The 1,150,035-nt window shown below is 38.8% G+C and overlaps 30 protein-coding genes, 15 long non-coding RNA genes, 1 other non-coding gene and 1 pseudogene across 128 annotated transcripts; 25 read left to right on the top strand and 22 right to left on the bottom strand.

Annotated features, from left to right (window-relative positions):
* Positions 1-2,453: 2,453 nt before the first annotated feature.
* cntd1 (cyclin N-terminal domain containing 1) lies at positions 2,454-8,366 on the bottom strand. 2 transcript variants are annotated; one of them, XM_020711912.3, is made up of 7 exons: positions 8,150-8,366; positions 5,550-5,625; positions 5,308-5,479; positions 5,081-5,243; positions 3,804-3,948; positions 2,859-2,955; positions 2,454-2,734 (listed from the first exon to the last, which is right to left on the bottom strand). In XM_020711912.3, the coding sequence occupies exons 1-7, from the start codon at positions 8,175-8,177 to the stop codon at positions 2,627-2,629; spliced, it is 789 nt and encodes a 262-aa protein (XP_020567571.1). In that variant the 5' UTR covers positions 8,178-8,366; the 3' UTR covers positions 2,454-2,626. The 2 variants fall into 2 exon arrangements, with proteins under 2 accessions (XP_020567571.1, XP_004080647.1); XM_004080599.5 differs by lacking the exon at positions 8,150-8,366 and adding an exon at positions 7,190-7,546.
* Positions 8,367-8,613: 247 nt separating this feature from the next.
* On the top strand, positions 8,614-11,192 carry coa3a (cytochrome C oxidase assembly factor 3a). Its single transcript, XM_004080601.5, has 2 exons — positions 8,614-9,037; positions 10,647-11,192. The coding sequence occupies exons 1-2, from the start codon at positions 8,749-8,751 to the stop codon at positions 10,748-10,750; spliced, it is 393 nt and encodes a 130-aa protein (XP_004080649.2). The 5' UTR covers positions 8,614-8,748; the 3' UTR covers positions 10,751-11,192.
* Positions 11,193-11,285: 93 nt separating this feature from the next.
* Positions 11,286-53,140, bottom strand: wnk4a (WNK lysine deficient protein kinase 4a). Of its 3 annotated transcripts, XM_023949260.2 has the most exons (21): positions 52,959-53,140; positions 52,185-52,835; positions 36,498-36,670; positions 36,011-36,231; positions 34,252-34,409; positions 31,492-31,580; positions 31,155-31,374; positions 30,019-30,379; positions 28,723-28,874; positions 27,656-27,729; positions 26,326-26,461; positions 26,038-26,154; positions 23,985-24,158; positions 20,850-20,904; positions 20,505-20,636; positions 17,273-18,093; positions 16,542-16,620; positions 13,933-14,548; positions 12,802-13,007; positions 12,636-12,730; positions 11,286-12,558 (listed from the first exon to the last, which is right to left on the bottom strand). In XM_023949260.2, the coding sequence occupies exons 2-21, from the start codon at positions 52,800-52,802 to the stop codon at positions 12,556-12,558; spliced, it is 4,500 nt and encodes a 1,499-aa protein (XP_023805028.1). In that variant the 5' UTR covers positions 52,803-52,835; positions 52,959-53,140; the 3' UTR covers positions 11,286-12,555. The 3 variants fall into 3 exon arrangements, with proteins under 3 accessions (XP_023805028.1, XP_023805029.1, XP_078793164.1); XM_023949261.2 differs by lacking the exon at positions 20,505-20,636; XM_078937038.1 differs by lacking the exon at positions 20,505-20,636 and having other exon boundaries at positions 52,185-53,006.
* Positions 53,141-53,549: 409 nt separating this feature from the next.
* Positions 53,550-61,363, bottom strand: vps25 (vacuolar protein sorting 25 homolog). The gene is made up of 6 exons (XM_004080602.5): positions 61,109-61,363; positions 57,692-57,837; positions 57,358-57,411; positions 57,141-57,229; positions 55,193-55,268; positions 53,550-54,247 (listed from the first exon to the last, which is right to left on the bottom strand). The coding sequence occupies exons 1-6, from the start codon at positions 61,153-61,155 to the stop codon at positions 54,135-54,137; spliced, it is 525 nt and encodes a 174-aa protein (XP_004080650.1). The 5' UTR covers positions 61,156-61,363; the 3' UTR covers positions 53,550-54,134.
* Positions 61,364-64,209: 2,846 nt separating this feature from the next.
* On the bottom strand, positions 64,210-94,719 carry arhgap27 (Rho GTPase activating protein 27). Of its 3 annotated transcripts, none has more exons than XM_011488362.4 (18): positions 94,472-94,719; positions 91,008-91,804; positions 75,240-75,701; positions 73,498-73,737; positions 72,487-72,567; positions 71,701-71,823; positions 71,193-71,279; positions 69,056-69,123; positions 68,846-68,933; positions 68,438-68,539; positions 68,097-68,195; positions 66,950-67,043; positions 66,682-66,816; positions 66,213-66,311; positions 66,059-66,136; positions 65,812-65,943; positions 65,576-65,681; positions 64,210-65,208 (listed from the first exon to the last, which is right to left on the bottom strand). In XM_011488362.4, exons 2-18 carry the CDS (start codon positions 91,746-91,748, stop codon positions 65,031-65,033), a joined length of 2,913 nt encoding a protein of 970 aa, XP_011486664.1. In that variant the 5' UTR covers positions 91,749-91,804; positions 94,472-94,719; the 3' UTR covers positions 64,210-65,030. The 3 variants fall into 3 exon arrangements, with proteins under 3 accessions (XP_011486664.1, XP_078793165.1, XP_011486666.1); XM_078937039.1 differs by lacking the exon at positions 94,472-94,719 and adding an exon at positions 93,722-94,007; XM_011488364.4 differs by lacking the exons at positions 91,008-91,804; positions 94,472-94,719 and adding an exon at positions 81,197-81,510.
* A 5,451-nt stretch (positions 94,720-100,170) lies between these two features.
* Positions 100,171-109,637, bottom strand: slc68a1a (solute carrier family 68 member 1a). Its single transcript, XM_004080603.5, has 9 exons — positions 109,477-109,637; positions 107,581-107,843; positions 107,389-107,468; positions 105,585-106,034; positions 105,391-105,511; positions 103,216-103,312; positions 102,896-103,067; positions 102,517-102,710; positions 100,171-101,148 (listed from the first exon to the last, which is right to left on the bottom strand). The coding sequence occupies exons 2-9, from the start codon at positions 107,746-107,748 to the stop codon at positions 100,901-100,903; spliced, it is 1,530 nt and encodes a 509-aa protein (XP_004080651.1). The 5' UTR covers positions 107,749-107,843; positions 109,477-109,637; the 3' UTR covers positions 100,171-100,900.
* A 937-nt stretch (positions 109,638-110,574) lies between these two features.
* On the top strand, positions 110,575-145,480 carry sema4gb (sema domain, immunoglobulin domain (Ig), transmembrane domain (TM) and short cytoplasmic domain, (semaphorin) 4Gb). The gene is made up of 15 exons (XM_004080623.4): positions 110,575-110,709; positions 116,201-116,442; positions 130,029-130,177; positions 130,515-130,577; positions 130,753-130,851; positions 130,940-131,033; positions 131,721-131,834; positions 132,079-132,233; positions 136,585-136,760; positions 139,414-139,552; positions 139,625-139,847; positions 140,040-140,155; positions 140,302-140,456; positions 141,349-141,410; positions 142,659-145,480. Exons 2-15 carry the CDS (start codon positions 116,298-116,300, stop codon positions 143,621-143,623), a joined length of 2,655 nt encoding a protein of 884 aa, XP_004080671.2. The 5' UTR covers positions 110,575-110,709; positions 116,201-116,297; the 3' UTR covers positions 143,624-145,480.
* LOC144987740 (uncharacterized) lies at positions 116,469-131,828 on the bottom strand. Its single transcript, XR_013651407.1, has 3 exons — positions 131,690-131,828; positions 130,957-131,069; positions 116,469-116,580 (listed from the first exon to the last, which is right to left on the bottom strand). It is a non-coding gene; the product is annotated as an uncharacterized LOC144987740 (long non-coding RNA).
* A 2,434-nt stretch (positions 145,481-147,914) lies between the features above and the next one.
* On the bottom strand, positions 147,915-150,686 carry mrpl43 (mitochondrial ribosomal protein L43). The gene is made up of 3 exons (XM_004080604.4): positions 150,418-150,686; positions 150,228-150,334; positions 147,915-148,606 (listed from the first exon to the last, which is right to left on the bottom strand). The coding sequence occupies exons 1-3, from the start codon at positions 150,546-150,548 to the stop codon at positions 148,392-148,394; spliced, it is 453 nt and encodes a 150-aa protein (XP_004080652.1). The 5' UTR covers positions 150,549-150,686; the 3' UTR covers positions 147,915-148,391.
* A 186-nt stretch (positions 150,687-150,872) lies between these two features.
* On the top strand, positions 150,873-158,343 carry twnk (twinkle mtDNA helicase). The gene is made up of 7 exons (XM_004080624.5): positions 150,873-150,932; positions 151,118-151,777; positions 152,756-153,458; positions 153,885-154,125; positions 154,200-154,307; positions 154,380-154,521; positions 157,340-158,343. The coding sequence occupies exons 2-7, from the start codon at positions 151,145-151,147 to the stop codon at positions 157,685-157,687; spliced, it is 2,175 nt and encodes a 724-aa protein (XP_004080672.1). The 5' UTR covers positions 150,873-150,932; positions 151,118-151,144; the 3' UTR covers positions 157,688-158,343.
* Positions 158,344-168,209: 9,866 nt separating this feature from the next.
* Positions 168,210-200,631, top strand: LOC101164513 (leucine zipper tumor suppressor 2). 2 transcript variants are annotated; one of them, XM_011488367.4, is made up of 7 exons: positions 168,210-168,493; positions 182,930-183,058; positions 192,505-193,039; positions 194,569-195,165; positions 195,261-195,383; positions 195,723-195,869; positions 198,704-200,631. In XM_011488367.4, the coding sequence occupies exons 3-7, from the start codon at positions 192,527-192,529 to the stop codon at positions 199,409-199,411; spliced, it is 2,088 nt and encodes a 695-aa protein (XP_011486669.1). In that variant the 5' UTR covers positions 168,210-168,493; positions 182,930-183,058; positions 192,505-192,526; the 3' UTR covers positions 199,412-200,631. The 2 variants fall into 2 exon arrangements, with proteins under 2 accessions (XP_011486669.1, XP_011486667.1); XM_011488365.4 differs by lacking the exon at positions 182,930-183,058 and having other exon boundaries at positions 168,242-168,493.
* Positions 177,985-180,742, top strand: LOC144987822 (uncharacterized). The gene is made up of 4 exons (XR_013651491.1): positions 177,985-178,054; positions 178,759-178,948; positions 179,028-179,157; positions 179,649-180,742. It is a non-coding gene; the product is annotated as an uncharacterized LOC144987822 (long non-coding RNA).
* Positions 200,632-200,715: 84 nt separating the features above from the next.
* Positions 200,716-215,483, bottom strand: LOC101170472 (PDZ domain-containing protein 7). Of its 4 annotated transcripts, none has more exons than XM_078937034.1 (19): positions 215,272-215,411; positions 214,988-215,083; positions 214,678-214,776; positions 214,347-214,572; positions 213,483-213,620; positions 213,218-213,392; positions 212,955-213,131; positions 209,752-209,899; positions 208,362-208,422; positions 208,109-208,286; positions 207,784-208,010; positions 207,535-207,699; positions 204,553-204,656; positions 204,312-204,403; positions 203,122-203,213; positions 202,857-202,928; positions 202,122-202,721; positions 201,847-201,947; positions 200,716-201,352 (listed from the first exon to the last, which is right to left on the bottom strand). In XM_078937034.1, the coding sequence occupies exons 4-19, from the start codon at positions 214,507-214,509 to the stop codon at positions 201,209-201,211; spliced, it is 2,637 nt and encodes an 878-aa protein (XP_078793160.1). In that variant the 5' UTR covers positions 214,510-214,572; positions 214,678-214,776; positions 214,988-215,083; positions 215,272-215,411; the 3' UTR covers positions 200,716-201,208. The 4 variants fall into 4 exon arrangements, with proteins under 4 accessions (XP_078793160.1, XP_078793161.1, XP_023805242.1 ...); XM_078937035.1 differs by having other exon boundaries at positions 214,347-214,480; XM_023949474.2 differs by lacking the exon at positions 214,988-215,083 and having other exon boundaries at positions 215,272-215,483.
* A 1,503-nt stretch (positions 215,484-216,986) lies between these two features.
* On the bottom strand, positions 216,987-218,675 carry LOC101165010 (peroxiredoxin-like 2A; annotated as a pseudogene). Its single transcript, XR_013651406.1, has 5 exons — positions 218,388-218,675; positions 218,142-218,233; positions 217,766-217,906; positions 217,443-217,607; positions 216,987-217,361 (listed from the first exon to the last, which is right to left on the bottom strand). The product of XR_013651406.1 is annotated as a peroxiredoxin-like 2A (transcript).
* Positions 218,676-219,279: 604 nt separating this feature from the next.
* On the bottom strand, positions 219,280-222,566 carry dydc2 (DPY30 domain containing 2). 2 transcript variants are annotated; one of them, XR_002872164.2, is made up of 5 exons: positions 222,402-222,529; positions 222,169-222,266; positions 221,473-221,592; positions 219,519-219,713; positions 219,280-219,411 (listed from the first exon to the last, which is right to left on the bottom strand). XR_002872164.2 is itself a non-coding variant. In XM_023949671.2 (5 exons), exons 2-5 carry the CDS (start codon positions 222,316-222,318, stop codon positions 219,400-219,402), a joined length of 477 nt encoding a protein of 158 aa, XP_023805439.1. In that variant the 5' UTR covers positions 222,319-222,342; positions 222,462-222,566; the 3' UTR covers positions 219,280-219,399. The 2 variants fall into 2 exon arrangements, 1 of the variants encoding a protein (XP_023805439.1); XM_023949671.2 differs by having other exon boundaries at positions 222,169-222,342; positions 222,462-222,566.
* A 2,386-nt stretch (positions 222,567-224,952) lies between these two features.
* Positions 224,953-259,216, top strand: scn4aa (sodium channel, voltage-gated, type IV, alpha, a). Of its 6 annotated transcripts, none has more exons than XM_078937029.1 (27): positions 224,953-225,174; positions 233,257-233,565; positions 233,664-233,784; positions 233,872-233,959; positions 234,043-234,171; positions 234,338-234,429; positions 237,013-237,306; positions 237,375-237,438; positions 237,590-237,731; positions 237,874-238,071; positions 239,080-239,241; positions 239,328-239,448; positions 240,803-241,041; positions 241,129-241,302; positions 241,385-241,741; positions 244,364-244,831; positions 245,471-245,512; positions 245,676-245,808; positions 245,901-246,055; positions 246,123-246,296; positions 246,379-246,501; positions 254,846-255,127; positions 255,206-255,259; positions 255,888-256,025; positions 256,211-256,315; positions 256,915-257,185; positions 257,273-259,216. In XM_078937029.1, the coding sequence occupies exons 2-27, from the start codon at positions 233,317-233,319 to the stop codon at positions 258,478-258,480; spliced, it is 5,583 nt and encodes a 1,860-aa protein (XP_078793155.1). In that variant the 5' UTR covers positions 224,953-225,174; positions 233,257-233,316; the 3' UTR covers positions 258,481-259,216. The 6 variants fall into 6 exon arrangements, with proteins under 6 accessions (XP_078793155.1, XP_078793154.1, XP_078793157.1 ...); XM_078937028.1 differs by having other exon boundaries at positions 239,080-239,250; XM_078937031.1 differs by lacking the exon at positions 245,471-245,512.
* A 9,529-nt stretch (positions 259,217-268,745) lies between these two features.
* cd79b (CD79b molecule, immunoglobulin-associated beta) lies at positions 268,746-273,172 on the top strand. The gene is made up of 5 exons (XM_004080628.5): positions 268,746-268,877; positions 270,969-271,277; positions 271,426-271,544; positions 272,429-272,482; positions 272,692-273,172. The coding sequence occupies exons 1-5, from the start codon at positions 268,826-268,828 to the stop codon at positions 272,776-272,778; spliced, it is 621 nt and encodes a 206-aa protein (XP_004080676.1). The 5' UTR covers positions 268,746-268,825; the 3' UTR covers positions 272,779-273,172.
* An 8,033-nt stretch (positions 273,173-281,205) lies between these two features.
* LOC144987792 (uncharacterized) lies at positions 281,206-281,607 on the bottom strand. The gene is made up of 2 exons (XR_013651458.1): positions 281,471-281,607; positions 281,206-281,392 (listed from the first exon to the last, which is right to left on the bottom strand). It is a non-coding gene; the product is annotated as an uncharacterized LOC144987792 (long non-coding RNA).
* A 12,375-nt stretch (positions 281,608-293,982) lies between these two features.
* On the bottom strand, positions 293,983-296,001 carry LOC144988040 (uncharacterized). Its single transcript, XR_013651780.1, has 4 exons — positions 295,813-296,001; positions 294,911-295,546; positions 294,706-294,836; positions 293,983-294,531 (listed from the first exon to the last, which is right to left on the bottom strand). It is a non-coding gene; the product is annotated as an uncharacterized LOC144988040 (long non-coding RNA).
* Positions 296,002-306,840: 10,839 nt separating this feature from the next.
* On the bottom strand, positions 306,841-310,635 carry LOC111946441 (uncharacterized). Its single transcript, XR_013651405.1, has 6 exons — positions 310,481-310,635; positions 309,774-310,064; positions 309,505-309,561; positions 308,251-308,318; positions 308,053-308,096; positions 306,841-306,993 (listed from the first exon to the last, which is right to left on the bottom strand). It is a non-coding gene; the product is annotated as an uncharacterized LOC111946441 (long non-coding RNA).
* Positions 310,636-314,416: 3,781 nt separating this feature from the next.
* LOC101169027 (uncharacterized) lies at positions 314,417-320,166 on the bottom strand. Of its 2 annotated transcripts, XM_023949639.2 has the most exons (16): positions 319,948-320,166; positions 319,711-319,846; positions 318,463-318,558; positions 317,663-318,028; positions 317,376-317,471; positions 317,064-317,293; positions 316,785-316,963; positions 316,617-316,704; positions 316,167-316,514; positions 315,968-316,085; positions 315,812-315,903; positions 315,613-315,727; positions 315,320-315,409; positions 315,066-315,227; positions 314,779-314,958; positions 314,417-314,703 (listed from the first exon to the last, which is right to left on the bottom strand). In XM_023949639.2, the coding sequence occupies exons 1-16, from the start codon at positions 320,014-320,016 to the stop codon at positions 314,504-314,506; spliced, it is 2,565 nt and encodes an 854-aa protein (XP_023805407.1). In that variant the 5' UTR covers positions 320,017-320,166; the 3' UTR covers positions 314,417-314,503. The 2 variants fall into 2 exon arrangements, with proteins under 2 accessions (XP_023805407.1, XP_023805408.1); XM_023949640.2 differs by lacking the exons at positions 319,711-319,846; positions 319,948-320,166 and adding an exon at positions 318,938-319,067.
* Positions 320,167-323,069: 2,903 nt separating this feature from the next.
* LOC110014574 (interferon a3-like) lies at positions 323,070-324,070 on the top strand. Its single transcript, XM_023949593.2, has 4 exons — positions 323,070-323,201; positions 323,274-323,369; positions 323,450-323,683; positions 323,788-324,070. Exons 1-4 carry the CDS (start codon positions 323,070-323,072, stop codon positions 323,884-323,886), a joined length of 561 nt encoding a protein of 186 aa, XP_023805361.1. The 3' UTR covers positions 323,887-324,070.
* A 4,853-nt stretch (positions 324,071-328,923) lies between these two features.
* On the top strand, positions 328,924-329,818 carry LOC111946454 (interferon a3-like). The gene is made up of 4 exons (XM_023949798.2): positions 328,924-329,055; positions 329,128-329,223; positions 329,304-329,537; positions 329,642-329,818. Exons 1-4 carry the CDS (start codon positions 328,924-328,926, stop codon positions 329,738-329,740), a joined length of 561 nt encoding a protein of 186 aa, XP_023805566.1. The 3' UTR covers positions 329,741-329,818.
* A 9,811-nt stretch (positions 329,819-339,629) lies between these two features.
* Positions 339,630-340,616, top strand: LOC144987739 (interferon a3-like). Its single transcript, XM_078937027.1, has 4 exons — positions 339,630-339,761; positions 339,834-339,929; positions 340,010-340,246; positions 340,351-340,616. The coding sequence occupies exons 1-4, from the start codon at positions 339,630-339,632 to the stop codon at positions 340,447-340,449; spliced, it is 564 nt and encodes a 187-aa protein (XP_078793153.1). The 3' UTR covers positions 340,450-340,616.
* Positions 340,617-361,712: 21,096 nt separating this feature from the next.
* plekhm1 (pleckstrin homology domain containing, family M (with RUN domain) member 1) lies at positions 361,713-378,967 on the top strand. Of its 2 annotated transcripts, none has more exons than XM_004080630.4 (12): positions 361,713-362,281; positions 362,893-362,988; positions 363,976-364,217; positions 364,328-364,966; positions 366,432-366,912; positions 369,072-369,210; positions 372,595-373,575; positions 374,730-374,875; positions 376,899-377,092; positions 377,198-377,261; positions 377,334-377,491; positions 377,919-378,967. In XM_004080630.4, the coding sequence occupies exons 2-12, from the start codon at positions 362,935-362,937 to the stop codon at positions 378,025-378,027; spliced, it is 3,207 nt and encodes a 1,068-aa protein (XP_004080678.1). In that variant the 5' UTR covers positions 361,713-362,281; positions 362,893-362,934; the 3' UTR covers positions 378,028-378,967. The 2 variants fall into 2 exon arrangements, with proteins under 2 accessions (XP_004080678.1, XP_011486671.1); XM_011488369.3 differs by having other exon boundaries at positions 362,042-362,281; positions 363,976-364,134.
* Positions 378,968-382,824: 3,857 nt separating this feature from the next.
* Positions 382,825-399,004, top strand: LOC101165264 (kelch domain-containing protein 1). Its single transcript, XM_023949625.2, has 13 exons — positions 382,825-383,098; positions 383,430-383,500; positions 384,321-384,438; positions 388,378-388,490; positions 388,606-388,696; positions 388,781-388,879; positions 391,743-391,817; positions 392,120-392,178; positions 392,286-392,398; positions 392,523-392,595; positions 392,770-392,854; positions 397,596-397,675; positions 398,704-399,004. The coding sequence occupies exons 1-13, from the start codon at positions 383,021-383,023 to the stop codon at positions 398,837-398,839; spliced, it is 1,191 nt and encodes a 396-aa protein (XP_023805393.1). The 5' UTR covers positions 382,825-383,020; the 3' UTR covers positions 398,840-399,004.
* A 172-nt stretch (positions 399,005-399,176) lies between these two features.
* Positions 399,177-408,212, bottom strand: LOC101165512 (LIM and SH3 domain protein 1). 2 transcript variants are annotated; one of them, XM_004080607.5, is made up of 7 exons: positions 407,999-408,212; positions 405,868-405,962; positions 404,787-404,871; positions 402,860-402,967; positions 399,795-399,864; positions 399,637-399,722; positions 399,177-399,403 (listed from the first exon to the last, which is right to left on the bottom strand). In XM_004080607.5, the coding sequence occupies exons 1-7, from the start codon at positions 408,068-408,070 to the stop codon at positions 399,230-399,232; spliced, it is 690 nt and encodes a 229-aa protein (XP_004080655.2). In that variant the 5' UTR covers positions 408,071-408,212; the 3' UTR covers positions 399,177-399,229. The 2 variants fall into 2 exon arrangements, with proteins under 2 accessions (XP_004080655.2, XP_011486672.1); XM_011488370.4 differs by having other exon boundaries at positions 399,177-399,343.
* Positions 408,213-408,897: 685 nt separating this feature from the next.
* trnac-gca (transfer RNA cysteine (anticodon GCA)) lies at positions 408,898-408,969 on the top strand. Its single transcript has one exon. It is a non-coding gene; the product is annotated as a tRNA-Cys (tRNA).
* A 3,273-nt stretch (positions 408,970-412,242) lies between these two features.
* Positions 412,243-434,523, bottom strand: LOC101165768 (plexin domain-containing protein 1). Its single transcript, XM_004080608.5, has 13 exons — positions 434,343-434,523; positions 425,084-425,244; positions 415,370-415,513; positions 415,216-415,285; positions 414,985-415,107; positions 414,777-414,895; positions 414,596-414,692; positions 414,426-414,521; positions 414,270-414,351; positions 414,118-414,178; positions 413,925-414,045; positions 413,091-413,251; positions 412,243-412,998 (listed from the first exon to the last, which is right to left on the bottom strand). Exons 1-13 carry the CDS (start codon positions 434,416-434,418, stop codon positions 412,873-412,875), a joined length of 1,437 nt encoding a protein of 478 aa, XP_004080656.1. The 5' UTR covers positions 434,419-434,523; the 3' UTR covers positions 412,243-412,872.
* LOC144987738 (uncharacterized) lies at positions 416,466-416,863 on the bottom strand. Its single transcript, XR_013651404.1, has 2 exons — positions 416,735-416,863; positions 416,466-416,646 (listed from the first exon to the last, which is right to left on the bottom strand). It is a non-coding gene; the product is annotated as an uncharacterized LOC144987738 (long non-coding RNA).
* Positions 420,295-453,878, top strand: LOC101171950 (dickkopf-related protein 1-like). 4 transcript variants are annotated; one of them, XM_020712031.3, is made up of 6 exons: positions 420,301-420,436; positions 429,817-429,886; positions 452,576-452,676; positions 452,770-452,944; positions 453,017-453,212; positions 453,672-453,878. In XM_020712031.3, the coding sequence occupies exons 3-6, from the start codon at positions 452,593-452,595 to the stop codon at positions 453,730-453,732; spliced, it is 516 nt and encodes a 171-aa protein (XP_020567690.1). In that variant the 5' UTR covers positions 420,301-420,436; positions 429,817-429,886; positions 452,576-452,592; the 3' UTR covers positions 453,733-453,878. The 4 variants fall into 4 exon arrangements, with proteins under 4 accessions (XP_020567691.1, XP_020567690.1, XP_020567689.1 ...); XM_020712029.3 differs by having other exon boundaries at positions 420,314-420,449; XM_020712032.3 differs by lacking the exon at positions 429,817-429,886 and having other exon boundaries at positions 420,295-420,436.
* An 875-nt stretch (positions 453,879-454,753) lies between these two features.
* Positions 454,754-468,182, top strand: tectb (tectorin beta). Of its 6 annotated transcripts, none has more exons than XM_011488371.4 (11): positions 454,754-455,153; positions 462,829-462,904; positions 462,999-463,189; positions 463,275-463,426; positions 463,528-463,600; positions 463,755-463,858; positions 463,925-464,008; positions 464,107-464,269; positions 466,330-466,405; positions 466,525-466,560; positions 467,870-468,182. In XM_011488371.4, exons 1-11 carry the CDS (start codon positions 455,148-455,150, stop codon positions 467,935-467,937), a joined length of 1,029 nt encoding a protein of 342 aa, XP_011486673.1. In that variant the 5' UTR covers positions 454,754-455,147; the 3' UTR covers positions 467,938-468,182. The 6 variants fall into 6 exon arrangements, with proteins under 6 accessions (XP_011486673.1, XP_078793149.1, XP_078793148.1 ...); XM_078937022.1 differs by lacking the exon at positions 454,754-455,153 and adding an exon at positions 455,338-455,506; XM_078937021.1 differs by lacking the exon at positions 454,754-455,153 and adding an exon at positions 459,977-460,084.
* A 347-nt stretch (positions 468,183-468,529) lies between these two features.
* Positions 468,530-489,317, bottom strand: gucy2g (guanylate cyclase 2g). The gene is made up of 22 exons (XM_078937025.1): positions 488,832-489,317; positions 487,883-488,231; positions 487,679-487,788; positions 486,362-486,541; positions 486,132-486,276; positions 484,664-484,799; positions 483,460-483,563; positions 483,192-483,358; positions 482,966-483,106; positions 482,393-482,476; positions 482,107-482,211; positions 481,948-482,019; positions 481,478-481,646; positions 481,222-481,377; positions 477,563-477,740; positions 477,302-477,442; positions 474,496-474,688; positions 473,719-473,893; positions 473,367-473,465; positions 471,765-471,856; positions 471,578-471,685; positions 468,530-468,910 (listed from the first exon to the last, which is right to left on the bottom strand). Exons 1-22 carry the CDS (start codon positions 489,207-489,209, stop codon positions 468,830-468,832), a joined length of 3,363 nt encoding a protein of 1,120 aa, XP_078793151.1. The 5' UTR covers positions 489,210-489,317; the 3' UTR covers positions 468,530-468,829.
* Positions 470,229-474,832, top strand: LOC144987734 (uncharacterized). Its single transcript, XR_013651400.1, has 3 exons — positions 470,229-471,288; positions 471,587-471,661; positions 471,802-474,832. It is a non-coding gene; the product is annotated as an uncharacterized LOC144987734 (long non-coding RNA).
* A 1,635-nt stretch (positions 489,318-490,952) lies between the features above and the next one.
* Positions 490,953-500,475, top strand: acsl5 (acyl-CoA synthetase long chain family member 5). 3 transcript variants are annotated; one of them, XM_023949683.2, is made up of 22 exons: positions 490,953-491,106; positions 491,577-491,619; positions 492,105-492,273; positions 492,396-492,507; positions 493,223-493,287; positions 493,353-493,454; positions 493,530-493,629; positions 493,932-494,110; positions 494,191-494,223; positions 494,298-494,349; positions 495,024-495,097; positions 495,192-495,269; positions 495,346-495,480; positions 495,565-495,699; positions 495,779-495,874; positions 497,729-497,801; positions 497,904-497,992; positions 499,103-499,219; positions 499,503-499,646; positions 499,739-499,840; positions 499,954-500,025; positions 500,321-500,475. In XM_023949683.2, the coding sequence occupies exons 3-22, from the start codon at positions 492,118-492,120 to the stop codon at positions 500,456-500,458; spliced, it is 2,052 nt and encodes a 683-aa protein (XP_023805451.1). In that variant the 5' UTR covers positions 490,953-491,106; positions 491,577-491,619; positions 492,105-492,117; the 3' UTR covers positions 500,459-500,475. The 3 variants fall into 3 exon arrangements, with proteins under 3 accessions (XP_023805451.1, XP_023805452.1, XP_023805450.1); XM_023949684.2 differs by having other exon boundaries at positions 491,061-491,167; XM_023949682.2 differs by having other exon boundaries at positions 491,094-491,191.
* A 913-nt stretch (positions 500,476-501,388) lies between these two features.
* LOC101172448 (ankyrin-3) lies at positions 501,389-729,866 on the top strand. Of its 50 annotated transcripts, none has more exons than XM_078936975.1 (51): positions 501,389-501,618; positions 606,400-606,504; positions 606,740-606,838; positions 609,257-609,355; positions 609,512-609,610; positions 614,936-615,121; positions 617,101-617,124; positions 620,651-620,749; positions 623,713-623,811; positions 625,219-625,317; positions 625,415-625,612; positions 626,156-626,254; positions 627,291-627,389; positions 630,896-630,994; positions 632,463-632,660; positions 634,705-634,803; positions 634,980-635,078; positions 641,609-641,806; positions 642,234-642,332; positions 642,558-642,656; positions 642,775-642,873; positions 642,958-643,053; positions 643,520-643,592; positions 643,887-643,946; positions 647,036-647,159; positions 650,957-650,968; positions 656,334-656,436; positions 656,791-656,835; positions 658,477-658,583; positions 659,575-659,607; positions 689,648-689,872; positions 693,561-693,715; positions 693,851-694,062; positions 694,441-694,648; positions 696,195-696,291; positions 696,360-696,588; positions 702,418-702,543; positions 704,505-704,627; positions 705,087-705,113; positions 705,615-705,696; positions 706,857-714,575; positions 717,402-717,476; positions 718,077-718,208; positions 718,378-718,521; positions 722,877-723,513; positions 723,595-723,775; positions 723,890-723,967; positions 726,267-726,350; positions 726,474-726,683; positions 727,153-727,214; positions 728,688-729,866. In XM_078936975.1, the coding sequence occupies exons 1-50, from the start codon at positions 501,586-501,588 to the stop codon at positions 727,207-727,209; spliced, it is 13,782 nt and encodes a 4,593-aa protein (XP_078793101.1). In that variant the 5' UTR covers positions 501,389-501,585; the 3' UTR covers positions 727,210-727,214; positions 728,688-729,866. The 50 variants fall into 50 exon arrangements, with proteins under 50 accessions (XP_078793101.1, XP_078793132.1, XP_078793108.1 ...); XM_078936969.1 differs by lacking the exon at positions 501,389-501,618 and adding an exon at positions 537,497-537,709; XM_078936966.1 differs by lacking the exon at positions 501,389-501,618 and adding an exon at positions 581,176-581,955 and having other exon boundaries at positions 706,863-714,575.
* Positions 518,243-519,495, top strand: LOC144987735 (uncharacterized). The gene is made up of 3 exons (XR_013651401.1): positions 518,243-518,336; positions 518,718-518,779; positions 519,388-519,495. It is a non-coding gene; the product is annotated as an uncharacterized LOC144987735 (long non-coding RNA).
* On the bottom strand, positions 679,791-680,825 carry LOC144987736 (uncharacterized). Its single transcript, XR_013651402.1, has 2 exons — positions 680,686-680,825; positions 679,791-679,986 (listed from the first exon to the last, which is right to left on the bottom strand). It is a non-coding gene; the product is annotated as an uncharacterized LOC144987736 (long non-coding RNA).
* Positions 680,334-681,731, top strand: LOC144987733 (uncharacterized). The gene is made up of 3 exons (XR_013651399.1): positions 680,334-680,460; positions 680,841-680,894; positions 681,536-681,731. It is a non-coding gene; the product is annotated as an uncharacterized LOC144987733 (long non-coding RNA).
* A 2,679-nt stretch (positions 729,867-732,545) lies between the features above and the next one.
* On the top strand, positions 732,546-903,531 carry tmem94 (transmembrane protein 94). 3 transcript variants are annotated; one of them, XM_078937016.1, is made up of 32 exons: positions 732,546-732,678; positions 739,014-739,128; positions 750,034-750,153; positions 751,212-751,333; positions 759,786-759,922; positions 780,632-780,837; positions 782,201-782,352; positions 791,353-791,455; positions 791,529-791,615; positions 791,696-791,812; positions 794,547-794,603; positions 818,575-818,679; positions 825,160-825,330; positions 825,410-825,625; positions 825,830-826,142; positions 829,024-829,197; positions 829,279-829,381; positions 846,769-846,977; positions 847,059-847,240; positions 847,786-847,918; positions 848,041-848,156; positions 848,293-848,392; positions 890,213-890,321; positions 893,770-893,959; positions 895,331-895,408; positions 895,480-895,565; positions 895,653-895,734; positions 897,482-897,645; positions 898,785-898,879; positions 900,128-900,221; positions 900,301-900,471; positions 902,765-903,531. In XM_078937016.1, exons 2-32 carry the CDS (start codon positions 739,105-739,107, stop codon positions 902,835-902,837), a joined length of 4,089 nt encoding a protein of 1,362 aa, XP_078793142.1. In that variant the 5' UTR covers positions 732,546-732,678; positions 739,014-739,104; the 3' UTR covers positions 902,838-903,531. The 3 variants fall into 3 exon arrangements, with proteins under 3 accessions (XP_078793142.1, XP_078793143.1, XP_078793144.1); XM_078937017.1 differs by lacking the exon at positions 794,547-794,603; XM_078937018.1 differs by lacking the exon at positions 794,547-794,603 and having other exon boundaries at positions 732,548-732,678; positions 738,934-739,128.
* On the bottom strand, positions 743,299-744,077 carry LOC144987737 (uncharacterized). The gene is made up of 3 exons (XR_013651403.1): positions 743,939-744,077; positions 743,615-743,742; positions 743,299-743,427 (listed from the first exon to the last, which is right to left on the bottom strand). It is a non-coding gene; the product is annotated as an uncharacterized LOC144987737 (long non-coding RNA).
* On the bottom strand, positions 744,277-746,481 carry LOC144987732 (uncharacterized). Its single transcript, XM_078937024.1, has 7 exons — positions 746,254-746,481; positions 746,031-746,174; positions 745,490-745,623; positions 745,004-745,140; positions 744,825-744,918; positions 744,540-744,649; positions 744,277-744,433 (listed from the first exon to the last, which is right to left on the bottom strand). Exons 1-7 carry the CDS (start codon positions 746,339-746,341, stop codon positions 744,418-744,420), a joined length of 723 nt encoding a protein of 240 aa, XP_078793150.1. The 5' UTR covers positions 746,342-746,481; the 3' UTR covers positions 744,277-744,417.
* LOC105358070 (protein NYNRIN-like) lies at positions 805,076-809,747 on the bottom strand. 2 transcript variants are annotated; one of them, XM_078937020.1, is made up of 3 exons: positions 809,609-809,682; positions 807,870-807,919; positions 805,076-807,357 (listed from the first exon to the last, which is right to left on the bottom strand). In XM_078937020.1, exons 2-3 carry the CDS (start codon positions 807,898-807,900, stop codon positions 805,205-805,207), a joined length of 2,184 nt encoding a protein of 727 aa, XP_078793146.1. In that variant the 5' UTR covers positions 807,901-807,919; positions 809,609-809,682; the 3' UTR covers positions 805,076-805,204. The 2 variants fall into 2 exon arrangements, 1 of the variants encoding a protein (XP_078793146.1); XR_013651398.1 differs by lacking the exons at positions 805,076-807,357; positions 807,870-807,919 and adding an exon at positions 809,107-809,239 and having other exon boundaries at positions 809,609-809,747.
* A 41,418-nt stretch (positions 903,532-944,949) lies between the features above and the next one.
* On the top strand, positions 944,950-946,191 carry LOC144987721 (uncharacterized). The gene is made up of 3 exons (XR_013651386.1): positions 944,950-945,143; positions 945,223-945,352; positions 945,528-946,191. It is a non-coding gene; the product is annotated as an uncharacterized LOC144987721 (long non-coding RNA).
* A 6,465-nt stretch (positions 946,192-952,656) lies between these two features.
* Positions 952,657-953,410, top strand: LOC144987722 (uncharacterized). The gene is made up of 3 exons (XR_013651387.1): positions 952,657-952,793; positions 952,873-953,002; positions 953,178-953,410. It is a non-coding gene; the product is annotated as an uncharacterized LOC144987722 (long non-coding RNA).
* A 4,879-nt stretch (positions 953,411-958,289) lies between these two features.
* On the top strand, positions 958,290-960,339 carry LOC144987720 (uncharacterized). 2 transcript variants are annotated; one of them, XR_013651385.1, is made up of 4 exons: positions 958,290-958,349; positions 959,073-959,262; positions 959,342-959,471; positions 959,647-960,339. It is a non-coding gene; the product is annotated as an uncharacterized LOC144987720 (long non-coding RNA). The 2 variants fall into 2 exon arrangements; XR_013651384.1 differs by lacking the exon at positions 958,290-958,349 and having other exon boundaries at positions 958,499-959,262.
* Positions 960,340-1,029,322: 68,983 nt separating this feature from the next.
* LOC144987793 (uncharacterized) lies at positions 1,029,323-1,031,363 on the top strand. The gene is made up of 2 exons (XR_013651459.1): positions 1,029,323-1,030,372; positions 1,030,997-1,031,363. It is a non-coding gene; the product is annotated as an uncharacterized LOC144987793 (long non-coding RNA).
* Positions 1,031,364-1,150,035: the final 118,672 nt, after the last annotated feature.

The following is a 1,150,035-nucleotide window of genomic DNA, read 5'->3' as shown; positions in this document are numbered from 1 at the left end:
AGTGTGAAAAATGTCTGTGTTATGAGTGGACCAAGCAGGTGTAAAAAGTAATCAGGCAAACCAAAGAAAACAGCCAACTTCCAAAGAGCAAACTGATTTATTTGGTCACACAGGAACAAGTGAAAACAGCCTCCTGAAGCGATTTGCAAAACCTTTTTATATAGACAGGAACACTCCCTTCAAACTTTCCTACAGCCAATCAGAACAGATCATTAGAAAGAGAGCACCTGCAAATTATAATGAGAAATCAGATAACGTGAAACAAGACAAGAAAAACAAAGATGTGAAGAAAAAGAGTAAAACAATCCAACAACATAGCAATACCTTTAAATTGAAACGTTGAAACTCAAAGAAGGAAAAAAATACTAAACATTTAGTGTCCTCCTCACAGTCTGTATTTAAATGTTTACTTTTAGATCAGTCTGCTTTGAGAGTTGCACTACAACTTAAGCTGACCTTCAGAGTTCCCTGCTCTTGTTCTGTTTTGGAAATGGCAGACTCAGGATCAAAGGTGGAACACAAACTTAGGTGAAGGGGACAAGGGGATTCCTCCTTTGCAGATTTTTCAGTGTATTTATTGTAAAGCTTGTTCCTAAGGTGACAGCGTTCAAAAAGTCCACCATCAAAGAGCAAAAACCAGACAGACAATTGGGAATTAAACCTGCTAGGTAGTTTTTTGTTTTTTTTTTCCACAGCAGAAGTACATACTCTCCAAACTTTCAAAGGCAGCCTGACACTCCAAAACCTCTTTGGCTTGCACCTGCAGACATCCCCCTGCAGCTTTGCTTAAAAGTCCTTCATGTGAGTCAGAGGGGTGGCTGTGGAACACAGGCTCAATGTCTTGCCTTCAGGCGATCACCAGCAGAACTCAGAGCATGGCGGAGAGGCTGGCAGTCACTTCAAAGAGTCCCCGCAGAGAAAAGTCCCTGTTGGCATCCAGATGTACATTTTTTAGCAGTCATTTGTTGTAACTAAGCAAATATGGAGGAATTTTCCCTTTAACTCTTCATTCAATCGTCTACGTTTCACAATACTGGTAGTTAATTGATTTTTTGTTGTTGTTGCAATCCAAAATACTTAGTTGTGCATGACATAAATGTTCTGGTTTAGTTTTCCCAAGAGACTCACATCCCTACATAGTCTCCAAGCAAACACTTCTCCCAGCATGGAAGAGAAAAAGATTATATTGATCTAACCATGGGGGGAAAAAGCTAAGGAATAACTCCCATGGGGAAAAAAAAACTTTCAACTGCTTAGAAATTGGGCTACTTCCAGTGTACCCATGTCTCTATTGTTCATTTACTGAAAATTCATACAGTACTTAAAGTATTTTTATAAAAGTTAGATATTTTAGCATTTAAATGTGCTAAACTTAATTATTTCTCTGTCTTGCAAAAGAAGAACTTTGCTATTTGAAGTGTGACATAACTATCTGAATGCATGATTTATTTCTTGTACATAATTTTACCAGTTGAGAAAAAAAAATGTTTTTCCTTTTTTCCCCATCATTAAATTCTATAAAAACCCTTTCCAGGAAACACAGCAATTATGGGAAGTTGCAAATCAGAAAAGACAAACAGGACTGGCCAGATGTCAGTCCTGCATTTCCAACTACAGCCAGGCTTTAGATGAACAGCTGGTGAGGAGAAGCCAACTCTGAGAGACAATGTCTGCGCCAACAACTGCAGAAAGACTGTGTTTATTTTCACCTCAACACAGCAAAAACAGGGCCCGCAGAAATAAGTCAAGAATTCTGACCCTAGTGGCAGATCTTTAAATAGGTAGAAAAATCTGCCAATGGGACAGAAAAACGGTCTTACCAAAAATTCTAATATTAAGACTAAAATTCTAGTCACTGAGACATGTTTTCTCAACATAAGATTATTTTCCCATTGAAAGGCTTTATTGATAAGATGTTTCTCTTTCAAGATAAGATCATTTTTTGTGAAGCAAGTCTTTTTACTTTCTTAAGATTAAGTTTTTGCAGTGTAAAGCTAAAAAAAACAATATGGAAGTCTTGAAAGGTATAAAACTAGACCTGTTTAAAAAAAACGTATATTTTTATCTGTCACATTTTTTTACAATAATATTAAAAGTGATATAAAATCAGAAAAACATCCTTATACATTAATGTTAACCTTAAGACATGAGAAATATCAAAAGGTTCCTGAAAGTTATTTCGTGATTCTATTAGTTAGTTTGAGGGCTCAATGCTGCCAGAAATATAAAGGAAAATCCAAAATGTTTTACATTTTATAATATATAAAATATTACAAATAATCCTGATGTGTCTAATTTAGGTGAAATTAAGTTTCTGTTTCAGTGCAATAAAAGACAAAGATAAAGTTGTCCCAAGTGTCCAACATGAAAGATTTTCTTGATACTAATAACAAAGACATATTTAATTATCTAATTTCCTTTGTTTGAAAACTAAATGTTTCTGGAAGAAAAAATCAACTTCAAAGTGATTCTTTATTTTGTGGCTGTTTCATATTGATAAACAGAAGCTTTTATTCTGAAAAACAAGTCAACCCAGTCACAACCTGCATGGTTTTGCACCAAAATCTTCGACCTTTCCATTTAGCAAAATTCAAAAGTTTAAAGTAAATGTCCAAAAATATAAATGTTACTCTGCAGGACACAAAAACCCAACAATGTGAGCCAAAGTCACATGAGCAAAATCACTGATGCTCTTCACTGATATTCCTGTGATGTGGCTCAGTTCACCAATCACCTGCAACACAGAATGTATCGAGAAAATAGCAATTGGTGTGGAAAATAAAACAATTTTCTTTTTAAATTGAATTTATTTAATTTGTTTTCATTAAATGTAATGTGTGTGTATGGGGGGAGGTCACCTGTTCCCACTTTCTGATGTAAAGGATGAACACAGCCACAGCGATGACACCAACACCAAGAAGCATGCAGTCTTCTGTCACTGTAACAAACTTCTCTCTAGATTTAGAACACAAAAACATAACAAATCACCACAACTGCATGAGCATTTCATCAACTGAGTTCTTACTATTACAAAGCTGTATGTTATGCTATATTCTCTTCATGCAAAAACGTTATTTTTAAACCCCTAAATGAAACATTTCTGAAAAGTAAACTGTACATTTTCTAGTTGTGTCTTTAGTATTACTTCTATTATAGTATTTACTTGATATCAACTGTAAATTGCTCACATGTATAAAAAAAAAGAAAGAAAAATCACATTTTTTTTAATATAAGAACACTACTATAATTTTAAATTGGCACAGACACATTTTAGAATGAAATATTTGTATTTTGGTTCAAGCTGGAAAAAAAATTATTTTGAAAAGGTTTCTCTTTCTCTGTGGTAGTGATGCGGATGGGTGGGATCAGGAATGAAACAATATGGTGGATGTTTTGGACAAAGGACGCTGAAGTTGGAGCCAACAGGAAAGAAGCTACAGGAAGAGGATAGAGGAGGTTCATGGATGATGAAGGAGGAGGACATGAGGGTGGTTGGTGTGGTGGAGGAGGATGGAGGCGGATAATTTACTGTGGCGACTATTAAAGGGAACGGCCAAGAGACAAAGTGGAAGAAATACTTTCCCTGTGGGGAAAAATGCCTAAAAGTAAGAAGTTAATGGGGATTCAGGTGGGATGTGTAGAAAAACCACAATCTATCAACATCTCTTCACATTATAATAGAAACTGACCGTATGTATATGTTGTGGCTGTGACTTTCTACAGTTTAAAAACAGAAAAACATCTTTATGGACAAACACTTGTGTCCTCTAAATAGGTGATTTTGTTAGAAATCTATGTAAAACCTTTGTTCCTTGGAAGGGGAGGCACGCTGGGTGGTCACTTTCAACAAGCTGTCATAGATGGCAGCTTTTTGGAGGGTGATGAACTGGAGAACGTGGCGGCACAAATGATACAGGCGTTTAACAGGGACAGACGGATCATTGTGTCCTACAGAAGAAAAGGTTTGATTTAACAACAGTATAAAAAAATATTAGGCTGGTCAACAGAAATAAATGATCGGAAAATTTCCCAAAATGTTTTGTTTTATTCATATCAGCTGGTAAAAAACAGATTATTTTAAAGTTTCTTAAAGATTTTGCCATTTTTAATATTCCTTTTCAGAAAATTTCTTTTTCTATTAAAATAACAGGTTTTAAGGTAAAGCAGAAACTCAAAAACAAAGATGGGCTGGGTTTCAGCATAATGGTCCTGGGTTCCAAAGTAAAAAACATAAATAAATCAGTTTCCAATCAACATTTACACAGTGTATCTAATAATCAATGGTTCCAAAAAACAATAAATGAATGCTGTTAACAATAACAATAAATGGATGCCGTTACCCTTAAGCTGAGAGTTTCAGCTCTTGACAAATCAGAAGAACTCATTTTAAAAAAAAGAACAAAAGAAACAGGAAATGAGAATAAACATTTTTATAATAAAAGCTTAATGGCTTTCAAGGTGACTGTGTCTGCGTTAGAAAACAGAAACTAGAAGAAATTTTTCTGAAAAATCTGCGAAATCTAATGATCGATGGTTCCTAAAATGAATAAAAGCTCCTGAGACCTTATGATTGTCTTTAAGAAAAACTATTCATCAATTAAAAATTAAAGTTGTATTTGGAAAAGAAAAAAATGTGATTCATGGTCCAGATATTTCAGATTTTGTCGGCCAAACATCCTTTATGGATTGAAGCGAGGAATCATCTGGCTTTATTTAGTCGCTGACTTTAGTGTCCTCCCCATCCAATCCTACAAAGGTGCATTAGCGTCTACATAATGGACAGCTGGTACATCTACAAATGAAATTCAATGCTGAAATATATGCGCACACATTTTAGAGCAACAGATGCTTCAATCAGGAAAATGTCTTTTAAGGAAATCTTTTGTCCTTTTAGAAAACAATACTAAACCTGTTAAAAAAAACAGTCAGAAAATCAGAACAGGTCATCTTAAAGGCTTGACCTTTAACCTGTTAAAAACATTTGGCGCATCAATTATGGAAACAGGCTAGTATAGAGACACAGCAACTCATGGAAATGTGGTCGGACCAAATGAATACAACCTTAGTAACATCGTCTTACCCAGGACTTCCAGCAGTGTTTCCACAGATGTCAGTGGGTTAGGGTAAATGAGTTTAAATTCAAGCCCTTTAAAGACCATCAGCTCCGATTCCAAGATGGTCTTTTTGGAAACGCTGAGGCCGAGCAAATGCAGAAAGCTAACTGCCGTGCCGGTGTCAATCATCTAAAAAAAAAAGACATGACAGATGTTTCATTTAAAAGCAGTGTGTTAAAAAAAGAATACTCACGTGATGGTTCAAAGACATCTTGTTGGCAAGCTGCACACAGGAGAAGACGATGAGAGGAAACTTCTCCTTGAGTTGGTCAAAAATAGAATCTTCAAGATTTCTTGGCTCACTAGCAGCTGCAGCGGAGGTTTCAGGTGTGACAAGCAGATCGGAAAGGTGCTTGACCATAAACCTATAGAAGAAATTTTAGAGACAATATAATCACATATGAAGTTTAAAAAATATATATTTTTGCACATCACCTTTGCAGCAGTTCCGTGGCATGGTATCCAACAGCTGGATCGAGTTTCAGCTCTTGACAAATCAGAAAAATGCAATCTAAAAAAATCAGAAAGGAGCAAAGGAGACATAAAAAGAGAATCAACATTTTCAAAATAAAAGCTTAATGGCTTTTAGGATAAGTATGTCAGAATATTTAGGTAGATTTGATGCTCCAAACATATGAGCACATATCTTCAACACTCAAATATAAAATCCAACAAAAAACAACAAAAAATAAATTACAATATTTATATTACAATAATGATGTTTTTCTGAAGAACTGTGATATGCAGAATATTTTGTCACCTATTGATGCAAGATGTAGAGGTAAGGAGGAGTGCTAGGTAACACAAACACTATTCATCTCTTTCAAAACTACGGAGCCCAAGACATGACTTTCAATGTAAAAAGTTGTTCCCTCTAATAAATATTTTCTGCCCACAAAGAAAAAGGTTGCTTTTTGTGGATGCAACTTTGTATTTGGTGGGCACATCTTAGTATTTTTTGTGCACACAAATGAGTACTTTAGTATCTTCAATTCCTACTACTAATTTGATGCTGTTAAGTACTAATTTGTGCACACAAATGAGTACTTTAGTATCTTCAATTCCTACTACTAATTTGATGCTGTTAAGTACTAATTTGTCCTAACAAAATATTACTATATGTGCACAAAACCTATTTGTGACCTCAAATGCTAATGAAATGCTAATCTGAGTGCACAAAATATTAATTTGGACCACAAAATGCTAATAAGATGGTAATTTGTGCTCATGAAATACTACATCGTGGCCACAAAACGCTAATATGACCAGACAAAATACACTCAAATTATTGATTTGAGAGAACTTTCTTTTTAAGTCATATCCAGGGCTCCATAGAAAACAATAGGTAAACAATGAAATAAAAACTAAGAACTCAGAAATCAGAAAGAAATTGCATCTTATAGGACCACCTGATTTTGTTTAGGTTCAGTTTTGGTGTGGCACTAAATACACTGAAAGCTCTGTAACAAGTTTAAAGAAAAGTGGACGCCATAAAGAAAAAAAACAAGACAAGCATCCTGTCAAGATTTATGTAAAATGGAAGAGACTATTTAAACACAAAATTAAAAAGAATAATTTTAGATGGAACATTAGCTTATGGTCTACTTTGAATGCTGGCTAAAACATGAAATGGATTTGCATAAATACAATCACTCAAAAAAAGGCTATTAAAAACAATGACAATTAAGCCCCAACTTGAATGCACAACGTCACTCAGTGCATACCACCAATGCATACCATTAAATATGTATTTATTTTAATGTTAATGATTCAATTAAATAAAAGAAATCTAGAACATCAGTGCAAACGAAGCATTTTCCTTTTAACTTAGCAGTTACAGCAGCTGCGAATAATTTCGACCTTTTTATTGGATCATGTGGCCTGTTGGTCACCGGAAATCATTGAAAAATACGTTTATCCAACCAAAATAACGGACTTCAATCTTCTAAACTGACATTTCCCCACTAAAATTAGATTTAGCTGTGAGAATAAGTGTAAAAAAATAGGTCTTTATATACATACATATTAAAAATAAATAAATAAAATAAACAAAATCAGATGGGGTACCTACTTACCAAGAAGGGGTTTTAGCTTAAAGCTTCCGCAACATTTTGACAAACTATCGAGGTTTTCTTTGTTTTTTTGGTTAAAATTGATGAGGAAATCGCCAAGAAGCTCAAAGGAAGCCTGACCAAACTTTAAACTTAAACGTTCCCGTGAACGGAGTAGTCTTTTCGCCATTTGGCTGTAGAAATGTTTAAATGAAAACGCTTTGAGAACAAACTCATTAAGTTTGGAGGTTACACTAAATAAAAATACAAAAAAAATGCGCAGATAAGTAAAATTTCCAAAGGGGGGTGCTGTTGTCAAAGCTTTGACCGTGTGCTCCTAATCCCAGACCTTTTTGTCTGGTCGGAACCAAAAGTTAACGCACCAAAGTTTCCGTCAGGACTTATTTGTGTGCTTAACATACTTATTCCAGCGGTTTTTGTTCGTTTGCTTTTAACTAGAACTTAAAATGACAGCCCAGGAACAAACCCTGAACACCAGAGCAATAGAGCTCAGATCTATCACACATGACAAGACCCAAAATGTTGCCATTATCGATGACTTTAAACTGGATATAACAGAATCGACTCAAGGGTTTTTTCCAGGTTCACATTCTCTCTGCTTTGGTGTGTTATTGCAGATAAAGACCCGTGCTTCTATTCCAAATATGAAACCATATCCAGGATGAATGAAAAATCGCAATTGATTGGGAGAATTTTTTAGTCTGCAGTTCATACGGAGAAGAAAAAGAACGGAGATGACAGATTATCATGCAAAGCAAACCTCAGAACTGAGCATTAACACAATTTAAAATGTTCAGATGTTTTGCTGTATGTTGGAGATCCCCTTGAAAACAAGATGACACATCTCAAGGGGCTTATCCTTCAGACAAATAAATTGAAATTAGATTAATATAGAAATGTAGAGACACAAGTACATTTTTGTTACTAATCACATTTAACATTCCTGCATTCACTCCAACCTACGTGCACAAACATCTTTTATTAGTCTCATTCCCACATCCCGTTGCTCCGGACTGTTGACCTTAAATACTTCAGGTCCTCTTCACCTCTGCTCCCTGTAACCTCACCGTTCCACTTGATTTCCTCTCATTTACACACAGATATTCTGTCTTGCTTCAGTTTACCTGTATTCCTCCCCTTTGTGGAGCAAACCTCCACCTCTTTAGTTCATACCTTACTTGCTCCATGTTCTCTAGAGTCTAGATCAGGACAACACTAAGCAGGTGTGTGAGACTGTGTTGAAGGAGAAACAGTTGAGCGCATTGTAAGTTATTGTCAAAAGATCTCATTGTAAAAGAAGAAATCATAGGGGAAATTAAGAAGTAGTAAATGTGTTTTAAGTTGAGAAGTAAATTAAAATAATGACCGTGTTGGAATTTTTGCAAATAAAAAAGTTAAAATAGTTATGAAGACAATAAAGTAGAAGTTATTAATCTATTGTACTTTATTTAACTTTTTATTTATATACCTGCAGTTATTGTATTTGTGCGCATGGACCCATGTTTTACATGCGCCTGCAACTGTATACTGAATATAACACTCCAGTACAGTAGTTGGCGGTGATGCGTAAGAACCAACAAAAAACGACGAAGAAGAATCATCGCTTTCTATCATCGCTTCTTCGTCGTTTAAAACCGGCTCCACTGTCTGCAAATATGGCTGACAAGAAGCCTCCCGTGTCTGATGCTCCCATTGCAACCAGGATAGATCCGACTAAAGAGGGTCTTTCACGAGAACAGATGCACTTTATCAGACAAGTAGAGATGGAACAATGGAAGAAGAAGACGTCAAAGCTCCGAATACGGAATGTTGTGACGGGACTTGCTATCGGAGCTATTGTGCTCGGAATCTGTATCCTTCCCATGAACCCTCGCGGCAAGCGCAAGGTGAAACATGTAACATTAGGTTAGCATGCTAAAGTTTCTCTTTACCACTTCATATTGCTGTGAATTTAAACATTGAAGTTGATCTTATTACTTAACTAAACTCGAAACACCAAAGCTAATATTTATTGGACATTTTTTCACTCATTTGTTAAAACAATAGCTAGCTAAGTAGCTGGAAAATTGACATTAGACCTACTGAATGTGAAATAGAAACGCGAAGTCGTTGTTTTGTTTAAAACAATGCTTCACATATTTAAAAAAATACATTTGTGATTTATGCAAATTATAAAAATAATTTAAATTATTTACAAGTCCAGTATTTCAAAACCTTCTGGGAAGTTACCTTCTTCCCTTTCAAGTAAATACTCCAATTACTGCAATCATCATATTTAATGGATTCAGTGAGTGTCATGTACTGCAGGGCCAACATGTCTATTTATGATTAGGAGTAATTAAAGTGTCAAGAAGAGACCTTCATTTACCTTTACTTTCTTCATTTTACCACCAATTTATGACTTAATATCTGAAATAGGTTTGACCTATGTATTTTTTTAAATTAAAATCATTATTGTTTGTCTTTTTTTCTTTCGTTCTTATTTCATGAAATGAACCAAAACCTTTAAAAGTGTGTAAAGCTCCCACACAGTGGCAGAGTGACTGTTATTTTTATTTTTTTAGAAGAATCTTCTTTGGTGGCCTTAGGAGTCTTAATACCACTCAAAGCCACAAACACAACAATCACGTGGCACATTATGACAGCTGTCAGAAGAAATTAATACTCTGATTATGGTATCTTTTGGTAGATGGGTTATGTTAGACAGGAAAGTAAACTTTATGATGTACTTAATGTACATCATTTTTTTTCCTTCCATTTGTTTCAGAAAACAGAAAAATCCACCTTTTAATTCAGTGTGCCTCAAGTGTGAATTCCGGTTGTGTTTACTGACCTCCAATTAATTTTTTGTGGTACTTGGGCTCAAAAATCTGTCCAAATGTTTTAGTCTGAATTTGTCTGCTACAAGATGGAGCATTGTGGGTACTGTAGTCAGGTGCCTCAGAGTAATTCCTACCATCCTTTAATTGTTTGTGAATGAGTTTAATGAAGTTTGAGTTGCTTTGCTTTTTCTTTTCTTTTTTTTAACGTACTTACTTTTTGCGCTACAGTTACCGGTACTTGTTTAAATAAAAAAATGAAATTTTCTTTTCTTAAACCCGAGAGCAACAACAGAAGGGTAAAAGAGCCACATGTGGAGCCTTACCTTAACCCTCCAAGCAAGAAGGTCGTGATTGAAACTAGAGACAGACTTAGATGGCTAAATTAATTGGTCAGAAAACATCAACTTTTGTGAGCTGTTTTTGCCATGAACTAGTGACTGGGTCATAGTCGTCATGGGTTCACAGATGTATGTAGGTTGTATAAGTTGGTCTATACAGCATTTCAAACTTTCGGTGTATCCTAAATGTCTGTATTAGGCTTTAATTGAAAATTTCTAGCTTTTTCTTTGCTACTTTATCAATATATTATTGTTTTTTACTTTTCAATTATTTGCCTTGACCATTTCTTTCCAAACCAGATGGCTACACATTTTACTCGGTTTCCCAGGAGCGAATCATGGATGAGATCGATGAGGAGGCCAAGCGAGCAAAACTGCAGGGACCCAAGACTGGTGCCAATTGAGACAAATGTGCTGCTGGCCTCTTTATGGACCTGTGTGTTTGTCCTGAACGTAAACAGGCAGACTCAGATGATATTGCTTACTTATTCCATTACTGTCTGCTTGTTTTACGCAGACAGAACTGGACTCTGTTTGAAAGTGAGGAATATGTGTTTTTCTTCTTTGAAATAAAAATATACATATTTTTATTATTTCATTTAAGTTAAGAAAAAAAGGACAACACTGGCCTTCATATTTCACACCAAAAGGCCCACAGTGAAATTTATCACCATCTTGTTTTTTTTTTTTTTTTTTTTTTTTTTTTAATTCTAAATATGTGACATTGTGACAATGAATGCATTATAAGATGGCAAATAAGTTTAAATCTAAAGTGACCTTTTGCTAAAGGAACATGCTTTCAACATTGAGGTAAAATTAATAAAGTAAGAGGATTTGAATCTGTTACTTATGCATGGAAATCCGTCTTTTAATTAAAATGTATTAAATATTGAAAAGTTTGCAATAGATGGAAGGTAAGACAAAAAACAAAGAAGCCACTTTATATTTTTGTCAGAATTTATTATAAGGAATCTTTTCTAGCCTCAAAATGTTGAATAAAAAATCCAAGGTAAGACATTGGAGGGGAAAGGCACAGATTCAGCTTGGCAGGACAGCAGCATGAGAAAGGAACAATTCTTATTTACATTCAAAACTTTCCATTCATTTTTGTGAGGTTGCAGCAAAATCTTTCAGTAGTTTTACTGCCAGAAATTTTGGTGCATTGAGTAATATATAAGGCAACAAATTCACAGCTTGGAGTGATATGTATTGACCCTTAAATATAACAAGGGGGCTCTAATTGCTGTGATTTCATTTAAAATGATACTAACACTAACAGGTAAGTTATTTTACCTTTCTCCTGGATAAATGATGGAAAAAAATATTTTTTCTGAAAAAATATTGAATCAGAAATAAGAATCTGTTAAAGTGCACCAGGTGCTTGATCTGTGGAACAAGGAGAAAAACTAGTTTTGATTAAGGTGGTAGGTAATTAATTATAAAGTGTAAAATGTCTATAAATGTGCTCAGTTATTTACACATGTACAAACACCAGCATAAAGATGTTTACATCTAATGCATGACTTGTACTAGCTTTAGGACATTGAATACTCTGAAACAGACTCCTAAAACATTGTAAAAGTAAATAAAAACCAGGGTTTTTCCTTTGTGGCATCAAGAGACACAGAGAACGTCAGTTATGCAGTTAACAAAAACAGTTCTTTTTTTGACGCATATGAATAAATCAAGGTATAACTGTTCCTATTGGTCCCTAAAAGCCAGTCGCTAACTTCATGAATGCAAATATTTTGATTGTGCAAAACCTTTTGTGACATACATGCAGGAAAGCATCCGCTGCGTCTGTTCTGGGTCAATTTCATGGACGCCGCCTTATCTAAGCAGCACTATGGACCATGGCTTGTCACGCATTCGAGGCGACATGTCATGCAAGCCGCAGAGCACAACGGCGAGCTTGTTGAATCTAAAGTGGTGCATCTGACAGTTTATTTACAACAGAGCAAGAATGTCACTTTTTAAAGTGAACCAGATGGCCTACTGCTCTGCAAAGACGTCAGCAGGCTTGGCTGAAAGCTGGAGGTTTCTTGGATTTTTTTTGGTGTTTGTGCAGCTTTGCCGATGACGAATGAAGGTCCTGTCCATAACTACCGGTACTGACAATAAGTAGCTACTTAGTGAAGGGGATTCTTCTGGATGCGTTTGACCACTTGATGAGGTAGTCCAAATTTCCACACCTCTGGATGAAAATGTCTTACTGAAAAGAGAAAGGACCAGTAATCAGGAGTGTACTTCTGGAGTTTTACACGAGTTTCTAAAACAATGTTTGCTCACCATTCTGCTTATATCGGTAGCAAAGGTGACACCTTTGCTGTGTTTCTCCTGTGAGCCACTGCTGCTGCCTCCCAGAGAGTTCCTCCGAATTACACCTTAAAAAGTAATTGGTTTAGTTAACTGTGACTCTAATTGACCAAAAATCTATATATATGTTTTTGATTACCTTGCAATGGCATAATTTCCAAACGCTGCAGACTGTTCCTACGGGATGAAGGGAATCCATTCCCTTTGGACAGGCGGCGCTGACGACTGGACAACATGGCAGCAGGAGAGACGAGGCCGGGCGGAGGAACTCTGCCCATCCGCTCATACAACTCTTCAATCTCTTTTTTCTGAGCCGCCTGCAGAGCCTGAACCTCTGATAGATGCCTGTTGACACATTAGAATTTAACAGATGAAACTGATGGGGAATAGTCAGGTGGATTGTAGGTTTCTGTAAAGGTTTTTGTTTATTTCTGTTCAATGATGATGATTCTCTTTCGGCTTTTCCCATCAGGGGTCGCCACAGCGAACGAGTCGCATGGTAAACTTGGCAATGTTTTTCTAAACCGGCTCCCTATTTATTTCTGTTCAATAATTTACAAAAATATCCGATCGAATTCATTAAAATGAAAATATATCATTGCTAATCTGTTTATCTACAGTTCTTGGCCATTTATTTCATATAAGTGGATTAGAAATGGCATAAAAACACTGAGGTAGAACAATTACAGATTCCTTTTATGTGTTAGTGTTGAAATAACTTTAAAAAAAAAATAGTGGTTCCAGTTCAACCTGAGGGTAAGGTAATAAAATAATCTAAAATAAAGAATTGTATTTTTCTTTTTCTTTTTTACTTTTTAAAACATTATTTCAAGAGCGCCACCTATGGTTGTTGAATTTAAGTAAGATTTAATAGTAAGTTCTGTACTGGGGCAAGGATGTAGGATGGTCAACCTCTGTTTGGAAGATTGCAGGTTTAATTCCCATCTTGCTTGTTAAAATGGGGTATTGTAAAAGAACATTGAGTTCAAAAAGCTATAAAAATATTCTAGAATTCTTCTTTAACAACATCATGTACAAGTGTTTCATCCTGCAAAAGAAGAATTTCTAGATAATCTATTAATTAAAGGCCTTAAATTCCTGATTGCCTTTTCCTAGATAAATACCTCGAGCTAAATTTATACTAGTCTTGTCTATCCAAAATAAACCTAAAACTAAAAAAAAGTTAAATCATTATGAAGGAAGAGAATGAAAGCATTTGGGAACCTCCTTATTCACAATAAAAATCCACTTTTTTAAACTTGCCACCTACTTTTCTCTCAGTTCTTGAAGCTCTTCCATAATTTCCTCATTGTCACTGTCTGAGTCATCGCTGCTGATGTAGGGGGTGTTGCGGTTGTATGTCGGCATCCATAGATTATGGAGGGTGTTGTTGTACTGTGGACTCCCTGATGTCCCATCCCACAGCCGGCTGTCCATCTCTGCGGCAGTTACCGACAGCCCGCTGTCTGCAGACGTCCCCATCAGGCTGAGGCTGTAGGCCCGTCGCCGATTCCTCTTCCTCGTCCTCAATCGCTCTCCAACAACTTCCTGCTCTGCCTCTTCCTCCTCCTCCTCATCCCCTTCCTCATCTCTGTCTTGCTGATGCTGCTCCTGGCTCACAGTCCACCCAGTCTTGTTGTCTATCTCCTGGAGTAGGCCTTTGGATCCTCTGATTGTGAGTGGTTGGGGCGGTGAGGTGTTGAGGGAAGAAAGGAGGTTGGCTGCAGACTCTGCCTGGGCTTCTGTGCTGCTCTCTGACTGGAGGCTGTGGGTCTTTTCTGGATGTGGTGCACCGGGTGCAGCATCTACTGGTGTGTCTGGCTCAGAGACATCCACGCTTGGTGTAACCTGGAATCGTCCAACTTTCATAGGTGTCCGCTGGACCTCTGGGATGCAAAAACAAAAGGTCATGTTTAATTAAACTGATCTGCTAAATTTACTCCAAAACTACGAGAAAAAAAAAGACAAAATAATTCTGCAGTTGGCATTGAGGTTAAGGTGTGGGTAGTGCCACTTGACATTTTTGCAGCCAGGGCCTTCCAAAAAGCTAAATACCCTCCAGGAGCAGACGAAAAACACAGTTTGAAAAAGATTGTATTTTTTACGTAGAAAATAACAAGTTCCCTGCTCCAAGCTCTCAGCAATGGGGAGAGAAATGAGGCCCAGGGTTACTACATGGCAACTGTCTCGCCCACAACTTCAAGGGGAATTTCTAATGAACTACTGCCGCTCTGCAGAAACTTTGTCCTAGAAAAGACACGGGTTTTTAGATTTTGGCTAAAAACATCAGGATTATTAATAAAAGACCAATGGAACACTTTTACAACAGATTAAAAGATGATCAGAGTTGGTCCTTAATTACTTATTACTTGGAATGGTTGTAAATGTCAGGATTAAGGAAAAATAGGTCAAATAAATATTTTGCACACATTTCAAAGAACCTTTTTGCATTCTTGTCATTGCCCCGAGAGTGACAACGCTCTGGCCAATGAGAGGCCAGCAGGCAGTTAGTCACAATTTTGTATAGGCTTGACAACATGTGAAAACATTTCTAGACAGGATATTAAAAATCATTACTCAAAGCAAAAAAAGAAAAAGGCAGAGTCAAGTGGTGCCAAATAGTAAGAAAAATAAAACCCATATTATGATAATCCCCCCTCCTAGTGTAAAATCATGCATTATACTGATAAATGCAAAGTTTTGGGTGAGCTTAGCCAGTTTCTCATTTTCAAATATTTTTTTTTTCCCAATATCCCAATATAACAAGGTTTCTACCAAGCCTTTATGAAAGGTACTTCATTACGAAAGTTTATTCAGTGTTTTCAGATAAACAATGTTTATAGGTTAAAGAGTAAAAAAAAGGTTATTTTTATTTAGCTGCATGTTATGGAGTTCCCAAACCTTCATGATTAAATAAATAAACCTACATCAAATCACAATCAAAGTTGTGTGTGTGTGTATATATATATATATATATATATATATATATATTTATATATATATATTCTGCAGTTGTTATGAGCATACTTACAGAAAAAATTATATTAAGATGTATATTAGTTTTTGAAAAAAAGAATCATCACTAAATGAGTTAATCAGAATGATGTCTAAAACTATGATTACATTTTGACTATTCTTGTTTGTTTTTTGCAGCTTATTCTTTGCTGATGTAAAGTAACTCAAAATAAAAATGTATCAAGTATTTTTTAAATCTTTTTTTTCTAATTATGAGCTACTTAGAAAAATGTATTTCACATTTATTTCCAATCAACTTTGTAAAATGTGTTCATTAATTACAACCACATTAGTTTAGCACAAACAAACCACATCTGCAGATCATTTAAAGGTTTCTACGTATGCAGTGCCTCCATCTGCCCACTGAGTGTCCTTCCTACAGCACGACATGCGTCAGTCTTTGCCCGTTAAAACAGAGAGTCTCTGTTAAAAGTGGGATTTTGAGGAGGGTTTAAACGCTGACAGGTGTGGATGTGGGAGTGGAGGTGTAAACGAGCACAGAAGGTCTCTGATTGGCTGTCGCTGGTGGGCTGGGCTGCAATCAAACCAGCATTTGTGTTCAAATTGAAAAGGAACATTACGTAATAGCTCTAGGGACACCATTAATAGGTTATTACATCTACAGACAGACATAGATGAAACTGAAAACAACTCAAAAAGTACTTTATCCATGACTGACACATTAGACTCTACTTGTGAAAAGAGGAAGAGTGCGTTTGTGAGTGACCACATAAGTGTATGTAGGTTTGTTTGGGCTTCAAACATAAACACCATATAATTTGTCTTTTTCCAGGCCTCCTTGGCTAAAAAACTTAGAATAACGATCTTTTTCATAACCACAAGAACATGCAAACAAGTCCTTACCAGAAGTTTGATGAAGTTTTGGACCACTACCGTTCATCTCAAGTTCAGACGGGTGTAACTGACCAGTGATGGGTGATGACTAGGAGGAAAATAAAATTGTTAATAACAGTCTTTTCTTGATAAAAACATGGCCAATTCAGCATTAGTGGTTGGTATTTTCCTCCCACAGAAGGTTTTTCGACCGATTAGTTAACGACCAACTCAGAGGAAAATTGTGTTTTTGCTGGTTTTAACATGTTCTTGAGGCATTTTTCTGATAATGGAGGACATATATTCAAAAAATCAAGCCCAAAATTGCATTTGTGAATGTTTCTTTAGTATTAATTAGGAGCAGACAAAAAATGTAGTTTATATACTGGACGGGCCACAAGCTCCCTGCACTGAGGTTTCAGCAGTGAGGAGGGACTGGGGCAGGGTTGCTCCATGCCAATGATCACCCACAACTCAAGAGAGTTGCTTTTTATAGAGGTCATAAGATGGTCAAAGTTGAGCTTTAAACTCTGTATTTTGGACATGATAAATATCAGCATTTGCACTGATTAGTGTAATATTTATACCCTTAGAAAGAAAGAAAAAGCTATATTTCCCTTGACCGTTGAATCTAGGAGCTTTTTTCCTATGTTTGTCTATGATGCTCTGATTTGGTCTATGCACATGGATGACTGTTAAATAATTATTTATTTTGGCTTTAACATTTTAATAATTCAGAATAAACAGTAGTAACAACTCACAGTTCTGTGTGGGCTCAATGGGGGTGAAGGGGAAAAATCCGATGAGGAGTTTTGTTTTCCCATGTCTGATTGGTTTTGAGGCTGGGGTTGTTTGTGGGCGGAGCATAGTTGAGCATAGTTGTTCTCCTGGGACGGGTTTGGAACACTAGAAAGTCTGATCTGCTCCAAAGGCTCCAAAGTAGACTGTGGAGGGGTAGAATGCATGGAAGGTGGAGAGACAGGATGCATCCACTGCGAATAACTGCTGTGAAAACCAGCTCCATCCTCTGAGCTGTGATGGATGTTCTGAGCTGAAATGCCCATTGGTGCATAGGGGACCTCAGCTGGAGGAGTTTGGTAGTGTTGTGGGTAGAAGTGGGTGTATCCCGAGGGAGGGCCCATATGGTCTGTTACGTGGGGGTCGAACCCTGGATAGGAAGGAATAGCCTGGTTGGGAAGGTTTGCAGGTGGGATGAAGGACTGAGCCATGCTCATAGCCATGGAGATAACATTTGCTAAGGAAAACAAGGGTTGTGTGTGTGGGGGCCACATGGTGGGGTGCTGTGGGGTATTTGGGGACATGGAGAAATTGTCGTTGGTGGGGCTTGAGGTTTCATTCAGAGGGCTTGGGGAGCTGGGTGTTGGGGATGGAACAGAAGAGAATGTTGGGCTGCTGGCCACCCGGGTGAGTGAATGGTGGATCCCTGCTGGCTTGGGAGAACCTGGAGATCCAGGATATGGAAATGGGAAGTGAGTGTGGCCCATGTAGGGCATGTGGTAGTGTTGGTGAGGAGGCAGGAGAGATGTAGGACGGTGGTGGCGTTGATGGTGGACAGGAGAACCTGGAGAACAAACACATTCAAGCTGAAGCATCAAAGCATTTGATCAGCTTTTAATGACAGATTCTGACTTTAAGCCTTCGTACATGCACCGACACGGAGGTTGATCTGTACGGCTGCTGAAAATTTTTAAGTCGTCCATGCCGTAAAAGGTCATAGACAGGTGCGGATACATCTTAAAGGGAGCACAGGTGTGTCTCGAAGTTCCATTGTGGCTCGTGCGGCCATTAAAATGGAACATACCATTATCGTACGTGTGGTAAGTGTATCATGAAGTATTTGTAAAGATAGTGTAAGATACTTATATGACATATAGGTGATGCCATCGTATGGTACTTCTACGCCACGCTCTTGTCATTAGTGAGGTGCGCGCACTGGCTCCTTACTGATAGCGCAAATGCTGCATGCACGGGGTGTGTAGGCAATACATACGCAAGTGCTTGTAAGACGTCTTTAGGATGCCCATACAAACTATGCTCTGACTGTCTAATTTTCTCATTTCTAACAGTCATGCTGGAGTTACACTGGTCCGTCTGTGATGCATCTCTGTTGCATTGCGCGGGGAGTCCGTATCACGATGATCAGTTAGTTTACAATGTCTCTTTTGCGTCTACGGTTCACCCCCCCACCCCTCTGGCACCTGGAAGAGTGGTTTGTCCTGCCACCCCTGTGCCAACAGTATCCAAATCTTTGGCAAGCCCTCAACCTTCCTCACTAAGTCCATGTGAAATGCATGTTTTATGTCATAAAGGATGTTATGTTGTTGTACTTCCAAAATTAAACTTTTATCATCCATGACATTGGACGCTGGTGTTGTCCACGGTGTAAACATGCGTAATCGTGCTGGCATGTCACCTTAATTATAAAATACAATTGTATGAATTTTTATTTTAAAAATATACAATGGAAGTTTTAATTTTTGAAAAACTGACCCGTTTCCTGGTTCACTGCTTTTTGCCGCAATATTATCAACGAACTGGAAATACGACTCCTGTGTAAAGATTGCGTTGTGTTGTGGAGAGACATACTTCAAACCCAGACATGACAGAGGCAATGTAAACAATCGATTGATAAATGATCCTTCTATCTATTGTGTCAATAAAACAGAAAGGCACAGCAGACAGACCAGGGTAAATGAGCCTTCAGGCTGTAAGCATGGAGCACTCATTGGGCAGTTAAGAGGTTTCAGGGGGAGGTTGAAAAAATGAAAAATCTGTACGATGTGCCTGTGTCTCACCTACTTTACCCTTACTTACCTTTACGTGTTCGCTATACGACCTGTCACCTGCAGCATGCCCATAGAAAAGTATGTGCATGAAAATCCTACAGGCTCACCGAGCGGTCAATGATCTCAAAATTTTGTGTAGGCCACCAGCGTTCCCCATACAGGTTTTTTTTTCCTGCAGACAGCCTGGATCCACCCATAAAGGCAGTTGTGATTAAGGCTTAAGCTGACTGTCAAAATGTATCATATGAAGCGACAAGCTCTTCTGAAATCAGAAACTTAGATTTTTTGCATTAAAACAAGATATTTTTGCTAAAAGCAGCTTCCGACTGTAATTGCACTACTAAACCAGAACATTTGTACCCTGAGCTAAAATGTCTGCAGGAGATTTTCAACCCAGCAAGGGAGGCTTTCATCAATGCCAGTTCAGTGGCGTACAAATGGAACACATGTGTGTTTGCAGCTTCTCAGGTCTAATTGTGTGGTGGAAGAAGCTGATTTCTCCACATTTTTTTTTCTCAGGAAACTTCTTAGAGAGGCTCAACAATAGAGCCTCAGTTATAAACTTCACCTCCTCCTGCTGATGATGCAAACCAGCCTCTACTTTTTCGAGCTGAAAGAAACACGAGTTAGGCAACACTTTTTAATGGTGGCAGGTGGCCATGAAGTATTGCGAAAGCTATCACGCTATTGGATTTCCAGCAGAGGGAACACATGACAAGAGGGGATGTGCATATTCAGGACGTCGGATGAAATGAACTTTGAAAGATTTATGATTTTAAATAGGCTTTGAAGCCCCCCCCATTCATACAAATTCTGCTTGAGGTTTTGTTGTTGTTTGAGTTTGTTGGCAGACAGGTGTTGCTGACTACCGCAGCTCTGGATCCTTCACAGCGACAGCATTCAGCCAGAAAGCGCTCCTCAGGTGAGGTAACTACCCAAGAGGCTCTACTGCGAGGCAGACACAGATGAAAGCTTTGAGGTGTGGGGACGGCGAATGGCGCCATGCAAAACTCTGAACAATATAGGGAATGGGTACTTAGGAGGGGAGGAGTGTGTGTGTGTTTATGAGGTAGTTTTGACTCATTCTTTGCCCAAAGACTGAAACAATCTTTCTCTGTGCCTAAACAGTAAACAATCGCAGGCCTCTTCATATGGGGACCAGAGGGAGAATTGGGGGTCCATTTACCTGAAGTATTATGGAAAGACTGTGAGCGCAATAGAGGTCGCCCAGGTGAAGTAATGTCTGCACTGAAGATTTCCCCATTAGAGCAAGAGGGAGAGTCATGCAGTCCTACACTGGAGCAGGCCACACTGTAGTCTAAGACGAGACACACACATGCATGAGCAGGGTACCATGCAAATGTTAAAAACATTAGATAAAGTTAATCCATCATGCAGCAAGAAAGAAGGTTTCAATCTTGATGAAGTAAGTAATACAAACTAGCCAATTTATATGAAACATTTAGAGGCAAAGGTGGGAGCAGTTAATTTCCTCGAAAGTTGTGCTAATCAGGTGAGATATGAGACTTACCAGGAAGAGAAGAGGAAGAGTGCGTTCGAGGCATCGTGTGACTGTGTAAATTAGGCTGGAAAAAAAAGAGAAGAATAAAACACTTTTAATAGAAATCAGTTCATGATGTGCCAAGATTTAATTTGTGCACAGTTCATTTATATGCTACACAAAGGGTTCCTTAACTATCTGATACCCAATCTTTTGATCATCTGCAAAAATAGAAAGTGAATCCAAAAATGTTCATAATAAAGTTGCTTCAGTTTTAAATTACTATAGGATGGGACCACTGATGATTTAAAATAGGGACATTTGACAAGCGTTCAAAAATACGCTAAACTGAGGTTAAGCGTTTTGAATGTTGCATGTGAGACCATACGCTTTTCCTGAGGCATCTTATTGGCTAGTTTATAACTTGAAAAACTTGAAACAAAGATTTTTAAACCCCTAAACTTTTTTTTCACTAATATTGAAGAGTTTGATGGTTCACTTTTAAATGTTTCACAAATGACTTTGACTTCTCACTCTACAAGTATTTCATCCTGCAGAGACCAAGATCTTTTTACATTTTGTATATATTTATACAGTTGCTCTGTTTTTTTTTAGCAATATTCTATCAGAACTGTATCATTAATATCTTTACTTGCTTATAAAATAGCAGGCCCGGAATCAGAGTTACAAATTTAATTTCAACCCATGGTGAAATGACAACAAAGATCCTTGAATCCTATAATATTACTGGCTAACATGCAGCTTCAGGGCATTGTTTATCTTTGTGCTATTTAACACTAAGCATTTCTTTGCAAGATGCTTTTGGAGCTTTATGACTGGATGTTTACAGAAGCTGAGCAGTAGAGGAGAACTTTTTATTTCTCAGGGCTTTCTCAGGGAGTTACCTAAACAACCTAAATTGTCTACAAGCACTTAAGCAAGATAATATTATCTAATTCCTCTTTAACCCTTGTGCTATCCTATGGGGTCCAGATGACCCGATCCTTACATTGACATGTCATCCCTACCATGACAAAGGTGGATAAAGGTGAATAGGATTTCATGTAATCCATATACACCAGTGAAGATCCCAAATCTTTAAAGAAAAAACGTTTAGAGCACTGTCTAGTGGGTCTAGATGACCCCACTCCCAATGTTAAAGTGCCTAGGATAGCACAAGGGTTAAGATCTCACTCTGATAAAAAATATGTTTTTAACATGTTCTTTTAGTATTTTCTTTTTGAAGCTAAAAATTGCATTTCATAATATTTTTTTTAAAATCAGGAATCAAGAGCAGACAAAAAAAAAGCCCCATCCACAACTCAGAGGTGAGTTTCTAATGAACTCCTGCTGCTCTGCAGAAACTATGTCCTTGAAAACAACATTGGTCTTTTTCATTTTGGACAAAAACGACATAATCATAATTAAAAGACAACTGGTAACGCTTTTAAGATTGATCATGTGGAGTGCGACTAAATAAGGAAAGTTGGTGCAAAGCTGGTCATGGAAGCACTGGATCAAATCTATCACATCGAAACAACATTGGAGTTTGAATGGCTGTTCTTCCTGTTCTTAGTGTTTTGTTGTCTTTAAAGGCTTTTAGGAAGTGTCCAGGATGTCTATTCACTTCTAGGCCTCCTCAATAGCCATAACATTAGGCTTTAGGCTAATAATTAAAGGCTGTTTAAAGACACCCATAGTAGGATTCATGTAAATGCTGTTTAGGCTGACATTTATACTTTGTTAGAGTTTAGTCATCCGTGAAATGTTAAAGGCAAAGTTATTGCTCTAAAGCACCGTTAGACTGCTCAAGTAGTCTGTCCATTGTTGTCAAGATGCTTCATTGGCACAGTCCAGAGAGGTGTTTCAAAACATGAACCTCCATGAGGAGGCCCCCCAACTCCCTGGAGAATCTATGGCTTCTAAATAGCAAAAGAGTGCTCTGCCAAAAGTAAGATGTTTAAACAAAACCACCAGTGCGCTTTGCAAAAGCGCACTTTGCACAAGTTTTACTTTTTTTTTTTAAATGTCTGCACTGCCTCAAAAGTCTTGGATTCCTGAGGCTTTACTCTAGTAATTTAATCTAAATTCAGGACTGTATTTTTGGTACTAATGCTTTAAAGTTCCACTCCGATCATCTTTTTATCTATTTCCAAAAATTGTTTTTTTAATTATGATTTTGTCAAAATAAAAAAAAACTTTTGTCATTAACTTGGACATAGTTTCTGCCAAGCAGCAGTAGTTCATAGAATTTCACACATTAAGTTGTGGGACAGAGCAACCTTGCCCCCACTTCCGTCTGCCACTAACTTACAGCCCCTCACACCCATGCAACAAAAAAATTGTGAGCAAGATTGGAGCCATCCAGACGTACAATTTTGAGCCAGATGCCAGGTTGGACGTGGAAAAAGAAGACGTACATGGATTTAGTCGTCTACAAGTGGATGCATCAGAATGGAGCTTAGCAGGGAGCTTGTGGCCCACCAGTGTATCTGTGATGTCAAACCAATGACATCTTTTTATCTTCCGCTCCTGATTAACAACAATTTAAATGAAGAAAAACTCAGAAAATTAATTTTAAGCTTATTTTTCTTTTCTATGTCCTTCATATGGATTTGAGTTGGAATCTGAGGGTTAATGTTCCTGATTGGCTCATTATCCTGCATCAAGGCACAGACTGCATTGATGCAGTCTACAAAGTGGGAAACAATCTGGCATAACAGTCACTTCTTCTCTTTAAATAGACAAACCCTGTCTAATAAAATTTTAGGTTACCTGTAATACATTCTCTGGCTTCAGAACATCACTTCACAGATTCACAGAAGCACAATTCATAAAGGATTAATAAATATGAGCATAGAAGATTTTATTCAGTCAGTGTTGACAGCTATGCAGGAAAGTTAATTTTGTTTTGAGCACTGGAAAGGATTTGCAGAACAAATGAATGTGAAAAATGTGGTGGTTCTGTTCCCACAACTCACATGGTTTTGTGTCATTGGTGCTTTTAGTCACAGTATGTTCTAGATGAAAGGAACAGAACTGAAGGCTAAAAGAACAACAGATAAAGTAAAAAAAAAAATCCACCAGATTTTACATAATAACAACAGAACTAAAAAGCCGAACATGAAGAATGGATGTCGACAGAAAGCTGGAAAAACTACTGACCTGCGAGGACGATAGTGAGTTCACTCCACCGTGCAGGGCGGCCTGGGCAAGGCGGTGAGCGCTGATGTGAGGCAGCTTCTCTTTGGACATTAGCGCCTCTGCACGTTTGATGATGTCGCCCATGCGGTGGATGAAGCCCTCCTTCTCAGACGGCAGGAGGAATTCATTGTGGATCTGGAGGTCAAAAGGTGGAGAGAGCGTTCAAACATGCGACAGGATAATAGGCTTGCATTACAGGAACACTGACAGCACAATTTAAGGTGGAATATTATTTTAATTTGCAAGACAAGACAATCTTAACACATTTTATTTATGTAGACAATGTATTTGTGGGGAAAACATCAGTCTACCAATATAAACCCAATTCATCTTAAATTAAATGTTTTCCATTTATATTGATAGTTAGAGACACAAACCTTAGTGGCCAAAGTTTTTGTTTGTACAGAATTGTGTGACGACATGGGGGAGAGGATGTTACGGTATTGGGGTTTGAGTGTTTCTTGTGAGAGAAAGTTGCTTTTCTACATAAAAATCCTCAGAAAATACTTAATATAGCTTGAAGTTTAGCGTAGTGGTGAAGTTTTGCTGTAATTTGTGATCTTTTCCAGACAAACGTGGCACAAATTTCTTCATTTAACATAAAACCACGGGAGTGGTGTGATGCCTGTGCCCCTGCTGTGCCTATACACCCTAAACAAAAGCCCCAGTGAACAAAAAGTGCTGGTGTGCACTCATCACTCCTTGTTCACATACAGACTCCAGCCATTCAGAGCTGCTTGCAGACACTCGCAGCACATGCTTACAAACACAAATATGGACGGAGTTGGGCAATATTTTTAGAACAGACATGAAAGTAAAGCTAAAATGAGGATCCACAGTTTTGATTGAGCAATTTGAGAAACTTATCATCAGACGTCATAAGTTGCATTAAATATTTTTACGTTTTACATTTTCAACCTGGTATATAAGCTGATTTGCTATTCTGTGCATATGTGCATTTAGACTTAAAAACCCACTTTGATGAAAATGATGTTCTTTGGTGTTTTTAACATGTTCTTGTGGCATTTTTTTCATGATGGAGGACATATATTAAGAAAATTAAGCTTAAAATAGCGTTTCTGAATATTTCTCTATTCAAATTGTTGTGAATCAGGAGCAGACATAAAATACAGTTTGAAAAGGAGCCTATTTGTTGCATAGAAAATATTCTGGGCAGGCCTCAAGCTCCCTGCTCTGAGCTCTCAGCAAGGAGAGGAAAAAGGGGGTGGGCTTGCTCCTTGCCAATGATGCCGCCCACAACTCAGAGGCAAATTTTCTGATGAACTCCTCCTTCTCTACAGAAACTATGTCCTAGAAAACGACAGAATTTTTTTTTTTTGTTCTGGATAAAAACAGCAAATTCATCATAATTAAAAGACCAATAGGAACGCTTCGAAAATAAATCAAAAGATGAATGATCTTTAAGAGCTTCCTCTAAAAACGATTTTAATGGCATTTAAAAGAGTTAAATCTCTAACCTCAAGCAAATTGCAAACCTATTTACTCTACCTTTGGGAAACAGATGGGGAGAAAAACATAATGTATTCTGCTTCTGATTTGGTCCAGATCTATCAAGCTTAAGTTTTTTTTTAAACATTAATGTCATCAGATGTAAAAAAAAAAAGTAAACATCTGACTTATAAGAGCCATTTTCTAAACAATGAATTCACTGCGTGATTCTGTTTTGTCTGTTTGGTCTACTGCTGAAGTCAAATCAAATTCAAAACAACCTTGAGCGATCCACTGAAACTGAGCGATAAAACTTGAAGTCTTAAATTAAATGATGCCGTTACGTTGTTCAGGGATAATTGAGTATTCTTCCTGCTGTACTGCATTAACACATGACTGTTAATGTTAATAGTGAGCAGAAAGGTCTCAGAGTTTAAACTGCTGACATTCAACTCTCTTTACATTAAATTGATCCTAGAGTGCTTCAAAATGTCAAGTAAATAACTGCAAAGCAAACGAGAGAAGTTGCATTCAAAGTTTGGAGTGCCTAGTTCTCTTGACTCACCATGACGGCGGCCATGTCTTCTGGATTATCTCCATCCAGATCAAACTTGAAGGTCACCATCTTGTCATTGTAGGTCTGCAGCTGACACTCAACCACTCGGTCTACTTTGTCAGAGAGCTAAATTGAGCCAAAGAAAAGATGTCTTCTGTCACACACAGAATCTCTCTGGTTGTACATTCATCTTAAGTAAAACCATTTTGATATAAAATTTAGCAAAAAACTGTGAATACTTTCTTAGCTGGCAGTAAACAGGTTATTATGGAGCTATTAACAACATATTTGTCGTACTCCTGTGATCCGAAGCCTGGAGCGTGCCCTCTTCCGAAACAGCTTCCCAGCTGTTCGCCTTGCAGCTGTTTTCTCATTTTTCTCTGACAGGCCCTCGTAGCCGTCACTCAAGCCTGAAGTCACATCGGAGGCATAGCTGCAATATATTTAATTCATAGTTAGAAACACTTCTAGCAATTTTTAGACCATCAATTCATCAGTAAATGTAATTTTAAAGTAAAAACCTCCAGATGCATGCATGCACATATGCTCTGTGGATTTCAGGGAACTTGGAAACATTCAGCACATATTATAAAAAGCTCTGGTTCAGCTAATTGTGTCTCGTGGGTCTTTTTGGATCTCTGTGGTTACAGATTCCAGCCGCCTCCCCAGCAATGGCTTCTAAAAATTTTTAAAGGCCTACTTGGTTGGCAGCTTCCCCACATCTCTATATAAAAACTTGAATCTCAAAGGTAATCTAAGCTCAAAGTAAAGTCCGCTTTTCCCCACAAACATGAAATGCATGAAGATTAGACGCTTGCTAACAAGTGTCCTGTTAGGAAATGTACCGGTATCTGCTCGGTTTTCTCAGAGGGAGACTTGGCTACCTTTCTTCCTCAGTAGTATGTGCTTCTCCTGTTAAGCAACACGATACTCAAACACTCTTGACATTTCTATTAGGGCCAAGATGGATGAGTCACACAGTATCGAGTGACTAGCCATCGAAGAAAACAATGAATTCTCAACATTTACACGAACAAACATCACATCAAACATTAATTTAGCATTGATTATAATTAATAATATACAAAATGTTTAAATTTGGTAATAAAACAGCATTTTTCTAAATTTATGTTAGGGAAAAGAAATAGACCATCAAGAAATCATTAAAAAGTGTAAATAAACGCCGCTCTTTGACCATTACTTCAACAACAATTAAAGTTCTTTAACCCAGGAGAACCCCACCACACGCACACATGGGCATAATTAACTTGTCCACTTTTATCTCACATGCTGAGTATATAGCCCCTATTTCTAACATCCCACCACCATGAAAAACAGGCCCTGCACAACATCTGAGACACTCTAAAAGAAAGCTGCAAGGGTCCATTCTGCCTGGCTTCAATAAAAACAAAGAGGAGCCCGTGGATTGCCCCCAAGCTTGTTGTTTCAGCCCCACAGATGTGAAGATGAGCTGGAGTTACACAGAAAAGATGTTTCCTCAGGATTCACGCTAATACACAGATATCACAATGGAAAAAAACAAAAGAAGCAGTGAACCCCAAGTTCAGTGGATGATAAGGAAAGATGAGTGGAGGGTAAAAACAAGGGAGAGATGATGGAACTCTACCTGTCCACGGGGGAGCTGAAGCCACTTTGGGGCCCTGAGTTGCCATGTTCAGTGTTACTGGACACTGCGATACTCTAGAAAGAAACAAAAACAAAGTTTCAAAAAATTTTCATTTCATCAGTTTAAGTCAAACAGTTAACCATGAAATTAAAGATTTATGGAACTGATTATTTGAAATATTGAAAAATAATAAAAAACGGCTGATCTTTTACCAATAGAAATATACGCTAGTTCAAAAAAAATATTGTTTTAGACACTTGTAATTCAGCAATAAAAAACTTTTTATACATTTATTGTACTTAAATGTCAGTCTTTTAAGTTATTTTAAAAGTGTTTCCAGTGGTCTTTTAATTCTGAATGTGCCATTTTTAGCCAACAGTTAAAAAAACGGCATTGTTTTCAAGGACATACTTTCTGCAGAGCAGCAGGAGGTCATTAGAAATTCGCCTCTGAGTTGTAAGTGGGACCAATGGCACGGAGCAACCCTGTCTCCACTTCCTACACCCGTTGCTGAGAGCTCTCTGTAAACGTGCTCTCATGCTACATGTTACAAGCTAGCTTACAGCTCCTCACACCCCCATGTAGCATTACCGGTGCAACAAAAATTGCAAGCAAAATCAGAGCTATCCAGCTTTAGAGTTTTGAGCCAGATGCCGGCTCAGACGAGGATGCAAACACGTACATCTACAAATGGATGCATCAGAATGGAGTGGAGCAGAGAGCTTATGGCCCATCCTGTATTTGTGACGTCACAACTACAATCTTTTTCAAATTGCATTTTTTCGTCTGCTCCTTTTTCAGAATGATTTGAATAAAGAGATACTCAGAAATGCAATTTTAAGCTTAATTTTCCTTATATATGTCCTCAAACATCAGAAAAATTCCACGAGAACATGTTAAATACACAATTTTTATCAGAGTGTGTCTTTAAGTAAGTAAAAGAATAGGCACATTTTTATTAAATTTGTGAGTAAATTAAAATTAGACGAAATTCTGCAAAATGAGTCCTTGTTATTCACAGCACCACCCTGCAATTTCAGCTACCCTGGAATGCTGATGCTGCTTACTGAGGGGAAGCGCAGGGCTGGGATGGGGTGACCGTTTACAGCTGGGGTACCGGCGTGCGCCGTGGGAGGGGTTCCCGGCGAGTTAAAGCTGCCGGCCTCCAATGGATCCTGAAGACAGGAGGAACTCAGGTCGTCGTCCGTCTCACAGTCAGCTGTTTCAACAAAGCACAAACGCTATTTAGACTGTGACCAGCTGTGACCTGAAAAAACGGACATGAGATGTTCGCACGTGACCTGCAAACAGTAAATGACCACAAACTTGGAGTGTGGCATTCACGCAAACAGACATAATACCAGATCAGATTGATTCTAGAAAATCAGATGCTCATTCAGAAAGATATTCTATTTAAAAACTGTGAAAATGAAGCAACTGTTTCACAGCACTGGCATCACACCGTAAGATGAAGCCTATGGCCTGTAATTAATTCAGTTTTTCACAAGAGTATAATTCAGATGCAACTTCGGATCTTAATAGCTCTGTTTTGCCAGAGGAATTCCAAAGAAAATTCGTAAAAGTTTGCAATTTTTAAAACTTGATGAAATAAAACACAGTAAGATTAACAAAATTTTACACTGTTATATCATTCATTCATATATTTTATCGTAAATCTAGTTGTACAAAATGTACTAACAGCATCCTAGTCTAATATTTTTTGTCACAATTAGCTTTTTCTTAAAATATTATTTGTTGTTTATTTATCTTTATTACCACACTGCAAACCATTTGGTAATTCCACAGATTGAAAACCTTACTTTTTAGAAATTCAAGATATTTTACCATGTCCGAATCTTGCGTTTGGTCTTCAGACTGCAGTTACTGCAGTCTGAACGGGTACGAACGTACACTGATAGGTGTTTCTGACATATAGATTATGGGGAAAACAGTAAAAATCTCATTAATGAGCTTCCATTTATTCGAACTAATTTGAATGAGTTACTGTGTCTCCTCTTCGTGGTGTTATGGCATTGTTTTAAGAGAATTCTGTTGAGGAACTACAAGGTAGCTTTTGGAATGATGTCACAGCATACCGCAGAACAATATACAGCAAAGCGTTTTCAGCTGCATTAAAATGAACATTTGCTTAGAACAAGCAAAACAAAAAAGACTTATTGGGCATTACAAAATTCGTTTTTAAGTAACTATCTAACAATGAGCTGTTTAACTTATTTTCCCTTTTTGAATGAAATGCGAAATACCAATTTACGTGCATGTCCATAGACTTTTCATTTGAAGCAGCCAATTGAACACGCATTGCTGAGTGTGAATGTAGCAAAGATGTCTCATTAAGAGCTCACAGTTAGCAGAAGAAAGGCTGTTGTGGCGAGCATTAAAGTGCTGATCCGCCTCTGGCTCCTCTGGCTCTGCAGGGAAGTTAGAGCAGACGCCCGAGTCTGCAGAACTGGTGACGGGGGACATGTTGGGGGCCAGAGGTGACAAAGTTGAGCTGGGGGACTTAGTTCCGGTGGCATCACCGCCTCTACTGCAAGGAGTCTGTGGTTCTGGTTCCTCTTCTATTGCCTCTTGTGCTTGCTTCTTCTTCCCCTCTTCCGTCTGTCGCCTCAATTTGTCTCTCTGCCTCTTGATGGCCGTCACTCTGTCCCGTATGGCTTTGGCCACGATTTTGAAGTCTGCCTCACACACAAAGCCAAGCACAACCTGCGTAAAAAAACAAGGAATGTGTGCATGTAATGGTCCGCACGTAACACCCTGATCGTGCAAATTGTGACATTAAATTTTGCCAAAGGTGTTTAAACAGAATTTGTTTTGGAATAACACACAGTCATTCCAGCTGCCTAATCTGCATCCAGAAACTATAGGTCCAGTAAATTTGGCACTTAGTCCAAACCTGCCTCTCAACACGTCAGATTAAGAGCTAAACTAGTCGAGCTGATCAGCTGGACTAGATGTTCCCTACTGATACCAATTTTACTCTTGATGAAATTTGCCAAAGATGTAAACAAGTAGGGAATTGTAGTTTCCATTTTCATTAAAAGTGACCTCCATGGCGGGTTGGTTGAAAGGTGACGGAGTAGGGCTCTGGAGAAAACAAGAGCTTGTTTCATAACAAGCATGAGAGCCATTATATTATTAAACACATAACTCTGGCTGCTTCCTGAGACATGCTCTCACATTTCCAGCCAGTGATGAAAAAAAAGTTGAACTACGACCTTCACAAACGACAGTTTTCTTTAAACCCACTGTGGTAAACGAAAACGTTTCCACTGCCATGTCAGACTGCAATCAAGGATGTGCCGTTTTTTCTTATTTCTCTTGATAACTAGCATAAAACCATCATAATAACTATAATTAGAGATGAGAAACAATACAATTGATAGCTAAGGCTCTTCAATATCTGCTACGATCTGGAATCAATTACTCAAGCTTCCCCAAACTGGGTCAGCTGACGTCACATCATCCCGTGCCAGCTTACCATCTCCTGAGCCACCTCCTCAGGCACGTCTTTGTAGAGCTCAAAGAGGAACTCAATGGCGTTGTTGTCCTTATACTTTCCGTGAAGCTTTTTAATGTCGTCAATACGCAGCCACAGCTTCAGTCCAGACTTCACCAAGTCATCCTCCTCTGCCAGCTCCACATGAACCCCATTGTTCTCCTGGAAGAAGGGGTGATCCAAAAGATCCTGGATGGTGTATCTACAGAAACAGATGAGAAATAGCCTCCATGTAAGCACAGGCCTCGCATTTTTGTCCATGAATATGCATGAAATGCATTTTAGGTAAACAAATGCTTATGGACACTTTCATTTTTACCTTTCATCTTTGTTCATACGTATGCATCCTTCGATGATCTCCTTAAGTTCTGGAACTATGACTTTGTAGAAACTGTCTGGTTTGTTACCCTGCAAAAAACACGCAAAAAAGCAAATTTTTGATATTTTCTGCAGGTTTTAAGGTTTTCTTTTTTAAAGGAATTAGAAAACACATGCAAAATCTAAGACAAAACAAGAACATTTAAAAAATCTAATCCACAAAGCAGCATTCTTTCCATCCAAAAAGAATTATCCTTGATTTATATTAAGCTGCAGCTTTATCACAAAAAAAACTTTTCTGCCACACATGACACATGAGTAATCAGATTTTTCTGAATATAATCACAACAATGTTTTCAGATTATAGTATAGTTGCAATCCCTTTCGAAAACAGTGATGGACAGAAAAAAAAAGACCACTAAAATGTTTGCCCTGAAGTTAGTGACGCATACGGATGACTTCAAGTCGAACATCTAAACAAAAATGATTTACCAGTAAAGAAAAGGAGCTGCACTTTATAACACTGAACACTAACATTTCACACAAACTTACTGCTTTCTATAACTTATAAAAATAGTTCCTTAGACATTTAACCTGCCTGGTTATGAAGAGACAGAACAGAGCTGAATGTTTAAAATGAGCAGAATCTGAGCTATGTCTATTATTTTACTTACCAATTAATCCTCGATACTCCATGTACGAAGACAATATACTTCCTATTATCCTATGTGAAACCATTTAGGACTGACTGGCCTTTTAGCACCTCTGTTGTGAATTGGCACCATAAAAAATGAATTGTGTGAAATGCAAATGAGTTTGTGTTTCATTGTAATCAGTGTCCTCATGCAAACCCGCAAAATAAATCAGCTTTCTGTTGATCTAAAGATCTAATTTAATCTAAGGTGGCACCACTCCTTAACTGTGGTGACTAAGATCTAGATAAGGCCTTAAAAACATGACAGTGGGATTCTGTTTTAGTTTGTTCCATTGGAACAGGGAACAACTGATTGCTTTGTGCAAATAACACAAAGCCGCACTGCACATATAAAGTGTGGCACGCTAAACTGGTCTTCAGTGTGTGCAATTTAACATTATTTCATTTATGACTGTGACAATTTTACTTGATTTGTTTGGCTCATTTAGGTGTTAACGTTACAATGGCTCCTTCACAACCTCACACAAACATAGTTTTCCTTTTTGGAAGAAGTCAACCAGAAGATCTACTCCATATCAACCACTTTTTTTGAGTTTCCCAAGCATGCCAGAGCCTCTCACCCCACATCTGTGCTGAACTTCGTTTGTGTAAACAGGAGAAAACCCCCTGCAGCCAGGTTCCCACTCAAGAAAATGTCAGCAGAGGAAATGAGAAAGAATATTAATGACTCAGAATTGGATTTTTAATATTAATTCTCATCAGAGAGAGCATGAACCCTCAATAGGTCCATATTTCCACACTATTCTCCTCTAACAAATTATGTATTTTAATGTGGCCTACCAATTTAAAGCAAATTCAAATGACTTGCAGACAAATAACATATGTAATTGGGTAAACTTTTGATCTCCACATTGAAGCTTATTCGTTGTTAGTATAATAAATAAAGTGGTGTTTGTGAATCAACAAATGCGCTGTTTAAAAAATCAAATAGATAGATTAAAATTTGTGGATATTGTGTTCGTAAGATTGTTGGAAATATATTTTTGTGCCTTTCAAAATAGTTTGCCCTTGAGATTGGAGTTTATTTTTTTTAAAGAAAGAGGAACATTATTATTTGAGAGGCTATTTATGTTTGAATTATGAAGAGCAAAAATATTATTATTATTTAAAAGATATGTTGACACAAAAAGATCATCAGTCCTTTAATGAGCTCCTTCATTTGCAAAGCTGTATTTTTTTTGTTAAAGCCATCTTTACATTTACTTTTCTTTTTAATTGCCACCCAAAATAATTGAAATGTAAATTATGATGCACATAAATATAAATTATTTATGAACAAAAAATATTAGCAGATTTAAAGTAGTTGCAACTTTCAGCCATCTGACTGTCAAATTAATATACTACGTTGTTTAGGCAAAGAATGACTCAAATTTTTGCCCACCAGATTCCACTGTCATTTTTGGTTTGCATATGTGACACACAAAAAATAAGTGACCCCTTTGTAAAGTAGAATGAGACACATTTTCCCAAACATATAATAAAACCTTGACTGCTCTCCCAATGGTAGTCATTCCTCTATAAATTGAACAGGAGCAGCTTTTAATACACCCACCAGTACCTCAAGTCTCCTTCTTGTCTAATTATTTTTTTCTTTTGCATCCTAAAAGCAAAAGCAAACATCACTGAGTGGACTGAAGGACTGGAAAAGAGCAATGTGTTAAGACTAAAAGACATCTTCAGTTTAAAAAATTAAGCTAGGAAGGTGAAACAAAATAAACAATAAATAAATAAGGACTAACATTAATAAACCATGCTATTGTGAAACATGACTGCACACTGAGAACACAACATTGACAGGATTATGAGTCACAAGTTTTTCTGTGAGCTCAAAATTAATACATTTATTATTGAATTTCAAATGTCTTTATTTCCTCATGGGTCCTTCTATTTTCCAAGCTCTCAGGATGTGCAGTGTTTAAAATAAATTTTATAGGCCCTGTCAGTGTAATTCAAGTGACTTGATGGAAGGGAAGGAAGCAAACAGATGGGGACAATTATGTTCAATGCAGGGGAAATAAGGTGAACCTCTTCTTCCCATTTACTTACACTGGTGACTTTACGGTAGATCTGAGCGGCATTTTGGCACTCAGAGTATGGGTACTCAGAGGTGGCCATTTCAAGGATGCACATCCCCAAGGCGTAGACGTCCACTGCTTCGTCATACTTCTCTTCATACATCTCTGGGGCCATAAACTCTGGTGTTCCTGTCAGAGAAACAAACGAGCATAGAGCTACTGCAAAACCACAACAAAAGTTTAGCTCTGCTAACCCCCCCCACAAATTGTTCCCTTAAATTATTAGTTTTTGGCCATGAATTAGTGTTTTGTGTGCTCAAATTAGCATTGTGTGGCTACAAATTAGTAGTATCAAAAGAAGATACTAAAACCCTAATTTCTGCGCATAAAATGCTAGTTTGTGCACACAAAATTGTAATTTCTGTCCACAAAATACTTATTTGTGGCCAAAAATTACTAATTTGATGTGACAGGTATTTTTTTGGGTTGTTTAATTTAATGTGATGTTCAGGGCTACGTAAAAAAATGCTACTATTACACTGAGGGTTTATTTAATAGTGAATCAACATTGTAACTCCTACATCAAGAATTTGTCTGATTAGCCTTTAAAATGGCCTTTTCACTTATAGTAATCTCCTAAAACCAATCATATAACCCATTGGGTATGACACCATAAAGTGAATGGATGACTGAATGCATTTTAAACTATTACATGTATGATGGGTTTAGTTATGGGAAAACATGCTAAAAAAATATTAGGATACTTGTTTTTAATGTAAATTAACACATTTTACAGTCAAAAGCTCCAATCATATACAAATGTTTTCTATTTTTCATATCGTCTTAATTTTCTAGGTTTGACTGTTTCTACTGTGCAACAACAACGTTCGAGGCAAGAGCTGAATTTCCCTTTAAGTTTTTTGTATGCATACTGCCAAAGTGAAAAACCAATAACTGTGTAGGGTTCAGAAGCATTTCAAGCCAGTGGAAGAGGTCAAGGGTTAGAAATTCTTGCTTCTGGATCAAAGGAATAGATCAACTGAAAAACAGAAGCATTCAAATAAAGTCCTACCTGTGAAGTAAACCACTAATTTTTATGTTTGTTATTTGAAATTAGCTATTTTTATGTGAACCTGGTTTATTAAAAGGAAGCACCGCTTCCGATTTACTATTACATCACAGCTCTTTACCACTCTGGCAGCAGCTTAAAGACCCACTTCAATGAAAATTGTGTTTAAAAGTAGCATTTTTCTGATGATAGAAAACATATACGTATAATGAAAATTTAGCATAAAATTGCATTTCTGATTATTTATTTATTCAAATTGCTGTGAATCAAGAGAAGATGAAATACAGTTTGAAAAGGCGCTTAATTGTGACATAGAAAAATATGCAGGGTGGGCTACAGCATCCTGCTCCGCTTTACACAGAGAGCTCTCAGCAACGGAGTGAGGAGGGGGGGTTGTTGCTTCGTGCCCACAACTCAGAGACAAATTTCTAATAAACTACTGCCATTCCGCTGAAACTGTCCGAAAAAATGACACAGGTTTTTTGATCTTGACTAACGGCATATTAAATAACACCACTAGGAACGCTTTTAGAAAATCTTAAAAGATGATCGGAATGAGTCTTTAAACAAATGGTTATGAAAAAGAAAAAAGCGATGTAAACAAGCTAGAAGGCAAAGACAATTTGAATCTTTGTCTTTCTTTAAATATTATTTTAACATTATATTTAACAAAGATTGAGGTAAACTAATCTAAAATGCTGAATTTGGAAATATCTCTTACCTATGACACTTTTAGCAAAAGAGGCACTTTTGAGAGTGGCAAGCCCCAGATCTCCGATCTTAACAGAGCCAGTTGGGCCGGTGATGAATATGTTGTCACACTTCAGGTCGCGGTGAATTATTGGAGGTGTGCGTGTGTGCAGGAAGTGAAGGCCTTTGAGGATCTGTCGACTCCAGCGCTGCAGCAGTTTCAGCTTCATCTCCTTGAATCTTTTCAGATACCTAAAACAAAGAAAGATTACATTACACAACCAAGGAAGCTTTCAAGTGCCACCAAGTAATTTGTCTTATTTTCTTGACAACCAAGAGGAAGTCTTCAGGTTGTCTGTGTTTTGTCACAGAACGTTTTATTAGGACAAGACATATTCTCCAACTCTATTACTCCAAACACATATTTTAAATGTAGAAGACAAGCTGACAGCCATGATGAAATTTTCCAGCTGGGATCAAAGACAAATGACAGAGAAAAGAAAAAGAAACAAACTCACGTCTTGAGTGTGCCAGAGGTCATGAGCTCAGTCACCAGGATGATGCACTTGTGGCCCTTTACAGTTGATTTCCAGGAGTCATGAAAGCGAACAATATTTGGATGCTGCAGGCCTTTCAGCATCTCCACTTCCTCACTGAAACGCTGTCGCTCTGCTTTGGTCAATTTACGCGTCTGCAGTAAAAAAGAAAAATCGAATTAGGAAAATGATTCCACTCTTTTATTTTTAATTAATATTAATTACATTGATCACTAAAAACAATGGCATTAACGTTTTCATGAATATAGAGTATTATATAGATTATCGTAATGGTACATTTTTACAAATATAATCTATTTTTAAAAAACCTGTGTTGTTTTCTAGGACATAGTTCCTGCAGAACAGCAGAATTTGATTATAAATTAGTGTCTGCGTTGTGTGCAGATGCATAATCCATGTTCTCCAGCTAGCTTACAGCCCCTCACACCACCAGCCTAAAATTATAAGTGGAACAAAAATGGCAAGCAATATTGGAGCTATCCAGCCATCTAGTTTTTTGAGCCAGATGCCAGAAGCATCAGAATGTAGCGGAGCAGGGAGCTTATAGCTTGCTGTAGTAGCTTCAATGTCACATACAAGCTTTTTCTAAAAGAGTTTTTTAAACGGTCCATGATTCACGATTTAAATAATGCAATTTTTAGCCTATTTTTCTAAAAATATGTCCTCCATCATGAGAAAAATGCCATAAGAACATATTGAAAACACTCAAAATACATTTTGTATGCGACCAAGTCTTTAAAGGGTCCAGAAAAAAATGGAATTAGCATGTTTGTATTTACAAAACCCTTCCAGAACAGTCATAAAATTGAAATAGGCCCACATATTTATCAAAGTTTAAAACAAATTTGCTGGTTTATACTGTTACATAACCTGGCTGTTATAAACAGCATACACAACTTTGGGGCTAATTTGATGAATCCCTGTTATCACAGCTTAAGTCAGTCAGCTCCCTCGCACATTGAAAACCACAGCTCTGTCCGTTTTGATGTCCCTCCTGTTACATAATCTCTTTAACATGCAATGATGGAAAGGACTTCTTGGGTTTAGTAAAGCAGTTCCCAAATTTCATGTAAAAACAAACCAAAACACTGCAATCAAGTTAGCTGAACAATGATGTTTTTGATTTTGCTTTAGAATGAATGGTTTGATTTAGTTACATCTCTGCCCAGGGTGGGTGCTTAGTGGGAAACCCCTTAGAGACTTCAGCGTATGAATCCTACATTGATCCAGATTTCTGGGGAGAAAACTAAGCTCCCCATATGTTTATGCTTACAATAGGCACAGCCATTCCTGTTTTCTCTGTGTTTGCCTAACACAGAAGGACATGCTGAAGCACGTACAGTGCAGACCGTCTAGAGACCTGTTGGAAATGAGGCCACACAATGAAACTTTTACCTGGTGACTCGGCCATGAGGGTCCTCTGTGAAAAATTCAAGGCAGAGGTACTTTGACCTGGCAGATTACTTTTAGGTTAATAGATATCTGTTTATGATGTGAAAATACGTCACAGTTCATCCGACCTATGTAAAACCTTTCTCAGAACTACTAAATCATTGCCAAAAAAGGCAAAGAACTTTAAATTTAACTTGTGTTAAATGTCAAAAGGGCCCGGACAACATATGTAGAGATGCTTACTTAAATGAGCCAGGTTTGTGTCGGTCTAATTTATCTAAGATGCACTCAGTTTAGCTTTGCAAGCACTTAGGTTTACCACTGTCACAGATCAGGGCAATCTAAAAAACAAGGAGACACATACAAAATTAGAAATTATGGAGCATGCAGGGCTGTGTGGTGTTTACACATGAGCCAGGAGTCACTGGGTGTATGTGCCTTGTGAATCCTGATATTTATGGATAAGAGTTTGATAACGCTGGACAACAGCCGTCTCTTGTGCACTTAAAATTATAAGAGTGTGCAGAACAGAAATGACGCAACATTCATAGCTGCAGCACGAAGTCCTGCCAAACAGGAGACCCTGGCACATCCAAAACCACAAAACCTACTAGAGCTTGGCAAACAGGCTGGAATCACAACTAGTGACGTATTTAAAGTACATAAATCTCGGAAAAAGTAGGATCTCTGAAGAGCAGAGCTAGTGAAATGTGAACAATCAACCTTCCATTTGATCGAAACAAGCGCCATTTGTCCAGACCTCGACAATCTGGTGGAAAGTTAGAAAGAGACGGAAAAAGCAAAAGAGATGTACTGCGTTAACATTGTGACGCAGTAGTATGATTGCATTACTGCTGATGCTTTGACTGAGTAAATAGACTTAAAGTTCAATCTAATGACAAAATTTTGGTTCATAAATGCTTTCTACCACAATTTCTTTCCAAACGATAAAATCCAGTTCAACTGCACAGATAGTCCAGCACATGTTTGAGCCATTTGTCTCAACTTTTTTATAAAGTTATAGATCAGATCTATGTGTATCTAACAGTTTCCTTGTTTGGAGACCAGTTCCAAAAACATAAAGGAAAATGATGCAGGGGGAGTCACAAAAACAAACATATTACCTTTGAGTTTCCAAAAAAACTCAACTTATACTCAGAAATGTGTGAACAATCTTCTGCCAAAATTCATCCCATGCTGAGTTATTCTTAGCCAGCAAGGGGGTGAGTATGTTGAACCGGGGGTCTGCATTAGCTCTGGTTGGAAACACTTGGGATCTCTGCCACATAAGTGAAGTTACATAAGCAGTGTTGATGGTAGAGGAGCTATTGGCATTAAGAAATCCCTGTCAGTGCCTCTTTCATGACAACCAGTACACAGGCTAGACATTCCTGCTAACTTTTGCCCCCAGAATATCTCCTATACTCTTTTAACAGAAAAAGTGCATTGATGTTGTTCTCAGACGCACAGCACGTCTGGATTTTAGTGATTGCAGGAACCTTAGCTGAACAAAAAGAGAGGGAAAACTGTGGCAGGTAAAAGTGTATTCAGTCTGTTGTTTGAGATCTGTGCTAGGACTTTTCTCTAACCTTTTTATCAGGTGTTTTCAGCTTCAGTGCTAAAAGAAACATCCTAAAGCAAATTTCAAGGTTATTCTCTGAATGGCATATGAGACTAATCTGTGTAATGGATACACTGGACAAAATATTTCTACTACTTTAACCCATAAGAACCATGGAGACATCAGTGTAAGAGAAAAACATTAGACGCGCTCTGTGGTCCACTTGATGTATTCCACATAATTTTATTTTTTTAGGAAAAATGGTTCTGCGTTCTTATGGGTTAAATTCTTAATTAAAATATGAATAAAAGCACTTTTGTTTTTTTTCCCAAGAACTCTTCATTTTTTATTTTTAGAATGTCTGAGTTTGAATAGCCTAGGCAAAGAGGGCCTGGATAAAAAAATTAAATAAAGAAATAGATATAAAAAATGTAAAACATTCTCATTGTTAACAAGACAAATAAATTGAGTTTCACACAAGGATAAACTGGATGTCATGAGTTTACCATGTACTTTAACTTGTGGCTTCTATTATCTATTCAAGATTAGATAATAGATACAGATACCTTTATCTATGAGCATTTACACAGAAAAATGTTTTAAGCTGGCTTTATGGTGCAGAATATGACATTTAAAATTTATTTAAAAATCACTTTTCATACCGCAGAAACACAAAGTGCTTTACAGGTTTAAAACAATTAATAATAAAATCATAAACCAGACGAAATACCCTCAGTCCTCATTAGGATTTTGATCTTTTCTGTTATTTTCAACACACTTATTTAAGAATGTTTACAAGTCAGAAATTGCCATTTTTATCTCATATAACTTAATTTCTTACGTATTTTGTAACTAAAATTTAATACAATATACGTAGAATTTATGTATTGGCCTCCAGGTAAAAAAAACGTTCAAAAAGTTCAAACGTTTTTAATGGTTTTTTTCCTACCTTTACCATTTATAGGATAAATTACTTAACTGGATGAGGAAAAAACAAACAAATCAGATGCATTTAGATGCAGTTAAGTGGGTTTATTGTTAGCTGGATTGTAAATAAGCAAGAAAATTACATTTAATTGATATTTTGTGAAAAGAGTATCATAATTATAACCATGATTAGTTAAAAAATGTAATGCTGCCTGTTCAAACCTCTTCAGGAATAAAAATAAACTAATCCTCCTGTCATGAGTTTATTTTTAAAAGGGCTGTTAACAGGTCATCACTCCCCCGTCTCAGATGTTGCCAGAGAGGGGTCTTGCAGATAAAGGCCAGAGTCCAGCAAGACCTTTTAACCACAAGAGTGAACCTGCATACTTGCACTATTACTTAACTACTGTCCATCAGGAGCAGAAACGACCGACTGGGACTGAGGTCAGAGGCAACATGGAAAAAAAAAAGAGGAACGGTCTGACCTCACAGCTGCAGGGCTGTCATACCTGCCATGACTGACAAGCTCTGTGCATAAATGTGCACGTAGGCCCTTGCAGCCATACACTGCTGTATTTAGATGTTTGCAGGTGAGAACTGAGGCAGCAGTGTGCTCATTCCAAGAAAAGAAAAAAATGGCGCGTTCTGTAAATGGAGCAGGGACAGGGAGGTTAGCCATTAATCTTATAAGGAATCACGGACCCAACCCACATGGGTGTTTTTACTCAGAGAACCTGACTGGACTTATGGCGCCTGAAAAATCACCTGCAGTACACTACGATACTATCAACGATACTAACGATGATATTAAAGTTATTCTAAAAAATCTATTTATTTAAAGAAAAGATATTAATTTAAATAGGTTTAATGTAAAAGGAGATGAATATTTGTCAATCTGTATTTTATTGCATGATTGTTGACAGTGAAGTTTGGCTTTACAGGGAGTATTGCATCACTTTCTTAGACAGACTTTGAAATTTTCTTCAACCTTTTTACTTCAATAAAGGCAATATATCTTTGTGTGTCTTTTGTTTGCTTTTAGTCACTCATTAAAACCCTGATTAACAGCGTTCTGCAACTGCTTTGCACTTGTGAAACCACTCTCCTCCCCTTTGTGGATATTCCTTCAATAAACTTCAAACTAAGCATTGTGCTGTCTATTGACAGAAAGCTTGTTATTTAATCTTTGCACAATCCAAGACTAAATATTCCTTTTCCTTCTTGCTTAACATGGTTTTTATTGATTTTGTTACATCTGGTGATTTAATCCATGCAACTTTAGTTTTTTTTTTTTACTGGTTCTTAAAGAAATATGATAATTTTTCCATCAAAATCAAATAAACATGAGGTCTGATGTGGTCATGTCAATATTGAATGGGTTTTGAGACCACAGGACATTCTTGCCTCATTCTGATCAAATAAGGCCTCAGGAAGGCTGATATGCAAGGAGCAAAGAGGGAGTATCTTATCCATTCTCTCTGAGAACATTTGAGAAAATGAGAGGAACTAATGCTTCATCCAACTCAGGAAACTCAGTCACCCACAGAAAGATCACAAGATGTCTGCAGGACACAGCTTGAAAGCACATTGTCCTAGAGCTGATCCTCTTCAAGACGAAGAAAAGTGGTTCGTTATTGTTCCTACTCTCTAAGTCCTTGTTAAACATAAACGTGATGATGATTACGATGAAGTGCTAATATTCTCTAATACCTTCTTTTATTTAGAGAAGCTGTAGCAGTACACTTTAGCAGCAAATTGTTGGCTTCCTGTTTATGTCTCCCAAAGCTACTTTATGTGGAAAGGCCTTTTAATAGAGCAGTGATGTGAGAAATCAATAAACAAGTAATGCATCATGTGAGGCGCTTGTACTTTAGCAAATAAACAACAAATTAAGGAGTTCCAGATCCCGCAGACTGAGTCCTGCTTTGGAAAACAGTATTTTTAGTATCTGAATATCACAGGCTGACCAATCATCATTAGGGCTTGCAACAGTTCAAAGGTGAGACTGCTGAATGTTCAGAATATATATGTTGTGAATTTGTTTTCCCTTGTTTAAATAATTTTATTCAACTGTTAAAAAGAGGTAACCACCTAAGTCACTTTTAAAAAAAAGGAAAAAAAACATGAATCACTTTACTGAAAAAACCCATCAGGCAGGTTCCAGAGGCGTGTCCCGTCAAGCTGTACACCTTTGACAGCTTCTGTTTGACAGACCAGAGAAAAACAAAACTTTCATCTTTTTCTTGGCTAACAGAAGTCCTTCTCCAACACCACAAGTTGTTCCTCTGAAGTTTTGCAAAGTATTTTTTTAAATTTTCCCAGGCAGTACTAAAAAATAAAAAGACGTACAAGAAGAAGAAATGTTATTTTGTAAAAGGTCAATGTGTAGCAGTTTCTTAATGATTTACTGCACCACAAAGATTTATGTACTGACAGCCACTCAATAAATTAATACTTGTTTATGTGACTAACCTTTTGGCAAAGACAATGAAAAGATTTAGGATATTACTAAAGTTGCACTTCACTTTGTTTTGACATTTTAGATATACTTTCAAATGTGAGGGTTATGTTTTTTTATTCATTACGCAAAATTACTTTTAAAATACTCCAATCAAACCAAAATCTAAACTTTTTCTAAAAATTCTTGAAGCATTTGTAATCTCATCATTAACGACTTTTTCTTGGAAAATAACGTTTTTATCCAAACTGAACATCTTCGCCTTAGTAGACACAAATCATTTAAAGTAGCGTCATGTTAAATTTAAGCCGGGAACTCCGTTGTATAGCCCGCCCCCTTCCTACTCGGCGGCACCTCCCAACCCACTTTCACTGAGCGGTTGCTCCACGCCCATCACTTCTCCTCCTCTGCCATTGTCACCTTGCATGTGATATATTCATGAATATATAAAAACTTTTTTTTTTTTAAATGGCTGCTTTTCTGTTGGTTTTATCTCCATATTTTATGCTTTGGTTGGCTGGGGGTGACGAACAGGTCTATGAAATTCTTGGAAGAATCCGCTGAAGTAAATTTTAGGATTTACTAGGCAACTGAGGTATTTTCTTAACTACGTCCACATTCCTAAGTTCCTATGTTCATATCACATGTCATATTATTCCGTCCAGGTTGCGCTGAGGATTCATGGATTCAATTTTCACAATATTCGGGTAAAAATGAGTGAGTAACAGGTGGAAATAACTTTTGTTAAATTTGTAGGTGGGCCTAAAAGGGAATTTCTTTGGTAAATTCTAGATGGCGGCCTCTTCCCAAGGTCAAGGAAGCCTTGGTCGTGGTTGTTGACTTAAGCTGACGATATCTGTGTCAAAATTTCTTAAAACACTAACAAAATTTTCTTTTCCCATTTGTGTGAAAATGTGAAAATCACCTAATTTTCCACTTTTTCACAAAATGCCCACCAAGCCATTGGTTCTGTAGCAATCCCACAATAATTTCAAAACTTCCTTTGGAAATCCCTGACAGGTGTATTTTGGTTTTGTGAATGGATTTAGAAATATTATTTGAGCCCAATTCATTTTTTAATGGTTTCTCCGGCTGTGATGTTATAATGTTTTGGGGAGGATGGCCCAAAATTCATTTTTACCAGGTACTAGGTGTCAGCAAATTTTGGGTATGTGGTGGGGTCAAATTTTCCCTCAAAGGCACAGTAAGAATAAAGAATTGTGAAAACAATCTGGCCCTTCGAGTCCAGGACTCCTACAGGACATAATTAGTTTAAGGTAGTTTTGAGCTGTTACTCTGCAACTAGCATTAAACAAAGGGGCTATTATTTTACGCCGTGGTTCAATTATTACTATACATGAAGATGGCACAAAAAAGAAGCTTTTGAAGGTATCTGACATCCAGCTATGTGGAAAAATCTGCATTCCTTATCTAACTTGATGATTCCATTATTTTATTATCAAGACATTCAGTTCATCTGCAACAAAGTTTTAACCCCTGTGTCAAATTTAGATGTTTGCTGAACAATCGCCGACTGCTTTAGTTCTGACTGCAGGAGGGACTACAGCATTGTGTTACCCTGACAAAACAAGTTTGTGCTATCAAGTACCACTAGCAACCGGGACCGGATATAGTTTACGAGTGCCCACAGGTGTCACAAGGAGCGGCAGCTTGAAAGGTTTATAAATCTTTGATCGGGAGCAAGTCAATTCAGAAAGCCATATCTAAAACAATGTGCTCTACTCTCTTTACAGTTTAAAAAAAAAAACCTTCAGGATTCATGTTGACTGAGAAAACGACTTTTTGCTGAAGAAAGTTGTCAAAGGCTCACAGAACACCACTGCCTAATTCATCCCATGGAAACTCTGAGCACATTTCCACACATACAGTCAAAGCAAATGCTTTGACATACACAGTAAGTTCACGAATGACCAGGAGTAACCTCTTCATGGTTCTTTTTCACTTCCTTACCAACTATGGCTGCAGAACTATAACACCTTGTAAACCCTGAGCTGTGTTTAAGATGTCAAAACCAAGCTGCTGGGAGAGTATGTTCTCCAAAGAATGGGAGAGTATCACATAGTGAAACAATCTTAAAGTGAAAGATACTGTTAAACAATTTACTGGCATTATTTTTGTTTTTGTTTTTGCTTCTGAAGGCATCCTGTGTGACAAGCTTTCAAACACATATGGCTGAATCATCAGCAAATCCCTACAGAGTTCAAATGTTAACATGTGAAAGTCAGTCTTTATTTCTCCCAGAGGGACAATTCTTTAGGTTCCAACAGGAAAATATAAAACTTAAATGAAAAAAATTGTTAAAAATAACAAAAGGTTAGGTCTTTTTAGGAGCTTGGCCCAAACTTTATAGGGTTTTTGTGCTATGTTCAGTGTTTCTAGAGCCTATTAAAACAGCTCAAACCTAGGCCTATTTCTGGAATGTGAATAACAGCAACAAAGACAACCAGGCAACAAGGAGGTGTGGTGGTTGATACGGTGCTAACTTTGATGCACATTGTGACTTGCAAAAAACAACTGAATACCGAAAATCTTACAATGGATAAATTGTTACAGCGTTTTGCTTTCAGATAAACTCCAATTAAAAAAAAGGGTTTAAAGAGCTTACTTTACTCATTTTGGTGCTTAAAAAATGCTCATTTAAAAACAGTAATGACTTGAATAGTAATCCTGTCCTAACTTTTTTATTTGTACAAAAGCTTAAGCAACTTAGCCGGGGGATACTTATCATCTAAAATTAGACATCATCCTGAGAAAACCTTTTTTTTAGCCTCATGACATGGAATTAATCTGCTCTTATTCCATTGTGTGCACAGGCTTAAGTGTATCAGGGATGGTCTTTATTAAGAACGGTTTTGATATGCATTTAAAGCCTGTCCAAGCACAGGAAAGTATTTGCATCAAGAGAGTAAAAAAAAAAGGAGAAAAATCACTTGAAAAATAGCACAATGCAGTCTTTGAGTTAAGAGCTGATAAGCACAAAATAGTATTTTGTAATGATGCTATAATTGGAGTATATTAATAAGGTTCTATGGTTATAAAACCTAAATTAAAATTTTTTAAATCTTTTATTGTGCCCCACTTGAAAATTAAAGGCGTAAAAATAGGCTTTGCAAAAACAGATTAGCAGATCTTAATGTGGGGAGCAGGACATGTTACCCTTTACTATAAACATACTTTTCACAATATGTTTTGTGTTTTTTTTGCATAGTTTGGCCAGGTGTTAGTTGTACTCAGGTACGAATTGGCGTATATCTGATTTTTAAATATATAAATAGCAACAACCACTGGAGGTCACTGTAGGTGTGTATCCGTCTTTATTGCTGACGTCAATGCAGAAGAAGTGCAGCTCAGTTCTATTCTACGTTCACACAGGGCATGTGATGCCCGTTCTTAAACGCACTAAATAGGGATCCTTGAACACACGTTTAGTGTTTTATATTCACACTGGACAGTCGCTACTCAATACTAGTGTACAGATCTGCCACCTACAGGTGGAAGAGGCTTGGTGCAAAATGTCACAGCTCTATTCCGATATATGAAAGACTCTGTTTCATATCATTCCGACTGGGCAGAAACCGCAGTTATTAATTTCTCCTCCATGATAAATTTTTAAACGGTTGGCACTTTGTGAATTAAAAGGGGTGTCAACCATATGTCACTTCCAAAATAAGGCCAATCATTGGTCAAAGTTTAACCTGCTTTAACTTTTAACCTGCATTCAGTGGCCAGACACTTTTATGTAGAGCCCAAAAACGGTCATAGAAATTTGTGTAGCAATGCGTGAACGCAATAGTTTTGAACACAGAAGCCTGAAACGCGCATTTACATAGGCTTTTCATTGAAAGTGGCAGCATGAACATGTATATGTTTCTCCCAAAAGTGCGACCTATGCTACAGTACAATTTATTTATGAATTTCTTCTTTATTCTGTATTTTTTGGCATCTGCAACTTATAGTCCAGAGAGACTTAGAGTCAGAAAAATACATTAACGGAAATTTTGCCCATGCAAAATTGATCAGCTGAGAAAACAAGAGTTCCTATCAGTAACATTTTTTTGTCTCTTTGTGTCAAAGTTGTTTATTTTAGACCGATACGAGAAGAAGCAATATGTCTTGTCAGGAGACAGGACTTTCCAGATTTTGAGTTACGCTTGGGGCTTGACTCCTAAAAATTTGACGTTTCTGTAGGAACATGAAGTGCAGAAAACTCCAGGCTGTTTGGATTAGTTCAAGTGGCCCCCACGGCAGCCCTGAAACATATGCTAAGCTGTGCACCCAGTTTACCTTTCATAAAAAACACATCAAACGCTGTCAGGCTTGAGTCAGGGCTGCTTGTGCTTGTTCAAGCAGTGAACCCTAAATTAGAAACTAACATACTATCAAAAGCAGCCAATGACAGACTGTTATCTAGCTCCACCTCCAACTACATTCTAAATGGTACAGACTAGCCTTATCTTGTAGGGCAATTACCAACTGAAAGGGCAGTGAATGGAGTTGTTTCAAGGTATAGCAGACCTAAATTCTGCAAAGTAATTTTCTGCCAATGTGGACGATGGTTGACCTTTTTAACTAAAACGTGGCCCTGACTTTTTCCCAAACTGCTGTCTCTTCAAGGAAAGCCTGTGTTGATGTTGCTGAACTGATAGGAAGCTCACTGCTTGTAGGCAAACACATTCAGATAAAGGTTACACAGCCAGGATTGTGTTCTGAAAGTTCTGATGAGACTGAGAAGGGAAAAAGAGGAAATAAAGGACCCATGCCAGGCTAGATTTATACCTCAACCCCGTAAATCACAGGCGAAATCTCTTCTGTGAGCTTTAAATCCAAAACAGTGCAGCTTCCAGCTCCTTTATGACTCCACTTTTACTGCTCCAGTGATGGCTCCAGGCCGCTCTTACTACAGTAGTGCTGATGTAAATCTTCTGGCACCACACCCTAACCCTCTCTTCCTTTTTTTAGTGAGACAATTTTGCTTTCTTGGAACACAAACATGCAGGCGAAAGAAGCGACAGGTATCGTTTTCATTGCCAGCTGGGATGGGAACAGCAAATGTATTCAATGTGATGTTACATTTTTTGTAGTTAAAACATCTGGCATGTGCAAATGATTAAGTATGACATGATATTTTCATGGAATTGGTTTTTGAAAGAAGCTACAGGAAAAAAAATCATCCCAAGGAGGAAAAAAATCTTGTTTTGTTATCAGAAAAACAATTATAGATTTAAATTTTAAAAAATAGTTAACTAGTTGTGCAATATTTTCCAATACTTGAATGTTTTTGCAGCACAAGGATGCAAAGTCACCTAAGAATGTAAGTTGTTTTTGCTTTAAAAATGTAATATGAGAGTGCACACGGGTGCTGCAAGGTGGAGGAAGCTAATGAAATGGGCTGCCCTTGAATGAGCTCAACAATTGTGCAGGCAGCACCTTTTCATTGGGCTCGCCGAAGAGGATTTGTGCCTCAGTGATCTCATTCCTATCAGTTACTCAGTAGCTCAGAGGGCTGCTCCGCTCGCAGTCTCCTGTGTGTTTCAGCAGTGGAGGGGGTTTGTGCTCACTAAGAAGGCATTGGGGATAAGGCCGCCACAAGTAGGTTTGGACTCTCAAACACTGGAGCTGTAAATTCTCCTTGTGTGCAGCAGTGTGTGCACGAGGAAGTGAAAAGGACCAGCTCATCCATTATGCATGGAGTCTGCATTTTTTTAATGTTCAGTCTGCAATTCCCATGTTTCACCTGGATCACCTGTATATCCATGGGGGGAAGGTTACTAGGCAACTATCATCTGTTTATTTCATTCTTTTGCCTCTATTTACTTTAGCAGTCACATTATATGGTACTTACACAGTTTCTGAATTACTGTAAATGAAAAGCGTGTGGGAATTGATGACACTAAAAACAAACTGCAAAGATCTAACACATTGTTGTGGGTTTAACAAACTTAGTAAATCGGAAGTTACTTTGTGTTATAACAGTTTGAAAATACATCAGTATTATTTCATGTTACAGCTTGCAGCCAAAAGAAGTGAACAACTCTTGTATTTCTTTGTACGATTTGGAGCATCTTGTGGCGTTATGGTCAATTATTATTCTTAATATTTTCATTCTTGTGAATGCCATCGTAAAAATAAAACCAACAAAAGCATTAACATATCTGTCATAACAAAATCTTTTAGCTATCAATTTTTACCCATTTTTAACCAATGTTTTATTCTTTATCCATAAAGATAAAATACAATCAATTACTCAGTTTTTAGTACTTTATTCTTGTTATTTGTTTGGTTTAGATTGCTTTCTTCACAAGAAGCGGACTATTTGTTACGTGGTGCTGTGCGTTGTCATGTTACCGTGACAATGTGCTGCTTAGCCGGCTGAGCTGGCACCAACCTCGACTGCAGCAGCAAAGGAAAGCGATATGTATGCTGATTGTCACGATAAGTTATATAAAGCATCAGTTCAGAGAGAAAGTTTACCTCTTACAGCTTGATTTTGTCCAGATGATGAAGCAAAAGTTTGTTTTAAAGAAGCCAGCGCAGTGATATAGACGATTAAAGCCATGTGACCAGAACTTCTTTTTTAGACGTACATTATCACTGTGCATTATCACTTTTTAATGCACACCCAGCAGCCAATCAGAATCGAGAATTCCTCCGGACCACGGTATTACACTTTTTAACACAAGCAACATTCTCAGCCTCCCCTGGGAAGACTGGCAATTACATTGAATGTTTTCTTCTCTTCTAAATAATCTTTCTCAGTGTAGAACGATGGGCTTTTAATTGCTTGGACATCTCCTTACAACTCTTCCAAAAATAATGAACAGTAAAAGCATTACTGTGAAATGATCAAAGTGTTTCTCCTCCCTGCCAAAGTGTTAATGGACACCTGAATGCACCACACCCCATCTGCCTTTACTAACAAAGGTGCACATACTTAAATGAAACCGGGTTAGTCACTGTAATCTTTAATTTTAGAATGTTTACAGCACACTGACTTTTTTTTGTTTAAGGTCCCACTCCAATCATCATTTCTTCTATTGTAAAAGTACTCCTAGTGATCTTTTTTATTATGTTTATGCCGTTTTTAGCCTGTCGTTTTCTAGGACGTAGTTTCTGCAGAACGGCGATAATTCATGGAAAACATTTGTGGGTAGGACTCTTGAGTAAGCCCGCATCTGCTTCTTATCATTCATCAGGTACAGTGTTGATTTAGATGCCAGCTTGAACAAGGAAAACAAAGACGTCCATGGATCTAGTCGTCTACAAGCAGATGCATCAGAATGGAGCGGAGCTGGGAGCTGGGAGCTTGTGTCTTTTTGTAGTAGCTTTGAAGTCACACCTAGAAAACTTTTTCCAATGACCCATTTTTTTATCTGCTCCCGATTCACAACAATTTAAATAAAAGAAATACTTATAAATTCAATTCTGAGCTTAATTTTCTTTATACAAGTCCTACATCACAGAAAACGTCACAAAAATCTGTTAAAAACACGATTTTCATCTTTGATAAAAAATGATAACGTTTAAATTTTATTTAATAACACCTAGAAATCCAAATAAATGTCTTTTTAAATATATTATACAACATTTATGTTGCTTTGTTTGCAAGATTTGTGAGGTTTTTTTTTTTTAATTGCCTTGTGACAACTTTTTACAGTTTTGACGTGTAACGTAACAGCTTTTTTGTTGCATGCAACGGAGTAATTCTCACAGTTTTGTATGGTTTCGCGCGTGAGCACAAAAAGTTCCTTAGGACACTACCCAGACAGACCTGCCATTAGAGTCAAGGTGGGGACGAGGAACCAAACAAAAGAGAATACTTTCAGTTGTCCCAGAATGAGTCATGACTAATGCAAGTGTGATGAGCTCAAAACAGAATTACAACAGATGCATCCTAAAGCTCCTCAGATCCTGCAAATTTGACATTCACTTCCTGTAGATTGCGTCTTGCTCTTTACTAAACTTTCAAAAGAGCTTAAAGCAACTTTACCTGACTTTTGATGACGCATATCCAACTGCTGCTCCATCAACACTACAGGAGCCATTGTGTTTAGCCACCAACTGGAGGCTTTGGTGTTTCTTCTGACCATGAGGGCAGGTGTGGATCAGAGTGCTAAGGCAGTCCTCTTCCAAGTTAACTTATCACAGCAGCCACCATATCAACAAAGGCTACCTTTAAGCTTATTAAGAGTGATTAAAGAGCTTAACTAGGCTCGTGTCTTTGGCATAGAGAAGAAATTCATGTGGTTTCCGAAGTGAAACGGAAGCAGCTACAAAACTGTGTCACGGTTTTACCTCAGCAAAACCCAAAACAAAGCTTGAACTTTAGACAAATAGTGGTAAACACAAGCTTGAATGTGACCAGAGGGAGTGAAACAGAAGTGACTGCTTTGTTGAAGTGGCTCATTTTCTACCTTCAGTTAAGAAAAGGAGGGACTTCTTTCAAACAGATAGCTGCTGTGTGATATGACAGGTGGGCTTCTGAAGCAAACATCTCTGTCTTCACTTCAATGCTGTATAATCCTTTAAATGTCTGAACCCCAGCAATTTCTGTATAACAAAAGCAATTTCCTGAAGAATGCAGCAAAAGTCAGGACTACCAAGCAGGTGATTCAGGGTCTTCTTTTGCTTCCAGATAATGACACCGATCTATGTCAGGCACCACGAGGGCGGAGTTAAAGTTTAAATCCCTAAATCCACCACTTCGCTATCAAACCATGGAAGCCTGAGAGGAGGCAGCTGGTAACTCAGGCTGCCTGGCGCCTGCAAACTTCGAAGACCAGAGAATGCTGAGATTTGCTTGTGTCTCAGTAAATTTTCTGAAATAGAATGCAAGTCCAGATGTTTCCAGCCAGGAAAGATGGCAGAGCTCCTGGAGAGGATCATTGCTCCACATAAATGCTTATAAATGATCTGCCCCTGTGCTCACAGAGAGTCACTAGTTGTTAATGAAAAAAGAGATTAAGGAGGGATCATGGTGGAAAAAGTGGTTCAATTTTAGCTAAGTGAAAACAGGATGACCAGGGTTACAGGGCAAGTGTTCGGCACAACTCAACCCAAGGTCAGCAAGTAATAATATACACTAGACTAGATTAGCAGCTTCACATTAACACTGATGCGCTGAGGCAGGAATTAGAGCTGAGTGGGACAGTAAAGTAGGGAAAGAGTCAGTCTGCTGTCTTGGGATTTAATATTTTACATCAAATTTAACCTTAGCAAAGAAACTTGCAGCTTTGCTCCAGGAGAAAATTTTAAAACAATGACTGTTAGTCTGAAACACAAGAGCACCCACCTGCAGCTCACACCATGCTACCTCCACTGTGGTCTCAGTGTCCAGGCCTTTGTAGACAGTCTTGAACGATCCTCTTCCAATCTCTATGTTGAACTTCAGGTATCTTCCTTCTGGAGAGGTGGCCACAGCTTTAGTCTCCACGTCTTCTTTCTCATCCAGCTCCAACTGATGATTAAACTGGATGCGAGACAAGATCTTGTTCTTTTTGTTTTGCAGTTCATTTTCCGAGTCCGAGCTGGCACCTCGAGCTCTCGGAGCTAACCCCCAGTTCTCCCCGGGGGCTCCCGCGTCCGGTTTGAGGATGTCTGCGGGCGCGTTGGAGCAGGACGCAGGAGAGGACGGCGGCGGAGTGTCGTCGGTCTTTTCCTCCTCCTCTGCTCTGGACTCAGTCAGTGTCGAGATGTTCTCGGCCGACCAGGACAAGGCTTTGGAGAGCGCGCCACTGTAAAGAGGCGAATCCATGTCCATGCTGATTTTCTGCAGCCCATAAGAGTTTCTGCGCGCGCCGAGACCGTGCGTCCTAAGGACGGACGGCACTCGGGAGAAGCAGTCGTCGTTCATGTCCACAGACAGGCCAGGAAATCCACGTCCAGGTATCTCAACTTGAGCGTGAGACATCGCGCCAGAATCAAGGATGTCCTGATTTAGATCCTAAATGTGAGGATGACATTCAATCAAGTTTAGGATCCCATCTCCAAAAATAACTATAATTTGAATGATAATAATTGAAATTAAATACTTTATAAAAGTGCGCATACAAAGAAAAAAACCTACTTATTAGTAGAAAAACATTTTTGATGAGGACTGGAGCGTTTTGATGTTGTTCTGTTCGCAGCTCTTCACTAGGATTTAACGCAGCTTCTCTGGAAGGACGGAGCAGCCAATATCAACACAACGCTGGTTGGCCAAGTCCCGGGCGCGCTCTGTGTGTGCGCTCCCAGCTCCGCCCCGCGCGCCTTGACGCACAGATGGACGCGCAGATGGAGTAATGCCATTTCGATCAAGGTCTTCAAAGTCTCATATTCCATCCAAAATATTTAGTCCCCTCCAAAAATAAACGTTTAAGTATAACTGGATTAATAAATTCCAGAAAGGATCAATAAGGTGACCTATCTGAAAATTTCCTGCATTGATTATGTAAATAGGCCTTACAGGCTACAGTCTCTTATTTCACAATTTGTGCATAGGGGTTGCTTTTACATGACACTTCACTGTTTAACCCTGGAGTTTTCCTAAATATTGTAAAGAAAAAGAAAATGACAGTTGCGTGGTTTGCCCTGCAGGAGGCTCCAAAAGAGCAGAAAACAGCTGCTTTCTGAAACCGAACATGCAATTTACTGAAAACAAGTACAAAAAGGAAACAAATTATAAGAAATTCTTGTTTATTTTCCTAAAAGATGTGAAAGAAAGAATGAAAAAGAGACGACAGGAGCATCACAGTAGCTACAGCACGATAATAGGTTGACAGCCACCTGTACATTAGATCCACTAATTGTCTGCAGCTGAGGCTCTCTGCAGTTTCTCCTCTGGAAGCGTCGTTTCTCTGGAAATATAAGTCAACCTGGAGTCTGAGGGGTCTTTGGGATTTTCTGGCTACATCAAGGTCCAGAGATGATAAATTTGTTAACAAAGAAAAATTATTAAGAGAAAAATTACAGCTGATAGGAGAAAAAGCTCTTTCCCTGTAAGGTATTCAGACAAGATAAAATGAATTCCTCTGACAGGCTCATTAGATGTTGATGTGGCAACAAATTGTCACCCGTGTCAACATGCTGTTCTTACCACTCCATGGAGATTTTATTTCTGGAAAGAGAACTGAAAGGGGGCAAAAACCACAGCCGCGTCCGTTTGGCTGAACATGGAGGTGGACCTCACAAAGCCTTGATGAATCAATCTGAACATGGTACGACACGAGGGGCTATCAGAATGATTGCGAGTTCCAGCGTCCCTTCAGAAGAATTTGACACCTTTCCCATCATCCATGCTGATGATCTCTGCTCTGCCGTCTGTTTGTAGAGCCTGTAGAGAGCGCAGCAGCATCCACTCTTCCAAACCATGAAACTCTGGGTAGAAAAAGACCGAAATCAATTGAGTTACAAACCTATCCACCACTCAAAACAGAATGAAACTTTTAAAAGGAATGTTGGCCAAATGGATAGAACTTGGAATTTCTTATGAAACTGATGATTGATAAGCTGAGGATGGAGAAACTATTTTGGCATTTATGAATAAAACATGGGGCGCACAACAGCATTTGATAGAGTTCCATTTAATGTCGGTCCACCTTTTGCTCTGTGTCAACGGTCCCGCCCACAACTCAGAGGTGAATTTGGAATAAATTACTGCCGCTCTACAGAAACTATGTCCTAGAAATGTCCATTGGGAAAACTTAAAAAAAAAAGATCAAAAGATGATCAAAAAGGACTTTAAAACACTTATAGATACCAGGTTCATGAGCTAACAATCCTTCTGTTATGTAAACAAATTTACATCTCTGTTTCTTCATTTTTCACTATATAACTGCCCCCCTTAATATGAGTTATTCTTAAATCCCCATGTGTTATGGTGTCTTCTTAAAAAACTTTATTAATATGAAATCTTTCTGCATTTTTTTAATCCGTTTCTTTTTACCGCATTTGTTTCAAGCAAAAAAAAAAAATGAGCAGAAAGATAACAGTTACCCACGACAGTGTTGACTGAGTGGAGTAATATCCATCTTTTAATTTACAAATCCATTGATGGTTCTGATCTGCTGTTTATGGTTGCAGCTTTTTGGAGAATTTATTCACTTCAATTTGCATTTAAAGGAAAACATTCAAACTTCTATAGTTCATTCTAAAAAACTGCTTTCTAGAAAAATTAATAAATCACATTCTGAGGATAAAAGGAAATCCAGAAAACAAAACATAGTAAAATAAGGAAAAATCAGTTTTTTCTTTTCAAACAACGAAAACACAATTTAAGGCTACATTAAAACAGGAAAATAATTTATTCAAAAAATGAAATACCTTCTCCTTGAGTGTCGTCTCCATTAGAGAGCTCATAAAGTGTAAACACAGAGTTAACCATCCCGTTTTTGGAAACCTGAAATTTTAGAGAATAAATTAGTTTTTGCTTGACAACAAACATCTTTAAAAATAACTTTAAGACTTTATTAAATTTGATACTTTTCAAAGCTTTTTTGTGATGTCAGGAAGTTATCAGAAGATCATGTTAACAAATTGTGTGTTTTTCACATAAACATAAGACTATCTGAAAATACATTTTTGAATTAAAACCTTTTTTTTTTCAGTAGCTGTTTTGTGGGGTTTATTTTGAGAAAAAAAGTATTTTTAGTTATTTTTTTATTTGAAAATTCCTATTTCTAATATTAAAAATACTCAAATTATCCAATTTATATTAGTTATGTGAAAACTCTTTTTCAGAACAAACACTTTTGGTTTTAAACAGAAAAAAAAGATTGCTAACATTAAAAATAAATAATTTAAGTACTTTGAACGCAATAACAAAAAAATTGCTAAATTTGCTAAATTTAATTTTAATTATTGATTTAAATGTAATTAATCTATTAAGCAAAAATTACTTTTGGTAAATTAACCAAAAATTGTGAGCATATTAAATTATCTGTTAATAAATAGCTACACAATCATCAAACATTCCTAAACTTTGAATTCATTGAACTAAAGATGAATTGTCAGACTTTCACTGTGCTTGTTTCAACGTACTTGACCTCCCCTGGAAGAGCGTCAACAGACAATCCTTGTTTGTGTGCAAAATAACCAGCAGAAAATGTGCGGATGGGTTTGCTTCAGTGCATGTTTGTTTTGGGCTTCAGCTGCTGTAGTCTTTCCATTGTGTATACAGAACACACCTACAGTGTCTGTGACGTACCACTCCAGTGCTGAAAATGGGACTCTCATTTAAGTTAACTGTCAAGCTCTTAATGCCTTTTGTGGTTTAAATCACACAAATAATATTTTGTTTTTGTTTTTGGTCCAACCGTGTCTGAATTCCCTCACTACTTTGTGCAGTACATAGGACACTCGCCACTTTTTCAGTGTCCAAATCTGCAATACTGAATTCCAGAGCCCTGTAAATTTCCCAGAAATCTCTGTAAAAAAAACAAGTGTGCATTGATGCTCACTAGATTAGTTAATATGGACCACAAGCATTGTATCTGAAAAATGTGTCAATTGATTTTTTTTTTTTATAAATCCTTACATTTTCTTTATCAAAATAGAGTGAATTCATAAACAGTCTTTGTAAAATGTTTATATTTATTAGGTTTTTCGTTTGGCGAACAGGTAATGTCATTATAAAAAATAAATTAATGGTATAAAAAACTTTCAGGCAAAGCAATAAGGTAAAGTCTATAAAAAATTTTAACAATTTGAAGATGTGATAACTGTCACTTTTCATATGGCAGTAAACTGGTTTCAAAAGATTTATATTAAAAGTCCTCTTTTCTATTATATGTTAATTAGTTCGAGCAATACTTAGCCATTTGATGCCAGGATTATTATCTTAGTTTTTTGACAAAATAGAATTCCCTATTCTACTGTGCCTACTTTTAGTTTAAGTTTAAATTAATTCATTAAAGTATTTTTAACTGCACTTTGGATCCTCTATTTAAGCTAAAGTTGCATAAATATAAAACATAAAACTCCTTATTTAAAAAGTACCCAATTGTTAAAGGAAAATACATTTTACATGTTTAACCCGAGATTCGATGTATTTATTTTCTAATTATATGTCATATCAAAGAAACAATTCATATGCATAATGCTAAGTGCATCTTACAGATTTAAGCATCTTAGAGGCATGAAGCTATAATATAATAATAACCAGTTACATGCATTAGCAGCAATAGTAATCTGTTTCTGTAAAAACATGCTTCTGTCCTCTCAGACTTTTTTTTGCCCCCAACTGAGAAATGAGAGGAAGTTCTTAACTCACCCACTGGTATATTAATTTGCCCCACTCCTCCGGTCGTCTCCACATGACTAAACAACGCAACTTATTTTTGTCCAACCATTCCAAGTTCCCTGAAGTCAAAAAAGCCAAGATATAAACAAAACTGCATTACTTATGCAACACATTTTGGCACAATTATGTAAGAATTTGTTTTTAAATAAACATCTAAAACAAAAAAAAAAGAATGGGTAAGACTAACCTTTTTTCCTCAGCTCCTCAAACACAATCTGAATCGCTTCCATTGACAGTTTTCCTGGAATTCCATTAAGGACGAACGAAATGTTTAATTTGTGTCTTAAAAGAAAACTTTCAAAAGAAAATCCAGATGATAATTATTTGAATATATTGGGGGGCAGAAACTGGTTGAGAGGCTGTAAAACCTGAGGTTTAGTTAAAGAGAAGCAACATCAAAATTCAACTTTAGAATTCATATCTGGAGGATAAAATTCTGAACCCCCCCCATAAGATATTTTCTCCATTGACTCAGAAGGAGTTTCTTGTACATTTATGACCGTACAGCAGGTATAGGATACGTTCTATCTTCTTGTTGTTAAACATGGGGCTTTCTTGTGCTTCCATGACATCCAGGGTGTACAGCTTGTGATGCCGGCAGTAGGACAGAGCCAGGGAGCACCAGGCTTCCAGTTGTTTCTGTCTGGTGTCAGCATTGGGCTGTAGTCTGTGCAAAAAAAAAGAAAAAAAGATTTAAAAACATTTTAGGTAAAAAGGTTTTAAAAAGTTCTGAGGTAAAATACCACCAAGAGCTAAAAAAACAAACAAAAAAACAAAAAGAAAAGCTGCAATAACCGTTGAGTTTCTTGTTGATGCAAATGATCTCAGAATTATGTCAGACAGAAGACAATCTTTCCAATAAAATAAAATAAGAAAAAAGTGTCATGTCATAATTGTATTGCTTGAGTGATCCGAGAGTCCTGAAACTCTTGGAAGAGACAGAGACCAGCAGCTTAAACATCCAGAGTCTGGGTATGTGGAGTCCCTCAGGGATGCTGAACTTTCTTAAAAGATCAGGGTTTGCAAAGGTATTTCAAGGAGGACAGAAAGTGACGAATGACTCTAAAAGTCCATAACAAAGGTCAGACGTTAAAAGAGTTTTGCATAAATTCTACAATAACCATCATTGGGTTTATACACATTTCCAACACAAATCCAGTACAAGATTGTGAGATTTTAAAATAAATTTAATCAAGAACTAGTTAATCAGGGGTCCCCAAGCTTTTTCCAGTGAGGGCCACATGACGTTTCCATTCTCTGATCGGGGGCCAGGGTCGGCTTGAAACAGAAAAAGAGTGACAGTCGCAGGGGTGTCTAAATGTAGACATGTCTTGTTACCCAGAAAGCCACACATAACCCAGATATAATTTGGGTTCTTCACTAAAAACAAATAAATAATGATAATCAGCAGAGATATAATAACACTATTTATGAAATCAATAAAAAAACTAATAACCCTCTCTGGGTTCTTAACATGAAAGTCAGGAAATATACAGTAACACAGTCTGCTAAGCTAACTGACCATTTTTCAGCTTTGAGAGTTTGTCTGCTCACATTTGCCCTTGCAAACTATCATATTTCTCTTTGTGATGGGATTCATAATGTCAGCGTAGATTGTCTTCTTTGAATACCGCAACCGTCCATTGGCAGATGAGACAAACCGCCTTTTCTTTATGTTGAACAAAAAAATACTTGTTTGTCAACAACAGGTTAAATACCCTGCATTCTGGATCAATTTTTGTCTTCCCTAAGCTTTTTGTCATTTTTCTTTTCTGATTGGGGGGGGGGGGGGGGGAGGGGGGGTCACGTTCAAGTTCTATGACTGGGGCCAAGTGAGGTCACAGTAGAAACACTTTTAGGTTGGCTGACATCTCAATTTAAATAAGCTTTATTGACATGAGAAAAAACAATTCCAGGGATTCTGTTAGGCAGGCCCACTTCACCCCAGTTTTCCATGCTTCCATTACTCTCAACCACGTGCCCAGGCCAAAAAAAAACAAAAAAACAATGCAATTGGTATCGTTCAGGGGGCCGGGTGGGTGGGCCGAGTGCGGCACCCGGGACGCAGTCTGGGGACCCTAGTAGTAAAGGTTTAGCAGACTTGAAATGACAGGTATTGTAAGCTGTTTATGATAACTAGCTTGATTTGATAAGGGTCGGTAATATTGTGACAGCATGGGCTAAAAAAACAGAACGCAGTCTATGAAACCTGCCTCACACCGTCTTGATGTTTTAGAAGAATGTTCAAGATGTTATATTTAGAATTATTAAAAACAAAAAAATGTATTTACTGAAAAAAAGCATCAAAAACAAGTATTTTGCAGCAACCTAAACCTGAAGTCAACATATTGCTATTTATTATAGAAAAATACATCTTTGCACTACTAAATAGCTATGTGGTGTGCATTGTCTTTTAGGATATAATTATATGAATTCTATTTTGATTGAAAGTTAATTTTGAGCAATATTACTAAAAGTAAGTAAAACATATGAACTGAAGTGCGATCCCATTCCTAACCCACAGAGTTCAATATGATGCCGGTCCACCTTTTCCAGCTCTTACAGCTTCAACTATTCTGGGAAGGCTGTCCATAAGGTTGAGGAGTGTGTTTCTAGGAATTTTGGACCATTCTTCCAAAAACACATTGGTGAGTTCACACACTGATGTTGGTGGAGAAAGTCTGGCTCTCAATCTCCGCTCTAATTCCTGCCAAAGGTGTTCTATGGGGTTCAAGTCAGGACTCTGTGCAGACCAGTAAAGTTCATCCACACCAGACTTTGTCATCCATGTCTTTATGGACCTTGCTTTGTGCACAAGTACACAGTCATGTTGGAAGAGGAAGGGGGCCATTCCAAACTGTTCCTGCAAGGTTAGGAGCTTGGATTTGTCCAAAATGTTTTGGTATCCTGAAGCATTCAGAGTTCCTTTCACTGGAATTAGGGGGTCAAGCCCAAGTCCTTAAAAACAAGCCTACACCCTGATTCCTCCTCCACCAAATTTTACACTCAATGCAGTCTGAAATGTACCGTTCTCCTGGCAACCTCCAAACTTAGACTCGTCCATCAGATTTCCAAATGAAAAAGCTCCAGAGAACGTACACACATACACACACAGACACACACATATATATTTTCAATTAACTTAAAAGTATATACACACACATCATTTCTAATTTAACACAATAAAATCAATTCACAGCAGATATTGCCAATTAAACAAGCTGTGTTAGTCAATTATCTTATTGATTTGCTATTGTAAACACAGGTTACGTGAGATCACATCAAACGTTTGTTTAATTGGTCACAATAAATATATGTTATTAAAACACAATATTAACTAAGTGACAACAGAATCAATACATACTAGGCCATTGAGCTGAGACAAAAAGCCAAATGTACTGATTTCTTCAGGCTTTTTGGAAAAGCTATTCTGCATTCTGCATTATAGTCACGTTGTTTCCATGGTTAACTAGTTCATATACAATGAATGAAACCCGCCGGTAATCTTTTCATCTGGATACAATAATACATTCTTAAATAACACTGTAATTTTTCTGCGTTAGATTAGAACAATAGATTACACCATGAATGACCATGATGTTTGTATGCGACCTGAGTAAACTTTGCTTATTAATCACAGTTAAGGTAACTTTAAAACCCAGAGTTTTTATACTCTTAGTTAAAATTTGCATTTGGTCGCGCTATAATGAGCTGCTAAATTTCTCATTATAACAAGCTGTTTAATAGGCTAATCAAAGAACTTGAAGAGTAACTAGTAGTATTTCCTTAGCAATTTTGTGTTTTTTTTTAGCCTGTTAGCTTGAGGAGAATATGCCCTATCCGAAACAAAGTCCCACAGCTCAGTTGCAAAATAAGATATAGAGTAAAAAGATGTAACGTCTCCTTGTTAAAGTTAGTCTTAGTTCATCTATACTCACGTAAAAAACGGCGGAAAGTTGTATTGCCAGGGCCACTCGAAACTCATCGCAGTGGAAGCGGTACACGACGAAGCTGGCAACTTCCGGTAAAGATTCCGGCTCCCAAATAATTCCGACTTAACACAAACTGATGGAATGAAATTCAATGAATGAAACAAAACGAATTTCAATGAATGAAATAAAACAACACAAAGTACTAGGTGTATGGTGTTCCCATAACAAAGCCTTAACAGTAAGTAGCAATTCTTTGTAATCAAAATGCATATAAAATACCAACCTTGAAAGCATGATGACTGACTATCTGCAGAATTTGACGCTTTCTTTCAACATCAAATCTGAAACTTGTTTCAACTGTGACCGACTTTGACATAAACAAACAAGCAAAATTAATAATGAAAATAGTAAAGTAAACTTTAATATATTGTTATAACTGCGTAAAAAAAGGGGTGGGGGCAAATACTCAAGTAAAATATAATAAGGGTGGGATTATACGAATTTGCTTCCACCCAAAACATTTCAAGCAACCAATCAATAACTTAATTAAGCTTAATTGGGTGGGAAATATAAGTGTGCTTCTTTTCTTCCCACTCTTTTTAAAGCAAATTTTTAAACCCTTTTCGACAAACTTCACATTTGAATGATTAAATGTGTCATGTATTCTATGCATAAAAACAGATGTGTATTTGTATGATTAAGTCATCCTTATGGCATCATTTCAATGTGGATGTACATATAGAGCTGTATCTGTTTTACTTTTAATTTCACGATTAATCATCCAAAGTTTGATATATCTACGTCTGGTCTTACTGTCCACAAGCAAATGTACACAATTCATATTTCTCATTACAATGACTGTTTTTCTGAGGCAAAAATCACTTATTTCTCTGGTCTAGTAAACTCTTTAATAGGAAACACAAGAGTTCTTTTTTCACTACTATCAAAAACAACAACATGCCCAAATGCACCCCCCCACACACACACTTGTACTCCTCAGATTTTTGTAACTCCTTGGCATCATTTTTCACACCTAAAATTGAGCAGATCCATCAGCAACTTAAGCCGTCTTTAAGTCCAAATGCAATCCCCACTGCTCTAATTCCTCCACTTCATTTGCTTTCTGCTTTTAACCTCCCATGAGTTGATGAAATTAGTGAACTCATCCAAAAATCCAGCACTTCTTCCTGCCAGCTTGATCCAATACCCACTGCTTTGGTCAAGGCTACTCTCTGTTCTCTATCCCCACTGATCACCAGCATCATTCACGCCTCCCTCCAGACTGGAAAAGTTCCCACTGCTCTTGAGTCAGCAGTAGTCACCCCCACACCAAAAAAGCTTGGTTGAGACCCCTCCAACCTCAACAATTTCCGCCCAATATCATACGTCCCATTCATCAAAAAAAATTCTTGAAAAAACTGTAGCTGCTCAACTCCAAGCTCATCTCTCCAGCAACAATTTATACGAAGAGCTCCAGTCTGGTTTCCATCCCCTCCGCAGCACAGAAACAGCCCTCCTCAAGCGAGCCATTTGATGTTCACAAACAAACTCCTCCTTGCAGCAGATGCTGGTCCCGTTTCCATCCTCCTCCTGCTAGATCTGACAGAATTTCCAACACTGGCATCACCAACCTTCCCCTCAGTTGGTTCAAATTCTATCTCTCAGATCACATCGAGTTCATCCTATTAAAATAATTCACCTCTCCGGTTACTCCAATCACCACAGGTGATCCCCATGGCTCTATCCTTGGGCCCCTTCTCTTCATCATCTACATCCTCCCCCTCTGTCACATTTTTTGGAAACACAATATGCATTTTCACTGCTATGTGGATGACACCCAGCTCTACATCTACTCCAAACCTGACTCTACTTTTCCAACTTCTTGTCTTTTTGAAGTAAAATCCTGGTACGCCGCAAATTTCCAATTAATTGCAATAAGACTGAACTTTTCGTTGTTGGCACTAAATCCACTCTTAACAAGCTCGGTAATTTCTCTCTCACCTTCGACAATTCCTCCATATTTCCCTCCCTGGGTGTCATCCTTGACAGCACTCTCTCATTCACTGCCCACATCAATAACGTCACTCGCTCCACTTCCATCTGCATAACATTCGTCGTCTCCGTCCCTCTCTCACTTCTCACTCCACAGCTGTCCTAGTCCATTGTCTCATCCCCTCCAGTATCGATTACTGTAACTCCCTTCTTTCTGGACTACCTCAAAAAACCCTCCGTAAGCTTAAACTGGTTCAAAACTCAGCTGCTCGAATAATAACCCAAACCCCCTCCATTACATCTGTCTTACAGCAGCTTCATTGGTTACCAGTACCTCACCGGATCACTTACAGAATCCTAATTTTAACTTTCAAAGCCCTCCACAACCTTGCCCCTCCGTATCTTTCAGAGCTCCTGACTGTTGCTACTCCCACTCTCTACCTCAGATCCTCTTCCTCCCTTCAACTGGCTGTTCCACGACCACGTCTCATTACCATGGGGGGCATTCAGCAGCACTGCCCCGCAACTCTGGAACTCCCTCCCCTCTGATCTACAAAATATGGAATCACTCTCTCAGTTTTCCAAACATCTCAGAACTCACCTTTTTCGTCGTGCATTCAGCACATCACATTTAAACTGCTGTTTTAACTGTTAACTTATTTTGTGTTTTGTGGAGTTTTATTGTATTTTTATGCTTTTACATATTTTTTGTAATGTGAGGCGACCTTGAGTGTCCAGAAAGGAGCCATATAAATACAATTTATTATTATTATGTATCGCTTTTGCTTGTACTCTTGTTTTTTTTATTTTAATTGCTTGAAAACGACAATTCCAATATCCAAAATAACTTACTGCAGAACTGCATTACAGCATTTCACACTGTTCTTTGCACAAATTGAGATTTGTCCCCTGCATCTATTTGGCAGATTTATAGATCAATATATGGATTATTTTTTAGGTTTATAGCCCTATCCACCATTGAAGTTTAAAAAAAATTTTTTTTTTTTTAAATAAACATTTAAAATTTTTTTTGTATGTGCAACATTTGTGCAGTATTACCTGTATATATTTACACACTTTTCACACTGTTCTTTTCAAACAATCAAGAGCAAACGTCTTTTCATGATACTTTATTATTTTGGAAGAACTATATAGCATTTATTCAACCAACTCACAGCATAAATATACCCTCCTTTACTGTTTACAAGAAGTATTTTTCTCTTAATACACTCCTCTCAGATTAATTGTCAGATTGAGTTGATTTTAAAGTAAAAAAAACTTTTATTTTAAATTTCTGTGATGTTATTGTACAATCTCTTCAGGAAAGCTGGGTAAAAAAGTTTTCTGTTCACCTACTTTCCATCAGCAATACAATATATTTATTATATTTTATACATTTCTATATTACAAGAACATTTCAGGATAAAAGAAAGACTTAAAAGAAAGCACAGTACGAGAATGCATTCTTTCTGATGGGTGACATATTGCTACCTTAAACACTAAACATGTGTGAGTCTTTAAACACTTAAAAATTACAAAAGCAATTTTTAAACCTTGAATAAGAAGTAATTCCTCTATTCATCTCAGATTTATATACAATGTGATTAATAAAAGACCTGAAAATAAATCCAAAAAGAAAGTAAAAGAATTGAACTTAGAAAGTGACTTGTGAGATTTACAACCCTAAATGTTTAATATTTTAGTTTAATATTTAGTCAATTTCTTTTACAAAAAAAAATGCTCAGCTCGATTTAGATTCAAAACACCATCCACAGCTGATACTCTGTGACTCAAGAATGAATCCCCCCAATACTGCCTTTTAAAAAAAAATAAAAGTGTACTGTTTTTTCAAACTGTTAAGAAGTTTAAGAAATTTTCAGCAAGAAATGGAAGAAGGTTTTGTATCTCGAGTTCCTTGGGTCTGCTAGTGCCTGCTTCAGCTGGAGCGGAAGATGCACTCAAATTCATTCAAGACGAACTCCACAATCTGGTTCTGGAAGATCATGTGCATGGCGATGTTGGATGACTCTTTCTCAGGGCGAAGCAGAGTTGGGCCAAACACAATAGCCACGTTCTGAACAGTCATGCGATTGTCCTCACCATACTGAATGAGCCTGTAACAGGTGTACAATAAAAAGGTAGCTTAAATTTCTTCACATAAGGAACTTCAACTTCTAGTTTATACATGCATTATACAAGGTTTATGTAACATTAGACAGCATAGCATTTCCTAAAACACAGCTACTACAAACCATTATTTTAAACAACAAGCAAAGCGATAAAAAAGGCTAAAAAGAAGTCACATTTTCATGACTTTAAAATACATAAAAGTAATTAATGTCCTTGTATAGTTTAAATTCATTTATAGATGATTGTTTTGCACATATTTTGTTTTAAATAATTTTTTATTCTAACACAGTACTAAAAAAATCAAAATACATGTTGGAAGCATGCAAATAGTTAAAAAAAAACAAAGCAAACCTGTGCAAATGCTCAAAAAGCAGTGCCATGGTGTCATGATTAGCTTGAGGAAGTGATTTGACCAGTTCATAAATGCGCGACAGTTTTGCATTATAATCAGAAATCCCTGGAAAAACAGATTTAAGTCACTGATTTGGAAAGTCAGTTAATGACATATATTCTTTATATGCAATACAATAAAAAAAAGTTGACTTTATAGTTTTTAAAAGATTAAACAATTTAAGTAAAATTCTCACTGATGGCAGAGATGAATGCATCAAAGTGGCTGAAAGGGAAAAGTGGTTCGGGAAGCTCTCGGAAGAATAACTTCAGTGCTCCGGTGATGACGTGAACATCTTCCCATTGACCATCTTCCAGGTTAAGCTCCTCTGTTTCAGCATAAAAGAACAGAAAAACATTCAAAAACAACAGGGGTCACTGCTGCACAACCAGAGCTAAAGTATTATTCTCACTTTCAGACTGAAAAAACAAAAACAACTTTACCATGATCAGCCTTACAGCGAAGTTTTTGAATGACAGCAAGGTTTCCACTAACCCTGTACAATCCATCAATGTCTAAACCTGTAACCAGAACATAAAGATATAAGATATCTTGACTCTTTAAAGCCCTTTATATGTGAAACTCAAAATACATTACCCCTCTTTTCCACTGCTTTTATGCATTTTTCCACAAAACTGGGAACTGTTGTCTTTTCAAGTGCACAGAGTGCATCAAGAGGACAGCCAAAGACATTTTCTGCAGCAGATAAAATTTTACATTTAGGAACACTAAAAACTATAGAGACCTAATACAAGACTAAAAAATAGCAACTGTAAGTGATAACAAAACAACTTCTGTACTTCCTGCTATAAATACTAGTGAGTGGAAATATTTTTTATCTGTTTGACTACTAGTTTGACTTATTTGTACTATACTTTTTAGATTTTAATTAAATTGGTAATTCTTTTTAGGACAACAAAAAATGTCTAAAAGAACTCAACTCAAATCGAATTAAACCACTAGCATATTTCATCATTTGCACTTAGGTGTCTGATAGGTTGGAAGTTAAAATCTCTCTTCCAGGAAAAAAAAACGACTATTTTAATGTATCTTTGTTTGATCTTACCTCTGAAATAGCCTTTTTCCTTCACTGCCTCCAACGTAGGACGCTTCATAAGCAATTTCATCAACTTGGTTCGAACCTTTTTGGGGTCCGTCTCCCCTGAAGAGCTGGGTGTATGTGTGACAGGTTGCTTAGGGTCTGCAGAGAGCCACGACAGATGTATTGCAGGACTTGTAGTTCATATATGATACCATTGCTGTCAGGGTACAGATCAATAAAGACACAATTTTCTTTTAAAAGGAAAGAAAAAATATATACTTGCTCAACTTACGTTTTCGTCTGTCTATGGTACTGCTGGGTTTGTCATCTGCAATCTTTTCGTAAATGTCTCCATCCTCCTCTTCAGGATGATTGTCCTGATAATCCTGAGTAACACATTGACAGATCAGAGCATTCACAGTGGGGTTTAGCACAAGAAATATTGTCTTTATTTAAAAGGCCCAGTGAAAAAAAAAGAAGAGATAGCATACTATAAACTTAATAGCATTAAAGCTATATTTGAATTTGAATAGTGTCCTTCCTGAATAATATGCTGGCATGTTGCTATGGTAATTTAGAACCCACTTAAGTGTGCTTTTTATTATTATTATGTAATAATGCAGTTGGGAATACCGCAGGTATGACCAAAGTGTACAATCAAATACATTTAAAGTTTTTAAATATTCATCCATTCATCTTCTAAACCGTTTGTTTCCTTTGGGGGTCACTGGGCTGCCAGAGCCTATCTAACTTGTGGGCGAAGGCTGAGGACACCCTGGATAGGTCCCCAGTCTTTAGCAAGGCCTCACAATCACACACCCATTCACACTCACATTCACACCTAGGGACAATTCAGAGTAAGCAATAAACTTATGAAGCATGTTTTTGGACGAAGGAAGGAAGCCCCGGAGAAAACCAACGCATGCAGGGAAGAATATGCAAACTCTACACAGAAAGGTCCCCCAGCTAGGGCTTTGAACCAGGGGGCCTTCTTGCTGTGAGCCAAGAGCGCTAGCCACTGCGCCACTGTGCAGCCAAGTTTATAAAGTTTAAATCTTTTAATAAAAAACAAAAAATATAAAGCTTGAATAAAATTAGGGTGATTCCAGGTCTTGTTGGCTGATGTCTTTACATGATTTCCATATATCTTTGCCCACCCCACTGCTGATTACACGGATTACATGTGTGCAAATCTTAACCATTGGTGACAACCTTAGATTTATTAATTTCAGATTTTTTAAAAAGCAAACATTTTCCTAAAAATTTTCTTTAAAAAAAATCAATAACAACAACAATTATTTTCCACTGTTTATAATTGTCTTCTAAAAGACAATATTTACATTTTATATTATTTAAACAACAGTTATAAGCAAATACATTAATTTAACAGATTTAAATTCCCATAAAGAATATCTTTGGTGGGTTTTGCAGGAACTTACTAGTTTTCGTATGGCGTCCAGTATGATTTTGTGCCAGTCGTGGATGATACTGTCTGTATCATACTGGATGAGAAACTCCACGCCGTTCTTTCCTTTTAACTAATATTAGAAGAACATATTAATTAAATTAGGCAATTAACTTCTGTATGGAATGAAGAAATTTCATTATGTTTGTTTAAAAATCCTTTAACTCTTTACAGAAAACCAATCTATTGTTTAATGATTAAAGAACATATTTATGGAATGACTAATGCTAAAAAAAACTTACAGCTTGCTTGAGATTAAAGTTTTCACTAAAGGTTGCACTTTACAATGTTTTCCATGTCAACAAAGAAACGCACCTCTAACACATTCTTTTTACTGGATTTGTCCTTTGAGGCCCAACCAATAGTTGCTCCTTTCAGCTCTACTGCAAACTCAGGAACAATCTGATTGGTCTTGTTCTGCAGTACGACAAAGAGAAAAAACTTTAGCTGTTCATGAAACTGACTTGTCCACATTCCAAGAGGCAAGATTCTTAAAACAAAACCTGTAACTGTCCCTGCCAGTATGTTCCCTTAGGGTTTGTCTTCCTGTTTCCACTCACAGAACAGAAGATGTGCTGAAGTTCAATGCTTAATTTTTTATTAATTCAAGCGTAACATGAACAAATTGAACTAAAAGTAACAAAAAAAAAAAGACTTCATCATCTTGAAATATCTCCACTTTTAATGAGTCCCTCCACCTTGAATAGGAAGCAGAAGTCTTACAATATTCCCTGCTGCTGTAGACTTGGGGTCTTTGTGAAACGTCAACACTCCTTCACGGAGAACTGTCCACGTTGGAGTCCAGTTTTTCCTTAACAGGAATAAACAAAATCAGCAACTGAGACCACATCTGCACATAGATTCCAAAAACTGACACTATCATTATAACATTGTAAAAGGATGAAAACAAAACACTTAGAAATTCTGTCTTACCGTACTTTCTTTCCGTTCTCTGAAACTTTTGTTTTGTTGAGAATTCCAGCTTTCTCCAAGTTCTGTATCTAAAGTTTCAACAGAGAAAAACAACTCTTAAAGTCTTTGTAATCTCAGAGGGAGTGATGCTTTATGGCACGGAAGACAAAGCCAAAAGCTTCTCCAGTGAAATGATGCACACATATTGTATGAAAGCAAATAATGCATCCATTGAATCAGATTACATCATCTGAGCACATTTATTTTTGATAGATCAAAATAGATAAAAAGCTTTGTTTCATATATTGGTAAATTTATGTGTGGACATGCTTCAATGATAAAGGTAGTATTTTTCTGACTACTTCCAATAATTTATGGTAATCATTAAAAATAATTAACATTGTTTTTTCCCCCAAACATATTATAAAAACAACAATAGATCCTATTTTACACATAATATATTAACTATACTCAGTCATTTAAATTAGTCTCTATTCAACAGAACGATGAACTGGTTTGAAATGGAGAGAAGCAAAAGCAGAAGCTGGTCCCGGTCTTGGTGCAGCCCCGACAGCCCGCAACACTTGAAGTTTATTTTAATAAGCATGCTATGGAGCATGTACATGTAGTGTAGTAAGTAAACTAATTGAATACTTTTTCAGACTAAATTGTAACATTTTATGTCAACAAAATATAGATAGTATATAAAAAGTAAACTTCAAGCAAACTGCCACACTATTTGTATAGATTAAAGGAATTTGTCTATGAAGACTCTCATTCATCCAAGTTAATTCCATGATAGTAGTAGGTTTAGAGGCTGTCATCTGGACTTGTTTTTTAAAGATAGAAGATGTTTTACCTCTTATCTAAAAGGTTTGGTCAATTCTGAAATCAAAAGGACAAAATTCCTAGCTACAAACAGAGCAATGTTGTGTTCTCTATCCACTGCAAAGAGAACTGCGATGAACAGTTTATAGGAGAAACCAAACAACCTCTACACAAGCGGCTTTAACAACATCACAGAGCCAACTCAAGTGGACCTGAGTCTGCAGTGGACCTCCACCTGAAGGTCACAAACCACTTGTTCGAGGATAGTGAAGTCCGAATTCTAGCCAGAGAGAAAGGATGGTTTGAGCGAGGAGCGAAAGAAGCCGTCTTTGTCAAGAAGGATAAACCTTCTCTTAATAAGAATTGTGGTCTCAGGTTTATTCTTCCATCCATCTATGGCAGTGTTCTGTAACCCAAACAAACCTAACCAGGTTGACCAGGAGATGACCAGGTTGGGGAGGGAGTCACTGGCTCCCCAACCCCCAGCTGAGGACAAAGGACTATTAACAACCCGAAACCATGTAGAATAAGTTGACAACACCATCCAGTCTGACTCCTCCCCCATGACTGCATATACCAGTTTTTACCAGCAATTTCAGAATTGACAAAGCCTTTGGATAAGAGGTGAAGCGTCTTCTATCTTTAAAAACCAAGTCCAGATGACAGCCCTTAAACCTACTACTATGATAGATTGAAGGGTAACACAATAGGACAGTTGGAGGCTGACTCCACTCTCAGCCTGTGGTCTTGATCTGTGATTGACAGTGACAGTGAGATAAACTTGAGGTAATTAGAGGATTTTTTAAATATTGTCTGTATGAAAATAAGAAAAAAATAATAAGGTTCAGGAGGTCCGAGCAGGCTGCCTGCCCGTCCTACAGCAGCTCTCTGTCTGCCGTTGAGCCAGCTGCCCAGGGGCCAGTTTAGCAAGCTCAGCCATGCTTGGTCATCTTTAAAACACTACTAATGAGCATGGTGAAACTAACATTTCCTCACTGGAAATGATGGATTTCAAAATAGCAAAGAAGGTGCATTTGCATATGAGGGATGAAGTGAGCGTCTTTCTGACACCTTCTACCCATCACAGATAGACTATGATGAAGCAAAGATCAACACTTAAACTTACAAACCCACATTATAGCGCAGCCACCTCGAGGTCAGATAATAGCGATTTCTCCACAATCTAAAATAAACAGCCTTCAAAAGGGGGAAACGGAAAACCACTGAGATTGCTGACTTTGAATTGAAACTGAGTTTGAAACAGGTGTGAATTAAATTTAAAGGATCCACAATCACAGAGTTAGCCTTGTGAGAACACGTTTCTCCTTACATCATGTTGTGTCTCTGAAGAGTTTTCCGTACTGGTACCATTGCTACTGTTGTCTGACATATTCCTCTTGTGAGCTGGGACAAATCTCTGAAAAACAAACCAAATGAGAACTGTTTTAATTGGTTATTTTTGTTTGTAAAGGTTGCACCCGACATTTCTACCTACTAACTTTAAATTGTTTAGCAAAGGAAAGGACAAGCCCTTATTTGTATCCAGGGACACCCAGATGTTTGTGTGCGTGTTGCCTCTCCCTCCTCATCTCTGCCCTTGGGCTGTCTGTGTCGGGCACAGATCCACGTACTTGATTTGCATAGCTAAATAAGAGTTAAGCCTTCAGTTCTGTTCGTTGACAAACAGTCTAACCTTCGCTTACTGACTAGCATGACTAAGACTTTCAATTTAAACTACCACACCCTGTAAAACACACTTTGCTGTAAAACTTTGTGTGTTTTACAGCCCTAATGCATGTGCTGTGCACACACATCTGAGTGAGTGAGTGTGCATGTACCCCATCGTCCTGGCCAGTGCTGAACTGAGAAGGTCCCATTGTGTGCCTCCAGTTTCTGATAACTGACACATTCTCTCCCACAACACCATTCTCCTCCCTGGATTTGTAGGGAGCTACAGGGGCCTGGAAGAGCCAAAACAATTGATAACACAGCGTAAGCTTAATCTGATGTTATGTACACACCATGCATGTGATACCCATTTAAGAATGCGCATAACGAGAATTCTTGAACGTGCTTTTAGCATATGGTGTTCACACTGGACTGTTGCTACCCAACATGTACCTAAAGTTGGAAGAGGCTTGGTGCGAAATGTCAAAGTCTTGCATATCTCACTCCAGGCTTTTTCTTACACAGCTCTATTCTGATATATGAAAAACTTTGTCTCCAATAATTCCGGCCGTGCATAATCCACCATTATTAATTTCTCCATCATGATCAATTTTCAAACGGTTGGTACTTCCACGAATTATGAAGGACGCCACCAATTAAACCACTACCAAATCCAAATCCCTGATTGGTCAAAGTTCAACTGGTTTAACTCGCAATGCATGATCATAGAGCCTGAAAACTGACTTAAATACTTGCGTAGCAACTTAGAAACCAGAGTTTTGAATGCAGAAGCCCGAAAAGTGCATTTACGTCCATATACAGTCTTTTCATTGCAAGTGGCCGTTTTAACACACTTTCCAAACCTGGTGTGAACATAGCATGAAACATTTAAAAGGCCAAATAAACACTTCCTTTGGGATAAAGATATCTTTATAAAGTGAAAGTGAGACATCTACCTCTGGCAGGTTCCACTGGGACCTGGAGCCATCTCTCAGGTAGTAGTAGGTCTGCCCTTGCTCATCCATAGATTTGATCCACTGTTAGCAGAAAATAAATAAACATTATTTACTAGTGTTCCTGGTTTCAAACTTCTTTTACTAAATTTGTAGAATACAGAATTTAAATTTAGTGCATATTCTGATTGCAACACAATAATTGTGTAGATGTAAAAGTAAAAAGATCTTGGGACATTTGGGAAGTTTGTTAAAAACCATAAAGTAGCAAAAACTGAAATGTGCAGTTTTTATTTAATATTTCAGATGTGTCAAATTTGACATTGAAAATTGTCCATTTTTGGTGTACAGATATGGACTTTCACAGTCTGGTGACCCATTTTCCTTGCTCTTTAAAACCCGTGTACTGACCTACTTCTATTTACGAATATTTACATCCTTCGCTTTGGGAAAAAAAACACCAGCGATCACAAAGAGCCATTGTGAAAAATCTCCGAAGTTGATCCCGGGGACGGAATTTTGTTTGCATTTATTTGAATTTAGTCTAATAAGCTGGCAGATGGAAATGTTTGTGTGTTTGTTTCTTCTTGTGCTACCCAGCCAGTTTTCTGGTTATTTGTGATTCATGTGTCACCTTCTCTTCTGTTTTTTGTTTTTTTCAAACATTTAGTCTTCAAAAAATTCCCAATGTTCAAGTCATTTTCCAAGCAAACAATATACTTCTTCAATTTCAAATTCTCAGGTAGTAAAAACTTTTTTAATTTGTTATTTTTACATTGTCCTGAGAATAAAGCCTTTCATAAAATCATTCGCATAGTGGCCACACCCATTAAAAACATAATACACAGGATTATAGATTCTAAAAAAACATTGTTTAAACAAAGCAAAAACAAAAGATTTATAAAGTAGACTTCATCTGCTTTTGAACAAATCTTTTATGCAAGAATATGTTGACATTTATTTCTTTAACTTTATGACAGTTGATTAAGCTGTATTTTTCTGGATTGTCTGTACCTGGTCTGAAGAGTTTTCAGTCGTAAACACCCAAGTCCCATTGGGCTCAACTGTGAGGTTCCATCCAGGCGGAGTGCTGCGGTCCAGGTTGGCCCGGGGGATGTTGGGCCGGGTCACATGGCTGAAGGAGAACTCGTTGGAAAAGCTGGGGATTTCGGTGGCAAGGTGTTCCTCTGAACTGTCTGGATTATCGTCAGTTGGGTAATCCTCAGGGGGATAGTCCTCCACAGGTAATGGAGGCTGAGGATAAACACAGAAGAATCCATGTAAATAGAATGAATTGGGGCCTGAACAGAAAAACCCAAGTTTTTCCCCCCAGAACAAATAACAGTAATTACTGAACGCCCATGCACTGATATTGCACATCCCACTCAATGACACAGACTCTGTCCCCTTGTAGAAAACTAGAGTTTTTACTTGTTACTGCTCTTTATTCTTTATTCTATCCTTTTCTTTTTTTCTTTATTTCTATACATTTACCTCTACCCCTTTCTATTTATAAATTGCATAGCTGCACACTGTGACGTCTTGTTTTTGCACAATTGATGCCTTCAGTTTGTCCTGAGCTATTTACAATTGTAATGACAACAAATGATTCTGATTATTACTCTATTTCTCAGTGTATTTAATGCAGTTTGACAGGCAAAGGCCGGAGATCATGTGAAAATTGATCAAAATAAGCTGAATTCTTAAGCCATGCACAAAAACTGCAAACTATATTGGGCAGCACTTTAATTAATTTAATGATTGAATTTTTTTTTTCTAAAACACAAAATAATATAGTTAAATAAACGCGCTAAACAAAAAGTGATAAAAGTGCCAGAAAAAGGAGTGGGTTGAAGAAGCATCTTAATAATCCACACCCCCAATATTACTATATTTTACTATATTTTATACGAACATTTTTACACATTAAATATATAAAAATTATATACGTAAGCAAAAATAAAATGTGCAGAAGATTGTGAGTTTTTGAACCAGATTTAAAAGTGTATTTCATTGAGATTTAACCAAAAAAATGTTTTAATCTCCAAGAAGAAGAATCAGGCAGTGGCTAAAGACTGTTTGCTTTCCAGAAAAGATGCAACAGTTGAGTCAGTTTATAAAAGACTGAACTGCTTTGGGTTTTGAATTCAAACCACTTCCAGGAGGCTTTTAGTTTGTGGAGAAGCTAACCTTTTTAACACCTTTTTACTTCCTTATTGGACCCTTTCGAGAATATTCTTGTATCACGTCGTATCCGTAAACAACATAAGCTGAATCATTTTACACACTAATCTAGATGTGACGTTTGATGACTTTTATTAACATGTGCATCTCAATATGACCTTAAGAGCCTTTCTCCTTTATTGGGCCAATAAAGAAGAAAACTGGGTCATTGGATGTTTGAGATGTGAGAAAATACTGTTTGTGAATCAATGGCGTCATTTGGGGATCTATCTTATCAATTCTCCATAAAAGTAGTTTCCAGTACAAACGTATTTTTCCCAGAAGGCTTGGATGCTGCATAATACTCCTGAAGTTTTCTATGTATTTTTTATTTAAGGTAATTTACTGAGCATTACACTCAGAATTGTTCTGCATAGGGGGGAGTTTTGATCTTTACTAATGAAAGTCAGTTTGCTATCTTGGAGCAAGGGATTTAATTTCATTAAAAACTGACAGCATTTGCAGTGTTCCCCTGGGTGCAGCTAAAACTAGAAACAGAAAAGAGCTAAGTAGAGCAGCAGGGCTGTCTTTACCAGTCCATCGTCAGGAAACCTGTGCAGGGAATCCATCAGAGGGGGGTAGGGGCTCTGTTGTTCTGGAGGCTCCCAGGACGTCTCCCCAGACATCAGGTTGTAGAAGTATGGCCGACCACTGCTTTCATCCACCAACTGTTCCCAATCTGAAGTCCACCCAGAGGGCAGGGGCGAGGACAAAGAACTGCCAGGAGAACGTGGAAGCGATGGAGGCTGGAGTTCCTCAGAGGAGAGCTGTTGAGCGTCTGTAGGGGAGTCTAAAAAGGGGCTGTCCCAGGTCGTGCGCCCTGTGGCAGTGTGATAGTAGTACTCCTGTCCACTCTCTTGGTCAACATGCACCTCCCATTCGTTGAGGTGGGACAGAGAGCAGAGAGAGGAAACCAAAGGCGGAGACTCCGTAATACTTTTGCGAAGTTGTGCTACGTTCACATACACTCCCGTCTGAGGATTGTCATTCTGTATCTGCGGAGAGACAAGAAACACACTATATTACTAAAAGTATTCCCTCAACCATCCAAATGATCAGAAACAGGTTTCCTAATCACTTGGCCTGCCACAGGTGTACAACATCAAGCACTCAGGCATGCAGACTGTTTTTACAAACATTTGTGGAAAAAATGGGCCGCTCTCAGGACCTCAGTGAATTCCAGCGTGGAACTGTCAAAGGATACCACCTCTGCAACAACTCCAGTGGTGAAATTTCCTCACTCCTAAATATTCCAGTCAACTGTCAGCTCTATCAGAATAAAATGGAAGACTTGGGAACAACAGCAAATTAGCCACAAAGTAGTAGGCCACATAAACTGACAAAGAGGGTTCAGAAGATGGTGAAGCGCATAGTGCAAAGAGGTCGTAGACTTTCTGCACAGTCCATAACTACAGAGCTCCAAACTTCATGTGACCTTCAGTTTAGCCCAAGTACAGTACACAGAGAGCTTCATGGAATGGGTTTCCATAGGCGGGCAACTGCATCCAAGCCACAAATCACCAAGTGCAATACAAAGCATGGGATGCAGTGGTGTAAAGAACGCCAATCAACTCTAGAGAAGTAGAGACACATTCTCTGGAATGATGAATCACATGTTTCCATCTGGCAATCTGATGGACGAGTTTGGAGGTTGCCAGGAGAACGGTACATTTCAGACTGCATTGAGTGTGAAATTTGGTGGAGGATGAATTAGGATGTGGGCCTGTTTTTAAGAACTTGGGCTTGGCCCCCTAAAACTAGTGAAAGAAACTTTGAATGCTTCAGGATACCAAAACATTTTGGACAATGCTCCCAACCACGGTTTGGAGTGGGCTGCTTCTGTGCAAAAAGCAAGGTCAGTAAAGACATGGATGACAGAGTCTGGTGTGGATGGACTTTACTGGCCTGCACAGAGTCCTGACCTGAATCCCATAAAACACCTTTGGTAGGAATTAGAGCGGAGATTGAGAGCCAGGCTTTCTCCACCAACATCAGTGTGTGAACTCACCAATGTGTTTTTGGAAAAATGGTCCAAAATTCCTAGAAGCACGCTCCTCAACCTTGTGGACAGCCTTCCCAGAAGAGTGGATACATATTGAACTCTAGATCAATGTATGGTTTAATGAAATAGAGTGAAATTCAAAATGACACTACAGAAGCATAAGTATTATTTGTCAGAATGAAATTCAAAATGACACTACAGAAGTATAAGTATTATCTGTCAGCTTTAAATATCTATTACCACTAGAACAGTACAGGAAATAGCTAAAAAAAAAAAACAACAACCACATACCCACTGGGTGTACTGCAACAGACAAACAACTTTCTTGGTTTTCAAAGCACCAGTCCACCACTTTTAACCCAGAAATTAAGCGCAAAATTAATTTCCTCTGTGAAGCATGCATCTCTTAAAACACCTAAAGTGTGTGCTGTTGAGAACTGGATTAAGATTAAAAAATAGAACCAACATGTGAACACCTGATCACAGGTCAGCTGCAGATGACTACAGAAAGGGTTTAAAAGTCACTGGAACAGTAATGCATTAACTCAGGCCTCATTGTCTCCAACACTGTCAACACTCCAAGAATAAAATGAAGCCAACCGATGTTTCAAAGCTTCCAAAATCTTCTGTTTTTTTCAGCTGATGAACACTGCATGGGTCAAACTAGGGTTAGGCAAGACAGAAACACGACATGCAAAACAGACTTGGTCATCACAACTAATTTGTTTAAAGTATTCCAATAAGAGTAAGCACAAAGAAAGGATACCTCTGTCCCCAGACACATGCTAAAGCCAGTGCAGGTACAGAAATGTCACAACTACAGACAAACACTTTCCCCTCAAGTGATGTTTTCTCACCTGTTCTCCACCAAGGCGCCTAATCCTGCTGGGGTTTATGTCCCTGCATAGACTGGTATTTGCGTTCGTTGTCATGGTGGAGCAAATAAAACTGTGGGCTTTTTCAGACTCAACTTTAACCACGTCCTATCTGACAGTGTACGCCTCATGGTCTATATTTAACGAGATCTACTTGTGTGTAGGCTGTATCTGCTCATCACTGACAAAAATAAGCAAACTTGTTGCAGAGGTTGACTCGTGCTGGTTTGCAGCGCCTTCCGTCCGTGAAACCCGGGTTCGACTCCGGGCTGCTCCCTGTTCCCTTCTCTACCTCTGCCGGTTCCAAGCCCGGTTTGAGAAGGTTGCGTCAGGAAGGGCATCCGGCGTAAAACATTGCCAAATTTACCATGCGACTCGTTCGCTGTGGCGACCCCTGATGGGAGAAGCCGAAAGTGGAAGTTGCAGAGGTTGACATGCAGATGCAAAAACAGAATCAACCATAAAACTTTCATATAGTTAAAGACATAAATGTTAAAACATTTTCTTTTTCGAGCAAGTTACAATCTTCAAAAAATACAAAACCACTTCTTTTAAAGTGACAAAAAAATGAACAAAATGTTAACTAAAATAAGTTAAAATGTTATCAATAATAAACAAAGCAAGCACTGACATACGCTGAAAAAAAGCTGTGCAGAGATGAGGAAGTCTCTTCTCCAAAACAACTAGTTTCAAACAAAGCTACTGTTTACAGCTGCACATGGGGAGAATCATTTGAACTTTTTACAGTTAGAGCATGACCAGCAAAGTCATGGGTAAATATATAACTGTTTAGTGGTTGCAAACACACTTTTTTTATATGGAGAGAAAAAAGTCAATCTTGTGGAAACTCAAAACTGCAAAGCACGGGGGTGACTGCACCATGGTATGGAAAAGCTTCGCTTTTAAAAGATTTTTGAAGCACTTAAAAGAACAACCAGAATTTTGTATTTTATATATTTAAGAATGTGTTAGATTACTTCAATTTTTAAAATGCATGTTCATAATAAATGTTTTTCTTTCTTCAAACTAAATGAAAACAGTAAAAGGTCTTGCATTACAATCCTTACGAGTTAAAGGACCTATATATCATGTTTTTCTTAAACCTTTCAGAGTAAACTATTTCCACATATATGATCATATATTTCCCAATGTTTTGGCACAGTAAAGAACAAATGATTTATGAAATGTAAGTTACTTTAATTAACTCTTTTCCTACTCAGAAGTAAGATGCCTCAATCTCTGAGGCACCACCTTTCTCTGCTTGTGGGTGCCGCCCATTTCATGACATTTCATCATGACACTTTTGCAAAGATGGAAGTGCATACTGCCTTATTTAGCTTAAAAACGAAAAGAAATTATTTAGCATGATATAGGCCCTTTGAATAATGAACTTTCTACCAGATTTTATTTGGCTGTTCAGCTGTTGATTGTAATTCATTTTAAAAATACAAGATTTAATGTGGATAAAATAATTTAATAAAATTAAATATTTATTGTCTCAAAAGTTCAAATCTTATGAGGCTGTTTTAGCCTTAAAGCAATGAAGGAGAACTTTATGGTTGGCGGGAATGTAAAAAACAGGATGTTTTTTCTTACCATGTTTTCTGCAAGGGAACTGTTAGCCAGCAAAAAAACAACAACAAACAACTCAGATTCAACTTGTGATTTGCTGTTGTGCTTAACGCCGTTTGAAATAGAATAGATCATAGAACATCTTTGTTTTTCTCGCCTGAACTGGCTCCAAACTGTAGTGCTGAATAGCACCAATATTGCTCACCATTTTTGTTCCATCGCTAAGGTTAGGTTGAGGTTGTGAGGGGCTGTAAGCTAGTGGGAGAGCGTGCAAATGGATGGATGGTGGGTGGGAAGTGGGGGCGGGCTTACTCTGCTTCATCATTCCCACCCAAAACTCAGAGGCAAATTTCTAACGAGGTACTGCAGTTCTGCAAAAACTGTCATAGAAAACGACACAGGTTCTAAATTTTGCAATAATGGCATAATCATAATTAAAAGAGCATTGGGAATGCCTTTATGATAGAGGGTGGTTGGAGTGGAATTAAAAACTCCTTAATTCACGTCTAAAAATGTACATTTTTATATTTACTTGGTTGTCTTAACAACTTGAGTGGTAAAATTTCAGGTCCAAACTGGAAGTGAATGGTTCGATTTTGAAAATATTGCCTCACTGCTGCTGAGTTTCAAAAACCCAAAACATCAGGAAATGGTGTAATGTCTAAGCAAACCCATTTGAACTTCAGCAGGATATCACGACTTTGAGTTAGTTTCACAAGAAGCATCGTCATTTTTATCTCAAAGCAGTAACATCCATGTAGTAGAAATTTAAATGGCCAAACATGTTAAGAGACGTCTGTGAGCTTGATCATAGTTTGGAGTCTCCAAGGGCCTATGGACAGTTTATTTGCTATTCTATTTTTTGCAGTTGCCTCCACTGAAAGAATTGGACATTTCAAAACTCTGTTATTAACCTTTTGGCATATCGGGGGTCTCCACAGCGAATCGGCTTTCACTGACTCGCACAAGTGGTTTGGCAGAGATTTTTGCACCGGATGCTCTTCCTGACACAACCCTGCAATTTATCTGGGCTGGGGACCGGCACAGGGGGACCCAGACCTGGCCCCCTTTGCGGCTACAGACATTTCAAAACTCTATGGTAGGATTTGCTTAAACGTTTTTCTTAAAAAAACGGTGTACATGATATCCAAATTGATTTTTTTAATGTTTAAAGCAGTGAATAAGAATAGAAACTAATTAAAAACGTTTCTTTTTTGAACACAAGTGACCATGAAATGTCAAGTCCATGTATTTTTATCCATCTGTTTCACTTCATTACATAACTGGCTCAAACATATACAGAAGGTTACTGTTGACTGGCAGTCAGCTGACCTCCAAACAGATTGATTTGAAACAGCACACATCCAACAGCTGCACATTGACAGACAAGAAAATGAAAGAGCCACCTCATTGATCTCTGACATGGGAATGCCTCCATCCTGCAGGACACACAACACTGTACATGAAAAACCACAAACCCCAGGTAGAAATTAAATGCAGTTTTGCATTGTACACTTTTTCTCTTCTACGTGATAAGTGAAAATTCTCATTTCCTGAAAGCTGATAAAACAATGTTCTTCTTTATATCTGTGCATAATGTAACATTTTTTTAAATTAATTATCAAAATATGATTTTCAACCAGTCTAATAAATTGTTTTTACATCAATTGATCTCCAAAATACAAAATAATTTAAGCTTTCACAAAAAAATGCTTTTATTGTCTGACATTCAGCTGAAACCTATATGAAACTTCTGTGTTCCTGAAAACAGACCGACATATTTGATGCTTTATAACACAACATAAATTCAAAGCTCAAGCCATAAAACTCAACATACTTAGCAGACAGAAGTTTGAGAATGTCTGAACTTCTTTCAAAACAAAACAAAAAACAGGGTGCCATCAGTTTACTGTACTCAGGAAATAAAAACAGGAAGCTACATAGCATCAATATATTTGAATATCCGAAGGAAACAATGATATCTTTGAATTGTAAATAGTTTAAATAACTGCTGATTTGTTAAACAGAGTGATGACCCTACCTGTGCGTTTACTGGCAGGGCCAAGCCCTGGTCGGCCCGATGATCTGACCAAATTTTGGAGTACATATCCACCATGTTTATGTTCTCCAGTGCTGAGAATCCATTTATCAAGATGTAGCAAAAGACACAGAACTGTGCAACTTATCCATACGTCCTAATTCCACATGAGTGAATGACAGAAGAGCTCATCCTCCTGCAATGACAGCTGTGGCAGCCCAAATAGAAAAAAGAACTCCGAGCTGTTACTAAAGCGTCGGAAAGGAACTGTGTGTGGATTGGGTGAGATACGTGTGAGGGTGTCAACGCCTCTGTGTGCTTATGCATGGATTCCTGTGCACAGGAGGAGGGTAGAGGGGTAACCGTCTGCATGAACCAAGAGCAACCAAGCAGTGAAGAATAGACAGAAAAAAAGGGGGTTGAGCAGAAATAACAATTCGATCTCTACAGCTCCTTTAACCTACTTCCTGACAGCACACCCATATGATAAAAAGGGAAATGGAAACAAACCTTTAAAGAAACAAATACAAATATAGAAAAGGGGAAAAAAATAAAGCTGCAAAGGTGTTTAGTGGGTGGGATTGAATATTCCTTTATTATTCAGAGATAATTAAAAACAATTCATAACCCAACACAGAAAAGCTGTTTTTCTTTCACCGACTGATGATTAAACTGCAGCCTAGAAGTAACAGCTTTAAACAGGAAGCTGTACTTTTTTTTTCTTTAGTTCAGTTGTTCGGTAAACACTTCCTTTTACAACCAACCTGTTTGTGGTTGGTTTTATAGAGGTTTTTGAGCTTGGGTAGAATGGCATTACAACCTTGAGGCAGCAGGACATTTGCTTGCATGTTTGGTATGCACTGTGGATGGCAAGAAGCAATCCCTACAAGTGGATTCAAACAAACACCTTTATAGTCAAAATTGATTTAAGGCAGAAAATTACATTTGGATTAACTAAGTGACATTTTCTTTGAGCATGTTTGAAAATCCATCTTCAAAAACAGAGAACTCTGTTCTCTGCAATGCATGAAGCAGCAATCTTCTTGATTGCTTAACCACATAAGCGCTTGTCGAATAAAACAATAGACGACCAAATTGGGGCCCAAATCACGCCACAAAGAACACAGTTGAGCCATTGAATTAAACTGGCTCCTCTCCCTCTTACATCACTCTCATCATTGTGTGGAATTCTGGACGACTCCAGAGTTTTCCCATGCAGCCACCATCAGCTTGTCTTCTTCTTATCTCTGCTCTGTCAAGTCTGCATGCCTGTGTGTGTGTTTGTGTGTGAAACCAGCTGATTTTGCTTGCTCATTGTAGAAGGCTCCGACCCCTTCTTAGTATTTTAAGTAGGAGGAGAGGCAATTATTTAGTGCCAGTTGTTAAGTGACTCTTTTTGCAGATTTTTAACAATTCATTACAATAGCAAGATGTTCATCATCACCATGGCAACAAAAGGGGAGGGAAACAAGCACAAGATGGCAATTAAAGTCATAACGTTCGTGTTTCTAACATAGTAGAAACAAAATGTCATTCTTGTAATGAGGGGTTTTATGAAATAATGTTTTAATATAATTATTATTTAAATAATAATACTATTAAACATTAATATTAAAAACACATTAATTAAATAATATTATTAATATCATTTAATATTAAAACAGGTAAGTAGAAATGGTATTAATTTTCTTCTAAAATAAAGTTAAATTTTTTTTGGTGCAACTCCTGCACTATAGTGTATGTTTCGTATAGCTAAGGCTTAAAGTCCCACTCTGATTATCTTTTGATCTATTGTAAAAGTATTCCTGGTGTTTTTTTGATTATAATTATGCCATTTTTAGCCACAAAAGAAAACAGTTGTTTTCTAGTACTTAGTTTCTGCAGATTGCCAGTAGTTCATTAGAAATTTGCCTCTGAGTTGTTGTTGGGAAGTGTAAAACCGGCCCACACTTCCCATCCTCTCTTTGTTTACATCCTCTCCCACTAGCTTAGAGCCCCTCACACCCTCTCCCTAAAATTACCGGTGCAACATATTAAAAGCACCAAAAACACAATTTTCATCAAAGACTTAAAGAACAATCTGTGCGGTCTTTTAGCAACAATGCTATGACTCATTCACTACTAAGTACTAAAACAAAAATTAAAATTAAAGCGGCGTTGTATGGCCCGCAGGCGCCAATCACCCTCGCCACCCGTGCTGTCCACCCCTCTGGCCTCCGTCACTCTTGTCACCCACTGCTGACCAAGGCTAGACAAAGCTGCATGTGACAAATGGATGAAAAAAAACACTTTTTTCAAAATGGCGTCTTTCTGTTGGTTTTATCTCGATAGCAACCATTTTATGTTTGTGTCGCCTGGAGATAACGAACACATCAACTTCAGTTTCAGATTATTTGGAAAAAGTAAAGTTTTGGATTTCCTTAGCAACGGAGGTTTTTTGCAAACCACGCCCACATTCCTTATATGTTTAAATCCAATGTTTTATTAATTTGTTCAGTCCTATAAATGAATGAATATGAATGTCTTTTATTGTCACATGTACAGCTTTTACACTGACATACGAGATGAGTTATAAATATTCACAGTATTATTTTAAAAAATGTGTCCTCATTTGTAAACTCACCACGTGCACGCCATTCAAAATCTACAACTTCTAATTGCAACATTTTTCCACGGTAGCTTGCCATTGAAGCCCAAGAACTTACAAGAAGATCGCTAAAAATTCCTATGATGAGTTTTTATTTGTGTCTGGTACTAAAGACGTTTTTTTTTTTTTATTCTAGTCGGTGGCCTCTCCCCGTGGTCAGAGGTCGACAAAACAAAACTTCATGGGGTGTTTGTACACTAAAGCCAGCAGCGTGCGTGTGAATTTTTGTGAAAATCCCTAGAAAAAAAGTTAATTTTCCCATATTGTGGAAAAACGTGATATCACACAAAATGGCCACCAAACCATAGGCCATGTTACCGTCCCATAATGATTTCAAAACTGTCTTTGGATATCTTCAAGAAGTGTATATTGGTATCGTTAGTGTATTCTAAAAAAATTTTTGCGACGGTTTTTGTTTACCGCACCCACATTCCTAATACAGTCCAATTGTACATTATATCGTTTTGCTCAGCTTAAACCAGGAAATTGTATATTAAATTTTTATGACACTTTGATTAAAAAATTTGCGAGCTAGCTAAGATCACAACAGTTGCATATTCGTCGCGCACAAGCCGTTCAAAATCTACAACTTCTAATTCCAACATTTTTTCCACAGCAGCTTGCCATTAATGCCCGAGAAGTTGCGAAACGAAAAACTTTTAGGATGTTGTTTTCACATGTTGTCGGATATCTCTGGCACGTGTGTTTTGGTTTCGTTACTTTATTTTGAAACTTTTTTTTTTGGCCCCATCAGTGATTTTCTGCCCATTCATTTTTTTTTAATGGTATCGCTTTGGGGAGGCGGCCGTTCACTTTGCTGAAAATTGACGGTTACTAGGTGTGTGTAAATTTTGGTGAATTTTCGAGTATGTGGCGAAGGTCAACTTTTTGCTCAAAGGCTCAGATAGAAAGCGAGACAATAATAATAATTATTGCATAAACAATATAGAGGTTTCCGGGTTAGGATCGACTAAGTCTTTGCTTGTATTTTTTGTTTTACTACACACTGGTCGTGTCTTTTTGGGCTTATTCCAAAAACTCAAAAAGGTTGCAAAAGGCCTCAAAGGAAATTTGAGGCCTTTTGCAACCTTTTTGAGTTTTTTCCATCATTGCGAAAACAATATGGTCCTTGCAGTCCTTGACTGCTGCAGGCCATAATAATAGGTTATGGATGGCAGTGAAAAATGAAAACAAGATACGTTAATATGTTATGTTAAACTTTATCATATAGAAACAGCTACCATCCGTAAAATAACAGTTTCAGAAAATCAGATCTCTGCAGCTGGAATTAACATTTTTTTGCAGCAAACCATCAATTGGCAAAGTGGGCAAAAAAATAAATTAAACAAACACAACCACATATTTGTTGCCTAGTACCTTACCTAAAAATTAAGAAAGTTATTATGTTAGTCCAACTTTTTTTAAAATATAATTATATCCTTGAATTTATTAAATGAAGCATTTCAAAGTTGGACAGACATAGCCCAGAGTATTCATTTATTAGACTGAGCTCTGTTTATGGTTGGCCCAGAAGTTATATGATAACAACCACAAGCGGAGGGTTTGCATGCCATCTAAATGCATTGTGTTTTGATGGTTTGCATGCCATCAAAACACAATGCATGAACGAAGTGTGTAGGCTTGTCCTGATCTTATTTTTTTTTTTTTTCTTACCGCTACTTTAACTTAACATTTCTTCCACTTGCATATGTGTAAAAGCCTCTGACCTACACTTTTGTGCTTGTTTTAATGGATTTACCCTTGTTGCTCAGTTTCCTCTTAAATTTTAAGAGTTATTTTCTTGAATGCTCTTTATCTGCCTTGACTTTAATCCAATGTCTTCTACCTCACTTTTGGTGGGTTTGTATGTCATAGCCAAAAAAAGACAACAACATCAAGTAGAAGTTCTAACAAAAATATAACTGCAAAAATTAAACAACTGCAGGAATCTGAACCGCAACCAGACAGACTATTCAATCCACTTGGATGCATCAACCATCATTGTGTTAGAACTTTATGCACTAATAAACCACAGTTTCACATTATTTGATGACAAGTGTTGGATATAGTTGTTTACCAACAAACCTAAACGACAGCATATTACCAAGTAGGAATGACTAAGTTTGCTGTATTAGCAAAGCAAATTCTCCTATTGAAGACAAAGAGGTCAGTTAATTAAAAGGCTTTCTGAGGGTCATTGAAACAGCACATGAGAATCTGTGCAGCAGTAGGACTATTACATCGATCCATGGCCAGTACTACATCAAACCAACATGGTCCAACTTTCCTATCAACAAGTATAACAGAAAAACAACAAAAAATATCCTCATCAGGTGACATCTTGTACCACTGGAAGCCTGTTGCTGCTGATGCTTTGCTACTTTGCATGTTTGAAACGTGTCCAGTGTAAGCAGCTGATGCTGCTAGATCAAGACTAGGCTTGTTGATGCTCAGTCCAGATCATAGACTGTATAAGAAAACTGGGCCGAATGAGTGTGAATTCACCCATAGAAAATGACTTGCTTCCGGTTCTCACCAAATAAAGTTGTCATCTTTATGCAACACGGATGTTGCCATGTTGGAATCAGAAATAATCAATAAGCAGGGATTGGTACAAGTTGGTCTCAGTTAATATTTCTATGGGAACCACTCTCACCAACCAGGAGTGAGCTTTGTGGTGTCACAATGCGAGGAAGCAGTCGTCTTTGTGGATGGGGAGGGGCTGGTGCTCAGAGAGCAGATTTTTAGAGGAATGCTCAGAGATGCATGAATGGAGCAAATTCCCGCTTTACGGTGGTTTTTCTTCAGAAATTAACAGTATAATACACTTGAAAGCTAAAAAAGATGATCTTGCATTATATAGCCACATAAAAAGGGTATCAGAGCAAGAATGGTTATTCTGATAAATATAATGAATGAGTAACAGCTGTTTTTTCCTTTAAAGAAGTCAATGGGGCTTGGGCTTTTTCGGACAATTCTATGAAATTAAATATTACAGGAGAGCATTTTTTTTTACCAATAACCTGTTACTTTGGAGAGATGAGTAGGTTTTAATTTAAATTTTGGTGGCTACCAGTTGTTTATAGTTAGTATATTTGTTTGTTTTTAACAGTGAAGCTACATTCACACCGCCCTCAGGAAAGCGTGCTCAAGCGACCATTTTCAATTAAAAGTCCATGTAAACACGAGTACATGCGCGTTTAGAGTTTCTGCGTTCAAAACTTTCATGTTCACTAATAGCTAGGCACCTTTTTTAGATAGTTTTCGGGCCATTGAGCGTGCATTAAAAGTTAAACCAGGTTGAACTTTTACCAATCAGCGACTGATTTGTTATTGACGTTTAATTCACGAAATGCCAACCGTCTGAAAATTGATCATGGAGGAGAAATTAATTACATTTTGTGCATGGCTGTAATGCTATATGATTTAATTTCCTAGAATTGTCTGTTGTTTCCTTGTTTCCTTTTAGTTATAACCCAGTTTTACCTACACCCAGGATAAAGTCAAATGGAGAATTGAATCACAAGGTGGCTGCAAATTGGCAAAAAAAGGGAAAAAGTAGCCAGTAACTATGTGCCTCCAATAGTCTGTTTTATCTTTTTTTTCTTTTTTGGCTTCTCCTGTTAGGTATAACCACCAAATCAGCTTTCACAGGTGGTTTTTGGTAGAGAGTTTTTACGCCGGATGCCTTTCATGAGACACTACCTTGTATTTTCAAGGCACAGGGAGACCCACATAAGCAGCAGCACGAATGGTCTTGTTTGTGGACCCACACTGGATTTTTAGCTTATTGTCTGCCCTGGGAAGCAAACCCAGGTAAAAACTAGAGGAAACGTAATCCCTCTTTGCTTAAAACTCTGTAAAAAGGTTGGACTGTGGCAGTTCTGCAGCTCTTCCCTCAGGACCTGCATCAAGTGCAGAGAACCCATTTCACACATTCAGGTGTGTGTGAGAAATTATGGGACTTGAACTTAAAACAAACACAAATCTGCTTTGCAAAGTGATTCATATGGAAAAAGCAAAAGGCTTGTTCTCACCAGGAAACTATGAACAAACTGTGTTTTTGAAAGTCTTCTGTGCTTTGTACAGAAGTCCCAGTACTCACACTACCTGTTAGAGCAGATTCTTGGCATTTAATTTTTGTCTATTTTAAAAGGCATATCACTTGTTGGAGATGAGCTGGAGGAAACTGTGATTCCCAAGGTTTAGCACAAAAAAAATCTAAACTTGGGGTTAAATTAGTAAAAACATGAATAAAACAAAATAAAAACTTAGTCATTGAGTGGCACAGTTTTTCTGTATCAGTTGCTGAGCATTAAACCCATGTTATGTAGGATTAGTCTACATTCATTTTTTAATGTGTGCAAAGACTTTAAATTAACTGCCCCCATAAAAAATTTTCAAAAAGTGTTCAAAAAAGTTGCAAAGACTATGAGCTTGACTTTTGCCAAGCTCCACGTTACCACATGCAGAAGTTAATAACTTGTTTCAGATCCCAAACACACCCTTCACATTGATGACCTATATTTTGGGAAATTGCACGTCCAGCCTATTACATATGCGCACGCACGTCGGCTGCATAGCAGAGCTGCCACCAAATACCCCCCAAAACCCATGTTGGGAGTCAGCCCAGGCCCCCTCACATCACCATGGAGATGCCTCTCCATTGTGGAGGAATAATGAATTCAACTTTGGGTCCTCGTACGTTTGGAGCTCTATTCCAAGCGAGAGGAATCCATTTCTTTCTCTAATGAGAAGAGAGCCTCAGAGATTACAATAATCTGGGGTTTAAATGAGCCAAAATCAGATTGGAGGTTCCCACTGAAGCAGCAAACTGTGTTGTAATCAAAAAGTGAACCGAAAATAACTGCGTAAAGCTACAGTGCCACCCAAATTCAACTGAAACTTAAACCTTTATTACTTTCGGCTTTAGTTTACGCACCGGCTGACGTCACCTGCAACAGGTGCAAAACAAGCAACTGGCACTGAAGAGACTCACCTGGACAGATTGAACGAGTGGAGTCCACCAAAAACTAAATCCAATACAGACTGAAGCGGTTCAAGGCGTTTGCGCAAATGTTGCATAGCCGCGTTCCCAACTGCCTGGTTAGAGAATGAGAAAGCAGGTACAGTAGTAGGAGCCGGAGCTTTGGGAGTGGCTTTCACGTTTAACCCTTCATTTCCCTCCAGAGAGCTCACTGAACCTGTTTATAACCTGTTCTGGAGGCGCGGCCACTTTTACCCTGTGAACCGTGGCAGCAACCCAAGTATGCAACATGGGCTATTACGCACCAGCTGATGCCAAATCAGCGCTCCCGGGAGGTTTCACCCGCTGAAAGGGCTGATCAGCTGTGGCTGTGGTCATGGAAGTGCTAGCAAAGGGGGCGAGCAGGTCTTTCACATGCAGATCTGCTTGGTTCAGACACCTCAATCTCTCTGCAAAGTGGGGTGCCGTTTTTTAAGTAACAGTCATATTAACAGCAATATTTTTACACCGCTCTGATAAATCAAAAATAAAAACACCAAATAGATGATGACATTGGATCAAAAGTTAATAAAATGCTGATAGAAAGTTGATTATCTCAGTTATTGCACACCTAAACTTTTTATTTCTACATAAAAAATATGCAACAACAGCAAAAGAAAGATGTTGAACAAAAACATGATTTACGTGTTTGTGTTAAAGATATAACAATCAAATAAAAATAAAGGTAGTGTCATAGTTTTCTGTTAACAAACGATATCAGCTGAAGAAAATGTTCTAGTTTAACAAATTCCAAAGTGAAATAATGTTTTTGCATGTAAAGGAAGAAACAAGATTATAAAGTTGGTCCAAAATGATACAGTTATGGACATTGAATGATTGAATGACAGTCACATGAAGCTGAGAATCATGACTGCAATTGGAAATGTGGAGATCAGTTGGAAGAAACTCAAAGAATCTAAGATGATTTCAGCCTGGATGTCAAGAAAAGTAACTCAAGGAATAAGACGTGATAATGACAACTGCTTAACGTGGCATTGATACTAAAACTTGGCATTGAAAAATGTAAGATTTGAAAAAATAACGGCAAGATAAATTTTTAAGCAAAAAAAAAAGCACAATGGGTAAATAGTAAAAAATTTTATCACATTACACTATTTCACAAATGAAAAGTTTAATAGTGACGAAATCTAAAATAAACCAAAATGAAAATGCATTAATACATGCAAAAATCCTTTGGTCTTTAGGAGATCGACATAAATTCAATAATAATATAATGATAATTATCAATCATAAACTGAATCTGACAAAACAGATTTTTCTATCAAAATGGAGGAAATTTAGAACTAATGACGAATACTGTCTTTATTGGCTAAGTTTATGTCCCAAAAGTTTGAAAATACCAAGAAAATACATATAATTGTTTTGTAGTTTTATTATCTACTTAAGTTTGTGCAATCTCTATCCCAATACGTGCTTTAGGTTAATAGTTCCCATGTATGTCCATTTGATTGGGGAAAAATGGGATTGCTCATGTACATAAAAACTATTATAACTAATATATAGTATTTTCTGTTTTCCTCCCAAAAAAAAGACAAGAATAAATCTTGCTTTGATGTTAACTGTAAGGTTTGAAAAACAAAACTGAAAGATAAAATCTACATATATCTCACTTCTCTTAGAAACAAGAAGTGAAATGATTCACTTTAAATCATGAAACAAGTTGGGCTCCAATTCAGCTTTACTACAAACTGAACCATCTTTAGCAAGTTGCAGGTTCACAAACGTTGCCACAAGTTCAAAAAATGACGTGGAGTTTGTGTTTTTCCCGTCATATGCAATGCATGTGAATAGAATTAAAAACTTTATAAAGTAGAATTTGGTTCCTTTCAAAGATCTACAGATGGGACTGCTCAAACAAACTGGGTGCATAATACTGTTGATAAAATATAAAGTTTCAAGGCTAATGTACATTTCAATAAGATTTTATAGTTCATTAGCATCAAAAGTCTGCCTTAACTCTTGTTTAGTCTCATATTGAAAAACTGAACATTTGAACTTCATTAAAGCATGGTGAAATCCTGTCCTCTAGTGGCTGTACTGAAAATAACTGACCTCATGGAGGATAAACAAAACAAAAGTAATGTTAAATCAAATATGTATGCATATTTACTGGATTTTACCTGTCTGTCTGTGCGAAGACCTGTTTCTGTAGTTTGGTTCGAGCTCTGCAGATCAACTGATTCTTCATTTGCAGGAACCAGAGTTTCCAGCTCGGGGAAATGGTCTGATTCCGTGATCTCTATGTCTGGAATCATGTCATGCATGTCTGGTGGCGGTAAAGGAAAGTCCATGTTGTAATCCTCGAGAAAAGTCTCAGTTTGTACTTTTGATGCATTGTCCTGAGGTGAGCTTTGAGGAGCTTTGAGCTGTGTATGGTTCTCTGCAGGTTGAGGTTTTGTTTCCACATCGAGAACATCAGTCTTTGGAGGTGCTGAGATAGGTGCATCCCCTGGTTTTGAGTTGTGCATCTGTGCAGTCTTTGGAGTGTTTGCAAAGCTGGCACTTCTTGTTGCTGTGCCTTTCCCAGGCTCCCAAGACTTCACATGTGATGAGTTCTCACAGAAACCAAACGTAGAGAAGCGATACTTCTCCTGACTTGTACAAATTGAAGGTTTGCTTTTAGTTACACTCTCTGATGAGTCCAGCTTCTTAGTAGCAGAAGAAATGGGTGTTTGGACTGACAGCTCCTTCACATACTTGGCAGGGATGTAAAATGGTTTGGTGTTCTGGTCTTTGCGGACGTGCCACCAATGCTCATTGGTTTTGGAGACCAGGATGTAATTCTCCTGAGGCTTGATAGAGATAATGTGACCATCCTTTGCCTTGTACTGGTATTCATACTCAACTGACACAAGCTCCATGGTGCAGTGCCTTGTGGCTGTTGGGTTATTGTCCGCTCTGTGGGAGCATCTTGGAGCTGGAAACAGAAAGAAAAAAAAGGATGTGGCTTTCAAAATTAAAAAAAGATTTACAGATAATATAAAAAAACAAAGAAGGCAGAAAATACAACATCAGTGCTTTAAAAGATCAGACAGTCAGTTCATTAATGAGAGTTAATGGAAAGAGGTGTTATAATTTAGTAAAAAGCTAAAAAAGAAGAAAACACTTTTATTCAAGCATGAACCATGACCCATCAATTTTGACAATGTCAGAGAATCCTCATTCCATTCAGGGAAAATAATTTAAAGTCCCACTCTGATTCTCTTTTGATCTATTGTAAAAGCGTTCCCAGTGGTCTTTTAATCATGTTTATGCTATTTTTAGCCAAAATCTAAAAACCTGTGTTGTTCTCTAGACCATACTTTAGTTTCTGCAGAGCGACAGTAGTTCATCAGAGATTCGCCTCTAACTTGTGGGTGAGACTGTTGGCGCAGAGCAACCCCGCCCTCCTTCCCCTCCCGTCAGAGCAGGGAGCTTGCAGTCCGCCCAGTATATTTTCTTTGTCTCAAATATTCTCTTTTTCATACTAAATTTTGTCTGCTCCAGATTCACAACGATTTGAAGAAGTACTCAGCAACACAAAATGAATCTTAATTTTCTTTATACGAGCCCTTAATTATCAGAAAAATGCCACAAGAACATATAAACCACAAAAAACACAACTGTCATCATAGGGGGTCTTTAAAGCAACTCTCAACATCAATTCCTGCAAGAAGTTTTTTTATAGTCTGAAGAAATACTTAATTAAAAGCATAAAAGGCTAAATTACACACTTTTGAACTGGTACTTCTCCCTTTTTAAAACATTTTTTTTTACAATTCACACAATATAGATCCTATGAAGATACATCTATCAAAAGCCAGAAAAACAGTGCTCAATGGGAAACTATCATGCAACGTTGACCACACGAGTATGGTGAATGAGTTTTAAACACATGAGTTTTAAATCCCAATAGGCAAATACACGCACTTCATAAGAATATTTTATTTAATTATTAAAAAAACCACAGAAAAGATTGTGCAACAATCCTGTTTGCTGGCTTCATTGGAGCTCCACTCTGGTACAGTACAGAAACGCCACAGTAATAAAAGTAATCAATATGCTGGAAGAGCTGAACAGTGCAGTACTGATTTGGGTTTTTGAAAGAAAGCCTTCTACAAGCAAAAAAAAAATCCTCTGATCAATTCTATTGATCTCTCTTGGAACTCTTATCCTTTATACCTTATAGCTTCACATTTGTGAAAAGAGAAAAAGAGAAAGTTTTTTGGCAAAATTATTGTCATATTTACACTTTGAGTAATGGAAAGAGAAAGCAGAATCCCTTCTAAAATGTAGAAAACAAAGAAGCAAAGAGCAAACCTACCAAGGAGCTCAAAGAACCAAAGGGGACTCTGTTTTTAAGTGTTTACAGTTGGTTGAGGAGCATGGGGTTTAGACTTTGAAGGCAATGCAACCAAACATTTAAGATTTTCTGCAAACAATGCAATTGTCCTCACATTTAGTTTCACTTCCTGCATTGTGAACTTTTCTTTTCATGTCAGAGTGTATTTCCAATACACAATTTTTACAATGTGAATTAATCATCAACTGTCTGAAAAATGATTTTTATTTTATAACCAGCCTTTTAACAATAGTACTTCATTGTAAATATTTGTTTTAACTGTGGGAAAATGATCCATAAACCACCAGTAACAACATAAATAAACTGTAGTCTTGTAAATGAGCTTTTTAGATTCTAAAACTGAGTTACATAAAAGGGGATTTCAAAATAAAACTTTAATTTTGAAATTTTAAAAATTAAACAACAAATTCCAAAGCAAAAGTTAAATCAGGCAAACTAAATAACCTAAAATCTACACATGTATATACATACAGCACTGGGTCAAATACGCACCTCAGTAGTTGGATCTGCTATGTTTAAGATTCATTCCATCCATTTTTAGCTTAATAATTTTTACAATCCATTAAAAAACATATTTGCTCAACAAAAGTAAAAATTAGGAAAGGTGCACCCTGTTTCCTCCTTTGATTCAATTTCAATAAAATGTCTTGTTTTGTTTAAAAAAATACTTTTTAGCTGTTTTCTTTTTAAGAAAAGGGAACTTTTGAATTTGTTTATGGGAAAAATGCAAACAAAGACGAAAAAGCATCCGTGGACAGAAATAGACAGGAAGTTGCATGGCAGGGGGTGCAAAACAACTTCAACCTGAATAACATGACAGACTCAGAACGGCAGAAATGTTTAGCCACAGAACAGGAAGTGTGCAGCAGCCTCCAAGCATTGTCAGTTCAACGTCATTAGCAATCTCAGCTCGGTTCTGAGGGAGCTGTCTGTGTTACATTTAAAGCTTTTAAGTACAGAAAACACTATATCTAGATTAATTTTTATTTAACTTTTAAGATAAGTAATAAGAATAATGTCCTCAAAAAACTGTTAATCCAATTTATCTTAAAGTTATTTTTGAAAATAATATTTTTAGGTTGCTACTCTGAGATTCATCAAATTCAAGGCTATACACCTTTATAAGTGTATTTAAATGTGATCCCCTCTGGACCAATATATACTAAACAAACAGACTTAATAATAAAATTAATTTCAAAATGTTCAGTTATAAACTAAAGCTTTAAGAAGTTGTCAACTTGCCTGGTCTTGTCTTCCTGAATATCCTGGTCACTTGGTTTCATTTTTTCTGGACTTGTAAAGCAGAGTACTACTAAAACATTTAGAACAGTGGATCTCAGCCTGCCGCTCACATTCACCTTCTGCTTGCCTGCCTTTCAAATGGTTGACTTGACTGACTTTTGTTTCCTGTTCTGTTTCGGTGTGATGCATTGTCAAATGAGGCAAGCAGTGAACCATTGCAGCTCAAAAGCTACAGATAATGGGAAGTCTGACTTTAACTCTGGCGGCAGGAGTATTTTTGACCAGCTTATTTTTATTGTATCATGTCGAATGGAACTGAGCAACATGCTGGTGATTCATTCAATCATGACATTAAAAATAACTAAAAGGGATGACTTGTCTACATGGATGCATTAATAAACAGACAATTACCATTCATTTTGAGCAAATTAGAGTCACATTTAAAAGCAAAAAACACAAGTTTTAGGTAAATTTAAAAAAAAGAAAAAAAACGTTATAAAGGTAAAATGATAGTGTTATTAAAACTAAAACAAAACAACTGTTTAAGTACTTTTTATACTCTTGACTCTGAAATGATCAAGGGCTACAGTGTGTTTCATACTCAGAAAACTAAATTTCAAAATAAAACACTAGGTTGAAAAGTAGAAAGGGCTCTTTGACAGATGTGGCATCATATTTCAGTCAATAATTGTGTGAGAGTAACTGAGCTGTTGTACTGGAGCATAACTGTCCTCTTCCCCATAAAATGAAACTCATATGAGTGCAGAATGGTCCTCTGTAAAGTTAAAGAAACAATAAACTGTGACATAAAATTAGGCTTGTCATAGTGTAAACACACCCTTGACTGCAAATTTTAGCATGTGATTTCTGGGGGAAAAGGATAAAAATTCCTTTTAACACTTGTGTTGCCTTGTGGGTAAAAAGTGACCTACTACCATGTTTATTTGTTCATGTTTAATTGTGGGCTGTACACCATTAGGGTGCAATGATTGACTTGTGGGTCATTTTTGACCCATAAGCATTTGATTCACCAGATGAAGCTCAAAGGCCACACACAAACATTCATTAATTCACACATACACACAAACACACACACACACAATTGCCCACACCTACACCAGAAAGCAAGGTATATGTCATACCTGGGTAATTTTAGTTAGTTAGTTGATATCCTCCACTTTTGGTCACAAAACTGGAAGCAACCCTCAGGGTATGTTGGCTACAATAGCAACCTGCTTCAAAGAGTACTTTTTTTAAGCGAGGTTACTGAGCTCTAAGTGCCATTTTGACGACAATCTGGTTCATGTAAAAGCCCAACTTAGGCTATACAAGTTTTTTTTGTTTCTGGAAAGAGGGTCACTGTTTTACAAAAGACCTGTTAATTTTGTTGGCAAAGCTTTTCAAACTTTGCTTCCTCCCACTACTTTTCAAGCAATGAATTTTTATTCACTTTGACAAATTTCACATTTTATAGATTCAATGTGTCCTGCAGTCTATGCATACAATTGTCTATTTAGGATTAAGAGTAATTATAATGGCATCATTTTTAGGTGTATGTATTTCATATTCCATACGTGTAGAAGTGTTTGTTCAGTCTGTCTGGTGCTGAAACGGCTCCTACACACATTTATACAGTTCCCTGGACAAAGGCTCTGCATTTAATTAAAGAATAATTCCACAGAGTGGTAGATTTATCTTCTAGATAAAAATCCATATGATACTTATATTCTGTTTTTCATGTGTTCATTTTGTTCATATCTATTCCTTACGCCCTGAGTTTTACACTAGGTACTTTGGTGTGGTGTTAACCATGGTGGACAACATTTTTAGGACCAAAAGAAAATAAATCTTGTTACTTACATATCTTTTTCAGGATTACCAAATGTGATTGGATGCATTGATGGCCTATATTCCTATCAAAGGACTTTCAATAAACGAGGGAGACTATGTGACCAGGAAGTCTGTCTGCAGTAAATCAATGTGCAGATAACGACTGAATTTTAAGCCTTTGATCTGTCTGTGTTAAAGCCACAAACCTCAAAGCTGCTTTCCTTTAACTAGCCAATCACCTCATTACAAATGCTGAGGCCAAAAGGGCAGGGTCTTGTACACAATGCCAGAGTCTTCACGGAGCCATCATTGTACCAGTCCTTTCATCAGGGTAGGTTAGCTTTCCAGCATGTTTCTGTCTTTCTGGTATTGGTTTGTTTTACATTTTAAACATTACATGACACTTGTTGTTATTCACCTTTTGGTCACCACAATGAATCAGCTTTCACTGATTCACACAGGTGGTTTGGCAGATATTTTTATAGCGGATGCCCTTCCTGACACAACCCTATATTTTATCTGGGGTGGGGACCGGCACAGGGTGACCCAGACTTGGGCCCCCTTGCGGCTACAGACATTTCAAAACTCTATGGTAGGATATTTGGTTAAGAATTCTTCTGTAATGAAACAGCGTATACAATATCCAAATAAATCTTTTAAAGTGTTTATTTTATATTTAATAAATTTTACATTTAATAAATAATAATGTAAACTTATTTATAATGTTGTTTTTTTTAAACACAAGTGACCATGAGGAGTCAAGTCCCTTATAGAGGATGCAGAAGACTGGGTTAGATGGAGGATGGAGGATGGAGGCCAAAAGGAAAAGAAGAAGGGTTATAAAACATGAATTAATTTGAGTTGAATTCACAATTCACAGGTTGTTTCATAATAGATTTTATATGTGAAATTCAATTAAGTTGCTTTATTTTGGGACTATTGTGGGAATAGGACAAAGGGAGTAAACAGAATGTTAAGGTTGCACAAGGGTTATTAATTGAACAATTCTGAAGTCAGTTCTGAAGTCAGTCTTGTTGCTATTTGAGTCCGTTTTGTGATTGGTGAACTGATCAAAAACATTGATGGGTCAAATGTCTTGCTAGTCTGAATTGTACACTTTTTACATAGAAATATAGTTTAAACAGACTATTGACTTTCTGCCTCCAAACAATCAAAACCACTCACTAAAAACTGCTTAACATGCAGCGCATCTGTCTTATTGTCCATTAAGTAACTTCAGCAGGAACAGATCTTTAGTTTCACCGAAAACCAAGAAATCGGTCTGTGGAAGAGAATATATGGTTCTTGTTTCACAATGTGAGCGTGCTAATGTTTAAAACTATTTATAATATTTAGAACATTTAGTAGGTATGAAGGATTACAAATATAGACAGACTGAAGTGTTTGAAAACAACAATAGAGTAATCACTATAACCAAAAACCCTGAGTTGACAAAGATGCAAACATGTACCATGGGCATTAAATAATATCTTGTATATCTATTATAAATGTATGAAAGATGTGTTTGGTATACTGAGGAGATGGTTTGTAGCATCATTAAACCAAATCTATTTTTAAATTAAAAACTGTTTGCTGACATTGTGTTTGGTGTCTAAAAGAGTGGAAGAGACCCACATTCCCATTGTAATTTACAGTAAGAATTTTTGTTTGGATTTATTTAACCAGAGTTGAAGTAGGAGTGTTGACTGATTTTATTTGATAAATCAAGTTGAAAATGTGACTTAAGTCTCATTGTCCATTGGGATTTTAGGGGTGTAACCACCAGGATTGTATTTCACTGCAGGAGGAGAAGAAGAAGAATGATTTTTTTCATAATAATTATGCTAAAAGAATAAAGAACTTGTTTTTTCTTTTGTCAAATTTTTCCGTTGAGTTCATAGCTGGTGAAGCTGCCAAGCTCAGCTCACACTCAAAGTTGTGGATCATTTGCAAAGAGTACACCTTTAAAGTAATGAGGATGACTCATTAGGTGGACAAGACTCTGCTCTGTTCTGTGAAGGCACAAGTTTTCTGAGTTCTGTGGTCGGAACAAGCGATACTGTGCAGGAATACAGACCCTTTCCAGGAAAAAATAGAATCTCATGGAAAAGTGTATTTATTTCCATAATTCCATAAAAAACGGAACTTTCATAGAATGTAGATTCAGGAACCACTGTTTAATTGATTTCACATATTTGTTTCTTTTTTACAAAAAATGGGGTCCCAGCTCATTAAACTCACAAAAGCGGAATTTCAGAATATTAGAATTTTGTGGGAAAAACTGCCCAAACGTTTTAGAGCATGACTGTTTTAGCCTGAGTTTCACCAACTAATCCTCTACAAAACTCAAATCTGCTGCACAGGTTCCCAAGATGTCATTGAATTGGTTCAGTTTAGTCAAATTATATCAGTTGGGTCACATTTAGGGAAGTGTTTGCCAGCTGCCAAAAATAAGCCACAAAGAAGAAGAAGATTATTTTATTTATTTTTAAAACATCAGTTTAATCAGGGATCATAGATGACAAAAACACAAACAATGAGTCACATGAAATAGCAGCATACCATTGTTCACCAGCAGACACAGAACAAAGAACATTGTTAAAGCACTACAGTTTTTAAAACAGGACAAACAGTTTGACATTCTGAAGAAAGAGAATTTCAGCTTCAGCCTGGAACAGACATTGCAGCGCCAGATAAAAACTCCATCAGCAAAAGGTTCACCTGCTATTTTGCACTTCCTGCTGATGTGAACTGTAAGTTTTGCTTTTTCAACAAAAACATTAAGCATAAATAATAATTTGGGGAAGACTTCAGTCTCAACAACTAGCCAGAAGACCATCATTGATTCCCTCCATAGTATGGGTAAGCCACAAGAGTTCATAGCTAAGGAGGCTGGCTGTTCACAGAGCATTGTGTCCAAGCAGATCAACAAAAAGTCTAATGGATGAACAAATTGTGGCAGTAGAATATACTCCAGCAAAGGAGACGACTGGGGACTTCAGCAGATTATCAAAAGGACAAATTCAAGAACCTGACAGACATCCAGAAAGAGTGGAATGACACGGAGGAACAGCTTCAAAAAACACCACCTTCAGACTCATTTGGGAGATGGACTACAACTGTTGGGTTCTTCGGGTCAATCCACTTCAGAGTCTGAGCCAATGGAGGAAACATGGGGGCAATGTCCAGCGCTGGTGTTGGTACATTCTGCCTTCTTCAATCCAAAATCCCTGCAACAGTCTACCAGAATGTTTGAGAGGAATTCATGATCCCTTCTGCTGCGCATCTGGATGGAGATGCAGACTTCATCTTCCAGCAGGGACTAGCCTCAGCCCAGACTACTGAAGTACTGAAGATGGACATCTCAATTTTTTTATTGGTTTGATGTGATTATAATCTCCGTCTTTATCTTTTTGCAAAAACTGAGAACTAAATAATGATTTCTCCAAGGTATTCTAATTTTCTTAAAAACTGTATTTGTGAATTTTATGAGCTTGAACCCGGATTTTATGGAAAAATAAACACTTGAAATCAATTAAACAGTGGACCCTAAACCTATATTCTAAGTTTAGTTTTTTTAAATGGAATTATGAAAATTACTTTTTCAGGAACTTTTCTGTTTTTGGAAAGGGTCTACATGTTTGTTTTTGATGCAATGACATTTTAAAAATATGAAGAAGAAATTGGAAGTTTTCTTTTTTTTTTAAATGCCTGCAATTGTCCAAACAGTAGTTTGTATTTTTAGAGCAGGTTCCTTTCTAGCGTTCCCTATAGTTAATGAAAAAAACTATTTTATATCTCAATATGCTTCAGCTGAGAAAGCAAATTTTCCTTAAAACACTTTTAGAAGAACAATTTTTTATAGCCCATTTCAAAGCCAACAAACATTTTTATTGACAAACTTTCAAAATACATTTAAAAACGTAAGATTTTTTAATGTGAGCAGATTTCAAAATTAACTTCATATTTTTAATTCACTCAAACATCAATAAAAATCATTTTAGATATACAATTGATAAAATGGCAGTTTTGTGCACAAGGATTTGGAGAACATGAAAAACTATTGTATATTGTAAACTAGCAGGACATGACTATTCAATATAGAAAAAAATGGATCAAGTGCAAATTTTATGCAGAACTAACAGCATTCTAAAAGTTTTTCCATACTTTTAGTTTTGTAAATATGTCTGCTGTAATTTTGTCCTTCAGGTTAATAACTGGCTGCTAAAGAGAAAACCCATCAATGTTTCCTATACCACAAAGGGCACTTCAAAGTTGGTAGAGTGAAATGTTTGGTCCACATATAGAAATAATCTACATTTGTACTTTCAATCTTGGTCACCATTTTACATATAAATATATCTTCAAATGTAAAAAAATAAGGTAGATTTTCCTTTTAAAAAAGTCTCATTCTAAGTCAGCTTGGTAATTTTACTTTGGATTTTCCCTGTCCAGAATGCCACATGTGGTTCAAACAAATGCACAGATGCTACAGTCACGACAGAGCAGCTTTCTGTTTTCTTAAGACAACATTGGAAAAAGAAAAAAAAAAACAATATTAAAAGTGTCCATGTGCAGTTTCACAGAAATCTCCACAGTTCAAATGGCCTTGACACCAACTAGGTGGCCATGTTGAGTCCCCTGCCTTAGGGTCTTGATTGCCTGTAGCTTCCTACCATGGAGAGTGAAGCGTGACCAGGCGGCCAGCTGCAACAGCGCACATGTGATAGGCACAAAGACTAACATGTAGAAGCAGCCGAGGCGCAGAGGTGGAGTCCCTGAGCCAGACGAGATGTCAGAGGCCAACACCGGGTCCCTCACAGGCTTTCGTTCAAAAACATCATAACCTGGTGAGAAAATACGACATATGGTAAACTTCTAACCATTTGGATCATATTTGATACATTTCTGAGACCCCTATCTCATTAGCACGATCAACTTTTCTTAAAAAGCCAATGTGTACGGAAGCAGAAACTGCCTGCCCTACTTTTTTTTTTAAACCATTTTCTCAAGATAAAATGATAATGAAGAATATACTGTAGCATTTCTCTCTCCCCTTTCCTGCACTGAATCACAGAGACTTTACCTGTTTTAAGTTTCTTTATTTTGTGGATAACAACAAAGACAGCAGAAGAAAACAGTCCCCAAAAGTTTTTTTTTTAAGTCTATTTTTTTTATGTGTTAGTGGATATACGCTCCTCAAATGGCTTAATTCTATCTCATGGACTAGCCCCCTCCTTTTATTTCTCTAAAACCCCCAACAACAGGTTGTATGACAGAACCTAGGGCTCTGTGTGGTGGGTTAACTGAGCTCCGGACATTAGCGCACTAAAACAGCCCAACTCAGTCTGATAAAAGATACCGGTACTCATTTTTCTAGCAAAACAAAGCAGTGTGTCAGAGAAAATGTCGTGCACAAATAAATTAAATCAATTACAAATTGATAAGTTCTTCTGGTGTTCGACAGGTAGATGCGTTCATTGGCCTTTGGCTCTGTCATTCAACCTGTTGTCAGGGGTTTTAGGTAAAAAGAGGGAGTACATACAAAAATAGAAGAAGAAAAAAGGCAGTTTTCGGATTCCATAATTGTGTATAGCTTGGTCCATGTTTTCTGCCCTGTAGTCTACCATCATTCCACTAGGGGCAGTAGAAGGGCGTTTTTCCTTCGGTCATTTCAAATAGCTGCTTCCGTGAAGACCCAAAAACATTTGGCGGGAAAAGTTTTGCTAATTTCTTTTTAACTTTATGGTGTAGAACATCTATTATTTTTTAAATAACTACTTTCCGTATTGAAACAATACAAAATTTGTTGATACTTCTTTATAATACAGATACACCCCGTTTAAAATGTGTGAATCAAATTAAAGACAGTGGGTAAACAATGTGCTTTTTCCTCAACACTTATGTCAATATTTTTGCATCCTAAACTAACATTGTTGTGAGCAAAAACTTACTAAATCACTCAACATATCACAATTAATACTATATAAATCTCGTAAATGATAAATTATACAGTAAACCTTATTTATGAATTTCATAAATTGGAACTTTCTGTCAATTCTTTGATGTAGTGGGCTTTACAGGGTTAATTTCAGGATTCACTATTTCATGGAAAAAAAACCAGCATCCATCACATACAAATATTTAATACTAAAATAGCTTTTTGCTAGGACAAGATAAGTCCTAAATTACCAAGATAGTGTTAAAGTTCATACCTGTGTAAACACAAAGAAGCCAGGTGCCAATGAGCGGGGCAAACGTCTGACCAGGTTTGGTCAACAAGGCAACCATTCCAAAGAGGAGGGCAGAGGCAGCCTGCTGCCGTTGGTTCACCACAAAATCTTCATCCACCAGGTCAGAAACGACCAGTTTCAGCAGCTTGCAGGTGCCTTCTGTAAAGACTCTGTTACTGAAAGTGAAAGGTAACGAGTGTTAATCTTATAATATAAACCATCAATTAAAGCAGGAAAAGCAGTGATTTGGATCAGTTTTCTTATGGCTTTTAAAGGTTCGCCCTTTGACCTTGTGTTTACTTGTGAATCAGTATTTTTTTATTTAGCTTAGAAAACCCCAGGAAGTCACCCGTTGCCATACCTGGCAATGAAGATACACAGCAGGTAAATGTGGTCAGCCCCTGCAAGCAGAATGACCACACCAAGCCCCAGCTTGAGTAGAAACAACCACTGGATAACCTGGTAAACCCCATAGCGCTGGCAGAGAGTCAAGAAGTACAAATTGTTCAAGTGGGGAGCAATGAAGGAGATACCTGTGTGGAGGCAGAAGGAAAAGCTGCATATTAGAATCACTCAGATGACTGTTTAATTCTCAATGTGTTCTTCACACATCTTGTGTTTCAAATAAAACATTTCAGTTCACTTGTATTCTGATTTTGTATTTCCTAAATGGGCTCTTACCGAGTAAGATTGAACCTGTGGAGGCAGAGATGTTGTCAGACAGGAGATGTTCCAGAAAAAGAGGGAAAAAATTGCTGTTGAAGTGGCAGTGAAACACCTGCACAATGAAAAAACCCAGAACTTATTCTTTATTTCTCAGAAATTGACCCTAAATAATACCCGCAATTCACACTAAAAGGACTAAAGGGGCATAGCTGCAACAGGTTGTTTTACCTGAGTCTATTCAAATACATTAGTTTACGCAGAGTTGCATATAGACAGGCCCGTCAGCAGATTTTCTATATGTTAATATGTATATTTTTGTGAATATAATAAAATGAGTGTTTAAATCTTGAGAAGAATCGCCTTCTCGTCATCCACAGCGCAGGTGCCACTAAAGTTCTTGGTATGATGCGGGATATATACGCCACAGTCATGTTTTCAAGAACTTTATTTTGAAAGTGCTTTGAAAATTTATTTTGACACTTGGAGCCTGTTTTCTGTGTTTTTCAGGCTGTAGCTCGGCAGATAAACACTGAAACGCTGCAAAACTAAAGCGAACACCTAATTTAAGTGTTGTGAAGAGTCATGTGTACAACACCCCTAGGGGATATTCTAGAAAGCACCCTTAAACTACCCTGACTTTAACCCTGAACTTACTTACTCTGGGTATGTTGGTTCCAAAAGACTGGATATGAGTTAACGTAATTACCCTTGACTTGGTAACCCTGGGTTAACGTGCGTGCACAGCAAGTATATAAAGACATTCTCAATGGATCGCCGATTTCCAGAGTCAACATGGAAATGTGTGGAGAAAAATAGGAAGTGCTATACTTTAGTGAGACGGAGTCAGAGATTTTAATGATGGCGTATGACTATTATACGCCCATCAAAAAAGTAACACGGCTGCATCAGCAAAAGAAAGAGTTTCTGCTTGGAGGAAAATAACGGACAAAGTAAATGCATGAGTTTCCATCTCATTTCTATTTCCCTTGTGACGCATATATATATGTATATATATATATATATATATATATATATATATATATATATATATATATATATATATATATATATATATATATATATGTATGTATATATGAATTATCCAACTTTGCCAACTTAAATAAATGACTTCTATTGGCAACAAGTAATTGAGTTAAATTTATTTAACCTAATTTCTTACATATATCCAATTCAATAATTATTTTCACAACTCAAATTCACATATTTATCTAACTAAATGTCATATTACTCCAATTCAAAGATATTCTCATTTTTATACCAATAAAATAAAAGAAACAATATTGATTCGCAGCATGAAATCATGTACTATTTCTCTACTTTCTCTATTATTTTTTTCTTTTTGGTATTACTCCACTAAACAATAGTGGTGCTAAATAAACTCATCTTCTCCCTCCCTGTCACTCATGGTGCAAAAAGAATTAAACATAACAGAACAAAATAACTCGTCAAAACACAGTAAAACAGCTACAACTAAACACATTTGGTCAAAAACCCACAATTAAAACCCAGATCTGTCAAGACAGACAAAGGGAATGGTATCCCACAATCCCTTGCAGTGCCGATCTAACAGCAGCACCAAAGTTACACCTACTTAATTGAATTAAATTAATGACAGTAAAATAAATGTCTGATATCTACGTGTTATTTTTAAGCTGACTGAACTAAAAAAAATGATTTATCTTAACTGAAGCAAATAATTAACGGTAAGTTAAATCAAATTAAAAACGTTTATCTTTCTAACATCCATATGTGGTCTTATCACCCTCTCATGGTGGAAAAAGTATTATCTGAGCTTCTTCATCCTCTAAATCATCTTCAAATGGACACACCATGCTTCTTCACCTCTCTGAAAACAAACTAACCTTCAACTAAACCTGCTCCAGACCAGGTTATGTTCAGAGCATGAATTGCTATGGCAACTAAGCATACCGTGAAAAATACCTCTGTTTTTGGAACCTAAAGCTGAGGCTATCCGCATCCTTAGCCTCAAACTTACCGTGGTAACTAGCATAACCTGATTTTTGGAATACCCCCCTGGTCTATATCATCAGATTGATCAAAACAGAAAACAACTCAGTTGCATCTCATGTGACGTTGCATTTACAAGCTGCTGCTGCGGATATCCAAATTCAAAAGATGCTATTTCGATTAGTTTCTTCTTTTCCTTACCTGAATGAGGTTCATTGACACAAACCACATAAAGTTTTTGTGTTTGGAGAGCTGCTTCAGGTACTGTCCAATAGTGACAGGCTTCTCTGAGTGTGTAAACGGAGCATTGCCAACACTAAGCCTAAAATAGAATAAAAAGGGTTAATGAGATTTGAAGTTCAAATATTTATTTTAAAAACTTTTAAATGTCTTACTCCTTTAGTGCAAATGCTTCATCCTGCTTGGGAAGGATTTCCTTTTTGAAACGGAGCTGAAGCTTCCGAGAAACAAAAAAAAAGCCCAGGATAGAAAAAGCAGCCAGAGTCACACAGAATAAACGGAAGGAGTAGAAATTCTCTTTATCCCAGAAACCGTAGGACATAAAAACAGAGAAGGAGCCTATAGCACTGAACACTGAACAGTAAAAGTTGAGGCGCGTCCGAGCCGTGGCGGACACGGCAAGGTCAGCGAGCAGGGCGCTGTGGTGGAGGTCCACCATCGTAAGAAAGCCATCATACAAGCAAAGGCACAGCAAGAATTGCAGGCCTGGCTGAGCCCATGCCACCCAAAACGCCAGAAAGGACAGAGCGAAGAGGGGGCCGCTTGTGGAGAGGGCGTTCAGGCGCTTCAGCACCACCTCTGGAGATGTAATGTGGGAGCCGGACCTGCATCAAAACATAAAGAGACAACTTTTGAAATCTGTGCGAAACAGAGACAAGATCCCCGATAATTTAGCAACTTCCTTAGGCTTAGTGTGAAATGTCAAAGTGGTATTTGGGCATGACATGGAAACAGTTCGGTTCGTTGATAGTGTCCTTGAAATGGCGGATATGGGTTAACATCATGTCAGTAGAGTGGCCTTGATTTCTTTTTAGTTGAAAATACATCATCAGGCTCACCGTGTCTGGGTTCACTAGATAAACCGACTACACGCTGAGTTTGAGGAGTTTCACTGCCTCCATAAGTCACTATCAAATCCATGTCCCTGATGGGTCCAAGTTTGACCTGGTTTAACGCACGTTCAATGGCCTCTTGCTTTTGTATGTAGAGCCCAAAAACAGTCGTAAAAACGTACAGAGCTATGTTGAACGCAGAAGCCCAAAACGCATGTTTACGTGGACTTTTCATTGAAAGCGTCAGCTTGAACGCACATTGCTGAGGGGTGTGTTAACGAAACTTAATGTTTTACTGTAACTCAAGCAGATGTGACTCACATACCAAACTAACAATGAAACAACAATTTTTGTCACCACCCTTCCAATGACACAGGCCCATTTCCCTGAGCCACTCCTAAATGTAAAAACAGACGGCAGCTTCATGTTTGAAATTGACTAACTCGTCTTGTTGACATTATAGGAACTGGTAAAGGGACCAATGTGTCAATCATCTGAGTGAGCATGCAACTTTAAATCTCTTCTGTGATCAAATCAGAACCCGTGTCCAGAAAAGATCTGCATTCTGACTGTAAAGTCAGGAGGAATCATGAGAATATGAAGAAAAAAAATGTTTTTAGACCAAAAGAGAAAGTTGATGACAACTTATGAATGTCCAATTTAATGTGAATTAAAATGTTTATTCCAATGTATTTGATTCTTTAATTGAAACATTTGTTTATTTGAGCTGTCTTTTGCACAGCAATCCTGAAATGAAAATAAGAAATTTCCTATCATTATATTTTGCTTCCTATTTTATGAGAAAAACAATTTTATATTTTATTTTAAACATCAGAGCAAGCTAACTAAACTTGTAATTTAGAGATATTTGCAAGAAGTTAAATATGTATGTATTTACCTAAAATACATATCCTCAAAAGGAATTATTACATTTTTTAATCATGTGATATATTTGGTACAGTGAATAAGTTGGATTTTCTTTTTATGTTTACACCATTGGATGCAACAGAAATTGATTAGCAACTTTCACTAAGGGATTATTAAAAAAAAAAAAAAAAAACTGTAACTCTTCGTCAGTTGCATTGCTCTTGAAAACAGAGGATGGAGGGAGGATTACAACACTCACTGAGGACAGCTGAGGAAGGAGCGGTCACTCAACCATCCAAAGAGAGGATCGTTCAAACTGTTCCAGATGAGAAATATTGTCTGTGGAGATGCAGAAGGTAGAAAAAAAACTGAAGTAAAATCTATTCTTTATAAAAATACTGTGTTAGAGTGTTAGACCCAAAAAGAAAACTCCAGGTTTCCCTTAACTCACCTCTCCGACCCAGAAGGAGACTTTATCAATCTTGTAGATGGACACAAACGTCTCCACATAATAAAGGAGAAAGACATTGTGGAGAATGGAGGTAAACAAGGCCAGTGAACCATAAAGTACTGCAGTGGAGAGGACGCCATTCCAGCAGGCCCAGGTACTCTTTCCCATTCTTCTATCTCAGGGTCTCTTCTTCAACCTTTCTCTGTGCCAAACTGCAATCATCTCCCAGCTTGGCCCTCCTAAGGTAACCATATCATCATAGCCTGCAGAGGTACAGGGAAAAAGCACAAAATCATGATTAGTTGAAATTAAAAAAAACAATTACAAAGAGCATTACTGTCCAACAAAAAGGCAAAACAGCCCAGAAGAAAACGGATTTTTATAGCCAATGACACATTTTGTTTGCAGGTGGGTTTGTTAGGTAGCAGGTCCCCGTTGTATTTTTTACTCCTACTTCTCTCTGCCAGCTGTACAGTGTGTATTTAACACCAACTTCCTGTTAAGAGGATTCTGTTTGAATAATAGGCGCGTCCTTTTTCCAACACGTCTCACGTTTGTGTTGTCACGCCGACCATCTCTGCACATCTGCACATTCCAGATCTAAAAGTTAGGGCAAGCTGCAAATGCAGTTTTTTTCTTTCAAAAAGACATTTTCTAATTTGACCCCCCCCCCCCCCCCCCATTTCACTAAAAGGCACACCATCCCCCATAGAAAACCCAAATCCTACATTTCTTTAAGCCACTGTTTTACTAGCGCTTTGAAATGACGTGTCCTCTGGCGGGGAACACTGAGGAATTCATTTAATAACACAGGAAAAAATAACTGATGAACACACATTTGACAACTTGCTCTTAGCTTTTTTACAGCTCGACACAAAAATCCATCAAAACTTATAACTGTCTAGCCTTTTGAATTCCAGCCCCAATCTGCTAAACTGAAGCCTCCAATTGAGATCTTTCAGAAAAAGGCAACAGCTCAAGTTCTATCAAGCCCAGCCACTTATTATCAGATGCCGTTATTTTAAATTAGATTCATGTTTACTTCATGCAAATTAACTAGGAAAGTCAAGATGTTTGATCATCTAGTTTATTTGTATAAATTCAAGCTTGGGCTGCTGAATTGAAAAAAGGGGTTTGGACTCGAAAAGTTGTTAAACTTCACCCAAAGAAGCTTTTCAAACTTTGTATATAGTCAATTATTGTTGTACTGTACTTCTTTTTCTAATATTTTTTATTATGTATGTATGTATAGATAGATGTATAAATAGACATACATTAAACTGATGCCACAACAGGAACATTGATTTGATACTATAGCTAAAAAAAAGAAGCTAGTTTTATAAACAACAGGTAATATAGTATCAGTTTGAAATTAACAATAATTTTTATTAAATAATAACAATAATAATAATGAATATTATTATTGTTGTTTATAAATATACACATTAAAAAAAATCCAAATAAATTACAAAAAAGGCTTTCTTATTCTTACCAATTAACTTAACTAGTTTTAGCAACTATAACTAAAATAATGTTAAACGTAATGTCAAGTTTCTACATCAGTTCATTTTAAACCAATTAACTTTCTCATACGTGTGTGTGTCTATCAATTATTGATGACTAGGTTACGTTTATAAAAAAAAAATATTTAACATGACAGAACATGACTCAACATACAGGGAATTAACAAAAATCAATAAGTAATAATACGGGAAGGAACAATAACAAACAACTGGGCTAAAGAATTGTACGTCTTAAGCAAACAACTAGCTCTAGCTTGGTAAATGTTAGCATTAGCTAGCTGGATAACGATATCAGCCTGGTTGCTAATCTGAAGATTAACGTCTTTACAGATGGAGCCTAAAAACTGCGTAAAAACAACAACATGTTGCATACCGTCGGAAACGATCGCTCTCTCGATAGATTACGAGCCGTTTTAATCGCTAAAGAGCTGATATTGTTGGCTCGGCAGCGGCGATCAAGCTCAGACAGTCCACGTCACGAGTGGGTGACACACACGCATAAGACGGTAGTGGATTTGTAAAAAGGGTTTTCCCAACATTGGAGACACATTAATAAGAGTCGCAGCGCCTCCTAGCGGCATTCTGGGTGACATGAAAGAACATCAGTGAAAAATAAAATAAAAATAAAATACAAATTTCCTTATTTGATGCATACAATTAAATTATGTTTATAAAAAGACCACATTTTCATGAAGATTTTAATAATATGAAGTACATTATTCCCATTGCCAAAACATATTGTATTAATTCTTTTTTGGCAACACTTGCAATTAATAGGCAGATATTCCATAAATATATATAGAAAAGAGCTCTGAATGTGTAGAATCTGCTTAACCAAATGCTCATTTTAGTAAAACAATTATATTTTCTGATCTTTAGAGAGAAAACATGTTTTATCTTTTCCTTACTTTTATTTTTATGTTAGACTATATATGATGTGCTTGAATGTAATGACAGCAAGAGATCAATTTATTTAAAAATAAATAAGAGTTTATATGAAATTGCTTTTTTAACTGGACTTAAAAGTATGCACGAGGCAAAAAGGAAACAAAAGAAAAATGGGTAAGAAAAGCAAGTTTCAATGTAAGAAAAAATAGACAGTTTATTAATTCCTTCATGGTACTTGTGGATTTCATCTCCTTAAAGGTCAACAACATTTTTATTGACAGATTTGTTCTAACTTGAATATTTTTTACCACACCTATATATCATAAAACAACAGAGACATTTAAGTTTAAATGTATTTAATTCCCAAAAAAAGGATTATTGCTTTTGTTTGGATGCTTTTCCTTTGTTCCAGCAGAGGGCGCTAACAGATCAGACACCTTTCAGACCTTTTCTACCGCAGTCATATGGTTTGTCACTGTTTTCGGGTAAAAATATTTTATTTCCAAACTTTCCATAGTCAAAACATGTGGTAAATTTATAATTTATTTTTATTTAGTGCGTGTATGTGGGTGCAGGAGCGCGCGGGGGTTGCTGGGAGGGAGGGGGGCGTGCTTCTGACCGAGTGTTGGGCAAACCTGCAGCAGCAGCAGCAGTTATTTCTCTGAGAGGACAGTCCGGTGGATTGTGGGGGACAGCAGCAGTGGATACGCCTCATCTGGTAAGTCAGCAGCTCTTCATGCCTCTCCGCTTTTTGAGCTTCGTCCCTTCGCTCCCCCACTCATCCAGCTCCCAGCACAGCAGCTCGGACTGAGTTGAAGGTGAAAGTTGGCTTTCTTCCCTCCCTGCCTGTGCTGCAGCGCAGCGCAGACAGGTGCAAAAAGCGGGTGGATGTGGATGTTCTCGTTCAGAACGGACGCGGACTGCTTCCAAGTAAAAAAAAAAAAAAATTAGCCGCCATTCAAGGTCAATTTCCTACAGCATGTGGGAATAATGTATTTTGTTATTAGTCTTCGTGTTGGGACAGTTAAAGCCTTTTCCATTTAAGTAGAAAAAAATTCGTTGAAAAAGTAAGCATTTTAAACCCCCTAAACAGTCTATACATCAACCTGTCCAGGTACCCTGCTTCAGTTTCAGCCCAGAATGGCTCCAGTAGCCCGGGACTAGAAGGTTTGGATTTGAGTCTAGAGCAGATGTCAATAAAGTTGTATTATGTCTCCCCCCCTCCCCCCCCCCCATTTGATATTAATCTTAATCTTAAAATCTTAAGTCTTTAAAGCTTACAGGTAGCAAAGTACCAGAAAAAAAACCTTTTAAAAATGTTTCATTTAATTGAGATAAGTTTAGCTGGTATACAGTATTTTTCAGTTTAGCACCAAAACAACTTAATATGTGAAAGAAGAAATAAATAAATGACATTTTGAGGTCATTATTGTAGTTTTATTAGGCTGTTGAAAAGGATGTCAGTTTGGTCGACACGTTCCATAAAACGATAGAGGAAACCAATTAAGCTATTTATAAAGCCATGAATAAGGCCAAAGAAGTGGATGTGTTTACTTCTGGTCTTTTTTTGGCCTTGCATATTTGAACACATCAGTCAACTGTCCAATTTCTGCATCATCTATTGACATTTGAAATGTGTTTAGGTATTAAAAATAAAAATTATGGGGATTTAACAAGATTTTTGTTGCAAAAATGTTTTAGAAAAATTTGTCATATATTCTTAAGGTGTATTATTATTAGGAAAGAAGCATTCTAAGATGAGGTCTGAAAAAGGTGATCAAGCAGGTTAAAAAAGAAAATGTATTTGACTTTTTAGCCAGATGTAGAAATTGTTGTGGGGAAGCAGTGTTTATATATTTCAGTTGTTTAAAAATAGAAAGTTTTATTTATATTTTTGTCAGTTTAACTGATTTCTCAAGACATTTTTCAATAGAATGTCATGAATATTCATTTCATTCATTTCAGTGACTAGCAGCCTAAAAATTGTTAATGTTTAATGAATGACAGGAATATTGAAATTCGTCCAAAATGTCTCCAAAGATTTGTTTTTCTCTTTGGATCAATAAACAGGAAGAAACCCTGCAGTGACGATAGTGTCACTGTCATTTCCTGCTGTTGTGTTTGATTTCTCTCATCTCCCATCATGCAAGTCGTAGTTTTCATGGAAATGCCCCAGCAGACCTGTTTGCCTTTCCCCCTCTGAACCTTTAGATACTGTCAACACCACAGCCAACAGTATACACTGAGCTCATAGAGATGTGTTAAAACATGTGAGAGGTTGTGTTTTGTGAGAGCAGCACGTAAAACAAACACAGGAAAAAGATATTTGGACCAGCAAACAATATGTCTTCTATCTTTAAAGCAATGTTGCAAACAGGGACAAGATTAACAAATTGATTTTTTTTCATCAACTTTTTGCTGCTTTTGGTGGAAAAACACAAATGTAAGATCTGATTGTTGAGACATTACATGAGTTAGTGTGTAATGTTGGATGTACAGCAAGCTGCTTCAGTGTCTCTACAGTATATGCTAATAATGCTTTCAATTAGGGCTGCACGATATGAGGAAAACTCGCGTTATGCGATATTGGTGATTAATATTGCGATAACGATATAATTCGCGGTATCTAAACAAATAGCAAAACAACCAAAAACATGATTTCCGTGTTCACTGCAACAGTTTAAAAATTATACTCCAAATGACCCTCGTCGACGTAGGAGGCAAACATCACACATAAAAGGGCTCATCTGATTGATCAACAACGTAAATGGGTCCTTCCGATTGGTTAAATGCATAAAGGGATTTAGTTCATTTGTTCAATATTTCAAGTTGCCATGAGATTGTTTTAGCACATTTAAGGTAACCATTTATTGCGATTTTCGCCGTCTTTTGCGGTATGCATATTGCACAGCTTAATGTCGCGATAACGATAAATTTGCGGTATATTGTGCAGGCCTACTTTCAATGAGTTTGTACTTTTTCAATGGAAATAAGCTTTCTTACAACCCAAGAGGGATCTTTCTCCTACTACAGGGAGATTCCTTAAAAAAAACAACTTATTTAGCATAATTCATTCATTCATTCATTCATTCATTCATTCATTCATTCATCTTTTTAACCCGCTAAATCCCTTTCGGGGTCACAGGGTTGCTGGAGCCTATCCCAGCTGCTGTTGGGCGAAGGCGGGGTACACCCTGGACAAGTCCCCAGACTGTTGCAGGGCTACTGCATCATCTATAATCATTATCATCTTTCAATGAAATGGAATTAAATAAACAAATCCTTGAAATTACATTCACTTTAAGCAAATTGTCATGCAGTTTTATGAATACGTCTCCATAAACTCAAAATTGTTATAGATTTTTTTTAGTGGTTTTATGCTTTTTTGGTGAAAATTCCACAGAATTAGAGAATCCCTGCACCAAAAACAAACAGGGGGCAGTTTTTGTGTTCAGCTCCCATTCATCTCGCTCCGAGGCCACCGGCTTCGCTTTGTACTTAGCAAGAAATAAGCTGCAGCAGAGAAGACTGAGCTTGGAAATCGCCTGTGTCATCGAGCAGCAAGGCATGATTCACAGTGTTGACCCTTTGATCAGCAACCGAGCCAGAGAACAGGCAGCCAGGAGGAGACTGCTGATGGCACACAGCCTAATCTTTAGATTATCCATCATGCTGCTCCACTGTGCCTACAGCTAATTAAGTTGCGTTTTCCAGCACTACATTTTAGACATATAACATTTAACTAACAGCTTCTTGTAAACTGACTTTTATGTAGTTAATTGATTATAATTAGAGAGTGATGATTCATATCAACAAGGAGTTTTTTGTGCTTCACAGTTTTGTTTATTAATGTTTTTGAATGGTAAGAGCAATGGATAAATGACAGTTTTTTGTAGTTTTTTTTAACTACTTTGTCTATCCTAGGGGTCAGCAACCTTTACCATTCAAAGAGGCATTTGGATCAGTTTTTTTTATTTTTAAAGTTCATGAAGAGACAGTCATTTTTTGTATCCTCTGTCATTTAATGGGTTCTGATGAGAAGTATTTCCAGAGAGGTCACTAAACTAGCAAATATGTCGTAATTAACTAGCAGTTATTTCACTTCTGCAATAGATTTCTGTTACCAAACAACTTTTTTTTTAAATATATTTTTTTATAGTATTATTCATACTAGTTAAGTCGTTGAAAGCAAACAAATCTGCCCAGGTGCCGTTAAATGTACTGTTTTCCTCAGGATCTTCCATCCTCGCAAAATTCTTCATTGTTGTCCTACCTGGGTCAGAACATTGTTGGGATTACACGCCGGCGGGAGCCTGTTTTTTTTTTTTTTTTTGCTTTTTAAATTTTTTTACTGAACTTTCCTGTTTACTGCTTGCCGATCGTAGTTCTCAGCAAAGAGGAGCCGCTCCAAGGACGAGCAGCTCGCCTGGTTCCGACCCGCTCCTGGTTCAGACCTGCTCACAAAAATACAACAGCAGGTTGATAGATGACCCGGAGAGGTTCTGCATTATCAGGCTTTCATTCACTTCTCATTCAACCTCATTCAACACGTACCATCTTTTTAGAAGAAATTTTTATCCCATAACAGACTCTGGTCCGTGTTCACAGCCCCAGACACACGTTCACGCCAGTGGCTGCTACTGGTCTGTCAGAGAGGGGAAGCTAATTTTCAGCCTACATCATAAAATTGTCTATTCATTTAAAAGTAAATTCTGCCCTACAATCCTTTTCAAGAAAATGGTCTGTGACCCTGTCATGCCAACCAGGAGTCTTTTCAAGCGACTTGACCAGTGTCCTCTCAATGGCCAGCAGAGCTAGGCTGCCTAAACAGCCTTGGCCCATTGTGTTTCGGGTGTATGACTTGAGTCGCTTTAAACAGGAGAAGCTCCTTTCTACACCTGCAGATGTAGCTCCAATTGTTGCCACTAATGAGAACAGTTTGTAAAGCTGAGGCATTGCACTGTCCAACTCCATGTCTTTAAGGAACACCAAGTAATCACACAGCTTTCCCCTGTTACCCTGTTGCTGTTACCCTGTTACGACGCTAGCCTAGCCTACTAAGGTTATATGAATGAATGAATGAACGATCTAAAAAAAAATATTAAACTCTGTGAAACTGAAACAAGGAATGTGGTGTATAATTGTGTGAAATGTATGATGAAAATCAAGCAATTTCGCCAAAGCAAATATCAAAGAAATAGGTTGCAGCAGTTTTTATTTCGACTGAACTTGAGAAATCCACAATGGGACTGAGCGTAAATAGCTTCAGTGATTCCTTATAGTACAGGATCGCTGTCAGTCAAAAGGAGACGCAGTCCTTCGACAGACCCTCCAATCATCACGCAGAAGCTCGGAGTCCCCATTCACCCCCAGAGACGCTGAGCATCTGTGGGCGGGACATGATCGCAGCGTTTATCCAATGACCGTCTAGTTTCGAAGCAGCCCCATTGAAGTCAATGGATGCTGGAATTCATTAGGGAAATGCACTGTGACGCTGCGGGAATGTATGAGAAGGAAATCGAGTCAGCCGACCTGCTATATGTAAATGATTTTGAACGAACTCGTCTGTGAGATGAACGTTTTCTAACGCATTTTTAGTCAAAAAAATGTTAATACAATAGTACATATTTGACCATTAATTTTGTGACATTATAAGGGAAGCCGAGCTTCCCTTGCAGTCTTAAAGAAATCGCCACTGGTTCACGCTGCTCTTTTCCTCCTGCTCGCTTGCACATCTGGACGGTTTTAAAAGCACTTAGACAGTCTTAAAACATAATAGTTATTTTAAAAAACCACAGAGGGATGAAAGAGCCGCAGGTTACCAACCCCTATCCTTACTAGTCATACTTTTCATGTGTGTTTTTGCCTTTTAATTGGATTTTATTTGGACATGAAATATATTCTATATGAATATTTTCATTCTAAAAACTTAGCATACTTCAAAGATTCAGGTTTTAAAGACCTTTTGGTGACCTAAGCAATTAGGCGTGTGGGATGCTTGATTTTGTTAAGATGTTAATTACACTTTCAATAGATCTCTGTGTTTGAAAAATGTTGGTGTTTTGTCTTCATGTGGAGAGTGCTAAAAAAATATTGTATTTTATGAAACAACTTGAGTGTACTGTAATCATAATCAACAGAATCAGAGAATGTGTTTGCTGGATGCTGGATTGAAACAACTTTTGTAATTCATTTATTTTCTTTCACAGCCAGAGGATATTTCAAATCTGGGACTGCAACTAGGACAGAAGAAGGAACAATAATATATTTGGGTCTTATGTTGAGACCTCAGCCTGTGTGTCAAACATGAGAAACCGGAGAATATTTCAGCCCTTAATGGTCTCACAGTTGCTCCTGATGCTCCTCAGCAGCTTGTCAAGCTTAAGGGCTTTTCCTTTTAGCCCATCACTTGACCTGGATGTCACTCCCAGGACCACAGTCTTCTTCAAAGGTAAGTAAGAATGGAATTTACTCCATAGGTAGCATATCTTTAAGAAGATTCATACATTCATCCATCAATTTTCCCATCCCTTTTTGGTCATATCAGGCGAAGGCGGGGTTTGCCAGTCTGAAGAGTAAGCTTAAAGACCTGTGACAAAGACAAAACAGGAGTGTAGTTTTCAAAGGTGTCAAATGTTATTGAAACACAACACCACAAAGCACAGCAAGATGTGCAAACCAAAAAACTACCCAGCAACAGCCAAGACTCAACTCCTTCAAAACAACAAAAATAATTTAAAATACAGAGAAAGTTATAATGTCCCAGTTACTTCTTCTTTGAAGAAATAAAATAAAACTAAAGCTGAGCTCCAGGAAGTCTCTAACCAAGTCCAGCCGCCCTCATGGCCCTCCTGGCAGTCCTGACCACGTCCTGCGTGTCTGTCCTGCTATGATCATTCGCATCCATTATCCAGTCAATGCTCGCGTCTCGCCCATTACTGGTTTAAGAGAAGACAGATATCTGCAACAGTAATCAGTGATCTGAGCAGGGGAAATGTCAAAATCACCTGTGTCCAGTCTGCGATTACCCAGAGCTGACTGCACAGCCACACAATGTAACTTTAACAGAGAGTTTACTGTAGTTTCATGTAGCTGCAGGTAGTGATTAGCCGATAAGCTAGAGTCAGCTTTCATTCAGAACTTACTGGCCTTTATGTAACTTCAAGAGTTAGATGAAGTCGGTCATTGTTGATTTTTTTCGGTAATCGTTTTGTTGGCATGTTCAGCAAACTGCAAACCAGTTTTTGTTGACAACCTCATAACTTATACCGGAATGTAATAACAACGGCGATCAGGAACTGCCGCTCTGATTGGCACTTGGCGCCATCTGTTATTCTCCAATTTGATTGGATTGCTGGAGCAAACCAACGTGGACCTAATTTGATTGAATGTTGTGCCGAAGATTCACACACACACACAGGGACGCACACAGACAGACAGAGACCGCAGTCATGTGACTCGAGTCCACACCTCTGAGTTTAAGCCTCTAAATAATAAAGTTTGGCAAAAATTGTTCTTTGGGAAATTTAATTTTTAATCTGTAAACTTGACAAAAATTATGATATAGATAGCAGCTGTAATAATGTCAGTTCAAATGAAAATGTTGTGTAGAGGTGGGGCTGCATTCATCAAGTCATGCTCAGGTGGAGTCGGGTAGTGGTGGGGTGGCAGTGGAGAACAGGATTTCAGATTTCTTGAAAAACCTTTGATCTCCACACATACATGCACAAACCCACTTAAGGCCTGTAGCTCTTATATGCTGCAGCCATCTCTTCTCCTTCTTTAAAAAAGTGGCACAGTTTTTGAAGTTGGCCCTTAAGACAGCTCCTTCATGCTCAGTTATTAATCGCCTCTCTCCTGCGCTGTCCTAGATCACACGGCTCAGCAAACACTTCTAATGAAACAATAGACAAGAGGCCTCAGTAAAAGAGGACTTAAGCACTGCAGACCTGATTAGAGCTAGTGCAGAAAAATACTGCTGAATAAGTGTATTTTGATAAAGACTGGGCATCTATGCATGTTATCAGCACTTCTTCATTCTCTTTACACCACCTTACCTTTTTCCCACTTTTCCATGCTTCCCATCTTTGCAATAGGGGTTGCTATTACATCTGTTGTAGGACTGAAACTCCTGTGCCAGTACACGGGATGTCTATACTCTTACCTCCAATATGTTGCTCCTTCTCTCCACTTTGGTCCTTTGGGAATAGGTATTATTAGCGGGTGGGTGGAGTGAACATGGCCAGCACTAAAGCCTGCTGAGCAATTCAGTGCAATGTCATAAAAGGTGCCGGGAGAGTGAGATCATATTTAAGAGACGGGAGGATGTACTGCAAAGGGTTTTTCATCATAAAAAACTCAGATGAATTAGATTATAACAAGGGTCTGCAGCATTTAACGCAAAAAAAAAACATTCTGTTCAGTCTCTACTGACCAAAACCTAATATAAGCCACAAAGTCCCACTTTACTGTTTAGAAAATTACAGTTTATTTATATTTTTGTGACCATTAATTAATTCATATAGTATTGCTTAAATATTTACAAAAGTTAAATGATACAAGTTTTATAATTCTCTTTACAGTATATAACAATTTCACCTTTTTACCTTTGACAGCAGCACATACAAGTTCCTTTCAAAATAAAATACACTCCTGCTGCAGCGGATTTACTTGAATAGAAAATGTAAGAAAGTCAAGTCAAATATGGACTTTTCTATCAAAATGATTTTGGTCGTCCTTTTTATCTTTTTACTAATAAATATAAACATGGTAACATTGGTATAGAGACCAAATAAAAAAAGTCTATATGTACTTTATGTTTAATTTAATGATATACCACTCAGCAGGGCTGCACAGTGGCACAGTGGATAGCGCTCTTGCAAAAAGGCCCCTGGTTCAAGTCCTGGCTGGGGGACCTGCATCAGAAAACCAATGGGGGACCTTTTTGAGTGGGTTAGGGTTAAATGATTCCCTCTCAAATTTCAGATATATTCATCAGTTTGTCATTAGACCTTCTTTTTAAGTTCTCAACCAGCATAATTTAAAAAATGAAGCAATTTAGAACTGCCTTCTCGAATATTGTGTTCCAGACTTTTCCTTTTCTCGTTTTTGAATCTGCCTCGGGTTGTGTTCTTGGAGGCGGCTTTCTGTTCTGCAGCCAGAGCCAGTCAATCATTACGGATTTTATTTTTTCCATTTCCTCTTGTATAAAGTTGCCCTTGACCTACTTTACAGTCACTGGAGGAGGCATATGAGAGTGCAGGGGGTGCACGTGTCAGCACGTGTTTCATCAGTCTCAGAGCACCACAGCTGACTGCTTGCAGTGGGATGCCATTTAGGAAAACATCTGATTAAAACTTGCACAAGTGAACTTCCTGTTTCTTTACGAATACCAAACATTTCAGTATTTTCAAAAAGAACATATTTCTTTATGTAAAGATGATATGTGGTTGTCAAAGATTTTATTTTTTTAGGCTGAGTTGATGGAGTACTTCTTAATGTAAAGTATTCTTTTCTGATGACCGCATGAGTGGGAGGTGGATTAAAGGATGTATTACTGAACCTCAGACGCATTTGAAAAAAACACAACATTTGCAATCTACGTTAATCCTTCAAATGATAAAATACCAAACAAATAAACAATTCAAATGAAAAAAGTAAACTTCTGTTTAAAAACCCATTTAAAAATGTTTTTTTAATGAAAAATAAGTGATACCTTTTGAATTAATCATTAAAAAGAGTGCATTTTAAAGAAATATGCTAACTGCAACTGCAGCAGTGTGTTTAAATGCCTTTTATTTGGGTTTTATTGAGTTTTTTTAAATTTTTAATTCTGAAGCATTTTCATCGTGGTTCAGTCCCACTACTGTCATAACAATTGTTTAAAGCTTCAATGTACAAGCAAATGTCCCTATGTTCTGCTAAAAATGCTTTTGCGTTGCTTATCTCAGCACAAGTTCTTGTTTGTAACATCAAAGCAGATCCTGAATATTTTCATGGTTGTTCAATTAAAAGGCCAAGTAGAAGTATGTGAAGAAAATATTGTTTGTTTTATTTGGTATGGGCATTTTCAGGAAATGGTTTTACTCTTTTTATGTTAAAAAGGGTAGAAAAGATTAAGTCTTACTCAAGCGTTTGCAATCTTTTACGCTAAAGAGTCATTTGGTCCAAAACTTGAGCAAATCCCAGCGAGAGCCACAAAGTCCCACTTCCTCATTCAGAAAAAAAATACCAAATTTTTTGATTTTTTTGGACATTAAGCCATTCATTTATAAAAATATAGCTTTTAAATATTTACAATAATACCATTGTAACTTGTACATTTTCTAGATAGAGAAAATTGAGCCTCTTTTACTCTTGACAGCACCACTGCACGTTTGTTTCAAAATAAAATACATCCTTTGATGATCTTCCTGCTGAAGCTGATTTGAAATAAAAAATGCAATAAAAGCCTATTTAAACATGGCCTTTTCCATCATTGTAACTTTGATGCACCTTCATCATTTTTCTCCTTTTTCTGTCAAATATGACACTTGACAACAAGTTTATATTCGACAACTTGTAACTAGAGACTTAAGCTTATTCTAGTGGCAACAGATTAAACATTTTAAAATCTTTTTTTTTCTGTTATCTGACATGTTAATATTTTTAACATAAACGACTAAACTTAATTAACCAAAATTAATTAACCAAAACTACAAACCCATTATTTTTTCAAATCCTTACCATTTCTAATGAAAGCTAAAGAGCTACAATGGAGGGATGATGGAAACGCATGTGGAGTCAGTCAGCTTTTAAAAAATGCTTAACAAAATAAACAAATAAAAGTGACATTTTTTATATATTCTGGGGAAATTGGAAAACTTTACATGCATTTTCTGTCAACGTTCTTGAAAAATACATAGATTTTTCCATCTGAAGATAAATTAAGTCTCCTCTTTGCTCCAATCACTGTCTTGGCCCCAAGCAGGTGCTTGCTATGGATTTTCCTGACTTCTGCCACCAGGCCATAACTAGTTTAGTTAATAATGCACTGTAACTCTCTGTAAGTGCTTTGAAAAGATGACATGGCTCAAGAGGCCATGGAAATAATTTTGTTGTAAACATATTACGGTGGTGACAGGGATTTGATGTTTTTTGGAGGCGGAGTGTTTTGTGAGGGCTTTTCGCAAACAGCCTGAACATATTTCTCCTCTTTGTAATAGATCTAAAAACCATTAGTTTGAGTGTAAACCAACAATGTTCTTACACCACCCCTGCACTGTAGTTTGTCACTGTTTTGTTGTGGCAGAGTTTCATTCTTTGCTCTCTCAAATCCACTGAGACCTGCATGATGCTTTGATTTTGTTCTGTTCTATGTATCCTGATGATTCCCTGGATAGAATCTTCAGAGACCTGAAATGATGCTGGGGCTATCTGCATATAGTATGAAGTAGTTGTAGATGGCTTTCCTAGATGAAAGTCTCTTTCATCTCGGTATGCTTTCTTCCTTGCTAAAGGAGATCTTTAAGAGTCTTATCTCACTAAAAAGATGTTGTGTGTGTTCCATAATAGTGGCAAGTTAAACTTTGACACATGCACCACCTCTTTGACAGTGACTGAAAGAAAAATTGAGTGCAATAACTTTGATCTAGTTGCTTTTAATATCAACAATTCTATGTCACATGTAGTGGCTCAAGGAGGATGGCTACTGAACAAATGACCTTTTATAAATGTTCAAAAAAGAAGTCAAAGACAGAAAACAAAAGAGAACATATCAAAAGAAAAATGGCCTTTTCTAAATTAAAATCTATAAAAAATAAAAGTAAAACCAAGAAATGTCAGATGGCATGAAAATAGAACGGCTTAAAACTCTACAGAGATCTTTTTTGACAATCCTTATAAATAAAAAGGATATTCTTTTACCATAATATAAGTGCTCTTAAAAATTAAAAAACATAATGCATATATTTTCTTTTAAGTGGGCTAGAGGAATATTTTTTCTATTCTTTTCCATCTTTACTCAAAAAACTTGACCTCATATCAACTCCAGCTGTGGGTGTACATTTGCGTCCCAGTTTATTAGGGGCAAATGTCCAGCTGCTGGTTAAAGCAAATTTCTAATTAGTCAATCACATGGCAGCATCTCAGTGTATTTAGGCATGTAAACATGGTCAAGACGAGCCGCTGCAGTTCAAACCTATCATCAGAATAAGGAAGAAAAGTGATTGAAGTTACTTTGTACGTGGCATGGTTGTTGGTGCCAGACAGTAAAGAGTAATATGGAACACATCATAGACAGTTTACAGCACGTTCCAGATTATTTGCAAATGATATTTTTAAATGATTTTTCTACATACTCAATGGAAATGACAGTATGATTTTCACGTCACTAACCATTAGATTATATATAAAATGTCATTGAACAAACCGCCTGAAGATAACAATATTTTTTTCAAAATTATTTAGAGACACAATATCACCCATGAGTTTAGTTGAAAAGGAAAATGTTCTTTTTGACACAAAAGTACAATTTGCAAAATAATTTGAAACGCACTTTATATACCTCCGGGCTATCGGATGGCCAGTGGTACTTTATGTGGACGCCTGTCATGCAGAGGCATTTACACATCCAGTCAGAGCTGCTGCCGACTGGTGATCCAGCTGCCATCGCCCTGTGGCTGCGCGATTTCGTGATGATTTCATTCTTGTCTGACGCCTGACTGCAGCCGTCTACATTCATGACCACAACAATGATTTTTCAAAATAATTGGGCGGCGGCAGCTAATCTTGAAGATTTATGCCAATACCTCCCCATCGTGCAGTGGCAGTTGTATATATGACCAAATACAACTGCCAGATGATGGATACAACAAAATGGAGCCAGATGATTCGCTGTGCCGACAGCCGATAGGTGAAATACTTTAGATCAAGTTATGATCTTGTTGAGGCTAACTGAAGGTAACACTTTGGTCCAGCACACAATAATAAATTCAGGATTTCGAATTTAATGCGAGATACCATTTTTTGTGACAAATGAAAAATATTTTAAGACACTTGTGTATATTGATTGGGTCTTGGAATTAAGTTCCTAATAAGGTGATAGTTTTGCAGGCCCACCCTTAGTTAACTTGTCTTGCTAAGAGTTTTCTTCAAGACTTTTTTTGAGCAAAGGTTATATAAAATTAATCCCAATCTATTAAACATTTTGAGTAAATGAGATATTGATAAAAACTAATAATTAAAAATCTCAGAAATGATTGACAAGAATAGGAGTTAATATTCTTATATTCATTTTAGGATTCTAAAAAATAGGAAATAATAAAAGAAGTGATAAAAAAATGTCGTTTAATGTAATAAGTCAGAAATGTTGATTTTAACCCTTCATTTGACTGTGGTGCTGTATAACAATAGACTCAGCAGAAGATTTCCCTCACCAAGTGGGTTTTTTATGCTTAACCACTGTGACATTTGTTTATACTTTCTTGCACAACATGCAGTTTTGCTCACCGACTCTTGAAACTAACTTAAACTTACATAACATAAACAGATTTGACGGCAAATTACAGTTCTGGAAAAATGAAGTCACTCCTTCCTCAAAGCATTTGCCCCTAAAACTTTGCTCTAGCACGTGGTGTTTGTGTGCACATGCATGTGTGCATGTTTCTTCTGAGTCCAGTGGTCAGTGAGTCACACAGGAAGTTCAACCCAAGTGACAGCACCAAACACAACACAGGCATATAGTGGAGCACATACTGCCTTCCAGGACCCCATGTGGAGGATTACAAACGTGTCTTAGTTTGAGTGTGCACATTCTGGCTTCACCACCTGGCAGATTAGTGCTAATCATTTTTGCAAACACAAAAGACGATTCTTTGACTCAAAAGATGAGCACGTTTGTGTTATTTCTGACACGTGTTTTTTTGTTTTGTTTTTTGAGGGGCAATTGGTTTGACCCCATTTCTGTGTAAAACAAATACTGCACAGTTTTGGACCAGCCTGTGCTGACACAAACTATGAGATGAAAACAGTAAATAGAGACCTGCCTACAGGCTGAGAGGCTTCTGGCATACTTCAGCACTTTGTTGACTTTTCTCTATTGATTTTGCTGCAAAACACAGGGGACAGAGTGTGCTGGGGACAAAAGAAAAATCGGGTTTACTTTGGGTAACAATAGGTCAGATTCGCAACAATCTGTTTCCAATCTTCCTACTCTTAAAGTTCCACTCCGATCATGTTTTGATCTATTGTAAAATCATTAAATATGATTTAGCCGTTTTTAGCCAAAATCAAAAAACATGTGTCATTTTCTAGGACATAGTTTCTGCAGAGCGGCAGTAATTCATTAGAAACTGCTACCTTTGAGTGATGGGTGGGACTGTTGGCGCAGAGTAATAAGCCTTTCCTCATTTCCCATCATCCATCTGTTTACACGCTCACCCGCTAGCGTACAGCACCTCACAATCCCAATCTAACATTACCGGTGCAATAAAAATGGCTAGCAATAGTGGAGCTATCTAGGTGTACAGCTTCAAGCCAGATGCCAGCTCAGACAAGGAAAACAAAGACGTAGATGGATCGAGTCATCCACAAGTGGATGGATAGGAATGGAGTGGAGCAGGGGGCTTGTAGCTCGCCGATTGTAGCATAAATTCCATCTGTATTTTTTTGTCTGCTCCTGATTCACAATGATTTGAATAAAGAAATACCCGAAAATTCAATTTTCAGCTTAATTTTCTTAATATATGTCCCTCTTCATGAGAGAAATGCCACAAAAATATGATTTTCCTTGTGGTGGGTCTTTAAAACAGTTTAAAGTCCACTATTTTTTAAGGCTCTCTCAAATTTGGACTTATTCATAACTGCATGTGCATTAGTGTTTCCACATTTAAGCATTACCCTGATTTTACAAGCAGCTGTATTTTTGGCATCCATGTGACAGCTTGTTTGATTCAGGCTAAAAAATCTTTCATGCTTTTTCATCAAAGATTGAGAAGCATGAAACAACATTTGGCCATACTAAGTTAAGGACCAAGGTCACTCTGCCTTAGCTGCCTGGAGGGCAGACCCACTTTGTGTCTCTGCTCTCCCTTTCATCAGAGCTAAGCTTGTTATATCATTTAGTCCCTATTTTTATTAGATGAAAACCAAGACTTTTGCTCTTGCCTCGTTGACACACGTGATATATACATTGCTTTGGGTCAAATATCTCAGAGAAATAGGAGGAGAACACTCACATACGTGATAGGGTGTTTATGCATGTGTTTTGCAATCATTTTATACTCCGCTCTTATTTCTTTTTTACTGCCACCCTTTAGATGACTCCCCTTGGGGTTCTCCTGACCAACTTTACAGCTTCCTTTCCTGTGAGGCTGACAAGCTGAAGAAACAATGGGTGACAGCAAAACGGTTGTGACTTTAGAGAATTTCAGAAGTTATTTAGTTTGAGAAGTTGCTTAGAAACCATTTTTTAACTTTAAATGATATGTATTGTATACTTTTTTAGCTGATGTCATCACCTCACGTGGCCATGAAAAAACGCCAAGCAAACAGTCATGTGAGGAGGAACCTCAAGCATGTGACACTTTTGAAAGCAGTTGTCATTTTGCTAATAACACAAGATTAAGCGGACAGAGAGGCTTGGAGGAATTTCCATTATCATCACAGCTATTGTGAATTCCAGCACTGACAACAGCAGTCGTGATAAAGATACATTAGTAGTGGGGATTTACAGGCTTTAAAAAATGCCCCATTGGGTCTTTTTGAACGTCTGGCTTCCATTAACATGGACTGAAATTGGAATTTTATTGTTTATTTAAATGACTTGAGAGGTAAAAGTTATGGTAACAAACACATTCAGATACTGTCACCCTGTGTCTAGTTACAAACCTTGACATGCTCAAATGATTTTTTTTGTTTTGATTCTCTTGTTTGTTTGTTTGTTTTTTTACCATTTAACAACTCCATTAAGAAAAAAATCCTTTAAAATTTTTGTTTTTTTCTATTTCTTATTGTCTCAGGTAAGTAATATTCACAATCAATGTTTTAAAAATATTTTCCAAATGTTCTTCACCATTTAGTTAAAAAGGTTATAGAGACTATTTAAATTTAATTTAAAAATTATTGAAATTAAATTCAGATTTAAACTGGTGCGTCAGGATATTACATAATTAAATGGTCAGATTTTTTTAATGGACTTTAAAAAAAAAAAAAACTTTCTACAGAGCTTATCGTCTGTTTCCATGTTTTGAATTAGGAAAGGTACCTAAAAAAAATGAAAAGCTGTTTTGATTCTGTTTCAACAAAACATGGCAGTGGTTAGCGCTCTTGACGTGTTTCATGTTTCTGTGTGGAGTTTGCATATTCTCCCCGTGCATGTGTGGGTTCTCTCTGGGGTCTCCGGCTTCCTCCCAAAAAATGGTTCATAGGTCTAAATTGTCCCTAGGTGTGACTGTGAGAGTGAATGGGTGTGTGTTTGTGGCCCTGCGACAGACAGAACTGTCCAGGGTGTCCCCTGCCTTCGCCAGCAAGCTAGCCGTGAATTCAAAAGGGATAAAACGGTAGAAGGTGAATGAATTAATGATTTTAAATGTATTATAGTAGATGATCAAGATGTTCAATGTTAAGTGAAAAACAGTGTTCAAACATGTAGTGAGAAACTGTTAAGAAATACTTACTTTACTTCACAATATTAATCAAAAACAAACACTGATGAGAATATTGAAGTAAAGAATAAAAATATAGAATAACAAATAAAAGAGACAGCAAACATTTTAGGAAAAGTTAATGTGTGCTTCTTTAAATGTTGTAAGTAGATTTTGCATATTGTTTTAGCTCCACAACTACTTATTTTAGTGGACTGTTACTTTTATTTATTTAGTTTGTGCACTCTCCTGTTTTTTTTTCTTGTGTTTTGTGTGTGTGGATGTTCTGACCTGCTTTTAAATCTTAAATATCTGCTCTGAAATCATGCATCATGCGTATTTCTTGTATTACTTGGGTGTTATGAAAACCGTAATATTTATTTATCAATGTTTTTTATTGTCACTATTCACACTTTGTTTATAAGGAAATTTTATGTATCTTCTATTCCTGCTTAATCCTTTGGATGGTCACAGGGAGGCTTGAGCCTATCCCAGCTACTGTTGTCAGGGTACACCCTGGAGAGTTTCCCAGTTCACACAATCATATTTAAGAGACAGTTTAGAGTCACCATTCAACCTATGAAACATGTTTTTGGATTGTGAGCTGGAGTTCCCCAAAGTGAACTTACAGGAAGAACAAGCACATTTCACACAAAAAGAACCTAGCTAGAATTTGAACTGGGGCCTTCTTAAAAAGGAAATACCAGTACTAACAACTATGGAGCCAACATATGTTAATTTGTTTAACATTTTTCAAATCAGGAAAACTAAATGTGTTTAATTAATGCTCAAATGCCAAAAATCAATCAAGAACTATCACAGAAGGGTTAAAATATTTACTTTCTTTTTTGTTTCCTCCACATAAACAACCTGTTTAATCATGTTAGTTGTTTTCAGAAAACACATTTGCTCTTCTTCTGTCTCTGTTACTTTACATAGCATGCATTCAATGAAAAATGCCACTAAATGCCAAGCATGATCCTGTCCAGTGATTGCAACAGAAATCGTGGCATTTACGACAACAATTCAACTCGCCATGCATAACATATTCTACTTGTAGGGGGCTGCACTGCTTTCCCCTCAGCTGTAGATGACCCTTTTCGCTCTATCACAAGTACACTGAGGTGGAAAGCAGATTTATTGTGACAAGTGTGCAGGCTCTCACACCACAATGAATTTAGTGGCTAAGATAGATTATCTTGTTCTAGAGCGCTTGGTCATGCACACATCAGTTATCAAGAGAAAAGGGCAGATGAAGCAGGAGAGATTTGTGAGAATAAAATGCAGTATCCACTCTGCTAACTGATGTTCCTCAGTAGAGAGATTTTCAATCATTCTTGTTTGATGACATCTAGTTTCTCTTCAGGAAGGACATATTTCTTCTGAATGATTTAATTAATTTTTTGTCAGACATAAATCACAAACTTGGAGCACGTATCACAGCTCTGTAAAACTACCTGTGCTGTGAGGAAGATATTTAAGGAAAACTATCTGACATATTTGCCCTATTTGTTTCTCTGCCTCAAAGCAGCAGTACAAGTTGCCCCAATTTCTGAGGTGCTACACTAGGCCATGTTCAAATATTTAGCTCAGTGCACCAGACTCATTATTTTCTAATGCATGAATAAACTGTGTTTTTAAAAAGAAACATTACAAAAAAGTAAAAATATAAAGATAAGGCTTATGAGTTTAAGTTCAAGACAAAAAAAACTAACGGCTTTGCTGTAACCCTTAGTTGCCCCACTTATTGTACAAACCCCAACATACAAAACCATTCATAAGCACAGCAGTCACGTTAATTGCAGAGCTACTGATATGATTTGGCAGTAATAGGACACCATAACCGCTGAATAGCCTAAAACATTGCTCCCCCTCTGAGCCTCCATATCCTTATTAAGTCTCTACATCAGATCTTACAGTAATAATTCAAGCAAACCCCTCAGCAGAAAGCCCAACATATGCATACACATAAGCACAACCAAAGCCATTACACCACTACAAACATGTCTTTTAAACCCACTGAAGTAGATATGTTTGTGGTGTTTGTGAGGGTCCACTCAACAACTGAGGTTTCTGACATGTTATGAAACCTTCTGAACATACTTTTTTCCCTACAGTACATTTTCTTTGCAGATATAGGTGTATACTGACATTTTCTTTAGGAAAACAGACTGAATAAACACTGAACTTCAGCAGCAACTCTTTTGAAAGTGGTATTTAACACAAGTACATTTCAGGCTGATTTCTCTGGTCAATAGTAGTAAGAACCTGAGGTTGCACATCCGAAACAAAAAAAAGTAGTTATTCTTTGAATGAAAATGTAAATGTTCCCTTTAATTGTGCCTTTACAGTCAATCTTTCCGTTCATCACTTTAAAACTTGGAAAAACGTTGTCTGGTCTGATGAGTTTCCATTTTTGCTGCCACATTTGGATAGTAGAGTCAGAATTTGGGGACAAATCATGAAAGCATGGATATATCCTAACTTTCATCAATTGTTCAGCCCCTTAGTACCAATTGAGCATGGTTATAAAGCCACAGTCTACCTGAGTTCTGTTGCTGACCATGTCCTTCCCTTTATGACCACAGTGTACCATCTCATGATGGCTACTTCCAGCAGGATAACGTGCTGGAATCATCTGACTAGTTTCTTGAACAGGACAAGTTCATTGTACTCAAATTGCCTCCACACTCACTAGATCTGGAACTGGAGATTGGAAGCATGGAGGTGCACCTGACAAATCTACAACAACTATGTGCTGCTGTCATGTCAATATGGAACAAAGTCTCTGAGGAATGTTTCCAGTACCTTGTTGAATCTCTGCCACAAAGGATTAAAGCAGTTCTAAGGACAAAAGGGGATCCATTCTGGTACTAGCAAGGTGAAACTAATAAAGTGGACAGTGAGTGTAAATAATTCATTGAAAATGGTTTCTCCAGCATTTAAAACCAAATAAATTAGATTAAATTAATTTGCAATATTTCACAGAATGAATTTTTCTCCCCCACAACTCTAGTACACTTACATTATTTCGAACAGTCACAGATATTTTCACTCTTGTTTGAAACACATGAAATTGATAATGTTGTATTTCCTTATTTTTAAATGTTCATAAACCGCATTTTGTAGTGCTGACACAATAGACTGCAGACTGAATTCTGCAGTAGTAAAAATTATCAAACACAGCTTAGCCATACCGTCTTACTAAGAGAACCATTATCCCTTCTTTATGTCTCAAATCTTGAAATGTAATAACTAATAATACTAGTTGATAGGAAGGTTTTTATGAGGATAAATATTTTCCTGTTAAATCATCACATCAAATCAATTAATGTTTTTTTCACACATTTTGAATAGAAAAATGATATAAAAGGAGAAAGGCTTTGTTTATATAATGGCTGTGATGTATTCACAGGGATGTTGGACAGCTCTTATTTTAATGGCACTTCGCAGAACTACAGCACCCTGCTGCTCGAGGAGGAGGCTGGCCTGCTGTACGTTGGAGGAAGAGGTGCCTTATATGCTCTCAACGCTTCCAACATCTCCATCTCTGCAAACCTCACAGTGAGTGTCGAGACACCAGCTGCATATTAGATTTTAATTTGGATAAAGTTATTTGGCAAAACCAACTTTTTGGGGCTTTGAGAAACAAGCATTCAACTTAAGCAGTCCGAACAAAGATCTTTCTATTTTTATAGATATGAATTAAACTCACTTAACATTTGTTCAAGGGTTAGTGAGGTTAGTGAGACTACCAGAAAATGAACACACTGCCCTTCTCCTCAGCACACACGTGTACACTTGTTTCATCTTTGTATTATTCAATTATGGAGTATATTTCTGTATTTGTTCTCCATTTATTCATTGAACTAACATATTTATTACCTCTCATTGTTTGCAGATTAGTTGGGATGCTTCCCCTGATCAGAAGAAGCAGTGTCTAAACAAAGGCAGAGACAACAAGGTACAAGTCTGCAGTTTAATGCTCATTTTCTGAATTCACCATGTCATTTTCTACCAATAAATCACAAAAATACAAAATTTCCTTCTTGGACGATTATTTGCAAGAAACCGCTTTCTGTTGAGCCATGTTTTTTTAGTTGTCATAGGATCAGCTTATTTGTCTCTGTTCTCTGCAGACTCAGTGTTTCAACCACATCCGCTTTCTGCAGCGGTTCAATGAAACTCACCTCTACGTCTGTGGAACAAACGCTTTCAGGCCACTTTGTGCTTATATAGTAAGACTTTTACAAGGTGGTATTTTCAGCGTAATTATCTATTCATTATGTATCAGTCAGTCAACATATTTTCTTCTCATCTGACCAGGATGCAGAGAAGTTTACCTTTTCCTCAGCAGTTGAAGAGGGCAGGGACAGGTGCCCATACGATCCAGCAAAGGGGTTCACTGGTCTTCTCATAGGTTTGTCAACCAATTCAAGTTAACATGGGTAGTATCCTGGATTTAAAAGATGAAATTCAAGGTTTTACAGGATAAGTATCAAAATTCCGAGTGTTAGACTGTATATGAGATTTGGACTGAGTGACCCCCTACCCCCCAGCCCAGCTGCATTACAGTACACAACACACGTGATGGCAGCAAAAAATGATCAAACCATCCTTGCAGTCCAATGTGTGGTAACATTTTGAATTTGGCAAAGACATCTGATCATACAATATGGTAGAATGTTCTAATAATGTCTCGTTTGTATTGTTTTTATGTTGAAAAACAAAAATGGGCTGAAATTAATAAAACTAAAATGTAAATGTATTTGCCATCGATACTTGTTTGTTTGTACAGATATTTGATTAACACTAAATCTACACTGAGTCAGTATTCTAGCTGATAGACGTGTTCAAATATCTATTTGCAGCAGTAGCATATAAAGGAGTCATTTAAAAATTCATACAATATGATTTCCAGATTTTTTTTAAAATTATGTCTCTTACAGTGGACATGCACCTAAGATGAAAATATCTGACCCCTCCATGATTTCTAAGTGGCAGAACTTGCAAAATCACAGGGTGTTGAAATACTTATTTGCTTTAATGTATATTATTTTATATTCATAATCTTACCTCTCCCAACACATTGTTTTTGGTTGATTAGATGGTGAGATGTTCACAGCCTCTCAGTATGAGTTTCGCAGTTCACCGGATATTCGCAGAATCTTCCCCTTCCCCACACTTCGGACAGAAGAAGCTCCCACCAGATGGCTTTTGGGTAAATCTCCAGCAATTAATGAACATCCAAAACATAGTTTATAAAAAAAAAAAATCTGAGTATCCTTCCACCTAAGGCAAAAAATAAGAATCACATAAAAGATGCTTTTCTTGAAATCTTCAACTGGTTTACCTCTGCTGATTTATTCTTACTTAAAAGCTCAATCTTCAGTTTCCAAGGATACACTTTCCAGGCAGCTAATGGGTATGTGTTTGGACATGCTGAACTGCTTGTGTGTGTACAGAGGCGGATTTCGTGGGCTCCGTGCTGCTGAAGGAGAGCATCAACAGCTCCATCGGTGATGATGACAAGATTTACTTCTTCTTCACTGAAGGAAGTCAGGAGCAGATTGCCTACCCGAGTCAAACCAAGGTTTCCAGGGTAGCACGGGTCTGCAAGGTCAGAGTGTAAAACACTAGTAAAACCTTTTTTCTTGGTAGCAATTTAAGAAAACAAGAGTTTAAACCTAAAAATATAAAAAAACAAAGGCGGTAATTGTTTACTAGAAAAAAATATGAAGGGTTGAAAGATGGAATGAGTGAAAATAGCCCCTATTTCAAAGGGCAAAAATAGAGGGATTATTTAAAGTTGTAAATTGAAGATGCAGACTGAATTGATCTGCTACTCTAAGAGTAATTTTAGCACTGAATGAGGCTACAGTTGAGCATCTAAAAAACGTTTCTTCACAGACAGCAAGTCTTTCAATATCGCTATTGCAAAACACACTATCAGTTCCCAAACTTTCACCTCCAATCCCAAGACCTCTTCCGTACCCTTTTAGTTTCTCTATAATTCCCATTTGATATGGAGAGCATGGTTGTAATAACAATCACAGTGTGCTGCATGATTGAAATAGCATGTGTGAGAATGAATAAAGGGACTGCAAGACTCGGCTGGTGAAGTGTTGCAAGTTGTATTTCTCTTTGTGAAAACCTGAGGGAAGGATTTTCCTAAATCCAAGAAACTGACCTGAAAAGGAAACCAACTGCAACCAGTTCCAGAGAGAAAACAGCAGTCAAAACCCTCAGTGAATGCTAGCTTTAGTGTAAAATACAATTCATTGTTTTTATCAAAACAATAACAATTTATTATTCATCACTTTTTCTTTCAAACATTTACATTTATTTGTTTTTACAGTTTTGTTAATTTCAAGACATCTGATTTCAATTTTCAGAATTTTCAGAATCTAATTCAGCATTAGGTGAATAAAAAAAGTTCCACAATCAAAACTGTCTGCGGGTTGTACCTGTTATTCAAAAGAACAAAAACTTACCTTTAATAACAGCTGGATACAACTAAGAATTCTAAATAAATAAATGTGCATTGATTTAAAAGTTTAAAAAAATGTGAATGTAATGAAAAATGATCCAGCAGGAAAATTATTATTATTATTTATACTTATTAATGTACTATTTTTAAGAATAGAAAGCTGGTCGAATCAGACTTTAGGGCAGAAGCTGAGTGTAAGTAGTAACTAGGCCAGTGTTTGAAGTTTCAAAATAGAGGGTTTTAGAATTTATAAAAAAAAAAAACCTTTAGGTTCACTCAGATTTTCTGTCGTTGGTCCTTTGCAGTTTTCTTTGTCTAAGCCCAAAGTCTGTGCCACCTTAAAAAAGGCATGTCTAGGTTTAAGAGGAGGATAGCAAACTTTTGGTGCAAAAGAAGTTTTGGCACTGGGCTGCATAAATCAGGTCTGTGGTGGGCAAACAAAAGTCAAATAATGATTCTGTATTCATCAACAGACTGATTGGATTCTTCCTTTACACATTTAAATCACTTTCTTTTCCGACTCTGGGGTAAGGTTGGAACAGACAAACTCAAAAATCAAAGATAGAATGAGAATTCCAATATATGCTCTCTGGCCACTTTATTAGGTACACCTTGGGTTGGTTGCCCTTTGTCTTCAAAACTGCCTCAATTCTTCTTGGCATAGATTCAGCAAGGTACTTGAAACATGCCTCGGAGACTTGGGTCCATGAAAGCAAATTTGTCGGATGCACATCCATGATGCCGATCTCCCGTTTGCACCACTTCCCAAAGGTGCTCTTTTGGGTTGAGACCTGGTGACAGTGGAGGTCATTTGAGTCCAGTGAACTAATGAGATCATTCCAGCTTTATGACATGGTGCATTATCCAGTTGGAAGTAGCCATCAAAAGATGGTACTCTGTGGTCATAAAGGGATGGACATGATCAGCAACAACACTCTGGTAGGCTATGGCATCGTAACCATGCTCAGTTGGTACTAAGGGACACAAAGTGTGCCAAGAAAATATCCCCCTTGCCATTACATCACTACTGCCAGCCTGACTCGTTGATACAAGGCAGGATGGATCCATGCTTTAATGATGTTAAAGCCAAACTCTGACCCTACAATCTGATAATCACAACAGAAATGGAGACTCATCAGACCAGGCAATGCTTTTCAATCTTATACTGTCCAGTTTTGGTGAGTCTGTGTGAACTGTGAATTGCTTCAGTTTCCTGTTTTTAGCTGACAGGACATAAGGCAGGCAGAAGACACCCGGTATGGTTTTCTGCTACTGTAGCCCATCTGCCTCAAGGTTGTACGTGTTGTGCGTTAAGAGATGCTCTTCTGCAGACCTCGGTTGTAACCAGTGGTTATTTGAGTTACTGATGCCTTTATATCAGCTGGAACCAATCTGGCCATTCTCCTCTGACCTCTCAACAGGGCATTTCTGCCCACAGAACTGCTGCTCACTGAATAATTTCTCTTTTTCGGCCCATTTTCTGTAAACCCTAGAGATGGTTGAGCTTTAAAATCCCAGTAGATAAGCAGTTTCTGAAGTACAACCATGTTAAGTTCAAAGTCAGTTCAATCACCTTTCTTTCCCATTCTGATGCTAGGTTCGAACTGCAGCAGATTGTCTTGACCATGTCTACAAGTATAAATGCATCGAGTTTCTGCCATGTGATTGGCTGATTAGAAATTTGTATTAACGAACAGTTGGACAGGTGTGCCTAATAAAGTTGGTGGCTTTTTGTACTAATAAGAATTTCTAATAAAATAACTATACATTTTTTATGTTTGACTATAAGAAAAACGGGAAATTTTGGCAATGCCTACAAAAATGTGACTGTTTAAAAAAAAAAGGAAAAAAAAGAAAACATTTTAGATTTGTTGAAAAGAGTCTCATTATGCTTTTCTTGAAAATCTCATCTGAAGCGGATGTCCTTTTGTCAAAGCCAGTGTAATGGCAGCACTGTGCCAAACTTTTAAACACACAAACACAGAGCTACATGTCATGCCAAAAACATGCTTTTGGTTTAATGGTCTGTTCAAGGGCAACCACTTTGTTACTTATGACAGATGTAAATGGCTATTTTTTGCCAGGTGTGAAAATGGCAAATGACCTTAATGAAATTTAAATGAAACCTTATGCATGTCATTGAACCCCAAAATTTAGTTCACTGTGTTGTTAAAATGAAGTTCAACTTGCATAATTTTAGGTGAGGCTTTAACAACCCCTCAGATGCACAACTACATTATTTCCAGAGGTTATCAATCACAAAGATTACATTTTGTACGTGTCTACATATACAGGCATATTGTATGGATTCATTGTGTACTTAAGATTTACCAGTTTTCCTGTTACTGTTTTCTACACTTAAATGATTCATGCAGAAACCTATTTACTGTTTAAATAATGCAGATTATTACAAAAATACTTGGTTTCTAAATTGGTTCTGAAAATGAGGTCTAGGCTACCATCTTCCTCTCACTTCATCAGTGCAGGGTAGTTGTCAGAAATATGGAGAGTGCAATAGCTCAGTCTGAATCGGGCCACAGCTGACCCATGCAGATGTTGAGCTGCCCTGTGGAAGGCAGACAGTGCTGGTCTCAGACACGTGCAGTGAAGGCTTTGTGTCTGAAATTGTAGAAGACTTTTTTTTTTTTTAGATGTTGTCTTTTTACCCAGCAACCCTGACAGTCACTGGCCTATTTTTCAAGAAAGTGGGACATGATGTGATGAAGATATTTGATAAGACAAATGCAGAAATCAGCCCCATTTGTAAAGTATGACAACCTGCAAAGTAAAAAATGCTTTTTTTATAGTTTGATTTATTTCTTTGGTAACAGAGGAAACTGCTAAAGTTTGCATCATCTTGCCTTAAGGTTAATGTCCCCAAAGGCATCTTTGTGGAGCCCTAAATAGATTCTTGACTGTTACTCCCTGTGTGCCCTGATTGACACAAATTATAATTTCAGGTCTGTCAAGTCTTCCCTCAAACTCTTATTAACATTTAATATATGTCCAAACAACATGTGTATTAATAATGCTTCTCATTATTTACAGTTTTTAATCTCTCAACCCCTGGCTCTCCTTACCTTAAAAATATTCGGGGATCTGGCACTAATAGAAATATCATTATGCCATTTGGAATCAAAGCAACTTTTCCTTTTCTCCAGGAGGTTGAGGCAGACACAGCATGTTGATGAATGCCACATGTCCCCCAAAGTCAAAAACAAGGAAAGATGAATATGATTCAAACATAAACAAGCCCACTTAGTTTCTGTTCAGTTTCATCTTCTTAAATAAGCTCTGCTAAATATTTATGTGACAGTCTGTTGTCTTGTGGCTTTGCCTCCTACTGCTTCTAAAATGCAATTAAAGCAATTTGATCAAAGTAGGCACTATCCAGTTTAATGTGTGAGTACTATTTTAGTTCAGAATCACACCTTAATCCTAGTCTGTCGTTATTTTTGTCTATTTTTTCTTTTGTTTGCAGACTGACTGGGGAGGCCAGAGGACGTTGCAAAGGAAGTGGACCACCTTTCTTAAGGCTAGAATAGTGTGTTCCGTCCCAGAATATGAGCTGCATGTCAACATCCTGCGTGACGTCTTTGTCCTGAAGGGGCGAGATGCTCAAAGCAGTATCTTTTATGGCATTTTCGGTCTGGAATGGTAAGATTTGTTTTACAACATGAATTGTTTTGTATCATGTTTGAGCTTGAAATAATTATTGATGGAGATACGAATAGGCAGCTGGTGGGACATCTGTTTTGGCAAATAACAGAAGCCACAACTGCTAGTAGTTTAGACTGGACAAACACATGAAACACAAGAAAACAAACATCTGTGATTGGGATTAATTTGTTAACTATCATTAAAATCCACAAACCAGAATGTGTAAAGCTCACTGACCAACAGCTGTCAGCACAAACACACAATCTATGCACTTCTTGCAAATAGCAAAGTTTATAGATAAAATGTTGTATGAACTGAAATTCTTTTGACATTAAAGCAACATTCAATCAAATTAGACTCTAATACTTTTTTTAAACTCTTCATTTAGCAAACCTTCTTTTATTTACTACATTTTACCACATTTTTCTGCAAATAACACAACAATTGAAATTGCTGTTTGATCCTTTACTAAGTAATACAAGTTGCATAAAAAACATGTATGATCAGTTTAAGTCTTTATGAACCTTTGTAAAGGTTCCTACAGGAGTTCTGGGAATCCATTTAGTGCTGTTGTTTTAAATGTTTCCACTATGTTTGTGCACTTAAAGTCCCACTCCGATCATCTTTAGATCTATCATAAAAGTGTTCCCAGTGGTCTTTTAATTATGATTGTGCTGTTTTAAGGCAAAATTTTAAAAAGCTGTCATTTTCTTGGACATAGTTTCTGCAAAGTGACAATAGTTCATTAGAGTTATGCCTCTGATTTGGGACTGACGTGGGACTGTTGGCAGAGTAAGCCATTTCCATTTACCGTCATTCATCTGCTTACATGCGCTCCCGCTAGCTTATAGCCCCTCACACCCTCAACCTAACATTAGCAATGTAACAAAAATGGCATGCAGTATTGGAGCTATCCAACCATACAGTTGTTAGCCAGATGCCAGCTCAGATGAGTAAAATGAAGAAGTACATGGATCTAGACATCTACAAGTGGATGCATCAGAATTGTGTGGAGCAGGGAGCATGTTGTCTGCCAAGTATATTATCTATGTAACAAATATGCTCTTTTTCAAACAGTTTTTTTTTATCTTCATCTGATTCACAATGATTTGAATAAAGAAATACTTAGAACTGCAATTTAAAGCTCAATTTTCTTTCTATTTGTCCTCCATCATGAGAAAAATGAAAAAACATGTTAATAACACCAAAAACACAATTTTCATCGGAATGGGTCTTTAAATGTTTCCACTATTATACAATTGTGTGCTTAATTTGTTTGTAATTGTGCACATTTTAATATGCTATGCTAGGTATTAGAAACAAAAATACAAACAGACCATATTCATTTTCTTCAGGTTGTATTTTTTAACTGTTGGCATGTTTTTGTGTCTTGACCATAATGCTAGTTATTGATGCGGGATTACCAAAACACACAAATGCTTTAACATATTTATTTTTCAGGCCTACAGTAAACAGGTGATATTCCAAATCTCATATTTTCCTATTTAAAATAGTTTTATGGCTATTGAGTCAGAATTGCTGTGTTTGATTTGGCTCAACAGTCACAGGTGTAGGCCATGTGTTTATGGGTGCAATCCAACAAAACAGAATTTGTTTTAATACAGTAGCAGATGCTCATAATCACTGCAGTGTACTCCAACTATTTAGTCTGTGACTTCAGTTGAGGCTTTATGGCTAGTTGATGTGTAGGTGTGAGTTTAAGCAACACCTTACCATGAATATTTAATGCTTAGCTACAAGGCATAAAATGGTACCTGTAATGCATTATTGGCTGGCTCCTCAGTTCCTTACTAATTCCAAGTAATGAAGATGTTGGCGATCTGAACACATTAGAGGCTTTTAATGGAGGGGCAGCCAAAGCTGATACAGGAGCTGATGAGTGCCAGCCGAAAATCTGGCATAGATGTAAGAATCCAAGCGTTTGTGCTGAAATGCAGAGTCATGCTGTGGGAAACCTTTCCATCGGAGTTTAGATGATAAATTACTTATTTCTCCATGGCACCATCCATCCATCTATCTCTCTATCTATCTATTTATCTGTCTTTGTTTCATCAAGTCTCTTAGCAACAGAGTTGACTCTATCTTCTTCTGATCATCTTTGGATAGTTTCAGGAGGGATATAGGCAAACAAAAGATTCAAGAATGTGACCAAGTATTTTTCTTCCCTTGCTAATCTCACTTAGGCTGAAAGGTTCACCTGGCTTTGGGGCTTTCAGCCCTCAATCTGTCATTCACAGTTAAACCACCCAAAACCACAAAAGGGGCATTTTTGTGTGTGACTCACAGGGAGTAGGTGGTTTTTGTTTCTTTCTAAAGCTGGTGATGAAAACAAATACCTTTTTCAGGTGTGGAGGATGGGGGTAGCTACCTGAAATTGAAGGGGGGATTTACACTCCTGCCATCAATATCTCTACCACTTCCCAATCTCCTAAGGGAAATGTGAGCATCAAAAAACCAAATACCAGCATGAATCAGTACTTAGTGGTACTCTTACCTTTTCACTTGTCATGATGATCTGTGGTATGCCTGAAACTTGGTTGCACCCTAGTTGTCCCATTGTTTGTATATGGATCGGATATCCTGACTGTGTTCTTTGGGCATGTCTTTGGGGTGTTGGATTATCTTTCAGGAAAAATATCAAAGCCTCTGCTGTCTGCCAGTATGCCTTCTCAGATGTACATAAGGTTTTTGAAGGACCGTACATGGAGGTGCAGGATGCGAAGTGGCGGGAGTACACGGGAAAGGTTCCAGAGCCAAGACCTGGATCTGTGAGTTTCATTTGCCACCTCTGTCAACAATGCTTCTTCACAACTAAACCCTTGTGCTTTCTGCTTCCACAGTGTATAACAGATCTGCATAGATCCAGGGGCATCAACTCATCTCGAGATCTCCCCGATAATGTCCTCACTTTTGCCAGGAGACATCCACTGATGGCCAACCAGGTGCATCCAATCGGCATGCGGCCACTTATGTTCAAAAGGAACGCCAACTATGTGAAGATAGCGGTGCACAAGGAACCGGCACTTGATGGAAAGATTTATACCATCTTGTTTTTGGGAACTGGTGAGGTTTGATCTTTTTTTTCTTTTTCTTTAACCTCTATTTGACCAGGAGGATCAGTTGAAAACAAATTCTCAATTACAATGACAATCTGGCAAGAAGGCCCAAGGTCTATATGTCCCAGAAAATAATAAAAAATCTGAGCATGCCACATTCTTGCAAATGTCAATGGTTGGTGTTTTTAATTTTTTGCAGATAATGGATGGTTGCACAGAGCAGTAGACATCGATGGAGAAATGCACATTATAGAAGAGTTGCAGTTGTTCTACACACCTCAGCCAATAGAGAGCATGGTCATTTCTTCCGTTCAGGTATGGAAATTGATATACTAACAGTATATATTATTTGTATGGGGATGATGTGACCTTAAATCAAAATATTTGACAAACCTGTACTAATCTAAAGTGTATTTTGAAATGTTTGAAACATTTACAGACTATTGGATTTTGCTCAACAGAGAAGCATCTATGTTGGCACCCACTCTGGGGTTGTTCAGGTACCTATGTCAGCCTGTCGGAGGTACACGTCCTGCTATGACTGTGTGTTTGCCAAGGACCCCTTCTGTGGCTGGGATGGAAGAGTGTGTGTGGAAATATCCTCCCGCTTGCAAAGGTAAAGGGACAGAGGAGACAGAGGCAGTGTTTTGCAAAAGTGTATAATGCATAAGAAAAAGTGGGTTGCAATAATTTGTCTAAAATAACCCAGATTTCTTGAGACGAAGGTATACATTTTTAGGTTTAGTAAAAGTCCAGGTGGGATCTTTCTATTTTATTTTTTTAGCCACAGTTTGGATAATTAAATGAATGATTTGCACGATTTTACGCTGTGCCCGCATAAAAAGATTTTTTGTTTTAGTGGATAATTCCGAGAAGTTCCCAAGGGTAAAAATTGATTAACATTCCTTAAATGAACCTTTGACATATTATTTAACAATAATTAGATGTGTTTGAGTTGTGATAGTCAGCCACAGGCTGTAAACTTTTCAGACCAAGCCCAAGACCTTTCCTTTGCTCACTAGGTGTGTTTGTGCCTCCATTCATTAACTCTACTTGAAAGAGCATCAGACATCTGAATCTCAATTTCTGCTGCAGACCCTTTTAGAGAAAGCAAAAGAAGAAGTAAATATTAGTGTGACATATTGCAGTTAATGTACAATATTCCTCCTGGTTTTCCAATACAGGTTCTGATACTTAATAATAGAAGCTGAGCTGTTTGTTCAATATGTTTCTTTACTTTTTACATTAAAATGCAATGTTGTTAAGTCAAACGATTTATTCTTGAATGAAATAGTTTCTTTAAATATTTTTTTGAGCTGTTTTGTAGTTAAGTCTTACTGTACTAACTAGGTGTCTATTTCCCCCACTTTGCTGTAATTTTGCTTTTTGTACATGTTATTAGAATTGTGTTTATTGTAATTTTGCTTTTTCTTCATGTTATTAGAATTTTTTTTATTGTTTTACAAGTGTGAGTATTAAAATAAATTTTTAAAAATATACATTTTTAGGTCAAATCTAACCCAGGATATTACAAGAGGAATCAGAGGCTGTAAGGAAAATTCAGGAAATGGTATGTACTTCAACACATATGTAAACGATTACCTGTAACATGAATTTCTTTTTGTATTTCTTTGCCTTCCACCATTGTTTTTGAATTAGGTCTCCTGACTTTGTCTCACTCAAATTACAGAAATAAAACCACTGACTGTATAAGAGTACTGGACCAACCAAGTGTGATGTCACCCATAGAAAATGTGTGACTTTTGGTTTCAATGAAATTAAGTCAATTCAGCTGCCATTTTTCCGCCATAGGGACAACATGTTGGAGCCAGACGTACTCAGTAAGCAATGATTGGTCTGAGTCGATCTGAGTTATTGCTTTTATGGCCACCACTCTTGCCAAATAGGAGTAAGTTTGGAAGTCCACACCCTCCTGCTTGAAAGCGAACTCAGAAGAATCTGTCAATCAAAAGTTTTACATGTTTGACATGAGACCGCATACTTTTGAGGCATCTGGTTGGTCAGTTTATAACTGGAATAACTTGCAATAAAAATGTATATATATATGTATATATATATATAAAATTAGGATGATCAAGAATGTGTTAGAAAAGGGAGCAGAAAAATAATGGCTATTCTGACAAATATAATAACGAAGTCTATGGGATTTTGGTTTCTCAGACCCAACAGGTACTTCCTGTTTAAAACGCAAGGGGGGAGGGGTCACTAAGTCCAGTTTTCATATACTGTCAATGGATAAAACACATAAAATAACATTTTAATTTTTAACTTAAGTGTAACTTTAAGATACATTTAGATATTTTTTTGTCTATGAAACTTCATGAAATGCATGCTGCTTAGTCATCCCTTAGGTCTCTGCATGTGCAGTTAAATAAGCCTTTGTCTTGTTTGAGGTGGGAGTGGGTGATACTGGGAATTCGGGTATCGTTCCAATAGTAAGTAATTAAAGGGCTAGTATTGTCGATATTGATACAGATACAGACACTTCTTCCTTGAAATGTTGTGACTAAAGAATAGTTTTGGAAATTAACCAATTTTTGTTAATTAAGTGTATAATAAAACACAGAACAAAGAGTGTTTTTTCACCCAGTCTGGTAACACTGCAGACAGATACCAGACTTGCATGAACTCCGTAAGTAAATTCAAGTACTTTAAAGAAAAACTGCAATGAAAGTATCAATCTCATCACGCCAGTATCAATACTTCATCTTGATATTGATGCTATCAATACTCAGGTCTTTCATGCTGTCTCTTTTACTTTCTTTGCTACTCCTCATGTGTTCTTCTATTCTCCTAGTGGTCCACCGGAGGCGTTCCGTTATGTCTGGGGATGACGTGCTCCTCCAGTGCGAATTACACTCCAACCTGGCAACTCCCCACTGGACTCTTAATGGAAAGGAGCTACTTGGATATGGACTTAATTCGGGCTACCGCATAGGCACAGACGGTCTCCTCCTAATTGGAGCTCGCACCCAGCAGAGTGGCTCCTATCGCTGCTTTGCTGTGGAGAACTCAGTTTCTGTCTTGGTTTATCTTTACACAGTTAAGGTTCATACTGATCCATTCTTCCCTGTGGAGCCCACAGCCACAACTATCCCCACTACAATCTCAAGCTCATCTGTTTTCTCCACCAGCAGCCCCACAGAGCAGCCTTTGCCTTCGCCTCCTGCCCCCCTACATCCACAAGTTGAATTTCAAACCTTCAGACATATGGAGGCTGTTTACATCTCGCTGGTGGCAGTTCTTGGAGGTCTTTGCTTGGTGTTGACAGTGGTCCTGCTTTATGTGAGCTTCTGCACCAGGAGGGGTCATCGTCGGAAGTTTCCCCACCAAGGCCTGCACGTTCTTGGATCCTCAGATAGAAAGAGGAGCTCTCATCTCGAGCTTCAAACCATCTCTAGCTTCTACAATGGCCGTCAGGGACGTCGATCCATCTCTGTTCCAACTTTTGGAGATCTTGCCGATAGTTTTCTTCAGATAATTCCAGCAGAGGACCAGATGTCTCCAGGCAAATCCCCTCCACCAGCTCCTCCTCTTCCTATGCCTCCTCCTCTTCCAAATATGGACTATGCCAATGGACTCTCCTCCACTTTGCCCACCGTGTTGAGAAAAATTAACGGGAACAGCTATGTACTACTGAGCCAAACCGACCCTGATGGAATGTCACCACTCTACCACTCCTTCACAGAGGAGCTGAACAGGATCCTGGAGAAGAGGAAACACACTCAACTGGAGCTGCAACCAGATGAGAGCTCTATCTAGGACATAGATTCCCATCTTTGTCTGACAGTTATTTATATGTGACCCACCTGTATCCTGTAGCTGCAGGATGAACTGGAGTGATGCTCAAAAATCTGCGGCTCTTGTTTCAACTCAAGCAACTTATCTCATGACTAGAAGCAGCTCATGTATGTCGGAAATGACTAGGCAGAATCTGCTGTTGTCGTGGGGCTGTGAAAAACTTTTTTTCCCCATAAACTGCACAAATAGGAGCTTCATGGGTGTAACAAAGGGGGTAAACTGCACATTGAGCCACACACCCATATTAAGGTTTTCAAGAAAGTGTTATAACACACAATATTGAACTTTTATGGACCTTTTTAATGACAGTCCTCCTTTGAAGTACCAGTGCACCTTTGTTTTCAGCTGTAGCAGTCTCTAACCTGAAAACCTGGACTCAAACCTCAGATGCTGTTATTTATTTATTTGTGTTGGACAGAACTGTGGGTGGGCATTTCTAAAGTGTGAAGACAGATAAACTGCTGAAAGACTTGCATCAAAGCCTTTTTTACAGAGGTATTGTGCCTGCTAAGGACGATGAATCATCCAATCCATGTCATGTCTTTTCTTATGGAAAAAAAAAGATTTTTATCCAGACCTTTAAAAATCCTATACTAAACAGCAACATTTTCTTTTTTTTTGTTATTGTTGGAAACCAAATGGTGATTTCATTTCTCCTGTTATAAAATTATCTAGTTTAAACAATGCTTTGGAGAGACTTGGTGGTGTTTAAATATTTAGTTTAGGTTTTTAAATGTTTTTTTTTTAATTAAAGGACCAAATTACTGAACTGAAATTTGCTAAAGCCAGTGTGAAATTTATGTTAAAACATCATGAGTGATAAAGCCCCCAAATTATTATGATATTAAGATTTAGCAGTTTGTTTAAAATAAAATTCAAACTTCCATTTTTGACATTTCTTTAGAATAAGATGTTGGAATAGTTGTTTTTTGTTCTTCATTCAGGAAATCCCAGACTCCCAAGATGCAAGCTGCTCAAGTATTTATACCTTGATAAGCTATTTTTGTTTAAATTACAGACAATTTTCATGATTGCTTTTTACAGGTTTTAACCCAAACTTGTGAAAATGATCAGATTGACTTTGAAAAGACTTCCAAAAAGGATTCAAAATGCTAATAAACTAAAATATCCCAAGAAAAGCTCAAAGGCTTTGCAGTAAACTTATTTAAGATTCTGAAGCAAAGTTTATCTACAAAATTCATGACAGGTTATGGAGGTGAAACATAGCGGAACTACTAAAGAAAAGATTTGTTTGACTTTTTTTTTATAGAGTTTTCCTTATCCCCCAAAACACTGCAGTCTTGTTAAATTAGTTATTTAAAAAAAACAACCTCAAAATGTTACCAATGTTATCATTTGTTAATGTTTTTTGTGACTTTTGCACATTCTCTTTTTAGTAGAGAGCCATAATTATAAAGACATGATAGATTTTCAGCTTCAGTGCATGACAGATGTATTTCAGTACATTTATTTAAGTCGCGCTATTGTCAGTTCCCTCATGTAAATAGCAATAATTATTGCATTACTTTGGCAGCTGTTAGTAGCAATGCTTTGTACTAATGCCAACAGGAACACCTGCAACAGATTACTTTTCTCTTTTTTATTTGATGGCAGTTTTTTTCTGATTTAAGTATTTGTGGAAAATAAAAAAAACTACTGTCACTTATCAGCTAAAGTGACTGAAACTGCAGTTGGGGTTAAAGAGAATGGAAAATAGCAGTATTCACTCAGAAAGAGTGGATGAGATGATGTAAAGAAAATGGTAAATTATGCTGTTTATATTTATATGAATAAATTACATATTTGAAAGGTGTAAAAGCTGTAATTTCGTTCCTGCTTTTAAGAACACAGAAATCTCAATCTTTGTCACAAAATCTGAGCGAAGCTCTTCACATGCAATCCAAGAGAATATGTGCACAGATACCTGACAAAGGTGAACACTGACATGACTGAAAAGCACATTATTTACAGGGAGATGACAGAAATTAATCCAGGAGTAGTTTGCAAACATGTCACAGCCAGAAAATGAGAAGATATCTGTCTTCTGTGCAAAGTGCTGAATCAGCGCTTGCAGAATCATCAGCCTCTGGAGAGTTGCAGCGTTCATCTGTCAAAGCCTGACTGACAAATGTATGGTTCCTTCAAAAGGGGTCTCATTTGGAAATAGAAGCACACAGAACATTTACGATGTAGAAATGTTTTGAAGTAAAGAGTTTTTAAAACTTGTCATCTCAATTCGACACCATCCCATACTAATAATTTATTGTTTTTTTTATGTTTGCTGTTGTGTAGCAAATAGGTATTTTGATCAAAAACAAAAGTTCACATCAATATTGTAGTTGACAATGACAGAATTATTCATATTCTCTAGAGCTGTGAAATTTTGGGGCTCTTGCTGGACAACACGGACTTTCAGCTTCCTCAACAGATTCTCTATTGGATTGAGGTCCAAAGACTTGCAAAGCCACTCCAAACTTTGATATGCAGTTTACATAGCTACTCCTCTGTTGCCCGGGGGATGGTTTTGGGATCATTGTCATGATGGAAGATCCAGTCATGTTTCATCCTCGATGCTCTCACTGGTAGGAGTTACTTTGTCCAAAATCTCACCATACATCTTTCCCATTCATCTTTTTCTTCATACGGATCAGTCGTCCTGTCCCCTTTGCAGAAAAGCAGCTCAAAAGCATGATGATTCTATCCCCATGATTCACAGCGGTCTTCTTAGCATTCTTTCTCCTCCAAACGCAGCAAGTGGCGTTTATACCAAAGAGTTCTATTTTGGTCTTATTTGACCACATGACATTCTCCCAATCCTCTGGATCATCCAGATGGTTTCTGGAGAATTTAAGACAGATCTAGGCATGTGCTGGCTTAAGCAGGGGGACTTTTATAGCACTGCAGAATCAGAATCTCTGACGACATAGTGTGTTACTATGGTAACCTTTGTTACTGTGGGCCCAGCTTTTTTCAACTTTCCAGCTGTTCTCAAAATAAATGTACTCCACCAGGTGAGATCTTGGATTGAGCCCAGGTGGAGGGAGATAGTCAGTATTTTCTTTTTTTTTCAAAGTTGCTGCAACACTTGATCGCTTCTCAGCAAGCTGCTAGTTTAGCCTAGATTGGTTCATCCCTGTCTGGTTCAGGTCTATATCCTTGTCCTTGCTGTCCTTTGACAGCTCTTTGGTCTTGGTCATGGTGGAGAGGTTGCAGTCTATTTTCTCTTTAAAAAAAAATTTAAGATGCTTGTTTTCCTAAAAACCTCACTAAGAAAGTTAAAATTTCTAAGCCATGTTTAGACTGAAGTCTCCTCTCGAGGTATCACAACACTTGCCTGTTTTGCTGAGGCCATTATCCTCCACTGGGAACAGACTCCAGACAAACCAATAGCCAGTTATACACACAACTGTAGAAGGGCAGAGTTTAACATCAACTCAGGCAGGGGGTAAAATTACCATTTTCAGAGCCGAATTCAAGGCTGTAACTAAGCAACCATGATATAATTTACAGTCTTTAATGTCCTTGGTCAAGCTTTGCTACGTAGAACCTCTTGGGGGAGATGGTGTGATGAGAACACAGCGGATGTTGAATATTTAATTGATGTCAATGATTATTAAAAAACATAGAAGGTGAGAATTAAAGAACAGGCTTTCCAAATCATGTATTGTCTCCAATGAATGCTGAAACCAGTCTTTTTCTCACCGTCTTCCACACTCAAGTTTACATCTGTTGTGCATTTTTGCAGCTTTTTACAGTTGAAAATGAATGACAATCAAAACAGTAAGCAGTACTGCTTTTTCTTTTGTCTTGCTTAGAAGCCAAGTGTTTTATAACATTTTGTTAGTGATGGGTAAGAACAAGACTTCTGTCAGATGAAACTATGGGTTCTTACAGACCATGTGGCCACATTAACAAGGTGTCCGAGTCTAAATCAGAAGACTGAAGGTTCTTTGCTGCAGTTTAGTGGAAAGAGCCAAGTTCATCAATAAGAAGGGAGGAAAGTGTCCAAGCATGTTCTGTGCTGGTTTGGTTCCTTGAGAGCAGAGTCACCTCTAGTTCCAGTGAGTCCTGGATCAGTCAGAAAATGATCCAAAACAAACATGATTGATCTAAGACTTTGTTGAGCTATTAAAAAAACAAAAACAAATCAGCAGCGAGTCTATCTTTTACGGTTCTTTAAAGGATCATTTCAAAGATTTAAAAAAATAACAAATTCAAACATGAGGTTCACTCAAAATCAATGAGAGGACACTCCAAAAACGAGTTTTTTATTCTCTATTAGTCAAGAAATTGGCTTAGAGTAGTGCCCCCTATATTTTTAAAGTAGTTAGGCCATTTAGACTAAGTGATACAACATAAATGAGCTTTTTCACCAATTATTTCCTGACAGGCTGTTCTGATATAACTGAATTAAAATGTTGATTGATGCAACATATTAGTATTTTACCAACAAATGTTTTATTCATACAAAATGCCATATGTTACAGATCCTGACACCTTTTCCACATATTCTCAGATTTGAAACATCTTCCAGCATGCCAACCAGCACTCCTCTTTTGGATTTACTTGCAGACTATTTTCAGATGTGATTTTTGCAGCTGTGAGCATGTTTCTGCGGAACCCATTCTTGCTGCCAGTATCCAGAAGTCAAAAACACTTAAAGACAAATATCAACATGAAATTGATATGCTATTACTAAATAAAGCTGGGGTTTGACTTTGGCAACTTTTTATTTTGTGCTGGCCGTAGGTGGTTTGGGGTCGATTAACAAGGGGCGGTTAGTAAATGGATGCCACTGGCCCTGAATGCTGGGACTGTCTGTGTGGAAGGGCTTTCGCAGTCGGATAATGTCCAGACCAGACTGATTGGTCAGCTTAGTCAGAATCTCGGAAATCTGCTGCGATGTTTTGCTTGTAACTAATTCTTCCCTTACGTTGCCATTTACTGTGGAGAGAAAAAAAGCACAAGAATTAACATCTACTACTAACTAACATTATTCAACTATAACACAATATTTTTCGCCCTGCCACGGCCTGGCGACATGTCCCAAGTGCTCTCGGTCTTTGCCCTGATTGATTATTTAAAAATACTTTTGAACATCAAATAGGTCTCACAGGTAAGTACCATACTGCCCCCAACAGCATTTTCACAACAATGCATCACTGCAGTCTACGTTTCCAATTCATTAAAGACCCACTCCGATTAATATGGTGTTTTTGGTGTTTTTAACAAGTTGCTATGGCATTTTTCTGAGGATGGAGGAGATAAATAAAGAAAATGAAGCTTGAAATTACATTTCTGAGAATTTCTGTATTCATATCATTGTGAATCAAGATTAGACTAAAAATGCAAATATGAAAAAGATCCTAATTGTGACGTAGAAAACACGCTGGACGGGTCACAAGCTCCCTGCTCCGCTCCATCCTGATGCATAGACTTGTGGACAACTAGATCCATGTATGTCTGTGCTTTACTCATCTAGGCTGACATCTGACTCAGAACTATACGGCCGGATAGCCTCAATATTGCTCGCCATTTTTGTTGCACTGGTAATGTTACGTTAAGGTTGTGAGGGGTTGTAAGCTAGCAGGACAGCATGTAATGGGTGACAGGAAGGGGGAGGCGGGTTTGCTGTACATCAACATTCCCACCCACAACTCAGAGGTAGTAGTTTCTAATGACCTACTGCCGCTCTGCAGAAACTAGGTCCTACGAAATGTCTAAAAATGACAATCATATTTAAAAGACCACTGGGAACCCTTTTAAAATAGATCAAAAGAGGATTGGAGTGGGACTTTGACCAAAACAAAAAGCTGAAACATATGCCATAATTCTCATAATACAAAACTGCCTCATTTGTTAGGTATGTACCTATAATTTTGATTAGAAGCGGAGTGTTGATTTTTATGATGATGTGTTTCACGTGATTCACAGACAAAGGTTAAAATAAATTGTTATAAAATATTAAAATAATAATAAAGGCTAGATAATAATAAAAAAACTTTTATGTTTAAGATAGTTGAGATCTTAGGAAAGCAGTGTCCAATGACAACCAAAATTTAACACCAACTATAAGTATTTTTTCTTCTTTTTATTAAATTGTGAGGTTCTTAAGGTCTGTTAAAATCTAGCATAAAATTCAGCTGGAAAACCTTTTATCTATTTCCCTACAACCTTAAGTTATGTGTGATGTGGACATCCATAAATCAAAAATTAAAAATAACTATGATGACAAAACAGTGAAATGAGAAAACTATTAAAACAAAATCACGAAGCAACTGATTTTATAAGGTACATTTTTTTTAAGTATTATATAGAAATACCTCTTTTTTTATACGTTCCTTTTTTTTTGTTCAACATACAAGTTTGTTGAATATTGTTGTTCCTAAAAAAAATTAAAAAAGATGACTCCATTGTCATTGTTAGCATTAAACCAATTACCTTATCCAAAACTAGAACCCTATCAATTCAGTTTCGAGTAACGCCTAACCTAAGTAGAAGTTAAAGTAAAGGGATTTTGTATTTTTTCGAGACTATAATATAAACAAGCATTTATTGCACTTACGATATTCTGCTACTATTTTGGGTACGTTGCAGGCCTGTGGAGACACATACACAACTGTTCCAGGGTTCTTCTTGGCATAATCCACCACTCCCTCCTCAATAAAATCTCTGCATCAGAACAAAAAGAGAGTTTGCTGCTCGGTTACTTGTAATTTACACATAAGTAGAAGGAAACAGTCTCGCGTTCTTACCGAACTCCGAGGGAGCTCTGGGCTTTTTTGGAGAAGACGATAGAGACTCGTTTGAGCTGACAGACGTAACGACCCACGCCGTTCTGAAGAACGCTTTTCAGAAAGCGGCTCGGTGTCCCTCTGGATGTCATCGCTCAGCCGTGCGTTAATAATGTAACTTCGATAACCACTGTTTTAATAAACAATTGGTTTATATAGTTAAAAATGGTTAGACTCACAGAGGGCAAAAGGATGGGGAACGGTCCGTCAACAAAATGTTTCGTGTTAAACCATGAAAGTGCAGAATAATTATGTTAAAACATTTAAAAAAAATGCTTCCCTCTAAAATGATTTCAACTATAAAAAATAAAATTCACCTCTCTATATTGAAGTTTTATGAATTATAACACCTCTGTTTACACAAATTGGTTTCTGAATGCCTGAACTCATGTTTCACACGGACTTGTTTTGAAACCGTACCCAAAAGCCCGGGTAGCATTGGAGCATGGGAGAAAAGGTTAGTCTTCCACCAGCAGGTAAGTGTGGCTTTACTCCTGCAATTACTCAACACAAAACACTTTTTGTTGACTAAGTTTATGTTGTTTTTCTACCTCTATCTCCCTCCTTACGTTCTAAACAAACATTAACACATGTTGCTGTCTGTTCGTGTTGATTTCGTCATATTTTGGTGGTCTTCAAATGTGTTTTTTGTCTTTTGCAGGATTATTATGTGTTAATCAGATACCCAATGTGGAGAAGCCTGCTGCTGGAGAGCACTGCCTGTCTCAGGCAGGTGGCAGGCACCACGTTTCCTTATCAAAGACATTTTTCATCCTTTTATTTGAGATCTCCTGTTCAAAGTTTCCACAGGCTTGCTAATTCTTCATATATACTAAATGCTCAAGGAGCAGGCTTTTTCTTGACTCACAATGGACTCCGAACTTATAAAAAAGACACAAACTCTAATGTAGAGTTCCCATTAACTCCCATCACAGTCACAGAAATCAAGCAGTATCTACGCTCCAAAGATATTCCCTTCCATGATGGCTACAGCTGCCTACACATCCCAAGTATCTTCACAGAGTCACCCTCACAGAGTAACAGCTTTTCTATGTTCATTGACAAAACAACAGGACAGTTTCTGTGTAAAGACACTCTGGCGGAAGGAAGCTGGGAGGACCTCCAGGACTGTCTGGAGGTGATGCAGAAAGAAGGAAAGGGCTTCATCAGCCCTAATATTCTGATGCGGTATGCAGAGAGTGTGGAGGAGCAGGAGGACAGGAAGAGAGAGTTTAATGAGGTCCAGGGGATTTGGTCAAGCTCTGTGTTGTTTGCAGATCTTCCAGATGATGAAGTTCAACTCATAAAAACTATGTTCCAGGTATTGTAGATTGTTGTTCTCCCTCTTGTCTGTCGATCATTGCATTTCTTTAGCGTTTTTTTTTTTTTAGATCCTTCATAGAAGTTAAGCATAAAGTAAAAAAGGGTAGTTATTTTATAGCATTGTCTCCAATTTTCTTAATCATGCTCCAAATCAACTTCTATGTCTACTTCTGACACCAAATTTGAATCTTGTGAACTTTGAACCTTCATTTTTTGTTTCTGCTTGCTTAAAGACCCACTCCGGTCATCTTTTGATCAAATGTAACAGCGTTCCCAGTGATTTTTAATTATGTTTATGCAGTTTTTAGCCAATATCCAAAAACCTCTGTCCTTTTTTAGGGCATAGTTTCTGCAGAACTGAAGTAGTTTATTAAAAATTCGCCTCTGCGTTGAGGGAGGGGCCGTTACCATGGAGCAACTCCGACCCCACTTCCTGTCACCCCTCTCTTTCTGTGCTCTCTCACTAACTTACTCGCCCTCACACCCCAGACCTAGTGGTGCAGCTGTACAGTTTTGAGCCTGATGCCAGCTCAGACGGGGGAAACAAAGACGCACATGGATGTGTTTTTGTTTACAAGTGAAGGTGTCAAAATGGAGCGAAGTAGGGAGCTAAGCCCAGTGTATTTTCTATGTAACAAATACAATCTCTTTTTTGTGTCTGCTCCTGATTATTCACATTGATTTGAATAAAGAAATACTCAGAAATGCAGTTTTAAGCTGAATTTTTTTGTATATGTCCTCCATCATGAGAAAAATATCACAAGAACTTGTTAAAACACAGTTTTCATCGGAGTGGGTCTTTAGACATCAAACAACCGGAGTGGGTCTTTAGACATCAAACATTTAAGTTTAGCAATAGAGCATCAGTTCTGTCCTACATGTGTGTTGAGTGTTGACTTTAAAGTCCTTGTGAAACAGAAATAGTACCAGTAAAACATTTTGGGAAAAATAACATGTTTAAATTGCCCTTTTTTAGATAACAAAGATCTCCAATGCAACCCTTAAGAGGTTTGGGGTTAAGCTCTTCAAGCCGACCAAGAGTTTGGTTTTCCCCTGGGTTGGTGGACCTGACTCTTCCTTAAAGGGCATCAAGCTCCTTTCAGCCCAAAGGACAGATGGAGACAAAGTCACTTATAATGAAGCTACATTCCCAAAGTTTAGCTCTTATTACTGCTTGTTTGGCCTTACTCTCATAAGCCGGATGGATTCAGAAGTGGTGCTGACCGGTCATGAGCTGGACTGTCTGGCTGTGAGCCAGGCAACGGGTCTCCCAAGTGTCGCCCTTCCTCGTGGAGTCAGCTGTCTTCCCCCAATTCTGCTCCCCTACCTGGAGCAGTTCAAGCGAGTGACACTGTGGTTGGGAGGAGACATTCGGTCATGGGAGGCATCAAAGATCTTTTCACGGAAACTGGCCATGAAGCGCTGTTCGTTGGTTCGGCCTGGAGAGTATCAACCACAGCCACTGGAGGCACTGGTTCAGAACAAGAACTTGAGCCGCATCATCAAAGGTTCCATCCCAGCCTCTCACAAGTCCATCGTGTCCTTTAAGCAGCTCAGAGAGGATGTGTATGGCGAGCTGCTTAACACTGATCAGGTGGCGGGAGTCAAGTGGACAAGATTTCCAGAACTCAACAGGATCTTGAAAGGTCATCGAAAAGGAGAGCTTACAGTATTCACAGGTACTCATTAATCCTAATTAAAATAACAATTTTAATTTATCTTATTGAGTTTGTACACTAAATGTCTTAGGAAAAACATCTGTTGAAAGTCTTTCATTTGCAAACGTTCATTTAAATGTTTTAGGAAACCAAGAAATATTGGTTTTGGGTAACAAAAGCCTGAAAAATTTTAGAGGGGAATCAAAGAAGATTTTAAAAAGTCACTAGAAGAGAAAACTGTACCCTCAGCATCCATGAATGCGAGTTTAAACCACTAGAAAAAGAGTAATGTAAAAACTACAGTAGAAAAAAACAAGACCTCCATCCTTATGACTGAAGTACAAAAGAACCACCTAAAGGTTCAAATATTTGGAGTAAAATGTGTCAGAATTCAAGTGCATGTTTTTTACTGCCCACATAACTGCTCGCTGAAATTCTGTTTACCAGGTCCGACAGGAAGTGGGAAGACCACATTTATCAGTGAGCTGGCGTTGGACCTCTGCATGCAGGGCGTGAACACATTATGGGGCAGCTTTGAGATCAACAACGTTCGTCTGGCAAAGATCATGCTGACGCAGTTCGCCATGGAGAGGCTGGAGGACAATCTGGAGAAATATGACTTCTGGGCGGACAAGTTCGAACAGTTGCCACTTTATTTTATGACTTTTCATGGACAACAGAATATCAAGTGAGTGAGATATTTTGAAGTTTATTTTAATGGTTTGTGTGTCGAAAATGTTGACCTTTGTAATGTGACTGCAGGACAGTGCTGGACACTATGGAACATGCCGTATACCTCTACGATATAAACCACATTATCATTGATAACCTGCAGTTCATGATGGGACAAGAAAACCTTTCAATTGATAAGTAAGTCTGAAAATGATCTTTTTCACACACACAAAATGATATTTAGAGTTTGAATGCTTTTGTGTGACTCAGGTTTGCAGTTCAGGACCACATCATTGGTGTATTCCGGAAGTTTGCCACTAACAGCAGCTGTCACGTCACTCTCATCATTCATCCGAGAAAGGAGGAGGATGACCGTGAACTGCAAACTGCGTCCATCTTTGGTTCTGCTAAGGTACAAAAGAATAGGTTTTTCTGTCTCTTAAAACAAAAGCTTTACTAGAAAAGGGTGGCTTGCATTACAAATTCAGTCTTAGCTTTGATGTTGTAAATTATTGTTCAATAGCTTTGATCGAATCCTTGAGGATTTTTTTTTCTACAGTATTCATCAAAATTGTAAGATTTTAAAATATATTGTTCCCTCGTTCATCACAGGGTTACATTCTAAAAGTAACTTGCAATAGGTCAAATCTAGGGAGTGGGATTGTAGATGTTTACATGGTGTAAAATCCCTCACTAAACACTTTTTACACTTTTCCTAGACAGACATGAACATTTTCAAAATTTTCTCTCTTGTTTAAACTCTCAAAGTTCAAATCTTCATAGAAAAACAAGTAGTGATGCACGATAATGACTTTTTACAACCGATACAATATGTAATATTTTCCTGCCTCTTGTAGCCGATACAAATACTCAACCGATATTTTTTAAAATACTTAAGAAAAAAATATTAGTAAGTACAAAGTAACAGCGGGCAGCTCTTATGTATTCAACAAATTTGCAGAACTAGTTTTACCTGCAAATAAATTGAACAATAGATTGTACAAACACTTTATTAGCCTTTTCAGTCTGCCATACATCTGTGAACAGAGAACATGCATTTCAATGGACGGAACAAATACTAAGACTTTAACTTAAATACCAATGTAACAAGTACATTTTTCAATGCATATAATGCCCGATATAATAACGTGCAAAAGAAATTGTTTAATCTTAAAGTGCAAAAATTATTGCTTTGTTTGAAACTGAAGTACAAAATAATAACTATAAAGTTTTTTCGAAGTGCAAAATAAATGGTTGCTCAACTTTTCATAAACATAGACATTCAAGCATTTTACAAACCAGAATGACAATAAGAAAAAACACAATTACCACAATTACATTTCGTTTTTTGTTTTTAACTGGGTTTGGATCAATGGGAGATTCTTCCTGACAATAAGTAGCATCTCTACTTTCTGAAAGTTGGCTGTTGATTTTTTTCATCCAGCACATTTGCAGCAGAAGAAAAAAACGCTCACTATCAATACTAGTGAAGGGTGCTGACAGCTATTTCCATGCAAGCCCCGCAGTTTTTTTTCTTTTCTTTTTTTTTCAGAATGAGCAATAGCAAGCTTCATATTTTTTCCACACACCGCGGTGGTGAATTTTTAAATAGCTTGTGAGATTTGTGGTGTTAAAGCTTGACCTTTTTCCCTCTTTGTGACACTTCTGTCGAACACATTTTGCAAACAGCGAGTGAGTCGTTGGTCTCAGACACAGTAAAATAAGCCCACGTGGGTGAGAGCTGCGCCATGTGGCAGACAGAGCTCTGTAGCGCAGGTGCTGAAGGGTGATGTCACTTACATGCTACAGAAGCTTGCAGGATGGGCCGGGTGAGCAGACACCTTGATGGCACAAGTGAATACGGAGTTGTGAGTGAGGAAGTGACGACAGTTTAAGCTTTTAGTTGTCGGTCATTTTTATCAGCGAATTTTTTTCTTATCAGAATTATCGGCAAGACGTCATAATGTCCATTATCGGCCAATAATTATCGGTATCCGATATTATCGTGCAACCCTAAAAATAAGTCAATTTTCATAGAAAGAAACAAAGATCTCATCGCAATTGAAGATTTGTGCAGATTTGTTGAGCTGAAAACATTCTGTACAGAAGACACGGCATGGAGGAGATTAATTAACAATGTTCTACAGCCAATCAGAATGCAGAACACAGTGTGCTGTTAAAAAAAGCATGCAAAATTGCACTGAAAAAACCCTTAAAAACAGTGAGACTGCGAAAGGTAAAGCGCGATATAGCGAAGGAACACTGTATCCTTGAGTTGAAAATTATGGATACTTTATTATTTTTTTGTTTTGTATTTTTTTTATTTTAAAGGGCTTTTTTTGCGTTGACTCAATTTAACTAATATATAGCCAATGTTTGAATATATACTTTTTTAGGTTTGTATTCTTGTTTAACACGCATTTATGAATCAGTCAAACATTAAACTGATTTTTGTTCCCAACTTGTCCGGTTTTCTTGACTTTGGAAAACACAGCTCACCTCAGTATAAGATGCCACATTTTTTTTCAACAACGAACTTTTGGGAAATCTTGCTCTTGAAAGATACTGCTTTATTTCTGTAATGTTCATCTTTGTGCCTTTAAAAGGCAAATAATTAAATAAAAAGCAGTCAAATCTTTGCAATAGGCAGCTCATAATCCTTTCAAGATTCTTATTTTCTGTTTGATGTGTTTAGTCACAGTACAGATTTGAGTTTTTGGTGTGGAAGTTTGTGAAGCTTAAAGACCTACTCTGATGAAAACCATGTTTCTGGTGTTTTTAACATGTTCTTATGGCAAATGAAGCTCTAAATAGCATTTTTGTGAATTTCTTTATTCAAATGGTTGCGAATCAGAAGCAGAAAAAAATTCAGCTTGAAAAACAGCTTATTTGTGATGTAGAAAACACGCTGGGTGGGCCACAGGCTCCATGATCTGAGTTCTGAGCAATGGTTCTGCAGTAACAATGTTCTAGAAAACTTCACAGGTTTTTTGATTTAGGCTAAAAACTGCATAATCATAATTAAAAGATCACTAGGAACATTGTGAAAATAATTTAGAAGATGATCAGAGTGGGTTTTTAATGGACTCAAAGTGCAGAATTAAGAGACAAACTGGAATATTTTTCATCTGGAAAAACTTGGTCTGAACTAAAAAGTTGTGTGGAAAAAAAACTGAACTTTTGCTTAAAATCATTTTAAAGAGCAAAGAAATTCTTTGAACACTTTTCAGGCGAGCCAAGAGGCAGACAATGTCCTGATTCTGCAGGAGAAGAAGCTGGTCACATGTCCGGGCCGCAGATCCTTACAAGTCACCAAGAATCGCTTTGATGGAGACGTGGGTATCTTCCCCTTGGACTTTATCAAGGCTTCGCTCACCTTTTCAACTCCCAGCAAAGGCAAACACAAGCTCAGGAAAGTTGCAGGCAAGTCAGAGAATGAGGAGGAAGTCCAGTTAAACACTGCAGCTTCAAGCAAAGGAGAGGCTAAGGGAGGGAAAGCAGAGAAAGGGACAAAAACAACAAAGACTCAACGAACACAGAAGAATCCTGCCAATAAAAATGAAACCATTCAGAAGTGATGAAGTTCAAATTAGGCAATGGTCAATTTTCTTTAAAGATCAAAAAATGTTTGTTGCATTTCTACATTCAAATACTTACAACTTGCTTCAATCCTGTGTGTCATACTTAAGTTATGGAAAGACATTTCATGTAAATACATTTAAACTAAGTTGTCTTTAAACGCGTGGGGGGAAAAACAACTGTGAAATGTATGAAGTGTCAATTTTGACTGAATTTCTTTTAAATCAATAAAATGCAGACTAGAAAAAGTTAATTTCAAGAGAAAATGTTAACACAAGAATGTGACAGATAGGTTCAACTCCTACTTAGTGTTTAAACCCTTTTAAACAAAAGTATTTTTGTAGAAAATTGTCAGTTATTGAAATTGTCATGTTTATGTCCTGCTACATAGATTTAGGAGATACTGTAACAGGAAGAGCTGCTGTATTTTTAATTGTAACAGTATTGTTGCTTTTCTGTTCTCTTCATATAACTGCAATGTATTCTATACTGATTTTTTTACATAATTGATACAGCAAATCACTGCTAACAAAAAATCCTCAAGTGTAGGGTGTATTTTATTTTGTGGTCTATAGGGGGCACTGTGGCCTAAAAAGTGAAATAAACGTTGACATGACTGACATCTGTTGCCAAAATAAAATGATTTGTACACAAAGTGTTTGAGAAATTAATGGATGTGTTTGTTAGTTGAATGAGCAAATTGTCTTATCTTAAAGCAAGTTTTCATCTTTTGTCGCCGCCCAGTCTTGTGGCTTCTACTCTACTACTTTAGAGTGTTGGCAAATAGCATTTTACTAAGGGGGCATAACTTGAAGCTTACCTTTCCTAATGTTTACCACAGCCTGTGTGAATGACACCTCTAGCATTCTGTTTCACAATTATCACATAAATCTTTCATCAATTGTCCTGGTGTGCAATTACAGGTAGAATGAGCAGCCAGGGGTGGGGTATCACCGACAAAAGCTCTCGTAGTCACAGCAACTCTATTATTTAGATTGATCAAGCAAATGGAAATTTTCAGTCTTAAAATATGAATGCACTACAGTATTTGATAAAAATATTTTATTTTTAGCAATGGTTAGTCATAAATTCATTTTGTATCACAAATGGGTATGCTGAACATTTTTGAAATTTTGACTGAACTGATAAAAGCATGTTTTTATCTAAGCCATGAAAAGAAGATGCAATGTATGATACTTAAAAAAAAAACTGACATGATTCCATTGAAGCCTCCAGTGCCTTTAAAATCCAACATCCTTGTTTCCAGCTGTTTGTCATTGATGATTCGGGTTTGGATTTGGTTTCGCAGGAGGTATACTTGTGCACATTTGAAATCACTGCATGAGCCTTGCAAGTTTATTTATTTTAAACTGTGTTTAAACATGATTTACGGTAATAATAAAAAGTGGAAAAATCACATCCAATTATGTGTGATAGAAGTTATTGGGTGAGATGACTGTTAAGAATCTGTCTGAGCTTAAACTTAAAAAGTGAAAATTTATTATAATAATAATTTTTATTCATTGATTGATTTCTAGAGCACTTTCAAGCAGCATCCAATGAGGCCCAAAGTGATGTACACAATGTCAATCCAATATAAGAATACAAAAATAAAACAAAAAAGAATACAAACAATTCATTTTTGGCAATTGTGATTGCGTCAGCAGAGGTGCACCATGGCACCATTCTCTGGGCCCAAGAACAGTATTGTTCCACGTTGAGTGTTTTAAAAGAATCAAGCAAAACAAAAAAGCTAATGCACTATAGACCAATAAATAATTTACCAAGCCACAAGAAGAAATTGGAGTTGTCCCACTTAGGAATACAAACATAAAACGACGTGTTAAAGCCTACACAACTGGAAATTTAACTTGGTTTGTCAAAATAAAATCAAAAATGTGAACACAGCTGGAAAAAAAAATGTGATCTGTGGCTTTTATTTTTCCATTATACCACAGCATTGTTATTTTCAGCAACTTTAGGTAGCGAATGAACATTAGTTTTACTTCGTATAAGTAAAACACCACTGAAATCAATTGTTGACACCATTTTCTGAAAGCAAAAACTGCTGTAATACATAAAAAAAAGTTTTATACAGAACATCAACTTAAAAACTAGCCACAAAAGTTTAGGATCTAAGTCACAACAGACAGTAGGCAAGTCTACATGTAAATAGATATATATATATAAATATATGTGTCAGCAGGGCACAAGTCAGTGCCCTAATTATGCCTGTCCCAAGCCTGGTAAACGCAGTGAGTAGAATCAGAAAGACCATTTAGCCTAAAACTTATAAGACATAACACAATGATAAATGGATATGATGGATTTATGGATACATAAACTGAAACCTAATAGCATGGTTTTCTAAGCATTTTAGGAGCTTGGAGGGATACAACACCCCAAAATCGCAGCAAACCCAGACTTTCCCCTGACCCAAGTTTTTGTTGAGCAAATGTTGCCACCAAAAAGATATTATTTTGAAGGGTAAGAAAGCTTAAATAAAACAATCACTTCTAATAAAAAAATTTAAAGTCATAAATACAATATTTTAAACTTAATTGTGAAAGAAATGAACAATTTCACCAACCAGAAATAATGGCAGTTTTGAGGTGATGCACAAAAAAGTAAAATTAGTCAAGGTTTTATAAGATGATTAAGTGACTTAATTTAAATTTAATGACAGGGCTAACTCATGCAAAAGATTTTTTTGAATTTTTATAAACGTTATAGCTTTTGTCAGCTCTTGATTCTCTGCTAGCACCATTTGTGACAAACCAGACCAAGGAAAGACCTTGAATACTGAAAATTTAGCAAAATTAATAAAATTGTGAGTTGTTAGTACCTTTCTGAGCTTTAAGTCTTAAATCACAGCAAACCAGAAAGCAGAAAGGCCCTGTACAGATGGGATGTTTTTGTTTCTTCTAAACATTTTATTTCTGTGAATGTTTTACTCTTCTGAAAAACTAAACACAGCTTAGATAATGACTCCAGGCTGTGTGCTGGATGGCTCTGGGTGTCCTCTTGACTCTGTGGGAGTGAGACGTTGCTTCTGAATGGGATTCTTTGTTCTTTGCATTATCGCACTGAGTCAATGGCAGCTCTGTCACCCAAAGCTCAGATGCCAAAAACCCAAATTAGAAAAAATAGGCCTAAAGAATGAAAGTTGTAGCAAAATGTTCATAAACCTCCACTCTCTGTGCCATTGTTTCCTAGTGATATCACAGATGTCTTTCCAAAAAATGCTTTGAAGATAAAATCCAGAGTTTTCTCACATAAATCACTTTACGTTTCTGAATTAAACACTGAATGTAGGATTGTTCTCTTTTGTTTTGAATGGCTTGCTGATTACAGCTTAGAATGTGTTTCAAATAGTTGCCATATGGAGAGTTGGGGGGGGGGGTCAGCAATTCAGCTCTTGAACACAAAAGAAACAAGAATAAAGAGACCAAACAAGCTTTTAAATAAAGCCAAATTCTTCCTGACTAAAATGAAAGAAAAAACGTTGAAATCAGACAAAGATTTATCCTAAAATTATCCCAAATAACTCTAAGAAAAGACATCGGGGGATAAACTTCCTCCAGCTTCTCTGACCAGGCACAGATCCATAAACACATGGATAGCTGCCCGTCATTAATCCAACTATTTCATCTTTCTGGAGATAATTTGATAATCTCCAGTTGTAATCTGTGATCTAAAGCAAAATTTTTGCGTGTCAGTAAAAGTTCAAGAAAATCTGCAGCAATTTTGTTTGAAGATTGTGAAGTTAGACAATAAAGGAAACAACACATGTTTTTTATATCAACATTCTGTCGAGTGGATGAGAAAGTTTTCTGATTAAACCTGAAGCAAAACCGATGATTTTCTTCTTTAATTTAGATATAAAGTGGATGTATTTGTCAAAAACTCAAAAAATAAAAAAATTTAGTCTGATTTTCAACCAAGCTAAGTTGATGGACCTTTAATGCTTTTAATTTGTCAAATCTAAATAACTTTTGGCTTTAGTTTTGGTTGGTTAGTTTTGGTTGCAGGATTTCTGCCCTTTTACATATGCAACCTGCTGTGAACATTATTATACCTACAACGTTTTCATCCATTTAGTGTTATTCAGCCTTATTTAGCCTAAAAAAGACCCTTTTCGGTACTCAAATAGCTTATTGTTTAAAAGATGCTGATAGAAAAATGGAAAATGTTACAAATTATGGGGAGGAAGCATCAAAGAAAGCGCAATGACTTCTGTGGTGTGCGTGGGAAGCTGGGATCAAGATTTACATTTTAGTAATCTTGTTTTTTTGCTCGCAACTGCAATTTTATTAACAATAATCTAAAAAAAAGGAATAAACAGCACAATTTACGATATAAATTGTGGACCTCCTTTTGTATTTGTCCCATCAGTCTGGCCATGTTGAGGACTCATGTCGCTCAGAGACTCACCGGAGGCCCCGTCAGACTCACGGCTGACTCAGTATGTCCAGCCACTCCCATTATGTCAGGATGTGATTGAGGTGGGCTTTGCTCGGTGTCGCTCATGTGCTATTCAGCACGTTTGACCCACTTTACGCCTGCTGCTGCGAATATTAATAACCAAAAGTCCTCTGTGAGCTCCCAGGGCAGGACAAGGCCCAGGTCCCAGCTCATTATGACTACGAAATAATGAAATAATATTCATGTTTTTTTTATATGGAAATAAATTATATTTGTAGAGCAAAAGTTAAACAAGTGAGCACACAGGGTGACAGTTGGAGCTTAATAACAGCGATGGGTGTCAAGTTTGTGATTAGCAAAGTGTCATTTGAGATGCGCTCCTTGTTCTGGAGCAAATAAAGCTATAGCCCCCCCCCCCCCCCCCCCCCCGCTAGGACAGGGGAAGCTTCTGGCAGGACCTCAGCGTCTTGCCACACTGTACCTTGTGAAAGGTGGTGAAAAAAAGAAAGTTACAGACAGTTTTCAGCCAGGCAACCAGGCATGCTTCACAGCCAAGACAAAAAAAAAATTAGCTGTCTGCAGTCACCTTCATTAGAGGCCCTGCTCTGCTTACTCCTGTCAGGTCTTGTACATACACTGACTGCCTGCTTTTTGAGCACCTGCAAATTGAAAAGGACTGCTGAAGCAGGTCAGTTCAATTCAATTAAATTCAATAATATATATATATATAGCCCAATATCACCACACAGTTGTATCAATGGGCTTCACACCAATAATTGTATAAAAACATTGAATCAGTCATAAAATATGAACAAGAGCTAATTGCTAAACTAAACTAGACAGACCTTGGACATCCCTGTCTTAGAGCCTCCTTCTTGGTGAGGAGAAACTCCTAAAAAAAAAGCAGATTACAGGAAAAAAGAAGAAACCTCAGGGATCCTCTCCCAGGATGGATAGACGATATAACTGTTAAAGAAGAATGAGCTCATCTAAATCTACAACTACTTGTTTGAAGTGTTGTAGATGGGCATGGAACTGGAGGGCAGCTGGGCACGAGACGAGCCAGAGGTGAGGTCCACGGCCAAGGACAGGAGCGCAGACGATCCACCTGGAATCTGGAATCTCACCCGCTCCCGCGGAGGGGAGTGGATAAGAGGGACAACACATGAATTGCACTGCACCAAACAGAGGGATGGAGAGTGAAATGATAAATAAATGGTACAGAATAGTGCAGAGGAGAAAAGTTAAAGATAGAGGACAGAACCCCAGTGCATAAGTGCATACTTACCCCAGCTTCTAGCTTCTAGCAGCCTTCTAACAACTAATGAATCAGATGTTCTCTGTTTCTAGCTAGCCTGGCAATAAGCCTGTCCAAAGAGGAATGTGTGACAATTAAAAAAAACATTCCCAGTGGGTTTTAATTATGATTATGAAGTTTTTAACCAAAATCCCACAACCTAAATGTCTTAAAAGATCACATTTCATGTTTATCTAAAGCCACTGTTTCCAAAATCTCCTTTACATGAGTGTGGTCGTTGGTGCTGAGCAGAGTTGCCCCGCCCTTGATCCCCCCTTTCTGATGATGATAGCTGTATCTTGCATGAGTGAACAGCTAGACACAAGGTGGTCCACAAGCCACAGCGACTGACAGTCTCTATTCTCAATTGTTTCTCTTTAGCGGTAACAAAACGGTGAAAAGTTATGTATTTTTGGTTCCAAATTTACACTTTTTGAACAATGTGCGGATTACCAAAACCAATTACATGAAAAAGAAATTTGATATGACCATGACAAATGCTTTTAATTACATTATATTTTAGGGCTACATTGCAGCAGCACTGGATATATATATTTTTAAAAATCATTGCTTCAAAATAAAAGTTTGAGCTAAATGTCTTAGCTACTCCTTTGGCAACCTCAACCCTTTCCAGCTCCAGCGTTCTGTTGGCAAATGATGGAAGGGTGGAGTGAAAATTGGAACGAAGCCACATGTTCTAATATTAATATTAAGTGATATGCTCTCGCTGTGGTTGTCAGAGTGCTCCTATCCCACAATGTTCATCATAGCATCTGTCCCATGAGGGATTATTGAGGACAGATGGAGTCGCCTGTTTCAACTGTTACTGAAAGAGCTATTGCAGCATGTATGGAAATGGGATACATCCTCAACTTGTCTTCATTAGCAGAAACATGGAAACCATATGCGCTTTTCAGATGAACAAACTGTTCTGTCGTAGGCTGAGCAACGAGTTTGCAGGTTTTATGGAAACATCTTTATGATTAGCTACTTTTCTTTAGAGTAGTTTCATGAATTGGTCTAAAATCTACAATCTACATACAAGAACTGTAGCAAAAAGAGTTGTTTTTGCATTACAGAAGAAAATGGAGCTGAATTGCAAAGCAGCTGTGATATTTCTAGTCTGGTTTGTGTGGATTTCTTTGTGTTTTTAAGGATTTCCTTTATGAGTTGTCTTGTATGTAAATTTCCAGAGGTATGCAAATGTTTATTAGTTGGATTTTCAGTTCCTGTCTTGAAAAAGATTGCCAACAGAAATCTAAATTTTTTTTTGAATTCTCTTTATTTTTTAACATAACATTTAACTCTCAGGATTTGTACTAATGTGCTAATTAACGATATAGCCTCTTTTAAAAGGAATGAGCACATCAGAGGGACAGCACCTTTTAGAGGTTTTGGAGGTCAAGTCAGAGAGACCAGACTAAGATTTTTCCGATATGCCCAGAGGAGAGACAGTGAATCTATTGGTAGAAGAATGCTAAGTCTACTGTAGAGCTGCCAGGCAATAGTTCTAGAGGAAGACCAATTATGAGGATTGTGGATGCAGTAAATGACGACATGAAGGTAACTGAAGTTTGAGGAAACAATGCAGAAGGCAGGGTTAGATGGAGGAACCTGATTCCCCGTGCCCCTGAAGGTTAAAGCCCAAAAGAAGAAGATAAAGTCAATCAAATAGAATCACATGCATCCGCCTGGATGAATCCATTCACAAAGTTTTCCTTTTTTCCCTTTGATTTTGTTGCTAAAAAACAAAGGTTTTTATGAATATTCCCTAAAGGCCAAAATGATAAGAGGGAAATTACAAATAAAATGTCCTTTCTATGGAGTTAGATTTATTGCAAAAGTGTTGTCCATCTGTAAAAAGGTTTTGTACTTGTAGTAAGAGATTTGTGTGTCGGTAAAAATATTTTGTACCTGTAGAAAAAATTGTCTTCATGTAAAAATGCTTTGTAACTGTAAAAAACATTTGTGTGTCCGTAAAAATGTTTTGTATGTGTGGGAAAAATTCTGTTTGTAAAAAGATTTTGTCCTCATCAAAAGAATTGTTTCTCTGTAAAAAAGTGTTGTACCTATAATAAGATAATAGTGTGTGCATCTATAAAACTGCTTTATAACTGTTTCATAACTTTTGTCCATTTGTAAAAATGCGTTGTCTGTGTTAAACACAGACAATTTCTTCTACAAGTACAACATTTTTTACAGACACACAAGTCTCTTACAAGTATGAAACTTTTTTACAGATGGACAACACTTTAGCAACAAATCTAACTTCATATTTTTCCTGCTCTCCAAAAACGGAAAATTGATCAAGGTGAAACGCTAAGTATAAAATAAGGGGGGAAATACAACCCTTTTTGCTCAAGAATAATTAGTATTTTGTTGTTTTGTACTAATTTATAAAGATTTTTGGTGCACTTTTATCATTTTTAGAGCCTCTTCTGTTTGTCTCACCATCATTTTGGAATATATTTTCTGGGAAAAAATTCTGTTTGTAACAAAATGTTTTGACTGCATTAGCTAATGTATAAAAACAGTGCAAATGGGAATGTTTTAAGCTGCATGAATGTTTTTAAAACATAATAAAGGGACTTTGCCAGTTCTGCTGTGCACATATCAAATGAATCGTTGAAAAAGTGCTGCAGTTTCCCATTTAGGAAATGGACTTTCAAACAACAGAAGCTGTTGCAAAACAACTCGCTGCATCTCAGAATATTTTCCCTACACTGCTCACTTTATCTCTATCAGGATTCATGAGTAAAACAAGCTCACTGTGGACCTGGGGGTCTCATTATCAGCCAGCACAACATAATTGCAGACAAGCAGGCGGATTTGGGCGATGATAGGCATCTTGTCGTGCCCAACAAGGAGCAGCAGGAACTCAGTCACCATGCTTGAGTGACAAAAAGTTAAGACTCCATGGTTTGATTCTGGAAGTCAGCAGGCACGCAGTGGTTAGCCTACAGACAATTATCAATTACTTTAACAACCCCTCTCAGATTCTCTCATGGCCAGATAAATGCTGGACTTCTGTCTTAATTTCTGACCACTGGAGCATCAGCCTTCTGAAACGAGGAAATAAAGAGATGCTTTGTTAGAATGGAAAGAGTTTTTTTTAGAGAATCTGCATACAACATTTTAAATAGATATGACATTTTAACTTTATCATATTGAATGTATAAACTGCCAAAATGGTAAGTTATCAGAGTCCTTTCCTACGCTGTTTGTGAAATCATCAATGCTGATCAGAGCAGCAGTTCATAGAGTGTTCTCTGTCATGCCCCTCCTTTGATAAATATCATGAAACCTCAAGATGATTTTCTATCTTTTTGCTTCTTCTTCACTGCTGGGGTCAAACATTTATAGCAGGGCGCCATGTGTCAATAGCACAAGGTATAAAATGACAAAAAAAAGCACACCACTGTTTTGCTCCAACACTTAACCCAAATTTCAAAGGATTTCACTTGATAAAAGTGCTGCCTGTGTCACTGCACACATGCTATTATAAATGATCCGAGGGAAAATAAAAACCTCAGCCGGACTAAATGTTATCTCAATCTTTTGGAGCAAAGAGGCTTGTCTCAGGGCCGAGGTATGCAGGCATGACCTCGTTCTACATATTTAGAATAGAAAAGAACCGGTTGTGCTTTGAAGGCTTTGAATCTAGGTTATTTTATGGACAAACCTCTTTAGATATCTATAATCACCTTATAGCCCAGACACAGAGGTCCTTTTGACTCTTTGGTTTACTATCAGAACACTGTTTTCAAGCCATGGAGCACTTTAATGCTATTAAAGTAACATTATAATACACTTTTTGTTTCTTGCAGCACGTTAAAAACTTAGTGGTTTATAGTTTATTGTCATTATTGTTGCATTTGTCTAGCTTTAGTATAACTTGTTACTTTTTAATCAGGTAACCTTTTTTCACAAGAACAAAAGCGAGGATTATAATGAAGGTCTCTGTGGCAACAAATATCTTCCTGTTTTAAAATAAAGTGAAACAAGCATATGTGTTTAAAGAGTTCTTCACCACGAAGACGCTTCAACATGAATAACGGAAACGGTCTCTTTTATTTCAAAGTAAAAGCTGAACCGTTTTAAAGTGCACCAACACTCTGCTGAGACAATACTGACAGAAAATCCAAAGCAAACTTTGCTATTAAATACTTTTACATACTTGTTTTTAAAAATATATTTTTAGATTTTATGCTGGATTGGATATTTTTGCTTGCTGTGTATTACCAAGAACACTAAATAACCCACCCAGGGTCAGCCGTTGTGGTGGATGTGGTAGTACCAAGTGATGGCAACATCAAGCAGAACGAACATGAGAAACTGGAGGAAAACCAGGGACTGAGATCTAGAACTGGAGAAAATATGGAAGGTAAAGGTGAAGGTGGTGCTTGTGGTAATTGGAGCACTCGGGCAGTAACCCCAAAGCTGGAGGAGTGGCTACAGCGGATCCCTGGAAAGACCTCAAAAATCTCAGTCCAGACAGGTGCAGTGGTAGGAACCGATAAGTTACTCCACAGGACCCTTAAGCTCCCAGGGCTCTGGTAGACGACCCAAGGTTGTGTGAAAAAAATACGTGCAGAGAGTGAGAGAGAGGTTTTTTTTTCCTATGTAATTTTTGGCGTCTTCATATATATACAACCAGGTTCATGTTATTGGCAAGGTGTACTTACAAATTTACTCTGTACACGCAAAATGTTTACAAAGCTATGGTCAGTATAAAAAAATAAAAAATAAAAACAGAAAATTACTTTTATTTTGAAGTTCCCAACCGGATATGGCCCTTTGTAGCCTTGCTAGCTTCCCACACTGTCCACTCAGTTCTGAAAATCGCGAGTAGTTATTGTCCAGCCCCGCTCTGAAGTAAAGCACTTCCATTAAATGCAGCCGTGAGGGTCGAAAAGAAAGAAAGCTTGGAGTTTTTATTTTATTTTTATTCATCTACTTGGTTAATGTACGTGTTTATGGGTTAGAACATTTTCAGTCTCGGATCATCAGGTTTACCCTGCCTGTCCCTGCAGACTTTGAAAAACAGAACTGTCTGTCTCGGAATGTTGACTTTGCTGTCAAGGTAGGTATTTTTCTGTTTTTTCTAAAAGTGGTTGAGGACTAAAATTAAAGTCCAATAAGTTTATAGGTTTGTGTTTATTCGTTAGAACAATGTTATATGCGTTAAAAAAAAAAGCACGGCTTAGGTATGAAGGCAGTCCTTTAGCTCAGTCTGTCTGTTCCCCATTAGTTGAAGTTAGCTTAGAACTTGACATAAGAAAAGTTAAATTATATTTTAGATTGACGAACAGTAAAGTCTTTCTGACGCCTTTTCTCACTAGACTCCCCCTTTCTTGTTTATGTATCGATGTATTTATCATCTCCTGCGTCAGACACGTCAAGTTTAGTCAAAACAAAACGCCTCTCGTCAAAGAACCACATTCATTTCCTCCTCCGACTTTAGATTCCGTCCAGACCGTAAATCAAGTTTTCTTATCAGCGACTTGTAGGAAAAATAACCCTTGTGTTTAAAAACAAAGGTTGATTTAGATTATTATTGGTAAACTTTTCAGAAAATGTCCAAAGTGTGTTTGGAAATAAAGTTCTCAGAAAAGTAAAAAAAAAAAAAAGCTTTGAATAGTAATAATAGTAATACTACTAATAATACTAATAATAATGACTGCACAGTGGTTAGCGCTCTTGCCTCACAGTAAGAAGGCCCTGGTTCAAGTCCCGGCTGGGGTACCTGAAACAGAATATCAATGGATCAATGGGAGACCTTTCTGCATGTTCTCCCTGTGCATGTGTGGGTTCTCTCCGGAGTCTCTGGCTTCCTCCCACTGTCCAAAAGCATGCTTCATAGGCCATTCTAAATTGTCCATAGTGTCAGAGTGAATGGATGTGTGATATGTGTCCGTGCGACAGACTGGCAACCTTTCCAGGTTGGCTGGGATAGGCTCCAGCAGCCCCATGACCCCAAAAGGGATAAAACGGAAGAAGATGAATGAATGAGTTATTATTATTCTTAACTCTCTAGAGAACTTTTTCTAGCAGTAAAGGAGTAGAAATGTTCCCCATTCCTATTGTTTTGGTATAGTCTAAAACTGTTAGCTTACTTACTTTTTTTTTAATTGTTTATCAATAGCACACCAGAGTTTTAAGAAATGCAGAATGTTCCTCTTCTGCCACTCTTTTGTTAACATATGACCACTTTAACTGTATTACTGTGCCAGGAACTTCAGGACAGGAACTCTAGGAAGCACCATTGTTGCACAAACATGTTTAGCTTAAGTAGGTAATTTGGACTTTTGTTTACAGTACTTTTATGCAAGTAGGCAACAGTTGCACAAGTGTTTATATAGAAACTTGCTAGTTCGTTCAAGCAACAGGTTTTCTAAAAGAAAGAAAAACAATAGTAGATTTGCATACAGCAGTGTTATCTGTAAACATTTGTCAAATACTCTAAACAAGGCGAGTAAATGTGCCAGGAAAATGAACAGAGCAGCCGATGACCAACTTAAAATTTCAATGGCTCAAATAGTCTAATGTGCTTTTTCAAAAGAGCTGGTTTAACTCTTTTTGTCTCATCCAAATTTTAAGAAGTCTTCAACATTATCTGCAATTTTCCTGGATAGATTTTTAACGATATGAGAAATTTATGGAAGAACTCTCATCATCGCTCAAGATAGGAAGAGAGAGCTGTTAATGGAAGATTGTCATTCAGAGAAGCAAATTTGCACTATTTTAATCTCTGACACGATGGAAGAAACAGACGCAACTTTAAACGAGACTGACAATTTCTATTTTATTTTAATATTTCAGTAACAGATCCTTTGAGTTATAATTGATAGATTTGGTTTAAAAGAACTCTTTAAAGTATTCTATTTTGACTATTATTTTTCACACTATAGACCCATTTTAATGAAAATAGTGCTTTTGGTGTTTTTAAAATGTTCTTGTCGAAGTTTTTCGTAATAAAAAATGAAAAAATACTCTTTGAAGAAGATTGTAAAAAATACAATCGGTAGGCTACAAGTTTCCTGCTCCACTCTATTCTGATGCATCCATTGCAGACAAACATTTTAATTTTTCTCGTTCAAGCTGGCATCTGGATCACCAGTGACTGTAGGACTGGATAACTCCAAAATTGCTCTGTATTTTTGTTGCACCGGTAATGTTAGATTGGGATTGTGAGGGGCTGCAAACTTGCAGGAGAGAGTGTAAACAGATGGAAGTAGGGCCAGGCTTACTCTACGTCAAAGGTCCCCACCTACAACTCAGTGGCAAATCTCTGAAGAACTACTGCGGCTCTGCAAAAACTATGTCAGAGAAAACACCAGTTTTTGGCATAATCATAATAAAAAGACCACTGGGAACGATTTTTCAAGAGATCCAAAAATAACTGGAGTGGGTCTTTAAGAATGTGTACAAAGTTTGGTACTAAAGTTATGCTTTTTGGAGTAATAGTAGACTTTTTGAAGCTAATTTAAGTGCATTTTATAATAGCACTTGGCCACTCCTACTTGTGTGTTTCCATCAAGGGGAGAGTAAGTGGTAAAAAAAAATCTTTAACAATAAAATATACATTAAAAATTCTGTAGACCAAGATAGCTAGCTCCCACTGACAAAACACAGAGTTGAACAAAATTAAATAGAACTTGACAGCAGAAAGTAAAACATTTTCAATTTTGTAACTACCACATTCCAAAACATCCTGTTAGAGAAAGGCACTCTCGGTTGCTTAACAAATCAGATGACATGCCTCAAGATCACTGGAGAGTTCCTAATGGAGCTGCATGTTACTTTTATTTGATTTTTCTTTAAAAGTTGACTGAAACACCCAATCTACCCAGAAAAACCCAACTTAAGTTATAGGCTTCACCTCTGCGCTTCACCACTGAAGACGACTGCTAGACTCTATAGAATCTGGCGGTCCCTTGGCTGTTACCAGACTCCAATGGAACATGTCAAACATACCCAACAGGGGGTTCCTCATAACACACCAATGTAATTATTCTAAATGACTGCGTGCTTAGCCCCTCCCCCCCATTGTAGTTATCAGTGTAATAAATAATACATTGCAGCTCATGATGCTGGCTTGATCACAGTCAATGCTTTACTCTAGGTTTCCTCTCACATTTGAAATTCTCCCAGAAAATACTTTAAATCACGTGTTCCCTCTGTAATGGATCCTTCTGTATTGCTGCTCTCAATATTGTCCTTGAACTCTTCAGACTGAGGGTCAGGTCCGTTTGTGTTGTTTTATAAAAGCTCTCTCTTTAAACAAGATAGAAACTTTAGTAGCAAAAACAACAATGGGAACACAGTGGGAGTTTTGGGAAACGTAAGGATTGTGTTTTGTTTGGTTCTCTGCAGGCTCATGTCAAATGAAATAGTAGAATGGTGTTTAATATCTTCCTTTGTGGGCCTCATTGTGTTGAATTATTTGTTGCTGCTTGTTAGTTTCAGCTAGTTGTGTGCAGTTTCAAATAGTGACGTTACAATGCTGTGACTCATGGGGCTTTTTAAGCTGTGATTTATGGCACAAACATATCTGCAAAGTCATGTCTTACATGTGTCGATATCAGAAGAAGCAAAATACCTCAAATATATTTGTATTTTGTCTTTTTTTTTTTTTAACATACTCGCCTTTTTTTGTGAGAATTTGTTTTTTCAAGTGTGTACCAGATGGGCTGCTATAGAGATTTAGCAGAGATGGTGGATTACAGTTCACAGAGGGTGAAAACCTGAACTGTGTACTCCAAGACCACAGACCATGGACAGAATTTTAGACGGGAAGGGAAGGATTTTTTGTGAGACAGAGATTTTATTTGATCAGACAGTGGCAGAGTCCACCCTTCTACAGAGACAATCTACAGTACATGTAGTTTTGTAAACACTGCTCTGTTTGATTCAAGTGTGTGCTAATAACTAAAGAGGATGAAAAGTTACTCATTTAATCCCAAAACAAATCAGTTTCTGATGTTTTTGCAGATGTAAATGATTTTTTGTTTCAAATGATAAATTATACATTTGTGGCTATGTATGCATGAGTTTAAGATGTAAAACAAAATGAAAAATAGTAAATGTATAGCCTTTTTCTACCTCCCTTGAAGGCCCAAAGCACTTTACAGGCACAGTCCCATTCACCCATGCACACACATTCACACACTCATAGCGGGCCTGTTGCCTAACCCAGGTGCAAACCCATAACCACATTGTTTTGCCCAAGGATGCTTTGACACATGGGCGGTCAGGGTGGGAATAGAACCTGCTCTACCTCTGCACCACAGCTACCCAAGAGTCTTTCATAAGAAATAAATTTAGCTTTCTGTGTCTTAACCTAGCCTTCAATTCTATTTTTGAATTTAAAGCCCACTGGGAATTAGCAAATTTTCTTATTTACTATGTCAATAATTACAAGTGTAAGATGTAAATACTTACAAGATGTAAACTGTTAGTAAATTGAGATGAGTATGTGTCACAGTATGAATGTTTGACTACCGGTACATGTTTTATTTAAAAAAAATCAGTAAATTAAGGGAAAAAACTATTGTTTTTTGAGTGTTTCCATAAATATCTCTGGGATCTTGTGCTATAAACTGTACGGATTTTTTTTTATGCACTGAGATTATGTCACAACTGGACTGCACATCTGTTTGGGGTCACTATATTATACTACTATTATACTACTATCATTTATATTTCAGAGATGTGAGATTTGTAAGTCTGCGTATTAGTCAAAGATTATTTTTGTGATCAGAAATAATCGAAGTTAGTGTATGCATTTTGCTTTCTGTCTGCAGCCCGGTACCAATTGGACCGCGCCCCGGGGATTGGGGACCACTGCAGTAGAGGACACATTCAGAAGATGTAGTCTCTCTTTTTGTTGGAGTGTGCTTTTGTCACAGTTTTAACTGCAGTGCAGAACGGCCTTGAATCTGTTGGCACCTTATTTTGCTGTTTTCATTCAAGGAAAAGGCAAAAAACACTTTCTACATTCATTTTCATGTCACGTAAACAGCCTTGTCAGGATAACCGATTTGGTTTCTTTTGGTAGTTTCTTGAATACTATCCTTAGTGTAGCAAAGCACTTGTTATTTCTATTTTTGTGAAGTCTTCTCTAATTACCCCAGGCATGTTTTTTTTTTGCATTTCTGTTTTTATATCTAATTTGTTATAATGACTGTCTTTGACCCTAGAAACACATTTTGTTACAACCCTAAAATATACAATTGGTATGTTGTCATTGCAGCATTTGTTTTAGTCAAAGGACTGCAGTTCCCCGGACCTGTGGATGTAGCTGTAAACCATTATCTAAAGACTGTTTCACAGAGCCGTACTGGGAAAGTAGGCACAATCTGCTCTGTCTTTGACCGATTTATAGTGATCTCCAGGGAATGTACATGTCTTGCCCTTGCACAGTGCAAATACTTGCCCTTCATAGTGCGCTTCAGTGTTGCAAAACCTAAGTGTTATGTTATAGACCAGGGGTCTGCAATCTTTCAGACTAAAAATGTGGCCCATTTGGGCCAGTTTCTGACAACCCGGTGAGAACTGCATAGGACCACTTCAGCGTTTTTAAAATCTACTTAATTTACATTTTTAAGGCTATCAAGCCATTTATTTATAATATGTAGCTTTTAAAAAATGTAATCATTAACAGGGTTACATTTTTTTCTACATAACTATTTCAACTTTTTTATTTTTGCCAACAGCACATACAAGTTCCTTTCCAAAAAAGATACATCCTGTGTCAAATAAGATCCTCCTTACGTGAATTAAAAAATCATGAAAGCCAATTTAAACATAATGTTTCCTATCATTACAACTTTAGTGCGCCTTTATTGTATTTCTCCTTTTATCCATTTTCTTTAGATCTATGCATGTATTGTATTCTTTAAGAACATTTCCTCTGAACAGCAGCTAGAAACTTTAGTGAAGCAAAAGATAAGAATATGGGCTTCATTTAAATATTTAAATTGTAACAACAAACCACTTTACAGTAGATTTAACCTTAAACCACCATTTTGCTCAGTTATGGGAAATTTTATATTGAAATGAACTTCAATTAAAGAGACCTAATTTCATTAATAAACTTTTTTTTAACTAAAACAAAGTTAACAAAAATTTATATATATTTCAATTGTTACTATTTTTCTCCAAAAAGTCACAATGAAGGGATAAAAGAACCACATGTGGCTCTGAAGCCTTATGTTGTAGACATAAATTACTAGATAAATACTTTCATCTAGTAATTTGAAAGTAATTTTTTTCCCATACCATTCATATTTGCACCTTTGCTAAAATAAAAAAAAAACAACGTAAAAAAATATTTTCGTAAAAAGATGCTTTTTAGCTGTTCCTATGGAAATGCATTGTGAAGATACAACATGGCTCCTTTCCCTTAAGGCAGCTGCAATTACTGTTGTACTTGGTGAGATTATTACATTCACAGCTGCTGCAGGGAGGCCCATACGTGCTGATGCTCATGGCAGATTGGCAGAATTACTGACTCCTAAATCTCCCCCTTTTCTTGTTCCTGACATGTATTCTCTACACAGTCTGTCACACACTCACCTTTCAGCTGTGTAAACTGCTAGACATTCTTCAGTGAATCATTTCAAAGGACAGAAACATTTTATTTAAGAATTGGAGAAGAGTTCAGTCATTATTTAAACTTGTTTAAATTAAATCTTGTTAAATGCTATTTAACAAGATTTTTTCTTTAAAATTCTGATTTTACTGTCACTTTTATTAAATCACAATCCTGTATCCTCTTTCTTCCTCTATGATATTATCTAATCATAGAAAAATATACTAAACTGAATGCCAGAATTTTTTGAAGATCTGGTTTGATTCCAGTACAAACGTAAATAATCACTACACTTAAACAGATCTCTGCTCGTTTTCTTTTAATTTTATTACAGAAGGACAGTTTTTTCCTGCACTCACACTACATAAGTGGGTCAACTAGTGTATTTATTTTTAAGCACATTTCTGTTCATGATCAGTGTGATATTTGCCCTGATTAATCTCCAGCTGAGAGGACAACAGCTGGACAGCAGAAACACTTTCAAACACACTTTTTTTTAAACCGTATATGAAATAGTGACAGAGTTTTAGGGCCACCAAAAAAATAAAAAAATTACGAGATTTAAAGTCATAAATGTATGACTTTTTTCTCATACATTTACAATATGATATGATATGATACTCTAGTTTACCGACACAGAACCCCCAGAAACCAGGCTAAACAATAATTTGATTTTGAGTCGCCAAAAGGTTCAGAATTTCTTTGTTTTTTAAACCTATCTAGAAATAAAGCTTCACAAAATGCTCCACATCTTTCATTTTCGAGCATGGCTCAGATAAACAGACAACTTTGTTGTTTTTTCTCATTAATTTATGAAATTTTTCTTGTAAATGTCTCACTTTTTTTCTCGTACAGTACAGACCAATAGTTTGGACACACCATCTCATTCAAATGAATGGGAAGCTGTGTCCAAACTTTTGGTCTGATTATTTAACTGATGATTTAAAGTTGTAAATTTATGACTTTATTCTTGTAATTTAACAGTTTATCAGTTTTTGCTTTTTTTTCTCTCATAAATTTATTACTTTAAAGTCCTAAATAAAAAAAGTGTTTGTAAACAGGCCCTTAAAGTCCGTCATATAAAATATCAAAAAGCACATATGAGTAATAGTAATGCACGCAAGAGAACCCACCATCTAATGGTGACGTAAGTAAAGCTTTGAGCGTGGAGGACCGGCTATGGAGTGGGTGGCTAAGTGAATGAAATGTTCAGGAAGAACGAGGGTGTGAATAACAAAGCAGGTGGGATGTGTTGTAGCAGCGTCACAGTTTTGCAGAACAGCCTGTGAACCAGCAGGAAGGTAAACCTGAAGGTAAAAGAGATCAGAAACTTGTTTGTCGGCTCCATTTTCCGAATTTGGTGCAAAAGTACTGAATGCTGCAGTTTTTCAGAAGACCACCGGAGGTAGATTTCAAAAAGGTGCAAATTCTCATCTACTCCTATGTTAGAAAAGTGAAGATTTTACACCAAATGGTGTAAAATGTAAATGGAGCCCTAGTTTAGAAATATGCAATGCCTGGTGTCAAATACCTGTTGAATGTTTATTGGTTTATTGTTTTTTCTTCATGACAACTGCGGTGGAGCTTAACCTTAATTAGTTGTTTTGACTTTCTTGGAGCTTAAATGATGCATTATTTAAGGTGTGTTTTTTTTTGGCCGGCCAGTAGGTTCACCAAATGGGTGGCCACAACAGAACTTAATTTACTTTGTACCACCCGATCAGCCATTTTTTAAAATCATTTCCTCCATTCAAAAACCTATGGAGAATATTGGAGATTATCTGTCCAGTCGGTATGTTTATTATCTTTCAGGAGTATGTTGTTTATGTTGGGGATGTTTATTATTTAAATGGCGTTCAGTCCATCGATAGGATTTCCTTTTCTACCAGTTTCTGTTTTTTTATCTGCAAATGTCTTTAATGTGACATTCTAACATCACAACATGTCAAAAACTTTTATGTCCTCATACCTCCCTTTTTTAGGGTGCATCTTCGTAAATAATGCTTGGTAAAAACTAAAGTTTTAGTTGTTTAAGAAGAAATATTATGTTTGCTATGGGGTTATTTTCTTTCTATCTAAACCAGGACGACATGCTAGTTTCCTATTGTAAATTTACTTTCCACCCACTTGTGCACCCTACATTTCTTTGTTTACTTGTCTCTTTATGCCTCTCTGCTCCCCTCTATTTTTTTTAACTGTCTTTTTTACGGGTGTGATCCAAACGTTTTTGAATACGTTTGTTAAGTAGCCTGCCACCTTTGACACAGTTAAATGTTATTAAAATAAACTCAAGTGCGACAAGATAGTAGACTTTGAACAGAGCAGCGGTTTATGTTAGTTTACATGCTCTGATTGGGTTTGTTTGCATGTAGCATCCATGAACTTCTAAGACGGGGTTGATTTATTACTCACTTTAAGAGCACTTAACTTGTCAAGAGGTTTAACATTTCAATCAAACGAGATGTCTCAAGATGACTAAAGAACATAATGAGATGAGCACTACTGAGCATTATATGAGGTGCCGTGTAGGACATAATTCAGAATTAGCATTCACAAACACATATGAAATCTCTCACACACACTAGTGAAATGCTTGTATACATACAACTGAAAATGTATTCATTCACATACACATGTGAAATCTCTCACATACACATGTGAAAATGCTCTCACATACACATGTGAAAATGCTCTCACATACACATGTGAAAATGCTCTCACATACACATGTGAAAATGCTCTCACATACACTATCGAAAACGCTCTCACATACACATGTGAAAATCCTCTCACATACACTACTGAAAATGTTCTCACATACACATGTGAAAATCCTCTCACATACACTATCGAAAACGCTCTCACATACACATGTGAAAATCCTCTCACATACACATGTGAAAATCCTCTCACACATACTACTGAAATTTTCGACAGAACGGAAGGCATTTCAGTAGAAACGGAAGTTGGCTGATTATCGCGAGATAATCATTCGTCTGAATCATTCGAAAATGGCAGCCGGTTGCGCAAGGAAAATCACCGAAACGTGTAAGTATATTAAAAAATATCCAGTATCTGTTGTAAAATATATTTGTAAATACTTAAGATGATGTGTTTAATATGTTATATTCCTCAATCAACAACCTAGATTGTTTTGAAGCTCATCAATTTCAGTAATGCTAAAGCTAACGCTAACGCGAATTAGCGCCGAAGGCTAAAAACAAACGCTAGATATTACATCAAAAAGCAGTGACTTCTTACCGTAGTCACAAGTTATTAACACATGTTTTAAATGTGTTCATATATGTAGGGACATACGAGGATGAGGAAAATCCGATCCATTTGCGGATGGAGAAAGATAGCCTGTTTGTTTTCAAGCTAGCTCGTGCCAGATGGGTAGAGACACATGATCAGATTTGACTTCATTTTAATAAACGGTTAATCGTTGTCGTACTGGGTTAAAGGTTTATGTTAAAGACCCAGAAGAGAGAGGAGGAAAGGGCTAGAAGGGAGGAACAGCGACAGGAGAGTCTGTTAAGTTTACTTGAGTTGAAATTATTGTTCTAAAATGTAATGCAGCCATTGTTTTTCCAATTTGTTTAATAAATGTATGAACAAAAATGAATAATTTACATGTATTATTTAAATCTGAGCTATTTTGAACAATCTCAAAAGGACTTTCATATAAATATCAGATGTACATATGTTAATATTTATTTTTATACATGTTAACAATAATCCTGGTCTTCTAGAGTCATGTGTGTCACAGTTGGAGCTGAAAGGAAAGCAAAGATTTGTCCTTGCAGACAGACGTGACTCTGCTCGTCCTGCATGTTCCTGGTGTTGTCCTGCTGTGGCTCAACATCTGTGGCTAAGCAGTCGCCTTTGCTGATGCACAGAATGTGCAGAATTGAACTGCAGGCAATGATTTTCATTGCAAAGGTTGGTTTTACTTCCAGTGCCCCCAGAAATATTGCTCTCCTCCTCATCTTTATCATGCCAAATGCTCTCTTCACAACAGAGCGTGTTCTGGAGTGGTTCTGGTTGTAACTGCCTCAATGGCATTCCTCATGGGTTCCCTGTAGGGTGTCAGCAGCATGATGGGATGTGCAATGCAGGGATACCCACCATCACCCAAAAGGATCCTTCAGGTGGGTTTGTTTGATTTACATAAATTGGGCTTTTACGTAGAACCCGTGAATCATGGATTGATCCTGGATTCTCAACAGAAATATCTATAAATTTGGCATTATGTGGGAAATAGACATTTTTTTATTTATAAGTTGGACAAGATAATGTGGAAGCTAAGCTCCCCACAACAGTTTTGTTTTGTTAATTGTGCAAAACACCTTGCATGTTGTGCATCTTTAAGACGCCACTAGGTGGCGCTTGCAAAATTCTGAGAAGAGAGAGAGTTTTTCTGAGAAAGACCAGCACGTTAACAGGGTCCGTGGCTGGTGAGCTAAAAACGAAAAAGGAAGTGCAGTTGCCTTTTCATGTCGGTGGACTAATAAACAACTGAATTCTATCAAGCGGCCTCCTCATCTCTTTCAAGAGTGCAACAATTAGAGTCACATACAGCATGCATTTTAATGGAATAAAAGAGCTTCCTGTTAAAATAACAAGCTGCATTTTCTTTTAGGGCCTTTATTCTTATGTGGCAGCCATCAATGCTCCTTGTGACCCTTTGGAAGGAGAAAGACCAAGCGAGCTGCTAAAATCCAGAGGCGACTTATGGTAGTTCATTCCCACTGGGAAGCTGGGTGACCCTGCTCATCAGCTGGAGGATGCGGTCTGCCGTCCTGTGGACAACATCGCTCACGGTGGACCGTGTCATGTCAAAGACTCTGGCTACCACACTGTAAGATGTGCCACACGCCAGCCAGAAAAGAAACACCAGGACGTCAGTCTCCTGTGACCCCCCAGAGTGTGAGGAACCCGAAGCTGATGCTTCAGGACCATCGACCCAGATGCTCGATGGTCCTGCGGGTCAACCGAAAATCCAGTCTTGTGTCGGACTGACCGTCAGCGTAAAGGGCCAGGACAGACACCTTTGTGTTGGTAAAGCAGTAGAGACGTGGAAGACCCTGGAAAATGCAACATTAATTATTTCATTGAGGAAATTAAATCACATTTTTTTAATGTTTCTATTTATTTTGATGTCTTACATTTTAGATTATGAAGTATTTATTAATTCTGGAAAATCTCGTGGTTTTTATTTGGCTGGGTTTTTGGATTTTCATTTAAACTTTTAAAAATGAAAGTCTTTGTTTTGTTTTTGTTTAAAACAAGTGATATGGTTTGACTCTGAATAAAAAATTCTAAACTTTGAACTCACAAGTGTTTCATGTAATTGGACTACACAACTCACTTGAAAAAGAATGTTAAACTCTTACCCAGCAGACTGTGTAACCTTGAGCATGATTAGTAACAAAGTTTAAGTTAAAGTTTAGGTTTAACTAAAAAAAAAGCTTTAAGTTTAACTCACAAGTTATTTTGTCTGGTCAGGGCATCCAGAGGAAATCTTCTGAGATGTCTGCTTGTCCTTGCCGTCCTTTGATGCTGCATATCTGCTCGTTTTAAGTTTGATCTCACGAAAAACGGTTGAATTATTGCCAGGAACACGGACAGATTCATTTTCAAAGCCATTTTCAGTAAGGTGTAAGAAAACTACAGAAAAAAAATGCCTCCTTGCAAGAGCCCGTTAATCGTTCAGCGGCACAAAAACAAAATAAATATTGGCATGAAAAAATAACTTGGGGGTTTATTTATGAACAAATACATTAAATCAACACCAAAGTGTTTGTAATTTAATTATTCATAAATCAGTCACGTTTTCCATGATCAGAACACAGCAGATTCATAAATAGTCTTTGTAAAATGTTCATATTTATTATGTTTTTACTCTGACAAATAAGTGTCATTCTCCGCGTTAAATAGGAGTAGTTCGCCTCCAGACCAGGTGATGGCGGTAATGCGCCACTTTGTTTCCGTGTCAAGCGCGTTATGAACAACACCCAAAAGAAAAAAGTACTGAGCACGGGTGTCTGAATTGCTTTTAAATTCAGAAAACTATATAGAACTATATAGTTCTGCACTATATAGGGTTTTAGTAGTTAGGGATCAGGGCAGGAATTCAGACACAGGTTCATTTCCACTGAAATGCCTTCAGTCGAGCAACTTCGTTTCTAACAATAAAGTAAAAAAAAAAACGTTTCTACTGAAATGCCTTCCGTTTCTATTGAAATTTTCACATGTGTATGTGAGAGCATTTTGGATAGTGTGTGTGAGAGCATTTTCACATGTGTATGTGAAAGCATTTTCAGTAGTGTGTGTGAGAGCATTTTCAGTAGTGTGTGTGAGAGCATTTTCAGTAGTGTGTGTGAGAGCATTTTCAGTAGTGTGTGTGAGAGCATTTTCAGTAGTGTGTGTGAGAGCATTTCACATGTGTATGTGAGAGCATTTTCAGTAGTGTGTGTGAGAGCATTTCACATGTGTGTGAGAACATTTTCAGTAGTGTGTGTGAGAGCATTTTCAGTAGTGTGTGTGAGAGCATTTCACATGTGTATGTGAGAGCATTTTCAGTAGTGTGTGTGAGAGCATTCCACATGTGTATGTGAGAGCATTTTCAGTAGTGTGTGTGAGAGCATTTTCAGTAGTGTGTGTGAGAGCATTTTCAGTAGTGTGTGTGAGAGCATTTCACATGTGTATGTGAGAGCATTTTCAGTAGTGTGTGTGAGAGCATTTCACATGTGTATGTGAGAGCATTTTCAGTAGTGTGTGTGAGAGCATTTCACATGTGTATGTGAGAGCATTTTCAGTAGTGTGTGTGAGAGCATTTCACATGTGTATGTGAGAGATTTCACATGTGTATGTGAATGAATACATTTTCAGTTGTATGTATACAAGCATTTCACTAGTGTGTGTGAGAGATTTCACATGTGTATGTGAATGCTAATTCTGAATAATGTCCTACACGGCACCTCATAGCATTATCTTTTTTTATGTATGTTGCTTTTATGTTTTCTTTCAGTGGGTAGAATGTGGATTGTACCACTTCTTGTGGTAAAGCAGGTTAAAAGCTGTGAATTTCGTGAAGAAAGACCAATGTTTTCCTGCTCTATAAGGAAATACTCAGCTTTAAAAAAAAAAGATTGTTGAGTTGTTACTTTTCACAGCTCATTCTATATTGGATTTTCGTCCAGTACAGCAATGTTTGAATGTTGTCTTTTGTTGGTTTGAGCTTCATTTAACGTAATAAGACAAACAGTCTGCCAGTGTTTAACATGTGCTGCGAGTTTCATGTTTTTTGAAGTTTTAAAACCCAGAGGAAAAAAAGATCTTTTCAAACACAAAATCTTGCATAATAAAAGTAGAAAAATAAAAGTATCTCTAGTAAGAGGTCAGTAATATTTGTTGAAAGAGTGGAGGTGCAGTTTGTTTTGTTTTATGAAAGCCTTTCTACAATTTCTTCTGATCCCTCACATCAGAGATCTTTACTTTTGTTGAAAGTAATTTTAAGGAAATTAATTGAAGGCACTATTTTTTTATTAGACTGCACACAACCTAAATAACTTATGTACTATAGCAAAAGACATTGATGTTAATTTCTTTAAAATAGTGTCAGACATTGATAAATCGTATTTATTCACAAAAGTGAACATTTAAATTTAGAGGAACGTTTAAATTTAAAGTCACAGGGTTTAGAATGAGTTAACTCTGCAGTTCATATGGAAAATCCGTCTAAGTCCTTTTAAAGCTTTTTTGCCAATGTGACTCAGATTTTCTCCCTTCTTTGGAGAGTTTTATAAACACACTAGTCACATTTCAGGTTTTCCAGTTCTCAGTAACAGTAGCAATCTAACTGCTGCTCTTTTGCTGATTCAAGTGTTTTTGTTTTTCTTCTTCTTTTATTCCCGTTAGTGAGAGAAAACGAGGGGCATAAAAAGAGTTTGAAGGTGTACTCTCCAGAATGAGTCTCTGCAATGCTCAAAAGACCGGCACATGGTTTTCCGAGACTTCCAAAAGCTGAAGAAAGTGTGTCAGTAATAGGTAGGAGAAAGCTTTTCTTTCAAATGTGTGTCCATGTTAAACTTTTAAACTGTTCTATGAAATTGCTGCAAATGTTCTTTTTCAACTTTAAAGTTTGCTTTTCAAAACATCTCAGTACTTATTTATTACAATACAAGGTTTTTTTTTTATTTCCAAGGTTATTTTCTTAGTGAAATAAAATGATTCAAAAAGAAAAATAAAGTATGTTAAATGGCTTTGCGGTATTTGTAACACACCAAAAGCAGTGATCATCCTGTGCGGATGTTACAAAATTGGTATTGTGTGGGAGTTTGCAGCAGATCTTAATCAATGATAGGGCAGTACAGTAATTCCACAGTCCTAATCTCTTTCATGTACAGTAAAACAGAGTGTGGTTCAGTTGCCAGCGTTTATTTATCTATTGCAGAGAATTCTTCTAGTTTTTTCCCTTTATGTATTACTGAAAACAGAGAACTGTATTATGGAAAAAGTCAACATTATTTTTCTTTTTTTAATGAATAGTTGGACATGTTTGTGCTGCATAGCAGATTGTTTTGGAGGTAGGTGATCCATAGAGCAGGCAGAGGCCAGTTTTAGCCAGACGTCCGATGGGACTGATGTCCCCGTGCTCATGGAGAGGACAGTGTAAGATGGCCTAGCTTTCAGGTTCCAGTTAGGAGCCTGTTATACAGAAAATATAGAGGAAATAAGGCTGACAGACTGCAGAGACAGAACATCTGGGTTGATGAATGACCATCTGCTTGCAAAAGATATTGATTAACTGAAGTTGTAGCTTCTGAGGAAAAATAAGTGTTTTGTGTAAATTTGCTATTAGATAGCTCTTTATAATAGTATTTATTTACTGAAGGATTGTAAGTAAAAGTATGTTGTTTTGGAGTAAACTCTATGTAAAAAAAGTATCCAAAATGAGTGCAAAACTAAATTTAAAAAAAGCATTTTAACTTTTGATTTTCTAAAAAATCTATTTTTTAACAGTGACATTCACAAAGGGGTTAGTGCCCGTAGGTCAGCCATTTTTGTCTTGAGTTTGCTGATTTATGCTGTTTATTTTGTATCGGACCCCAAATGGAATGAAGCCTGACAGGGCTGTGCTCACAGTCGGTTTCACCCAAACTTCCCATTAAGACATCCATAAGAATAGCCGTGAACTCCCGCCCCTCCTTCCCCCTTACATCTCAAGAACAAACTTTGTGCCTACCAGTGTGACCCAGTTCCTAGAGCATGGGGAAAGGGAGTTGAAATGAGGAACAGATTTGTTTGTGAGTGTGTTGTGTGTGTGTGTGTATGTGTCTGTGTGTGTCTAAAGCTGAGGCAGGACATAGCCTACTTCTCGTACCCTACTTTACCCCTGTCTTTATGTGGGAGCTGAGCTGCTCCATATTGTCTTGTTCTGATCTTGATTTTGATGATTTGCAGCCACTCTAACAGGCAACTGTTTCCTGAATAAGTCGAACATAAACACAAAATCAGATGTTTTGTCTTTTTGTTTGTGGAAAAACTAAAGCAGAAATAGTTGATTTTGTGGCCCAATGAAGCATTGCAAACAATATGTTATTGTTAAATTTGCTTATAAAGGGCTCAAAGGAGCCCTTGAAGACATATTTTTACTTCCTAGTGGTTCCACATTTTTCAAGTCAAAGCAAGTGCACCATAGCCCTGCACCAGTTGAACCAGTTTAAAGTCAAACAGTGATGATGATCACATAATTCAGAGGGGTTATGGCTCCTTTAAAGCCGGGTTGGTGGGTGGGGCGATGTAAACAAGCCGTCATTTTTGCGTATCATTTGTTGCAGTAAATGAACTAAGGGGTGGGTGCGTTGCGTCAACTGGACCTGTTCCAACTGTGCCATGTTGTTCAACAGAAGCAGCTTCCCATATGGTGCTTGTTCTGTTTGGAACAGCTCACATCAGTTCTCTCTCTGATTATGTCACACAACCAGATGTTCAGTTATTTTTATTTTTTTTATTAATTTCCCGTTGATGGTTGTTAGGTAGCAGGAGTCAGTCTCATCTGTCATTAGATGAGAAACTGCCAATCCATCACAGAGATAAACGAGGCAGACCATGTAAGCTCATGCTCAGGCTTCAGAAACAACATCGCTCTCATTTCTAGCGAGAATGTTCTTTTTTAGGAAGTGAGGGCAGCCAGGATAAATCCACACAGGCATGGGAACAAACTGTCTTCTACACTCTCCCCAGAAATCCACCAATTTGAAAGCTTATCCATATCCAAGTTTACTAAGGACCCACTCCAGTGAAAATTATGCTTTTCGGTTTTTAACATCTTCTTGTAGCGCTTTTCTGATGATGAATGACATAAAGAAAATTAAGCTAAAAATTGCATTTGTGGGTATTTCTTTACTCAAATTGTTAGGAATCAGTATAAGACGAGCAAATGCAGTTGGAAGAAGCTTGTGGCTGTGACATAGAAACTACAATCTGCAAGCTCCATGGTCCGCTACATTCTGATGCATCCACTAGTATTCGAATAGATCCATGTACATTTTTGTTTTCCTCGCTTAAGCTCGTTAGCTCTAATATTGCTCACAATTTCTGTTGGGGGTGTAAAGGCCTGTTCACACCGGGACGAATTTCGCCGGCGATTTTCGGCGACGTTTAACGCCTCGTGACTAAACAAAGGGCACCAACGAGAGTGTGCACACCGACGCGAAAAAACGCCAGGCGTTAAAGCGTCAAAAAAAAAACGCCTCGGGTTCGTTTTTTTTTTTCGACGCGTCGCGTCGAAATCTACTCGACCAATGAGAACGGCGCTTTTGCTCACGTGTCTGGAGCTTCTGAAGTTACAGTAAAACACAACTTGGGGGCGCTCAAACACAAAACTGCCTTGCTGAGCACACATACCAGCGAAGAAGATAGACGCCAAGTAGCGTCTACACAGCCGCGAAGCAATAATGACGGACATTCTAAAACATCCCCGAACCAAGCACCAGTTGGAGCTACTGGTGCTTGAAATATTCATGTTTTCTTTGTTTGATTCTGACAAGCGTGTTAATACTTGCTCTCTTCTTCTGAGTGAAAAGCGACTTTAAGAAGCGTAAAGTTGCGCAGCGCCACCTTGTGTACAGGAGTATTTCTGTTTTACATTAAGCGCCATCTAATGTCAGGGAATGAAATTGCATGTTCACTCCACTCATCGTCAGCGAAAATCGCCTGGGTGTGAACACAAAAAACGTGGCGAAAAACGCTGGCGAATAACGCCTGGCGAATATTCGTCCCGGTGTGTACGGGCCTTAAGGGGCTGTAAAATAGCGGGGGAGTACGTAAACAGATTGACGACTGAAAGTGGGGGCGGGTTAACTATATGCAGTCCCACCGTTAACTTAGAGGTGAATTTCGATCGAACTACTGCTGCTTTGTAAAAACTGTCCTAGAAAACGACAACCTTTTTTATGTTTGTATAAAAAGGGATTATCATAAAAAAGGACCCTTTAAAATAGCTCAAAAGATGATCAGATTGGGTCTTTAAAGGACACAATCTTGTTTAATGATTGCCTTGAATGACTGTATTACATCATTTGCTAAATTATCTCTGACTATATTTATGTATGTCCACTGTACGTCCTACAACATGAGTGAATCTCTTTTACTTAAACTTAATTTTTTTCTGATTCTGTGTTTTTTTAAGAAATGTTCCTAAAATCTAAATTGGATTGTAGAACAGAACAGACTGATTTTATGCAAAAAAAATGGGCTACACTACTAAAATGTGTCACCGTTTTTCTGTTGAGGATGGTGTTTTGTTCCCTTGACTTTACAAAAATGCAGAAAAATGCAACTGAGGACTTTGCTAAGTACATTTTCAATGGTCAAAAGCAATAATAGATGAGATGAGTAAAGGAAAAGGTGGTGTATTTGTATCAGAGAGGTTGCTAGTAGGTAGTAGTGGGAGGAGGTGGAGGAAGCATGAAAGCAGAGCAAAGGGAGGGAGACTTTGCTTTCCATCCATTTGGCTTAAGAATGAGCTTTTTTTTCTTGGGGGGATTTAGAGAAGTTTTCCTTTGGAGGGCTGGTCAAGAACACAACACGAAGAGTGCTTGAGCTGGTTGATCACATGGAGCTGTTCAAACATCAGAGCAGCACTAAAGGGACTGACTGGGTTAAGAAACTAGCAGTTACAAAAAATGGAACTTTCATTCACTACTCAGCAACAGAAGTTTGAATTTGTTTGAGGATAACCACATGCGTAAATGCAAATACTTGAATTATGTGTGTAATAAATGTAGTTTTTCGTTAGGCTTTACATGTTTTTATAATCAAATTTTGAATGAGGTTTGATACCTTGTTGGCAGTTTTTAATTGATGTAAATACAATTTGCAGCCTCTGTAGTTGTTGGTTTTTATGTGTGCCACAGTGGCTTTAGCCTGTCAGATCTATGGAATGTCTGGTTCTGCAAAGGTAGGTTGTCTTTAGAACCAAAATAGATTTGTCACATCTTTTCCCTCTGTGTTCCAGTTTCCATACAGGGAGACCTGTATGGACTCATTTGGGGTTTTTTTCCCTTTCATGCAGGCACCCCCAACCAAAAACTCGACCAACCTCTCTTTCCATTCATTCTCCCTCTTTCCTTCTACATCACTGAGTCATGGGTGTTTTTTCTCTCAAAAGAGACGCCAAACACAAGCATGCTCTTTTCCCCCCTTTAACTGGTTGGATTATTTATAGTGTCACCTCTTCAGCTATAATTGTTTTTATATAAAGGAAGGCTTTATGTTGGCTCCTCAGTTTGCCTCAAAGCGGTTTTGGTTACTTTGCCAGTTTGAAGGGCTGGACCAACAAACTATATACTGTACTACAAACCGTCTGAGTGGAAAGGCTTTTATTGTGTTCTTTCTTTAAATTACGGCCTTGGATGCAGTCAAATCTGCATGCCAGTGGAAGCCAAAAAAAAAAAACATCAAAAACCTGCTGCAAATGCAATAAGATATGCTGTTGGACAGTCCTGTCTGTCAGACTGAGAACTTAAGGCTTTTAAGTGTAGATTTTACAATTCAAATCAGATTTAATCAATTCTTCCCTTTAAAATAAGCTGTATGACTTTAGTAGTTTTATCCAGTTTAATAATAGTTTATTTGTAGAGAAAACACAACCTGCTCTAGACATAAGTTCAAGACCCACTCCAATCATCTTTTGGTCTGTTTTAAAAGCCTTCCTAATAGGGCTGCACGATATGAGGAAAACACGCGATATTAGTCATCAATATTGCGATGACGATATGACTTGCGATAAATTAACAAATAGCAAAACAACCAAAAACATAATTTCTATTTCACTGCTACAATTTAATTTAAATAAGAGTCAACATAACTTAAATTATTCTACAAATGACCCTCGTTTACAGGAGGCAAACATCTAACATAAAAGAGCTCCAAAATAAATAAATAAAATAGCTCCATCTGATTGGTCAAATGCATAAATGAATGTACTTGAGTCATTAAATACTTCAAAGCTTCCATAAGATTGTTTTGGCACATTTAAGGTAACCGTTTATTGCAATTTTTGCCAACTTTTGCGATAGACGCTTTGCACAGCTTGATATCACGATAACGATAAATTTGGGATTTACTGTGCAGGCCTACAACCCAATGATTATGATTTATGCCATTTTAACTAAGTGTCGTTTTCTAGGACACTTTCTGCAAAGCGGCAGTAGTTCATTAGAAATTCACCTCTGAGTTGTGGGATGGACCTTTGGCACAGTGTGCCTGCTAACACTTCCCATCCTTCCTTTATGCACATTCTCTCCTGCTAGCCTACAGCCCCTCACATCCCTAGCCAAATGTTACCGGTGCTGTAAAAATGGGAAGAAAAAAAATCCAGTCGTAGTTTTGAGCCAGATGCCAGCTCAGAGGAGGAAAAAGAAGATTTATCTAAATCTAGTCTGGGTAGCTTGGTAAGGTAGAAAGCTGCCACGCAGGAATCCAGGGTTCGATTAAACAATGGTACTGGGAGCAATTGCCATATCAATAGCGAGCAATTAATTAGGTTCAGCTGCAGCTCACCGCTCCCCCAGCGGAGAAGAATTTCCCATTGTGGTATAAATAAAGTATAAGTAAAATAAAGAATAGTCATCTTTAATTAGATTTATTGGAATGAATTGGAGCAGGGAGCATGTGCCCCACTCAGTGTATTTTCTACGCACCAAACAGCTTTTTTTTCCCCATCTACTCCTGATTCACAACAATTTGAATAGAAAAATGCTAAAAAAATATATTTTAAGTATAATTGTCTTTATATCATCAGGAAATTCCCACAAGAACATGTTAAACTGCTCTGTTCACTGAAAATGGCAATAGACACTCCTTGAATCCTTAAAACCACAAAAACACTATTTTCATAGGAGTAGGTCTTTAAGATGTTTAGAAAATAATCCATCCGAAAAACTGTGGACCTTAAAAACTAAAATGTTAATCCAGTTCAGAAAGTGCGGAGTCTTTTTATTCCCCAACTCTCAACGTTCACTGCAGAACTGTTTCCGTAGATGGACTGTCAATGAAGTTAAGTCTGGTTGTGTTTAAGTGAAGTTATAGTGGGAGGATGCTGGTTTAACTCCCCTCTATCGCCTAATTGTCTATTCCACCTCCCAGAACCTTAAGTTGGCCAGCGTTGTGCTTCAGTTAATCAGTGAAACATGCTCACCCATGCATAAATAATGGACAAATGCTCCATTGAAAATCACAGGAGCTCCTTCCTTCCTTTGGATCTTTTCCTTCCCATTTCACTAATGAGACTTTAACAGTTGTAAACAAGGTGATTTTTCTGCAAGAATTTAAATGTGATTTTTTGTATTCTTATTCTCAAACAAGCATGTGAATGATGAGAAATCACAAAAAAGGAAAACATGTGTTTTGGCTTCATTGTGTATAGCTGGAAACCACACATTCCTCCAGCTGAAGGAAAGATTGATTTAAAAGCAATAAAAGCTTCAGACTTTCCCAGACGAGAATATAAGCTGCTCACAGTGATACTGTAGGCATTCTGGGGCTGGAGAAAATACTACCTACACAATGTGCGTTCATCCCAGTCAAATCCCACCACCATCACAATAACACAACAATCGCCATGAAAACAAAGGGGGAAACTAGATCTGTCAGTCTGAGTATGAGGAATAGTACTAAAATAATTTAGTACTTTGTGTAAAAAAGTACCTGCACAGTTTCCAAAGGGATTACTGTTAATTCACTGGGTGAGACTTTGTGAACCCTAAATGACTTGGATGCTGATCTTCAGAAAAACAGAGCTGTGCAAAGCCACAAATGACACAGAGATATTGACCATTTTACACAAATGTAAGTTTCTTAATGGTAAATAAATTCAAGTTTTATTCAATACTTAGTTCACTGGTCACCTCTTATCATTTCTAAAAAAATGAACAGTTGTGCTCATAAGTTTACATATCCTGAAAGAAATGCTTTTTTCTTGGTCATTTGATAGAATATGAATGATAACACAAAAACTGTTTTTCCACTCATAGTGGTTGGGTAAAGCCATTTATTGACAAAATATTCTGTTTTTTAAATAATAATAACAGAAACTTTCCAAATGATGCTATAACCTTTTTTAAACTAGCTCTTTCTGACAAACTGAGCTATCTTAGAATACAAATGACACTGCGGTAATTTGTTTATTATAGTTATATTTTAGGAAGGGGTCCCACAAACTGCTGCAAATGTTTTTGTGTGCTGAATGTTGTTGATGTAATAAACTGCTTTCACTCCCAGTGCTCGATAGATTTTTTTTAAATGATCTGTATCTTTTACGTCCCAATTTAATAGCTAATGTCCTGAAGTGACAGTTGCTTATTTAAATGTTTTTACACTGATCACAAATATTTCTTCATTTTCTATTAGGAGCTTTCCCTGAAGGCTGTTGGTCTCTTTAAAGCAGCATCTCTTTATTCTGGTTCTCAGATCTCCATCTGCTGCATGTTTAGTTCCATCGCACCTGATTAGAATGACTAATGCCATTTCCAGACCTGTAGAGTTTAGTAAAAAGTGAAGAGGGGAACCAAGTATTTTCAACCATGAAAACAATGATGGAGATAAAAGAATTATACACTTGTAAAGTATAAAGTATATTCAGCTGTCATTAAAGTTAGTCAATCTTCTGGTCAAGTAGATTGGTCAAGTAAATGCAGCAGTCTTCTGCCGCACTTTCTCTCAAAGCTGCTCCACCTGTTTGACTAATAGAATACCTAAACATTCTAACATCCTGAGTGAAAAAAAAACTGCTAATATTTTAGTTTCCAGCTTTTGGATCATCATAACAACATACTGCTGTGCCAGATTAGTGTTAGTCACTCCTGAGTCTAAATGGGGATTAGCCAGATTTAAAGCATACTGATTAACCCGCTCTAATCCCAGTCAAGTCTCACAAATGAGGTTTGTAGACTCTGTAAATCTGGTAGGTTGGACACTTTTTTGGGAATGCTTCATTTGCTGTGCCTGAGGCAGCCATTACATTGATCTCTTTCTCACTATTCCATTTCTTTTGTATTAAGAAATGTATTTAAAAAATGTTCATATGACCATTTTTTGTTAGATTAGTTAGATTAAGAATGGCTCATAGAAAGTGAAATATAGAGTTCAATGTCGGAGTTTCTGTTTTGATAAATGGTTAACTTGACAGTCATATCTCTATGCCTCATTAGATTGAAACTTGAGATAAAGTCACACCTGAAAGTTGGGCATTCTCATAATCCCCCATTTATTATGTAAAGCATAGCAGACTGTTTTTTGTGTGTAGTGGCCTTATAAGCACACATCCCAAACCTACAGTTTATTACTCAGAAGCATAATATTTACGTTAGAACAATTACTCCAGAAATATCACATCATATTGAACTGTTGGGTTACATTTTTTGTATGGGCTGGTGTATAGATAGAAGGCATTGTTGCTGTCAAGTGAAATGCCAGCATGTTTAAAACTATATGTTGCCACTAAAATCAAAAGACACTCTTGTCTTGTGTTACCTCATTCCTTTAACGCTTCAGGCCTTAAGCCCTGTTTGTTCTGCTTGACTGGATGTATTTGAATGCCTTGGCTTGTTTTGTTCTGTGGTGTAGAAACCACGGTCTTGTGGGAGATTTGTACATTTTAGTCTTCTGTAGCCCTGCGATAGACTGACAAACCATGTGGGTGTATCCTGCCTTTGCCTGACGGTAACTGGGATAGACTCCAGCAACCCTGTGACCCCAAATGTGATTAAGGGGGTTTAAAACATGAATAGTTTTATGTCTGTCATCAGTTGGACTTCTATGATACCATATTTTCAGGAGTATAAGTCGCACCCCTGGCCAAACTATGCAAAAACCGCAGTTTATACTCTGAAAAATATGCTCTTGATGGTGATGTCTTTACCTTTTTTCCAAGCATTCAGACATAAATCTGATCATTTCATTTAACATTTTTTTTGTTTGTTTTTCAGTACGAGTGACCAATCCAAAGCCATGGCCCTGGTTCAGGCTCTGCCTGTTTCTGCTGAGCCCCACACTCCTGTCCATAGCAGAGGAGCTCGCAGACGCCACCGGTCGGGCCCTTCCCCTCCAATCAACCTCCCACCCCCAATTCTAAATTCCATGGGTTCAGTCGGCAGCCTCGTCCCAGCTCACCCCGGTCCCTACCAGGACCACCGCTCTGATATTGAGCTGGGCTCAAGGGTCCGACGGCCTCTGCCTGGAGCTCCATGCCTGGAGCTCGAGTCACCCCAAGACACGGCACTGCAGAGCCTCCCATCTCTGAAGATACAAAGCTCCACAGCTTCTAGCAGAAGACTGGAGGACAGTGGCAATGGGTACTATGGTTACTTAAAGGAGGACTATGTAGACGACTGGAATGACAACTATATTACAACTACTGTCCTGGGAGGGGATGCAGATGAGAATCAAGAAGAGTTGGGGTTAAATGGAAATATGGGGGGACCGCCACCAAAACTAATCCCAGAATCAGGAAAACTTGAAAGGGTGAGCCTTTGTAAAACCTCTACTACAGCATACATTTGAACTAAAGTCAATCTGTCAATGTGGGGACTTAAGTTGAACTAAATGCATAATGTTTGTAAATTAAACAGTAAATTCTTCAAACCTTTGTAGCAATTGCCCTTACGGGTGTATACAGGCTGTCTGTGGGTGGAAAATGGTCAAACCTGAATGTGGCACGCAGATGGCCTGTAGGAAGGTTTAAAATCGTAGATTGCTTGGTGAGCCCATAGAGACTAAATGGTCATGCTCATTTTTCTCTGGGCATGCTGCGAGAGACAGGTTGTAGCGAACACTTATACAACACGCCAGGGTAAGTAAGGATGAAGTAGTTGAGACAATGTCAAAAATTCATTTTCACCAGGGGAGCAGGGAGAAAATAGACAACAAAGAAAAAATAATAAAGCCGGTAGGGTTTAGACTGACGCTGCAGCTGTTTATTAGATTGGCAGGTGCAGTAGTGAACACAATAGGATCAAAGATAATGACTAGTAAAGGGACCAAACATAAATTGACAGACAATAGTAAGCATATTCTAACAAACTGAATATATCTCCCAAAATACAACAAAAGAAGAAATAACACAACTACCTACTGAAACTAAAGTGGAACTTCAACCAGAGGGACAGTACTAAGACAAAAACCATGAATGAAAAAAAAAAGACCACAACGAAGAATGAAAACAAGGCTTTTTCAACAGGCTCCTAAAAGCCAAGTCCGACAGCAGAGGCAAGCTTAGAAAACTGATCCCTCTCTGGGAATTCAGCTGCACTTGGAGCAGGGTCTGCTGAGGCTTTTATGCTTCCCACCCAGCCTGGTGATTGGAAGAAAGGAAACAGCAATTATCTCCTGCAGGAGGGGGAGTCAGGCAGGGTGGTGGAGTAGGCCTCTGCAAGGGATAAACATACACACACATACACACCAAAGGCCCGGGGATGGAACAACCAGGTACTAGGTGTTTGCAATTGTTGAAGACTTTTTGAACATGTGTGAATAAGCAGGATGATTGCAGTAATGTTACAGAGTGAGGAATGGAAGACAGAACACCAGGAACTTGCAATCAGAAACAAAATCTAAGCTTTGGATTGTCTCTTTCTTTAAACTCCAAACCCCCCTTTTCAATCATAAATCAAAACTTGCAAATTTGGAGTTCAAACTTCCTGGGGTCGTCTTGCTTGTGGATTCCGTTATGGGGAAGGAACACTGGCAGAGTGACAGCCCATCAGCTGCGACCCACAGTCCAAGAGTTGTGGCTTATGGTAGAAGTCAGCGCTCTGAGCCACTCTCGCCACATATCCGCTCACTTTATCAATGAAGCTCAACCTTCTTGGGTCGTGGGTCAGGTGGATCACCTGAAATAGGTTGGAGCTGTTTGCAGCACCAGCTCCTGCTGCCAAAAATCTGCAGCATCAGTATGGGTCAACTCTTGTGCAGGTTCATGTGACTAAGGCTTTCAGTTACCAGTATATGTGCTGTTTGTAAACTATCTCTTCACTCTTTTATATTTTTTGTAGAACATGGAGAAAACAGTGCTCCGCCCCACTGCCTTCAAGCCTGTCATTCCGAAGAACCGCTCCTCCATGCAGTACCTCTCCCCCCGCCATTGTGCAAGCGCATTAGAAAACCAAAGCAACCTGAACCTGCTCAGCCCCACCCACATAGACATGTCCCCCTCGTGCTCTGAGAAACGCAGCTCCTTCAGTGGAGGCCGGAACGTCAGCAGCAGCAGCAGCCAGTCCTGCTCATTGTCTGACTCTGGACGGAACTCCCTTTCCAGTCTGCCTCCCTACAATGGGGCCAACTACAACATGGCAACAGGAGATCTCTCTGCCAGCCACCCAGAGGCTGCCAGGGGCGTTCCACTTGTCGGTGCACACGGACACTCTAATTCAGACAGTGGGCGTTCTTCCTCAAGTAAGAGCACAGGTTCTGGGTCCTTAAGCGGCCGGGGGCAGCCGTTGTCAGACAGTGGGTCCAGTGGGCGTTCTCCTGCTCCTGTGGAAGGTTATGAAGGAGTGGTGAGGGACCTCGAGGACAAATTGAGGGAAAGAGAGATGGAGCTGCTACAGCTTAAAGACAACCTGGATGAGAATGAAGCTGCGATCTGTCAGGTGTGTAAGAGGCTGAACCAGGAAAAGATAAAAAAAAAAACAGGAATTCAGAAAGAATGTGATGTTTCTCGATTGTTTGTTTTATGTTCTGGCAGGTTTACGAGGAGAAGCAGAAGCGCTTTGAGCTGGAGCTGGAGGAGCTGAGGCAGAGCTGCGCCACCAGGATGCAGGTAGCATCACAGAAGGCCCAGCGTGCTCAGCAGATTCTTCAGCTGCAGGTCAGAACATCAGATGAACTCAGCATTTTGGGTGAAGAAGTCCCAGCTGTTAGACAAAGACTGGATGACAGTTATTTAGATAGTTTTCTTTAATACTAAGTTGTGACCCAGTAAATTTTAATCTTTGATTTGATTACAGATCAATTGCTCTAATAGACTCAATTCTTCATTTTGTGATTCAGCACTTATCCATCCAACTTCTCTTTTGATTGGAAGTCAGTTTTTAAATTGGTTTTGACAGTGGTTGTATGAAGCTGGCAATACACAAGTTATCATAGCGTGTTATTTCTGTCATGGTTGTTGTTTTGCCTTGAAAGTGTTCCTTATGTTGGATTCCAGGTTCATCAGCTCCAGCAGGAGAAGAAGAAGCTGCAGGAGGATTTCACTCAGCTTCTGAAAGAGCGAGAACAGCTGGAGGAGCGGTGTTCGTCCTATGAGCACGAGAAGATCCAGCTGGGACCTCGGCTCGAAGAGACAAAGTGGGAGGTGAACAGAGTACAAATGAACAGTCAGGATCCATTCCTGTACCCTCTGTATTGATGGATCTTTTAACCCCTGTATGTTTATTTTATGATAAAAAATTATTTCACGCTAATTTTAGCTACTTAAAGTCAAATGACGTGTCTAGACAGAAGGATGTGGTAAACAGAATCCGGTAGTTTTTCAAAATAAAACTTCTTTTAGAATCAGAATATAAACAAAAGTAGACGTACGCCCTGAACCGTTCATCAGTCGATTTTGCAGGGCCACACATTCCCACTCAATCCTTAGAGGGTAATTTAAATTAGAATCACCAATTGACTTAAGAAGCATGTTTTTGGACTTTGGGAGGAAGAGCACATGGTGAGAATCCACACATACATGAAGAGAAAATGCATACTGTGCTTCCTCATTTGTTATCATTTCACTATGATTATTTCTCTTTTTTGTGTATGTCTCCGCATATGGAGCACCATTTTTATACAATATAGTTACTTTTTTTTGTATCCTTGTGTGTTTTTATACTTAACAACTACTTTAGTTGATGTCCTAATTGCCAGCTTCCATTTGTGTTAATCCAAATCAAAATTCTTAATTTGGCATCTAATTATTTTCTCACTGACTTGATTGGGAAATAATCAATACAGCATAATAGAATTTTAGTTTTCCGTCACCTCTCTTGTGCCCAAGGACATTTTGCGACCTCTACTCACCTAATGATTGAAAAAGCTAGACCAAAACCCTGACAGGCTTTCAATTCAATTCAATTCAATTCAATTTCATTTATATAGCCCAATATTTGCAACAATAGTCATCTCAATGGGCTTCATGCCAGTGATTGTGTGTAATAAACATGAATCATAAAGAACATAATTTCATAGAATTCAATAGCTGATTACTAAACTAAACTAAACAGACTAAACAAAACTGGGCATCCCTGCCCCTAGACCCTCCTTTGTGGTAAGAAATACTCCTAAAAAAATGGATTCCGAAATAAAAGAAGAAACCTCAGGGGTGCCCACATGAAGGAGGGATCCTCCCCCAGGATGTACCAGTACTTTTAAAGAGGATTAGCTTATCTAACTCTTCATCTACATATTTAAATAGTTCAGCCGATGAGCTTCATCCAGATGAGTGGAGGGGCAGCTGGGGGCACAACACGAGCCAGAGGTAGGGTCCACAGCCAAGTGTAGAAGCAGGAGCAGAGACGAGGTACACGGTCAGCATTAAACCCTGGTTCAGCACGAAACCAGGGTGCTACTCAATTTTGTCTAACATGCTTAGGTTTCAGGGGTTCAACAACATTGAGTGTACTCCCGAGGGCATTAAAAAACTGATCCTTTATACTAGGACTGATGCTATGGGAGCTAGTCTCAAGAGTATTTGCTCAGCATGTTACTAAGTATTGGCTGAACTGTGAGTTTAAATTCAGATGCAGAACAACCAGTTAAGGTTCTTCTAAGCTGTTTTTTATTCACTGGGGCAGTAGCATGTTCTAATGTAAACCAAGGTAATTAGAAAGTGATCTGAAATAATGGGGTAATGAGGATAGACACTCAGCTGGCTGATCTCTATACCATGAGTTAAAAGAAGGTCCAGGGTGTGCTTGTGATAGTGAGTGGGTTCATTTACGTTTTTTTAGAAACCAATATTATATAATAAAGCTGCAAAAGCATTTCCTAGACAGTCACTAGGGTCTTCAACATGAATATAAAAATCCCACATTATTATAATTTGATCAGAATCTAAAACAGTAGTCGATAGGAAGTCGGAAAACTCAGTTAAAAATTCTGAATATGGGCCGGGGGGGCGCTAAAGAATTATGAATGAAACTTCTTTTTGAGTCTTCCTGTTTGGGGGATAGACAACATGATTATTATAGTTATAAACATGTTTGACTTTAGTGCTGAGGAGTAAGCTAGACTGTGATATTACTGCCAAACCAGCTCCTTTACCTGAAATCCTGGATTTCTGATAGTTATTATAACTGGGAGGGGTTGCTTCATTCAGTCAAGGAGGGAGGAGAGTTTTACACTGCTGATGTGGTCTCGTCCCTGGGTTGTCAGACTGTGCACGGCTAAGGTTAGCAGAAATGTTCTTAGAAAGAAGAGCAGCTCCATCAAAAGTGGGATGAATGCCATCTCTTCCAATGAGACCGGGCTTCCCCCAAAACACGCTCTAATTGTCCACAAAGCCAACACCGTTTTCTGGGCACCATTTAGCTAACCAGCGTGTTAAAGGATGAAAAGCGGCTGTACATTTCATCACTGACTAAGTTCGGCAGCTGACCAGAGAAAATTACATTGTCTGACATTGACTTAGCATGTTTGCACACCGTTTCTATGTTTAATTTGCGAACCTCCGATTGTCTCCGTCGGGCGTCGTTACCGCCTGCGTGAATCCCGATTCAACGTAACGTAGACTTACTCTGAGCTAACATCCTAAGGTTCCCCTCGATATAATTGGTTATGGTTTGTCTCGTATGAAGGTGAAGGGAGAAAATGACAAACCATTCCTTACCACTGTCATGCAGACCAAAAGAACGCATGACTTTTGTTTCTTTGAAAGCATTTGATATGGGTCAATAATTAAATCAATAGAATCCTTCTGATAATGTGTTACTAGGGGGGAAAAATACTCCAAACTGGACTTAAAATGTTTCCCCTTTCAGACTGGTTTCATTCTAACTTTCTTATTCTGTCCATAGAATAAAATAAGCTACAATCAAGTCAAGACTGTAACCCGGTGTCTTTTTTTTAGTTCATTTTTCAAGTGGACAACTTGTTGGTTGCAACCATCTTTGTTTCACTGACACAAACACTTGTCTTCTTTGACCTCAGGTGTGTCAGAAGTCAGGGGAAATCTCCCTGCTGAAGCAGCAGCTGAAAGAGGTGCAGAATGAGCTCGCCCAGCGAGTGGGGGAAATCGTCTCGCTGCGGGGTCAACTTCGAGAGACCCGTGGAGAGCTGACCAACACTCAGGTGCTCCTCCAGGAGGCCCATGGCACAACTCGGACACGGACCATGGAGCTGGAAGTGTGCGAAAACGAGCTTCAGCGCCGCAAAAGTGAAGCTGAGCTGCTCCGAGAAAAGGTTGCATGCCTTGAGGGAGAGCTCGCTCATCTCAAGGAGACCCTGGCGAGTCAGGGTCCAGGAAACAGACAGTGTCAGGTGTTCCAGGACGCCCAGGAGCAGCTGTTAGCATATGAAAGTGATGAGGCGAAGGCCCAGCGGCAGAGCGAGGTAGAAACCCAGCAGAATATGAAGGCTCAGATGGACAGAATGAGATCTGAACTGGCCTACGAGTGCAAGAAGGTTGAGCAACAAGCAGCAAGCTTTGAGCAGGAGCGCAGGATATGGCAGGAGGAGAAGGACAAAGTCATCCGCTACCAGAAACAGCTGCAGGAGAACTATGTGCAGATGTACCGGAGGAACAGGGAGCTGGAGCAGCAGCTGCAGGAGCTAAGCCTGGAACTGGAGAGCAGAGAGGAGGACGAGGGCAGCGGCAACGAGATCAACTTTGATGACGTTGCAGCCACGGAGATCTGACCCTTGCAGTGTGAATGGTCTCTGCGAAGTCTTTTATCTGTAGAACCATGGTCTCTGTGACTGCTGTCGCACTTGAAAGCCATCGACCTTTAACAGTCATCTGCCCCGCCGCTTCTCGGCCCATTCATCAACGCCTGTGTTGACGAGCGCACTGACCAACCTGTCCTGGTGGATCTCACTTTAGATGTTTGTGTGTGTGTGAGTAAGTTCACCCAAACTTTTGCTCTCCTACTCCATTTTTCTGCCGTGCCGGTCATGACTCCACCCTCCCTGCTGTGTTTAACACCACTCTCCCACTAAAGGCCGCCCACGCTTGTCACCTTTTAGTGAATGTGGGAAACCACACATTCAACATGTCAAAGTAGGCTTCATAAACCAGAGTTGCAAGTCTGTGAACATGTTGATGTGCTGTCACACTTGAACGGGTCTTTATGTAAATTCCATTATGACCAAACTAAAAACTTTTTACACATGGAGAGATGAGTTGGACTGAAAATATAGTTTTATAACCAAAACGTTAATTGAGCCTTTTTTTAGATGTGCTGGAACACGAATCCTTAATAAAAAAGAATGGTTTTGTAAAGTTAATCAACTAATTATCAGTAATTGAACACGAGCAGCCCCTTTTCAAAGTGTATTCCATCATTTAGCCACGTTTGAAGCATCTGTCAACAGACTCATAACACTAATGACCTGAAGTTTTCATTGCACAAGATTTACCATTGGAAAACCTTTATTATGGCTTTGGTGTATTGAAGTATCTTATTACCATTTTCCTAATATCTCCATATAAAGTATTCTGTATTTATGGGACACAGTTTTGCACTTAGACCTGAATGTTTCCATCTAAAAGCTTTTTTGGCATTTTTCTGAGTCCTAAAAATGACTACTGCACTGCATCTGTCAGATACTAGATTTACATGAAAGAAGTCCATTCAATGAAGAATCTTTGCCACCTACTAGTAAATGAAGTGGACTTGCAGCACTGTTTTCTCATCAAAATAAAAGCATATCCACTGTGAATAGACCAAAGCAATATCCCAAACATATTTTGCTTGTAAGGTTATAATTACTGTATAATAACATATAAGTGTGGACGTTTATTTTGCATAATTTTATAATCCTCAATATTTTTATGAAGATATCAAATTCATATTTTCATGCTGTACAGTTCTTGAACAAACCCACTGTGGTTATATTAATAAAAGAATAAACTTCAACAGTTTGTTTTGATTTAAATCTACATTTTGACATGTTGGCAATCTTTGGTAGCAAATTCTAGAAATTGGGTCTGTACGAGAATGTGTATGGCAAAGATGTTTATTTCTGGACACTGTTGTTTAAAAAGTACATTTTTTTTAAGTTCTTACAACAAAGGACACTTTGTTATACAATTCACCTTTTTATCCTGTACATTATTAAGACAATATCTTGATCTTATGTTGCCATGGATTGCATACATTAAAGTGGTGTTGCCATGCACACAGGCTGCTGGGGTGGAAAATAACAATTTAGAAACATTTATCCCTGTTGCTTTTACACATTTTCAACATCAACATCATGTAAAGGTCTGTTAAATTTGTTGAATTTTTAGTTAAAACAGTCCTTATTTAAATTATGTGTGTCCCTTTCCAGGAGCATAAACTCTTATTTTTTCCAGGCCATCAAGTTGTCTTCTTTTATTTTGAATTGTATCTTCAACTTAATAACAATAGCAACAGTATTTTATGCTAAATCCCTGCAGGCTGATTACTGGGTGTTTTTTTGAATTCATAAAAGAGAGTTCTTGTCTGCTTTTCAAGTTTTTTTAGGAACCTTGACTACAAACACCATGGGGTCTTTGGCCTTATTGCTGAAGGCTTTCCGGATAGCATCGACAGCGTGCTGGTGAGTCACTCCTCGCAGGGAAACACCGTCGACCGAGACCAACTCAAATCCAGCCTAAAAGCCAAAAACAATGGTCTTAAAATTAATCAGAATTATTAAAAAAAGGGAATTATAAAATCACAGAGAGGCACTAATTTTAATTAACCAGTAGCAAGTGGAACATACAAAAAAAATATTTTACTTATGTGGAAACTTTCAAATCAAGCAAATTAAGCTTTAGAAATCTGGCATGTTTTTTTTCCCCAATTTACTGTAATCTTAGGTGAAATTAATTTAACAATTAAAAGAATTATATATTTTTTTACAGCTTATTAGTTAGTATTTACTGAGTTTAAGTAAAATCAGTTATTGTGTAAAGGTATAAATGAACCCTATAAATATCCTCTAAATATGGGGTGGGGAACACCAGGTCTCAAGGCTTGGTGTCTGAATGTTTTCCTGAAATCCATTCCCTACTCACGGCTGACTACCCTGTGTTCAGCCATTTAGAACATACTAGAGCAGGGCATGTTGGGAAACAACATTTCCCCCCCCTCTGCTCTGTTTACCTTCAGCACGTCACAGCTGGAGGCAGCTCCTCCAGGAAAAATCTTCTCAATCTTCACCTCGGGTTGTACCTTTGACTCCATCCCACCAGATATGCTGATGCCTGCAGCATCACAATGCAAACATGAGGTTAATTATTAAAGTGTAAATATAGTGCCACCATTTCTGAAAAGCTAACTTTTAGTGCAAAACCTTATATTTGTGTCGTGTGGATGTCAACGTTGGTCTCTAAAGCAGGAAAATGTGGATTAAACAAAAAAAATATTTTCATGTTTACCCAGAGACTGTTTGGTCTTAGAGATGCTGACGGTTTTTAGGTGATACTGCTGCTCTTCGTGGGGAGAACCATTGGGTCTGATCTCGGCGGAAGCCTTCGTTTGTTCATTCCCTTCTTGCTCACTGCATCCTGCACTGAACACCTGTGACAGCAAAGGCCGAGTCCTGCCAGCGGCACTCTGCACCGTAAACATGGCGTTTTTACTCATGTTTCCACTTTTCTCCTTTTTGCCTTTAGAGTGCGTTTTCCTGAGAGCAGACCGCCCTCTCTCTGAGTTTTTTCCCATCTTGTCTGAAGGGGAGTGCAAAGAAACCTCGTCAAAGTGAACTGAGCGGATGGTGCCAAAGTCTGTCCGGAGAGGATGGTGGTGGGTCAGCAACCAGTTAGGAGGAACTAAGCTGGCAGAGGAGGGGCTAAGATCTTTGGATGTGCTGTATTCATCCACTGGTATATCCAGCAGAGGGGAGAAGGATCTTGGAACCTGTGGCTTATCTCTGGCTGCTGGCAGCCCACCGAGGCTGAGCTTCTCTAGCTCTTCCAGCAGGTGGCTCTCCTCCTCCACCTCCTCAGCACTGTGGAGCTCAAAGCCTCCCCTGTAATCTGCAGAGCATACAAAAGTTATCAATTTCTGACCGTTTTTGAGTGTTTAATTTTAAAGTATTTAAGCACAGATATGAAAATCTAAGCAGCCACCATTTAAGCTAGAATAAAGATGTAAAAAACTGTACTACTAGCCTGGTATGGGAGTGATGAGGCGACGTTTTGGTGCTCGACCAGAAGCTGGAGAGCGAAGAGGAGGAGTGCGAACTGCAGAGCAGAGATAAAAGAAATGCTGACTCACAGAAAAACCCACATTTTTCGATAATATTTAACAAGATTGTGTTTTTCAAAGGTTTTCCTGACTTTCACATGCTTTATTTCATTATTGGCTTATCACCCTTTACGTTCTTAAAAGAAATGATCCATGACGTATTTAAGCTTGAAAATGGATGATGCATACCTGAGCGATGCTTGAGGATATTGTAAGCTTCTACTTCAACTGAGGTCACTATACTGTTGAACACACTTAGATCAAGTGGTGCAAGCAGTAGTCTGAGAAAAAAAAAGAAAACAAAAACTAGATAAGTTGCATCACCTGTGATAATGCTAGGGTGAAGATATTTTCTGCTAAATGTGGTCGCTGAAGATGTTTTGGCAATTTAAAAAATTGCTGAAAGAATTTGCTGAAAATGAGTTAGCATAATGCTCAATCCTACTTTATTAGAAAGTTACTTTAAGAGATGAAAACAAACTTTTTAAAGCTAGCATGATACTAACATGAAGACATGTTATTAATCTACTTAAAATACGGATACAAACTGAATTTACACCAAACACGTGTAATGAAGTGGATGTGTTATGGATTTACAGCAAACAGTGAATAAAAAACATGCACGTGTCATTGAAACAGCCAAAGGTCCCCTGGAATTATGCAAAAACTGTATCAGAAGCTGTGGTTACTTGGACAATAGTAATCGGGAAAAAAACGGCTGATCAGAATAAAAATGCCTCATCTAACCACACCGTTCGGAATACCCTGCCCCGATCAAGATAGGTGGGTTATGCTGATTGTTGATCCGATCGTGGTGCATGCAAACAGTTTATTCTGATTGTGATTCACTACTGGGCTGGCTTTTACGTCGTGCGTAGACGTTGTGGCGCTTCAGAGCAGGCGCAAACAGGACCAGCCGGCTGCTCAGCGCAAGCGAAGCATGACTCTGAGCAGAGCAGCCGGACCCGTAACTTCGTGTTTGTGAGCATGGGAGGGTGCTTTGTTACTGTGTGAGCATCTGAGAAGGTTTCAGACCGCTGTCCGTCCGGCTGCTCTGTGTGAGTGAGCTGCTGGACTCAGGAGAACCTTTTCTCCCAGTTTCGCAATAAGAAAGAATTATGAAAACAATTTAGTCCTTGCAGTTTAGGTTTGCTGCAGGACATAATTAAGCTTTATCACTTTCAATGTGTCTCAGCTTTATTTAAAAAGTTGTTATTCAGTAATTTTGGAAAAGCTTTATCTGAAACAGAAGTCTTAAAGCTCCTCTTGCAATTATTGTTCCTTCCATTGCATGAATGTTATTGCATTCTATTACAGTTCATTTATTATGAATAGTTTACAGATTTTTTGAGAGCATAGCTCTTTTTTTTCCCTCATACCGGATTTCTCTCAGCAGCAGCAGCTTTTCAGGTCGGTCCAGCACGACCAGCAGGTGGTGTACCAGGTCCTCCACAGACCGTTCTGATACATACTTAAAGAGTTAAAGATTTTTGAATCAGAATTCAATACAATACATAATTTCTAATCAGATTACAGAACTGACAAACATTGTCAGAGAAAATAAATACTTGGAAATAAACATTAATAGTTTGTGATCCTTGTTTTAGTTAAAAACCTCACCCTTTGACATGCTTTCATCACAGCAGGCATCTCCTCCTCAGTCAGCAGCCTACAGGCCATGTCCTCCACCACTCCAAGCATCTCTGCATTTGGCATCTGCCCATCTAAAAATATTACACAGCAACGTAAGAAATATGATTATTAAGGATTAAGTCTGCCAGACAGGACAAATAACAAGGACAGCAGCATTCAAAAACTTAAGCTAAAAAAAAACAGTGTTCAGAACAACATGCTGCATAAAAACAAACTCTGACTCTGAAGATCTAAATATTAGAATTAAAAGCCAAATGGACAGAAATAATAAAAACTCAGATTGTAAACTTGCAAAGTTACAGTGTATATTTTTCATTGTATTCTGTTTGGTCTCGTAGTCGGCGTTTGATGCCACTAAAAGCAAAAAAACTGGAAAAAAAAGATTAAAAGTAACTTAAACCATGGTCGGGTTGAATACTCGATTCTGATTGGCTGCTGGGTGTGCATTAAAACCTGATAACCACACGGTGAAAAAAGAAGTTCTGGTCAGCTAGCTTAAATGTTTTGTATCACTGCGCCGGCTTCTTTAACACAACCTTTTGCTTCATCATCTGGACAAAAACAAGCGGTACGAGATGAACTTTCTCTCTGAATTGATGCTTTATTCAACCCATCGGGTTACGTGATGCGGTGCGCCACATCACGTAACATATAGTCCGCTTTTTGTGAGAAAAGCTATCCAAATCGGAAAAAAAACAAGAATTAAGGACTAAAACCTGGTTAATATGTATTGCTTTTGTAACTGACCATGGTATAAGCGGGTTAAATGCCTTCGAAGTATGCGTTATTACTTTTTAACGCACTTTGCGGAAGCAACCGGTTCAGACTTCCACGGCGTGCGTTAAAAAGTAATAAACGCACACTTTGTCGGCCATTAACCCTTACTTATACCATGGTCCGGGAGAATACTCAATTCTGATTGGCTGCTGGGTGTGCGTTAAAAAGTGATATACCACAGGATAACCGCACGGTAAAAGAAAGAAGCTTCTTTAAAACAACCTTTTGCTTCATCATTTGGACAAAAACAAGCAGTAAGAGCTGTATTTTCTCTCTGAGCTGATGTTTTATTCAACCCATCGGAAAGCTCAGCATATATATATCGCTTTATGTCGCCGAATCTTGATTGCAGTGGTTGTGCGGTGCGACGTGGACTATTTGTTATGTGGTGCGGCGCAACGTAACAAATAGTTTGATTTTTTGAGAAAAGCGATCCAAATTGGAAAAAAACAAGAATTAAGGACTAAAAACTGGTTACTATTTATTTCTTTTGTATGGTATAAGCGGGTTAAAGCCCTTCGAAGTATGCATTATCACTTTTTAATGCACGCCATGGAAGCAACAGGCTTCCACGGCGTGGCGTGCGTTATGTTGATCTGTTTTTTTTCTGAAAAGCAGAACGTTATTGATTTCCTATAGCAAAAAGTAGGTTAATTTAAGTGTAATACGAATGTACTTAGTCTATACTAAAAGTGAGGCATTACACTTGAAATTTACTTTTTATACGCTATCTATATATTGTGAAATTAAAATTTTTTCAATTGAGTCTGAAGAAGTACTCAGAATCCTTATTACACTACACCTACATGCAGTGGTCTCCAAACTTGTTTAGGTTTAACCGGTTTAACACATGGAACGGACCTAACGGGCCGGTTTGTGTTCAATATTTTGAAGCGTCCAGTTTCTGAAAAAACACTTTTACAAATTTAAATGCTCCTACAAGAAATTTTGCTTAAAATTCATTCATTCATCTTCTTAACCGTTTATTCCCTTTCGGGGTCACGGGGTTGCCGGAGCCTATCCCGGCCACTTGGGCGTAGGCAAGGGATGCCCTGGACTGGTCGCCAGTCTGTCGCAGGGTAGAATATCCTCAATCACACATCCATTCACTGTCACACTCACACCATGGACAATTTAGAGTTGCCAATCAACCTATTTAGCATGTTTTTGGACGGTGGGAGGAAGCCGGATATCCCGGAGAAAACCCAAGCATGCACGGGGAGAACATGCAAACTCCACACAGAAAGGTCCCCCATTGATGTTGTGTTTTTCCATGTCCCCCAGCCGGGACTTGAACCGGGGGCCTTCTTGCTGTGAGGCAAGAGCGCTAACCACTGCGCCACCGTGCAGCCTAAAATAACCTAAAAACATTTTTTTACAGATGATGAAGATTCAATGAAACAAAGTTATTTATTCGTAGAAGTTGTTTCTTGTTTGGCGCGACATGATGGCTTTGGTCTTATTGTCGAACAAAAACGTCTTTCAATGTATTTTGTCAGTAAATAGCAGCTTTATGTTTCTTTGAAGTTGAAAGCTCTTCTTCGGTTTCCTCACTGACTCTTTTTTTCCCTGAAGAAACTTTCCAAATATGTTTTTTGTTTGGTTTTTATGAGCCTTTTAGCTTTGGGCTTTTAACTTAGCGGTCCAAGCAGCTGCTTAAAGTCCTGTGACCAAGGCGAACAACTCGATCATAGACGGATGTGGTGAACAAAATCCGGTAATTTTCAAAAACTTCCAAAAGAATCAGAAAACTTCCTTTAGAATCAGGAAATAAACAAAATAGAAATAATATAAATATGTATTTTTAATAATAATCTGCTAATGTATTTTTTTCGCTGTCAGCCACTCGGTACCAAGTGGCCCAGGCACCAGAACCAGTCCATGGCCCAGGGGTTGGGGACCCCTGATCAATAGTACATTTGCTATACAGATATTCAAGTATACTTAATGAAATAAACTTCAAGTGTACTGCTTTATCACCACAATCAAAGATGGAGGAAATACCCCAATATTACTCCAAACTACAATATGAAACAAACAGTTCCTGAGGAAAAAACTTTTTAAAATTATTTTACGCAAATCTTTTTTTTTTTGAACAAGAGCTGCTTTAAAATTAGGTTCTGTGATACAACTGGGAAGAAACTATTGCTACTGCGAGGACACTAACATTACCTTTGCCGGTCTTGTCAGTGGATGGAGACTTGGAGCGCCCCTTGGAGGTGTCTCTCCTCCGTCCTCCTTTGAACAGCAGGTTGACAAGTGTCTTTGAGCGCTGCAGGGTACTCCTCTTTCCCAGATCTTTCCCTTTCTGCTTCTTCTCCTTCTTCTGTTTAATCTCTATGATTATACAACAACAGCAACTCATTTTATGAGTCTTCAGGACTATCTGCTGGATTTCAGGAGCCCTTAGTGCCAGTTTACCTGCTACTGTGACTTGGCTTTGAGACCTGGTGATGGGTCTGCTGGGTCTGCTGAGTGCCAGGAGAACTGCTGTTTTGGGTGACTCTTTCCTTGGAGTGCTCACCTGCCCTCGAATCGCCGTGTCTTTGAGCAGAGTGATTGGTCCAAGGCTGCGAGTCGTGTCAGCTGCTGCCCTCTGAGAGGGAAAGTCAGTCTGGATGGCGGTTTCGGTTCGCTCTGATTCAGATCTTAAAGTCCGAAGAACAGAGAGTGAAAATTTGAAAGTTTGATGCGTTAAGTTTCCAAAATAAAAGAAAGTATGCAGAAAACAAGGGTACTGGCTGACCTTTGGTCCTCGGTGGAGATGCAGACATCCACCATGTCTGAAGGAAACGGCAGACTGGGTGGAAACATGACCTGAGAAAGGCCGCTCAGGGAGCTGACTGGAGTCCCAGATGACAACGATGAGGTGGAGGAGTTTGAGTCTGAACCCTGGGAGGAAGGTTTCTTTGTACCATTAGCCACTAAAAAGACACAGTATGATCTTAGAAGACACTTTCTTCCTCCAACACTGACATTCAAAACATAAATACACCTACGTTTATTCAACCAGCTGTACTCTGCTATCATCTCCTTGTAGGCAGGGTATCGCCCTGCTTCCTGTAAAGATATGACCACAGATTGGATACAGTAGAAAAGCCAAAACATTTATGGGGATGGCAACTTTTGATAAGGAGTTATCATGCAAGCACACAAAGATCCAAAGAAAAATCTCCTCTTTTCCTGCTTTCTAGTAACCTTTGATAGCGGAAATGCTTCCATCTTCAGGAAACGTTTCATCTTTCACAGAGAAGGGCAAAGGATTCCAAAACTAAAGTTACACAAAACACAGGCTCTGTGTTTTGTTCAGCACCCGATCCCAGCCGCCTGGTGAATAATGCACGCACCATGGCTGTTTTTTCATGGCACGAAACCCAAGCTTAGACAAATTAAGTGAGCGAGGAGTATTCCAACTGCACGCCAGCTGTTAGCCGGGCTGCAGAAACTGCAGCGGCAACCGCTGTGCAGCTATTAAACTCCTGTGCAGCTAAGTTTAAGATGAAAAGACAGGCAGCAGGTCAGAAAGTTCATGCACGAGGCAGGTCATTTTACCAAAGCAGTAATGAAAGAAAGGACAGGCTTTCTAATAGGCACTGCTAGAATGTAAAACAGCCTTTTTTTAGCTTAGTCTGATGGATACAGCAGCCATCCACTAAAACCAATTCCACCATCAATGACTGATTAATTGAAGATGGTAATTTTATTTTCTACATTTATTGGTAAAGATTCTTTCATTTAAAAACATGAAAATGGAAGAAATGCCTCAGAGAAATAAAATATGTGTAATGGTGAGTAGCTTCAAAATGTTGCTTTCAAAAAGGCTTTTTTGTTATTTTCTTCATAAAGCTGTGTTTTTATTCTGTTAAATAATGGGAAAAGGAAAATAGGCAATAAGAATAAAATGAAAAAAATGTACGTAATTCTTTTTCTAAGATCTACCACACTATAAATTGTTTGTAATACTTGTTATTTTCATATAGTAGAGATACTTCAATGTAACTCGTTTAGAAATACTACAATCATAGTTTAGAGTTATATATAACACAAATGATAAAACCGATTAAAAATAGAAGGTAACCTAAAATGACATGAGTATTTCCGCATTTAGAATCAAGAAATATGATGTTATTTTATGACGCTTTAGGAATCCAGAGTGTTAAAAATATATTGAAGTTTGACGTTTACTTGGTTCTTCAAAAGTAACATTTATATTTCTTTAAAAATGCACTAAATTTGATAGAATTATAGAAAAACTAACTAATTATTAATTATTCATGCAATAAATGTACTAAATGTACCCTAAATAAACATACATTTCTGGTCTTTATATTACATGTTTTTTTAAACCGGTTATATTATTTCTACACATGTGAAATGCAGTGTTCTCACCTTGATGGTCAGCATGATATGTGTGTGGCTTTTCAGCACTTCCACCGCGCTGCTATGGCTGATGTCCTCAAAGCTTATGCCATTAGCAGCAAGAATCTGGTCACCGATCTTTATACCATTTTGTTCAGCCAAGCCCCCCGAATCCAACCTAAAGATAGATATGACATCAAACAAAAGAATATTCTGTTTAGTTGAGAAAAATCAAAGAAATCTGTTTGAATTTTATTTTTCTTTCACATTTCACATTTATTTGTTTGTAGGATAAGGACCTTGAGATGTGTCATCTCGTTTTAAAGGGGGGCCCTAACATACAACAAAACAAGCAGATACCAACAGATATAGTTGAAACTTTACATATTTCAAAAACAATGAAGAATTTAAAAATACAGGACAACAAACATGCACACACACACACAAACACACGCCTCTTAGCAATTAGTTTGAGGGGAAGGGAATAAAAAGGCTGGAAAGATATCAAATTCAATCAAAAACTGTTACATGAGTGTTGAAGATGTTCTTAACAGGCATTTTTTTTTTTAAACTTGTCCTGTCCAACAGCTGGGCAGACAGATGAGAGCTCAGGGCCTCTTGTGTTGGACATATTTTACTTTAACAAGAGGGGTTATTAATCTTCAGACAAACCAAAGGTATGTCTGAATAAACCCCTTTTGTAATTGAGGCCAAACTTTATTAATTTCAATCATGTTTGAAAATCTTTGGTGTTGGACCGGACGGAAAAGGAAAGGATGGAAGAAGAGAGAGGGATGTTAGAGAGGGGGGGGGGGGGGGGGAGAAGGGTGATAGTAGAAGGGGGGGGGGGGATAAGACCATGAAGCAGCATAGAGCAGACAGGTTTACTGGTTGTTTATCATTACGGTAAGGTTAAAATGTAGTACAAAAAGGGCGGGGCCTGTCCACACACACAGTGAAATGTTATCAACACACGGTGGTCAAAAAGCCGTCCCCCAGCCCCCCCCCAGCATAGGGGCCAGGCCACCCCAGCCCAGGGACCCCATCCCCCGAGGCGCCGACACCCCAGGCCCAGCACCACCCACCCCACACAGAGAGCGAGGAGCCAGAAAGCGCCGCCCCCCCCCCCCCCGGAGCAAGTACAGCCCCCCCCCCCAGCCAAGCGCCGGCCCTAGAAGAGCTATGGTCAGGCCTCGACGGGACCCAGGCAGCCAAGCGGCTGGGGCAACCGCCAATTGCCTCAGCAGAGACCCCGACCCGTCAATCCCCTAAGGTCCCTTACCAATAGTGGGCTCCCCTCCCCCCCCCAGAAAGCCCCCCCACAGGACAGGGCCGACAAGCCCCAACCCCACCCCACCCAGACCCCGCAGCCAAAGCGGATGACCCCCAGAGCGACCGGGGGCCCCAAGAGGTTTGTCCCGTCCCGTCCCAGAGCCATTTTACCAATATCATTGGTAAAATATACCAATGATATTTTACCAATGATATATTAAAATATTTACCAATCTTTCACACTTTAAATAAGAGTCCGGCACTCTTTAATCAATGTTAATTGTTATTATTGTTACTGACGTCCTACTAAAAACGAGACTAAGACTCGGTGGCTCTGAAAAAATTACCGGTAAGTAGAAAATTTCATTAGCAAATAAATGTCAAAAAAAATATTCTAGAGGTGGGACATTAAATCATGTCCCAAACAAACTACAATCATACTGTTCTTACGATGCCACACATAAAAACAAAGTCACTACATGTTTTATTTTATTTTTTTGTCTGAGTTTAAGACAAAAAGTTTTTAAGGTGCTCTGTAAAAACTTAACCCAAACTTTTGGCATTCGTGTTTATCGTTTTTTACATAACATAAAAATGTGACAAAATTGAAATCCGTTTTCATTAAAGCTGCAACCATCTTGGAATCTGGTTTGATCTGGGATCTCCTGATTCCATGAAAACCTCCTTACTACTAACAATGCAAATTTTCTATACTTGAAAATCTTCCAACCACTGCAGACTACTGAATTAACTTCTTTTGGTATTTACAAATGACACTTGGGACTTTTCAATTATACCAAATGTGAAGGGGTGGAAAGTTGGGAATTTTAGTTTTTGGTAATAAAGAAGATAAAAAATTGTGACTGGACATTTTTTTCCCCTCTGGTAGTCAGGAGGTTAAACATACAAACATCACATCCCCTAAAAAGTTTATTTTGATTTTTTTCTCGTTCTTGATTTTGGAACACACCAACTGCTAACAACTGTAAAACGTTTGACTTCCATAATATTGTTGGAAAAATAACACGATCAATGAATACCAGATACATGAACTTTGATTTTAAACATTTCTTCAAACAGACTTAACGTTTTTACAAAGGTTTCACCACTGCGCAGTCAGACCTGTGACTGACAGAGCTGTAATGGGAATATTGGAGGTAAAAGGATAACCAGCTTTCATTGACAGATATGTGGAGACAAACAGTTTTCTCTGATTGCATTAAACGTTTCCAAACAAATGTTAATCCACTCAACCTCAGAGATAATCAGCTACATAAGCTGGTTTAATTAAAAAAAGATTGATCAACCCTTACTTAGGGATACGGAGTCATTCATAAAAAACAGCAATATTTTTTCTGTTAAAGTCATTCTAGTAATTAACTATATTAATCTAGTTTTTACACAAAAATTGTTTTAGTTTTTTTAATATAAACCCCCCCACAAATTTAGAAATACATGTGTTTAGTTTATTTCACTTGTTTTGTGAAGTGTTTTCAACAACCACACAAAATTGATTTTGAATGTATATTTCTAAAATGTATATTTAAAAAAAAAACGTAATCAAATTACACTGAATTGTGAATTACTGTATCAATACCAAATAAATTTAGTATTCTGCCAGTCAGTATTCTCAATGGAATAAAACATTTCTTTAACTTTAAGAAAACTTCACCCTACATTTCTGTTTACAAGAAAAGTAAAACTGATCTTATTAAGCTTTGCATATTGATCAATAGGGTAGTTAGACTTTATTCCTTATATTTATCTTTTATCTTAGATAAAAAGATTATTATGTTATTCTGACAACATTTAAACATGATTGTTAAATTAATTTGAGCAAATCAAGCAATAAAATAATCAAAAGTAATGTGGCTGAAGATCAGAATCATCAATTCTTGGTTTTTGTCTGAACATTTTCTAAACAAGCTTCTGTGGTTTCTTTCTGTGGTTATAAGACCTACTTGGAGACATAGATGCCTAGGCCAAACTCTTTTCCTCCTCGAATGTTAAAGCCCAGACAGTAGTCATCAGAGGTTGTGTAAAGGTGGACAATCCTTCGGGGGGTGGTGCCTGAGCTGACCTCCGAAGGAGTTTGTCCACTCTCCTCCACCACCATACGCCGACGTACAAGGTCCACCCTGGAAAACAAACAGCACACTTGACTTATCAGCACTCAAGTAGTCACAAAACGGTTAAAATGCTTTATCTTGTTGAGTTCACTCACCAGGTCGTCTTCTCCTTGGAATAACGGATACCTGGGACTTTACCAACCCGCCGAACCACCATCCTCAGCCTGTTGTTGCCAGTCAGAACCTTCACGGCGCTGCTCATGGTGATGCTCTCCAGACTGATGCAATTCACCTCCACCAATTTATCCCCGACCTGCAGGCCAGCTTCCTCTGTCAACCAGCACCCAAACATTATTATAAAGAAAATGCACAGCAATGCTGATGTTACACACACAAGTTTCTATAAAAAGTGTTTCTTACGGGCTGTACTGTTGTCCTCCACCTTACTGACAAAGATGCTGAGGCCATGTTCTGAGCCTCCACGAACACTGAACCCCAGCTTGCCATCCACACTCTTATCCACAGTAACTGTATGAAGATCTTCACTCTCATCACCCCCTAAATGAGTCAAAAGTTTTCAATAAGTTCTATGCACTTTTTTCTAACATAAAGTGATGTAAAATAATGCAATCTTGAACTCTGTGACTAACATAAATGTATAAAATTAAGCTAAAAAATAAATAAAAAAACATGTTTACAAAAGCAGAATTAGTTTAACACAATTATAATTTAGGGAAAATTTTAGGAAATCCAATTGAAATTACTTTGAAAGTTAAATTATATTTTAACAACAGATGCAAATAATAGTTTTTTGCTGACTAAACATTTACTGCACTACAGCTTCTCTGGTTCTGGTGTTTCCTTTTTTCTGTCTATCCATATATAATGTTTAAATTTAGAGACTTTTAAGAATTGTGTGGTTTAATTGTATAGTTTAAATCTTAACCTTTTTTTGTACTTTGATTCTTGATCCCTAAAGTTGTTGTGAGAAATGATTTCCGCCACAGGGGATGAATATGTTCAACAATTCAGATTTAAGCTTCTTTTTTAATGCAAAATACAACTGTTTGTAAAAGGAGATCGTAGGATAATATATTTATACCAGCTTAAAGGAATTTTGCTTTACTGGACCTCTTACTAATCCTTCTGTTAGATACTTTGATCACACAAGGCCACATAATTTTAAAATCCCCCAAAAAACATTTTGAAACAGGTTTTAGATGAAAACTTCAACTTAATGCAGTGTTTAGTCGAACTCTCTCCAGATAGTCAACTTCTACTTACCTTCCACTGGTGAGTTGATGAGAATGACTCGACCCATAGGAGAGGAGGATCGAATTCCATGTCGGCGCTGCTCTTTTTTTCGTAATAGGTTGCGTGTAGCTGTGTGCAAGCCATGGGTCCCGGGGGTCTTCTCCCTGCGGGGCAGATCTGATGAGTGAGCCATGAAGGTTGGAGGGGTCTTCCTTCACAGACACTCCAGCATGAGCTCAGCTCCAAGTGGAGGAGTCTAAAAAAAGGAAGACCTGCATTAAAAATCTCTTTAAAAATGCATTTTTAATCATCTCAATGTTTTTTAATTAAATAAATGACTTTCCAAATGAATTAAACTTACGACTGCAGGTGGTTCTGTGACATGACTGATGTTTTGACTTTCTGGAGTTACACCTTGGCCCATTCCTTCCCATATTGCATCTCCCTCACCTGTCTGAGTCTTAAGTAAAATAAATATATCTTGTGTATTAGTGACCACAAAGTTGGCCCCAAGGCATTTATGCAATTAGTTATAAACAGGTCAATGAGCATAAAATAGTGACATTTTCTCTTTATTGGATTTAGGTGATGCACCAAAAGATATTTTGTAAGACATAATCAAAGGGTGGAGTGGGTAGAAACAGGGTTTAAATGGTCCATTTAAGACAGACCTGATCCAATCCAGTCGCGAGGTCACACGCCGTTTCTATGGTTACCGAACCTGAGGAAAGTGTCGTCACTTTCCTCAGGTGAAGTCCCCTGTTAAGCTTCAGCACCACGGATAGCGACATAAAACACCGGTTAATTTTTTTAACTTATACCAAAACGACTCATTTTAACATTAACTTTTGCCCTAATAAAAAAAGAATGATACAACATCAACATTAATTTGCGTAAACTACACAACCAAAAGCAGTTTGGAGAAGTTATGTAACTGAAACTGAAAGACACTCACCAGACATTTTGTTTCAAAAGTCCACCTCGAATCCTCTATTCTACCAATAAACAGCACCATCAATCGTCGAATATATTTTTTAATTCACTTTCCATGAAGAAGAAACAAAATTAAGTGAGATAATTACTTTAAGAGAGTCCATATATAAAAAAAATGTCGACGCACAGCGACAGTAGCGTATCTGGTTCTGAACAAAGACCCGCCTTCAGTCTGCATTGATTGGCTGAGGAGATTCTTAAAGTGATTGACGGGCTAGTTGACTTGTCAATCTCTCGAAGGCGATCAGAGGCCAAAAAGTCTCACTTAAAGGATAAAATGAGAAAACGAGCAACAGATCTTTAGTTTATGTCAGCAGTTCTTTAAGTAAATAGTGATTTTGTTGAAGACAAGTCTTAGTTTTAAGCGCTTTAAGCCCAAGTACAAGAGGCACTTTTTCTAATTACAAATAAAGTTTGCTTGATTTGAAAAAAAAATATTTTTCGGGCCCACCAAAATAAAAGTCTGTCAGTGTCCTTTCACAGAAAAGAATAAGAAATACATTTTAAATCTTAAACATTCTATCCAACAAATCAATACACACAGAGATTAAAATAAAAACGTACATTTTGTAAATAATTTGAAGAACTATTTTGGAAATTGTCAGCTCTAACTCAAATTTAGGCCCTATTTCTTTTTGACATTAAGAAAATATGGTTTGGTTTAACCGATTATGAAAATAAGCTTACTTTCTTAGTTCTATTCAATAAATCTCTTAAAATATTACATTATTAAAGCTATGTTTAGTAATAAATGGGTCAGCTGCTGGTCAGTTGAGGACCAATTGCCCTCTTACTGTGGGGAGGTTGGGTTCTCCTCCTGGGATGCACTTGGATAGCTGTTCACCCACCCCTAGAGGAGGAGATTTCAACTAAATTTCCACAAACATTTCAATGTTTCCCTGAACAGGTTAAACAGGTGGGAGGCGTGAGGGGAAGTAAAGGACCATCTATAAACTATTTTTAGTTGTGGTATACACCGTTGTGTGCCACCATGTAGGTAAAGTGCTATATATAAAAAGATAAATTAGATTTTAAATTTCAGTCATCACTAGCGTGGGGACAAATTTCTTTTCTAGCAGCAGGGAAGTACAACTAAAAAGTAAAAACAGCATTTAAGTAAACTACACAAATGAGAAAAAAAGCGACATAGCCAAAATGTAAATGTTTCTACTTCATATATTCACATAAATACTTCATATATTTAAGATAAATACAAAACTACATTCACAATGACAAGCTGTGTGGAATTTGAGTGTCGATCCCTTGCCAATTAGAGGGCTAACATAATCGCAAATGATAATTTTTAACGCTAAGATTTTGCAGTTTTTAAAGTTTCAATTTTGAATCAAGTAGCCTAATCAGGACAAGTGTTTAACTAAAGTGACATGTTAAAGTTAAATTTCCTAAATTACAGACTCAATTTTTTTTAAGGTTTAGTAAACTCTACTTGCTACGAGTTACATTTAGCTTTCATCCTACAGAAGGTTTTTTTTTCCTCAAAAAAATGAAAGCACTTTCATAATACATGGAATCTGAAAACAAGATTTCATAAAGTTTTAAATAGCCCACAAAGGCAAGGATTATCCTGGCAAAGAAACCAGCCTTGTTCACTAAAGGAATTCAGTTTGCTTTCAAGGGTCAAGATTTAGATTTCAATCAAGCGTAGAGAAACAAAGATCAAGCACAGACATGTTTTATTGCGCAAATGGGTTTTTGGCTCCCAAGAGGAACAGCAGTACAACCAAGTCAAACAAGACCCAGAGTGTTAAATATCCAGTCTGCTTCTTCCATTGAGTTTAAAGACAGCCTTTCATGAATACACACAGGATCCTGTCAAATGGCATAAAAATGCTCCCTGGATTCCAGAATCCACAAATACAATACCACATGAGTGCAAATATTAAAAAAAAAAAAAACAGGATTCTTTTTTAACTGTAGTATACATCATGTTTCCTTCTAAAGGTCTCGTGTTATTCTTCTCGCAGCGTGGAGGACGTCTGAAATGTTGACCTTGTCTCCAAATTCCATCTCTCTGTGCTCTAGTAATATTCCCTGCAGAGAAAGAAAACAACTTAAAACCCAAATTTGCTTCCCACCACGACTGAAATTTTTAAAAATCAAAGAGGTTTTTACCTGCGGATCCCGACCAATAACAAAAACTCCTCCAAGAACAAAGCCTTCTCCCAAGACGTTTCCCAGGAAGCCTTTTCTGAAGGCCCTCAGGCCGTTAAACCACACTCCAATACGCAGAAAAGCCAAGAGCCCCATCTTCCGCTCACGGGGCCCATAGAAGCGTCTCTGAACAAATCAAAACGATTAAATTAGTCGAAGAAGATTTGTTTTTGTTTTTTTTAAAAGAGAATGCATGACTTTTAGGGGCTCAAGTTTAAAAATGCAGTGAAATAGTCTGAATCTGGTCTGAAAGAGTGCATCCCCAGTCTTTTTAAAAACACAACCTTTTCATCCAAGAAGATCTCTCCCTTGAAGTATGGACGGAAGTTTTGGACCTCAGTGCCAACATCCTCCTTCACAACAGCATACAGAGAGACCCCCAGCTGGTCAAGCTGGGGTTTCAGAGAGGACAGCTCAGCAGCCTCCTAGATGCAAGAGAAGACAACAGAAGCAAAACTCTTATTTGTTTTGGGTTCAGAACATTGCAACCTAAAAAAACAAAAGTATCAATCTGTAACATGCAATGATCCCAGTGGATAAAAAGTAAAAACTTTGTGAAATTACTTTCAATCTTATACTATATTAGGTTAGAAAAAAAAAAATAACTTTCAAAATAAGAGCCTAAATGTATCTTTCTGCACAACAGAGTTTACGGTTTACCTCTCTGCACAAAAATCATCCAGGACGGCGTACTGCCATGATGACAGCTCCAGCCTTTTCCCACAGACACTTGGCCTTGAAAGTCTTGATTTCTGCAGGTAGAAGGTGAAGGGTATACATTAAAAAAAAAAAAAAAAATCCACAAAATTCCCCTTTTTTTTACTACAAATAATGGGGGGGGGGGGGGTACTTAACTTAAAGCGCTTGAATTGTTTGAAAGTTACACACTGGGAAGAAACTTCTTACCGCCCGTCAAGGTTTTGAGCTCCGTGTCCTCCAGATGGTTGAGCGTGGCTTTCAAGGGAGCTGACAGAAACATGTCAGTCATGTAGTTCAGAACCCCAGCAATGAGGCCACCGACAGCGGCCACAGCGTCACCAACAATCCCCAAAGCCATTCTGGATCTCTGCACGCGCTCCTTCACTGCATCCCAACTCCACACTCACACAAACTCAGGAGTGGAGACGCATTTAAATTCCAGCAGGGTTTTAGTCACCAGTTTGCTTTTCCCTTCCCAAAGCCCAGCCCTCTTTCAGCCTGAAATGCTGATTAGACACCCAGATTACATGCAGCTGCGCCTGATCTGCGCAGACATCTGACCTTTGAACTGCAGGGCAACAACAAAGCCAGGAAATCTAGGAGGGTTAACTTTCATGGTCAAAGGTTGATGAAGATTCAGGAACTTTGCCAGAATAAAATACATGGAAACAAATATTTATGGAGAAATAATAAATAAATATTTGTTTTCCTCTACAAGCCTTCCCTTCATACTCATTTTTAAACTCAGATTTAGTATAGATGTAGCTTCTGAACTTTGAGCTCAGTAACAGAGCAGTCTCATTGTGACACACAAGTAAAATGTGGAAACAAGGCAGAGCGATGGGCAGTTTTGAAATATGCAGTCTAATAATAGCTACAGCTTTTTTTTCAATTTAAAATGACTTTATTAAAAGTTTTGAACACTTCTTGAACAAGCCATAAAAGACAATAAAATTACAAAAATCAATATTTGTCCTTTCATGCTTATTGTGAAACAGTGAGGTGGCAATTTTTTATACGATCTAAATAACAAAAACAATATTAACTCATTTTTAATTTACTCCAATAAAATAAAATATCAAAATGTTAAACAAAGATATCAGGAAAAAAATAGCACTTTTTATTTATTTATCTTGTGATCCGTCATTGCTGTCATATTCCGGCAGTCTTCTGATGACTTTCTGGTTCCTTCCAATGACTTACTGGTCCAAAATTTCCATCATGCAGCCTCCTGCAATAAAGTGTCCAGTAAATACCAGCAAACGTTTGCTCCTTTCTGTACTTTTTGAACACACATTTTGATGTACCAAATATTTGAGAAAAACAACAAATACTTACCTTTTCTAGACCGATAGGAGATGGACTTGCTTTGATTTCTCTCATCTCTTCCTCCTTTTCTTCATGGTTGCGGTCAGTTATGTCTTCCTCTTTTTTTTCATGGTGAATTGTCTCATCGGGTTGAGCATCTTCACTCTGGAGCACTGACGAGGACCGGATGACATCTTCAAGTTTCTCAGTTTCCACATCATCAGTCTAAGAAAAAGTAAAGAAATTACATTTAAAAAACACATTTTTTGAAGAGTTTTAGGACTTTTAGCTCAACATAAGAACTATTAAAAGCATTTGTTTTATTAAAGCAGACTGCAATGTATTTCAAACTTGTATTATACAGCATTTTTTAAGAATCAATGTGCAGATCCTGCCTGTAACGCTGGAGTAGATTCCTTAATTCTGTCTCTGCAGTGTGCGTGACTCATCTGGAGTCGATTTTATCAGCAGCCTCCCTCATGCGCTGCCCATTTGCCTCCTGATGCTTAACTATTGAATAGTGCTGTCTGTCTCAGCGTCTGTCTCTAGTGTCTGAGCTAATCTGTGGCTCCTCAGAGGGGGGTTAAAGTTTTAGGCCTTTAAAGACCCACTCTGATGAAAACTGTGTTTTTAACATGTTGTTAAAAACAATGGCCTGATATTCAAAAGATGTCATGATGGCGGACATAATATGAAAAGAAAGTTAAGCTCTAAATTGTATTTTTAAGTACCTCTTTTTTCAAATTGTTGTTAATTGGGAGCAAACAAAAAAATGCAGTTTGAAAAAGATCATATTTGTTATGTATCCAGGTACGTCGGCGTTTTCTTCGTCCAAGCTGGCATGTGGTTCAAAACTGTACATCTGAACAGCTCCGGTATTGCTCACCATTTCTGTTGCACCAGTCATGTTAGGTGGGTGTGAGGGGCTGTAAGCTAACGGGAGAGGGTTTCAAAATACTGGTACCGGTAAGGGGGGAAGGGGTCAAACCACCCACGAATCAGAGGCATATTTCTGATGAACTACTACTGCTCTGTAGAAACTATGTCCCGGAAAACCACAGATTTTAGATTTTTGACTAAAATCTTCATAATTGATTGATACGGCACAATCATAGTCGCAGACGCGACGTTCACCTGAGCCCAGCAAAGCTGTGAATTAACCTAGCTGGGAACGTTTCCTGCAAATGGTGAGATGGCCAGCTTGAATTGTTCCTGTGACTAAACAAACCAGGCTATTGCAGTGCTAAAGAAAAAAAATAAAGAAATATTTTGAAATCTTTCCACTGGGTCCCAGTCAGCTTTAGGATTGATTCTAAAGTTCTTTTCATTTGTTTTTAAAAGTTTAAATGGAGTTGGCCCCTCATTTTTTTATTAGATTTACTTTTAGTTTATGACCCTCCTAGATCCACAGGTGGAGGTGTGCTGGTGGTCCCAAAAGTCAGAACAAAAACCCACGACGAGGCCTGATTTCAGTACTGTGGGCCTTCCATGTGGAACGTCTCCTCAGGCAGGTGAGGGCTTCATCCACTGTGGAGGTTTTTAAGAAAAAAATTAAAACTCATTTTTTTAGTAAAGCCTTTATGTAGTTTTTACTTGTCAACATGTTTTCATTAGATTTTATAAATTTTATCAGCAATTGATGCGCTTCATTTTGATTGTACCTGTGGGATGTGTATGTTTTGGGTCTGTATGTGTTTTAATGTTGTTAATTTTATTTTATCATTATTATTTTTACTATGTTTGCTATTTTAACTACTGTTTTTTATCTTACAATTATCTATTTTATTATGGAAAGCACTTTGAGAGGCTTTGTAGTCGAAAAAGTGGTGCACAAGTAAAGTTGAATTTGAATTACAAGACCACTGGGAATTCTGTGAAAATAGATCAAAAGATGGTTAGAGTAGGTCTTTAAAAATGTCAGCTATGCATTCAGGATGTTTAAAATCAAATACTTTTAAGTTAGCAATAGAAAGTGAGAAAGTACTTTCTCTGTGCCTTTTGATGCATTACTGATCTGCTCCTCTTCTGTGAGATTTTCCTGATGTGATGCTTCTTGGCTGCTTTTTTCCTGATCTTGATCCAGCAGAGCCAGACTTGCCTTCTTCTGCAAATACAAAGGTGATACAGGAACAAATCTAAGCTTACAAGTCTAAAGTTTACAAGTATACATCTTATATAAACCATAAAATGTTTAAACTTTCATTTTGTTTTAAGTAGGGCTCAGCTGTGTGTCAGTAGAGGTACAGACAGTTTCTGTGTTAAAGGTAAAAGGTGAGTCTTTGTTGTTGAGGCCCTACTTATTTTACATCCTGCAGCATAATGAGTTTACGTGCTCTAACACTGTTATCCTCTTAAAACCTGTTTGACGGCATGCAACAACATGGGTATAATCAGAAGCAGCTGGAGTGCAAAATCTAGATCCATCATTTTAAAAAAAAAATGACACTATGGTTGGTGTGTTTACACACTTTTCTAATAGTTTCTAATTCAGCACTGCATTTGCAAGACAACGTTTCAAAAAAATTATGATATATGCAATCACTTTATGTTTTTATAGCGTTTTGTAAATGGAAAACACGGAAAAGTAAACCACGTAATGCTTAAAAACACTGTAAATCAACAACTTTTGTGTTTGCATCCTTTAGTGCCCCCTGCTGGTGAAAACAACAAAACGACTCACCTTCTTCTCGTACAGCGTATTTGAGTTATACTTGTACAGCCAGTGGGCCAAATAAAGGATAGGGTCCACGGGTTTCCGTTCAACCACTTCAGCAAGTCCTTCAGCCAAACATTTCCCCAGATGTTTATTAAGATACTCCGAATCCATCATGCTACACGTTTTCTGATTGTTTATCTACAGAGCAAATATGGAGGCTCGGAGCTATTAAGGCAATAATGACGAACAAAAATGACCTGAAAGCGATTTTATGGATAAAACCTGCACAAATTAGCCAAAATTAACACGGAAATTACCGTATTTTACTGTTTTATGCGGACGGTTGCATCTCCGTGGTAACGGTCCCACACAGTTTAAAGTCTCCCAACCGTTTTTTAGTTCCGCTTTGTATTCGATGTCATTTCTATAATGCAACCATTGGTTGTTTCAGGCATTGTTATTACTACTATAAATATGATGATGGTGATGATGATTTTTATAATAATAATAATAATAATAATAATAATAATAATAATAATAATAATAATAATCCTCAATTATATTAATAACACCCCCAAAAAAAACTACAGACAAAAAGAAATATTTGTGAAAAAACCTCATTGTCATTCATACACACACCCATACACAGACGCACAAAATAGTATTTGTGAAACAGATTAAATATTTTGACGAGAAAGTGATCATTTTGAGATGTGTTTTAAATTGCTTTCCAGTAGTTAAACTCAATAAAACAATATTAAAATTCTTTTGCATCTTTACAAGTTTTGCTTCAATGTGTTATGAAGCAGAAAGAGACATCAGTCACAGAATGTCAGAAATTGGGGGAGGAATAATTCAAAAGACTATGTTAAAAAAGGAATTCATAAAACTAATAGTTATCTTAATCTAAATGGTGCAGATGCTACTACATAGTTATTTAATAAAAGCAGAAATAAAATTGTTGGAAGATTCTATATTCACACTCAAAGAAAAATGTGATTTGTGCATTTTTACGAAATTTTTACCACTAGGTGGCGCAGACCCTGTTAGTCTTACTGACTGCATAATAGATATATTAAAACATAATGTCCTATTGTACAGTCAATGGCTTTATCTACTGTTATGATAAACTGTTCTGTCCTTAAAAAGTGGGCCATTTGGTAATATGTTTAAGTAGAAAAATGGGAGAAATTGCCACTTATAATAACTGAGAAAGATACATGTCTAGAATGTCTTATATATATTTTTCATCTTTTTCCCCTCCATATTACATTACAATTTCTTGCACTGGGATTTTTGCAATTGTTTGGATTTTTTTTTGGTTCTGTTATTTACAGAGTGGCAGTCTCATTATAAAAAAAAACCTTGTTTTAAACAAACTGTTAGAAACAGACCTCAGTTGGAAACTCCCTCTTTATCCCTGTTTTATCGTTATATGACAGACAGGGCTGTGGGTGGTAGTTTGTCCCTCGTGGTGTTCCATAGGTTAATATTCATGGCCAGCACCTGTCTGTTGAGCTGTGATTGGCTCATGAGGCTGATAAATAGCAGCTGTGAGTTCCACCTAGATGCTGGTTTGGCCTTGGTGGGTGAGCTTGACATGTGGGCTTTTTTTTTTTTTTTTTTTTTTTTTTTTTTTTTTTTTAAGCTAAAGCTTAATCATTTGAGTCCTTTTACAAAAGTTTTTTAAGCATTTGAGTTTGCAACATTTTAAATTCTATTTATATTAACAGGTGGTGGCATGAGTTCTGACCCTGGGGCATGAGCGGTAACATAAGGGTTTGTAAACATGTATTTGTCCCAGGGAGAACTAACTTATTTTTCTTTTTCCAGCAGAGTTGCCACTGCTGTTTTGCTTAGTGTTTTTAATGTTTAAATCAAGCTTGACACCCTTGCTCTTATCCATTTTTTTAAACTGTTTGCTCATTTTAGTCTCTTGGTGGTTGGACCTGGCTGGAGGTGGCTGCCTCCTCCCTTTATCCTTACGGTAGCTGGTGGGTGCCATGTGTAGTATTGTGTAAGGGGGATTTCCCCCCCCCCCCCATTTCCGGCCTACAAATTAGTGGTGTCCTGCTCAGTTGCACCTCTTCTGTTTTGTATTTTCTTTTAATCACTGTTTGGGTTGTGGTGTGTTTGTGTGAATTTGGGCCCTGAGCAGGTACTCCTGGTGAGGGTTTGGATTAGAGATCTCCCTTGGTGGTGGTCGTCGTGGCTACCCACCGGTGCAGTGGGGCCGAGGCGATCCTGGAGGCAGCCTCCCTCATGCGGTGCTGGAGTGTGGTCCAACTGTCTTTATTTTAACCTTCTCTTTTATGGAACGTGTGTCAAGTTTTTAATTGTATATTTTTAACAACTATCAAACCCAGTCTCCCTTTGGGGGTGCAAATGTAAGAGGGCATTCGGTCACAGTCTGGAGATTACTTATTATGTCTGTCAGTAAATGATCCAAAGTGGTCAAATTGAACATGTATTGTCTTTACTCAATTATCTGTCAGGATCACAGACCAAAACACTGCTGGTGGGACTTTCCTCATATTTTCTAAAGAAATCACAACACAAATACCCAAGAATAGGTGATATGCATAAATGTTGGAAATCTTCCCAGTGTGTTAATTTATACATAAAACAATCATTTTGTATAACCAGAAACTTTTAAGGATAAAAAAAAAATACTTCTAATCTGCAGGAAGAGCTTTGTGAAGGTGCATGGTGAGGTTCCACAGTGGCAGCAACAGCCCTTCAGACTGGACCCCCTTCATTCATTGGCTGTCTTGTGACTGCAAACACGACCAGCTGTGTGGGAACCGGTGGGGATTAATCCTGTTGTTGAACCTGATCATACCTGGAGCTAGTCCTCCTGTTTCACTCCAAGACGCGCCTTTGCGTCAGCAACAGCTGTCCTGAGGTCTCACCCCGGCTGCCACGGGGGCAGAAGTTCGCGCACACTCGAGGCACCAAAGGATTACTCTATTGTCGCTAATATTTCCCCCCCAAGTTTGGAAGATTCCGTGAAAATACTCATTGCGCAAGGTAACGTCTCACTTGGCCTGCCTGCTGTTTATGTTCATGTAAATCAGGTAGCAGGCTGTGGGGTCTTTAATGGTTAAGTGCGCTTTTGTGCTCTGGAGTTTATTTTTACGCTTCCCCTTTGGGGAGTGAAATTGACTGATTTGGCATCTTACTTGTATAAAGTGACGGGGTTCTAGTAAGACTGATCTAAAGTGTCAACGTTCTCATTTTCCTGGAGTCATCAGTCAAAATGGGAATGTGCAACACATTTTTACAACTCTATTTGACTCAGAACAAAATATTCATATTTACTTTTTGTATACTAGTGTCCCAATTATAAAAGAAACGGATTTTATTTTTAGCAAAAAAAAGGCATATGACAAAGTTGTGTTTGAGGTAAAAATTATTACCCTTTCACTCTTTTTTTATAACCCATATGGAGATTGAAATTATCTTGTCACTTAGGAGCAATCCATAACATTTTTTCAATGTCATGTGTTTCTATAGATGCCCATGCTTAGTTTACATGGTGTTTAGATTTGATCTACTCCTTAAATTGTGTTTGGGTCAAAACAATTTTAACTTGAACACAAAATGAGGGTTAAGATTACAAATAGTAAAATGGATTTTTACAAAAAATATTTTTTGGAGCAGTGATTGACAAACTGTGGTGTTTATCTGAGGCCCAACAGAAGGGTAAATACAGCACATAGTGCTCTAGGATGTCAATGAAAAGTTGGCCAATTTGAAAATAAAACTTTAAACGGAAATAATATCAGCATTGATTTACTGTTTTTTTTTTTCTTTTTTTTTTTGTTTTTACTTTACAGTTGTTTACTTATGCTCCTATCTAATCAAATACATATTGTAAATGATTTCAATAGTTTTTTTTTTTTTTTTTTTTTTTTAAATATACATTTGAGATCTTGAACTTTCTCCGGCTCTCCTCTCCTTGAGTGGGTTGGTGTGCCTTGTGTGGCACGCTCTTGGACTTAGAAGGTGTTGGTTTTGAGTTTCTTTCATCAAGGAACCCATGTGGTCATTTGGCCAGGACTTTTTTCCAGAGCATTTTAAAAAGTAAAGTTAGATCACTCGATATCTGACTGAGTGGTGCATTTACTAAATGTATATGACTATAAGTATCCACAGAACATGAATATGAGAAGGGGACACTGAACTGAATGGTCAACTACTTTTATTCTTTTTTTTTTTTTTTTTTTTTGGTCTTAGTGAATCTGACAATTGACACTGTTTTTATGATTATTATTACTTTTAATATTTTTCATATCTCTTTAGTATCCTCGTTTAATTTATGTATGTTTGAGGGAATGGATGGACTAGCAAATTCCCTCTGGATTAATAAAGTTGTCTGTCTGTCTGCACTATCTCAGTCTGTATGTTTAAGACTCAGCTACCAAATAAAACAGCTATTTAAGTTGATCTCAAGCTGTGTTAAATCTCTCACATTTCCAATGTAATCCAATCAAGTATTTATATAGTAGGGGGGAAAAAGAAGTGGGCATATTGCTGAAATGCATGTTTTCCTAAAATTCAAAGGCTTTTTTGCCGAGATTTCTGCTAATACTACTGCTGCAATACCACAAATAATATTTTAATCAACTAGATTGGGACTGAAGTTCAAATCTATGCATCAGGATATCTGTAATTTTGTTTAAAAGCATTACATCTGATCTTCACAGTTCCCTGGCAAGCTGTGATAAAAGCTGCAAAGAAAGTGCTTGTCTTTTTAACGGCGGCTTAAAAATGCAATAAATGCCACTTGTGATAAACTGGCATTTAATGTAGCGTGCTCACATTTGAGAAAGACATCAAGAATGAGTAGAAGGCATGCTTCCCTGAAGAGTGGTTTCTAACTGGTGCTGTAGATACAGATCCTGAAAATAGAGAGGAGGTGAATATCAAACTACATGTGTACAAAAGATCTTTAAGTCCAAAAAGTTAAAGCCCTATTAGTTGTCACACACCTATGTGTGTAAAATTTGTTATTCATACTGGACCCATACCCTGGGAGAGCGGTGATGTGGGGAACCTTTGGGAGTTTAACCCCCATATTAAACCCTTTTATGGTGAGTCTCAAGCAGGGAGGCATTGGCTCTTTAACTTGGCCTGGATTTCAGGGCAGACATTCTGCCAAAAATAACCATTTCTGTCAAATATCGTTCACAAATCTGTCTAAATCTGTGCTGGTGAATAGAGTACTTCTCCTTTGCTGACATGATCCATCCCAGCTCACAGGTGTGCCATATCATGCTGATCAGACAGCATGAGTATTGCCCTTTGACTGGGCACAATAAAAGGCCATTCTGAAGTATTTCTTTTTTTTTTTGGGCAGGGTTCGAAAATCGGTCAGTATCTGGTATGATCACCATTTTCCTCATGCAGTGCAACACATCTCCTTTGTCTAGAGTTGATCAGGTTGTTGATTTTGGCCTGTGGAATGCTGGTTCGCTCCTCTTCAATGGCTGTGTGAAGTCGCTTGATATTAACAGAAACTGGGACACGCTGTCGTATACGCCGATCCAGAGCATCTCACACATAGCCAATGGGTGACATGTCTGGTGAATATGCTGGTCACGCAAGAACTGGGATGTTTTCAGTTTCCAGGACTTGTGTACAGATCCTTGAAAGATTGAGCTGTGCATTATCATGCTGTGCCATGAGGTGATGTTCTTGGATGTGCGCCACAACAATGGGCCTCAGGATCTTGTCATGGTATCTCTGTGCATTCAAAACACCATACTAAAATGTACCTGTGTTCGTTGTCTATGACATACACCTGGCCATACCTTAACCCCACCGCCACTGAAGGAAATGCATTGCACTGCATGAGGCAAGTAGTGGTCACACACTGCTTTTTGAGTCCCTGGAACCCCCCCCCCCCCCCCCCATTAAAACAAAATTGCACATTTCAGAGTGGGCTTTTATTGTGAAAAATCTAATATACACCTGTGCAATAATTTTGCTGTTTAATCAGCATCTTGATACCTTTAAGGTGGGGTGGACTCAGTAAAGGAGAAGTGCTCACCATCACAGATTTAGACCAATTTTTGAACAATATTTTCATTTGATATTTTTGTTCAGTATAGTTACTCTCTAAGGTGGTGTTAGATGATGGAAGAACCAGAGCTCATATATCATTTTATAGTTTTGTATTTGAAGGCAAACATACCATAACTTTCTGTACAAACTGCCTCCAGTTTTAGGTGTGATAAAAGCCAAAAGTTACAGGGCTAATACTGCACTATTCTGTATGGACTGTTGAGTAGTGTAATGAAGAAGAGTCTACGTGACCCCATCTATATTCCCTGCTTGAATGTCACAGCCTTCGCTGGCATGCAGGGTAGTAACTATATTATTGTTGGAGAAGGCTTCTGAAATCTAACAATCCATCTCCAAACTTGACTCTTGAAGTAGACTAAATAATTTGATAAATTATGGTGATGTCTTAACATTTTGTTGCAATGATTTTAACACCATTTTTGGTTCACTTTGTTAGCGCAAACTTAAAAATTGACAATTCAAAACCAAATATAATTAGGATTTTCATAAAAGATTGATGTTTTGTTCAGTTAAGCAAGTCTTTTCAAAAACACACACACCTGATCGGCTTTAGCTGTAATGCAACCAGGAAAAAAGTTCTCCATATGCTGCAGAAAACCACATTCATTCTCAGGTTGTGTATATTAGGGTTGGCTCATGGGCCAGAGCAGGGAGACACACAGCTCCCAGAATGGGTATTTGGAATTGGATGATTGCTCAGAAGAGCAAAAAAAGAACAGAATTGCCATGTGAACGTTTGTGCTTTTTGTTGGTATCTAGTTGCTTCTTTCCAGAAAATAGAGTCAAATGAAGTGAAATAGTTTCAGAAGTAATCGATGGACTTTTTGATGTCTGCCTAAGTAATCAGGAACAGTAGTAGTTGGACACAGCGTGACGATGAAATGACTGTGAGAGGATTTGGAGCATCAAGTTTCATGCAGCAGTAATGTGGGGGTGGGAGTGGGGGGGGGGGGGGGCGTAGAGGTGAAGGCATAGTGTGTTTAGGCTTGCAAAACAGGAGGTAGTGGAGAGAGGAGTCAGTTCAGTAAGATAAGCCGGCATGTTGTCCTGTTTATCGGAGGGATGTGAGGCGCAGAGCAAAGACTTGGCCAGGAAGGAATGAGCAGAGTCATCGAGCTTCTGTAATCCGAAGCTCCGTCTTGATTGCCTGGAGCAGCTGTGCAGTCATCGTTTCTCTGCAAGCATGCATGTCTCTTCCACAGCATGGACAGGCATTATTTTGTGTCTTGGAGAAACAGTTCGAGCAGCTTGTGGCCCTTCATTCATGCATGTTGACCCAGTGAATTATGCTGACTGGTATGTGAACGTAGGAATTGTTGCTATCTTGTAGCTTGTTATTGTTTCAGTGCAAGAAAAAAAACCACCCTGCATACCATTAAATGCAAAAGATTGGAAGAAACATATCAAATGATTAGCAGGCATATTTTTTTCCACCAATTTTAAAACATCCAGAACATATGTAGGTTCTACGTGTGTCAGGTTTCTTAGCAGCTTAGCACATGAGTTTGATGTGTTTTGGCATCAAATGAGAGTTGTGTCTGGAGCAGCTAAAGTTAGACTCTTCATAAAGTGGACATAAAGTAAAGTTTTGTTTTCTTTTATGACTGTTTCTGTGCTGCTGAATACAAAATAATTTTAAAAATCCCAGATATAGAGGAATATAACACTAAATAATAATATATGAAAAATTAAGTGTCAAGTCATCTCTCTATAAATCATAATTTGGAAAATGGGACTCACCTTGAAACTGTTGAACACTTGTGCTATCCTAGGCACTTTAACGTTGGGAGTTGGGTCATCTAGACCCACTAGACAGTGCTCTGAACCTTTTTTCTTCAATGATTTGTGATCTTCACTGGTATCCATGGATTACATAAAATCTTTCCACCTTATTCACCTTTGTCATGGTAGGAATAACACGTCAAAGTATGGGTGGGGTCATCTAAGATAGCACAAGGGGGTTTTTGGGCTATACAAACAAATAAAAAAAAAATTGAAATTGACAAGGGTTATTAATCTGTGTGTTTGGTCAGTTGTTTTCCCATTAAAAACAAAAAAAATAAAAATGGAAAATGGTGGTTGTTTTAATTTCTCTCATTCCCTGTTTTATACTTTCATCATTATTAGAATTATTATCTTTAATAATTGCTACAGTTTAGCAGATCATATTAAACAACTACTAATCACTAATTAATGTTATATAAATGATTAATATTGCATGTAAGCATGTTAATTTGGCTTTTTGAATGCAGTGATAAACTGTGATCATTGATACACAGTTCTAATAAACTATATTGAGCAGAAATGACTGCAATCAGTGATTTTAATGATGAATTTGATGATGGGGTAAATAAATACTCTTTTGTTTAACATCTTCAACACAGATATTTCATGCATATATTCACTTTTTATCTGCCGGAATACCGGGTTTGTCCAGATGAGGGTTTCAGGTTCTACTGGAGCTCATTCCAGCTGTCTTTGAGTGATGGCATGGTTATAAACTGTATAGGTCATCTCAGGGTCTCATGTAGACATTTTTAATAAACACAATAATAGTTCAGGAGGATGCTGGAGAGTGCAGAGAAAATCCACTCCCTTTTTCCGCATCTTCCTAGCTCGCACTAACCAGTGCCATATCCTCCTTCACTTCATCCCTGAACCTCCCATAGTCTTCCTCTAATCCTCTTTCCTGGTAGCTCCAATCTCAGTATCCCTTTACCAACATCAGCACTGTTTCTACTCTCAATGTGTCCAACCGTCTCCATCTACTTTCCTCTATTTATCTCCAAAACATCTACCATGATCTGTTTCTTTATTGCAGGGTTTCTCAAATTTTTTGTGCAGAGGGCCAAATTTAGAACTCGACATTAGACTGGGGGACCAATTTTGGTGAAAAAAAATAGATAAACAGAAAAAGTTGTTTTGAATAACTTTAATGACCAATTGTCATTTGTACAATTAACCAGGCCCTCCAGATGTTTTCCCAGTTGCGGTCAGAGGTTCCTGCCCAGATCTTTTACTCATCTAGTAATTCTATCATTTGATAGACTTATTTCTTCAAACTCTTTCTTTTGCTCTGGACAAACAATGTCAGCTACTTTTAGCATACATTCTTTTTACAAACTACACGTCACTTAAGGGCTTGCTACGCCGGGCCATTTGCAAGACACAACGTAGCTAGCTTCTGTCACAGCTTCACTGGATTTTTTCATTTTTGCAAACATCTGCTGTGCAGCATAACCTCGTTGTAGATGTAAGTTCTTATTGTTGCGCTCCTCGCCGGTGAATTTGTCATAGTTTTTATGATTTGTAACATAGGGACAATTTATATTAATTTCTTTGAGCATTGCATTTACCAAAAAAGGCACAGGACTTTATCCAACCCATGCGAAACAACAAAAAGCATTTGTCCACTTAGCTTGAAAGCGCCTTTTCTCCTCGCCAACACAATGTTTTTCCTCAAAGGAAGCTGCTCTGGCTCTCTTTTATTGAGGACCACAAAAAAATCTTACAGTGGGCCGCCATTGGCCCCCGGGCCGCACTTTGAGAACCCCTGCTTTAATGGATTCATTCCTGATCTTATCCATCCTTTTCACTCCCAAAGAGAATCTCAACATCTTCATCGGTGCTACCTCCAGATCAACAACGTGACTGCCCTCACCACACTCTCACTCTTTTGTCACACATGCCACCTGAAGCCTTCCTCTAGCCATTCCATCCTGCTACCTCTTTCCCAAACTTTGTGGCGATCACCCTGCTCCTTAAAAGCCTCAACCCTGCCTAATTTCCAGTTCTCCCTCACCAGCTTGCTGCTGATTAGCTGACTCAGGTGATTCCATGTCCTGATTCACTGAACAGACCTGATTTAGGTTGTCCGTATCAACCAGTCCAGGAAAAGCTGGAAAACAAGCAGGGTTGGCCACCTCTGTCCTAAGTACATAAAGTCATCCATCTTCTTCACCTCTCTGTAACCTCACCATTCCACTTGCATTCCTCTTTTTTAGATACTCTGTCTCTCTGCATTTGATCTCAATTTCTCTCCTACCCTCTCTGAATGCTGATTTTTTTCATTTTCTTCCACCTTGCACCCTGCTCTCATATTAGATCACAGGTGTATCTTTGGTGCAGTCCCACTACCACCTTGAACTCCTCTGACACCGAGAGCACATCTCATCACTTGTAAACTTGTAACACTCACAGCTTTTAAATCTATAGGGTGTTTTGCCTCATTTCATTCTCTTCATTGATCAGTGTGACATTGTCTAAATCTTAGAGGATTAATCTTAAATGCTAAAATGGCTCTGACCTTCTCAAGGAAGCAAAGAGTAAATATAATTAGACGATTGTTCATGATAAGTGACAACACTTCTAATTACCACTGACCTGATTTAATCAAGCCATCTTGACAGAATAAATTCTGTTTAGCACACAGAAGTCATGGCATGTCATTCACTGTTTTAATCTGCTAATTCAGCTGTGTTTAAACAAATTATGCAAATAAAAATTAAGTTTAACTAGTTTCAGCCTAAATGTGCATGTTGTGGCATTGAGATACAACAACAAAAACAGGAAAACAAAACATAAAGAGACAAAACCGATCCTCTACTGGAGGCATGTCCAAAGTCCTATCCATGGGCCAAATGCGGCCGCATTCAAATTTCCACACCGCCTCTTCACTTCGACAAAGGCCTTCGTCCCCCAAAGTGCATATTATTGATTAAATGGCAGGGTACTGTCTTTTAATCAATAATATGTGGCCCCTAAAACTTTCTAAAACCTCTGTGTGGAATTTTTTGACAGTGATTGGCCAAATTATGTTATGAACTGTTGTAAACCTGTAGCAACACTGTCGTGTGACACTTTTTAACACATTCCTAAAATCTTGACTATTAATCAAAGAAGGAAAGTTGACAGTGAAAAATGTTTGGACACCCTTGACCTAACGTACAAATGTGTATTACTACAGTATTTCAAAAATACTTAATAGTGTTGTAATGTATGTTTCCTTTATTTTCTCATTAGCCTTCCTCAAGCGCCCTCTAGGGAAACCCCAGTGTGGTGGTATCCTTTCGAGATGCAAAGATGGCAACCCTGCTCCCTCCCCACGGTACTGACTTCTTCCGCCCCTTCACCAGAGAATCACTGGTGGAGATTGAGAGGCTCGAAGCGGAAAGCAAAAAGCTAGTCAAAGTAGAGGAGGAGAATGAAGCAGCAGCCCCACACCCTGATCTGGAGGCTGGCAAAAATTTGCCCATGATATTTGGTGATCCTCCCCCAGAGCTGCTCAACACGCCACTGGAGGACTTGGATCCCTTCTATAAAGCACAGAAAGTAAGCCTTAGTTTAACTGTTTAGTGCTCTTTGAGCTGGAATGTGCAAGTAGATTACAGGATCATAATTGTCAAGACTTCATATTTTTTATTTTTTAGACATTCATTGTAATCAGCAAAGGAAACACCATCTACAGGTTCAACGCTGAACCGGCATGTTACATTCTGAGTCCCTTTAGCCTGGTCCGGAGAGGAGCCATCAAAATTCTCATCCATCCATATCCTTAAAAACTGTTTATGCACAAATATTTTGAATGTTTAAAACTGAACAAACCCCATGTCAATTTTTCTTAATCCTGATTTAAATTGTTTAGCATGTTCATCATGATTACAATTCTATCAAATTGTGTCATGATGACTATGAGTAATCCACCGGCATGGAGCAAAACCATTGAGTAAGTATTCGTTTCTTGTACTTTTAAAATAATAACAAATCTTTTTTTTTTTTTTTAAGTTAGTGTTTGATGCATTTTTCCAGGTATGTGTTTACCGGTATTTATACCGTTGAAGCAACAATCAAAGTGTTGTCCAGAGGTTTCCTTGTTGGGTCTTTTACATTCCTACGAGATCCATGGAATTGGCTGGATTTCATGGTGATCAGCATGGCGTGAGTGGCTCTACCTTAACTTTGTTGCTTTGAAGTAAGTCAATAAACTTTTATTCAGCAAACTAATAAAGTGGGCATAGAGTTTATTTTATTTATTATGGCAGTGATTTGATGTTTGTTTTAGTCTGAGCTTGGATTTAACTATTTGGTATATGTCTTTCCACAGTTACATCACTGAGTTTGTTGACCTTGGCAACATATCAGCCCTCAGAACCTTTCGGGTACTTCGAGCCCTGAAAACAATAACTGTGATACCTGGTACTCACAAAACGTTTTTTAATACTTTTTATTTTTCAATGTTGTTTATGTTGCCATTATAAATCCACAAATGTATTGGAAAACACGGGTCTCTGGGGGTTAATTGCAACTTCCTCTTTCTATGTACTAGAAAACAGACCAGCAGGTGGAGACTGTTGACCAACTAAAACACTTGATATATAAAAAGCAACTTTTTTTTAGTTATAAATATAGTTTCCTGCTGAGTTTTGATTATTATGAAGATCCCTTCCTTAAAGAAGCATAAACAAACAGCTTTTATAGTCTTGCTTCTGTCTGAAAGAAAATAAACTGCATCTACTGTTCCAATGTGAACAACCCATCATTTTCACCCAAAGACATGTTTCTTTATCCCAATAAATAAAAGACGTTTTTGCTTTGCTTAATCGAAGCAGACAGTGGAGACACACATTCGACCTGTAAATTTTAGAGAGAATCTGTAAGGATTAGTTGTGTCGGACTCAAATACAAGAGACCGGGCCGGCAACCCAAGAAAATGAGCTCCGGCTGGCCTTGTGGGGAGCTATGTCCGGCCACGTTGAGCTTGTTTGCTTGTCATGCCTTCATCTGGGTAGTTGGCTGAGAGCCTCTGCTGTATGGGGTGTTGTTGTACTTTAGGGTCAAACAGGAATAATAATATTCTGGACATGCTGAGGTAACTCGTCTTTTATTAACAAACTCGTTAGCAGACACTTTACATCCGAAGGCTACATGCTTTGTACATAACACGTCAGGCATCATACATATACCATAATGCATCTCGACCAATCAACGTGTCACTTTAACTGAGGTGCATCAGAATACAACAGAATAAAGAGGATAGGGGAGGGGGGGGTCAGATATTATGGCGGGGGGGGTGGTAGTGCGTAGGGTTTTAGGGGGGTGGCTGTGGCTGTGGGTGCGTGGCGATCCCTGGGTTGCTAAGGTCGCGGGCCTGGGCTGGCTTGCGGGGACGGGGCGCCGGTCGGGTGGTGGCCGGCTCTTGGGTTCCGGGGGCCCTGGCTTCGTCCCTGGCCTTTGTCTCGGTGTCCGGCGCCCGGTGGCCCCCATGGCTGCCGCCTGGTACGGCTAAGCGCTCCTGTCTTGTGGCCTGGGGGCCGGACACTGGGTTCGCTTGTGCCTCTGGGCATTGGGGGGGCCCCTGTAGGGGGGCCCTCTCTGTGCCTGGCTGGTGGGGTGGGCGGTCCCCTCCTCCTCCCCTCCCGGGCTGCCTGGGTCCGGATGCTGGGGGGGCTTCTGGCCTGGGGGGCTCTCCTCCCCTCTCCTGGTCTGGCTGGTCTGGCTGGGTAGGATCTGGCTCCCTTTATGAACACACGGTTCACGTCGGCAGCATGCATGTATCTCCACCCCCACGTGCACGTGCACACTCCACACTGCTCCCTGTCTGCTTCATCCCTCCTCCTTACCTACAGTGTATTGATGGACAGTTTTTTTTTCTCGCTCATCTTAGTGTCAGATTTTCACCTTTGATGTAACATTCGTCTTTCCAGCAGATCTGGTATAATTGTTACAGCTTAAATTAATAACTTAGTCAAATCAGTGCTTGTATCCCCCACCTTTTCACCTTTCTTCCTTTTACTCTCTTCCACCCTCCCCTCACATTCTTCCCCTCTCCCTCCCCACACACACTAAATGTAACAAATAAATAAAAAATAATACGACAAAAAGGGGTTTATACAAATCTACACTCTAGTTTCTTGAAGCTATATAACCTCTTTTTGTGATAGTAAAACCTGTCCAACACAAAAAACCTTCAGCTCTAATCTGTTTGCTCAGCTGTTGGACAGAACAAGTTAAGAAAAAAAAAAAAAAAAAAAAAAAAAAAAAAAAAGAATACAACAGAATAAATGTATGTTACATGGGGAAGCAGCAAGCTGGGGCCTCCTAAATCGTATGATATTTATCTTATTTTAATTCAGAAAATAATAAATAAATTCTCTAGTTCAATTATTGTTTCTTTTTTTCCCCTCTTGAATTAATGTTGGTCACAGAGACATGGATGTAGCAGCGGAAAGTGGCTTTTGCAGCAGGATAGAGTGCGTACCAGATATAAATGAACCTAGACATAGAGATTTGATTACCAATGCTTTTGTAGAGCTTTTAAAAAAATCAATCCATTCTCTAAACATTCTTCGTGTCTTCCATGCATTGTAATGAGATACACACAGACAGAAATGTGAAGGTATTTGTTGTAAATCCAAGTATTGCTCACATTCGTGTTAATGAATGACTTATCACGTGAATAATTATTTCGTGGGAACAAATGAATTATTTAGTGGATAAATTTTTTTTTTTTTTAGCCATGTCAGGTCACGGGCTCTAAACCAAACCATTGTCTTGAGTAAATGTGTCTAATTGCATTGAGTGCAATTCAGAGGGTTACACTTTAGGCTGTTTATTACTAGGTAAAATTATATTAAAGCAACAAATATTATTTTTATAGTTGCAGGTGTATGTAATCCAATAAGGCATCTGCAGTAATGTGAAATATTTCTTAATACTTTTGCCTATACTGTATACTGGCATGATGCAAAAAACCCACTACAACATTTTTTTTTCTCACAGGTTTGAAGACGATTGTTGCTGCTTTAATCCAGTCGGTGAAGAAAATGGTGGATGTCATGGTCCTCACCGTTTTCGCCCTGGCGGTTTTTGCTCTTGTTGGCCTTCAGCTGTTCATGGGGAACCTGCGTCAGAAATGTGTGCGGTGGCCCATCCTGACAAACGAAACCACATCAGAGTTTTTAAACTCCTCATCAACATTCAACCACACAGTGGACTTCAACAACATCACGGCCAACAATAACAGTGTTTACTCTAACAGCACTTTCAATTTCATGGAATATATTGAAAATATAGGTAGGTTTTAATACAAAATGTTTTTTTTTACACAATTGATTAGTGCTTACTTTTTTCTTTGGTTTTAGAAAATTACTATTATTTGGACGGCAGCAAAGATGCTCTGCTATGTGGTAACAGCTCTGATGCTGGGTATGTTTCATCCATTCATTCTTCCGTGTTCTTAAATGCTGAATTGAGTCTAATTTAAAGAAAATATTAACATTGCTGCTACAGACTGAGATGAGAGTAGAGGTCAGGAGTTAAAGAACTTGCAGTAACTGTTTTTTTTCCTTCTGGATAGAAAGTGTCCTGATGGATTCACATGCATGAAGGCAGGCAGGAACCCCAACTTTGGTTACACAAGCTTTGACTCTTTTGGCTGGGCCTTCCTTGCTCTCTTCCGACTCATGACCCAGGACTACTGGGAGAACCTTTTCCAGCTGGTTCACACTATTATTTATTCATTACATTACATTTTGCGACTTCAAACTGTTAGATAAAAATCTTTCATACATCTGAAAAAAAAAATCATAATGAGAAATTTGTCCTAAGTTCTTGTAGTTTCTTTCTTTGCTTCTCCCACAGATCTTGCGGGCAGCTGGAAGGACATACATGCTGTTCTTTGTGGCAATTATCTTTCTGGGTTCTTTCTACCTTATCAATCTCATCCTGGCTGTGGTTGCCATGGCTTACGAAGAACAGAATCAAGCAACTCAGAGAGAAGCAATTGAGAAGGAGGAAGAGTTTCAACGTTTGTTGGAGCAACTTAAAAACCAAGAAAAAGTAATTATTCTTAATAGTGACACAATCTAGAGCAACAGTAGTAAGTTTTACAAGCATAAATAACTATTGTTATTGGTTTTGATAAAAATGAACTTTTTTCTATTATAGTACAATAGATTTCATAATGATAATACACATTTCTAAAGAAAATTTGTCATAGTTAGAGAAAACCAAACAGAATTTTAGCCTAAATTAAACAACTGTTGTCATACAGAGCAGTAGTGATAATGTGTGCTTGATGTGTAGCCACAGGATCTTCAGGTTCTGCAAGTCATTTACCTGAACTGCGGCCTATGAAAATGAAATCATTTGAAAACAAGAGCATTTAGGCCACAAAGGGACAATTTCATTGCTGGATTATGGAAGCAGGACCTACATTGGGATGAAAAGAACTTGAGTAGTCAAACTGGTGTGTTGAACATCACCTGTCTGACAGCACACTTAGTCATAATAATGTACATTTCTTTGGAAAACCCTATATCCACCAACTAGCTTGATTTTATGCAACATGCCAACAAACTAAAAAATAAAATTATTTTCTCTGTGGACTCTTAGTAAGACTCAGTCCTTATCATTGACTGTAAATGAGAGCTGGATTGAGTAACCCTTCCCCCCTCACGTTCCAAAGAGGAAAGACCCGCTAGCTTCAAGAAGCCAAAATCCCATAGACTTCTATTGACAAATAAACAGCTATTACTCAATCATTCTATTTATTGATTTTTTTTTCTTTTACATCGGTGTATCTGAATGATTTCTGGATTTACAAGCCCTGCTTCATGACTGATTACGTGGCTCGGGTGTGTCCAGCCAATTAGAACATGCCAGAGCAGGGTATAAAACATGCCAGAATGCGGTCCTTAAGGCCTGGAGTTGGCCATCCCTGGTCTAGATCTACAAAAAAACAATATTTTAAATATGCATTACAATCAAGAGTACAGTTTAGTTGTGACTTTGTTTTCCGTTTCTCATCAGATATACAAAACTGAGAAAATATGCAATATTTTACAGGCTAATGCTCTTGGAAGTCAAGGGACTCTCACCAGCGGGAAGTCGCTTAGCCACTGCACAAAATCTGAGGATGAACATAGTTTCAAAGATGGAGAAACAGTCAAGGACTGCAATGGCAGACTTGTTCCCCACCTGATAATCAGAGCTCCCACCATGACTGAGGTGAGCCCGGTATGATTACACTTGTACAAAAAGATACATGGACATATGTTCATTTGAATTCAACAATGTCTAAACGTACTATGCAGTCTGCAGCAGATTATGAACAGAAGGCGAAGTCTTTAGAGTCTGTGCACACCATGCTTCACGTGGATCAAGGTCTGACACAGAGATCCTCCAGTGCCACGACTGTGCTGACCACAATGGAAGGTACAGGACAATGTCATCAAAACTCAAACGTCTACTGTTTGATTAAAGTCTATTGAGTTGCAGATACCATATGAATCTTTATTGCAGTTACTGTAAATATATGCAAATTAAACAAAACACATTAAAAAATTCTTTGTCAAATCCACAAATTTCAGTTTATGAGCCATTGAACATGAAGACTTGTCAAAAGAGATTAGATAAGTGTTTACTAGGGGTGTAACGGATCACCAAACTCACATTTCAGATCGTGTCACTGTTTTAGAGTGAAGGTTTGGATCATTATTTGGATCAGTGAAATGACAAAAAACAAACAAACAAACAAAATAAAAGCCTACAATTAATTTTTTGAAATTCATCCTTTGTATACACAAATAGATATATATCAAATTAAAACATTTGCTAGTTAAGGCCAGTTTATAAAAACAAAACATTAATGACATCTTTGAACTCAAGATATTCTTATTTATAAAAAAAATACCCAGGATGCCTAAATAAACAAAGTGCATTATGACAAATTGGATCTAGAATTTATTTTTTTAATTAAAAAATAAGTAAGAGAAGTAAGAGAGGAGCTGCCCCACTGGTTACAGAGGAGCACCGTGTTTCTCTTGCCACAGTGCGGGACAGCTGCTGCTCCTCACTGGGACAGTCTGAAGGATTTCATGAATTTTTTCTGAATGATTTCATGTACAGTTCTTCAAAATAAAAAACTATGATCTGTCATCATTTGCTTAAAAAGATTTTTTTACGGAAGCTCCTCCCACATGCGGCAAGGCTTGGCACTTGGACACTTGTAAGCGGCTAGCAGCAACTTTGACGCTTGTTAAAACAAAGATGGGATAAGTGAATTTGATGCAGAAATTGCATTCAGTGTGAACTGACAATTGATTAAAATGATGCACGTGAGAGGTGCGTTCGGGGAGAGGGGGGATACACGTGTGTGCCAAACCGTGGCTAAGTGATCCATCCGTGATCCATTGCACCCCTAGTGTTAACACGCAAGGATTAACATCTAACATTTTAATGTAAGCTGTAATTAAACAGTTTATCATGAAGTTGTCAACTTTAAACACTAACAACTAAAGTGTTGTAAGGCATGCTAATCACATTATGGGCCACAGAAAGCCTTGGCAATAGAAACGTGATGACCTTGTGCTGTCAAGCTAGAACTATTGACTCAGGTCTTTGACTCAAGAATGGTGTGTAGCAACAATGGCATGGCTCTTTATGAAATCAATAAGATTTTTTTCCTAATCTAAAATAATATCTTTAAGATTTAGAAATTTAATGTTAAAATTCATTCCTTGCTCTATTTTATGTGATGTTATCCCTTCTTTGCTTTGTGTTGGTTTAGAGTTGGAGGAGGCTCAGAGGCCTCGCCCGCCATGCTGGTACAGGTTTGCAGACATGTTTCTGAAGTGGAATTGTTGCATGTCCTGGGTTGTCTTCAAAAAATGGGTACACTTTGTGGTTATGGACCCCTTTGTTGACCTGGCTATTACCATCTGCATTGTCCTCAACACCCTCTTCATGGCGATGGAGCACTATCCTATGACTGCAGAGTTTGATCACATGCTCTCTGTGGGCAACCTGGTGAATATTCACATTTCACTTTAAACTTGTACTGCATCAAACATGGTTTAGGGGCTTCAGATAAAGTTTTATGTTTCGCTCTTTTAGGTTTTTACTGGAATTTTCACTGCAGAAATGTTTTTCAAGCTTATTGCAATGGATCCCTATTACTACTTTCAAGTCGGCTGGAATATTTTTGACAGCATCATTGTCACTCTAAGTCTGGTGGAATTGGGACTTGCAAATGTCCAGGGTCTGTCCGTGCTCAGGTCTTTTCGTTTGGTAAGTCACATTATAACTTAATTGTGCTCAGAATTTTTTTTGACACACTTCCTTTATTTTTGTCCTCCTGTGTTTTATACAGCTACGTGTCTTTAAACTGGCAAAGTCGTGGCCAACACTCAACATGCTAATCAAGATCATTGGTAACTCAGTCGGAGCTTTGGGAAACCTGACTTTGGTTCTGGCCATCATCGTCTTCATTTTTGCTGTTGTTGGCATGCAGCTCTTTGGAAAGAGTTACAAGGAATGTGTGTGCAAGATCTCGTCGGACTGCGAGCTGCCACGTTGGCACATGAATGACTTCTTCCACTCATTCCTCATTGTGTTCCGCATCCTGTGCGGGGAATGGATCGAGACCATGTGGGACTGTATGGAAGTGGCCGGGACGGCGATGTGTTTAATTGTCTTCATGATGGTGATGGTAATTGGAAATCTAGTGGTGAGCTCAAAATGTGTGCATCCATTCATTAACCCTATTTAAAAAAGTATTAAACTTCTGCAAGGTTTAAAGTAGGTGATTGTTTCCTCCTTAATCTAAAATATCATTAGTGGTTTGTATTACCCACATGTCTATTTGCACTAGTGATGGGCAATAACACGCTTTTAAGATTTGATACAATACTGATTACTTTTTGAATAAAACATAGGGTACCAATTACTGAAACGGATTACTTGTAATATCTTAGTTGTGAACTTTTTTTCTCAAGCATTTTTTTGTTATTCTAATAACAAGTACCATCAAAAACTCTATGCAAAGTTAAAAATAGAAAACAGTTCTTTCTAAAATACCGTACTCATGCGATGTTGTGTTGTTGCTAAATGGAATGCTATGTCCACACCAGGCATGTGAAAGCCGTTCAAGAATGCTCATTCTTTTTTAAGCATGTAGTTGGTGGCGGTTTTTCCTATGGGCAATGTGGGCGGTAGCCCAGGGCGTAATCCTTTAGGGGGCGCATGAGCGCCCCCCCCCCAAAAAGTTGCCATTCACATCCAGTGTTTAGCACAGGGTGTCACTCTATTCAGGACTACCTTTGCATATGGTGTTCACACTGGACTGTCACTGCCCAATATTAGCGCATGTATCTACAGTTGGGAGCGACTTTGTGCGACATGTCGAAGTGGTACAAATCTTGCAAATCTTACTCCAAGCTTTTTCTGTCACAGCTCCTGATACATGAAAGACTTGGTTTCATAAAATTCCAGCCAGGCACAAACAGCAATTATTAATTTTTCCACCATGATCATTCTTCAAATGGTTGGGACTTTCGTGAATGAAAAGAGACTTCATTCATTAGTTATTACCAAATCCAATTTATAAGTGCCTGATTGGTCAAAGTTTAACTTGTTTAATTACAATTTGGGTTTAATTGGCCCACTTTTTGTACATAGAGCCCAAAACGGTCTTAAAAACGTGCATAGCAACCCATGTACACCAGAGTTTTTAATGCCGAAGACTGAAACGTACATATACGCACATTTACATAGACTTTTCATTGAAAGTGGTCGCTGGAAGGGACATCGCAGAGGCCAGCGTGAATGTAGCATTACACACACAACTCCAGACTCTTCTGGTCACGTGATTAATGGAACAGTGGGCTGAAAACTGTTTCAACAGCAAACAGTGGAGTAACTCCTAATAACCAAATATTTAGAAATTACACATGTACTTTTATTTTCTCATAGTAATAACTTTATTTGAGTACTCAATACCCAAATTGGTGATGTATTGCTATCTATAGTTTGAAACCTTGGTTTTGGTACTCCCGTTCAAGTTTGCACATTTTTACCATGAAGACTTCTGAAACAGCAGCAAAATCTGATCTATTGTCATGCTTCTCTCCAACTGACAGACTGATAAACATGATGTACTTTTTTGTTTAGGACCAATTTATATATACAGTACTCTGTCATAGGTTTGATTTTTCTTTGTTATCAAGCTGTTTTTTTGAATCACTTCTGGCACAAAGGGCCACTTGAATCTTCCACTTTCGGCTTCTCCCATCAGGGGTCGCCACAGCGAACAAGTCGCATGGTAAATTTGGCAATGTTTTACGCCGGATGCCCTTCCTGACGCAACCTTCTCAAACCGGGCTTTGAACCGGCAGAGGTAGAGAAGGGAACAGGGAGCAGCCCGGAGTCGAACCCTGGTTTCACGGACGGAAGGCGCCGCAAACCAGCACAAGCTAAACTGGCTCCCTCAAAGGGCCACTTGAATACACCTTTTTAAACTTAACTATACAATACAGCTACACAGTGGCACAGTGATTAGAGCTCTTGCTTTACAGTAAGAAGGCCTTGGTTAAAGTCTCTGGGACCCTTCTTCTCTCCAAATGCATATTGTACTGCAATTTAACAAAAAAACTAGAATTAACTTCCGATTTTTATACAAGCTAAAAAGTATCTTAATCAAATCAAAGCAGATGATAGCTTGAAGCTAATAACCAAGCCATACAGTACTTCTTTAACAGTTTGGATCATTTTGCAGAAAAATCATTACACTTTGATGTTGTTAGGGCAGTTACTAGTTTTAAGAGCATGACAAGATAGTTGCTGACCTTCTATATTGAACGTTGAATCAATCACTAATGCTCTCATAATGACAGATTGCATTTTTGAATGCATAATCATTCTATTTAAATCAAATCAATGTCAAACTGTGGATTTGACCTCGAGTCTGTGCTCAGACTTGGATCAAGTAGACATTCTGTTACTGAGGCAATAAACTCAGACAGCTGAGCGTTGGAGCTGAGGTGTCATGGGGACACACTGGGTGTGAAAATATGTAATGTGATCATGCATTGAATAGTATTTGGTTTTGTGGTAATCATATTTGTCCATCCGCACCCTGGCATGTAGTGTAAATGGAGGCATGGTGATGGGATAAATTGAAAATACATATTTTTGTTGTTGATTGTTCTTGATTTACTATGCATTTCTCCTCATAAAAGATACTTTATAGTTGATATTTTTCTGCAAAACAGCAAAATACCAGTTTCCAGTTTTGTCCTAACTTTCTGATTTACATGCTGGCGTTCATTCATATGATCCTCTTTCACCTCAGGTGTTGAATCTCTTCTTAGCCTTGCTGCTGAGCTCATTCAGCGGCGACAACCTCGCACCGGGGGACGAAGATGGAGAGATGAACAACCTGCAGATTGCCATAAGCAGGCTCACACGGGGCACTGATTGGCTGAAAGCATTCGCCATCCGAAAAGTCCTGCAGATGATTGGCAGGAAGCCTAAGAAAGCTGATATTAGTTGTGTGGATGACGTCAGCTCAAGAACGGAAGCAATTGAAATTAACCATTTTAACACCTGTCAGCCTTTAACAGCTGCAGAAAAGACGCCAGAATGTACGGCTGAAAGCCGGCCCCTCACGTTTTTTCTGGATGGAAATCTTCACCTGAATGTGCCTATTGCCGAACAGGAATCGGATTTTGAAAATCTGAGCGTGGATGATGAAGAAGACGATGAAGAGGATTGTGACTCCTCAGATGTTGCAGAAAAAGGAAATAGTCAACACAATTCAGTAAGTAAAGTACCAGTATACAGTATTTCCTGTTTCTATTTCTGTTTTTTCCACATTAACTCAAATTTTTAACTTTGTGGACTAGACTTGTTGAACTTTACAGCAAACATTTAATGATGTGTCACATGAAAGACAGAGTCAAGACTACGCTCAATTTTGGAATAATAATTTGTATTATAAATTTAATATAAATACTCTCTTGATAGGAGGAGATTTTCATTAGATGTATACTATTGTATTTAGACGGAAAATTTGTGAATTTGTTAGTACAACATCAGTTGTACTCATCCATTGCATTATTATGACCTGTGGTGCAATTCCTATTATCAATATTGTTATACATTTATTTATTTTTTGAACTGTATATTCTTTTTTCTTATCTTATCTTATCTTATCTTCACAAATACAACCATCCCCATGCAATGGGTAGGTATCGGCATAAACTTTAAGATTTTATGCTGCCACCCTACTTTTTGAAAATTGTTTGCATGGTCTTAAATGTAGACGATCTGCCACCGACCTGTGGCCACCCAGCTGTTGCCCAATTTTTAATGGGGCCTTCCCCTCCAGTAAATAGACTGCCACAGTGCAACCTCAAAATGTGCCACTTGTATGAGTGAAATGATTGTAATATTTCAGATAAACCTGGGAGATGAAACCAGCATCCTAGAAAAAACTCAAGTGAGTGTCTTTTTGCGACCGTGCATTTTCAAAAGCAACTGTTGTCTCCAAGAAATGTTGAATCCAAACAAGCCAATCAGATAATTCTCTCTTTTAAATAAAAAATAGAAAAAACGTTTTGCTAAATGTTTTTTTTTAATTGAGCCTCATGTTGTGATTCCAGCTAAAGGAGGCTTTGGATGAGGATGGTTCTTCAGTGTGCAGTACGGTGGACTATCAACCACCTGAGCCTGAACCAGAGGTAATAGAGGAGGAAGAGCCAGAATTGGAGGAACCGGAGGCCTGCTTCACTGACAGTATGACTTAGCTTTATGTGAACTCCCTTTTTTAATTTCTTCTGAACCATGATTTATCAAGTAATGCAGTCAATCATTATTATTTCATCAAGAGTGTGTGAGCAGGTGGCCGTGTTTGACTGTGGATGTCACTAAGGGCAAAGGGAAGAAATGGTGGAACCTCAGGAAAACTTGCTTTACAATAGTGGAACATGACTGGTTTGAAACCTTCATTGTCTTTATGATCCTCCTCAGCAGTGGAGCTCTGGTGAGTATAATTAGAACAATTATCTCTCATTTATAGTAATGAGACATCTACTTAAATGTTTCCACAGGCCTTTGAAGACGTCCACATAGAAAGACGCCGGACCATCAAAACCATTCTAGAGTTTGCTGACAAGGTCTTCACTTACATCTTTGTTATTGAGATGCTCCTCAAATGGGTTGCATACGGATTCAAGACCTACTTCACCAATGCTTGGTGTTGGCTCGATTTTTTTATTGTAGATGTAAGTTTGAATATTGAATTTTGATGCCAGATAAACATGTTTAAAGTCAGCCAACTGAATAAATAAAAAAATGTTTTGACAGATTTCTCTGGTTAGTTTGGTGGCGAGTTGGCTTGGATACTCTGACCTTGGACCAATCAAATCTCTCAGGACTCTGAGGGCACTAAGGCCTCTACGTGCTCTGTCGAGATTTGAAGGGATGAGGGTAAACTAAGCTTTTAACACCTGAAACTGCATGTTTTTTTTTACAGTAAACTGTTAAGGAGTTTAAAGTCCCACTCCGCCATCTTTTGATCTATTTTTAAATCAGTCTCAGTTGTCTTTTGATTAGGATCATGCCGTTTTCTACGGAGCCCGTGTCCTGACATTAAGATATAAAAATATATCTTGTTCCCACAGATTAATATCTTGTTCCCACAGGTTATTATGTCGTTCGCACGAAATACTATTCCGTTCCCACAAAATACTATTCCGTTCCCACAAGATATTATTGCGTTCCCTCAAAATACTATTCCGTTCCCTCGAAATGATTAACTCGTGCGAACGCAATAATTATGTCGTTCGAACGCAATAATTAATCCGTTCGAACGCAGTAATTATTCACGTCATAAGTCATACACGCGGATATGCTCTCTGTACGCCGGCAAAACAAAAGCCGCTTTCAGCGGTAACTTCCGTGTCTCTGTGACCCATATTCGTTCAAAAAAGGAACATGAAAAACAAAAATTATCACTTTATTACTGTCTCAATGAATATAAGAAAAATATCAAAATATTTATGATAACTAGGCTGCTTTGTCATACGATAGCTCCTGCTAGGCTACTACTAGCTCCGCCGCAGAGCTCTTTGATTTGGGCAACTGGCTGGTTGGTTGACAGACAGCTGATATTGTAGTTTAGGGTCGAATAGGAATAATAATATTCAGGACTTTTCTTTTATTAACTTTAGCAGTCAGTCGCTTTACATTCAAAGGCTATCAGGATACATGCTAACTGACTAGCCGATCATTGATCCTGTTATTAATTTACGTCATAGATTTACAGCAGATACCTTCACATTTCTGTCTGTGTGTGTCTCATTACATTGCATTGAAGACACGCAGGATGTTTAGAGAACAGATGTATTTATTTTAAAAAGCACAAAAGCATCCATCGTATTCACGTTCACATCTGTGGTACGCCCTCCGGTCATCTTGCTGCAAAAGCCGCTTCCTGCCGCTACTTCTGTGTCTCTGTGAGCATTCAATACGGGTAAAAATAAAAGCAAGAATGGTCGATCTGTTATTTTCTCGATGAAAATCTGAAAAATATCATATTAAGCTGGGTGCTAAAGCCTAAAGCACTTACCTTTAGCTCGTAGCATAACAACAATAGCATTACGTCATGTTTCCCAGAATGCTTTGCTGCCAATCATTGGCCAATCACCGTGTCCCTGTGACCAAGGTCTAACAACAAGACCAATGATTGGCCGCAAAGCATTCTGGGAAACGTGACGTACTGCTATTGTTGTTATGCTACAAGCTAAAGGTAAGTGCTTTAGGCGAAGCACAATGTGTTATATCACTTGAGGAGACACGCCTGCTTTAGAAGCCTGGCCGACGGTGGCGGAGCGCGACGCCATCTTGGTGAGGTCGACGACGCCCACATGACAATGATTTCTATTGCTTTTAGTGGTGTCTAAGTAGCTTTTATATACTATATATGTTTTTACAATTTATATATATTTATACATATATGTAAATATATCATATTTATATATATATAATATATATATATAGATACATCAATCTAGCCACAGGGGTTGCAAGCCAGTTGCCTCTGTGCCGGTCCCAAGCCCGGATAAATAGAGAGGGTTGCGTCAGGAAGGGCATCCGGCGTAAAAATTGCCAAAATAACCATGCGAATCATCCACAACACTTTAGACATAACGGATCGGTCGAGGCCCGGGTTAACAACGACCGCCACCGATGCTGTTAACCTACAGGGTGTCGGTGGAAATTTGACTACTGTTGGTCGAAGAAAGAGGGGAGGCAGAAGGGTCCGTGGCCAGAGAGAGAAGGGAAAAGGCAGGAACATAGGTTTGAGAATAGGGACTCTTAACGTTGGCACAATGACAGGGAAAGGCAGAGAGCTGGCAGACATGATGGAGAGAAGGAAGGTAGATGTACTGTGTGTGCAGGAGACAAGGTGGAAGGGCAGCAAGGCACGTAGTATTGGAGGAGGATACAAACTGTTCTATCATGGTGTTGATAGGAAGAGAAACGGGGTAGGAGTGATTCTGAAGGGGGAGTTTGTAAACAGTGTTCTAGAGGTGAAAAGAGTCTCAGACAGGATGATGAGCCTAAAGTTAGAAATTGAAGGGGTGATGGTGAATGTAGTCAGTGGGTATGCGCCACAGGTTGGCTGTGAGTTAGAAGTGAAGGAGAGATTCTGGAGTGAGTTGGATGAGGTCATAGAGCGTATCCCCAGAGGAGAGAGAGTTGTTATTGGAGCAGACTTTAATGGACATGTTGGTGAGGGCAACAGAGGTGATGAGGAGGTGATGGGCAGGTTTGGTGTGAAGGAAAGGAATCTGGAGGGACAGATGGTGGTGGACTTTGCGAAGAGGATGGAAATGGCTGTAGTCAACACTTACTTCCAGAAGAGAGAGGAACATAGAGTGACATACAGAAGTGGAGGTAGGAGTACTCAGGTGGACTACATCCTATGCAGACGAGGTCATTTGAGAGAGGTTATTGACTGCAAAGTGGTGGTAGGAGAGAGTGTAGCCAGACAGCACCGCATGGTGGTGTGTAAGATGACTCTGGAGGTCAGGAAGAAGAAGAGAGGGAAAACAGAAAAGAAGACCAAGTGGTGGAAGCTACAGAATGAAGAAACTTGTGAAGAATTTAGGCAGAAGTTGAGACAGGTCCTGAGTGGTCAGGATGAGCTTCCAGATGACTGGGAAACTACAGCAGAAATTATCAGGGAAACAGGTAGGAAGGTGCTAGGTGTGTCATCTGGAAAGAGGAAAGACGGTAAAGACACTTGGTGGTGGAATGAGGAAGTAAAGGACTGATTCCAGAGGAAGAGGTTGGCTAAAAGGAAGTGGGATGTAGAAAGGACTGAGGAAGGTAGACAGGAGTACAAGGAAGCGCAGCGTAGAGTGAAAAGAGAGGTGGCAAAGGCCAAACAGAAAGCTTACGATGAGCTATATGACAGGTTAGACACAAAGGAAGGAGAAAAGGACTTGTACAGGCTAGCCAGACAGAGAGACAGAGATGGGAAGGACGTGCAACAGATAAGGGTGATTAAGGACAGAGATGGAAAGGTGCTAACAACTCAGGAGAGTGTACAGAAAAGATGGAAGGAGTATTTTGAGGAGCTGATGAACGTGGAAAATGACAGGGAAAGAAGGGAGGAAGATGTGGTTGTTGTGGAGCAGGAAGTAGCAGAGATTGGAAAGGATGAGGTTAGGAAGGCTCTGAAAAGGATGAAGAGCGGAAAGGCCGTTGGTCCTGATGACGTACCTGTGGAGGTATGGAAGTGCTTAGGAGAGACAGCAGTGGAATTTCTAATGAGGTTGTTCAATAAGATTTTAGAGAGTGAGAAGATGCCTGAGGAATGGAGGAGAAGCGTTCTGGTTCCGATCTTTAAGAACAAGGGTGACACGCAGAACTGCAGCAACTATAGAGGAATAAAGTTGATGAGCCACACAATGAAGCTGTGGGAAAGAGTAGTGGAAGCCAGGCTTAGGAAGAAGGTGGAGATTTGTGAGCAGCAGTATGGTTTCATGCCCCGTAAGAGCACCACTGATGCCATTTTTGCTTTGAGAATGTTGATGGAAAAGTACAGAGAAGGTCAGAAGGAGCTGCATTGTGTGTTCGTAGATTTAGAGAAGGCGTATGACAGGGTGCCGAGGGAGGAGCTGTGGTACTGTATGAGGTCGTCTGGAGTGGCAGAGAAGTATGTCAGAGTAGTTCAGGACATGTATGAGAGAAGTATGACGGTGGTGAGATGTGCTGTAGGTCAGACAGAGGAGTTCAAGGTGGAGGTGGGACTACACCAAGGATCAGCTTTGAGTCCTTTTTTGTTTGCTATGCTGATGGACAGGCTGACAGACGAGGTAAGACAGGAATCTCCCTGGACAATGATGTTTGCGGATGACATTGTAATTTGCAGTGAGAGTAGAGAGCAGGTGGAGGAACAGCTAGAGAGGTGGAGGTTTGCTCTGGAAAGAAGAGGCATGAAGGTCAGTCGTAGTAAGACAGAATACATGTGTCTGAACGAGAGGGATCAAGGTAGAAGCGTTAGGTTACAGGGGGCTGAGGTGAAGAAGGTGCAGGAGTTTAAGTACTTGGGGTCAACAGTTCAGTGTGATGGGGAGTGTGGAAAAGAGGTGAAGAGGCGAGTGCGGGCAGGTTGGAGCGGGTGGAGGAAAGTGTCAGGAGTGTTGTGTGACAGAAGAGTGCCAGCAAGACTCAAAGGAAAGGTGTACAAGACAGTGGTGAGACCAGCTCTGCTCTATGGGTTAGAGACGGTAGCAGTGAGACAGAGACAAGAGGCTGAGATGGAGGTAGCGGAGATGAAGATGTTGAGGTTCTCCTTAGGAGTGACCAGGTTAGACAGGATAAAGCAGTGTTTTTCAACCAGTGTGCCTTTTTTTTTTAATTTTTGGATGCTGGTGTGCCGCGGGATTTTTTTTAAGGTTAAAGTGTGCCGTGGCTCAGAAAAGGTTGAAAAACACTGGGATAAAGAACGAGTACATCAGAGGGACGGCTCATGTTGCCTGTGTTAGCGACAAAGTCAGAGAAGCCAGACTGAGATGGTTTGGACATGTTCAGAGGAGGGATAGTGGATATATTGGTAGAAGGATGTTGGAGATGGAGCTGCCTGGCAGGAGGGCAAGAGGACGGCCAAAGAGGAGATACATGGATGTCTTAACAGAGGACATGAAGTTGGCTAATGTTAGGGTAGAAGATGTCCATGATAGAGTGAGGTGGAAAAGGATGATTTGCTGTGGCGACCCCTGATGGGAAAAGCCGAAAGAGAAAGAAGATATATAGATACATCATTTGTTGTTGTTAAAGAAGAGAAACAGTCAGCCTTAAAAGCTCAAACTTTAATGAAAATGTATTGTTGCAGGACTTCTTACAAATAAAAAAATTATTACAAAGAATTTAAAAAAAATAATTTGTAAACATTTAGGAGTTTTAGACCTCTTTGACATTTAAATTATTTAGAAAAAACCAACAATAAGTCAATAATAATAATAATAAATCAATAGTAAGTCAATACAAACAATAAATAATAGCAATACATACATAATAAGTCAATAAATATTAAAATACACGTCTATTAATATTATTATTATCAATAATAATAATAATAATAATAATAATAATAATAATAATAATAAAATAAATATTCAAAAGAAGTCCAAATGTGAACAATAGATTTACCCTAAAATAACAACAACAAAGAAAAATAATAGATTTATACAGATTCATGTGAGTGATCAATTTGTGTAACACAGATGGTATGGTGTCGGGTTTCAAGCTAACAGTCTGGCCTCTTATCTAAATGTGTTTCCACAAATGTTTTGAACAGTCAGACTGTATTACTAGTTGGTACCACAGTGATCCATCTGGGTTAGCTCTTTTTATTGCTAAGATCCACTTTTTCGTTAAGTCTGAATAGTGAATAGTGAAAAGTTCAGTCACTGAGTTTCCTGACTCACTGACTGTCCCCACATCCACGGCTGGATGAAGCTCGTCTGCTGGACTTTTATATATGTAGTTGTAGATTTAGATAAGTAAATTCTTCTCTAAGAGTTCTGGTAAATCGCCTGTCCGTCCTGGGGGAAGATCCCTCCTTCATGTGGGCACCCGTGAGGTTTCTTCGTTTTTTCCGGAATCCGTTTTTTTGGGGAGTTTTTCCTTACCGCGAAGGGGGGTCTAAGGGCAGGGATGCCAGTATAGCTTAGTCAGTTTGTTAGTTCATTTTAGTATTTTTCTATTGAACTCTTTGTATTCATGATCCTTTTGATTTCATGTTTTACTTTGAAGCCCATCGAGACAACTGTTGTTGTGATTTTGGGCTATACAAATAAAATTGAATTGAAATTGAGTCAGAAATGTATAAATCTATATTACTATAATAGCCTAGTATGCTGTATACAGGTTTAGCAAAATAAAATGTACATTTATGTTGACAGCAAATTCTCCGTACATCATGCAGCATGTTGATAATAGCCCTGCAGCATCATGCATGTCAACATGTGTACGATTAATGAAGCCCCTGCATCATTAAAAGAAAAAAATTATAATACTTATCTGTGAAATGATATACTTCCTCCTTCATGGACTCAGTTCTCTGATTTTGGCAGTTGAAACACAAACAATGAACTGGTATTATGCAAAAAATGTGTTCAAATGCATTCACTGCAGCAGTAACTTGACCTCACCAAGATGGCGGTGCTCTCCTCCCATGAGGAACCACGTGATGTCTCCTCTAGTGATATAACTCATTGGGCGAAGCAGCCAGCTTAATATGATATTTTTCAGATTTTCACCGAGACAATAACAGATCGACCATTCTTGCTTTTATTTTTACCACTATTGAATGCTCACAGAGACACGGAAGTAGCGGCAGGAAGCGGCTTTTGCAGCAAGATGACTGAGGGCGTACCACAGATCATCATCATGTGAATGAACGTGAATACGATGGATGCTTTGTGCTTTTTGAAATAAATAAATCTGTTCTCTAAACATCCTCCGTGTCTTCAATGCAATGTAATGAGACACACACAGACAGAAATGTGAAGGTATCTGCTGTAAATCTATGACGTAAATTAATAACAGGATCAATGATCGGCTAGTCAGTTAGCATGTATCCTTATAGCCTTCGAATGTAAAGCGACTGACTGCTAAAGTTAATAAAAGACAAGTCCTGAATATTATTATTCCTATTCGACCCTAAACTACAATATCAGCTGTCTGTCAACCGACCAGCCAGTTGCCCAAATGCCGGCATACATCAAAGAGCTCTGCGGCGGAGCTAGTAGCAGCCTAGCACGAGCTATCGTATGGCAAAGCAGCCTAGTTATCATAAATCTATTGATATTTTTCTTATATTCATTGAGACGGTAATAAAGTGATAATTTTTGTTTTTCATGTTCCTTTTTTGAACGAATATGGGTCACAGAGACACGGAAGTTACCGCTGAAAGCGGCTTTTGTTTTGCCGGCATACAGAGAGCATATCCGCGTGTATGACTTATGACGTGAATAATTACTGCGTTCGAACGGATTAATTATTGCGTTCGAACGACATAATTATTGCGTTCGCACGAGTTAATCATTTCGAGGGAACGGAATAGTATTTTGAGGGAACGCAATAGTATCTTGTGGGAACGGAATAGTATCTTGTGGGAACGGAATAGTATTTCGTGCGAACGACATAATAACCTGTGGGAACAAGATATTAATCTGTGGGAACAAGATATATTTTTATATCTTAATGTCAGGACACGGGCTCAGTAGTTTTCAAAACAAAATGTAAAAAAAAAACTGTTTTTTTCTAGGACAATGTTTCTGCAGAGTGGCACTGGTTCAATATAAATTCTCCTCTGAGTTGTGGGCGGGACTATTAGTGCTGCCACTTCCCATCATCCATCTGTTTAAACTCTCTACCACTAGCTTACAGCTTCTCACAACCCTAATCTAACATTAGCGGTGCCACAAAAATGGCGAGCAATATTGGAGCCATCCACTCGAAAGGTTTTGAGCCACATACAGCTCAGTGGAGGAAAACGAAGAATTAAAAAGATCTAATTATCTTCAGGTGGATGCATGAGAATAGAACGGAGCAGGGAGCTTGAAGCCTGATCATTGTGGCTTCTATGTCACAGCAATATGAATAAAGAACTACTCAAAAAATGCAATTTTAAGCCAATTTTTTCCACCACGAGAAAAATTACACATGTTGAAACACTAAAAACACAATGCTCATCAGAGTGGGTCTTTAGTGATAAATAAAAGATGGTGGGGTTTACTTGTAACACCAAATTGGATGAATTATTTACCCATTTCCTTAACCTAGTTTACCTGGTTAAATTGATGATTGATTTAATTTTTATTTTAATGATTTATTTTGAACCAAATTAACTTTCTAAGTAAATATGTGCAAATTAAGATAAATAAAGAGTTACAAAAATGGGAAATAAATTAAAAGAAAAAAGAAAGCAAGTGAAAAGTAAATAAATATTGGTTACTCTGGCATTAAACCAGAATGTTGTAACCTTGTTTTGGCACATTTGCATAAAAAATGCTACTGGCACCTAACCTGAGCTTGTGATCTACATGTAAGTCAGTGTTTCCCTGTAGCAAAAGGCAGTATTGTACTAATTTAACTGGCTTCCCCATGTAGAGCATGCTTGCACTATGGATTATACTGTAACTGTTGAATAAGGTAATGTAGCCAGAATGACTTGCATGATTGACTTGCATACAGATTGTGAAATAATTTCTTGCAAGCATATCAAATTTAAAACATGGTTCTCTTCGGACAGGTGGTGGTGAACGCCCTTGTTGGAGCAATTCCCTCCATCTTCAATGTGATGCTGGTGTGTCTCATTTTTTGGCTCATCTTCAGCATCATGGGAGTTAATCTTTTTGCTGGGAAGTTCTACCGTTGCATCAACACCACCACAGATGCGATTTTTACTCTTGCTGAGGTCAACAATCACAGTGAGTGTGACGCCCTCAACGAAGACACACAGGAGGCTCGCTGGGTGAATGTCAAAATCAACTTTGACAATGTTGGAAAAGGTTACCTGTCCCTGCTTCAAGTGGTAAAGAGTGATTTTCTCACTTACTCTTGAGTCATTCATTACTGTTGGATGCAAGCATATTGATGTAATTGATTGCAGGCAACTTTTAAGGGTTGGATGGACATCATGTATGCTGCTGTGGACTCGAGAGAGGTAACTCGTCAAACTGCTGTAGCAATTCTTTGTCTGTAACCAGGTTTTCTGCTAAAAACAGCATAATTGTAATTAAATGACCACTGGGAACGCTTTTACAATTGATCAAAGAGGATAGGAGTTGTACTTTAACACAGGTTTAAACAACATGATGTTATATAAATACATTTTTTTTACATAAACTTATGTAGATCTAATGGTGCTGTGTAGACACAAACATAAATCATAGATGGTTTAATCACATATATGTACCTTAAAAAACTTTTGTCAGATATGCAGCCCTATTGACAAATGACATTTAAAAATTACATTTAAAAAGGTAAAAATTCATATACTACAGTATGTCAGGGCACAATGATGAATGAGGATTAATCTTTTTATTTGAAAAATGCGTAGTCTTTTTGAGTCCTTTATTCTTTTTTATGCTTTCAAAATACATGAATGGTACCTTTTTAAAAATGCAATTGACTATTGTCCTGCATCCTCCAAAATTCTCACATTTTCTTGACTTGTCCTTTTACATTATTTCAGATTGGTTCAACTCCCGCTAGGAATGTACATGATTTAAGAACTTCAGGTCATTAAACATGTTAAAGTTTGAGTCTTTTTTCTTTTCTTTTTTTTTTAGATTGAGGAGCAACCTTCCTATGAAATCAACCTCTACATGTACATGTATTTTGTCATCTTCATCATCTTTGGTTCTTTCTTCACCTTAAACCTCTTCATTGGTGTCATTATTGATAACTTTAACCAACAGAAGAGAAAGATAAGTATACAAATTGTAAAATTATTTGATCATGTTTAATTTATATGTGATTATATTTGTTTAATTTTAGGAGCATATTGTCTTTTCGTCCTGCCAGGATTTAACAGAATAACAAATCAACAATTGGTCTTTTTTTAAGTAAATATTCTAATATTGACGACTATTGTGTTTTGTGGTTTGTGCACTTTGGAGACCAAGACATCTTCATGACCGAAGATCAGAAAAGATACCAAGAAGTCATGAGAAAACTTGGTTCCAAGAAGCCACAGAAGCCGATTCCTCGGCCAACAGTATGTCACTAAAGTCCTGTTGGAAGATTGTTGGCAACTCAGGAAATTGTGTCCTGTTGTCAATTTGTGTTCCCAACTGTTCTCAAGAGCAAAAACATTTTATTCAGTGTCCAATGCTACGTACATACCAGGCATGTGATGCCCTAAACGCGCATTCTTGAACGCTCTTTTAGTATAGGGTGTCTACACTGGACTGTTACCACCTGATACTAGCGTATACTCACAGTTGGAAGAGGCTTGGTGTGAAAGGTCAAAGCGGTGCAAATCTCGTGAATCTTGCTCTGGGCTTTTTCTTTCACAGCTCTATTCTGATATATGAAAGACTTGGTGTCATTATGTACATAGAGCCTCAACACTGACTTAAAAACCTGCGAAGCGATGCATGAATGTGAGTTTTTAATACAGTAGCATGAAACATGCCTTTACATAGACTTTTTATTAGAAGTAGCTTGAGCGTGCTTTTCCAATGCATGTATGAACGTAGCATGTGTGCTTATCGACCAAAAATAATGCTTGATAAAACAACCATTTTAAATTTGAGGACATTGCAGTTTGTGATCTTTTCTTTCTTTTCTTTTTCCTTTCCCTCTAAATGACAGAACTTCCTTCAGGGCATGGTGTTTGACCTGATCAGCCAGCAGTTCTTTGACATCTTCATCATGGTCCTCATTTGTCTCAATATGGTGACCATGATGGTGGAGACAGATGACCAAAGCGCAGAGATGGAGGATTTCCTCTTCAAACTAAATGTAGCTTTCATTGTCGTCTTCACTGGAGAGTGCTTGTTGAAGCTATTTGCACTACGACATTACTTTTTCACCAATGGCTGGAACGTCTTTGACTTCATAGTGGTCATCTTATCAATCGCTGGTTGGTAACATTCAAACATTGTGAACTTTGACCTTTCTAATCAAGCTTGTTATAATACTGCCTCTCCTTTTTTATCTTTTTGTTTAGGGACAATGCTTTCAGATTTAATTGAGAAGTACTTTGTGTCACCAACTTTATTCAGAGTGATCAGACTGGCCAGGATTGGAAGGATTTTGCGGCTCATTAAAGGAGCAAAGGGTATTCGGACTCTTCTCTTTGCGCTTATGATGTCACTTCCTGCCCTGTTCAATATTGGTCTCCTCCTCTTCCTCATCATGTTCATCTTTTCCATATTTGCCATGTCAAACTTTGCTTATGTCAAAAAGGAGGCTGGTATCGATGACATATTTAATTTTGAAACGTTTGGAGGTAGCATCATCTGCTTGTTTCAGATCACTACCTCAGCAGGATGGGATGGCCTTTTACTTCCAATATTGAACAGAGAGCCTCCTGACTGCGATCCAGACTTTGAGAATCCTGGCACAGATGTAAAGGGTAACTGTGGCAACCCAGGCATGGGTATGATGTTCTTCTGTAGCTATATTATCATCTCCTTCTTAGTTGTGGTCAACATGTATATTGCAATTATTCTGGAGAACTTTAATGTGGCACAAGAGGAGAGTGGTGACCCGCTATGTGAGGAGGACTTCGAGATGTTCAATGAGACCTGGGAGAAGTTTGACTTGGATGGAACTATGTTCATCAACTACTGCCAGCTCTCGGACTTCTGTGATGCCCTTCAAGAGCCATTGCGGGTTGCCAAACCAAACCGGCTCCACCTAATTGAAATGGATCTTCCTTTGGTTATTGGAGACAGACTTCACTTTGTGGATGTTTTGATGGCTGTTACTCAGATGGTATTGGGAGACACGGTGGAAATGGCAGCAATGCGGGAGAGCATCCAGGTTAAATTCGCTATGAGCAACCCGTCAAAAGACTCCTTTGCACCAATCACCACAACAGTGCGCCACAAAGAAGAGCACACAGCTGCTATAATCATTCAGCAGGCATACCGCAAACATCTCCTGAAGCGTTGCATTCACCGTGCTGCTGTTTTGCACCGTTTAAAGAGAATGGGCAAGCAGGATGAAGGTGAAGATCCACTAGAAAAAGGACTGCTTGAAAAACAGCTAGGGATTCTCTATGGGAGTAGTCAAGACCTTGCTGAGGAAGTGGAGCAAGTTGCAACTGGTGGATACACACTTGAGCCAGAAAAGATGGTTGTCCCTGTGGAAATTGTTAAAGACATGTTGCTGCATTCTTCCCCCAACCAGAATCGCCGAACCTCACAGTAAAACCTGAGAAAATCAGATGTATTGTAAACTTCATAGATAGTTCAAATTTATTTCCTTCAACAAAAGGAAAAAAAAACGAATTAGTCTGGTTAAAATCTTGTCCTCAAATATCCAAAAAGGAAAGAATAAAACTTGAAAACCATCTTTCACTGATCTAAAGGTTTTTAAGCTGTCATACTTTATAAGTCTTAGATTTGAATTAGAGCTGAGTTTTTTCAGTCTCTGAGGGCAAGATATATAGATATATAAACTAGGAAAAGAATGTCTGTATCAGAATTTCAGGTGTGCATCTCTGATCTTTGTCGAGTGTTGATTAAAATGGTGTGTTAGCCTTTGTGGCAGACTGACATGTTCAAATGGACAGAATTGCACAATGTATATTGCCCTCAAAGAGAACAATTGTACAATTTTCTGTGTGGGCCACTTTACTCTTCTTTGATGTGATTTATTCATGTTTTTCACAGGTTTTGTCCAGAAATTTTAGGTTTTGGTCTTCTTGAAGTTCTTGAAAACTTAATAACCACTTTTTTTAAAATAATTTTTAGGTATTGTCCACTAAAGCCTTGAGTAAACTAAGACTGAAACTAAAACCCTTTTTTTTCAAGAATCACATTATAATAATAATAAGTCTGTGTCATTTTTAAGTTCCAAGTACTGTATTTTCCTGAGTATAAGTCACATTGGAGTATAAGTGGCAGTGGCAAAAGCACAATAAAGAAAAAACATAAGTAAGTCACTCCAGAGTATAAGTCAGACTTTTTGGGAGAAAAATGCAACGCTTCTGAAAAAAATCCCCCAAGCCTGTCAGAATTCTGAGTTCATACCGTATACGATTTATGCATCAAATTTACATCTGCTGCCTATTTTTCGACAAGCATCAAATTGCTGTCTGCTGCTCCGTCAAATTCAATGCTCAATGCTTGTCCAAACAAGTGTTTATAAACTAGATGCTCCTCTCGCGTGTGGGAAAAGGTTTCATCAAGATTTTAGCCTCATTGCTACATGGAAACATTGAATGTATATCTCATTTAAAATATATTGAAGACATGGATGAGGTTGAGAGACCAGGTTTATGGGGTATAGAATAATCAGATTTTCCTCCGTGTTTGTTTTGGACGGTGCTTCTTCTTCTGCGTTGCTGCTATTAGTATATACTGATACACACACCTACAGTGCCCCCTCTGGCGGTTGTTAGTGGGAGACAACCGCTAAAAAACAATCTATTGCTGGTGGAAAAATAACAAAAAATGAGCCAATATTTAGGTTAAAAAAAATCACACAGAAGTGGCTCCTGAGTAGTAGTGGCATCCCTGGCCAAACTATAGAAAAAGCATGACTTATACTCAAAAGAATATCTTAATATTCTGCTACTTTCCTTCAAGTTAAACCAGTGTGAAATGAGTTCCTGTTTTGGCTCCATACAATCTTGCTGTATTGCTATTTTCTTTTAAGCCAGCTCCACTTTTCCACCAAGCTAAAGTGAAAATAACAGACATAGCCTATTATAACTTGATCAACAATCTTGGACATCACCCGTAGAATACTAAAGGAACAAATGAAGTCCAAGGTGGCTTCAGAGTTTATTTTGAGCTTGAATGAGATGACCATAGATATGTCTTAAAAAGTCCACCTATCTGCAAACACAAAAGTACACCCTCAATCCCAAAGGAAACAACAAGAGGAGGATGTTCCTCCATTCTAAAATATGATAAAGTCCAAGAAAGTAAAAAAGTTATCTGGTTTCAGGCTGGAACCAACTTTGCAGGTATCAAAATGTCTGATTCAGAAGTTTGTTTGAAATCAGAACCAGGGCAGAACTGTGCCCTTGTGGAAACCTTCTAGTTTATGTCTCATTACATAAGAATTATAAGACAGTAAAAGTATATTACTGTCTTAATATTTAATTGTCCCTTAGTTTTCATATATTTAAAAATATCATTTTGACAATATCTAATTAAATACATACATGTACATGTTTTTATTTTAATAACAGCGTGGGCCTCGGACTTCGATCTAGTTTAAAATCTGTCCATGTGTATAAAGCTCTTAGTCTTAACATCTAATGTCTTACTTTCAATATCTTATTTGTGCAGTTGACATACACTTAGTAAATCAGCACATCATAAAAAAATTGTTTTAATGGGGAATTAATATTTGTCCATGGTTGTATTTTCTCTTGATATATAGCTTCAATGGGTGACAGGACTGCTGGCAGACCACATTAACACCCAGGATCTTTACTACAACAAACATTATGCTGTATTGATATGTGTGGGTTTTGGATTATCATGACAAAAAGCACTCACAGTGGATTTCTGCATTTTCACTTTTAAACTTGTTTGCTGTTCATCAGAAATAAACAGATGTGTCTAACCCAGGTCCTGCACATCCCAATATTGTCATGTACTTTTTAACTTGGTGCATTGTCTTAACATTTGTACTCATCAGTTTAAAATTTCGACCCCCTTTTTTCACATCTGCACAATCTGGCATAGAAAAGGAGGAAAAGTCTGGGTTATGTCTAAAATCTCATTTTACAGAGTTGAACTGCTACCTGGTAATGGTTTATCAAAGTTTTTGCTTGCACAATAAGTGTCGTTCACAGGTGAATAGTATGACTGTGGGCGCAAAGATTATGGCTATTAGACTTTCTCAACTTTTTTAGCCTTTTAATACATTTTTTTCCAAAATAAAATGAATATATAACTTTTTATTGGTGATTGCTTAAAAAGCTGTAGAGGGAAGCAGTGATATTTATTACTATTATTATTAGACATAGCACTACATTTACAAATATTATTGAGTCCTTACTATATAAACAGGTCAATAAATGTTTCCCCAGTTACAAATAATAACTAAGATCCATAATCATAAAATGCTCCAGGCCACTGGGGGTGTAGGGAAAATCGACTCCAGTATTTTTCAGAAGACAACAAACTTTAGATGACTGTATGATTTTAATGGTTAATTGACTTTACATGTAAGCATGGCCGGCCCTCCCTATACGCGAATTACGCAGCCGCGTAGGGCCCCCGCCATCACCAGGGCCCCGAAGTGGCGAAAAAAATGAAATAAAGAAAGACCCAAATCTGGCAACCCATTTGATAGAATTCTCTACCAACGTGCGCTCTGAATGTTGTGCCAAAGAAACTTGCCTGCACTTTTGTGATCCCCCCTTCAACACACCTGAACCAATCTGGCAACCCAAATAAGGGCGTCACGCCCCTCTTAGCAACGATTGGTCAACATCATTGCATCTGAGCCATACGTATTGTGTATTTACGAGCGCATTTTTGTTTCAATAAAGTTGGGAAAAAGAAAAAAACGAGCACATTTTATCACACTGATCAAAGCGACAAGACAACTTCATGCCAAAGAGACTTTATCCATCATTAGGAGCTGAAAAAAGATGAACTTCAACATCAATCACAAGGTAAGTTTGGAGGATGTTGGAGCCGTATTTATACATTATCCTGCCTTTCGATGCAGCTGCGCAATTTACGTCAAATAATATCGATCCGAGGTGAAGATTGCACATAAACAATCCCGTTTGTCGTCATTTCCAATGGAAAACTCGAAAATAATTCTGATATCCAAGTTTCCAAGATCATGAGGTCGGACTTGACCTTCCAAAACGGCTAATAGCAGAGAAAAGTAAATAATGATTATGGTATGGTGGCTGAAAAATGTTTTAACTCATGTTATAATCGTATTGTTTAATTGTTTTGCTAACACATATAGTGCGTTCTGCATTTTCCGGTTTTTTTAATGTCATTAAAAAAACTGCTGTTTATTATAGCAGGTCAGGTAGTCTGACTTACTTTTTCAACATTGAATGTGTCTTAAAATCTTGCATTGGCATGAAATATGGAGAATCAAAACTGCCAAATACATAGGAAATAAATGTTCTCATTTATAAATGATAAACAAAATAATTGTACTAATTTTAAAATCATGAACGTAAAATAATTGGTAAAGATGTGTATAAATGCTTATATTTCCATTTATACTCAAATTAGTGTTCACATTTATTATTCATAAATGGGTACATTAATTTCTTATTTGTTTTTTGCAGTTTTGATTCTACATAATAATGATGTTTTGCACAGTTCCGTCTCAGCCAACAGTTTCTTCTGCTCTCAAAACGTATTGGAGGTGGTGCAGCATCCTTATCCCAACATGTTCTTGTCATCACTAAGGATGTAATCTCAGGTAATTTTATAGCATGTAAAGTAATAAAAAAAACAGTGTCTGCATAACCCCTTATATTTATAAACAGCAGCTGAAGAGAATGGAGTCCCAAGTTCTTCATAATTAAGTTAATAAATATCACCCCATGCAAATAATCAAACAATAAATCTCTCATAAATGTATTAAAAGATCATGAAATTGGGAAAAACCTGCACACAGATTTTAAATGAGCCATTATTAATATTCTGCTATAGATATTTTATTGGCTTTATCAGTGATTATTCTATAATAATAATTCTTGTTTTTTAGCTGCAGAAGAAACTCCTGTCCCCACTTCTACTGTTGAAAGGGAAACATTTGACTGTTTTACTTTTCACTGTTTGCTTTTATTGAAGTTCTGTCTCTTATGTTCCAGAGGCTCCAAGAGAGGCGTGTATGGAAGAGGAGCAGACTGGATCCAAAATTCCACCTTCCTACAATCCAATTGGTCCAGCTGAATGACCAACCACAGTTTCTGATCCAGTAAGAATGGATTTGGTGCAAAGATGTCTTTTTCAGACTGATAAAGACTCTGACTTTCCACACTCCCCCTCATTGAGCTGTTGTGTTCTTTATGTTGGATTGTTTTATCATTATTTGATTTTCTGTTAAGTTGCTGTTTTTAAAAGTTGGAGTTTTGGGAATGTAATTTGTTGAGTGCCTAATGTTACATTAAAAAAAATATATTTATATATCTATATACATTTGTCATTCATATTTATTTCTTTGCATTTAAAATTTGTTGTGCACCACTAAATGTATATCCAACATGCAGGCAACATACTGTATTCAATTCTTTGGCAGCAACAATAATTCACAAATGTATTAATAGAGATATCTCATTTATATTACAACAACACTTGTGTTTTTTTGGTGGTGCTGATCAGTTAGAGGGCCCACAAATAAAATTTCGCTTAGGGCCCCCAGAAGACCAGGGCCGGCCCTGCATGTAAGCTTTCTAAATTATAAAACATTTTAATTTAGGCTAAATTGAGCAAGTAGTTTAGATTTCCAGAGTAATCTAACAATTCTGATTAATCCTTGTGCTATCTTAGATGACCCCACCCTTACTTTGATGTGTTCTCCCTACCATGACAAAGGTGGATAAAGGTGGAAAGATTTCATGTAATCCATGGACACCAGGGAAGATCACAAATCATTAAAGAAAAAAGGTTCAGCGCACTGTCTAGTGGGTCTAGATGACCCAACTCCCAACGTAAAAGTGCCCAGGATAGCACAAGGGTTACAAAAAGTCTTTAATGTAACAAACAGCCATGTTTATAATTGACATTTCTTTTTTTACTCCAATAAATGTAACTCAGTTGAGTACATATATTGTATTGATCATGTGCAACAGTAGTTCAAGATGATCACCTCTGCCATAACACTCATAAACCTAGTGCTTAAGAATGGACTATAAGGAGACAAAAATCCATTGATGTTTTCATTTCACATTTTAACTAAATGCTCTTAATGCCTTTCAGAAAGGCCATGAACAATGTCCTGAAATGCTGATTTGTTTTTGTAACTGAGGAAAGCCCATTTTCACCAAAAAAGAAAAGTCCATAGCTTTGAAACATGAAACATGCTTTTGTGAAAACCCTTGTTGTACCTGGGGGGGGGGGGGGGGGGGGGGGTCATTTAATACAGTATTCTCACCATATTTGCGGGGGTTAGGGACCAGAGAAAAAAATGCCAAAAATGCGAATATGGAGAACCAGAGGAAGAATGTCTACATGGATTGGACAATCAGCTCCCTGGTGACAGCTTACCATGAGGGACTCACCGCAGAGGTGCAGCAAGAACTGGCATGCTGCGACGAGGGATTATCCTTGGTCCAACTCATCGCCCTCACCATTAAACTTGATAACCGACTATTTTTACCAGGGGGCTCTGGTTCCGATCAAAAGCCCATGCAACTCTGTTCCACCCAACTCTCTCCAGGGGAGAGAGACAGGCGTTTCCAGGATTACCTCTGCCTCTGCTGTGGCCAGCAAGGCCACTTACGCAACCCCTGTCCCAATCGCCACCCACAACGCTCTGCAGGACCTTTACTCTGCCGGTCACCCTACGCTTTGAAAACTGAGTAGTGTAAATAAATTGGAACACTCAACTATGATTTGGAACCAGATTCAAACAGCCAAGCTCAGGAGGTCTGACCTGCATGTTGTCTGGCTGGATCTGGAAAACACGTATGGTTCAGTTCCTCACCAGCTCATCACCTTTGCCTTAGAATTCTTCCACATCCCAACTTGAATCCAGAGGCTAATATGCAACTATGCCAGCAGTTTCCAAGTTTGTTACACCACATATGAAGCTACCAGCTGGCACCATTTTGAGAAAGGCATTGCAATGGTCTGCTCAATCTCCCCAGTCATCTTCACGGCAGCCTTTGAAATAATTCTGATTGGTGGTAGGCAGATGGAAGATGTAACAAGCCTGCTGCAAACAGCACAGAGTACTGCCAGGTTTCTAAAGAGGTTTGTAGATTTCCTAGGATGGGCCAGAATGAGAATCAAACCCACAAAGTCCTGCAGTCTCTCGATCCGGAAGGGGGTCAAGAATGACCACATCTCTTTCACAGTTAATGGAGAAAGAATTCCATTGTTGGCTAAGCAACCAAACGTGAGTTGCTTGGCTTACCTCGAAGTCTTTCCAACACAGGCCTTTTTGGGAAAAAAACACACTCCAGCTGCCACTGAAGTCCATCAGCTGACGCTACAGACAGGAATAGGTGTGGCTTGTGACCCTTTTGTTAGAAGCACCTGTCCGAACCGGACGCAAATGGAAGGCAGAAGAGGCCGTCAACCAGGCCATCAACAAACTTAAGCACAACAAAGTCGTGGGAAGTAGGGGCTTAGGCTGGGGAAGAGCCCCCAAGTTCTGGTCCAAAGCCACAAGAAGGGAGAGGAAAGAGCTGGTGAATAAAGAGGTGATCACTAAGGCTGTGCTTCCTCATCTGGGCCACTTATGACACCCTACCCACCCCCAGCAATCTGAGCCTATGGTTTGGCTCAGAGGAAAACTGCCATCTCTGCAATACTTCAAACCCTACATTAAAAGACATCCTGTATAGTTGCAAAGCAGCTCTGGCACAGGGTAGGTACAGATGGCGGCACAACCAGGTCTTGAGGAAACTGGCAGATGTCCTGGAAGTACGGAGGCAGCCAAAGATCATCCCACAAAGACACCAACTTTGATTCACTTTGTTGGAGAAGGGGCTGGAGCACAGAACACCATCCAGAGAGGGACACCATCACTGCTAACACCAGGATGGGACTGAAACCTAAGGGTGGACCACGATTGTCAGCTCAAGCTCCCACCAGAGATAACTACCATCTCTCTGCGACCAGACATCATCCTGTGGTCCTCTGCAGCCAAAGCAGTAATCCTGGCAGAACTCACAATCCCTTGGGAGGGAGGAACATAGGCTGCCGACGAAGGGAAGAAGGACAAATACACTGAGCTGACAGCTGAGTGCCGAGATCCTGGGTGGTCAACCATCATCTGTCCGGTGGAGGTTGGCTACAGGGGCTTTGTGGGAACATCCACCCAGCTCCTGCTTAGGAAGATGGTAGTGACTGGGTCAAAGTTGAAAAAGGCAGCCAAGGACTTGGCGCAAGAGGCAGAAAAAGCCAGTTTCTGGTTATGGAATGAGTAGGAAGGACAGTTCGCGGGGAAAAGATGGACCCTAGGGGTAGCTGCAGGGGGCAGCAGAGAGACGTCTCTGCAGTTACTCCACCACCGTGAGATGTTCCGGTATTAATGGAGCAAAACATTAATGAAGGGTGGCTCCCAGCTGATGACCCTGCAGCTGCCCCACTTGCACCATCGGAGGTGCGTCAGGCGGAAACGCAATGCAGGTATGTTTTACCTTTGCTTTCACCCGGCGCGGCGGGAATTTCATTGACCTACCTTAAGCTCATTCTCACTCTGTCCCTTTGCTCACCTGTGACACCCTGGTCCTTGTGGCTGTTACTGCGCTAGATGGAAGGCCCCTGGGGTCGGGCCAGATCTGGTTCCTTACTCAGGACATGGCAGTCGTCTCATCAGATCACCATCACGTGTCCCTCCGCCTCTTCGCCAACAAGTCCCTCTGTTGTCTCGTCATCCTTGGTCTGCCTTGGCTGGAGAGACACGATCCAACTGTAAACTGCTCATAACACAGACTCATATTTACCTTCGCTCATATCTGGGGAAGTATTCTGTCTGAAGAACGGGCAGATGGCTGGTTCCAATTGCTGCAGACGAAGTCAGAGACAAAACAGGGTCAGGAAATCAGAAGATCAGGTCCAGATTTAACGCTCATGTAATGCAGGCAGAGTGGCACAAAAAATATTTCGTACTGAGTGAGGCTCAGTGCTGTGCTTAAATATACTGTGAGTGATTGCAAATGAAAGACAGGTGTGCGGCATCCAAAAACTGTGAGCTGGGGTTGCCTGGAGATGAAATGCATTCGGAACTCTGGAGACGGTTCCCGTAGAGACCAGAGGGGGAGACAGAGTTCTGACTTCTGACAGCTTCCTCCTTCATTATTTACGTGCAAGAGGGCATTTTCCTCAAAAAGAGGGCGGTTTCATCCATCATCCGGATGATAATTATTTTCCGCTTTTATCTTCTTCAGCGTTTTAGGATATTTTCCGTCCGCATCTGAGTCAGCTGATGCCATTTCAAGAACCGGTGGAAATAGCTGTGAAATATTTCTTAGCAGCTGGTGAGGAAGCCGCTGGGCCAGTGTGCTCTTCATATCCGCTCCCCTCATCCCCCGCATCACCTCCTTCGAATGCAAAAGTCTCATGCAAGCATCTTGAACTAAGTTTTTGCAATGAACCGGAGGAGTCACCTTACTGAAAAAAAATCTGTGAATACAGGAAACTGCAAATATTGAAACACGAACAAATGGGTATGACCAAAATTAATTTTCACCGGGTGCTAGCTGTGTGCAAATTGGTGACTTTCGGGCATGTGGAAATGGTCAAATCTTTGCTCTAAGGCAAAGTAGGAAAGACGAATTGTAATGAAGACAAAAACATTCTGATAAAAATACTGAAGTTTTTGTTACTAGGTGTGAGTGTGGCTTTTTGGGGGGATATGAATCTTCTGACACACATTGTTAATATATATATAAACCCCTTTTGTTTTTATTTATATGTTATAAAATACTGGCATATTAATATAAAAAATATCATAAAAATTTGCATTTTGTACACACAAATTGGTATTTCATTTTATATTTGATTTATTTAGTACTTAATTTTTGTTTTTTTTTGTGTTCATAAAATACTAATTTATGTACAGAAAAGGCACATTTTTGCCCATATTACCCTGATAGAGTGCTCATTTTCTGGCCAGGAAATACTAATTTTTGCAGACAAAATACTAATTTGTATCTACAAATGAATAGTTTGAAGGACCAGTTTTTTATGTCATTTCCAAAGCTCTGTAATTTACCATTACTTTGGGAAATTCGATTAAATAATTGTTATTTATTTGTAAAGTAACCTCAATTCATATTTTGCAGAATTGACTACACCCTTCTGGAGTGGCCATCCACAATATTTTGTTTATTTCATGTTGCCCCATGAAAAAAATAATTGCTTACCCTTGTTCTGGAGGTTTGTGCGGTAAATAAAGTTCAACTTTAGCCGCAAATAAACCATATAAAAAATGTGGGCACATACTTGCTTTTGCTTGTATTACCCTAGATGTGGAAATGTTTTGATAAAAAAATATGTAGAAAAAATATATTTGTTAGTATATTTTACATAGCAGCTGCAAAACAGGAGATTTTTGTAAAAACTTATGGTATCTAAACTAAAATTCTGTCAAAAGTGACATACAGTATGCCCTTTTTTAATTAATTATTTCAAAAAAGTTTTTAGTCTAGGTCTCTTTAAAAGCTATTTTTGTCATCTAATGTCAGATTGTGCTCGTCTGTCTCCGATTTATCACAAAGAAGTGAGGGACCGTTTTTCAATGTAGGTGGGGTTTTTTCAGTTTGATGACAATCTTCCCCTCATTTGCCTGATCTGAAAGTGTTTTTGAGACAGACAGCTTATGCACACACTGCTGTTCACACTATTCTGGGGGCTGCAGGGACATCATACACGTTATCATGTGCTGGATTCAAGCTGGATGGTGTATGCTTGTGCTGATCAGTGTATCAGGTAAATAAAAACTTTTGCTTCTGAATTAAATTAAATTGTGATTTTAAAAATCCAACGACTCCCATACATTTTTGCTTTTCTAAACTTTCCTTATAATCATCTACAATTTGATTTCCAACATCAGCAAGATATAGTCATCTTCCATCAGTTATTTACTTCAAGTTTTTATCTGTAATATCTACAGCTAAACTGTATTCAAGTGTTTTGCATGTTATTTTTGACTCCACAGTACCACAACTTCCTGACCATCTGGGGGCAAAAAGAGGAACTTCTCCTCTTAGACAAAGAAAATAATCTTATTGCTATAGTTGTTAATTTACTTACAATTTATTCATTTAAATGGCTCATTTGTTTTGTCCTAAAGACCTTTGAAAAAACGAAAAAGAAAGATCAACGTTCAAACAACAAAGTTTTTGTCAAGTAGGAAAAATTCTAACACAGTAGAGGAAATTTGCATTAGCCTTAGCCTGTTTAGCCAGTTTGTGCACAATAAGCCTAAAAAATAAGGAAAAGGACTAAAACAATACCAAATCTAAAATATAAATGGGACTAGACTCAATAGAAGATTCCATAAAAATGCTCAGCATCAAAAACGTTTCACATAGTCTTAAATTCTTAAATTCTACCTCCCTTACAAACGTATCAAGTAATGAACTTTAAGTTGGTCAATGACAAAATCTGGTTCATGCTCTCTGAAAGATCTACTTCTGCAAATTCAGTACCACCCAGATGGGGCACCTTGCTTCATATATTGTGACGTCCCCCTTTTTTCTTTTTTGCTAATATCTTTGCCTTTAGCATAGCTGTACATATCCGTCCTTCCATTTGCTCTGGCTAGATAGGTGTGGCTTTGAAAATTGCAAAAAACGGGAGAGTTGAATCCAAATGTTTTCTTGTAGTGCCACCATCAATGTCACAACCCTTGGTTTAAAAATATGTGCTAAAAACATATTCGTTCTTCAGGTGACAAATGCAAGATTAGATACAAGGGAATTGGATTAAAAACTAAATATACTAACATCTAATGTGCTATAATACTACGGACATGAAAAATGTAAATATTGAAGAAAAAAAGACAAATCTGGTTCCTTGCTGTGACATGAAACTCCAGTTTACCCCGTTTAAGACCCACACAAATTTAAATTGTGTTTTTGGTGTTTTTAACATGTTCTTGTAGCAGTTCATGATGGAGGAGATTAATTAAGAAAATTAAGATTAAAACTTAATTTAGTATTACCTTATTCAAATTGTGGTAAATCAAGAGGAGACAAAAAAAATGCAGTCGGAAAAGGTTTTAGTTGTTGCATACAATACTACAATCAGCAGGCCATTTAAGATCCCTGCTCCAATCCATTTTGATGCATCCACTTGCAGACAAATAGATCCATCTACGACTTTGTTTTCCTTGTCTGAGCTGGGATCTGGCTCAAAACTGTACAGCTGGAAAGCTCCAATAATGCTCGCTATTTTTGTTAGACCGTTAATCTTAGGGTGGGGGTGTGAGGGGCCGTAAGCTAGCGAGAGAGTGTAAACAAAGGGTTGATGAGAGATGAGCGCAGACTTACTCCGCGCCAACTGTCATGCCCACAACTCAGAGCTGAATTCCTGATAAACTATTGCTGCTCTGCAGAAACTACGTCCTGGAAAACTACACAGGTTTTTTGATTAAGGCTAAAAAATGCATAATCATAATTAAAAGACCACTAGGAACACTTGATTTAAAGGGGAATGGAGTCAGACTTTAAATACAGCAGTTCCTAAAGGCTTAACAATTTTACAAAGGGAATTATAAGTTAACTTGTGGGCCAAAGGAGTGTTTTAAAAGGGCTGGCAGACTGAAACAAGGAGATGCGGCAGTCAGAGGTGAATGTCTGGGGTCTCATTAAAACTGTTTGTAGTTTAAATTATCACTCTTCTTGCCACTCTGGTAAAAGAAAAACCTATTTTTGAACATAAAATCTAACATTATTTGGCATGACATCAACACGCCCACAGCAATTCTTTTAAACCTCATCCAGTTAAAATTGTTAAATCATGTATTCACTTTTTTGTGCACAGAAAAATTATAATTTGTTGTTTTTATCTGGTCAGCTGCTCTGCAGATCAGCCAGAAACCACGGTTCTACGGCGTGAAGACCGGCAGCAACGTGAAAATCTTTTGTGAATCAAAGGAACAAAGAGGGAAGGGAAATGTGTTTTGGTACAAGATTGACAAATATGATGAGACGGATGTGGATAAATACCCATTAAAGATGGATGAGAGGTTCAGACCTCAAAACAGCAGCAGCAAAAGCGTGATTTCTACCCTTACCATCTTGAATACTAGAGAAGAAGACACCGGAGTTTACTTCTGCAAAGCTGACACAACTTGGGGACCTGGAACTGAAATTCGAGTTGTCAGTAAGTTTCCATGAGCACAACTGGTCTTTTGTGGAACTGTTGACATAAAGAGTAAAACTTTGAGGGTCGTTTGGTGTAAATTTCTTTAAAAAATCGGGCAGTTTGTCTACAAAAAATGTACAAGCTGTCTTTCTTTTTCCCCTTGCAGAACACATCGACTTTAATAAGGCACAACACATGAGCAAGTTGAAGGATGGTCTCATCATTTTACAGGGTCTGCTGTTGGCTGTGTGTATTGCTGCTATTCTGCTACGCAAACACAAACAGGTGGGGGATAAAATTATGCATCACTCAAAATCAAGAATTTTAATTTGCTTAACTCAAAAATTTAAGATATAAATTGAGACAAAATATTCTTTAAACTGAGAGATGTCTTTTATTAACCCAAAATACAACCACTCTGACTATAATCCAAAATATGGTATATGTTTACTTCTGACTACCAGGGTTAGAGACTCATCACGTTACTTCATATTATATTTGTTATGTGTGCTAAAAAGAATGTGACCAAAGGTTTGGTAACTAGATGTCCAAGCCACAACCTTCATTCTTTCATCTTCTGCTGTTTTTTTAATCCCTTTCGGGGTCATGGGGCTGCCGGAGCCTATTCCGGCCACTTGTAGGCGAAGGTAGGGGACACCCTGGGCACTTCGCCAGTCTGTCGCAACAAGCCACAACCTGAAACCTAAAATCCATTGCAAAGACATTTCTAGTGTTACTGTGTTAGTCTCACATAACAAGATTTTTACCAAAAAACTTCACCAAGTTTTAGTTAAATGTGAAAATGAATTTATTCCTAAAAATAATGAAGAAACTCATGGAAAATGGAAAACAAAACTATTAAAAAAGGAGACAGATGATGCATAAACAAGTTTTAGAATTGTTTTAAGGAATAATAGTATTTAAACAATAGTTATATATTATACAAAACTATCAATTTGTCATGAAACTAATTTGAAAAATAAGGTTATGTAGTTTATCAAAGCAAAAAAAAAGAAAAATGTATCTGCCTCTGAATGTTTTTATGTTTATTATTGTGTTTTGTTTTTGTGTTTCTGTTGACTTAAGGAGAAAATTTGCATTAAGCAAAATTTAATGGACACAATTTTACATAGTTTATTGTATTTTTTGGATTGTTTGTTTTTGAACAGTTTGAAAAGAGTGACAGCATGTATGAAGAGCCAGAAATGGACCACATCTATGAGGTTTGTTTATTATTTTCTTAAAAAAAAGAAGGAAATTGATTTCCTTTTGTTTTAAAAGTCACAAAAAATTGACTTGTTTTGGCCTGTCTGTTGATTTGATGACTTTGTTTTGTATCTGTAATAAACTCAACTCAAATGAAATGGTACTCCAGTTTAAGAAACACACTAATTTGAATGCATTCTGACCAATTGTGACCTAAATTTCCCAGGGTTTGGTGATTGAAACATGTGGAGATCTATATGAGGACCTGACGCTGTATTCCCAGCCCGAGATAGCCGAGGCCCCGTGGGAGTGAAACCAACAACTTCTGTACCCCAATATTCTTTTACTATGCCTTCTTGAGGAAACTGTAAGAACAAAAAAAAGCAGGTGCAGTGATTTAACACAAATATTTTGTATTTTTGTTTTTTGCTTGCATTAGTCTGCATAGAGTCAGAAACATGCTTATTCTAAAAACTGTCTTCATTTTGATCAATGTTTGTTGTTGTTTTTTTGTGCCATTTGAAAAATCAATGCATAAAACCTGACATTTTTGGTGCTTTAAAAAAAGATTGTGGTGAGTTTTTTTATGATTGTATGATTGATATGTAAATATGTCTTCCCTTTGCTTGGGCCTGGATAGGTCATACATCTCCACACACTAAATCTGTTTGTCTTTGTTGATTAAACAATAAACAGGTTTAAGTTCACTGACTGAATTCAATTTTTGCAAAAGTATTGTTTTCCTTATAAAAAAGAAGTGATTCCAAAAGCTTTTTAGGATGTAATAAGTGACTTATTTATTTTCTAAATAAATTGAAAAACATTAATTATTTTTCTTCATGAGTAAAAAGACACATTTGATAACAATTGTAGACGAATAAAGTAGCAATCAGCTGACAGACTTTAATCCTTTTAGGCTTGAGCCTCCTCATTAGTGCTGAAATCTACAAAGCAGGTAATACAGTTTTTACATTGTGAGTACACTGTCATGATTCGAACGTGAGTTCAAAAATGACCCAGATGCTGGAACCCGGAAAGAGGCTTGACACAACGGTAAGATTTCAGTGGTTTAATCTGAACCAGAACTAGACAGGACTTTCTTCCAGGAAGAGAGAACGTGGGCTGGCTTGATGAATCTTGAGCTGGAATCTCCTTGAGGGGGAACAGCGGCGGGAGCGAGGCTTGGACCAAGACGAGGCGAGACGGCTGGCTGGAGGTTACATGAGACGGCGTAGGCGAAGCTTGAACCAAGGCGAGGAGAGGCGGCTGGCTGGAGGTTTCTAGATGCGCCGTGACTGCAGCGTTGGAGGACTGCGACCAGGTGAGGATCCAGAAGGTTTACGTCCTGAGGCAGAGCGAGAAACACCATGAGCTTCTGACAACGAGACGTGAGACAAAAACGTGAGCTGACCAGACTATGCACCATAGGAGGAACAACGAACTGGCACCGGCTGATGATCCTGGAGGAGTTTATGAAGGCAGGTGTAGATAAGGTGAGTGGATCCAGCTGGTCGCGTCCAACACAGGAAGGAGGAGGGAGGAGGGAGTAGCTGACAGGCCATGACATACACAGGCTAACTATGTGCTCAAATATGTTTATTGAAAGTTTTAAATATACATTTGCATTGTTTACCTTCAATCAAAACAATAGAAAAGTATCTTAAATTGAATGTTTTATTAGTTGCATCATCAGCCGGTTTGTTTATGACATAAGGGAAGTTCTCTACTGTACTGTACTGCTATAATGAAGTGCTGTCATCCTCCTCAAGCGGAGCAGACACTTCCTTCAGAATGTGAAAGCAACTTTGTTCTGAACCTGCAAGAGGAAATGTCAAATATTTCAATAACATTTTTGGCAGAGTGAAAGCAGGGCGAGGGGAAGTTGGTGAGGCCAGGGAGGGTGCAGCTGGCTTCGGTGAATGGCGAGGGTTGTTCAACTTGCAGCTTTAATTGTTATATTGACATCTTATTTATTTCTGACAATTGAACTTTGAGTCTGATATCTATAAGTTTTCAGTCAAAACCTGTCACGAAAACAAGCTGATTTTCTGGGTGAGATTTATCAAAAATGATGGCCCCTTGGTTTGGACTTTCACTGACCCTGGAGATTCAAAAAAGCAAGAAATCTACCCTTGCCTTATCATTTTAGCAAGTTTTATTTTTTTCTGCCACTAAACAACCTCCTCAGTGTTACCCAGGCTTGTTTTAAATATTTACCCTTGACGTCTATTCGCAGGTAAAGGGCAATACACTCCTTCAACAACCACATTCTCCATTCCACACTTTGTGGCATAGCTTTTAACAATGCATCTGGGCAAAATTTTAAAGTACTATAGCAGGGGATGAATCTGACTCTCACCAGTGTTCCCCAGGGTATTGTTCTCACCCCCTTGTGTTCTTTGCCGATAACTCATTTCTGAGCTCCACCCTTTGCTACTTGTATGCTGATGACACATGTCTCTTAACGCCATTTACATTATACAATATGTCAGCGTCATCATGCACTTGTGCCTGTCATACATGTCTGCCCGGATGTTAGAACAGCAGACGTGTCTTTCCTGGAACCCCTTCTATACAGAATAATGTCTTAATCATCCTAGGTTCTTAAAATTTGACATCAGGGCCCTGTTCCAGAAAACTGGTTATGTGAGTTACCTGGTAAGTTTGAGGGTAAGGAAGCGGATAAAAAACGGTTCCAAAAACGGAGGTATGTTTCAGGGTATATTAAGTTGCCATAGCAATTCATGCTTTGAACATAACCTGGTCTGGAGCAGGTTTAATTGAAGGTTAGTTTGTTTTCAGAGAGGTGAAGGAGCATGGCGTGTCCATTTGAAGATTATTTAGTGGACGAAGAACCTCAGATAATACTTTTTTCCGCTGTGAGAGGGTGATGAAATCAAGTATCGATGTTGTAAAGATAAACTTTTTTACATTGATCTAACTCAGTTATTTGCTTTGGTTAAGATAAATCTGTTTTTTTAGTTCAGTAGTTTAGATGTATGCTGTTTTACTCTGTTTTACCTAGTTATTTTATCCTGTTGCTTTTATTTCTTTCTGCACCATGAGTGAGAGGGAGGAAGAGGATGATGAGGTTATTTAGCACCCCTGTACAGTTAATGTAAAATCTTAATTAAAAGTCGAAGTCTTGAGAATTCCAACACATGCTTCATAGATCAATTCCACATTATTATTTTCTGTAATATTATGAAAATGACAATGTCTGCGGCCTCAATAAATTAGAGTTTAAAAAATACAATATGAGGAAAGAACATTAAATTGAAATGGAATAATATGACACTTTGTTAGATAAATATGTACATTTGAGATATATAAACAATTATTGATTTGGATAGACATAAGAAATTAGGTTGAATAAACTTAACTCAATTACTTGTTACCAATTGAAGTAATTCATTTGGGTGGCAGTGGCTCAGGAAGTTGAGCAGGTTGTCCAATGATCCAAGGTTTGGCGGTTTCGATCCCTGCTCCCCCAGTCAACTGTCGTTGTGTCTTTGGGCAAGGCACTTCACCCTCCCTGCCTCCAGTGTGGCTCCACTGGTGTGTGAATGCGTATGAATGTCCCAGTGATGCTCAGAAGGACCGTAGGCACGCCTCTACCATCACCAAGTATACATGAGGAGTGAAAGAATAATGGACACATTGTAAGCGCTTTAAGCGTTTGGAAAAGCGCAGATAAATCTAATCCTTTATTATTATTTAATATTCCCAAAAGTATTTTGCATCAAAATGGAAATGACATAGAAACTAATGTGTTTACTTTGTCCATTATTTTTTGCCGAGCAGAACCTCTTTCTTTTGCTGATGCAGCTCTATTACTTTTTTGTTGTTGTAATGGGCTTATACTCTTCATATTGTCATGGTTTTCAGGCGAGACAGACCCAGATGCTGGAACTCAGAATGATCAGTCGGGTAAGTAACTTGGTAAGTGAGTTTAATCACAGGAAAAGTTGAAGAGAATAAATCCTTTGACAGGAGGGAATCCGGACGTGGCTCGTGGCGAGGCTGGAGGGAACACCGCGGCTGGAGGACTCCGAGCTCGGTTCAGGACGGCAGATGAGTGACGGCAGACTTCCACACAGGTGACCTTCGTTTGGGTAAATCCTGAGACAGAGAGGCAGAACATGAGAGCAAGGCAGGACAGAGACATGGGACTTGAGCAGGCTGACCAGGCGTAGTCACCGTTAGGAGTTAACGAACTGGCGTCGATGAATGGGTTGGATCTCCTTAAGAGTAGGCAGGTTGATGAGATGAAGTGGTCACAGCTGGAGGAAGTCAGGAGCAGAGCTGAGGGGGCGGGGCAGACCGAGGCACCGTGACAGTACCCCCCCCCTAACGACCGCCGCTGGGCGGTCGAGGCCGACGATCCGGGTGGGCGCGGTAGAAATCGGAAATGAGGGAATGGTCCAAAATGAGGGAACGGGAGATCCAAGATCGTTCCTCAGGACCATAACCCTCCCAGTCCACCAAGAACTGATAACCGCGCCCCCGGCGCCGGACATCCAAAACACGGCTGACAGTAAACGCCGGAGCGCCGTCGATGAGCCGGGCGGGTGGTGGGGAAGCGGAAGGCGGGCACAATTCACTGTCCATAACAGGCTTGATCTGAGAAACGTGAAAGGACGGATGGACTTTGAGGGCTGCCGGAAGGTGAAGACGGACACATGAGGGGTTGATAATGCGATCTATGGTGAAAGGTCCAATAAAACGTGGAGCCAGCTTGCGGGACGTGGCCTGGATCGGAATATTTTTAGAAGATAACCATACTTTCTGGCCCGGTTGGTAGTCGGGGCTTGCCACCCTGTGGCGGTTGGCAGTACGGCAGTTATCTTCCTTGGAGCGACGGAGGGCCTCTTGAGTCTGGCGCCAAATGAGTTGGCAGCGTTGAAGGTGGTCTTGGACAGATGGAACGGTGAGATCTAGTTCATGGGATGGAAACAGAGGAGGTAAATAACCCAGAGATGCTTCAAACGGTGACAGACCCGTGGCAGAGGAGGGATGTGTGTTGTGGGCGTATTCGATCCAGACCAAGTATTTAGACCAGTCAGAGTTGTTCTGGGCGGCTAGGCAGCGGAGCGCAGCTTCCAGCTCCTGATTGGCCCGTTCTGCTTGTCCGTTCGATTGGGGGTGATACCCAGAAGTAAGGCTGACGGTGGCACCTAAGGCAGAACAGAAAGCCTTCCAGACTTGAGAAATGAATTGTGGTCCGCGGTCGGACACAATGTCTGCAGGGATACCGTGGTGTCTGAAGACGTGATTTACCAGGACCTCTGCTGTTTCGGTGGCTGTGGGTAGCTGAGGGAGAGGAATAAAGTGGACAAACTTGGAGAATCGGTCGATTACGGTGAGAATGACTGAGTTACACTGAGACACGGGAAGGCCCGTGACGAAGTCGATGGAGATGTGGGACCAGGGACGGTTCGGCGTGGGCAGAGGCTGCAATAACCCCGAAGGTGGAGAGTTGGAAGTTTTAGAATGAGCGCAGGTAGAGCAGGCGGCGATGTATTCTCTGACGTCCTTATTCATGGAGGGCCAGAACAAGCGTCTTCGTATTAGATGGAGTGTACGAGTGACTCCTCCATGACAGGCGATGCGAGAGGTATGAGCCCAGGTGATGACTGCCGACCTTACAGATGCGGGGACATAGAGAGTGCCGTTAGGAGGAGTGGGGTGATCGGGTTCCTCACCTTGCGCCTGAATAACTTTGGTTTCGATGTCCCAGATGAGATTGCCGATGATGCAGGTTTCAGGAAGAATGCTGGTGGTAGTCTTGGAGTGTTCGGTGTCACAGAATTGGCGTGAGAGGGCGTCCGGTTTGATATTTCTACTGCCGGGTCTGTAAGTGATGGAGAAGTTAAAGCGGTCAAAAAACAAACACCAGCGGGCTTGGCGGGAGTTGAGCCGTTTGGCAGAGCGCAGGTATTCCAGATTTTTATGGTCTGTCCATACTATGAAAGGTTGAGCCGCTCCCTCCAGCCAATGACGCCACTCTTCGAGAGCCAGTTTTATTGCCAGGAGCTCCCGATTGCCCACATCATAGTTGCGTTCCGCCGGAGATAATTTCTTTGAGAAGAAAGCACACGGTTTTAGCTTTCCGGATGTTTCTTCACGTTGGGATAAGACAGCTCCAACCCCGGAGTCGGAGGCGTCAACCTCCACCACAAATTGCCTGGAAACATCTGGTTGAATGAGGATGGGGGCTGATACAAACAGTTTCTTAAGATTACTGAAAGCGGCTTGAGCCGTGGAGTCCCAGAGAAAAGGTATAGCAGTGGATGTGAGACGTGTGAGAGGCGCGGCGATAGCACTGTAATTTCGAATAAAACGGCGATAGAAATTGGCAAAGCCAAGGAATTGCTGAAGCTTTTTACGTGACGTGGGGAATTCCCATTGGGAAACAGCGGTGATCTTGGCAGGATCAGGTCGAATACTGCCAGCTTCAAAAATGTACCCGAGGAAAGGGATGCTGGTAGTGTGGAACTGGCATTTTTCGGCCTTTACGAACAACTGGTTTTCGGCTAACCTCTGAAGGACAAGGCGCACATGGTTCTGGTGGTTCTTGGGATCTTTGGAGTAGATCAAAATGTCGTCTAGATACACGAATACAAACTGATTTAGAAAATCTCTGAGGACGTCGTTGACCAAGCGTTGAAAAGTGGCAGGAGCGTTGGTTAGCCCAAACGGCATCACAAGATATTCGAAATGACCTAGCGGAGTATTAAATGCAGTTTTCCATTCGTCGCCTTCTCTCATACGCACGAGGTGGTAGGCATTGCGAAGGTCGAGTTTAGAGAATATGCGTGCCTCCTGAATGGAATCAAAGACCGAGCTGATGAGTGGGAGAGAATATTTATCTTTAATAGTTATTTGGTTAAGTTCGCGGTAATCTATACAAGGTCTGAGTGATTTGTCTTTCTTCTCGACGAAGAAAAATCCGGCCCCGGCTGGGGAAGAGGAGGGACGAATGTGACCCTGAGCTAGGGCTTCCTGAATGTAAAGCTCCATAGCTTTCTTTTCGGGACCCGAAAGGTTCAACAATCTTCCCTTGGGCAGGGTGGCGCCCTCGAGAAGGTTGATGGCACAATCATAAGGTCTGTGCGGTGGTAAGGAAGAAGCCTTCGATTTACTGAACACGGGTTTTAAATCATGATAAAGGTCCGGAATATTGGAAAGGTCAATAATTTCGGGTTCACTGCTCGAGGGCGTGGAAACGGAGGATAAGGCCGATTGGAGACAGTGACCCATGCAAAAATCACTCCACCCCCTGATGGTAAAACGGCACCAATCGAGGTGAGGATTATGGAGTTTAAGCCACGCGAATCCCAATACGACAGGAGTCTGGGGTGTGCGAGTGACGAAGAATTGAATGAACTCGCGGTGATTCCCCGAGGTAATAAGCATAACCGGCTTGGTGCGATGGGAAATAATGGACAGATGCTGTCCCCCCAACCCAGCAGCATGGACCGGAGAGGGGAGTTGTTCAGTGGGTAACGCTAAGCGCTCAACGATACTCTGATCTATTAAATTCTGTTCTGCGCCTGAATCGACCAGCGCCTGAAAGTCAAGAATTCGGGATTCGTGGCATAACTTGACCGGAACAAACAAGAAATTATTATGAGTGGGACAATCCCCCCGCGACCGGTCTCTTAACGGGGGGTTCTGGAGTTTAAACGGCGGGAGCATTGATTAATCTGATGGTCTAATTCTCCACAATAGAAACACGCACCTTCGTTGCGACGTCTAAGCCGCTCCTCGGCGGTGATTTTTGAATGCCCGATCTGCATAGGCTCTTCTGGGATGGTGCGAGGAGTATCAGACCGAAGAGTGGTGTTACAGTCCATGGGAGTGACGAGGGGGGTTAGCGTAGTAGTCTTCCTGGTCACATGACTCCGACTCCCGTTACGTTCCTGTAGCCTGATGTCGGAGCGTAAGGCGGCAGCCGCTAGTTCCTCGAAAGTGTTAGCCTCCGGCTGGGTACATAGATGATCTTTGATAGCTTCGTTGAGGGACTGGTAAAAGACCCCACGGAGAGCTGGATCCGACCATCCAGCCTCCACAGCCAGGATGCGGAAGTCTATGATATGCTCACTAACGGAGCGGTTTCGTTGTCGGAGTGAAAGGAGCTTGCGTGCTGCTTCGTCTTGCTTACGGGGCTGATCGAACACCAACTTAAATTCATTAATGAATCGTTCAAAAGGTAAGTATGATATAGGATTGGCGGCTAAGAAAGCCTGAGCCCATTGTAGCGCTTTACTGCGAAGAGAGTTGATGACTAGCGTGATCTTACTGTGATCGGAGTAGTAGTATCGTGGAGCTTGTTGGAAGAGTAACTGGCACTGGAGGAGAAAGCCCCCGCATGCTTCCGTGTTGCCCTGGAAAGGTTCCGGTTGGAGACGGAAATTTTCAGGAGTCGTGACGGCGGCGGAAGAGGGGTTGTTGCCGGAAGTCGCGGCCGGAACTGTAGGAGCAGAAGCGGAGGCTTGACTGGTGATTTCTGTTAATGTTTGTGACATACCATCGAGGCGCCGAAAAAGTTCCTGTTGAGCCCATGCTATTTGGGATAGCGCGTCAGCTTGGCGTCCCAGGATGATTCCTTGTTGGCTCACGGCGTAGCGTAGACCATCTGAGTCAGCTGGGTCTGGGTTTTTACCAGTTCGTTCTGTCATGGTTTTCAGGCGAGACAGACCCAGATGCTGGAACTCAGAATGATCAGTCGGGTAAGTAACTTGGTAAGTGAGTTTAATCACAGGAAAAGTTGAAGAGAATAAATCCTTTGACAGGAGGGAATCCGGACGTGGCTCGTGGCGAGGCTGGAGGGAACACCGCGGCTGGAGGACTCCGAGCTCGGTTCAGGATGGCAGATGAGTGACGGCAGACTTCCACACAGGTGACCTTCGTTTGGGTAAATCCTGAGACAGAGAGGCAGAACATGAGAGCAAGGCAGGACAGAGACATGGGACTTGAGCAGGCTGACCAGGCGTAGTCACCGTTAGGAGTTAACGAACTGGCGTCGATGAATGGGTTGGATCTCCTTAAGAGTAGGCAGGTTGATGAGATGAAGTGGTCACAGCTGGAGGAAGTCAGGAGCAGAGCTGAGGGGGCGGGGCAGACCGAGGCACCGTGACACATATCCTGTCAATGAAACTTCTGACTCTGTCTTACTGAAGTATATCGCTCTCTTTTATCTCCATGTGTTCCATGGTGACTCTGGAAATCGGCGATCCATTGAAAATGCCTTGTTTGCAGGGCACGCGCATTAGCTCAGGGTTACCGAGAGGAAGTTAATTAAGTAAACCCATAACCGGTGTTTTGGGACAGACATACACAGATTAAGCAAGTTCAGGCTCACTTACGCGAGAGTTCAGGGTTAAAGTCAGGGTAGTGTAAACATGCTTTCTGAAATACCCTCCAGATCCTTCTTTTAGATTTATGCAATTCCAGTGCAGCAAACTCTTAGCTTGATTCTTCCATGAGGACAAAACTGCATACTGAACCTAAAACGAATCTCCACGCCACATTTTATTCAAAAAGGGAACATTACATACCAATTTTATGGTTTCTGCATTGGCTTCCTGTCCTTATATGCCCACATGATTCATGAAGATTTAATTTTATTGCTTTTATGTTTGGATTTCTTTTATGTATGTAGTATTTTTTTTTTACATTTGTAGACTTTAATTATTTTACTTACTGTATTTTCTTTCCAGTTATGTTTCCCAGAGTTGTTATAATGCACTTTTATGAGTTAATGTTAGCAGGTTTAATTCTTAATAGCAGACTTATACCTTTTGCCTACCTGCAGCAGAATTATTCTGAAGAAATCACGACAGGCAGCCACGTCTCTCTTTAGCCATTCACTGGCTTCTCTTTATTAACAGAACCAAACAGAAAACTTGCTCCTACATGCAGACTATACCAGCGCCTCCTTCAGGTCACTAATAACAGGTACAGTTACAAAGCTGTAGCATATTGATACAAAAATGAAAGTCCCAAACATTGAAGTGGGTGCAACACTTTTAATTTGCATAACAGAACCTCTCTGTGCAGCCTGACATCATGTCTGTCCCGACTTCCTCTTGTTTAACACACAAAGCCACAACTCAACTAAACTTGCAGGTCTGCCCTCTGCTGGCCACTAAATTAAAGTACAATATTGAAACAATCTTCTCAAATTCAAGATACCACATCCCCTCCCCTTTAACATGTTAACTAACTTTCCAACCTAGAGGCTGCTCCAATAAAACATGCAAATTGACTTTCGACAGAATAACATTACACAAAACATTTTCTTTTTTTCTTTTTTTTTGTACTAACTGAGAAGGTACATCCTTCTCGTGAGATCCAGAGCTCGTTGTTGCTCTATTCCTGGAAAGATCTCACTCATATAACAAAATCCTTGAGATGTCCTGGTAAATGTCTCTCCCTTTGTGAGCGTCGCAACTGGTGACTCAGGAGGAACTCTAGGGGGAGTCACTGGTGTTGGGTCACGTGACTCATCTGATGACAGTTGGGTTGTAGAATCCACACATAAAGGTGCGTCATCAACTGCAACAGTTTCCCCATCTTCGCACATCTCCACAGCTCCACAGTCTGCATCCGATTCCCCTGGAACAGTGTCTTGCAGTCTAGCTCGGACTTGATCCACATGCCTCTTCATCGTTCGACCGATGCTGACGTTGTACGACACTGGACCTCATAAGTCCAACACCACTGCTAGTATCCATTTTGGACCATAGGAATAGCTTCGGATGAACACCTTGTCTCCTGATCCAAAACTCCTCAATGATTTCTTTGTGTAATGTTGGTCTGTCTGTTTCAGTTGTTTTTTCTGAACTCTTGTTTTTACATCCGGCATGAGCAGGTCAAAAGCTGATCGAAGTCTCCGTGACATCATCAGTTCTGCTGGGGACAAACCTGTTGTTGCATGCGGTGTAATTCGATAACTGAACAGAAATTTTGACAGTTTTGTTTGTAGGGTGTCACCTTTTATCTTCTTTATCCCCTCCTTAAAAGTCTGTACTGCTCTTTCAGCTAGACCGTTTGAGGATGGGTGGAAAAGTGCAGATCTTACATGGTCAATTCCATTTTGTTTCATGAATGTCTCAAATTCTGCACTTGTGAAACATGTCCCATTGTCTGATACCAACATCTTTGGAAGACCAAACACACTGAAACTCTGTCTCAGTTTTTCAATGGTGATTTGTGAAGTAGCTCATTTCACCAGATAAATGTCCATCCACTTTGAATGAGCATCTACCACCAACAAAAACATCTCACCTAGGTCCTGCATAGTCCACATGGATTCTGGACCAGGGTGTTTCTGGCCATTCCCAGGGGTGTAATGGTGCAGCGGGTGGCGATTTGTGGTGTTTTTGACATTCTTCACATAACTGCACCTCCTTTTCGATGCTTTCATCCATACCCGGCCACCAAAGATATGACCTTGCTAGGCCTTTCATCTTTGACATGCCTGTGTGAGTCTGATGCAGGAGCTTATGGATTTTGTCTCTGCCTTTGGTTGGAATCACCACTCTAGCTCCCCAGATCACACATCCATCCCTCACACTTAGCTCCATTTTCCTTTGTTGATATGGCTTTAGCTTCTTCATGTTAAAAAGAGAAATCAGTGGCTTATGATCTGTATAGATCGTGAAAACTCTGCCATACAAATATTTATGGAACTTCTTCAGACCAAATATTACGGCTAATGCTTCTTTGTCCAACTGTGAATATCTCTTTTCAGCGGGTGAGAGAATGCGTGACATGAAGCGTAGTGGTTTCTCACTGCCATCCTCCATTCTGTGTGACAACACAGCTCCAACACCATAAGGTGATGCATCACATGACAAAACTAACTCTTTATCAGCTGAATAGTGGATTAACACATCAGCGGAGTTCAGTAACCTTTTTGACTTTTCAAATGCTTCAACATGCCTCTGTTGCCATAACCACTTTACATTTTGCCTCAAGAGTTCATGAAGGGGGGGCAACAGGGTTGCCAAGTTTGGGAGAAATTTGTTATAATAGTTTAACAAACACAAGTATGATTTAAGTTCAGTTACATTGGTGGGGGCCGGAGCATTTAAGATGGCTTCCACTTTCTTTTGCACTGGGTGGAGCCCTTGTGCATCAACTTTATGCCCCAAATATTCCACCTCTTTTTGCATAAACTCGTACTTACTTCTTTTCACCCGCAGCCCTGCTTCCTCCAGCCTGCCCAGCACCTCAGATAAGTTTTTTAGGTGGTCTGCCTCATCCTTGCCACTCACCAAGATGTTATCTAAGTAGACAACCAACAAGGGTATACCTTTCAAAAGGTTTTCCATCGTCCTCTGGAATATGGCTGGTGCTGATGCTACTCCAAATGGCAGTCTGTTGTACGTGAACAGTCCTCTGTGGGTGTTCACCGTCACATATTTCTTTGATTCTTCATCCAGCAGTATTTGTTGGTAAACATGGCTCATGTATAGCTTAGAAAACTGTTTTTTCCTCCTGAAAGCGCAGTGAACAGATCCTCCACTTTTGGAATAGGATACTGCTCCAATGAACCCACTGTTTTACAGTCAACTTATAATCTCCACAAAGTCTTACAGTCCCTGTAGGCTTAAGAATGGGTACCACCAGCGCTACCCATTCAGCATATTTGACTGGAGAGATAATATTTTCTTTTAACAGGCGGTCTATTTCTTCATCAACTTTTGCTCGCATGGCAAAAGGAACACAACGCGGGCGGAAGAAACGGGGAGAGGCATCTAATTTTACCCGGATGGTAGCTTTTGTGCCTCTCAGGGTGCCCAACTCCTCTTTGAACCCATTTTCACGTTTGTTTAACCAGTGTTCGGCAGCAGAGCCGCCATCAGTGTGTGAATGTGTGTGTGCATGGGTGAATGTGACTGTAACTGTAAAGCGCTTTGGGCCTTCGTAAGAAGGTAGAAAGCCTTATATAAGTATACGCCATTTACCATTTAAAACTTGCTGTAGTGTGTTTTCATTTGCTTTAACCTTGTGCACTCTTTCAGCTTTGCATCTGTTTTTTATTTCTCTCCAATCCAGATTTATCTCCTCCAACCAGGCTCAACCTAACAAGCTGGGCCCTTCCCCTTTGACAACAATCAGGGGCAGTTTCAATGTCTGCTGTTGGTACTGTACAGTTACTTTTGTGGTACCAATCACCTGCACAGGATCCCCTGTATAGGTTTCCATTTTGATTTTGGCCTGATTCAGACTGGGAAGTTTTGTGTTTTTCCATGTGTCTTTAAATGTGGCTTCACTCATGACGGTTAAGCAACATCCGGTGTCACGTTCATAGTTGACATCCTGTCCATTCAATTTCAAATTTACAGTGTAGGGCGCAACTTTTCTGAGGTCCCCTCCAGCCTGACGTCCTACCTTGTACACTTTGCCTTTTAGATTTGGTCTACTACTGCATTGATGCAGTTCAATGCGAAATGGTCATGGTCATCATCCTCACTTTTCTTTTCATTTTCTGTGTCATATACTTTATGAGAATGATAACGTGATCTGCGTTTATTTTCTCTCTTGTGATGTTTATGCTCATGTTTGTCCCGGTTGCTTTTAACTTTGCTTCTACAAGCTCTTGCTATATGACCCACTTTGCCACAAACATGATATTTGCATTTTTAATTGCCGTCTCGTGTGATACTGCAATTCCCAGAGCCTTTTCAAAAGTGAGATCTGTTTCGGCCAGGAGACGCCTCTGAATCCTGTCATCGTTAATCCCACATAACAAGAAGCTCTGTCTTTGTTGCAGAGTGTTCCCATAGTTGCAGTCCTGGGCCAAACGACGCAGCTCAGCTACATAATCCATAACTGTTTCATTTGGCTTCCGGTTACGAGGATCAAACTTATATCCGTACGATTTCGCTTGGTTTTGGGTCATAATGGTCCTTCATCAATAATACAAGCTCATTGAAGGACTTGTCTTTTGGCTTGTCTGGGCTGTGGAGGTTGCACATTAAACTGTAGGTCAGTGCTCCCACTACACTTATCAATATTGCCTTTTGTCTGTCTTCATTGTCTATTTCATTGGCCGCAAAAAACTGCTCAAGTATTTCTGTATACTCATCCCAGGTTTGAGTCTTCGGATCAAATGCTGCTAGCGTGCCAATTGTTGCCTTGCTTCCCTTCTCTGTGGGAGGCTAACCACTTGTTAGCCATGTACCTTTCTGCTGCTTCTTTCTTCTTTTTCTCTTTTTTTCATCGGAGGTCTATGGGCCTTTCTCCTCCTTAAAAATCCTCGTCGCCAAAAAGATGTTGCATCTTGATACAAAAATGAAGGTCCCAAACATTGAAGTAGGTGCAACCAATGAGTTATATCACTAGAGGAGACACGCCCGCTTTAGAAGCCTGGCCGACGGTGGCGGAGCGTGACGCCATCTTGGTGAGGTCGACGACGCCCACATGACAATGATTTCTATTGCTTTTAGTGGTGTCTAAGTAGCTTTTATATACTATATATGTTTTTACAATTTATATATATTTATACATATATGTAAATATATTATATTTATATATATAATATATATATATAGATACATAATTTGTTGTTGTTAAAGAAGAGAAACAGTCAGCCTTAAAAGCTCAAACTTTAATGAAAAGGCATTGTTGCAGGACTTCTTACAAATAAAAAAATTATTACAAAGAATTTTAAAAAAATTATTTGTAAACATTTGGGAGTTTTAGACCTCTTTGACATGTAATTTAAATTATTTAGAAAAACCCAACAATAAGTCAATAATAATAATAATAATTAAAGCTACAAGTAGCATTTAGCGGGCCCGAGCACGTGCCACCGCCTGGCACGAGCGACCGCCCCGTGAGCAATGCCCTGCTCGAGCCATTCTCGTCGTTTTTTCTTGTCCATTCTGGAGCTCCAAGCTAATGTTAATATGACAGCAGCCTGTGGGGGGGGGGGGGGGGGACTATAATCTGTTGCCTTAAAGGACAAAGACTTTTGCATATAGCATGAAAAATTTTTTTAAATCTAAGCCTCGTTTAGACCTGCTCATTTTCTCATCAAGTAGAAGAAGGTTTTTATCAGATTAAGAAACAAGCAATGATGATAATTGCTATCACTGTCCCTAAGGATGAGAACAATAGAACTCATTCAATTTTCACTACAATGTCTAGATGAGTGTCAGCTATGTCTGATAACTTGGCCAATTAGCTGGACCGGGATCTTACAAAGTGCAGGTGGTTTAACGTCCAGTGTGATGAGTCTGTGGACGGCAACAGTTCAGCATAGCTTTTGGTTTCCACAAGAGAAGAATTCCTGACACATCTGCCCTAACAGACAACTACAAGAGGAGTTGAAATGTATAACACGGTGAAGGAGTTTTTGTGCAGAAAAAGGTACCATTAGAAAAGCTGGTAGCCATACCTGCAGACAGGGCTCCTGCTATGATTGACCGACAAACAGGTTTCATCACTCACTGTAAAGCTGACCAAGACTTTCCAAAATGTCTGCATTACTGCTGCTTCTTTCACCAGTAGGCCTTATGTGCAGAAGTGATTGGCTCTGGACATATAATGACTCCTATTGTGAAAATCATAAAAAACCTCAGCTGCAAAGCAAAACAGAACAGGATTTTTAAGGAGCTATTGGTGGAGATATCTGCTGAATATGGTGAATCTGAACTTGTATTCTTGACTGACATTACTGGAAAACTAAACCACTTGATCTGCGAGCTGCAAGACATTGGTAAAACTATATTTTTTTATTGACCAGCCTGCCTGAGCCAGTGTTTTTCTTGTGGGGATCTTTTCTGCCAGGGCTTTCCAGCTTGGTCAGTGGATGTTGCTGCAGTTGTCTCCCTTGCTGGGACAGCTGGAGTTAAACACAGCAGCCTCACGGCTGTGAAGTGGACCCCGTTGCTGTCCCAGTCTGGATGGGCACTGTGGTGATGTTCCAATGTTCAGGCTGGCTCCTGGTATGAAGAGATTCCCAAGTACCATTTCCTAACCGCAGAGCCAAGGATGTGTTTACATGTTTAGGTCAAAAATGTGATGAACAGCTTCATGTTGTCTATTGATGTAAGTTTAAACCTAAACATGTTTCCCTGTTACTAATCCAGTTGATATGGTTCTCCATCTGTGTCTAGGTGATAGAAAAGCATTTTTTTATATTTAGAGCTCCAAGCAAACAAACAGTTGTCTATATAAGAGCTTTTACAATTGTGGACTTTTAGCAGGTCTCTGAATACATGTGACCAATGTATGGTGGATTTTCACAGACTTTGTGTAAAACTGAAGGTGACAGAGACTTTGGAGAAGTGGCTACATTGCTCTGGACTTCTTTGTTTCATCCACAGAAGAGTAAAATATGTGATTGATTTTGAAAAGCTGCTGAAAAATGTATCTTTTTAAAATTGCAATTTCTAATTTGGGTTTTACATTTTTTGTTCCATTTTTTGTGATTGTATTAGAAAGATTTGTTATTTATTTGGTGTTTAAAGGTGGTACATAATGTATATACACAATCTTCTTAGAGACATTTGCTATATGTTGTGTTTGTTGTCGTTGTAGTTTAATTTCTTTGGATGTATTGAAAGGAAATGAAAAGAAGTTGCAGCATTGATTAAAAAAGCATAAAAGAGACATTTACTGTCTGATGTTACATCTGTAGGAGTGTACTGAGACTGGGTTTTGTTTTGGAGCACATTCATATATTTTGTTTGTGAAAAAAAAAAAAGATAAAATATAAAGTTAATTGTATTTTGGATGAATAAAAAAGCAATGATTAGTGCTAAGGATGTATAAAAGACAAACAAAACAAAGGAAATTGCTGTATTTTAGTGTTGAACTAGGCTTTCTAACTGTTCTACTTTCTGTCTGCCACTCCTGGCTAATTTACATGTGAGCACACAGCCGGGGGGGGGGGGGGGGGGGGGGCTAACTCCACTCCTGCAGCAGGGGAGACTGATGAAAAGCTTGAGGATGTAAGATTGAATAAATAAAATCCTAGAGTTGACCAGTTCATTTTATAAATGTAAATATTTTTTATTTTGGTGCTGATAAACTAAACAGATGTTATGATAAAAATATTTGCTTGAGTCAAAATGTCCAAAAATTTGCTTTCAGCACAATAGGGTGATTAAGGTGGTTAAATGTTTCTCGTACGTATAGTGCTGCTTTTCAAACGTGGAGCTTTGTAAGACGCATCTAATTCTGAAATCTCAGCTTCCTGAGACAAACGGCTGATTTCCTATGAAGCTTGATTATATGATCATGCTTCATGATCATTTATGAACATATATAGCTCGTCCAAAATTGTCATATCCATGGGTTCAGAATGGAAGTTTCATCAAATCTATTTAATTTCAGTGAGATCAGACAAGGAATGTGAACGTGAGAGCAACATTTGTGCATGGCGAGATACCCAACTTCGCCGCTCTGTCACGACCACACCCCCGCGTTGAAAGATTTGTTTTTCATCAGAGTAAACTTCAATGGTTTTTCAACAGGTGGACGTCATTTTGAGGTGTGTTTGCTCATCCTACTTGGAGCAGTGATGCTCCAAGTAAAACATGTCATTTCCTGTTGCCAACAGGTGGCGCTACACCTGTTTCGGATTTTTCCACTGCAGATGTGTTCAAAGTCAGACTACAATAATGCACAACAAATTTGGATCAGATTAGATTATTTATGGCTGAGTAATGGCCATTTTTCTTTTCATGGCGTGATTTCGAAACGACCTCAAATTTTGACGCGCCGCCACGGTCACAAACAACCGTAAAAACTTAAAAGCTTCGCAATTTAAGATCGGACATGTGTTTAGTTTACAAAACCAAAGTTTGGAGTCATTGTTCAAAAATCTCTAGGAGGAGTTCGTTCCAGAACGAGGCCTGCAAATGACCAAAATACAGCAAAACTGACATATTGACATCAATATAGCAGACTTCCTGTGCGACTGACAGCTTGGTCCCAAGAGACTTTTTTGTAGGTTTCCATCTGATGAACATGTCCTGTAAATATCAAGCTTGTATGTTAAAGAACATGGCGGGGCTCTCAAAAACAAACATGGTAGGTGGCGCTATTGAGCCGTTTCTTGTTCACCCATGCAAGTGCTGTGTATCTAAGTTGGATATATGTAAGAGGCCTCTCATTCTGAAATCTCAGCCTCGTGATACAAACGGCTGATTTTTTATGAATTTTTAATTATCTGACTGCAACGCAATCAACCACTTCCTGTTTGGTGGTGGCTTGCGCAGGCACCGTCAGGTGTACACCCATGAAACTTTAGACGATGAGAGAAGACCCTTATGAGTATCTCCTGTTGTAATTTTATGAATGTCGGACAAAGCACAGAGAAAAGATAGGTCAGAATGTGACATAAAATGTATTTGTCAATATCTAGGTGGCGCTATGGAGCTCGTCCAAGATTGTCATATCCATGGGTTCAGAATGGAAGCCTCATCACCTCTATTGAATTTCAGTGAGATTGGACAAGGAATGTGCACGTGAGAGCAACTTTTGTGTGCATGGCGAGACGCCCAACTTCGCCGCTCTGTCACGACCACACCCCCGCATTGAAAGTTATGGCTTTTTATCAGAGTAAACATCAATGGCTTTTCAACAGGTGGACATCATTTTGAGGTGTGTCGGCTCATCCTACTTGGAGCAGTGATGCTCCAAGTAAAACATGTCATTTCCTTTTACCAGCAGGTGGCGCTACACCTATTCCAGATTCTTCCACTGCAGATGTGTTCAAAGTCAGACTACAATCATGCATATCAACTTTGGATCATATTGGATTTTGCATGGCTGAGTAATGGCCATTTTTCTTTTCATGGCGTGTTTTCAAAATGACCTCCATTTTCGACGCGCCGCCACGGTCACAAACAACCGTAAAAACGTAAAAGCTTCGCAATTTAACATCGGACATGTGTTTAGTTTACAAAACCAAAGTTTGGAGTCATTATTCACAAATCTCTAGGAGGAGTTCGCTCTAGAGCGAGGCCTGCAAATGTCCAAAATGAAGCAAAAATGACATATTGACCTCAATATATCAGACTTCCTGTGCGAGTGACAGGTGGGTCCTTTCAGACTTTTTTGTAGGTCTCCATCTGAAGAACATGCCCTGTAAAAATCAAGCTTGTACGTTAAAGCGTATGCGGGGCGTCGGGACAAAAGTCACTGTAGGTGGCGCTATCAAGCGGTTTTTCTGCGCCCATGCCAATCTCCTATAAAATACGAAATTTTTCGCGACTCCTGATGTGTGTGCTAAATTTGGTGAGTTTTGGGGTATGTTAAAGGCCTCAAAAAGGCGACTCTTCCGGTAGAATAATAATAATAATAATAATAATAATAAACATTCGAATTACAATAGGGTCCTTGCACTCCGTGCTCGGGCCCTAATAATAATAAATCAATAGTAAGTCAATACAAACAATAAATAATAGCAATACATACATAATAAGTCAATAAATAATAAAATATAAGTCATTCATTCATCTTCTTAACCGTTTATTCCCTTTCGGGGTCACGGGGTTGCCGGAGCCTATCCCGGCCACTTGGGCGAAGGTAAGGGATACCCTGGACTGGTCGCCAGTCTGTCGCAGGGTGGAATATCCTCAATCACACATCCATTCACTCTCACACTCACACCTATGGACAATTTAGAGTTGCCAATCAACCTATGTAGCATGTTTTTGGACGGTGGGAGGAAGCCGGAGATCCCGGAGAAAACCCACGCATGCACGGGGAGAACATGCAAACTCCACACAGAAAGGTCCCCCATTGATGTTGTTTTTCATGTCCCCCAGCCGGGACTTGAACCGGGGGCCTTCTTGCTGTGAAGCAAGAGCGCTAACCACTGCGCCACCGTGCAGCCAATAAAATATAAGTCTATTAATATTATTATTAACAATAACAATAATAATAATAATAATAATAAAATAAATATTCAAAAGAAGTCCAAAAGTGAACAATAGATTTACCCTAAAATAACAACAACAAAGAAAAATAATAGATTTATACTGATTCATGTGAGTGATCAATTTGTGTAACACAGATGTTATGGTGTCGGGTTTCAAGCAAACAGTCTGGCCTCTCATCAAAATGTGTTTCCACAAAATGTTTTGAACAGTCAGACTGTATTACTAGTTGGTACCACAGTGATCCATCTGGGTTAGCTCTTTTTATTGCTAAGATCCACTTTTTCCTTAAGTCTGAATAGTGAAAAGTTCAGTCACTGAGTCAGAAATGTATAAATCTATATTACTATAATAGCCTAGTATGCTGTATACAGGTTTAGCAAAATAAAATGTACATTTATGTTGACAGCAAATTCTCCGTACATCATGCAGCATGTTGATAATAGCCCTGCAGCATCATGCATGTCAACATGTGTTCTATTAATAAAGCCCTTGCAGCATTAAAAGAAAAAAATTATAATACTTATCTGTGAAATGATATACTTCCTCCTTCATGGACTCAGTTCTCTGATTTTGGCAGTTGAAACACAAACAATGAACTGGTATTATGCAAAAAATGTGTTCAAATGCATTCACTGCAGCAGTAACTTGACCTCACCAAGATGGCGGTGCTCTCCTCCCATGAGGAACCACGTGATGTCTCCTCTAGTGATATAACTCATTGGGTGCAACAGTTTTAATTTGCATAACAGAACCTCTCTGTGCAGCCTGACATCATGGCTGTGTCCGAATTACTGCCCTAACCCCTAACTACTAAAACCCTATATAGTGCGGCACTATATAGTTCTCTATATAGTTCTCTGAATTTTCAAAGCGTGCTCACTAGTTTTCTCTTTCGAGTGTTTTCAAACTGCGCTTGGCACGAAAACAAAGTGGCGCATTACCGCCACCACCTGGTCTGGAGGGGAACTACTTCTATTTAACGCGGAGAATGACACCCATTTGTCAAAGTAAAAATACAATAAATATGAACATTTTATGAAGACTATTTATGAATCTGCTGTGTTCTGATCATTAAAAAAAACGTGGCTGATTTATAAATAATAAAATTACAAACACATTGGTGTAGATTTTATGTATTAGTTGATAAATAAACCCTCAAGTCATTAGTCCATGGCAATATTTATTTTTGTGCCGCTGAACGATTTACGGGCTCTTGCGAGGAGGCATTTTTTTCCGTAGTTTTCTCTTGTACCTTACTGAAAATAGCTTTATATCTGAATCTGTCCATGTTCCTGGCAATAATTCAACCGTTTTTCATGGCATCAAACCAAAAACGAGCAGATATGCAGCATCACAGGGCGGCAAGGAGAAGCAGACGTCTCAGAAGATTTCCTCTGGGTGCCCCTGACCAGACATGAACAACTTGTGAGTTAAACTTAAAGTTTTTTATTAGTTCAATTTAAGCAATTGTTACTAATTGTGCTCAAGGTTACACAGTCTGCTGGTTAAGAGTTTAACATTCTTTTTCAACACTGGACTATGAACTGTATAGCCTAACTACACGAAACACTTGTGAGATAAAAGTTTAGTATTTTTTATTCAGAGTCAAACCCTATAACTTGTTTTAAACAAAAATACTTTAATTTTTAAATATTTATATAAAAATCCAAAAACCCAGCCAAAAAAAACCCACGAGATTTTCCAGCATTTATAAATACGTCATAAACTAAAATGTAAGACATCAGAATAAAATGAAACATTCAAAAAAAATCAGATTTAATTTTCTCAATGAAATAATTATTTTTCTTCCATGTCTCTACTGCTTTGCCAACATAAAGGTGTCTGTCGTGGCCCTTCACGCTGACGGTCAGTCCGACACAAGACCAGACCGGCAGACCCGCAGATCGGTTGACCATTGAGCATCTGGTTGAGCAGCTTCGGGTTCCTCACACTCTGGGGGGGGGTCCACTGTGAGCGACGTTGTCCACAGGACGGCAGAGCGCATCCTCCAGCTGATGAGCAGGGTCACCCAGCATCCAGTGGGAATGAACTGCCATTAGTCACCTCAGGTTTTTTAGCAGCTCGCTGAGTCTTCCACCTTCCAAAAGGTCGTAGGGAGCATTGATGGCTACCACTGAAGAATAAAGGCCCTAAAAGAAAATGCAGCTTGTTATTTTAACAGGAAGCTTTTTTATTCCATTCAACTGCAGGCTGTACGTGACTAATGCCAAATTTAGAGATATTTTTGTTGGGAATCAAGGATCAGTCCACAGTTCACAGGTTCTACGTAAAAGCCCAATTTATGTAAATAAAACATTACCCACCTGAAGGATCCTTTTGGGTGATGGTGGGTATCCCTGCATTGCTCATCCCATCACGCTGCTGACACCCTACAGGGAACCCATGAGGAATGCGGTTCAGGCCCGTTACAACCAGCACCACGCCAAGGCACGCTCTGTGGTGGAGAGAGAGCATTTGGCAGATGAGGAGGAGAGCAATATTTCTGGGGGCACTGGAAGTAAAACCAACCTTTGCAATGAAAATCATTGCCTGCAGTTCAGTTCTGCACAATCTGTGCATCAGCGATGGGGACTGCTTGGAGCCACAGATGTTGAGCCACACCAGGAACCAGTAGGACGGGTAAAGTGGCGTCCGTCTGCGAGGACAAATCTCTGCTTTTCTTTCAGCTCCAACTGTGACACACATGACTCTAGAAGACCAGGATTATTGTTAAGATGTATAAAAATAAATGTTAACATATAAAACGAAAATGTAAATATGTACATTTGATATTTATATGAAAATTCTTTTGAGATTGTTAAAAATGGCTCAGATTTAAATAATACATGTAAATAATTCATTTTTGTTCCTGCATTTATTAAACAAATTGCAAAAACAACGACGGCGTTACATTTTGTGAACAATATTTTAAACTCAGGTAAGCTTAACAGACTATCCTGTCACTCTTTGTCCCTTCGTGCTCTTTCCTCCTCTCCTCTTTCAACAACAACCTTTACCCCGACATGACAACGATTACAGTTTAATGATAACTTAATACAAATCTGATTAAGTGTCTCTTACTCCCATCCGGTAAGAGCTTGCCTGATAACAGGCTATCTTTCTCCATCCACAGATGGATCAGATTTTCCTTATCCTCGTCAGTCCCTACATATATAAACACATTTAATAAATGTGTTAATAACTTATTACTACGGTTAGAACTCACTCATTTTTTTATGTAATATCAACAGCGTTTGTTTTTTAGCATTCGGCGCTAATTCGCGCTGGCGTTAGCTTTAGCATTACCGAAATTGATGAGCTTCAAAACAATGTAGATAGTCGATTGAGGAATGTAACATATTAAACACATCATCTTACGTATTTACAAATATATTTTACAACAGATACTTGATACTTTCAAATATACTTACATTTTTAAGTCCTCTTTCTCGCGCAACCGTCCGCCATCTTCGAATAATTCAAACGCAGTGTATTGTGGGTCACACGCAATGCATTCTGGTATGAACGCAGTGCATTCTGGGCAATATTCGCCGATGGAGTGAGCATCGATCCACACTGGTTTTTCGTAGAGAATTCTGGGAAATTTCTAGTGCACATGATTTTTGAACTGTAGATTCGGACAGCACTACAAAATGGCGACCGCACTAAATAGTGCACTATATAGGGGTTAGAGCGGTAATTCGGACACAGCTCAGATTCGGACAGCACTACAAAATGGCGACCGCACTAAATAGTGCACTATATAGGGGTTAGGGCGGTAATTCGGACACAGCCCATGTCTGTCCCGACTTCCTCTTGTTTAACACACAATGCCACAACTCAACTAAACTTGCAGGTCTGCCCTCTGCTGGCAACTAAATTAAAGTACAATATTGAAACAATCTTCTCAAATTCAAGATACCACAAAAGCAGTCATATCTGTCCAGTTGGTATCTCCCGAGTCATACCATTTGTGAACAGTTAATCATAGAACAGCTTGGCAATATTATCCATCCTTTTAGTCTTTATAGTCTTCTCTGCACTTTTCTATTTGTTTGAAAACTTGAAATAACACTTTGGTTTATAGTTTCATCAGTTTTTTACATTTAGAACATTTTTGCATTATTACACATATTCTTTCATTAATTTTGGTACACTGTTCTGTAATCTATGGCAGAATCTAAATCACAAAGTGTCAATTGTGCCCTGTCAAGTTTATAAAAAAACACTTTTCCTATCATTATTGTTGTTGTAGTTGTTGAGCTTTATTTGCATTTGTTTATGGTTCTGCATAAAAGTCAGTCTATTCTTCCTCTGTGGTGACATCCAAAACTTTCAGTCAAAACCATAAAAAGAGTAGAGGGCGACATCTGGTGATCATTTTCTGAAACTACTTACAGCATTTGCTCCTTCCTCTTTAAATTAAATGAAGTTCAAAGGTGAAAGAAATCTCATTCAAACTAATCCATAAATTCTATCCAACCAAACTATATCTACAAAGGTTCAAGGAAGATATGGATGTTACTTGCTCTTTTTGTCAAGAATACCCTGAAGATGCTGTACATTTATTTTGGTCATGTCGCTTTTCCACCACTCTCTGGTCTAAAGTTTGTCATTTCATTTCTGCCCACATTGACCCTGACTTCCGCCTGTACTTAGAAAATATTATGTTTGGCATCACCCACTGTCCATCTCATAAAAAAGAACAGTTGTACCTCATTAACCTTTTGTTGTTTTTATGCAAATGGCACATTCATAAATCAAAAGTAACGAATCATACCCCTCATTTCTCAATCTTTATTAATGAGTTCAAACAATACATTAAGACAATAAGAAACTCTGATAATAAGAACGCCATCAAAACATTAGATCTGTGTATTAGTTTCAATATATATGCATAAAATGTATAAACCCCCTGGCTTGTTCCTTCGTTGTTGTTCACTGTTCAACATTGTTTTGTATTGATTTTTTTACATTCAATAAAGTTTGAAAAAAATGAAAAAAAAAAAAAATGAAGTTCAAAGGTATGATCCACGTGTTTTCCCCTGTAACTGAGCTTTCTCCACATATATTAATCAAAAAAGAAAAAAAAAGGTAAAGTCATGATACAAATTAGATAGAAAAGTTTATTTAAAGTTTTAATATAAAAAAGAATAAACACAGAATCAAAAAATGTGATTTTGTGGAATTTTTTTTTCATTTTGTGTCTCATACTTCAGGTATACCTATGATGAAAATTACAGGCCTCTCTCATATTTTGCATGACAAAGCTGTTGTTTTTGTTACCCTCCAACTGGACTAATTTAGCATCGGATCCGGTAATTTTTCAAAAGACGAGATTTAAATAATAATGAGTACAGTATTGACTATTTTTTCAGCGGACCGGCCTTCCATTCATTTTCTTAACCCGCTATATACCATTATATGGTTTCTGGAGCCAGTCCCGGCTTCTGTGGGGCAAAGGCTGCCCCCTCCGCAAGTTTTTTCTTTTTTTTCCTCACTGTTTTCCTTGACTAAAACCTACTAAGCAAATTAAAAACTTGTTCTCACAAATTAATATGTTATTCCCACAAATTAATATCTCGTTCGCACGAAACAATATCTCGTTCCCATGGAATAATTAAGTTGTGCGAATGAAATAAAATCCTGTTCCCACAAAATAATGTTCCATTCCCACCCGGGATGCGAGCTGGCAGCCTGGGTGCCACTCCTGTCAGCTAAGAAACCTAGTCTACAGGCTCACACAGGCTCACCAAAACTGGACAATGGAAGATTGGAAAAAACGTTGTCTGGTCTGATGAGTCTCCATTTCTGCTGCGACATTCGGATGGTAGGGTCAGGATTTGGCGTCCAAATTTTGAAAGCATGGATCCCTCCTGCTTTGTATGAATGGTTCACCTGCTGCTGCTGGTGGTGGAGTAATGTTGTAGGGGATATTTTCTTGGCACACTTACAATATTTTTGCTGTGTTACTTTCAGGCAACCCTCGCCAAATTTTTGTTTTAGGGTATATCAATACTTTTAACCCTTGTACTATCCTATGGGGTCAAGATGACCATTGATATGTTCTCCCTACCATGACAAAGGTGGATAAAGGTGGAGAGGATTTCATGTAATCCATGGAAACCATTGAAGATCACAAATCATTGAAAAATAAAGTTTAGCGCACTGTCTTGTAGGGTTTAGATGACCTCACTCCTAATGTTAAAGTGCCTAGGACAGCACAAGGGTTAATTGGTCTCATAGAAAGAAAAGTAAGCGCAATGGTGTTTTTTCATGAAGCAAAATAAAAACTAACAGAAAAACAAATTTGATAAATGGCAGTCTCACTTTTGGCAATATTCTAAGATATTGTGTGTGTGTGTAAAATTATTTAGGCTAATGAATATTCTGCTTTTCCTATAATTCCAAGTTCAAATGGCAAGGTTTGTTTTCTTTGGTATACCTTTTTATGAGTGAAACAACCGTTTTTATAAACAATAAATGAGGAGAAAGTGTGTAACAAAATTCCTTGACTGTAGTATAAGACATTATTGATGAATATTTCATTTATAACATTTCTTTTAACTTAACAGAATTACCACTCAAATTGTACATGTTAAAAGGCTTTTAAGGATCAAAAAATGCAACAAAAATCATTTTTTCTGCCTTTGGTCATTCACTTTAAGCTTTTTAAAAATGTTTTTGAACCTAAATTACTAATCAAAATTTTATAAAAGAGGTTGTTTTGTAAAGGTTTTTGTTAAAAACATTTTAGTTTGAAATGGTTTTTTAGTTTATTTTCAGCTTTTTTTTCGGAAGTACTCAAACTTCAGAATTGTTTTTTGTTTGGTCTCGGTTTGCCGTTTTTTGGTCATAAAATATAGATGATGTTTGCTCCTCCAATTGTGCTTTTGGTGCTTCTGTTATATGTATGTGTCTGTATGTATGTATGTATGTGTGTAAAACTATTTGGGCTACAGAATACTTTTCTTTTCCTATGATTCCAAGTTCCAATGGAAAGATCTTACAACTTACAACTGCAGAGTGATGCAGGAAAATGCTCTGTGCTACTGTTACGGGACTTGACTGCAGCCTTGGACACTGATGACGTTCTCTTGGACAGGCTCAAACACTGGGTTTGGGTTCCGAATCTGCTTTAAATCGGTTCTCCTGTTATCTGACTGGTAGATCTTTTTCTTATGTTTTTTTCCAAGTTCAAGTCCTTCTCTACAGTTTGGAAGTAACCTGCACAACACGGATTCTAATGACTATGTCTTTGTTTCTTATCATCACTATGCGTCCTGATAGAAACCTCTGTGGTTTTGTTCTTTCCCTTTCCCTGTGAAGGCTTGCTCCACTGTTAGTTTCAATAAATTAGTTTCAATAGTAAAACAGACGTTTTACCCCCCCCCCCCCCCCCCAAACTAAAAAAGACACCAAGACACTTTCACCCAATAGTAAAATGGAAAAAAGTTTTTTTTTCCTATAAAATTGCAAAACATTAAACGAGTTGATGCACTCATCTGAAAATAAAAGACATAAATTCGACAAGGGATCAGTCTAGATCAGTTGATCTAGGGATCAACAACAATCGATGTGGGAAAGATCTTTTTAATATGAGTAAAGTTTTATTTTTGATGCTACAGTAGAAGATGTGCATGAAACAAGCCCACAATTTTTGGCTGTTAGGCTCTGTGCAGATGTGTGGGATAAGCTCAGATCACAGATGAATAAACTCCAAAGTCTAGACACAAGATGATGGGCCAGACCATGCTAAACTATCATTCTTGGTAGAGAACCAGGACTGGCAAAACCATCTAGCATGCGGAGAAATGATCATGCATACATTTAAAGGTAAATTTTGAAGTGATTAACTGAGAGGCAGGTGGGCAATTTGGATATTAATTCAGAAGGATTAAAGCAAATGCAGCATAAAATTCCTTGAAGTGAGGTTTTCCTCAAAATTTTCCTATGATTGTCAAATTTCTTTCCAAATCAATTAACTCATAGATGGTGAATTTTCTGCAAATTTTCAGCCATTTGGTTGCTGGACAGGTGTCCTTTATATAGATAACAAGTTCAAACAGGTGTCATTAATACAGCTAACGGGTGGAGGACAGAGGATCCTCTTGTAGAAGTTACCGAAATATGTAAAGGAATTAATTGTTTCATAAAAGCCTAAGAAATGCTTGCTTGTTGTAGTTGACCAAATACTTATTTTCCACAATAACTTGGGTTTACATAGAATATTCCAAAAAAAAGAGAAAAACCCAGTGAGCTGCAGGTCTGTGGGCCACACTGGGTGCCACTCCTGTCAGCTAAGAAACCTAGTCTTCAGTTCACACAGGCTCACCAAAACTGGACATTGGAAGATTGAAAAAATGTTACCTGGTCTGATGAGTCTCCATTTCTGCTGCGACATTCAGACTTGTTTCTTGAACATAAAAATGAGTTCACTGGACTCAAATGGCCTCCACAATGTTTCTAGTACCTTGTTGAATCTATGCAACCAAGAATTAAGGCAGTTCTGAAAGCAAAAGCGGATCAAACAGGTACTAGCAAGTGTAAAGTTGCCAGTGAGGGTACATTGCACATTTGACAATAAATACATCTTGAATCTTTATTTTTGAGCATAGCTTGTCTCTTATAATAGATGTTTTACTATTTTGTTTTTACAAATTGCAATAGTAAATAATGTGAACTAAAAAATCGTATTATTTTTGTGTCCTCAACGTGCCAAGCGTTTTCACGTTTGACCGCAAGGTTCCACTTCTGCACTTACAAACAGTATGCTGACGCACCATATAGGCTTCCCCTTATGTGAACATCATGAAACAGGCTTTCAGGTGTATGTTTCTTGCCAAATGCAAAGTACATGCCGACAAGAAATGTGCTGACTTTTTAACTTTCAAAAGACAGGGAAAAGGGAACAGCTGCAAAACACAAGGAGCATCACATTAGACCATCTATTGTTTTACATTTGCATGTCACCTCCTATCATTCACCTTTGAAAAAAAAAGAACTATTAACCTGTGGTGCTCTGGTCAAAACTTGTAGTGAGTAACCTTTTGTCATTTTAAACAAAACAACCTAGGACTTCATGACGACAAAGATTTAAACCCTACAAAAAACTGACTTTTCTACACATGCAGGAAAGCTTTTGAAGCATAAAGGAATATTGTCAACACAACATTGCAAAATAAATTAAAAACAAATAGATCAAATTGGGTTTATTCTATCAAACAAAGGCATCAGAAAATAGCAGCAGTTTGGAGTTAACTATAAATACAGTTAGGGAACATCTGAGCTCATGAGGCAGTTTCCCAATGTGGCAACTTCGTCTAGTGTTGCTCCGATTGAATTCTACCAGTGCTACCAGCAGATATCTTGCTGAGTTTGGGCATCATAAGGAGGTCTGATCGCATTTGTGCCCCACACCTTTGTGAGCATGACTTTAAAACTGGCCCTTTTTTTTGTACCCAGTATCAGAACTTGAGAAAAGGACTGATCTGCAGTCAACCAAAACATGCACGAGGAGAAGATGCAAGCTCCATACGGCAATGTCCCAGCCAGGATTTTAACCAGGACCTCATGACCACCATGCAGCCCCAAGCATGAATCAACCTCTGAAAAATCTGTCTGGACATGAAATATCTGAGTATCACTGTATAACTGAGATAATAAAAAGCTGATTTGATTTTTGTTGTAATCTGAGCACTGAAAATGACAGATATAACAACAATTTCCAGTATATTAGATGAAAAATGTTAATTTCCTCAACAAGTTAAGTCAACCAGTTGCATACAATTGGGTTAGTTAAAAATAAACTAATTAATTCACATAGTTAAGACAATAAGTTTTAAGTGAATCTATGTGTAAATACAAATTAACTTAGCTTTGTTTTCTTAGCTTAGGGTATGTTCATTATGTTGATCTAACAGTTACGCTAATATAAATCAAAATCTTTAATAAAATCTATTTCAGATATCTTAAATATGTTAGCAGCCAAACTTTTTTTATAAAACACACTAACATTCACAACAAAAAGTTGAATATGAACGAAAAGAAATAAAAAAAAAACTAAAAATTAATAGTGTAGTGAAGGAACCAACTTCTTTTTTTCAGTATTACTCGTTGACATCTTCACAGATATTTTTTCAGTACGTATTTTTAAGTTCAAGTGCAGAAAAAATGGAATGTCACATCTTTTTACACTAAAACTAAAAAAAGTAAAGAATTAAACTCCAAGAAATGCATCCTGAACAGTGTATATAGCTCCATAGATTTTATTTAGATATTTCCTACTGAATTCGTTTGTTGTTGTGTTCAAAAAAGGAGTTCAAGTAGCAATGTTTCAGTGTATTTCATGCAAACACACAAACAAAAGTAAATCTACTGCTTGGAGGGTATTTTTTAAATATTATATTTACATGCAATTGGTAATTGTTATGAACAACTGCATTATTACAGTGTCCTTTCACAGAGATTCATCTGTTACATTTGACAAAAATTCCTTCATGTAGAACCGTAGAACTGCAGAGTTTAATTCAAAGTCTCATGCTACATCCAGGAACCGCCAGTCTCCAGGAAGTTTAATTCTGTCCGATTCTGAGGCGTGGGCGTCTTTTCCGCAAGACATTTCTTGAAGTGCACGGAACCGCTTTGGCCTCTAGATTACATTTATATAATTAAAGACGCTTTGCCGTGTAACCTTAAATAGCTTCTCCTTATTTTCCTAAATTCATGAGTAATATGTTTCCTTAAAAAGAGCGGTTGACGGGCGTGAGCTGTTTTTTCTATTTAGTGTTTTCTTTTCAATCTCTATAATCGACGTTATTTTTAATTAATATTTTTATCGTTACTTGTATCCTTTCTAACATATAAAAAACAATTTGCGTGCCATTACTTTTTATTTTAAATTGAGAGCTGTCCATCAATAATGAGGTCCGTTTTTCCCTGCATAAGATTTCATCCATTTAAGAACAACAAAAACGAAGTGCGTAAAAGTTGGAAAGTTTATTTAATGTTGTGATGACAAAAACACAACATGAATAAATAAATAAATGAATAAATAAATAAATAAATAAAAGATAAGTTGCACAACAATATCAACCTGCTGGTTGGCTGGAACATAAAAAACATTCAAAACATATAAAACACGTTTTAGTAATATAACAATTAACTGATCTTTTTAGAAAAAATAAATAAATATATATGTAAATGAATAAATTATTAAATAAAAGCCGAATAAATAAACACATATAGCAAAATATTAATTGCAGTTATTGATTTTTACACATCTTGTTTTAACATTTGAGACAGACTTCATTTGGAGGAGATTAAAGGGGAAAGTAGCCGCTGTGCTCTCAGTAAATGAGCTTTAGTTTCCTTCCTGATGGTCTCCCAGGCTTCAGCACTGTAACCCTGCACAGACACAACAGGGATTTCATCATTACAACCTCCAGGATGGGTTCCAGTGACGTCATTCATACACAGCCCTAAGAGTACCTCTAATCATGGAGACATACCTGTTTCTTCAGGATGTGATCCAACAGCCTCTTGAAATACATGCGCAGCTTTCTGTTCTTCTTGTGGACGAGGCTTTCGGACACACATGAGTGAAGCTCATCAGCCTGTCTGTTCACCACTCCGAGAAACTTCTCCACTGTGATCTGCTGCCATGATGCAGAGGAACTGTCCTCCTCCTCAAACAGGGCAGACACTTCCTTCAGAACCTGGACCGTGAAGGCAACTTGATTCTCAGCCTGTATAGGAAGAAGAAACAGTTACAGATTATTCCAGAAAAAAATTCTTATTAAGCTGTTTTGATTCAGAGTGAAGACTCACTGATTCTTTAGATGCCTGTCTGTACAGATGATGAGGGAAGTCCACCTCGATGTCTTCTGTAGCATCCCCCTCAGTGCTGTTTGTAGCGTTATTTACCTGCATCACACAACACACCTTTATCTCTGACACACTTCAAATGCAACGACACACAGTCAGAACCTCTCTCACCATTTTCTCCAGCAGATCCAATGAGGTGTCACTGAACTGTTTGAATTTGTGATCCAGCCATCTGCAGCGCAGAGAGAATCCTGCGCCGGCCAGAGACACGAGCGCACACGCAAAGACAAGTCTGTGGAGCATTTTTAAGAAGCTGCAAGTGTCCTTATAGAAACAAACTAAGCTACTCCTGTGATTAAGCCAACCCAGTCTCATCCTAAAATGTGTAGTAGCTACATTTGTCCACATGGAAATACGTGACAGGTTCACAAAAACGGCCCGTAACTTGTGAGACACTTACGTTTCATTTTCCTATTCATTTTCTATTAGCCTTCTCAGGATCACGTGACTTCTGAGGTTTTGCCTGCCGTGAAAAAAAACATGGCGGATGCTCGTTCATTTTTCGGTAGAAAATCCCACAAAACAGGATTTTTTAAGGACTAATCTTTATTCTGACAACATTTCTAGTGAGAAATATACCATTTACTTTCAGAAGGCTTTTATAAAAATGCAGTTTTTAGTTATCTTTTTTCGCTCTGTGAAAACGTTTTTTTAGGGGCTCTAAATTGTGAAAAACAAACGTTTACACCTACGTTAGTCCACAGGGCGAAACGTCTTTATTTTACAACAGTGGTCCCAAGCCACCGGGCCTCGGGACACTTGGCACCGGTACCGATCCATCCGCGGGACACTTGGCACCGGGCCGCGGGACACTAGGCACCGGTACTGATCCATCCGCGGGACACTTGGCACCGGGCCGCGGGACACTAGGCACCGGTACCGATCCATCCGCGGGACACTTGGCACCGGGCCACGGGACACTTGGCACCGGGCCGCGGGACACTTGGCACCGGTACCGATCCATCCGCGGGACACTAGGCACCGGGCCGCGGGACACTAGGCACCGGTACCGATCCATCCGCGGGACACTTGGCACCGGGCCACGGGACACTTGGCACCGGGCCGCGGGACACTTGGCACCGGTACCGATCCATCCGCGGGACACTTGGCACCGGGCCGCAGGACACTAAGCACCGGTACCGATCCATCCGCGGGACACTTGGCACCGGGCCGTGGGACACTAGGCACCGGGCCGCGGACCGGTACCGGGCCGCGGGACACTTGGCACCAGGCGGTCCGCGGAAAATTTTTGCACCGGGACGCACAGAAAGAAAAAATAATTTCCATTTTATTGTTTTATTTTTATTTTGAAATTTATTTTATTTTGAAAAGTGACCGGATAAAGTTGCACATGATTACACAGTGGATTTACGTTCATTATTATTATTGTTATTATTATTACTTAAGAGAAAATACCCCCCCCCCCCGGTCCACGGTAAACGTGCCCCCCACCCCCACCGGTCTGCGGTAAACGTGTCTTGCGTTTTACCGGTCCGCGGTTGGGGACCACTGTTTTACAACACTTGCGCATTCTTTTCTCGTTCATTTCTGTGGGTCACGTGACTGACAGGTTTCCTAGCAGGAGCCAGGAGCCAAAATATAGCGGACATCGCCTGGGTTTTTGATGTGAATTTATTATTATTGGCTTTATAAACACTTTGTTTTGATGCATTTTCTAGCGAGAATCATACAGTTGTTTTCAACATTATGTAGCTTCCAATTGTATTTGATACCTATATATTTTTTCTACGTACATTCCTTCATATAACTCAACAAAATAGTATCGACGGAACATTTTTATGTTGCTATGGTGGTAGCTACGGACGCTACCGGCGAACCGGAAGGAAGCCACGGTTAATTTGCGGTTATTATTGTGTCAAATTATTATTACTTTTACTCGAAAACAGCTTTTCACAAGAGGAATGCAATTAGATTTCACAAACTCAACTCAACCCACTAAAACGGTACTACCCATAAGTCTTGCGTTCGGAAGTAACTTTTTGTTTTGGGGGAAAACGCTATTTTGATTATTCATACTGACTTTTGATTCGTTTTAATTGCTTTACTGAAATAAACTGACAATCTACGTTTACCACTTGGTTTATGTTTATGATTCCAAGGTTTTTCTTTTATAAATGCTATTTCTTTTATCTGTCTTTGAAATTGTAAAGAATATACGTCTGTATAATTAATAAATGGGGGAAGCTAAAAAGGCAAATGACGACCTGGAAGAACAGTGTGTTTTTTTTTTTTTTTTACCTCAAATATACATTCATCTATTTAGGTTGCACAATACAGCTCCATGCATTACATCTTTGCTCTTATTTCATTATACTAAATACCAAAAATGATTTACTATTAAGTATGTATCATTATAACTTGAGGTATGATCATTTGCAATTGCCATAGCTGTGACAATCCAACACAAAAACCTGATATCTGGTTATATGACAAATTTTTTGTATGTTTTTTATTGTAAACTTTTGTTTAGAATTTCACAACAAATGTGTCCTACCTCTATGGTATATCATACATGTGAGCATGTTGAGCAATAAAAAATGTAGATCAAACCCTTTCATTTGAACATTTTTATTAACAACAATTAGAAAGCAGTAACACAAACAACAATAATAATTTAAAAGGTCAATCTGATCAACAGAGGTGCCTTTGGGGTTTATTTTTTGGTGTTCCTTTTTTCCACCCACTGTGGAGACCATGTTTTCCCACTGCAAAAAATACATAAATCAATGAATACATAAAAACAGTTAATGACAACATTACAATAAAAGACAACAAGCTCCAGTGAACTCCAGTTTGTACTTTATGCTACCATGCTCACAGTTATGTTACTGCAAATTCATTTATCATTTTCTAATTTGACTGACACATTTGTATGGTCATATGTATATTATATATTGTTTATGTCCTTGTTTGTTCCCCTGAAAATATGTCCCTGCGACAATTAAGTATCCTTGCCTAATTTGTTAATTAACTCTTTAGTCAGGAACCTTGGGTTAACCCTGGACCCTGTCTCTAGAGTCTCTAGAGCAAATGTGACAAACTCCAGGCCCGCGGGCCAAATGTGGCCTGCCTTGTCATTTTAAGTGGCCCCCAAAAGCATAAAAGTTTTAAATTTCTTAAATAAAAAATAAAAAATTGGTGTGTATTTATTCATATCTAGGGGGAATCTGACTTGAAATATCAGATTGGGCTATATATTAGGACTTAAACACTTTCCATATAACCTAACCTGATAGAATCAAATTTAAAAAGATTTATGCTGGAGTAACAAGCAAACATATGTTTTCTATGCAACTGAAATTGTCATTTTAAAAAGTTATACTAAATACATAATAAGTTATTCCACATTAAGGAGTAGCTAAATTTATTTTTTATTACATTTACTTACATGTATAAATTATATCTGGCCCTTTGAGGACAACCACTTTGCTGATGTGGCCCTCGGTGAAAATGAGTTTGACACCCCTGGTGTAGAGTCTTGTCTCATGTCTCTGGTTCAGTGTTTGTCTTTTAATCATATAAGAACTATTGTCAAATTGAGTCCAACTGTATCAAAATCTAAAAGGGATATGATTTCCCATGCATTAATTTTATCATGCTGTATTATTTGTAACTTAATAGCTACATGTTTAAATAGGAAATCACATGAATGTTTTCAGGTGGTCCAGAGCACTGCTACAAGGCTAATAACTACACTGGCTCCACATCATGCACAGCCTCCTCTTATACAATCTATAAATAAACCAAAAAAAAATTATACATACCACATGGAACATGGCTCCCATTCAACAAACTCCATTAATTTCCCCTGATAAAAGTAAATTTAAAAAATGATTTTTTAAACATAGGCCATCATATTATTACACTTAAGAATTGTGATGCCGTAAATTGTATTTCATACATTCATATGAAAGGCAGATGAAAAGTACACATTTCTACTTCAGATAAGAAATAAAAATAACCTTCTGCTTTTTTGTCTTCAAGACCTGCTTCACTGGGTAAAACTGATCTTCTCCCCCATGGCTGCACTCTGAAAATATAAAAAGCACAATATAAAGGTTTCAAAGAAAGTAAACAGTAGGAAAATGTTTGGGAAAACATTTGTATGATGAATTTCCAAATGAAACTTCATGTTGTCTGTGGTTTTGCAAAAGCAAACACTAAATGCTGTAATGTATTTTATACATGGACACATAGTCTGTGACAACTAAATTATAAAAAAAAATTTTTAAAGCTGTATAGCATCAAATAACTAATTACTATCTCAGTTCACTGTCTTCTTATTGCCTTCTTATTTTGAAGCAGTAATGAAGTCTGGCCAGCTGATTTTCATTGAGACAAATGCTTCTCAAACACTAAACTTTTTTTTGAAACAGTTGAATTTAGAGCTTTGGGAAGCTTTGTTTTCTCCATCACTAATTAGAAGCACTTATAGCATGCACAGCTTCACCATTTAGTTGTGGTTATAAGCTACTACACAGTATTTGTATATGTTCAAAAAAAACAAAGAAATGGCCAGATCACAACAGTTTTTCCTTAGGTCATTTATAACTGTTGCTGAAAATTAAGTCAAAACCTGTAAATCACTTTTTGAGTGATTTTGCAAACATTTCACACAACATACTAACAAATCCTAATGATAACATGACCTTCTTCGCAAAAGTAGATTATGAATGTCACATTTATTTTTTCATGAACAAGTTACATGTAAAAATAATGTCAATTAAATATATGATATTAATATAGATTTGACAGTCAAACTATCAAAAAGTTAAATTAATCTGCTGCAACATAACTGAAAGTATATTTTATATATATATATATATATATATATATATATACACACACATATATATAAAAAAGCTAATGTTCTATTAACAAAAAAGAAATTGCTGCAACATAACTGAAATTATATTTTATGTATATATATAAAATATAATTTTAGATATGTTGCAGCAATTTCTTTTTTGTTAATAGAACATTAGCTTTTTATTTTCTTTTTCTAGTCTTTTTGTTATCACTGTTTGTCAATTTTTTGCTGCTAGCATTTTAAGTATCCTTGTGAGGAACACATAACTCTGTTAAGTCCACATAAAGGTAACCTCAATTTTAAATAGTTGACTAAGGTCATTAAGCATGTCATTTAGAAGATACAATAACATTGTCTATGTTTGTATCTGAAGCTGTTGATAGCAAATAAAAGATAACCCATTTACCTCCAGGTGAATCTTTCTTGTTATCTCTTTTTTTCTTTTTCTTTGCTGGAACACCTGCTAGAAATAAAGAACATTTTCTGTAAATTATATTGTTGATTTCAATTAATATTATGCAAACATTTAAGCCCACAGTTTTTCCAGTGTGATTTAAATAAACAAAAAGAATGCTCTTTTGACACCATTTCAACATCTTACAATATGTTGTGGTTTTAACATGTATTTCAGAAGACTACGTCACCATATTATTAAAATGTTATGAATCTGCATACTGGTTGAAGGCTGGATGGATGATGCAGTTGAAGGTTGAATGGCTGGTGAGGCTGAAGGCTGGATGGATGGTGCAGTTGAAGGTTGAATGGCTGGTGAGGCTGAAGGCTGGATGGATGGTGCAGTTGAAGGTCGAATGGCTGGTGAGGCTGAAGGCTGGATGGATGGTGCAGTTGAAGGTTGAATGGCTGGTGAGGCTGAAGGCTGGATGGATGGTGCAGTTGAAGGTTGAATGGCTGGTGAGGTTGAAGGCTGGATGACTGGACCAGAGGGCATTTGAAGGCTCGTCCAACCTCAATGGGGAAAATAAATAAAATAATCTAAATGCAGTTGTCTTGTTATGCATATAATTTTTTTGTCTTGAAATACATTTGCTAAATTTAAACATATCACAATTTTACAACTTGTTTTACTTTTTTAGATCAGATATACATTTATTCCAACACATTGGATAGATTTAATGTACTACAATTCCTTCTACAGAATAAAATAATACCGGTACTATAAAAACTAAAGTTAATCAAATCAAAAGTGACAAATAAAGCAGCACAATAACCGTGAAAAATATATCACTATATACTCCAAGTGTTTTAGATTAGTCAAACGTTATTATTTTTTCTACCTCTAGAAATAATGACAAATTTGAATGCACTAATCCTAGGAACAAACTGGGCTGAAATTATAAACATTTTCAGACAGAAATACTTACCATTGATCATTAGCTCATATAGGTCTTTCATGCGGTCCAGACACTGTCCAGCTTGATCGGTTAATTGCCACCTAGGGTGAATGACATGTGTATGCCACGTAGATGTTTTCTTTCCAGGTCTGGCAATAAACACAACGGCTTTTTGTCCCAAAGTATTCAACTTTTCCACCTAAAAAAATTGTTACATCATCAGTAATAACTAAAATTATAAAATACAATTGCAGACATAAAACACGTACCAAAACCGATGCCTCATCCAAAACATGTGTGGTGGTTTTGTTTTTCTTGTGTTTTTGCAACCAAGTCTCCTTTTTGGATTGAAACTTCTCCAGTTTTTTGGCAAGCCTTTGCCTCATTGGCTGGATTGTTTGGCATACTTTACATGTCTTAGTTGCCACACCAATCACAGCTTTGCAGCTGACACAAAGTTTTGTTGTAGATCCTCGTGGCATCTTGACCTGTGAATATATATAAAATATATATAGAAAATATGTTTTGAAAAAAAAACACTGAAATTGAATTTAAAAAACCCACTTAAGTTCAATAGTATATACTATACATTTGATCGACTAGTCAAACAAACTTACATTTGTGTTCTGGAGTCGAACCACTGGATTTGCATTATTTTCCAGCATAAAAAACATATAAACAAATAAACTTAATGACATGCTGTTTCTATCTAAGGTGTTGAAATTGGGGCACAGCAGAAATTCCATTTAATTGTTTGTTTGTAACCTATTAATTTCGTGGGTGTTTGCTTTCAATAACATAAACCTACAGAGGACCTAGTCTTAACTTTAGTACTTCATATTTTATTCAAAATATTCATTCATGAATTGTAGAATACACTTCTTCATATCAAATTTGATATGACAATAGAAAAAATAAAGTCATTGTTAAATGTGGTCAAGTTTAACTTTATTTAGTACCCCTGTTAAATGGAAAATTAACATGAAGTCTTTTAAGTCAAAATAAACTGCAATTGCTTCACTCTTTTACTATATGTAAATAATAAACAGAAATAGAAATTATCTTCAGATATACATTGACTTTATTTTGTATGTTCCACAATTAGTCAAAATGAAAGATGTTCTATATAATGATTTACTTAAAATGTAAAACTTAAGAGAAGGTGTTTAGATAAATTGTAGTGTTCACATTGAAATTCACAACTAGCTGTAAATTTAAACAACCAAGCACATGTTTGTGGTAGGTTGTTATTGGTTATTGACAATTATATTTTTCACAACTACGTACTACAAAGATCCCAAAAGTACATAGCATTTACATATAGCAGAAACCAGATATTGTGTTGTGGCAGTACTGTCAATCAGCAATCAATGGGCAGTTACTTTGTTTGTAGTAATTATCAGTTATGACATATTACCAAAATGGTGCCAAACCGTTCCACCAGCACTTCAAAAACATTACTACTCCGAAACCGGAAAAACAATTTCTCATTACATTCTTCTCTTTATGTTAGAACTAGTTGTCGTGTCTTACCCTGCTGCCTACGTCTTTGTTTAGGTTCTGACCAACAAAGAAGCACCCTTGCGATCGATATATGAGGTAGTTTCATTAGCTGGCACCGACCGACCCGCGTGCTGCCAGAACCCGGGCCAGATTAGCTAATGTCATTCAACAGTATGACTCCGTCTAGAGATGTATTAATTTTATAAACTAAAATTCTAAATTACAAAAGTAATACACCGTCATTAAAGTTAACTGTCACTGAAAATATTGTTCGTGGGGGGGGGTTAGTTCTGCTTGACTTGTGTCATGCGTGGGTTAGCTGAAATATTAGCTAAGAGGTAAAGCTTGCATGACCAGAAAAAATTATAGATTATTGGTATTTATTTTAAAGTTCAAATAGTTTAGATTTCCCGATGTATGTTCATTTCTTACCGTTTGTAGTCTTGCATCAGCTTCTTGGCAAGCCAGTCCTTTAACTACTCACGCGCAGTCATTGCCGCCCCTCCCCCTCTTCAAAGCAAGCGCACAAGAACAAAGCATAGGCCCCTTTTTATACTTTCATTTGATATAGAATTAAACTTTAGCTTTGAAAACTTTCAGAGCCTGTCACATTAAAATATATAATTTATGAATTTCATACATTGTTTACCTATTAACATCTACATTAATTTACACCTGCGGAAAAAATTTAAATATATTGGAATGGATATGCATATGTGCATCAATGGATATTAAGGGGTTAAACGTTTTCGGTATGATCAAAATTTTATGTGGATGTGAGAGATGAGGTCTTGAGATCAATTCAAATTGCATATTGCCATTTACTCCCAAAAAATAATGTACGTATGTTCAGCTCCTGATACTTAGCTTCAGGTTGGACCCAAGGGGATGGATCATACATCCTATGTGTGATCCATTGTTTTCCAAGAAAAACAGTAACATTGATACTTATATACAGTGAGGTCAATAAGTATTTGATCACCCTGTGATTCAGCAAGTTCTCACAATTTTAAAACATGGAGGTGTCTAAATTTTTCATCATATGTGCATTTCCACAGTGAGAGACAGAATCTGAAGAAACATTCAGAAATCACGTTGTACAATTTCTTTGTAAAAGTCTGTGACAAATACGTTTTTGATCACTTGAGTTAAACAACTTTGATATTTGGTACAGAAGCCGTTGTTAATCAATTACAGAGGTCAAACGGTTCATATATTTCTTCACTAGGTTAATACACACTGCATTAGGGATTTTGGCCCACTCCTCTACAGATCTTCTTTAGATCTGTCGGGGTTCGGGGCTGTCGCTGAGCAACACGGAGTTTCAGCTCCCTCCAAAGATTCTCTATTGGATTTAGGTCTGGAGACTGGCTAGGCCACTTCATTACCTTGATATGCTTCTTACGGAGCCACTCCTTGGTTTTCTTGGCTGTTTGCTTCGGGTCATTGTCATGATGAAAGACCCAGCCACGACCCATCTACAACGCTCTGACAGAGGTTAGGAGGTTTTTGCCCAATATCTCACAACACAGAGCCCTGTTCATCCTCTCCTTAATACAGTGCAGTCGTCCTGTCCCTTATGCAGAAAAACACCCTCAGAGCATGATGCTTCCACCTCCGTGCTTCACTGTAGGTATGGTGTTCTTGGGATGATGCTTCTTCTTTCTCCTCCAAACACACTGAATATATTTGAGACCAAAAAGTGCTATATTGGTCTCAGACCACAAGACTTTCTCCAATGACTCGTCTGGATCATCAAGATGGTCATTGCCAGACCTCAGACGGGCGTTGACATGGGCTGCCTTCAGCAGGGGAACCTTCCGTGCGATACATGATTTTAAACCATGACGTTTCAATGTATTACTTATAGCCTTGGAAACAGTGGTCCCAGCTCTCTTCAGGTCATTGACCAGCTCCTCCCGTGTAATCCTGGGCTGATTCTTCACCTTCCTTCGCATCATCCATACCCCACGAGATGAGATCTTGCGAGGGGCCCCAGTCCGAGGGACATTGACAGTCATCATTAGCCTCTTCTATTTTCTGACAATTGCTCCAACAGTTGTCCTTTTCTCACCAAGCTGCTTGGCAATTGCCCTATTTAAAAGCAGAACTGCAAGTCTTTGCTGGTCAGAAATCTCTGATAATTAAGTGCTCAAATACTTATTTGTAACAGTAATATACAAATAAATTGTTTACAAAAATCGTATGCGATTTCTGAATGTTTCTTTAGATTCTGGCTCTCACTGTGGAAATGGAAAAATTTTAGACCCCTCCATGTTTCCTAAGGGGGAGAACTTGCTAAATCACAGGGTGATCAAATACTTATTGACCTCACTGTACATACCTACATATATGTATACACATATACATACATATACTATAATATCCATATCAGAACTAGTTTAATAATACCTTTAAATTATGCAATGTAAAAAGAGTAGTGCAAAATTAAAAATCCACCAATTTCATTCAAGAGAATTTATTGGTCAATTATCACAGTTTACTTATGTTCTTCTGGAGACATTTGGGGGTGGGGTGGGCATGGCGGTGTCAAATATCTTCATCCGAGGAACTACTGTCTAAGTTTTCCTCATCTGTGGAAGAGTCATCTAAACACAATGCTTGCAATCCCAAAACATTCTGGTATATTTTGCGTGCAGCATCCTGTCGAGCACGGAGTTCTGTCGACCTTCTTTTCAGCAAACACAGTAGCCCCTCTCGTCCTTGCTCTGTCAAGGCGTCAGTGTTGCCTGACGATGACAAAAAGACAAATTAAAATCAAGTGTCTTTCCATATTTTCATTTATAAAAGAATGTTTTACCAACTTTGCTCAGTGATCCCTTCAGAAATCTGAGAAGAAAGCTCTTCAAGCATCCCAACCGCATTCCTTAGGTACTCCCAGTGCTGCTTAACTTCCCGAACCACAATGACCTTCTCTTCTTTCAACCTGGTCAGCAGCATTACCTTGTCAAAAAGCTGCTTTTTCTTAACCATGTCACCATGACCTAAAATTCAGCACAGTTTCAGTCATTTCAAATCCCCATTAAAATTCATCTAAAGTTAGGTATTAAAGTTTTTTGTTGAATAAAAAAACAAAACAAAAAAAACGTACATTCCCAAGGCCAGAAATAGTTCTCATGAGCCAAAAGCACATCAGAAGAAGGTAATTTCTCTGTTTCAGACAAATCAGTGTTTCGTTTTGTGATGGCATCGTCTAAGGCTCTCTTTTCTGTAGCAATCTTCTTTCGTAATAGATGACGCCGTTTGTTGCCATCTAGAGGGAAAAAAAAAGTTCATGCATACCCAGCTTTATCTTACAAGAGTATTTCAGACATTTTCAATAACTTTTTATTTTTTTCCCCTCACCAGCCTTGCGATACAATTCATATTTTCTCTGTTTGATGCTCAGATACAGTCCTTCAATGGTTTTTTCAAGGTCATTATGACCAGTTGAATCTTGTGGGGAGAAAAGTAGAAGTAATTAAAATTATTTTAAGAACACAAGGTGCTTTGACAGTTTGACTTGGGCCAAAATTCTATAAAAAGGCATTCATTTGGAGGTTTACTAATATAAATGTCATTGGAATTAAAAAAAAAAAGAACAATTTTTGTGTGTCTGTCTGTCTATAATTTTTTCCCCCCAATAAGCTTCACAGTACCTGCAGCCCAATTTTTTACATCAGACACCCATTGCTGGACAGTGTCTTCTTGTATCGACAGCTCTTTAGTTAGTTGATCAAGATCTGCCAATGCTTCAGAAATCCTTTGTGCGGTCTGTCAAAAATATTGCAACATTGTTGAACAGTGTTTGAATGAAAGAAGTCTAAGAGTCATGGAAAATGGATGTCTAGTTTTTACCTTGATGTATCTTTTTGCTAGAATCTGGTCAAGCTTTTCCACCTTCCGCTTGTTCCATCCAATAGCCTGTATCGTAAGGATATCTGTGCGTACTTCAAGCACAACATATATTAGCCCAGCATAACAAAAAACAATACATTTTTATAATATACTTACCAGCTTTGGACATGTATTTAGAACATATGGCTGCCCGAGACAGGAAGCTGTTCACTTGCTCAACCTCCTCCCCCATTGTTATTCCTGCTCCCTCTTGGTTTCGACCTCCCCACTGCAACTGCAACAAATGTGATTTGTTTCCGTTAGCATTGAGTTTAATATCTGGAGTGATAGTGCAAAAGAGGTTGGCAATCATTACCTCACACATCCAGGAATGTGCTTTAGCATGCATGATTGAGAGGAAAGGATGCATTGTCAACAACCCCTGTAGTTCAGGACAGTGGCGCACAACCTTCTGCAGATATGGCCAATATTTGCACACCACATCGGAGCAGAAAAACCCTACATTCTGAGCAGCAAGTTCTTTTTGGAGAAAGAGAGGATATGCAAAAATTTCTCCACGGAACATATTGAGTCCTTTCAACAAGACCCCATGACGGCACACAGCAACCTCAACACCTTCCTCATCCACTTTGCTGGCAGATTTGTGAGAGGACTCTCGTGCTGCTAACCACTCGCCTCCTCCACATCTTCCCTTTCCAGGATTCTATTACAGATGACCAAAAGATATACAAATTTGATTGTTGTATATTAAGATGCATGGAATATTTTGAGAAACTTAATACACTTTTAAAAAAGTCGACCTTACATGTCGTGTTGCACCATGGATATAGTCCACAAAAGAGGCCACCTCTGTATCTTTCGCCAAAAAAACACCGTCAAAAAATCCATCAGGTCTAATGGAAAAAAAAACAAAACATGTTAAAATTACATCCATAGAAAATTCAACATAACATTGAAAATGTTTACCCCATACCCTGGTTGGCTTCTGAAGCGGTAAAGTTTGCGGTTCCCATCCACTGCAACAGCCAACATGGAGGGGGTGCATGCTGGGCACTTAAAGTGATGCACCAGTGACAGCCTCTCAACTTCAAATTTGGCATAGGACCACTCCAGAAAAGATTTCTGCATGGTGTCGCCACATATTTTTCCACTCTGGTTCAAAACAAAACGAAAAGAAAACAAAAAAAAGACAAAAGTTAAAGATACAACAGTCAATGTAAAACACAGTTGTTGCCTCAATTATGTAACTTACTCGACCAAAGACTTTAGTGCGCTGTTCAAGCATTCCGACAAAAGCATGCCTTGACATTCCTGGTGCAGTAATTTTAAGATCTTCATATGATGTGAACAAATCCACTGTATATAAAGTCTCAAAATGTACTGTGGCTGGCCAATATCCACTTTCAACCAAATCACCAATGCCAACATCCCAGGTTTTTCCACAGGAACAGGTAACATTTGGCAGGGATAGGTTGTATCGTCCTTTAAAAGAAATAAATCACATTTTATTACAGTATAACTTTGAAAGACTATTATTTTGAAAAAAAGAAGAAAGGAACATTACCATTCATTCCAATCAGAATCACTTGTTTTCCTGCAGAAACTTCTGTTTGACCAGTAGAGCAGTCACAGCAGGGAAGGACGACAGGCAAAAGGCATGCTTGTAAAAGTAAACAATTCATATTAGTTAAAACATAAAATATTATCTGCAAATGTGTTTTATTTCTCAAAGGAAAAAATAATGCATCTTTTTTTTTTTTTTTTTAAAAGATTTTTAAACAAGCATTGAGGGTGGTTTTGATTTATTTAACAAATTTAAAAGGCCCATGTGATTTTAATGAGAAAAAGTACCTCTTTCGTGGAAAGTAAGTTTTCCTCCCTCTTCCTTGATGAAAGTGGTTGGTGGGAGTGGCCTATAAAATCCCTCCACCGTCGCTGATCGGTTGTGAAGTACTCTGTTGTCATGTACAGCCAAATCACATGACGCACAATAAAGTGGTCTTGGCAAACAGTCGTGACACACTATTACTGCAACCTGAGAGCGACAGTGATGGCATTGTCCCCCTTTTGGCTTCCCAGATTGCAACATCTGATCGACCATAAAAGGTCTCAACACTGTCCACTTTTCCAAGGACGAAGCTTTCCTAGCCGTCCAGTGTGATGGAGTTGGGTCTTCAGCGGGGCCCAGAAGGTCTTGAACCTCTTTGATGAGGGACCCTATTGAGGAAAAAGAAGAAACAGGGGGGGTGTTACAGTATGTAAAAGTAGATTCTGAAAATGTGTTCCACGTGATTAAGAACTCCAAAAGGCTATGAATACGTGACAATGTTTTCATCTTCAGAGCACAATGGATTTATAAATGGCAGTCGCAAAATGGTTGTATCAATTAGATTTTCACTTTGTGAAATTGAGGACTTTCTTCGCCTTTAAAAAAAAAAGCAGTGAGCATGGTGCCCGAATTTTAGCATCCAACCACTAGATATTCCTGCATTATATAGTTTTTTAGCAGTTATGGATTGAGGGGAATTCATGCAGCAACTGTTTAGACAGAAAAAAATTGAGGTAAACTATGTAGATCAACTACATTTTAATATACTTTAAATTGTTCTCAGAAAAAAAAAGTTCTGAGGACAACTGTATCAATAACTTACCTATATCGTGAGAAGGTTCTGTCACACTCTGCTGTCCACTAGTAGATGGCATGCACAATTGGTCTACAGTTGGACTTTGAGCCATTGTTGGAGTTCCTGAAATAAATAAGAGCACGAGTAAAGAGAATTATCTGCCAGACATACAGGCCTTTCACTGTTCTGGTTGCTTAGCATCCTAGAGCTGAAACAAATGCTTATTTTTGGATAGTGCACTATGGAGAAAGTTATAGCAGTTTTTCAATTCTAGCCACATTACTCAAAATCCAGAACTTCCTAATTGAGACAAGTTTAATAACATATTAAAGGTAATTATTGTGGTCCTTGGAATGGTGTACGCATAGATAGCCTTGATAATACCCTGCTAACATCTTGGCCTGTTAGGCATCATATAGACTAAAACAATCTATATGTGTTTTATAATACAGAAAACGCCCATGATAAAAAAATAAATAAAAAGACACTGAAATGAACTTGCCTTTCACTAAATTCCAGTAATCCCTCGCCAAATTCCAGTTCACCCTTTACAAAGACAGTGGAAAGTAGGTTTTCCATATTTGTATTGTACGACTAAAAAGGATTTAGAACTAGTGGGGTCTTGTTATTAGAGTGGGAGTAAATGGAGGCGTTTCACACAGCCTTATCCCCTTCTATCATGATTGGCTATTGATGATGATGACGATGACGATGACGATGATGATGATGATGATGTCCCCCCACCCCGTCACTGGCCTTGTGGGCAGCGGGAGCGCCAGGGGGGTTGGGCCACTTAGTCTAGTTCTCTGAATGGTAGCCCAAATTGTTTCACCATTTTCACCCTAAAGTGCTATAAGCTAACCACTTTTTCCAAATCTAAATTCCAAAAGCCAGTGCCCTTTAACTCCCCTAGGAAGTCTGCCAAAACGAGTGTGCGTCCATGCTCACCACATTGGCATGTTTAGACCACAATGCATTGCGTTTGAATGAGTTTTTTTTATTTAATGTAAATATAATTTTTCAAAAAGGATGGTGTCCGAGTACTTTTTAAAAATCGAGGTATCAATAGCCCCCCCCCCCCCCCCCCCCCAATTCTATTCTGGTTCTGCCAAAATTACAAAAACAAATCTAGACTTGTACCGCGAAAGCCACGTGTGTGCCTGATGCCAAACCTTGTGTGGCCATCTTGTCAGCAGCTTCCTACTTCCCTTGATTCCATCCCCTTTCCTTTGTTGTTTTAAAAGTGCAACAAGCAATGTGACCAGGTTTACTCACTTTTGGATGAAACAGGTTTCCGCCGCTCTCCTGTTCTACGACGTTTAGGCAAAGGATTTCCATACTCGTCCTCCTCGTGCCTAACAAAGGTCACTGGGCCTGTTCCCGACGGTTGTACAGCTGCAGGCTGTTTACGCTACAAAATAAAGTTATAAAGACATACACGATGTCACTGGTTATATAAATAAACGTTTTTTTTTTTTTCATTTTTACAAAATTCAATGAAATCGAACCCACCTTGAATTCTTCTATAAGCGCGTCTGCGAGAAATAAAGCGTCATCGACTTTGTCCCCTACCGGCTCCATCGCGATCCACAAAGCATGTAAAACTCCAGGGGGTTTAAATAGGTAGTGGGTGTCACCATTTAGTTGCCCAACCCGTGGACTGACGAAACAAGCCTGCTTTGTGTAAATATTTTTTGTTTAAATTACTCAAAAGACATGTGGCTACACTAAAGTTTAATTTCTTTTTCCTAGAGATGGATCTGTAAATATGACAAAGAAAAAATCGTATGAAGAAAAAAAATGTAGCTAGGACGCCGGTGTAAAGGACACCGGTTTTGACTGGTCTTGGTATTTTCTATAAAAACATTTAGTAGAACTCATTACTATAAAACTAATAAATTTAGTGTCCATTTCTCGCAGTAAAAGCAATTAAAACGAATCAAAAGTCAGTAAATTGTCTCAAACGTTAACCTCAATTGTCTTTTTCAATAAAAAAAGAAAACCGTGGCTTCCTTCCGGTTCGCCGGTAGCGTCCGTAGCTACCACCATAGCAACATAAAAATGTTCCGTTGATACTATTTTGTTGAGTGATATAAAACAAAGTGTTTATAAAGCCAATAATAATAAATTCACATCAAAAACCCAGGCGATGTCCGCTATATTTTGGGTCCTGGCTCCTGCTAAGAAACCTGTCAGTCACGTGACCCACAGAAATGAACGAGAAAAGAATGCGCAAGTGTTGTAAAACAGTGGTCCCCAACCGCGGACCGGTAAAACGCAAGACACGTTTACCGCAGACCGGTGGGGGTGGGGGGCACGTTTACCGTGGACCGGGGGGGGTATTTTCTCTTAAGTAATAATAATAATGAACGTAAATCTACTGTGTAATCATGTGCAACTTTATCCGGTCACTTTTCAAAATAAAATAAATTTCAAAATAAAAATAAAACAATAAAATGGAAATTATTTTTTCTTTCTGTGCGTCCCGGTGCAAAAATTTTCCGCGGATCGCCTGGTGCCAAGTGTCCCGCGGATGGATCGGTACCGGTGCCAAGTGTCCCGCGGCCCGGTGCCTAGTGTCCCGTGGCCCGGTGCCAAGTGTTCCGCGGATGGATCGATACCGGTGTCCCGCGGCCCGGTGCCAAGTGTCCCGCGGATGGATCGGTACCGGTGCCAAGTGTCCCGCGGCCCGGTGCCTAGTGTCCCGCGGCCCGGTGCCAAGTGTGCCGCGGATGGATCGGTACCGGTGCCTAGTGTCCCGCGGCCCGGTGCCAAGTGTCCCGCGGATGGATCGGTACCGGTGCCTAGTGTCCCGCGGCCCGGTGCCAAGTGTGCCGCGGATGGATCGGTACCGATGCCTAGTGTCCCGCGGCCCGGTGCCAAGTGTCCCGCGGATGGATCGGTACCGGTGCCTAGTGTCCCGCGGCCCGGTGCCAAGTGTCCCACGGATGGATCGGTACCGGTGCCAAGTGTCCCGTGGCCCGGTGCCAAGTGTCCCGCGGATGGATCGGTACCGGTGCCAAGTGTCCCGCGGCCCGGTGCCAAGTGTCCCGCGGATGGATCGGTACCGGTGCCAAGTGTGCCGCGGATGGATCGGTACCGGTGCCTAGTGTCCCGCGGCCCGGTGCCAAGTGTCCCGCCGATGGATCGGTGCCTAGTGTCCCGCGGTACCGGTGCCAAGTGTCCCGCCGCTCAGTGCCAAGTGTGCCGCGGATGGATCGGTACCGATGCCTAGTGTCCCGCGGCCCGGTGCCAAGTGTCCCGCGGATGGATTGGAACCGGTGCCAAGTGTCCCGCGGATGGATCGGTACCGGTGCCAAGTGTCCCGAGGCCCGGTGGCTTGGGACCACTGTTGTAAAATAAAGACGTTTCGCCCTGTGGACTAACGTAGGTGTAAACGTTTGTTTTTCACAATTTAGAGCCCCTAAAAAAACGTTTTCACAGAGCGAAAAAAGATAACTAAAAACTGCATTTTTATAAAAGCCTTCTGAAAGTAAATGGTATATTTCTCACTAGAAATGTTGTCAGAATAAAGATTAGTCCTTAAAAAATCCTGTTTTGTGGGATTTTCTACCGAAAAATGAACGAGCATCCGCCATGTTTTTTTTCACGGCAGGCAAAACCTCAGAAGTCACGTGATCCTGAGAAGGCTAATAGAAAATGAATAGGAAAATGAAACGTAAGTGTCTCACAAGTTACGGGCCGTTTTTGTGAACCTGTCACGTATTTCCATGTGGACAAATGTAGCTACTACACATTTTAGGATGAGACTGGGTTGTGACTGCTCATTGAATGCGACGAATATTTCATTTTTGGTTTTATTGATGAAAAATGTTTTCCTGTTGCACTTTTCTGTCACACAGTCTTTAGAATCTCTGTGTAAATAACATAAACAACGTTTCACGGTAGTTTCAGGTAAAAGGTGATAAAGATTACGCAGCTGCTTGAGGAGCGTCAGAGCTCAGCTCACGCCCACTTTCCATTTCCTTGCAGTTCATTCATGAAAAAATTCACGCGGGAGGCCAACCTGCTTTGCGAATGAAAACCGCGTGAGAACACGTGTACTTTGGGATCAACAATACAATTCTACAACACTTTAACAACACATTTAGCTAAAATACCAAGCTATGAAATGAAAACGTACACAACTAAATAAAACATGAATGAGAAAAACCTTCTAAACAACAAATAATGAATTGCTTTCACTTTATTGTCAGAAAAGTTACCTTTTTGGCCAATATAGACTCACTGAACACATCTGAATGTATATTCATGTTGCTGATTTACACAAAAGAAATGAATTCACGGATGGAAAAATATTTTTGTGATAAACAAAAACTAATTCCATTTCGATATATTTTTTTATGATTCGAAAGAAAAAACTCATTTTAAAGTCGCAAAATGTGTGATATATTGTATTTGACCGTCATGTGTTATAAAATCCTCTTTATTATATGTCTCTTCTCCTATCATCATCATTGGCATTTTGCCTGTTTGATAAGGTGAAATCCACGCGTGTTTTCCCCGCAAGGAAAGTGAAATCTGCGCACGCTTTAAATGCGCCTCTGCAGCTCTGCTTAATCACAGGAGTAGCTTAGTTTGTTTCTATAAGGACACTTGCAGCTTCTTGAAAAATGCTCCACAGACTTGTCTTTGCGTGTGCGCTCGTGTCTCTGGCCGGCGCAGGATTCTCTCTGCGCTGCAGATGGCTGGATCACAAATTCAAACAGTTCAGTGACACCTCATTGGATCTGCTGGAGAAGATGGTGAGAGAGGTTCTGACTGTGTGTCGTTGCATTTGAAGTGTGTCAGAGATAAAGGTGTGTTGTGTGATGCAGGTAAATAACGCTACAAACAGCACTGAGGGGGATGCTACAGAAGACATCGAGGTGGACTTCCCTCATCATCTGTACAGACAGGCATCTAAAGAATCAGTGAGTCTTCACTCTGAATCAAAACAGCTTAATAAGAATTTTTTTCTGGAATAATCTGTAACTGTTTCTTCTTCCTACAGGCTGAGAATCAAGTTGCCTTCACGGTCCAGGTTCTGAAGGAAGTGTCTGCCCTGTTTGAGGAGGACAGTTCCTCTGCATCATGGCAGCAGATCACAGTGGAGAAGTTTCTCGGAGTGGTGAACAGACAGGCTGATGAGCTTCACTCATGTGTGTCCGAAAGCCTCGTCCACAAGAAGAACAGAAAGCTGCGCATGTATTTCAAGAGGCTGTTGGATCACATCCTGAACAAACAGGTGAGTCTCCATGATTAGAGGTACTCTTAGGGCTGTGTATGAATGACGTCACTGGAACCCATCCTGGAGGTTGTAATGATGAAATCCCTGTTGTGTCTGTGCAGGGTTACAGTGCTGAAGCCTGGGAGACCATCAGGAAGGAAACTAAAGCTCATTTACTGAGAGCACAGCGGCTACTTTCCCCTTTAATCTCCTCCAAATGAAGTCTGTCTCAAATGTTAAAACAAGATGTGAAAAAATCAATAACTGCAATTAATATTTTGCTATATGTGTTTATTTATTCGGCTTTTATTAAATAATTTATTCATTTACATATATATTTATTTATTTTTTCTAAAAAGATCATTTAATTGTTATATTACTAAAACGTGTTTTATATGTTTTGAATTTTTTTTATGTTCCAGCCAAGGTTGGCTGGAATCAAAGATATTGTTGTGCAACTTATCTTTTATTTATTTATTTATTTATTTATTTATTTATTTATTTATTTATTTATTTATTTATTTATTTATTTTTTTATGTTGTGTTTTTTTTATCACAACTTTAAATAAACTTTCCAACTTTTACGCACTTCGGTTTTGTTGTTCTTAAATGGATGAAAACATATGCAGGGAAAAACGGACCTCATTATTGATGGACAGCTCTCAATTTAAAATAAAAAGTAATGGCACGCAAATAGTTTTTTATATGTTAGAAAACATACCAGTAACGATAAAAATATTAATTAAAAATAACGTAGATCAGATTGAAATGAAAACACTAAATAGAAAAAACAGCTCACGCCCGTCATCTGGTCTTTTAAGGAAAATATATTACTCGTGAATTTAGGAAAATAAGGAGAACCTATTTGAGGTTACACGGCAAAGCGTCTTTAATTATATAAATGTAATCTAGAGGCCAAAGCGGTTCCGTGCACTTCAAGAAATGTCTTGCGGAAAAGACGCCCACGCCTCAGAATAGGACAGAATTAAACTTCCTGGAGACTGGCGGTTCCTGGATGTAGCATGAGACTTTGAATTAAACTCTGCAGTTCTACGGTTCTACATGAAGGAATTTTTGTCAAATGTAACAGTTGAATCTCTGTGAAAGGACACTGTAATAATGCAGTTTTTCATAACAAAATACACAGCAAAAATCAGGGAGAGGAAATTTTCTTCTTTCTTTCTGCTCCTTTCCTTTACACACAAAAACTCTGTCTTTAAACTGTTTTAAACTTTTAGTGTTTACAATATATATGAAATGCATGTTAATATAATATTAAAAAAATACCTTCCAAGCAGTAGATTGACTTTTTTGTGAGTGTTTGCATGAAATACACTGAAACATTGCTACTTGAACTCCTTTTTTGAACACAACAACAAACGAATTCAGTAGGAAATATCTAAATAAACTCTATGGAGCGATATACATTGTTCAGGATGCATTTCTTGGAGTTTAATTCTTTACTTTTTTAGTTTTAGTGTAAAAAGATGTGACATTCCATTTTTTCTGCGCTTAAACTTTCAAATAAGTACTGAAAAAAATATCTGTGAAGTTGTCAACGAGTGATACTGATAAAAGAAGTTGGTTCCTTCACTACACTATTAATTTTTAGTTTTTTTTTTTAAATTTCTTTTCAGTTCATATTTAACTTTTTGTTGTGAATGTTAGTGTGTTTTATAAAAAGTTTAGGCTGCTAACATAATTTAGAGATCTGAAATAGATTTTATTGAAGATTTTTATTTACTGTTAGATCAACATAATGAACTTACACTAAGTTAAGAAAACAAAGCTAAGTTAATTTGTATTTACACATTCTGGATTCACTAAAAACTTATTGTCTGAACTATGTGAATTAATTAGTTTATTTTTAACTAACCCAATTGTGTGCAACTGGTTGACTTAACTTGTTGAGGAAATTAACATTTTTCATCTAATATACTGGAAATTGTTGTTATATCTCTCATTTTCACTGCTCACATTACAACAAAAATCAAATCAGCTTTTTAGTAGCTCAGTGATACTCAGAGATTTCATGTCCAGACAGATTTTTCAGAAGTTGCTTGGGGCTGCATGGTGGTCATGAGGTCCTGGTTCAAATCCTGGCTGGGACATTGCCGTATGGAGCTTGCATGTTCTCCTCGTGCATGTTTTGGTTTTCTTCAGGAACTCCAATTTCCTTCAGCAGTCCAAAAAAATGCTTCGTAGGTGAAATGGTGACTCAAAAATTGCAAGTAAGTGTGTGTGTGCTGTGTGTGTGTGACCCTCCAACAGACTGGCAACCTTCATCCAATTATTGTTGTGATAGACATGTGCAGCTCTGTTACCTAAAAAAGAATTCAGCAGGTTCTGATGAATGGTCATTCTTGCAGGCCGGTTCAGACCAGAACCAGAAAAGACTACAGATTACTCCTTTTCTCAGGTTCTGACACTGGGTACCAAAAAAAAAGGGCCAGTTTTAAAGTCATGCTCACAAAGGTGTGGGGCACAAATGCGATCAGACCTCCTTATGATGCCCAAACTCAGCAAGATATCTGCTGGTAGCACTGGTAGAATTCAATCAGAGCAACACTAGACGAAGTTGCCACATTGGGAAACTGCCTCATGAGCTCAGATGTTCCCTAACTGTATTTATAGTTAACTCCAAACTGCTGCTATTTTCTGATGCCTTTGTTTGATAGAATAAACCCAATTTGATCTATATTTTTTTAATTTATTTTGTAATTTTCTGTTGACAATTTTCCTTTATGCTTCAAAAGCTTTCCTGCATGTTTAGAAAAGTCAGTTTTTGGGGGGTTTAAATCTTTGTCGTCATGAAGTCCTAGGTAGTTTTGTTTAAAATGACAAAAGGTTACTCACTACAAGTTTTGACCATAGCACCTCAGGTTAATAGTTCTTTTTTTTTCAAAGGTGAAGGAGGTGACATGCAAACGTAAAACAATAAGTGGTCTAATGTGATGCTCCTTATGTTTTGCAGCTGTTCCCTTTTCCCTGTCTTTTGAAAGTTAAAAATTCAGCACATTTCTCTTCGGCATGTACTTTGCATTTGGCAAGAAACATACACCTGAAAGCCTGTTTCATGATGTTCACATAAGGGGAAGCCTATATAGTGCGTCAGCATACTGTTTGTAAGTGCAGAAGTGGAACCTTGCGGTCAAACGTTAAAACGCTCAGCATGTCGAGGACACAAAAATAATACGATTTTTCAGTTCACATTATTTACTATTACAATTTGTTAAAACAAAATAGTAAACAATGTATTATAAGAGACAAGCTATGCTCCATGGAGTTTATTTAGATATTTCCTACTGAATTGTTGTTGTGTTCAAAAAAGGAGTTCAAGTAGCAATGTTTCAGTGTATTTCATGCAAACACACACACAACAGTAAATCTACTGCTTGGAGGGTATTTTTAAATGTTACATTAACATGCATTTGGTATATATTGTAAACACTAAAAGCTTAAAAACAGTTTAAAGACAGAGTTTTTGTGTGTAAAGGAGAGGAGCAGAAAGAAAGAAGAAAATTTCCCCTCCCTGATTTTTGCTGTGTATTTTGTTATGAACAACTGCATTATTACAGTGTCCTTTCACAGAGATTCATCTGTTACATTTGACAAAAATTCCTTCATGTAGAACCGTAGAACTGCAGAGTTTAATTCAAGGTGTCATGCTACATCCAGGAACCGCCAGTCTCCAGGGAAGTTTAATTCTGTCTGATTCTGAGGCGTGGGCTTCTTTTCCTGATGATAGGAGAAGAGACATATAATAAAGAGGATTTTATAACACATGATGGTCAATTACAATATATCACACATTTTGTGACTTTATTATGAGTTTTTTCTTTCGAATCATAAAAAAAATATCTTGAAATGGAATTACAGTTTTTGTTTATCAGAAAAATATTATTTAAACCGTGAATTCATTTCTTTTGTGTAAATCAGCAACATGAATATACATTCAGATGTGTTCAGTGAGTCTATATCGGCCAAAAAGGTAACTTTTCTGACAATAAAGTGAAAGCAATTCATTCTTTGTTTGTTGTTTAGAAGGTTTTTCTCATTCATGTTTTATTTAGTCGTGTACGTTTTCATTTCATAGCTTGGTATTTTAGCTAAATGTGTTGTTAAAGTGTTGTAGAATTGTATTGTTGATCCCAAAGTACACGTGTTCTCACGCGGTTTTCATTCGCAAAGCAGGTTGGCCTCCCGCGTGAATTTTTTCATGAATGAACTGCAAGGAAATGGAAAGTGGGCGTGAGCTGAGCTCTGACGCTCCTCAAGCAGCTGCGTAATCTTTATCACCTTTTACCTGAAACTACCGTGAAACGTTGTTTATGTTATTTACACAGAGATTCTAAAGACTGTGTGACAGAAAAGTGCAACAGGAAAACATTTTTCATCAATAAAACCAAAAATGAAATATTCGTCCACACAATAGAATACATACTTTGAATTTATTAGAATTAGGTCTGCGTGCGTGTGGCTGCAGAACATAAACAATACAGCACGAATTTTGCGAGATTTCCCCTTCGGTTAAATTAAAAAAAATCAGATTAACCTTTTTTAAACACACATTCAATGAGCAGTCAGGAACTTTCTCAACTCTGGATTGAGAAGAGGATAACATAAATGGGCTTTCTCCCTTTTAGGAAGTTAATTAAACTCCTTTTTGACAAACTTAATATTTAATGGCTACAATGGGTCATGTATTGTACCGTAAGACCTAATAAGTCTATGTTGAAGAGTAATTGCATTAATTTATGTCGATGCATCCATTTTCCAATCAATTCATGACTTATTATCATAAATGTGAAATATATGTATGTATTTCTGTTGTTTTGTTTTATTTTTGATTTAATTGCTCAAATGACAAATCTTCCAAATTCAAATTCAGAATATTAGAAGGACTTAATAAAGTTATCAGAACCTGCATTCAAGACACATTTTTTTTTATTAAAAAGTCAACCAGACAAGATGAAGGACTGATAGGAACTTTTATTCAAAATAATTATACTTACATTTAAGGATGAAATTCCACTTTATTTGAATCGTGGTTAATTTATCTTTATCATCTTTATTATATGTCTCTTCTCCTATCATCATCATTGGCATTTTGCCTGTTTGATAAGGTGAAATCCACGCGTGTTTTCCCCGCAAGGAAAGTGAAATCTGCGCACGCTTTAAATGCGCCTCTGCAGCTCTGCTTAATCACAGGAGTAGCTTAGTTTGTTTCTATAAGGACACTTGCAGCTTCTTGAAAAATGCTCCACAGACTTGTCTTTGCGTGTGCGCTCGTGTCTCTGGCCGGCGCAGGATTCTCTCTGCGCTGCAGATGGCTGGATCACAAATTCAAACAGTTCAGTGACACCTCATTGGATCTGCTGGAGAAGATGGTGAGAGAGGTTCTGACTGTGTGTCGTTGCATTTGAAGTGTGTCAGAGATAAAGGTGTGTTGTGTGATGCAGGTAAATAACGCTACAAACAGCACTGAGGGGGATGCTACAGAAGACATCGAGGTGGACTTCCCTCATCATCTGTACAGACAGGCATCTAAAGAATCAGTGAGTCTTCACTCTGAATCAAAACAGCTTAATAAGAATTTTTTTCTGGAATAATCTGTAACTGTTTCTTCTTCCTACAGGCTGAGAATCAAGTTGCCTTCACGGTCCAGGTTCTGAAGGAAGTGTCTGCCCTGTTTGAGGAGGACAGTTCCTCTGCATCATGGCAGCAGATCACAGTGGAGAAGTTTCTCGGAGTGGTGAACAGACAGGCTGATGAGCTTCACTCATGTGTGTCCGAAAGCCTCGTCCACAAGAAGAACAGAAAGCTGCGCATGTATTTCAAGAGGCTGTTGGATCACATCCTGAACAAACAGGTGAGTCTCCATGATTAGAGGTACTCTTAGGGCTGTGTATGAATGACGTCACTGGAACCCATCCTGGAGGTTGTAATGATGAAATCCCTGTTGTGTCTGTGCAGGGTTACAGTGCTGAAGCCTGGGAGACCATCAGGAAGGAAACTAAAGCTCATTTACTGAGAGCACAGCGGCTACTTTCCCCTTTAATCTCCTCCAAATGAAGTCTGTCTCAAATGTTAAAACAAGATGTGAAAAAATCAATAACTGCAATTAATATTTTGCTATATGTGTTTATTTATTCGGCTTTTATTAAATAATTTATTCATTTACATATATATTTATTTATTTTTTCTAAAAAGATCATTTAATTGTTATATTACTAAAACGTGTTTTGCATGTTTTGTATGTTCCAGCCAACCAGCAGGTTGATATTGTTGTGCAACTTATCTTTTATCATTTATTTATTTATTTATTTATTTATTTATTCATGTTGTGTTTTTGTCATTGCAACTTTAAATAAACTTTCCAACTTTACGCACTTCGTTTTTGTTGTTCTTAAATGGATGAAAACATATGCAGGGAAAAACGGACCTCATTATTGATGGACAGCTCTCAATTTAAAATAAAAATGGCACGCAAATTGTTTTTTATATGTTAGAAAGGATACAAGTAACGATAAAAATATTAATTAAAAATAACGTCGATTATAGAGATTGAAAAGAAAACACTAAATAGAAAAAACAGCTCACGCCCGTCAACCGCTCTTTTTAAGGAAAACATATTACTCATGAATTTAGGAAAATAAGGAGAAGCTATTTAAGGTTACACGGCAAAGCGTCTTTAATTATATAAATGTAATCTAGAGGCCAAAGCGGTTCCGTGCACTTCAAGAAATGTCTTGCGGAAAAGACGCCCACGCCTCAGAATCGGCGAGAATTAAACTTCCTGGAGACTGGCGGTTCCTGGATGTAGCATGAGACTTTGAATTAAACTCTGCAGTTCTACGATTCTACATGAAGGAATTTTTGTCAAATGTAACAGATGAATCTCTGTGAAAGGACACTGTAATAATGCAGTTGTTCATAACAAAATACACAGCAAAAATCAGGGAGAGGAAATTTTCTTCTTTCTTTCTGTTCCTCTCATTTACACACAAAAACTGTCTTTCAAATGTTTTTAAGCTTTTAGTGTTTACAATATATAACCAAATGCATGTTAATATAATATATAATATATAAAAAATACCCTCCAAGCAGTAGATTTACTTTTGTTTGTGTGTTTGCATGAAATACACTGAAACATTGCTACTTGAACTCCTTTTTTGAACACAACAACAAACGAATTCAGTAGGAAATATCTAAATAAAATCTATGTGTCATGTCTCGTCAAGTTTCCTGTTGTCTCGTGTGGGGTTTCCTGTTTTGTTTTGAAAGTCTAACCTACCTCTCGTTCCAGACCTTCCCCTTCCTGCTGTGTCTGCTCCCCACACCTGTGTCTGCCTCATCATCCCTGATCATTCCCACCTGTGCCTCCCCTCCTCATGTATTTATAGCCTGTGTTTCCCTTTGTCCTGTGCCTGTTTGTCATGTGCTTTCACCTGCCAAAGCTAGCTCTTCTCTTGATTCAAGAAATTAAATCCTTAAGCTCTGCATCTGAGTCCAGTCCTGTGTTCTGCCTTGTCAGTACAAACAGGCCAGAATGGACTCAGCAGAGAGCAGTAGTTTAACATCCATCCTGCAACGCCTGGAAGCCCGCCTTTCTCAACAGGAGGACTTCCAGAAGGCCCTGGCGTCTCATATGGTTCAGGTCTCTACCCAAGTTCAAGACCTCCGTTCAAGTTCCCCCTGGACAATCCCTCCTCCAGGACCCTCTGCTTCCATCCCAGTTCCTCCTACCTCCATGCCTGTCAGGAGCCAGGAAATCAAGCTCGCCCCTCCCGATCGTTACTCTGGAGAACCTGGACTGTGTAAGCCCTTCCTCACTGATTGTTCTATTCATTATGAACATTCACCCCATGCCTTCGTTTCTGACAGAGCCAGAATCGCCTTCATGATCTCCCATCTAGCGGGGAGGGCTCGTGCATGGGCCATGGCTGAGTGGGCTCGTGACTCCCCGCTCTGCTCATCTCTCATCGCCTTCCAGGAGGCGCTTCAGAACACTTTCGACCCGGTGTCAACCAGCCGGGATAAAGCCCGTGAGCTCACCATCATACGCCAAGGGGGGGACTCTGTCTGCGATTACGCCATCCGATTCCGCACCCTAGCAGCCGAGAGCGGGTGGAACTCGGTGGCGCTGTATGATGTCTTCATGAAAGGGCTGGCTCCGCGCATTCAGGAGCAGCTCATTCCGTTGGATTTACCTCAGGGTCTCGACTCTCTGATCGCTCTCGCCATCCGCACGGATAACCGACTCCGTGAACTCGTCTCCCGACGCGGCAGCGGATCATCAGGAGGCGGGTCTTCTCGCGGGGCTGAATCCGCGGAAAGACGAAACCACCGCCGATTCTCAGCCGACCCGCATCCCTCCGTCACGGCGGACAGCTGTGAAGAGCCCATGCAGGTGGGAAGGACACGACTTTCGGCGGAGGAACGACAGCGACGCCTGCAGGAGGGCCGGTGCTTCTACTGTGGGGAGATTGGTCATCCCGTTTTCTCCTGCCCCGTGAAAAAAACAGCAACGGTGAGTCAGATCTCCGCTATGGACGGACGCACACGGAGCCTCACGTCATTAGTGGTGACCCACCACGGCTCCTCCACAGCTCTCGTAGCTCTCATTGACTCCGGGGCTGATGTCAGCCTAATGGACTGGAAGCTGGCAGTCAGCTTAGGTCTTAAGCCACAGCCTCTGGACAGACCCATCCAGGCCCGGGGCCTCCATGGGAGGGGTCTTTTTAATATCACTCATGTCTCAGAACCCCTCAAACTGTCCATAGGAAACCATTCAGAAATCATGTCTTTCCACCTGTTTGAGGGCTCCTCTAGGAAGCTGGTTCTGGGATTTCCTTGGCTGCACGAGCACAATCCCCTGGTGGACTGGGCGACCGGGAAAATACTAGAATGGGGGCCAGGATGTGACGGACACAAAAGTCCCCATGCTGCAGGTAAACGAACAATCATAGACAATAACCCTGTTCCTGTTCGTTCTGCTCCAGGTCCAGAGGCCCCTGACCTGAGCACAATACCCTCATGTTACCATCATCTGTCTGAGGTCTTCAATAAATCCCGGGCTCTGAGCCTTCCACCCCATCGCCCCTACGACTGCGCCATCGACCTGGTTCCGGGATCCATCATTCCTAAAGGACACCTGTATTCAATCTCAGCTTCGGAACGCCAGGCGCTTAATAAATACATTGACGAATCTCTGGCAGCGGGCCTCATTCGTCCATCCTCATCCGCAGCTGGTGCCGGGTTCTTCTTTGTCGGAAAGAAGGATGGGACCCTTCGACCCTGCATAGATTACAGCGCGCTCAACAACATAACCGTCAAAAACAGATATCCGTTGCCGCTCATGTCCTCTGTTTTCGACCAGCTCCAGCAGGCCAGGGTGTTTACTAAGCTCGATCTCCGTAACGCCTATCATTTGGTCAGGATCAGAGAGGGGGACGAGTGGAAAACAGGGTTCAACACCCCAAGAGGCCACTATGAATACCGGGTCATGCCCTTTGGACTCACTAACGCCCCCGCCGTTTTCCAGGCCATGATCAATGATGTCCTCAGGGACTTCTTGGATCATTTTGTGTATGTTTATTTGGATGACATCTTGATTTACTCCCCGGACCTGGACTCTCATGTCTCCCATGTCTCCGCAGTCCTCCAGCGACTTCTAGATAACCACCTTTACGTCAAAGCCGAAAAGAGTGAGTTCCACGTTTCCACCGTCACCTTCCTAGGTTTTGTTGTGTCAGCAGGGGCGGTAAAGATGGATCCAGCCAAGGTCAGCGCAGTCAGGGACTGGCCGACACCTGACAGCCGAAAGAAGCTGCAGCAGTTCCTAGGCTTTGCGAACTTTTATAGACGCTTTATCCGTGGTTTTAGCTCAATTGCAGCACCCCTCCATGCCCTCACGTCCCCACGGGTGCAGTACCGGTGGACGCCTGCGGCCGAGACCGCTTTCCGGGCGTTGAAACGCCGCTTCACATCAGCTCCACTGCTCATTATGCCTGATCCACACCGTCAGTTCATCGTGGAGGTTGACGCCTCCAATGAAGGGTTAGGGGCCGTCCTATCACAGCGGTCGGAGCTGGATGGGAAGGTCCATCCCTGTGCGTTCCTGTCCAGGCGCCTCTCGCAGGCTGAACGCAACTACGACATCGGCAACCGGGAGCTGTTGGCGGTCAAGGTGGCTCTGGAGGAGTGGCGGCACTGGCTGGAGGGTGCGGAGCACCCTTTCATTGTCTGGACCGATCATAGAAACCTTGAGTATATCAGGACTGCCAAGAGACTTAATGCTCGCCAGGCCCGATGGAGACTCTTTTTTTGATCGTTTTTCTTTTTCCCTTTCTTACAGGCCGGGGTCCAAGAACGTGAAGCCGGATGCCCTGTCTCGTCAGTTCGACCCCGCGCCTGTTGCCAAAGAACCTGAACCTATTCTTCCACTGACTTGTGTGGTTGGAGCGGTGTCTTGGCAGATAGAATCTGAGGTAATGCAGGCTAACAGTGGGGTGCAAACGCCCAGTGGTTGCCCAAGGAATCGCCTATTTGTACCCCCGACACTGCGCTCTAGGGTGATCCACTGGGCCCACACCTCACTGCTTTCCTGTCATCCGGGAGTTAGGCGGACCATGCACGCCATCTCTCGGAGGTTCTGGTGGCCTCGCATGGAGCCGGAGGTCCGGGAGTACGTTTCTGCCTGTTCAGTCTGTGCCAGGAACAAGTCTTCCACCAGTCGTCGCATGGGGCTCCTACAACCCCTTCCTGTACCTTCCAGACCGTGGGCGGACATCTCCATGGACTTCGTCACCGGCCTTCCTGTCTCACGTGGTCACACCACTGTTCTTACGGTCGTGGACAGGTTCTCAAAGATGGTCAGGTTCATCGCCCTGCCTAGACTGCCTTCAGCTAAAGGCACGGCAGAGATCATCATGAACCAAATTGTGAGGTACCACGGTTTCCCGAAGGACATTGTGTCAGACCGGGGACCTCAATTCGTGTCCCGGTTCTGGAAGGAGTTCTGCCGGCTCATCGGTGCCACGGTCAGCTTGACCTCGGGTTACCATCCCGAATCCAATGGCCAGACTGAACGTCTCAATCAACAGCTGGAAACCGGCCTCCGGTGCTTGGTCTCTCAGAACCCCTCAACATGGAGCAGGCACTTGATCTGGGTTGAGTATGCGCACAACACCCTGCCCACCTCAGCTACCGGCATCTCGCCCTTCAAGTGTGTCTTCGGTTACGAGCCACCCCTGTTTGCAGCCTTGGAACCCGATGTTGCAGTTCCGTCGGTCCACGCCCTGGTCCGCCGCTGCCGTCGCATCTGGGAGGCTGCCCGGCAGGTCCTGGTTCGGCAACAGGACAGGGTCAAGGCAGCCGCTGACCGCCGAAGGCGTCCCGCTCCCACCTACCGTCCCGGTCAGAAGGTCTGGCTCTCGACCAAGGACCTCAACCTGCACGTTCCAAGTCGGAAATTGGCTCCAAGGTTCGTGGGTCCGTTTCCTGTCTCCAAGGTCATCAACCCAGCAGCGGTCCGCCTTCGGCTGCCCCGGTCCCTCCGGGTCCATCCCACATTCCAAGTCAGCAAGGTGAAGCCGGTGGTGGACAGTTCCCTGATGCCTCCCTCGGAGCCACCCCCTCCGCCCAGAATGGTGGGGGGTGGTCCGGTGTACACGGTGGAGAAGATTCTGGCTGTCCGGAAGCGGGGCCGGGGTCGCCAGTTCCTGGTGGACTGGAAGGGATACGGTCCGGAGGAGCGACAGTGGATTCCGGAACGCTTTATTGTGGACAAGTCGCTCCTGACGGATTTCTTTAGGTCTGGGGCTCCTGGACCGTCAGGAGTCGGTCCTTAAGGGGGGGGTTCTGTCATGTCTCGTCAAGTTTCCTGTTGTCTCGTGTGGGGTTTCCTGTTTTGTTTTGAAAGTCTAACCTACCTCTCGTTCCAGACCTTCCCCTTCCTGCTGTGTCTGCTCCCCACACCTGTGTCTGCCTCATCATCCCTGATCATTCCCACCTGTGCCTCCCCTCCTCATGTATTTATAGCCTGTGTTTCCCTTTGTCCTGTGCCTGTTTGTCATGTGCTTTCACCTGCCAAAGCTAGCTCTTCTCTTGATTCAAGAAATTAAATCCTTAAGCTCTGCATCTGAGTCCAGTCCTGTGTTCTGCCTTGTCACTATGGAGCTATATACATTGTTCAGGATGCATTTCTTGGAGTTTAATTCTTTACTTTTTTTAGTTTTAGTGTAAAAAGATGTGACATTCCATTTTTTCTGCGCTTAAACTTTAAAATAAGTATTGAAAAAATATCTGAAGTTGTCAACGAGTGATACTGATAAAAGAAGTTGGTTCCTTCACTACACTATTAATTTTTAGTTTTTTTTTTTTAAATTTCTTTTCAGTTCATATTTAACTTTTTGTTGTGAATGTTAGTGTGTTTTATAAAAAGTTTAGGCTGCTAACATAATTTAGAGATCTGAAATAGATTTTATTGAAGATTTTTATTTACTGTTAGATCAACATAATGAACTTACACTAAGTTAAGAAAACAAAGCTAAGTTAATTTGTATTTACACATTCTGGATTCACTAAAAACTTATTGTCTGAACTATGTGAATTAATTAGTTTATTTTTAACTAACCCAATTGTGTGCAACTGGTTGACTTAACTTGTTGAGGAAATTAACATTTTTCATCTAATATACTGGAAATTGTTGTTATATCTTTCATTTTCACTGCTCACATTACAACAAAAATCAAATCAGCTTTTTAGTAGCTCAGTGATACTCAGAGATTTCATGTCCAGACAGATTTTTCAGAAGTTGCTTGGGGCTGCATGGTGGTCATGAGGTCCTGGTTCAAATCCTGGCTGGGACATTGCCGTATGGAGCTTGCATGTTCTCCTCGTGCATGTTTTGGTTTTCTTCAGGAACTCCAATTTCCTTCAGCAGTCCAAAAAAATGCTTCGTAGGTGAAATGGTGACTCAAAAATTGCAAGTAAGTGTGTGTGTGCTGTGTGTGTGTGACCCTCCAACAGACTGGCAACCTTCATCCAATTATTGTTGTGATAGACATGTGCAGCTCTGTTACCTAAAAAAGAATTCAGCAGGTTCTGATGAATGGTCATTCTTGCAGGCCGGTTCAGACCAGAACCAGAAAAGACTACAGATTACTCACAAAGGTGTGGGGCACAAATGCGATCAGACCTCCTTATGATGCCCAAACTCAGCAAGATATCTGCTGGTAGCACTGGTAGAATTCCATCAGAGCAACACTAGACGAAGTTGCCACATTGGGAAACTGCCTCATGAGCTCAGATGTTCCCTAACTGTATTTATAGTTAACTCCAAACTGCTGCTATTTTCTGATGCCTTTGTTTGATAGAATAAACCCAATTTGATCTATATTTTTTTAATTTATTTTGTAATTTTCTGTTGACAATTTTCCTTTATGCTTCAAAAGCTTTCCTGCATGTTTAGAAAAGTCAGTTTTTGGGGGGTTTAAATCTTTGTCGTCATGAAGTCCTAGGTAGTTTTGTTTAAAATGACAAAAGGTTACTCACTACAAGTTTTGACCATAGCACCTCAGGTTAATAGTTCTTTTTTTTTCAAAGGTGAAGGAGGTGACATGCAAACGTAAAACAATAAGTGGTCTAATGTGATGCTCCTTATGTTTTGCAGCTGTTCCCTTTTCCCTGTCTTTTGAAAGTTAAAAATTCAGCACATTTCTCTTCGGCATGTACTTTGCATTTGGCAAGAAACATACACCTGAAAGCCTGTTTCATGATGTTCACATAAGGGGAAGCCTATATAGTGCGTCAGCATACTGTTTGTAAGTGCAGAAGTGGAACCTTGCGGTCAAACGTTAAAACGCTCAGCATGTCGAGGACACAAAAATAATACGATTTTTCAGTTCACATTATTTACTATTACAATTTGTTAAAACAAAATAGTAAACAATGTATTATAAGAGACAAGCTGCTCCATGGAGTTTATTTAGATATTTCCTACTGAATTCGTTTGTTGTTGTGTTCAAAAAAGGAGTTCAAGTAGCAATGTTTCAGTGTATTTCATGCAAACACACACACAACAGTAAATCTACTGCTTGGAGGGTATTTTTAAATGTTACATTAACATGCATTTGGTATATATTGTAAACACTAAAAGCTTAAAAACAGTTTAAAGACAGAGTTTTTGTGTGTAAAGGAGAGGAGCAGAAAGAAAGAAGAAAATTTCCCCTCCCTGATTTTTGCTGTGTATTTTGTTATGAACAACTGCATTATTACAGTGTCCTTTCACAGAGATTCATCTGTTACATTTGACAAAAATTCCTTCATGTAGAACCGTAGAACTGCAGAGTTTAATTCAAGGTGTCATGCTACATCCAGGAACCGCCAGTCTCCAGGGAAGTTTAATTCTGTCTGATTCTGAGGCGTGGGCTTCTTTTCCTGATGATAGGAGAAGAGACATATAATAAAGAGGATTTTATAACACATGATGGTCAATTACAATATATCACACATTTTGTGACTTTATTATGAGTTTTTTCTTTCGAATCATAAAAAAAATATCTTGAAATGGAATTACAGTTTTTGTTTATCAGAAAAATATTATTTAAACCGTGAATTCATTTCTTTTGTGTAAATCAGCAACATGAATATACATTCAGATGTGTTCAGTGAGTCTATATTGGCCAAAAAGGTAACTTTTCTGACAATAAAGTGAAAGCAATTCATTCTTTGTTTGTTGTTTAGAAGGTTTTTCTCATTCATGTTTTATTTAGTCGTGTACGTTTTCATTTCATAGCTTGGTATTTTAGCTAAATGTGTTGTTAAAGTGTTGTAGAATTGTATTGTTGATCCCAAAGTACACGTGTTCTCACGCGGTTTTCATTCGCAAAGCAGGTTGGCCTCCCGCGTGAATTTTTTCATGAATGAACTGCAAGGAAATGGAAAGTGGGCGTGAGCTGAGCTCTGACGCTCCTCAAGCAGCTGCGTAATCTTTATCACCTTTTACCTGAAACTACCGTGAAACGTTGTTTATGTTATTTACACAGAGATTCTAAAGACTGTGTGACAGAAAAGTGCAACAGGAAAACATTTTTCATCAATAAAACCAAAAATGAAATATTCGTCCACACAATAGAATACATACTTTGAATTTATTAGAATTAGGTCTGCGTGCGTGTGGCTGCAGAACATAAACAATACAGCACGAATTTTGCGAGATTTCCCCTTCGGTTAAATTAAAAAAATCAGATTAACCTTTTTTAAACACACATTCAATGAGCAGTCAGGAACTTTCTCAACTCTGGATTGAGAAGAGGATAACATAAATGGGCTTTCTCCCTTTTAGGAAGTTAATTAAACTCCTTTTTGACAAACTTAATATTTAATGGCTACAATGGGTCATGTATTGTACCGTAAGACCTAATAAGTCTATGTTGAAGAGTAATTGCATTAATTTATGTCGATGCATCCATTTTCCAATCAATTCATGACTTATTATCATAAATGTGAAATATATGTATGTATTTCTGTTGTTTTGTTTTATTTTTGATTTAATTGCTCAAATGACAAATCTTCCAAATTCAAATTCAGAATATTAGAAGGACTTAATAAAGTTATCAGAACCTGCATTCAAGACACATTTTTTTTTATTAAAAAGTCAACCAGACAAGATGAAGGACTGATAGGAACTTTTATTCAAAATAATTATACTTACATTTAAGGATGAAATTCCACTTTATTTGAATCGTGGTTAATTTATCTTTATCATCTTTATTATATGTCTCTTCTCCTATCATCATCATTGGCATTTTGCCTGTTTGATAAGGTGAAATCCACGCGTGTTTTCCCCGCAAGGAAAGTGAAATCTGCGCACGCTTTAAATGCGCCTCTGCAGCTCTGCTTAATCACAGGAGTAGCTTAGTTTGTTTCTATAAGGACACTTGCAGCTTCTTGAAAAATGCTCCACAGACTTGTCTTTGCGTGTGCGCTCGTGTCTCTGGCCGGCGCAGGATTCTCTCTGCGCTGCAGATGGCTGGATCACAAATTCAAACAGTTCAGTGACACCTCATTGGATCTGCTGGAGAAGATGGTGAGAGAGGTTCTGACTGTGTGTCGTTGCATTTGAAGTGTGTCAGAGATAAAGGTGTGTTGTGTGATGCAGGTAAATAACGCTACAAACAGCACTGAGGGGGATGCTACAGAAGACATCGAGGTGGACTTCCCTCATCATCTGTACAGACAGGCATCTAAAGAATCAGTGAGTCTTCACTCTGAATCAAAACAGCTTAATAAGAATTTTTTTCTGGAATAATCTGTAACTCTTTCTTCTTCCTACAGGCTGAGAATCAAGTTGCCTTCACGGTCCAGGTTCTGAAGGAAGTGTCTGCCCTGTTTGAGGAGGAGGACAGTTCCTCTGCATCATGGCAGCAGATCACAGTGGAGAAGTTTCTCGGAGTGGTGAACAGACAGGCTGATGAGCTTCACTCATGTGTGTCCGAAAGCCTCGTCCACAAGAAGAACAGAAAGCTGCGCATGTATTTCAAGAGGCTGTTGGATCACATCCTGAAGAAACAGGTGAGTCTCCATGATTAGAGGTACTCTTAGGGCTGTGTATGAATGACGTCACTGGAACCCATCCTGGAGGTTGTAATGATGAAATCCCTGTTGTGTCTGTGCAGGGTTACAGTGCTGAAGCCTGGGAGACCATCAGGAAGGAAACTAAAGCTCATTTACTGAGAGCACAGCGGCTACTTTCCCCTTTAATCTCCTCCAAATGAAGTCTGTCTCAAATGTTAAAACAAGATGTGAAAAAATCAATAACTGCAATTAATATTTTGCTATATGTGTTTATTTATTCGGCTTTTATTAAATAATTTATTCATTTACATATATATTTATTTATTTTTTCTAAAAAGATCATTTAATTGTTATATTACTAAAACGTGTTTTGCATGTTTTGTATGTTCCAGCCAACCAGCAGGTTGATATTGTTGTGCAACTTATCTTTTATCATTTATTTATTTATTTATTTATTTATTTATTTATTTATTTATTTATTTATTTATTTATTTATTTATTCATGTTGTGTTTTTGTCATTGCAACTTTAAATAAACTTTCCAACTTTACGCACTTCGTTTTTGTTGTTCTTAAATGGATGAAAACATATGCAGGGAAAAACGGACCTCATTATTGATGGACAGCTCTCAATTTAAAATAAAAATGGCACGCAAATTGTTTTTTATATGTTAGAAAGGATACAAGTAACGATAAAAATATTAATTAAAAATAACGTCGATTATTGTCAGATAAATGCATCTAGACATTAAAGAAAAACACAATTATAAACAACAAACCACAACAAGAATCAAGTTTCTCATGCACGAGGGAGAGGAGCAAATGTGTTGGAAAAGGTCCACCACGTTTCTCTTCTCAAAGGGCTGCCCCTCCCTGTGCTGCTTTTATTAAGAACACAAGTGGGAGGTAACAATTCAAGACAAAGACAAAAAGTTCATTAGGGGGTGTCGTCAAATGACCCTTTTGGTTGGATTCTAACTTCAAACAGTATCACTTATCAGCTGAGGACAGTGTGTCGTAAAACCCCCCTGTTCCTGGCTGGGCATGAGAAGCAGATGACCAAACACACAGAACTGTTTTCAGAAGAGGTAAAAAGGTCAATCTGAGTTAACATTTGAAGAAATACATTTAAACAATGATAATAATAAAACAAATTCCTTCACATACTCCCTCCTTTTTATCATTGATAAATGTCAAAATCTCACATCCAATATCACATCTCTTTTCAGTTTTCTGTGACATCTTCATTTTTATAACACTTTCAATTTACACTCAGATGAGAAGTTCTTTTTTTCTTTTTTCAAGTAATTTCAATTTCAAAATCATTACAGTCATCTTGTTCTCCCTTTAATAACAAGTTGTATTCTTAAATCATAGGAACACTTTGTACTCAACCATTCACTGCTCTGGAAATCATAGATTGAATACAAGGAAAAATGCACATAGTGAACACACAACATATGATCAGTACCATAAGAATTGGTGTCACTATTTTTAACAAAAGTTGCCACCAGGAACCAAAAGCAAACCAGGAGAAGAAATCCCAAGATTGGGGTTTCCTGTCATCCTGCATTTCCTGCTGAACCTTTTCAAGTTGATGTAATGCTTCAGTGATGCTGTGACCTTCATTGGTGTTGTCAGGAATAAATGTACAACAGGTATCATTTAACATTTTACAAACACCTCCCTCCTGAGCAACCAATAAGTCCAAAACCAATCTGTTCTGTAGAACCATAAGTTTCATGCCTGACATTTCTTCATTAAAGCCTTTAAATGCTTTAATTGTAGCGTTCAAAAATAATCAAAAATAAACCTAATCAATAATCAATGGTCTCAATTCTGAGAGCGTTTTTAGCATTTCCCACTCAGGGAAACAATGCCATAGTTACCTTTTCCCCAGTATTCCAGTGTTCATGGTCTTCAGGAACATGTGATCCCCAAATGGAATCATGTGGCTTGACATCAATAAGGTTACGTCTGTGGCTCAGGTGAGGCTCATGGACTGCAGAAACTATGAAAGTGTGACCTGTGACCTTTACAGAAACACAAATCCCACTCCAGTCTCTAGGCAGACTGAGGTAGAGGGCCTGCCCACATAACCAAAACATTTGATGAACCACATAAGTACCATTGTTACCTGGAATTAAATCTGGATTAGATCCAACACAACGTCCTCTGGGGCAGGGAACAGCATAACCATGGGAAACTCTGTCATTGATTATCTGGACTGTGAAGGGAACAAGAAGTTCATGAGACATCTTCGTCGGCAAAGTTCCTAAAAACTCTGTGCCATCGTTAGTTACGCAATGTGGAAACAGTTCCTGGTTCTACACTAGCATATGGAGCTAATGATTTTGTCAATTTCCGTTTTTTAAACTGATACAAACTCTCGCAACTCGGTCTTACAAGCGTACCATTTGAAGTGGTAACGGCTCCAGTACTAATATACCCTCTGGTACGATATTCAATAACACAGTCGCTCTTCCACTCAGAAAATTGCTTTGCCTGTAAATTAGGATGTAGGGATGAAGCTTCAATTACAGAACAAACATAGCAATCAGATCTATGCATTTCCTTAGCCAGTAACATAACATACCTATACCAAGAATTTGTCATATACAGGTGAGTTATGTTCATTTTTGGACTATTCAAAACATCATGTTCATCAATACTCAGCCATCGTCGAGAAATGTTTAGTCTTTCCTCGCTGGTGAGTCTTCTTGTAGGTGGATAACGATTCCAAAAGAATCAAATCCTTTTGGTGGCTCCTGCTGAGAGTAGCAGGAACATTAAACAAAATAAACTGTCTCTTAGCCCAGTTGGACACGCCATGGATATGTACCTATCTTCGGGAGGGAGAGGTTACTAGCACATCACCTCCTCAAGTCCTCTAACAGTGTAGGATCCGTGTAGTGCAAAAGAGTTCTGGTGTGCTTTCTTCCCTAAGACTAGGTGGATGTCTCGGCTTCGCTGACGTTGAGACAAGCAGCTTCTATACGGCTGCCTCCCTTTGTAGTCAGACTTCCCCACCTAGCAGTTGGAATTAGCCTCACCCAGATGCTTTTTCTTGCAGTGTGACAGGTGGATCCAAGACGTCCTTTCAGCAATCTTTACAGCTGTTGGTGTAGTCAGCAGGACTTGGAATGGCCCTTCCCCCCGTGGGCTGGACCAACATTTCCTTTTTATGGCCTCCACAAACACCCAGTCACCAACCTGCACTGGTGAAGTGTCCTGTGGAGATAAGAAGGAATCTGGCACTTGATTTGTCCTTTGCACATCTTTAGTGGTAAACATTTTTCTCAAATAATCCACTAAATTTGCATCATCATCTGGAGAATGTTGCTGTGTAGTATCAATGTCTGGTAACCTATAAGAACGTCCATACAACATTTCAAAAGGCGTTAAAAGTTGACCTGCTGTGCGTGTGATACGCATACTTAGCTGAACTAAGTCTATGCAGTCAGGCTACTGTCTGTTTGTCTCTTCCATGCATTTCTTTAATTTTGATTTGATAGTGCTATTAGTTCTCTTAACTAATCCTGCACTCTGTGGGTGATAACTACAATGTCTCTTTAGATCAATACAAAGATGTTGAACCATTTTGTCTATCACTTGATTTACAAAATGTGTACCATTATCACTTCTTATCACTTGTGGTATGCCAAAAGTTGGGATTATTCTTTTACAAATAGCTTTAGCTACTGTAATAGCGTCTTGTGTTGCACATGGAAAAATTTCAACCCCTTTGGAAAATGCATTAATAATCACTAAACAATATTTCAATCCTTTACTTTTATTCAATTCAATAAAATCCATATGGATTGTATGGAAAAGAAAAGTTCATTCAGGAAATTTTCCTCTCTTAGGTCTAACATTGCCTTGGGGATTATGACGCATACATGTAACACATTGTTTACAAAAATTTTTTTTTATAGAGTTTATAGAGCATAAATCCACAAGTTGTTTAATATTTCTCTAATAAGTTCACCATCCCCCCTGTTGAATCATGGCAAAGCCCATGACTCAAAATTGCTGCCCATTTGTACATAGATTTTGGTAAAATAGGTTTTCCTTCTGTGCTGACATAAAAACCTTGTTCTAACTTTGCTCCCTTTTTCAACCAAATTTTTTCTTGTTTTGGTGCACTGGGTGGCATTTCTTTTAAAACATCAGCGGGTGCATCTGCAGTCACATTCTCATTTGTGCATATTTCTACATCTTTTGTTGCAGCTTGCTTTGCTGTTGCATCTGCAAAGGCATTTCCTTTAGAAATATGATCTGTTCTTCGTGTGTGTCCCTCACATTTACATATTGCCACTTTAGATGGTAACATTACAGCAGTCAATAATTCTTTCAGTAAGTCTACATGCGTTACTGGTTTTCCTGTTGACGTTTTAACCCTGAGTTCTTCCACTGTTGACAAAACAAATGCACTGTAGCAAACGCATATTGGCTATCAGTATAGATCGTAACTGGCTTATCTTTAAAAAGTTTGCATGCTTCAGTTAAAGCTGTCAACTCTGCTGATTGTGCTGAGGAATTTCCACACAGGGGTCCTACCTTCAGAACCTTGTCTTGAGTTACAACAGCTAAACCCCACTTTGTTTCTGCCTGTTCAAAGTATAAGTCACTTCCTGCACATGTTCTTTCATTTCTTCCCATTTTTTGTCGTGAACCTTTAGTACAAGAAATAAATGGAACTGCATCTGCCATTTGTTTCTAATTTGTCACTCTTTCTGTATACATTAAATTTTTTGCTGTCACAGTACAGAAACTAGTTTCATCTTTCCAATAAAAATCATTTATTGTACATTTTTGAAATCCTAGTTTACTCACTGCTTCATCATATCTCCTGTCAGGGCCAGGAGACTTTTTGCATCTTAACATGACATACAGAATGTCTGAAGACATAAAATCTGCATGGGGTGACACTCTGGCTTTTGCTTTCTCCATTAAGTTTTTTGCAGTCTGTCCAAGATCAGTTTTAGGTAGATCTAAAGTCCAATAATAGTATGGTTCACCTCTGCCTTCTAGCACACAGATGTCTGTATCTGGGCAACGTCGTGCTTGCATCCCCCCTTCTCTGGTGGGGTAAATTCCTAACTTTAATCTTATCATGACATCTCTCCCTAAAAGATTAAAAGGACAGTTTGGTGCTAAAACCACAGGAATGCTTGTTGTTTCATTAGTGTCAGGATTTTCAAAACAAACTGGTTTACTCAAATGTTTAGTTTCAATTTGACCATCTGCAGATCTCATTTGTATTGTTTTATTTGACTTAGGAAAATCATTGTAATAACTTCTTATCACAGTTCTACAAGCCCCTGAATCACAAAGAAAAACAAACGGTTGTCCCTGAACATAAAGAGTTATTTCTGGCTTTTCCATAAGACAAACTTCAGTGAGATCTAAAAATTCATCACAAATTCGTTGAATTTCTGGTTCAGATTCATTGTTAATCTTGACATTACTTCTACCATCTAGTCAATCTGATTTCTTCCTTTCAGGACAATCTCTCAGCCAATGATCTCTCTGTTCACAAATCCAACATCCCTCATCAACCTGCTCTGACCCTCTGTTGCTACTTCCTCTAGACCTTCCTCTAAAATTTCCTTTACCACGACCACGATTTCTTCCTCTCTTCACATTCCTTCCAAAAAACACATCACTACTTTCTTCCTGCCAAAATGTATCTACACTTTGATTCCTAAATTTCTTTCTATTCACCATCACTTTTTCTGCATGAACAGCAAAATTCATAAACTGTTGTAGTGCTCCTGTTGGTAGATCAACGTAAAGTTTCCTTATCTAGTCTGCAATCTCTGGTCTCATAGCTTGCAGTAAAGCTTGTTTCAGCTGTTGTCTATAGGGATCATCATCATTATCATCATCTCTGAGTCCACTATTAGCTTTAAAACTTATTTAAATCTGACTATAAAATCAGACACTAACTCTCCATCTTTTTGTTTAGTTTGACCAATCTTTCCATAATCAGGTCTCATTGGAAAGGCTTCTCTAATTCTTTGTCCTAAAAGTGTAAGACTTTGAATTAACTCTTAGACTGTTATGCAGAAGAGGTCTGGGTGGATCGTCATCATTCAAAGGATTCCTTTACTTTTGCCCAGTCTGCTTTCATAGCAGTCATACATGCTTTCTGACATTTAATGCCATTCAGATGATAAGCTCTCTGAACTTTCATCATTTGCCCGTGAGAGATAACTCCCCTCACTGCCTTCCTAACATCCTCTAATGTCCAGGTCCTAAACACAAGAAGTGTAGGCCTCTGGCCATCTTCTCCAGCTCTGGGATTGGGCACTTCAATCATTGGGTTCAGATGACTCTCCAGCTTCTTCCAAACCAACCCCCAAAGTTTCTTTCCATTCATGTTTTTTCCCTTTTCCTCCTAACATTATTTTTCCTTTTTCTGGTGTATTTAAATCAGTCACTGGTGGGTAAAAACCCGTCAACAGAGGAGCATTTGTCCCCTGGTAGGGAGGAGGTGAGAAATCAGCTGGTTTCTGCTCTCCCCCCTTTCATCCTGCTCCTGCTCGGTCTGCAGCCTGCTGCAGCCTGCTGTTGCAGGGGTCTGAGTCTCACAACTGATTTATCCTCTTCTTTTTTAGGAATCAGACATGCTTCTCTAGGTTTACTTTTCTGAATGCCATTCTTTATTTTTCGTTGCTTCATTTAAGCACAGTTTTGCACAAATTTGTTCTTCACTATTTTTTTGTTTCTTTTGTATTTTTTATTTTGTTTTTAATTTGTAACCTTTGAACTAATTCAGTACATTCCCCTTAAAATCCTAGTTTTTATCCCATTTTATCAAGAATGTAGTTGAACCTGGATAAACCTCTTTCCATATATTTTTAATCTCATTTTAATTCAACTTTTTTATTTGAATTCCCCCATTTTTTTTTTTTTTATTTACGTTAGTCACAGAGTGTGATCAGAACCAACAGAGAATTTCTCTCAGGACCGAATTTCACTCCCCGTGCAACAAGCTTCTAGGTCAGACCTATTGTCTGATCCGGTCACACGTTTAGGGTCCTCCCAGGAGCAAAACCCGTTTTAGACTCTGGGTTCTTTTCACCTAAAGCCTAATGAGATGAAATCTTGTTCTACTCCAACAAGCAGCCTTGTGTTAACACCGCAAGGTTTCCAGCTGCTCACTGTTTCGAACAAGTTCACTCCATTCACACATGCACTCACATTCACACCAAAAAAAAACTTTTTTTATTTTATTTTTGTTGTTATTCTAGGCCTTTTAGGGACTTGAACCCTCTTACGCGTTTTAGGCTGCAGGACTCGAACCTACACCTTTATTTAGAATTCTGGACTTTTCCGGGACTCCAAACCCACACGTGTTTTAGGCAACAGGACTTGAACCTGTCCCTCAGAATTCTGGGCCACTTCGGGGACTTGAACCCCTGAAAAAGCGCTGTACTTGCCTTGTCGTTGTGGTCTGACTGGTTAACGAATAACGTCAATCCGGACCCAGGGATCAGACCAGTCGATTGGCCGGCGTAGAATTCACTACGACGGACTTTCCTCCGGAGACCTAGTCTCACGGGCTGTGCACAGACTTCAATCGGCATGGTCCTCCCCCAAGGACGCAGATATGTTGTCATCCGGCTCGAAGGACCAAAGAATGTCAGATAAATGCATCTAGACATTAAAGAAAAACACAATTATAAACAACAAACCACAACAAGAATCAAGTTTCTCATGCACGAGGGAGAGGAGCAAATGTGTTGGAAAAGGTCCACCACGTTTCTCTTCTCAAAGGGCTGCCCCTCCCTGTGCTGCTTTTATTAAGAACACAAGTGGGAGGTAACAATTCAAGACAAAGACAAAAAGTTCATTAGGGGGTGTCGTCAAATGACCCTTTTGGTTGGATTCTAACTTCAAACAGTATCACTTATCAGCTGAGGACAGTGTGTCGTAAAACCCCCCTGTTCCTGGCTGGGCATGAGAAGCAGATGACCAAACACACAGAACTGTTTTCAGAAGAGGTAAAAAGGTCAATCTGAGTTAACATTTGAAGAAATACATTTAAACAATGATAATAATAAAACAAATTCCTTCACAATTATAGAGATTGAAAAGAAAACACTAAATAGAAAAAACAGCTCACGCCCGTCAACCGCTCTTTTTAAGGAAAACATATTACTCATGAATTTAGGAAAATAAGGAGAAGCTATTTAAGGTTACACGGCAAAGCGTCTTTAATTATATAAATGTAATCTAGAGGCCAAAGCGGTTCCGTGCACTTCAAGAAATGTCTTGCGGAAAAGACGCCCACGCCTCGGATTCGGAGAGAATTAAACTTCCTGGAGACTGGCGGTTCCTGGATGTAGCATGAGACTTTGAATTAAACTCTGCAGTTCTACGATTCTACATGAAGGAATTTTTGTCAAATGTAACAGATGAATCTCTGTGAAAGGACACTGTAATAATGCAGTTGTTCATAACAAAATACACAGCAAAAATCAGGGAGAGGAAATTTTCTTCTTTCTTTCTGTTCCTCTCATTTACACACAAAAACTGTCTTTCAAATGTTTTTAAGCTTTTAGTGTTTACAATATATAACCAAATGCATGTTAATATAATATATAATATATAAAAAATACCCTCCAAGCAGTAGATTTACTTTTGTTTGTGTGTTTGCATGAAATACACTGAAACATTGCTACTTGAACTCCTTTTTTGAACACAACAACAAACGAATTCAGTAGGAAATATCTAAATAAACTCTATGGAGCTATATACATTGTTCAGGATGCATTTCTTGGAGTTTAATTCTTTACTTTTTTTAGTTTTAGTGTAAAAAGATGTGACATTCCATTTTTTCTGCGCTTAAACTTTAAAATAAGTATTGAAAAAATATCTGTGAAGTTGTCAACGAGTGATACTGATAAAAGAAGTTGGTTCCTTCACTACACTATTAATTTTTAGTTTTTTTTTTAAATTTCTTTTCAGTTCATATTTAACTTTTTGTTGTGAATGTTAGTGTGTTTTATAAAAAGTTTAGGCTGCTAACATAATTTAGAGATCTGAAATAGATTTTATTGAAGATTTTTATTTACTGTTAGATCAACATAATGAACTTACACTAAGTTAAGAAAACAAAGCTAAGTTAATTTGTATTTACACATCCTAGATTCACTAAAAACTTATTGTCTGAACTATGTGAATTATTTAGTTTCTTTTTAACTAACCCAATTGTGTGCCATTGGTTGACTTAACTTTTTGAGGAAATTAATATTTTTCATCTAATAGACTGGAAAATGTTGTTATATCTCTCATTTTCACTGCTCACATTACAATAAAAATCAAATCAGCTTTTTATTATCTCAGTTATACAGTGATACTCAGAGATTTCATGTCCAGACAGATTTTTCAGAGGTTGAGTCATGCTTGGGGCTGCATGGTGGTCATGAGGTCCTGGTTAAAATCCTGGCTGGGACATTGCCGTATGGAGCTTGCATGTTCTCCTCGTTCATGTTTTGGTTTTCTCCAGGAACTCCAATTTCCTTCAGCAGTCCAAAAACATGCGTCATAGGTGAAATGGTGACTCAAAAATTGCAAGTAAGTGTGTGTGTGCTGTGTGTGTGTGACCCTCCAACAGACTGGCAACCGTCATCCAATAATTGTTGTGATAGACACGTGCAGCTCTGTTACCTAAAAAAGAATTCAGCAGGTTCTGATGAATGGTCATTCTTGCAGGCCGGTTCAGACCAGAACCAGAAAAGACTGCAGATCAGTCCTTTTCTCAGGTTTTGACACTGGGTACCAAAAAAAGGGCCAGTTTTAAAGTCATGCTCACAAAGGTGTGGGGCACAAATGCGATCAGACCTCCTTATGATGCCCAAACTCAGCAAGATATCTGCTGGTAGCACTGGTAGAATTCAATCAGAGCAACACTAGACGAAGTTGCCACATTGGGAAACTGCCTCATGAGCTCAGATGTTCCCTAACTGTATTTATAGTTAACTCCAAACTGCTGCTATTTTCTGATGCCTTTGTTTGATAGAATAAACCCAATTTGATCTATATTTTTTTTAATTTATTTTGTAATTTTCTGTTGACAATTTTCCTTTATGCTTCAAAAGCTTTCCTGCATCTGTGTAGAAAAGTCAGTTTTGGGGGGTTTAATCTTTGTCGTCATGAAGTCCTAGGTAGTTTTGTTTAAAATGACAAAAGGTTACTTACTACAGGTTTTGACCATAGCACCACAGGTTAATAGTTCTTTTTTTTCAAAGGTGAATGATGGGAGGTGACATGCAAACGTAAAACAATAAGTGATCTAAAGTGATGCTCCTTGTGTTTTGCAGCTGTTCCCTTTTCCCTGTCTTTTGAAAGTTAAAGAGTCAGCACATTTCTCTTCGGCATGTACTTTGCATTTGGCAAGAAACATACACCTGAAAGCCTGTTTCATGATGTTCACATAAGGGGAAGCCTATATAGTGTGTCAGCATACTGTTTGTAAGTGCAGAAGTGGAACCTTGCGGTCAAACGTGAAAACGCTCAGCACGTTGAGGACACAAAAATAATATGATTTTTCTGTTCACATTTTTTACTATTACAATTTGTAAAAACAAAATAGTAAAAAATGTATTATAAGAGACAAGCTATGCTCAAAAAGAAGATTCAAGATGTATTTATTGTCAAATGTGCAATGTACCCGGACTGGCAACTTTATACTTGCTAGTACCTGTTGGATCCGCTTTTGCTTTCAGAACTTCCTTAATTCTTGATTGCATAGACTCAACAAGGTAATAGAAACATTGTGGAGGCCATTTGAGTCCAGTGAACTCATTGTTATGCTCAAGAAACAAGTCTGAATGTCGCAGCAGAAATGGAGACTCATCAGACCAGGCAACATTTTAGTGAGCCTGTGTGAACTGAAGACTAGGTTTCTTAGCTGACAGGAGGGGCACCCGGTGTGGCCCACAGAACTGCCGCTCACTGGGTTTTTCTATTTTTTGGAATATTCTATGTAAACCCAAGTTATGGTGGAAAATTCCTTTACATTTATTCCTTTACATATTTCTGTAACTTCTATAAGAGGATCTTCTGTCCTTCACTCGTTAGCTGTATTAATGACACCTGTTTGAACTCGTTATCTATATAAAGGACACCTGTCCAGCAGCCAAATTGGCTGAAAATTTGCAGAAAATTCATCATCTATGAGTTAACCGATTTCGAAAGAAATTTGACAATTTTGAGGAAAACTTTGAGGAAAACCTCACTTCAAGGAATTTTATGCTGCATTTGCTTTAATCCTTCTGAATTAATATCCAAATTGCCCTCCTGCTTCTCAGTTAATCAGTTCAAAATTTCCCTTTAAATGTATGCATGATCATTTCTCCGCATGCCAGATGGTTTTGCCAGTCCCTGTTCTCCACCAAAAATAAAACTTTACTCATATTCCGAGGTCTTTCCTACATGAAATGTTATTGATCAGTTCTACAAACTGATCCCTTGTCAATTTTATTTTCAGTTAAGAGCATCAACTCGTTTAATGTTTTGCAATTTTAGAGAGGAAAAACTTTTTTGCATTTTACTATTTATATGTTTTGGGGATCCATCAATGCCATAGCTGCAGTTTTGGGTGAAAGTGTCTTGGTTTTTTTTTTTTTTTTTTTTTGGGGGGGGGGCTAAAACAGACAATGAAACTAACAGTGGAGCAGGAAAGGGAAAGAACAAAACCACCGAGGTTTCTATCAGGACGCATAGTGATGATGAGAAACAAAGACATAGTCATTAGAATCCATGTTGTGCACGTCATCAGTGTCCAAGGCTGTCAAGTCCAGTAACAGTAGCACTGAGCATTTTCCTGCATCACTCTGCTTCAGGATGTCAATAGTGACTCTGTGTAAGGCTGTTTCAGTGAAGTGAGCTCTGCGAATACCTGACTGAAACTGTCCAAAAAATGCCATGAGTTTCAAGAGCAGTTTTAAGTTGTAAAATCTTTTGATTGGAACTTGGAATCATAGGAAAAGAAAAATATTCTGTAGCGTAAATAATTTTACACACATACAAAAAAGATCATCTTTGTTTTCACTTAAGTGCATTAACTCGTTTAATGTTTTTCAATTTTAGACAGGAGAGAGATTTATTTTCAGCCAAATTAAATACATTTGTTCCATTTTTTAAGCTACTTTGTTTAAAACCAAAGTTCATAAAGTATTTTCTAATTCTTATGAAGGACATCTGCTTTAAAGATGTTTCCTTTTGATATAACAGAAGCACCAAAAGCATAATTGGAGGAGCAAACATCATCTTTATTTTATGACCAAAAAAACGGGAAACAGAGACCAAACAATAAAGAATCCTGAAGTTTGATCGCTTCTGAAAAAAAAGCTGAAAAATGTTTTTTAAATCAGGTTAAAAAGGACTCCATATTAACAAGGCAGCTTTATGAAAAAAAACAACATGTTTTTAACAAAAACCTTTACAAAACAACTGTCACGGTGCCTGGCAGACTCCTCCCCCTCCAGCCCTGCCTGCTCTGCTCCCTGATTGCCACCAGCTGACTTCACTCACCTCATCTGCCATGCTGCTTAAAAGGAGACCTCACTCATCAGTTCTACGCCAGTTCGTTGCCCATTATGGTGGCTAAGCCTGGTTCACAGCCTAAGCGCTCGCGCTCTCTATCTTGCTCCTTTGTCTCAGGATACCAACATCTCACGAGTGACGTCAGCACTGCCTTCCACTCTGTGGCTCTTGGGATCATCTGAAGACCTCCCGGATCACACTCACTGCTTTAAGCCCTCCAGGCACGCCATCAGCCGCCGTCAAGACCGGACCTCATTCATCCACAACTACTACCAGCTTTGGAGAATCAATAAATCCTTTCTCACCAAATACTCACCTGTCTTTCCTCTGAGTTTCAGCATCTGGGTTCCCACGCCTTGAGCGCCATGACAACCTCTTTTCTAAAATTTAGATTAGTAATTTAGGTTCAAATACATTTTTAAAAAGCTTAAAATGACTGATCAAAGGTAGAAAAAAGATTTTTGTTGCATTTTTGATCCTCAAAAGCCTTTTAACATGTACAACTTGAGTGAAATTCTGTTAAGTTACAAGAAATGTTATAAATGTAATCAGTAATGCCTTACACCAGTGTTTTTCAACCTTTTCTGAGCCACGGCACACTTTAACCTTAAATCCCGCGGCACACCAGCATCCAAAAATTAAAAAAAAAAGGAGAAACTCAGTCTGTATTGATCCACAGCCCCTCCCTCCACAGTCTCGCATGCATTTTTGAGAATTGTTGCAGAAACAGCTGGAAACTGCAGCTGTTTTTTTCTAAAAGATGCAATAAAAGTTAGAAGATTTAAAAACAGTTTGAAGTGTGTTCGTTGGTTTCAAGACGTTTAACAACAGATCTCCTTGTGCGCTGTCACTCTCACAACCCAATGCATCATGGGAGATGTAGTGCATAAAACGGCCGGCGGAGATCGCTTTTCGGAGCTTCGTTGTTTTGTTCACTTGTTCCACGGTCTGATACCGGATTCTGTGGAAAGCTACACCGCTAAAGATGAGCTTTAGCTGGTATTTTTGTTAGAACTGAGCGACTTTACGAGCTAAATCGGGACAAGGAAGTGAAGACTTTAACCACTTCTGATTGGTCAGACTGATGACATGTGATTAAGCTCCCCAAGAATGATTGGTGGAGACAGTTAAAGCGACGGGACTTTTCCAAAATACAGCCGGAGCTGCAGCTGAATCGTGGTAACATCATTCTTATCAAAATGTCTTTAATAAAATAAAATAAATGCAAAGAAAAAGTATTTTAGGATCTTTTATATTCCTAACTACTCAGTGTTTTATCAGGGCCTGTTTGGATGAACAGAGAGCTGAAATCCTGGAGATGGGAAATGTTAAGTCAGTTAATGAGGGCAATTTCCCACGGCACACTTGACCATCTCCCACGGCACACTAGTGTGCCGCGGCACACTGGTTGAAAAACACTGCCTTACACTACAGTCAAGGAATTTTGTTACACACTTTCTCCTCATTTATTCTTTTTAAAATTTTTTTATTTTTACTCATGAAAAGGTATACCAAAGAAAACAAACTTTGCCATTTAAACTTGGAATTATAGGAAAAGCAGAATATTCTTTAGCCTAAATAATTTTACACACACACAATATCTTAGAATATTGCCAAAAGTGAGGCCGCCATTTATCAAATTTGTTTTTCTGTTAGTTATATTTTGCTTCATGAAAAGATACCATTGCGCTGACTTTTCTTTCTATGAGAACAATTAAAAGCATTGATATACCCAAAAATAAACATTTGGCAAGGGTTGTCTGAAAGTAACACAGCAAAAATGTTGAGTTAAGTGAGCAAACATGAACAAAAATGTGCCAGGAAAATATCCCCAACACCACTACTCCACCACCAGCAGCAGCTGAACCATTCATACAAAGCAGGAGGGATCCATGCTTTCAAAGTTTGGACGCCAAGTCCTGACCCTACCATCCGAATGTCGCAGCAGAAATGGAGACTCATCAGATCAAATCAGATCAGGCAACGTTTTTTCCAATCTTCCATTGTCCAGTTTTGGTGAGCCTGTGTGAACTCAAGACTAGGTTTCTTAGCTAACAGGAGTGGCACCCGGTGTGGCCCACAGACTTGCCTCTCACTGGATTTTCTCGTTTTTATTCTCTGTAAGCCCTAAAGATGGTCGTGAGAGAAAATCCAAGTAGATCAGCAGTTTATGAAATACGGTGGAGCAAAAAAGTATTTAGTCAGCCACCAGCAGTGTTGCGGTTTTGATTCTAAAATTGTGGGTAAAAATGGTATAATTTGAGATGATTTTGGGTTTGGTTCTGCGTTTTTTCTTTCTTATGAAAATATACACTGACCAAAAATATAAACGCAACACTTTTGTTATTGCTCCCATTTTTTAATGGTATGAACTCAAAGATGTGAAACATTTTCCACATACACAAAATAACCAGTTCTCTGAAATATTGTTCTCAAATCTGTCTAAATCTGTGATAGTGAGCACTTCTCTTTTGCCAAGACATTCCATCCCACCTCGCAGGTGTGCCATATCAAGATGCTGATTATACAGCATGATTATTGCACAGGATTGCCTTAGACTGGCCACAAGAAAATGCCACTCTGAAACCTTCAGTTGTGTCACAGCACAATGCCACAGATGTCACAAGTTTTGAGGGAGCATGCAATTGGCATGCTGAGAGCAGGAATGTCCACCAGAGCTGTTGCTAGGGAATTGAATGTCCATTTCTCCACCATAAGCCGTGTCCAAAGGTGTTTCCAAGAATTTGTCAGCACATCCAACCAGCCTCACAACTGCAGACCACTTGTAACCACACCAGCCCAAAACCTCCACATCCAACATGTCCACCACCAACATCGTCTGAGACCAGCCACTCGGACAGCTGCTGAAACAATCGGTTTGCATAACCACAGAATTTCTGCACAAACTGTCAGAAACCGTCTCAGGGAAGCTCATCTGCATGCTCGTCGTCCTCATCGAGGTCTCGACCTCACTCCAGTTCGTCGTCGTAACCGACTTGAGTGGGCAAATGCTCACATGCGATGGCGTCTGGCACGTTGGAGAGGTGTTCTCTTCACAGATGAATCCCGGTTTACACTTCAGGGCAGGGCAGATGGCAGACAGCGTAGCGTGTGTGGCGTCGTGTGGGTGAGCGGTTTTCTGATGTCAATGTTGTGGATCGAGTAGCCCATGGTGGTGGTGGGGTTATGGTATGGGCAGGCATATGTTATGGGCGAAGAACACAGGTGCATTTCATTGATGGCATTTTGAATGCACAGAGATATCGTGACGAGATCCTGGGGCCCATTGTTGTGCCGTACATCCAACCACATCACCTCATGTCGCAGCATGATAATGCACGGCGCTATGTTGCAAGGATCTGTACACAATTGTTGGAAGCTGAAAACATCCCAGTTCTTGCATGGCCAGCATACTCACCGGACATGTCACCCATTGAGCATGTTTGGGATGCTCTGGATCGGCGTATACGACAGCGTGTTCCAGTTCCTGCCAATATCCAGCAACTTCGCACAGCCATTGAAGAAGAGTGGACCAACATTCCATAGGCCACAATAGACAACCTGATCAACTCTATGCGAAGGAGATGTGTCGCATTTCATGAGGCAAATAGTGGTCACACCAGATACTGACTGGTTGTCTGAGTCCCCTGACCCCCTCAATGAAACAAAACTGAAGATTTCAGAGTGGCCTTTTCTTGTGGCCAGTCTAAGGCAATCCTGTGCAATATTCATGCTGTCTAATCAGCATCTTGATATGGCACACCTGCGAGTTGGGATGGATTGTCTTGGAAAAGGAGAAGTGCTCACTATCACAGATTTAGACAGATTTGTGAACAATATTTCAGAGAACTGGTTATTTTGTGTATGTGCTCCCATAAAAAATGGGAGCAATAACAAAAGTGTTGCGTTTATATTTTTGGTCAGTATAAGTAGTATAAGTCAGGCTGTGTGACTGTTGGAGTTATGTTAATCTTCTATGTTCTGGAGCTCCGTGAACGCACCATGGGCCTGGGCTCCGTCATATAACCTGTTGTTGGGGGTTTGCCCCCCTGCCCAGAATCGTGTTCTTTAAAGCTTGACGCCGCGGCCGCGTGTGGGATGAGCTACCAGCTAATGTTTTTAGCCTGATAGCTACATGGAGCGGTGTCTGTCTTACAATGCATGGAAGACACGGAGAATGTGGAGAGATCAGGTTTATTATTTTAAAGAGTTCTGCATGGTAATCATGATTCCATGTTTGAGTTAATAAGATCATCCCAGAGAGACTCTCAGCTTCAGCTCCCGCAGTGAAAGCTGTGTCTTTTGACCGAGTTTGAAGCTTGCTGTCCCTCGTTAACCCGAGAGGGAAACATAAAACAAGGGGAATCCTATTCATATTTATTTTCTCAATGAAAATAAAAAAATATTATAAGGTTCAGGAGGCCCTAGCAGGGTGGCTCCCCATCCTGCAGCGGGTCTCTGTCTGGCCACCAGCTCACATCCCGGGAGGGAGGTGGCGTATTTTTCGCAATTGCTCCCGCTCCATCATGAGCTCTGGGTTCAAACGCAGAACAGACCGTCTGGGGGTCTACGGTCATCATAGCAGCAGGTTGACACGATAGTCGGGGCGCCCTAGCGCAAATTTCATTAATTCTTCGCGGAAATTGGTGGTTTTTACGTAGCCTGTGCCCTGGGTAAAATAATAAATATCTTGTTCACACAAATTAATATCTCATTCCAACTGAATGGAGCAAATCAATATCTACCTTTATCCCAAAATAACAAGATTCCCGCAACATCAATCAGTTCAGAGGAATTTCCCTACTCAATGTGGAAGGGAAGATCTTTTTCTCAGTGGTGGCAAAGAGAATGACTAGCTATCTCCTGGAAAACAATTACTGCCGCTTGAAGAAACATTATTTGACAGAGACTGCAACTTCTAAACCACACCATTTCGTGCCTCAACTGAACCAAAAATAATTACATCAGTTTTGTCCATATTCAACTGAAGAAATTTTTGGGCCATCCAGGTTTTAATATCAGCAATGCAGCCATTGAGACTCTTTAAAAGACCATGGTCACCAGGTTTAAAGGATAAGTAAAGTTGAGTATCATCGGCATAAAAATGAAAATTAAGGCTATGTCGGCGTTTTATCTCCCCCAGTGGTAGAATGTAAATTGAAAATAACAGAGGTCCCAGTACCGAACCCTAGGGAACACCACATGTCATTTTCACCTTCGATGAGCAAGATTTGCAGATGAAGACATTAAAAAACCTGTCCGATAAATAAGAATAAAACCATTTAAGAACTGTGCCAGAAAAACCAACTCAAGATTTCAGACATTGTAATAAAATTTATTGGTCAACTGTATCAAATGCTGCACTGAGATCTAAAAGAACTAAAATCAACAGTTTTCCTGAGTCCGCAGCCATTAAATGGTCATTCGTTACTCTCAGCCAAGGCAGTCTCTGTCCTGTGGTTGGCCTTAAAACCAGATTGAAGGGTTTCAAATAATTTATTTTTATTTAAAAAGGAAATTACCTGCTCAGCCACTTGCTTTTCCAGGATCTTAGCCAAAAAAAGGCAGTTTTGAAATTGGTCTGTAATGCTTCAAGCAACTTGGGTCCAGAGAGGGTTTTTTCAATAGTGGCTGAATCATAGCAGCCTTAAAATCATCTAGGAATGTGCCAGTTGAAAGAGATGTGTTCATTAGGAACAGTATGTGGGAGCTAACCGAGCCATATATTTCTTTAAAAAATTTAACTGTCATGATGTCCAGACAGCACTGGAATGGTTTCATTTTATTAACTATCTCACAAAGAGTGTTGAGAGAGATTGACTGAAACGCTTCAAAGACCACTGTGGGCCTCGCAGGTGGAGTTGGCAGAATAGGAGGTGACGAAGATCTGGTAATGGATATCTGGGACCTAATGTTAGTAATCTTGTTAATAAAATGATTTGCAAATTGCTCACAGATTACTAGGGAAGTTGGTAAATTGCTAGTATGTGGGGCTTCACTTAGCTGATTTATGACCTTAAAAAGTACCCTGGGATTATTTCTATTAGCATCTATTATTTGCAAGAATTAGTCTGATTTTGCCTTTTTCATTTGACTGTTAAAATTATTCATGTCATTTCTCAGGGTTTCCAAGTCCACAGTTGATTAAGAAGCTTTCCACTTGCGCACAGCTCTGCGACAGATTTTTTCGAATTGCGAATACTATCAGTTATCCAAGGCAAGGTTCTATTTTGAAATTTTCTCAACCTAAAAGGGGCAATTTGGTCTAGGATGTGTGCAGATGCTGAGTTAAAATTTGATAAAATACTGTTTGCATCAGAATTTAAAACTCAAGGAGTCGAGAAAACATTTCCAAATTTTGCTGCAGTAGATGAGTTGAAGACACGAGAGTAAATGAAATTAGTCTTAGACTGAGGAGGATTACCATTTAGTTCTGGGGGAAAATAAAATGCACTTATGGTCAGACATGATAAAATCAAAGCATGTCACATTGTGGACTGAGATCCCACATGTTAAAATAATGTCTAGTGGATGACCTTTGATATGGGTTGATCTAGCTTTATCACTGGAGGGTTAGAAGAATCAATGATGTTTAAAAATTCCCTCACTAGAAGATTATCTGGGCAGCACACATGGATGTTGAAATCTCCAGCAATAATAACTTTATCATGTGTTGGCATAACCAGGGAAAGAAGTTCAGCAAACTCCTCAATAAAACCAGAGGTTGATTTGGGGGCCTATAAATAAGAATGCATAAAACTTACTCAAACCAGTTATGTAAAAATATAAAGACTCAAAAGTTTTAAAATCCCCAAAAGTGGCTGAAGTTCAGTTAAAATTATTGTTGTACAAAATGGCACAAGGAAGGAGAAATTGGGCGGGGAGGATTCTATCAGGGGGACACAATCTCCATCCTTGAGCCAGGATTCTGTTAGCATTAGAAAATCGAATTTGTTGCTAGAAATGAGAAAACGGAAAAAGGAAACGATTTGTTAGCCAGGGATCTAATATTCAGAAGTCAAAATTTTGTCAGATATGACATAGGTTTTGACGAAAGATTAATAGTGATCACTGTTATGAGGATTTCTAGACCTCCTATATTTTAGAGGATAATGGTTCTTTAGCTGGTTGTAAGAGGAGTTGAGTTGATGAATCTTATTATTGTATAAACAGTTATATTAGATATGGGTTGAGATTGTGATGAACAATGGTATGCTGACAAAGGGGATTTCTTTTGGGAATTAATTGTAGAACAGTCGGGATGCTGTAAGGTCATTGAGCACCAGGGGGAGCTGGTGAGGTAACTGCACGGCTCCTGAGTAGCAGAAGAAGAACAGTAAGCCATACACAGTACAAAGCACAAAAAACACTTTTCAAGGGCATCAACATGTCCTAAATGTGACAATGAGACAACAGTAAAACGGTCTAAGATTAATGTGCTGACGTGCTTCCCATCTTCGAAATCCAAAAGAAAAATGCCAGTAAAAGACATGGCAACTCCCAAAATGCATCTGACCAATGGGATGCCAGAACAGCTGCATGAGCAAAGAATGACAGGCGCATGCATGCAAGAAATCTAATAAATAATCCACTTCAGTCAAATGACTCCAGCAGGTTTGTACACAGCAATATGTAATCTCCATGTCTGTGAAAGTTCTCATTTATCCAGGTGATGTCTTGAAATTGAGTCTTGGAATCTGTATTTCAAATTGTTCTTTAAGAATCAAGATGGAAGTCCAGATGGAAACACTCAATTCTAAGACAAAGAAGATACCGTTATTTTCCTATATTTTTAACTGTGACATCAAATAAAACACACTTACTTTAAAAAAAATAATTTACTTTTCTTTTGTGCAGATAGATAGTGATGTCATTGCTGGAGGATGCAAAAAAAGGCATTTCACACCCCTTCCTGTGGAGGCCAGAACACGTCATTTTTCACATTTTTGTTGGTTCCACATGGACATCCGGCATGTACTACTCCACAGTGCTGCTAAAGCTAACTGAAGAAAGTAGCTCACAGTTCTCCGTAGTTTATATATCTGAGAAAAAAGCCAGAATTCTGGGATTATAGTCAGAATTCTGAGAATAAAGTCAGAATTCTGTGATTAAAGTCAGAATTTTCTATCCTATTTTTCTCTTTCTCCGTGTCCCTTATTGTCTTCCATAAAGAATAAAGCACTGGCCGCATTTATTTAGGAAATCATGAGCACACAGGCACTTAAAAGTAATCATAACAGCAATAAAAGCATGTTTAGCAGATCATCTCACTCTATGTCGCAGTTTTGTTTGTTTAAAACAGAACTCCTTCTTCTACAGCCGTCTCCGGTACTTTAGATAGTTCTGTGCATGTCAAAATGAGTTATTCCAATTGAAAATGTGGCGTAACGTTTGTTATAAACCGGATAAAGTTTTTCTGGGACCATTTACACAGTTCAATACTAATGGGATCTTTGATCCGATCAAAGATGTTTTGCACATGTGACCACAGCTATTGTGTTTTGGCTCCCTCTTTTGATTTGATGAGGTAAACACGAACAAATGTTACATTAATTTATGTTGTTGAAAAGAGAACTTAATTTAACTGTTGCACACATTTTTGAGCAATCTATGACAAAGTCTTTCAAGACTTTTACATTTGTTTTACTTTTTAAAAAGTGCAACCTTGATAATTGTTTTGAAAGCCATTTAAATACAAGATGCAACAGACAGCTCTTTTACAACATTTTCTTTTAAATTTTGTAGATTTTTGGTTGTATTTTATCAAATGTATTTGTATTGGGCAGTTTTTCAACTCTGTGCTTTATCTTTAAAACATACAAAGAAAATCTGATAAGTTTTGCTGAAACAGTGGAATGATGTAAACTTTGCTGAGCTGTGCTTACTGAGGAAAGCACATGAAGGACGGTACTCACATGACAAACGGGGCAACAACTTAGTTGCTGCGTTCATGACACCCTCGGACGCGGCACGACTTTACCCTTGTGTTCATGCAGCAGTCACTTTACCACACGGCAAACGTGTTTTTTCAGTAAGATGTTATACGTTTAGATTTTGGAATTGGAACAATTGGTGAATTATTTTAACTCTCGTATCTTAACAGTTTTTATAGGTGAAGTGGCACTAGAAGTATTATTCAATAATTCTAAATTAAAAACACCCATAATAGTGGTGCTTTTTGCGATTACTACATTTGTAAGAGTCAGTGAAGGCATCCGTAGTATTGACTTCCCATAATGCATTGGTCGTCAGTTGAATTCATGTACAGGCTATGGTAGAATTGTGACAGTGGGCGACGCTGGGATGGTTTATCTTCTTTTTCTTTGTCGTCCTCGAGTTTTTTTCCATCTTTTTTGCTCAGTCATGGAGAGTGACTGCACGCAGTTACGCGTCTTTAATGTACATTGTTGAGCTTACAGACGACTGCTGGGCTTAGCTTTTGCTATATGACAGCTTAAGCAAGCTGTGTTTCGGTAAGGAAGCTAACCATGACCACACAATTGTTGTTTAGATTTGTCTCATTTTGGTGTATTTATGCTTCACTTTTTGCTCTTACTCGCTAAACACGAATTGTGTTGGTTGTTTCGGGTTGGGAAGCGTTAGTTGCTTGTTGTGGACAGCGGGATGCATGCAAATAAAAAGACTAAGCTAACTATTACATTTTAGGTTGTCTTGAACAAACTATAAGAAAATAAAAGTGATTTTAAATTTAAATTGTTTTAGATGTGCGACGTAATTACAACTACCAGTAAGTGTGGAAAATCACGTGGCGATCTTTTCTTTATTTGTCCTCAAATGGATTTTTCCTCCCTTCTTTTTTTCCAATTGAGGAAGTTTGTTTTTAAACAGCAACTTCCCTGCAGACGCCCTCTTTCATCAGGGCCTCACATGACTGAGACATTGAGGTCACCGACAGAAAGCGTGCAAATGTTCATGATCAAAGAAATGTTCTGTTAACATTTAAGCAAGGGAAGAAGACTCCAGTTTTGTGTAGATGATGTGGATAAATTGAACGGTAAATTACATTTTAAATGAAATGGTGGGGAATATACATCAATATACTTTTTTTGTGTGCCTTTTCTAGTATGCCATGTGTGGAATGTCCAAGTAAGCCTTAAGGGGTGCCATGCTTGCCACACAGATGCCAGACTCACCACCAGAAGTTGCGGATGTCAAACAGGTTAAACTGCACTTTTTTCTCACACCTGTTGCTTTTGCTGGACTGTTTTCACAGACGAGTGCGTTTAGTTAGGAGATTCTGATGCTTCAGCAGCAATTGTAGAAGCTTGACACTACATAACTCCTTTGTTGGCTCTTCTGCTTTGTCTTTTGAATTTGGACCAAATGGCTTTTTAGTGTCGCAGGTTGCAGACCCCTGCTTTAGCACTAAAATTAACTAAATTTTCCTGCTCTGTGAATATGTTCCATGACAGACTTTGTATATTTTTTTAAAATCTATAATATTTACATATTATAGTGATGCTATCTTTCATGGATTTAATTGTCTTTGTGTACAAATGTTGCTTCACAAATGAAGGTGCCTTGCCTTGGCTTGTTTAAATTTGAGGGCTAAAGTCGGGTTTCTTCGGGGACATGAAAAACGAAGATTCTCTTTTAAATTATAGCCACAAACATTTTGTAAAGTGCAGTTTTAGAGAATGATTGTTTTCATTTGTGAAGATAAATATCAATTCTTAAATGTATTGTAAAAAAAACAACTTGCGTAGTCTTAGACGTGATTCCATATTTGGATGTTTTTTATATTTTTGCAATAGTTTTAATGTCCAGCTTAACAAAGTAAAGTTTCTTCAGTTTTACAACTTCTTTAGTTCGAGCTGTTGCTAAAGTTCAGTGTTTGTATTCATATGTCTTATGTTATTGGTGTTTTTCTTTGTTATTCTCATGACTTTACTTTTCCACATCTGCTGACAGGAAATGCATGACAAAAGTTATTTTGTTTGCCATGTTTCATAACTACATTCCCACTCTGCCAGTTTTGCCTCATATTTGTTTTAAGTTACTGAAAATGTGCTGGCTTCATTGTAGTATCGCATCCTCCTGGTTGGTTTCCTGTTTGCTCAACACCTTTCAATCAGATCCCCACTAATAAATAAATGGTATTTTTGAAACATACAGTATTTCCCCTTTACCCTCATCTGTTTCACAGATTAAGGAGAAGTTGACTCAGTCACTCAAGGCCCTTCAGAAAAAATATGTGACATCAGACGGAGTGGTCACCAGCGATGATGGTGATGCCAACCTCCTCTGCTGTGCCTTGGAGGCCATCTTCATCCATGGGATCAAGAGCAAGTTCATTCGCTCCGAGGTTGGAGGCTGGAGTAGAAAGGGGGACAGAGGACCCCTCCCTCAGCCTTTTTTTTGGAACCTCCTTAAATCAGTTACCCACAGGTTATCTCATTATTGCTAAAACTTTATTTTTAAGTGTGAGCATAAAACAGATGACGGATTATGAGTGAGACATGGGGTTACAGTGTTTCCACTTTCTGTTACATCTGCAGTGATGTGATCACAGAGCTGGAGAAGATCAACTTTGTGAGCACGGATGTGGGTCGCTGTCGAGCGTGGCTGCGTCTGGCTCTAAACCACGGCCTGGTGGAGTGCTACCTCGCATCCCTGTTTCGAGAAGACTCCATGCTGCGGGCTTACTATCAGCCCAGTGCCTTTCTCCTGAACTCAGAAGAACGAGAAGTCCTCCTCAGCTACCTCCAGGGTCTGGCCTCACTCACATTCAGCCTGTCGTACAAATCGGCTGTCCTCAATGAGTGGACCACCACTCCTCTAGCTCTTGCTGGACTCTGCCCCATGTCTAAGCTGGACACGTTTGGCCTGTCTCTGAACGGCGACTACCAGACCAAGACCATGCGTAAAGAATCTTGGGATACAGTGTCTCAGTCTTCTGCTTCTTCAGATTGTCCAGCACTGCCGGCAAAAGGATCAGGCATGTTACCAGCTGAAACCACTGCGCTTAACTCATCAAATTTAAGCCTCAACACCACTGGATCCTCGCAGCTCTCCTCCAGCCTGAGCTCCGACAGCCTCCTGCAGGGACAGGTTTCCCGCAGCCTGACAGGAGAACAGTGGTCTTCAGGTGACCTGGATCCACATATTCACATCAGCACAAAGAGGTCAAGCCAAGAGTAAGTGTAAGGAAAAGGTTAAAAACCCACTCTAATGTAAATCATATTTTGGGTGTTTTTAACATGTTCTTGTTGGATTTTTTCTGGTGATGAAAGAGATATATTAAGAAAATTAAGCTCTAAACAGCATTTATAATTATTTCTTTATTCAAATTGTTGTGAATCAGGAGCAGACAAAAATAATACTGTTGGAACAAGAGCTTATTTGTAATGTAAAAAATATGCTGGGCGGGCCACAAACTCCCTGCTCCGCTTCATTCTGATGCATCCACCTGCAGACAAATAGATTCATGTATGTCTTTGTTGTCCCTCTCCGAGCTGGCATCTGGCTCTAATCTGTATGACTGGATAGCTCCAATACCTTTCACAAAGTCTGTTGCACCGCTAATGTTATTTTGGGGGTGTAAGGGGCTGTAAGCTAGCGAGAGTGCGTTTAAACAAAGAGCTCTCAGCAACAGGAAGGGAAAAGGGAACGACCTTGCTCCGCCCCAACTCAGGTGAATTCCTAATTAACAACTAGTGCAGAAAGTATGTTCTAGAAAACAAGTTTTTTGATATTGATTAAAAACTGCAGAATCGTAACTGGGAACGCTTTTACAATTGATCAACTGATTATCGGAGCGGATCTTTCATGAGGTTATTCTTGGTGGTTTTTCCTATGGGCAATGTATTATTTTATTTTTTTTGTAACGCGTTCCCAGTGGTCTTTTAATTATGATTATCGTTTTTAGCCACAAAAAAGGTGTTGTTTTTTAGAATTTAGTTTATGCAGAGTGGCAGCAGCTCACTATAAATTCACCTCTAAGTTGAGGGCAGGACTGTTGGCGCGGAAGAACTCGTCAACCTTTTCCCTCCCCGTTGCAGAGCGGTGTGGCCCTCTATGTCACAAATAAGACAATTTTGAAATGGCATTTAATTGTCTGCTCCTGATTCACAACAACTTTATGAAAGTAACACAGAAATGCAATTTTGAGCTTAATTGTCTTTACATACAGTACAGAACAAAGGTTTGGACACACCTTCTCATTCAAAGAGTTTTCTTTATTTTCATGACTGTGAAAATTGTAGATTCACACTGAAGGCATCAAAACTGTGAATTAACACATGTGGTATGATGTACATAACAGAAAAGTGTGAAACAACTGAAAATATGTCATATTGTGGGTTCTGCATAGGAGCCACCTATTGATTTTTCAGTTATTTAACACTTTTTTTGTTAAAAAACTTAAATGTAAGTTCTGATTGGAATTGGTGACATCTAAAATGCAGTATCTGAATCTGTAACATGTTTGAGGAATGGTGGGAAATGTTGCCTTTAAGGATTTTTTTGTTTATGTGAAGTTTGCACTTATCCTTCCACTCTGTCATTTTCTTTCATTATTGGCTATCGTCATCATCAGAAATGGTTGTAGAACATAAACAGTTGGGTGAAGCTCTGTCCTTTTGTGTCTGTTTCTCTCTGCAGTTTGCTGTCTGAAAACAAAGAGAGCAGACACTGCAGTCAGGACTCCATGGGCGAAGACTCGTTTGTCTCCAGCTCAGGAGTCGATCCTTTCTCAGAAAATGCCACCTTCAGCGATAGCGAGACCCAAGGTCTTACTGAGCCATTCCATCATCCTTTGGATCAACCCCCAAGTTATAACTTAGAGCCAGAACCAGCATCCCTGGATTTGCCTTCCTATGAAGAGCAACCTGTTGAGCACCAAATCTGCAATGGTGCTAATTCCGAAGCACACTTGTGCCCACTTGTGCTTTCCACACTCCATGAGGGTGAGGTGTTTGTAGAGGAAGAGGACGTGAAAAGTGAAGGAGGGAGCAACGAGCTTGTCCAGGACACAACGCAAAGCGATACCTTAGAGGAGTGCACCACCAAAACTCAAGAGCATCAAAGTTCTCTGCGCTCCAGTAGCATGGTCAGCAGGAAATCATCCTCAGAGTCACTCCCAGTGAGTAAAATGCATTTGCAGATATATGAAATAGGTTCAGTTTTGGTTCCTAACAGTTTGTGATTGTTCCACATGGTTAACAGGCAGAATGGAGTTTACCTCTCAGTTGCTGTTTGGGTTTTTCCGTAGAGAAAATTTCAAAGCTATTACTTGACTCTTTTTCTGTAGTGTCGATTTACTGTATGCGCCATATTTTTCGAACTTTGAGTCGCTCTGGAGTGTAAGTCGCAGCAGCCAAAAATGTCTCACATTTTCAGAGAAAAGTGCAATGCTTCTGAACAACTCTGCCAAGCTTCGCATAATGTTGTGTCTACACCAAATACGATTTACGTTCCAAATTTGCGTCCACTGCCTCTTTCTTCCAATTCTCAATGCTTGTCCAAAAATGTTCATTAACGAGACTCTCCTGTACGTGTAGGAGAAGCTACCATAAAGATTTAGGCTCATCGCGACATGGAAGCATCGACTGTATATCTCATTTAAAATGCATGGAAGACATGGATGATGTCCAGAGATCGGGCTTATTTTAGGGGTGAGCCGATATCTGCAACTGTGGCCGATAGCCGAAATTAGCAGATGCCAATGTTTTAGTGTCGACAATAGGGCTGCACGATATGAGGAAAACTCACGGTTTGCGATATTAGTGGTCAATATTGCGATGACGATATAACTTGCTATACTGTAAATGAACATATGGCAAAACAACTAAATACATCTGTTCCGTTTCACTGCAACAGTTTAATTTAAATAACAGTCAACATAACTTAAATTATACTCCAAATGACCCTCGTCTAAATAGGAGCCTAGCATCTAACATAAAAGGGATCTATCTGATTGGTTAATGATATAAAGGACTCCATCCTATTGGTCAAACGCATAAAAGGATTTATTTGATTTGTTAAATACTTCAAGCTGCCTTAAGATTGGTTTAGCACATTTAAGGTAACCGTTCATTTCAATTTTTGCCGACTTTTGCAATATGCATTTTGCACAGCGTGGTATTGCGATAACGATAAATTACCGATTTATTGTGCAGGCCTAGTCCACAATAACCCAAAGTTAAGATTTCCTGTTTGTTTTTTTTATTAGAAATACACATCTGCTTGTTTACTGTACCTTTACATTGTACCTGACGTTTTTAACGTACAGACAGGGATGTCAGCAAGTATCACTGTAAAACTTTGAAAATATATCTGAAACTTTCAGACCATTTACTGACTATTAGACATAAAGGTAAACCATAAGCTTCCCAATGCCAGGGATCTATTAGGGACAAGTATCCATTTCAAAATTAAAATACTTTTTTCTTTCACAGCTCTATAAAACAGTCAGAACAATATCTATTGAGTCAAATTGGGTCCATAAAGATTTGAAACCTAAATAAAAAAACTTGAAAAATTTAAGCTGCAATATTGGTGTTAAGCTAAAAAATAGTGTCTGAAACTTTCTGGAATTCTAATATAGACTTAATTATTTTCAACTTTTAATGTTATGTTTTCTAAGTCAACATAAATCATTTTCGGAATAAAAACAACAAGGCTCGTTTAAAACACCGGATAATTAAGCACATGAATTTATGTTTTTTTTTCTCAACAACAGAGAGCTTCCTCCGACTGAAAAAATAAAAGAACGTCGCAACACTATATTGTTGTTGTTGATACAGACAATGAAAATCTCTACAATGCGTGATGGAATGAAAACATGGCTTGGAGTTGTTTTCTCTGTTTGATCGCTTTTATTTTCCCTATGTTGGCAACAGGAATAGAGGAGAAATGAGCGCATTTTACTCTGAAATGTCTCGGCTGTAAGCCGCTTTTGCTGATAGTAACATGTCTGTGTCAACGGATAGTGTCAGTAAGTGGCTCTGTGTTCTGTGCATAATTTACAGAAAATGCATATTTCAGTTAACAATGTATTCCCTGCATCTGCAATCTATGTTGAAATTTTTCCCCTTTATGACTTTTACAGTTTTTGCTACACTTGGTAAAGTTATGAAATCTGTGCTTTAGTTTCCAAAGCCTGCAATAAAGTGGGGCATTTGTTATAAATGTTTACAATATTAACTCAGAGGAAGCACTCAGCTCTTGCTAAACACCATCAATTCTGTTGCTCTTTGCTCTGCCATTTTTTTTAAAACCTTTTTTCTCCTTATTTCTCAGCCCTCGGATTCTTGGATTTCTGCAGATGACATCTTTAAGCCTCATTTAGAGAAGATAACGGATGATGACGAGGCGCCCCCTGCTGCTGAGCTCAGGTCCTCTCAGTCCCCTCCCAGTGTTGTGCATCGGAGACAAATAGGTATTCTACACTTTGAATCCACGCCAAGGATTCTGCTCTAAAAACTGAGAGTTCAGAACAGTTTAACAGGCTGTCAGAGTCCCTAATGTTAAAAGAAGTAGTGATGCACGATAATGACTTTACAGCCGATACCTGATATTTTCCTGCCTCTTTAACCGATACAAATACTCAACCGATATTTTTTTTTCATACTTAAGAAAAAAATATTAGTAAGTACAAAGTAACAGTGAATGGCTCTTATGTGTTTAACAAATTTGCAGAACTAGTTTTACCTGCAAAAAAATTGAACAACATATTGTACGAACACTTTATTAGCCTTTTCAGTCTGCCATACATCTGTGAACAGAGAACATGCATTTCAATGGTCAGAACAAATACTTAAATACCAATGTAACAAGTACATTTTTCAATACATATAATCCCCAATATTATTATTACGTGCAAAAGAAATAGTTTAATCTTAAAGTTCAAAAATTATTGCTTTGTTTGAAACTGAAGAGCAAAATAATGACTAAGGTTTTTAACTGATGTGCAAAATAAATGTTTGCTTATAGAAATAAACTTTTCATAAACAGACATTCAAGCATTTTAAACCAGAATGACAAAAAAAAGGTAAACACCACAATTACATTTTTTTGTTTTTTAAAGTATTGTTTGATCAATGGGAGATTTTTCCTGACAACAAGTAGCATCTCTACTTTCTGAAAGTTGGCTGTTGATTTCTTTTCATCCAGCACATTTGCAGCAGAAGAAAAAAAACGCTCACTATCAATACTAGTATAGGGGGCTGACAGCTATTTCCATGCAAGCCCTGCAGTTTTTTTTCTTTTTTTTTCAGAATGAGCGCTAGGCGGCAGCTTCATATTTTTTCCACACACCTCGGTGGTGAATTTTTAAATGGCTTGTGAGATTTGTGGTGTTAAATCTTGACCTTTTTCCCTCTTTGTGACATTTCTGTCGATTACATTTTGCGAACAGCGAGTGAGTCGTTGGTCTCAGACACGGGTAAAACAAGCCCACATGGGTGAGAGCTGCGCCATAAATATTGATGTTTCAGTCTTACGTTATTGTGAGAAATGCTATTCTATTATTTATTTTTGATGAAACAAACACTCAAACATGATGTAAAACTCTTCAAGTAAGAAGAAATTCAAATTCAACTCTTAAAAATGTCAAAAATAAAAAGTAAGTCTTTTTAAAAGAATTGTTTTATTGAAGTACAATAATGCTGTTTTATTTTTTTTACCATTATTGTTTGAAAAAAGGGTTTAAACTGTTTTTTTTATCTTATTAACGCATTCACAGTAAAATGTACCTAATCTTAAAAAATATTTCCGCATTTGCAAGTGGCTTGTACCTAAAATATGGAACAAAAAATATCAAAAGTCTCTTCCTGAAGATCAAATGATAAATCCGTAAATTCCCATAGTGTCAATAAGTAATGTTTTGTTTCAAGGGAATTGTGAGCCTGAAGACAAATTTCCCACAGAGTTAAATACAAAAAATGTAAATCCTGCGAGGTGGAAACTGAAATGTCCAGCCACACCTCAAACTTAAAGTCCCAAAGTAGAAATACCTGTTACATCATTCATCTGGGTGTGTCTGGGTTATCATGAAAGGGATAAGCAGTTTTCTTCACAGTGAGTCATGCTAGCGGTATCTATAAAATGTGTGCTGAGACTCACAGAAAGAGATCGAGGGCGTGGCTTATTTCTGGGAAAATGGCTGATAAAAAAAGACATAGGTTGTGTCCGAATTCCTTCCCTACTCACTATATAGTGTGTTCACCATTTTATAGTGCTCTCCGAATCTATTCCAAAATCCAGTGCCCTAGAAATGTCCCAGAAGTCTTTGCAAAAAGCCAGTGTTCATGCTCAATAGATCGGGTAATAAAGACAACGATGCATTACGTCAGAACAATTTTTACAAAAAAAATGTATTTAAATTTATTTTTTTAATAAGCCATCAATGTTTTTATCTTCAGAAGACCGGGGACAAAAATAATTGTTGCAAGACGCTCATTAATTAGATTTTAACTTTATTTTTTTTGCGACTATTATTTATGAGTCCAAAGTCTTCTGAAGATAAAAACGTTGATGGGTTTATTAAAAAAATACATTTAAATATGTTTTTTTTTTTTGGCAAAAATTGTTCCGATGCTATGCATTGTGGTCTATATTTGCCGATCTAGTCAACTACCCCTGACTGCAAACCTGCAGAATGGGGCGGAGCTCAACATGGACAGGGTTAAACGTTGAGCTCCGCCCACGTGTGGGCAATGGAGCAATGTGCATCTTGGCTGCATGCATTACGTGCGGCCAACGTGAATTTGTGGTTTTTGTGTTTGATCACGCATAAATAAATGCATTAAACTAATTAACTGCCTTTAGGATATGTACTATCATGCTTTTTTTTTAGAAAAATGCTCCCTTTTATAAATGGCTACAGGGAAAAAAAGGCAGATTTTTGGAGTTCCTTCAGTGTTTCCTTTTGTTCTCTTTCGTCCATCTTTACAACATCAGGCAGGGGATATCTTCCTTGAAATGACTTGAGTTATGCAACATTTGGCTGCCTGAATGGAGTCATGCAGTCAGGCATCTTCTTCCTGCATAGAAAAAAATGGTAATTAATAAAGTAGATACTGGAGATGGCACAAAACGGTGAATTAAGAAGGCTACATACATTCCTTCCTGTCCCACTACTAAACAACAAAGGCAATGGAATGAAAATGAAACTATAGAAATAGAAATTACACTAAAAAAAAAAACTATAGAAATTATACTTAAAAAAAGAGCCTGGACATCCCCACCTCTTAAACTTTTAAAAGAAATACAATATTATATAATATTTGAAGGGGCATCTACGGTCACCTAAATAATCTAACAGATAATGAAAGCATGCTGGGAAAAACTAATTATGCATGTGTGTACAACAGCTCTACCATCAATAGTACCTGATGAGATTAATTCGGAAGTCATCTTTATCAGTGAAGCATCTTCTTTATCCTGAAAAGGGCAGGGGGATTAACAATAGCCTTCAAAGAAGTGCTTAAATACGTTCCATAATAATTAAACAACCTCTTCTCGCAAACAGAGCTCTCAACAGTACGGAAGGGGGCGGGCTTGCTCTACGCCCACTGTCCAGCCCACAACTCTTTTATAAACTCCTGCCAATGTGCAGAAAATGTCCAAAAAATGACAATCTTTTTGATTTTTGCTAGACAGGGTATAATTAAAAGACCATTGGGTACACTTTTAGAAAAGAAAATGATACAGCTGGAGTGGGACTTTAAAGAATAAAAATACGACAAGGATTTCACCAAATGTAAATCAAAGCCTGTTAGCAGACTCCTTAACCTTTTTTATTTGTTCTGTCTGCCTGCAGGGCTATCAAACCCCTTCCGCGGCTTGCTCAAACTTGGCCACCTGGATCGAAAAGGAGCTATGGGACTGTGGCGTGACTTCTACTGCGAGCTCTCACCCTTTGAGTTCCGTCTGTACATCAATGGGGAGGAGCGCATGTGCTGTGAGAACTGCTCCCTCCTGCGGTGCGAAGATGCTCGGATCACCTCCCCAGAGGGCCGCTTTGAGCTAGCTTTTCCGGGGAAAAGACTTTATCTCCGTGCTGCCAACCACGATGAAGCGGAGGACTGGGTGGACCGGATAGTAGAAGCTGTCAATAAATGTCGCCCCGCTGCACATGTTGATGAGCAGTGGGAGGTGCTGCATCCCCTTAGTGAGAACGGCTTGGATGAATGCACCATCTTATCTCCATCTTCTGCCTCCAGCAGCCCTGAGAGACTGTTGTTTCCCTTTGACAGAAACGGACTGAAGGCTGGAGTCTCTCCACAAGAATTCAATTGGACGCACACCCTTGAATTGGAACTGGATGCCCTAAAAGAAGCCATCTTGTACTTTTCCACAGAAGCAGAGCCCCGTGTGTGGACACCCATGGTCTTCTCCCTCTCTTTGGAGACCTTGAAAGGCTTCCGAGTGCATGAGGGAAAGAAGTTACCCCGGCTGTCCTACCCCATTGAAGAAATCAGGGACGTCGTTCCTGACGTCTCTCTGGGCGGACCAGCCTTTTTCAAACTCTTAACTATCAAGCACACAATCAAATTTAGGGCAGAGAACCCAGAAGAGGCTCGCACTTGGCGAGTTTTGATCCGTGGAGCGCTGGATGCGTACCTGGAGAGCGAGGAGGATGGACCGTCGGTTGATTCTGCCACACTGTGGAACTCTAGAAATGCTGGCAACCTGCATAGGCTGGTTCAACACCAGCTCAAAGAAGACGGCGCGTTACTGGCTCACTTGTATACGGTTCAGTCAGAGAAGGGGCTGGACAGTCAAAACTTCAAGTGTGCAGGTAAAATAAAATTGCGTCTTCATGTAGCAATGGTATTTAGCAAAATGTAAATGTTTTTATGCTCCAAGGTAAAACTCTCTTTTTCTTAATTAGTTCTTGAAAAACTGATAACAAATACCACTCAGACCGCTACCTGATTTGAAATTTTATATATATATATTTTTTTTAATCCTTGGCTTGATCATGAATGTAGACGGCAGCCATCAGGCATTATCATGACATTATTACAAAATTGGGTGGCAGCTGGATCGCCGGCCAGGCAGCAGCTTCTATTTGACAATGTGTAAATGTCTACAGATGGCGGCCATCCATATCAAGTAACACCAGCCACCTGATAGACCGGGGGGGGATATAAAAAGCTGACCATGCTGCACCACTGGTCATTCGCAACCCATATTTTGAGCGCACATTATAATATTGTTAATTTACAAATCTTTAGACAACATGCCTCCCAAGAAAGCACAATGTACTGTCATATTTGTATTCTTCTCAGCATCATCCACAATTCGTCGATATGTTGTGGCGCTATCAACGCCATAGGTTTTGTGTAGCATCAACGCTGTCTCCCCATTTGGACCCACAGTGGACATTCTGCTACCGTACAATTCCCAACAATCAGACTGTGGCAGTGGCAGCACGGGTGCAGGGGGTCGTAGTCTGAAATCGGCTTATCAACAGATGATTTTGGGGACCTTGGAGACTCAACCATCTGTCAGTTTTCACGCTGCTGCCTTTCTGCCACCCGCCTGTCACTGGACTGCCACCCCACGACCACCAAATGTGCCAGGGAGGCCACTGACCAATACATAAAAAAAAAATCGTCCAGGTGCTGTGAAATTATAGCTTTTTCTTAAAAACTGTTGTAAGCCGGGAAAAAACTGTGACTGCCTCCTTCCGATTACAAATGCCGCCGCATGGCCACCTACCTGCCGAATTTGCTGAAAAACGTACATATGTCGCCACATGCTGGGATATGTGACCCTATTCTTTAAAAACTCTGAAACAGAACTTTGTGTTAGACATTCTGTCAGAGAAATGGGAAAATATCAGGAAACACATCAGAAAAAAAATGTAAAAGTTGTAAAGAGTTTCCGATCCCTTGCATGTGTTTATAGTGTTTGTTCAGGTGGATTTACTTTCTCCGTTATCCACAGACTGCTCTCAGCAGATCGGACCTTCGCTGGGCAGAGGCAGACTCTGCGAGTTCTCTGGTCAGTACTACTGCGACTCCTGCCACATTGGGGACACCAGCATCATACCATCGCGTATGCTGCACAACTGGGACCTCATTCCACGAGAGGTGATTGCAACACACTTATTATTTTACTGGTAAACATGGAGAGGAAAATCCAACCATCCATTTTCTGAACCCACTGGGTCCCTTCTGAAATAGTAAAGACCCACCCTCCAATCAATTTGGAGGGTGAGTCTTTACTATTTTGATCTGACCAGATTGATCAGTTTAAAAGCATTCCCACAGATTTTCAACTCCCTCCAAAGATTTTCTATGGGGCTGAGATGTGGAGACTAACTGGGCCACGCCAGGACCTTGAAATGCTTCTTACGAAGCCACTCCTTTGTTTCCCATGCAGTGTGTTTGGGATCGTTGTCAATTTGAAAGACCCAGCCATGTTTCATCTTCAATGCTGATGGAAGGAATTATTCACTCAAAATCTGATTATACATGGATCAGTCATCCTGTTCCCTTTGCTGAAAAACAGCCCCAAAGCAGGATGTTTCCATCTCCATCCTTTACAGTAGGGATGGTGTTCTTTGGATGCAACTCAGCATTCCTTATCCTCCAAACATGACAAGTAGAATTCTTACCAAAAAGTTCTGTTTTGGTTTCATCTGACGATAGGACATTCTCCCAAGTCTTTTCTGGATCATCCAAATGCTCTCTAGCAAATGTTAGACGGGCCTGCACAAGTACTGGCTTTAGCAGGGGGACACAGCTTGCACTGCAGGATTTGAGTCCCTGGCGCTGTAGTATGTTATTGGTGGTAGCCTTTATTACTGTGGTCCCTGGTCCCAGCTCTCTGCAGGTAAATCACTATGTCCCCCCGTGTGGTTCTGGGACTTTTGCTCCCCGTTTTTGTGATCATTTTGACCCCACGGGGGGAGATGCTGTGGGAAGCCCCAGATTGAGTTTTTAGTGATCTTATTAGTCTTCCTTTTCCTTTTAATTGCTCCCACAATTGATCTCTTCACACCAAGCTGCTTACTAGGGATGTCCCGTTTGACGTTCAGCGTGTTTCGGCACAATGTTTTGGGGTGTGTGTCAACTAGCGCCGATCACGTGGTTGATGACGTATGAAGCGCCAAATGCTTCGTTTGGTCGAACCACGGTTCAGATGTCTCTTACGTTTTGAACAGTTGGGCGCGCTATTCTCTAGAAATACAAATGAATCCCGAATGTTTCCCGACAAGTTCTATTGTTTCCCCAAGATTGGAATCAGTGTCAGTTCATTGCACTTTATCATGGCTCCTTGTAAATAACGTACTGTGGCTCGGGATCATTTCAACTCGATTTCTCCGAATATAACAATACACTATGATCATTGTGTATATAAAAATACTTCATTAAATCTATAATGGCAAGCTGAATTTGTGTCAGTAGAGATGGCTCAGGGGAACATTCGGTGGGGAATGCATCCAAGGGTCCTGAGTTCAAGACCGGTGTTTGACAATTTAATTTTTTATATTTTTTTGCTTTGCGTTTATTTTCTTCATGTGATGTGTATTTTGCTGTGTCAAGCACCTCACAGAAAACATCAAATGTTGTGTTGTTTTACGTTGTTTTTTTTCTAATCATCATTAACAACATTGTTTTGATTTACGTTTTTTCATCATTTCCACATTGAAGTGTTACAAGGAGCTTAGTTGAAACATATGTCTATGTACGTCCAGTCCGCCACCAGATGCCGCTGTTCTGTGTAGTTTCAAAGCCCTGAATCGGTGGTTCATTTTTCCAGCACAATTACATGAACCCCAAGGGAAGCTTCATGGGGCTTCAATTCCCATCCCTATTGCTTACCTATTGCAGATTCAGTCCTCCCAGCCTGGTGCAGGTCAACAATTTGGTTTTTGGTGTCCTTAGACAGCATGGTCTTGACCATAGCAGAGTTTGGAGTGTGACAGGTGTCTTTTATATACATAATGAGTTCAAACAGGTGCCATTAATACAGGGGGACTGGGGGACAGAGAAACCTCTTACAGAAGAAGTTAAAACACAGAAAACACAATTTTCATTGGAGTTGGGGTTGACTTTGCTGAACAGAAGACATATTACTGGTTTAATCTAAAATGTTGTTTTTGTTCAGGTGTCAAAGAGAGCCATGCGTGTTCTGACCCACATACATCATGAGCCTCTGCTGAACCTGGAGCTGCTAAACCCTGAGCTGGTGAAGCATTCAGAGTCCATGGCACAGGTCCACAACCTGCGCAACAGGTTGCGTCTGCTGGGTGATTATCTGCTCACCTGCCGCAGTGGAGCATACAAACATCTCCAAGACAGGTGGGTCTTTACTATTTTGATCTGACCAGATTGGGTTCAGCATTGGATTTTTTATTTTTTTTACCTGTAGTGTCAGTCCACATTTGTTTTGTTTTTTCTCTTCAGAACGGAGCAGCGCACATACCTGTTCGAGTCAAGTCACCTGTACAGTATCATGGATCTACGACAGGTAGTTAGGCTGCACCAACAAGTGCCAATAGGGCAACACTTGAAGGCTTTAACCTTTTTCTTTTCCTCCTAGATTGCAGAAGGCTACTATTCAAGCTTTCTGATCATGCTGGTGCAGCATGCCACTAAGCATGTGCTCAACTGTGACCTGTGCTCTCAGCGGGGCTTCATTTGCCAGATTTGTCACTCTGATGATATCCTCTTCCCCTTCCAGTTCGAAAGCACCTTGAGGTATGATAATCTGATCATTTTATCTTTTCTCATCATTTTATAATTCTGGTCCAAACTACAGATTAAACATAGATGGAGAACATGTTAGATATGGTGAAATGAGGGTTTTCTTTGAAGAATGTTCTGTAGCATGATCCATGAAATGACATTGATCCACATTTCCCTTAAAACCATTAACAAAACACCCGATGTGCTAAAATCATGAACTGAAACTGTATTTTACTTAAAATAACCATCCAAAACTTTAGTTGACAGGCTTTTTTCAATGTCCTGGAGTGTCTGCTGTTTTTTACCATAAATCATAAGTTGTTCTTAGACATTTTTATTTTTATAAAGTTTGATTCTTTACTTTTATAACAGTGAGAAAAGGATTGTTTTTGTGTTTTTGCTGTGAGTCATGCAATTTCCCTTATTCTTTTTTAATCAGGTGTAAAGATTGTAAAGCTGTATTCCACACCGCCTGCAAATCTGCGGGCCGCTCCTGTCCTCGCTGTCAGCGAATGAAGAAATACCTGGAGAGGGATCTGCAGGACTGAGAGCTCCAGCTCTTTAGCTGATGTGAAATCAGTTCCTGGCTTTAAAAAATAAAAATAAAAATCCATACACCTATTTAACCTAAAGTGCAATTATTAGTCCAATCAGCCTGCCCTGCCTGAAAAACATCAACTACGGCTCGAAAGCCTGAGTGCCACAGTAGCTCAGACCTTTGCACTAATTTAGAAGGAAACATTCTGATATAATGCAGCCAAAAGTTGCTAACAAGTGATGTTATTGCTTCAGTAACATCTGATTTAGCCACGGCTTCCAAACAAAGGGGGGACAAAGGCAAGCATGAACTTAATTTAAAACTTTTTGTACTTCATTTGGTGTCAAACAACACTCTACAAAAGCTCTATGATTGAGATTGTGCCTTTTTGATTTTTAGCTTTACTGTATTGTCTCATATGTCACAGTTGTTGGTTTAAAATGAAATGTAGCATTATTTGTTTTGTGGAATTATGATTTCGTGAATGTTTGGAATTGGGTATTGACACAGGAGAATAAATACTTTTCTCCTTGTGTCCTGCAGCATGATCCATGTAATTCTTGTGGTGCACTAACTGGGAACTTAAGTTCAGATAAATTAAAAACAAGATGTCTAAAACGTATTGGAAATATACAATTGGGAGTATTTGCAATGTTCAGCTCAAAGGAAGTAACACATTTTGCATATTTGCACTTGGTTCTGACTGTTAAATGAATGCTTCTGCCAGAATACATTTTAGCACATGATTCTAACTTGAAGAGAAGCTATTTGGTTTTCTGGTGGAAGACTTTTGTGCATCACTTTTTCCTTTATCTTGACAAATTTAAAAGGAATATAAATAATATCAATACATTTCTGGTCAAGGTGCCAAGAATAAAATTCTCTACATGTTTACTAAAAAAAAATCCTGAACATATTAAATTCAAGGGAAAAATCCTGAAATGCTGTTATATCTGGTTTGTATTTATTTAACTTCATCCTATTCATAAACTATTGTAAATTAAGTATGTTTGTGTTGTTTTGTTTTTTTCTTGTAGACAGAACTCCACTGCTGCTATCTCCATGAAATTGGATAAGACAGACTGTTGTATTAAAGTATAGCAACTCAAAACTGCTAGCAACACTTGAATAGAGCTAACAATGAAAGAATTATTGTATAAGTTTTCCAAATTGATAAATCAATAAGGTTTTTATTTTTCCTTCTAATAAATGTCAATACACTGAATCTTTTTTTTAAGAATTTGTAAATATCTAATACAACAAACTTTTGTTATAAATTTTAACATGAACAATTTTCAAGGTTACCATAGTAGAACCTTGTTTCTCGTTAAAAATCAAAAATTCTAGTGAATTAATGTCATAAAAATCCAGATTTTTGGAGATTCAAAATCTATTTTCAACCCAAACTCATACTTTCATATTATGGACTCCTAAACAGTTAATATTTAAATAAATAAATATGACCCTGTGCAAATACACAATCAACCAATATATCTCTCATAAATATATAAAAAAGGTCTTATAAAAAATCCCCCCCCTCCCAGAAAATGCCTCCTTGATCCTAGTAAAACATAGAGTAGTATGAAGGATACATACTGTTATGAATGGCTTAAAAGATTAAAGTTCAAATAATTATTGAAAAATAATGTACAACAAATGTGAACATATTTGACCGTCAACAATTTTCATGACATTACAAATAAAATAAAAAATGAAAACTTAAAAACTCTTCCAGTTTTAGTCATTAAAAAGTAACATTTTTGCAAACAGTATTGTAATTAAGTTTTTCTGTTGACCTATTATCAAGAACATTAGAACCACCACTAGAGGGCGCAACCCAGTTACGGGTACAACACAGAAGCACAACAAACTCAACTCCCAAAGAAAGTAAATATTGAAGTAACCTGCTTCTTGCTTTGGAATAACTAGTTTAAAGTTGAAGTTAAATCAAGAAAAGACTGAGCTGAACTGAACTGTGCACTTATTTAACTAGTGTGTAACAGGCTCACAATTATTGGGTCAAAGCCAATAATTGTGTTTGCACCAATATATTTTATCAAATAATGCATTTATCTTCTAACAAATCATCTAAAAAAACTGTGAAGCAAAAGGGTTCACTTTTATTTTGAAAAAATGTGCATATGATTGTCTCTAATTTAGTTTTTAAAAAATTCCCTAATTCAAGCTTTTGTTACGAAGAAAATGCAAAAGATATTAATCAAAATAATTGCTGAGATATAGAAATAATACTCAAGTTGAAAATTACAAATCTTACTTATTACTCAAAAGTTACTTCACTGATCACATAAATTACTTATTTATATAATTATAGGGTGATTTGCCATGAAAACCGCTGAAGGGAAAAGCCAAAAAGGGGGGAAAAATCCTCTCAGGAAAAAGAAGCAAAATCCAGAACAACTTCGCTTTAATTGATCATTTGAAAAGAGAATTTAGAGTCTGCAAGAAAACAATTCCATCTAGAAACCGCTCCACAACCAACCTGCACCTAACAACTGAAAAAATCTTTTCCTTGATAAAGCAGATCATTACTGACTGAAGAAACCAGATCAGATTCACAAAGCTGAGATTCTTAGCATTTTTGAATGTCAACCTTTACTGTGATGAAATATCCCATACAGTGGGCGTGCCTTAATGCATTTAACTCTACCCAAATTGAGGCAGGATCAGGTCTGCAGCCAGGGGCTTCTCCAATTTAATATGGAAGCATTTGTGTAGCATAATTAATAATAAAACCAATACTAAAAAATGCTTTTTCATTTTCAAAATGAAGCTGCATTTGTTGTCTCAAAATTAAAAAGAAAAGCAACCCACCAAACTGCTTTTTCTTTTTCTTCTTCAACACCGCTCATTTTGTCACTTAAAACAATAAAGAAAATGGTATTTGAAGAAGCAGATGAGAAAATGGTGTTTAAAAAACATCCCATTTTTGAAGTAGAAAGAAAATAGGATGAATCCCTGCTCCTCTCCATTCTGATGCATCCACTTGTAGACAACAGTTACCATGTACATCTTTATTTTCATCATCTAAGCTGGTATCAGGCCCATTAACTGTATGGCTGGATAGCTCCAATGTTGCCAATATAGTATAATTTGTATTATAATATAATTTGTTGCACCTGTAATGTCAGGTTGGGGGTGTGAGGGGCTGTAAGATAGTGGGAGAGAGTGTAAACAAAGGGATGATGGGAAGTGTGAGTAGGCTTACACCTTGCCAACACTCAAGCCACAATTCAGAGGCAAATTTCTGCTCTGCAGAAACTATGTTCGACGCAAACTAACAATTTAGCTCAAAATTGCATTATCACGATTAAAAGATCACAGAGAATGCTCTTACAATGGATCAAAGATGATCGGAGTGGGACTCTAAAAAGTTTTTTCCATCTCTAATAATGCTAGTGAACTGTAGAAAATAAATTAAAGTAAAGGTCAAATAAGTGTATGAGACGGAGCAGAAAGAGGTCCCAAGTATGTCTCAGTTTTGAAGGTTATAACTTCAACATGTCAGAATGGATGGTGGCTTGCAGGTCCACCTTCTAAAGTTGCAATACTGGATGGAATTTTTTTTTTTTTTCAAAACAGAAATGAAAGGTTCAACTAAAGTTCTATTTTCTCCTCTGATGCCAATTTTTAATGACTGCCAACTTTGGAAACATCAGAACAACACCAATGTACCTTGGTCCTTTAGGCCTCTTGGCATTCAGGTATTCATAAACAGAGTCAAAAATCAATTCTGTGCATAGCTGGTAGCCTGTGCAAATATTTGTCTGATCTCCTTTCAGCATACAAAGCAGGCAAAGTTACAACCGGACGAGATAAATCAGCTTTAAGTAAATGGTAAATGGCATATAGCGCTTTATAAGCTTCTTTTCTGGATACAAAAACGGACCTGTGATGACTTACTTCATCTTTACCACTCTGAAATCCATAAGTAGAATTATTATTTTGTTGTGAATTTGTGTGATTGATTTCTACATCACAAAAATTCTCTCATTGAATATTTGTGTCCAATTTCTATTTAAGCTTACTAATTACTCCAATTACTGCACTTTAAATTTTGCAAAAAGTAACCACAGTGTGGTATAATGTTCTAATAATATATTATTTTTGTGTTGAAAAACAACAGTGGGCTGAACCTTATGAAACTAAACTGTGAATGGATTTGCCTTTCACAGTAATTCTTGATTACTTGTTTGTATACGTATTTAATTCACACTTGATCAAAATGAACCAACATTAACTATAAATCTGAGTGACAAATCTGGCAACCACAAGATACGAATTGAATTGTTGTTAAAATGATCGTTAAAATACACTCCCAACTACAAGTGTACCTAGCCTTTATTAAAAGTGAGGTAGTATATTTGAAGTTAACTTTTTTATGTCGTATCTATATTCAATTTAAAATGCTCTAATTTAGTCTGAAGGAGTATTCAGTTAGTATACTTTCTACAATTTGCGTACATGGTCTGCTACTTTTACTCAAGTATACTTAAAAAAATAACTACTTTTTGGTACTGGGAGACTGTGTGAAATAATATTGTATGCAGGAGAAAAATGGAAAGAATTTTCCAAACTGTGGAAAAACCTTTGTGTAAGTCAAGAGAAATCACAGCAGCAGTTACAAGAATTTTATTTTGAAAGAAAGAAAGAAACAAGTATTTAACTTTTGTGCGCATGTCAATTTGAGACATTAAAGAAATGAATTACAGTTAGGTGAAACTGAATATATGCTCTGATAGTCAGTGGAAGTTGTGCGCAGTCTTCCTAATAAGCCTGCACCAGGGGAGGTCATTTATCTGGTGGGAGGAGTTAGGCCTATTTCAGGCAGAAGCTCGAAAAACACGTTCCGCAAACTTTGCATTTCAACCGTTTTCTTCCTGGAACAGGTGTCACCGGGATCTTTCGAGCTCCGCTCCCGGTTCCCCGCCGTTTTTCTCCGGTTTGGTTAGCGGGACGACGCGCAGTAGCAGCCGGCGGGGAGCATGGATGCCTGCCCGGTGAGGAGCAGTCACACGGCCTTCATCCATGGCAACACGCTGTACGCGTGGGGAGGATACCAGGTGAGCTCACCTGGACGGAAAGAGCTCCGAAGAGCTAAACTTTAAAGTGCATAAGAAGGTTTAACGCTGAAAAATATTCTTTTAACGCATTGTTTACACAGCAAGTAATTGGGGAAAAAATGGCAAAAATGTTGATTTGTAAACAGTCCTAAATATTCAAATGACAATATTTTAGGGGTTTGACATATCAAATGATAACTAATTAAGGAGAAAACAAAACTACAGTATATTTCTCATTTACAGCTTGAGCAGTTCGTTATTAACTTTTATTTTGAAATAAAAGGGTGCAATAGGTCATGTTTTTTGATGAGTAATTTGTTTCCTTCCTCAGGTAGTTGCAGGACAGGATGTCGTGTTGCCCAGTAATGAGATATGGCTCTGCGATTTAGACAGCGGCATGTGGTAAGATAGATTGCTGTTTATCTGCAGAGATAATCCATGTGTCACCTTGACACTGAAGAAGAGTTCTTGAGACAACAGAGCAAAGGATGCACTGATTTTTAAAAAAAAGAGCATTTTTGTTCTAAAGTAAAGAGGAGTTGAAGATGAATGTCTTCTCTTTTGGCTTTTTACACCATAATTAATTCAGTTTTTAGTTTCTTCACAGTTGAGGTTGTCTCAAGTACAGAAACTTTATTTATTAGTGTTAATATAACTCAATGTATTCCAAAACATGTCCTTCTTTAAATAAAATGCTTCTCTTTGGGCCACATCTCTCCTTTATTAACCCTTGTGCTATCTTAGATGACCCCACCCTTACATTGACCTGTTCTCCCTACCATGATAAAGGTGGAAAGATTTCATGTAATCCATGGACACCAGTGATGATCACAAATCATTTAAGAAAAAAGGTTCAGTGCACTGTCTAGTGGGTCTAGATGGCCCGACTCCCAATGTCAAAGTGCCTAGGATAGCACAAGGGTTAAATTAATGAGAGAAATGTAAAGTGCTGTGAATGATGTAAAAAAAAAAAAAAGGAGGCTGCATAAATTCCACTCTTATCAAAGTCTGTGAGGTCACAGTTTCTGATAGGATTTGCACAATGAATAACATTTTAGACATGAAGAACATTGTGAATGTTTTTTTTAAATCTATATCAAGTACTGAAGTCCCTTCGAACAACTATAAATGCTCTACTAAAATGAATATTTTTTTCTTGTTTATGTTCATTTCAATTTTGTGTTCAACTTGCTCTGTTATGGACTGTTTTGGTCGAAAACAGGGAGAGAAAGGAGATGACAGGAGACATTCCTCCACATTCACCAGGTTTCTGTGGATCAAATATTAACAGCACACTCTATGTGTTTGGAGGATGTGACCCTGGTGGATACTCAAACCAGGTGAGATGTACAAAATCGAATCCTCTGGTGTCTTGGCCCCATCTATCTTATAGTAATTTCAAAAATGCTACAGGGCACTTATGTTACTGACAGAGTGAACCCCAAACAATGTCTGCAGCTTTAACAACAGCAGTTGTTAAAGCAGCAAAAGCAATTTCCTTTTTTTGCTTCACGCCTTTAAGATTCATCATCTCACAAAAGACGAGCCTTACTTAATTTCTTTCAAAACCTTTTGACTTACTGTTAAAGCCCAACTTCAACCAACTTTTGATCTATTCTAAAGGTGTCCCAGTGGTCTTTTAATAATGTTTATGCTCTTTTTAGTCAAAATAAAAAAACTGTAATTTTCTAGACCATAATTTCTGTTCATTAGAAATCTGCCTCTGAGTTGTGGGCGGGACTGTTGGCGCTGAAGTAACTATCCGTTGACATCCCATCATCTCTTTGTTTAAACTCTCTCCCATTAGCTCGCAGCTCCTCACAACCCCAAGCTAACATTAGCGGCGCAACAAAAATGGCAGGGAATGTTGGAGCTATCCAGTTTTGAGTTTACAGTTTTGAGCCAGATGGCAGCTTAGACGAGGAAAAGTAAGACGCACATGGATCTATTTGTCTACAAGTGGATGCATTAAAATAGAGCGGATGTTTTGGCCCACCCACCGCAGTTTCTATGTCACCACTGAGCTTTTTTTTTTTTTCTTGTCTGCTCCTAATTCAACACAATTCGAATAAAGAAATATTCAGAAAAATGTTAAAGAAACATGTTAAAAACAGCACAACTACAATTTTCTTTGGAGTGGGTCTTTAACTCATAAGAACCCAGACCCATTTTTTTCTTAAAACTAAAATTACGTGTACTTTACCACAAACCAAGAGGACCACAGAATCCATTTCTGACATTTTTCTGTTACACCGATGTCACCATGGGTTCTTATGGGTTAAGGATGTTAAGTGTTATGTTAAGTGGGTAAACCTACCTGAACAACACTCTCGGTTTGTTTAACTTTGGCAGAATACGGTTATATTCTGAAAAACATGAATATTTTTTTTTTTTATTTGAAATATTCAAGAATTTCGTTCCCCCCGTTAATGCCAACTTTAAATAGGGGGATTAATGTTTTTCTGAGTATTTATTTTGAATATCAGTTTAAAAAGGTTTATTATTATTTTATTTATTATTAAATAGGTTATTTTTATTTAAAAATGTGTTAAAAGTTTATTCAAATTTTTTTTCTATTTTGACTGAAAGTTTTGCAGGAAAATGTTTCAATGGTCATTACCTGACTGGGGTAGGAGTTTTTGCATTATTCCAAACATGCTCAGACACATATGAACAGGAATATTCCTGTTTCTGAAGCACATACTGGTCTATTCTTTTGAATATTGGCTTATTTTGAATATAGTTTCTGTTTTAAATGTTGTAAATTGTGTATTTTTGCTCTCTGTTCCAGTTTTGTCAACAGAAGGACTTTCCACTCTAATTTGAGTCTTAATTTGTGTTGCTGGGCCAGCAGGTTAGCTCAGGACTTTGCAGGAAGTGAGATCATGTTCCAAAGTAAATGCAATTCAGTTTAGCAATGGACATTCGTCAAATGAAAAAGTAAGTGAGCTAACAAAAATAGACTTAAATTAGGGTCCTCCTGAACGTGCACGCAGCAGTAGGAAGGAAGACCTCTGGGTTCGACAGGTATAAAGGTACAGGTAAAGATTGACAGGTTTGACAGAATCTGATCTGCAGAGAGAGGTCATCCACTTCCACTGTAAAGTTTATAGATTGTCAAAAGTAAACTGGTGAAGATGCCACCAGAATGTCCACAATCTTAAGGAAGGACACTTTTGGGGGAAAATACAGCGCTAGTTTGGTAAGTCTAGTAGTTTAATGTTTTTCTATGAAAGGAATAAAGAGGCAGTCAAACAAATAAGAATTGCTTTCTATGGTGTACAGTTTAGTGTTTTGCAGCACTGTGGATCCAGTTTATACTGCGGCTATGGCCCTCCAACAGATATTTCCCTCTAAAGATAGCCTCACCTTTGACTGGAGTGTCACGACCTCAAGGTTATGTGGTCAAAAAACGCAAAACTAATATTATGGAAACCTTTTTTTTTCTCTGCCCTTCAAGAAGTCGTATCTCGTTGATGTTGAATTATCAAGAACAAGCTGTTACTTGTTTTGTTGCGCAATGAATACAAAGTTCTGTATGCACAAAAATGCTCATCAATGGCTTTGGTTATAAATTCATTTCTTAAAATTGATTTTATTTCATCAACTAATATATTACCAGCTTAATAAATTAGTTTTAAATAGGCAGATCAATATATCTGAAATATCTAACATTTGCTGTATTGAAACATGAGCGATTGCAATGGGGTAAGATAACTGCCAATAAGAAACGTATGCATAAAGACAATCCACAATTAGGTCGTCCGGTCGTCATGGGGTCACAAGCATATGTATCGAGTCAGGAAACACTGATTGTTTAAACTGTGCATATGCATTGAGGCTCATTTATTAAACTAAATAAAATGAAACGTTTAAGAATTTTATTGATCCCCCGGCAGGGAAATTATCTTCATGCCATAGCTATGTTGAATAATAAAACAGATGATCGCAATCTTAAAAAAAAAAAAAAAGCCTATGGTACCAGATACAAATTAAAGCTTGCGTTTCATAGCTGCAATTAATTGAACAAGCGCAAAGATAACTGAGCGAGTGTATTCAGGAACTGAGTGAGCGAACCTTACAACTGCTTAAGCACAATGCTAACCGAGCGACACCCCCCGCATTTTACAACTCAATCCAGACGGCAATCGTGTGCTCGCTTGGTTTGCAAGCAGTGTTTAGTGGGTGTGTTTGTCCTTTAAGGGTGGTAACCTTTCTGGTTGGTTGGCCGAAATTTGCATGTCAAATCTGGCGAGGCAGCGGGGGCGGCACTTCATTTTTTTAGAGGCTGTAATAGAAAAATAAAAACGGCGGGTGTAATGTTGATTAAAATGTTAACAAACGGCCAAGAACTTTCTCATCTGAAAATCACTTTATTAGGTAAATATACATGTACACTTTAGTTAACCTGAGACAGAGCTACTACGCAAAGTACAGGAAAAGTGTATTGGCATGTGGTTCATAAAAAGAAATAACCTCATGATGGGCAAAACCATTAAATAAAATGAATGGGGCAAGAATCTCCTATTGGGATTCAGAAAAAAAGTTTAGATTCCACTACAGCCGAAACATGCATGTCAGGGATATCTTAAGGAAGTTTTGAAATCATTATGGGATCGCTACAGGATCTACAATTTGGCAACCATTTTTTATGGCAAGGTTTGAGATCGGTCGTTTTTCGCGTTTTCCTTCAATATGGGAAAAGGAATTTTTGGTTCAAACAATCCTCACAAAATTTCAAACACACCACCAGCTTGAGTCCACAACCACCATGGATGTTTCATTGACCTTTGACCTTGAGAAGAGACAGCAATCTTGAATAAAAAACAGACCTCTTCATAACTTGTTACAAATTAAAACTCATCCTAACAATTTTCAATGACCTAACTTACTAAGCATTGTTAAGAAACGATTGTGGGGGAGGGGATGCTGCTTTTAAAAGTTGTAGATTTTGAATGGCGTGTGCGTGGCGAGCTAACAAAAGTGGGGTTCTCCTCACTTGCTCATTTTTTATCAAATGACTTTCAAAATGTTACAAATGGATGTTTGGCTAAAGCTGAATGAAATGAGATGATGTAGGATATGAACACATTAAAAAAGTGGATATGGTTAGCAAATAACCTCTGGTGCTAAGGAAATCCAAAATTTTACATTTGCCCATTTTTCTGAAACTCACGTTGATCCGTTCGGTATCCCCAGGCTATAGAGATAAACCGCCAGGAAAGCCGCCGTTTTGGAAAAACACGTCTAAGTGTTTTAATTCAAACATTTTTCTACAGATGTTCAGTGTCGACATGTCGAAGCCTTGCTGCTCCTGGAGGAAAGTTCTTAATAGTACAGGGAAGACACCCTCTCCCCGAAACAAACATTCCTGCTGGGTGCATAAAGACAGGTATGTTTGATCAATTTTTCTGATGTAAGCATTCTATTTAAAAAAATTTGCAAAATTTTATGAAAATTTATCAACATCAGATAATTGGACATAAGGACATTTCGCCTATTTGCAGATTAATTTACTTTGGTGGATATGGCTGTAAAACCATGAGTGAGGTACAAAACGCATTTCCATCTAGCTTCATTGTGGAAGAGATGTCCTGGGTATAGATCAACTCCTAATTATTAAATATTTATTTGCTGTTGTAATGTGGTGTAAAGTTCTAATGTGGCTGACTTTACTTTTAGACAACAATTGGAGACACTTTATTCCAATGTCTGGGGTGGAACAGTGAAGTCAATGTTTTTGACACTCGAACCTCCACGTGGAGCATGCCAGAGACTCGAGTAAGTAGAACAAAATGATTTGGTGCAGGTTAAAAAGTTTATTGCATTCATGACATTAAATTTAACCATCTTGGTTGGTCCTGTCTTTTTCTCTTTCATTTAACAAAGTTCATGCATCATGAACTTTGTTGTTCAGCATAATGATGGCAATTTTAAGACTGTAAAGTTGGGTTTGGGAGTTGCAGAACTTAATGCTCAAATACGTGTTTAACATCATTCCATAAATCCATTTTCTTTTGTTGTCCCTTCCGGGCTCACGGGGCTGCTGGAGCCTATCCCGGCCACTTATGGGCGAAGGCAGGGGACACCCTGGACAGGTGTCGCAGGGTCACACATATCACACACCCATGCACGCTATAGAGTGACCAATTAACCTATGAAGCATGTTTTTGGACGGTGGGAGGAATCCGGAGTCCCCAGAGAGAACCCACGCATGCACGGGGAGAACATGCAAACTCCACACAGAAAGGTCCCCCATTGATGTTCTTGAACCAGGGGCCTTCTTGATGTGAAGCAAGAGCGCTAACCTCTGCGCCACCGTCCAGCCACGTGTTTAACAGTTGTGCATGAAACTCAAGTCAGTCTTCCAGGGGTCAAGTTTGATAAAAAACAAAAACAAAACTTTTAGGCTTCTCATAGTTTCAACAGAGCAGAAGCTCTGCACAGAAGCTTGTGGCTCGCCCAGCATATTTTCTGTCTCAAATAGGCTCTTATTTTTGCCTGCTTCAGTTTTCCAACAATTTGAATAAGAAATTCTCAGAAAATGCAATTTTCATTTCTAATTTATTTATATATATATATATATAGATATCTATATATCTATATATATATATATATATATATATATATATATATAGAGATATATCCTACATATGTGTGACCCTATGTCCTACGTCAGAAAAATGCCACAATAACATGCTAAAAAAGTTTTTATCGGAGCGAGTCTTTAAGCAAGTTGCAAAATCCCCTTTCCCCCCTGTATTATTGCAGAAAAAACTCTATAACCTTAAAAATGAGCAGCATTATCACATACAACCACTGTAAACAATGTCGGAGGCTAAATTACCAAAATTTGTTCCAGAGATGCATGTGAAAAAGGGAAAAACTAGCATCTCCAATTCCTGTTCTTCTTTTTTTGTTTACTTTTTTTTTTCAACCTTGTAAGCCGGGTAAAAGGAGAGGAACCGGCTAAAGATTTTAAGGAAGCTGAAAAAGGAGATCTGCGTATGTGCTAAATTCAAAACAACCTTTTAACTACGCAACGCAAGTGCCATGGCAGTGGACAGATATGAGTACTCTATTGTTGAAGTTGGAACACCAAGTGCATTTATGCCTGTGCTATGCAAAACATGGATATTTAATCCTGGACAGTTTAAACTGTTAAAAAGAAAGTTCATTAACTTAAACCATTTCAGTTTTGCTGTAAATGGTGTTTTTAAACCATTAATCTACAGTAGCTGCTAGGTTCAACCTGAAAATTCTCATTAGTTTAAAACAATGTTGTGACTGGTGAGAGTTATGGGATGGGTCTCAGTTCCTTCGGAAAGGGTCATATGGTGTATTATCTGCCCAAAGAAACAATGAAGGGAAGGAAAGCACCAGACTTTCTTAAGGATTCTTCTTTTCATAAATGGCTGTTGACACACACACATTCATGTCTGTTTTTTGTTAAAACTGGTGTTTTTTATCTTTTACTATTGGTTGAAGTCCAATCAATGGCAGTTTGGACTCCTTCTGCCAGGATTTAAAGTTTAAAAGAAAGATTAAAACTTTAAAGGCGGATCATTTTCATCTTTTAGATGGATGATAATATTTAACAAGATGATTTTGTATCGTTTTGATACCTTATTAGAAAACCTACAAATGCGTAATAGATAACGAGGCGTCCATTCAGGCTTCCGTGTTGTTGAAGGCCATTATCTCGCTTATACCATGGTCATTTACAAAATAAATTATTATTCAGTCAATGTTTGGTACTTTTGATTTTTGTTTTTGTTTTTTCTGTTTAAATCGCTTTTTTACAAAAAGCTGACTATTTTATATGTGGTGCGTCGCATTGTCATAGTAACAGCTAAGTGATGCAGCATTATCCACTGGGTTATCACTGTGCATTATCACTTTTTAATACACAGCCAGCAGCCAATCAGAATCGAGTATTCACCCAGACCATGGCATAAAAAGTGATAAACCACAGTGATAATGATAATGCACACCTAAAAAAGAAGTTCCAGTCACATAGCTTAAATTTTCTATATCACTGCGCTGGCTTCTTTAAAAGCAACTTTAGTGTCATCATCTGGACAAAAGCAAGCGGCAAGAGGTCAACTTTCCTTCTGAATTTCTGCTTTATTTAACCCATCATGAAGATGAGCATCTATATTGCTTCCCTTTGCCGCTGCAGTCGAGTTTAAAAAGGTGCGTTGTCATGGTAACATGACAATGCGCAGCACCACGTAACAAATGGTCCGCTTTTTGTGAAAAGGTAATCTGAGCAAACAAATAACAAGAATAAAGTATTTATTACTTTTGTAAGTGACCATGGAATAAGTGGGTTAATGGCCTTCGAAGTGTGCATTATCAAAACTTGATGCACTTCGCGGAATCAACCGCTTCCACGGCGTTAATGGCACACTTCATTGGCCATTAACCCTTACTTATTCCACACTAAGCAGCCAATCAGAATTGAGTATTCACCTGGACTATGGTACAACTTTATTTAAAAGATATATATTTATCTAATTTAGGAAAACCATCTCTTATTTTAAAAGTCTGAGGTTGAAGGCCCCCAACCTAAGTTCAGGTTGTTAAACTGCTCCTAAGTTTTAAGTTGTGTTATCAAGAACTCATTTGTGTTTTTATGCAGGGTTCTGCTCCTTCCCCCAGAGGCTGCCATGCCAGTGCATTACTGGGAAACAAAGGGTTTATCACGGGTGGTGTAGTAAGTTACTTAAAAAAGCTTTTTTTGTTTGTGTGAAAACCTTTATTTCAAGGTAACTTGTTCTGAAGTGTCATGCAAAATAGTTTCTTTTAAATACTTTTACTTCCCATTTGTTGTAACATTTAGTTTTTCTCTTATTTTAACATCCCTTTTCTCTTTTCCTGACTCCTTTGAAGTTTCAAACTGCAGTAATACTTGTGTTTTTTTATTTTTTTATAATTTGGAGTAATTTTACACTTTCATATAGGTCACAGTGACTTTAGATACCTAACCTTTTAGACTTCCTCTGTCTTTGTTTACAGGAAACAGCAGAGTTGGACATCTTCTGCTTAGACCTTGAGACCTGGACATGGACCCAATTGTAAAATGTCCTTTTATAATAGACCCAATCATATTTATTTCTACTTCACAAAACAGTGTTTCTTTTTATTCTTTCGGTCTTTCACTGTTTTTTTCTTCATTTTTCAGTGACTTCCAGCTTTCTTGCGCACCCCTTGGCCGCTCTATGCACACCATGACATCCATGTCTGATCACACAATCTTCGTATATGGCGGCCTTGGCACAGATGGAAACACCCTAAGTAAGTCTCACTTGTGCATTTGAAGATTTATTATTCATTTGATAGGTCTATTTTTACTAAATTGTTCATTTCTGTGAAATAAAACATACCTGTATGTCTTTCTTTTTCCATTTATTTATGCTAGGTGATGCCTGGTTGTTTAACGCAAAAAGAAGAGAATGGACCAAAGTGACACACCAACACAAGGACAAGCCCAGGTCACTGTCATTTTATGCGTGTTTAAAAATCAAATGATTTCAACAAATTTAGCTCTAACCTTTTTTGTACCTTAAGTTTGTTTCATTAAGTTATTCCTTAAAAACAGCCAAAATTGTGTCAATCTTTTGTTTTAAACCTAATTTTTTTTATCTTGATTTTTATTTTCATATCAGGGTTTGTCACACTGCATGTCTGGGAAGTGACGGCAACGTTGTAGTGTTTGGAGGAACCAGCAAACTTTGCATCCGTGTCGACTCTGTAAGTCAGTAGACTAGTTGAAATTATTCTGTCAGCAAACTTCCTCTCATGTATATGTTGCTTTTATTCTGTAAATTTTAATATACTTCGGTTTTTAGTAAAACTTCTCAAAAGGAAAACCTTGAGGCTGCAGCGAAATTACTTTAATGAACCGTTTAAGTCTTCTTTAAGCTTATTTGTTGTCTGAATTAATAAATCAAATCAAATCAAACTTTATTTATAAAATAGCGCTTCTCATGCATTTTGCGCAGCTCGAAGCACTTTGACATTAAAAACAGAAAACACACAATATTACAGTAAAAACCCAACCCACCCTTCACCCCTCCCACTCCCCTCCGTTAAAACATATGACCCATGGCCCCCACATACAAAGAATATTGAGTATGTAACTTTAAATAAATAAATAAGCAAACAAACAAACAAGTAAAGCTTGGCTCTGCTGTGAGGAAACAGTATTTGGGAATCCTTTCATACCAGGAGCCAGCCCGGACATGGGAGCATCACCACAGCGCCCCCCCAGACCGGGACAACACTGGGGTCCACTTCACAGCCATGAAGCTGCAAAGTTAGACCCCAGCTGCCCCAGCAAGGGCGACGACTGCGGCAACAACCACCGACCAAGCCGGCAAGCACTGGAAGAAAAGATCCCCACAAGAAACGCTGGGGCTAAAATCATGATAAGATACTAAAATTAATGACATAAGATGTATGTAAAAACATAAAATTGAGAATAAGACGCATACATGAAAATAAATGCATAAAATAAAATAAAACATAAAATAACCTATACTAAAACTAATAGAATAAATTAGCAGTTAAAATCAACTAAAAGCTAAATTAAAAAGGGGGGTCTTGAGCCTCTTCTTACAAACCTCTACAGTCTCCTGAGGTTCTCCGGCAGGCTGTTCCACAGGCGAGGACCATAATGGCAGAACGAAGCCTCACTATAACTTTTGGTCCTCACCTTCGGAACAACTAAGAGGCCAGCACCGGAGGACCTCAGGGTCCGTGAGGGCTCCTACTTTAAAAGAATATCATTTAAATAAGAAGGCACAAGACCATAAAAACATTTATAAACCATTAAAAGAATTTTAAAATCAATCCTGAAACACACAGGGAGCCAATGCAGCGATTTTAAAACCGGTGTAATGTGTTCCCGCCCTCTGGTCCTTGTCAGAACTCGTGCCGCTGAGTTCTGCAATAGCTGTAGATTTGAAATAGACTTTTTGGGTAAACCAGAGAGCAGGGCATTACAATAATCTAAACGACTGAAAATAAAAGCATGCATCAGCACCTCTGTGCTGGCAAGAGAGAGGAACGGGCGGACTATGGCAATGTTTTTAAGATGATAAAATCCTGTCTTAACGACATTTTTAGTGTGTGGGATAAAATTTAGCTCAGTCAAAAAGTACGCCCAGGTTTCTCACACATTGAGAAGGTTTAAAATGATGAAGATTTGGTAAAATCCTCTCTCTCTTGTCTTCAGAACCGATGATTAGAACTTCAGTTTTGTCCTGGTTGAGCTGTAAGAAGTTTTCTGCCATCCATGACTTTATATCTAAAATATAGTTTAAAAGAGTGTTAACAAGTTCAAGGTCATCAGGAGACACGGCGATGTAAAGCTGTGTATCATCAGCATAGCTGTGAAAGTCAACGCCATGTCTCCTGATGACCTCCCTAAGAGGCAACATATATAAATTAAAAAGTATTGGCCCTGAAATCGACCCTTGGGGAACCCCACAACTTATTTCATGGATTCCTGAAGAGCACGTATCCATACTTGCATAAAAATAAAATATCTTATCAATTTATAGCTTTGTATGATCCTGGTTTTAAAATTGGTCTGTGAAATGTGCTACAGGTTGTACTTTATGCCTGAGTGTTAAATCAGCATAGAACAGTAAATGCAAAACCGTGGGGCTTTCAAAAACAACAGATCATACTTCTGATAGAAAATCACGTTTTCTTTGTTCTTGTCTAAGCTTTCTGCAGAGACATGTGATGTAGAAGAAAACTGTCAATAGGTCTGATGCAGCGGCTTTGAGTTTGAAACCATTGGAGATGATGCAAATCAGACTGTTGCTTTTAGCACAGAACATAAGGGATTTTGCTGTGACAGTGATTCCAGTAGAGGGAACTAGTTGCTGTCAATGGTTGCCCTTTAAGAACTTTGAACATTACTTCAAACATTGAGTTTTACAACAGATTATCAGAGCCACCCTAAAATACAAGAATAAAAATGAGTAATTTTATGAGAAAAAGGTAATTATAAGAAAGAGAAGGTCAAACATTTTAAAAAGGCAAGGCAAGTTTATTTGTATAGCACAATTCGTACACAAAGTAATTCAAGGTGCTTCACAAAACAGAAAAATGCATTAAAATCACAATACATCATAGAAATAATCAACGTAAAATTTACTTTAAAAGAAAAGAAAAAAATTGAAAACTGATTTAAAAAAAAAGGAAGGAAAGAGAAGTGCAGATAGGACCTTTCAGTCATATACACGGCTAAACAGAAATGTTTTTAAGTCTAGATTTGAACATGAACACAGAAGAGGCCTGTCTTACGACTTCAGGGAGGCTGTTCCAGATTATAGCTGCAGGATATTGAAACGCTGATTCCCCTTGTTTAGTTCTGACTCTGGGAATCAACAGGAGGCCGGCCCCTGAGGTCCTCAGAGTACGAGATGGTTCATATGGCACTAACATGTCAGAGATGTACTTTGGTGCGCCGCCATGGAGAGACTTGTACACAAGCAGAGCTGCTTTGAAGTCTATTCTTTGAGGTACAGGGAGCCAGTGCAGAGACCTGAGCACAGGACTAATGTGATCATACTTCCTGGTTTTGGTCAGGACTCGAGCAGCAGCATTCTGGATGTACTGAAGCTGTTTTACGGCTCGCTTGGAGAGGCCGGTGAGCAGGCCGTTACAGTAGTCTAACCTACTGGAGACAAATGCATGAATAAGTATCTCCAGGTCTGGCTTTGACATTATGTTTTTGGAAATGTTTTTCAGATGGTAAAATGCCGCTGATGTTACTGACTTGATATGGCTGTTAAAGTTTAGGTCAGAGTCCATGATTACCCCTAGATTTCTGACTTGATTTGAGGGTTTAAGAGACAGAGAATGAAGGTAGCTGCTGACACTCTCTTTGTTTCTGTGGGCCAAAAATAATAACTTCGGTCTTGTTTGAGTTTAGCTGGAGAAAGTTGTTCTGCATCCACGCACTGATCTGTGGGAGGCAGTGGCTGAGTGAATCCACCGGCCCATATTCACCTGTTGTTAGTGACACATAGATCTGAGTAACATCTGCATAGTTGTGATAAGATATGTTATTACTGTGTATTAACTGCCAAAGTGGCAGCATGTAGAGGTTGAACAGAAGGGGTCCCAGGATTGATTCCTGGGGCACACCACAAGTCAAGGCCATGTAGTCTGAGACACAACTCCCAATTTCAACAAAATATTTCCTGTCTTCTAGATAAGACTTGAGCCAACTTAGGACAGATCCAGAGATGCCAACCCAGTCTTGGAGTCTGTGCAAAAGGATCTTATGATCAACAGTATCAAAGGCAGCACTCAGGTCTAGCAGGATTAAGACAGAGACTCTGCCATCACCAGTGTTCAGGCGGATGTCATTGGTTACTTTGATAAGAGCAGTTTCTGTGCTATGATGGGGTCTAAAACCTGACTGGAAAACATCAAATGAATTGTTTTATAAGAGAAAGTCAGTGAGCTGTTGGTAGACAAGTTTTTCAAGGACTTTTCCTAAAAATGGCAGATTAGAGAGAGGTCTGTAATCATTCAGTACAGTGGGATCAAGACCGCTCTTCTTCAGGAGAGGTTTAATGACTGCAGTTTTTAAGGCCTCGGGAAATATTCCAGATTGAAGAGACATGTTAACCATTTGAGTAATTGATGGCAACACACTGTTCAGGACAGACTTTAGAAATCTAGTGGGTAACACATCAAGGCAGCATGTAGACGAGTTCAGATAGGTGATGGTCTCTTTGACAGTTTGGTCAGTCACAGGTACAAAGTGAGTCAGCTTAGAGTGAGTAGGTGGCCGTTAGATAGTTATGTGTTGTGGAGTTGATGGCTTTTTTAATGCCCTGAACCTTGTCATTAAAAAAATACAGCAAACTCATTACATTTAGGTGTGCAAACCAGTTCTATTAGTTACAATTTTACAAGAATAAACTTGTAGAATTGTGAGTAAAAGAGTCTATATTTGACATCATTTGCTGTAGGTTGAGAATTTACAAGATTAGTTATAAATTTGTATTAGTATGTGTTTAGGTATATAGAGCACAGTGTAAGCAGTTACTTTAGCATTGGTTTCAGAGTTAGGAAATGCTTTGTCTTTTAGTGAGTCAACATTGTTTTACAAGTATGAGGACATTAAAAAGAATTTGCAGAACACTGAGCTTTTTTAGACAAAAATTGTGGATGGAGGCTTACACAACCCACTATATTTTCAAAAAAGCATGAATTTTTCATTGTTAAATGACTATTTTTATGACTTTATTCCCCTAAAAATTAAGACTTTTTTTTTCTGATAAATTTACGGCTTTGTTTTTGCATGTATATATGTATATATATATTTTTAATGTTGGCTCAAGTACTCAGTTGTAGAGTTGTTTACATATTTCCCACTAATTTCTAATTGAATTGTTAAATTGCAACAGGATGAATAAAATATCAATTCTGGTCCTGATGCAATGATTTAATCTCTTACCAGTTGGCTGTTCTGAGGACTCCATCGGAGCATCACTGCAGCGACGTTCTCTTTTTTCAGATGCAGCCGTACTCTCTCTGCAGGTATGATTTATGAAAATGGTTTGCAGTAGCTCACACAGTGGCATTTAGTATACCGGTAATCTTTTATCGGTTTCCTGTTATATACATATAATACTTGGAAACTAAATTCCTTTCCTGGAGCATTTTTTATGAGGAAAATTTAGATTAATTTAAAAGATTTTCTTAAAAGATTATCTAAAAAAATAAAAAAAGCAAACAAATACATCAACTGCCCTTCAAATTAATCAAAAATGTCTTGGCACATTTTATTTAAAGAAATGTAAAAATTTTCTAAACTATTTTTGAAAATGTTTATTCAAAATCCTATAATTTTTCTACCATATTTATTTTTATTTTCATTTGCAAAATAAAAACAGAAAATGTCATCATAAAAAAGGTTGTACAATTCTCTTTTGTCATTTTATTCAGATTTTTGCAACAAAAGTATTAAACAATTTTAGTTTTGTTTCATTTTTTTCTTTTTTCTTCAAACTAGCAAATAATTCAAATGGCAACAATTTTTTACTGAACACATACAAAAGCTGCATCACACCTATTGGGTTTAATTTTTATAGTAGCAATGCTTTTCTTTCTGGAAAACCTGATGCTATTTTCACAAAAAGTTTTAGTTTTTAAAGACTGAAAACCCACACTGCTGTAAAATCTAAATACAATATGTCAATCCTCATCTTTTGTGAGATGGAGGCATTTTGCACTCATTGCCTTTTACCAATTCTAGATATTTGCTTTTAAAACAATTTTAAAATTTGATTAAAAATACCTACTTAATACCTCTCTAAATTTCTTTGTTTCAACTATTTGCAAAAATGTTAAAAATGAAATATTATTAAAAACTGATAAGAAGACAAACTTAAATGCCTATTTTCATCCTTACTTGTTTATCTGATCATATTTACAGATTACATACACCACACTACAAGATAATGTATTGTCAGAGTTGAACCATCTTAAAAATCTGAAGAAGTAACTCATTTAAAGATAAACTTTGGCTGGGATTGCATGTAAAACTCACATCTGCTTGCTTTTAGACTAAGTGAAGACTTCATTGGAAGGAACTCTGAGCTTTTCAGTCAGAAACTCAGCTGGCTGCCATCCAAACTATACAACAAAATAAAGAAGAGAGTGACCTTTTTCTCCATCACCAAGCCTGATCTTACAGCATAAAGGAATGTTTTTTTTACACCTACCATGTTCTGAGCCACTTGGTTTCTTAATGAAGTGTTTAATTTTGTATCTTTGTGTTCGTACAATTTAAATATGTTGGTGCTATAGATGTGCTGTTTTAACTTGAAATAGAAGTTGTAAATAAAGTCTTTGTTTTAAATACTATGTGCAATACCACTTGATGTGCTTTATTTAATTTTCTCTTCCCTGTTAAGCTTAATACTGAAATTGCATTGGCTTTTTTGGGGGGTTCAACCTTCTAATCCTTAAACTTGGTCATTCTACTATCCTTTTTTTTAATTTTTGATGGGGGAAAAGGTAACAAGACAACTCATAATGGTTTTCTCTCACATTCATTTCCATACAAGATGGCAACAAAGTATGTTTGTCTCACAAGGGTCGAACGTAATTCAGTGGAAGCATTCCCCGCTGGCCTGTTCGCTGGTTGCTTCCGTACATCCATCCCTCATCTATTGGCTCTGCATCAAAGATCAGGTCCCCCTCCTGAAAGGAAACTTCATCCGATTCTGCCGCTGTGTAGCTGTACAAGGCCTGATAGCGTTTCTAATGAGTGGAGAAAAAAAGTTGTATGAAGTACGTGCAGTTTCATTTACATTGAATTGTACAAAAGGCAAATGTTGTGTTTATTTTTATTTTTTCCATAAGTCATGTGTAAACCGTAGCATGAAACATTCAACATTGTAGATAAATCAATCTTTTGACTTCATAAATGCACTTGTAATGTTAAGTCCCCAATGCACAAATAATTAAAATTTGTGCTCATGTAATATCCTTACCCCTCCACTAGGTGGGGCTATAGCAGCAGGTTGCATTTCAGCAGCAGGCTGAACCGATCTTTGAGGATTCTGTTGTTTTTCAAGGTCTGCAGTCACATATCAAAAAGAAAAGTCAGTGAAATATTTTTCTCTTCAAATAGTTTTAAATTGTGCCTCACCTTTCCTGTTTTCTGGAGGAGGCGCATCACTTCGACTTTTGCTCTTCTCAAATTCCTCATGGTATTTAATCTGCACATATGAGAAATCCAAATGAGGGCAGTAGTTTTTTTTTTCTCTCCACACTTCTTTTTACTCATTCCTTGAAACAATGAAAAGTCTTGGCTTTTTTTCAGGGATACCAAAGTGTGTTAAAATGTAGTGAGGAATACCTTGGTTACAGGTTTTCAAGGGCTTTTCAGTAGGATGAGTAAGACAAGGTTATTTATTATACAGGTGTTTAAATTATCTTATACAGGCTATTTATCTTTCCAAAAACAACTAGTGTTTCTTCATCATAATTATGAATTAATATTTACTTTTGCTTTTTCACTCTAATTCACTTTTGATTTTCTGTCAGCTACTATTTATTGTGTTTTTAATTAATATTTTTTGTGAACTTACTTGACTTTTGTTTTGTACAGTGTCCTTGAGTTCCTTGAAAGACGCTTTTGAATCAAATTGATTATTATTACTATTATTATTATTTTCTTTGTAACCGGGGCAATGCAATTCTGAATAAAGATAGATCAGCCAGACATCCTCAGAGCTGCTTGGGGCAGATGCTCAGCGCCTGTCTGCTTTGACTCTCCTCGTGAGAAATCGTACTCGGCTACTGGCTTCTATTCTAATCATGGGGTTGAAACAGAAGTTCGTGAAATGCCTGATGTTTCAGCACTGTCCATCTGATTCTCTACTCTCTGGGTTTGCTTAAACTGTTTGATTTAATCCAATCGTTGCTAGCGATTATTTACTCTTATAGGGATAATAATAGTGCCAATGGAAAAAGACTGAACCTCATAATATTGTGCGAATTTAATCAACACCTAATCAAAAAAGAAAGCAAAATTAAGCTTGAATCTCCCTTTGTGCTTTATTCAAGACCAGAAAAGTAAAATTGCAGCTTGTTGCAACCCTTCTAGTGAATCTCTAATTAATTTCAAAGTTTTACCTTGTATTTCCATTTATTTAGTTCAGCTGGATGCTCCTGTTTGTGATAAATTTACACAATAATATTTTTTTCTTTTTACCACAGATTTTCAGAGGCAAAAGCAAAGCTCATCCTGTTCACATAGGTGTGGATTTGAATTGAATTTTTTATCGGGAAATATTGTTTTATTGATTGATTTCCAGCAATTTTAAGCAATAAAAAAAAGGAAAAAATACAATAAAAACAAAAAATACACAGATATTTCTGACCTTTTTAGGATTTGAATTCATAAATTGATAAGAAAATAAATAAAAGATGATTCCACAAGATTCTTGGCATTATAATTACTTCTATTCATAGACATATTTGCACTGAATCCATTAAATGTAATGATTGTCAAATCGTTTTTGATTAATTTGTTGGAAGGGAATGCAAAAAAGTGAACTTATGTATTCTGATATCTATTATGTTTTGTGTGTTAAACTTTGAATTACTTTAAAGATTAGATCAAAGTGTAATTTAAAGAGTTTAAAAATATATCTGTTTGTGTGGATGCGAAGGTATGAGCAGAACTGCTTAGGCTATTGGAGACAGCTTTATTAGGACTAAATAAAAGCTTGACAACACGCCAGTGGATGGGAGAGTAAACATTGAGTCCTCAGCAAGGTTTGGAAAGGCTTTAAACAGATCAGGGTTGAAATTCAAGGAGTGTTTACAAAGATTACAAAGTAATGAATTACAGTCATTTAATTATTTTTGTCAGTAACGGAGGAACTTCAGGAACTACAATTCAAATTTCGCTTATGAAATTACAATTACTAGACCACAGAAACCCTCGTTACTTCATTACTAGTTTTGTAGGCTCTGACATTTTCTGTTGGTTTAATGAAACGAAAAGGAGAGTCACATTGAATGCACGCTAATGCAGAGTTGGGGATCGGTTAAAGTACAGACAGGCTCTCATTGCTGCAGTCACATTGCTTTAATTCAAAATATTATAAGAGAAGGACATCCTGCAAGAAGACTCCTCATTTTAGAGTGTTGGACTCACTTCTTCAAGAAGCAACAGATGTACGACAGAGCAGAGAACTGCCCTGTCACGAGTGAAAGAGCTCTAGTAAACGCCATACACTCTAGTGTGAACGACACTAGCCGGCTTCTTCCTGGGAGCAGTTTTATATACTGTATATACACCATATATATATATATATATATATATATATATATATATAAATATATAAATAGAGTTTGCAACATTGACTGTAAAAGATTTAGAGTTAATGGTTTGCACTCAGCAGAAGAGGGAGGGGCGATAGGTTCCTTCACTCGCAGCGGCACAGGAACTGTGCGAGTGCACGAGGGAGAGACATGTGCAACTAGAAATCGTTTCACTTTAAAATTGTTTAAAAGGAAAAAGCGGAAAATGTATAAAGTTAAAAGTTGAATTTTACATACTTTTTTATATCTTATCTTTTTTTTACATTTTATCTAGAATGAATAAAAAATGAAAAGCATTTCAATGTAATAAATATTTTTACAATAAAAACACATTTTATAGATTAGTAATTCATTTTGTGCATCAGTGAATTACTTTTTAAAATAAATGAGTAAAGTAATTTAATTACAATTTCATCCAGTAACTAAAGTAATCAACAACCTTTTAAAAATAGTTTACCCAACACTGTATTTATATGAAAAACGGGTGCTAGAGAGAAGTGGAAGGAAAAAAGAAAAATAATCAGTGGGAAAATAGATGTAACCTTTTGACATGTTGGCTCATTACCCATCATTCCTTTCTGCAACTCTCATGAAAGCAAAATAAAGTCTGTGTTTCTGTGGTATGAGTATACATGTGTGTGTAGCAGCTCAATTTGTGTACACAGCTGAGAAATGTTGACCATATTGGGCATCTTCTCCTGAGTGGACAGGAAGAATTGTCAGAAATGTGCCTCTGCAGAGCTACACTTCAACATCCTTCTCTTTGTTCACTATTCACAGCTAAACTGACTTAATCTCTGCCAAAGTTTTGCTCTATATTTGCTTTAAAAAGTGGGCTTCAAAGTAAAAGGGAAGGTTTTGAAGGGGAACTGGACCTACGTTGCTAATCTGATCTTGCGTCTTCTTCAGTCTCTGCATTTCTGGAGTGTCGGCCACAACGCTGAACCCTTTTCCCTTGTTCTTCTCAAAGTCTTCTTTGTAAAGAGCCTGCAAAAACAGTTTCATTTCAGAGCACGTTTGAATTGTTGGATTTGATTCATCCACAAACAGTTCAATTCCATCAGCGTATCTCTGTAACAATAAAATCCCTTCCCCACTTTTTAAAGTCAAGTCGTGCTAATGTTCTATTTTTATTTTGTTTGACTAAATCTAACACTGTTCCTTGTTAAAAAGTAAAAAAAAAACTTTTTGTTAGACTCAATTTAAATAGTACCACAACATGTTCTATGTTATTGAACTTTTGTAAATTAAATTAAAAAAAAAAGATGTGTGTGCTGACCGAGCATGTTTTTGGAGTGTGGGAGGAAGCCGGAGAAAACCCACGCTGTATCCGCTGTACATGTGTGTGCCGGACCTACTGATCCAATGCACCCCTACTCATCTGTCTTGTTTGATGCTTCACCTATGTTTCACCTTGACATAACTTTGATTTTCTTTTTTGTCCTACTTCTTTGTTATTTGACATTTGATAATTTGTCACACTTTAAAGCAATGGCTGAGGCAAAACTCCTGGAATTTTAGAGCCGTGGTTTAATACATAGAAAATAAGAAACGTTTTTTTGATTTATTTTATTTTCTATGGTTTATAGGCCTTTTCTTGTAAGCAGTTTTGTCACAAACATTCAGCAAGCTTCTTCTTTAGAATGAATTTCACCTTTAAACACTTGAGTTTATCTTTTTGCCTAAAAAGGATTGTGTTCTTCACAGACAGATGCTCATAAATGGGATTTAGACAGCCACTTCCAACCATCCCTGAAGGTTTGGACACAGAAATACACAAATGTTTATTTAAAAGTAAATCTGAGATCTGAACCTGCTACCCCCTCCCGCCCGCACACACACACACACACACACACACCCACACACACACACACACGCGCGTGAGTCACATCCTTGCTATGAGGAAAATGCTGGCCAGGGAGAGAGCTGGGCTGCAGAGACTTTTATGGTCATAAACAAAGAAGTGGGAAGCTCGAATGAGGGGAAAGTGGGGGGATGGAACAGAAAAAAGCAGCTTTTCAAGACCCTCTCAAATGAAAATGATGTTTTGGGGTGTTTTTAAGCATGTTCTTATAACATTTTTCTCATGATGGAGGATTTATATAACGAAAATTAAGCTTAAAATTAAATCTCCTGAGTATTTTTTTGTTCTAATCATTGTGAATCAGAAGCAGACAAGAAAATGCCATTTGAAAAAGCTTATAGATTTGACATAGTACATACAGCGGGATGCCAAAAGCTCCCTGCTTTGCTCCATTCTGATGCATCAACTCGTAGATGACTAGATCCATGTATTTCTTTGTTTTTGTCTTCTGAGCCGGCATGCGGCTCAAAACTGTACATCTGGATAGCTCCAGTATTGCTCACACTAGTAGATGCACCAGTAATGTAAGGTTGTGCTTGTTATGCATTGTAAGCTAGTGAGAGAAACCGTAAACAAAGGGATAATGGGAAGTGGGTGTAGGCTAACAGTCAGAGGCAAATTTCTTTTGACAAACTGCCATTCTGCAGAAACTATTTCCTAGAAAATAACACAGACTTTTTTTTATTTTGGCTAAAATGGATTAATCACTGGGAACGTTTTTAAATCAATTTACATCAGATCAATAGATGATTGGGGTGGAATTTAAAGTTAAAATACTTAAACCACTTATGTAGCATACAAATGCATTTTTGTTGCAAACTGAAGCCACTTCAACTGTTACAATCTGTAACTATTGTTCACATCGTTTAATTTAATGTAAAATTTAACATGTTTTGATCTTCTCTGAAATTCGGTCACATAAAACAACAAAACTGACCTCACCTGACTGTTGAGTTGGCTCTGTTGTTTGAGCCGCAGATTCTCAGGTGTGTCGGTCACAATTGTAAAAGAGGTTTTCGGGTAATGCCTAAGGAGGAAAGAATACAAAAACTGCTATATATCACATACTTTTATAACAGTGGAAAACGAAGCATGTGGAAAATAAATTATTGAGGCCAATTTTATTGATCTGTTTAAAAAGAAAAATCAGAAATACATAAAATGACTCTCAATCAAGTCTGATCTTTCAGTCTTATGTCAAAAAGGTGTCTAAAATATCAAAAAGCTTCTGATGATTATTTGGCCATCAGTACAGGATTGAATGGCACTGATATTCTAGTTTTTTTTTGTTTTGTTTTTTTAAGAAAATGGCATAAGCTTACTGAATAGCACTTTACGTCCTCCTTGAAGGCCCAAAGCATTTTACAGTCATTTACCCATACACACACACATACACAAACTGATGGTGGCTCCGCTGTCAAACACTGGCGCCAACCTATAACCACCAGGAGGAACACTGGGTTCAGTGTTTTGGTCAACAGTTCGACACAGGTTATTTTTTAAGCTAAAAAAATATTTTTCAGCTACCTTCAATTTGGATTGCCATAAAGAAAATGTTGCTTTGGAGATGAGATCCCCATTTTTTAAGATGGTCTTTCCACCTTCTACACCTACTTTGTCTTCTGCAGGGTCACAACAAAGGAAGATGGGGGGGAAAAGTAAATGGAAGTAGTAAAGGATTTAAATTTTAGGTGATGCACTAGCATTGTTTAAAGCATGTGGTCAAAATATGTCTATTCATGTCATTTTTCCGTCCTTTTCACGCTTTGATGCTTCTAATTTCCATTACTCTGTGTGTCTCAAAAATAACTTGTATGATGTATATTGGTTCTATTAACTCGAATGCTGATTTTATTTGTTTTAACCTTCCAATTAGATTGTTGATCAAATTAACCCCGTAGGGGAAGACAAAAAAACACAACTAAATGGTACTGTGAGACAAACTTTAATGTATTTTAGTGATCACTCAGGTATCAAGGTGAAGTTGACATAAATGTGGAGTATGTGTAAAATGTGGACTCACATACTGCAGTAGGGTCTCTTCTCAAAGCCTTTGTAGTTCTTCATGCTCAGGGCCATTTTGCAAACTTCACAGCTGAAGCAACATTTGTGCCAGAACTGGAATGATCAAAAAAAGGGAGAGTATAAAATATATGTTAAAAAACCCTGTGCATTTTAGTATCAGGGAAAATCTCTCTGGGATTCACAATCAGCTCAAAATTTCTTGATGATAAATGGGAGCATGCATCCAAGCTAATACTCTAATAATACAGTTAGAGTTAAGTTAAGTAGAATAAAGGGACCAGAATTAAATGGAAACATTAATATTGGTTTTAAAAAAATTTAAAATTGGAGGTGAAGGAGCCAGAGAAGATATGAAAATGAAATGGTGTCCATCCAGAAAATATAAGGTAAAAGATGAAAGCATTGTTAACCACAAACAATATAATACAATGTAAGAAAAAAGTGAATTGATAAATGTCATAATAAAAATGAATGGAGAAAAATGACTTGTAAAGTATGTGAGTTGATTTGTTGAGAGTATCTGTAATTTGACAACATTCAAAGCTATGCTACATTCAGCAGTACGAAACTGTGCAAATGAAATGCCAGAAGCAGCAAAAATGTTGAAATATTTCTAAATTTGCAATCAACTGATGAGATGGAGGCTCTAAAGATGTTTAGAAGCATATTTATGTAGAAAAATCTTAGCATAATTTGCAGTGTACATAACTTTTACTGGTCCTTAACATTTTAAAAGAAAATAAAAACAAGTATTTGACATTTAGATCATAACAAAGATGCTAATCTAAGGCTGCAGTTTAGAGTTTAGTTTCCATCCGAATACCACAGAAGGAAAAATGTGGAAGGAATTGATAGAAATGAAGCAAAGGCATCAAATACTTTTAATATTTATGATTAACCAAGTATAGACAAACTGTACCTCTGATAAAAAAAAATGAGGGAAAAGTTATAAATAAAAAAAATATTAGTTGCAGAGATTCCCATTTGTGCAGAGTTTGTGCCCAAATCTTGTTAATTCCAATCTTGATGAAGGTTTATAAGTGAACATAGCATACTGAACCAGTAGCTTTCCAGCTGGTCAGTTAACTAACTGGTTTGTGGGACTTTTATTCTGAAAGCATGTAAATCAGGTAAACAAAAATAAACTGTTTTTTGTTTATTCACATTTCTTTCCTTTTGCTTTTTTTTTCCTCTTGCGTGTGGATATATGGAGTGTTGTACAAGTTACTTCCAACATGAAAAATTACTTTATTTGAACCGAATCTCTTACTTACTATTATCTCAAAATTTTAATGCCTCACATTCCATCACAATTTAGCACTCCTAAAGAAGATCAAGTACAGTAAAAATATGTGTTTCACATTTATCTGAGTGAAAAATGGCTATGAATATTCCAGTGAAAGCACCATTTTGGAAAAGCAATTCAGTGAAAATTAGAACTTAACACTTTTATTAGAAACACAAATTAAGTGCTTGGGTCTAAGAATCCTATAGAAAATCTGGCTTGTTTTTTAAAAACAGAAATAGTATTAAAACCTTAAAGTGGCTGAAAAAAGCAGGAAAAAAATGTTAATTGTGGCCTTTTTTATTATTTATCCCTTGTGCTATCCTATGACCCCACCCTAACATTGACGTGTTCTCCCTACCATGTCAAAGGTAGATAAAGGTGAAGAGGATTTCATGTAATCCATGGACACCAGTGAAGATCACAAATCATTGAAGAAAAAAGGTTCTCACTGTCTTGTGGGGTCTAGATGACCCAACTCCCAATGTTAAAGTGCCTAGGATAGCACAAGGGTTACTAACTCAAGCTTTCAGTTCTTTGAACATAATATACATTTTGGGTAGCCGAACGGTATAATACGTTGTTATTAAAGTAAAGTACTATTTTGTGAAATGAATAATAGAAAGACATTGCAAAAATAGTAGCCTATGCTGAAAAAATGCAATACTTTTCTAATTACAGAATCACTCCAAACATTGTTCATTTGTATCTGTTTTTGCAGACTATTTTACAATTTACACAATTAATAAAATACAAACTCTCATGTTACGTGTAAAAAAAAAGGTTTAATTTAAGCAGAAGTGTGAAAAGTAAAAAGAAAAGAAAGTGCAGTTTGTTAACTTACCTTGTCAAGGCAGTTTATTTTTTCTGTTGGGTAAACCGGTTTATTGCATCTCCCACAAGATGGATTCATCATGGCTCAGAAATTATTCAAACCTTCAAAACCAGAACTCACGTTTTTCAGAAAAAGAAAAGATATTTTTGAAGTGATTTGCATCAAACAGATATCATCCTTCTGTCCTTCAAGAGGCTTTTATATGTACAGTCCAGAGCCACAGTGAGAGGAGGGTTTCAACGGTGCATTCAAGTACCGTCGTAAGTGTGAGTTTCAACCTAGGTTTCAATAGCAGTGTTGTTATCCCCTAAAACACATTAGTTGACAAGATGGAGTATGTGGAAAAATACACATTTCATAAATATGTTAAGAATAAATGAAGGTTTATGAGCAAAAAAGCAATTTAGGCTCACAAAGATATATATATAATAAAGATATATATAAAGTATTAAAAACTACGTCTGCGCCAACAGAAAACCTTGCTTGAAACAAATGCATAACGGGACTTATAGGCATTAACAGTTCGATGTGCTGTACGCCTTCTCTATCACGTCTTTTTAAGTAATAGTAAGACTGATTGCACGGACATGAGTGTATATTGAGAAATGTATGTAAAATCTTAATCCCAGCCCCAGCCACCAGCACATGCGAAAGTGACCAGAAATAAAATATATAAAACATGTTATGACTTAGTTATTGTTACGGTGACATGATGTCATACAGTGACGCCATCTTCTGGCAACTCAGATGGATAGCAGCCTATGATTCTAAGCTCAACAAGAAGAACACGTAGGCACCACCAGTGACATCTCACTAAAGCGCTTTACAACATAATCCTAATACGAACAAACGACGATCTACTCGATGAGGAATAATAAATATATCTTGGTGACGCTTCTGTGCAGTCAGGGGGTATAGCTCAGTGGTAGAGCATTCAACTGCAGATCGAGAGGTCCCCGGTTCAAATCCGGGTGCCCCCTCATTTTGCCATTCATCCAAATGTGTAGTTATATGAGTGTTACACTATAATAATTTTTACATTTACATTAAAAAAACTCTTATTGGACAATTTTTTCCCCTAAACATCACTAGTATAATTTAGATACATTCTAATGTATTTTATATCTAATACTTTTATCTAATATTAGGTTGATTTTTTTCCCTAGATTACTCACTTGAATTGATACATTAGGGCTAATGTTTGAAATTGATTGCTGTTTTTTTGTGGCTGTTGTTGAAGGATGCAAGGTTTTAGCACTATTATGCCACGGTAAGAAGGGTCTGGTTTGAATTCCACACTGCATGGAGTTTGTATATTTTCCCTGTGTGTGTGGGGGTTTCTCTAGATACTTCAGAGTAATCGTTATGCATATTACCTCAATTGGTAATATTGGTAATATTATTACTCAATAATAATAATGCACAAACTAATACTAATCTGGTAGATCACCAGATTTTATTAGACAGACTTAGTAGTCTAGTGGGCCTCTCTGGAAATGTTCTTAAGTGGTTTTACTCTTACCTGACAGATTGACACTTTTATGTAAGTATGGATACGTGCTCTTCAGGAATCCACGAAATAAGTTGTGGGGTTCCCCAAGGGTCGATTTTAGGGCCAATACTTTTTAATTTGTATATGTTGCCTCTTGGGGAGGTCATCAGGAGACACAGCTTTGACTTTCACAGCTATGCTGATGATACACAGCTTTACATCGCCGTGTCTCCTGATGACCTTGAACCTGTCAACACTCTTTTAAACTGCATTTTAGATATAAAGTTGTGGATGGCAGAAAATTTCTTACAGCTCAACCAGGACAAAACTGAAGTTTTAATCATCGGTTCTGAAGACAAGAGAGAGATGATTTTACCACATCTTCATAATTTTAAACCTTCTCAATGTGTGAGAAACCTGGGCGTACTTTTTGACTCTGAGCTAAATTTTATCCCACACATTAAAAATGTCGTTAAGACAGGATTTTATCATCTCAAAAACATTGCCAGAGTCCGCCCGTTCCTCTCTCTTGCCAGCACAGAGGTACTAATGCATGCTTTTATTTTCAGTCGTTTAGATTATTGTAATGCCCTGCTCTCTGGTTTACCCAAAAAGTCTCTTTCAAACTTACAACTTCTACAGAACTCAGCGGCACGAGTTCTGACGAGGACCAGAGGGCGAGAACACATTACACCGGTTTTAAAATCGCTGCATTGGCTCCCTGTGCGTTTCAGGATTGATTTTAAGATTCTTTTAATGGTTTTAAATGTTTTTATGGTCTTGGGCCTTCTTATTTAAATGATATTCTTTTAAAATATGAGCCCTCGCGGACCTTGAGGTCCTCCGGTGCTGGCCTCTTAGTTGTTCCCAAGGTGAGGACCAAAACTTATGGTGAGGCTTCGTTCTGCCATTATGGTCCTCGCCTGTGGAACGGCCTTCCGGAGAACCTCAGGGCCGCAGAGACAGTAGAGGTTTTTAAGAAGAGGCTCAAGACCCACCTTTTTAATTTAGCTTTTAGTTGATTTTAACTGCTAATTTATTCTATTAGTTTTAGTATAGGCTATTTTATGTATTTATTTTAATTTTACGCATCTTATTTTCAATTTTATGTTTTTTTTTTTTTTTTTTTTCTTTTTTATGTTTTTAATTTTAGCATCTTATGATTTTAGCCCCAGTGTTTCTTGAGGGGATCTTTTCCTCCAGGGATTGCCGGCTTGGTCAGCGGTTGTTGCTGCAGTTGTTGCCCTTGCTGGGGCGGCTGGGGTCTAATTTTACAGCTTTTGGCTGTGAGGGGGACCCCGGTGTTGTCCCGGTCTGGGTGGGCACTGTGGCGATGTTCCGGTGGCCAGGCTGGCTCCTGGTATGAAAGGATTCCCAGATACTGTTTCCTCACAGCAGAGCCAAGCCATACTTGTTTGTTTGTTTGTTTGTTTGTTTGTTTATTTATTTATTTATTTATTTATTTATTTATTTATTTATTTATTCTTTTACAGTTACATAGTCATATTTCATTGTACGTGGGAGCCATGGGTCATGTGGTTTAATGGAGGGGAGTGGTAAGGGTGAAGGATGGGTTGGGGTTTTTATTGTAATGTTGTGTGTTTACTGTTTTGTGTGTTTAGTGTTAAAGCGCTTCGAGCTGCACAAAGTGCATGAGAAGCGCTATTTTATAAATAAAGTTTGATTTGATTTGATTTGATTTGACTTGTGCACAACTTAAAATAAAAAATATGATTGCAACATTTTGTTTTATGTTTGACATACCAAACTTGTTTGGAATACCATTTGTCTTTGTTTTGAATACTACTCTTGCTTGTCTTGAATACAAAATTTCCCCTGTCAGCAAACTGTAAAAAATACGTCACAGGGTCACAGGCATATACTGAGTTTAACTGAGAGCATGCGCTTTAAGCCCCTTTCAGTAAACTAAAACAGAATTAAAAGTTGGATATTCTGATCCTTTTTTGTGAGTGTGCATGGGTGTGTGAATGTGGCCCTGCAACAGGCTGGCGACCTCTCCAGGATGTCCCCTGCCGCCACCCACAAGTGGCTGGGATAGGCTCCGGTAGCCCGTGACCCCGAAAGGGATAAAACGGTTTTAGAAGATGAATGAATGAACATTCTGATCCCACTGACGTTATTTTTATTTTCTTAATTTGATCTCTTTATGACTGAAACGGTCAGATGCCAGTTAGCCTACTTTACCTCTGAGTTAGCTAAGCTGTTTTTGTTTTGTTATCCTCTCAATATCAGACAATTTTGACAGACATGCACCTTTTTGTATTACACCTAATGAGTAGAGTGCCATGTCTGCTACCGCCATCTGGGCTTTTTTCTGCCCCTTCTGTGTCTGAAACTATCCGCTCGATTTATATGCCCGGACTCGAAGTATATGCTTGTTAACCAAGTCACGTATTTTTGATGGTGAGTTACCAGGAGAAATTTCGTGTTCAAGACAGAGAAAAGTTGTAGTCAAAACAAAGACAAATCGTATTCACAACAGATATTTTAAACATAAAACAACATTTTGTATTCATTTTTTTCTGCAAAGTTGTGCACAAAGTATTAATTTTTGGACAACATTTTCTTTATGATTATGTTTAATTTTGACAGATTCCTCACCCCATCCATATGACAGACGGGAGACTTGTCCATGGTGTAGCCTACCTTCACCTAACTCTGGCTGGGATAGCAGTAACTTTGAAGATGAAGCAGGTTTGAAAAACAGATTGATGACTGTTCTTGATCAAACAAATCAACATCCACACTGATCAGTTTTATTAGAAGACATTTACACTAAAGAGAGTCAAAGAAAATTCTTGGAATTTGATTACACTTAAATTCATTTATACAACTTTTCTCCACGATGAGCATTTTATTCACTATCATTTATGTAGCTAGATATATGTTGAAGAGAAGTCCACATATAAGCAGCATTCATAAACAAAGGCTAGTGCAGTTAAGAAAACAGCATAATTAACTCAATGAAATGGATGATAACAGGAACACAAAGTTAAACTGAGCTGTATATTGGTTTGCAGAATGAAGGCTTGTTTCATTTATTCCCTGACAGCATTTATGGGTCTTGACCAGGTACTCCTTTGCATCTCATCATGTTGGTAAAATCTAGTCCTTACCAACATGACCCTTCAACCCTTGAGTCACACGGCTAAATCAGTGACTGAAAACAACATGAAAACAATCACGAGAAAGAAGGAAAGAGGCTTTGAGAGCAGTTACAGTAAACACTCTCCAGCCACAAAGGTTGGAGCAATGACATCGTGTGTCAGCGGTGCACCTCATTTTCCATATTCAGCCTTGTTTGGTTCTTCTATAATCCCAAGATCATTTGCGTTCTTCCTCCTCAAGAGTCTGAGTGAGTCCAAGGTTCTTAGCAGCACTGCTCCGCTTCGATGAAGCCTTCCTTTTCATGAACACCAAACTCCACTTCAGCATAACTGGAGTGGCATCCTTGGTTGCGGAACTTTGTGGAAGGCCAGTAGTTTGGTGTGTGTCGCTGCATAAAGCAGACAATTACATTTTTTACAATTGTTATGTTTAATAACAAACGGAATGCACGATCATGTGCGGAAGTTTGTCTTTCCTCACCTGCATGAGGTAGAACGGTGGAGCAATTGTGGGATGGGTATTGATGTAGTAAACAGCCAGCAAGGTCAAAGTCACAAGCAGAACTAATGCAGCCACTACACCTGCTATGATGGCCGTGTTCTCATTTATCCCCTTGTGGCTTGGAAGATCGATTGGTAAATCTGGGAATGCAAACAAGAAAATAGTTTTTTTTGTAGTGACCTAAGAAAAATGTCTGCATAAAAATTACTTTTTTAAAAACAAAAGATGAAAAACAGAAGTTTTATTTACAACACAAAACAAATTCAATTCAATCCAATTTGAAATCACTCATTTGGGAAAATGACAAAAATTGCTAAATGCACTTATCTTTTTTTTCCTTCTGGATTCACCTACAATTATGATATACACCTATTGATGCACAGTAACACATGTGTGCTTTCTTGCAGAAACCAGCAACACAGTAAAAAACAAATACTTAAGAGGTTTAAGGTGCTGTTTTTTTGTTGTTTTTTGGGGGGGCATAATTTAGTTTTTTTGAGTACTTTTGGATTGTTTTTTTGTCTTTTTCTGTTTTCGTGTGCTGTGGGAGGTTTTCTTATTTTTGTGTAAATAATTTCTCTTACATTCTTTTACAACAAGAACACTGAATAAAAAAGGTCATTTGAATCCAAAACATTAGTTAACTACATGAAAATATCAACTAACTGAGTTTGCTCAAAGTATGAGTTTAGTGGCATTTTAAATCAATCTACTGATGTATTAATTATTATTTTTCAGCATTCAGATTCAGATTTAGCCAAATCATTTTGTCCAAATTGGACCTCAGTGCTTTCTTTGTTTCTAGTAACTCACTCCTGGTAACAAGATCTTCTGAAGGTGTTGCTGAAGGTGTTGGACCTGGAGATGAGTGGTTGAATGGACTCATAGATCCCTCAGATTCCACTGGGTTGAAATCCTCACAGGTTCCTGTGGCCTATGTGAACATCCACAAAACAAATGGTAAGATGTTTGCTACACACTATTTTAGAACAGTAGATCGTTTCACCTCCTTGGTGCAGTTGTATTCCAACCACTCGAGTCTGTGGCGATCTATACCATCTGAGCACCTGAAATTCAGTAAGAGACCCAATGAAAGAAGATTGAATCAAGACTTAATGTCAAGACAAGTATAGTGAATAGTACAAGTTTTTGTTTTACCGCTGGAGAGTGTTGCACCAGCCACAGCCAGTTGTCAGGTTGGATTTCAGACAGAGGTCACAGGACGTGTGCTGGAGACAAGCTGTAGGGATCAGATGCTTCATTATGAGAGGGGAGTAAGTTACGCTAACAGCAATTTAGTTGTTGAACACTCACTGGGCAAAGGGATGAACTCAAACGCAGATCTGCTGACAATCTTTGTGGCGTCAATTTCAACCCTATGATATTCGTAGATGGTGCGCCGCTTTATGCCTTTAAGACAAAACTGAAAACTTGAAACAACTCTATGATATTTACAAATAAATAAAAACCAAACAATTGCTGACCTGGCATTGATGCAGGATGAAAGGCCATGAATGCGTCTGACAGTCCTACTTTGACAGGATGCTCAGGGGAATTCATTTTTTCCACTGGTATGGGTATCTTAAAGAACAAAATGCTTAAAAATATATGCTTAGGTTGATGAACTGCACAGATCAACAAAGCCAGTTAAAATAAAGAGCTCACATCTCTGTAGTTAAAAACGATGGTGCCATTACTGTGGAGGGCTGCCTGGAACGTAAAAGATCCTTCATTCTCTCTGTCCTTCAGCCGCACTTTGTCCCACTGCACCACAAACAAATTTCCTGAGCAAAAAGGCAAAAATGATTACGGTTAAAGGTCAATTAAAAGCTTTCAAACAGTCAATGAGAATTCTAGCAACGCTTCAACATACCGTTGTCTGAATATCTCACTGTTGAGTTAGTGGAGGAGCTCGGATCGAAATTGGCCATGAGAGGTGCAGCGTATTGTGTAGCTGTCAACATTCGATGAGTAATGTCGCCCATGAAGATGAACCCTGTTAACAAAACACTCATTTTGATGATTTATAAAGATTTATCTGTTTAAATCTGAAACCAGATGGGTACTGCAATAATACCATAATAATAACACAAAATCAAATCACCTCCAGTTGCTACAATTATCTGTCTCAAGTAGTGTCCATAAAAAGGAAAATCAAAAGACAGAGCCACCCTCTGGGAAAAATAGCAGAAAAATTATCATTGATTTAGTTTAAATTTGGTTTAAATGTGGCATGCCAGCTTGTGCTCTGGTCTTACCGCTGCCTGTCGGTGTGTGTTGGACAGGATGCCATGGATTTTAACCTGACTCCTGTGTAGACTATCTAGATCCACCCATAAACTGTCTGCCTGTCTGTCTGTAGGACCAAAGCTCTTCCATGTGTAGTATTTCTGCGAGTCCTCCTGAAAATTTTGAACACAAGAAGAGAATTTATTTAATAAAAGTTTGGTTGAGGTGTGTTCAATCAGTAGCTTTAAAACAGTATTTAGGTTGGAAGTAAGAGTTCAATACAAAAAAATTTGATTAAGTTTCCTTGAATACAGAAGAAGCAGAAGGGATCAATTTATTCATCTTCTTAAACCACTGAATCCCTTTTGGGGTAACAGGGAGCCTGGCCCGCCTACTGTTGGGCAAAGGCGGGCTGGACCCTGGACACGTCGCCATTCTGTCACAGGGCCACACAATCACACCTGAGGCAATTTAGAGACTAGCAGGAAATTATAACAAATTAAGATGATGTTTTGTCTTGTTTGTGTAGTATTTTAAAAATTTCAATAGTATTTAGCTGTATCCCTTACTGAAATACAAAAACAAGGTTTTTAAAACTGCATAATTCTTTAAATTTTTATATTAGAATTTTTAAAAAAAAATTTGCATTCAATTCTTTAACACCAGAGCTTTAGCTTCAGTGTTGACAATCCTTCAACCACCGTTTACGCAGGTAAAATTTTTTTCAAATGTTTCCACAGGTAAAGTAATTCCAGCTGATTCTGTTGTGTTGAACAGCGGCTTTGCACAGTTATGCAGAACATTACGTTATTGACGGGTTGCATACTGGTGCAAAACCAATAATAAAAACACTTTTCTTCAAGAGTTTCAGTACATCAGAGAGCAAGTGTTAATTTAGGAGTGACCAGCAACTTCTCCAGTGTTAAACAATTACATTTTGTTTAATTTAATTGAAATAAAGCTTAAACCTTGTGATTAACTTTGTTTATGTCTTTTTTCTCCACGTTGCTAATTCCCTTTCACTCCAGGTGAGGTTTGTGTATTCTTAACCCTTGTGCTATCCTAGGCACTTTAACATTGGGAGTTGGTTCATCTAGACCCACTAGACATACCTTTTTTCTTCAATGATTTGTGATCTTCACTGGTGTCCATGGATTACATGAAATCTTTCCATCTTTGTCATGGTAGGGAGAACACGTCAATGTAAGGGTTGGATCATCTAAGATAGCACAAGGTGTTACGTATCTCCAGTGTCTGTGGCATTTTCAATGTGAAGTACTCCTCAAGGTGACGGAGAGCAATGGTTCTGGGGTTTAGAGTGTGTTCAGAAAGTGGAGCAGTTAAATGAAGAGCTCTCAGCTCTTTGGCTGCTCCACATAGAGTAAATGACCTACTTTTTTCTGTCATTTTCCACCGGCTGAAGCCAACCTGCATTTTCTGGAGGTGCAGATTTTCAGGTGAAGAATCTGATCAGAAGCTGCTGTCTCACAGCTGACTGATTTATGGAAAAGTGCAGACTGGACCAAAGGTGGAAATGAGGATCAGACTTCTCTGTGAGAAACTAACAGCAGCTGTATAGCAGAATCACTTGCAATCTCGTCCAAGTGAGTCATTCACATACATGTGTGTGCACAAGCACGCGCACAAATGCGTGCATGAGCAGGCAAAGGCAAACACTGTAAATTGGCAGGAGGACTTTGTCTGTTTTCAATTTCAAATTCAGTGCAAGAGGAAAAAATGAACAATACAGATCTTCTAGACTGAATTTAATAGATCAAGTGAGAGATAACTGCAGTACATTAAGCAAAAACAAAAAATGCACAACAAAAATACTTTGAATGAACAAATAAATTAAATTTAAGATTAGGTGAATTGAGTTTTGAATTTGGTAGAGTAACTTTTCAGCTTAATGTTGACAAAACAAGTCAGAAAAATATTGTGAAGAATAGTTAGAAACTGCCTTTAATTTTTATTCCACTAATGGTTTAAACTTAATTCACTGAGCATGTATTGTCATCTCAAAATTATATTACATTTGAAGAAAGCACAGCCAAGCTATTGTTCTAACAGTTTATTCTCATCCTCCCTCTTTTCTGTGCATATGTTTTCTGCTGAGCAGGCCTCAGACTTATCTTCACTTTAGCCTTGGAGTTTCTCTCCAGCAGTAAACTGTGGGCGTGATTTTCACACGAGGTCCATCGGACGATCTTCTGAATATGCAAATGCAGGGTTTTTATACCAAGCCCATCCCTGAGCTCGTGGGTTCGGACTTTGAATGCACCATGTTCATCTGTCTGTCCCCTTCGTGATTGTGCGAAGTAAAACCTCCACAAAAGATAAGTAACTGTCTCTGAGTCGTTATTCATTTATTTCTGTGTGCAAGAAACTGACGGGTACGAACCTAAAATTTAATACAGTCCTTTCTAGAGAATCCAGTTTCTTCACAAATATGTATTTAAATGAATTTATTTGTTCTTTTTCTGTTTTAAATTGAATACCTAACATGTCAGAATGCTTTTTAAGGTTATTTTGTGTAAAAAGTTCATTTATCAAGTTATGTGGGTTAATAGAGATGTGTGCTTTTGGTTTTAAATGATTCACATTTTCAGCCTTTTTGTTGCAACTCCACTGAAAGACAAAGCTTTTCTAGGTTTAATGTTTTTTATAAAAAATTTTTTTTTTGTTTCTTGTTTTTTTCATTTGTTATTTATTGATTTTGTAGGTTCACTACTGGGATGACTGAAGGTTAAACACAGGGGATGACCCAATTACTTCTGGTTGGAAGCAAATTTCAAGTGCACTGTGAAAACAAGTTAAAAACAATTTCCTCTTTTAGTCCAATGTTACGGAGCCCATGTCTTGACATTGAAAAACTAAAATATATCTCGTTCCCACAAATTTATATCTTGTTCCCACAAATTAATAGTCTGTTCCCACGAAATAATATTTCGTTCCCTCGAAATAATTGTTTCGTGTCAACGAAATAATTTAATCGTGCGAACGAAATAAATATTCACACCACAAGTCATTCATAAACAAGGATATGCTCTCCGTCCTGCCACAAAAACCGCTGCCAGCGGTAACTTCTGTCTCTGTGACCCATTCGTTTGAGAAAGGAAAAAGAAAAACAAGAATGATCAATTTATTATTGTCTGAATGAATACAAGAAAAATATCATAAGTTGTAGAATGCCCAAGCTTTGTGCTTCGCCATACCACAGCGATTCACCGGACACAGCTCCTAGCTCCGCCGCAGAACTCTTTTGCTTGTCATACTAGCCTTCAGATGTAAAGCGACTGCCAACGAGTATGTTAATAAAAGACAAGTCCTGAATATTATTATTCCTATTCAACGCTAAATTACAATATCCCATATATGCCGTTATGACAAGCTTTTTCTGCCACAATTATCACAAAAATCCACGTGAGATTGCGCGCGGGGGGGGGGGGGGGGGGGGGGGGGGCTGTCGATCAATACAGACCATGAATTTCTGCTTTTTTTTTTTTTTTGGATGCTGGTGTGCCGCGGGATTTTTGTCAGGGTTAAAGTGTGCCGTGGCTCAAAAAAGGTTGAAAAACACTGAACTAGGGCATGGGTTTCAGAACACTTAGACTGGAAACATAACTTGACAGGAATATAACAGAATTTATTCTGGGAAGAAACAACTGGCATATTCCCCCGTGGCCTGTCTTTTAACCGGGGGGTTCGTGAGTTTAAACGAATTGGACACTGTGCGACTTGGTGACCTTGACCCCCGCAGTAGAGGCATAACCCCTCATCACGGCGTTTGTTACGTTCTTCCGCTGAAAGGCGAGAGACACCGATCTGCATAGGTTCACCAGGGGTTTTACGTTGGAGGTTCTGTGGTGGGAGTTCCAGTGAGGACAGCTGTGGAGTACTGACCATGGTGGTCTTACGAGCAGGATACGAGCGTTCATGTTGACGTTCTTTTAGTCTGATATCAGAGCGCAAGGCGGCGGCTACAAGTTCCTCAAAAGATAGGGCTTCTGGTTGGGTACATAAATGATCTTTTATGATTTCATTGAGTGACTGGTAAAAAACACCTCGCAGGGCGGGATCTGTCCAACCTGCCTCTACCGCCAGGATGCGAAAATCTACCACGTGGTCGCTGACGGACCGGTTGCGCTGTTTCAGATTGAGAAGTCGCCTAGTGGCTTCCTCTTGCTTGCAAGGCTGGTCGAAAACTAGTCTGAACTCACCAATGAAGCGTTTGAACGGCAAGTGGGTGATGGGGTTGGCTGCGAGGAAGGCTTGAGCCCACTGGAGTGCCTTACTTCTCAGGGAATTCACAACCAACGTAATCTTGCTATGGTCCGAGTGATAATATCTGGGAGCCTGCTGAAATAAGAGTTGACATTGGAGTAGAAAGCCTCCACAATTTTCTACATCACCCAAAAACGGTTCTGGCTGGAGTCTGTAGTTTTCCGGGTTTGAGGAGGAAGCGGAAGTTCCCAGGTTGACAGAGGGTGGAGCGGGGACTGGAGCTGCGGAACCAGAAAATTGTCCAGTTAATTCTAATAAAGTTTGTGTCACACCGTCGAGACGGCGAAAAAGGTCTTGTTGAGCTGAATCCATTTGGGAAAGGGCGTCGGCTTGGTGTCCTAACAAGATGCCTTGGTGACTTATGGCCAGACGGAGTCCTTCCGGGTCAGCTGGGTCGGGGTTTTGGCCAGTTCGTTCTGTCATGATCTGAACTAGGTGGACCCAGATGCTGTAACCCGGAAGGAAGAGGCAGATAGGTGAAAGTTAAGTAATGGGTTTTATTTTGAAAGGGCCGGCGGATCCAGGAGGGGGATGTGGCGTAGAGCTTGACGAGGAGTCTTCGGCCCGCGGTGTACACGTGAGTTTTTCTGCGGCGGGATCAGCACTCTTGACGGCGGCGATAATGGAGTTCTTGACGGTGGCGTGGCAGGAGATCTTGACGGTGGCGTGGCTGGAGTTCTGGAGGAGCGTGGCGGACTTCAGCTTCTGCTCGAGATGGTAGTGGACTCGGGTTACTCTCGTGGAGAAACGGCAGACCATCAGGGTTAACGAACTGGCGAAGAAAGCTTGAGGTGGATCTCCTTAAATAGCAGGTGTGTAGATGAGGTGAGTAGTAACAGCTGCGAGTCGTGAGCAGAGCTGGGAGGGGGAGGATCCTGACGGGCCACCATGACAAACGGAATATTAATTTGTGGGAACAAGATAATAATTTGTGGGAACAAGATATTAATTTGTGGGAACAAGATGTATTTTATTTTTTCCATGTCATTCCTCCATAATTCCTACCATGTATGCAAGCAAACTTCACTGCCCAACCCATACTTCTGGTTAAATCTAACAGATTTAGATATAACCTATGGCTAAAGTTAGATTTAGGGGTTTACAATCCCTCTTTTTGGGTGAGGGTTTTCGAATGGATTAAGCTTTTCATAAATATTTGAGTTTGAATTTTCATGATGCTTTTATTTTTATTTTTTTATTGAAGCTATATTCTGTTAGTGTTTTTAAGAGATCAGTCCAGCATCATATGCAAAGGAGGCCTGCCAATTTTCTTTATCCTCCTGTGAGTTTTTCAATATAGCAAGGTGACAAGAAACTTTGGAGTTTAATGTCAGCTTGTTACACCAGATGTTCACAGCTGCAAAAATTGTATTTAAAGATTTTATATGTAAATTGCCACATGTTGTAACAAATAATCTTCACACAGAGTTATAACATAAATTGACAGGTTACTGAAGAAATGTATTTCTTCCTTGAAACTAACTCACTTGGAACTAAACTTTCTCTGGAGCGGTTTTTGCTAACAAAGTTACAGTGGTTACAATTATATTCTAGGTCAGTGTTTTTCAACCTGTTTTAAACCAAGGCACACTTTATCCTTGAGAAAAATCCCACTGCATACCAGCATCCAAAAATGAAAAAAGGAAAAATTCAAAGACTGTATTGATGTACAGTCCCTCCGCATTCTCACGTGCATTTTTGTGATAATTGTGGCAGTTATGCTGGAAGTTGCAGCTGTTTTTTCTGAAAGATGTAATAAAAGTTTAGTTAGTTTTCCGTAATAATTTTTGAAATTTTACTCTGGTAGTTGTTTTTCCCTTCAGTTTATTAACATGCAATTTTATGTAACCTCACAATAAAAAAAAAAAAATTCTTTCTAAATAGTGATTCATTTTTTTATATTTATTTCAATGTTAGGGCAAAAGCAACTGTATTTTTTTGAACAATTCCATGATCACAATATGTTCGATAAAATTTACACAAAAATAACATTATATTTATGTTTTCTGTAGCTACACAAAAAGTGAACATGTCAAAGTTTTATTAGTTTTTCAATTGTTTTAATCAAAGATGAAGTCTTTGGAAACTTTAACAAAATGTTTTTGTTTCTTTTTATATGATTACATTGTTTCAATTTAGTTTAATTGTGTCAGTTGGCCACTTCACCGTAATCCTGTTTCTTAAATGTTGTTATTACTTCTTCTTAAGTTTAACATATAAAATAATCCAGACCTCTTTAGAAAAATGTTTCAGTTAGAAAGATGACTTGGACCAAACACTGGGATGTTTGTTGAGACGCTGTCACTTTAACACAATGCATCATGGGAGATGTGGTGCGAAAACTGCTGCAGATGGCAGACTGACTCGCTTCTCTGAGCTCATTGTTTTGTTTACTTGTTCCACGGTCTGACACCGGATCCCGTGGAAAGCTACAACGCTAAAGACAAGCTTTACATGGTATTTTTTTGGAACTGAGAGACTTTACGAGCTAAATTGGAACAAGGAAGTGAAGACTTTAACCACTTCTGATTGGTCAGAATGATGACGTATGCTTAAGCCTCCAAGAATAATTGGTGGAGACAGTTAAAGGGGCGGGCCTTTTCCGAAAACAGAGCTGAAGCTGCGGCTAAATCGCGGTACCGTCATTATTATCAAAGTGTCTTTAATAGAATCAAATAAACACAAAAAAAAAAGTATTTTATGATCTTTAGTATTCCTAACTACTCAGTGTTTTATCAGGGCCTGTTTGGATGAACAAAGAGGTGATATCCTGGAGATGGTTAATGTTTTTAGATCAGTTAATGAGGGCAATTTCCCACGGCACACCTGACAATCTCCCAGTGCACGCTGGTTGAAAAACACGGCTCTAGGTTACCCGTTTTAGGGTCCAAAAGTTGATGCTGATGAAAGTACTCTTTCAAACATTTGTGACATAACATGCTTTCAAAAATACATCCTTGAAGGTGAAGTTACCCAGGAGTGGCAAAAGCTCCTCAGTTCAAGGCCTAGTGGGAACCTTTCTGTGTTGAGTTTGTATATTCTCTCTGTGCATCTGTTAGTTTAATTAAAGTGGACTTGAAATTGTTTAGTATAGTGTAGTAGTATATTGTAGTGTTAAATAAAGGATTGTATGTCTTTGTCTAGTGCTGCATCAATTTAAGAGCTCATTCAGGGTGAATATGGCTTTGTCCAAAAAGAGCTTCAAGAGTGGTTGTAATAAACTAAGAGAAGAGGTGAAAATGGCTTTTGCTCAAAATAGCTGGAAAAGATGCCAGTAACGATAGTATTTCATTTTACAGTAGTACCACTGTAAAATAAAATACTCTAGAGTATCTGTCTACTGTGATTTATCTTACAGTTTTATTATTGTAAAATCAAATACAGTATGCAGAAATTCTACTGTACTGGCTGCCTCCCAACACCAAAACTGCTATACCGGCCTCCTGGAAGCCAGTGTAGTGACCGTGCAATCGCTCCAGTCCCATGAGCTTTCCGACAGGGTACACCCTGGCGACCTGTCCAGGGTGTACCCTGCCTTTGCCCAACAAAAGCCGGGACAGGCTCCGGCAACCCCGTAGCCCAGAAAGGGAAACGGAGGGTTAAGAAAATGGATGGATGTTCAGGACGAGAATGGTCGCATCGATCAGGCATTTTGGATTTGTATTTTACCCACTGATACAGTCACTGAAAACGTCACATGCCCAAAACTGAGTCCCTAAGTTGTTGATGTGATAGGTTAACCTCACCAAAGTTTAAACTTTTTAACTCTTGAGCTACAAGTGATACCCAAATCTCACCGCGACACTTAAATTGCGCTGCTGCCTGACTGACAAGTCGCAGCAAGACCTCAGCTGCCGTCGCTACATTGATTTAACGTAGAAACTCAACGCCCCTGGTGTGCAAATTGCGTTCGGTGTGATTGCAGCTTTAGGGTTGCCAGTTAAAATAAAGTTTTTTTTTCGAAGAATATTGGAGGACTTTTTTTCAGGACAAGGACTTCCTGACATGGGCGTTGTTGTCTGCAGCCAAGTTCTTTTGGCTTTGTATGTTAATATGTTCTGTAAACATACAAGCTAGCAGGCTAACAATGGCATCAATGATGGAAAAAGAGAGAGAATAAGGACACACTAAGTTCAACAATCGCAGAAAGAACCAACTGGAAAGCTGAAGAGACTGAGAACTAAAAACCAGCTGAAGATGGTAAGGGATGTGGAGACATGGCATGCAAGAAGAAGCAGGGCATTACTTTCCACAGGAAAAAAACACTAAAATATAACATAAAACTTCAGCATCTACTGATCTCTATTTTGTGGAAAAGGAAGGAATGAGGGAATCAAAGGTGTGAAGAGCATGTCAATAGCATCACTGTTGGTTGTGTATTCTGGTCTGGAATAACATTAATCATCACACAATATTTTTAGTTAATTCTGCAGTTATGCAGACTGCACATGAAGTGGACATCCGACAGGATTAACTTTGTGTCTTCCTATTTCACGGTTTAACCTGATTAAACTATGAGAAACTCCTCTGTATGTTTTTCTTCCATTGCAGATTGTTTTCCCTCATTATGACATTGCTGCTTCCTACACAAGCGCATAAACAGGACACACAGCTTCTCACTAAATGTGTGTGGAGGGATTTTTGCTGTGTTTAATTTGCAAATAGGCTGCAGTTATGACATATTTGGTGAAGAATCATGTTACATAACCTGTGTTCATGAGTTTTTACTTCATAAACTGAGTTCTTGTTGCTGCTTCAGAGATGATAGGTTTTCTCTTAAGCTACCCACGCATGTTCTTAAACGAACTGAACACGCATCGGGTTTAGCCCATGGTATTCACAGTGGAGAAGCAGCAAGGGGCTTCTTCTTCTTTTCCTTTTTATGCTGTTTACTAGTACATCTCCGCCACCCACAGTTGGAAGTGGCTTAGTGCGAAATGTCAAGGTGGCGCAATTCTTGTGAATCTACCTCCAGGCTTTTTCTTTCACAGCTCTATTCCCACATATGAAAAACTTGGTGTCATATAATTTTGCCCGGGCACAAACTGCAATTAATTTCTCCTCCAAGATCAATTTTCAAATGGTTGGCACTTCCATGCATTAAAAGGGATGTCATTCATACGTCACTACCAAATCTGATCTGGTCAAAGCTCAAGTGGTTTAACTTGCAACCCGTGTTTAATGGCTGTGCGTTTTGGCCGTAGAGCCCGAAAACTGTTGTAGAAACTTGCTTAGCTACACTCACGTGTTAGAGTTTTCTACAAAGAAGCCTGAAACACGTTTCCGTGCATTTACTTTTTATTGGAAGTGGCCTCTTGAATGCGAGTTGCAGAGGGTGGTGTGAAAAGTATTTTGAGGAGTGGAAGTTAAACTGTCTATGGTTAGCAATGTTTTTGTATCATCACTTTTAATTTACAAAGAAAAATGCTGAAATTCTGTTCTGTTTTCTCACATCTTACCACTATGTGTGTCATGTTGTCAGGCAGGGTACTGATATCGACTCCTTCAGTCTGTGCACTGCGAGCCTCTCTATGTTTTTGGTGACTCTGCTGGTCCCCCCTGGTTCTGTGGAAGCTCGACAAATCTCCATTTGCTCGCAGAGCAGGCCCACTTTGAGTATCTGCAACAAGACAAGCATGATGGAATTTAGGAGAAGGAAAACAATAGTGAAAAACCAAATGCATCTTTAGCTTTGCAAGAAGGGTTCCTTGTTATCACCTTTTGCAAATTGTCAGACAAGTGCAGAAACTTTGAGACTATAATATTTAATTCTTGGAGGGTGAATGAAATGTATCTGAAAATATTGTCTGTTGTTGGTAATCAAAATTTTTTTCTTCAAATTAAATGTTTGCATCTGTTTTTTGTTAGTTCTAGTCATTTATATCACTGACAAGCACAGATTAAATCCTCATTTAGAATTCTCGCAGGAAAAACTCAAACACATTTTATAAAAACATATTGATTTAATTTAGGCCACCAAAGAAAAGTGCTCAGATTCTATTTCTTAATTTATTCTGTATCTACCTGCAGAGGTAGGGGGGTCAACCTCTGATCAGACGATTGCAGGTTTGATTCCAGCCTTGCCCTCCCATGTGATGAAATGTCCTTGGGCAAGACACTGAACCCCACATTACCTCTGGTGGTTATAGGTTGGTGATTATATTTTTGTGTCCACCTTCAGAGTTTTTCTATCACAGCTCAACATCTTCTGAAGTATAAAAATATTAGACATCTGTTCAGCAGATCTCAGACTGATATTTATATCTTCAAGTGATCCATGGCTCCTTGTTTTCAGGCCGCTGATGTGAAATCAGCAGAACTTGTTGATGGTTCAGCAGGACTGGATGCTTCTGAAGTGGAGCTGAATCCAGTTTCATGTTTAAATGAAACTGAAACACAGAGCCAAACAAAATAAAATCATGGATGGATTACAACGAATTATCTTTGAACCTAGATAAAACCAAAGTGATGTTTTTTTGGTAACTACAAAGCCAATACTAAGCTCTCAATTAAAATAAATAATGTCTTAATGGAGAAGTGTTACAGAAATCAAATCCTTAGGGCTTTTTATCGATGACAACTTAAGTTGGAAGCTACACATTAGACACATACAAACTAAAGTCTAAACTATTTCAGTATTTCATAAATAAATCTTAACACATATTAGAATACAACTGTAGATATTTATTGCACTGCTTCTTAATATTGCCATATTTCACCTACTGTGTAGAAATTTGGGGGAATAATTATGAGAGCTCACAAGATCCTTTTTACTTTAAAAATGAGCCATCAGAATTATACATAAAGCGGGCTATCTTGATCATACAAACAATTTATTTTATCAATCCAGACTTTTAAAACTACCTTGTAGTTTACACTGTCAATATAACCTAACCTGACAGAATCAAATTTAAAAGGATTTATGCTAAAGTAACAAGCCAACATATGTTTTCCATGCAACTGTAATTGTCACTTGAAAAAGTTATAGTAAATAAAAAATGAGTTATTTAACATTAAGGAGTAGTTGAATTTATTTTTCATTACATTTAGTCACACGTATAAGTTATATCTGGCCCTTTGAGGACAACCACTATGCTGATGTGGCCCTCGGTGAAAATGAGTTTGACACCCCTGTTCTAGAGCCTGTGGGAAATCGTTACCATTCAATATCCAACAACAGTTCTTAGATAATGAAGGGGGAGGGATGAAGGAACTTCAAGATCAAATTGATGAGAACCACAAAGAAAGGTTTCTGTGTGTCGTTGTGTGGCACTAAACTTTGGAATGGGTTAAGTAATGAGCTGCAATGATGTGCAAATATCCAAATATTCAAGAAAATTTATAAAGAAACTCTGATTTCACGATATAAAGATAAGAGGACTTAAGGACCAACAGGTGTTTGAATAATTCCAAATACATGTGTGAACTTGATTGTGGTGAAATTATTAAAGCTCTTTTAATTACAACCAATGAATATTACATTGTGTAATGTGCAATAATGATTACTGAAATGTTTTAATTACAATCAATAAGCTATTGATTTTCTTTACTTGGTCTGCATTGTTTACCAATTATTACTGGTTTAATGTGATAATGTGTTCTAATAATAATCAATGGTTATTACGTAACGGTTACCGTTGCTGTTTACTGAAATCATGACTGAATGTTTTCTGAAGATAATAAATCATTACTAAGCACTGGATTTTGTTATTTGAAAAGAATCTATCTGGTCAGAAACGGATTACAAAAATTATGTAAAACTATAAAATGAGTTAACTCAGTAAGGGTGGGATTATTTAAGCTTGCTTCTTCCCACTTCTTTTCAACTCCTAATTTGAAAGTGCCTAGGATAGCACAAGGGTTAAAAAAATCATATTACAGAGATGGTGACTACCTGACGACCCCAGAGACCTGCTATAGTGGGTTTAATGGGTCTCTGCTGCCCCATTAAACCCACTATAGTTGGGTTTTATCAGAGGTTGATCGAAGGGTCAGAATAATATTTCAAGCGTTTGTCAGGCTTTTAATGAAATGGAAGCCCTTTATTATTATTTTTGTTTATTAATCTGATGCTGTCACATTAGTATATTTTGTAAAGTAAAAGCATTTAAATGGTGAATACTTAAGAAACGCTTTGCTAACTTTCTTGAAGGCCCAAAGCACTTTATAATCAAAAGCCCATTCACACATCCACACACACTATTGATGGCGGATCCACTGACGAATACTGGCACCAACCTATAACCACTAGGAGTAATGTGGGGTTGTGTTTTGCTCAAAGATACTTTGACACATGGGCAGGCAAGGTGGGAACCAAACCAAGCAATCTTCCAATCAGAAGTAGACTGCCTGACCGCTTCACCACGGCAACCCCACATAAGCAAAGTCATACAAACGTATTTGAATACACTTATCATTCATTTTTTGCTAGTCAGACATATTGTTGTGATTATGTAATGGGGTGTCACTATTAAATCTCTTAATTCATGAATCAATTTATATTCCAAGGATCCAACCAGAATGATCTGTCTGAAGCAAATTGTTTATTGAATTGACCTATAAACCATTATAGAATCCCTTCAAAATAAAATAAATTGATTATATCATTGATTCATTCATGAATGAATGAATTGATTATATCGATCTTGAAAATAACAATTGGATTGAGGCACGGTGTCAGAAGTCAGAGCTTTGTGTCGTCAATGACCAGAGGGGGTCTGGTCATTGACGAAATCATCTCCAGAGTTCTGAGTGTACTTCATCTCCCAGCAACCCTGGCACATAGTTTCTGGATGCCACACACCTGACTTTCATTTAACATCACTTACAGTATACTTAAACACTGCACTGAGCCTCACTCAGTGCGGACATTTGTTTGTGCCACTCTGCCTGCAGTACTGAGCGTTATATCCGGACTTAATCTTCTGAGCCTGTTTCGTCTTTGACTCAGTTTGCCTGCTTGTCTGGATCCTGACAACTCTTGTTTCTCTTATGCTCCCATGGTCGCTAATGACCCCTGCCTGCCTGACCCTGATTTAGTTTTGTGGACTTTTACCTGAGCCAATAAAGTAGACAACACACGTGATGCAGCAAAACTGATCAAACCATCATCACAGACCAATTTGTGGAAACACTTTGAATTTTGAAGACCTGTGACCATGCAGTGTGGTATATTGTTCTAATAATGTTCCATTTGTAAAAAATCTTTTCTAATCTGTTTATTAAAATAATAGCCTTTAACAAATGTTTAACTTCCAAATAATTCCAAATAATAATTTCCCAATTTTTAAATGTTCAAAATACACAGAGCTTTGTAGGTCACTGGCTGAGGTAAGGCAGAGGAAGGTTCAAATATTTTAAACTGCTTCCTGAAACTCTGACTTATTTATTTACGTCACCAATACCTGCTTAGTGATACTCCTACCAAACTTTTGCTGAAAGATCCTGCATTTCTTTTACTTAAATTACCCACAATGCCCAAAATGACGAACCGGTATGTGAGCTAAAGACAAGCTCTTTCATTGTCAAATTGGGACAAGAAAATCAAATGTAGAGAAATGGTTGTACACTCAAGGGAGATCTGTCTAATGAGGAGTCTTGCTTGATCATGTTGCCCTCAAAGATTTTTTTTTCCTACAACTAAAGAGCCACAGGCTTCTTAATAGGTCAGACTGACAATCAAACAGTACAGTGTTACGGCTAGAACTACGGAAACCCAAGTGCAGAGAGGAATCAGGATGAGTCTCTGGAATGCGGCAAGAAGCGATTTCATAAATAACAGAAAACGCCACAAGATGGGAATAGGAAAACAAAACTCCTCGTAAGAGGGAAAACTGCAAAATACAAAAATGAGAACAACTAAGCAAAGTAAAAAACTAAAACAAAACAAAGGACAAGCAGACCTCAGTGTCGGCTGAGCAGGAAAACCACAGACCTAACAGGGACACACCAACAATGAGGACTGAGTGACTTCAATTCAAATAAGCTTGATTACAAAGTGCAGGCAGCTGTGCACTCCTCCACAGAGAGCACCAGGTAGGGGAGGGAGGAATAATCCAGGAGGAGTGACAGCTGACCTGCAAAACACAGAGGCAGTCAAAAAAAAACAACAAACTGTGTCACACAAAACAAATGTAAAACTTTAAAATGATCTTTTACAGACTTAGTTTTTTTTCTTGGATTCTTTTTTCAGGTCACCATGAATGAAGACTAACAAAAAAAACATCTAAAAAAGATGGAACAGAGATGACTTTTGACGTGAGGTAAAGTTGTGTTGGTCTGGTAAACACACGTGCACATTGACTTATTGCAAAGAATGTGCTAACTTGTGCAAAAATAGCATCTGTGCTGCATGTGAAACAGAAATTCCATTGACTAAGATGTGACATACCTGTTAATAAATAGTGCATGGCTTTACTGTGAATATGAACATACTTGCTGATCGGATGCATAAAAATAATCCTGACATTTATCTAAATTAGGAATTTCCTTGTCAAAAACCAGAACAATGTTATTTTTAATTTAAGATGCTGCACAATGGCAGATTTCTCTGCTCCCTAAATCCAACATATCTTGCTTTGCCAGCAGTGCTGACTGGCATTCCTGCTGGCTTGTGGGTTTTTTTTTTGTTTTTTTTTTTACTATGAAAATGTGCTTCCTATTTTGAGCAAGCTGCATAGCAGTTGGTGTCCATTGTATCAGCATCCACAAATGTATCTGCATTGCAGCATCCACTGATAGTGCGTGTTGAGTGTCACATCAAATGAGGACGCAGCACACCAAGCCACACACATTGTTCCATAAATGTGAAAAAGTGCATTAAATTACCCTATTTATCTTATTTCCTGCTCTAAGTCTTTAGTTTTGACACACATGAATTACTCCTTTTATCAACCTTTTGTATGATTTGAACTGTTTCTGTATGCATTTTTATTTCCTATGTTATCATTTTTGAATGATATTTTACGAAAGCGGCATGTGACCAAACTTTTGACTTCAATACAAAAAAAATTGTAGTATTTATTTTACTTAAATTGTACCATTTTGTATGGGGTTTTTTTTATAGGCAAGGATTTGCTTTGGTTTTTAAGTTCTTTTTTCATCTAGAGTTATTTAATATGCTATATTTTGCAAGCTAAGGCACCAACATACAGTTCTAAATGTTGTTCACATTCAGATTCCTTTAAGTGGTAGATTTTTCAACATATTAGAATGTTTGGATGAGCTCCTTCACTTAAAGCTATACTGACACACAACTGACACAGGCGTGTGCATTTAGCCCATAGTGTTCACACTGGACAAGCAGGGAGGGGTGTTTCTTTTTTCGTCTTTGTCTTTTTCTACTGTCTACCTCTTACAGTTGGAAGACGCTTGGTGTGAAATGTAAAAGCAGTGTAAATCTTGCAAACCTTGCTCCAGGCTTTGTTTTTCACAGCTCTATTCTGACATATTAACAACATGGCATCATATAATTCCGACTGGACACAAACTGCAATTATTAAATTGTCCTCCATGATCAATTCTCAATCTGATGGCACTTTTCTGAATTACAAAGGACCATTGACTATATAGGTGAACTTGACCGAATGAGTATGACATTACCAGTGGCGATTTCTCCAATGGGCAATGTGGGCTGTCGCCCAGGGGGCAATTAAGTAGGGAAAAAAAAGCAAAGGTAGGGTGCCCCTACTGTCGTGGCAATTTGCTGATATAATGGAATTATTTTCTGCTCCGCTTTTTTGTGTAAAAGACAGAGAGCATCTGTGATTTGTGAATGTCTAATTCCTTTGTCTTGATCTTATTTTTTTGGATTCAAAATTGTTTTGTTTAAGTGAAACTGCTTTATTTTATGTTTTGATTTTATTTGGACGTGACATCGCAATTTTTTTGCTAAACGTCCGTTGCCATCTTAGAACCAGAATTTGTTGTAAGCTGTGATTGGTTCCAATTGGTCTGAATCCACATTTTTATGGCAACCACTCTCAAATCAGGAGTGAGCACATCCCCATCCACTGACAGTGGGCTTGGGAGAATCTTTCAATCAAATGCTTTGAATGTTCGACGCGAGACCACATACTTTTATTGAGGCATTTGATTGGTCAACTTGCGCTACTGCAAATATATCATGAAAAAAAAATCAGCAATAGCAACAACATGTTAAAAAGAAGGTAGCAGAGCAAGAATGGTTGTTGTTAAAAAAATAATGACTGAGTAATAGCTGTTTATTTCTTAATAGAAGTTTCTTGGATTTGGGCTTTTAGGACCAACAGTACTTCCTGTTTGGAACATGAAGGGGAAGGGCTCAATCAGTCCAGTTCTCTAATACAGTCAATGGAAAGGACGCTACTCAAGTCCCTGATTGTTTGAAGTTACTGGCCACACGTTTTGCACGTAGAGCCCAAAAATGGTTGTAAAAGCTTGTGTAATTACATGTGAACGCAAGCATTTTAAACGGAGAAGCCTGAAACACTCATTTACGTTCGTTTACATAGACCTTTCAAGTGGTTTCTTAAACGTATGTTTCAGAGGCCAATGTGAAAGTAGCTTCAGTTCAGTAAAGAGCCTCCAGAAAATCTAGCACTGTCAATTGGACAAAAACATATTTAAAAATTTTTCTTTTTTAATTCGAAAACATGTTCAAGTCTTGATAGAGCATTTTTGGTTCTCAGTGGCCTTTTATAGAAATTTTGATCTCCGAGAAATACACGTTAAACATCTAAATTCATGATTCCTTAAAAAAATTGAAGAAAAAAATAAAAGTTTATTTTAATTTTGGATTATAAAAATGTGTCTTAAAGTAAAACTGAAGCTCATGGTGTGGGAGAGTCATTTGGCACATTTTAGCATGAAACTGCAGTAACCATGACACGCAATAACAAACACTGGCAGCCAGAGTGATAGAGAACCACAAAGAAAAGGAAAATCGAACACTCAGATAAATACCTCCAGATCATCTTGACTTCAGATGTTTTTTGTTTTAAACAATGAGCTGTTGGAAAGCCTATCTTTTATGTACATTCGGTGCTAAGCTTCTTCTTTGTTCTGTGATGTAATTTATTTCAGTTTTAGTGGACTTGTTAAGTCTTACTTCTCCTGTTTTTACAACTACTGCACATGGATGGTTTAATCAAACAATAAGTGAAATGTTGACCTGGAATGATATGCAAGTCTTAGAAAATTTTAATCACATTTCGTCTTTATTTTCATTTTTATTGATCTACAAATCGACTGTTTATGTTTCAAGTTATAAGTCTTGGCTGTTGTTCTGTCCTGAGACCTGGGCAGGACTCAGTTTATTCTCATTACTTTGAAAACCTTTGATATGTTCAAGAGTTCTTCAGCATTTACCGTAAGTTTATTTAGGTTTTTTTTGTTGTATGTTGAGGTAAGTCGTTCATCATTATTTACTTAAGCTTGTGTCACACTCATTTTGGTTATCAGTTTATGGGTCTGTTTTGAAGTCATGACATCAGTATGATTTTAAAAAATGATTTGGCAAATCAGAATTTTTTTTATATAATTGGCTGGTTTAAAAGAGCGGAAAGTATACAGGATAAAGATGAGATGACATGATGATATGTTTTGCTTATATTTTAAACATAACTAGTATTTCTTTTTCAAGAACAGACAGAATAGAATTTAATTTTTGGCTTGGTAGAAAAGCCCGAAAGTAACATCTTTTACCACCTAATGCTATTTTTTCATAACCTAGTCTTTATTCTGAGGTACATCTCCAACTTTGATCTCTGCCTTTACTTCTTCAGGTGAAGCGGAGAACTGCAGTTGGCTGAACTTGAACGTTTCTGTCGCTTAGGAGTTGCAGATGTGTGGGCGGTCTTGACCGTCCTGACCTTTAGAGAAAACGGGAACAGCTTTGCAAACAATTTCATGCAAGCCTGCTAAAGTATTAACTGTAAAAAAGATTTGGCCCAGTCTCCAGACAGTGATAATGGAATGAAGGGTCTTTTGCTCAAATTCAGTGACTGGGAGAATAGCCTCCTATATTTATATAGGCCTCCGAAATATCCTACATTTCAAATACTCTTTATACAATTCTGAAACTGTCTAGAGCTGGCATTGATGTTTACTCATTTTTTCTTATCAGAGTATGTAAAAAGTTTTAAATTGTGCTGCAGAATGTTGTGCTTCACTAGAAGAGGTCTCTGCGTGCTGGGCTGTCCTCTGCCATGCAAGGCCCTTGATCAGAGGAACTGGGACCACAGAAGAAACCAGAGAAACTGGAGCAGCACTGTTTGTCAGTGGAGGAGTAGCAACGGAAGAGAGGGGGCCGGCTAAAAATAATATTCTCTACGGAGAACAGAAATATATACAGTAACATATCGAGTTGCAGGCATCCCTCTAACAACAGTGCACATAATTAACATGCTGAAAATGCACAAAGCATACAAAAATTATTTAAAAACTATTTCTTTCTAAAGAGTTCTTTTTAACTACTTTTAGCATTTTCTGGTTAATCTCAATTTCCTCTAAAAATGTATCTTTATTTCAATTAAAAGGCATCTTGACTGTTTGCAAAGAAATAAGAATTTGCAAGTCCAGTATCACAAAATCTCTGCTTGTTGCCAGATATCATGACATCAAATTCAGGTCAAGTAATTTTCCTCCAGCTGTCATGTGCTCTTTGCATCAGCCTACTTTCCACAAAACATTGTTGAATGTAGGAGAACCAGCATGAATGTGTGTTTGATTCAATCTTACCTGTTCGCTCTTGAGCTAAGACTGTCCCCAGCTCAGCCTGGCAAAGGGAGATGAGGAGAACGGCATAAAGCCCCATGTCCAGAAGGCGCTTCTCCCTCCTTTTCCTGCTTCTGTCACTCCGCTTCTTCTCGCTTCTCTTCTTAGTTTAAAGAATGTCTCACTCCTCCTCTCCTCTCCCCCACCTTTTTCTTTTTTTTCCTGCACTCACATACACACTTCCTGACTTAAGCCAAGGTTTGCTGTTTTCCTGGCTCCTCATGTATGCCCTCTTTGCTCAGTCTGTGTTTGGGTGCTCAGAATTATTTCTAGGGTGATGAAAATTGCAAAAAATAGATGGATAAAAGTAGAGCTGGATGCCTCTTCTTTGCTCTTTTTTTACTCAAGCATTTTTACATTTTCATACCCCATGAAGCAGTTCTGTGTTCCTCCATTTTATGGGGAGGGATTCTTCTTGCGGTTTTCTTTCTGTCTGTCTTGGAGAAAATCGTCAAAGTTTTGCTATGCCTTTCCAAAAAGGAAATATGTTCATACTTCTCCCCTTTCCTCTCCCTCTTGCTCTCTTTTATCTTAAAGCAGGGGTCTCAAACTCAATTTACTTGGGGACCACTGAAGGCAGGGTCTAGCTCAGGCTGGGACCTTAAGGTGTGGACCTTTAGAGCACACACGCAACTTGTGAGTGTCTGAAAGCCAGTAAATTTGTATGGAACATTTACTATACTACTAACTATACTCTATTATTAACTGTATTCTGTAGAAAATGTACTTATAAAACTCTCATTCAAATTAAATAAAATACGTAAAAAAGTCAATAAGTAAACAGTAATACATTTCTGTTTATTTAGTCTGCTATGTCTGCTGTTTTCTGATTTAAACGTCCTCATTAACACAGTTCAGTTAACACTTTTGAATTATAACTATTACACAAAAAGAAACTTAAATTTTACAGTTCTGTAACCTCCATCAATGGGTTCTTCTGAACACTGCTTCTCTTGCCTACTTCTTACTGCTGGACACTTGGCAGCACTTCCTCCCATACAGCTGAGACCCTCAGTATGGCTTGAAGATGATTGTCAGTATCTGGGCTGTACTTGGACTTATTGAAATTAAAGGTGGAGAAGTCAGAGAGTATGTCCTCCCAATTTTGAGTCTGTGTTGAATGTTTTTTTTATGTTTACTTTTTAAAACACAAATCAGTAAAGGAGAAACAAAGTTCAGTAACCACTTTTGGATTTTCTTTCTTATGACTTTTTGCACATTTGAAACCCTGGTCACAAGTTATTTAAGAGCAGCCAGTCAAACACTCCTATATTTTCATAGTTGAATTCAAACTGTGGTTCGTAAAAGAACAGGCGCTGTTCATTGGAACAGAACAGAACATTCTATGCCGATACCTGATATCAGAGATAGGCTCAAAAACAGAGGGAAATTCATGTTGGCAACACCAAATAAGTGCAGCCAAGATGCACAATAAGCGTGTTTGAGATCACCAAGGTGAACGCAATGATGCGCAGATCACCTGGTGTGTGACGTATGTTTTTGCTCCAACATCACCTGTCACTTATCACAAAAATATCACGAGAAAGGGGCGGGAGCAAAGCGCCAACCTAAGCGAACGCATCTGAAAATTCAGTACTGTGCTGTCCCCAAGCCGCAAATTGACTACAAAACAATGCATTATGTGAAACGGTGTCCTGGCGGTTTTTATGTATGAGTGATCAATTAAAATAATTTATGATACCTATGCTGCAGTCACAGCCACGCACGAGATCGTTTGGTTGGGGTTAAGACGCCACTGCGCGTAACCCTAACCACAATCTCAACCTTCTTCCGGATCCGTGCCACCCAGAAACAAGTTCAGTACTGGCAACATGTATTTAGAAAATTACATGCAAATAAATACGTTCTAAAAAGGAAAGTAAGAAAGTCCTAAATGTGGTCCGGGAAGGGGGCTGTTCTCCTGCTTTCAAGCCCGGTCAATGTCACGCCCCCAAGAGTCATATACCCCACTGTGATTGGTTGGTTTGTCAGCTCCACGCACAACACTGAAAAAGTGTCATTCATACAAACTGGCTGGACGCATTAACATTAAACTTTCATAATAAGGCGGGAGCCACAAAATATCATCTTGGGGGCAGCAAATAGCCTTCGGGTCGCGAGTTTGAGACCCCTGTCCTAAAGTGTCCAAGGTTCTTGGAGAGGTAGATGTCCCCCCCTTGTGGAAGCATCACATTTTTGTTGTTTTTTCTTGAATTGATTAAAAATAAAGTATATTTTTCATTGAAATATTTAGAAATAAACATTTAAATGATGGAACTGACTAAAGTCCAGTTTTACTAGCATAATATTCCAGCTTGATAGCAGTTCTGTGTCGATAGTGACAATCAATCTGAAAGGCAAATAGACCAAAAGCCAAACTGAAGGACTAACTTTTTATTAGAGTAAATATCAGTTAGAAACACACGTGACATGACTGAGATGTGTCAGTGTGAATCTACAATTTTCATAGTCATGAAAATAAAGAAAACTCTTTGAAGGTGTGGTGGACTGAGCAGTATAAGGCAAGGACAGCAAACAATTGTATTGAAAATATTTAAATGTATTTTTCAAAACTGTAAATGGGCAGAAATGGGCCCTTAAAGGGGTCAAAGTAACAAAATTAACTCAAGCTTTAAATTTAACAGAGGAAACCTGAACAGACAGACAAACCTACTTAAACTGACCTAACTAATTGAAAACACAAGGGAACATATATAGTGGCTGATCAGACCAACTAGACCAGGGGTCGGCAACCAGTAGCGGTTTTAGGCACGGGCCATACGGGCGATCGCCCGGGGCGGAAAAATGACGGAGGGGCGGCGCCAGCGGCTCAGCTCTTGTAAAATACTTTATGCACCACTATTGGTTTACTTATATCACAGAGTTTGTAACAGCCTGAAACCTGGCGGCGCCCCCGCCCCGCAGCTGCGCTCCCTCCTGTCTTTGAGAAGTAGACGCAAATGTGTGTGAGAAGGAGAAGGGAGGGGGCGCGGGGTGAAGGGTGCAGGCTGAGAGGTGAGCACGGAGCACAAAACGCATGCGCAAACCTGGCTGGATCTTCTTCCAGGGGGGCAACGGTCGCGGGCCGCGGCTCAGTGCTTGATGAAAAAATAAAAATAAAAATTGCGCCGCCATGTAGCGAATTGGCGCCCCTGGGTGCAGCTGCACGCGCTCCTGCTGGAAATGTTTGACGAACGGGGGGCTGCGGGTATAAAAAAGGTGTTGGAGTATTGCAGCACCACTGCGTTGAACTCGAAGGGAAGAAGTTTACGGAGGCACTTCAACTTTTCACTTGAGCTTTTATTTTAAACTGCTCACAGGAATTGTATATCCGTACAACAACAAGTTGTCTCACCTTCTCTCAGAGAAAACTTAACAAAAAAAGAAACATGCGCCTCCTAGCGGCGGGGATGAAATACTGCTCCATAAAGGTACATAAAATAAATTCACAACTTGAGTACATAAATAAAAGATCTCTCAACAAAAGGTATAAAAAAAAATCATGCTTTTTTGGTTATTTTTGTGTGAAATGCCCAAATAAAAAATGGGAAAACAAAAAAAATTCTTCACTTAGATGACAGTTGGTTTAGTCGACAGACATGATACCTATGTCAGGACATTTATGCTAAATGCAGAAACTTCTGAAATATGGAGAAAAAAGGTCAAAGCTGATGCCGAATTTAGAAAGAAAAGAGAAGAAGAGGAGAAAAGAGACAAAGAAAAGGGTATTATCGCATAGCTAGATGCACGTTTTCTAAATTTGAATGCTACCTGCCCTACAACAACAACGTTGCAGAGGAAAAATCTCTTGTTTGGTCTATCATGACCAAAACTGAAGTAGGCCCAAATATTGCAAATAACGTCCTTTTTAAGATATTTATTCTTAAATGTTTGTTCTGCCTTAACTTGTAACATTAGTTATGATTCGTGTGTCTGTCTGCTCTGCTGTAACACAAAGTTTTTGTTGTGTTTTATTGTTGTATATTAGTTCATAATGTTAAATAAGCTGTGATGGTAGCATGCTGCTGCTGCTGCTGCTGCTGTTAGCTTTTCAAAACTCCAGTTGATCAAGTCATACCTGAGATCACTAATGTCTCAGGAGCAACTCACTAACCTGCTGTTGTTAGTATCAATCATTCAGGGGGGGAGCAGATTTCATATGATGACGTTATTGACAAGCTTGCATCAGGAAGGCCACAAAGGTTAGGTTTTAGTTAGTGTTTTCTGTTCTTAGTGCTGCAGTTACATTTATTCTAGTGTATTATTAGTGTGATTTGTAGTTTATAATATTTATTTCAGATTATTTGTGTTTGATTAAATATTTCCTAACTGTATTTTCAGTTACAATAAATGGACAAAGTGACTCTATTTGGGGGGGGGGGGCGCCAGAGGAGGGTCTTGCCCGGGGAGTAATTCAGGGTAGAACCGCCACTGTCGGCAACCCATGGTTTCGGAGCCACATGTGGCTCTTTCATCCATCTCTTGTGGCTCCCTGTGACTTTGGAAAATAATTTGTATTTTATAATAATTAAATTTTATTTTAGTTTTTTCATTTTTCATGGCATTTCAAGGCTCTGCTGGCTCCGCACGAAGCGAGTGCCACGTAAAAAACAGCTTCGTAATGAGCTCGTATTTATGGGGCGATACCTGCAGAGCTGATAACAGGGAGAGGCACGCGGGGCAGCTTCAATAAACACGATCTTCTGCCGGTGTAGGTACCGGATGTTCTCGGGTTGCCGGATGTTCTCGGGGTCCTTCAGGGTCCTTCCAATGAGTTATATCACTAGAGGAGACATCACGTGGGAGGAGAGCACCGCCATCTTGGTGAGGTCAAGTTTTGAAGACCAAACCACTTTTATAACATTTCATAAAGAGCTCTGTTTTTGCTTTCAATCACTTCATTATATGAAAAAGAAGAATGGCTTGAAATTGCTTAGTTTTGTTCAGAAATAAAAACTTCACGAGTACCCCTAACTTAACTAGTATTAGACTACTTAGATTTTTTCTATGTTCCTTTATTTTATTTTACTTATGTTTTTATTTATTTGTGTGTTATGTTCATTGTTTCTTTTTTTCCCCTCTATTCTTTATTTTCTATGTCAATATGTTATATTTGGCAATGGTGACTGATCTTCGAGGCGATATTGATTACATCGTTATTGTTCGTTGTTAACGTTAATGTCATTGTTAATGTATGATACCGCAATTGTCAATAAAGTTTTTTTTAAAACTTAGCGACGTTAACTCATTGGTCGTGGCAACTTACAGCCAATCAAATAGTGTGACGTCATCATTGGTCGAAGGACCCCGAAGGACCCCGAGAACATCCGGCAACCCGAGAACATCCGGTACCCACACCGGGAACTTGACGTACCGCGGGGCAGAGACTGATGACAGACTGAGAGTTCGCGCCAGCGTTGCCAGATAGAGTCACAGTTTTCCAGCCCAAAAGTCATCTGAAAACCGCCAGACCCAGCCAAAAACCGCCCAGCACAGCTTTTGTTGAGGTTTTTTTTCCGTACTGGACTGATAAAATAAAAGATTTTTCTAAATAAAAGAAAGTTCAGACTAATAATAAAATATGTACAATATTGAATATTTCTTCAGCGGAGCGCCTTCTTTCATTCATTTGCTTAACCCGCTCTATCCCCGCTATAACCTGCGTCCGGCTCTTTCATCCTTGTGCTGCGCTGGAGCGCCCTGACTACCGTAGGACACAACGGGAGCGCGGGGGAAACCAACTCTCAGCTGCAGAGGAGGTGAACAGGTAGAGAGGAAAAGCAGGTGGAGAGGCGGAGGAGGGGCTTTGGCTTCAAACTCTGTCAGAGAGATGCAAACACGGGCGTCAGATTGAGACGCAGCTTTCCCTGCGGGAGTTGAAGTAGAGACTTTCTCTGGGATGATTTTATGAACTCAAACATGGAAACATGATTCCCATGCAGAACTCTTCAAAACAATAAACCTGATCTCTCCACATTCTCAGTGTCTACCATGCATTGATAAACACGTCGCTCCATGCAGCGATCAGACCAGAACCAGTAACTCCTCCCAACGCGGCCGCGGTATCATCCTTTAAAGAACACAATGTGCATTTGCAGCGACGTATGCTTCAGACCAGGGTTCACCAACCTTTTTGAGACCGAGGGCTATTTCATGGGCACCAAGTGGTATGAAGGGCGCCACTAAAAACCTCCTAGCCCCCCCACCCCAAAAAAAAAACAACACAATTTGAGGACTTCCTTTTGTGTGCCCTATTTTTATTTGCTCATTTTACACACAAAAACTTGCATGAATTTTCTAGACTCGTATTACCGGGGGGGGGGGGGGGGGGGGGGGGGGGGGGGTCAAACTCAGTTGCAGAGGGAGCCTAATTTCAAAACAGACTTTAGGTTGCAGCCGAACAAGATAAATATTTATTGAACACACTAAAGCTAAACTTTTAAACCTTTAAAACTTTAACTTAATTTTAACTTTTTAAACATAAATGTCAATAAAAACAGACAGGAATATTAATCCTCACATTAATGGATTACTCAACCACCTCAACCTATTCTCAAAATCTTTACATTACATGAATCATAAGAATGTCCAGAAATTGTGTAATTTATTTGATCTATTTAAACTTTTGTAATAGACCCTTACTTTTAGTGATTATTTTTTAAGTTATATTTGTTTACATATTTGGGTTTTCTTTGTCTACCTTTATCTCAGAATTGATATTGTTGTCATTGACAGACATGCCGTGGTTGTTTGTTGAATATTTGCTTCAATAAAAAAAAAAAAAAAAAAGATTTTGTTTGGGTGCATTCCCTGCGGGCGCCACAAGGGGTGCTCGCGGGCGCACTGGCGCCCGCGGGCACAGGGTTGGTGACCCCTGCTTCAGACGATGTCCGATTGGCCAATCTACATGTCAATCAAGTCCCTTACTTCTCAGTGAGGATTTTGATTGGCTGGTGGATTTTAAAGAAGTAATTTTTTTTTAATCTTTTCTGGCCCGCGATCTACACTCATGTCATTGAAGATCGATCGCGATCGACGTAATGAGCACCTTTGAATAATATATTCATGCATAATATATATAATGATGTCAAAACGGGTTGTGGCTCCGAGTGCTTTCTTTTTTATTAGGGGCGGTCCCAAATGGCTCTTTGAGTAAAAAAGGTTGCCGACCCCTGAACTAGACACACAAGGGGGAACTTAAAAAGACTAAGACAAAATACAGCAAACAAACTAAACTAATGTCCAACATGTGATAAATTAACATACACAATGAATAACACTAAGGACCATCAAAATGGAAACTAAAGTAAAGAAACACAAAAAGAGTTCCTTGTCCACTGGGCGATGGTTCAGTCCAATTAGCTGCCTGCTGAATATAGGGCCTCTGCTGACTGGCATGCATTCTTGTCAGGCCTGACTTTATGGTTCCAGCAGCAGATGGCAGCAGCAGCAACAATGGTTCCCTCAACACTGGTAACTCAAAGCATAACATCAAATTAATGAACCAAATTATAATAAAGTAAACTGAAACGTGTTAATAAATTTTATGTTCAAAGGTGTGTGTTATGTTTGAAAAAGAAATCTAAAAGCATATGCAAAAAAATGAAGTGAACAGAGATATGTAGGGTGTGGTGCAGGAGGTTACTGCCCTGATGGGGTGGCAGCGTATGCAGCCATCACAGAAGGTGTTTCCAAACTTTTGGTCTGTAGTGTATTTCTGTTGGTTTTGCTTTGTTCAAAATGTTTGTATCAAAAATCATATAAAAGGGGAGCAAGGACGTATTTTACTAAAAATCTAAACTTGTATCTAATAATAAAACAAAAAAGTAATACATTTGGAGTCATGACACTCACTGGTTCACAGACAAGCCTTTCCCTGTCGCAGATCTGGACCTCACAGTGGAGACACACAGTGGACACTTTCTCCAGACGTTGGAAATGGAAACAGTTGAGGTGGAGTGGCTGTCTTTGACATTATCAAAAACCGTAACTGTGTTGTCTGCAGGGCAACTGATGAAAAAATTTTCTTTTTCAAAAAAAGTTTAAACTTATCTTCATATTCATTCAACTTCATATTACTTTTCCTCTCATGGACTACCTTTTGATGATGAGGCTCCACCGCTTCCTGTCTGTGGGATATAGAGAGTTGGAGTTGCCCAGCAGTTGTTCATTACAACTTTGAATCTCATACCTAAAACAACACATCGCGTAATTTAATACTCTTAATGGATTGACTAGACAGTGCGCTGAACCTTTTTTCTTCAATGATTTGTGAACCTCACTGGTGTCCATGGATTATATGAAATCTTTCAACCTTTATCCGCCTTTGTCATGGTAGGGAGAACAGGTCAATGTAAGGGTGGGGTCATCTAAGGTAGCACAAGGGTTAATCAGCAAATAAAATTATGGTAAAAAAAAATAAAACAAAATAAATACATTCCTTCAACAATTCTTCTTTAAATATGTCCTCCACCATCAGGAAAATGCCACAAGAACGAGTTAAAAACACTAAAAAGCACATTTTCATTAGAAGTGGGTCTTTAAAAAATGTCATTAAGGACGGAAAAACTCATTTATGTCTGAAAACTGTACAAGACAATGTGTGCGAACAATGTGAATGTTGGGACCATCTGACAGTGACAGATGAGATTATTGAGCACCAGTGACCCTGGTTCCACATTTTCCCGTTTTTCTTTCACAATTCAAGGGAGGGGGGAAATTCCTGGCACGGGGAAGAAGCAGTGCTGCTTTTCATTGTGGAGTGACTCACACTCCTCGCTCAGTCCAATTGGAAACAGGTTACTGGAAACATTATTTGGGCTTCAAAATGCAGTTGAAGCAGCTGATAGCTGAAGAAAATCTACCCCCCATGTGACCATGTATTTGAGTCGAAAATCATTTATTTAAAAGATTAATGTTAGGAGAGGTTAGGAGTCTGTTTTTAGGATATGATGTTCATACTTTTATAGTGAAAATATCTGTATTTATTTCATGACAATTGACACTTTTTCAGGACAACGACACGAAAAATAAATCTGTAGTGAATAACTTGAGAGTGAACAACATGTTGTGGCGATCTGACAGTTTGCATATCGCCCTGATGAAAATCACCTGTGCAGGTCAGAGAGGAGAGGCGTGCCCTCTAATCAGAGTGCCATCAGCTGTGGGGAAAGGGGACATAAAAAGGCAGAGGGTCTGGGAGTCAGAGAGAGGAGGAAGCTGAAAGAGGTTCCAACGCGCAACCCTGCATGCTTTTACAACCTGAAAAACTGACATCTTCTCAGAGCAAACATGACCAGATACAGCAGAGCCTTCCCAGACAGTTTACTGCACAATGCCTCACCCCGCACTACCATAATCCACAAGACATCTGCTCAAAACCTGGATTAAAGTTGAAACACAACAAACTGGTCCAAGAAACCACAAAAACACGGAACTGCTCCTATCGACCAATGACGGTTGGAAAACCTGGACCGGATCCCCTCCACCATGGACTGGATACAGGACAACAACAACGGCCCAGGAACCTGGAACGGATTTCTAAGGAGTACCGGACTGAACAGGAAAACAAAAGTTACTAAGAAGAACTAAACTGTGTGGCCTTACTTTCTAACTTCATTTCAGCAATACCCTCCTAAAGTAACAAACAAAAGAATTTAAATGAACTTTGGGCTTTTGTGTGTGTAAAGAGCAGAGGGTGTGGATAACATCCTTTGTGACAGTGGATTTTTTTTATTTATTTATTTTGTTTTTTATGTCAGGAGAGAGACCTGGGGCCTGTTTCAGAAAGGAGGTTCAACCAACTCTGAGGTTGAACTTGAACTCTGAGTTGGTCAATCGGGAGATTAACAACTCTGAGTTTTCTGTTTCAGAGAAGCTGATCCGAGTTATATCAATCAACTCTGAGTGGACTGATTCGGAGGTGAGCGTGCGCACCGCGACTATAAGAAGCCATTATCAATGGAGCGCAGATATCACGAGTCACCATGGCAACCGTGAAAAAAAGAGGTCTGCGTATTTTTCGCCAGCTGAACTTGACGTGTTGCTGCAGAGTTACATTGAATTTGAGCACATATTCCAGAAGAAAAGCAACACCGCTGCATCTGCAAAACAGAGACAGTTAGCGTAGAAAACATAGCTGCTCAGGTTAATGCCTAAGTTTGCATTTAAATCATTGTTATAAAATATTGACTGTAATAAATAACTTTTTAAATAGCGTAAGGAGTGAAATAAAAAATGGCGATATTAAGGTGTAGTTTTGAAGTGTTATTCCTGGTGTAAATGCATGAAATGCTGCAGTGTACAGAACCAATCTAGGGGGGGGGGGGAATGCCTTTAACGTCGGTAATGTTTAGAGGACTTTTTTGTTAACCTTCCCCTCTTGCAAACGTTGGTCAGTTTAATATTAATACATGCAATTGTGTTTTTAAAAGTGAACTTTTGTCTGTTGAACCTTTCGCTGCGCGAAGACTTCTCCTTTCTTTTCTCTCGTCTTTCCGACCGAGTTTAGAAGCGCAGGGGAGATTTCCTTCAGGGCCGAAGGGAATTCTCCTTCGGGGTTCACTTCCCGTTCGAAACCCTCAACCTCCAGAGCGGATTAAGAATGACTCCAAAACAGTTATTCTGGGAATGACACCTTCTCTTTATTTAACTAAGTGCTCCGTCCTCCGAACACACAATATATTCCACGCACACACCTCTGCTCCGCGCTCACCCCCCCCCCCCCCCCATATGCACCTGCACTCGCCCCTCCCCTTGTCTCTCGTGGATCGCACCCCGCTCAGCACACACACTGCAACACTACCCTTGTATTGATCAAGTGGTATAGGTTTATATGGGATTAAGAAAGTAAGCAGTGCTAGAAAATTGTGTTTCCAAAAAGTAATTGTTACATTAATCTAATTCAATGTCCCTGATTTCATTTTCATGTAGATGCAATCCTGCAGGAATTAAAAGAACATGGCAGCAGCTAAAAATGAAGTATAAAAACATAATTCAATCAGGTAAAATCTGAGCATGTCATGGATGTAGGCTTTGTTGACAATATTTGACATATGAAACATCTACATAGCAATACATATCTAATGTTGTTTTCATTGTATACATGGAATTGACTGCAACGAAAAACGGTAACGCTCAAACAAAAACGTATGGGGAAATGACAAAAAATCGAGTCTTCTCGAAATCCTCGTACGAGGTAAATATAATTTTCTACGAATTAATGCAGTCTCCTCGTCTATTGGGTCCTCCAAAAAAGAACAAGCCATTCTTGTCACTTAGACTGTCTTTGTGTGACGGAAATGTGGGCAATGAAGGTTAAAGCGAAAAATACCGCTTTGTCTTTAAAAAGGGGAGGGGACTGGCAGAAACTTTGAGTTTGGAGAATAAAACCTGCTCCCGACCAGGTTAAGTTCACAGCATAAGTAACCATGGACACTGACTCCGAGTAGAAGTTACCTCTCTTTCAGAAACGGGTTTGACTTACTCTGCTTTCTCTGGTTTAACAAACCTCCCATTCTGAAACGGAAAACCCAGGGTTTCCCTGATTTCAGGGTTAATGCACTCAGAGTTTACACTTAACCTCCTTTCTGAAACAGGCCCCTGACTGGCACTTCAGGAAAAGTCATCCACAAACTGTCACAATGTGTCACCAGCAAAACAGATTGTCAGGTGAACAAGAGCGTTTGGTTCTCAGTGGACTGTTTGGCAATGATACAGAAGGGAATGCCATTGTCTGTACGTAACCTTATAATCTTCACCTAATAATTGCATCTCAGTGGGTTTAACTGAACTGCTCTATGAGAATGAGTCCTAGAATGAGAATGAGAAAATCTCCCCTGCGTTTCCGACCACGGTCGGAAAGGAAAAAAAATGGAAGTCATCGCACAGGAAAGGTTCAACACTACCAGGCATTGATAAACACAGACACGCTCCATGTAGCGATCAGACCATAACTTTAGCTGGTAGCTCCTCCCATACGCGACCTCAGTGTCAGGCTTTAAAGAACATAATTTCTATGGGGCGGGGTGTTGCACACCCCCAACAACGTATTAGATAACAGAGCCCGGTCCATTAGGCGTCTCTACCGTTCACGGAGCTTCAGTACATAGAACTCCAACAGCCATACGGCCTGACGTAGTCCACTATTATATATTCATGGGGGGGGGGCAGAACCGACCCTAAAACCGCCCAAATTATGCATACACGCCCAAAGCCATTTTGACCGCAAATTTAGACCCAAAACCGTCCAATCTGGCAACACTGCTGCTAGCTTCTCTTATAGGAAAAACATGCTCCCTCCACAGCTCACTGTGACATTACTGTCTGTTAGGTAGTTAGCCGCTCAGCCCAATGGAAATTTCAGAATAAAAGCACTTCCATTGCAGCTCTACTTCCGTTGTGAGTTAATGTGTTGTGTTGTGAGTTATTGTGTTGTGTTGTGAGTTAATGTGTTGTGTGGTTAGTTAATGTGTTGTGTTGTGAGATATTGTGTTGTGTTGTGACTCTTCTGGGCCACCGTACATTTTTGATGATGGAGGACATATGTAAAAGCATTTAAGATTAAAACTGCATTTCAGAGCAAATAAAAACAAGGCATTTGACAAAGCTCAAATATGTGACACAGCAAGATAAATGGGTGGACCCAAATCTTCCGGCATTGCCTCATTCTGATGCATCCATGTAGACAAATAGATCCATGTACATTATCACCTGAGCTGGAATTTGACTCAATGGCTGATTAGCTCTAATTTTGCTCGCCATTTTTGTTGCACCAGTAATGTTAGGTTGGGGTTGTGAGGGGCTGTAAGCTAGCAGGAGAGAGTTTAAACATAATTTTATGAGATACCAACAGAGGGTTACTCTGTAGCAAGCAGTCCACACACAGCTCAGAGGTAATGAACTTCTGCTGCTCTGCAGAAACTATTTCCAAGAAAATGACACTATTTTTTTCGGCTAAAAACTGCATAAAATTATAATTAAAAGACTCTAGGAGCACTTTGAAAATGGATTAAAATACTTGGAGTAGGACTTGCTTCACTGAGCTGAAATTAAAGCTAAAAAAAACTTTAAAAAAGTTAAGTGATTAATACAGAGCATATACAGTATCAATTCATAGGTATGTCCTAAATTAAAATATTCATTGACAGCAGCAGCTGTCAGGGTCAACAGTGACTTTAATGCTTTTGGTTTAAGGCGCTTCGAGCCAAATAACTGTCTGTCAAAGTGATGGACAAGCATCATCATCCAATCAGTGATATCCCATAATCATTTTTTTACTCACTTTGATTTTTTTCCACTCATCGATGAATTGGACTGTGTGTTTGCATTCGCACAGTAATAAAATGCACAACATGCAGGCAACCTTTTAAAGACCAAGTCCGATCATCTTTTGATCTATTGTAAAAGCGTTCCCAGTCGTCTTTTAATTATGATTATGCTGTTTTTAGCCGAAATCCAAAAACTTGGGAGGGAAGGGGAGACAGGGGAGACAGAGTGTCTGAGTCCTGTCTGATGTGGACTAAACTCTTCAGTGTGAAGTTGGAAAGGGAATTCTCTCTTTTCCTGAATTCCTATCTGCAGATGGGCTGCGGTCTGCTACAGTGAATACGCAAGCTTTGCTTTTATTTGTGTTTGTCATTAATTGGAACACCAAAAAAATGTTGAATCTGACATGTAGCACCTTCATGATGATTGTCATCATAGGAGAGTGATTGGCACAAGGAGAACATGTTGATGACTGATTGGAGGCCATTATCTGCTGACAACATTTAGGTAAATACTAGGAAGGGTCCCTCTTCTGTAAATGCTGGTGTTAAACAACAAGTAAATTTGTAAGAAAGCGATTAGCAAAGGGTGTCTGTTTATTTTTAATTTTTTACATTGCAATTCTTACATTTGGCATTTAGGTTTCTAACATTGCTGATAAAATTGTGGTGCTGGCTCCATGGATAATCCTCATTGTATCTTTGTTTTTTCTTTGTTATCTTCAAATCACTTCCCTGCATTATTGCATCACTTATCTTCACACACTAATGAATGTTGTCGTTCGCACCAATTATGTTGTTAGTCTGTGTTTTCATTAGGTCTTAGCCACTTGGAGAATGCAACACTTGTGTATCCGATCTGCACTGGCTACCACTAAGAACATGTAAATGACCAACAAATTGTTATCTTTGACTGGCAGCTAATGAAGCAATGAATGACAATCACAGGGATTAACAAAGAGATCATTGTTATCTACGATATGATTGTGTATAGCTTTGCTTATTATCATACTTTATTTTAGGGGGGCAGTTCTGCCTGCTAAATACATTCATCATTTTTTACACCTAAGATACATAACAAAATATTAGAACTCAATGAACAAAGAGCTTAGAAAACAAGTTTACATTAGCTTCTTTAGTTACTACAGACCATGGAGAACCTCATGGAAACCACAGTGACATTATTTTTAAGGTTGTACAGCTGCACACTTGAAAAACAAGAAAAATAAATAATAAAAAAAGAACATTAAGAATCCAAAGCAACATTTCAGAAACAAAACACTATTAAAAAAATGCAAAATGTAATTGTCATTGTGATCTTTAATATGTTTTAGTGTTAAGTAGGTCTATGAGGAAAACTCGCGATATGCGATATTGGTGATTAATATTGCGATAACGATATAATTTGCGGTATATAAACAAATAGCAAAACAACCAAAAAAATAATTTCCATTTCACTGCAACAGTTTAAAAATGATACAACAACTGACCCTTGTCGACGTAGGAGGCAAACATCAAACATAAAAGGGCTCATCTGATTGATCAACAATGTAAACGGGTCCTTCCGATTGGTTAAATGCATAAAGGGATTTATTTCATTTGTTCAATATTTCAAGCTGCCATGAGATTGTTTTAGCACATTTAAGATTTTCGCCGTTTTTTGCGGTATGCATATTGCACAGCTTGATGTCGCGATAACGATAAATTTGCGGTATATTGTGCAGGCCTAGTGTTAAGCACATTGACTACACATGATGGTTGTAAAAAATGTTTTTCTTACAAAGAAGTTTCAGTACATTTGTTCCTCCTAAAAATTGCGCATTTGTGTTCCATGAGGTGTTCAAATCCTCACACAACTGTAGAATATAATTGCAAAAAAAACATATTTCCTTTCTGCACCAGGTAACCATGCATGCATTGACATCTGCCCAACTGTCTGACCTTTGTGGGTTTTTTTTAGAGAAATGTCTGATCATTTCGTCTGGGACAGCCACCCCCCATGCTTGTCTTGTGAAAAAAGTGCTCTATGTCTGACTATATTCTCTAAATTTCATTTTCAACATTGTCTGGTTCTTTGTTCATGTGCAGTTTTTCTGCATTTTGCATTACAGCCACTAGTCTGTGCTGGTTTAAAATGGGTGACTTTCATGTGCATGGGTATCCTTAAAATGCAGAAAACAGAGATCAAGTTCAAAGAAAAGAAAGCAATGAACTGTGAATGGGGAGTTTTAAGCATACTAATGTAAAAAATATATATAAAAAAACTTCTCTTGAACTTTATCTTTTCTGATTAGTTTCTAACTTAGAAGAGACTACTCTTAGCTTCCAAATTAAAAAAGAAACAATAGTTTTCTGCTCCAGGATCTTTTTTTTGTGAGAAACTTTATTTCGGTTAAGTTAAACAAACAAACTTAAAAACATCAACATAAACATTGACACTGATCAATGTCAACATAAACATTGAAAATAATAATAATAATAATAAATAAATAAACATAACATAAACATTGAACAAAATTAACCGAAAAAGGTGTTGGGTGAAGCCAAGGCTTATTTCCCCAACCCTGAATACAAACATTACATCTACCTACAAACTGTTAGAACCTTAAATCAGAAAAGAAAAAAGATGAAAAAACCAAAAACCAAAAACAAAACAAACACTTCTCAAAATGACCTCACAACCACCAAAGTCTCTCAGTCCAGAAGGTATTTTTGAAACATTTTAACTTTATACATTTTCTTAAAGTGCAGTATGGATTTTGCATTTTTCAGTTCGTCTGATAATAAATTCCACATGTTGACCCCCTGAACAAAAACACTATTTCTTAATGCGTTAGTTCTGACCACTTTCTTTTTAAACATATCTTTACCTCGAAAATCATAATTATCAACTTTTATTTCGAACAAACTCAGTATTTTGGCAGGTACACATTGTTTTTTAACTTTAAACATAAAAATTCCAGTACTAAGATAAACTAAATCATAAAATTTTATTGCCCTTAATTTAGGAAATATTTGTTTTGTGGATTGATTGTATGAAGAGTGGTTTACAATTCTAATTGCTTTTTTTTGCAGAATAAAAATAGGTTTTGTATTTGACTTGTAACTATGCCCCCAGATTTCTAAACAATAGGTCAAATAAGGAATCATGAAGGAACAATATAGAATATACAATGTAGCTGTGTTTAAAAAATATTTGACTTTATGTAGGATGGCTAATGATTTGAACAATTTAGAGAGAATATAAGTTATGTGTGGTTTCCATGATAATGTATGATTCAAGATTACTCCCAGAAATTTTATTTCATTTACTCTTTCAAGAACAACATCCTCAATTTTTAACTCAGAGATGTTTTCCCGTTTTCTATAGCCAAATATAATGTACTTGGTTTTATTTTGATTTAAAGACAGTTTGTTTGAATCAAACCATTGTTTGATTATGGATAATTCTTTTGTTATGTCTGAAAGAAGCTTTTCCAGGTTATCTCCAGATAAATACAAAGTAGTGTCGTCAGCATATAAAACACAATTTAACAAATCAGAAACTTTACAAAGGTCGTTTATGTATAAAATAAATAATATAGGACCCAATAGGGACCCCTGGGGTACTCCACATGTAACAGGACACATATCAGATTTTTCGTTATTGAAATAAACATACTGACATCTGTTAATAAGATAACTTTCTAACCAGGAATATGCTATTCCTCTAAAACCATATTTCTGTAACCTACTAAGTAACATAGTGTGATTTAATGTATCAAATGCTTTTTGAAGATCAACAAAAACGCCTACAGTAAATTTCTTCTTCTCTATCGAGGAAGAAATATGATCAACTAGATGCATTATCGCCATTGAAGTAGATCTACCAGCCCTAAAACCATATTGATCCTCATGCAATAAATTAAACTTTCCAATAAAATTGTTCATTCTTTTAACAAAAAGTTTTTCTAATATCTTGGAGAATTTGGATAATAATGAAATTGGTCTGTAATTTGTAAATATATGGCGATCTCCATTTTTAAAAATGGGAATAATTTTTGCTATTTTCATGTTATTTGGAAAAATGCCCTCCCTAAAAGACATGTTAAATATATGAGTTAGTGGTTCAACAATGAACTCAATTGTGTTTTTAATTAATGACATATCAATGTCATTCCAATCTTTGGATCTTTTATTTTGAAATGTTCTTACATTTTCTAGTATTTCATTTGAACTAACCTCAGACAGAAACATTGAGAACTTGTTTGATTGGATACTAAGTTCTTTCAGGATCTTGTATTAATACCTGACTAAAGTAACTGAAACATCAACAAAAGCTGATGGTAATTACTTTTAATGAAATCATGAAGTTGTCTGTGGGTTGCATTTCTACAAATCGCTCACAGCCTGAGGTCTAAAGTATGTTAGTGGAGGAGGCTGTACTGGAGGGTGTTTACCTAGTGTTTTTTTTTTTTTTTTTTTTTTTTTGCAGTGCCTGTCATTCAGGTAGTGTGTTCCTTCATTTGTCTGCTTCCCGTTTGTTAGTCTGGCGGAGATAAGCATGTCAAGGTGCTGCTTGCTTTGCCTCGATTGTTGAAAGTTGTTCTCCGCTTCACCTTCACCCCACCCTCACTGGCCTCTACTACAGCTTGTCGTGTGGACACTATTTTCTAGCAGTGGGGGGTAAATTTGCAGTTTAGTTAATCCATTAACTACTAATTGTCTCCTCCTTTCCTGTTGTTTGGACAAACAATGTGGTGGGAGGCCTTCATGCCTTGCTGACTTATAAAAGTCCCTCTGAAAAAAGAGCCGGTCAGTCACTGCTGCAAGGATCGTCAGTGGTTTTAATACATCTACTTGAAAAACTTTAACTTCCATTTTTTTTCTGCTTGTAAATTATGTGTAATTTGAAGCTTGTTTGTTTAGTTATGTGTTTTTCCTGCACTGAAGCTCGGATTTGGGCCTGGATGCTCAACATGCCACACAGCCCTCCTAAAGAAGAAGCCAAGGCACTCAGAGAGGACCCCCCAGAGCCCCCCAGGACCCACACAGTAAAAACTGCATGACATTAAGTGTAACTTAAAGTTGTAAGAAACCGGCTGAGGTAAATTGACCCTGTTCTTGACATTTATTCTTTCCTTCAGGTGATGTGCGACCACAACAGAGCTTGTGGACGGGGCTTCTCCTGCGATCGACACTTTGGTCTTTGTGTGCCGCTGCGTGGGGAGGGCCACTACTGTCGCAGGGATGCCCAGTGTGTCCGTGGACTCAGCTGCATGTTTGGAAAATGTCATCGCAGCATTCCCAACGGACGAGAGGGTGAGAGTCGGCTTTCCCAACTTTAATTGGAAACTTTATCAGCTGAATTGACCAGCATCTCCCATCAAGCAGGGGCCAGGTGTAAAGTTGACAGACACTGTGGGGCGTCAATGTGCTGCGCCCGGCATCACGGCGAGCAGGTGTGCAAGAGACGGCTGCTTCATGGGGAGAGCTGTTATATTCCTGACGGCGGCCTGGCTTTCAGCATCAACCAGATCTGTCCATGTGACGAGGGCCTGCTGTGCACCGAAAACTCTAGACTACGAGAGTAAGAACCGCAGTCACACCTAGCCCTGGAGAACCCAGCAACAACTTTCTTCAGGGCTTTTAAAGCTAATTAAACACATTTGGTTGTTGTTTGATAATTTTGGGAACCAGCAATTAACAGCCAAAATTTTAAACATAAAAATAAAAAAATACATTAAAAAAATAATAATGAGGGTGAAATTTGACCCTGTGGGTTCTCCAGGGCTAAAATCAAACACTAGTCAATTTTTGTTTTTTTTCTAAAACGTTTCCCAAATGATGCGTAATTTCCAATGTTTAGATGGAAACGTTACCTAATATTTTAAGCTGATAAAATCTTTGATGACACCAATATTGCTTTTGCAAAGTTTGTATCTTTCAAAATAAAGCAATAAATTATGTAAAACACCATCTGCTTGGTTACCATGATCTAAAAAACTCTCATTGTGAAACCCCTAACTGTAGTTTGTTCTTCTTTCAGGAGAGATTTCATTTACCATCCGGCACGAACAAGTTGGACCTGCCAAGCACCTAAATCCTGATGTGAACCTTGATGCTTCTGATATTTATTTATGTAAATTTATGAACATAAAGAGATGTTTGCATTTTCCTGTAATATCAGTTATAAGTTTTAACAGAAATTGCCTTTTTAAAATATTAGTATGTCCATTTTACAAGAACATTACTGTGCATGGTTAAGATCAACAGGCTGTACCTTTTGTCATTTCAAGTCATTTTAATGTACTTTTGTGTTTATTACTCCTTAGTATAAAGAATGAAGCTATAAATAAAAGTAAATACTAAAAGCTTTCCCTTTAATCTATTATTTATTTTTTAAAATAAAGACGTTTTTTTATTCTGAACCAAACCAAGAAAACAAATATAGGGCTCTCCCCGATTCTGTTTGCTCTTTTTATTGAGCCTCTGGCACAGGCAATATGTGAAAAACCTGAAATTAAAGGAGTTTCACTGAATGGAGTTCAACACAAAGTAGGATTATTTGCCAATGACTTAACCAGAAACATCAATTCTTCATTTTATGGAAATATTAGAAACTTTTGAACATGTATCTGGATATAAAACAAATATTCTCAAAACTCAAATATTAAAATTCAACTATGTTCCCTCTGAATGTATTAGAAACAACTTTACATTCAACTGGAATATGAAAAGTATTAAATATCTAGGTGTGGAAATAACATTAGACTCTCAAAATATAAACTTTAAAAATTATTCAGTAGTACAAGAAAAGATACAAAAAGACATTGAAAAATGGTCAACACTGCCACTAGATTTCAGCTCTAGAATTGAAATAGTGAAAATGAACATTTTGCCTCTGTTTCTATTTCTATTTCAAGCTTTACCAACGAAGGTCTCTAACACGCAATTTACAATGTGGGACAAAACAATAACCAAATTCACATGGGACAATAAAAGATCCATAATAAAATACGGCACTCTCAGTAACTTTTACATTACATCACTGTGGTGTTGTAATGGAGTGTTATTACACCTTTTACCCAGTAGGTGGAGATAACCAATGATGTATTGGTAGCATTGACTGAAAAACTGCAGCAGAAGAATAAAGATGGATCTTGTTAACTGAGCAGGTGCCTACATTTACAGTCTACAACTCAACCGACACAACTCGACAAGGATGGCTTTACTGGGAATTTCGCCGCCCCCGGCATTCATACTGAATCCCGGTGTGGTTACGATCCCTCTGGAGTCCTGGATACGCATGTTTGAAAGCTACGTACTGGCGTTAGCCAACAAGATGGAGGACAAGAGGAAACGCGCTGCTGATCCACCCGGTTGGCATGGAAGCCCAGCGCATTTTCTACACTGCCGGATACGGGGGACTCCTACGCGGATGCCATGCAGGCATTCAAGACATTTTTCATACCAAAGTTAAATACAGTGGCAGAGAGAAACAACTTTCGTCAACGGGCTCAACATGTCGGTGAGTCAACTGCTCAGTATGCTGCTGCCTTACGTGAGCTTGTTACTGACTTCGATTTTGGCGCGCTGGCTGATGATATGAAACGTGATCAAATTGTGGAAAAAAACAACAACAGCAGGATCCGAGAACGTCTGCAATGGAAGACAACCTCACTCTACAGAAAGCTCTCACATTATCTGCTCAGATTGAAAGTGCCCTGGCAGAAGCAAAAGCTATGGCTATACCAGCCTGTGAAGCTGTAGTTGGCATGGTACAGGGGACTTCCACCGGCGGTGGGAGGTACAGACACGGTCACGGGTGTCCACAAGTTAAAGCACCACAGAGAGTACTGCCAAATGGACCTGGGTTTGCTGGTAAGACATGTTATCACTGTGGATCTTGAACAAACATTGCAAGTTTTCCTAAATACCCTGCTAAATCAGCCACATGCACAGCCACATTCAAAGTCTCTATGCGTGCATGTGAGGGACATATACAGTTGACCTGCTGGTTGATACTGGATCTGCAGTTTCCATTCTCCCTTTGCGCCTGTACCAGAAACATTATGGTCATATTCCACTTTACGCAGCAAAAAGAAGACAAATTACTTACTCAGGAGAACCTATTTTTGTCTTAGGCTGCTTGGAACTGACCTGTGGGACAAGTTGTGCCACAATCAATGTGTATGTGGTGTCGACTGGAAACCCTATTTTGGGTTTGGATCTTTTCAATGCTCTGAACCTAGTTATCAGAGATGGCCGGGTCAGTCCAGCAGTGCCTTCTCCAGCTGTGCCTTCTACTTCAGATCATCCTTTGGTCTCTGTTCAGTACACAGCTCCTGCCAACAACCTCGAGGGACCCCAAAATAATTCTGACCAAATGGGACTAGAAACAGGTTTTGCCCACAAGGTGAAGGTGAGACTGGAAGTTCGCCCTGTCCGCACTATTTCCTGCCATTTGCTGTGCGGGATGCAGTTTCCAAGGAACTACAGAGATTGGAACACGAAGGCGTCATTGAACGCATTGGCTCATCCCCATGGGTTTCGCCTATTGTGGTCGTGAAAAGAAAGTCCGACCATATCCGATTGTGTCCTGATTTAAGAGAGCCCAAAAAAGTAGTGGTTGTTGATATCCATCCGCTACCACACATTGAGGAGGTGTTTCATGAGCTACGCGGAGCACGGATGTTTTCCACCATAGACTTGCAGAATGCTTACTACCAAGTACCCCTTCATCCTGAAAGCAGGGACTTTACTGGTTTCATTATAAATGACGAATTCCGTTTTACCAGAGTACCTTTTTGTTTGGCTTCAGCCCTCAGTGCTTTCCAAAGGATAATGACACAGATTCTGTCAGGTTTGGATGGTGTTCAATGTTATTTGGATGATGTGATTGTGTTTGCTAACACGCCTGATCTTCATGAAAAGCGATTAAAGGCTGTGCTGCATTGGCTGTGCAGTAGTGGGCTGAAACTTAACATGGAAAAGTGCTTGTTCAGACAAACTGAGCTGTCATTTTGGGGGGATATTGTTTCTGCTGCAGGTATCAAGCCAAATCCTGATCACATCAGTGCTATCACAGATGCTGCTTCCCCTTGTGATGTAACAACTCTACACTCTTTCCTGGGCCTCACAGGGTGGTATTCAAAGTTCATTCCTAACTACGCTTGTGTTGTGGAACCACTTCGTGCCATGTTGTGTAAGAACGCAAACTTCAAATGGACTGACGAGGCACAAGTGGCTTTTGGGAACTCTAAACAACTGATTGCTACTAGCTCTGCACTTTCTCTGTTTGATCCAGCTCTTCCACCATAGTTACCACAGATACCACACATGTGATTATGGTATTGGTGCAGTACTTACCCAGTTACATGGGGACACCGAAAAAACCATTGCGTTTGCTTCACGGTCTGAGTGTAAAAGGAAGTATTCTATCATTGAGAAAGAGGCGCTTGCCTGTGTTTGGGCTTCTGAACGCTGGCGAACATATTTGTCGGGTAAACACTTTACTCTACGCACTGATCATAGCCCATTCACTTTGCTGCTATCCTACTAAAGGTTTTGGATGAGCAGGAATGCGGATTGCTAGATGGTCAGCTCGCCTCGTGTTTCAACTACACTGTAGAGTATAAACCGGGTCGTGAGAACGTTGTTGCAGACTGTTTATCTCGTTTACCTGTCTCTTCCCCTCCACCACACGAGTTAGAAGAGGACATGGTAGCACTTGTGGCTAATGTGGACTTTGCCGCTGTCACAAAAGACCAGCTGATACAGGCCTGTCTGGACTGTCCTGTGTTGCAACAGGTTCTAGTTTATCTTCGTGATGGCTAGCCACGTAATGCAAAAGGCCTTGACCCAGCTCTTTTACCCATCCAAGCAGAGCTGGTTGAAATAGAAGGTTACCTGATCCATGGATCTCATCGTCTTGTCATTCCCACATTGCTGCGATCTCGACTTATACAGCTTGCTCACGACACACACCAAGGTATTGTTTAGGACCAAACAACGTCTGAGAGAGCTCTGTTGGTGGCCTGGTACGGATGTGGATGCTGCTGTTAAATCGTGCACAACCTGCTCCCAGCACAACAAAACTGCTATAACTAGAGCTGCCCCCTTACAACCGATTCCCCTTCTCAGCACAGCATGGGAAAAGGTGGTTATAGATATAGTGGGACCCTTTAACTCTGCTTCAGCTGACTGTCGTTACGCCATCACACTGATAGATTACTACAGTAAGTTACCTGAAGTAGCATTCCTCTCAAATGTGACTATTGCGACTGTCACTTCATTTTTGTCTGCTGTGTTCAGTCGTGAAGGTAACCACCTGGAATTAGTGAGTGATAACGGTTCTTGTTTTGTTTATGCTTTAGGACTTCTGCTGCTCGCGACATGACGCACTGCCGCAGCTCCAACTACTACCCTCAGAGTAATAGTGAAATAGAGAGGTGGAACAGGGTGTTTGTAAACTGCTAACAAACAGCTGACATTCAAGGTCAACCGTGGCTGCCCTATGTTACTGACTTTTTCCTTGATTATCGGGCTACTCCTCATGCAAAAACTCAGCAAGACAATTTACTGTACAAATAATAGAATGATTTACTGTACCAGATCTAATAGTTTATTAAGGACTCTCATTACAAAGCGTTAACAAAAATACATTAAAGGTCTACTGGAGGTTGACGACAGAGTGAGATTCAGATTAACATCAATGCTCCTTCATATGTTTCGCTCAGTGCCACCTCTGCATACAAGAATGTCTAGAAGATTTAATAAAAAGAGGATAAAAATGGTTATACCAGATTTCTAACAAAGGAAATCTGTTTACTCAGCAAAAAAAGTTGAGTTATATATGGACTTTATAAGTGATGAGAACAAACATGTTAATATACTTGGTCCCACAAGTCCTAATATATAAATATGTACATTTGCGTGCAGATTTCCAAGTAAAAGATAGCTTTTGATTGTAACTTTTTTCACAATCACGCTTTTGTAACCAATTCAGCTCCAATCTGCCTCATCTACGCAATTGTGTAGCTGGCATGTTTAGAGTTTCACTGTGTGATGTCTCCCTTTAAACCTTTATGCATACTGCATAGGTAAATGAACACTGTCTTTGTGCCCCTCCACGCACGTTTCTTGGATCCCAACCAGCAGTTACTTAACTGAGGAATCCTGAGACTCTTGACTCTCCATTTTGTAACTCTAACTGTCCCCTGAATTGTGTCCTCTTACAAATTCTTCCATTTACTCCATTTAGATGCTAATTGTCCTCAGTCTGCATCTTTACTAAAAGGTACTGTGAGTCATTCTGTCTTGGTCTTTATATTCTCATCTTACGCAGCTTAGGTCAAAAGAGATTTGATGCTATTCTACAGACAACATGTGAGATGTGTGAAAGATTGTACCTGTTTTTCTAATGGAGTTGAGCTTTTGGCATGTCAAAATTCAGATGCATCAGAAAGGGATGAAAATGTGACAAAAATGATCTTTAATGCAAAGCTGTGACAAGCCTGTTAAGTGTCTTTGTGTTAGTAGAAATGCTGCTCCATTTTTCAACTTGTTCTTCTTTTGCTTTCAAAAAAGAAGGCAAAAACTGAAATCACAAATGTTAAAAGTATCTAAAATTGGTCTTTAAACACCTTATTTGTGATTTTCCTGCTTGAATGTTCACTTCTCAAATTAAACACTCAAAATTTATATTTGTCCGAGTTAAAAACCAATTGTATGAGTTTATTTTTACTGGTTGAATAATTTTCTCTAAAATTCTGTCTCTAAACATTAGCTTTATACATTTATAGATATATTTCAAAGCTTTTCCTTGTTTGTGCATATAGATTTCATTCCTTTCTGATCTGGGTTGTTTTCATGAACCATCCCATCTCCAATTTTTGTTTCTGTCTGTTTTTAATTCATATTTCAGTTTTTTTTTTATTTCAGTTTTTGAACTCAGTGAAAGTTTATCCTAATCCTTGTCCCAATGTTGATCAACTGTGAGACAGATGTTAAACAGGAATCCAGAACATCAAATTGTCTGATTTATAAAGTATTTATTTGTATAATGGTGCAAAAAATAAACATTTTGCTCCTACAAACAAGCTGAAAGCTGAAGAATTCTGTCCCTCATAGACCTGTTGTCATAGTTTGGGTTTCTTTGTGTTGGTTTTTGCTTTCCATCTTGTTTTTGTCATGTTTGAGTTCTGTTTCCTGTTTTATTTTGAAAGGTTTCCTGTTTTGTCATGTTCTTGAGTTTTACTTCCTCTGTCCCAATCTGCCCTGATCATGTTCACCTGTGTCTTGTCATTCCTGTTTGTATTTAAGTCTTGTCTCTGCCTTCCTCTTGTGCTTGTGTCCATTAATGTCTTAATGTCTCTCATGTAATGTCTTAACGTCCTTAATGTCATCTAACGTCTTTATCGGCTCTTCCCTCATGTCATGTTTTCATGCTATGCCACAGTAAGTTTAGCTTTTGTTTTGTTACCCTGCTCTGCACCACCTTTTGTTAAGATTAAACCCCTTCCCCTGGAACTGTGTGCTCCTGTCTCTGCATTCTGGGTCCTTCACGCTAGAGCCCTGCGCGGGACTATTTTCTTCATCCCGCTCCCGCCCGCGCCCGCTGAATTTCTGACCAATCCCGCCCGCTCCCGCAACGTATGCGTTACACTCCCGCCCGCACCCGCAATATGCATGTCCACTCCCGCCCGCACCCGCAAAACTCATTGAATTTAGTCCCGCACAGTAATAGAGATGCATTGATTTTGTATCGTCTCCCGTCCCGCAGGAAAAAAATACGTATTTTTATTGATATTATTAAAGAGATTCATGTCCCTCCTCCAGCCTCATCTTTTCATGCATTCCTCTTTTGTGTAATTTGCAACTTAATTATTAAATATATTTTCACAAATCCTGTTCGGTTAAAAGTCTGCGTGTGTGCGCGCGCAGACAGACGGCCTGGAGCGCGCTCTTAGTAAGAGGCGGGGCGGGGCGTTGCACACCCCCAACAACAGGTTAGATGACAGAGGCCATTGGGCGTCTCTACCTGGTGCCTTCACGGAGCTTCAGTACATAAGAATCCAACAGCTGCACAGCCTAATGTAGTCCGCTAAAATATATATTCATGAGATATTCATGGCAGCACTGATCCCGCGGGTTTTTTTTTTTGCCGCCCGCTCCCGCCCGCAGCACAATTCAAACCGCCCAATCCCGCGAGATTTGGGTTGGGTCCCGCGGGACCCGGCGGGACCCAATCCCAATGCAGCCCTCTACTTCACGCTACCACAGCCCCCCCAACCTGACACCTGTTCTTTCTCCTCTATGCTCTTCTACCCTCTACGTGTTACCTGTATTAATGTCACATGTTTGAACTGGTTATCTGTATAAAAGACACCTCTCCACACCCTTAAACAGTCAGAGTGTAACCTTGTCATCGTGAACAAGACCAAAGAGCTGTCGAAGGACACCAGGGACAAAATTATAAACCTGAACAAGACAAGGATGAATCAATCTACAATATACGAGCAGCTTGATGAAAAGAGATCCGCTGTTGGAGATATTAATAGAGAATAGGAGAAATACAAGATCACTGAAAATCTCCCACCACCTGGAGCTACATGCAAGATCTCACTTGGTGGGAACCAATGATCTTGAGAAACAGGCCAGAAGTACACAGTAGGTCCTGGTCAATGACTTGCAAGGAGCATGGACCACAGTAAAAAAAGTCACTGTTCGCTTTTAAAGATCAATTGTTTTTTGTCTTACCTTTCTACGGTGACTCAAGGTGTATTCAGACTGGACAGATTTGGTCTGCTTAAAGTTAACCAGAGTTAATTTCCCCCGATAATCCCAAATAAATTTTTAGTCTGAATACACCCAAGCGGACTCTGGTCCAGGACCAAAAACCACTCTCTGACCCATCTTTGAAGGTGGTCTCTATTCCTTTCCAATCGAACTGAGCTTCGGTTCGCTCTGAGATTCCTCAGCCTGAATACAATCTGTTCCCAGAGCGGAAGAACTGAACCAAAACGGTCAACATAAACAGAGTAGGAATGTAGCAACAAATGAGCCGAGGACAAATACAAAGCAACAATTGCCATGCTATCGAACAGAAAAAAAAAAGAGTCCAACTGCTTACTAGTTAAAATGCTTATTTTAACAAAGCTGAAAATGCTTCTTACATGCTTTTCAATGTTTCATTACATGGCACGCACCCATGATGTAACACTAAAAGCTAGCTTGTAGTTTCCTTTACAGAATTCTCTTAAAAACAAAGCCATAACACCATAATGATGAGACACAGCAACTCATTGAAATGTGGTCAGATGAATGCAGGCTCATTAAAACAAGTTTAACACGACATACATTGCTTCACACCGTTTACCCAACAATGTATGTCTCATAAACACTTAGCAGCGTACGTTCATACTCAATGTCTCCACATCACTGCAGTTGCTAGCATCCTTTAAGTTAAAACACACACTTCTCCTTGCCTGTAACTGTTGCGGCATGCCTCCACCATACCAAAGTAACAAGTAAAAAGTATTGTTCCCGTCGTTCAAAACTGCTAATCAAAATTTAAAATTTTAATAAGTTAACTGTCCTGATAAGAATTGTAAAGCGCAGCACGTCTGTCCTTCTCTTGTTATTTTTACCTGCCCTCGTGGTTCCTGGCCAATGACTGACAAGATCTTTAGTCACATGGTTTTATTTAAAATTTTGGTCCATAACAGAATGTGCTGCTTGATGCCAGTCTGAATATAGACCAAGCGCATGGTTCAGGACTCCATCTGGAACAAACGTGGACTCAATCCAGAACAAAAGATTTTTCGAGTCTGAATACACCCTCACTAAAGGTGCTGTTTCTATGGGATACTGTCATTTCAAAGTAAATGTCTGCAACACAGAGGGCTTTTGTGAGAAGCCAGACAATACAGCTCTTAAACCAGCCTTGCCATGAGGGAAAAGAGGTGATGGGACAATGGGGGGAAAACCATTAACTCTTCCATGTGACAGTATAAAGTCCCTCCTGGAGTTGTGTCAGTGTTACTTGTAGAGTCTAAAGCCGGTAACCTGTTGAAGAGCCATGCATATCCTCTGATAAACCTCAAATGAAAGTTATTACTTATCAGGTTAGTATTTTTTTTCAAAGATTTACCTTTTTTAACACAGTTTTTTGTTTTTGTGATTGTCTATATTTTTTACAGCACCCCACCATGGCTTCATTCAGTGGACTATTATTGATGTTGCCAGTAGTTTTAGCCTGTTCTCCCCAAAAAGCAGGTAAATGTCCCTCTATTTGCCATATTTGTTCATCAAGTTTCAAGAAATTACAGAATACTCTTCTTTGTCTTGCTCCATTTTCTTTCAATTTCAGACTACGTTGTAGTTTCTTGCTTTCCCAACACTATCATCGCCAACGTCCCAGAGTGTCCTTATGGTTGGGAGCTGGAGCAGCTGTCCCTGGGTGGTGTCTGCTACACTGGAATACACAGTCCGGGTTACTATCGTTTTATTATCCCAGACCTGACGCCCAAAAACCACTCGTACTGTGGCACACAGTCTGAGGTGAGAAAGAACAATATAATAAACCACTTTGATTTAACCTTTAAATTGATTTTTTTTTGTTCCAAATCCTTCTGGTTTTCTGCAGTACATGCCTGGTAAAGATCCCAAGTACATCTTCTATAACTCTATTGTCTCCAACGACACTTCGCTAACGGTCAGAAATCAGCCAGTCAACTACACATTCAGCTGCATGTACAGAGCCGCCTATCTGGTAAACAATGCAGTTTTCAGCCAGAGGTAAACATCAGTTTGGCACATCTTCAGTCTTCATGTGGATGGTTTGTTCATTCTAACCCAATGACTTGCAGCGCTTTTACTAAACCCTCTGCTTTTTTCAGAGTGGCTACAGTTTATGTCAACAATGGGAGTTTAGGCACTTTTAGATCACAGTTATCTATGAACGTATTCACGGTGAGTGTCAGCCCATATGTCTCGTTTCTTCACTGGATGGAACATGTCATTGCAATGTTGGCATCTCAAACTAACCCAGTGTATCAGTACATCGTACTATAGGTATTAACTGTATTTATTCTTTAAAAGTAAAATAATTTTGCATGTTTTCTAGAATTCAAAGTTCCTCTATGCGAAAGATGCTCCTTACACCATTGACACTTCTGAAATTGGGTCTGAAGTTTTTATTGGAATTGAGGCAAAGGGTCTAAGTAACAGGTATGTTTTTTTTAGTGTAATCCATTAAGAGTATTAAATTACAAGATGTGTTGTTTTATGTATTAGATTCAAAGTTGTGATAAACAACTGCTGGGCAACTCCAACTCCCTATCCCACTGACAGGAAGCGGTGGAGCCTCATCATCAACAGGTAATAGTCCATGAGAGGAAAAGGAATATGAAGTTAAATGAATGTGAAGATGAGTTTAAACTTTTTGTTTTTAAAAAAAAGGATCATTTTTTTATCAGTTGCCCTGCAGACAACACAGTGACGGTTTTTGATAATGCCAAAGACAGCCACTCCACCTTTAAGTTCAACTCTTTCCGTTTCCAACGTCTGGAGAAAGTGTCCACTGTGTGGCTCCACTGTGAAGTCCAGATCTGTGACGGGGAAAGGCTTGTCTGTGAACCAGTGAGTGTCATGACTCCAAATGTATTATTTTTTTGTTTTATTATTAGATACAAGTTTAGATTTTTAGTAAAATACAGCCTTGCTCTCCTTTTACATGATTTTTGATCCAAACATTGATGAACAAAGCAAAACCTAAAGAAAGACAGTACAGACCAAAAGCTTTGACACACCTTCTCATTCAAAGAGTTTTCTTTAGTTTCCTGACTACGAAAATTGTAAAGTCACACTGAAGGTAACAAAACTGTGAATTAACATGTGGAATTATATACATAACAAAAAAGTGTGAAACAGCTGAAAATATGTCATGTTGTAGGTTCTTCAAAGTAGCCACCTTTTGATTTGATTACTGTTCTGCACACTTTTGGCATTCTCTTGATGAGCTTCAAGAGGTAGTCATCTGAAATGAATGAAACTGGCTCACATGCAGACTGCCCCAGGAAAGGAAGACCAAGAGTCACTTCTGCTGCGGAGGATAAGTCCATCCGAGTCACCAGCCTCAGAAATGGCAGGTTAACAGCAGCTCAGATTAGAGAGCATGTCAATGGCACACAGAGTTCTAGCAGCAGACACATCTCTACAACAACTGTTAAAAGGAGACTGTGTGAATCAGCCCTTTACGGTAGAATATCTGCTAGGAAACCACTACTAAAGAAAGGCAACAACCAGAAGAGACATGTTTGGGCTAAAGAACACAAGCAATGAACATTAGACCAGTTGAAATCTGTGCTTTGGTCTAATGAGTCCAAATTTGAGATTTTTGGTTCCAAACACTGTGTCTTTGTGGGACGCAGAAAAAGTAAACAGATGGACTCCTCTATGCCTGGTTCACACCGTGAAGCATGGAGGATGAGGTGTGATGGTGTGGGGGTGCTTTGCTGGTGACACTGTTGGGGATTTATTCAAAATTGAAGGCATACTGAACTAGCATGGCTACCAAAGCATCTTGCAGCGGCATGCTATTCCATCCGGTTTCGTTTAGTTGGACCATCGTTTATTTTTCAGCAGGACAATGTCCCCACACCTCCAGGCTGTGTAAGGGCTATTTGACCAAGAAGGAGAGTGATGGGGTGCTGCGCCAGATGACCTGGCCTCCACAGTCCTGAACCCAATCGAGATGGTTTGGGGTGAGCTGGACCGCAAAGTGAAGGCAAAAGGGCCAACAAGTATTAAGCATCTCTGGGAACTCCTTCAAGACTGTTGGAAGCCCATTTCTCTTGAAGGTCATAAAGGGAAAGCCAAGAGTGTGCAAAGCAGTAATCAAAGCAAAAAGTGGCTACTTTGAAGCACCTACAATATGAAATATTTTCAGTCGTTTCATTCTTTTTTGTTATGTATATAATTCCACATGTGTTAATTCATAGTTTTGATGCCTTCAGTGTGAATCTACAATTTTCATAGTCATGAAAATAAAGAAAACTCTTTGAATGGGAAGGTGTGTCCAAACTTTTGGTCTGTACTGTAAATGTCTTTTTTTCTTCATACCAGATTTGGAAAGTTTCTTGTTCAAATGCACTTTCTTCCTCCTAACCACAGCAAGTATATAAGTTTTGATTTTAAACTGATTATAAAGCGCTGTATAGTTATGTTTTTCACTGTGGCCTTGCATGCTCTGCAGGACCGCCTGAAACTTTGAGTGAAGCACAGGAATATTTTTAATTTTCTTTTGCCTCTGGGACAAGAATTTTTAACATTGATTTGGAACATAGTACAACCTTTTGTCCAACAAAAGTGTTTTTCCTAGAAATGTACAAAAGACTAGTATTGAATTGATGAGATAATGTTTGTTAAAAACAATCTTTACCTTCTCACTCAGAAAAAAGGCTACAGTTTTAAATTTCCTGAGTTATCTGCTCAAAGGTTTTACCAGTTTTTTCCTAATCTTGAAAAAACTTACATCATAGAAAAGTGTGGCTAACATGATGGCATGCACTTTGGGTATTTGTTGTGTAATGTTCATAAATTTCCACTTTTTTTTTACCTGATCTGTGAGAACTGGAAACATTGCTGACTTTGTTCTGTCTAAATAAAGATGAATACTGCTGTTTTTGTTTTTCTTGCAGAGTCCATGTTCTTCCAGAAGCCTGAGAGAGGTAGATCTGAGTGGGGGAATTTTGACTGCTGAGTTTCAAATAAAAGGTAATAAGCACACTGTTTTTTGTAATTATTTACTTTTTAAGTTGAAAGTATATAAATAAAAACCACAGCAACATGTTTTTTGATATTTTATTTATGCTACTGTACTCATAATGTCACAGCAAGTCGAGGCTCTTCTAACAAAGGACAGGTACCAGGTAAATGCATCTCAACTTTATCTTTACTTTATTATTCTCAGTTGTTGAAGGGGTTTGAAAATATTAAACATTTACATTTAGTTCACCAGATATTATATTTTGTTTGCAAACTAAAAAGATAAAAAGTTAGTATCACAAAACAATAATTGTTCTTGGAAAGCCATGAACAAATAAATAGCAGTTTTAGCATGCCACCCTGACATGCCATGGGCCTGATTGAATTTTATGCAAAGCTTTGAGCCCCTCAGAAACGTTTGTGGTGGGGGTATCCAAACATTTTGCAGGAAAGGCCAGTCAATCATCATCAAATTGGTCATTTTAATAAAATAAATAAATAAAAATTAAATATATCAACTAAATTTATCACATTTTCAAACCTCTTGGATTTATTTTAGCTCCTATGATATTTGCCATTCTATCTTAATTCATTTTAAACAAAGTATCAAAATATAAATTCAGCAGTTAACTAAAACATCTGTTTAGTTAGCTTTTTTAATTGTAAACATAAAAGACGTGCTTTCAATTAAAATGTTACATGGAGGCGTTGGATTTGTAACATTCATCAAAAATTAAATGACACAATTTAACCCCTTCACGCTGTGTACATCTAATCTCTGACCGTACCGTTTAATTCAGGGCTCCACTTAATTTAGCATAATCTTGAAGGGAACAAAACAAACAAGTGTTAAGGAAAAAATCTTATTTACCCACTGTCGCAAATTTAATACGCAGATTTCTAACATGCAGTAACTATATTATACAGAATTAATTATCAACAAGTTTTGCATTACTTTCAATACAGCAAGTAAACAGTAAAAAAAAAAGAATAACAATAGATTAATTTTTCTTACCATAAAGGTTTGAAGATTAGCTAAACTTTTCCCAACAAAAGTTTATTGAGATTTTGAAATGATTTTGAAATGAGCAGGAAAAGCCCTTCTACTGCCCCTAGTGGAATGATGATGCACTACAGGGCAGAAAACATGGACCAAGTTCTATTCAATAGGTTTTAAGGAAAGTTTGGATCATGATAATGAGTTAGGGGTCTTAGAAATGCGTGGATCTAATACGACACAAATGGTTGTATAGGGTTATGTTTGGTTTTCTTTACTGAAGCCCCAAATCTAATGTATATATATATAACACATTTGGTGTATTGATAATCCATCTTATAATTATATTTCTATGCTTTTGAAAATCATTATCATTGTATTTGTAATTAATTAAAATCCCAAATGAATGGTCCCAATCAGCAGGGACCAGGAAACATCTGTACAACATTTCTAACATTTAGTTTTTTCTGCCACAGGAACTTCGCTGTTTATGCTTCTGCTGGTCCTGATGAAGATGTGTGATTTAAATGCTGGGCAGTGGTGAACAAGTCATTTCTACAAACATGGAGGGGAGGGCCAAAGACTCAGGGAGTGTGAAAACATTCTTACCCCTTCATTCAAGTGGCTAATCTTTTCCTAAGATTTTACACAGATTTTATTTAGAAAATGCATTAACATGTTTTTAGACAAGTGCTTGATTTAATTTTGACATGAATAAAAATCATTAAAGACAGCAAAGTAATAATAGTTTGCTCTCTAGTTTTCATAAATAAACGTTTTAAAATCAGAGTGAATGTTGTAAACGTTATTTATTTATTCCACGATTAAAATTTGTTGGGGCATTGCAGCTATAAAACACACTTCAAGTCACTTTTCTTTTTTTTTAGCTTTAAAACAAAAATCGTACCCACTTTATATTAAGTCCTACAAATCCGGAAATTTTTTAACATCCTTTTTCTACACAAATGAATTTTAGGAGATGTGCCACACTACAGCACTGTGATACAGATATTATCTCAACTCGTACTGTTTTTCTCAAACATGAACACATTTACTTCACCGAGAAAGAAATACAATTTAAGATTGCCTACTAAACTATTTTAACAATTGTGTATTTTAAATATTGATATGGTAGGTTAAAAAATGCAAAAGATTTTACAAATATATTAAAATATATATATATATATATTTTTTTTTTTACATTTATTTGATTGCACAAATACACCAATTTAAAAGGAAATCTGTGGTACTGTTTGAATTAAGAATTATGTATTTGTGTAACAATGCAACTCTTTGTTTTTTTTGAAAGATTTCAAAGTGGCAATAAAAAACTCTTACTTTGTAAAACAGTCTAACCACAGTGAGAGTGTATCTGAAGTTTGCATTTTGTGTTTTTAAACTCTAGAGTAACAAACATTCGTTAGGTTTATTATCTTTTAAATATTCACGGTCGTCATCGACGATTTTGAGCGGATGCTCTGGCCCTTGGAGTCTGCAGCTTTGAGGCTTCCTGTCATCTTTTGTGAAAAGGAAAAAGAATGAAGATAAAACAGATATTAATATTCACCAAAGCAAAGCATTTTAATGGTATTTGGAAATGCACACTGACTGCCACATTTCTCAGAACAATATATAAAAAGGTGGCCTATCAGATGAGTTTTAGAACATTTTCAAAAAACAAGACAAAAAGCATTTTTAGCAACCACATTGTTGCTGATTTTTAATTAAATAATAATGTAGCTTAAAAATGACTAAGACACTTGAGCAATGAGTCTAACAAATCATTTCAAATTGTTCACATGTCACATCTTTAACTTTCAACTTGTTACTTTCACATAGAGCATCCTTATTTTGTTATCTATTATTTTAGATATCTTCATCCTTCATAGCTTTGGTTCTTTCCTCTTAAAGTTCTCCTATTTTTTGATGTAGCTGCCCCCTGTCAGTCCTACCTTCATTGAAGTTATCATTCTTTACTTTTTTTTATACAAAACAGCCTTGATGCCTGAATTTATTTATAGATTTAATTAAAATAATGTCTTGGCTTTAATATGTGGCTTTTATTTTGATGTTAAATTAAGGTAATACTGGAGCCGAAGTGGTTTGATACATATTTTCATCAATAGGAATCAAGGGGTTAAGAAGGATTTTTATCGTATTGGTGCATAAACGCTTCTCTAGAATAAAAAAAAAACAAACTTCTCGAATGATCCACAAATCCAAATATAAATTATTTCAGGAAAAAACATCTTGTTGCAAAATATAAAGAACGTTTTTCGAGGTTGTTTGCCTGATGATAAAGTTTTCTACATTTTCTTCTATGTCTATTCACAGTTTCCTTCAGTAAGCTTTATCCTAGATCCACCTGGTTTACTCAAACCACCCCACGACTTTCTTTGTTATATCCATGAACCTCCTTTGGTCTTCCTCCAGACCTCCTGTCCCTCCTCTCAATGTGTCCAAACCATCTCAATCTGCTTCCCTGCATTTATCTCCAAAACATCTCTTTTCCTCTCTCTGTTGTTTTGAACTGTTGAACCTGTGAACTCGCCATTCCACTAGACTTCTTATTTACACACAAATAGTCTGTCTAGCTGCAGCTGACCTTCATTGGTCTCTTTTCCAGAACAAACCCCCACTTCTCTAGATGTTCCTCCACCTGCTCTCACTACAGATCACAATGTCATCTGCAAACATCATAATAATAATGGATTAGATTTATTTGCGCTTTTACTTGTTGCTCAAAGGGCTTACAATGTGTCCATTATTCATTCACTCCTCATTCATACTTGGTGATGGTAACTACTGATGTGGCCTCAGCTGCCCTGGGCGTGGCTGCCAGTTTGCACCTCTGACCATCACTGGAACATTCATACTCATCACACACACCAGTGGAGCTGCACTTGAGGCTGAAGGGAGGGTGAAGTGTCTTGCCCAAGGACACAACGACAGCTGGCTGGGGGGAGTGGGAATTGAACCACCGACCTTTGTGTCATTGGACAACCTGCTCTATCACCTGAGCCCCTGCCGCCCAACATCACAGTCTGTCCATCACCACTGCAAGCAGGAAGAGGCTGAAAGCTGATCCTTGGTGTAGTCCAACTTTTAACTTAAATTCCTCTGTCACACTTACACCACATCTCACTGTCTTAAAACTCTCATACATGTTCTGAATAACTCTGTCATTCCAGATTTTGTCATCCAAACCACACCTCCTCTCTCTGCATTCTGTCATAAACTTTCTCTAAATGCAGCTTCTTCTGACTTTCTCCGTTCTTCTCCAAATGTATCTTCAAGGCAAATATTGTCTCAGTGGTTCTCTTCCTCAGCATGAAACCACTCTGTTTTCTATAGATGTCCACTTCTGACCTCAGCCTAGCTTCTATTACTCTTTCCCATAGCTTTATTGTGTGACTCATCAGCTTAATTCCTCTGTAGTTTCCATAACTCTGCACGTCTCCCAGAACACTTTATTCAGATGTTCTCTCACTCTCCAAGATCCTGATAATCAGCCCAGTCAGAAAAAAAACATCTCAACGTGATAAATTGGTTACCTTGATTTAGCAAGGTTTTGATATAACGTTTTTACAAATACAGTAATTAAAAAAGAATTGGGTTCACATTTTATTTTAGCTAGAAAAATCATTTCTACACCAGATGTTCATGTTTACTACCACAATATATAAATACTATAAAGGACAGACTATAGTTGGTCTATAACTAAAAATACTGTGGGGTTTGTTAAAAGTTCCAATCAGATCATCTTTGAATCTAACGTTTTTTGTTTTTTGGGGGGAGCTCATTGCGCCCCGGGCGACTGCCCACATTGCCCACAGGAAAAAACGCCACTGCACCTCACAACCCCAACCCCAACAACAGTGGTGCAACAAAAATGGTGAGGAATATTTATTATTTTTTATCAGAGTGGGTTTTAAATGTTGTATTTTTGGACCTCTGTCCAATAGTAAAAATGTGAATCATGTTTTTTGTTTTTCTATTTTCCACATTACCAAAGATGGGAACAAACTTAGCAAAAATCTCACTGTCTGTGTAAATATAGTCTAAAACATTTTTCCATCATTCTACTCTGTTTTATTTGTAACAACGTTGTCTACCTCAGTCTCTAACAGAAAACTGTTTCAGGAAAAGTCTCAAATATACATTTTTTTCTTCTGTTTGTGTACCTCTTTCAGAAGTTTGAGACTGTCTGCATGTGATGAGCTTGGGGCCACAAGAGGAGGATTAAACCCAGTTTTTTTCAGGAGCCAGTAGGTCTTTTGAAATCCTTTACCCTGTCAGGAGATAAACTATAGTCGGATCTTAAGATGTTAAAAACACAAACCAGACATAAAAATAAGGAGAGTGTTTCACCTTCATTTCAATCTCTCCTCTTTCCTCCATCTCGAAGGATCCAGCCAGGACAAGAATGTCTGCTGTGGACTGAGAAATGTGAATCTTCAGGGCTGTGGAGTGAAAATGTTTTGATTAACCTTCTAAAGCCCACTATATAAAAGATTTGAGTGGAAAATGTATTTTTTTCTTTTTGGTATTGTATCGATATTTCAGAGCTCTCAATTATGCGACTGTCAGAAGTAGGAGCTCTGTCTCCCCCTCTGGTCACTGAACAGTCCCCAGAGTTCTAGCCACAATCAGTTCCCAGCAACCCCAGCACACACTTTCTGGATGCTGCACACCTGACTCTCATTCATTCAATCAACCACAGCATACTTGAATACTGTACTGAGTCAAGCTCAGTGCGAAGTATTGTTTGTGCCACTCTGCCTTCATTACCGAGCATTATAGTTGGACCTGATCTTCCTTTTCTGACCCTGTTTTCCTGCTGCCTGCCCTGACTCTTGCCTGGACTCTGACTACCCTGTCTCTCCTCTGATGCTTTTATGCCTGTTGTTGACCCCTGCCTGCCGGACTGACCTTGATTTAGCATTGTGGACTTTTACCTTCGCTAATAAACCTGCTGCACTTGGATCCAGCCATCTGACTGTTCTTGTGACAGACGTTGGATGATGAGTTAGGTTTTTGCTCTCAACAATGTTAGTTCGGGATGCGAAAATATTGACAAGCTTTGAGGAGAAAAAGCACATTATTTACCCACTGTCTCAAATTTGAACCACACATTTTTAACATGATGTAACTGTATCGTAGAAAAATAATTATTAACAAAGTTGACATTCTTTCAATACAGAAAGTAGCCATTAAAAATGAATATCAATAAGGAAATAGTCTCACCATAAACTTTAGAAAATTAGCTGAAAATTAGCTTTTCCTGCCAAAAGCGTTTTTGAGATTTCACCAAACCAGCCCTTTTGAAATGAGCAGGGGAAGCCTTTCTACTGCCCCAAATGAAAAGATAATTCACTTCAGGGTAGAAAACATGAACCAAGTTATAGACAATGAATTTTTAAGGAAAGTTTGATCATGAACCAAATGGTTATAGATTTCGTCATTTAGGTTCTTGATTATATTTGTTTGATTGCTACTGATTGCTAAGTCAGTGAAACATACAGCTAGATGTTTTTTTCAGGTGTAAATATATTTAATTAAAGCAAGAAATGCTTTAGATAATTGAAAGCAATTTTTTACAAGTATCAAAACAGGTTTAACACTTTGATCATTTGCTAGACCCGTTACAATAAGGCTTTGTTAACATGCTTCAAAAAGTTGGGATAATTAACAGAAAATAGTATTTAAAACACATCAGCTGTAATTTTGTGTTTTTGTTGACAGCATTGATAACCAAAAAGATCTTGGTGCTTTTGTTGGACACAAAAAGCCTATTTTAATGTAAAAAACAAAAGCTCAATTTCAATCAAGCCAGTTGTTGCCACAAAAATATTTCTGACCTTTCATTATTTTATTATGACCATGTAAATAAAATTCAGAATTTTGTTTCTGGAAGCAGTTTCTAACCCTGTAATAATCCCCCCAACCGTGATCAAAAGTGCCGACACTCACGTAAACTGTTGCTCTCCATGCGAGAAGCCGTGTTCACCGTGTCCCCAAACAGACAGTAACGAGGCATTGTAGTGCCCACCACTCCAGCAACCACTGGACCTGTAATAATAACTTCATGTCACATATTTGATTTTAGTAATGTAAGAGAATTGGAATATCTGACAAAACTAACATCATTGTTTTGGATTTCTGGTTAAGTACAATTTCATCATCTATTTTCTATCATCTGCACGTGTCTTAAAATGAAATATCAAAAAAAGCTTTAAAACTGCAAATAACAAAATAAAGCTCCAAACCAAAAAGAGAACTATTAAACTATCAAATAAAACTTAAACATAAAAAGAGCACCTACCAGAATGTATGCCAATGCGAATTGCAAGGCCCTCATTTGGCATGTGAGGTATTTTAAAGATTTTGATAGCGGCCAGGAAATGCAGAGCCATTGTGGATATCTCTAAAGCGTGTTTGTTTCCATTGCTGATGGGAAGGCCACTAGCTACCATGTATGCATCACCAATAGTTTCTACCTTTTGGAGACACAAAATAAGAGGGGTTTTATCTTAATATAGTAAGAATTGTGTTTAGTCATCGGCTGCTGTTGGGCAAAGGCGGGGTGCACCTTGGACAGGTCCCAGTTAGGATGAGAACCAGGGCCTTCTCATTGTGAGGTGAGAGCACTAACAACAACATTTTTTAATGTATTAATAACTTTAATAGTACATTAATGTAAATAAATAAGTATTTGCCCTTGTAACAGCTAACAGTCAGCAAAAGACAATAATAGAAAAGTTTATTATTGTAACTAAAATACTTGATGTAGATTTGCAGAAAGTGACTGAAAACATCCCAGTTGCCATTTCAGTTACTTGACTATTCAAGCAAAAGTCATTTTGCAAGTCTTTTTAAAAACATACTTTGGCTTTGTTCTGTTTCTCTATGTTTTTTTATTCTGTTTGTTCTATTTCCACTCTGCATTAGCTTTGTGATGAACCACATTCAAAATTCATTAAAAGACAAACAAGCCAGTCTGAAAAATTTCTTAAAAATACTTATTTGTATTCAAATGCTTATAAATGTAAATGTGTTGACAAATAAGGTTGTCTGCATGTAAGTTTTCTCTGCTCCTTACTTTGTACACGTCATACATCTTTATGATGTCGTCAAACAGGCTGTAGAGGTCATTGAGGAATGTTACCACCTCCATGGCTGAACTGACCGAACACATGGAGGTGAAGCCGACAATGTCAGAGAAGAATATGGTCACCATGTCGTAGCTCTGTGGCTCCACTGATTTTCCCGACATTAGCTGATCTGCAATGTACCTACAAAAAGCCATGAGTGTGAACAACAGAACATGATGATTGCCTCTGCAATGTAAAATGTTAAAGCAATACTGAGTTCCTGCTTTCACTTCAGTACAGAACTCCTTCATACTTTCAGCTATTAAAGGCAATTTGGTTTCAAAATGTTCTTCTTATTTTGGAAATTCTTGGACATTTTGTTTTGGTGTTTTATGGTTTATAACTTATCAAGCAAAATAACTTTTTTGCCACAGAAATGAAAAGAGAAGTGTTCAAGTCTTTAACAAACTTTGTGCCAGTTAAAAGTGATTACTTCAGCATATTTTAAGATAGAAAAATCATACAACCTTAAAAACGTTCATAAAGCATCAAACTCTTTCAGTTGTACTCAATTTTTTAAAAATCCTAATTTTTTAACACAATCACAATTTCAGATATATATATATTTTTTTTTTCAATTTTAGAAAATATTTGGATTGATAGTACATTTCAAAGTACGGGAAAATTTAGGACCCGGGGAGGACATTACAGTTATGGTAAGGAGATGTATTTTCTCAGTAAAAAAAAGCGATTGTCAGGAAAGGGTGGTGGACTAAATGCCTAAGTCACACTGCCCTTACGTGTGGATACGGGCTGTCTGTGAGCAACAAATGGACAAACCTGTGGGGCGCACACGTAGTCCATACCAAAATTTTAAGATAAAAAATATCAGCGCACAGTTTTTTCCATGGGCATGTTGCGGGTGACAGGCTCCAGGGAAAGTTAATGAGTATTCAGACTGGGAAATCATTTGGTCTGGGCCAAGTCGTTTTAATTTGGTCCGGATTGAGTTCTGAACCTTGCGTTTGGTCTGCATTCAGCTTTAGTTCAAAACTTTCCACAGAAAAGCATGAAAGAAGCACTTAAAGCTATGTTAAAATAAACGTTCTAACAAACAAACAGTTGGACCCATTTTTCTGTTTGATAAAATGACAATCATTGCTTATTTCTATTTCTGTTTCCTAATTCCTAATCTGTTTGCATCATGTGATGACCTGCTATGGTGACCGTTTTGGTCAGGATGGATTCTATTCAGACTGAGAAATCTCAGAGTAAACCAAAGTTCAGTCCAATTGGAAACGAACCGAGAGCACCTCGAAAGATGGGTCTGAGAGGGGTTCCTAGTCACGGACCAGGGTCTTCTTTGGTGTATTCAGACTGCAAATTTGCTCCTGATTAAAGAGCATGTAAGGGTAAGGGTGAAGTAGGTGAGACACAGGCATGTGGCATGAATTTTTCACCCCCCCCCCCCCCCCCCCCCACCCTGCACACTGTTCAAGGGGCACATTACTACTCTTCAAGTGATAAGTTCACACTCCTGCCATTCCTTGCAGCAGCCTGAGTGTTAGGAATGAGAACATTAGACAATCACTGCATAGTTTGGGAGGGGTGTCTTGTGGGTGCTTACATATCACCCGCACGCACCACACACCATTTGCATGTGGTCGCTAAGGCCATTTCACAAATGACAAGAGCGTAGCACCATATGTCAGCATCACCTATACGCCATAAGTGTTTGTATCTTACATTATCCCCACGCTATGTTCACAGTGGGAATGGGACGCATGTTTATGGGCGTTCTTTATGACCCGCTTTTAGCAGGTTCGGACCGTACAAGCAGAGTGGGGCTTCTTCTTCTTCTTTATCTGTTTCTACTGGGGCGGCCGTGGTGCAGCGGTAGGGTGGTCAACCCTGATTGTAATATTTCAGGTTCGATTCCTGCCTTGAATGCCCATGGGTTAAAGTGTCCTTGGGCAAGACACTGAACCCCCCCCCCCCCCCCCCCTTGCCTCTGGTGGGAGGTTGGCAGCAGAGCTGCCACCAGTGTGTGACTGGGTGAATGGGACTGTGACTGTAAAGCACTTTTGGCCTTGAAGAAGGTAGAAAAGAGCTATATAAGTATGCACCATTTACTGTTTTCTAGCACATGTCCTCCACCTACAGTTGGAAGAGGCTTGATGCAAAATGTAGAAGCGGTGCAAATCTTGCTCCAGGCTTTGTCTTTCACAGCTCTATTCTGATATATGAAAGAATAAATAATTGTACAAGCCTCAATTATTAATTTCTCCTCCATGATCAATTTTCAAATAGTTGGCACGTCTATGAAATGAAAAGGACAACCGCACCGATACTGGTAAAAAAAAGGAGAAACAAACTCTGGGTGACAGCAGCAATCTTCCAAAACCAAACAGGTAACCAGACTCTAATTATACTAAAGATGATGAGTACCAGAGGGCAGCTGTGGATGATCAGCAACTTAAACTTGGTTTGACTGGAAATGAAGGAAAACAAAACCTTAAAAGGGAACATGAACAAAAAAATATTTATTCTATGCTTTGTTAGTTTATTTAGCAATTAGCTTCAGTTAGTAGCTTCAGTATGCAGCCTTGCAGTGGTGAAATTTCTCTAATTTTATTTTACCAAGACGCAACTGCACACTGCATTTTAAAACATAGAGCATGCTTGAAATGGAAGATAAATCAACTTATAAAATTACTTTACATGCACACTTTTACCCGCAGAAGAAAAATATGTTATCTTTTCACGGCTCAATTTCTAATTTTGAGCTAAAATGTAAAATTCTAAAGCAGAAACCTTGGTAACATGCTGGAGAGAAGTTTGTCTGCTCTGGCCTTCTCCACTGTCAGCTGGTTGGTCCTCTCCTCCACCACCTCCTCAAGGTGATTTGCATATTTCTCTAACTTGTCAACCATGCTGTCGAGGATATTTGCATGGCTACAATGCAGAAATGACAAATATGGAACCGTTTTTAGTTCTGTTTTTTTTTCTGAACATGTAACTGATGATCATGTGTTTCATGACGATAGGTGATTATACAGGCTCACATTGACAGACCTCTCGGGACTTATGCTCTTCAATCGTCTCCGGATGGATGCAAAAGGTGGCCTGTGGTCGGGCTTTTCAGACCAGCAGGCCTTTAGCAGTGCGTTGACCTTCTCATCACACAACTGGTCTGACAGCACTGGTCGAAGAGGTTCTCCTTGAAAAGGGATCCTCAGTTGTATAATAATATCTGGAGAAAGAAATACAGAAACATTTTGTATGTTACTATTTGCAGAATACACATTTTAAAGCCAGTGGATTTCTCAGAATGATTAATCTGGTCCCTAAATTCTCTGGAGTTAAACGTTTTTTGTAGTCCTGGACTGCAAGGAGCAGATTTTTTTTGGTCATTTTTTTCTATCGCTGTGACTTGAGCAATATTTTCACCCTGTCTCATATAAAAATGTTCAACCAAATTTGTATGCACCTAGTCTCTTGTGAATCAGAATTCTGGGGATAGTGAACAACCCTCTCCAAAAAATGATTACATTATAGCAGGCAAAACTAACAAAAAAAAATTAATGGAGAAAAAATCTCTCAGGGGGCTCAAAAAATATATCAAAATCCACTGACGAAGCCAAAAAACAAGTGTCAGGGATATCCTACAAAGTTTTGAAATTATTTGAATTTGAAGTTTTGAAATGGGATGGCCACAGGACCTACAGCTTGGCGGCCATTTTGTGGCAAAGGGTGACATTTGTTGATTTTCACAATTTTTTCAAAAATATGGGAAGCGAAACCTTAAGTTTGAGCAATCTTCACATAATTTCCCTCACATACCACCAGGATAGGGCTTGTTGACCTAGGGAAGGGCCACCGTCTTGAATTAAAAAAAAAAGATATTCAATACAACTACAAATTTAAACTCCTCCTCTGAATTTTGATCTATTGTCTCCTAACTAATTGAGCAGGCATGTGCACAGATAGGGCCCTAGGGGTGCATGAGCACCTGTCCTTTAAGCCTCATCATAAAAAGTGCCCTAGTGCCCTTTTTTTCTTTGTATTAATATTTAAAAATCCCTTCTAGAAATACAAGAAAAAGAATTGTCGCTACAAAATCCGGTATTGCACCACACATTCCTATATTTCCTCTTCTGAAAAAGCCCAGTTTAGATCCTAGCAACTTAGCCAACTATAGACCAATATCAAATCTCCCTTTTATTTCCAAAATCCTAGAAAGGGTTGTAGTTAAGCAGCTTTACCACCACCTACAGGACAATAGGCACTTTGAACATTGTCAGTCATGGTTCAGACCACACCACAGCACTGAAACTGCACTAGTTAGAGTCTCTAATGACTTGTTATTGGCCTCAGAACAGGGACTACTGTCTATTCTGGTCCTGTTAGACCTTAGTGCAGCCTTTGACACAATCAACCACAGTATTTTACTCCAAAGGTAAGAGCATGACATAGGGATCAGAGGATTTGCCCTCCAGTGATTTGAATCCTATTTATCCACTAGGTAACAGTTTGTTAATGGACAGTCCTCTCATTGCATTCGACTTAGCTACGGAGTCCCACAGGGCTCAGTTTTAGGTCAGTTTTGCCCTTAGGAAATATAATCAGGAAACAGCATTAATTTTCACTGTTATGTGGATGATACACAGTTGTATTTATCCATTTAAACATGATTGACCATATGGACAAACTTAATGCCTGCATCAGACCTGGAAGACAATTATTACCTCCTCCTAAACCCAGAAAAAACTGAGGTAATTATAGTTGGTCCTAAAAACTTGAGAGATGCTCTGTCTGATCAGATAGTCTCCCTAGATGGCGTAAGTATAGCCTCCAATTCCACAGTTAGAAACCTTGGTGTTTTCATTTACCAGGATTTATCATTTAAGGCTCACATACCACAGGCATGTAAAACTGCATTTTTTCACCTGTGCAAAGATCAGAAATATATTATCTAAAAGTAATGCTGAAAAACTTATCAATGCATTTGTTACATCTAGGCTTGATTCTTGTAACTCTTTACGAACTTGTAAAGTTCCTAAAAAAGTCTTCAGCTTGTTCAGAATGCTGCAGAAAGATTGTTAGCAGGAACTAGCAGAAGAGAACACACTACTCATGTGTAAGTTTCACTTCACTGGCTCCAAGTTGATTCTAGAAATAAGTTCAAAATCCTCCTGCTAACCTACAAGGCCTTACGTGATATGACCCCATCCTATATTAAAGATCTCATAGTGCCTTACCAACCAAACAGAACATTTCACTCACAAAATGAAGGACTGTTTGTGGTTCCCAGAATTTCTAAAAGTACAGTTGGAGGTGGAACCTTTAGCCACCAAGCCCCTGTCTTATGGAACAAGCTCCCAGCTCATGTACGAGAGGCTGACAGTTTCTACATTCAAAGTTAGGCTTAAAACAATTGTTTTTCCTGCATATTTCCTACTTTGAGCCCCTGCCCCTCTAAAATCTTGTGCACGTCCCTGTCCTCAAGCAACACTGGAAAGCTAATGATGAAAAATCTGTGTTTTAGAAGTTTTAGAAGGCTCAAGATGAACGAAACAATATGACACAATATAAACATACAAGGAATGTAGGCGTGGTTAACAAAACACTTCTGTTGCTAGGGAAATCCACAAGTTTACTTGAGCTAATTTTTCTAAAAATTACATAGACCTACCCGCTCGTCACACCAAGGCGACCAAAAAATTAAATCGTTTCTATAGAGCACGTGTCAAACTCAAGGCCCGGGGGCCAAATGTGGCCCTCCATGTCATTTTATGTGGCCCGCGAGAGCATAAAAGTTTTTAATTTCTTAAAAGAAATAGAAAAAATTGGTGTGTATTAATTCATATCTAGGGGTAATCACACTTGAAATATCAGATTGGGCAACTATGCATTAGGACTTAAACACTGTCAATATAACCTAATTGAATTTAAAAGGATTTATGCTAGAGTAACAAGCAAACATATGTTTTCTATGCAACTGTAATTGTCACTTTAAAAAGTCATAATAAATAAATAATGAGTTATTTAACATTAAGGAGTAGTTAAATTTATTTTTCATTACCTTTAGTTACAGGTATAAGTTATATCTGGCCCTTTAAGGACAACTGCTATGCTGATGTGGCCCTCAGTAAAAATGAGTTTGACAACCCTGCTATAGAGAATAACTAACAGTTAAGCAGCCGTTTTATTTAAAAAACATGTTTTTACAATTTTTGTCATTTATGTCATTTAGCTCTGACCAGGTTGGCAGGGGCAGAGGTGAAGACTGAGGGGCATGCATTAACTGTATGATATTGCTGGACGGATTGCGTGTGACGTCACCCATGGCCTTGCTTCTGGTCCCAACCAAATTAAGTCATTTCAGTCACAATTTTTCAGCTATATGTCTATCACCATGTTTGAACGAGACATCCACAATAAGATAGACAAAGAAGACGAAATGTTCCTTGCAACTGGGAACATGCTTAAGAACTTGAGAACAGGAAAGCAGTGATCAAATCTCCTGGCTCCACTTTGGAAGTGGTGAAGTGAATGGAACATTAAACTTAGTGAGCAAAGGAAAGTTGATCAAAACTTTGAAATGTTATTAGAGTAAAAGATCCGAGCCAGACATAGGGGGTTGTTGAATGGGTTTAACCCACAGAAAAAACTTTACAAGAAAATATTCCAAATACTGGAAGAATTTCAAGAAAAAAGGGAAAATTACCAACCTTTGGGGTCCAAATTGATGTCTTGATACGGACCAGCTTTAGCATTATACATGAGTTCCCACATGATGATGGCAAAGCTGAAAACATCCCCTTTAGGTGTTCCGTAAAGTGGAAGTCCAACATGTCTCAGAAGCTCCGGGGCTGTCCAGTACATCTCTGCAACAAACTCATAACTCTTTACAAGAATTTACTTGAACTCAAATGCTGTACTTGAAGAATTAAGGATGCTTTATTGTTTTTTTGGGAATCAACTTACCCTCATAATTGATGATTTCCTGGCCATTTCCATTATTTTTGTCTCCATGTCTGAACTCCCACAAACCAAAGCCGGAAAGTTTGATTTGAAGTCGGCTGTCCACCAAACATGTGCTGGGCTTTAGGTTTCCATGAAATTTCAGGCTGCTCTTGTGAATGAACTCCATTCCCTAAATCACAGGTCATCGTGAACAAATTGAAAACTTAAATTTTAAGTCTTAAATCCATCTATCTATCTATCTATCTATCTATCTATCTATCTATCTATCTATCTATCTATCTATCTATCTATCTATCTATCTATCTATCTATCTATCTATCTATCTATCTATCTATCTATCTATCTATCTATCTATCTATCTATCTATCTATCTATCTATCTATCTATCTATCTATCTATCTATCTATCTATGTATGTTCTAAAAGGAATAGGACTAATCTGGGCTTCCATAAGTTAGTAAACACACTCACATTGACAATGTCATATGCAAACGACAGTTTGAACATCCCATCCAGATCTACGTCTGATGACTTCAGAACATCCTGAAGAAATTGAATTACAAAACAGGGTGACTACTTACAAGCTCAAAGTTTCACATTTGTAAAAAGAAAAAGATTTATTGCACTCACATTGAGACTGCCTTTTTTGCAGTACTGGGTGACCAAACAGACGGTAGGTGGCTCAATACAAACCCCGAAGAACTGCACCAAGTTTTCATGCTTCATCTCTTTCATCTTTCTTAAAGAGGTCAAAATAATTAGGCACAAACTGTTTGTTTTAGAGGATGAACAAAACTATTTGTTAAAGAAATAAAAGCAAATATGTTTTTAAAGGTACACAATTCTCACTGATTTGTTTAGATAAATAAACGAAGAAAAAATATCCATAGAAATAAGGCAAAGGCAAAAACTTAACTATGTGAAACTCTGAGATAACTGAAGGTTTCTGGAAGTTAAAGTTGACGTGGTTGTTGATGTACTTGATGGCCACTTGATTTCCCTTAATGAAAACAAAAAACACGGAGAGACAAATAATCAATGTAATAAATGCGTCTACCTTAAAAATTATCACTTAAAAAGTTACAGGTAAATCTAAATGAAATATTGGTGCTCTTTCAATATTTCATTCTTTTTAATTTTATATATTGGTTCAACTATTTTGAACTGTATTATTTTGAAAAGCAAAGACAAACCAAATAACTAATAAAATATACAATAAAAACAAAGTTGTATTTGACATCAAAGATGTTTTTTACATCTGAATTATTTTTATGTTTTAATAGAAAATCTGCCAGTGTAAATTGGCATATTTATCTTTCAGCGTGCATTCAGTGGCTGCATGTTTTGAAACGGCCATTTACTTAGGCTTTTCATTGGAAGTGGCCTCTTCAATGCACGTTGCCGAGGCTGGTATGACCATAGCTTTAGAAATAGAAGCAGAGAACAGAGACTCTGGCTTAGGTTTTTTGCTCTTAGACCAGTGCTTTACCTGATAAAGACCGATTGTGGTGTAGATGTGTTCTCTGCCCGTCTTGTCCCGCAGATCAAAGCTGTTGCTGGAAAAATTAGTATGGCAGCTACTGCTTCCACTATGACTCCCGGAGGAGCTTTGAGATAAGCCCTGGGTTCCCTGGAGAAGATGCAACAGAACTGAGAAGGAGCATAAACACAGAGGTGCACTCCTGCCTCATGAATCTGCTCTCTGGTGTTCATACTGAAGGGTCCCTGATGATGGTGATTTCGCTGTAGTTGATGATCCACCAGCAGGAGTCATCCAGTCGTGTCTGGAGTTTGAACTTCTGCAGCATGAGGACCCCAATGAACAGAATTCCCACCACACCAATGAAAGGGAAAGTCACAAGTACAGCCAGCATCGTAATATCTGGAAGGAGGAATTATGACATAATTTAATATACTATGCTCCTTAGGCAAAAAATGATTAAAATGAATCATATTCACTGTCATCTTGAGAAGGTGTTTTACCATTTGTCAGCCACGTACAAAGCTCGTTGTTGAAACCACATTCAGGCATATCTGTAGGAGGCCTTCCTTTTGGCCAAACTACAGAACCAAACATGGACGTTGGTCTGAAAAAGAAAACAACATTTTTTGTAATTCTATAGTAAGTATGTCATGTCTCATAAAAACAAAACAAATGTACAGATAGGCTTTACAGTTTTTCTCAGTCGCTTTAGTACAATTTAATACAATAAGTTTGCAAATACGTGTGCATTTCTCAAAACAATTAGTACAAACAGCAAAACACTATGGATTTCTTGCAAAAGCCTGTAACTTGCTCAAAATCTTTAGTTCATCTCTCAAAACTAAGTCTTTATGTCATTGAACATGTCAGTGCCATCAGAATGTCAAGTCCTTGTGTCATTGTCTACGAACAAGACATTCAAATGACTTAGTCATGTTGTCAATATAACTGTGTATTTTAGAGGGAGGTTCTGATGTAAACTATGGCTAAAGTTTTGATGACAATTATAGTAAAATGGAAGTTACACCTTTTTTGTTTGATTGCAAGAGACTGGACAAGATTCACATTTAGACTTTTATTGTTCATATTGTAATTTGTTGACAGACCATGTCATACCAACATAGAAAAAACCCACTGCAAACAGCAACACAAAGGGAAAAAAGGTAGGACAATATTCTGTCCAACAGTACAGGCAGTGCAATAGGAATTGGTGTGGTCTTCCTACACCTCTTGTCGTTCCTGTATGTTAGGCCACAAATTCTCATCCACATCACAGCGAATATCCTCTCTTGCAATGCAGCGAAATATGTTTGTCACATTATGACAACTTGGTCAACCATTTTGCAGTTAATGATTTATACGATGAACTAATGACTAGGTGTTTTGAGGAGTAAAACTATTGCACAGTGAACTATATAATACATTTTGATCAACATGACATAAACAATTGATAATGTAGCAAAGAGCAGAGAATTGTACATAATCATTTGCATGGATGTACCAAAGCAATTGCAACTTGTTCAAAGAAGTGAGAAACTGCTTATATGATGTGCACAAGTGACATCATGATGTGAAGATTGAACAAATAGTTTTGGGAATTTCATTCTGATCTGAGAATTGTACTAAAGCGACTGAGAGAAACTGTAAACAAAAAAAACAACGTAAATTTGACAGTATTTAAAGGTCGTTCTTTACTGTTTTTACCTGATGTTTTTAGATTCACTTTCAAAATGAAGAATCGGCACAAATTTGGTTTTGTCTTCTACTTGCTGCAGGTCATAAATGGAATAGTCCAGATATCGCTCACCTTCTTCATCAAAGTGGACTAGTCCAGATGCACCTGCAAACAATACATTGAAGCTTTAGTACAAATTGCGTTAACAGAATTATTATTAAATGCCTCAATTCTATTCAATTCTCTATTCTACACAGATGATTTATAATGTACAGTTTTTAATTCCTGTCAGACACATCAACCTGTTAGTGCTGATCTTTTTTCACATGTGTATGTTGATTTGTTCACATATGTGCATGTGATATGCCTTGTTTGTTAAGTGTGTGCACACACAAGTACATTTTCAACTTCTTCCCTAATTTTTTTTCAATCACACCTTCTTTCTAATCAGTCCACAACTTGGAGTAAAAAAAACTTAAATAATAAAATGTGATTTAGCTTCTAAAGCAAAAGGGGTTTATAAAAATATACACTTAGTTTGTGCAAGAAGCATATGCAGAATTTCAATTATAACAATAACATTTGTCCAATACAAGAACAGGGTCTCGGCCTTTTTCCGCTTGCTCAGTAGCTGGACAGGACTAAGGGGAAAATGTGGACAGACATTTTCTTCACAAGATATATTCAAAGCTGTGCGAATGTATTATTTTGGTTTATAAAGGAAATTATTTAAAACAGATGGGAATTTTTTGAATATATATTATTTTCTTTGAGAAAGACTTTTGGTTTCAGATTCTAAGTTGTCAATAAAGTCTGAATAAAGTTTTTCTTTGATGATTGACCTGACAGACTGAGCTGAAGCAAGTGGGAAAAGGGAAATACAATATCTGACTTTACGACTGAAACAAACTTGTATTTTTCCAGAAATTCTAACCATACTGGGATTATTGTTTCCAGTTATGCTGTCTATATAAAAGGTGCATTTAAGCTTGTGCATTACTAATGTATCTGTCCTTGTCTGTGGTAACTTGACAGCAAAATTTGTGTTTTCCTGCTGTAATCAAGATAAAAACAGATCATGGCAAGTATTGTCTTTTACTTGCAGTTATTTTACCTGTAAGTTTTAAGTTGAACTGTTTTTCACCTTAAATGGAAGCAGTTTCCTCATTGAGTCAACACTCTAACAGAAAAAAAGCTTTAGACACGCTGACTAAACACATGTTGACACAGCATACAATTTCATGGCACAGGCAAACATAAATATCTTTTTTAAGTGAATGCAAAAGATAGACAGATACATAGGAATTCTTCTTTGCTTATTTTTTTAAATAAAAACCCTAACACATGCCACCTTTGGATAAACTTGTGATGCCATAGGTTTGTGAACTGCGCTTCAGATACATGGCAAGCCCTTTGCATGCAAAGTTTCTGGGCCTTTTGATTTATTTTCTTCACAACAAAACTTTACAAAACAGGTATGTATAAAGTTATAGCTACCATAAAAGCGAATGCTGTTTTTGTTTTTCAGTCTCTGCAGAAGTTGGCGGCCATCATAGGGATCTTTGCCATCTTTCAGCACTTCCTTTAGCCCCATGGCATAGAGAAGCACAGCGTCATGCAGATAGGCAGAATATGGGCTGACCTAGCATGTGGGAAAAGATGTGAATTTGAGTAAACACATATTTATTTGAAATTCAAGGTTGCATGTTCCACCGTCGTCCACTAACCTCGCTTTCAGATGTCAGGTTGGTCTGGAAAGGCTGTCCTTTCAGTCTTTGAAAAACTTGACTGAAGAAATCGTAGTACTCATATCTGTCATAAGATTTTTGACCAATGATGAAGGTCATGTCAAAAGCTCTTAGGACAGTTTGGTTGATCTTGTTCATGACAAATTTCCAAAAGTTATCCTGTTTAATGAAAGGAGAAAAAAAAGTGCAAATATGGAAAATCTGTTGGTCATAGTCATACAAGTTGGTTACCTTTTGGCTTACATCGTTGGGGCTCACCACAGCAAAACATTTTTCACTGATTCGCACATATGATTTGGTAGAGTTTTTATGCCAGATGTCCTTCCTAACACAACCCTGTATTGTCAATGCACAGGGAAACCCAGATAGGCAACAGCATCAAGGGGTCATACCTAAGGATCCACCCCAGATTTGGCTCATTGTAAACCCAGGTTTTCCTGCATAATGGTCCTACTGAGCTATCCAGTTATAATATTATTACAACTGGATATAATAATATGACTATGAGTATAACTATGACTACTATTATCATAGTCATACGTAATGGCCTTTGACTGCCAACCTAGCCTTAATAACGTGATTTAGAAAGGAAGATTTAGAACGTTTCACTTCATATTTGGAAAGAATCCTTAATTATATTTTATTTTTAAAAAACTTTTGAACTTCAAACTGATTCATATTTTATATTTTTGTCATTTTCAAGAAATGCATGACATAAACAAATTGATTAGAATATAATGACATTTAAAAGACTGTCAGGGGAAGAGCTACAGGGGGACTAGGGGGCAGCTGCACCCTACATGCCCCTAAATATTTTAGTTATTCTTAATGTCATTTTTGACAAAGATTAAGAAATCATCAATACAACCCTCTTTAGGAATTGCAAATGCTCAATGAAACATTAAATAAATAAAGCAGTTTGAAATACGTACTTTTTGTTCTTTCATTTATGATTGCCTTCCAGGCTCATTTGCCACCCTTCCAAAGTCTTCTGCCCCCTTTTCCACCCCCGATATAAAATGTGCTAGCTCCGCCCCTGCAGGCTATGTAATTGTTTGCCCTAAAATTCAAGCAAAACAAGACACAACGCAAAAAAAAAAAGTATTTTCTTTTAATAATAATCCATTTATGCTGTGCAGTTGTGATGATTACAAAATAATCTCAAAACTGTTCATAGGTCTGGAGAACTTTCCTGCCAGTTTGACTTTATGATGGATAAAAATCTTAGATAACTCCTGAGTTTTTTTTATGTGGCAATAAAATGTAACCATTCAAGCTTTAAGCCCTTTTTCTCACCTCAAACTGCTGCACCAGGAAGAAGACATAGTCCCCGTTCATCAAACCCTGACGCTCCGCCTCTAGCAGCAAAGCCATGGAGTCCTCTCTGTTTGTCAGAACCACGATAACTGCAAAAGAAAGTGACAAAAAAATTAGAAATATGGAGGAAATGTGATTCTATGTTTATAGATGGCAGCAAAATGTTTAGTCAAACAGTTTCACCTCTTGCAACTGTCGAGATGTACTTCACATTTTGATAAACCAGCTTAGGGTTGCTTGTGTCAAACTTCACCTCTGCAGTCAGTTTAAATCTGGCTCTCAGTTTATCCTCTATCGTTTTCCACAAAGCGTCTACCTTATCCCAGGTGTTTGTCTCCAAACCTCCTCCAATCATAGCCACGTGTCTCCACCCAAAGAACTCCAAGGTCTTAACCAAGACCTCAGAGCTTCTTTTGAGAGGGGGTATGACTTTGATGTAGGAGTCGTAGATCTCATTGTTGTCCATTTTGGAAGACTGACCCACAAAACCAAACATTGGGATGTGCCACGTGGAAGCAAGAAGACCAGTAACCTGGGGAAAAATATATATATATATATAAAAAGTTATTAGTTTAAAAAAGAGCAGAAGGTTTGATTTTTTAATTAGGTGAAAACACATGGGAATTGTTACTGTTGGATGAGCAGGCATGAACAAACCCAAACATTTACTTTCTTTGGAAATCAAAACTTGTCCTTTTCTGTTTTTACTTTTTCTTTCCATGTATTATTTACGTCACTAACCTGTGTTGTAACTAAGCTCTTTCTGGATGATGAGGTTATAGTGGGAAAACTCTTTTTTTCAGAAACACACACTGCAGTTTATAATAAAGAAAACGCCAATGACAAAATAAGGACACACCTGCAGAATGACCTAAATAAGGCTAGTTGTTTTTTTGTTTTTTTACAATTGTACATGAACAGTAACATGCTATAAAGTGTCTAAGGAGAGGAAACAGACTAATAAAAAAGCTTAAATCTATCAGATTGTCTGATTTGTATGATTGTAATAAGTTATAAGAACAAAATGAATTTAAAAAGATGTAAAATGTTACCTAAAACACTAAGCTATACCATAAATAGACGCAATATTTTCTAATTTAAGCACTAAACATAAAATTGCCATTTACCATACCTCTGCTTCTTCAGGACAAGCCGGTCCAAAGAGAGCCGTCACGTTTTCTGTCCATACCTGATGGATGAACCCTCCCAGGGACAATTTGGGATCACAGCCTGTTTCCTTGTACACAAAATCCAGGCTGTAGTTCCCCAAGAAGGAGGGGTTGGTATTCACCTTCTCCACAGCTATCTGTATGGCCGAGCCCAGCCGCTGGGCACTGAAGGGGTAGGAAATGTTCCAGGGAGCCTGGAAGCCAATGAGCAGCCGGTAACTTTGAGACCCATTGATGTTGTTGTTGTTGTTGCTGATTAAAGCAGCATTTGATGCAAGTGTGAGCTGGAGCACTAAGGTGCAGCTTCCAAGCCAAAAATACACTGTTCTCATCATTGTCATCCTGGTCCGTGCTTGACACCACTGAACTTAAATACCCATCTCCCCTCAGTGAGGCTGCATGGTTGCTCGAGGAGGAGAAAATGTGGAGTGGAGTGGGAGGTGCATAAAGAAAAACAAGTTATTCTCTGTCAAGTATCACTCTTTAGTGATACTTGACAGAGATTCCAAAACTGTCATTAAAGTTAAATTTTATGAAATGAACAAACAGAATTAAAATGGAAAATGTGAAAATATTTTATTTACACTCCATTTGCATGTTACATAGCTACGCCATTTTGTAGTAAATATGTTTTTAGCACCTTAAAAAATACAGCAGCTCCAAATTGCTAATTGCACTACAAATGAACAAATACAACAGATTAAAATGGACAAATAAGGTATTTTCTACGCTCCAATTGGATATCATATTTAGTGCCTGCCACTAGATGCCAGTGTGGCACACATACTTTACTTGTAAACTGGCCCCTTGGGGCTTTTTCATTCTGAACAAAACACAGAACACAAATGGTTTCTGATTTTCATTTTAAAAATATCAATAATTACAATAATCGCCTACCATGAGGTACAGTCAGAAAACAAAAAATAAGATTAAATGAGCTGTATAATGTCTGATCTGTGCTTGCTTTACAAATAATTAAATTTTTGGCTGCAAACAACAATAATTTGTGATGCTCTTTGTAAGATGATGAATTCATACTACAGAAGACTGATTAGCTTTTGATAATCATACCTCAGGAAATGTCACAGTCTTTCATGATAAAAAAAAAAACAGCATCCTCGTGATCGTCTGATATCACTAAGCCAAGCGGCCATGAGGTGAGATATGTTCCTGGTTAGATTTTAACAACCCAAGTTAATTTCAAAGATACTGGATTTATGTCTTAGCTATCACTCCACTGCATACCACCAATGTTCAAGGTTCGTTGTTATCTTCACCCTAATCCAAGACAACTTCCACCCAATGAAATTATCCATTGCCTATGAAACACATTTTTTTATTCTCTCATACAGAAATAGCTAAGAGTTACAAACTTTAACTGCAAAATGTATTGATTATGAAACTTAAAAATCAACCATTTAACACCAAAAATTACCATAAACCATATGACAGTCACATTTTCCGTTAAGAAACATACTAAAGTTGGTTCAGATATCAGCAAGTGTACTATTTTTACAATTACTCCTTTTTTAGAGGCCCAGTCTACAAACTACAGAAAATACCTGAAAGGTCATTGCAATTATACAGAAAAAAAGATACTCACAAGCATTTTAGTATTGAATGCGTTTTTTTCTGTTTCCTCATCTATGGGGATATATGAGAATAAAGTTGTGAAATTATGATGACAGGAATTTGAAAAAAATTTAAATACAATTCAAATGATCTCATAATACATTTTCAGGCACAGTGTGTAATATGGGCAGTTCAATGTAAAGGTATAATCTGAAAAATGTAATCTTAAATTGACTTTTGGTCCAAATGTATTTTTTTAATTAATTAAAACAATTGATTTTCTGGTGCCAATGTGTTTTAATAAAATAATTTTTAATACAATATCCCTATCCTAAAACAAACCCTACATTTTCTTATTGATGTCTGATTAATTAAGGTGATCTGTTTATTTTTTACAAGGTCATTTAGTTTATTAAAAAAAAAAAAGATATGAAAGTTCCAGTGCAATCAAGAGCAGAGGGTCAGCTCTCCTGGGTGTGTTATCTGCAGAAACCTGGAGGCAAGTTGAGCCTTGACTAGTGCAGAGGAGCTGTTGCACCTGTGTGCAGTTTGAAGTGCTAATGACCACAGGTGAGCAGGTTGTGTCTTAATGGCGTTTCTGGCCTCAGCTGTGTTTGCTCAGAGGGACCAAAGATCAGCCTAATTCCAAACTGCTAATCCCTGCAGGTAACTTTCCAAGGCTTTAGCTAATGAAGATGTGTGTAAAGACACTTTCATGACTGTTTGTGTAAGTTAATGCACAAATTTTATGGTTAGTATTAAGAAATGCATCTTATATCTGGGTTGTGATCTCCTTATTCATGAATTGGTTCACCTTTTTTTTTTTTCCTAAGTTTTTCTTTGAGGTATTTACAATCTAACAAGTCAGCATTTTAATTCCATAAACGGACTCTGGCTCTTTCATCAAGGGCAGCATCTTTATTGTTTCATGTTATTTACCACAAAAAAGGAAACTTTAGAAACTGTTTAAGAGCCCTGCAATTGTGCAACCTGCTGTTGCATCGATTCTTATAATATAGGATATTGCTTGAGGCAGTTTTGATGTTTTATCAGTTGAAGTGGTGGACAAAGTTCAAAGGTTTTAGGTCGCCCTTCATCGGTTCTCATTGTCCATTTTCTAACCTGTCAAAACACAGGGAGGGGGATCTGCTGTGCAGTCGACTGCAGTACCAGCAAACTGTAAGTAAGCGGGTCTGCTTCCTCATTTTCTCCCTGGTTTTGTTTTTGCTTTTTTTTTTTAAATGGTATTGTGAATGCTGCACTGAAGTTGTTTGGTTGCACTTTGAAATGTGTAGTTTGGTGCGTAAATAATGTGAAATTTTAACTTAAATGTAAAGATCTGACTGATTAAACCCTATGAAATGGAACCGACTTAATTTGTGATAAAATGCATTATTTGTTTCATTTGTTAATATTAAAGGAATAAGAGTAAAGATTATTGAAGCCTACTATTGCATGAATGATCCCAGCTCTTTTATGGGCTTGACTTTATCTGAGTGATTAGGACTTGTGTTGTGTAATTCATGTTGACTTTGAACACCATCTGTGGAAACAATGGAGTAAATAAAGAATATCTCTATATATTGAGTACATGCTTGTTCCTTTGCTTCTAATGGTTCAATATTGGAGGTGGTTTTATTTTTTATTTTTTTTCTGGATCCCAGCCACATCTGCACCATGGACTTCATCTTCCATTTGCTGTTCTCTCCTCTCCCAATCCCAATCATCTTCTCACTAATTGCCCTCGGAGTTGCAACTCTGTTTTACCTGAGCTCACGGCCCAATCCCATCAGCAGCCCGGCTGACCTCCACTGCCAAACGGTGGGCATCAAGGTGAGACTTGAAAACTGACTCAACTGACTCTAAAAATGCCTCCTTTTTTTTGTTGTATTTTTTTTTCCTCCCCTCCTTCCCCACCGTGATACAGTAACCAGTGAGTCTGCTCCTTGCTTCAGGATGGTGCAAGAAAGACCGCTCTGTTGGAGGACAACAACAACTTGACGTCCTATTACTACAGTGATGCCAAGACCCTTTATGAAATATTTCAAAGGGGTCTAAAGGTTTCAGGTGATTAATTTGCTTTTTTTTTTCTTTTTCTTTTTTAGTATTTATTAAACTTGCCTTGATTTTTTTTTTTTTTTTTTTTCGTTAGATATGTATTGTATTTTTGTTAAACTTTGTTGCAATAAATTTCTCACATTTTGTATGCATGTAAACTTAACAAAATAATGTACAAACTGTGAATGAGCTTTAAAAGGCTGGTTTAAAGAACAAGTAGTGATTGCTATTTAAGATGGATGGATGGAGATATCTCCATCTCTATATCTATAGATCTATAGAAAGATAAAGAGATAGAGATAGATCTAGATAGACAGACCGATTTCTCTATACGGTTGATTCCTGATTTGTACTAGTTATTTAACAAAAAAGCTTTTTTGCTTTCTACATGCTGCTTTTGTAAAATTCAGATCAGGATCTTGATGCTCTTTATTTTTTTTTTTATATATAAATGTAGTCGCATAAGTCACAAGCTGAACCCCCTGAAACCTAAATTTATTTCCAGCTACCCAAAAAATCACTTTTTGATTTCATGTAGATTCTAAATTAAGGCCGAAGGGGGGTTTATGTATATTTGCATCCATAGGCATCAAGGAGTTAAATGTTCTTGTGCTCTAAAATGACTTTACCTTGAGGTTTCTTATCTTTGCTATAACATCTTTTCATATTTAAATCTGATTTGTTTCTGTGCATCATTTTCATATCCCTCAATTCTTGCTTGTAGGTAATGGTCCGTGTTTGGGCCACAGAAAGCCAGGAAGGCCGTACCAGTGGCTGAAGTACAAGCAGGTAGAGTATTAATAGGACTAAATAAACTGTAAAGAAACATATTTCATCCCTTTCCCCCCCAAAAGGTATCTGACAGAGCAGAGCACCTTGGGTCAGGACTCCTTCAAAAAGGTTTGAAGCCAAACACCAACACCTTCTTTGGCATCTTTGCTCAAAATAGACCTGAGGTGAGGCAGTTCCGATGTGTCAAGTTGGAAAAGTGTCTTAGCTCAACCACCTTAACCATTTTGTGTTGCTTACAGTGGATTATTGGTGAACTGGCATGTTACACCTACTCTATGGTGGTGGTTCCTCTTTACGACACGCTGGGTCCTGAGGCCCTGGTGTTCATTATCGACCGAGGTAATTAGCGCTTCTCTTGTACTCGGAGGCTTATTAGAGCTGAACAGAAGTCCACAAACTCCAGTCCCTGCAGGGATCAGTGATTGAACATGACTGTTGGGTGATTAAATCACAATCACTTTACATTATATTGACATTTGGATCTTTTACTTTTAGCCGTATAATGCCAGCAGCAAGTTATTTTGTTTTTTTTATTTTTGATCTTCTGCAGAATAAATATTGTTTTGTAGACAGATTTTGATTTAAATGTTTTCTTGCTCTGAAACCTGCAATCAAAACATCACTACTGTGAATGCTTTCAGCTGAAATCTCCACGGTACTCTGCGACGATCAGAAGAAAGCTGAAACCTTGCTGCAGAACCGGGAGAAGGGCGAGACTTCGGTCCTGAAATTGATCATCATAATGGATTCTTTCAACCCAGAGCTGTTTGAGAGAGGAGCAAAGTGTGGAGTGGAAGTCATGTCCTTGGAGGACATTGAGGTAAATAACTCCATTACAGAAACAGTAGGAATTTAAGTTATTCTAGATTTTGACAAAACTAAATTCATTTTTTTCTTCAGGCACTGGGAAAGAAGAATCTTCAAAAGCCAATTGTAAGTCTAGAAGCCCAATTGTTCACTTTCATTAAACACAATAGGATGTACTCAGGATATTTCTGTCCCAACAGCCACCAAAGCCAGAGGACCTCAGTGTTATTTGCTTCACCAGTGGAACAACAGGTGACTAGCTTTGCTATTTATTAGTCAGGTTGAGTCTTCATTTGAGGCCATTTCTGTTTAAGAGAAAAGGGTCACAATAAAATGAGGCAGTATACGTTTTTATTATATTGTAAGCTTATCAATTTTCTATGCTTCCCATGTTAAATGTATACATGGTCTACAGTAGGTTTGCTGTGTGTACTCAGGAATACCTTATAGAAAAAACTTCACGTATACTACTTTTTGCTGTAAGTACTAAAGGCATAAATGAAAAAGAAATTATGGCAAGATAAATTAAGTTGGCAAAGACGCACAGCCAATTAGCCCCTATTTTACCCAGTTTAACAAAAAAAACAAAAACAAAAAACAATATTTTTGGGGAATTGCGACTTTTTTTTTAAACAATTTGAAATCCACGAAAAACTTCAAGCATCTATATTTTATACATTTTGCTATCAGTGATACATTGAGCGCACTCCCTTGTGTGGCCCAGATGACCCCACTCCTAACGTTAATGTGCCTTGGATAGCACAAGGGTTAAGGAAATTATGGAGAATGCTTATGAGATAGGGGTATCAGAAATACATATATTAAATATATGAATGGTTAAACAAGGTTAAACTTCTCACTAAAATGGCTTGGTTAAAATTGAATTGTTTGTATTATCAAAAATCAAAGTTTGTTTTTGTGTTAAGGGGACCCCAAAGGAGCAATGATAACTCATGAGAACATAGTTGCTGACCTGGCAGGTGTCATTAAAATCTTTGAGGTAAAAGTTAAAAAAAAAATTCTTCCCTTCTTTTTGACTATGCAATATTACTTTAAAAAATATTAATATATAACTAGGCTTATGTTTTCCTTAGTCATCTTTTGTTCCAAGTACGCAAGATGTCAGCATTTCATTCCTACCTTTGGCCCACATGTTTGAGAGAATTGTACAGGTAAGATCAGGCACTTAATGCCCACAGAGGAGTGTATGGCATTTAATGTTTGTTTTTTAAACCCACCATCTTTTAGACGGCTGTCTATGGAGCTGGGGCTAGGGTGGGATTTTATCAGGGGGACATCAGACTACTGCCTGATGACATGAAAACCCTGCAGCCCACCATTTTCCCTGTGGTTCCTCGACTGCTTAACCGCATCTATGACAAAGTTGGTCTTTTTTTTAAAATTCCTCTGGTATTTGTTTCAACTATAGCTTCCAGCGGTGGTTAACTGTACTTCTTTAATAATTAGGTGCAAAGCGGAGCAAAATCTCCTTTCCAGAAATGGCTGCTGAACTTTGCAGTAGACAGGAAATATGCTGAAGTCCAGGAGGGCATCATCAGGAAGAACAGCATTTGGGACAAACTCATTTTCAACAAGGTCCAGGTAATGTACTTTTGTTTACCTATAAATAAAGGGTGGCATTTACACTGACGTTAAAGTAAAAATGCTAAAACTTACTTAGGAGTCTCTTGGAGGTCGGGTGCGGTTGATGGTGACTGGAGCTGCACCCATTTCTCCAGCTGTGCTCAAATTCCTCAGGGCTGCTCTGGGCTGCCAGGTATTACCAAATCATCCGTTTCATCTTTAAAGTCTTCATTAAACATTGAGATCTCTTGGTTCTCCCTAGTTGAATGTTTTGACAGATTACATGGTAATTTTTAGGTCTCACCCTTTAGTATTTGCAAATATTAATGGTTAAATAATATAGTTTATAGTGGGGAAAAAAGTATTTAGCCACCAATTGTGCAAGTTCTCTCACTTAAAAAGATGAGGCCTGTAATTTTCATCATAGGTATACTTCAACTATGAGACAAAATGAGAATTTAAAAAATCCAGAAAATCACATTGTCTTGTTATAGAATTTATTTGCTAATTATGGTGGAAAACAGTCACCTACAAACGAGCAAGATTTCTGGCTCTCACACACCTTTAACTTCTATAATAGGTTCTTCTTTCCTCCAGTCACCAAATTATTGAAACAAAATTGTTGACCTGCATCAGGCTGGGAGGACTGAATCTGCAATAGATAAGCAGCTTTGTGTGAAGAAGTCAATTGTGGGAGCAATTATTAGCAAAAGGAAGACAGACAAGACCACTGAAAATCTCCCTCCATCTGGGGCTCCCCAAAGGTTCCCACCCCGTGGGGTCAAAATGATCACAAGAGCAATGAGCAGAAATCCCAGAACCACACGAGGGGACATAGTGAATGACCTGCAGAGAGCTGGGACCAAAGTAACAAAGGCTACCATCAGTAACACACTACAGCGCCAGGGACTCAAATCCTGCAGTGCCAGACATGTCCTCCTGCTAAAACCAGTACATGTGCAGGTCCGTCTAACATTTGCAAGAGAGCATTTGGATGATCCAGAAGAGGATTGGTCAGACCGAAATGGAACTTTTTGTTAAGAATTCTACACATTTTGTTTGAAGGATAAGGAATTGCATCCAAAGAGCTCTACTGTAAAGCATGGGGGTGGAAACATCATGCTTTGGGAATGTTTTTCAGCAAAGGGACCAGGATGACTGATCCATATAAAGGAAAGAATGACTGGGGCCATGTATAATCAGATTTTGATTGAAAATCTCCTTCCACACACAAGGGCATTGAAGATGAAAGGTGGCTGGGTCTTTCAGCATGACGGCTATCACTTACACACTGCCCGGGTAACGAAGGAGTGGCTTCTCAAGAAGCATTTCAAGGTCCTGGAGTGGCCTAGTTGTGAGTGGCCAAGATCTCAACCCCATAGAAAATCTTTGGAGGGAGTTCAAAAACATTACTGCTTTTGTCATTGACCAAAATATTTTTCTACCATAATTGACAAATTAAAAATAGATGTGATGTCTTTCTTTTTTTCAGGATTTTTTTTCTCTCACTTTGCCTCTCATAGTTTAGGTATACCTATGATAAAAATTGAAAGCCTCAAATGTTTTTGAGTGTGAGAACTTGCATAATTGTTGGCTGACTAAATCCTCGCCCCATATTTTACTCCCCCCCCCCCCCCCCTTTCTCAAAGAACTAAAGTGCTGTGCAGTCATTGTCCTGCTAACGCACACACTTGCACAGATAATGGTGCTACCTAAGCAACAGGGGGTTCAGTACCTTGTCCAAAGATGCTTGGACATATTGGCGTGCAGGGCAGGAACTCGGTCTATCATTTTCAATCATTTAAGTCGTATTCTAAGGTGATTAACAAAATAAAAACATGCACTAAAATGAAAAGCAGACTTTACCTTTGAAAGTCTTGGATGTACATGGACACCGCTATTTAAAAGCTAAAAACAAAGATTTAATAAAAAAAAAAAAAACTAGAAGCTAGATCAAGACTTTGTTAAATTTGATGCTTCAATGTTTGTTAGTAAAATTTGCAGGCTCATTTTGTTTTTAAGCTGTCATGGCTATGATTACTGTTAGATCTTTGAAGGATACGGTCAGACGGAGTGTGCAGCTGCCTGTACCTTCACCATGCCTGGAGATGCCACCACTGGTAAGTATTTTTTTAGTCAAACCAGTAAGGGACACAGGTGATTATTAAAAAAAAGTCCAGTTTCTTTTATTTTTTAAATGTTTATTTGATCTTGTGCTGCAGGTCACGTGGGAATGCCTCTCCCTTGTAATTACATGAAGTTGGCAGATGTTGAAGAAATGAGCTACTTTGCGTCTAATGGTGAAGGAGAGGTAGGTTCAAGAGATGAGATGGAAATGATGGCTTTCACTCAAAAAAAGGAAATTACCAGCCAATTAAGTTAACAAAAAAGTAACTTGTCATTTCAACCAGAAATTTTTTTGTTTGTAAATCTTACGTGAATGAATCATGTCGATTGTACATACAAATAATCCATTTAAAAGTTACTAATTTCAATCATGTTGATCCAACATGATACCATTAAATTGGATGCATTAGTAATCGCAAGGAATTGTGGGATACCATTTTCTTTGTCTATCTGGGCAGATTGGGGTCTAAGTGTGAGTTTTTGTCCATGGGTTTTATTGTCTAGCTGTTTTACTCTGTTTTAACTAGTGATTTAAACTGTTGTTTATTTTTTTTGCACCATGAGTTAAAGTTTGGTAGAGGATGAAGACCAACCCCCTTGTGTGGCAAACTGTTAATGTCCCAATACTTAACACAGAGTTTGCGGTAATTGAGCTCCTGTCTTGTGATGGACTTTGCTGGGTAATTCATATCTTTGATGTGAAAATTAAAAGACCCATTGGTTGTAACTTTGGAACAACATATCAATTACAGATGAATAAATAAAATTAAAGAAATAAATAGAAATTCAAGATAAATAAACTTAATTTACTTAGGTGTGACCAATTGAAGTGATTCAATTAAATTGGATCAACTTTTTTCTTTTTAGAGTGAGCAACAATATCAATTTAAAGTTGGGTGCAACTGCTCTATTTAAATTGAATCAACTTAAATTTATTAGTTTGAACCTAAATACATTAAGTTGAGCAAACCTAAATAAATTAAGTAGGACCAACATGATTCATTTTTGTTCAAGTAACGCAATCTAATCATGTGGAAATCCTTTCCATAATTTTTTTATGTTCATTCAAAGTGAACGTTTTTTGACTAATGTTTCTGCAGAAAACCATTTGGCATCAAACATTGCTCTAAAACACTAAAAAAGAACCAGTCAGTTTTGATTTCAGGATAGGAATTACTCTACTTTTAGCTTAAAACATGGTTAAAACATGTTTGTTTTTTGAAATGGAATGTACCTGTTTAATTTTCTTTGTCTTTGTGCTCTTATTCATATAAATATATGTATTTTTTTCCAGGTATGTATTAAGGGAAAAAATGTGTTCAAAGGTTACCTGAAAGACCCAGAGAGGACTGCAGAGGCCCTGGATAAAGACGGCTGGCTTCATACTGGAGACATCGGAAAATGGCTTCCAGTAAATCTAATGTTTCTCCTTTTTTCTTTGTATTAGAGTATATGAAGATTGAGTGGCCAAAAAAACGTGTACAAGATAGAATGTTTAGTGTTTAAATTTAATGCTTAGATCACATTTGTTTTAATTTTTCAGATTGAAGTAGAAAACTTGCATTAAATTAACAAATGGGTTACAACAAAATTTAACTAATTGCTTTACTTTATCTTAAATATATCTTGACTAGATTGTTACATTTTTTTGATTGAATGTCTCTGCATCATAGTTTTTTGTTTCTGTTTGAAAGAGTGGGGTTCTGAAGATCATTGATCGCAAGAAAAACATCTTCAAGCTGGCTCAAGGAGAGTACATCGCCCCAGAGAAGATTGAGAATGTGTATGTACGCAGTGAAGCAGTGGCACAGGTCTTTGTGCATGGAGACAGTCTGCAGGTAATCTAACATTTCTCAGCTTATTTATTTTGAATTTACATTAAAGCCCTTAGCTTAGGTTCTCAACTTGTTTTTTTTCTAAATCATTTTAGTCCTGCCTAGTTGCTATTGTGGTCCCTGATGCTGACGTCCTGCCAGGTTTTGCCAAGAAACTGGGGCATCAAGGCTCGATTGAAGAACTCTGCAAAAACTCAGTAATATTTCTTCTAAAATCTGAAAGGCTTAAAACTGAAATTTTTGACACGTTTGTGAAAGTGTTACACACTTAGGTTAAAGACTTTAATCTTATTTTTTATCCATTGTGCAGGAGATTAAGAAAGCCATAATTACTGACATGACCAAATTAGGAAGAGAGGCTGGTCTCAAGTCTTTTGAGCAGGTAATCTCACACATAAACTGTTTTTAGCTGAGGTTGTCAAGAGAAATGTTTACAATCTGCAAATCTGAGCAGGATGTTTGACAATGTACTATTGGATCTTTTAAAATATTTTTAGTTTCAACTGTTCTGTCACTTTTCTTAAACCTGCATCTGATTCAAAACAGTTTATCCAGAAATGCTCAATTTTAGAATTGAGATGATTTTAGAAAGTCCTCATTTCTTCTTGACTAACATGTTTAAAAGAGTGAACAATACATTTTTTAAAAATTGTGATATCTCCACTCTTGTGATCCAGGTGAAAGATGTCTACCTCCACCCTGAAATGTTCACCATTGAGAATGGTCTGTTAACTCCAACCCTCAAAGCCAAGAGAGCAGAGCTCAAAGCCTTGTTCCTGCCACAGATTGACCAGCTTTATGCCAAAATTCAATAAACAACTCTTACACTTGATGTTTTTGGCCTGTTAAAACACTGTTTTCTCAAGATCTCCTGTTGTGGTTTAAAGTTCAGTGAAAACTACTTAAGTACTAACTGTAATAGCTTTTAGTGTTCATCTTTCTCGATAATGGATGTTTTTAAAAGACTACGTGTGATAACACTGAACAAAGTTATCTAACTTGAATTTAGTTCACACAGTGGACTCTTATATATCTTTGTAGTTATATCTATAACTAAATCTGATTGCATCAACCAACTGACCCATTAAATTGTTGAGTAAATGCTGCACTCTAGTGTCCAACTATGGAAGGATATGCCTCAAGATTATAGGAGTCTTCTCGATTTCCACAATTTAAAGTTATGTTGAAACAAACTTGAAACATTATTTTCAGAAATCTGTCTATGCTGTAAAATAAGTCTTATTTTTATATTAATTTTTTCCCAGTAAGGTGAAATTGGTTATTTAGCACGGATTTAATGTAAAAATGGCAAAAACCTTTAAAGCATTGAATTAGGAGGAAGGAGGGGAGTAATTTTTAAAGCCTTGTATTTTGACTTTTAAACCTATAATTGGATCAAACATCTTCAATGAAATAAACTGTTGAATTGAAAGCATGTTTGAATTTATCTTTGAACATAATGTGATATACTTTACAATAACTGGAAAGTGTAGGGGGAAATGAAATGCTTTTTTTTTTCTGGCTCAATTACTGTGAATATTAGAATACACTTAGTTATAAATTATGATATGTGATTGCAGTCTTAAAATAAGTAGGATCAAAAAATTTCTAACGGATAAGTGACGTTTTGAGGCTTTAAATAGTTTGTCATTAAATGTCCCATTTGCAAGAGATCAAACTTTCATCAAAACTAAAACACTGGGGGGCGATGTGCTGCCCCCTAGTGGCTCAGGCAGCAGCCACTTCTGGGCTTTCACGTGCGGCTTTCCGCTGCCTCGAATTGAAGCTCTGGGGTTTTGTGGACGGCTGACGAGACCTGACCTTCAACCGGTCGAAGAGTGGAGTTCTGCTGGACTCGGTGTTTTCCGCTTCGTCCTGTTTTCCCAAAGGTGTGGTCCGGCTCTCTGCTGGTCTAAAGTTACCTGTGAGCGGCTCCTCCAACATGGCTTCCGTCATAGCTGTCCGTGAAGAGCAGGTAGGCAGAGTTTTAATACGTGCCTTTAGTTTCTATTGAACAACTTTTCCCCCGCTCAATCCTGTAATGTTGAAACGTACCTTCTTTCGAGTTAAAATCTCCGCACGACAGGAAAAATGTGGAAGGTTTTATTTTCTTTTTGACAAAACTGCCAACCAAAACAGGTGTCCCGTTCATAATCTGTTTTTTGTATTTTCAAGGTTCGTCAAGCAAGGATAGTCATTGCTTTCGTGAAGCCAAAACGAATCGCAGAGATTATAAAGATGCGTAATTTGCACTTGATGTCTAAATGGAGTCTTAACTGAAGTGTCATCACCTCAGATAAATAAACATGTTAAAACTTGACTAATGAGGGAAAAAAAATAATAGATTTAGATTAAACTTGTTTTTTATAGGTTCATTTGACCTACTAGTATACTGATAAATACACATTTTGAACAAGAGTCCAAACCACAAAACTCCACCTCCATGCACAATACTGGGTTCAAAATTTGTTTTGTCCAAACACTGATGAAATTTGTGTTTTTAACATCTTTGTGACCTTTTTCTGATGAATTGGGACACATACAAGTTTATATTACAACTGTTTGATGCTTCTTTATTCAAATTGTTGTCAATCAAAAGGAGACGAAAAACTGCAGTTTGAAAGAAGATTGTATTTATGATGTACCAAATACAAAGGGCGGGGCACACGCTCCCTGCTTCATTCTGATGCATCCACTTGCAGACATTCTATAATATATAATGGGTATGGAGGCTGGGGTTACTTTGCACCAACGGTCCAGCCCAAATCTCAGACGTGAATTTCGGATGAACTACTGCTGGTCTGCAATATCCTAGAAAATGACACAGGTCTTTTGATTTTGGCTAAAATTGACATAATCCTAATTAAAAGACCTCTAGGAATGTTTTGAAAATAAATGAAAAGATTATCGGAGTAGGTCTTAATACAGAAAAGATGTTATCTTGGCAACACTCTTCATAACTATACATTTTCTAAGCTTCCAGCTGTTGTTTATCACTAGTTTGGCCAAGTTTTATCTAAGTAGCAACCTAGCTGCTGGGTAGCTCAGTTGGTAAGGTAAAGGGCTACAACGCAGGAATCCAGGGTTCAATATAGATACATCTATGAGAGGGTTCAACAATGCTACTGGGGGCAATTACCATATCAATGGCGAGCAATTCACATCACCCAGTGGGGGTTCTTGGGCAAGACCCTTAACGCTACTGCCTCCCGGGCGCGGCTAGTCTGCAGCAAATGCGGAGAACAAATTTCGCACACCTCGGCAGAAAGTAGCACTTTCTTTCTAGCACTTTCTTTATGACTATGGTGTTTTCTTCTGTTTGATGTTTGTTGATGTAGCATGATTCCTTTCTCACAGAAAGTCAGTGAATCACACAACTGTTGCAAAACGGCACAAATTGAAAGAAAAAACGGAATCGGAGTGATTGTCAAAGACCCACTCTGATCAACTTGATCTATTTTAAAAGCGTTTCAAGTGGTCTTTTCATCACCCATAACTGAAAGCTCTTTGTTTATGCGGTCTCCCGCTAGCGTACAGTCCTTTACACCCCCAAGCTAACATTACTGTTGCAACAAAAATTTGAGCTATCCAGCCGTACAGTTTTGAGCCAGATTCCAGCTCATGCCAAGATAAAGACGTACATGGATCTAGTCATCTACAAGTGGATGCATCAGAATGAAGTGCAGCAGGGAGCTTGTGGCCTTCTCAGCATATTTTTGACATCACAAATACAATCTTTTTCAAACAGCATTTTTGTTTGAAAGTAAAGAAATACTCAGAAATGCAATTTTAATCTCAATTTTCTTTATACATGTCCTCCACTATGAGGAAAATGCTATAAAAACATGTTAAAAACACCAAGAACACTATTTTAATTGGAGATGGTCTTTTAAAGGTGCTCTTAAAAAGTCCAAACACATATATTTTTTATTGCTTGCAGAACTGGTTTTACAGCCGCCTGTTTTAGCAGGTCTCTCAGTATTGACATAATCTCGCACTATAACACTCCTTTGAATGTCACATGTGTTCTTTAGCTCAGTCTGGCAAACTTTATGGTTATTGCTTTGCTTTTTCTCAAAGTCTTCATGTGTTCTGCAGAAATTGACACATTTGAAAGCTTTTTTTTTCCTGTTTCCATAATATTTACCTGGAAATGATGTAGAGATCTGCAGAAATCCAAACTTGTCACAAAAGCAGGTGATGTAAGAGGAGAGAAAACAACATGAATGATTAGGAGCTAATAAAAACAAACTTGTCAGCTTTGGCATCTCCAGCAGGGGTTTGTAACTTTCATTCCCGGTGAAACTATGATTTCATTCTTGAAGCATGAATTGATGGTGCCAATTGGATGTGTTTTGTTGCTGATAATGTATTTGCGCAATGACAAAAAGCCCATAAAGTCTTTGATGTGGGTGGCTCCCTCTTGATCTTGTTTCCCCGCCCGTTTGTGTGCCTGTCGGTCTCGGGTTCCTCCTCGCTGTGCATTAATGGTTGACCACAGATTGCGGTGGGAAACGGCATGCAGTTCACTTCACGAGTAGCTGTAGTATATGCTGCTTGTTGCTAAGAACAAGAGGTTTGTTGTTTCAGAGCAAACAAATTGTGAGGTTTCATCTGCTCTCAGGCAAATTGAGCTCTTGGTGATTACACCTGTGGGTTTGTTTGTCTTTTTTGAGCAGCAGGATGATAGGAAGAGTTGGCCTAAGACAACTGTCATAGAAGTGCTTGTGGAACCACAAACTGTGAGCCTTGATTCTCTGTTAGCCCCCAAAAGATGCTAGATAACTGCTTTTAAAGACACACTCTGAAAATTGTTTTTGGTGTTTTTAAGCATCCTGCTCTGCTCCATTCTAGACAACTAAATCTGTACGTCTTTGTTTTCCCCGTCCAAGCTGTGAGGGACTGTAAGCTAGTATAAGGCTAGACCAGTGGCATTTTACAATTGATCAAAAGATGATTGGAGTGAGCCTTAAAACCTTAATACAACAGAACAGAACTTGTATTTTGAAAAATATAAAACAAAAAAAACATTATCATTCAATAGAAGTGAGTTGAACTTACCCGGTTTGATTTTTGGCTCTAACATGACGATTAAAACCCAGTGGTCCTTTCTTCACCCTGACACAGGTGTTAGGATCTCTCCTCAATGGTGTACCATCCACCAACACACAGAAAGAAAAAAGATATTGCTCTCATAGATGTCTCTATGACACTGCTTTTCAGTAGAAAATAAGCAGTCTATCTCTTTTGTGTTTTTACTTTTTTTAGTGCGTGTCTTTCAGCACAAAGTTGTTTACAGTTTGATCTGTCATAGTTTATTGTAGACACATTGTTTTCAAGCCTACACAGAACACAAGTCATACAAAGCTGTACTCGGGCACATGTGAGTGATCAGACCAGGTGTAGTTTGTGTAAAAATCAATGCTTCAACCTAGTTTGACTGACTTCACACTGAAAGGTGACACCCAGCTGGGATTGGATCGATCATGCTTGTCAAATTAACCAAACTTTTGGCATTTTAGAGAAGCTGAGTGCAGGACTGGTTGCAATAAGACGACATTTTTAGTCCTTTCAATTAGGGCTGTGACGATAACCGCATCACCGCATCACCGCGGTGATGAGGTCATCACCGCGGTGATGATCCCATCACTGCATCACCGCACGTTTTTTTTTTTTAAGTTTTGCATATGGCGCGTGAATGGAGCTATAATAAACACATTAAACACATTCATCTTTCCTGATAATTGACTTTTTCCACTAGTCCTGTGTTCAGACTTTCCTTCTTTTTTTCAGACTGTTTTCTCCTTCTCTCCCACCGCTCTCTCTCATAGGCGCGCGCTCTCAGTGCCTCCGCGCTGCACGTGCCACGCGGCTCCCTTTACACACAGGAGCGCGCTTTCAGAAGCACACAAACTCATTCTACAACAGAAGTTTTCGTCTCGCGAGGAAATATGACAAATTTACTGCGTTCTAATTGTTAATTTACATTGTATTCATTTCCGTTTCAAGCTGCGTGCGTTCTTAAGGGCGCGCGACACGGCCGCCCGCCGGAGGATTTTGTGTGTGTGTAGGGAGGGGGGGGGAGTTGCTAAGGTTCACCTTCACTCCAAACATGAACGCGCACTGTTAGATTTCCATGAATATCACTACATGTTTTGTTTGGGAACTATTTTTTGCAGCGTAACGTTACGTGTCTGTATAAACAAAGGCGGAGCCTCCTGCCCCGTGTTCTTAATGGCTACCGGAAAAGTGACAAAGTGTCTGCAGTCTGTTTATTACTGGGCAATATTTAATATTCTGAGAAGATGTGTGTACAAAAGAGCACAGGTGAAGGCTCGCGTGCAGCTAGAGAACGGTCCGCTGCAGAGGGATCAACACGCACCCCCAACACACATGTGCGCACCTTCCTCCTACGTACATGCAGCGCTGACCCACACAGTCACAGTCAATCCACAACACCTATATGGGTTTTATATATAGGTCGTTCATTAGTTAGGTAGTAGTTAGCTGTTACTGTTATTTTATAATAAAGAATACTACGTTGTAATTGTATTAATTACTGATGCGGCCGCCGGGGGATTTTCTTTTTTTTTGGGGCGGGGGCTGCGGTTAACCGCGACACCGCGCCCCCTGGTGGTTCATCACCGCGGTGATGAAAAATCCGACACCGTCACAGCTCTACTTTCAAGTAATAGATTTGTGAGCAACTGAAGTTGATCCAGTTTGAAGCTGTAGGCAAATGGCAAACACTGCTTCAATAATAACCAACTACATAGGAGATGAGCATCCAACATAAGAGAGCTCCATCTGTTTGGTCAATGATGTAAAGGAGTCCATCCTATTGGTTAAATACAAAAAGGGATTTATTTGATTTGTTAAATACTTCAAGCTGCGATAAGATTTTTGGTATAATTAAAGTTACCATTTATCGCATATTTGCCAATTTTTGCGATCTGCGTATAGCCTAGCTTGATATCCCAATATCGATAAATTTGTGATTTATTGTGCGGGCATATTGTGTCATGCATTTTCAGAGTGCTGGCAGCTACACGTTAACGTAGCTCACCGGCGATCACTGATGACGTGATAGAGTGGTAGTAAGGTCTGAATTTGAAGACACCATTTTGCCATAACTCTCTGCTTGGAGGGCGAAATGTATAGGTAGGGAGGGCTAGGGGAAGAATTCTGATTCAGCCATAGATGCAAGGTTGCTCAAAATGAAATAATTTTGATACACATCTCTACTTAGATGGCTGGGTTGTCTTTGTGTAAATTTACCGTAACGTGGATATTTCATTAAAAAAAGGTGGACGATAATGTTTCTAGAAGTCAAATATAATGCACTTGTTTTTTTAAACACATGCTTGTTTAAAAGTTAAAACTGGTTAACTTTTTTCTTTTAATCATTAAAAACATTAAAGCAAAGTTGATGATTTACAACAAAAAGGTCAATGCACTTTAAGGTGAAACCTTGTATTTTGTCTTTTATGTGCTCTAGCCAAAATGCCAAACATGTTCCGATTTCATGAATTTGCTTTCTTAAATGATCATTTTCTGTTTTACTGATTCAGAATTTTAATCTTCTTTATAGAAATGCTGTGAGAACTCCATATTTGGGGCAAACCTTTGTCTTAAACCAAGCATGCAAGACAAAGTGTCTTAAATCAGCCTTTAAAGGGCAAATTGTCTTCTCTGTTGCATCCATTCTGTTGTGGATTTGTTGGTGTGTTTGGGGTCATCATAACCATGCTCACCAATTGGCCTCTGATTCATGTTATCCATTTATGAGTCAGAATGTGCATTGTTACGGTTGGTTCCTTTTTTAAGATCACTCCCTGTCTACTGTCTTCTTTCTTACTCTGTTATGTTGCAAAAAAATCACCAAAATGCTTCAAAAGTATCCCAAAAGAAGAAAAAAGTTCATTCTATTTCAAAATCTAAAAGCTATCTTTGAAAGTTACATTTTATAATTTATTTAAAAAATTTAAAACCTTAAAATGGCTTAAAAATGCAGGTTCAAACATTGACAGGATTACAATTTTATTTTTGCATGTTAAAAAAGTCTTTGAATTCTAAATATCCAGATAGGTAATAAGTCACATTTTGAATTTGGCAATAATTCACATTTTGAATTTGGTAAAATAATTGAATAAAAAAATATAGAACCCAAAAGCTTTTAATTAGTTAAGGCAAAAGAAATACTAACAGATCCAACTGCATTTGCACGATGAATAACTTCCAGGTGAATAATTAAAAATTTCCAATTTATTTCCTTGCAACATGTGATTTCATGAACTTTATTTTCTGATGATTTTGACAGTAGATTTGAACTTCAGCATCTGTCAGTCCAATGCAAGAACAGACAAAAGACCAGTTACTATGTGAACAGCTGCACATTGAGAGTAAACATGAATGAATGTATGAATGAGTGCCACTGTGTAAGAAGTAATGACTGAGACAAGGACAGTCAAAGAGACTGGAAGACTCCATGCAGGGTGATTGCACTGACTGACACCAGGGTCGTGTATATAATTGGTCCAAGTATTTTGCTCTACTGTTACATATGACTGAGAGAATTTAGGGGCTGTCTCTTCTCAGCCCTGAACAGCTCAAATCTTTGAAGGACTTTCTTTAGGAATCTGACTTGTAATGGGTTATTGGAAGCTAGTTTATTTTGGTAAATATTTGCAAAAAGAAGACATTTTTACTGAATCTGAAACCATAAATATTTTTAAAAAATGTTTGCTTGTGCCAACTCTATCCCAAGGGGAAGAATAGGGCTCCTTCATCTTCCCCAATGGATATTCTGGGTGCCATGTGTTGGGTCTAGTTGGGGGTTTGGGTTCATGTCTTTTTCTGGATGGATTGCTCTTGGTGGTAAGGGAGGTCATTAATCGGTAAGGCTCTGTGGTGTTTGGCTGACTGGAGCTCCCACTCATAAAATACTAAATAAAATAAACAGTCTTGTGCTGTTCCACAACCATCCTGCTTCCTTGTGATATTTTAATTGAGCATGTGGACTGGGGGTTAGCCCTGGACACATCTATGGGGTTGGGTTTATCAGCAGTGGTGATTTCCCCTGTACTATTGCATATATCTGCACTCCTATAAATTTTAATTGCACATTAGACATGTAGAGCCCTTTGGTGGGAACACGAGGTGTTCATAAAAACTGTCGACCACCAAATTTATTCAAACCTTTTGGTTCAGACACATTTTATTCCATCACAGAAAATGCACACACAACACAGGGAGGGCAGTAGGGTTGTGCCGATGGACGATATCATCGTCCATCGTGATGGGTGACTGACATCCCGATGGAGAGACCACCATCGTGATGCCACGCCCCCGCCACGTTGCGCGTCGACATCATAAGCCGCGGTTACATGTACAAAATATCTTGATGGGATCAATGGTCGGATTAGAATCCAACCGTGTACATGGGCCCAAAAAAATGTTTTCAGAATATAAAAACGTTCACTAAGGTCACAATTTCGGTCGGAATAAATCATTCGCACACGCGCAGTATTCGCACATGCGCAGTTTGAAAACCGGAAGAGGATACAACTTCCGCCGAGCGGCTTTTTTTCCAAACTTTATTGAAGGTAACAATTCAATACAAAACGATAACAGCGGCGAGCAGCTATATACATTGACATGTCAGCTCGGTAAAATACGAGACGATCTTCTAAACGTGCTTTTAATAATGTTACGGTTATTATGAAACACCTGTTCGCTCATCATTTGAATTTTAATCCGTGTGGTCAGTGCTTTTTCTGAACGTAGCCAGGATTAGCAGTATGCTAACACGGGCTAACAACATTAGCTTTGGGTGGCGCTGCACGTAAACGTGTAAGAATAACATCAGCCTTTATTTAGTCGGGACACGACTGGAAACACAAATCCACGTGATTGATTGAATGTTTTCTAAGGACTGAGCGACATTTCTGCTTTGAAGCTCAAACCGCTGTGTGTGCTGACGATCCGAGCTGTGCTCAGACACACGTTTAGACCCGGTTCTGAGTTCGGTTGCTTGTACCCCTAGAGCTGCGGGACGGATCGCAGTCTTAAATCTCCCACACATACCGCTCATGTTACCCCCCCCCCCCCCCCCCCCTTCCCATCAAACATAAAGCTGTAAATCCGCCCTCCGCCGGTCCACTCCGCCAGTTAAGTGCGGGAGCGGACCACTTCTTTTCTATTTTGCTTGTTACTTTTTCTGTTAAAGTCACTTCCCTCAGTTTATACTGGATCATCGCGGATTAACCATTAGTTGGGAAATAAAATGAAAAAAGCAAAATAACGAATAGCAGTTATATAAAAACGAAAAATTTAAAAATACCCCCCCCCCACCCCCACCCCCCGATGATGTCATCGTCCATCCCGATGGTTGACAGCAAACATCGTCAACGGCCAAATTAGGGGACATCGCCCAACCCTAGAGGGCAGTCACCCTTAATCCTCTGCTCGAAACATTTTGGAGTGGAAAACGGCAGCAGTTGTTGTTGTGGGGATGGTAGTTGTGTTCTGGGTACATTGGTTCCATGGGCACGGTGACCCCCAGATCACACTGCAGTGGTAATTTCTGGGATTCATAGATCTGGGATCATATTACATTTAAGAAGCAGGGAGTGGGGGTGTCATACCCCTGGGGGTTAGTTTGGGATCGTGTGGCAGGTCGCTTCATCATTGCATTGGCTACTAGAACGATTTTTCTGCCTATTGGGGCAGGCTCTTGCCTTACTCACCCTTACTCCTGGGGTTGCTGCCTTATGCCAGACTCCATGAGTGGCTGGTGTTTTGCATTCAACTGATGTAATCTGTGGACTCTTAAGACGCAATGTCTTTAAGAAGTATTGAGACTTTTATTTGAACTTTGGAATACATTCATAACTGACCACTAAATTTTAGTAAACAAACTAATAATCAAGCTGCTTAAGTGAAAAACACTTAATGTAATTGGAGTTTTTTTTTCTCATTTTTAATGTTTAGCTTGAATGTCAATCCAATTAAGTTTTCCACAATCTTCAGAGGCACCCAGAGTGAAATCTATCTGGATGGGAATGAGATAGATGCGTGTTATAGTTAAAGCGGGTGCAGTGATGGCAGCTTGGTGGCAAGCATTCAACTCTCCGGTCATAATGCAGCTCACTGGTCTTTGTGATGAGACCATTTTAGGTGTGGAACTGTGTCCTTTTCGCTGCCATTAGCATTGTGTGAGCGGGTCTGTCCCAGGACAAAGAAGGATTGTAAATCAAGGGCGGATGGAAAGTGGGCTCAATGTGACTCCTAGTTTTGTGTCTGCTCTTTCTCAATTGTCTCGTGTGAGAGATTCTTTTTCTTGTATGAATGAGCCTCTTTCGCTTTGACTGTTTAACATTTTAATCAGTCATTTGATCAACACTGTCTGAGCGCTTTTTTATTTTTTTTTTAGAACTAATTCTCTGTACATTTGCTGTTTTCTGTCTCTATGTACTTTAAGTGATATTGGTTATTTTTGACAAAAATAAAAGTTGATTTCTAATGTTAAAAATGGTCTTTTGTATTTTCTGAATTTTTCTTAAATCCATCTTCTGGATGGATTTCTATCTGTTCTGACATTTGGCACAGTTCATACATTTATTTTGGGTCCTCCAGACACATTTAGTGTTCCTGCTACATAAGTGATGGCTTTCAATTTTTCTTCCAACAATCTGATATTTATTAACACTGTTTTCAAGTCAGTCAGCAGTTCAGATCTTTTGCATTCTCCTGTTCCTAAGGATTTTGTTTTGTTTTGTTATCCTAAGTTCCTTGTCCATATTCCCACATCTGTGGCACATATGTTTGGTGAACTGTGGCTTGTGATACGTACCAATTACGTATCATATGTGCACCCCTAGTAGCTTCATATGGAGTGATATTTCTGCCACCACGTTGCACACAAAACTTTCTAAGTTGAACACAAAGCTTTCTAAGTTTTTTGCTCAAAAATTGTTTTTTTTTGCTTGCAAAAACGTTTTTTTGCTTTCAAAAACGTTTTTTGCGTTTGCAAAACACATTTTTTTTACGTGCGTTGTGTCAAATCTCGCTTTTGTCTTCTCTTTGATTTTGCTGACTACTTTGAGCGCGACTTAGCGTGATATGACTGGCACTGACATCGCCAAAAAGAAATTTGCAAGCGTTGTGTGCCATCTCACTTTTTTCCTATCTTTGCTGAGTTAAGTTTCGGTTTGACGTGACCAAGCTGCCATCAAACAGCTGCTGATTGGTCCAGATTCTAACCAATCACATTGCCAGATGAATCTAACATGGTGTCTGCTGCCGAGGCTCAGAGGCTGAACCAGCTCTTTTTACCCTCATTTTTGTATTTTTTGGATGAAGACGTTTTCATTTTTTTAAAATATAATTTTAACAATAATTCATACTTTCTGTTTTTAGCATTAGTTCATTTTTATTAAGTCAAATTTTTGAATTTATGGCTGAGGATCTAATGAAACTGTAAAGTTTATCTGCTGACATTAAATCAACAGGCCTGTGTGTGATCTGTGAATCCTGCAGAGCAAAATATTAGTGAAAATTGTGATTTTCTTTAAGGTCTGTTTGTTAAAACAAAACAATAAAAGATTCAAAGCACATTATTTAATGCTGCACACGTGTTTGGGATCAGATGAACAGCAATAATAAGCAGATGAATGATGGCTCACCACAGTAAACTCAATGTATATAACACAGAAGAGGCATTTTTTTGACTTTTATTGTCATTTATGTTTTAGAACTTGTAAGCGTTTGTCCAAAGTTAAAAAATATTAGTCATAAAAAATGCTATTTTCTCTTAATATTTCAACAATTTTGACTAAAATAAAAAAATAGTTCAGATACAAATCTTAAAAAGTGTTGCTCCCTGCTGGACAGAATCAGAGCTCGAACGTTTTTTTCTTCTGCAGACATTTTAAACACGTTAATCACTACACTGACATGAATAAATACTAAACTCTGTTTTATTTTAGCTGCTTTGCTGCTCCTTCTGGGTTTTACTCTCAGAGAAACAGGCCAGAATCGTTGAAAACGGCAGAACCCTGTACGAACAGAACCGACACAAAGTCTAAAGTCCATGTCTGCCTCGGCGTACCGTCAATATCCGTCAATAACCGTCAGAGACATTTGATGGGTTAGAATTTGGACCAATCAGCAGCTGTTTGATGGCAGCTTGGTCACGTCAAAACGAAACTTAACCCAGCAAAGATAGGAAAAAAGTTAAGTTGCGCTCAAAGTATTCAGCAAAATCAAAGAGAAGACAAAAGCGAGATTTGAAACAACGCACGCGAAAAAGTGCCGCCCCAGCCCAACCAGGAGAGCAGCCCCCCGCCGCGCCGGGAGCGCCCAATGCAGGGCACCACCGGAGAATGACGCCCACAGCCCCAGACGAACACCCCACCACCACCCAGGAGTTCCGGGCATCCCCCCGCCCCTACCCCAGGTACTAGCCAGGACCCCCCAAGGGAGACCCGCTCCGCACTCCAGGCAGCCATCCGCCCGGCCCACGGTTGGTCCAGGGAGGAGCAAGGCAGGGGCCCGCCGCCCCCGCCCAGGAGGGGGGAACCCCGGGGAAAAAAGAGGGCCCACAAGGGGTGTTATAAATATGGCCCGACCAAGCTCGGCCATGTTGGAAGTTTGGCGGGGCCCAGCGCTCAGGGGCAAGGACCAGGACCCACCCCCCAGGGACACGAACACCCCCGGCTCAGGTGTAATATGACCCCCCCACCATGCGGAGAGAGCACCGCCGGGCCCAGGGAGCCAGCACCCAAGGGACACGGCCGCCATCGCCAAGGGGCCCGCACCCCCCACCAGGGAAGGGGTAGGGGACAGATGGACCCAGGTCCCACCTTCCTTGCAAAATGTGTGTGCGTGTATGTGTGTTTGAAAGGGTGTGTGTGTGCATGTGTGTGTGTTTATGTTGGAATGTATATATTGAAGGGGGAGGGGTGTGTGTACTAAGGGGGGTGCAGTTAAAATTGGCGAGTAGGGCACTAAGGGGACATCTCCTGATTACTCACAGTGATGTCCCCTCACCCTCCCCACCAAGGGGCCCTAAATGTCTAAGGTGCGGTTAAAATTGGCGGGTAGGGTGCCAGGAGGACAACTGCTGCTTGCTGGCAGTGATGTCCAAGCACCCCCCCTACCAAGGACCCTACATGTCTAAGGTGCAAATAAAACCGAAAGAGGGGGGGGCCCACTCCATACGGCAACCATAGGAGGGGGGCCACTGCCAAGTAGCTCCCCCCCAAGGCGCATCGCAGGCTAGACCCCCCACCCCCTCACCCTAATATGAGGTTATATGAGGAAGGGGGTAAGTTGGGGACAGCTGGTAGACTGTCCCCCGGTGGTCAAACAGCTGTCCCCCAGCCCCCCCCCCCAGCAAAGGGGCCAAGGCCACCCAGCCCAGGGGCCCCACCCCCGGAGGCGCCGACACCCCAGGCCCAGCACCACCCACCCCACACAGAGAGAGAGGAGCCAGAAAGCGTCCCCCCCCCCCCCCCCCCCCCCGGAGCCAGCCCAGGCCCCCACCCCCAAACGCCGGCCCTAGAAGAGCTCTGGTCAGGCCTCGACGGGACCGAGGCAGCCAACCGGCCGGGGAAACCGCCGATGGCCTCAGCGGAGACCCCGACCCGTCAACCCCCCCTGCCCCGTACCAATGGTGCCCCCCCCCCCCCTCCCCCAGAATGCCCCCCCACAGGACAGGGCCGACAAGACCCCACCCCCCACCCCACCCCAGACCCCGCAGCCGAAGCAGATGACACCCAGAGCGACTGGGGGCCCCAAGAGGGTTGCCCCGTCCCGCCCCAGCGGGGTTTATTGTTCCATAAAAAGCTTGATATGGATGAGTCTAATGTTTTGAACCATTTTAATGGCGGTTGTGTGGGAATCATCGAGAAGATACTTTGGGTACGATTTTCATTTTTACTGTGGCTACCTTGCCCATAAGGGACAGAGGCAGGTTGGTCCAGCGTGTTAGATCGTCCTGTATGTTTTTCAGTAATGGGGTGTAGTTTAGCTGCACCAGTTCTGATAGTTTGGGGGAAAAATTGATACCTAGATATTTGATATTTCCTGATTTAACTGGTATTGTGAGTCTTTGTTCCATATTCCTGTTGAGTGGTAATAAAACAGACTTATTCCAATTAATGGAATAGTCTGATATAGAGGAGAATTCATTAATGATTGTTGCCGTTTCATTTACAGAATGTAAATTACTTAAAAACAGTAATATGTCATCTGCATAGAGACTAATTTTATGATGGCTGTGTTTGGTTTTAATTCCTTTAATGCTCTCCTTCTGTCTTATTGCTGCAGCTAGAGGCTCAATAAATATAGCAAAAAGAGAAGGAGAGAGTGGGCAACCCTGTCTGGTTCCTCTTCCAAGAAAAAACCTGTTGGAAGTCTGTTTATTAGTTCTAACTGATGCATTGGGGTTGTGATATAATATTTTGATCCAATTGATGAATGATTCTCCAAACCCAAACTTATGGAGGGCAGCAATAAGGAACTTCCAATTTACTCTATCAAAGGCTTTTTCAGCATCCAGTGATAGTATAGTCATTTCCTGTTTTTTGATGGTGGCAAAGTCTATTATGTTAACGAGTCTGCGGACATTGTCATCCGAGTGTCTGCCTTTGATGAATCCAGTTTGATCAAAGTCAATTATGTGAGGAGTGACTTTTTCTATTCTCTGTGCTAGTGCTTTGCAGATAATTTTTACATCTGCATTAATTAAAGAAATGGGGCGATAGCTTGAAGGACTCGTGGGGTCTTTGTCTGGTTTTAGAAGAAGGATAATGTTGGCGGAGTTCATGTTAGGTGGTAGAGATTGGCTTTCATTGATAAATTTTACAGTTTTATAAAATGTTGGTGCCAGTTGTTCCCAGAATTCCTTATAAAACTCTGCAGGAAAGCCGTCAGGCCCTGGTGCTTTACCATCATGCATAAGTAACAGAGCTTCATGAAGCCTAGACAACGAGAGTGGAGAGTCTAAATTTGTGATTTGATCTTCGTTTAACCTGGGCAGGTTTACATTGTTGAGAAATGAGTTGATGCTTTGTTCTGATGGATTGATCTGTGGAGTGTATAAGTTTTGATAAAAGTCTTTAAACGCATTATTAATTTTTACCGGGTCATGGGTGACATTACCTGTTTGGTCCATAATAGAAGTGATTGTTGATTTTTCTTTATTAATTTTAAGCTGATTAGCTAGAAATTTGCCAGATTTATTTGAGTTTTCATATCTTTCCAGTCGAAGCCTTTGTATCTGGAATTGTGTTTCTTTATTGATGTCATTTAACTGCAGTTTTAAATTTTTCAGGTCGCCCAGTATGTGTTCCTGTGCAGAAGCAGCATAAGCAGTCTCCAGGGTTTTGATTTTATTTTCTAGTTCTAAAAAATCTGGTTTCTCTTTGCGTTTTTTATGCGTTGAATAAGAGATGATTTTCCCTCTCATGACTGCTTTCGCTGTTTCCCAAAGAACACTTGGTGATATTTCAGAAGTATTGTTGAATTCTAAGAAGGTTGCCCACTCTTTTTTAAAGAATTCAATAAATTCCTGGTCTTTTAACAGAGATGCATTAAACCTCCAGATTGAACCCAAGGGTGTGGGTACTTCCCTTGAAATAGTAACAGAAACTGGTGCATGGTCACTGATAATAATTGGATGAATGTTGGAACTTTTAATTTCTTTCAAAAGGGAGTTACTGACTAATAAATAATCTAAACGAGAGTGTGAATGGTGAACTGGAGAAAAAAAGGTGAACCCCTTAGCGTTTGGATGACATGAACGCCAAGCGTCGCAGAGACCCAGATCATTCATGTACTGCTGTAGGATACATGCAGAGCGCCATGTACGCTGGTTTGCTGCCGTGCTGAGTCTGTCAAGTTCAGGGTCCAAAACAAGGTTGAAGTCTCCTCCTATAATGATTGTGGAGTCAGAGTGAACTGAGAGTGAGGTGAAGAATCTGTGAAAGAAGGAAGAGTCGTCAACATTCGGGCCATGGATACTGGCTATGCAAAAGTCCTTATTCTGAATGGATATATTAATGATTACAAATCTGCCTTCTGGGTCAGTAACTTTATCCGGTAACGCTTTCTTTTACAGTACAGTACTTACAGTGTACTTAAGTGGTATTTACATGGTACTTATTGTGTAACTACTGGGTACTTTCAGGGTACTTACATGGTACTTTTTATGGAATTTACTGGGTACTTACAGTGTGTTTACATGGTACTTTCTATGGTACTTTACTAGATACTTTCATGGTACTTTTGTGTCTCCTCTGTACTTACATGGTACTTACTGTGTATTTATATGGTACTATTTGGTTCATACCTATGTGGTACATACTGGGTATTTATAATATTCTTACTGGGTATTTACATGTTGTGCAAAGGTGTCTTTTATGGTACTTACCACATGTAAGAACAAGGTAAGTACAAATAAAGTACCTTGACCTTTAGGTCTGCACTCGCTGCATGTTTCATGGTATTTATCACGAATTTACCACATAAACTACCCCTTAAGTACACTGAAACTGTACTGTAAAAGAAAGTCAGCCCTATTTCCACTTAACTACATGGTACTTTCATTACTAAATACCGGGTATGTTCACTTGAATATTACTTGGTACTTACCCCTTAAGTACAATGAAACTGTACTGTAAAAGAAAGTCAGCCCTATTTCCACTCAACTACATGGTACTTTCATTACTAAATACCGGGTATGTTCACTTGAATATTACTTGGTACTTACCCCTTAAGTACAATGAAACTGTACTGTAAAAGAAAGTCAGCCCTATTTCCATTCTATTACATGGTACTTTCAGTAGTAAAGGCTGGGTATGTACACGTATTACCTTCCTGTGCAGTGTACATACATACACACTTGGTATTCTGACCTCACCAAATGAGACAATGCTAACTTGTTGGTAAGGGTAAAGTAACTACATTGTAAAAACATGTTCTGCCCTGATTACTTCTTGTAACATGAGGCAAGTTTAAAGAGAAACAAGACAGCAGTGAAAACAACAATCTTTAATATGATACATGTCTGCAGCATACAAAGTGTCATCACAATGAAACATGTTTTAAATACAAAACAGTACAAAGGAGCATTCCAAAAAACACATTATTGGCCTGAGGGTCGTGCTTTTTGTCCATCCGAATTCCTTCAGCAGAGTTTGGTAACAGTGCAGGACTTCTTCAGGGTTTGTAACTGCAAGAAAATTCACAATAAAAGCTCAAATGAAAATAAAACGCATAACGACTTTGATGAAATACAAAATAAATTTTACTTATTTAATTATTTCTGTAATGAGTTTGATAAATCTCTGTGTATTATTTATCGCTTTGACTGTAATGCTTGAAATTAATCAATTATCCTCATTTATAAACATGATAATAAATTATTCAAAACTTAACTTTTTTTAAATATTGTTCTAAAAATGAACTTTATATATGTCAGGAAAATATGTAAAACAACAAGGCTAAATATTTACTTTTAATACTAAAAACACCCCGAGTGTGTGTTTTTGTTAAGTAGGTCGGGGCGAGTAAAATTGCAAATTCCCAGCGCACTTGAATGCAGCACAACTCCCCCAAAGTGAACGTGCATTAATCCGGAGAGCCTCGAGGCGCGCGCAACAGTTTGAATTTCTCTTCATTTGGCAGGTAAGCCAGTGTTTTTATTTTTTTTAAATATTGGATAAATTACATGTAAATATTTAAACTGATCAAACTTTATAAAGAAGCTAACCTCGTGATTTCAAGCCGCTATCTCTGTGTTTAAAACGTGACGTAAGAGCATGTCTACGTTACTGCAATAATTTCAGTTATTTCAAAATGTTTAAATTTTCAAAGTTTGTAATGAAAATCTACAAACATTGTTGTTACTTACCAGGAGAGAGGCACCTGTAAAACAAGCACGTAGCCTAAATGATAAAGTCTGTTGTTCTGTGCCCGTTTGACTGAGCGCACGTCTTTCTGGGAAAATCAAAGAAAGGCGTTTATTTAAAATAATGATGACGTACTTCCGTTTTTTTACCGCTTTAGATCAGCTATGGTGAAGAAGACATCCCAGACGAATCCGTGAAGCCACAGGAGAGTAAGCTAAAGTAAGTTAAATCCACCAAGTGGACATATTATTTACATTAATGAAGAGTTTAACTGCATTTTCTTTTCTTTCTCCGTTTTTATTCTATTTTTATTTATTTATTTATTTTCAAATATGATAGAGACAACAATACCCCCCAAAAGTGAATGTAACTGTTTGAAAATTAAAACATATTTTTGTGAATAACTGCGTTGAATTTGAAATTGCCTATTTATTTCTTTTTCCTTTTCTTTTACACTGCCATGTTTTTCATGCTAATGCAAATTGTAGGTGCGAATAATATTTATAAAGATGAAATACATACAGCAATTGGCAATTAAAACATTACTTTTGTCATTCTTTGTCTAAACAAATTATATTTTTTATGGCAATTTTGATTTTTTTGTCTTTGATTTCTTTTTTGTTCTTGTTTATATAACTAAAATTTAAAGTTGTGAATAATCTATCATGTTTATAAATGAGGATAATTGATTGATTTCAAGTATTACAGCCAAAGCGATAAAGACTACACAGAGATTTATCAAACTCATTACAGAAATGATTAAATAGGTAAAATTTATTTTGTATTTCATCAAAGTCGTTTTCGTTTTATTGTGAATTTTCTTGCAGTTACAAACCCTGAAGAAGTCCTGCACTGTTACCAAACTCTGCTGAAAGAATTTGGATGGACAAAAAGCACGACCCTCAGGCCAATAATGTGTTTTTTGGAATGCTCCTTTGTACTGTTTTGTATTTAAAACATGTTTCATTGTGATGACACTTTGTATGCTGCAGACATGTATCATATTAAAGATTGTTGTTTTCACTGCTGTCTTGTTTCTCTTTAAACTTGCCTCATGTTACAAGAAGTAATCAGGGCAGAACATGTTTTTACAATGTAGTTATTTGACCTTTACCAACAAGTTAGCATTGTCTCATTTGGTGAGGTCAGAATACCAAGTGTGTATGTATGTACACTGCACAGGAAGGTAATACGTGTACATACCCAGCCTTTACTACTGAAAGTACCATGTAATAGAATGGAAATAGGGCTGACTTTCTTTTACAGTACAGTTTCATTGTACTTAAGGGGTAAGTACCAAGTAATATTCAAGTGAACATACCCGGTATTTAGTAATGAAAGTACCATGTAGTTGAGTGGAAATAGGGCTGACTTTCTTTTACAGTACAGTTTCATTGTACTTAAGGGGAAAGTACCAAGTAATATTCAAGTGAACATACCCGGTAATTAGTAATGAAAGTACCATGTAGTTGAGTGGAAATAGGGCTGACTTTCTTTTACAGTACAGTTTCAGTGTACTTAAGGGGTAGTTTCTGTGGTAAATGCATGGTAAATACCATGAAACATGCAGCGAGTGCAGACCTAAAGGTCAAGGTACTTTATTTGTACTTACCTTGTTCTTACATGTGGTAAGTACCATAAAAGACACCTTTGCACAACATGTAAATACCCAGTAAGAATATTATAAATACCCAGTATGTACCACATAGGTATGAACCAAATAGTACCATATAAATACACAGTAAGTACCATGTAAGTACAGAGTAGACACAAAAAGTACCATGAAAGTACCCAGTAAAGTACCATAGAAAGTACCATGTAAACACACTGTAAGTACCCAGTAAATTCCATAAAAAGTACCATGTAAGTACCCAGTAGTTACACAATAGGTACCATGTAAATACCACTTAAGTACACTGTAAGTACTGTACTGTAAAAGAAAGCGTTACCCTTTATCCTTATGAGTAAATGTAACATTTTTATTAATCAAAACTGCAACCCCTCTTTGTTTGGAGTTGAAACCGGCAGAATACATAACTGGATACTGGGAACAGCACAGGAGATGACCAGCTGATAAAGATAAATGGGTTTCCTGCAGTAAAGCTATATCTGCTTTAAGATCATCCAGGTGATTTAACACTTTCAATCTCTTTGGCCCAGAACCAAGTCCACGCACATTCCAGCTAACGATGTTAAGACTGTTCATAGCTGTTCTAACCGGGAGAGTGCAAGGCTAAATAGTGCGTGTGCCCGTCCGTGTGCGCGTGCACGCTGTGCGTTCCTGCTACACTAACAAGCGCTGTGCGTTGTGGGTGAACGTGTCTTGGCTGTGAGTTGCATGTTGCGTGCGTCCTGTGTGAGCCTAAGTGAGGTTTTTGCAGTTTATCAACGTGTGTGTGCGGGATCGCGTGTGCATGCTCTTATGCGCGCTAGTATGCGCGCGCGCCCGTTCCGTGCATAAATAAATACTCACCGTGGTTGCGTTGACTTTACCTGATTTACATATGAGGACATGGGAAGGGGGGGGGGGGGGGACAAGAGAAAAGAGAGGAAAAGAGAAAAAACAAAAACAACGAAACAACAACAGAAACATGAATGTGAGAGAAAGAAAAAACACTTTTCCTGAGAGGTGTGGATTATTGATGATCCGATTATTTCCTATTCAATTAAATAAGTTTGCGGGTTTCTTCTGGGCAGCGCAGATGTCAGTGCGCCTCTGAAAGCCTTCAGCACAGCCAGGGTGTTACCTCTGGGTCCCGGAACAGCTTGTCGTTCACAAAAAGTTTATCAACGGCAACCACCGCGCGGGCTCCAGCAGACAGGTGCTTCCTCCTCAGCGGGAAGAGGATTTTCCGCCGGCGGAGGATCTCGTCTGGAAACTGATCATTCACGCTATAATGTGTGCCTTTCAGTTCTCGTCCTCTGCTTTTTACCAGCTCCTTTTGTTTGTAATGTTCAAATTTAGCAACAATAGGATGGGGACGCTGATTGTCCGGCCTTTTTCCTCCGAGCCGGTGAACCCTGTGGAAGGAGATCTTCTGGACCTCTTCCTTGGGGAGCTTCAGGTGGACCTCTATGAAGGACTTGACAATGTTCTCCGGGACTTCTCCTGCCTCTTGTGGAATCCCTGCGATCACAAGATTGTCCCTCATGCTCCTCGCCTGAAGATCCAGGAGGGTTTCTTTGATGGATCGGTTTTCCTCAGAGAGACGGGCGGTGTCGTTGCCCAGGGTCTTCACGGTCTCTCTGAGGGCCTGGTTCTCCGCTGCGAGCTCCTGCACCTGCTGTTGGCTGAACTCCAGAGACTCTCGCAGACCTTGGAATTCCTTATGGAGGATCTCCAGCAGATTTAAACGGCAATCAAGGCTGGAGAGCTTTTTATCAATTGAATCCAGGATATCACTCATGTTGCTGCCTGGGGAGGAGGCAGCCCCCGGGGAGTCTTCGGGACGGTTGCGTTTGGTGGACGGAGTGGCGGTGTTGGATTTCCTCATGATGAGGCAGGTATTGAAACACTCGTCGATGTAATTCTCCAGATCCTCCAGGTCATCCAGGCTGGCAAATGCTTGACAAAGCGCCGCCAAGTAAACTCACCACACTCCTCTCGTCGGCTCTCGCGATACTACAGCATCACGTGTCCTCACCATCACGTGTCCTTTCAAAAGTTTTATAAAGCAAAAAAAAATTTTGAAAGCAAAAAAACTTTTTTTGAGCAAAAAACTTAGAAAGTTTTGTGTTCAACTTAGAAAGTTTTGTGTGCAACGTGGTGGCAGAAATATCACTCCATAGCTTCACACGGGATCCAGTGTCAGACCGTGTAAAGAGTGAATAAAAATGAGGAAGCTCAGCGACGTGAGTCTGTCCGGCATCGGTTCCACTGTTTTTCACTCAATCTCCCATGATTCATTGGGTTAATTTGACAGCGTCTCTTACTGCCCTGCTGTTGACTGTCATGAAGCACAACAAACACAAGCGTTGAACAGTCTGTTCTAACAGTCTGCTAATCTTGATGAAATCAGAGGTAAACAGTTTAGTTTTCCTTCAAGGTTTGTGTTAGAGCACAGAGGATTTATTAACAACCAGAGATATATGTTTGGTCCAAGTCCTCTAACAGAAACAGCAGCTTTCTAATATCTGTTTGAAGGACAAAATTCAATTTCAGACTTCAAGCACTTTTGAAAAATTAAAAGTTGAAATATAAGTAATGACAAAATAAAATAAACATGGTTAAAGTGAAGTGGCCAGCAGACATATTTTACTGAAATAAAACATTTCAATCACCAAAAAATAAATGAAATATTTTTTATTAAAGTTACATTTCTGACTTTGGCAATAAAAACTTATAAAACGTCAACATGTTCACTTTTTGTGTAACACTGAACCTATAAACATGAATAAAATGTTTTTTTTTTTTTTTGTAAAATGTATCAAGCATGCTATGATTATATATTTGTTCAAAAACAGAACTTTGCTTTTGCAAAAAACAAAATGGTTTTAAATCACTGTTCAGAAAGAATATATTTTTATTTTTTCATTTCTTTCATTTTTTTGAGGTTACATAAAGTTCAAACTGTAGGGTGAAACCATTATTTAGTTTAAAATTGATTAAAAACTATAGCATCTTTTATTGAAACTTCCAGCATTTACGCCCTCAACTATTACAAAAAATGCACACGCGATTGTGGGGGATTGTACATCAATAAAGACTACGGAGTTTCTCTTTCATTTGTACATTTATTGTTGTTTGTGTCCCTCGTGATTTGTTGGTGTCCCCTCCCATGTACTCGCACACAGATTCTTCTGGTGACATCCGTCACCACACAGTGACCGACACCCAACCCCCCCCCAGCACCGCATGCCCCTTCCCCGGCCAACGTGATGCCCACAGGCCAGGCTGCCCTGAGAGGAACCAGGTGGGTGAAGACTGGCCGCCCCTCCCTGATCCCACCTATGTATTGTGATGTGGGTCTCCAGTGGGGTGGCGGGCCCCACTGCTGTCGAAAAGCAAATGCCCCTTACGCCTGGGTCCGTCTGTGTGTAGACATCATTTTCTTTCAAAATAAAACAAGTTGTGCCACATCTCACTGCAGCAGAAAGATTAGTAGCCTATGTCACGTGTCAGTAGTGACAAATAAAAACGAAAAAAAAGAAGTACCGGTACACAATTTTTTGTTGGTGCACCTCAACCATAAATTAATAAATCAAATGAATTAAACTAGAGCCAACTGAGCCAGTTTAGCTCGTGCTGGTTTGCGGCGCCTTCCGTCCGTGAAACCCGGGTTCAACTCCGGGCTGCTCCCTGTTCCCTTCTCTACCTCTGCCAGTTCCAAGCCCGGTTTGAGAAGGTTGCGTCAGGAAGGGCATCCGGCGTAAAACATTGCCAAATTTACCATGCGACTCGTTCGCTGTGGCGACCCCTGATGGGAGAAGCCGAAAGTGGAAGAAGAATTAAACTAGAGCCAACTAAGTGATGACCCTTGTGTATTTTTCAGACCATGAAGTTACACCTAAATCCATATAATTTTTCAAAAGTCTGCTTTATAATCCTTGTGTATGAATTCTGGTTGTGCTTACTGACCTCAAACCATTTTTTCTGAGGTACAGGCTGCTCAAGAATCTGTCAAACTTTTTTAATCGACTTTGTTCAACTGCGAAGCTGCTCTGCTTGATGGATTGTTGGAGCATTATGGGTAGTCTAGTCAGTAGCCTCCTGGGCGAATAAGGACATATAAAGTAGAAGTTTTGTTTAGCATAATGCAGCTAGTAGTCTGAATTTTTGTTACTTTTTAAAATGTCAAACCTTTTGAAAATAACAAACATTTTAGAATTAAAAAAATGTTCTTCTACCAGAGAGCCATAATGGACGGGTAAAATGGCAACATGTGGCTTCAGAGCTTAAGGCTACGTTCACACTGCAGGGCTTAATGCTCAATTCGGATTTTTTGAAAAAATCCAAATTGTTTGCTAGACCGTTCACATTTCCAAGTAAATCCGAACTTTTGTGATCTCCAGTGTGACCGTGACACGACCCAAACGAGACCCGCATGCGCAGAAGCCAGAAGAATACTCAACGGTGAACGACGTCACTTGTTTGCGGAGCAGATGTCAACAACAGTGTTGTCAAAAGCGGAGCTCTTTTTGTAATATTAAATTTATTTTCACGAAGGAGCAGCACAATTACAATCTTCTCATTTTAAGAAGGCAATGGAGTCGGGATCGTCTGTACCCACTGTTGTGGAATGGAAATGTGTATGTGTTGGGCCCGCGCGCCCCGTGTGTGTGTGCAAGCGCGTGCCGCGATAGAGAATAGGGGGGGGGGGCAGTGTGGGCGCGCATTCATGTTGTGTGTTACGGAGGACGGTAATAAAAGAAGGTTTCCCCCAAAATAAATGCTATGGACTCTTTATTAACCCGTTCTGGAGAATCTAAGGATCAGAACAGGGAGGAGGAGGAGGATCGCCTCGGGTCCCCTGCGCTTCTGAGCACGGTGACGGTCGGAAGGGGAGAAAGAAAAAAAAAAGTTATAGCTGTAAAGGTTCAACACCACGCTCTGCCATTTATCTGGAAAATTTTTCAAAAACCGCCCAGTTGCGATAAGAGCCCTGGAGTTTGGCCTGAAAAGAGCGATCAGCCCAAATATTAATCCAATCGGGGATCTCGCTTCCCTTCCACTGACTGATCTCAGCAGCATCGTCCACCATGGTTGATGTTTACGTTCTCGTTCCCGCCTACTTTAACGCAAAATGATGACGTTTGTTGCGTGTCGATGACGTACAGTTCGGAATCAAGTCGCCTGGCCAGTCAGACGGCGGTCGCAATTGAAAAGAACGGCTGCAATTCGGATTCAGGACGGCAAACCCACGGGGCCTGGGTCGCAATTGAAAAGATCGGATCTGTGTCATTCAGACTGTCATGAAAAGATCGGAATTGGGCCGCTTAGGGGCAAAAAATTCGGAATTGGGTCGTTTCAGCCTGCAGTGTGAACGTAGCCTCAGTTGCAGACCCTTGGTGTAAATAGCATTGTCATTGAGAAATCCCACCACGTGACTGTTGATACTGTTGAACATTTGTTTATGGTGGTGGTACCTTGGTAACCAAGTATTAACCTAGACTCATTTCGTTGTGGCTACTCATTAGCAACACTTTTCAAAAGATCTCAATTACATGCATCGTTTTCTTTCTGCAGGAGAACTGTTGAAATAGGGGCAGGAGAGATTAAAGATTAGACGGGAGAGATACTAGGACAAAGGAGGGCAATGTGAAAGAAAACCAAAACTAAAGAGCTGTGAGATGTAGATGAAGATATTAAGGTGCAAGGGAAAATTTGATCTTTATCAGGTGCTTATGTTGGATGGATTTGGCAACCAAAGTAAAGCAAACATGTACCTGTATGAGACTGCAGTTGTGTTTTCGGTATGCATGTTTTAACAAATACACTCACAGCTAAATCATGCTGCTGTAAAAAAAAAGTCAGTTGTCATTAAAGAAAAAGGTCAGCGCTCCTGCATTATTTTTTCATATATTGAAAAAACAGTTTGTTACTAAAGTTCAAAGTTTACAATCCTCTGCTGTGGGCAACATGTTCACACTTGCCACATGCTCAGGTTTAGGCCTAAATATTTTCCAATGAGCTGTACAGAATCAAGTTCTGAATCAGATGTCAGCCAATGGAATGTGCATAAACCATAATGCAGTTTTGAGTCTCTTTTTAAGGTCAATAGTTTAATATTTATTTATTTATTTAATTTTGTTGTAGTTGTTGTTGTTTTTTGTTCCTGAACAGTTGTTTGTTTTGGTTTGAACCTTATTACTTATTTCTGTATTTGGAAAAAAAAACAAAAAGGAAAAAACTTTTACATGATTTTTACAGTTGATCACATGTTTTTTTTACACTTTTTTAGTTGTATTTATTTTTGTAATATTTAATATTTATTAATTTTTTTGATACAAATCTCATTTTTGATAATAAATTTCATAATTTTATTAATAATGTTTAATAATTTAATATGAATGCATAGGCTGCACGGTGGCGCAGTGGTTAGCGCTCTTGCCTCACAGCAAGAAGGCCTCTGGTTCAAGTCCCGGCTGGGGGACCTGAAAAACGACATCAACGGGGGACCTTTCTGTGTGGAGTTTGCATGTTCTCCCCGTGTATGCGTGGGTTCTCTCCGGGGTCTCCGGCTTCTTCCCACCGTCCAAAAACATGCTTCATAGGTTAATTGGCAATTCTAAATTGTCCCTAGGTGTGAGTGTGAGAGTGAATGGATGTGTGTTTGTGGACATTCTACCCTGCGACAGACTGGCGACCTGTCCAGGTTGTTCCCTGCCTTCGCCCACAAGTGGCCGGGATAGGCTCCGGCAGCCCCGTGACCCCAAAAGGGAAAAACGGTTAAGAAAATGAATGAATGAATGAATGAATTTTTGATGTCCTTTTTTGATGTTATATTGTATAGATTATTGCTGAATGTCGTTTTTGCTGCCACAGACAAATGAAATTTCCCCATTGTGGGATTAATAAAGTCATCTATCTATCTTATACTAATGGCACATAACCAAAGTTGATAAATTATAACCTAGATTTTTAAGTTGTAACCCGTATGCATATGGTGTTACCTGCTCCATAAGAATTTGCAGAATCTTTGCTTTTCTGTGCCTTTCTGTCTTTCTGACTGGTGCAAAAAGGTCGAGGCACAACCTTTATCAATTTTGGTGTGATATAAAATTCTCACTAACGAAGTCTTCATGCTGTATCAATGGGACTCCTTAGGAATATGTTACATTAGACAAATTTTATTGTTGAACATAACATTCTATAACAGGACTCATGGAGAACTTTTGGACAAACAACCTACCACTGCGGCTGTGGTGCAGTGGTAGGGTGGTCGACCCCTGATTGGAATATTGCAGGCTCGATTCCCACCCTGCCCATGTATCAAAGTGTCCTTGGACAAGACACCGAACCCCACCCTGCCTCTGGTGGAAGGCCGGCGCCAGTGTTCGGCGTGTGAATGTGTGTGTGACTGTAAAGCTCTTTGGGCCTTTGAAGAAGGTAGAAAAGCGCTATATAAGTATACGCCATTTACCATATTATTTTTCGATTATTTTGAATTTTAAGCTACTCTCTTTATGTATACATTGGTCCCTTGTTTATTGCGGAAGTTAGATTCTAAAGATAACCCGTCGTAAGCTAAATCCGCAAAGTAGTCAGCTTTATTTTTACAATAATTGTAGATGTTTTAATGCTGTAAAACCCCTCCCTACACATTTGATACACTTTTCTCAGACAAACATGAACAATTTCACACTTTTCTCTCTGGTTTTAAACTCCCATGAGTCTTTGTGGCTAACACCCAGGTCGCCACAGTATTAACTTTGCGCAGACGCGAAACTAATGTTAGCTGTGAGTTTCCTTCGAGATGCTATTAGGTGACAGTAAGTTAGGTGAGAGTCTATATTGCTAATGCAGACTCGAGGTTGCTGTGTGCGTATGCCACAGTAACACATTCAATCTGTTAACGAACTTAAAACGGCATCACCTGACTGTAACAATCGGGTCTACAAGAAAAAAAATGTGCAAGTTAAAATGTTTTTTTCAGACCAGTGTTAAGTATCCAAAGTTTTTGGTTCCTGGCAGCTAATAGTTTTTCTTATTTTATGAAGCTGATCACCTACATAGGTCAATTTTATTCATTGTCAAGTAAAACCAATAAATGCATTTTGCAAGTAATTTTTTTCTGCCTTTTTTGCACCGAAAAAATACCGAAAATAGATAAAAACTTTATTAGTCTCCCAAGGGAGAAATTCAGGTGTCTGGCAGCAAAACACACACAATAAATAACAATATAATAATAGTTCATAAAATAGAAGTTCATATCAGGGATGTTTGTTAAATAGCAGTACTGAATTGAAATATACCAAACCGAGGCCTATGAAATTCTGAATCGAACCAAAATCACCCCTATGGCCTACTAATAAAATAGTAGAGAGCAGCACTACCTCCATTCAACAGAGTGCCTCTGTTTTAGCCTTTGAAACAAATTCATTGTACTACTACTTTTGGTGGCGGGCAGTTTTTTGCTCAAAGTCTCCAGTCTCAAAACCGAACCAGTTCTGTATAGCTGAAGAAATGGTTCCTTCTTTAAGGAACAAACTACTCTTTGCTAGCTGCCATTTTATCATCTGCACATTGATAGACAAGGGTGGGCTGACCTTACTCTGAACAACGGAAGTCCAAGAGACCAGGATGCTGGGGGATGATTCAGATTTTCCAAAAAATAAATCTTTTTAATTTGCAAAATTTGAATTAATGGATCAAATTGATTTATTGCCCCGCCCTTTTACATAAATACTTATTTTCAATTTTATATAAATCTTATAGACAAACATCCATGCAAACAGAAGTTAGCACAAATAAAAGTATAGCCTGCACTAACCTTCATAAACTAAGTCTGTCTATGCATACACACAAACGCATATCCACCAGATATCATCAGGACAGGTTGTTACGAAATGTAGAAAGGAAGGTGGGACACACACACACACACACCCACACAGGCCCAAAGCCCATAGCAGAAAATATTTTGTATTAATTTTCATCAGTTAGTCGAATGTATGATTGGATTTAGTCATTTCCATTTGGCTGAACTTCCAAACACATGAATACAGAGATGTTTAATAACAGCCTGAGTGATGGACAAGTATTGACAAGTTTCACCGCTTCTTCGTGCCCTCATTAAGCCTGCAAAGGAATTTACAAAAAAATGATGCATCATTCAAAAAGGATGGAGATCAAAGACATTTTTATGTGCTAACTTTCAAAGCTTGAGGCTTTATGAGAAACTCCTACACAGCACTAGCACCTATTCACATCTACACCTCACATTGACACCTTTTAATTTTTTTGTTTTTTTTATTTTTATCAGCTGCGATAGTGACTATGTTGACACCCACTAAGACAGGCTGACACAAGATTATGGGCCTTCCCACATTTTAGTAGCAACTCAAAGTGTAGTCCAATGTGGGTACAATGGCAGTGGTGGGCTGGTTCTCTGCTGTTTGCGGATCTTCCTTTCCTCACACTGGATCTCTCTTTTCTTCTCAGCCAGCTTGACGCCGGTTATGTTGTTGGCACGCCAGCTAGAGCGGTCGGAAGATGCTGTTTCGAGATCTGCTGGGTCGATGTTGCTTGACTTCAGATCCCCAATGCAAACATCCTTGTAGCGCAGGGCGGCTCATCCGGTTGGCTGTGTTCCAGTGGCGAGCTCGCCATAGATAGCTTGCCATCCTTTGGAATGCAGCCATCGTCCTGCAAACATGTCCGAGCCAGCGCACGCGCTTCTGGGAGAGAATGGCAAAAATGCTTGACATGCCTGCCTGGGCCAAAACATCAGCATTTGAGATGCAAGCCTTTCAGGTAATGTCAAGAAGTCGTCGGAGGTTGCAAATTTGGAAGGCATTCAGTCTTTGCTCTTTTTTATTTTATTTTTTTTAACTTGTCCTGTCCAACAGCTGGGCAAACAAATGAGAGCTGAAGGCCTCTTGTGTTGGACATATTTTACTTTAACAACAGGGATTATGAATCTTTGACAAACCAGAGGTATGTCTGAATAAGGGCTAAGATAACAAGGGCTAAGATGGCGGCACGTACGGACGCAGCGGCTCGCAGCTCTTGGATTGTGGAGTTACTGTTTTTTTTTTTTTGTGTTTCTTGTGCTGCTTTTTGTGCTCCTCTGCACACGTAAACAACCACTTCAGTCGACAGAAGCTTTTGGACATCGGTTCTACATTGCATCTAACCGTCACTGAAGAGTTTTGCCGCACACACAGCATTCCCACGGAGATAGCGAGACCAGCGGGTGCCCCCTGGTTTGTTTTCGGTGCTGGCAGGAGACTGAGATGGAGGGGAGACAGGAAGCAGAATCGGGGCTGCCACTCAGGCCCGCTGGAAAGACTGAGGAAAAACCCCCATAGGCCTCCTCATCCGAGTACGTTCCTTGCCAATGCACGATCGCTGAACAATGAAATAAACGAGCTGGAACTACTCATGGAAGTAAACCGGTATGTCGGTGACTGCCGTGTGCTGGTTATATCAGAATCCTGGCTACACCCGCAGATTCCCGATACGGCTATCCAGCTAACTAGCCCCGTTGTTCACTGCAGCGACCGGAACAAAGAAGGCTCGGCTAAGAGCAGTGGGGGAGGCCTGTGCATGTACGGGCAGCCATGGTGCAGCGGTAGGCTGGTCAACCCATGATCGTAATATTGCAGGTTCAATTCCCGCCTTGCACACCCATGACATTTCCGGTTTGGTCCATAATAGAAGTGATTGTTGATTTTTCTTTATTGACTTTAAGCTGATTAGATAGAAATTTGCCAGATCTATTTGAGTTTTCAAATCTTTCAGGTCGTAGCCTTTGTATTTGAAATTGTGTTTGTTTATTAATGATATCATTTATTCATGGTGAGATATCAGGAGTAAGGTTGAATTCTAAGAAGGTTGCCCACTCTTTTTTAAAGAATTGAATAAATTCTTGGTCTTTTAACAGAGAAGTATTAAACCCCCAATATGTAACTGAGGGTGTGGGGATTTCCCTAGAAATATTTACAGAAACTGGTGCATGATCACTGATAATGATTTGATGAATGGTGGAACTTTTAATTTCTTTTAAAAGAGATTTACTGACTAATCTGGAGAAAAAGAGGTGAACCCTTTAGTGTTTGGGTGACATGAGCGCCAAGCGTCACAGAGACCGAGATCATTCATGTACTGCTTTAGAATACTTGCAGACTGCCATGTGCACTGGTGTGCTGCCATGCTGAGTCTGTCAAGTTCAGGATCCAGAATCAGATTGACGTCTCCTATAAGAACTGTGGAGTCAGAGTGAACCGAGAATGAGGTGAAGAATCTGTGAAAAATAGAAGAGTCGTCAACATTCGGGACATAGATATTGACTATGCAAAGGTCCTTATTCTGAACTGATATATTAATAATTACAAATCGGCCTTCTGGGTCAGTAACTGTATCCTTATGAGTAAATTTAATGTTTTTATTAATTAAAACAGCAACTCCTCTTTGTTTGGAGTTGTAACTAGCAGAGTACATGAATGGAAATTGTGAGGAGCTCAAGTTACGGCGGGGGATGAAGGAGGCACCCAGGCACACAATTACATTCAATTCAATTCAATTCAATTCAATTTTATTTGTATAGCCCAAAATCACAACAACAGTCGTCTCGATGGGCTTCGAAGTAAAACATGAACTCAAAAGGATCACGAATACAAAGAGTTCAATAGGAAAATACTAAAATGAACTAACAAACTGACTAAGCTATACTGGCATCCCTGCCCTTAAATGCCTGCCCTTACAAGAACCCCTAGGAAAGCTTCATGGGGCTTCTATTTCCGGCCCTAGAGGATGAGGAGGCAGGAGGTTGCAGGGGAATAGGAGCTTTAATAGCATTAACCAAAAACTGCAAAACAAAACCACTGCATCAGGCAGGCAAACTTGAAATTAGGGAAGGCCTGAGAACTTTTTGAAAATGAAATGTCAAATACCATTTTCTTTATCATTTTAATTAAGTGACATAATAAGCAGTGTTGAAGAAGAAAAGGAAAAAGCCTTTTGGCGGATTGCTTTTTCATTTTAATTTTGAGTCATTTGATGCAGCTTCATTTTGAAAATGAAAAAGCATTTCTGTTAATCCATTTTAAATGTTAAATCAGACATTTCTAAATGAATTTGGTACACATTTATCAGAGAACATTTTAAAAATGAAATGTCAAATACCATTTTCATTATCATTATAATTATAATTTTAATGATAAATAATTAGTCGGACGGTTCAGGCTTCCACGGTGTGCGTTAAAAAGTAATAACGCACACTTCGTCGGCCATTAACCCTTACGTGTGTACCCTTCAGCTCCCGGCCACGGCTCTTCACCAGCTCCTTTTGCTCGAAATTCTCAAATTTAGCCACAATCGGTCTCGGAAGCTGGTTGTTGGACCTTCTTCTTCCAAGCCGGTGAACCCTCTGGAACGTGATCTGCTGTACCTGGACTTTGGGGAGCTTTAGGTGGGCCTCCATGAAGGTCTTCACTGTGGCCTCCGGGTCTTCTCCTGCCTCCTCTGGAATACCCGAGATCACCAGATTGTCCCTCATGCTCCTCGCCTGAAGATCCAGGAGGGTTTCTTTGATGGAGCGGTTCTCCTCAGAAAGACGAGCGGTGGCGTTGCTCAGGGTCTTAACGTTCTCTCTGAGGGCCTGGTTCTCCGCTGTGATCTCCCGCACCTGCTGCTGGCTGAATTCCAAAGACTCTTGCAGACCTTAGAACTCTCTGTGGAGGATCTCCAGCAGATTCGAGCGGCAATCAAGGCTGGAGAGCTCTTATCTATGGAATCTAAAGTGTCACTGATTCCACTGCCTGGAGAGGTGGCAGCTCCGGGAGACTCTTCCGGACGGCCGCGTCTGGAGGATGGAGTGGTGACGTCACTTACATGCTACAGAAGCTTGCAGGATGGGAGGAGTGAGCAGACACCTTGCTGGCACAACTAAATGCAGAGTTGTGAGGGAGGAAGCGACGGCAGTTTAAGCTTTTAGTTATCTATACATTTTATCAGCTAATATTTTTCTTATCTGATTTATTGGCATGACGTCATAATGTCCAATATCGGCCAATAATTATCAGTATCCGATATTATTGTGCAACCCTACTTAAAACATAACTACACTAAACAAAAGAATATACAGAGTGGGCCTGAACACAAAGCAAAAAAAGAACTACAAAGTGCAACACAGACTACATAACAGGTGGAGAAGAGCACTAAGCTGCAGTGTAGCCAGTTTGCAGCAAAGCTCCCTTCTTGCAGGCTGGAAGGCCACACTGTGCTTTTAAAGGCTGCCTTCATCAGCTTGGGTCCAATAGGAGCCACACCCTTTCCATCACCACACCTGAAAGAAATCAGAGACAGATGTTTAAAGATCCACAAAACCACAGAAGTCCCACTAATATGAATAAAATACACAAAAGACAGAATAAAAAGAAAAATAAACTAAATACAGCCACAGCCATAACATAACCAAGATAAAACTTCTTTCCCAAAGAAGCATTTACCCTAAAAGGAGCATCTATACAAAGCAGTAGCCACACAAACGCAAGACGCTAGCCACTCAAAAAGCACGCCAGACAGCTTTCAGCCATTTCTCACTTTGTCCTAGACATTCTTATCTTTCTCTTTTCACCAAATACTCTTGAGACCAGAATACATGACATGTGTCTCACTGTTAGATTTATGAGTGTAACAGGAAGCAAAGAAAGATCTCTGTGGAATTTGTCTCAAATATCCCATTCTATTAATGCCTCAAGAGCTTGGTTTGAGTAAGCATATCACCCATAACCCCCTTTAGCAAGCTCACTTCTTGTTATAGTGCCAAATCCAGTGAGTGCGATTAAGTTTAGTGAGTTAGTTAAGGATACAAGGATTTTAGGGACCTCATAAAGATGCTCTCTTGATTGTGTCTATTAAATCACAACCATGATTTTTTAGTCCCTGGCTACCACAAATACCAATCCCAGAGTTGGTTCAAACATCTAATTCCAACTTAGTTGTGCAGCTTTACACCACAGCTATCCATGAGCTGGTGGGGGAAAATGCAGGAGACCAGGCTTGGTGACAGAAACTTGGACATTTAATAAATAAACTTGAAAAAGACAAAAACCCATGGAGCAACAAAAAGGTGATGCAACCGAACAGAGCAGAGTAGATGACCTGACCAGAAAGAACCAGACACTTAAATAGACTGAGGATAATTAACTGAAATGAAGACAAACCTGAAACTGGCGTGACTGAGGGACAATTTAAACATGACCAAAAACCATAACTTAAGTGACAAAAACCAAACCAAATTTTACGATCCTTACAGCAGCACAAGATGCATTCAGGGGCTGCATGGAATTTCCACACTCATGTGCTGTCATTATGTCTCTATTGCTACATTGAGGTTTGCAGGTAATTTTTATTGTTAGCATGACTGAATGAAGTGTTTCACATGTTAGTCTCAATGCTTAGGTATGCGTGTGTGAACATTAGTTGTATTATGCCCATGTTGACTTGTTTTTATATGAACATTATTGTAGCCAAAAGGTATGTTTGTAACATTTTTAGTGTGTGTGAACAGGCCCCGCCCCATTTAGATTTTTCATACATCTAAACCTGACCGTAGTGATTATAAACATCCAGCAACTTGTTACTTTATGATGTTTTATGATTCCCCCCCCCCCCCCCCTCTATAATCACCCCCCCCCAAAACCCCTCTGTCTTCTTCCCTCCTTTTCTTTTCCGTCCAACAAAAAACTGTTACAAATGTAATTAATATGAATAAAGTTTAGTACTAATTGCAAAAGGGGTTTATTCAAATATACATCTGGTGTGTCAGAAGATTCATAACCCCATGTTGTAAAAGTAAAATATGTCCAACCCAAGAGGCCTTCAGCTTTCATCTGTTTGCTCAGAAGTTGGACAAGACAAGTTAAAAAAAATTGGTCATCGAAATATAAAGTTTGAATAGGTAAACTATCCTGACAAGGATTGCCAAGCACTGGACTTCCATCATTTCTCCCTCTTGTTGCTTTGCCTCACCCTCGTAATTCCTGGCCAGTGACTGAAGAGATCTTTAGTTGTGGTTTTGTGTAGAAGCTTTGATTCAAAACAGGAAAGTGTGTGTGACTACATTCTGAATGCAGATCAAATGCAAGATTCAGGACTTGATCCAGACCAAATTAAACTGATTTTGTCCAGACCAAATTAGTTTTTTGTAGTCTGAATACACCCTAAGACTCACAACTACAACACACTGATCTGTAAGAACACACACACAATAATGCAAAATGTTGCACATATTAATATATGCATGTTTTTCTAGCCAAGGTATTTTAAAAAAACATAAAAATGTTTATTTTATCGTTAATCACTGGTTTTAATCTTTACTCTTCAGTTCATTGAAAATAAAATTTGTGATGTGAACAAAAATGTTCAAGTTGTAAATAAATGATCATGGCTAGATAATAACATTAAGGCTTTGTTTAAAATGTCGATGCTTTAAAGAAAGGTATCTGTTCATAAAAAGATTCAGAGATCAGAAGTATTTCTAGTTACAATAACATTACCTTTCTGTAATGTTATAAAACGAAGATAAGACCTCACCTTCAATTATTAATATTTGTTTGTTTATGCGCTAGTATAATAATCAACTGAAACTTTATAAATAAAAGGATTTTCGTATAAGCAAATAACTGTTTCTGAGAATTGTTGGGCTAGTAGAAATCTAATTTGGGTGGTAGACTTTGGATGTTACCAGCCACCCCAGCTAGTTAAAGTCTGGTCCTGTCTCTATGCCTTACTTTCTCTGTGCTCTGCCCTGGAGCTCCTCCTCACCACCAGCTGTACACGATCTTTAAATCCCTATGGTATTGTTGGGCACACTTAGCGCAGACAGGTTGACTAGCTGTCAAATATGTGCTATATGCATAGATGCACAACAGACCACTCATTATGTTCTTTCCACTGCACTGACTTAACATGCTCAGGTCTGCATTGCACCCTGTTAAACGATGTGTTTATGTCTGTGACATCTTGTCTAAACTTTGAAAATGGCAACATTGTGTTTGTACCCCTTTTCTTGTATCTCCCTAGCAGTTCAGATTGGTACAGTTTGTCATGTCAAGCTGTGGTCAGTAGGTGTCAGACTAAGCCTACATTTCAGTCTGGGTCTGAGTGGACAAAAAGCAGCAGTAAATCGTCTCGCATATCTGGATGTAAATTCAAATGCACACATAAATTAATTCTGCTGTAAGTGTGGTGCTTTTATTCAGCATAAAATTGAAGTGTGGTATGAAAGCCTGCAGGAGCAGATTCAATAAAAGCCTCTGCCTCTCCGATTATTGTAATCATAATTGTACTTGGCTAGCCAACTCACTCTTGTATAATCCACTCTCACTTACACACACGACACTAACCCAGTGATCCACCATCATGGGAATTTCTTGTCCTTTTTCATGCTTGTCAAATGAGTGGAAAAGGCTAATGTGATGGGATGGAGATCTGTCTTTTTTTATATAACTATAGTTTGTTTAACAGAGTGTTTAATTGTATGCACCTTTGGCCAGGCCCAGAGATTAAGACACATGATTTGATCACTTGGATGAGTGAGCAAATACTTTTGCTAATACAGTATATTTGTACTTATACATAAAGTATATGACACATGGAATCCATTAAATGTGAAGTTTTTAAAAAAAATTGAATTAATTGCTTGAAAAAAAGTTGGAGGAAGTAAATTTTTATATTTTTTCCAAATAAAATAACAAGTCTTTTGTAAAATCGCATCACTCTTAATAAATAATTCTTGTGATAAGACAGCACATTTTAGGAAGTTAGGCTCAGAGATTAAGTTGCTATGGTAACTTACATACCCTGAAAATAACCGCTGTTTTGAAACCAAAAGTGGAGAATATCAGCTGACTTACCCTTTAAACATAGGGTATGCAGCATACCCTGCTTTCTGGAAAAACTACAGTTTATGAATAAATCTGTCAATTTTTTAGTGGAAATATTTTTTTCTGATATTTATTTTGCAATCCTACCAAACAAAAGGAGAAATTCGTATTTAGTGAGTTAAGTGTCATTATTGATCATTTTTAGTTGTGCCTGAAAAAGGAGATCGCAGCAAGCAGTTAGATGGTATGGACAGTTGAGGTACTGCAGCTTGTTGCTCTTACTTGTGGAGCGTGTGGAAGAAAGCCACAGGTTAAAGTGAAGCGTTTAAGAAGGAGTCATGGAAAGCATCTCCATCGCTTCAGCCATGCTTTCATGCTGGCCACTCTCCTCTCTGCCTCACACACACACATCTGAGTCCATGTCTGCGTGTGTGGAAGTGGGTGTGGGCAGCTGAGCGAGGACCTTGTTGTGCGCTCCGAGAGAGGCCACCTCTCCACTCTGGTCTGTTCATCCATGCTGGATTAAATTTGAAAAAGAAAGCTTTTGGACTCCCAACGCACACAGGTTTTGGACTTTTCACAGCTGCTATGATGAGCGAGGAGGTTAAAGAGAAATCTACAGGGAAATTGGCCCATCGTAAGAAGAAAGCAAAGAAGGTAAACGACTAATGGAGATGGTCTGTGGTTTGTAAACAACATGGTGTGGCTGCAAGCGCTAAAATGCCAGATCCAATCTGGTGAGTCAGACAGGAAATGAAGGATGGGGCTCTATTATGCTCCTATTTTCATTCTTGTTGAGAGAGAAATTTTGAGTATAAATTCAGTTCTTTTGACGTCCTTCTTGCCCTGTATTCTGTTTTTAAAGGGTTGTGTTGAGGTTTGTAAACGCGACTATTGTCATACATTTGCGGGCAAAAATGTTTCTTCTATTTGTGTGCTATTTCTTAGTATAAAAATGTAGTAAAAGTGTATTATACTGAAGAAAAAATGGAGATGGTCCAGTTTTACCAGTAAGACACTAATTTATGGCTCCTGTTTATGTCTTTACTGCAAACAGTCAAAGCAGGGCATAATAGTTGAAGGGGGGATTATTAACAAAGGGAGTTGTGAGAGTGAGGTGTTACAAAACAGAAAGAGCCAGATCAATACTTTTTTTTTCTTTAAGGAAGAATGGGGACCATAATATGGAGAGCTGCCATAAAGAAAACAAGAAAATTTCAAGAAACAGTCAAATAAATTGAAGGAATAGCAGTAAAGTCCAGGAGATGGTTGGTTCAACAGCAGGAGTCGGTTGAGCTTCACCCTGCAGTCAATGCAGCTTTTGTGGTAGATGTTCAACACAAGTTGTGCAGCCATCTGCAAAAAAATGTATGTATAGTTAAGGGTTGTACGGTAATATCGTACACCGATAATTATCGGCCGATAATGGACAATATGACGACATGTGGATAATTCCGATAAGAAAAAAATTTGCTGATAAAATGGACCTATAACTAAAAGCTAAAACTGTTGTTGCTTCCTCACTCACCACTCTGTATTTACTTGTGTCAGCAAGGTGTGTGCTCACCCGGCCCGCCCTGCAAGCTTGTGTTGCATTTCTCCCCGTTCATGCGTGGGTTTTCTCCGGGGTCTCCGGCTTTTTCCCACTGTCCAAAAACATGCTTCATAGGTCAATTGGCAACTCTAAATTGTCAATAGGTGTGAGTGTGAGAGTGAATGGATGTGTGTTTGTGGCCCTGGAACAGACTGGCGACCTGTCCAGGGTGTCCCCTGCCTTCGCCCGTAAGTGGCCGGGATAGGCTCCGGCAGCCCCGTGACCCCATAAGGGACAAAACGGAAGAAGATGAATGAATGAAAAATAAATATATAAGTACATATAAGTTGCTATGGAGTTTAAGTCGAGCTTTTGGGAGAAAAGTGCAACACTTCTGAACAAATGCAACAAGTCCGGTGTTATGCTGTGATCACAATGAAAGCGATTCATGCCTTAAATTCACCTCAGCTGCCTCTTTTTCTTTGCACTTCAAGTTCGATGCTCAGTGCTTGTCCAAATATGTGTTCATAAACTAGACGATTCTGTCGCATGTGGGAGAAGCTACTGGCAAGTTTTTAGCCTCATTACTACATATAAACCATTAACCGTATATCTAATTTACAATGCACGGTATACACGGATGCCATTGAGAAATCAGGTTTATTTATTTTAAAGAGCCCTAAAGGTTATTGATAATTATGTCTCCATATCTGGTTAATGAGATCTTTCAGTCTTTTTTCTTTTATGGTGATATTTACCTTCTACTGCAGGCACTGTGTCTGAATTAAGGCGCTGTCAGCTGTACTTTCTTCTAACCCGTATAACTTAGCCTGATTTCTTGCTGTCAAGAAACCAAAATATAAAAACAAAAATAAAAATGTCTCTATGCAAATAAGAAAAAATAGCATAATAAGAAGAAACAATCAGATTCTCCCCCATGTTTGTTTAGTATGTTTGTCCATATAGTAAATACTGATGCACACACCTAGACTGCCCGCTTGCATTTGTTAGCAAGAAACAACCGCTAAAGGGCAACCAGTTATTAGTCGGAAAATACCAAATATATGAGCCAATATTTATTTTTTAAAATCACATTTAAGTCCCTCTTGGGTTCAACACCCCTGACCAAACTATGCAAAAAAACCTCGACATGTACTCCAAAAATATGGTAGTTGTTATAGAGCATTTTTGGCAAATTGTATTTTTTAATGCTGAATATCCTTAACTCCATGTTGTTTTATTAACTAAGCAAACATGCATAATGCACAGGGATACCACGATCTCTTTGCATCCATTATCACCAAGTGATGAAGTTTTCCTTTAATCAGTTATTGTTGTTATAGCTTAATAACTCCTTATAAGTTCTGTGTTTTTGCCCACCTGCTTTTGCTGCATTTCAGAGTAGAAACATTTGAGGTGCTGTGTGAAATTTCTGCTGCATGTAGGTGTTTTATTTTTACTCCCACTTGAAACATGGGTGATTTTCTGCGTTTGAAACGCAGTTTTGAAAAGGGATTTTGATTTGTAGAGTTTTTACCATTCCATATAATAATGGTAATGACAGTTGTTTGGAGACAGATGGTGTTGGATTTTTTTGTTTTTTGTTTTGTTTTCTCTGGATAAACTTTCTGTTTGCTAAATTATTGAGCAGACCACAGTTGTGCAGAGAAACTTCAAATGATTTAGGTTCGTCTTTAGAGCACACAATACCCAGTATGGCAGTAATTATTGGATCCATTGTTTTAGGCCTGGAGTCTGCAATCTGAGGCTCCTGAGCCACGTGTGACTCTTTTAACCCTTCAGTGTTAAAGAATAATAAAAGGATAGTAATCAAAATGACTTTTCTAACTACTATTGATTGCATTGCTTGATTTATTAATTAGTTAGATTTATTAATTTATGGCTAATGGGCTACTACAACAGTAAAGCTATGTTCACACCGGGCATGTGACGTATGTTAAAAAACGTGCTAAAGTTGTCACATTCTTGAATGTGCATTTACCATTTAATGTTTACATTGGACTGTTGATACCCCTAACTATTTGATGCAAAATGTCGAAACAGTTCCAATCTTGCAAAACTTGCTCCAGGCTTTTTTTTCACAGCTTTATTTCCATATATGAAAGACTTGCTGTCATATAATTCCATCAGGGGACAAACCACAATTATTAATTTCTCCTCCATGATAAATTTTCAAACAGTTGGCCATTTTGTGTCTTAAAAAGGACGCCATCCAAACATCACTACTAAATCAGAGTGTGATTAGTCAATGTTCAACCTTTCAACATGCCACTGAAGTCATATAATTAGGTAAAGGAACGGAGGACATAAGAAAATAATGTTTTTTTTGCATTGAAGAACATTTGGTGCATTGGGATGGTTATATTTGGAAAAAGGTATCTCATTTTGAAAATAACTCATTGGAGCCTTGTCAAAAAAATAAACAAAAAAACATGATCAATTTTGAAAAGTAAATGATATCTTCTTTTTATTCGTAACAGTAACATTTGAGTTTTATCTAAAAAGGTCTAACTCAAGCTGGGTTTTGGTAAACTGGCCCAAATAGCTCTTTTTGTGTTGAAGTTTGCGGATCCCTGATTTAGGCTGTAGTTCAAATTCCCAGCTGGGTTCTTTCTGTGTATAGTTTGCATGTGAGGGTTTTCAAAACACCCTTAAGAGTTAGGCTACACCCTACTTCACTCTACAGTAGTAGGAATAGGCTCCAGCAACCCCTTTGAAGAGATGGATGGATCATTTAAGACAGTTTTCTGTTCTTTTTCTTTTTTATTCCAACCTTTAGATTGTGGTTTTCTTTTGTCTCAGCTCTAGAGGCACTTTAATCAAAGCAAAAAGGTGTAAATTGCAGGGAAAATCTCATATTCCTTTATGTTGCATCTTGCAGATTGTTGGAGCTTCTGCAGAGACCTTTGCAGCAAAAAGAAAAAAGAGGATGCCGGCTAAGCACCTTTATTCTACTAGGTTCAGCTTTGTGTTAGGTCAGCTGTTCTGCAGAGGGGCTCTCTATATTCTCCTCTGTTCCTGCTGTGTAACAGGTGTCTGATGCAAAGGTTTTACTGCAACTTCATATTGCTACTGTTGCAAGAGAACAAGGACTGATTGAAGTTTTTGTATTTCAAGAATGCAAGTTGGCAAAAAGGAAAGAGGGAGAAGGAGGGAAATTAGAAGAGTTGAGCACACGAGGAAGGAACAAAAGTAAGAACAAAGACAGGTCAAGCTATGTTCAGCCCTCAGCAATATGTGTTCAAGCAATGCTTTTGTGAGGAACCTGAGAACATCAAGCAACCGTCACTTACTGGTTAGAAAGTCTGTAAATTAATGCCTGGGTGTGGGCGTGTTAAAGGACAGAACAATGTGCGTGGTGTTATCCTCGATATGCGTCAACATGTCATGAGTTGGAAAGTTTGAATGACTTTTTCTAGATTTTTTTTTGTATCCCAGATGAAAGAACAGATTTAATACACCATGGATACATTTTTACATATTTCTATGGAACTTAAGAAAGTTTAATATAAAGTCGCATTGAACTGATGTTATTTCATTGGGTTATTCTTTTATTTATATTTTTGTTGTCCACCATGGAAAAATGTACTGATTATTTTCGTTTTTCGTCTTCTAGTGAACTGATTAACCACAATAATTGATCTTTCTCTTACTGCTAATTAAAAAATAAATAAATGTATATGTTTATAAATTTTGTACTTTAATATATGTTAGATATTTATTTGGTGGCACACAAGAAACTTAGGTTAGCAGGGCTCGACATAGCCATTTGTCCGCTGGCCCGGTCCTGTTTTTCGAGCAGTACGGACCACAAGACTTTATTTTTTACTTGTCCGCTCGGGCCACTAAAATATCTAACAATTAATACATTTTTCACCTTTTTCAATAAAGTATATTTTGCGAAAACGTGTAGATTTACCTCGTCTTTATAATTAACTTTTTCTGCTAGTCCTGTGTTCAGACTTAAAGGGTTTCTATGGGAAACCTTTTATCACTCTTCTCCTCCTCTCCTGCCTGCGCGCGCGGCTGTCACTGCCGAGCACCACGCGGCACGTGCTCACTCAATTTTTTTTTCAAACTTTATTGAATGTAACAATTCAATACTAAACAATGTTAAACAGCAACAACGAAGGAACAAGCCAGTGGGTTATTATTACATTTTATGCAGATATATTTAAACTGACACACATATCAGCGCGCGCCCCCTGGTGGTTTTTCACCGCGATGATCATAAATCCAACACCGTCACTGAAGAGAGACTGAAGCATGTCAGAGATGTGGAAGACATGGCAGGAATAGATAGGAATATGTTAGACAGAGTAATGGGTGGAATTAGTAGTATGGACAGCAAGATATTTAATGAATGCATTGAAGATGAAATTGTATGCACTAAGCTTTAAGCTGAATGTCAAAGAATCAAAGGCAACTACAAATACCTGAATCTCAGACTCAAACGGAGTATAATGTCAAACTACTTAATTTTGTTTTTCTTTACAACACTGTAAGCAGTAAGTATTTCTAGTTAACTGAATGATCTCAGTAATTTAATTGTATTTAATTTTTCAATTATTCAATTTAATTAGGCAACTAAAGTAACTAAAAAGTAAATGTAACTTTGCAACAGTAACAAAAAGCAGAACCTTAAGGCAGTCAGAGCAAAAAAGTCAATAAAACTTCTTAACTATTGATTAGGAACAAATGTGAAATAGCAGTGATTAGAAGCAGCATGAAAACTTCTTAACTAGTGTTAACTACTTCACTGCAGTGCTCTCTTCAAAACATCTGAAACAGACTAGAGCAGATTTAAGTTTGATATGCTCTATTTTCAGTCATTGAAAAGTGTAGAAATCAGTGTTAGATGTCACCAGAATGCACCAAATTGCACCATATTAAAATTTTCCCGGGGGGGGTATGCCCCCGGACCCCCCTAAAGTTGCAAGCACCTGCGAGGCGGGTCTCGCTGTGCGCGGTGTCGGGCCAGTAACTTTCAAAAACTACTGGCCCTGTGGGCCAGTGCAAATTTCTGGGCTATGTCAACCCCTGGTTAGCTTTGCAGCGTGTGCAATGAGCCAATTCCAGTCTTAGGCAAGGCCCTTGGCGCCTTTCTTGATCTCCCTGTGCCTTGAAAACACATGGTTGTGTCAGGAAGGGCATCTGGCATAAAACCTCCTACCAAAACCACCTATGCGAATCAGTAAAAGCTCATTTGCTTGGTGACCCCTGACAGGATGCGCAAAAGGTGAACAACGTTCAAAGTTTTTATTTGTTTTATATGTAATTTTCTACTTTTTAGAATATTATTTTAAAATATTTCAAATATATTTTTTAATTCTTTCTATATTTTTTCTAAATACTTTTTATATAGTTTAGCATGTAAAGGCTTCAGTTTGTATGTTATAGAATAAAAAGACAGTAGTTTTTTAGTAGCTCATTCTAATGTTGTCAACCAGGGGCAGTTTCATCTGGTTTTACCATTTCCTGTGTGATTCCTCATGTTTATTTTTTGTTTGTTTTATTTTGAAATGCGTGCCTTATTCTCTGCAGTGCTAATCCTTAACAGTACATGTACACAAGGGAGTTTGTGCTACTTTGGTCAGAGTGGACTTGTGTTTATGTAACATCACTGCCTACTCAGTGATTTTCGGCCCACACCCTCCTCAGTGTTGATACCATCAATAGTTCCAAATGACATGAAGTGAAAGCTGCAGCACCGTGGTGATTCCAAAGAAAAAAACAGAGATCTTGTATGCGTCCTAACAAGTTCTAAATTTCTTTGAAAGCCTTTTAAGTTAAGACACCTTACAAAGTGTATATTTTAGGTCTGTAACCCTTTTATCTAAAGTCTGTAAATTGAATTTAGTTGCAATTAAGGAACTTTTTTTCCAGCCATTTTTTTAAATAAGCTTAAACATTAAAAAAAGTGTAACTGTTATATGGTCTCACTACTTGTATAAGTAAGCACGTTGAAAAAAAGTACGGTACAGGACTGGCACACAGGAAACCACGGTTTGATTCCCAGCAGCGGAATGAACAATCATTGGTAATGGGGCAATTGCCATATCAATGACGGGCAATTAATATAACACAGTGAGGGCCCTCGGGCAAGTCCCTTAATGCTACTGCGTACCTCATAACCCATTAGAGACAGTGGATTACATGTCATGCTGGTTTAGACGTCGCCCGGCCAAACAAGATCTGGGTCAGGTGGTGGGGGACCAGAGCACCCTGATGGAAAGTGGGCTACTGGAACAAGACGGAAATGGACTATATGTGAGAACAAGGTTCTGTTGGAATGCTACGTACTCAAGCAATCCCACCTAGAGAGGTTGTATGCAGAGAATGTGTAGTGAATGGATGCTTCGAAACCCACAATCAAGGCTATCTGCCAAGCAACTTGTAGCGCGATGTTCTAACATTCTAAAACGGCAGCTCATATCACAACTTGAGATTGAAGCGGTACAACACAGTTGCAATACCAAGGGTGAGCCAGAACACCAGGACAGAGAGGAGGCTATACCACACTCCCACCCTGAGCTTGGGTACACAGCCCCAATAACTACAGATATGCTGAGGGAGGCAGCAACTGACCTGAAAGATAAGATCATGTCTAGAATGAACACAAGGCAACCCAGACACCAGCTACAAAGGTTAAATGATGTACCACCTAAAGGTCTCCTGAAAACTGAATGAAGCATTGAGGGCAATTCCTACCACAACATTCACAGAAACCAATGAACTGGTTTAGACTTCACCAGCAGTGATCCTTGAGATGCTTGGCAATTAGAGCAACCCTGGGAGAGAACAAAAAACTCACCATGGAAGTAACAGTTGGAGGCTAAAATCAAGGCAGCTCGGAGTGATGTGAGTCAGCTGACAGAGGCCCAAAGAGGTGCAATGAAAAAGAAAGTACCCAAGAGATACAGCAAGATACTCATACCTGAAGCACTGGAAACTGCGGAACAAAGGCTTCTGGCCTTGAGCAGCTGCCTAAAGAGGTACACAAGAGGCAATGAAGCCAGATGGATAAACAGGCTTTTCGCAACTTAATCTGTGAAAGTATACGCGCAGTGGCAGGGTCAAAACAGCAAAGCTGACTCACCAAGGTTATAAACTAAACAATACTGGAAAAGTATAGGGGAGAGAGAGACACAGCTCATAACAGCAATGCCGATGTCTAGTGTCTCTGAGAAAAGAACATAACAACTTCCCTGAACAGAATCCAGTAACATCACAGTGGCAGTCATCCAAGAAAGAGTCTCAAGGAATGAAGAACTGGACACCACCAGGCCCTGACATGATACATGCATACTGGCTAAAGAAAGTCACTCCACTACATGAGCACCTGGCAGCACAAATGAAACAGCTGCTAAGAGATGGGACTCACCTCAAATGGCTAACGGAAGGGTAAATAATCCTGATAAAGAAAAATCCCTCAAAGGGTTCAGTAACATCCAACTACCGGCCAATAACCTGTATCTCCACAACATGGAAGCTCATGTTTTATCAGGTATCTTTGCAAAAAGTTAAATAGGCACATGGATCAATACATTGGTAGAGACTCCAGAGGAGTCAAGCACCAACTCCTGGTTGATAGAACAGTCGCTCAAGAGACTGCAGGTCACAACACACTAACCTGTGCACAGCCTGGATTGATTACAAGAAAGCCTATGACTCAATGCCACACACATGGTTTATTGAATGCTTGGAGCTATACAACATCAACAGGAGTCTAAGACTTCATAGGAAACTCAATGAAGCTGTGGGAAACCACCCCTGAAGCCTAACCCTAACCCTAACCCTAACCCTAACCCTAGCCTAACCCTAACCCTAACCCTAACCCTAACCCTAACCCTAACCCTAACCCTAACCCTAACCCTGAAGCCAATGGCAAGCCACTTGCACAGGTGTCCATCAAATGTGGCATATACCATGGTGAAGCTCTGTCCCCACTGCTGTTCTGCATAGGTCTGAACTCCTTCAGCCAAATAATCAAGAAGATTGGCTATGGCAGGGGTCTGCAACCTTTACCACTTAAAGAGCCATTTGGATCAGTTTCCCACAGAAATGAAAACACAGGGAGCCGCAACACCCTTTGGAAAACCCGGTGTTTCCAGTGAAAGGCATTATTTAACTTTTTTTGTTTTCACCCATTATTCACTTCTCATTCAACCTCATTCAACATGTACTGTCTTCAGAGGCGGTCCTGGCTAGTTTGACGCCCTGGGTGAAACAGACCAAATACAAGGTTCAGGACTTGATCCGGACCAAGTTAAGCAGACTCCTTCTGGACCAAATGATTTTAGGGTCCGAATACACTCTAAGTCTGCAATGCGAGGACAAGTCCTGTTCAACATTTTGGAAATCTGGTGACAGTTCTCAAAAAACATTTTTTGATTCAGTTAGTGATAAAACAGTTAATAAACTCACTTTGATGTAGTTAATTTATTCATTCATCTTCTGCCATTTTATCCCTTTCGGGGTCACGGGGCTGCCGGAGCCTATCCTGGCCACTTGTGGGCAAAGTTAGGGGATACCCTGGACAGTTCACTTGTCTGTCACAGAGCTGCAATCACACACCCATTCACACTCACACCTAGGGACAATTTAGAGTTGCCAATTGACCTAGGAAACATGTTTTTTTGGACAGTGGGAGGAACCTGGAGATCCTGGAGGAACCCATGCATGCACATGGAGAACATGCAAACTCCACACAGAAAGGTCTGCCATTGATGTTCTGTTTCAGGTTCCCAGCCAGAAATTGAACCGGGGGCCTTCTTGCTGTGAGGCAATACCGCTAACCACTGCGCCACCGTGCAGCCCTCATTTTGATTTAGTCATAGGAGAAAATTGTTTTTAGCTGAAGAAGGCGATTGTGTCAGGGTAGACATGTCTGCATTCATGTCATCCTACAAGACTGCATGATACACACCAGGCATGCTCATTGGGTAGATCGGGGGCCATCAAAAATAAATAAACAAAAAAATACAAATGTATTTTTCTAAAAAGCTGTCAGTGGATCATCATCCTAACCGTGAAGTACGTCATTTGATTGACATGCAAAACGATCAATCGAACATCCTCTGATCCATACGTCACTTAACAAACGTGTTCAACTACGCTGAGCGCTCATTTTTTCTGCTGTCTGAAAGCCGCTGTCGGCCCTGCTGCGCACCGGGTCCCCGGCGGAGGACCAGCTGGGTCCGCAGGAGCGTTTATTGAGGCTCTGGGCAGCCCACGTGCCACCTCAATCAGAAGCAAGACCAAGACGCCTCATCTGATGCAGCCATACTACCACGGCGCCTGTTCTGCAGTTCCCGCCCCAGGGATCCAACCCCAATAAAAGGATTTACAGCAGAGCATACGGTTGTTGCTGCTATTTGTTTTCATAATAAACTGCCTCATCTGTTCTAATTATGCATAACTACAACAATAATATTAATATGCAAGCCAAAGCCATCTCCTCACAAAGATTTGTGTACTCTCACTCCGTAGTTTGTGTTTTTATTTAATAAACATAGCCTATAAGACTTTTGAAGTTGAATAAAGTGACTTTGGTGCTAAATTCGAGGCCTTCACTAGTAAATCCTTGTTCTATACGTCCTGCACTGCCACCTCGCAGAGATTTGTGTACTTTTTCTGTGTAATGTTTGAATTATTAATACATAAAAAAATTGGCACTTTAGACTGAAAAGATAGATAGATAGATAGATAGATAGATAGATAGATAGATAGATAGATAGATCGATCGATCGATCGATCGATCGATCGATCAGATTGCATAAAAATGTTAAAAACTAAAGCATTTATTAAACACAATCCCTTCATTTCATGGGCTCGTAAGTAATTGGACAATTGACTTCCGTGCTATTGCATGTGCAGGTGTGGGCAATTCCCTTGTTATGTCCTTATTAGTGAAGCAGATGAAAGGCCTGGAGTTGAAGAAAAGAGGTTTAGCGCACTCTTTTGTGGTGATGACCCCATTCCAATGTTAAAGTGCTTAGGATAGCACAAGAAGTTGGCAAACTATGCAAACAATCGCAGCCTATACTCCGAAAAATACGGTAGAGGTAATGGTTTATCTTATTTTGGTATTGGTTGGTTGTCATATTGGTTTTTAACGAATTTTAATTTCCAAACCACTATACTACTTTTTTCATGCTTTTAAACCCAGATTCATTTTATTCCAGCATCTCATTTCAGTTTCTTGGAAACAAAAGCTTGGCTTCACTTCACTAATCTTCATCATTGACCCCCATCCAGCAGGTAAAGGAAGCAATAAATCCCTGGCAGTTATTGCTGATCCGAAGCTTCCACCATGTTCCTGAATGTCACACAAGAAAATGGAAAATGTGCAGAAATCCCATATAGGCTTTAAATTAGCTTAATGTCTTAAAGACTGACTAAGCAGCGGTGGTCTCAAAAGAAGCCACGCTTTGCAGAAAATCCTGCAGAGTGTCCACCATAAATCACTGATGCATACCCACACTAACTCAAAATTGTTTCCTTGCAGCAGTCAACCTAAAAGGTTTGGAAAAACATCAACTAATCATGGACATATTTCTTTGTCTAATGAGAATTAGGTCTGGGTACATTATACCATGCATAATACAGATATTGCTTCAAGCCAGGTATCTACATCTCATAAATATTTGGACAGAGACACATTTTTTCTAATTTAGTTTCTGTACATTACCACAGTGAATTTTAAATAAAACAACTCAGATGCCATTGAAGTGTAGACTTTCAGCTTTTATTCCATGGGTTGAACAAAAAGATTGCATAAAAATGTGAAAAAACTAAAGCTTTTTTTAACCACATACCCTTCATTTCATGGGCTGGTAAGTAATCGGACAAATGAAATAACTGAAAGCAAAATGGTCATTACTACTATTTGGTTGAAAGGAGGCATCATTAAGCTGAGAAAACAGAAAAAAACATGCGAGAAATAGCTAGAGTATTAGGAGTGGCAAAATCAACAGTGTGGTCACTGTTTGTTGGCAATGACAGCCTGAAGTCTTGAACTCATGGACATCACCAGATGCTGGGTTTTCTCCTTCTGAATGCTCTGCCAGGCCTGTACTGCAGCGGCTTTCAGTTGCTGTTTGTTTGTGGGCCTTTCTGTCTGAAGTTTAGTCTTCAACAAGTGAAATGCATGTTCAATTGGGTTAAGATCAGGTACTGTCTTGGTCATTCAAGAATATTCCACTTCTTTATTTTAATAAACTCCTGAGTTGCTTTGGCTGTATGTTTTGGGCTGTTGTCCATCTGTATTATGAAACGCCGCCAAATCAGTTTGGCTGCATTCACCTGGATCTTCGCAGACAGTATATCTCTGAACACCTCAGAATTCATTGGGCTGCTTTTGTCCTGTGTCATGTCATCAATAAACACTAGTGTCCCAGTGCCACTAGCAGCCATGCACGCCCAGGCCATCAAACTGCCTCTACAGTGTTTTACTGATGATGTAGTGTGGACATCATCCACACTACGTGTTTGGATCATGAGCTTCTCCACGCCTTTTCCATACTTTTCTCTTGCCATCATTCTGGTAGAGGTTGAATTTGGTTTTATCTGTCAAAAAGAATGTTTTTCCAGAACTGTGCTGGCTTTTTTAGATGCTTTTTAGCAAAGTCCAATCTAGCCTTCCTATTCTTGAGGCTTATGAGGGCTTGCATCTTGCAGTGTACCTTCTGTATCTACTTTTATGCAGTCTTCTTTTTATGGTAGACTTGGATATTGATACGCCTACCTCCTGGAGAGTGTTGTTCACTTGGTTGGCTGTTGTGAACGGGTTCTTCTTCACCATGGAAATGATTCTGCAATCATCCACCAATGTTGTCTTCCGTGGATGTCCAGGTCTTTTTGCGTTGCTGAGTTCACCAGTGCTTTCTTTCTTTCTCAGGATGTACCACACTGTTGATTTTGCCACTCCTAATACTGTAGCTATTTCTCGCATGTTTTTTTCTGTTTTCTCAGCTTAATGATGGCTCTTTTGACCCGCATGGAGAGCTCCTTTGACGGCATGTTGTCTGTTCACAGCAAAATCTTCTAAATGCAAGCACGAGTTCTCTCATCAACTCCAGGCCTTTTATCTGGAGCACTCATAATGACATAACAAGGGAATTGCCCACACCTGCCCATGCAATAGCATGGAAGTCAATTGTCCAATTACTTACGAGCCCATGAATTTAAGGGATTGTGTTTAAAAATGCTTTAGTTTTTCACATTTTTATGCAATCTTTTTGTTCAACCCATGGAATGAAAGCTGAAAGTCTGCACTTCAATGGCATCTGAGTTGTTTTATTTAAAATTCACTGTGGTAATGTACAGAAACAAAATTAGAAAGAATGTGTCTTTGTGCAAATATTCATGGTCTTGACTGTACATGTGTGGTGTGTTGCATTATCTCCTAATCTTCACGTCTTTGTGTGCATAGGATACAAAACAATCCACTTTTCTAGGTTTGAAGGTGTTCCTAATATATTTTTCATAGATACATGTAAATTTGTCCCTGGTAGGAACTGAAAAAAGTTCCTTTTTTGTACATTAATTCTTAAAATGGAGAATGCTGTCATACTAAGATTGAATAAGCTAAATTTAGCTTTTTCCTTTCTGGTCTGTTTTTGTTATGATTTAATATAAAATGTACCTGGCATTAGGAAATCTATCGTTAATGACATTAATGAGGTGTTCATACCATTTATAAAGAACTTTCATGCCAATTCATGTTTAAAAAAAAAATCAGTCGGCAGAAGGTATTTCTGTGTAAAATATTGTTATAATTTGGCCGGAAAAAAATAATATTCAACTTGGCGGGTAACTCAAAAAATAAATTGCGGCCCCCGTGTGGAGGTATTTCAGTTATTTAACAAAAAACAGAGTAAAAACAAAAACAGCACTGCAAATTGTGCAAAAGGCATGTTCCTTCTAAAACTGGAACTACCATCAACTTTTTTATCACCTGAAGCAAAGCCACCAAGCTTGCTCAATCACAGACTGAAATGTGTGCATAACTGCACTTGTGTGCAGTTAAAATGGCGACAGATGCTAACGCCGCTGAACACATCTACAAGTTTTTGTTGACACTGTGGTTTTTTCTCTCTCCTTTTTTATCTTTCTTGCAGTTTCCCATAATTTAAAACAAATTTAAAACTTTTAAATTTAAAACATTTTTCCTAGCCCATCCTTAATCATAAACATAAGGGGAGGGGCAAACAATTCCCAAATACCTATTAGCACAACTAACATTTTATCATTCATATTTGTGTTTTTCTCATGTCTGGGGCTATGTCCAAATACCCTCCTAACTCCCTAACTACTTATAAACCATATATTGCAGGACTATCTATTGCCCTGGATTTTAAAAATAATTTGAACACCATGCTCACTACTTTTTCCTTTTTTTTCAATGGCAAATATGTGAGATCACAGATGTCCTTAAATTATAACCTAATAAAAATTTGTATTATACGAAGACTATTTATTACGGAGCCCTTGTCCTGACATTAAGATATTAAAATATATCTTGTTCCCACAGATTAATATCTTGTTCCCACAGATTATTATCTCGTTCACACAAAATACTTTTCCGTTCCCACAAGATACTATTGTGTTCCCTCGAAATACTATTCCGTTCCCTCAAAATACTATTCCGTTCCCTCGAAATGATTAACACGTGCGAACGCAATAATTAATCCGTTTGAACGCAATAATTAATCCGTTCGAACGCAATAATTATTCACGTCATAAGTCATTCACGCGGATATGCTGTCAGCGGTAACTTCCGTGTCTCTGTGACCCACATTCGTTCAAAAAAGGTACATAAAAAACAAAAATGATCACTTTATTACTGTTTCAATGAATATAAGAAAAATATCAAAAGATTTATGATAACTAGGCTCCTTTGTCATACGATAGCTCCTGCTAGCTCCGCCGCAGAGCTCTTTGATGTATGCCGGCATTTGGACAACTGGCTGGTCGGTTGACAGACAGCTGATATTGTAGTTTAGGGTCCAATAGGAATAATAATATTCAGGACTTTTCTTTTATTAACTTTAGCAGTCAGTCGCTTTTACATTCGAAGACTACATGCTAACTAAGTAGCCGATCATTGATCCTGTTATTAATTTATGTCATAGATTTACAGCAGATACCTTCACATTTCTATCTGTGTGTGTCTCATTACATTGCATTGAAGACACGGAGGATGTTTAGAGAACAAATTTATTTATTTTAAAAAGCACAAAAGCATCCATCGTATTCACGTTCATTCACATCTGATCTGGTACACCCTCCGTCATCTTTCTGCAAAAGCCGCTTCCTGCTGCTACTTCCGTGTCTTTGGTCTGTCATGTTTGAGTTCTGTTTCCTGTTTTATTTTGAAAGGTTTCCTGTCTTGTCATGTTTTTGAGTTTTACTTCCTTTGTCCCAATCTGTCCTGATCATGTTCACCTGTGTCTTGTCTGCCCTGTCTGTATATAAGTTTTGTCTCTGCCTTCCTCTTGTGCTGGTCCATTAACGTCGTAACGTCTCTCATGTAATGTCTGTAACGTCTTTTCCCTGACTCCCTTCTGCCATGTCCATGTTTTGCTCTCAGTAAGTTTTGTTTTGTTACCCTGCTCTGCAGCGCCTTTTGTTACGATTAAACCCCGTGTGCCTCCCGTCTCTGCATTCTGGGTCCTTCCTGCTACCACAGCCCCCCCAAACTGACAAATAGGGGTAAAAATAAAAGCAAGAATGGTCGATCTGTTATTGTCTCGATAAAAATCTGAAAAATATCATATTAAGCTGGCTGCTTCACCTAATGCACTTACCTTTAGCTCGTAGCATAACAACAATAGCGGTACGTCACGTTTCCCAACATGCTTTGCAGCCAATCATTGGCCAATCACTGTGTCCCTGTAACCGAGGTGTAACAACAAGACCAATGATTGGCCGCTAAGCATGCTGGGTCACAGAGAGACGGAAGTTACCGCTGACAGCGGCTTTTGCCAGCGTACAGATAGCATATCCGCGTGAATGACTTATGACGTGAATAATTATTGCGTTCGAACGGATTAATTATTGCGTTCGCACGAGTTAATCATTTCGAGGGAACGGAATAGTACTTCGAGGGAACGCAATAGTACCTTTTGGGAACGGAATAGTATTTCGTGCGAACGAGATAATAATCTGTGGGAACAAGATATTAATCTGTGGGAACAAGATATATTTTAATATCTTAATGTCAGGACACGGGCTCCGTAATTTATGAATCCACTGTGTCCTTGAATGATTTATAAAAACTAAACTAAAATAAAAAAAATCTTTAAATCATTCAAACACATTGTGGTCCACATTCACCAGTCTAGTTCGCATTGATGCACACTGGTTTTTCTCAGAGACTTCTGGGAAATGTTTATGGTCCCTTGATTTTGGACTTAGAGATTCAGACCGCTCTTCAAATAGGCAAAGACACTATTTAGTGCAATCATAAATCCCATCTGCTGCAGTATATTGTTATTGCCAACTGTTGTTAGCCAAAAAGACGTTAAGAGACAAAGTTATTTATAATTAAAATTCCCAATCATTAGTTTGGAGATGGTGGGGGTCAGTTTTAGATTATCCTTTACTCCACATTGCCAATGTGCATTCCATAAGCTTTATTTAATCAGCAAAGTCATAAAGATATTGGCTACTTCAGGTACCACTAAAGCTGACTGTGCTAAAAAATATTCAATAAAAGTTCTTGGACAGAATGAACAATGTAGCAGAGCTTCTGTAGAATGATGAAACATTCTACAGAATTCTACACACACACAGCAAATGTGTGTGTTTGAGAGGGTGTGTGTGTGCATGTGTGTGTGTTTATGTTGGAATGTATATATTGAAGGGGGAGGGGTGTGTGTACTAAGGGGGGTGCAGTTAAAATTGGCGAGTAGGGCACTAAGGGGACATCTCCTGATTACTCACAGTGATGTCCCCTCACCCTCCCCACCAAGGGGCCCTAAATGTCTAAGGTGCGGTTAAAATTGGCGGGTAGGGTGCCAGGAGGACATCTGCTGCTTGCTTGCAGTGATGTCCAAGCACCCCCCCTACCAAGGACCCTACATGTCTAAGGTGCAAATAAAACCGAAAGAGGGGGGGCCCACTCCATACGGCAACCATAGGAGGGGGGCCACTGCCAAGTAGCTCCCCCCCAAGGCGCATCGCAGGCTAGACCCCCCACCCCCTCACCCTAATATGAGGTTATATGAGGAAGGGGGTAAGTTGGGGACAGCTGGTAGACTGTCCCCCGGTGGTCAAACAGCTGTCCCCCAGCCCCCCCCCCCCCCCCCCACCCCCAGCAAAGGGGCCAGGGCCACCCAGCCCAGGGGCCCCACCCCCGGAGGCGCCGACACCCCAGGCCCGGCACCACCCACCCCACACAGAGAGAGAGGAGCCAGAAAGCGTCGCCCCCCCCCGGAGCAAGCCCAGGCCCCCACCCCCAGACGCCGGCCCTAGAGGAGCTCTGGTCAGGCCTTGACGGGACCGAGGAGGCCAACTGGCCGAGGCAACCACTGATTGCCTCAGCGGAGACCCCGACCCGTTAGCCCCCCCGACCCGTACCAATAATGCCCCCCCCCCTCCCCCCCAGAACGCCCCCCCACAGGACAGGGCCGACAAGCCCCCCACCCCACCCCAGACCCCGCAGCCGAAGCGGATGACACCCAGAGCGACCGGGGGCCCCGAGAGGGTTGTCCCGCCCCGTCCCAGAGCCAGGGAAGGGCCGATCCCAGCCCCAGGTGCAGATGGGCAGCCCATCCAGCGCCGCTGCCCCCCCCCCCCCCCCCCCCGAGCAGGGCCCCCCGCCAACCCCCCCCAGCACAGGCAAAGGGACCACCCCCCCCAAGCCAAGCCAGACCACCCCCCCACCCCCCCACCACGCACCCCCACACCCAAGCCCAGAGGACCACGCAGCGCCCCAGCCCGCCCCACCCAGGCACCGGACCCGACCCCCCGACCAACGGAGCCCCCACCGCCCCCGCCAGGCACCGGAGGCCCCGACCCCCACCCCAAACCACAGCAGAAGGGCAAGGAGCAGCGACGACCTGCTGCTGCAGCGAGACCGAAGGAGAACAGGAAGTTGAAGTTCAATTCAGTTCAATTTCGTTTTAATATTCCTCTCCCCCTTAGTATAATCTGTGTTATTATATATTTTATATTTATTTTAATGTTTTGTAGTGGATGTAGCCTATTTTTAATCAATTGGTATTTTAAATTGTTTCAATTTCTCACTTAACTGCAAAAACCATCAGGACACATGTCCCATAATGCATTGTTTTGTAGGGCAGCTTTCAGTCAGTTCAGTACTAAATTTCCAGCTGCGTTTGGTAGGTTGGGGCCTTGCTGCTCCCGCCCCTTTCTCCTGATATTTTTGTGATGATTGACAGGTGATGTTGGAGCAAAAACAAAAATATATGTCACACACCAGGTGATCTGAACAGCGTGGCGTCCACCTGGGTGATCTCAAACACGCTTATTGTGCTTCTTGGCTGCACTTATTTGGTGTCACCAAGATAAATTTCCATCAGTTTTTGAGCCTCTCTCTGATCTCAGGTATCTATATCGATTGTTCTGATATCCAGTGAACATCGCCCGTTCTTTTACAGTTCACCTTCTTCTGCCAGTTTACCTTGTTGTTGCATCTTCAAAAGTGCAGATTAAAATGTGACACTGAATTTGAAACAGCGCATTGTAATTTCTGCATCTATTATTAAAGTATTTATTCATAATACAGTGGAAATTAGTAGATTTGTTTAGAATGTTGATTTACGGTATGCGCCCCTAAATATTCTGGTTGTGCCCCTAAAATTTTCAGTTGGGGGCCACTGTGCTCCTAGTGAAAAAAGTTAGTCTGGAGCCCTGAAATCCTTTAAGTATTCTGTGTAAGCAGTAATACGTTTGGCGTATCAGAACCCCAGGGTTTTGTGTTTCTAGTACATAGAGATTGAATTCCTGACAACAAAGCACTGATTCTAATTCTCTCTCTCTTTATTTTTAACTCCACAACCCTTTTCATCATCTGTCATTTTTCATCTCGGGTGCTTTTTTTATATTTTTTGTCAAGTATTATTCTTTATATCTCAACCCCCCACCCCCACCCCTGCCTGCGGCCACATGCCTCCCACCTGATGTGTTGCTATGACAGCCTACCAAGGTGTCACCACCATGGTGTAGCGCATCACTCTACTGAGCATGCCCAGCAAAGTTAGATCAGGATGATCGTTCTGAAGTGGTTGATTCTTGCTTGGCTCAATAATTATGTGTCTCTGTGTGTGTGTGCATTTTAAGAAAAGCTTAAAAATATGTGTACATGAAAGTATGAGGATGTGTCTACAGAGCTGATGTCTTAGTAACTTTTATTTTTAAATTTTGCAACGATTTATCCCACTATCACATTTCATTGCAGAAGAATTGGTTACTTCTATTAGTACTTTAGAACAAAAATAAGGAAGATTCTAGAAAGAAAATGTATTTATTTGTAATTTTAATTTTTTTACCTTATCTGAAATACTCATTGTTCTCAAAGTAAAAGCTAAAATATTTTTTTGCTTTTAATGGAAGAACATTTAATAAACCTAAAGGTCTTACAGCTAAAATATTTCTTGGTGTTAAAATACTTTATTCCCAGTAAGTGTTTAAAAATCCTGAAATCTTGAAAGGATAACTAGGAAACCTAAATCTGAGAAGCTAAAGGAAAATAATATTCAGTAAATTATTTCCCAAAATATTGACTTCTTTTAAGTTGAAATCCCGCTAAAACTCTGGAAATCGAGAGTTGAAAAGTGCTGAGAGATGATCGCCATGTTCATTTCAGAAATCTGTCTGTTGCTGTGGAAGGATCTGAGATCTGAAGGAGTGTTATGCGGTTCAATACAGACCGCTCCAAAAGCTATTTGTGGCTCGTGTATCTGGTCGCCTAGGAGACAGCTGGCAGAGCTCCAGTAGGAGACCTAGTCTGAATGCAGGCAGACAGTCACGGATAAATGAATCAAGCTGACAGCTGTAAACATTACATGCAATTTCACAGTTTCTGCTTATCTAAAAATCCAACTTTATTCACTTTGTTGCTCTCTCTTTTTGTATTCTAGGTAAGCGGTTGTGAAGGTCTCTCACTTCTGCTCATGGCCTCCGCCTTCTTTTGTCACCTTTGTTTTATGCCCACCTGCTTCACCCACCGCTGTTTTGGTTTGGAAAAGGAGCAGGTCAAAGCAGAAGTGAAATATTATTTGATATGATCTGTGTTTTATCACCTGAACCTCAGGTGACTAAAAGACAATTATGACACTGGTGACCTTTATATTTTTCCCAACATATCTGCTCCCATTGTACAGAATGTACAAAACATTGCCTTTAGTGGTTATAGGATGGGGCCAGTGTTTGGCAGCGGAGCCACCATCATGTGAATGTGTATGTGAATTGAACTGTGACTATGAAGCACTTTGGGCCTTCAAATAAGGTAGAAAAGTGCAATGCAAGTATATGCCATTGAATTCATCTTAACCCTTGTGCTATCCTAGGCACTTGGGAGTTGGGTCATCTAGACCAGTGTTTTTCAACCAGTGTGCCGTGGCACACTAGTGTGCCGTGGGAGACAGTCAAGTGCGCCGTGGAGAAATTGCCCTCATTCACTGATCTAAAAACATTTTCCATCTCCAGGATTTCAGCTCTTTGTTCATCCAAACAGGCCCTGATAAAACACTGAGTAGTTAGGAATATAAAAGATCATAAAATACTTTTTCTTTGCGTTTATTTAATTCTATTAAAGACATTTTGATAAGAATCACGGAGCCGCAATTTGGCTGAAGCTATAACTGTGCAAGGAAAAGGCCCGCCCCTTTTTTTTTTTTTTTTTTTTTTTTTTTCTCTTTTTAACTTGTCCTGTCCAACAGCTGGGCAGTCAGATGAGAGCTGAGGGCCTCTTGGGTTGGACATATTTTACTTTAACAAGAGGGGTTATTAATCTTCAGACAAACCAAAGGTATGTCTGAATAAACCCCTTTTGTAATTGAGGCCAAACTTTATTAATTTCAATCATGTCTGAAAATCTTTGGTGTTGGACCGGACGGAAAAGGAAGGAGGGGAAGAAGAGAGAGGGACGTTAGAGAGAGGGGGGGTAGGGGGTGATAATAGGAGGGGAAGGGGGATAAGACCATGAAGCAGCATAAAGCAACAAGTTTACTGGTTGTTAATCATTATGGTAAGGTTTAAATGTAAAAAAAAAAAAAAAAAAAAAAGGGCGGAGCCTGTCCACACACACACTCAAATGTTATAAACACACCTGTTAGTTGCAAAAAATGTCCACCTGTCGACATGTACACAAAACAGATAGTGTTCACACGCATACTTATGCCTTAAAACCAACTAGTGTGAAATATTTCAGTCATTCAGTCTGTTGAGCTAACACCTGTGCTCAGGTGAGTGTTTATGTTCTTCTAAAATGGATGGTGGAACGTGAAAAGAAGGAGGGAGAGTGCCCAGCCATCCCCACCCCAAGACCCCCACCGCACCAGCAGCGGCAGCCAGAATCCCCCCAACGCCACACGGGAACCGGCAGGGAACAACCGCCGCCCGGGCGACCAAGCCCGCCACCCAGGCCGGGGCCAAGGCCCCCAGAGCCAGAGAGCAGGGAGGCACGGAGGGAAAGAGGGCGCCGCCCCAGCCCAACCAGGAGAGCAGCCCCCCCGCCGCGCCGGGAGAACCCAACGCAGGGCCCCACCGGAGAAGGACGCCCACAGCCCCAGACGAGCACCCCACCACCACCCAGGAGTTCCGGGCATCCCCCCGCCCCAACCCCAGGTACGAGCCAGGACCCCCCAAGGGAGACCCACTCTGCACGGTTGGTCCAGGGAGGAGCGAGGCAGGGGCCCGCCGCCCCCGCCCAGGATGGGGGAACCCCGGGGAAAAAAGAGGGCCCACAAGGGGTGTTGTAAATATGGCCCGAACAGGCTCGGCCACAGTTGGAAATTTGGCGGGGCCCAGCACTCAGGAGCAAGGACCAGAACCCACCCCCCAGGGACACGAACACCCCCGGCTCAGATGTAATGTGAACCCCCCCACCGCGCGGAGAGAGCACCGCCGGGCCCAGGAAGCCGGCACCCCGGGGACACAGCCGCCGTTGCAAAGGGGCCCGTACCCCCCACCAGGGAAGAGGCAGGGGACAGATGGTCCTAGGTCCCACCTTCCTTGCAAAATGTGTGTGCGTGTATGTGTGTTTGAGAGAGTGTGTGTGTGCATGTGTGTGTGTTTATGTTGGGATGTATATATTGAGGGGGGAGGGTTGTGTGTACTAAGGGGGGTGCGGTTAAAATTGGCGGGTAGGGCACTAAGGGGACATCTCCTGATTACTCACAGTGACGTCCCCTCACCCTCCCCACCAAGGGGCCCTAAATGTCTAAGGTGCGGTTAAAATTGGCGGGTAGGGTGCTAGGAGGACATCCGCTGCTTGCTGGCAGTGATGTCCAAGCACCCCCCCTACCAAGGGCCCTACATGTCTAAGGTGTAAATAAAACCGAAAGAGGGGGGGCCCACTCCATACGGCAACCACAGGAGGGGGGCCACTCCCTAGTAAACCCCCCCCCCCCCCAAGGCTCATCGCAGGCTAAGCCCCCCACCCCCTCACCCTATTATGAGGTTATATGAGGAAGGGGGTAAGTTGGGGACAGCTGGTAGACTGTCCCCCGGTGGTCAAACAGCCGTCCCCCCCCCCCCCCCCCCCCAGCAAGGGGGCCAGGCCCACCCAGCCCCGGGGCCCCACCCCCGGAGGCGCAGACACCCCAGGCCCAGCACCACCACCCCAAACAGAGAGAGAGGAGCCAGAAAGCGCCGCCCCCCCCCCGGAGCAAGCCCAGGCCCCCACCCCCAAACGCCGGCCCCAGAAGAGCTCTGGTCAGGCCTCGACGGGACCGAGGCAGCCAACCGGCCGGGGAAACCGCCGATGGCCTCAGCGGAGACCCCGACCTGTCAACCCCCCCTGCCCCGTACCAATAGTGGCCCCCCCCCTCCCCCAGAATGCCCCCCCACAGGACAGGGCCGACAAGACCCCCACCCCACCCCACCCCCAGACCCCGCAGCCGAAGCGGATGACACCCAGAGCGACCGGGGGCCCCAAGAGGGTTGTCCCGTCCCGCCCCAGAGCCAGGGAAGGGCCGATCCCAGCCCCAGGTGTAGACGGGAAGCCCATCCAGCGCCGCTGGGCCCCCCCCCCGGGCAGCGCCCCCCGCCAACCCCCCCCAGCACAGGCAAAGGGACCACCCCCCCAAGCCAAGCCAGACCACCACCCCACCCCCCCACCACGCACCCCCACACCCAAGCCCAGAGGACCACGCAGCGCCCCAGGCCGCCCCACCCAGGCGCCGGACCCGACCCCCCGACCAACGGAGCCCCCACCACCCCCGGCCAGGCACCGGAGGCCCCGACCCCCACCCCGGCCCACGGCAGAAGGGCAAGGAGCAACGACGACCATGCCCCCCCCACCCCCTAAGTCACGGAGTTAGCTATGGGAGACCAGAGAGACCGAATTCCTTCAAAGTTACTTGAACTTTGGGCTGACATTTTTTCCAAGCTGATATGATCAAGCAGCAGATTTCTGTGTTGACTTATATTTATATTTTTTTTGCTTTTCCAATTTATTAAAATAGTTTTTTTAACAATGCAAAGAGTTATGAAAATGATAGAGCCTAATCCTCCTTCTACATCGATGGCACTCATGTCACCAAGCACACAAAGTGACGGTGAAGCTGTGATTGAAACCTTAAGCCAGACTGATAGATCGGCACATACCTGCTGCCAGAGAGCCTGGACAGGCGTGCAGAACCATAGTGCATGCATGTAATTGTCGGGTAGATTACTGTCACAGTGCTGACAAATGTCTGAGTTACTGAGACCCATCTTGAACATCCTCTGTCCAGTGTAGTAAATTCTGTGAAGAGTTTTGAAATGGATTAGCTGCAGATTTGGACTTTTTGTCATTTTAAAGGTGTTTAGACAAAGTTCTGACCAAAAACTTTCATCTGTGCTGATGCTCAAATCCGCATCCCATTTTGTTGTCGGAAGTGAAATATTGTTATCTAAATTACATAAAAGTTTGTATATTTTGGAGAGAGTTTTATTCATTGAGAAATTGATCAGAGTGGTAACTACATCTGGTAGCTTTAAATCGTTGTCTCTGTATTTAAAGAAGTTATATATTCCATGTTTGTCTTGAAGTTCCTGGGGAGTTATGAATCTTCTATCAATAATTATGTGCTCTAGTTGTTTTATGCCCCCTGCTTGCCAAGCTGGGAAGTGGATAATTTTTTTGTTTATGAGGATGTCTGGCTTGTTCCAGATGGGTGTCATTTTGCACGGTTGAATTGATGATTTTGATATTTTGAGAAATTCCCACCAGGCTGTTAAAGTGGCATTTATATTAATACTTTTGAAACAATCCTGTTTTTTAACTATTTGACTAATAAATGGAAGATCTGACAGGTTGATCTTTCCACATAACGCCTGTTCCAAGTCTAACCATGAGTTGGTTTCTGGATTATTTTTTAACCATTTTAAGATGTATTGTAATCTATTTGCAAGAAAGTAATTGTGGAAGTTAGGTAATTCTAATCCTCCACAGCTTTTTGCAGATTTTAAAGTTTTTAGACTAATTCTTGCAGGTTTATTGTTCCATAGAAAGCTTGATATGGATGAGTCTAATGTTTTGAACCATTTTAATGGCGGTTGTGTGGGAATCATTGAGAAGAGATAATTAACTTTGGGTAAGATTTTCATTTTTACCGTGGCTACCTTGCCCATAAGGGACAAAGGCAGGTTGGTCCAGCGTGTTAGATCGTCCTGTATGTTTTTCAGTAATGGGGTGTAGTTTAGCTGCACCAGTTCTGATATTTTGGGGGAAAAATAAATACCTAGATATTTTATATTGCCTGATTTAACTGGTATTGTGAGTCCTTGCTCCGCATTACTGTTCAGTGGTAATAAAACAGATTTATTCCAATTAATGGAATAGTCTGATATAGAAGAGAATTCATTAATGATTGTTGTCATTTCATTTACAGAATGTATATTACTTAAAAACAGTAATATGTCATCTGCATAGAGACTAATTTTATGATGGCTGTGTTTGGTTTTAATTCCTTTAATACTCTCATTCTGTCTTATTGCTGCAGCTAGAGGCTCGATAAATATTGCAAAAAGAGAGGGGGAGAGTGGGCAACCCTGTCTAGTTCCTCTTCCAAGAAAAAACCTGTTGGAAGTCTGTTTATTAGTTCTAACTGATGCATTGGGGTTGTGATATAATATTTTGATCCAATTGATGAATGATTCTCCAAACCCAAACTTATGGAGGGCAGCAATGAGGAACTTCCAATTTATTCTATCAAAGGCTTTTTCAGCATCCAGTGATAGTATAGTCATTTCCTGGTTTTTGATGGTGGCAAAGTCTATTATGTTAACGAGTCTGCGGACATTGTCATCCGAGTGTCTGCCTTTGATGAATCCAGTTTGATCAAAGTCAATTATGTGAGGAGTGACTTTTTCTATTCTCTGTGCTAGTGCTTTGCAGATAATTTTTACATCTGCATTAATTAAAGAAATGGGGCGATAGCTTGAAGGACTTGTGGGGTCTTTGTCTGGTTTTAGAAGAAGGATAATGTTGGCAGAGTTCATGTTAGGTGGTAGAGATTGGCTTTCATTGATAAATTTTACCGTTTTATAAAACGTTGGTGCAAGTTGTTCCCAGAATTCCTTATAAAACTCTGCAGGAAAGCCGTCAGGCCCTGGTGCTTTACCATTAGGCATAAGTAACAGAGCTTCATGAAGCTCAGACAACGAGAGCGGAGAGTCTAAATTTGTGATTTGATCTTCGTTTAACTTGGGCAGGTTTATATTGTTGAGAAATGAGTTGATGCTTTGTTCTGATGGATTGATCTGTGGAGTGTATAAGTTTTGATAAAAGTCTTTAAACGCATTATTAATTTTTACCGGGTCATGGGTGACATTCCCTGTTTGGTCCATAATCGAAGTGATTGTTGATTTTTCTTTATTAATTTTAAGCTGATTAGCTAGAAATTTGCCAGATTTATTTGAGTTTTCATATCTTTCCAGTCGAAGCCTTTGTATCTGGAATTGTGTTTGTTTATTGATGATGTCATTTAATTGCAGCTTTAAATTTTTCAGGTCCCCCAGTATGTGTTCCTGTGCCGAAGCATTATAAGCAGTCTCCAGAGTTTTTATTTTATTTCCTAATTCTAATAAATCTGCTTTCTCCTTGCGTTTTTTATGCGTTGAATAAGAGATGATTTTCCCTCTCATGACTGCTTTTGCTGCTTCCCAAAGAATACTTGGTGATATTTCAGAAGTATCGTTGAATTCTAAGAAGGTTGCCCACTCTTTTTTAAAGAATTCAATAAATTCCTGGTCTTTTAACAAAGACGTATTAAACCTCCAGGTTGAACCCGAGGGTCTGGGTACTTCCCTTGAAATAGTAACAGAAACTGGTGCATGGTCACTGATAATAATTGGATGAATGTTGGAACTTTTAATTTCTTTCAAAAGGGAGTTACTGACTAATAAATAATCTAAACGAGATTGTGAATGGTGAACTGGAGAAAAAAAGGTGAACCCCTTAGTGCTTGGATGACATGAGCGCCAAGCGTCGCAGAGACCCAGATCATTCATGTACTGCTTTAGAATACTTGCAGACTGCCATGTACGCTGGTTTGCTGCTGTGCTGAGTCTGTCAAGTTCAGGGTCCAAAACAAGGTTGACGTCTCCTCCTATAATGATTGTGGAGTCAGAGTGAACTGAGAGTGAGGTGAAGAATCTGTGAAAGAAGGAAGAGTCGTCAAAATTAGGACCGTATACACTCGCTATACAAAAGTCCTTGTTCTGAATGGATATATTAATGATTACAAATCTGCCTTCTGGGTCAGTAACTGTATCCTTATGAGGAAATGTAACATTTTTATTAATTAAACCTGCAACCCCTCTTTGTTTGGAGTTGAAACTGGCAGAATACATAGCTGGATACTGGGAACAGCACAGGAGATGACCAGCTGATAATGATAAATGGGTCTCCTGCAGCAGAGCTATATCTGCTTTAAGATCATTCAGGTGATTTAACACTTTCAATCTCTTTGGCCCAGAACCAAGTCCACGCACATTCCAGCTAACGATGTTAAGACTGTTCATAGCTGTTCTAACCGGGAGAGTGCAAGGCTAAATAGTGCGTGTGCCCGTCCGTGTGCGCGTGCCCGCTGTGCGTACCTGCTACACTGACAAGCGCTATGCGTTGTGGGTGAACGTGTCTTAGCTGTGAGCTACATGTTGCGTGCGTCCTGTGTGAGCCTAAGTGAGGTTTTTGCAGTTTATCAACGTGTGTGTGCGGGATCGCGTGTGCATGCTCTTATGCGTGCTAGTATGCGCGCGCGCCCGTTCCGTGCATAAATAAATACTCACCGTGGTTGCGTTGACTTTACCTGATTCACATATGAGGAAATGGGAAGGGGGGGGACAAGAGAAAAGAGAGAGGGAAAGAGAAAGAACAAAAAACAAAAACAACGAAACAACAACAGAAACATGAATGTGAGAGAAAGAAAAAACACTTTTCCTGAGAGGTGTGGATTATTGATGATCCGATTATTTCCTATTCAATTAAATAAGTTTGCGGGTTTCTTCTGGGCAGCGCAGGTGTCAGTGCGCCTCTGAGAGCCTTCAGCACAGCCAGGGTGTTACCTCTGGGTCCCGGAACAGCTTGCCATTCACAAAAAGTTTATCAACGGCAACCACCGCGCGGGCTCCAGCAGACAGGTGCTTCCTCCTCAGCGGGAAGAGGATTTTCCGCCGGCGGAGGATCTCGCCTGGAAACTGATCATTCACGCTATAATGTGTGTCTTTCAGCTCTCGCCCTCTGCTTTTTACCTGCATCTTTTGTTTATAATGTTCAAATTTAGCAACAATAGGACGGGGACGCTGATTGTCCGGCCTCTTTCCTCCGAGCCGGTGAACCCTGTGGAAGGAGATCTTCTGGACTTCTTCCTTGGGGAGTTTCAGGTGGACCTCTATGAAGGACTTAACAATGTTCTCCGGGACTTCTCCTGCCTCTTCTGGAATCCCTGCGAACACTAGATTGTCCCTCATGCTCCTCGCCTGAAGATCCAGGAGGGTTTCCTTGATGGATCGGTTTTCCTCAGAGAGACGGGCGGTGTCGTGGCCCAAGATCTTGACGGTCTCTCTGAGGGCCTGGTTCTCCGCTGCGAGCTCCTGCACCTGCTGTTGGCTGAACTCCAGAGACTCTCGCAGACCTTGGAATTCCTTATGGAGGATCTCCAGCAGATTTAAACGGCAATCAAGGCTGGAGAGCCTTTTATCAATTGAATCCAGGATATCACTCATGTTGCTGCCTGGGGAGGAGGCAGCCCCCGGGGAGTCTTCGGGACGGTTTTGTTTGGTGGACGGAGTGGCGGTGTTGGATTTCTTCATGAGGCAGGTATTGAAACACTCGTCGATGTAATTCTCCAGATCCTCCAGGTCCTCCAGGTCTTCCAGGCTGGCAAATGCTTGACAAACTTTTTCAGATTTTTATTTTTTAAACTTTCTGGATTATTTAAATATGGCGGTGTAATGAAATAAATCAAAAATGTTTGTTCACAACTTACGCGCCGCCAAGTAAACTCACCACACTCCTCTCGTCGGCTCTCGCAATACTACAGCATCACGTGCTCCACACCACACCTCCCTAGGCCCGCCCCTTTAACTGTCTCCGCCAATCATTCTTGAAGGCTTAATCACATGTCATCAGTCTGACCAATCAGAAGTGGTTAAAGTATTCACATTCTTGTTCCGATTTAGCTCATAAAGTCGCTCAGTTCTAACAAAAATACCAGCTAAAGCTCGTCTTTAGCTGGTATTTTTGGTGGTTCATCTCTTAGAAATAAACAGCCGCAACTTTTGGGATGCTGGTGTGCCGCGGGATTTTTGTCAGGGTTATAGTGTGCCGTGGCTCAAAAAAGGTTGAAAAACACTGATCTAGACCCACTTGACAGTGCGCTGAACCTTTTTTCTTCAATGATTTGTGAACCTCACTGGTGTCCATGGATTACATGAAATCTTTCCACCTTTATCCACCTTTGTCATGGTAGGGATAACACGTCAATGCAAGGGTGGGGTCTATGGAGTCCTATACTGTTCATAATTAAATAAATAATTAATTAATTAAATAAATAAATATGACCTCATGCAAATACAAAATCAACCAATAAATATCTCATAAATATATAAAATGATCATGAAATTGTGAAAAACCTGCACACTGATTTTAAATTAGCCATTATATTATTCAATATATTTCATTTTGCTTTAAAAACCTGTTCATTATTTTAAAACAGCATTTTAAAATATTCATTTTAATCATGTGGAATATTATTATAATTCTACGTATTTTTTCAGAACTTTGGATTTCAAAATCAATATTTTCCAAAGTATGTTTGTTTTTATTTCTTGTTGCTGTTTTTCACAATGGCTTATTTATTTCATGAAGAGCTTTTTCAGGAGAATGAGTCTGTCTGTCAATCAAACTAGACGAGGAGGAGACACTTTTGTGATTGGCTACTCATTTACTCAGACATGAGCAGCAGCACCCTAACTATATCGATCGAAGATGCTTCAGCATACGTGACGGCGCAATGCACACCCCTCAACACTAGGGGGAGTATGCACCTCAACACATCCACAGTGTTACACGAAATTGGGCAGTTTTGGATCTAAATTTGAGGATAAAAGTGGCTTTGAGCGAGTGTGCATAATTCGGGCGATTTTGTGGTCGGTTCGGCAATTTTCATCTTCTCATGAACATTTAGTAGTGATCTAAGTTAGGCTGGGTGGCTGTTGGAGTTCCACAAAGCTTCTATGAACTGGAGTTCCATGAACGCACCATGCCGCGTGTGGGAGGAGCTACCAGCTAATGTTTTTTTTTGCCTGATAGCGACATGGAGCGGTGCCTGTGCTTATCTCAGTAACAATGCATGGATGCACAATGCACAGGGAGTGTTAAAAGATCAGGTTTATTTATTTTGAATAGTTCCACATGAAAACAATGTTTCCATGTTTGAGTTCATGAGATCATCCCAGAGTCTCAGCTTCAGGTCTTGCAGTCAAACCACGTCTTAAATTACGTGTAAATCAGAGCGCCCAGGCAGCGCAAGAGTGTAAGCGCAAGTTAAGAGTCTGTTGCTCAGTTCGCTGGAAAATTAATAGTAAAAAAACATTTCCTGCAAAGTATAGAGACTTGTTACTTTGACCCGCTCTGGAAGCGTCCGAACTGGGAAAGTGAATCCCAAATCAAAACCAGGATCTCCGCTGCGTTTTCCGATCACGGTCAGAAACGTCATCGCAGGAAAGGTTCAACATTTTCCCCGAGAGGGAAAAATCAGAGGACCTGATTATAATCATTGTCTCAATAGGAAAATATCATAAGGTTAAGGAGGCCCGAGCAGGCTTGTTCTGCTTTGCGCAGCTGCCTGGTCTGACTCTGTCGGTACGCCAGCTCCTGCGAGCCGACAGTGTAAAACACGATATGAGCTCTGAGTGAATGGCGTGAGAATGAGGAGTTTTTCAACAGAGGGGGGGGGGGGGGGGGGGGGGCATCAAGAAAAAAACACAAACCCTCAAACTACAAAAACAGAGTCGTCGATGATTGCATCTTCTGCAGCAGACAGATTGTTTGACTCAATTTGATCTTACAATGTCAGCAAAGCCGTGCAGATATCGCTGAAATATGTCAATTCTGACTGGTCAATTCTGACCAGTCAGATATATGTCAGATAAATGTCAATATGTCAATTCTGACCGCTGAACGGGTATTGAGGAATATGAGTCGATTTCCATGGATCCCGTCCACTTTCACTGATTGACAGATAGACTCAGTCTCCTGAAAAAGCTCTTCATGAAATAAATCCGCCATTGTGAAAAACAGCAACATGAAATAAAAACAAAGCTACTTTGGAAAATATTGATTTTGAAATACGAGCTTCTGAAAAAAGTAATAATAATAATAATAATATTCAACATGATTAAAATTAATATTTTAAAATGCTGTTTTAAAATAATGAACAGGTTTTAAAGCAAAAGGAGATATATTGAATAAAATAATGGCTAATTTAAAATTTATGTGCATGTTTTTCACAATATAATGATCATTTTATATATTTATTGGTTGATTGTGTATTTGCATGAGGTCATATTTATGTATTTATTTAATTAAATATTTATTTATCTAATTATGAACAGTATAGGACTCCATAGGGGTCATCTAAGATAGCACAAGGGTTAAAATTTAAGTAATCTCAAAATGTCTGCATTAAGCCTTTTGTCCACTTTGGGGCAGTAAAACCAAAGTTTTGACTTTATTACAGTCAGTGTCCTCAAAGCAGATAATTCGATTAACCTTTCTTTGATTTTTTTTTAATCTGTATAATTATTTAAAATAGTTTATACTTTGTAAAATCAACTATTTAAAAAAAAATAGATAATTTATTCCTATTACATTCCCTAATATTGCAGCAGGTTTTAGCAGAGCTGATAAGTAGTCCCCACAGCCCTAAATACTTAAAAAAAAAAACTTTACTTAAGTCAACAAGTAACAAACTCAGACAAAAGTCATCTCCTTCTCAGTGGTTACATCACTGTAGTTGTTAGACTTGGTTTTTCAGAGATAAACCCTTTAGCTTTAAGCTGAATACACAGTAGCGTTCAAGCATGTTGACTTTAAAACAACTGAGATTAGTTTAAATCTCCTTCCTGTTTATTTCTGCGAACCACCATGAAGAATATATTTCTCATTGTTTTTGACCCAGAAATCTAAAAAACATGTTATATCTACTTTACAATATCAGTCTTCAAATCCTTTTTATGATTTTTGTATTATTCTGTTAAGTTTGATAATTTTAGTTCTATAAATAAGGGAAGGAAATACAAGTTGTAACAAAAAGTGGATGCAGTAACAGGAAGAAGAACTTCTGAGTTTTTGTTTTAAGGCCATGGCCTGAGATGTTCACCTTGAGCCACATCAATGTGTGACAGACCTCAAAGACTCAACAACAGCTCACCTGTCACCCCTCCAGAGCCTCGTCCTGCAGCAACGGATGTTAAAGCAGCTGCTTCCTCTGCAACACATTCTCACTTGTCTTATCTCCTCAAATCAAGCTAAGTATCTCTTAACTGCAACAAAGGCCACAGGTCATGGAGTATTGTAGCCCTGAAGACCTGAAGTCACTTTGGGTTCTGCAGTACATTTGTTTTATACATTTGACATACCCCTCAATGACTTCAGACTGGTAGTATTGACACCTTTCTACAAACATAACAGTCATAGAGAGACTCAAAAAGAAGCCCACCTTTTTATGAAAACAGCCTATGCAGCAGAAATACAATCCAAAAAACCTTTCAAACCAAATCCTAAAACTAGTTAAATAAGGTATATCAAAGAATATAAAGAAGAATGGGTCAAATCATGTCCAAAACCGTTTTTATTTTTATTTTTCACCTTTCAGCTTATCACTTTCAGGGTCGCCACAGCAAAGCAGCTTGTATTTTCAAGGCATAACATAACCCAGATAGGCAGCAGTTCAAAGGTAAAGGGTATTGCCTAACACATTTATTTTGGGCTTATCGCCCCCGGGGAACTTAAACTCAAGCAAAATCAAGGGTTCTGCATGAACATTGTATTTGCAAGTCTGTGTCAAATCAGTAATCTGTTTCTGTCTGTGGGTTATTCCTTCCCTGGTGGTGCTGTGGCGTGTTCCATCCCCTCAGGGTGGGGGGGTCACTTTTCATGGCTCTAGCTCTTGGTTTGAAGAGTTTGTTCTTGTCTTTACGTTATTTGAAATTCAAGACTGTCTTTAAAAAAGAATAAATGGTTATATGAGGAAGCTGGAGGACTGACCCCGGTGGTGAAACAACTGTAATTCCTTTAATCTTACTCGGTTAGTAAATCTACTTACCAGGCCAAATCTCAAATTCCAGAAAAGTCCATATTAATTTATTTGGTTTTTACAAACGTGCTGCATAAATTTTCTTCGCTTGGTGTCTTCTGTAAGGATTTAAGTCATCATTGTGTTGTTGCTGTTTGCATAAACACTAAAATTCCTAAATGTAAACCATGTATAGTTTGTAAGAGGAATCTGAAACATTTTAATGAGCAAGCTTTTCATCATGATTTGTCATATAAGTTAAATAGGAAAATATAGGTCTGCTGCCAGACGTAGAGCTAGCTTGGATATCTTTTAAGAAATGTTTTTTACAAATTGTAAATGTACATGCTCCTTTACAAAAGTTTTGAATTAAGGAACGTGAAAATCCGTGGTTTTAACAGGCACTTGCAGATATTATACAAAAGTGTAATAGGGCATGGAACAAGGCAAGGCAAACTGATTCAGTTTAGGAATAAGTGTACTTCTCTTATAAAAAAAGGCCAAATCAGAATATCTTTTGTATGTCACTACTGAGAACCTTCTAAAACCCAAAGAAATTCTGGAAAGTGATCAAGTCTCCCTCTGCGACTAAAATTACTCAAGCCCTTCCTACTTCTGTTGTTAAAGATTCAGTCATTGTTAATGATAAAACTGAAGTCCTGAATTGCTTCAATCAGCATTGTTTATCAACAGGTTCTTTGTGTAATTCTGGAGGAATGTCCTCAACAAACTCTTACACAGAATCCCCTGTTTTCTGGGGACTCATTTAACTTTGTACCTTTTACTGTGCATAAAGTGCATAAAACTTTAAAGGCATTGGATCACAGAAATCCTCCTGGGCCAGACTTAATGGAGTCTTACTTTTTTAAACTGGCATCAGATTTTATTGCCGTACTACTTACAATTCTTTTTAATCTTTCAATCAAAACTAAAAAAAATTCCATCAGTTTGGAAATCAGCTTTTGTTTTGCCTTTTTTTAAAAGCATGTGATCCATCCGTGCTGTCTAACAAAATGCCAATATCAAATTCTTGTGTTTATCCAAAATTCTGGAATCTTTAGTCTGTGACCAGTTGAAAGAGTTTCTTCACTCCAATAATATTCTTTCTATATTTCAATCAGGTTTTAGAAAAAAGCACAGTACGAACACCGCTACACTGAAGGTGATAAATTATATTATTGTGGCACTTGATAAAAAACTGTACTGTGCCTCACTTTTTATAGATTTGTCAAAAGCTTTTGACACCGTTGACCATGCTGTTTTAAAAAGCAGATTACTCAGCCTTGCATTGTTAGAGCATGCAGGTGTGCATGCGTAGTTCTCAAATTACCTGAATAACAGGACCCAGTGCATTAATAATTAAGGTCACTGTTCTAAATGTGTTACTGTCCACAGGGGGGTGCCACAGGTTTCAGTTCTGGGTCCCCTACAATTTATTTTGTATATTAATGACTTGGGTCAAAATGTATCTGATGCTAATCTGCATTTTAATGCTGATGGCACAGTTATGTACTGTTATGGATCATCTCTTGCTCAGGCCATTGGAACCCTACAGAAAGCTTTTGTTGCTGTCCAGCATTCACTTATTCAGTCGAAATTAGTTTTCAATGCTGACAGGACTAAACTAATGTTGTTTTCAAAGTCAAAGAAGGTCCCTGGAGCAATTCCAATGATGTCCACCTTGGATGGAAATGTCATAGAGGTACCTTGGTGTCTGGATTGATGACTCCCTCACCTTAAAACCTCACATAAAAAACTTGTAAAAAAGCAACTCAAACTTAAACTTGGCTTTTTCTTCCGTATTAAGTTGTGTTTTTCTTTTGAAGTAAAAAAGTGTCTTGTCGCTGCAACTTTTTTATCTGTGATGAATTATGGTGATATTCTTTATAAAAATGCCTCGTCTTCAGGTCTCAAAACGGTTGACACCATGTATCATGCTTCCCTGAGGTTCATTACCAACCGTAGATCTATGACGCATCATTGTGACTTGTATTCAAGAGTACAATGGCTTTCTCTGGCCACTAGGAGGCAAGGACATTGGTACACTTTAATTTACAAGGCCATGCTTGGATAACTGCCTCCCTACATTTGTTCCTTAACCCTTGTGTTATCCTATGACCCCACCCTTAGATTGACGTGTTCTCTCTACCATGACAAAGGTGGATAAAGGCGAAGAGGATTTCATGTAATCCATGGACACCAGTGAAGATCATAAAAGGTTCAGCGCTGTCTAGTGGGGTCTAGATCAGTGTTTTTCAACCAGTGTACACCGCGGGAGATGGTCAGGTGTGCCGTGAGAAATTTGCCATTAGCCATATTCGCACTACATCTCCCATGATGCATAGGGTTAAAGTGACAGCGTCTCAGCGTGAAATGAGTCTTCGAACGTCTGGATTATTTTGTTAAATTTAAGAAGAAGTAAAAACAACATTTAAGAAACAGGATTATTTTTGACCAACAGACACAAATAAACTAAATTGAAACAATCTAATTATCTAAAAAGAAACAAAACATTTTTTGTAAAAGTTTTCAAAGATTTTATCTGTGATTAAGTCAAGATTAAAACTACTAAAACTTCAACATGTTCACTTTTTGTAAATATAACATAAATATAATGTTGGTTTTTTATCAAACATATTGTGATCATATAATTGTTCAAAAAATTACAGTTGCCTTTACAATAACATTGAAATAAACAAATAAAAATAAATCACTATTTAGAAAGAATACATTTGTTTTTTTGTGAGGTTACATAAAATTGCTTGTTAATAAACTGAAGGGAAAAAAAACTACCAGGGTAAAATTTCAAATAATTTAGTTGAAATTACTATGGAAAAATAACTTAACTTTTATTAAATCTTTTAGAACAACAACTGCAACTTCCAGCTTTTCTGCCACAATTATCACAAAAATTCATGTGAGATTGTGGAGGGACTGTACATCAATACAGACCATAGAGTTTCTCCTTTTTTCATTTTTGGATGCTGGTGTGCTGCGGGATTTTTGCCTAGGATAAAGTGTGCCATGGCTCAAAAAAGGTTGAAAAACACTGGTCTAGATGACCCAACTCCCAATGTTAAAGAGCCTAGGATAGCACAAGGGTTACTCACAGGAAGTGTGGAATCTTAAGGCCCGTTCACACCGGGACGAATTTCGCCGGCGATTTTCGCCGACGTTTAACGCCTCGTGACTGAACAAAGGGCACCAATGAGAGTGTGCACACCGACGCGAAAAAACGCCACGCGCCAAAGCGTCAAAAAAAAAAAACGCCTCGGGTTCGTTTTTTTTTTTCGACGCGTCGTGTCGAAATCTATTCGACCAATGAGAATGGCGCTTTTGCACACGTGTCTGGAGCTTCTGAAGTTACAGTAAAACACAACTTGGGGGCGCTCAAACACAAAACTGCCTTGCTGAGCACACATACCGGCGAAGAAGATAGACGCCAAGTAGCGTCTACATTGCCGCAAAGAAATAATGACGGACATTCTAAAATATCCCCTTACCAAGTACCAGTTGGAGCTACTGGTGCTTGAAATATTCATGTTTTCTTTGTATTATTCTGACAAGCGCGTAAATACTTGCTCTCTTCTTCTGAGTGAAAAGCGACTTTAAGAATCATAAAGTTGCGCAGCGCCACCTTGTGTACAGGAGTATTTCTGTTTACATTAAGCGCCATCTAATGTCAGGGAATGAAATTGCATGTTCGCTCGGCTCATCGTCAGCGAAAATCGCCTGGGTGTGAACACAAAAGACGTGGCGAAAAACGCTGGCGAATAACGCCTGGCGAATATTCGTCCCGGTGTGTACGGGCCTTTAAGATCAAAGACCAGCTGTTGCTTTCTGTTCCATTTGCCCGCACAGACCTGGGGGAAAAAAGCATTTGTTCACTTTGCTTCGAATATTCTGCAGAAAGACTGGAAACTGAACTGGTATTTTTAAATGCTTTTAAGAATAAGCTCAACGCATTAAGAGACTGAAACAATAATGTTCAGCTGCTTTTTATGACGTATGTGGTTTTAATGATGTTTGTTTATATGTATTTCTTGTATTAAAATGTGCTGTCTCTTGGCCAGAACTCCCTTGAAAAGAAGTTTTTAATCCCAATGGGACTTTCTTGGTTAAATAAAAGTTAAATAAATTAAAAAAAGAAAGTTGATGGGATAGCAGTCGACCAACCTTCTCACTGTACTCATAATAGTTTTGATTTGTTTTAAATAGTAATCTCTCAGTTTGTTCATCAGAAATGTTATTAAACTCTGACTGTTGCAGTAGTCTATCTTTGTGTAAACTGGGACTTGGAGAGTGGGCATAGATCTGGTCTATTACTTTTATTTGTTGGGACAAATCTGCAAGGTGGCGACCACGCTCTTTTTTTCTCATGAGCTGCAAAGACATAATTTGTCCCCTGAGATAGACTTTCAGTGCCTCCCAGATAGTAAGTAGCAAACACCATTCCAGGTGTGGTATTAATCTGAAGGAAAAAATCAATTTGGTCTGATATGAATCTTTGGAAGGGTTTATGAGACAATAACATTGGATCCAAATGCCATGTGCGTCGAACTGTTGTGTTTTCTGGGAAGGTTAGGTCAAACTGAATGGGGGAGTGATCAGAGATCATAATAATTTGATATTAACAATAAGTTATTAAAGAAAGGAACCTTTGATCAATTAGAAAGAAGTCTATTCTAGAATATGACTGGTGGACAGGTGAAAAGACCAAATATTGTCGGGTAGTTTTATTGGTTTGTCTCCAGGGATCAAATAGTTTGTAGGAATCTATAAAAATATGATTGAGTTTGCAGATTTGGATGGTTTAGTTGGGGACTTTGGACTCAACCTGTCAACATCAGGCTTCAACACGAGATTAAAATCTCCACCCAGTATTAAATGATGTGTGGCTGTCACATTCTGATGGGCTGGTAAAGGATACCAAACCGCACGCCATCCACTTCACAAAGCTGCCTCCTCAAGTCATTGAACGCCGCTCTGTCTTTGGCTGTGTTTTTCAGTGTCATCTAGAAAAACTGAAACAGTCATACTATCCATTTTTATCCACTGTCTTTCCCATGTGAGGCAGAGGGTGTTTTCACAATCCTCAAAGTAATGACGGCGGGCTACGATGACGCGCGGAGGCTTCCCCCGCCCTGGAGCTGGGAAAAGAGCGCAGTGCGCCCTGTCCAGCTGTGGCACCTCTTTCAAACTGAAAGCCTGTTGAAGCAGCACTGCAATGGAAGTTGTAGAGCAGATCTTGTTCTCTGGTACACCCACCAGAAGGATGTTGTTTCTGCGTGATCTTGCCTCTAGATCTTCACATTTATTTTGGAGATTTTCAGCTATGGCATTGAGGCGGGGAACGTCTTTCTGCAGTTGTGTAACATCATGTGTGAAGGTGGAGAGGCTCTCCTCCATCCAACTCACCGTGGCGTTAAGCGATGTTAGCTCTTATGTGATGGATTCTCTGTACTCCCGTATTTCAGATCTGGCCACATTTATATTCGCTCTCACAGATGCCAACTCGCTTCCCAAAACATTCCGGACTTCTGTTTTAAGACTGTGCACCAGGTCTTTCCGAAGGGATGACAGAATATCCTGCTTAATAACCTCGGTGTTAGTTGCTAAGCTAGCCGCGGCTAGTTCTTCCTCACCTGCAGAGTCCTTATTAGTGGGGGCTGCAGGCTGGGTCAGTGTGGCTCTCGATGGTTTTCCAGACATTTTAAGTATTTAATTCCTGTCACCGCAACTTTAAGCAAAGTCCAGGCTAGAATTTACTCCTCAGTCGTGCCAAGAACTATATTTCAAAACAATTGTTCCACTCCGCTCCGCAAAACACATCTTACTCTATGCTCTGTCAAGCCACGCCCCACACTTTGTGATTTCTAAATAAATTTTGACATAATTTCAGAAGTCTCTGAAACATTTAAGAGAAGGATGGATGGCCTGCACTTTACAATCCTTTTTGGGACAGTTAACTAATGAAAACTTTATATTTTGATTACCAGTTTTGAACGGCAGGAACAACACTTTTTACTTTGGTACGGTAGAGCATGCTACAAGGCGGTTACTGGCAAGGATACTAGCCGTATGTGCTTTAACTTAGAGAATGCTAGCAACTGCAGAAATGAGGAGACATCGGGTATGAAGGTACACTGCTAAGTGTTTTTTTGACATATAGATTGTCTAGAAAACAGTGTGAGATGCAATTTGTATCACGTTAAAAATTATCTTGATGAGCTTAAATTCATCTGAAAAGAACGTAAAAAGCGTTTTCAGCTGTGTTAAAATAAACTTTTGAACAAGTAAACGGGACCCTGTCTTCTGTTTGATGACACAACAATCGTTGCTTGATATTTGTGCGCGGCTGTCAACTGTTGCTACATTCCTACTCTGTTTACGTCGGCTACGGTGGCTGTTTTGGTTCAGTTGTTCTGCTCTGGGAACAGATTGTATTCTGACTGAGGAATCTCAGAACCAAAGCTCAGTCCAAGTGGAAATGAACCGCGACCATTTCCAAAAATGGCTCAGATAGCTGGTACTGGTCCAGGTTTCCAAATGGGTATATTCAGACTCAATATTTGTTCCAGATTATTGGGAAAAACAAACTCTGGTTCAGTTTAAGCAAACCAAATGTGACACCCTTAGATTTTCCGTGCATATATATTGTTACTGAAGGTGTTTAAATAATCCTGTTTGCTTTTTAGTAATTTTGAAAGGGATATTTAGAAAGCAAACATATAGTTTGAATTATCTAAAGTAACTGAAGGATTTTTTTTTCTATAGGAAGCACCAGATTTAACTGTTGGCAAAATGTTGTTGTTTTGGCACACTGATACTTTTTTAAAATGATATTATTCAAAAGGACTCAACCTACATGTTTCATAATTCCCATGTTTATGTGAATAATACTTTAGAAATAGCTGTGGACCTTAAAGTGACATTTTATCCAAATTAATTGGATAACTAATTGGAAAGGAAGGCTCAAAGAGGAAACGTGCAATTTACAAGAAAGGGGGAAAAAAAGCTGAATATCTATTCCTTTAACCACTAGAGGGAGCCAGAAACCACATGAAAGTCCAATACATCAGTTTTTCAAACACATTTTTTGGATTTTTTTTCTTGTTTAATTGTTAACAGCTACTTTTAGGTGAAAAAAATATCAAATAATTTAATTCACGTAAACCACTTTATTCAGTATGTTTTATGTTTTTCTGTAAAGGTATTAGGTCAAATTGGAGATTATTTTCTACACTATTCTTTAATCAAAAATCTTTCTCAAATTTCTTCTTTCTTCTTTCTTCTTCCACATAATATATATGTATCAAAGTTTGAGATATAAGTATGCTATTGTCATTTTAACTAATTTTATTAATTTAAAACAAGTTACTCATAAAAATACAATTGTGAGCTTGTCACCCTTACTATAGACCAGTTTTATTTAAAACTTTATTTTCTTACTGTTTTTGGGACAAAAAAACACTATTAAACTTGAGTTTTCAGTTTCAGAACATTGTTTTGCTGTTTGGCTGTAGGTTTGGTGATTATCTTGAAAATTGCATACTTATGGTATGAATTTTCAACAACACATCAGTTCACTTAAAAGCATTAGGGGTGGATTGTTTCTGTTTCTGCCTCTCAGGTTCACACGATGTTCATCGTTTAAGTAATTGATATTTCTTTCCTGTGGGAGCCAATAATGCACCCCCCTCCCTTACATCCTCTATCCCAACTTAGTTATCTGGAGTTTAATGGGTTTGTGGCATGTAGCTGCATGTATCAGTACCTCAAAGTATTAAAAAAGACCTCACTATGATGTAAGACTAAAGGGACTGGCATCGCTGCTGTTGACCCACATCTCTAGCCTGACATTTTAGAGTATGCTGTATTTACGCTGACAGTGCAGCTGAAAGACGCTGAGGAACCGGGGTAATGTCACTACAAAGAGCCGCAAGATGTTGCAGACATAGTCTTTAAACATTTAAACATAATTCTCTTTTGTTCAGGTAGTTTCAAATCACTAATCCACGCTAAAAGAAATGACTTCATGTTAATCCCAGTGTTAAGGCCGGACAGGAGGCCTCTAGGGCCAGTGGCACATCCAGAGGATAAGCTTCTTTTCCAGAAAGATAATGAAAAATTAGTCCAAAAATCTCCACAGCTGACTGATGACTTATTATTTTTCTGTAATTAGGGGTTTAGATTGTTATCAGCATCAGATTTGCATCAGGATGAAACTTCACACTTTTTATTTTTTCACTTCATATTTGTTTCAAGGTTTGTCAAAACCATTCAAGCTTTTGCTGCTATTTGCTTTAATGTTCATTGACATATTGTTAACAATTTGGATGATTCTGAAAATCTTCCACTGGTTTAATCTGAACTTTTAACACAAAATAGGGAAAATGTGATCTAATGTCATGTTCTTTTGAAGTGTCGTAGTTCCATTGTGAAGCAAAACTTTTTTATAAATTTGTCATAGTTCTGATTATTTATGAAGTTATATGCTTTTATTTTATTTATGTTTACAAACCGAATTGCTTAAAAAGTGTGTTGATGGCTGTAAACGATGGCAGAGTATTTTCATGATACAGAAGTTCCTCGTTTATCTTACGAGAGTTACATCCGGCGGGCCGGAGCTCCTAGTTGTCGTCCAAACCTCGATTGAGCTATGTCCGGAGAATTGCTGTAGTATGGAGAAGCAGTTAGCTTAGGCACTCTAAATCGTATTTTTCTTATTTTCATTAAGACAATAATAAATAGATCATTCTTGTTTTTATTTTTCCCCTTTTAAACGAATGTGGGTCACTGAGACACGGAAGTAACGGCGGAAAGCGGCTTTTGCGGGAGGACAGAGACCGTACCGGGATGTGAATGAATGCAGACATGGAGACATGATTACCGATGCTTTTGTAGAGTTTTTTAAGATAAATAAATCTGTTGTCTAAACAATCCCCTGTGTCTTCCATGCAAAGTAATGAATGCAATCTAATGAGACACACACAGACAAAAATGTGAAAGTAACTGCTAAAACTCCAAGTATTGCTAACATCACATGTTTGTGAATGACTTATCACATGAATAATTATTTCGTTCGCACAAATTAATTATTTCGTGGGAACGGAATATTGATTATTTTACCAATGTCAGGTCCCGGGCTCCGTAACATTCTAAATATAACCCACAAAAGGTGAAATCTATAAAGTAGTAGTAGTAGTATCATCTTTATTTTTCACAAAAATCCTAAATGTTTTAAGGCTGTGAATTCCTGCACACTATCTACTTTTCTCAGACAGCCATAAACATTTCAGACTTATCTCTCCAGTTTAAACTCAAAGTTCAAACTTTGATAGACAAATTAAAACATTATGGAATAAAAAACCAAAGACTTATGTAATGTATTAATAAAGTGAATGCATTCAGTACAGGAGACACGGCATAAAGTACAATGATTGACAAGGTCAAGACCTAATCTGGACGTCGATCACAGTGCATTGAAAAAAGAGAAATTGATGGAAAAAATCAGCAAAAGTTGAACTGCGAAAGCAAGGGAACACCACTGAAGTCTACTTGTGTCAGGCAGCAGTGCAGTTTATTTCATTGTTTACTACATCGGCCCTAAAGTGTATCAACAAATTAAGCAACTGGAAAACACATTAAAGATTACACTGACAAAATAAAAAGTGATACAAATAATTTAAAAAAAATTATTGCATTTAAAAAAATCAATTATAAGTTCAGACACCGACCACGATTCCAAAACATTAAATGACTTTTTTCCGTCATTTCAACTGAAAGTTATTTGGAATCAAGCAATACTGGATATGCTCTGTTCTAATCATAAAACTTATATTAGTATGGGGACATTAAAGACCCATTTGAAAAAATGCAATTGTCAAAAGTGAAACATCATCCAATCAGCGATGTTCCATAGTAGCCACCTTTTCTTGTTTCTCATTGTGTTACATTTTTCAACATTTTATTTTGATTTCTGGAAACTACTTTTGTTTTCTTCAAAATATTGCATTTTTATTTGCTTTGATTTTTGGAATTGTGTTTTGGTTTCTGAAAAGTTTTGATTACTGAGATGTAATGTGTTTTAGTTTTAGTTTTGCTTTTTTAACTTTTGTGATGTTTAAAATGTTTTTGTGTTGATTTTTTTGGTATTAAGGGCACTTCAGGGCCACTGTAGTTTACATTTAAAATATAAATTTATGATAAAGTCAGAACAGTAATCTAATGTTAGCCCAAATACACATTTTGCTTTGTTGCAGAAAAACACATCACTTAAAAAACTAGTTTTTGTACAATATTCTTCAACACATATATCTATTTCTTTTCTAATAATTTCTATGATTATTATTTTTTTGTGTTAAATTTGACTATCTTTTGTCCTGCTGGTGTTTTGAAACCTGCGTTTGTTTTTGGCTGTGCGGATGAGACAAAAACAGTAGGGAGGCAGGGAGGAGCACAGCGAGCTGTGAAGTTCCATAGCAGGAGCATCATGGCAGCCCTGTAAAGCGCGTGCGCCGTGATTTACCAGACCCCATTGTGTGTTCATCCTTCATGAACCCGGTGTGAAATCCCATCCTCCCTTTTTTTCCCTCCTCCTCGTCTCTCTTAGTCATAGCCAGCTGGTACAAAGGAGTGGTATTCATTCCTTTTTGACTCCCTCCCCTTTTTATTCCCGCTGTCCCAGCTGCTCACTGCCTCTACCCCCTCCTTTTGCTCCCTTTTCCTCCTCCTTCTCCTGTCTTAACCTCCTTTCCACTGTCATTTTGCTGAGATGGCGCGTGTAGAAGATGGCTCGTTGCTCAGGTGCTGGCGGCAGACTCCAGGAAGCAGCCAAGCAGGCAGCAGGACCAGACTGTTTACTCAGACAGTTGGGTGTCTTCTGGTATAGTGGCCTCATTAATGCACCTGTAACTGAGCTCTTATTTTTATATACATAACTGTGCGTGAAGAGGATCGTTTCAGCTGAATGGATCATACATTGTAAGATGTTTTAGGGAATTTTTAAGGGCGTGAAAACGAGGACCTCTGTGCCGCCCTATTTGGCTTTTATCTGCACACTGTGAAAACCTGCTGAGGAGGGTACAAGAACACAAACTAAAGGAAGAGGATCCTTCGTTCCTTACACACCTGTAAGGGCATCTTCAACCAGAACAGAATAAAAGGAGGAACAAAACCAAGTGAAGTGAATACTTTCTCGATTCATCCCTTCAATCCCACCTGAGTGGATTAATTATTGGAGCAGCAGCATGGCGCACGCTGCATCGCAGCTGAAGAAAAGGGCTGACGAGAACCTCAATGCTGCCGAGGAGGAGAAGGAGAAGAAGAAGGCGAGGAAGCGTTCTCGTGAAGTGAAGAAAAAGGTATGGAGTTTGGAAATGGGAGGAAAAACATGTCAGTAGCCGAGACCTGACTCCAACCATGGGGGGTGTATTCTGAAGCGATGTCTTTCTGGTGAAGCTTCTCTTTTGTCATGGTGCAGCCTTCTCTTTGAACACGCGTGCATAATACCCAGTGGGATAAGAGGGGAGATCCCAGTGGGAATAGTGTGTGTGTGTGGGGGGGGGGGCAAGCAGGGAGAAATGAAAATGTAGCAGCTCTGAAGAGCAGGGTGGTATTTTTGGCAACATGTGCCTGGGGAAAACACTTCACAGCAGTTTACTGTTTGTAGTTTAAATAAATGCTGTGCGCACACCTTTACATGCTGGAAGGGATTATTTTTTTTCCCAAAAAAATAAATATAAAATTGTTTATTTCATTTTGGATTCTGCAGCAGGCACACCCTGCGGTTAATGATGAGTCGTGTGCACAGATGCCTTAGCACAAGGACAAAGTTCAGACTTTGATCTTTGACTTGCAGAAATGTAATTAATAGATTGGAGTTCGGATTGACAGCCGTCCCACTGAAGGGGATGTGTAAAGGGCAGCTACTCTGGGATCAGCTCGTTGACCTGGGTTTGTATGTGTTCTTTTGTTAATCTACAGTAGGGTCAGTCACTTCTGTGTGCGCGCAGACGTTTGGCAGCCTGAGGGGATCCTTAGTTCTGGGTTAGCCACCTGTGTCCACAAGTCATTGTGGACACTTCGTTCCCATGAAAGTTAAACCAGATGGAGAGGGGACTTCCTTAATTAAGGTATTTGTCATAACTGCCCTTATGAGTGGATATGGGGCAAAAAATGGGCAAACCTTTGCAGGACACGCTGGTGACCCACACAAAAATTTAGACAACTAGTAGAGCACTTAAAGAGCCTGTAGATTGAAAATATTCATCCACATTTTTTTCTTCTGGCATGCTGTGAGAAACAGATCAAACCAAACACTTGAACGATGTCCACGGGTAAGTAAAGGTGAGGTAGGTGATACATAGGCACCTGGTACAGATTTTTCAATAATTTCAATCTCCCCGAAATCTGTGCACGGGTTCTGATAGGGACTGCTCACGTGATAGGTGCACCCCCATTGCTAGTTGACATTAGGAACTTAGACATCGTAAGATACCCGTAGTGACATGTCTTTTTAATGGTTACTTTTTTCTGTGTGGATTTTTTATTTTGTTTCTTTGGTAAGAAAGTAGTGAATACATTAATTTCCTGTTCAAATACACGAGAAAGCCGCAGGTGAGGCACCAGCCGCTCGTGCCGCCCCTAAACCCAGCCTGTGCCGCAACCACTGACTGGAACTGCAGCTGATACATGCACTGTACTTGTGCCAGTTTGTGACCCATTTAATCCTTTTCATTTTCTAAAAATGCGCATTAGAAGTACACTAGGTGAGCACACAGTACACCTGCCTGAAGGCAGAGGGCGCCTGTGAACCTGAGACCTGAGAATGTGACACTGCATAATAATAGTGGTAGCAAGTCAAGTGCAGCCGTTCAGTTATTCTTTAATATTGTTAGCAATATTTTCTAAACGGAGGATTACGCATTTAAACTCAGAAATTTGTGGAGACACGTCACTGGCAATGATCTCCATGCACTCAAAGAGACTTTTCAATCTGAAGAAAGATAAAGTACAAAAATAAAGTGTTTCTTCAGAAGGAGCTGCGCAAGGACTTCATTTATGAGTCAAAAATAACAATTTTGGTGACTTTTCTTTCAATGCTATAGTTTAACGGACAAAAATATTGAAATGAAATACTAAACAACACACTTTTACTGTTGCCAATCAAATGGTGAATAAGATACTTTGTAGGGTTCCTTTGTTTGTAAATCTGACTGATAACGACAGTGCCTTACCAGCCGTAAACCTCACTGTATGTCCTTGCGACAAGGACGCAATGAATCACTTTGTTGTTTCCTTTATCTTCTTGATATCTTTGCTTTTAGTGGCCAAATGTAGGGAAAGAAGTGGAAGACGAGGTATTATCACATTTGAAGGGTTCTGCAAGTTCTTTGGGGACATCTCACTTTTATACCACCTGAGTGTTTCCTTCAGACGGACATTGCCTGAAACTTGGCTCCATGTCTGCCTATATCTGCCTTGTAATGGATCGGCAGCTTGGATAAAGGAATGCCACACCTTTTAGCCGGTGTCTGCTCTCTTCCTGACTACTTACAGGCGGATGGGTTGAGCTAATGGACAGATAAGCGCAGAGGGACCTCCCACACAGACGCAGGAATGTTTTAACCCTTATGACATGCAGTTGCGGGACATGCTGTGAGTGAGTGAGCTTAAATGTCTAGCAATCAGCTCTGCAGTCTTTAGGGGAATGGCCAGAAAGTATAGACTCACCTCCTTTTTTATTTAGAATTTCTGTCATGCAGGACTGCAGTTGGTTGTATTCTGTTTGTCAAATATCTTAGAGCTAAAGAGGAAAGCTTTTGACATTAAATCAGCATTTGACCTTGGTCTAATCCGTTGTCGTGTGCGAAGCAACTAGTTCAGAGGACATGTTGCTCCACCTGTGATTAAGGTGACATCAGCAGTTTGACGTGTTTGTTTAGTAACACTGTAAAGAAGGTATCATCTATCTTTGGCTTCCCTCAAGGTAAATCTATATCACTGTCTGTTCTTGGCACAAGGAAATGAAAAAAATTTCTGCTCTTTCTTCTTGGATCACCTCAGTTCTCATCTCATTTTCTCTGTGTCTCCAATATATCTGGCTGGACTCCCTTTGTCCATGTCAGACAACATTCATTAAGCTGAAACTATGGTCTGCGTTTGAGGTTTAAGGAGCCATCAGCTAGAGCTGAGTACAGGATGTTCTGCCGGAAACTAGAAACTAGGTACTAGAACAATATGCACAGACTCAGACCACCATCAAAAACATTCTCACTGCAGCATGACTCAAACCAGTATGCTTTATTGAAGCAGCCTGAACAAGTAGTAGAACCATCCGGTCAGGTTTTCCAGCTGGTTAGCTGATTTGCTCTTTCATTAAGAGGTCCCTCCTAAATGTGGAAGTGATTGCCTGCTTGGCTGGCTATTTTTCCTTTTCTTCTTATTGCTTTTGGTTTAAATAGGTTTGACTTTGACTTACTATGAGTGTTATAAAACATGAAAGAATGTTGGAGTCTTTGATTTTACACCAAAAAACCTGCATCAATTGTGAATCACTGAAGACAAAAAAAGGCTATTCTGGCTGACTAATTTCATATATTCATAGTTTCCTTTATCTTTCATTCAGAATACTGTAAATTCAAACATTAATGTATTTTAACAACTTTAAATTTTGAAGGGTGTTTAAAGAATAGTGTGGATTATCAGATAAGTCAGGTCAATTACACTTTTATGACTTGTGTTTTGATCCTTTATGGTGCTCTCTGTTAATTAGGTCTCTCAACCAAATTTGTGGATTATTAGCGCCAAAATCTTTATTTGTTTTCAGAAAACTTTATTTTTTAAGGACAAAAGTCTGGTAATGTCATTTTGTTTTATCTGCTAGAAATCACCAATGAACATAAATATGTACAAAAGTTACAATCCACAAGAATAACTGAAAAAATAAAAGTGTTTTAGGAGGGTAGCCCACTCATATTATTTTTTAAATGATACAATGTGAAAAAATAAGAATTTATAACATTTAAAAAAAGATAAATAAAAAAATGCACAATATTATTGTTATGAAATAATTTAAACAACTGAAATACGTAAGATATCTTATTTACTTAACAAGTAAAATATGCTTATTTTGTTTTATTAAACTATTCCGCCCTAATAGTTAGGGACTAGAGAACCTGTGAATAGGAGCGCACACAAGTGAATTGGGGGTGCGTGTTGATTCTTCTGCAGCGGACCGCTCTCAAGCTGCAAGCGAGCCTTCCCCTATGCTCTCTGGTGCAGACATCTTCTCAGAATATTATATATTGCCCAGTAATAAATGAGACTGCAGACACTTTGTCACCTTTCCGGTAGCCATGAAGCCTGACACCCATGAAGGAGGCTCCACCTTTGTTTATACAGACACGTTCCCAAACAAAACATGTAGTGATATTCATCGAAATCTAACAGTGCGTGTTCATGTTTGGTGTTACAGCGTGAATGAGAACAGTAATACCCCCCCAACTCAAAATTTTCCGGCAGGCGGCTGTGTCGCGCACTCAATAACGAACGCAGCTTGTAATGGAAATGAATACAATGGAAATTATACTATAATTAGAACGCAGTAAATTTTCCGTATTTCCTCGCGAGACGGAAACTTGTACACAAGTGTGTGTGGGAGAAGAGGGAGTGAGAGCCCCGCGCAGCGGAAGAGGTGAGAGGCGCGGTGCAGGGAGTGGAGGAGAACAGTAATAAAAGGTTTCCCCCAGAAACCCTTGAAGTCTTAACACAGGACTAGCAAAGATGAATGTGTTTAATGTGTTTATTATAGTTCCAATAATGCACCATATGCAGAACTTTCAAAAAAAAAAACTTTCAAAAATAAAAAACGGGCGGTGATGCAGTGATGCGGTTATCGTCCCACCCCTACCTGCGATACTCAGAATCCGCAAATACGGAGAACCAACCCCCATCCCTGCAACCGGAGAATGTTCGTCACCAATTCATCTTATCAAAAACCCTTCTGAAACATTTCTGATGCTTTGTAAAACATTTATCAAAGAACATTGGAATATTGATAGATCTTTTTGAGTGGGATACTTTGCACAATTGGTGGCTGACTTAATATTTCTTTGCCCTACTGTAGATAAACATTCCAAAAATATTTAATCATATCTCACAATAAAAGTAATATGAGGCAATCCTCAGAATAAAAAATATTTCTTTTGGGTTTTTTTTCCAGTTCAGGACTGCAATGGGAGAGAACAGAAGCACACGTTTCTCGGTTTTTTATTTTGGGAATTAACTCGTTGCTAAATGTTTCTCTTTTTTCTTTCATCTGTGGTCTCATCTTCTCCCCAACATCATTGTGGCCTCCTTAAACGAACCTCACCCCCATATTGTTTCATCATTAACTCCTTTCTCCCTCCTGTATGACACTTCTGCTGTTGTAATTGTTCTGCCACACTGCTGCTTCTGGGACTTGGGGGGTTAGAGCACGATAAACAGACAAGCCTGCATAGCCATCCTCGCTGGTGGACTGCTGTGACAGATCCCGATCAAAATTGACAATACTCTGAACCATCATCCATTCATGCCAAACTTTAACCCCAATCTAAACTAAGTTTTTTCCATATATATTATGCTTTGTATTATCATCACAGAGCATTTGTCTCCATAAATATAGTTAGGTATCATGACCCTTTTGAAAATAATAATACGTAAAAGAATTTTATTAGCATCAAGCTAAAGCAATTACAACTGTATTTATAAAGCATGCTTTATTTCATATTAAGTTATTCATCACGTTTTTGTTCCCACAAAATTCAAATGATTATAATTACCAAGTGTTCTGCACTATGAGGCACACTTAAAAGCCCTATTCTTTTCAAAATACGTCAGTATGGCTTACAATCTAAAGCGCCTTACATATGGAAAAATTATTGTTGTCCTTGCCGATGTTGTAGCAGTTTTGAGAAGTACATGCCGTTCTGTCAAAATGTTTGGTTGGATGTATTTTTAAATACGCTAATGTGTAGGGTGTCGGACTGAGTTTTGTTTACTAACAAGGTTGGGAGTTAGTATAGTCACAGTAACATTTGTTTTAGCATTATCAATCAGTTTTTTACAGTTATTGTAAATGCACTAACACTTCTAACGTGGTTAATGTTTCTGATGTGTGTCACAAACTAGTTCCAGAGTTAATGTGAACACAGTTAATAAAATCTGACTAATGTACTGCCTTATCTCTGACTCTTGTCTCGCTTAACTATATAAACGTGATTTTCATTGGAAGGGGACTTTAAGACAAGGGAAGGGAACTGAAGCACCAAATCTCAACAGAGGGCCCTTTTTTTAAAACACACATTTTGAATCACTGCCAGAATGTAATGGGTTCTTATTTTTTTCTTGTCAACTTAGTTTTATAAAATTCAGCATAGTGCTTCCTGTAATTTTACCTTCAGAACAATGATTGCAAAAATGTCTGTGCCTTAGCTCTCTCCTGGCACAGAAACAAAAAGCCTAACTGAATAAAGAGCTTTATGAATTATGGATTATTTGGCAGAGACTAAAACTACCTGAAATATTTTAAAGTTAAAGTATCACTAAGGAAGGTCAGAGGAGAAGTAGATTACAAAATAAACTTTAAGGAAACGTAACCTTAATGCCACTTGGCAAATGGCAGATAAAGGCCCTAAAAATAAAAAAGCAAATTAAAATGTTTAATTTCCAGTTATGTAATTAAATTTATGATACTGACCCCTAGTAACTACGGTGGCCCAGAAGGGTCACAACACAACACATTAACTTACCACACAACACATTAACTCACAACACATTAACTTACCACGCGACACATTAACTCACAACACATTAACTTACCACACGACAGATTAACTCACAACACATTAACTTACCACACAACACAATAACTCACAACACAACACATTAACTCACAACACAATAACTCACAACAAAACACATTAACTCACAACACAACACAATAACTCACAACACAATAACTCACAACACAACACATTAACTCACAACACAATAACTCACAACACAATAACTCACAACACAATAACTCACAACACAACACATTAACTCACAACACAACACAATAACTCACAACACAACACATTAACTTACCACGCGACACAATAACTCACAACACAACACATGTACTCACAACACAACACAATAACTCACAACACAACAAATTAACTCACAACACAATAACTCACAATAACTTTGGTCGCATTTTGCGACCAAAATATGAGAGTGTGCGACTAAATTTTACATCCAGTCGCACATGTGCGACCAGTAAATTTGCCTCCCCCACCCTACGTATTTTTTTATACATTAAACGTGGAAGGGGCACGTCAATGATCAATGAAATAATCAATGAGACGCGAGCGCACACGCACGCATGGAGACACACACACTCGCGCACATACTCATCAAACGCGAGCACACACTGGCGTGATGCCCGTCTGTGAGGTGGCCACTGCGTGTGAGAAGAATAGGGAAAGCCACTGTAAATGGCTAAAATGCGTAGAGGGGGAGGGGCTTAGAGATAATCGAGCGCGCGTAGAACATCTGTGGGAGGGAAACGGAGACAAATATCATCACAACCTGATATGTGCGTCTGAGCTATGAGTAAGCGAACCATTGATCTGTTCTTGACCTGCGGATAGTGTACCAGTGCCAGAGTGTACAGCAGGGGTCTCAAACTCGCGGCCCACAGGCTATTTGCGGCCCCCAAGATGATATTTTGCGGTCCCCGCCTTTATATGAAGGTTTAATGTTACTGCAGCCCACCAGTTTTAATGAATGACACTTTTTCATTGTCGTGCGCGGAGCTGACCAACCAATCACAGTGGGGTATATGACTCTTGGGGGCGGGACAATAGCCGGGCTTGGAAGCAGGAGACCTGACAGCCCCCTCCCTCCCCAGACCACATCAAGGAGTTCCTTACTTTCCTTTCTAGAACGTATCTATTCGCTCATAATTTTATAAATACATGCAGTCCGTGCTGAACTTTTCTCTGGGTCACACAGATCCGGAGGACGGTTTAGGTTTTGGTTACGATTTCGGCGGCGCATCAAACGGTTTATGCACGGCTGTTAGGGCAGCTCACCACTCCCGCGGGAGTCGGGTCAGCTGAGGAGAATAAATGTCCCCCACGTTCGTGCGTGACAGCTAACGGGGCTTGAACTTTAAAAACGTTCGAACAACAACAAGATTAGCCTTAGACACATTTAAAACACGTGGGGAAAATGCAACGATAGACGTGTTTAAGATGAACCGGCACCTCGCCTGGATCGTTGGGGAGACCAGAAGGGGGGGGGGGGGGGGGGGGGCTGTGAGATGAAGGCGAATCTGCAGCAAGACTGAAGGAGAACAGAAAAGTAAGTTGCAAAGTAATTCTACTTTGCAAATTTAACATATCGCGGGTTATTTATGGAAGATATCACCCACGATAACAAGGGAACACTGTATTAAAGTTGGGTTTAAGAAATTGGTAATTTTATTTTGCGTTATATCCTCAAAGTTACCAGTAGGAGACATAGTCTTTTGGGTGACAATTTGCTATTAAGCTCCACGTCCTCTGGGTACTTTGGTCCAATTTTCGAAAAAAGTCCCAGTTCATTCACTTTTAGTCTGTCCGTGATGGCTACAACAATTGAAAACTTTATTTTCATCTACATTAAAACCAACTGATGACCTAAAGGTTTTTAGTTGGATAGTTAGACACTTATAAATTAGTAGAGACTGTGGCTATATCTTAATTTCTCCTCACAGTGATCAATGCATCAAGCGCATATAGGTGCAATGAAGAGACAGTTTGAAGAACAATTTTTTAATTGTTACAAAATATTGTATACAGTAATTATACTAGTATTGATTTAAATTTTTGCTATGTTTTGAAAATTGGTTTTTATATTAGAATAAATTTGTGGTGCAACAACAAATTCTCGATATAACGATCTAATTTCCAACGATCTAACCAGATCAATCTGTTTAAGGCAAGTTATTAAACTAATCAACCTATATACCATTATAAATTTAAAATGATCATTTAGAACAATATTGGAAAAATAGCACATGGATTGCAGCACAGTCGATTTATTTGTAATAATATGAAGGTTTTAAATGAAAACTCTACCTGTATTTGATGTCATATTGTCATTTACCACGGCCATGGGCATGGCCATGACCATGGGGGATGGCAGAGAAGAAAATGGCAAACTAAAAATGGTCAAACCATTATCACAGTACAATGTGTGGAGATACTTTGGATTTTACAAAAACACAGAAGTTTTAAATGAGTCGCATGCTGTTTAAAGCTTTTGGTAAAATACAACGGCCACACTACAAATCCGTCTATAATTGCCTCTTAAATGGCATTCAATTTTACACAACCCTGACTGGGATACTTCTTGCACTCATCCCGCTGTAGTTGCAGCAGCAGTAATGTCACCCCTGTTGAGGCCTCAGGCTGTTTAGAATTATTAGCTACAGATGTACAGGATCAATTTTCGGTCCATATTGAATTTAAATTGGCAACTTCAAATTATGATATGAATCAAATCGTTAAAATCGATCGTTACACCTTTTAAATGGTTGTATAAAAAGTTGAACAAAATACATATTTTCCCTAGCAGAAAAACGTAAACTTTTGAGCAATGGTTGTTCTAAACGTGTTATTAGGTTTGTAATAGTCCCTAGAGGAAGGAGACTTTGACCTCTTTCCCCTCTCATTCTAAATCATGTTGGATTGCTATAGGGCAATCCACAGCTCAGCGTCTGGGGGGAAGTGGAATCCATGACCAGTCAGCAGAATGTTGTGGTGCTGATGTTGTGCTACAGTGTAGAACCTCTATTGATTTACAAAGCAATCCCTTAATTAGAGTGGGATCTTACGAGCTAAGGGCCAGCGCTCATGCAAATGATACTTGGTTGTCTATTCACTAAATTAAGTGGGGCGTGTTTGTTTCTGGTTTAAAAACAGGATTCAAATTAGAATTTTTTAATTAAATATCTTCAGACCTGATGGGAAAGCAGTTGATTGGCAAAAAAACAATTTTTTACACAAAAACTGTACATTTCACCAACTCCAGTTCTTCAGTTTCCTAGAACCCAAAACTTATGAAACTAATTAAATACCTTTATGTTTATTATTATATACCAAGTTTTTTTTAATCTGTAAACACATTTAGCAGTTACCCCTGAATAAACCACACATGTTTTTTGTAGTTTGCTTTTTTGGGCAAATGAGCAAACCTGCAACATAAAAATATCAGACTAGACTGGACTAGACTGGACTAGACTAGACTAGACTAGACTAGACTAGACTAGACTAGACTAGCGTAGACTAGACTAGAATAGAATAAGGCCGAATAAAAATTCATCCCCTACCTCTTTGGCTTATCCTTCTTGCTCCAATTGTAGGGGCATTTGGAGCTGTAGTGGTATCCGAACTTCTTTTTTTAATGGAAAGCTGTTGGGACTTAAGGCTGGCTATGCTGGCTATATCATGCTGTGCCACGGAAGAGAGAAGCATTTCTTCATGTGGGTGTGCTCTGAAGCACAGATTTCTACATTTAAAAGTAAGTAATGACTTTATTGTAAGTGATGGCGATTATTGATGATGTTATCGAGTGGTAGTAATGTTCCTATTTGAAGACGCTATTTTCCCATAACTCTCTGCTTGGAGGGATAAATAAAGGGGTAAGGAGAAGCGGGAGGGGTAGGAGAAGAATCTTTCGGATTTGGCCTAAAACTTTATTCAAATACAGCAGATAGATAATAAATATGAAAAGTACACTTAAAATATTAATAGCAATAATCGCCATGATTATGTTTCATAATGCCAAGTCTTATGATAGCAAATTGTTGGCGCACAAAAAAAAAATTGCTTTATTAATTTGAGTAGAAATTAGGTGAATAAAGGAAGCTTATAAGCAGGCACAACCATAACCAGATGGTAAAATGTAAATAACTTCCATTTGAAATGCTTCTTATTACATGGTTCTTGGTTTATTCTTGAACCTATACTGTGTAAAAAAATCCAATCAGGTATTAATCTGGCTTTGCCAAACAGAGATGTAACCCCCTCATTCAAATTTTTTTCATATCCTATTATCCTTATCCTATTATTTGATTTTGTTAGGGAGCCTGTTTAGCTCGTGTTGGTTTGCAGCACCTTCCGTCCGTGAAACCAGGGCTGCTCCCTATTCCTTTCTCTGCTTCTGTGCCGGTCCCAAGCCCGGATGAATTGAGAAGGTTGCGTCAGGGAGGGCATCCGGTGTAAAACATTGCCAAGTTAACCATGCGACTGATCCTCGAAAGAGAGGTTGTTTCGCTGTGGCGACCCCTGATGGGAAATGCCGAAAGAGAAAGAGGAGATTATATGATTTTGTTCCGCTCTAGTCAGGGATCAGCATATTCAATTTTCACAATATTCCTTTAAAGAATGTGAAAAATGTGAAACCTCTTTTGCAAGCTTCCCACATTAACAACCGTTCAAAATTTACAACTTCTAGGTGCAACATTTTTTTTTTCAATTGCTTCCACTGATGCCCGAGAAGTTAAAGGTCAAAGGTGGATGAAGCTTCAAGGGTTGTTGTACACTTAAGCTAGTGGGATGTATGTGAAATTTTGTGAAAATCGCTTAAACAAAAGTTTCCTTTTCTCATAGTGTGTAAAAGGATGAAAATCGGCAAATCTCATATTTTGTTACAAAATGACTGGCAAAATGTGTGGCCATCCTATAATAATTTCAAAACTTCCTTTGGATATCTTAGACATGCGTGTATGGGTTTTGTTAGTAGATTCAAAAAATGTTTTACCGAAGCCTAGTTTTTTTGAGTGTTTTGCCCGCTACAATGTCATCAGTTGGGGGGGGGGATCCACAATGACCAAAATTCAAGTTCCCACAATTTTCACTTTGTCATATCATAGGTTTTATCATTTTGTTTTTGCTTGAGCCAGAGAATTCATGTATATGCGTTTTACAATCATCACAACATTTGTGAACTCGCCATGTACCTGCCGTCAAAAAACACTAACTCCAAGATTTTTTGTCCAGTAGCTCGCCAATGATGCTCGAGAAGTTCCGAGACTATCAATGAAAATCTCTAGGACAGGTTTTTGTCTATAACTGCTATTAAAGGTGTGCAAATTTTGGTGACTTTTTGCGCATGTGGCCAGGATTGGATTTTCGCTCATAGGCGCAGAAGTTTTTTCAACTGCAAAAACAATATGGTCCTTGCAGTCAGTGACTGCTACAGGCCATAATTAATCTTACTTTGGGAGTTCAATGCTCACATTTCCCACTCGCTTCATGCTCATTCCTTTTGGTCCTGTGTGTCCTATACACAGTTTTTATGATGATTTATTTATGACCACTGCTCTGTCTCCGTCAGGGACAATGGGTTTTTACAGTAACCAATGTTCCAGTGTGAAGCCTGAAGCCTTGTCTTGGCAGAGTAGAGGGTTGCAGTCAGAACTTGTGTGGGTCTGAAGCACCGAGCTGTGTATTTATAGATGTGATTCTCCGCTCCTCCACTTGGTTGCTGGTTTATTATCACAGTCAACTGTTTGTACAGTGCCTGCGATTCAGCAGCAGCAGCAGCGTCATCCGTTGGGGAAAAAGATGGATATAATATGTTTACCAATCCCATGGAGGGATAGAGTTTCCTGGTGCACAGTGTATGCGTTTAACAAAATGCTAAATATACAGTCCTCATGATTTTCTTTTTATGTCACTGCTTGAAATAATTACAGCTGGTAACACGCAAGGAGTGAAGGAGTTCCTATAGCGTTTGGTTTTATCCTTCTCCACCCTCTGTTTCGAGTGCTGTGTGAAGTCTGGGACTGCAGTAGTCCAGCAGCCAATCAGAATGCAGCCCCTCATCAGCTAGTTACACATGAGCAGAACACAGACACTGCTTATTAGCTTCACTGTTAATTTAAACAGAAGCTAAGAAATGCACTATACCATTATTAGAAGAATAATTTATCTGGGTTAATAATTATTTTTCCTTATAGCAACAGTCATGTTATTTGTGTGAGGATGTGACATCATCAGAGCCACATGGTTTTTGTCTGCTGGACTACTGGCAGGTCAGGAGTACTGCAATACTCCTGACCTGCCAGCAGGGACTGATAAAATGCTGTTGATGTTCAGTAGAACATCAACAGCATTAGAATGACATTAAACAGTCAATGCAACATAAATGTTTATTTCTTTTTGGACAAATGCACACCTATTTAGTCCATGTTATACTTTTTTGTGCATAGGAAAATAAATTACTGACTGCTTTACTTTATTTTTAGCATACATTTTATTTAGTAACATTACAAAATTAAAACATTAAATATTATCCTCTTGATTACAGCTAATGTAGAATATTCAGCTGTAAATGCAACTTTGGAGGCACACCATGGTGGAATTTTTAAAGGAAAGGATTTTTTTCTGTTTTACTTTGATTTAAAAGGACCTTATTAATTTAGCTTTAAAAAAAAAAGTGTTTTTTCGGGATGGATTTAGTCATCCGCAAATATTTAGATCATCCGCATAACGTAAATAGAAGGTTGTTTCTGAGTAATGATATTACGGATTTCTGTGAGATTTATTTTAACAATAATACGTACTTGTGATGTTTTTTTGACATTAGTTATGGTGAGTTACTGTTTTTTTGTGTACTCTATTGACTGTCCCCACATGCCTCTGCAGCTTCACATGCAGCTTCACATCAAGGCAAACTCCAGCTGTAACTCATTTTCTGGATCACCACAGGAAAAAAAAGATCATATTGGTCAATAGAACTACAACCAACGTTTTGCTCTGCAATGTTTGCTGATAAAATAAATAGGAAGTACAAAACAGACTAGCGATTGTTCTAACTAGTGATTCTTTACCGAGAAGTAGGGCTGTAACTAAGGATTAATTCAGTAGTCGATTAGTCAACAATTATTTTTTGATTAGTCCACAATTGTTGATTACGTAAAGTGATGGGCAATTTTTTTTACAAAAGGTAATAGTGCTGATACTTAGCCTGTGGAGGTTTGCGTCATGTATGGTACTGCTAATGCTCGGCATATGGTGTGTTAGCAGTAAATGAATTTTTACATGTATAGTTCATAAATTTCAATTTCACTTTATAAAAGACAAAAAGTTTAAGGTCCCAAGTAAACTATATGCTAGCACAAAAAAAGCCAAAATTGGCTCGCAAGCTATAGGGTTCCTGATCCCTGCAATTAATCATTGTCTAACGTCCCATAGTAAGCAAAAATATTTTTATGAACATGGGTTTTACTGTATTGCAACTAGTGAGCAGTAAACTGTTAGTGATGCTCGATAATGACTTTTTACAACCGATGCCGATACCCAATATTTTCCTGCTTCTTGTAGCCGGTACCGATACTCAGTCAATATTTTTTTTAAATGCTTGAGAAAAATTTTTAGTTGTTACAAAGTAACAGCGAATGGCTATTATGTATTCAACAAATTTGTAGAACTAGTTTTACCTGCAAATAAATTGAACAATAGATTGTACAAACACTTTATTAGCCTTTTCAGTCTGCCATACATCTGTGAACAGAGAAGGTGCATTTCAATGGTCAGAACAAATACTAAGGCTTTAACATAAGTATCAATGCAACAAGTACATTTTTCAATGCATATAATGCCCAATATAATAACGAACAAAATAAATATTTTAATTTTAGTGCAAAAATGCAAAAATTATTGCTTTGTTTGAAACTGAAGTACAAAATAATAACTATAAATTTTTTCGAAGTGCAAAATAAATAGTTGCTCATAGAAATAAACTTTTCAGAAGCATAGGAATACAAGCATTTTACAAACCAGAATCACAATAGGAAACCACCACAATTACTTGTGTTTGGATAAATGGGAGATTTTTCCTGACAACAAGTAACATCTCTACTTTCTGACAAGTTAGCTGTTGATTTTTTTCATCCAGCACATTTGCAGCAGAAGAAAAAAACGCTCACTATCAATACTAGTGCAGGGCGCTGACAGCTATTTCCATGCAAGCCCCGCAGTTTTTTTATTTTCTACAGTCAATGGCTCAGATGAGAGTTTCGGGCTTACACCGCTGGAACACCCTGATCGCGCGATGTCCAGGCTTTGTTTAGGTTAGTTTTGCAATTAGCTATTGTTCATATTTTAAGACTGATTCTATGTTTTTGTCCAATAATCGACGTGAAGCCAACTGTGTTGTGATATTGGTCTACATTAATAAAACTGAATTGAATTGAATATTTTGACAAGCACAAAACAGATATCTATGACACAGACACATTGTGACTTTTCGACTTTGATTACAGGTCATCTTATAGTCTTTATGAGCAGATGAAATTAATTCATTTGTTGTTTGTTGCTTTTGTAGTTAGAATGTTAGAATGAAAATAATGGAAAAAAATCAGAACAAAGAACACCCTGTCACAAGAACAGGCAGACGGCTGGATCCAATTGCAGCAGGTTTATTAGTTCAGCTAAAAGTCCACTAAGCTAAATCAGGGTCAGGCAGGCAGAAATCAATAACAAGCACAAGATCATCAGAGGAGAGACAGGATGGGCAAAATACAGGCGAGAGTCAGGGCAGGCGGCAAGCAAACAGAGTCAAAAGACAAGAGCAGCTCCAGATATAATATTCAGTAATTCATTCATTCATTTAATCATTTTTTTCCGTTTGTCCATTTCGGGGGGGACAGGTCTGCCGGAGCCTATCCCGGCCACTCATAGGCAAAGGCAGGGGACACTCTGGACAGGTCGCCAATTTGTCGCATGGTCACACATATCACACACCCATGCACACTCACATTCACACCTATGGACAATTTGGAGTGACCAATTAACCTATGAAGCATGTTTTTGGACAGTGGGAGGAACAGTACAGTAAACATAAAATCGTAAGGATCATGAATGCATAGGATTCAATAGGAAAATTCAAAATTGAACTAACTAAACCAGTGGTTTTCAAACTTTTTCTCTTGTTCCTCCCTTTGGAGGGAAAAAAATGTTTATCACCCCCCCCCCCATACTCACACACACACACACACACCGCGAAAAACTGTGAGAAAACAAGTCAAAACCGTAATTTCCAGACTATAGAGCGCACCTGATAATAAGCCGCACCCATTACATATTTAAAGGTTAAACCCTTTTGTACATATAATAAGCTGCACCTGTTTATAAGCCGCATGCGCCCAAATTGAACAACTACATACTTAGTTAATTAGTTAAATAGTTAGTAGTTTGTTGTTAATGTTATTTATTAATAAAGAATAGTGCGTTGTAATCCCTGCCGGAGGATTTTGTATTAGTAAACCGCGACACTGCAACTCCTGCTGCTTCATCACCGCGGTAATCAAAAATCCCACACAGCTCTATTCCAAACAGAGCCTGTGACACGGCAGCAATATGGTAGTAACAGCACTAACAGGGCTGGTTAAAAAAAATACCGGTAAAAGTCACTGAGAGCAGCAGTAATTTATAGGCGCTCGAGTGCCTCTGCACGACATGCACCTTCTGTGCACTGAAACCATGGAAGTCTTCCTCCTCAGTGTCGAATTGGAAAAGCGTCAGATATTCTTCGCCACACACTCTCTCTGTGTCTCCTTTCATTGTCGCTGTCAGTGTAAAGGCCCGTACACACCGGGACGAATATCGCGGGCGATTGTCGCCGACGTTTAACACCTCGTGGCTAAACAAAAGGCACCAATGAGTGTGTGCACCCCGACGCGAAAAAACGCCACGCGTCAAAGCGTCAAAAAAAAACAAACGCCTCGGGTTCGTTTTTTTTTTGACGCGTCGCCTTGAAATCTATTCGCCCAATGAGAACGGCGCTTTTGCACACGTGTCTGGAGCCTCTGAAGTTACAGTAAAACACAACTTGGGGGCGCTCAAACACAAAACTGCCTTGCTGAGCACACATACCAGCGAAGAAGATAGACGCCGAGTTGCATCTACACAGCCGCGAAGAAATAATGACTGACATTCTAAAATATCCCCGCTTGAAATATTCATGTTTTCTTTGTATGATTCTGACAAGCGCGTAAATACTTGCTCTCTTCTTCTGAGTGAAAAGCGACTTTAAGAAGCGTAAAGTTGCGCAGCGCCACCTTGTGTACAGGAGTATTTCTGTTTTACATTAAGCGCCACCTAATGTCAGGGAATGAAATTGCATGTTCGCTCGGCTCATCGTCAGCGAAAATCGCCTGGGCCTTCACTCTCATCCTGAGGCAAATTCACTCCTGGGCTTGCGCTGTCCACTTAATTTTGACCCTCAGTAACTATTTCTGGTATTTTTCCAACTTCAAATTCTGGTGCTTTAATCAGTGTTATCAAATGTTGTCTGTGAAAATGATTATAATAGTAATTATTTAAGCTCCAAAAATGTAGTTTTCAAATACTTACATTTTTTTCCACTTGCTCCCATGTTATTTTTAAAAAACAAAAATTGAAAACCATGTTTGGCCTTACTTTTAATGAGTATCTCCCTCTCAATGGAGAAATACGTCCTCTGTCTGGTCTGTTTCTACTGCATCAGTATAGCTACATAGCAGCTGGCAGCTCACGTCTGCCACCCTTACAGCACCCCTTGACCGCACGTCACTGTTTAAACTGAGCCCTGCAGTCAGGCATGAGGCGAAGCACTCCGGAGCCTCACCCAGAGTTTACGCTCCATATGTGATTGCACAACACTCAAACTCAGCGATTTGGTCAAAATATTTTCTAGTTTGAATAAGGACTGACAGATTTTTTTATTTCAGCCACTTTAAGCTTCTTTTCTGTTTTAGACTATAACAGGGTTTTTGTGTAGCAAAATAAATCTAATATTTGTTGAAAGTGGATTTATATAGCTTTTTTATTTTGTTAATGTTAAAAGATACAATTTTAGGTATACTTACACAATTTTTATAGATACTGATCTTAACTAATCTAAACAAAGAACAAGTAAGCATGCAGTTGCCAGAGTGTAATATATCTAATAATTCTCCACCCGCTTGGGAGAGAAGATCTCTGCAGATTACTGTGCCTTGGAGGCAAGATGGCGCCTGTATTTGGCTTAGCCGCTGCTGGCAGGACACTCAAAGAAATTTACAGTTTTGCTTCTTTCTGTGCTTTTGGTTTTATTTTGTGCAACCGTGGTTCTAGCTGCTTTGATTTATGACCGCCTCACACTGCTGTCTATTGGACTGTCACTGATCAGCAAAGATATCTCTTCTTCCTGCGCCGGCGTTCTCCGTTCCCTCCATCTGGGGCCTCCAGGCGGTGTCCTGACTGACACCCAACCGGTACTATGCTGATCTCGGTAGAAAAGGAGAGGAGTGCATAAAGTAATCTATGACTTTTTTTATGAATTAAGATCTCGTAGTGGTTTATTCAGATATACCTCTGGTATGTCTCATAACCCCTGTTGTAACAGTTATATGCCCAACACAAGAGGCCTTCAGCTCTCATCTGTTTGCTCAGGTGTTGGACAGGACAAGTTAAAAAAAAATAAAAAGTCTTTGTAAAATGTTCATATTTATTAGGTTTTTACTTTGAGAAATTGTTGACGTCATATTTTTTGTTTAAAACAAAAATAGAGAGGATGGTTCTTTTAAAATCCAGGGCACTAGATAGTCCTACACTTTAGTTTTTAGTTGGCAGTAATGAGGGAATTCAGACATAGGCATGTATTAAGACAAATTTGCTCTTTAAGCTTACATGTCCAGGACTTGTGCTTTCTTTGTTTTTGTGGTGACTAAAGACAGCATAATAGAAGTGCCAACTGTAGCACATCGGCTGGTTGTGTGTCCACACTGTCACACAGGACATTACTGGCTTATTTCTGCCTCCCTATGTCTTCCTCGGTGCTCTGGACTTTCTCATTTCTGGACAGGTATTTTTAGCCGTGACATAATGCCCCTCCAGCCCCGCTGGTGCATCGCTGGGCCCTCCCCTCTCCTTTTCTTTCTTCCTCCTGTCCCCCTCTCCCTAGCATTTAGGCTAGGTTAGCAGCCACAGTAATTGAGTGTTCAGGTTTCAGACTTTGGACTGTGGGGCTAACAGACATGGCAGTGGAAGAGGCAGCAGAATGTTTGGCAGAAGTAAGTCTTTTACTGTACTACTACTACTGTGAAGTCATTTCCTGTAAGCAGACTCTCCTGTGTTTGAATGTTATATCTAATTGGAGGTTAGCCACTATCATGTTCACAGATGCTGCAGTAGTTTAGACGAGGAAGAATGCAGGAGAGACAGGATAGATTGAAGGTTTGAGAGGGGACGGCTTGCGGTGACAACTCTGCTGCGCCATTATGCTGCAGTGTGTGCGTACTCAGATGTGTGTGCGTGCTCTATGCATGTTCTCTAAGATCCTAATACTATCATTATATGTTTGTAAAAGAATGTTAGTCTTGTGTAGACGTTTGCACATACGGCATTCTGAGTATAGGGGTTATGCTGTTAATCAAAGAGTTGTAGAAGCACCTGACCTTGGATAGTGGCGCATGCTTTACACATTTGAGAAAAAGTATGGAAGGAAACACAAAATGCAAAGTTAAAAAAAAGGGAAGGGGGGGATAGTCGAATATGCAAATCTAAAGGAAGTATTAATTTGGCTTTGTTTTAATTCTGTGCAAAGACATAATAAATAATGCTGGTGGCCATTGTTAAATCTAAGGAAATTTAAGCAAACACAGACAAAATAGTATTGACAATAAATTTGTTACATATTTCCTCAAAAAGGTAGATAAAATATGACTTTCCACAGTCTTATTATTGAAGTATATGAAGCTGCACAGTGTCAGACTTAAGTGGGCAGCTTTTGAAAAAAAAAAAATCCCAGCATACTTCTCATATCTCTATTGGATAAATAAAGTAACCCTGGAATGTCACTGGGCCACTGCAGTACAAGCCTCCACCCAGCCTCCACCAAAAGGTGTCCTGCAGCTGTCTACAAAACTCACTTACACATCTAGGAAATGTCTGCACAATATCCAAAACAGTATCCCACTTCTATGGTGGTATTATTCTGCAAAAATGAAGAATATATTTTTTTATGTATTTGTATCCATTGTTTGGACTCCAGCGGTGTTTGTGATGTTACTCAAAAAAGTAATTACTGTAGATACTCACTATTTATTACAAAAAGTAACCAAGCTAGTACCAGAATTATCCTTTAATGAATGTAACTACTTACTTTGATAAGTAACCATTTGCGTTACTGGAAAGCAATTGGCTTTATTTCACATTTTAGGTCCATTTTTACAGGTTATTTAAAAAAAGTCAAATAGACTTGCACTGGTATACCATATTCAATACTTATATTAACAGATGGCCAAAGGTTTATCTTGCACTTCAAATGGTATCTTTATATTAAAGGAAAAAACTATAGATTATAAAGTGTGTATTAATATATTCCAAATTAGGGCTGGGTGATAAAGCGATTGCGTTATGTATCACGATAGAACTTTATCTCAATAGGAAAAATTACTCTATCGTGATAGACTTTTGTTTTAAAGGCTCTGAAATGAACACTTGTAGTTAATTTAGCTATTCATATAGATAAAAACTCTCTAAGGTAGAGGCAATGATATTGAAGTTGTGTTCATATATCAGGCTATATTTATATCAGGCTGCTCCAGACCTGCCATTTCTACTGCTTCTTTCACCTGTTTGATGTTTGAAAGCATTTGTGGGACTTATGTGGGGTTGTGTGTTAAACAACGTTGGCTCCGATGGGCTACCATGAAGTATAATATCACCCTTAGCCAATCAGAATCACTTGTCGTGTTAAGTTTAACAGCATTAACAGCTGTAAATTTGAAAACATTCATTAGCATATTTTCCGCACTGTAGGTCTCCCCGGATTATAAGGTGCACAGTCAATGAATGGTTTATTTTTGAACCATTATTTTTCAGTACTTGGGCTTGTTCCCTTAGTTCCAGTAAAAAGTCATTCTTAATTCTTCAGGATATCAAAAGATTTTGGACAATTCCATTCTCCCAACCTTGTGGGATCAGGCCCCTTCCTCTTTCAACATGACTGTGCACCAGCGCACAAAGCAAGGTCCATAAAGACATGGATGACAAAGTCTGGTGTGGATGAACATGACTGACCAGCATAGAATCCTGATCTGAACCCCATAGAATTAGAGTGGAGACTGAGAGCCAGGCCTTCTGACCAACATCAATAGCCACTGTTACATGTGCAAAATATCTTGATCGAATCAAAGATTGGATTAGAATTCAACCGTGTACGTGGGCCCAGAAAATCTTTTTCCGATTACAACAAACGTTTACATGCGCCACACTTTCTGTCGGAATAAATCATTTGGACATGCGCAGTACTGTCTAAAATACCGTAAGATGAAAATGAGTTCCACTGTAAACAAGCCGAGCTGCCACATACAGAGATATGTGGTCACTATATGTGATCTTCTAAACGTGCTTTTATTATTATTATGGTTATTATGAAGCGCCTGTTCGTTCATAATTTTATTTTTAATCTGTGGGGTCAGACCTTTTTTTTTGTGGCGGAGCCGGAAAAAGGGTTAGGAGAAGGCTCACATGTGCTAACAACATTTAGCCTTCGATGAACATAAAATCCATGCGGGACATGCCACAATCTGCATCTTGGCTGCACGTAAATATGTGGGAAAACATCAGCCTTTATTTTGTCAGGACACCACGACTGGAAACACAAATCCACGTTGATTGTTTGAATGGTTTCAAAGGACCGGACGGCATTTCTGCTTTGAAAAGCTCACACACCACCCCAAAGCTGGTGTGTGAGCTGGCAGTCGCAGTGTCTCGGAGACATTGTTCTCCTGAGTTCGGCAGCTCACCCAGAGACAAAGTGACCCCCCCCCCGCTCCCTTGCCAGCAAGCACAAAGCTATAAGTCTTGCAGGTGTGGTCACAGACACGGTTCACTCACGGTCGGTCCTGTTTGCACTCCAAAGCTTTCTCTGGAGCACCGCACCGTGACGTAAAACCACAGCAGTAGTGACACACAATCGGAATAATCTGTTTACATGCGCAACGATTGGATCAACAAACGGCATAACCCACCTATCTTGATCAGAAAGAAATTTTGATCTGAACGAGTCTGATCGGGGCAGACTATTCCGAACGGCGTGTTTACATGACGCATTTTTCTTCCGATCAAGTGTACATTCCGATTACTTTTGTCCATGTAAATGCAGCTAATGTATGAACTCATCAATGTGTTCTTGGAAGAATGGTCAAAATTCAAACACACTCCTCAACCTTGTGGACAGCCTTCCCCGAAGAGTTGAAGCTGTAAGAGCTGGAAAAGGTGGCCCGGCATCATATTGAACTCTATAGGTTAGGAATGGGATGGCACTTCAGTTTATTGTGAGTCAAGGCAGTTGAGCGAATACTTTTGGTAATATAGTGTAAGTCCATCAGTCAGATTTTATGCACTCCGTTCATAGACATCTAAAACTTGTTTGTAACAAGCTACATTTTAGCCTCGCTAAAAGCGCTAGTTAACCATGTTAGCATATGCAACACCCAATCAAAAATTTTGAAGTCTATGGGTTTCTTGGAGCCAGCAGCTAGTTCCTGTTTGGAATGTAAGGGCAGGAGGAGTCATTCAGTCCAGTTCTCATACAAAGTCAATGGTCTGGCCGGGCTGTTAAAAGAGGACCCAACCACCAGGTCTGACTCCAGCTCAGTCCAGCTTAGTTGAAGTTTTTATTGTCAAATGGTAATTACAAGGAACTCTTACTTTGTTGTCCACTATGAATGCTAGAAAAAGCAAAACAAATAACACTAGTAAGTGAGGATACCATAATAAAAACACAAATAAATAAATATAAATTAAGGAAATATAATAATGTTAACCAGACAGTAATAATAATGACAGCAGTAATTACTTAGTAAGATGAGTAGTTAAAGTTTCAACTAGTGATGGTGTGCAAAACAGCTGCAGTGGTTTCAGTTGCAGTCAGACCAGGGTGAATCCACTTTCAGGAGTCTAATGACTACATGAAAGTTTTTGAGTTTGGAGGTCTTACGTTTCAGCCTCCTATACTTCCAACCTGAGGGGAGAAGTGGTAACAGTCCGGTTTTTAGTGTTTCCTTTAGACGGTGGAATCCTTCAGAATGGAGGCAGCACTCTTATGGACTCTATGATATGATAAATAGCCTGCAGAGAGGGCAGTGAAGTCCTGGCGATCCAGGGTGTGGCCACCAATAAAGTGACACCTAATGGGGTGCATACTCCAATATAAAGTTTTATTGATAGAAATGGCATCAGTTAACTAGAGCCTCGCGGCAAAGAACTATTTTATTTCACTTGCCAATGAGAAGATTTATGATATTTTTAAACCATTCCTGGTGATAAACAGAAACACCTCTTCTTACTATTATTATTTTCCCTGTTAATGAACAGTATCGCTTAGTAATGTTTATTGGAAATAGTGCTTTTCAACTTCACCACTCATTTTTACTACAATCACAGATGATTTAGGCTCTTGTGGATTTTTATGGAAAGTTAAGATTATTAACACTAAATCCAAGGCTAAACCTCTGAATCCACAGACACGTGTCATTCTGCTCCAACTCATGGGTTGTAAAGTGCACTTAAGTTAACTGGGTTAGTAAAGAGGAACTGGAGTGTGTCTTAATTCTGTGGCACATGGGTGGGGCAGGCTGAGGCACAACAATACTGCAAATATGAAACCAAAGATTCTCTGATTGTTGAGAATGCCTCTTATGATGGTGCTACATTCAAAATTTAACACAACAGCCACCATATGACAATTATTTTATGTTTTATGTTTTCCAGTATTTTTATCTCTTAACACATAAAAACCCATGGTTACATCAGTGTTACAAAAACATCAGAAATGTGATATGCAGGCCACTTGGTCTGTGGTGCATCCCAGATAATTTTCATTGCAGGAAAAATTGATCTGGGTACTTAGTGGAATTTGTCTTGTTAATGTCACGGGGGGAAAGGGAAGTACCCAGGCGCAGAGAGGAGAGGAGGCAGGAGGTTGCAGGAGAACGGGGTTTAATAACAAAACTAAAGCTGAAACCAAAACCACTGCATACGGCAGGCAAAACTCGAAACACTAGAAAGACTCGAAACCGGGGTAGAATACAATATGGACCAGCACAGGAGGAAGGGAAAGACAGGACTTAAATACATACAAGGCAACAAGACACAGGTGGAAACACTCAGGACTGATGGGGCAAGGTAAAACTCGAAACAACAACAAAACAGGAAATACTACAAAATAAAACAGGAAATCAAGAAACAAAACACAAAGAAACCGAAACGCAAAAAAAAAAAAAAAAAAAAAAGCAAATAAATAGCTAGTGCTCAGTCATTTGTCAGAATAGCCATTCTTCCTCTGATAACTTCTTTTTAAACTGGCCAACCAGATGCCTCAATAAAAGTATGTGGCCTCCATGTCGAATATTTCAAACGTTTGACAGATGACCAACAACTCCTTAGAGAGCACGGTAATATCTGTGTTTTGGCTCCAACATGGTGATTAAATTGACCTAATTGTCTATGAGTGAGGTCACACTCACTCTGTTCAATTCTCATATAAAGACAATGGATGACACCCATGACATCTGTTTACTAATGTTGCATTATTTTCCCATGTTTTTTAAGTAAAAGTTAAAGTGGATCTTTTGTAAAACTCCTTTGCCATCTTTCTTTCTTTCTTATGTTGTTTCTCTAAGAATTTGTTGTCTATTTGTCTGGAAGGGGAAACTTAACTAAATGTTTCTTTTTTGTTTTCATCCTCAGCCGACTGACATTAATGCCTGCTATCTGAGAGCAGCTCGGGCTGGAAACTTAGAAAAAGCTTTGGACTACCTGCAGAATGGAGTAGACATAAATATCTGCAATCAGGTAAGCTGAAAATTAGACTAATCATCATTGATTTAGAAATGAAAACATCAGTGTTCAATTTGAGTAATTTTAGTTCAGTAAACATATTTTAGATTTATGAAATCCCAGTTTTTACATTTATTCATTGGTTATTAGCAGATATTTTTGATGTAGCATCAATACATGTTTTATTGTAGCTTGATAGATTGAAATTGTTTCAGATATTTTCACTTCTTTTTCTTCTTTTTTTTTCTAGAATGGTCTGAATGCTCTCCATCTGGCCTCCAAAGAGGGTCATGTGGAAGTCGTAGCTGAGCTTATCAAGCAGGGCGCCAATGTGGATGCAGCTACTAAGGTGTGCATCCCTCCTCTTGTGTCACCACACAAACACACCAACCACCCCCCCACGAGCGTGCGCACAGTTCCCCGTACACGCTTATCCAATCTGCTGAGTTAGCACCAGGCCAATGGCAAACTGCTTTAACAGCAGTTGAGATGATGAATGACTTTATGATAGAAGAGAAGATGAGTTCTGGTTATATCTGCTTGCAAGCATAACATTATTTCAATTCTGAGATGTTGATCAGAGAGACAGTACTGTATAAGCAGTTGCATTTAAAAAGCTGTTTGCAGGTTTAATCTCATACTGATTACCATTTACTAAGAAACCAATGGAAGAAACAAAAATAGATTAAAGTTACTCAAACCTAGTGTCCAGTCGTTATCAGTATAGGCTCCCAGACTGAGTTTCTCTCTGTTTTTTCTATGCAAACACAGTTCTTTGTTAGGAGTCCCTTTAAGATATCTTAACTCCTGCTAAACTGTGACCTGTTGTTCTTTTGTTGGCTCGCACAAAAATAATTCTGATCATTTGAGAACTGCTAAACTTTTCTCTTGTTGGGTTCACGCCATGAGATATATAAGGCTTCTACAGCCTCTCTATACAAAACAGGATCTTCTGTGGAACAGAGTTTTTTTTTATCAAAGACCCTCTGAGTTTACAGGTTTGCATATTGAACAATTTCAGGATCTTGTTAACACTTCTCTTGCCATATTTTACACATACATCAGACCGATGTAACAAACTCTCCTGTTTTAAGAAAAATACTCTTCAATAGCCGTGGTTACATGGGCAGAATATCTTGATCGGATCAATGGTCGGGTTAAAATTCACCCGTGCACATGGGCACAGAAAACCTTTTTCCGATTAGAACAAACATTCCCATGGCTCACACTTTCGGTCGGAATGAATAATTTGGGCATGCGCAGTAGTGTAAAATCACCCGGATGCGGAAATAGGTCCCGTTGTAAACAAATCGCTGCCACAGACATTTATGCAGCAGCTCGGTAACATACGAGACGATCTTCCAAACGTGCTTTTATTAATGTTATGAATATTATGAAGTGCCTGTTCGCTCATCGTTATATTTAATCTGTGTGTTCAGTGCTTTCTTGTGGAATAATTAAGTTGGAAGAAAGCTTAGGACAGGCTAACATCATTAGCCTTGATGGACACAAAATCCAGGACCGTGCAATAAACGCAGCCATCTGCATCTTGGCTGCACGTAAATGTGTGAGAATAACAGCAGCCTTTATTTTGTCGGGAAAAAACTGGAAACACAAATCCATGTTGTTTGAACAGTTTTTAAGGACTGAGCGACATTTATTTCTGCTCTGAAAAGTTCACACAGACCGCCCCAAAGCCACTCTGTGAGCTAGCGGCCCGAGCTCTCTTCGAACACGATTCCTCCTGAGTCCTGCAGCCGCTAACCCAGAGCGGCGGGACGGCTCGCAGTCTGAATTCTCCCACACATAACAAAACAACAAAACGCACACGTAACAAAGCATCCCCCCCCCCCAGATACAAAATTATTAATCTAGCTGCTCTGCTCACTCGGGTGCCAGTGGAGCGAGTGAGCATCGGGGGGCACGAAGCGCTCCTCCTCCGAATCTCTGAATGTAAGAGAGGGGAGAGCCAGCGCGGCGAGAGCGGAGCGGCGCTTTTCACAGGGCATCCGCAGAGCAGCTGGCCGGTCCCGTATGAGCTCCAAAGCTTTCTCTCAGCGAAACACCATCTATGCGTGACGTAAACCAGAGCAGCAGTGACACACGATCGGAATGACCGTTTACATGCTCCACGATCGGATAAACGATCGGTATAACCCACCTATCTCGATCGGAAAGAAATTCTGATCCGAATGAGTCTGATCGGGGCAGAGTATTCCGAACGGCGCGTTTACATGACGCATTTTCTTTCCGATCAGGCGTTCATTCCGATTACTTTTGCCCATGTAAACGCGCTACTGTTAGGGAGAAACTTTCACTGGAAACTATCCCTATCTTCTGATTGTATCCCATTGCTACATCCATTATTACAATCAATCTCACAAATTTAGCAATACTATAGTTCTAAACTTTCTCTGTGTTTGTATAATAAACAACATAGGGTGGGCTTCTCTTGCCATATCTGAAAAAATTGGAAACAAGCTTTCTCACATTCTGTTTAAATGCAGAGAGACCCAAATTTCAGCATTTTTGATAAATATGCCCTTTAACTAGCATCTAATAAGCATTCATCTTCCATTTTTCCAAAAGTGTTTGCCAATTTCTATCAGAAGTAATATGGTGAGATGATTATCTTTTTATACAGCAGCATTTGCACTGCTTACAGTACTTTGGATCACATGTCTTATTCTGCACACACACAAAGAAGGATTAGTAAAAATTTAAAAAATATTTTTAAAAACTTGTTTTTATGTTTTTTTTTATACAGAAAGGCAACACTGCCCTCCACATTGCTTCTTTGGCCGGGCAGACTGAAGTGGTGAAGGAACTAGTCTCAAATGGCGCAAACGTCAACGCACAGTCTCAGGTAAAGGAAGCATTTTGACGCCAAGTTTCTGTGTGCTTACACACACATCAGTGGGTCTCACAGGGGTCCTCTCAGTGTGTCTCTGCAGCTTTTTGTCCCAGAGTTTTTTACAAATAAAGGCCAGATCAGATTATTGCTGTTTTTTCTTTTTCCTAGAATGGCTTCACGCCACTCTACATGGCAGCTCAGGAAAATCACTTGGACGTGGTGCAACTCTTACTTGAAAATGGTTCCAGTCAGAGCATTGCTACTGAGGTAAGGTTACTAACGACAATTGTGAGAGCCCATTATTTACAGCTTCATTAATGTCTGTTTGCACAGACAGTCCATAAGAGCTGCTAGTTGCCACCCTTTTCCCCAGTGTTTATTTAGCCTCCATATAATTAACAAGCAATGTCATTAACCATTGGTCTCCTTCTCATGAACAGTTCAACTGAATTGTAAATTTGACTTCACTCAATAGGATTTAGCTATACAAGTAATGCCTTCTAAAGGAAGGTCTTAACAGTTCTGTATTTTCACTTTTTTTTCCAATCCTCATCTGTGACTTTATTTTGACTCGAAAAGTTTTTCTCAAATCTGTGGGACTACAGTTTTTAAATCAATTAAAGTTGGAATCACAAGCTTTTTTTCAATTTTTTAATTTTGGATTTTCTCTTTTCTTCCTTTAAAAATCCTCTTTTGTTACTAGGTTGACTTATTAATGATTTTTCTGTTGGATTACAGTTGTTAAATCGATTAGAATTAGAATTTTCAACTTTTTTTTGTTCTTAGGATCACACCATTATCTTTGGCTGTTTTGCTGACTTTTTGTCCTAGACATTTTTTTGAAGAAATCTATGTGCTTTATTCTCTTCCTCCCACCCTCTTTTGAATCCACGCCTGGCCTCTACACAGCCTGTCTCCACCCCAGCCCCTGCATTCCCCTCCTTTCACCTTCACTGCAGTCTCCTCCAGGGGGAGAACAAGTAAATTATTCATGCGGGGGAATATATATTCATGTTGGAAGCATCTTGTGGTGTTTAATAATTTAGGTTGAATGGAGCACAAGCGATCAGAGCATCCTTTGTTTTTTTATTTTACCTTCCTTGATTCTTCTCATTTTAGATGTTTGTTCTTGTAGGATTGTTTGTTATTATTTGACTCCAATGTTGAAAATAAAACTACCATATTAGTGGTGTTTTGCGCTTCATTAATGTGGTAAAGATTTTCTGTCTCACTGCTTGGAGGTTGCGTTGAAAAGCTTTCTTCTGGTGCCTGTTTGTCATTTGCTTCTGATGTGGATCATATTTATGTTATTTTAGGACACCCAGCAGGCTCAGTGTGTCTTGTGAATCTAAAATGAAACATCATTTGGAAGTGATGCACCTTTGAAAGGCTCTTCACTGCAGCAATCCTTAGTTATGTGTGCCCCTGGGTGTGGCTTTGTATGTTCACTTTTCAACACGTTTGCTACGTTCACACCGGACATGTTGCGTGGATTTTAGTGCATTTAAAGTGCATTCATGAAGATGCTTTTAACAAAATATGGTGTTCACACTGGACAAGCAGGGGCTTTTTCTTCTTTCTACTGTTCACTGATGCATGTCTGCCACCTACAGGCTTGGTGTGAAATGTCAAAGTGGTGCAAATCTTGAGAATCCTGCTCCAGGCTTTTTCTTTCACAGCTCTATTCTGATATATGAAAGACCTGTTATCATATAATTCCAACTGAGCACAAAATACAATTATTAACCTTCATAATCAATATTCAAACAGTTGGCACTTTGGTGAATTAAATGGGATGTCATCCAAACATCCCTACCAAATCTAAGTCTCTGATTGGTTGAAGTTTGACCTAGTTTAACTTTCAATGTGCATTCAATGGGTTTATGTTTTGTACTGCAAAAACGGTTGTAAAAACTTGCGTAACAATGAATGAACATGACAGTTTTGAAGCGGAAGCCCAAAATGCAGATTCACTTTGGCCTTCAATTGAAAGTGGTCATTTGAACACCCTTGCAGAGGGCAGTGTGCACTGAGCTTTATAGCAAATTATAAGCTTAATAAACTAAAGCTAAACTCACCAAACTTTCTTACATGACTCATTATCACCTATTCTTTATCATTGTTTAAGCTACTTTACCGAAGTGCTCTGTTTAAGTGTTAAATGATAAAAGAAAGTTAATAACAGAAAAATAGCGAAATAAACAGATCTGTTTATTAAATGTGTCCATTTTTAAAAGTATCAGATCGGTACTTGGTATTGAGATACTCAAAAAACCAAATGACTTGCATTTAGATCTGGCCTAAAAAACACATGGCCCTGCTGCAGTCGCGCTGCAGCAGGGCCATGACCAAGTGGTCTCACTCCTCCTGGAAACTAGGTAAAGTTTTCCCTTTTATATACGAATAATTCTATTGATAAAACAATCAAAAGATATAGAATAGAATTGTCAGTTTTATTTGTATGTACAGTAAATATAAAGTCCCACTGTGTCAAGGTGCAGCAAATATGCCCATATTCCGATAAATAATATATAAAAATAAATGATTTGAATAAAATTGCACATATTCACATTAGTCATTCTTTTTTTTTTCTCATTCAAATTCTGATTTGTTGGAAGCTTTCAAAAGCTTGCCACATGATAAATACTTTGAATCACTTGATGTACAGTACAGACCAAACGTTTGGACACACCTTCCCATTTTTTTTTAATGAGAAGGTGTGTCCAAACTTTTGGTCTGTACTGTATTTCAACACAATAAACATTTATGGTTCATATTTAAAAAATAGTGTGAAGTCAAGGTGATAAACAGATAATATTACACTGCATCAATTCTGGGATAATGTATCTATTTCTGAATTGTCCTTATTTGCCATCTTTATTCAAAAGGTGAGGGTGCATTCAGACTTGGGACTAAAATTCAACTTAATCATCCTTAAGTCTCATTTAATCTAACTTCAGTTGCACATCTGCTATATCCACACTATTTTTTTTTCCTTCATCTTTTACTGCTGGTTAAGTTTTTTTTACCCATCACAAAGAGCCAGAGGGTTTTGACAGATTTGGATTTAAATATCACACATGGTTAAGTCTGCAGCAGCTGGAGGATAATCATATATTCCAACTATGATTATAAACTTAATCATTTCTCAGAATGAACCATCATATAAAATCTAAAATATTAGAATTAGAAAACATCAGGATTTTAAGTCCAAATGTCATGCAACATCAAGGCAACACCACCTGGATGAATGAGAATCTTCATTGATGCATTTATATTTTTGAATAAAAGCTTTAAAGCAGGGGTACCCAAATCCAGACCTCGAGGGCCAGTGTCCTACATGTTTTCCAACCATCCTGCCATTGAAGCGTCTTATTGGCTAAACACCTGTTCCAGGTAATCAATAGCAGGTAAGCCAGGGTTTCTGGCAAACTAGCAGGAGGTCAGTCCTTGAAGCCTGGATTTGGGCACCCCCTCTTTATAGATTGTTTTTGTAATCAGTCATAGTTTTTTCCATTTATACATTTGAGGTTTTATTCAAGACTGCTACTTCATTAAAATCACTCCACCTTGGCAGCTCATCTCACTAGTGCAATCAGTTGATTTACTTCTCCTGTGTGCCTGCCTTCATAAGGAGCTGCCGCACTTCAGTCAGCACATCACCTTAGTCCTGTTGCCAAGCCCTGAAAGTGGAAGTTTGCTTTCCATCAGTGCTGACCTGTTGCCTCTCTCAGGAGTTTTTGGAGTTGTGAATTTATTTTGTTCCCCACAGGTTTTCAAGAGGAGAGACTTGCTGATGTCAAGCATAACTCCAACAAGATAATCCTTCTAAGTCTGTGATCTGGCCTAATGCAGTCCTTTAGTTTCTCTCGCCTTGGACTCATGCTGCCATGAACATCCCTTGCAAAAAACTGTTGCTCCACCTGGTGGCCTATGACCGTGTTGCTCCCAGAGACTCTTGTTTTCCAGTCCCACCGTAAGGTGCATTCACACCAGATGCGAGTTGCGCATCAGAGGGGGTCTAGTTTCAACGGTGATGTCAATGTACAGACGCGATCTGAGGTCCTGCAGCGCCATTTGGGCTTTGGATGTGGCGAGGTTGATGCAGCGACTCAGCTTTGGGCACGTGATGATTTCAGTGACTCTTTGATAGCGACGTTCTTGTAGAGTTGACCAACAAATTAAGTTAAGAAAACTGTTAGCGGTTGCTCCACGGCCGGGGTGTCAAGGAGTTGAGGAATAAATTTGACTGGCTTGACTGACGTTAAAAGAGAGGCAGAGTACACAAATTTGACGAGCAAATCATGTTTGGTGTGAATGCAGCATGAGTCCCAAAATAAACCTATTTGGGCTTAAGCCTGTTTGTTTTCTTGGGGTCCATATCCAAAACCTTGACAACTTTAGTGTTTCACTGAAAAGCTGTGTTCCTTGTTTGTCCAGAAATTCATGGGAGCTTTTCTAGAAGCAGGTGTTAGCTTTGTGCTGAATTTTGATCCAATGGTAAATCAAATTTTGGGTCCAGTAATAAATCAAAAAAGTTCCAATCCTTCAAAATAATGTGCAGTTTTTTATTTGTTTATGAATGAGGTTTATTTTATTTAAACTGATATTGAGAACTTTTTTTTTAATTGTCGCCAATTGTTGAATTGTGTTTGTTGTCTTGTTAAAGAGAACAAAGTACTTTCAGTTTTCAGAAGCAAAAGGAATGCTAATGTTTCTGTAAAGATTGAATATTTTCCACCTTTTTTAATGAGCAAACATTGAATGCATCTGATTAATGAATTTCATGCATAGTTACTGATGGCAGGAAGTAACATTTTCAAACTAGGTAAAACTAGAAGCACTTGCACCAACAAAGTATTTTTGATATCCTTTTGTTCCACTTTTAAATATTTATTTTTTGTTTGGATATTTTTTTTTAGCCATTTTAGTACAGAAAATTAAATCAAATTTATGGAACACCCAAAGCTATGCGACAAAAACATGTCCTTATTGTTAATTTAAAGAAAATATCGCAAATATAGTAGCCTCAAGTTTGGATGAGGCCTCTTTTTGGTAAATCTTGAAGCTAAAACATTAACACCTACAATTTGGTTTTATCTAATTTTTTTTATACTGAAGTAACTGGATTTTTTTTTCTGTAGTTTTAGCTAGCTGGTGTTTTTCATGCATTCAGATTTGCTAGCATGTTTAACTATACAATATATAGAACATGTCTTACTAGCCCAATTCTGTCAGGCCCAATTAAAAAAGGTCTGAACATTTCAGGCACAGTTGCACCTTGTGGTGAAGCTAAAATGTTTTGGCTTCAATCTTCCCTGAATTTTTTAAGAAGAGTTTTTCTTATAGTTATTGAAGCTGATAGATTAATAATGATAAGGTCTAAATTGATTGATTTCAATGACAGTGCTTACAGTTGTTTGTGCTACTGTGGCAAGCCGTAAAGACTAAAAAGCATTGATTCTTTTAGTAAACAATTTCTAGCTTTTATGGATTTCCTTAGCGACATTTGTTTGCTTAAACAAGTCATTTCTACCAAGACTTGTTTCTTTTATCTTTTCACAAACTTTTTTACGTTATTTTTATTGACAGGATGGTTTCACACCACTGGCAGTGGCGCTGCAGCAGGGCCATGACCAAGTGGTCTCACTCCTCCTGGAAAATGATACTAAGGGAAAGGTTCGCCTCCCTGCACTGCACATCGCCGCACGGAAGGATGACACCAAGGCAGCTGCCCTTCTTCTCCAGAACGACCACAACGCAGACGTGGAGTCAAAGGTAAACCTTTAAATCCACAACAGTGCCCAACAGCGGCATAAATGTGTATATTTTGTTGTACTGGTGAAACTGCCAAAATGTTTCTATTTCATGTTTTTATTTTTCCCCCAAATGTGAATAGAAGGAACCCAAGAATTCCATAGAGCAGTGCTTCTCAACCCTGGTCCTCGGGGCACATTGTCCTGCATTTTTTCAATCTAGCCATGCTCAAACACAACTGCCTTTGATGACTTTCGTTGTCAGGCTTCTACAGAGCCTGATGATGAGCTGAATCAGGTGTGCATCAGCAGGGCAACATGAAAAACATGCAGGATAGGGTGCCCCAAGGACCAGGGTTGGGAAACACTGCCATAGAGGATGACAACAAAGTGTATACCATCCATAGACCTCAAGTTATGCCATAAAAACCCACGAAATCCATTTTCAGAGCACAAACTGAGTCCTTGTAACATCTCTTTATTACAGCAAGCTCTTTGTGCAGAAGAGCTAAAACATAAAAGCCTTTGAAAAGGGCCTGTATCATGCTTTTCTTAAGCCTTTCAGAGTATATCTATTGATATGATAATACATTACCTTTGGCACACTAAAGAACAATTTATGTTATGTTTGCAGCTAATTTTCCTACCCAGAAGTAAGACGACTAAATCTCTGGGACACCAGCTTTCCTTCATTGTGGATGCTGTATATTTCATGATGTCAACCTAGAGCTGGACTTGACAGCGTTTCGCCCATGAAAACAAATAACATCCGAACTTTTAAGATGGAAGTGAATATTTAAAATGAAAGCTTTTAGCTGATCACTGCTTACTCCACAGAGAAAGTGGATGTGTGTGTTAGCCTGGAGGCGGTGCTGACAGCGTAGACTCTAGAAGGGGCCGTTTCAATGTGAGAACCCACTCCTTTGTGGATGGGTGGGGGGTGATGAAGGTTTTGAGTTTTAGTTTTAGTGTCATTTATATGACATAATTTAAAGCTGTCAAATTATACAAGGTTTTTACCATGTTCAATTTCCAACATTCTTTTCAATAGCCTGAAAATTTCACATTTTGCCCATAAAAAACATACATGTGAAGCATAAAACGTATAAGTAAAAAACAGTATAAGCAAGAATCTCCTGAAACTGGTGAATGTTTTGTATGTATGTAAAAGTATGAAGAAGTTTATAATTTTAAATGGCGCAAAGTTTTTCAGAGCAGAATGATCCCCCATTTATTTTTATGTGCCGGAAATGTAAAATTCAAAACCATAAACATTTCAGTACTAAAAGTCCAAGCGAGAGGTGAACATTTTGATACAAATCCTTTATATTTTTAAAAATATTTAAAAGCTCAAAAAGTTGATTTTGCATGACATAGGCTATTTAAAGAGTAAAGCAGGCAGCAAAAAGGAAACCTGCTTCCAGTGTTGTGTGGTGCTATTTTTTTCAGTTATTTTTAATTCGTAGAGCCACATTGTCTTGTATCCATCCGACAGTTTTGTGTAGCCATATCTGTGTTCCTGCCGTTTGTTGTGTTGAAACAACCACCCTAATCTTTTCACCGGAACAAATTTTTCTTCAAGGACTGCACAGTGGCGCAGTGGTTAGGGCTCTTACCTCATAGCCAGAAGGCCCCGGTTCAAGTCCCATCTGGCAGACTTGAAAAAGAACATCAATAGGGGACCTTTCTGTGTGGAGTTTGCATGTTCTCCCCGTGCATGTGTGGATTTTTTCTGGCTTCTTCCCACTGTCCAAAAACATGCTTCATAGGTTAATTGGTCATTCTAAATTGTCACTAGGTGTGGATGGGCGTGTAATATGTGACTTGTCCAGGATGTCCCCTGCCTTCGCCCACAAGTGGCCCGGATAGTCTCCGGTAGCCCAGTGACCCCAACCGGGACAAAACTGAAGAAGATGAATGAATGAATGTTTTTATCCTCCCCCAATTTGATCCCTTTATGTTGCCCCTCTGTTCCCTCCCCGTTCCCTTTTTTCTTTCTAGATGATGGTGAATAGGACAACAGAGGTAGTACTTCTCCACAATTGTTTTCTTCTCCTCTCTTATCATTCTGTGCTCACAGCCACTGCTGCAAAACCTTCTGTCTGCTAGCATGGTCGTGAAATGCTAGCTTGAATGCTTTTGCACTTCATCTGTTTACCTGTGTTTGAGCTTGCATTACATTAAGGTCTGTGTTGCGTTTTTGCACTGCTTTATGCTGATATAAGTGGAGTTTCACTTATATTTAGATATTTCTTTAAGCAAATGCATGTTATCTTTGGGGTTTCAGTTATTTACTGGCATTTAATGGGGATGTTGGCTCAGTGTTTGTGTAGCTTAGATCTTGTGTGTGAAGAAAACTTGATGCCACTCAGCTCAACTTATGCTGCAACTGAAGCTCAGCTTTGCTAATGACTTCTGACCTGCCTAACACTTGATAGTGGCATATGCCAGCAGTGAAAAAGAGGCCCCGATACTGTGTGGGAAAAAAACAAACTAATTTTACTTTTAATTGCTTATCTCAAAAGACACAAAAATACAAATTTTATAGAAAATTCAAATTTTTACATCGGAGCTTGTCATGAAATTCTTTCGGCTACTGTAATACTTCAATTGTTTTTGCAATTAACATATTTCTAGCCGATTCTAAAGCGTAGGGTGTTGCTGATATGCAACACCTTAAAGTAGTGAAGTATTTATGCAGTCAACGTAAATATGCTTATTCCGATGCGGAAAAAAGTGTTACATATCGGTGCAATGCCGAAATGAGATGTCACCGGCAACATCACCAATTTTAAAGGGTTAGACCCCAAAAAGTAGATATTTGATCATAGAATCTGCAATGTTTGCCAAGCTTACTATTATTACAATCCCAAACCAACATTTCTTAATTTTACATATTTTTGAGTAAATACTTTATTTTTTGCATTTCATTTTTTGAGGCATTATTAATTTCTCCTTCCACCTGTTGCTGAGCCAACTCTTTTTTTTAGTACCAGCTCACAAATAATGTCAAGAGTGAGATTTGATCCCACACCTACGGTGGCCCAGAAGGGTCACAACACAACACATTAACTTTATACACAACACACTAACTTTACACACAACACATTAACTTTACACACAACACACTAACTTTACACACAACACACTAAATTTACACACAACAGATTAACTTTACACACAACACATTAACTTTACACACAACACATTAACTCACAACACAACACATTAACTCATGGCCCAGAAGGGTCACAACACAACACATTAACTTTATACACAACACACTAACTTTACACACAACACATTAACTTTACACACAACACACTAACTTTACACACAACACACTAACTTTACACACAACACACTAAATTTACACACAACAGATTAACTTTACACACAACACATTAACTTTACACACAACACAATAACTCACAACACAACACAATAACTCACAACACAACACAATAACTCACAACACAACACATTAACTCACAACACAACACATTAACTCACGACGGAAGTAAAGCAGCAATTGAAGTGCTTTTATTCTGAAATTTCTACTGGGCTGAGCAGCTAACTACCTAACAGAAAGTAATGTCACAGTGAGCTGTGGAGGGAGCTGCACGCGCGCTCCTCTCCTCTCCTTTTTTCCGCTCCGTCCTCTCACACAAGCACGTGCAGTCCCCAACACACACGCACACACAGGACGGAGCAGAAAAAAGGAGAGGAGAGGAGAGGAGCGCGCGTGCAGCGACAGAGGGGGGTGTCAGAGCGGAGGGAGGAGTGTGTGTTCATCTTGTGTGTGTTTAGAGGAAGGAGAACCGTAGTAAAGACAAAGTTTCTGGCAACACTGCTGCTAGCTTCTCTTGTAGCAATAACATGCTCCCTCCACAGCTCACTGTGACATTACTTTCTGTTAGGTAGTTAGCTGCTCAGCCCAGTAGAAATTTCAGAATAAAAGCACTTCAATTGCTGCTTTACTTCCGTTGTGAGTTAATGTGTTGTGAGGTAAGTTAATGTTTTGTGTTGTGACCCTTCTGGGCCATGAGTTAATGTGTTGTGTTGTGAGTTAATGTGTTGTGTTGTGAGTTATTGTGTTGTGTTGTGAGTTATTGTGTTGTGTTGTGAGTTAATGTGTTGTGTTGTGAGTTAATGTCTTGTGTTGTGAGTTAATGTGTTGTGTTGTGAGCTATTGTGTTGTGTTGTGAGTTAATGTGTTGTGTGTTAAGTTAATGCGTTGTGTGTTAAGTTAATGTGTTGTGTGTAAAGTTAATGTGTTGTGTGTAAAGTTAGTGTGTTGTGTGTAAAGTTAGTGTGTTGTGTGTAAAGTTAGTGTGTTGTGTGTAAAGTTAATGTGTTGTGTGTAAAGTTAGTGTGTTGTGTATAAAGTTAATGTGTTGTGTTGTGACCCTTCTGGGCCACCGTACACACCTCATTTTAGAGACCCAAAAAAGCCTGTTTTTTAAGTTAATCTCTTGACAACATTTATATTTCTTTTTGAACATTTGATCAAGTGCAATCAATCCAATCACAAGGAAGCACAATCCAGTGCTTTTATATGCCCGTCCCAAGTTCGGATAAATACAGAGATAAGAACATCCAAACCAAAGCAAAACCAGTCATAGGATGAGGTGCTGCAGTGACCCTTAAACATAACAGAAAACATGCAATAAAGAGTAAAAGAGTACATTCATTACATAAAATCCTAATCAGGTGAAACTAAAGTACTGAAAAATAAAATGTAAAAGTACAATTTCAAAATAAATCAAATAATGAAAGTCAAAATGAAGGTGAAAATAAGAAGTGAAGACATAAGGTAGATCTTACTTAAGTGAAACTCACCAAAATATAAGGTATTTTATGAAATGGACAATATAAGATGTAGAAAAGTGTAAAATAGAAGGATAGTGAATAGGACCAAAAATAATGGAAATCACCACACTGCATTGGCAGATACTTTAAAATCACATTATCTTTTGTTACAGAATGTTTTATAACAGTCTATTCATTTCTTCTATTAATTTTTTAAGTGATCCTATGTGATGTTATGTGTTGATTTAAAAAAATGATGCTGTTTTGCTATATAAATGTATTTCAGTTAGTTTTCTCAGCCTTAGATTAACAGATGCATGCTCAACTGAATGTATGCTCAGTTTCTTTTTTGATAAAAGCTTGTTACAGCATAGAAAAGGGTTTTCTATTCTAATCTAATTAATCTGATCAATTCAGCTTTTATTTAGTCCAAATGTTTTCTGCAGCATGTTAACCACAGAAGCAGCAGTTTACACTCACTGACCTCTTTAAACGGTAAATGGCAAAACATAAAGTGGAATGTACCCTTATTGGAAAAATTGTATTGAACTGTATCCAAGAAAAACTGCTGTGCTTCAAGTGTCCATGGAGTGTCATTATGTTCTCAAATTCAGCTGCATGTTAACTGATGGTCTCCTTGGGTCTGATGTGATCATTCAGCGTTTCACTGCTCAAGCTTTTGTTCATTTCCTGCTTTTTCCTTTTTTTAAAATGTCTCTTTGCGTGTGCTCTTTCTCAGAGCGGGTTCACCCCCCTCCACATCGCAGCTCACTACGGCAATATTAATGTAGCAACGCTGCTGCTAAACAGAGGGGCAGCCGTGGACTTCAAGGCAAGGGTAGGTGCTTGAAAAACTGACATGCAGAGGTATGCATGCTGTAGCAGGGCTTGTGAATTTAGGATCTGTTATTAAAACTTAATTCTCAATTTTAAAATGTTACATAAACACATATAAAAACAGACTAAATATAGTGACAACATTTTAATTACGTTTTCATTTTCAGATATATTTTATATGTAAAACCATTTTGGGTTCTACCCAATGAACAGGAAAAGACTATTGAGAATTAATTTATAAATTTACAATGAAAAAGATGCAGAGCTAACACCAGTGATTAGTAAAGTAACTGATTACTTTACTTAGTTACTGGATCAAAATTGTAATTAAATAACTTTACTAATTACCTATTTGAAAAAGTAATTCACTACTCGTTACCTTACTTTACTTTTTTTTCTCTCATATATAAATTCTCTGGGGAAAAACATTTTCCCCAAACAAGATCCTCTTGTCTTTTATTTAACTTTATTTTTAAAGAAATACCATCTTGCAAAGTATGAACCAGGTTCAAGACATAAATCTGGCTTCATTTGAATTCAGACAACGGTGTGAAAAATGACACAAAAATAAGTTACAAGAAATCTGGTCTATGCCACTGCTCAAAGTGAGATAAACCTGTTACGCCTAAATTCCTATCTATCAAATTTGAAATTAAGCAACTCTTCTGAAAACATAAAGAACTATTTAATTCCTCTATGTTCATTTACACTGACTTTAGGTATCCCACTACAATGAGTTGCACATGTCTCTCTCCCCATACGTCTGTCGTTTGTGCATAGTTCTGCACTGCTGCAAGTCTACCGAACTACCCCCCACCCCCCTCTGCAGAGCGCAACTCATATTGACCAGAGATACAGTCACATGCAGCTTAGAGAAAAACCCAAAGTAAAAAAGTGTAAATTAATATTGAAAAAACGGCTCTCAGGAAGGAGCTTGCTCTTGTCTTTCACACTGAAGAGCCGACGTTAAAGTTGTTTCATTCGCAAATGACACATCAGTACTCAGAGCGGGTCTCTGCTCTTCTGCTCACCTGCTGCTCCTCGGGGATGAGAGGACTCCTTGCAGCATCTCTTTTTCTAAAGTCCAGTAATTGTAAATAGTTACCGAAATTCAAAAGTAATTTGTTACGTTACTGACGAAAGTAATAAAATTACAGTTATTTGTTACTCTGTAATCCGTTAAACCCAACACTGGGTAACTCTACACTCCATTTGTTGAATAGTTGTAAAATTTCTCAATAAAACTTAAATTTAAAAAAAGAAATTAAAAGATGAAGAACATTCATCATTCAATAGCTGACTTAGAAACAATTGTTTACTTCTTGTTCGATACTGGTTGTTATCTTTTTAAAAGAGAAGTCTATTTCAATTTTAAAAAAATGTTATTAGTTATAAAAGGAATAGTTTCTCACTAATGTACAATGAGATCAACAATGCAAACACCTAAAAAAACTAACAGAAAAGCAGCTTAACTTAGGACACTAGAAACACAAAGGTAAAATACAGAATCGTGTTTTAGAAGTTTCTGTGCAAAAGGGCTCAGCTCTTTTCTAAGGATTTGTTGATCATTTCACTAGTTTTTTTGTAGACTTTTTAGTGTTTAAAAGAATGCAAATGTTTTAAAAAGTAAAATATACAATTCCACTGAGACACTGAGCACAGCAGAGACAAATGCACAAACTCTTTCTAAACCTGCAACAAAAAAAAACAGTCAAATGTGTCTGTCAGTTTACTGCAGGATAACATCTTTAAACCAGACATAAATGTGTTTACAAAGAAACAAAAATTAAATTAAAGGGATGTTCAGTTAATATGATTAAAAAAGTAAAAAGAGCTTCCTGCTAAATGAAGCCGACCCAATTAAGCAGAAGCTCTGCAAAGTTTGTATTTGTTATGGTCTAACAGAAGCGACATTCTCATGATAATAATAATAGAATAATAATAAATATTACTCACATTTAGTTGCAAAAATCTTGCAGACTTTTCCCTATTACAGCAGAAGGCTCCGCCTTTTTCCACGTTCTCTTCACTGATTCTGTGGGTGGGACGGATCTGGAAATCCCTATCCGAACAGATCTGAGCAAACTTGCTTTGATCCAGCAAATTTTTTGAAATACAAGCTGTGATCTGTGGAGTCAGATCAGAGGATTTGTAAATCCGGATCACTTTAATCCTGATCCAAAATTTTGAAATACTCGGTCCTAGTGACTTAAACTTTAGTCACATAAACTAAAATGAGTGCTGCAGATTTTTGGGTTGTTCGGGCTTGTAGACAGTAGCACCACATCTTTATGTCGCAATCCAATCATCTTTTGAAGTGTTTGCAGTGATCTTTAAATTATGTTTATGTTGATTGTAGCCAATATTTTAAAAAAAAAAGTGTCGTTTTCATGGACATAGTTTCTGCAGACCAGCAGTAGTTAGTTAGAAAGTCACCTCTGAGTTGTGGGCGCGTTCGTCAGCACAGAGCAACCCAGCCCTCTTTCCCTTCCCCGTTGCTAGAAGCTCTGAGTAGGGAGCTTGTGGGCTGCCCAGGTTGTTTTTTACATCATAAATTGTTCATCTGCTCCTGATTCAGAACAATTTGAAGAAAGAAATACTCAAAATGCAATTTTGAGCTTAATTATTTTAATATGTCCTCCATCATCAGAAAAATGCCACAAGAACTAGTGTGTTATACCTGTCTTGATTTTATCTAAATTAAGTTAGAAAACATGTATTTCTAATTATGCAAAAGTACACAACAGTTTACTGTCTGTTAAAACAGCTGTTAAAGGCTGCAGATGGATGTTGGTGTTCCTCTAGAGGGAGACATTTATTAATTTTCCTTTACATAAATCATTAATCATTGCTGTGAAAGACACATGAGATCTCCTTGTGTCTTTCTGTTGATTTTTTTTGTTTTACTTACTGGAGTTCTTATTCTTACGATTGTGCAACAGTTCTGCTTCTCATTTTTTGCAGAATGACATAACACCTCTGCATGTAGCATCAAAACGTGGGAACAGCAACATGGTACGGCTGCTGCTGGAGAGAGGCTCCAAGATTGATGCACGGACAAAGGTTTGCATCAGTATTTGTATGTATCATAATAACACTCGATAATAGTATGAATCTTCCTGTGTTCTGCAAGTAGATGTTGATACAGAGCTTTCTCAAATAAATCTTGAATTTTCATTTAAATCTAGAATTTGAAATGCACAACAGATCCAAGCCTCCTCACACATGCAGATGTTTAAGCAGATATGAACCTTCCAAGACTCCTGTGCCGTAAATGTTCAAGGACATGCCAAACACGCATTCTTAAACAAGCACTTAGTGCAAGATGTTCACACTGGACTGTCGCTACCCGATACTAGCGCTTGTATCATGGTCCAGGTGAATTCTCGACTCTGATTGGCTGCTGGGTGTGGATTAAAAAGTGATAATCCACAGTGAAAATGCACACTTAAAAAAGAAGTTCCGGTCACATGGCTTAAATGTTCTATATCACTTCGCTGGCTTCTTTAAAACAAGCTTTAGCTTTAGCTGGACAAAAACAAGCAACAAATTTCTCTCTGAACTAATGCTTTGGGTTACATCGTGACGATCATCACATATATTCTTTTGCTGCTGCAGTCGAAATAACAAGAATTAAGTACTAAAAAATAAATGAATATTTATGTATTTTGTAAGTGACCATGGTATACGCAGGTTAATGGCCTTCAATATGTATATTATCAGATGCTTCGCGTCGGACGGTTCAGGCTTCCATGCCGTGCGTTAATTTCTGATAATGCATACTTTGTGTGGAATTAACCCTTACATGTCCACCATTTAGATTTGGAAGAGGCTTGGTGTGAAATGTCGAAGCAGTGCAGTTCCTACAAATCTTGCTCCAGGCATTTTCTTTCAGAGCTCTAGTCTGATATATGAAAGACTCATATAATTCAAGTCAGGAACAAACCACAATTGTTATTTTTTTCCTCCATGATCAATTTTCAAAAGGTTGGCACTTCTGTGAATTAAGGAAGCCATCCTTATGCCACTACCAAATCCGAGTCCCTGATTGGTCAAACTTTGACTTGGTTTAACCTTAAACATGCATTCAGTATCCACGCGCTTTGTATGTACAACCTGGAAGCTTTTGTAGAAACTTGTGTTGCAACCCGTAAACATGTGAGGTTTGAACACAGAAGCCCAAGACATGTATTTACCAACCTTTCGTTGGAAGTAGTCACTTAAATACGTGTTTCCAAGCCAGTTGTTAAAGAAGCATCAGAGGACCCTTCAGCGTGTTTCCCTTTGTTTATAAGTCCTGTTTGTGCTGTGATAGTATCTAAAGAGAAAAATCAAAGTATGTTTTCAACCTCACAGGGTGTCATTCTTCAAGATTTTTCAACAACATGCACATACTTTTTATTCAAATCCTCTTTACTTAGTGCTTGTCAAACAATCAGACGCTATAAGTGATTGCCCCTTGTTGCACAGGACGGCCTGACGCCACTCCACTGTGCAGCCAGGAGCGGCCATGAGCAGGTGGTGGAAATGCTTTTGAATAGAGGGGCACCCATCCTGTCAAAAACCAAGGTGCAGTTTCCACTTCTCACCTTCTTACTCTCCCAGAAAGACAATTGTAAAGACATATTGGCTGGTGACTTTTTGTTTTGTTTTTTTCTGTTTCCAGAACGGTCTGTCTCCTCTTCACATGGCGACACAGGGTGACCACCTTAATTGTGTCCAGCTGCTTCTGCATCACGATGTGCCTGTTGATGATGTGACCAACGACTACCTGACAGCGCTGCACGTGGCCGCCCACTGCGGACATTACAAAGTGGCAAAAGTCATTGTAGACAAGAAGGCCAATCCCAATGCTAAGGCTCTGGTGAGGATCATGCAGAAAACTTTTTTTTTTAACTTCAGTCAGTAAAGTATTTTATATGAAACAACCAAAACAATTGTAAAAGATCAAGCTACAACAATGAGGTTTTTTCCATTACTTTCCTAACAAGCTCTGAAATGAAAGGGTGTGGTCTGAGTCTTGGGACTTTATGAGTGAAAAAAAAAAAATGATGTCATAGGGCTCAGTCAGAAACCTCAAAGACTAAGAGGGAATGATGAGGGAAAGAGTGGGTGCATAAAAGTTGGCCAAAAAAGACAGAGTTGCAGTCGAAAGAATCTATTTTAGTATAAGGTAGCTTTTATTTTTTAAAGCTCAAGTTTTGTCACGGACTTGACTTTTTTTTCACACAAGCTGGCCTTTTCTGGGTGCAAGAAAAAGGGTGAGGAAGGCTCTAGAACACCTTTGTGTTCTATGCATTACTCCAAATTTCTCCACCAGCTCTGCAAGACATAGAAAGTTTCACACAAGAAAAGACTTCTTGGTTTGTTTATGTTACATACATTGATCTACTTATTTTTGTTCCAGAATGGTTTCACTCCTTTGCATATCGCCTGCAAGAAAAACAGAGTCAAAGTGATGGAGCTCCTTCTGAAGCACGGGGCGTCTATTCAGGCAGTCACAGAGGTATGGCACTAGGTGCACTCCAAGGCTACGTTCACACTGCAGGGCTTAATGCTCAAATCCAATTTTTTACAAGCCCGTTTACATTTCCAAATAAATGCGATCTTTTCGCATTTATGTCATCAACACAAATATACAATTAATTTATCATGCTTACACTTAATTCACGCAATTTTTTTTTCAATTTTTTAATTTCCCAAAAGGAATGAAAAAAGTACTTTGACATTTCATTCTATACAATTACATTATATACAGTATTCAGTTTAAAGGCCTTGTGAAAAAGCGAGTGAATGGTGTCATCTTAGTTCAAATGGTTATGGGATTTATCTTGGCCTAAAAAAGGTAGACTTTTCTTAAAAAATATGTCTTTTTTATTTTTTTACATTTTTTAAAGTGAAAATCCTGAACAAAAGTGCTGTGAATCAGAATTCTGAAGTGTTGCAGTGATAATAGTGTTTGTTATATTCAAAGCTATTATAGGTTTTGTTTCATTAGGATTTTGCAGCAGTATTTTCTGTTGTATATGTTACACTAAACGACAGAAAGCTTGATACAGAAGGCTTGATAGTGTGCTCAAACACCACAAAACAACAACATAAAAGACTTTTGCCCATCTGCTGGAAAATTATATTTACATTTTAAATTTTAAACAGCGATCTCACACAGATCCCTAAGGAACACCTGAGGATAAATTTATGGTATGCAAATGTGGGAATCTGTATCAGAAACAAAAAAACATTTTTGGGTGATGTGGTTGCATTTTCTTTTTTAGTTCTGATTTAAGATTTAGTTTTGGAAAGTTGGTGCTAATTCACTTTATTTAAGTACCCCTTGACTAAGCTCATTTTTTTTGGATGTTTCCCACCAGACATGAAATTTGCAACCATTTTTTAAACTGGTTACTGCTAAAGCTTCATTCAATTATAAAACAAAAAAAGAAGACACAATAGTAACAAATGTATTTAGATTTTTTTGTCAGAGGAACATGGCGATAAAAAAGGGTAATTTATATTGTGATGTTTTTTTGTCATCTCTCTAGTCCGGATTGACACCAATCCACGTTGCAGCATTTATGGGACACGAAAACATTGTTCATCAACTGATCAACTATGGGGCTTCACCAAACACAAGCAATGTGGTAAGTTAGAGAGATTTTAGTAAATGTTCACTAAATTTAGTTATGAAAAATAATAAAAGTTTGTTTGTTTTGGTCATAAATCAATTTCATGTTAAATGTAAATGAAACTCATTCACATTGTTCAGTAATGTCTGAAAACAGTATTGAGATTCCTTTCATTGTTCAAATGAAGCGTTCCAAAATATAAAGCTAATATTTGAATATAATGCTATACTGGGCGATCAAATTAGTAAAACAGTTTTGAAAATTAAAGGGAAACATTTTGAATAAGGGTACACGCAACACAAACTGCTGGACAAGACAACTGAAGGGAGAACAAGCAAAGTAAAATAAAGCAAAAATGAAATAAAATCTAAATCTGGCCAATAACTTACAAATTTAAAAGAGATTAATGAACACAGATATCTACACCTCCAAGTCAACTGCAACAAAAGATGATTATTATCTTTTTTTGATAAACTCAACTTCCCAAAACTAGATGCAACCATAACAGAAAATTTGGACGCTGACTTTACACTCTCTGAGCTGAAAGAAGCCGTTAAATCCTTCCACATTTGCAAGGCGCCAGGTCCAGACGGGTTTGTTTTTTAGGGCTTTTCAGTATGTTTTGGCATATGTTTTCCCCTTTGCTCAAAATGGTCAAGATAGTTTTAAGAACAGAAAGCTTCCACCATCTCTTAATGATGCTAACCTTTGTGTTCTATTATAGAGAGACAAAGATGAGACTGATCCAGGCAGCTACAGACCTATTGCGCTGTTGAACTGCGACTTGAAAATCATAACAAAGGTTTTAGCTAATAGACTTGCAAAAAATGCAGGAAGTATCGTACACCCAGACCTAACTGGTTTTGTTCCAGAGAGATTTTCCTTTGAGTCAGTAAATTCCTAAACATAATTTATGCTAAATATGTAAAGGAAGACAAGGCAGCTGTACTAGCTCTGGATGCTCAAAAACCTTTCAATATGATAGAATGACCATATCTCATAGGATTACTCAAGAAATTTGGTTTTAGTGAGGTTTTCACAAATATTATTCTCTGGCCCGAGTTCCTACATCCTCATCAATGGGGATAGATCTACCCCATTCACTCTTCAACGTGGTGTCTGACAGGGGACCCTTTGTCACCTTTACTTTTTAACATTGCCCTGAAACCCCTCGCTTTAGGAATTAGGGAACATCAATTTATCACAGGAATAAGGCTGAATGGAACTGAGACCAGAATTGCTCTCTATGCAGATGACCTCCTGGTCTGTCTGTCAGATCCAGCAACATCCATCTCCATTCTTTTTCAATATATTTGCTCTTTTGAGAAGATCTCCGGGTATAACATCAATTGGGAAAAGAGTAAGTTTATACCATTAGTTGGCCATTTTACAAGTTATTTTCTGAAAACCTACCCTTTAGGATACAGATGACTGCTTAACTTACCTGGGACTCAAGCTGACCAGAAATCCAGATGAACTCTTCAAATTCAAATTTTACAGAGGCCCTAGAAAAATTTAAGGTTGATATTGAGACCTGGAAATGACTACCCTTGTCTATGATCAGCAGGGTGTTTGCTAATAAAATTGTCTGCCTACCTAAGTTTCTGTATCTATTTTAAAATTTAAAATTTGTCTTTCTTAAAAAAAGTGGACTCAATGATACTGGCATTTATTTGGGGCTACAAAACCCACAGAATATCTAAAGCTCACTTGCAGAAACCTTCTAGAGATGGTGGCCTGAGTCTGCCAGACTTCAGACACCACTACTACTGGGCAGCTAACGCCGGAGCTCTCACCTACTGGAAGTGTGAGTATTCTGATGTGGATAGGAATCCCTCATAGGAGCAGCTGGAAGCTAACACTGTAGGAAAGTCGTCACTCTCTGCCCTTTCCCTTTCAAGCTCTGCCCCAATGTCCAAAATACACCAACACAACTTTATTCTAAAAATTCCCTTTGCATCCTACACCAGATAAAAGCAGCATGCCAGGCTCCTAGTGTCTCAATGCAGGCTCTCATTTGCCAAAATCATGCATTTACCCCCGGCCAACAAGATGGAGCATTCACTGTCTGGAAAGAGAAGGGTATTAGATCTTTTTCAGATCTGTTTATTGATCGCCATTTTGCTTCATTTACACTGCTTAATTCCAGGTACAGTATTCGTAACTCCCATTTCTTTCGTTACCTTCAGGTCAGACACTGTGTTAGGGAGTGGTATCCAAGTCTTGATCTCCCCACTACACCCCCACTCTTTGAGCTTCTCTGGTTACCCTCTGACTCCAATTGGATCATGTCTGAATTTGTTTCTTATTTCTCTGCCGTGGTTCCCTCTGACTCGATTAGAGATGCTTGGGCTAGAGATTTGGACTGTGAGGTGCCTGTAGGCCTCTAGAATCAGGCACTGTCCAAAATTCACCGCTGCTACATCAGTTCCCGACTAAGGTTGATTCAGTTTAAGGTTCTGCATAGATTGCACTATTCCAAAACAAAGCTGAACAAAATCTTTCCAGCTGTCTCGGCTATTTGTGACAGGTGCAAAACATCAGAGCTGGGTCATTTATTCTGGTTCTGCCCATTGTTATACAGTTTCTTGAGCAAGATCTTTACATGCATTTCTGACTCGTTTGATAAATATATTCAGCCCAATAGCCACCTGGCCATCTTTGGATGTACTTCACAAACGTCCCAATTGCCACAACATATGCAGACAGCGCTACAGTTGGTGGTGTAGGTGGTGGCTAAAAACCTTATTCTTCTCTACTGGAAATCAGCAACTCCTCCCTCCTTTGAACATTGGCTGTATAGATTCAACACTGCTTGGGAACCATTTCTGCATCACTACACTATAAGTTGAACTACAACACTGAACAACAGGTCTCTAATTGGAGAGGTGCTGTATCTGCGTCACTCACAAATGTAATTTTGCATCTATCTCCCTTATACAAGTTATATCTGACTGCAACATGTATTTATGTATTTATTTAAATCAATATGGTAATCTGGCAAACTCTTTTCTTTTTATTTTTTTATTTTTGTTTTTTATTTTTAACTCTTACCTTTAACAAGTGTTGTGTTTTGTGGGGGTTGTCTTGTTGTTCTTTCCCCCCTTGTCTTTGTTTGTCGTTGTGTTTTTTATGTAAACATATGGTTCACTTAAAATTGAAAATAAAACATATTAAAAAAAGAAGCATTACACCCCAGTGAGTAAACCAGACCAAAAGTCAGGAATCCAGAGAGAAGGAAGAAGGACAAAAAGTCTACTGCACAACTGCTCAGCCCTAACGATTAAGCCACCCACACTCCGTTTCTCGCCAGGTTACCGTAGAAACGGAAACTTGTGGGACATCTTTATGGTGCGTTAGTTAGACAGCAAAACTGGGGAGCCTTTGTTTCCCCAGTTCTTTTTTCTCCCTCTACAGTTCCACAGAGAAATAATTCAAACCAGATTTAAAGCTGGGTTTGTTTTATAAAAAAGTGGGACACAGGATTTTGAATTAAGCATCAAGTTTCTCATGCATTTCAGAGAGGGGAGACAGCACTCCACATGGCGGCGCGGGCTGGACAGTCAAACGTGGTCCAGTACCTGGTACAGAATGGAGCATGTGTCGACGCAAAGGCTAAGGTAGAGATTTCTCAAAGTGTGGTGCTGCATGCGGTGTGTACTGCACATAAATGGAAGCATCTGTGTCTGTGTTGGTGGGGCCTCTTTCTTGTCAAAAAATAGTGCAAAACCTCCTTTTTTGTTGTTTTTTTGTTAAAGAGCCAAAGTTATATATTTTTTTTTTATTTTGGAAGTAAACTTATTCTACTTGTGATCCAATGAAGAAATTGCAGCATACTTCTTTATCAGAAGCAATGGTCTTTTTCAGGTACCTACCTTTAAAATACAGTAAAGTCTGTTCTGGTGTTTCATCAGCAATTACAAGATATTATAATACTTTTGGTTTGTCGTTTTATGACTACAAAAACAGGGGAACAAGACAATAAAAATAGTTATGGGTTCATTATACAGTGGTACCTCATTTATCGTTCACATTCCAAAAACAACCTGCAATAGATGAAATCCAGAAAGTCGTCTTTATTTTTTAGGATAATTCTAGATGTTTTAAGCTGTAAAACCCCTCACTACACAGTTTATTCACTTTTTTCATACAGACATGAACATCATCAAACTTTTCTCTCTTGTTTGAACTCTCAAAGTTCAAACCTTCATAGAAAAATAAGTCCAGTATTAAAGAATGAAAACAAAGGTGTGCTTGTAACTGAAGATGTTATTAAGTTTGGCAAGATGAACATATTTTGTATAGGAGTCACGGCACGGAAGAGACTGATTGAGAAGGTCTACAGTCAAGGTCTACATCCAGTCATGATGCAGAACACAATGCCTTGTAAAACGGAAAAAAAGGCATGCACAATTACACTAAAAAAATCTGTGAAACAGCGAGACTGCAAAAGGTGAACTGCGATAACGAGGGAACATTTACATTTCATTCTTAGAAAACTATTATCAAATAACTTAATAAAAATAGTCAATTTATTCAAAAATATTTTTATCCAGAATTAATTTAGACTTTATTTATTGAACTTTTTTATTGATGATCAGTTTTTTTGGCCCTGATCTGAGTAATTTGATTTGAGTATCTGCAGATACCGAGTCCCGATCTGATAGTTTTGTAACACACTTAAATTTTTTAAGCTTATTAGTCATATGAGAAAGTTTGATGACTATAACTTTAATATCTTTAGAACTATCTATCATTTTAGTCTGTGAATATCTTGCTAATTTTACTGAACTGTATTTGTGCCTACTGCTGAAACTGCTGCAATTTACGGCAATAAAATGTTGTGATCCATTGAATTCTGATCACGTTATTCGATTCGGGACGCCCCCACTTTTTTAATCAAATCCCAGATGCACACAAAGACACTTCCTACAGCTCTGAAAAAGTCTGTAGGTTTGTTTGTGTCAATTTTATTTGCTTTATTTATTTTAGTTAAAACTGAGTGCTGGAGGATGTGAAAATGCCGTTATCATACCTGCCTGAAAGGTTAACATCTGCCGAAAGATTTCCTTTTGGGTTTCCGGGCAGGACGACCAAACTCCACTTCATATCTCCAGTCGCCTTGGAAAGCAGGACATTGTTCAGCTGCTGCTCACTAACGGAGCAGACCCAGATGCCACAACCAACTCTGGATACACACCTTTACACTTGGCTGCCAGAGAGGGACACAAAGACATAGCTGCAGCTCTGCTGGATCAAGGAGCTAACTTGAGCGTTACAACAAAGGTAACAACACAGTTCTTGTTCCACAAAGACACCCAAATAACAGACATAAGGCTTGGGATGACCCATAGTTTGGCTTGTAAACTCTGTATTTCTCAGAATTCAGTAGTGGAGTTTTCTTTCACTTTCAATGTTTTTTTTTCATTTGAAACTGTTTAAAAATTGTAAAAGTCTCACTCTGATCATCATTTGATCTATTTTAAAAGTGTTCCCAATGGTCTTTTTGGTATTTTAATGATCATTTTGCCATTTTTACCCTAAACATAAAAACCTGTATAATTTTTAGGACATAGTTTCTGCAGAGCAACAGCAGTACATTAGAAATTTGCATCTGAGTTGTGGCCGGGACCCCTAACCTAACATTACTGATGCAACAAAAATAGCAAGCAATATTCCAAAGACATATACAGACCTATTTGTCTGCAAGTGGACGCATCAGAATGGAGCAGAGAAGGGAGTTTGTGACACCCACATACTTTCTGTCATAAATAAGATCTTTTTCTAACATTTTTCTAACATTTTCAACATTTTTTAATCTGGTCCTGATTACAGCAATTTGAAAAAAGAAATACTCAGAAATGCAATTTTGAGCTTAATTTTCTTTACGTATGTTCATGATAAAGAGGCCTAAAGAACATGTTAAAACACCAAAAACAAGAGGGTCTTTAATGTACCGTATTTTCACGACCAAAGGGCCTACCAGGTTATAGGGCATGGTCTCAGTCACAGGGTATTTTTCAGTCTTTGACACACACAAAAGGCGTGGGACTGTTTGGACCCTTAGAGCCTCCAGAGTGGATTAATAAAAGAACCAGTCGGACATCATTCTAGCGGTAGCACCCAGAGCAGAACAGAAAGCCTTCCATACCTGCGAGATGATTTGAGGGCTAACGTCCGAAACAATGTCTGTTGGGATCCCATGATGTCGAAAAACCTGATCAACCAGGATTTCAGCAGTCTCGGTAGCTGTAGGGAGTTGTGGAAGAGAAATGAAACACAGACTTTGAAAAACGGTCAACAATGGTGAGAATCACCGTGTGTCCATGTGTGGGTGGTAAACCAGTAACAAAGTCCATAGCGATATGGGACCAAGGGCGGACCGGAGTGGGCAGAGAAAGCAGGAAACCAGCAGGAGGGGAGTTAGACGTCTTAGAGCGAGCGCAGGTGGTACAAGCCGCCACGTATTCTCGTACATCCTTCTCCATAGCGGCCCAGAAGAATCGTGTCTTCAGGAGCTTGAGGGTCCTGTGAACACCACCATGGCAGGACATACACGAAGCGTGCCCCCGTGTAAGGACGTCAGATCTGAGAGACGATGGTACAAACAAAGTTCGTGGGGGGCAGGGAGCATGGTTATGTTCCTCATCCTGGGCCTGTAAGACACTAGTGTCAATGTCCCAAGTGAGGTTCCCCACGATGCATGTGGCAGGAATGATGGTGGAGGGATTGGCAAAATCAGAGTGATTGTATTTCCTGGAGAGAGCCTCAGGTTTGAATCACACCCTAAGAAGAGCTGGTTCAGTGCTGTGACAGGATTTAAAACCACTGAAACTTCTTGAAAATATGACATTCAGTTATTTTATTTTGTTTTTATTTGTAAACAGTTTACAGAGTAAAACAGAAAGAGTCAGGCAAGAGAAGTCACAAGGACTTAAGAGACTTAAGAGAGTGAAAAATAATCTTGGGCTTGCTGATGTTCTCAGACACAACATTTGACATAAAGTGGGTCTTTGAATTCTTTACAGCAGCCTAATACTCTGAGTTTTTAAAAATCTCTCATTAGACGTGAAGCCTGTTGTTGTTGGTCATTGCCAAAGACTCTGGCTTTCCACACATCCACTTTCCCAACTCTTTAACATTCGTGTTTTATAAGTTTTAGGCTCTATGTAATAGCTTCACCATGTTGTCACATGATTGTAGTGCAACCCAGCAAATGACTCCTTTGCACACATGCTTTTAATTACGGAGTACAGAATGAACCTGTGAAGAACAACAACCATAGTGCACTTCCAAAAATCTGTGTGTTTTGTGATTTTTTTCTCTCTAGAAGGGTTTTACTCCCTTACACATTGCAGCAAAATATGGGAAGATTGAGATGGCGAACTTGCTGCTCCAGAAGAAAGCTCCACCCGACGCTGCTGGAAAGGTGAAGCATGTTTAAGCACTGCAGAAAAAAGGAATATACGGTAGTTTAAAAGCACAAAGGTCACTTTAGTGCTTAACTTAATTTCTAGGTGTTAACCATGTCTGCACAAGCTGCACTTAACCATTTTGTCACCTCTTAGCACTTGCCTTTGTTTGTTTGTTTGTGTGTATGTTCAGAGTGGACTAACTCCACTACATGTAGCAGCACATTATGATAACCAGAAGGTGGCGCTGCTTTTACTCAATCAGGGAGCTTCACCACATTCTTCAGCAAAGGTAAGAGTTTGAAATAGTTCAAATTAAATACTCCTAAAGGGTTCTTTGGACCAAAACCAAGAGTAACCTGACTCACGCCGCCTAAGCCGCGACTCACAGCGGTGAGCTATGCCATAAATTCAGTGTTGGAGCAGCTTTTGACATGGTGGATTCATTTTGTCCCATAATATCCCGTACCGCTCAGTAGTGGGCGTTTTGTCGATAAAATGAGCAGATATATTATGGGAAAAAATGAATCCACCATGTTAAAAGGCGCTCTGATGCTCAAATTTGGCATAAAATTACTTTGAAGCTTTGGTGAGCCGGCTCACGGGGCACGGCTCTCAAGACTTGAGGTGCAGCTCATAGATGTGAGTCAGGTGAACCACCGGTCGGAGCTGTTTACAGCACCAGCCCCTGCTGGTAAAACCTATGGCTTTGATGAAGAACAGAGTGTTTTTTTCATTCACTCACATGCAGCAACTTAATAATGTGATTTAAAACAAGTTAGTTGCACCCTTTCCTCACAAAATTACCCCAGAAATTGTTACCCCTGAAATCGTAAACCATTGTTTCTTACAAGATAAATAAATACAAATAAAATTAACGACTATCAGAAATCACGGAAGCACTTTAAAAACTTGCACAGTGAACGTGGTTTTAAGCACATTTTTAGTGCTTAGTTTCCCTTTTCAAGACTAAAAACCACATTCAAAGGTATAATACAGTTTAGTTTTTCATATTTTAATTACCGTAAATTCCAGACTACAAAGCGCACCCAATTACAAGCCGCACCCACCCATTTTCGCGTGTTCAGTTATTTTTAAACATACATAAGCTGCGTCGGAGTAAAAGCCGCATGTCTCCTCCTGACTCACAGAATAGGTAAGGTTCATTACCCCACTGTGGGAGGAGTCAGCCTTGCCTCAAGCCCATGTATTTGATTGTGCCCACATCTGCCAAACAGCATGGAGCTCTATTCTGTTCACAAGTTCCTCAGTTATGGTTTATTTATTTATTTATTTATTTTTACTTATTGACAATCTAGGTATCACACATAAAATTACAAACAGTAACCATATAATCAACATTACATCCCTCAGCTATGATGAGGAGATTTACATCCACGATCCCCCATTTCCCATGAGTCTTAGGGGCTAAAGGCGGGGACAACGCCCGGCTGGCCTCACTGTTGTACGTGTTTAAGAATGAACAATAGCAGCAGTGGATGGAGGGGCGAAAAGGAACAGCTCTCCTTCCGCTTGTGTCGCGGCAGCATTATGGTACTAACAGGGCTGGTTAAAAAAACACACAGCAGTAAAATAAAGCAGCGGCGACTGAAAAGCGCGCGCCTCAGCGCGATACGCGCGCCTCAGCGCGGCGCGTGCGTCAGAAGTTTCCTTTCACAACAAACACTGTAGCTCCGCGGACGCCTCTGAGCTCCGCGCTCGCCCCGCGCGCTCCCCTTCCTATCTTCTCCGACACATCTGGCCAGGGCGGCTCCAGGGAGGAGCAAATCGTGTCTGTGCAGAGCAATCGGACTTAAAACTGTACGTTTTGTGGATGAGGGGCGGATGCGTTGTTACGTGTGGGAGCCATCAGACTGCCATTGGCCCCGCAGCTCTATGTAAACGAGCAGCAGCCAGGAGAACATGTCTCCAGCTCACACGGAGGCTGTGAGCTTTTCAATGCAAAATTCCGGTCAGTCCTTAGAAACCGTTAAAACGACCACGTGGATTTGTGTTTCCAGTCGTGTCCCGACAAAATAAAGGCTGATGTTATTCCCACATGCGCTGTTCTCTCCGTCACGCAGCTGACCGGCTTTTCCAAACCCGTTGGTGATGGTGGATTTTTTCACGCTGCTTTTAACGATTGCTTTTAACTTGAAAGCTGCATCATATTGTAGCAGCGATCACGTGCACGTTGGGTCTAATGGCACCAAAGGATTTTGGGATGCGGCCGAGCATGCGTGTTTCTTTTTGTTGAACCATGACTGAAGTGTCTAAAACCTGAAGTGAGGTCCATGCTGTTTGGTTACTTAGTTTGCTGAAAAACAAATGACTCGTGCTTAGTGTTAGATAACAAATTCAAACTATTCACTGAGTCCGAATGTACATACATGGCGGTCTTAAATCCATAAATTAGCCGTGTCACTGAATAAGCCGCAGCGCTGTGAGCGCAGGAAAAAAGTAGCGGCTTATAGTCCGGGAATTACGGTATGTCAAATTAGCAAAAGTTCAGTTATACATGTCATAAAAGAAAATAACATAAATGCAAAGTTGTGTTGAGTTTTTCTAGAGGGTGAAACAATATTTAGTGGCTCCTACCAAGTTCTGGTCAATGAGAAACAAGCCTGAATGGCTCTTTAAGTGTTGAATGTGGCAGAACCCTGCACTACTGTAGGCGTCTGAGCTCATAGGCTATATGTGGCACAAAAGGGAAAAAATCTCCTATTTTGTCATTATAGTATAGTGGATGCTGCAGTTTTTCAAACGTGCAGTACACGGAGTTGTTCAAACATTTGTCCCATTTGTTTTAAATGGAGGATTTTTCTGTATTACCCCAAAGAGACAATCATGAGAAAGAGTAGGTTTTGAGTAATCGAAACAAAAACAAAAAAACGTTTAATGAAATTTGATTCAATCAAAGTACATTTGGAGGGTATTTTATATTGTTTTTAAAATGTTATTATAGTCTGGAAATACATTTATTGGTAAATGCTTGTCTCAATCTGCACGTCATACTTTGTATAATTCTGTTTTGGCCCATTTGTGTATTTGTTATTAACAACATGGATTTCACCTGTGCATTTTTAAGGCGCTCTTTTTTAGCATTAACACTTCTAATAATCACAAAATGCTATATTTATTTTGTTGGTTGTTGTTTGTTCTTTTATTGTTCAAACAATATGTGACTTATTGTGTTTCGCTGCAACAGTGTAGAAGGTAAAGAACTGTGCTTTAGCTAGGTTTCAAGAATGTTCATGTGTAGCTAGCTAATAGGATACTAGGGGTGTCCAAAACGTTTGCAGATGGGCAAATTTGGTGAGGTGAAAATCAAACAAGCTCACACTTCTAACTTCAGATGTAAATATCACATGAGTTTTGAAAGCCCGATCACCACAATTACCTCCATAAAAAAGGAAAATATGAGAGAGCCTCTGAGTCGCGGCTGAGTGAGCGGGGCATAATTATTAAGCATTAATACAAAATTAATAATCCTTGTTAATTGTTTTATTTTTCCTGTAATTTTAAAGTCTCCCCATAGATGGTACACTACAAATAAATTGACCTTTAGGTGTAGAAGGTTCTTGTGCATCCATTTAGTGTTGGAAGATTTGTAGTTTTTCGATTTTCCAATCATTCAAACACCACATGAATGCAGCATTTCTCGCATTTTACACAAGGTACATCAAATGCTGCATTTGTCTGTAAAACATATGCTGAAAGTAGCTGAAATTGTTTGTCCAGAGCAAAAAAAAAATGTCTGTCAAATGATACAATTACGTAACAAGACAAGTAGAAGATCTGGGCAGCAACCTCCGACCACAACTGGGAAAACATCTGGAGGGCCTGGTTAATTGTACAAATGACCCTTGGTCATTAAAGTCCATTGACAATTTTTTTCTGTATCTACAGGTCAAATATAAGATGAAAAACAGATCTCCCTGTGTCCACATAACTATTTTAACCTTTGTAAAGATCTTGGAAAGATTTCATGTAATCCATGGACACCAGTGAGGTTCACAAATCATTGAAGAAAAAAGGTTCAGCGTACTGTCTAGTGGGTCTTAGATGACCGTACTCCCAATGGTTAAGTGCCTAGGATAGCACAAGGGTTAAATGTTTTTATTTAAGGTTTCCTCTATTTTGAAAGCTATCTGTCTGTCTTTTGTAGAGCAGGTTTGACATTCAAAATCTTCCAATAGAGGTATCACATTTTCATAGGCAAATGATGCTTAGCTGAACTAATACTTTTGAACAGAAGTTTTAACCCAATACATGTTTTATTAAAAACAACAGGGAAATTAAGTTGAAGAAAAACACATTTACCCTGAAAACTGGTGCAATAATATGAAACTTCAGAGTGTAATCAGACTGGACACATTTGGCTCACTTAAAGTGAGCCAGAGTTTGTTTCCCGGAACAAAAAATCCGGAACAAAAAGAGAAGGATCCCAGGGATTCCGTGAGGAGCTTCTGTTCAGGAAGACTGGAGACTCAGGGGACCACTCGTCCATCGTGATGGGTGACTGACATCCCGATGGAGGAAACCATCGTGATGCCACGCCCCCCGCCACGCTGCGAGTAGACACCTTAAGCCGCGGTTACATGTGCAAAATATCTTGATCGGATCAATGGTCGGATTAGAATCCAACCGTGTACATGGTCCCAGAAAAATGTTTTCAGAAAATAACAAACGTTCACATGGGTCACACTTTTGGTCGGACTAAATCATTTGCACATGCGCAGTAGGGTTTGAAAAACCGGAATGACTGAGGATATGACTTCCGCCGAGCAGCTATATACATTGACATGTCAGCTCAGTAATATACGAGACGATCTTCTAAACGTGCTTTTAATAATGTTACGATTATTATGAAGCACCTGTTCGCCTGTTTTAATTTTAATCCGTGTGGTCAGCGCTTTTTCTGTTGAAGAGCGGAGCCGGAAAGAAGCCACAATTAGCAGTATGCTAACACGGGCTAACAACATTAGCTTTGTGTGGTGCTGCTATCTGCATCCTGGCTGCACGTAAACATGTGGGAATAACATCAGCCTTTATTTTGTCGGGACGCGACTCGAAACACAATCCACGTGATTGTTTGAACGTTTTCTAAGGACTGAGCGACATTTCTGCTTTGAAGCTCACACCGCCGCTGTGTGTGTGTGCGCTGACGATCCGAGCTGTGCTCAGACACACAGCTTAGCTTCTCTAGTTCCCCTAGAGCTGCGGGACGGATCGCAGTCCTAAATTTCCCACACATACCGCTCATGTAACAAAGCACCCCCCCCCCCCTTCCCCTCAAACACAAAGCTGTAAATCCGCGCTCCGCTGGTCCACTTGACTAGTTAAGTGCGGGAGCGGACCACTTCTTTTCCATTTTGTTTGTTACTTTTTTTTGTTAAAGTCACTTCCCTCAGTTTATACTGAAACATCGCGGATGAGTCATTATTTGGGAAATAAAGTAAAATAACGAATAGCAATTATATAAGACAGAAAAATTAAAAATAGCCCCCCCCCCACGACGATATCATCGTCCATCCCGATGGTTGACAGCAAACATCGTCAACGGCCAATTTAAGGGACATCGCCCAACCCTACCACTCGTGGTTAGAATGTCCGGGAGGGATAAGACGAGATTAGGCAAGAGCATGAAGAACATGGGCTAAAATAAACTTAGTGACCAGACTAGCGTCATCAGGGGCAACGGACTGGCGATGAAAGCTGGAACTGGATCTTCTTATTAAGGGCTGGTGGTTGATTAGATGAGTGGTCACAGCTAGTTCGAGTCAGGAAGCAGAGCAGAGATGGGAGGGGGAGGAGAGACTGCCAGAGGCCCCATGACAATACCTGGGCTTTTCTTTCCAAACAGTGCCTCCTGTGACGCGGCAGTAACACGGCAGCAATATGGTAGTATTGCTAACAACTAACAGGGCTGGTTAAAAAAACATACTGGTAAAATTCACTGATACAGAGACAATAGAGAGAAAAATAGGCATGTGCCTATGCGCGGCACGCGCCTATGCGCAGAGGCCCGTGCCGCACAGAGGTGAGTGCTGCGCAAGGCGTGTGCCAGAAGTTTTTTTCCACAACAATGACACACCGTAGCACAGCACTAACAGGGCTGTTAAAAAACATAAACGTAAAGGTCACTGAGAGCTTTCTTCATCTTCCTCCTGTGCATGGAAAACCATGGAAGTCTTCCTCCTCGGTGTCGGATTGGAATAGCGTCAGATTGTCTTTGCCACACACTCTCTGTCTCTCCTTCGTTGTCGGTGTCAGTTTGTCACTCCCCTCCTGAGGCAAATTCACTCCTGGGCTTGCGCTGTTCTCTCCGTCACGCAGCAGACCGGCTTTTCCAAACCCGTTGGAGATGGTTTATTTTTTCACACTGCTTTTAATGATTCCTTTTAACTTGAAAGCTGCGTTATATGCATTTCTTCTTGCATTTTCCATAATGCGGGTCTGCTCGTGCTATTCATACACAAAGCGGGAATTTTGGACTTGCATCTTCCTCGACACATATACCGTATTCCCCATGTCTCACTCTTACCCTTTCTGCTGGAGCGCCCCTAGCGGTTGTTAAAAAAAATGCATTAAAAAAAATAAAAAAGAAAAAAATGCAGACATTAGCCGCATCATTGAATAAGCTGCAGGGTTGAAGGTGTGTGACAAAAGTAGCGGCTTTTAATACGGAAATTACGGTATTTAATGTACTTTACAATAGAATGAGAATACTGAGAAACAAACTCGTAAAAACAAATTTTCTTTAAGGTAATGATGATAATGGTGAGAAACTTACTAAAATATCTTCTTTTGTGTCTCTAGAATGGCTACACTCCTCTCCATATTGCAGCTAAGAAGAATCAGATGGAAATAAGCACAACTTTACTGGAGTATGGTGCCCTAACAAACACAGTGACCCGACAGGGAATCACTCCACTGCATCTTGCGGCTCAAGAAGGCAGCGTTGACATTGTGACACTGCTCCTCGCTCGAGGCTCTCCCATTAACGCAGGCAATAAGGTAGAATAGGCAGGTGCAAAAACTCAATATAGATTCACTATACATTTACCTGTGGAAATATAAGTATTATTTACAGTGACTTTTTGTGAATTATAAACTGCCAAATCCATGAAGAAATAGCACATTATTTTGTCTGTCCTCTGGCATTTTGTTTCTAGAGCACGTTCCAAATTATTATGCAAAGGTTTTTCTAAATACTCAATACAAATGACACTCTGTATAATTTGCAAGTCACTAACCATTACAGGATATATTAAATGTTACTGAACAAACCTCTTAAAGATAACGATTAAAAGATAAAAACCTTGTTCCTTCAGAACAATGCATGTGTCAGTTTATGACTTTATTGTGTAGAATTTGCTTTTTACCATGCATATTTCCCTCTTGATGTTGCCTGTTTTTGATATTTTTGTCTGACTGAATCAAGTCGGGTCTGACTCCACTCCACCTGGCTGCCCAGGAGGATAAAGTCAATGTTGCTGAAGTTTTAGTGAACCACGGAGCTAACATAGACCCTGAGACCAAGGTAATTAATCAAAATTAAAGGATTTGCTGCTTTTAAGTTGTTTTTATAGTAATATCTAATGAAAAAATTCAAATGGTTAAAAATGTAGCTAATTTATTTTTGTCATTGAAAAATCAATCAAGGTTTTTATTATTTCTTACTTTCATATCTACAATTTACATTAACAGGTGGAGGTGCAAAAAATAATGTCTTTTTTTTGCTCTTAACATCTCTTTGTGTCATTAGCTGGGATACACTCCTCTCCATGTGGCCTGTCACTATGGCAACATAAAGATGGTCAGCTTCCTTCTGAAACATCAGGCGAATGTCAACGCTAAAACCAAAGTAGGATCAGCTATGTTTGAGAAAAACTGTGCTTTTTTTACTGTAATCTGTTGTATGTCAAGCGACAGTTTATTTTTGTTTCATGTCTGTGGTTTTCCGTCTTCCTCTTTCTTTGCAGAATGGTTACACACCTCTTCATCAGGCTGCACAGCAAGGACATACACACATCATCAACTTACTTCTGCATCACAGGGCGTCACCAAATGAGCTCACCACTGTAAGTACACCCACAAGAAACTGCCTTACAGCTTTAAATAAAAGTCTTTAAATACATTTTTTTTTGATGATTTGTTTTATATAGAATGGTAACAGTGCTCTGTCCATCGCAAGGAGGCTTGGCTACATCTCTGTGGTTGATACACTAAAGGTGGTCACAGAGGAAACTCTGACCTCTCAGGTGAGGCTTAGTCATTAAAAACAAAAACAAAAATTAACAGGAGGTTATAAAAATGTTTTCCATTAAAAATATTATTTTTTCAAAGGTTTATTTACAGATAAATCAACTGGGAAAGATTTGTCTTTTTAATTTATTATTTTATATTTATTTTTTAATTTGAGAAGTATGATGGAATGAATGCGTGGGATGAAGGGATTTTGATGTTTTGAAATACCCAGACTAATCATAGGCAGCTTAAGAACTGCATAATAGGTTTGCTTAAACTATCACTGTTTTTCTCATGGGATGGTTTTTCTAAGCAGAGGAGTTGTCTTTTGGTAAAGCAGTGATGAACTGTTTCTTTTTTTGTGCTTTTAGTTGTGAAATTCAAAGATATTATTTGTTTGTTTGATAAAAATAAGTCAACAAGTCAATTAAAGGAATGTTTTATATAACACATTACCCCAACCTTGTTTTTGTTGAGCAGACAGTCGTAGCAAAGCACAGGATGAATATCCCAGAGACCATGAATGAAGTGCTGGACATGTCAGATGAAGATGGTAAGATTTTTACCAAAATAAATGTGCATTTTTCCTTTTTAAATTGCTTCATTTCAAAAGCTAACTGGAGTTTTTCAGAATTGAATTGAGAAAAGCCATAAAGGCATGATGGCATTTTGGTTTTTGCCTGAAGTAAGTGCTCCAAACCTACTGTATGGAGGTCTGTGCTCAGGATCATTCTGATTAGTGAGAGCTCATATCTGGAAGTTCTTGCTCTAAAGTCTAGATCCAGTTGTGCTGCATCTAGACTGAATTTTTATGATTAATTTTTGTTTTCTTTTTCTCCTTAATCAGTCTTTAAAGCCAATTTTCCTGAAATGATCACAGATGACTATTTTTCTGATGTGGAAGAAGGTATTTTTCATCTAATAATTCTTATTTTTTATTTACTTTTCCTGTGTGCTTTGACCTTAAATTTCCAATATTCTTTCCTTTTTTTCTTACTGTTGTGTTTAACACATTTAAAAGCACAAAAGTGTGCTGCTGCTTTAACCCTCAATTCCTTTAGGCTGAGTTTGTTACACCTCCTGTATTAAAAAAAAAGGCAGGGTGTATGGCTTTATGCAGATTTACCATGGGAACAGTCTGCACATGGCATTGTGCAGTGTGTGACAGATTTCTTTTCATGCCACTCACTATACGGCAGATACACTTGATCCTTTATTTTTGGAGACTTTTCTTTTCCTCATGTTGTAGTTTAGCATGCTGGGGCCTAAACATATGCGGGCGGCAGTGGTGGCAGCAGCTGCTGCAGTGTGTGAGTGTTTACTTTGCCCCACCCTACTTCAGGTGGGGCTCAAACAAAGTTAGAAACAACTTCCTAAACAACTCAATTCGATTGGTTTCAGTGAGATTGCAATCCTAACAAAGACAATTTACATATTTATTTTTATTATATTTTTTGGTTTGTTTAGGGTTGTGTTGCTTTTTAAGTATTGATGAACTAGTGTTATACAAATTAGTAGTGTTATACAAATTTTTATTTCTGCAGTGATAAAAGAATAGGAGATTACCCAGCATGCCCCATTTTGTCCGTGGGGCTTTTGTACTTAGGACATTTAGGGAGGTTTCTGCTGAACTTGTCTGTAATCGAAACTAAATATATATATATTTGTGGAAATGTCCTTGACAGAATGTGTATACGTTGTTGTGCAACTTGTAATCTAAAAATACATGGAGTGTAACTGAAGTCGCATAAAAGTATTCTCAGAGCAACAGCAGCCATTAGCTTCTCCAATAACACACTGCCTCCAATCCAAATCAGGAAGCAGTGCTGCGGTCCGTTTTAGCTGGTCCAGACTATAAACTTGTTGTTTGTTGTTATTCATTCGTTTCAGTAACTGATGTTCTTCTTGATTGCATCTCTCCACAGACTTTGTGGAGAGATGCAATTCACAAGCCTCCAAATACAGCAGCCATTAAAAGACCTGGCAGCTTTTCTAAATAAAACAGGGTGCAATGTTAACATATACTGACTTAAGGGTGAACTCTGCACTAATATACCAGATACCGGTATTAATATTTTTTAGACATTTTTACAATGTTTATATGTTTATTTTATCATTTAAAGTCCCGTTCAGATCATCTTTTGATCTATTTTAAAAGCATTCCCAGTGGTCTTTTAAATGGCCTATATCATACAAAATTAACATTTTAAGCTTAAGATTTTTATAATGTTCATTCCTCACTATAAACAACCCCAAAGCGGTTTTTTGATCCATTCATGCAATTCTGACTATTCCTCTAAAAAACCTGCACTATGACCACCAGCCCCTCCCAATCCACGAAAACGAGTGGGTTCTGACATTGTGTATACATGAGGAACAGAACCTTCCAGGAAAAGTCTGCGCTGCCAGCAACGCCCCCAGGCTAACACGCACACCCACTTTCTCAGCATAGCTCGCGAAGATCGGCAAAAGTGCTTTTATTTTATATGCACAATACGCACATCCATCTTTGCAAAAGTTTAGATATTGTTTGTTTTTGTGGGCGAAATGCAGACAAGCTACAGAGGCTGACTCTAGGTTGACCTCATGAAATGGGCTGCACCCACAAGGTGAAAAGGCAGAACTTAAGAGATCAAGTCGTCTTACTTTTGGGTAAGAAACTTAACTGCGAAAATAACTTATAGTTTATGCAAAAATAGTTAATTAGTGTAATATATTATCATATATATGGATATAGCTTAGTCTGAAAGGCTTAAAAAAAGTATTATATGGGCACTTTAATTATGATTGATGCTGTTTTTTGCCTAAATCAAAAAAACAGTGTTGTTTTCCCAGACATAATTTCTGCAGAGTGGCAGGAGTTGTATACACTTTCTCCGCCTGGTCTTCAAGTGGATGCATCGCAACAAAGCGGAGCAGGGACCTTGTAGCACCTACGTCACAAATACAAGTTTTATTTAATCATTAGATAAATGCCACAAGAGCATGTTAAAAACACACAAAAAAGTGGATCTTTAAATTGAAAATGGATTTTATAGCTGCAATCCTGAGACCAAAAAAAACCCCAAAGACAGAGGATAAACACTGAACAACTTCTATAGATTTTAAGCAACAGTTAAAATCACACACCCGCTTACTATTCCTGTCATGCAGTGAGCACTAGGTCCCTAAACCCACACACACATGCATACATGTATCATGGCAGGCAGGAGAAAGCTGATCTGTTTGTGTGAGCGCTCCAAACAAGCGACAGAAAGTTCATACAGGACAACGCAACGGCGAGCAGACAGCAGGTCACAGAAAGAGGAGAAGTCAGTTTAGGTGAAATCCTCCAAAGCGGACTTTGCGGCTGAATGAATTGCTTTAAAGCAGGCGGTGAGTCATTGCCCAGCGAGGAAGAGGGGAGAGACCCCTCTGCCATCTTGTGGGTAATCACTGCTGTGTTGTGGCAGACAACACAGCAGAGAATGTGGAATGTGGCCATTTGGTGTCTGGGAAGTGTCTTGGGAGGGAAAAAAAGTTCTTCAAAGGGGGGAGGGGTGCAGCAGAGGAAAAAGTAGAAGAAGGAGGAGGAACGACTGCTTTGTGGGAGCTGGAATGCCTTCATTCATCTCCTCTGGTTTTATCTGCACTTGCTCCAGTCAGCAGTCTGGATCTTCTGCAACTAACCTCTCCTGCTTCACCACTTTTTAACATCTACAGGTAGCTTGGAATTCTGGTTTGTGGTCAGAAACCTGTTTAGAAACTGCATGACTTTCTTCTGGTAACATTTGTCGTCCTCTGAGCACATAAGCTTTTGAACCTGTTTGACTTTTGTTTGAATGACTTTGTCTGATTGGAGCTGAGCTGGAAAACAGCCTTTGGCCAGGGATGATATTGATCTTTCTGATCAGAAAAACGTGTGTCTGTGTGCAACAAACACAAAGGAGGCATTTGTTATGAGTCTCAAATGATGTAGAAGCTGAGCAGTTCTGACTTTTTTTTCCTGTTTTTAAGGCGATGACGTGATGACGGGGGACACGGACAAATATCTAGCTCCCCAGGACCTGCGGGAGTTGGGGGATGACTCCCTCCCCCAGGAGGGTTACATGGGCTTCAGCGTGGGCGCACGTTCACAGAGGTAATGCCCCAGCACATGAATCAAAATCAAATCTATTTCTGTCAAGTGTTTAGGTTTTGCCTTGTTGCTATAAACTGGAAGATAGGAAAGATTGCCACGTCTGTAAGTTGAGCTCTTGAGTAAAAGAAATGTTAAACTCTACAGGTATGTAGTGCATTATTGTGACTTCTCTTGGTTGTTTTTTTAAGCCTGATTCAGGCAGACTGTTAATGATTGCTAAAACTTACAAGTAGGGGGAAAAATGACTCCCACTGATCATTGGAGGAATACATCAGTTAGCAAAGTAGATTTCTAGAAATCGCTGAATCTAAATTAAACCTCTTCTTGACTGACCTGCTGGAACTTCCTCCATGTTTCTGGGGATTTTCTGGATGGTTTCATGCTGGCTTTTTTGGTACACACCACACTACTTTTACTCAGAACATTAGCTATGACAGGCCTGCTCAAGTCTAAAGCTATGTTCATAGCTCGACAAAGGGGTGTTCAAACGATCACTTCTAATGAATTGTCTATGTAAATCAGCGTAAATGCGTGATTTGGGCTTCTGCATTTAAAACAAGCTGGTTGCCTTTCTATCCCTTAATGGCACTCTGCTGCCAGCTAACCGCCCGGGTGCCAGCACAGCAAGTTAACGTGCCGTGGCGGAGTGACCGTAGACTGTTGACCTGTCCAAGTTGTATCTCCCCCTTGCCCAACAGTAGGCGGTACGGGCTCCAGCAACTATGTGGCCCTAGCAGGTTAAGAGAGGGTTTCCCTTGCAGTATAGCAACATATAGTCTATTTCAATATGCCTCAAAAACCACCTCTTCCAAGCGCAAAAACCTTTTTTGATAAATGCAAGTTTTTTTGAAATTTTTGTGTTTGCATGAGTTGAATTTATTATCGCAAATCCAATTAGCTCAATTTCATAGTAAATAGTCATTCAAAAAGCATGGAAAGAGGTGGGGACTCACAATAAGCTCACTGCTGTTTGGTGACAGTAGTTTCTGTAAATACAATGAATCGGAGCGACTTGGACCAATCACTGTCGACTGGCGGCGCCCGTATCAGCTTGCATGGTAAGGTAGTTGGCCTTATTTCGTGAAAGCCTGACATAAGGCCTTTTCTATGGGTGACATAACACCTCGATACATCCATAAAATGGACAAGCCTGTACAGGGCACGTGGGTGGCCCACACAAAATATCAAGGTCATAGACTACTTGGTGAGCCCATAGAGCAAAAATGTTTACTAATTTCTTTCTACAGGCATCCTGCGATCGACAGGTCACAGTGAACACTTATATAACTCGTAAATTAGGGTGAAGTAGGTGAATCGGAGGCATTTCGTATGGATTTAAAAAAAATTTTTAGCCCCCACAAATCCTGCGCACTGTGTAAGGACCCTACAAGGGACCAGTGCTCCAGTACTCACAGCTTACTAACTACTAGAACATAAACTGCACCGTAACGTTACCCCATGCATTATAAGTGCGTTCAACTTACATTATCCTTAAAAATACTTCAGATTAAACTTACCACACAAAGGATATTGTTACATACTATTTCCATGACATTCCTTGAGGTGGACAATTGAGCCTCGAGGAAACTGCAAGACACACCTGTGTTCACCTTAAGATGTAGCTGCTCCTCTCTACTACCCTCCACAGGACCAGACAACCCAAAATGGGTCAAAACCCCATACTTGTGTGTGTGACTGTTTACCTAGAAACAAGAGGTTAGTTTCACTTGCAAGTGAGCTCTGCTCTCTCTGTCTGGATGTCAGGCACTTAAACATTTTCACTTTGTCAAACTGGCCCCCCTTGCAAGAAATTTGTACTTCTTGTTATAAAGCTTAAACCACGAGCTTTCTTTATGTTTTTATCCTTCTTTGTCTTAGCTCATTTGGGGCAATACCCCCCTAAATGTAGAGGTGGGGTAACAGGTTGTGAAGGTATATGGAATATGTTCCTGCATGACTCAGATTAATCATGTTTGCAGTAAAAAATAAAATAAAAAACACCTTATTTTTAAAAATATGTGTATTCTATAGGCTACAGGTCATAAAATAGAGCTTTACATATTTTTATTTTGTTTTGGTTTAACAAAAGACCTATGAAATAACACCCTCTCATTTTATATATCCAAAATATGTTAGACAGCTTACAGGGTTTTTATCAGCAGGATTATTGTACTGCATTTTAAGAGTTTCCTCATTTTATATTTACACAATATGTCAGACTTTGACAGCTTACAGGGTTTTTAACAGCAGGATTATTGTACTGCATTTTAAGAGTTTCTAATATCATACAGTGTGCATTAACACAACAAATTTGTGTCAGGTTCATTAAAAAGTGCTCAAATGCCATTTCTAAGCTATTTTTAATGTTTTTCTTCTTGATAAACAGATAAAAGCTAACAAAAATGCTGGTTACTACAACCACAGGTTTTCCATCATGAGTAGAAGGTCAGGCTTTTGTCCTTCGAGCTGCTGTAGTTTGCCCTACATATCGACTGAACATGAAAAGGAGGGAGTATTGAATATTTTAGTGATATGGAAGCTGACCCCACAGGAAATTAGAAACATGTTCAATACTGTAGCCTTGTGCAAAGTTGAACTGGAGGGATGTGAGTCTGTTTGCTTAAACCAGACCAGAGGCCCCTTTTCTGAAACAGTGCAGGTGGAAGAAAAGTTTCAGAAAAGCAAGAAACTAATTATGAGTGGCGGGAAAAAATGCAATAGTAGCACACAACGAAGTTAAAAAGGCTATTTAAATCCCGTTCTTAAAAACCCCCTCCGATAAAAATTGAGTTTTCTGTGTTTTAACAATGAGTAATGTATGGATATAAGAATGAGATAGATAGACAGACAGCCAGGCAGGCAGAGATAGAGCGATAGAGAAATAGATAGATAGAGAGAGAGAGAGAAAGAAAGAGAGAGAGAGAGAGAGCTGGAAAAACAAGGATGTTACACAAGTAAAAATTTACTGTCAGCTAATAAAGGAAAACTTACAGGAACATTTAAGGAAGATCTGAGTGAGTTATATCTCAGAATAGTGAACGTTTAGGCGGATCTTGTAGTTATTATGGCGATATCATTACAAACCAAGCCTATTTGAAGTCAATAGTAGCATTAGAGTTAGCACTGCTCTCAGGTTTTCTGGCAGAATACATATCTCTTTTGTTTTTTAAAGGATGAGTTTAGTATTTGTATGTGTGTTCGACCTCAGATCAGACGAGACGACCTGCTGAATTTAAGCAGATTACTCAGTGAAGCAAAACAAAGTAACCAGGATTTGTGGGGCCCAGCCCTGGTGGCCCCCTGCCGCGTTCATTTACCCCACGATAGTGCGTCGCAACCGGTTCCGGCTGGGCAAGTCCTGGCCGCCACATGCTTTACAGCGGCCCCCCACCCAGACCTACGGACTGAAGTCCTCATTGCGGCCTCCCTGCCTTCCAGGAGACGCACAGGGCCTACTGCTCCCGGTGCGACTGTCAACTGGGTGCAAGTTTCCCAGTGCATTCCGACTGTGTTGCCACAGGCGGGGACCGGCCCATGTACATAATGTCGGCCAACCATCCAACCTGTCATGAAACACGGACCATGGAGTGTAGCAGTTTGTGTAACTCTTAGTTTGTGTGTAGATTTGAATACAATTACAACCATGTATCAGGTATGCATCGCGTTGAAAGTGTGCTTTTGGCTTCAGTCAGTCAGGCAGGCAGTCATTTTGCATCCCAGATTTGACTTCTCTCCTCTCTTTCCATTTATCTCTAAGCTCACAATGTTTTATTCTCTCCCATGTCCTTTTACGTTAGTCCCAAAGTCAGGTAAGAGGCTAGGCATGACAAGGCTTTACCTTTACCCCCCACCCCAACCCCCCCACCAAATCTACGCCCTCCCCACACCCAGCTGCTGCCCGTGTAACGGCTCCATAGTGCTAAATGTCACAGATTTACCTCATATTTAGTTACTAACCGAATGATTACTTGTGGAGTGTTTCACAATGTTTTGTGTGTTGTGTTTTGTTGTGCAACCTCTTACCTTTAGTTGAACCCATATGTTCGTGATAAATGGCCTGCCATGTTTGATTTTGTACTCCACCTGTTGTGTGATTTATTTGCCATTATTCCAAGTGCATCTCTCACTGTTTTGAGTGTAAAACTTTGTAAAAAAAAATTTGTGTGTTAAAAAAATATTTTGCAACTGAAACAGAAATGTGAAATCAAGACTACGTGCAATCAAACCAATTTTCCCTCGAGAGAAATTCTCTCTTCTGCTGCTCGAAACAGAGAAGGGCACAGCGTTACAAATGTGCCACAAGTCAGCCAATCACAGACATGGACATGAAGGTTGATGCTGATTGATCAGAAATTCTTCCAATCAGCTCATAGACTGGATCAAATTTGTGCGTGATTGGAAAAATTCTTGACCAATCAGCATCAACCGTCATGTCCATGTCTGTGATTAGCTGGTTTTGGTAGCACACAGAGGTGGACTTGCCAGGTAGGCAATCGCCTGCGGCCACCAACTCTCTAAATTCACATAAAAATCAATGAACTGGCAAAAGATTGATCATGTACGAGTGTTTGGTCCTCCCCGTCCTTATGCAGCAATGGTATATATTACAGTCAACAAGTCTAGAGACTTACAAGTTAGCGAGCAAAAGCAGGATTGCCAGACTGGGCAGTTTTTGCAGGCACAACTGCTTTAGGTGGATGAACATAATTTGGGCAGGTTTGCGAGATTGTAGTTCATGGTTGAAATATGTTTCAAGCAGGGAAGTACGGTCTGGGGAGAGGCAGGTGACAGGCAGTGCTTCACCTGCAAGAATGAAGAAGGCTGGAAAATAACCATGCTTTTTGTGATATTTCAAAAATAATACACATTTTTGGGAGCATTTTTACTGTTTGTGTTGTGCAAAATTTCCTTTTAATACACAATTAGAAAAACAAAAAGTACTCTATGGACTTATCTTCGGTGATGTTTGATTTAGTTCCAAATATTTTATTTAATACTTGGAAACTCCATTACATTTCACAAAAACATTTGCTTGTATTTTACCTCACCTAAATTAATGAAAAGTAAAAATACAAGAACAATTTTAACTTTGGTGCTGGAGGACAGATAAAACGGAAAGAACAAGAAGAAAATACTTTTTTTTAAACTGTTTCTTTTGCCCTCTTCAGTAAAACCTGGCAAATTAAATAAAAGAAAATCATCATTTGTTCATTCTAGGAAGTGGGGGATTAACTAATTAGTTTGTTTAATAAATGTACATTTTTTCCAAGTAAAAATGTATGTAATGTAAAATACATTTCTTTAACATTTGAATGTGATTTCAGTTTTTCAATCATCAAAACATTTGGATTCTTGACTCTGATGTTGTCTAAAAGTGTATCAGTCAGGAAGTTATTTAACGTTTTACCCTATTGATAAGAAGAAGAAGAAAATAATAAATAAAATAAAAGGAATTCTACCACTGCAGAGGGCCCCATGTTATTGTTCGCCGGGGTCCCTAAATGTCAGGATCGTTGGGGAAACAATATGCAGGACGCAGAATGCTCAGAATCAAAAGGTTCCTTTTATTTGGGAACTAAATAGGAAAAAACTTAAAATACTGCCTGAAGCTCGTAGCTCTGAAACACAAACCAATCCAGCAACACATATAAGGAAGATGCAGATTATAAAACAGGAGGAGTGATTAACCAACAACAAACCAGTGCACACAACAGGGAGAACAGGTGATGACACTGAGGGAGAATTACACTGGGAGGGAGAAGTCAAGACACCTGTAATAAGAGGACAACAGGAAGTTATAAAAAACAAAACAAAATAAAAGCATAAAAACCCATCCTGGCCCCGATACCTTACAAGACCCCTCCCTCAAGGGGCGCCTCAGGGCGCACCGCCCGGCTTGTCCGGATTTCGCTTATGAAAGTCCCGAATGAGAGTCTTAGCCAGAATCCAGGAGGATCCCTCCCAGTGCGCTAGGTACTGAAGACCCCTCCCTCTCCGCCTCTCGTCCAGCAGGCGATGCACATCATAGACCATGAATGAGACGAGGAGGAGGTGGTGGAGGGGGAGACTGTTGGACTTGTGACATGAGGTGTAAGCTGAGACACGTGGAAAACCGGGTGGATGCGCAGAGTCCCCAGTAAATGTAATTTCACTGACACAGGGTTGATGACCTCTATCACCTCAAAAGGGCCAATGTACTTAGGTGGGAGCTTCCTTGACTCAGTCCAGAGCTTTATGTTGGCTGTTGATAGCATAACGGACTGACCTGGCGATTAAGTGGGTGCTGGAGCACGGTGTCAATCAGCCAGACTCTTTTTTTGTTGCAGATGAGCAAAGCAGGGCAGCACGAGCCTCCCTCCAGATGCGTCTGCAGCGCCGATAAAGGTGTTGGACCAATTGAACTAGCCGAGGAAACACTCAAAAGGGAACATACCTGGAGCTGATGAGGTCATCAAGTTATGGGCATACTCAACCCAAGGAAGCAGGGAGCTCCAGGAAGTCTGGCAGCGAGAACAGACGCACCGGAGGGCCACCTCTAGGTCCTGGTTGGTTCTCTCAGCCTGACCATTAGACTGGGGGTGGAAGCCCGAGGAGAGGCTGGCGGTGGCACTAAAAGCTGCACAGAAGGCCTTCCACACCTGAAAGATAAACTGTGGACCCCAATCTGAAACCATGCAACAATGCCATGCAACTTGAATACATGGATCATTATTAATTTGGCAGTCTCTGCAGCAGAAGGCAGTTTGTTCAACCGGCAACGTAGGAAAGAGATGGTTCTGCGGACTACCGGATGGCAGGTCAAATGGGATGCATGAGCCCACTGGAGGACCTGACTCCCTGTGACCCTTGGCACAAAAGTCTCTCAGGAGGGCCCCCTCCAGGGTCTTGCTCCTGGTTCTGTGCAGCCCTGATGTCCCTTTCCAGCTGCCAAGAAAGATCTACCAGAACACAGGAGGCAGGTATTACAGTCACAGGCTGCTGGTAACCCACAACTGGTTCTGCCGGTGAGGTGGGAAATCATGAAGGCCACTCTGGAGCAGTGGGGTAGTTGACAGCCTGCAACTCGAAGCAGAGGTCACACTGGGTGATGAACGGCTGACAGTGACCAGAGTCACCAGAAAATCTCTCTGGTCGGGCCAGCTGGGCAGCGGGAGCGAGGGAAGTCTGCACTGGAGTGGAAGAAGAAGGATGAAAGAAGAAGGATGCAGTGGGAGGGATGATGGTGGAGGCTACTGGATCTGCTCCGCTAGCAGCTCAGTCTGCTCCCAGACTGCGGCCAGCTGTTGCTCATGGCGAGTTGACATCTACAGCAAACCTTGACAAAGAAAGCTCAGCTGGTCCTCCTGCTGACGGATTATGGTAAATGGCGTATACTTATATAGCGCTTTTCTACCTACAAGGCCCAAAGCGCTTTGCAGTCAGTCACATTCACCCAGTCACACACTGGTGGTGGCTCCGCTGCCCAACACAGGCGCCCGCCTACCACTAGAGGCAAGGTGGGGTTCAGCGTCTTGCCCAAGGACGCATCGACTCATGGTCGTGCAAGGCGGGAAGCGAACCTGCAATCTTACGATCATGGGTCGACCGCCCTTCCGCTGTACCACGGCCGCCCTGTATGGTGAGGTCCGCTCATGAAGCTTCTGCATCTGCTGTATCCATGTTGGCCGAATTGTAATGTCAGGATCATTGGGGACACAATATGCAGGACGCAGAATGCTCAGAATCAAAAGGTTCCTTTTATTTAGGAACTAAATAGGAAATAACTTGAAATACTGCCTGAAGCTCGTAGCTCTGAAACACACAAAACAATCCGGTAAGGGAGACGCAGATTATAAAACAGGAGTGAGTTGCACACAACAGGGAGAACAGGTGATGACACTAAGGGAGAATTACACTGGGAGGGAGAAGTCAAGACACCTGAAATGAGAGGACAACAGGAAGTAATAAATAAACCAAAATAAAAGCAGAAAAAAATCTTCCTGGCCCCAATACCTTACACTCAAACTGCTAAGTCCTCAACTGATGGCACATTTGTACCTGGTATGTTTCAAGAGAGAGAATCTCTCTTGAGTGAAAATTGTTTTGAGTGCACGTATTTTTGAGTTTCAAGTGCATTTTTCTGTTTCAAGTACAAAAACATTTTCTAAGCACACAAAACTTTGAAAGTTTTACGCTTAAAACAGTGAGTATTGCGCTTGGAATAATGGCACAAAAACCACTCCCTACTCCACTGTGGTGACTGTCTTTTGTGTGCGAGTCTGTAAGTTCTGCTGAGCGGAAGCCTTACATCATTTTGCTTTGAGTGTTGACTGTTCGTTGTTGCTTCCAGGGGCCTGAGCTGATTGATTTAGGGAAGTTTATAGTCTGTGTATGCAGTTTTTTAGTTTTATTAGTGGGCTTAAGGTCAGCACCCAAACTACACATGTACTTGAGAATTGTTTACTACAAGAGGATGCATGAAAATAGTGAATTAATACTGACAGTGCTACAATAAAACAGTACTGTTATTAATTAACAAAACTTGTGTTGGGATGTAAAAAAGTAAAATTTTATTTTTGTTATATTTCATCAATCACCTCTATTTGTCCTGAATGTTTTTCACAAACCTGCATCACGAATAACACAACAGCTTTCATACAACAGCAAATGTCACTTTAATAAAAAAAAACATGCTCATTATTATACATTAATTTAAAAATGCTAGATTGATAAACACAGAAACAGTTATTTATTGTCTTTAAATCGAGAGTATATAATCATTTAAAGGTAAGAACGGCTGATCAAAGCTCAATAAGGGTCTATAGTGTGAAAATAAAACTAGTAAACTATATATATATATATATATGTGCACAAAAACAAAATTTTAAAGCCTTTTTAATCTATAACCTTTATTTTGACACATTTATAGATTTTTCAATTTGTTTATACCAGAATCCCCATCATATTAATTGGATAATTGACCTATTGACCTCACACATATGTTTTTTTTCTTGCTGTAGGATTTGTGTGTTTCTGATCTCATTTAGTCAGGTTCCTGGAAGCTGCATGCAATAAACATTTCTTTTTTTTTTTATCTGTTCACACCCCCTCAATTTCCAACCTTCCTCCCCCCTTCCCTTCCTTCTGTGTCATTGTGACTTTTGTCCTGGTAACCCCCACAACTACCACACCAAGCCTGCGTTCCTTCAGTTCCGATAGGTCCAACACGCTAAACCGGAGCTCCTTCACAAGGGACAGCATGATGATCGAGGAGATGCTGGCCCCCCAAAAGGAAAAGGTAGGTGGGCATGGGGGTGGGGGGTGGGGGGTGGGGGCTGCTTCCTTACTGCATGCCTTGAGTCACTAATCTATAGGTTATTAACCTCCAAAGTGACACAGTTTTGACTTAGTGCTGGACCAAAAGAACAAATAAAGAAGAACGATTTTGTGTGGTTCATGTCAGTTGAAATATATATTTTTTTATTTCTTTCGTTTAAAACTTTCTTAAAAAATGTCATAAAAGACTTACCAGTGATGCAATCCGAAACTTTTAAACATACATTTCTATACATCACTTTATTTGACTAAAACCAGCGTCTCTTAACTATCAGTAACCCTCTTGTGCTGCTTGTTTCCTCTCACATCGCTGCAGATGCTCTATAAGGAAATATCTTTTATAGTAGAGCAACACATGAAGGTAGAGGTCAAATTTACTGTGAACTTTATCAATTTTCTGCCGTTTGATTTTAAAAAAACAATAATTTTTTTAGAAAGCGTTCATATTGTGAAGAAAATTTGAGAAAATTAAAATACTGCTGCACACGCTATCAGTTGTAGAATTAACTTTAGTTTAGCCAGCATGGATCTAATGCAAAGTTTAAAAGAAAGAAGGTAAATAAGCAGCTATTTGTGGGCATATTTGCAGTGGCTCAGGCAGTTTAGCAGGTCATCCAATGATCAAAGGGTCGGCTGTTTGATCCCCGCTCCCTCGTTATCTCCTTTGGCAAGACACTTCACCCTCCTTGCCTCCATTGCCGCTCCACTGGAGGCAGTGAATGTGTATGAATGATCACGGTGATGGTCAGAGGGGCCGTACGCGCAAACTGGCAGCCACACCTCTGTCAGTCTGCCCCAGGGCAGCTGAGGCCACATCAGTAGCTTATCATCACAAAGTATGAATGAGGAGTGAATGAATAAAGGACGCTTTGAGCATCTGAAAAAGCGCAGATAAATCCAATCCATTATTATTATTTGTACAAACTGGTGCAAAAACCACATTCTTTTAAAAGAAAAATATATGATTTACGTAAAAAAATAAATGATTTTCATAGCTTACAAAAAGGGCAGTCCACCTCTTTGGCACAATGTGTCAGATTAGTATCCTTGTAATCTCCATATAAACCCAAATCAGCCTCCTGTTAGGCAAGTGCTTCGCTGTGTGATGTAAGGATTCTGTGCTTTAGTTTGGCTCTTCAGTTGTGTTCTTGGTTTTAGTCATGTTCTGAGTTGTTACCCTATCAGTCACTCCAGGCTCATGTTGATCATCCACAGCTGTTTTTATTCCTGTCAGTTACCCTCAGTCTTCTAATTTTCTGGTTTTTAGTTCTACCTTGTCAGGTCATCTGTTCTGTTTTGTCACTCCGTTGTTGTCATGTTTTAGTTTAATCATTAAATATTTTAAGTTTCTGCCACCCAAGCCTGGTCTCCTGCATTTTGGGTCTTACACCAGTTCTTGACAGTTCAGTCCATCTGCTCTGATGTTTCTGTTCTGCACAGCTTGTTTTAGGCAAGCATAATCCAAAATTCATATTAATATATTTTGTTTTTCAGTTTTTCCGGTTTGTTTGTCTGTTTGTTTCTGGCCTAGATCTAAGATGTGTGGTTTTGTCAAAAGTTGGAATTTGGGTAATTAAACAAAATGTTATTAAGTTTCGTTCTGGATGATAGTGAACTTCTAAAAGATCCATGTATGACCAAAAATCCAGAAGAGAAGAGATCAGATCCGAGCACTTGTTGTTTATTTGAAGAGTCTTCCAAGTTTCAATAGTGACTTCTATTTAAATGCCAATGTACTTTTTTTAAACAGAAAACGCTCAGTTATTGGATTTTTAAAGCTTTTTTAAACCCTGGCTTTGCTCAGAAATTTTGAAATGTATATTTTCTTTGATCTGCATCCTATAAACATTTTAGTAGAAGTTGTTAGCTTTATGTAAAATCTAGAATACAAACGTGGAATTCTGATATTTATTTTAAGAATGTTGGATGGGCTTTAAACAAAGGTATGACAGCCCTGAAAATACCCCAGGCATGAATTCATGAACTTGTTTGTCCTTCTCAGCATCTTTTAGTGGCTAAGGATGCCGACGGTGACTCTCTAAAGAGATACAGCTGGACGCCAGACGCCCTGGATAATGTCAACCTGGTTTCTTCGCCTATACACTCCGGGTAAGCGGGTAAAAGATAAATCAGAGGGGAATTTTTTTTATTTTAGGAATAAAGACATGATTTGGTTTATGCTTTACCTTTTCTGTTTCTTTTCTTTGAGAAAACAATTGCAAAGCATCACCAGATTCTTTTTGTTTTAAGTATTTTGCAAAATGATGCTTGCTTTCTTTTTTGTATTTTGCTTTTAGATATAAAAATGTGTCTCTTGACTCAAATGGAACAAGTTTGTGTTGATTTAAAAGTGCAGCAGCTCAGTTATTTCTGCCAAGCAGAAATCAAGTGTTTGTAAATGGATAGGTTTATCAAAATGTTCATTAATGTCAGTAGAAGCTTGGAGAACTTCTCCCCTTTAGCCTTTTTCTTTAGCCTTCTTTTTTACTTAGGTTGAGGAGCAGTGGATTCTCCTTTCTATCTTGTTGAACTCAGAAGTTTCTGCAGAGAAGCGGTAGTTAATTAGAAATTCATTCGAAATTTTCCTCTGAGCTGTAGGCAGGACCGTTGGCGCTGAGGGGTTTGTGGCCTGACCAGTATATTTTCTACGGAACAAATATAAGCTTTTTCAGGTGCCCTTTTTTTTGTCTCCTCCTGATTCACAACGATTTAAAACGGAAAATACCTAATAAAATAATTTTAATTAATTAAAGATTAATTAGTCATAGGGTAAACAAGTTTAACAAATAAGTTAAGGAAAATCAATATTGAACCCTACTCGTTTTTTTGGAAATTATTCGTTTTCATTTTAATGTCCTCCGCCACAAGAACATGTTTAAAACACCAAAACGCAGTTTTCATTGGAGTGAGTCTTTAAATGAAGGGGTAGAGAGGTCAGCTTTGATCACATAAACTTAAAACCAGGGGATTAAAATTATGGCCTACATTCATGAAGAAAATACCCTGTGAAGCTCAACATGAAGCCTCTTCCCCCCAAAACTGAAGTGATGTTTCCTATCTTTGTTGTTGACTTTTATCTCCTGCACTGCTTTTCTTACAGTTTTTCCTCTCTGCTTCCACAATACGACAGCAGGTGACTGACTATGATTGGCTGACCTCTTCTTATCACGAGCTTGTTTCTGGTGAAATCGTTCCCCCACACCTTAAGTTCACCACTAATGTCCATGTTTGCTCCCCTCACTCATGAACTGTGCTGTCACAGACTCAACAGAAAGTGACTGAGCTATTAGCCTTGTGTTGTGATGTTTTTTTTATTTACCGTATTTTCCGCACTATACGGCACACTGGATTAGAAGGCACACCATCAATGAATGGTCTGTTTTTAAAAGTAGGTTATATACAGTATACAGACCAAAAGTTTGGACACACCTTCTCATTCAAAGATTTTTCTTTGACTATGAAAATTGTAGGCTCACACTGAAGGCATCAAAACTATATTAACACATGTGGAATTATAAACATTACAAAAAAAGTGTGAAACAACTGAAAATATGTCATATTGTAGGTTCTTCAAAGTAGCCACCTTTTGCTTTGATAACTACTTTGTACACTCTTGGTATTCTCTTGATGAGCTTCAAGAGGTAGTCACCTGAAATGGTCTTCCAACAGTCTTGAAGGAGTTCCCAGAGATGCTTAGCACTTGTTGCCTTCACTCATCACACTTATTAAACCTGACAGGGCACACCTGTGAAGTGAAAAACATTTCAGTGTCATGTGCGGGGGTGGCTAGAAAGCCGGTAGGACCCAGAATGCAGAGGCGGAGGCACACAGTTCCAGGGCAAGGGGTTTAATTACAAACAAAAGGCGCTGCCGAGCAGGATGACAAAACCAAAAAACAAAAACTCACTGTGACGTGGCATGAGATAAGGAACAAAGAACGAGGAACATGGCATGACATGAACACCAGACAGGAATAGGTCGGGGCGCCGGCGGCACCCCCCTGGGAGCCGGGACGGGTCGGGGCGCAGGCGGCACCCCCCTGGGAGCCGGAACGGGTCGGGGGACGTCCGGGACCACCACTGGATGAGATTGTGGTGCGTCCGGGACCACCACTGGACGAAGTTGTGGTGCGTCCGGGACCACCACTGGACGAGATTGTGGTGCGTCCGGGACCACCACTGGACGAAGTTGTGGTGCGTCCGGGACCACCACTGGACGTGGACGGGGACGGTGGCGGCGACGACGACCCCCCCTCAGGGCAAGCCGGCTCCCAGTAAAGTCCTGGTGGCTCCCACTCCAGGGATATGAGGCAAACTGGGCCTGGTTAAACACCCAGAATGTCCTGGTCTGCTCTGCTTCCAGGCAGTAGGCCTCTAAAAGCCGCATGTCCCGCTCTGCTGGGTCCAGGAAATAAGGTTGGTCCATTACCCCTGTTATGGTGTTCATGCCTTGTTCCTTGTCCCTCGCCATGCCACAGTAAGTTTTAGTTTTGTTTTGTCATCCTGCTCCGCAGCGCTTTTTGTTTGTTCTTTTTGTGTATTAAAACCCACTAGCCCTGATCCTCATGCCTCCGCCTCTGCGTCTGGGTCCACCCGGCTCTCGAGCCACCCTCCACCATGACATTCAGGTGACTACCTCTTGAAGCTCATCAAGAGAATGCCAAGAGTGTGCAAAACAGTAATCAAATTAAAAGGTGGCTACTATGAAGAACCTACAATATGACATATTTTCAGTTGTTTCACATTTTTTTGTTATGTATATAATTACACATGTGTTATTTCACAGTTTTGATGCCTTCAGTGTGACTTTACAATTTGCATAGTCATGAAAATAAGGAAAACTCTTTGAATGAGAAGGTGTGTCCAAACTTTTGGTCTGTACTGTATAAGGTGCACCAAACTATTAGATGCACTAAGCGAGCGAGAGAGTCAGAGATAAATCTATCAGTTAGTCAGACTTTATTAACCTATATTCACAGTAATTCTAGAACATGTTTGTATCACGTTACATGTTAACATAATAACCTGTAACCTAGGGTTGTGCCGATGGACGATATCATCGTCCATCGTGATGGGTGACTGACATCCCGATGGAGAGACCACCATCGTGATGCCACGCCCCCGCCACGTTGCGCGTCGACACCATAAGCCGCGGTTACATGTACAAAATATCTTGATGGGATCAATGGTCAGATTAGAATCCAACCGTGTACATGGCACAGAAAAATGTTTTCAGAATATAAAAACGTTCACTAAGGTCACACTTTCGGTCGGAATAAATCATTCGCACATGCGCAGTAGGGTTTGAAAAACGGAAGGATATAAACTCCGCCGAGCAGCTTTTTTTTTTTTTCAAACTTTATTGTATGTAACAATTCAATACAAAACATTGTTAAACAGCGCCGAGCGGCTATATACATTGACATGCCAGCTCGGTAATATACGAGACGATCTTCTAAACCTGCTTTTAATAATGTTACGGTTATTATGAAACACCTGTTCGCTCATCATTTGAATTTTAATCCGTGTGGTCAGTGCTTTTTCTGAACGAAGCCAGGATTAGCAGTATGCTAACACGGGCTAACAACATTAGCTTTGGGTGGCGCTGCATGCTGGCTGCACGTAAACATGTAAGAATAACATCAGCCTTTATTTAGTCGGGACACGACTGGAAACACAAATCCACGTGATTGTTTGAATGTTTTCTAAGGACTGAGCGACATTTCTGCTTTGAAGCTCAAACCGCTGTGTGTGCTGACGATCCGAACTGTGCACAGACACACACTTTTAGACCCGGTTCTGAGTTCGGATGCTTGTACCCCTAGAGCTGCGGGACGGATCGCAGTCTTAAATCTCCCACACATACCGCTCATGTACCCCCCCCCCCCCCTTCCCCTAAAACACAAAGCTGTAAATCCGCGCTCCGCCGGTCCACTTCACTAGTGAAGTGCGGGAGCGGACTACTTCTTTTCTATTTTGTTTGTTACTTTTTTGTTAAAGTCACTTCCCTCAGTTTATACTGGATCATCGCGGATTAGTCATTAGTTGGGAAATAAAATGAAAAAAGCAAAAAAACGAATAGCAGTTATATAAGAACGAAAAATGTGTAAATACCCCCCCCCCCGACGATGTCATCGTCCATCCCGATGGTTGACAGCAAACATCGTCAACGGCCAATTTAAGGGACATCGCCCAACCCTACTGTAACCTTGTTTGCAATATGTAAAAAAATAAGTTGATTTCGCTTAAACAAACCTAAGTGTTAGTGCTGTCACACGATTAATTTTTTGTGCTATTAATTATTCGTGACTTGTAATTAATTATTCACTTAAACTATTTTTAATCACAATTGTTTTTAACCATCTAATTGCTGTCAAAGCCTCATTTTGAGATTTTTTCATTTCTATTCCATGCAGTAAAATACCAAATTACATCCAAAAAAACTGATTTTATGTTTAATGCTTATGATTTTATGAAGTTTTTCTAATATAATAGACTTACAATCTTTTACTTTTAAGGTTGGAAAAAGTGGAATAAAAGGGGTATTTTTTTTCAATCTCGAACAATTAAGAAAAAACAAAACAACAGAATGCTCAAATTTAACACACGAAAACAGTAGGAACACTTTTCTAAGCAATAAAAAAAATGACCATAAACTTCTCATTTATACCATAATATACTGTATGTTGACACACCTTATTCTACAGTTACTGTCCGATGCAATCAGCTCTTCACGCACCCCATTCATTTATGTCTTTATCCTTTACAGGGTCGTGCACAGGGTCATAGAGGGGCAAGGGCTCAAAGTTGAAAAAATGGCACCAAATACAATTTTTTTTGTCATTTAAACAATTAGGAAATTAAGTACATTTTTAAAATAAAGTACTAATAGATAAATACTCAGCTATGTGACCTTTATAGGTAAAAGTGACACCATTATCAATTTTATGTAAACAAACTATTGTCAAAATGAGTTTATTCACTTTATAACAGGCTTGGAAAACATCAAAGCCATAAAACACTGGATGCTTTTTATGTTGGCATTGTGCTGCAGGCACAATCAACATGTATCAAGTTTAATACAAATGACAATATTTTAAACACAGATATCCTGCAACTTTTATCCCCAGAATGCTGTCATTATTAGTAATATTTGAGTTGAGTTAAGCGAGCTGGTATTTGGGCTGAAAGCTTGACGTTCCAGCGGCGAGGGACGCAGGGTGGCATGGATAACATAAACAGTCTGACACAGCTACACGTTAGCTACGTGAAGCTACGTTAAATTCTTGTACAAACAAACAAGTAAACAATAATCAATGGCAAATCCTTTCACATTTTAGTTTCTTCAATTTCAGCCCTTTGTTGTTTTCCCACATCAAAATAATACAAATGGAATATTATTAGAACATTAAGCCACACTGTTTGGCCACATGTCTGTGAAATTGTGTGTTTGTAAACATTGGACTGTAGCGATGGCCTGATAATTAGGGCCTGAGCACGGAGTGCAAGGACCCTATTGTAATTCGAATGTTTATTATTATTATTATTATTATTATTATTAGGGCCCGAGCACGGAGTGCAAGGACCCTATTGTAATTCGAATGTTTATTATTATTATTATTATTATTATTAGGGCCCGAGCACGGAGTGCAAGGACCCTATTGTATCTGTAAGAGTTATTAGGGCCCGAGCACGGAGTGCAAGGACCCTATTGTATCTGTTAGAGTTATTATTAGGGCCCGAGCACGTAGTGCAAGGACCCTATTGTATTTACTCGGATTATTATTATTATTATTTTTCTTCCGACGGAACAGTCGCCTTTTTGAGGCCTTTAACATACCCCAAAACTCACCAAATTTCGCACACACATCAGGAGTCGCGAAAAATTTTATATTTTATGGGAGACTGACATGGGTGCACAAAAATGGCTCGATAGCGCCACCTACAAAATTTGTTTTGGCGAGCCCCGCCACAGGCTTTGACATACAAGCTTGATTTTTTCAAGGAATGTCCATCAGATGGAAACCTACAAAAAAGTCTCTTGGGACCAAGCTGTCAGTTGCACAGGAAGTCTGCTATATTGATGTCAATATGTCATTTTTGCTGCATTTTGGACATTTGCAGGTCTCGTTCTAGAACGAACTCCTCCTAGAGATTTATGAATAATGACTCCAAACTTTGGTTTTGTAAACTAGACACATGTCCGATGTTAAATTGCAAAGCTTTTAAGTTTTTACGGTTGTTTGTGACCGTGGCGGCGCGTCAAAATTCGAGGTCATTTTGAAAACACGCCATGAAAAGAAAAATGGCCATTATTCAGCTATGCATAATCCAATTTGATCCAAAATTTATGTGCATGATTGCAGTCTGACTCTGAACACATCTGCAGTGGAAGAATCCGGAACAGGTGTAGCGCCACCTGCTGGCAAGAGGAAATGACATGTTTGACTTGGAGCATCACTGCTCCAAGTAGGATGAGCCGACACACCTCAAAATGATATCCACCTGTTAAAAAGCCATTGAAGTTTACTCTGACAAAAAGCCATAACTTTCAATGCGGGGGTGTGGTCGTGACAGAGCGGCGAAGTTGGGCGTCTCGCCATGCACACAAAAGTTGCTCTCACGTGCACATTCCTTGTCCAATCTCACTGAATTTCAATGGATATGATGAAGCTTCCATTCTGAAACCATGGATATGACAATCTTGGACGAGCTCCATAGCGCCACCTAGATATAAACAAATACATTTTTTGTCACATTTTGACCTTTCTCTTCTCTGTGCTTTGTCAGACGTTCATAAAATTACAACAGGAGATACTCACAAGGGTCTTCTCTCATTGTTTAAAGTTTCATGGGCGTACACCTGACGGTGCTTGCGCAAGCCACCGCCAAACAGGAAGTGGTTGATTGCGTTGCAGTCAGATAATTAAAAATTCATAAAAAATCAACCGTTTGTATCACTAGGCTGAGATTTCAGAATGAGATGTCTCTTACATATCTCCACCTTAGATATACAGCTCTCGCATGGGTGCACAAAAATGACTCAATAGCGCCACCTACAATGTTTGTTTTCGCGAGCCCCGCCATGTTCTTTAACATACAAGCTTGATATTTACAGGACATGTTCATCAGATGGAAACCTACAAAAAAGTCTCTTGGGACCAAGCTGTCAGTTGCACAGGAAGTCTGCTATATTGATGTCAATATGTCATTTTTGCTGTGTTTTGGTCATTTGCAGGCCTCGTTCTAGAACGAACTCCTCCTAGAGATTTGTGAACAATGACTCCAAACTTTGGTTTTGTAAACTAGACACATGTCTGATGTTAAATTGCGAAGCTTTTAAGTTTTTATGGTTGTTTGTGACCGTGGCGGCACGTCAAAATTCGAAGGCGTTTCGAAATCACGCCATGAAAAGAAAAATGGCCATTACTCAGCCATGCATAATCCAATTTGATCCCAAATTGGTATGCATGATTGTAGTCCGACTCTGAACACATCTGGAGTGGAAGAATACGGAAAAGGTGTAGCGCCACCTGCTGACAACAGGAAATGACATGTTTTACTTGGAGCATCACTGCTCCAATTAGGATGAGCCGACACACCTCAAAATGACGTCCACCTGTTGAAAAACCATTGAAGTTTACTCTGATAAAAAACATATCTTTCAACGCAGGGGTGTGGTCTTGACAGAGCGGCAAAGTTGGGCGTCTCGCCATGCACACAAATGTTGCTCTCATGTGCCCATTCCTTGTCCAATCTCACTGAATTTCAATGGATATGATGAAGCTTCCATTCTGAACCCATGGATATGACAACTTTGGACGAGCTCTATAGCGCCACCTAGTTATTGTATGGGGCACATTCTGCCCTGTATTTTCTCTTTGCTTTGTCCGATGTGCATGAAATTAAAACTGGAGATACTCAGAAGGGTCCTCTCTCATAATCTGAAGTTTCATGGGTGTACACCTGACGGTGCCTGCGTAACAGGAAGTGGTCGATTATGTGCACCCAAATAATAGAAATTTATTATAAATCAGCCGTTTGTCTCAGGAAGCTGAGATTTCAGAATTAGATGCCTTTAATAACCTCCAGCTTTGATATGTAACACAATAGGGTCTATGAGAAACTTCATACCTCTTTTTTTCCTATACAATTTTGGACTGAACAAAGATTTTTAGCATAAATTCTGTTTAGGTTATCAGCACCAAGAATTCAACTTTCATAGGCATTTATGTGCTACTGCTTCCTAAAAAAATTCAGAATGATTGAAGTTACAGGTGACATCTTAGAGAGCATTACATCCAAAAAGGTCAGAAAACGTCTTTTTAGGCAAAACTGCAAACACCTATTTTTTTGCATAACTTATCTTTCAAATATCAGCACAAAAAAATTAAAAACGGTAGGGATCTGTGTTTGCTGCCTTCCATATTTTTTTCAGACTTAAAAGTGTAACAGATGATTTATAAAAAATCCTTTTCATCCAAAAACCTGTGTTAAATCTGTCTAGACTCCAAACAAACATTTTTTTATGGTAACTTATGTTTCAACAATCGACACCAATTTTCACAGACCTAAAGCTGAACATGTCCCATAGCTCCCTGAATATTTTCATAGATATAAAATGAACTGGTCATTCTAACATCTGGCATTCTAACATCTAACATCTTACATGTCAAAGCCTCTCTCAGCCTGGCTCTGCTGAAGGAGTCGTGTTACAACCCCGCCCCCTCCTGCTGGGACCCCTGCTATGTAAATTAGCAAGCAGTGAACAGAGAGATGAGGAGTAAGAATGGTCATTACTCAGGCATGCATAATCCAAAGACAGCCAGTTAAACACTGAAAGACATATTTTTTCGGTATGTCTTTCATACATCTTTAGTATTAAAAACTCTCCAAGATGAATGTGCCTGACTCCACCTGCAGGTGGATCACAGACTTCCTGACGGACAGACAGCAGTATGTGAGGCTGGGGAAGCTCGTCTCAGATACTCGGACCACAAGCACCGGATCCCCCCAGGGCTGTGTCCTTTCACCCCTGTTACTCTCCCTGTACACAAACAGCTGCACAGCTGGTCACCTGTCTGTCAAACTCCTGAAGTTTGCTGACGACACCACACTCATCGGCCTCATCTCTGACGGAGATGAGTCGGCCTACAGGAGTGAAATAGCCAGGCTGGTGTCATAGTGCAGCGCTAACAACCTGGAGCTTAATGCTCTGAAGACAGTGGAGATGACAGTGGACTTCAGGAAGGCCCCAGCCCCCCTCCCCCCTGTCATCCTCTGTGACTCCCCGGTGACCTCTGTGGAGTCCTTCTGCTTCCTGGGAACCATCATCAGCCAGGACCTCAAGTGGGAGCAGAACATCAGCTCCATCACTAAGAAGGTCCAGCAGAGGATGTACTTCCTGAGGCAGCTGAAGAAGTTTCACCTCCCTGAAAAGATGCTGGTAGACTTTTACACCGCCATCATCGAATCCACCCTCACGTCCTCCATCACAGTCTGGTTCGCTGCGGCCACGGCCAGAGACAAGGCCAAGCTGCAACGCGTCATCCACTCAGCAGAGAAGGTGATCGGCTGCCACCTCCCGTCTCTCCAGGAGCTGCACATCTCCAGGACCTGGAGGCGGGCAGCCAGGATTGTAGCCAACCCCTCTCATCCAGGACATAATCTCTTTCGGCCCCTCCCTTCTGGCAAGAGGCTCCGGTCCATCAGGACCAGGACCTCGCGCCACAAGAACAGCTTCTTCCCCACTGCAGCCAGCCTGCTGAACAGAACCCCAACTCCCCCAGGTGACCCCCCCCTCCCCCCCCGCCCACCAAAGGACTGTCGGTGCCACTTACAGGCCCCACCATCCCAGCCCATCTGTGCTCCCACTTTAATTCACCTTACTCTACTGTATATAGTGTGTTGTTGTTGTTAACTTAATTTTTAACTTATTCTTAATTGCACTATACACCAAGTCAAATTCCTCGTTTTGTAAAGTGCGCTCTACTGAACCTGGCAATAAAACTTTTTCTGATTCCTGATTCTGATTCTGATTCTATTAATCATTGTTTTTTATTCATTCAAAATGCAATTAAATCAATATTTTATCTTTTTTCTTTTCCTTTTTCTTTTTTTTTTATCTCTTATATCCTTTTTTATAATCAATGTTTGAACTTCTTTTCCTTTCTATTGTCATGGTTTCAGTTTGTTGTCTTTTTTTTCGCTTTAGTTCTTGTTCTGTCTTGTTTGGTTCTGTTTCCTGTTTTATTTTGAAAGGTTTCCTGTCTTGTCATGTTTCTTGAGTTTTACTTCCTTTGGTCCCCATCTGCCCTAATCGTGTTCACCTGTGTCTTGTCTGCCCTGTCTGTATATAAGTCTTGTCTCTGCCTTCCTCCTGTGCTGGTCCATTAACTTCTGCTCATGTTGATCACGTCTTCTTGTCTGGCGTCCATGTCCCTTGCCATGCCACAGTAAGTTTTTGTTTTTAGTTTTGTCATCCTGCTCTGCAGCGCTTTTTGTTAGTTAAATAAACCCACTTGCCCTGAACCCGTTTGCCTCCCGTCTCTGCGCCTGGGTCCTACCTGCTCTCGAGCCTCCCCCCCACACGACATCTATACATCCAATGAAATTAAACTACAAATCAACAAACACAACTGATAACAAATGTCTCTAAAAAATGATGTGTATATTTGCAGAACCTTAAAAACACCAAACAAATAACAAATGCTTCCCAATTAAAGCACAAAAAATGGAACACAAAATGTAAAACCCAAGTTAGAAATTGCAATTTGAAAAAGATACTTTTTTCAGCAGCTTTTCAAAATCAATCACCAATTCTACTCTTCTGTGGATGAAACAAAGAACTCCAGAACAATGAAGCCATTTCTCTAAGTCTCTCTCACCTTCAGTTTTAAACAAGGTCTGTGAAAATCCACCATACATTGGTCACATGAACTCAGAGACCTGCTAAAAGTGCACAATTGTAAAAGCTCTTTTATATAGACAACTGTTTGTTTGCTTAGAGCTCTAAATATAAAAAAAAATGCTTTTCTATCACCTAGACACAGATGGAGAACCATATCAACTGGATTAATAACAGGGTGGCATGTTTAGACAACATGAAGCTGTCCATCACATTTTTGACCTAAACATGTAAACACATCCTTGGCTCTGCAGTTAGGAAATGGTATTTGGGAATCTCTTTATACCAGGAGCCAGCCTGGCCATTGGAACATCGCCACAGTGCCCATCCAGACTGGGACAGCAACGGGGTCCACTTCAGAGCCGTGAGCTGCTGTGTTTAACTCCAGCTGTCCCAGCAAGGTAGACAACTGCAGCAACATCCACTGACCAAGCTGACAAGCCCTGGCAGAAAAGATCCCCACAAGAAAAACACTGGCTCAGGCAGGCTGGTCAAAAAAAAATAGTTTTGCCATTGTCTTGCAGCTCGCAGATCAAGTGGTTTAGTTTTCCAGTAATGTCAGTCAAGAATGCAAGTTCAGATTCACAATGTTCATATTCACCATATTCAACAGACATCTCCTCCAATAGCACCTTAAAAATCCTGTGCTGTTTAGCTTTGCAGCTGAGGTTGTTTACGATTTTCAGAATAAGAGTCATTATATGTCCAGAGCCAATCACTTCTGCACATAAGGCCTGCTGGTGAATGACGCAGCAGTAATGCAGACATTTTGGAAAGTCTGGGTCAGCTTTACAGTGAGTGATGAAACCTGTTTGTCTATTGATCATAGCAGGAGTCCCATCTGCAGTCACTGCTACCAGCTTTTCTAATTGTACCTTTTTCTGCACAAAAACTCCTTCACCGTGTTATACATTTCAACTCCTCTTGTAATTGTCTGTTAGGGCAGATGTGTCAGGAGTTCTTCTCTTGTGGAAACCAAAAGCTATGCTGTACTGTTGCCGTCCACAGACTCATCACACTGGACGTTAACCACCTGCACTTTGCAAGATCCCGGTCCAGCTAATTGGCCAAGTTATCAGACACAGCTGACACTCATCTAGACATTGTAGTGGAAATTGAATGAGTTCTATTGTTCTCATCCTTAGGGACAGTGATAGCAATTATCATCATTGCTTGAATTTTTTTCATGCTATATGCAAAAGTCTTTGTCCCTTAAGGCAACAGATTACAGCCCCCCCCCCCCCCCCCCCCCCCCCCCCCCAGGCTGCTGTCGTATTAACAATAGCTTGGAGCTCCAGAATGGACAAGAAAAAACGACGAGAATGGCTCGAGCAGGGCGTTGCTCACGGGGCGGTCGCTCGTGCCATGCGGTCGCACGTGCTCGGGCCCGCTAAATGCTACTTGTAGCTTTAATTATTATTATTATTATTATTATTCTTTTTCTTCCGACGGAAGAGTCGCCTTTTTGAGGCCTTTAACATACCCCAAAACTCACCAAATTTGGCACACACATCAGGAGTCGCGAAAAATTTCGTATTTTACAGGAGATTGGCATGGGCGCACAAAGACGGCTCGACAGCGCCACCTACAGTGACATTTGTCCCGAGCCCCCGCATATGCTTTAACATACAAGCTTGATTTTTACAGGACATGTTCATCAGATGGAAACCTACAAAAAAGTCTCTTGGTACCAAGCTGTCAGTCGCACAGGAAGTCTGCTATATTGGTGTCAATATGTCATTTTTGCTCTATTTTGGACATTTGTAGGCCTCCTTCTAGAACGAACTCCTCCTAGAGATTTATGAATAATGACTCCAAACTTTGGTTTTGTAAACTAAACACATGTCCGATGTTAAATTGCAAAGCTTTTAAGTTTTTATGGATGTTTGTGACCATGGCGGCGCGTCAAAATTGGAGGTCGTTTCGAAAACACGCCATGAAAAGAAAAATGGCCATTACTCAGCCATGCATAATCCAATCTGATCCAAAATTGATGTGCATGATTGTAGTCTGACTCTGAACACATCTGCAGTGAAAAAATCTGGAAAAAGTGTAGCGCCACCTGCTGGCAAGAGGAAATGACATGTTTTACTTGGAGCATCACTGCTCCGAGTAGGATGAGCCGACACACCTGAAAATGACGTCCACCTGTTGAAAAGCCATTGAAGTTTACTCTGACAAAAAACCATAACTTTCAATGCGGGGGTGTGGTCGTGACAGAGCGGCAAAGTTGGGCATCTCGCTATGCACACAAAAGTTGCTCTCACGTGCACATTCCTTGTCCAATCTCACTGAAATTCAATGGATATGATGAAGCTTCTATTCTGAACCCATGGATATGACAATCTTGGACGAGCTCTATAGCGCCACCTAGTTATTGCATTGGGCACATTCTGCCCTGTATTTTCTCTTTGCTTTGTCCGATGTGCATGAAATTAAAACTGGAGATACTCAGAAGGGTCCTCTCTCATCATGTAAAGTTTCATGGGTGTACACCTGACGGTGCCTGTTTAACAGGAAGTGGTCGATTATGTACACCCAAATAATAGAAATTTATTATAAATCAGCCGTTTGTCTCAGGAAGCTGAGATTTCAGAATTAGATGCCTTTAATAACCTCCAGCTTTGAAATGTAACACTATAGGGTCTACGAGAAACTTCATCACTTGATTTTTTTAATGAAATTTTGGACTGAACAAAGATTTTTAGCATAAATTCTGTTTAGGTTATCAGCACCAAGAATTCAACTTTCATAGGCATTTATGTGCTACTGCTTCCTAAAAAAATTCAGAATGATTGAAGTTACAGGTGACATCTTAGAGAGCATTACATCCAAAAAGGTCCGAAAACGTCTTTTTAGGCAAAACTGCAAACACCTATTTTTTTGCATAACTTATCTTTCAAATATCAGCACAAAAAAATTAAAAAACCTGTGTTAAATCTGTCTAGACTCCAAACAAACATTTTTTTATGGTAACTTATGTTTCAACAATCGACACCAATTTTCACAGACCTAAAGCTGAACATGTCCCATAGCTCCCTGAATATTTTCATAGATATAAAATGAACTGGTCATTCTAACATCTGGCATTCTAACATCTAACATCTTACATGTCAAAGCCTCTCTCAGCCTGGCTCTGCTGAAGGAGTCGTGTTACAACCCCGCCCCCTCCTGCTGGGACCCCTGCTATGTAAATTAGCAAGCAGTGAACAGAGAGATGAGGAGTAAGAATGGTCATTACTCAGGCATGCATAATCCAAAGACAGCCAGTTAAACACTGAAAGACATATTTTTTCGGTATGTCTTTCATACATCTTTAGTATTAAAAACTCTCCAAGATGAATGTGCCTGACTCCACCTGCAGGTGGATCACAGACTTCCTGACGGACAGACAGCAGTATGTGAGGCTGGGGAAGCTCGTCTCAGATACTCGGACCACAAGCACCGGATCCCCCCAGGGCTGTGTCCTTTCACCCCTGTTACTCTCCCTGTACACAAACAGCTGCACAGCTGGTCACCTGTCTGTCAAACTCCTGAAGTTTGCTGACGACACCACACTCATCGGCCTCATCTCTGACGGAGATGAGTCGGCCTACAGGAGTGAAATAGCCAGGCTGGTGTCATAGTGCAGCGCTAACAACCTGGAGCTTAATGCTCTGAAGACAGTGGAGATGACAGTGGACTTCAGGAAGGCCCCAGCCCCCCTCCCCCTGTCATCCTCTGTGACTCCCCGGTGACCTCTGTGGAGTCCTTCTGCTTCCTGGGAACCATCATCAGCCAGGACCTCAAGTGGGAGCAGAACATCAGCTCCATCACTAAGAAGGTCCAGCAGAGGATGTACTTCCTGAGGCAGCTGAAGAAGTTTCACCTCCCTGAAAAGATGCTGGTAGACTTTTACACCGCCATCATCGAATCCACCCTCACGTCCTCCATCACAGTCTGGTTCGCTGCGGCCACGGCCAGAGACAAGGCCAAGCTGCAACGCGTCATCCACTCAGCAGAGAAGGTGATCGGCTGCCACCTCCCGTCTCTCCAGGAGCTGCACATCTCCAGGACCTGGAGGCGGGCAGCCAGGATTGTAGCCAACCCCTCTCATCCAGGACATAATCTCTTTCGGCCCCTCCCTTCTGGCAAGAGGCTCCGGTCCATAAGGACCAGGACCTCGCGCCACAAGAACAGCTTCTTCCCCACTGCAGTCAGCCTGCTGAACAGAACCCCAACTCCCCCAGCTGACCCTCCCCCCGCCCACCAAAGGACTGTCGGTGCCACTTACAGGCCCCACCATCCCATCTTTTTTCTTTTCCTTTTTCTTTTTTTTTTATCTCTTATATCCTTTTTTATAATCAATGTTCGAACTTCTTTTCCTTTCTATTGTCATGGTTTCAGTTTGTTGTCTTGTTTTTCGCTTTAGTTCTTGTTCTGTCTTGTTTGGCTCTGTTTCCTGTTTTATTTTGAAAGGTTTCCTGTCTTGTCATGTTTCTTGAGTTTTACTTCCTTTGGTCCCCATCTGCCCTAATCGTGTTCACCTGTGTCTTGTCTGCCCTGTCTGTATATAAGTCTTGTCTCTGCCTTCCTCCTGTGCTGGTCCATTAACTTCTGCTCATGTTGATCACGTCTTCTTGTCTGGCGTCCATGTCCCTTGCCATGCCACAGTAAGTTTTTGTTTTTAGTTTTGTCATCCTGCTCTGCAGCGCTTTTTGTTAGTTAAATAAACCCACTTGCCCTGAACCCGTTTGCCTCCCGTCTCTGCGCCTGGGTCCTACCTGCTCTCGAGCCTCCCCCCCACACGACATCTATACATCCAATGAAATTAAACTACAAATCAACAAACACAACTGATAACAAATGTCTCTAAAAAATGATGTGTATATTTGCAGAACCTTAAAAACACCAAACAAATAACAAATGCTTCCCAAATAAAGCACAGAAAATGGAACACAAAATGTAAAACCCAAGTTAGAAATTGCAATTTGAAAAAGATACTTTTTTCAGCAGCTTTTCAAAATCAATCACCAATTCTACTCTTCTGTGGATGAAACAAAGAACTCCAGAACAATGAAGCCATTTCTCTAAGTCTCTCTCACCTTCCGTTTTAAACAAGGTCTGTGAAAATCCACCATACATTGGTCACATGAACTCAGAGACCTGCTAAAAGTGCACAATTGTAAAAGCTCTTTTATATAGACAACTGTTTGTTTGCTTAGAGCTCTAAATATAAAAAAAAATGCTTTTCTATCACCTAGACACAGATGGAGAACCATATCAACTGGATTAATAACAGGGTGGCATGTTTAGGTTTAAACTTACATCAATAGACAACATGAAGCTGTCCATCACATTTTTGACCTAAACATGTAAACACATCCTTGGCTCTGCGGTTAGGAAATGGCATTTGGGAATCTCTTTATACCAGGAGCCAGCCTGGCCATTGGAACATCGCCACAGTGCCCATCCAGACTGGGACAGCAACGGGGTCCACTTCAGAGCCGTGAGCTGCTGTGTTTAACTCCAGCTGTCCCAGCAAGGGAGACAACTGCAGCAACATCCACTGACCAAGCTGACAAGCCCTGGCAGAAAAGATCCCCACAAGAAAAACACTGGCTAAGGCAGGCTGGTCAAAAAAAAATAGTTTTGCCATTGTCTTGCTGCTCACAGATCAAGTGGTTTAGTTTTCCAGTAATGTCAGTCAAGAATGCAAGTTCAGATTCACAATGTTCATATTCACCATATTCAACAGACATCTCCTCCAATAGCACCTTAAAAATCCTGTGCTGTTTTGCTTTGCAGCTGAGGTTGTTTACGATTTTCAGAATAAGAGTCATTATATGTCCAGAGCCAATCACTTCTGCACATAAGGCCTGCTGGTGAATGACGCAGCAGTAATGCAGACATTTTGGAAAGTCTGGGTCAGCTTTACAGTGAGTGATGAAACCTGTTTGTCTATTGATCATAGCAGGAGTCCCATCTGCAGTCACTGCTACCAGCTTTTCTAATTGTACCTTTTTCTGCACAAAAACTCCTTCACCGTGTTATACATTTCAACTCCTCTTGTAGTTGTCTGTTAGGGCAGATGTGTCAGGAGTTCTTCTCTTGTGGAAACCAAAAGCTATGCTGTACTGTTGCCGTCCACAGACTCATCACACTGGACGTTAACCACCTGCACTTTGCAAGATCCCGGTCCAGCTAATTGGCCAAGTTATCAGACATAGCTGACACTCATCTAGACATTGTAGTGGAAATTGAATGAGTTCTATTGTTCTCATCCTTAGGGACAGTGATAGCAATTATCATCATTGCTTGAATTTTTTTCATGCTATATGCAAAAGTCTTTGTCCCTTAAGGCAACAGATTACAGCCCCCCCCCCCCCCCCCCCCCAGGCTGCTGTCGTATTAACAATAGCTTGGAGCTCCAGAATGGACAAGAAAAAACGACGAGAATGGCTCGAGCAGGGCGTTGCTCACGGGGCGGTCGCTCGTGCCATGCGGTCGCACGTGCTCGGGCCCGCTAAATGCTACTTGTAGCTTTAATTATTATTATTATTATTATTCTACCGGAAGAGTCGCCTTTTTGAGGCCTTTAACATACCCCAAAACTCACCAAATTTGGCACACACATCAGGAGTCGCGAAAAATTTCGTATTTTATAGGAGATTGGCATGGGCGCAGAAAAACGGCTTGATAGCGCCACCTACAGTGACTTTTGTCCCGACGCCCCGCATACGCTTTAACGTACAAGCTTGATTTTTACAGGGCATGTTCTTCAGATGGAGACCTACAAAAAAGTCTGAAAGGACCCACCTGTCACTCGCACAGGAAGTCTGATATATTGAGGTCAATATGTCATTTTTGCTTCATTTTGGACATTTGCAGGCCTCACTCTAGAGCGAACTCCTCCTAGAGATTTGTGAATAATGACTCCAAACTTTGGTTTTGTAAACTAAACACATGTCCAATGTTAAATTGCGAAGCTTTTACGTTTTTACGGTTGTTTGTGACCGTGGCGGCGCGTCGAAAATGGAGGTCATTTTGAAAACACGCCATGAAAAGAAAAATGGCCATTACTCAGCCATGCAAAATCCAATATGATCCAAAGTTGATATGCATGATTGTAGTCTGACTTTGAACACATCTGCAGTGGAAGAATCTGGAATAGGTGTAGCGCCACCTGCTGGTAAAAGGAAATGACATGTTTTACTTGGAGCATCACTGCTCCAAGTAGGATGAGCCGACACACCTCAAAATGATGTCCACCTGTTGAAATGCCATTGATGTTTACTCTGATAAAAAGCCATAACTTTCAATGCGGGGGTGTGGTCGTGACAGAGCGGCGAAGTTGGGCGTCTCGCCATGCACACAAAAGTTGCTCTCACGTGCACATTCCTTGTCCAATCTCACTGAAATTCAATAGAGGTGATGAGGCTTCCATTTTGAACCCATGGATATGACAATCTTGGACGAGCTCCATAGCGCCACCTAGATATTGACAAATACATTTTATGTCACATTCTGACCTATCTTTTCTCTGTGCTTTGTCCGACATTCATAAAATTACAACAGGAGATACTCATAAGGGTCTTCTCTCATCGTGTAAAGTTTCATGGGTGTACACCTGACGGTGCCTGCGCAAGCCACCACCAAACAGGAAGTGGTTGATTGCGTTGCAGTCAGATAATTAAAAATTCATAAAAAATCAGCCGTCTGTATCACGAGGCTGAGATTTCAGAATGAGAGACCTCTTACATATCTCCAACTTAGATACACAGCACTTGCATGGGTGAACAAAAAACGGCTCAATAGCGCCACCTACCATGTTTGTTTTTGAGAGCCCCGCCATGTTCTTTAACATACAAGCTTGCTATTTACAGGACATGTTCATCAGATGGAAACCTACAAAAAAGTCTCTTGGGACCAAGCTGTCAGTCGCACAGGAAGTCTGCTATATTGATGTCAATATGTCAGTTTTGCTCTATTTTGGTCCTTTGCAGGCCTCGTTCTAGAACGAACTCCTACTAGAGATTTTTGAACAATGACTCCAAACTTTGGTTTTGTAAACTAAACACATGTCCGATCTTAAATTGCGAAGCTTTTAAGTTTTTACGGTTGTTTGTGACCGTGGCGGCGCGTCAAAATTTGAGGTCGTTTCGAAATCACGCCATGAAAAGAAAAATGGCCATTACTCAGCCATAAATAATCTAATCTGATCCAAATTTGTTGTGCATGATTGTAGTCTGACTTTGAACACATCTGCAGTGGAAAAATCCGAAACAGGTGTAGCGCCACCTGTTGGCAACAGGAAATGACATTTTTTACTTGGAGCATCACTGCTCCAAGTAGGATGAGCAAACACACCTCAAAATGACGTCCACCTGTTGAAAAACCATTGAAGTTTACTCTGATGAAAAACAAATCTTTCAACGCGGGGGTGTGGTCGTGACAGAGCGGCGAAGTTGGGTATCTCGCCATGCACAAATGTTGCTCTCACGTTCACATTCCTTGTCTGATCTCACTGAAATTAAATAGATTTGATGAAACTTCCATTCTGAACCCATGGATATGACAATTTTGGACGAGCTATATATGTTCATAATTGATCATGAAGCATGATCATATAATCAAGCTTCATAGGAAATCAGCCGTTTGTCTCAGGAAGCTGAGATTTCAGAATTAGATGCGTCTTACAAAGCTCCACGTTTGAAAAGCAGCACTATACGTACGAGAAACATTTAACCACCTTAATCACCCTATTGTGCTGAAAGCAAATTTTTGGACATTTTGACTCAAGCAAATATTTTTATCATAACATCTGTTTAGTTTATCAGCACCAAAATAAAAAATATTTACATTTATAAAATGAACTGGTCAACTCTAGGATTTTATTTATTCAATCTTACATCCTCAAGCTTTTCATCAGTCTCCCCTGCTGCAGGAGTGGAGTTAGCCCCCCCCCCCCCCCCCCCCCCCCGGCTGTGTGCTCACATGTAAATTAGCCAGGAGTGGCAGACAGAAAGTAGAACAGTTAGAAAGCCTAGTTCAACACTAAAATACAGCAATTTCCTTTGTTTTGTTTGTCTTTTATACATCCTTAGCACTAATCATTGCTTTTTTATTCATCCAAAATACAGTTAACTTTATATTTTATCTTTTTTTTTTTTTACAAACAAAATATATGAATGTGCTCCAAAACAAAACCCAGTCTCAGTACACTCCTACAGATGTAACATCAGACAGTAAATGTCTCTTTTATGCTTTTTTAATCAATGCTGCAACTTCTTTTCATTTCCTTTCAATACATCCAAAGAAATTAAACTACAACGACAACAAACACAACATATAGCAAATGTCTCTAAGAAGATTGGGTAACGCTTCCTTTTACAGTACAGTACTTACAGTGTACTTAAGTGGTATTTACATGGTACTTATAGTGTAACTACTGGGTACTTTCAGGGTACTTACATGGTACTTTTTATGGAATTTACTGGGTACTTACAGTGTGTTTACATGGTACTTTCTATGGGACTTTACTAGGTACTTACATGGTACTTTTTGTGTCTACTCTGTACTTACATGGTACATACTGTGTATTTATATGGTACTATTTGGTTCATACCTATGTGGTACATACTGGGTATTTATAATATTCTTACTGGGTATTTACATGTTGTGTAAGGTGTCTTTTATGGTACTTACCACATGTAAGAACAAGGTAAGTACAAATAAAGTACTTTGACCTTTAGGTCTGCACTCGCTGCATGTTTCATGGTATTTACCATGAATTTACCACAGAAACTACCCCTTAAGTACACTGAAACTGTAACTGTAAAAGAAAGTCAGCCCTATTTCCACTCAGCTACATGGTACTTTCATTACTAAATACCGGGTATGTTCACTTGAATATTACTTGGTACTTACCCCTTAAGTACACTGAAACTGTAACTGTAAAAGAAAGTCAGCCCTATTTCCACTCTATTACATGGTACTTTCAGTAGTAAGTGCTGGGTACGTTCACTTGAATATTACTTGGTACTTACCCCTTAAGTACAATGAAACTGTAACTGTAAAAGAAAGTCAGCCCTATTTCCACTCTATTACATGGTACTTTCAGTAGTAAGTGCTGGGTATGTTCACTTGAATATTACTTGGTACATACCCCTTAAGTACAATGAAACTGTAACTGTAAAAGAAAGTCAGCCCTATTTCCACTCTATTACATGGTACTTTCAGTAGTAAATGCTGGGTATGTACACGTATTACCTTCCCGTACAGTGTACATACACACTTGGTCTTCTGACCTCACCACATGAGACAATGCTAACCTGTTGGTAAGGGTAAAGTAACTACATTGTAAAAACATGTTCTGGCCTGATTACTTCTTGTAACATGAGGCAAGTTTAAAGAGAAACAAGACAGCAGTGAAAACAACAATCTTTAATATGATACATGTCTGCAGCATACAAAGTGTCATCACAATGAAATAGGTTTTAAGTACAAAACAGTGCAAAGGAGAATTCTAAAAAACACACTATTGGCCTGAGGGTCGTGCTTTTTGTCCATCAAAATTCTTTCAGCAGAGTTTGGTAACGGTGCAGGACTTCTTCAGGGTTTGTAACTGCAAGAAAATTCACAATATGAGCTCAAGTGAAAATAAAAAGCATAACGACTTTGATGAAGTACAAAATATATTTTACTTATTTAATCATTTCTGTAATGAGTTTGATAAATTTCTATGATTTTTTTATCGCTTTGACTGTAATGCTTGAAATTAATCAATTATCCTCATTTAAAAACATGATAATAAATTATTCAAAACTTAACTTTTTTTTAAATATTATTCTAAAAATGAACTTGTTTTAATATATATTATATAATGTCAGGAAAATATGTAAAACAACAAGGCTAAATATTTACTTTTAATACTAAAAACACCCCGAGTGTGTGTTTTTGTTAACTAGGTCGGGGCAAGTAACGTTGCAAATTCCCAGCGCACTTGAATGCAGCACAACTACCCCCAAAGTGAACGTGCAGATTAATCCGGAGAGCCTCGAGGCGCGCGCAACAGTTTGAATTTCTCTTCATCTGGCAGGTAAGCCAGTGTTTTTGTTTTTTTTTTAAATATTGGATAAATTACATGCAAATATTTAAACTGATCAAACTTTATAAAGAAGCTAACCTCGTGATTTCAAGCCACTATCTCTGTGTTTGAAACGTGACGTAAGAGCATGTCTACCTTACTCCAATAATTTCAGTTATTTCATGTATACATTTTCAAAGTTTGTAATGAAAATCTACAGACATTGTTGTTACTTACCAGGAGAGAGGCACCTGTAAAACAAACACGTAGCCTAAATGATAAAGTCTGTTGTTCTGTGCTCGTTTGACTGAGCGCACGTCTTTCTGGGAAAATCAAAGAAAGGCGTTTATTTAAAATAATGATGACGTACTTCCGTCTTTTTACCGCTTTAGATCAGCTGTGGTGAAGAAGACATTCCAGACGAATCCACAGGAGAGTAAGCTAAAGTAAGTTAAATCCACCAAGTGGACATATTATTTACATTAATGAAGAGTTTAACTGCATTTTCCCCATTTTCTTTTCTTTCGCCGTTTTTATTTTATTTTTATTTATTTATTTTCAAATATGAGAGAGACAACAATACCACCCAACACAGTGAATGTAACTGTTTGAAAATTAAAACATATTTTTGTGAATAACTGTGTTGAATTTGAAATTGCCTATTTATTTCTTTTTTCCTTTTCTTTTACACTGCAATGTTTTTCATGCTAATGCAAATAGTAGGTGCGAATAATATTTATAAAGAATAAATACATACAGCAATTGCCAATAAAAACATTGCTTTTGTCATTCTTTGTCTAAACAAATTAGATTTTTTTATGGCAATTTTGATTTTTTTTCTTTGATTTCTTTTTTGTTGTTCTTGTTTATGTAACTAAAATATAAAGTTGTGAATAATTTATTGTCATGTTCATAAATGAGGATAATTGATTAATTTCAAGCATTACAGTCAAAGCGAAAAATAATTCACAGAAATTTATCAAACTCATTACAGAAATGATTAAATAAGTAAAATATATTTTGTACTTCATCAAAGTCGTTATGCTTTTTATTTTCAGTTGAGCTCATATTGTGAATTTTCTTGCAGTTACAAACCCTGAAGAAGTCCTGCACCGTTACCAAACTCTGCTGAAAGAATTTTGATGGACAAAAAGCACGACCCTCAGGCCAATAGTGTGTTTTTTAGAATTCTCCTTTGCACTGTTTTGTACTTAAAACCTATTTCATTGTGATGACACTTTGTATGCTGCAGACATGTATCATATTAAAGATTGTTGTTTTCACTGCTGTCTTGTTTCTCTTTAAACTTGCCTCATGTTACAAGAAGTAATCAGGCCAGAACATGTTTTTACAATGTAGTTACTTTACCCTTACCAACAGGTTAGCATTATCTCATTTGGTGAGGTCTGAAGACCAAGTGTGTTCATGTACACTGTACGGGATGGTAATACGTGTACATACCCAGCATTTACTACTGAAAGTACCATGTAATAGAGTGGAAATAGGGCTGACTTTCTTTTACAGTTACAGTTTCATTGTACTTAAGGGGTATGTACCAAGTAATATTCAAGTGAACATACCCAGTATTTAGGAATGAAAGTACCATGTAGTTGAGTGGAAATAGGGCTGACTTTCTTTTACAGTTACAGTTTCAGTGTACTTAAGGGGTAGTTTTTGTGGTAAATTCATGGTAAATACCATGAAACATGCAGCGAGTGCAGACCTAAAGGTCAAAGTACTTTATTTGTACTTACCTTGTTCTAACATGTGGTAAGTACCATAAAAGACACCTTTGCACAACATGTAAATACCCAGTAAGAATATTATAAATACCCAGTATGTACCACATAGGTATGAACCAAATAGTACCATATAAATACACAGTAAGTACCATGTAAGTACAGAGTAGACACAAAAAGTACCATGTAAGTACAGAGTAGACACAAAAAGTACCATGTAAGTACCCAGTAAAGTCCCATAGAAAGTACCATGTAAACACACTGTAAGTACCCAGTAAATTCCATAAAAAGTACCATGTAAGTACCCTGAAAGTACCCAGTAGTTACACTATAAGTACCATGTAAATACCAATTAAGTACACTGTAAGTACTGTACTGTAAAAGGAAGCGTTACCGAAGATTGTGTATATACATTATGTACCACCTTTAAACACCAAATAAATAAAAAAATCTTTCTAATACAATCACAAAAAATGGAACACAAAATGTAAAACCCAAATTAGAAATTGCAATTTTAAAAAGATACATTTTTCAGCAGCTTTTCAAAATCAATCACATATTTTACTCTTCTGTGGATGAAACAAAGAAGTCCAGAGCAATGTAGCCACTTCTCCAAAGTCTCTGTCACCTTCAGTTTTACACAAAGTCTGTGAAAATCCACCATACATTGGTCACATGTATTCAGAGACCTGCTAAAAGTCCACAATTGTAAAAGCTCTTATATAGACAACTGTTTGTTTGCTTGGAGCTCTAAATATAAAAAAATGCTTTTCTATCACCTAGACACAGATGGAGAACCATATCAACTGGATTAGTAACAGGGAAACATGTTTAGGTTTAAACTTACATCAATAGACAACATGAAGCTGTTCATCACATTTTTGACCTAAACATGTAAACACATCCTTGGCTCTGCGGTTAGGAAATGGTACTTGGGAATCTCTTCATACCAGGAGCCAGCCTGAACATTGGAACATCACCACAGTGCCCATCCAGACTGGGACAGCAACGGGGTCCACTTCACAGCCGTGAGGCTGCTGTGTTTAACTCCAGCTGTCCCAGCAAGGGAGACAACTGCAGCAACATCCACTGACCAAGCTGGCAAGCCCTGGCAGAAAAGATCCCCACAAGAAAAACACTGGCTCAGGCAGGCTGGTCAATAAAAAAATATAGTTTTACCAATGTCTTGCAGCTCGCAGATCAAGTGGTTTAGTTTTCCAGTAATGTCAGTCAAGAATACAAGTTCAGATTCACCATATTCAGCAGATATCTCCACCAATAGCACCTTAAAAATCCTGTTCTGTTTTGCTTTGCAGCTGAGGTTTTTTATGATTTTCACAATAGGAGTCATTATATGTCCAGAGCCAATCACTTCTGCACATAAGGCCTACTGGTGAAAGAAGCAGCAGTAATGCAGACATTTTGGAAAGTCTTGGTCAGCTTTACAGTGAGTGATGAAACCTGTTTGTCGGTCAATCATAGCAGGAGCCCCGTCTGCAGGTATGGCTACCAGCTTTTCTAATGGTACCTTTTTCTATACAAAAACTCCTTCACCGTGTTATACATTTCAACTCCTCTTGTAGTTGTCTGTTAGGGCAGATGTGTCAGGAATTCTTCTCTTGTGGAAACCAAAAGCTATGCTGAACTGTTGCCGTCCACAGACTCATCACACTGGACGTTAAACCACCTGCACTTTGTAAGATCCCGGTCCAGCTAATTGGCCAAGTTATCAGACATAGCTGACACTCATCTAGACATTGTAGTGAAAATTGAATGAGTTCTATTGTTCTCATCCTTAGGGACAGTGATAGCAATTATCATCATTGCTTGTTTCTTAATCTGATAAAAACCTTCTTCTACTTGATGAGAAAATGAGCAGGTCTAAACGAGGCTTAGATTTAAGAATTTTTTTCATGCTATATGCAAAAGTCTTTGTCCTTTAAGGCAACAGATTATAGTCGTCCCCCCCCCCCCCCCCCCCAAAGGCTGCTGTCATATTAACATTAGCTTGGAGCTCCAGAATGGACAAGAAAAAACGACGAGAATGGCTCGAGCAGGGCGTTGCTCACGGGGCGGTCGCTCGTGCCAGGCGGTGGCACGTGCTCGGGCCCGCTAAATGCTACTTGTAGCTTTAATTATTATTATTATTATTATTCTACCGGAAGAGTCGCCTTTTTGAGGCCTTTAACATACCCCAAAACTCACCAAATTTGGCACACACATCAGGAGTCGCGAAAAATTTTGTCTTTTATAGGAGATTGGCATGGGCGCAGAAAAACGGCTTGATAGCGCCACCTACAGTGACTTTTGTCCCGACGCCCCGCATACGCTTTAACGTACAAGCTTGATTTTTACAGGGCATGTTCTTCAGATGGAGACCTACAAAAAAGTCTGAAAGGACCCACCTGTCACTCGCACAGGAAGTCTGATATATTGAGGTCAATATGTCATTTTTGCTTCATTTTGGACATTTGCAGGCCTCACTCTAGAGCGAACTCCTCCTAGAGATTTGTGAATAATGACTCCAAACTTTGGTTTTTTAAACTAAACACATGTCCGATGTTAAATTGCGAAGCTTTTACGTTTTTACGGTTGTTTGTGACCGTGGCGGCGCGTCGAAAATGGAGGTCATTTTGAAAACACGCCATGAAAAGAAAAATGGCCATTACTCAGCCATGCAAAATCCAATATGATCCAAAGTTGATATGCATGATTGTAGTCTGACTCTGAACACATCTGGAGTGGAAGAATCTGGAATAGGTGTAGCGCCACCTGCTGGTAAAAGGAAATGACATGTTTTACTTGGAGCATCACTGCTCCAAGTAGGATGAGCCGACACACCTCAAAATGATGTCCACCTGTTGAAAAGCCATTGATGTTTACTCTGATAAAAAGCCATAACTTTCAATGCGGGGGTGTGGTCGTGACAGAGCGGCGAAGTTGGGCGTCTCGCCATGCACACAAAAGTTGCTCTCACGTGCACATTCCTTGTCCAATCTCACTGAAATTCAATAGAGGTGATGAGGCTTCCATTCTGAACCAATGGATATGACAATCTTGGACGAGCTCCATAGCGCCACCTAGATATTGACAAATACATTTTATGTCACATTCTGACCTATCTTTTCTCTGTGCTTTGTCCGACATTCATAAAATTACAACAGGAGATACTCATAAGGGTCTTCTCTCATCGTCTAAAGTTTCATGGGTGTACACCTGACGGTGCCTGCGCAAGCCACCACCAAACAGGAAGTGGTTGATTGCGTTGCAGTCAGATAATTAAAAATTCATAAAAAATCAGCCGTTTGTATCACGAGGCTGAGATTTCAGAATGAGAGGCCTCTTACATATCTCCAACTTAAATACACAGCACTTGCATGGGTGAACGAAAAACGGCTCAATAGCGCCACCTACAATGTTTGTTTTTGAGAGCCCCGCCATGTTCTTTAACATACAAGCTTGATATTTACAGGACATGTTCATTAGATGGAAACCTACAAAAAAGTCTCTTGGGACCAAGCTGTCAGTCGCACAGGAAGTCTGCTATATTGATGTCAATATGTCAGTTTTGCTCTATTTTGGTCCTTTGCAGGCCTCGTTCTAGAACGAACTCCTCCTAGAGATTTTTGAACAATGACTCCAAACTTTGGTTTTGTAAACTAAACACATGTCCGATCTTAAATTGCGAAGCTTTTAAGTTTTTACGGTTGTTTGTGACCGTGGCGGCGCGTCAAAATTTGAGGTCGTTTCGAAATCACGCCATGAAAAGAAAAATGGCCATTACTCAGCCATAAATAATCTAATCTGATCCAAATTTATTGTGCATGATTGTAGTCTGACTTTGAACACATCTGCAGTGGAAAAATCCGAAACAGGTGTAGCGCCACCTGTTGGCAACAGGAAATGACATGTTTTACTTGGAGCATCACTGCTCCAAGTAGGATGAGCAAACCACACCTCAAAATGACGTCCACCTGTTGAAAAACCATTGAAGTTTACTCTGATGAAAAACAAATCTTTCAACGCGGGGGTGTGGTCGTGACAGAGCGGCGAAGTTGGGTATCTCGCCATGCACAAATGTTGCTCTCACGTTCACATTCCTTGTCTGATCTCACTGAAATTAAATAGATTTGATGAAACTTCCATTCTGAACCCATGGATATGACAATTTTGGACGAGCTATATATGTTCATAAATGATCATGAAGCATGATCATATAATCAAGCTTCATAGGAAATCAGCCGTTTGTCTCAGGAAGCTGAGATTTCAGAATTAGATGCGTCTTACAAAGCTCCACGTTTGAAAAGCAGCACTATACGTACGAGAAACATTTAACCACCTTAATCACCCTATTGTGCTGAAAGCAAATTTTTGGACATTTTGACTCAAGCAAATATTTTTATCATAACATCTGTTTAGTTTTTCAGCACCAAAATAAAAAATATTTACATTTATAAAATGAACTGGTCAACTCTAGGATTTTATTTATTCAATCTTACATCCTCAAGCTTTTCATCAGTCTCCCCTGCTGCAGGAGTGGAGTTAGCCCCCCCCCCCCCCCCCCCGGCTGTGTGCTCACATGTAAATTAGCCAGGAGTGGCAGACAGAAAGTAGAACAGTTAGAAAGCCTAGTTCAACACTAAAATACAGCAATTTCCTTTGTTTTGTTTGTCTTTTATACATCCTTAGCACTAATCATTGCTTTTTTATTCATCCAAAATACAATTAACTTTATATTTTATCTTTTTTTTTTTTTACAAACAAAATATATGAATGTGCTCCAAAACAAAACCCAGTCTCAGTACACTCCTACAGATGTAACATCAGACAGTAAATGTCTCTTTTATGCTTTTTTAATCAATGCTGCAACTTCTTTTCATTTCCTTTCAATACATCCAAAGAAATTGAACTACAACGACAACAAACACAACATATAGCAAATGTCTCTAAGAAGATTGTGTATATACATTATGTACCACCTTTAAACACCAAATAAATAACAAATCTTTCTAATACAATCACAAAAAATGGAACACAAAATGTAAAACCCAAATTAGAAATTGCAATTTTAAAAAGATACATTTTTCAGCAGCTTTTCAAAATCAATCACATATTTTACTCTTCTGTGGATGAAACAAAGAAGTCCAGAGCAATGTAGCCACTTCTCCAAAGTCTCTGTCACCTTCAGTTTTACACAAAGTCTGTGAAAATCCACCATACATTGGTCACATGTATTCAGAGACCTGCTAAAAGTCCACAATTGTAAAAGCTCTTATATAGACAACTGTTTGTTTGCTTGGAGCTCTAAATATAAAAAAATGCTTTTCTATCACCTAGACACAGATGGAGAACCATATCAACTGGATTAGTAACAGGGAAACATGTTTAGGTTTAAACTTACATCAATAGACAACATGAAGCTGTTCATCACATTTTTGACCTAAACATGTAAACACATCCTTGGCTCTGCGGTTAGGAAATGGTACTTGGGAATCTCTTCATACCAGGAGCCAGCCTGAACATTGGAACATCACCACAGTGCCCATCCAGACTGGGACAGCAACGGGGTCCACTTCACAGCCGTGAGGCTGCTGTGTTTAACTCCAGCTGTCCCAGCAAGGGAGACAACTGCAGCAACATCCACTGACCAAGCTGGCAAGCCCTGGCAGAAAAGATCCCCACAAGAAAAACACTGGCTCAGGCAGGCTGGTCAATAAAAAAATATAGTTTTACCAATGTCTTGCAGCTCGCAGATCAAGTGGTTTAGTTTTCCAGTAATGTCAGTCAAGAATACAAGTTCAGATTCACCATATTCAGCAGATATCTCCACCAATAGCACCTTAAAAATCCTGTTCTGTTTTGCTTTGCAGCTGAGGTTTTTTATGATTTTCACAATAGGAGTCATTATATGTCCAGAGCCAATCACTTCTGCACATAAGGCCTACTGGTGAAAGAAGCAGCAGTAATGCAGACATTTTGGAAAGTCTTGGTCAGCTTTACAGTGAGTGATGAAACCTGTTTGTCGGTCAATCATAGCAGGAGCCCCGTCTGCAGGTATGGCTACCAGCTTTTCTAATGGTACCTTTTTCGGCACAAAAACTCCTTCACCGTGTTATACATTTCAACTCCTCTTGTAGTTGTCTGTTAGGGCAGATGTGTCAGGAATTCTTCTCTTGTGGAAACCAAAAGCTATGCTGAACTGTTGCCGTCCACAGACTCATCACACTGGACGTTAAACCACCTGCACTTTGTAAGATCCCGGTCCAGCTAATTGGCCAAGTTATCAGACATAGCTGACACTCATCTAGACATTGTAGTGAAAATTGAATGAGTTCTATTGTTCTCATCCTTAGGGACAGTGATAGCAATTATCATCATTGCTTGTTTCTTAATCTGATAAAAACCTTCTTCTACTTGATGAGAAAATGAGCAGGTCTAAACGAGGCTTAGATTTAAGAATTTTTTTCATGCTATATGCAAAAGTCTTTGTCCTTTAAGACAACAGATTATAGTCCCCCCCCCCCCCCCCCCCCCCCCCCCCACAGGCTGCTGTCATATTAACATTAGCTTGGAGCTCCAGAATGGACAAGAAAAAACGACGAGAATGGCTCGAGCAGGGCGTTGCTCACGGGGTGGTCGCTCGTGCCAGGCGGTGGCACGTGCTCGGGCCCGCTAAATGCTACTTGTAGCTTTAATTTTCACATGTGTTTTGTCCACTTTGAAGGCATTTTGTTGTTTTTACATTTTAGTAAAAACAACTTTCGAAACTATGTCTCAAACCAAGTGGTATTTTCCTACATTGATTTGATTATGGATTTATCTAATATTGGAACAATTTTTAATGGTATATCAATTCATATCTGCCTCAGGATAATCTACCTGGTTGTATTGTAGGAAAAAAAATCGCTTTATTGATTAATCCTTACACCCCCTATTTTTAGGCAGTAAGTTATAATGCTGATAGCATGTTTATTTCTTTACATAATTGTGACTTTTTTGAGACCATTTATGCTCACAAGCTAACTCATTTTAGGTGCCATCATGCATGGTGTGGCTCTGTATGTTAGTGATGAACTTTTTCTTTGACAGAACACCACCTCTTTTTGCAGGGAGACAATGGACTGATACAAGGCTCCTGTTTTAGCCTTTTTGGACTGAATAATCAATTTAGGGATATTTTTGTGTTGCTTTTCTGCTTTTTAAATTCTAAATGTAGCCAACACAGGACCCTCCTCTGATTATTTTTAACCTTTACTTATAAGTGTTGTGAGGATTGCCAAACTCCTCAACTAAACCTCCTTTCTACTCTTCAGCACTGCAGTTTAACAAACATGTGGTTTTCTGCAAAACTTCATTCTGTTTTTCTGTTGCTTTTTATTGACTTTTTTTTCCTAGTCTATCTTTCACTGCATCTCCTGTTACATTTAGTCTCCTCCCGTCTCATCCTCCTTCTCCACCAGGTTCCTAGTCAGTTTTATGGTTGATGCCAGAGGTGGTTCCATGAGAGGAAGTCGCCACAATGGCATGCGCATAGTCATCCCGCCCAGAAAGTGCACGGCGCCCACCAGGATCACTTGTCGACTAGTCAAGAGGCACAAACTGGCGTCGCTTCCTCCCATGGTGGAAGGAGAAGGCTTGGCCAGCAGGCTGGTGGAAGTTGGTCCTGCAGGAGCTCAGTTTCTGGGGTAAGGCTGGATTTTGAACCCAAAGTTATTGGAACTGCTTTTGACTTAATTGCTTCCTTTTGTGACCTTTAGGTTTTATTACATGTGTCCTTCTGTTTGCTTCTGCTGTCACTGTCTTCAACCCCTGCTTTGACTTATGACATCACAGAAAAAGGAATTTGTTCCGAATGAGTAGGAAAATCTGCATTTTAAAGGACCTATATCATGCAAAATGAACTTTTTTGATATTTTAAGGGGATTCCTTACCAGCCCCTCCCAATCCCTGAGAATGACTGGGTCCCCACTTTCATACATATGAACGTGGGGAACAGCCCCTTCCAGGAAGAGTCTCCGCTGCCCTCAGGCTAACACACACCCTCTTTCTCTGCGGAGCTAGCAGTAATTGGCTGGGTCAAGAGTGCAAAGCTCCACAATATGTGCATCCATCTATGCAAAAGTTTGGCTGTTGTTTCTTTTCGTGGGGGAAATGCAGACACGCTGCTGAGGCAGACTCTAGGTTGATGTAATGAAATAAGTGGCACCCACAAGGAGTGAAAGGTCGTGCCTCAGAGACTGAGTCCTCTTACTTCCGGATGGGAAAAGGAGCTCAAGAAAATAATTGATATTTCACAAAAAATGTGTTCTTTAGTGTGCCAAATGTAATATATCAAATATATGGATATAGTTTACTCTGAAAGGCTTAAGAATAGCATGATATAGACATTTCAATAGAACTGATCAGATCAATGGATGTTCGAGAGAAACATACTCTCCATTCATTTCAAGGTAAAACAGTCCATTAAAGGCCAGGATGGTTTTCTGAGGAAAAGTGTTGTAGTTTTGTTTTTACTTCGCCAATTAGGTGATGTATTGTTAACCGTTTAAAAAAAATAGTAGTGAGTGTGTCCAAATTATGTTCAAATCTACGGCACTGGATAGTTAGGGTTAGGTAGTTGAGAGAGAATTCCGATATTGCCAGTGTTGTTTTTTTTACATAGTTCCTCTGACTTCTACTGTAAACCGCAGCCGTCATCACAAGAGTCTAGAAAAATCACTGAGTTTTCAATTTCTCCCTAATGGACTTTTATGTCATCCCTTCTGCTGCACCAGTTACTCCAACTTAGTTAAAAGTACATACTTACCAGGCATATGTGGTGCGTTCAAAAACGCTCTGAATGTGGGTTTTTGAATGTGCTTTAACATATTGTGTTCCTACAGGTCTGTTACTACCAGATACTAGCACATGTACTCTCAAATGGAAGAGGCAAAATGTGTACATTTTGCTAATCCTGCTTCAGGTTATTTCTGTTACAGCTTTATTCAGATACATGAAAGATTTGATGTCATATAATTCCCGCTGCACACAGAACATAGTTATCAATTCCTCCTTCATGATTAATTTGCAAATGGCTGGCACTTCCATGTTTTGAAAAAGACGGTACCCATACTACCAAAGCCAGGTCCCTGATTGGTCAAAGTTCAACTGGTTTAATCTTTAGCGTGTATTCAATTGCCTAGCGTTTTGTACGCAAAACCTGAAAATAGACCAAAAAACTTGAGTAGCCATTCGTGAACGCGTGGCTTTTGTATAAGGAAACCTAAAATGCCAATATAGACGCCCTTACCTAAACTTACTTCTGGAAGCAGTCACTCGAATGCATATTTCTGAGCCTGGTGTGAATGTAGCATGTCAAAGTTAAATGTTTGCTATTTATTGTTCATATTTGAGTTTTTCTTTATTTTGTTCTTTAAAAATATGAGTTTATATTTGCCCATCTTTGCTGCTCTCCTAAATTTAGCTTATTGCTCTTTTAAGTAAAAAAAAAAAAATCAAAATTTCCACCAAATTCTTCTCTCCCCAGAAATAAATTATCATAAAACCTGCAGGTTTTATTGAACAGTGTATTGCAGCTAAATGATTTTCTCCTCCTATTCTGCAGCTCTATTCTGTAAGTAAGTTGATGTATGACAAAAGAGGACTATAGGAATAAAGCAGCGGTACGTACTTTCACCAGCCCTGCCACTTTGTTCTGCATAAATGTGACTGTCATTATCTTCTGGGTGCAGTAAACTACATCTCCCCAGAAAACCGCCAGTCCTTAATGAAGGCGAGAGTTTGGTTAGTCCTGTACTACAGCTGGGACCCAGTGGAACTAAATTTGTTGGGTAGGAAATATAGCTCCACTCCCTCTCTTCACATCCTTCTTCCGTATGCCCCACCGCCTTAAATGAAACAATGCGGCTGAGGCTGATTCATGCTAATCGACTGATTCTTTTACCCATCTCTGCTGACTTTGATTCCTTAGTCTGGCTGTAGTTTTGGGAAGAATCTAGATGGTTTTACAACTACAAAACACAAGGGACAGGCTCAAATGTTGCTATTTGACATTTTTTTTATTTCTTCCTAAAACTATTCATCACTGATCTTCTATGTCACATTTTCTATTTTGCTTTAAGAAACTGTCAGTGAGCTTTAGTAACTAGCTGTTGGGCTGGACTTTGCTTTTTGAGCATGCTCCTTCTCAAGCAGATCATCTTTATTCCCATAACTGCCGTGTTTTAGTGACTTTTCTTTCATTTCAGACTTAAAAAAAAAAGACAGAAAACATTTTTGATATAGAAGAAAACAATGGTTTAAAGGAGTTTTTCACATCTGGATATATGGAATATAAATGATGTCAAAACGTTTAGTAAACTGAAACCCTTTTCGCTTGTCTGTTGTTGTTTTGCAGCTTAATTGGGGAAAAAATTGATCTCTGCTCTTTGGTACTGAACTATTGAATGTAGCCTATAGCAGTAAGATGTTTTAATCTCTCACTAGTTTAATGAAAAGAACTATTAACTAGAAGGAGCTGCATTTCCAGAAGAAATTGCAGAGTTAAATTCTATATTGCTGAATGAAAATTAAACTTAAAAGGTAATAATTGTCAATAAATAAATAAATTATCAAAGTTAACCATAAATAAAGGGAAAACAGCACAATAACAATAAAGATATTTTTGTGAAAAATGCCAGCGCAGGGTCTCGAACCAGCATGCTTCTGCACCAAGGATGTCCCCACGGAGTTAAGCCTCAAAAAATGGTGGAAGATACTGCCAAAAGAAATAAATAAAGAGAAGCAGTAACAAAAATTGGGTTGAACGGATCATTAACATGAACGATGGGATTGAACTAGCAATTGGCTAGGAACCATTCTTTTCATTTCTTTTTTTTCCCTCCCTCCCCTGAGTTTTACACGTACAGATAAATGCGCAAACCAGCTCATCCTTTTTGTTTCAGAAGCAAATATCATATGAGTTGTGCACAACCAATTTACGTGAGTACCTCAACAAAAAAGGGAAAAAGGCTGCGTGGTGGCATTTTGGCAGATGTGACATTAGCTTTACGTAAGGCTGTGCAGCCCCCACCCCTCATTACTTTGAATCTAGTGCCTTTCTTCACATCTCTCTGTGTATTGTTGGGAATGTCTTCATCAGCTGCATCTCGTGGATTTATTTTTTATTGTTTACTGGATTGTTCATTTGTCAGTCATTTGAATCTGACGTTAGTTTTATATTAGTATGGTATTTGGCTCTATTGAAGCTTTAAGATGTTCACAGACTGGCTGCTAAAGGACATTGGCCTGAAGGAGAAAACTGTTGGTTTCTTGTAGTTTCAGTTGAAAATACCAAGTTTAGTCAACTGGATTTCCCCTGACATGTCCCTACAGGCCTGTCATTGTCGAAATACCGCACTTTGGTTCTATGCGAGGCAAAGAGAGGGAACTGATCCTGCTGAGGAGCGACAACGGAGAGACCTGGAAGGAGCATCTGTACGACTGCAAAACAGAGGACCTCAACCAGCTCCTTAATGGCATGGATGAAGGTCATCCTTAAAGTCCACATCTTCCATAAAAATCTGTCAGAAATGCTCACAGTGAAATCAGAAGCTATTCAGGTTTGGTTCTGTTGTGTCTGTCGGTCCAAATTTTGGGCGCTTAATCTCTGTTTTTTTTTTTAGAACTGGATAGTCCTGAAGAGCTAGAGAGGAAGAGGATCTGCCGCATCATCACCAAGGACTTCCCCCAGTACTTTGCTGTAATTTCTCGAATTCGACAGGAAACCCATCACATGGGGCCTGAAGGCGGGACTCTGTGCAGTTGCAGTGTGCCATTGGTCCAAGCTTCTTTCCCTGAGGGAGCATTAACCAAGAAGATTAAAGTTGGATTGCAAGTGAGTTAGAAGATACAAACCTTGATCCTTTCGCTGGGTTTTTAGATGGTAAATGGGTTATACTTATAGAAGGCTTTACTACCTTCTAAACCACCAGGAGGCAATGTGAGATTCAGTGTCCTGCCCAAGGACACTTCGACACACGGGTGGGTAAGGTGGGAACAAAACCTGTGATCTTCCGATCAGGGGTTGACAGCTCTACCTCTGCACCACGCCCGCCAAAACAAAAAACAATTTCCGCACACTCAGAATTAGCAAGAAAAAGCGATTTTTTTTGCTGCAGTGTTTCAGCCAAATGCGCAAAGAAACTTGCAACAAGCCATGCATATTTGTTCAAAATGCATACGTTCTTATGCAGAGCTGTTTTTTGTCACACAGGCCCAGCCAATACCTGAGGAAACTGTGAAGAAGATGATCGGGAACCGGGCATCTTTCAGTCCAATTGTTACAGTGGAGCCAAGAAGAAGGAAGTTCCACAAACCAATCACTATGACGATTCCGATACCCCCCCTTTCAGGGGAGGGGTCTACCAATGGCTACAAGGGAGACAGTACTCCCTGCCTCCGACTCCTCTGCAGCATTACAGGTGTGCGCTCGGACTTTTTCTTCTGTCTGCCGTGTCTTGTGAAGCAGGTTTAGACAATGTAATAAACCAAGGGGAGCCCTCACCAAATGAATCATTTTTGATCCTGAACAAAGTTTAGGTTCAACATTATTACCACTGACAAGTGAAGTAAACAAAAGTCGGTCTTCCTTTTGGCCTGGACGGGAAATTATCTTTTTGTCCATTAAATGGGCATGTTAGATGCATGAAGATGGGTAGATGTTAGTATTGTAGAATCAAGGAACTATCAGGAAGCTTCCGATCAGAGTATCACCAAAACTGCAGGTCTTGCAGGGAATTAAAGCAAAAGAAGATACACTCCTGGTAGTCATAGGCAATTCAACAGATAAACTGCTGCGCTAAAATTAATTTAGAAGGTCTTGTTGGTTAGGATAAAGGTGTCTTTGATGTTTGTTTGGTCTGTATAACTCAGGGGTCTGCAACTTTCAGCACTTAAAGTGCCATTTGGGCCAATTTCTCATTGACAATAATCAGTGTTGGGAGTCTTTACTTTAAAGAAAGTAATTAGTTATAGGTACTAGTTACATTGACCAAAATGTAATTTTCAATTTTCATTACTAACTCAGTTACTGCATCTTAAAATTAATTATTAACTCCAGTTACTTTCCCCGTTAAATTAAGGCAATAAATTTCATTAGATTTAAATAATAATAATAATACATTTTAATACTAATAATTTATTAATTATTTTAATTTATAGTAATAATAATAATAATAATAATAATAATCATACATTTAATTTATAAGGTGCCTACCTGAGCACTTAAGGCCGTCTGAAATACCTTCAGACAGACGTTGGTAAAGTTCATAAACATGTGTTCCGTTTGGTTCAATTAAAGTAAAACTGAAGCAAAGGTAGCATTTTCCAGCCCAGATCCCGCAGGAAGATAGGGGTGCACGGATAATCTGTGATATGTACTGATCATTACCCACATTTTGGCAAACACATGTGCCACGGATTGCCCCCTTCTCCCTGTGCATGCCTCATTTTAAATTAATTGTCCATTCACACTGAGCGCGATTTGCGGATCAAATTCCTGTCCTCTGCAATCTTACGATCATGGGTCGACCGCCCTACCGCTGCACCACGGCCGCACCATGGCCGTTTTTTTCTTGCCCCTCCTTATGAAAGACATGGAAGATGCTGAGAGATCAGGTGTATTTATATTGAACAGCTTCACAAAGGTGTCAGCAAACTACTCATTGTGAAACCGGGGCCTTTTATGATGAACACGGAGCTGATATTCTGGTGTTAGGAAATGTTTTTTTAGAACAGTGAAACTGAGTCATTTTACACGGCACAGGTCTGAAAGGATCAACTGCCCAGCATCTTGGTGTCAAGAACCATGGCGAACCTTCAGGGGTCTACTAGGGCTTGTTGTCATAAGATAATGTCTGATCAGTGTCTGTAAATAAGATGCTTGTTTGCTTTAATTATTTTTGTGTAGATTATACGTGGAATTAATTCCCCTTGTTGTAAACTTTTACCTGCCTCACTGTGACCCAGGTGGCACATCTCCAGCGCAGTGGGAGGACATCACCGGCACAACCCCCCTCACATTTGTTGACAACTGTGTCTCATTCACGACTAATGTCTCTGCCAGGTAAGAGGGCCCACACTAGCGCTTTCTATTTCTAACCTAACTTTTAGTGACCTCACCTTTCAATGCAGGTTCTGGATAGCAGACTGCCACCAGACTTCAGAGACGGTCAGCTTGGCAATGCAGCTCTACCGGGAGCTGATCTGTGTGCCCTACATGGCCAAATTTGTGGTCTTTGCCAAGATGAATGACTCGGTGGAGTCCAGCCTGAGGTGCTTCTGCATGACCGACGACAAAGTTGATAAAACACTGGAGCAGCAGGAAAACTTTGAGGAAGTGGCCAGAAGCAAAGACATAGAGGTACATTGTTCAACTTGAAAACAGATTCGTCAAACATAATTTTAGTAAAAAAAATTAAATACAGTTATTCATAAACAGAAGATGAACTATTAGACTTTCCAAGCATTTTGCTTCGTCATTAATTAATGTAGCCACAAGGGGGCCCAAGCCAGGGTCTGATTGTGCCGGTCCCAAACTCAGATAAATAAAGAGCGTTGTGTCAGGAAGGACATCCAACGTAAAACCTTTGCTAAACCAATATGCAAATCAGATCTGTGATAACCATACTGGATTGGTCGAGGTCTGAGTTAACAATGACTACCATTGGTACTGTTCACCGACGCGAAAAGGTCAAAGAAGTAGTGGAGGAAGTTGCGTTCAAAGCACGAGAGAAAAGAGGAAAGTCATGAGAGTTGGACTAAAAGTAGGGGCTTTGAATGTTGGAACTATGGCAGGAAATAGGAGAGAGTTAGTTGACATGATACAGAGGAGGAAGGTATACACACTGTGTGTCCAGGAGGAAAGGTAGCAAGGGTAGAAGCTTAGGAGCAGAGTTGTTCTATCATGGTGGTGATGGTAAGAGAGATGGAGTAGGAGTTATCTTAACCCTTGTGCTATCCTATGACCCCTCCCTACATTGATGTGTTATCCCTACCATGACAAAGGTGGATAAAGGTGAAGAGGATTTCATGTAATCCATGGACACCAGTGAAAATCACAAATCATTGAAGAAAAAAGGTTCAGTGCGCTGTCTTGTGGGGTCTAGATGACCCAACTCCCAATGTTAAAGTGTCTAGGATAGCACAAGGGTTATAGGAGGAGTTTTTTAGGCGTGTTGTCGATGGTAAAAAGATTGTCAAATAGAGTGATTAGTTTGAAGATAGAAATGGAAGGTGTGATAGTAATGTTAGTGGGTATGCCCCAGGTAGGATGTGAGCATGAGGAGAAGTAGAAATTTTGGTTAGACCTAGAAGTGGATGAGCATCCCTAGAAGTGAGAGAGTTGTCATTGGTGAAGGTTTCAATGGAAATGTCAATAGACATTTTCATGATGAAAAAAATGATAGATAACAAGGAATAGACGATGTGACTGTTGTTGAAGAGGAATTAACAAGGATTTGCCAGGGTGAAGTGAGGGGGAATTGAAGATGATGAAGATTGGAAAGGCACTTGGTCCTAATGATATACCTATGAATATATGGGTGTGTCTTAGAGAGCTGGCAGTGAAGATTTTGACTGTGTTGTTCAGCAGGATCATAGGTGGTGAGAAGATGTCTGAGGAACGGAGGAGAAGTGTGATGGTGCCCATGTTTAAGAATAAGGCAGATGTGCAGAGTTGTGACAACTATGGGGAAACAAAGCTGATGAGCCATACAATGAAGGAAAGAGTAGCTGAAGATAGACTAAGAGCAGATGTGAACATTTGTGAACAGCAGTATGGTTTCAAGCCAAGAAAGAGCGCTATAGATGCAATATTTGCTTTGAGGATGTTGATAAAGGAAGTACAGAGAAGGTCAGAGAGAGCTATACTTTTTTTTTTTTGTAGACCTGGAGAAAGCTTATGACAGGGTGCCCAGAGAGGAATCGTTGTATTGTATAATGAAGTCTGGAGTGACAGAGAAGTAAGTTAGAGCAGTGCATGGCATGTATGAAGACTGTAAGACAGTGGTGAGGTGTGCCGTAGGGGTGACAGAAGAGTTCAAGGTGGAGATGGTATTAGATCAAGATCAGGGATCAGTTTGAGCCCCTTCCTGTTTGCAATGGTGACGGAATAGATATGTGTCAATGAGAGGGACCCAAGTGGAAGAGTGAGGTTACAGGAAGAAGAGACAAAGAAGGTGGAGGATTTTAAGTATCTAGGGTGAACTGTCCAGAGTAATGAAGAGTGTAGAAAATAAATGAATAAGAGAGTTCAGGCAGGCTTGAATGGGTGGAGCAAAGTGAAAGGTATGATGTGTGATAGAAAAGTTTCAGCTCATATGAAAGGAAAGGTGTAGAAAACTGTGGTGAGAGCAGTCATGTTGTTCGGCCCAGAGGCAGTGGCACTGAGGAAAAGACAGGAAGCAGAAGTGGAGGTAGCAGAAATGAAGATGCTGAGGGTCTCTTTGGAAGTGACCAGCATGGATAGGATCAGGAATGAGTGCATCAGACGGACAGGATATGTAAGAGGTTATGTTGATGTAGTCAGAGAGGCCAGACTGAGATGGTTCAGACATATTCAGAGGAGACACAGTGAATATATTGGTAAAAGTTTGCTTAGTCTCAAGCTGCCAGGCAAGAGGTCTAGAGGAAAACCAAAGAGGAGGTTTATGGATGCAGTGAACGAAGACAAGCTGATGTTAGAATAGAGGGTACAAGTTTCTGTGGCGACCGCTAAAGGGAAAAGCCAAAAGGGGAAGAGCATTGCTTAGTCATTAATTAGTTTTTGTGAGCAGATTTTTTCAACTTTTGTGTAAAGTTAGAGTCAATTCTAATACCATTTTATACACACACAGAAATTAAACTACAACCTTAACAACAACCTTAACTACAACTTCCAGGACAATCAATGTTACCACATGTTCAGTATGGATGTTTACTTTTTTCAACACTAAATTTAAAGACCCACTCAGATGAAAATTGTGTTTTTGGTTGGGATGTCCTCATCAGAATTTTTTTGTCTCAAATCCAATTCCGAGTCATTTGATTTTGATACCTATACAAAGTCTTAATCCGATACTTTTGTAAAACAGTTTTTGAAATTAAAAATAAAAATCATAAACTAGGGGTGTAATGATTAATCAATTAATTGATTTGTATTCCTACGATCCAACCAGATCGATCTGTCTGATGCACAATCAAATTTACCATTATAATCATAATAATAATAATAATAATGGATTGGATTTTTCTGCGCTTTTCCAGACGCTCAAAGTGCCTACATTGTGTCCATTATTCATTCACTCCTCATTCATACTTGGTGATGGTAAGCTATGGTTGTAGCCACAGCTGCCCTGGGGCAGACTGACAGAGGCGTGGCTGCCATTTCGCGCCTACGGCCCCTCTGACCATCACCGGGATCATTCATGCACATTCACACACCAGTGGAGCCACACTGGAGGGAAGGAGGGTGAAGTGTCTTGCCCAAGGACACAACAACATTTTTGGCTGGTGGGAGCGGGGATCGAACCGCCAACCCTCAACCGCCTGAGCCACTGTCGCCCTGAATATAATATAATATAATATATAATATATATAATATAATATTATATAATATAATTATAATACCATTTGGACTTAGGTACGGTAAGCCCATTTTATTGTAATGTAAAAAAGTACCATCACACTGGACAACACGCGTTATGGCAGCAAAAATTGTCCATTAATGTGTGGAACTACTTTGAATTTTACAAAGACATGTGACCATACAGTGCGGTATAATGTTCTAAAAATGTTCTGTTTTTATTATTTTGAAGTGGAAAAACAACAGTAGGCTGAACTTTGGGAAAATAAAGAGTGAAGGGATTTTCCATTAATTCTTGCATACTGTTTGTTTGTGTACATATTTGATTTACACTTGATTATCTTGCAAGAAATACTGTACATGGAATCTGGAAAACTTCACCTGCAATGTTGACTATCTAGGTATTTATCTCCGAGTCACATTGGTTGAATTTTAAGTAAAAAATGTTCTGGATCGATTTAAGGTCAATGTATCAGATTAAATCAAATAGTTTTAAATGAACAAATATCAACTATGATTCTGATTGTCAACTACAAATTATTATTATAATAGAATTGCTGTTAAAACGAATCATTACACCCTTAATATAAACTGATCCAGGTTGTTCCCTATTTTTTTTTTTTATTCACCTTTTTTTATCTTTTAACACTTAGAGCAATTTTGTATGATAGCCTAAACAGCAAGAAGTACAAATAGAGCAATTATTAAATAGATATATTTGTTGACTTTTAACTAGTAAAAATAGATAATAATCAGGAGTGTGGGAAAGTTTGAAAACTAGTGCTAATTCATGTAGAACTATTACTTTACTATCTTTTTGATTAATTATGATCCATGTTTACAAGGAAAAGTCTTTACATATGATGACTGTAGCTACAGGATCTTCAGAACATTTTCGGCAAATTTTAGCATATCTCTAAAAAAATTGAAAGCAAGGCTTTATCCGATATTGTATTGTAGCATGAATTTTTTTTTAGTCACCTTTTCCTGGAGCCTGCTCTGCAGCTGCCTCACTGCCGTCTCTCTGTCGGCAGCAAGACAGCACAGTTTTCATTAAAAAGAAACAAAAAACAATCTTTTTTCTTTGAAATGCCTTTGTAGATTGTTGCTTGGGTTTGGAGAAAAAGCAAGAGACAATTGCTGTCAACATCCGATTTCAATCGAGTCTGAAACTACGTGATCAGAGCTCCACAAGAACAGTCCTGCCCAAAACTGCCCAAAACTCTAAGACCACTGAGAACGCTTTGAAAATACATCAAAGGCTACGTTCACACTGCAGGGCTTAATGCTCAATTCGGATTTTTTGAAAAAATCGTATTTGTTTGCTAGACCATTCACATTTCCAAGTAAATCCGAACTTTTGTGATCTCCAGTGTGACCGTGACACGACCCAAACGAGACCTGCATGCGCAGAAGCCAGAAGAATACTCAACGGTGAACGACGTCACTTGTTGTTTGACGAGCAAACGTTAACATGGATGTCAACAACAGTGTTGTCAAAAGCGGAACTCTTTTTGTAATATTAAATTTATTTTCACGAAGGAGCAGCACAATTACAATCTTCTCATTTTAAGAAGGCAATGGAGTCGGGATCGTCTGTACCCACTGTAGTGGAAGAGGAATGTGTATGTGTTGGGCCCGCGCGCCCGCGTGTTTGTGTGTGCAAGCGCGTGCCGCGATAGAGAATAGGGGGGGGGGGGGGGGGGGGGGGGCAGTGTGTGCGCGCATTCTTGTTGTGTGTTACGGATGACGGTAATAAAAGAAGGTTTCCCCCAGAATAAATGCTATGGACTCTTTATTAACCTGTTCTGGAGAATCTAAGGATCAGAACAGGGAGGAGGAGGGGGATCGCCTGGGTCCCCCGCGCTTCTGAGCACGTCGGAAAGGGGAGAAAGAAAAAAAAGTTATCGCGGGAAAGGTTCAACACCACGCTCTGCCATTTAGCTGGAAATTTTTTCAAAAACCGCCCAGCCCTGGAGTTTGGCCTGAATAGAGCGATTACCCCAACTATTAATCCAATCGGGGATCTCGCTTCCCTTCCACTGACTGGTCTCAGCAGCATCGTCCACCATGGTTGATGTTTACGTTCTCGTTCCCGCCTACTTCAACGCAAAATGATGACGTTTGTTGCGTGTCGATGACGTACGATTCGGAATCAAGTCGCCTGGCCGGTCAGACGGCGGTCGCAATTGAAAAGAACGGCTACAATTCGGAATCAGGACGGCAAACCCACGGGGCCTGGGTCGCAATTGAAAAGATCGGATCTGTGTCATTCAGACTGTCATGAAAAGATCGGAATTGGGCCGTTTAGGGACAAAAAATTCGGAATTGGGTCGTTTCAGCCTGCAGTGTGAACGTAGCCAAAAGAGAATCGGAGTGGATCTTTAACAGAAAAGGATAGATTTGACTTTGATTTGTTTAAAACTTCAATTTTTTTGAGTGATCAAAGTCCTGAAGTATCCTCCACCAAGGTTTCTAAAGTTTGTCTTTAGTGTGTACTTTTTAAACAAAAATCCCATTTTTTGTGGTGCTTATAGACATCCAGATGTCAAAATCGAATATCCTTTGATCGATCAAAACTCTCCATATTCAAAATTTGTTTGTTTGTTTAAATGTTTTTTTCCTCAGGTCCTGGAGGGCAGACCCATCTGTGTGGATTGCTATGGAAACCTAACTCCTCTGACCAAAGCTGGTCAGCAGTTAGTTCTTAACTTCTACGCCTTCAAAGAAAACCGTTTACCCTTTTGTGTCAAGGTATTTGAACATCATCATATCACCAATAGAACAAAATAAGTTCTATCATTTATGCAGTGGTGGATAAAACAAATATACTGTATATTTTTTTTAAGATAAAATTCACAAAGAAAAATATTTATCTTGTTGTCAATAGTTTAGATTATATTTAAATCTTGAGAAAAAAACTAAATTTATGAAACCAATTTATAAATCACAAAAAATTCCAGTTCTATGCAAGATTTGTTGGTTATAATGAAGTCTTAGAAGCTTGTTGCAAAGGTCTGACCTCTCTAGTGCTCCAATATCCCACTTTACAACCAAAGTAAAAAGTAATTTTTAGTTAGTTTTTTTTGGTAAATGAAAGAAGAGAAAAAGGACTTTTTCTGTCCAAATTTTATGTTCAGGACAATTGCACTGTGTGGAATTTTTATCAACTTTATTACCCTGTCTTTCCCCTCAAAAAAGAACAAAAATAAGTCTTTTAATTGGCACTTGTCAACTCAAGTAAACCTGTGGATTAATAAAAAGTGTCTACAGACTGGCCTGATAACTTTAAAAGGGCATATATCTTGCAAAATTAACTTTCCGAGTTTTTAAGCGTATTATAATGTTACTTTCTCACGAAAAACAAACCCAAAGCAGTATTTTGATCCATTGGAGTGTTCCTCCAAAAACCTGCGCTCTGAGCACCAGCCCCCACCAATGCACGAAAACAAGTGGATTCTGACATAGATACATGTAAAAGGGAGGAACAGCCCCTTCCAGGAAGAACCAACCCCGAGGCTAACACACACACACCTACTTTCTCCCTGGAGCTAGCGGTCATCGACTAAAACGCTTTAATTTTATGTGCATTTAATGCACATCCATCTTTGCAAAAGTTTGGATGTTGTTTGTTTTCGTGGACGAAAGGCGTTGAAAACACGTCGCCCAGGCAGACATAAGGTTGACAAGGAAGGAGGCTGGTGCCTCAGAGATCAAGTCATCTTACTTCCAGGTAGGAAAGTTAGCTGCAAAACTAGCTAATATTTCATTAAAAAATTATTCTTTAGTGTGCCAAATGTTATATAATATCATATATATGGATGTAGTTTACTCTGAAAGGCTTAAGAAAAGCGTGATTATAGGCACTTTAAGCTTCCCATCAATCCAGATTTTAGAGCAACTTTTCTAAGCTTAATTTTGTTGGATATTATCAGGTAGCAGCACGAGCACTTGGCAAGGGCTGTTGACATGGGTGGGTGGTCCAGCAATGGCCAGACGTAAATCTGCAGATCCCCGGCACCGTGGACTGCCGAGGCATAATACATTTTAATCTTTCATGTGTCTTTCGACACACAAAAGCTCCATGAGCACACTGAGGACCACTGTGAGCAAACAACCCCAACCCCAACCCCCACGGCTTTGAGGCTGTCCTATACTTTTTTTCTCTTTTTTTGCGGAGTTATTTGCGTAAATCAGGTTTGCACAACTAATGTGATATTTTTATCAGAAAAAAAGGATGAACTTGTTTGAGTTTGTAGCTTTGGTTTTGATGTAAAACGTTTCATGGTGTATGTAAGTAGTTTGTTATTTTATTTTGTGCAGTGCACATAGTTTCTTGTGTACTGAGAATATGCAAGCAATGCGCAATTGTGAAAGCAATGCGCAATTGTGCAAGCGTGCAGGGAATATTGCCCCGGGCTAGTGGGTGGGTGCCGGCCGGTAGCACTTGATATGGCGATCTGGCTGCCACTGCCCTGTGGCCATCCAGCTGACGCCTTTTACGTAATGGCATCATCCACATTACAATCTACGTTGTTATGTGGATCAATCATCCACGTTACAATACTTGTAACTCCCGGCCTTGTTTGCAACACGTATATAATGTGCTTAATCGTTTCTTGAAAACAATTAAGGCTCTTAAGTGAGCCTTATAGTGCAGAAAATACAGTATTATGACACGAGTACAAATGTTAAAGAAAAAGTTGTCTCTTCAGGTCAGAGATCCCAGTCACGACCCCTGCGGTCGCCTCACTTTCCTAAAGGAGTGCAGAACAACAAAAGGCTTTCCCCAAACCCCCATCTGCAACTTGAACATCACACTGCCAGCGGTGAAAAAGGTAGGTCCGCGTGGCCTCATCATCGTTTGTTGTCCCACCACCTCCATTCCCATGGATAGGGTAGGCCCCGGTACGTTGAAAAGACAGACAAAGACTTTGGCCAGTGTCTTTTATCTGTTTAAAGCTTTTCTCTTTTTTTATTGATTATCTCTGCAGTGGACTGTTGTCATTGGCTGTTGATTCTGTTCCTTCTTGCTTTTTGATTTGGACAATGTGCTTTTGGCTGAGGGCCTGTTTGCTTCAGCTCCTATCCAGCTGGCTTTCTTTGGCTTGTCTTTTTTTTTGTGTCTGTTGTTTTTTTGCTTTTGAATGATTTGCGTTCTTTTGTTTTTGCTTTGCTAACTCGGCTTCACCACTGAGATGGAGCTTCTGTCAATCACTCTTTTTTCATACCCTGATGTCTCCCTCCTGCTTTCCATTATGTTACTCCCCCCTACTGCAATGCATCTTGGGAACCAGGAAATGGAGTCAGATGCCGAGGATGAGGTAAACCACACCCTCCCCACCGTGTGCTGTCCTCTGCGTGGTATACAGCGCCTCTGCTCCGCTCTTGGCAGCATAATGTTTTTGCCTGCTTTTATTTTGTAAAGGCCTCACCAACTTGTCTTGTTGGAAGTTGCCGGTGGCATCTTCGTTTTGCAGAGTTGATACGAAACCGTCACTTTTGTTCAACCTCCTCTCACACTCATACTGCAGTATATAGTATAAGTAACTCCAATTTGGAGTTATCACCTTATACCTATCATATAAAAGTGACAAAATTAGGATAATTTGTCGAGTTTACAGTAATACATCTAACAGAAATGGTAGCAGCATCACCTGATAGAAAACACGAATGATCTAAGAATATTTGCCTTAATATTTTACAGTTTTCTATGACAAATTGAAGCCGTCTCAAAGCTTCAAGTGCTCTTTTGACAGCACAATGCAATGTAGGGTGAACTAGAACTAATAGGTTTGTCTATTGTCTATATGCTATTGTTGCAGACTGAAAAGCCAGACCGACGTCAAACCTTTGCATCTCTAGCCTTACGTAAGCGCTACAGCTATCTGGCCGAGCCTGCACTGAGTGAGTTTAATGTCTTTACTAACAAAACATTGTAGCTTTAACCATGCCAAAATTATTCATTAATCTGGTTCCCTAATAAACCTTCAGAAAACGTGATCGATGTATACAAATGACTTACTTAATGTGAAATATTTCCATCCCACATGCACAGATCACATGCTTGTTGACACCATGGTACTTATTTTTGCATGAGTTTAGAGTTTTTTTAAGTTTATGTGCCATGCCTGCCCTTGTTGTGAGCACCAAGTTTGGGTTTTACTGAATGGATTTCCACTGCTGTATTTCACATGTCTAAGTGCAAAATTTTACTTTGAAGGATCAACACAAGACTACCAGATAGTGGAAGGAAAGTCAAAGTGAAATTATATTTGTTGTCCGATTGCTCCCTTGGAGTTACCAACTCACCAACGTTTGGCTTTGGGATGATGTTACACCTTTTGTGCGAGACACAGCATGCTGTGATGTGTAATGCGGTGTCAAGCACTTCCTTTTGGTTTTGCAGTTCCTGATTGTTTTTGTTTTTTTCTTTTTTGGCATGGCAAAATCTCAGCCTTTGAAAGCACGTTTTGCCTTATCTATTTTCTTTTGAAAGGAAAATGGAGAAGTATTCAGCACATGGCTCTATTTTATTACAGTGATCAAATTGTGTTTGAGGAAATTATAATTTTGGACCAAACAGATAAAAGGCACAGTATAAAACGGACTGAATTTGGAGCCAGAATGTTGGTGAACTCTGACATCCAAAGAAAGAAGTAATCTTTGTCTTAAATCTAGTGCTTGTGTCTGCCATTTTTCTGTTGAGAACCGACATTCTGTACCATTGTCTTTCAGAGTTTTACGTTGTTGTGTGTACTTTGTCTTTTTTTATTTCTGTTGCTGTTGTCTGATTCATCGGACAGTCTTGAGTCACACAGCTAAACAACATGTCTTTTTACAAGTACTAAAATATCTTAACACCTTGAAGTGCTGTTTTTCCCTCCTTAATGATATAACTGCATTACTGATCAACTCTTCCTTCTCTGGTCTTCTCTTCTTTCACATTTCTTTGAATTATTTTTCTTTCCTCAACATAATTTTATGTTCTCCTTAAAATTTTGCATCCCTTTTATTACTTTTATACCATTCGTTCTTCATCATTATCTCCCCTAATTCACCTCAAGAAACAGCAGTTGAGCGAAGCACAGCAGAAAGAGCACTGCCTGCTGGTTACCTTCACAAACCTATCTTTCCAACCAGAACTTACGCACCACGGTCGACTGCTCCTATTACCGTCCCTAACCAAACCCAGTCTGCAGGAGTGGGGGGTTCCCTCGTCCCTCCCGATTCACCGACAGGCTCACCAGCTGCTTCTCCATTAAAGTCTTCTTGGTCTCTCTCTGCCGCCATACATGCATGCAAAACAACTGTAAATGCCAGCGTTGGAGTTCCATCAATGCCACCAAACCTATCATCCCCAGCTCCATCTGTTAGTGACGTACCTTCCTTGCCTCCAGTCAAAGCTTACAGGACTGTGCCATCACCCATTAAAACGGTGGTCAATCAGAGTCAATATCCTATTAAGGGGTCTGTCAGCCTTGTCACCTCTGGAGGTAAACCTGCCACTGATCCTGCTTCCATCAAACACTTTGCTTTGGTGTACACATCCAAAACTTCTCCTTTTCACTCTGCCGCCAGTGGCTTTTCATCACAAAGGTTTCCTGGTCCTTCTCCTGCAGCATCACCAAAAATGTCACACAACTTATACGACTCCAACCTGCCTTTTAAAACTTCCACCGGGTCCACAGTTTTGTCAGATGCAGAGGGTGTTTCTCTTTCTCCTGTGAGAAGCATCTCCAGTCTGTCTTCTCTGAAAACAGCTGTTGAGTCAACAGTCTCGTTTCGAGGTGGGAAGACATCGATATCATCTCTATCTTCATCTGGACAGACAACCATTCCACCCTCTGACTTTTCAATAATGAATGGATCTGTTTCACCCGTTAAATACCCATCGTCTTCCTCCACACCTTCATCTCCTTCTTCTCATCTTCTCTCAGAGAGAAGTAGCAGCCTTCAGGAGAAGATTCAAGCCACTACACAGGCAGCAACATCCAGTGTCAGTGCTGCTATAAATGAAGCTATGGAATCATACTCTGTTTCAGGCTATGGAACACTAAAATCCCAAAGATCTGCCATGGCAAGCTCCATTAAGAGTTCTTTGAAACCTATAGCTGCCTCTCCCAGTACTGTAGTCTCATCTAATACAATGACTGTCCCTGTTTTTTCTTTGGTAAACGTCATCCCAGCGAGTCCTGGCAAACTAGGGCCTGGGTCTTTCAAAATGGCACTTCCTGATTCCCCTCGAGACTCCTCTGCCTCCATATCCACTTGTGTGACCGGAACAAAAATAAAGTCCCAGTTAAAATCTCCTCCATTTATCACACCACCCTTCATTCACCCAACTCCAACTTCCAACCAAGAGATTCTGAAGGATGTAGCAGACATGAAAGAAGATCTTATTCGAATGACAGCTATCCTACAGACAGACCCACAGACAGCTGTCAAAACAGTTCAGACATCAAACTTGAGCACGCCTAAAGAAACTCGGTTGGAAGATGAGGAGCCACACACTCTAGTTGAGAAGGTAAAAGAAGATTTAGTAAAAGTCAGTCAGATTTTACAGAAAAATATGAGTAAGAGCAATGAGAAAGTTTCGGAGGATGAGTGGGAAGAATTTTCCAAAGACGAGATTGAAGAAGCTCATAGAAGTACCATACCAGACTACTCCCCACTATTTCTTAAGCACCAGTCTGTAACAAGCAAAGAATTAGAGTTAGATAAAGTAGTAGATATTGTAGCAGGTGACATTGGTGCTAGCTCTCTGTCAAAAATGGCAGGTCTGAAAAGTATGTTTGAGGACAAGATGAAAAGAGAAGGGAAGGAGGATGACATGAAACGGGAAGGGGAGGAGAAGCAAAAACGAGTCCTCAAGCCATCTATGTCCATACAAGAGAACAAGCTGAAAATGCCTCCACCTGTCTCAGGCATGCTCAGGTCTCCCTCAGAGAAGGACCTAAGCAAGCTTTCTGAGTCATATCAGGAATCAGAAACAATACTGGAATCTCCTGAGGACCTGTCTCATGAGCAGGATAAGAGTCCCCTGTCAGATAGTGGATTTGAGACAAGGAGTGAAAAAACACCCTCCGCCCCTCAAAGTGCAGAGAGCACAGGGCAGAAGCCTTTGTTCACAGATTTGCCCATTCCCCCTTGTGTAACAGAGACCAGGACTGACGTGGTCCACATAAGGAACTTTGAGCAACCTGATGATCTTTGCGAGCATGGACTCATGGAAGAAGGTGCTTCTGCTCCAACTTTTGTAGAGCCCGAGGCACCCTCTACAAAAGCCCTGCAGCTAAGAATGACAGAAGATGATAGCATGATGAACAAAACCATGTGTCTTAAAGAGCAAACTCACATTACCACCACGACTAGAATGGTTTATCACAAACCTCAGCTAACTGATAGCTCAGACATGATGGAGGAAGCCATGTCAGTTAGAGACATCATGAAAGCTTTTCAGTCTGGTAGGGACCCATCTAAAGAATTGGTCGGACTCTTTGAACATAAAGTAAGTCAAGATTGTGTCAAAGGAGACGAACTTACCCCTAGATTTCTCGACAGAGATAAATCCAAACCAAAGGTTGAGAGGATAATTGAGGTTCATATTGAGAAGGGCCACAGCACAACTGATCCAGCCGAGCTAGTTATTAAAGAAACCAAAAAGCATCCTGAGTTTTACGTCTACAAAGGTGATCGGGAGTTACAGGAGTTTAATGAATATGATGAGGGTCAACAAGAAGAGACGGAACTTGCTGCAGAGGAAAACCTGCCCTCCTTACTGGAATCATCTAGAGTTAATACCCCTGTCTCCCAAGAAGAGGACAGTCGCCCAAGTTCTGCCCAACTGATAGCAGATGATTCTTATAAAACCCTAAAATTACTGAGTCAGCACTCCATAGAGTACTGCGATGATGAGCTGTCAGAGGTTCGAGGAGAATCATATAGGTTTGCAGAGAAAATGCTTCTCTCTGAAAAAATTGACCTTCCATCCCAGTCTCATTTGGACACTGAAGATACAGCGACAGGGTCAGATAAAATACACCGGCCTGTATCTGAAAAAACTCATAGCACTGAGAACACAAGTCAGTATCAAGGAATACCCAAAAGGAAGATGTTTTTTAAAAAGTCAAAAGATGAGTCTCCCAAGTCCAGTAAATTCCTTCCCAAGGAAGAACCACCTCAGTTAGACAAGGTGACAGTGCTGCACTACTCCACTGAACCGGGTAGCCCTAAACATGCAGTTTGGATGCGATTTACAGAGGATAAACATGACAGGAGCAGGGATAAGTTGCTTTATGAGGATAGGGTTGATCAAACTGTAAAAGAAGCTGAAGAGAAACTCAGTGAGGTATCACAGTTTTTCCGTGATAAAACAGAGAAGCTCAATGATGAGCTGCAGTCCCCAGAAAAAAAGCCAATTAGACAAGAGCCAAAAGAACCTAGATCTTGGCCTTCCTCACCCTATAGCAGCCCAGAGAAAATGCAAAAGAAACCTAAAGCTGCAGAACAGGAGCTAAGTAAGAGCAAAGTTAAAGAACCTTCTGATAATAAGATTTTTGGCAGCTCCTCATTAGCACAGAAGAAAGGTTCTAGCTTACCAAGTAGTCCTCAGAAAAGCTTTTTCTCCAGCACCAATGAAAACAAAATCAAACAGCAGCCTAAAACCACTGAGTCTGAACCCTGTTCTCCTGCTCATATAATATCAACATCCAAAGTCACTGCTGTGAGAAGGAAATTTGAATCTGCTGCTCAAAAAGTAAATCAAAATGAGCCAAATTCAACCAAAACTCCTCCACCAGTACAACCAAAACCATCAGTAAAGAAAATAATAGAGAGCACACTTCCTGTTGTCAAGTCAAGTGGTCCAGGGAAAGCAGCAAACACATCTGAGAAGTCAGAAAATAAAACCCCGGAAAAGAATGTCAAGGAAGTCAGAAAATACTATGCACCGTCACCTGCAACAACTTCTAAAATCCCTAAAGTAGACAAGCCTGTTCAGAAAAACCTAACAGAGACTACTGAACCAATCGGGGAACACAAGACAGAAAAAACAGAAAGTATAAGTAAAGGTACTCAGTCTAGTGTTATTCAGGAAATCAGTAAAGACCAGAAAGTTCAGTTGCCCAATGTTCACAATAGTAACAATACAAAAAACCAGCAAGCCACAAAAGTGTTGTCTTCTTGCAAAGAAATTAAATCAGATCTGACCCCAGAAGATGCAGAGGAACCATTAAATAAAAATCAAAAAAAAAAGACAGAGTTCCAAATTTCTGTAAGAACATCACTTATCTCATTAGATAATGAATTACCAATGAAGCAAATTAAACCCACACAGATACCAACTCCGTCAAAAACCAAAAGTCTTGAGATGACAACAGAAAAAACTGATCGGACTGTCGAAATTCTAGATAACGCTCCGAAAGATGCTAACTCCAATAATCTCTCAGGCCCCAGAGAAGCAGTGGAGAAAGGTATGCCTTCTCTGACTCCTTTAACACCTAAAGAGAACTTCAAGGGCCTGAAAACATTACCTGTTTATGTCCAGGTTGGACGACAGGCAGAAAAAGAAGCCAAAGGAGCACTGTACTCTGTAAAACAGAGTTCAAACCTTGTCCTCAGTCCAACAAGTCCAGATGATGACATGTTGGAGCAGGTATCTTTCATAGACAGCTCAGGTAAAAGTCCAATTACACCAGAGACCCCCAGCTCTGAGGAGGTAAGCTATGACCTTACCTGCAAGACTCCTGATGACTTTATGGGATTTATAAAAGAGCAACCCAGTCCCATCATAGAGTTACCAGAAGAATTAGAGGAATTTGACCAAAGCCCAGATATTTCCTCAATTAAAGAAGCTTCTCCAAAGGGTCAAACCAATGACCTTGTTACCCAAGCAGATATTGTAAATGCAAATAAAGACACATCACTCATTATTCAAAATGCATTTCATGATAAATCTTACCAGCAAAAGGCAACAAATGATGATGTTCAAATACCAGAACAGGGACAACAAGACATTTCAAAAAATAAGGGTATTGCTTATATTGAGTTTCCTCCCCCTCCCCCCCTTGACTTAGCATCAGATATTTCCCACCAAGAAAGGAAGGGTTCCTGTGCGTCCTCAGAGACTGAGACTGAAATGATAGAGGTTAACTTGCAAGAAGAACGTGACAAGAATCTGCTCATTGAGCCTATCATACGCATACAGCCCCCTTCCCCAGTTCCCGATGAGGCAGATGACAGTCAGTCAAATGAGGACGAAGCAGAAGACGAAGATGAGTCAATCTTCCAACCAATTCCATGTAAGAAATTCACTTTTAAAGTTCCTGGGGACGTGGAGGAGGAGAAGAAGTTAGCTAAGGACAAGGACAAGGCACCTAAATCCAAAAAGCACAACAAGAATGGAAACAATAAGGAACTTAATGGAACCAATGGATCTAGCAATGGCTTCAAAGGCTCAAATGGCAAAGGAGAGGACTGTGAATATGAACAAAATGGGAACGATCAGTCAATAACAGACTGTTCTATAGCCACAACTGCGGAATTTTCTCACGATACTGATGCCACAGAGATAGATTCTTTAGATGGATACGAACTTCAGGATGAGGACGATGGCCTGTGTGAACAGGCAGATTTATACCTGTTTGGTCTTGCAGACAGCCGAAAAGATGTCTGGGCAACAGATACATTCAGATCCTCTGACCGTGCTTTTCATCAGACTAAATTGGAAGTCATTGAAGAGGAGAAAACCCCAGAGGAATGTCAGAAGGATGCTTTGAAAAAAGACATTCCCTCAAACACTGGAAAGCCTGATGGAGTAAGCGAAGATGTCGATAAAAGCCAGGAGCAAAAACAATCATGTAAAGAGGGATTTTCAGACACTTACTTTAGTTATAAATTAGATGAGGAATTCAACTCTCCTTTCAAGACTGTGGCCACCAAGGGACTGGACTTTGATCCCTGGCCCAGTAAAGGTGGGGAAGGTGAAGTAGTTGACATGGGAGGGACACAGGGAAATAATGGTGATCCTAAGCCTTTTGGACTGGCAGTTGACGACCAATCTCAGGCTACAACTACAGACACCACCCCGGCTAGAACTCCCACAGATGAAAGCACACCAACAAGCGAGCAAAACCCATTCCCCTTCCATGAAGGGAAGATGTTTGAGATGACACGCAGTGGTGCGATTGACATGAGCAAGAGGGACATGATGGAAGAGAGGCTTCAGTTTTTTCAGATTGGTGAGCATTGCTACTACTCAGCAGGCAAGTACAGAGTCCAGGACTCGATGACAGATCTCACTTCACACCACAGATATCAGATTGACACCCAATGTACCTTGTCTCCTCCTGAAATTTCAATTCAGACCACCACTGTAGAAATATCAAATGTGGCTAATGGCTGTAGCTCGTTTAAAGCGTCTGACGCTGAGTCCAAATTTACCACATTTAGAACCGGATTCAAACTGTCAACTGATACAACCTCAGATCCTTCAAATAATACTTCTAAGCACAAAAGCAACTTTGATTTTATTGGTGACAAAAGCTCAGGAACAGCTGTAAATACATTTGATTGTGTAACCACAAACTATGCAGATTATTGTACTTTTGATACATCAAGCATGATGGATAATCCCTTCAGTACTAGACCATCATTTGTCATGTATTATAATGTTAATAATGGCATTTGTTCAGATGCAGTCCAACAGAAGGAGCATTTGGGTCAGAATTTTGAAGACCAAAACAGTTTGTACAGAAGTTGCAATCAATTTTCTACAGCTTCGCAAGAGCTTTTGCAAACTAAGAATAGCAATACTGGTAGCTCTAACATACATTCCCATTCTGATTATTTTCAAGAAAGAGGCTTAAAATTTAGCTCATCTTCGTCTTTAGAACCTAAACAGGCGGAGATCAGAATAGAGGTATCCTCCAATCACTTGGAGACAACCAGCATTGAGGACACAGAGTTTTCTGAGGTAGCAATAACAGAAGCAGGGATCCAAGAAGAAAAGGGCCATAAAATCAAATCCAGGTTACCTGTAAGGGTGACTAAGCAAAAACTATGCACTAGTCATCAGAAACCAGTAGTGGAAGGGCTGGGGAGAGAAAATGTTGAAACGTTTCTTTTTAGGATACAAGCGATACAGACAAAAGAAAGGGCAACATCGAAAAGCTTCCTGGTTTCTAAATCTAGAATCCCAATTATAAAACTCATTAAATATTCTTGTTCGCATGAGCAGAAGCAGATTACAAACAAGTCTGATAGGACAAGCAAATCCAGCACTGATCACAGGTTAACAAAGACTCCCTCCAAAAGTACAATTGACAAAAGGAGAAAAAACAAGGCTGTGGCCTCCACGAATGTTGATGGACCATTTCTTAGTAGGCAGATAGCCAAGGCTTTAGGCAAAACATTTCCCAAAAAAGCTCAAAGAATGTTAGAGGGGGGAACTCTGCCCACTGCTGGCAAGGACAGCTGCACCACAAGGAATGACTTCCTTTCAAAAAAATCTAGAGCTTCTACAAGGTCCCGCTCTGCCCGCACATCTACCTCCACCAGCACCTCCACCTCCACTTCTACCAGCACGTCCACCTCTACCAACACCTCCACCTCATCAGCATCCGCTAGAGCTGTGAGAGCTGAGTTTGAGCAGGCCAGCAGTGGCAGGATGGGAGGAAGCAGGAGGAAGATTAGGCGGACACTTGGAGGGAAGGAGCAAGAGCACAAGGAGGAAGGGAGTCAGTTTGATCAACAAATTGTGGCTTCTATGACGGAGAACGAGACTAGTTTGTAAACTCTTTCTAAACACTTTATGTCAGAGATGCATGTAGCTGTTGTGGGTGCCCTGTGACGTGGTAACTGTCATTTCCTCTTTTTGTCATTCTTTTTTGTGTGTTCTGTGCTGTTACATTTGTGCTGTTACAGTTCAAATTGTCAAATATCTACTAGAAAACCAGATGTCATCTGGTTCCTTTTCCAATAGACATAAAAAAAAGTCAATCTAAATTGTGAAAAATGGGGGTGTAATGATTCATTTTGCAGATGATTCGATTCATATCATAATTTGTTGTTGGCGATACGATTTATAGTCTATATTAGTTCATTTTGAACAATCCGATTTGACCTAAAATCAATCTTTCACCAAAACTTCAACTACTGTGACTCAGATCAATAGCTGGGTATTGAAAAGTGCAGGTGAAGTTTTCCAGATTACTACTATTTCTCGCAAGATAATCAAGTGTAAATCAAATATGTGCACAAACAAACAAGTAAAAAAGATTTAATGGCAAAACTATTCACATTTTAGTTTTTCACCCATTGTTGTTTTTTCACAAAAGAAACAAATGGAACATTATAAGAACTTACACCAAACTCTTTGCAAAATTCAAAGCGTTTCCACACTTTGGAGTGTAATGTTGGCTTGACAGTTTTTTGCCGCCATCACATGTGTTTACTGCTGTGATGGCACTTGGTCATTATTACACTAACCTACCATGCCTCAGTCCAAACTGTATTGTCCAATATTGATATATGATGATTTTTATTTGATATAGGTTGAATTGATTAACAACTTGCCTCAGATAGATTGATCCAGTTGGATCATAGGAATATAAATCAATTTATTGATGAAGTCATTTAATTATTACACCCCTAAAAAATGCTTTCAATACCCAGAAATCTATCAAAAATAATTTTGGTTTGAAACTCGTAGGATGAGTTGATAAGGGCCACTGCACTTAACACCCGGTGTACACCACCAGTAAACTAGTCTTGCATCTCAGTTCCACACAGTAGCACTTTGTCACCTTACCGTTCGTACAGGCATATGATTTCTAACAGAGAAGGAAAACAATTGTATTATAGTTTGCTTTAAAAAAGACCTTTGATGACACATTTGATGTTATAGTGTGCTTCACACTGTGTCAGTTAAGTCATCTTATGGTGGTGAACTGGGTGCAGCTTAGCTACTTTTGACTAAGTCGCAACTATGAATCATCCTCAAAGTTATTGCTGCTTGCTATCCAAAATCTGTTTTTCAGTGCAACTTTATTTACTAATATAACTGATCTCATCATACATTCTAACACTAATATGTGACTTCCATGTTAACCTGAAAGCTACCAAACAAAAGATTATTGTTGAAATTGAGTTAGAGTATTAATAATTTTGGCATATTTACACTCAAGCTTGCAATTATTCATACCCTAGGTAAATTTTGGACTTCTCTTGTTATGTTCAAATGTAAATAAAAGCTGAGTACTAAAAGCCAAATCGGCCATGTGAATCACAAACAAAACTTACCGTATCAGTCATGATCCTAGTCAATAACAACAACCATTGATGCTGTTGATCTGCAAGATGGAGAATGGATTTCTGTTAGTGGAAGATGAAAAGACGGAAATTTGTTTATAAGCTGAGAGAGAAAAGAAAAGGCAGGAGGGATGGTACTGTATATAGGGACTTTGACGGGTAAAACTAGAGAAATGGCCGATATGATGGAAAGAAGAAAGGTGGATATTGGTGGATATTGTGTATGCTAAAGAGATCAGATGGAGAAGGATAAAGGTTTGCAGATCAAGAGCAGGTTCAATCTTTTTTACCATGGTGAGGTTGGAAAGAGGAATCAAGGACAAGTGATCTTGAAGGAGGATTCTCTGGAGGTAAAGCTAGAAAAAAGGTGTGATACTGAATGTTGTCAGTAGTTCTGTCCCTCAGGCAGGATGTAAGCTAAGTGAGAAGGGAGCAATCTGGAAGGAGATGGATGAGAAATGGATGCAACGAGAGGAGGAACAGTAATAACTTTTGGTAAAAGGATGGTAAGGTTGGAGCTAACAGAAAGAGGCCTAGAATAAGAACAAATTTAGGTTAGCTGCTGTAAGTGTAGAGAAATTAGAAGATACGGTTAGATAGAGGCAGAGTATTCACTATGGTAACCCCTAAAAAGAGCAGCTGAAAGACAAAGAAGATAATGATGCATTTTGTATATGATCTGTGCAGGCAACTTTCTCATTTCAAAACAAAAAAAATTGCTTCTATAAAAGAATAATAACTTTAGGTCAAAATTTGCCATTTAAGCTTAATGGCATATATAGGTTCACCATAAACACACAATCTATGCATATAATAAATTTGACGTGTGGCTATTCAGTTTAGATGAATAAAGTGTATCTGATTTTTTGCAAATGAGAAACATACTTAAGAATTAAATTCTTAAGAGCTTCAGTTTTTAAAAAGCCATCGTTTTTAAAAATAATTGTAGTAATTATTTATCATTTACTTTGAAAATAATTGAATACCATAAAGGGCCTAGACAAGAAAATTGTGAGATTTTTGACAGTAAAATTGTTTTGGTTCCGTAGTTTTTTCCACCAAAAAGTCTTTAAAAAATCAACTTCATATTTAAAAAAAGCAGAAAAATTCCCTAATGCATTTACTGAGAAAGTACTCAAATCCAACAATGATGCAAACAACATTTATGAATTTTCAAACTCTTCCTCTCAGTTGTATTGTAGGAGCAGTATTGTTTGTCTGTGTGTTTCTAACACTTTGGTTTTGAGAAAGCTGTTATGATGCTCCTCTAATTATTTACTCCTCATTGCTTCCTGCTTAAGGCCCTCAGAGCCCCTGTGAGAGGACAAATGTCCGCATGGCCATAGTAGCTGAGCATCTTGGCCTCAGTTGGACCGGTAAGTACAACACAAGCTTCCTTTTTTTTTCTCCTTGCAGAAGTATTTGTTGCCATCTAGTGGACATTTAATAAACATGGTTTCTGCTGAGCATCACTGCAGCGTTGTTTATTTTCACATGCAGAATAGATGCTGGATCAATTCCAAAAGCCATAAAAACTTTGAGCTTTATTTTTTAAATATTTTTATTCTCAACATGAAAAGTATCAGATCAACAATTTAGGACTCATTGATAAAAATTGCCAAATGAAATCAGACAAACCAGCCGGTTGTAAAGGTGTGGCCTCTGCATCTCACTGTGAAGCTCACCACCTGCACTGCAGCAATGCTCACCTCCTGTCAGACTGCACGGGGGCAGTTGGGTAAGACAGTGTAACTCTGTATGCACACTTTGGCATAAACATATTCAAAAGACCGCTGGGAACATCTTTTACAATAGAACACAGGATTATGGGAGTGAGTCTTTAACAGGTCATTATGAGTGTCTAAGGCTGTGTGTACATGCTTTCTGCTTTGAAAACAGCTGATGTTACAAGAGCAGTTTCTGTTTTGGTCATTCTGAACATAAAACATCATTTTTATGTGTTTTCTGTGTTTCAGAGCTGGCCAGGGAGATGAATTTCTCTGTGGAAGAAATCAACTCCATCAGAGTGGAAAATCCAAACTCCCTGACAGCACAAAGCTTCATACTCCTAAAGAAATGGGTGCACAGGGATGGTAGAAATGCAACAAGTAAGCAAAATATGTAAAAAAAAACTGTTTATCTGTGATTGTGAGCACATGTGCAGCATTTGCTTAAAAAAAACACATTCAACTAGCATCATGTGGGGACACACCTATAGTTGTAAAAATTTCAGATGCTGCATTCTAACCATCATCATCTTCTCTGTCTCTTCCCCAGCGGACGTTTTAACCACAGTGCTGACTAAGATCAATCGCTTGGATATTGTGACTTTGCTGGAAGGGCCCATATTTGACTACGGTAACATTTCAGGCACACGCTGCTTTGCCGATGATAACCCAGTATTCCCGGATCAGTCTGATGGTAAAGTGTAGCCCACCCTAGCTGAACTATCTCTAGTCTGTTTTGTTTTTCACTGCTTTTTTTTCACCTACACTCTCAGCTAGATTGTCAGACCCGACCAATCGCGCCCCCCCCCCCCCCCCCCCCCGATTGACAAAAATTAATCAGCAGATTCAGGAAGTAGCATCCAGAGTTAGGCTTTTAGCTTTCAAATGTGGCAGAGTGCAAAAATTTTTGATTTTTGTAGATTTAAATCAGTTTAAATCCATTTAAATCATCTAAGGTGCATGAATATTATTTGTATCTTCTGGAAGGGAGTGATAAATGTTTTTGTCCCATCTGAAAAAAATATTGATATCATCGAAAACGGATGAAATATTTTAAATAATGTTTGAATAGTTAACTTTGCAGCCCATCCTGTTCCACAGACTGATGCCAAGCGCTGTTAGACGACAGTTAAGCGGTGCAACAACCACTCTGCAGCAACGGGATGCTTGCTTTTCAGCAGCATGCTGGGCTTTCTCTTCTCTCCCCTTTGTATTTCTCTCTGTCCTCTTGAAACCAAGTGAAATGTTGCAGTAATCTCTGCGGCAGTGACGAATATTTCAGAACTTTGATCTCAATGTTACTCATCTCTCAGGAACAATAGTCATTCTTTTGACTGTCAGCTCCTAGAGTTGCTTAACCTGTAGGAAGCTGAATGTTTTTGTTAAATGTTGTCACAAAGGCATGTCTGCATAAGCAATTTAGCTATTGACTTACTATTGTGTTCCACTAAGGAGAGTGAAATGCTAAGGAGTGAAAAAATTGATCTTTTATAACCAGCTAAATCACGTTTTTATGTCCAACACTCTCTAGCTCCGCTTCCTTTTTACACTGTTGTCCAACTAAAATACAAGAGATGGTTGTCATTTCTACAGTGGATGTATCTCTGCTGTAAAAAGTCCATTGTCGCTCTAGTTGTCCTCTTAAAAAGATTTGGTGTTGCCTATAAAAGTTGTGGATTCTGAGCACCTATTTTTTTACTGTGTATAGTGATGCTTCTGCTGTCATCTCCTGGGTTCCTCTAAGCCTTTATGCCTGCTCACTCCACTGAACCTTCCTCTGCTTTAAAGTCTCCTGTCCTTCTTCTCCTCCTTGCTCCTATGTGACTAACTAATTAACAAATCAGAAGTCAAATTTACTGATTCACATCTATAATGATCTCTTACTAACATCAGCAGCCTCTGGATCCAAACTCCTGCTCCATCACTCATCAGGGCCTTTTGGTTTCAGTCCTCCTGTGAAAGCAAAATTTAAAAAAAGGGGAAAAAATAAAAAATTTAATTAAAGAGAAAAGTTTAACCCTTTGGAACTGACAGACGCCTGAGGGCGTCCTGCCGAGCAGCTGAGGGGTCAGCATAATAAAACTACGTCTAAATTAAACTTCAACTTATTTTAATAGTCTGTGATGAGCTTTTATTGGATGAAAGAGAGAAAATTGCAATTATTTGTAGTTTCTGGACAAAGGGCTCTTTTATTTTGTTGGTGGCAGTGGCTCAGGCGGTTGAGCAGGTCGTCCAATGATCGAAGTCGGCAGGGATCGAGGTCGACGGCTCGATCCCTCTTAAACTTCCATGAAATATCCAAGTTTTTCATACCTTGTCCAAGGCGTTTAACTATTTCACGCTTTTCAGCAGCAGAGTGATCCCTTTTCTTTCTTGTATTGCTTGAAAATGTTGGTTTACTTAATAATCTGGAGCATCCTTCTTTAGTAGTTTTTCCTTTCATTGAAATCACCAAACTAATTATCACAGGTGTCTGAGATTAATGTCAGTGATCAAAAAAAGCCCTGAGACGCAATATGATCCATGAGTTTCATTGAAAAACAAAGAATTTAATCTTTCTGACACCTAAATACAGTTAGCATAATAATTTAGAATGCACTGTGTGTAGCGAAAACGATTCATTGAAAATTTTGGAGGTTTCCACCGAAAATTGAAGCACATTTTCCAGACAGAATTTTCCTTTTTTTACATGATTTTATTTCTAGTGTGTAAATATGAAATGGAAAAATGACAAAATAAAGTTTTTGCCACATGTGGTGATTAAAATAATATGAGATAAGCAAACAAATATCTTTCAGATTGAAAATACAGATGTAAATTCAAAAGTAGACAAAATGAGATTTAGGCCAAAGGTTCCAAAGGGTTAAGAAAACGTTTCTAGTCATAACAAAGTTTTGCACTCAAACCATAACTGCTCGTTTTCTTTATGAATTTCTATAAAAAGCGGTCCTCACATGCAAAAATTGGCTTTTTAATGCACAAATGTCTTAAAACCACTGATAGAATGAAAGTAAATGTAGGCAAAACGAGCCCCCAAAACCAAATTTTTGAGAATATATATCTGCCCCATTAATACAGTTAAATAAGTACTATGGGGCAGTTTCTGTTCATTCTGTTTGGATCTGCTGGTAAAAATTCTAACCCTGCCGACCATCAGACTTCTGCTGCTAATCAGTCCTCTGAGGCTGAGCAACACCTTTGTTTCTGCAGCTTTCCCTGCAACAGCCCCTTATCATCTTTTCCTCATTGTCAGTGCTTGTCTGTCTGTTTGGTGCTTTATTGTTTTTTTTGTTTTTGTTTTTTTTATCTCAAATGCTGCTTAACTTTTAAAGTTGAACTGTCCAACAGTTCCCTTCCTACTCTCAGTTCTCTCACTCCTCCCTTTTTTCAACTGCCTCTCTCTTCTGCATATGTCTTTTATTGTTCATCCTTTCTTCACCTCCTGCTGTTCCCTTCAATTCTCCTTCATCCTTTTACTTTGGGTTACTTTTCTAAATTTTTTTCTCCCCTGAAAGCCCATTGAGCTTAATCTACTTATCTCTCCACCTACCTTCTCCTTCACTACCCTCCTTACTTGCATTTCTTCTCCTCACCCTAAAATATGCATCCTCTCCATATTCTAGTTCATCCATGTCCAGTCCTACTGCCTTTCTCACTTTGCATCCTCTTCACTTCCTTCTGGTGTTCCTCCTTACATCAGTCAGCTTTACATTTAGGTGATCCATCTCACCTCAACCCTTGACTCGGCACCAGTGACCCTACCCTCCTTTTCTGATTTTACTAAATATGATTGATTAGTAGTCTGACCTAAAGCTAGTGTATCTTTAGTTCAAACCCAGTTTGTGTTTAGGTTTTAGGTATACTTCATTTTTCCCCCCACTCTTTTTCTATTTTTGACTATGATTTTTGTATCTGGTTTTCATGCTGTTGTACTTTGAGCTGCTAGTTCAGACGTCACAGGTACACTGATGGCTCCAGACATTATTCAACTTGACCTCTTCTTTGGAGCAGTAGAACATAGAAACACAATGCATTTAGTTGTGTTTTTTTAATCTACTTTAACCATTCCCAGTGGTCTTTTTATTATGATTGTGCCGTTTTTAAGCAAAGACAGAAAAATCTGTTGTTTTGTAGGACATAGTTTCTACAGAGCAGCAGTCATTTTTTGAGTTGTGGGTGGGACTGTTGCCACAAAATAAGACCACCCCCTGTTCCCGTTTCCATTGCTGAGAGCTCAGAGCGGCGAGCTTCTGCCCCGCCCATATTTTCTACGTCAAAAATAAGCTCTTTCAAACAGCATTTTTTCGTCTGCTCCTGATTCACAATTATTTGAAAAAGTGTCTGGTATTCATTCATAGTTATAGAAGTCATTAAGATGAATATGCAAATACAATTTACAAAAGGTTCTCGCTTAAGGCGTATAGTCCAAACTAAGGAGCCCGAAAATAAGCAGAATAAAAGAAAACACAACCCCTCACATGTGCACACATCCTTTCCTCTGAAATCGTTCAATGTGGCTTCAAGAAGGCACAGCTGCCTCTTAAAACAGTAAAATACAGAATTTTAGCAGAGTTCACGCTAAGATGTTGTGTTCGGAGCTTTTTCTACTGCAGGATTTAGAGAATCCTTTATTTGCAGTAAGTATAAAAAAAGAGATCTTCTTTATTCCCTTACTTCCTGATGACCAGAGAAAAAAGATTTTGTCCAGTCAATATTTTTAAATCCAACAAAAACTACAGTTCCCAAAGCTCTACCGCTTCACATTAGGTATCATGGAAAAGCCCCAAATGTCCTTTGTAGATAATTCATTAGTGTGCAGTGGTTGGACAAAATAGGGTTTAGAAATTGCATTTCTGGTAGTCAGGAGTATGTTTGAATAATTCTCACAAAATTGTTCCTCTGTCCTGTCCATATTATCTGATCTGTACCTGTGACGTTGAAACTCCAGCTCTGTCTCTCAGTTCATCTCCTACACCCATCCTCTCCTCCTTCTTTCCTCTCTCTTGTCTTCATCAGTCCTCTAATCTTGTATTCGTGCCATCCATCCAGGGTACCACAGTATAGATCTGGAACTGCAAACCCCCACAGATCTCAAGTTTGTGCCCCCCACCCCTCTGCGCTGTGACGATTTCTTTAGCGATGGTGACACTAGTCTAGAGTCCCCTACCAAGACCACGCTCACCAGACCGAGTAACCTGTCCCTCGCTCAAACCACCAGCACCTCCATCATTGACCCAAACCCTGTGGCCCCTTGCCCCAGCTCCAATGCAAGGAAGCCTCCTATTGTTGGACCTGAAGATACAACCTTGAGAAATGGAGAAAACTCTGTGGAGATGACAGATATTGACAAACTGAAACCAAAGCAACTAAAGATGGCTAAAGTTCCCACCATGGCACAGGCTGCTCCTGAAACCCAGGAAGGAAGCGTAAAGGAGAATGCAGGATATGGAAGAGAAGAGGAGGAGGAGATGACCCAGGACAGGCTGCGGAGTCTGCTGGAGGATATTAAGCTGGAAGGAGGCATGGAGGAAGAGGAGATGACAGAGGAGAAGGTGCATGCAATTCTTAAACAAGTGCAGCAGGCAGAAAAAGACCTGTCTTCAGTTGCAGGCTGGACAGGTGAGACGTCTGGCGCCTTCGCAGAGCCGGAAGCTGTGAGCCACAACGGCGATGGCGAGGAGAGCAGGTGCGGTTTGATGTCTTTTCCACGTCGCCACAGTAGTTCTCTTTCCACCAATGAAACCTGAATTGTCCTAATGTAATTCAGCCCTGAAAGTCCAGCTGATTCCCTGGAGCAGCCTGCAGCTCAAAATGGGCACCACTCCCAGGAAGCCAAGGAAGGGTGGCGGGCTGAAGTCACAGGGGAGGGACTTCAGGAAGACAGCGGTTCAGCAGGACCCAGCAGAGGTGGGGAAAAGAAGGCGGACAGGTCCAAGGACAAAGTCAAGGTGAGAGGCTCAAACCTAAAAATGAAAAACCCTGAACTTCTTGAAGTTCTTTTGTGGGCTAAAAGTTTTTGCACTATCATTAATGCTGGCTTGCTAATGGGCTGCCTTCATCAGGGAAATGTGAGAGCAGATGAGTCTGATGAAGAAGCTACCGTCACCACCAGGGTGTACCGCCGACGGGTCATTCTTAAGGTGTGAGGCGCCGGGCCAGATGCATAAAAGCCCAAAATAATCTGCAGTTTTTGGCTAAACTTATAAAGAAATACATCCATAGCAGTTATGTTTAAAAAAAAAACAAGTATGTGACCAAATATGAGCACACACAAAAAATTGTCAGATTGGGATGATTGTTATTAAGTAAAGAGAATTAAATTGGTTACAGTTTTGACTTTCTGAAGAAGTCCAAATAAAAAGCAGGCTGTTCCACCGCGTTCTTTTTGAAATTATAGTTGTTTTTTTTAAATATGAGATTTTTGTGTGTAAAAGTCATTTATGCATCTGGCATCTGATATGAGCAGAAATTAGCTGTTTGCCGAGCATGAAAGACAAATTACGAGTTTGTATGTGCACAGATGAAACCCTGCATGTTTTTTGTGTAACTTCCGTTTGGCAGGTTGAAAAAAATTTGAAAAGTATGTACAGATAAACATAGAGTTAAGTCACAGAAGGTAGGTATTAACATTTTCAAAACTGATAGGAAATCATTTTTTGCAAGTTATACAAATTGTGGTTTGAAAATAAAATAAATTACTTTCGTCTAGTTTTAACTCCTGCTCATTTTTGTTTAACAGCCTGGTTGTGGATTCTTGAGTTTTCTTGGTTTGCTGCCTGGTTGGTAGAATGTGGGTCATGACCTGTATTTAAACGGAAAAGAGGTTTTTGAGATTTTTGAAGAACAAATGTTTAAGCAATAACATTTCACGGTGAAAATCAGCATCTAAATCCTTTTCTTCTGACAGGATATTTCATTGGGAAACACCTTAACCTTATCTATCACTTACCTACTAAAATAAACTGAAATTGAGGTAATTGTCCAATACACTGTCACTGTTAGTTCCTGTTTTGGATAACCCACAACTCTGACATCTCTGGTATTTTCTCAGAATGCAGTGTGAATAAAAAGCCAATCAAGCTGTTCAAACTCAATCTGCTGCCTGTACAAATGTGAAAGCTCCAAGAAAGCTGTCTAGCAGAAATGAAGATGAATGTACTTCATCTTGATCATTTGACCTTCCATCCAGCTGCTCCTCTTGATTTATGGGTTAAGTTTTTTCTGTCCTGCCATACAAATAATTTTCAGCAGGAACGATTGAATTTTTTTTTCGTACTTTATCCCCTGCTGTAAGAGCTGAAAATTTTCTGTTTTAACATTTAAGAAACCACATTTCTTTGTAAAGGCTATAACTTGGTCATTTAAATTTTTTATATAATATATTAGGAAATTAAACTCAAAATTTCATTTCTGAGTATTTTTTTATTCAGATTGTTGTGAATCAAGAACAGACAAAAAAAGCAGTTTGAAAAAGAGCATATTTGTGTCAGAAAATACACTTGGCTGGCCTGAAGTTTGTTGCTCTGAGCTCTCAACAACAGTGAAAAAGAGACAGAGTTGTTCCACACCAATGGCACTGCCCAGAAGTCAGAGGAAATTTTCTAATGCAGTGTTTTTTGTGTCAACTTTCTATTTTTCCTTGTTAAAAATCCCAAGGCACACCACCGACCGAACATGTAAAAACAAAAAAAAGTGAAACTCAGTTGCCTGCATTAACAATATACAGGCATTCTCATTAAAATGTCTAAAATAAGCAAATAAAAAGTATTTTATAAGCTTTCTTATTTCTAACTACTCAGTGAGAAACAAAGTTGGCATTCTGGCCATGTTAAATGGTTTTTAGAATAGTTAGGTAAAATTTATAATTTACCCACAGCACACCTGACCATCTCTCATGGCACGCTAGCATATCGCAGCTCACTGGTTGAAAAACAATGTTCCGATGAAAACATGCTGCCCTGCAGAAACTAAGTCCTAGAAAACAACACAGCTTTTTAGATTTTGGCCAGAAATCGCAATATCATAGCTCTTTGAAAAATAAATACAAAGTGGGACTTCAAGTTTATGTTATTGCAAAGTAAAAACTCCAATTTCCGATTGGTTTTGTGCACATTTGCACAAAAAGACCTTAAAGAAAATCGAAGTATCGAAGCAGAGATTATTCAAAACTCATATTTGCCCCTGGGTTTTTGAGTAATGGTGGGCATGTAAACTGATTCCCCCAAGTATGACTGCAAGGTTGCCTGCTGAAATTTAAAAATTTACTAATAACTTAGATATTCAGGAGCCTGGAAATTTCCTTGAAGTGACGTGTGTGTTTTAGCTTCTAATGTTCAAAATGAGGATAATATCAACTAGAGCAACGAGCAACTTATTGAACCTTTTAGGTTTTATCCTCCCTTCTGCTGCTCATTCTTGCTTCCCTTCAACATTCACCAGGGAGAGGAGGCCAGAAACATTCCCGAAGACTCTGTGACAGAGGAGCAGTTCACAGATGAAGATGGGAATCTAGTCACCAGAAAAGTAATCAACCCCCATTCTCCACTTGTTTCTCGCTAACCTGTCTGTAATCCCCACTCTCTTCTCGATTTAGCGTCTTCACAAAATGCCTCATCCATTTCCTGACCATGCTTTTGCCCCCTACAGGTGATCAGAAAAGTCGTGCGTCGAGTTTTCAACTCACAGGAAAGAAAGGAAAGGGAGATAAGAGAGAAAGAGGCTGCTGGTGTTGGTGAATCAGCAGGTGGAGAGCAAACTGCTGTGACGGCAGCAAAATGCCCAGGAGGGAAGGGCAAGAAAAGAGGGAAATGCTCCCGACATGGCCACAAGAAGGAGGCCCAGAGAGGGAAAGCTGAGGTTGTTGGCTGGTTTTGCTCTATGAAGAGATACCGAGCTTTTTCAGCTGCATGACTGAAAACTCTGACTCAGAAGATTAACATTCAAGCATCCAGCTCTCCAGCTGTAAAAACAGCAAAGATATTACCTGTGTGCCTGTTCCTGTTATGCATCATAACATTCAGAAAAAAAAAAAAGTTTTTCTGTGCTTTGTGTGGAAAATGTGTGGAATGTTGCTGTTAGTGGTCTGTGAAAGCTGTTTTTCTGCTTTTAAACAGCAAATACTGAGAATGTATAATTTTTGTCTCTTTCTAAAGCCAAATTCTGCTCTTCAAGCAAGTTAATATTTTTTTCCTTTTCATGTTTTTTCATTTACAGTTTGCAGAGTTCTGCTGTGGATAAGCTGACCTTTACCTTTAACCCTTTCAGCATCTTTTGAACATACCTCTAAATTGTTATTTTTCTTCCCGGTTTCTCTCTGGAAAGTCAGGAGTCGGCGGCAAAGAGAAGCAAGAGAAGAAGTTGTAGCAGCGAAAATGCCAACTAAATATGGTGAGAAAGTTTACAAGTCTCACTAGAAGCTGTGGTATCTTTTAGGATTATTCTAAAGCAGGGGCTTCTACTTTTTTTCAAGAATATTTAAGCTAAATTTGAATTAAATCCACTAGCAGGGGTGTATTGCCAACAGACACTACGGAGGCGACTCTGGCTGAGCAGCTGCTATATACGCCCCTCACTCTCCCTGTTTGGCCCTACCACAGTGCTCAGAGCTAATAAAAATAAAAACTGTTTTCAAAATGGTGGTGTAACCTCACATCAAATGTCACATTGTTTCCTTCAGCTTTTGCAAATAAGGTGGTGATAAATAGAAATCCCCAGTTGGGGTTTAAATTTGTATCTGGCACATAAAGTGTTTTTTTTTTTTTTTTTTTTTTTTTTTTTTTTCAAGATGGGGGCCTCGTTCCGAAATCAACAAAACTTACTTTGTTTTTGTAGACTGAACCTGTTTGCATCTGTTTAAAATTTTGTGCAAAATGCTCATATAAAAGTGTTTTCCCATATTGTGACATCTGCCAAATTTCACACTATGCTAAGCTGTAAGTTGTAGGTCCTGTTTTATTAGGAAGCAACAGAAAAGAGTTGGAGATAAGTCCATCAGTCAGTCAGACTTTATGAACTGCGTTGACAGTAGGGGTGTGTATTGGCATGAGTCTCATGATACGATACGTACTGTAATGCTGTATCGGAAACATTTTTCAATATTTGAAAAAATAAATTGAATTGATGTGCCTTAACCAAAAAGTTTCTAAAAGTATGATCGAGGAAATAAAGTGCTGTTTATTTCCAACATTGCTAAATGTAGCTTCTCTAATACTTTTAAACGGTTCAGGAGCATTAACTGTGCTCATTCTTTCCAGAAACTTTAAAGTGCGAGCATGACAGGGTGAAGAAGAGCTCCTTTATGTGGCTAAGATGCTTTATTTACATGACAGTCAGCACTGCAGCAGCTCAGTTTTCTCACATACAGAAGTAAACACGGATTTCACTGCTCATCGCCATGACATTGACCTTTTTTCAGTGTTGTACACATCTCACTGAACTAGAATCTCTTGCTGTGACTGCCTGTAACTCTTAAACTACTTTACAACACATTCAAACACAGACTCATACTGCTAAAACAACTGTGACTACGCTAACTCTGACGCTTGTGAGTAACACGTCAGTAACACGTTAACATAATCGAACACACGTTAGCCCCGTTAGAGTTTTCACAATAATAGCCCAAACTTGTTTGCAACTCGTGAAAAAAACAGACATTTTGGAAGAGAGCTGTGTACCTTTCAAAACTGGTTCAACATCAGTAACCACATCCAAAATTAATCCATATATCAGATGCTCCAGATTCTAAGTAGCACTGTCATTTTTGAAAAGAAAAATAAAGGCTTTTAGGTGCACCTTATAGTGCAGAAAATACAGCATATCTTTTCATTTAGGTTACTTTTTTTTTGTTTTGTTTTCCTGCAGGTCCACATATGCAGCCCTACGAACATCAGGGGGGTAAATCCGAAGCTCACAGATTCAGAAGTGCGCCGTGTCTGGCACCCCAAACGTGCTTTCACTTTTCAACGCATGGTTTTTAGCATGAGCATGTTTCCCAATTCACTGTCAGACACATGGCGGATGGCCGTGCAACGGAAGCCTCCTGTTATCCCAGGCCAAGGAGCCAAAGATCGAGCAAAGATCGAGATGAACTGCAGATAGAACAAAGTTTTCTTTTCTTCTTCTTTGTAGTATTGGGGTGCACCACATGGTACTTTTTTTATAAACAGGTTAATTATAGTAGTAAATGAGTGATTTTGTTGTATATAAATGACACTATATGAAATGGGGGAAAAAGTCAGCAGCTCCACGAATGGTTAATGCACTGATTTAAATTACCGGCATTTGGCAGATTCTGTGCATTTTTTAGAGGCAGTTTGAGCAGCTTTGAGTTTAAACTGACGTGCTCTTCCTACAAATTAATAAAGAAAACAACAACAAAATACATGCAGTACGGTAATGCAATGATGGGAACTTGGAGTTTAAAGCCAAACAGAACCTCTGCTGTGACTGTGGATATTTTACAGCATGTGATGACACTTTATTTTGAAATGCTTCCCAATTTTATTTTTTTTATTCAAAGCACTGATAGAAGGGAATTACCTGTACTTCTGTGAGTGTGTGTGTGCGTGTGTGTGTGTGTGCTCACCCAATAACCCAAACTTTTAGTTAAAAGAAGAAAATATAACACTCCACACTCAGATTACAAGATTGCAAAACTTTTTTCCATACTTTCAAAACTGCCATACTATGTTACTACAACCCGCTAGCAACCCTGAAGAAGTGTTATTGTGGATGTTTGGTATCATAAAACGTTGTCTATCTGTACACCATCATGAGTACAAAAAGCCTTTGGATCTACTGTGGTTTTTACAAAGGGGCTCTTTAATTTGATCTCATTTAACTGAAACCCAATTTTTAAGCCCAAAACCCACTTTTAATTTTTTGTAAAATGACTCAAATCATTCTTTTGATCTTTTTTTTCTGTTTTTTTGTTGAATCTGTTGATGACAGTTCTGGTAACATGTATGACAAACCTTCATAGACTACACTGGATTATCTGAGTAATTATTTAAACTGAAAAATAAATTGTTTAAAACAAAACGTCTTAGAGTTGTACTTTATGTTTTTTATCAAGTCGCACAAACTGTTAAAACTTGTATACAGTATGTTCAACGTTTATAGTTAACCGTGAGACAAAGCTACTTAATATGTGATTTGAGAGCAAATATTTATCCTCGCTTTCTCAGGTGAAGAAACTGGACCGTTTGCTGCAACTGATGACTTTATTCTTTTTATATCCATGTCGTCACAAACTGTTGTCAAACTAACACAAATAAGCAACTACAAAGTTTTTACATGTTAAACTACATGAACAAAAACTGAAAACACGTACCTTGCTGGTGGCATTCACCAAAAAGAAAGCAAGAAAAACTCCTTAAACCTTGTGCTATCTTAAGGCACTTTGACATTGGGAGTGAGGTCATTTAGACCCCACAAGACAGTGCGATGAACTTTTTTCTTCAATGATTCTTGGTCTTCACTGGTATCCATGGATTACATGACTTCCTCTCCACCTTTATCCACCTTTGTCATGGTAGGGATAACACGTAAATGGTCATCTTGACCCCATAGGATAGCACAAGGGTTATAGTAGAATCACTAAGTAAGAGTTTTACTTGTCTGATTAGACCATCAGAGCTGGGATACACTTCTGTCACCCTAGCAAGTCTCCATTGATTGCGTAAAGTGTTATCTCATTGAATGATGACAGTATCATTGATCTTTGTGTATTATCTTGCCATTTTTTCTTCTGCTCAAGATTCAGGAGATATTTTTTCCATCTTGTCCAAAATTAATTGGCCAGAAACTGCACCTGTCACCCTCTTTTGCACAGAAACAGATTCTGACTCAAAACACTTCAGGACACCTCCTGGAGTGTTTACAATGTCTTGCAATACAACGTCAGTCTTCATCTAAAGAATGCAATTTGGTGTCAAAAATTCATAGCTTGCAGGGTTAGTAAAGAACTGTGCTTTTAGAGGTCTGCGATTTATTAGAGTCATCACTTCATACAAAAACATGCAGAGTAAGGAACTAGCCAGTCTTTTAGCAGAATGGTCAAGGATAGCTGTTAATACAATTCTGATTGTTTTTATTTACCTTTCCCATATACCTGCAATGTGAGTAGATGATGGGGTGTTCATAAGAAACTCTCATCCATATTATTTCAGCTGTTACTGGTTCAAATGTTTCATCTCTAGATTATACAAACTCTCATGCAACCTAGATAAAAACATTTCACATAACAAAATGAGTTGCAGATTTGAGCATCAGCACAGATAAAACAATTGGATTAAAAGATTTCTTAAGTATCCAAACAGTCTTGGGAATATTTTCTCATACCATCTCTTTGGTAAATTGGGCAGCCTAAAATTTCTTATTGAAATGTCTGTTTCTCTTGGGAAGCGTCCTGTAAATTTAGCTCATTTTCATCATTAAGTTCTATCATGCTGGACTCTTTTATTCAAACACAACTTTCTCCTCACAGTTGTATTTTATGAAACAACTCTTACATTTTACAAAAAAACAAAACTTTGTATTTTTATGATTGGTATTTAACAAACATTAACACTGTTAATAGATTATTTGGTGATAAAGGAAAATGGTTCACTAATGATCTTTACTTCAGTAGGAAATACAATATTGCTGTGCATGAAAAATAATTTGAACTGGTTATTAGATAATTTCCACATAGATTCCATTTATTAGCACAAAACATAAAATTTGAAGATCTCAAAATATGATTTCGACTAGAGGGATTAGCCTTGTTGATAAGAAATATACAAACAGGTTTATCAAAAGTTAGTAAAGTAACGAACAACTGCACCCACCTGGGTGATCTCAAACACGCCTAGTGTAATAACCCCCAAACTCCCCAAATGTGTTAGCATGTTATCTAAAAGCTCAATATTGCAGAGTCCAACTTCATTACCAATTGACCCAACTAAAATAGAAATTGGCCAAATTTGTTTTTCCTCTTCACGTAACACAAATCGCAGTAGACTTTCACTTTTTCAGAAGGATGTTGTGTCCATTTCCTATGAAGTGCCTTATTGGAATAATCTACTATACCCCTTAGAGTGGAAAAAGATCTGGAATCTACCAGCAAAATATTTGTTAACCAAAAAAGTGAAAGAAATGTCCTTTAAAGTAATCCATAGATTCTACCCATCCAGACTATACCTGATTAAAAAAAGACATTGGTGTAACCTGCTGGTTTTGTCAAGAACACCCTGAAGATGCTTTATTTTGGTCATGCCCTTTGTAACTTAATTACTGTCCACATAGACTCAGACTTCCACCTGTGATAGTACATGTACGATTTGGCCTCACCCAAGGTCCATCTCATAAAAAATAACAGTTATACACAACAATATAATTTTATTTTTATGCAAATGGAACATTCATAAATCCAAATTTACAAATCAAACTCCTCATTTCTTTATCCTTGTCAATGAGGTCAAACAATAAATAAAAACCCAATAAAACATTCTGACAAAAAGAAAACGATTAAAACACTCGATCTGTCCATCAATTTTAATGTCTTTGTATAAAATGTAATATCACCCCCCTTGCTTGTTGTTTTCCTTTTGTTGTATTGCACTGTTCTGTATTAGATCGTTGTTTTCAATAAAGTTTGTTTAAAAAAACAAGTGCTTCCATTTCAGACCACGCCCACTTCTAGTTTAGGCCAATCAAGAAAGAGCATTCCACCTTGGTCCAATCAGAACACACTGTTCCATAATTCTCGGAGGGTTTCCAACATGGCCGGTGTTGTTCCGTAAGGCTAAGATAGAAGCAGGTTGCTTGGAGTAAATCATCTTTCTAAAGGATTCTATCAGGGCCAAAAAAGGTACGCTTCACATATATTATTTATCACCCACCTGGCATTTGGCGGGGCGTTGTATTTTGATGCAAAGCCTGTCGCTTCTCTGTTAGCATTGTACTGTCACGAAACAGGATATTGAAAAACTCAACGCTATGATCATGATCATGAGCCTACCTTCTCCAGTAGACCGTTCCTACTCATTCTAGAATAATTTCAATGCCACATTCTGTTGTTCGTGTCACCTGGCCCACACTACGAACACAAATGTTGCGTTGGTGTTATTATGACTGTCTTGATCACTGGGAACCCGTTTGTCCCACCGTTAGATGCTGAAGCAGGGGTGGGCAATTTTAACTCACGGGCCACAGACATTGGATTCTAAAATTCGATAGGGCCGGATCAGATGTATGGAGTGAGAATGATATAACATGGAATGTAGATGAAAACATTTGGGTTGAAAATTATATTCTAAAACTGAATAGTCTACAGTTTTTAGTTTAAAACTTTTGTTCCTTTAGATCTCTTTTTTTTATTGTGAAGCCCTTTGGTACCTTCAAGGAGTTGTAAAGTGCTGTATGAATAAAGTTTCATTCATTCATTCTCTCATGATCCTTTTAATAAAATAAATAACATTATTTATGAAATAAAACAATGACCAAATAACACTAGGATTTTTAAAGACAAAAATTTAGGAAAAATATACTGATATATTAAAAAAACAAAAAATACAATAAATGGCCAGTCCTCCCCCGTCATAAATTCCGCTGAGACTTTGAGGGCTGCAGCTCCTCACACGTCTCACAGTTTGCGCTGATGCGCTGTGTCCTGCACGTCTGTTTCTTACCCAATAATAATGAAAAAAGCAAATTTCTATGTCTTTTACTGCAGCTAAGCATATATCTGCGTTACCTTTTCACCAGTACAGAGTTCCCTCGTTTATTGCTGGAGTTACGTTATAAAAATAACCGTGATCGGTGAAATTCACTGAGTTACAGACGTTTATGTCAGTAAAACTCCTCACTGCACACTTTCTACACTTTTCTCAGACAGACATGAACATTTTGAACCCTTTCTCTTGTTTGAAATCTCAAACATTCATAGAAATTAGGTCCAGGATCTTTAAATGAAAACAAAGATCTGATCAATCAAAGATTTCTGATCTGAACAGCTCCGCGTTTCTGTACAGGAGACACGAAGGAGATTGGTTGACAAGGTCTCCAGCTAATCAGGACGTAGAACAGGGTGCGCTTTTTAAAAAAAGCAGCATAATGGCTCTAAAAGAATGAGCTAAACCAGGAAAGATGAACTGCGACGTAGAAATGGAAGACTGTTTTCTGTTCTATTTGACAGAGATTTTAGAGGGTTTCAGATCAGGACACAGACAGACTAAAATGTCACGTCTTGATCGCGTGGCCAGAAAAAAAAACAAAAAAACACGGGTCTCTGATATTGTTCAGTGGGCCGGATCGAAGATGGAGGCGGGCTGGATCCCACCCGTGGGCCATAGTTTTCTCACCCCTGCTTTAAAGCATCATCCTGGGGTCACACTGCAGAGCGCTCAACTGACTGCAGCTTAAACTCCTCACTTCTGTGATTCATCGAAAGAATAAGGCCATACTCTCTAAGAACCTGGGTCTGGGTTAAACCTAAGCTGGAAAACTCTTATTTTATTTTAGTTTCACAAAATAAATCTGAGTATATTGATGTGTTTCTATATGTGAAAAGTCCTACATCAATAGACATAATGATTCACCACAGCAACATGTCATGTCAGTTTTTCTATAAACTTGATCAGCATGAGATATAAACAAAAATAAAGCCTATAGAGGTGATTAATAAATGTAGATGCAGAAAAAAACACATAGTTTACATGTAAGTAAAGTCCAGAAATACAAAAAGAAACCAGTGAGTTTCCTAAATCTTGCAGTCTTTCAGGTTAGAGGCACCCTAAGGTCAGCCTTTCTGTTACATCTCCAATCCAGGTATGGTTAATAGATACTGCAGGAACAGGCTCACACTGAGAGCTTTTTACCTATCTTAACCTGTTCGGCCTTAGCTTAATCAGTTTTGCCTGAATTTAAATCATAATCTCTCTTCACCTGCTTGACGTCAACTTTTGATGCGATTGAGCAAGACTTCATTAACCTGTAGCTAAAGCTATAATTCAATAAAGTTAATTGTGTCTACAAATTTAAACTGATTTCTTAATTTTTTTTTTTAATCAGACACGGTTTGTTTTTGTCAAACGTAACTTACATGTTTTGGCGGAATACCTTCCGCCTTCGACTCTGAAGCTATTGAGCAGATAAAGGTGAGTGTGATCTCTATGCGGTCAAATTTGGATCATCTTTAAGTGAATGAAAAAAACAGATTGTAAATTTAAATAATTTTATTCCCCCAAAAAAATTAGAAAGAAAAAAACATTTGAAAAGTTTTAAACTCAAAAAGACATATTGTAAACTTAAAGGGTTTAATAAAAATGTGAAAAATAAAATTGTACATTTGAAGAAATAATATTGTAAAAATGAAAGAAACATTTGTAAATTAAAAACTTGAATTAAAAAATATTAAACTTGAAACTGTTACCAAAACAAAAATTTTATCTTTTATTTTAAACTTTATTTTCCGTCTCGCCCTATTTGGTTTCTATGGAACCTGTGACCTGACATGGAAAAAAATAATAATTCATTCATTCCCATGAAATAATCTTCACGTGATAAGTCAATCATAAATACGGATGTGAGCAATACTTGGATTTACAGTAGATACCTTCACATTTCTGTCTGTGGATATCTCATTACAATGCATGGACGCGGAGGTTGTTTAGAGATCGGGTTTACTTATTTTAAAATTAGGGTTGCACGATAATATCGGATACTGATAATTATCCGCCGATAATGGACAGTGTGACGTCATGCCGATAATTCAGAAAAGAAAAAAATTTGCAGATAAAATGGAGCGATAATAAATTTGATGTTATAAATTTGAAGGTAAAAATGGCTTTGGGCTGGGATGTATAATTTGGGCGGTTTTAGGGTCGGTTGGGCTCCTTCATATAGCCTGTTGTTGGGGGTTTGCCCCCCACCCCGAATTGTGTTCATCAGACTTAACGCAGAGGCCGTTTGTGAGAGGATCTACCAGCTAATGTTTTTAGCCTGATGGTAGGACTGCACAATATACCGCAAATTTATCATTATCGCAAGATCAAGCTGTGCAATATGCATATCGCAAAACACAGCAAAAATTGCAATAAATGGTTACCTTAAATGTGCTAAAACAATCTTATGGCAGCTTAAATTATTTAACGAATCAAATAAATCCCTTTATGCATTTGACCAATCGGATAGACTCTTTAGCGTTGTTGAACAGAGCGTTGTAGAAAATGTTTATGTCTATCCGAGACAGATGTGTAAAAAATAAGTTGTATTAAGAAGTCCTTTCTGTCACCAGATAGGAAATCAATTCCTGGTAGCCAATGAACTCAAAGCCCCACCCCCACTTTTTTTTTTAACTTGTCCAACAATTGAGCATACAGATGAGAGCTGAAAGCCTCTTGTGTTGGACATATTTTACTGTTACAATAGGGATTATGAATCTTTTGACACACTAGGTGTATATTTGAATAAACCCCTTTTGTAATTTAGGCTAAATTATATTCATCTTACTTGTCCATCCATCCATCCATCCATCCATCTTCCTCCGCTTATCCGGGACTGGGTCGCGGGGGCAGCAGACTGAGCAGAGATGCCCAGACTTCCCTCAACCCAGCCACTTCCTCCAGCTCCTCTGGGGGGACCCCGAGGCGTTCCCAGGCCAGCCGAGAGACGTAGTCTCTCCAGCGTGTCCTGGGTCTTCCCCGGGGCCTCCGCCCAGTGGGACATGCCCGGAACACCTCTCCAGGGAGGCGTCCAGGGGGCATCCGGACTAGATGCCCGAGCCACCTCAGCTGGCTCCTTTCGATGTGGAGGAGAAGCGGTTCTACTCCGAGCTACCCGCGGGTGACCGAGCTTCTCACCCTATCTCTAAGGGAACCCCGCCAACCTACGGAGGAAGCTCATTTCAGCCGCTTGTATTCGGGACCTCGTTCTTTCGGTCATGACCCATAGCTCATGACCATAGGCGAGTACTGGAACGTAGACCGACCAGTAAATTGAGAGCTTTGCTTTTCGGCTCAGCTCTCTCTTCACCATGACGGACCGATAGAGCGACCTCATAACTACGGACGCCGCTCAGATCCGCCTGTCAATCTCACGCTCCGATCTTCCCTCACTCGTGAAGAAGACCCCGAGGTATTTAAACTCCTCCACCTGGGGCAAGGACACTCCACCCACCGAGAGATGGCAAGCTACCTTTCTACGGTCATCTTACTTGTATTTGTGGCAATTTTTTGTTGCACTGGACAGAAAAGAAAAGGAAGGGATAGGAGGGTGATTAAAGAAGGGGGGGGGTTAGAACCGTGAAGCAGCAAGCATGAAGCAACAAGCGTGAAGCATGAAGCAACAAGTTGCTGGATGTTTGTAATCATTACAGTCAGGTTTATAAGTAATACAAATCCAAAAGGAGCGGGGCCTGTCCACACACACACTCAAATGTTACAAACATACCTGTTGGCTCCAAAAATGTTCACATAAAGAAATGTCAACATCTGCACCTTACAACCGATGTTCACTCACGCATATTTATACCTTCAGACCAACACATGCGAAACATCTCATTCAGTCACGCAAACCACCTGTGCAAAGGTGAAACAGCACCTGCGCTCCAGTGAGTGTCCACGTTCTTCTAAGGTGGATGATGGAATGTGAAAAAGAAGTAGGGAGAGTGCCCAGTCATCCCCGCACCAAGACCCCCGCCGCGGCAGCAGCGGCAGCCAGGACCCCCCAACACCCACACGGCAGCAGCTAGAGAACAGCCGCCCCCCGGGCAATCAGATCCGCTACCCAGGATAGGGCCAGCAGGACCGCCACAGGGGCCCCCAAAGCCAAAGAGCAGGGAGGCATAGGGGGACAGGGTGCAAGCCCCAGCCCAGCCTGAAGAGCAGCCGCCACGCCTGGAGGGACCAACACGGGGCGCTGCCCCAGGAGGGCACCCCCAGCCCCAGACAAGCAACCCAACACCACCAAGGAGTTCTAGGCATCCCCGACCCCAGCCACGGGCTAGGGCCCTCCAAGGGAGACCCGCCTCAACTTAAAATAACAGCCAAAACCTGAAAACTGAATTGAAGCTGAAAACTGAGAATTGAAATGAAAGCAACAAGGGAGAAACGAAAAAGAAGTTAAAAATACATATAAACCTTTTTTATTTTATTTGTAACAGTCTTATGTTACTTCTATTTTTATAATGTACAATTTTCTCTCAACTTTTTAATATTCCTTTCATGTTTACTATTTTAATTTAAAGTTTACATTTTATTTTCTAATTTTCTATAATTGCCTTAAGTTTACAATGTGTGCTTTTGACTTTAAAACTGTTTTCAAGTTGTCAGTTTATTTTTTATTTTACATTGTGTTGTTTTCAAATTTGCAATTTGTTTTTTCAAATTTACAGTCAGGTTTTTTATTCTCCTTAAGCTGATCCCAATTTGACCCCATAGATCTCCTCCTGCATTGACACATTTAACAAAGACTGTCTGATGACTGAACTTTAGAGCTGCAAATTTCAAAATAAAAGCTGTCAGTTATTTAAAAGTTGCTCCTTCCAAACAGCAGTTTTTCCTTTTTCCATATCACGATGAAAGAAACTGTGCATTCTCTCAATAACATTGAAATGTGACTAGCCAACTTGATTGAAATAAATTATTAAATCAAATAGATATTTTAATAAACATGGAAATTTACAGAAACAAAACTATAATGAAGTTTTTTTAGTCATGTATTTTGCTCACATTATTATTACCATGTAAAGCAGAAAGTTCTGACTGTCAATATAATCTGAATTCTAACAAAAATGTACATTTACATTTAAATTTAATTTTACATTTGTTTAAGTATGTATGATTATCATGTATGGTTCAATTGAATGTCTACTTTACATTAGAGCCTCTATAATCTTTTATTTTATTTTATTGGATCTGTCTTTAGTCCCTCTTTCTCATTTCTCTGTGCCTATAGTGCTGACTCAGATATTTTCGGCCCCTGTTGGGGCCTCTGGTGTCAGTGAATGCTGTGCCTCTGCTTGCTCTGAGTGAAACTGTTCTGCTTACACGTGACAATCCACAGACAGTGTCTGTGCAGACGAGCTGATTGTTCTCTGTTATTCTCACTGCATGTCTCCATGAAGATGTTCTGAACAGGATTACCCGAGCAGCAGCAGAGACTCAGAGAAGTCCCAGTTTCCCATCTGTTCTTCAATTCCTACAGGCTGGGGGGGGACGTGAGACTTTGAGGCTTCTTCCCGACAGCCTCCAGGTTGACAAGTGCATTAGGACTGGTGTGAACAGTGTGTGGAGCCATGCAAGCACAGGATAAAAAGCAGGTGAGTTTGTCCAGGAAGCTCAGCTAAAAAGGATTTGGTCTAGAGGAGCTTTGAGGAAGACTAGGCGGACACAAAGGAATGATGGGTCAATATAGCCTCATGAAACTCTTAACTCTCTTATATTATGTTGACTCACAATATTTTATTGTCTCATCAAAGCCTTCATGCACAAGCCCCTACATACATCACTGACTTGTTGACACATTACTGTTCTTGCAGAGCTTTGACGTCAACAAGCTAACATTTAAGACTCTTGCTATGTCAGAGTTCCCACCCTACTCCCTAAAACGAAAAAATTATATAGTGTGGGAATATCTAATGCCCGGGATTTTAAAATCAATTCTGACACCATGCTCACTACTTTTTTTTTTTTAAAGCCACGAATACGACGTCACCGATTTCATGAGGTGAAAATCTAATCAATATGAGCGTTTTGCGAAGATTCAATATTTATTGATCCACTGAGTTCTGATGATGAAAAACATTGATGGTTTATTTAAAAAATACATTAAAGTACATTTTTTGGCAAAAATTTTGAAACGCAATATAATGCATTGTGGTCTATATTCGCCAATCTAGGGAGCTTCGATGCACACTGGTTTTGCGCAGAGACTTATTAGAAATATTCTAGGGCACTCAATTTTGGAATTGTAGATATAGACAGCACTACAAAATGGTGAACGCACTATATAGTGCTCTATGCAGTGAGTAGTGAAGGAGTTTAGACAGCCTCTGTCTTTTTAGAGAGTTTGTAGTTTATGTTGATTCCAATTAAAGGCAGTAGAAGACTGCTTTTTGTTGACTTGGCTTTGAAATGTTATTTTTCATGCATTTTTATTTTCTTGTGCTTTTTTCTGAAAATAAGAAAGATGCTTTACCAAAATGTACTTAGTTACAAATTTTACGGCTCATCTGAAAATTAAGCAAAACAGTGACCAAACAAATATTGAGGTTGCAAAGGTACACAGTAAAATTTGCAGAGTAAATTTTACTCAAATTGAATAAAATTTTACTCTGAAAAAGACAGTGTTTGGTCCCAGTCTAAATAGAGTCAAATTTACTCTCCTAAGAGAGTTAAAATTACAGAGTAAAATTTACTCAATCTGGTGCAAATATTTTACTCACATGGATTAAATATTACTCTGTGCGGAGAGGAAAAAAAAAACTACTCTACAGTGATTTTAATCTAGTTGGAATATAATTTGTTCTCTCTGGAGCAATATTTTATTCAAAATGTAAGTGTTCTTTTTACTCTAACAGATAAAATTTTACTCATTATAGATCACTTTTTAAATTTATATTGTGTCAAATTTTGCTCATAGTGGAAATTAATTTTATTCTTAACTTTAGTCATTTTTACTTCTTGTTGGAATTAAAATAAGAAATCATTTTTTCTTAGAAGTCACTATGCAACAGTATGAAAATTTTACATTTGTAGTTTGGTATAACAATACATAAAAAAATAATTTTAAAAAATTAATGTTTTAACAGCCACCTTTATTTCATTCTTTTTAGAAGAAACAGTATGGTACGATATAATAATTTGCATCACCATCACTGTATGACATCTGCAAATCAAAGGCTTTGCAACAGAAAAGGTCTTCAACAGAAATCATATGAGGTCCGTCATTTGTACACAGAACTTGAAAAGCATTAAAATGCTCATTCAGAAACAGTGTTTGCATTGCAAAGGTGACCAATAGTAAACGGTTATCTTTCATGACGACATCATAAATTTTGTGAAAAACTGGCATTTCAAAATGAACTTTCAAACAAACAACTAAGCCAGCACGATACACATTTCCATGGTGTTTGGCCCATCTAACATTTAATACCTTGGTGTTTATTGGTAACTGAAGAGTCTCTGCGATCTCATAGCCCCACTCAAGTGCTTTTGAAGATATCATTTTACCTGGTCCTTGAGTAAGTGCGTTGGGGTCAAATGTATGCCAAGTGAAAGCAATATAATTTTGATGCTTTATTGCCAATGTTTTAGTGACATTTTTGAAACTTTTTAACTGTTTTTTAAAGTAATTATGTTTGACTTCATAGCGCATGCACCAGCTGTGCAGAATTGGCCCTGTTTTTAGGATACATGTAGGATAATGCACCATGAAATGATGTTTTGCTAGCAGCTTTTTGTGTGGAAACAAATGTTTGAATAACCTGTGGTGTTCAGTAATCAGGTGTTTTAAGTAAACAGTCATACCTTTTGATAGGATGGGTGAAAATACAATGTTCACTATTTGAAGCAACAATAGCAGCAAATACCAGTGCTGATCACTTGGACAAATTAAGTCTCCAAAGATGAGTGGTAGATTTCGTAGTAGACACCAGGACTGGATGGCATTTATCCCCAAGTTATTCGAGTCCTCCAGCAATTTTACTGTAGATGGTTTGTTGTTTTGTTCCATGAACCCATAGTTAAAGCTCCTAATTCTCCTATCCACTTCACTTAATGTTGTGTGCTGGGCTATTACGTGCAACAGAACCAGCTTCATTTCATACTGTGCCACTCCCTCCAAAATATCATGCATGATATCAACTGAGAAATTTTCACATGTACTGAAGTACTGCAATAAATTTAGAATGCATGACTGTTTAACACCCATCACATATGGAAGTCTGGGGTTTGCTTCTATTTTTTGACAGTGTTCTGTATGAAGTGCTTGAGTTCGCATATTTATCTTGGGAGAATCCTCTGTAAACTCTGTCTGAAAGTCATCTTTCTCAGCAAGACAAAATCGGCAACAGTATCTGTCACTAAATGACTCTACAAATCCAAACAGACAGTGAAGACCAAGGTTGTCACCTGTGACTTGGACAATAGTTCCATGTAAAGGGTCATCATAGAGGGGAACTTTAATTCCATCACTCTCTAGGATTCTGATGTCTTGCACAATGGGAGTAAGTATTTTGGAGAAGCCGTATGTTTTAATGTCCTGGGCATGAAACAAAGAAACTAAGTGAATATTATGTAGAACTGAATTGTACTGAGGAGGAAAGTTTCGCAGGGTGAAATATATAGCTCCCAATTTATGTATTCCTCGTTTTGAACCCAAAGGATTAGCAGTCTCAAAATCATCATAGAAAAGTTGAATCTGAAGAGCATAACTCTGCTTTGCAAATAGGGGATGGCTTTTGAAAATATCTCCATCAGAAAAATCTTTAAGAAGATTGTTTGTTGAACTTGACTTGGCCAACATGTCCTTGATTTTAGGGTGACTGTAAAGAAATTGTAATGTTTTTAGAATGGGAACATAAACAAATTTATCATTAACAACAACCTGATCATAGCCTCCTGTAGTTCGATTGCGCAGGGTGTCAAATCTGGAACCAAGTACATGCTCTACTGGATCTACCCGGCCCCACTTCTCTGCAAAATATTGTGTTCTTTTAGTTTCAGAATTTAATGCAACAAAGGGATTTTCCAATTTCTCAAAACACTGGTCAATTTTTAAGTCAATGTCAGTTTTGACAGATTCTTGTAAAGACAGACTGTTTTTTATAGATTCCTTTGCTTGCTTTTGAATATCACTAACAAGTTCTTCCATGGAAATGACCAAAGAGCTGATTGCTGCTTCACTTACACCAGCCATTTTGAGTTCGGCTACTGTTGCAGCACAACTATGTACAAGTGACTTTTGGAGCAGGACTGAATCAGAAGAAGCACTTGTGGAGGGCAAATCAAAATTACTTCCCAAACACTCTTCAGTTGTTGATGAGCCTTCACCAGGATCACAAAAATGAGCATCATGTGCTTTATTAAGATGCTTTCTGAACCCAGAAAATGTGCCATAAACCTGAGCACAACCAGCCTCACCACATTTTAGACGAAGTTTCTTACCAGAGCACAGCCCATGGATCACTTTCTAGTGCTTAGTCAGAGAGTTAGCATTTGGGCAGGTTTTTTTACAAATGAAACAAAACATTCCAACTCAATGTCACGTTATTTGCCCATGAAAAAAAAAAAAACTCTACTTAATGCAGCATCCTTGCTCTTATCTCTGCAACTCTAGGATTTACTTTGGTTGCATCAACATCTATCTCATAAATGGTTGTCTGCAGAAAGTTATACACATTGACCAGATCAGGGTCATATGAAGTGCCAAACACAAAGTGAGCTTTGAAAAGCTCATCAAAACAGGCAAGAGAGCCAGGCGACTTACAAGGTATTGCATGTTTGTCAATCACAATGAAGAACTTGTGAATTACACTTCTCTGAGACCCCACTGCAAGCAGGAATGGTTGTTGGCATTCTGTGATCCCATTAAGAAAACCTTGGATGCTGGTTCCCGTCTGTGGCAAAAACAAATAAACATAACATGATCAGAATTGCCTTTAAAAGAAGAAGATTAAAGAAGAAGAGGGCTGCAGAATTAGGGACTGGTAGAAACTCATAAAGCGCAAGTTTGCATTTCAACGCTCAACTTGTTGACCAGAAATATTTGGAGTAAGGCAAATGTTTCCTTCACTGAAACTTTACCTTGATGAACTTGACAAGATGCTCACTTGCTCGTCTGGCTGAGAGTTTGCCTGGTCTCTTGCGGCCATGAGGCGATGGTGGCAGCAGGTGCACAAGGATCAAAATGGATGACATGTCACAGTCCCATCCTGGGAGATCAAAAGAACATGAGCTGCCTAAACATCTCAATTGCAAATCCGTTGATAATCCCCCCCACCCCTCCCCACAAAAAGAAAATCTTACCAAATACTGATGGCAAATGGCAATTTTGCACGAAAAAATTTTTTTTATAAATGTCTACAACATTATATCAGAGCCCCTTTATGATAATTAATTCAGTCTTACCATTTTCCACTTCTGTTGTGCCTTCAGCATTTTGAAGAAGGTTTTGAAGGTCTTCAGACTGTGTGAGACCACAGCTTTGCTCAACGACTTTCTGCTTAGATTGTGGGCCACTTCTCCAGGAACTTTGCAGAGATGGTTTCATCAAACATCAATGTAAAGTCTTGCTCAATCTGCCAAATAAATATAAACACATTGTCACATACATTTTCCAACCACTAATTCTCATATGCACTTAGCATGCAACAGTGACAGAGGTTGAAGGAAAAATAAACATACTAATCCTTCTATGTCCAGGAATCTTGGGAAGTCCAAAAAGATGTCAGATGATTTCACTGGATCATGGATCATTTTTTGGCGGTAGTTGAAGGTCTGCCTCATCTTCCTCTTTACAGTTCCTTCATCTGCGTTTCATCAGTGCTATGGCCTCAAAACACAAGCTGTCAGTCATTTGGCTGTCTTCCTCTCTGAAGCACCTTCTGTCAGCTGTTGGTCCCCCTATAAAATAAATCCAAAAATAACAATGAGTAAAGCTCAAGAACTTCCATAGCAAAAAGGGGACAATAAACTAAATTTAAATTTTAACTTGTACAAATGCACATACCAGTTAGTGTCCTTGGCAGCCTTCTTTTGTCCATTACATGCTTCCTTTTGGACAAACTTCAATCTCCAAGCCAAATAACCACTCCCATCTTCTGCATTGTAGTAATGCTCCTAAACATTAATAAAAAGAGATTTTTAAAGCAGTTAAAAGAGCACACAGAGTAGACAAAACATACAGAGTTTTTACAGAAAACTCTTGTGTATAGAATGTTAATTAAATGCGTACATTTTCTTACAAAACAAACTAGAAAAATTTCATACGCTCCATCTTTGCCATGGTGCTTACATAGCCAAATCTGCTCCTAGGATCAGCAAGGTAAGGGAACAAAGCGATGATGCCCTTGGCATAATCCTCTTTCACACGCCTTGATGGACTTGTCCTTAAGAGAGACAATTAGCCCAGTTGAAGATGACACATTTTGAAAAATATTATGTAGTGAAGAGCACAAAAAACCTTCGGTATACCCATGTTCAGCTGTCATATGTGCCACCAATATCTTAACCATGTCACGCCGTCTGCTGTCTGTTAGGCTTTTTGTCCGAGCATACTCATTGATGATACTCTCTCCTCCTGGTTTGTTTTTTAGAATATCTTCAATCATCTATGCCAGTAAAAAAAAAAAATACATGATCAATATCATGAAAATACATGTTCAGACTCAACATAATTTTTCTCAGTTTTGCTTCAATTTTAATGACAATTATAATCACCAGTACTTCAATTAAAAGGTCTATCTTCTTTCTCTTTCGGCTTTTACCCATCAGGGGTCGCCACAGTGAACAAGTCGCATGGTAAATTTGGCAATGTTTTACGCCGGATGCCCTTCCTGACGCAACCTTCTCAAAGCAACCGGGTTACTTCAATTAAAAGGTCTATACCGAGCAAAAATAAAAAAGGAAATGCAGTAGAATGATGTGTTTTTATGACAATGAAAGTTTTCCAAGAGAAACTTTGGCAAGAGAGGTGTCCTCAACTCTCTGTCTTGTTGTCGGACTGTGTAATAATATTATTGTGTCATCTGAGTCCACTTCAGTGTCTCCACTTGAACTGGTATTGCAGCTCTTTGTAGGACAACTCAGGTGATCTGTCAAAGTATTAAAACTTTCAGTTAATGTAATATTTTAATTAGTATGATGGCAAAACCAAACCAAAACAAGAAAAGTAAAAATGAAGATTTTTAAATACTGACTGACTTAACAGTTTAGCAGATTTATAATCTTGTCTAACACAGCCACAGGACATAAAAATCGTACTTATTTGCCCGTGTTTTGTTCCCCACACTATCCTGTCAAATAAATCATTAACCTTTAGACTCGTATTGATGCAAATATGTATGAAAACTCTTCGGCTCATTATCTTCATTTAGTATGTACTTAAAAGCAAAAAACACTACAGATTTTTTCCCTTGGAAATAAATTCAGGCATTGAAGGGTAATTTAGCCAAAACAATTCAAAACAAACTAAATTAAAAATTGAAAGGAAAAACTTCACCTTCTGGATCTTCGGCCAGACAAATCTCCAACACACCAAGGTTTGGGGTTTTTATCAGGAAATCAAAAACCTCCTCATCAACTTCTGTCTTCGAGTCATCAAAGACTTTCAAGTCCAAGGTTGGGATGTTGAACTTTTTGGCCACTGTGAACACAGCAAGATTATGTTTAGAACAAATCAGTTTGTATCACAGCATGCAGGAAATTGTGATGTCTCCACTCACCGCATTCCAGAAAGGATTTGTAGGTCAGCTGACCTTCAAAACAGACATATTTCTGCCATTCACCGTGTTTCACACGCACAGCTTGCATCTTTCCTGGTGTGAAAAAAATAATTCATTACAAAAAATAAAACATTACAAAACCGAAAGGTACCAAACCAAAAATTTTTCAGAATTATCCCGTTTTCCAAATATATTAATAGATTTTAAAATAGTTTAGCAAATACAGTTCACACTAGCTGACACAGCAATGTTGCTAAATTTGCAGAACTGCTGCTAACAACACTGACCGCAATGCACTGACTTCTAAACAGCCAGCAGGTTTATTTTTTTGGAAATTCATCTATTTATTATCATTATTATTATTATTTCTTGCTGTTTATTGATGATGAGTTTTTGGCATGGGAAATCGTGAAGATTATCTGGAAACACGGACCGCAGGATATTTATCAGAATCGATACTGCACAGTGCGAACTTCTTTTTTGCATTTGAGAAATGGTGGCTGCCCGCCCACAGCAGCTAAGACAGGCTGACAATTTTTAAGGACCGCCATTTTTTCACCGCGCTGCAAAAAAAAGTTGACCATGGGCTCCAAAACATTAGCATTAACGCATTGAATTCGATGGACCTGATAACCTAATCGATATATTAATAGGTATTAGGGAGCTCTCGTTTCAAAAGTGGCTGCCAAGTTACTTAAAAAAAAAGAAAGGAAAAAAGGTGGAGGGTAGCGACAGAATTAATATCTAGTGAAAAAAATGTATATATTTAAATTTATTATAACGGAACGCGGTACGACCCCAATATAAAAAACATCTTAACTTATTTAAAATGGCTATATTTAGTTTAGCAGAGGTTCAAATGAGGCTAACCGTTAGCAAACTCCCACTCGAAGTTTTCAATCTCCTTACAGCCACATACACGGCAGAATAGCAGCATTACACTACACAAAAGTTAATTCTTACAGATAAAATAACCGAACCCGCTTAAAACAGGCTTCCAATTTATCTTTGAGCAATTAGCAGACTTACCTCGTTCACAGCCTGTTTCTCCCGTCCACTGCGGGATAACAAAATGGTGGAAGAAACAAAACTTAAGAAAGTTGAGTGGGCGTGGTCTTGCTGGTTTACTCCAATACATTTCCTCTACGTTTTTACACCTACTTTAGCTGCCAATCGAAATGATTGTAGTCTAAAAGGAGTAAAAAATACTCTATTAGAACAAAATGATGGTAACTCCGAAAAAATTACTCTCTCATTCTTCCTGTGTAGTGTTATCTATCTAAAGGTGTCAAAAGGCGTTGTTTGAAATAAAGCATTTACACTGAACAGGATTTGCATATTAAATTTGCGTTGGTCGCCTATGTTTGGAAACGCGGCAAATTTGCTGCTCGATGCTTGTCCAAAAATGTGTTCATAAGTTTGACAACCCTGGATGCATGTAGGAAGAGCTAACGCCTAATTTTTTGTAGCCTGATCACTACATGAAGCAGTGTGTGTGTATATCTCACTTTCAATGTATGGAGGCCACAGTTGATGTTGAGAGATCAGCTTTAAAGAGGTCTACAAAAGCGTCTAATTACGTCTCCATATTCGGGTTCATGAGATCATTCAGAGACTCTCCCAGTATGGTGGGCTTCACCTAGCTGGGCGAAATGGCCAAAGAAAATAAGATCTCAGATTTTCATTCATTCATTCATTCATTCATTCATTTATTCATTCATAGGGATGTGACGATAACCGCATCACGTATCACCGCGGTGATGACCCCATCACCGCATTACCGCACTTTTTTTTTTAGTTTGAGAGTTTTTTAATTTTTATTTTTTTTTAATTTCTGTATATGGTGCATGATTGGAACTAAGATAAACACATTAAACACATTCATCTTTACTTTTTCTACTAGTCCTGTGTTCAGACTTCAAGGGTTTCTGGGGGAAACCTACTTACACCGCGCGGTTTCAGTAAATACACATCCTCATTCTACAACAAAAGTTTCCGTCTCGTGAGGCAATACGACAAATTTACTGTGTTCTATTTATTATTTCCATTGTATTCATTTCCATTGCAAACTGCATGCGTTCTTGAGTGCGCGAAGTGTGTCTTGAGTGTTGGGGGGGGGGTTACTACTGTCCCCATTCACTCCGTAACAGCAAACATGAATGCGCCCTGTTAAAATTTGATGTATATCATTACATGTTTTGTTTAGGAACTATTTTGTGCAGCGCAAAGTTACGTGTCTGTATAAATAAAGGCGGAGCCTCCTACCCCGTGTTCTTCATGGGTGTCAGGCTCATGGCTACAGGAAAGGTGACAAAGTGTCTGCAGTCTCGTTTATTACTGGGCAATATATAATATTCTGGGAAGATGTCTGTACCAGAGAGCATAGGTGAAGCCTCGCGTACAGCTCGAGAGCGGTCCGCTGCAGAAGAATCAACACGCACCCCCAACATACTTTAGTGCGCTCCTTCCGTCTACACACGCAGCAGCGCGCTGACACACATACACATAGTCATTCTACAACACCTATATAGTTAGTTCCTTAGTTAGATAAGTGGTAGTTAGTTGTTACTGTTATTTGTTAATAAAGGATACTGCGTTGTAATTGTATTCAGTTGCAACGCGGTTGCGGGTGGGTGGTGGGGCTGCGGTTAACCGCGACACTGGGCTTCCTGCTGTTTCATTCATTCATTCATTCATTCATTCCTTCATCCATCTCCTTCCTTTATTCCCTTTCGGGGTCACGGGGCTGCCGGAGCCTATCCCGGCCACTTGTGGGCGAAGGCAGGGGGCACCCTGGACACGTCTCCAGTCTGACACAGAGTATCACAGATTTTATCATTCTAAATTCAATTTTCGATTTTAATCAATTTTTCTCCCCTTTCTCTTACTTTCTTTAACAAAAATTACAAACGACACAATGTATATTTTTTTAACTTCTCCTTTGGAAATATGCTCAAAGTTCTTCTAAATAGAAGCTGTAAAAATGTTTCTTGCTCAATGCAGCTGATGTTTTGTGAGCTACATGTACCACTAGCTTGAGTCAACCACCTGTAGTCTGAACTAGCTGAAGAAAAGGAGAATTCATTTATTAATTCTTTTAAGAAAATGAAATTGCATTAATCTTTAAATAGTATGAACACATTTTTAAAGTAATCAGCTGTAAAGTCAAATTAAAAACTACTGAGAAAAGAAAGGGACAGATTTACTTAAAGGGAGCAGATAGACATAAAATGCACCTTTTTCCTAATTCTGCCTGCAGGTGATTCATTTTTAAATGTCATGTAATAATATTTTTGATTCTTGGCATGCTGTCATTGACAGTAAAAAAAATGCAGCACTCTCACAAGTTGTTAATGTTAGAAACTGCTTATAATTTTTTTTTCACAGTGAATTCCTGCCTGTATTTAGAAAATACCGTTTTCAATGAATCTCCAATGAATTAAGTGTTGTCTGTCAATGAGGTGGTGACATCTGCCTAAAGGCGGTGTTGTTTGTCAAAAGACAATGTTGACTATTTAATATTAATAATAATTTGTGTGTCTTTTAAAAGTTGTCTGCCTAAAAGTGGTGTTGTTTGTCAAAAACTGGTATTCGTCAAATACTGGTATTTGTCAAATACTGGTGTTGTCTCCCATAAGTTGTTGTTGTCTGTCAAACGGCGGTGTTGTCTGTCTAAAGGTCGTGTTGTCTAACTAAAGGCAGTGTTGTGTTGTCTGTCAAAGGGTGTGGCTTCTTGTGTTACCAGAGATCTGTGGAGATGCTGACTCTTGATTTTGACAGGATGAGGACGGTGTGGTTTTGGGTCTTTCAACTCGTCAGGCTCTGGTGAAGCTGCGGGACCAGCTCAGCGCCCTTGTGGATCAGCACCAGAGAGCGACCCAGCAGAGAGCTACAGCTGTGGTACATACACATAACCAAAGAAAAACAATATTCTATGGCACTTGTCTTTTATATTCACTTTAAATAACTAGTAAGCTAAAGTATGCAGTAGATGTGTTTGTCTGACATGATCTGATGCAATCTTATAATGCAACTAAAGATTTTCCAAAATTTATTTGAGGATTCTCTGTAGCTTCCCTAAACTCCTCCCACACTGAGTTTTTTTCCCTTTGAATCCACCTGTGCTGCATGTTGCTTGACCTGCCAGAACCCATCAGCTGTCGCAGGAGCCCCACGAGCAACCCAGACTTACACTAAGGACCATACCTTTAGCTTACTCCCTGTCGTTACTACCACCAGGTTTGTTGTGACCCTGAACATAGAGCCACAAGTTTGAGTAGCTATGTTGACAGTGTAGGTGGATAACCTGGCCTCCAGCCTCAAAGTACCCAGCCTCTCCCTGTCTCTGATTAAGACCCTCCAAGACCACTGTGACCTCCAGCTCTAGAGAAAATCCCACTCAACACTATGCGGTGATCAGTTGACCACTCCGGCCTTCTCTTTACCATTGTATCGTCGTTTGACTTTGCTTACCTGAGACAGACACACTGTTAAAGTTTAGAAGACATGACTACACAGTGAACCATTGACCTCCTGTCGGAGAATGTCCTGCTTCCTCATGCTCCCACACCTTGGAGCTTTAACACATTGTTTTCTATGGACAAACTGTTATTGGGACAGAAGTTTAACAACATAGAGCCAGTCTTGTTGAAGATATGGAGGAAAGACCACTCCTCCCAAGCACGCCCTTTCAGGTGCACATGGGGTTTGAAGTCTTCTTGAAACTTGAAAACGAAGTCCTCAGTATAGTTTTACACCTAGAGAATTTAGAAAGACCAGGCCATCTGCACTGCTGTTCTTGTTGATGGAGTGTTTAACATCATACAGTGTTATTACTGTCCAAACCACTTTATGCAGATGCTCTCTTCTGATCTTTGTAGACCAATGATCTGTTGATGAGCCTCTGTGTAACTCACCAGAGTCCCTGTCCTTCAGCTCACCACAGTGTTTGTTTGCAGGAGCAGTGGAGATTCCTTAGCCACGATAATCGTCACTCGTGCCTCCACTGGCCGGGGGCCGCCCTCACTCTATTGGTGGTCCTGGGACTCCTCTGTTGCTGGGACAGCCAGCCCTGGGGCAGGTAATAACTGATGTCATGGGTCTCACCCTTCTTGGATAAAATAAGGCTTTACTGTTCCATCATTGGAGAAATTCATTTGCAATAGCAACATATTGACAGATTTTCATGGTCCAGCCTGATCTTAGTGAAACCTCAAAGTTAAATTTTACTGGGGGGCCCAATAGTTCCAGTGAAATACATTAGGATATATACAAAGTTCTCATCTATATGCTAGCAGATTCAGCTTATTCTTACAGTTAGTAATTCAGGAGAACAACCCAAGCAGAGCAACACACAGGTAAGAATTATAGTGTTTTATTAGAGAGATGGAGGGAGTTGATTTGCTCTCAGATACACTGGTGAGTGTTGAAGATTTCCTGAAGTGGCACCGGCTGAAGAAATCTCCGGTGAGTCGCTGTGCAGAGCGGATGATGTCACCAGATCTGCTGGGGATTCCCCGAGGTTGAAGAGGTGGGGGTTGCAGTTCCGTTGACACGTGATGACCGATGTAAAGCTGCGATGTTATGAGGCGAGGAAACCCCACTCTCAAAGCCGGAAGCAGAGGAGGAGAAATAGAGGCAGGAGTTTCCAAAAAGGACAGGCTTAAAACTCAACCAAGGCCAGAAAAAGGGTTGTGAACACGCAAAGGCAATAGGATACTTAACTATGGCTTGCTGGAATGTGTATGATTCAACGAACTGGCATAACTATAAGGTCATTCTCAAATCAGAAACCGTGGGTGGATAGATCAATCCGTGCAGCAATAAACAAACGCACTGCTGCTTACAACGCCGGTCTTCTGTCGGGAAACATGAGCGAATACAAAGCATCGTGATATGCTCTCCGGCGCGCAGTAAGAGCCGCTAAACACAGATACAGGGAACGTATAGAGTCACATTTCCAGCTAAATGACTCCCGACGCATGTGGCAAGGTCTAAGGACCATCTGTGACTTTGGAAATGAATCCTCTGCAGAGGTGAGAGCAGATCCGTCGCTGGTTGACGAGCTAAACACTTTCTACGGCCGCTATGAAAGCAATCTAAGCAGTGAGAGTCTGTCGATCAGCGCGTCAGGAAGCAGCAGCCAGATCAGCGATCATCATGCGATCACCGTGACGGAGGACGAGGTTCGGAGGGAACTAAAGTGAGTGAATGTAAGGAAAGCAGCCGGACCTGATGGGATTTCTGGCCATGTTCTGCGGTCCTGCGCTGATCAGCTCGCTGGTTTGTTTGCATCCATTTTTAATGAGTCTCTTGCTGCATCGGTGGTTCCCACCCCATTCAAAAAATCAGTCATCATCCCTGTGCCTAAGAACAATAAACCCTCTTGTCTGAATGACTATCGTCCAGTTGCCCTCACATCAACAGTCATGAAGGTCTTTGAAGGTCTGGTAAAAAACGTCATCTGCTCCTCCATCCCGGATACTCTGGACCCTCTTCAGTTTGCCTATCGCCCAAACAGATCCACAGATGATGCCATTTCTCACATCCTGCACTCTTCTCTCACACACATTGACAGCAATAACAGGAACTATGTAAGGCTGCTATTTATTGACTACAGCTCAGCTTTCAATACCATAGTCCCCATAAAGCTAGCTTCCAAACTCAGAGACCTCGGACTGAATTCTTCACTCTGCAAATGGATTCTTGATTTCCTCACCGGCAGACCTCAAGTGGTGAAACTAGGCCAGTCCACCTCTAACTCCATCACCCTGAACGTAGGAGCCCCGCAGGGGTGCGTCCCGAGTCCCCCTGCTTTACTCTCTCTACACACATGACTGCGTGTCTTCGCACAGCTCCACATCCATCATCAAATTTGCTGATGATACTGTGGTTCTGGGCCTCATTCACAACAACAACGAGACCGCATACCTGGACGAGGTAGAGAAATTGACATCATGGTGCCAGGACAACGGTCTCTCTCTGAATGTGAGCAAAACTAAAGAACTGATTGTGGACTTCAGGAAGAGACAACAGCAGCCCTACACTCCTCTTATGATCAGCGGGACCCCTGTGGAGAGGGTGAGCAGCTTCAAGTACCTTGGTGTAAACATCTCGGAGGACCTGACTTGGACTACTCACATTCAAACACAGGTTAATAAAGCAAGGCAAAGACTGTACCATCTGCGACAGCTGAGGAAATTCAGGGTCTTACCAGCAATCCTGAAAACCTTCTATTCTGGTGCTATAGAAAGTGTATTGACTCAGTGTATCACAGTGTGGTATGGGAACAGCTCAAGTCAAGACTGCAAAGCCCTGCAGAGAGTTGTGCGCTTAGCTGAGCACATTTCAGGGTCTGCTCTCCCCTCTCTGCAGGACATCTACCTCAAACGCTGCAGGAGTAGAGCTGCAAAAATCATCAAAGACTCCACCCACCCCAGTAATCATACTTTCACTTTGCTGCCATCTGGTAAGCGCTACCGTAGCCTGATGGCAAAGACCGAGAGACTCAGGAGGAGTTTCTACCCCCAGGCCATCAGGCTCTTAAACTCTAAAAGTGTATCTTAATTATCTAAGCCTACAGTTTACATTCATGCACATTATTTTGCGTTCTATATTTAATTTTACAATACACATTTTTTCTTATTTCATCTTTACATAGCTTTACTTGTGTATATTATGTATATTTTCAACTGTGCTGGCTTGAGCTTGGACACATGGACGGTAGGTTGAACTTGCATGGGTCTGGGCATCCAAGTCTCACAGCAGAAGGGTTGATGAGTCTTATGACAGAGAAGGGTCGCACAAAGCGAGGAGCCAATTTCTTGTTGTCCACACGAAAGTGAAGGTGAGAAGTGGACAGCCATACCTTTTGACCAGGTCTATAAGTGGGAGCGGGTCTTTTGTGCTTGTTAGCCTTATGCTTATAGGACTTCACAGTTTTGAGTAAAACCTGACAATCTTTTCTCCAAACACGATGGTTCCTGCAAATGCATGCATGAGAAAGGGACAGACACAGTGCTCTCCAGTGAAGGAAACACTGGAGGCAAAAAGCCATTAACAACCTCAAAAGGTGAAATGCCTGTTTCAGTAGAGGGCAGAGAGTTGGGAGCATACTCTGCCCAAATCATATTACGAGACCAGGAGGAGGGGTCAGAGGAACTCAGGATCCGGAGACTGGTCTCGAGTTGTTGGTTGCTTTTCAGATTGGCCATTGGACTGAGGGTAAAAACCTGATATGAGACTGACTGATACTCCTAGAAATCTACAGAACTAAGACCAAAATTTTGCAGTGAACTGGGCGCCTCTGTCAGTTGTGATGTTTCTCGGAACCCCATGTAAACTGAATGCCTGATGTAAGAGTACATCAGCAGTATCTTTAGCAGAGGGCAACCCTGGCAAAGGGATAAAATGAACCATCTTTGAGAATCTGTCAACCACATTTAGTATAGTGTTTTTACCCTCAGTACATGGAAGGCCTGTTACGAAATCCATGGTGATATGGTACCATGGACATCGAAGCACGGGAGAGGCTGAAGTCCAACAGGCCATAAGTGAGATTATTTATTCATGGCACAGTCACGACAGGCAGCCACATAACCTATCACGTCTGTCATCAGAGACGGCAATCCGAACCACTGTTTGACCACAACAGCAGTACCTTGAGTGCCAGAATTACATTGCATTGTGTCATTACATTGGTGTCGGGACTCTTTTGAACCCCCCCCAACACAAAATCCTCTGGCAGGCGGCCGCGTTGCTCACTCAAGAACGCACGCAGCTTTTAATGGAATTGAATACAATGTAAATAATAATTAGAACGCAGTAAATTTTTCGTATTTCGTCGCGAGACGGAAACTTCTGTTGTAGATTGAGGATGTGTATGTGCCGAAACCGCATTTAGGAGAACAGTAATCAAAGGTTTCCCACAGAAGCCCTAGAAGTTTGAACACAGGACTAGCAGAAAAAGATATTCCAAGTTCTTGTTGTCAGTAAACATGATGAAAGAAGTTTTGCCCCCCTCCAGCCAATGGCACCACTCATTTAAGGCGAGCTTAATTGCTAGGAGTCTTTGTCCCCAACGTCATAGTTGCCTTGTTGTTCTCATAACACTGTGACAGCACAGCCCCCACCCCTGGTCAGATGCATTTACTTCCACAATGAACTGCTGCTCCTCATCAGACATCATAGAATGTGGCAGATGTGAAACTCCTCTTCAAACTAGTGAAAGCCTCATCAGCACCTGGGGTCCACTCAAAACGTCTCTTAGGCCCAATTTACACTGCATGGTTCAAGTGACCCAATTCCAATTTTTTTCCTCTCTGAAAAAGGAAAAAGCACAGGTGATCTTCATGCAAGAAACACATCTGCCAAAAAATGAGCATGAAAAATTTAGTAAATTTGGGTACGAAAACTGTTTTTTCAGCTCTTACAAAAACAGCAGAAGGAGAGGTGTACTCACGTTAATATCAAATTCGGTCAACTTCAAAAAAATTCTACAAGAGAGTGACAAAGACGGGAGATATGTCATTGTTAAAGGAAAGATCAATAATAACCTGGTTACACTAGTCAATGTGTACGCCCCCCCAGAAGGGAATCAGAAATTCTTTAAATTATTATTTGACAAAGTAACTACTCTAAGTGAAGGAATTTTGATTTGGGGAGGAGATTGGAACACAGTTCTAGACCATTCAAAGGACACAACAAGCCTTAAGAAGCATAAGAGCATTAAATCAAGAAATCTCAACATTTTTATAAAAGACACCGGACTGTGTGACGTGTGGAGGGAACTACACCCATCAGAGAAAGATTACACTCACTACTCAGCAGCTCATAAAGTACATTCAAGAATAGATTTTTTCTTAGTGAATAAAATAGACAGATACAGAGTCCTGAACTGTAATATAGGAACAGCGGATATATCTGACCACAATTTCATATACCTAACTATGCATCTGGATAACCAACAAAGAACAACATTGTGGAAAATGAATGTTGGCATCCTTAATAATGAAAACGAAGTGCAAGAGATTAAAAAGGAAATTAAGGAGTGTATATTGATCAATAAGGATGACCAAATAGAACCAACAATAATTTGGGATACTGTTAAAGCTGTTATGAGGGGGAACATTATATCAAGGATGTCCCATTTAAATAAAAAAAAAAACGGTTAACACAAACTAAATTAGAACAGACACTCAGGAGCTTTGAGAAGCAACAACATTGGGACAAAAGTGAAGAGCTGGCAAAAAATATTAAAGAGATAAAAAACAAATTATCAGACTTAACAGTAGGAGAAATTGAAAAGAAATTAAGGTTCACAAAGCAAACCTTTTATGAATCAGGCCCCAAGGCAACCAAAATACTAGCAAAACGCATAAGATCAATGAAGATGAGAAATCAAATTCACAAAATCAGAGACCCATACACCAATGTCATACATTATGAACCAGACAAAATAAAAACAAAACTCTGTATAGCCAATCTGAACCAGTAAATGAAGAAGAAATCACCGACTTCCTGGCCAACTTAGATCTACCATCTATTGGAACCATTCAAAATAAAACTTTAACCTCACCTATTACCAGAGAAGAACTCGACAAAGCTATAGGGAGACTGAAAAGTAATAAAAGCCCCGGAGGCGACGGTTATCCAAATGAATGGTACAAAATATTCAAAGAGGAACTCGCTCCTATATTATTAGAATCCTTCAATTGGACACTGAAAAATGCCAACCCCCCCCCCCCCCCCCCCCCCCATCATGGAAAGAAGCAATCATCTCTGTTCTACCAAAAGAAGGGAAAAATAAGGAGTACTGTGAGAGCTATCGCCCAATATCTATCTTAAATATTGATTATAAAATATTTACATCAATAATTAGTAAAAGACTTGAACAATTCCTCCCTGAACTGATTGACGAGGACCAGACTGGTTTCATAAAGGAAAGACAGACACAAGACAATATTCAACGCACTATCCATGTAATAAACGAGGTCAATAAACTCAACATCCCAGCAGCTTTAATAAGCCTAGATGCTGAGAAGGCCTTCGACAGGGTCTGCTGGGACTTCCTCTTTGCAGTCCTGAGGAGAATGGGCTTTAACAATACATGTATCATGTATTTACAAGCTCTGTACCATAAGCCAGTGGGTAGAATTAAAATCAATGGAAATTTAACTGATAGCTTTGAACTGTTTAGAGGAACGAGACAGGGATGCTGTTTGAGCCCATCCCTTTTTGCTTTATTTATTGAACCTTTGGCTCAGTATATAAGACAGAGTGAAGATCTAAAAGGGGTGACTATAGCAAAGCAAGAACAAAAAATTGGGCTTTTTGCAGATGACATTATTGTATATTTACAGAATCCAGATACCGCATTTCCAAAACTATTGGACATCCTAAAAGATTACGGAGGTAAATCAGGATATAAATTAAATATCTCCAAGACTCAAATACTAGCTATAAACTACAAACCAGCTGAACCACTCAGACAAAAATTTAAACTGCAATGGGACTCTGAAAATATAAAATACTTAGGAGTCTACTTGACAACAAAACTAAAAAACACTTCAGTTAGAAAAAGCAAAGGGGGGACTAGCGTTACCAAGTCTCCAAGAATATTATCTGGCAGCCCAGTTAAGAAGCATAATATATTGGTGTTCAGCAGATTACTATTCTAAATGGAAACAAATTGAGCTTGACTATAGTTCTTGCCCGCCCCAGGCAAGACTGGGGGAAAAAATACATGTAGTAACTACAGAACACAACCCCATAGTGGAGTTTGTAATTAAAACCTGGTGGGAGGTGGTTCATAAATATAAATTTGGTAACAACCACAAAATACTTATATGGCCTTCACACTCTACGGGATTCAAAGCCAGACAGCTAGACAATACATTTAAGACAGGGAGAGTTAGAGGATTGACTGCAATATGCACATTAACAGAGGGGAACATTTTCAAAACATTTGAAAAGCTCAAAGAAGAGTTTGAACTGGAAAACACAGACTTATTTAGGTATTTTCAACTAAGAAACTTTTACAGTGAAGAGGTAAAACGCTCAATTACACAGGAAGGCAGTGATGTGATAGAAATAGTGACAGGGGCTTATAAGAAACTGCCTTCAAAGATGGTTTCCAAACTGTATAAATGTCTATTGAAATGTAATGGTTTTGATTCATTGTACTTAAAGCAGAAGTGGGAGTTAGAATTGCAGGTTAACTTATCAGAGGATGACTGGTATTCAATTTGTCAGCTACAACACAATTCAACAAGTTCCAGACAATGGAGAGAATTCGGGTGGAAAAATATAACAAGGTTCTTTATCAGTCCTCACCTAAAAAGCAAACAGCTGAGGATCCCACAACAATGCTGGAGGCTCTGTGGAAGCGTGAACGCCAATCACTCACACATCTTCTGGACATGCAGTAAAGTTGCTCCCTTCTGGCAAAGCATCATTAAAGCTTTGCAGGAAATACTAGGGTATGAAATACCCGCTGACCCATGGATACTATACCAAGGACTGTTCCCAACAGGAGTGATTCAAACAGGGGACGAGTACCTTTTGAAAGTCATGATCATGGCCTGCAAAAAAGCCATAACAAGAAATTGGCTTAAAAGTGAACCACCAAGACTGGATCAATGGACAGACATTATGGAAGAGATCTGTTCTATGGAAAAAATGACATTTCACTTACGCTTGAAAGCTGATAAATTTCAACTCCACTGGAGGAAATGGAGGCAATATGCACCCCGCTCAGATCTTCAAATTCAAAACTGATTTTTGTTTTTTCCCACCTGTTCAACTTTGCCTGTTTGCTTTGTTTTTGTATTTTTTTATTCTATTTTATTTCTTTAATTGATTATGTTTTCTTATTTTGATTTGATTGTAATTTAAAAGCACAAAACGAAAAAAAAAAAGTTTAAAAAAAAAAAGAGGTAATGCTAGGATGAAAAGTCAGTACTTACATTTAGATGTAAACTTATGTGCTTCAGAGCACACCCACGTGAAGAAATGCATTTCTTCACCACGGCATAGAGCGACACAGAACACCCTCACGGCAAGGGGTTCGGTATCCCTCCATTACGAGTGTTAGCCCTTAAAAAAACTACTTCGGACAGCCCGACCACTCCAAAAAAAACCTACAAATGAGGGATAGGGAGAAACAGTTGAGGAAGAATTTGGATTCGGCCTTACGCCATTGTCACCAAACTTTCTCCACATGACTAACTATTCCCTATTTTTACTAGGTAATAGTTGCACTATTTTTACTTGATTTTTAAAGCTACTTCACAGAAGTGGTCTGTTTAAGTGTTAAATGGTAAAAGAAAGTTAATGAAAGAAGAACAAAAAAACATCCAGATCTGTTTATTAAAATTTTTCATTTTAAAATTTGTTATAAAATTATTAGATCGGACTCTGTACTGGCAGATGCTTAAAATCAAATGATTCTGAATCGGATCGCAACATCCCTAGTCTACAGTAGGGTTTTGGTTTACTTCAACATCATTTTCTCTTCTGTTTGCTTCCTACAGCTCAGGCGTGGAGCTAGTGAATGCTGCTGCTCTGCTTTTCCTCTTCGTGTTAAACCTGCTGCTTGTTGGACGGCAGGAAAAGTTGAAGCAGATGGAGATGCTACGCCGCCTCAAAGGCATCATTGCACAGTTGAATGGTGAGTCGGATGTGGAAACACATCAGAAACACCACAAACTGCTCTGTCTCCTCAAATATTACATATGCAAAGAAGTGTAAAAAATGCAGCATATCTTAATGTGTTCAGATTACAATGATAAATATTTAAAAACATCAAAAAGATGGTTCATTCTCGAAGTATGTGGAACTACTTCCTACTACTACTGCCTTGATCGACCTGGCCGCTGTGCTGTCTGCCGGTGGCTCTGGGGTGCCAGGCTTTGTGCGTTTTCTGGAGCATTCAATGTGATCAAGGTACATTCTAAGAAACACACATTCATTCAACCCACCTGGTTATTCACTTTTGCACAAAAATTGGCATGGGTAATGTTTTTACACCCCTCTCCAATAATACTAGTTATGCAAATCTTGTGTGTACCTGTCTGTGTACATAATTAAATTTCAGTTGGTGCTCCCTGTAGATAAGTCTTCTATGTATGAATAGTCTTAAAACCTGTAAACGGTTGTTTGCATATTATTTGTTGGTGTATGTTGGTGTGTGTATGTGAGAATTAAGTTATGCAATATACTTATGACACTCTTATGTTATGACTCTTATCTATACTATCGACCCCCCCCCCCCCCCATCTACCCCATCTTAACCCCTTATCCTGCATCTTTAACATCCCTCTCTCTCTCTCTCTCTCTCTCTCTCTCTCTCTCTCTCTCTCTCTCCTCTCCTCTCTTCTCTTCCGCCCCAGTGAATAATAAAGCTTAGCCTCAAATACAAAAGGGGTTTATACAAATATAAACTTTGTCTAAAGATTCATAAACCCCTATTGTAATATCAGTTGTGTTGGACAGTAAAATCTGTCCAACACAAGAGGCCTTAAGTTCATATGTGCTTGCTCAGCTGTTGGACAGGACAAGTTAAAAAATAAAAAATAAAAGAGGCCGGTTTCATCCATCATAAAGTCATCCGGATGTAAATTTCTCTCTGCGATTATCTTCCTCAGCATTCCTCTACTATATCGTAGGTCACTTTTTGCAGTCTTGCTGTTTTTCAGGCTTTTTCTGTACAATTTTGTGTGTTTAATTTTTTTTGCCGGGACACTGTGTTCTGCATTCTGATAGGATGTTTTCCATTTTCAGTACGTTTAGTTTGCCAAATTTACATCAATCTTTGATCACAATCAGATCTTTGTTTTCATTTTATAATACTGGACTTAAAGTTCTATGAAGGTTTGAACTTTAAGGGTTTAAACAAGAGAGAATGAGGTGTGTTAATGTTCATGTCTGTCTGGGAAAAATGTTTAAAGTGTGTAGTGAGGGGTTTTAAAACATCTTTAATCCTACGCGCAAATTTCATCTATTTCGGTTAATGTTTTGAATTCTAATCCCCTCAAAAAAATCAAGGAACACTGTAAATAACAGGGCTGTAGACTAATTTATTTGCACTGGTTGCACTGGTGGTGCACCTAACCTTTTTTCTTAGGTGCACCAGCACAAAGGTTTGCTGCACCCCCCTTCTCAACCACTTTGCATCAGTTTCAGTTTCACTGTCAACATCGGCATTAACTCAACTCAACTCAACTTTATTTATAAAGCACTTTAAACAGAACAAGGTTCACCAAAGTGCTGAACAACACAAAAATTTATAAATGCACATGACAATATAAAGCGTAAAACACATAAAATAGGTCCGGATTCCAACTCAGTTAAAAGCCAAAGTGAAAAAATATGTTTTAAGAGCAGATTTAAAAATACTAAGTGAGTCTATCTGTCTGAGGTACAGGGGCAATTCGTTCCAGAATTTTGGTCCGAAGACTGAGAAGGCTCGGTCACCTCTCCGTTTTCTCCGTTTAGGGACTTGAAAATGGTTAACTGACAAATTGGTAAACATAAAATACTTTTTTAAAACACAATTCCACAAAAATTATAAATTACATTAAATAGTTGGTGTTAAAAGATCCACTCTAATGAAATGGTGTTTTAGGGGTTTTTAACATGTTCTTGTAGCAGTTTTCTCATAATAGAGGACATGCATAAAAGATTATAAGATTAAAATAGCATTTCTTAGAGATGTGTTGGGGTTGTCGGGGGCTGTAAGCTAGTGGGAGAGAATGTAAACAAAGATTTCATTGGACATCAGCAGAGGGTCACTTCTCTGCCAAACAGTCCCGCCACAATTTAGAGGTGAATTTCTAATGAACTCCTGTTGCTCTGCAGAAGCTATGTCCTTGGTTTTTTAATTTTAGCTAATAACGGCAGTATTATAATTGAAAGACCACTGGGAACGCTTTGAAAATAGAGTCCTGACCTTAACCTAATAGAACACCTTTAGGATGAATTAGAGTGGAGACAGAGAGTCAGGCCGTTTTGGCCAACATCCGTGTGTGATCTCACCAGTGTGCTTTTGGATGCAAATGTTCCTATGAACACACTCCTCAACCTTATGGACAGCCTTCCCAGAAGAGTTGCAGCTGTAATCGCTGCAAAAGATGGACCGATATCATTTTAAACTCTACGGGTTAGGAATGAGATGGCACTTCAGTTCATATGTGAGTCAAGGCAGATGAGCAAATACTTTAGGTAATATATTGTACCGGTATCAGGGCTGCACGATATGAGGAAAACTCGCGATATGCGATATTGGTGATTCATATTGCGATAACGATATAATTTGCGGTAAATAAACAAATAGCAAAACAACCAAAAACATAATTTCCATTTCACTGCAACAGTTAAAAATGATACAACAACTGACCCTTGTCGACGTAGGAGGCAAACATCAAACATAAAAGGGCTCATCTGATTGATCAACAATGTAAACGGGTCCTTCCGATTGGTCAAATGCATAAAGGGATATTTCATTTGTTCAATATTTCAAGCTGCCATGAGATTGTTTTAGCACATTTAAGGTAACTGTTTATTGCGATTTTCGCCGTCTTTTGCGGTATGCATATTGCACAGCTTGATGTCGCGATAACGATAAATTTGCGGTATGTTATGCAGGCCTATAATGTATCTATATTACCTAGCACAGAGAAAAAGCAGCTTTCAATCTAGCCACAGGGGTTGCAAGCCATTTCCTTCTGTGCCGGTCCCAAGCCCGGATAAATAGAGAGGGTTGCGTCAGGAAGGGCATCCGTCGTAAAAATTGCCAAAATAACCATGCGAATCATCCACAATACTTTAGACATACCGGATCGGTCGAGGCCCGAGTTAACAATGACCGCCACCGATGCTGTTAACCTACAGGGTGTCGGTGGAAATTTGACTACTGTTGGTCGAAGAAAGAGGGGAGGCAGAAGGGTCCGTGGCCAGAGAGAGAAGGGAAAAGGCAGGAACATAGGTTTGAGAATAGGGACTCTTAACGTTGGCACAATGACAGGGAAAGGCAGAGAGCTGGCAGACATGATGGAGAGATGGAGAGAAGGAAGGTAGATGTACTGTGTGTGCAGGAGACAAGGTGGAAGGGCAGCAAGGCACGTAGTATTGGAGGAGGATACAAACTGTTCTATCATGGTGTTGATAGGAAGAGAAACGGAGTAGGAGTGATTCTGAAGGGGGAGTTTGTAAACAGTGTTCTAGACGTGAAAAGAGTCTCAGACAGGATGATGAGCATAAAGTTAGAAATTGAAGGGGTGATGGTGAATGTAGTCAGTGGGTATGCGCCACAGGTTGGCTGTGAGTTAGAAGTGAAGGAGAGATTCTGGAGTGAGTTGGATGAGGTCATAGAGAGTTTTCCCAGAGGAGAGAGAGTTGTTATTGGAGCAGACTTTAATGGGCATGTTGGTGAGGGTAACAGAGGTGATGAGGAGGTGATGGGCAGGTTTGGTGTGAAGGAAAGGAATCTGGAGGGACAGATGGTGGTGGACTTTGCGAAGAGGATGGAAATGGCTGTAGTCAACACTTACTTCCAGAAGAGAGAGGAACATAGAGTGACATACAGAAGTGGAGGTAGGAGTACTCAGGTGGACTACATCCTATGTAGACGAGGTCATTTGAGAGAGGTTAATGACTGCAAAGTGGTGGTAGGAGAGAGTGTAGCCAGACAGCACCGCATGGTGGTGTGTAAGATGACTCTGGAGGTCAGGAAGAAGAAGAGAGGGAAAACAGAAAAGAAGACCAAGTGGTGGAAGCTACAGAATGAAGAAACTTGTGAGGAATTTAGGCAGAAGTTGAGACAGGTCCTGGGTGGTCAGGATGAGCTTCCAGATGACTGGGAAACTACAGCAGAGATTATCAGGGAAACAGGTAGGAAGGTGCTAGGTGTGTCATCTGGAAAGAGGAAAGACGGTAAAGACACTTGGTGGTGGAATGAGGAAGTACAGGAATGCGTCCAGAGGAAGAGGTTGGCTAAAAGGAAGTGGGATTTAGAAAGGACTGAGGAAGGTAGACAGGAGTACAAGGAAGCGCAGCGTAGAGTGAAGAGAGAGGTGGCAAAGGCCAAACAGAAAGCTTACGATGAGCTATATGACAGGTTAGACACAAAGGAAGGAGAGAAGGACTTGTACAGGCTAGCCAGACAGAGAGACAGAGATGGGAAGGACGTGCAACAGATAAGGGTGATTAAGGACAGATGGAAAGGTGCTAACAACCCAGGAGAGTGTACAGAAAAGATGGAAGGAGTATTTTGAGGAGCTGATGAACGAGGAAAATGACAGGGAAAGAAGGGAGGAAGATGTGGTTGTTGTGGAGCACGAAGTAGCAGAGATTGGAAAGGATGAGGTTAGGAAGGCTCTGAAAAGGATGAAGAGCGGAAAGGCCGTTGGTCCTGATGACCTACCTGTGGAGGTATGGAAGTGCTTAGGAGAGACAGCAGTGGAATTTCTAACGAGGTTGTTCAATAGGATTTTAGAGAGTGAGAAGATGCCTGAGGAATGGAGGAGAAGCGTTCTGGTCCCGATCTTTAAGAACAAGGGTGACACGCAGAACTGCAGCAACTATAGAGGAATAAAGTTGATGAGTCACACAATGAAGCAGTGGGAAAGAGTAGTGGAAGCCAGGCTTAGGAAGAAGGTGGAGATTTGTGAGCAGCAGTATGGTTTCATGCCCCGTAAGAGCACCACTGATGCCATTTTTGCTTTGAGAATGTTGATGGAAAAGTACAGAGATGGTCAGAAGGAGCTGCATTGTGTATTCGTAGATTTAAAGAAGGCGTATGACAGGGTGCCGAGGGAGGAGCTGTGGTACTGTATGAGGTCGTCTGGAGTGGCAGAGAAGTATGTCAGAGTAGTTCAGGACATGTATGAGAGAAGTATGACGGTGGTGAGATGTGCTGTAGGTCAGACAGAGGAGTTCAAGGTGGAAGTGGGACTACACCAAGGATCAGCTTTGAGTCCTTTTTTGTTTGCTATGCTGATGGACAGGCTGACAGACGAGGTAAGACAGGAATCTCCCTGGACAATGATGTTTGCGGATGACATTGTAATTTGCAGTGAGAGTAGAGAGCAGGTGGAGAAACAGATGGAGAGGTGGAGGTTTGCTCTGGAAAGAAGAGGCATGAAGGTCAGTCGTAGTAAGACAGAATACATGTGTCTGAACGAGAGGGATCAAGGTAGAAGCGTTAGGTTACAGAGGGCTGAGGTGGAGAAGGTGCAGGAGTTTAAGTACTTGGGGTCAACAGTTCAGTGTGATGGGCAGTGTGGAAAAGAGGTGAAGAGGCGAGTGCAGGCAGGTTGGAGCAGTTGGAGGAAAGTGTCAGGAGTGTTGTGTGACAGAAGAGTGTCAGCAAGACTCAAAGGAAAGGTGTACAAGACAATGGTGAGACCAGCTCTGCTCTATGGGTTAGAGACGGTAGCAGTGAGACAGAGACAAGAGGTTGATATGGAGGTAGCGGAGATGAAGATGTTGAGGTTCTCCTTAGGAGTGACCAGGTTAGACAGGATAAGGAACGAGTACATCAGAGGGACGGCTCATGTTGCCTGTGTTAGCAACAAAGTCAGAGAAGCCAGACTGAGATGGTTTGGTCATGTTCAGAGGAGGGATAGTGGATATATTGGTAGAAGGATGTTGGAGATGGAGCTGCCTGGCAGGAGGGCAAGAGGACGGCCAAAGAGGAGATATATGGATGTCTTAACAGAGGACATGAAGTTGGCTAATGTTAGGGTAGAAGATGTCCATGATAGAGTAAGGTGGAAAACGATGATTCGCTGTGGCGACCCCTGATGGGAAAAGCCGAAAGAGAAAGAAGAAGAAGAGAAAAAGCAGCTTTCCTTTCTTGCTTGTTGCTATGCAACACTTTAATAACATAGAGTGCTGAAGCACAAAGCCGTTTTTCCCCACAGCGGTTTCTGCCGACCATCTTTTTAGGTGCTCCACTAAAAAAATCCAGTTGCACCGGCGGTGGAGAAAAAGGGAGGTGGAGGAGAAGTGGGAAGGCATACAGGAGGTCTCCCGTGTCTGCTCCATCCACCTGCTCTCCTGCACGTGCGACCAAATTAGTCACACTCTAGAGCCCTTCATAAAAGAAGCAAAAAGTAGGAAGAAGATTTACTTCCCCATGTCTCATCCATCTTCATCTCACAGAAATAAAAAAGACTGGATTTAAAACAATATTTTTTTATGGGCAATATTAACATATGAAATTCATTGATTGATTTTTCTCTAAAGAAATATATTGTGTTATTTGAGACAAAAAACTGTTTATTTGTTAGAAAATTAATATAATACTTATATACTCACTTATAGTTATAACTCCAATCCAATTGTAATCTTTGCTTTGATTTACATACTTTAAAAGTTATTTACTAATTAAGCTCTTTTTCTAAACCCTATTTTAAACTGAAAATGAAACAACAGGTGTAAACAATAGGTGAACAGAAAGACACCTGAAATAAAGGAGTGGTTCTGCAAGTGGTGGCCTGACTGATTAGGTACTGAGAAAGGATTATTAGACCCCTTGTGAGACTATATGCTGGTGTTATTCGCTCTGGTTTCCTCCTAAAGACAATGGTAGATCCTGTGTGCCTGGAGTGTGTCAGTATATCTGCTAGATGAAGGTATTGATGTAATAGAATGGCCCGCCCGTTTCCCAGACTTGAATCTAGTTAAGCTCACCTGGGACATCATGTCTCGGTTCGTCCATCAACGCCAGGTTGCACCACAGACAGTCCAGGTGATGGCGGATGCACATTTGTGTTTTTGTTTTATTTGATTTGAATAATTGATTTTTATTTCAAGCATTGTAGTCAAAGCAATAAAGAATTTACACATTTATCAAACTCGTTACAGAAATGTTGAAATGCATAGTTTAAAAAGACAGAAAATGAAGACTGCCCATTTTTCTTCAAAAAACTTGCACATCTGGTAGCTGATAAGGGGGAGGGCTTTGTGATTATAGGTGGAGATCTAAATTGTGTTCTCAATAACAAACTAGATAAATTACCCATGTCTTCCGAGCCACCAAATAGAATGTTTAAAAGTGTGTTAAATATGATAAAAGAACTTTGGTTGGTTGACAGTTGGCGCCATCTCCACCCAAATCATAAAGATTTCACTATTATGTGACAAGTACATGGAAGTTATTCACGACTAGATCACTTTCTCATAACCAAAACGGACATCCATAAAGTTAAAAGCTGTGTGATAGAACCTATTACAATTTCAGATCACAGCCCAGTAGTGATGACACTGGATTTGGGGCAGGAACCATGTTTCAGATACTGGAGAATAAATGTTTCATTGTTGGCAGACATTTCAGTTAGAGAGGAAATACGGTCAGCTATAGCAGAATACTTTCACTTTAATGACAATGGAATGGTCTCTCCCTCAGTTCTATGGGATGCCGCAAAAGCTACGATACGGGGAAGATTAATCTCCATAGCATCCAAATTAAAGAGAGAGAGGCTTCAGAAACAAGTACAAATCGAAAATGAAATAAAAAAATTGGAGTTTGAACACAAGCAACAGAGAAAACAAGTTACTCTTGACAAACTTAAAGAAAATAGAACGAAACTTGACGAGATATTAACATATAAGGCAGAAGGTAGCCTTAGATTTATGAATCAAAAATACTACGAATTTGGAAATAAAGCCAGTCGATTATTATCATTTCAGTTAAAAAAAACACAGGCAAGCCGCATAGTTCCAAAGATTAAACAATCTAATACCAACATTGTAACTAACCCTAGAACTATATCAGAGACATTTGCAAAATACTATAAACAATTATATAAAAATCAAGTCTTAGAAGGAAAACAAGAGAAAATCAAGGAGTTTTTTGACAAAGTATCAATGACCAAATTAACACCAGAAGAGGCCTCTAGATTGATAGAACCTATTGGAGAAGAAGAAGTTAGAGCAACAATAGGCAAATTAAAACAGAACAAGTCACCTGGAACAGATGGGTTTGCGGAAGACTTCTATAAAGTTTATGTTAATGAGCTGACTCCCATATTATGTAAACTCTTTAACTACGTTTTGGATTCTGCAAACCCTCCAGAGTCATGGTCTTAAGCAATTATCACGGTTTTACATAAGGAGGGAAAAGATCCACTACAGTGTCCGAGTTATCGCCCGATTAGCCTCTTGTCTGTGGATTATAAAATATTAACATCCATCCTAGCCACCCGGATCCAAAAGTACATTAAGAAACTTATAAATCCAGACCAGACGGGATTTATTTTGGGGCGTCAAGGAACTAACAATGTAAGGAGAGCTCTAAATTTACAATCACTAATGGCCAAAAGTTCCCAACCATCCATGCTTCTCAGCTTAGATGCAGAGAAAGCTTTCGATCAGGTGGATTGGAAATACCTACACACTAATGGAAATGGGTTTTGGTTAAAAGTTGGTATATTGGTTCAGATTACTGTATAAAAATCCTAGATCAAGGGTCAGAGTGAACGGGCATTGCTCTGATTTTTTTAACATAGAGAGAGGAGTCCGACAGGGTGACTCACTGTCACCCATTTTGTTTGCTCTAAGTATTGAGCCTTTGGCACAGGCAATTCGCCAGGATGACCAGATTGAGGGAATTAAAGACGGGGGAGGGATGAATCATAAAATATCCCTTTTTGCGGATGATATATTACTGTTTTTGAAAAATCCTCAAACAACAATTCCAAGACTTTTGCAATGTTAAAATAATTATGGTAATATTTCAGGATATAAGATCAACCAAAATAAATCAGAAGCAATGATGACATCTGGATTGTGGCCCACCCAACTTGACGAGGAGGTATCTTTCCATTGGTCAAAACAGGGTTTCAGATATTTGGGAGTCATTTTAACACCCCAACCCACACTACTCTACAACGCTAATTATAAAAAACTGCTAAAACAAATAAAGAATGACCTGATCCGCTGGGAAATTTTACCTCTATCTCTACTGGGTAGAGTAGAGGCGGTGAGGATGAATGTGCTTCCTCGTCTTTTGTTTTTGTTTCAATCTCTTCCGGTAAACATTCCGGTGTCAACTTTCAACGTGTTAAACAAAATGATTACTCAATTTATATGGCAGCGAAAAAGACCCAGAATTAGATTAAGAACATTATTTTTGCCAAAAAATAAGGGAGGTTTGGCTCTACCAAACCTAAAATTTTACTATTGGGCAGCTCAGTTGACGGCAATCGTGGCCTGGATTAGAGAGGATGAGGAAGTAAAATGGTTTAAAGTGGAACAAGGTGAAACTAAAGGGCTGTGGCTGTCTACTCTTCCATTTACTGATTTAAAATCTGTCAACAAAATCAAAATTGGAAACAATTGGATCAAGCATACTTTAAAGATATGGACGGTAGTAAAAAAAATGCTACTTGACACAGGGTCAATTTCCAGAGCAATGCCTATTGTCGGTAATATAGACTTTCTGCCTTCAATGTGGGATCCCACCTTTAAGACATGGGCCACTAAAGGCCTTATAACTCTTAACCAGTTGTTCGATGGAACAGAATTTAAGTCCTTTTCACAGCTTCAAAGACAATTTGGTCTTCTACCGAATGATTTTTATAAATATCTACAAATCAGGCATTACATCATGAAGCACAAAGAGCGAGACAGAATCAATAAAACCCCAAACTGCATAGAACAATATTTTACTACAATCGCAGAAAAAAACTTTCCGACGCATAAACATGTTTCCAATTTGTATAAGAGACTCTCAACTGCCACCGGACAGCATACATATAATATCAAGGAAAAATGGGAATTGGAATCTAACTGCATAATAGAAGATGAACAATGGGATAAACTGTGTGAGGACAGCCATGTAGGAATTAATAGCCAACTATGGAAAGAGTTTGACTGGAAAATCAAAATGCGTTTTTTCACACACCCCTGTTGATTTCTAATTTTGCCAAGGGCTCATCCACAGCCTTATGTTGGAGGCAATGTGGAAAAATTGGTGATCATACACATATTTTCTTTGATTGCCCAGCTATCTGTGAATTTTGGAAAGATATTAAGAGGGAGATTGAAACTATTGTAAATCATGACGTTCCTTTAAGTACTCTGTCGTATCTGCTTGGTGTATTTCCAAAAGACTTTGATGCTGATCAAAAATATATAATGCACATTTTATTACTGGTCGCAAATAAAATCATAACAGGTAATTGGAAAAATGTAACATCACCTTCTGTAACTGAATGGAAACAAAGAATCAAACACGTTTGATGGAAAAAATGACAGCATTGCTACAACTAAAATCAGATATCTTTGAACGTCGATGGCACGCAGTTAAAATCTATTTGAGGCTGTGACTGTTCCTTGTACCTTTTGATTGTGGTTGTATGAATATATGTTTAACTGAACTGCTTGTCACATCTTGCATCAATGTTTTTTTTTAATTGTAATTTTTATATTTTACCTGCTTTACACTATACTGAATGTGGACTTAAGGTCAAACTTGTTTCAGGGAGTTGTTATGTTTGTTTTGTGTTGCGATGATAAAACAAAAATAAAGAGTTAAAAAAAAAAGTCACTTAAATCACATTTTGCTTAATTAAATACAGTGAACATTAACTAAAGTCAAGTAGAGCTTGATTTATTGCTTGAAATGGAGTGGGAAGAAGTGAATTTATATAATCCCACCCCTACTGAGTTAGTTAATTTTATAGTTTTACAGTTTTTGTAATCTGATTCTGATCAGATTATTTTCAAGTAACAAAATGATTGATTATCTTCGGAAAACATTCATTCATGATTTCAATAAACAGTATCGGTGATCAATATTTAATAATCATAGAAAACATTATCACAATACACCAGTAATTATTGCTACACATTGCAGATCAAGTAAAGAAAATCAATAGCTTATTGATTGTAATTTAAACATTTAATTAATCATTATTGCACATTACAATGTAATACTCATTGATTGTAATTAAAAGAGCTTTCATTACAGTATTTAACAACAATCAAGTTTACACATTTTTGGAAATAATTTGGAATTATTCAAACGCCTATTGATTCTTAACTCTTATCTTCATATTGTGAAATCAGAGTTTTTTTATACTTTTTCTTGAATATTTTGATATTTGAAAATTTTTTGAGCTCATTACTTAACCCGTTCCAAAGTTTAGTGCCACACACCGACACACACAAACTTTTCTTTGTGGTTGTTATCAGTTTAATCTTGAAGTTCCTACATCCCCTCAGTTTGTAGCCTCCTTCATTATCTAAGAACTGTTTTTGGATATTGAATGGTAACGATTTCCCACAGGCTCTAGAAGTTGTACAGTGTAAAAATCAACAAGGCCAAACAGTTTTAAAAGTCTGAATTGATCAAATAAATTGTTTGTATGATCAAGGTAGCTGGCTTTATGTAAAATTGTGATGGCTTGTTTTTGAGGTAAAAAGAGAGGATGTAGTGAGCTCTTATAATTGTTCCCCCAAATTTCCATTCGGTAGATCAAATTTGGTAATATTAAAGAGCAGTACAATAATTATCTACTGTTATATTCTAATATATGTTTAGATTTATTTATGATTGAAATACTTTTTGAGACTTTAGTTTGTGTTGCTTCCAATTTAGTTTGTCATCGATAACAACCCCTAAGAATTTGATTTCTGTAACACTTTCAACTCGGACATCATTTATTTCAATTGAGAGCTCGGTATTGGCTTTGTAGTTACGAAACGACATCACTTTGGTTTTATCTAGGTTCAAAGATAATTTGTTATAATCCATCCATGATTTTATTTTGTTTAACTCTGTGTTTACCACATTAATAAGTTCCCTATGATTGTCTGTAGAATGGAAAATGTTTTTGTCATCAGAAAATATGAGTTTCATAAGCTTTGAAACATTGAATGTATCATTTATGTATATATTGAATAGCAGCGGGCCCAGAATTGATCCTTGTGGGACACCACAACTTATCTCCATAGTTTCTGATGTAAATTCATCAATCTTGACAAATTGTTTTCTTCCCCTTAGATAGCTTTTGACCCAAGTTAGTGCTAGTCCTCTTATCCCATATACTTCCAGTTTGTTAAGTAGGATGTCATGATTGAGAGTGTCACATGCTTTTTTTAACCAATAAAAATTCCAGCTGCATATTTCTTTTTATCCAGAGCATTTGTGATTTCCTCCACATCATCAATGATAACCAATAAGGTTGATCTGTTTTCCTTAAAACCATATTGGTTTTCATTTATAATGTGATATTTATCAATGAATGTAACAAATTTATCATTGAATATTTTTTCTAGAATTTTTGACAATGGTGGAAGAGAAACAGGTCTATAGTTTGTTAATTGGTGTTTGTCTCCGCTCTTATAGATAGGAATCACTTTTGCAATTTTCATTTGATTTGGGAATCTCCAACTTTGTAATGATAAGTTACATATGTACGTTAGAGGCTTAGAGATACTATTAATTACCTTTTTCACCACTGTCATATCTACATCCTCACAATCTTTTGAGTTTTTACTCTTACGGGCCAGCCTGTCGCTATGGAATTTATTTACAATTGATATCAGCTCATTTTCGTTTACATCAGAGAGAAAGATTGAGTGTGGGATCCTTTTGATGGGTGGATTATTGTCTTTGCTGGTTTTGCATTTTGAAATTTCCACTGCCACCTCTGGACCCACGTTTACAAAATAGTTATTGAGGCCGTTTGCTGCTTCATTGATTTTATAGCTTTGACCCTTCTCATCTGTAAAGTAATCTGGGTATGTTCGCTTTTTTGTCCCATTTTAATGATGTTATTTAATATTTTCCAATCTCGCTTTACGTTGTTTTTATTTTCATTCATTAGATTATTGAAGTACGCTTTTTTACTGTGCCGTGTTATTTCAGTTAGTTTATTTTATATGACTTGTATCTTTGTTCAGTTTCTGAAGACAAGGAAAATTATAAAAGAACCAGTCTACATAAGGTTAAGAAATGAAAAAAACTATGAATTCTCTTAATAATGACTTATCCACACAAAACTGAAACACTGTACAAAGAGAAAAATGTAGACATCACTTATAAATTTTTATTAGAAATATTTAGCTCACTTTACAAAAAGAATTGCCCTTGGTTAACCACCGGTCTACAAAATACTTGTAAAAAGAAAAATAACCTCTATAAAAAATTCTTTAAACAGAGGACAAGAGAAACTTATTTAATATTTTCCAAACTTGCTTTACGTTGTTTTTATTTTCATTCAGTAGATTATTGAAGTACGCTTTTTTACTGTGCCGTGTTATTTCAGTTAGTTTATTTTTATATGACTTGTATCTTTGTTCAGTTTCTTTTGCTGAACAAACACCTTGAAATTGGTATACATGCTTATGCTGTTAAAGTGAATGATTGACAGTCTTCCTTCTGGGTTAAAAGAGTTTTTAAAGTCATCTATGCTGTGATATTTTCAGTCCATATTAACAGTGGAAAAGAAATTATCAGTGTGGATGTCTTGAAGGTTGTTGTCATTATCACTGATTATTTTAAGGTCGGTTTGCTCACCATTCAGATCTCTGAGAGTCGTTTGGTTGCATGTGACTGTTGAAGAAAAAGTGTTTTTTTTAGAAGCCCTGGATAGTAGCTACTCATCTTGTAAGACCAGCATCTTCATATATCTCTTGTTAAGACTGTAGTGGGTAAATATTTTTCCAAATCTTGCATGCTCCTGATAAGAACAACCTTGCACTGCTCAGGGGAGCCACAGAGTTTGGTATAAGTTTTACAGTCTTTTACCCAGGTTCCTTGAATTTTTCCCAGCATTTTCCAGTAACGTGCTTTTCTGGCGATGTCGGCATTCCTTTTAGTGAGATTGTCCTTCATGAAAACGTTGATTCCCTTCAAATTTCTTCCTTTCTTCAATAAAGCGGCTTTGTGTTTCTGATTGACAAACTTTAAGTGGATTTCTGCTTTGTCGGTGTCTCTTGTCCTTGGTAGAGGTCTGCAGATCTTCACATTGTTTGTGTGCAGAGAAATTCCATTGGACTTTAGGAACTCCTCCACCTGTTTTTCCACAGAGCTCGTGTCCTGCTCGTCGGATTCCTCACCGTTCCCGGCGGTCACTGCGTTGCGCGTATGACCGGGGTTTGATTTTCAATCCGCCAATTATCACGTCATTAGATCTGGAGATCTGCTCTTGGTCATCCATTCGTTTTTTGATTATATCCATCCTGTTGAAACACTGCTCCTGCAGAGCCCGGACCTGCTTCCCCACTTCTATTGCATCCAGAATTTGTCCGTGAACAATCTTTATAACTTTGATCTTTTCCAGCACAAAATGAAGCATCTTCCTTGAGTCCTCATATTCCTCAGTTTATTTTTGGGTGGCATGTTTAGGAATTGCTTTTCTCAATATTTACGCTTTTATGCGGTAAAAATAGTTGAGAAGTGCAGCTGCTCTATGCCTGAGTAGCGTCTTCTCTAAGAACCAGAAGAAGACATCAAGACCTCCATGACTTAATAAATGTAATTTTTATTTTAACGACCAAGCTGGTACGTCACTTGCAGAGGGGGAAAAAGAGCTGAGCTACCAATTATCTCGCTGAGTTGGAGAGCTGTTCGTGCCTCATACACCGCACGACCCGAACAGTCTCAGAGAGGGTCTGATAGACAGATAAGCCGACTACTTGATCTCCTTTCTGGCATCACAGTCCAATTATTTGATTACACTCAACTTAAACAGCATACAGCATGAGGGTCACTTCCCTTGCACACGTGTCTGGAGCTTCTGAACTTACAGTAAAACACAACTTGGGGGCGCTCAAACACAAAACTGTCTTGCCGAGCACACATACGTAACGGCGAAGAAGATATACGCCAAGTAGCGTCTACACTGCCGCGAAGAAATAAGACGAAGAAGATGCAAGGCAAGATGAATGTAGAGTTGCTGGTCTCGTTGGTGTCGGAACATAAAGAACTATATGAAAAATGCAACAGCGATTACAAAAATCTTCGCGTAAATACTTGCTCTCTTTCTTCTGAGTGAAAAGCGAGTTTAAGAAGCGTAAAGTTGTGCAGCGCCACCTTGTGTACAGGGGTATTTCTCTTTTACTTTTAGCGCCATTTAATGTCAGGGAATGAATTTGCATGTTCACTCTGCTCATCGTCTGCGAAAATCGTTTGGATGTGAAAACAAAAAATGTGTTGAAAAACGCTGGCGAATAACGTGCACCAATATTCGTCCCGGTGTGTATGGCCCTTAAGAATAAAAAATTCCAATTAACGCAGTCAAAAGCTTTTTCTGCATCTATACTTAAGAGCACTGTACTTCTATGTTCTCTTTGGGCTCTTTCAGTTATATGCAAGGTTCTCCTGATGTTATCGTGTGTCTGGCGACTCTTTATGTCTGGTCTTCATCAATAAGGTCAGGGAGAAATGTGTTTATCCTATTGTATAATTATAAATGTATAAATTTTGTAATCTATATTTAGTACTGATATAGGTCTGTAACTAGCACATGACTGTTTTCCCCAGTTTTAAAATGACTGAAATAATTGCTTCTGACCAAGAAATAGGCATTTTATTATTTTGTAGGGTCCAGTTCTGAGACCTGTGTAAAACTGGGGTGAGTTCATTTTTAAATGTTTTATACCATTCAGCTGGGAAGCCATCGCTGCCTGGTGATTTATTATTTTTCAGAGTATTTATGGTTTTTTAATATTTCCTCTTTTGTGATTTCAGCTGTGTGTAGTTTATTTTTGATTCATTCCAATAAATGGTAGATAAAAATTCTTTTATCTTGGTCACAAGCTAAAAGAGGCTAGGAATATCATTTTTTATAGTAGTTACTGAATATTTTTTCTATGTCCTCTGGGCTGTTTGTTACTTTATTTGTTTCGGATCAATGACTTCATAAATTGTATTTAGTGTCTGTTTTTCTTTGAATTCTGTTTAATTCTTTTGGCTTGTTATTTTGTTGATTTGGGTCCTAGTTCCTAATAACTTTTTTTAAAATAAATAAGCTTTTTTCTGTTTATTCCTCTAACATGCCATTGATTTTTTTTTTAATGTTTTGTATTTGTTTAAATATTTCAGTTGTATTTCCTTTTATGAACTGTTTTTCAAGTTCTTTTATTTTATAGAATACTTTTCATACTTTTTATTTCTATTTTTCCTTAACCATGTTTTTTTAGTTATTAGTTTTCCCCTCATTACTGCTTTAAGGGTATCCCATATCACTGTGGTATGGAAGCGATTATGTAGCATAAATAAAAAGCAAAGTCAAAACCAGAAATGCTTTTTCATTTTCAAAATGAAAAGGCATTTTTTGACTCAAAAATATAATGAAAAAGCAAACCACCAAAATGCTTTTTCATTTCCTTCCTCAACACAGCTTATTCTGTCACTTAATTAAAATTAAAATGAAAATGGTATTTGACATTTCATTTTCAAGACGTTTCATGGTAAATGTGTAGCATAATTCATTTAGAAATGTCTAATTTGACATTCAAAATGGATTAATAGAAATGCTTTTTAATTTTCAAAATGAAGCTGCTTTTTTTGACTCAAAATTAAAAAGAAAAAGCAATACTTCAAAATGCTTTATCATTTTATACTTCAGCACAGCTTTTTCTGTCACTTAATTAAAATGATAAAGAAAATGGTATTTGACGTTTCATTTTCAAAAAGGTCCATGGTAAATGTGTAGCATAATTCATTTAGAAATGTCTAATTTGACAATTAAAATGGATTAACAGAAATGCTTTTTAATTTTCAAAATGTAGCTGCATTTTTTGACTCAAAATTAAAAAGAAAAAAGCAATATTTCAAAATGCTAACTAAGGGTGAAATTTTGGTACACATTTACCAGGGACCTTTTTGAAAATGAAATGTCAAATACCATTTTTTTATCATTTTAATTAAGTGACAGAAAAAGCTGGGTTGAGGAAGGAAATGAAAAAGCATTTTGAAGTATTGCTTTTTCTTTTTAATTTTGAGTCAAAAAATGCAGCTTCATTTTGAAAATTAAAAAGCATTTCTATTAATTCATTTTAATTGTCAAATTAGACATTTCTAAATGAATTATGCTACACATTTACCAGAGAACGTCTTGAAAATGAAATGTCCAATACCATTTTCATTATAATTTTAATTAAGTGACAGAATAAGCTTTGTTGAAGGAAGGAAATGAAAAAGCATTTTGGTGGATTGCTTTTTCATTATATTTTTGAGTCAAAAAATGCCTTTTCATTTTGAAAATGAAAAAGCATTTCTGGTTTTGACTTTGCTTTTTATTTATGCTACATAATCGCTTCCATACTGTGGGGTCTACGGCTCAGTTATTATTTTCCTCCAAATATTGTTTTATATCAGTTTTTATGTGTTTTAAAATCACTTCAGCATTCCAAATTCCAACATTCAGTCTCCATGTTGTTTGTTTTTTCCTGTTGAAAATATATATTTTCATGTGTAGAATATTATGGTCAGACACATCTGCACACTCAATTTTACATTCTTCAACTCTACTAATATCGGATTTCGAATGAAAAAATAATCTATTCGTGAATGTACTTTGTGACTTGCTGAGTAATGTGTATAATCTTTCTTATGGAGATTTACAGCCCTCCATAAATCAATCAATCCTAATTCTTCTATGGATATATTGACAAATTTGGTGACAGTCTTTTTATGGGTTTGCCATTGCCTCTTGCTTGTACGGTCTTGTCTCCATGCAACTCCAGATTTGTCGCTTAATCTCTGCCATCTCTTGCTCTTCAAAATCCCACTTCTGACAACACTGTAACAACCCACCTGGTACCTGACTTGCAGAGGGAGACCGAGAGCTGAGCTATAGTTGACCCATATACTGCACGACCCCGAACAGTCTCAGAGAGGGTGTGATAGACGGATAAACAGCATAGTCAATCTCCTTTCTGGCACCACAGCCTATTTATTAGAGTACACATAGCGCAAACAGCATACAACATGATGATCACTTCCCTCATTAGCTTTTTTTTTACTCATGGTACAGGATTTCACATTTCCCAGTAGTCTTAGTGGCCATAGGTTAGGGTAAGCCTCAGGTCACCACGCTATTAATAATTTTTGTGTGCATGTGTTGTCAGCGCTTGCAGCTTTGTAAAGAATAAAGCATTTCAAAATAATATTTCATTTGTAAAGGTATAGGATGTGTTTCCGTAGTGTTACCTTTATTTTTTGAATGGTGTATGAAGAATATTTAAATTATTGGGAATCAAAAGGAGATGAAAACATGGCAATTGAATTTAGAGGGTATTTGTGATGTAGAAAAAATGCTGGGCAGGCCACAACCTTCCTGCTTCTCTCCATTCTGATGGATCCTGCTTGCTGTTTGTTCGCACCGGTAATGTTAGCTTGGGTTTTTAGGGGCTAAAAGCTAGCAGGAGACCATGTAAACAGATGGATGGCGAGAAATGGTGGCGGGCCTACTCTGATGATTGGAGTGGGACTTTGAGATGATCTTGCAATCTCTGTCTGCCAGTCAAGATGTCAGTCTGCTGATTTTAATCCTCCCTTTGTGATTTTCATTTGTCAAAGGGAAACAATGTTCCATTGAAAATATTGAGACCAGTGTTTTTCAATTGACCTCAACTCCTTGTACACCATTTTCCTCCCTCCCACTGGATCTTAATACGATCTCAGTCATAAAGAATTCTCAGAGTATTCTCAGGGCTCCAGACTAACTTTTTTCACTAGGAGCACAGTGGCCCCTAACTGAAAATTTTAGGGGCACAACCAGAGAATTTAGGGCCGCATACTGTAAATCAACATTCTAACCAAATCTACTAATTTCCACTGTATTACGAATAAATACCTTAATAATAGATGCAGAAATTACAATGTGCTGTTTCAAATTCAGTGTCACATTTTATTCTGCACTTTTGAAGATGCAACAACGAGGTAAACTGACAGCACCATCGCTGTCATGCCAGTACAAATAAGTAAAAATAGTAAAATAGTAAAAAAAATACCATACATTTAGAATAATTTAGTAACAAGTGATTACCGTAGTAACTTTTCGTCATTTCACAGTTTCAAACAATATTTAAATGTATGTAAATATTAGAGGATGGAAATTCATCTTGGTGACACCAAATAGGTTCAGCCAAGATGCACAATAAGCGTGTTTGAGATCACCCAGATGGACGCAACGCTGCACAGATCACCTGGTGTGTGACGTATATTTTTGTTTTTGCTCCAACATCACCTGTCAATCAAAACAAAAATATCACGAGAAAGGGGTGGGAGCAAGACCCCAATCAGAGCGAACGCAGCTGGAAATTTAGTACTGAACTGACTAAGAGCTGACCTACAGACTACAAAACAATGCATTATGGGACATGCGTCCTGATGGGTTTTTTGTAGTTCACTGATCAATTAAAATAATTTAAAATACCAACTGATTAAAAAAAGGCTACATCCATTACAAAACATTAAAATAATTATAAAAGATGTAATATCACAGCTCATACTTAGTGGGAGAGGCATATTAAAACTAAATTTAATGTTAAGGACAACTCCTAATTCCTGTTCTCTTTCAGTCTCGCTGCAGCTTCGACTTCATGCCCCCCCCCAAGGGCGCTGGTTCATCTTAAACACGTCTATCGTTGCATTTCCCCCGCCTGATTTAAATCGTGTTGTCGCTCACACGTGTTTAATGTTACAGCCCCGTTAGCTGTCACGCATGAACGTGTGGGACATTTATGCTCCTCAGCTGACCATCTCCCACGGGAGCGGTGTTCTGCCGTAACAGCCGTGCATGATGAGAACCGTGGTTTGGTTCACGAGTTTGAGACCCCTGCTGTACACTCTGGCACTGGTACACTAGCTGCAGGTCGGAAGAACGAATCAATAATTCGCTTGCTCCTAGCTCAGACGCAAATATCAGGTTGTGATGATATTTGTCTCTGTTTCCTTCCCACAGATGTTTTCGCGCACTCGACTATCTCTAGGCCCCTCCCCCTCCACATATTTTAGCCACTTGCATGGACTTTCCCTATTCTTCTCACACGCATCACTCAATGACACGCGAGTGTGTGCTCGCGTGTGCTCCAGTCTCATGAGTATTCGCGCGAGTGTGTGTCAGTCTGCGTGCGTGTGCGCTCGCGTCTCATTGATGATTTCATTGCTCATTTCATCGATCATTGACGTGCCCCTTCCATGTTTAATGTATAAAAAATACGGAGGGTGGGGGAGGCAAATTTACTGGTAGCACATGTGCGACTGGGTGTAAAATTCAGTCGCACACTCTTAAATTTTGGTCGCAAAATGCGACCAAATGGTCGCAGTCTGGAGCCCTGTATTTTTTAAGATTTTGTTAAGAAAGCTGAAGTCTGTGACATTAACCTTTTGTCCTCCGTTTGTCCTCCTCTCCAGAATATCTCTCAGGCTGTGTGGGGGAGGTTCAGTGGCCCACATCTCTGTATCCAGACCTGTACACACCTTCATCCCCGTCATGGTCTCTACACTGGACATACCGGGATGCTCAGCTGGTCAACCTGCCTGTCAGTCTACTGGTGGAAGGGGATATCATAGCGTTAAGACCTGGACAAGAGGCCTTCGTATCTCTCAGAGGCATCAAGGTGAGTTTGTGAATCCCCTATACCAGCGGTCCCCAACCTTTATTTGAGATCTGGCAAAATTCTCACGGACTGGTATGTAATATGTGGCGGACACACGCTGCAGCAATGCTGCAATAAAAGCAGAGACACGTGATAAGATTTACTCTGCACTTTTATTTTGACACGCTAAACATTGTACATCGCACAGGTGTCATCATCCTCTCCCTTTCCCACACTCATGGTGCTAAAAAGAAGTAAACACAACAGGAAGAAATAACTAAGGGTGAAACAACTTAACTTCCAGATGAAAGGACCCGTAGGCAAAAAGAAACACCCGTGCTCAACCTTATTTTGACCAAAGCAGGCAAAGGGGATTGATTTAATTCCCTGTGATGCCAACTCCGACAGTAACCCCTGCAGCCTGTGGAACTCCGACAGCAGACCAAACATGCACGTGACAGACACTACAGTACAACAAAATAATAAGACTTGCATGAAAACTGTGGTATTTTCTAAAAATAACAATAAACAGGAATTATGACATGAGCGACGTCCTCTCTGCCCGCAACACTCCCTGGTCGCTATTATTATAACATTTAAGCATGCCTTCAAAATAAGTGCATGGAAAATCCAACTCACAACAATGCTGAATGGTTCGAGGGAATCTCCCGTTGGGATAAATCCGTATTTTAAGAAGGACTCCTGATACTGTCTATTAAACGTAGCTTTCTTTTTTTTGGAAGTTGAAGGCTCCTCTTCTGTCTCCTGGCTGGGCCTTTTCCACTCGGCAAAGAAACTTTTCAAAGACGTCTTTTTTTTCCCCATTTTGCTAGTTCCTGGGTTTTATTTCAGCGGTATCCTATCACGTGACCAAGATGAGCGAATCCTATCACGTGACCAAGATGAGCGAATTGGCCTGCATCAAGAGTAACATAGACGGATGTAACAGAGAATCTGGCAATTTTTAGAAATTAAAACATCTTTCAGATTCCGAAATAAATAAAACGGAAGTCATGTCAGTTATTTTATTTTTTCTGTGCGGCCCGGTACCAAATGACCCACGAACCGGTACCGGTTCGGGGCCCGGGGGTTGAGGACCACTACCCTATACAACAGGACCACACTTAATTTCTATTATCAGATCAATACTCTGTTTTTTTTGTTAGCTTTGTAACAATTAACAGGATTATTTTAACTTGCCCTATCTTATATTAAATTGATCTTGGCTAGATTCCTGTTAGTTAAAAATAAAAACCTAATTTATTTGTCTGCATTATTTTGTACTCACCTTAGAACAACGCAATGAAAGACCTTAAATAGCTGTACAGATGACTTGCTGGTTAGCCGAGATCGTTCACTCATTGCTCATGTCTTTCTTTCTCAGGACAATGATCACATCGTGTTGGAACCAGGAGATCTGTTCCCCCCCTTCTCCCCCCCTCCTTCCCCTCGGACCACAGAAAAAAAGGCAGTCCAGTGTCCTCTCCAGTTTCGCCTTTTCAAAGTGGTCCGCACGCCAGTGTTAGACCCTGTCAGGTAGGAACAATGTCCTTCTGCTTAGAACATGAAACAATTTGTTTTATTTTAAATCTGTGAGTTCAAGAATTTTCCCACTGACATTCTTTTTAAGCTTTCAAATTTTCATCTCCAAGTTCTTGAAGGGTTAACTCCAGAATCTATCTATTTATCTATTTATCTGCAATTGCAACTCATCCCCCGCTTGACCTCGGCTCTTCTACTACCCCCCTCCCTCCTCTGTGCTTCCTGTATGAATGGGCCTGGCTCACAGACCTGCACTCAAAGGACAGATACATGAGGGCCACCTCTCCCCATCCTCCTGAGCCTCGTATATTGTTTTTTGTGTTTTGTCTGCATATGTGCTTTATGTGTTGAACGGTGTCATTTTTTTCTTGTATCTACACATTGTACGCAGCCATTAATTGAACAAGCGCAAAGGTAACTGAGTGAGTGTATTCAGGAACTGGGTTAGCAAACCTTACAACTGCGGAAGCACAATGCTAACTGAGCGACCCCACATTTTACAACTGCACGGTTGCAATCCTGAGTTAAGGGGGTGTTTTGTCACTTTGGGGGGGGGTGTTCAGGGGGTGTCTTTGTCACTTGGAGGCGGTAACCTTTCTGGTTGATCTGATTGGCCGAAATTTGCATATCAAATGTCAAGGCAGTGAGGCGGGACTTTCATTTTTTTAGAGGCTTAAATAGAAAAAAAAAACGGCGGATATAACATGGATTAAAACGTTAATGAATTCAGTGATTTTCACATGAGAAAAACTTACAACCCAAAAAAACCCTCTGCCGTTTTTTTATGCTATTAAAGCCTCTAAAATGGGGTGGCAAACAAGTTTGACACAAAGAGCCGAAATTTTTACTGTGATAGTGAAAGAGCCACACCGCGCACTGAGCTGCCAAGACATACACACACAAACACACAAATAAAGCCATATTATTTACAATAACACACTCCTCTCCTTACACAACAAAAGCACTGGATTAAAGGGCGCAGTTTCAGTTACGGTAGTTTTTTTTCTGTATTTAACGTTAAAAAATACCTGTAAAACATGCATGCTAGTGTGTGTTTTAAAAAGGTAGCGGGAGCAAAACTAAGTTGGTTGTGATTTATTTTTTATTTTTTCAGTCATTGATCACCATTCAAGAATCCATCAAACTCCTCATTTTCTGTATTTGAAATGAACAGCTGGGCTAAATGTCTATCAAACACGCCACGTTACCTTTCGTCATAGTCAGAGTCTTTCTTGTTTTTGTGCGGCTCCTCATGAATGATGCCGGCATTTGAGAAAGCTCGAACAACAGCGCAAGCAGAAAAACGTTAGCCCAAGCATCTGCAATTCATTCACAGATTGTGGTGTCACTTGCCCGGCGCTGCGTCCCAGTAAAAGGAGCGGACGATGGACAGCTTTTCATTATAATCCGCTGAAAGTTGCTGCACTCGAGTCGATCTTCCAACTTGTGCAACCTCGCCTTGTTTCCATGGAAACTCAGCTACGTCCTTTAATCTTTAATTCTCTGGCACCTGCTCCTATGTTCCTCCGCATAGCTGATAGCTTGCAGTTTAAACTGCGCTTCATAATTGTATCTCTTTGCAGACTGCATTTTCAGGGTTTCCAAAATGATGTTGTTCTGTATCACGCACATACCTGCACCTTTGTACTATGGGGGGGGGGGGGGGGTCTTCTTTCACATCCTCACTTCCCTCCTTTCCGTTTCATGCTGTCCTCTCCTAGGTCCTCTTTACCGAAGTCACACAACAACACTGGGCCGCACCATAGGGCGCTCCGTACATTTTGGAGAAAATATTAGACTTTTCAGTGCACGTTATGGTCGTGAAAGTACAGTATATAGAAAATATGATAAGAGGCAGAGAGCAACATGTTATCCACCCCTGCTCTAAGAAATGAAAGTCTTGCTGCCTCGCCGGATAGGACATGCAAATATCGGCCAATCGGATCAACCAGATAGGTTACCGCCCCCACGTGACAAAAGCACCCCCTGAACACTGCGCACAAACCCAGCGAGCGCGTAGGATTGCCGCTCATTTAGGATTGCAACCGTGCAGTTGTAAAATGCGGGGTCGCTCGGTTAGCATTGCGCTTGCGCACTTGTAAGGTTTGCTCACTCAGTTCCTGAATACACTCGCTCAGTTAGCTTGCGCTCGTTCAATTATTGGCAGTCATGAAACGCAATAAGTCACGGCCTGCGTCACAAATGTAAGACCTACATCAACTTCGAAATGTGTGTGTATTTCTGTTGTTGTACGTCTGATCTTGATCAAGTTGAACTGGAACTTAAATTTCCATTTTTTTGGTATTAAAAAAGTATAATTGAATTGAATCCATCCGTCCAGTCTGTCGCAGGGCAACACGAATAAAACAACCATGCACATTCACATCTAGGGACAATTTAGAGTAACAAATTAACTGTTACGACCCCGGGGTGTGGGAGGGAAAAGGGAATCAGCAATACAACAAATCCGTATTAACTGATTTATTCGGAGCAATAAGCTACAACTGGTTCTGTCACACAGATATCCTCCCACATGGGATCACAACGTGATGTAGACACTGTTAACAATAATCAAAGAACATATGCCCGTAAAAAGAAGCATGTAAACATGGCGAGGATAAGTAGAAATCATTCTAATGTGCCAAGAACCGAAACGAAACACAAATATGTGCACAGAACACAAATGGCGAGCTGAAGAGTCAGCCGCCCTGGTGCTTGGGCCACGTCAGCTTATGTGTCCGTGCCTCCAGCGCAGAGGGGCGGGGCCAACGCTGTAGATGGAGTGACAGGCCAACCAGGACGACGAGGCAATGACGTCCAACCTAGAAGAAAGGAGATGGAGATGGAGATACCACTGCGTTCAATTAACATAACTAATAATCCAAAGCAAGAAGAAAGCTCATCCACCCCCGAAAGACTCTCCACGTAACAATAACCTATGAAGCATGTTTTTGGACGGTGGGAAGAAGCCGGAGTCCCCGGAGAAAACCCACACATGCATGCGGAGAACATGCAAACTCCACACAAAAAGGTCCCTTAAAAGGACCCCCAGCCCGGACTTGAACCGGGGGCTTTCTTGCTGTTAGGCAAGAGCGCTAACCACCACACCACCATGCAGCCTCCACTGTCAACTCCATCAAAACAAAATGGATAAGTTTGGGAACAACAGTAATCAAGCCACAAAGTTGTAGGCCACGTAAACTGATGGCGAGGGGTCAGCGAATGCCGAAGCGCATAGGGCACAGTGGTCACAAACTTTCTGCGCAATCAATTGCTACAGAGCTCCAAACTTCATGTAACCTTCATATTAGCCCAAGTACAGTACACAAAGAGCTTCATGGAATGGGTTTCCATAGCTGAGCAGCTGCCTCAAAGCCACATATCACCAAGTGTAATGCAAAGTGTGGGATGCAGCAGTGTTACACTACACCACCACCGGACTCTAGAATAGTCGAGATGCATTTGTTGGAGTGAAGAATCACGCTTTTCCATCTGGCAATCCGATGGACGTCTGGTTTTGGAGGAGAACGGTACATTTCAGACAACTATGGCCAAGACCAAAGACCTGTCTAAGGACACCAGAAACAAAATTGCAATAGGTAAGGAGCTTGGTGTGAAGAAATCAACTGTGGTAGCAATTATTGGGAAATGGAAGACATACAGGACCATTAATGATCTCACTCAATCTGGGGCTCCCCGCAAGATCTAACCCCATGGGGTCAAAATGATTGCAAGAACAGTGAGCAGTTATCCCAGAACCACCTAGCGAATGACTTACAGAAAGCTGGGACCACAGAAACCAAGGCTACATCAGTAACACACTATGCAGACAGGGAGTGAGATCCTGCAATGCTAGAAATGTCCCCCTGCAAAAGCCAGTACATGTGCAGGGCCTTCTAAAGTTTGCTAGAAAGCATTTGGATGATCCAGAAGAGGATTGGGAGAATGTCCTATGGTCAGATGAAACATGGCTTGGCCTTTCAGCATGACAACGGTCCCAAACACACGGCAGAGGTAACAAAAGAGTAGCTTAATAAGCACATCAAGGTCCAGGAGTTGCCTAGCCAGTCTTTTGATCTCAATCCCATAGAAAATCTTGGGGTTGAGAAAAAGGGGAGGGAGTTTAAAGTCTTTGTTGCCCATCGACAACCCTAAAACATCACTACTCTAGAGGAGATCTGCATGGAGGAATGGGCCAAAAACAGTTTGTGAAAACCTTTTGAAGACTTACAGAAAATGTTTGACTGCCGTCATTGCCAACAAATGGCATAGAACAAAATATCTAGTTGAAATTTTGTTATTGACCGAAAATACTTATTTTCCACCATAATTTGCAAATAATTGCCGCACTGTAGTTTTGAAAGAACTGAAAATGGACAGTTGTTGAATTTGCTGCATTATTAACTGAAATCAAACACTTTTCCAATCAAAAACTTCTTAATAGGTCAAGTTACATTTTAAGATAGGACCCTTTATTTTGTAATAGCTTCATAATTTTTGCATCCATTAAACTTGTGAGTTTTTAGATAGTTTTTGCTTAAATTTCTTTGCAGGATGTCACAATATGTCAGTTAGAAGCTTCACATACTTTTCAGAGGTCATTTTCACACCTTCAGGGACCCTAAAGTAGCTAACCAGCTCTCTCCCCATGATCCCGGCCCAAAACATGATTCTGCCACCTCCTTGATGACATCGTAGCCTTGGTGGGACATGGTGGCCATCACTAACTACTCCATCCATCTGGACTATTTAGGGTTGCATGGCACTCATCAGTGAACAAGACTGTTTAGAACAGGGGTGTCAATCATGTTGAAGTGGAGTGCTGAACTTTCCAGGAAAATTGGACCGAGTTTTATTTGTTCATGGAGCTGAATGCAAAACCTGCATGCTTGGTATGTCATCAACAGGTCGCAGTACTCAAAGAATATAACATTCAGCACCACTATGAGACTCACCATTAAGGAAAGTTTAACAGTTTGCAGTTAAGTAAAGAGAAGATTTACCAACTATTAGCTGGACAGAAAAAACAACTGTTTACATTTACTGCAGCCGTGACGTCAGTGATGGAGCAGTGACAGACACCTCAATGCAAACAAGTTGGAGCAAACATCCAATCCATTTTCGGACGGTGAACTTGTGAAAAAATGCAGAAGGCTGTAGAAGTCTTGTGCCCCAAACAGCATTCAACCTTTGCCAACATGAGTCTGTCAAGGATTACAACTCCAAATACAACATCTCTGGGGAAACTTGGACAGCCAAATGAAGGAATCCAGTCATTTATTGCATTTTCGCTTGCTATTGATGAAAGCACCGACAACACAGATAGGGATGGGTATCGTTAAGGTTTTAACGGTACTACTACTCTTATTAATACTGCTTATCAATCCGGTATTTTAACGATACTCTTGTCGATACTTTTTGAGGACGAAAAATAAATAAATAACAAATTAAGAACATAAAGTGTTTTATTTCCTCATTATGCAGCAACATTGTTTTTCTAACTAAACATTTTACTATATACATGATAATGTTACAATACAAACCTGGAATGCACTTGGATGTGCTAGATCAGGGTTCAGCAACCTGTATCTCTTAAAGAGCCATTTGGATCAGTTTCCCACTTCCTATCCTTGAGGCTTTTCTGAGTGGTTTACTGCTACTACTGTAGCAATTTCTCGCATGGTTTTTTTCTGTTTTCTCAGCTTAATGATGGCTCGTTTCACCTGCATGGAGAGCTCCTTTGACAGCATGTTGTCTGTTCACAGCAAGCATGAGTTCTCTCATCAACTCCAGGCCTTTTATCTGCTTCACTCATAATGACATAACAAGGGAATTGCCCACACCTGCCCATGCAATAGCATGGAAGTCAATTATCCAATTACTTACGGGCCCATGAAATTAAGGGATTGTGTTTAAAAATGCTTTAGTTTTTCACATTTTCATGCAATCTTTTTGTTCAACCCATGGAATGAAAGCTGAAAGTATGCACTTCGATGGCATCTGAGTTGTTTTATTTAAAATTCACTGTGGTAATGTACAGAAACAAAATTAGAAAGAATGTGTCTCTGTCCAAATATTTATGGTCCTGACTGTATTTATTAGAGGTGTTGAACAGACCGTCACAGCGGACACAGCAACAGCTGATGACATAGTCAGCTCTCTAGTTACTGCACCAGACTATGTTTGAGTAAAATGGTCATGTAACGTCAGTCTGGTCACTGATGGCGCCCCATCAAAGGTCAGGAAGAGAGCAGGTGTTGCCACAAAATTCAGGTAGCAACCAGGAAAAGATTCTTGGACATTTCATTGTGTTTTGCACATGTGAATGGCAGTAAATGTGTTTCTGCACAGGATCTTAATCCTGATCGTGATGGCCAGGTGAAGTTTCAGGAGAGAAATGGAGGTTAATTCCAAATTTTTATGTTCACTAATGTTTGCAAGTTTAATCAAGCTTATTTTTTAATGGTTTGGACATTTTTATACTTTAAGCAGGGTGTTTCATTTTTTTCTGTAGCCCCTCTTGAGTTTATTATCGGGATTGCTTCAGTGTCAGATGTAAAAGATTCAGTCTATATAAAATTGAATAGACCTTTTCTTAAGTGAAATAAATTTTATTTAAGATCCATTTATCTCTGTGAATGAATGTGTAATAATAAATGATTAGGCTACCATGTTGGTTGAGGCAAGTTTTTCAATTGAGGAGATTAACAAAAACAAAGCTGTTATTTTGCCTTTATGTTGCTGGTCCGGCCCACTTGAGATCAGACGGGTTGAATTTGGCCCCCGAACCAAAATGAGTTTGACACCTCTGGTTTAGAAATTAGTCTTCACGTGTGTCTGGGCCCACTGCAGCTGTTTCTGCTTGTGTGTGTGGTTTAGGGGTTGCCCAATAGGTTCACGGAGGTTTACATACCTACTCCTTGATGTTTTGACACCAACAGCTTCAAATATGTGCTTGGTATTGTAGTAGCTGCTCTCTTGATCTGATGTATTTGTCTGGCAGAAATCTTCCTCTTTCTGCCATTAACTGTATGAACTTGTGTGTGCTTTGAATCAGCCACAAATCTCGTAATAGTACAATGTTCATACTAATGTTTTTAGATAGATAGATAGATTTGCTTTATTGTCATTGTGCATAGTACAATGAGATTTAAGCATCGCCATCAGTGCAAGAACAGCAAGGAAGGGAAAAATAATAAAAGAAACACTGTAATACAATAAAATCAAACAAACAGTATATACAAGTGTGCAAATATAAACTGTAATGAAGAGTGCCGAAATAATTGTGCAAAATTGCGTATGAAAACTGTGTGTAAACATGTGAGAAGTGCAAGAGGTGGTAATGAGGTAGAGAGTTGACAGGAATATGAATTTTTGTCTGTGCATTTGGGAATTGAGGATTGTTATTGCCTTCGGAAAGAAGCTGTTTTTTAGTCTGTTGGTTTTGCTTCTGATGCTTCTGTAGCGCCTCCCAGAGGGCATCAGGTTGAACAGGTCTGAGCCGGGGTGTGAACTGTCCTTGATGATGTTATGAACCCTAGTGATGGAGCGCGCGGAGTAAATGTCCGTCAGGGTGGGGAGAGGGCACCCAATGATTTTCTGAGCCGTCTCCACGACTCTCTGCAGACTCTTTTTATCCGCGGCCGTGCATCTGCCGAACCAAACAGTTATACAGTATGTAAGCAGGCTCTGGATGGATGACTGGTAGGTCAGCAGCCGGTTGGTGCTGATGTTGTTCTTCCTGAAGACCCTCAGGAAGTGCAGACGCTGCTGAGCCTTCTTGATGATGGCAGTGGTTAGGGCTGCACGATATGAGGAAAACTCGCGATATGCGATATTGGTGATTAATATTGCGATAACGATACAATTTGCGGTATATAAACAAATATCAAACCAACCAAAAACATCATTTCCATTTCAATGCAACAGTATAAAAATTATACTCCAAATGACCCTTGTCAACATAGGAGGCAAACATCAAACATAAAAGGGCTCATTTGATTGATCAACAGTGTAAACGGGTCCTTCCGATTGGTTAAATGCATAAAGGGATTTATTTCATTTATTCAATATTTCAAGATGCCATGAGTTTGTTTTAGCACATTTAACTCTTGTGCTATCTTAGATGACCCCCCCCCCCTTACTTTGACGTGTTCTCTCTACCATGACAAAGGTGGATAAATGTGGAAAGATTTCATGTAATCCATGGACACCAGTGAAGATCACAAATCATTGAAGAAAAAAGGTTCAGTGCACTGTCTAGTGGGTCTAGATGACCCCACTCCCAATGTTAAAGTGCCAAGGATAGCACAAGGGTCAAGGTAACCATTTATTGCGATTTTCGCCGTCTTTTGCGGTATGCATATTGCACAGCTTGATGTCGCGATAACGATAATTTTGCGGTATGTTGTGCAGGCCTAGCAGTGGTATTGGCTGTCCAGGAGAGGTCAGCAGAGATGGTGATGCCGAGGAACCTGAAGGTGTGGACCTTCTCCACGTGCTCCCCATTAATAAGGAGGGGGGTTGGGTCCGCGCCATGTTTCCTGAAGTCGACTATGATCTCCCTGGTTTTCCCAGGGTGGGGTTGTTCTCCGAGGACCAGGTTGTCAACTTCAGGACTTCATCCCTGTAGGCAGACTCATCCCCCCTGGGAATGAGTCTGACCACCGTGGTGTCGTCTGCAAACTTGATGATGCAGTTGTTGTTGTGGGCTGGGCTGCAGTCATAGGTGTAGAGGCTGTACAGCAGGGGGCTTAGCACACAGCCCTGTGGGGCGCCGATGTTCAGTGTGCGGGGTGGAGGACCATATCGCTCGAAAATTTTGGTCTGCCTAATAACCTGGAACGTCCTTCTTTAGTAGTTTTTTTCTTTAACTAAACTCACCTGGCAAACTAATTATCACAGGTGTCTGAGATTGTTGTCAGGGATTTACAATTAATTAAATTAAGAGGAAAACCACATGACATATTAGTGTTTGTTTGGTTCCTCCCACAGGAGTAGTCTGGATTTTGCCCTGTCCCGGCCTGTCACTGTCCTTGACAACGAGCGGTTCACTGTTCAGTCCATCATCATGAAGCGTGTGTGTCCTGTGGTTCTGGTGAGACAATAAGTTATTGCATGCTCACAGTGATGCTTTTATCAAAGCCTATAATTCACAGTTTCTCCTGCAGGTGGTCTTCCTGGTTGTGAATGCCGTGCGTTTCTTCTGCAATGCCCCCAGCCTCACACCTGCCCGATATAATTTCATCCAGCTTCAGGTAGAGGCTATCCTCCTCCATAAGTGAGGTGCATGCGGCCAAAATGAAATAAAAATCTCCCATAAATTCTTTTTGAACAGGTGATGGGCATCCTACCCATACTGCCCCTGCTTTTCCCAGTGATGTGGGTGCTGGTGAACGCCTTTGGGGAGGCTCGAGTGCTGGCAGAGTTCAACCGTGTATCGCCAGCTGGCCTGGTGAGGATCCACACACGCTTCCTCTGTTCTTAGATGAGTCTGGACACTGAAGAAAAAAAAAAGCCATATTGTATTGCAATGATGAAACAGAGAAACATCTAGGTGGAACTAAAATAAATGAATAAAAAGATTATAATTATTAACTATTTCATAGTAATTTAATATCATTACGGATTTGAGTATTACCTTTTCCGTTGATTTATCCAAACACATCGGTCAAAAATAGATTTTCTTTCAGAGTGTTCAATGACATGTAGGAAGAAACTGCTGGAGAATGTGACTGCTCTGCACCTCCTGTTGCAGTGCCACTGTCAGGTGGAACCACAGAGAACTCCCTGTGGTAGGAGTGTAAGCTGTCTTTCCAGACGAAATGTGTTTGCTTCCTTGCTCCTGAATGTTAAAGAAAAGTTCCATTAATCTTGTCCTGAACATCTCTTTGAAGACATTAACTTTTTGCAGCTGTACCACACATTGATACAGCAGTCTAAATTAAAAGAATAAATTCATAGGAAAAGATCAACATGTATACTTTTAAAAAGGAATTATTTATCAACTGTTTGGGATATCCCCTAGATTGAGTCTGAGGATGATCCCTATGTAGCCCAGGGATGTGCGGTGAGGTTGATGGCTGGTGAGGCACTGACTCCTCTGGAGTCAGATTTACCATGCAAGAACTAAATATTTCACCATTCATCCAACTGCAGCTAACAGCTTATAAAATACACACAAGAAAATTTTTGTCCTACAGAGAATATTTCTTTTATAGACATGGATAGAATACTCTTTTTGTGTATAAATTATATATATAAACAAATGAAAGTATACAGATGTGTTCAGCACACATTTGACCCTCAGTAACTATTTCTGGTATTTGTCCTACTTCAAATTCTGATGCTTTAATCAGTGTTATCAAATGTTGTCTGTGAAAATGATCATAAAAATAAAATAAATGATTACACTTACATTTTTTTCCCACTTACTCCCATGTTATTTTTAAAAAAGAAGAAAAACATGTTTGCCCTTACTTTTTGAGTCAGTGAGCCGATCCTTCTTCACAAAAAGCTATATGATCTGTTGGAGAAGTCTTTCTTATTTTCCTTTAGTTTAATGAGTTTATCCCTCTCAATGGAGAAAGACGTCCTCTGGTCATTTTCTACGGCACCAGTGTAGCTACAAAGTAGCTGTCAGCTCACGTCTGCCCCCCTGCTGGTGAGGCTTGCTTCACCTAAAGCCTTTTCTACAGACCTACAGCAGTGTTTTCAGCGCACGTCTCTGTTAACATTGTGTCCTGCCGTCAGACATGAGGCACAGCAGTTCAGAGCCTCACCCGAAGTTTCCGCACCGCCTGTTAACGTGCAACACTCAAATTCTGCGATTTTGACCTTAGAAACTGTGGAAAACGTGTTAACTGATAATGTATATTTAACACAGATCACTGGTAAATGATAGCTACTTAATTTACCTTTTTCTAATTTATTACAATAATGACACGTGAGGCTGTGCCTCACTTCCCTCACCTGACCGCACGTCATTGATGTAGCCACTGATGGTAACGTCTTCCATAATAAAACTTTATAAAGTAAAAATGATCTAAGGAAAAAAACTAAAGTGTTTCTTTAATAAATGAATTACTTCAGATTGCTCTTCATAATACAGCTGAGCCTCCTGCGGCGATAAGAATGAACTTAAACTCGAGTGTGTTACTTACAAGATCCTCAGGATTGGACGGCAATAACATAGGACAGGAGATTTTATATGCATAAACAGTAGAAAACAAACAGATGCAAAAGGACACACACACAGACGGAGACAGTCACACGCACAGTTACTCAAGCACATTTAAAACATTTGCACACAGAGACATTCACTCAGAGAGACATTCACACACATGCAGACATTCATACACAAATAGAAACAAAGACATTAATACACAGACACATGCACACACAATCACACCTACACAGACAGTCAGACACATGCACACACATTTTGACAGACATTCACCCAGATAGACAGACATTAACTCACATATAGACAGAAACATTCCCACACAGATAGACCGAGACATGCACACATAGAGAAGCTTACAGACAGACTAAGATAGTAGCACACAGACAAACAGAGATGGCCACACACAGACATTCACAGTCTTATACAGAGACAGTAAAACACAGTGATTTATACACAGAGACAATCACACAGAGAGAGATTTATACACAGTCACACACAACTCAACTCATCTTTATTTATGTATCACTTTCAATCTACAGCAGCCAACACAAAGTGCTGAACATGAGAAATGAAGAAAATAAACACTAAAACATCTTAAAATTATTAAACATTTAAAAATATTTAAAACACAAGATTAAATATAGAGAGATAAAAAAAATAAAACCAGTACAGCAAGACAGCGATAACAGAAGTCTCATGTTGTATTAAAAGCCAGAGCATAAAAATGGGTTTTCAGGCGGGTTTTAAAAATGGGCAGTGATGGAGCTTCTCTTATGGGCAGTGGCAGAGAGTTCCAAAGCTTTGGAGCAGCGACAGCAAAAGCTCTGTCCCCTCTGAGCTTCCATCTGGACCTTGGTACCTCCAGAAGCAGCTGATCAGCTGATCTGAGGCACCAGGCTGGCGAGTAAGGAGAGAGAAGTTCAGAGAGGTACAGCGGGGCAGACACAGACAAAGAAAGTGAGAGTCCTCCTTATGTTGTAACTGGAATTTCCTCTCCTCTTAGCTTGCTAAGTTCTCTGAGGACACACTCAGCAGCTACACGGATGCTGTTTCCTCCCAGGTACTCAGTCAGTCCTTGCACACTTATTGTGATCCCAGGTTTTTATTTGAACTCATTTTTTCTCATTCTTGTCTATGCCCCCCACTTTTTTATACATCTTTACCATCCCCAGCTGCACAATAGATTGTTGCTTTGTGAAAAACTGTTTTGACACATACTTTGTATTTTCTTGGTTTTTCTGTGTTTTGTATCATTTGTTGATCATTCTCTGCATGTTGAGCTTCTTCTGAGCTTCATCATTGATTAGATGACTCATCAGTGATGAAGTGTATCTGGATGACGGTTTTTATTCAGACGTTTTAATTTTCTTTTAAATTCTTTTGTCAAAGATCAAAATGCTAAAAGCCCCCCTCCCTCTTACTACTTACTCTGTTTCCTGTCAATTTCAAAAACACTTATGTTGGAGAAACTAAAAAATTCTTGTTCATTTGTTGCATGAGAGTGGAATAAAGCACGTCTGAATGAAAACTTAAATGTATGTGGACCTTGTGCATGGACTTTGAGCCAGATGCTGTTGTGAGTCACACTTAAACTGTGCCAATTCTGGGGGCCTCATTTGTAATGGTCTCTACACCCCAAATAAGTTACATCTCTCAGATAGAAATATGTTTACATAGATCATAAGTGGAAAGTGCCAATGTTTAGTACTTCTAGAGAAAGAACATTCAAAAAATAAAGATACTCTTTTGCACAAATCTTCGTAGAACTGTGCATTAGGCACTGACGAATTCTCCACGGCAAAATTTGAGATATTTTATGGTTTAAAAAAAGAAAATGAAAAACAAAAGAAACTACACACCTTCATAGCAATGGCTCTCATACACACATGAAACACATTTTATGCTCCAATGTGTTTGTTTGTCGCCTATTTATAAAGTATTGACTGAGAAGAGACATTATCAACCCTCAAGGCGTGGAATCACCCACATGTGCTCCAGAACTTTAAATCTAATTGTGTCAAAGAGCACTCTGAATCTTGCTGTGAATGAGGAGTTACTGGTGTCTTTAATATGTAGGACGGCTGTGGTGCAGGTTCGGTTCCCACCCTGCTCATCCATGTGTGTCCTTGGGGCAAGACACCAACCTTGGTGCAGTGTCTGGTGCCAGTTTTTGCCAGCAGCAGTGTGTGAATGTGTGTCTACATGGTAAAATAGTACTGTGACTGTAAATTGCTTTGCGCCTTAAAAGAAGGTAGTGCTACAAAAGTATACACAATTTTACCATTTACTATTTACGTGCAGCAACACATTTCTACATTCACTGGCCACTTTACAGTTGTGCTCATAAGTTTGAAAGAAATTATGATATTTTGGTCATTTTTTGGAGAATATGAATAATAACACAAAAACTTTTTTTCCAATCATAGTTAGTTGTTGGGTGATGCCATTAGTCAAGTTTCTGTTCTCAAGTCATTTCTTTACTCTCTTGAGCTGTTATCAATGTCGAACTGAAGTTATTAGCTTCTCTTGCAACATGCTGCGTCTCAGCTAGTTCTTCTGTGAAAGGTCTAAACTGAGGCTTCCTGACCAAAACCTTTCCAGGGTTTCACATCTGTCAGGAACCTCCAACCTGCTCCATTTTCTAGTTCCCAATTGGCTGACAATATCTGCTCATGACTGTTTGCATATTTATTTCTTGTTTAACTTAGACCTTCTGTTGATAAATGAGAGCAGGATGTGGCAGAATGCAGAGTGCATTCATACACAGTTGTTTTCAGGTTGGTGTTTATAAAGAGAAGACTGTATGAAAGAATGGGCTTTTACATAGTAGATTTTATAGATGTCACAAGAACAGGCAGACGGCTAGCTCCAAATGCAGCAGGCTTATAAGCGCAGCTAAGAGTCCATAAAGCTAAATCAGGGTCAGGCAGGCAGGAGTCGATAACAGGCACAAGATCATAAAAGGAGAGATGGGGTGGTCAAAATCTAGGTGAGATTTGGGGAAGGCTGCAGGCAAACAGTGTCAGCAACAGGGATAAAAGGATATCTATTTTTGGTAATGCTTTCTTTTACAGTATAGTACTTACAGTGTACTTAAGTTGTTTTTTTTACATGGTACTTATTGTGTAACTAGTGGGTACTTTCAGTGTATTTACATGGTACTTTTTATGAAAATTACTGGGTACTTACAGTGTGTTTACGTGGTACTTTTTATGGAACTTACTGGGTACTTACATGGTACTTACTGTGTATTTATGTGGTACAATTTGGTTCATACCATTGTGGTACATACTGGGTATTTATAATATACTTACTGGGTATTTACATATTGTGCAAAGGTGTCTTTTGTGGTACTTACCACATGTAAGTACAAGGTTAGTACAAATAGAGTACCTTGACCTTTAGGTCTGCACTCGTATGTTTCATGGTATTTACCATGAATTTACCTCAGAAACTACCACTTAAGTACAATGAAACTGGACTGTAAAAGAAAGGCAGCCCTATTTCCATTCAACTACATTGTACTTTCAGTAGTAAATGCTGGGTATGTTCACTTGAATATTACTTGGTACCTACCTCTTAAGTACAATGAAACTGGACTGTAAAAGAAAGTCAGCCCTATTTCCACTCTATTACATAGTATTTTCAGTAGTAAGTGCTGGGTATGTTCACGAATTACCCTCCCATACAGTTTACATACACACTTGGTCTTCCGACCTTACCAAATGAGACAATGCTAACTTGTTGGTAAAGGTGAAGTAACTGCATTGTAAAAACATATTCTGGCCTGATTACTTCTTGTAACATGAGGCAAATTAAAGAGGAACAAGACAGCAGTGAAAACAACAATCTTTAATATGACACACTTCTGCAGCATCCAAAGTGTCATCACAATAAAATTTGTTTTAAGTTCTCAACAAAACAGTAAAAAGGAGCATTCCAAAGAACACTTTTCTTCCAGAGTTTTGTGTTGTTCCAGGAATGATTCACACTCCTTTGCATGGCTCATGAGTTTGTCACCCACCATAAAACCGGAAATCGCCCCAGATTCTCACCTTTTCCAGCCAAAGTCATTTCTGCAATAGTTACAGTAAGATCTATTGTATTTTTGTCTATATTACACTGGCGACATGTGGGGTCGTGCTTTCCTGCACCGTTTAAATTTCTTCAGCAGAATTTGGTAACGGTGCAGGACTTTTCCAAGTTTGTAACTGCAAGAAAAATCACAATACAAGCTCAAATGAACAAAAAATAGCATAACAACTTAGATAAAATATATTTTAGTTATTTAATCATTTCTGTAATGAGTTTGATAAATCTCTATGAATTCTTTATTGTTTTGAATCCAATGCTTGAAATCAATCAATTATTCTCATTTATAAACATAACAGATTATTCACAACTTAAATTTTTTGATGAAGTACAAAGTATATTTTAGTTACAATAAACAAAAACAACAACATCAAAAATAAAAGGAAAAAAATGAAAATTGCCATAAAAAATCTAATTTGCTCAGACAAAGAATTACAAAAGTAATGTTTTAATAGTCAATTGCTGTATATTTTGTTTCTTTATAAATATCATTAGCACCTACAATTTGCATTAGCATAAAGCACATGGCAGTGTAAAAAGAAGAAAAAAAGAAATAAAGAGGTAATTTTAACACATTTACTTACAAAAATATATTTTAAGCTCACAGTTACCTTCACTGTTCGGTGTAATAGTTGTCTATCATATTTGAAAAAGATAAAATAAAAAAGGAGAAAGAAAAGAAAACAGTGAAAAGGCAGTCAAACTGATCATTCATGTAAATACTATGTCCACTTGGTGGATTTAGCTTACTTTTGCTTACTTTCCTGTGGCTTCCTTCACGGATTCGTCTAGAATGTCTTCACCATAGCTGCACTAAAGCGGTAAAAAGACGGAAGTACGTCATCATTATTTTAAAATAAAAGCCTTTCTTTGATTTGATTGCTCAGTACAGCTGCAAGTCATTTTTGTAACCATTTTACTGGTAGCTTTAACCTGAATGTTTTTCAAGCCTGTTTTTAACACTTCTATAACGTATCTGCTGTCTCTCAACTATTTAGATAAACTTTTCTTTATTCACACCACATCTTTGTCCCTTTTGTGTTTTCTGTTTTGATCGCCCGATTGTTTTTTCTTTTGCTTTTCCATTTAATCCTATCATCAGATGGTCACACAATTCAAATAAAAACAATCAACAGCGTGTCCTTGCGGGCGTCTCCGCGAGGGCGTGCCCCAATGGTAGACAGGCGAACAAGACGGTAATCACTAAGGCCAGAGGGGGGCAGTCCTCTTGGGAACAGGAACCAGACATGCGGTTTTCCATGTGGCCGGCATCCTCTCCAGACTGAGGCTCATGTTAAAGAGGCGCTGGAAAACTGTGGATAGCCGGGTGGCGCAGGACTTTAGTATCCTGGGGGTGGGGGGTGGATTCAGTTTGGTCAGGTGGGCACAAGGAGGATCAGGAAGAAGGGGGTGAGGGGGGAGTTGCATAAGAAAGGGTGGGTGGGTTGTGAAAATGTCGGAGGAGGGGGTGGGGTTGATCTGGGCAGTGGGAGAGCTAAATCTATTGAAGATGTTGTTCAGGTAGTTAGCTCTTTCTCTGTCACCCTCACACAATCTGCTTCTCCCCCCACATCCGGCGATCTTCTTCATCCCAGACCACACCTCTGTTTTGCTGGAGTTTTGCCTCCAGCTTTCCCTTGTAGGAATTCTTCCATTCCCTCAACTTGTCTCTCTGCTGGTGCTGCACCATCGTCAGCCACTCCTTGTCTCCTGACCTGAAGGCCCTCTTCTTCTTGTTCAGCAGGCCTTTTAGGTCACTTGTAATCAACGGCAGACAGTCAGTGATACAGTCAGTCATGCTGCTGATGTCCTCACCATGGGGCAGAGCGGACAGAGAGTGTCCCAGTCTGTGCACTCAAAGCAGTCCTGCAGGGTCTCCTCAGCCTCTTGAGTCCACTTCTTCACCTTCCTTTTGGACAGAGACATTCTTCTGACCAAAGGAATGTACTCGAATGGTGCTGTATGCTCCCTGTGCATTAGCATACAGCAGATCAAGGGTTTTGTTTACGCGGGTGGGGCAGTCCACATACTGTGTAAATTTAGAAAGTGTCACGTGTTTAAAGTCCCCAGTGATGACTATAAATGCATTTGGTTGATGTTCCTGTAGCTAGGAAATAGTGTTGCTGATGACGTCAGTATGGTTGTCAGCTTCAGCTGATGGTGAAATGTAAGCAGTAACCACGATGGCGGATGTAAACTCCCGGGGCAAATAATAAGGCCACATATCGGCCGCCAAAATTTCAACATTCGGGCTACAGAGTCGCTCCTTGACACAGACGTGTTGGATTGCACCATCGCTTGTTCATGTACAGTATTATTCCCCCTGCTTTCTTCTTACCGGATGCAGTGGCATCTCTGTCCACCTGCACAGTCACAAAGCCGGGTAAAGTGAGACTTTGGTCCGAAAGAAGTGACCTGACAGGCTACAATTTGTCTGACTGGGCGGTGTCCTGCCTGATGTGATGTTCAGTGGTGTAGGAGCCCCACAGGGCACTGTGCTCTTTCCATTCCTGTTCACCTTGTACACATCAGATTTTCAGTACACCTTAGAGTCATGCCACTTACAGAAATTCTCTGTATAAGCGGTGGACAGGAGGAAGAGTACAGGAGGCTGGTGTACGGATTTGAGGAATGGGCGGGAGAGAAAGGCCTGCAGTAGACTCTACTTCTTAAGGGAGCTGAGGTCCTTTCATGTGTGCAGCAAGATGCTAGGGATCTTCTACCAGTCTGTGGTGACCAGCATCTTGTTCTCCTCTGTGGTCTGCTGGGGAAGCAAAATCACAGTCAGTGACGCCAATAAGCTGATCAGAAAGGTGGGTTCTGTCAATGGCTCTAAACTGGAAACATTTGAAGCAATGGTGGAGAGGAGGTCACTGATCAAGCTTTTATCCATCATGGACAACCCAGACCTTCCTCTCCACCCAGTTCTGGACAAACAGCAAAGCTCCTTCTCTAAGAGTCTCAGACAGCTCCGCTCCAAAACTGTTCGATACCGGAAATCCTTCCAACCCAATACAATAACACTGTACAATAACTCACAAGGTAAGACATAACTTTTACACATTTTTGCCTGTACTATTTGTAAATAGTTTTTAAATTATACCACCTTATTTGTTTACATTATTTCGTTTTTATATTATTCTATTTTCTTTTATGATTACAACGCTGCTACGGTTATGCACAAACTTCCCACGTGTGTGATCAAAAACGTATTTCTGATTCTGATACCAAAATTGATTAAGTTCAGCATCTGATTATAGTGACTCAAACCTGGACTTTTTTCCTTGTCAGTGATATCCATATGAAGTTTTGAAATCATTACGGGGTGGCGACACGACCTACGGTTTGGCGGCCATTTTCTGCCATCTGTCGTTGGAATTTTCATCGATCATCTCGTGACTTTTCGGCCATCAACGTCAAGATGCTGTGGAAAAAATGTTGCAATTAAAAGTTGTAGATTTCAAACGGCGTCCGCGTGGCGAGCTCACAAAGTGGCGCACTGCTGTTCCTCATACCTTATTATGGTCTGCAGAAGCAGTCACTGACTGCAAGTAACCATATTGTTTTCTCAGTTGGAACGATTTCTGCGCCTTTCAGCGAAAATTTGATCCCCGCTGTTTACTCAAAAAGTCACCAAAATGTGCACTGAAGGAAAGAGATCGTCCGTTTTTCAGTTCTTTCCATCCATGCGTGTTCGATAGTCGAGAGTGGTAAAACAAACAAGGATTCAACCGGTTCAAAAATACACTGAGTTTATTTCCCTGACAATAGTTCTAAAGCACAGATTAAAACATTAATGCAGACATCTGGATTCTCAAGTAAAGATCTACTGACGCACAAGTTACATGCGAATTATTCGTAGATTTACCCAAGAACAATGGAATAGTTTGAAAACAGTCTTTTTAAGATGTGTTTGAATCCCCGCCTTCCGGAAAGAGCATGGTCGCTGGTCCTCCACCCCTGGTCGCTCTGATTCGTCAGCTGATAGCCCGCCTGCTTCCTCTGGCCAATAGCTGACGATTGCCAGCTTCGGATCCGCTCCGCCTCTCGGGGGCCCATTTCACCGGCGCACACAGTCCGATGATCAAGAGGGTCCCCATCTGGTCAGAGTAAATCATTCCTGGACAACTCAAGGTTCCTTTTACCGGTATCCAGAGCAAAGGTCAGCTTCAACCTCCACATGAGAACACGAATCTTCACACTTTCCCAGGGGAAGAATCTTCAACCCAGATGATACGGATATCGCCCATGGCATATTTATGGCACCTAAGAAAAACACCTAAGTTTGCACAAAGAACATCCTATGTCTTCACAGGATGCTGCAACCATAAAGCAAAAAGGAATGGCACACGACCATAAATCTGGATAGTTCAAAATAAGTTCACTTCACACTAAGGATAAAGCTGTAACATAATAAAGAATAAGATATTAAAACATACATTTTCTACATTTCCCTCTCTTGATCACACAAAGTGTGATCACCTAAAAGACTTAACACTACAACACTCAAAAACAACAAAACATTACAAACCTAACCTAACCTGACAGCTGTGGTCTAAAGCCCGCACAATCTGGAACACAAAATATTTCAAAGGAGTTAGGCGTCCGTGCATGAACGTGCGAGCGAAACCTGTCTGGAGCATCAGTTAAACATTCAGTGTGTAGTCTGACAGGAAAAGTCTCGCGACGGTTCCGTGCTCCTGCGACAACCACCCCGAAGGATGCCCATGCTTACAAGATCGACCTAACCCCTTGGCACAATGTCATCAAGTAAAGTTACATAGTACAAAATTAAAGTAGTAAACAAGGTAAATAAAACAAATTCAAAGTCTAATTCAGTGTAAGTCAAAGTCGAATAGTAAAAAAGCATAACCGTAAAAAAGATAACAGTTCCTGTAAAGCAAAAGAACACCTGGAATTAAGGGGGAGGAATGCGAGACATGTTAAGGCAGAACAAAATCACACAAACTGAGTTGACAGCTGGGGTGGGGGAAAAGGATCACTGACAGGCAACATGGCATATTGGCCACGCTCACGATCCTTGTCGCCCACCGCCTTCTCTATGAGGCGTGTCAGAAGTGACCTAATGCAGGGAATGCAGCAACAACCACACAGAGTGAGAATAGCTGTAAAAACGGCAACTGCAACAAGAATAGAAGAGATCAAATTCTTCCAGGGACCAAACACTTTCATCCAGTCATCCCACATGGATGTGTCAACACCTGAATGGTCCTTCATTTTCTTATTTAATGTGCGCATACCGTCAATAGCCACTGTCAACTTACCACCAGCCTGCGTATTATTGGGAATAAAAGTACAACACTGATCATCAAAAATACCACAAACACCAGATTTCTCCGCCAATAACATATCTAATGCAATTCTGTTTTGGAATGCCATGAGGGAGGTGGCCTTCAATTGTTCATGCACAGCTTCAAAACCTGCAACAGTGTAATTGCCTAACTTCTGAACATTGTAATGGATGTAGTTAATTCTGTCAACGTTTTTATTAGGGGTAATCCATAAGAGAATACTCTCAAACCCAGAAGCCACCTGATTCACTAATTTATACTCATCTGGAACGCCTCTAGGGACACCAAGAGAGTCAATGTATGTCGGATCATTCTGGCCCATCCAGCCCGTGTCACGCTTGGACCGTCTCCAGGTAGGCTGGTGGGTCAGCGGGGGTGGGACACCTGTCAAAGCTGTGGGTTGAATAAAAACGGGTAAGATCAAAGTGACCAATGCACACCGTCCGGCGGCATTCAGGGGTAATCTGTCAAATATTTGATTTGTGCCACACCATATCCAAATATCCGCTCGTGAGAGTGGCTGGAAATGAGTCAGAACTTGTGTGTCATTACACCAATTGTCAGTAACATTACCTATAAATCGACTACCATTTCCATTACGTAACACGAAACATGAGAAATTTTGAGGGGCCACACGTCGGTCAAAAACAGGCTTACTTTTATCACTGGGGGCCAGAGGATAAAAGCGATCCAGTTTCCGACAGTCCGGGCTAAAAGGAATTGTGCTAGTCATTAAGTCAGCGACACATTCTGCTGGAACTGCTGCGGGAACCACACGTAACAAAGGACGGGGTCCCATACACACAACACAGTCTTCCTTTATTACATTTGCTGCTTGTTCGACCATCAGCAACCAGTTGTTGGCTTCCCCGCTGATACCTGTCACAATCTGGAACCAATTATCTGTGGAAGGAGTTCCTTCTATGATTTTTACCTGTCTGACTGGACTGAAGCCTAATCCTGTCCGTAAGAGAGTGGTGGTGGAAGCGTTAAAGTCTGGACAAAACATAATCTGCCAACACGGATCTTTTCCATTTGCCCATGCACAAATGAGCAATCGTGAGCAAAAAGTGATGTAACCCTGTGTAGAAACAGGGAAAGGCTGACCAGTGGTGTTAACACGGAAAGTGAAAAACGAATCTGAAACAGTAAAATTAGAAATTATTCTGGACCACTCACGAGCTCGGGGTGTCCACCCATAGGAACCTTTCTTCCAAGATGATTCTGCTGTGGATCTAAATATTGATCCCCATCCTCCATCCCCCAACAATCCCCGAATGTACCAGTGATAGCCTCGCCACTTACTTGCTGTTCCCCAGTGGTTATGTCTGAAACTGTCCCTTGGTGCTATAATTAACACATCTAGTGTCTGATTGGGATTGTAGCAAAAATACGGGAACCCTAAAGGGGGCGGAAGAGGGCCACACATGAGTTGTTCAGCTTCCCTGGTATACGTCCAGGCATCATAAAATGTACTTCGCCTTGTTCTGTTACGTCCTGCAGCAGTCTGCCTATGGGATTGAGTCAGGTTATATTTAGTACGATTAGCTCGAATCTCAGGTAAATCAAGGAAGAAGATCCATAAAAGAAATAGGAAAAATATAACAAAACTGATAACTCCCCATGTCCATTTCCCTCTCTTGGCCTGAGGAAGGCCCAGGCCAGTAGTAGAAGGAAACATTGCAAAGGCAGACAGGGGCAAACACAAAATACAAAACTAGACAAAATTATAGAAAAAATAAGTTGAATCCAAAAATCGAAATTGAATGTAAAAATCCTAATCTAAAGCAAAAATAGAAATTGAAGTAAAAACATAAATTGAAACAAAAATATAAAATGAAGCAAAAATATAAAAGGAAGTAAACACAAAAAACAACAAACAGTCCTGTGCACCGTCAAGGTCAATCAGGCGTCCTGTCCACTGTCCTGTGAATAGCAAGGTCGCAACATCGAGTAATGATACCACTTATTGTCTCTGCCTTGCAGCTGCACAGCAGACGTCGTTCGAGCCGTGACACGATAAGGACCCGTCCACCTTGGTTCTGACCACTTCCTTTTGAACGCTTTCAGGTACACGCGAGTCCAGTCAGCCAGGTTATCACCTGGTGGTTCAGCTGGAGGCTCGTCCTTATCCTTAACCTGCTCAGAAAAAGTGGAGGCAAAAGCATGCAACAACTTCCAATAGGTAACCAAGGACCTATTGGGTGAGTGGGCGTCGTCTAAGGGTCTAATAGTCGACGAAGGACCTGGCATTAATCTACCGGAACGGAGAGAAACCTGTTCTGCGATTTACGGATTGTCTGACGGCTAACAAAGCCAGAGGAAGAGCAGTAACCCAATCTATATTAGTTGAGGTGCATATTTTTGCCAATTTTTCTTTGAGCGTGCGATTCATGCGTTCCACAGAGCCCTGTGAAGAAGGATGGTAAACACAACCAAACTTATGTCGCAATCCAAGAGAGGCTTCAACTTGCTGGAGGTGCTTACCGTTAAAATGAGTCCCATTATCAGATCTGATTTTAGCAGGGAAACCATGTGTGGGTATGTAGTGATTTACCAGTGCTTTGATCACTGAGATGGAGTCCTCTCTTTTGCAAGGATAAGCTTCAGGCCACCCTGAAAAAGAATCAACAACAACAAGCAAATATCGCTTACCTTGCACGGGGTTGATCATGTCAGTGTAGTCAATCACAACCTCGGCTCCTGGCCAGGGGGCAGAGTCAAAACTCCCTGGCATAGGTTTGAGGGTGGGCCTAACATTATAGGACTGACACACTGTACAGTTGTGCACATAATCATGACAGACATCACGCAACCTGGGGTGCCACCACATGAGCAGCTTTGTCATCATGATAGATGGTCCCAGATGCGCTGGACCATGGCTTTCCTTGAGGATGCGTTGAAGAAGAGGTCCGTCTGGTACCACAGGCTGACCATATGGACCCACCCACAAGCCATCTGATGATCTCACGGCAACCTTTTGAAGCCAGTATGATTTCTGCTCTGGCGAGGTTGTGGATTGCAGGGTCACCAGGTCATCATGTGTGGGGCTGTCCAACAGCTCAGGTGGTGTGTAAACACTCACCATTTGATGTGTGGGGGTGTACCCTGCTGCTGCCTTAGCAGCCGCGTCAGCAGCGTTATTTCCTCGTGTTGTCAGGGTGTTACCTTTACTGTGACCTGGAACTTTGACCACAGCCACTCTGGAGGGAAGTTGCAGTGCAAGCTCCAGGCGCTGCATCAGGTCCTTATGAGCGATAGGCTCCCCTCTCGCTGTAAGAAAACAGTTCCTCTTCCATGCAGCAAGATCTAACAATGCAGCCGACACTGCATAAGCAGAGTCAGAGTATACTGTTACCTGTTCTCCAGGTGCAGTTTCAAGGGCCAAGCACAGAGCTAAGACCTCTGCTGCTTGGGCCGATGGTTTAACTGTCAAAATTTGTGATGTTAGGGTGATGAACTCACCTTTAGAGCACTCCACCACAGCAGCCGCTGCCTGCAGAGTTCCAGATGTTGAGCGAAAACAGCAACCATCTGTAAAGAGAATTCTTCCTTCTGGAAGAGGCTTCGTTTCCAGATCTGGCCTGGTTCGCAGTTCTTTCGCCACAGCTACAGAGCAAGAATGAGGATCCATAGAAATTCCCTCTGACATATTAATGCCAGTGTGTTGGTACTGAATGTTCGGAGCTGTCAGAGTTTTCAGCAGCCTCGTCTGTCTTAAAGACGATAGCGTGAAAGATGATGACGCAACATATGATGTGACTGAGTGCTCCGTCAAAATTATCAACGGATGTGACATCACGATGTGTGCTGTTTTGAGAATCACTTTCGCCAAACCTGCAGCATAACGAGTACATAGTGGCGAACGGGCTTCAACGGCATCCAGGGAGATGCTACAATACATTAGCACATCCCGTCTGCCCTGATTTTTCTGGAAAAGAACAGCATTAACAACTGTGGGCGTCATTGTAGCATCGATAAAAAATGGCTGAGTATAATCTGGGGCTGCGAGAGCAGCAGCGCATGCCATGTCTTGCACTAATGTTACAAAAATCTCATCAGTCACTGGGGTCCAGTCCAGCACAGCCGCGAGGTTAGTTGCACCCTTTTCTTTAATCATTGACCTCAAGGGGGCAGTGCGCTCCACAAAACAAGGAAGAAAATGTCTGCTGTAACCACAAAGACCCAAAAATGCCAACATTTCTCTTACTGTCTCTGGACGTTTATGCTGCAAAATAGACATTCTATGTTCTGTGGACATCGATGATCCTGTGCTGGAAACAGTTCTGCCTAAAAATGTGACTTCCCTTCTGCAACATTGCAGTTTCTTCTGAGAGACTTTGAAACCCAAATCATACAGCTTCAGGAGAAGATCTTTCGTTGCCTGAAGACAGGTTTCCGCAGTTGGAGCTGCGAGCAGAAGGTCATCAACATACATCAACAAAACACATCCCTCTGGAAGCACAGTATCCTGCAAAAGAGACTTCAAACATTGATTGAAAATGCCAGGAGAATTGTTAAATCCTTGTGGCAAGCGTGTGTACTGCAAGCGGACACCTTTATACTGAAATGCGAAGAGGTGTCTGCTGTTCTCATGTAATGGAATGCAAAAGAAGGCGTTTGCTAAAATCAATAGCAGTGAACCACACACATTGTGGGGTTAAAGTTGAAAGCATGCGATGTGGATCAGGCACAGGAAGGACTGGAGTGATGGTTACATCATTAACAGCCCTTAAATCATGTGCCATTCGATAAGTTTTACCATCTGCTTTTAAAACCGGTCTCAAAGGAGTACACCACGAAGAATGCGAATGCTCAATGACACCTGAGTTCCACAACCCAGTCAGAGTTTCCTCCATCCCTGCATCTGCTTCCTGCACCCATCGGTACTGTGGTCTGAACACCTGTGCTCCTGCAGTTACCTGAATCTCCACCGGAGGGACGGCAGAGCATGAACCAACATCAAATGGACCTGTGGACCATAAAGAGGCAGGCAGTGTTTTTAACATCACCTCTGCATCTTCATGATCTGTCATCTCTCTTCCATGATGTCTGGCGATGCACACATGCTCCAGGACTGAGGAGTTCGTCGTTAAAGGCAAAGTTATCCTGTACATTTTTGTGGAGGGAGAAAATTGGACACCTGGAAGAGCACAGTTTTGCCAATCTGTGTTGTTAACTCCCCTTTTTGTCATAGGCCCTAGTTGCCGAGCCTCGTGACCAGGGGATAATGCTAATGAAATGTGCGGTACCGCTGTGTTTGACATCCGATACCATTGCATTTGTGAATGTGTTAATGCACAATGAGCTGCTACACCCTCAGGGCCGATATATATATCAGTGGAGTTCAAATGCCACGTGTGGCCTTCTACCTGATGAAATGCTTCCTGATATAGTTGATCATCCTCTCTGTCATAATATAGTGTGCAGTGCAGGTCATCCAGAGGCGGAAAATAGGCCTTCAAAGACAGAATCCATGGCTTCCATACCTGGAATTCGTGGAACACACCTGGCGTGTCAGAAGACTCGGGGTCTAGCAGGGCCCAATAGATGTCTGCCGTGGGGGTTGGCTGTGATTGACGCTGCAGCAACCACTGTCCATCATAGTGTGTGGCATGGCACCCAGCCAGAACATGTCCATTTGGGAAGGCGATCTGTATCCCATCTGCAGAACATAGGATGCTGGCTCCTGTTTTGACAAGAATGTCCCGTCCCAACAGATTCACAGGCGTTTGTGGTGAATGCACAAATGAATGTTCCACCGTCTGACCAGCCAGTTGAAATGTCAGTGGAATGGTCTTTTGCAGGTTTTGGGGTTTCCCAGAGAAGCCAACAAGATTCATATTTTCATTTGTCAGAGCAGATGGAGGCAACTGACAATTTATAGAGGAACAGGTGGCACCAGTGTCTATCAGTCCCATCATGGGAGTACCTCTGAGCTTGAAAGGGACCATGGCTCCTGCATCACCAAATGGTTCCTGGCCTCCTGGGCACCCCTAGTGGTATTGTCCAACTTGCCACCCCTGTGGTTCTTTCCACGGTGGAGGAGGGGCTTGGAGCGGTCGTGGGTGCTGTCCAGGTCGCCCTCGACCCCTAGACTGTGCATGTTGCTGTTGGGTACCTCGTTGTGGGCAGTTCTGTACCCAATGATCTGGAGCGCTACAGATGAAGCATCCATCTCCAGCTGCTGCTGGGGGGGGTCTCCTGGGTGGTCCACGTCCTCCAAAATATGCAGCCCTTCTCCTGCCCCGGCCTCTGAATGCCTGAGCCTGCCACATCATTGCTGCTGGCTCTGAGGGGATTAAACTCATCATGTTATCCTCCTTTTTAACACCTTTTTTATCCTGAGTGGATTCTTTTCTGGCCTGTGCAAGTTGAAGTTTCAGTAATTGTGTCCTCAGTTGCTCAACCTCTCCCTCTGCTTTGCCCTTTTTCTCCGAGTATAATTTGCAATGATAATCCAAATGTCTTTTAAATCTAGGTTCATCACCAGACATCAAGTCTGGGTCTGCTTTTAATAAATCCTGCAGATCCTGCGGCAATCCTGCCAGGATCGCTGTTCTAAACATGACCGTTTCAGAAGGTGACAGGCTGGGATCTCTGCCTGTGCTGTCTGTCCATTTCTGGACACACTCAGAATAATGTGTGTTGGCTTCCTTACCAGTGTAGGGGAAGCTGGATGGTGCTGCAATCTGTGGATCTGGAAAAAGTTCTCTGATTGCAGTAAAAACTGGAACTTGAACGTCCACTAAAAGAGTGGAGTCCGGGTGGTCCTGCACACCTGCACGCTGTTCAATAGACTGGATCTCAGTGACTGTGGCCGTTACACCTAGTATCTGTCTTAAATCACCCATACAGGGAACATGGCCTTGCATAACTGTGCATAATTGCTGGAGGAAATTGCGACTTCCATTTGACACACGTTGTAAACGTTCAGCCAGTGTTGAAACATCCTTAAGTGGGAGTGGCTGATAAATAGGCACACCAGCTCCTGTTGCTATCATAGGAAACATATGTTTTGCGTCCCTCTGCTGTTTAGTTCCACTTCTTAAAGTCATACTGTGTTTCACTCGTCTTACCTTATCCAAATCCTGATTTGAGGTGAGGAGACGTGGTTGGTGTGGAGGTGATTCGTCGTCATCGTTCTCCTCCTTTTCCTCCTCATATTTGTCAACATCCTGTTCTGGAAAAATTAATCTGTGATATTTTTTGAACTCACCTGGTGATGTATACTGACCTGCCAAACTCTCCACAGCCTTCTCCTTACGTGTAGTCATGTCCTCATAGCAGCGGAGGAATTGTTTGCCCTTGGGGTCAGTGACCCTTGAGGCAGCTCCTCTAGGTGTAGCTGGAGAGCCGTGAAGGGAAGGATAAACATCTGTGCTTTCATCTGCACTTACCCGGGGAGCAGAGGGGGGTTCTGCTTGTAGATTTATGAGATCTTGGAATGGGTCTGCTCTTTCTTCACCCATCCTGGTTCGTCTTTCCCGCAACATGGAAACTATGTGGTGCTTTTCTTGGGGGGTCAATTCCTCCTCCAGGTCGCAAGCGATTTCTCCACATATTTTCAACATTGGATACATTTCCTATGAATTGTAAGGGGGGGGGAAAGGTACAGGGGAGGAATCTGTCCCTACTGGAAGGGAGGGGTAAAGTCCTGGAAGAGGGAGCTTGGGGGAAGACGGTGTCACACTACGTTTATGGCTTTCTTGTTCTGTTTTTATTGTGGCCATCGCTGTTGCAGCCAGGGTCAGTTGATGCAATGTGCGCCTAGTCTCGTCAGCTTCCTTTTGCTTCTGCTTAGCTTCTCTTTTTTCTTTCCGTGATTGTTTTTGCACCTTCTCATCCAAGTCCTGAACCTGTTTTACTATAACATCCTCTTTCTGCCTTAATTGTTGACTAAATTCCATCCAACTTCGAGTCCGTTTCAAATCCATCTGAGCCCATACCTTACGCAATTTCTCTTTCTCCTTATCCTTCTGTTTCTTCTCTATTCCAGCCAACACCTGTCTTTCCAAAATCTCATACATTTCCATCCATTCATCAGCAGTTAAGTCTTTGTCGTCATAGTCAAGTCGTTTGTTTTTGTCTTTGTCATTGAAGTTGTCTGGATAAAATGCATCATTTTCCTTAATTCCTCTATCAAATTCACCATTCATGATTATTTTGAATCCTTCTTTGGTTTCTCTCCGTTTATAAAAAATAATTTGTAGAGGCCGAAGCCTCCTTGGTGTTTCCGAAAATCCTAGACGCGCAAAATTAGTTCCTATAATAACTCTGTTTTTTGTAAGGGATTTTTTAACAGGTTGTACAGACGCAAACCTTAGTCAATTTACTGCTCTCCAAATATCACAAGCTCCCAATTTGCCAACGTTCAATGTGTGTACAGGCCGAACAGACGAAAAACCTGCATAATTTATAAATGTCCAATTTTTCAAAATTTTACTGCCGCCCAAAAAGTGTATAATTTGCCACCGGTCAATCCGCTGTTCTAGGGAGGGTGAACCCAAAACTTATTTATTCGGGTGCGCTATGCTGCCCACACACCCCACTTCCCCTTGATTTGAGTTATTCAATACGCAGAAATTCATAAAAGGCTTCTGCTTACCGTACTCTATGAGGCCTCGAGGGAAGTCAAGCACATGGGGGAGTGCGTCACCCGCTTTCGGCCGAAAGTCTCAGTATTCTTGTAATAAGCCACTATGTTGTGGTCCAACCGGTCTGCTCTGCGTTCTTATCCACCCCCGACTTCACGTCTCGAGGTCACCAAAATTGAAGGAAAGAGATCGTCCGTTTTTCAGTTCTTTCCATCCATGCGTGTTCGATAGTCGAGAGTGGTAAAACAAACAAGGATTCAACCGGTTCAAAAATACACTGAGTTTATTTCCCTGACAATAGTTCTAAAGCACAGATTAAAACATTAATGCAGACATCTGGATTCTCAAGTAAAGATCTACTGACGCACAAGTTACATGCGAATTATTCGTAGATTTACCCAAGAACAATGGAATAGTTTGAAAACAGTCTTTTTAAGATGTGTTTGAATCCCCGCCTTCCGGAGAGAGCATGGTCGCTGGTCCTCCACCCCTGGTCGCTCTGATTCGTCAGCTGATAGCCCGCCTGCTTCCTCTGGCCAATAGCTGACGATTGCCAGCTTCGGATCCGCTCCGCCTCTCGGGGGCCCATTTCACCGGCGCACACAGTCCGATGATCAAGAGGGTCCCCATCTGGTCAGAGTAAATCATTCCTGGACAACTCAAGGTTCCTTTTACCGGTATCCAGAGCAAAGGTCAGCTTCAACCTCCACATGAGAACACGAATCTTCACACTTTCCCAGGGGAAGAATCTTCAACCCAGATGGTACGGATATCGCCCATGGCATATTTATGGCACCTAAGAAAAACACCTAAGTTTGCACAAAGAACATCCTATGTCTTCACAGGATGCTGCAACCATAAAGCAAAAAGGAATGGCACACGACCATAAATCTGGATAGTTCAAAATAAGTTCACTTCACACTAAGGATAAAGCTGTAACATAATAAAGAATAAGATATTAAAACATACATTTTCTACAGCACACACCTGGGATAAATTGAAAATGAATTTTCCACAAAGTGAACTCCCCCCCCCGAAGATGATGGCATCATGGCAAGCGATCCCGTAAAAAAAATTACTGGGCCGAAATACCCGTATGGGGCCAAAAAAAATTTATCTCAAAATACGGTTGCGAAACCAAAACACACGTGTTGGGGATATCCCAAGAAAGTTCTGAAATCATTATGGGATGGCCACACGGCCTATGGCTTGGCGGCCATTTTGTGGCGAACTCTGAGAATTGGCGATTTTTGTGTTTTTCCATAATATGGGAAAACGACACCTTTGTTTGAGCGATTTCCACGAAATGGCACACACTTGTTGCTATCGTAAGTCCACAATGACCTCTGGAGTTTTGTTGAACTTTGACCTTGGGAGAAGGCCGCCATCTTGAATTTTCCAAAAAAGCCCTTTAGGACAAAAATTTGCTCCAGTAGCAAATTTTACATATTTTTAGCGATCGTCCAGTAACTTCTTGGACATCAGTGGCAAGCAACTTTGCAAATGTGGCGCACTGGTATAACTCTTGTATTTCAACAGAATATTGTATAAATCGAATGCATTTATCCATGGCTGGAACTGAAAATATTGAAAAACACTGGATATGGACATATAAGGAATGTGGGCGTGGTTAGCAATATTCCTCTGTTGCTAATGAGATCAAAAACTTTACTTTTTCCGATTCATCTAAAACTAACGTTGATCTGTTCGTCATCACGAGGCGACAAAAACACAATATAGTTGTTATATAGATGAAATCAACAGAAAAGCTGCCATTTTTAAAAAAGTGGATTTTCCATCAACTTATGACATGTAGCTTCTACCGATGGAGCAATGTGTTTTTCTGAGTCAGTTGATGATGCTAATCGCTAAGCTAGCACTTTTAGCCACAATAGCATAGCTAACATAGTTAGCATTTTAAGCAATTTGTTTTTCTGAGAGAATTGATAATGGTGATCGTAATGCACTTTTAGCCATATTAGCATAACTAGCATGTTTAGCATAATTAGCATCTTAAGCAATGTGTTTTTCTGACTGAGTTGATGATGCTAATCGATATGCTAGCACTTTAAGCCACTTTAGCACAACTAGCATGTTTAGTATACAGTGAGGTCAATAAGTATTTGATCACCCTGTGATTTAGCAAGTTCTCCCACTTAGAAAACATGGAGGGGTCTAAATTTTTCATCATAGGTGCATTTCCACAGTGAGAGACAGAATCTCGAGAAACATTCAGATATCACGTTGTGCGATTTTTTTTAAAACAATTTATTTGTATATTACTGTGACAAAGAAGTATTTGATCACTTGAGTTAACAACTTTAATATTTGGAACAGAAGCCTTTGTTAACAATTACAGAGGTCAAACGGTTCCTGTAGTTCTTCACTAGGTTTCTACACGTACAGCAGGCATTTTGGCCCACTCCTCCATACAGATCGTCTCTAGATCTGTCAGGGTTCGGTGCTTTCGCTGAGCAACACAGAGTTTCAGCTCCCTCCAAAGATTCTCTATTGGATTTAGATCTGGAGCCTGGCTAGGCCACTCCAGAACCTTGATATGCTTCTTACGGAGCCACTCCTCGGTTTTCTTGGCTGTGTGCTTCGGGTCATTGTCATGCTGAAAGACCCAGCCACGACCCATCTTCAACGCAAACTGACTGAGGTAAGGAGGTTTTTGCCCAATATCTCACAATACAGAGCCCCATTCATCTTCTCCTTAATACAGTGCAGTCGTCCTGTCCCCTGTGCAGAAAAACACCCCCAGAGCATGATGCTTCCACCCCTGTGCTTCACTGTAGGTATGGTGTTCTTGGGATGATGCTCCTCCTTCTTCTTCCTCCAAACACGCCGAATGGAGTTAAGTCCAAAAACTTCTATTTTGGTCTCATCTGACCACAAGACTTTCTCCGATTACTCCTCTGGATCATCAAGATGGTCATTGGCAAACTTCAGACGGGCCTGGACATGGGCTGACTTCAGCAGGGGAACCTTCCGTGCCATACATGATTTTAAACCATGACATTTTAATGTATTACTTATAGTAGCCTTGGAAACGGTGGTCCCAGCTCTCTTCAGGTCATTGACCAGCTCCTCCCGTGTGGTCCTGGGCTGATTCTTTACCTTCCTTAGCGTCATCGATACCCCACGAGGTGAGATCTTGCGAGGGGCCCCAGTCCGAGGGACATTGACAGTCATCATTAGCCTCTTCCATTTTCTGACAATTGCTCCAACAGTTGTTCTTTTCTCACCAAGCTGCTTGGGAATTCCCCCGTAGCCACTTCCAGCTTTGTGAAGGTCTACAATTTAGTGTCTTGTGTCTTTTGACAGCTCTTTGGTTTTGCCCATGTTGGTAGTTAGACTTCTGACTGATTGTGGGGTCCACAGGTGCCTTTATGCAAGCTAACAACCTCAAACAGGTGCCACTAATTTAGAATCATGAGCAGAGTGGAGTTGGACTATTTAAAAGCAGAACAGCAGGTCTTTGCTGGTCAGAAATCTATCTGATAATCAAGTGATCAAATACTTATTTGTCACAGTAATATACAAATAAATTGTTTTCAAAAATTTTACTACGTGATTTCTGAATGTTTCTTCAGATTCTGTCTCTCACTGTGGAAATGCACCTATGATAAAGATTTTAGACCCCTCCAGGTTTTCTAAGTGGGAGAACTTGCTAAATCACAGGGTGATCAAATACTTGTTGACCTTACTGTATGTAGCATATGCATCTTTGACTAGCCTTGATCGAAGGTGGGCAATGAGGGTAGCAGTGCTGCGTAGAGGTGGGAGGCGATAGTGCGGCGATGGTGCAGCGGTGGTGCGTAGAGGTGGACCTGGAGGGCGGGTAGCGACTGCGGGCCATACAACGCCGCTTGCGACTTTATTTATTATTAGTATTACCTGAATAACTAATACAACACAAACAGGCAAAGATCTTGTTTTTAGAAAAAAATGTGATAGGATAACATAATATCCTTACAGATTTGTCAGACCACAATCTGATTCTGTTTTTAAGGAAATTGTCTAAGATTAATAACCAAATAAATAGATAAATGATTAAATAAATAAGTACATACATCCATAAACAAATTAATATATAAACCATCAGATATAAATCACTGATTGAATAAAAAATATATTCAAAGAAGTAAAAGGAGATGCAACGAAATTATTGAAATATCAGATAAGTTACTACATTTTAGCTAAAAGCCAGGTTAAAAGGTAGGACTTGAGCCTCCCTTTAAAAACATGAACAGTCTTTGCGGCCTGAGGCTCTCTGAGAGGGTGTTCCACATGTAAGGTCCATAGAAACTAAATGAAGCCTAGTCCTAAATTTCTGTTTTGTCTTTTGGAATACGTAAAAGGCTTGCACCAGAGGACATCAAGGTCCGTGAGGGCTCATATTTAAATCATCGGGCAATAGCATTCACCACCCTATTAGCACGCAGGGTGATCCTGCTGAACTGGAAGCTTCCCTGTCCCCCTTCAAATGTCCGCTGGGTCAGTGAGGTGAATTTAATCTCAAATTAAAGAAGCTAAGGCACTCACTTCAAGGCTCACTCAGGGCATTTCATGAGACCTGGGGCCATTTTTTACAATACAAGGACACCCTGACATTTCCTCACAATCCGGAGGCTGAATGAGCGCTGGCGTAACGAACGGTTAAGGCTGTTTCCCTGGTTACCTCACTTATTTGATTATTTTTTATGTTTATATATTTTCCTATTTCTAAATGACTAAGTGATTTACTTATTCTCTTTATTTTTTTTATTTATTTTTTGTCTGTCCTGGGTTGTTGAAGGGGGTGGGTAGGTAGGTCGGAGGGGCTGACATTCGAGTGTTTTTTCACAAAATACTGTCCTTTGCTGTGATATCTCATTATACACTCAATGTCTGTTAATTTGAAAAATGTTCAATAAACAAAGTCATTAAAAAAAAAGTAGTGGGCCTAATATTGATCCTTGTGGGACCCCACAATTGTTTCCATAGGCCAGGCGTCGGCAACCTTTTTTACTCAAAGAGCCATTTGGGACCGCCCCTAATAAAAAAGAAAGCACCCGGAGCCACAACCCGTTTTGACATCATTATATATATTATGCATGTATATATTATTCAAAAGTGCTCATTACGTCGATCGCGATCGACCGGTCGATCTTCAATGACATGAGTGTAGATCGCGGGCCAGAAAAGATTTAAAAAAAAAAAAAGTACTTCTTTAAAATCCACCAGCCCATCAAAATCCTCACTGAGAAGCACGGGACTTGATTGACATGTAGATTGGCCAATCGGACATCGTTTGAAGCATACGTCGCTGCAAATGCACAATATGTTCTTGATGATACCACGGCCGCGTGTGGGAGGAGCTACTAGTTCTGGTCTGATCGCTGCATGGAGCGATGTGTTTATCAATGCATGGTAGACACTGAGAATGTGAAGAGATCAGGTTTATTATTTTGAAGAGTCCTACTTGGTAATCATGTTTCCATGTTTGAGTTCATAAAATCATCCCAGGGAAAGTCTCTGCTTCAACTCCCGTAGGGAAAGCTGCACCTCAATCTGACGCCCGTGTTTGCATGTCTCTGACATAGTTTGAAGCCAAAGCCCCTCCTCCGCCTCTTTACCTGCTTTTCCTCTCTACCTGTTCACCTGTTCGCATCCTCTGCAGCTGAGAGTTGTTTCCCCCGCGCTCCTCAGTGTGTCCTACACAGAGAGCGCAAAATACGATAGTCGGGGCGCTCCAGCGCCGCACAAGGATGAAAGAGGCGGATGCAGGTTATAGCGGAGATAGAGCGGGTTAAGAAAATGAATGGAAGAAGGCGGCCCGCTGAAGAAATATTCAATATTGTACACATTTTATTATTAGTCGGAACTATCTTTTATTTAGAAAAATCTTTTATTTTATCAGTCCAGTACGAAAAAAAAAACATCAACAAAAGCTGTGTTGGGCGGTTTGTGCCTGGGTCTGGCGGTTTTCAGATGACTTTTGGGCTGGAAACCTGTGACTCTATCTGGCAACGCTGGCGCGAACTCTCAGTCTGTCATCAGTCTCTGCCCCGCGGTACGTCAAGTTCCCGGCAGAAGATCGGAGTGTTTATTGAAGCTGCCCCGCGTGTCTCCTCCTGCTATCAGCTCTGCAGGTCTCGCCCGATAAATACGAGCTCATTACGAAGCTGTTTTTTACGTGGCTCGCGCTTTGTGCAGAGCCAGCAGCGCCTTTGAAATGCCATGAAAAATGAAAAAACTAAAATAAAATTTAATTATTATATAATACTCATTATTTTCCAAAGTCACAGGGAGCCACAACAGATGGATGATAGAGCCACATGTGGCTCCGGAGCCATGGGTTGCCGACCCCTGCCATATTGAGGAGCATGTATTTATCCTTACATAAAATCTTTGTTCTGTGAGATAGGAGTAAAGCCACTTAAGAAGAATACCAGAGAGACCTAATGAACAAACAGACAAGCAAGCAAAGATTTATGACTTGTATCAGAAAGTTGCTCACTTGTACCTTTAGTCCTAAATTCTATGGTGATAAAACAGATATTTGCTTATGTGTCTGACCTTCCTGTTATTGCCTGTTTTAGTTTTGCCTTGATCTTTATTTAATTTTTTCTTGCTATTGCATTGTTTAAAAACTTTCTATAGCTTGTCCGATTTTGAAAGCAAGAGAGGGGCATTTGTTTTTTCACTTTGTCCCATGTTAAATCATACATTACTCATAGATTTACTATTAAATATTCAAGATTTACTTGCATCTGCACGGATGTTTTACAATGTGAGCTAACCTTTTTCCTCCTCCATCTCTAGATGCAGCAAATGTATCGTTTCTCCTCTTTTGATCAGGAAGTTGTCCTCTTTAAAGCTTTCTGTAACCCCTTTTTAACAGATTCAGTATATTTCTGTCTATATCACAGTAAAGCTGTTGTTCTTTTATTAATTGAACATTTATGTGATGTTCCCCCTTTCAGTCATGACCCCGTTACAAGCTCTGCATACAGTTAACCTGAAGTTTAATGTGTGCTGACAGGAAATGCTGCGCTACGTCTGGAGACATCTGGTTGGTGTCATGAAGGGAGAATCTCAGACCCTCTGCTACACCTCCAGCTTGCTGCACACCCTGGGGTCTGTCACTGTGAGTATGGATTTCCCAACATTAGGGGTTCAAAGCTTCATCCATAAGACCTACTGGTGTATAGAATCAAAATTAGGTCAATCTAGGTCCAGGGGGAACTATGTAACTAAGGCAACCAAGTCCTCACCAGTTAGGAAGGTATTATACAAGATTATGCATTTTATTTAATGAAAACATTTTTTCCCCCAAGGGAAATTAAAAGTTGTAATAAGTCATATCCTCAGAATTTTTAGTCAAAAGCATCTCCAGATTCTGTCTCTCACTGTGGAAATGCACCTATGATGAAAAATTTAGACCCCTCCATGTTCTCTAAGTGGGAGAACTTGCAAAATCACAGGGTGATCAAATACTTATTGACCTCACTGTATACTAAACATGCTAGTTGTGCTAAAGTGGCTTAAAGTGCTAGCATATCGATTAGCATCATCAACTCAGTCAGAAAAACACATTGCTTAAGATGCTAATTATGCTAAATATGCTAGTTATGCTAATATGGCTAAAAGTGCATTACGATCACCATTATCAATTCTCTCAGAAAAACACATTGCTTAAAATGCTAATTATGCTAACTATGCTAATACGGCTAAAAGTGCTTGCATTGCGATCAGCATCACTAAAAGTGCTTGCATTGCGATCAGCATCATCAACTCAGCCAGAAAAACACATTGCTCCATTGGTATTTTTATCCATTGATAAAAAATCCACTTTTTTTCCAGAATGGCGGCTTTTCTGTTGATTTTATCTCCATACCAACCACTTTACAATTTTGATCGCCTAGGGATAACAAACAGACTGTATCTGGTGCTAAAGGTGCTTTTTTTCAAAGTTCTAGATGGCGGCCTTCTCCCGAGGTCAAAGGTCGACGAAATTCCAGAGGTAGTAGTAGGCCTGGGCTAGCGGCACGTTTCTCAAATTTCGGGAAAATTGCTCGAAAATTTATTTTCGGTATCCGATGTTGTAGAAAAATGGCCGCCAAACCGTAGGTCTTGTCGCCATCCCGTAATGATTTTAAAACTTCCTTTGGATATCGCCGACAAGGATATATTGGTTTTGTTAGTCAATCCTCAAAAGAAAAATTTCCAAATTTTTTCGTTTTTGCAGAGTCAGCACATTTTTTTGCAACGGTTTTTTTGCTTACCATGCCCACATTCCTTTATCCATCTTGTTGTTTGTTTCATCGTTTTGTTCAGCGCAGGCCAGGGAACCGCATATTTAATTTTCACGACATTCCGATAAAAATGTGCAAGCTAGTGAAGATCGCAACGGTTGCAAATTCGCCACGGAAACCCCGGTTAAAATCTACAACTTCTAATACCATTTTGTCCACAGTACCTTGCTATAGATACCTGAGATGTTAAGAGACGATCGCTAAAAATGTCTAGGACGAGTTTTCGTTTGTATCTGGTGCTAAAGTTGCTTTTTTGTCAAAATGCAAGATGGCGGCCTTTTCCCAAGGTCAAAGGTCAACGACACTTCTCTGGTGTTTGTAGACTGGAGCTGGTAGCAAGTGTGTGTACATCACTTAAACAAAAGTGTCGTTTTCCCATATCGTAGAAAAACACAAAAATCTGCAATTCTCAGAGTTCGTCACAAAATGGCTGCCAAGCCGTAGGCCATGTGGCCGTCCCATAATGATTTCAAAACTTTCTTGGGACACGTGTTTTGGTTTTGTAACTGTGTTTTGAAATCTTTTTTTTTTTGTGAAAACAAAATGGTCCTTGCAGTCAGTGACTGCTGCTGCGGGCCATAATGAAACAAAGCGGAAACAAAATAGAAATTTTTGCGGTTAGGATGCCCCATGTATTTCAATGGAACTTTTCTATTACTTTATGCTGATCATGTCATTTTAGTCTTATACCCTTCCTTTGAGGGCTTTTTGAGGCGTTTTGTGTTTTTTTGGACATTTTTGCGATCACAATTTGGACGTTTTTGCTGTGATGTTGTGTGTGTGTGTATTTTGTGTTGTACACACTGGTCATGTCGTTTGGTGCTTTGGACGACTTTTGACGTGATTTTTTGGGCGTTTTGAGGCTTTTTTTTTAAAGTTTTGAACCTTTTTGAGTGTTTGACCTTTGTTGCAGAAACAACATGGTCCTTGCATTCAGTGACTGCTGCTGCGGTCCATAAATATTAATTTGAACATGTCTAATCTATGATAATGTTGATGATGTCTAATCTTTTTTCTATTTGGGTTTTTAACGTTTCTTTAATAAAAAAGTAGCAAATTTACTAGTTTCCTGTTCAAATATACAAGAGTGTCCTGTGCCTCTCTTGTATGGAAGCATACCAAGCAAAACCAGAAATGCTTTTTCATTTTCAAAATGAAGCCGCATTTTTTGACTCAAAATTAAAATGAAAAAGCAATCTGCCAAAATGCTTTTTCATTTTCTTCTTTAACACTGCTTATTCTGTCACTTAATAAAAATGATAATGAAAATGGTATTTGACATTTCCTTTTTCAAAAAGTTATCTGGTAAATGTGTAGCAAACTTCATTTAGAAATGTGTAATTTGACCATTTAACAGAAATGCTTCTTAATTTTCTAAATGTAACTGCATCAAATGACTCAAAATTAAAATTAAAAATCAATCCTTGCTTTTTCATTTTCTACTTAAAAACTGCTTATTCTGTGTCATATTATAAAGAAAATGCAAAGAGGGGATTGCATTTTCATTTTCACATCCACCCTGCAAAAACTGATGCATATATCAATTCGATTTAGCATTTCCAGAGGGGAGGCGGGGCGATGACGACTAGGAGCAGTGCGGCCAGGCTTGTAGCTTTGTGTTGGTGGCAGAGGACAGGGGTTTGTGATGGTTGTGCACTCCTGATGATTGTACACAGATTCTCAGGACTACGTAGCAGCGTTTCCGCTTTCGGACGCACCGTGGTTCGTCGAAACTTCTCTCCGGGACTAGCTTTGTCTTTGGACCGGCAGCCGGATCACCAAAGTCAGAAGTGCTGCTATGCATATCTGAGAAACTCTAAATTGTCATATGAATATGTGTTTCCAGTGGTGTCCAGACAAAATAAAGGCTGATGTAATTCCCACACACACAAAGCCTGGCCGCACTACTAGTGTCTGTCTCTTAGCAGCCAGACACACGGAGATAGCACTGACATCATCGCCCCGCCTCCCCTCTGGAAATGCTAAATTGAATGGATATATGCCAGTGTTTTTCAACCTTTATTGAGCCAAGGCACACTTCATCCTTGACAAAATTCCCACGGCACACCAGCATCCAAAAATTGAAAAAAGCAGAAACTCTATAGTTTGTATTGATGTACAGTCCCTCCACAATATCACATGCATTTTTTGTGATAATTGTGGCAGAAAAAGCCGGAAGTTTGAGCTGTTTTTTCTAAAAGATGTAATAAAAGTTTTCAGTAATAATTTTTAACTAAATTATTTGACATTTTACCTTGGTACCGTATTTTCCGGACTACAAGCCGCTACTTTTTTCAAACGCTGACAGCCCTGCGGCTTATTTAGAGTTGCGGCTAATTTATGGATTTATTTAGCGGCCGCCTTGTGTGCTCCTTCAATATTGGAGCGGAGGCTGAATGCATGATTCAACTTCGAGCAGCAAGTCAATATGTTTTTGACACCCCTGTAAGCAGCCAAACAGCATGGACCTCACTTCAGGTCTTAGACACTTCAGTCTAAACACGCACAACAGTGTGGCGACCTGGCGGTTAGCTCCGCCTTAAGCCCCTAAGAATCATGGGAAGTGGGGAATCGCGGGTGTAAATTTCCTCATCATAACTGAGGGATGTAATGTTGATTATATGGTTACTGTTATTTACTACTGTTATTTTATGTATGATACCTCAATTGTCAATAAGGAAAAAAAACACAACTGAGGAACCTTTGAACAGATGTCGCCTGCATGCTGTTTTGCAGATGTGGGTGTGTTCAAATACACAAGCCGACCCAATGCTGGTTCCTCCCACAGTGAGACCGTCAGTGTCAAGCTGATTGTGTTGGTATCAACATGCGGCTTGTACACTGGTGCGATTTATGTATGCAAGAAATTAGAAATTGGGTGGTTGCGGCTTGTACACAGGTGCGCTTTATAGCCCGGAAAATATGGTAGTTGTTTTTGCCTTCAGTTTATTAACATGCAATTTTATGTAACCTCACAAATAAAAAAATATATTCTTTCCAAATTGTTATTTATTTTTTTAAATATTTTTTTTCAATGTTGGTGCAAAGGCAACTGTACTTTCTGAACAGTTATACATTACCGATGATGTCAGTACTTCACCAGGCGTAAACCTCTCAGCATGTCACTGTTTAACACCTAGCTGTTTATGCTCTCTCACCACCTTAACGTTTTGTCCCATGATGAATAATTGACATGTTCTAGCTAGCACCTCCTAAAAGCCAAAATGATTTCGTTTTTTGTTTTCTTTCCTTTCAGATGAGACTAAATTGAATCCCCCAGTTCTTTTTTTTGGACTTTATTTGCTTCACTGTGTTGTGATTTTAATTTGTATCAATGAAACGTGTTAAACTAGATTTTTTTTCTTACTATATTTTTACACCCATAATTTTTGTTTATGCATCCAAGTCTGTGTTGACATAAAGGAAATAAATATAAATGTAAAGAAACCCAGACTGAACCTAGAGACAAAAGAGGATATAAAATTCTGATTTTACGAGAGGAAAGGTACGGTCCTTACAGAAGAGGAAAACTTGGATTTGAGGCTGCAGGAAGCTGCAGAAACATAGGTTTGTGTTTTACTTAAAGAAGAACAAGGTAGACTCGAATGAGATAAATGTATTTGTTTACTAATGCAAAGAATAAAAGTAAAGGAAAGAATACTGTTACTATAATTCATTGGTCAATAATCACAGGCAGGGATTATTGAAATTATGTGTAGGATGTCATGCCACCGCCACCATCATTCCAATACCCAAATCATGCACAGTGACAGGTCTGAATGACTATCGGCCGGTTGCCCTGACACGATAGTCATGAAATGTTTCGAAAAACTGGTCATGACACGCATCACAGAATCCATCGATATCACCAAGGACCGGCACCAATATGCATACAGGTCAAACCGATCCACAGAGGACGCCATCTCCTCTGTGGTCCACACAACCCTCACCCACCTAGAGAACAAGAACGCGTACGTTCGACTGCTCTTCGTGGACTTCACATCAGCCTTTAACACCATCATCCCGCATACCCTCACCCAGAAACTACACACACTAGGACTGAACCCCACTCTGTGCAACTGGGTCTTGGACTTCCTGACAGACAGACCACAGTCTGTAAAAATCCGCAACGTCTCCTCCTCCCCGATCACCCTCAGCACAGGCTCCCCCCAGGGCTGTGTGCTGAGCCCCCTCCTGTTCACCCTGCTCACGCACGACTGCACAGCGATTCACCCCAGCTGTCTGATCGTGAAGTTTGCGGATGACACAGCTGTGGTTGGACGCATCTCTAACAACGATGAGTCCGACTACAGGCAGGAGGTGGAACATCTGGAGAGCTGGTGCAGAGACAACAACCTCTGCATCAACGGGAAGAAGACCAAGGATATGATCATGGATTTCAGGAAGGACAGATGCCCCCCTCCCCCCATTCACATCGGAGGGGACGCGGTGGAAGTGGTTTCCAGCTTCAGGTATCTGGGCGTGCACATCTCCAGCGACCTCACCTGGAGCACCAACACCTCCTGCCTGGTCAAGAAGGCACACCAGCGCCTGTATTTTCTGAGGAGGCTCAGGCGTGCTGGGATGGGGATCTCAGTGCTGACCTCCTTCTACAGGTGTGTGGTGGAGAGCGTCATGACCTCCTGCATCACTGTGTGGCACGGCAGCTGCTCTGCAGCAGAGAGGAAAGCTCTGCAACGAGTGACAAAAGCTGCACAGAGGACTGTGGGCTGCAGCCTGCCGTCCACCACTGACATCTATAAGACCAGATGCAGGAAATGGGCCTCCCGCATCCAGAAAGAGCCCACTCACCCCTCACACCCTCTGTTCTCCCTGCTCCCCTCAGGCAGGAGACTGAGGAGCATAAAGAGCAGGACCACCAGACTGAGGAACAGTTTCTTTCCTGAAGCAGTCAGACTGCTGAAATCCGGTTGATCACTGCACCCCCCCCCCCCCCTCCATGGACAACAAGCTAATTCCCAAATGCAATATCACAGGGATGTGCAATACTTAACATGACATACTGTGCAATTGAAAAATACTTCTGTGCAATACTCCGTAACAGTCTGATATCATTATTGATACTATATTTATTATGTCTGAATGTAAACGGCTGGCCCGGGACCAGAGAGCCTAATTTCGTTTTATCATGATAAAATGACAATAAAGTTTCCTGATTCCTGATGAAGGGGATTGTAACTTATTAACAAATTTCTGTAATACCAGAGTTCAGTTTTTCTAACTTTCATCAAAGTTATTGCAAATTTCTTCTTTATGAAAAGAGACTTGTAAAAGTTTATGTTTGTGTGTAGGTTTTATGCTGTGTGGACAAGCAAGGCATCCTATCATGGCCAAACCCCAGTCCAGAGACGGTGCTTTTCTTCAGTGGGAGGGTGGAACCCCCTCACAACAGTCAGGAGGACCTTCAGGATGACCTGTCAGTTTCCTCCTTTTACCGCATGGAGGCAGAAGACAAAGAGGGGGTGTGCTTTGATTTCATCTGACCATGGTCGGACATGTCCTCTTTTTGAGAGTGCTACTGATTTTGTTCTTGCTGTTCAGGTCCAGGAAGCAGAGGCTCTGCTCTATGACCCCAAAGAATCTGCCGCACAGCACGGAGAGGCGCCTGAGCCCAGGAACCCACCACGGAACCCGGCTCTTTCCATGGAAATGCTGCAGCCTTGGCAGCCCTGCCAGCTAGGTCAGGCTTGCACTAAACAGCACTCTGGATCAAACGTGAGCTTCAGCCATGACACCGAGGGCGGGAAGGAAGACCAGGTCAGAAGCAAACTCTAACTCTGAAGTTAACCGTGCTGAGTTTCAGGTGAAGGTTTGGAAGAGATATTTGGTAAAGCTAAATAAAAACTTTAAACAGCTCAAATACAACTTTTATCAAATCACAAGTTGCAAAATTACACTCCTTTTTTTGTCAACTTGCATAAACGTAGAAGCTTCTGACCTGTTCACTGTTTTTGTCCTCAGGGCATAGCTGCTAGCTCGGCAGATGTGGAGGCAGAGGACTTTGTGTGTGACTACCACCTGGAGATGCTGAGCCTTTCTCAGGACCAGCAGAACCCAGCTAGCATCCAGTTTGATGACCTTTCCTGGCAGTGCCACCTGCCATCCCTGAAGCCCCTGGGCCTCAACATCATGCTGAATCTGTGCAACGCAGGTGTAACCCAGCAGCTGTGCCGCTTCTCCGACCACCTGTCCCACCTGGCTCTGCAGGAGAGTCAAGGAAGTGTGCTGCCTGTCTACGTGCCCTGGGGGCTCTGTGAGCTCTCCAGACTTATAGGTAATCCAAGCTGTTCCTATACTGCCCATTTTACATGCCAGCAAATGTTGTATAACTAGGACTGATCAAACATTTGCACTTAGGCTTTGGAAAGCAAACATAAAAAAACTCTGGTCCAAATGTTTTAGTCCTTAGATTGATTTAAAGTGTCAAATTTTCTGTTTTTCAAAACTTCTGTTGCTCTGCAAAGGTTACAGGATTAAACAGTCATAGAATTAGGTTTGATACTGCTACCTTGTTTGCCCTTTTTTTTTTTTTTTTACTTCATAAAGACGAAATTATGGTGACTTGAGATACGCCACCTGAGGTCTCATGTCTTGATTGATGTTTCGAAAGGTGAGGATTCTGAGTGCTTGCTTTTGGGTCAATGTTTAAGCTGGGCCACAGACAGACGGAAGTAATGTTTAAAACCGCTGTAACCCAGGTGCAGCTCTCACTGCAGGAGTGAAGTGCACCAGGACGTCATGGTTTGAAATCATGTATGCCGTGGAAGGTCCCCCTGGTTAAATCAGCATGTGTCCAGGTTTGTCAATGACTATTTGGATGATCCAAAGGAGTCATGGGAGAAAGTCATGTGGTCAGATGAGACCAAAATAAAACTTTTTTGTCTTAATTCCACTTGCCGTTTTTGGAGGAAGAAGAATGATGAGAACCATCCCAAGAACACCATCTCTACTTTGAAGTATGGGGGTGGTAGCATCATGCTATGTGGGAATTTTTCTGCACATGGGACGGGGTGATTGCACTGTATTAAGGAAAGGATGGCCAGGGCCATGTATTGTGAGATATTTGGGAACAACCTCCTACCCTTGTCTTGGTTCGTGGCTGGGTCTTCCAACATAGCCAGAATAATCAAAAAGTGGCTTTGTAAGAAGCATATCAAGCTTCTGGAGTGGCCTGGCTGGTCTCCAGATCTCAACCCAATTGAAAATATGTTGCTGAGTTTGAGCTCTCTCCATAGATCTGTGTGGAGGAGTGGGCTGTAATCCCTCCTGCAGTGTGTGCAAACCTGGTCAAAAACTACAGGAAACATTTGACCTGTTTAGTCGCAAATAAAGGCTACTGTACCAAATATTAACATTGATTTTCTCAGGTGTTCGAATACTTGTTTGTAGCAATAGCATACAAATGAATTATTTTTTAAAATCATGCAATACAGATTTTTTTTTCAAATATTGTCTCTCACAGAGGACATACACCTAAGAGGAAAATGTCAGACCCCTTCATGATTACAAAGTGGGAGAGCTGGCAAAATCATTGGGTGTCCAAATACTTATTTGCCTCACTGTACATGCCAGGAAAAGTTATTTTAAGGGAGAAAGTCAACATTTTTAATGCAATTTCTGCCATTTTTAGAGACTGATATTTTCAGGAACTGGTGGGTTATGACCCAATATCCAGGAGGCCAGGTTTGGTGACAGAAACATAAACATTCAATAAATAAATTGAAACATGACAAACCCCATGAAGAAACAAAAATGTGACAAAGCAGAGCAAATGACCAGACAATGAAGAACTGAAAAATAGACACTTATATAGTATGAGGAAAACTAACAGAAATTAAAACAACTGTGGATGATAACTAACATGAACATGAAGTTACCAACAGTGGACTCAAATATGACCAAAGCCATCACAAAAAAACCAAACTGAAGTGCACAATCCTCATAGTAATAATCATGGATTGGATTTATCTGCGATTTTCCAGACGCCCAAAACGCTTACAATGTGTCCATTATTCATTCACTCCTCATTCATACTTGGTGATGGTAAATACTGATGTAGCCACAGCTGCCCTTGGGCAGACTGACAGAGGCGTGGCTGCCAGTTTGCGCTTACGGCCCCTCTGACCATCACCGTGATCATTCATGCACATTCACTCACCAGTGAAGCCCCAGAGGCAAGGAGGGTGAAGTGTTTTGCCCAAGGACACAATAACAGTTGGCTGGGGGTAGCGGAGATCGAACCACCTTCCATCATTGGACGACCTGCTAAACTGCCTGAGCCACTGCCGCTCATTGTACCCCCCCCCCCCCCCCCCAAAAAAAAAAAGCAGATTCCTGATGCCCCATCTGACAACCACATTTGGGAGGAGGGGGACCTGGCAGAGCAACATAACACACAGTTCAAGTTCCTGCCGCCCACTAGCAGGGAAGGATTAGATGGGGAACCCTTCCTAAGGAACAGGCATAAGAGGAGCAGTCCTGAGGACTCTCTCCAGCGACAGGAAACATGAAAGGAGCAGTCCAGATGACCATTCTCTGTGACTGGGAACATGACCAAGGTCGGATGAACGACAACCATTCTCAGGGCCAGGGAACATAAAGCGTGGGCCTGGCAACCCTCCTCAAGAGCAGACACATGAAGACGAGCAGCCCCAGCCACCCTTCTCAGAAACAGGAGACTTGAAGGATGGTCTCGACAATCCCCCTCTAGAACAGAAAGCATGGATGTGGTGTGGTATGACTCAAAAATTGCTGCAGTAAAACCCATCTGGGACAAAAAACCTGCCACTGAAGCAGCAATTTTCCTGCTGGGTCCAGATTGGTCAGATCATCACGTCAGAAACTGGTGGTGTTGGACCCAAAATGCAGTAGACCAGGCTTGGTGGCAGAAACTGAAACACAAAAGTGAACCTCGTTCATATGCAGAAAGCAGTTGGGTATATAACTGTTACAGTTATTTTTTGTTTTGCCCTTTGTTCATGTATTGCAAGCCATATCGTCATCGCAATATTGATTACTAATATTGCACATGACAAGTTTTCCTCCTATTGTGCATCCGCTCATATTGTGTTTAATTTTATGGTTAGTGCTTGTGCTGGGCTGTATAGTCTAAAAGTCAGTTAAATGTTGGAATCTCTGCTGTGTACATTTTTAAGGTTTCACTCCTGGTGCGCGGGAGCTGTTTAAACAAGAGAACCACTTGGCTCTGTACAAGCTGCCATCTAGAGAGAAGACCAAGGAGCTGGCCACTCGCCGCCTTCACTACTTCACCAGACGACAGCCTCCCATCTCCCACCTCATTTCTCTGTTTGTCCGAGACTCCTCCTCCAGTGAGTCGCAGCTTAACTTTCTAGTCTTGCTTTGTTCTTTGTAATGCTCAAAAAAATACCTGCTTTTCTGTTTGACCTTAGATAGTGTCCAAATGCTGTCCCACGGCTCTGCCGACCTCATCCTGGAGGCTTGCACTGATTTCTGGGATGGAACAGATATCTACCCACTGTCAGGCTCAGACAGGTTTGAGATTTTTGGCAAAAAGATCTAAATAGACAGAGGTTCTGTATTACTTACAGACTTTAAAGTTTATTTTAATACATACTACAAAAGGAGTGACTTTTATCTAAGATTCTTCCTTTGAGTCTGTAAAGACTATGAGACCACAAGAAAACTCTAGGTTTCTTTTAAGTGCTGTAGCAAAATTGAATGGAATCAGAGTTAAAATTAAAGTGCCCTTATCTGTCACGCACCTCGGTGTGTGAAATGTGTTCTCCGCATTTGACCTATCCCCTGGTGGAGCGGTGAGCTGCAGACACAGCTGCGCTCAGGAACCGTTTGGTGGTTTAACTCTGGGATCCTTTTATCTCACAAGAGAAGATTTACACAAACGTATTATACATAAACATACAATTCATGATTAGAAACTGTTTAACGCTTAAAAACCGACAACAGTGCCGTTGTTCATTGCAGTTCAGTTTACCCGTATAAGTAATGTTTCCGAGTGGCCCATCTCTGTCTTGATGCTGAAAAGAGAGTGTGAAGTTTTTGCAGAATGCCAAAGTAGTTGGTGGCATTTCCAGATGTTTTTGCTTCATAAGCATCGACAAGGTTCAAAGTATGAGCCCACATGGTACAAACAGAGCTCTTGGGTTCATGTGTAGGAGCCTGGCCTGTAGAGCTTCACCTTGTTCTTTCCACGCATGTTGGCTCCGTTGTCATATGCCTGGCCTCTAGAGTCTTTAAAAGACATTCTCAATTCCCCAATTTTTTTCAAAATTGCAGTTGTCAGATGTTCACCTGTAGATTCATCTGCCTCCAAAAAACCCATAAAATGTTCTTTAATGCAGGGCTTTTCCTCCAGTGAGACAACTCTTAGTACAACAGATAGTTGCTCTGTGTGGCTTATGTCTGGTATGCAATCAAGAATTATGGAATAAACAACCTGGACAGTTTAATGTAATTTACCTTTGCTGAAATGGTATGGCTGCTCATCAACTTTATGATATCATTTTGTGCCATCTTGCCAATGTAACTAGGGTTACTGGAGGTTGCTTTTTGGACACAGGGAACATGCTCCTTCATAACTGGATGAAACTCGGCCACTAATTCCACTTCTTTCAAAAAATTACCATTTGAAGAAGAATATAATGTCTCTGTATGGCCCCTTAAAGCCAGATTTCTCACTGTTGGATATTTTATGATAGCAATGAATCGTTTCAGTACTTCTCTCCATCTTTTTCTTTCAGCCTCCAAAAGTGCCATCTCCTTTTGTAATTCTAAAAAGGCACCTATCCTGTGAATAAATAAGTGTTTGCAGAATTTGTTGAGGCAGCATGGCTTGTCATACATTTTAAAAAATTATGAACACACTGTAACTATGAAAATATATACCATATCTACTAAACTAGTAATTTAAATAATGTGCAAACCTGATGTTTCTTGCTGTTGTGAATCAGATGCAAATGGGCCTTCAGCGTCTGTGCAAATGTTCGGCTCTGCATCCTGAACTTCCAAAATGGGTGGTAAAAGGGTCTCCATCTCTTTCTGAGTGACTGAGATAGAGGTAGATGACTGTGGGACATCATCATCCTCTTGCCCTGCTTCCAAATATTTTAGAAGTGCACCTAATATGAATAGAAAAATAGAACATTCTTTTTTATGTGTGTGTGTATATATATATATATATATATATATATATATATATATATATATATATATATATATATATATATATATATATATATATATATATATATATATATATATATATATATATATATATATATATATATATATATATATATATATATATATATATATGTGGCAGTGCCAAGCGATGGAAACATCAGGAAGAAGGAACATGAGAAACTGGAGAAATACCAGGGACTCAGAGAAGAACTGGAGAAAGCCTGGAAAGTCAAGGTGACAGTGGTGCCTGTGGTAATTGGAGCACTCGGGAGCACTATATATATATTTATATATATATATATATATATATATATATATATATATATATATATATATATATATATATATATATATATATATATATATATATATATATATATATATATATATATATATATATATATATATATATATATATATATATATATATATATATATATATATATATATATATATATATATATATATACCGGTATATATATATATATATATATATATATACCGGTATATATGTATACATATATATATATACCGGTATATATGTATACATACATACATACATACATACATGTATGTATGTATTTAGACAAATTTACCAAAGTAGAGGGGATTAAAGCTGTATACCGTATTTTCCGGACTATAAGTCGCCCTTTTTTTCATAGTTTGGCAAGGGATGCGACTTATACTCCGCAGCGACTTATATTAGAAATAAATTGAAATAAATACATTGTTAACCCTCCTGTTATGTTCATTTGTGAGGAACAGAGATGATGTTCCTGGGTCAATTTGATGTATGAGGTAAGTTAAGTGTTAAGAGTATGTTAAGTGACTCAGAGAATCAGCAAACTTTTTTTTACAGTAAGATCTTGAAGGCTAACAACATAATATTCTATTTTCCAATGATTTCATAGATTCAGAAATGCAATAAAAATGACAACTGTTTCTACAAAAACAGGATGAAAACAGAGTATTAGTTGGCCAATGATGCTTCATGAAAGGAATAAATAAATAAGTTTGAGAAAAAATTACTGTGAAATTATTAGATAAACAGTCTGCTATGATTGTGTCATATAAGGTTGTGAAAGTTAAAATGCGACTTATAGTCCAGTGCGACTTATCTGTGTTTTTTTCTTCTTTATAATGCATTTTTGGGCTGGTGCGACTTATACTCCGGTGCGACTTATAGTCCGGAAAATACGGTATTTATAAAGCAATTTCTGACAATAACCACCACAAAGTAATTCTAATAATACTGGGAATAGGAGACAAAGTACTGAATCTATGTAATTACAAATATCTAGGAATTAATTAAAATTGGTTGGATATGAGTGAATATAAAATTGCATTTAACTAGCTGAATTTAATGCACAAATTGAGTTTGGATGAACTAAATGTTAAAAGATTAGGCTAACAACAGCCTTAGCCTAACTCTTCAAATATTATCGTCTAGCCTGCGATGCGCCTTGGGGGGGGGCTACTTGGGAGTGGCCCCCCTCCTATGGTTGCCGTATGGAGTGGGCCCCCCCTCTTTCGGTTTTATTTGCACCTTAGACATGTAGGGTCCTTGGTAGGGGGGGTGCTTAGACATCACTGCAAGCAAGCAGCAGATGTCCTCCTGGCACCCTACCCGCCAATTTTAACCGCACCTTAGACATTTAGGGCCCCTTGGTGTGGAGGGTGAGGGGACATCACTGTGAGTAATCAGGAGATGTCCCCTTAGTGCCCTACTCGCCAATTTTAACTGCACCCCCCTTAGTACACACACCCCTCCCCCTTCAATATATACATTCAAACATAAACACACACACATGCACACAAACACCCTCTCAAACACCCATACACGCACACACATTTTACAAGGAAGGTGGGACCTGGGTCCATCTGTCCCCTACCCCTTCCCTGGTGGGGGGTGCGGGCCCCTTGGCGATGGCGGCCGTGTCCCTTGGGTGCCGGCTCCCTGGGCCCGGCGGTGCTCTCTCCGCACGGTGGGGGGGTTCATATTACACCTGAGCCGGGGGTGTTTGTGTCCCTGGGGGGTGGGTCCTGGTCCTTGCCCCTGGGCGCTGGGCCCCGCCAAACTTCCAACATGGCCGAGCCTGGTCGGGCCATATTTATAACATCCCTTGTGGGCCGCCCTTTTTTCCCCGGGGTTCCCCCCTCCTGGGCGGGGGCGGCGGGCCCCTGCCTTGCTCCTACCTGGACCAACCGTGGGCCGGGTGGGTGGCTGCCTGGAGTGCGGAGCGGGTCTCCCTTGGGGGGTCCTGGCTCGTACCTGGGGTCGGGGCGGGGGGATGCCCGGAACTCCTGGGTGGTGGTGGGGTGCTCGTCTGGGGCTGTGGGCGTCCCTCTCCGGTGGGGCCCTGCGTTGGGCTCTTCCGGCGCGGCGGGGGGCTGCTTTCCTGGCTGGGCTGGGGCGGCGCTCTCTTTCCCTCTGCGCCTCCCTGCTCTCTGGCTCTGGGGGCCTCGCGGCGGTCCTGCTGGCCCTGGCCTGGGTGGCGGTCTTGGTCGCCCGGGGGGCTGTTGTTCCCTGCCTGTTCCCGTGTGGCGTTGGGGGAATTCCGGCTGCCGCTGCTGCTGCGGCGGGGGTATGGGTGTGGGGGTGGCTGGGCGCTCCTCCTCCTTCTTTTCACATTCCACCATCCATTTTAGAAGAACATAAACACTCACCTGAGCACAGGTGTTAGCTCACCTTTGCACTAATAGTTTGCATGATTGAATGAATGAAAGATTTCACACTAGTTGGTTTAAAGGCATAGGTATGCGTTCGTGAACACTATCTGTTTTGTGTGCATGTTGACATGTGGACATTTTTGCGGCTAGCAGGTGTGTTGATAATATTTGAGTGTGTGTGAACAGGCCCCGCCCTTTTTGTACTACATTTGAACCGTACCGTAACGATAAACAACCAGTAAACCTGTCTGCTCTATGCTGCTTCATGGTCTTACCCCCCTTCCCCTCCTATTATCACCCTCCTACCCCCCCCTCTCTCTAACGTCCCTCTCTCTTCTTCCCCTCTTTCCTTTTCCGTCCGGTCCAACACCAAAGATTTTCAAACATGATTGAAATTAATAAATTTTGGCCTCAATTACAAAAGGGGTTTATTCAGACATACCTTTGGTTTGTCTGAAGATGAATAACCCCTCTTGTTAAAATAAAATATGTCCAACACAAGAGGCCCTCAGCTCTCATCTGTTTGCCTAGCTGTTGGACAGGACAAGTTAAGAAAAAAAAAAAAAAAAAAAAAAAAAAAAAAAATATTATCGTGCATGTTTAATAATGTTGCATTAGGCTTACATAATGACAATAACAATGTTTAATACCATACCTTTGTCCTTTTCAAGTTTCTCTTGAATTTCTTTTTTCTTTTTCTTAAATTGGACACTGGATAGTCTTGTCCTTTTCATTTTATTACGAAAATAAACAAGTTGGCGTCTTCTGACACCAACTACCACTTGCATCAGCTTGGCCTCAGGCTAAACCAATACATATTATACTGGTAGTTTGTTTGACAGATTGATTGGAATTGGGTTTGAAAAATGCATTCATAGTGAATGCAGTCTGTAATTTGGTGTGATGAATGTGGTTTAATTTGAAAGTACAAGTAGTTTGAGCTAGAGATGATTGTTAGAAAAAAGTGCAATGTGGTCAAAGCAGCAGCAACTAGGGATGGATATTGTTAAGATTTTATCAATACTACTTCTCTTTTCGATAATGCTTTTCCATCCAGTATCTTATAGGTATCTTTATACAGCTGGACAGCTCAGTTGGCTGGGTGTAGGACTGTCACGCAAGAAACATGGGTTTGCTTCCCAGGGTGTGTAATCGCAAATAAAGTATGGATCATTAGGCAAGACCCTGCTGCCTATCTGGGTATTCTAATCTATACTTTTCTTTGAGAAAACAAGGAGGAAGAGAGACAAATAATTAATTATACAGTGTAAATGACCTCTAGATTCAGCCTATTATAGTTTTATTTTTGTAATTCTCCCATTTTGGATAACATGGTTGTGGCTCTTATTTTGAAGGACGCGCTAAACCGGAAGTCGTCAGGCAAGCGAACGTGAAGGCTGCATGTGCTTCGTCCCAGCCAAAACGGTTATAAAAGTGTTAAAAGTTTAAAGGAAACGAAAGTTTACTATATCCCATAGCACCTGGTTGATGAGGGAACAAGGTTTGTAATTTTTATGTTTTGGCAATTTAGTTCTGTGTTTTCACATAATTTTACATTGTCAGCACATTTTATTTGCCCACTAGGTGGCACTGTAATGTCAAGTTAATGCTGAGTCAGTTTGAAATGAATGCTAATATTAGGATTTATTTTATGTTTATACAGAAGAAAACGTAATTTTATTGTTAAATGATTTTGTTGAAAATCTTCTTCTTTCTCTTTCGGCTTTTCCCATCAGGGGTCGCCACAGCGAATCATCGTCCTCCACCTCACTCTATCATGGACGTCTTCTACCCTAACATTAGCCAACTTCATGTCCTCTGTTAAGACATCCATGTATCTCCTCTTTGGCCGTCCTCTTGCCCTCCTGCCAGGCAGCTCCATCTCCAACATCCTTCTACCAATATATCCACTATCCCTCCTCTGAACATGTCCAAACCATCTCAGTCTGGCTTCTCTGACTTTGTCCCTAACACAGGCAACGTGAGCCGTCCCTCTGATGTACTCGTTCCTTATCCTGTCTAACCTGGTCACTCCTAAGGAGAACCTCAACATCTTCATCTCCGCTACCTCCATCTCAGCCTCTTGTCTCTGTCTCACTGCTACCGTCTCTAACCCATAGAGCAGAGCTGGTCTCACCACTGTCTTGTACGCCTTTCCTTTGAGTCTTGCTGGCACTCTTCTGTCACACAACACTCCTGACACTTTCCTCCAACCGCTCCAACCTGCCTGCACTCGCCTCTTCACCTCTTTTCCACAATCCCCATCACACTGAACTGTTGACCCCAAGTACTTAAACTCCTGCACCTTCTTCACCTCAGCCCCCTGTAACCTAACGCTTCTACTTTGATCCCTCTCGTTCAGACACATGTATTCTGTCTTACTATGACTGACCTTCATGCCTCTTCTTTCCAGAGCAAACCTCCACCTCTCTAGCTGTTCCTCCACCTGCTCTCTACTCTCACTGCAAATTACAATGTCATCTGCAAACATCATTGTCCAGGGAGATTCCTGTCTTACCTCGTCTGTCAGCCTGTCCATCAGCATAGCAAACAAAAAAGGACTCAAAGCTGATCCTTGGTGTAGTCCCACCTCCACCTTGAACTCCTCTGTCTGACCTACAGCACATCTCACCACCGTCATACTTCTCTCATACATGTCCTGAACTACTCTGACATACTTCTCTGCCACTCCAGACAATCTCATACAGTACCACAGCTCCTCCCTCGGCACCCTGTCATACGCCTTCTCTAAATCTACGAACACACAATGCAGCTCCTTCTGACCATCTCTGTACTTTTCCATCAACATTCTCAAAGCAAAAATGGCATCAGTGGTGCTCTTACGGGGCATGAAACCATACTGCTGCTCACAAATCTCCACCTTCTTCCTAAGCCTGGCTTCCACTACTCTTTCCCACAGCTTCATTGTGTGGCTCATCAACTTTATTCCTCTATAGTTGCTGCAGTTCTGCGTGTTACCCTTGTTCTTAAAGATCGGAACCAGAACGCTTCTCCTCCATTCCTCGGGCATCTTCTCACTCTCTAAAATCCTATTGAACAACCTTGTTAGAAATTCCACTGCTGTCTCTCCTAAGCACTTCCATACCTCCACAGGTAGGTCATCAGGACCAACGGCCTTTCCGCTCTTCATCCTTTTCAGAGCCTTCCTAACCTCATCCTTTCCAATCTCTGCTACTTCCTGCTCCACAACAACCACATCTTCCTCCCTTCTTTCCCTGTCATTTTCCACGTTCATCAGCTCCTCAAAATACTCCTTCCATCTTTTCTGTACACTCTCCTGGGTTGTTAGCACCTTTCCATCTCTGTCCTTTATCACTCTTACCTGTTGCACGTCCTTCCCATCTCTGTCTCTCTGTCTGGCTAGTCTGTACAAGTCCTTCTCTCCTTCCTTTGTGTCTAACCTGTCATATAGCTCATCATAAGCTTTCTGTTTGGCCTTTGCCACCTCTCTCTTCACTCTACGCTGCGCTTCCTTGTACTCCTGTCTACCTTCCTCAGTCCTTTCTACATCCCACTTCTTTTTAGCCAACCTCTTCCTCTGGACGCATTCCTGTACTTCCTCATTCCACCACCAAGTCTCTTTACCGTCTTTCCTCTTTCCAGATGACACACCAAGCACCTTCCTACCTGTTTCCCTGATAATCTCTGCTGTAGTTTCCCAGTCATCTGGAAGCTCATCCTGACCACCCAGGACCTGTCTCAACTTCTGCCTAAATTCCTCACAAGTTTCTTCATTCTGTAGCTTCCACCACTTGGTCTTCTTTTCTGTTTTCCCTCTCTTCTTCTTCCTGACCTCCAGAGTCATCTTACACACCACCATGCGGTGCTGTCTGGCTACACTCTCTCCTACTACCACTTTGCAGTCATTAACCTCTCTCAAATGACCTCGTCTGCATAGGATGTAGTCCACCTGAGTACTCCTACCTCCACTTCTGTATGTCACTCTATGTTCCTCTCTTTTCTGGAAGTAAGTGTTGACTACAGCCATTTCCATCCTCTTCGCAAAGTCCACCACCATCTGTCCTTCCAGATTCCTTTCCTTCACACCAAACCTGCCCATCACCTCCTCATCACCTCTGTTGCCCTCACCAACATGCCCATTAAAGTCTGCTCCAATAACAACTCTCTCTCCTCTGGGAAAACTCTCTATGACCTCATCCAACTCACTCCAGAATCTCTCCTTCACTTCTAACTCACAGCCAACCTGTGGCGCATACCCACTGACTACATTAAATGATTTTGTTGAAAATACAGTTACATTAGTTTATTTGCATCAGAGGTTAAACATCTTAAGGTAATAAATTAATGGTTTAAAGTGTTTAAAGTAATGAATAAAACAAAAGGGTTGAAATGGTGAATACAACGGTAAGAGATGTAAAATATATTTGTATTTTTTGTAGCTCTTACGGTGTGTTCACACACACGGCGAAATAAAGGGTTGTGAACCATCAGTTTGAGAGACCATCTTTTCAACCGGGGATGCTACAGTAAGAGCTTGCCCTGAAGCCCAAGCTTCAGCCACGAGGTCCCAGAAAGAGCCGCTCCAGCACGGTTTCATCACTGCGACTCAACCCAAGGTTACCTGGGATTTGATGGTCTACACACCACCATTTACAACATGGAGGCATCTAAAGAAAGTTCAGAGCACACAGACAACTATGAAGTAGGTGAAGAAGACAAGCTTCATCACTCCGCTCGTCAAAGAAAACGCACAGAAAGGATGCAGATGTATCAGGAGGAGGAGGCACACAGAAAAGAGAAACGGCTTCATCATCTTTACGAACTATGGAAAAAACAAGTACGTTCAACACGTGAGCAACTTAAACAAAACATCTCAAACAGTCAGATTGGTCAACTTTTGGACAATTTAGAACATGAAAGAGACAATGTTATAAAGTTATACATTGAAATCCGAGATCACATTTTCCCCAGTACGGACACAAGACGTCTCATAGATGCCTGTGAAGCTGTCACAGCAGACATAATTAAAGTGGCACATGAAAGACTTTCAGGAGTGGATGACTATGATAGCGACAAGGTAAAGTTCAGTCTTCATGAGCTTCTGAAGAAGGACTATGCTAACTCTGTTTATGGCTCTTCTGTTACAATCTCAGATCAGCACTCCTCTGTTAGCAAATCACATTCATCTGCAAAATCAGTAGTGGCGGCAAGGAGAGCGGAGGCTGCAGCAGAATTAGCAGCTAAGGAAGCAGAATATGAAGTGGTACGAGAAGAAGAGAAACAAAAGGAAAAGAGTGATCTTTTGAATCGTGAGCTGGACAGACTAAAGGTGGAAAAGGAATTAAAGGCTGCTCGAGCTAGGCTGAAGACTTATGATGAAGAAATAAAAAGAGAAAACAGTGTTTATTCTGGAGATGTGAGCAGATCAGTGCAGCAGATTCCCATAGTATCATCTCTCCCTCCAATGGTCAATAGTAATGTAGCCATCCCTTCACCTCCACAAGCAGACGTCTTCTACTTAGCACAAGCAGTGCAATACAGTATTGCAATGAACAGACTGCCAATGCCAGAGCCCTCAATTTTCACAGGTGACCCAATACAGTTCATCGAATGGAAAGCTGCATTTACTGCCCTCATAGATAAAAAGAACATTTCACCTGCTGAAAAGCTGCACTATTTAAAGAAATATGTTGGAGGACCAGCTCAAAAAACACTTGATGGCATATTTTACAGAAATGACAGTGATGCATACAAGGATGCATGGGAACGTCTCAATGAAAGATATGGTCAGCCATTTGTTCTGCAAAGAGCATTCAGAGAAAGGCTTGCAAACTGGCCCAAACTGCAAACTAAAGATGCTGCAGGCTACAGAGCATTTGCTGATTTCATCCAGACATGTCATGAGGCTATGCCCCACATTAAAGGCTTAAGCATTCTCAACGATTGCGAAGAGAACCAAAAACTTGTGCAAAAGCTGCCAGACTGGGCAGCTGCAAGATGGAATCGTCAAGCTACTCAGTTCATGAAGGAAAGTGGTGACTTTCCCAGTTTCAAGGACTTTGCTCAGTTCATGTCATCTGAAGCAGAGATTGTGTGCAATCCAATCACTTCATTCCATGCACTCCGGTCATCAGATACAACTGCAGGTAAAATTCAAAGGGACAAAAGACCAGCTTGTAATGTTCTGCATACAGAGACATCAACAGAAAAACAAAATGCCAGAATGACAGAACAGAAAAGACCCAATGTAAGACTCTCATGCATGCTTTGTCAAGATGAAGGGCACAAGCTTCACAGTTGCTCACAGTTTAAAGGAAAATCACTCGATGAAAGGAGGAAATACATAAAGGAGAAAAAACTGTGTTATGGCTGTCTGAAACCTGGACACAGTGCAAAGGACTGCCGCTATAGGCACGTGTGCGAAATATGCAAGAAGAAACCTCCCACATGTCTCCACGACTTCAACTATGACAAGGAAAAAGAAGTTACAAATCCAAATCAGAGCAATGCAGAACAGACTGCAACCACCCTATCTCTCAACGCTAAGACTGACGAACAAGGTGCGAGCACTTCCATGATTGTACCAGTATGGGTTTCCTCAGAGCTCCATCCAGGTACAGAACAACTTGTCTATGCACTTTTAGACACCCAAAGTGACACAGTGTTCATTGATGAAGATATTTCAAACCGTCTCAAAACCAAGTCCACTCCAGTAAGGTTGAAGTTAACAACAATGCTTGGTAAAGATGCTGTTATGACAAGTAAACGTGTCTCAGGTCTCAAGGTAAGAGGCTACAACTCCTCAGATTTAATCGAACTCCCTCCTGCTTACACTAAAGACTGTATCCCAGTGAACCGCGCACACATTCCTTCCTGTGAAACAGCAAGGCAGTGGAATCATCTCAAGGTAATAGTAAATGAGATTCCCCCACAGTTTGAATGTGAAGTAGGACTGTTGATTGGATATAATTGTTCCAAGGCACTGGCTCCAAGGCAGGTAATCTTAGGAGGTGAGGACGAGCCTTATGCAGTTCGTACAGCATTAGGTTGGAGCATTGTAGGCCCCACAGTTTCAAGCAATGACACACTAACCAGCTCAACTATATGCCACAGAGTTACAGTCAAGGAACTCCCCGAAATTACTCCAGCAGAAGCTCTCAAGATTCTGGAATCTGACTTCAGGGATGACAACAAGTAAGACAGGTCAGTGTCACAGGATGACATTTTCTTTATCAACACACTCAAGGAAGGCATTTACAAAAATAAGGCAGGACATTTTGAAATGCCGCTCCCATTCAAGGAAAGACCACACTTGCCGGACAACAAACACATGGCTACTGTCCGACTTGAAAATCTCAAAGGTAAACTACTGAAAACTCCAAAGTACAAGGAACAATATACAAAGTTCATGAGTGAGGTAATACAAAACGGTGATGCTGAAGAAGCACATAGTGAAGCAAAGGAAGGAGAAAAGTGGTATATTCCCCATCACGGGGTATATCACCCTCAAAAACCAGACAAGCTCAGAGTTGTCTTCGATGCCTCAGCAAAGTACAAAGGAAGCAGCCTCAACGAGCATTTGCTATCAGGCCCAGACCTGCTAAACAATCTATACGGTGTTTTACTCAGATTCAGAAGACACCAAGTGGCATTGTTGTGTGACATTGAGAAAATGTTCCACCAGTTTCATGTGCATGAAGGTGACAGAGACTATTTAAGATTTCTATGGTGGAAAAATGGAAACCTAAGTGCTCAGCCAGAAGAGTATAGAATGAAAGTGCATCTCTTCGGTGCAACATCCTCACCAGGATGTGCCAATTATGGCTTAAAACATCTTGCCAAGGAGAACGAGGCTTTGTTCCCTCTGGCTTCACAGTTCATCATGAAGGATTTCTATGTGGACGACGGAGTGACAAGCACTACAAGTATTAAAGAGGCCATTCAGTTGGCAAAAGAGGCTCAACAACTGTGTGCATAAAGAATGAGCTTGGATTGTCACAGGCAGATGAGTATTTCTGGACAGATTCCAAAGTAGTTTTGGGATACATAAGTAATGAAGCACGCCGTTTTCATACGTTTGTATCAAACAGAGTTCAAAAAATAAGGCTGAACAGCTCTCCCCAGCAATGGAGATATGTCCCTTCAGATCAAAACCCAGCGGATATTGCTTCCAGAGGTTCCACTGCAAATCAGCTCATTGCATCAGACTGGTTTAAAGGGCTGCATTTCCTCTGGGAAAGGGAGATACCACCCCGTGTGGAAGTTGACAAGAACATTCCCTTGGTGATCCAGAAGTCAAAAAGGTACAAGCGCTGAACACACTCAAAACAGAACACACATGTTTATCAGACAAGCTGATCAAGTTTTCATTTTGGTACAAAGCCACTGAAGCCATATCTCGACTCATTTGCTTCATAAGGAAGGACAAAGCAACAAAACATAGTACGGTACAGGAAAGAGAGAAGGCACAATGTGTTATTCTGAAGGACTTACAAGCTAATGCTTTTGCAGAAGAGATAAAAACACTCAGAAATGGAAATCCACTTCCTTGCAAAGGTAAACTGTATGCAATAGATGCCTTTCTTGACAACGATGGACTCCTAAAGGTGGGAGGAAGGATGAAAAACGCTTCATTCTCAAGTGCTTTGAAACATCCGGTCATAGTCCCAAAGAATCACCATGTCACAAAACTTCTGATAGCTCATTTTCACAACAAAGTGCAGCATCAGGGAAAAGGACAAACAATTAATGAGATCAGATCAAATGGATTCTGGATTCCAGGCATCAACAAAGCAGTTGCATCTTTTGTGCATAAATGTGTAAAGTGTCGTAAACTAAGGAGAGGCACTGAAGAACAAAAAATGGCTGATCTTCCGCCAGAACGATTGGATCCATCACCACCGTTTACATATTGCGGAATGGACTGCTTTGGCCCCTTTTTAACTAAACAAGCTCGCAAGGTGCATAAGCGTTATGGACTTCTTTTCACATGCCTTTGCTGCAGAGGGGTTCACATAGAAATGTTGGATGACATGACCACAAACGCCTTCATTAATGGACTCCGCTGCTTCATAGCAATAAGAGGAGCAGTAAGAGAAATAAGGTGCGATCAAGGAAGCAACTTCATTGGAGCAAAAAATGAACTGAAAGAATGCTTGAAACAAGTCGATTCTGAAAGACTGGTCACATTTTTAGCTGAGAAACAGTGTGATTTCGTTCTCCACACTCCCCATTCAAGCCATACAGGAGGCGTATGGGAAAGGCAAATCTGGACAATTCGAAACATTCTTCGCTCATCAGCATCACTTTCCTCAGGCAGAATGGACGACGCATCCTTAAGGACATTCTTTTACGAGGCAATGGCTATTGTAAACAGCAGGCCTCTTACAGTGGACAATCTAAGTGACCCTAACAGCCCAGAACCCTTGACACCAAATCATCTCCTTACTATGAAGTCCAGCATTGCACTGCCACCTCCAGGTAAATTCATCAGAGAGGACATGTATGCTCGCAAAAGGTGGAGACGAGTCCAGTACTTAACAGAACAGTTTTGGTCACGCTGGAAAAAGGAATATCTTGCCAACATTACAACAAGGCAGAAATGGCACACTCCACTGAGAAACCTGAAAGTTGGAGATATTGTCATGGAAAAGTCGGATGAGCTACCTCGCAATGGAATGGAGATTAGCAAGAGTAATGGACACTACAACGGACAAGGATGGACTTGTGAGAAAGATGAAGATTCGCTACGGAGAGAGGAAAACTGAAAAGGGATATAGTTCTGGAAAACAGTCAATCCTTGATCGCCCAGTGCAAAGATTGATTTTGCTTGTAGAGACTGAGTAAGGTTAACTTAAGTGTATTTAATGTTACAGTTTATGGGTCATTGCTACATTTGTAAATCATTCTCGCTCGTTTTTAGTTTGTAGATACGCTCGATTGATTTGGTGTGAGTGTAAATGACCTCTAGATTCAGCCTATTATAGTTTTATTTTTGTAATTCTCCCATTTTGGATAACATGGTTGTGGCTCTTATTTTGAAGGACGCGCTAAACCGGAAGTCGTCAGGCAAGCGAACGTGAAGGCTGCATGTGCTTCGTACCAGCCAAAACGGTTATAAAAGTGTTAAAAGTTTAAAAGAAACGAAAGTTTACTATATCCCATAGCACTTGGTTGATGAGGGAACAAGGTTTGTAATTTTTATGTTTTGGCAATTTAGTTCTGTGTTTTCACAAAATTTTACATTGTCAGCACATTTTATTTGCCCACTAGGTGGCACTGTAATGTCAAGTTAATGCTGAGTCAGTTTGAAATGAATGCTAATATTAGGATTTATTTTATGTTTATACAGAAGAAAACGTAATTTTATTGTTAAATGATTTTGTTGAAAATACAGTTACATAAGTTTATTTGCATCAGAGGTTAAACATCTTAAGGTAATAAATTAATGGTTTAAAGTGTTGAAAGTAATGAAAAAACAAAAGGGTTGAAATGGTGAATACAACGGTAAGAGATGTAAAATATATTTGTATTTTTTGTAGCTCTTACGGTGTGTTCACACATGGCGAAATAAAGGGTTGTGAACCATCAGTTTGAGAGACCATCTTTTCAACCGGGGATGCTACATACAGGGCTCATTAGAAATGAGCACACCCCACTACGTTTGTCAGAAAACAAACCTTTAGTGTGTTTCAGAATTAATATTTTTTGTGAAATATTATACTACAAAATACTACCCACAAAAGTGGGCCATTGAATGCAAACATGTTAATTTCCACACACACAAAGTGTTCTTTTTTTTTTTAAACAAATTAATTCTTGCTCATTTTGCAAAAATGAGTAAGGGAATCCTTACCTATAGGTTAAAACTTCAAATATTTTCCTTACTGGTCCACTTTTAGACAACGTCAATGTCAAAAATTCAAACTCTAATCACATTGAAATGTATTTTACATCATGTCCATTATTTTTACTTGGAAAAACATTACATTTATTAAATGCACTAATTTGCCAATCTATCGTTTTGCTCGTAATTTAGAAAAATCAAAATAAAGGAAAATAAAAAAAGCATTTATAGCATATTTAAACACTACAGGAGTTGTAGTTTAACTTATTAGCCTAAAATAAACATAAGTGGAAATTGTTCTTGCATTTTTACTTTTTATGAATTTAGGGGAGGTAAAACATAAAAAAATGTTCTTGTGATAAAGGGGAGTTTGATTTTTAAAAACCTCTTCTTGTGAATATGAAATTTCCAAGTATTAAATAAAACATTAAGAAAAAACGAGCATCTCATGAGGTCCAAAAGGTACTTTTTATTTTTCTAATTATGTATTAAAAGGAATTTTCCAGAACACCGACAGCAAAAATCCTCCCAAAACATATATATTTGTATTCATAAAACAAATGATCTTTTGTTTATATAAATATATTGAAATGCACAGTTGTTTTCCTGTCTCATTCCTTCTTTTCAGCGCAGCTTCACGTCAGATCTGAAGTGAAATACATTACCTATGAATCTTTTGAATCTTGAATCTTTAAATCTATCATATAGAAAGAGAGGACACGAAATAAAAATATTTAGAATGTAAATTAAATATTAATAAGCTTTACAATATTAGCATACTCTGAGTAAACTAAAAGAACAACCAACCTGGCTTCACTCAGGATTGTGGAATAACTCTCGCGGCAGAGCTCGCAGCCTCGTGTTGAAATTAAACAGGAAATACGCAAAATAAAGCAATTTTAAGGATAAAAATGATTAGAATCCAACTTAAAAAATTGCATTTGTGGAACAGTTTGAACACATTTATTTTATTATCAGTAGGCTTTACATATTATGGTGCAGGGGCAGGTGAGGAAGACGATAGGTGAAGCACTGCCTGTCACGTGACACAGTAAGACCATGTTTAAAACAAGTTTCAACCAGGAATTAAAAGCTCCTGAACCGATCCCAAACCCACCTAAATATGTCCATCCAACTAAAGCAATTTTTTCCTACAAAGTCATAATAAAAGCCACCCTATTGAGCTGGAAACTGCCCAGTCTGGCAATGCTGCCCAGTGCCTCTGCTCGCTAACTTGCGAGTCTCTGTTGACTGGAATATATCATTGCTGCAGAAGGATGGGGGAGAACCAAACACTTTGAAATGATCAATCTAGTGCCAATTTAGTGATTTGGGGTGTTTTTTCATGACAAATGATGGATGTAAAATTTACTTTAGACATTTTTATGGGAACACTTTTACAGTAGGTCAAAAGCTGATCGTAGTTGGAACTTTAAACAGTCTTGGCTATTCTATTATGGTGGAGTTCTTCTTTCTACCTATCCAAGTAATTTTAAAGGGTTCACATATATTTTCTTGGAAATTTGGTTAAATCATTCATTATGTGAATAGTTGAACCCAGTTGTAAAACCAGTGCAACCAGACAATCTGTTGGAGAAACAGTAAGACAGAACTGTTTAAATAGGAAACGCACAGGTAAAACCAATGCAACTATTTGTTGACATGTAACTGAACACATTGGGACCATTGACTGTACATGAGAACTGGACTGACTGAGTGTAATGTCACCCATAGGAAATGGTTTACTTCTGTCAATTCAAAAAAGGGCAATTCAGTTGCCATTTTTTGCAATTCTGATGCCGCCATATTGAAGCTAGACGTCAGAAACCAGTGATTGGTCCAAAACTGGTCTGATTTATCATTTTTATGGCAGCCACTCTAGCCAGTCAGGAGTGAGCTAGGAGAGGAAGTAGTTTTCATAACCATAAGACATTCAGGCTAACCTTAATCTTAGATTGTGTCAATCTGGTTCTAAAGAAAAGGAGCTTTGCAGCTTTTGAGGATTACATGGTCAGTGTTTAGCTTCTATCAATCAAAGAAATACATGTTTAAGTCATGGCTGCAGTACTGAAAGCAAGCATGAAATAGTTTATTTTTTCTTGTAATGTTTCATATTTTTTTAAACTTGAGTAGTGGCAGAAGTAAACTTTAGATATCTACTTTTGAAGTTCCAATTGCATTTTAATCTTTGCATCTTTGGTTTTCTGTCTGCTCACAACAGAAAGAAGATTCTGGATTTCTACCAACGTGCCTGTTTGTCCGGTTACTGCTCAGCCTTTGCTTACAAACCCATGCAAGTGTCCCTGTCTTGCCAGCTTATAGGAAAATGTGTTGAACTTGCTCCAGGTCCCTGCCTTTTCTCTGAAGTGGAACTGCCCTCCACTACACCCATCAAGCACAACTCCTTCAGAAACAGCTGGAGTTCAGATGGTGAGTGAAACCAGCAAACTGAAAGGTTAGTCTGCAGTCCTTATCATTTTCTCCTTTCTTGTGTTTCTGTCACATGCACAGAGGGAATTGGTGAGGGGGTGGAGCGGGAAGACTGCATTCAGGCACTCAGTGGGCAGATATTCATGGGCATGGTGTCATCTCAGTACCAAGCACGGCTGGACACAGTCCGCCTCATCGATGCTCTGGTCACTGCGTGCATTCGTTTCGTGTATTTCTCCATGGAGGATGAGCTCCGTAGTAAGGTGAGCTTTTAAGTACGAAGATATTCTCCGTACAACAATGTAAATGTGGCTCTCCAAAAAGAGCTACATTTATCTGTGCTCAATGTTTACCATTTTTATTTTACCTTGTCTTTCATGTAAAGAACATGGGGAATAAAAAGCATTGGGGATATTCACATGATTTACCTCACAAAGATCTGATGACGATATGTTCCTCAAACTTTTGAGATTGAAAAGTCCTTAATTTCAAGGAGGTTTTTAGATATTACAAGTGCTTTACTGTACTGAAATAAAAATACAACTATATTTATTCCCCAACCCTTTCATCCTGCCATGTGAAGAACTCGTTAGTCTTCTGAAACTCCGTAAAAAAACGAACGAAAGGTTTGTCAAAGTTCCCCGAAGGAATGACAATTTTCTCCTTTCTTAAGGCTTCTAAAATAGATTTGATTAACTGTTTTCCAGATTATTCCTTTTCCCCCTCATCTTTTGTTATAAAAAAAAAAATCCATTCTTGAAAAATTTGTAATCAAAATGAAATATACATTTGCTTGTGTTGTGTGTAGGTGTTTGCAGAGAAGATGGGTTTGGAGACTGGATGGAACTGCCACATCTCTCTAACTCCAAACGGGGACAGTCCCTGCGATGGAGCCCCGTCCAGCCCCAGCCAGGGCTTGCTGCACGAAGACATCAACCCAGGTATCTAGGGTTCAGGAACCTCCGTGGTCTTTCTTTCTACTCATATTTGTTTTTAATTTTGGTGAAAAGTGAGAATTTTAAAAAACTTTTCACTGACTGGTGCTGCTGTTGTGTTGGTAAAGACTCTCGTGATGATGCTGAGGGTCCACTGCTGCCAGAAGAGGAAGCCCACTCAGACCTGGCGAGTTTTCAGCCCATAGACAGCGACGTGCCCAGCTTTCTAGAAGACTGCAACAGAGTAAGACCCTTTATTTCGGAACTGGTATATTTTTTGTCTTTAAGTACTTGTGTTTTAGTCTTACGACTTTTTCAGGTCAGATGATCTCTGTTTCTCCACCTTTCCTGCTCCTAAAAAGGTTCCTGCTTGTTCTTAGGCTAAGTTACCTCGTGGGATCCACCAGGTTCGTCCACACTTGAAGAACATAGACAATGTGCCTCTTCTGGTTCCATTGTTCACCGACTGCAGCCCCGACAGTGAGTAAAGGGCGTACTGCTACTGTCTCACTAAAAGAGAAGTAAACATGTGACCATTTGTGCGATTAGAAAACATTTAACAGCCTTTGTTTCCATGCTTGGTGCCTGAGGGTGTAAACAGTATCCTGTCCACATGCACGGTCATTTATGAAGGTGTCTGTTCACAAAAAGCAGAGCCCTTATCCAACAAATTTACAAGAAAAATGTTAAAGTCCCATCAACCAAATCGATGTGTCTGAGGCAAGTTGTTATACCATTATAACACTATAAAATTGTTTCAAAATTAAATAAATCGATTATATTAATATCTGAAAATACCATTTAAGTTGAGGTACAGTAGGTTTAGTTTACTAAATGAACCAATATCAACTATGAATTGTCTCAGCAACCACAAATTATGATATGAATTGAATCATTCTTAAAACGAATCATTACACTCCTAATTATTGGTAATATCAAATGAAGTTTTCATGTATTTCATTTAGACTCAGTCCAAATACATAAAGCACTCATGGAAATAACACTATTGTTACCTCGTTGTGAATAGCGTGTGTTTTCTGCCTGAGCACTTTCAATTTTCTGTATTTCAAACACAAATAAAAATAAACACAAGTTTAAAATAGACGGATAGAACAAGACACTGCGCTTGAAAAGGAGTGGGTTAAAGAGAAATCTTGTAGGATCCCACCCCTTTTACAACACCTAATGATGTCTATTTACAGTTTGTTTTTGTTTTTTTCAAAACATTCACATTATCTTCTGCATAGCACCTATGCAGAAGTGTCATTTGCTTATTTTTTTATTTATCATTTCTGGCCTTGTAAAGTTCCATTAGTGACATCTTATAGGTTTATTTGAATTCATGGAAACTTTTGCTTTTTTTAAACCTTCATTCAACCCGTTCCATAAATCCACACCACAAATTGATAAGTAAAAATGGTGCATTTGTATGTGTCCCATAATCCACATCATAAACTATTTGTAACTTTTTTCGAAGCTTTACGATATATAGTAGATATACTTATATACTTGTAAAATGTTGGAAAATAATTTGTCGCTTTGAGATTACTTTCCTTGTTGCATGTTCAAAAAAGTCGAGAAGAAGAAAACCACGGGATTCGACCGGATTAAGTTTAACAAATTTATTCCCTAACAATATTTCTAAAAACAGAGTAAAACAAAATAAAAACAGAATAAAACAGATCGATCTGGGTTCCCAAATCCAAAACCATCAAAACGTAAGAAGTTACAAATCCGAATCACATGAGGCCGTCTGGGAACAAAGGAAAGTTTCTTGAGTGCAGACTTTTATACTTGTGGTCAGAACCTCCTCCCCCGCGGCTGAATCTCCGCCTCTTGTCGCTAGAGATTGGCTGACAGAGGAGCCCGCCTACTTCCTTCAGTCCATCATAGCATTTGGTCCGCTTCCTGCTTCAAACGTCCAGGGGGGTTAGTTTCAAAGACGGACATCTGTCCGACCACCAACTGTGTCCCCATGGGGGTCCAGCACAGTCGCCCGGATCCTTCTCCACAGGCAGTCAGTCCCAACTGTTTGTCCTTCTCATGCGAGTTGGCACCTTCAGGGTTTACCATGATTAGAATTGAATCCTGGAAATAATTTAATTCTGGTCCATGTCAGATCTACAGTTAAGGCTTCCAGATGGTCTTAGAAGATCAAAGACTGTTTTCTCCTGGAGGGGGATGAGTTTGCAGCTGCAGCATCAAAACCTCTTTACATATGCAATTATCAGGAAGTCCCTTTTAATTGAAATGGCTGGAACACACACACAGTAAACCTGAAAGAAAACCTTCAATGAAATAAAGATAAGATAAAAACCTAGGAGAAATAAGAACCACAAAAAAAATTCCTTCAATATCTATATATAGAGAGATTTGAATCGGTTAGTACAAAAGGTCCCAAGTCCACAATTTTTCAAAATATAGATATTATATGTTCTATGGTCTTCTAGGGAAAATCTATCTCATTATGTGCAAAAAAGTTCCGAGTCCATTTTAATGTATTGACTATGCTTGACATTTAAAATGCATTAATGCAAAATTCCTGGACTTGGGACCTTCTTGCATGGGTTTTGCTTTATCTCATAGATGGCAGCACTAGTTATCCAATAAGGCAGCGCCTCTGTTTAATTCCAAAAGGGCCCAAGTACAGAGACTTAAGTTTGCTAGTGCTTGGAAATTATAAAAGTGAGGTACTTCATATTATAGCATTTGCAAGCTATGAACTGGTGCTAAATCTGGGTAAAGTATTAATCATTTGGTGAAGCCTCCCTTTAAGCTATGCAATTAAAATCATTTCCTGGAAAAACAAACCTCTTGGACTTGGGCCCCTTTTGCACTAACCGATTCATTTGTTTTATGGGTATACTTCTAAACTGTATTGTAAATTGTAATATTATCAATGAATATATTGGTAAATGTGCTTTGTGAGTGAGTATATGATGCGTTTTTCTCAACACTGCTTTGCCTTGAGCAAGTTTGGCCCTGACTAGAGCTGTGCGGTGTGGGATTTTTGATCACCGCGGTGATGAACCAGCAGGGGGCGCGGTGTCGCGGTTAACCGCCCCAAGAGAATGAAATCAAAGTCCAGCCTAGCATGGGAAAAAAGATGATTTACAGTCAGGAGCATGAATATTTGGACAAAGACACATTTTTTCTAATTTTGTTTCTGTACATTACCACAGTGAATTTTAAATATCTTTTACTATAGGCTGGGCATGTCTTTTTGGCTTTAAACCCGTCATTTGAGGTCTTTTTGGGGCCTTTTTGTCGTCTTTTTTTTTTTAACTTGTTCTGTCCAACAGCTAGAGCTGAAGGCTTTTTGTGTTGGACAGGTTTTACTATCACAAAAAGAGGTAATAAAGCTTCAAGAAACCAGGCTGTAGATTTGTATAAACCCCTTTTTGTTGTATTATTTTTTATTTATTTGTTACATTTAGTGTGTGTGGGGAGGGAGAGGGGAAGAATGTGAGGGGGGGAGGGGGGGAGACAGTAAAAGGAGAAGAGGTGAAAAAGTGGGGGATACAAGTACTGATTTGAATAAGTTATTATTTTAAGCTGTAACAATTATACCAAATCTGCTGGAATGACAAATATTACATCCAACGGTGAAATTCTGACACTAAGATGAGGACGCAGAAGCACTTTGAGTTGAAACCCGCACCAGTGACGTGGCATGATGGCGCCAGCGTGTGCGGCCTGCCGTCTGTCAGCTCCGCTCCTAATTTTGTTTGTTGCTTTTTTACTATTTTTAATAAGCTGGCACCCTGTATCTGCTCTCCTGGTCTATGATCGCCAAGCTCTTCTCAAATTTGAGCATTACCAGGAATTTATTTTTAAACGGACTTTTAAATATGAAGCTCCATTCTCGTCCCCGCTCCTCTCTGGAATACCTGTTTACCTGCGTCGCATCCCGCCCAGCTGTCAGCGAGGAAGGCGTCTAAGGAGACGGGGAAAGAGGAGTGGGGTTCTTCTGAGGATTAAGGCCCTTCGGAGATCTTCTGAACGGCATCGTTCTGCTTCCTTGCGCTGGATCCTGTCTGTTGTTCCCGAAGCAGCGGTGGACCAGGCTCACCTGCCGGCAGCGGCCTTCTCTCTCCGTCGACGCCGGTTCTCCAAACGCGCTGTGGAGCTCGGGAATCTTCTTCCACTGTGTCGGGCCTCCTCATCCTTCAGTGCGGGTCAGGTGTTTGTGAGATCGGCCCTCATCAATGCCAGATCTCTCACAAACAAAACGTTTATCCTGAATGACTTCTTCACTTCCCGGGAGCTGGATATGATGTTCCTGACAGAGACGTGGCTTCAGGCTGGAGACTTGACGCCGTTCTCAGAGCTTCTCCCTCCAGGCTGTGGGTTCCTCAGTTCTCCTCGGGCTGCAGGTAGAGGTGGAGGAGTTGCTGTAGTTTTCCGATCTCACCTTTCGTGTCGGCAGCTGCCAGCTGTCAGTTTCTCCAGCTTTGAGGTTCAGCTGATGGAAATGAAATGCGACTCTCCGGTTCTCTGCGTGCTGATCTACAGGCCGCCCAAGTTCCATAAGGACTTTCTTCAGGACTTTGCAACATTACTGTCCGAGATCATTTTAAAGTATGACCGGATTTTAATTGTTGGAGATTTTAATATTCATGTGTGTTGTGAGAGCAAGCCACTAACAAAAGATTTTCTGGACTTGATCAGCTCTTTTAACCTGCAGCAGTTAGTGAAGAGCTCCACGCACGAGAAAGGACACATCCTGGATCTGGTTTTAACTCTGGGACTACATGGAGATGTCAAGGAGATTATTGATGCCCGTTTTTCTGACCATCTGCCCGTTTTATTTGACTTTGATCTCTTAACGCTGCCGCCTGATGAACGCGCCCCCGCGCGCCCCCGCCGCCTGATGAACGCGCAGACAGCGCTGCAGTTTTCAGCGGCTTTCTCAGCCTCTGAGCTTTGCTCCTTGGATGTTCAGGATGGAGATGTTGATAAACTCCTGGGGGATTTTAGCTCTGTTTGCACGGGCATTTTAGATGTCATTGCTCCATATAAGGCTAAACGCAGCAAACCGGCCCCGGAGCCTTGGATTAATGACCATACTCGCGCGCTCAGACGCTCCTGCCGTCGCGCGGAGCGTAAATGGAAAAAAGACGGGCTTCATGTTTCATTACAGATTTTTAGAAACTCCTTGACTGAGTATCAGGCTGCTGTAAAAAATTCCAAGACCCAGTTTATGTCAAATGTTGTGTCTGAGAACATCAGCAAGCCTAAGGTCCTTTTTAATTCTTTAAAGTCTCTTTTAAGTCCTGGTAATTTATCCTGCCTGACCCCTTCTGTTTTACTTTGTGAACAGTTCTTAACATTTTTTATTGACAAAGTCAGTGCTGTCAGGTTTTTACCCTCTCCTTGTACCCCTGACCCCTCTGTTTTAACGCCCCCACCTGCTATTTTTGACCAGTTTGAACCTGTCACTGTCTCCCAGATCTCTGAGATAGTTCAACACCTGAGGCCTTCCTCCTGCCCAGGTGACTGTATTCCCCCCAGACTCCTGAAGGAGGTTTTTGATACCATTGGCCCCTGGATAGTTGGTCTCCTTAACTCCTCTCTTGTCTCGGGGTGTGTGCCAGCTGCTTTTAAACATGCTGTTGTGCACCCCCTTTTGAAAAAGCACAACTTGGATCCCAATGTTCTATCAAACTTTAGGCCGATCTCCAAGTTGTCTTTTCTTTCAAAAATTTTAGAGAAGGTGGTTTATCTACAACTGCAGGAGCATCTAACAAATTATGATATCTTCGAGAAGTTTCAGTCAGGTTTTAAATCCTGCCACAGCACTGAAACGGCTCTCCTCAGGGTGTGTAACGACCTGCTTCTAGCTGCTGATTCTGGGGCCTCCACTGTTTTAATTCTTTTAGATCTCTCTGCTGCTTTCGACACAGTGGATCACAGTGTTTTATTATCCCGACTGGAGCACTCTGTCGGTGTGAAGGGCACAGCACTCAGTTGGTTCAGTTCATATTTATGTGGCAGGAGTTTTTCTGTCCAACTAGGACAGTGCTCTTCTTCAGAGGCTCCGCTCAAATATGGTGTACCCCAGGGCTCAGTTTTAGGCCCGCTTTTATTCTCACTTTATCTGCTGCCACTGGGGTCCATTTTTAGGAAATATAACGTGTCATTCCACTGCTACGCAGATGACATCCAGATCTATCTTCCCCTAAAATCTGGAGGAGCGGATGTTCTCGACAGATTGCAGAACTGCTTAGCAGACATCAAGTCTTGGATGGAGCTTAACTTCCTCTGTCTAAATGAAAACAAGACAGAGGTGTTTGTTTTTGGAAAGACTGACCTGCTGACAGGCTGCTGTAGTGCTGTTGGCCCCCTGGACCCTTCAGATGCTCCATTCATTAGAGATCTTGGGGTAAACCTTGACAGACATTTTAAATTTGACAGGCAGGTCAGTGTTGTAGTCCAGTCTAGTTTTTATCACTTGAGGCTAATTAGCAAAGTCAAGCCATATCTTCCTCCTCACGCTTTGCAACAAGTGATTCATGCTTTGATCTTCTCTAGACTGGACTACTGTAACTCTCTGTACAGTGGTATAGATCAGTCTCTGCTCCGCCGTCTCCAGCTGGTTCAAAATTCAGCGGCCCGCCTGTTAACGGGGACCAGACGGTGTGAGCATATAACACCGATATTACGCTCACTTCATTGGCTGCCTGTGTCTTTTAGAATTACTTTTAAGATTTTGCTTTTGGTTTTTAAATGTCTGAATGGTCTGGCACCTCAGTATCTTTCTGAGCTTCTGCATGTTTATCGTCCATGTCGAGTCCTTAGGTCTGAAGATCAAATGCTTTTAGCGGTTCCCAGGACTCGGCTTGTGACTCGGGGAGACAGAGCCTTTTCAGTTGCAGGTCCTAAACTCTGGAATGCTCTCCCTTTTTCTGTGAGGTCTGCCAGAACTGTCAGTAATTTTAAGACTCTTTTAAAAACACATCTTTTTACTCAGGCTTTTAACTCCAGTGAGCATATCTAGTGGGCCAGCTTGTTCATTGTTCATTTTATTAATCTTATTCTTTTATTGTTTTATTGCTTTTATTGTTCAATTGATTTTATTGTTTTATTCTTATTGTTTCTTTATTGCATCGTATTGTTTGTGATTTTAGTTGATTTTATGTTAAGCACTTTGGTTGCCTTGGCTTTTATAAGTGCTATACAAATAATAAATTGATTGATTGATTGATTGAAGATGAGTGGAAAATATCTGTCCATCAATACACTGTGGGTTAGGAGGAGGGATGAAGCAGACAGGGAGCAGTGTGGTAGTGTGCACGTGCACGTAGGGGTGGAGATACATGCATACTGCCGTAGTGAACCGTGTGTTCATAAGGGGAACCAGATCCAACCCAGCCAGACCAGGGGCCTCATTTATAAACGTTGCGTACGCACAAAAGAAGGCGTACGCCACTCTCTACGCAGTAGTTGATATTTATAAAAAGCAAACTTGACAGGAAAATGTGCGGTCCTTCACGCAAGCTCTGACCCAGGCGTACGCACAAAAACGGGTGAAATGAGAAACGGCGACACCGTCGGCAGATGGAAGAAACACGTGAAAATGAAAATGACAATACTGCCTCTCAGAAATAACATGAAGACTTCACAAAGCAAGTCTAACAATTAACAGCCTACACGAACACCTGTTTAAATGATCAGCAGTGAAACGAACAAAAAAAAAAATCAAACGAAAATTACAACAGAAATTCAAATGAACACTTATTTGCAAAAAGAAAAGTGAAACATGTCCTGCAATATTGGCATGTTGTGCAATTCATCCTCATAAATAATAGTTAACAGAACGAAATAATGTAAAAAAAACTAATATTCTCGTCAGTGTGTCCGTCTGGCGGAGCAGATATAGGTGCGGGCGTGCGGACGGACGGACAGACGTACTAATTGTCCACTGGGGAAAGTTGTTTTCATATTAAAACATTTCTTCATAAGCTATGGAATTATGGTATTCATACATATGCATTTAGTTTGATTTATTCCTGATAAAACAATGTATGGCGTATGTCTCAACCATTCACAAAGCAACAAGAAATTACATTTGCGCTGATCAATTTCCCATTTCCACGTCGATTATTACAGAAATCTGTAGCTTGTCAGATGTAACTAAATGGATGGAAATAAAATGCCCCATCACAATGCGTAATGACACACAATGGCTGATCTTGCGCTCTTAGAAGATGTGGCAAATGGAAGAATTCGGAGTGAACGCATCTTTAGACGGCAAGAAGACTTGCTGGCAAACGAGGACGAGTGGCTGATGAGCCGGTTCCGACTTCCTTGAGCCGTCCTCTTGGACCTCTGCGGCTTTTTGGGCCCGGCGTTACAGAGGAGCACTCGGAGGAACCACGCGTTTCACCCGGTGCATCTGGCGCGACCGCCGGGCCCAGGAAGCCGGCACCCCGGGGACACGGCCGCCGTTGCAAAGGGGCCCATACCCCCCACCAGGGAAGAGGTAGGGGACAGATGGTCCTAGGTCCCACCTTCCTTGCAAAATGTGTGTGCGTGTATGTGTGTTTGAGAGGGTGTGTGTGTGCATGTGTGTGTGTTTATGTTGGGATGTATATATTGAGGGGGGAGGGGTGTGTGTACTAAGGGCGGTGCAGTTAAAATTGGCGGGTAGGGCACTAAGGGGACATCTCCTGATTACTCACAGTGACGTCCCCTCACCCTCCCCACCAAGGGGCCCTAAATGTCTAAGGTGCGGTTAAAATTGGCGGGTAGGGTGCTAGGAGGACATCTGCTGCTTGCTGGCAGTGATGTCCAAGCACCCCCCCTACCAAGGGCCCTACATGTCTAAGGTGCAAATAAAACCGAAAGAGGGGGGGGCCCACTCCATACAGCAACCATAGGAGGGGGGCCACTGCCTAGTAACCCCCCCCCCCCAAGGCCCATCGCAGGCTAAGCCCCCCACCCCCTCACCCTAATATGAGGTTATATGAGGAAGGGGGTAAGTTGGGGACAGCTGGTAGACTGTCCCCCGGTGGTCAAACAGCTGTCCCCCGCCCTCCCCCCCCAGCAAGGGGGCCAGGCCCACCCAGCCCAGGGGCCCCACCCCCGGAGGCGCCGACACCCCAGGCCCAGCACCACCCACCCCACACAGAGAGAGAGGAGCCAGAAAGCGCTGCCCCCCCCCGGAGCAAGCCCAGGCCCCCACCCCCAAACGCCGGCCCTAGAAGAGCTCTGGTCAGGCCTCGACGGGACCGAGGCAGCCAACCGGCCGGGTAAACCGCCGATGGCCTCAGCGGAGACCCCGACCCGTCAACCCCCCCTGCCCCGTACCAATAGTGCCCCCCCCCTCCCCCAGAATGCCCCCCCACAGGACAGGGCCGACAAGACCCCCATCCCACCCCACCCCAGACCCCGCAGCCGAAGCGGATGACACCCAGAGCGACCGGGGGCCCCAAGAGGGCTGTCCCGTCCCGCCCCAGAGCCAGGGAAGGGCCGATCCCAGCCCCAGGTGTAGATGGACAGCCCATCTGGCGCCGCTGGGCCCCCCCCGAGCAGGGCCCCCCCCGAGCAGGGCCCCCCGCCAACCCCCCCAGCACAGGCAAAGGGACCACCCCCCCAAGCCAAGCCAGACCACCACCCCACCCCCCCACCACGCACCGCCACACCCAAGCCCAGAGGACCACGCAGCACCCCAGCCCGCCCCACCCAGGCGCCGGACCCGACCCCCCGACCAACAGAGCCCCCACCACCCCCCGCCAGGCACCGGAGGCCCCGACCCCCACCCCGGCCCACGGCAGAAGGGCAAGGAGCAACGACGACCAGGCCCCCCCACCCCCTAAGTCATGGAGTTAGCTATGGGAGACCAGAGAGACCGAATTCTTTCAAAGTTACTTGAACCTTGGGCTGACATTTTTTCCAAGCTGATATGATCAAGCAGCAGATTTCTGTGTTGACTTATATTTATATTTTTCTTGCTTTTCCAATTTATTAAAATAGTTTTTTTAGCAATGCAAAGAGTAATGAAAATGATAGAGCCTAATCCTCCTTCTACATCGATGGCACTCATGTCACCAAGCACACAAAGTGACGGTGAAGCTGTGATTGAAACCTTAAGCCAGACTGATAGATCGGCACATACCTGCTGCCAAAGAGCCTGGACAGGCGTGCAGAACCATAGTGCATGCATGTAATTGTCGGGTAGATTTTGTTGTCGGAAGTGAAATATTATTATCTAAATTACATAAAAGTTTGTATATTTTGGAGAGAGTTTTATTCATTGAGAAATTGATCAGAGTGGTAACTACATCTGGTAGCTTTAAATCGTTGTCTCTGTATTTAAACTTTTTAGTAATAATTGATTTAAGTTGCTGATATTCCAAGAAGTTATTTATTCCATGTTTGTCTTGAAGTTCCTGGGGAGTTATGAATCTTCTATCAATAATTATGTGCCCTAGTTGTTTTATGCCCCCTGCTTGCCAAGCTGGGAAGTGGATAATTTTTTTGTTTATGAGGATGTCTGGGTTGTTCCAGATGGGTGTCATTTTGCACAGTTGAATTGATGATTTTGATATTTTGAGAAATTCCCACCAGGCTGTTAAAGTGGCATTTATATTAATACTTTTGAAACAATCCTGTTTTTTAACTGTTTGGCTAATAAATGGAAGATCTGATAGGTTGATCTTTCCACATAACGCCTGTTCCAAGTCTAACCATGAGTTGGTTTCTGGATTATTTTTGAACCATTTTAAGATGTATTGTAATCTATTTTCAAGAAAGTAATTGTGGAAGTTAGGTAATTCTAATCCTCCACAGCTTTTTGCAGATTTTAAAGTTTTTAGACTAATTCTTGCAGGTTTATTGTTCCATAAAAAGCTTGATATGGATGAGTCTAATGTTTTGAACCATTTTAATGGCGGTTGTGTGGGAATCATTGAGAAGAGATAATTAACTTTGGGTACGATTTTCATTTTTACTGTGGCTACTTTGCCCATAAGGGACAGAGGCAGGTTGGTCCAGCGTGTTAGATCGTCCTGTATGTTTTTCAGTAATGGGGTGTAGTTTAGCTGCACCAGTTCTGATAGTTTGGGGGAAAAATTGATACCTAGATATTTGATATTTCCTGATTTAACTGGTATTGTGAGTCTTTGCTCCGCATTATTGTTCAGTGGTAATAAAACAGACTTATTCCAATTAATGGAATAGTCTGATATAGATGAGAATTCATTAATGATTGTTGCCGTTTCATTTACAGAATGTAAATTACTTAAAAACAGTAATATGTCATCTGCATGGAGACTAATTTTATGATGGCTGTGTTTGGTTTTAATTCCTTTAATGCTCTCATTCTGTCTTATTGCTGCAGCTAGAGGCTCAATAAATATAGCAAAAAGAGAAGGAGAGAGTGGGCAACCCTGTCTGGTTCCTCTTCCAAGAAAAAACCTGTTGGAAGTCTGTTTATTAGTTCTAACTGATGCATTGGGGTTGTGATATAATATTTTGATCCAATTGATGAATGATTCTCCAAACCCAAACTTATGGAGGGCAGCAATAAGGAACTTCCAATTTACTCAATCAAAGGCTTTTTCAGCATCCAGTGATAGTATAGTCATTTCCTGGTTTTCAATGGTGGCAAAGTCTATTATGTTAACGAGTCTGCGGACATTGTCATCCGAGTGTCTGCCTTTGATGAATCCAGTTTGATCAAAGTCAATTATGTGAGGAGTGACTTTTTCTATTCTCTGTGCTAGTGCTTTGCAGATAATTTTTACATCTGCATTAATTAAAGAAATGGGGCGATAGCTTGAAGGACTAGTGGGGTCTTTGTCTGGTTTTAGAAGAAGGATAATGTTGGCGGAGTTCATGTTAGGTGGTAGAGATTGGCTTTCATTGATAAATTTTACCGTTTTATAAAATGTTGGTGCCAGTTGTTCCCAGAATTCCTTATAAAACTCTGCAGGAAAGCCGTCAGGCCCTGGTGCTTTACCATTAGGCATAAGTAACAGAGCTTCATGAAGCTCAGACAACGAGAGCGGAGAGTCTAAATTTGTGATTTGATCTTCTTTTAACCTGGGCAGGTTTACATTGTTGAGAAATGATTTGATGCTTTGTTCTGATGGATTGATCTGTGGAGTGCATAAGTTTTGATAAAAGTCTTTAAACGCATTATTAGTTTTTACCGGGTCATGGGTGACATTCCCTGTTTGGTCCATAATAGAAGTGATTGTTGATTTTTCTTTATTCATTTTAAGCTGATTAGCTAGAAATTTGCCAGATTTCTTTGAGTTTTCATATCTTTCCAGTCGAAGCCTTTGTATCTGGAATTGTGTTTGTTTATTGATGATGTCATTTAACTGCAGCTTTAAATTTTTCAGGTCGCCCAGTATGTGTTCCTGTGCAGAAGCAGCATAAGCAGTCTCCAGGGTTTTGATTTTATTTTCTAGTTCTAATAAATCCGTATTCTCTTTGCGTTTTTTATGCGTTGAATAAGAGATAATTTTCCCTCTCATGACTGCTTTTGCTGTTTCCCAAAGAACACTTGGTGATATTTCAGAAGTATTGTTGAATTCTAAGAAGGTTGCCCACTCTTTTTTAAAGAATTCAATAAATTCCTGGTCTTTTAACAGAGATGTATTAAACCTCCAGATTGAACCCGAGGGTGTGGGTACTTCCCTTGAAATAGTAACAGAAACTGGTGCATGGTCACTGATAATAATTGGATGAATGTTGGAACTTTTAATTTCTTTCAAAAGGGAGTTACTGACTAATAAATAATCTAAACGAGAGTGTGAATGGTGAACTGGAGAAAAAAAGGTGAATCCCTTAGCGTTTGGATGACATGAGCGCCAAGCGGCGCAGAGACCCAGATCATTCATGTACTGCTGTAGGATACATGCAGAGCGCCATGTACGCTGGTTTGCTGCCGTGCTGAGTCTGTCAAGTTCAGGGTCCAAAACAAGGTTGAAGTCTCCTCCTTTAATGATTGTGGAGTCAGAGTGAACTGAGAGTGAGGTGAAGAATCTGTGAAAGAAGAAGGAGTCGTCAACATTCGGGCCATAGATACTGGCTATGCAAAAGTCCTTATTCTGAATGGATATATTAATGATTACAAATCTGCCTTCTGGGTCAGTAACTGTATCCTTATGAGTAAATGTAACATTTTTATTAATCAAAACTGCAACCCCTCTTTGTTTGGAGTTGAAACCGGCAGAATACATAACTGGATACTGGGAACAGCACAGGAGATGACCAGCTGATAAAGATAAATGGGTTTCCTGCAGTAAAGCTATATATGCTTTAAGACCATCCAGGTGATTTAACACTTTCAATCTCTTTGGCCCAGAGCCAAGTCCACGCACATTCCAGCTAACGATGTTAAGACTGTTCATAGAATGCAGCTAAGTTTTCTAGGAGGGAGATGCTGTAGTATCGCGAGACCCAGCGAGACGAGTGTGGTGAGTCGACTTGGCGGCGCGTAAGCATTTGAACAAACATTTTCGATCTTGTTTCATTTTTCCGCCATATTAAAATATTTCCTGCTAACTAACACAACCTGTTAAGAGTATTAAGCTTCTGTCAGCCTGGAGGACCTGGATAATTTCATTGACGAGTGTTTTAATACCTGCAACATGGTGAAGCCCAGAACCGCCACCACCACCCCCTCCGCCAAGCGTGAACGGCCTGAGGACTCTCCCGGGGCTGTGTCCTCTCCGGGCAGCGGAATGAGCGATATCCTGGATTCGATTGACAAAAAGCTCTCCAGCTTTGATGGCCGCCTCAATTTGCTGGAGATCCTCCATAGAGAATTTCAAGGTCTGCGGGAGTCTCTGGAATTCAGCCAGCAGCAGGTGCGGGAGCTCGCAGCGGAGAACCAGGCCCTCAGAGAGACCGTGAAGACCCTGAGCAATGACACCGCCCGTCTCTCAGAGGAGAACCGATCCATAAAGGAAACCCTCCTGGATCTTCAGTCGAGGAGCATGAGGGACAATCTAGTGGTCGCGGGGGTTCCAGAGGAGGTAGGAGAAGACCCCGAGGCCACCGTTAGATCCTTTTTACAGGTCCACCTGAAGCTCCCCAAGGAGGAGGTGTAGAAGATCTCCTTCCACAGGGTTCACCGCCTCGGAGGAAGAAGGTCCGACCACCAGCGCCCGCGTCCTATTGTGGCTAAATTCGAACATTTCAAACAGAAGGAGTTGGTGAAGGGCCGCGGACGGGAACTGAGAGGCACGCATTACAGCGTTAATGACCAGTTCCCGGCAGAAATCCTCCGCAGAAGGAAGATCCTGTTCCCGCTGAGGAGGAAGCATCTTGCTGCTGGTTCGAGAGCGATTGTGGCCGTTGACAAACTTTACGTGGACGGCCGGCTGTTCCGGGACCCGGAGATCACCCCCTGGCTGTGCTGAAGGCTTTCAGATCCGCGCTGAGAAAATCTGCGCTGCCCAGAAGAAACCCGCTAAACTAACTTCAATGAATGGAAAACCGGATCATCAATAATCCACACCTCGATCGCAGGAAAACAGTCTTTTTTTTTTCTTCGTCACCTCAGTCCCACTGATGTTTCTATTGTTGTTTTGTTGTTGTTTTCGTTTTCCCTTCTATCTCTTTTTTTCTTTCCTTTACTCCCCCCCCCCCCCCCTCTCCCCCCTCATTATATGTAAATCACCTGGAAGCAACTCATCCTCGGTAAGTATTTATTTATGCACGGAGCGGGCGCGCGCACACACAAGCGCACACAGGGGCGTGCACATGCGATCCCGCACACACACGCCGACATACTGCAATCACCTCACACAGGCTCTCATAGGACGCACGCGACACGCAGCTCACATAGCCAGAAAACGTTCACGCGCACAGCGCTTCTCAATGCGGGCACGCGCACACGGACTGGTACACAAGCACTACTTAGCTTTACACCTTTTCAGTCAGAGCAGCTATGAACAGTCTTAACATCGTTAGCTGGAATGTGCGTGGACTTGGCTCTGAGCCAAAGAGACTGAAAGTGTTAAATCACCTGGATGGTCTAAAAGCAGATATAGCTCTACTGCAGGAGACCCATTTATCAAATTCTTTGGATCACCTTATGTGCTGCTTACAATTTCCAGTTATATACTCTGCCAGTTACAACTCCAAACAACGAGGAGTTGCTGTTTTAATTAATAAAAATCTTAATTTTACTCATAAGGATACAGTTACTGACCCAGAAGGCAGATTTGTAATCATTAATATATCCATTCAGAATAAGGACTTTTGTATAGTGAGTATTTATGGTCCCAATGTTGACGACTCTTCCTTCTTTCACAGATTCTTCACCTCACTCTCAGTTCACTCTGACTCCACAATCATTATAGGAGGAGACTTCAACCTTGTTTTGGACCCTGAACTTGACAGACTCAGCACAGCAGCAAATCAGCGTACATGGCGATCTGCAAGTATTCTAAAGCAGTACATGAATGATCTGGGTCTCTGCGACGCGTGGCGCTCATGTCACCCAAACACTAAAGGGTTCACCTTTTTTTCTCCAGTTCACTATTCACACTCCCGTTTGGACTATTTATTAATCAGTAACTCTCTTTTAAAAAATATTCAAAGCTCCAATATCCATCCAATTATTATCAGTGATCATGCACCAGTCTCTGTAAACATTTCTAGGGAAAAATCCACACCCTCAGGTACAACCTGGAGGTTTAATACGTCTCTGTTAAAGGACCAGGAATTTCTTGAATTCTTTAAAAAAGAGTGGGCAACCTTCTTAGACTTCAACAATACTCCAGACATCCCACCGTGCGTTCTTTGGGAAACAGCAAAGGCAGTCATGAGAGGGAAAATCATTTCTTATTCAACGCACAAAAAACGCAAAGAGAAAGCAGATTTATTAGAATTAGAAAATAAAATCAAAACCCTGGAGACTGCTTATGCTGCTTCTGCACAGGAACGCATTCTGGGAGATCTGAAAAATTTAAAGCTGCAGTTAAATGACATCATCAATAAACAAACACAATTTCAAATACAAAGGCTATGACTTGAAAGATTTGAAAACTCTAATAAATCTGGCAAATTTCTGGCTAATCAGCTTAAAATTAACAGAGAAAAATCATCAATCACCTCTATTATGGACCAAACAGGAAATGTCACCCATGACCCGGTCAAAATTAATAACGCATTTGAAAACTTTTATAAAAACCTGTACACACCGCAGATCAATCCGTCAGAGCAAAGTATTGACTCATTTCTTAATAATGTAAACCTACCCAGGCTAAATGAGGATCAAATCACAAACTTAGATTCTCCGCTCTCGCCGTCTGAACTTCATGAAGCTCTGTTACTTATGCCCAATGGTAAAGCACCAGGGCCTGACGGCTTTCCTGCTGAGTTTTATAAAGAATTCTGGGAACAACTGGCACCAACATTTTATAAAACTGTCACATCTATTAATGAGAGCCAATCAATGCCACCTAACATGAACTCAGCCAACATAATTCTTCTTCTAAAACCAGACAAAGATCCCACTAGTCCTTCAAGCTATCGCCCTATTTCTCTAATCAATGCAGATGTAAAAATTATCTGCAAAGCACTAGCACAGAGAATAGAAAAAATCACTCCTCACATAATTCACTTCGACCAGACTGGATTCATCAAAGGCAGACACTCGGATGATAATGTCCGTAGACTAGTTAATATAATAGACTTTGCCACCATTAAAAACCAGGAAATGACGGTACTATCGCTGGATGCTGAAAAAGCCTTTGACAGAGTTAATTGGAAGTTCCTTATTGCTGCCCTCCATAAGTTTGGGTTTGGAGAAGCATTCATCAATTGGATCAAAATATTATATCACAACCCCAATGCATCAGTTAGAACTAATAAACAGACTTCAAACAGGTTTTTTCTTGGAAGAGGAACCAGACAGGGCTGCCCACTCTCTCCTTCTCTTTTTGCTATATTCATTGAGCCTTTAGCTGCAGCAATAAGACAGAATGAGAGCATTATAGGAATAAAAACCAAACACAGCCATCATAAAATTAGTCTTTATGCGGATGACATATTACTGTTTTTAAGGAATTTACATTCTGTAAATGAAACAGCAATGATCATAAATGAATTCTCCTCCATATCAGACTATTCCATTAATTGGAATAAGTCTGTTTTATTACCACTCAACAGGAATATGGAACAAAGACTCACAATTCCAGTTAAAACAGGAAATATCAAATATCTGGGTATCTACTTTTCCCCCAAACTATCAGAACTGGTGCAGCTAAACCACACCCCATTACTGAAAAGCATACAGGACGATCTAACACGCTGGACCAACCTGCCTTTGTCCCTTATGGGCAAGGTAGCCACGGTTAAAATGAAAATCTTACCCAAGGTTAATTATCTCTTCTCAATGATTCCCACACAACCGCCATTAAAATGGTTCAAAACATTAGACTCATCCATATCAAGCTTTCTATGGAACAACAAACCTGCAAGAATTAGTCTAAAAACTTTAAAATCTGCAAAAAACTGTGGAGGATTAGAATTACCTAACTTCCACAAATACTTTCTTGCAAATAGATTACAATACATCTTAAAATGGTTAAAAAATAATCCAGAAACCAACTCATGGTTAGACTTGGAACAGGCGTTATGTGGAAAGATCAACCTGTCAGATCTTCCATTTATTAGCCAAATAGTTAAAAAACAGGATTGTTTCAAAATTATTAATATAAACGCCACTTTAACAGCCTGGTGGGAATTTCTCAAAATATCAAAATCATCAATTCAACCGTGCAAAATGACACCCATCTGGAACAACCCAGACATCCTCATAAACAAAAAAATTATCCACTTCCCAGCTTGGCAAGCAGGGGGCATAAAACAACTAGAGCACATAATTATTGATAGAAGATTCATAACTCCCCAGGAACTTCAAGACAAACATGGAATAAATAACTTCTTGGAATATCAGCAACTTAAATCAAGTATTACTAAAAAGTATAAAATTAAAGACGACGATTTAAAGCTACCAGATGTAGTTACCACTCTGATTAATTTTTCAATGAATAGAACTCTCTCCAAAATATACAAACTTTTATGTAATTTAGATAACAATATTGCCCTTCCAACAAAAAAATGGGATGCAGATTTGAGCATCAGCACAGATGAAAGCTTCTGGTCAGAACTTTGTCTAAACACCTTTAAACTGACAAAAAGTCCAAATCTGCAGCTAATCCATCTCAAAACTCTTCACAGAATTTACTACACTGGACAGATGATGTTCAAGATGGGTCTCAGTAACTCAGACATTTGCGAGCACTGTGATAATAATCTACCCGACAGCTACATGCACGCACTGTGGTTCTGCACTCCTGTCCAGGCTCTCTGGCAGCAGGTATGTGCCGATTTATCAGTCTGGCTTAAGGTTTCAATCACTGCCTCACCGTCACTTTGTGTGCTTGGTGACATGAGTGCCATCGATATAGAAGAAGGATTAGCTTCTATCATTTTCATAACTCTTTGTATTGCCAAAAAAACTATTTTAATAAATTGGAAAAACAAGAAAAATATAAACATAAGTCAACACAGAAATCTGCTGTTTGATCATATCAGCTTGGAAAAAATGTCAGCCCAAAGCTCAAGTAACTTTGAAAGAATTCAGTCTCTCTGGTCTCCTGTGGTTGACTCCATGACTTAGGGGGTGGGGGGCTTGGTCGTCGCTGCTCCTTGCCCTTCTGCCGTGGTTTGGGGTGGGGGTCGGGGCTTCCGGTGCCTGGCGGGGGCGGTGGGGGGCTCCGTTGGTCGGGGGGTCGGGTCCGGTGCCTGGGTGGGGCGGGCTGGGGCGCTGCGTGGTCCTCTGGGCTTGGGTGTGGGGGTGCGTGGTGGGGGGGTGGGGTGGTGGTCTGGCTTGGCTTGGGGGGGTGGTCCCTTTGCCTGTGCTGGGGGGGGTTGGCGGGGGGCCCTGCTCGGGTGGGGGGGGCCCAGCGGCGCCGGATGGGCTGCCCATCTGCACCTTGGGCTGGGATCGGCCCTTCCCTGGCTCTGGGGCGGGACGGGACAACCCTCTCGGGGCCCCCGGTCGCTCTGGGTGTCACCCGCTTCGGCTGCGGGGTCTGGGGTGGGGTGGGGTGGGGGGCTTGTCGGCCCTGTCCTGTGGGGGGGCGTTCTGGGGGGGAGGGGGGGCCCATTATTAGTACGGGTCGGGGGGGCTAGCGGGTCGGGGTCTCCGCTGAGGCAATCAGTGGTTGCCTCGGCCGGTTGGCCTCTTCGGTCCCGTCGAGGCCTGACCAGAGCTCTTCTAGGGCCGCCGTCTGGGGGTGGGGGCCTGGGCTTGCTCCGGGGGGGGGCGACGCTTTCTGGCTCCTCTCTCTCTGTGTGGGGTTGGTGGTGCCGGGCCTGGGGTGTCGGCGCCTCCGGGGGTGGGCCCCTGGGCTGGGTGGCCCTGGCCCCTTTGCTGGGGGTGGGCTGGGGGACGGCTGTTTGACCACCGGGGGACAGTCTACCAGCTGTCCCCAACTTACCCCCTTCCTTATATAACCTCATATTAGGGTGAGGGGGTGGGGGGTCTAGCCTGCGATGCGCCTTGGGGGGGGGCTACTTGGGAGTGGCCCCCCTCCTATGGTTGCCGTATGGAGTGGGCCCCCCCTCTTTCGGTTTTATTTGCACCTTAGACATGTAGGGTCCTTGGTAGGGGGGGTGCTTGGACATCACTGCAAGCAAGCAGCAGATGTCCTCCTGGCACCCTACCCGCCAATTTTAACCGCACCTTAGACATTTAGGGCCCCTTGGTGTGGAGGGTGAGGGGACATCACTGTGAGTAATCAGGAGATGTCCCCTTAGTGCCCTACTCGCCAATTTTAACTGCACCCCCCTTAGTACACACACCCCTCCCCCTTCAATATATACATTCAAACATAAACACACACACATGCACACAAACACCCTCTCAAACACCCATACACGCACACACATTTTACAAGGAAGGTGGGACCTGGGTCCATCTGTCCCCTACCCCTTCCCTGGTGGGGGGTGCGGGCCCCTTGGCGATAGCGGCCGTGTCCCTTGGGTGCCGGCTCCCTGGGCCCGGCGGTGCCCTCTCCGCACGGTGGGGGGGTTCATATTACACCTGAGCCGGGGGTGTTCGTGTCCCTGGGGGGTGGGTCCTGGTCCTTGCCCCTGGGCGCTGGGCCCCGCCAAACTTCCAACATGGCCGAGCCTGGTCGGGCCATATTTATAACATCCCTTGTGGGCCGCCCTTTTTTCCCCGGGGTTCCCCCCTCCTGGGCGGGGGCGGCGGGCCCCTGCCTTGCTCCTACCTGGACCAACCGTGGGCCGGGTGGGTGGCTGCCTGGAGTGCGGAGCGGGTCTCCCTTGGGGGGTCCTGGCTCGTACCTGGGGTCGGGGCGGGGGGATGCCCGGAACTCCTGGGTGGTGGTGGGGTGCTCGTCTGGGGCTGTGGGCGTCCCTCTCCGGTGGGGCCCTGCGTTGGGCTCTTCCGGCGCGGCGGGGGGCTGCTTTCCTGGCTGGGCTGGGGCGGCGCTCTCTTTCCCTCTGCGCCTCCCTGCTCTCTGGCTCTGGGGGCCTCGCGGCGGTCCGGCTGGCCCTGGCCTGGGTGGCGGTCTTGGTCGCCCGGGGGGCGGTTGTTCCCTGCCTGTTCCCGTGTGGCGTTGGGGGAATTCCGGCTGCCGCTGCTGCTGCGGCGGGGGTATGGGTGTGGGGGTGGCTGGGCGCTCCTCCTCCTTCTTTTCACATTCCACCATCCATTTTAGAAGAACATAAACACTCACCTGAGCACAGGTGTTAGCTCACCTTTGCACTAATAGTTTGCATGATTGAATGAATGAAAGATTTCACACTAGTTGGTTTAAAGGCATAGGTATGCGTTCGTGAACACTATCTGTTTTGTGTGCATGTTGACATGTGGACATTTTTGCGGCTAGCAGGTGTGTTGATAATATTTGAGTGTGTGTGAACAGGCCCCGCCCTTTTTGTACTACATTTGAACCGTACCGTAACGATAAACAACCAGTAAACCTGTCTGCTCTATGCTGCTTCATGGTCTTACCCCCCTTCCCCTCCTATTATCACCCTCCTACCCCCCCCTCTCTCTAACGTCCCTCTCTCTTCTTCCCCTCTTTCCTTTTCCGTCCGGTCCAACACCAAAGATTTTCAAACATGATTGAAATTAATAAATTTTGGCCTCAATTACAAAAGGGGTTTATTCAGACATACCTTTGGTTTGTCTGAAGATGAATAACCCCTCTTGTTAAAATAAAATATGTCCAACACAAGAGGCCCTCAGCTCTCATCTGTTTGCCTAGCTGTTGGACAGGACAAGTTAGAGAAAAAAAAAAAAAAAAAAAAAAAAAAAAAAAAAAAGACTGTTCATAGCTGTTCTAACCGGGAGAGTGCAAGGCTAAATAGTGCGTGTGCCCGTCCGTGTGCGCGTGCACGCTGTGCGTTCCTGCTACACTGACAAGCGCTGTGCGTTGTGGGTGAACGTGTCTTGGCTGTGAGCTGCATGTTGCGTGCGTCCTGTGTGAGCCTAAGTGAGGTTTTTACAGTTTATCAACGTGTGTGTGCGGGATCGCGTGTGCATGCTCTTATGCGCGCTAGTATGCGCGCGCGCCCGTTCCGTGCATAAATAAATACTCACCGTGGTTGCGTTGACTTTACCTGATTCACATATGAGGACATGGGAAGGGGGGGGGGACAAGAGAAAAGACAGAGGAAAAGAGAAAGAACAAAAAACAAAAACAACGAAACAACAACAGAAACATGAATGTGAGAGAAAGAAAAGACAGTTTTCCTGAGAGGTGTGGATTATTGATGATCCGATTATTTCCTATTCAATTAAATAAGTTTGCGGGTTTCTTCTGGGCAGCGCAGATGTCAGTGCGCCTCTGAAAGCCTTCAGCACAGCCAGGGTGTTACCTCTGGGTCCCGGAACAGCTTGCCGTTCACAAAAAGTTTATCAACGGCAACCACTGCGCGGGCTCCAGCAGACAGGTGCTTCCTCCTCAGCGGGAAGAGGATTTTCCGCCGGCGGAGGATCTCGCCTGGAAACTGATCATTCACGCTGTAATGTGTGCCTTTCAGCTCTCGTCCTCTGCTTTTTACCAGCTCCTTTTGTTTATAATGTTCAAATTTAGCAACAATAGGACGGGGGCGCTGATTGTCCGGCCTTTTTCCTCCGAGCCGGTGAACCCTGTGGAAGGAGATCTCGCCTGGAAACTGATCATTCACGCTGTAATGTGTGCCTTTCAGCTCTCGTCCTCTGCTTTTTACCAGCTCCTTTTGTTTATAATGTTCAAATTTAGCAACAATAGGACGGGGGCGCTGATTGTCCGGCCTTTTTCCTCCGAGCCGGTGAACCCTGTGGAAGGAGATCTTCTGGACTTCTTCCTTGGGGAGCTTCAGGTGGACCTCTATGAAGGACTTAACAATGTTCTCCGGGACTTCTCCTGCCTCTTCTGGAATCCCTGCGATCACTAGATTGTCCCTCATGCTCCTCGCCTGAAGATCCAGGAGGGTTTCTTTGATGGATCGGTTTTCCTCAGAAAGACGGGCGGTGTCGTTGCCCAGGGTCTTCACGGTCTCTCTGAGGGCCTGGTTCTCCGCTGCGAGCTTCTGCACCTGCTGTTGGCTGAACTCCAGAGACTCTCGCAGACCTTGGAATTCCTTATGGAGGATCTCCAGCAGATTTAAACGGCAATCAAGGCTGGAGAGCTTTTTAGCAATTGAATCCAGGATATCACTCATGCTGCTGCCTGGGGAGGAGGCAGCCCCCGGGGAGTCTTCGGGACGGTTGCGTTTGGTGGACGGAGTGGCGGTGTTGGATTTCCTCATGAGGCAGGTATTGAAACACTCGTCGATGTAATTCTCCAGATCCTCCAGGTCCTCCAGGTCATCCAGGCTGGCAAATGCTTGACAAACTTTTTCAGATTTTTATTTTTTAACTTTCTGGATTATTTAAATATGGCGGTGTAATGAAATAAATCAAAAATGTTTGTTCACAACTTACGCGCTGCCAAGTAAACTCACCACACTCCTCTCGTCGGCTCTCGCGATACCACAGCATCACGTGTATCACCTCACAATCTTCTGGTTACCCCCCACCCACCGCCGCCACGCAGTAACCCCCTCCGGCCGACCGACCCCCCAGCGCCGCACGCCCGACCAATTACCGCAGCCGACAGGATACCCACAAGCCCAGCGGGTGAGCTAGCTAGTCAAGGCTGCATTTGCTAATTATGCTAACTATGCTAATGTGGCTAAAAGGGCTAGCATTGCGATCAGTATCATCAACTCTCTCAGAAAAACACATTACCTAAAATGCTAATTATGCTAACTATGCTAGCTATGCTAATGTGGCTAAAAGTGCTAGCATAGCGATCGGCATCATCAACTGACTCAGAAAAACACATTGCTCCATTGGTGAAAGCTATATGTCGTAAGTTGCTAAAATTCCCACTTTTTCAAAATGGCGGCTTTTCTGTTGATTTTATCTCCATAGCAACCATTTTATGTTTTGGTCGCCTCGGGATGACGAACAGATTGATGTAAGTTTGAGACGAATCGGATAAAGTAATCTTTTTATTGTCCTTAGCAACAGTGGTTTTATGCTAACCACGCCCACATTCCTTATATGTCCATATCCAGGGTTTTTAATTATGTTCAGTTCCTGACATGGATGCATGCATTCAATTTTCACTGTATTCCAATGAAAGGCATGGGAGTTATAACAATGCGCCACTTTGCTAGCTCGCCACGCACACGCTGTTCAAAATCTACAACTTCTAATTCCAACATTTTTTCCACGGTAGCTTGCCATTGATGCCCAATACGTTTCGGGACGATCGATGAAAATTCCAACGACAAGATTACGTTTAATTCAGTGGTAAAGGTGTTTTTTATAGAAAATTCAAGATGGCGGCCTTTTCCCGAGGTCAAAACAAAACAAAAGGTCGAAACTCCAGAGGTTATTGTAGAGTTAGGCTAGGGACACGCAAGTCACATTTCACGAAAATCGCTCAAAAAAAAGTTCCTTTTTCCATATTGTGTAAAAACGCGAAAATCTCAAAATGGCAGATTTTGGCACAAAATGGCAGCCAAACCATAGGTCGTGTCACCTACATGTAATGATTTCAAAACTTTGTTTGGATATACCGGACAAAGTTATCTGGGTTTCGTTAGCCGATTCTTAAAAAAAAATCCGGATTTTTTTTTTTTTGCCGAGTCGGCACATTTTTTTGCGACGATTTTTTGCTTACCACGCCCACATTCCTTTATCGATCTTGTCGTGCGTGACATCGTTTTGTTCAGCGTGTGCCAGGGAATCGCATATTTCCTATTTAGGACATTCCGATAAAAAATGTGCGAGCTAGCTAAGATGGCAACGGTTGCGAATCCGCCACGTGCACGCCGTTCAAAATCTACAACTTCTAATTCCAACATTTTGTCCACATCACCTTGCTATGGATGCCTAAGAAGTTACGAGACAATGGCAAAAAATCCCTAGGACGAGTTTTCGTTTGTATGTGGCACTAAAGGGGCTTTTCTTTTTTAAATGCAGGATGGCGGCCTTTTCCCAAGGTCAAAGGTCAACGACACTTCTGTGCTGTTTGTAGACTGGAGCTGGCGGCAAGTGTGTGCAATTGCGTGAAAATCGTTCAAACAAAAGTGTCGTTTTCCCATATCGTGGGAAAACACAAAAATCGCCAATTCTCAGAGTTCGCCACAAAATGGCCCCCATGCTGTAAGTCGTGTGGCCGTCCCGTAATGATTTCAAGACTTCTTTGGGATACCCCCAACACGTGTGTTTGGGTTTCGCAACTGTATTCTGAAGTACATTTTGTTCGGCCCCATACACGATTTTCGGCCCATTCATTTTTTTGACGGGATTGCTGGCCGTGATGTCATCGTCTTCGGGGGGGTGACGTTGACTTTGTGGAAAATTCATTCGCAATTTATCCCAGGTGTGTGCAAGTTTTGGTGACTTTTCGAGCATGCGGTGGGGGTCACATTTTCCCTGAAAGGCGCCTAAGTCGTCGTTCCAACTGCGAAAACAATATGGTCCTTGCAGTCAGTGACTGCTGCTGCGGGCCATAATAAGTATGCATGAGAAAGAATTACTGTGAAATTATGAGATAAACAGTTTGCTATGATTGTGTCATATGAGGTTGTGGAACTTATTAGTTCTTGGTCTCAGATTTTGTCAAATAAATTTCCCGTCACAATGCGACTTATAGTCCAGTGCGACTTATCTGTGTTTTTTTCTACTTTATAATGCATTTTTGGGCTGGTGCGACTTATACTCCGGAGCGACTTATAGTCCGGAAAATACGGTATATGGGACTTCAGTCTAAACCAGGGGTCGGGAACCCATGGCTCGTGAGGCATATCTGGCTCTTTTGATGGCCAAATCTGGCTCGCAAACAAATCTTTAATTATTAAAAAAAAAAAGTTTCATTAGACCAGTCCTCAGGCGCGATGCAATGCCAGTTTGTACCAGCCTGAAACCTGTGAATTGCCGTCCCGGCAGATGTGCACTCCAGTCTTTGAGAAAGAAAAGGGGAGGGGTTCAGGCAGCAAGGTGAAGCGGCGCACTGATAAGAACACGCTAGCCATCATCTACAACTCACTGCAGCGTGTGAGTGTGTGTACTGACAATGTTTGTCTCTACGTATGCATGTGAGCAGTCTTTCTCACATCTAAAGAACATTAAGACCAACCTCTGATCACGTTTAACAGATGAAAGTCTCAACACCTGCATGAAGCTTAAACTCGCCACGTATCAAAATGTAGGAAATAAACAGTCGCTTTGAGATTACTTTCCTTGCGTGTTCAAAAAAGTCGAGAAGAAGAAACCACGGGATTCCACCGGATTAAGATTAACAAATTTATTTCCCTAACAATATTTCTAAAACAGAGTAAAACAAAATAAAACAGACATCCGGGTTTCCAGTCTCAGAGCTTGCACAGCGCCAAATTACCAGCGTCTTAACGTGCCAGCCTGTGGAGAACAAAGGAATCTCCTCCGTCCAGCTGTTTTAACATGTCGGTTTCAGTCTCCTCCTCCGTAACACAGCATGGCGTCCAGACTCCTCCTCTGGACGCTCGGATTGGCTGGCAGGGAGCCTGCCTACTTCCGTCAGTCCATACTAGGAGTCAGCATCCGTTTCTCGCGCCGGAGGTCACCTCACAGACTGACATGGTCCCGCAATCAAATGGCTCCCCAGGTGGTCCCCCACATGTGGCCGGAACTTCCTATCATCTAGTAGATAATAAACCTTTGTTCCCCACACGTGAGCAGATGCCTGTAGCGGTTCCCAGGGATTGAATCAGCCTCAGAGATGATTGATTTATGATCCATGTCAGACCTACAGCCAAGCCTTTCAGATGGTCTTAGAAGATCAAAGACTGTTTCTGCTGAAGGAAGATGAGTTTGGAGCTCCAGCCCTAAAACCTCTTTACATATGCAATGTTCAGGAAGCCCCTTTGAAATTCAAAGTACGGGAACCACACACACTAAACCTGAAAGAGAACCTTCAATGAAATAAAGATAAGATGAAAAGCCTAAGAGAAATAAAGTCCACAAAAATATAAATTCCTTCAAAAACCACCATGCAGCACCAGAAGTCACAGTAATGGCACTAAATCATCATTTATTGGCAACAGCATAATGTAGCATCCCCTCCCACACTAAGGCACGGAGACTTAACCTCTTTTAAGGTTCTTTATTCTGGTTACAATTTGGGGCAAAGATGTTTACCAAAACTACAGGCTTATGATAGAGTATCCCAGACACCATCACAAATCGCCCTTGAGGGTCTGGAATAATGGTGGTTACAGCAAAATGGATTTTTTTTTATGAATTAGTATGACTGTTCCACAGTTTTTAGAATTAAGATTAGAATGAAATACATTACCAACCCAACTCTTTTTAAGTCTGACTTGGTCTGTAACCAGTAGGTGAGTTTCCTGAAGAAAGGTAATATCACATGTCAAATTTTTAAGGTGATTTAAATATCCTAGCTCAGTGCACAGCTTATTGATTACTTTATCAAAACAAAAATCAGTCCATGCTGCAGAAATGTTATGACATCCCCTTCCCCATCCTTAAACACAACCCCGTTAAAACCAAAACCAAGAACTCAGCCTATACCTGTCCTTCTCCATGAGGCAAGCTGCAGGCTAAACACTATTTTTCCTACGAACTTCTGGTAGCACATTTCCTTGTATTATGCATGGGGCTCCCAGTTCTTTGTAATAGAACGTAAACGCTGAAGTGCAGACAATCATTAGTAAAAAACAAGCATATTATTTAAGCATTTAGCAGGAAGAAGAAAAAAAAGTTAAAAAAAAGAAAAAATTAGGGTGACATATTAAGCTACAAAATTGTAGACCACTAAACATATCTTTGCATGTGTGTAAACATCAGAACCTGAGGCTGAATATGTTTAGAAAAAAAGAAACCCACACACACATGAAAGAACTTAAAAGTCCCCACACACGACGGTGGTTAAGTCAGATAGTGGTATTTGGCTTATAACATGAAATACTCACACCTGGAGTCCAGTGTTGATATGATCATATTTCTGGTCGTAAAACTTCTGCACTTCGTCGGGCGAGTCGAAGGTCAGTACGTTGTTGTCGAACATTACTCGCAAAAGAGCCGGGTAGAGCCGGTAGAATTTGACGTTCTTCTGGTACAGCGCTCGTTTTAACTGTTAGTGAAAAGTGAAATAACACTGTGGAAACTTGGAGTTTTTTTTTCTAAACATATGTCAACTTTTGACAATAACGCATTCATACCTGAATTCAATTGGGTTATATTTTGACATTCCACATCACATCCATCTGAAACCTATTTTGTGACATCACCATATGGGACACTTTAAGTGAAAAGTGAAATGACTGTGGAAACTAAGAGTTTTTATTTTTACAGCTTTGTCAACATATGGCAATGACGCTGTCACACCAGATTTCAATTGGGTTTCATTTTGAAATTCCTCATTCGATCAATTTGAAACATTTTTTGTGACATCACCAGATGGGACACTATGAGTGAGAAGTAAAATGACTGTGTAAACTAGGATGTTACGCCCCTTTTAATGTCTAGGGGTACGTCGAGGGGCATTGTTGGCTCTCGCGCAGCCGTTGTCTCTCTCGCTGCCTGGGAACTCGCTCCCGACGCTGCAGCCGTCAAAGACATCCTTCTTCTCCACACACCGAGTTTGCTGCTTAGCTCTCACAAATGGACACAGGAAACAATTTTTGTTCACTTGAAGTGCAGTCCCCACTCACTTATCTTTCTCCTTCACTCACAGATGAGGGGTCCCGCCTTCCTTTTTATTTTTCACTGCACGTAAAAGCAACGTTTACAAATGCTGACGCAATTACGTATTACAAAACAAAGATTGGCTATAATGACAGACATCACACTCTAACACCCCCACTCGATGATGTCATTCAAATCAATAACATTACATACCAAACATGTATGCACAGAACCTTTCCATTTTGGGTTTTGTGGCAGACTTTGTGAACACGTCTGCCACCATACTTTCTGTTGGACAATAAACCAGTTCCTCCCCTTTTTCAGACTTTACGTGAAAACCTTGTGGTTGTTCCATGCACAGTTCAAAGTCGATGGGTGCATGTAGGTATGCGGCCTTAACGTCTAACTGATGTAGTTTAAGGTCATACTCTGTTGCTAATTGCATTAGCATGCGTAGTAATGTCAGACTAGCAGTTGGAGAAAACGTTCCGGAGTAGTCTAGTCCTTCGACTTGTGTGTACCCCTTCGCTACGTATCTAGCCTTGTATGTTTCATTCACTTTTTTATCCTCTTTTATAGCATAAACCCACCTTCCCCCCACTGTCTGTCTACCCTCCGGTAGTGGTACAAGAGTGAAGGTGTCATTTTCCTTGAATGAAACCATCTCATCCATCATAGCTTTTCTCCACCTGTGTGCTTTCTCTGATGCTACAGCCTCCTCATAGCTCTGTGGTAACCCAACAGTCGTCCTGTAACAGTACTCAACACTTCACTGTTCTGTGCTGCACACTCATAGTCTTCCAAATATTTGGGTTTCTTTCTCACTCTGTCTGATGTACGTGTAGTTTGGGCGTCTGTGTCTGTCTCTTGGTTGTCAGTCCTTATCTGTTCTGTTTCTGACTGAATGTCTTTGGGTGGTCCTGGTACGTGCTCTACAAAGCAGTCTCCCATTTGTTCTGTCAGTCTGCGTCTGACTCTCTGTCTTTTCTTTTGTGATGAAGTGTATCAGTCTGTGTTTCTGCACAATCTTGGTGTCTGGAAAAAACACCATGTTTGCTGGAGAATGTCGATCAAAACCAACAAAAATCCCCTTTTTGCCCCTAGAGTCTAACTTTTTCTTGTTTTGTTCGTATACAATACACTCTGAGCCAAATTTTCTCATTCTGGATAGGTCTGGTCTTTTGCCAGTGAATGGAAAATATGGTGTCTCCCCTGTTCTTTTACAGTAACATCGGTTTCTTATCACTGTAGCCATCCTGGCTGCATAAGGCCATAACTCTTTGGGTAAGCCTGATTCTATGAGCATACACCTCACCATTTCAAATACTGTTCGCCAGTTCCTCTCCGCTGTCCCATTTTGATGGGGGGAGTATGGAGCCGACCTTTCATGTTTTATCGTATTGTCTCTAAGCAGTGTCTGATACTCTTCTGAAGTAAACTCAGTCCCATTGTCTGATCTGAGACATTTTACTTTACCATAGGGTGCTATGTCTGCTAAAAACTGTTTTGTAGCTTCAACCGCTTTGTTTTTGTTTCTTAGGAAGTACACATAAATAGCACCTGAAAAGTCATCAGTGAAAGTGATCGCATACTTGTACCCCTCAAATGACTCTGGCGCAATAGGGCCTCCCAGGTCTGTGTGTACAAGTTCTAATGGAGCTTTAGCTCTGGCAACACCTTCTCGGTTTCTGGTTTGAGTAAATTTGCCTTGTAGACAAATCTCACATTCACCTGGTTTCTTAGCTTTCTCTCTGATTTTTATGCCCTCCACAACAGACTCAAGTTTAAGCACATCACCATAATTACAGTGACCCAGTACTTCATGCCAGGTTTTTAGATCAAAACAGGTGTTACATTGATCATTATTGTCATCATATGGTTTCTCTACAGTCTCCAGGTAATACAGTCTGCCTTTTACCTTCATGCTGCATGTTGTTCCATCAGGAAGAATCATCTTGCTGTTGCTCTTCTCAAAATGGAATTTTGCTCCCTTAGAAGCTGCAGCCTCCACAGACAAGATGTTCTGTGGGTATTCAGGAATCAGCAGAGCACATGAAAGAGTGACGTTCACCACCTTTCCTTTGTCGTTGACCAACTCGATCTGGGCGTCGCCTTTCTTCAGGACACTCCCAGTTTTCCTCGTGCCATCTGCTAACTCCATCACGTGATTCTTTGGATGAAAAGTTTTGTCAAACCTTATGAAGGCCTTTTCATCTGTCACAATGTGTGCAGAAGCACCGCTGTCCACCAGAAGACCTTTCCGTGGTGTAGACTGAGATGCATATCCATCCACCTTTAGAACGAATGAATTCTGCTCCTCCTCCGCTTGTTTTGCATCTTCCCTCACAGGTGTGCCGTCCCCTGGAGCCTCCAAGATGACCGCCACCTTGTTCCTGCCCCATGCAGACTTGTTCTCCTTGGTGTACTTGCCATGAATCTTCTTGTCTTTGTTTCTGCAGTCTCGTGCTCTGTGTCCCACCTTCTCACAAATAAAGCATTCTCCGTAGAAATAGCTCTCTTCCTTGACTTTATGCTTTGGTCTGGAGACTTTGTATTTTGTTGTCAAGACTTCATCACTTCGTGTTTTATTCCGGTATTTTAGCGTGCATTCAAAACTTCTCAGCCGAGTTTTAAATTCTGTGAAAGTCAATGTCTCTCTTGTTTGAGTCACATGCACCGAAAATGGGTTGTAATCATCCGTCAGGCCTTTTAAAACCATCGCCACCAAAAGTGCATCACTGAGCGTCTCCTTTGCTCTGTTCAATGCCGCCACTATTTTTTCAACACGTGTTAAATAGTCCGCCAAATCTTCACCGTCGGCCATTAGCACGTTAGTTAGCTCCATGTGTAAGCTAACGATTCTCGGTTTTTCCTCCAACTCAGAATGGAGCCTCAATATCTCCAAACTTTTCCTCCCGTCATCAGGAGCTTCATAAAGAATCAGCATTAACGTTATTGTCCAAGCAGCCACACAGTTCTGCATAAGCAAGTTCGTTCCTCCTACCGATCTCCTCAGCCTCAGTATCTACTGGGTCCCTTCCCAGAGTGGTTTCTTTGAGTCCGATCGTTTTTAGGTAGGCCAGGAATCTTGCTTCCCAGATATGATATCTGGCTTCGTCACCGTCGAATCGCGGCGGCGGTCCCCGTCCATACACGTGTGTGTTCGTGGCCTGCCTGGGCCCATAACCTGTTGGCTCTCGCGCAGCCGTTGTCTCTCTCGCTGCCTGGGAACTCTCTCCTGACGCTGCAGCCGTCAAAGACATCCTTCTTCTCCACACACTGAGTTTGCTACTTAGCTCTCACAAATGGACACAGGAAACAATTTTTGTTCACTTGAAGTGCAGTCCCCACTCACTTCATCTTTCTCCTTCACTCACAGATGAGGGGTCCCGCCTTCCTTTTTATTTTTCACTGCACGTAAAAGCAACGTTTACATATGCTGACGCAATTACGTATTCCAAAACAAAGATTGTCTATAATGACAGACATCGCACTCTAACAGGCATAACATAAAAAGTAAAGGTTTTGGCTACTAAATTGACTGTAACACAAAGACCAAACAAATTGTCTTCATACAAAAGTATAACAAATGTATTTACAAATAAATAAACAACCATCAATAACTAAAAGTGAAGCAAAAAGGCTTCAGGGTGAACAAAGGCCAAAATAACAAACAAAACCCCACCTAACTGAAATCTTGTTTTCTTACCTGTACAAAAGAAAAGGGAAAACAAAGACAAACACTACCTTCCCTAACCTAAAAAAACAGGAGAAAACAAGTGCTAAAGAAAATGGCAGTGCACCCCTACAGCTTCACATAACATAACTACAAACCAAAAGTCTAAACAGAGTGGGCACAAAACCACAAACTACAAAGAACTACAAAGTGGGAAATTTGTTTGTCACCATAGCAACTGACAACAGAGGGAAAAAAAACAAGAACAAAGAAAATGTAGCATAAATGCAAACAACAAAGTCGTATAATTTAAAAAGCTATTTACAAAACAGTGCAGGTAAAAAGATGTGCAAAAGAAATGTGCAAAATAGAAAAAAAATAATAATAAATGTGCAGAGGTTATCTTTTGCATTGTGAGTTGTTGTACAGGGTTATTGCATTGGATATGAAGGATTTCTGGTACCGGCAGTTTTGGAGCGGAGCTGTCTCAGCCTCTTAGAGAAGGAGCTCAGCTGTTTGTCCAGAACAGGGTGGAGAGGATGCTCTGGATTGTCCATGATTGAAAGAAGTCTGTTCAGTGACCCCTTCGTCACTGCTTCAAATGTTTCCTGTTTGCAGCCAATGAAAGAACCCGCCTTCCTGATCAGCTTGTTCAGTCTGTTGGCATCACTGACTGTAATACTGCTTCCCCCAACAGACCACAGAGGAGAACAAGATGCTGGCTACCACAGACTGGTAGAAGATCCCCAGCATCTTGCTGCACACATTGAAAGACCTCAGCTTCCTTAGGAAGTAGAGTTTGCTACAAGCCTTCTTGTACACAGCAGAACTGTGGCTCCTCCAGCTCAGTCTGCTGTCGATGGTCACACCCAGGTATTTGTACTCCTCCACCACCAGGATGTAGAGGGGCTGTAAGACTGTCCCTTTCCTCCGGAAGTTGATCACCATCTCCCTGGTCTTGTCCACATTGAGCAGCAGGTGATTCTCTCCAGCCCACTCCACAAATCCGTCCCCCAGCCTCCTGTACTCTTCCTCCCGTCCACCGCTTGTACATCCCACAACCACAGAGTCATCAGAGAATTTCTGTAGGTGACATGACTCTGAGTTGTGCTGAAAATCTGAGGTGTACAAGGTGAACAGAAATGGAGAGAGCACAGTGCCCTGTGGGGCTCCCACACCACTCAGCACCACATCAGACAGGACGCCTCCCAGTCGAACAAACTGTGGCCTGTCTGTCAGGTAATCAGTGATCCAAGAGACGGTGGACACACCAGCACCGATCAGCCGCAGCTTATCACCCAGTAAAGAAGGCCAGATGGTGTTAAAGGCACTGGAGAAGTCAAAGAAGGTGATTCTCACCATGCCACCACCACCATCCAGGTGTGAGTGAGCTCGCTGCAGCAGATGGATGACAGCATCATCCACCCCCAGACGCGGCCGGTAGGCAAACTGCAGGGGGTTCAGAGAAGAGCTCACCAACGGTATCACCAGCCTCTCCAGCACCTTCATCACGTGAGAAGTGAGGGCAACTGGACGGAACTCCCTGGGGTGGATGAAAAGGTTTTCTTGGGTACAGGGACCAGGCAGGAGGTTTTCCAGAGGAGGGGCACCCTCTCCAGTCTGAGGCTCAGATTGAAGAGATGCTGGAGAACCGCAGACAGCTGGTGGGCACAGGTCCTCAGGGTACGAGGGCTGACGCCATCCGGGCCGGCTGCTTTGTGCTAGTTAGGTTTCTCCAGCTGTTTCTTCACCTGGCAGGCTGTTACAGTATAATACGTGTACAGTATAATATATAGATATATAGGGGGGGACGTGTGTGTATATAGTATATACATATGAATTGAATGACAGTTCTTACACTTCGCTTTTCCTTGAAAAAGAAGGCCCTCTTGTATGTAAAAAAGCGGCACACCGTTTTTCAGAGACGGTTCCCTTGACAGCCATTCGACGAGAGAGGGCTGGCTTGACACCAGGGGTCAGACGGCTCTGGAAGGAGTTCAGTGTTGTCTGTAGCGAATCCAGTAAAGATTGTATTGGTTTAATAGCACTTTCAATCAGAGAAGAGATGTCCTCCTTTAGCGAGGTTCTTTGTTTTGCGAACTCAGCTGCTAGTTGGTCCATAATGTCTGCACCAGCTGCAACAGGCGGCAGGGGTGTCCCAGACTCTCCTTCGGTGTGTGGAGAATTGCTAGCTGTGAAAGATGCTAACTTAGCCGCTGCACGTGTGGCTGTTGGTCAATTTTGCAGATTTGGAGTTACTCATTCTTACCAAGATAACCTGATACAACCACCCCTAAATAAACTATACCAAAGTTTGAGCAGTGAAATGTCTTAAAGAAGGGTTAACAAAAAATGAGCCAGGAGCCTCTTCCTATGCGTCCTCTCCCTACATGTCACAACCAGAAGTCTCTCATCCATGGATTTTTATTATATTGTTTTCTTAAACAAGATTTTGTAGTTGGGCAGTTTTTGTCATATATTGATGTAAACCCCTGCATACATTTTTTATAGGCTGAGTTTTCATGCAGGGATACCCAAGTTTGTTCTTGTAGTTCTGATTTAAATGCATTTTTTGATGCCTCTGTTAGTTTTCCCTTTTTGGAACCGGTGGAGGACAAGATGGCGCCGGTGTGCTTGGCTAGCCTTCTGTCTCTACGAGTGTTGTTTGTATTTGCGCTTTGTTTACTGACTTTAGTGACGAATGTCAACTCGTTGCTGATCCACGATCGCCAAACTCTTCTGAATCTACGTCCCCCCTTCCGAAACCCGTTTCAAAATCCGCTTCAACTTAAACTCCCCGGGCAAGAATCGCGCTGTCCCCCGCTTTTCTCAAGCATACCAGCTCACCTGTATCGTGCTCCGCTTCCGCGATGGCGGCGTAGGCGGCGAGGGAAACGTAGCGGTTTACTGGTGAAACTGAAAGCTGTACGTTGTACGGACCCGGTCGCTCCCTGTTTGGTTTCTCTGGTCGGCGTGGACGTGGAGCTGCGGGGCCGTCGACCCACCTTGCCGTACCTCCGCAAGCGGGGGAGAGGCCTCCACAACCTGCGGCAGCTTCCTCGCGCTCTGCCAATGAAGGGCACTCCAATCCCGGCTAGGATGGCGCTCGTGAACGCTAGATCGCTAGCCAACAAAACCTTCATCCTAAAGGATTTCTTCGTCACCCATCGACTGGATTTCCTTTATGTAACTGAAACTTGGATCTCTGGAGACGATAGTAGCGCTTTCACTGAACTTTTAACACCGGATTGCTCATATTTTAGCGCTCCTAGATCGTCTGGTCGAGGAGGGGGTGTGGCCACCGTCTACAGGACCAGCTACAACTGTAAACAGGTGATTTTAACAAAGACCTACTCTAGTTTTGAGGCAAGCGTCTTTAAGCTAGACCCTGCTCTCTCAATGTTTTGTGCTGTTATATACAGGCCACCAAAATATAACAAGGACTTCATTGATGATTTTGCTGTGTTCTTGGCTGGAATAATGCCAAAATATGACAGAATTTTGATAGTTGGGGATTTTAATATTCATGTCTGCTGTCCTGATAAATCACTGGCCAGAGACTTTTTGAATCTTATCAACTCTTTTAATCTTGTTCAACTTGTGTCTGCCCCTACGCAAGAACATGGTCACACACTTGACTTAATTTTAACCCATGGCTAAACAACTTTTGACCTTGAAATCTGTGATGCTGTGTTTTCTGACCACATGCCTTTTTTTTTTTTTTTTTTTTTTTAACTTGTCCTGTCCAACAGCTAGGCTGACAGATGAGAGCTGAGGGCCTCTTGTGTTGGACATATTTTACTTTAACAAGAGGGGTTATTAATCTTCAGACAAACCAAAGGTATGTCTGAATAAACCCCTTTTGTAATTGAGGCCAAACTTTATTAATTTCAATCATGTTTGAAAATCTTTGGTGTTGGACCGGACGGAAAAGGAAAGAGGGGAAGAAGAGAGAGGGACGTTAGAGAGAGGGGGGGGTAGGAGGGTGATAATAGGAGGGGAAGGGGGGTAAGACCATGAAGCAGCATAAAGCAACAAGTTTACTGGTTGTTAATCATTATGGTAAGGTTCAAATGTAGTACAAAAAGGGCGGGGCCTATCCACACACACACTCAAATGTTATAAACACACCTGCTAGCTGCAAAAATGTCCACCTGTCGACATGTACACAAAACAGATAGTGTTCACACGCATACTTATGCCTTAAAACCAACTAGTGTGAAATATTTCAGTTATTCAATCATGCAAACTGTTAGTGCAAAGGTGAGCTAACACCTGTGCTCAGGTGAGTGTTTATGTTCTTCTAAAATGGATGGTGGAACGTGACAAGAAGGAGGGAGAGTGCCCAGCCATCCCCACCCCAAGACCCCCACCGCAGCAGCAGCGGCAGCCGAAATCCCCCCAACGCCACACGGGAACCGGCAGGGAACAACCGCCGCCCGGGCGACCAAGCCCGCCACCCAGGCCAGGGCCAGCAGGACCGCCGCAAGGCCCCCAGAGCCAGAGAGCAGGGAGGCACGGAGGGAAAGAGAGCGCCGCCCCAGCCCAACCAGGAGAGCAGCCCCCCCGCCGCGCCGGGAGCGCCCAACGTAGGGCCCCACCGGAGAAGGACGCCCACAGCCCCAGACGAGCACCCCACCACCACCCAGGAGTTCCGGGCATCCCCCCGCCCCCACCCCAGGTACGAGCCAGGACCCCCCAAGGGAGACCCGCTCCGCACTCCAGGCAGCCATCCGCCCGGCCCACGGTTGGTCCAGGGAGGAGCAAGGCAGGGGCCCGCCGCCCCCGCCCAGGAGGGGGGAACCCCGGGGAAAAAAGAGGGCCCACAAGGGGTGTTATAAATATGGCCCGACCAGGTTCGGCCATGTTGGAAGTTTGGCGGGGCCCAGTGCTCAGGGGCAAGGACCAGGACCCACCCCCCAGGGACACAAACACCCCCGGCTCAGGTGTAATATGAACCCCCCCACCGTGCGGAGAGAGCACCGCCGGGCCCAGGGAGCCAGCACCCAAGGGACACGGCCGCCATCGCCAAGGGGCCCGCACCCCCCACCAGGGAAGGGGTAGGGGACAGATGGACCCAGGTCCCACCTTCCTTGCAAAATGTGTGTGCGTGTATGTGTGTTTGAAAGGGTGTGTGTGTGCATGTGTGTGTGTTTATGTTGGAATGTATATATTGAAGGGGGAGGGGTGTGTGTACTAAGGGGGGTGCAGTTAAAATTGGCGAGTAGGGCAATAAGGGGACATCTCCTGATTACTCACAGTGATGTCCCCTCACCCTCCCCACCAAGGGGCCCTAAATGTCTAAGGTGCGGTTAAAATTGGCGGGTAGGGTGCCAGGAGGACATCTGCTGCTTGCTGGCAGTGATGTCCAAGCACCCCCCCTACCAAGGACCCTACATGTCTAAGGTGCAAATAAAACCGAAAGAGGGGGGGCCCACTCCATACGGCAACCATAGGAGGGGGGCCACTGCCAAGTAGCCCCCCCCCAAGGCGCATCGCAGGCTAGACCCCCCACCCCCTCACCCTAATATGAGGTTATATGAGGAAGGGGGTAAGTTGTTGTGTTCTTTTTTGTTTAATGTGCAGCTGCCATGTCACACAGTTAAACCTCCAGCCCCTGTTTTATGCAGTCGCACTATTAACTCCCATACGGCCGCTCAATTCTCTGCAGCTTTTAACTCTACCATCATTTTACCAGAATATCAGAGCTGCAATTCAGATGTTGAGAACATGTCGTCCTGCTTATATTCAACCTGTCAAACTGTTTTAGACAATCTAGCTCCGCTAAAAACAAGGCTCTCCAGGTTGAGGTCTGAGCCCTGGTTAGATGAGACCACTCGTGCCGTCAGGCGAGAGTCCAGGAGAGCCGAGTGGAAATGGAAGAAAGGCCGGCTGCAAGTTTCCTTCCAGTTGTTGAGAGGCAGCTGGCGATCTTATCAAAATACCATGAAGGCTGCTAAAACTAAACATTTTTCAGACATTATTGCAAGTAACCAGCGCAATCCTCGGGTTTTATTTAAAACCATTAACTCTGTTTTAAATGTTCCACAACCGGTCTCTCTTGAGAACTCAACTAAGGTTTGTGAGATGTTTGTGACCTTTTTTATTGATAAAATCAAGAACATTAGGACCCTCAGTAGCCCCCCCTCTTTCAGCCACTCCATTTCCACCTCATGTTCTACTGTTCTCCACCGGTTTGAGCCTGTCAGTCTGTCTTACTTGGAAAAATTAATTAGTCAGATGAAGCCATCAGGATCTCCCAATGATCCAGTTCCACCTCGTCTTTTTAAAGAAGTGTTTCCCACTCTGGCTCCTTATGTTCTCAGTTTAATTAACGGCAGTTTAATCCAGTTTCACGGGAGTGTGCCCTCGTGCTTCAAACATGCAGTAGTAACACCACTGATTAAAAAGCCTGGCCTGGACTCCTCCATTTTGTCAAACTTTAGACCAATTTCTAAGCTCCCCTTCCTTTCGAAGGTTTTGGAGAAAATTGTGTACTGCCAGTTAACAACGTTTTTAGAGGAGAACAGCATTCTTGAGGTGTTTCAGTCAGGATTTAAACCCCGTCACAGTACAGAGTCTGCGCTATTGAGGGTTTCAAATGACATTTTTCTAGCATCAGATGCCGGTCACCATGTTGTTTTGGTCCTGCTCGATCTGGCAGCTGCATTCGACACAGTTGACCACCAAATCCTTTTGTCTCGCCTGGAAAGTTGGGTGGGTCTTCGAGGTAATGCTTTAGAATGGCTCAGATCGTACTTAAATGAGAGGAGCTTCTGTGTCCGTCTTGGACGTGCAGAATCCCGTAGAGCAACTTTAACATGTGGCGTACCTCAGGGCTCTGTTCTGGGGCCTCTCCTTTTTTCATTGTACCTGCTTCCACTTGGGTCTATTCTCCGCAAACACGGGATTTCATTCCACCTCTATGCTGATGACAGTCAGATTTACATACCGTTAAAACAGGAAGAAGCATATTCTGCTCACCAGTTATTAGAATGTCTTGATAACATTAAGACATGGATGTCATGTAACTTCTTGCACTTAAACCAGGAAAAACAGAGGTTCTGCTATTTGGTCCAAGTGACGTCTCTAAGGCACATGTCGACTTAGGCGTTTTAAATGATCACCTGAAACAGACAGCAACAAGTCTAGGTGTGAAACTGGATAGCAATTTAACTTTTAATGCTCATATCAACTCAGTGGTGAAATCCATTTTTTTTCACCTGAGACAACTGGCCAAGGTTAAACCTCTCCTCTCTCGCCATGACTTTGAGATTTTAATCCATGCTTTTATTTCAACACGTTTGGACTACTGTAATGCTCTCTATGTTGGGCTTTCCCAGAAATTACTTGCTCGTTTGCAGTTAGTCCAAAATATTGCTGCCCGTCTTCTAACTGGTACACGGAAACAAGAACATATCACTCCCATTTTAGCATCTCTTCATTGGCTCCCAGTTCGCTTACGCATTGATTTTAAAATTCTCCTATTTGTTTTTAAAAGTCTCCATGGACTCGCTCCAAAATATCTGTCTGACCTGATTCAGGTGTACACTCCTCCCCGCTCCCTTAGGTCAACAAATCGGACACAGCTGGTCGTCTCGAAGACCAGGAGAAAACTGAGAGGTGACCGAGCCTTCTCGGTCTTCGGACCAAAAATCTGGAACGAATTGCCCCTGTACCTCAGACAGATAGACTCACTTAGCATTTTTAAATCTGCTCTTAAAACATATTTTTTCACTTTGGCTTTTAACTGAGTTGGAATCCGGACCTATTTTATGTGTTGTATGCTTTATATTTTCATGTGCTTTTATTAATTTTTGTGTTGTTCAGCACTTTGGTGAACCTTGTTCTGTTTAAAGTGCTTTACAAATAAAGTTGAGTTGAGTTGAGTTGAGTAAACTACTTGCCTTTTTCTTTTATTTCTTTACAAACGTATTCATACTTTGCAAATACCGGAAGGTGGTCATTGATGGCAGTCATCAGTAATCCACTTTTTATTCTGTTTTCTTGGTCTAGCAAGGTTGCGCTATTTGTTATTCTGCTTGATTTGTTGATTAATGGATATAAGCTTAAGCTGTGCATTCTATATGTAAAATCTTCTTTTATGGTGTGTATGTTTGATTCAACAAATCTATATTAAAATTGCCACAAAGAAATATTACCTCTTGGATATATTAGCAAACATGTTTTCAATAGCACTTGTGAAAATTTCAGTGAGTGATCCAGAGCCTCGATACATGCAACTGACAATGACATTACTCTGTTTCTCCATACTAACCTCTATAGATATATATTCCATGACATTATCAATACAGCCAGAAATTGTCTCTTCTTGTTTAAGACTGTTGTATATGTAAAGAGCCACGCCCCCACCTTGCTTATTTTTCTTGTTCACAAAGTGAAAATCATAGTTCTCAAGCTGGAAGTGTAAGCCCTTTTCTCCCTTTAGCCAGGTATCTGATATTGCAATATTTTAAAAGGTTTGTTGAGTTGGTGCAACTATTATTCAACAGCTTGGTGCTACGCATATAAGCTTCTGCTGTTAAAAATGTATGATTGAGAGTTTGTGATTCGGATCTGTTTCTGTTTCTATTTCTGTTGTATTCTTCCTCTGTATAATAAATACAATGGTACTTCACAAAGTTAAAGAAATTTATATCTGGTTCAATCAGGGCTCCAGACTGCAACCATTTGGTCGCATTTTGCGACCAAAATTTGAGAGTGCTACCAGTAAATTTGCCTCCCCCACCCTCCGTATTTTTTAGACATTAAACGTGGAAGGGGCACGTCAATGATCAATGAAATGAGCAATGAAATCATCAATGAGACGCGAGCGCACGCAGACTGACACACACACACACTCGCGCGAATACTCATGAGACTGGAGCACACGCGAGCGCAAACTCGCGTGTCATTGAGTGATGCCTGAGGCGGCCAATGCGTTTGAGAAGAATAGAAGGAGTGAAGGTCCGGTTGCGATAAGAGCCCTCGAGTTTGGCCTGAATAGAGCTGTCGCCCCAAATATTCATTAATTCAGTGACCTCGCTTCCCTTCCACTAACTGGTCTCAGTAGCATCGTCCGCCATGGTTGATGTTTATGTTCTTGTTCCCGCCTACTTCAATGCTGAATGATGACGTTTGTAGCGTATCAATGACGTACGGGTCGGATACATGTGGCCTGGCCGTTCAGACGGAAGTGGCATTTCAAAAGATCGGATATGTATCGGATTCCTTACCACATACCCAAGTGGCCTGGGTTGCATTTGAAAAGATCGGATCTGTGTTGTTCAGACTGTCATGAAAAGATCAGATACAGGTCGCATAGGGGCAAAGAAAATCAGATTTGGGTCGTTTCAGCCTGCAGTGTGAACGTAGCATTAGTTTTTTTCCTTGCTTTTTTATAATTTCTGTTCGAAAAGTGCATTATTATTATAAAGAGGTTATTTTTCATTTTCTTTAGGAGGGGATGGCACACTTCATTGTCATTGCTGTTGACAGCAATGGCCTTTATATTTAGGAACGCCACGACTGTTCCACTGACTATTGCTCAGTTTGTCTGTCTGTTTCTACCTTATCATCTTCAATCAATCAATCAAACTTTATTTATAAATCACTTTTCATATAAAAAATATAATACAAAGTGCTTTACATTAAAACACAACAAAATATAAAAACAAGCATGACGATTAAAAAATAAATAAATAAAAATAAATAAATAGGGCCCCCTCCCCATACCTAGCCCCCCACTCCTTTCACACCTCCCACCCCCCTAACTAATCTTCTGGTTTAACTGCCCTAGCACAGGAAGACAATTTAATTTTAATTAAAGAATTGTTAGAGAACTTTAAAAAAAAATTTTTTTTTCATTCTTCTTTAGACATTTAAGCAGGGAATGAAATGGTTCAAGTTGGCCAAAATCGGTGAAAAGCTTATCCAGTAAGCCTTGAGGGCCGGTGTTCTACATGTTTTCCAACCATCCTGTCATTGAAGCTCCTTATTGCCTAAACACACCTGATCCAGGTAATCAACAACAGATAAAGGCAGGGTTTCTGGAAAACTAGCAGGAGGCTGGCCCTCGACGCCTGTATTTGGAAACCCCTGGTTTAATGAGGGACCAGTAACCTTCCAACAACGGATGGAGATTGTTCTTGTAGACCTGAGAGGCAAACATGTTTATTCATCATCTTAACCCGCTTTGTCCCTTTCGGGGTCACAGGGCTGCTTTGTTTAAATATACAACATCCCTACAGCTGGAGCCTTTCCGCGATAGGCTCCTGCTGTTGGGATGTTGTATATTTAAACAAAACATCATCATTTATAATGAACTTTACCAATAAAGTATAGTTTATTAATTGTGACTGACATCTAGATCTTTTCTTGGTAGCCATGTGTGAGATGATCAAGATCATGCAAGAGAACCGGGAGGTGACCTGCTGCTTAGGAAGTTCTGCAAACTTTCGTAACAGCCGTCTGTTCCTGCAGAGTGACCTCAGGTGATCAATCCATTCTTCACATCAGAAAGAATTTATCTTCAGATTCATGAAAACGAGATGACAGATCTCAAGGGGGCTTATCCTACAAACAAAAACAGTACAGACCAAACGTTTGTACACACCTTCTCATTCAAAGAGTTTTCTTTATTTTCATGACTATGAAAATTGTAGAGTCACACTGAAGGCATCAAAACTGTGAATTAACACATGTGGAATTATATACATTACAAAAAAGTGTGAAACAACTGAAAATATGTCATATTGTAGATTCTTCAAAGTAGCCACCTTTTGATTTGATTACTGCTTTGCACACTCTTGGCATCTCAGCTTCAAGAGGTAGTCACCTGAAATGAATGAAACTGGCTCACATGCAGACCGCCCCAGGAAAGGAAGACCAATAGTCACCTCTGCAGAGGATAATTCCATACGAGTCACCAGCCTCAGAAACGGCAGGTTAACAGCAGCTCAGATAAGAGAGCAGGTCAATGTCACACAGAGTTCTAGCAGCAGACACATCTCTACAACAACTGTTAAAAGGAGACTGTGTGAATCAGCCCTTTTCGGTTGAATATCTGCTAGGAAACCACTACTAAAGAAAAGCAACAAGCAGAAGAGACTTGTTTGGGCTAAAGATCACAAGGAATGGACATTAGACCAGTGGAAATCTGGGCTTTGGTCTGATGAGTCCAAATTTAAGATTTTTAGATCCAACCACTGTGTCTTTGTTCGACCCATAAAAGGTGAACGGATGGACTCTACATGCCTGGTTCCCATGGTGAAGCATTGAGGAGGAGGTGTGATGGTGTGGGGGTGCTTTGCTGGTGACACTGTTGGGTATTTATTCAAAATGAAGGCATACTGAACTAGCATGGCTACCAAAGCATCTTGCAGCGGCATGCTATTCCATCCGGTTTCCGTTTAGTTGGACAATCATTTATTTTTCAACAGGACAATGACCCCAAACACACCTCCAGGCTGTGTAAGGGCTATTTGACCAAGAAGGAGACTGATGGGGTGCTGCGCCAGATGACCTGGCCTCCACAGTCACTGGACCTGAACCAAATCAAGATGGTTTTGGGTGAGCTGGACAGAGTGAAGGCAAAAGGGCCAACAAGTGCTAAGCATATCTGGGAACTCTTTCAAGACTGTTGGAAGACCATTTCAGGTGACTACCTCTTGAAGCTCATCAAGAGAACGCCATCATTCCACATGTGTTAATTCATAGTTTTTATGACTTCAGTATGAATCTACATTTTTCATAGTCATAAAAATAAAGAAAACTCTTTGAATGAGATGGTGTGTCCAGGCTTTTGGTCTGTACTGTAAATGTGAAATGTTTGTTTCAGCACAGCATCATAATTGTGCCGTTTCCAGCCCTTGAATGATCCTTTTTAACAGAAAAGATGGAGGTTCATTTCAAAATTCAAGGACAAGTTTTTATATAGATAGATCATCTAAAACCCCTATTCTTAAAATTTTAAAAATCTGTTTCAGGGGTATGCAACCTGAGGCTCCAGAGACACATGTGTCTCTTTCACTGTGGCTCTCTGATTAAAGAAAAATAAAATGTTTTAAATTTTACATAGTCATATTTTTTTCTCATATCTCGGCACAGGGTGTCTTGTATTTTGAAAGGAAATCATAGGAACCTCTCTCAAAAATTGAAAACTATTTCACTCGTCTGTCCGTCCATCCGTCCATCCATTTTCTTAACCTGGAACAGGTCACCAGTCTGTTGCAGGGCACACAATCACTTTCACATTTACCCCTAGGGACACATTATGGCAGTGCTTCTCAACTATTTTTTGCCAGCCCCCCCCTAAGAAAAAGACAATGGTCCCCCCCTCACATACACACACGCCACTGTGACAATATATTAGCTTATATATCTATAAAAATTGTGTAAGTATACCTGAAATTGTATCTTCTAACATTAACAAAAGAAAAAAGCAATATAAAGCCACTTTCAACAAATATTACATTTATTGTACCACACAGAAACCCTGTTATTGTCTAAAACAGAAAAGTAGTTTAAAGTACCTGAAAAAAAAATCTGTCAGTCCTTATTTGAACTAGACACATTTTGATCAACTAAACCATTTGATGCTGAGAAAATAATTCAATCAATAAATAATATTAAATGTTAATTGATCTGAAATATTAACACAGCAGCACCAATATATCAGCACAGTGATTTTAGTCTGAAGAAATAGGTAAAAAACACTGTGCTGATTTTCTTTTTCTTAATGATGGATTGTTTATTTATGATTTCATAAAGTGCTGCTGTTTTCCTGCATAACTTGCTGTCTTTATGTCAAATACTGACAAAGACTACATTTATGGAAAATAAAGACATGTCATGAAAATGTCTACAATAGTTAATAAAGAATGACATTATTAGCATGAGCTGAGTAATCTAAAGGCACGCAATGATCCAGGTGTTGCGCAACAAAGGCACCTCCCCTTTCCTTCTCACACACGCAGCCGCGTGTGACAGGACACAGGAGCAGCTGCAGGGATGGCAGTTCACAGTTTCAGGCTGTTACAAACTCTGTCATATAACAGATAATAGGAAACCAATAGAGGCGCAGATTTTTTTCCAAGCACTGTGTCACTGTCACACACACACCCCCCACCCCCCCGTTAAATTTGCGTCCCGGACAAGTGCCCGTATTACTTTTGCCTAAAACTGCCACTACTGCGCGCCCGTCCTGGCATCGCATCGCCCCACTATTTAAGAAGCACTGCATTAGAGTAACCAATTAACCTATGAAGCATGTTTTTAAACTGTCGGAGGAAGTCACTGTGAGGCAAGAGCGCTAACCACTGTGCCAGCGTGCAGCCCTAAACTGTTTCATATTTAGAAAAAAAAAAAAAAATTTTCTTTGTTTTTTAGTCATGGCAGAAAATGTATTTTTTATTTATCATAATATTAACAATAACATAAATACAAAGCAATGCCGTATTAAGACACTGCGGTTCTCACTGTTTTGTGGTCGGTGAGAAATCAACCCAAGTGGCTCTTGTGTTAAAGGTTGCAGATCCCTGGTCTAGATCGTCATTAGGGTGTGTAACTGGATGTAACTGTGCAAATATTCAAACAGGAACAAGCTTCTGCTTCAGCAGAGTGAGGGAACTCGCCATCCAGCCTGAGTTTGTTGCAGATGGAGGTCCCTCTACCTCGGAGCGGAACTCTTTAGTTCCTAATGACTTATCCAACAAACAGCTGCTTTAATTCTAATGTTGTAAAATAAAATGACAGACCGATCTTTTTAAGAAATTCCTGTGCAGCTTTTTTTGAACATTAGCCTGCACCATGTAGCTGAGAATGTGTTGATTTAGACTCAGGATTTTGTATTTCACTTAAAAGTCTTTTTAGATCAAAGCCTTTGCTGAATGTAAATGGAGTTGTAGATGTAGCTGCTTTTATTTTATGGTACTCCTGCAGCCTGGCTCTGGACCCTCTGTACCCATCTCAGTGCTCATGGGAGACCTTTGGTTACGCTACTGGAGGAGGGTTCAGCAGAGACGCTGAAGGCCTGTCCCCTCTGAAACTGTCGGGACAGTTGAACAGCCTGGGCTGCTCCGTGTCATTCCACCAAGGAGACAGCGTCAGCATGGTGAAGCTTATCGAGCAGGTCAGGCTCTCCCAGTCCCCCTCTTGCTATTTTTACTTTTCTATATTACTGTTTTACTTTCCGTTATTTATTTTTAGTCTATTTTATGCTCATTGATAATAAAAGAAAAATACTTAAAAACTTTGGCTTCTTCGTTTGTGAGGTATGAAGTGTAGCAAACATTTAGCCAGAAAGTTTAGGCAAACACTGAACAATACAGCAGACATTTGACTTTCAGTTGTTTTTCTACTTCAAAAATTGTCATGACTTTTTTTCAAATAAACTTTAGTTTACTCTTTTAGAGTCTAGATCAGAGGCCTGTATCCTTTAAATCGTAAATGTCAGGGGCGTGTAACCTTTAAATGGTAAATGGTGTATACTTGTATAGCGTTTTTCTACAGTCACAGACCCAATTACCCATTCACACACACATTAACACACTGGTGTCGAACACTGGCGCCAACCTTCCACCAGAGGAGAGGTGGGGTTCAGTGTCTTGCCTAAGGACACATGGACAGGCAAGGCAGGAATCGAACCAGAAATCTTCCGATCGGAGATCGACCGCCCTACCACGGCTGCATGGCTGCTCAACTAACCTTAACCTATTTTAACCTTGAAAGAGCCATCTGGACCAGTTTTTTACCTACCAAAAACCGCAAAACCTACCAAATCCTGTCTAAATGTTTAGAAAAATACACTTAATTTTGTTTTTGTGGCCATTAAGCCATTTATTTATGAAATGTAAGTTTACATAGTTAATGTAGTTGATGATTATAATTTCAGTGTGGTTTTTTTTCTTCTTTTTATATTAAATATAAACAACAATTTTGTAATATTTGTTTTTTTAACTATACATATAAATCTAATTATTTACCTTAAGAAATTTGAACTCTGAACAACAACTCTAAATTTTTGTGGATCAGAAGATTGATAAGAACCTTAAGCTTACCTTTAACCATCATTTTGTTCAGTTATCTGACATGTTAAAAACCTAAAGATTGAATATAAGTTTCTAATCTCAATCAGAAATACTTGTTTTTTTCTGATCCGAACCTTCTGAATGTCCATGGTAGTCTTCTATGATCACTCATACTGTGTTGCAAAAAGGCTGCCAAAAACCTCATTTTTGATTATTTCAAATTAAACCAACAGATTATCTATTAATTAAAAAAAAATGTTTATCTTTTTTTCTGATACAAAAAAATGTCTTTTGACTGTGAGTCCTTATGCTTGTATTACTTTAAGTCTTTTAAGGTTGTGCGATTATTCAGTCATTGCTTATTCGTCTGCAGCTCGTCTTTTAATCAAATTAAAAAATGTAATCACGTATATACACATATATTTGTGCATATATATATATGTTTTTCTATTCTTGTTGGTGTTTACCTTTAGGCCCGTCACACAACATCTGGGATCCGAAAGTGCTTCCTTTTTCTGCTGCAGTGTCAACTCAGTCTAGTCATCATCCAAGTAAGCCATCATGAACTTTCCTCCTGAGTTCTCTCAAAGCAGAATTTGATGGTTCTGTTGATTGGGTGCAGTTCCTGGCCTGCCTTGTCCAGCTCCCTCCACCCATGAACACTACCGACATCCTCTGGGTTTCCTGCTTCAGCTGCCCCTTACTCAGGTACCCCCCTGACTCTTCACAAGCAGACACATCAGGATTTCTTTGCAAAAGTCTGTTGTTGGTGTCAAACGGTTGTTGTTATTGCAGTGTTTCTCTCCTGGGAAAGCCTCCTGACAGTTCAGTGATGACTGTTGCTACAGGGAAAAACTTGGATTCAATCCCAAAGAAGGTCAGCCAGTTGACAGCCATCTTTCCTCTGAGACCACAGAAACACACGGGTGCATTTCAAAGAGGGATCAAAGGCTCAGCCAGTCCAGCATCAGCATCTGTTTCAGCTTTGAGGAAGAAGCTTTTGTAACTAGAGAATATGGAGTCCTATACTGTTCATAATAAATAAATAAATATTTAATTAAATAAATAAATATAACCTCATGCAAATACACAATCAACCAATAAATCTCTCATAAATATATAATGTTTTTAGCCTGATAGCCACATGGAGCGGTTGCCTGCGCTTATCTCAGTAACAATGCATGGATGCACAATATACATGGAGTGTTAAAAGATCAGGTTTATTTATTTTTAATTGTTTCACATGATAACAATGTTTCCATGTTTGAGTTCATGAGATCATCCCAGAGAGAGTCCCTGCTTCAGGTCCTGCAGTCAAACTAGGTCTTAAATCACGTGTAAATCAGAGCGCCCAGGCAGCGCGAGAGTGTATGTGTGAGCGCAAGTTAAGGGTCTGTTGCCCAGTCCCCCGGAAAAGTAATAGTAAAAAAAGGTTTCCACCAAAGTACAGAGCCTGATTCTTGGAGTAAGCCCTGGCTGGAGAATTGCTCAATCAATCCCGGATCTCCGCTGCGTTTTCCGACCACGGTCAGAAACGTCATCGCAGGAAAGGTTCAAAATATTCCCGGGAGCGAAAAATAAAATCAGAGGACCTGATTATAATCATTGTCTCAATGAAAATAGAAAAATATCATAAGGTTCAGGAGGCCTGAGCAGGCTTGTTCCGCTTTGCGCAGCTCGCCTCCCGCGGGCCGACACAGTGTGAGGCACGATGTGAGCTTTGAGAGTGAATGGCGTAAGAATGAGGAGTGTTTCAACGGGGGACTTATAGACGTGGACGACCGGAGCTCCTCTGTGGTTTGGTCCACACAAACCGTCAAACTACAAAAACAGAGTTGTCAATGTTTGGTGCAGCAGACAGATTGTTTGTCTCTATTTGATCTATAATGTCAGCAAAGCTGCGCGGATATCGCTGAAATATGTCATCTCTTTGACTGGTACACCGCTAAGCGGGTATCGAGGAATAAGAGTCGATTTCCATGGATGAGCCAATGAGCGTTTAGATCCCGCCCACTTTCACTGATTGACAGATAGACTCATTCTCCTGAAAAAGCTCTTCATGAAATAAATAAGCCATTGTGAAAAACACCAACATGAAATAAAAACAAAGCTACTTTGGAAAATATTGATTTTGAAATACGAGCTTCTGAAAAAAGACGGAATCATAATAATATTCCACATGATTAAAAATGAATATTTAAAAATGCTATTTTAAAATGAACAGGTTTTTAAAGCAAAATGAAATATATTGCATAATATAATGGCTAATTTAAAATCAGTGTGCAGGTTTTTCACAATTTCATGATCTTTTTATATATTTATGAGAGATTTATTGGTTGATTGTGTATTTGCATGAGGTCATATTTATTTATTTGATTAAATATTTATTTATTTAATAATGAACAGTATAGGACTCCATAAGAGAAACCAAGAAAAGAATGTTTGCAATTAATCTTCATGCTGTCAGATTACAAATAGTTTAAATATTTACAGAGCCTTAATCAGCTGATTTTATGAGCTGTATGAAGAAACTGTGGAATAATTGCATTGAAATAAACCTTGTGAATGCGTCTTTACATTTTCTAACCGAGTTTTAAAGTAGCTATTTCTCTTTCTTCACTCAGACGCAGAACTACTTCCTGGGCTGTTTCCTGTTTAAGTTCGGCCTAACGGTGTGTGCCTACTTGCTGGCCTTTGGCTTCACCCTGCAGGCTGTATGCCCCCCTGACGCCAACATGACGTTGGCTGATAACAGTACACCCACCTGCCGCTCCATCTTCACACCCAGGTACTGAGGCAGAAGTGTTTCATTCCACAGGTTATGTACACTTTTCCTCAGACCAGGCATGTGCACCCTCTTTGCCTCGCAATAAAAAGTGCCCTCTGGCTTTTTTTGTATTACCATTAATACATTTCTGTTAGCGATACAAGAAAAAAATGTGGTATTTTATCTAACCTATTTTCTTGTAATACGGGGGTTCTGATCTGCCGCTTCCGTCTTTGCGGCTATGCTCGGACTCAGAGCAGCCAGAGAGAGTTAGGGACAGCGATAAAAAGATTCCTCCCCACGTAGAACTTAAGAGACGTGACAGTGAAGCCACTTGAACCTGTGAGTTCTGGTCTAACAAGTCACCGTCCACTGATTTAATGAGCTTAAATGTGGTTCATATTTTAGAAAAACTCTCTATATTAGTGAAGGAGTCACTTTTTACTTTAGCCAGACGTCCGAGCGGCACATTAATTCAACACAAAGCAGATCGTGCAGGCACAGGAAGTTGGGTACTAAATTCAAAACAAAACACTGAGGGCAGGAAGTTGGGTACTAAATTCAAAATAAAACACTGGTGGAATTTTCAAAATAAATTAACAGTATTTATGGCGTTTTCATAGTTTCCTAACTATGGGTCTGATGCTAAATTTAACTGTTTAATGTAATATTTTCTGGTTAGAATTGCCCTCTTTAAACTCTGCATTATTTAGTTTTTCAAATCTTCTGTATTAAAATATTTCCAGTCACAACAAATGCTGTGTTAATTATAAAAGATTTCAGCATTCTGGTGATAAAATTTGTAGAATGTCTGTGTTAAAAATATTACCATCTGTATTAAACTTGATTTATGTTGATTATGCCTGCTAAACAATGCCAGCATAAATAGCCTCCAATGTTTTATTGCTTTGATGTCTTCCAAGTCCATGATAAAGTGAACAAAGTCATCTTGACAATATGTTGTTTACATGAAAAAAATGACAGTTGTTTCATTTTCACCTACAGTAGCTACGTATATATTTATCTATTAGTACTTATTTTAAGTATTGTTTAAAGGACAAAAAAAATGTGTTTTTGTTGCCTTTTTCTGACTTTGAGCCCCAGCCCCTCTAAAATCCTTTCCATGTCCCTACATTAGACCTTTTTTTTTCTGCTGACAGCTTGTCAAATGAGTCTCCAGACTGGTTCACCAATCTGTCCAGTGGACTCCTGCTGACTCAGAAGGTCATGGCCAGTTTTTTCGTGTTGCACACAGGTGAGATCTCCTGCAGGTGGAGCTTGGATCGTCATCATAAAGCAAATAACCTATGTCAACCTATTGTTTGGTTTCTCTTCTTCTGCCCCCTTCTTATTGGATTAAGTGTTCAGACATACTTGGTCACCAAGTTAGGCAGAATAGTTAGGAGGAAAAATAATATTATTTATTTGACATTCAAGCCGAAGACCTTAAATAACTATTTTAATTTTTCCAGCTTAATGCTTCCATGTTCTTTGGGAGCCAAAAAGTGGGACTTACCTTGGGTTGACACAAGACCAACACTGCAAAAACCTTAATAATATATAATAATAGGAAAAAAAACACTAAACTTAAGAAGAAATTCACTACTAAGTAGTAAATCGGTCTATACAAAATACGCCTAAAAAGCTGCTATATAAAACTAGTTAAAATTGAATGTCATACACACTGAAAATTGTTTGGTTTTTTTTGCTAGAGTGAGCAAATCGTATTTCTTGAGTTTTTATTTACCTAATTTGAGTTTGTTTTGAATACAGTGACTAAAAACTATTGTAATAAGCGGAAATGACTAATTTTAGAAAATAACGTGAACAAAATGAGAAAAATTGGCCCATCCTAATAAATCATCATAAAATCTAAACCATGCACTTATTCTTAGAACATAATTGGAAATTTTTGTTTTCAAAATAATCACAGTGAACTTATCAACATTAATCGAACTTAAATAAAAAAAGTCTAAAAATAAAACCAAAAATTACGGTAAAATTTGAGTTTTTTTTGTCTTAAATCAAGTTTAAATCAAGAGTTTGACTTAAATCAAGAATTTGGACAAATAGAAATTGGCTCAATTAATAATTTCCTTATTTCTGGATCCTTTGTTCCTAACAAGACAAAAAATCTTGTCTGTCCTGATACAGAGAAAAGCTTGGAAAGAGATGTTAAAAGAACTTAAACCTGTTAAAATATCTTGAATTTCTAAAAACAAGGTTTTAAATCGTTTCCAGTATCAAATTGTTTTGCAGCGAACAAAGCAAATTTAAAAATGCAGTTTTGCACATTTTGAAGTTCAAGCCCTGAAATTTTGCTGCCATTGACCTGCAAATTACACTTGAATGTAGCTTAGAGCTTGCCCGAAAGTCATAGTGCTGCTGATGATAAAAAGATTGAGACAGAGAGCAAGTGTACAAACCATTTACTGCTGATTTTGGCAGATTTCACCCATTTGATGGAAGTGAGTAGAAATCTTCTTTCCTGAAATGTTTCTAGTGGTGATCTCTCTGAGCTATGTGCACCGCTCCCAGCCTCTTTGGAGGAGAAGTCCCTTCAGCAACACCTGGTGGTGCCTCACTGTTCCTGTCGTGTAAGTTGGCGTCAAATGCTCGCTTCTCTTCTCTGTTTGGACGTTCTGTCTCAGGTCCCCCCCCCTGCTGTTTCTTCAGACTGATTGGCCAGGTCATCCAGGCTACTCTGGATTACCAGCTGTGGAAGGACCGGGGCAGTGCCCTGACCTTCCATTTGGGTCAGATCCCTCTGGAGTCCTGGCTGGTGGCATCCCTGTCACCACTGCTTGTGATAGTAGTCAATGAGGTGGGAAAGCTGCACGAGATACGGTACGAAAACGTCTATTGTTTCTAGTCCTGAAAAAAGTTCGGACTTAAAGTTTTTGTGGAAGAAAAAATGTTTGATAGTTTTCCATAGCCTTCTCAGTTGTTCATTGCTAAATAAAAACCTTTTAAACCTGACCTTTTATCTTCAACCAGTTATCAACACAAAATGTGTCATTGTTCAGCTGATTGATAAAATACTTTTTTTTAGTTTTGTACAATTTTAAAATTTTTTCTACTTTCATTTCAGACAAAAATTAAAAACACCATGTTTGCCTGAGTAACAACGTTCTTCTGAAGGCTGATGTTATTTGCACGTATTTACGTGCAACCAGCACATAAAGTGATGGAAATTCATGTTGGCCAGACTTAATACATGCAGGCAAGATGCGCATTGCTGGATTCCCCCCACGTGTTTTAAATGTGTCCTAGGCTGCATTTTGTTATTGGCCGGACGTATTCAAAGTTAAACTTAAAGTTAAAGTCTCATTATCTGTCACACACATAGGTGTGCATTTAATCCATCCCCTGGAGGAGTGGTGAGGAGCAGAAACAGCCACACTGAGGAACAATTTGGTGGTTTAACCGCAACCGTAATCTGAACTCTAACCCTTCCTCTAGGTTTGTCCTTCCAAGAAAAAAGTTTAGGGCTGGCCGCAGATATTTAGAAAGTTACGTGCTAACAGACACTTTCTTTTCTAAAATGTCCCTTTTTTGTTTTTTTTCCTGTTTTGGACAGTTTTTCAACTTTTAAAACAGGCCTGGCGATGAATATGGGGGAGATTCATTTGAACAACAGCATAAAGAATGATTAACACAGTCTGAAAACACAATTAGAGTTTGAAACCAGGCCAGAAAGATCTGTATCAGTTGCAGAACTGTAAGGTAGAAGTACGAAAAAGTAAAGTCAAACAGCAGGTTAAATAAATTCAGTAATTCAGTTCAATAAATAAATGAATATTAAAGTTTATCAATAGTAAAGAGACCTGACAGAAAACATCAAACGGTGAACCACAAAGATTTTTAGCTTAGGGTTGTAATGTTTTTGTAAAATTAGAAATAAACATTTTCACAACTACCAGCTTTATCAGAATTTGCGCTTTCTGAAGGTTGGGGAGAGTTTTAAAGCTGGATTGAGTTTCATCTGCCACAGCAAACATAATAAACAAGAGGAGGTGCAGATTTAGTCATTTTGAGATATCTTATGGCACCCTTCAATGGACTGTCTAGACAAACTTGATTTTTGTCTAGTATTTAAAAAAAAAGTTAAGTTATCAAAAGGTACATCAGAAAGTCAATCATTTAAAAGTTGAATGTGAGTGAATTATACATTTCTGTAAATTACCAATAACACTTCTGGGAAAAAAAGTTTTACTAAAAGCTCCTGCCAATGTTTGGAAAAAAAATTCACAGACATTGGAAACAAAAATAAGATGATGTGGAAAAAACGCTAAAACATATCTGGGGTTAAATCATACATTCAAATGATCTCTTTATATCATTTTTGGGACTTGTGAACACAATCAAGATAAGTGGTTCTGTCACAGTGTAGTGTGACTAGAGCGAACTTTTTTACATAGCAGGGAGACATCCAAAAAGTTAAGGAATAGGATTCTTTATTTCACGGGAATCCCACATTGGGGAAGTATTCAATATTGACTAGTATGAACAGTTTATTTTGTTTGTGAGTCAATTTTTCAACTACAAAGTTGGGCGCAATACAGTGAAGTCTGCGTCAACTTGCATTACTGCAATATACTGGTATGAGTTTGTTTTAAAAATAATGAGTCTTTAAGATGTTTTTAAACATTATTTAGGGTGAGTTGTTGAGAAATTGTTATTGTCTGGGGTGTTTGTACTTTGACGGTCCCTGCCTTTTTTCTGTATCACCAGACAAAAATAAACAGTTCATACAGGTCAATATAACTACTTCCAAAATTTGCTCTATAACGTTTGTGGATAAAGTAAGTCGGAAGAAGAAAACAGACTGGTGATGACATGATGATCACTAACAAAATGGAACATGTCTATGGCACAGACACATTGTGGCTTTTCAACTTTTAATTGCAGATCATCTTGTAGTTTTCATAAGCAGATGAGGATAGTTAGTTGTAGTTCTTTTGATTTTGTAAGAAGAAGATAATTAAACAAGAAAATATCAGAACAAAAGTCAGGTAAAGAATTTGAATTATGATCACTAATACGTAAAAAACGTATGTAAATTCTCTGATTTAGTGGACTTTACAGGGTAAAGATGGAAAATGTTTAGATTTTGTTTGTTTGTTTGTTTGTTTTTTAGGGTGCGTGTGCGTTACCAGAAGAGACAAAAGCTGCAATTTGAGACAAAGCTGGGGATGAACTCTCCGTTCTAACGCTCAGAGGATTTTGCTGCTGCCTCTGTGATGGTTGGGGTTGACGACTCGCGCTGTGGAACATCAGGAGCAAAAAACTTAATCTGTTTGTGGCAAACAGGAAATAGGAAAACTGCAGCAAAAAAAAAAGTTCATGTCCACTAAAATAACAATTACCAGAACCGTTTTTATTCTGATTCATATGTCTGATGTCTTGTGGAACAGCTTTTTCTTCTGGAGGTGGAGAAAAACTATCAATGGCATTTTTTTTGCAAGAATGTGCAGTGTATCACTCGTCCACTGAAACACACCAGACAAAAAAATGAAATAATTCAATGCATGGATTGAAGTAAAAAGTAAAATGCTTTAACCTACAATTGATTCAGGCAAAGAATTTTCGATCTGAAAAAGCAGCATTTACTGTACGTTCTTTGACTACTTTTATTATTTACTGAGGTTAGCACAGAGTTATGTTAGCTAACCTGAAATTAAGAGGAAAATTTGGTTCAGTTGTCGTTTACACAGGGATTCATACTTTTATATTCTTGCCAAATGTTTATGCAAATATTTTTTTTTTATTTTAGACCAGCAGTAATGTCATGTGTTTTTAGGATTTTTTTCCCCAAAACTTTCTTGTAATGTGGTTCAAAGATGTTATCATCATTCTTTACTACTGACATCACAGGCATTCAATAAAGTTTTGTCATATTCAAAATATGAATACTTCTTGAAACCGTCATTTTGTGGACAAAATTGTGTGTTCTTGTCCATGAGGTTTATGGGTTTTGAAATTTAAACAGACGACAAAGCAGTTTTATTGTTGAAAATTTTAGCTGCAGGAACAATGTTCACATGACCTCACCCTTACGTTGAAGCATTATCCCTCCAATGGCAAAAGCGGAAAGGATTTTACGTCTGCCAGGGACGCCGGTGAAACTACAGCCAAAAAATATATATATAGATAAATAAAATAGTTCAGCACGCATAAGAAAAAAGTTCCGCCCGCTGTATTGTGGGGTCCGTGTGACCCAACCCTTAAATAGAGGTGTTCTTTCTCCAAAGGCAAAGGTGGGTGGACAGGATTTTCCAACTACCAGAGACGCCAGCCAGGGACGCCAGTGAAAGACTAATAATAATAAAATGTTCCCCACTCTGTCTTTAGGGACAGACACACAATAACAAAAAAGTTCCTCCCGCTGTCTGGTGGGGTCCATGTGACCCCACCCTAAAGTCAGAGCGTTATCCCTCAAATGGCGAAGGTGGACAGAATTTTACGTCTGCCAGAGATACACCTGAAGTTTCAGACAAAACGAAAAAGCGAAATAGTATAGTTACTATTTATTGGTCCCCATCGTGGGACTAATAAAGCAATATCTTATCTTTTAATATATTTGTAAAAATAGTTTTTTTAATTGTAAATTATATTTTTGTTGGATATCAGTTAGTGGTGGGATAGAATAGCATATTGTTTTTTTATTGTTGTTAAACATCTCCAAATGTTCAACTAAAATCCAATGTGTCGTTCAGGCAAAGTGATATTAAAAGCAAAAGGCTGTAAACTAAATAATCACTGAAAAAACAATATCCAAACTTTAAACAATATAAAAGAAACAAAAACACCATCAAACCCACCATCACACATACTTCTCCCTACTTCTTCAAATATGAGGAGCTTTTATCATTATTTAGTGCCCTTACATTCATAAGATAAAAACTTTTTTCAATTTATAGTTAAATAAGTTATTTATGTCTGTCTGAAACCAAACCATCAAGCTCCTTTTTTCATGATTAGTGATACTGTAAATCCTGCTCAGTACAGTTGCAAGACACTTGTGACCATTTTACCGTTTACCCTGTTTTTAATCACTGCTATCATGTACTTGCTGTCTCTTGACCATTTAGAGAAACCTTTCTTCATTCCCTCTACATCTCTTGCATTTTCTGTTTTAATATTAATATTAACAATAATACATTTTATTTAGAATGCGCTTTATATTTTGGGTAAAATCTCAAAGCGCTAAAGGTCTCGGTTGTTTTTTCTTTTTCCTTTCCATCTTTAGTGCGCTGTCATCGGATGACATATATTTAAATCGTGTGAGTCAAATAAAAATAAAAATTAAAGCTACAAGTAGCATTTAGCGGGCCCGAGCACGTGCGACCGCCTGGCACAAGCGACCGCCCCGTGAGCAACGCCCTGCTCGAGCCATTCTCGTCGTTCTTTCTTGTCCACTCTGGAGCTCCAAGCTAAAGTTAATAGGAAAGCAGCCTGTGTGTGTGTGTGGGGGGGGGGGGGGGGGGCTGTAATCTGTTGCCTTAAGGGACAAAAACTTTTGCATATAGCATGAACGAGTGAGTGAATGAGCAACGCCCTGCTCGAGCCGTTTTGTGTCGTTCTTCCTTCTGCATCCTGGACCTGCAAGCCACATTTAACATGACAGCAGAAGGTGGTGGTGGTGGTGGGGGGGGGGGGAATGGGGGCTGTAATCTGTTTCCTGTAAGGACTGATATTTTTGCATATATTGTGAAAAAAAAAATTCAAACGAAGCTTTGTTTAGTCCTGCTCATTTTATCATCCAGAAGGCCTTTTCAGATTAAAAAGTTGTCAATCAAGCAATGATGATAATCACTAACACTGTACCTAAAGATGTGAAAAATAGAAGTGATCTAATTTCCACTACAATGCCTAGACATGTGTCAGCTATGTTTGATAACTTGGCCGATCAGGTGGACAGGGATCTTGCGAAGCGCATGTGGTTTTGCATCCAGTTTGAAGATTCTCTAGACAGCAGCAGTGCAGCGCAGCTGTGTGTTTGTTTTTGTTTTTTTGTTTTTCTTTACATCAAGAGAAGAACTCTTGACAGAACTGCCCTTACAAACAAATATAGGAGGAGTTGAAATGTATAACACGGTAAAGAAGTTTTTGTGCAGAAAAAGGGACCATTAGAAAAGCTGGTAGCAGTGACTGCAGACGGGGCTCCTGCTATGATCAATAGACAAACAGGTTTCATCACTCACTGTAAAGCTGACCCAAGCTTTCCAAAATGTCTGCATTACTGCTGCTTCATTCACCAGTAGGCCTTAAGTGTAAAAGTGATTGGCTCTGGACATTAAGTTGGAGATATGTAGGAGGCATCTCATTCTGAAATCTCAGCCTCGTGATACAAACGGCTGATTTTTTTATGAATTTTTAATTATCTGACTACAACGCAATCAACCACTTCCTGCGCAGGCACCGTCAGGTGTACACCCATGAAACTCTAAACGATGAGAGAAGACCCTTGTGAGTATCTCCTGTTGTAATTTTATGAACATCGGACAAAGCACAGAGAAAAAACAGGGCATAATGTGCCCCATGCAATAACTAGGTGGCGCTATAGAGCTCGTCCAAAGTTGTCATATCCATGGGTTAAAAATGGAAGCTTCATCATATCCATTGAATTTCAGTGAGATTGGACAAGGAATGTGCACGTGAGAGCAAGCTTTATGCATGGCGAGACGCCCAAATTCACCGCTCTGTCACGACCACACCCCCGCTTTGAAAGATATGGCTTTTTATCAGAGTAAACTTCAATGGCTTTTCAACAGGTGGACGTCATTTTGAGGTGTGTTTGCTCATCCTACTTGGAACAGTGATGCTCCAAGTAAAACATGTCATTTCCTGTTGCCAGCAGGTGGCGCTACACCTTTTCCAGATTTTTCCACTGCAGATGTGTTCAGAGTCAGACTACAATCATGCATATTAATTTTGGATCAGATTAGATTATGCATGGCTGAGTAATGGCCATTTTTCTTTTCATGGCGTGTTTTCGAAATGACCTCCAATTTTGACGTGCCGCCACGGTCACAAACAACCGTAAAAACTTAAAAGCTTCGCAATTTAACATCGGACATGTATTTAGTTTACAAAACCAAAGTTTGGAGTCATTATTCACAAATCTCTAGGAGGAGTTCGTTCTAGAAGGAGGCCTGCAAGTGACCAAAATACAGCAAAAATGACATATTGACACCAATATAGCAGACTTCCTGTTTAACTGACAGCTTGGTACCAAGAGACTTTTTTGTAGGTTTTCATTTGATGAAAATGTCCTGTAAAAATCAAGCTTGTATGTTAAAGAACATGGCGGGGCTCGCGAAAACAAACATTGTAGGTGGCGCTATTGAGCCGTTTTTGTGCACCCATGCGAGTGCTGTATATCTAAGTTGGAGATATGTATGGGGGAATCTCATTCTGAAATCTCAGCCTCGTGATACAAACGGCTGATTTTTTATGAATGTTTAATTATCTGACTGCAACGCAAACAACCACTTCCTGTTTGGCGGTGGCTTGCGCAGGCACCATCAGGTGTACACCCATGAAACTTTAAACGATGAGAGAGAACCCTTGTGAGTATCTCCTGTTGTAATTTTATGAACATCGGAAAAAGCACAGAGAAAATATAGGTCAGAATGTGACAAAAAATGTATTTGTCAATATCTAGGTGGCGCTATAGAGCTCGTCCAAGATTGTCATATCCATTGGTTCAGAATGGAAGTTTCATCACCTCCATCGAATTTCAGTGAGATTGGACAAGGAATGTGCACGTGAGAGCAACTCTTGTGTGCACGGCGAGACGCCCAACTTCGCCGCTCTGTCACGACCACACCCCTGCATTGAAAATTATGTTTTTTTATGAGAGTAAACTTCAATGGCTTTTCAACAGGTGGACGTCATTTTCAAGTGTGTCGGCTCATCTTACTTGGAGCAGTGATGCTCCAAGTCAAACATGTCATTTCCTCTTGCCAGCAGGTGGCGCTACACCTGTACCGGATTCTTTTACTGCAGATGTGTTCAAAGTCAGACTACAATCATGCACATCAATTTTGGATCAGATTGGATTATGCATGGCTGAGTAATGGCCATTTGTCTTTTCATGGCGTGTTTTCGAAATGACCTTGAAATGCGACACGCCGCCACGGTCACAAACATCCGTAAAAACGTAAAAGCTTTGCAATTTAACATCGGACATGTATTTAATTTACAAAACCTAAGTTTGGAGTCATTGCTCTCAAATCTCTAGGAGGTGTTGGTTCTAGAAGGAGGCCTACAAATGTCCAAAATAGAGCAAAAATGACATATTGACACCAATATACCAGACTTCCTGTGCGACTGACAGCTTGGTACCAAGAGACTTTTTTGTAGGTTTCCATTTGATGAACATGTCCTGAAAAAATCAAGCTTGTATGTTAAAGCATATGCGGGGGCTCGGGACAAATGTCACTGTAGGTGGCGCTGTCGAGCCGTTTTTGTGCGCGCATGCCAATCTCCTGTAAAATACGAAATTTTTCGCGACTCCTGATGTTTGTGCCAAATTTGGTGAGTTTTGGGGTATGTTAAAGGCCTCAAAAAAGCGACTCTTCCGTCGGAAGAAAAAGAATAATAATAATTAAAGCTACAAGTAGCATTTAGCGGGCCCGAGCACGTGCGACCGCCTGGCATGAGCGACCGCCCCATGAGCAAAGCCCTGCTCGAGCCATTCTCGTCGTTCTTTCTTGTCCATTCTGGAGCTCCAAGCTAATGTTAATATGAAAGCAGCCTGTGGAGGGTGGGTGGGGGGACTGTAATCTGTTGCCTTAAGGGACAAAGAATTTTGCATATAGCATTAACGAATGAGTGAATCAGCAACGCCCTGCTCGAGCCGTTTTGTGTCGTTCTTCCTTCTGCATTCTGGAGCTGCAAGCTACATTTAACATGACAGCAGCCTGTCGGTGGAAGGTGGGGGTGGGGGGGGCTGTAATCTGTTTCCTTTAAGGACTGATATTTTTTCATATATTGTGAAAAAAAAAATTCAAACGAAGCTTTGTTTAGTCCTGCTCATTTTATCATCCAGAAGGCCTTTTCAGATTAAAAAGTTGTCAATCAAGCAATGATGATAATCACTAACACTGTACCTAAAGATGTGAAAAATAGAAGTGATCTAATTTCCACTACAATGTCTAGACATGTGTCAGCTATGTTTGATAACTTGGTATCAGGTGGACCGGGATCTTGCAAAAGCGCATGTGGTTTGGCATCCAGTTTGAAGATTCTCTAGACAGCAACAGTGCAGCGCAGCTGTGTGTTTGTTTGTTTTTTTGTTTTTCTTTACATCAAGAGAAGAACTCTTGACAGAACTGCCCTTACAAACAAATATAGGAGGAGTTGAAATGTATAACACGGTAAAGGAGTTTTTGTGCAGAAAAAGGTACCATTAGAAAAGCTGGTAGCAGTGACTGCAGACGGGACTCCTGCTATGATCAATAGACAAACAGGTTTCATCACTCACTGTAAAGCTGACCCAGACTTTCCAAAATGTCTGCATTACTGCTGCTTCATTCACCAGTAGGCCTTAAGTGTAAAAGTGATTGGCTCTGGACACTAAGTTGGAGATATGTAAGACGCCTCTCATTCTGAAATCTCAGCCTCGTGATACAAACGGCTGATTTTTTATGAATTTTTAATTATCTGACTGCAACGCAATCAACCACTTCCTGTTTGGTGGTGGCTTGCGCAGGCACCGTCAGGTGTACACCCATGAAACTTTAGACGATGAGAGAAGACCCTTATGAGTATCTCCTGTTGTAATTTTATGAATGTCGGACAAAGCACAGAGAAAAGATAGGTCAGAATGTGACATAAAATGTATTTGTCAATATCTAGGTGGCGCTATGGAGGTCGTCCAAGATTGTCATATCCATTGGTTCAGAATGGAAGCCTCATCACCTCTATTGAATTTCAGTGAGATTGGACAAGGAATGTGCACGTGAGAGCAACTTTTGTGTGCATGGCGAGACGCCCAACTTCGCCGCTCTGTCACGACCACACCCCCGCATTGAAAGTTATGGCTTTTTATCAGAGTAAACATCAATGGCTTTTCAACAGGTGGACATCATTTTGAGGTGTGTCGGCTCATCCTACTTGGAGCAGTGATGCTCCAAGTAAAACATGTCATTTCCTTTTACCAGCAGGTGACGCTACACCTATTCCAGATTCTTCCACTGCAGATGTGTTCAAAGTCAGACTACAATCATGCATATCAACTTTGGATAATATTGGATTTTGCATGGCTGAGTAATGGCCATTTTTCTTTTCATGGCGTGTTTTCAAAATGACCTCCATTTTCGACGCGCCGCCACGGTCACAAACAACCGTAAAAACGTAAAAGCTTCGCAATTTAACATCGGACATGTGTTTAGTTTACAAAACCAAAGTTTGGAGTCATTATTCACAAATCTCTAGGAGGAGTTCGCTCTAGAGTGAGGCCTGCAAATGTCCAAAATGAAGCAAAAATGACATATTGACCTCAATATATCAGACTTCCTGTGCGAGTGACAGGTGGGTCCTTTCAGACTTTTTTGTAGGTCTCCATCTGAAGAACATGCCCTGTAAAAATCAAGCTTGTACGTTAAAGCGTATGCGGGGCGTCGGGACAAAAGTCACTGTAGGTGGCGCTATCAAGCCGTTTTTCTGCGCCCATGCCAATCTCCTATAAAATACGAAATTTTTCGCGACTCCTGATGTGTGTGCCAAATTTGGTGAGTTTTGGGGTATGTTAAAGGCCTCAAAAAGGCGACTCTTCCGGTAGAATAATAATAATAATAATAATAATTAAAGCTACAAGTAGCATTTAGCGGGCCCGAGCACGTGCGACCGCATGGCACGAGCGACCGCCCCGTGAGCAACGCCCTGCTCGAGCCATTCTTGTCGTTTTTTCTTGTCCATTCTGGAGCTCCAAGCTATTGCTATCACTGTCCCTAAGGATGAGAACAATAGAACTCATTCAATTTCCACTACAATGTCTAGATGAGTGTCAGCTATGTCTGATAACTTGGCCAATTAGCTGGACCGGGATCTTGCAAAGTGCAGGTGGTTAACGTCCAGTGTGATGAGTCTGTGGACGGCAACAGTACAGCATAGCTTTTGGTTTCCACAAGAGAAGAATACCTGACACATCTGCCCTAACAGACAACTACAAGAGGAGTTGAAATGTATAACACGGTGAAGGAGTTTTTGTGCAGAAAAAAGGTACAATTAGAAAAGCTGGTAGCAGTGACTGCAGATGGGACTCCTGCTATGATCAATAGACAAACAGGTTTCATCACTCACTGTAAAGCTGACCCAGACTTTCCAAAATGTCTGCATTACTGCTGCGTCATTCACCAGCAGGCCTTATGTGCAGAAGTGATTGGCTCTGGACATATAATGACTCTTATTCTGAAAATCGTAAACAACCTCAGCTGCAAAGCAAAACAGCACAGGATTTTTAAGGTGCTATTGGAGGAGATGTCTGTTGAATATGGTGAATATGAACATTGTGAATCTGAACTTGCATTCTTGACTGACATTACTGGAAAACTAAACCACTTGATCTGCGAGCTGCAAGACAATGGCAAAACTATTTTTTTTTGACCAGCCTGCCTGAGCCAGTGTTTTTCTTGTGGGGATCTTTTCTGCCAGGGCTTGTCAGCTTGGTCAGTGGATGTTGCTGCAGTTGTCTCCCTTGCTGGGACAGCTGGAGTTAAACACAGCAGCTCACGGCTCTGAAGTGGACCCCGTTGCTGTCCCAGTCTGGATGGGCACTGTGGCGATGTTCCAATGGCCAGGCTGGCTCCTGGTATAAAGAGATTCCCAAATACCATTTCCTAACCGCAGAGCCAAGGATGTGTTTGCATGTTTAGGTCAAGAATGTGATGGACAGCTTCATGTTGTCTAAACATGCCACCCTGTTATTAATCCAGTTGATATGGTTCTCCATCTGTGTCTAGGTGATAGAAAAGCATTTTTTTATATTTAGAGCTCTAAGCAAACAAACAGTTGTCTATATAAAAGAGCTTTTACAATTGTGCACTTTTAGCAGGTCTCTGAGTTCATGTGACCAATGTATGGTGGATTTTCACAGACCTTGTTTAAAACTGAAGGTGAGAGAGACTTAGAGAAATGGCTTCATTGTTCTGGAGTACTTTGTTTCATCCACAGAAGAGTAGAATTGGTGATTGATTTTGAAAAGCTGCTGAAAAAAGTATCTTTTTCAAATTGCAATTTCTAACTTGGGTTTTACATTTTGTGTTCCATTTTTTGTGCTTTAATTGGGAAGCATTTGTTATTTGTTTGGTGTTTTTAAGGTTCTGCAAATATACACATCATTTTTTAGAGACATTTGTTATCAGTTGTGTTTGTTGATTTGTAGTTTAATTTCATTGGATGTATAGATGTCGTGTGGGGGGGAGGCTCGAGAGCAGGTAGGACCCAGGCGCAGAGACGGGAGGCAAACGGGTTCAGGGCAAGTGGATTTATTTAACTAACAAAAAGCGCTGCAGAGCAGGATGACAAAACTAAAAACAAAAACTTACTGTGGCATGGCAAGGGACATGGACGCTAGACAAGAAGACGTGATCAACATGAGCAGAAGTTAATGGACCAGCACAGGAGGAAGGCAGAGACAAGACTTATATACAGACAGGGCAGACAAGACACAGGTGAACACGATTAGGGCAGATGGGGACCAAAGGAAGTAAAACTCAAGAAACATGACAAGACAGGAAACCTTTCAAAATAAAACAGGAAACAGAACCAAACAAGGCAGAACAAGAACTAAAGCGAAAAACAAGACAACAAACTGAAACCATGACAATAGAAAGGAAAAGAAGTTCAAACATTGATTATAAAAAAGGATATAAGAGATAAAAAAAAAGAAAAAGGAAAAGAAAAAAGATAAAATATTGATTTAATTGCATTTTGAATGAATAAAAAACAATGATTAATAGAATCAGAATCAGAATCAGAAATCAGAAAAAGTTTTATTGCCAGGTTCAGTAGAGCGCACTTTACAAAACGAGGAATTTGACTTGGTGTATAGTGCAATTAAGAATAAGTTAAAAATTAAGTTAACAACAACAACACACTATATACAGTAGAGTAAGGTGAAGTAAAGTGGGAGCACAGATGGGCTGGGATGGTGGGGCCTGTAAGTGTCACCGACAGTCCTTTGGTGGGCGGGGGGGGGGGGGGGTCACCTGGGGGAGTTGGGGTTCTGTTCAGCAGGCTGGCTGCAGTGGGGAAGAAGCTGTTCTTGTGGCGCGAGGTCCTGGTCCTGATGGACCGGAGCCTCTTGCCAGAAGGGAGGGGCCGAAAGAGATTATGGATGAGAGGGGTTGGCTACAATCCTGGCTGCCCGCCTCCAGGTCCTGGAGATGTGCAGCTCCTGGAGAGACGGGAGGTGGCAGCCGATCACCTTCTCTGCTGAGTGGATGACGCGTTGCAGCTTGGCCTTGTCTCTGGCCGTGGCCGCAGCGAACCAGACTGTGATGGAGGACGTGAGGGTGGATTCGATGATGGCGGTGTAAAAGTCTACCAGCATCTTTTCAGGGAGGTGAAACTTCTTCAGCTGCCTCAGGAAGTACATCCTCTGCTGGACCTTCTTAGTGATGGAGCTGATGTTCTGCTCCCACTTGAGGTCCTGGCTGATGATGGTTCCCAGGAAGCAGAAGGACTCCACAGAGGTCACCGGGGAGTCACAGAGGATGACAGGGGGGAGGGGGGCTGGGGCCTTCCTGAAGTCCACTGTCATCTCCACTGTCTTCAGAGCATTAAGCTCCAGGTTGTTAGTGCTGCACTATGACACCAGCCTGGCTATTTCACTCCTGTAGGCCGACTCATCTCCGTCAGAGATGAGGCCGATGAGTGTGGTGTCGTCAGCAAACTTCAGGAGTTTGACAGACAGGTGACCAGCTGTGCAGCTGTTTGTGTACAGGGAGAGTAACAGGGGTGAAAGGACACAGCCCTGGGGGGATCCGGTGCTTGTGGTCCGAGTATCTGAGACGAGCTTCCCCAGCCTCACATACTGCTGTCTGTCCGTCAGGAAGTCTGTGATCCACCTGCAGGTGGAGTCAGGCACATTCATCTTGGAGAGTTTTTAATACTAAAGATGTATGAAAGACATACCGAAAAAATATGTCTTTCATTGTTTAACTGGCTGTCTTTGGATTATGCATGCCTGAGTAATGGCCATTCTTACTCCTCATCTCTCTGTTCACTGCTTGCTAATTTACATAGCAGGGGTCCCAGCAAGACGGGGCGGGGATTGTAACACGACTCCTTCAGCAGAGCCAGGCTGAGAGAGGCTTTGACATGTAAGATGTTAGATGTTAGAATGCTAGATGTTAGAATGACCAGTTCATTTTATATCTATGAAAATATTCAGGGAGCTATGGGACATGTTCAGCTTTAGGTCTGTGAAAATTGGTGTCGATTGTTGAAACATAAGTTACCATAAAAAAATGTTTGTTTGGAGTCTAGACAGATTTAACACAGGTTTTTGGATGAAAAAGGATTTTTTATAAATCATCTGTTACACTTTTAAGTCTGAAAAAAATATGGAAGGCAGCAAACACAGATCCCTACCGTTTTTAATTTTTTTGTGCTGATATTTGAAAGATAAGTTATGCAAAAAAATAGGTGTTTGCAGTTTTGCCTAAAAAGACGTTTTCGGACCTTTTTGGATCAAATGTTGTCTAAAAGTTCACCTGTAACTTCAATCATTCTGAATTTTTTTAGGAAAACTAAACCACTTCAACTGTGATCTGCAAGGCAATGGTAAAACTATATTTTTTATGGAACAGCCTGCAGTGTTTCTTGTGGGGATCTTTTCTGCCAGGGCTTGCCGGCTTGGTCGGTGGTTGTTGCTGTTACCAATCCAGTTGATATGGTTCTCCATCTGTGTCTAAGTGATAAAATCAGAATCAGAATCGTTTATTGTCATTGTACATGGGGATACAATGAAATTGCAGCAGCCTTGGAGTGAAGGAGTTACATAAAATAAAAATAAAAATAGAATAGAAAAAGAAATACTGTATTTACAACTCTTAACAAAAAATGAACAATATGGACAGAAACTGTTAAATATTAAATATTTGTGAATAAAATAGAATGGAATTACATGAGTTGCTGTGAGCACAGCTTAATAAATATCAAGTTATTGCACAGTGACCCGGTTAGACAGTCAGGATATTGCACGCATTGTAGTAAAATTAGAGTGAGGTGTGGTTGGTGGACGTATGTGCATTCCGTATGATAATTGCCTGTGGAAAAAAGCTGTTTCTTAGTCTGTTTGTCCTGGTTCTGATGGACCTGTACCTCCTTCCAGAGGGCAGCAGTTCAAACAGAGGGAAAGCAGAATGGGTGGAGTTAGTGGTGATGCTAGTCACTCTGCTGAGGCAGCGAGACTGGTAAATGTCCTTCAGTGAGGGGAGGGGGCAGCCGATGATCCTCTGCGCTGTCTTTACCATTCTCTGGAGACTCTGCCGTTCTGCTTCAGTGCAGTGGGAAAACCACACTGTGATGCCATAGGACAGAATGCTCTCAATGGTTGAGCGGTAGAACGTTACCAGCAGCTCCTGGCTGACGTCGTTCCTCCTAAGTTTTCTCAGGAAGTGCAGGCGTTGCTGGGCCTTCCTGATGACAGTCATGGTGTTGTTAGACCATGTGAGGTCAGCAGAGATGGTGGTGCCCAGGAGGGTGAAGCTGTGGACCCTCTCCACACAGTTTCCATCGATGTAGAGTGGGGGTGGATCTGTTCTGTTTTTTCTGAAGTCCAGGATGATCTCCTTGGTCTTGGTGGTGTTCAGGATGAGGTTATTAGCCTGACACCACCTTGAGAGTTTCAGGACTTCGTCTCTGTAGGCCGTCTCGTCGTCCCCAGAGATCAGCCCCACCACAGTAGTGTCGTCTGCAAACTTCACCACGGTGTTGCTGGTGTGGGCTGGTCTGCAGTCTGCTGTGTACAGTGTGTACAGCAGAGGACTCAGCACACATCCCTGTGTGGAGCCTGTGCTCAGCGTCCGGGTGGAGGAGAGGTGGGGGTCAAGTTTGACTGTCTGTGGTCTGTTTGTCAGGAAGTCCTTGATCCACGAGCAGGTGAGTGGGTGGAGTCCTAGTTCAGACAGTTTGTTGACCAGAATGTCAGGAATGATTGTGTTAAAGGCTGAGCTATAGTCCACAAAGAGCATCCTGGCGTAGGTGTCTCTGTGTTCCAGGTGGCTCAGCGCAGTGTGGAGGGTGATGGAAATGGCATCATCCGTTGATCTGTTTGCTTTGTAAGCAAACTGGTGGGGGACGAAGATTGGAGGGAGGGAGTCTTTGATGTGTCCCAGGAGCAGCCGCTCCAGACACTTTGTGATGACAGCAGTGAGTGCAACTGGGCGGAAGTCCGTGAGGAAGGCTGTGGATGAGGACTTTTTGGGTATCGGGATGATAGTGGATGACTTCAGGCAAGCAGGGATGAAAGCCTGAGCTAGCGACAGGTTGAAGATTTTTGTGAAGACCTGGGAGAGTTGATCGGCGCAGGCCCGCAGAACCTTTCCGGGAACTCCATCAGGTCCCGCCGCTTTCCTGGGGTTTACCCTGCTGAACATCCGTGCCATCCGTGCCACGTCCATAAAGGCATTGTTTTTATATTTAGAGCTCTAAGCAACCAAACAGTTGTCTATATAAAAGAGCTTTTACAATTGTGCACTTTTAGCAGGCTGAAAAAATTATCTTTTTAAAATTGCCATTTCAAATTTGGGTTTTAAATTTTGTGTTCCATTTTTCTGTGCTTGTATTGGAAGGATTTGTTATTATTTTGTTTAAAAGTGCTACATATTGTATATACACATAATTTATTTAGAGAAATTTGCTATACGTTGTGTTTTTTGGTTTTGTAGTTTAATTTCATTGGATTTATATTAAGGAAAAGAAGTTGCAGCATTGATTAAAAAAGGATAAAAGAGACATTTACTGTCTAAGTCTTATGTTACATCTGTAGAACTGTACTGAGAGTTGGGTTTTGTTTTGGAGCACATTCATATGTTTTGTTTGTAAAAAAAAAAAAGATAAAATATTAAGTTAATTGCATTTTACATGACTAGAAAAGCAATGATTATTCATAAAAATCTATGAAAGACATACAAAACAAATGAAAAAGCAGTCTGCCCTCCCTCTTGTGTCTAAACTATTGTCACCTCACTTCTGGGTTAGTTAGCATATAAACAGGCAGCTGGTGTGTGTGTGGGGGGGGGGGGGGTGAAATTTGACTCCAGCAACAGAGCAGGCTGACGAACAAGCTGCAGCATGAGGAAAAGACTGAAGCATGTAAGAGGAAATGACATCCTACAGTTGACCAGTTCATTTTATATCTGTAAAGAATATTCAATAATCATTTAGACATGTTCAGCTATATGCGTGTGAAACTTGGTGTGGATATTTGAAGCATAAGTAATTTTAAAACACACTTGTTTGGAGTCCAGACGGAAAAAGCACAGGTTTTGGGATGAATCAGGATTTTTTTTAAATCATCTGTTTCACCTGGACTTCTGAAAAAAATATGGAAGGCAGCAAACACAGATCCCTACATTTAAAAAAATAAATGGTGTTGATATATGATGATTAAGTTATGAAAAAAAATAGGTGTTTGTAGTTTTGCCTAAAAAGACGTTTTCTGACCTTTTTGGATGAAATGTTGAATAAAAGTTCACCTGTAACTTCAATAATTCTGAATTTTTTTAGGAAGCAGTAGCACATAAATGCCTATGAAAGTTGAATTCTTGGTGCTGATAACCTAAACAGAATTTATGCTAAAAATCTTTGTTCAGTCCAAAATTTCATTAAAAAAATCAAGTGATGAAGTTTCTCGTAGACCCTATAGTGTTACATATCAAAGCTGGAGGTTATTAAAGGCATCTAATTCTGAAATCTCAGCTTCCTGAGACAAACGGCTGATTTATAATAAATTTCTATTATTTGGGTGCACATAATCGACCACTTCCTGTTACGCAGGCACCGTCAGGTGTACACCCATGAAACTTTACATGATGAGAGAGGACCCTTCTGAGTATCTCCAGTTTTAATTTCATGCACATCGGACAAAGCAAAGAGAAAATACAGGGCAGAATGTGCCCAATGCAATAACTAGGTGGCGCTATAGAGCTCGTCCAAGATTGTCATATCCATGGGTTCAGAATAGAAGCTTCATCATATCCATTGAATTTCAGTGAGATTGGACAAGGAATGTGCACGTGAGAGCAACTTTTGTGTGCATGGCGAGACGCCCAACTTTGCCGCTCTGTCACGACCACACCCCCGCATTGAAAGTTATGGTTTTTTGTCAGAGTAAACTTCAATGGCTTTTCAACAGGTGGACGTCATTTTCAGGTGTGTCGGCTCATCCTACTCGGAGCAGTGATGCTCCAAGTAAAACATGTCATTTCCTCTTGCCAGCAGGTGGCGCTACACTTTTTCCAGATTCTTTCACTGCAGATGTGTTCAGAGTCAGACTACAATCATGCATATCAATTTTTGATCAGATTGGATTATGCATGGCTGAGTAATGGCCATTTTTCTTTTCATGGCGTGTTTTCGAAACAAGGTCGAATTTCTACGCGCCGCCACGGTCACAAACTTCTGTAAAAACTTAAAAGCTTTGCAATTTAACATCGGACATGTGTCTAGTTTACAAAACCAAAGTTTGGAGTCATTATTCACAAATCTCTAGGAGGAGTTCGTTCTAGAAGGAGGCCTGCAAATGTCCAAAATAGAGCAAAAATGACATATTGACATCAATATAGCAGACTTCCTGTGCGACTGACAGCTTGGTACCTACAGACTTTTTTGTAGGTTTCCATCTGATGAACATGCCCTGAAAAAATCAAGCTTGTATGTCAAAGCATATGCGGGGGCTCGGGACAAATGTCACTGTAGGTGGCGCTGTCGAGCCGTTTTTGTGCGCCCATGCCAATCTCCTGTAAAATACGAAATTTTTCGCGACTCCTGATGTGTGTGCCAAATTTGGTGAGTTTTGGGGTATGTTAAAGGCCTCAAAAAGGCGACTCTTCCGTCGGAAGAAAAAGAATAATAATAACTCTTACAGATACAATAGGGTCCTTGCACTCCGTGCTCGGGCCCTAATAATAATAATAAACATTCGAATTACAATAGGGTCCTTGCACTCCGTGCTCGGGCCCTAATAATCCGAGTAAATACAATTGGGTCCTTGCACTACGTGCTCGGGCCCTAATAATAATAAACCTAACAGATACAATAGGGTCCTTGCACTCCGTGCTCGGGCCCTAATAAACCTAACAGATACAATAGGGTCTGTAATCTGTTTCCTTAAAGGACAAAGACTTATGCATATAGCATGAAAATAATTCTTAAATCTAAGCCTCGTTTAGACCTGCTCATTTTCTCATCAAGTAGAAGAAGTTTTTTATCAGATTAAGAAACTAGCAATGATGATAATTGCTATCACTGTTCCTAAGAATGAGAAGAATAATAGAACTCATTCAATTTCCACTACAATGTCTTGATGAGTGTCAGCTATGTCTGATAACTTGGCCAATTAGCTGGACCGGGATCTTGCAAAGTGCAGAGGGTTTACGTCCAGTGTGATGCGTCTGTGGACGGCAACAGTACAGCATAGCCTTTGGTTTCCACAAGAGAAGAACTCCTGACACATCTGCCCTAACAGACAACTACAAGAGGAGTTGAAATGTATAACACGGTGAAGGAGTTTTTGTGCAGAAAAAGGTACCATTAGAAAAGCCAGTAGGGGCAGACGGGGCTCCTGCTATGATCAATAGACAAACAGGTTTCATCACTCACTGTAAGCTGTAAAGCTGACCCAGACTTTCCAAAATGTCTGCATTACTGCTGCGTCATTCACCAGTAGGCCTTATGTGCAGAAGTGATTGGCTCTGGACACATAATGACTCCTATTGTGAAAATCATAAAAAAACCTCAGCTGCAAAGCAAAACAGAACAGGATTTTTAAGGTGCTATTGGTGGAGATATCTGCTGAATATGGTGAATATGAATATGGTGAATCTGAACTTGTATTCTTGACTGACATTACTGGAAAACTAAACCACTTGATCTGCGAGCTGCAAGACATTGGCAAAACTATATTTTTTTATCGACCAGCCTGCCTGAGCCAGTGTTTTTCTTGTGGGGATCTTTTCTGCCAGGGCTTGTCAGCTTGGTCAGTGGATGTTGCTGCAGTTGTCTCCCTTGCTGGGACAGCTGGAGTTAAACATAGCAGCCTCACGGCTGTGAAGTGGACCCCGTTGCTGTCCCAGTCTGGATGGGCACTGTGGTGATGTTCCAATGTTCAGGCTGGCTCCTGGTATGAAGAGATTCCCAATTACCATTTCCTAACCGCAGAGCCAAGGATGTGTTTACATGTTTAGGTCAAAAATGTGATGAACAGCTTCATGTTGTCTATTGATGTAAGTTTAAACCTAAACATGCCACCCTGTTACTAATCCAGTTGATGTGGTTCTCCATCTGTGTCTAGGTGATAGAAAAGCATTTTTTTATATTTAGAGCTCTAAGCAAACAAACAGTTGTCTATATAAAAGAGCTTTTACAATTGTGCACTTTTAGCAGGACTTTGAGTACATGTGACCAATGTATAATGGATTTTCACAGACTTTGTTTAAAACTGAAGGTGACAGAGACTTTGGAGAAGTGGCTACATTATTCTGGACTTCTTTGTTTAATCCACGGAAGAGTAAAATATGTGATTGATTTTGAAAAGCTGCTGAAAAATGTATCTTTTTAAAATTGCAATTTCTAATTTGGGTTTACATTTTGTGTTCCATTTTTTGTGATTTTATTAGAAAGATTTGTTATTTATTTGGTGTTTAAAGGTGGTACATATTGTATATACACAATCTTCTTAGAGACATTTGCTATATGTTGTGTTTGTTGTCATTGTAGTTTAATTTTATTGGATGTATTGAAAGGAAATGAAAAGAAGTTGCAGCATTGATTAAAAAAAGCATAAAAGAGACATTTACTGTCTGATGTTACATCTGTAGGAGTGTACTGAGGCTGGGATTTGTTTTGGAGCACATTCATATGTTTTGTTTGTAAAAAAAAAAAAAAAAGATAAAATATAAAGTTAATTGTATTTTGGATGAATAAAAAAGCAATGATTAGTGCTAAGGATGTATAAAAGACAAACAAAACAAAGGAAATTGCTGTATTTTAGTGTTGAACTAGGCTTTCTAACTGTTCTACTTTCTGTCTGCCACTCCTGGCTAATTTACATGTGAGCACACAGCCGGGGGGTGGGGGGGGCTAACTCCACTCCTGCAGCAGGGGAGACTGATGAAAAGCTTGAGGATGTAAGATTGAATAAATAAAATCCTAGAGTTGACCGGTTCATTTTATAAATGTAAATATTTTTTTTATTTTGGTGCTGATAAACTAAACAGAAGTTATGATAAAAATATTTGCTTGAGTCAAAATGTCCAAAAATTTGCTTTCAGCACAATAGGGTGATTAAGGTGGTTAAATGTTTCTCCTACGTATAGTGCTGCTTTTCAAACGTGGAGCTTTGTAGGACGCATCTAATTCTGAAATCTCAGCTTCCTGAGACAAACGGCTGATTTCCTATGAAGCTTGATTATATGACTGCAACGGAATCGACCACTTCCTGTTTGGCAGTGCCTTACGCAGGCACCGTCAGATGTACAGCCATGAAACTTGAGATGATGAGAGAAGAGCCTTCTGAGTATCTCCAGTTTTAATTTCATGCACATCGGAAAAAGCACATAGAAAATACAGGGCAGAATGTGCCCTATGCAATAACTAGGTGGCGCTATAGAGCTCGTCCAAATTTGTCATATCCATGGGTTCAGAATGGAAGCTTCATCATATCCATTGAAATTCAGTGAGATTGGACAAGGAATGTGCACATGAGAGCAACATTTGTGTGCATGGCGAGACGCCCAACTTTGTCGCTCTGTCACGACCACACCCCTGCGTTGAAAGATATGCTTTTTATCAGAGTAAACTTCAATGGGCAGAAGAAAAATAATAATAATAAACCTGACAGATACAATAGGGTCCTTGCACTCCGTGCTCGGGCCCTAATAAACCTAACAGATACAATAGGGTCCTTGCACTCCGTGCTCGGGCCCTAATAATCAACAGCGTCTCTGTGAGATCGCGCACCGGCTCGTTCTGGCAGAGACGTGCTAAAGCGCGCTCTCTGCACAAGACCCGAGTGATAGAGGAGCGGCTGAGGCGGGGGCGCCCAAACAGTTATGATGTGCATTTGTTACTGATCTTTTTCATATAAATGTGCGCAAACAGCTGTGAAATAAAAAAATATACGAAGTGTAAATAACTTTCCCATCTTCGGTTTGGCGCCCTCGGTAGTCCGGCACCCCTATGCGCCGCTTATACTCCTGCGTACCCACTTTTTTCGCCCCTGCCTTAGGGCGTGGAGGGTTAAGATGTAAAACACTTGTTTGAATCTACATTTAGAGAATATGTGCTTTTGATTGAATTTTGTGCTCAAAAATCATGTTCTCAGTTAAATATATTAAAAGTGAAAAAGGCAATTAAGCTCAAATTCTTGCTGTTTTGACTTTCCAACTAACTTTCCACGTCATCATTAGTCGCAGGCCGCCTGAAGATCACACCATAGCGGAAGAAATATGTGGACCCGTTGTAAACAAAGTTCCGACATAGAGTGAGATGATATTCTAAATAGGCTTTTATGCTATTGTAGCAGGATGATACTGCACAGCTGCAGGCAATCCCCTAAATATGGAAGCGATTGTGTAGCATACATAAAAAGAAAAGTCATTACCAGAAATACTTTTTCATTTTCAAAATGAAGCTGCATTTTTTGACTCAAAATTAAAATGAAAAAGCAATCCACCAAAATGCTTTTTCATTTCCTTCCTCAACACTGCTTATTCTGTCACTTAATTAAAATGATAATGAAAATGGTATTTGACATTTCATTTTCAAAAAGTCCTCTGATAAATGTGTAGGGAAATTCATTTAGAAATGTCTAATTTGACAATTAAAAGGGATTAACAGAAATGCTTTTTCATTTTCAAAATGAAACTGCATCAAATGACTCAAAATTAAAATGAAAAAGCAATACCTCAAAATGCTTTTTCCTTTTCTACTTCAACACAGCTTTTTCTGTCACTTAATTAAAATGATAATGAAAATGGTATTTGACATTTCATTTTCAAAAAGTTATCTGATAAATGTGTAGCAAAATTTATTTAGAAATGTCTAATTTGACAATTAACAGGGATTAACAGAAATGCTTTTTAATTTTCAAAATGAAACTGCATCCAATGACTCAAAATTAAAATGAAAAAGAAATATTTCAAAATGCTTTTTCATTTTAAACTTTAAACCGCTTATTATGTGTCATAATTAAAACGAAAATGCAAAGAGGGGATTGCATTTGCATTTTCACATCCACCCTGCGAACATTGTCTCAATATTCATTTAGAAAAAGCATTTCCAGCGAGGAGGATGACATCACTGCTTTCTCCGTGTGTCCGGCCGCTGAAGTTGGCTTGCGATTCACAGCTTCTGATTCGCGAGGGCACTAAAGGAACATTCCGCTGCATTTTTCGCATTAAGATCCAGGAATCCAGATTTGAGCAGTCCAGGTCCAGTGGTTTGTGAACAGGACCTAGTTTTAGGTGATCTTAATGCGAAAAATGCAGCAGAATGTACCGTAAAACTACACCCTTGACTACAAGGGAAAGCTGGAGGCAAAACTCCAGCAAAACAACATGAGAGAGGTGTGGTCTGGGATGAAAAGGATTACTGGATATTGGGGGAGAAGCAGATTATGTGAGGGCGACAGAGAAAGAGCTAACGACCTGAACACCTTTTTCAATAGATTTAGCTCTCCTACTTCCCAGGTCCACCCTACTCCCCCTCCGGCATCTTTACAACCACCCACCCCTCATTATGCAACCCCCCATCAACCCCCCTCTCCCTCATCTTCCTTTTGCCTACATGACCAGACTGAAACCACCCCCACCCTTGCACCAACCCAGCCCCCCCCTAGTGACTGTGACGACCGACCAGGTGAGGAGACAGCTGGAAAAAATCAACCAACGAAAGGCTCCTGGCCCAGACGGCATCAGCCCCAGGATACTGAAGTCCTGTGCCGCCCAGCTATCCACTGTTTTCCAGCGCCTCTTTAACCTGAGCCTCAGTCTGATGAAGGTGCCGGCCACCTGGAAAACTGCATGTCTGGTTCCTGTTCCCAAGAAGACTGCACCCTCTGGACCCAGTGATTACCGTCCTGTTGCCCTCATGTCCCATGCAGCTAAAGTGCTGGAAAGCATCCTCCGCCTAGGGGTATCTTGTGGATAAATTCGTGAGATGGTCTGGAGAAAACCACCTGCTGCTGAATGTGGAAAAGACCAGAGAGATGGTGATGGACTTCAGGAAGAAATCACCAGCTTCAAATCAGTGTACATGGCGGTCTGCAAGTATTCTTAAGCAGTACATGAATGATTTGGGTCTCTGCGACGCGTGGCGCTCATGTCACCCAAGCACTAAAGGGTTCACCTTTTTCTCTCCAGTTCACCACTCACACTCCCGTTTAGACTATTTATTAATCAGTAACTCTCTTTTAAAAAATATTCAAAGCTCCAATATCCATCCAATTATTATCAGTGATCATGCACCAGTCTCTGTAAACATTTCTAGGGAAAAATCCACACCCTCTGGTACAACCTGGAGGTTTAATACGTCTCTGTTAAAGGACCAGGAATTTATTGAATTCTTTAAAAAAGAATGGGCAACCTTCTTAGACTTCAACAATACTCCAGACATCCCACCGTGCATTCTTTGGGAAACAGCAAAGGCAGTCATGAGAGGGAAAATCATTTCTTATTCAACGCACAAAAAACGCAAAGAGAAAGCAGATTTATTAGAATTAGAAAATAAAATTAAAACCCTGGAGACTGCTTATGCTGCTTCTGCACAGGAACACATTCTGGGAGATCTGAAAAATTTAAAGCTGCAGTTAAATGACATCATTAATAAACAAACACAATTTCAAATACAAAGGCTACGACTTGAAAGATTTGAAAACTCTAATAAATCTGGCAAATTTCTTGCTAATCAGCTTAAAATTAATAGAGAAAAATCATCAATCACCTCTATTACGGACCAAACAGGAAATGTCACTCATGACCCGGTCAAGATTAATAACGCATTTGAAAACTTTTATAAAAACTTGTACACACCGCAGATCAATCCGTCAGAGCAAAGTATTGACTCATTTCTTAATAATGTAAACCTACCCAGGCTAAATGAGGATCAAACCACAAACTTAGATTCTCCACTCTCGTTGTCTGAACTTCATGAAGCTATGTTACTTATGCCTTATGGTAAAGCACCAGGGCCTGACGGCTTTCCTGCTGAGTTTTATAAAGAATTCTGGGAACAACTGGCACCAACATTTTATAAAACGGTCACATCTATTAATGAGAGCCAATCAATGCCACCTAACATGAACTCAGCCAACATAATTCTTCTTCTAAAACCAGACAAAGATCCCACTAGTCCTTCAAGCTATCGCCCTATTTCTCTAATCAATGCAGATGTAAAAATCATCTGCAAAGCACTAGCACAGAGAATAGAAAAAATCACTCCTCACATAATTCACTTCGCCCAAACTGGATTCATCAAAGGCAGACACTCGGATGATAATGTCCGTAGACTAGTTAATATAATAGACTTTGCCACCATTGAAAACCAGGAAATGACTGTACTATCGCTGGATGCTGAAAAAGCCTTTATTTATTCATTTATTTATTCGTTTATTTAACAGGGACAGTGCACATTAAAAGCATCACTGCAATGCGCCAGAATTAGCCCAAAGGCTATTTTTCATCCGTAGTCCCCGGACAGGTGTTAAAAATTGTCAACCTAAAAACCTAAAAACATCAATTAAGTACATTTATTAAAAATATACATTTACCATTAAATTATCATCTAAAATACATATACTAATAAAAACATGCACATAGTGAAAACATAAAAAACAAGTATAAAAGACACAAAGGTGATAGAGGGGAGGAGGAAGGGCAGGTGTTAATCCAGTTCAATGTGAACATGTTTGCTGTGATATGAGCCAGTTTTTTAGGTTCTTTTTAAACAGAGTGTAAGTGGTGATGTGTCTTATGATTTGAGGGACAGAGTTCCATTCCTGTGCTGCTGTTACGGAGAAGGCGCTCTGGCTGAAGGCACTTCTCCTCAGAGGAACTATACAGAGTAAACAGAGTATTTGACAGAGTAAATTGGAAGTTCCTTATTGCCGCCCTCCATAAGTTTGGTTTTGGAGAAGCATTCATCAATTGGATCAAAATATTATATCACAACCCCAATGCATCAGTTAGAACTAATAAACAGACTTCAAACAGGTTTTTTCTTGGAAGAGGAACCAGACAGGGCTGCCCACTCTCTCCTTCTCTTTTTGCTATATTCATTGAGCCTTTAGCTGCAGCAATAAGACAGAATGAGAGCATTATAGGAATAAAAACCAAACACAGCCATCATAAAATTAGTCTTTATGCGGATGACATATTACTGTTTTTAAGGAATTTACATTCTGTAAATGAAACAGCAGTGATCATAAATGAATTCTCCTCCATATCAGACTATTCCATTAATTGGAATAAGTCTGTTTTATTACCACTCAATAGGAATATGGAACAAAGACTCACAATTCCAGTTAAAACAGGAAATATCAAATATCTGGGTATCTACTTTTCCCCAAACTATCAGAACTGGTGCAGCTTAACCACACCCCATTACTGAAAAGCATACAGGACGATCTAACACGCTGGACCAACCTGCTTCTGTCCCTAATGGGCAAGGTAGCCACGGTTAAAATTAAAATCTTACCCAAGGTTAATTATCTCTTCTCAATGATTCCCACACAACCGCCATTAAAATAGTTCAAAACATTAGACTCATCCATATCAAGCTTTCTATGGAACAACAAACCTGCAAGAATTAGTCTAAAAACTTTAAAATCTGCAAAAAGCTGTGGAGGATTAGAATTAGATGGGTCTCAGTAACTCAGACATTTGCGAGCACTGTGATAATAATCTACCCGACAGCTACATGCACGCACTATGGTTCTGCACTCCTGTCCAGGCTCTCTGGCAGCAGGTATGTGCCGATTTATCAGTCTGGCTTAAGGTTTCAATCACGGCCTCACCGTCACTTTGTGTGCTTGGTGACATGAGTGCCATCGATATAGAAGAAGGATTAGCATCTATCATTTTCATAACTCTTTGTATTGCCAAAAAAACTATTTTAATAAATTGAAAAAACAAGAAAAATATAAACATAAGTCAACACAGAAATTTGCTGTTTGATCATATCAGCATGGAAAAAATGTCAGCCCAAAGCTCAAGTAACTTTGAAAGAATTCAGTCTCTCTGGTCTCCTGTGGTTGACTCCATGACTTAGGGGGGGGGGGGCTTGGTCGTCGCTGCTCCTTGCCCTTCTGCCGTGGTTTGGGGTGGGGGTCGGGGCCTCCAATGCCTGGCGGGGGCGGTGGGGGCTCCGTTGGTCGGGGGGTCGGGTCCGGTGCCTGGGTGGGGCGGGCTGGGGCGCTGCGTGGTCCTCTGGGCTTGGGTGTGGGGGTGCGTGTGGGGGGGGGGGGGTGGTCTGGCTCGGCTTGGGGGGGTGGTCCCTCTGCCTGTGCTGGGGGGGGTTGGCGGGGGGCCCTGCTCGGGGGGGGGGGGGCAGCGGCGCTGGATGGGCTGCCCATCTGCACCTGGGGCTGGGATCGGCCCTTCCCTGGCTCTGGGACGGGACGGGACAACCCTCTCGGGGCCCCCGGTTGCTATGGGTGTCATCCGCTTCGGCTGCGTGGTCTGGGGTCGAGTGGGGTGGGGGGCTTGTCGGCCCTGTCCTGTGGGGGGGCGTTTTGGGGGGAGGGGGGGCCCATTATTGGTACGGGTCGGGGGGGCTAACGGGTCGGGGTCTCCGCTGAGGCAATCAGTGGTTGCCTCAGCCGGTTGGCCTCCTCGGTCCCGTCAAGGCCTGACCAGAGTTCCTCTAGGGCCGGCGTCTGGGGGTGGGGGCCTGGGGTTGCTCTGGGGGGGGGCGACGCTTTCTGGCTCCTCTCTCTCTGTGTGGGGCGGGTGGTGCCGGGCCTGGGGTGTCGGCGCCTCCGGGGGTGGGGCTCCTGGGCTGGGTGGCCCTGGCCCCTTTGCTGGGGGGGGGGGGGGGGGGGGGGGGTCTAGCCTGCGATGCGCCTTGGGGGGGGGCTACTTGGCAGTGGCCCCCCTCCTATGGTTGCCGTATGGAGTGGGCCCCCCCTCTTTCGGTTTTATTTGCACCTTAGACATGTAGGGTCCTTGGTAGGGGGGGTGCTTGGACATCACTGCTAGCAAGCAGCAGATGTCCTCCTGGCACCCTACCCGCCAATTTTAAGCGCACCTTAGACATTTAGGGCCCCTTGGTGGGGAGGGTGAGGGGACATCACTGTGAGTAATCAGGAGATGTCCCCTTAGTGCCCTACTCGCCAATTTTAACTGCACCCCCCTTAGTACACACACCCCTCCCCCTTCAATATATATATTCCAACATAAACACACACACATGCACACACACACTCTCTCAAACACACATACACGCACACACATTTTGCAAGGAAGGTGGGACCTGGGTCCATCTGTCCCCTACCCCTTCCCTGGTGGGGGGTGCGGGCCCCTTGGCGACGGCGGCCGTGTCCCCTGGGTGCCGGCTCCCTGGGCCCGGCGGTGCTCTCTCCGCAAGGTGGGGGGGTTCATATTACACCTGAGCCGGGGGTGTTCGTGTCCCTGGGGGGTGGGTCCTGGTCCTTGCCCCTGAGCGCTGGGCCCCGCAAAACTTCCAATAGTGGCCGAGCCTGGTCGGGCCATATTTATAACACCCCTTGTGGGCCACCCTTTTTTCCCCGGGGTTCCCCCCTCCTGGGCGGGGGCGGCGGGCCCCTGCCTTGCTCCTCCCAACCGTGGGCCGGGTGGGTGGCTGCCTGGAGTGTGGAGCGGTTCTCCCTTGGGGGGTCCTGGCTCGTACCTGGGGTTGGGGCGGGGGGATGCCCGGAACTCCTGGGTGGTGGTGGGGTGCTCGTCTGGGGCTGTGGGCGTCGTTCTTCGGTGGGGCCCGTGTGGCGTTGGCGGAATTCCGGCTGCCGCTGCTGCTGTGGCGGGGGTCTGGGTGTGGGGGTGGCTGGGCGCTCCTCCTCCTTCTTTTCACATTCCACCATCCATTTTAGAAGAACATAAACACTCACCTGAACACAGGTGTTAGCTCACCTTTGCACTAATAGTTTGCATGATTGAATGAATGAAAGATTTCACACTAGTTGGTTTAAAGGCATAGGTATGCGTTCGTGAACACTATCTGTTTTGTGTACATGTTGACATGTGAACATTTTTTGCAGATAGCAGGTGTGTTGATAACATTTGAGTGTGTGCGAACAGACCCCGCCCTTTTTGTACTACATTTGAACCGTACCGTAATGATAAACAACTAGTAAACCTGTCTGCTCTATGCTGCTTCATGGTCTTACCCCCCCCCCCCCCCCTCTCACTATCAGCCCCCCCCTCTTTAACATCCCTCTCTCTTCTTCCCTTCTTTCCTTTTCCGTCCGGTCCAACACCAAAGATTTTCAAACATGGTTGAAATTAATAAAGTTTGGCCTCAATTACAAAAGGGATTTATTCAGTCATACCTTTGGTATTGTCTGAAGATTAATAACCCCTCTTGTTAAAGTAAAATATGTCCAACATAAGAGGCCCTCAGCTCTCATCTGCCTGCCTAGCTGTTGGACAGGACAAGTTAAAAAAAAAAAAAGAAACCACCAGCTTCCCGGCCTCTCAGCATCTTTGGCAGACAGGTGGCAGAGGTAAGAGGAGTACAAGTACTTGGGAGTAACCATCGACAACAGACTGAGCTGGAAGAGCAACAGCACTGCTGTGTATAAGAAGGCCAGCAGCAGACTCCACTTCCTGAGGAGGCTAAGGTCCTTCAACGTGTGCAGCAAGAAGCTCGAGATCTTTTACCAGCCTTTTGTGGCCAGCACTCTGTTCTTCTCGGTGGTCTGCTGGGGTGGCAGCATATCTGCCAGGGACAGTAATAGACTGAACAAACTGATCCGTAGAGCTGGCTCTGTAATTGGTTGTAAAATGGACACATTTGAATCTGTGATGGAGAGGAGGACTTTAAATAAACTGGTATCCATCTTGGATAATCCTGAGCACCCTCTCCATCCTGTATTGGATGGTCAGCGGAGCTCCTTCTCCAACAGGCTAAGGCAGCTTCGCTGTCACACAAACCGCTTCAGGAGATCTTTCATACCTCACTCCATTGGACTCTATAACTTGTCATCCATGTGCAATAGATAAAGTCATTTATGGTCTGTCTTTCTCTCCTGATGTGGCACGCAATACAACTGTTCTTTTTCACTGATGTTTCTTTCTGATTGATTGTTCTGGTTCTCTGTTGTCGTCTATTGTGTTTATGTTTGTATCTTGAGCCTAACGCCGACGCTGCAACAACTGAATTTCCCAAGCTGGGATCAATAAAGTATCTTTATCTTATCTTATCTTAAATTTGACATCTCGCCAGAGACTTATCGTCAGCAGTTCCGGTCTACTGTGGTGCCATCTGGGGAGAATCCACCTGAGACGCACCACCGCCTGAAGGGCCTCTACCGTCGCTGGATCCGCCCAGAGCAACACAGCAAGGAGTAGATCGGGGAGATCGTCATCCTGGAGCAGCTGCTGCGTGTGCTTCCCGCGAACGTGAGGACGTGGGTGAAGGATGGCCTCACCGCTGCCCGGCTTGCGCTGCAGTATCTCAACGCTCGACGAGGGGCGTCTACACGGCTGTCGGGTGGGGATCAGCGCACACACTCCCATGGGCGGGTCACCTGGGTCGTCACAAAACATATCTGCGGGTTAGTTCACGTTTTTTCGGGCCATCAATGTACACTGACATTCAGACGTACTGTGCAACATGTCCTACCTGCCAGAAAACGGCCATAACACACAAGTCTGACAGAGCATTACTGCACCCACTTCCTATAATTTCCACTCCATCCAGGAGAAAAGCTATGGACATTGTTGGACCTTTACCTAAGAGCAGTAGTGGTCTCGAATACATCCTGGTGGTCTGTGATTATGCTACACGGTTCCCAGAAGCTTTTCCCCTGCGCACCATTACAGCTCCTGCAGTCATGAGAGCGTTAATTCAGTTTTTCTCCAGAGTAGGAATACCTGATGAAATTCTGACAGACCAAGGAACCAACTTCACCTCCCAGCTGATGAAACTGTTCCAACAGCAGCTTGGCATCACTGCCATCAGTGCGACACCTTACCATCCACAGACCAATGGCTTGGTGGAACGTATCAACCAGACCCTTAAGAGGATGCTGCAGAAGTTCGTGAGTGACACAGGAAAGGACTGGGATCGTTGACTGCCATTTCTGTTGTTTGCTTATAGGGAAGTCCCACAAGCTTCAACAGGCTTCTCACCATTCGAACCCCTCTATAGCTGGGATGTCCAAGGCCCGCTGGATCTCCTCAAGAAGAGCTGGGAGGCCAAACCCACTGAGACTTCAGAAAGGGGTGTGATCCAGTTTGTCCTGGATGGTTGGCAAAGTACAGGGAAGAGGCAGAAGTCAACCAACGTTAGGCCCAAAGGAGCCGGAAGACGTGGTACGACCAGCAGGCCCGTCATCGTGAGCTCCAACCAGGTCAGAAGGTTCTGCTGCTTCTCCCCTCTTCTACCAGCAAACTCCTGGCAAAGTGGCAAGGGCCCTACACCATTCTCCGCAGGATGGGACCTGTCACCTATGAGAAGCACCATCCTGACAAAAAGAAGGACAGAAAGACGTACCATGTGAATTTACTCAAAGAGTGGAAGGAAGGTGCTAACCATCCAACAGAGAAGTCTTTGCTAGTCAGAGCAGTGAAGGTTGAAGAAGACTTGGACTCTGAAAGCACTGACTCACTCAACCCCTCCGTCTCTGTCATGTTTACCCCTGAACAGACTACACAGATAATGGACTTATTTCATGAAACGCCATCTCTTTTTTCTGCACAGCCAGGAAAAACTACACTCATTAGCCATTCCAAATGGCTCAAAGATGGACGACCAATCCGGCAAAGGCCTTATCGGGTGCCACAAAAATTGGTGGGAAGGCTGAACAATGAGGTGAGGAAGATGGTGCTATTTGTACCATTTCAGTCAAACAACACTTTTTTGAAATACCAATGAGATCTTTGCCTTTTGAGTGCATTTTATGCTCAAAAATAATTTTGTCACTCAAAAGTGCTAAAAGTGTCAAGCCTTTAGGCTCAAATTCTGACGAATGTTACTTTTCAACTTGAAATGTGACCAAAAAAACAACACTTTTTTAAACTAAAAATGAGATCTTTGCCTGTTGATTGCATTTTGTGCTCAAAAACCATTTTGTCACTCAAAAGTGCTACAAGTGTCGAAAAAGCCTTTTGGCTCAAATTCTGTCAAATGTGACAAAAATACAAACACTTTTTTGAACTACAAATGAGATCTTTGCCTTTTGAGTGCATTTTGTGCTCAAAATCCTTTTGTCACTCAAAAGTGCTATAAGTGTCAAAAAAGCATTTTGGCTCAAATTCTGTCTGTTTTGACTTTACAACTTGAAATGTGACCAAAAAACAACACTTTTTTGAACTACAAATGAGATCTTTGCCTGTTGAGTGCATTTTGTGCTCATAAATCATTTTGTCTCTCAAAAGTGCTAAAACTGTCAAAAAAGCCTTTTGGCTCAAATTCTGAGTAATGTTACTTTTCAACTTGAAATGTGACCAAAAAACAACACTTTTTTGAACTGCAAATGAGATCTTTGCCTGTTGATTGCATTTTATGCTCAAAAATCATTTTGTCACTCAAAAGTGCTAAAAGTGTCAAAAAGCATTTTGGCTCAAATTCTGTCTGTTTTGACTTTACAACTTGAAATGTGACCAAAATACAACACTTTTTTGAACTACAAATGAGATATTTGCCTTTTGAGTGCATTTTGTGCTCAAAATCCTTTTGTCACTCAAAAGTGCTAAAAGTGTCAAGCCATTTGGCTCAAATTCTGACGAATGTTACTTTTCAAATTGAAATGTGACCCAAAAAAATAACACTTTTTTGAACTAGAAAACAGATCTTTGCCTGTTGATTGCATTTTGTGCTCTAAAACCATTTTGTCACTCAAAAGTGCTAAAAGTGTCAAAAAAGCCTTTTGGCTCCAATTCTGACTAATGTTACTTTTCAACTTGAAATGTGACCAAAAAACAACACTTTTTTGAACTACAAATGAGATCTTTGCCTGTTGAGTATGTTTGATCTCAAAAATCATTTTGTCACTCAAAAGTGCTAACAATGTCGAAAAAGCATTTTGGCTCAAATTCTGACTTTTCTGAATTTTCAAGTTGAATTGTGACCAAAGACAAGCACTTTATTGAACTACAAATGAGATCTTTGTCTTTGGAGTATGTTTGTACTCAAAAATCATTTTGTCACTCAAAAGTGCTAAAAGTGTCAAAAAAGCATTTTTGCTCAAATTCTGAGCAATGTTAGTTTTCAACTTGAAATGTGACCAAAATACAACACTTTTTTGAACTACAAATGATATCTTTGCCTTTTGAGTGCATTTTATGCTCAAAAATCATTTGTCACTCAAAAGTGCTAAAAGTGTCAAGCCTTTTGGCTCAAATTCTGACGAATGTTACTTTTCAACTTGAAATGTGACCAAAATACAACACTTTTTTGAACTACAAATGAGATCTTTGCCTTTTGAGTGCAATTTTTTTTCAAAAATCCTTTTGTCACTCAAAAGTGCTAAAAGTGTCAAAAAAGCATTTTGGCTCAATTTCTGACTAATGTTACTTTTCAACTTGAAATGTGACCAAAAAACAACACTTTTTTGAACTACAAATGAGATCTTTGCCTGTTGAGTGCATTTTGTTTTCAAAAATCCTTTTGTCACTCAAAAGTGCTAAAAGTGTCAAAAAAGCCTTTTGGCTCCAATTCTGACTAATGTTACTTTTCAACTTGAAATGTGACCAAAAAACAACACTTTTTTGAACTACAAATGAGATCTTTGCCTGTTGAGTATGTTTGATCTCAAAAATCATTTTGTCACTCAAAAGTGCTAACAGTGTCGAAAAAGCATTTTGGCTCAAATTCTGACTTTTCTGAATTTTCAAGTTGAATTGTGACCAAAGACAAGCACTTTTTTGAACTACAAATGACATCTTTGCCTTTTGAGTGCATTTTGTGCTCAAAAATCCTTTAGTCTCTCAAAAGTGCTAAAAGTGTCAAAAAAAGCCTTTTGGCTCAAATTCTGAGTAATGTTACTTTTCAACTTGAAATGTGACCAAAAAACAACACTTTTTTGAACTACAAAGGAGATCTTTGCCTGTTGATTGCATTTTGTGCTCAAAAACCATTTTGTCACTCAAAAGTGCTAAAAGTGTCAAAAAAGCATTTTGGCTCAAATTCTGTCTTTTTTGACTTTTCAACTTGAAATGTGACCAAAATACAACACTTTTTTGAACTACAAATGACATCTTTGCCTTTTGAGTTCATTTTGTGCTCAAAAATTCTTTTGTCTCTCAAAAGTGCTAAAAGTGTCAAAAAAGCCTTTTGGCTCAAATTCTGAGTAATGTTACTTTTCAACTTGAAATGTGACCAAAAAACAACACTTTTTTGAACTGCAAATGAGATCTTTGCCTGTTGATTGCATTTTGTGCTCAAAAACCATTTTGTCACTCAAAAGTGCTAAAAGTGTCGAAAAAGGATTTTGGCTCAAATTCTGTCTTTTTAGACTTTTCAACTTGAAATGTGACCAAAAAACAAAACTTTTTTAAACTAAAAATGAGATCTTTGCCTGTTGATTGCATTTTGTGCTCAAAAACCATTTTGTCACTCAAAAGTGCTACAAGTGTCGAAAAAGCCTTTTGGCTCAATTTCTGACTTATGTTAAATTTCAACTTGAAATGTGACCAAAAAACAACGATTTTTTGAACTACAAATGACATCTTTGCCTTTTGAGTGCATTTTGTTTTCAAAAATCCTTTTGTCACTCAAAAGTGCTAAAAGTGTCCAAAAAGCATTTTGGCTCAAATTCTGACGAATGTTACTTTTCAACTTGAAATGTGACCAAAAAAAACACTTTTTTGAACTACCAATGAGATCTCTGCCTGTTGATTGCATTTTATGCTCAAAAATCATTTTGTCACTCAAAAGTGCTAAAAGTGTCAAAAAAGCATTTTGGCTCAAATTCTGTCTGTTTTGACTTTACAACTTGAAATGTGACCAAAATACAACACTTTTTTGAACTACAAATGAGATCTTTGCCTTTTGAGTGCATTTTGTGCTCAAAATCCTTTTGTCACTCAAAAGTGCTAAAAGTGTCAAGCCTTTTGGCTCAAATTCTGACGAATGTTACTTTTCAAATTGAAATGTGACCCAAAAAAAAACACTTTTTTGAACTAGAAAACAGATCTTTGCCTGTTGATTGCATTTTGTGCTCTAAAACCATTTTGTCACTCAAAAGTGCTAAAAGTGTCAAAAAAGCCTTTTGGCTCCAATTCTGACTAATGTTACTTTTCAACTTGAAATGTGACCAAAAAACAACACTTTTTTGAACTACAAATGAGATCTTTGCCTGTTGAGTATGTTTGATCTCAAAAATCATTTTGTCACTCAAAAGTGCTAACAATGTCGAAAAAGCATTTTGGCTCAAATTCTGACTTTTCTGAATTTTCAAGTTGAATTGTGACCAAAGACAAGCACTTTATTGAACTACAAATGAGATCTTTGTCTTTGGAGTATGTTTGTACTCAAAAATCATTTTGTCACTCAAAAGTGCTAAAAGTGTCAAAAAAGCATTTTGGCTCCAATTCTGAGTAATGTTACTTTTCAACTTGAAATGTGACCAAAATACAACACTTTTTTGAACTACAAATGAGATATTTGCCTTTTAGTGCATTTTGTGCTCAAAAACCATTTTGTCACTCAAAAGTGCTAAAAGTGTCAAAAAAGCATTTTGGCTCAAATTCTGTCTTTTTTGACTTTTCAACTTGAAATGTGACCAAAATACAACACTTTTTTGAACTACAAATGAGATTTTTGCCTGTTGATTGCATTTTGTGCTCAAAAATTCTTTTGTCTCTCAAAAGTGCTAAAAGTGTCAAAAAAGCCTTTTGGCTCAAATTCTGAGTAATGTTACTTTTCAACTTGAAATGTGACCAAAAAACAACACTTTTTTGAACTGCACATGAGATCTTTGCCTGTTGATTGCATTTTGTGCTCAAAAACCATTTTGTCACTCAAAAGTGCTAAAAGTGTCGAAAAAGGATTTTGGCTCAAATTCTGTCTTTTTTGACTTTTTAACTTGAACTGTGACCAAAATACAACACATTCTTGAACTACAAATGACATCTTTGCCTTTTGAGTGCATTTTGTGCTCAAAAATCCTTTAGTCTCTCAAAAGTGCTAAAAGTGTCAAAAAAGCCTTTTGGCTCCAATTCTGACTAATGTTACTTTTCAACTTGAAATGTGACCAAAAAACAACACTTTTTTGAACTACGAATGAGATCTTTGCCTGTTGAGTATGTTTGATCTCAAAAATCATTTTGTCACTCAAAAGTGCTAAAAGTGTCGAAAAAGCATTTTGGCTCAAATTCTGTCTGTTTAGACTTTTCAACTTGAAATGTGACCAAAAAACAAAACTTTTTTAAACTAAAAATGAGATCTTTGCCTGTTGATTGCATTTTGTGCTCAAAAATCCTTTAGTCTCTCAAAAGTGCTAAAAGTGTCAAAAAAGCCTTTTGGCTCAAATTCTGAGTAATGTTACTTTTCAACTTGAAATGTGACCAAAAAACAACACTTTTTTGAACTACAAAGGAGATCTTTGCCTGTTGATTGCATTTTGTGCTCAAAAACCATTTTGTCACTCAAAAGTGCTACAAGTGTCGAAAAAGCCTTTTGGCTCAATTTCTGACTAATGTTAAATTTCAACTTGAAATGTGACCAAAATACAACACTTTTTTGAACTACAAATGACATCTTTGCCTTTTGAGTTCATTTTGTGCTCAAAAATTCTTTTGTCTCTCAAAAGTGCTAAAAGTGTCAAAAAAGCCTTTTGGCTCAAATTCTGAGTAATGTTACTTTTCAACTTGAAATGTGAACAAAAAACAACACTTTTTTGAACTGCAAATGAGATCTTTGCCTGTTGAGTATGTTTGATCTCAAAAATCATTTTGTCAGTCAAAAGTGCTAAAAGTGTCGAAAAAGCCTTTCGGCTAAAATTCTGTCTTTTTTTACTTTTCAACTTGAAATGTGACCAAAATACAACACTTTTTTGAACTACAAATGACATCTTTGCCTTTTGAGTCCATTTTATGCTCAAAAATCCTTTAGTCTCTCAAAAGTGGTAAAAGTGTCAAAAAAGCTTTTTGGCTCAAATTCTGACTAATGTTACAATTCAACTTGAAATGTGACCAAAAAACAACACTTTTTTTTAACTAAAAATTAGATCTTTGCCTTTTGAGTGCATTTTGTGCTCAAAAATCATTTTGTCTCCCAAAAGTGCTAAAAGTGTCAAAAAAGCCTTTTGGCTCAAATTCAGACGAATGTTACTTTTCAACTGGAAATGTGACCAAAAAACAACACTTTTCTGAACTACAAATGAGATTTTTGCCTGTTGATTGCATTTTGTGCTCAAAAACCATTTTCTCACTCAAAAGTGCTAAAAGTGTCGAAAAAGCATTTTGGCTCAAATTCTGTCTGTTTAGACTTTTCAACTTGAAATGTGACCAAAAAACAACACTTTTTTTAACTTAAAATTAGATCTTTGCCTCTTGAGTGCATTTCATGCTCAAAAATCATTTTGTCACTCAAAAGTGCTAAAAGTGTAAAAAAAGCCTTTTTGCTAAAATTCTGAGTAATGTCACTTTTAAACTTGAAATGTGACCAAAATACAACACTTTTTTGAACTACAAATGAGATCTTTGCCTTTTAGTGCATTTTGTGCTCAAAAATCATTTTGTCACTCAAAAGTGCTAAAAGTGTCAAGCCTTTTGGCTCAAATTCTGATGAATGTTACTTTTCAACTTGAAATGTGACCAAAAAACAACACTTTTTTGAACTACAAATGAGATCTTTGCCTTTTGAGTGCATTTTGTGCTCAAAAATCATTTTGTCTCCCATCAGTGCTAAAAGTGTCAAAAAAGCCTTTTGGCTCAAATTCTGACTAAGGTTACTTTTCAACTTGAAATGTGACCAAAAAACAACACTTTTTTGAACTACAAATGAGATCTTTGCATTTTGAGTGCATTTTATGCTCCAAAATCACTTTGTCACTTAAAAGTGATATTCTTCTTTCTCTTTCGGCTTTTCCCATCAGGGGTCGCCACAGCGAATCATCGTTTTCCACTTCACTCTGTCATGGACATCTTCTACCCTAACATTAGCCAACTTCATGTCCTCTGTTAAGACATCCATATATCTCCTCTTTGGCCGTCCTCTTGCCCTCCTGCCAGGCAGCTCCATCTCCAACATCCTTCTACCAATATATCCACTGTCCCTCCTCTAAACATGTCCAAACCATCTCAGTCTGGCTACAGCACATCTCACCACCGTCATACTTCTCTCATACATGTCCTGAACTACTCTGACATACTTCTCTGCCACTCCAGACGACCTCATACAGTACCACAGCTCCTCCCTCGGCACCCTGTCATACGCCTTCTCTAAATCTACGAACACACAATGCAGCTCCTTCTGACCATCTCTGTACTTTTCCATCAACATTCTCAAAGCAAAAATGGCATCAGTGGTGCTCTTACGGGGCATGAAACCATACTGCTGCTCACAAATCTCCACCTTCTTCCTAAGCCTGGCTTCCACTACTCTTTCCCACAGCTTCATTGTGTGGCTCATCAACTTTATTCCTCTATAGTTGCTGCAGTTCTGCGTGTCACCCTTGTTCTTAAAGATCGGAACCAGAACGCTTCTCCTCCATTCCTCAGGCATATTCTCACTCTCTAGAATCCTATTGAACAAACTCGTTAGAAATTCCACTGCTGTCTCTCCTAAGCACTTCCATACCTCCACAGGTAGGTCATCAGGACCAACGGCCTTTCCGCTCTTCATCCTTTTCAGAGCCTTTCTAACCTCATCCTTTCCAATCTCTGCTACTTCCTGCTCCACAACAACCACATCTTCCTCCCTTCTTTCCCTGTCATTTTCCTCGTTCATCAGCTCCTCAAAATACTCCTTCCAACTTTTCTGTACACTTTCCTGGGTTGTTAGCACCTTTCCATCTCTGTCCTTAATCACCCTTATCTGTTGCACGTCCTTCCCATCTCTGTCTCTCTGTCTGGCTAGCCTGTACAAGTCCTTCTCTCCTTCCTTTGTGTCTAGCCTGTCATATAGCTCATCGTAAGCTTTCTGTTTGGCCTTTGCCACCTCTCTCTTCACTCTACGCTGCGCTTCCTTGTACTCCTGTCTACCTTCCTCAGTCCTTTCTACATCCCACTTCCTTTTAGCCAACCTCTTCCTCTGGACGCATTCCTGTACTTCCTCATTCCACCACCAAGTCTCTTTACCATCTTTCCTCTTTCCAGATGACACACCTAGCACCTTCCTACCTGTTTCCCTTATAATCTCTGCTGTAGTTTCCCAGTCATCTGGAAGCTCATCCTGACCACCCAGGACCTGTCTCAACTTCTGCCTAAATTCCTCACAAGTTTCTTCATTCTGTAGCTTCCACCACTTGGTCTTCTTTTCTGTTTTCCCTCTCTTTTTCTTCCTGACCTCCAGAGTCATCTTACACACCACCATGCGGTGCTGTCTGGCTACACTCTCTCCTACCACCACCTTGCAGTCATTAACCTCTCTCAAATGACCTCGTCTACATAGGATGTAGTCCACCTGAGTACTCCTACCTCCACTTCTGTATGTCACTCTATGTTCCTCTCTCTTCTGGAAGTAAGTGTTGACTAACGCCATTTCCATCCTCTTTGCAAAGTCCACCACCATCTGTCCCTCCAGATTCCTTTCCTTCACACCAAACCTGCCCATCACCTCCTCATCACCTCTGTTGCCCTCACCAACATGCCCATTAGAGTCTGCTCCAATAACAACTCTCTCTCCTCTGGGGATACTCTCTATGACCTCATCCAACTCACTCCAGAATCTCTCCTTCACTTCTAACTCACAGCCAACCTGTGGCGCATACCCACTGACTACATTCACCATCACCCCTTCAATTTCTAACTTTAGGCTCATCATCCTGTCTGAGACTCTTTTCACCTCTAGAACACTGTTTACAAACTCCCCCTTCAGAATCACTCCTACCCCATTTCTCTTCCTATCAACACCATGATAGAACAGTTTGTATCCTCCTCCAATACTACGTGCCTTGCTGCCCTTCCACCTTGTCTCCTGCACACACAGTACATCTACCTTCCTTCTCTCCATCATGTCTGCCAGCTCTCTGCCTTTCCCTGTCATTGTGCCAACGTTAAGAGTCCCTATTCTCAAACCTATGTTCCTGCCTTTTCCCTTCTCTCTCTGGCCACGGACCCTTCTGCCTCCCCTCTTTCTTCGACCAACAGTAGTCAAATTTCCACCGACACCCTGTAGGTTAACAGCATCGGTGGCGGTCGTTGTTAACCCGGGCCTCGACCGATCCGGTATGTCTAACGTGTTGTGGATGATTCGCATGGTTATTTTGGCAATTTTTACGCCGGATGCCCTTCCTGACGCAACCCTCTCTATTTATCCGGGCTTGGGACCGGCACAGAAGTAACTGGCTTGCAACCCCTGTGGCTAGATTGCAACCCCTGTGGCTAGATTTGTCACTTAAAAGTGATATAAGTGTCAAAAAATCCTTTCGGCTAAAATTCTGTTTTGACTTTTCAACTTGAAATGTGACCAAAAAAACAGCACTTTTTTTGAACTACAAATGACATCTTTGCCTTTTGAGTGCATTTTGTCTTCAAAAATCCTTTTGTCACTTAAAAGTGCTAAAATTGTTTAAAAAAAAAAACCTTTTGGCTCAAATTCTGAGTATTGTTACTTTTCAACTTGAAAGGTGAACAAAATACAACACTTTTTTGAACTACAAATGAAATCTTTGCCTGTTGATTGCATTTTGTGCTCTAAAACCATTTTGTCACTCAAAAGTGCTAAAAGTGTCAAAAAGCCTTTTGGCTCAAATTCTGACTAATGTCACTTTTCAACTTGAAATGTGATCAAGAAACAGCACTTTTTTTAACTATAAACGAGATCTTTGCCTGTTGATTGCATTTTGTGCTCAAAAACCATTTTGTCACTCAAAAGTGCTAAAAGTGTCGAAAAAGCATTTTGCCTCAAATATTAACTGTTTACAATTTTCAACTTGAAATGTGATCAAGAAACAGCACTTTTTTGAACTATAAACGAGATCTTTGCCTTTTGAGTGCATTTTATGCTCAAAAATCATTTCGTCACTTAAAAGTGATATAAGTGTCAAAAAATCCTTTCGGCTAAAATTCTGACTGTTTTGACTTTTCAACTTGAAATGTGACCAAAATACAACACTTTTTTGAACTACAAATGACATCTTTGCCTTTTGAGTGCATTTTGGCCACAAAAAACAGTTTTTCATTCAAAAGTGTCAAAAATGCGTTTTCAGCTCCAAATAGCACTGTTTGGACTTCTCCACTTACAAAGTGACAGGAAATAACATTTTCCTCACTTTTGTTTGCATATTGTACGTAAAAATCCGTTTTTCATTCAAAAGTGTCAAAAAAGCGTTTTCAGTTCCAAATTGCACTGTTTGGACTTCTCCAGTGACTTGGTGACAAGATATAACACGTTGTTCAACTGCAAATGATAACTTTGACTTTTGAGTGCATTTTGGCCACAATAAACAGTTTTTCATTCAAAAGTGTCAAAAAAGCGTTTTCAGCTCCAAATAGCACTGTTTGGACTTCTGCACTTATAAGGTGACAAGAAGTAAGACGTTGTTCAACTGCAAATGAAAACTTTGACTTTTGAGTGCATTTTGGCCACAAAAAACAGTTTTTCATTTAAAAGTGTCAAAAAAGCGTATTCAGCTCCAAATAGCACTAATTGGACTTCTTTACTTAAAAGGTGACAAGAAATAACACTTTCCTCACTTTTGAGTGCATTTTGTACAAAAAAAAACAGTTTTTCATTCAAAAGTGTCAAAAAAGCGTTTTCAGCTCCAAATTGCACTGTTTGGACACCTCCACTTACAAAGTGACAATAAATAACACTTTCCACACTTTTGAGTGCATTTTGTACAAAAAAACAGTTTTTCATTCAAAAGTGTCAAAAAAGCGTTTTCAGATCCAAATTGCACTGTTTGGACTTCTCCAGTGACTGGGTGACAAGATATAACACGTTGTTCAACTGCAAATGAGAACTTTGACTTTTGAGTGCATATTGTACAAAAAAAACAGTTTTTCATTCAAAAGTGTCAAAAAAGCGTTTTCAGCTCCAAATTGCACTGTTTGGACTTTTCCAGTGACATGGTGACAAGACATAATACGTTGTTCATCTGCAAATGAGAACTTTACTTTTGAGAGCATTTTGGCCACAAAAAACAGTTTTTCATTCAAAAGTGTCAAAAAAGCGTTTTCAGCTCCAAATTGCACTGTTTGGACTTCTCCAGTGACTTGGTGAAAAGATATAACACGTTGTTCAACTTCAAATGAGAACTTTGACTTTTGAGTGCATTTTGGCCACAATAAACAGTTTTTCATTCAAAAGTGTCAAAAAAGCGTTTTCAGCTCCAATTTGCACTGTTTGGACTTCTCAACTTACAAAGTGACAATAAATAACACTTTCCGCACTTTTGAGCGCATTTTGTACAAAAAAACAGTTTTTCATTCAAAAGTGTCAAAAAAGCGTTTTCAGCTCCAAATTGCACTGTTTCGACTTCTCCAGTGACTGGGTGACAAGATATAACACGTTGTTCAACTGCAAATGAGAACTTTGACTTTTGAGTGCATATTGTACAAAAAAAACAGTTTTTCATTCAAAATTGTCAAAAAAGCGTTTTCAGCTCCAAATAGCACTGTTTGGACTTCTCCACTTACAAAGTGACAAGAAATAACATTTTCCTAACTTTTGATTGCATATTGTACGTAAAAATCAGTTTTTCATTCAAAAGTGTCAAAAAAGCGTTTTCAGTTCCAAATAGCACTGTTTGGACTTCTCCAGTGACTTGGTGACAAGATATAACACGTTGTTCAACTTAAAATGAGAACTTTGACTTTTGAGTGCATTTTGGCCTCAATAAACAGTGTTTCATTCAAAAGTGTCAAAAAAGCGTTTTCAGCTCCAAATTGCACTGTTTGGACTTCTCCACTTACAAAGTGAAAAATAAACAACACTTTCCTCACTTTTGAGTGAATTTTGTACAAAAAAACAGTTTTTCATTCAAAAGTGTCAAAAAAGCGTTTTCAGCTCCAAATTGCACTGTTTGGACTTCTCCAGTGACTTGGTGACAAGATATAACACGTTGTTAAACTTAAAATGAGAACTTTGACTTTTGAGTGCATTTTGGCCTCAATAAACAGTGTTTCATTCAAAAGTGTCAAAAAAGCGTTTTCAGCTCCAAATTGCACTGTTTGGACTTCTCCACTTACAAAGTGAAAAATAAACAACACTTTCCTCACTTTTGAGTGCATTTTGTACAAAAAAACAGTTTTTCATTCAAAAGTGTCAAAAAAGCGTTTTCAGCTCCAAATTGCACTGTTTGGACTTCTCCAGTGACTGGGTGACAAGATATAACACGTTGTTCAACTGCAAATGAGAACTTTGACTTTTGAGTGCATATTGTACAAAAAAAACAGTTTTTCATTCAAAAGTGTCAAAAAAGCGTTTTCAGCTCCAAATTGCACTGTTTGGTATGAGGTGCCGTGTAGGACATAATTCAGAATTTGCATTCACAAACACATATGAAATCTCTCACACACACTAGTGAAATGCTTGTATACATACAACTGAAAATGTATTCATTCACATACACATGTGAAATCTCTCACATACACATGTGAAATCTCTCACATACACATGTGAAATCTCTCACATACACATGTGAAAATGCTCTCACATACACATGTGAAAATGCTCTCACATACACATGTGAAAATCCTCTCACATACACTACTGAAAATGCTCTCACATACACTACTGAAAATGCTCTCACATACACTATCGAAAATGCTCTCACATACACATGTGAAAATGCTCTTACACACACTACTGAAAATGCTCTCACATACACATGTGAAAATCCTCTCACATACACATGTGAAAATCCTCTCACATACACATGTGAAAATGCTCTCACATACACTATCCAAAATGCTCTCACATACACTACTGAAATTTTCGACAGAACGGAAGGCATTTCAGTAGAAACGGAAGTTGGCTGATTATCGCGAGATAATCATTCGTCTGAATCATTCGAAAATGGCAGCCGGTTGCGCAAGGAAAACCACCGAAACGTGTAAGTATATTAAAAAATATCCAGTATCTGTTGTAAAATATATTTGTAAATACTTAAGATGATGTGTTTAATATGTTATATTCCTCATTCAACAACCTAGATTGTTTTGAAGCTCATCAATTTCAGTAATGCTAAAGCTAACGCTAACGCGAATTAGCGCCGAAGGCTAAAAACAAACGCTAGATATTACATCAAAAAGCAGTGACTTCTAACCGTAGTCACAAGTTATTAACACATGTTTTAAATGTGTTCATATATGTAGGGACAGACGAGGATGAGGAAAATCCGATCCATTTGCGGATGGAGAAAGATAGCCTGTTTGTTTTCAAGCTAGCTCATGCCAGATGGGTAGAGACATATGATCAGATTTGACTTCATTTTAATAAATGGTTAATCGTTGTCGTACTGGGTTAAAGGTTTATGTTAAAGACCCAGAAGAGAGAGGAAGAAAGGGCTAGAAGGGAGGAACAGCGACAGGAGAGTCTGTTAAGTTTACTTGAGTTGAAATTATTGTTCTAAAATGTAATGCAGCCATTGTTTTTCCAATTTGTTTAATAAATGTATGAACAAAAATGAATAATTTACATGTATTATTTAAATCTGAGCTATTTTTAACAATCTTAAAAGGATTTTCATATAAATATCAGATGTACATATTTAGAATTTCGTTTTATATGTTAATATTTATTTTTATACATGTTAACAATAATCCTGGTCTTCTAGAGTCATGTGTGTCACAGTTGGAGCTGAAAGGAAAGCAAAGATTTGTCCTTGCAGACGGACGTGACTCTTCTCGTCCTGCATGTTCCTGGTGTTGTCCTGCTGTGGCTCAACATCTGTGGCTAAGCAGTCGCCTTTGCTGATGCACAGAATGTGCAGAATTGAACTGCAGGCAATGATTTTCATTGCAAAGGTTGGTTTTACTTCCAGTGCCCCCAGAAATATTGCTCTCCTCCTCATCTTTATCATGCCAAATGCTCTCTTCACAACAGAGCGTGTTCTGGAGTGGTTCTGGTTGTAACTGCCTCAATGGCATTCCTCATGGGTTCCCTGTAGGGTGTCAGCAGCATGATGGGATGTGCAATGCAGGGATACCCACCATCACCCAAAAGGATCCTTCAGGTGGGTTTGTTTGATTTACATAAATTGGGCTTTTACGTAGAACCCGTGAATCATGGATTGATCCTGGATTCCCAACAAAAATATCTATAAATTTGGCATTAGAGTCACATACAGCATGCATTTTAATGGAATAAAAAAGCTTCCTGTTAAAATAACAAGCTGCATTTTCTTTTAGGGCCTTTATTCTTATGTGGCAGCCATCAATGCTCCTTGTGACCCTTTGGAAGGAGAAAGACCAAGCGAGCTGCTAAAATCCAGAGGCGACTTATGGTAGTTCATTCCCACTGGGAAGCTGGGTGACCCTGCTCATCAGCTGGAGGATGCGGTCTGCCGTCCTGTGGACAACATCGCTCACGGTGGACCGTGTCATGTCAAAGACTCTGGCTACCACACTGTAAGATGTGCCACACGCCAGCCAGAAAAGAAACACCAGGACGTCAGTCTCCTGTGACCCCCCAGAGTGTGAGGAACCCGAAGCTGATGCTTCAGGACCATCGACCCAGATGCTCGATGGTCCTGCGGGTCAACCGAAAATCCAGTCTTGTGTCGGACTGACCGTCAGCGTAAAGGGCCAGGACAGACACCTTTGTGTTGGTAAAGCAGTAGAGACGTGGAAGACCCTGGAAAATGCAACATTAATTATTTCATTGAGGAAATTAAATCACATTTTTTTAATGTTTCTATTTATTTTGATGTCTTACATTTTAGATTATGAAGTATTTATTAATTCTGGAAAATCTCGTGGTTTTTATTTGGCTGGGTTTTTGGATTTTCATTTAAACTTTTAAAAATGAAAGTTTTTGCTTTGTTTTTGTTTAAAACAAGTGATATGGTTTGACTCTGAATAAAAAATTCTAAACTTTGAACTCACAAGTGTTTCATGTAATTGGACTAAACAACTCACTTGAAAAAGAATGTTAAACTCTTACCCAGCAGACTGTGTAACCTTGAGCATGATTAGTAACAAAGTTTAAGTTAAAGTTTAAGTTTAACTAAAAAAAAAGCTTTAAGTTTAACTCAAGTTATTCTGTCTGGTCAGGGCATCCAGAGGAAATCTTCTGAGATGTCTGCTTGTCCTTGCCGTCCTGTGATGCTGCATATCTGCTCGTTTTCAGTTTGATCTCACGAAAAACGGCTGAATTATTGCCAGGAACACGGACAGATTCATTTTCAAAGCCATTTTCAGTAAGGTGTAAGAAAACTACAGAAAAAAATGCCTCCTTGCAAGAGCCCGTTAATCGTTCAGCGGCACAAGAACAAAATAAATATTGGCATGAAAAAATAACTTGGGGGTTTATTTATGAACAAATACATTAAATCAACACCAAAGTGTTTGTAATTTAATTATTTATAAATCAGTCACGTTTTCCATGATCAGAACACAGCAGATTCATAAATAGTCTTTGTAAAATGTTCATATTTATTATGTTTTTACTCTGACAAATAAGTGTCATTCTCCGCGTTAAATAGGAGTAGTTCGCCTCCAGACCAGGTGGTGCGCCACTTTGTTTCCGTGTCAAGCGCGTTATGAACAACACCCAAAAGAAAAAAGTACTGAGCACGGGTGTCTGAATTGCTTTTAAATTCAGAGAACTATATATAGTTCTGCACTATATAGGGTTTTAGTAGTTAGGGATCAGGGCAGGAATTCGGACGCAGGTTCATTTCCACTGAAATGCCTTCAGTCGACCAACTTCGTTTCTAACAAAAAAGTAAAAAAAAAAAACGTTGTTTTTACTGAAATGCCTTCCGTTTCTATTGAAATTTTCACATGTGTATGTGAGAGCATTTTGGATAGTGTGTGTGAGAGCATTTTCACATGTGTATGTGAGAGGATTTTCACATGTGTATGTGAGAGCATTTTCACATGTGTATGTGAGAGCATTTTCAGTAGTGTGTGTGAGAGCATTTTCAGTAGTGTGTGTGAGAGCATTTTCAGTAGTGTGTGTGAGAGCATTTCACATGTGTATGTGAGAGCATTTTCAGTAGTGTGTGTGAGAGCATTTCACATGTGTATGTGAGAGATTTCACATGTGTATGTGACTGAATACATTTTCAGTTGTATGTATACAAGCATTTCACTAGTGTGTGTGAGAGATTTCACATGTGTTTATGAATGCTAATTCTGAATAATGTCCTACACGGCACCTCATAGTTTGGACTTCTCCAGTGACTTGGTGACAAGACATAACACGTTGTTCAATTGCAAATGAGAACTTTACTTTTGAGAGCATTTTGGCCACAAAAAACAGTTTTTCATTCAAAAGTGTCAAAAATGCGTATTCAGCTCCAAATAGCACTGATTGGACTTCTTAACTAAAAGGGTGACAAGAAATAACACTTTCCTCACTTTTAAGTGCATTTTGTACAAAAAAAACAGTTTTTCATTCAAAAGTGTCAAAAAAGCGTTTTCAGCTCCAAATTGCACTGTTTGGACTTCTCCAGTGACTTGGTGACAAAATATAACACGTTGTTAAACTGCAAATGAGAACTTTGACTGTTGAGTCTATATTGTACAAAAAACACAGTTATTCATTCAAAAGTGTCAAAAAAGCGTTTTCAGCTCCAAATTGCACTGTTTGGACTTCTCCAGTGACTTGGTGACAAGAAATAACACGTTATTCAACTTCAAATGAGAACTTTGACTTTTGAGTGCATTTTGGCCACAATAAAAAGTTTTTCATTCAAAAGTGTCAAAAAAGCGTTTTCAGCTCCAATTTGCACTGTTTGGACTTCTCCACTTACAAAGTGACAATAAATAACACTTTCCTCACTTTTGAGTGCATTTTGTACAAAAAAACAGTTTTTCATTCAAAAGTGTCAAAAAAGCGTTTTCAGCTCCAAATTGCACTGTTTGGACTTGTCCAGTGACTGGGTGACAAGATATAACACGTTGTTCAACTGCAAATGAGAACTTTGACTTTTGAGTGCATATTGTACAAAAAAAACAGTTTTTCATTCAAAAGTGTCAAAAAAGCGTTTTCAGCTCCAAATTGCACTGTTTGGACTTCTCCAGTGACTTGGTGACAAGATATAACACGTTGTTCAACTGCAAATTAAAACTTTGACTTTTTAGTGTATTTTGGCCACAAAAAACAGTTTTTCATTCAAAACTGTCAAAAAAGCGTATTCAGCTCCAAATAGCACTAATTGGACTTCTCTACTTAAAAGATGACAAGAAATAACACTTTCCTCACTTTTGAGTGCATTTTGTACAAAAAAAACAGTTTTTCATTCAAAAGTGTAAAAAAAGCATTTTCAGCTCCAAATTGCACTGTTTGGACTTCTCCAGTGACTTGGTGATAAGATATAACACGTTGTTCAACTTCAAAAGAGAACTTTGACTTTTGAGTGCATTTTGGCCACAATAAACAGTTTTTCATTCAAAAGTGTCAAAAAAGCGTTTTCAGCTCCAAATTGCACTTTCGACTTCTCCAGTGGCATGGTGACAAGACATAACACATTGTTCAACTGCAAATGAGAACTTTACTTTTGAGAGCAATTTCGCCACAAAAAACAGTTTTTCATTCAAAAGTGTCAAAAATGCGTATTCAGCTCCAAATAGCACTGATTGGACTTCTTTACTTAAAAGGTGACAAGAAATAACACTTTCCTCAATTTTTAGTGCATATTGTACGTAAAAATCAGTTTTTCATTCAAAAGTGTCAAAAAAGCGTTTTCAGTTCCAAATAGCACTGTTTGGACTTCTTTACTTAAAAGGTGAAAAGATATAACACTTTCCTCACTTTTAAGTGCATTTTGTAAAAAAAAAAACAGTTTTAACAATAAATAACACTTTCCTCACTTTTGAGTGCATTTTGTACAAAAAAACAGTTTTTCATTCAAAAGTGTCAAAAAAGCGTTTTCAGCTCCAAATTGCACTGTTTGGACTTCTCCAGTGACTGGGTGACAAGATATAACACGTTGTTCAACTGCAAATGAGAACTTTGACTTTTGAGTGTATTTTGTACAAAAAAAAACAGTTTTTCATTCAAAAGTGTCAAAAAAGCGTTTTCAGCTCCAAATTGCACTGTTTGGACTTCTCCAGTGACTGGGTGACAAGATATAACACGTTGTTCAACTGCAAATTAAAACTTTGACTTTTTAGTGTATTTTGGCCACAAAAAACAGTTTTTCATTCAAAACTGTCAAAAAAGCGTATTCAGCTCCAAATAGCACTAATTGGACTTCTCTACTTAAAAGGTGACAAGAAATAACACTTTCCTCACTTTTGAGTGCATTTTGTACAAAAAAAACAGTTTTTCATTCAAAAGTGTAAAAAAAGCATTTTCAGCTCCAACTTGCACTGTTTGGACTTCTCCAGTGACTTGGTGATAAGATATAACACGTTGTTCAACTTCAAAAGAGAACTTTGACTTTTGAGTGCATTTTGGCCACAATAAACAGTTTTTCATTCAAAAGTGTCAAAAAAGCGTTTTCAGCTCCAAATTGCACTGTTTCGACTTCTCCAGTGACATGGTGACAAGACACAACACATTGTTCAACTGCAAATGAGAACTTTACTTTTGAGAGCATTTTGGCCACAAAAAACAGTTTTTCATTCAAAAGTGTCAAAAATGCGTATTCAGCTCCAAATAGCACTGATTGGACTTCTTTACTTAAAAGGTGACAAGAAATAACACTTTCCTCAATTTTTAGTGCATATTGTACGTAAAAATCAGTTTTTCATTCAAAAGTGTCAAAAAAGCGTTTTCAGTTCCAAATAGCACTGTTTGGACTTCTTTACTTAAAAGGTGAAAAGAAATAACACTTTCCTCACTTTTAAGTGCATTTTGTAAAAAAAAAAACAGTTTTTCGACAATAAATAACACTTTCCTCACTTTTGAGTGCATTTTGTACAAAAAAACAGTTTTTCATTCAAAAGTGTCAAAAAAGCGTTTTCAGCTCCAAATTGCACTGTTTGGACTTCTCCAGTGACTGGGTGACAAGATATAACACGTTGTTCAACTGCAAATGAGAACTTTGACTTTTGAGTGTATTTTGTACAAAAAAAAACAGTTTTTCATTCAAAAGTGTCAAAAAAGCGTTTTCAGCTCCAAATTGCACTGTTTGGACTTCTCCAGTGACTGGGTGACAAGATATAACGCGTTGTTCAACTGTAAATGAGAACTTTGACTTTTGAGTGCATATTGTACAAAAAAATCAGTTTTTCAATCAAAAGTGTCAAAAAAGCGTTTTCAGCTCCAAATTGCACTGTTTGGATTTCTCCAGTGACTGGGTGACAAGATATAACACGTTGTTCAACTGCAAATTAAAACTTTGACTTTTTAGTGTATTTTGGCCACAAAAAACAGTTTTTCATTCAAAACTGTCAAAAAAGCGTATTCAGCTCCAAATAGCACTAATTGGACTTCTCTACTTAAAAGGTGACAAGAAATAACACTTTCCTCACTTTTGAGTGCATTTTGTACAAAAAAAACAGTTTTTCATTCAAAAGTGTAAAAAAAGCATTTTCAGCTCCAAATTGCACTGTTTGGACTTCTCCAGTGACTTGGTGATAAGATATAACACGTTGTTCAACTTCAAAAGAGAACTTTGACTTTTGAGTGCATTTTGTACAAAAAAAACAGTTTTTCATTCAAAAGTGTCAAAAAAGCGTTTTCAGCTCCAAATTGCACTGTTTCGACTTCTCCACTTACAAAGTGAAAAATAAACAACACTTTCCTCACTTTTGAGTGCATTTTGTACAAAAAAACAGTTTTTCATTCAAAAGTGTCAAAAAAGCGTTTTCAGCTCCAAATTGCACTGTTTGGACTTCTCCAGTGACTGGGTGACAAGATATAACACGTTGTTCAACTGCAAATGAGAACTTTGACTTTTGAGTGCATATTGTACAAAAAAAACAGTTTTTCATTCAAAAGTGTCAAAAAAGCGTTTTCAGCTCCAAATTGCACTGTTTGGTATGAGGTGCCGTGTAGGACATAATTCAGAATTTGCATTCACAAACACATATGAAATCTCTCACACACACTAGTGAAATGCTTGTATACATACAACTGAAAATGTATTCATTCACATACACATGTGAAATCTCTCACATACACATGTGAAATCTCTCACATACACATGTGAAAATGCTCTCACATACACATGTGAAAATGCTCTCACATACACATGTGAAAATGCTCTCACATACACATGTGAAAATCCTCTCACATACACTACTGAAAATGCTCTCACATACACTACTGAAAATGCTCTCACATACACTATCGAAAATGCTCTCACATACACATGTGAAAATGCTCTTACACACACTACTGAAAATGCTCTCACATACACATGTGAAAATCCTCTCACATACACATGTGAAAATCCTCTCACATACACATGTGAAAATGCTCTCACATACACTATCCAAAATGCTCTCACATACACTACTGAAATTTTCGACAGAACGGAAGGCATTTCAGTAGAAACGGAAGTTGGCTGATTATCGCGAGATAATCATTCGTCTGAATCATTCGAAAATGGCCGCCGGTTGCGCAAGGAAAACCACCGAAACGTGTAAGTATATTAAAAAATATCCAGTATCTGTTGTAAAATATATTTGTAAATACTTAAGATGATGTGTTTAATATGTTATATTCCTCATTCAACAACCTAGATTGTTTTGAAGCTCATCAATTTCAGTAATGCTAAAGCTAACGCTAACGTGAATTAGCGCCGAAGGCTAAAAACAAACGCTAGATATTACATCAAAAAGCAGTGACTTCTAACCGTAGTCACAAGTTATTAACACATGTTTTAAATGTGTTCATATATGTAGGGACAGACGAGGATGAGGAAAATCCGATCCATTTGCGGATGGAGAAAGATAGCCTGTTTGTTTTCAAGCTAGCTCATGCCAGATGGGTAGAGACATATGATCAGATTTGACTTCATTTTAATAAACGGTTAATCGTTGTCGTACTGGGTTAAAGGTTTATGTTAAAGACCCAGAAGAGAGAGGAGGAAAGGGCTAGAAGGGAGGAACAGCGACAGGAGAGTCTGTTAAGTTTACTTGAGTTGAAATTATTGTTCTAAAATGTAATGCAGCCATTGTTTTTCCAATTTGTTTAATAAATGTATGAACAAAAATGAATAATTTACATGTATTATTTAAATCTGAGCTATTTTTAACAATCTTAAAAGGATTTTCATATAAATATCAGATGTACATATTTAGAATTTCGTTTTATATGTTAATATTTATTTTTATACATGTTAACAATAATCCTGGTCTTCTAGAGTCATGTGTGTCACAGTTGGAGCTGAAAGGAAAGCAAAGATTTGTCCTTGCAGACGGACGTGACTCTTCTCGTCCTGCATGTTCCTGGTGTTGTCCTGCTGTGGCTCAACATCTGTGGCTAAGCAGTCGCCTTTGCTGATGCACAGAATGTGCAGAATTGAACTGCAGGCAATGATTTTCATTGCAAAGGTTGGTTTTACTTCCAGTGCCCCCAGAAATATTGCTCTCCTCCTCATCTTTATCATGCCAAATGCTCTCTTCACAACAGAGCGTGTTCTGGAGTGGTTCTGGTTGTAACTGCCTCAATGGCATTCCTCATGGGTTCCCTGTAGGGTGTCAGCAGCATGATGGGATGTGCAATGCAGGGATACCCACCATCACCCAAAAGGATCCTTCAGGTGGGTTTGTTTGATTTACATAAATTGGGCTTTTACGTAGAACCCGTGAATCATGGATTGATCCTGGATTCCCAACAAAAATATCTATAAATTTGGCATTAGAGTCACATACAGCATGCATTTTAATGGAATAAAAAAGCTTCCTGTTAAAATAACAAGCTGCATTTTCTTTTAGGGCCTTTATTCTTATGTGGCAGCCATCAATGCTCCTTGTGACCCTTTGGAAGGAGAAAGACCAAGCGAGCTGCTAAAATCCAGAGGCGACTTATGGTAGTTCATTCCCACTGGGAAGCTGGGTGACCCTGCTCATCAGCTGGAGGATGCGGTCTGCCGTCCTGTGGACAACATCGCTCACGGTGGACCGTGTCATGTCAAAGACTCTGGCTACCACACTGTAAGATGTGCCACACGCCAGCCAGAAAAGAAACACCAGGACGTCAGTCTCCTGTGACCCCCCAGAGTGTGAGGAACCCGAAGCTGATGCTTCAGGACCATCGACCCAGATGCTCGATGGTCCTGCGGGTCAACCGAAAATCCAGTCTTGTGTCGGACTGACCGTCAGCGTAAAGGGCCAGGACAGACACCTTTGTGTTGGTAAAGCAGTAGAGACGTGGAAGACCCTGGAAAATGCAACATTAATTATTTCATTGAGCAAAAATTAAATCACATTTTTTTAATGTTTCTATTTATTTTGATGTCTTACATTTTAGATTATGAAGTATTTATTAATTCTGGAAAATCTCGTGGTTTTTATTTGGCTGGGTTTTTGGATTTTCATTTAAACTTTTAAAAATGAAAGTTTTTGTTTTGTTTTTGTTTAAAACAAGTGATATGGTTTGACTCTGAATAAAAAATTCTAAACTTTGAACTCACAAGTGTTTCATGTAATTGGACTAAACAACTCACTTGAAAAAGAATGTTAAACTCTTACCCAGCAGACTGTGTAACCTTGAGCATGATTAGTAACAAAGTTTAAGTTAAAGTTTGTTTAACTAAAAAAAAAGCTTTAAGTTTAACTCAAGTTATTCTGTCTGGTCAGGGCATCCAGAGGAAATCTTCTGAGATGTCTGCTTGTCCTTGCCGTCCTGTGATGCTGCATATCTGCTCGTTTTCAGTTTGATCTCACGAAAAACGGCTGAATTATTGCCAGGAACACGGACAGATTCATTTTCAAAGCCATTTTCAGTAAGGTGTAAGAAAACTACAGAAAAAAATGCCTCCTTGCAAGAGCCCGTTAATCGTTCAGCGGCACAAGAACAAAATAAATATTGGCATGAAAAAATAACTTGGGGGTTTATTTATGAACAAATACATTAAATCAACACCAAAGTGTTTGTAATTTAATTATTTATAAATCAGTCACGTTTTCCATGATCAGAACACAGCAGATTCATAAATAGTCTTTGTAAAATGTTCATATTTATTATGTTTTTACTCTGACAAATAAGTGTCATTCTCCGCGTTAAATAGGAGTAGTTCGCCTCCAGACCAGGTGGTGCGCCACTTTGTTTCCGTGTCAAGCGCGTTATGAACAACACCCAAAAGAAAAAAGTACTGAGCACGGGTGTCTGAATTGCTTTTAAATTCAGAGAACTATATATAGTTCTGCACTATATAGGGTTTTAGTAGTTAGGGATCAGGGCAGGAATTCGGACACAGGTTCATTTCCACTGAAATGCCTTCAGTCGACCAACTTCGTTTCTAACAAAAAAGTAAAAAAAAAAAACGTTGTTTTTACTGAAATGCCTTCCGTTTCTATTGAAATTTTCACATGTGTATGTGAGAGCATTTTGGATAGTGTGTGTGAGAGCATTTTCACATGTGTATGTGAGAGGATTTTCACATGTGTATGTGAGAGCATTTTCACATGTGTATGTGAGAGCATTTTCAGTAGTGTGCGTGAGAGCATTTTCAGTAGTGTGTGTGAGAGCATTTTCAGTAGTGTGTGTGAGAGCATTTCACATGTGTATGTGAGAGCATTTTCAGTAGTGTGTGTGAGAGCATTTCACATGTGTATGTGAGAGATTTCACATGTGTATGTGACTGAATACATTTTCAGTTGTATGTATACAAGCATTTCACTAGTGTGTGTGAGAGATTTCACATGTGTTTATGAATGCTAATTCTGAATAATGTCCTACACGGCACCTCATAGTTTGGACTTCTCCAGTGACTTGGTGACAAGACATAACACGTTGTTCAATTGCAAATGAGAACTTTACTTTTGAGAGCATTTTGGCCACAAAAAACAGTTTTTCATTCAAAAGTGTCAAAAATGCGTATTCAGCTCCAAATAGCACTGATTGGACTTCTTAACTAAAAGGGTGACAAGAAATAACACTTTCCTCACTTTTAAGTGCATTTTGTACAAAAAAAACAGTTTTTCATTCAAAAGTGTCAAAAAAGCGTTTTCAGCTCCAAATTGCACTGTTTGGACTTCTCCAGTGACTTGGTGACAAGATATAACACGTTGTTAAACTGCAAATGAGAACTTTGACTGTTGAGTCTATATTGTACAAAAAACACAGTTATTCATTCAAAAGTGTCAAAAAAGCGTTTTCAGCTCCAAATTGCACTGTTTGGACTTCTCCAGTGACTTGGTGACAAGAAATAACACGTTATTCAACTTCAAATGAGAACTTTGACTTTTGAGTGCATTTTGGCCACAATAAACAGTTTTTCATTCAAAAGTGTCAAAAAAGCGTTTTCAGCTCCAAATTGCACTGTTTGGACTTGTCCAGTGACTGGGTGACAAGATATAACACGTTGTTCAACTGCAAATGAGAACTTTGACTTTTGAGTGCATATTGTACAAAAAAAGCAGTTTTTCATTCAAAAGTATCAAAAAAGCGTTTTCAGCTCCAAATTGCACTGTTTGGACTTCTCCAGTGACTTGGTGACAAGATATAACACGTTGTTCAACTGCAAATTAAAACTTTGACTTTTTAGTGTATTTTGGCCACAAAAAACAGTTTTTCATTCAAAACTGTCAAAAAAGCGTATTCAGCTCCAAATAGCACTAATTGGACTTCTCTACTTAAAAGGTGACAAGAAATAACACTTTCCTCACTTTTGAGTGCATTTTGTACAAAAAAAACAGTTTTTCATTCAAAAGTGTAAAAAAAGCATTTTCAGCTCCAAATTGCACTGTTTGGACTTCTCCAGTGACTTGGTGATAAGATATAACACGTTGTTCAACTTCAAAAGAGAACTTTGACTTTTGAGTGCATTTTGGCCACAATAAACAGTTTTTCATTCAAAAGTGTCAAAAAAGCGTTTTCAGCTCCAAATTGCACTGTTTCGACTTCTCCAGTGACATGGTGACAAGACATAACACATTGTTCAACTGCAAATGAGAACTTTACTTTTGAGAGCATTTTGGCCACAAAAAACAGTTTTTCATTCAAAAGTGTCAAAAATGCGTATTCAGCTCCAAATAGCACTGATTGGACTTCTTTACTTAAAAGGTGACAAGAAATAACACTTTCCTCACTTTTTAGTGCATATTGTACGTAAAAATCAGTTTTTCATTCAAAAGTTTCAAAAAAGCGTTTTCAGTTCCAAATAGCACTGTTTGGACTTCTTTACTTAAAAGGTGAAAAGAAATAACACTTTCCTCACTTTTAAGTGCATTTTGTAAAAAAAAACACAGTTTTTCGACAATAAATAACACTTTCCTCACTTTTGAGTGCATTTTGTACAAAAAAACAGTTTTTCATTCAAAAGTGTCAAAAAAGCGTTTTCAGCTCCAAATTGCACTGTTTGGACTTCTCCAGTGACTGGGTGACAAGATATAACACGTTGTTCAACTGCAAATGAGAACTTTGACTTTTGAGTGTATTTTGTACAAAAAAAAACAGTTTTTCATTCAAAAGTGTCAAAAAAGCGTTTTCAGCTCCAAATTGCACTGTTTGGACTTCTCCAGTGACTGGGTGACAAGATATAACGCGTTGTTCAACTGCAAATGAGAACTTTGACTTTTGAGTGCATATTGTACAAAAAAATCAGTTTTTCAATCAAAAGTGTCAAAAAAGCGTTTTCAGCTCCAAATTGCACTGTTTGGATTTCTCCAGTGACTGGGTGACAAGATATAACACGTTGTTCAACTGCAAATTAAAACTTTGACTTTTTAGTGTATTTTGGCCACAAAAAACAGTTTTTCATTCAAAACTGTCAAAAAAGCGTATTCAGCTCCAAATAGCACTAATTGGACTTCTCTACTTAAAAGGTGACAAGAAATAACACTTTCCTCACTTTTGAGTGCATTTTGTACAAAAAAAACAGTTTTTCATTCAAAAGTGTAAAAAAAGCATTTTCAGCTCCAAATTGCACTGTTTGGACTTCTCCAGTGACTTAGTGATAAGATATAACACGTTGTTCAACTTCAAAAGAGAACTTTGACTTTTGAGTGCATTTTGGCCACAATAAACAGTTTTTCATTCAAAAGTGTCAAAAAAGCGTTTTCAGCTCCAAATTGCACTGTTTCGACTTCTCCACTTACAAAGTGAAAAATAAACAACACTTTCCTCACTTTTGAGTGCATTTTGTACAAAAAAACAGTTTTTCATTCAAAAGTGTCAAAAAAGCGTTTTCAGCTCCAAATTGCACTGTTTGGACTTCTCCAGTGACTGGGTGACAAGATATAACACGTTGTTCAACTGCAAATGAGAACTTTGACTTTTGAGTGCATATTGTACAAAAAAAACAGTTTTTCATTCAAAAGTGTCAAAAAAGCGTTTTCAGCTCCAAATTGCACTGTTTGGTATGAGGTGCCGTGTAGGACATAATTCAGAATTTGCATTCACAAACACATATGAAATCTCTCACACACACTAGTGAAATGCTTGTATACATACAACTGAAAATGTATTCATTCACATACACATGTGAAATCTCTCACATACACATGTGAAAATGCTCTCACATACACATGTGAAAATGCTCTCACATACACATGTGAAAATGCTCTCACATACACATGTGAAAATCCTCTCACATACACTACTGAAAATGCTCTCACATACACTACTGAAAATGCTCTCACATACACTATCGAAAATGCTCTCACATACACATGTGAAAATGCTCTTACACACACTACTGAAAATGCTCTCACATACACATGTGAAAATCCTCTCACATACACATGTGAAAATCCTCTCACATACACATGTGAAAATGCTCTCACATACACTATCCAAAATGCTCTCACATACACTACTGAAATTTTCGACAGAACGGAAGGCATTTCAGTAGAAACGGAAGTTGGCTGATTATCGCGAGATAATCATTCGTCTGAATCATTCGAAAATGGCCGCCGGTTGCGCAAGGAAAACCACCGAAACGTGTAAGTATATTAAAAAATATCCAGTATCTGTTGTAAAATATATTTGTAAATACTTAAGATGATGTGTTTAATATGTTATATTCCTCATTCAACAACCTAGATTGTTTTGAAGCTCATCAATTTCAGTAATGCTAAAGCTAACGCTAACGTGAATTAGCGCCGAAGGCTAAAAACAAACGCTAGATATTACATCAAAAAGCAGTGACTTCTAACCGTAGTCACAAGTTATTAACACATGTTTTAAATGTGTTCATATATGTAGGGACAGACGAGGATGAGGAAAATCCGATCCATTTGCGGATGGAGAAAGATAGCCTGTTTGTTTTCAAGCTAGCTCATGCCAGATGGGTAGAGACATATGATCAGATTTGACTTCATTTTAATAAACGGTTAATCGTTGTCGTACTGGGTTAAAGGTTTATGTTAAAGACCCAGAAGAGAGAGGAGGAAAGGGCTAGAAGGGAGGAACAGCGACAGGAGAGTCTGTTAAGTTTACTTGAGTTGAAATTATTGTTCTAAAATGTAATGCAGCCATTGTTTTTCCAATTTGTTTAATAAATGTATGAACAAAAATGAATAATTTACATGTATTATTTAAATCTGAGCTATTTTTAACAATCTTAAAAGGATTTTCATATAAATATCAGATGTACATATTTAGAATTTCGTTTTATATGTTAATATTTATTTTTATACATGTTAACAATAATCCTGGTCTTCTAGAGTCATGTGTGTCACAGTTGGAGCTGAAAGGAAAGCAAAGATTTGTCCTTGCAGACGGACGTGACTCTTCTCGTCCTGCATGTTCCTGGTGTTGTCCTGCTGTGGCTCAACATCTGTGGCTAAGCAGTCGCCTTTGCTGATGCACAGAATGTGCAGAATTGAACTGCAGGCAATGATTTTCATTGCAAAGGTTGGTTTTACTTCCAGTGCCCCCAGAAATATTGCTCTCCTCCTCATCTTTATCATGCCAAATGCTCTCTTCACAACAGAGCGTGTTCTGGAGTGGTTCTGGTTGTAACTGCCTCAATGGCATTCCTCATGGGTTCCCTGTAGGGTGTCAGCAGCATGATGGGATGTGCAATGCAGGGATACCCACCATCACCCAAAAGGATCCTTCAGGTGGGTTTGTTTGATTTACATAAATTGGGCTTTTACGTAGAACCCGTGAATCATGGATTGATCCTGGATTCCCAACAAAAATATCTATAAATTTGGCATTAGAGTCACATACAGCATGCATTTTAATGGAATAAAAAAGCTTCCTGTTAAAATAACAAGCTGCATTTTCTTTTAGGGCCTTTATTCTTATGTGGCAGCCATCAATGCTCCTTGTGACCCTTTGGAAGGAGAAAGACCAAGCGAGCTGCTAAAATCCAGAGGCGACTTATGGTAGTTCATTCCCACTGGGAAGCTGGGTGACCCTGCTCATCAGCTGGAGGATGCGGTCTGCCGTCCTGTGGACAACATCGCTCACGGTGGACCGTGTCATGTCAAAGACTCTGGCTACCACACTGTAAGATGTGCCACACGCCAGCCAGAAAAGAAACACCAGGACGTCAGTCTCCTGTGACCCCCCAGAGTGTGAGGAACCCGAAGCTGATGCTTCAGGACCATCGACCCAGATGCTCGATGGTCCTGCGGGTCAACCGAAAATCCAGTCTTGTGTCGGACTGACCGTCAGCGTAAAGGGCCAGGACAGACACCTTTGTGTTGGTAAAGCAGTAGAGACGTGGAAGACCCTGGAAAATGCAACATTAATTATTTCATTGAGCAAAAATTAAATCACATTTTTTTAATGTTTCTATTTATTTTGATGTCTTACATTTTAGATTATGAAGTATTTATTAATTCTGGAAAATCTCGTGGTTTTTATTTGGCTGGGTTTTTGGATTTTCATTTAAACTTTTAAAAATGAAAGTTTTTGTTTTGTTTTTGTTTAAAACAAGTGATATGGTTTGACTCTGAATAAAAAATTCTAAACTTTGAACTCACAAGTGTTTCATGTAATTGGACTAAACAACTCACTTGAAAAAGAATGTTAAACTCTTACCCAGCAGACTGTGTAACCTTGAGCATGATTACTAACAAAGTTTAAGTTAAAGTTTGTTTAACTAAAAAAAAAGCTTTAAGTTTAACTCAAGTTATTCTGTCTGGTCAGGGCATCCAGAGGAAATCTTCTGAGATGTCTGCTTGTCCTTGCCGTCCTGTGATGCTGCATATCTGCTCGTTTTCAGTTTGATCTCACGAAAAACGGCTGAATTATTGCCAGGAACACGGACAGATTCATTTTCAAAGCCATTTTCAGTAAGGTGTAAGAAAACTACAGAAAAAAATGCCTCCTTGCAAGAGCCCGTTAATCGTTCAGCGGCACAAGAACAAAATAAATATTGGCATGAAAAAATAACTTGGGGGTTTATTTATGAACAAATACATTAAATCAACACCAAAGTGTTTGTAATTTAATTATTTATAAATCAGTCACGTTTTCCATGATCAGAACACAGCAGATTCATAAATAGTCTTTGTAAAATGTTCATATTTATTATGTTTTTACTCTGACAAATAAGTGTCATTCTCCGCGTTAAATAGGAGTAGTTCGCCTCCAGACCAGGTGGTGCGCCACTTTGTTTCCGTGTCAAGCGCGTTATGAACAACACCCAAAAGAAAAAAGTACTGAGCACGGGTGTCTGAATTGCTTTTAAATTCAGAGAACTATATATAGTTCTGCACTATATAGGGTTTTAGTAGTTAGGGATCAGGGCAGGAATTCGGACACAGGTTCATTTCCACTGAAATGCCTTCAGTCGACCAACTTCGTTTCTAACAAAAAAGTAAAAAAAAAAAACGTTGTTTTTACTGAAATGCCTTCCGTTTCTATTGAAATTTTCACATGTGTATGTGAGAGCATTTTGGATAGTGTGTGTGAGAGCATTTTCACATGTGTATGTGAGAGGATTTTCACATGTGTATGTGAGAGCATTTTCACATGTGTATGTGAGAGCATTTTCAGTAGTGTGCGTGAGAGCATTTTCAGTAGTGTGTGTGAGAGCATTTTCAGTAGTGTGTGTGAGAGCATTTCACATGTGTATGTGAGAGCATTTTCAGTAGTGTGTGTGAGAGCATTTCACATGTGTATGTGAGAGATTTCACATGTGTATGTGACTGAATACATTTTCAGTTGTATGTATACAAGCATTTCACTAGTGTGTGTGAGAGATTTCACATGTGTTTATGAATGCTAATTCTGAATAATGTCCTACACGGCACCTCATAGTTTGGACTTCTCCAGTGACTTGGTGACAAGACATAACACGTTGTTCAATTGCAAATGAGAACTTTACTTTTGAGAGCATTTTGGCCACAAAAAACAGTTTTTCATTCAAAAGTGTCAAAAATGCGTATTCAGCTCCAAATAGCACTGATTGGACTTCTTAACTAAAAGGGTGACAAGAAATAACACTTTCCTCACTTTTAAGTGCATTTTGTACAAAAAAAACAGTTTTTCATTCAAAAGTGTCAAAAAAGCGTTTTCAGCTCCAAATTGCACTGTTTGGACTTCTCCAGTGACTTGGTGACAAGATATAACACGTTGTTAAACTGCAAATGAGAACTTTGTTGAGTCTATATTGTACAAAAAACACAGTTATTCATTCAAAAGTGTCAAAAAAGCGTTTTCAGCTCCAAATTGCACTGTTTGGACTTCTCCAGTGACTTGGTGACAAGAAATAACACGTTATTCAACTTCAAATGAGAACTTTGACTTTTGAGTGCATTTTGGCCACAATAAACAGTTTTTCATTCAAAAGTGTCAAAAAAGCGTTTTCAGCTCCAAATTGCACTGTTTGGACTTGTCCAGTGACTGGGTGACAAGATATAACACGTTGTTCAACTGCAAATGAGAACTTTGACTTTTGAGTGCATATTGTACAAAAAAAGCAGTTTTTCATTCAAAAGTATCAAAAAAGCGTTTTCAGCTCCAAATTGCACTGTTTGGACTTCTCCAGTGACTTGGTGACAAGATATAACACGTTGTTCAACTGCAAATTAAAACTTTGACTTTTTAGTGTATTTTGGCCACAAAAAACAGTTTTTCATTCAAAACTGTCAAAAAAGCGTATTCAGCTCCAAATAGCACTAATTGGACTTCTCTACTTAAAAGGTGACAAGAAATAACACTTTCCTCACTTTTGAGTGCATTTTGTACAAAAAAAACAGTTTTTCATTCAAAAGTGTAAAAAAAGCATTTTCAGCTCCAAATTGCACTGTTTGGACTTCTCCAGTGACTTGGTGATAAGATATAACACGTTGTTCAACTTCAAAAGAGAACTTTGACTTTTGAGTGCATTTTGGCCACAATAAACAGTTTTTCATTCAAAAGTGTCAAAAAAGCGTTTTCAGCTCCAAATTGCACTGTTTCGACTTCTCCAGTGACATGGTGACAAGACATAACACATTGTTCAACTGCAAATGAGAACTTTACTTTTGAGAGCATTTTGGCCACAAAAAACAGTTTTTCATTCAAAAGTGTCAAAAATGCGTATTCAGCTCCAAATAGCACTGATTGGACTTCTTTACTTAAAAGGTGACAAGAAATAACACTTTCCTCACTTTTTAGTGCATATTGTACGTAAAAATCAGTTTTTCATTCAAAAGTTTCAAAAAAGCGTTTTCAGTTCCAAATAGCACTGTTTGGACTTCTTTACTTAAAAGGTGAAAAGAAATAACACTTTCCTCACTTTTAAGTGCATTTTGTAAAAAAAAACACAGTTTTTCGACAATAAATAACACTTTCCTCACTTTTGAGTGCATTTTGTACAAAAAAACAGTTTTTCATTCAAAAGTGTCAAAAAAGCGTTTTCAGCTCCAAATTGCACTGTTTGGACTTCTCCAGTGACTGGGTGACAAGATATAACACGTTGTTCAACTGCAAATGAGAACTTTGACTTTTGAGTGTATTTTGTACAAAAAAAAACAGTTTTTCATTCAAAAGTGTCAAAAAAGCGTTTTCAGCTCCAAATTGCACTGTTTGGACTTCTCCAGTGACTGGGTGACAAGATATAACGCGTTGTTCAACTGCAAATGAGAACTTTGACTTTTGAGTGCATATTGTACAAAAAAATCAGTTTTTCAATCAAAAGTGTCAAAAAAGCGTTTTCAGCTCCAAATTGCACTGTTTGGATTTCTCCAGTGACTGGGTGACAAGATATAACACGTTGTTCAACTGCAAATTAAAACTTTGACTTTTTAGTGTATTTTGGCCACAAAAAACAGTTTTTCATTCAAAACTGTCAAAAAAGCGTATTCAGCTCCAAATAGCACTAATTGGACTTCTCTACTTAAAAGGTGACAAGAAATAACACTTTCCTCACTTTTGAGTGCATTTTGTACAAAAAAAACAGTTTTTCATTCAAAAGTGTAAAAAAAGCATTTTCAGCTCCAAATTGCACTGTTTGGACTTCTCCAGTGACTTAGTGATAAGATATAACACGTTGTTCAACTTCAAAAGAGAACTTTGACTTTTGAGTGCATTTTGGCCACAATAAACAGTTTTTCATTCAAAAGTGTCAAAAAAGCGTTTTCAGCTCCAAATTGCACTGTTTCGACTTCTCCAGTGACATGGTGACAAGACATAACACATTGTTCAACTGCAAATGAGAACTTTACTTTTGAGAGCATTTTGGCCACAAAAAACAGTTTTTCATTCAAAAGTGTCAAAAATGCGTATTCAGCTCCAAATAGCACTGATTGGACTTCTTTACTTAAAAGGTGACAAGAAATAACAAATTCCTCACTTTTTAGTGCATATTGTACGTAAAAATCAGTTTTTCATTCAAAAGTGTCAAAAAAGCGTTTTCAGTTCCAAATAGCACTGTTTGGACTTCTTTACTTAAAAGGTGAAAAGAAATAACACTTTCCTCACTTTTAAGTGCATTTTGTAAAAAAAAAACCAGTTTTTCGACAATAAATAACACTTTCCTCACTTTTGAGTGCATTTTGTACAAAAAAACAGTTTTTCATTCAAAAGTGTCAAAAAAGCGTTTTCAGCTCCAAATTACACTGTTTGGACTTCTCCAGTGACTGGTTGACAAGATATAACACGTTGTTCAACTGCAAATGAGAACTTTGACTTTTGAGTGTATTTTGTACATAAAAAAAAACAGTTTTTCATTCAAAAGTGTCAGAAAAGCGTTTTCAGCTCCAAATTGCACTGTTTGGACTTCTCCAGTGACTGGGTGACAAGATATAACGCGTTGTTCAACTGCAAATGAGAACTTTGACTTTTGAGTGCATTTTGTACATAAAAATCAGTTTTTCAATCAAAAGTGTCAAAAATGCGTTTTCAGCTCTAAACAGCACTGTTTGGACTTCTGCACTTATAAGGTGACAAGATATAAGACGTTGTTCAACTGCAAATGAGAACTTTGACTTTTGAGTGCATTTTGGCCACAAAAAACAGTTTTTCATTCAAAAGTGTCAAAAAAGCGTTTTCAGCTCCAAATTGCACTGTTACGACTTCCCCACTTACAAGGTGACAAGAAATAACACTTTCTTCACTTTTGAGTGCATTTTGTACACATAAATCAGTTTTTCATTCAAAAGTGTCAAAAAAGCGTTTTCAGCTCTAAACAGCACTGTTTGGACTTCTTCACTTACAAGGTGACAAGAATTAACACGTTCTTCAACTGCAAATGAGAACTTTGGCTTTTGAGTGCATTTTGGCCACAAAAAACAGTTTTTCATTCAAAAGTGTCAAAAAAGCGTTTTCAGCTCCAAATAGCACTGTTTGGACTTCTGCACTTATAAGGTGACAAGAAGTAAGACGTTGTTCAACTGCAAATGACAACTTTGACTTTTGAGTGCATTTTGGCCACAAAAAACAGTGTTTCATTCAAAAGTGTCAAAAATGCGTTTTCAGCTCTAAACAGCACTGTTTGGACTTCTTCACTTACAAGGTGACAATAATTAACACGTTCTTCAACTGCAAATGAGAACTTTGACTTTTGAGTGCATTTTGGCCACAAAAAACAGTTTTTCATTCAAAAGTGTCAGAAATGCATTTTAAGCTATAAACAGAACTGTTTGTTCTTCTCCACTTACACGGTGACAGGAAACACTTTCTTCACTTTTGAGTGCATTTTGTACATATAAATCAGTTTTTCATTCAAAAGTGTCAAAATAGCGTTTTTAGCTCCAAATAGCACTGTTTGGACTTCTCTACTTAAAAGGTGACAAGAAATAACACTTTCCTCACTTCTAAGTGCATTTTGTACAAAAAAACAGTTTTTCATCAAAAAGTGTCAAAAAAGCGTTTTCAGCTCCAAATTGCACTGTTTGGACTTCTCCAGTGACTTGGTGACAAAATATAACACGTTCAACTGCAAATGAGAACTTTGACTTTTGAGTGCATTTTGTACATAAAAATCAGTTTTTCATTCAAAAGTGTCAAAAATGCGTTTTCAGCTCTAAACAGCACTGTTTGGACTTCTGCACTTATAAGGTGACAAGAAATAAGACGTTGTTCAACTGCAAATGAGAACTTTGACTTTTGAGTGCATTTTGGCCAAAAAAAACAGTTTTTCATTCAAAAGTGTCAAAAAAGCGTTTTCAGCTCCAAATTGCACTGTTACGACTTCCCCACTTACAAGGTGACAAGAAATAACACTTTCTTCACTTTTGAGTGCATTTTGTACATATAAATCAGTTTTTCATTCAAAAGTGTCAAAAAAGCGTTTTCAGCTCTAAACAGCACTGTTTGGACTTCTTCACTTACAAGGTGACAAAAATTAACACGTTCTTCAACTGCAAATGAAAACTTTGACTTTTGAGTGCATTTTGGCCGCAATAAACAGTATTTCATTTAAAAGTGTCAAAAAGGCGTTTTCAGCTCCAAATAGTACTGTTTGGACTTCTGTACTTATAAGGTGACAAGACACAAGACGTTGTTCAACTGCAAATGAGAACTTTGACTTTTGAGTGCATTTTGGCCACAAAAAACAGTTTTTCATTCAAAAGTGTCAAAAAAGCGTTTTCAGCTCTAAACAGCACTGTTTGGACTTCTTCACTTACAAGGTGACAATAAATAACACGTTCTTCAACTGCAAATGAGAACTTTGACTTTTGAGTGCATTTTGGCCACAAAAAACAGTTTTTCATTCAATAGTGTCAAAAAAGCGTTTTCAGCTCCAAATTGCACTGTTACGACTTCCCCACTTACAAGGTGACAAGAAATAACACTTTCTTCACTTTTGAGTGCATTTTGTACATATAAATCAGTTTTTCATTCAAAAGTGTCAAAAAAGCGTTTTCAGCTCTAAACAGCACTGTTTGGACTTCTTCACTTACAAGGTGACAAAAATTAACACGTTCTTCAACTGCAAATGAAAACTTTGACTTTTGAGTGCATTTTGGCCGCAATAAACAGTATTTCATTTAAAAGTGTCAAAAAGGCGTTTTCAGCTCCAAATAGTACTGTTTGGACTTCTGTACTTATAAGGTGACAAGACACAAGACGTTGTTCAACTGCAAATGAGAACTTTGACTTTTGAGTGCATTTTGGCCACAAAAAACAGTTTTTCATTCAAAAGTGTCAAAAAAGCGTTTTCAGCTCTAAACAGCACTGTTTGGACTTCTTCACTTACAAGGTGACAATAAATAACACGTTCTTCAACTGCAAATGAGAACTTTGACTTTTGAGTGCATTTTGGCCACAATAAACAGTTTTTCATTCAAAAGTGTCAAAAAAGCGTTTTCAGCTCCAAATAGCACTGTTTGGACTTCTGCACTTATAAGGTGACAAGAAGTAAGACGTTGTTCAACTGCAAATGAGAACTTTGACTTTTGAGTGCATTTTGGCCACAAAAAACAGTTTTTCATTCAAAAGTGTCAGAAATGCATTTTAAGCTATAAACAGAACTGTTTGTTCTTCTCCACTTACACGGTGACAGGAAACAACACTTTCTTCACTTTTGAGTGCATTTTGTACATATAAATCAGTTTTTCATTCAAAAGTGTCAAAATAGCGTTTTTAGCTCCAAATAGCACTGTTTGGACTTCTGCACTTATAAGGTGACAAGAAGTAAGACGTTGTTCAACTGCAAATGAGAACTTTGACTTTTGAGTGCATTTTGGCCACAAAAAACAGTGTTTCATTCAAAAGTGTCAAAACTGCGTTTTCAGCTCTAAACAGCACTGTTTGGACTTCTTCACTTACAAGGTGACAATAAATAACACGTTCTTCAACTGCAAATGAGAACTTTGACTTTTGAGTGCATTTTGGCCACAAAAAACAGTTTTTCATTCAAAAGTGTCAGAAATGCATTTTAAGCTATAAACAGAACTGTTTGTTCTTCTCCACTTACACGGTGACGGGAAACAACACTTTCTTCACTTTTGAGTGCATTTTGTACATATAAATCAGTTTTTCTTTCAAAAGTGTCAAAATAGCGTTTTTAGCTCCAAATAGCACTGTTTGGACTTCTCTACTTAAAAGGTGACAAGAAATAACACTTTCCTCACTTCTAAGTGCATTTTGTACAAAAAAACAGTTTTTCATCAAAAAGTGTCAAAAAAGCGTTTTCAGCTCCAAATTGCACTGTTTGGACTTCTCCAGTGACTTGGTGACAAGATATAACACGTTCAACTGCAAATGAGAACTTTGACTTTTGAGTGCATTTTGTACATAAAAATCAGTTTTTCATTCAAAAGTGTCAAAAATGCGTTTTCAGCTCTAAACAGCACTGTTTGGACTTCTGCACTTAAAAGGTGACAAGAAATAAGACGTTGTTCAACTGCAAATGAGAACTTTGACTTTTGAGTGCATTTTGGCCACAAAAAAACAGTTTTTCATTCAAAAGTGTCAAAAAAGCGTTTTCAGCTCCAAATTGCACTGTTACGACTTCCCCACTTACAAGGTGACAAGAAATAACACTTTCTTCACTTTTGAGTGCATTTTGTACATATAAATCAGTTTTTCATTCAAAAGTGTCAAAAAAGCGTTTTCAGCTCTAAACAGCACTGTTTGGACTTTTTCACTTACAAGGTGACAAGAATTAACACGTTCTTCAACTGCAAATGAAAACTTTGACTTTTGAGTGCATTTTGGCCGCAATAAACAGTATTTCATTTAAAAGTGTCAAAAAGGCGTTTTCAGCTCCAAATAGTACTGTTTGGACTTCTGTACTTATAAGGTGACAAGACACAAGACGTTGTTCAACTGCAAATGAGAACTTTGACTTTTGAGTGCATTTTGGCCACAATAAACAGTTTTTCATTCAAAAGTGTCAAAAAAGCGTTTTCAGCTCCAAATAGCACTGTTTGGACTTCTGCACTTATAAGGTGACAAGAAGTAAGACGTTGTTCAACTGCAAATGAGAACTTTGACTTTTGAGTGCATTTTGGCCACAAAAAACAGTGTTTCATTCAAAAGTGTCAAAAATGCGTTTTCAGCTCTAAACAGCACTGTTTGGACTTCTTCACTTACAAGGTGACAATAATTGACACGTTCTTCAACTGCAAATGAGAACTTTGACTTTTGAGTGCATTTTGGCCACAAAAAACAGTTTTTCATTCAAAAGTGTCAGAAATGCATTTTAAGCTATAAACAGAACTGTTTGTTCTTCTCCACTTACACGGTGACGGGAAACAACACTTTCTTCACTTTTGAGTGCATTTTGTACATATAAATCAGTTTTTCATTCAAAAGTGTCAAAATAGCGTTTTTAGCTCCAAATAGCACTGTTTGGACTTCTCTACTTAAAAGGTGACAAGAAATAACACTTTCCTCACTTCTAAGTGCATTTTGTACAAAAAAACAGTTTTTCATTCAAAAGTGTCAAAAAAGCGTTTTCAGCTCCAAATTGCACTGTTTGGACTTCTCCAGTGACTTGGTGACAAGATATAAGACGTTCTTCAACTGCAAATGAGAACTTTGACTTTTGAGTGCATTTTGGCCACAATAAACAGTTTTTCATTCAAAAGTGTCAAAAAAGCATTTTCAGCTCCAAATTGCACTGTTTGGACTTCTCCACTTACAAGGTGACAATAAATAACACGTTCTTCAACTGCAAATGAGAACTTTGACTTTTGAGTGCATTTTGGCCACAATAAACAGTTTTTCATTCAAAAGTGTCAAAAAGTCGTTTTCAGCTCCAAATAGTACTGTTTGGACTTCTGTACTTATAAGGTGACAAGACACAAGACGTTGTTCAACTGCAAATGAGAACTTTGACTTTTGAGTGCATTTTGGCCACAATAAACAGTTTTTCATTCAAAAGTGTCAAAAAAGCGTTTTCAGCTCCAAATAGCACTGTTTGGACTTCTGCACTTATAAGGTGACAAGAAGTAAGACGTTGTTCAACTGCAAATGAGAACTTTGACTTTTGAGTGCATTTTGGCCACAAAAAACAGTTTTTCATTCAAAAGTGTCAGAAATGCATTTTAAGCTCTAAACAGAACTGTTTGTTCTTCTCCACTTACACGGTGACAGGAAACAACACTTTCTTCACTTTTGAGTGCATTTTGTACATATAAATCAGTTTTTCATTCAAAAGTGTCAAAATAGCGTTTTTAGCTCCAAATAGCACTGTTTGGACTTCTGCACTTATAAGGTGACAAGAAGTAAGACGTTGTTCAACTGCAAATGAGAACTTTGACTTTTGAGTGCATTTTGGCCACAAAAAACAGTGTTTCATTCAAAAGTGTCAAAACTGCGTTTTCAGCTCTAAACAGCACTGTTTGGACTTCTTCACTTACAAGGTGACAATAATTAACACGTTCTTCAACTGCAAATGAGAACTTTGACTTTTGAGTGCATTTTGGCCACAAAAAACAGTTTTTCATTCAAAAGTGTCAGAAATGCATTTTAAGCTATAAACAGAACTGTTTGTTCTTCTCCACTTACACGGTGACAGGAAACAACACTTTCTTCACTTTTGAGTGCATTTTGTACATATAAATCAGTTTTTCATTCAAAAGTGTCAAAATAGCGTTTTTAGCTCCAAATAGCACTGTTTAGACTTCTTTACTTAAAAGGTGACAAGAAATAACACTTTCCTCACTTCTAAGTGCATTTTGTACAAAAAAACAGTTTTTCATTCAAAAGTGTCAAAAAAGCGTTTTCAGCTCCAAATTGCACTGTTTGGACTTCTCCAGTGACTTGGTGACAAGATATAAGACGTTCTTCAACTGCAAATGAGAACTTTGACTTTTGAGTGCATTTTGGCCACAATAAACAGTTTTTCATTCAAAAGTGTCAAAAAGGCGTTTTCAGCTCCAAATAGTACTGTTTGGACTTCTGCACTTATAAGGTGACAAGACACAAGACGTTGTTCAACTGCAAATGAGAACTTTGACTTTTGAGTGCATTTTGGCCACAAAAAACAGTGTTTCATTCAAAAGTGTCAAAAATGCGTTTTCAGCTCCAAATTGCACATTTACGACTTCCCCGCTTACAAGGTGACAAGAAATAACACTTTCCTCACTTTTGAGTGCATTTTGTACATAAAAATCAGTTTTTCATTCAAAAGTGTCAAAAAAGCGTTTTCAGCTCCAAATAGCACTGTTTGGACTTCTGTACTTATAAGGTGACAAGACACAAGACGTTGTTCAACTGCAAATGAGAACTTTGACTTTTGAGTGCATTTTGGCCACAAAAAACAGTTTTTCATTCAAAAGTGTCAAAAAAGCGTTTTCAGCTCTAAACAGCACTGTTTGGACTTCTTCACTTACAAGGTGACAATAAATAACACGTTCTTCAACTGCAAATGAGAACTTTGACTTTTGAGTGCATTTTGGCCACAATAAACAGTTTTTCATTCAAAAGTGTCAAAAAAGCGTTTTCAGCTCCAAATAGCACTGTTTGGACTTCTGCACTTATAAGGTGACAAGAAGTAAGACGTTGTTCAACTGCAAATGAGAACTTTGACTTTTGAGTGCATTTTGGCCACAAAAAACAGTTTTTCATTCAAAAGTGTCAGAAATGCATTTTAAGCTATAAACAGAACTGTTTGTTCTTCTCCACTTACACGGTGACAGGAAACAACACTTTCTTCACTTTTGAGTGCATTTTGTACATATAAATCAGTTTTTCATTCAAAAGTGTCAAAATAGCGTTTTTAGCTCCAAATAGCACTGTTTGGACTTCTGCACTTATAAGGTGACAAGAAGTAAGACGTTGTTCAACTGCAAATGAGAACTTTGACTTTTGAGTGCATTTTGGCCACAAAAAACAGTGTTTCATTCAAAAGTGTCAAAACTGCGTTTTCAGCTCTAAACAGCACTGTTTGGACTTCTTCACTTACAAGGTGACAATAATTAACACGTTCTTCAACTGCAAATGAGAACTTTGACTTTTGAGTGCATTTTGGCCACAAAAAACAGTTTTTCATTCAAAAGTGTCAGAAATGCATTTTAAGCTATAAACAGAACTGTTTGTTCTTCTCCACTTACACGGTGACAGGAAACAACACTTTCTTCACTTTTGAGTGCATTTTGTACATATAAATCAGTTTTTCATTCAAAAGTGTCAAAATAGCGTTTTTAGCTCCAAATAGCACTGTTTGGACTTCTCTACTTAAAAGGTGACAAGAAATAACACTTTCCTCACTTCTAAGTGCATTTTGTACAAAAAAACAGTTTTTCATTCAAAAGTGTCAAAAAAGCGTTTTCAGCTCCAAATTGCACTGTTTGGACTTCTCCAGTGACTTGGTGACAAGATATAAGACGTTCTTCAACTGCAAATGAGAACTTTGACTTTTGAGTGCATTTTGGCCACAATAAACAGTTTTTCATTCAAAAGTGTCAAAAAAGCGTTTTCAGCTCCAAATAGCACTGTTTGGACTTCTGCACTTATAAGGTGACAAGAAGTAAGACGTTGTTCAACTGCAAATGAGAACTTTGACTTTTGAGTGCATTTTGGCCACAAAAAACAGTGTTTCATTCAAAAGTGTCAAAAATGCGTTTTCAGCTCTAAACAGCACTGTTTGGACTTCTTCACTTACAAGGTGACAATAATTGACACGTTCTTCAACTGCAAATGAGAACTTTGACTTTTGAGTGCATTTTGGCCACAAAAAACAGTTTTTCATTCAAAAGTGTCAGAAATGCATTTTAAGCTATAAACAGAACTGTTTGTTCTTCTCCACTTACACGGTGACGGGAAACAACACTTTCTTCACTTTTGAGTGCATTTTGTACATATAAATCAGTTTTTCATTCAAAAGTGTCAAAATAGCGTTTTTAGCTCCAAATAGCACTGTTTGGACTTCTCTACTTAAAAGGTGACAAGAAATAACACTTTCTTCACTTCTAAGTGCATTTTGTACAAAAAAACAGTTTTTCATTCAAAAGTGTCAAAAAAGCGTTTTCAGCTCCAAATTGCACTGTTTGGACTTCTCCAGTGACTTGGTGACAAGATATAAGACGTTCTTCAACTGCAAATGAGAACTTTGACTTTTTAGTGCATTTTGGCCACAATAAACAGTTTTTCATTCAAAAGCGTCAAAAAAGCATTTTCAGCTCCAAATTGCACTGTTTGGACTTCTCCACTTACAAGGTGACAATAAATAACACGTTCTTCAACTGCAAATGAGAACTTTGACTTTTGAGTGCATTTTGGCCACAATAAACAGTTTTTCATTCAAAAGTGTCAAAAAGTCGTTTTCAGCTCCAAATAGTACTGTTTGGACTTCTGTACTTATAAGGTGACAAGACACAAGACGTTGTTCAACTGCAAATGAGAACTTTGACTTTTGAGTGCATTTTGGCCACAAAAAACAGTTTTTCATTCAAAAGTGTCAGAAATGCATTTTAAGCTATAAACAGAACTGTTTGTTCTTCTCCACTTACACGGTGACGGGAAACAACACTTTCTTCACTTTTGAGTGCATTTTGTACATATAAATCAGTTTTTCATTCAAAAGTGTCAAAATAGCGTTTTTAGCTCCAAATAGCACTGTTTGGACTTCTCTACTTAAAAGGTGACAAGAAATAACACTTTCCTCACTTCTAAGTGCATTTTGTACAAAAAAACAGTTTTTCATTCAAAAGTGTCAAAAAAGCGTTTTCAGCTCCAAATTGCACTGTTTGGACTTCTCCAGTGACTTGGTGACAAGATATAAGACGTTCTTCAACTGCAAATGAGAACTTTGACTTTTGAGTGCATTTTGGCCACAATAAACAGTTTTTCATTCAAAAGTGTCAAAAAAGCATTTTCAGCTCCAAATTGCACTGTTTGGACTTCTCCACTTACAAGGTGACAATAAATAACACGTTCTTCAACTGCAAATGAGAACTTTGACTTTTGAGTGCATTTTGGCCACAATAAACAGTTTTTCATTCAAAAGTGTCAAAAAGTCGTTTTCAGCTCCAAATAGTACTGTTTGGACTTCTGTACTTATAAGGTGACAAGACACAAGACGTTGTTCAACTGCAAATGAGAACTTTGACTTTTGAGTGCATTTTGGCCACAATAAACAGTTTTTCATTCAAAAGTGTCAAAAAAGCGTTTTCAGCTCCAAATAGCACTGTTTGGACTTCTGCACTTATAAGGTGACAAGAAGTAAGACGTTGTTCAACTGCAAATGAGAACTTTGACTTTTGAGTGCATTTTGGCCACAAAAAACAGTTTTTCATTCAAAAGTGTCAGAAATGCATTTTAAGCTCTAAACAGAACTGTTTGTTCTTCTCCACTTACACGGTGACAGGAAACAACACTTTCTTCACTTTTGAGTGCATTTTGTACATATAAATCAGTTTTTCATTCAAAAGTGTCAAAATAGCGTTTTTAGCTCCAAATAGCACTGTTTGGACTTCTGCACTTATAAGGTGACAAGAAGTAAGACGTTGTTCAACTGCAAATGAGAACTTTGACTTTTGAGTGCATTTTGGCCACAAAAAACAGTGTTTCATTCAAAAGTGTCAAAACTGCGTTTTCAGCTCTAAACAGCACTGTTTGGACTTCTTCACTTACAAGGTGACAATAATTAACACGTTCTTCAACTGCAAATGAGAACTTTGACTTTTGAGTGCATTTTGGCCACAAAAAACAGTTTTTCATTCAAAAGTGTCAGAAATGCATTTTAAGCTATAAACAGAACTGTTTGTTCTTCTCCACTTACACGGTGACAGGAAACAACACTTTCTTCACTTTTGAGTGCATTTTGTACATATAAATCAGTTTTTCATTCAAAAGTGTCAAAATAGCGTTTTTAGCTCCAAATAGCACTGTTTAGACTTCTTTACTTAAAAGGTGACAAGAAATAACACTTTCCTCACTTCTAAGTGCATTTTGTACAAAAAAACAGTTTTTCATTCAAAAGTGTCAAAAAAGCGTTTTCAGCTCCAAATTGCACTGTTTGGACTTCTCCAGTGACTTGGTGACAAGATATAAGACGTTCTTCAACTGCAAATGAGAACTTTGACTTTTGAGTGCATTTTGGCCACAATAAACAGTTTTTCATTCAAAAGTGTCAAAAAGGCGTTTTCAGCTCCAAATAGTACTGTTTGGACTTCTGCACTTATAAGGTGACAAGACACAAGACGTTGTTCAACTGCAAATGAGAACTTTGACTTTTGAGTGCATTTTGGCCACAAAAAACAGTGTTTCATTCAAAAGTGTCAAAAATGCGTTTTCAGCTCCAAATTGCACATTTACGACTTCCCCGCTTACAAGGTGACAAGAAATAACACTTTCCTCACTTTTGAGTGCATTTTGTACATAAAAATCAGTTTTTCATTCAAAAGTGTCAAAAAAGCGTTTTCAGCTCCAAATAGCACTGTTTGGACTTCTGTACTTATAAGGTGACAAGACACAAGACGTTGTTCAACTGCAAATGAGAACTTTGACTTTTGAGTGCATTTTGGCCACAAAAAACAGTTTTTCATTCAAAAGTGTCAAAAAAGCGTTTTCAGCTCTAAACAGCACTGTTTGGACTTCTTCACTTACAAGGTGACAATAAATAACACGTTCTTCAACTGCAAATGAGAACTTTGACTTTTGAGTGCATTTTGGCCACAATAAACAGTTTTTCATTCAAAAGTGTCAAAAAAGCGTTTTCAGCTCCAAATAGCACTGTTTGGACTTCTGCACTTATAAGGTGACAAGAAGTAAGACGTTGTTCAACTGCAAATGAGAACTTTGACTTTTGAGTGCATTTTGGCCACAAAAAACAGTTTTTCATTCAAAAGTGTCAGAAATGCATTTTAAGCTATAAACAGAACTGTTTGTTCTTCTCCACTTACACGGTGACAGGAAACAACACTTTCTTCACTTTTGAGTGCATTTTGTACATATAAATCAGTTTTTCATTCAAAAGTGTCAAAATAGCGTTTTTAGCTCCAAATAGCACTGTTTGGACTTCTGCACTTATAAGGTGACAAGAAGTAAGACGTTGTTCAACTGCAAATGAGAACTTTGACTTTTGAGTGCATTTTGGCCACAAAAAACAGTGTTTCATTCAAAAGTGTCAAAACTGCGTTTTCAGCTCTAAACAGCACTGTTTGGACTTCTTCACTTACAAGGTGACAATAATTAACACGTTCTTCAACTGCAAATGAGAACTTTGACTTTTGAGTGCATTTTGGCCACAAAAAACAGTTTTTCATTCAAAAGTGTCAGAAATGCATTTTAAGCTATAAACAGAACTGTTTGTTCTTCTCCACTTACACGGTGACAGGAAACAACACTTTCTTCACTTTTGAGTGCATTTTGTACATATAAATCAGTTTTTCATTCAAAAGTGTCAAAATAGCGTTTTTAGCTCCAAATAGCACTGTTTGGACTTCTCTACTTAAAAGGTGACAAGAAATAACACTTTCCTCACTTCTAAGTGCATTTTGTACAAAAAAACAGTTTTTCATTCAAAAGTGTCAAAAAAGCGTTTTCAGCTCCAAATTGCACTGTTTGGACTTCTCCAGTGACTTGGTGACAAGATATAAGACGTTCTTCAACTGCAAATGAGAACTTTGACTTTTGAGTGCATTTTGGCCACAATAAACAGTTTTTCATTCAAAAGTGTCAAAAAAGCGTTTTCAGCTCCAAATAGCACTGTTTGGACTTCTGCACTTATAAGGTGACAAGAAGTAAGACGTTGTTCAACTGCAAATGAGAACTTTGACTTTTGAGTGCATTTTGGCCACAAAAAACAGTGTTTCATTCAAAAGTGTCAAAAATGCGTTTTCAGCTCTAAACAGCACTGTTTGGACTTCTTCACTTACAAGGTGACAATAATTGACACGTTCTTCAACTGCAAATGAGAACTTTGACTTTTGAGTGCATTTTGGCCACAAAAAACAGTTTTTCATTCAAAAGTGTCAGAAATGCATTTTAAGCTATAAACAGAACTGTTTGTTCTTCTCCACTTACACGGTGACGGGAAACAACACTTTCTTCACTTTTGAGTGCATTTTGTACATATAAATCAGTTTTTCATTCAAAAGTGTCAAAATAGCGTTTTTAGCTCCAAATAGCACTGTTTGGACTTCTCTACTTAAAAGGTGACAAGAAATAACACTTTCTTCACTTCTAAGTGCATTTTGTACAAAAAAACAGTTTTTCATTCAAAAGTGTCAAAAAAGCGTTTTCAGCTCCAAATTGCACTGTTTGGACTTCTCCAGTGACTTGGTGACAAGATATAAGACGTTCTTCAACTGCAAATGAGAACTTTGACTTTTTAGTGCATTTTGGCCACAATAAACAGTTTTTCATTCAAAAGCGTCAAAAAAGCATTTTCAGCTCCAAATTGCACTGTTTGGACTTCTCCACTTACAAGGTGACAATAAATAACACGTTCTTCAACTGCAAATGAGAACTTTGACTTTTGAGTGCATTTTGGCCACAATAAACAGTTTTTCATTCAAAAGTGTCAAAAAGTCGTTTTCAGCTCCAAATAGTACTGTTTGGACTTCTGTACTTATAAGGTGACAAGACACAAGACGTTGTTCAACTGCAAATGAGAACTTTGACTTTTGAGTGCATTTTGGCCACAAAAAACAGTTTTTCATTCAAAAGTGTCAAAAAAGCGTTTTCAGCTCTAAACAGCACTGTTTGGACTTCTTCACTTACAAGGTGACAATAAATAACACGTTCTTCAACTGCAAATGAGAACTTTGACTTTTGAGTGCATTTTGGCCACAATAAACAGTTTTTCATTCAAAAGTGTCAAAAAAGCGTTTTCAGCTCCAAATAGCACTGTTTGGACTTCTGCACTTATAAGGTGACAAGAAGTAAGACGTTGTTCAACTGCAAATGAGAACTTTGACTTTTGAGTGCATTTTGGCCACAAAAAACAGTTTTTCATTCAAAAGTGTCAGAAATGCATTTTAAGCTATAAACAGAACTGTTTGTTCTTCTCCACTTACACGGTGACAGGAAACAACACTTTCTTCACTTTTGAGTGCATTTTGTACATATAAATCAGTTTTTCATTCAAAAGTGTCAAAATAGCGTTTTTAGCTCCAAATAGCACTGTTTGGACTTCTGCACTTATAAGGTGACAAGAAGTAAGACGTTGTTCAACTGCAAATGAGAACTTTGACTTTTGAGTGCATTTTGGCCACAAAAAACAGTGTTTCATTCAAAAGTGTCAAAACTGCGTTTTCAGCTCTAAACAGCACTGTTTGGACTTCTTCACTTACAAGGTGACAATAATTAACACGTTCTTCAACTGCAAATGAGAACTTTGACTTTTGAGTGCATTTTGGCCACAAAAAACAGTTTTTCATTCAAAAGTGTCAGAAATGCATTTTAAGCTATAAACAGAACTGTTTGTTCTTCTCCACTTACACGGTGACAGGAAACAACACTTTCTTCACTTTTGAGTGCATTTTGTACATATAAATCAGTTTTTCATTCAAAAGTGTCAAAATAGCGTTTTTAGCTCCAAATAGCACTGTTTGGACTTCTCTACTTAAAAGGTGACCAGAAATAACACTTTCCTCACTTCTAAGTGCATTTTGTACAAAAAAACAGTTTTTCATCAAAAAGTGTCAAAAAAGCGTTTTCAGCTCCAAATTGCACTGTTTGGACTTCTCCAGTGACTTGGTGACAAGATATAACACGTTCAACTGCAAATGAGAACTTTGACTTTTGAGTGCATTTTGTACATAAAAATCAGTTTTTCATTCAAAAGTGTCAAAAATGCGTTTTCAGCTCTAAACAGCACTGTTTGGACTTCTGCACTTATAAGGTGACAAGAAATAAGACGTTGTTCAACTGCAAATGAGAACTTTGACTTTTGAGTGCATTTTGGCCACAAAAAAACAGTTTTTCATTCAAAAGTGTCAAAAAAGCGTTTTCAGCTCCAAATTGCACTGTTACGACTTCCCCACTTACAAGGTGACAAGAAATAACACTTTCTTCACTTTTGAGTGCATTTTGTACATATAAATCAGTTTTTCATTCAAAAGTGTCAAAAAAGCGTTTTCAGCTCTAAACAGCACTGTTTGGACTTTTTCACTTACAAGGTGACAAGAATTAACACGTTCTTCAACTGCAAATGAAAACTTTGACTTTTGAGTGCATTTTGGCCGCAATAAACAGTATTTCATTTAAAAGTGTCAAAAAGGCGTTTTCAGCTCCAAACAGTACTGTTTGGACTTCTGTACGTATAAGGTGACAAGACACAAGACGTTGTTCAACTGCAAATGAGAACTTTGACTTTTGAGTGCATTTTGGCCACAAAAAACAGTTTTTCATTCAAAAGTGTCAAAAAAGCGTTTTCAGCTCTAAACAGCACTGTTTGGACTTCTTCACTTACAAGGTGACAATAAATAAGACGTTCTTCAACTGCAAATGACAACTTTGACTTTTGAGTGCATTTTGGCCACAATAAACAGTTTTTCATTCAAAAGTGTCAAAAAAGCGTTTTCAGCTCCAAATAGCACTGTTTGGACTTCTGCACTTATAAGGTGACAAGAAGTAAGACATTGTTCAACTGCAAATGAGAACTTTGACTTTTGAGTGCATTTTGGCCACAAAAAACAGTTTTTCATTCAAAAGTGTCAGAAATGCATTTTTAGCTATAAACAGAACTGTTTGTTATTCTCCACTTACACGGTGACGGGAAACAACACTTTCTTCACTTTTGAGTGCATTTTGTACATATAAATCAGTTTTTCATTCAAAAGTGTCAAAATAGCGTTTTTAGCTCCAAATAGCACTGTTTGGACTTCTCTACTTAAAAGGTGACAAGAAATAACACTTTCCTCACTTCTAAGTGCATTTTGTACAAAAAAACAGTTTTTCATTCAAAAGTGTCAAAAAAGCGTTTTCAGCTCCAAATTGCACTGTTTGGACTTCTCCAGTGACTTGGTGACAAGATATAAGACGTTCTTCAACTGCAAATGAGAACTTTGACTTTTGAGTGCATTTTGGCCACAATAAACAGTTTTTCATTCAAAAGTGTCAAAAAGGCGTTTTCAGCTCCAAATAGTACTGTTTGGACTTCTGCACTTATAAGGTGACAAGACACAAGACGTTGTTCAACTGCAAATGAGAACTTTGACTTTTGAGTGCATTTTGGCCACAAAAAACAGTGTTTCATTCAAAAGTGTCAAAAATGCGTTTTCAGCTCCAAATTGCACATTTACGACTTCCCCGCTTACAAGGTGACAAGAAATAACACTTTCCTCACTTTTGAGTGCATTTTGTACATAAAAATCAGTTTTTCATTCAAAAGTGTTAAAAAAGCGTTTTCAGCTCTAAACAGCACTGTTTGGACTTCTTCACTTATAAGGTGACAAGACATAAGACGTTGTTCAACTGCAAATGAGAACTTTGACTTTTGAGTGCATTTTGGCCACAAAAAACAGTGTTTCATTCAAAAGTGTCAAAAATGCGTTTTCAGCTCCAAATTGCACATTTACGACTTCCCCGCTTACAAGGTGACAAGAAATAACACTTTCCTCACTTTTGAGTGCATTTTGGTCACAAAAAACAGTGTTTCATTCAAAAGTGTCAAAAATGCGTTTTCAGCTCTAAACAGCACTGTTTGGACTTCTTCACTTACAAGGTGACAATAATTGACACGTTCTTCAACTGCAAATGAGAACTTTGACTTTTGAGTGCATTTTGGCCACAAAAAACAGTTTTTCATTCAAAAGTGTCAGAAATGCATTTTAAGCTATAAACAGAACTGTTTGTTCTTCTCCACTTACACGGTGACAGGAAACAACACTTTCTTCACTTTTGAGTGCATTTTGTACATATAAATCAGTTTTTCATTCAAAAGTGTCAAAATAGCGTTTTTAGCTCCAAATAGCACTGTTTGGACTTCTCTACTTAAAAGGTGACAAGAAATAACACTTTCCTCACTTCTAAGTGCATTTTGTACAAAAAAACAGTTTTTCATCAAAAAGTGTCAAAAAAGCGTTTTCAGCTCCAAATTGCACTGTTTGGACTTCTCCAGTGACTTGGTGACAAGATATAACACGTTCAACTGCAAATGAGAACTTTGACTTTTGAGTGCATTTTGTACATAAAAATCAGTTTTTCATTCAAAAGTGTCAAAAATGCGTTTTCAGCTCTAAACAGCACTGTTTGGACTTCTGCACTTATAAGGTGACAAGAAATAAGACGTTGTTCAACTGCAAATGAGAACTTTGACTTTTGAGTGCATTTTGGCCACAAAAAAACAGTTTTTCATTCAAAAGTGTCAAAAAAGCGTTTTCAGCTCCAAATTGCACTGTTACGACTTCCCCACTTACAAGGTGACAAGAAATAACACTTTCTTCACTTTTGAGTGCATTTTGTACATATAAATCAGTTTTTCATTCAAAAGTGTCAAAAAAGCGTTTTCAGCTCTAAACAGCACTGTTTGGACTTTTTCACTTACAAGGTGACAAGAATTAACACGTTCTTCAACTGCAAATGAAAACTTTGACTTTTGAGTGCATTTTGGCCGCAATAAACAGTATTTCATTTAAAAGTGTCAAAAAGGCGTTTTCAGCTCCAAACAGTACTGTTTGGACTTCTGTACTTATAAGGTGACAAGACACAAGACGTTGTTCAACTGCAAATGAGAACTTTGACTTTTGAGTGCATTTTGGCCACAAAAAACAGTTTTTCATTCAAAAGTGTCAAAAAAGCGTTTTCAGCTCTAAACAGCACTGTTTGGACTTCTTCACTTACAAGGTGACAATAAATAACACGTTGTTCAACTGCAAATGATAACTTTGACTTTTGAGTGCATTTTGGCCACAATAAACAGTTTTTCATTCAAAAGTGTCAAAAAAGCGTTTTCAGCTCCAAATAGCACTGTTTGGACTTCTGCACTTATAAGGTGACAAGAAGTAAGACATTGTTCAACTGCAAATGAGAACTTTGACTTTTGAGTGCATTTTGGCCACAAAAAACAGTTTTTCATTCAAAAGTGTCAGAAATGCATTTTTTAGCTATAAACAGAACTGTTTGTTATTCTCCACTTACACGGTGACGGGAAACAACACTTTCTTCACTTTTGAGTGCATTTTGTACATATAAATCAGTTTTTCATTCAAAAGTGTCAAAATAGCGTTTTTAGCTCCAAATAGCACTGTTTGGACTTCTCTACTTAAAAGGTGACAAGAAATAACACTTTCCTCACTTCTAAGTGCATTTTGTACAAAAAAACAGTTTTTCATTCAAAAGTGTCAAAAAAGCGTTTTCAGCTCCAAATTGCACTGTTTGGACTTCTCCAGTGACTTGGTGACAAGATATAAGACGTTCTTCAACTGCAAATGAGAACTTTGACTTTTGAGTGCATTTTGGCCACAATAAACAGTTTTTCATTCAAAAGTGTCAAAAAGGCGTTTTCAGCTCCAAATTGCACTGTTACGACTTCCCCACTTACAAGGTGACAAGAAATAAGACGTTGTTCAACTGCAAATGAGAACTTTGACTTTTGAGTGCATTTTGGCCACAAAAAAACAGTTTTTCATTCAAAAGTGTCAAAAAAGCGTTTTCAGCTCCAAATTGCACTGTTACGACTTCCCCACTTACAAGGTGACAAGAAATAACACTTTCTTCACTTTTGAGTGCATTTTGTACATATAAATCAGTTTTTCATTCAAAAGTGTCAAAAAAGCGTTTTCAGCTCTAAACAGCACTGTTTGGACTTTTTCACTTACAAGGTGACAAGAATTAACACGTTCTTCAACTGCAAATGAAAACTTTGACTTTTGAGTGCATTTTGGCCGCAATAAACAGTATTTCATTTAAAAGTGTCAAAAAGGCGTTTTCAGCTCCAAATAGTACTGTTTGGACTTCTGTACTTATAAGGTGACAAGACACAAGACGTTGTTCAACTGCAAATGAGAACTTTGACTTTTGAGTGCATTTTGGCCACAAAAAACAGTTTTTCATTCAAAAGTGTCAAAAAAGCGTTTTCAGCTCTAAACAGCACTGTTTGGACTTCTTCACTTACAAGGTGACAATAAATAACACGTTGTTCAACTGCAAATGATAACTTTGACTTTTGAGTGCATTTTGGCCACAATAAACAGTTTTTCATTCAAAAGTGTCAAAAAAGCGTTTTCAGCTCCAAATAGCACTGTTTGGACTTCTGCACTTATAAGGTGACAAGAAGTAAGACATTGTTCAACTGCAAATGAGAACTTTGACTTTTGAGTGCATTTTGGCCACAAAAAACAGTTTTTCATTCAAAAGTGTCAGAAATGCATTTTTTAGCTATAAACAGAACTGTTTGTTATTCTCCACTTACACGGTGACGGGAAACAACACTTTCTTCACTTTTGAGTGCATTTTGTACATATAAATCAGTTTTTCATTCAAAAGTGTCAAAATAGCGTTTTTAGCTCCAAATAGCACTGTTTGGACTTCTCTACTTAAAAGGTGACAAGAAATAACACTTTCCTCACTTCTAAGTGCATTTTGTACAAAAAAACAGTTTTTCATTCAAAAGTGTCAAAAAAGCGTTTTCAGCTCCAAATTGCACTGTTTGGACTTCTCCAGTGACTTGGTGACAAGATATAAGACGTTCTTCAACTGCAAATGAGAACTTTGACTTTTGAGTGCATTTTGGCCACAATAAACAGTTTTTCATTCAAAAGTGTCAAAAAGGCGTTTTCAGCTCCAAATTGCACTGTTACGACTTCCCCACTTACAAGGTGACAAGAAATAAGACGTTGTTCAACTGCAAATGAGAACTTTGACTTTTGAGTGCATTTTGGCCACAAAAAAACAGTTTTTCATTCAAAAGTGTCAAAAAAGCGTTTTCAGCTCCAAATTGCACTGTTACGACTTCCCCACTTACAAGGTGACAAGAAATAACACTTTCTTCACTTTTGAGTGCATTTTGTACATATAAATCAGTTTTTCATTCAAAAGTGTCAAAAAAGCGTTTTCAGCTCTAAACAGCACTGTTTGGACTTTTTCACTTACAAGGTGACAAGAATTAACACGTTCTTCAACTGCAAATGAAAACTTTGACTTTTGAGTGCATTTTGGCCGCAATAAACAGTATTTCATTTAAAGGTGTCAAAAAGGCGTTTTCAGCTCCAAATAGTACTGTTTGGACTTCTGTACTTATAAGGTGACAAGACACAAGACGTTGTTCAACTGCAAATGAGAACTTTGACTTTTGAGTGCATTTTGGCCACAAAAAACAGTTTTTCATTCAAAAGTGTCAAAAAAGCGTTTTCAGCTCTAAACAGCACTGTTTGTTCTTCTCCACTTACACGGTGACAGGAAACAACACTTTCCTCACTTCTAAGTGCATTTTGTACAAAAAAACAGTTTTTCATTCAAAAGTGTCAAAAAAGCGTTTTCAGCTCCAAATTGCACTGTTTGGACTTTTCCAGTGACTTGGTGACAAGATATAAGACGTTCTTCAACTGCAAATGAGAACTTTGACTTTTGAGTGCATTTTGGCCACAATAAACAGTTTTTCATTCAAAAGTGTCAAAAAGGCGTTTTCAGCTCCAAATAGTACTGTTTGGACTTCTGCACTTATAAGCTGACAAGAAGTAAGACGTTGTTCAACTGCAAATGAGAACTTTGACTTTTGAGTGCATTTTGGCCACAAAAAACAGTGTTTCATTCAAAAGTGTCAAAAATGCGTTTTCAGCTCTAAACAGCACTGTTTGGACTTCTTCACTTACAAGGTGACAATAATTGACACGTTCTTCAACTGCAAATGAGAACTTTGACTTTTGAGTGCATTTTGGCCACAAAAAACAGTTTTTCATTCAAAAGTGTCAGAAATGCATTTTAAGCTATAAACAGAACTGTTTGTTCTTCTCCACTTACACGGTGACGGGAAACAACACTTTCTTTACTTTTGAGTGCATTTTGTACATATAAATCAGTTTTTCATTCAAAAGTGTCAAAATAGCGTTTTTAGCTCCAAATAGCACTGTTTGGACTTCTCTACTTAAAAGGTGACAAGAAATAACACTTTCCTCACTTCTAAGTGCATTTTGTACAAAAAAACAGTTTTTCATTCAAAAGTGTCAAAAAAGCGTTTTCAGCTCCAAATTGCACTGTTTGGACTTCTCCAGTGACTGGGTGACAAGATATAACACGTTCTTCAACTGCAAATGAGAACTTTGACTTTTGAGTGCATTTTGGCCACAATAAACAGTTTTTCATTCAAAAGTGTCAAAAAGGCGTTTTCACCTCCAAATAGTACTGTTTGGACTTCTGCACTTATAAGGTGACAAGACACAAGACGTTGTTCAACTGCAAATGAGAACTTTGACTTTTGAGTGCATTTTGGCCACAAAAAACAGTGTTTCATTCAAAAGTGTCAGAAATGCATTTTAAGCTATAAACAGCACTGTTTGGACTTCTTCACTTACAAGGTGACAATAATTGACACGTTCTTCAACTGCAAATGAGAACTTTGACTTTTGAGTGCATTTTGGCCACAAAAAACAGTTTTTCATTCAAAAGTGTCAGAAATGCATTTTAAGCTATAAACAGAACTGTTTGTTCTTCTCCACTTACACGGTGACGGGAAACAACACTTTCTTCACTTTTGAGTGCATTTTGTACATATAAATCAGTTTTTCATTCAAAAGTGTCAAAATAGCGTTTTTAGCTCCAAATAGCACTGTTTGGACTTCTCTACTTAAAAGGTGACAAGAAATAACACTTTCTTCACTTCTAAGTGCATTTTGTACAAAAAAACAGTTTTTCATTCAAAAGTGTCAAAAAAGCGTTTTCAGCTCCAAATTGCACTGTTTGGACTTCTCCAGTGACTTGGTGACAAGATATAAGACGTTCTTCAACTGCAAATGAGAACTTTGACTTTTGAGTGCATTTTGGCCACAATAAACAGTTTTTCATTCAAAAGTGTCAAAAAAGCATTTTCAGCTCCAAATTGCACTGTTTGGACTTCTCCACTTACAAGGTGACAATAAATAACACGTTCTTCAACTGCAAATGAGAACTTTGACTTTTGAGTGCATTTTGGCCACAATAAACAGTTTTTCATTCAAAAGTGTCAAAAAAGCGTTTTCAGCTCCAAATAGCACTGTTTGGACTTCTGCACTTATAAGGTGACAAGAAGTAAGACGTTGTTCAACTGCAAATGAGAACTTTGACTTTTGAGTGCATTTTGGCCACAAAAAACAGTGTTTCATTCAAAAGTGTCAAAAATGCGTTTTCAGCTCTAAACAGCACTGTTTGGACTTCTTCACTTACAAGGTGACAATAATTGACACGTTCTTCAACTGCAAATGAGAACTTTGACTTTTGAGTGCATTTTGGCCACAAAAAACAGTTTTTCATTCAAAAGTGTCAGAAATGCATTTTAAGCTATAAACAGAACTGTTTGTTCTTCTCCACTTACACGGTGACAGGAAACAACACTTTCTTCACATTTGAGTGCATTTTGTACATATAAATCAGTTTTTCATTCAAAAGTGTCAAAATAGCGTTTTTAGCTCCAAATAGCACTGTTTGGACTTCTCTACTTAAAAGGTGACAAGAAATAACACTTTCCTCACGTCTAAGTGCATTTTGTACAAAAAAACAGTTTTTCATTCAAAAGTGTCAAAAAAGCGTTTTCAGCTCCAAATTGCACTGTTTGGACTTCTCCAGTCACTTGGTGACAAGATATAAGACGTTCTTCAACTGCAAATGAGAACTTTGACTTTTGAGTGCATTTTGGCCACAATAAACAGTTTTTCATTCAAAAGTGTCAAAAAAGCGTTTTCAGCTCCAAATAGAACTGTTTGGACTTCTGCACTTATAAGGTGACAAGAAGTAAGACGTTGTTCAACTGCAAATGAGAACTTTGACTTTTGAGTGCATTTTGGCCACAAAAAACAGTGTTTCATTCAAAAGTGTCAAAAATGCGTTTTCAGCTCCAAATTGCACATTTACGACTTCCCCGCTTACAAGGTGACAAGAAATAACACTTTCTTCACTTTTGAGTGCATTTTGTACATATAAATCAGTTTTTCATTCAAAAGTGTCAAAATAGCGTTTTTAGCTCCAAATAGCACTGTTTGGACTTCTCTACTTAAAAGGTGACAAGAAATAACACTTTCCTCACTTCTAAGTGCATTTTGTACAAAAAAACAGTTTTTCATTCAAAAGTGTCAAAAAAGCGTTTTCAGCTCCAAATTGCACTGTTTGGACTTCTCCAGTCACTTGGTGACAAGATATAAGACGTTGTTCAACTGCAAATGAGAACTTTGACTTTTGAGTGCATTTTGGCCACAAAAAACAGTGTTTCATTCAAAAGTGTCAAAAATGCGTTTTCAGCTCCAAATTGCACATTTACGACTTCCCCGCTTACAAGGTGACAAGAAATAGCACTTTTCTCACTTTTGAGTGCATTTTGGCCACAAAAAACAGTGTTTCATTCAAAAGTGTCAAAAATGCGTTTTCAGCTCTAAACAGCACTGTTTGGACTTCTTCACTTACAAGGTGACAATAATTGACACGTTCTTCAACTGCAAATGAGAACTTTGACTTTTGAGTGCATTTTGGCCACAAAAAACAGTTTTTCATTCAAAAGTGTCAGAAATGCATTTTTAGCTATAAACAGAACTGTTTGTTCTTCTCCACTTACACGGTGACGGGAAACAACACTTTCTTCATTTTTGTGTGCATTTTGTACATATAAATCAGTTTTTCATTCAAAAGTGTCAAAATAGCGTTTTTAGCTCCAAATAGCACTGTTTGGACTTCTCTACTTAAAAGGTGACAAGAAATAACACTTTCCTCACTTCTAAGTGCATTTTGTACAAAAAAACAGTTTTTCATTCAAAAGTGTCAAAAAAGCGTTTTCAGCTCCAAATTGCACTGTTTGGACTTCTCCAGTGACTTGGTGACAAGATATAAGACGTTGTTCAACTGCAAATGAGAACTTTGACTTTTGAGTGCATTTTGGCCACAAAAAACAGTGTTTCATTCAAAAGTGTCAAAAATGCGTTTTCAGCTCCAAATTGCACATTTACGACTTCCCCGCTTACAAGGTGACAAGAAATAACACTTTCCTCACTTTTGAGTGCATTTTGGCCACAAAAAACAGTGTTTCATTCAAAAGTGTCAAAAATGCGTTTTCAGCTCTAAACAGCACTGTTTGGACTTCTTCACTTACAAGGTGACAATAATTGACACGTTCTTCAACTGCAAATGAGAACTTTGACTTTTGAGTGCATTTTGGCCACAAAAAACAGTTTTTCATTCAAAAGTGTCAGAAATGCATTTTAAGCTATAAACAGAACTGTTTGTTCTTCTCCACTTACACGGTGACGGGAAACAACACTTTCTTCATTTTTGTGTGCATTTTGTACATATAAATCAGTTTTTCATTCAAAAGTGTCAAAATAGCGTTTTTAGCTCCAAATAGCACTGTTTGGACTTCTCTACTTAAAAGGTGACAAGAAATAACACTTTCCTCACTTCTAAGTGCATTTTGTACAAAAAAACAGTTTTTCATTCAAAAGTGTCAAAAAAGCGTTTTCAGCTCCAAATTGCACTGTTTGGACTTCTCCAGTGACTTGGTGACAAGATATAAGACGTTCTTCAACTGCAAATGAGAACTTTGACTTTTGAGTGCATTTTGGCCACAATAAACAGTTTTTCATTCAAAAGTGTCAAAAAAGCGTTTTCAGCTCCAAATAGCACTGTTTGGACTTCTGCACTTATAAGGTGACAAGAAGTAAGACGTTGTTCAACTGCAAATGAGAACTTTGACTTTTGAGTGCATTTTGGCCACAAAAAACAGTGTTTCATTCAAAAGTGTCAAAAATCCGTTTTCAGCTCTAAACAGCACTGTTTGGACTTCTTCACTTACAAGGTGACAATAATTGACACGTTCTTCAACTGCAAATGAGAACTTTGACTTTTGAGTGCATTTTGGCCACAAAAAACAGTTTTTCATTCAAAAGTGTCAGAAATGCATTTTAAGCTATAAACAGAACTGTTTGTTCTCCACTTACACGGTGACAGGAAACAACACTTTCTTCACATTTGAGTGCATTTTGTACATATAAATCAGTTTTTCATTCAAAAGTGTCAAAATAGCGTTTTTAGCTCCAAATAGCACTGTTTGGACTTCTCTACTTAAAAGGTGACAAGAAATAACACTTTCCTCACTTCTAAGTGCATTTTGTACAAAAAAACAGTTTTTCATCAAAAAGTGTCAAAAAAGCATTTTCAGCCCCGAATTGCACTGTTTGGACTTCTCCAGTGACTTGGTGACAAGATATAACACGTTCAACTGCAAATGAGAACTTTGACTTTTGAGTGCATTTTGGCCACAATAAACAGTTTTTCATTCAAAAGTGTCAAAAAGGCGTTTTCAGCTCCAAATAGCACTGTTTGGACTTCTGCACTTATAAGGTGACAAGAAGTAAGACGTTGTTCAACTGCAAATGAGAACTTTGACTTTTGAGTGCATTTTGGCCACAAAAAACATTTTTTCATTGAAAAGTGTCAGAAATGCATTTTAAGCTATAAACAGAACTGTTTGTTCTTCTCCACTTACACGGTGACAGGAAACAACACTTTCTTCACTTTTGAGTGCATTTTGTACATATAAATCAGTTTTTCATTCAAAAGTGTCAAAATAGCGTTTTTAGCTCCAAATAGCACTGTTTGGACTTCTCTACTTAAAAGGTGACCAGAAATAACACTTTCCTCACTTCTAAGTGCATTTTGTACAAAAAAACAGTTTTTCATCAAAAAGTGTCAAAAAAGCGTTTTCAGCTCCAAATTGCACTGTTTGGACTTCTCCAGTGACTTGGTGACAAGATATAACACGTTCAACTGCAAATGAGAACTTTGACTTTTGAGTGCATTTTGTACATAAAAATCAGTTTTTCATTCAAAAGTGTCAAAAATGCGTTTTCAGCTCTAAACAGCACTGTTTGGACTTCTGCACTTATAAGGTGACAAGAAATAAGACGTTGTTCAACTGCAAATGAGAACTTTGACTTTTGAGTGCATTTTGGCCACAAAAAAACAGTTTTTCATTCAAAAGTGTCAAAAAAGCGTTTTCAGCTCCAAATTGCACTGTTACGACTTCCCCACTTACAAGGTGACAAGAAATAACACTTTCTTCACTTTTGAGTGCATTTTGTACATATAAATCAGTTTTTCATTCAAAAGTGTCAAAAAAGCGTTTTCAGCTCTAAACAGCACAGTTTGGACTTTTTCACTTACAAGGTGACAAGAATTAACACGTTCTTCAACTGCAAATGAAAACTTTGACTTTTGAGTGCATTTTGGCCGCAATAAACAGTATTTCATTTAAAAGTGTCAAAAAGGCGTTTTCAGCTCCAAACAGTACTGTTTGGACTTCTGTACTTATAAGGTGACAAGACACAAGACGTTGTTCAACTGCAAATGAGAACTTTGACTTTTGAGTGCATTTTGGCCACAAAAAACAGTTTTTCATTCAAAAGTATCAGAAATGCATTTTTAGCTATAAACAGAACTGTTTGTTATTCTCCACTTACACGGTGACGGGAAACAACACTTTCTTCACTTTTGAGTGCATTTTGTACATATAAATCAGTTTTTCATTCAAAAGTGTCAAAATAGCGTTTTTAGCTCCAAATAGCACTGTTTGGACTTCTCTACTTAAAAGGTGACAAGAAATAACACTTTCCTCACTTCTAAGTGCATTTTGTACAAAAAAACAGTTTTTCATTCAAAAGTGTCAAAAAAGCGTTTTCAGCTCCAAATTGCACTGTTTGGACTTCTCCAGTGACTTGGTGACAAGATATAAGACGTTCTTCAACTGCAAATGAGAACTTTGACTTTTGAGTGCATTTTGGCCACAATAAACAGTTTTTCATTCAAAAGTGTCAAAAAGGCGTTTTCAGCTCCAAATAGTACTGTTTGGACTTCTGCACTTATAAGGTGACAAGACACAAGACGTTGTTCAACTGCAAATGAGAACTTTGACTTTTGAGTGCATTTTGGCCACAAAAAACAGTGTTTCATTCAAAAGTGTCAAAAATGCGTTTTCAGCTCCAAATTGCACATTTACGACTTCCCCGCTTACAAGGTGACAAGAAATAACACTTTCCTCACTTTTGAGTGCATTTTGTAAATAAAAATCAGTTTTTCATTCAAAAGTGTCAAAAAAGCGTTTTCAGCTCCAAATAGCACTGTTTGGACTTCTGCACTTATAAGGTGACAAGAAATAAGACGTTGTTCACCTGCAAATGAGAACTTTGACTTTTGAGTGCATTTTGGCCACAAAAAACAGTTTTTCATTCAAAAGTGTCAAAAAAGCGTTTTCAGCTCCAAATTGCACTGTTACGACTTCCCCACTTACAAGGTGACAAGAAATAACACTTTCTTCACTTTTGAGTGCATTTTGTACATATAAATCAGTTTTTCATTCAAAAGTGTCAAAAAAGCGTTTTCAGCTCTAAACAGCACTGTTTGGACTTTTTCACTTACAAGGTGACAAGAATTAACACGTTCTTCAACTGCAAATGAAAACTTTGACTTTTGAGTGCATTTTGGCCGCAATAAACAGTATTTCATTTAAAAGTGTCAAAAAGGCGTTTTCAGCTCCAAACAGTACTGTTTGGACTTCTGTACTTATAAGGTGACAAGACACAAGACGTTGTTCAACTGCAAATGAGAACTTTGACTTTTGAGTGCATTTTGGCCACAAAAAACAGTTTTTCATTCAAAAGTATCAGAAATGCATTTTTAGCTATAAACAGAACTGTTTGTTATTCTCCACTTACACGGTCACGGAAAACAACACTTTCTTCACTTTTGAGTGCATTTTGTACATATAAATCAGTTTTTCATTCAAAAGTGTCAAAATAGCGTTTTTAGCTCCAAATAGCACTGTTTGGACTTCTCTACTTAAAAGGTGACAAGAAATAACACTTTCCTCACTTCTAAGTGCATTTTGTACAAAAAAACAGTTTTTCATTCAAAAGTGTCAAAAAAGCGTTTTCAGCTCCAAATTGCACTGTTTGGACTTCTCCAGTGACTTGGTGACAAGATATAAGACGTTCTTCAACTGCAAATGAGAACTTTGACTTTTGAGTGCATTTTGGCCACAATAAACAGTTTTTCATTCAAAAGTGTCAAAAAGGCGTTTTCAGCTCCAAATAGTACTGTTTGGACTTCTGCACTTATAAGGTGACAAGACACAAGACGTTGTTCAACTGCAAATGAGAACTTTGACTTTTGAGTGCATTTTGGCCACAAAAAACAGTGTTTCATTCAAAAGTGTCAAAAATGCGTTTTCAGCTCCAAATTGCACATTTACGACTTTCCCGCTTACAAGGTGACAAGAAATAACACTTTCCTCACTTTTGAGTGCATTTTGTACATAAAAATCAGTTTTTCATTCAAAAGTGTCAAAAAAGCGTTTTCAGCTCCAAATAGCACTGTTTGGACTTCAGCACTTATAAGGTGACAAGAAGTAAGACGTTGTTCAACTGCAAATGAGAACTTTGACTTTTGAGTGCATTTTGGCCACAAAAAACATTTTTTCATTGAAAAGTGTCAGAAATGCATTTTAAGCTATAAACAGAACTGTTTGTTCTTCTCCACTTACACGGTGACAGGAAACAACACTTTCTTCACTTTTGAGTGCATTTTGTACATATAAATCAGTTTTTCATTCAAAAGTGTCAAAATAGCGTTTTTAGCTCCAAATAGCACTGCTTGGACTTCTCTACTTAAAAGGTGACCAGAAATAACACTTTCCTCACTTCTAAGTGCATTTTGTACAAAAAAACAGTTTTTCATCAAAAAGTGTCAAAAAAGCGTTTTCAGCTCCAAATTGCACTGTTTGGACTTCTCCAGTGACTTGGTGACAAGATATAACACGTTCAACTGCAAATGAGAACTTTGACTTTTGAGTGCATTTTGTACATAAAAATCAGTTTTTCATTCAAAAGTGTCAAAAATGCGTTTTCAGCTCTAAACAGCACTGTTTGGACTTCTGCACTTATAAGGTGACAAGAAATAAGACGTTGTTCAACTGCAAATGAGAACTTTGACTTTTGAGTGCATTTTGGCCACAAAAAAACAGTTTTTCATTCAAAAGTGTCAAAAAAGCGTTTTCAGCTCCAAATTGCACTGTTACGACTTCCCCACTTACAAGGTGACAAGAAATAACACTTTCTTCACTTTTGAGTGCATTTTGTACATATAAATCAGTTTTTCATTCAAAAGTGTCAAAAAAGCGTTTTCAGCTCTAAACAGCACTGTTTGGACTTTTTCACTTACAAGGTGACAAGAATTAACACGTTCTTCAACTGCAAATGAAAACTTTGACTTTTGAGTGCATTTTGGCCGCAATAAACAGTATTTCATTTAAAAGTGTCAAAAAGGCGTTTTCAGCTCCAAACAGTACTGTTTGGACTTCTGTACTTATAAGGTGACAAGACACAAGACGTTGTTCAACTGCAAATGAGAACTTTGACTTTTGAGTGCATTTTGGCCACAAAAAACAGTTTTTCATTCAAAAGTATCAGAAATGCATTTTTAGCTATAAACAGAACTGTTTGTTATTCTCCACTTACACGGTGACGGGAAACAACACTTTCTTCACTTTTGAGTGCATTTTGTACATATAAATCAGTTTTTCATTCAAAAGTGTCAAAATAGCGTTTTTAGCTCCAAATAGCACTGTTTGGACTTCTCTACTTAAAAGGTGACAAGAAATAACACTTTCCTCACTTCTAAGTGCATTTTGTACAAAAAAACAGTTTTTCATTCAAAAGTGTCAAAAAAGCGTTTTCAGCTCCAAATTGCACTGTTTGGACTTCTCCAGTGACTTGGTGACAAGATATAAGACGTTCTTCAACTGCAAATGAGAACTTTGACTTTTGAGTGCATTTTGGCCACAATAAACAGTTTTTCATTCAAAAGTGTCAAAAAGGCGTTTTCAGCTCCAAATAGTACTGTTTGGACTTCTGCACTTATAAGGTGACAAGACACAAGACGTTGTTCAACTGCAAATGAGAACTTTGACTTTTGAGTGCATTTTGGCCACAAAAAACAGTGTTTCATTCAAAAGTGTCAAAAATGCGTTTTCAGCTCCAAATTGCACATTTACGACTTCCCCGCTTACAAGGTGACAAGAAATAACACTTTCCTCACTTTTGAGTGCATTTTGTAAATAAAAATCAGTTTTTCATTCAAAAGTGTCAAAAAAGCGTTTTCAGCTCCAAATAGCACTGTTTGGACTTCTGCACTTATAAGGTGACAAGAAATAAGACGTTGTTCACCTGCAAATGAGAACTTTGACTTTTGAGTGCATTTTGGCCACAAAAAACAGTTTTTCATTCAAAAGTGTCAAAAAAGCGTTTTCAGCTCCAAATTGCACTGTTACGACTTCCCCACTTACAAGGTGACAAGAAATAACACTTTCTTCACTTTTGAGTGCATTTTGTACATATAAATCAGTTTTTCATTCAAAAGTGTCAAAAAAGCGTTTTCAGCTCTAAACAGCACTGTTTGGACTTTTTCACTTACAAGGTGACAAGAATTAACACGTTCTTCAACTGCAAATGAAAACTTTGACTTTTGAGTGCATTTTGGCCGCAATAAACAGTATTTCATTTAAAAGTGTCAAAAAGGCGTTTTCAGCTCCAAACAGTACTGTTTGGACTTCTGTACTTATAAGGTGACAAGACACAAGACGTTGTTCAACTGCAAATGAGAACTTTGACTTTTGAGTGCATTTTGGCCACAAAAAACAGTTTTTCATTCAAAAGTATCAGAAATGCATTTTTAGCTATAAACAGAACTGTTTGTTATTCTCCACTTACACGGTCACGGAAAACAACACTTTCTTCACTTTTGAGTGCATTTTGTACATATAAATCAGTTTTTCATTCAAAAGTGTCAAAATAGCGTTTTTAGCTCCAAATAGCACTGTTTGGACTTCTCTACTTAAAAGGTGACAAGAAATAACACTTTCCTCACTTCTAAGTGCATTTTGTACAAAAAAACAGTTTTTCATTCAAAAGTGTCAAAAAAGCGTTTTCAGCTCCAAATTGCACTGTTTGGACTTCTCCAGTGACTTGGTGACAAGATATAAGACGTTCTTCAACTGCAAATGAGAACTTTGACTTTTGAGTGCATTTTGGCCACAATAAACAGTTTTTCATTCAAAAGTGTCAAAAAGGCGTTTTCAGCTCCAAATAGTACTGTTTGGACTTCTGCACTTATAAGGTGACAAGACACAAGACGTTGTTCAACTGCAAATGAGAACTTTGACTTTTGAGTGCATTTTGGCCACAAAAAACAGTGTTTCATTCAAAAGTGTCAAAAATGCGTTTTCAGCTCCAAATTGCACATTTACGACTTTCCCGCTTACAAGGTGACAAGAAATAACACTTTCCTCACTTTTGAGTGCATTTTGTACATAAAAATCAGTTTTTCATTCAAAAGTGTCAAAAAAGCGTTTTCAGCTCCAAATAGCACTGTTTGGACTTCAGCACTTATAAGGTGACAAGAAGTAAGACGTTGTTCAACTGCAAATGAGAACTTTGACTTTTGAGTGCATTTTGGCCACAAAAAACATTTTTTCATTGAAAAGTGTCAGAAATGCATTTTAAGCTATAAACAGAACTGTTTGTTCTTCTCCACTTACACGGTGACAGGAAACAACACTTTCTTCACTTTTGAGTGCATTTTGTACATATAAATCAGTTTTTCATTCAAAAGTGTCAAAATAGCGTTTTTAGCTCCAAATAGCACTGTTTGGACTTCTCTACTTAAAAGGTGACCAGAAATAACACTTTCCTCACTTCTAAGTGCATTTTGTACAAAAAAACAGTTTTTCATCAAAAAGTGTCAAAAAAGCGTTTTCAGCTCCAAATTGCACTGTTTGGACTTCTCCAGTGACTTGGTGACAAGATATAACACGTTCAACTGCAAATGAGAACTTTGACTTTTGAGTGCATTTTGTACATAAAAATCAGTTTTTCATTCAAAAGTGTCAAAAATGCGTTTTCAGCTCTAAACAGCACTGTTTGGACTTCTGCACTTATAAGGTGACAAGAAATAAGACGTTGTTCAACTGCAAATGAGAACTTTGACTTTTGAGTGCATTTTGGCCACAAAAAAACAGTTTTTCATTCAAAAGTGTCAAAAAAGCGTTTTCAGCTCCAAATTGCACTGTTACGACTTCCCCACTTACAAGGTGACAAGAAATAACACTTTCTTCACTTTTGAGTGCATTTTGTACATATAAATCAGTTTTTCATTCAAAAGTGTCAAAAAAGCGTTTTCAGCTCTAAACAGCACTGTTTGGACTTTTTCACTTACAAGGTGACAAGAATTAACACGTTCTTCAACTGCAAATGAAAACTTTGACTTTTGAGTGCATTTTGGCCGCAATAAACAGTATTTCATTTAAAAGTGTCAAAAAGGCGTTTTCAGCTCCAAACAGTACTGTTTGGACTTCTGTACTTATAAGGTGACAAGACACAAGACGTTGTTCAACTGCAAATGAGAACTTTGACTTTTGAGTGCATTTTGGCCACAAAAAACAGTTTTTCATTCAAAAGTATCAGAAATGCATTTTTAGCTATAAACAGAACTGTTTGTTATTCTCCACTTACACGGTGACGGGAAACAACACTTTCTTCACTTTTGAGTGCATTTTGTACATATAAATCAGTTTTTCATTCAAAAGTGTCAAAATAGCGTTTTTAGCTCCAAATAGCACTGTTTGGACTTCTCTACTTAAAAGGTGACAAGAAATAACACTTTCCTCACTTCTAAGTGCATTTTGTACAAAAAAACAGTTTTTCATTCAAAAGTGTCAAAAAAGCGTTTTCAGCTCCAAATTGCACTGTTTGGACTTCTCCAGTGACTTGGTGACAAGATATAAGACGTTCTTCAACTGCAAATGAGAACTTTGACTTTTGAGTGCATTTTGGCCACAATAAACAGTTTTTCATTCAAAAGTGTCAAAAAGGCGTTTTCAGCTCCAAATAGTACTGTTTGGACTTCTGCACTTATAAGGTGACAAGACACAAGACGTTGTTCAACTGCAAATGAGAACTTTGACTTTTGAGTGCATTTTGGCCACAAAAAACAGTGTTTCATTCAAAAGTGTCAAAAATGCGTTTTCAGCTCCAAATTGCACATTTACGACTTCCCCGCTTACAAGGTGACAAGAAATAACACTTTCCTCACTTTTGAGTGCATTTTGTAAATAAAAATCAGTTTTTCATTCAAAAGTGTCAAAAAAGCGTTTTCAGCTCCAAATAGCACTGTTTGGACTTCTGCACTTATAAGGTGACAAGAAATAAGACGTTGTTCACCTGCAAATGAGAACTTTGACTTTTGAGTGCATTTTGGCCACAAAAAACAGTTTTTCATTCAAAAGTGTCAAAAAAGCGTTTTCAGCTCCAAATTGCACTGTTACGACTTCCCCACTTACAAGGTGACAAGAAATAACACTTTCTTCACTTTTGAGTGCATTTTGTACATATAAATCAGTTTTTCATTCAAAAGTGTCAAAAAAGCGTTTTCAGCTCTAAACAGCACTGTTTGGACTTTTTCACTTACAAGGTGACAAGAATTAACACGTTCTTCAACTGCAAATGAAAACTTTGACTTTTGAGTGCATTTTGGCCGCAATAAACAGTATTTCATTTAAAAGTGTCAAAAAGGCGTTTTCAGCTCCAAACAGTACTGTTTGGACTTCTGTACTTATAAGGTGACAAGACACAAGACGTTGTTCAACTGCAAATGAGAACTTTGACTTTTGAGTGCATTTTGGCCACAAAAAACAGTTTTTCATTCAAAAGTATCAGAAATGCATTTTTAGCTATAAACAGAACTGTTTGTTATTCTCCACTTACACGGTCACGGAAAACAACACTTTCTTCACTTTTGAGTGCATTTTGTACATATAAATCAGTTTTTCATTCAAAAGTGTCAAAATAGCGTTTTTAGCTCCAAATAGCACTGTTTGGACTTCTCTACTTAAAAGGTGACAAGAAATAACACTTTCCTCACTTCTAAGTGCATTTTGTACAAAAAAACAGTTTTTCATTCAAAAGTGTCAAAAAAGCGTTTTCAGCTCCAAATTGCACTGTTTGGACTTCTCCAGTGACTTGGTGACAAGATATAAGACGTTCTTCAACTGCAAATGAGAACTTTGACTTTTGAGTGCATTTTGGCCACAATAAACAGTTTTTCATTCAAAAGTGTCAAAAAGGCGTTTTCAGCTCCAAATAGTACTGTTTGGACTTCTGCACTTATAAGGTGACAAGACACAAGACGTTGTTCAACTGCAAATGAGAACTTTGACTTTTGAGTGCATTTTGGCCACAAAAAACAGTGTTTCATTCAAAAGTGTCAAAAATGCGTTTTCAGCTCCAAATTGCACATTTACGACTTTCCCGCTTACAAGGTGACAAGAAATAACACTTTCCTCACTTTTGAGTGCATTTTGTACATAAAAATCAGTTTTTCATTCAAAAGTGTCAAAAAAGCGTTTTCAGCTCCAAATAGCACTGTTTGGACTTCAGCACTTATAAGGTGACAAGAAGTAAGACGTTGTTCAACTGCAAATGAGAACTTTGACTTTTGAGTGCATTTTGGCCACAAAAAACATTTTTTCATTGAAAAGTGTCAGAAATGCATTTTAAGCTATAAACAGAACTGTTTGTTCTTCTCCACTTACACGGTGACAGGAAACAACACTTTCTTCACTTTTGAGTGCATTTTGTACATATAAATCAGTTTTTCATTCAAAAGTGTCAAAATAGCGTTTTTAGCTCCAAATAGCACTGTTTGGACTTCTCTACTTAAAAGGTGACCAGAAATAACACTTTCCTCACTTCTAAGTGCATTTTGTACAAAAAAACAGTTTTTCATCAAAAAGTGTCAAAAAAGCGTTTTCAGCTCCAAATTGCACTGTTTGGACTTCTCCAGTGACTTGGTGACAAGATATAACACGTTCAACTGCAAATGAGAACTTTGACTTTTGAGTGCATTTTGTACATAAAAATCAGTTTTTCATTCAAAAGTGTCAAAAATGCGTTTTCAGCTCTAAACAGCACTGTTTGGACTTCTGCACTTATAAGGTGACAAGAAATAAGACGTTGTTCAACTGCAAATGAGAACTTTGACTTTTGAGTGCATTTTGGCCACAAAAAAACAGTTTTTCATTCAAAAGTGTCAAAAAAGCGTTTTCAGCTCCAAATTGCACTGTTACGACTTCCCCACTTACAAGGTGACAAGAAATAACACTTTCTTCACTTTTGAGTGCATTTTGTACATATAAATCAGTTTTTCATTCAAAAGTGTCAAAAAAGCGTTTTCAGCTCTAAACAGCACTGTTTGGACTTTTTCACTTACAAGGTGACAAGAATTAACACGTTCTTCAACTGCAAATGAAAACTTTGACTTTTGAGTGCATTTTGGCCGCAATAAACAGTATTTCATTTAAAAGTGTCAAAAAGGCGTTTTCAGCTCCAAACAGTACTGTTTGGACTTCTGTACTTATAAGGTGACAAGACACAAGACGTTGTTCAACTGCAAATGAGAACTTTGACTTTTGAGTGCATTTTGGCCACAAAAAACAGTTTTTCATTCAAAAGTATCAGAAATGCATTTTTAGCTATAAACAGAACTGTTTGTTATTCTCCACTTACACGGTGACGGGAAACAACACTTTCTTCACTTTTGAGTGCATTTTGTACATATAAATCAGTTTTTCATTCAAAAGTGTCAAAATAGCGTTTTTAGCTCCAAATAGCACTGTTTGGACTTCTCTACTTAAAAGGTGACAAGAAATAACACTTTCCTCACTTCTAAGTGCATTTTGTACAAAAAAACAGTTTTTCATTCAAAAGTGTCAAAAAAGCGTTTTCAGCTCCAAATTGCACTGTTTGGACTTCTCCAGTGACTTGGTGACAAGATATAAGACGTTCTTCAACTGCAAATGAGAACTTTGACTTTTGAGTGCATTTTGGCCACAATAAACAGTTTTTCATTCAAAAGTGTCAAAAAGGCGTTTTCAGCTCCAAATAGTACTGTTTGGACTTCTGCACTTATAAGGTGACAAGACACAAGACGTTGTTCAACTGCAAATGAGAACTTTGACTTTTGAGTGCATTTTGGCCACAAAAAACAGTGTTTCATTCAAAAGTGTCAAAAATGCGTTTTCAGCTCCAAATTGCACATTTACGACTTCCCCGCTTACAAGGTGACAAGAAATAACACTTTCCTCACTTTTGAGTGCATTTTGTAAATAAAAATCAGTTTTTCATTCAAAAGTGTCAAAAAAGCGTTTTCAGCTCCAAATAGCACTGTTTGGACTTCTGCACTTATAAGGTGACAAGAAATAAGACGTTGTTCACCTGCAAATGAGAACTTTGACTTTTGAGTGCATTTTGGCCACAAAAAACAGTTTTTCATTCAAAAGTGTCAAAAAAGCGTTTTCAGCTCCAAATTGCACTGTTACGACTTCCCCACTTACAAGGTGACAAGAAATAACACTTTCTTCACTTTTGAGTGCATTTTGTACATATAAATCAGTTTTTAATTCAAAAGTGTCAAAAAAGCGTTTTCAGCTCTAAACAGCACTGTTTGGACTTTTTCACTTACAAGGTGACAAGAATTAACACGTTCTTCAACTGCAAATGAAAACTTTGACTTTTGAGTGCATTTTGGCCGCAATAAACAGTATTTCATTTAAAAGTGTCAAAAAGGCGTTTTCAGCTCCAAACAGTACTGTTTGGACTTCTGTACTTATAAGGTGACAAGACACAAGACGTTGTTCAACTGCAAATGAGAACTTTGACTTTTGAGTGCATTTTGGCCACAAAAAACAGTTTTTCATTCAAAAGTATCAGAAATGCATTTTTAGCTATAAACAGAACTGTTTGTTATTCTCCACTTACACGGTCACGGAAAACAACACTTTCTTCACTTTTGAGTGCATTTTGTACATATAAATCAGTTTTTCATTCAAAAGTGTCAAAATAGCGTTTTTAGCTCCAAATAGCACTGTTTGGACTTCTCTACTTAAAAGGTGACAAGAAATAACACTTTCCTCACTTCTAAGTGCATTTTGTACAAAAAAACAGTTTTTCATTCAAAAGTGTCAAAAAAGCGTTTTCAGCTCCAAATTGCACTGTTTGGACTTCTCCAGTGACTTGGTGACAAGATATAAGACGTTCTTCAACTGCAAATGAGAACTTTGACTTTTGAGTGCATTTTGGCCACAATAAACAGTTTTTCATTCAAAAGTGTCAAAAAGGCGTTTTCAGCTCCAAATAGTACTGTTTGGACTTCTGCACTTATAAGGTGACAAGACACAAGACGTTGTTCAACTGCAAATGAGAACTTTGACTTTTGAGTGCATTTTGGCCACAAAAAACAGTGTTTCATTCAAAAGTGTCAAAAATGCGTTTTCAGCTCCAAATTGCACATTTACGACTTTCCCGCTTACAAGGTGACAAGAAATAACACTTTCCTCACTTTTGAGTGCATTTTGTACATAAAAATCAGTTTTTCATTCAAAAGTGTCAAAAAAGCGTTTTCAGCTCCAAATAGCACTGTTTGGACTTCAGCACTTATAAGGTGACAAGAAGTAAGACGTTGTTCAACTGCAAATGAGAACTTTGACTTTTGAGTGCATTTTGGCCACAAAAAACATTTTTTCATTGAAAAGTGTCAGAAATGCATTTTAAGCTATAAACAGAACTGTTTGTTCTTCTCCACTTACACGGTGACAGGAAACAACACTTTCTTCACTTTTGAGTGCATTTTGTACATATAAATCAGTTTTTCATTCAAAAGTGTCAAAATAGCGTTTTTAGCTCCAAATAGCACTGTTTGGACTTCTCTACTTAAAAGGTGACCAGAAATAACACTTTCCTCACTTCTAAGTGCATTTTGTACAAAAAAACAGTTTTTCATCAAAAAGTGTCAAAAAAGCGTTTTCAGCTCCAAATTGCACTGTTTGGACTTCTCCAGTGACTTGGTGACAAGATATAACACGTTCAACTGCAAATGAGAACTTTGACTTTTGAGTGCATTTTGTACATAAAAATCAGTTTTTCATTCAAAAGTGTCAAAAATGCGTTTTCAGCTCTAAACAGCACTGTTTGGACTTCTGCACTTATAAGGTGACAAGAAATAAGACGTTGTTCAACTGCAAATGAGAACTTTGACTTTTGAGTGCATTTTGGCCACAAAAAAACAGTTTTTCATTCAAAAGTGTCAAAAAAGCGTTTTCAGCTCCAAATTGCACTGTTACGACTTCCCCACTTACAAGGTGACAAGAAATAACACTTTCTTCACTTTTGAGTGCATTTTGTACATATAAATCAGTTTTTCATTCAAAAGTGTCAAAAAAGCGTTTTCAGCTCTAAACAGCACTGTTTGGACTTTTTCACTTACAAGGTGACAAGAATTAACACGTTCTTCAACTGCAAATGAAAACTTTGACTTTTGAGTGCATTTTGGCCGCAATAAACAGTATTTCATTTAAAAGTGTCAAAAAGGCGTTTTCAGCTCCAAACAGTACTGTTTGGACTTCTGTACTTATAAGGTGACAAGACACAAGACGTTGTTCAACTGCAAATGAGAACTTTGACTTTTGAGTGCATTTTGGCCACAAAAAACAGTTTTTCATTCAAAAGTATCAGAAATGCATTTTTAGCTATAAACAGAACTGTTTGTTATTCTCCACTTACACGGTGACGGGAAACAACACTTTCTTCACTTTTGAGTGCATTTTGTACATATAAATCAGTTTTTCATTCAAAAGTGTCAAAATAGCGTTTTTAGCTCCAAATAGCACTGTTTGGACTTCTCTACTTAAAAGGTGACAAGAAATAACACTTTCCTCACTTCTAAGTGCATTTTGTACAAAAAAACAGTTTTTCATTCAAAAGTGTCAAAAAAGCGTTTTCAGCTCCAAATTGCACTGTTTGGACTTCTCCAGTGACTTGGTGACAAGATATAAGACGTTCTTCAACTGCAAATGAGAACTTTGACTTTTGAGTGCATTTTGGCCACAATAAACAGTTTTTCATTCAAAAGTGTCAAAAAGGCGTTTTCAGCTCCAAATAGTACTGTTTGGACTTCTGCACTTATAAGGTGACAAGACACAAGACGTTGTTCAACTGCAAATGAGAACTTTGACTTTTGAGTGCATTTTGGCCACAAAAAACAGTGTTTCATTCAAAAGTGTCAAAAATGCGTTTTCAGCTCCAAATTGCACATTTACGACTTCCCCGCTTACAAGGTGACAAGAAATAACACTTTCCTCACTTTTGAGTGCATTTTGTAAATAAAAATCAGTTTTTCATTCAAAAGTGTCAAAAAAGCGTTTTCAGCTCCAAATAGCACTGTTTGGACTTCTGCACTTATAAGGTGACAAGAAATAAGACGTTGTTCACCTGCAAATGAGAACTTTGACTTTTGAGTGCATTTTGGCCACAAAAAACAGTTTTTCATTCAAAAGTGTCAAAAAAGCGTTTTCAGCTCCAAATTGCACTGTTACGACTTCCCCACTTACAAGGTGACAAGAAATAACACTTTCTTCACTTTTGAGTGCATTTTGTACATATAAATCAGTTTTTCATTCAAAAGTGTCAAAAAAGCGTTTTCAGCTCTAAACAGCACTGTTTGGACTTTTTCACTTACAAGGTGACAAGAATTAACACGTTCTTCAACTGCAAATGAAAACTTTGACTTTTGAGTGCATTTTGGCCGCAATAAACAGTATTTCATTTAAAAGTGTCAAAAAGGCGTTTTCAGCTCCAAACAGTACTGTTTGGACTTCTGTACTTATAAGGTGACAAGACACAAGACGTTGTTCAACTGCAAATGAGAACTTTGACTTTTGAGTGCATTTTGGCCACAAAAAACAGTTTTTCATTCAAAAGTATCAGAAATGCATTTTTAGCTATAAACAGAACTGTTTGTTATTCTCCACTTACACGGTCACGGAAAACAACACTTTCTTCACTTTTGAGTGCATTTTGTACATATAAATCAGTTTTTCATTCAAAAGTGTCAAAATAGCGTTTTTAGCTCCAAATAGCACTGTTTGGACTTCTCTACTTAAAAGGTGACAAGAAATAACACTTTCCTCACTTCTAAGTGCATTTTGTACAAAAAAACAGTTTTTCATTCAAAAGTGTCAAAAAAGCGTTTTCAGCTCCAAATTGCACTGTTTGGACTTCTCCAGTGACTTGGTGACAAGATATAAGACGTTCTTCAACTGCAAATGAGAACTTTGACTTTTGAGTGCATTTTGGCCACAATAAACAGTTTTTCATTCAAAAGTGTCAAAAAGGCGTTTTCAGCTCCAAATAGTACTGTTTGGACTTCTGCACTTATAAGGTGACAAGACACAAGACGTTGTTCAACTGCAAATGAGAACTTTGACTTTTGAGTGCATTTTGGCCACAAAAAACAGTGTTTCATTCAAAAGTGTCAAAAATGCGTTTTCAGCTCCAAATTGCACATTTACGACTTTCCCGCTTACAAGGTGACAAGAAATAACACTTTCCTCACTTTTGAGTGCATTTTGTACATAAAAATCAGTTTTTCATTCAAAAGTGTCAAAAAAGCGTTTTCAGCTCCAAATAGCACTGTTTGGACTTCAGCACTTATAAGGTGACAAGAAGTAAGACGTTGTTCAACTGCAAATGAGAACTTTGACTTTTGAGTGCATTTTGGCCACAAAAAACATTTTTTCATTGAAAAGTGTCAGAAATGCATTTTAAGCTATAAACAGAACTGTTTGTTCTTCTCCACTTACACGGTGACAGGAAACAACACTTTCTTCACTTTTGAGTGCATTTTGTACATATAAATCAGTTTTTCATTCAAAAGTGTCAAAATAGCGTTTTTAGCTCCAAATAGCACTGTTTGGACTTCTCTACTTAAAAGGTGACCAGAAATAACACTTTCCTCACTTCTAAGTGCATTTTGTACAAAAAAACAGTTTTTCATCAAAAAGTGTCAAAAAAGCGTTTTCAGCTCCAAATTGCACTGTTTGGACTTCTCCAGTGACTTGGTGACAAGATATAACACGTTCAACTGCAAATGAGAACTTTGACTTTTGAGTGCATTTTGTACATAAAAATCAGTTTTTCATTCAAAAGTGTCAAAAATGCGTTTTCAGCTCTAAACAGCACTGTTTGGACTTCTGCACTTATAAGGTGACAAGAAATAAGACGTTGTTCAACTGCAAATGAGAACTTTGACTTTTGAGTGCATTTTGGCCACAAAAAAACAGTTTTTCATTCAAAAGTGTCAAAAAAGCGTTTTCAGCTCCAAATTGCACTGTTACGACTTCCCCACTTACAAGGTGACAAGAAATAACACTTTCTTCACTTTTGAGTGCATTTTGTACATATAAATCAGTTTTTCATTCAAAAGTGTCAAAAAAGCGTTTTCAGCTCTAAACAGCACTGTTTGGACTTTTTCACTTACAAGGTGACAAGAATTAACACGTTCTTCAACTGCAAATGAAAACTTTGACTTTTGAGTGCATTTTGGCCGCAATAAACAGTATTTCATTTAAAAGTGTCAAAAAGGCGTTTTCAGCTCCAAACAGTACTGTTTGGACTTCTGTACTTATAAGGTGACAAGACACAAGACGTTGTTCAACTGCAAATGAGAACTTTGACTTTTGAGTGCATTTTGGCCACAAAAAACAGTTTTTCATTCAAAAGTATCAGAAATGCATTTTTAGCTATAAACAGAACTGTTTGTTATTCTCCACTTACACGGTGACGGGAAACAACACTTTCTTCACTTTTGAGTGCATTTTGTACATATAAATCAGTTTTTCATTCAAAAGTGTCAAAATAGCGTTTTTAGCTCCAAATAGCACTGTTTGGACTTCTCTACTTAAAAGGTGACAAGAAATAACACTTTCCTCACTTCTAAGTGCATTTTGTACAAAAAAACAGTTTTTCATTCAAAAGTGTCAAAAAAGCGTTTTCAGCTCCAAATTGCACTGTTTGGACTTCTCCAGTGACTTGGTGACAAGATATAAGACGTTCTTCAACTGCAAATGAGAACTTTGACTTTTGAGTGCATTTTGGCCACAATAAACAGTTTTTCATTCAAAAGTGTCAAAAAGGCGTTTTCAGCTCCAAATAGTACTGTTTGGACTTCTGCACTTATAAGGTGACAAGACACAAGACGTTGTTCAACTGCAAATGAGAACTTTGACTTTTGAGTGCATTTTGGCCACAAAAAACAGTGTTTCATTCAAAAGTGTCAAAAATGCGTTTTCAGCTCCAAATTGCACATTTACGACTTCCCCGCTTACAAGGTGACAAGAAATAACACTTTCCTCACTTTTGAGTGCATTTTGTAAATAAAAATCAGTTTTTCATTCAAAAGTGTCAAAAAAGCGTTTTCAGCTCCAAATAGCACTGTTTGGACTTCTGCACTTATAAGGTGACAAGAAATAAGACGTTGTTCACCTGCAAATGAGAACTTTGACTTTTGAGTGCATTTTGGCCACAAAAAACAGTTTTTCATTCAAAAGTGTCAAAAAAGCGTTTTCAGCTCCAAATTGCACTGTTACGACTTCCCCACTTACAAGGTGACAAGAAATAACACTTTCTTCACTTTTGAGTGCATTTTGTACATATAAATCAGTTTTTCATTCAAAAGTGTCAAAAAAGCGTTTTCAGCTCTAAACAGCACTGTTTGGACTTTTTCACTTACAAGGTGACAAGAATTAACACGTTCTTCAACTGCAAATGAAAACTTTGACTTTTGAGTGCATTTTGGCCGCAATAAACAGTATTTCATTTAAAAGTGTCAAAAAGGCGTTTTCAGCTCCAAACAGTACTGTTTGGACTTCTGTACTTATAAGGTGACAAGACACAAGACGTTGTTCAACTGCAAATGAGAACTTTGACTTTTGAGTGCATTTTGGCCACAAAAAACAGTTTTTCATTCAAAAGTATCAGAAATGCATTTTTAGCTATAAACAGAACTGTTTGTTATTCTCCACTTACACGGTCACGGAAAACAACACTTTCTTCACTTTTGAGTGCATTTTGTACATATAAATCAGTTTTTCATTCAAAAGTGTCAAAATAGCGTTTTTAGCTCCAAATAGCACTGTTTGGACTTCTCTACTTAAAAGGTGACAAGAAATAACACTTTCCTCACTTCTAAGTGCATTTTGTACAAAAAAACAGTTTTTCATTCAAAAGTGTCAAAAAAGCGTTTTCAGCTCCAAATTGCACTGTTTGGACTTCTCCAGTGACTTGGTGACAAGATATAAGACGTTCTTCAACTGCAAATGAGAACTTTGACTTTTGAGTGCATTTTGGCCACAATAAACAGTTTTTCATTCAAAAGTGTCAAAAAGGCGTTTTCAGCTCCAAATAGTACTGTTTGGACTTCTGCACTTATAAGGTGACAAGACACAAGACGTTGTTCAACTGCAAATGAGAACTTTGACTTTTGAGTGCATTTTGGCCACAAAAAACAGTGTTTCATTCAAAAGTGTCAAAAATGCGTTTTCAGCTCCAAATTGCACATTTACGACTTTCCCGCTTACAAGGTGACAAGAAATAACACTTTCCTCACTTTTGAGTGCATTTTGTACATAAAAATCAGTTTTTCATTCAAAAGTGTCAAAAAAGCGTTTTCAGCTCCAAATAGCACTGTTTGGACTTCAGCACTTATAAGGTGACAAGAAGTAAGACGTTGTTCAACTGCAAATGAGAACTTTGACTTTTGAGTGCATTTTGGCCACAAAAAACATTTTTTCATTGAAAAGTGTCAGAAATGCATTTTAAGCTATAAACAGAACTGTTTGTTCTTCTCCACTTACACGGTGACAGGAAACAACACTTTCTTCACTTTTGAGTGCATTTTGTACATATAAATCAGTTTTTCATTCAAAAGTGTCAAAATAGCGTTTTTAGCTCCAAATAGCACTGTTTGGACTTCTCTACTTAAAAGGTGACCAGAAATAACACTTTCCTCACTTCTAAGTGCATTTTGTACAAAAAAACAGTTTTTCATCAAAAAGTGTCAAAAAAGCGTTTTCAGCTCCAAATTGCACTGTTTGGACTTCTCCAGTGACTTGGTGACAAGATATAACACGTTCAACTGCAAATGAGAACTTTGACTTTTGAGTGCATTTTGTACATAAAAATCAGTTTTTCATTCAAAAGTGTCAAAAATGCGTTTTCAGCTCTAAACAGCACTGTTTGGACTTCTGCACTTATAAGGTGACAAGAAATAAGACGTTGTTCAACTGCAAATGAGAACTTTGACTTTTGAGTGCATTTTGGCCACAAAAAAACAGTTTTTCATTCAAAAGTGTCAAAAAAGCGTTTTCAGCTCCAAATTGCACTGTTACGACTTCCCCACTTACAAGGTGACAAGAAATAACACTTTCTTCACTTTTGAGTGCATTTTGTACATATAAATCAGTTTTTCATTCAAAAGTGTCAAAAAAGCGTTTTCAGCTCTAAACAGCACTGTTTGGACTTTTTCACTTACAAGGTGACAAGAATTAACACGTTCTTCAACTGCAAATGAAAACTTTGACTTTTGAGTGCATTTTGGCCGCAATAAACAGTATTTCATTTAAAAGTGTCAAAAAGGCGTTTTCAGCTCCAAACAGTACTGTTTGGACTTCTGTACTTATAAGGTGACAAGACACAAGACGTTGTTCAACTGCAAATGAGAACTTTGACTTTTGAGTGCATTTTGGCCACAAAAAACAGTTTTTCATTCAAAAGTATCAGAAATGCATTTTTAGCTATAAACAGAACTGTTTGTTATTCTCCACTTACACGGTGACGGGAAACAACACTTTCTTCACTTTTGAGTGCATTTTGTACATATAAATCAGTTTTTCATTCAAAAGTGTCAAAATAGCGTTTTTAGCTCCAAATAGCACTGTTTGGACTTCTCTACTTAAAAGGTGACAAGAAATAACACTTTCCTCACTTCTAAGTGCATTTTGTACAAAAAAACAGTTTTTCATTCAAAAGTGTCAAAAAAGCGTTTTCAGCTCCAAATTGCACTGTTTGGACTTCTCCAGTGACTTGGTGACAAGATATAAGACGTTCTTCAACTGCAAATGAGAACTTTGACTTTTGAGTGCATTTTGGCCACAATAAACAGTTTTTCATTCAAAAGTGTCAAAAAGGCGTTTTCAGCTCCAAATAGTACTGTTTGGACTTCTGCACTTATAAGGTGACAAGACACAAGACGTTGTTCAACTGCAAATGAGAACTTTGACTTTTGAGTGCATTTTGGCCACAAAAAACAGTGTTTCATTCAAAAGTGTCAAAAATGCGTTTTCAGCTCCAAATTGCACATTTACGACTTCCCCGCTTACAAGGTGACAAGAAATAACACTTTCCTCACTTTTGACTGCATTTTGTAAATAAAAATCAGTTTTTCATTCAAAAGTGTCAAAAAAGCGTTTTCAGCTCCAAATAGCACTGTTTGGACTTCTGCACTTATAAGGTGACAAGAAATAAGACGTTGTTCACCTGCAAATGAGAACTTTGACTTTTGAGTGCATTTTGGCCACAAAAAACAGTTTTTCATTCAAAAGTGTCAAAAAAGCGTTTTCAGCTCCAAATTGCACTGTTACGACTTCCCCACTTACAAGGTGACAAGAAATAACACTTTCTTCACTTTTGAGTGCATTTTGTACATATAAATCAGTTTTTCATTCAAAAGTGTCAAAAAAGCGTTTTCAGCTCTAAACAGCACTGTTTGGACTTTTTCACTTACAAGGTGACAAGAATTAACACGTTCTTCAACTGCAAATGAAAACTTTGACTTTTGAGTGCATTTTGGCCGCAATAAACAGTATTTCATTTAAAAGTGTCAAAAAGGCGTTTTCAGCTCCAAACAGTACTGTTTGGACTTCTGTACTTATAAGGTGACAAGACACAAGACGTTGTTCAACTGCAAATGAGAACTTTGACTTTTGAGTGCATTTTGGCCACAAAAAACAGTTTTTCATTCAAAAGTATCAGAAATGCATTTTTAGCTATAAACAGAACTGTTTGTTATTCTCCACTTACACGGTCACGGAAAACAACACTTTCTTCACTTTTGAGTGCATTTTGTACATATAAATCAGTTTTTCATTCAAAAGTGTCAAAATAGCGTTTTTAGCTCCAAATAGCACTGTTTGGACTTCTCTACTTAAAAGGTGACAAGAAATAACACTTTCCTCACTTCTAAGTGCATTTTGTACAAAAAAACAGTTTTTCATTCAAAAGTGTCAAAAAAGCGTTTTCAGCTCCAAATTGCACTGTTTGGACTTCTCCAGTGACTTGGTGACAAGATATAAGACGTTCTTCAACTGCAAATGAGAACTTTGACTTTTGAGTGCATTTTGGCCACAATAAACAGTTTTTCATTCAAAAGTGTCAAAAAGGCGTTTTCAGCTCCAAATAGTACTGTTTGGACTTCTGCACTTATAAGGTGACAAGACACAAGACGTTGTTCAACTGCAAATGAGAACTTTGACTTTTGAGTGCATTTTGGCCACAAAAAACAGTGTTTCATTCAAAAGTGTCAAAAATGCGTTTTCAGCTCCAAATTGCACATTTACGACTTTCCCGCTTACAAGGTGACAAGAAATAACACTTTCCTCACTTTTGAGTGCATTTTGTACATAAAAATCAGTTTTTCATTCAAAAGTGTCAAAAAAGCGTTTTCAGCTCCAAATAGCACTGTTTGGACTTCAGCACTTATAAGGTGACAAGAAATAAGACGTTGTTCACCTGCAAATGAGAACTTTGACTTTTGAGTGCATTTTGGCCACAAAAAACAGTTTTTCATTCAAAAGTGTCAAAAAAGCGTTTTCAGCTCCAAATTGCACTGTTACGACTTCCCCACTTACAAGGTGACAAGAAATAACACTTTCTTCACTTTTGAGTGCATTTTGTACATATAAATCAGTTTTTCATTCAAAAGTGTCAAAAAAGCGTTTTCAGCTCTAAACAGCACTGTTTGGACTTCTTCACTTATAAGGTGACAAGACACAAGACGTTGTTCAACTGCAAATGAGAACTTTGACTTTTGAGTGCATTTTGGCCACAAAAAACAGTGTTTCATTCAAAAGTGTCAAAAATGCGTTTTCAGCTCCAAATTGCACATTTACGACTTCCCCGCTTACAAGGTGACAAGAAATAACACTTTCCTCACTTTTGAGTGCATTTTGGCCACAAAAAACAGTGTTTCATTCAAAAGTGTCAAAAATGCGTTTTCAGCTCTAAACAGCACTGTTTGGACTTCTTCACTTACAAGGTGACAATAATTGACACGTTCTTCAACTGCAAATGAGAACTTTGACTTTTGAGTGCATTTTGGCCACAAAAAACAGTTTTTCATTCAAAAGTGTCAGAAATGCATTTTAAGCTATAAACAGAACTGTTTGTTCTTCTCCACTTACACGGTGACGGGAAACAACACTTTCTTCATTTTTGAGTGCATTTTGTACATATAAATCAGTTTTTCATTCAAAAGTGTCAAAATAGCGTTTTTAGCTCCAAATAGCACTGTTTGGACTTCTCTACTTAAAAGGTGACAAGAAATAACACTTTCCTCACTTCTAAGTGCATTTTGTACAAAAAAACAGTTTTTCATTCAAAAGTGTCAAAAAAGCGTTTTCAGCTCCAAATTGCACTGTTTGGACTTCTCCAGTGACTTGGTGACAAGATATAAGACGTTCTTCAACTGCAAATGAGAACTTTGACTTTTGAGTGCATTTTGGCCACAATAAACAGTTTTTCATTCAAAAGTGTCAAAAAAGCGTTTTCAGCTCCAAATAGCACTGTTTGGACTTCTGCACTTATAAGGTGACAAGAAATAAGACGTTGTTCACCTGCAAATGAGAACTTTGACTTTTGAGTGCATTTTGGCCACAAAAAACAGTTTTTCATTCAAAAGTGTCAAAAAAGCGTTTTCAGCTCCAAATTGCACTGTTACGACTTCCCCACTTACAAGGTGACAAGAAATAACACTTTCTTCACTTTTGAGTGCATTTTGTACATATAAATCAGTTTTTCATTCAAAAGTGTCAAAAAAGCGTTTTCAGCTCTAAACAGCACTGTTTGGACTTTTTCACTTACAAGGTGACAAGAATAAACACGTTCTTCAACTGCAAATGAAAACTTTGACTTTTGAGTGCATTTTGGCCGCAATAAACAGTATTTCATTTAAAAGTGTCAAAAAGGCGTTTTCAGCTCCAAACAGTACTGTTTGGACTTCTGTACTTATAAGGTGACAAGACACAAGACGTTGTTCAACTGCAAATGAGAACTTTGACTTTTGAGTGCATTTTGGCCACAAAAAACAGTTTTTCATTCAAAAGTATCAGAAATGCATTTTTAGCTATAAACAGAACTGTTTGTTATTCTCCACTTACACGGTCACGGAAAACAACACTTTCTTCACTTTTGAGTGCATTTTGTACATATAAATCAGTTTTTCATTCAAAAGTGTCAAAATAGCGTTTTTAGCTCCAAATAGCACTGTTTGGACTTCTCTACTTAAAAGGTGACAAGAAATAACACTTTCCTCACTTCTAAGTGCATTTTGTACAAAAAAACAGTTTTTCATTCAAAAGTGTCAAAAAAGCGTTTTCAGCTCCAAATTGCACTGTTTGGACTTCTCCAGTGACTTGGTGACAAGATATAAGACGTTCTTCAACTGCAAATGAGAACTTTGACTTTTGAGTGCATTTTGGCCACAATAAACAGTTTTTCATTCAAAAGTGTCAAAAAGGCGTTTTCAGCTCCAAATAGTACTGTTTGGACTTCTGCACTTATAAGGTGACAAGACACAAGACGTTGTTCAACTGCAAATGAGAACTTTGACTTTTGAGTGCATTTTGGCCACAAAAAACAGTGTTTCATTCAAAAGTGTCAAAAATGCGTTTTCAGCTCCAAATTGCACATTTACGACTTTCCCGCTTACAAGGTGACAAGAAATAACACTTTCCTCACTTTTGAGTGCATTTTGTACATAAAAATCAGTTTTTCATTCAAAAGTGTCAAAAAAGCGTTTTCAGCTCCAAATAGCACTGTTTGGACTTCTGCACTTATAAGGTGACAAGAAATAAGACGTTGTTCACCTGCAAATGAGAACTTTGACTTTTGAGTGCATTTTGGCCACAAAAAACAGTTTTTCATTCAAAAGTGTCAAAAAAGCGTTTTCAGCTCCAAATTGCACTGTTACGACTTCCCCACTTACAAGGTGACAAGAAATAACACTTTCTTCACTTTTGAGTGCATTTTGTACATATAAATCAGTTTTTCATTCAAAAGTGTCAAAAAAGCGTTTTCAGCTCTAAACAGCACTGTTTGGACTTCTTCACTTATAAGGTGACAAGACACAAGACGTTGTTCAACTGCAAATGAGAACTTTGACTTTTGAGTGCATTTTGGCCACAAAAAACAGTGTTTCATTCAAAAGTGTCAAAAATGCGTTTTCAGCTCCAAATTGCACATTTACGACTTCCCCGCTTACAAGGTGACAAGAAATAACACTTTCCTCACTTTTGAGTGCATTTTGGCCACAAAAAACAGTGTTTCATTCAAAAGTGTCAAAAATGCGTTTTCAGCTCTAAACAGCACTGTTTGGACTTCTTCACTTACAAGGTGACAATAATTGACACGTTCTTCAACTGCAAATGAGAACTTTGACTTTTGAGTGCATTTTGGCCACAAAAAACAGTTTTTCATTCAAAAGTGTCAGAAATGCATTTTAAGCTATAAACAGAACTGTTTGTTCTTCTCCACTTACACGGTGACGGGAAACAACACTTTCTTCATTTTTGAGTGCATTTTGTACATATAAATCAGTTTTTCATTCAAAAGTGTCAAAATAGCGTTTTTAGCTCCAAATAGCACTGTTTGGACTTCTCTACTTAAAAGGTGACAAGAAATAACACTTTCCTCACTTCTAAGTGCATTTTGTACAAAAAAACAGTTTTTCATTCAAAAGTGTCAAAAAAGCGTTTTCAGCTCCAAATTGCACTGTTTGGACTTCTCCAGTGACTTGGTGACAAGATATAAGACGTTCTTCAACTGCAAATGAGAACTTTGACTTTTGAGTGCATTTTGGCCACAATAAACAGTTTTTCATTCAAAAGTGTCAAAAAAGCGTTTTCAGCTCCAAATAGCACTGTTTGGACTTCTGCACTTATAAGGTGACAAGAAGTAAGACGTTGTTCAACTGCAAATGAGAACTTTGACTTTTGAGTGCATTTTGTACATAAAAATCAGTTTTTCATTCAAAAGTGTCAAAAAAGCGTTTTCAGCTCCAAATAGCACTGTTTGGACTTCTGCACTTATAAGGTGACAAGAAATAAGACGTTGTTCACCTGCAAATGAGAACTTTGACTTTTGAGTGCATTTTGGCCACAAAAAACAGTTTTTATTCAAAAGTGTCAGAAATGCATTTTAAGCTATAAACAGAACTGTTTGTTCTTCTCCACTTACACGGTGACAGGAAACAACACTTTCTTCACTTTTGAGTGCATTTTGTACATATAAATCAGTTTTTCATTCAAAAGTGTCAAAATAGCGTTTTTAGCTCCAAATAGCACTGTTTGGACTTCTCTACTTAAAAGGTGACCAGAAATAACACTTTCCTCACTTCTAAGTGCATTTTGTACAAAAAAACAGTTTTTCATCAAAAAGTGTCAAAAAAGCGTTTTCAGCTCCAAATTGCACTGTTTGGACTTCTCCAGTGACTTGGTGACAAGATATAACACGTTCAACTGCAAATGAGAACTTTGACTTTTGAGTGCATTTTGTACATAAAAATCAGTTTTTCATTCAAAAGTGTCAAAAATGCGTTTTCAGCTCTAAACAGCACTGTTTGGACTTCTGCACTTATAAGGTGACAAGAAATAAGACGTTGTTCAACTGCAAATGAGAACTTTGACTTTTGAGTGCATTTTGGCCACAAAAAAACAGTTTTTCATTCAAAAGTGTCAAAAAAGCGTTTTCAGCTCCAAATTGCACTGTTACGACTTCCCCACTTACAAGGTGACAAGAAATAACACTTTCTTCACTTTTGAGTGCATTTTGTACATATAAATCAGTTTTTCATTCAAAAGTGTCAAAAAAGCGTTTTCAGCTCTAAACAGCACTGTTTGGACTTTTTCACTTACAAGGTGACAAGAATTAACACGTTCTTCAACTGCAAATGAAAACTTTGACTTTTGAGTGCATTTTGGCCGCAATAAACAGTATTTCATTTAAAAGTGTCAAAAAGGCGTTTTCAGCTCCAAACAGTACTGTTTGGACTTCTGTACTTATAAGGTGACAAGACACAAGACGTTGTTCAACTGCAAATGAGAACTTTGACTTTTGAGTGCATTTTGGCCACAAAAAACAGTTTTTCATTCAAAAGTATCAGAAATGCATTTTTAGCTATAAACAGAACTGTTTGTTATTCTCCACTTACACGGTGACGGGAAACAACACTTTCTTCACTTTTGAGTGCATTTTGTACATATAAATCAGTTTTTCATTCAAAAGTGTCAAAATAGCGTTTTTAGCTCCAAATAGCACTGTTTGGACTTCTCTACTTAAAAGGTGACAAGAAATAACACTTTCCTCACTTCAAAGTGCATTTTGTACAAAAAAACAGTTTTTCATTCAAAAGTGTCAAAAAAGCGTTTTCAGCTCCAAATTGCACTGTTTGGACTTCTCCAGTGACTTGGTGACAAGATATAAGACGTTCTTCAACTGCAAATGAGAACTTTGACTTTTGAGTGCATTTTGGCCACAATAAACAGTTTTTCATTCAAAAGTGTCAAAAAGGCGTTTTCAGCTCCAAATAGTACTGTTTGGACTTCTGCACTTATAAGGTAACAAGACACAAGACGTTGTTCAACTGCAAATGAGAACTTTGACTTTTGAGTGCATTTTGGCCACAAAAAACAGTGTTTCATTCAAAAGTGTCAAAAATGCGTTTTCAGCTCCAAATTGCACATTTACGACTTCCCCGCTTACAAGGTGACAAGAAATAACACTTTCCTCACTTTTGAGTGCATTTTGTACATAAAAATCAGTTTTTCATTCAAAAGTGTCAAAAAAGCGTTTTCAGCTCCAAATAGCACTGTTTGGACTTCTGCACTTATAAGGTGACAAGAAATAAGACGTTGTTCACCTGCAAATGAGAACTTTGACTTTTGAGTGCATTTAGGCCACAAAAAACAGTTTTTCATTCAGAAGTGTCAAAAAAGCGTTTTCAGCTCCAAATTGCACTGTTACGACTTCCCCACTTACAAGGTGACAAGAAATAACACTTTCTTCACTTTTGAGTGCATTTTGTACATATAAATCAGTTTTTCATTCAAAAGTGTCAAAAAAGCGTTTTCAGCTCTAAACAGCACTGTTTGGACTTCTTCACTTATAAGGTGACAAGACACAAGACGTTGTTCAACTGCAAATGAGAACTTTGACTTTTGAGTGCATTTTGGCCACAAAAAACAGTGTTTCATTCAAAAGTGTCAAAAATGCGTTTTCAGCTCCAAATTGCACATTTACGACTTCCCCGCTTACAAGGTGACAAGAAATAACACTTTCCTCACTTTTGAGTGCATTTTGGCCACAAAAAACAGTGTTTCATTCAAAAGTGTCAAAAATGCGTTTTCAGCTCTAAACAGCACTGTTTGGACTTCTTCACTTACAAGGTGACAATAATTGACACGTTCTTCAACTGCAAATGAGAACTTTGACTTTTGAGTGCATTTTGGCCACAAAAAACAGTTTTTCATTCAAAAGTGTCAGAAATGCATTTTAAGCTATAAACAGAACTGTTTGTTCTTCTCCACTTACACGGTGACGGGAAACAACACTTTCTTCATTTTTGAGTGCATTTTGTACATATAAATCAGTTTTTCATTCAAAAGTGTCAAAATAGCGTTTTTAGCTCCAAATAGCACTGTTTGGACTTCTCTACTTAAAAGGTGACAAGAAATAACACTTTCCTCACTTCTAAGTGCATTTTGTACAAAAAAACAGTTTTTCATTCAAAAGTGTCAAAAAAGCGTTTTCAGCTCCAAATTGCACTGTTTGGACTTCTCCAGTGACTTGGTGACAAGATATAAGACGTTCTTCAACTGCAAATGAGAACTTTGACTTTTGAGTGCATTTTGGCCACAATAAACAGTTTTTCATTCAAAAGTGTCAAAAAAGCGTTTTCAGCTCCAAATAGCACTGTTTGGACTTCTGCACTTATAAGGTGACAAGAAGTAAGACGTTGTTCAACTGCAAATGAGAACTTTGACTTTTGAGTGCATTTTGTACATAAAAATCAGTTTTTCATTCAAAAGTGTCAAAAAAGCGTTTTCAGCTCCAAATAGCACTGTTTGGACTTCTGCACTTATAAGGTGACAAGAAATAAGACGTTGTTCACCTGCAAATGAGAACTTTGACTTTTGAGTGCATTTTGGCCACAAAAAACAGTTTTTCATTCAAAAGTGTCAGAAATGCATTTTAAGCTATAAACAGAACTGTTTGTTCTTCTCCACTTACAAGGTGACAGGAAACAACACTTTCTTCACTTTTGAGTGCATTTTGTACATATAAATCAGTTTTTCATTCAAAAGTGTCAAAATAGCGTTTTTAGCTCCAAATAGCACTGTTTGGACTTCTCTACTTAAAAGGTGACAAGAAATAACACTTTCCTCACTTCTAAGTGTATTTTGTACAAAAAAACAGTTTTTCATCAAAAAGTGTCAAAAAAGCGTTTTCAGCTCCAAATTGCACTGTTTGGACTTCTCCAGTGACTTGGTGACAAGATATAACACGTTCAACTGCAAATGAGAACTTTGACTTTTGAGTGCATTTTGTACATAAAAATCAGTTTTTCATTCAAAACTGTCAAAAATGCGTTTTCAGCTCTAAACAGCACTGTTTGGACTTCTGCACTTATAAGGTGACAAGAAATAAGACGTTGTTCAACTGCAAATGAGAACTTTGACTTTTGAGTGCATTTTGGCCACAAAAAAACAGTTTTTCATTCAAAAGTGTCAAAAAAGCGTTTTCAGCTCCAAATTGCACTGTCACGACTTCCCCACTTACAAGGTGACAAGAAATAACACTTTCTTCACTTTTGAGTGCATTTTGTACATATAAATCAGTTTTTCATTCAAAAGTGTCAAAAAAGCGTTTTCAGCTCTAAACAGCACTGTTTGGACTTCTTCACTTACAAGGTGACAAGAATTAACACGTTCTTCAACTGCAAATGAAAACTTTGACTTTTGAGTGCATTTTGGCCGCAATAAACAGTATTTCATTTAAAAGTGTCAAAAAGGCGTTTTCAGCTCCAAATAGTACTGTTTGGACTTCTGTACTTATAAGGTGACAAGACACAAGACGTTGTTCAACTGCAAATGAGAACTTTGTCTTTTAAGTGCATTTTGGCCACAAAAAACAGTTTTTCATTCAAAAGTGTCAAAAAAGCGTTTTCAGCTCTAAACAGCACTGTTTGGACTTCTTCACTTACAAGGTGACAATAAATAACACGTTCTTCAACTGCAAATGATAACTTTGACTTTTGAGTGCATTTTGGCCACAAAAAACAGTGTTTCATTCAAAAGTGTCAAAAATCCGTTTTCAGCTCTAAACAGCACTGTTTGGATTTCTTCACTTACAAGGTGACAATAATTGACACGTTCTTCAACTGCAAATGAGAACTTTGACTTTTGAGTGCATTTTGGCCACAAAAAACAGTTTTTCATTCAAAAGTGTCAGAAATGCATTTTAATCTATAAACAGAACTGTTTGTTCTTCTCCACTTACACGGTGACAGGAAACAACACTTTCTTCACATTTGAGTGCATTTTGTACATATAAATCAGTTTTTCATTCAAAAGTGTCAAAATAGCGTTTTTAGCTCCAAATAGCACTGTTTGGACTTCTCTACTTAAAAGGTGACAAGAAATAACACTTTCCTCACTTCTAAGTGCATTTTGTACAAAAAAACAGTTTTTCATCAAAAAGTGTCAAAAAAGCATTTTCAGCTCCGAATTGCACTGTTTGGACTTCTCCAGTGACTTGGTGACAAGATATAACACGTTCAACTGCAAATGAGAACTTTGACTTTTGAGTGCATTTTGGCCACAATAAACAGTTTTTCATTCAAAAGTGTCAAAAAGGCGTTTTCAGCTCCAAATAGTACTGTTTGGACTTCTGCACTTATAAGGTGACAAGACACAAGACGTTGTTCAACTGCAAATGAGAACTTTGACTTTTGAGTGCATTTTGGCCACAAAAAATAGTGTTTCATTCAAAAGTGTCAAAAATGCGTTTTCAGCTCCAAATTGCACATTTACGACTTCCCCACTTACAAGGTGACAAGAAATAACACTTTCCTCACTTTTGAGTGCATTTTGTACATAAAAATCAGTTTTTCATTCAAAAGTGTCAAAAAAGCGTTTTCAGCTCCAAATAGCACTGTTTGGACTTCTGCACTTATAAGGTGACAAGACACAAGACGTTGTTCAACTGCAAATGAGAACTTTGACTTTTGAGTGCATTTTGGCCACAAAAAACAGTGTTTCATTCAAAAGTGTCAAAAATGCGTTTTCAGCTCCAAATTGCACATTTACGACTTCCCCGCTTACAAGGTGACAAGAAATAACACTTTCCTCACTTTTGAGTGCATTTTGTACATAAAAATCAGTTTTTCATTCAAAAGTGTCAAAAAAGCGTTTTCAGCTCCAAATTGCACTGTTTGGACTTCTGCACTTATAAGGTGACAAGAAATAAGACGTTGTTCACCTGCAAATGAGAACTTTGACTTTTGAGTGCATTTTGGCCACAAAAAACAGTTTTTCATTCAAAAGTGTCAAAAAAGCGTTTTCAGCTCCAAATTGCACTGTTACGACTTCCCCACTTACAAGGTGACAAGAAATAACACTTTCTTCACTTTTGAGTGCATTTTGTACATATAAATCAGTTTTTCATTCAAAAGTGTCAAAAAAGCGTTTTCAGCTCTAAACAGCACTGTTTGGACTTCTTCACTTACAAGGTGACAATAAATAACACGTTCTTCAACTGCAAATGAGAACTTTGACTTTTGAGTGCATTTTAGCCACAAAAAACAGTTTTTCATTTAAAAGTGTCAGTAATGCATCTTAAGCTATAAACAGAACTGTTTGTTCTTCTCCACTTACACGGTGACAGGAAACAACACTTTCTTCACTTTTGAGTGCATTTTGTACATATAAATCAGTTTTTCATTCAAAAGTGTCAAAAAAGCGTTTTCAGCTCCAAATTGCACTGTTTGGACTTCTCCAGTGACTTGGTGACAAGATATAAGACGTTGTTCAACTGCAAATGAGAACTTTGACTTTTGAGTGCATTTTGGCCACAATTAAACAGTTTTTCATTCAAAAGTGTCAAAAAGGCGTTTTCAGCTCCAAATAGTACTGTTTGGACTTCTGCACTTATAAGGTGACAAGACACAAGACGTTGTTCAACTGCAAATGAGAACTTTGACTTTTGAGTGCATTTTGGCCACAAAAAATAGTGTTTCATTCAAAAGTGTCAAAAATGCGTTTTCAGCTCCAAATTGCACATTTACGACTTCCCCACTTACAAGGTGACAAGAAATAACACTTTCCTCACTTTTGAGTGCATTTTGGCCACAATTAAACAGTTTTTCATTCAAAAGTGTCAAAGAAGCGTTTTCAGCTCCAAATTGCACTGTTTGGACTTCTCCAGTGACTTGGTGACAAGATATAAGACGTTCTTCAACTGCAAATGAGAACTTTGACTTTTGAGTGCATTTTGGCCACAATAAACAGTTTTTCATTCAAAAGTGTCAAAAAAGCGTTTTCAGCTCCAAATAGCACTGTTTGGACTTCTGCACTTATAAGGTGACAAGAAATAAGACGTTGTTCAACTGCAAATGAGAACTTTGAATTTTGAGTGCATTTTGGCCACAAAAAACCGTTTTTCATTCAAAAGTGTCAAAGAAGCGTTTTAAGCTATAAACAGAACTGTTTGTTCTTCTCCACTTACACGGTGACAGGAAACAACACTTTCTTCACTTTTGAGTGCATTTTGTACATATAAATCAGTTTTTCATTCAAAAGTGTCAAAATAGCGTTTTTAGCTCCAAATAGCACTGTTTGGATTTCTCTACTTAAAAGGTGACAAGAAATAACACTTTCCTCACTTCTAAGTGCATTTTGTACAAAAAAACAGTTTTTCATTCAAAAGTGTCAAAAAAGCGTTTTCAGCTCCAAATTGCACTGTTTGGACTTCTCCAGTGACTTGGTGACAAGATATAACACGTTCAACTGCAAATGAGAACTTTGACTTTTGAGTGCATTTTGGCAACAATAAACAGTTTTTCATTCAAAAGTGTCAAAAAAGCGTTTTCAGCTCCAAATAGCACTGTTTGGACTTCTGCACTTATAAGGTGACAAGAATTAAGACGTTGTTCAACTGCAAATGAGAACTTTGACTTTTGAGTGCATTTTGGCCACAAAAAACAGTTTTTCATTCAAAAGTGTCAAAAATGCGTTTTCAGCTCTAAACAGCACTGTTTGGACTTCTTCACTTACAAGGTGACAATAATTAACACGTTCTTCAACTGCAAATGAGAACTTTGACTTTTGAGTGCATTTTGGCCACAAAAAACAGTTTTTCATTCAAAAGTGTCAGAAATGCATTTTTTTAGCTATAAACAGAACTGTTTGTTCTTCTCCACTTACACGGTGACAGGAAACAACACTTTCTTTACTTTTGAGTGCATTTTGTACATATAAATCAGTTTTTCATTCAAAAGTGTCAAAATAGCGTTTTTAGCTCCAAATAGCACTGTTTGGATTTCTCTACTTAAAAGGTGACAAGAAATAACACTTTCCTCACTTCTAAGTGCATTTTGTACAAAAAAACAGTTTTTCATTCAAAAGTGTCAAAAAAGCGTTTTCAGCTCCAAATTGCACTGTTTGGACTTCTCCAGTGACTTGGTGACAAGATATAACACGTTCAACTGCAAATGAGAACTTTGACTTTTGAGTGCATTTTGGCCACAATAAACAGTTTTTCATTCAAAAGTGTCAAAAAAGCGTTTTCAGCTCCAAATAGCACTGTTTGGACTTCTGCACTTATAAGGTGACAAGAAGTAAGACGTTGTTCAACTGCAAATGAGAACTTTGACTTTTGAGTGCATTTTGGCCACAAAAAACAGTGTTTCATTCAAAAGTGTCAAACATGCGTTTTCAGCTCTAAACAGCACTGTTTGGACTTGTTCACTTACAAGGTGACAATAATTAACACGTTCTTCAACTGCAAATGAGAACTTTGACTTTTGAGTGCATTTTGGCCACAAAAAACAGTTTTTCATTCAAAAGTGTCAGAAATGCATTTTAAGCTATAAACAGAACTGTTTGTTCTTCTCCACTTACACGATGACAGGAAACAACACTTTCTTCACTTTTGAGTGCATTTTGTACATATAAATCAGTTTTTCATTCAAAAGTGTCAAAATAGCGTTTTTAGCTCCAAATAGCACTGTTTGGACTTCTCTACTTAAAAGGTGACAAGAAATAACACTTTCCTCACTTCTAAGTGCATTTTGTACAAAAAAACAGTTTTTCATCAAAAAGTGTCAAAAAAGCATTTTCAGCTCCAAATTGCACTGTTTGGACTTCTCCAGTGACTTGGTGACAAGATATAACACGTTCAACTGCAAATGAGATATTTGACTTTTGAGTGCATTTTGGCCACAATAAACAGTTTTTCATTCAAAAGTGTCAAAAAAGCGTTTTCAGCTCCAAATAGAACTGTTTGGACTTCTGCACTTATAAGGTGACAAGAAGTAAGACGTTGTTCAACTGCAAATGAGAACTTTGACTTTTGAGTGCATTTTGGCCACAAAAAACAGTTTTTCATTCAAAAGTGTCAAAAATGCGTTTTCAGCTCTAAACAGCACTGTTTGGACTTCTTCACTTACAAGGTGACAATAATTAACACGTTCTTCAACTGCAAATGAGAACTTTGACTTTTGAGTGCATTTTGGCCACAAAAAACAGTTTTTCATTCAAAAGTGTCAGAAATGCATTTTTTTAGCTATAAACAGAACTGTTTGTTCTTCTCCACTTACACGGTGACAGGAAACAACACTTTCTTCACTTTTGAGTGCATTTTGTACATATAAATCAGTTTTTCATTCAAAAGTGTCAAAATAGCGTTTTTAGCTCCAAATAGGACTGTTTGGATTTCTCTACTTAAAAGGTGACAAGAAATAACACTTTCCTCACTTCTAAGTGCATTTTGTACAAAAAAACAGTTTTTCATTCAAAAGTGTCAAAAAAGCGTTTTCAGCTCCAAATTGCACTGTTTGGACTTCTCCAGTGACTTGGTGACAAGATATAAGACGTTCTTCAACTGCAAATGAGAACTTTGACTTTTGAGTGCATTTTGGCCACAATAAACAGTTTTTCATTCAAAAGTGTCAAAAAAGCGTTTTCAGCTCCAAATAGCACTGTTTGGACTTCTGCACTTATAAGGTGACAAGAAGTAAGACGTTGTTCAACTGCAAATGAGAACTTTGACTTTTGAGTGCATTTTGGCCACAAAAAACAGTGTTTCATTCAAAAGTGTCAAACATGCGTTTTCAGCTCTAAACAGCACTGTTTGGACTTCTTCACTTACAAGGTGACAATAATTAACACGTTCTTCAACTGCAAATGAGAACTTTGACTTTTGAGTGCATTTTGGCCACAAAAAACAGTTTTTCATTCAAAAGTGTCAGAAATGCATTTTAAGCTATAAACAGAACTGTTTGTTCTTCTCCACTTACACGGTGACAGGAAACAACACTTTCTTCACTTTTGAGTGCATTTTGTACATATAAATCAGTTTTTCATTCAAAAGTGTCAAAATAGCGTTTTTAGCTCCAAATAGCACTGTTTGGACTTCTCTACTTAAAAGGTGACAAGAAATAACACTTTCCTCACTTATAAGTGCATTTTGTACAAAAAAACAGTTTTTCATCAAAAAGTGTCAAAAAAGCATTTTCAGCTCCAAATTGCACTGTTTGGACTTCTCCAGTGACTTGGTGACAAGATATAACACGTTCAACTGCAAATGAGATATTTGACTTTTGAGTGCATTTTGGCCACAATAAACAGTTTTTCATTCAAAAGTGTCAAAAAAGCGTTTTCAGCTCCGAATAGCACTGTTTGGACTTCTGCACTTATAAGGTGACAAGAAGTAAGACGTTGTTCAACTGCAAATGAGAACTTTGACTTTTGAGTGCATTTTGGCCACATAAAACAGTGTTTCATTCAAAAGTGTCAAAAATGCGTTTTCAGCTCTAAACAGCACTGTTTGGACTTCTTCACTTACAAGGTGACAATAATTAACACGTTCTTCAACTGCAAATGAGAACTTTGACTTTTGAGTGCATTTTGGCCACAAAAAACAGTTTTTCATTCAAAAGTGTCAGAAATGCATTTTAAGCTATAAACAGAACTGTTTGTTCTTCTCCACTTACACGGTGACAGGAAACAACACTTTCTTCACTTTTGAGTGCATTTTGTACATATAAATCAGTTTTTCATTCAAAAGTGTCAAAATAGCGTTTTTAGCTCCAAATAGCACTGTTTGGACTTCTCTACTTAAAAGGTGACAAGAAATAACACTTTCCTCACTTATAAGTGCATTTTGTACAAAAAAACAGTTTTTCATCAAAAAGTGTCAAAAAAGCATTTTCAGCTCCAAATTGCACTGTTTGGACTTCTTCACTTACAAGGTGACAATAATTAACACGTTCTTCAACTGCAAATGAGAACTTTGACTTTTGAGTGCATTTTGGCCACAAAAAACAGTTTTTCATTCAAAAGTGTCAGAAATGCATTTTAAGCTATAAACAGAACTGTTTGTTCTTCTCCACTTACACGGTGACAGGAAACAACACTTTCTTCACAGTTTTTCATTCAAAAGTGTCAAAATAGCGTTTTTAGCTCCAAATAGCACTGTTTGGACTTCTCTACTTAAAAGGTGACAAGAAATAACACTTTCCTCACTTATAAGTGCATTTTGTACAAAAAAACAGTTTTTCATCAAAAAGTGTCAAAAAAGCATTTTCAGCTCCAAATTGCACTGTTTGGACTTCTCCAGTGACTTGGTGACAAGATATAACACGTTCAACTGCAAATGAGAACTTTGACTTTTGAGTGCATTTTGGCCACAATAAACAGTTTTTCATTCAAAAGTGTCAAAAAAGCGTTTTCAGCTCCAAATAGCACTGTTTGGACTTCTGCACTTATAAGGTGACAAGAAGTAAGACGTTGTTCAACTGCAAATGATAACTTTGACTTTTGAGTGCATTTTGGCCACAAAAAACAGTGTTTCATTCAAAAGTGTCAAAAATGCGTTTTCAGCTCTAAACAGCACTGTTTGGACTTCTTCACTTACAAGGTGACAATAATTGACACGTTCTTCAACTGCAAATGAGAACTTTGACTTTTGAGTGCATTTTGGCCACAAAAAACAGTTTTTCATTCAAAAGTGTCAATATAGCGTTTTTAGCTCCAAATAGCACTGTTTGGACTTCTCTACTTAAAAGGTGACAAGAAATAACACTTTCCTCACTTCTAAGTGCATTTTGTACAAAAAAACAGTTTTTCATTCAAAAGTGTCAAAAAAGCGTTTTCAGCTCCAAATTGCACTGTTTGGACTTCTCCAGTGACTTGGTGACAAGATATAAGACGTTCTTCAACTGCAAATGAGAACTTTGACTTTTGAGTGCATTTTGGCCACAATAAACAGTTTTTCATTCAAAAGTGTCAAAAAAGCGTTTTCAGCTCCAAATAGCACTGTTTGGACTTCTGCACTTATAAGGTGACAAGAAGTAAGACGTTGTTCAACTGCAAATGAGAACTTTGACTTTTGAGTGCATTTTGGCAACAAAAAACAGTGTTTCATTCAAAAGTGTCAAAAATGCGTTTTCAGCTCTAAACAGCACTGTTTGGACTTCTTCACTTACAAGGTGACAAGAATTAACACGTTCTTTAACTGCAAATGAAAACTTTGACTTTTGAGTGCATTTTGGCCGCAATAAACAGTTTTTCATTCAGAAGTGTCAAAAAGGCGTTTTCAGCTCCAAATAGTACTGTTTGGACTTCTGTACTTATAAGGTGACAAGACACAAGACGTTGTTCAACTGCAAATGAGAACTTTGACTTTTGAGTGCATTTTGGCCACAAAAAACTGTTTTTCATTCAAAAGTGTCAAAAAAGCGTTTTCAGCTCTAAACAGCACTGTTTGGACTTTTTCACTTACAAGGTGACAATAAATAACACGTTCTTCAACTGCAAATGAGAACTTTGACTTTTGAGTGCATTTTGGCCACAAAAAACAGTTTTTCATTCAAAAGTGTCAGAAATGTATTTTAAGCTATAAACAGAACTGTTTGTTCTTCTCCACTTACACGGTGACAGGAAACAACACTTTCTTCACTTTTGAGTGCATTTTGTACATATAAATCAGTTTTTCATTCAAAAGTGTCAATATAGCGTTTTTAGCTCCAAATAGCACTGTTTGGACTTCTCTACTTAAAAGGTGACAAGAAATAACACTTTCCTCACTTCTAAGTGCATTTTGTACAAAAAAACAGTTTTTCATTCAAAAGTGTCAAAAAAGCGTTTTCAGCTCCAAATTGCACTGTTTGGACTTCTCCAGTGACTTGGTGACAAGATATAAGACGTTCTTCAACTGCAAATGAGAACTTTGACTTTTGAGTGCATTTTGGCCACAATACACAGTTTTTCATTCAAAAGTGTCAAAAAAGCGTTTTTAGCTCCAAATAGCACTGTTTGGACTTCTCTACTTAAAAGGTGACAAGAAATAACACTTTCCTCACTTCTAAGTGCATTTTGTACAAAAAAACAGTTTTTCATCAAAAAGTGTCAAAAAAGCGTTTTCAGCTCCAAATTGCACTGTTTGGACTTCTCCAGTGACTTTGTGACAAGATATAAGACGTTCTTCAACTGCAAATGAGAACTTTGACTTTTGAGTGCATTTTGGCCACAATAAACAGTTTTTCATTCAAAAGTGTCAAAAAAGCGTTTTCAGCTCCAAATAGCACTGTTTGGACTTCTGCACTTATAAGGTGACAAGAAGTAAGACGTTGTTCAACTGCAAATGAGAACTTTGACTTTTGAGTGCATTTTGGCCACAAAAAACAGTGTTTCATTCAAAAGTGTCAAAAATGCGTTTTCAGCTCTAAACAGCACTGTTTGGACTTCTTCACTTACAAGGTGACAATAATTAACACGTTCTTCAACTGCAAATGAGAACTTTGACTTTTGAGTGCATTTTGGCCACAAAAAACAGTTTTTCATTCAAAAGTGTCAGAAATGCATTTTAAGCTATAAACAGAACTGTTTGTTCTTCTCCACTTACACGGTGACAGGAAACAACACTTCACTTTTGAGTGCATTTTGTACATATAAATCAGTTTTTCATTCAAAAGTGTCAAAATAGCGTTTTTATCTCCAAATAGCACTGTTTGGACTTCTCTACTTAAAAGGTGACAAGAAATAACACTTTCCTCACTTATAAGTGCATTTTGTACAAAAAAACAGTTTTTCATCAAAAAGTGTCAAAAAAGCATTTTCAGCTCCAAATTGCACTGTTTGGACTTCTCCAGTGACTTGGTGACAAGATATAACACGTTCAACTGCAAATGAGAACTTTGACTTTTGAGTGCATTTTGGCCACAATAAACAGTTTTTCATTCAAAAGTGTCAAAAAAGCGTTTTCAGCTCCGAATAGCACTGTTTGGACTTCTGCACTTATAAGGTGACAAGAAGTAAGACGTTGTTCAACTGCAAATGAGAACTTTGACTTTTGAGTGCATTTTGGCCACAAAAAACAGTTTTTCATTCAAAAGTGTCAGAAATGCATTTTAAGCTATAAACAGAACTGTTTGTTCTTCTCCACTTACACGGTGACAGGAAACAACACTTTCTTCACATTTGAGTGCATTTTGTACATCAGTGACGTGCAGTCAGGAGAGGCAGGTGAGGCTGTGCCTCACCTGTCATTATGGGAAGAAAAGAGAAAAAATAAATTCAATTATTATATTTAATCAGTAATTTGTGCTTTGCAGTCTTTTTCCATTTAAATTTACCATTTCTGGGTGTTTTTTTCTTTTCAAAATCGCTGAATTTCCGCATTTGCCGTTCAGATACTAAGAAGTGACGTGTGATGAGGCACCAGCCCGCTGAGCCTCACCTTGGATTGCGCAATACCTATGCAGTCAGACGGTGCTGCTGTCTCTCTGTATGTCGGTTCAATCACTTGTACTATATGAGCTGAGTTTACATAATTTAGCAGATATATTTGATGCACAGTGCTTGTTTTTATAAATAACTGTATGTGAGGGACGTGTTTCTTGTGCTGAGCGCTAAACGCCGGCGAAAAAGCCGCTGGGTGAGGCCAGCAGTTCTCGTGCCTCATGTTAGGGGGCGCCGGTGAGCCCTGAGATTATGACGCTAAAAAACAATAGAATAAGTGATAGCAAGCGGCAAGTCATTTTCTTCAGAAGGAGCGGCATATGGACTTTATTTACAAGTAAAGGTAAGATGATAATAACGTTTGTGCTTTTTTCTATGCTGCAGTTTGTATATGAAAAAAAATATGTTGAGATTATATTTTAAACAAAACACGTCAACTGTTGTCAATCAAATGGTGAATAAGTTACTCAGTATGGTTCATATGTTTGTAAATCTGACTGATGACGTCAGTGCCTCACCAGCCATTAACCTCACCGCACGTCACTGTTGTACATATAAATCAGTTTTTCATTCAAAAGTGTCAAAATAGCATTTTTAGCTCCAAATAGCACTGTTTGGACTTCTCTACTTAAAAGGTGACAAGAAATAACACTTTCCTCACTTCTAAGTGCATTTTGTAAAAAAAACAGTTTTTCATCAAAAAGTGTCAAAAAAGCATTTTCAGCTCCAAATTGCACTGTTTGGACTTCTCCAGTGACTTGGTGACAAGATATAACACGTTCAACTGCAAATGAGAACTTTGACTTTTGAGTGCATTTTGGCCACAATTAAACAGTTTTTCATTCAAAAGTGTCAAAAAGGCGTTTTCAGCTCCAAATAGTACTGTTTGGACTTCTGTACTTATAAGGTGACAAGACACAAGACGTTGTTCAACTGCAAATGAGAACTTTGACTTTTGAGTGCATTTTGGCCACAAAAAATAGTGTTTCATTCAAAAGTGTCAAAAATGCGTTTTCAGCTCCAAATTGCACATTTACGACTTCCCCCTTTAAAGGTGACAAGAAATAACACTTTCCTCACTTTTGAGTGCATTTTGGCCACAATTAAACAGTTTTTCATTCAAAAGTGTCGAAAAAGCGTTTTCAGCTCCAAATTGCACTGTTTGGACTTCTCCAGTGACTTGGTGACAAGATATAAGACGTTGTTCAACTGCAAATGAGAACTTTGACTTTTGAGTGCATTTTGGCCACAATTAAACAGTTTTTCATTCAAAAGTGTCAAAAAGGCGTTTTCAGCTCCAAATAGTACTGTTTGGACTTCTGCACTTATAAGGTGACAAGACACAAGACGTTGTTCAACTGCAAATGAGAACTTTGACTTTTGAGTGCATTTTGGCCACAAAAAATAGTGTTTCATTCAAAAGTGTCAAAAATGCGTTTTCTACGGTGGCCCTGAAGTGCAAAGCATTCAACAAATCACTCGATACAAAAACATTTTTAAGATCACAGCAACAATTTAAAAAGCGTATTACATTTTAGAAAACAAAACAAAATTTCAGAAACCAAAACATAAAAAAGAAAAAAAAGAAAAAAAGATTTCAGAAAACAAAATTAATTTCCAGGAAAAAAAAGAAATTTTACAAAATGAAAACATTTCAGAAAAAAAATTAATTTCCAGAAAACAAAATGAAATAAAAAAAATGAAAACATTTCAGAAAAACAAAATGAAATATTAAAAAATGAAAAACATTTCAGAAAAAAAATGAAATATTAAAAAATGAAAAACATTTCAGAACACAGAATGAATTTCCAGAAAACAAAACGAAATCTTCAAAAATGAAAAACATTTCCAAACCGGAAGAAGCAGGTACTATGGGACAACGCTGATTGGATGATGATGTTTGTCAATCATTTGAACTGAAAAGTATTTTAAATGAAGCGACGACGGGTTTTATCGTCCAAACAACAATGTACCATGATAATTCCCGTATTTCCCATTTACATATTAAATCAAAAATGCAGCAAACAGATAATGAAGGTTTCAATTATTTTTTGAATATTTCGTCTGAAGCAGAACGGTCACCCGGAAGTAGTTTGTGTGGATGACGTCCGTTCTGCAGGTAAACAAAGAAAGGGACGGTAAAACGTTAACATAAACGTTAATCTTTGAATATTTAGCGGATGTGATGACAGAACGCACGCAGAAATATCAACACCAACCAGGTTTACAAATGTTTCAAAATGTCGTGAGAGGATTCTGTCTGAAGCAGCAGCTGCGAAGAAACGGGTGTTAAGACGGCGCACATCAGGAAATGCAGTCCCGCCATCCACAGATAAGGTATGGAGGCACATTTGTTTGATCTAATAAATGTAGCGTTAAACGTGATTTCTAGGTGGGTGTTTACAGACAGATCCAAGATCCTTCAGTCATACGTTAATGACAGGTTACCTCATCAGCTGGAGAGGGGGGGTCACGTGGGCAGGATTCTCAGACAGGTGTACCAGCCGCATAATCAGCTAAGCTGTCAGGTAAACTGCAGCAGTTTGTGTCTCAGAATAACATTTATGAATGCTTCTTATTCACACTATTAAGATCTGTGACTTTAGAGTGTGTCAGTGCACAGAAACATGACAGTAAATGACTGGATGTGCACATCATCAGACACGTCCAGGTGTGTAACTAAAGGTGGCAAAGTCTGTAGTGTAAAATAAATCTTTAAAAAAAACGTTTTAGTCTTTCAGGCAGAGGAGGAATACCAAATTGTTTTAGAATGTATTTTTTATAAGACTGAAATAATGTATTTTATTCTGAGTTTGGTGTTTTGACCCCTCCCTAATGAATTTCTGGTTTAACCCATTTTCTCCTCATTTTGATGAACTCAACTTTTTCCTGAATGAAAGATGAACGGCAGCTGATGTTTTTCTGTCAGGGATTTTTAATTTATTAATTTATCTCTGTCAGGGATTTCAATGGAGCTGGAGTCCAGGGCAGAGGAAGCTGCAAGCATGTACGAGCAGGAACTGGCGTTTCTTACCTGTGCATCTTCCTCTGGATGTGATGCTGAGCAGCAATGTGGACAAACCTTCCCTGACATGACTCTTTTTGATATAGTTGTTAAGCACAAACAGACTTTTCCCAGATGCATTTTTTCCTCTAATAAATGTGACTGACAGGTACGCTGAGTAAATGCTGAATGTAAGCGCAACATTTGATTGACTGCATGAAGAAGCCCTTAAAGGAAAATCCACAACTGTTTCTTTGTTTCTGTTACTGAATAACGTATTCATGTTAAGTTTTCAATAAATATACTGCATTGCTATGAAACAAATTTGTTTATTTTCATATCCATTATTACAATCCTCACGTCAGCATTCAGTTTTTTCATTGACAAAAAAACATTTCTAAACAACAGCTTTGAAAATCAAACATCAACTTTGTTAATAAAGCTTTAAAACCTAAAATGGTAAACATGGAAAAACTCCTAAATGAAGCAAGCCTAATATTGTCATGGTTTGAGTTTCTTTTGTATTGGTTTTTGCTTTCTGTCTTGTTCTGTCATGGTTAAGTTCTGTTTCCTGTTTTATTTTGAAAGGTTTCCTGTCTTGTCTTGTGTCGTGAGTTTTACTTCCTTTGGTCCCCATCTGCCCTGATTGTGTTCACCTGTGTCTTGTCTGCCCTGTCTGTATATAAGTTCTGTCTCTGCCTTCCTCGTGTGCTGGTCCATTAACTTCTGGTCGTGTGTTTAATGTCTTCATGTGTCTTCGTCTGTTCATGCCAAGTTTCATGCCACGCCACAGTGAGTTTTGCTTTGTCATCCTGCTCTGCAGCGCTTTTTGTTATTATTAAATCCCTTGCCCTTGAACCCGTTTGCCTCCCGTCTCTGCGCCTGGGTCCTACCGGCTCTCGAGCCACCCCTCACATGACAGAATGGACCAGCCTTATTTCTTGGACCCAGCAGAGCGGGACATGCAGCTTTTGGAGGCCTACTGCCTCGAAGCAGAGAGGACCAGGTCCTATTGGGACTTTGACATGCTCCGGTTTTTCACTCCTGCTATGGAAGGGAGCCGTCTTGACTGGAGAGGGAGCCGTCTTGCCCTGAGGGGGGGTCGTCGCCGTCGTCCCCGCCGTCCCCCACAGCCACGTTCAGTGGTGGTCCCGGACGCACCACAGCCACGTTCAGTGGTGGTCCCGGACGCACCACAGCCACGTTCAGTGGTGGTCCCGGACGCACCACAGCCACGCTCAGTGGTGGTCCCGGACGCACCACAGCCACGTTCAGTGGTGGTCCTGGACGCACCCCGACCCGTCCCAGCTCCCAGGGGGGTGCCGCCTGCACCCCGACCCGTCCCGGCTCCCAGGGGGGTGCCGCCTGCGCCCCGACCCGTTCCAGCTTCCAGGGGGGTTCCGCCTGCGCCCCGACCCGTTCCAGCTCCCAGGGGGGTGCCGCCTGAACCCCAACCGGTCCCTGCTTCCACTGGCACGCCCGACCCGCCAGAGCCTGACTGCTGGCCCGACCCGCCAGAGCCTGACTGCTGGCCCGACCCGCCAGAGCCTGACTGCTGGCCCGACCCGCCAGAGCCTGACTGCTGGCCCGACCCGCCAGAGCCTGACTCCACGCCTGACGACTCCACGCCTGACGACTCCACGCCTGACGACTCCACGCCTGACGACTCCACGCCTGACGACTCCACGCCTGACGACTCCACGCCTGACGACTCCACGCCTGACGACTCCACGCCTGACGACTCCACGCCTGACGACTCCACGCCTGACGACTCCACGGATCTCATGCCGGACCTGCCACGCCGGACCGCCCGGCCCCCCGGCCGTCCTCCGGACCTGCCACGCCGGACCGCCCGGCCCCCCGGCCGTCCTCCGGACCTGCCTCGCCGGACCGCCCGGCCCCCCGGCCGTCCTCCGGACCTGCCTCGCCGGACGGCGCGGAACCCCGGCCGTCCTCCGGACCTGCCTCGCCGGACGGCGCGGAACCCCGGCCGTCCTCCGGACCTGCCTCGCCGGACGGCGCGGAACCCCGGCCGTCCTCCGGACCTGCCTCGCCGGACGGCGCGGAACCCCGGCCGTCCTCCGGACCTGCCTCGCCGGACGGCGCGGAACCCCGGCCGTCCTCCGGACCTGCCTCGCCGGACGGCTCGGAACCCCGGCCGTCCGCCTGACTCCTTGGACTCTTATGCCCGTCGAGGTTTGACCTCCGGGGCCCCCCCCTCAGTTGACTTTGGGAACCTCGGAGCGGTTCCTTGAGGGGGGGGTACTGTCATGGTTTGAGTTTCTTTTGTATTGGTTTTTGCTTTCTGTCTTGTTCTGTCATGGTTAAGTTCTGTTTCCTGTTTTATTTTGAAAGGTTTCCTGTCTTGTCTTGTGTCGTGAGTTTTACTTCCTTTGGTCCCCATCTGCCCTGATTGTGTTCACCTGTGTCTTGTCTGCCCTGTCTGTATATAAGTTCTGTCTCTGCCTTCCTCGTGTGCTGGTCCATTAACTTCTGGTCGTGTGTTTAATGTCTTCATGTGTCTTCGTCTGTTCATGCCAAGTTTCATGCCACGCCACAGTGAGTTTTGCTTTGTCATCCTGCTCTGCAGCGCTTTTTGTTATTATTAAATCCCTTGCCCTTGAACCCGTTTGCCTCCCGTCTCTGCGCCTGGGTCCTACCGGCTCTCGAGCCACCCCTCACATGACAAATATGAACATTTTAAACTGGAGTTTTGCTTAAAGGAACATTAAGTTGTTTGGAGTTGTACAAGTGTTTGATGCGATTCCTCAGATGTGATTTCCAGATCATCAGCCCGACGCTAAAGCCAGGAATTGTGCTTCGTTTTTCACTCCCCACTGCATCATTTACAACTAATCAGGCTTATGCAGCAGGTTAAAGACTTTTTTTAAAGGACCTGCAATTTAAAAAAAAAAATTAGATATTAAGGTTAAATAATATTTATTGATTACATTTCACATAAATCATGGTGACTTGCCTGTACACTGCACAATGATATGAATGACTTTATTCTTTTTGTATTCCCATGTAGAGCTGCCATCTGTTCTTCTGCAGCACAAACCTTTCTGGAACTTCGCTTTGAGTAACTTCACCTGCAGAAATATCACATGTTAATTCAATTAAGTATTTTATAAACTTTTAAAGTTCATTTTTAAGTTTCAGTATATGTGTATATGCACGGTTCAAAAATATACAATGCACTTAAATATTATTTCCCATAAGAACTTGTTTACTGATTTCAGTCTTAAAGTCGATTTTTAGCAACACTGATGCCATATAATTACTGTAATTACTGTATAAATCACAGAATCAGGCTGGCTCGGAGCTTTTTCTCTCATGTTGTCACCGAAAACGGGAACGGCTATCATGTGAAGACGGTTCGTCTCCATCGGGTTCCTTTTGCGCATGCGCAAGATAAAAATAAATTATCTTTTCAAAGCAGCACTTTAACATCCTAAAATTAACATCCTTAGAGACATGTGACTGACAAAAGAAAAGATCACAGAATTGATTCTTACCTAAAGATGATTGACAGCGTGAACCTCGCAGCCGTAGACATTAGCGCACAGCGTTCAAGGTAAAAGTGCTCACAAACTACTTCCGGGTGACCGTGTGTCAGGCGAAATGTTAAAAAAATAATTTTAAAGTTCATTAACAGTTTGCTGCATTTTTTATTTGATATGTAAATGGGAAATACGTGGATTATTATAGTAAATTGTTGTTTGGACGATAAAACCCGTCATCGCTTCATTTAAAATACTTTTCAGTTCAAATGATTGACAAAAATCATCATCCAATCAGCGTTGTCCCATAGTACCTGCCTCTTCCGGTTTGGAAATGTTTTTCATTTTTGAAGATTTCGTTTTGTTTTCTGGAATTTTTTTTTTTCTGAAATGTTTTTCATTTTTTAATATTTCATTTTTTTTCTGAAATGTTTTTCATTTTTTAATATTTCATTTTTTTTCTGGAATTTTTTTTTTTCTGAAATGTTTTTCATTTTTTAATATTTAATTTTTTTTCTGGATTTTTTTTTTTCTGAAATGTTTTCATTTTTTAATATTTTTTTTTTTTCCTGGAAATTAATTTTGTTTTCTGAAATGGTTTTTTTTTTGTCATTTTTGTTTTTCAAGTTTTGGTTTCTGAAATTTTGTTTTGTTTTCTAAAATGTAATGCTGCTTTTTAAATTTTTTTTTTTTTTTTAATTGTTGTTGTGATCTTAAAAATGTTTTTGTATCGAGTGATTTGTTGAATGCTTTGCACTTCAGGGCCACCGTAGTTTTCAGCTCCAAATTGCACATTTACGACTTCCCCACTTACAAGGTGACAAGAAATAACACTTTCCTCACTTTTGAGTGCATTTTGGCCACAATTAAACAGTTTTTCATTCAAAAGTGTCAAAAAAGCGTTTTCAGCTCCAAATTGCACTGTTTGGACTTCTCCAGTGACTTGGTGACAAGATATAAGACGTTCTTCAACTGCAAATGAGAACTTTGACTTTTGAGTGCATTTTGGCCACAATAAACAGTTTTTCATTCAAAAGTGTCAAAAAAGCGTTTTCAGCTCCAAATAGCACTGTTTGGACTTCTGCACTTATAAGGTGACAAGAAGTAAGACGTTGTTCAACTGCAAATGAGAACTTTGACTTTTGAGTGCATTTTGGCCACAAAAAACAGTTTTTCATTCAAAAGTGTCAAAGAAGCGTTTTAAGCTATAAACAGAACTGTTTGTTCTTCTCCACTTACACGGTGACAGGAAACAACACTTTCTTCACTTTTGAGTGCATTTTGTACATATAAATCAGTTTTTCATTCAAAAGTGTCAAAATAGCGTTTTTAGCTCCAAATAGCACTGTTTGGATTTCTCTACTTAAAAGGTGACAAGAAATAACACTTTCCTCACTTCTAAGTGCATTTTGTACAAAAAAACAGTTTTTCATTCAAAAGTGTCAAAAAAGCGTTTTCAGCTCCAAATTGCACTGTTTGGACTTCTCCAGTGACTTGGTGACAAGATATAACACGTTCAACTGCAAATGAGAACTTTGACTTTTGAGTGCATTTTGGCCACAATAAACAGTTTTTCATTCAAAAGTGTCAAAAAAGCGTTTTCAGCTCCAAATAGCACTGTTTGGACTTCTGCACTTATAAGGTGACAAGAAGTAAGACGTTGTTCAACTGCAAATGAGAACTTTGACTTTTGAGTGCATTTTGGCCACAAAAAACAGTTTTTCATTCAAAAGTGTCAGAAATGCATTTTTTTAGCTATAAACAGAACTGTTTGTTCTTCTCCACTTACACAGTGACAGGAAACAACACTTTCTTCACTTTTGAGTGCATTTTGTACATATAAATCAGTTTTTCATTCAAAAGTGTCAAAATAGCGTTTTTAGCTCCAAATAGCACTGTTTGGATTTCTCTACTTAAAAGGTGACAAGAAATAACACTTTCCTCACTTCTAAGAGCATTTTGTACAAAAAAACAGTTTTTCATTCAAAAGTGTCAAAAAAGCGTTTTCAGCTCCAAATTGCACTGTTTGGACTTCTCCAGTGACTTGGTGACAAGATATAAGACGTTCAACTGCAAATGAGAACTTTGACTTTTGAGTGCATTTTGGCCACAATAAACAGTTTTTCATTCAAAAGTGTCAAAAAAGCGTTTTCAGCTCCAAATAGCACTGTTTGGACTTCTGCACTTATAAGGTGACAAGAAGTAAGACGTTGTTCAACTGCAAATGAGAACTTTGACTTTTGAGTGCATTTTGGCCACAAAAAACAGTGTTTCATTCAAAAGTGTCAAACATGCGTTTTCAGCTCTAAACAGCACTGTTTGGACTTCTTCACTTACAAGGTGACAATAATTAACACGTTCTTCAACTGCAAATGAGAACTTTGACTTTTGAGTGCATTTTGGCCACAAAAAACAGTTTTTCATTCAAAAGTGTCAGAAATGCATTTTAAGCTATAAACAGAACTGTTTGTTCTTCTCCACTTACACGGTGACAGGAAACAACACTTTCTTCACTTTTGAGTGCATTTTGTACATATAAATCAGTTTTTCATTCAAAAGTGTCAAAATAGCGTTTTTAGCTCCAAATAGCACTGTTTGGACTTCTCTACTTAAAAGGTGACAAGAAATAACACTTTCCTCACTTCTAAGTGCATTTTGTACAAAAAAACAGTTTTTCATCAAAAAGTGTCAAAAAAGCATTTTCAGCTCCAAATTGCACTGTTTGGACTTCTCCAGTGACTTGGTGACAAGATATAACACGTTCAACTGCAAATGAGAACTTTGACTTTTGAGTGCATTTTGTACATAAAAATCAGTTTTTCATTCAAAAGTGTCAAAAATGCGTTTTCAGCTCCAAATTGCACTGTTACGACTTCCCCACTTACAAGGTGACAAGAAATAACACTTTCTTCACTTTTGAGTGCATTTTGTACATATAAATCAGTTTTTCATTCAAAAGTGTCAAAATAGCGTTTTTAGCTCCAAATAGCACTGTTTGGACTTCTCTACTTACAAGGTGACAAGAAATAACACTTTCCTCACTTCTAAGTGCATTTTGTACAAAAAACGGTTTTTCATCAAAAAGTGTCAAAAAAGCATTTTCAGCTCCAAATTGCACTGTTTGGACTTCTCCAGTGACTTGGTGACAAGATATAACACGTTCAACTGCAAATGAGAACTTTGACTTTTGAGTGCATTTTGTACATAAAAATCAGTTTTTCATTCAAAAGTGTCAAAAATGCGTTTTCAGCTCTAAACAGCACTGTTTGGACTTCTGCACTTATAAGGTGACAAGAAATAAGACGTTGTTCAACTGCAAATGAGAACTTTGACTTTTGAGTGCATTTTGGCCACAATAAACAGTTTTTCATTCAAAAGTGTCAAAAAAGCGTTTTCAGCTCCAAATTGCACTGTTACGACTTCCCCACTTACAAGGTGACAAGAAATAACACTTTCTTCACTTTTGAGTGCATTTTGTACATATAAATCAGTTTTTCATTCAAAAGTGTCAAAAATGCGTTTTCAGCTCTAAACAGCACTGTTTGGACTTCTGCACTTATAAGGTGACAAGAATTAACACGTTCTTTAACTGCAAATGAAAACTTTGACTTTTGAGTGCATTTTGGCCACAAAAAACAGTTTTTCATTCAAAAGTGTCAAAAAAGCGTTTTCAGCTCTAAACAGCACTGTTTGGACTTTTTCACTTACAAGGTGACAATAAATAACACGTTCTTCAACTGCAAATGAGAACTTTGACTTTTGAGTGCATTTTGGCCACAAAAAACAGTTTTTCATTCAAAAGTGTCAGAAATGTATTTTAAGCTATAAACAGAACTGTTTGTTCTTCTCCACTTACACGGTGACAGGAAACAACACTTTCTTCACTTTTGAGTGCATTTTGTACATATAAATCAGTTTTTCATTCAAAAGTGTCAATATAGCGTTTTTAGCTCCAAATAGCACTGTTTGGACTTCTCTACTTAAAAGGTGACAAGAAATAACACTTTCCTCACTTCTAAGTGCATTTTGTACAAAAAAACAGTTTTTCATTCAAAAGTGTCAAAAAAGCGTTTTCAGCTCCAAATTGCACTGTTTGGACTTCTCCAGTGACTTGGTGACAAGATATAAGACGTTCTTCAACTGCAAATGAGAACTTTGACTTTTGAGTGCATTTTGGCCACAATAAACAGTTTTTCATTCAAAAGTGTCAAAAAAGCGTTTTTAGCTCCAAATAGCACTGTTTGGACTTCTCTACTTAAAAGGTGACAAGAAATAACACTTTCCTCACTTCTAAGTGCATTTTGTACAAAAAAACAGTTTTTCATTCAAAAGTGTCAAAAAAGCGTTTTCAGCTCCAAATTGCACTGTTTGGACTTCTCCAGTGACTTGGTGACAAGATATAAGACGTTCTTCAACTGCAAATGAGAACTTTGACTTTTGAGTGCATTTTGGCCACAATAAACAGTTTTTCATTCAAAAGTGTCAAAAAAGCGTTTTCAGCTCCAAATAGCACTGTTTGGACTTCTGCACTTATAAGGTGACAAGAAGTAAGACGTTGTTCAACTGCAAATGAGAACTTTGACTTTTGAGTGCATTTTGGCCACAAAAAACAGTGTTTCATTCAAAAGTGTCAAAAATGCATTTTAAGCTATAAACAGAACTGTTTGTTCTTCTCCACTTACACGGTGACAGGAAACAACACTTCACTTTTGAGTGCATTTTGTACATATAAATCAGTTTTTCATTCAAAAGTGTCAAAATAGCGTTTTTATCTCCAAATAGCACTGTTTGGACTTCTCTACTTAAAAGGTGACAAGAAATAACACTTTCCTCACTTATAAGTGCATTTTGTACAAAAAAACAGTTTTTCATCAAAAAGTGTCAAAAAGGCATTTTCAGCTCCAAATTGCACTGTTAGGAATTCTCCAGTGACTTGGTGACAAGATATAACACGTTCAACTGCAAATGAGAACTTTGACTTTTGAGTGCATTTTGGCCACATAAAACAGTGTTTCATTCAAAAGTGTCAAAAATGTGTTTTCAGCTCTAAACAGCACTGTTTGGACTTCTTCACTTACAAGGTGACAATAATTAACACGTTCTTCAACTGCAAATGAGAACTTTGACTTTTGAGTGCATTTTGGCCACAAAAAACAGTTTTTCATTCAAAAGTGTCAGAAATGCATTTTAAGCTATAAACAGAACTGTTTGTTCTTCTCCACTTACACGGTGACAGGAAACAACACTTTCTTCACTTTTGAGTGCATTTTGTACATATAAATCAGTTTTTCATTCAAAAGTGTCAAAATAGCGTTTTTAGCTCCAAATAGCACTGTTTGGACTTCTCTACTTAAAAGGTGACAAGAAATAACACTTTCCTCACTTATAAGTGCATTTTGTACAAAAAAACAGTTTTTCATCAAAAAGTGTCAAAAAAGCATTTTCAGCTCCAAATTGCACTGTTTGGACTTCTCCAGTGACTTGGTGACAAGATATAACACGTTCAACTGCAAATGAGAACTTTGACTTTTGAGTGCATTTTGGCCACAATAAACAGTTTTTCATTCAAAAGTGTCAAAAAAGCGTTTTCAGCTCCAAATAGCACTGTTTGGACTTCTGCACTTATAAGGTGACAAGAAGTAAGACGTTGTTCAACTGCAAATGATAACTTTGACTTTTGAGTGCATCTTGGCCACAAAAAACAGTGTTTCATTCAAAAGTGTCAAAAATGCGTTTTCAGCTCTAAACAGCTCTTTTTTCAGCTCTTGACACTTTTGAATGAAACACTGTTTTATGTGGCCAAAATGCACTCAAAAGTCAAAGTTCTCATTTGCAGTTGAACGTGTTATATCTTGTCACCTTGTAAGTGAAGGACTTCTTCACTTACAAGGTGACAATAATTGACACGTTCTTCAACTGCAAATGAGAACTTTGACTTTTGAGTGCATTTTGGCCACAAAAAACAGTTTTTCATTCAAAAATGTCAGAAATGCATTTTAAGCTATAAACAGAACTGTTTGTTCTTCTCCACTTACACGGTGACAGGAAACAACACTTTCTTCACATTTGAGTGCATTTTGTACATATAAATCAGTTTTTCATTCAAAAGTGTCAAAATAGCGTTTTTAGCTCCAAATAGCACTGTTTGGACTTCTCTACTTAAAAGGTGACAAGAAATAACACTTTCCTCACTTCTAAGTGCATTTTGTACAAAAAAAACAGTTTTTCATTCAAAAGTGTCAAAAAAGCGTTTTCAGCTCCAAATTGCACTGTTTGGACTTCTCCAGTGACTTGGTGACAAGATATAAGACGTTCTTCAACTGCAAATGAGAACTTTGACTTTTGAGTGCATTTTGGCCACAATAAACAGTTTTTCATTCAAAAGTGTCAAAAAAGCGTTTTCAGCTCCAAATAGCACTGTTTGGACTTCTCTACTTAAAAGGTGACAAGAAATAACACTTTCCTCACTTCTAAGTGCATTTTGTACAAAAAAACAGTTTTTCATTCAAAAGTGTCAAAAAAGCGTTTTCAGCTCCAAATTGCACTGTTTGGACTTCTCCAGTGACTTTGTGACAAGATATAAGACGTTCTTCAACTGCAAATGAGAACTTTGACTTTTGAGTGCATTTTGGCCACAATAAACAGTTTTTCATTCAAAAGTGTCAAAAAAGCGTTTTCAGCTCCAAATAGCACTGTTTGGACTTCTGCACTTATAAGGTGACAAGAAGTAAGACGTTGTTCAACTGCAAATGAGAACTTTGACTTTTGAGTGCATTTTGGCCACAAAAAACAGTGTTTCATTCAAAAGTGTCAAAAATGCATTTTAAGCTATAAACAGAACTGTTTGTTCTTCTCCACTTACACGGTGACAGGAAACAACGCTTCACTTTTGAGTGCATTTTGTACATATAAATCAGTTTTTCATTCAAAAGTGTCAAAATAGCGTTTTTATCTCCAAATAGCACTGTTTGGACTTCTCTACTTAAAAGGTGACAAGAAATAACACTTTCCTCACTTATAAGTGCATTTTGTACAAAAAAACAGTTTTTCATCAAAAAGTGTCAAAAAAGCATTTTCAGCTCCAAATTGCACTGTTAGGAATTCTCCAGTGACTTGGTGACAAGATATAACACGTTCAACTGCAAATGAGAACTTTGACTTTTGAGTGCATTTTGGCCACATAAAACAGTGTTTCATTCAAAAGTGTCAAAAATGCGTTTTCAGCTCTAAACAGCACTGTTTGGACTTCTTCACTTACAAGGTGACAAGAAGTAACACTCTCCTCACTTTTGAGTGCATTTTTTACATATAAATCAGTTTTTCATTCAAAAGTGTCAAAATAGCGTTTTTAGCTCCAAATAGAACAGTTTGTTCTTCTCCACTTACACTGTGACAAGAAACAACACTTCCTTCACTTTTGAGTGCATTTTGTACATATAAATCAGTTTTTCATTCAAAAGTGTCAAAAAAGCGTTTTCAGCTCCAAATAGCACTGTTTGGACTTCTGCACTTATAAGGTGACAAGAAGTAAGACGTTGTTCAACTGCAAATGAGAACTTTGACTTTTGAGTGCATTTTGGCCACAAAAAACAGTGTTTCATTCAAAAGTGTCAAACATGCGTTTTCAGCTCTAAACAGCACTGTTTGGACTTCTTCACTTACAAGGTGACAATAATTAACACGTTCTTCAACTGCAAATGAGAACTTTGACTTTTGAGTGCATTTTGGCCACAAAAAACAGTTTTTCATTCAAAAGTGTCAGAAATGCATTTTAAGCTATAAACAGAACTGTTTGTTCTTCTCCACTTACACGGTGACAGGAAACAACACTTTCTTCACTTTTGAGTGCATTTTGTACATATAAATCAGTTTTTCATTCAAAAGTGTCAAAATAGCGTTTTTAGCTCCAAATAGCACTGTTTGGACTTCTCTACTTAAAAGGTGACAAGAAATAACACTTTCCTCACTTCTAAGTGCATTTTGTACAAAAAAACAGTTTTTCATCAAAAAGTGTCAAAAAAGCATTTTCAGCTCCAAATTGCACTGTTTGGACTTCTCCAGTGACTTGGTGACAAGATATAACACGTTCAACTGCAAATGAGAACTTTGACTTTTGAGTGCATTTTGTACATAAAAATCAGTTTTTCATTCAAAAGTGTCAAAAATGCGTTTTCAGCTCCAAATTGCACTGTTACGACTTCCCCACTTACAAGGTGACAAGAAATAACACTTTCTTCACTTTTGAGTGCATTTTGTACATATAAATCAGTTTTTCATTCAAAAGTGTCAAAATAGCGTTTTTAGCTCCAAATAGCACTGTTTGGACTTCTCTACTTAAAAGGTGACAAGAAATAACACTTTCCTCACTTCTAAGTGCATTTTGTACAAAAAACGGTTTTTCATCAAAAAGTGTCAAAAAAGCATTTTCAGCTCCAAATTGCACTGTTTGGACTTCTCCAGTGACTTGGTGACAAGATATAACACGTTCAACTGCAAATGAGAACTTTGACTTTTGAGTGCATTTTGTACATAAAAATCAGTTTTTCATTCAAAAGTGTCAAAAATGCGTTTTCAGCTCTAAACAGCACTGTTTGGACTTCTGCACTTATAAGGTGACAAGAAATAAGACGTTGTTCAACTGCAAATGAGAACTTTGACTTTTGAGTGCATTTTGGCCACAATAAACAGTTTTTCATTCAAAAGTGTCAAAAAAGCGTTTTCAGCTCCAAATTGCACTGTTACGACTTCCCCACTTACAAGGTGACAAGAAATAACACTTTCTTCACTTTTGAGTGCATTTTGTACATATAAATCAGTTTTTCATTCAAAAGTGTCAAAAATGCGTTTTCAGCTCTAAACAGCACTGTTTGGACTTCTGCACTTATAAGGTGACAAGAATTAACACGTTCTTTAACTGCAAATGAAAACTTTGACTTTTGAGTGCATTTTGGCCACAAAAAACAGTTTTTCATTCAAAATTGTCAAAAAAGCGTTTTCAGCTCTAAACAGCACTGTTTGGACTTTTTCACTTACAAGGTGACAATAAATAACACGTTCTTCAACTGCAAATGAGAACTTTGACTTTTGAGTGCATTTTGGCCACAAAAAACAGTTTTTCATTCAAAAGTGTCAGAAATGTATTTTAAGCTATAAACAGAACTGTTTGTTCTTCTCCACTTACACGGTGACAGGAAACAACACTTTCTTCACTTTTGAGTGCATTTTGTACATATAAATCAGTTTTTCATTCAAAAGTGTCAATATAGCGTTTTTAGCTCCAAATAGCACTGTTTGGACTTCTCTACTTAAAAGGTGACAAGAAATAACACTTTCCTCACTTCTAAGTGCATTTTGTACAAAAAAACAGTTTTTCATTCAAAAGTGTCAAAAAAGCGTTTTCAGCTCCAAATTGCACTGTTTGGACTTCTCCAGTGACTTGGTGACAAGATATAAGACGTTCTTCAACTGCAAATGAGAACTTTGACTTTTGAGTGCATTTTGGCCACAATAAACAGTTTTTCATTCAAAAGTGTCAAAAAAGCGTTTTTAGCTCCAAATAGCACTGTTTGGACTTCTCTACTTAAAAGGTGACAAGAAATAACACTTTCCTCACTTCTAAGTGCATTTTGTACAAAAAAACAGTTTTTCATTCAAAAGTGTCAAAAAAGCGTTTTCAGCTCCAAATTGCACTGTTTGGACTTCTCCAGTGACTTGGTGACAAGATATAAGACGTTCTTCAACTGCAAATGAGAACTTTGACTTTTGAGTGCATTTTGGCCACAATAAACAGTTTTTCATTCAAAAGTGTCAAAAAAGCGTTTTCAGCTCCAAATAGCACTGTTTGGACTTCTGCACTTATAAGGTGACAAGAAGTAAGACGTTGTTCAACTGCAAATGAGAACTTTGACTTTTGAGTGCATTTTGGCCACAAAAAACAGTGTTTCATTCAAAAGTGTCAAAAATGCATTTTAAGCTATAAACAGAACTGTTTGTTCTTCTCCACTTACACGGTGACAGGAAACAACACTTCACTTTTGAGTGCATTTTGTACATATAAATCAGTTTTTCATTCAAAAGTGTCAAAATAGCGTTTTTATCTCCAAATAGCACTGTTTGGACTTCTCTACTTAAAAGGTGACAAGAAATAACACTTTCCTCACTTATAAGTGCATTTTGTACAAAAAAACAGTTTTTCATCAAAAAGTGTCAAAAAGGCATTTTCAGCTCCAAATTGCACTGTTAGGAATTCTCCAGTGACTTGGTGACAAGATATAACACGTTCAACTGCAAATGAGAACTTTGACTTTTGAGTGCATTTTGGCCACATAAAACAGTGTTTCATTCAAAAGTGTCAAAAATGTGTTTTCAGCTCTAAACAGCACTGTTTGGACTTCTTCACTTACAAGGTGACAATAATTAACACGTTCTTCAACTGCAAATGAGAACTTTGACTTTTGAGTGCATTTTGGCCACAAAAAACAGTTTTTCATTCAAAAGTGTCAGAAATGCATTTTAAGCTATAAACAGAACTGTTTGTTCTTCTCCACTTACACGGTGACAGGAAACAACACTTTCTTCACTTTTGAGTGCATTTTGTACATATAAATCAGTTTTTCATTCAAAAGTGTCAAAATAGCGTTTTTAGCTCCAAATAGCACTGTTTGGACTTCTCTACTTAAAAGGTGACAAGAAATAACACTTTCCTCACTTATAAGTGCATTTTGTACAAAAAAACAGTTTTTCATCAAAAAGTGTCAAAAAAGCATTTTCAGCTCCAAATTGCACTGTTTGGACTTCTCCAGTGACTTGGTGACAAGATATAACACGTTCAACTGCAAATGAGAACTTTGACTTTTGAGTGCATTTTGGCCACAATAAACAGTTTTTCATTCAAAAGTGTCAAAAAAGCGTTTTCAGCTCCAAATAGCACTGTTTGGACTTCTGCACTTATAAGGTGACAAGAAGTAAGACGTTGTTCAACTGCAAATGATAACTTTGACTTTTGAGTGCATCTTGGCCACAAAAAACAGTGTTTCATTCAAAAGTGTCAAAAATGCGTTTTCAGCTCTAAACAGCTCTTTTTTCAGCTCTTGACACTTTTGAATGAAACACTGTTTTATGTGGCCAAAATGCACTCAAAAGTCAAAGTTCTCATTTGCAGTTGAACGTGTTATATCTTGTCACCTTGTAAGTGAAGGACTTCTTCACTTACAAGGTGACAATAATTGACACGTTCTTCAACTGCAAATGAGAACTTTGACTTTTGAGTGCATTTTGGCCACAAAAAACAGTTTTTCATTCAAAAATGTCAGAAATGCATTTTAAGCTATAAACAGAACTGTTTGTTCTTCTCCACTTACACGGTGACAGGAAACAACACTTTCTTCACATTTGAGTGCATTTTGTACATATAAATCAGTTTTTCATTCAAAAGTGTCAAAATAGCGTTTTTAGCTCCAAATAGCACTGTTTGGACTTCTCTACTTAAAAGGTGACAAGAAATAACACTTTCCTCACTTCTAAGTGCATTTTGTACAAAAAAAACAGTTTTTCATTCAAAAGTGTCAAAAAAGCGTTTTCAGCTCCAAATTGCACTGTTTGGACTTCTCCAGTGACTTGGTGACAAGATATAAGACGTTCTTCAACTGCAAATGAGAACTTTGACTTTTGAGTGCATTTTGGCCACAATAAACAGTTTTTCATTCAAAAGTGTCAAAAAAGCGTTTTCAGCTCCAAATAGCACTGTTTGGACTTCTCTACTTAAAAGGTGACAAGAAATAACACTTTCCTCACTTCTAAGTGCATTTTGTACAAAAAAACAGTTTTTCATTCAAAAGTGTCAAAAAAGCGTTTTCAGCTCCAAATTGCACTGTTTGGACTTCTCCAGTGACTTTGTGACAAGATATAAGACGTTCTTCAACTGCAAATGAGAACTTTGACTTTTGAGTGCATTTTGGCCACAATAAACAGTTTTTCATTCAAAAGTGTCAAAAAAGCGTTTTCAGCTCCAAATAGCACTGTTTGGACTTCTGCACTTATAAGGTGACAAGAAGTAAGACGTTGTTCAACTGCAAATGAGAACTTTGACTTTTGAGTGCATTTTGGCCACAAAAAACAGTGTTTCATTCAAAAGTGTCAAAAATGCATTTTAAGCTATAAACAGAACTGTTTGTTCTTCTCCACTTACACGGTGACAGGAAACAACACTTCACTTTTGAGTGCATTTTGTACATATAAATCAGTTTTTCATTCAAAAGTGTCAAAATAGCGTTTTTATCTCCAAATAGCACTGTTTGGACTTCTCTACTTAAAAGGTGACAAGAAATAACACTTTCCTCACTTATAAGTGCATTTTGTACAAAAAAACAGTTTTTCATCAAAAAGTGTCAAAAAAGCATTTTCAGCTCCAAATTGCACTGTTAGGAATTCTCCAGTGACTTGGTGACAAGATATAACACGTTCAACTGCAAATGAGAACTTTGACTTTTGAGTGCATTTTGGCCACATAAAACAGTGTTTCATTCAAAAGTGTCAAAAATGCGTTTTCAGCTCTAAACAGCACTGTTTGGACTTCTTCACTTACAAGGTGACAAGAAGTAACACTCTCCTCACTTTTGAGTGCATTTTTTACATATAAATCAGTTTTTCATTCAAAAGTGTCAAAATAGCGTTTTTAGCTCCAAATAGAACAGTTTGTTCTTCTCCACTTACACTGTGACAAGAAACAACACTTCCTTCACTTTTGAGTGCATTTTGTACATATAAATCAGTTTTTCATTCAAAAGTGTCAAAAATGCGTTTTCAGCTCCAAATTGCACTGTTACGACTTCCCCACTTACAAGGTGACAAGAAATAACACTTTCCTCACTTTTGAGTGCATTTTGTACATAAAAATCAGTTTTTCATTCAAAAGTGTCAAAGAAGCGTTTTCAGCTATAAATAGCACTGTTTGTTCTTCTCCACTTACAAAGGGACAAGAAGAAACACGTTCTTCAACTGCAAATGAAAACTTTGACTTTTGAGTGCATTTTGGCCACAATAAACAGTTTTTCATTCAAAAGTGTCAAAAAGGCGTTTTCAGCTCCAAATAGTACTGTTTGGACTTCTGCACTTATAAGGTGACAAGACACAAGACGTTGTTCAACTGCAAATGAGAACTTTGACTTTTGAGTGCATTTTGGCCACAAAAAACAGTTTTTCATTCAAAAGTGTCAAAAAAGCGTTTTCAGCTCCAAATTGCACATTTACGACTTCCCCACTTACAAAGGGACAAGAAATAACACTTTCCTCACTTTTGAGTGCATTTTGTACATAAAAGTCAGTTTTTCATTCAAAAGTGTCAAAAAAGCGTTTTCAGCTCCAAATAGCACTGTTTGGACTTCTGCACTTATAAGGTGACAAGAAATAAGACGTTGTTCAACTGCAAATGAGAACTTTGACTTTTGAGTGCATTTTGGCCACAAAAAACAGTTTTTCATTCAAAAGTGTCAAAAAAGCGTTTTCAGCTCTAAACAGCACTGTTTGGACTTCTTCACTTACAAGGTGACAATACATAACACGTTCTTCAACTGCAAATGAGAACTTTGACTTTTGAGTGCATTTTAGCCACAAAAAACAGTTTTTCATTCAAAAGTGTCAGAAATGCATTTTAAGCTATAAACAGAACTGTTTGTTCTTCTCCACTTACACGGTGACAGGAAACAACACTTTCTTCACTTTTGAGTGCATTTTGTACATATAAATCAGTTTTTCATTCAAAAGTGTCAAAATAGCGTTTTTAGCTCCAAATAGCACTGTTTGGATTTCTCTACTTAAAAGGTGACAAGAAATAACACTTTCCTCACTTCTAAGTGCATTTTGTACAAAAAAACAGTTTTTCATTCAAAAGTGTCAAAAAAGCGTTTTCAGCTCCAAATTGCACTGTTTGGACTTCTCCAGTGACTTGGTGACAAGATATAACACGTTCAACTGCAAATGAGAACTTTGACTTTTGAGTGCATTTTGGCCACAATAAACAGTTTTTCATTCAAAAGTGTCAAAAAAGCGTTTTCAGCTCCAAATAGCACTGTTTGGACTTCTGCACTTATAAGGTGACAAGAAGTAAGACGTTGTTCAACTGCAAATGAGAACTTTGACTTTTGAGTGCATTTTGGCCACAAAAAACAGTGTTTCATTCAAAAGTGTCAAAAATGCGTTTTCAGCTCTAAACAGCACTGTTTGGACTTCTTCACTTACAAGGTGACAATAATTAACACGTTCTTCAACTGCAAATGAGAACTTTGACTTTTGAGTGCATTTTGGCCACAAAAAACAGTTTTTCATTCAAAAGTGTCAGAAATGCATTTTAAGCTATAAACAGAACTGTTTGTTCTTCTCCACTTACACGGTGACAGGAAACAACACTTTCTTCACTTTTGAGTGCATTTTGTACATATAAATCAGTTTTTCATTCAAAAGTGTCAAAATAGCGTTTTTAGCTCCAAATAGCACTGTTTGGACTTCTCTACTTAAAAGGTGACAAGAAATAACACTTTCCTCACTTCTAAGTGCATTTTGTACAAAAAAACAGTTTTTCATCAAAAAGTGTCAAAAAAGCATTTTCAGCTCCAAATTGCACTGTTTGGACTTCTCCAGTGACTTGGTGACAAGATATAACACGTTCAACTGCAAATGAGAACTTTGACTTTTGAGTGCATTTTGTACATAAAAATCAGTTTTTCATTCAAAAGTGTCAAAAATGCGTTTTCAGCTCCAAATTGCACTGTTACGACTTCCCCACTTACAAGGTGACAAGAAATAACACTTTCTTCACTTTTGAGTGCATTTTGTACATATAAATCAGTTTTTCATTCAAAAGTGTCAAAATAGCGTTTTTAGCTCCAAATAGCACTGTTTGGACTTCTCTACTTAAAAGGTGACAAGAAATAACACTTTCCTCACTTCTAAGTGCATTTTGTACAAAAAACGGTTTTTCATCAAAAAGTGTCAAAAAAGCATTTTCAGCTCCAAATTGCACTGTTTGGACTTCTCCAGTGACTTGGTGACAAGATATAACACGTTCAACTGCAAATGAGAACTTTGACTTTTGAGTGCATTTTGTACATAAAAATCAGTTTTTCATTCAAAAGTGTCAAAAATGCGTTTTCAGCTCTAAACAGCACTGTTTGGACTTCTGCACTTATAAGGTGACAAGAAATAAGACGTTGTTCAACTGCAAATGAGAACTTTGACTTTTGAGTGCATTTTGGCCACAATAAACAGTTTTTCATTCAAAAGTGTCAAAAAAGCGTTTTCAGCTCCAAATTGCACTGTTACGACTTCCCCACTTACAAGGTGACAAGAAATAACACTTTCTTCACTTTTGAGTGCATTTTGTACATATAAATCAGTTTTTCATTCAAAAGTGTCAAAAATGCGTTTTCAGCTCTAAACAGCACTGTTTGGACTTCTGCACTTATAAGGTGACAAGAATTAACACGTTCTTTAACTGCAAATGAAAACTTTGACTTTTGAGTGCATTTTGGCCACAAAAAACAGTTTTTCATTCAAAAGTGTCAAAAAAGCGTTTTCAGCTCTAAACAGCACTGTTTGGACTTTTTCACTTACAAGGTGACAATAAATAACACGTTCTTCAACTGCAAATGAGAACTTTGACTTTTGAGTGCATTTTGGCCACAAAAAACAGTTTTTCATTCAAAAGTGTCAGAAATGTATTTTAAGCTATAAACAGAACTGTTTGTTCTTCTCCACTTACACGGTGACAGGAAACAACACTTTCTTCACTTTTGAGTGCATTTTGTACATATAAATCAGTTTTTCATTCAAAAGTGTCAATATAGCGTTTTTAGCTCCAAATAGCACTGTTTGGACTTCTCTACTTAAAAGGTGACAAGAAATAACACTTTCCTCACTTCTAAGTGCATTTTGTACAAAAAAACAGTTTTTCATTCAAAAGTGTCAAAAAAGCGTTTTCAGCTCCAAATTGCACTGTTTGGACTTCTCCAGTGACTTGGTGACAAGATATAAGACGTTCTTCAACTGCAAATGAGAACTTTGACTTTTGAGTGCATTTTGGCCACAATAAACAGTTTTTCATTCAAAAGTGTCAAAAAAGCGTTTTTAGCTCCAAATAGCACTGTTTGGACTTCTCTACTTAAAAGGTGACAAGAAATAACACTTTCCTCACTTCTAAGTGCATTTTGTACAAAAAAACAGTTTTTCATTCAAAAGTGTCAAAAAAGCGTTTTCAGCTCCAAATTGCACTGTTTGGACTTCTCCAGTGACTTGGTGACAAGATATAAGACGTTCTTCAACTGCAAATGAGAACTTTGACTTTTGAGTGCATTTTGGCCACAATAAACAGTTTTTCATTCAAAAGTGTCAAAAAAGCGTTTTCAGCTCCAAATAGCACTGTTTGGACTTCTGCACTTATAAGGTGACAAGAAGTAAGACGTTGTTCAACTGCAAATGAGAACTTTGACTTTTGAGTGCATTTTGGCCACAAAAAACAGTGTTTCATTCAAAAGTGTCAAAAATGCATTTTAAGCTATAAACAGAACTGTTTGTTCTTCTCCACTTACACGGTGACAGGAAACAACACTTCACTTTTGAGTGCATTTTGTACATATAAATCAGTTTTTCATTCAAAAGTGTCAAAATAGCGTTTTTATCTCCAAATAGCACTGTTTGGACTTCTCTACTTAAAAGGTGACAAGAAATAACACTTTCCTCACTTATAAGTGCATTTTGTACAAAAAAACAGTTTTTCATCAAAAAGTGTCAAAAAGGCATTTTCAGCTCCAAATTGCACTGTTAGGAATTCTCCAGTGACTTGGTGACAAGATATAACACGTTCAACTGCAAATGAGAACTTTGACTTTTGAGTGCATTTTGGCCACATAAAACAGTGTTTCATTCAAAAGTGTCAAAAATGTGTTTTCAGCTCTAAACAGCACTGTTTGGACTTCTTCACTTACAAGGTGACAATAATTAACACGTTCTTCAACTGCAAATGAGAACTTTGACTTTTGAGTGCATTTTGGCCACAAAAAACAGTTTTTCATTCAAAAGTGTCAGAAATGCATTTTAAGCTATAAACAGAACTGTTTGTTCTTCTCCACTTACACGGTGACAGGAAACAACACTTTCTTCACTTTTGAGTGCATTTTGTACATATAAATCAGTTTTTCATTCAAAAGTGTCAAAATAGCGTTTTTAGCTCCAAATAGCACTGTTTGGACTTCTCTACTTAAAAGGTGACAAGAAATAACACTTTCCTCACTTATAAGTGCATTTTGTACAAAAAAACAGTTTTTCATCAAAAAGTGTCAAAAAAGCATTTTCAGCTCCAAATTGCACTGTTTGGACTTCTCCAGTGACTTGGTGACAAGATATAACACGTTCAACTGCAAATGAGAACTTTGACTTTTGAGTGCATTTTGGCCACAATAAACAGTTTTTCATTCAAAAGTGTCAAAAAAGCGTTTTCAGCTCCAAATAGCACTGTTTGGACTTCTGCACTTATAAGGTGACAAGAAGTAAGACGTTGTTCAACTGCAAATGATAACTTTGACTTTTGAGTGCATCTTGGCCACAAAAAACAGTGTTTCATTCAAAAGTGTCAAAAATGCGTTTTCAGCTCTAAACAGCTCTTTTTTCAGCTCTTGACACTTTTGAATGAAACACTGTTTTATGTGGCCAAAATGCACTCAAAAGTCAAAGTTCTCATTTGCAGTTGAACGTGTTATATCTTGTCACCTTGTAAGTGAAGGACTTCTTCACTTACAAGGTGACAATAATTGACACGTTCTTCAACTGCAAATGAGAACTTTGACTTTTGAGTGCATTTTGGCCACAAAAAACAGTTTTTCATTCAAAAATGTCAGAAATGCATTTTAAGCTATAAACAGAACTGTTTGTTCTTCTCCACTTACACGGTGACAGGAAACAACACTTTCTTCACATTTGAGTGCATTTTGTACATATAAATCAGTTTTTCATTCAAAAGTGTCAAAATAGCGTTTTTAGCTCCAAATAGCACTGTTTGGACTTCTCTACTTAAAAGGTGACAAGAAATAACACTTTCCTCACTTCTAAGTGCATTTTGTACAAAAAAAACAGTTTTTCATTCAAAAGTGTCAAAAAAGCGTTTTCAGCTCCAAATTGCACTGTTTGGACTTCTCCAGTGACTTGGTGACAAGATATAAGACGTTCTTCAACTGCAAATGAGAACTTTGACTTTTGAGTGCATTTTGGCCACAATAAACAGTTTTTCATTCAAAAGTGTCAAAAAAGCGTTTTCAGCTCCAAATAGCACTGTTTGGACTTCTCTACTTAAAAGGTGACAAGAAATAACACTTTCCTCACTTCTAAGTGCATTTTGTACAAAAAAACAGTTTTTCATTCAAAAGTGTCAAAAAAGCGTTTTCAGCTCCAAATTGCACTGTTTGGACTTCTCCAGTGACTTTGTGACAAGATATAAGACGTTCTTCAACTGCAAATGAGAACTTTGACTTTTGAGTGCATTTTGGCCACAATAAACAGTTTTTCATTCAAAAGTGTCAAAAAAGCGTTTTCAGCTCCAAATAGCACTGTTTGGACTTCTGCACTTATAAGGTGACAAGAAGTAAGACGTTGTTCAACTGCAAATGAGAACTTTGACTTTTGAGTGCATTTTGGCCACAAAAAACAGTGTTTCATTCAAAAGTGTCAAAAATGCATTTTAAGCTATAAACAGAACTGTTTGTTCTTCTCCACTTACACGGTGACAGGAAACAACACTTCACTTTTGAGTGCATTTTGTACATATAAATCAGTTTTTCATTCAAAAGTGTCAAAATAGCGTTTTTATCTCCAAATAGCACTGTTTGGACTTCTCTACTTAAAAGGTGACAAGAAATAACACTTTCCTCACTTATAAGTGCATTTTGTACAAAAAAACAGTTTTTCATCAAAAAGTGTCAAAAAAGCATTTTCAGCTCCAAATTGCACTGTTAGGAATTCTCCAGTGACTTGGTGACAAGATATAACACGTTCAACTGCAAATGAGAACTTTGACTTTTGAGTGCATTTTGGCCACATAAAACAGTGTTTCATTCAAAAGTGTCAAAAATGCGTTTTCAGCTCTAAACAGCACTGTTTGGACTTCTTCACTTACAAGGTGACAAGAAGTAACACTCTCCTCACTTTTGAGTGCATTTTTTACATATAAATCAGTTTTTCATTCAAAAGTGTCAAAATAGCGTTTTTAGCTCCAAATAGAACAGTTTGTTCTTCTCCACTTACACTGTGACAAGAAACAACACTTCCTTCACTTTTGAGTGCATTTTGTACATATAAATCAGTTTTTCATTCAAAAGTGTCAAAAATGCGTTTTCAGCTCCAAATTGCACTGTTACGACTTCCCCACTTACAAGGTGACAAGAAATAACACTTTCCTCACTTTTGAGTGCATTTTGTACATAAAAATCAGTTTTTCATTCAAAAGTGTCAAAGAAGCGTTTTCAGCTATAAATAGCACTGTTTGTTCTTCTCCACTTACAAAGGGACAAGAAGAAACACGTTCTTCAACTGCAAATGAAAACTTTGACTTTTGAGTGCATTTTGGCCACAATAAACAGTTTTTCATTCAAAAGTGTCAAAAAGGCGTTTTCAGCTCCAAATAGTACTGTTTGGACTTCTGCACTTATAAGGTGACAAGACACAAGACGTTGTTCAACTGCAAATGAGAACTTTGACTTTTGAGTGCATTTTGGCCACAAAAAACAGTGTTTCATTCAAAAGTGTCAAAAATGCATTTTAAGCTATAAACAGAACTGTTTGTTCTTCTCCACTTACACGGTGACAGGAAACAACACTTCACTTTTGAGTGCATTTTGTACATATAAATCAGTTTTTCATTCAAAAGTGTCAAAATAGCGTTTTTATCTCCAAATAGCACTGTTTGGACTTCTCTACTTAAAAGGTGACAAGAAATAACACTTTCCTCACTTATAAGTGCATTTTGTACAAAAAAACAGTTTTTCATCAAAAAGTGTCAAAAAAGCATTTTCAGCTCCAAATTGCACTGTTAGGACTTCTCCAGTGACTTGGTGACAAGATATAAGACGTTCTTCAACTGCAAATGAGAACTTTGACTTTTGAGTGCATTTTGGCCACAATAAACAGTTTTTCATTCAAAAGTGTCAAAAAAGCGTTTTCAGCTCCAAATAGCACTGTTTGGACTTCTCTACTTAAAAGGTGACAAGAAATAACACTTTCCTCACTTCTAAGTGCATTTTGTACAAAAAAACAGTTTTTCATTCAAAAGTGTCAAAAAAGCGTTTTCAGCTCCAAATTGCACTGTTTGGACTTCTCCAGTGACTTTGTGACAAGATATAAGACGTTCTTCAACTGCAAATGAGAACTTTGACTTTTGAGTGCATTTTGGCCACAATAAACAGTTTTTCATTCAAAAGTGTCAAAAAAGCGTTTTCAGCTCCAAATAGCACTGTTTGGACTTCTGCACTTATAAGGTGACAAGAAGTAAGACGTTGTTCAACTGCAAATGAGAACTTTGACTTTTGAGTGCATTTTGGCCACAAAAAACAGTGTTTCATTCAAAAGTGTCAAAAATGCATTTTAAGCTATAAACAGAACTGTTTGTTCTTCTCCACTTACACGGTGACAGGAAACAACACTTCACTTTTGAGTGCATTTTGTACATATAAATCAGTTTTTCATTCAAAAGTGTCAAAATAGCGTTTTTATCTCCAAATAGCACTGTTTGGACTTCTCTACTTAAAAGGTGACAAGAAATAACACTTTCCTCACTTATAAGTGCATTTTGTACAAAAAAACAGTTTTTCATCAAAAAGTGTCAAAAAAGCATTTTCAGCTCCAAATTGCACTGTTAGGAATTCTCCAGTGACTTGGTGACAAGATATAACACGTTCAACTGCAAATGAGAACTTTGACTTTTGAGTGCATTTTGGCCACATAAAACAGTGTTTCATTCAAAAGTGTCAAAAATGCGTTTTCAGCTCTAAACAGCACTGTTTGGACTTCTTCACTTACAAGGTGACAAGAAGTAACACTCTCCTCACTTTTGAGTGCATTTTTTACATATAAATCAGTTTTTCATTCAAAAGTGTCAAAATAGCGTTTTTAGCTCCAAATAGAACAGTTTGTTCTTCTCCACTTACACTGTGACAAGAAACAACACTTCCTTCACTTTTGAGTGCATTTTGTACATATAAATCAGTTTTTCATTCAAAAGTGTCAAAAATGCGTTTTCAGCTCCAAATTGCACTGTTACGACTTCCCCACTTACAAGGTGACAAGAAATAACACTTTCCTCACTTTTGAGTGCATTTTGTACATAAAAATCAGTTTTTCATTCAAAAGTGTCAAAGAAGCGTTTTCAGCTATAAATAGCACTGTTTGTTCTTCTCCACTTACAAAGGGACAAGAAGAAACACGTTCTTCAACTGCAAATGAAAACTTTGACTTTTGAGTGCATTTTGGCCACAATAAACAGTTTTTCATTCAAAAGTGTCAAAAAGGCGTTTTCAGCTCCAAATAGTACTGTTTGGACTTCTGCACTTATAAGGTGACAAGACACAAGACGTTGTTCAACTGCAAATGAGAACTTTGACTTTTGAGTGCATTTTGGCCACAAAAAACAGTTTTTCATTCAAAAGTGTCAAAAAAGCGTTTTCAGCTCCAAATTGCACATTTACGACTTCCCCACTTACAAAGGGACAAGAAATAACACTTTCCTCACTTTTGAGTGCATTTTGTACATAAAAGTCAGTTTTTCATTCAAAAGTGTCAAAAAAGCGTTTTCAGCTCCAAATAGCACTGTTTGGACTTCTGCACTTATAAGGTGACAAGAAATAAGACGTTGTTCAACTGCAAATGAGAACTTTGACTTTTGAGTGCATTTTGGCCACAAAAAACAGTTTTTCATTCAAAAGTGTCAAAAAAGCGTTTTCAGCTCTAAACAGCACTGTTTGGACTTCTTCACTTACAAGGTGACAATACATAACACGTTCTTCAGCTGCAAATGAGAACTTTGACTTTTGAGTGCATTTTAGCCACAAAAAACAGTTTTTCATTCAAAAGTGTCAGAAATGCATTTTAAGCTATAAACAGAACTGTTTGTTCTTCTCCACTTACACGGTGACAGGAAACAACACTTTCTTCACTTTTGAGTGCATTTTGTACATATAAATCAGTTTTTCATTCAAAAGTGTCAAAATAGCGTTTTTAGCTCCAAATAGCACTGTTTGGATTTCTCTACTTAAAAGGTGACAAGAAATAACACTTTCCTCACTTCTAAGTGCATTTTGTACAAAAAAACAGTTTTTCATTCAAAAGTGTCAAAAAAGCGTTTTCAGCTCCAAATTGCACTGTTTGGACTTCTCCAGTGACTTGGTGACAAGATATAACACGTTCAACTGCAAATGAGAACTTTGACTTTTGAGTGCATTTTGGCCACATAAAACAGTGTTTCATTCAAAAGTGTCAAAAATGCGTTTTCAGCTCTAAACAGCACTGTTTGGACTTCTTCACTTACAAGGTGACAAGAAGTAACACTCTCCTCACTTTTGAGTGCATTTTTTACATATAAATCAGTTTTTCATTCAAAAGTGTCAAAATAGCGTTTTAAGCTATAAACAGAACTGTTTGTTCTTCTCCACTTACACGGTGACAGGAAACAACACTTTCTTCACTTTTGAGTGCATTTTGTACATATAAATCAGTTTTTCATTCAAAAGTGTCAAAATAGCGTTTTTAGCTCCAAATAGCACTGTTTGGACTTCTCTACTTAAAAGGTGACAAGAAATAACACTTTCCTCACTTCTAAGTGCATTTTGTACAAAAAAACAGTTTTTCATCAAAAAGTGTCAAAAAAGCATTTTCAGCTCCAAATTGCACTGTTTGGACTTCTCCAGTGACTTGGTGACAAGATATAACACGTTCAACTGCAAATGAGAACTTTGACTTTTGAGTGCATTTTGGCCACAATAAACAGTTTTTCATTCAAAAGTGTCAAAAAGGCGTTTTCAGCTCCAAATAGTACTGTTTGGACTTCTGCACTTATAAGGTGACAAGACACAAGACGTTGTTCAACTGCAAATGAGAACTTTGACTTTTGAGTGCATTTTGGCCACAAAAAATAGTGTTTCATTCAAAAGTGTCAAAAATGCGTTTTCAGCTCCAAATTGCACATTTACGACTTCCCCACTTACAAGGTGACAAGAAATAACACTTTCCTCACTTTTGAGTGCATTTTGTACATAAAAATCAGTTTTTCATTCAAAAGTGTCAAAAAAGCGTTTTCAGCTCCAAATAGCACTGTTTGGACTTCTGCACTTATAAGGTGACAAGAAATAAGACGTTGTTCAACTACAAATGAGAACTTTGACTTTTGAGTGCATTTTGGCCACAAAAAACAGTTTTTCATTCAAAAGTGTCAAAAATGCGTTTTCAGCTCTAAACAGCACTGTTTGGACTTCTTCACTTACAAGGTGACAATAATTAACACGTTCTTCAACTGCAAATGAGAACTTTGACTTTTGAGTGCATTTTGGCCACAAAAAACAGTTTTTCATTCAAAAGTGTCAGAAATGCATTTTAAGCTATAAACAGAACTGTTTGTTCTTCTCCACTTACACGGTGACAGGAAACAACACTTTCTTCACTTTTGAGTGCATTTTGTACATATAAATCAGTTTTTCATTCAAAAGTGTCAAAATAGCGTTTTTAGCTCCAAATAGCACTGTTTGGACTTCTCTACTTAAAAGGTGACAAGAAATAACACTTTCCTCACTTTTAAGTGCATTTTGTACAAAAAAACAGTTTTTCATCAAAAAGTGTCAAAAAAGCATTTTCAGCTCCAAATTGCACTGTTTGGACTTCTCCAGTGACTTGGTGACAAGATATAACACGTTCAACTGCAAGTGAGAACTTTGACTTTTGAGTGCATTTTGGCCACAAAAAAAAGTGTTTCATTCAAAAGTGTCAAAAAGGCGTTTTCAGCTCCAAATTGCACTGTTTGGACTTCTTCACTTACAAGGTGACAAGAACTAACACGTTCTTCAACTGCAAATGAAAACTTTGACTTTTGAGTGCATTTTGGCCGCAATAAACAGTTTTTCATTCAAAAGTGTCAAAAAGGCGTTTTCAGCTCCAAATAGTACTGTTTGGACTTCTGTACTTATAAAGTGACAAGACATAAGACGTTGTTCAACTGCAAATGAGAACTTTGACTTTTGAGTGCATTTTGGCCACAAAAAACAGTGTTTCATTCAAAAGTGTCAAAAATGCGTTTTCAGCTCCAAATTGCACATTTACGACTTCCCCACTTACAAGGTGTCAAGAAATAACACTTTCCTCACTTTTGAGTGCATTTTGTACATAAAAATCAGTTTTTCATTCAAAAGTGTCAAAAAAGCGTTTTCAGCTCCAAATAGCACTGTTTGGACTTCTGCACTTATAAAGTGACAAGAAGTAAGACGTTGTTCAACTGCAAATGAGAACTTTCACTTTTGAGTGCATTTTGGCCACAAAAAACAGTGTTTCATTCAAAAGTGTCAAAAATGCGTTTTCAGCTCTAAACAGCACTGTTTGGACTTCTTCACTTACAAGGTGACAAAAATTAACACGTTCTTCAACTGCAAATGAAAACTTTGACTTTTGAGTGCATTTTGGCCGCAATAAACAGTATTTCATTTAAAAGTGTCAAAAAGGCGTTTTCAGCTCCAAATAGTACTGTTTGGACTTCTGTACTTATAAAGTGACAAGACACAAGACGTTGTTAAACTGCAAATGAGAACTTTGACTTTTGAGTGCATTTTGGCCACAATTAAACAGTTTTTCATTCAAAAGTGTCAAAAAAGCGTTTTCAGCTCTAAACAGCACTGTTTGGACTTCTTCACTTACAAAGTGACAATAAATAACACGTTCTTCAACTGCAAATGATAACTTTGACTTTTGAGTGCATTTTGTACATAAAAATCAGTTTTTCATTCAAAAGTGTCAAAAAAGCGTTTTCAGCTCCAAATAGCACTGTTTGGACTTCTGCACTTATAAGGTGACAAGAAGTAAGACGTTGTTCAACTGCAAATGAGAACTTTGACTTTGAGTGCATTTTGGCCACAAAAACAGTTTTTCATTCAAAAGTGTCAGAAATGCATTTTAAGCTATAAACAGAACTGTTTGTTCTTCTCCACTTACACGGTGACGGGAAACAACACTTTCTTCACTTTTGAGTGCATTTTGTACATATAAATCAGTTTTTCATTCAAAAGTGTCAAAATAGCGTTTTTAGCTCCAAATAGCACTGTTTGGACTTCTCTACTTAAAAGGTGACAAGAAATAACACTTTCCTCACTTCTAAGTGCATTTTGTACAAAAAAACAGTTTTTCATCAAAAAGTGTCAAAAAAGCATTTTCAGCTCCAAATTGCACTGTTTGGACTTCTCCAGTGACTTGGTGACAAGATATAACACGTTCAACTGCAAATGAGAACTTTGACTTTTGAGTGCATTTTGGCCACAATAAACAGTTTTTCATTCAAAAGTGTCAAAAAGGCGTTTTCAGCTCCAAATAGTACTGTTTGGACTTCTGCACTTATAAGGTGACAAGACACAAGACGTTGTTCAACTGCAAATGAGAACTTTGACTTTTGAGTGCATTTTGGCCACAAAAAACAGTGTTTCATTCAAAAGTGTCAAAAATGCGTTTTCAGCTCCAAATTGCACATTTACGACTTCCCCACTTACAAGGTGACAAGAAATAACACTTTCTTCACTTTTGAGTGCATTTTGTACATATAAATCAGTTTTTCATTCAAAAGTGTCAAAAAAGCGTTTTCAGCTCTAAACAGCACTGTTTGGACTTCTTCACTTACAAGGTGACAAGAACTAACACGTTCTTCAACTTCAAATGAAAACTTTGACTTTTGAGTGCATTTTGGCCGCAATAAACAGTTTTTCATTCAAAAGTGTCAAAAAGGCGTTTTCAGCTCCAAATAGTACTGTTTGGACTTCTGTACTTATAAAGTGACAAGACATAAGACGTTGTTCAACTGCAAATGAGAACTTTGACTTTTGAGTGCATTTTGGCCACAATTAAACAGTTTTTCATTCAAAAGTGTCAAAAAGGCGTTTTCAGCTCCAAATAGTACTGTTTGGACTTCTGCACTTATAAGGTGACAAGACACAAGAAGTTGTTCAACTGCAAATGAGAACTTTGACTTTTGAGTGCATTTTGGCCACAAAAAACAGTGTTTCATTCAAAAGTGTCAAAAATGCGTTTTCAGCTCCAAATTGCACATTTACGACTTCCCCACTTACAAGGTGTCAAGAAATAACACTTTCCTCACTTTTGAGTGCATTTTGTACATAAAAATCAGTTTTTCATTCAAAAGTGTCAAAAAAGCGTTTTCAGCTCCAAATAGCACTGTTTGGACTTCTGCACTTATAAGGTGACAAGAAGTAAGACGTTGTTCAACTGCAAATGAGAACTTTCACTTTTGAGTGCATTTTGGCCACAAAAAACAGTGTTTCATTCAAAAGTGTCAAAAATGCGTTTTCAGCTCTAAACAGCACTGTTTGGACTTCTTCACTTACAAGGTGACAAAAATTAACACGTTCTTCAACTGCAAATGAAAACTTTGACTTTTGAGTGCATTTTGGCCGCAATAAACAGTATTTCATTTAAAAGTGTCAAAAAGGCGTTTTCAGCTCCAAATAGTACTGTTTGGACTTCTGTACTTATAAGGTGACAAGACACAAGACGTTGTTCAACTGCAAATGAGAACTTTGACTTTTGAGTGCATTTTGGCCACAAAAAACAGTTTTTCATTCAAAAGTGTCAAAAAAGCGTTTTCAGCTCTAAACAGCACTGTTTGGACTTCTTCACTTACAAGGTGACAATAAATAACACGTTCTTCAACTGCAAATGATAACTTTGACTTTTGAGTGCATTTTGTACATAAAAATCAGTTTTTCATTCAAAAGTGTCAAAAAAGCGTTTTCAGCTCCAAATAGCACTGTTTGGACTTCTGCACTTATAAGGTGACAAGAAGTAAGACGTTGTTCAACTGCAAATGAGAACTTTGACTTTGAGTGCATTTTGGCCACAAAAACAGTTTTTCATTCAAAAGTGTCAGAAATGCATTTTAAGCTATAAACAGAACTGTTTGTTCTTCTCCACTTACACGGTGACGGGAAACAACACTTTCTTCACTTTTGAGTGCATTTTGTACATATAAATCAGTTTTTCATTCAAAAGTGTCAAAAAAGCGTTTTCAGCTCTAAACAGCACTGTTTGGACTTCTTCACTTACAAGGTGACAAGAACTAACACGTTCTTCAACTGCAAATGAAAACTTTGACTTTTGAGTGCATTTTGGCCGCAATAAACAGTATTTCATTTAAAAGTGTCAAAAAGGCGTTTTCAGCTCCAAATAGTACTGTTTGGACTTCTGTACTTATAAGGTGACAAGACACAAGACGTTGTTAAACTGCAAATGAGAACTTTGACTTTTGAGTGCATTTTGGCCACAAAAAACAGTTTTTCATTCAAAAGTGTCAAAAAAGCGTTTTCAGCTCCAAATAGCACTGTTTGGACTTCTGCACTTATAAGGTGACAAGAACTAACACGTTCTTCAACTGCAAATGAAAACTTTGACTTTTGAGTGCATTTTGGCCACAATAAACAGTTTTTCATTCAAAAGTGTCAAAAAGGCGTTTTCAGCTCCTAATAGTACTGTTTGGACTTCTGCTCTTATAAGGTGACAAGAAGTAAGACGTTGTTCAACTGCAAATGAGAACTTTGACTTTTGAGTGCATTTTGGCCACAAAAACAGTTTTTCAATCAAAAGTGTCAGAAATGCATTTTAAGCTATAAACAGAACTGTTTGTTCTTCTCCACTTACACGGTGACGGGAAACAACACTTTCTTCACTTTTGAGTGCATTTTGTACATATAAATCAGTGTTTCATTCAAAAGTGTCAAAAAAGCGTTTTCAGCTCCAAATTGCACATTTACGACTTCCCCACTTACAAGGTGACAAGAAATAACACTTTCCTCACTTTTGAGTGCATTTTGTACATAAAAATCAGTTTTTCATTCAAAAGTGTCAAAAAAGCGTTTTCAGCTCAAAATAGCACTGTTTGGACTTCTGCACTTATAAGGTGACAAGAAATAAGACGTTGTTCAACTGCAAATGAGAACTTTGACTTTTGAGTGCATTTTGGCCACAAAAAACAGTTTTTCATTCAAAAGTGTCAAAAAAGCGTTTTCAGCTCCAAATTGCACTGTTACGACTTCCCCACTTACAAGGTGACAAGAAATAACACTTTCTTCACTTTTGAGTGCATTTTGTACATATAAATCAGTTTTTCATTCAAAAGTGTCAAAAAAGCGTTTTCAGCTCTAAACAGCACTGTTTGGACTTCTTCACTTACAAGGTGACAAGAACTAACACGTTCTTCAACTGCAAATGAAAACTTTGACTTTTGAGTGCATTTTGGCCGCAATAAACAGTTTTTCATTCAAAAGTGTCAAAAAGGCGTTTTCAGCTCCAAATAGTACTGTTTGGACTTCTGTACTTATAAAGTGACAAGACATAAGACGTTGTTCAACTGCAAATGAGAACTTTGACTTTTGAGTGCATTTTGGCCACAATTAAACAGTTTTTCATTCAAAAGTGTCAAAAAGGCGTTTTCAGCTCCAAATAGTACTGTTTGGACTTCTGTACTTATAAGGTGACAAGACACAAGACGTTGTTCAACTGCAAATGAGAACTTTGACTTTTGAGTGCATTTTGGCCACAAAAACAGTTTTTCATTCAAAAGTGTCAGAAATGCATTTTAAGCTATAAACAGAACTGTTTGTTATTTTCCACTTACACGGTGACGGGAAACAACACTTTCTTCACTTTTGAGTGCATTTTGTACATATAAATCAGTTTTTCATTCAAAAGTGTCAAAAAAGCGTTTTCAGCTCTAAACAGCACTGTTTGGACTTCTTCACTTACAAGGTGACAAGAACTAACACGTTATTCAACTGCAAATGAAAACTTTGACTTTTGAGTGCATTTTGGCCGCAATAAACAGTATTTCATTTAAAAGTGTCAAAAAGGCGGATTCAGCTCCAAATAGTATTGTTTGGACTTCTGTACTTATAAGGTGACAAGACACAAGACGTTGTTCAACTGCAAATGAGAACTTTGACTTTTGAGTGCATTTTGGCCACAAAAAACAGTTTTTCATTCAAAAGTGTCAAAAAAGCGTTTTCAGCTCCAAATAGCACTGTTTGGACTTCTGCACTTATAAGGTGACAAGAAGAAACACGTTCTTCAACTGCAAATGAAAACTTTGACTTTTGAGTGCATTTTGGCCACAATAAACAGTTTTTCATTCAAAAGTGTTAAAAAGGCGTTTTCAGCTTCAAATAGTACTGTTTGGACTTCTGCACTTATAAGGTGACAAGACACAAGACGTTGTTCAACTGCAAATGAGAACTTTGACTTTTGAGTGCATTTTGGCCACAAAAAACAGTGTTTCATTCAAATGTGTCAAAAATGCGCTTTCAGCTCCAAATTGCACATTTACGACTTCCCCACTTACACGGTGACAAGAAATAACACTTTCCTCACTTTTGAGTGCATTTTGTACATAAAAATCAGTTTTTCATTCAAAAGTGTCAAAAAAGCGTTTTCAGCTCCAAATAGTACTGTTTGGACTTCTGCACTTATAAGGTGACAAGACACAAGACGTTGTTCAACTGCAAATGAGAACTTTGACTTTTGAGTGCATTTTGGCCACAAAAAACAGTTTTTCATTGAAAAGTGTCAAAAAAGCGTTTTCAGCTCCAAATTGCACTGTTACGACTTCCCCACTTACAAGGTGACAAGAAATAACACTTTCTTCACTTTTGAGTGCATTTTGTACATAAAAATCAGTTTTTCATTCAAAAGTGTCAAAAAAGCGTTTTCAGCTCCAAATAGCACTGTTTGGACTTCTGCACTTATAAGGTGACAAGAAATAAGACGTTGTTCAACTGCAAATGAGAACTTTGACTTTTGAGTGCATTTTGGCCACAAAAAACAGTTTTTCATTCAAAAGTGTCAAAAAAGCGTTTTCAGCTCCAAATTGCACTGTTACGACTTCCCCACTTACAAGGTGACAAGAAATAACACTTTCTTCACTTTTGAGTGCATTTTGTACATATAAATCAGTTTTTCATTCAAAAGTGTCAAAAAAGCATTTTCAGCTCTAAACAGCACTGTTTGGACTTCTTCACTTACAAGGTGACAAGAACTAACACGTTCTTCAACTGCAAATGAAAACTTTGACTTTTGAGTGCATTTTGGCCGCAATAAACAGTTTTTCATTCAAAAGTGTCAAAAAGGCGTTTTCAGCTCCAAATAGTACTGTTTGGACTTCTGTACTTATAAAGTGACAAGACATAAGACGTTGTTCAACTGCAAATGAGAACTTTGACTTTTGAGTGCATTTTGGCCACAAAAAACAGTGTTTCATTCAAAAGTGTCAAAAATGCGTTTTCAGCTCCAAATTGCACATTTACGACTTCCCCACTTACAAGGTGTCAAGAAATAACACTTTCCTCACTTTTGAGTGCATTTTGTACATAAAAATCAGTTTTTCATTCAAAAGTGTCAAAAAAGCGTTTTCAGCTCCAAATAGCACTGTTTGGACTTCTGCACTTATAAGGTGACAAGAAGTAAGACGTTGTTCAACTGCAAATGAGAACTTTCACTTTTGAGTGCATTTTGGCCACAAAAAACAGTGTTTCATTCAAAAGTGTCAAAAATGCGTTTTCAGCTCTAAACAGCACTGTTTGGACTTCTTCACTTACAAGGTGACAAAAATTAACACGTTCTTCAACTGCAAATGAAAACTTTGACTTTTGAGTGCATTTTGGCCGCAATAAACAGTATTTCATTTAAAAGTGTCAAAAAGGCGTTTTCAGCTCCAAATAGTACTGTTTGGACTTCTGTACTTATAAAGTGACAAGACATAAGACGTTGTTCAACTGCAAATGAGAACTTTGACTTTTGAGTGCATTTTGGCCACAAAAAACAGTTTTTCATTCAAAAGTGTCAAAAAAGCGTTTTCAGCTCTAAACAGCACTGTTTGGACTTCTTCACTTACAAGGTGACAATAAATAACACGTTCTTCAACTGCAAATGATAACTTTGACTTTTGAGTGCATTTTGTACATAAAAATCAGTTTTTCATTCAAAAGTGTCAAAAAAGCGTTTTCAGCTCCAAATTGCACTGTTACGACTTCCCCACTTACAAGGTGACAAGAAATAACACTTTCTTCACTTTGGAGTGCATTTTGTACATATAAATCAGTTTTTCATTCAAAAGTGTCAAAAAAGCGTTTTCAGCTCTAAACAGCACTGTTTGGACTTCTTCACTTACAAGGTGACAAGAACTAACACGTTCTTCAACTGCAAATGAAAACTTTGACTTTTGAGTGCATTTTGGCCGCAATAAACAGTTTTTCATTCAAAAGTGTCAAAAAGGCGTTTTCAGCTCCAAATAGTACTGTTTGGACTTCTGTACTTAAAAAGTGACAAGACATAAGACGTTGTTCAACTGCAAATGAGAACTTTGACTTTTGAGTGCATTTTGGCCACAATTAAAAAGTTTTTTATTCAAAAGTGTCAAAAAGGCGTTTTCAGCTCCAAATAGTACTGTTTGGACTTCTGCACTTATAAGGTGACAAGACACAAGACGTTGTTCAACTGCAAATGAGAACTTTGACTTTTGAGTGCATTTTGGCCACAAAAAACAGTGTTTCATTCAAATGTGTCAAAAATGCGCTTTCAGCTCTAAACAGCACTGTTTGGACTTCTTCACTTACAAGGTGACAATAATTGACACGTTCTTCAACTGCAAATGAGAACTTTGACTTTTGAGTGCATTTTGGCCACAAAAAACAGTTTTTCATTCAAAAGTGTCAGAAATGCATTTTAAGCTATAAACAGAACTGTTTGTTCTTCTCCACTTACACGGTGACAGGAAACAACACTTTCTTCACTTTTGAGTGCATTTTGTACATATAAATCAGTTTTTCATTCAAAAGTGTCAAAATAGCGTTTTTAGCTCCAAATAGCACTGTTTGGACTTCTCTACTTAAAAGGTGACAAGAAATAACACTTTCCTCACTTCTAAGTGCATTTTGTACAAAAAAACAGTTTTTCATCAAAAAGTGTCAAAAAAGCATTTTCAGCTCCAAATTGCACTGTTTGGACTTCTCCAGTGACTTGGTGACAAGATATAACACGTTCAACTGCAAATGAGAACTTTGACTTTTGAGTGCATTTTGGCCACAATAAACAGTTTTTCATTCAAAAGTGTCAAAAAGGCGTTTTCAGCTCCAAATAGTACTGTTTGGACTTCTGCACTTATAAGGTGACAAGACACAAGACGTTGTTCAACTGCAAATGAGAACTTTGACTTTTGAGTGCATTTTGGCCACAAAAAATAGTGTTTCATTCAAAAGTGTCAAAAATGCGTTTTCAGCTCCAAATTGCACATTTACGACTTCCCCACTTACAAGGTGACAAGAAATAACACTTTCCTCACTTTTGAGTGCATTTTGTACATAAAAATCAGTTTTTCATTCAAAAGTGTCAAAAAAGCGTTTTCAGCTCCAAATAGCACTGTTTGGACTTCTGCACTTATAAGGTGACAAGAAATAAGACGTTGTTCAACTACAAATGAGAACTTTGACTTTTGAGTGCATTTTGGCCACAAAAAACAGTTTTTCATTCAAAAGTGTCAAAAATGCGTTTTCAGCTCTAAACAGCACTGTTTGGACTTCTTCACTTACAAGGTGACAATAATTAACACGTTCTTCAACTGCAAATGAGAACTTTGACTTTTGAGTGCATTTTGGCCACAAAAAACAGTTTTTCATTCAAAAGTGTCAGAAATGCATTTTAAGCTATAAACAGAACTGTTTGTTCTTCTCCACTTACACGGTGACAGGAAACAACACTTTCTTCACTTTTGAGTGCATTTTGTACATATAAATCAGTTTTTCATTCAAAAGTGTCAAAATAGCGTTTTTAGCTCCAAATAGCACTGTTTGGACTTCTCTACTTAAAAGGTGACAAGAAATAACACTTTCCTCACTTTTAAGTGCATTTTGTACAAAAAAACAGTTTTTCATCAAAAAGTGTCAAAAAAGCATTTTCAGCTCCAAATTGCACTGTTTGGACTTCTCCAGTGACTTGGTGACAAGATATAACACGTTCAACTGCAAGTGAGAACTTTGACTTTTGAGTGCATTTTGGCCACAAAAAAAAGTGTTTCATTCAAAAGTGTCAAAAAGGCGTTTTCAGCTCCAAATTGCACTGTTTGGACTTCTTCACTTACAAGGTGACAAGAACTAACACGTTCTTCAACTGCAAATGAAAACTTTGACTTTTGAGTGCATTTTGGCCGCAATAAACAGTTTTTCATTCAAAAGTGTCAAAAAGGCGTTTTCAGCTCCAAATAGTACTGTTTGGACTTCTGTACTTATAAAGTGACAAGACATAAGACGTTGTTCAACTGCAAATGAGAACTTTGACTTTTGAGTGCATTTTGGCCACAAAAAACAGTGTTTCATTCAAAAGTGTCAAAAATGCGTTTTCAGCTCCAAATTGCACATTTACGACTTCCCCACTTACAAGGTGTCAAGAAATAACACTTTCCTCACTTTTGAGTGCATTTTGTACATAAAAATCAGTTTTTCATTCAAAAGTGTCAAAAAAGCGTTTTCAGCTCCAAATAGCACTGTTTGGACTTCTGCACTTATAAAGTGACAAGAAGTAAGACGTTGTTCAACTGCAAATGAGAACTTTCACTTTTGAGTGCATTTTGGCCACAAAAAACAGTGTTTCATTCAAAAGTGTCAAAAATGCGTTTTCAGCTCTAAACAGCACTGTTTGGACTTCTTCACTTACAAGGTGACAAAAATTAACACGTTCTTCAACTGCAAATGAAAACTTTGACTTTTGAGTGCATTTTGGCCGCAATAAACAGTATTTCATTTAAAAGTGTCAAAAAGGCGTTTTCAGCTCCAAATAGTACTGTTTGGACTTCTGTACTTATAAAGTGACAAGACACAAGACGTTGTTAAACTGCAAATGAGAACTTTGACTTTTGAGTGCATTTTGGCCACAATTAAACAGTTTTTCATTCAAAAGTGTCAAAAAAGCGTTTTCAGCTCTAAACAGCACTGTTTGGACTTCTTCACTTACAAAGTGACAATAAATAACACGTTCTTCAACTGCAAATGATAACTTTGACTTTTGAGTGCATTTTGTACATAAAAATCAGTTTTTCATTCAAAAGTGTCAAAAAAGCGTTTTCAGCTCCAAATAGCACTGTTTGGACTTCTGCACTTATAAGGTGACAAGAAGTAAGACGTTGTTCAACTGCAAATGAGAACTTTGACTTTGAGTGCATTTTGGCCACAAAAACAGTTTTTCATTCAAAAGTGTCAGAAATGCATTTTAAGCTATAAACAGAACTGTTTGTTCTTCTCCACTTACACGGTGACGGGAAACAACACTTTCTTCACTTTTGAGTGCATTTTGTACATATAAATCAGTTTTTCATTCAAAAGTGTCAAAATAGCGTTTTTAGCTCCAAATAGCACTGTTTGGACTTCTCTACTTAAAAGGTGACAAGAAATAACACTTTCCTCACTTCTAAGTGCATTTTGTACAAAAAAACAGTTTTTCATCAAAAAGTGTCAAAAAAGCATTTTCAGCTCCAAATTGCACTGTTTGGACTTCTCCAGTGACTTGGTGACAAGATATAACACGTTCAACTGCAAATGAGAACTTTGACTTTTGAGTGCATTTTGGCCACAATAAACAGTTTTTCATTCAAAAGTGTCAAAAAGGCGTTTTCAGCTCCAAATAGTACTGTTTGGACTTCTGCACTTATAAGGTGACAAGACACAAGACGTTGTTCAACTGCAAATGAGAACTTTGACTTTTGAGTGCATTTTGGCCACAAAAAACAGTGTTTCATTCAAAAGTGTCAAAAATGCGTTTTCAGCTCCAAATTGCACATTTACGACTTCCCCACTTACAAGGTGACAAGAAATAACACTTTCTTCACTTTTGAGTGCATTTTGTACATATAAATCAGTTTTTCATTCAAAAGTGTCAAAAAAGCGTTTTCAGCTCTAAACAGCACTGTTTGGACTTCTTCACTTACAAGGTGACAAGAACTAACACGTTCTTCAACTTCAAATGAAAACTTTGACTTTTGAGTGCATTTTGGCCGCAATAAACAGTTTTTCATTCAAAAGTGTCAAAAAGGCGTTTTCAGCTCCAAATAGTACTGTTTGGACTTCTGTACTTATAAAGTGACAAGACATAAGACGTTGTTCAACTGCAAATGAGAACTTTGACTTTTGAGTGCATTTTGGCCACAATTAAACAGTTTTTCATTCAAAAGTGTCAAAAAGGCGTTTTCAGCTCCAAATAGTACTGTTTGGACTTCTGCACTTATAAGGTGACAAGACACAAGAAGTTGTTCAACTGCAAATGAGAACTTTGACTTTTGAGTGCATTTTGGCCACAAAAAACAGTGTTTCATTCAAAAGTGTCAAAAATGCGTTTTCAGCTCCAAATTGCACATTTACGACTTCCCCACTTACAAGGTGTCAAGAAATAACACTTTCCTCACTTTTGAGTGCATTTTGTACATAAAAATCAGTTTTTCATTCAAAAGTGTCAAAAAAGCGTTTTCAGCTCCAAATAGCACTGTTTGGACTTCTGCACTTATAAGGTGACAAGAAGTAAGACGTTGTTCAACTGCAAATGAGAACTTTCACTTTTGAGTGCATTTTGGCCACAAAAAACAGTGTTTCATTCAAAAGTGTCAAAAATGCGTTTTCAGCTCTAAACAGCACTGTTTGGACTTCTTCACTTACAAGGTGACAAAAATTAACACGTTCTTCAACTGCAAATGAAAACTTTGACTTTTGAGTGCATTTTGGCCGCAATAAACAGTATTTCATTTAAAAGTGTCAAAAAGGCGTTTTCAGCTCCAAATAGTACTGTTTGGACTTCTGTACTTATAAGGTGACAAGACACAAGACGTTGTTCAACTGCAAATGAGAACTTTGACTTTTGAGTGCATTTTGGCCACAAAAAACAGTTTTTCATTCAAAAGTGTCAAAAAAGCGTTTTCAGCTCTAAACAGCACTGTTTGGACTTCTTCACTTACAAGGTGACAATAAATAACACGTTCTTCAACTGCAAATGATAACTTTGACTTTTGAGTGCATTTTGTACATAAAAATCAGTTTTTCATTCAAAAGTGTCAAAAAAGCGTTTTCAGCTCCAAATAGCACTGTTTGGACTTCTGCACTTATAAGGTGACAAGAAGTAAGACGTTGTTCAACTGCAAATGAGAACTTTGACTTTGAGTGCATTTTGGCCACAAAAACAGTTTTTCATTCAAAAGTGTCAGAAATGCATTTTAAGCTATAAACAGAACTGTTTGTTCTTCTCCACTTACACGGTGACGGGAAACAACACTTTCTTCACTTTTGAGTGCATTTTGTACATATAAATCAGTTTTTCATTCAAAAGTGTCAAAAAAGCGTTTTCAGCTCTAAACAGCACTGTTTGGACTTCTTCACTTACAAGGTGACAAGAACTAACACGTTCTTCAACTGCAAATGAAAACTTTGACTTTTGAGTGCATTTTGGCCGCAATAAACAGTATTTCATTTAAAAGTGTCAAAAAGGCGTTTTCAGCTCCAAATAGTACTGTTTGGACTTCTGTACTTATAAGGTGACAAGACACAAGACGTTGTTAAACTGCAAATGAGAACTTTGACTTTTGAGTGCATTTTGGCCACAAAAAACAGTTTTTCATTCAAAAGTGTCAAAAAAGCGTTTTCAGCTCCAAATAGCACTGTTTGGACTTCTGCACTTATAAGGTGACAAGAACTAACACGTTCTTCAACTGCAAATGAAAACTTTGACTTTTGAGTGCATTTTGGCCACAATAAACAGTTTTTCATTCAAAAGTGTCAAAAAGGCGTTTTCAGCTCCTAATAGTACTGTTTGGACTTCTGCTCTTATAAGGTGACAAGAAGTAAGACGTTGTTCAACTGCAAATGAGAACTTTGACTTTTGAGTGCATTTTGGCCACAAAAACAGTTTTTCAATCAAAAGTGTCAGAAATGCATTTTAAGCTATAAACAGAACTGTTTGTTCTTCTCCACTTACACGGTGACGGGAAACAACACTTTCTTCACTTTTGAGTGCATTTTGTACATATAAATCAGTGTTTCATTCAAAAGTGTCAAAAAAGCGTTTTCAGCTCCAAATTGCACATTTACGACTTCCCCACTTACAAGGTGACAAGAAATAACACTTTCCTCACTTTTGAGTGCATTTTGTACATAAAAATCAGTTTTTCATTCAAAAGTGTCAAAAAAGCGTTTTCAGCTCAAAATAGCACTGTTTGGACTTCTGCACTTATAAGGTGACAAGAAATAAGACGTTGTTCAACTGCAAATGAGAACTTTGACTTTTGAGTGCATTTTGGCCACAAAAAACAGTTTTTCATTCAAAAGTGTCAAAAAAGCGTTTTCAGCTCCAAATTGCACTGTTACGACTTCCCCACTTACAAGGTGACAAGAAATAACACTTTCTTCACTTTTGAGTGCATTTTGTACATATAAATCAGTTTTTCATTCAAAAGTGTCAAAAAAGCGTTTTCAGCTCTAAACAGCACTGTTTGGACTTCTTCACTTACAAGGTGACAAGAACTAACACGTTCTTCAACTGCAAATGAAAACTTTGACTTTTGAGTGCATTTTGGCCGCAATAAACAGTTTTTCATTCAAAAGTGTCAAAAAGGCGTTTTCAGCTCCAAATAGTACTGTTTGGACTTCTGTACTTATAAAGTGACAAGACATAAGACGTTGTTCAACTGCAAATGAGAACTTTGACTTTTGAGTGCATTTTGGCCACAATTAAACAGTTTTTCATTCAAAAGTGTCAAAAAGGCGTTTTCAGCTCCAAATAGTACTGTTTGGACTTCTGTACTTATAAGGTGACAAGACACAAGACGTTGTTCAACTGCAAATGAGAACTTTGACTTTTGAGTGCATTTTGGCCACAAAAACAGTTTTTCATTCAAAAGTGTCAGAAATGCATTTTAAGCTATAAACAGAACTGTTTGTTCTTTTCCACTTACACGGTGACGGGAAACAACACTTTCTTCACTTTTGAGTGCATTTTGTACATATAAATCAGTTTTTCATTCAAAAGTGTCAAAAAAGCGTTTTCAGCTCTAAACAGCACTGTTTGGACTTCTTCACTTACAAGGTGACAAGAACTAACACGTTATTCAACTGCAAATGAAAACTTTGACTTTTGAGTGCATTTTGGCCGCAATAAACAGTATTTCATTTAAAAGTGTCAAAAAGGCGGATTCAGCTCCAAATAGTATTGTTTGGACTTCTGTACTTATAAGGTGACAAGACACAAGACGTTGTTCAACTGCAAATGAGAACTTTGACTTTTGAGTGCATTTTGGCCACAAAAAACAGTTTTTCATTCAAAAGTGTCAAAAAAGCGTTTTCAGCTCCAAATAGCACTGTTTGGACTTCTGCACTTATAAGGTGACAAGAAGAAACACGTTCTTCAACTGCAAATGAAAACTTTGACTTTTGAGTGCATTTTGGCCACAATAAACAGTTTTTCATTCAAAAGTGTTAAAAAGGCGTTTTCAGCTTCAAATAGTACTGTTTGGACTTCTGCACTTATAAGGTGACAAGACACAAGACGTTGTTCAACTGCAAATGAGAACTTTGACTTTTGAGTGCATTTTGGCCACAAAAAACAGTGTTTCATTCAAATGTGTCAAAAATGCGCTTTCAGCTCCAAATTGCACATTTACGACTTCCCCACTTACACGGTGACAAGAAATAACACTTTCCTCACTTTTGAGTGCATTTTGTACATAAAAATCAGTTTTTCATTCAAAAGTGTCAAAAAGGCGTTTTCAGCTCCAAATAGTACTGTTTGGACTTCTGCACTTATAAGGTGACAAGACACAAGACGTTGTTCAACTGCAAATGAGAACTTTGACTTTTGAGTGCATTTTGGCCACAAAAAACAGTGTTTCATTCAAAAGTGTCAAAAATGCGTTTTCAGCTCCAAATTGCACATTTACGACTTCCCCACTTACAAGGTGACAAGAAATAACACTTTCTTCACTTTTGAGTGCATTTTGTACATATAAATCAGTTTTTCATTCAAAAGTGTCAAAAAAGCGTTTTCAGCTCTAAACAGCACTGTTTGGACTTCTTCACTTACAAGGTGACAAGAACTAACACGTTCTTCAACTTCAAATGAAAACTTTGACTTTTGAGTGCATTTTGGCCGCAATAAACAGTTTTTCATTCAAAAGTGTCAAAAAGGCGTTTTCAGCTCCAAATAGTACTGTTTGGACTTCTGTACTTATAAAGTGACAAGACATAAGACGTTGTTCAACTGCAAATGAGAACTTTGACTTTTGAGTGCATTTTGGCCACAATTAAACAGTTTTTCATTCAAAAGTGTCAAAAAGGCGTTTTCAGCTCCAAATAGTACTGTTTGGACTTCTGCACTTATAAGGTGACAAGACACAAGAAGTTGTTCAACTGCAAATGAGAACTTTGACTTTTGAGTGCATTTTGGCCACAAAAAACAGTGTTTCATTCAAAAGTGTCAAAAATGCGTTTTCAGCTCCAAATTGCACATTTACGACTTCCCCACTTACAAGGTGTCAAGAAATAACACTTTCCTCACTTTTGAGTGCATTTTGTACATAAAAATCAGTTTTTCATTCAAAAGTGTCAAAAAAGCGTTTTCAGCTCCAAATAGCACTGTTTGGACTTCTGCACTTATAAGGTGACAAGAAGTAAGACGTTGTTCAACTGCAAATGAGAACTTTCACTTTTGAGTGCATTTTGGCCACAAAAAACAGTGTTTCATTCAAAAGTGTCAAAAATGCGTTTTCAGCTCTAAACAGCACTGTTTGGACTTCTTCACTTACAAGGTGACAAAAATTAACACGTTCTTCAACTGCAAATGAAAACTTTGACTTTTGAGTGCATTTTGGCCGCAATAAACAGTATTTCATTTAAAAGTGTCAAAAAGGCGTTTTCAGCTCCAAATAGTACTGTTTGGACTTCTGTACTTATAAGGTGACAAGACACAAGACGTTGTTCAACTGCAAATGAGAACTTTGACTTTTGAGTGCATTTTGGCCACAAAAAACAGTTTTTCATTCAAAAGTGTCAAAAAAGCGTTTTCAGCTCTAAACAGCACTGTTTGGACTTCTTCACTTACAAGGTGACAATAAATAACACGTTCTTCAACTGCAAATGATAACTTTGACTTTTGAGTGCATTTTGTACATAAAAATCAGTTTTTCATTCAAAAGTGTCAAAAAAGCGTTTTCAGCTCCAAATAGCACTGTTTGGACTTCTGCACTTATAAGGTGACAAGAAGTAAGACGTTGTTCAACTGCAAATGAGAACTTTGACTTTGAGTGCATTTTGGCCACAAAAACAGTTTTTCATTCAAAAGTGTCAGAAATGCATTTTAAGCTATAAACAGAACTGTTTGTTCTTCTCCACTTACACGGTGACGGGAAACAACACTTTCTTCACTTTTGAGTGCATTTTGTACATATAAATCAGTTTTTCATTCAAAAGTGTCAAAAAAGCGTTTTCAGCTCTAAACAGCACTGTTTGGACTTCTTCACTTACAAGGTGACAAGAACTAACACGTTCTTCAACTGCAAATGAAAACTTTGACTTTTGAGTGCATTTTGGCCGCAATAAACAGTATTTCATTTAAAAGTGTCAAAAAGGCGTTTTCAGCTCCAAATAGTACTGTTTGGACTTCTGTACTTATAAGGTGACAAGACACAAGACGTTGTTAAACTGCAAATGAGAACTTTGACTTTTGAGTGCATTTTGGCCACAAAAAACAGTTTTTCATTCAAAAGTGTCAAAAAAGCGTTTTCAGCTCCAAATAGCACTGTTTGGACTTCTGCACTTATAAGGTGACAAGAACTAACACGTTCTTCAACTGCAAATGAAAACTTTGACTTTTGAGTGCATTTTGGCCACAATAAACAGTTTTTCATTCAAAAGTGTCAAAAAGGCGTTTTCAGCTCCTAATAGTACTGTTTGGACTTCTGCTCTTATAAGGTGACAAGAAGTAAGACGTTGTTCAACTGCAAATGAGAACTTTGACTTTTGAGTGCATTTTGGCCACAAAAACAGTTTTTCAATCAAAAGTGTCAGAAATGCATTTTAAGCTATAAACAGAACTGTTTGTTCTTCTCCACTTACACGGTGACGGGAAACAACACTTTCTTCACTTTTGAGTGCATTTTGTACATATAAATCAGTGTTTCATTCAAAAGTGTCAAAAAAGCGTTTTCAGCTCCAAATTGCACATTTACGACTTCCCCACTTACAAGGTGACAAGAAATAACACTTTCCTCACTTTTGAGTGCATTTTGTACATAAAAATCAGTTTTTCATTCAAAAGTGTCAAAAAAGCGTTTTCAGCTCAAAATAGCACTGTTTGGACTTCTGCACTTATAAGGTGACAAGAAATAAGACGTTGTTCAACTGCAAATGAGAACTTTGACTTTTGAGTGCATTTTGGCCACAAAAAACAGTTTTTCATTCAAAAGTGTCAAAAAAGCGTTTTCAGCTCCAAATTGCACTGTTACGACTTCCCCACTTACAAGGTGACAAGAAATAACACTTTCTTCACTTTTGAGTGCATTTTGTACATATAAATCAGTTTTTCATTCAAAAGTGTCAAAAAAGCGTTTTCAGCTCTAAACAGCACTGTTTGGACTTCTTCACTTACAAGGTGACAAGAACTAACACGTTCTTCAACTGCAAATGAAAACTTTGACTTTTGAGTGCATTTTGGCCGCAATAAACAGTTTTTCATTCAAAAGTGTCAAAAAGGCGTTTTCAGCTCCAAATAGTACTGTTTGGACTTCTGTACTTATAAAGTGACAAGACATAAGACGTTGTTCAACTGCAAATGAGAACTTTGACTTTTGAGTGCATTTTGGCCACAATTAAACAGTTTTTCATTCAAAAGTGTCAAAAAGGCGTTTTCAGCTCCAAATAGTACTGTTTGGACTTCTGTACTTATAAGGTGACAAGACACAAGACGTTGTTCAACTGCAAATGAGAACTTTGACTTTTGAGTGCATTTTGGCCACAAAAACAGTTTTTCATTCAAAAGTGTCAGAAATGCATTTTAAGCTATAAACAGAACTGTTTGTTCTTTTCCACTTACACGGTGACGGGAAACAACACTTTCTTCACTTTTGAGTGCATTTTGTACATATAAATCAGTTTTTCATTCAAAAGTGTCAAAAAAGCGTTTTCAGCTCTAAACAGCACTGTTTGGACTTCTTCACTTACAAGGTGACAAGAACTAACACGTTATTCAACTGCAAATGAAAACTTTGACTTTTGAGTGCATTTTGGCCGCAATAAACAGTATTTCATTTAAAAGTGTCAAAAAGGCGGATTCAGCTCCAAATAGTATTGTTTGGACTTCTGTACTTATAAGGTGACAAGACACAAGACGTTGTTCAACTGCAAATGAGAACTTTGACTTTTGAGTGCATTTTGGCCACAAAAAACAGTTTTTCATTCAAAAGTGTCAAAAAAGCGTTTTCAGCTCCAAATAGCACTGTTTGGACTTCTGCACTTATAAGGTGACAAGAAGAAACACGTTCTTCAACTGCAAATGAAAACTTTGACTTTTGAGTGCATTTTGGCCACAATAAACAGTTTTTCATTCAAAAGTGTTAAAAAGGCGTTTTCAGCTTCAAATAGTACTGTTTGGACTTCTGCACTTATAAGGTGACAAGACACAAGACGTTGTTCAACTGCAAATGAGAACTTTGACTTTTGAGTGCATTTTGGCCACAAAAAACAGTGTTTCATTCAAATGTGTCAAAAATGCGCTTTCAGCTCCAAATTGCACATTTACGACTTCCCCACTTACACGGTGACAAGAAATAACACTTTCCTCACTTTTGAGTGCATTTTGTACATAAAAATCAGTTTTTCATTCAAAAGTGTCAAAAAAGCGTTTTCAGCTCCAAATAGTACTGTTTGGACTTCTGCACTTATAAGGTGACAAGACACAAGACGTTGTTCAACTGCAAATGAGAACTTTGACTTTTGAGTGCATTTTGGCCACAAAAAACAGTTTTTCATTGAAAAGTGTCAAAAAAGCGTTTTCAGCTCCAAATTGCACTGTTACGACTTCCCCACTTACAAGGTGACAAGAAATAACACTTTCTTCACTTTTGAGTGCATTTTGTACATAAAAATCAGTTTTTCATTCAAAAGTGTCAAAAAAGCGTTTTCAGCTCCAAATAGCACTGTTTGGACTTCTGCACTTATAAGGTGACAAGAAATAAGACGTTGTTCAACTGCAAATGAGAACTTTGACTTTTGAGTGCATTTTGGCCACAAAAAACAGTTTTTCATTCAAAAGTGTCAAAAAAGCGTTTTCAGCTCCAAATTGCACTGTTACGACTTCCCCACTTACAAGGTGACAAGAAATAACACTTTCTTCACTTTTGAGTGCATTTTGTACATATAAATCAGTTTTTCATTCAAAAGTGTCAAAAAAGCATTTTCAGCTCTAAACAGCACTGTTTGGACTTCTTCACTTACAAGGTGACAAGAACTAACACGTTCTTCAACTGCAAATGAAAACTTTGACTTTTGAGTGCATTTTGGCCGCAATAAACAGTTTTTCATTCAAAAGTGTCAAAAAGGCGTTTTCAGCTCCAAATAGTACTGTTTGGACTTCTGTACTTATAAAGTGACAAGACATAAGACGTTGTTCAACTGCAAATGAGAACTTTGACTTTTGAGTGCATTTTGGCCACAATTAAACAGTTTTTCATTCAAAAGTGTCAAAAAGGCGTTTTCAGCTCCAAATAGTACTGTTTGGACTTCTGCACTTATAAGGTGACAAGACACAAGAAGTTGTTCAACTGCAAATGAGAACTTTGACTTTTGAGTGCATTTTGGCCACAAAAAACAGTGTTTCATTCAAAAGTGTCAAAAATGCGTTTTCAGCTCCAAATTGCACATTTACGACTTCCCCACTTACAAGGTGTCAAGAAATAACACTTTCCTCACTTTTGAGTGCATTTTGTACATAAAAATCAGTTTTTCATTCAAAAGTGTCAAAAAAGCGTTTTCAGCTCCAAATAGCACTGTTTGGACTTCTGCACTTATAAGGTGACAAGAAGTAAGACGTTGTTCAACTGCAAATGAGAACTTTCACTTTTGAGTGCATTTTGGCCACAAAAAACAGTGTTTCATTCAAAAGTGTCAAAAATGCGTTTTCAGCTCTAAACAGCACTGTTTGGACTTCTTCACTTACAAGGTGACAAAAATTAACACGTTCTTCAACTGCAAATGAAAACTTTGACTTTTGAGTGCATTTTGGCCGCAATAAACAGTATTTCATTTAAAAGTGTCAAAAAGGCGTTTTCAGCTCCAAATAGTACTGTTTGGACTTCTGTACTTATAAAGTGACAAGACATAAGACGTTGTTCAACTGCAAATGAGAACTTTGACTTTTGAGTGCATTTTGGCCACAAAAAACAGTTTTTCATTCAAAAGTGTCAAAAAAGCGTTTTCAGCTCTAAACAGCACTGTTTGGACTTCTTCACTTACAAGGTGACAATAAATAACACGTTCTTCAACTGCAAATGATAACTTTGACTTTTGAGTGCATTTTGTACATAAAAATCAGTTTTTCATTCAAAAGTGTCAAAAAAGCGTTTTCAGCTCCAAATAGCACTGTTTGGACTTCTGCACTTATAAGGTGACAAGAAGTAAGACGTTGTTCAACTGCAAATGAGAACTTTGACTTTTGAGTGCATTTTGGCCACAAAAACAGTTTTTCATTCAAAAGTGTCAGAAATGCATTTTAAGCTATAAACAGAACTGTTTGTTCTTCTCCACTTACACGGTGACGGGAAACAACACTTTCTTCACTTTTGAGTGCATTTTGTACATATAAATCAGTTTTTCATTCAAAAGTGTCAAAAAAGCGTTTTCAGCTCTAAACAGCACTGTTTGGACTTCTTCACTTACAAGGTGACAAGAACTAACACGTTCTTCAACTGCAAATGAAAACTTTGACTTTTGAGTGCATTTTGGCCGCAATAAACAGTATTTCATTTAAAAGTGTCAAAAAGGCGTTTTCAGCTCCAAATAGTACTGTTTGGACTTCTGCACTTATAAGGTGACAAGAAGTAAGACGTTGTTCAACTGCAAATGAGAACTTTGACTTTTAAATGCATTTTGGCCACAAAAACAGTTTTTCATTCAAAAGTGTCAGAAATGCATTTTAAGCTATAAACAGAACTGTTTGTTCTTCTCCACTTACACGGTGACGGGAAACAACACTTTCTTCACTTTTGAGTGCATTTTGTACATATAAATCAGTGTTTCATTCAAAAGTGTCAAAAAAGCGTTTTCAGCTCCAAATTGCACTGTTACGACTTCCCCACTTACAAGGTGACAAGAAATAACACTTTCTTCACTTTTGAGTGCATTTTGTACATATAAATCAGTTTTTCATTCAAAAGTGTCAAAATAGCGTTTTCAGCTCTAAACAGCACTGTTTGGACTTCTTCACTTACAAGGTGACAAGAACTAACACGTTCTTCAACTGCAAATGAAAACTTTGACTTTTGAGTGCATTTTGGCCGCAATAAACAGTTTTTCATTCAAAAGTGTCAAAAAGGCGTTTTCAGCTCCAAATAGTACTGTTTGGACTTCTGCACTTATAAGGTGACAAGACACAAGAAGTTGTTCAACTGCAAATGAGAACTTTGACTTTTGAGTGCATTTTGGCCACAAAAAACAGTGTTTCATTCAAAAGTGTCAAAAATGCGTTTTCAGCTCCAAATTGCACATTTACGACTTCCCCACTTTACAAGGTGTCAAGAAATAACACTTTCCTCACTTTTGAGTGCATTTTGTACATAAAAATCAGTTTTTCATTCAAAAGTGTCAAAAAAGCGTTTTCAGCTCTAAACAGCACTGTTTGGACTTCTTCACTTACAAGGTGACAAGAAATAAGACGTTGTTCAACTGCAAATGAGAACTTTGACTTTTGAGTGCATTTTGGCCACAAAAAACAGTTTTTCATTCAAAAGTGTCAAAAAAGCGTTTTCAGCTCCAAATTGCACTGTTTGGACTTCTCCAGTCACTTGGTGACAAGATATAAGACGTTCTTCAACTGCAAATGAGAAATTTGACTTTTGAGTGCATTTTGGCCACAATACACAGTTTTTCATTCAAAAGTGTCAAAAAAGCGTTTTCAGCTCCAAATTGCACTGTTTGGACTTCTCCAGTCACTTGGTGACAAGATATAAGACGTTCTTCAACTGCAAATGAGAACTTTGACTTTTGAGTGCATTTTGGCCACAATACACAGTTTTTCATTCAAAAGTGTCAAAAAAGCGTTTTCAGCTCCAAATAGCACTGTTTGGACTTCTGCACTTATAAGGTGACAAGAAGTAAGACGTTGTTCAACTGCAAATGAGAACTTTGACTTTTGAGTGCATTTTGGCCACAAAAAACAGTTTTTCATTCAAAAGTGTCAAAAATGCGTTTTCAGCTCCAAATTGCACTGTTACGACTTCCCCACTTACAAGGTGACAAGAAATAACACTTTCTTCACTTTTGAGTGCATTTTGTACATATAAATCAGTTTTTCATTCAAAAGTGTCAAAATAGCGTTTTTAGCTCCAAATAGCACTGTTTGGACTTCTCTACTTAAAAGGTGACAAGAAATAACACTTTCCTCACTTCTAAGTGCATTTTGTACAAAAAAACAGTTTTTCATCAAAAAGTGTCAAAAAAGCATTTTCAACTCCAAATTGCACTGTTTGGACTTCTCCAGTGACTTGGTGACAAGATATAACACGTTCAACTGCAAATGAGAACTTTGACTTTTGAGTGCATTTTGGCCACAAAAAACAGTTTTTCATTCAAAAGTGTCAAAAATGCGTTTTCAGCTCCAAATTGCACTGTTACGACTTCCCCACTTACACGGTGACGGGAAACAACACTTTCTTCACTTTTGAGTGCATTTTGTACATATAAATCAGTTTTTCATTCAAAAGTGTCAAAATAGCGTTTTTAGCTCCAAATAGCACTGTTTGGACTTCTCTACTTAAAAGGTGACAAGAAATAACACTTTCCTCACTTCTAAGTGCATTTTGTACAAAAAAACAGTTTTTCATCAAAAAGTGTCAAAAAAGCATTTTCAGCTCCAAATTGCACTGTTTGGACTTCTCCAGTGACTTGGTGACAAGATATAACACGTTCAACTGCAAATGAGAACTTTGACTTTTGAGTGCATTTTGGCCACAATAAACAGTTTTTCATTCAAAAGTGTCAAAAAGGCGTTTTCAGCTCCAAATAGTACTGTTTGGACTTCTGCACTTATAAGGTGACAAGACACAAGACGTTGTTCAACTGCAAATGAGAACTTTGACTTTTGAGTGCATTTTGGCCACAAAAAACAGTGTTTCATTCAAAAGTGTCAAAAATGCGTTTTCAGCTCCAAATTGCACATTTACGACTTCCCCACTTACAAGGTGACAAGAAATAACACTTTCCTCACTTTTGAGTGCATTTTGTACATAAAAATCAGTTTTTCATTCAAAAGTGTCAAAAAAGCGTTTTCAGCTCCAAATAGCACTGTTTGGACTTCTGCACTTATAAGGTGACAAGAAATAAGACGTTGTTCAACTGCAAATGAGAACTTTGACTTTTGAGTGCATTTTGGCCACAAAAAACAGTTTTTCATTCAAAAGTGTCAAAAAAGCGTTTTCAGCTCCAAATTGCACTGTTACGACTTCCCCACTTACAAGGTGACAAGAAATAACACTTTCTTCACTTTTGAGTGCATTTTGTACATATAAATCAGTTTTTCATTCAAAAGTGTCAAAAAAGCGTTTTCAGCTCTAAACAGCACTGTTTGGACTTCTTCACTTACAAGGTGACAAGAACTAACACGTTCTTCAACTGCAAATGAAAACTTTGACTTTTGAGTGCATTTTGGCCGCAATAAACAGTTTTTCATTCAAAAGTGTCAAAAAGGCGTTTTCAGCTCCAAATAGTACTGTTTGGACTTCTGTACTTATAAAGTGACAAGACATAAGACGTTGTTCAACTGCAAATGAGAACTTTGACTTTTGAGTGCATTTTGGCCACAATTAAACAGTTTTTCATTCAAAAGTGTCAAAAAGGCGTTTTCAGCTCTTAACAGCACTGTTTGGACTTCTTCACTTACAAGGTGACAATAAATAACACGTTCTTCAACTGCAAATGATAACTTTGACTTTTGAGTGCATTTTGTACATAAAAATCAGTTTTTCATTCAAAAGTGTCAAAAAAGCGTTTTCAGCTCCAAATAGCACTGTTTGGACTTCTGCACTTATAAGGTGACAAGAAGTAAGACGTTGTTCAACTGCAAATGAGAACTTTGACTTTTGAGTGCATTTTGGCCACAAAAACAGTTTTTCATTCAAAAGTGTCAGAAATGCATTTTAAGCTATAAACAGAACTGTTTGTTCTTCTCCACTTACACGGTGACGGGAAACAACACTTTCTTCACTTTTGAGTGCATTTTGTACATATAAATCAGTTTTTCATTCAAAAGTGTCAAAAAAGCGTTTTCAGCTCTAAACAGCACTGTTTGGACTTCTTCACTTACAAGGTGACAAGAACTAACACGTTCTTCAACTGCAAATGAAAACTTTGACTTTTGAGTGCATTTTGGCCGCAATAAACAGTATTTCATTTAAAAGTGTCAAAAAGGCGTTTTCAGCTCCAAATAGTACTGTTTGGACTTCTGCACTTATAAGGTGACAAGAAGTAAGACGTTGTTCAACTGCAAATGAGAACTTTGACTTTTGAGTGCATTTTGGCCACAAAAACAGTTTTTCATTCAAAAGTGTCAGAAATGCATTTTAAGCTATAAACAGAACTGTTTGTTCTTCTCCACTTACACGGTGACGGGAAACAACACTTTCTTCACTTTTGAGTGCATTTTGTACATATAAATCAGTTTTTCATTCAAAAGTGTCAAAAAAGCGTTTTCAGCTCTAAACAGCACTGTTTGGACTTCTTCACTTACAAGGTGACAAGAACTAACACGTTCTTCAACTGCAAATGAAAACTTTGACTTTTGAGTGCATTTTGGCCGCAATAAACAGTATTTCATTTAAAAGTGTCAAAAAGGCGTTTTCAGCTCCAAATAGTACTGTTTGGACTTCTGTACTTATAAGGTGACAAGACACAAGACGTTGTTCAACTGCAAATGAGAACTTTGACTTTTGAGTGCATTTTGGCCACAAAAAACAGTTTTTCATTCAAAAGTGTCAAAAAAGCGTTTTCAGCTCCAAATAGCACTGTTTGGACTTCTGCACTTATAAGGTGACAAGAAGAAACACGTTCTTCAACTGCAAATGAAAACTTTGACTTTTGAGTGCATTTTGGCCGCAATAAACAGTATTTCATTTAAAAGTGTCAAAAAGGCGTTTTCAGCTCCAAATAGTACTGTTTGGACTTCTGTACTTATAAGGTGACAAGACACAAGACGTTGTTCAACTGCAAATGAGAACTTTGACTTTTGAGTGCATTTTGTACATATAAATCAGTTTTTCATTCAAAAGTGTCAAAATAGCGTTTTTAGCTCCAAATAGCACTGTTTGGACTTCTCTACTTAAAAGGTGACAAGAAATAACACTTTCCTCACTTCTAAGTGCATTTTGTACAAAAAAACAGTTTTTCATCAAAAAGTGTCAAAAAAGCATTTTCAGCTCCAAATTGCACTGTTTGGACTTCTCCAGTGACTTGGTGACAAGATATAACACGTTCAACTGCAAATGAGAACTTTGACTTTTGAGTGCATTTTGGCCACAATAAACAGTTTTTCATTCAAAAGTGTCAAAAAGGCGTTTTCAGCTCCAAATAGTACTGTTTGGACTTCTGCACTTATAAGGTGACAAGACACAAGACGTTGTTCAACTGCAAATGAGAACTTTGACTTTTGAGTGCATTTTGGCCACAAAAAACAGTGTTTCATTCAAAAGTGTCAAAAATGCGTTTTCAGCTCCAAATTGCACATTTACGACTTCCCCACTTACAAGGTGACAAGAAATAACACTTTCCTCACTTTTGAGTGCATTTTGTACATAAAAATCAGTTTTTCATTCAAAAGTGTCAAAAAAGCGTTTTCAGCTCCAAATAGCACTGTTTGGACTTCTGCACTTATAAGGTGACAAGAAATAAGACGTTGTTCAACTGCAAATGAGAACTTTGACTTTTGAGTGCATTTTGGCCACAAAAAACAGTTTTTCATTCAAAAGTGTCAAAAAAGCGTTTTCAGCTCCAAATTGCACTGTTACGACTTCCCCACTTACAAGGTGACAAGAAATAACACTTTCTTCACTTTTGAGTGCATTTTGTACATATAAATCAGTTTTTCATTCAAAAGTGTCAAAAAAGCGTTTTCAGCTCTAAACAGCACTGTTTGGACTTCTTCACTTACAAGGTGACAAGAACTAACACGTTCTTCAACTGCAAATGAAAACTTTGACTTTTGAGTGCATTTTGGCCGCAATAAACAGTTTTTCATTCAAAAGTGTCAAAAAGGCGTTTTCAGCTCCAAATAGTACTGTTTGGACTTCTGTACTTATAAAGTGACAAGACATAAGACGTTGTTCAACTGCAAATGAGAACTTTGACTTTTGAGTGCATTTTGGCCACAATTAAACAGTTTTTCATTCAAAAGTGTCAAAAAGGCGTTTTCAGCTCTTAACAGCACTGTTTGGACTTCTTCACTTACAAGGTGACAATAAATAACACGTTCTTCAACTGCAAATGATAACTTTGACTTTTGAGTGCATTTTGTACATAAAAATCAGTTTTTCATTCAAAAGTGTCAAAAAAGCGTTTTCAGCTCCAAAGAGCACTGTTTGGACTTCTGCACTTATAAGGTGACAAGAAGTAAGACGTTGTTCAACTGCAAATGAGAACTTTGACTTTTGAGTGCATTTTGGCCACAAAAACAGTTTTTCATTCAAAAGTGTCAGAAATGCATTTTAAGCTATAAACAGAACTGTTTGTTCTTCTCCACTTACACGGTGACGGGAAACAACACTTTCTTCACTTTTGAGTGCATTTTGTACATATAAATCAGTTTTTCATTCAAAAGTGTCAAAAAAGCGTTTTCAGCTCTAAACAGCACTGTTTGGACTTCTTCACTTACAAGGTGACAAGAACTAACACGTTCTTCAACTGCAAATGAAAACTTTGACTTTTGAGTGCATTTCGGCCGCAATAAACAGTATTTCATTTAAAAGTGTCAAAAAGGCGTTTTCAGCTCCAAATAGTACTGTTTGGACTTCTGCACTTATAAGGTGACAAGAAGTAAGACGTTGTTCAACTGCAAATGAGAACTTTGACTTTTGAGTGCATTTTGGCCACAAAAACAGTTTTTCATTCAAAAGTGTCAGAAATGCATTTTAAGCTATAAACAGAACTGTTTGTTCTTCTCCACTTACACGGTGACGGGAAACAACACTTTCTTCACTTTTGAGTGCATTTTGTACATATAAATCAGTTTTTCATTCAAAAGTGTCAAAAAAGCGTTTTCAGCTCTAAACAGCACTGTTTGGACTTCTTCACTTACAAGGTGACAAGAACTAACACGTTCTTCAACTGCAAATGAAAACTTTGACTTTTGAGTGCATTTTGGCCGCAATAAACAGTATTTCATTTAAAAGTGTCAAAAAGGCGTTTTCAGCTCCAAATAGTACTGTTTGGACTTCTGTACTTATAAGGTGACAAGACACAAGACGTTGTTCAACTGCAAATGAGAACTTTGACTTTTGAGTGCATTTTGGCCACAAAAAACAGTTTTTCATTCAAAAGTGTCAAAAAAGCGTTTTCAGCTCCAAATAGCACTGTTTGGACTTCTGCACTTATAAGGTGACAAGAAGAAACACGTTCTTCAACTGCAAATGAAAACTTTGACTTTTGAGTGCATTTTGGCCACAATAAACAGTTTTTCATTCAAAAGTGTTAAAAAGGCGTTTTCAGCTCCAAATAGCACTGTTTGGACTTCTTCACTTACAAGGTGACAAGAACTAACACGTTCTTCAACTGCAAATGAAAACTTTGACTTTTGAGTGCATTTTGGCCGCAATAAACAGTGTTTCATTCAAAAGTGTCAAAAATGCGTTTTCAGCTCCAAATTGCACATTTACGACTTCCCCACTTACAAGGTGACAAGAAATAACACTTTCCTCACTTTTGAGTGCATTTTGTACATAAAAATCAGTTTTTCATTCACAAGTGTCAAAAAAGCGTTTTCAGCTCCAAATAGCACTGTTTGGACTTCTGCACTTATAAGGTGACAAGAAATAAGACGTTGTTCAACTGCAAATGAGAACTTTGACTTTTGAGTGCATTTTGGCCACAAAAAACAGTTTTTCATTCAAAAGTGTCAAAAAAGCGTTTTCAGCTCCAAATTGCACTGTTACGACTTCCCCACTTACAAGGTGACAAGAAATAACACTTTCTTCACTTTTGAGTGCATTTTGTACATATAAATCAGTTTTTCATTCAAAAGTGTCAAAAAAGCGTTTTCAGCTCTAAACAGCACTGTTTGGACTTCTTCACTTACAAGGTGACAAGAACTAACACGTTCTTCAACTGCAAATGAAAACTTTGACTTTTGAGTGCATTTTGGCCGCAATAAACAGTGTTTCATTCAAAAGTGTCAAAAATGCGTTTTCAGCTCCAAATAGTACTGTTTGGACTTCTGTACTTATAAAATGACAAGACATAAGACGTTGTTCAACTGCAAATGAGAACTTTGACTTTTGAGTGCATTTTGGCCACAAAAAACAGTGTTTCATTCAAAAGTGTCAAAAATGCGTTTTCAGCTCCAAATTGCACATTTACGACTTCCCCACTTACAAGGTGTCAAGAAATAACACTTTCCTCACTTTTGAGTGCATTTTGTACATAAAAATCAGTTTTTCATTCAAAAGTGTCAAAAAAGCGTTTTCAGCTCTAAACAGCACTGTTTGGACTTCTTCACTTACAAGGTGACAAGAACTAACACGTTCTTTAACTGCAAATGAAAATTTTGACTTTTGAGTGCATTTTGGCCGCAATAAACAGTATTTCATTTAAAAGTGTCAAAAAGGCGTTTTCAGCTCCAAATAGTACTGTTTGGACTTCTGTACTTATAAGGTGACAAGACACAAGACGTTGTTCAACTGCAAATGAGAACTTTGACTTTTGAGTGCATTTTGGCCACAAAAAACAGTTTTTCATTCAAAAGTGTCAAAAAAGCGTTTTCAGCTCTAAACAGCACTGTTTGGACTTCTTCACTTACAAGGTGACAATAAATAACACGTTCTTCAACTGCAAATGATAACTTTGACTTTTGAGTGCATTTTGTACATAAAAATCAGTTTTTCATTCAAAAGTGTCAAAAAAGCGTTTTCAGCTCCAAATAGCACTGTTTGGACTTCTGCACTTATAAGGTTACAAGAAGTAAGACGTTGTTCAACTGCAAATGAGAACTTTGACTTTTGAGTGCATTTTGGCCACAAAAAACAGTTTTTCATTCAAAAGTGTCAGAAATGCATTTTAAGCTATAAACAGAACTGTTTGTTTTTCTCCACTTACACGGTGACAGGAAACAACACTTTCTTCACTTTTGAGTGCATTTTGTACATATTAATCAGTTTTTCATTCAAAAGTGTCAAAATAGCGTTTTTAGCTCTAAACAGCACTGTTTGGACTTCTTCACTTACAAGGTGACAATAAATAACACGTTCTTCAACTGCAAATGATAACTTTGACTTTTGAGTGCATTTTGTACATAAAAATCAGTTTTTCATTCAAAAGTGTCAAAAAAGCGTTTTCAGCTCCAAATAGCACTGTTTGGACTTCTTCACTTACAAGGTGACAATAAATAACACGTTCTTCAACTGCAAATGATAACTTTGACTTTTGAGTGCATTTTGTACATAAAAATCAGTTTTTCATTCAAAAGTGTCAAAAAAGCGTTTTCAGCTCCAAATAGCACTGTTTGGACTTCTGCACTTATAAGGTTACAAGAAGTAAGACGTTGTTCAACTGCAAATGAGAACTTTGACTTTTGAGTGCATTTTGGCCACAAAAAACAGTTTTTCATTCAAAAGTGTCAGAAATGCATTTTAAGCTATAAACAGAACTGTTTGTTCTTCTCCACTTACACGGTGACAGGAAACAACACTTTCTTCACTTTTGAGTGCATTTTGTACATATAAATCAGTTTTTCATTCAAAAGTGTCAAAATAGCGTTTTTAGCTCTAAACAGCACTGTTTGGACTTCTTCACTTACAAGGTGACAATAAATAACACGTTCTTCAACTGCAAATGATAACTTTGACTTTTGAGTGCATTTTGTACATAAAAATCAGTTTTTCATTCAAAAGTGTCAAAAAAGCGTTTTCAGCTCCAAATAGCACTGTTTGGACTTCTTCACTTACAAGGTGACAATAAATAACACGTTCTTCAACTGCAAATGATAACTTTGACTTTTGAGTGCATTTTGTACATAAAAATCAGTTTTTCATTCAAAAGTGTCAAAAAAGCGTTTTCAGCTCCAAATAGCACTGTTTGGACTTCTGCACTTATAAGGTTACAAGAAGTAAGACGTTGTTCAACTGCAAATGAGAACTTTGACTTTTGAGTGCATTTTGGCCACAAAAAACAGTTTTTCATTCAAAAGTGTCAGAAATGCATTTTAAGCTATAAACAGAACTGTTTGTTCTTCTCCACTTACACGGTGACAGGAAACAACACTTTCTTCACTTTTGAGTGCATTTTGTACATATAAATCAGTTTTTCATTCAAAAGTGTCAAAATAGCGTTTTTAGCTCTAAACAGCACTGTTTGGACTTCTTCACTTACAAGGTGACAATAACTAACACGTTCTTCAACTGCAAATGATAACTTTGACTTTTGAGTGCATTTTGTACATAAAAATCAGTTTTTCATTCAAAAGTGTCAAAAAAGCGTTTTCAGCTCCAAATAGCACTGTTTGGACTTCTGCACTTATAAGGTTACAAGAAGTAAGACGTTGTTCAACTGCAAATGAGAACTTTGACTTTTGAGTGCATTTTGGCCACAAAAAACAGTTTTTCATTCAAAAGTGTCAGAAATGCATTTTAAGCTATGAACAGAACTGTTTGTTCTTCTCCACTTACACGGTGACAGGAAACAACACTTTCTTCACTTTTGAGTGCATTTTGTACATATAAATCAGTTTTTCATTCAAAAGTGTCAAAATAGCGTTTTTAGCTCCAAATAGCACTGTTTGGACTTCTCTACTTAAAAGGTGACAAGAAATAACACTTTCCTCACTTCTAAGTGCATTTTGTACAAAAAAACAGTTTTTCATCAAAAAGTGTCAAAAAAGCATTTTCAGCTCCAAATTGCACTGTTTGGACTTCTCCAGTGACTTGGTGACAAGATATAACACGTTCAACTGCAAATGAGAACTTTGACTTTTGAGTGCATTTTGTACATAAAAATCAGTTTTTCATTCAAAAGTGTCAAAAATGCGTTTTCAGCTCTAAACAGCACTGTTTGGACTTCTGCACTTATAAGGTGACAAGAAATAAGACGTTGTTCAAGTGCAAATGAGAACTTTGACTTTTGAGTGCATTTTGGCCACAAAAAACAGTTTTTCATTCAAAAGTGTCAAAAATGCGTTTTCAGCTCCAAATTGCACTGTTACGACTTCCCCACTTACAAAGTGACAAGAAATAACACTTTCTTCACTTTTGAGTGCATTTTGGCCACAATAAACAGTTTTTCATTCAAAAGTGTCAAAAAAGCGTTTTCAGCTCCAAATAGAACTGTTTGGACTTCTGCACTTATAAGGTGACAAGAAGTAAGACGTTGTTCAACTGCAAATGAGAACTTTGACTTTTGAGTGCATTTTGGCCACAAAAAACAGTTTTTCATTCAAAAGTGTCAAAAATGCGTTTTCAGCTCCAAATTGCACTGTTACGACTTCCCCACTTACAAGGTGACAAGAAATAACACTTTCTTCACTTTTGAGTGCATTTTGTACATATAAATCAGTTTTTCATTCAAAAGTGTCAAAAAAGCGTTTTCAGCTCCAAATAGCACTGTTTGGACTTCTGCACTTATAAGGTTACAAGAAGTAAGACGTTGTTCAACTGCAAATGAGAACTTTGACTTTTGAGTGCATTTTGGCCAAAAAAAACAGTTTTTCATTCAAAAGTGTCAGAAATGCATTTTAAGCTATAAACAGAACTGTTTGTTCTTCTCCACTTACACGGTGACAGGAAACAACACTTTCTTCACTTTTGAGTGCATTTTGTACATATAAAACAGTTTTTCATTCAAAAGTGTCAAAATAGCGTTTTTAGCTCTAAACAGCACTGTTTGGACTTCTTCACTTACAAGGTGACAATAAATAACACGTTCTTCAACTGCAAATGATAACTTTGACTTTTGAGTGCATTTTGTACATAAAAATCAGTTTTTCATTCAAAAGTGTCAAAAAAGCGTTTTCAGCTCCAAATAGCACTGTTTGGATTTCTGCACTTATAAGGTTACAAGAAGTAAGACGTTGTTCAACTGCAAATGAGAACTTTGACTTTTGAGTGCATTTTGGCCACAAAAAACAGTTTTTCATTCAAAAGTGTCAAAAAAGCGTTTTCAGCTCTAAACAGCACTGTTTGGACTTCTTCACTTACAAGGTGACAATAAATAACACGTTCTTCAACTGCAAATGATAACTTTGACTTTTGAGTGCATTTTGTACATAAAAATCAGTTTTTCTTTCAAAAGTGTCAAAAAAGCGTTTTCAGCTCCAAATAGCACTGTTTGGACTTCTGCACTTATAAGGTTACAAGAAGTAAGACGTTGTTCAACTGCAAATGAGAACTTTGACTTTTGAGTGCATTTTGGCCACAAAAAACAGTTTTTCATTCAAAAGTGTCAGAAATGCATTTTAAGCTATAAACAGAACTGTTTGTTCTTCTCCACTTACACGGTGACAGGAAACAACACTTTCTTCACTTTTGAGTGCATTTTGTACGTATAAATCAGTTTTTCATTCAAAAGTGTCAAAATAGCGTTTTTAGCTCCAAATAGCACTGTTTGGACTTCTCTACTTAAAAGGTGACAAGAAATAACACTTTCCTCACTTCTAAGTGCATTTTGTACAAAAAAACAGTTTTTCATCAAAAAGTGTCAAAAAAGCATTTTCAGCTCCAAATTGCACTGTTTGGACTTCTCCAGTGACTTGGTGACAAGATATAACACGTTCAACTGCAAATGAGAACTTTGACTTTTGAGTGCATTTTGTACATAAAAATCAGTTTTTCATTCAAAAGTGTCAAAAATGCGTTTTCAGCTCTAAACAGCACTGTTTGGACTTCTGCACTTATAAGGTGACAAGAAATAAGACGTTGTTCAAGTGCAAATGAGAACTTTGACTTTTGAGTGCATTTTGGCCACAAAAAACAGTTTTTCATTCAAAAGTGTCAAAAATGCGTTTTCAGCTCCAAATTGCACTGTTACGACTTCCCCACTTACAAGGTGACAAGAAATAACACTTTCTTCACTTTTGAGTGCATTTTGTACATATAAATCAGTTTTTCATTCAAAAGTGTCAAAATAGCGTTTTTAGCTCCAAATAGCACTGTTTGGACTTCTCTACTTAAAAGGTGACAAGAAATAACACTTTCCTCACTTCTAAGTGCATTTTGTACAAAAAAACAGTTTCTCATTCAAAAGTGTCAAAAAAGCGTTTTCAGCTCCAAATTGCACTGTTTGGACTTCTCCAGTCACTTGGTGACAAGATATAAGACGTTCTTCAACTGCAAATGAGAACTTTGACTTATGAGTGCATTTTGGCCACAAAAAACAGTGTTTCATTCAAAAGTGTCAAAAAAGCGTTTTCAGCTCCAAATAGAACTGTTTGGACTTCTGCACTTATAAGGTGACAAGAAGTAAGACGTTGTTCAACTGCAAATGAGAACTTTGACTTTTGAGTGCATTTTGGCCACAAAAAACAGTTTTTCATTCAAAAGTGTCAGAAATGCATTTTAAGCTATAAACAGAACTGTTTGTTCTTCTCCACTTACACGGTGACAGGAAACAACACTTTCTTCACTTTTGAGTGCATTTTGTACATATAAATCAGTTTTTCATTCAAAAGTGTCAAAATAGCGTTTTTAGCTCCAAATAGCACTGTTTGGACTTCTCTACTTAAAAGGTGACAAGAAATAACACTTTCCTCACTTCTAAGTGCATTTTGTACAAAAAAACAGTTGTTCATTCAAAAGTGTCAAAAAAGCGTTTTCAGCTCCAAATTGCACTGTTTGGACTTCTCCAGTCACTTGGTGACAAGATATAAGACGTTCTTCAACTGCAAATGAGAACTTTGACTTTTGAGTGCATTTTGGCCACAATAAACAGTTTTTCATTCAAAAGTGTCAAAAAAGCGTTTTCAGCTCCAAATAGAACTGTTTGGACTTCTGCACTTATAAGGTGACAAGAAATAAGACGTTGTTCAAGTGCAAATGAGAACTTTGACTTTTGAGTGCATTTTGGCCACAAAAAACAGTTTTTCATTCAAAAGTGTCAAAAATGCGTTTTCAGCTCCAAATTGCACTGTTACGACTTCCCCACTTACAAGGTGACAAGAAATAACACTTTCTTCACTTTTGAGTGCATTTTGTACATATAAATCAGTTTTTCATTCAAAAGTGTCAAAATAGCGTTTTTAGCTCCAAATAGCACTGTTTGGACTTCTGCACTTATAAGGTGACAAGAAGTAAGACGCTGTTCAACTGCAAATGAGAACTTTGACTTTTGAGTGCATTTTGGCCACAATAAACAGTTTTTCATTCAAAAGTGTCAAAAAAGCGTTTTCAGCTCCAAATAGCACTGTTTGGACTTCTGCACTTATAAGGTGACAAGAAGTAAGACGTTGTTCAACTGCAAATGAGAACTTTGACTTTTGAGTGCATTTTGGCCACAAAAAACAGTGTTTCATTCAAAAGTGTCAGAAATGCATTTTAAGCTATAAACAGAACTGTTTGTTCTTCTCCACTTACACGGTGACAGGAAACAACACTTTCTTCACTTTTGAGTGCATTTTGTACATATAAATCAGTTTTTCATTCAAAAGTGTCAAAATAGCGTTTTTAGCTCCAAATAGCACTGTTTGTCTTCTCTACTTAAAAGGTGACAAGAAATAACACTTTCCTCACTTCTAAGTGCATTTTGTACAAAAAACAGTTTTTCATCAAAAAGTGTCAAAAAAGCATTTTCAGCTCCAAATTGCACTGTTTGGACTTCTCCAGTGACTTGGTGACAAGATATAACACGTTCAACTGCAAATGAGAACTTTGACTTTTGAGTGCATTTTGTACATAAAAATCAGTTTTTCATTCAAAAGTGTCAAAAATGCGTTTTCAGCTCTAAACAGCACTGTTTGGACTTCTGCACTTATAAGGTGACAAGAAATAAGACGTTGTTCAACTGCAAATGAGAACTTTGACTTTTGAGTGCATTTTGGCCACAAAAAACAGTTTTTCATTCAAAAGTGTCAAAAATGCGTTTTCAGCTCCAAATTGCACTGTTACGACTTCCCCACTTACAAGGTGACAAGAAATAACACTTTCTTCACTTTTGAGTGCATTTTGTACATATAAATCAGTTTTTCATTCAAAAGTGTCAAAATAGCGTTTTTAGCTCCAAATAGCACTGTTTGGACTTCTCTACTTAAAAGGTGACAAGAAATAACACTTTCCTCACTTCTAAGTGCATTTTGTACAAAAAAACAGTTTTTCATTCAAAAGTGTCAAAAAAGCGTTTTCAGCTCCAAATTGCACTGTTTGGACTTCTCCAGTCACTTGGTGACAAGATATAAGACGTTCTTCAACTGCAAATGAGAACTTTGACTTTTGAGTGCATTTTGGCCACAAAAACAGTGTTTCATTCAAAAGTGTCAAAAATGCGTTTTCAGCTCTAAACAGCACTGTTTGGACTTCTTCACTTACAAGGTGACAATAATTGACACGTTCTTCAACTGCAAATGAGAACTTTGACTTTTGAGTGCATTTTGGCCACAAAAAACAGTTTTTCATTCAAAAGTGTCAGAAATGCATTTTAAGCTATAAACAGAACTGTTTGTTCTTCTCCACTTACACGGTGACAGGAAACAACACTTTCTTCACATTTGAGTGCATTTTGTACATATAAATCAGTTTTTCATTCAAAAGTGTCAAAAAATAGCGTTTTTAGCTCCAAATAGCACTGTTTGGACTTCTCTCCTTAAAAGGTGACAAGAAATAACACTTTCCTCACTTCTAAGTGCATTTTGTACAAAAAAACAGTTTTTCATTCAAAAGTGTCAAAAAAGCGTTTTCAGCTCCAAATTGCACTGTTTGGACTTCTCCAGTCACTTGGTGACAAGATATAAGACGTTCTTCAACTGCAAATGAGAACTTTGACTTTTGAGTGCATTTTGGCCACAATAAACAGTTTTTCATTCAAAAGTGTCAAAAAAGCGTTTTCAGCTCCAAATAGAACTGTTTGGACTTCTCTACTTAAAAGGTGACAAGAAATAACACTTTCCTCACTTTTAAGTGCATTTTGTACAAAAAACAGTTTTTCATCACAAAGTGTCAAAAAAGCATTTTCAGCTCCAAATTGCACTGTTTGGACTTCTCCAGTGACTTGGTGACAAGATATAACACGTTCAACTGCAAATGAGAACTTTGACTTTTGAGTGCATTTTGTACATAAAAATCAGTTTTTCATTCAAAAGTGTCAAAAATGCGTTTTCAGCTCTAAACAGCACTGTTTGGACTTCTGCACTTATAAGGTGACAAGAAATAAGACGTTGTTCAACTGCAAATGAGAACTTTGACTTTTGAGTGCATTTTGGCCACAAAAAACAGTTTTTCATTCAAAAGTGTCAAAAATGCGTTTTCAGCTCCAAATTGCACTGTTACGACTTCCCCACTTACAAGGTGACAAGAAATAACACTTTCTTCACTTTTGAGTGCATTTTGTACATATAAATCAGTTTTTCATTCAAAAGTGTCAAAATAGCGTTTTTAGCTCCAAATAGCACTGTTTGGACTTCTCTACTTAAAAGGTGACAAGAAATAACACTTTCCTCACTTCTAAGTGCATTTTGTACAAAAAAACAGTTTTTCATTCAAAAGTGTCAAAAAAGCGTTTTCAGCTCCAAATTGCACTGTTTGGACTTCTCCAGTCACTTGGTGACAAGATATAAGTCGTTCTTCAACTGCAAATGAGAACTTTGACTTTTGAGTGCATTTTGGCCACAAAAACAGTGTTTCATTCAAAAGTGTCAAAAATGCGTTTTCAGCTCTAAACAGCACTGTTTGGACTTCTTCACTTACAAGGTGACAATAATTGACACGTTCTTCAACTGCAAATGAGAACTTTGACTTTTGAGTGCATTTTGGCCACAAAAAACAGTTTTTCATTCAAAAGTGTCAGAAATGCATTTTAAGCTATAAACAGAACTGTTTGTTCTTCTCCACTTACACGGTGACAGGAAACAACACTTTCTTCACATTTGAGTGCATTTTGTACATATAAATCAGTTTTTCATTCAAAAGTGTCAAAAAATAGCGTTTTTAGCTCCAAATAGCACTGTTTGGACTTCTCTCCTTAAAAGGTGACAAGAAATAACACTTTCCTCACTTCTAAGTGCATTTTGTACAAAAAAACAGTTTTTCATTCAAAAGTGTCAAAAAAGCGTTTTCAGCTCCAAATTGCACTGTTTGGACTTCTCCAGTCACTTGGTGACAAGATATAAGACGTTCTTCAACTGCAAATGAGAACTTTGACTTTTGAGTGCATTTTAGCCACAATAAACAGTTTTTCATTCAAAAGTGTCAAAAAAGCGTTTTCAGCTCCAAATAGAACTGTTTGGACTTCTGCACTTATAAGGTGACAAGAAGTAAGACGTTGTTCAACTGCAAATGAGAACTTTGACTTTTGAGTGCATTTTGGCCACAAAAAACAGTGTTTCATTCAAAAGTGTCAAAAATGCGTTTTCAGCTCTAAACAGCACTGTTTGGACTTCTTCACTTACAAGGTGACAATAATTGACACGTTCTTCAACTGCAAATGAGAACTTTGACTTTTGAGTGCATTTTGGCCACAAAAAACAGTTTTTCATTCAAAAGTGTCAGAAATGCATTTTAAGCTATAAACAGAACTGTTTGTTCTTCTCCACTTACACGGTGACAGGAAACAACACTTTCTTCACATTTGAGTGCATTTTGTACATATAAATCAGTTTTTCATTCAAAAGTGTCAAAATAGCGTTTTTAGCTCCAAATAGCACTGTTTGGACTTCTCTACTTAAAAGGTGACAAAGGTGACAACACTTTCCTCACTTCTAAGTGCATTTTGTACAAAAAAACAGTTTTTCATCAAAAAGTGTCAAAAAAGCATTTTCAGCTCCAAATTGCACTGTTTGGACTTCTCCAGTGACTTGGTGACAAGATATAACACGTTCAACTGCAAATGAGAACTTTGACTTTTGAGTGCATTTTGTACATAAAAATCAGTTTTTCATTCAAAAGTGTCAAAAAGGCGTTTTCAGCTCTAAACAGCACTGTTTGGACTTCTGCACTTATAAGGTGACAAGAAATAAGACGTTGTTCAAGTGCAAATGAGAACTTTGACTTTTGAGTGCATTTTGGCCACAAAAAACAGTTTTTCATTCAAAAGTGTCAAAAATGCGTTTTCAGCTCCAAATTGCACTGTTACGACTTCCCCACTTACAAGGTGACAAGAAATAACACTTTCTTCACTTTTGAGTGCATTTTGTACATATAAATCAGTTTTTCATTCAAAAGTGTCAAAATAGCGTTTTTAGCTCCAAATAGCACTGTTTGGACTTCTGCACTTATAAGGTGACAAGAAGTAAGACGTTGTTCAACTGCAAATGAGAACTTTGACTTTTGAGTGCATTTTGGCCACAAAAAACAGTTTTTCATTCAAAAGTGTCAGAAATGCATTTTAAGCTATAAACAGAACTGTTTGTTCTTCTCCACTTACACGGTGACAGGAAACAACACTTTCTTCACTTTTGAGTGCATTTTGTACATATAAATCAGTTTTTCATTCAAAAGTGTCAAAATAGCGTTTTTAGCTCCAAATAGCACTGTTTGGACTTCTCTACTTAAAAGGTGACAAGAAATAACACTTTCCTCACTTCTAAGTGCATTTTGTACAAAAAAACAGTTTTTCATTCAAAAGTGTCAAAAAAGCGTTTTCAGCTCCAAATTGCACTGTTTGGACTTCTCCAGTCACTTGGTGACAAGATATAAGACGTTCTTCAACTGCAAATGAGAACTTTGACTTTTGAGTGCATTTTGGCCACAATAAACAGTTTTTCATTCAAAAGTGTTGAAAAAGCATTTTCAGCTCCAAATAGAACTGTTTGGACTTCTGCACTTATAAGGTGACAAGAAATAAGACGTTGTTCAAGTGCAAATGAGAACTTTGACTTTTGAGTGCATTTTGGCCACAAAAAACAGTTTTTCATTCAAAAGTGTCAAAAATGCGTTTTCAGCTCCAAATTGCACTGTTACGACTTCCCCACTTACAAGGTGACAAGAAATAACACTTTCTTCACTTTTGAGTGCATTTTGTACATATAAATCAGTTTTTCATTCAAAAGTGTCAAAATAGCGTTTTTAGCTCCAAATAGCACTGTTTGGACTTCTGCACTTATAAGGTGACAAGAAGTAAGACGTTGTTCAACTGCAAATGAGAACTTTGACTTTTGAGTGCATTTTGGCCACAAAAAACAGTGTTTCATTCAAAAGTGTCAGAAATGCATTTTAAGCTATAAACAGAACTGTTTGTTCTTCTCCACTTACACGGTGACAGGAAACAACACTTTCTTCACTTTTGAGTGCATTTTGTACATATAAATCAGTTTTTCATTCAAAAGTGTCAAAATAGCGTTTTTAGCTCCAAATAGCACTGTTTGGACTTCTCTACTTAAAAGGTGACAAGAAATAACACTTTCCTCACTTCTAAGTGCATTTTGTACAAAAAACAGTTTTTCATCAAAAAGTGTCAAAAAAGCATTTTCAGCTCCAAATTGCACTGTTTGGACTTCTCCAGTGACTTGGTGACAAGATATAACACGTTCAACTGCAAATGAGAACTTTGACTTTTGAGTGCATTTTGTACATAAAAATCAGTTTTTCATTCAAAAGTGTCAAAAATGCGTTTTCAGCTCTAAACAGCACTGTTTGGACTTCTGCACTTATAAGGTGACAAGAAATAAGACGTTGTTCAACTGCAAATGAGAACTTTGACTTTTGAGTGCATTTTGGCTACAAAAAACAGTTTTTCATTCAAAAGTGTCAAAAATGCGTTTTCAGCTCCAAATTGCACTGTTACGACTTCCCCACTTACAAGGTGACAAGAAATAACACTTTCTTCACTTTTGAGTGCATTTTGTACATATAAATCAGTTTTTCATTCAAAAGTGTCAAAATAGCGTTTTTAGCTCCAAATAGCACTGTTTGGACTTCTCTACTTAAAAGGTGACAAGAAATAACACTTTCCTCACTTCTAAGTGCATTTTGTACAAAAAAACAGTTTTTCATTCAAAAGTGTCAAAAAAGCGTTTTCAGCTCCAAATTGCACTGTTTGGACTTCTCCAGTCACTTGGTGACAAGATATAAGACGTTCTTCAACTGCAAATGAGAACTTTGACTTTTGAGTGCATTTTGGCCACAAAAACAGTGTTTCATTCAAAAGTGTCAAAAATGCGTTTTCAGCTCTAAACAGCACTGTTTGGACTTCTTCACTTACAAGGTGACAATAATTGACACGTTCTTCAACTGCAAATGAGAACTTTGACTTTTGAGTGCATTTTGGCCACAAAAAACAGTTTTTCATTCAAAAGTGTCAGAAATGCATTTTAAGCTATAAACAGAACTGTTTGTTCTTCTCCACTTACACGGTGACAGGAAACAACACTTTCTTCACATTTGAGTGCATTTTGTACATATAAATCAGTTTTTCATTCAAAAGTGTCAAAAAATAGCGTTTTTAGCTCCAAATAGCACTGTTTGGACTTCTCTCCTTAAAAGGTGACAAGAAATAACACTTTCCTCACTTCTAAGTGCATTTTGTACAAAAAAACAGTTTTTCATTCAAAAGTGTCAAAAAAGCGTTTTCAGCTCCAAATTGCACTGTTTGGACTTCTCCAGTCACTTGGTGACAAGATATAAGACGTTCTTCAACTGCAAATGAGAACTTTGACTTTTGAGTGCATTTTGGCCACAATAAACAGTTTTTCATTCAAAAGTGTCAAAAAAGCGTTTTCAGCTCCAAATAGAACTGTTTGGACTTCTCTACTTAAAAGGTGACAAGAAATAACACTTTCCTCACTTTTAAGTGCATTTTGTACAAAAAACAGTTTTTCATCAAAAAGTGTCAAAAAAGCATTTTCAGCTCCAAATTGCACTGTTTGGACTTCTCCAGTGACTTGGTGACAAGATATAACACGTTCAACTGCAAATGAGAACTTTGACTTTTGAGTGCATTTTGTACATAAAAATCAGTTTTTCATTCAAAAGTGTCAAAAATGCGTTTTCAGCTCTAAACAGCACTGTTTGGACTTCTGCACTTATAAGGTGACAAGAAATAAGACGTTGTTCAACTGCAAATGAGAACTTTGACTTTTGAGTGCATTTTGGCCACAAAAAACAGTTTTTCATTCAAAAGTGTCAAAAATGCGTTTTCAGCTCCAAATTGCACTGTTACGACTTCCCCACTTACAAGGTGACAAGAAATAACACTTTCTTCACTTTTGAGTGCATTTTGTACATATAAATCAGTTTTTCATTCAAAAGTGTCAAAATAGCGTTTTTAGCTCCAAATAGCACTGTTTGGACTTCTCTACTTAAAAGGTGACAAGAAATAACACTTTCCTCACTTCTAAGTGCATTTTGTACAAAAAAACAGTTTTTCATTCAAAAGTGTCAAAAAAGCGTTTTCAGCTCCAAATTGCACTGTTTGGACTTCTCCAGTCACTTGGTGACAAGATATAAGACGTTCTTCAACTGCAAATGAGAACTTTGACTTTTGAGTGCATTTTGGCCACAAAAACAGTGTTTCATTCAAAAGTGTCAAAAATGCGTTTTCAGCTCTAAACAGGACTGTTTGGACTTCTTCACTTACAAGGTGACAATAATTGACACGTTCTTCAACTGCAAATGAGAACTTTGACTTTTGAGTGCATTTTGGCCACAAAAAACAGTTTTTCATTCAAAAGTGTCAGAAATGCATTTTAAGCTATAAACAGAACTGTTTGTTCTTCTCCACTTACACGGTGACAGGAAACAACACTTTCTTCACATTTGAGTGCATTTTGTACATATAAATCAGTTTTTCATTCAAAAGTGTCAAAAAATAGCGTTTTTAGCTCCAAATAGCACTGTTTGGACTTCTCTCCTTAAAAGGTGACAAGAAATAACACTTTCTTCACTTCTAAGTGCATTTTGTACAAAAAAACAGTTTTTCATTCAAAAGTGTCAAAAAAGCGTTTTCAGCTCCAAATTGCACTGTTTGGACTTCTCCAGTCACTTGGTGACAAGATATAAGACGTTCTTCAACTGCAAAAGAGAACTTTGACTTTTGAGTGCATTTTAGCCACAATAAACAGTTTTTCATTCAAAAGTGTCAAAAAAGCGTTTTCAGCTCCAAATAGAACTGTTTGGACTTCTGCACTTATAAGGTGACAAGAAGTAAGACGTTGTTCAACTGCAAATGAGAACTTTGACTTTTGAGTGCATTTTGGCCACAAAAAACAGTGTTTCATTCAAAAGTGTCAAAAATGCGTTTTCAGCTCTAAACAGCACTGTTTGGACTTCTTCACTTACAAGGTGACAATAATTGACACGTTCTTCAACTGCAAATGAGAACTTTGACTTTTGAGTGCATTTTGGCCACAAAAAACAGTTTTTCATTCAAAAGTGTCAGAAATGCATTTTAAGCTATAAACAGAACTGTTTGTTCTTCTCCACTTACACGGTGACAGGAAACAACACTTTCTTCACATTTGAGTGCATTTTGTACATATAAATCAGTTTTTCATTCAAAAGTGTCAAAATAGCGTTTTTAGCTCCAAATAGCACTGTTTGGACTTCTCTACTTAAAAGGTGACAAAGGTGACAACACTTTCCTCACTTCTAAGTGCATTTTGTACAAAAAAACAGTTTTTCATCAAAAAGTGTCAAAAAAGCATTTTCAGCTCCAAATTGCACTGTTTGGACTTCTCCAGTGACTTGGTGACAAGATATAACACGTTCAACTGCAAATGAGAACTTTGACTTTTGAGTGCATTTTGTACATAAAAATCAGTTTTTCATTCAAAAGTGTCAAAAAGGCGTTTTCAGCTCTAAACAGCACTGTTTGGACTTCTGCACTTATAAGGTGACAAGAAATAAGACGTTGTTCAAGTGCAAATGAGAACTTTGACTTTTGAGTGCATTTTGGCCACAAAAAACAGTTTTTCATTCAAAAGTGTCAAAAATGCGTTTTCAGCTCCAAATTGCACTGTTACGACTTCCCCACTTACAAGGTGACAAGAAATAACACTTTCTTCACTTTTGAGTGCATTTTGTACATATAAATCAGTTTTTCATTCAAAAGTGTCAAAATAGCGTTTTTAGCTCCAAATAGCACTGTTTGGACTTCTCTACTTAAAAGGTGACAAGAAATAACACTTTCCTCACTTCAAAGTGCATTTTGTACAAAAAACAGTTTTTCATCAAAAAGTGTCAAAAAAGCATTTTCAGCTCCAAATTGCACTGTTTGGACATCTCCAGTGACTTGGTGACAAGATATAACACGTTCAACTGCAAATGAGAACTTTGACTTTTGAGTGCATTTTGTACATAAAAATCAGTTTTTCATTCAAAAGTTTCAAAAATGCGTTTTCAGCTCTAAACAGCACTGTTTGGACTTCTGCACTTATAAGGTGACAAGAAGTAAGACGTTGTTCAACTGCAAATGAGAACTTTGACTTTTGAGTGCATTTTGGCCACAAAAAACAGTTTTTCATTCAAAAGTGTCAAAAATGCGTTTTCAGCTCCAAATTGCACTGTTACGACTTCCCCACTTACAAGGTGACAAGAAATAACACTTTCTTCACTTTTGAGTGCATTTTGTACATATAAATCAGTTTTTCATTCAAAAGTGTCAAAATAGCGTTTTTAGCTCCAAATAGCACTGTTTGGACTTCTCTACTTAAAAGGTGACAAGAAATAACACTTTCCTCACTTCTAAGTGCATTTTGTACAAAAAAACATTTTTTCATTCAAAAGTGTCAAAAAAGCGTTTTCAGCTCCAAATTGCACTGTTTGGACTTCTCCAGTCACTTGGTGACAAGATATAAGACGTTCTTCAACTGCAAATGAGAACTTTGACTTTTGAGTGCATTTTGGCCACAAAAAACAGTGTTTCATTCAAAAGTGTCAAAAATGCGTTTTCAGCTCTAAACAGCACTGTTTGGACTTCTTCACTTACAAGGTGACAATAATTGACACGTTCTTCAACTGCAAATGAGAACTTTGACTTTTGAGTGCATTTTGGCCACAAAAAACAGTTTTTCATTCAAAAGTGTCAGAAATGCATTTTAAGCTATAAACAGAACTGTTTGTTCTTCTCCACTTACACGGTGACAGGAAACAACACTTTCTTCACATTTGAGTGCATTTTGTACATATAAATCAGTTTTTCATTCAAAAGTGTCAAAAAATAGCGTTTTTAGCTCCAAATAGCACTGTTTGGACTTCTCTCCTTAAAACATGACAAGAAATAACACTTTCCTCACTTCTAAGTGCATTTTGTACAAAAAAACAGTTTTTCATTCAAAAGTGTCAAAAAAGCGTTTTCAGCTCCAAATTGCACTGTTTGGACTTCTCCAGTCACTTGGTGACAAGATATAAGACGTTCTTCAACTGCAAATGAGAACTTTGACTTTTGAGTGCATTTTGGCCACAATAAACAGTTTTTCATTCAAAAGTGTCAAAAAAAGCGTTTTCAGCTCCAAATAGAACTGTTTGGACTTCTGCACTTATAAGGTGACAAGAAGTAAGACGTTGTTCAACTGCAAATGAGAACTTTGACTTTTGAGTGCATTTTGGCCACAAAAAACAGTGTTTCATTCAAAAGTGTCAAAAATGCGTTTTCAGCTCTAAACAGCACTGTTTGGACTTCTTCACTTACAAGGTGACAATAATTGACACGTTCTTCAACTGCAAATGAGAACTTTGACTTTTGAGTGCATTTTGGCCACAAAAAACAGTTTTTCATTCAAAAGTGTCAGAAATGCATTTTAAGCTATAAACAGAACTGTTTGTTCTTCTCCACTTACACGGTGACAGGAAACAACACTTTCTTCACATTTGAGTGCATTTTGTACATATAAATCAGTTTTTCATTCAAAAGTGTCAAAATAGCGTTTTTAGCTCCAAATAGCACTGTTTGGACTTCTCTACTTAAAAGGTGACAAGAAATAACACTTTCCTCACTTCTAAGTGCATTTTGTACAAAAAAACAGTTTTTCATCAAAAAGTGTCAAAAAAGCATTTTCAGCTCCAAATTGCACTGTTTGGACTTCTCCAGTGACTTGGTGACAAGATATAACACGTTCAACTGCAAATGAGAACTTTGACTTTTGAGTGCATTTTGTACATAAAAATCAGTTTTTCATTCAAAAGTGTCAAAAATGCGTTTTCAGCTCTAAACAGCACTGTTTGGACTTCTGCACTTATAAGGTGACAAGAAATAAGACGTTGTTCAAGTGCAAATGAGAACTTTGACTTTTGAGTGCATTTTGGCCACAAAAAACAGTTTTTCATTCAAAAGTGTCAAAAATGCGTTTTCAGCTCCAAATTGCACTGTTACGACTTCCCCACTTACAAGGTGACAAGAAATAACACTTTCTTCACTTTTGAGTGCATTTTGTACATATAAATCAGTTTTTCATTCAAAAGTGTCAAAATAGCGTTTTTAGCTCCAAATAGCACTGTTTGGACTTCTCTACTTAAAAGGTGACAAGAAATAACACTTTCCTCACTTCTAAGTGCATTTTGTACAAAAAAACAGTTTTTCATTCAAAAGTGTCAGAAATGCATTTTAAGCTATAAACAGAACTGTTTGTTCTTCTCCACTTACACGGTGACAGGAAACAACACTTTCTTCACATTTGAGTGCATTTTGTACATATAAATCAGTTTTTCATTCAAAAGTGTCAAAAAATAGCGTTTTTAGCTCCAAATAGCACTGTTTGGACTTCTCTCCTTAAAAGGTGACAAGAAATAACACTTTCCTCACTTCTAAGTGCATTTTGTACAAAAAAACAGTTTTTCATTCAAAAGTGTCAAAAAAGCGTTTTCAGCTCCAAATTGCACTGTTTGGACTTCTCCAGTCACTTGGTGACAAGATATAAGACGTTCTTCAACTGCAAATGAGAACTTTGACTTTTGAGTGCATTTTGGCCACAATAAACAGTTTTTCATTCAAAAGTGTCAAAAAAGCGTTTTCAGCTCCAAATAGAACTGTTTGGACTTCTGCACTTATAAGGTGACAAGAAGTAAGACGTTGTTCAACTGCAAATGAGAACTTTGACTTTTGAGTGCATTTTGGCCACAAAAAACAGTGTTTCATTCAAAAGTGTCAAAAATGCGTTTTCAGCTCTAAACAGCACTGTTTGGACTTCTCCAGTCACTTGGTGACAAGATATAAGACGTTCTTCAACTGCAAATGAGAACTTTGACTTTTGAGTGCATTTTGGCCACAATAAACAGTTTTTCATTCAAAAGTGTCAAAAAAGCGTTTTCAGCTCCAAATAGAACTGTTTGGACTTCTGCACTTATAAGGTGACAAGAAGTAAGACGTTGTTCAACTGCAAATGAGAACTTTGACTTTTGAGTGCATTTTGGCCACAAAAAACAGTGTTTCATTCAAAAGTGTCAAAAATGCGTTTTCAGCTCTAAACAGCACTGTTTGGACTTCTTCACTTACAAGGTGACAATAATTGACACGTTCTTCAACTGCAAATGAGAACTTTGACTTTTGAGTGCATTTTGGCCACAAAAAACAGTTTTTCATTCAAAAGTGTCAGAAATGCATTTTAAGCTATAAACAGAACTGTTTGTTCTTCTCCACTTACACGGTGACAGGAAACAACACTTTCTTCACATTTGAGTGCATTTTGTACATATAAATCAGTTTTTCATTCAAAAGTGTCAAAAAATAGCGTTTTTAGCTCCAAATAGCACTGTTTGGACTTCTCTCCTTAAAAGGTGACAAGAAATAACACTTTCCTCACTTCTAAGTGCATTTTGTACAAAAAAACAGTTGTTCATTCAAAAGTGTCAAAAAAGCGTTTTCAGCTCCAAATTGCACTGTTTGGACTTCTCCAGTGACTTGGTGACAAGATATAAGACGTTCTTCAACTGCAAATGAGAACTTTGACTTTTGAGTGCATTTTGGCCACAATAAACAGTTTTTCATTCAAAAGTGTCAAAAAAGCGTTTTCAGCTCCAAATAGAACTGTTTGGACTTCTGCACTTATAAGGTGACAATAATTGACACGTTCTTCAACTGCAAATGAGAACTTTGACTTTTGAGTGCATTTTGTACAAAAAAACAGTTTTTCATTCAAAAGTGTCAGAAATGCATTTTAAGCTATAAACAGAACTGTTTGTTCTTCTCCACTTACACGGTGACAGGAAACAACACTTTCTTCACTTTTGAGTGCATTTTGTACATATAAATCAGTTTTTCATTCAAAAGTGTCAAAATAGCGTTTTTAGCTCCAAATAGCACTGTTTGGACTTCTCTACTTAAAAGGTGACAAGAAATAACACTTTCCTCACTTCTAAGTGCATTTTGTACAAAAAAACAGTTTTTCATCAAAAAGTGTCAAAAAAGCATTTTCAGCTCCAAATTGCACTGTTTGGACTTCTCCAGTGACTTGGTGACAAGATATAACACGTTCAACTGCAAATGAGAACTTTGACTTTTGAGTGCATTTTGTACATAAAAATCAGTTTTTCATTCAAAAGTGTCAAAAATGCGTTTTCAGCTCCAAATTGCACTGTTACGACTTCCCCACTTACAAGGTGACAAGAAATAACACTTTCTTCACTTTTGAGTGCATTTTGTACATATAAATCAGTTTTTCATTCAAAAGTGTCAAAATAGCGTTTTTAGCTCCAAATAGCACTGTTTGGACTTCTCTCCTTAAAAGGTGACAAGAAATAACACTTTCCTCACTTCTAAGTGCATTTTGTACAAAAAAACAGTTTTTCATTCAAAAGTGTCAAAAAAGCGTTTTCAGCTCCAAATTGCACTGTTTGGACTTCTCCAGTCACTTGGTGACAAGATATAAGACGTTCTTCAACTGCAAATGAGAACTTTGACTTTTGAGTGCATTTTGGCCACAAAAAACAGTGTTTCATTCAAAAGTGTCAAAAATGCGTTTTCAGCTCTAAACAGCACTGTTTGGACTTCTTCACTTACAAGGTGACAATAATTGACACGTTCTTCAACTGCAAATGAGAACTTTGACTTTTGAGTGCATTTTGGCCACAAAAAACAGTTTTTCATTCAAAAGTGTCAGAAATGCATTTTAAGCTATAAACAGAACTGTTTGTTCTTCTCCACTTACACGGTGACAGGAAACAACACTTTCTTCACATTTGAGTGCATTTTGTACATATAAATCAGTTTTTCATTCAAAAGTGTCAAAAAATAGCGTTTTTAGCTCCAAATAGCACTGTTTGGACTTCTCTCCTTAAAACATGACAAGAAATAACACTTTCCTCACTTCTAAGTGCATTTTGTACAAAAAAACAGTTTTTCATTCAAAAGTGTCAAAAAAGCGTTTTCAGCTCCAAATTGCACTGTTTGGACTTCTCCAGTCACTTGGTGACAAGATATAAGACGTTCTTCAACTGCAAATGAGAACTTTGACTTTTGAGTGCATTTTGGCCACAATAAACAGTTTTTCATTCAAAAGTGTCAAAAAAGCGTTTTCAGCTCCAAATAGAACTGTTTGGACTTCTGCACTTATAAGGTGACAATAATTGACACGTTCTTCAACTGCAAATGAGAACTTTGACTTTTGAGTGCATTTTGTACAAAAAAACAGTTTTTCATTCAAAAGTGTCAGAAATGCATTTCAAGCTATAAACAGAACTGTTTGTTCTTCTCCACTTACACGGTGACAGGAAACAACACTTTCTTCACTTTTGAGTGCATTTTGTACATATAAATCAGTTTTTCATTCAAAAGTGTCAAAATAGCGTTTTTAGCTCCAAATAGCACTGTTTGGACTTCTCTACTTAAAAGGTGACAAGAAATAACACTTTCCTCACTTCTAAGTGCATTTTGTACAAAAAAACAGTTTTTCATCAAAAAGTGTCAAAAAAGCATTTTCAGCTCCAAATTGCACTGTTTGGACTTCTCCAGTGACTTGGTGACAAGATATAACACGTTCAACTGCAAATGAGAACTTTGACTTTTGAGTGCATTTTGTACATAAAAATCAGTTTTTCATTCAAAAGTGTCAAAAATGCGTTTTCAGCTCCAAATTGCACTGTTACGACTTCCCCACTTACAAGGTGACAAGAAATAACACTTTCTTCACTTTTGAGTGCATTTTGTACATATAAATCAGTTTTTCATTCAAAAGTGTCAAAAAATAGCGTTTTTAGCTCCAAATAGCACTGTTTGGACTTCTCTCCTTAAAAGGTGACAAGAAATAACACTTTCCTCACTTCTAAGTGCATTTTGTACAAAAAAACAGTTTTTCATTCAAAAGTGTCAAAAAAGCGTTTTCAGCTCCAAATTGCACTGTTTGGACTTCTCCAGTCACTTGGTGACAAGATATAAGACGTTCTTCAACTGCAAATGAGAACTTTGACTTTTGAGTGCATTTTGGCCACAATAAACAGTTTTTCATTCAAAAGTGTCAAAAAAGCGTTTTCAGCTCCAAATAGAACTGTTTGGACTTCTGCACTTATAAGGTGACAAGAAGTAAGACGTTGTTCAACTGCAAATGAGAACTTTGACTTTTGAGTGCATTTTGGCCACAAAAAACAGTGTTTCATTCAAAAGTGTCAAAAATGCGTTTTCAGCTCTAAACAGCACTGTTTGGACTTCTTCACTTACAAGGTGACAATAATTGACACGTTCTTCAACTGCAAATGAGAACTTTGACTTTTGAGTGCATTTTGGCCACAAAAAACAGTTTTTCATTCAAAAGTGTCAGAAATGCATTTTAAGCTATAAACAGAACTGTTTGTTCTTCTCCACTTACACGGTGACAGGAAACAACACTTTCTTCACATTTGAGTGCATTTTGTACATATAAATCAGTTTTTCATTCAAAAGTGTCAAAATAGCGTTTTTAGCTCCAAATAGCACTGTTTGGACTTCTCTACTTAAAAGGTGACAAGAAATAACACTTTCCTCACTTCTAAGTGCATTTTGTACAAAAAAACAGTTTTTCATCAAAAAGTGTCAAAAAAGCATTTTCAGCTCCAAATTGCACTGTTTGGACTTCTCCAGTGACTTGGTGACAAGATATAACACGTTCAACTGCAAATGAGAACTTTGACTTTTGAGTGCATTTTGTACATAAAAATCAGTTTTTCATTCAAAAGTGTCAAAAATGCGTTTTCAGCTCTAAACAGCACTGTTTGGACTTCTGCACTTATAAGGTGACAAGAAATAAGACGTTGTTCAAGTGCAAATGAGAACTTTGACTTTTGAGTGCATTTTGGCCACAAAAAACAGTTTTTCATTCAAAAGTGTCAAAAATGCGTTTTCAGCTCCAAATTGCACTGTTACGACTTCCCCACTTACAAGGTGACAAGAAATAACACTTTCTTCACTTTTGAGTGCATTTTGTACATATAAATCAGTTTTTCATTCAAAAGTGTCAAAATAGCGTTTTTAGCTCCAAATAGCACTGTTTGGACTTCTCTACTTAAAAGGTGACAAGAAATAACACTTTCCTCACTTCTAAGTGCATTTTGTACAAAAAAACAGTTTTTCATTCAAAAGTGTCAGAAATGCATTTTAAGCTATAAACAGAACTGTTTGTTCTTCTCCACTTACACGGTGACAGGAAACAACACTTTCTTCACATTTGAGTGCATTTTGTACATATAAATCAGTTTTTCATTCAAAAGTGTCAAAAAATAGCGTTTTTAGCTCCAAATAGCACTGTTTGGACTTCTCTCATTAAAAGGTGACAAGAAATAACACTTTCCTCACTTCTAAGTGCATTTTGTACAAAAAAACAGTTTTTCATTCAAAAGTGTCAAAAAAGCGTTTTCAGCTCCAAATTGCACTGTTTGGACTTCTCCAGTCACTTGGTGACAAGATATAAGACGTTCTTCAACTGCAAATGAGAACTTTGACTTTTGAGTGCATTTTGGCCACAATAAACAGTTTTTCATTCAAAAGTGTCAAAAAAGCGTTTTCAGCTCCAAATAGAACTGTTTGGACTTCTGCACTTATAAGGTGACAAGAAGTAAGACGTTGTTCAACTGCAAATGAGAACTTTGACTTTTGAGTGCATTTTGGCCACAAAAAACAGTGTTTCATTCAAAAGTGTCAAAAATGCGTTTTCAGCTCTAAACAGCACTGTTTGGACTTCTCCAGTCACTTGGTGACAAGATATAAGACGTTCTTCAACTGCAAATGAGAACTTTGACTTTTGAGTGCATTTTGGCCACAATAAACAGTTTTTCATTCAAAAGTGTCAAAAAAGCGTTTTCAGCTCCAAATAGAACTGTTTGGACTTCTGCACTTATAAGGTGACAAGAAGTAAGACGTTGTTCAACTGCAAATGAGAACTTTGACTTTTGAGTGCATTTTGGCCACAAAAAACAGTGTTTCATTCAAAAGTGTCAAAAATGCGTTTTCAGCTCTAAACAGCACTGTTTGGACTTCTTCACTTACAAGGTGACAATAATTGACACGTTCTTCAACTGCAAATGAGAACTTTGACTTTTGAGTGCATTTTGTACAAAAAAACAGTTTTTCATTCAAAAGTGTCAGAAATGCATTTTAAGCTATAAACAGAACTGTTTGTTCTTCTCCACTTACACGGTGACAGGAAACAACACTTTCTTCACATTTGAGTGCATTTTGTACATATAAATCAGTTTTTCATTCAAAAGTGTCAAAAAATAGCGTTTTTAGCTCCAAATAGCACTGTTTGGACTTCTCTCCTTAAAAGGTGACAAGAAATAACACTTTCCTCACTTCTAAGTGCATTTTGTACAAAAAAACAGTTGTTCATTCAAAAGTGTCAAAAAAGCATTTTCAGCTCCAAATTGCACTGTTTGGACTTCTCCAGTGACTTGGTGACAAGATATAAGACGTTCTTCAACTGCAAATGAGAACTTTGACTTTTGAGTGCATTTTGGCCACAATAAACAGTTTTTCATTCAAAAGTGTCAAAAAAGCGTTTTCAGCTCCAAATAGAACTGTTTGGACTTCTGCACTTATAAGGTGACAATAATTGACACGTTCTTCAACTGCAAATGAGAACTTTGACTTTTGAGTGCATTTTGTACAAAAAAACAGTTTTTCATTCAAAAGTGTCAGAAATGCATTTTAAGCTATAAACAGAACTGTTTGTTCTTCTCCACTTACACGGTGACAGGAAACAACACTTTCTTCACTTTTGAGTGCATTTTGTACATATAAATCAGTTTTTCATTCAAAAGTGTCAAAATAGCGTTTTTAGCTCCAAATAGCACTGTTTGGACTTCTCTACTTAAAAGGTGACAAGAAATAACACTTTCCTCACTTCTAAGTGCATTTTGTACAAAAAAACAGTTTTTCATCAAAAAGTGTCAAAAAAGCATTTTCAGCTCCAAATTGCACTGTTTGGACTTCTCCAGTGACTTGGTGACAAGATATAACACGTTCAACTGCAAATGAGAACTTTGACTTTTGAGTGCATTTTGTACATAAAAATCAGTTTTTCATTCAAAAGTGTCAAAAATGCGTTTTCAGCTCCAAATTGCACTGTTACGACTTCCCCACTTACAAGGTGACAAGAAATAACACTTTCTTCACTTTTGAGTGCATTTTGTACATATAAATCAGTTTTTCATTCAAAAGTGTCAAAATAGCGTTTTTAGCTCCAAATAGCACTGTTTGGACTTCTCTCCTTAAAAGGTGACAAGAAATAACACTTTCCTCACTTCTAAGTGCATTTTGTACAAAAAAACAGTTTTTCATTCAAAAGTGTCAAAAAAGCGTTTTCAGCTCCAAATTGCACTGTTTGGACTTCTCCAGTCACTTGGTGACAAGATATAAGACGTTCTTCAACTGCAAATGAGAACTTTGACTTTTGAGTGCATTTTGGCCACAAAAAACAGTGTTTCATTCAAAAGTGTCAAAAATGCGTTTTCAGCTCTAAACAGCACTGTTTGGACTTCTTCACTTACAAGGTGACAATAATTGACACGTTCTTCAACTGCAAATGAGAACTTTGACTTTTGAGTGCATTTTGTACATAAAAATCAGTTTTTCATTCAAAAGTGTCAAAAATGCGTTTTCAGCTCCAAATTGCACTGTTACGACTTCCCCACTTACAAGGTGACAAGAAATAACACTTTCTTCACTTTTGAGTGCATTTTGTACATATAAATCAGTTTTTCATTCAAAAGTGTCAAAATAGCGTTTTTAGCTCCAAATAGCACTGTTTGGACTTCTCTACTTAAAAGGTGACAAGAAATAACACTTTCCTCACTTCTAAGTGCATTTTGTACAAAAAACGGTTTTTCATCAAAAAGTGTCAAAAAAGCATTTTCAGCTCCAAATTGCACTGTTTGGACTTCTCCAGTGACTTGGTGACAAGATATAACACGTTCAACTGCAAATGAGAACTTTGACTTTTGAGTGCATTTTGTACATAAAAATCAGTTTTTCATTCAAAAGTGTCAAAAATGCGTTTTCAGCTCTAAACAGCACTGTTTGGACTTCTGCACTTATAAGGTGACAAGAAATAAGACGTTGTTCAACTGCAAATGAGAACTTTGACTTTTGAGTGCATTTTGGCCACAATAAACAGTTTTTCATTCAAAAGTGTCAAAAAAGCGTTTTCAGCTCCAAATTGCACTGTTACGACTTCCCCACTTACAAGGTGACAAGAAATAACACTTTCTTCACTTTTGAGTGCATTTTGTACATATAAATCAGTTTTTCATTCAAAAGTGTCAAAAAAGCGTTTTCAGCTCCAAATTGCACTGTTTGGACTTCTCCAGTCACTTGGTGACAAGATATAAGACGTTCTTCAACTGCAAATGAGAACTTTGACTTTTGAGTGCATTTTGGCCACAATAAACAGTTTTTCATTCAAAAGTGTCAAAAAAGCGTTTTCAGCTCCAAATAGAACTGTTTGGACTTCTGCACTTATAAGGTGACAATAATTGACACGTTCTTCAACTGCAAATGAGAACTTTGACTTTTGAGTGCATTTTGTACAAAAAAACAGTTTTTCATTCAAAAGTGTCAGAAATGCATTTCAAGCTATAAACAGAACTGTTTGTTCTTCTCCACTTACACGGTGACAGGAAACAACACTTTCTTCACTTTTGAGTGCATTTTGTACATATAAATCAGTTTTTCATTCAAAAGTGTCAAAATAGCGTTTTTAGCTCCAAATAGCACTGTTTGGACTTCTCTACTTAAAAGGTGACAAGAAATAACACTTTCCTCACTTCTAAGTGCATTTTGTACAAAAAAACAGTTTTTCATCAAAAAGTGTCAAAAAAGCATTTTCAGCTCCAAATTGCACTGTTTGGACTTCTCCAGTGACTTGGTGACAAGATATAACACGTTCAACTGCAAATGAGAACTTTGACTTTTGAGTGCATTTTGTACATAAAAATCAGTTTTTCATTCAAAAGTGTCAAAAATGCGTTTTCAGCTCCAAATTGCACTGTTACGACTTCCCCACTTACAAGGTGACAAGAAATAACACTTTCTTCACTTTTGAGTGCATTTTGTACATATAAATCAGTTTTTCATTCAAAAGTGTCAAAAAATAGCGTTTTTAGCTCCAAATAGCACTGTTTGGACTTCTCTCCTTAAAAGGTGACAAGAAATAACACTTTCCTCACTTCTAAGTGCATTTTGTACAAAAAAACAGTTTTTCATTCAAAAGTGTCAAAAAAGCGTTTTCAGCTCCAAATTGCACTGTTTGGACTTCTCCAGTCACTTGGTGACAAGATATAAGACGTTCTTCAACTGCAAATGAGAACTTTGACTTTTGAGTGCATTTTGGCCACAATAAACAGTTTTTCATTCAAAAGTGTCAAAAAAGCGTTTTCAGCTCCAAATAGAACTGTTTGGACTTCTGCACTTATAAGGTGACAAGAAGTAAGACGTTGTTCAACTGCAAATGAGAACTTTGACTTTTGAGTGCATTTTGGCCACAAAAAACAGTGTTTCATTCAAAAGTGTCAAAAATGCGTTTTCAGCTCTAAACAGCACTGTTTGGACTTCTTCACTTACAAGGTGACAATAATTGACACGTTCTTCAACTGCAAATGAGAACTTTGACTTTTGAGTGCATTTTGGCCACAAAAAACAGTTTTTCATTCAAAAGTGTCAGAAATGCATTTTAAGCTATAAACAGAACTGTTTGTTCTTCTCCACTTACACGGTGACAGGAAACAACACTTTCTTCACATTTGAGTGCATTTTGTACATATAAATCAGTTTTTCATTCAAAAGTGTCAAAATAGCGTTTTTAGCTCCAAATAGCACTGTTTGGACTTCTCTACTTAAAAGGTGACAAGAAATAACACTTTCCTCACTTCTAAGTGCATTTTGTACAAAAAAACAGTTTTTCATCAAAAAGTGTCAAAAAAGCATTTTCAGCTCCAAATTGCACTGTTTGGACTTCTCCAGTGACTTGGTGACAAGATATAACACGTTCAACTGCAAATGAGAACTTTGACTTTTGAGTGCATTTTGTACATAAAAATCAGTTTTTCATTCAAAAGTGTCAAAAATGCGTTTTCAGCTCTAAACAGCACTGTTTGGACTTCTGCACTTATAAGGTGACAAGAAATAAGACGTTGTTCAAGTGCAAATGAGAACTTTGACTTTTGAGTGCATTTTGGCCACAAAAAACAGTTTTTCATTCAAAAGTGTCAAAAATGCGTTTTCAGCTCCAAATTGCACTGTTACGACTTCCCCACTTACAAGGTGACAAGAAATAACACTTTCCTCACTTCTAAGTGCATTTTGTACAAAAAAACAGTTTTTCATTCAAAAGTGTCAGAAATGCATTTTAAGCTATAAACAGAACTGTTTGTTCTTCTCCACTTACACGGTGACAGGAAACAACACTTTCTTCACATTTGAGTGCATTTTGTACATATAAATCAGTTTTTCATTCAAAAGTGTCAAAAAATAGCGTTTTTAGCTCCAAATAGCACTGTTTGGACTTCTCTCATTAAAAGGTGACAAGAAATAACACTTTCCTCACTTCTAAGTGCATTTTGTACAAAAAAACAGTTTTTCATTCAAAAGTGTCAAAAAAGCGTTTTCAGCTCCAAATTGCACTGTTTGGACTTCTCCAGTCACTTGGTGACAAGATATAAGACGTTCTTCAACTGCAAATGAGAACTTTGACTTTTGAGTGCATTTTGGCCACAATAAACAGTTTTTCATTCAAAAGTGTCAAAAAAGCGTTTTCAGCTCCAAATAGAACTGTTTGGACTTCTGCACTTATAAGGTGACAAGAAGTAAGACGTTGTTCAACTGCAAATGAAAACTTTGACTTTTGAGTGCATTTTGGCCACAAAAAACAGTGTTTCATTCAAAAGTGTCAAAAATGCGTTTTCAGCTCTAAACAGCACTGTTTGGACTTCTCCAGTCACTTGGTGACAAGATATAAGACGTTCTTCAACTGCAAATGAGAACTTTGACTTTTGAGTGCATTTTGGCCACAATAAACAGTTTTTCATTCAAAAGTGTCAAAAAAGCGTTTTCAGCTCCAAATAGAACTGTTTGGACTTCTGCACTTATAAGGTGACAAGAAGTAAGACGTTGTTCAACTGCAAATGAGAACTTTGACTTTTGAGTGCATTTTGGCCACAAAAAACAGTGTTTCATTCAAAAGTGTCAAAAATGCGTTTTCAGCTCTAAACAGCACTGTTTGGACTTCTTCACTTACAAGGTGACAATAATTGACACGTTCTTCAACTGCAAATGAGAACTTTGACTTTTGAGTGCATTTTGGCCACAAAAAACAGTTTTTCATTCAAAAGTGTCAGAAATGCATTTTAAGCTATAAACAGAACTGTTTGTTCTTCTCCACTTACACGGTGACAGGAAACAACACTTTCTTCACATTTGAGTGCATTTTGTACATATAAATCAGTTTTTCATTCAAAAGTGTCAAAAAATAGCGTTTTTAGCTCCAAATAGCACTGTTTGGACTTCTCTCCTTAAAAGGTGACAAGAAATAACACTTTCCTCACTTCTAAGTGCATTTTGTACAAAAAAACAGTTGTTCATTCAAAAGTGTCAAAAAAGCATTTTCAGCTCCAAATTGCACTGTTTGGACTTCTCCAGTGACTTGGTGACAAGATATAAGACGTTCTTCAACTGCAAATGAGAACTTTGACTTTTGAGTGCATTTTGGCCACAATAAACAGTTTTTCATTCAAAAGTGTCAAAAAAGCGTTTTCAGCTCCAAATAGAACTGTTTGGACTTCTGCACTTATAAGGTGACAATAATTGACACGTTCTTCAACTGCAAATGAGAACTTTGACTTTTGAGTGCATTTTGTACAAAAAAACAGTTTTTCATTCAAAAGTGTCAGAAATGCATTTTAAGCTATAAACAGAACTGTTTGTTCTTCTCCACTTACACGGTGACAGGAAACAACACTTTCTTCACTTTTGAGTGCATTTTGTACATATAAATCAGTTTTTCATTCAAAAGTGTCAAAATAGCGTTTTTAGCTCCAAATAGCACTGTTTGGACTTCTCTACTTAAAAGGTGACAAGAAATAACACTTTCCTCACTTCTAAGTGCATTTTGTACAAAAAAACAGTTTTTCATCAAAAAGTGTCAAAAAAGCATTTTCAGCTCCAAATTGCACTGTTTGGACTTCTCCAGTGACTTGGTGACAAGATATAACACGTTCAACTGCAAATGAGAACTTTGACTTTTGAGTGCATTTTGTACATAAAAATCAGTTTTTCATTCAAAAGTGTCAAAAATGCGTTTTCAGCTCCAAATTGCACTGTTACGACTTCCCCACTTACAAGGTGACAAGAAATAACACTTTCTTCACTTTTGAGTGCATTTTGTACATATAAATCAGTTTTTCATTCAAAAGTGTCAAAATAGCGTTTTTAGCTCCAAATAGCACTGTTTGGACTTCTCTCCTTAAAAGGTGACAAGAAATAACACTTTCCTCACTTCTAAGTGCATTTTGTACAAAAAAACAGTTTTTCATTCAAAAGTGTCAAAAAAGCGTTTTCAGCTCCAAATTGCACTGTTTGGACTTCTCCAGTCACTTGGTGACAAGATATAAGACGTTCTTCAACTGCAAATGAGAACTTTGACTTTTGAGTGCATTTTGGCCACAAAAAACAGTGTTTCATTCAAAAGTGTCAAAAATGCGTTTTCAGCTCTAAACAGCACTGTTTGGACTTCTTCACTTACAAGGTGACAATAATTGACACGTTCTTCAACTGCAAATGAGAACTTTGACTTTTGAGTGCATTTTGTACATAAAAATCAGTTTTTCATTCAAAAGTGTCAAAAATGCGTTTTCAGCTCCAAATTGCACTGTTACGACTTCCCCACTTACAAGGTGACAAGAAATAACACTTTCTTCACTTTTGAGTGCATTTTGTACATATAAATCAGTTTTTCATTCAAAAGTGTCAAAATAGCGTTTTTAGCTCCAAATAGCACTGTTTGGACTTCTCTACTTAAAAGGTGACAAGAAATAACACTTTCCTCACTTCTAAGTGCATTTTGTACAAAAAACGGTTTTTCATCAAAAAGTGTCAAAAAAGCATTTTCAGCTCCAAATTGCACTGTTTGGACTTCTCCAGTGACTTGGTGACAAGATATAACACGTTCAACTGCAAATGAGAACTTTGACTTTTGAGTGCATTTTGTACATAAAAATCAGTTTTTCATTCAAAAGTGTCGAAAATGCGTTTTCAGCTCTAAACAGCACTGTTTGGACTTCTGCACTTATAAGGTGACAAGAAATAAGACGTTGTTCAACTGCAAATGAGAACTTTGACTTTTGAGTGCATTTTGGCCACAATAAACAGTTTTTCATTCAAAAGTGTCAAAAAAGCGTTTTCAGCTCCAAATTGCACTGTTACGACTTCCCCACTTACAAGGTGACAAGAAATAACACTTTCTTCACTTTTGAGTGCATTTTGTACATATAAATCAGTTTTTCATTCAAAAGTGTCAAAATAGCGTTTTTAGCTCCAAATAGCACTGTTTGGACTTCTCTACTTAAAAGGTGACAAGAAATAACACTTTCCTCACTTCTAAGTGCATTTTGTATAAAAAAACAGTTTTTCATTCAAAAGTGTCAAAAAAGCGTTTTCAGCTCCAAATTGCACTGTTTGGACTTCTCCAGTCACTTGGTGACAAGATATAAGACGTTCTTCAACTGCAAATGAGAACTTTGACTTTTGAGTGCATTTTGGCCACAATAAACAGTTTTTCATTCAAAAGTGTCAAAAAAGCGTTTTCAGCTCTAAACAGCACTGTTTGGACTTCTTCACTTACAAGGTGACAATAATTGACACGTTCTTCAACTGCAAATGAGAACTTTGACTTTTGAGTGCATTTTGGCCACAAAAAACAGTTTTTCATTCAAAAGTGTCAGAAATGCATTTTAAGCTATAAACAGAACTGTTTGTTCTTCTCCACTTACACGGTGACAGGAAACAACACTTTCTTCACATTTGAGTGCATTTTGTACATATAAATCAGTTTTTCATTCAAAAGTGTCAAAATAGCGTTTTTAGCTCCAAATAGCACTGTTTGGACTTCTCTACTTAAAAGGTGACAAAGGTGACAACACTTTCCTCACTTCTAAGTGCATTTTGTACAAAAAAACAGTTTTTCATCAAAAAGTGTCAAAAAAGCATTTTCAGCTCCAAATTGCACTGTTTGGACTTCTCCAGTGACTTGGTGACAAGATATAACACGTTCAACTGCAAATGAGAACTTTGACTTTTGAGTGCATTTTGTACATAAAAATCAGTTTTTCATTCAAAAGTGTCAAAAAGGCGTTTTCAGCTCTAAACAGCACTGTTTGGACTTCTGCACTTATAAGGTGACAAGAAATAAGACGTTGTTCAAGTGCAAATGAGAACTTTGACTTTTGAGTGCATTTTGGCCACAAAAAACAGTTTTTCATTCAAAAGTGTCAAAAATGCGTTTTCAGCTCCAAATTGCACTGTTACGACTTCCCCACTTACAAGGTGACAAGAAATAACACTTTCTTCACTTTTGAGTGCATTTTGTACATATAAATCAGTTTTTCATTCAAAAGTGTCAAAATAGCGTTTTTAGCTCCAAATAGCACTGTTTGGACTTCTCTACTTAAAAGGTGACAAGAAATAACACTTTCCTCACTTCTAAGTGCATTTTGTACAAAAAAACAGTTTTTCATCAAAAAGTGTCAAAAAAGCATTTTCAGCTCCAAATTGCACTGTTTGGACTTCTCCAGTGACTTGGTGACAAGATATAACACGTTCAACTGCAAATGAGAACTTTGACTTTTGAGTGCATTTTGTACATAAAAATCAGTTTTTCATTCAAAAGTGTCAAAAATGCGTTTTCAGCTCCAAATTGCACTGTTACGACTTCCCCACTTACAAGGTGACAAGAAATAACACTTTCTTCACTTTTGAGTGCATTTTGTACATATAAATCAGTTTTTCATTCAAAAGTGTCAAAATAGCGTTTTTAGCTCCAAATAGCACTGTTTGGACTTCTCTACTTAAAAGGTGACAAGAAATAACACTTTCCTCACTTCTAAGTGCATTTTGTACAAAAAACGGTTTTTCATCAAAAAGTGTCAAAAAAGCATTTTCAGCTCCAAATTGCACTGTTTGGACTTCTCCAGTGACTTGGTGACAAGATATAACACGTTCAACTGCAAATGAGAACTTTGACTTTTGAGTGCATTTTGTACATAAAAATCAGTTTTTCATTCAAAAGTGTCAAAAATGCGTTTTCAGCTCTAAACAGCACTGTTTGGACTTCTGCACTTATAAGGTGACAAGAAATAAGACGTTGTTCAACTGCAAATGAGAACTTTGACTTTTGAGTGCATTTTGGCCACAATAAACAGTTTTTCATTCAAAAGTGTCAAAAAAGCGTTTTCAGCTCCAAATTGCACTGTTACGACTTCCCCACTTACAAGGTGACAAGAAATAACACTTTCTTCACTTTTGAGTGCATTTTGTACATATAAATCAGTTTTTCATTCAAAAGTGTCAAAATAGCGTTTTTAGCTCCAAATAGCACTGTTTGGACTTCTCTACTTAAAAGGTGACAAGAAATAACACTTTCCTCACTTCTAAGTGCATTTTGTATAAAAAAACAGTTTTTCATTCAAAAGTGTCAAAAAAGCGTTTTCAGCTCCAAATTGCACTGTTTGGACTTCTCCAGTCACTTGGTGACAAGATATAAGACGTTCTTCAACTGCAAATGAGAACTTTGACTTTTGAGTGCATTTTGGCCACAATAAACAGTTTTTCATTCAAAAGTGTCAAAAAAGCGTTTTCAGCTCTAAACAGCACTGTTTGGACTTCTTCACTTACAAGGTGACAATAATTGACACGTTCTTCAACTGCAAATGAGAACTTTGACTTTTGAGTGCATTTTGGCCACAAAAAACAGTTTTTCATTCAAAAGTGTCAGAAATGCATTTTAAGCTATAAACAGAACTGTTTGTTCTTCTCCACTTACACGGTGACAGGAAACAACACTTTCTTCACATTTGAGTGCATTTTGTACATATAAATCAGTTTTTCATTCAAAAGTGTCAAAATAGCGTTTTTAGCTCCAAATAGCACTGTTTGGACTTCTCTACTTAAAAGGTGACAAAGGTGACAACACTTTCCTCACTTCTAAGTGCATTTTGTACAAAAAAACAGTTTTTCATCAAAAAGTGTCAAAAAAGCATTTTCAGCTCCAAATTGCACTGTTTGGACTTCTCCAGTGACTTGGTGACAAGATATAACACGTTCAACTGCAAATGAGAACTTTGACTTTTGAGTGCATTTTGTACATAAAAATCAGTTTTTCATTCAAAAGTGTCAAAAAGGCGTTTTCAGCTCTAAACAGCACTGTTTGGACTTCTGCACTTATAAGGTGACAAGAAATAAGACGTTGTTCAAGTGCAAATGAGAACTTTGACTTTTGAGTGCATTTTGGCCACAAAAAACAGTTTTTCATTCAAAAGTGTCAAAAATGCGTTTTCAGCTCCAAATTGCACTGTTACGACTTCCCCACTTACAAGGTGACAAGAAATAACACTTTCTTCACTTTTGAGTGCATTTTGTACATATAAATCAGTTTTTCATTCAAAAGTGTCAAAATAACGTTTTTAGCTCCAAATAGCACTGTTTGGACTTCTCTACTTAAAAGGTGACAAGAAATAACACTTTCCTCACTTCTAAGTGCATTTTGTACAAAAAAACAGTTTTTCATCAAAAAGTGTCAAAAAAGCATTTTCAGCTCCAAATTGCACTGTTTGGACTTCTCCAGTGACTTGGTGACAAGATATAACACGTTCAACTGCAAATGAGAACTTTGACTTTTGAGTGCATTTTGTACATAAAAATCAGTTTTTCATTCAAAAGTGTCAAAAATGCGTTTTCAGCTCTAAACAGCACTGTTTGGACTTCTGCACTTATAAGGTGACAAAAAGTAAGACGTTGTTCAAGTGCAAATGAGAACTTTGACTTTTGAGTGCATTTTGGCCACAAAAAACAGTTTTTCATTCAAAAGTATCAAAAATGCGTTTTCAGCTCCAAATTGCACTGTTACGACTTCCCCACTTACAAAGTGACAAGAAATAACACTTTCTTCACTTTTGAGTGCATTTTGGCCACAATAAACAGTTTTTCATTCAAAAGTGTCAAAAAAGCGTTTTCAGCTCCAAATAGAACTGTTTGGACTTCTGCACTTATAAGGTGACAAGAAGTAAGACGTTGTTCAACTGCAAATGAGAACTTTGACTTTTGAGTGCATTTTGGCCACAAAAAACAGTTTTTCATTCAAAAGTGTCAAAAATGCGTTTTCAGCTCCAAATTGCACTGTTACGACTTCCCCACTTACAAGGTGACAAGAAATAACACTTTCTTCACTTTTGAGTGCATTTTGTACATATAAATCAGTTTTTCATTCAAAAGTGTCAAAAAAGCGTTTTCAGCTCCAAATAGCACTGTTTGGACTTCTGCACTTATAAGTTTACAAGAAGTAAGACGTTGTTCAACTGCAAATGAGAACTTTGACTTTTGAGTGCATTTTGGCCACAAAAAACAGTTTTTCATTCAAAAGTGTCAGAAATGCATTTTAAGCTATAAACAGAACTGTTTGTTCTTCTCCACTTACACGGTGACAGGAAACAACACTTTCTTCACTTTTGAGTGCATTTTGTACATATAAATCAGTTTTTCATTCAAAAGTGTCAAAATAGCGTTTTTAGCTCTAAACAGCACTGTTTGGACTTCTTCACTTACAAGGTGACAATAAATAACACGTTCTTCAACTGCAAATGATAACTTTGACTTTTGAGTGCATTTTGTACATAAAAATCAGTTTTTCATTCAAAAGTGTCAGAAATGCATTTTAAGCTATAAACAGAACTGTTTGTTCTTCTCCACTTACACGGTGACAGGAAACAACACTTTCTTCACTTTTGAGTGCATTTTGTACATATAAATCAGTTTTTCATTCAAAAGTGTCAAAATAGCGTTTTTAGCTCCAAATAGCACTGTTTGGACTTCTCTACTTAAAAGGTGACAAGAAATAACACTTTCCTCACTTCTAAGTGCATTTTGTACAAAAAAACAGTTTTTCATCAAAAAGTGTCAAAAAAGCATTTTCAGCTCCAAATTGCACTGTTTGGACTTCTCCAGTGACTTGGTGACAAGATATAACACGTTCAACTGCAAATGAGAACTTTGACTTTTGAGTGCATTTTGTACATAAAAATCAGTTTTTCATTCAAAAGTGTCAAAAATGCGTTTTCAGCTCCAAATTGCACTGTTACGACTTCCCCACTTACAAGGTGACAAGAAATAACACTTTCTTCACTTTTGAGTGCATTTTGTACATATAAATCAGTTTTTCATTCAAAAGTGTCAAAATAGCGTTTTTTGCTCCAAATAGCACTGTTTGGACTGCTCTACTTAAAAGGTGACAAGAAATAACACTTTCCTCACTTCTAAGTGCATTTTGTACAAAAAAACAGTTTTTCATTCAAAAGTGTCAAAAAAGCGTTTTCAGCTCCAAATTGCACTGTTTGGACTTCTCCAGTCACTTTGTGACAAGATATAAGACGTTCTTCAACTGCAAATGAGAACTTTGACTTTTGAGTGCATTTTGGCCACAATAAACAGTTTTTCATTCAAAAGTGTCAAAAAAGCGTTTTCAGCTCCAAATAGAACTGTTTGGACTTCTGCACTTATAAGGTGACAAGAAGTAAGACGTTGTTCAACTGCAAATGAGAACTTTGACTTTTGAGTGCATTTTGGCCACAAAAAACAGTGTTTCATTCAAAAGTGTCAAAAATGCGTTTTCAGCTCTAAACAGCACTGTTTGGACTTCTTCACTTACAAGGTGACAATAATTGACACGTTCTTCAACTGCAAATGAGAACTTTGACTTTTGAGTGCATTTTGGCCACAAAAAACAGTTTTTCATTCAAAAGTGTCAGAAATGCATTTTAAGCTATAAACAGAACTGTTTGTTCTTCTCCACTTACACGGTGACAGGAAACAACACTTTCTTCACATTTGAGTGCATTTTGTACATATAAATCAGTTTTTCATTCAAAAGTGTCAAAAAATAGCGTTTTTAGCTCCAAATAGCACTGTTTGGACTTCTCTCCTTAAAAGGTGACAAGAAATAACACTTTCCTCACTTCTAAGTGCATTTTGTACAAAAAAACAGTTGTTCATTCAAAAGTGTCAAAAAAGCGTTTTCAGCTCCAAATTGCACTGTTTGGACTTCTCCAGTGACTTGGTGACAAGATATAAGACGTTCTTCAACTGCAAATGAGAACTTTGACTTTTGAGTGCATTTTGGCCACAATAAACAGTTTTTCATTCAAAAGTGTCAAAAAAGCGTTTTCAGCTCCAAATAGAACTGTTTGGACTTCTGCACTTATAAGGTGACAAGAAATAAGACGTTGTTCAACTGCAAATGAGAACTTTGACTTTTGAGTGCATTTTGGCCACAAAAAACAGTTTTTCATTCAAAAGTGTCAAAAATGCGTTTTCAGCTCCAAATTGCACTGTTACGACTTCCCCACTTACAAGGTGACAAGAAATAACACTTTCTTCACTTTTGAGTGCATTTTGTACATATAAATCAGTTTTTCATTCAAAAGTGTCAAAATAGCGTTTTTAGCTCCAAATAGCACTGTTTGGACTTCTGCACTTATAAGGTGACAAGAAGTAAGACGCTGTTCAACTGCAAATGAGAACTTTGACTTTTGAGTGCATTTTGGCCACAATAAACAGTTTTTCATTCAAAAGTGTCAAAAAAGCGTTTTCAGCTCCAAATAGCACTGTTTGGACTTCTGCACTTATAAGGTGACAAGAAGTAAGACGTTGTTCAACTGCAAATGAGAACTTTGACTTTTGAGTGCATTTTGGCCACAAAAAACAGTGTTTCATTCAAAAGTGTCAGAAATGCATTTTAAGCTATAAACAGAACTGTTTGTTCTTCTCCACTTACACGGTGACAGGAAACAACACTTTCTTCACTTTTGAGTGCATTTTGTACATATAAATCAGTTTTTCATTCAAAAGTGTCAAAATAGCGTTTTTAGCTCCAAATAGCACTGTTTGGACTTCTCTACTTAAAAGGTGACAAGAAATAACACTTTCCTCACTTCTAAGTGCATTTTGTACAAAAAACAGTTTTTCATCAAAAAGTGTCAAAAAGCATTTTCAGCTCCAAATTGCACTGTTTGGACTTCTCCAGTGACTTGGTGACAAGATATAACACGTTCAACTGCAAATGAGAACTTTGACTTTTGAGTGCATTTTGTACATAAAAATCAGTTTTTCATTCAAAAGTGTCAAAAATGCGTTTTCAGCTCTAAACAGCACTGTTTGGACTTCTGCACTTATAAAGTGACAAGAAATAAGACGTTTTTCAACTGCAAATAAGAACTTTGACTTTTGAGTGCATTTTGGCCACAAAAAACAGTTTTTCATTCAAAAGTGTCAAAAATGCGTTTTCAGCTCCAAATTGCACTGTTACGACTTCCCCACTTACAAGGTGACAAGAAATAACACTTTCTTCACTTTTGAGTGCATTTTGTACATATAAATCAGTTTTTCATTCAAAAGTGTCAAAATAGCGTTTTTAGCTCCAAATAGCACTGTTTGGACTTCTCTACTTAAAAGGTGACAAGAAATAACACTTTCCTCACTTCTAAGTGCATTTTGTACAAAAAAACAGTTTTTCATTCAAAAGTGTCAAAAAAGCGTTTTCAGCTCCAAATTGCACTGTTTGGACTTCTCCAGTCACTTGGTGACAAGATATAAGACGTTCTTCAACTGCAAATGAGAACTTTGACTTTTGAGTGCATTTTGGCCACAAAAACAGTGTTTCATTCAAAAGTGTCAAAAATGCGTTTTCAGCTCTAAACAGCACTGTTTGGACTTCTTCACTTACAAGGTGACAATAATTGACACGTTCTTCAACTGCAAATGAGAACTTTGACTTTTGAGTGCATTTTGGCCACAAAAAACAGTTTTTCATTCAAAAGTGTCAGAAATGCATTTTAAGCTATAAACAGAACTGTTTGTTCTTCTCCACTTACACGGTGACAGGAAACAACACTTTCTTCACATTTGAGTGCATTTTGTACATATAAATCAGTTTTTCATTCAAAAGTGTCAAAATAGCGTTTTTAGCTCCAAATAGCACTGTTTGGACTTCTCTACTTAAAAGGTGACAAAGGTGACAACACTTTCCTCACTTCTAAGTGCATTTTGTACAAAAAAACAGTTTTTCATCAAAAAGTGTCAAAAAAGCATTTTCAGCTCCAAATTGCACTGTTTGGACTTCTCCAGTGACTTGGTGACAAGATATAACACGTTCAACTGCAAATGAGAACTTTGACTTTTGAGTGCATTTTGTACATAAAAATCAGTTTTTCATTCAAAAGTGTCAAAAAGGCGTTTTCAGCTCTAAACAGCACTGTTTGGACTTCTGCACTTATAAGGTGACAAGAAATAAGACGTTGTTCAAGTGCAAATGAGAACTTTGACTTTTGAGTGCATTTTGGCCACAAAAAACAGTTTTTCATTCAAAAGTGTCAAAAATGCGTTTTCAGCTCCAAATTGCACTGTTACGACTTCCCCACTTACAAGGTGACAAGAAATAACACTTTCTTCACTTTTGAGTGCATTTTGTACATATAAATCAGTTTTTCATTCAAAAGTGTCAAAATAGCGTTTTTAGCTCCAAATAGCACTGTTTGGACTTCTCTACTTAAAAGGTGACAAGAAATAACACTTTCCTCACTTCTAAGTGCATTTTGTACAAAAAAACAGTTTTTCATCAAAAAGTGTCAAAAAAGCATTTTCAGCTCCAAATTGCACTGTTTGGACTTCTCCAGTGACTTGGTGACAAGATATAACACGTTCAACTGCAAATGAGAACTTTGACTTTTGAGTGCATTTTGTACATAAAAATCAGTTTTTCATTCAAAAGTGTCAAAAATGCGTTTTCAGCTCTAAACAGCACTGTTTGGACTTCTGCACTTATAAGGTGACAAAAAATAAGACGTTGTTCAAGTGCAAATGAGAACTTTGACTTTTGAGTGCATTTTGGCCACAAAAAACAGTTTTTCATTCAAAAGTGTCAAAAATGCGTTTTCAGCTCCAAATTGCACTGTTACGACTTCCCCACTTACAAAGTGACAAGAAATAACACTTTCTTCACTTTTGAGTGCATTTTGGCCACAATAAACAGTTTTTCATTCAAAAGTGTCAAAAAAGCGTTTTCAGCTCCAAATAGAACTGTTTGGACTTCTGCACTTATAAGGTGACAAGAAGTAAGACGTTGTTCAACTGCAAATGAGAACTTTGACTTTTGAGTGCATTTTGGCCACAAAAAACAGTTTTTCATTCAAAAGTGTCAAAAATGCGTTTTCAGCTCCAAATTGCACTGTTACGACTTCCCCACTTACAAGGTGACAAGAAATAACACTTTCTTCACTTTTGAGTGCATTTTGTACATATAAATCAGTTTTTCATTCAAAAGTGTCAAAAATGCGTTTTCAGCTCTAAACAGCACTGTTTGGACTTCTTCACTTACAAGGTGACAATAATTGACACGTTCTTCAACTGCAAATGAGAACTTTGACTTTTGAGTGCATTTTGGCCACAAAAAACAGTTTTTCATTCAAAAGTGTCAGAAATGCATTTTAAGCTATAAACAGAACTGTTTGTTCTTCTCCACTTACACGGTGACAGGAAACAACACTTTCTTCACATTTGAGTGCATTTTGTACATATAAATCAGTTTTTCATTCAAAAGTGTCAAAATAGCGTTTTTAGCTCCAAATAGCACTGTTTGGACTTCTCTACTTAAAAGGTGACAAAGGTGACAACACTTTCCTCACTTCTAAGTGCATTTTGTACAAAAAAACAGTTTTTCATCAAAAAGTGTCAAAAAAGCATTTTCAGCTCCAAATTGCACTGTTTGGACTTCTCCAGTGACTTGGTGACAAGATATAACACGTTCAACTGCAAATGAGAACTTTGACTTTTGAGTGCATTTTGTACATAAAAATCAGTTTTTCATTCAAAAGTGTCAAAAAGGCGTTTTCAGCTCTAAACAGCACTGTTTGGACTTCTGCACTTATAAGGTGACAAGAAATAAGACGTTGTTCAAGTGCAAATGAGAACTTTGACTTTTGAGTGCATTTTGGCCACAAAAAACAGTTTTTCATTCAAAAGTGTCAAAAATGCGTTTTCAGCTCCAAATTGCACTGTTACGACTTCCCCACTTACAAGGTGACAAGAAATAACACTTTCTTCACTTTTGAGTGCATTTTGTACATATAAATCAGTTTTTCATTCAAAAGTGTCAAAATAGCGTTTTTAGCTCCAAATAGCACTGTTTGGACTTCTCTACTTAAAAGGTGACAAGAAATAACACTTTCCTCACTTCTAAGTGCATTTTGTACAAAAAAACAGTTTTTCATCAAAAAGTGTCAAAAAAGCATTTTCAGCTCCAAATTGCACTGTTTGGACTTCTCCAGTGACTTGGTGACAAGATATAACACGTTCAACTGCAAATGAGAACTTTGACTTTTGAGTGCATTTTGTACATAAAAATCAGTTTTTCATTCAAAAGTGTCAAAAATGCGTTTTCAGCTCTAAACAGCACTGTTTGGACTTCTGCACTTATAAGGTGACAAAAAATAAGACGTTGTTCAAGTGCAAATGAGAACTTTGACTTTTGAGTGCATTTTGGCCACAAAAAACAGTTTTTCATTCAAAAGTGTCAAAAATGCGTTTTCAGCTCCAAATTGCACTGTTACGACTTCCCCACTTACAAAGTGACAAGAAATAACACTTTCTTCACTTTTGAGTGCATTTTGGCCACAATAAACAGTTTTTCATTCAAAAGTGTCAAAAAAGCGTTTTCAGCTCCAAATAGAACTGTTTGGACTTCTGCACTTATAAGGTGACAAGAAGTAAGACGTTGTTCAACTGCAAATGAGAACTTTGACTTTTGAGTGCATTTTGGCCACAAAAAACAGTTTTTCATTCAAAAGTGTCAAAAATGCGTTTTCAGCTCCAAATTGCACTGTTACGACTTCCCCACTTACAAGGTGACAAGAAATAACACTTTCTTCACTTTTGAGTGCATTTTGTACATATAAATCAGTTTTTCATTCAAAAGTGTCAAAAAAGCGTTTTCAGCTCCAAATAGCACTGTTTGGACTTCTGCACTTATAAGTTTACAAGAAGTAAGACGTTGTTCAACTGCAAATGAGAACTTTGACTTTTGAGTGCATTTTGGCCACAAAAAACAGTTTTTCATTCAAAAGTGTCAGAAATGCATTTTAAGCTATAAACAGAACTGTTTGTTCTTCTCCACTTACACGGTGACAGGAAACAACACTTTCTTCATTTTTGAGTGCATTTTGTACATATAAATCAGTTTTTCATTCAAAAGTGTCAAAATAGCGTTTTTAGCTCTAAACAGCACTGTTTGGACTTCTTCACTTACAAGGTGACAATAAATAACACGTTCTTCAACTGCAAATGATAACTTTGACTTTTGAGTGCATTTTGTACATAAAAATCAGTTTTTCATTCAAAAGTGTCAAAAAAGCGTTTTCAGCTCCAAATAGCACTGTTTGGACTTCTGCACTTATAAGGTTACAAGAAGTAAGACGTTGTTCAACTGCAAATGAGAACTTTGACTTTTGAGTGCATTTTGGCCACAAAAAACAGTTTTTCATTCAAAAGTGTCAGAAATGCATTTTAAGCTATAAACAGAACTGTTTGTTCTTCTCCACTTACACGGTGACAGGAAACAACACTTTCTTCACTTTTGAGTGCATTTTGTACAAAAAAACAGTTTTTCATCAAAAAGTGTCAAAAAAGCATTTTCAGCTCCAAATTGCACTGTTTGGACTTCTCCAGTGACTTGGTGACAAGATATAACACGTTCAACTGCAAATGAGAACTTTGACTTTTGAGTGCATTTTGTACATAAAAATCAGTTTTTCATTCAAAAGTGTCAAAAAGGCGTTTTCAGCTCTAAACAGCACTGTTTGGACTTCTGCACTTATAAGGTGACAAGAAATAAGACGTTGTTCAAGTGCAAATGAGAACTTTGACTTTTGAGTGCATTTTGGCCACAAAAAACAGTTTTTCATTCAAAAGTGTCAAAAATGCGTTTTCAGCTCCAAATTGCACTGTTACGACTTCCCCACTTACAAGGTGACAAGAAATAACACTTTCTTCCCTTTTGAGTGCATTTTGTACATATAAATCAGTTTTTCATTCAAAAGTGTCAAAATAGCGTTTTTAGCTCCAAATAGCACTGTTTGGACTTCTCTACTTAAAAGGTGACAAGAAATAACACTTTCCTCACTTATAAGTGCATTTTGTACAAAAAAACAGTTTTTCATCAAAAAGTGTCAAAAAAGCATTTTCAGCTCCAAATTGCACTGTTTGGACTTCTCCAGTGACTTGGTGACAAGATATAACACGTTCAACTGCAAATGAGAACTTTGACTTTTGAGTGCATTTTGTACATAAAAATCAGTTTTTCATTCAAAAGTGTCAAAAATGCGTTTTCAGCTCTAAACAGCACTGTTTGGACTTCTGCACTTATAAGGTGACAAAAAATAAGACGTTGTTCAAGTGCAAATGAGAACTTTGACTTTTGAGTGCATTTTGGCCACAAAAAACAGTTTTTCATTCAAAAGTGTCAAAAATGCGTTTTCAGCTCCAAATTGCACTGTTACGACTTCCCCACTTACAAAGTGACAAGAAATAACACTTTCTTCACTTTTGAGTGCATTTTGGCCACAATAAACAGTTTTTCATTCAAAAGTGTCAAAAAAGCGTTTTCAGCTCCAAATAGAACTGTTTGGACTTCTGCACTTATAAGGTGACAAGAAGTAAGACGTTGTTCAACTGCAAATGAGAACTTTGACTTTTGAGTGCATTTTGGCCACAAAAAACAGTTTTTCATTCAAAAGTGTCAAAAATGCGTTTTCAGCTCCAAATTGCACTGTTACGACTTCCCCACTTACAAGGTGACAAGAAATAACACTTTCTTCACTTTTGAGTGCATTTTGTACATATAAATCAGTTTTTCATTCAAAAGTGTCAAAAAAGCGTTTTCAGCTCCAAATAGCACTGTTTGGACTTCTGCACTTATAAGTTTACAAGAAGTAAGACGTTGTTCAACTGCAAATGAGAACTTTGACTTTTGAGTGCATTTTGGCCACAAAAAACAGTTTTTCATTCAAAAGTGTCAGAAATGCATTTTAAGCTATAAACAGAACTGTTTGTTCTTCTCCACTTACACGGTGACAGGAAACAACACTTTCTTCACTTTTGAGTGCATTTTGTACATATAAATCAGTTTTTCATTCAAAAGTGTCAAAATAGCGTTTTTAGCTCTAAACAGCACTGTTTGGACTTCTTCACTTACAAGGTGACAATAAATAACACGTTCTTCAACTGCAAATGATAACTTTGACTTTTGAGTGCATTTTGTACATAAAAATCAGTTTTTCATTCAAAAGTGTCAAAAAAGCGTTTTCAGCTCCAAATAGCACTGTTTGGACTTCTGCACTTATAAGGTTACAAGAAGTAAGACGTTGTTCAACTGCAAATGAGAACTTTGACTTTTGAGTGCATTTTGGCCACAAAAAACAGTTTTTCATTCAAAAGTGTCAAAAAAGCGTTTTCAGCTCTAAACAGCACTGTTTGGACTTCTTCACTTACAAGGTGACAATAAATAACACGTTCTTCAACTGCAAATGATAACTTTGACTTTTGAGTGCATTTTGTACATAAAAATCAGTTTTTCTTTCAAAAGTGTCAAAAAAGCGTTTTCAGCTCCAAATAGCACTGTTTGGACTTCTGCACTTATAAGGTTACAAGAAGTAAGACGTTGTTCAACTGCAAATGAGAACTTTGACTTTTGAGTGCATTTTGGCCACAAAAAACAGTTTTTCATTCAAAAGTGTCAGAAATGCATTTTAAGCTATAAACAGAACTGTTTGTTCTTCTCCACTTACACGGTGACAGGAAACAACACTTTCTTCACTTTTGAGTGCATTTTGTACAAAAAAACAGTTTTTCATCAAAAAGTGTCAAAAAAGCATTTTCAGCTCCAAATTGCACTGTTTGGACTTCTCCAGTGACTTGGTGACAAGATATAACACGTTCAACTGCAAATGAGAACTTTGACTTTTGAGTGCATTTTGTACATAAAAATCAGTTTTTCATTCAAAAGTGTCAAAAAGGCGTTTTCAGCTCTAAACAGCACTGTTTGGACTTCTGCACTTATAAGGTGACAAGAAATAAGACGTTGTTCAAGTGCAAATGAGAACTTTGACTTTTGAGTGCATTTTGGCCACAAAAAACAGTTTTTCATTCAAAAGTGTCAAAAATGCGTTTTCAGCTCCAAATTGCACTGTTACGACTTCCCCACTTACAAGGTGACAAGAAATAACACTTTCTTCACTTTTGAGTGCATTTTGTACATATAAATCAGTTTTTCATTCAAAAGTGTCAAAATAGCGTTTTTAGCTCCAAATAGCACTGTTTGGACTTCTCTACTTAAAAGGTGACAAGAAATAACACTTTCCTCACTTCTAAGTGCATTTTGTACAAAAAAACAGTTTTTCATCAAAAAGTGTCAAAAAAGCATTTTCAGCTCCAAATTGCACTGTTTGGACTTCTCCAGTGACTTGGTGACAAGATATAACACGTTCAACTGCAAATGAGAACTTTGACTTTTGAGTGCATTTTGTACATAAAAATCAGTTTTTCATTCAAAAGTGTCAAAAATGCGTTTTCAGCTCTAAACAGCACTGTTTGGACTTCTGCACTTATAAGGTGACAAAAAATAAGACGTTGTTCAAGTGCAAATGAGAACTTTGACTTTTGAGTGCATTTTGGCCACAAAAAACAGTTTTTCATTCAAAAGTGTCAAAAATGCGTTTTCAGCTCCAAATTGCACTGTTACGACTTCCCCACTTACAAAGTGACAAGAAATAACACTTTCTTCACTTTTGAGTGCATTTTGGCCACAATAAACAGTTTTTCATTCAAAAGTGTCAAAAAAGCGTTTTCAGCTCCAAATAGAACTGTTTGGACTTCTGCACTTATAAGGTGACAAGAAGTAAGACGTTGTTCAACTGCAAATGAGAACTTTGACTTTTGAGTGCATTTTGGCCACAAAAAACAGTTTTTCATTCAAAAGTGTCAAAAATGCGTTTTCAGCTCCAAATTGCACTGTTACGACTTCCCCACTTACAAGGTGACAAGAAATAACACTTTCTTCACTTTTGAGTGCATTTTGTACATATAAATCAGTTTTTCATTCAAAAGTGTCAAAAAAGCGTTTTCAGCTCCAAATAGCACTGTTTGGACTTCTGCACTTATAAGTTTACAAGAAGTAAGACGTTGTTCAACTGCAAATGAGAACTTTGACTTTTGAGTGCATTTTGGCCACAAAAAACAGTTTTTCATTCAAAAGTGTCAGAAATGCATTTTAAGCTATAAACAGAACTGTTTGTTCTTCTCCACTTACACGGTGACAGGAAACAACACTTTCTTCACTTTTGAGTGCATTTTGTACATATAAATCAGTTTTTCATTCAAAAGTGTCAAAATAGCGTTTTTAGCTCTAAACAGCACTGTTTGGACTTCTTCACTTACAAGGTGACAATAAATAACACGTTCTTCAACTGCAAATGATAACTTTGACTTTTGAGTGCATTTTGTACATAAAAATCAGTTTTTCATTCAAAAGTGTCAAAAAAGCGTTTTCAGCTCCAAATAGCACTGTTTGGACTTCTGCACTTATAAGGTTACAAGAAGTAAGACGTTGTTCAACTGCAAATGAGAACTTTGACTTTTGAGTGCATTTTGGCCACAAAAAACAGTTTTTCATTCAAAAGTGTCAAAAAAGCGTTTTCAGCTCTTAACAGCACTGTTTGGACTTCTTCACTTACAAGGTGACAATAAATAACACGTTCTTCAACTGCAAATGATAACTTTGACTTTTGAGTGCATTTTGTACATAAAAATCAGTTTTTCTTTCAAAAGTGTCAAAAAAGCGTTTTCAGCTCCAAATAGCACTGTTTGGACTTCTGCACTTATAAGTTTACAAGAAGTAAGACGTTGTTCAACTGCAAATGAGAACTTTGACTTTTGAGTGCATTTTGGCCACAAAAAACAGTTTTTCATTCAAAAGTGTCAGAAATGCATTTTAAGCTATAAACAGAACTGTTTGTTCTTCTCCACTTACACGGTGACAGGAAACAACACTTTCTTCACTTTTGAGTGCATTTTGTACATATAAATCAGTTTTTCATTCAAAAGTGTCAAAATAGCGTTTTTAGCTCTAAACAGCACTGTTTGGACTTCTTCACTTACAAGGTGACAATAAATAACACGTTCTTCAACTGCAAATGATAACTTTGACTTTTGAGTGCATTTTGTACATAAAAATCAGTTTTTCATTCAAAAGTGTCAAAAAAGCGTTTTCAGCTCCAAATAGCACTGTTTGGACTTCTGCACTTATAAGGTTACAAGAAGTAAGACGTTGTTCAACTGCAAATGAGAACTTTGACTTTTGAGTGCATTTTGGCCACAAAAAACAGTTTTTCATTCAAAAGTGTCAAAAAAGCGTTTTCAGCTCTAAACAGCACTGTTTGGACTTCTTCACTTACAAGGTGACAATAAATAACACGTTCTTCAACTGCAAATGATAACTTTGACTTTTGAGTGCATTTTGTACATAAAAATCAGTTTTTCTTTCAAAAGTGTCAAAAAAGCGTTTTCAGCTCCAAATAGCACTGTTTGGACTTCTGCACTTATAAGGTTACAAGAAGTAAGACGTTGTTCAACTGCAAATGAGAACTTTGACTTTTGAGTGCATTTTGGCCACAAAAAACAGTTTTTCATTCAAAAGTGTCAGAAATGCATTTTAAGCTATAAACAGAACTGTTTGTTCTTCTCCACTTACACGGTGACAGGAAACAACACTTTCTTCACTTTTGAGTGCATTTTGTACATATAAATCAGTTTTTCATTCAAAAGTGTCAAAATAGCGTTTTTAGCTCCAAATAGCACTGTTTGGACTTCTCTCCTTAAAAGGTGACAAGAAATAACACTTTCCTCACTTCTAAGTGCATTTTGTACAAAAAAACAGTTTTTCATTCAAAAGTGTCAAAAAAGCGTTTTCAGCTCCAAATTGCACTGTTTGGACTTCTCCAGTCACTTGGTGACAAGATATAAGACGTTCTTCAACTCCAAATGAGAACTTTGACTTTTGAGTGCATTTTGGCCACAATAAACAGTTTTTCATTCAAAAGTGTCAAAAAAGCGTTTTCAGCTCCAAATAGAACTGTTTGGACTTCTGCACTTATAAGGTGACAAGAAGTAAGACGTTGTTCAACTGCAAATGAGAACTTTGACTTTTGAGTGCATTTTGGCCACAAAAAACAGTGTTTCATTCAAAAGTGTCAAAAATGCGTTTTCAGCTCTAAACAGCACTGTTTGGACTTCTTCACTTACAAGGTGACAATAATTGACACGTTCTTCAACTGCAAATGAGAACTTTGACTTTTGAGTGCATTTTGGCCACAAAAAACAGTTTTTCATTCAAAAGTGTCAGAAATGCATTTTAAGCTATAAACAGAACTGTTTGTTCTTCTCCACTTACACGGTGACAGGAAACAACACTTTCTTCACATTTGAGTGCATTTTGTACATATAAATCAGTTTTTCATTCAAAAGTGTCAAAATAGCGTTTTTAGCTCCAAATAGCACTGTTTGGACTTCTCTACTTAAAAGGTGACAAAGGTGACAACACTTTCCTCACTTCTAAGTGCATTTTGTACAAAAAAACAGTTTTTCATCAAAAAGTGTCAAAAAAGCATTTTCAGCTCCAAATTGCACTGTTTGGACTTCTCCAGTGACTTGGTGACAAGATATAACACGTTCAACTGCAAATGAGAACTTTGACTTTTGAGTGCATTTTGTACATAAAAATCAGTTTTTCATTCAAAAGTGTCAAAAAGGCGTTTTCAGCTCTAAACAGCACTGTTTGGACTTCTGCACTTATAAGGTGACAAGAAATAAGACGTTGTTCAAGTGCAAATGAGAACTTTGACTTTTGAGTGCATTTTGGCCACAAAAAACAGTTTTTCATTCAAAAGTGTCAAAAATGCGTTTTCAGCTCCAAATTGCACTGTTTGGACTTCTTCACTTACAAGGTGACAATAAATAACACGTTCTTCAACTGCAAATGATAACTTTGACTTTTGAGTGCATTTTGTACATATAAATCAGTTTTTCTTTCAAAAGTGTCAAAAAAGCGTTTTCAGCTCCAAATAGCACTGTTTGGACTTCTGCACTTATAAGGTTACAAGAAGTAAGACGTTGTTCAACTGCAAATGAGAACTTTGACTTTTGAGTGCATTTTGGCCACAAAAAACAGTTTTTCATTCAAAAGTGTCAGAAATGCATTTTAAGCTATAAACAGAACTGTTTGTTCTTCTCCACTTACACGGTGACAGGAAACAACACTTTCTTCACTTTTGAGTGCATTTTGTACATATAAATCAGTTTTTCATTCAAAAGTGTCAAAATAGCGTTTTTAGCTCCAAATAGCACTGTTTGGACTTCTCTCCTTAAAAGGTGACAAGAAATAACACTTTCCTCACTTCTAAGTGCATTTTGTACAAAAAAACAGTTTTTCATTCAAAAGTGTCAAAAAAGCGTTTTCAGCTCCAAATTGCACTGTTTGGACTTCTCCAGTCACTTGGTGACAAGATATAAGACGTTCTTCAACTGCAAATGAGAACTTTGACTTTTGAGTGCATTTTGGCCACAATAAACAGTTTTTCATTCAAAAGTGTCAAAAAAGCATTTTCAGCTCCAAATAGAACTGTTTGGACTTCTGCACTTATAAGGTGACAATAATTGACACGTTCTTCAACTGCAAATGAGAACTTTGACTTTTGAGTGCATTTTGGCCACAAAAAACAGTTTTTCATTCAAAAGTGTCAGAAATGCATTTTAAGCTATAAACAGAACTGTTTGTTCTTCTCCACTTACACGGTGACAGGAAACAACACTTTCTTCACATTTGAGTGCATTTTGTACATATAAATCAGTTTTTCATTCAAAAGTGTCAAAATAGCGTTTTTAGCTCCAAATAGCACTGTTTGGACTTCTCTACTTAAAAGGTGACAAAGGTGACAACACTTTCCTCACTTCTAAGTGCATTTTGTACAAAAAAACAGTTTTTCATCAAAAAGTGTCAAAAAAGCATTTTCAGCTCCAAATTGCACTGTTTGGACTTCTCCAGTGACTTGGTGACAAGATATAACACGTTCAACTGCAAATGAGAACTTTGACTTTTGAGTGCATTTTGTACATAAAAATCAGTTTTTCATTCAAAAGTGTCAAAAAGGCGTTTTCAGCTCTAAACAGCACTGTTTGGACTTCTGCACTTATAAAGTGACAAGAAATAAGACGTTGTTCAAGTGCAAATGAGAACTTTGACTTTTGAGTGCATTTTGGCCACAAAAAACAGTTTTTCATTCAAAAGTGTCAAAAATGCGTTTTCAGCTCCAAATTGCACTGTTACGACTTCCCCACTTACAAGGTGACAAGAAATAACACTTTCTTCACTTTTGAGTGCATTTTGTACATATAAATCAGTTTTTCATTCAAAAGTGTCAAAATAGCGTTTTTAGCTCCAAATAGCACTGTTTGGACTTCTCTACTTAAAAGGTGACAAGAAATAACACTTTCCTCACTTCTAAGTGCATTTTGTACAAAAAAACAGTTTTTCATCAAAAAGTGTCAAAAAAGCATTTTCAGCTCCAAATTGCACTGTTTGGACTTCTCCAGTGACTTGGTGACAAGATATAACACGTTCAACTGCAAATGAGAACTTTGACTTTTGAGTGCATTTTGTACATAAAAATCAGTTTTTCATTCAAAAGTGTCAAAAATGCGTTTTCAGCTCTAAACAGCACTGTTTGGACTTCTGCACTTATAAGGTGACAAAAAATAAGACGTTGTTCAAGTGCAAATGAGAACTTTGACTTTTGAGTGCATTTTGGCCACAAAAAACAGTTTTTCATTCAAAAGTGTCAAAAATGCGTTTTCAGCTCCAAATTGCACTGTTACGACTTCCCCACTTACAAAGTGACAAGAAATAACACTTTCTTCACTTTTGAGTGCATTTTGGCCACAATAAACAGTTTTTCATTCAAAAGTGTCAAAAAAGCGTTTTCAGCTCCAAAAAGAACTGTTTGGACTTCTGCACTTATAAGGTGACAAGAAGTAAGACGTTGTTCAACTGCAAATGAGAACTTTGACTTTTGAGTGCATTTTGGCCACAAAAAACAGTTTTTCATTCAAAAGTGTCAAAAATGCGTTTTCAGCTCCAAATTGCACTGTTACGACTTCCCCACTTACAAGGTGACAAGAAATAACACTTTCTTCACTTTTGAGTGCATTTTGTACATATAAATCAGTTTTTCATTCAAAAGTGTCAAAAAAGCGTTTTCAGCTCCAAATAGCACTGTTTGGACTTCTGCACTTATAAGTTTACAAGAAGTAAGACGTTGTTCAACTGCAAATGAGAACTTTGACTTTTGAGTGCATTTTGGCCACAAAAAACAGTTTTTCATTCAAAAGTGTCAGAAATGCATTTTAAGCTATAAACAGAACTGTTTGTTCTTCTCCACTTACACGGTGACAGGAAACAACACTTTCTTCACTTTTGAGTGCATTTTGTACATATAAATCAGTTTTTCATTCAAAAGTGTCAAAATAGCGTTTTTAGCTCTAAACAGCACTGTTTGGACTTCTTCACTTACAAGGTGACAATAAATAACACGTTCTTCAACTGCAAATGATAACTTTGACTTTTGAGTGCATTTTGTACATAAAAATCAGTTTTTCATTCAAAAGTGTCAAAAAAGCGTTTTCAGCTCCAAATAGCACTGTTTGGACTTCTGCACTTATAAGGTTACAAGAAGTAAGACGTTGTTCAACTGCAAATGAGAACTTTGACTTTTGAGTGCATTTTGGCCACAAAAAACAGTTTTTCATTCAAAAGTGTCAAAAAAGCGTTTTCAGCTCTAAACAGCACTGTTTGGACTTCTTCACTTACAAGGTGACAATAAATAACACGTTCTTCAACTGCAAATGATAACTTTGACTTTTGAGTGCATTTTGTACATAAAAATCAGTTTTTCTTTCAAAAGTGTCAAAAAAGCGTTTTCAGCTCCAAATAGCACTGTTTGGACTTCTGCACTTATAAGGTTACAAGAAGTAAGACGTTGTTCAACTGCAAATGAGAACTTTGACTTTTGAGTGCATTTTGGCCACAAAAAACAGTTTTTCATTCAAAAGTGTCAGAAATGCATTTTAAGCTATAAACAGAACTGTTTGTTCTTCTCCACTTACACGGTGACAGGAAACAACACTTTCTTCACTTTTGAGTGCATTTTGTACATATAAATCAGTTTTTCATTCAAAAGTGTCAAAATAGCGTTTTTAGCTCCAAATAGCACTGTTTGGACTTCTCTACTTAAAAGGTGACAAGAAATAACACTTTCCTCACTTCTAAGTGCATTTTGTACAAAAAAACAGTTTTTCATCAAAAAGTGTCAAAAAAGCATTTTCAGCTCCAAATTGCACTGTTTGGACTTCTCCAGTGACTTGGTGACAAGATATAACACGTTCAACTGCAAATGAGAACTTTGACTTTTGAGTGCATTTTGTACATAAAAATCAGTTTTTCATTCAAAAGTGTCAAAAATGCGTTTTCAGCTCTAAACAGCACTGTTTGGACTTCTGCACTTATAAGGTGACAAGAAATAAGACGTTGTTCAAGTGCAAATGAGAACTTTGACTTTTGAGTGCATTTTGGCCACAAAAAAACAGTTTTTCATTCAAAAGTGTCAAAAATGCGTTTTCAGCTCCAAATTGCACTGTTACGACTTCCCCACTTACAAAGTGACAAGAAATAAAACTTTCTTCACTTTTGAGTGCATTTTGGCCACAATAAACAGTTTTTCATTCAAAAGTGTCAAAAAAGCGTTTTCAGCTCCAAATAGAACTGTTTGGACTTCTGCACTTATAAGGTGACAAGAAGTAAGACGTTGTTCAACTGCAAATGAGAACTTTGACTTTTGAGTGCATTTTGGCCACAAAAAACAGTTTTTCATTCAAAAGTGTCAAAAATGCGTTTTCAGCTCCAAATTGCACTGTTACGACTTCCCCACTTACAAGGTGACAAGAAATAACACTTTCTTCACTTTTGAGTGCATTTTGTACATATAAATCAGTTTTTCATTCAAAAGTGTCAAAAAAGCGTTTTCAGCTCCAAATAGCACTGTTTGGACTTCTGCACTTATAAGGTTACAAGAAGTAAGACGTTGTTCAACTGCAAATGAGAACTTTGACTTTTGAGTGCATTTTGGCCACAAAAAACAGTTTTTCATTCAAAAGTGTCAGAAATGCATTTTAAGCTATAAACAGAACTGTTTGTTCTTCTCCACTTACACGGTGACAGGAAACAACACTTTCTTCACTTTTGAGTGCATTTTGTACATATAAATCAGTTTTTCATTCAAAAGTGTCAAAATAGCGTTTTTAGCTCTAAACAGCACTGTTTGGACTTCTTCACTTAAAAGGTGACAATAAATAACACGTTCTTCAACTGCAAATGATAACTTTGACTTTTGAGTGCATTTTGTACATAAAAATCAGTTTTTCATTCAAAAGTGTCAAAAATGCATTTTCAGCTCTAAACAGCACTGTTTGGACTTCTGCACTTATAAGGTGACAAAAAATAAGACGTTGTTCAAGTGCAAATGAGAACTTTGACTTTTGAGTGCATTTTGGCCACAAAAAACAGTTTTTCATTCAAAAGTATCAAAAATGCGTTTTCAGCTCCAAATTGCACTGTTACGACTTCCCCACTTACAAAGTGACAAGAAATAACACTTTCTTCACTTTTGAGTGCATTTTGGCCACAATAAACAGTTTTTCATTCAAAAGTGTCAAAAAAGCGTTTTCAGCTCCAAATAGAACTGTTTGGACTTCTGCACTTATAAGGTGACAAGAAGTAAGACGTTGTTCAACTGCAAATGAGAACTTTGACTTTTGAGTGCATTTTGGCCACAAAAAACAGTTTTTCATTCAAAAGTGTCAAAAATGCGTTTTCAGCTCCAAATTGCACTGTTACGACTTCCCCACTTACAAGGTGACAAGAAATAACACTTTCTTCACTTTTGAGTGCATTTTGTACATATAAATCAGTTTTTCATTCAAAAGTGTCAAAAAAGCGTTTTCAGCTCCAAATAGCACTGTTTGGACTTCTGCACTTATAAGTTTACAAGAAGTAAGACGTTGTTCAACTGCAAATGAGAACTTTGACTTTTGAGTGCATTTTGGCCACAAAAAACAGTTTTTCATTCAAAAGTGTCAGAAATGCATTTTAAGCTATAAACAGAACTGTTTGTTCTTCTCCACTTACACGGTGACAGGAAACAACACTTTCTTCATTTTTGAGTGCATTTTGTACATATAAATCAGTTTTTCATTCAAAAGTGTCAAAATAGCGTTTTTAGCTCTAAACAGCACTGTTTGGACTTCTTCACTTACAAGGTGACAATAAATAACACGTTCTTCAACTGCAAATGATAACTTTGACTTTTGAGTGCATTTTGTACATAAAAATCAGTTTTTCATTCAAAAGTGTCAAAAAAGCGTTTTCAGCTCCAAATAGCACTGTTACGACTTCCCCACTTACAAGGTGACAAGAAATAACACTTTCTTCACTTTTGAGTGCATTTTGTACATATAAATCAGTTTTTCATTCAAAAGTGTCAAAAAAGCGTTTTCAGCTCCAAATAGCACTGTTTGGACTTCTGCACTTATAAGTTTACAAGAAGTAAGACGTTGTTCAACTGCAAATGAGAACTTTGACTTTTGAGTGCATTTTGGCCACAAAAAACAGTTTTTCATTCAAAAGTGTCAGAAATGCATTTTAAGCTATAAACAGAACTGTTTGTTCTTCTCCACTTACACGGTGACAGGAAACAACACTTTCTTCATTTTTGAGTGCATTTTGTACATATAAATCAGTTTTTCATTCAAAAGTGTCAAAATAGCGTTTTTAGCTCTAAACAGCACTGTTTGGACTTCTTCACTTACAAGGTGACAATAAATAACACGTTCTTCAACTGCAAATGATAACTTTGACTTTTGAGTGCATTTTGTACATAAAAATCAGTTTTTCATTCAAAAGTGTCAAAAAAGCGTTTTCAGCTCCAAATAGCACTGTTTGGACTTCTGCACTTATAAGGTTACAAGAAGTAAGACGTTGTTCAACTGCAAATGAGAACTTTGACTTTTGAGTGCATTTTGGCCACAAAAAACAGTTTTTCATTCAAAAGTGTCAAAAAAGCGTTTTCAGCTCTAAACAGCACTGTTTGGACTTCTTCACTTACAAGGTGACAATAAATAACACGTTCTTCAACTGCAAATGATAACTTTGACTTTTGAGTGCATTTTGTACATAAAAATCAGTTTTTCTTTCAAAAGTGTCAAAAAAACGTTTTCAGCTCCAAATAGCACTGTTTGGACTTCTGCACTTATAAGGTTACAAGAAGTAAGACGTTGTTCAACTGCAAATGAGAACTTTGACTTTTGAGTGCATTTTGGCCAAAAAAAACAGTTTTTCATTCAAAAGTGTCAGAAATGCATTTTAAGCTATAAACAGAACTGTTTGTTCTTCTCCACTTACACGGTGACAGGAAACAACACTTTCTTCACTTTTGAGTGCATTTTGTACAAAAAAACAGTTTTTCATCAAAAAGTGTCAAAAAAGCATTTTCAGCTCCAAATTGCACTGTTTGGACTTCTCCAGTGACTTGGTGACAAGATATAACACGTTCAACTGCAAATGAGAACTTTGACTTTTGAGTGCATTTTGTACATAAAAATCAGTTTTTCATTCAAAAGTGTCAAAAAGGCGTTTTCAGCTCTAAACAGCACTGTTTGGACTTCTGCACTTATAAGGTGACAAGAAATAAGACGTTGTTCAAGTGCAAATGAGAACTTTGACTTTTGAGTGCATTTTGGCCACAAAAAACAGTTTTTCATTCAAAAGTGTCAAAAATGCGTTTTCAGCTCCAAATTGCACTGTTACGACTTCCCCACTTACAAGGTGACAAGAAATAACACTTTCTTCACTTTTGAGTGCATTTTGTACATATAAATCAGTTTTTCATTCAAAAGTGTCAAAATAGCGTTTTTAGCTCCAAATAGCACTGTTTGGACTTCTCTACTTAAAAGGTGACAAGAAATAACACTTTCCTCACTTCTAAGTGCATTTTGTACAAAAAAACAGTTTTTCATCAAAAAGTGTCAAAAAAGCATTTTCAGCTCCAAATTGCACTGTTTGGACTTCTCCAGTGACTTGGTGACAAGATATAACACGTTCAACTGCAAATGAGAACTTTGACTTTTGAGTGCATTTTGTACATAAAAATCAGTTTTTCATTCAAAAGTGTCAAAAATGCGTTTTCAGCTCTAAACAGCACTGTTTGGACTTCTGCACTTATAAGGTGACAAAAAATAAGACGTTGTTCAAGTGCAAATGAGAACTTTGACTTTTGAGTGCATTTTGGCCACAAAAAACAGTTTTTCATTCAAAAGTGTCAAAAATGCGTTTTCAGCTCCAAATTGCACTGTTACGACTTCCCCACTTACAAAGTGACAAGAAATAACACTTTCTTCACTTTTGAGTGCATTTTGGCCACAATAAACAGTTTTTCATTCAAAAGTGTCAAAAAAGCGTTTTCAGCTCCAAATAGAACTGTTTGGACTTCTGCACTTATAAGGTGACAAGAAGTAAGACGTTGTTCAACTGCAAATGAGAACTTTGACTTTTGAGTGCATTTTGGCCACAAAAAACAGTTTTTCATTCAAAAGTGTCAAAAATGCGTTTTCAGCTCCAAATTGCACTGTTACGACTTCCCCACTTACAAGGTGACAAGAAATAACACTTTCTTCACTTTTGAGTGCATTTTGTACATATAAATCAGTTTTTCATTCAAAAGTGTCAAAAAAGCGTTTTCAGCTCCAAATAGCACTGTTTGGACTTCTGCACTTATAAGTTTACAAGAAGTAAGACGTTGTTCAACTGCAAATGAGAACTTTGACTTTTGAGTGCATTTTGGCCACAAAAAACAGTTTTTCATTCAAAAGTGTCAGAAATGCATTTTAAGCTATAAACAGAACTGTTTGTTCTTCTCCACTTACACGGTGACAGGAAACAACACTTTCTTCACTTTTGAGTGCATTTTGTACATATAAATCAGTTTTTCATTCAAAAGTGTCAAAATAGCGTTTTTAGCTCTAAACAGCACTGTTTGGACTTCTTCACTTACAAGGTGACAATAAATAACACGTTCTTCAACTGCAAATGATAACTTTGACTTTTGAGTGCATTTTGTACATAAAAATCAGTTTTTCATTCAAAAGTGTCAAAAAAGCGTTTTCAGCTCCAAATAGCACTGTTTGGACTTCTGCACTTATAAGGTTACAAGAAGTAAGACGTTGTTCAACTGCAAATGAGAACTTTGACTTTTGAGTGCATTTTGGCCACAAAAAACAGTTTTTCATTCAAAAGTGTCAAAAAAGCGTTTTCAGCTCTAAACAGCACTGTTTGGACTTCTTCACTTACAAGGTGACAATAAATAACACGTTCTTCAACTGCAAATGATAACTTTGACTTTTGAGTGCATTTTGTACATAAAAATCAGTTTTTCTTTCAAAAGTGTCAAAAAAGCGTTTTCAGCTCCAAATAGCACTGTTTGGACTTCTGCACTTATAAGGTTACAAGAAGTAAGACGTTGTTCAACTGCAAATGAGAACTTTGACTTTTGAGTGCATTTTGGCCACAAAAAACAGTTTTTCATTCAAAAGTGTCAGAAATGCATTTTAAGCTCTAAACAGAACTGTTTGTTCTTCTCCACTTACACGGTGACAGGAAACAACACTTTCTTCACTTTTGAGTGCATTTTGTACATATAAATCAGTTTTTCATTCAAAAGTGTCAAAATAGCGTTTTTAGCTCCAAATAGCACTGTTTGGACTTCTCTACTTAAAAGGTGACAAGAAATAACACTTTCCTCACTTCTAAGTGCATTTTGTACAAAAAAACAGTTTTTCATCAAAAAGTGTCAAAAAAGCATTTTCAGCTCCAAATTGCACTGTTTGGACTTCTCCAGTGACTTGGTGACAAGATATAACACGTTCAACTGCAAATGAGAACTTTGACTTTTGAGTGCATTTTGTACATAAAAATCAGTTTTTCATTCAAAAGTGTCAAAAATGCGTTTTCAGCTCTAAACAGCACTGTTTGGACTTCTGCACTTATAAGGTGACAAGAAATAAGACGTTGTTCAAGTGCAAATGAGAACTTTGACTTTTGAGTGCATTTTGGCCACAAAAAAACAGTTTTTCATTCAAAAGTGTCAAAAATGCGTTTTCAGCTCCAAATTGCACTGTTACGACTTCCCCACTTACAAAGTGACAAGAAATAACACTTTCTTCACTTTTGAGTGCATTTTGGCCACAATAAACAGTTTTTCATTCAAAAGTGTCAAAAAAGCGTTTTCAGCTCCAAATAGAACTGTTTGGACTTCTGCACTTATAAGGTGACAAGAAGTAAGACGTTGTTCAACTGCAAATGAGAACTTTGACTTTTGAGTGCATTTTGGCCACAAAAAACAGTTTTTCATTCAAAAGTGTCAAAAATGCGTTTTCAGCTCCAAATTGCACTGTTACGACTTCCCCACTTACAAGGTGACAAGAAATAACACTTTCTTCACTTTTGAGTGCATTTTGTACATATAAATCAGTTTTTCATTCAAAAGTGTCAAAAAAGCGTTTTCAGCTCCAAATAGCACTGTTTGGACTTCTGCACTTATAAGGTTACAAGAAGTAAGACGTTGTTCAACTGCAAATGAGAACTTTGACTTTTGAGTGCATTTTGGCCACAAAAAACAGTTTTTCATTCAAAAGTGTCAGAAATGCATTTTAAGCTATAAACAGAACTGTTTGTTCTTCTCCACTTACACGGTGACAGGAAACAACACTTTCTTCACTTTTGAGTGCATTTTGTACATATAAATCAGTTTTTCATTCAAAAGTGTCAAAATAGCGTTTTTAGCTCTAAACAGCACTGTTTGGACTTCTTCACTTAAAAGGTGACAATAAATAACACGTTCTTCAACTGCAAATGATAACTTTGACTTTTGAGTGCATTTTGTACATAAAAATCAGTTTTTCATTCAAAAGTGTCAAAAATGCATTTTCAGCTCTAAACAGCACTGTTTGGACTTCTGCACTTATAAGGTGACAAAAAATAAGACGTTGTTCAAGTGCAAATGAGAACTTTGACTTTTGAGTGCATTTTGGCCACAAAAAACAGTTTTTCATTCAAAAGTATCAAAAATGCGTTTTCAGCTCCAAATTGCACTGTTACGACTTCCCCACTTACAAAGTGACAAGAAATAACACTTTCTTCACTTTTGAGTGCATTTTGGCCACAATAAACAGTTTTTCATTCAAAAGTGTCAAAAAAGCGTTTTCAGCTCCAAATAGAACTGTTTGGACTTCTGCACTTATAAGGTGACAAGAAGTAAGACGTTGTTCAACTGCAAATGAGAACTTTGACTTTTGAGTGCATTTTGGCCACAAAAAACAGTTTTTCATTCAAAAGTGTCAAAAATGCGTTTTCAGCTCCAAATTGCACTGTTACGACTTCCCCACTTACAAGGTGACAAGAAATAACACTTTCTTCACTTTTGAGTGCATTTTGTACATATAAATCAGTTTTTCATTCAAAAGTGTCAAAAAAGCGTTTTCAGCTCCAAATAGCACTGTTTGGACTTCTGCACTTATAAGTTTACAAGAAGTAAGACGTTGTTCAACTGCAAATGAGAACTTTGACTTTTGAGTGCATTTTGGCCACAAAAAACAGTTTTTCATTCAAAAGTGTCAGAAATGCATTTTAAGCTATAAACAGAACTGTTTGTTCTTCTCCACTTACACGGTGACAGGAAACAACACTTTCTTCATTTTTGAGTGCATTTTGTACATATAAATCAGTTTTTCATTCAAAAGTGTCAAAATAGCGTTTTTAGCTCTAAACAGCACTGTTTGGACTTCTTCACTTACAAGGTGACAATAAATAACACGTTCTTCAACTGCAAATGATAACTTTGACTTTTGAGTGCATTTTGTACATAAAAATCAGTTTTTCATTCAAAAGTGTCAAAAAAGCGTTTTCAGCTCCAAATAGCACTGTTACGACTTCCCCACTTACAAGGTGACAAGAAATAACACTTTCTTCACTTTTGAGTGCATTTTGTACATATAAATCAGTTTTTCATTCAAAAGTGTCAAAAAAGCGTTTTCAGCTCCAAATAGCACTGTTTGGACTTCTGCACTTATAAGTTTACAAGAAGTAAGACGTTGTTCAACTGCAAATGAGAACTTTGACTTTTGAGTGCATTTTGGCCACAAAAAACAGTTTTTCATTCAAAAGTGTCAGAAATGCATTTTAAGCTATAAACAGAACTGTTTGTTCTTCTCCACTTACACGGTGACAGGAAACAACACTTTCTTCATTTTTGAGTGCATTTTGTACATATAAATCAGTTTTTCATTCAAAAGTGTCAAAATAGCGTTTTTAGCTCTAAACAGCACTGTTTGGACTTCTTCACTTACAAGGTGACAATAAATAACACGTTCTTCAACTGCAAATGATAACTTTGACTTTTGAGTGCATTTTGTACATAAAAATCAGTTTTTCATTCAAAAGTGTCAAAAAAGCGTTTTCAGCTCCAAATAGCACTGTTTGGACTTCTGCACTTATAAGGTTACAAGAAGTAAGACGTTGTTCAACTGCAAATGAGAACTTTGACTTTTGAGTGCATTTTGGCCACAAAAAACAGTTTTTCATTCAAAAGTGTCAAAAAAGCGTTTTCAGCTCTAAACAGCACTGTTTGGACTTCTTCACTTACAAGGTGACAATAAATAACACGTTCTTCAACTGCAAATGATAACTTTGACTTTTGAGTGCATTTTGTACATAAAAATCAGTTTTTCTTTCAAAAGTGTCAAAAAAACGTTTTCAGCTCCAAATAGCACTGTTTGGACTTCTGCACTTATAAGGTTACAAGAAGTAAGACGTTGTTCAACTGCAAATGAGAACTTTGACTTTTGAGTGCATTTTGGCCAAAAAAAACAGTTTTTCATTCAAAAGTGTCAGAAATGCATTTTAAGCTATAAACAGAACTGTTTGTTCTTCTCCACTTACACGGTGACAGGAAACAACACTTTCTTCACTTTTGAGTGCATTTTGTACAAAAAAACAGTTTTTCATCAAAAAGTGTCAAAAAAGCATTTTCAGCTCCAAATTGCACTGTTTGGACTTCTCCAGTGACTTGGTGACAAGATATAACACGTTCAACTGCAAATGAGAACTTTGACTTTTGAGTGCATTTTGTACATAAAAATCAGTTTTTCATTCAAAAGTGTCAAAAAGGCGTTTTCAGCTCTAAACAGCACTGTTTGGACTTCTGCACTTATAAGGTGACAAGAAATAAGACGTTGTTCAAGTGCAAATGAGAACTTTGACTTTTGAGTGCATTTTGGCCACAAAAAACAGTTTTTCATTCAAAAGTGTCAAAAATGCGTTTTCAGCTCCAAATTGCACTGTTACGACTTCCCCACTTACAAGGTGACAAGAAATAACACTTTCTTCACTTTTGAGTGCATTTTGTACATATAAATCAGTTTTTCATTCAAAAGTGTCAAAATAGCGTTTTTAGCTCCAAATAGCACTGTTTGGACTTCTCTACTTAAAAGGTGACAAGAAATAACACTTTCCTCACTTCTAAGTGCATTTTGTACAAAAAAACAGTTTTTCATCAAAAAGTGTCAAAAAAGCATTTTCAGCTCCAAATTGCACTGTTTGGACTTCTCCAGTGACTTGGTGACAAGATATAACACGTTCAACTGCAAATGAGAACTTTGACTTTTGAGTGCATTTTGTACATAAAAATCAGTTTTTCATTCAAAAGTGTCAAAAATGCGTTTTCAGCTCTAAACAGCACTGTTTGGACTTCTGCACTTATAAGGTGACAAAAAATAAGACGTTGTTCAAGTGCAAATGAGAACTTTGACTTTTGAGTGCATTTTGGCCACAAAAAACAGTTTTTCATTCAAAAGTGTCAAAAATGCGTTTTCAGCTCCAAATTGCACTGTTACGACTTCCCCACTTACAAAGTGACAAGAAATAACACTTTCTTCACTTTTGAGTGCATTTTGGCCACAATAAACAGTTTTTCATTCAAAAGTGTCAAAAAAGCGTTTTCAGCTCCAAATAGAACTGTTTGGACTTCTGCACTTATAAGGTGACAAGAAGTAAGACGTTGTTCAACTGCAAATGAGAACTTTGACTTTTGAGTGCATTTTGGCTACAAAAAACAGTTTTTCATTCAAAAGTGTCAAAAATGCGTTTTCAGCTCCAAATTGCACTGTTACGACTTCCCCACTTACAAGGTGACAAGAAATAACACTTTCTTCACTTTTGAGTGCATTTTGTACATATAAATCAGTTTTTCATTCAAAAGTGTCAAAAAAGCGTTTTCAGCTCCAAATAGCACTGTTTGGACTTCTGCACTTATAAGTTTACAAGAAGTAAGACGTTGTTCAACTGCAAATGAGAACTTTGACTTTTGAGTGCATTTTGGCCACAAAAAACAGTTTTTCATTCAAAAGTGTCAGAAATGCATTTTAAGCTATAAACAGAACTGTTTGTTCTTCTCCACTTACACGGTGACAGGAAACAACACTTTCTTCACTTTTGAGTGCATTTTGTACATATAAATCAGTTTTTCATTCAAAAGTGTCAAAATAGCGTTTTTAGCTCTAAACAGCACTGTTTGGACTTCTTCACTTACAAGGTGACAATAAATAACACGTTCTTCAACTGCAAATGATAACTTTGACTTTTGAGTGCATTTTGTACATAAAAATCAGTTTTTCATTCAAAAGTGTCAA

This window comes from Oryzias latipes, chromosome 19 (assembly GCF_053564925.1).
Source record: "Oryzias latipes strain Hd-rR chromosome 19, Olatipes_Hd-rR_3.1".
NCBI lineage: Eukaryota > Metazoa > Chordata > Actinopteri > Beloniformes > Adrianichthyidae > Oryzias > Oryzias latipes.
The sequence above is the reverse complement of the archived record's forward strand: the minus strand, read 5'-3'. Positions and strand labels throughout refer to the sequence as shown.

Excerpts from the sequence above, each read along its gene's own strand:
- cntd1 (XM_004080599.5), bottom strand. The coding sequence starts at position 7,355 with ATGGCGAAAAGACTACTCCGTTCACGGGAACGTTTAAGTTTAAAGTTT. Across the intron at positions 5,626-7,189 it reads TAAGCTAAAACCCCTTCTTG|ATTGCATTTTTCTGATTTGT; the intron begins GTAAGTAGGTAC and ends TGATTTTTTTAG. Across the intron at positions 3,949-5,080 it reads AACACTGCTGGAAGTCCTGG|GACACAATGATCCGTCTGTC; the intron begins GTAAGACGATGT and ends TTTCTTCTGTAG.
- coa3a (XM_004080601.5), top strand. The coding sequence starts at position 8,749 with ATGCGTAAGAACCAACAAAAAACGACGAAGAAGAATCATCGCTTTCTA. Across the intron at positions 9,038-10,646 it reads AGCTATTGTGCTCGGAATCT|ATGGCTACACATTTTACTCG; the intron begins GTATCCTTCCCA and ends TTTCCAAACCAG.
- wnk4a (XM_023949260.2), bottom strand. The coding sequence starts at position 52,802 with ATGTCTCACGCTCAAGTTGAGATACCTGGACGTGGATTTCCTGGCCTG. Across the intron at positions 28,875-30,018 it reads CAGCCTTTCTTCTGCTAACT|CTGACTGTGAGACGGACGAC; the intron begins GTGAGCTCTTAA and ends TTGTTGAAACAG. Across the intron at positions 26,462-27,655 it reads TTCAGCTCCCCCGTGGACAG|CTATGCCTCCGATGTGACTT; the intron begins GTAGAGTTCCAT and ends AATATATTGCAG.
- vps25 (XM_004080602.5), bottom strand. The coding sequence starts at position 61,155 with ATGAGTTTCGAGTGGCCCTGGCAATACAACTTTCCGCCGTTTTTTAC. Across the intron at positions 57,838-61,108 it reads AACTTTCCGCCGTTTTTTAC|ACTACAGCCCAATGCTGACA; the intron begins GTGAGTATAGAT and ends TTTTTTGCACAG. Across the intron at positions 57,230-57,357 it reads TGAGGAGCTGAGGAAAAAAG|GGAACTTGGAATGGTTGGAC; the intron begins GTTAGTCTTACC and ends TTTTGACTTCAG.
- arhgap27 (XM_011488362.4), bottom strand. The coding sequence starts at position 91,748 with ATGGAGCTTGTGTCAGTTGAGTATGAATACCAGTACAAGGCAAAGGAT. Across the intron at positions 71,824-72,486 it reads CCCAGTGGAACCTGCCAGAG|GCCCCTGTAGCTCCCTACAA; the intron begins GTAGATGTCTCA and ends TGGCTCTTCCAG. Across the intron at positions 67,044-68,096 it reads TGGACGCCATACGAAAACTA|GATTATCAGGACAATCATCC; the intron begins GTAAGTTCCTGC and ends TGTGTTACTCAG.
- slc68a1a (XM_004080603.5), bottom strand. The coding sequence starts at position 107,748 with ATGGGAAAGAGTACCTGGGCCTGCTGGAATGGCGTCCTCTCCACTGCA. Across the intron at positions 106,035-107,388 it reads TCCTTCCTCAGCTGTCCTCA|GTCCGGCTCCCACATTACAT; the intron begins GTGAGTGTTGTA and ends GTTTTGATGCAG. Across the intron at positions 103,313-105,390 it reads TGTCAATGAACCTCATTCAG|GTGTTTCACTGCCACTTCAA; the intron begins GTAAGGAAAAGA and ends TTCATTGTGCAG.
- sema4gb (XM_004080623.4), top strand. The coding sequence starts at position 116,298 with ATGAGAAACCGGAGAATATTTCAGCCCTTAATGGTCTCACAGTTGCTC. Across the intron at positions 131,034-131,720 it reads GTTCACTGGTCTTCTCATAG|ATGGTGAGATGTTCACAGCC; the intron begins GTTTGTCAACCA and ends TTGGTTGATTAG. Across the intron at positions 140,156-140,301 it reads TGGTCATTTCTTCCGTTCAG|AGAAGCATCTATGTTGGCAC; the intron begins GTATGGAAATTG and ends TTTGCTCAACAG.
- mrpl43 (XM_004080604.4), bottom strand. The coding sequence starts at position 150,548 with ATGACATCCAGAGGGACACCGAGCCGCTTTCTGAAAAGCGTTCTTCAG. Across the intron at positions 150,335-150,417 it reads CAGAGCTCCCTCGGAGTTCG|AGATTTTATTGAGGAGGGAG; the intron begins GTAAGAACGCGA and ends GTTCTGATGCAG. Across the intron at positions 148,607-150,227 it reads CAAAATAGTAGCAGAATATC|TAAATGGCAACGTAAGGGAA; the intron begins GTAAGTGCAATA and ends TTCTCTCCACAG.
- twnk (XM_004080624.5), top strand. The coding sequence starts at position 151,145 with ATGTGGAGAAGCCTGCTGCTGGAGAGCACTGCCTGTCTCAGGCAGGTG. Across the intron at positions 153,459-153,884 it reads AGAGCTTACAGTATTCACAG|GTCCGACAGGAAGTGGGAAG; the intron begins GTACTCATTAAT and ends TCTGTTTACCAG. Across the intron at positions 154,126-154,199 it reads CATGGACAACAGAATATCAA|GACAGTGCTGGACACTATGG; the intron begins GTGAGTGAGATA and ends ATGTGACTGCAG.
- LOC101164513 (XM_011488365.4), top strand. The coding sequence starts at position 168,474 with ATGTTGACTTTGCTGTCAAG. Across the intron at positions 195,166-195,260 it reads ATGAAGCTGCGATCTGTCAG|GTTTACGAGGAGAAGCAGAA; the intron begins GTGTGTAAGAGG and ends ATGTTCTGGCAG. Across the intron at positions 195,870-198,703 it reads TCGAAGAGACAAAGTGGGAG|GTGTGTCAGAAGTCAGGGGA; the intron begins GTGAACAGAGTA and ends CTTTGACCTCAG.
- LOC101170472 (XM_023949474.2), bottom strand. The coding sequence starts at position 214,509 with ATGGCTCACTCATCAGATCTGCCCCGCAGGGAGAAGACCCCCGGGACC. Across the intron at positions 203,214-204,311 it reads CTGCTGCTGAGAGAAATCCG|ACTACTGCTTGCACCACTTG; the intron begins GTATGAGGGAAA and ends TTTTTTTCTCAG. Across the intron at positions 201,948-202,121 it reads TAAGACCAAACAGTCTCTGG|GCATCAGCATATCTGGTGGG; the intron begins GTAAACATGAAA and ends GTGATGCTGCAG.
- dydc2 (XM_023949671.2), bottom strand. The coding sequence starts at position 222,318 with ATGATGGATTCGGAGTATCTTAATAAACATCTGGGGAAATGTTTGGCT. Across the intron at positions 221,593-222,168 it reads ATACGCTGTACGAGAAGAAG|AAGAAGGCAAGTCTGGCTCT; the intron begins GTGAGTCGTTTT and ends TTGTATTTGCAG. Across the intron at positions 219,714-221,472 it reads CATCAAAAGGCACAGAGAAA|ACTGATGATGTGGAAACTGA; the intron begins GTACTTTCTCAC and ends ACTTTTTCTTAG.
- scn4aa (XM_078937028.1), top strand. The coding sequence starts at position 233,317 with ATGGCAACCCTGCTCCCTCCCCACGGTACTGACTTCTTCCGCCCCTTC. Across the intron at positions 237,307-237,374 it reads GGAATATATTGAAAATATAG|AAAATTACTATTATTTGGAC; the intron begins GTAGGTTTTAAT and ends CTTTGGTTTTAG. Across the intron at positions 241,042-241,128 it reads TGCTCTCTGTGGGCAACCTG|GTTTTTACTGGAATTTTCAC; the intron begins GTGAATATTCAC and ends TCGCTCTTTTAG.
- cd79b (XM_004080628.5), top strand. The coding sequence starts at position 268,826 with ATGTGCTGGATTCAAGCTGGATGGTGTATGCTTGTGCTGATCAGTGTA. Across the intron at positions 271,278-271,425 it reads AACTGAAATTCGAGTTGTCA|AACACATCGACTTTAATAAG; the intron begins GTAAGTTTCCAT and ends TTCCCCTTGCAG. Across the intron at positions 271,545-272,428 it reads TGCTACGCAAACACAAACAG|TTTGAAAAGAGTGACAGCAT; the intron begins GTGGGGGATAAA and ends GTTTTTGAACAG.
- LOC101169027 (XM_023949639.2), bottom strand. The coding sequence starts at position 320,016 with ATGGAGCCGGTAGGGGACAAAGTCGATGACGCTTTATTTCTCGCAGAC. Across the intron at positions 315,410-315,612 it reads TGTAAAAAATTGGGCTGCAG|ATTCAACTGGTCATAATGAC; the intron begins GTACTGTGAAGC and ends TCTCCCCACAAG. Across the intron at positions 314,959-315,065 it reads CTATTTCTGGCCTTGGGAAT|GTCATGGTGACATGGTTAAG; the intron begins GTACGTTTTTTT and ends GCTGAATTTTAG.
- LOC110014574 (XM_023949593.2), top strand. The coding sequence starts at position 323,070 with ATGCTCCACAGACTTGTCTTTGCGTGTGCGCTCGTGTCTCTGGCCGGC. Across the intron at positions 323,202-323,273 it reads TGGATCTGCTGGAGAAGATG|GTAAATAACGCTACAAACAG; the intron begins GTGAGAGAGGTT and ends TGTGTGATGCAG. Across the intron at positions 323,370-323,449 it reads GACAGGCATCTAAAGAATCA|GCTGAGAATCAAGTTGCCTT; the intron begins GTGAGTCTTCAC and ends TTCTTCCTACAG.
- LOC111946454 (XM_023949798.2), top strand. The coding sequence starts at position 328,924 with ATGCTCCACAGACTTGTCTTTGCGTGTGCGCTCGTGTCTCTGGCCGGC. Across the intron at positions 329,056-329,127 it reads TGGATCTGCTGGAGAAGATG|GTAAATAACGCTACAAACAG; the intron begins GTGAGAGAGGTT and ends TGTGTGATGCAG. Across the intron at positions 329,224-329,303 it reads GACAGGCATCTAAAGAATCA|GCTGAGAATCAAGTTGCCTT; the intron begins GTGAGTCTTCAC and ends TTCTTCCTACAG.
- LOC144987739 (XM_078937027.1), top strand. The coding sequence starts at position 339,630 with ATGCTCCACAGACTTGTCTTTGCGTGTGCGCTCGTGTCTCTGGCCGGC. Across the intron at positions 339,930-340,009 it reads GACAGGCATCTAAAGAATCA|GCTGAGAATCAAGTTGCCTT; the intron begins GTGAGTCTTCAC and ends TTCTTCCTACAG. Across the intron at positions 340,247-340,350 it reads ATCACATCCTGAAGAAACAG|GGTTACAGTGCTGAAGCCTG; the intron begins GTGAGTCTCCAT and ends GTGTCTGTGCAG.
- plekhm1 (XM_004080630.4), top strand. The coding sequence starts at position 362,935 with ATGCTTGCCACACAGATGCCAGACTCACCACCAGAAGTTGCGGATGTC. Across the intron at positions 366,913-369,071 it reads CATCCTCAGAGTCACTCCCA|CCCTCGGATTCTTGGATTTC; the intron begins GTGAGTAAAATG and ends CTTATTTCTCAG. Across the intron at positions 373,576-374,729 it reads TCAAAACTTCAAGTGTGCAG|ACTGCTCTCAGCAGATCGGA; the intron begins GTAAAATAAAAT and ends CGTTATCCACAG.
- LOC101165264 (XM_023949625.2), top strand. The coding sequence starts at position 383,021 with ATGGATGCCTGCCCGGTGAGGAGCAGTCACACGGCCTTCATCCATGGC. Across the intron at positions 392,399-392,522 it reads CACAGATGGAAACACCCTAA|GTGATGCCTGGTTGTTTAAC; the intron begins GTAAGTCTCACT and ends TATTTATGCTAG. Across the intron at positions 392,596-392,769 it reads CAACACAAGGACAAGCCCAG|GGTTTGTCACACTGCATGTC; the intron begins GTCACTGTCATT and ends TTTTCATATCAG.
- LOC101165512 (XM_004080607.5), bottom strand. The coding sequence starts at position 408,070 with ATGATGAATCCATCTTGTGGGAGATGCAATAAACCGGTTTACCCAACA. Across the intron at positions 405,963-407,998 it reads AAATAAACTGCCTTGACAAG|TTCTGGCACAAATGTTGCTT; the intron begins GTAAGTTAACAA and ends TGATCATTCCAG. Across the intron at positions 399,865-402,859 it reads CGCAAGATCAGATTAGCAAC|ATTAAATACCATGAGGAATT; the intron begins GTAGGTCCAGTT and ends TCATATGTGCAG.
- LOC101165768 (XM_004080608.5), bottom strand. The coding sequence starts at position 434,418 with ATGGGGCTTTATGCCGTTCTCCTCATCTCCCTTTGCCAGGCTGAGCTG. Across the intron at positions 415,286-415,369 it reads ACACACACCGACAGGCAGCG|AGGGTGGCTCTGTCTTTTGA; the intron begins GTAAGACCAGAG and ends TATTTTTCCCAG. Across the intron at positions 414,896-414,984 it reads AGTGAGATATTCAGACAACG|GAAATTTGTTTGTGGTGCAG; the intron begins GTATGTTGAAGC and ends CTTTTTGCTCAG.
- LOC101171950 (XM_020712032.3), top strand. The coding sequence starts at position 452,593 with ATGCTCAACATGCCACACAGCCCTCCTAAAGAAGAAGCCAAGGCACTC. Across the intron at positions 452,677-452,769 it reads AGCCCCCCAGGACCCACACA|GTGATGTGCGACCACAACAG; the intron begins GTAAAAACTGCA and ends TCTTTCCTTCAG. Across the intron at positions 453,213-453,671 it reads GAAAACTCTAGACTACGAGA|GAGAGATTTCATTTACCATC; the intron begins GTAAGAACCGCA and ends TTCTTCTTTCAG.
- tectb (XM_078937021.1), top strand. The coding sequence starts at position 460,064 with ATGTTTTCATGCTATGCCACA. Across the intron at positions 464,270-466,329 it reads AAAGGCTTGTCTGTGAACCA|AGTCCATGTTCTTCCAGAAG; the intron begins GTGAGTGTCATG and ends TTTTTCTTGCAG. Across the intron at positions 466,561-467,869 it reads TAACAAAGGACAGGTACCAG|GAACTTCGCTGTTTATGCTT; the intron begins GTAAATGCATCT and ends TTTCTGCCACAG.
- gucy2g (XM_078937025.1), bottom strand. The coding sequence starts at position 489,209 with ATGACAATGATGAGAACAGTGTATTTTTGGCTTGGAAGCTGCACCTTA. Across the intron at positions 483,564-484,663 it reads AGTGAATCTAAAAACATCAG|ACCAACGTCCATGTTTGGTT; the intron begins GTAAAAACAGTA and ends TTTCTTTTTCAG. Across the intron at positions 471,857-473,366 it reads CATGGAGAGCAACAGTTTAC|CCCTGAAGATTCACATTTCT; the intron begins GTGAGTGTCGGC and ends TTCACTCCACAG.
- acsl5 (XM_023949682.2), top strand. Across the intron at positions 492,508-493,222 it reads AAGGGGTCTAAAGGTTTCAG|GTAATGGTCCGTGTTTGGGC; the intron begins GTGATTAATTTG and ends TCTTGCTTGTAG. Across the intron at positions 493,455-493,529 it reads TTGCTCAAAATAGACCTGAG|TGGATTATTGGTGAACTGGC; the intron begins GTGAGGCAGTTC and ends TGTTGCTTACAG.
- LOC101172448 (XM_078936965.1), top strand. The coding sequence starts at position 581,842 with ATGGCGCACGCTGCATCGCAGCTGAAGAAAAGGGCTGACGAGAACCTC. Across the intron at positions 606,505-606,739 it reads ACATAAATATCTGCAATCAG|AATGGTCTGAATGCTCTCCA; the intron begins GTAAGCTGAAAA and ends TTTTTTTTCTAG. Across the intron at positions 718,209-718,377 it reads GGATGGTAGAAATGCAACAA|CGGACGTTTTAACCACAGTG; the intron begins GTAAGCAAAATA and ends TCTCTTCCCCAG.
- tmem94 (XM_078937016.1), top strand. The coding sequence starts at position 739,105 with ATGCAAGCACAGGATAAAAAGCAG. Across the intron at positions 847,241-847,785 it reads AGGATGAGCTCCGTAGTAAG|GTGTTTGCAGAGAAGATGGG; the intron begins GTGAGCTTTTAA and ends TGTTGTGTGTAG. Across the intron at positions 893,960-895,330 it reads TGGTGAAGCTTATCGAGCAG|GCCCGTCACACAACATCTGG; the intron begins GTCAGGCTCTCC and ends GTTTACCTTTAG.
- LOC144987732 (XM_078937024.1), bottom strand. The coding sequence starts at position 746,341 with ATGCAAGCTGTGCGTGTGAAACACGGTGAATGGCAGAAATATGTCTGT. Across the intron at positions 746,175-746,253 it reads CAAATCCTTTCTGGAATGCG|TGGCCAAAAAGTTCAACATC; the intron begins GTGAGTGGAGAC and ends CTGTGTTCACAG. Across the intron at positions 745,141-745,489 it reads AGGACACCTCTCTTGCCAAA|ATGATTGAAGATATTCTAAA; the intron begins GTTTCTCTTGGA and ends TTACTGGCATAG.
- LOC105358070 (XM_078937020.1), bottom strand. The coding sequence starts at position 807,900 with ATGCTCTGCCGTCCCTCCGGTGGAGATTCAG. Across the intron at positions 807,358-807,869 it reads TCCCTCCGGTGGAGATTCAG|CTCCAACTGCGGAAACCTGT; the intron begins GTAACTGCAGGA and ends TTCTGCTCGCAG.